The sequence below is a fragment of the Antechinus flavipes genome, chromosome 2 (assembly GCF_016432865.1).
Source record: "Antechinus flavipes isolate AdamAnt ecotype Samford, QLD, Australia chromosome 2, AdamAnt_v2, whole genome shotgun sequence".
NCBI classification, from domain to species: domain Eukaryota; kingdom Metazoa; phylum Chordata; class Mammalia; order Dasyuromorphia; family Dasyuridae; genus Antechinus; species Antechinus flavipes.
In genome coordinates, this window is record NC_067399.1 from 421,062,179 (window position 1) to 422,215,611 (window position 1,153,433).

Below are 1,153,433 nucleotides of genomic sequence, written 5' to 3' on the forward strand. Positions count from 1 at the left end.
GAATAGCACATACATTTCTGCTCTTTGGAATGAATTTTTTTTCATTTTCTAAATACCAATTGAAAATACATAAAGCCTTTCCAAAAACAGAAGGCTACAATTTTCCCACGGTTAGACTTCAGATTAATATTTATATCATTCCAGGTAGAAATGAAAGTATTAAAAGACTGCAGCATATGCAATTTATTTCCATAATTTTCTATAAGAAATTGTCTAGGTTGAAACTATTGAGGATACTAGTGATTATTTAAAGATGCACCAGGACTTCAAGCATGGCAAATTTGAAAGATAAAAATCAGTATTATACCCAATATTCAATAATTGTATCCTAGTCATATTTATAGCACAAACCAAAATTTGCAGTTTTTTTTTTTTTTTTTTTTGCAAACTGATGTATATCATCATTTTAAAAAAGCCAAAGAATTAATATGCAGATGAAGGACAGAAATAAAATTCTAACTACCAAAGGAAAAGACTGACAATTTTTTTAAGCTTTTGCTCAACACAGATCATTCCCATTTCAGTTTCTAACATCATTCAGCACTGGTTGTGATTTTTGTAGTTTTGTTTCACTGCTACATTTGTTTAATCCTATTATGAACAGAAAGGGAACAGCTGCTCTTTTTCTATTACATTATTCTCAATCAACTAAAGATTTAAAGATATTTAAAAATTAAAGATATTCAATTTATGATATATGTTCGCAAGTTATACATTTGTCCTTTGTAAACTCTCGAATGGATCAAGTGTTTGATATTAAATGTACAAGTACCTGAGTCCTCCAACACGCGTTCTATTACCAAAAAAAGATGGAAACTACAATATCCTAGAAACAGTTCTATCACTGAAGGATAAAGTTTGTATTTATAATGATGAAATTTTCCCCTTTGTATAAATATGGCATTTCAGAATAATGCTTGTGTGATTCAGTTTACATTGAAAATCTAGTTAATTGCTTCCCCCCCCCCCTAAACTTCAGCTATTTTCAATTCTACTAGTCAAAAACAAAGTTGTTAAGTGTGCCCTAAACATTCTTAAATAAATAAATAAAGCATTAACTAGTGATGTTACTGGAAACAAATTTTCCAAAATACTCACATAGCTGTTAAATTAACCAAATACAAATCAGCTTAAATAAGGCTGTTACTTTACAATTTCTCCACTTTGTAAAAACACTAAATAGCTTTTAAATTTGAGAATTGTAGTTATGATAGTTATGATCAGTTTGATAAGAATACAAATTCAGTACCTGTTATTAACACTGGCAAATTATATGTATTACACGAATTTGGAATTCATTGCATATTAGAGTATGTAAATTTAAATACAACATTTTCTCTTTAAGATTCTGATGATGCATTTTCACAAAAACATAGAATTAAGAGCTGAAAGAAATTTTAGAGACCATCTAGTCTAACCTCCTCCTCATTTTTCATGAGGAAAACCGAGGCCTGTTGAAGTGAAGTTAAGATAGTGATGGTTCTATTTACAAAATAGAATACAACTTCACCCAATGTAAACAATAAGATACTACAAATCAAGTTTACTTCAATGTTAAAATTTCTTTTTTTGCAACTTAATTTAGGTTAAATATTTTTAAGGAAAAACAGTAACTAAGTCTCTACCAAGTATATACTAGGTTCAATATAAACTACTATCACAGCAAACCATTTCCTTAAATGAAAAATAAACTACATAAAGTACACATCCCCTAAGTTCATTTTGATGATATGGGTTAAAAGAATAAAGCAACCTTAAAAAAAAACCAAGGCAACAACTTCTTCAGTATTGAAAAGATGTTTCAATCAAAGTAGACTTTACTGTGTAAATAGGAACATTTTCATTGACACTTTTGCTGGGTAGGCCATTTTATATAATGGTAGGAAAAAACATTTAGTAACACCAGAAAAGGCAAACCAGTTTCCTTCATGAACCAAATGGTGAGTAAAAGCACAAATATAACCAAACACTCAATTTTTTTCTGTTCACTATTCTTTATACATGGCTTTTAGTGGAGAAAGATTTTATTACCAATATACATTCACAAGTGCAATATCTAAAACGCATAAAGTGCTCAAAAAAAAAAAAAAAAATACAAAGTGTATGGTCAATTCTTTATAGCTATAACACACACACACACACACACCCTCAAAAAACAAGCTTTCTCCCAAGAAGAATTCAGTGGTTATAATGAGTATTTCAGAACTACTACTTAGTTTTACCTTTAAAACAAGAAAACAAAAAAGGACACAACAAGAAACAATTCTTTCAACCCAATAATACCATGGATAAAGGAAAAAAAATCATTGTCATTTTCTTGGTCCATTATATTGCTTTTGAGATGGAATAAGCATTCCAAAACTATTGGTACTCCCAACACAAGCTATTAAACTTGCATTAGTAAAGGCAAAAAGTTCATGAAATCTTTATAAATTCTTGATATTTGGCAAGTTAAGTTATGCTGTTCAAGGATTTTTAGATGTTCTACTAAGGGCAGTGAAGTTTTTATTGCCTAAGCTAAAAGTAAACAAGTCTCTAGTGCTCAAAAATCAATAGGGTCAGCAGGTCTATTGTCTATTAATACTTTGCCACAAGTAAATTGATTAGCGCTGAAAAGAAACCTTGCTCTTTTCTCCCCCCAACACCCCCCCAAGAAAAAAAGGCTAATCCTTCCCTCTCAAACCACCTTTTGAGTAACTCTGAGATTGCTATGCTCCTTCAATTTCAGAATATATCCCCATTTATTTTCTTAGGAATAAAAATTAAGTATAAGACAGTTATTTCAACAAGGTAGTAGAGACAACAAATAAATCAATTAAGGACTCTCAGTAGGCTATTTCTTGGATGCTGAAAGTTAGCGTCTGATAATACCAAAGTTGAAAGAATTTAAGGCACTGAAATTGCCAAATTGACCTAGTGAAAAAATTGTGATTTTGGAAATTGAGAAAGTGTGCCCTAACAAGTATTTTGCTATTTAAAAATTTATCCATAACAGAACACTGGATGCTAAGAGTGATATAGGATATTTACTGGGAACATCCAGAAGTACCACAGGATAAAAAAAGATGGAGGTGGGGTAGTGGGAGAATATTTACTGACAGGATTGCATATATTCTTTTCCCTCAAGTGGGGTTCTCTTTGGAAAATCCATATTCAGAAAACTTCCATGTTTAAGTTATTTCTCAAGCATGCAGCTTTGAGGCCTGCAGCGACTAATCTTGGGAATTTAAAGATTAAAATAAAATATAATCTTAACAGCTTTTATAGCTAATGAATTTTCCTCATGCTCCTGAAAAAAAAAAAAAAAAAAAAAAGGATAAATATTGAAAAAGCAGTGATAGTAACCAGACTTTATGGTCACTGCATCCTTCTTTGGTTTGGTGATTTCACCACTAAGACGACCAAAATTCAGGATGTACCAATTCCAAAACATATTAAGACAACCAACATCCATACAATTTTTAAATGAAATCAGTTGAAATTTGAGAAAAATCAACATGTCACATTTTCCATTTAGTGCTTTTGACTACAGTTTGAATTTAAGCCCAAATTAAAGTCTTCAAAATAATGAAATCACGAAGATATGGCTGAAATACGCAATAGCTACCAAGAAAAATGAAAAGCGCTATTATTATTTGAGATTTTAAAACATGTTCTGACCTGAAGTTTGTTCAGTTTAAAATTAATTGCATTCTTTTTAAATATCATTCCCATTATTCCCAATTTCCCTTAGAATTCCACGGTTCAGAAATGAATGCCTTTATAGAAGGAATATCTTATGATCAATAGGGTCTGGTAAATATTTGAGCATGATATCTAAAGGATACATGGAGAAAGGTCTATAATAGCACATTATAGCCTACTGAAAAACATAACAGAAAGTCTTCTCTACTGTGTCCATAGCTGAATGATGCTGTGCTTTTGGTTTTATACAAATACGTAACACTTTTCTTGTAATGAGCACCATCATGGTGCAGGTCAAGAGGTGGTTAATATTCTGAGCCTTCCAAATCCTACAAATCTCATGAACTTTGCACTAACTATTTTGATGTTATTTTGAAAATAAAAAACTTCACACAAATTTACCAAAAACAATGATTCCAAAACAGAGGGTAAACTCCAAGACCAACAAGTTTTACAAACATTAGAATTATATTTTTATTGCCAGAATGTACAAAAACACTGATCCTTTTGTGATTCTGCAATACTGCCTCTGAATCCCATGAAGCTTCAAAATAACTAATCTTTCAATTATCCCACCCCCACATAATGGGATACAAAGTTTTTTGCCTTGTTGGTTCAGACCTTATAATGAGTGGCTGAAGTCTGGGTTGAAAGGAATGTATTAGAGAAAATAACATCCAAATTGAGCGATGTACTTTGATCTCAAAACATTAGTTATTATTAAAGAAATCACCAATTAAGTTATCAAATGTTAGTTGTTTTATCTTTAAATGTATTAAGCATAATGATTCGACTCCATGAACAGTGCTCTACTGCACCAATTGAAAAATTAGTCAGAACTTACACTTGGAGTATCACAAATACCTATATTTTAATTACATTATGGTATTTGAAAATACTTTAAATTCTGCTGGGATCTCTCAACTATAGAAACTTTTAAGAAAATGCATTAGAAAAGCACTAATGGTTCTCAATGCCTGAAATTTTCTACGCAAGAAAATGGAATCTCAATGATGCCTTGGTTGTCATGGTGAATTTTCAATATAGGGAATGAAAAGTAAGCAAAAAATGGGCAAGATATCCTTATAACATACATTTAGAATAAACTAAGTGGGGACTTCAAGATTTTTATTTGAGCATACAGTATCATAATGCTAACTATTTAAAAATAAATGAAAATATTTGAGAAGCTCAGAGGTTGTATTGCATCAAAAGGATTTAATACTGGCTATATACAGAAGAGTAAGACCAAAATCCCAAAAGCATTTCAACTGGAAATGCTTCATGTTACCAAGATCTCACTTTAATATGGCAACATTCAGCAGCTTACCATTTTGACATTTAAAAATGAGTAGCAACATTGCTGTTTTCCCCCCTTGTCCTTTGGTTCCCATCAATTTAAATAATGCAATAATAATTCTTCGGATTTTCAGCTGGCATTATTGACCTTCCATGCTTTAGCTGAAATTTGGCAGCCCCAAGAGAGCACCAACTGCTCCAAAGTACCCCTGTAGAAAAAATTTTTTAAATAATCAATGTAAGTGATTACTTAATAATCCCATTTAATAACTGACATGTATATTATAACAGAGTAAATATATGAAGGAAAATACATGAATATATAATATAAAACATATGAAGGAAAACAAACAATTCCTAATACCTAATTCTGGTTAAACTAATGTTCTTTCCTAAGAGAAAAAAGCTATTTGGAAATTTAAGATAGATTAAAATTGGGAATTTCGATAACATACCTCATGCTCTAGAAACAATGCCTTCAACTGGCCTTTGGACCAATAATCCAATGCATATGCCAAAAGTTTCATTGACAGGGTATTGACACGTAGAAAGTTTCCAACAAAGACAACTCTATTTATTTTCTTTAAAAAAAAAAAAAAAAAAAAGATAAAAAAGCAAGTTATTTAGAAAAAGCATTATTAACATTTACCATAAACATTTCTATGACCTTACTCATAATATATGTATATTAAGAACAGAATCAAGTTACAGATGAAATTTGCAAATTTGCAATGTTTTGGTGATACAGTACTTTATGACTGACATTATTACTGACTTAAAATCCAGTGCTCTTTTCTATTGCATCCGTTAGAAACAGTTTTAAAGTTTGCTTTGCAAAAAAGTTTATAAATTGGATATCATAATGTTGATATTAGTGAAAATGCAATATAGGTCAAGAATTTGTCAGTATGTAAACTACATTCCATCACACCTAAAAGAACTAGTCACTAAAAATAATCAAAAATAACCTTCTATTTGCCATTTCAGTTTTTTCAAGTTCAGTAACAGTGGGGAGGAGGGATGGGGGAGGAGAAATACTTTGAATAGGTCTTACAATTACACCTATTCATTATTCTAAACAAAATGTCTTTAGACACTTTATGGGCTGATCACTCGAGACACTTGATCTACAAGTCTGAGAAACCATATAACTACATAATGTGGAGTAGGAGAAAGTAGGGAGAAAATTTTGAGCAAAAGGTTTTGCAAGATTTTTTTTTTAATGTTTTTAAATTTGTGTAAAAAATTGTGCTAGAATGTGGTGCTATTAAGGCAGTACAACAAAATTTAAGACATTTACACCAATTACATATCAATGCATTGGTATTGAAGGGAGGGAAGAAAGAAACAGTCAGAATTTACATTAAATATGTTTACTTCATAAAAAGACACCTTTATTTCAAATCCTGAGGCACAGAAAATGCAGAATCTTTTAACACATTTAAAATACAATTTAATTTGCCCAAATTATAAATTTACCCCGATTCTTTCTAGCAATAATTTGTATGTCCAAACCCCCCCGCAAATTTGTAACATTTGTGAATCTCAAGGCCAATGCTGCAAATGAACTACCCACCATTAAAAAAAAAAAAAATTCACTTTTTCTTTGAAGAGCAAATCTCAATGCCTTCATAGCCCTGTACAATGCTGCTTGATCCATATGCAACAAGGCAGCACTGTAAAGAAGCTGAAGACAGTAAGAAATCTTTTCCGTTGCTCAGCTAATTGTAATGCAAATAAAATGTCCCAAATTAATTGGGACAATAAAAAGAAAAATGAACATTATTTGAAAAAGATCATTCATTAGCTCAACTTCTTATTAAACTATTAAGATTTAAAGCTTTCTGAAAATGTTCTGCATTATGTTTCCTAGATATAAAGAAATGTAAATATTGCTTTAAGGTAATGTCTACCTAATTAAAACCCCCATGTTTGTCAAATTAAGCTACCATGATAAAAAGTAGGCAAAAGTTTAATCCTTAGGATTTAATGGAAATAATTTTTTTAATTCCTCAAATATTTAAAAGAATTTATCAGTCATTCAACATTTTTTATCTAATTGAGAACATGCTTACCTCATTACCAGCACACATCCTTGCTATAGAACCAATGTTATTGGTGATAGTAACTAAAGTAGCTCTTGCTAGATCTTCTTTACTCACAGATTCTCTCTTCTCCTTATAAATCATGTTCCCAAAGCTGCAAGAAGGGAAGGAATTTGAAAAAGGGATTGAAGAGAGCAAAGAAAAAATAAAGCAGTCTAACTTTGATTACTAACTTTGATAGCCAAGGTAACAGCACTTTTTCCTCAAAGATTTAAAAAATTATGTATGGTTGATCCATTTATACAAAATATTCAAATTAAAAATTATGAGGATATGTATACAATTAAAGTATTATTCATTTTTAGAAGGAATAGAAAGCTATTAAAATGCATAAATCAGAATTCCAGAACAATTTTCTGTTCTAAAAACCTTTGGGAAGGGAAATACTTAGATCCAGTTTGCAAAATTACTGCTGTGCAATGTTAGGCAATTTTTTAAATTAACCTTTCAAACCTAGTCTTAGCTCCAAAAATCCTATTCTTTACAATTGTAAGAATACATTTACAATTGTAATTGTACATTTAATTAATTTCAAAAAATTGAATAACCCCTGTGATTCAAGAATTTAACTTACCTAGATGCTACAGCCCATCCTGGCAAGCCAAACCTCTCATAATCTCCTCCGTAAATATCACGGACCAATTTATCAGCCTGAGTGCTATCGCCTTTGGAAGCCATTTCAAGAGCTTCTTCAAAACTTTCACAGCCAGTCAGTAAGCTGCATAAACCTAGAAATGTGCCACCTCCCAAGCTAAACAAAAGAGAAAAAAACCTTCATGAGTTTCCCCCCAGGGTCACAAAATCTCTTCTCAAAAGCTAAAATTTAAAAATTATTTCAGATATGTGTACCTCTACTAGGATAGGCATGGAAACATCAACAAAAGAATAGTGTACTAGACAGACCAATTAAGAAAAATGTGCTCCACTTAAAAGTGACCTCTCCTCCAGATAAGGTAGTTGCTCCCAAAACCTCCATTTTAAAGAGAACTGGGTTCTTCAAATCTTTTATCTTCCTCTCTTCTGTACTGTAGATGAAGTTTCTCAACTATGCTACCTTTCTTTTCCCTTACCCCACACTTTCAGCTTCCTTTTCTGCCTTTCCCCCCCTTTATAATGCAAGACCCTTAAGAGTAGGGATTATCTTTCTGCTTGCTTACAGGGATTAGTGCTGGCATGTAGCAAGTGCTTAATGCTTGCTGATAAATATGGAAATTTGCTGTTTAGAGGAATTGTACATTTGTTTAACCTATATTGGATTGCTTGCTGTCTAGGGGAGCAAGGAGGAAAAAGAGAAAATTTTGATATGCAAGGTTTTACAAAGGTGAATGTTGAAAACTATGTTTGCATGTTATTTGGGGTTTTTTTTCCTAATAAAAAGGACATTTTCTTGGAACATGGATGAAGAGAGAAATCCAAGTTCTATGTGACTCTTGAAATGTCTGTAAAAGTGAGTTTGCATAATAGCATAATACAAGTCCAGAAACCATCCACCTTGACATGGGTTAACAATGACTTAAAAGTTATTAGAAGTTCTGTCACCCAAGTTCTGCCTTCCTGGAAAATGCATCTAGAGGGAGAATGGAAGTAACAGCATCTTGCAGGAATATATATATATGTTTAAGGATCACTGAACTGAAATGAAAGACAAATCGTTAAGTTTTTTTCCTAATGCTACCTGCATAAATAAAGGAACGAAAGAAAGAATTTCCATGTACTAGGGAAAATGTTACTGTAGCTGCAATTTCTAAATAAAGCTAAATGCATCCTAATCAATTTTGTGCCAAACGACTGCCAATCCCACATCTTTTCTACTGTGAATGTTAATGTTCAGGGTTTGCTGCTTTGCTGACAAAAATTTCCCCAAGTTCCACTAACCTTTTTCATGACCTAGACAGTTCAAAGTTTACAGATGGCCTAAAGAACTTTGACACTAGCAACATTTTTCACTGTTCAGAGGGAGGAGGATATACAAAGACTGAGAGCCATTGTGTGTAAACTTTTTGTTTATGGGTTGTTGATGCCAACAAATTCCTCATTAGAAAACCTCCACACAAAGCCTGCCCAGGCTGCTGGACAGAAGCTGCTAGTCCTTGTACAACATCAAAGCTTTCTACAAGCAACAAAATGAAGCACCGAAGATGGACAATTCGAAACTCAATTCTAAGGAAGTTTAAAACAATGACTCCTAGTGAAAAACCATTCCAATATAATTATTGATTCACTCTTCTATTTTATTAACTTAACTGCTCTGTGTTTTCAATCTTGTTTTCTTACGAGAACGTGAGAGCTTTGATTGTGAGAGGAAGTTCAGAACCAAGGAGTTTCTTGTTCTTAAATCAGAAATTGTTTTAAATATAAATGGGGAGTTCTACAAATTTATTACAAATGCTTCTCTCCGTGGAGCAGATCATAAAGTAATCATCTATTTAATTTTTAAAGATATGTATGTGTGTGTATGAAAGAAAACATCCTACATAAAAAATTTTATGGCTTTCATTTTATATAGATCCAAATTCCTGGCAAGGCCAGCATCATCTATTTACAAAGTCATTTGCATTCTTACTGATCTATAAAGGACATGCAATACCACTGTAACTTTTCTCCAAAACAGACTAGAAACAAGCAGTGAATAATGGTAAAAGAAAATAAATACAATATATGTATATATGTCCAAACAGTTAACTTATACTTCAACACATTTAACATGTATTGGTCAACCTGCTATGTGGGGGAAGGAGTGGAAAAGTTGGAACAAAAGGTCTTGCAATTGTCAATGCTGAAAAATTACCCATGCATATATCTTGTAAATAAAAAGCTATTAAAAAAAAATAATGGCAAAAGGAAATCGGTTCCTTTAGAATAAATGCCTTGCATAATATTGATTTAACTGTGCATTCACGAGACTGAATGGTTATTACCTTGTTCCAGTAACTCGCTTATAGTTGTCTTTGGAATGGACAGCTAAAATACTAACTCCAGAACCAATGTTCACGACCAGAAGTGGATATGGGTCATCCAAGTTAAAAGGCATCTTTTGGCATCTTTCAGGTTCTGAGGCATTGCCAAAATAATAGCATTCTGCCTGTCCATTAAAACTGACAGAATCTATATATAGCAAGCCCTTTACAAGGCAGTCAAGTTCATCCAGTTTGTGCAGCTGGAGGTTTCCAATCTGTTTTTTTAAAACAAACAAACAAAATGTTATCAACCATTCAAGTAAGCTCAATACAACTGTTAAGACTTAATATGATTTTGATTCTCTGAAAGCATGTGCAACAATAGCCGTTTTCTACATTTGAAACAAAACTGCCACTATGCAGAACAAAGTTATGGTGGAAAAACTAATCTAAGAGCTGAATTGCATGTGACTTTAAACAAATCTAACTTTCCCTCTCCTCATTTGTAAAAATCAGATTTGGATCAGAAAACCCCTGAAGTTCTTTCTAGCACTAAATCTATTGCTATTATGTAGTCTTTCACCAAAATTTTGTTAGCTCTTATTAAATCTTGTTTCAGAATTTAAGTTATCTTTGTTTAGACATATGAATGTGAATCTTACATCACATCCAGTTGTTTTCATGATGTTCATTTAATTTCTACTTTTGGTACTTTATCTGCTTCTCATTTGGTAGGCTCTATTACAAGAGAAGTGCTTTATACAGTATAGCTTATAGGAAAGACATTATCTGAGAATTTTCCCTCAATCATTTAACACAAATAATGTATACAATTATATACACAAAATGCATATAATTACACATGGTAAACATTACCAAGAGCAAAAGTAGTTGGGGGGCAGACAGCAAAGTCCTCCTATAAAAAGTGGGATCTCAATTGAGTCAGTGAAGTCAGTAAAACAAGGAAATGGAAATGAGAGAGTACATGCCAGTAATAGAGGGTAGCCAGTGTCAAGGTAGAGTGACAGGTAAGGAACACTAAGCAGACCACCGTATCTGGTTTATAAATTGTATCGGAGTATAAATCCTAAGATGACAAAAAAGTGAGGAAAAGATCAAGATGATGACTTTAAACGTTAAGTAGAAAATTTTATATGAGCAGGGAGTTACTGCATGCAGTTTGAATCAGGGCGATAGAATGGTAGCACACACCTGTCTTTCAGTTAAAAAAAAAAAAAAATCAAAAGCCCCACATTACAGATAAAGTAGTTTGATATTAAAGCAAGAATTGGTTAGATTAATAATTTTTAACATTTACCTACCGTGCGAAAATCTTTTTCAAACTTGTAAGCACCACCTCCAGTAGCACATAGCACCGTGTGTAATGTTGAGAAGTTTTTATCTCTCCCCATTTGGATAAAAGTAGGCAGGTCATGGGTTGGAAATCTGATAAAGTGCAAGTTCCCTCTTCGGCCAAAGAGTGTCAAATCCTTCAGTTCAAGATGAACATCCCTAACTCCAGTCAACCCATAGGCTACATTAGAAGTCAGATATTTGCGGATACTTTTTAAACTTTCAACTTCTTCTTGCTCCTCCTCTGCTGTGATATCAATGGGTTCAAAATAAGCAAGTTTCACAAGAGTGCCTCCTATGTCCATGCCAAACCATGGGAAAGCTGTGAATAATGACAGAAATCAACATTGCTCTTTCAGAAACCAAGCATCATGTTAGCCAAAATTACTGCTTAAAAATAGTGATCTTATAGGTTTTTTCCTCCATTAAAAACATTTAGATAAAACAGAAGTACCACTCAATAAAACTAACAATTACAAGGGGAAACTACACAAGTTTTTTGGATAAACACTTTTAGCAGCGTAGCAAAGGGGGCAGATTAAATTCTATTTACCCGACAAAGCAAAAATGACATTTAAGAATTTTTCCAATCTGTTGAATAAATACGAAATTAGGACATTTTTTCCTGAGTGTTAAACAAAGAGGCCATTCTGACATTGCATAATAGATACTTCCATGGCTTCAAATTCTGGAAGGATGTAAGAAAATCCCTTTCTATAATGTTAGGCAAAAGGATAGCAAATTGAGGAACGTTTATTAATCTGAGAAAATTGATAAAATTTTTTTGATCTGAAATCTTTTAAATGCTGTGCCTTTGCAGTCATACAGAAATATATGCCAAGTTATAAATATCACTCTGCAGGCAACTTAGCTCTGAAGGTTCAGAGCTCATGCCTTTTTTCTTGCTTGAAACCTTAGGACTAGATTTATAAATACCAACACCACCCTAAAAAGTGAAAACCTCAATTAGCACCATATATATAGCTTTTCTATTTTCAAAAGCTATATAGTAGCATTTTAATATTTAAAAGAACCTTAGGAGTTATTTCTAGTTTGTATATGAAGAAACATTTTATTTTTGAAACCATGCAGGGAAACCCAAGATTAAATTCAAGTTTTTGACTAGTAGGTCATACCATTAAATTCAAGAATACACATGGATGACAGTGGCTAGAGAAATGATTAGCATATATTGGATTCTGTAAGGGAAAAAAAAAGTCCCAGATTTTCTACTGTCAGGCAAATAATATTCTATGAAATTTTTTCAGGTAAAGCTGATATGCTAGGAAAACCCTAGGTATAAATGGAGGGGAAATTGTATTTTGAGAAAGTCTTCAAAATTGAACAATCCCCCTGCTATAGGATTTAAGAGCATGACAACCAAGTTTGTAAAATCATTTAAATTTGTACTAGCTAGCTAAAAATAACAATATACTTAAATTAAACATATTATGAAGAGCACTATAAAAAGCATATTCAATGCATCTATTCACTTTTATTCAATTTAGAATACCACCCAAATTAAACAAACTAAATTTAGTCTGTTAGACTGTCATATACTGACCTTATATCAGAAAAGGAAATTGTTACTGCTAAAATATGAAGACTACAACTGAACCAAAGTGCAAGAGCAATTCTGAGAGGCCACAGGACATTAATATCTATGTCTTAGGACACACATAATTACAGAGCTAAAAGGGTGTGGACAGATCATTAAATCCAATCTCTTTTACAGATGAGGAAACAGAATCTGAGAAATGAAGTTATCTCCTTAAAGTCAAAGATCTCTTTAAGAGGCAAATCAAGCGCAATGCTTCAATTTTCTGACAGTCACTCCTGTTACAGCAGTCTGATTTTTAAAATTTTATTTCTTAAAAGGTTTACTTTTTAAAATATAAAGTCTTTACTATCTTACTCTTTAAATGTAAGTGACTGAAGTTAAATAAGAAAAATCAGGAAACAAAAATGTAACAAGGTCTGATCCTCTCTGATACACCTCACCATGTACCCTACCTCCCAGAAAAAAAGTTATTAGTGCTAATAACTTTCCTTAATTAACATCAACACTACATGACTAACAAATTCAAGCTAAAATTATGGAACTCATTTAACTTTGGGAGAAATAACAGGACAGGAAGACATGAATCCTAGAAAGAGACCTACTTCTGTAGAAGGGTCTGATTACAGACCACTAAGTTATCAAACTGAAATTTTCAATTCTTAAAATAGGGGCATTTTCTATATTCTACTTACCTTATAAGGAACAAATTCCAAATATTTGCAATAGGGAATATAGCCTAACTACCAAGTTACAATATTTCCATCCCCTAAAACTTAATAGTTCCCTAGAAAATACTAAAAGCACCCACAGGTAAAGTCAAATGATCTAATAAAATAAAACTATATTATAACCTGTAAATACAGGTTCTGAGAACAAAATATTCACAAGATGTAACAATCTAACAGTAAACATAAAAGTACTAAGTTAATAGGCACTTTGTTAAAAAGCAATCACACACTCCCTATTTAGTGTTTTAATCTTCTCTGGAATTTCTCTCGACAACCTCCAGTTACAATTCCTCACCTGGTTCTACTCCAGTGGCCATCAAGCCCTATTAATAGCAACCCCTCCTCCCATCTCCCAACAATCACAAGGACCTTTAAGGTACAGGTTTGTTCTATGTAGGCAAAAAGAAAAACCTGGATGCTCAATCATCTCTTTAATGATTAACACAAGATAGTGAATCACAAAGACAAGGCTGTTAACTTTCTAGAAAAGTTTTACATGTTAAATTTGCAAAAGGAAAAAAAAAAAAACCATCTAGCACCAAAGAGCTATCACTGCCACTAAATATTGAGAATTTATTTTTTAGGTTAAAAGAAAAAAACCAATGACAAAATTATGGTGAATTAAGTAACAATGTAACAGATTTATAACACTTTCCATAAAAAGTGCTTAAATAGAACGAGTTATCTTAGAAATGAGTTTTCTTCCTTATAAACCTTTCTTCTCTTCCAAATATGCAACCCTGAAGGTCTTCAAGCATAAGCTAGACTAATGTTTTAGAAGAAATTCATACTCGACAAGATGACCCTCAAATCTTTTCCAAGCTTCATTCTGTGATTTTTTAAATTTAATCTTGTTCAATTAAGAAGTTATGACAAAACATCTGCACATATATTTATTTTATGGGTCAGAACTAAAGTTAAGCTAGCTAAGAGTTCAATATATTCCAAAGAAAGATAACAAAACAAGAAAACAGGGGATATGGAATCAGGACACCAAACCCTGCTCTGATGTTTTAAGGTACTGAGTTTTCAGAACCATAAACTAGAACAATACTTGCACTAACTTATCGGGTTACTGTTTGGAAAACGAACTGAAAACTTCAAAATTCGCTTATGAGTGACAACACATTAGTTATATATTACAAGAGTTGGAATGTGTCCATTGTAATTAAAGTGAATGACCAGAGGGAAAAAAAAAATCCGTCGGTGAAAAAAACTGCTTTGGCTGGGACTTATGATTTCACTTGGTATATAGCAAACTTCCTGTGAAGAAACTTCCTAACAGTTGCCTGAAGCATTCAGAGGTTAAGTTACTCCAGGCTCACCCAACCAGTCAGGAGAACTTAAACCCAGGTCTTCTTGACCCTAAGGCCAGTTTAACAACCACAATCTTCTCAAAAAAAAAAAAAAATTCATTTTGGTTTAATGTATCTTCCAAGATAAGCTTTACTAATTTGAATTATAAAGGTCTACAAAAGCTGGCAATTTTAACATATGTATGCCAAGGCCCATTTAGGTCAGTGTTTGGGTCCCACTAGACTTAAAATAGTAATAGTAATCATTTAACCTAGAAGGTCTTGCCCTCCCAGGTTTTTATTTAGTTTAGTTTTATGGTTTGTTTGTTTTTTTTAACTAGGTGAAAGAGGATTCTTTGAGTAAATTGCTACCTATCTAACCTGAACCTGTATGTTTTCATTGGACTCAGATGGCTCTAGAGGAGAAAAGGGAAAAGGTCTTCACTTAAATCCAATTCACTAGCACCTCATGGTCCTCTTCTCAATGAAGGGACAAAGTACAAAAACCATGTATAATATGCATATATAAAATTTTATTAAATATTTTACATTTTACAGATAGAACTGAAGTTCAAAGAACTTAAGTAATTTACAATCAAACAAATGTTAAGTGTAGGTGGTCTCACCTACTCGGCTTCTTCCAATAATTACTCTTAAAGTTTCCAACCTGCCCCAAAGTATTCGTCTTCTACTTATGGGGATCATACCTTATATTGTATTGAAAATTATATCAAGTTTATCAAATTGTTTTATATTTTAAGTTACATTCAACTTTTTAAAAATTATCTATACCATCCCCAATTCAATAACATGATACCTGGAACCCAACTGGTAAAATTAAGGACAGGAATATAAACTAAGCAATCACAACAAAAAAACCACCAGACTACAACACAAATATGCAACAAGGGAATCATTTATTTTCCTTCTTTATAACGTAAAACTATGTGACCGAGTTGTAAAGTACAAGTTGTATTATGATCCATGTCATTGCACAAGTAAATAAGGATGATTCTTGGAAATCAAGTTATTAAATGAAAGAATGTCTCCGAAATCATTAACCCTTGCACATCAGTGTACGCCAGTGAAGTTCAAGACACGAATTATCACCGTGACAAAAGGAAATAGAAGGTCAAAACATACAGGTCTTATCACTATTTTTGCAAGGGGAAAAGGAAATGGCCAGTATCTTTTTTTTTTTTAATTTATAATGAACAGGAGACTCTGGGCACCTCTGCTTCCAGCCGTCATCTCTGGTATAAAGTTAAAAGGAATCTCAAGTTGAGACTTTTTTAAATTAATAAGTAAACGTCGATTGCCTCAATTTCCTCATCTGAAAGGTGGGAGAAGAGAAATACAGATACTACTACTTGCACATGGGTACGAAAGAATCTTTATAAACTGTATATATAGCATTACGAAAACGTGACCGTGACCTATTTTTGTTATTCGCTGAAGAGCGAAGCACCAAGCAAAACTGATTTTCCGGTGTCTCTCGTTCAGACGCTTTAAAGATGAACTTAGTTTTTGAAAGCTTTCATAATTGGGGAGTAGCAAGGGGGGCGCCAAAAGCCCAAACTTCCAACAGAGCCCACGAGAGCTCAGAAAGTGGGGCAAGGAGCCCTTCCTCCTTTCCACCCCCCAGCCCCGAAAAAGTCCCCTTTTTCCCCTCCCCTAACCCGCTGGGTCCCGGGGAGGCAGCAACCCGACCCCCAACTTACAGGGCTTTTTGGCATCCTTGATCTTCATGCTGCCCGCCGAGGGAGCTCCAGGCGGCGGTGGCGGTGGCGGCGGCGGCGACGGCGGGGCCTGCTCTGGGGGGCGACAGCGGCTCGGCCCGAGGGCTCCCCGGTCCCGAGGCGGCGGCACGGAAACGCTGGCCCGGTCTTCCCCACAGCGCGGCGGGGGGCGGGCTCGGAGTGGGGCGGGGCTGCCGGCCGCTTCGGGCGATGCCCGGCCGAGTGGGCGGGTGGCCTGAGAAGGGTAAAGAGGTCCGCCTCCGGACCCGGACCCCCTGCAGTTCCTGAGGTGCGGCCAAAGCAGTGGGGTCGGAGGGCGCGATGGGGGAGAGACGCCGGCGCTCGCCGCTCCGGGCCCCACCGCCGCCGCTCCAGACAAAAGGCCCCTCTCCCGGGAGCCGCCGCGCTCCGCCGCCGCCGCCGCCGCCGCGCTAAGCAGCGAGCCCGCCCAGACGGAAGGCCCACGTGACGCCCCCACTCTGTGCGCGCGAAGAAGGGCTGCTGGGGCTCGTAGTTCCCTCGGCAGCGAGGCGCCGCTCCAGGACTGCTAAGGTGGATCCGGACTACAGAGCCCGAAATGCTTCACGGATATAAGTTCCCAGGGGTCCTTTTTATCCCATCCTATCACCTCAGCTTCTTCCGTGGGGGCGGGGGCGGGGCGTGAGTCACGCCAGCCAGCTGGGGGCCAATGAGGGCGAAGAGAGGGCGGGGTTGTGAGTGTGTACAGTGTATGTATCTATGAGGGAGGGAGGGAAAGGTAAGTGGAGTGTGACTGCCCTCCCTTTTAAACAGGGAGGGGCCTTGCACACCCATCTGAGAGACTAGTACACTTGCTTTTTAAAAATTGTTTTGCTTGCTAGCCCTAGAAGGAAGCTGCAGGCATTCTCCTAAAAAGTGACAAATGGAAGGCTTTCTTGAATAGAATACAAACTTCTCATTTTACATATGGGGTTCAGAGCAGTTAACCAACTTGGCCAAAGTCACCCAGCCGGGCGATGGCAGAGACCGGGCTTGCAATGGAAGTTTCCCCACTAATTTTAGCACTTTCCACTGTATTTTAGTGATTTGGAGGGAATGTTTTAAGAGTAGGGTGCTGCCTTCTCCACTTCCTAAATCCTAAAACATTAACCATGCCCGGGTCTTCTGCTTCACTGTCACCGCCAAGCCCCTCTCTACCTCTCTTCCACATCTAATATCTTTGGGTTTTTACTTCAGTTACTATTTAGTGCAGGAAAATGCTCTAAAAACAAAAAAGGAAAAATTTTAAGTTCTAAAGAACCTATAATAGTACAAAGAATACATAGTTAGAATTTTAGAATAAAGATTTTGGTCTTTGTGCTGCCAGTTCGTCTTAATTTAGCAGATAAGGTGCAGGTTTTTTCCTTCTCAATAGTTTCTTCTTGGTATCAGTTTTTAGGTCTCTCAGCAATTTTGGAAATAAAAGGGAAATGGAAGGGAAAGACATGGGAAATCATGGGCTAATTTACCTTCTGTGACTTCTGCTTAGCAAGTTGGTTCTTCACCACCACGGACAGTTCAGGCAGTATAGCTCCATGAAGAGAGAAAGGTTCATACCCATATTTGCTAACTAACATACTTCAGTTTATAGGGCTTTTAAAAAATAAAGCATTTTAAGGGATTGTTCCAACAAGATTGTCTTTTTATGTTCTCCCTGGGACCTGGCTGAGAATTCTGCCCAAATATTCATGAACATTTTGGCTCCAATGTCGTAGATTGTAAGATTGAAAATATAGATTGTGTCATCAAAATCACTGTTTGGAACAGTTATTCCAGCTGCTTGTTGGTTCTAAGACTCTTTCACTCATTGCTGCTGTTTCTCTTAGTTACTTCAAACATGTTTTTGATAAGATTCCCTGAAAGTCCCCCATGAGTCAGTATTGGAGATGGAAAGAGCAGCCCAACATGCCAAGCACCTGTCTTGGTTTTTATAGCCAGTCAATCTCTCTAAATCTACCTTTGTTTTATAAGGTGACAGAGTACTTAAAAACTGGTCTTCTTGGTCATTTCTTGTACCTGTTTTTTTCTGTAGTAGTCCATACAGATTTTGGAGAATTGTGCTACTAGTTATGAGAAATTTTGATCTGGGGCACTTATATACAAAGCTAAGACACTAACTGAATCACTAGAGAATAGATGCTAATAGTTATTCATTCTATAAGTATTTATTGAATATATTTATTTTCTTTTTCTTTTTTTGCAAGGCAATCAAAATTAAGCAAATTAGGTCACATTTTAATTCTTGTCCTCTTGACTCTAGGGCTGATACTCTTATCTGCTGTACCCCCAGCTGTGCCTCATCTTTCATTTTCTTTTTCTTTCTTTCTTTCTCTCTTTCTTTCTTTCTTTTTTTTCCCTAAGGCAATTGGGGTTAAGTGACTTGCCCAGCGTCACACAGGTAGGAAGTATTAGGTGTCTGAGGCCAGATTTGACTCATCTTTCATTTTCAAAGACGACCAGTGTCATCACAGAATATGACTCAAAATTATTGAGACTCAAGAGAATTTGATTTAAGGGAGACAACAATTGCAAAAGTTATCAGCCTCCATTTCTCCACCAGAGTCATCAAACTCAAGTGGCAAGACAAAAATCAAGATGACTCAGTGGCCCAGGATGTAGTGGATGGCCAATGTCTGATCAAGCTCTAAGAACTTGCTTCACCTCCCTTCTGAAAGAAAATTGTTGAAATAATTGTAAATGTGATGAGGCAGATAGGGGATTAAGTTACTGGCTCAACTTTACATAGCTGGCTGTTGAAGAATCTCAACTCAGGAGTTGTCTTGAGTTTCAGCACTCTACTGCTCAGCTACCTCTTATTTGAAAAATTCATAAGTTTTATATTTATAGCAAAAACAGTAAGTATAACAACATCATTAACCTGATTGGTAGAAAGTCGCAGGATACAAAATAAACCCACATAAGTCATCAGTATTCTTATATATCACTAACAAAACCCAACAATTAGAGTTACAAAAAGAAATTCCATTTAAATTAAATACTACTGATTGTATAAAATATATAGGACTCTATCTGCCAAGGGAAAATCAGAAATTTTATAAACAAAACTACAAAACACTTTTCATACAAATTAAGTCTGATCTAACCAACTGGAAAAATATTAAATGCTCTTGGATTGGGCAAGCAAATATAATAAAGATGACAATACTACCTAAACTAATCTATTTATTTAGCGCTATACCAATCAGACTCCCAAAAAACTACTTTGATGACCTAGAAAAAATAACAACAAAGTTCATATGGAAAAACAAAAGGTCAAGAATTTCAAGGGAATTAATGGAAAAAAAATCAAATGAAGGTGGCCTAGCTATACCAGATCTAAAATTATATTATAAAGCAGCAGTTACTAAAATCATCTGGTATTGGCTAAGAAATAGACTAGTTGATCAATGGAATAGGTTAGGTTCAAAGGACAAAACAGCCAATAACTTTAATAATCTAGTGTTTGACAAACCCAAAGACCCCAGTTTTGAGGATAAGAATGCATTATTTGACAAAAATTGCTGGGAAAATTGGAAATTAGTATGGCAGAAACTAGGCATTGACTCACACTTAACACCGTACACCAAGATAAGGTCAAAATGGGTTCATGACCTAGGCATAAAGAATGAGATTATAAATAAATTGGAAGAGCATAGGATAGTTTACCTCTCAGACGTGTGTGAAGAAGGAGGAATTTATGACCAAAGAAGAACTAGAGATCACTATTGACCACAACATAGAAAATTTTGATTATATCAAATTGAAAAGTTTTTGTACAAACAAAAAAATGCAGACAAGATTAGAAGGGAAACAATAAACTGGGAAAACATTTTTACAGTCAAAGGTTCTGATAAAGGCGTCATTTCCAAAATATATAGAGAATTGACTCTATAAGAAATCAAACCATTCTCCAATTGAAATTTTCTATTTTTAGAAATTTTTGTTTTCTTTAAAGAGATTCCCTGTATTTTAAAATTGTCTTTTATCATTTTAATTTGGCAAGGTTCTCTTACCTTTTATTACTTCTACTTTGTGGTGGGCTCGACCCATTCAACAAAACAGCATAAGATCCCAAGATGGTTGGCCGAGAATGAAAAACCCAAAGGACCTGTTTAAATTGTTTCTTTTCTGAGTTAGGGAATTATAGATTAAGATTCTCTCTCTCTCTCACTTCTTAGCATCTATCTGTTTGACATCCTTATCTTGAGTTTGCCCTTTTTACAGCTTGCTAACAAAGGCAGTGACAATTCTCAGATGAAGAAATTGAAACTATTTCTAGCCATATGAAAAGATGCTCCAAATCATTATTAATCAGAGAAATGCAAATTAAGACAACTCTGAGATACCACTACCCACCTGTCAGATTGGCTAGAGTGACAGGGAAAGATAATGTGGAATGTTGGAGGGGATGTGGGAAAATAGGGACACTGATATATTGTTGGTGGAATTGTGAACACATCCAGCCATTCTGGAGAGCAATTTGGAACTATGCTCAAAAAGATCAAACTGTGCATACCCTTTGATCCAGCAGTGTCTCTACTGGCCTTATACCCCAAAGAGGTATTAAAGAAGGGAAAGGGACCTGTATGTGCAAAATGTTTGTGGCAGCCCTGTTTATAGTGGCTAGAAGCTAGAAAATGAAAGGATGCCCATCAATTGGAGAATGGTTGAGTAAATTGTGGTATATGAACCTTATGGAATATTATTGTTCTGTAAGAAATGACCAGCAGGATGAATACAGAGAGGACTGACGAGACTTACATGAACTGATGCTAAGTGAAATGAGCAGAACCAGGAGATCATTATATACCTCAACAATGATACTGTTTGAGGATGTATTCTGATGGAAGTGAATCTCTTCGATAAAGAGAGCTAATTCAGTTTCAATTGATCAAGGATGGACAGAAGCAGCTACACCCAAAGAAAGAACACTGGGAAATGAATATAAACTGCTTGCATTTTTGTTTTTCTTCCCAGGTTATTTATACCTTCTGATTCTCTCTGTGCAACCAGAAAACTGTTCGGTTCTACACACATATATTGTATCTAGGATATACTGTAACCTATTCAACATGTAAAGGACTGCTTGCCATCTGGGGGTGAAGGTGGAGGGAGGGAGGGGAAAAATCGGAACAGAAGTGAGTGCAAAGGATAATGCTGTAAAAAATTACCCTGGCATGGAAAAGTTATTTAAAAAAAAAAAACAAAAACAACAACAACAAAAAAAAACATGATTGGTAGACTTTTTTAGTGAAAAGGATCTCAAAATGTGGTGTCATTTATGTTATTGCTGCTTATAATTCTTTTTTCATCTACCCTTGAAGATTGATATTTTACCTTGATAACAGTTATAGGAGAAAACTCTTTTTCACATAAATTAAATGTGAATAGCAGTGAAAATTGTATCATTTTATGTGATACAGAGATATATATCACAAAAAATATGATAAATCATTCAAACTTTTATTAACCCACTGTCAAAATATAATATGATTTTCAAGTTCCAATGTTGTAGTATATTATCACAGTATTTATCCATGGCAAAGTGGGTTCCATATCAGCTCACAATTAAAAACATCTTTACCTTTAAAATAAAATGAGGAAGGGACAGCTAGATAGCGAAGTGGAAAGAGCACCAGCCCTAAAGTCAGGACAATCTGAGTTCAAATGTGGTCTCACCAGCAGGATGAATACAGAGAGACTTGGAGAGACTTACATGAACTGATGCTGAGTGAAATGAGCAGAGCCAGGAGATCATTATACACTTCAACAACGATACTGTATGAGGATGTATTCTGATGGAAGTGGATTTCTAAAGATGTAACTCAGTTTCAATTGATCAATGATGAACAGAAGCAGCTACACCCAAAGAAAGAACACTGGGAAATTAATGTAAACTGTTTGCATTTTTGTTTTTCTTCCCGGGTTATTTTTACCTTCTGAATCCAATTCCTCCTGTGCAACAAGAGAACTGTTCGGTTCTGCAAATATATATTGTACCTAGGATATACTGTGACATATTTAATATGTATAGAACTGCTTGCCATCTCGGGGAGGGGGTAGAGGGAGGGAGGGGAAAAGTCGCAACAGAAGTGAGTGCAAGGGATAATGTTGTAAAAAATTATCCAGGCATGGGTTCTGTCAATAAAAGTTATAATTATTAAAAAAAAAAAAAGGGGGGGGGGGGGGTCTCAGACACTTAACACTTCCTAGCTGTGTGACCCTGGGCAAGTCACTTAACTCCAATTGCCTCAGCAAAAAAAAAAAAAGGTGGGGGGGGGGGGCGGGAAGTGCTTCTTTAGACCTGTCAAGTAATTAGTAAGCAGACTTTTAATTTTTAAAATTTCATTTATAGTATCAACATTTTATAAATTGGGAACAAACACTTTTGTAAATTTATTACAACTTTATCCCTGTGATAAATGCAGCTAGTTAATTTTTTTTTTTATTACAGTGTAAATTTGAGAATCTTACAACAATTTATTAAGATTATCCAGGTTTTGTTGGGGTTTTTTTTAAATCCACCAAATATGCAAGCTTTAGGAGAAAATCTTTGTTATAAAATGAATGTATTAGAAAAAATTATTAATTTTCAAATCAAATTTTTGGAAAAAATCCAAACTTTTTTCATTTGAATTAGTCATTTTAACCCCTTTATCCTTCACTCCAAACTGTTCTCTCCCTTGTGATAAAGAAAAACAATAAAGCAAAAATATTAGAAAAGGGGCAGGATCTGAAAATGTATTAACATATTCTATTCTAGTAGTTGCTGACCTCTCCATGAGGGAGCAGGTAGGTTTCATTAACTTATTCAGGACTTTCAATTTTTTTTCTAATTCTCAGAGTTCTACTTCTTTTAGTTGGCATTTTCATTTATTTGCATTGTTTCACTTGTTTATATATATTGTTCTCTTAATTCTATTCATTTTTCTATATATCAGTTCATACAAATCTTATTTCTCAAAATTCCTCACATTTGTCATTTCTTACAGCACACTAACATTGTACTATATACCTATATCACAATTTTTAAATGAACACTCCCTTTGTTTTCAGATACTTAGTTTCAAAACTTGTATACCATACGACTTTCATTATATGCTTTGGAAAACATACTTCGGCTTCTTTTCATAGTAGAAAAACAAACTAGAAAGAAATTATGTCCAACTGATGATAGGGAACAAAGGTCTAGCCATAAATTTCAGAAAAGGTATCTCATTTCCCAATTTCTAAGCCTTGCTGCATTCTGAATAAACTGAAAAAAGACACAACATATACTTGTGTAACTAATCTAGATAATGCTATGTTGTACATAGCAATATTTTATATTCCATAAATACCTATGTAATGCTAAACCAGATTTCATGTAGAGAACTAGATATAAGAAACAAATACAGCAGCTGACCAATCTAGTAGCAGAAATTAATTTATTAGTAACTTATTCAACAAATATATTATGTCTATTATGTATAATAGGGATCATGTAATTTTTCCTGTAGGTAGCATTCCTGTACAGTTTTTCCTATATGTAATCAGATTAGGTTGATCTTTTTTTTGAAAAACTCTTTTAATATTGTGGTGCTTTATAGGACTGCTTGCCATCTAGGAGAGGGGGTGGAAGGAGGGAGGGGAAAAATCGAAACAGAAGCGAGTGCAAGGGATAATGTTGTAAAAAATTACCCTGGCATGGATTCTGTCAATATAAAGTTATTATTAAATAAAATAAAATTAAAAAAAATATTGTGGTGCTTGATGTAATTTGGATAATGTCTTCAATAAGCAATAGTATTTGGTTCTCCACCATCCATGGCAGGGGTTCTCAACCTGGGATCTGCGGGCATTTTTCAAGAGATGTAGTGACTTGGATGGAAAAAAAGAATAGTATATTTTTATTGTGTGGGATACCTTTCTATATAGTTATTGACTTTGTATGGATATCATTGGAGCACATAAACCACCCATTATCTATCCCTTGCTCTTATCCTGAGACCAGGTCATCTCTTAATTTGCTCAAACATTTCTGATGATTTATTTTATGCTACTTTTCCTGCACAAATTGATAATGTACTCTAGCCATATCACAATTAACATATACTTCTCCCTTGATCTTTCAGTGACCTTAAACTTTAATTCTTCAGAATCAGTGGTATTCTATCTCTTGTAGTCATGTAATATCGACATTGTAAAACTTTCTGAATTCAATTTAGTCCACTCAAATTCCTTCTATTTTATTCTGGAATTTGTTCATTATCAATCTACATCAACTAAGATATATGTAATTCTGGATCAGCCCTATAGGGATAATAATCAGGAAAACAGGTATTCTTCATATATTCATTTTTTCCTTTGTGGATAGTTAAGTATAACTCAATTTCTAAATTATAAATACCATTTAGAAGGCATTTCAATATCTAGGGTTTCATATAGTTAACATAATGTCAGCTAATAGATACCAAGCCCCTTGAAGTTAAGGACTATCATTTTTAAATTTGTATTCTCAAAGCAGAGTGTTATTTCCTGACACATAGTAAGTGTTTAGTTATTCATTTTTGAATTTTCAGTTAAGATAGCTTTATAAATGTGACAGCCCAGCTCTCACATAACCTACTCAGACAAAAAAAAAAAAAAATAGCCTGGATAACAATAAAAAGTCTTAACAAGAAATTATGGTAAGTACCTTTATTCAGCCCAGAATTTCACAAAAAAAGGTAGTAAAAAGCCCATGAGTAACAAAGGATACTGATCAGAAAAGGAAGTGCCAGAACAGACTTATAAGATAGATGTCTGTGATCCTGAACCAGAAATAGATCAGGGACATCTGAAGATTATAAGTACTGGTGTGCTAATAAATATTTGACAATCTGCTCTCTAGAGGAAAAAAAAAATGTATATATGACATGCTTAAGTTTAATCTATTTTATTAACATTTTATCCTAACTTTATTTTCTTTTATTCTCCATCACTTTTAAGTCTATACAAAAAAAATAAACCCCCCCAAAAAAACCCAATAAGCTGAACTATTAGCAAATAGCATTAACTAATTTCCAAGGTGTAAATGATTAAACTAATAATTGGACAAACAGCTCTTGCAAGAGCTGGTTTAAGCTGTCTCCAACACACTCTGATATGTTTCTAAAGGCAGGAAAGGTGAAATGCTCTATAGAGATTCTCAAGGATGATAAGAAACCCAAAGCACTTAGATCTTGGAAGCAGTGAATAGGAAACCAATCCAGGGCAATGTATAGGCTAGAAAATCTCATGGGCTTTAGAAGTCTGAACCATTCTGGGAACAGGTGTCATAGAGGAATCTAAAAATCTAGTACTCTAAACCCCAAAGATCCAGGGGACATGAAAGATGCTACTACTCTAAACTTAGATGTGCTGTGGGAATTGGGAGTTCAGCACACAAATCCTGGTGACCCTGCTGGAGATCAAGTAGGACTGAAGTTACTAAGAATATAGCTGAGGACTGGCACAAAGTCACCACCTAGGAATGAAAGTTGGCAATATGAACAAACAGAAGTCACCAATCATTGTAAAAAATTTCTATTGAACCAGAGATACCCTATAACTCCAAAACAACTGCAAACAGAGAGACTGAGAAAACAGAATAAACTACAAGGATACTGGGTAAAATGAAAAAAAAAAAAAAAAAAAGTCCAGAGAGAAGAATTGAAAGGCAAATGAATAGCTTAGAACAGAAAATAATAATGCTATTAAAAAGTATATTTATTCTTTTAGCTCAACTATCTTTCAAAGTATTTTAGCCTAAGAAAGTTAGCTTGTTTCGCAAGTAATATAGGAGAATCCTATATACTAGCCCACATATTGTCATAGTTTTATAAAAAAAGCAATTTCTTCTTAATGTACTGTTTTTTATGATTATTCTTGTAACCTTAACAACTATATATCACTTCACTCTTATTTCTTGAAAAAAAGATTGTGAATTATTGAATGTGTCTAAATTGCAGAAGAGACAACATTTTAAACTAATATTTCTAATCTGCATTTTGTCTTGACATAAATTTAGTTGAATCAGTGTAAAATTTATTACAATTCTATATTACATCAATTTAATTTTTAAAAAATCTACTACCCATAATGAAATTTTCTTTTGACATGGCATTGTTACCAATATCTTTTTTTTTTTTTCTTTTTGCTAAGGCAATTGGGTGATTTACAATTGGGTGAAGTCAAGTCCTCCTGACTTCAGGGCTAGTGCTCTATCTACTATACCAACTAGCTGCCCCACTATTAAATTTTCAAAACAAATCTTTGCTAACTTCAGTTTCAAGATTATGTCATACTGATCAACTGTGATGGATTTGGCTCTTTTCAACAATGAGGTGATTCAGGCCAATTCCAACAGACTTATAATGGAGAAGGCCATTAGAAAGGATTATGGGGACTGAATGTGGATCACATTATAATATTTTCATCTTTTTGTTGTTATTAGCTTGCTTTTTTGCTTTCTTTCTCACTTTTTTTTTGATCTGATTTTTTCTTGTGTAGCATGAGAAATATAGAAATATGTATAAAAGAATTGCATATGTTTAATATATATTGGATTACTTGTCTAGGGGAGGAGATGGGGGAAGGGAGAGAAAAATTTAGAACACAAGGTTTTGCAAGGGTGAATGTTGACAACTGCATATTTTTATTTTTTGAAAATAAAAAACTATTATTTAAAAAAATAAATCATATTGCACATAGTTCATCAAATGAGCATCTTTAACTATTACTGTTGCCTCATCCACTTGCAATGCAAAAATAGTAAGATTTTGGTTTCTTATTAATTGATCTCGCAAGATCTTCAGATTTAGGGGCAATTTTCCTCAACAAATCAATCAGCAAATATTTATTAAGTATCTATTATGAATCAGACCCTTTGCTAGGCATCTTTTCTGTATATATTATCTATTACCAATGAATTATCTGCAAGTGGAGCCATTAGAACATTTTTTTGCATATGATTCTCGGAGCATCTTTTGACTGTATAACTATGGTAGCAAGATATAGAAATGATATATAAATTAAGTAGTTCTCTTTATTTGAGGGGAATAAAGAAAGGTTTTGATTTAAGGCACTCTTTATGTACTTGGAACTGAATTTTGGTGTTTATTCACTCCTCCAGGACAACCTCTAAATCAGTCATTAATAATAACAAATATATTTAATACCTTTGATATTGATTAATCATCCAGGAGAATTTAATTTGGAAGATATGTGCCTAGTAAACTCTAAGATTAAGCAGGGGCACCACCAATTAGAATAAAACCTCTTCCAAAGTTGGATCCTTCAATTAAAATGGCTTGCCTTGACTTTAACCAGAGATGTAACAATACATATTAGCTAGAAAATCCATCTGGCTGGAAAGGAAAAATCTAAAGGCTCAGACAAATGGGAAGCAAAGGCTAAGGAGATGAGGCAATGAGTCACTCACTAGTTTACTAGCTTTGAGCCACCCATAAAAATAGCTTTGTGATAAATGGATTTGTTTTGTTTCCACATTATAAAAATCAAATTGGAGAAATGAAATGAAACAAATTAGAAAATTGAAACCCCCAGGGACATTTGAGTGTGGTCAGGGTGGTTGAGTCCAATTGGCTGACCCAAAAGAGTAAGAATGTAAACTTCTTATGGGCAGGGACTGGGTTTTGTAATTAGGGGTGGTGGTCTGAGATTTGAAAAGAATCTTGTTCTTTGCAAGTTCCACTGTTATTTTCCTCTTCTAGAATAGAAACTCCTTGGAGGCAGGAACTAGATTGAGTAGGAAACATCCTACTCTGTTAAGCATTTGATACTCAGGCTTTTTTAGCTCATTTTTAGAAACTGTGCTTTAGAAACCTCAGCCAATGGAAAAAGGAATCAGGAGGTTAGGGGAGCTTGCATTGGAGAATAAAAAAGGGAATGCCCTTTGTCTGGGTGTGTCTCTCTCAAAAATCATGCTTTGTGTGTTTGAGACTGTGCACCCTTTCTCATGAGAAAAAATTGTTTTCCTGCACTCCTACTCCGTCTTCTGATTGTTTTAGTGATTGCTACTGTCTCACATATAGTCATACTCCACATGGCGTCATCCAGTCTTTGAGATAGAGGGAATTAACAGCTATAGGATTTTCATTGTTTCATTGCCTCTACCTTTGAGCAGTCTGGCTAGTGCATCAGGAATAATTTTATGCTGTTTGTTAGGTCTCGGGAAGCAAATCTCTCACTGATAGCTCTGCCAGAAGCCTCTCAGAAATATAATTTCAGTTTTGCACTTAGCCAAAGAAAGCAGCTTCATGAATATTTAGACATAGAGGAGAATCCCAAAATATGTTCACTTTGGTTTTGAACTACATTTCAAGATCTCTCTCTTTTCCCCTTCCCTCCACTTTCCTCCTGTCCTTTACCTTCCCTTCTCCTCCCTTCTGTGTCCCTCTTTGTCACATCTGTCTGTGTCTCTCATCTCTCCCTTCATTTTCCTCCTTCCTCCTAAATTTTGATTAGGTTTTTCTTTATACTGTGCTTTCCAAAAAAAATCAAAACAAAAAAATCCAACCCTAATGGTAGAAGGCAGTGGCCAAAATCCGAATTCTGCCATAAGTAATCACTCATGGAAATAAGTAATCCTTTCCAAGATAATGGGGAATGAAGAATATTCCAAAATCCCAGGTGACTAATTGGGTCAATAGTGAGAATTGTTGTCATTTTGCACTTTTTCTCAGAACCATCCTGAAATCCATTACCTCCTCTTGCCCCCAGTCATCCCCAGAGGAGGCCTTGCCATTTCACCAGAGTCATGCAGAATACACTCCTCATTATGTTCATGTACAATTTGGTTTCTAATATCTGATGTTCACATGTTCTTGAGTAATTCAGGTGCACTATGTATGCTTTGTTTCAGAACACTATCAAATCAACAAGTATCAAATCAACAAGTATTTATTAAGTTCCTCCTATGTGCCAGGTGCTGTATCAGGCTCTGGAGATAAGAGTACAAGTATGGAATCATCCTTACTCACAAGAAACTTATATTTTAATGGGAGAGATATTAAGTACATATATAAACATACATAGAATCAATATAAAGAAAATAAAAACAAAAGGTAATTTGTGAAGGAGGAAATTAGCAGATTGGAGAAATGAGCAAGGATTTCACATAGCTGAAGATGTATTCTGAAGCAATAGCGGAGTTTTTAGAGGTAGAGGTGAGAAGGGAGTGCATTCCTGGTATGGGAAGAATGCCTAGTGCAAAGGCACAGAGGAAGGAGATTGTTGTGCTTGAAGTACAGAGAGAAAGATAGTTGACTATCATAGAATGCTGGAGGGGAAGTATTACCTAATGAGCCTGGGAAGATAGCTTGAAGTCAGGATGTGAAGGACTTTACAAACTAAGTCATTTACATTTCGTCTTAGAGGCAATAGGAAATCCCAAGGATAATTGAAAAGGAGAAGCATGTGATGAGATCTCCACCTAAGGAAACTTTATCAATAATACTTAGGACTGGAGGGTCAAAAATTTGACATTGGGAGACCTCAAGAGATGTTATAAAGGTAGAAATGGCAAGATTTGGCAGCTAGATCAGAAATAACGTGTAGTTCAACATTCGAAAGCTGGAAGTATGTTGTTACCTTTAACAAAAAATAGCTGTTTGGTAAAAGGCAGGTATGTGTGTGTGAAATGGCAAAAACTAATAATTTTTGACATGTTGAGATAGTCCCTGAGATATTCCGTTTGAAATGTCATGTAGGCAATTGGTAAACTAAGCCTGAAGAATGGGAGAGGTACTGGTATTGGAAACATAGCTCTGTGAGTTAATGAGCCAATTAGGTCACCAAGAGAAGGAAAAAAAGAGATCAGAGGACAAAACTTTGGAGCATACCAAAAGGGGACTGGGGGCTATGTGGTTCAGAAATGGTGAGGGGTCACCATTAAATTAAAAAAAGCTGGAGAGATCTCTAGAAGCAAACCAAAGTTTATTATACATTCTCGAGAGAGGGGCGTCCCACCCATCTAGCAGACAATGGAAGGGAGGAAGCACCATGGGGGGAGCGGAGGAGGGCAGGATCAACACTTTTAATCCCTAATGCAAATACCTCCTCCCACCACTGACCCTCATCCCCATTGGCTGAGGATCTTACATTCTAAACTCGAGAACTACCCAAGAAATTGAACTTGACCAATAAGTACATAGTTGCCCATATTTGATTGAAATGGGGAGGCACTGATATCATGGGAGGATAGCGGGAGGGAGGATAAGGACTTAGGTGTGCCCTTGACTAAATCGTCAAAGTCCTTCAGGCCTACTCAAATTCTGAAGTAGATGAAACCTTACTCGATTTTCACAACTGTCTTGAAAGATATTACCTCATCTTGTTCAGGACTATAGTGGAAAATATCCTCCTTCATTGGGAGTCTGGATCCCTCGCTTCATTCTCCTCGCTTTTCCAATGATTTGCTCTCAACTCATTTGAATTTTCCCATAAAATAATGAATTCAGATGTTGGAAGAGCCCTTTGAGGACATCTAGTCCATCCTACATCTTTAAAGAATCCTTTGGTATACAACATATTGTACAAGTAATCATCATCCTTAAAGATTTCAGATCATTATCTTTCACTTGAGGGACAAGGCTAGGTATTTGGAATTCTTTTCTTATATAGAGCTTAAATTTGCATTTGCTTCATCTCTCCTTTGCTTCTAATTTTCTTTGGTGCCAGGGAGAACAAAGTCCAGGAAGCTGGAATCAGGAAAACTCATTCCCTTGAGTTCCAGTCTGGCTTTAGACACATTCTAGTTGTGTGATCCTGGCTAAGTCCCCTAACCCTGTTTGACTCATCTGTAAAATAAGCTGGATAAGGGAAAAACATTCCAGTGTCTTTACAGAGAAAACCCTAAATGGAACCACAACGAGTTGGAATGATTAAAAAAAGACAGAATGACAAAGTTACCTGTCTTCAAATACTTGAAGGCAATCTCTCCTCTATCATCATTTCTTAAAGTTCTTAGATGACATGAACTCAAGAGCCTTCTCCACCCTGACTGACTTTTCTCCAGCTTTTTCACATCCTTCTGAATATGTAGAACTCTGGATATCATCAGCCAGATTAAATGGAGCTACCACTTTCCTAGCTCTGGACAGATGTCTCTTTTAATGTAGCCTAAGATTATATTTGTTTAGTTGACTTATTTTACTGTTGACTCATAGGGAGCTACAAGGTACCATGATAACTAAATGGCCCCTGCCATGATGCCTCACTTTAAAAGCCAGTAATCATTTTATCCAACAATTCTGGACTGGGGATGAATCCTGACTGATGAAAGTGTTAAAATTGTGTTTTGCCCCTCATCACCAACACTGCCCCCCTCCCCACTTATAGGTGTGTGGAAAGGTGAAGAACTTACAGATTAAGCACATAATCTGTTATCTAAAGTAGATCAGGCCTATAGGCCCCAGTCACATGATTTTAGATGAGACCTGGACTGCAATCCATTGTCCAAAGAAGGAATTAAGTGGCCAAAGCTGTATATCACCTTTTTCACTGCATTCCACTGACCAAATAGGAGGATAAAGGTTTATGTAACCAATCACAGCCTGTAAAGGGTGGGATTTTGGGGGTTCTTTGTCTGAAATGTATAAAAATTGTAAGCATCTTCAAGTGAATGACTCTCCTCTTGTGGGTATCTTTGCTGTCCTTTCAGGCCCACAGGCCAGGACGGTCCACTTCTCGAGATTCTAATAAATTCTTTCTGTACATCATTTGGAGTGACTCCTGAGTAGTCAGTTTGGTTAGGTGCAATTGCCCCAAACATAGGCTATATAATTTACAAGTACCAATATAAAAGGGTATTAACATTAAGGAAGACTGCAAAAGGAAACTTGGAAGTCATATACAGACCACCCCAAAAATCAAAGGAGAATAATTTACAAAATCTGTTAAACACTGACAGCAAATCACATCCTGAAGATACATGCTCAATCAAAGGAAGCCTTCCAGGTTTTTCTGTCAGGGCCTTAATATGTAAATCTTAGACTCCAGACAACGCAGCAGATTGTCCAATGGTGCTAAATAATTTTGAAATGATTAGAACATGTGAACTGTTAAATTCTATTGACAACTTTGAGATGATTTGGATATGTTAATGAACATATCCAACATATGCCAAGGGGGCAGAGAAGTTAAGTCTGTTTCTCAAAAAATCCTTTTAAATGAGACCTCACACTCCTGCCCCAGTTTCTTTTAGACTCAGTTCTTAGGCTCTGGTTTCATTCACCTGTAAAACTAAATGGTTTCTATACTCCCAATCCTATGGAAATATTCTGAAAGTGAAATGACATAATGTATATAAAGCACTTAAAAAAACCCAAGTTTTAATACAAGTCAGCTCAACAACAATAAATGTCCTTAATAACGTGACTGAAAACTTCCTCAGGGCATGTCCCATTTTATCTTTTTTTTAGCTTTTGGTATAAAGAAGTATCAATAGATATTGAACAACTGTTTGTTGATCACTTCATTAGCTTTGGGCTAGAATCCCCATCACTCTGTAGTCAAGATAATCCTCATTTACAAACCTTGATTGATATTGTACAGAATTTCTTTATCCTGTACACCATCACTCAGGGTTAATTTTGTGATTCACTATCACCCTATCAGTTGCATCAGGATGTTTTCAAAATAGAGTTAATTAGAAAGTTCAGATTTCTATACAATTTCTACTTTTATACTCTTGCCACAATACATACTTGTATACTCATGAAGAACAGTGACATAAAGTTGGCATTTGGCCAGTCTGTTAAGAACTTTCAACATTCTTTTCCTTTGAAAAGCTTATTAAGTATGTACTCAAGAGGGTGTATGATGCAATATTTATTGCACCCAGTAAATTCTTAAGTGTTCTGTGTCTTTTGAGATAATTACTTCAATGGTGCAGTATGACTGTAAGATAAGATTTGGAATAAAGTAGTTTCTGTGGTGATAAGTTTTTGTTATGTTGAAGGCCTACTCATCTTTTATGTTAGTACTACTACTACTATTATTAATAATAAAAGAAGTATTCATTTTTGGGGTGATAAAGAAGGATTTCTGCTAAAGGTTGGGCATATCCAGTCAGGTAACTCACCTCCCAGATAACTGAGCTTGACTTTGAACGAGATAAGGTGAGATCTTTCAAGACAGTTGTGAAAATCGAGTAAGGCTTTATCTATTTCAAAGTTTGAGTAGGCCTGAAGGACTTTAAGCATTAAGTCAAAGGCATACTTAAAGTGTCTCCTCCCAGCTATTCTCCTAAGGGCATACTTAAAGTCCCCTTCTTGTTATCCTACCTATTTCGACCAAATATGGGCAACTATGTACTTCTTGGTCAAGTTCAATTTCTTGGGTAGTTCCCGCGTTTAGAATGTAAGCTCCTCAGCCAATGGGGATGAGGGTCAGTGGTGGGAGGGGAAATTTGCGTTAGGAATTAAAAGCCCCTTATGGTGCTTCCTCCCTTTGATTGTCTGCTCAATGGGGAGGACACCCGATTCTCCCAAGAACGTATGATAAACTTTGCTTTGCTTCTAGAGATCTCTCCAGTTTTTTTCTTAATGGTTTCTGACCCACACAGTCTTGGGGCTCGTTCCGGGATTACACTACTTGTGGTGAGTAGGTGAACCCTTGGGGTGCTGGCGAGGTGGCGCCCTGCCCTGATTTAGGCAGCCCGCCAGCGTCCAGGGCTTCTCCTTACTCCCCAAGGAAAGTGGGCCCGAAGTGGAGAAACTCAGAGCAAAGCAAAGGGAGAAACTCCGCGGTAAAAATCCCGACCGGTCGGTGGAGGACAGGTATCAGTCAAGCAATTTGTTGCGCAACAACCCAGAGGTAATCCCCCTATGAGACTGGAGTCATAAACTCTGGAGGGGTCTCTGGACAGGAGCCTGTGAGGCCTGGAGTCTTAAACTCTGCGTCTCTGAACAGGATAGGCTTGGCTAAGGCCTTCTAGGGTGACTGGAGTCAATTGGCGACAATTGGCGTGTTTGGGTGTTTTGGAATTTCGATTCCGTCCAAATTCGATGGGTGTGGCCCAGTCCCAGCCACGGAGAGAAATGAGAAAAATGATCAGAAAATACCCTTTGGAGATAAGTTAAGTAATTGGAACGAACTGCCAAAATATATAAGGAAAAAGCAAAAGATGAGAAGGTATTGTTGTTTTGTCTGGGGTGACAAAGATATTGGTGAAGGCACTATTGAAGACTGGGATGCCAAAGACTGAATTTGTACCTGAAAGAGAAAGAAAGGATGCAATTCCATCAGCCCCTCTAAGGGCCGTTGGGGCGGGAGGAGAATTTAGGTTTATTTTGAATTCTCTCCCCTCACAAGAGGAGAGGGGACTAATTAGAGGGGCAGCTATGAAGGGAGTGGGACAGGAGAAACTTCAGCTGACCAGAAATACCATTAGCAGATCCCAATTGGGATCACAATCGCCCTATACATCAGGGAAGTATGTGGGATGGAGAGAGTGAAGACAGTGGCTTCTTTCCTTTCCCTCCCATGGGTCCTGACTGCAGCAGGGCCACGTGGGACCAAGGGAAAGAAACTGCTATTTGGTGAAATTCATTATTTTAAATATGATGGCGAAAGTAGTTTTATATTATTGGGAATTTAAAGCCATGTTTGGGATTTTAAGTTAAAATATAGGTTATTAAAACAAAATGCTGGTAGTTTACCTTAGGGGAGGTTGGGGTTGTATCTCCCTACTTAGATGGTGTGTGTTTTCTAGAGGCATTGGGTAATTTGTACTGAGTTATGCCTTAAAATTTGTCATCTCTATTGGGCAATTATAAGTTTTATGAAATTTGGTTCAGTTATTTGAGAACTTTGAAGTTTAAAAAAATTTTTTTTTCTTTGACTTAACGACAAAGAACAAGAAAGATTGATTTGCAAAAGCAATCAATAATTTAAATGGAGCATCTAATGGTTTGGGAGTGTTTAACATATGTCGGAGAAGGTTTAAGCAAATTAGTTTTGAAAGGATGTTATGCCACAGTTTTTTTTAACTGTCCGGACTCAGTTTCCCTGTCTCAGTTTCCTTAACTGTTCTGTCTCTGATCCAGTAAAACTAAGGATTATTCGCTCTCGGGTTATAAATTAGCAAGATAAAAGAGTAGATCTCCTGACTCTTTTAGGGATTTACAATATTCCTTTAGAATATTCCAAGATAACCCACGATATCTTTACTTCTTTGTCTCTGGAATTTTTAGGCTTCCCCTCCCTGATAAAAAACTTTCCCTCCCTTTCTCTTCTGTGTCTCCAAAAAGGTATTTAAGAAATTGGGGTTCCTCCATTCATGGCTGGAGAATGGCGTCTGGCAGCTGTATGCTGGACGCTGGATTCTTTGGGTCCTCCAGCCCTGGGACCAATATGGATTCCTTGGTCCCAGTATACTTATCTCTGTCTGACTGGATAATCTGAGACGAGAGTCCTGTCCAATCAATCTTACTCTCCCATTAATAAAATATTAAAAACTCTCTAATCTCTCTCCTGCCTCAGTTTCTCCGGCATTACAATTTGGAGGTCCCACCGAGATAATAGAAACTGAGAACTGAATTAGAGATTAGAGACCTCTCGGTCTCCACCTAGGCCTGAGGGGGGCTCAGGACCTGGGTCTGTTCCTTGAGAAAAGACCAGCACTCTGGCTAAGTGGTTCCTCAGCCTCAGTCTGGCCTACAGTGGACAACGAAATCGATTCGGCATTTGATTCGGCATTCGGGAGAGTAAGTCTGGGTACCTTTTGGGGTACCATCTGGTTTTGGTTCTGGTTCTGGTCTGTTCTGTTGCTAGCAACCTGTGGTCTCAGAATAAATACCGACGGGTTTAAAAATTCTGAGACGGGTATTTTCTGGGACGCTGGAAAATATCCTCTGGGTATACATGTTCGTTTAATGTTGTAACTGTATAGTCTGTGTGATATATGTTCTATGTTCTGTGTGGTTTGTCTGTTATGTTGTTGGTTGGAAAACGTTGCAACTGTGCATAGTTCCATGTTTGTTTCTGTGTGTGTTAAAAGTTAGTAAGCTTGTAAGAGATAAGGATTCAGCCTCTGTGTTGCAGGCTTAGAAAATATCAAGAAGTTTGAAAAATCTTTCTCTCTCTCTCTGTCTCTGGCTGACTGCAGCAGCCTGTGAGAAAAGGGGGAGAAAGGAAGAAATAAAAAGAAAGAAAAAATAGATTGAAAGGGATTTGAAAGTTTGGAAAGTTAATGTACAGCAGTATGCTAACATTTAAAGGAAAGGAGATTTTTTAAGTATGTAGTCGGGGGAAAGAGAAAGTTGGAAATGGGTGGATTTGGGAAGAAACCTGACTTTGGGAAACTGATGGGCTAAATCTTGAAAAGGATCCCCATGTAGGAAATTGAGTGGGGAACCCGAGGGAAGTTTTTTTCCTAGGGGTCAGGAGTGGGGGAAGGGTGGCCACGTGGAATCCTCTCCTCCCCTCTCCTCTCTAAGTATGTTCCTGCCGCTTTTTTTCTTATCTGATTGCGGCAGTGCAGCAAAGTGTGATTTTTAAGGACATGCTTACTTTTAGGTTAAATTGATTGAATATTTGTTTCTTGATACATAAATGTTTTTTTGGTTAAAAGAAAATGGTCGTAAATGTGATCCATACTTTGGTACGAATATTTCTAAGAGTTTAATTGCTATGTTAAAAAAACCTTCTTGAATTCTTTTATGTGGAATTGGGTGTTTTGTATAAGTTTAAATTGATTGTATTGGGTCATCCTGAGGTTATTTAAAGGGCCTCTGAACATAATAGTTGTTTTTCTTTGTCCTTTTGAAAATGTTTGTTATGGACAATAGGCAATTGGAGATATTTTTCTATGTATTGGGTATTTTAAAAGCAAAATGATTTGTATGTATATAATGTTCACTCATGTAACATCTACCTAGATATGATAATTGTTCTAAGTTGTGAACTTACTGAGACAAAATTGCTTTCTGTTATGACTTATAAGGATATGATAAATAATTGTTTAAGATTTATCCGAAATTTGATTAATGACATCTGTTATTGGAGTTTTTGGGCTTAGAGTTAATTAGTTAATGCTATTTGGGAGTTTTAAAGCTCCACCCTGTGACAGTTACTGGGACAATTGATTGATAAGCTGTTAAAACTCAATTGCTTATGTTATGTTATAGTTATGTTCTTGCATTTTTCCTTCTGTAACTGATCTCTCTCTGATCAGAGCAATGGTCAATAGAACTGTTACTGCAATTCAATTATGTCGTGCCTTGCTATTTTCAGTCTGGTCATATGTAGTCATTGTATCCTAAATGCTTGGGCAACTATTTCGCCTGGTCATCTGTCTGTTACTGGATATTTGTGTTTTGTTTCTAGGTTTCTACATGATAACTGGACAATTAACAGAGGTCTGTAAGACTGCAGCCATTTGCTTGGCCTCTAAAGCAAACTCATTTCTTCACATAGGAAACTGCTGGCCAATTATTTTGGCCTCCTCGTATTTTGCAACAGTCTGGTGAACTGAGTCTATCTGAGACTGATCTAATCTTTGTGTTAGATTTGTGTTTTTGTTCTAGATTTTGGTCAAATTACAGATATTGACTTGCTTCTGGAACCTGGATCAGCTTTGATCAGCTTTGATTGTCACCACGGCACACACCCACTCTGCAAGGAATGAGAGCCTCCTGTCACTTCACAGCCTGAAGCAGCAGTTTTAAAATGAGACCATGGACTTGACCCTGCATCGAGTGTACTTTGGACTGATATGAGGGAATTTGGGAATGGTTGATGACTGACTGTTAAACCTTACCTGGATCATCTATTACTGTGTGTTTAAGATTTGGGATGAGATTTGTTAAAACTGTGTAATTATTGCTGATATGTTTTTAGGCCTTTTTAGGAAATGCTACTGTATTAGTCTGTTATGTATAGGGATTTTGATTTGCTCTTGGGATTTATATGGGGAATGGTCATTTGATAATTCCTTTCTGTGAGAAAAAAAGGGGAGGTAGAGATATTACATTGGGGAAAATTGGTATATTTTTTTCAAAATACCTGAAAGAATGGGAACCCTTAGCTCCTATTCACTTTGCCTTAAGCACTTTTGCCCCACCCCCTATCTCACTAGTTCAGATTGAATTTGGATGCTTTAGTTTTAGAATCCCTTATTTTGTTTTTTTTTTTTAATTTAATTTTATTTAATAATAACTTTGTATTGACAGAATCCATGCCAGGATAATTTTTACACAGCATTATCCCTTGCAATCACTTATGTTTCGTTTTTTCCCCTCCCTCCCTCCTCCTCCCCCCCCCCCCCAAGATGGCAAGCAGTCCTATATATGTTAAATATGTTGCAGTATATCTTAGATACAATACATATTTGCAGAACCGAACAGTTCTCCCGCTGCACAGGGAGAATTGGATTCAGAAGGTAAAAATAACTCAGGAAGAAAATCAAAAATCGAATAGTTCACATTCATTTCCCAGTATTCCTTCTTTGGGTGTAGCTGTTTCTGTCCATCATTTATCCAATGAAACTCAGTTAAGTCTCTTTGTCAGAGAAATCCACTTCCATCAGAATACATCCTCATACAATATCGTTGTCGAAGTGTATAATGATCTCCTGGTTCTGCTCATCTCACTTAGCATCAGTTCATTGTAGGTCTCTCCAAGCCTTTCTGTATTCATCCTGCTGGTCATTCCTTACAGAGCTATAATATTCCATAACATTCATATACCACAATTTACCCAGCCATTCTCCAATTGATGGGCATCCATTCATTTTCCAGTTTCTAGCCACTACAAACAGGGCTGCTACAAACATTTTGGCACATACAGGTCCCTTTCCCTTTTTTAGTATCTCTTTGGGGTATAAGCCCAATAGAAACACTGCTGGATCAAAGGGTATGCACAGTTTGATAACTTTTTGGGCATAATTCCAGATTGCTCTCCAGAATGGCTGGATTCTTTCACAACTCCACCAACAATGCATCAGTGTCCCCGTTTTCCTGCATCCCCTCCAACATTCATCATTATTTTTTCCTGTCATCTTAGCCAATCTGACAGGTGTGTAGTGATATCTCAGAGTTGTCTTAATTTGCATTTCTCTGATCAATAGTGATTTGGAACACTCTTTCATGTGAGTGGTAATAGTTTCAATTTCTTCATCTGAAAATTGTCTGTTCATATCCTTTGACCATTTATCAATTGGAGAATGGCTTGATTTTTTATAAATTTGAGTCAGTTCTCTATATATTTTGGAAATGAGGCCTTTATCAGAACCTTTAATTGTAAAGATGTTTTCCCAGTTTGTTGCTTCCCTACTAATCTTGTTTGCATTCGTTCTGTTTGTACAAAGGCTTTTTAATTTGATATAATCAAAATTTTCTATTTTGTGATCGGTAATGGTCTCTAGTTCATCTTTGGTCACAAATTTCTTTCTCCTCCACAAGTCTGAGAGATAAACTATCCTATGTTCCTCTAATTTATTTATAATCTCGTTCTTTATGTCTAGGTCATGGACCCATTTTGATCTTATCTTGGTATGTGGTATTAAGTGTGGGTCCTTGCCTAATTTCTGCCATACTAATTTCCAGTTATCCCAGCAGTTTTTATCAAATAATGAAATCTTATCCCAAAATTTAGAATCTTTGGGTTTGTCAAACACTAGATTGCTATAGTTGACTATTCTGTCTTGTGAACCTAACCTTTTCCACTGATCAACTAATCTATTTCTAAGCCAATACCAAATGGTTTTGGTGACTGCTGCTTTATAATATAATTTTAGATCAGGTACAGCTAGGCCACCTTCATTTGATTTTTTTTTCATTAATTCCCTTGAGATTCTCGACTTTTTATTGTTCCATATGAATTTTGTTGTTATTTTTTCTAAATCATTAAAATATTTTCTTGGAAGTCTGATTGGTATAGCACTAAATAAATAGATTAGTTTAGGGAGTATTGTCATCTTTATTATATTCGCTCGGCCTATCCAAGAGCACTTAATATTTTTCCAATTATTTAAGTCTGACTTTATTTGTGTGAAAACTTTTTTGTAATTTTGCTCATATAATTCCTGACTTTCCTTTGGTAGGTAGATTCCCAAATATTTTATGCTATCAACAGTTATTTTGAATGGAATTTCTCTTTGTATCTCTTGCTCTTGGATTTTGTTGGTGGTGTATAAGAATGCTGAGGGTTTATGGGGATTTATTTTGTATCCTGCTACTTTGCTAAAATTATGAATTATTTCTAATAGCTTTTTAGTAGAATCTCTGAGAATCCCTTATTTTGTTAAAATTGCCCTGGCAGACTCAGTTTTTGGGATTATTTTTTTTAGAAAAGTTTTAGAAATCAGACACCTGTAGTGGCACTGGCAGTCTCTCTGATCTGTTTTTCCATTCCTGTAACCCCAGTTCATTAAGTATTTCAGCATTTCAAAGGACCTTGAAGTTCGGCTTGAGGCACCTAAAAAGTTTGGAGTTTGCCTGCCTTGATGGTCTAACTGTGCATAATCTGCTCAGAAATCTGTATTCTAATAGCAGCCCTGCCTATTTCTCTGGGTGGGGACGGGTGGAGTACTACAAGCCTCATCCTTCCCCCATGGAGAGGGCTGCCTCTCTGAATGGGCCTTGGACCCTGCTGCTTTGTAAGCAGAAACTGAGTTAAGTGCACAAATGACCACAGACCTAACTGTCCATCTCAAACTGGATTCTCTGGCTGAGATGGTGCTCCAGAACTGGAAAGGACCTGACATGCTTGCAACAAGGGAGCCTTTGTACAGCTGTTAACTCTGGGGTTATCAGGGAGAGACTTGCTCTTGCCATATGAGTCCTTACATTTTTTCTAGTTTTATTTTTGGCTCATTTGCTTTACATAAGGTGGGACAAAGACCTCCTGGGTATCTAGAGGAAGGTGCTAAGATTCAAAGGTTTGAATATTTAGGAGAGAAAGAGTGTGGAATGTTATGCCACAGTTCTCTTTAACTGTTTCCCTGTCTCAGTTTCCTTAACTGTTCTGTCTCTGACCCAGTAAAACTAAGGATTATTCGCTCTCGGGTTATAAATTAGCAAGATAAAAGAGTAGATCTCCTGACTCTTTTAGGGATTTACAATATTCCTTTAGAATATTCCAAGATAACCCACGATATCTTTACTTCTTTGTCTCTGGAATTTTTAGGTTTTATGGCTTCCCCTCCCTGATAAAAAAACTTTCCCTCCCTTTCTCTTCTTTGTCTCCAAAAAGGTATTTAAGAAGTTGGGGTTCTTTCATTCATTGCTGGAGAATGGCGTTGGCAGCTGTATGCTGGGCGCTGGATTCTTTGGGTCCTCCAGCCCTGGGACCAATATGGATTCTTGGTCCCAGTATACTTATCTCTGTCTGACTGGATAATCTGAGACGAGAGTCCTGTCCAGTCAATCTTACTCTCCCATTAATAAAATATTAAAAACTCTCTAATCTCTCTCCTGCCTCAGTTTCTCCGGCATTACAAGGAGAGAGATGGGACAGGAAGAGAGGATGTGAGAGAAAAAGAGAGGAAAATAGCTCTCCAGAAATGGGGGGGGGGGGGGGGAAGGCACAATTCCCTAGTGAATCTGTCATTTGCCATGGGAAAAGGAGATATATGCCATGAGGTTGGGGCCTGTCTTGAGCTGACAGATTGGATCCTGGGGAAATGGCACCCTAAAAAAGTTAACTGTGATAAGTTAGGGTTGGGAAGCATGGTGGAATGAGGGAAGGGTGGCCACATTGAGAGACACCTTGTCAGGTGATCTAATCCCCCTTCCCCATTAAGTATGGTGGCTGCAACACCTTGCTGGTGGGTTCGGATATCAATTGCTTCTACTGTTTAAAGGAACAGCCTACATTTATATGGTGTTAATAACTGAATGTTTTATTTTTATTTTTCAAGTCTGCTCTAAGAAGTTTGTTGGAACTGTAAGTTATCTGAAAGTGATTTATTTCTACTAAGATCCTATCTGTCTAAAGCAAATTATTTAATGCTTATTTACATGCATGATAGTCTCCTTGTTTAAGGAAGATGATAAAAAATCTAGAGCAGGATTTAAATCTGATCTGATAATTTAATAGGGTTATTTCCAAAAATTCTTTTTTTTTAGAATTAAGAGCGTATTAATGTTAAATCTGAAAGATCTAAAAGTTTCTTTTATGTGGAAACGGGATGGACAACATGCGATTTAGAATTTTTTTTCTTTGTATTTGAGTATTTTAAAGGCAAATGATCTATGTAACGTTAAATTTAGAACTATCTACTTAGATAAGAAAGATAGCTGTATAAGCTGTAAACCTTTATTGTGATTCTTGAGAACTAGATTCATCTGAAGCCCTTGATTAAGGATAATTGCTGTAGAAGATCAAAACTTGAGGACAGTTACCTGAAGTAAAACTGCCTTAAATAGATATTTTAATTTGCGGCCAGACTTTGGTTGCTGCTATTAATCTTTTAACCTTTTTACTTCCTGGGGCTAGAGTTTCTTTATCTAAAGGTTTACTTCGCCCAAGTACTTGGGGCCACTCCCACCTTGCCTTTTGAAAAAGCTGGGAATCTCTTTTGCCCTGATTAGGCTTAGGCCTAGAGCCTTTTACACTGTGTGTTGATGGAAGGCAGGGCTATCTCTGGAATCCCAATCCTAGGCCCTTGACTTGCTTATCAAAGATCTATATTGTTGTCAGATGCGTTTTTTCATCTTTTGCATGATCATGGTGGGGCTATATGGGAAGAGAACTTTTGACACTCTAGAAGTTGGGGACATAGAACCCCAATATACATGTTGAACAGGATAATTAAGCTTCAAGCAGTTGTATAAATTAACACCAGAAGGGGAAGTTTGTGTGAAACTAAATTTGTATATTTGTTGTATAAAGATGACAATGGAAATCTAGTAAAAAGTCATTAAAAACATTAAGAAACTTGCTCATGTTCAAGTACAGACTTGGACCTCACTGTTCAGTACTTCTTGGTGGTCCTGGTTTGGGAGAAGCTGGGGGAAGCAGCTCCTTTGGTTTGGCCTTAATAGCTCTCAGTAGTGTTATATTACTCCCTATCTGCATACCTTGTTTGATCTGATTGATAACCAGAATAGCCCAAAACTCATTACCTAGAATGATTAGGTTGAAAGAGAAAGCTGAAGAGTCTGTTAGATTGATGGTGTTAAAAGGTGGGAGCCAGTGGTCCAAGGAGACCGACAGGAACCAGAAGGGGATGAGGAATTCGATGGGGAATAAGAGGAGGGACTGAACGAGATAAGGTGAGATAAGGTGAAATCTTTCAAGACAGTTGTGAAAATCGAGTATTATTATTATTATTATCCATCTATTTCAAAGTTTGAGTAGGCCTGAAGGACTTTAAGTATTAAGTCAAGGACATACTTAAAGTGTCTCCTCCCTGCTATTCTCCTAAGGGCATACTTAAAGTTTTCTCCCCGTTATCCCCCAAAGGGCATACTCCCCTTCTTGTTATCCTCCCTATTTCAATTAAATATGGGCAACTATGTTGATCAAGTTCAATTTCTTGGGTAGTTCCCTCGTTTAAAATGTAAGATCTTCAGCCAATAAGGATGAGAGTCAGTGGTGGGAGGGAAATTTGCGTTAGGGATTAAAAGCATTGACCCTGCCCCCTACAGTGCCTCCTCCCTTCGATTGCCTGCTCTCGAGAAGGTATAATAAACTTTGCTTTGCTTCTAGAGATCTCTCCAGTCATTTTTAAATGGTTTCTGACCCACACAACTTCCACAGTAAAATTTAAGTGATCCTGGGTTTGGAACACAATGAGTTTCCTATCAGCCAACTTCTTCATATTCTTTTATAGACTTTGGGTCTAACTTGAAGTACATAAATAAAAGTCCTTCAATGGACTCTTCATGGTCTCTGACATTCCAGTATATCATAAGGCTAATAACCACTGTCCTTTCTACAGCTAAGACAACTACATTTTGGTCAATATTTGTAGTTATTAGAGATATGCTTCTCCCCAATGTTGTCAATTATTATTTAGAAATTTAAATCTCATAAATAAAAAATTTAATTCATTGAGGGTATTGCTACTGCTGCTATCTCAATCCTACAATTTTAAGAATTTCCTAGATGATATATTGTGGATTACTTTGAATGAGTTTTAAGACGAATCCCTCTGGCAAGATCTTATTGCTGAACTAAATTTTATATTCATGATGACCTGAAGACTAAAACCTAGCCAATGGGCCTACAATGTCCCAGAAATTAAATGGGTACCTTCTGAGTTTACAGCTTACAGTATTAGGAGGAATAGAATAAAAGGGGGCACAAATGATGATTCAAGTACATATCAGCAATATGCCAACTCTTTTGCCAGTGTATTTACCAGATAAGGAAAAGGGGGCTGGTATACATATGATTACATCAACCTGTACCAAGTAATGTGAGATCATTTGATGAGGTTGAGGGGAGTGTTTTATATTGACAGATTCTTGGTCCTGATTCTTTCCCCCTTGTGTGATTTTTGTGGCACATGAGAGTCTTATGAATGTCAGTCTATGATTGTGGCTCATAATATTGCAGAGATTCCCATCTCCAGCCCCAACATTAGAATATAATTCAGGATTCTATCTGTGGTAATTTAGTTGAGTTTAAAGAGTGTAGGTATGGAAATGATAGTCCAGAGATGTTCTTAGGTATGACCATTCCTGTGTGTGTTTGAGGGAAATTAGAGCTAGAAATCTTAGGAGCTGAGTAGGGTAAGATCAGGGTGGTCAAATGAGTACAAGTAAGGGTCTGGGTAGAGAATAAGAAGTAGTGAACTTATTAGAGAGGATAGAGAAACTGGAAGACATGGATGACAGTAACAAGAATCTACACAGTTGGCAGCAAACCTCAAGGAAAGTTGCTTGCTGATTAGTGGTGGCAGAGGAAGGGTCTGAAAGTAAGAGTTTCTCAACTCTTCCTCTTCATCTTGTGTGCCAGAGAGTATGAGAAACAGTTCACTTTGAAAGTTTGCTAAGAAATGTGTTTTTAGAAGAAATCAAGGTTTCTGAGAATACAAAAGAAATCTGAAACTAAGAGGCTTAGGCTTATGGAATGATAGCTTTATTGCTAAAAGAATTAGTGCCATCCCCTTATTTTATATTAAAGTACAGAATTTGGAAAGGCAGGTTGGGTGAACAAAAATTGCATTTAGAATATGATCTCCAGCTGCCAGGTAGTGCTCTAAAAAATCTAGCTTCCAGGTCCCCTTCAGTTCCTTTTTGCACATGCATAGGAGGGGCTGCCTGCCTAGACCTCTATGCAAACAGGAATAAATTGCCCTGGTTCTCTTCTGTTAGGATTCTTACAAGGTGCTCAGTAAGTGGAATTGAGGAGACAGTAGTTAAATCTAGTTTAGCATTAATTTAATCCTACAACAAATAATGGTTTCCTAGTGACATAATAATTGGTTTGTACTCAGTGTGGAACATATAAACTAGAAGCTTTCAGGGCCAGGAGGACAAGTCCACTAAAAGACAAGCCCACTAAAGGACAAGCCCACTAAAACAGAAGCCCACTAGAAAGTCTTGGAGGAGGAGACAGATTTATCCCATCTTCCACTTTTGTGCTGGCTGGAGACTGAAGTAGAAACCTTTGGACTCCGGGAGATTGAGAAGCCAGGATTCAGTTGAGGAGATTCACAAGCCAGAGACAGCAGATCGAAGGAAGACAGAGAAGTGGTGGCAGGCTGTCCTGTGGAGAAGACTGAAACCAAGATCCAGAAGGCCTCTAGAAAACTAGCCAACTCCCAAGTGAAGGAGATAAGATTTGGAAATAGAAAGTAAAGGATTTGGACCTTTAGTACCTGGTTGCATTCAGGGTGATTACTCTGAACTGAAACTAAAGCTGCCTCCAGAAGTCCCCTGAGAAACCTGCTCCCAGAAAATATTATTTTAGAGAAGCATATTATACTCTTCACCTTCTAACACCCTAAAGTCTTGGAAATCAGACCAATCTCGTTTAATCTAAGATAAAAAATTTGAAGATTATCAACAGTAATTCACAAATTACAAAAATGGCTCTGCCTCCAATCAATCAAGATACATAATCTACATTATAGATTATGTTAATTGAATAGACTAAAAAAAGTCATTAAAAATAGATGCACAAGCCATTCTCCAATTGATAAATGGTCAAAGGATATGAACAGACAATTTTCAGACGATGAAATTGAAACTATTTCCACTCATATGAAAGTGTTCCAAATCACTACTGATCAGAGAAATGCAAATTAAGACAACTCTGAGATACCACTACACACCAGATTGTCTAAGATGACAGGAAAAAATAATGATGAATGTTGGCAGGGATGCGGGGAAAACTGGGACACTGATACATTGTTGGTGGAGTTGTGAACTAATCCAACCCTTCTGGAGAGCAATCTGGAATTATGCCCCAAAAGTCATCAAACTGCATACCCTTTGATCCAGCAGTGTTTCTATTGGGCTTATATCCCAAAGAAATACTAAAGAAGGGAAAGGGACCTGTATGTGCCAAAATGTTTGTGACAGCCCTGTTTGTAGTGGCTAGAAACTGGAAAATGAATGGATGCCCATCAATTGGAGAATGGCTGGGTAAATTGTGGTATATGAATGTTATGGAATATTATTGTTCTGTAAGAAATGACCAGCAGGATGAATACAGAGAGGCTTGGAGAGACTTACATGAACTGATGCTGAGTGAAATGAGCAGAACCAGGAGATCATTATATACCTCAACAACAATACTGTATGAGGATGTATTCTGATGGAAGTGGATTTCTTCGACAAAGAGAAGATCTAACTCAGTTTCAACTGATCAAGGATGGACAGAAGCAGCTACACCCAAAGAAAGAACACTGGGAAATGAATATAAACTGTTTGCATTTTTGTTTTTCTTCCTGGGTTATTTCTATTTCTGAATCCGATTCTTCCTGTGCAACAAAAGAACTGTTCGGTTCTGCACACATATATTGTATCTAGGATATACTGTGACATTTAACTTGTATAGGGGGAGGTGAAAAGTTGAAACAGAAATGAGTGCAAGGGATAATGTTGTAAAAAATTACCCAGGCATGGGTTCTGTCAGTAAAAGTTATATTTTAAAAATAAATAAATAAATAAAGATAAAGTTTAAGAGAACCTAAAAAAAATAGATGCAGTTAGAATCAGAGGGAAACAATTTATTTGGAATTTTATTTTGGAATTTCTCTGATAAAAATCTGACATGCAAGATATAGAAGGCACTCATTCAAATACATAAGAACAAAAGTTGTGAGTTGTCAAATGATATGAACAGATATCTTCCAAAAGAAAAAAATGTAAATTATCAACAACCTTATGAAAAAATGCTCTAAATCACTACTAATGTTGTGCCAAAGTTCCCTTTTAATGTTGTGATCCAGTTTCTCCAATTGTCCCATTTAGTTATTCTGCCATTTAACATTTAACACTGACTAGGGGCTATCTGGAAGGAATAGCCCTGAGGGAAGTTGTCTCCTCCAGTCTTCCCTCCCATAATCCAAATGGAGCCTTTTTTTTTTAACCTTAAGCCACAAAACAGGCAATAACATACAAGCCATACAGAACACTGACCAAGCCCAATGGCGTCTTAAAATCCCCAGTCTTTGTAGACAGCCCCCTGAGCATGCAGAAGCGGAATTCTGAGGCTTCTACAGTTAAAAGGCTGTGATGGGAAGGGCGTGGCTCTAACACAGAATGACCAAATCAGGGAAAGTCCCGTTTTAAAATGTATGGGACAGCATGCTTCCTGAGGGCTGGAAGCTGTGGCTTTTAAGAGCCAGGTAAAGGTCTGGGAGGGGCGCGGCTCACTTATCCAGATTGCCAGCCAAGTAATATTTTAAAAGTTGGTGAAAACCTTTCCGGAGATTTGAGAAGATAAGACTGAGTCCCCAGTCTCCCCACTGTACGGTACCCCAAGAAAGGGACAGGATAGAAGCACTTAAATGGCAAGTTGCCAAGCCACATGGGAGAGGTCTGAAATAGGCCTCAAATTCTACACTCCCCACTCCATGGAAGAAGGGGGAGAAAAGGCCAGAGCAAGGGTGGGGGAGGAAGAGATGCCATCTTACCCAATGTGGTGCGTGCTGAATGGCGAGGGCTCCTCTGGCGGTTCCCCGCGAGGGTGGGGCAGCTCATCTAAGACCCCAAATCTTGCTGGGAGAGCAAGACCTGAAGGAGAGACTGCTTATCCCTGTCCAGGGAGGAGCAGCTGTAGGCAGACACATATCTCTAAACTCTCCCCAGTTCAGTGACCCTTCTCCTCGTGGGTAGAGCCTGACCATTAGAGACTCCATTGCATTTAACAGTGGGCTCAACTACGACTCCTCTTAAGTTTCTCCGGTTATCTCCCCAGGACAGATCAAAAAGAGCGCTGGCCTGGGACCCCCGAGAAGGGTGGGGTCCCCAAAACGGCCATGTGTCTCCTTGGTCTGGGGCGTGGGGGGGGGGGGGTTAAAGAGACACTTCTCGGAGTTCCTGCCTGAGAGCAGGGCTTTCTGGTGACAGAAAAAAGATTAGAAATGCATTGAGATACAAAGGAAGGGCCTTTGTCTCTGGAAAAGGATTTGGACAGCGGGAGTTTCCTCAAGCCAAGCATCTGCTGAAGGAAGGATTTTAGAGGCAGGGATTGTCTAGATTGTGGACAGGTAAAAACTTTTAGTTTTCCAAATCCTTGCAGCCTCCCTCGGATCTCTTAGAGACACAGAGCGGACAAAAGAAGGCCTTTTGTCAATCCGCAGCAAGTCCTAAAGAATTGTGCCAGAGCTTAGAACTCCAACTTCGACTGCAAGTCAACCACTTGACTGCAGTGTCCACTGCAAGATAAGGAAAGAGAAAAGGTCTTTTACCTCGTCCAGAGTTCCGGATTTCCTGGTCAAGAACCAAGCAAATGGTGTCTTAAAAAGGACACTCCGATAGTGACAACCGCGTCTGGTTAGTCACACACAAGGCTAAGCCAGTGGCGTCTTTAAAAGACACCCAGGATTATAGTCTGGAATGCCCAGAGTTGTGCCAACTGGCACACAGAACCAGATGTGTCTTAGGAGACGCTGTATGTAGTTCGACACTACTTCTCAGAACTTAGTCTGAGCACCAGCAAGTATATTCTAATATTCCGAAAATCCAGGTGCTAACACTTATTCTCTCCTGGCGGAATCAAAAGTATCCACTGTCAGGTGTGGCCCCAGCTGGTGAACTGCTCTCTTCCTGGAGCCTGTGGAGGAATCCAGAGGGCTAGTCTTTTCCAAGAAAGAGAAAACCCAGATCCCCAACTGTTTCCAGGCCCAAAGTGGAGAGTTGAAATGTTTCTAACTCCTAGTCCCGTTCTCAGTTCCTGATATCTCTCTGGGGAAGCTGCCGGAGAAACTGAGCAAGACAGAGGTTAGAGACCAATTCAATAGTTTATTAAACAGAGAGAAATACTGGGACCAAAAGGGTACCTGAGTCTGGGACAGCAAGCTTTTTTATAGGATAACAAGAACAATGACATAATGGGGGTGGTACCTAGGTGGGGATAAGGGGGAGGCCCCTAGGATGACACAAAGGAGGGAAGTTACTGATATTCTAATGACATCTAAAATGGATAAACCTTTATCCTGTCAAACATTAAGAAGGAATGTCTATAACCTAAAGATATACAATTTTCATCTCATCAACCATTTAAGAGGGAATGATTATAGCCTGGGGTTTTGGGGCAGAGCAACTGAGGTAGACCTTTATCTCATCAAATATAAAGAGGGAAAGGTTATAACCTGAGGCAGAATAATTAAATAGGACAATTGGAGAAACTGGGTCACCACATTAAAAGGAAACTTTGTCACAACACTAATAAGAAAAATGCAAATTAAAACTACAAAATTGTTCTTCAAGCTTACCAGATTGCAAAAAAGACAAAAAAAAAAAAAAATGACAATTTTTGGAGGAACTTTATGAAGGCAGGCACTTTGATTGTGGAGCTCTGCTGTTAGCCATTTTGGAACAGAACTTGAACTATATCCTGAAAGTGCACTAAATCTCTGACTTCTAATAGAACCACACTTCTAATAGAACAAAACTCAAGGGCTCATGAACAGAGGAAAAGGACTCAAATATACAAGAACTATTATAGTTTTTGTTATTGCAAAGAATAGTAATAAATAGGTAATCATCAATTGGAAAATGGCTTGAGCTAATTGAGGTGTATGAATTCTATGAATCTTTTTGCTCCAGAAGAAATGAAAAATATGATAGATTCAGAGAAATTTGAGAAACTCAATTCTTAGGCTCTGGTTTCTTTCATATGTAAATCTAAAGGGCATCTATTCTACCTATCTTACGGAGATATCATGAAAATCAAATGAAATTATGGTTATAAAACATTTGAAAAAAAGTTTTAAATAAATAACCATTATCCTTAACAACCAGATAGTAAATTCCTCATTTCTTTCAGTAAGTGACCAGAGGATTCTTTCTGTTTCTACTTTGCCCTCTGGTTTTAAAAGATGTGGATAGCTTTCATTTAAGATCTCTTGAAATAGGATGTCTAGACTTTTTTTTTAAGTCATGTCATTCAGATATTGAATGATTCTTAAATATTTTCTCTTCAATTCCAGGTTATTTGTTTTTACTATGAAATACTTTACATTTTCTTCTATCTTTTTATCTCTGGCCTTTAGCATCTAGCAGCTTCACATTGCCTTGCCTGGTCAGAAGTCTCAGTCATGTCTCGAGATGAAATTTTCCTTGTACAATCCATTTGTGGGCCATGGCTTTACTGCTACCCTCCTTCAGGTCGGTCTCTATGCCACCTAGGATCTCCTAACCCCACCATGCCTTGTGCTGTATCTCTTGACCCACCGTGTCTTGTAGTGTCCCCTTCTCCTTACAGCTAACTTTCTTTTTTTTTTTTTTTTTGCTTGCAAGTGGGGTAAGTGACTTGCCCAGGGTCATACAGCTAGGAAGTGTTAAGTATCTGAGGTCAGATTTGAACTCAGGTCCTCCTGACTTCAGGGCTGAGCTAACTCTTTTGGGGTGCTGAATCCCTTTCAGGATTTAGCCTGCCAGCTAAGGGATGCCCAACCTCATGGGGCTTTTCTTTCTCCTGGTAAATGGCGAGTTCCCCTGGGAACTTGCCCTTTCTATCAGTAATCATTAAAATCGCTTTCTATGCTCTCCCACTCCTGGTATCTACTGCATCCCTTCATTTTGTCTGTAACCTCTTCCCTAAGTAAAAGATCCTTTTGCCAGAGGGAACCGCCACTGAGAATTCTTCTCTTGACCCCGCCCCCACTTCTGGCAGCTGCCTCCTCTGGTCTCTATGTGGCCCACATTACAGTAAGAGGCACAAAAGCACCCAGCAGATGCTCCATGAGCAGAAGGGGGCTGGGCCCGAGCCACAATGAGCCGGCTCCAGAGCCACACCTGTTGCTGATTCCCAGCGGATCCCCTAACAATCCTTGGTTGTGTCTCAGGACCCCAGGCCGCAGCTCTCTGGTGGGGGAAAAGCTGGGAACGCCTTGGTCCTGTCGACCCTCTAGGCCCACAGGATTACGTGTAGGCAGGGAGGCAGCCAGGGCAGACCTTCCCAGGGGGGCAAGAGCTGGGTCCTCCCTTCACTCCCTCCAGCCCCGTTCAGGCCTAACCCTGGCGTTCTGGGTTAATGCTAGCTCTGTATAGCAGGTGCTTGATTGGGGGAGTCAGGGACCCTGAACACTGTGATCAGATCCAACATAAAGTGGCTTTCCCAAGTCGTACCCACCGAGTTTAGCTCCAGTCTTGTTCCCTAGAGGAGGATGCTCAGGAACATGCTTCATTCGTATGTGACACATAAAAATGGCGGTCGTTTTATTATTCTTTTGGCTTTTCATACTAGATCCCTTTCGATCCTTGTGAGGACGTGGTGATTTCATTTAACAGCTGAGGACCTGAGACCAGAGAGGGGAGGTAATTTGCTCATGACCACACTGGCCAGACTTAAACCAGCCTTTCTGACCAGGATGTAAACATATGTACTTTGTCTTTTGGAATACTATATTCCAAGGTCCCTGTGTCTAGATAGTAATGACTGCTAAATTGTATGTGATCTTAACTGTGGATCTTTAGTATTTAAATGATTTCTTTCCAGTTTGGAGTATTTTTTTCTTTAATCTGGGAGTTCTGGATTTTTGCTATTATATTCCTAGGAATTTTAAAATTTCTTTCAGCAAGTGACCAGAGGATTCTTTCTGTTTCTACTTTGCCCTCTGGTTTTAAAAGATGTGGATAGCTTTCATTTAAGATCTCTTGAAATAGGATGTCTAGACTTTTTTTTTAAGTCATGGCATTCAGATATTGAATGATTCTTAAATATTTTCTCTTCAATCTGTTTTCCAGGTTATTTGTTTTTACTATGAAATACTTTACATTTTCTTCTACTTTTAATTTTTGATTAAAGAAAAATCTTGTTATTGTACCTGATGGCTTGCTTCTATTTGGTCCATTCTAATTTTTAGGGAATTTGTACCCTGAGCAAAGTTTTGTACCTTCTTTTTCTTCTTCTTTTTTTTTTTTGGCCAACTTCTAATTCCTTTTCCAATTATTTATTCAATGATCCTCATTTATTTTCCAAAATTTTTCCCCCTCTAGTGCTGTCATTTCATCATTAAACATTTTTTAAAACCTCTCAACATCTTGCTTTATCTTTTCTAAGAGTTTTAATTGGGAATTTGTGCCTAGATTGCTTTACTTTGAGGTTTTGCTTGTATATGTTCTTTCCGGGATGTGTCATGAGTGTCCCTGTAGCCATAATAGCTTCTTTATGCTAGGTTTCTTTTTTCTTTGCTCATTCACTAATTTCTCTCCTGACTTCAGACTTGTCAGGGTTAGCATCTGTAGCCTTCCGGAAGGAAGTTTGGGTTCATCCTGTTGTAGAGCTTTTTTGGTGTACTGAGCCTTGAAGTATTTCACCATTTTAGGGACAATTCAAAGGAGGGACCTGCAAACTTTCAGTGCTTCCAAAGTAGTCAGATCCAAGACAAAATCTAATTTCTGCTCCCATCTCCACTCTCATTTTTTTCCCTTGAGGCAATCGGAGTTAAGTGTCAGAGGTCAGATTTGATCTCAGATCGTCCAGACATCAGGGCCAGTTCCCCATCCACGGCAGTACATAGCTGCCCTTCCATTCTCCTCATCTTAACTCTGTAAATTTCTCACTTGGATTTGGGTCTCAGGGATAAGTGTAGCTGGGCTCAGCTATTACAGCCAATTGGAAAACTCTGCTGGTTCAGAGTGACAGAACTGCAAGCTCTCATTTGATTGAGAGATTCCTGGTCTGGTTTCAAGCTGAACAAGAAGTTGATACTGAGATCCCCTTCTGCCACGTTCCTGCAGCTTTCTTCTGTATATCCTCTTCTCTCCACATGCAGCCTAGATTTAGGCCTCTGTTAGGTGGCTTGGTGGCAAAGTGGTTAAAGAAAGTCTGGGCTTGGAATCGGAAAGAACTGACTTAAAATCCATCCTTAGAAACCTCCTAGTTAGTTGTGTGGCTTTGCACAATTTACTTATTTATTTTTTGAGTGGGATTTTTGACTTTAATATGTGAATTTTTTTCTGAGTGTTTTTTTTTTCATTTTTACCTGCCTCATTTTCCCAAATACATGTAAAGATGGTTTTCAACATTCATTTTTGTAAGATTTTATGATCTAGATTTTTTCCTTTCCTCCCTTGCCTTTTCCTTCCCTAAGACAGCAAACAAACTGATATAGTTTATATGGGTACAATGCTGTTAAACATATTTACATATTTGTGATGTATAAGAAAAATTAGACCAAAAAGGAAAAAAAAAATCACAAGAAAGAAAAAAGCAAAAAAAAAAGGGTGAAAATATTGTTTTGATTCATATTCATTCTTCATAGTTGTCCCTCTGAAGATGGATGGCATTTTCTATCCTAAATTTATTGGAATTGTCTGGGATCACCTCATTGATGAGAAGTGCTAAGTCTATCATAGCTGATCATGATATATGAATTTGTAAAAATTAATATAAAAATTTATTTCTTATTGTGTCTCTTCTTATTTCCTTTTCTATCTCTTCCTGTACTGTATCTTGTCTTTTTTTTTTTTTTTTAAGCTTTTTATTTTCAAAATATATGCCTGGATAATTTTTCAACATTGACCCTTGCAAAACCTTGTGTTCCAAATTTTCCTCCTCTTTCCTCCATCTCCTCCCCTAAATGGCAAGTAATCCAATATATTACACAATTCATTTAATTTCTGCTTCAGGTTCCTCAACTATAAAGTGGGGACAATATTAGGGTTATGGAGAGAATCATATGAGATAATATTTCTAAAGTGCTTAGGACAATGCTGGGACCCAGGAGGTAATTTAATAAATGCTTGTTCCTTTTTTTCTTCCTTTCCCCAGTGTACTTTGGATCTGACTGAGAATTGGGGGCAACACAGCTGCAAGATGGCTCCCATTTTCTGCCACGATGTGGTTGTGTTCTTGGCCAGACTCTGTCCCCCAGAATCCTCAGACCTCTGTCTGTCTTCCTATGCTGACCTGGCCTGGAAAAAATAGTTCACTGTGATTTTTTTTCTTCGATATCCTGATCAGGATTTGGTACGGTGCACCTTCAGTTCTGTTTGGAGGAGTTTGGGGAAGTGGGAGCGGGCAATCTTGGCCCTGCCTCTGCTGCTGCTCCCTTTGTCGTAGGTAGACAAACAGCAGCTGGTGGAGCAGAAAATGCCTGGGATGGAAAACACATGGTCCCAGAAAAGGCCAAACTAGCGGCTGCATTCCTCCCCCCAGATGTGGTCTGGCGTAGACAACGGAGGAGCAGCAGAAGGGACAGGGGGGAACATGGGCCTGCAAGGCCAAGATGGATGGTCCCAGGCTTTGGGGAGAGATGCTACGGCTCTTAGATTATTCTTGATTCCCTTCCTGAATGTCTAAGGCTAGTTAGTCGCTGCTAACATTGAATTTATCTGTGGTATCTCTAGCTACAAGTCTGCTAAGGGTTAGAGTCATGGTTTGAATAGTTTTCATTCCAAATAATTACACAAGGAATTGGTGGGGAGCCTCTCATAGAGGGTTGAACCAGATGAACTCTAAGGTCTCTTCTTCCTCTAAATCCTATGATTCTACTTCATTTTGTTGAGTTGAATCACTCATAAGAAGCTTGGTTGGCTCAGGCCATCACCGAGTAGAGAAAACTAAGTTTTTCAGCCTGGGGTTCTTTGATATAGCGTTCCAAAATCTACAGAAAGAACTGGTTCTACCTAGAAGCTCTTATTATTTCGTCCTATCTCTGTTATGTCTAGAGAACAGCTCTAGGGGAGTTGGCAGAAAAATAACCAGGAAAGTAAGTGCGGGCTGGAATCCAGAGGAGTTTCAGGTTTTGGCCTTCCTCGTTGACATTTACATTAAGATACCAAGTTACCGTATATGTCCAAATATAGGCTATTCCCAAATAGGCATTACATCCTCCAAAGGAAGGGGTTTCCATCAAGAGGAAAATGTTTTCTAACTACATCTGAATGCGAGACACTATTTCATGGGTTGAGAAACATAAGATTTTAAAGGTGGATGTGTGTCCCCAGGGCACGCTCATGTTCTTCTTGCTTCTTTCAGTGGCCATGCTGAGGATGAGGACCACAGGGGATCCCTTGGGGTAGAGCAGTCTGCTGTGTCCCAGGCCCAGCTGCCAACTGTTGGAGTCATAACTGCTTCTTCCTCCTTTCTTGCTATCTAGATACAGCTAATTAGCACAAAGGGTAGAATGTGGGGCCTGAAGTTAGTAAGAACTGAGTTAAATGTGGCCTCAGAAGCTTACTTGTACAACCCCAGTCAAGTCACTTAATCTATGTCTACCACATAATAGTAGCAGCTCCTTCCAGACAGGGTTGTAAGGACTGTTGTAAGGTTGTAAGGGTTTGAAAGATTAACAATTTTATTTTATTTTTTTCTTTATTAAAACTTTCTATTTTAAAAAACATAGGCATGGATAATTCTTCAACATTAACCTTTGCAAAATCTTGCGTTCCAATTTTCTCCCTTTCCCCACCCCCTCTTCTAGATGGCAAGTAGTCCAATATATGTTAAACATGGTAGAAATAGATATGCAATTATCTTGCTGCACAAGAAAAATCAAATCAAATTGGAAAAAAATGAGAAAGAAAATAAAATGCAAACAAACCACAACAAAAAGAGTGAAAATACTATGCTGTGATTCACACCCAGTTCCCCCAGCCCTCTCTCTGGTATAGATGGATCTCTTCATCACAACATCCTTGGAACTGGTCAGAATCATCTGAAATATTTTTTGCAAAGCATTCATCACAGTGCCCAACACATCCTTGGCACTTGTTTCCTTTTTTCCTTCTTTTGCTGCCTTGGGCCCAGGACATTACATGTTAGATAGAGGTTCAGGCTGCATGTAGATTAGACTGGTCATTAAAAGGGAGGAAGGGGAAGGCTTCCTTGCTGCCTAAAGTATCAAAGGTCCAGCCTACGAGGGATTGATAGCAGAAATTCATCAGAGTTTTTATTGCCGTCCAGGATATAAGTGGTTGTGTGGGGGAAAAAAGTAGCATTTTATACCTGTTTTAACTTTAGAAGTTGTATTCTTTTATTTATTTATTTTTGCTGAGGCAATTGAGGTCAAGGGACTTGCCCAGGGTCACACAGCTAGGAAGTATTAAGTGTCTGAGGCTGCATTTGAACTCAGGTCCTCCTGACTTTAGGGCCGGTACTCTATCCACTGTTTTATCCAGCTGTTCCTTTTAATTTTTAAAAAACAAAATTGTTTTCATTTTATTTTATTGTCTACAAAATGTCTTATTTTAATTCCTAACTGGACTAACTTAGGTTAGAACTGTGTATATGTGTATGTATGTGAAAATATACATTTTTACATATATCGAATGCATATATATATATATATATATATATATATATATACACACGTCTTTAAAAATATGTTCATCTTTCTCTTTTCTGTTTTTTTTTTTTTTTTCATCTTCATTGTTTTCTCTCTACAGAATAACAGGCTACTCAGATTCTGTAGAGCTATATCTGGTAGAAAAATATAGCATTTAGTTGAGCAAATATGATGATTATTCTATAGAATTTGATTATAAATACAATCCCACCCTTTAGGAGTTGATAATCTAATTTTCTCCAATAGAATGACAAAAACAAATATTCTTTCATCTAAGAATTCCTCAGCTTTCAAGTTACAGCTTCAATCCTGCCTCCTCCATGAAGCCTCCCTTGATTATCTTTGATTCATCTCCTTCCATGGTATCTTGAGTGTACACTAAGCACCACCTAGCTGCCTCTAAGATTAAATATTGAACTAAATGCTACTTTTTTTTCTTTTTTTACTGCTTATTTATTGATTCCACATTTATATACTCTAAGAGGGCAAGGTCCAAGGTCTCCTACTTCTTTGTCTCCTCCATAATATTTTATACCTTTATCTGGCAACGACTGTCTCTTGCTTCTACAACTCTGATTTCAATTCATTTTTATGTTAGATCTCACCAAATAACATTTTCCAGGAAAGGGAGGAATAGTTGAGGTGAATTTTCAGGAGATTTTCAGGAATGAATTTGGGCTTTATCCCAGGTAGTAGAGTGAAAAGAAATCTGGACTTGATGTCGGGAGGACCCTCAGTTTGATTCCTGACAACCAATTCTGTGACTTGAGCAAGGTACATAACCTATAAAAGCTCTCATGGTGGATCAGGAGTGATCAGGGCTTTATCCCTTGATGTTGTCATCCATTGGTAGGGATATGAGTGGAGAGAGATCATTTTCTACCCTTAGCAATTCTTTGCCAAATCTTGGATTTATAATTTTGAAGCTACATGCTTTGGCTTGTAGTCTAGAATTAGGGAGATAAAACCTCAACAAAATACCAAATGTGAATTTCTTGGACAAATCATAAGCCTGGCCCTTTTGCCTTCTAGGATATTTGATAGCTAAAAACAACTCTTAAAGAGATATAAGAATATCCCATATTTCTGTGACCATCACACATCAACAATTCTCTGGGAAATAGCCCTCTATATGTCTTCCCAGCTATTCAACAAATCCCCTCACCCACCAAAAAACCTACTTACTGAATGTAAAAGGAGAATCCGTTTTTGTCCCTTAAAATAGATAGTCCTTTATAAACAAGCATGTTTGGTATACAGGGCATGTAATGTGCAAATATTTTCACCAGGGCACACCCACAAACCTAACAATTTATTGTGTCTGAAGTGACCTATTCTTTCACCAATAATGAAAGCTGAATGTAGTTCCACAAAACAGTCCTGCACCCATAACAAGCTAGTACTCTCAGTGAGGGGGTGACAAACCATAAAGGCACCAATTTGCTGCAGTGATATGACACTTAAAAGAATGGTGAGATTAATCCAATCAGATAGACTTTTAAGAAAAATTCCATTTACTCCTATACTCGCTAGTTTTTTTTTTTTTTTTTTAATAGTAATGGGTGCTAGATTTTGTCAAATGCTTTTTCTGCATCTATTGAGATAATTATATGCTTTCTGTTAGTTTGGCTATTGATATCATCATTTATGCTATTCGTTTTCCTAATACCGAACCAGTCATGCATTCATAGTATAAATTCTACTTGGACATGGTATATTATCCTGATGATAACTTGCTGTAATCTCTTTGTTAATATTTCAGATAGACTTTTCAGGCTTTATTCTTCTAGACCATGTGGAACCATTAACCATTCCTTCTTTTTGAATTTTTTTCTCCTCCCTGTGATTGGAACTCTTGGCCAATGACAAAAATTCTCTTAAACCAAATCACTCAGGTGAAGCCTGAAGTCCCCTCCTGGCTGATTGCTTCTGATTATTGCTATAGCTAGGAAGCAGTGGCTTTTTCAGTTTCCCTAATGTGTCTTCACCTCTCCTGAGCTTTTCTTCCTCAGTCAGTTTTCTGCCATTTTTTGTCCTTTTGTTTCCCCCTCTCACTCTAATAGTCCAGTCTTCCTTGACACTGGCTGGGCTGGGGTGAAGGTATTTGAGTTTAGGAGTACAGGACCTCCTGTGAATGTGAAAAATCACAAGTAACTCTAGGCCCCACTGCAAATCTTTATTTTTAAAATTCTGATCATATTTATTTAGCATAAAAAACCAATGAAATAATACATTGCACCCATAAAAAAGTTTCAGTTTCTTGGTGAGTGGTGATTATTTTTAACACCATGCAGAGTCTTCTCAGTAGACATAACTTGCTTCAATTGCTTCAAAGATTTTTTTTCTATGAAAAGATCACTGGGATCATCTGGGGAAAAATGAATGACAGATTCTAGACGGTAGAGAGACAAAGAGGAGGTTTCCCCAAAAGAGCCCATAGCCCTTTTGTGAACTCAAACATTTAATACATTATAATTCCTTATGTATGTATGCTTATGGTAGTAAATGATAAAATAGATTAATAATATAAATTTATAACTATTTTAAAAAGTTTTCTTTATACATGATTTTCTGAAATATACCACAAATCTTCCAAAAATTATCAATGGTCAACTCCCAAAAAGCTGAAAATGGAAATGTGAAACCTAGGAATGTTGTAGGATGACAGTGGTTGCAGTCTGATGATTTAAAGGAAAGCCTCTGCATTTGTAATGATTTGCCTTTTACCTAAAAAAAAAAAAAAAAACAAAAACCTTCAAGTTTCTCCTATAAAAGGCATTTTTTTTAGTAACATCTATCTTTTCATGTTGATATGATTTCTCATTTTCTTACTTTTACTCTTCAGTCATAAAACACATAAATACAGATTTTATTGAGCTACCTTTGATGTCTCTTGTTAAGTTTCCCAAAAGGCAGTTTATTAGGTAACCTTGAAAGTGCATTTCTCACACTCATATTTCTTTAGTTTTTAATAATTAAAAGATATTTCTTACCTCTTTATAATATTAAACTGTTTCTCCACAAGCAAAAAACATCGCTCCAAAAAAAACAAAGAGATTCAAATCCTTAAATTTATGCCAGAGTGATTTTCTCTCCAATACTATTCAAAACTCTACCTGAAAGCTGAGTTTATTATATTTGTAGGTTAGTAGTTTATATTAAAACAAAATCCTTTTCTCATTCATATTAGGTGCCAAATTGTTCATCCACAACAGAGTAAATATAACTCTCTTGATTTATATAAAAAGTACTTTTTATATTCTTTTTTTTTAATCATTAATTGCTCCTTAAGAAAAGGCCCTTAAAATGATAATGCATTATATATGATTGATTAAATTAATTTAAGATGAACATTGCTGGAGGTTCAAGTTGATATTTATAGACTCATTATCTTCTGTAAAACCACCATTTTGTGGAGGAACCTGTGTAAGGGAGGAGAGGGGGTGGGATAGGAAAGAGATTTGCCTAAATTCACATTGACAGGAAGTGGCAGGACTCAAATTCAGAATTTCAGGTTACAAGTATGGTGCCCTTCCTACTACATTAAGAAACTTTCTACTTTTATTCCAGAGTTTAAAAGTACTTATTTAGAATAGATTCTTTCATTTGGCTTGTTATAGTTAATAGAGATATCAGTTTGTTGGAAGAAATCTGGAAAAAACTTTCTATTAAGCAATCATTTAATAAACATTTATTAAGCACCTTTTATGTAGAGGAACTGTACTTTCATACACCATAATTTGTTTAAATATATATACATGTGTGTGTGTATATGTATCTGTGTCCTGTCTATGTGTATACATAAAGTAAGCAGAAATTTCATGGCAAAACAAAGAGGGAAAAAGTAGCATGGCTGGTGAGGATACATTATGGAGCCAACTTGGTTCCCAGGGCTAAGAAGTCACTGAAATGGAATTTACAGAGAAGGTCAGAGCCAAAAGGGAGCTCAGGGATCACCTTGTCTCACCTCTTTCTTTTTTTGCCTGGGGAAACAGGTTCAGACAGCTAGGAGCGACTGGTCAGAGATCAGCATTTGGTTGTGAGGTAATAGGAAATTGGAATATTTAAGTTCTTGAAAAGGAAAAAGGAGGAACACTATAAAATAAGTGTTTTAGGAAGTCGAAAACTTTCACTGAGGCAGGGAGGTCTAGTCCCATCTGCTAATATCATAGGAGTGTACTTCCTCTCACCCCAAGAGGGTAAGGGATGGGGCTAGTGGAGGTTGGGGGAAAAGGAAGAGAAAGAGGGATTTCTCTTCTCTTAACACAAACCCTTGGCTGGACTATCTGTTTCAGGGCTTACCAGCACTACTACTCACCTTTCTTTCTTAAAGAAAGTTTTTTATTTTCAAAACATATGTACATATGTTTCAACACTCATCCATTTTTTCCCTCTCTTCCCCCCTCTCCTCCCCTACACAGCAAGTAATCCAATATAGTATAACAAGTGCAATTCTTCTATACATAGTTCCACAATTATCATATTGCACAAGAAAAATCAGATCAAAAAGGAAAAAATGAGAAAGAAAACAAAATGCAATCTAACAACAAAAAGAGTGAAAATGCTATGTTGTGAACCACACTCCCACAATCCTTCCTGTGGGTGTAGATGGCTCTCTATCACAAGATCATTGGAACTGGGAAGAATCCAATCTCATTGTTGAAGAGATCCACGTCCATCAGAATTGATCATCATATAATCTTGTTGTTACTATGTATAATGATCTCCTGGTTCTGCTCATTTTACTTAGCATCAGTTCATGTGAGTCTCTCCCAAGCCTCTCTGAAATCATCCTGTTACTCATTTCTTATAAAACAATAATATTCCATAATATTCATATACCATAACTTATTCAGCCATTCTCCAACTGAGGGGCATCCACTCAGTTTCCAGTTTCTGGCCACTACAAACAGGGCTGCCACAAACATTTTTGCACATACAGGTCCCTTTCCCTTCTTTAGTATCTCTTTAGGATATAAGCCCAGTAGAAACACTACTGAATCAAAGGGTATGCACAGTTTGATAGTCCTTTAGGCATAGTTCCAAATCATTCTCCAGAATGGTTGGATCTGTTCACAATTCCACCAACAATGTATCAGTGTCCCAGTTTTCCCACATCCCCTCCAACATTCGTCATTGTCCTTTCTGTCATCTTAGCCAATCTGAGAGGTATGTAGTGGTGTCTCAGAGATGTCTTAATTTGCATTTCTCTGATCAATAGTGATTTAGAGCACCTTTTCATATGAATAGGAATGGTTTCAATTTCTTTATCTGAAATTTGTCTATTCATATTCTTTGACCATTTGTCAATTGGAAAAATGGCTTGAATTCTTATCAATTTCTCTAAATATTTTAGAAATGAGGCTTTTATCAGAATCCTTGAATATAATTTTTTTTCCTGGTTTATTACTTCCCTTGTAATCTTGTCTGCATTATTTTTTTAACTTAATATAATCAGAATTATCCATTTTGTATTCAATAATATTCTCCAGTTCCTCTTTGGCCACAAAAATCCTTCCTTCTCCATAGATCTGAGAGAGAAACTATTCTTCGTTTTTTAAATTTGCTTGTAGTATCACTTTTTATGTCTAAATCATGAATCCATTTCAAACTTACCTTGGTATATAGTGTTAGGTGTGAGTCAGTGCCTAGTTTATGCCATGCTAATTTCCAGTTTTCCCAGCAGTTTTTGTCAAATAGTGAGTTCTTATCCCAAAAGCTGGGTTTTGGGTTTGTCAAACACTAGATTACTATAGTCATTGACTATTTTGTCCTGTGAACTTAATCTATTCCACTGATTGACTACTCTGTTTCTTAGCCTACTGTCTAAAACCAAATGGTTTTGACGACTGCTGCTTTATAATATAATTTTAGGTCTGGTACAGCTAGGCCAACTTAATTTGTATTTGTTTTTTTCATTAATTCCCTTGAAATTCTTGACCTTTTGTTTTTCCATATGAACTTTGTTATTTTTTCTAGCTCTGTAAAATAAATTCTTGATTGATATGGCACTGAATAAGTAGGTTAATTTAGATAGTATTGCCATTTTTATTATATTTGCTCAGCCTACCCATGAGCACTTGATATTTTTCCAGTTGGTTAGATCTGATTTTTTTGTATGGAAAGTGTTTTGGCCATTCTCCAATTGATAAATGGTCAAAGGATCTGAACAGACAATTCTCAGATGAAGAAATTAAAACTATTTATAGACATATGAAAATATGCTCTAAATCATTATTAATCAAAGAAATTCAAATTAAGACAACTCTGAGATACCACTACACACCTGTCAGATTGGCTAAAATGACAGGGAAAGATAATGCGGAATGTTGGAGGGGATGTGGGAAAACAGGGACACTGATATATTGTTCGTGGAATTGTGAACACATCCAGCCATTCTGGAAAGCAATTTGGAACTATGCTCAAAAAGTTATCATGTGCATATCCTTTGATCCAGCAGTGTTTTTACTGGGCTTATACCCCAAAGAGATACTAAAGAAGGGAAAGGGACCTATGTACCAAAATGTTTGTGACAGCCCTGTTTGTAGTGGCTAGAAGCTGGAAAATGAATGGATGCCTATTAATTGGAGAATGGTTGAGTAAATTGTGGTATATGAACGTTATGGAATATTATTGTTCTGTAAGAAATGACCAGCAGGATGAATACAGAGAGGACTGGCGAGACTTACATAAACTGATGCTAAGTGAAATGAGCAGAACCAGGAGATCATTATATACCTCAACAATGATACTGTTTGATGATGTATTCTGATGGAAGTCGATCTCTTCGATAAAGAGAGCTAATTCAGTCTCAAATGATCAAGGAGGACAGAAGCAGCTACAGTCAAAGAAAGAACACTGGGAAATGAATATAAACTGCTTGCATTTTTGTTATTCTTCCCGGGTTATTTATACCTTCTGAATCCAATTCTCCTTGTGCAACAAGAGAACTGTTCGGTTCTGCACACATATATTATATCTAGGATATACTGTAATCTATTTAACATGTAAAGGACTGCTTGCTATCTGGGGGAGGGGATGGAGGGAAGGAGGGGAAAAATCAGAACAGAAGTGAGTGCAAGGGATAATGCTGTAAAAAATTACCCTGGCATGGGTTCTGTCAATAAAAAGTTATTAAAAAAAAATAAAATTCCCACCAGAGTTTATGATCTTAAAAAAAAAAAAAAAGAAAAAAAAGAAAGTGTTTTGTACTTGTGTTCATATAGTTCCTGATTTTGCCTTGGCAGGGAGACTCCCAAATATTTTATATTTTCTAGTTATTTTAAATGGAATTTTTCTTTATATCTCTTGCTGTTGGACTTTGTTGGTAATATATAAATATGCTGATGATTTATGTGGATTTATTTTGTATCCTGAAATTTTGCTAAATTTATAAATTGTTTCTAGTGGTTTTTTATTTGATTCTCTAGAATTCTCTAAGTACACCCCATCATATCATCTGCAAAGAGTGATAATTTGGTTTCCTCATTATGTACTCTAATTCCTTTAATCTCTTTTTCTTCTCTTATTGCCAAAGCTAACATTGCTAATACAATATTGAAGACTAATGGTAATAGTGGGCAATCTTGTTTCACTCCTGATCTTATTGAGAATGGTTCCAATTCATCACCATTATGTATGATGCTTGCTGATGGTTTTAAATTATTTTAAGGAAAACTCCATTTATTCTTATACTCTCTAGTGTTCTTAGTAGGAATGGCTGTAGGATTTTGTCAATTTTTTTTTCTAAATCTACTGATATAATCATATGATTTTTGTTAGTTTGGTTATTGATATAGTCAATTATGCTAAGAATTTTACTAATATTGAACCAGCCCTGTATTCCTGGTATAACTCCTATTTGATCATCGTGTATTATCCTGAGGATAACTTGCTGTAATATCTTTGATAATATTTTATTTAAGATTTTGCATTAATATTCATTAGGAAAATTGGTTTATAATTTTCTTCATTTGTTTTGACCCTACCTGGAATTCTTATAGAAAATTAGCTGGGCAGTAGTGGATAGGGGAATGGAAGCAATGGAACGAGATTAGAAAAAGGGAAAACTAGTTGGGATATTTGTATAAGTGAAATTCTTCTTCTCAGGCACCAATCACCTCTCTGTTTACCCAAAAAGATCCTAAAGTTTTGCTTTTGAAATTGAGGACTGCTTCTTTCATACTTCTATTTCAGGAATTCTCAGCTATATTTCAATTCTCTCTCTCTCTCAGAAGACTCCTTTCAGTCAAATACTTCAAAGTTTTCTATAGAAGGCTTACTCTGTCTTCCTCAATCCCTCAAGTAACTCTGCCATGGAGTGTGCCAATCTATTCCTCTTTCTCCAGTCACCATTCTTCCTAACCAAAATGACTGTCCAACCGCTTGTCCCTTTTGTGTTTTGTCTTCCTCTTAAGAATGTAAACTCCTTGAGGGATTACCTTTGCTTTCCCCCAGGACTTAGTGTAGTGGTTGGCACTAAAGGCAAGTTCTTTAAAGAAATTAATTTTTAATTAATTTTTTTAAAATTAGCAGCATTAAGTGAAATGAGCAGAACTAGGAGATCATCATATGCCTCAACAATGATACTGTTTGAGGATGTATTCTGATGGAAGTGGATCTCTTAGATAAAGAGAGCTAATTCAGTTTCAATAGATCAAAGATGGACAGAAGCAGCTACACCCAAAGAAAGAACACTGGGAAATGAATATAAACTGCTTGCATTTTTGTTTTTCTTCCCAGGTTATTTATACCTTCTGAGTTTTATTCTCCCCGTGCAACAAGAAAACTGTTCGGTTTTGCACACATATATTGTATCTAGGATATACTGTAACCTATTCAACATGTAAAGGACTGCTTGCCATCTGGGGGAGGAGGTGGAGGGAGGGAGGGGAAAAATCGGAACAGAAGTGAATGCAAGGGATAATGCTGTAAAAAATTACCCTGGTATGGGTTCTATCAATAAAAAGTTATTTAAAAAATTTAGCAGCATTTATTTTTTTTCTTTATTCCCTCCTCTTTCACTGGGGGAAAAAATAAAATCCCTGTAACAAATAGGCATAGTAAAACAAAACATGTTCAAAGACGTATGTCTTATTCTATTCTTATAATTCATTTCTTCTCTGCCAAGCGGTCCGTAGCACTCCAATTCTTTGGAATCATGATTGGTCATTATGTTGATTAGAATTCTTAAGTGTCATAATTATTCATTTTTACCATGTTGTTTTTGTATAAATTGTTCTTTTTCTCCTTACTTCACTCTGCATCAGTTCAAACAAATCTTCCCAAGTTTCATTGAAATTGTCCTCTTCATCATTTCTTATGACATAATAAGTATTCCATTACAGCTATTTTCCAATTGTTGGGCACTCCCTTATTTTCCAGGTCTTTGTCATCACAAAAATAACTGCTATAAAATTAGGCATGGACCCACACTTAACACCATATACCAAGATAATATCAAAATGGGTCCATGACCTAGGCATAAAGAACGAGATTATAAATAAATTAGAGGAACATAGGATAGTTTATCTCTCAGACTTGTGGAGGAGAAAGAAATTTGTGACCAAAAATGAACTAGAGACCATTACTGATCACAAAATAGAAAATTTTGATTACATCAAATTAAAAAGCCTTTGTACAAATAAAACTAATGCAAACAAGATTAGAAGGGAAGCAACAAACTGGGAAAACATCTTCACAGTTAAAGGTTCTGATAAAGGCCTCATTTCCAAAATATATAGAGAACTGACTCAAATTTATAAGAAATCAAGCCACTCTCCAATTGATAAATGGTCAAAGGATATGAACAGACAATTTTCAGACGATGAAATTGAAACTATTACCACTCATATGAAAGAGTGTTCCAAATCATTATTGATCAGAGAAAATGCAAATTAAGACAACTCTGAGATACCACTACACACCTGTCGGATTGGCTAAGATGACAGGAAAAAATAATAATGAATGTTGGAGGGGATATGGGAAAACTGGGACACTAATGCATTGTTGGTGGAGTTGTGAACGAATCCAATCATTCTGGAGAGCAATCTGGAATTATGCCCAAAAAGTTATCAAATTGTGCATACCCTTTGATCCAACAGTGTTTCTATTGGGCTTATATCCCAAAGAAATACTAAAGAAGGGAAAGGGACCTGTATGTGCCAAAATGTTTGTGGCAGCCCTGTTTGTAGTGGCTAGAAGCTGGAAAATGAATGGATGCCCATCAATTGGAGAATGGCTGGGTAAATTGTGGTATATGAATGTTATGGAATATTATTGTTCTGTAAGACATGACCAGCAGGATGAATACAGAGAGGACTGGCGAGACTTACATGAACTGATGCTAAGTGAAATGAGCAGAACCAGGAGATCATTATACACTTCGACAACGATATTGTATGAGGACATATTTTGATGGAAGTGGATTTCTTTGACAAAGAGACCTGAGTTTCAATTGATAAATGACGGACAGAAGCAGCTACACCCAAAGAAAGAACACTGGGAAACGAATGTGAACTATCTGCATTTTTGTTTTTCTTCCCGGGTTATTTATACCTTCTGAATCCAATTCTTCCTGTGCAACAAGAGAACTGTTCGGTTCTGCAAACATATATTGTATCTAGGATATACTGCAACATATCCAACATATATAGGACTGCTTGCCATCTAGAGGAGGGGGTGGAGGGAGGAAGGGGAAAAATCGGAACAGAAACGAGTGCAAAGGATAATGTTGTAAAAAAATTACCCTGGCATGGATTCTGTCAATATAATTATTATTAAATAAAAATTAAAAAAAAAAGAAAAGAAAACTAATTCTAAAGATAATACAATAAAAAAAAAAGAATGACTAAACAAAAAAAATAACTGCTATAAAATAGATTTGCACAGATAGGTTCTTTTCCTTTTCCTTTGATTTCTTGGGGTATAGGTCTAGTAGTGGTATCTCTGGGTTAATGGGTATAGACAGTTTAGTGATTTCCAAAGTGTTTTCCAGAATGGCTACACAATTCACATTTCCACCAATAGTTAGTTAATGTACCTTTTTTCTCAAAGTTCCTTAAAATATTTGTCATCATCATTTTTGGGATGTGTGTATGTATCTTATCAAATTTGTCTAATAAATCCATTTTAATTCACTAATTTTAAGTGATAAAGGCCTGGACTAGGACAACAGTGGATTCCTCTGGGATCCTTTGCTTAATAAAGCCTTTGTGCCAATGGGAACTTGAAGGTAATGCTTGCTATATATCATTGAATTCTCAATTTTGAGCCTATTTCAATTTAAAAAAATGAAACCCAATTTCCTTCCAAGTCGGAATCTCAGGCTAAAATATTGAACTTTACTTCAGTGTATTCCATAACCCAGAAAATTTAGGATCTGGATAACAGGACCTTGAGGCCCATGGGTGTTAGATATGCCTGGGAGTGTCATAATGGACAAAGAATGGTTTCCAGACTCTAACATACTTGGGTAAATGTACTTCAGGATTATGGGTTCCACTTCTGTGCCGTGGGTCACATGGGTTGCTATATCAGAGCACTGCCATGGCTGCTTCTGGGACTCCTCCTAGATATCCATCTTTTATTAATTCGAGGGATCTATGCTGGCCAAGCACTTACTTGTTTCCTCGTTACTTCTCCTTATCTTTGCCTTATTCTTGCCCCTCTTCAAAAAAAAAAAAAAGAAAGAAAGAAAGAAAGAAAAAAAAAAAAAAAGAAAGAAAGAAAGAAAGAAAGAAAAAGACTCTATTTGCTTTTCAGTGACTGGGTTTGGTAAAGCCTAATGACTGCCAGCTGGTATCCAGCTCCAATCGGGAAGGCTCTTCTGGAAGGACAGACTGATGCTTAGGATGGAACCAGAGCATGCAACTGCCCCTTCAGGTCTTGCAACATTTAGAGAGAAATGATGGCGCAAGCTTTGATGACCTTTGCCTGAGGTTTTATGAGTCTGACTCTTGCCCTGGCTCCCAGCTCTCATCTCTCCTGGCTGAGTCTCCAGGCTCGCCCTCCCCCAGGGATCTATCCTTTCTTCCTTCTACCACGTGGCCCCTGTAATTAAGCAGCAGAGCTACTCCCTGAAACTTGCCCCATATACCCCACCAGGGACTTAAGGAACTTCTTACATAAGACCTTTAGACTTAGGGCTTGGAGATATGAGCTAAAGGTAATGTGTATCATGTAGCCAACCATAGTTTAACATAGATCAAAGTTTTTTTTCCTTTTTTATTAAAGCTTTTTATTTACAAACATGCATGGGTAATTTTTCAACACTAACCCTTGCAAAACCTTCTGTTCCAAATTTTCCCCTCTTTCCTGTTATGGGCCAGAACTTGAAACGAGGTGCTAAGTCAGTGGAACAGAGACAACGGTTATTTGGCATGATGCTTAATAGTTCTCTAGTTCAGTACACGTACTTAGTACTTACTATAGTCCTACAAGATTCACACATTTGATAAGAGACCATATAAGCTTGGACAAACTCAACTAGAATAAGAACTAGGGAAGACAGAGAAGTGGTGGCAGGCTCTCCTCCTTCACTTCTCCACTGAAACCAAGATCTGGAAGGCCACCAGAAAAACTAGCCAAGCCCCAAGTAAAGGAGACAAGACTTTGAAGGAGACAATAAAGGATTTGGACTTTAACTCCTGGCTACTCATGTGGTGATTATACTGCACTGAAACGAAGGCTGCCTCCAGAGACCCCAAGGAAACCTCAACAGAGAACATTACATTTTAGAGAGAATATTACGCATTCCCCCCACCCCTTCCCCTACATGGGAGGTAGTCCAATACATGTTAAATATGTTAAAGTACATGTTAAATACAATATATATATATACACATATTTATAGTTATCTTGTTGCACAAGAAAAATCGGATCAAGAAGGAGAAAGAAAAACTGAGAAAGAAAACAAAATGCAAGCAAAAAAAAAAAAGAAACTGAGAAAGAGAGTGAAAATGCTATGTTGTGGTCCTCACTCAGTTCCGACAGTCGTCTCTCTGGGTGTAGATGTCCCCCTTTATCACAAGATCATTGGAACTGCCTTGAATCATCTCATTGTTGAGAAGAGCCATGTCCATCAGTTGATCATCGTATAATCTTCTTGTTGCTGGGTACAATGATTTCACAGTTCTGCTCATTTCACTCAGCATCAGTTCCTGTGAGTCTCTCTAGATCTTTCTAAAAATCATACTCCTGATCATTTCTTACAAAACAATAATATTCCATAACATCCATATACTATAACTTACTCAGCCATTCTCCAACTGATGGGCATTCACTATGTTTCCAGTTTCTTGCCACTACAAAAAGGGCTGCCACAATACTTTTGCACATGTGGGTCCCCTTTCCCTATAGGTCAAAGATTTAGAGCATATCATCTACATATCATCTAGTTCAGGAGTTTTCACCTTTTTCATGCCCTGGATGTCCCCTTTGGGGACAGATAGGTAGCTCAGTGGACAGAGTTTCAGATCTGGCAGTTTCCTGAATTCAAATCTGGCCTCAGACTAGCAGTGTTACCCTGGATGTGAGGCATTAAACCCTGTTTGCCTCATCTGTAAATCTTGCTTCCTCATCTGTAAAATGACCTGGAGAAGGAAATGACAAACCAATACAGTTTCTCTGAGTCAAACATGACTGAAAAATGGCTGAACAACAATCTTTTTGGCAATCTGGTGAAGCTGCTGGACCCCTTTTCATAAAAATGGCCTGTACAGAACTGAAGGAAATGATAAATTTCAGTTAGAGATTAGTGAAAATAGATGCAATGCTTTTTCCACATAAAATTTACAGACCCCCCCAGAACTCTAGGTTAAGGGCCTCTGATCTGATCCTCACTTTAGAGAAGGAAAAATGAAGGCCTAGAAATGTTAATGTTAAAGGCTACACAGGAAAGGGCATAAAGTCGGTAGCTTATCTCCCCAGGAACAAGTGGGGAATTCAGGCTGACATCATAGTAAATCAAACTCTTAAGGATTAAGCAATAGCAAGATTTCTGACCATTGACATTAATACATTGTTGATGGAGTTGTGAACTGATCCAACCATTCTGCAGAGCAATTTGAAACTATGCCCAAAGGGCTATAAAATTGTGTATACCCTTTGATCCAGCACTGTCTCTATTGGATCTGTATCCCAAAGAGATTTAAAAAAAAGAACTCATATGGGCAAAGATGTTTGCGGTAGCCTTTCTGTAGCACAGGAAACTGGGTGGTTGCCCATCAATTGGAGAATGGCTGGGTAATTTGTGGTATATGAATGTTATGGAATATTATTGTTCAGTAAGAAATGACCAGCAGGATGATTTCAGAAAGGCCTTGAGAGACTTATATGAACTGATGCTAAGTGAAATGAGCAGAATCAAGATAACAATGTACATGGTAACAGCAAGATTGTGTGATTATTAATTCTGATGGACATGGTTATTTCCAACAATGAGATGATTCAGGCCAATTCCAATAGACTTGTGATACAGAGAGCCATCTGCATCCAGAGAGAGGACCTTGCGGACTTGGATCACAACATAGTATTTTCACCTATTTTTGTTATTGTTTGCTTACTTTTTGTTTTCATTTTCATTTTTTTCTCTTTGATATGATTTTTGTTGTGCAGCATAATAAATGTGGAAATATGTTTAGAAGAATTGCACATTTTTAAAACATATATGTTCTTTTCCTTTTTATTTTATTTTATTTATTATTATTATAGCTTTTTATTTACAAGATATATGCATGAGTAATTTTTCAACATTGACAATTGCAAAACCTTTTGAAGAATTGCCCATGTTAAACTTGTATTGGATTATTTGCTTTTCAGGGGAAGGGAGAGAGGGAAAGAGAAAATTTTGGAACACAAGGTTTTGCAAGGGTAAATGTTGAAAGCTATCTTTGCATGTATTTTGAAAAATAAAAATCTATTATTATTATTTTTTTAATTTCTCACTTTTCTTTGGATTTCTGCACATTTCTTGCTGCTGGTAAATATAACACATATGTAAAGTACATCAAAGCTCAATATAAATGTGACATGAGGAACCCTGACTACTTAGTAATCTCATTTTAGGCAATTCAATTCAATCTAGTCCAATCACTATTTGGTAAGGCCAAATATTCAAACAGAAGCTGCTCTCAAGGAATTTAGTTCTGAGGGAGTGAGGAAGAAGGGAGGAAGATTGGTTAGCTGATTATTCTCTTCTGGATCAGGCTTAAATCATGACACAATGACCAAATAACTAAGAATATTGATTCTGGAATTGGAGGACTCAAGTTCAAATATTCTCTCCTGTTTGATTTCTTGGTCCTCAACTTCTTCATTTGCAAAATGAGGAACTCTCTGAAGGGTTCTTCATCTTTATATATCTATGGGTTCTCTCTTCTTTGAATTCCCACACCCAGAGCACAACTGAGCCCTTTGAAAATATGCAGGAATTATTTGTTGAAAACACTCAAGAATTATTTGTTGACTGAGTAAAAGTTGGCTTGGTACCATTTCAAGTATGAATGATAGCATAGAAAGGACAGTCAGGGGTAGTTCTTCATCTCTACTTGGGTCAGAAAAAGAAAAATAGGCTTCTTTTTCTACTCTGGAAGGAATTTAGGCTAAATATCATCTTTCTAACTATGTTATCTTCATTTTGGGAAACTCTGGTTGGGCAACTTGGTAGTGATATTTCACTCTCTGGCATCCTAATAGATCCACTAATCCAGAGGGCATCTTGCCATGAGGTGTGCCTCAGGACAAGTATTTCTTATTAGGAGTAAGGGGCCTTTCAGGAGATTTTTGGGTAAATCTGACAGAATTAGCAACCTGAGTCAGATGACCAAAAAAAAAAAATTTATTTCAGTATCAGGTTTGTGAGAATCTAGCTCAATTATCCAGCTGGAAGAAAGAGAATGGATAAATCTCCCATTTGACTATGTCCGAAGATGGCAGTTCCTTTAGGATATTTCCTTTAGATTCTTTTGGCATTCCAGGCTACTTTGAAAGCTCTCCAAGCGGTAGAATTTCTTCATAGTATCTGAAGGGAGTGGTCTGGAGTTGGGGAGATATATTTTGTACCATGCAAAGAACAATTGCTATCAGGAGGCTTAGAGAGAGCAGTTAGAAAGATGATGAAGATCAACAAAGAAACTTGCTTTGACAGAGAAAAAAAAGATTTCTTTCTAGGTACATACCTGCCTTTTAAATCCTTTACCTGAAGGTTCCCAGCAGTAGATAAAGGAACAATGGACCTAACTAGCTCTGGTGAGAATCAATTGTTAAATTTTCACTATGAGGATTTATACCTATAACAGTAAATGTTATAAATGACTTAATCTATCATCTTGTTGCTTGTCCAGACTTGAGAAAGTGATTAAGAAAATGTTAATAATGTAGATTAAACTTAAATGTGTATTGTTAATATACTCTCCCCACCACGACCTGCTGGTTGTTCAGCATTCATCAACATGCCTGCCATTGGGTCTCACCTTAGCTAATTTGGTGGAATTTCATGGATGCTTAAATAATTTTTAAAAATTATACTTAATAGAAAGTAATGCAAACATTTCCATATACAATGAATGAAAGTCATGATTCTCTAATATATCCAGGGTTTTTTTGATTGTTGTTTTTGTGAGGCAATCAGATTTAAGTGACTTGCCCAGGGTCACACTGCTAGTTGGTGTGAATTGTCTGAAGCAGGATTTGAACTCAGATTTTCCTGATTTTACTCTATCCACTGTGACCCTAGCTGCTCCAAGTTACTTTTATTTATTTTTATTTTTAATTAAATTAAACTAAATATATTATTTATTAAATATTAAATTATTAAACATTAGATTATTATTTTGTTTATTTATCTTTAAAATTATATGTTAAGGAGTTGCTTGGGAGGGCAGAGCCAAGATGACAGAGAAAATTCAGGATCTCATCTGAACTTTTCCAACATTCCCCTCCAAACAGCTTTAACATAATACAACAAATTGAATTCTGAGTAGCAGGGCCAAAAAAAAAAATGGATTGAAACAATTTTCCAGCCCAGGTCAGCTGTCTGTCACCCCAGGTGATCAGGCCCCGAGCACAGGGCAAACCAAGCTGTGGGAACACCAGGATTTGGATGTGGCTGCATCAGCTATAGTAGCACTTTGGGGGCTCTGAGCCACGGAAGTTAAAGGGGTCAAACAATGGGTCAGAAAGACTCTAGGGGACCCTTTGTTAGTGCTGGCTTCAGGACTAACTGTAGCCTCCACACATAGTTCCAGAACAAGAGGAGCTCTAGAGTTTGTTCTTGAAGGGGTACAGGAACCCTAATCCCAGTTCCAGGCCCAAAGAAGCCATGGCACTTGGGATGGTAGGGGAACAAGGCCCTTTTCTGGCTGGGGGCAAGAGCACAGGCTGGGAGATCAGTTACCACCTCTCTCCTTTGTCTCTTTTCAGAGCTGAGGCCCAGCAAGCAAGCTAAGCCCTTTGTGTTCAGCTTCTGGAACGGAGGGTCCATGGGCTTGGACCAGGCCCCCCAGACCCTCAGAGAAGCCCTGCTGAGAATGGACTACTCCTCCCTGTGCAACCTTGCCTCCCCAGCTCCGTTGTGTCTCACTACTGCTGCATCTGTCTTGTCACAAGGACAGCCACACTGAAGTGATGCTCCCGTCCCCGCTAGGGACCAGGCTCCAGCCCGTGCCCAGTCTGTCTCCCTGAGGGCAAGCTGTTTCTCTCACTTTGTTAAACTTGTTTGGTCCCTGACCCTCCTGTGTCCCCCCGCTCTCCTTCCTCCACAGGTCAGAAGTGGTTGGTCCTGTTGACACTATTTGGTGTCAGGAGTGGGATTGGACATGGAACCGGGTCACTGTATCCTCTGGGAATGGACTAGGAGCCACCAGAGATATATTTTTCCAGAGTCTGACCCCGCCTCATCTGGTGATTCCTCGGCCTTTGTCCCTACTCCTGTCCTCCAAACTCCCGTCTTGGTTGAGCTTGTGAGGAAAAACTCCCAAGTTCCTTCCAGTGATTTGGTCGGCCTTGGATCACTCCAGGAAGGATGCCCTTTCTTGAACTGCACATTTCTGCTAATTGGCCTTTTTGTGAGCCTCTGCTGATTTTATTTTTAATTGCATGTCTTTGTAAAATTGTAACTGCGCGCCTCCTGTCCCTCTGCCTGCCTCTGCTGTTTTTTAAACTGCACATCTCTGTAAAGTCGAAACTGCATGCCTCAGTACCTGTATGGATTGTAGCTGCATTTTGTTAAAACTATCTGTATTTTGTTTGTGTCTGTCTTGCCATTTTGTCCAAGTTTGTGTCTTTTAAAATATCTGCATCATGTTTGTATTATGAGCTAGATTCTGTTACTTTGAAAAATTTAAAATTCAGTCAACCAAACACACACACACACACACACACACACACACACACACACACACACACTTCTAAGAACTGTAGCCAAAGAGTTTAGAATTGGGAGAAATTAATGAACTTTCATATTTGAAGCAATTGTCCCAGTATCAAATTCTGTAGAACTGCTAAAAACATTTTAGCATATTTTGGAGGTTTAAAAATTAATCATTGTAAGATTGTAGAGTAGAACTCCTGGAATTTTAGATAATTCCAAGAACTCACTCCTTTCTGAAATATCTTAGTAAGGTAGATACCATTTTGTATAATTTACTTTAAGGAAAAAATAGATTAGATTTTACAAAACTTTTAAAATAAATGGCAAGATTAATAGCTTCATTGTTCTAGGGCAATGAAAGAAGACAATTAGTTCAGAAGTAATCCCAGAGTAAAAAAAAAAAATAGGTAAATGGTTTGCATCTTTCTTATTATTTGCATCTTTATTAACTCTTCCATTGCATTTCTGACCATGAAAAGAGAAGATTGTTTAAACTAAAGCTCCCTTATTACTCCCCCAGGTCAAAGACGTCCATCCCTCTTTTAATGCATTTCATCCCAGATCAGCTTCCCAAATACAAGTAATAAAAAAAAAAATGTTGGAAACATTTAGGGAAAACATGAATTATGTTCTGGATGCAGAAATTTATTAGCTGTGTGATCTTAGGCAAGTCATCTTATTTCTGTTTGCCTCCGTTTTTTGATCTGTAAAGAGAAAAATAATGGCACCCACCTCCCAGGGCTGTTGTTAGATCAAGATAATATAATGGTTGTAGAGGGCTTAACACGGTGACTGGCACATGCTAAGCACTACATTATTATCTCTTTAATTGAATGCAATTGTTTCATGCCTTTTAACTCCAAAATGGGTTTAAAATGCCAATGATAATAAATTCACTTATTTGTATATGGAATAGTTTGGAAATTCAATTGATGATATTTGAAGCTTTGTTTCATATTTTAAATATATGATATTGTTTATATTATTACATTTATTGTACCAGAATACTGTTAGACAAAACAAATTTTAATCTGGAGGCTGTAAACATGAATTGGGCTTTCAAAGGAATGTGATAAAAATACATATTTGAAAACTTAAGTATTTAATGAGGTTTTTTTTTTTTTTTTAATAAGACATAATATTTAGGGGCAGCTAGGTGGTGCAATGACGTCAGGAGGACCTGAATTCAAGTGTGACCTCAGACACTTAACTCTTCCTAGCTGTGTGACCTTGGGCAAGTCACTTAACCCCAATTGCCTCAGCCAAAAAAAAAAAAAAAAAAGACAATGTTTAATAGCAAATTTTCATTTGAAAATTCTTGGCCATTGTGAAAGTGTATTTGGTGGTTTAAAGATGTAGTTTCAACAGATTGATGATAAATTAACTATCAGGTGTTTGTTTGCTGTATGTCTGAAGCATCAGAGTAGTTTTAATTTATAAGTAAAGGATAAATGAAATGTTAATTGTTAGGGAAAAATCAGGAAAGATATTCAAGCCCTATGTTGTGATTAGTGAAATTTTTTAAATTTAAGACAAAAATTCATGGGAATATAATTTACTATCATTTGAGCTTCGATTACAGAGATAGTCGTCTGAATTTATGACAATAAAGCCAATAGTCAAAAAGGTCATATGCTACAGTCTGGGAACGGCTGAAGATCAGTATTTGTGATTGGGTAAAGTTTTGGGGATGCCTTGGCATAGTCTAGGGAGGATCTTCCTGACTCTGTTTCCCAATTTTGCTATTTCCTTTCTGAAAAGGAAATTTCCCTACTTAGTTAATTCTGAACCTTACTTTTGATACACTGTGATTACATGATTGGTTGTCAGATATGAAACATACCTGGAATCAAATAGAGCTAAGGATGTTGTCCCTCCTTCCCTGTTATATATCATTATAACTATGTCCCTCCTTCTCCTTTTATAGCAGATTACTATAATAAAAAAGTTTTATAAATACATTACTAAATCTATTAAATAATAGATTGATACTGGAACATCTCTGAGTTACTATAATAGGATGCAAAGAAGAACATCTTACAATTTTAGCTGTTATTTGTGGTCAAATTATAATAGAGGGATGTTATATCTTTCTAAGGGGAAAATAATTGTTCAAAATAATAAGACAAAGATGTAATGTGAAAGTCTTCTAAATAAATACAATAGAAAAATTTGAGAAAAACAACATGATTAGGTTGTTTTTTCTAAGAACTATATCCAGATGTATATGATTGGCTTCCAAATTTATCTGTCACGGAAATTCCAGCTTTGAGTATGTTTTAGTAAAAAGTTCTTAAAATTGGATTAAGATTTTGTAAACTGAAATTCTCTGAAGTTTCAAAATTGGAGAACCAAATTTGATTGATTGTCCTAAATTATATTAAGTTAGAATTATCTAAGAATCTCTAGATTTGGAACTAGAGAAGCAGATCCCTCTTTAGAGCTGTCCTGAAAATAAAGACTATTGTTCAAAAAAAGATATCTAGGGACCAGATAATTGAATGAGACATTTGGAACTTGAAATGTGATTTTTAAAATGAATATTGAAAATGAAAATGAAAATAACTAGAATACAAGGAGACGATGTTAGTTAACATTGGTGATAATTATTGTATTGCTTTGCATAATTTATGTTTAAGTTTTCTTGGTTATCTTGATGACATATAAATCTATCTTTTCAAAACTAGTCCAATATGATCTCTCTAATTAGTTGATCCATACCTGATTTAATATAATTATGCAATTACAGGGATTATGGGAATACTTTATTTTATTGTTTGAATCTAGCCCTGCATATCTGGGAAACTGGACTATCTCTATGTGTTGTTTAGACATCTTTAAGCAAAGTCCTTAAGCTGCCCAGAAACTCATACTCAAAGCTTGATGCAGAGTTTTCTCACCTGAATCTGATGGTCCATGATCTCGGGAAAGCCCCACCAGACCCAGACACGAAGCCCTGCTAAGAATGGACTTTTTGTCCCTAAACAACTTTGCCCCACTGCTGCTGCGATGGTGCTTCATGACTGATGTTACCCTACCCCATTTGGCTCTTTGTCCAACCACGAGTATGCAAGCCAAGGTTCAGCCCCACTGAAGTGGGGCTCCCCATGAGGAGCAGGGCCTCAGCACATGTATCCCTTGGCTCGAAAGCTGTTTCTCTCCTTTTGGATTCCTGACTCTCTGTGTCCAGGCTGCTCCATCTGGCTCTGGGCAGCCACAGCTTAGAGGCTGGTTTGGTCCAGGTGACAGTGACTTTGATAACAGGGGAGATCCGGACACAAACTCAGAAGGAGGCAATGAAATAAAAAAAACTCTGAGGAAAATTGACATTATGCTGTGTCATTTGATAATTAATATTACCCTGTAATCTATCCTTTCCCCCTATTTTGTCAAAAGCCTATCTCTTTGCTTAGTTAAAAAGCAGATCTCTCCCAAATCTGAACTAAGGCATGTTTGAAGAATATGATTACTTCTAGCCTTTTGGGCATAGGCTCATTAATCAGCTTAAAGTGGGCCCCCCTCCCCATTTTGGCTTTCCCTATAAACAGCGCAGTTTAGACTAGGTCCTTTCTAGGGAATGATTCCTTTGTCCTTGATGTTTCTTATCAAAATTAGGGGCGACTTGGTCTCTAAGAGAAAGGATTAGGGGAGGGGAGGGATACTTATTAACTATGATGAAATTTCAAAAAAATAAAATTAAGGGGTGAGAAAGAAAGGTGCACTGGGAGAAGGGGAAAGGGAGAGGAAGAATGAGGAGAATTATCTCATAAAAAAGGGTGACAGGAAGAGTTTTTACAGTGAAGAGAAAATGCGGGAGTAGAAGACAATGTTTCCACTAGTTAAAAAAGGTTTTAAAAAAAGTACTAAGACTAAGCAATCATGCTCTCAGACAAAGCAAAAGAAAAATAGACCAAAGTAAGAGATAAGGATAGAAATTATATCTTGATAAACTATATAGACAATGAAATAATATAAATAATAAGTTTATTTATATTCCAAATTTATATACTAAATGGCATAGTATCCAGATTATTAAAAGAAAAGTTAAATGATTTATAGGAGGAAATAGGTGGTAAAACTGTACTTCAAAATTTTCCTCTCTAGAACTAGATAAATCTAACCATAATAATTGAGCTCTTTTCAACAGTGAGATGATTGAGGCCAGTTTCAATGATCTTGTGATGAAGAGAGCCATGTACACCCAGAGAGAGGACTCTGGGAAGTGAGGATGGATCACAACTTAGCATCTTTACTCTTTTTGTTGTAGTTCGCATGCATTTAATTTTCTTTCTCATTTTTTTCCTTTTTGATTCGATTTTTCTTGTATAGCACAATAATTGTATAAATATGTATACATATATTAGATTTAACATATATGCATATATATTTTTAACATGTTTAACATATATTGGATGATTTTGCCATCTAGGGGAAGGGGTGGAGAAGGGGAGAAAATTTGAAATACAAGGTTTTGCAATGGTCAATGTTGAAAAATTATCCATGAATATGTTTTAGAAATAAAAAGCTTTTATAAAAACTTTAAAAAATCTTACCATATGTATAATCTCTATCAACTTTCTTGCCTTCTTAAAGAGGTAAGAAGAATGAGGAGAGAATTTGAAACTAAAATTTTTTTAAAGTAAATGCTAAAAATTTTTACATGTAATGAGAAATACTTAAGGAAATAATATATTGGGGGAAATAAAGTACATGCTAATGTTAACATAGTGGTACAAACTCCCCTTTTGTCTGATTCAGATAAAAGTAAGATTTATGTGATATCAGTTCTTCTTACCCATATTTTTATTCTCTTTTAACATACTTGAGTAATAAATATTGTTTTCCCCCTTTCTTCCTCATTTCTTCTTTACATTCCCTTTTTTTCTTCTTTTAATACCAACAATACAGAATGAAGCTATATCCAGATCTTGTGTTTATCTTTCTTAACTCTGTCTGTGATCATCTGAAGAGAATAGAATTCTGAAAGGATACTTGAATTTTCTCCCTTTATTAGAATTTAAATACTTTCAATTGCTCAAACATATCTACCTTTCTAAGTTTCTCTTGTCTTTTGTGTTAGTATTTAAAACACTACACAATTTTGGAATTTTCATAACGAATGCTTGAAAAATCTTTTATTCTATTAAAAATACATTTCTCCTCTACAGATTACACTCAATTTTGCAAAAACTGACAACTGACAAACAAAAAAATTATTCCTGGGGGCAGCAAGGTGGCACAGTGGATAGAATGCCAGGTCTAGAGCCAGAAAGACTTATCTTTCTAAGTTCAAATCTGGTCTACTTACTAGCTGTGTGAATGTGGGCAAGTCACTTAATTCTGCTTGCCTCAGTTTCCTCATCTGTAAAATGAGCTGGAAGAGGAAACAGTAAACTATTTCAGTATCTTTTCTAAGAAAATTCTAAGAATTAGACACTACTGAAGAACAACAAAATTATTTTTGATTATACACCTTTATCTTTTTGTGTTTTGGAGTATTATATTCCAAGATTTTCTCTCTATATAAATATGGTATAGTCTTGTGTTGTTCTATATTTTCTTGATCTCTTTATTTTTGTCTATTCTTTTTTCTTTAACTTGGAAGTTCTGTATTTTGGTGTTTTTATTTTTGAGTGTTTTCAATTTTGGTTGTCTTTTCTGTGATAAGTGGATTATTTCTATTTTCACTTTGCCCTCTGGTTCTAATAGTTCCCAGACAATTTTCTTTAATGATTTCTAGAAATATTATATAGTTTAAAAAAAAATTCTGTCATGGTTTTCAAAGAATCTGATGATTCTGAAATTTTCTCTCAACCTGTTTTTCAGATTAGTAGATTTTTTAATATATTCTTTTTTTTTTTTTTTAACTTTACTCTAACATTTCTTAACTCATAGTATAATTGAGTTCTATTTGCTCTATTCTGTTTTTTAGGGAGCTTACTACTAGGGAAAGGCTTTCTATTTAGCTATGTATTGTTCCATTTTTTTTCCCCCCTCTTAGGTTTAATTTTGTTTAAAGTTTTGTTTTTGTTTTTGTTTTTTCTTTGTTTTTTTGCTTTATTTCTTCCAACCACTTTGGGAATTCTTGTGGGCAAACTACTCTTTTCTTTAAAGTTCCACTTGTACTTGTTATGGAGTTATTCTTCTGGGACAATCTTTTTGACTCCCCTTAATCTATAATATTTATTTATTGTATTCAATGTTTTTTCTTTTTGCTCTTATCTCCAGCCTGTTTCTGCATTGAGACTTTTGTGCTAGGGCCAGACTGTCTCCTCCAGCACTATATTGCAAGGTGTGTCCTATTTGGTCCTGCCTATTTTGTAATCAAGACAGTGCTGCAGAGGGACCAGGACCTGCCCTCTGTTGCAGTCTCTGGCTTTTTTGCTTTCTTTCCTGGGGGCCTAACGTTTGTCCTGGTTTGGGCCCTACTCTTTGCGCAATTCCCACTTGGGAGTCGGTTCCAGCCACTGCTGTGGCCCGAGAGGCTCTAGTTAGATAATGGATATAGCCCCGGTCTCAGGGCACCTGGTTGATTTGTCTCCTTCTGAGGCTCCCGAGATTACAGAAACCTGGACTGCTCTGCCCTAATTTCCTGACTCGGGGCCTATGAAGACCGGCTCTGAGCTCTGATGCTGCTCCTAAAAGATCAAGGCTGAGATTTCCTGATAGCCCTATGAGACAGAGCTACCTACCGTGTTTCCCCGATAATAAGACCTATCCCAAAAATAAGCCCTCCCCTTACTGTGTAAGAGTCCTCTAAAATAAACCCTCCCCCGAAAATAAGCCCTATTGAGATTGCTACTGTAGTGAAGGTGATCCCCTGCGCTACACGCTACATTACAGTACCCTCTGTATGCACCGTCTCCTCCCCCTTCCTTCCCCTCCCCCCATGAAATGCATGCTGCGCTCCGAGCTGCATCCAATCAGAGCTGCAACAGTGAGCATGTCATCCTGTTCTTCTTCTTTTTTTTTTTTTTTTTTTTTAATAATAACTTTTTATTGACAGAACCCATGCCAGGGCAATTTTTTTACAGCATTATCCCTTGCACTCACTTCTGTTCTGATTTTTCCCCTCCCTCCCTCCACCCCCTCCCCCAGATGGCAAGCAGTCCTTTACATGTTAAATAGGTTACAGTATATCCTAGATACAATATATGTGTGCAGAACCAAACAGTTCTCTTGTGGCACAGGGAGAATTGGATTCAGAAGGTATAAATAACCCGGGAAGAAAAACAAAAATGCAAGCAGTTTATATTCATTTCCCAGTGTTCTTTCTTTAGGTGTAGCTGCTTCCATCCATCTTCAATCAATTAAAGCTCTCTTTATCGAAGAGAATCCACTTCCATCAGAATACATCCTCAAACAGTATCGTTGTTGTGGTATGTAATAATCTCCTGGTTCTGCTCATCTCACTTAGCATCAGTTCATCTAAGTCTCTCCAAGCCTCTCTGTATTCATCTTGCTGGTCATTCCTTTTTTTTTTTTTTTTTTTTAATTTTATTTTATTTAATAACAACTTTGTATTGACAGAATCCATGCCAGGGTAATCTTTTACAACATTATCCCTTGCACTCGCTTATGTTTCGTTTTTTCCCCTCACTCCTTCCACCCCCCCCCCCAAGATGGCAAGCAGTCCTATATATGTTAAATATGTTGCAGTATATCCTAGATATAATACATATTTGCAGAACCAAACAGTTCTCCTGTTGCACAGGGAGAATTGGATTCAGAAGGTAAAAATAACTCGGGAAGAAAATCAAAAATGCAAATAATTTCCCAGTGTTCCTTCTTTGGGTGTAGCTCTTTCTGTCCATCATAATATCCATTGAAACTCAGTTAAGTCTCTTTGCCATAGAAATCCACTTCCATCAGAATACATCCTCATACAATATCGTTGTCGAAGTGTGTAATGATCTCCTGGTTCTACTCATCTCACTTAGCATCAGTCCATGTAGGTCTCTCCAAGCCTCTCTGTATTCATCCTGTTGGTCATTTCTTACAGAACAATAATATTCCATAACATTCATATACCACAATTTACCCAGCCATTCTCCAATTGATGGGCATCCATTCATTTTCCAGTTTCTAGCCACCACAAACAGGGCTGCTACAAACATTTTGGCACATACAGGTCCCTTTCCCTTCTTTAGTATCTCTTTGGGATATAAGCCCAATAGAAACACTGCTGGATCAAAGCATCCTGTTCTTCCCCAGTGATTTGCTTGTTGGCGCCATTGAGAGCAGTGCCGCAGAGGAGAGCTGAGGCAGGACAACATAAAAACCCGATATGTAAGCGGGAGTGAGGGGGCATGATGGAGGATAAAAGGAGCATGATGGAGGATAAAAGAAGAACTCAGCTAGCACTCACCGCGCTAACAAAATGAAGAACTTCCTTGCAGAGAGAAGAATAGATCAAGTAATGATTCCTGCAGGAATGATCAGATCTCGTCTCCAGATCCTTGATATTGCAATAAACAAGCCATTCAAGGACCATTTGCGCATGGAAGTCAATGACTACATTGAAAATAGAATGGAGAGAAATCAGTGTGGAAACTTTGTGAAGCCCTGTCTGCAAGAAGTCGTGACTTGGGTGAAGAAGTCATGGGATAAAATGACTGACAGCTGTGTCGCCAAGGCACTACAAGCAGGTTACCTGGACAAGACATGTTCATTTAAAGAGAGCTATATTGCTGGACATGACAGATTGGGTCCACTTCTTCTGAAGGAAATAGAGGCGCAAGACATCCAGGACGGAATTCAGGGTATGGACACTTATGACGATGTTGTTGAAGAAGATGACATGATCATTATTGAATAAAGGTACTTTTTTTGTTCACATTTACCTGTTTATTAAAATTGCTGTCAATGTTCATTAAAATAAGCCCTCCCCTGAAAATAAGCCCTCTGGTATTTTTCTGTCCAAAAAAAATAATAAGACGGTGTCTTATTATTGGGGAAACACGGTATCTGTGTCACTCTGGGAGCCCATCTCGACAGACCTTTGTGGACACACATAATGTATGTGGGCAAGGCTGCCTCAGACTAGAGGCAGAGATATCCAGGGAGATAGATAGCTCTAATCCCGCCCCCCCCTCCATTCTTGAGGGATTACTTTGGGTTAGGGGAGTGGTTGAAGAGGGACAGATCGGGGTTAAAGGAACTCGGCTTTCTCACACATGCTCTAGTTCATATTGATGTCAAAGAGAGACACAGAGAGAGAGAGAGACAGAGACAGAGAGAGAGAAAGAGAAAGAGAGAGAGAGAGAGAGAGAGAAACAAAAGCATAGAGACAGAGTCAGAGACAGAGAATGCCCCAAATGTTAGCCAAGGGGAAATTCCCCAAAGTTTTCAGTGTGGCAAACTGGCTAAAAGGACGTTATTGAGGTTTCAGCTCCACTTCTTCCTGGAGTCTTTCTCTTTAGGGAACTGAAAGCGTCTGGAACTGCATGTTTTCTTTGTTCATGATGGAAGCTAGAACGGGTCCTCTCTTCTCCCAAACTCTCACCAATTTCACCTGTCATGAAAGGAATTGAGTCTCCACCAATGAGGAGAATCCCATGGCAGACACATTAGAAAAGAGAACTGCTTAGAGAGTAGATCAGTGGTTTTCAAACTTTTGTTTTCAGTATCTTTATCCTATTAAAAATTATTGAGGATCTCTCCAAAGCGTTTTTGTTTATCTGGAATATATTTATAGACATTTACCATATTGGAAATAAAAACTATTTTTGAATTTGTAGACCCTCTAAAAGGGTTTCAGAGATCCCCAGGATTCTCTAGACCCTACTTTGAGAACCACTGGAGTAGAGCTCTACTTGGGGGTTCAGTAGAATCTTAGTAGAAACAGTGGGTCAGAGGCCAGAGAGGTTTTGCTATTTAAAAGATCATTGGTAAACTATTTTTAGATTATAAAAGGGAAGCAATACTCATGAAAAATTTCCCTTTACACACGTTTCCTTACTCATCAGCCCTCATTAGACCTTCGCGTTCTCCGCAGCCCTATTTCCTTTGTTCCATTTATTCTTTCTTTGGGGGACCTGGAATGCTCGTAGACTCTCAAATTCCTTAGGGATCTGGGGCCAATAGGTAAAATCCACCCAGAGGAGCTAGAGAAAGTAAAGCAGGAGGGAATGGGGTTGTGTGGCAGATAGATGGGGTGGCGTGGGTGTTAGGATGGTGGTGGTGGGGAATGTGGGTAAGAAATCAGATGTTTAAAAATAAGCCAACACGCATCTGAGCAGCTCCAAAGAGTTGAGCTTGGTCTGGATTTCAATTATCTCAGGCCACTAAATTTTAAATACCGCAGCTTAAATTTCTGTATCAGTTTTTGTGGGAAATGTGCTTTATCCAACACTTGACTTGAAACAGATGCTCTTTGCCCTTGAAGAAAAGGTTTTTTTCCCTCCCAAATGAAGCCAGATTGAGAATGTAGGGTAATCATATTTTCACAAAACTATTTAGAACCAAGCACAATGATATGGGGAGAGAAGAATGTGAAGTAATAGGAGCTCAGTTTGCCCATTAAATTCCAAGTGTGTACACCTGGACATGGAAATTGGACTAAGCTGAAGAAGCTGGCATGATCAAGTTAGCCTGATAGGCATTTAGAAAACTGCAGATGGAGCCTTCATCGTCTTGGTCTTTCTCCAGTCAGTGAACTGCCGGCCAGCACATTGTTATTTGCCTTTATTTTTCCTTATTGCTTTAACCCTGATATTATGGGTCAGATCACTGTTGGCATTATTGAAGGGGTCAGAGTTTACAGAATGTAGCAAATTTGTTCTATTTCACTGGAAAGCCACTCCCTCCTAATGATAATAGCTAATATATAAATATTAGCTATATAAATAGCACCTAAAGGTTTACTAAGCACTTTATTAAATTTTCTTATTTGATTCTCACAGTTACCCTGAGAGTTAAGTGTTATTATTCTCCCTGTTTTACAAATGAGGAAACTGAGGCTGAGAGAGGTTAAATGACTAGCTCAGGAGCCAGTGTCTGAGCCTGGAGTTGAACTTGAATTTTCCAGTCATTGTTTGGAAGTCCATCTACTTCCTCACTTAGCATTCCTTGAATTTTAAAAGTCCCTTATCTATAGTCAAGCGTTAGCTTCCATTTCAATGGGGCTCCCTGTTTCTCTGGCAGGTTTTATTTTCTTTACCTATTGAAGGTTTTGAATACATACCCAACAGTAGATTTGCTACCCATCAACTGAGACTAGCCTAGCTAAGTCAGAGAGGCTCACAAATAGAAAGTGTTTAAGATCTAGAAGGACCTTTGGAAATCTAGTGAACAAGATTTTATTGATGTCTTTTTTTTTTTTTTTAAATATCAATAGTTTTCCCAAGTATCCCTTCCCTTCTCAGAAAATCATCCCATATAATAAGTAGTATTGATTTAAACAACAATTAAAAAAGAAAGAAAGAAAATAAAAAGAAGAGGAAAAAATTAACCCAGACTACCAATTCATCAAAATAACCATGTCATATCCAACATATAAAGGACTGCTTGCCATCTAGGGGAGGGGGTGGAGGGAGGGAGGGGAAAAAAAAAATCGGAACAGAAACGAGTGTCAATATAAAGTAATTATTAAATAAAAATTAAAAAAAAATAACCATGTCATTTTACAGAGAAGTAAATTAGGTGTTAGGTGACTTGCCTAAAGTAACACAGGTAGAACATGGTCAAGCTGGGAACCCAATCTCCTCAGAGAACATAAAACCTCTAAGCCTGGATCCATTGCTCTTTCTATTGTGTGTGTGACTGATGATTTTTCTTTTCAGCCGTAGCTATTCACAAAGGATCTTCACAAGGCCCTTGGAAGGCAGCTTTGGTGTTGGGAACAGGCACACAGATAAAGCCACCAGATGGCTGAGATAATCAGGGCCATACCTAGGGATTCATCTGTCACAAGTCAAAATGTGTCCCTCTCTCCTGCCATTCCTACCATTTTCGTTTAATTAAATAAGCATTGCAGAGCTCCATTGACTCCATATTGTTTCTAGGATAAAACTACGAACACCTTTGCTTTGTTTTGAAAACCTTTTATAATTTGTTTCTGATGCATCATTCCATTCTGATTGCCCAGCACTCTGTCACCTCCTTCATGGTTCTCGAGAGCTAAGCCAGGCTGTTGGATGCGCCATGTGCATGGTATTGCATCTACTACCCCAGGGTCTCTGCACAAGCCGACCTCCATTCCTGGAATGCTGCCTCTGGAACCCCTGTCTCCCTTCATGATCCGGGCAAATGCTATCTCTTACAAGAGACCTTCCCCAAACTGAGATTACTTTGTAAATACATTTGCATTTACTTATCTATGGACTAGCCTTTCTCCAGCAGAACTTAAACTACTTGAGAGCAGGGAATCTCTGGCATTTGCCACATGGTAGGTATTTAATTGATGTTTGTTAAACTGGATTGAATTTCGTTATGGAAGTTTAGAGATGTGAGATAGTACTGTGATGTCAATAGTCAGGAAAAAAAATGCATCTTGGGTTGGACCTTGAAGAATCCAGAAGATACAGGCAGACAGAAATAATGAGTGAGTGAAAGTGTACTAACTTGTACAAAGATAAGAGTAAAAGCTTGGGGAAATTTTTTCCTAATTAACGTCAATACAATTCTTTTCAAATATCAAAGAAAGCCTTCCAAAAATACCTATGCTTTATTAATTTGAAATCGTTTGATCAGAACTTCAATAAGTAAGATGTCAACAAGATTTCCTTGAAGAGAAGGGACTTTGTTAATTATTCCTCTGAGCATAAATATCAAATGAGGTATCCAACAGGGAGTCATCGGCATGCCAAAAATGTTTGCCTTAGTGTCCTGGAAGCTGTGCTGTGTCTGTCCAAATGGAAAAGGGCATCTTTGTAGATGGTGAGGTTATCCAGGTTCTTCCTTTTGCAGAGATCTTATACAAGTAATACTGAGCCCCCAAGACATTTCTGTGTCTCTTCAATGAGGTCCTTGACTAAACAAGAAAAATAAAGGGTATAGCACAACAAACGCTGCCCAGATTTTGACATGCAGTTAGGTGGGTAGTCCATTGAATAAATACATCAGTACAAGTCCTATAATTGCACCTGGAACGGAACCCATAGCTGAATAGGAGTAAGAGGAGGAGAGTGGATTGGATTTCTTTTGGGAAATTGTGTCCAATATTTCAGTGCTCCTGTGCTCTTCTCTGACAAATCCTTAGAACACAGAACAGAGAGGGAGAGGAAGCTGTTAAACTAAAAACCCCTGTGAACTATTAAAACAGAAGAAACCCCAGATCTAAAAGGGGGACCTGGAATGAACCAGAGTCCTATCAATTTTCAAAGATTATAAATGCATATATTGCCTGAGAAGAAGCTTGCAAGTTGGAATAGTGAAAGAAAGTTCACATCTGCTTGAAGGGGAGTGGGAAGAGATGAGATATTTAAACACATTTTAGGTTTATGGCTAAGTCAGGATTAAGGGAAAAAACATAATTGGGAAGTTGGGCAGAAGTGGGAGGAGGGTCGAAGGAGAAGATTTCTGTAAATTTAATAAATCAGAATGTTTGCTGCTCTTGAGGTAAGATGTCTGTTTCCCTTTAGATAAATCAGAACCCAAAATATTTGCTTTTTTCTCTGAACTGGCCAAGGCTGGTTTCAGCAGTTGCAGGTATCTCTGAGTTCAACTAATGTTTACTTCACAAAAGATCACTGGTATGTCAAGCAACTCTGGGCAAGAGAAGTCCTCTGGATTGGCTAGTCATGTTACTCCATTATCTGGTTCCCCTGTGAAAAAAGGAGGCTCCAGTGTGTTTAATGGATTAGTATAAAGATTACAGAGTCCCTGTTCACAAAGTAGAGAAGGAAAATGAGGGCCTATCTCTAGCTCCAGGAAATATTAGACCAAGCCCTATGGAACAAATGAACGAGCGTTTGCTGCTGGGATATAGAATTAACGTTCTCCTAGAACAATACTAGGCCTCCTCTGCTGCTGTAAAGGGGTAAAAGGAGGAAATCCTGTGGCTTCATTGGTTCTACTTCTAGTCCCAAGCTGGAACTGTACATGAGAAGCCCATAAAAGACGTGGTCAAAGATTCCCATAACCATAAAAGGAGGTGGGCAGTCATTCAACAAGAATAAAGTATGAACAGTTTTGTGCTGGTATCCATCAAATATTAAAAGATGAAGTTCTCTGTGCAGAATTTATGGAAGGGTGTAGACATGAAACACTCAGAACAATTATGGATAGAGTGTGATACAGAGCATTGGAAAGAGAACTCTATGAATGAGTTCACAGATTCACAGCAAGAGAGAAATACATTCCTTATTAAATTAATTTAATAGACCTTAAAATAGATAATATGTATTTGGGAAAATTGATGGGTCATTTAATGGAAAAAGGATTTAGACACCTACCTCATACTCTTCCCCATCAAACCTTATACCAAATAAGCCAATTTGATGGTAGTATTTGTTACTTGCTTTTGATGGGAGAGTGAATATGTGATTCACTTGACCTCCAGCTCTAGCCTAAAGTTTTAGAGTTGCCTGAGAACATTCAGACCATTGCCACAATCTTATTGCTAGTATTTGTCAGCATCAGGATTCAAATACAGGTCCTGACATTAAGACTAGCCCTCCATCTTTTATACTGTGAAGTCTTTCGTATATGATGAACTTATTTTTTTTTTTTTTTAATGGAAAGAAATGGAATAAAGAATTTGTCTTAACCGGGGAGGAAATTAATTTTATTTTAATTAAAAAAAATCTCACTTTTGTTTTAATTTTTCAATTCCAAATTGTATCTTTTTCCTTTCCCCCCCTTCACCCATTGAGAAAGTGAGAAAAAACTTCTTCCACATTTGTATAGTCATGGAAAATAAATTTCCCTTATTACCTGGTCAAGAAAGAAAAAGAGAAATGAAGAAAGAAAAAAAAATAAAAAAGCAAATGAGAATACAAAGAATCCCAATGGGAGTGAATTAAAAATTATTTATTTGTTGAAGTTATTCATTTAAGTGCTAAGACACTTGGTGGTAATGAGGTTCAATGTTAAGTTTTAAATAAATTATTTATGCAAAAAAAACCAAACCCAAACCTTAATGAATTTCAGGTGACTTAAAAGTAATTTAACACCAAAAAATAACTAACTGGCAAGTAATTGTTAGGGTAGTCATTTTACTTCCCTGGTTCTTAAGTTTCTCAGTCTACTAAATGAAGGGATAGACTATATGATTTCTAAAGTCTCTTCTAGCTCAACGTCTGACTGGAGAAAACTGGGCCCTACACGAATCTTTCCCCAGACACTAAATATTTTTCTTTTGTAATTGCTCTATACTCTTTTCTGTCACTTAGAAGGAGTGACTCTTTCACGTTCCTTAAGCACTATGCCTAAAGCCTCACAGCAACCAAAAAACAATGATTCTGAGCTGAGCTCATGAGGTAAGAGAAGGAATCAAATAAAAATGAGTGTTTAAGAGTGATAGGAACTTTGCTGTGATAGGAATGCTGGTAAAGGCATTTTAACCTTCTCCTAGTCCTTCTAGTGCCTTTTTGATGCTTTTCAGACCTTTGAGGAAATTTGCTTGACCCAGTTCTAGTTTTGGTGGCAGCAGCTGGAAGGGCAAAAAGAAAATGTTAACTCCCAGCCTCAAAAAGACTCAGCAGGAGGAGAGGACCACGCGGGAAGCTCGCGATATGCATCTTGCAGGGTGGAAGAAATGAATCTCATTCTGTTGGCCCAGCTCAGCTAAGCATGGGTGGTGACCCACAGTGAAAAAGAGTAAGATCTCAAGCATACATTATTTATATATTATTATATATATAATTATTTATTTTTATTTATATTATTTATTTATAAATATTATATTTATATATTATTACACGGTGGGCACTAGGGAATCTGTGGGGAAGAAGGCAGTTAGGCCGACAGCTAACGGCTGTTGACAAGCCCTGAGGCATGTTGGCCCAGGCAGTATCGCTCTAAAAGAGTGATCGGGTTTCCGGGAGGGAGAAACCACTTCAGTTGTGTCTGCCATATGGTGGAGCTTCAAGGGACGGAAGCCTTGCAGAGCAATAGTAGCCCAGTGCCATTGACTCAAAAACGGTAAAGACTAGAGCGTCGGCAGACCAGTGAACTTCCAAGCCTCGACAGGAACAGCTGTAGGGAGTTTCTGGACCATCGAGGCGCTGGGGGAGATGGAGCCACGGAGAGAAGTCGGCTGCTGGGATGGAACCATGGCGACTCTCAGGTAGAAGCCAACTTCTCGCAGCCATCGTCGACGCTTCAATCCTCCTGGGTCTCAGAAAGTCATTTTGGGGGAATGAGCTGAGGGAGGAGGCCCTGGATCCTTCTCTACTGACACAGCACTCGATCATTTGTGTGTGGAGCTAGGAATGATTCTATTGCTTGACTTTTCCCTGTTATTTACTTTTCTATTCTGTCTCATTTAAATGTCTCGTTACTTGTGTTTTCTGCGTTAGTAAAGCAGGCATTGGATGGGTTCCCAAATTACAGGGAATCACCCTACAATCACCTGTAGGAATTCCAGAATGAGTAGAACGCATGTCACTTAGGAATCAGAGAGGTCCGCCTGATTTCCACTACTCTGAAACACAGACTCGTGTATTTTAGAGCTGGAAGGGACCTACAAGGCCGCTGAGTCTAATTTCCCCCTCTTTTTCCCTATTTAAAGATTAGGCCATTGAGGCTGAACGATGCTAAGGGACTGCTCAGGGTAAAACAGAGAATAAGTGTCTGAGGCAGATTTAGCACTCAGGTGTCTAACCATGACACCGCGGTGCCTCTCTGAAGACAAGTGTCTCATGCCCAAAATGAAGGGGTAAACGCTTCTCCTTTTGTTTCAGTCTTGTTGCCCCCTTGTAGGATAGGGATTGGGGATCAAAAGTCAAGCAAAGAGTGCTGAAGACTATGACAGAGCAGAGATGTGTTTACAGTTTGATTTCATAATCTAGAGATGTTGCAAGCGAAACATGCCATTGTTAATTGGCATCAGGAGCTTCCTAGAGTTTGACTAGTGTGATTTGAATCTCAGTTAATAGTAGTTTCAGTGAGACTGCCATGTGCCCTTTCTCTCACACCATTTGTAGGAAGGATGCTACTTTATTTACATGGGGTTAAATGGGGCTTTATGAGTCACAGAACTTTGCTTCACATGTCAAATGAATGTTTCCAGGGCAAAGAATGAGAATAGAAATTGAGTCAGTAATTCTTAGCCATAAACATTTTTTCCCCACATTTTTGATCTTTACTTCATAGAACTGATGCTTCTGGAGTCAGAGGATCTAGATTCAAATCAAATATTATACTTTTTAAATGTGTAACCTTTTGGAAAGCCACTTAACCTCATTGGGTCTCAGTCTCTTCATCTGTAAAATTATGAATTAGATAAGGTATCTTCCAACTAAAGGTCCATCATCCTCTACCTCTGAGGTCCCTTTTGGCAGTGATATGCCCCTCCCAAAGAAGGAGGTTTTGAGAAGAAACTGGACACCTATAAGCCCTAATTCTGCCTCTAAAGGTACCTGAACATATACATCTGGGAAAATGGAAAACAAATGGCATTAGGCTCCTGTGGAGATATGGAAAATCAAGGGATCTAGGCAAGTAGCACCCCCTAGCAAAGAAACACAGTACCCCATCCCTGAGGAGGAGGCCTGGCACTCCATCAGGCCCGGAGAGGCCTTCCAACAAGATTCAGGAAGTTAGTGATGTGGGTACTTTATTTTTTTTTGCTTTTTTTTTTAATCCATCACTTTTTTTTTTTTTTAACACTACATCAAAGCAAACACTATTGTTTCTACACATTGCCTGAGTTATCCCAGAAAGATCTATTGATATCTTCCAATATAATCTGGTTCAGTTCAATTCAATTCAACTCAAATCAGCTCAATTCAATTCAATTTATCTTTATTAAGCACCTACAATGTGCTCAGCACTGTATCGGGTGCTATAAGAAGTAAAAGAAAAGTATAAGTTCCCTGTCCTTAAAGAACTTACAGTCTTTGTGGAGAGATAAAAAAACACCTATGAAACTGAAATAACAGAGCAAGGCAGTAAGTGATTACATGCCAACGTGAGTGATACAAATAATTAATACATGGACATTCAGAGAAGAGAAAGAGAAACATAGGTTTGAGTGGTCAAGGAAAGCACAGCATGATGGAAAGGGCCCTGGATTTGGATCCCAAGTTCAAATATTGGCTCAATTACTTACAACCTGTGTGATTTTGGGCCTAATCAGAAACCTCTCTGGGATCCCTTCTAGCCCTAAATCTATGATTCTAGTAGTACTCTCATGCTGTGGGATTAAAATTGGGCTTTGAAAGACTGTACAATTTGAATAGACATCTCAACAGCAGCAAAGACATAGAAGTAGAAAATGGATAGGTCAGTCTGGGGAACAATAGAGATTGGAATAGGTAAGGACAGGATGGGTCCATGTGTCAACTACTCTGAAGGTAGTTTGAGAAGTTTGGACTTTATCCTATAGGCAAAGAGAAACCATTATAATTTTTGAGTAAGGAGCATGGCTAGCAATGGCTCATCTCTGATTTTTATCCCACCTGAGTCACGAAAAGTAAAACCAACCTGAGTGGGACTCATTGCAAGCAAAGTCAATAAAAAGTGCAGGTAAAGAAAGCATGGTCCCCATGGCTCCTGCAAATAGGTCTCCCCCAGTCGTTCCTTGTGACAAGTCTTATGCGTTAGGGATGGAGCAAAGAGCCATGGCCTCAAGCAGTGGTTTTCAAAACACAAGTTCATACAGAGTAGTGGCACTTTGATATAAAATCATATTATTTTAGAGAACATAATTATATTCCCTAAAGCATGGTCTTTGGACCCCTGAAAGTCCCCGAGACTCTGTCAGGGGGTTTGTGAGCTCACAATTCTTTTCACAATAATATTAAGACATCATTTGTCTATTAAAATACTACTTCCTTTTCAAAATACATATCTGTGGAAGGCTGTATTTTCTTCATATGCTTTAATGAAAATAACATAACAGATTGAATGCAGAAAGCAGATATGAGAATTCAACTATCTTCTATTAAGCCAGACATTAAAGAAAATTTCAAAAATATGTAAAACAATGCCTCTTTTCATTAAATTGTTTTTGCTTTTGAATTGTTTTTATTTGTCATAAAAATGTTATATAAACATCATGGGCTTATTTTTAATGAATTAATATTTTCTAAAATGATCAGTTTTAATTTCTGATATGTTGATGTCAATAGAAATTACCCATATAAATAAAAACTCTTTTTGGTTCTTAATGATGTTTTTAAAATATCAAGAGATCCTAAGATGAAAAAGTTTGAAAACAATTGACCTATAGGATTAATCTGTAGGGCTCTTAATTAATGGTCTTTCCCAGCTTCTGGCATTTAGGTTCATTAGGATCAGGGTTCCTGCTTCAACAGAAGAAAACAAAACTCTGCAAGACTAATGTCTTCTTTATTCATAGAAATGGGTCATATCACTTCTATGTTCAAATCTCTCCAGTGGCTTCCTATTAAACTGAGTGAAATTTAGACTTTAATTGGCATCCCAGCTTTCTATCATCTTGAGGGTCACTCTACTTTTTTATTCTTTTCTCTTACTATACTCTATTCCCTCAATGTTCTATGTAAACTGGATAATTTGCCATCTTTTTTCCCATCCTCTCTTGTGTACCCCCTGTATTCGCTAACTTTTAGATTTTTTTCTCATGCTTCTCCCTAAACTGTAGAATGTTGTCTTTCCCCCAATTGCAATTTCCCCGTTAATACTTCCCCTATTTTTGTAGTCCAGCTCAAATACCTTTTCTAGCATCATAAGGTCTAGGCCTGGAATTACCTGTACAGATCAATTACAGTTGCCTTATTTTGCATATGAAAGAACTTGGGTCTCATGATGACTGCCAAAAGTTATACCTTCTAATGTGTCAGATCTGAGATTCAAATCCAATCCTCCAACTCAAAATTCTGCTCTTTTTTCACTATGCCAGACTATCTTTATGAAACCTCATGTTATAATTCCCTCCTATAGAACTCATGTAACCCTTTTTCATTTTTCAGGGACTTGACATGTTATATTATCTCTGTGTTTCTATAATCTCAATGACAAAAGCCATGTTTTTATTTAATCTTTTTATCTCTCCTAGTACTCAATGTGTGCTCTGCAAATAGAAGACATTTAATAAATGTTTATTGACTAGAGTTGAGTTAAATTAAATTAAAATAAGATCATCTGCCATGGTGTTGGGAAACGACCTTTAGAATTTAAGCTGGAGTCTTTGGAAGCTTAGACTTTTCCTGTGTGCCCTCTAGCCCTGGACATGGATGCTTTTCAAAAATCTCCCCTCCAATACAATGAAGGGGCCTAGCCACTGTCTGCTTGTACATCCTTGCTCACTTTGGACTAGTCCTAGAGCTAATGCCAGTGAGCACTGGGCATCTTTCAGCGTGGTCCAGTCTGCAGGACGTCAATGACAAATGAGAATATACAAGGCCTTCTGCCCATAAAGTTATCCCCAGGCTTGAATAATGAACTATCTTAATGAATCATCCACTCCAAGATACGAGGGGACTTTAAGATGTATTTAATTAGGCACAAGAAAATATTGCAGATACCCTCCCCCCATTCCTACTCCAGCCCCCCAACATTAGCATCAAGGTCTTTTAGAATCTGGCCATAACCTATCCTCCTTCCAGCTTTCTCTTCAACTCCCCATCACCTCCAATCTACTCCCACCACAAACTTCCTCCACATTAAGTATGTCCCTTTGTCCTCTTCTACTCGTTGTCTTTATAGTGGTTTCTCTATGGTGGGCAGATGAAGTCTCTCAGACCAAGAAGACTTTAGGCTCCTTGGCTATTTCATTTGCTTTGGGCAGGAGCTTTCTTTCCTAATAGCCAGCCACAATCCCCAATTCCCTAGTCTCGGAGCCAAGCAATCAATTTCCTCCTGATTCTTTTATATACCAGGGTTGCCAAAGGGGGAACAGCCTTAGCCCCAGAAAACAAACCAATTCAGAAGTTCCAGAATAGGGAAAGAATAAGATTAATAAGAAAACCACACTATAGAATGGTCCTAAGTTACAGTATTCATCAAAGCATGTGATAGCCCCTCTGTAACCCAACCATTTATTTAAAATGACATCAGAATATGACAGTCCATTAATAAAAAACAAAACACAAATTCATATGGGGCAGTGGCACCATTATATAATTGTTATAAGACACCTTTCCCCCCTTTCTTTGTATTAGAACTAGTTACTGAGACAGAGAAATAGCCTTTAAAGATGGTCTGCTTCAAGATCTGGGATCTGGGCCAATTGCTTAACCCCAGAGTTGCCTGATACCTTTTATTAACCTTCTCAGAGGGTCTGTCACATGGCTGATTTAGCCAAACTAGAAACATAGCTGAGTACCCCAGGGATAGCATTTTTCCTAGTCATTTCAGGTAGTTTCTTGGATCTATGATAGAAAAAATTTGACAGATGTGAGATAAAAGAAAAGAGCGTGTATGTAAGTAAAAAGGGGAATTTTATGTTCTTTCTAGTTGCTCTATCAATTGGCAAAGGAAAAAGCATCATGGATCTAGAAACTTGGGTTCCAGCTCCTGGGTTCTTTTGCTAATTAGCTGTGTTATTATGGACGGGTTACTCTCCCTCTGTGGCCCTCAGGTTCCTTAGTGACATTTCTCCAGTAAAATGAAGGCGTTGGAATAAAAGAGCTATAAAGTTCTATAATTCTATGGTATTTCTGTACCATACCAACCACACAGGCTGCCTACTCCCCAGTACGTGAAACAGAGGAGGCTGGCTCTAGCCGACTGGCAGAGCTCCTTGGGGAGACTTGAACAGAACGGATGATTAGCAAGTCCTCAGAAAGATGCTCTAAGGCCCCATGACCCACAATTTCTTCTATCTTTTTATCTCTAGTGGTTACTTAGTGCAGTGCCTGATATATAGCATTTAATAAATGTTTGTTGATTGACTTAATTAGTACAGATCTGTCCATTAGGCCTATGGCTTGAAATGGAATAATCTACATCTGGTGGGAAAGGAATATCAAGCTACCCTGCCTCTTGGATCTACTTGAATTTTGGGGTCTAGATATGAGGTGAGGAGGTGAAGGAAAGGCCTGAGACCAAATCAGAATACAAACAATAGAAAGGGCGAGATCAGGAAAAAACTCAGGAGAATATCTAGATAATGGATGAATATGGAGCATGGGCGAGATCAGGAAAAAACTCAGGAGAATATCTAGATAATGGATGAATATGGAGCATTGTTAGTATGGTTTCTCCTGGGATCTAGGTGGTTCTCAGGAAGGAAGGAAAGAAGGAAGGAAGGAAGCAAGCAAGGAAGGAAGGGAAAGATTTTTTATTTTCCCCCTTCTGTTTTCCTATACGGTTTCCACCCAGGACTTCAGTATTGCCTGGATCTCCTCTGACATGGTTCTGTTGCATAAGCATATAAAATTTCCCCTACTTCTTGGGTAGGCTATGACTTCTTTATTATCCTTTAAAAATTTTTTATTAGTCATTTTCTTAAAATTTTAAACAACTGTTAAAAAAACAACAACACAAAACAAAAACCTCAGTAAAAATAACTCACTATATGATACATATACTCAAATGGTGTGATACTTTATATAATAAAAGATGAAAATAGTCACTTTCCATAATAAAAATAAGTTCTATTTTTTGTTTATTTTACAATATACTTAATATTTCTCTTCTTCTTCCTCTTCACTCAAAGTAACAAAGTCCCATGCTTGACATCCCCATTGAGCCGGTGTCTGGCAATCTCTGCCTCCTCACAGTGGTGGAGATTTGGGGAAGATGGATTAGGAACATTTTTGACACCCACACTCCACATGTCTCTCCAGCTCCTCCACGAACGAGGAGCCGTCTGTACACTGGAAGACGTATTTCCGCCGCTTGCTGCGTGTGGGAACACAGCACTGGGAGCCACAGCTCCCGCGACATTCCATCAGGGGCACCTTAGAGGCTGTGGCACATGACGCATAGCCCTGCTGCCGCCGGATCACCTCTCGAACCACCTCCCCCTGGCATGGGTGCTCTGTAGGGACAAAGGAGGCGGGCACAAGCTTGGTCAGGCTGGCCAGACAGGTTTGAGAAAAATTTTGAAATGACACTGAAGCTCTGTACATTCTTTTCTGGAGACGGGTGGTATGCCTGGGAGTGGTAATTGCCATTGGTGGGAAGCAGGATGCACATCTTCTGCCTCACCTTTCGACCAAGTTGCCTGTTGCCAGACAACCAGGGCCTCCTATGCTTTTAAGCTCAATCTGACAATCAAAGTAAAATGGAGTCAGTAACCTAATCATGGCATTGAGGAGAGATTTGTGGACAGTATCTGAGGACATGAAACTCAAATTCCATTAAGTGTGTTTAAATATAGATTTTCTCCCTTTTTAAATATAGTGATTCCAATTTATTTATTTATTTTTTTAAAATAATAGCTTTTTATTTTCAAAATATATGCAAAGATAGTTTTCAGCATTCACTTTTGTAAAACCTTGTATTCCAAATTTTTCTCCCTTCCTTCCGGTGATCACCCCCTTCCCTAGATGGCAAGTAATCCAATATATGTTAAACATGTACAATTCTTCTATACGTATTTTCACATTTATCATACTACACAAGAAAAATCTAAGTCAAAAAGAAAAAAAATGTTTTCTCCTTTTTTCTAAATAATTTTCATGAAAATCTTATTTTCATTGACATCTTTTATATTATATCATTTTCATTTATAGCCCTCTTCACTCCCCTGGCTAGTGAGCCGATGAATAAAGAAGAAAGAGGTGGAAAAAATATCAGTTTGACAAAACTACTACATCAGTCTGGCACTGAATGCCACGTTCCACTCCTATAACCCCTCTCGGGGGAGAAGAGTTAAATTTTTTCTTAAAGCACAATTTTGTATTATCTATACAAATAATCTGTGATGTACTGGAGAATTCCTTAGATGTAAAGAATTCCCTCCAGCAATGCAGATTGCCTAGGAAACATAGAGGTTAAGTAGTCTGTCTGGCATCACATACTTCCTAAGTGTCAGAGGAAAGAGCTAAACCTGGGGTCTTTGGGACTCTAATCCTAGCAACCCTATTCCCTATATTATACTCCCTCTCTGCTAGGTATTAAGAATGGATGGTATATCGGGCTCTGGCTCTGCTCTCAGCAGAGGGAGCCTGGACTGAAGAAAAATGGGCCCTCTGGAAGCAATCAGAATTTCTGGGAGACAAAGCATATCTTGAAAAAAGAGAGGCCAGTTTTAGAAAGAGAGGATACCTTTAAGTTAGTTTTGATCATCAGGGGCACCAATCAAAAGAAGCAATTTACTGTTAAGGAGAACATGCTATTCTGATGCTTTGTCAAGGAGTGGGAATGACCCTGGGCCCTTGAAGATCTTATGAGGAAGCCCACACAGAAAGCCTCTAAATATGGCTTAACTTCAGAAAGACTTCACCGGGAGCCTCGATCACACATTAAACTGGCTACAATGACTTGAAAATAATATCTTCACACAGAGATGCATTCTGGTCTGTTTTGGTAGAAAGAACACACAAAGATGAAATGATAGAATCTTCCAGAAGGACAGAGAACCTGATCAACTGTCAGATTCTGACAGGATTGATGGCAGTTGGAACTGGATTAAGAGATGTTATTAGGTTGGTTTCTCAAGGTGGGCATCTCACAAACTAAGATTCATTCTTACTCAGCAAATTTTTTTCAATAGCTGTCTTATTCAGCTAGATTCTTGATTTTATTTATGATTTTTTGTTGTTGATTTTGTTATTTTTTTGTTTGTGAATTTATTTTTTGTTTGTTAATTTTAAGATCCCAAGAATTCACTTTTATGTATCTAAAGCATAAATCAGGAACTTGATAAATGTCTCTTGAAGGAATTATTAAGATAGTATATCTTTATGAGGCTACCTAATACCCAGATATTTCTAGTGCTTCCACGGGGAGTGAAATCTTAGATCCTGAAGTAAGCTTTTAAGTGGGATTTTAAACAGCTTACAAAGATCTCCAACTCTCGAATAAGTGCCAAGGAAAGGAAAACAAAATGGACACCCACTGACTGGGGAATGGACAAACCAATTTAAAGGTCCTAACTGTAATGGATTATTATTGTGTTGTGAGAATTGATAGAAGTAGGGGTCTGTATATATACATATATAAATATAATCTGATACCAAGTGAAATAAGCAGAACCAGGAAAGCAATATGTACGTGACTATAACAAAGTAAATGAAAAGAACGCCAATAATAAAACAACTGAAATGGAATGCTGTGAAACTATAATGGCCAAGTCTGGCCACAAAGCAATATGAAAAGACACCTCTTCCCATTTCTTTGTGGAAGGGAAGGCCCATGAGTGTGGAATACTGCATATAAGTCAAAGATTTTTGCTTGGATGCTTGGTTTGCTAAACTATTTTTCTTTCTCTTATTTTGTCCTTTATTACAAGAGAGGGGTGTGGTGGGGATAGATACAGTGGAAAATAAAGGTGATGTAAAAACAAGAGTCAAAACAATTCATTTTAAAAAAAGAGTTAAATGCAAAAGAGATCACCCTCATCTATCTAGGCAGTAGGTCAGGGCCTCTGGAATGATGCTCTCCCCATCCCCCTATTCCTTATTAAGGACTGTCTCTCAGATCCCAGGGACTCAAGGACAGCCCACCTCGTTCACAGTGCTCCCCGCTGAAGCTGGGCTCACACTCGCAGTAGGGTTGCCCCCTTTCGGAGATGCGGCACTGGCCATGGAAACACTTGAAGTCCCTGCAGGGGCTGACTGAGTCGTTTCTCTGGTCGCAAGAGGCTCCCACGTAGCCCTCGGCACACCTGCATGTGTATGTGGAGCCCGAAGCCACACACTTTCCATGGACACACCTGGGAAGGATGGGGTTTGGGAAGGAGAGAAGAGGTATGGGTTAGCACCAGTGGGCCCTTTGTAGGTCAAGTGAGTCAGGAGCACTTTCAAAGCTCACACTGTTCAACCCTCGAGCCCAGGCTTACAAGGACAAGCCTTAAACCAAAGGAAGCACAAGGAAGCTTTAAGAGTTCCTTAAACAGGAAACACTTTTGTGGCTATGGTGAAATTCTTAGGTATTAGAATTAGTTCCTATGTAATCGGGGTGCCTAACTGCTTCCCCCAACTTGTATGAGAGAATATCTTCTGTTCTTTAAAACAAAAAGGGTTAGTAAAACTTAATACTGAACAACAATACAGCTACTTAAACCTGCATTGCAACTACCTACATTTCAACAGTGTCATGTCAATGTACAAAAGTTCTCAACAATTAGTCAGGATTTTATTTTTTCTTCTCTGCTTTCTCCTATACATACTCTTACTGTGTCCTCTAGTCTTTTTTTCCCCCTGAGGCAATTAGGGTTAAGTGACTTTCCCAGGGTCACACAGCTAGAAAATGTCAAATTTGAGAGCAAATTTGAACTCAGGTCTTTCTGACTTCAGGGCTGATGCTCTATCCACTGCGCCACCTAGCTGTCCCTCTTCTAGTCTTCTAGTTCTGTCTTCATTTTGTATTATTTCATAAAGATTTTTTTCCCCAGATTTCTTTGTATTCCTCAAGTTTTTACATCTTAATGGCACAATATTAACTTATCTCCTGCTGTTGTCAGTCAAAAGCATTTATTAAGAGCTGCTATCTATGTGCCAGGCACTATACTACAAGAGAGTTTGGCTTTCTCCATATTTTTGTAGTTACATGTGAATCTGCTATGAAAATCTTGAATGGATCTCTCCTCCTTCCCTTTCTCTTTCTCTGTATATCTAGTTATTAGTAAAGTTGTAGCTTTTTTTCCTCAAAAAATTTCTAACAATCTATTTTCTCTTTTGAAAATTGTCTTCTCACCATGTGTACTGTTCCTCTTTAACAGTCAACTTTTTATCCACTATATTTACCATAAATATTTTTCTCAATCTGATATTTTTCTTTTAAATGAAATGACTTTTTTGATGCATACTCTAACAATTTTAATGATTAGGAAAAAAATAATCTCCCTTCTTGGAGATAAGAACATTTCTTTCATTTTTAAAAATAGTTTTCTTTTTATGCTTGTCCATCATTTAGCTGTAATTTATTCAGATTATAAAAATATAAGCTAGTAGTCTAAATCTGCTTTCTTATCAAATTACTACTATTTTTCCAGCACATCAAATAATAATTTTCTCTCAGATTTTATTTTTTAGTATTTTTACATTATTTTACTTCTTTTAGGTTTACCAGACACTATATATTATACATTTATACATATTTATATATGTATATACATGTATATTATACATTTATACATATTTAGTTATATATCTGTACTATCTATTCTATCCTACTGATCTACTGACTCTCTATTGTTTGTTCTAGATATTATATAGTTCTGATAACCTCTTTGTAATATGCATCATAATTTGGAAGTGTAAGGTACTAGTTCCCTGTATGCCCCCCAACTTGTATTCTTAATATTATAGAATCTTTGTTTCTGTCACATAATAGAAAATTGTGTTTGTTTCCCCATATTTAATAAGGAAATTCCTTGATATTTTAATTGATATTACATTAAATATGTACACTAGTTTTGGGTATTTTCATTCTATCTTAATCTTAGTCATCCATGAACACTGGATGCCTCAGCAATTATTTAAATCTTCTTTTACTTCAGTCATTATTTTTCAAGCTATTCTTTTGTAGCTCATGTATATTTTTAGGTAGGATAATTCTGAAATATTTTTCTTGTTTTTGTACAAAGGGTTCCTTTTTGTGAAGTTTTTTTCTTACTCTTTATTTATTTTAGATAATAATTATTATGATTTTCTGATAATCTTACATACCAGATTCTTGATAAACTCATTTATTAGCCACACTATTTTTTCTTTGTTGAAGCAGTCAAATTTTGTAGTTATACCATCATGATATTTGCAAATAATATCTTGATCTTTACAATTGACTTCTTCCTTTGACTTAATACCTCTAATATCTTTTTCTTGTTTTATTGAAATTATTAGAATTTCTAGTAGTATGTCAAATAAAAGCATTGGAAGCAGAAATCTTATTTTGTACTTATGCTAGTGGAAATACTCCTAATATTTGTACATTGCATATTATGTTGGTTCTTGGCTTAAAGTAAATATGTTTTATTGTGTCAAGGAAAAATTCTGATATTCCATTACTTCCTAGTTGTTTTTTTTTTTTTTTCATCATGAATGAATGTTGGCTTTTATAATTTTTCTAACATCTATTCATGTAATCATATTTTAAAAAAAGTTTTTGTTATTGTCTACATTTTTTATTGTTAATGATTCCCCTGCCCTTAAATTCTGAAGCAGCCTTGCATATCTGTTATACAATTTTCATGGTCATAAAAAATAACTTCTATATGTGTCTCTCTTATTTTTAAATAACACTAGAGAAGTTTTCTGCAGTTTTTTTTTTGCAAAGCCATTATTATTATTATTATTATTTTTGCAAAGCCATTTTAAAAGTCACAAAGGTATCTGGTCTAATGAGTTTTTAAACTTAGATCTGGAATTCTTCATTTTAACTATCTTGATTCACTAGCATTGGGCTCTGAATGACTTCTGGTTATTTCTTAATATTCAATTCATTTTAAAAGGGTGACATTTTGCCATCACTGAATGACTATGTGTGTATGTATAAACATATATACATATATATTCATATGTATCTATCTGAAATAATGTGCCATGGAAACTTTGAATAAATATTTGTCTTTTCCAGGTCTTCTTCAAAAGACTGCTTTGAAAGAGATAATATTCATTTAGACAGATAATTTTTAGTCCTTGCATTAAAGAATTAATCTTATTAGTCATAGTTTGTTTATAACTATCTGGGTACATTTTTCTGAATTCTAAGCTCAGTATCTTCCAATATAATCAGAGCATATTCATTCATTCATTTGTTCATTCTGTTTCTGTCTCTGTCTCTTCTCTGTCTCTCTCCACTATTCACCTTTCTTCTCTTGTCTGCCTAAGGACCCTGAAGAGAGGGGAAGGGATGAGGATCTTACATAGCAGGGAGAGAGGCAGAACTGTGAACTCAGGGGAGAGTGTGTGCCAGTTCCAGTGCACCTGGTCTCCAAGAGACTCACCTGTGGCCAAGGCAGGAATCTCCAGTTTCTTGGTCACACAGAGGCCCTGTCCAGCCTGGGTGGCACTCGCAGACCACGCTGCCCTTCTCCACAGAACGGCACATGCCATGCTTGCAGATGGTACATGACTTGCAGCCAGGGAAGACGCCTGGGGATTGTTGGGGCAGGGCCTTGAAATCCTGGAGCTCGTTATTGATGCGAACGTCATGGATGCAGCCATGGAAGCCCCCTAGGGTTCGGTCTGTGCCTTGGCGCAAGGCTGAGAGGCCTGTGCTGGTGGGTATTCCTGGAACAGAAATATAGCTCCTTTACACCTGGCTCCAGCTCCTTCAGCTCAAGTAATACAAATTGAATCTAGGATTTCATTGTTAAAGCAAAGTCCCGGATGAGGAAACTCCTCCTTCCTGATGAATATTCACATTTTCTCTGAAATTTATAGTTTTAGGAAGTCATCAAAAACAATTAAGTTCACCAGAGTTACACCATCAGTATATGTTTGAAACAGAACTAAAACTCAGATTTTCTTGGCTTTGGAACTTCCTCTTCATCTACTAATCCATGCTTCCTTTTTTACCCAGAATTATGCTGTGGTGAAAGGATCCCAATTAAACCACCAAACCCATTTTATCCCAAGCCATATTTATTTATATGGTTTATTCTTCATTACTTGGGAGCTAATTCTCAAATCTGAGTAATCTGGCTGCTTCTACATTTCCCTGTCACTGTATTGTATTCTATCTTCCAAAGTCTTTCTGCATTGACAGTAGTACCTCAGTAATTAATTGATCCTTAATTGATTCCAGAAGGCACTATCAATGGCAAAAATTGAGTAATAAATGAATATTTCCCATAAAGACATATCTCCAATCTGTAATCTAACCATTCCTACCCAATTCCCCAAAAGGGCAAGTGGGGCTTTCTAGCCATGGATAAACAAGGCAGCCCAGCCCAGCTAGGTTCCTCTCTTCTTGACGCAAGTCACTTTTTGGAAGGAACAGTGACCTTCGTGCTCTCTCCTCTACCCTATATCATCCAAGCTTCCTCAGGGGAGGGAGTGCTGGATGTGGAGGTGGAAGCTAAGTTTCAGCAGCCTCCACTGCCCAGGACTCTGGCCACAACCTAGGATTTGGGCCTGCAAGGAGTCTTGGGTCCTCTGCCATACTGCCACGTCTACTTGGGCTCCCATTCCTTCCAGTACCAATGTTGTGGCTGCAGCCACGTCATCCTGTATGAACTGTCCCACAACCTGCCAGCCAACCAGCCAGTCCTGATGTCAGGGGCTCCAACCTGCCAGTCTGGCACATAGCAGCTGTCCCTGGGGGAGGGGGGAGCTGCCCACGCCTGAGGGCAACTGCTGGGAAGTATTCCTGGCCAAACTCGCATCCCTACTGGTTAACCAAGACAACCATCAAGTTCCATGAGTGCCAAGTAAGCATGAAATGCTGCAGCATTTTTTCTGCCTGAAATTCTATGAATACAGAATTCAAAGAGTTTTGAAGCAGTTGAGTACTGAGTTACCACTGTACTATCTTAATTAATTCTTCCAAATGACCCCTGAGGTAGGTGAGAGAGGCATTAATTTTCATTGTACAGACAAGTAATCTCATCTTTGGAGATTTATCAAAGACTTTATATTGAGTGTTAGACCTGAGATTAAAATCCATGTCTCCTGACTTCAAAACCCGTTTGCCCGTTTGCTTTCTGCTATTCCATGAGGCCTTTGTAGCCAGAATATAAAGGGCTGGAGAAAGCAGAAACTGAATGTAGCAGTTCAATTATCAAGATTCTAGCTGAAAATCTCAATCTGACATTGCTTCTGAAATAGAAAGCTTACTAACTACCAGGGTGAAAACAAGGTGTCTTTTTCTTCTTTTTTAATTAAGCTTTTTATTTACAAACATATGCATGGGTAATTTTTCAACACTGACCTTTGCAAAACTTTCTATTCCAGATTTTTCCCTCGTTCTCCCCCACCCGTCCCCTAAATGGCAGGTAGTCCAATACATGTTAGATATGTTAAAATACATGTTAAATCCAATATATGTATACATATTTATACAGTTATCTTGCTGCATAAGAAAAATTGGATCTAGAAAGAAAAAAATCTAAGAAGGAAAACAAAATGAAAGTAAACATCAACAGAAAGAGTGAAAATTCTATGTTGTGCCCCACACTGTGTTTCCATGTTTCTCTCCCTGGGTGTAGATGGCTCTCTTCATCACAGAACAACTGGAACTGACCTGAATCATCTCATTGTTGCAAAGAGCCACGTCCATCAGAATTGATCATTGTAAATGTTGTTGCTATGATCTCCTAGTTCTGCTCATTTCACTTAGGATCAATTCATGTCAGTCTGTCCAGGCCTCTCTAAATCATCCTGCTGGTCATTTCTTATAAAACAATAATATTCCATAACCTTCATATGCCACAATTTACCCAACCATTCTCCAATTGATGGGCATCCATTCATTTTCCAGTTTCTAGCCACTACAAACAGGGCTGCCACAAACATTTTGCCACATATAGGTCCCTTTCCCTTCTTTAGTATCTCTTTGGGGTATAAGCCCAGGAGTAACACTGCTGGATCAAAGGGTATGCACAGTTTGATAACTTTTTGAGCATAGTTCCAAATTGCTCTCCAGAATGGCTGGGTGTGTTCACAATTCCACCAACAATGTATCAGTGTCCCTGTTTTTCCACATCCCCTCCAACATTCTGCATTATCTTTCCCTGTCATTCTAGCCAATCTGACAGTGTGTAGTGGTATCTCAGAGTTGTCTTAATTTGCATTTCTCTGATTAATAATGATTTGGAGCATCTTTTCATATGGCTAGAAATAGTTTCAATTTCTTCATCTGAGAATTGTCTGTTCATATCCTTTGACCATTTATCAATTGGAGAATGGTTTGATTTCTTATAGAGTCAATTCTCTATATATTTTGGAAATGACGCCTTTATCAGAACCTTTGACTGTAAAAATGTTTTCCCAGTTTATTGTTTCCCTTCTAATCTTGTCTGCATTTGTTTTGTTTGTACAAAAACTTTTCAATTTGATATAATCAAAAATTTCTATTTTGTGGTCAATAGTGATCTCTAGTTCTTCTTTGGTCATAAATTCCTCCCTCTTCCACAGGTCTGAGAGGTAAACTATCCTATGCTCTTCCAATTTATTTATAATCTCATTCTTTATGCCTAGGTCATGAACCCATTTTGACCTTATCTTGGTGTATGGTGTTAAGTGTGAGTCAATGCCTAGTTTCTGCCATAGTAATTTCCAATTTTCCCAATTTTTGTCAAATAATGTGTTCTTATCCCCAAAACTGGGGTCTTTGGGTTTGTCAAACACTAGATTATTAAAGTTATTGGCTGTTTTGTCCTTTGAACCTAACCTATTCCATTGATCAACTAGTCTATTTCTTAGCCAATACCAGATGGTTTTAGTAACTGCTGCTTTATAATATAATTTTAGATCAGGTACAGCTAGGCCACCTTCATTTGATTTTTTTTTTTCATTAATTCCCTTGAAATTCTTGACCTTTTGTTTTTCCATATGAACTTTGTTGTTATTTTTTCTAGTTCATCAAAGTAGTTTTTTGGGAGTCTGATTGGTATAGCGCTAAATAAATAGATTAGTTTAGGTAGTATTGTCATCTTTATTATATTTGCTTGCCCAATCCAAGAGCATTTAATATTTTTCCAGTTAGTTAGATCAGACTTAATTTGTGTGGAAAGTGTTTTGTAGTTTTGCTCATAAAGTTTCTGATTTTCCCTTGGCAGATAGAGTCCTATATATTTTATACAATCAGTAGTTACTTTAAATGGAATTTCTCTTTGTAACTCTAACTAACTGTAACTAACCCAAGTTTTGTTAATGATATATAAGAATGCTGGTAATTTATGTGGGTTTATTTTGTATCCTGCAACTTTGCTAAAGGTGTGGATTATTTCTAAAGAATATTCCTTTCCAAAGGGCAATGTTTGGAGTAAGTCTGAGGGACACCCTGGTGCATATCTTGAGGGAGCTTGGGGGTAATCTCTTAAGACTATAAACTTCCTAAGGGCAGAGACTATGTTTTGTTTAAACTTTATATTTATCCCAGAATGTTCCTATCCTTCTCCTTGGAAATAGCTTTCCAGCCCTAGAGGAACATTCATTGTGGGATCCTATTCAACTGATTAGTGCTTGCCTCTCCTAGACCACTATTTTAGGAAAAGTCTCAGTCATGCTCCATTCTGGTATCTTCTCCTTCTGGCTGGAGGCCTTGGTCCCTTTCTTTCCTCCCTGCTCCCTCTCCACAGAATGTTTTTGTTTTTTGTATTTGTATCCCCAGTGCTTAGGGCTTAACTATTCGATTAATCAGTCAATAGTAAGCATGTATTAAATGTCTATTTTGTGTCATTCAATGGGGATATGGGGACTTATGAATGTATTTGTAGCTATTACCTATACATACTCATATATGTGTATACATACACAGACACATACATAGTTTTATATATATATATACTTATACATATATAAATGTGTACATATATATAGCAGCTAGGGAGTATAGTAGATAGAGTACTTGGCCTAGAATCAGGAAAATTCATCTTCCTGAATTCAAATCTGACCTGGCACTTATTGACTAAATCCTAACAAGTCATTTAAACCTATTTTTCTAATTTTCATTATCTATAAAATGAGCTGGAGAAAGAAATGGCAAAGCACTCTATGTATATTCCATATATTTCCCATACATGCATTAAAAAAACAATCCCTACTTGCAAAGATTTTATATTAATACATATATTTTGTATTGTAATATATTAAAATTAAAAATGGTGCTTGCTCTTTTCCCGAAAGGGAAGAAAGAAACAGCAGGGGCCTGAACTATTGGATCCTCTGTCTAGTGGCTTGACTTCCTGGGAATGGTCCTGCTCTGATATGGACCAGGGACTAGACAGAGGGTGGCCACCTCTTGTGACTCCTTCTCATCTAAGAAGTTTTTACTAGATCCCCTCTTGGAATCAGAGCCAAAGTGTTTCTAGCAGCGCTCATGCATGCACAATGAAAAATGCATGTTTGTATTCATGACGGAAGCTGCACTGAAGTCACATGATGCAACATGGGAAATGCTGCCAGAATTGTGAGTTCCTTTTTGGTCACTATCCCTGCTGCCATTTTGGGGGGACTCTCACATTCAGTGTCGTGGCCCGGGTTTAAGAGACTTTGATTCAGGGGGCTGTTCTGGGAGGGAGGAAGGAGCTGGGGAGCCGAGGAAGTCAGAGTTTGAGGCTCTTACCTCCAATGTAGAGGGGAGTGTTGGTGCCAACTGTCGGCTGTTTGTGGAGTTTGCCCAAACTCTTGGGCGCGCCTTTGTCCACCACCAGGTTCAAGGTCTGGTTCAGCACCACAAGCTCCACGCTGTGAAACTGCCCATCATTCACAGTCTCCACACTGGGTTAGGGAAGGACCGGGAGAGAAGAGGATAAAAACAAGAGAGAGTTACAAGGAAGCAGCTAAGATGCCGTGGTGGCAAAACCAGGACACTGGGAGTCTGGGCCAGTGCGCTTTTCCTACGGTCCATCCCTTTCACACCTTAACTGATGAGTTCTTAAACTGATCCAATACATTAACCAACAAGTATTTATTAAGCACTTAGTGTATGTGTGCTGCTGGATAGGGGAAAAGTTTGGAGTTTGGTCTTTTTTTTGCATTTGTTTGAGGGAAATGACACTTACCTTTGCCTGTTCACCCATTTCTTTTGCCCAAGAAGGGCTAGGAAAAACCCAATTGTTTGCCTCACGTGGGTATGAATCCATTCCAAATTCAAGGTTTTTTTTCCTTGGCATCTGCCCAGGCAGAGAACTTGCTTGGGTCTTGTTCATCCTTTTGCAGGGGAGGATTCAAGTTGGAACAACCTCTAAAACTATGAGGGGGAGTTGGCTGGTGGCAGTCCAGCTAGAGAAGGGAGAACCATGCTTTAGGTGGAGGCGTGGGCGGCTACTCCAGGTCCAGTTTTTGATTTCTGACTCCAGAGTAACAAATTGGTCATCAGCTCAAACAATCCAGAGGGTGAACCTCTCTGCTGCCAATCTTTTAAAGGACTTCCCTCAAATGTGATAGTACCAGGTAAACAAATGGAAAGTAATTAGTAGTGCTCCAGGGACAAGAAGACAAAGGTTCACTTCTTTTTAGCAGATACTAATCTTTTACATTTGTTTTGTGTTCTCAGCTTTTTCAAAGCACATTTACATTTATTATCTCACTGGCTCCTCCCACACACCTCATAGGCAGGTCGACAGGTATTACAGGATTTCCACTTAGAGATAAGAAGTACTGAAGTACAGCCTAGGTAAATGACTTCCCTAAGTTTGTACAGTTTATAGAGATGAAGAAACAGATCTTCTCACTACTAGCTTGGTACTCTTTCTACAGTAAAATTCAGGTTCATTTGGACCCAAATTCTGACAAAACTTTCTTTTTTGCCTCCATTGTCTTCTCACTCTGTGATTTCTTCCGTAATTTGGTACCTTTTCACTCCAGAATACCCAGCTCCTGTCGGGGAAAAACCTTCACTAGCTCCTTTCTATGTATTCTCTTCTAAGCTCCTTAAAGGCAGGGCCCATCTTTCTTTTGCTTGGATTTATATTCTCATCATTCTCATGGTGCCTGGAAGCAAGTAAATGCTTAAAAATGTTTAATGCCTTGCCTTTCTCAAGGTACAAATCTAAATTTCTAAATTCCTGAAACTGGATGATTGGAGAATAGATTTGGGAACATATGCTAACTCATTATCCTGATCTTCCCTAAGAAAGGGATATGGTTAAAAACTTTTCCACACAGGAGGCCTTAATAAACACACAGTGAATTGAATCAAATTGAGTTTGGGATAGCTTAGGTGTAAAAGGTAGTGGATGCCTTAAGATGGTTGCTATGACCACAGACACTTGTGATCAGTGTTACCTAACTCAGACTAAGCCTTCTTTGGTAAGTCATTAGTAACTTTCTCTAAGAAAGTCCTTTGATAAAAGGTGACCCCCAAATCTTCAAATCTGCTATTTTTGTAAAGGCTTTATTTTAAGAAGAGTCTTAGTAACACAAAACAGGAGCAGGAAAATAAATGGAAGAGTGGCAAGATCCTGGAAAAATGTTGAAAGTATGGTAGAAAACAAGGATTATCATTAATTCCTAATTTTAAATATTTATGTGAACATTCACATATATCCATAAATATTTTCTCTCTTGCCTAATACATATACAAATACACAAGCCAATCACAGAGATGCACATACAATACATATACTGCACATAGTCATAAAAAAGACATCGTCAAAAAACAGACAGAGTGCCATCCGCTGCTTTGGGAGCTAGCGAGTCCTCATCACTGTAGATGTCTGATCAGAGGTTGGATAACCAGAGAATCAAGGATGTTTCCAAGGAGACTTTCCAAGTCTATAATCTTAAGATTCTCTGGGTAATAGACACTCGTAATCAGACACAAGGAGATATTTGCACATTAAAAACCAAACACTTCTCCAACTTTAGCTCCAAGATACATTTTACAATATCCTTCCCCCTTCTCTGCTGCTTTCCTGAGACCCACAGTGCTGTAGTTTTGGCAGATGCTTCTGCTTGGAGACGGTGGCTTGGCAGGAGTAGGAGGACAGAAACCACAGTTGTGGAGTGAGCTTGCGGATGCCCCTTCCCACTCCCCACCAAGAATCCCCGTGTGTGATCTGTTCTTCCCCTGTGGCTTCCTCTCAGCTCCCTCCCCTTCCCACCAGCCAGGTTCCCTCAGGGAGGCTAACGGAGCCTCCTGGATAGAGGATGCTGAATAGACAGCCTCCTGCTGTGGGAGATGCTTTCCCTTCTCCAGACTCAGATCCACACGCTGTGGTTAGTTAGCCCGAGATGAAATCACAGGCCTCTTGAGGCCCCCACCACTGTCTGACAAATAAATAATGCTTTCACACATCTGATACAACAACCCTGTGAGGAAGCAAGAGCGTCACTGGTATCCTCATTTACAAATGAGCACTCGCGTCTCATCCAGGTTAAACAACTTATCTAGGAACATAGAGGTTACAGATAGAAGGGACAGAATTCAAGAAGGGATAGAAGGGAACTGAATTCAAGTCTTTTGGCTTCTAGATCATAAATTCAAAGCTATTCAGGACCTTAGGCAGGTATCATCTAGTTGGATCCCCTCATTTCACAGATGCCTAAATAAAGCCACAAGGGCAGCATGGGATCGATGCAGGGTTCAAACCCCGAGCTTCCATCTGCACCTTACACAGGTTGCCTGGCATTGAGGATAGGTGTGAGGGGCAGGTAGACAGTCTTAACATGAAACCACTGAGCAGTGAGTCGGCCCACTTCTAACAACGTGATTTCATACTAGGAATCCTGAACACCATTTGAATTCATCCAGGTAATGTGTTGGGGGCGGTAGGAGATTTGTAGTGCCATATAAAAGCAAACCTATCCCCTCTGCAATGAGACCAGCCTAGCAGCAAGTATGAACCAGGTGCGCTTTGGTGAGGGACTGAGATCCTCATTACCTGGTCCTGTCAGGGGTGCTGTAGAGGTGATAGTGCTGTTATTGCTGCACTGGATAGGAGTTTGACTTTCAATACAATGCTGAGTTGTCATGATATAAAATTTTATGATTCTTTGATTCTGCAGTTCTGGATTATTATTCCATAAATGTGAGTGGCTGAGGATGGATGAGGGAGGTGGGCTGGGCTCCTTTTCTAGCTAGTTAACTCTGGCTCTGGGTACTTAACCTTCCTACCACTAGATGGTAATAGAGATTCACCAAGAAAGAGGTCTTGCTGTCTAAAAGCTAATTAAGAACCACTGCCAATAAACTCAGTGGGGAATTGGATGTTAGTGGAGAAAATAGTGCATCATCAGGACCATGACCAGCCCCATTCTGGACATGGACTTCCACACCTTGTTTCAGGTCTGGGAAAGGACATTTTCTGGGAAGCTCTAAGATAAAGCTAATCATCTCCCTAGCTTGGGAAGCACAAGGTAAGTAGGGCAGCCTTGGGAGGTATGTTTGCTGCTTCTGTATCCCAGGTGGTTAGAGAGCCCAACAGGTAAGAGGAGGCCACATGTAAGAACCCAGGCTATCCTACAAAGCAGGAGTCCTCAAACTACATCCCTCCTCCTCCCCCCCCCCCCCCCCAGATGCAGCACTGAGGACGTTTATCCCGCTCACCCAGGGCTATGAAGTTTTTTTATTTAAAGGCCCACAAAACAAAGTTTTTATTTTTACTATAGTCCAGCCTTCCAACACTCTGAGGGACAGTGAACTAGCCCCCTATTTAAAAAGTTTGAGGACCCCTGCTACAAAAGATCATTCATTGGGAGGAACCTCAGAGACCATTTAGTCTCATTTTACAGATGAGGAAATTCAGATCCAGAGAGATGAAGTAAACAGCCTAAGATCATACAGGCAGTAAGCCTCAAAGGTAGGATCTGACTCCATGGCCAGGACTTTTCCCACTTTTCCACAGTTCTCAGGAGGATTAGTAGTGAGCATTAAGTAGACTGTCTCATGGTCTCAAGTTCATTTCTCTTAAAGGTAATGGTGGTGGGGGAGTCCTGCTGCTCTCAACAGGTTCTAGGGAACCTGCCTAGTGAGAGCCAGGGATGGGGGTGGAGGTGGGGAGTAGTGGGGTGGGGGAACAGAATAGGGTAAGAGGGAATAACCCATAAATGAGCCTGGAAAATGTCCAGAGCAACTTTGGGTCATGTGGGGAAGACCCCTTGCTTTGTGATGATCTATTTGTCTGGTCAGTCCAGACTGGTAGTCTGGAGATGGCTTTCTGCAGGCAGAGATGATTCTGTATGGATCCTAGGAAGGACAGCTCATTGCTTAATGCCATCAAGCCATCCAGACTGTAGCATTTGATCTTAACTACAGTCTTCATTAATTTCTAGAGCTGGTTTAGTGCAAAGAGACAAAGACACATGATCTCTAAAGCTGTTTTCTCAGCTCCTAAAATGGCTGAGGTGCTATCTGGCCTGCTGTGGTTTGAGGTAAGCAGCATGCTGGTAGTCTGGTCATCCCTTCTCATCTGCTTTCTCCCTACAACTTTCTCCATGGTTGTGCTTTATGTGACAAGAGGTGATTAGGGGAATCCCCAGATCTGTTGGTCTGGGGCCACCTCTCTCTGAGCTGGCTGTGCACACTTTGGCCCTGTGAGGAGGAATACATGCCTTGGCCCCTTCAGAGGACATGTATGATCACAGGTCCTTCCTTCGTCCTCATGTGTCCTGGGGTCTGCGCCAAAGTGAACTGGCAACTGAGCTGGGAGCCATCTCCTTTTGGGACTATAAGAGTGAGAAGAGATGATTTCTGGTCTCTTTTAAGGCAGTTTCTTTACTGGCTACCCCAGTTCAGCAAGGATTCCTGATCACCCCCATTAATACTGCATTGAATGATATAAACCTTAAAACTAGAAAGAAATAATACTAACCAAACTTCCTTATTTTACAGACAAGGAAACCAAGAAAAATGATTTGTTTAAGGTTACTCAGCTAGTTAGGGAGAAGCAGAGTAAGTCAAGGCCATAAGCATTTATTAAACATTTGCTTTGTATCAGGTTTTGGCCCATACAAACAGAGCAGCCCTTGGAAATGGATCATATCTGGGGTATGCCCCTGATTTCTTTCTGCTTATTGCTTCCATTCACAGTTTCTACATTTCCATCCCCACCCCCCTTGCATGGACCACACACATTTCTCTGCTCCTTTCTTCTCCCTATAGTTCCTTATCAAGTGAGGGTAGGAGACCACTAACCCAGTCCTAGGACCCCCACTCTATCAGCGACTTCAGATCTGCTCCCCCAGCAGCAGGGTTAAAGCACTACCAATGGATTTGCAAAGGAGCTTGTGACTAATGGTGAATCCAGTGGGGCTGCCCTCCTCAGAAAGCCCACAGAGGGAAGGTTGAAGATTTGTAGTATCAATAATAAAACGGTTCATTTAAGTCCTTAGCTAGAAATAACAGGGACTATACCATCCCTAGGCAGAAGTTCCCACGTGGTCAAGACTTTGCCTCCTGCTATTCCTCTGTGAAATGAACCGAGAGGCTCCCAGAAGAGACACAGAAACACTCTGTGCTTCCTCACTCTGAAAGCTGAGCAGTTGAGAAAGCATTGATGGGATTGGGGAATTTAGAGGGTCCCGTGAGAGCATCTGGCTCAAACATCTCACTTTACTAATAAAGTGAGACCAAGAGGGGTGAACTGACTTGCCCCACAGTCATACAAGTTTGAAGGATCAAAATGAGTATGAACCCAAACCCTTGAACTTCAATCCTTTCCAGTCAGACAGAGAGACTGCTCATGGATCTTTCAGCTTGTTTGCAGGGGAAGGCTCTAGTTGGTACAACCTCTAAAACCTCTCAGGGGGAATGGATTTAAACGAATCTAGCTAGAGAAGGGGGAGGCCTGCCTTTGACAGAGGCATTGGTGGCCCCTTCTGTCAGCAGTTTCTGATTTCTAACCCCCCACATGCAGAAACTAGTCCTTAGCTCAAATAGTTGAAAGGATGAGCCTTTCTGGGCTTCTGCAAACTTCTGCAGGACTTGCCTTAAACATGACAGTGCTTGATTAGCTAATGGAAAATGGTCAACATTGTCCCAGGGCCATGAGAGGGAAGGTTCATTTTCCTCTAGCAAATATTAATCCTTTATATTTGTATTGTGGGTCTCAGATTTTTAAACCATATTCTTATCTATTTCTTTTCTTGAACCTCCTCCAGAACTTGTGAGGTAGGTAAACAAGTATTTTCATTTTACAAATGAGGGAATTGAGATATAGACTGAGTAAGCGACTTCCCAAACTTTATACAGTGAGATGAAGACACAAACACTGGTCTTCTATTAACCTGGAATGCTTTCTACATTTTAATTCAGGTTTACTTTAACCTCATTGGACTTTTTCTAGATTTTAACACTATGACTCACACTAGTACATGCATCTGCCATGCTGAACTGCTTCTTCCACTGGTCAGCTCTTTCCAGGGGCCTCTATTTTAGGTACTGGCTTAAGCCAGTCAGCTTTATTCAATTCCAGCTGTGATTCAGACTTTTAGGACTTAGCTACCATGTCCCATCATGGGAATCCCTCGCTCCCTTTTTAACTCCCTTTTATGTACTGTCTTCTGTGTTAGCATATAAGCTTCTTGAGGGCAGAGATTATTTTCCTCTTTGCTTGTATTTGTATCTCTAGCACTGAGCACAGTCCTTGGTTCATAGTAAGCATTTAAAAAAGGCTGGGTGCTTTATTGCCTGAATGAACCATTGCGCTAATTATGAGAAGTAACATGCTACTGATAATGAAGTCTTTCATTCTATTCTTGTGGAAGAGACAAACAGCTACAGGATAGACAATGGTATAGTTACATGGATTTGGAGTGATTGGATTCAGAGTTAGATGTTAACTTGAAAGGAGATATTCAGTGAAGCATCCCGGGGATCTGTGCTTGGCCCTGTTCGATTTAATGTCTTTTATTCAATGACTTGGAAAAAGGCACAATCTCCATCCTTACCAGATTTGCGTATGATACCAAAGTAGGAGGGATGGATAATACACTGGATAACATTTATTTCTTTTTCTCCAGTGCATGTTAGTTTCTGGTACACATTAAATGTCTAAGAATTACTTGGTGACTGACTGAAATTTAATGGAAATAAATAAAATTCCTTATATTGAGGTTAAAAAAATTTGCTCTACCATCACAAAGACAGGAAGGTCTGATCAGAGAGCATTAGTCTGAAAAAGATCTTGGGGTTTTAGAGGATTATAAGGTCAGAAGAATCAAGTGTAACAAGACAGCCAAAAAGAAGTTAAGATGAAAGGACTAGGTAACAATACACCTCCTTCTATCCTGTCTTGGTTGGACCACATATTGAATATTGTTCTACGTTCTTATGGGATCGTAGATTGAGAGCCAGAATGGGCCATAGACACCATTTAGTCAACCCCCCTCATTGTTACAGATGAGGAAACTGAAGCCCAAGGAAGTCAAATATCTTGCCCAGGATCATATTACCAGGATAATAAATATGAGGCTTTCTCAGAGTGGGAGAGACTGTCCTGAGGGCAGGGCCAAGGGAATGGACTACTTCATGCAGAGGGAGGACTTAAAGTCACCTAAATCACCTCTGAGGTCCTTTTCTAATTCTGAGACTCTGATTTTGTGACGTCAAACCAGCAGAGGCTTTCTCCAGCACTCACTGCCAAATATGCCAGGTAAGTGGGCCTGTAGTGCCACAGACTGTACTGGCAAACAGATTAGGGAAGGGAAGGGACTGCAAGTAGCTCTATCCCCAAACTTGTCCTGTGGGCACACGGCAGACTCCCAGGTGGGGAAGGTAGAGAGGGTGGAATTCGTGTCAGAGAAGGGGGAAGCTGGGAATAACACCTACATTATTACCCTGAGGAAGTCAAGGAAGGAATGAGCAGACACGAGCAGATGAGCAAACCAGGAGAAACCAGATTCACCTCTTAGAATCTTGTGATAAACCCTCCCCAAGCATTCTTGGAGGTAGGCTTATTTTGCATTGTGAGTATTTTATGTCCTTCTCTTTTACCAAAAACTGACTGGCTGAGAGGACCCATCTTGGGGGGTAGTTTGCTGGGCCACATGCCACTTGTTCCTTTTAGGCTGATGCTCTCATGGCTATATCCCTACTCATGTTTGACATGCCTTCCTTCTTCCCCTTCTCATATAGAGTTGTTCCCTTTAATGGGTTCATTATGGAGACCTGAGAAAAAACTGATCATGGAGCATTACGGAGCCAGGCCCAAGAGTGTATTTGTAAGATCACAGAATGGGAGGAGCCTTGAATTCTACTATTAAAAAGGCTGTAAGCACCTTGAGAACAGGGCCTCTTTTTGCCTTTCTTTGATACCCCCAGTGCTTAGCATAGTGCCTGGCCCACAGTAAGTGTCTAACAAATACTTGCTAATTTGAATCCAAGGCTCTCATTTTACATATAAGGATACTGAGGCTCCCTTCCTTGCCCAGGGTGACACAGCTAGTAAATGTCCAGAAGGCATGATTTGGGAATTCCTGGGAAACCTTTCCTGAGTCACAGGAGTCCTATGCTTGGAGGACTGAAGCCATGATGTAGGAGAAAGCCCAGCAATAAAAGGTAGTGAAAAGAGCTCTCAAATGGCAGATAGATTTTGAGAACAGTATGCTTACCCAGCTTTGATTCCAATCAAAAATATTTATTAAATGCCACCCAAATAGAGGCATTTTTCTCTTTCCTTTCCTTCTAAAATACTGCATCAATCCTAAAAAATCACCATAACCTTCCTGCTGCAAAAGCATATGGGCTCCATTTCTATCTCTTCCTTTAAGATTGGTATTATTACATGAGTCACAATTCTTGGGCTGAGATGAACTTATAGTGATTGTCCAAAGGCCAAGGGACCCCACAAATTTCCCTTTAGATCTCTTCACTCGCCCTTAACCCATCCCCCTCCCCGCAACATGCTGCTTTCCTTTCAAAGAGAAAGGAGAAGAGGGAATGTAGGCAGCAAGACTCTCCTTGAGCAAGATGCTCGTGTTTAAAATTCACTCCAGATAGAATTGAGCAGCCCTGGTCCCTTATTCCCTCTAATCTCTTCCCATCGAGTTTCATGCTAATCCCAGCCTGCTTTCTTCCTTAAACTAATAAAAGATTAGGGTGACATTTTGAAAAGGGCAGCTCATTAAGCAGCCTCTTCCCCATCTGAACAGATCACTCAGTGCAAAGGTAGCCAGCTGGCCATTAATCTTATGGTAATGAGGTGTCATCTCTCAAGGAGAGCTCATCTTCCTCCTTTCCCTCTTTTTCCTCCTCCATCTCCTCTCCCCTCTGCTTCCTGGGAAGGTCATAGGTAGAGTGAGGACAGCCATGTTCACAGCCTCTTCTTGGGCTGCTGTCTGGGGGCGGCACCCACCTGTACACTGTAGTGGGGGGAGAACTCAGGCTGTCATAGACCAGTCTCACATGTCCTTGGTATAGCTCCAGTGCCAAGGGGTCATTGTCCCCTTTGTAGAGGAGGATGCCGTTGTCCTTGTCCGTGGCCACCTGTAAGGAAGGAGAAAGCTTATTAACCCACGGAGGACTCTGGAGACAGCGATGTCCTGGTGCTTCCATCCCAATGGTCCCTCTCTCCTTTGATGTCCTCTGGCACTCATGGTCTACTCTAAGTGAGCTCCCAATATAAAGTCCCTGGGCTTGTTGATTAATTGCACAACCCCTTGGTTGATGGCAGGCAAGAGGTTTTAACATGGTGTTGACTTTTTCCTAGTATCTAGGATAGAACAGGTTACACATTAAGATGTTCAACAAGTTTGCTGATTATGATTATAATGATCCTGAATATAAAACTTTAAGAAGGCTTAGAATTTAGAGGTCACTGATTTCAAGCCCTTCATTTGTCAGATGAGGAGACGCAGGTGCAGAGAGCTTATTTCATCCAAGTAGTAACAGAATTTGAATCCAGACTTTCTGACTGCCAATATAGCATGCATTCCTTTTTCTTGTGCTCTGGTCAAGCCTCCTGGCTTTCAGTCAGATTTCCAGGAAGTGTAGGACAGTTCAAGCAGGCAGTAAGGAATGGGCCTGGGGAGAAACTGGTCCTATTTCCATTCATAAAGTGTGTAGTCCTTTGCCTAGTAATCTGTCCCTTGGGGCAAAACTTCTTAAACTGTGAGTCTTAACCTCATATAGGGTCCTATAACTGAATATAAAATCACAAAAAATCTGACAACAGTAAAAGATTTCTGAACGTGATGACTAAAAATTAATTCAGAATCAGACTTGTAATGAATCCGAAGTGTTTCTAGCAGTGCTTGCCCAAGTTGCATTGAAGTTGACGTCACTGCAGCCCTCAGTTCAGAACACATAACATGTACACTTTGCATTGTACATGCATAAATGCTGCCAGAAACAGCTTGGCTCTGATTTGGGATGGGGTCGCCTCTTGGATGAAAAGGGGTCATGAGTGGAAAAAGTTTAACAAAGTCCTGTGTTAGAATATTTGCTTGAGTCATTTTAGGTGGCTATAGGGGGAGCCTTACTCCATTCCAACAGAACTAAAATTTTTTTAATATAAGTGCCTACTAAGAACAAGTTCCGATTTTTGATGGTAGCGGAGATGCTAAGGCGAAAAAACATGGTACCTGCTATTACAAAATCCAAAGTCCAAGGGAGAGAGATGGGTATGGATGCAGACTATGATAGTCAAGGGCCAAATAGGCAAACGAAGTGAGCATTTCCACAAACTTCAGAGGAGAGAGAGTCAGGAAGGACATTTTATTCTGATTTAATTAGAGGATCCCTAACTTGAGAGGCACAGGATACAGTGGAAAGAGTATTGGATTGGTGAGTCAAGGGAACTGGAGTGAAATCAAATCAAGCCAACACAAATTTATTAAGTGCCTATTACACTGCACTAAGCTCTAGGGATATTAAAGACAAAAACAGTTCCTGCCCTCAAGGGGATTACAATCCAATGGGGGAGACAACATATAAACAATTATGTACAAGCAAGATTTACACAGGATAACTTGGAAGATAATCTCAGGGAGGCACTTAAGGGACTTTTCTAGGAGAGGTTCTTGCAGAAGATGGAAATTTAACTGAAACTTGAAAGAAGCCAGAAGATAAATCTGAGGAAGGAAAGCATTACAATCATGGTGGAGAACCAAGGAATATATAGTCAGAATATGATATGGGTGTGTGTGTGTGTGTGTGTGTGTGAAATAGCAAGTAGTGTGTGTCATTAGAACAAGGATGAAGAAGAGAGAAAAGCTGTAGGAAAACTAAAAAGGTGGGGAGGGGGCTGGATTGTGATGGGCTTTAAAAGAAAAAGAGGATATTTTGATCTTAGGAGTAATAGTGAGCCACTGAAATTTATTGAATGGGGGGACAGACCTAGTTAGACCTGTGCTTTAGGAAGATCACTTTGAGAGACCAACCAAGCAGGCAATTTCAGTTGTCCTAGAGTAAGGTGATAATGGTCTGTATCAGGTGGTGCAATGTCAGAGGAAAGATATGATATATAAGAGATGTTATATATGTAGAAGTGAAAAGACTTGGAAATGATGAAAATCACCAGTTTCGCCAGAAAATCACCAATGTGTCTAATAGGCACATCCCTATCCTTGTCTTTATCCCCACCTCCCTTCTCAATCCCATCTCCATCCCCTTCCCTATCCCTATCCCCATCACCATTCCTGATTCCTTATTCCAGTTCCCTGATTCTCTCAGAAAGGAACTGTTTGACCTAACCCCCTTCCCTAGTCTGGGAAAAAGCTGGTCTAGTCAGAGTTATTTTCAGATGGGATTTCTGGTCTGCAACTCAGACCCCAAATTCCTCCACCTCCATTGTAGCATGACCTATATTTAATTTGGATTTCATACCCATTGTTCTGCCTGTGAAAAACACATTGTATTCTTTGATGAGGTGGTTCATTCCAGCCACATTCCTTATAATCTTTTTCAAACATTCACCCCTGGGCCCTAAGTATTCTTGGCTGAGAAGAAGTGATTTGGCTGTAGAAAAAATATTTAATCAGCAGAGGAGGATCACCAGTTGTTTTTGGTGTTAAGAAGTATTTCACTTGAGAATCTTTCCTGGGCAACTCTGACAAGCTTGTCCCTGATGACTCTTTAAAAAACATTTCATTTTTGATTATTTAAGCATCAAAAAAGGAATATTTTCATAGACACAGCAGAATTCAAGAAGAGGGATGTGTATGAAACTATGAATCCCTAATGGTACGTTGAGGGAAAGGGAATAGTGAGAATTGGCAGAGCCGAGTCCCTGAGGATCTTAGCAATATTCTAACACACCAGCAGTAAGTCTGTGTTCTTGCCCTGCTGGGTCCTGGCTCTCTGATATTTTGTATTTAATTAGGTCATCAAGCTCCAGGGGCTCCTTACTACCTGAAGGATAAAATATCTGTGCCTCAGTTTCACTTAGCTCCAACCTTCCTTAACAGATTACTGGGTAGTTTTCTCAGCAAAATTGGCCCACTTGCCAATTTTGGAGGACATTCCTCCATCCCAGTTCCTCCCTCCCCCATCTCTGCATCTTTGCTCAGATACTCTCCCATTTGTGGAGTGAACTCCCTTCTCACCTCTATTTCTTAGAATCCTTAATTTCCTTCAAGGCTCATGGTGATGAGGTTCCCTCCTCCATAAGGCCTTTTTCTATGGTTAGTGGGCTCCCTCTTCTTGCATTGTTACTTTCACTGTATCTTGCACCAACTACATGGTGTTTCTTAATAGAATGCAAATCCCTTGAGGGTAGAGAGGGACATTTTTGTCCTTGTATCCTCAGGACCTGGCATGGAGCAGGCAGACATGCCCTGGACAGCACTTGTGAAAAGATCAAATTTCCCTTATAAAGTCAGCAGAGTCGATGAGGCCGGGCTGGGTGGAACCGGTCCCAAAGCATGTACCCACCTGCAGGGAGATGTTGGCTTGGGGCCGGATCTTGGCAGAGGCCAGCTCCACATAAGAATCCTTGCCCACAAAGTTGACGGTGATGAGCTTCTCACACCTCTGCCCCGCGAAGCCGGCCAGGCAGCGACAGGTGGGTTCCTGCTGCACCACGATGCACTGGGCCCCGTTCTGGCACTCGTACTGGTCACAGGGGCTGGTCTGCAGCAGCACCATGGGTGGGGGGTGCTCACAGAAGAGCCCACTGCAGGGGAAGAAGGAGCCCGAGTCAGAAAGCTCTCTGCAAGTCACCCCAGAACTCGGCTTTAAAGATGGCGCAGCCATAGACAGTGCCGCATTGTCTACAGAGAACTGACCTTGAAGGAAGATGGTTTCCACTCTGGAATGACACATTCTGGTTGTGTGACCTTAGGCAAGCTGCTTTATTGAAGGGCTAGGAAATTTTTAAGACTTAAGCTGCTGATCTGCAGTAAAATGTCTTTACTCCCTCAAACTCTGATGTGGAAAAGAAATAACTCTGAATTGGGACATGTGGCTTCTCCCTGCCTTTTTCCTTTTTTTCAGAGCCAATTGGGGTTAAATGATTGAGCCAGGATTACACAGTTAGTAAGTGTCTGAGGCTGAATTTGAGCTCAAGTTCTCCTGACTCCACAGCTGGTGCTTTATCCATTGCATCACCCAGTTATTGCTCCTTCTCTCTTTTTCAACTATATGAAATTGGGCAAATCACTTTACACAGTCTCCAGTGACTCTGCCGGCTTTGTTTTTCTTTAGTTCTAGGAGGAATGCTAATTTACATATAATTCACCTATCTCTGCCCACCACTCAGATGCTGCCATTCCTAGCCCTCTGTAACCTTCTCGGTTAAGTGCTGCCTGAGCTTCCCTTCTTTCCCCCAACTTCTGCTTCTCTCCAAAGTGAACTGCCTCTGCCCCTTGCTCCAAGGTCTGAGCCCATGTTTTCTTAATTATTACTCCTCCCATTTATTATTTCCTCCTGGACTCTGGAAAGAAAAGAGCCATGGAAAAATGGGCTCTTGTGCAGGGGACTGGGAGAATGGCTTCTGCCAATCAATCAGCAAACATTTTTTAAGCAGCTACTATGTTCCAGACACTGTTAGTTTCATTAGTCTCATTTCAACAAATGAGACAGTCCCTGCTCTCAGAAAGCACGTATTTTGTGAGAAACTTTTGTGTGTCATCCTGGCTTTGTTGTGATTAGACTCCAGGAGCGTGCCACCATATGACCCAAAAGAATCAGATAATGTGGGTGCTGAGCCTCGCTTTAACATTTCTTTGCTCTGTGCTTGGTCCAAGAATTTTTCCTAATTATAAAATACATGGAGAAATGGAGGGAGTGTGAGTCCTGTCAGTGGGAATCCCCCCCACCATGGCAGGTCACAGCCTTTCCCTGACTTAGCAGGTAAGGATAGCTGTCTGCGGCTCCTTCACAGGGAAGGGACCTGTTGAGGGGCCAGAGGCTGTAAGTAGCAGGTATGGGATCTGAGCTCCAAGCTCCACGTTCTTCCCAGGATTACTGTAGAACTCTCTGAAATAAAGAGTCAGGGCAATTTCTTAACGAGCACTTTTTCCCTGGGCCTTTCATCAGTCTCACTGTCCCTTCCAGACTGGGCTTGATCTTCTCCCTCCCCAGACTAGGCTCCCACACGTACCTGAAGCCCTGGGGGCAGATGCAGGTGTAGCCATTGACAGCGTCTACACACTGGGCCCCGTGACGGCATTTGTGGGCCACACAGTCATCGTCGTCGGTCTCACAGAGCTTCCCGCTAAAGCCGGGGGGACACTCGCACCTAGAAAACAGGCCAAGCCCTGATGGTCAGTGGTAGGGCTCAGTGCAATTCAGCAAGCTCTCCGTAACGAGCCTCTATGTGCCAGGCGCTGAACACACAAACAACCCAGCCTCTGCCTTCAAGGAGCTCAGGGGCTACCAGGGGAAACAAGCCATAAGTAGATGTAATTTCAGTGGGGAAGTGTACTGACACCTGGAGTATCAGAAAAAGCAAATGGGACTTGATGGAGCCTTGAAAGAAATGAAACTTCTAGGAGGCAGAGAAGGATGGGATGGACTTAGTCCAACAAAGGCAAAACAATGCGAGGGGGAGCCTCATGTATGCGGAAGAACACATGGGATGATTAGGCTGAGCAGAAAGTGATGAACAATCAGCCTACAAATGTAGGCTGAAGTAAATCAAGAGAACCTTTAAATAACAGAGAAATCTGAATATCATCCTAGAGACAACAGGCAGCTCCCAGAGCTGCTTCTTGAGAGCAAGGGTGTGACCTGGTAAGACTGATGTTGTGGCAATATCAGTTTTTTTGGGGTGGTAGTGGCGAGCCAGTCAGGGTTAAATGATCACATAATTAGAAAGTATCTAGGGTCTGAGGCTGGATTTGTACTGAGTTCTCCTGAAACCAGGGCTGGAGCTCCATTCACATAATCAGGTATGTATTGCTATTGTTTAGTTAGTCCAGTTTTATCTGCGCTTCGTGACCCCTTTGGGGTTTTCTTGGCTGTCCCAGGTAATATCAATTTGGCAACTATGTGGAAGATCTATTGGAGTAGAAAGAGAAAAGAAACATGGAGACAATTCAGGATGTTACAGCAGTAGTCCAGGTGAGAGACCTAAGCAAGGATAGTGACCATGTGAATGAAAAGAAAGGGAGAGATTGGAGAGGCGTTTATTATAAGGAGAAAAACAACTGAGTAGATATGGAGGGTGAGGAAAAGCCAAAAGTTGAGGGTGATTCAGAGTTTGCCTAACTAGACATTTGGAAAGCTCTGGGGCACTGAAGAGAGACAAATTAGGAAGAAGGATAAATTTGAATAAAAGAAAAAAAGAGTTCTGTTTTGGATATATTGAGACTGAGATGCTTCTGGGACATCTAATTTGAAATATCCAATAGGCCATTGGTGATAAGGGATTGGGGTTTAGGAGAGAGAAGAACTGAATATGTACATCTGGGAATCATCTGCATTTAGAAATGGTAATTGAACCTATGGGGGGTGATGAAATCACCAAGGTGAAAAAAGAGAGAAGGCCAAAGACAGAACTAAGGGAACTCCCAAAATTAGTAGGTAGTAGCAGTAGGGTCCACTGCTGTAAAGGTCAAGAAGCAGAGATTTAAGTAACTGCATTAATTTCATAAGTATTGTCTATTGTATTCCCAAGACACTGGAATAGTTTAGTTTAGCTAGAAAAGTTTACTTAAGGTACAATCTCACCCTCATGAAGCTTGTGGTCAAAAACACAAATACATATTATAAGATCCAACATTATATCACAGTGTCAGAGAGCTGTAAAATAAAGTGTTAAGTCAAGTCCTGAAAGAAAGACATCAAGGAAGTAGATGGTAATTGAAGTATGGATAGAAATTCTCTAAAGGAAAAAAGAGGAGACCCCTTCCTTATATAAGCTTTTATGCTTTGGCTTATCCCCCTCTCCTGAACTGGAATACTCAGCCCTTCTTTCATCTTTTTTCTGCCTGATAAAGTCTTCCTGAGTACAGCCATATGATGGGGGTGAACCCTGAAACTATGTCCCCTTTAATCTGAAAAGAAGGGTAGTTCAGGGTCTCAAGCTCTCCCTGGGAAAAGCAACCTTTCCCACACAAGGCCCTCCTCCCCAAGTTAAGTGGTCTCCTTCAGTTGGAGATAGTCTGATTGTCCTGTTGAGTGGTTCCAAACTCCAGGATAAGTAATTTCTTTTCAACTGGAAATCTAGGTCTGGAACATTAAAGCCCAAGCCTCAGATGGCTAATAAAAGACAACTCTGAATCCCAAATCTTTGTGGAAGTCCAAAACAGGAATTTGCTTTGCCAAGGAAACTCTCTTGTTGGCAAAGCTGCCTGCCAGGACTCTTGCCCATTGTGAAGATATTCTCTTCTCAGTGTTGATCTTTGTTATTTCCCTGACAGGGTCTTGCCACAAGAAGTCTGTCTTCCTAGCAAAGCTGGCTTCTCAGTGCCAACAATAAATCTTTGTTGCCACACAGACTTTTTGGGTTTGCGAATTCTTTCACTTTGGATCTGTGCCAATGAGAAGGGATTCCCCATTCCAATTCTCTACCACTAGCCTCATCATTCGCATCTCATCACATACATAGTTAGGTCCTCCATTCTCCATCCTCCATTTTTCAGAGCTTATCCTGACTCTTCTAAGTCTTTTGTGATTTCTTCCTTCTTTAAGCTCCTACAACACTTAGCATTTATAGTTTGATGCATTTAGTAGCTAGGAGTTGTAACTTTGTCAACATGGTTTTCCCTATGTACCATATTCCTGTTTTATCTTATCTGATTATCTTTGACTATCTGTCCCTGTGGTGATGGGTCTCTCTGAATTTAGCTAGCTGAGCTCAGACAACAGACATATTATTCATCACCAGATCCATATTAGAGTCTATACTTATCAATATCAATTAATATATAATGTTAATTATATATAATAGCAATTAATCAACAGGTATGTATTGTTATTGTTCAGTCATTCCAGTTATATCTGATTCTTCACAATCCCTTTGGGATTTTCTTGGAAAAGATTCTGGAAAAGTCTGGAAGATCTGAGTTCAAATCATACTTCAGACACTAGCTTTATCATCCTAGACAAGATATTTAATCTCTTCTTGCCTTAGTTTACTCATGTATAGAAATTAGGGAGTTGGACCTCTAATATCCCTTATAACTCTAAATCTATGATTCCATGTTTCTATGAATGATGGGAGGAAAATGTTATAAGAACAAGACTAATGGCCTGAGAAGATGCTTAAAGAGTGGGGGGATTGAAAGTCTCAGTGACAACTGAGGAGGAGTAAGATATAGGATAGAGGAAGCAGTGAGAGCTTATATCAGTTTTTGATTAGGGAGGAGGAACCCTTGTGGGTAATGGTGAGATGCCATTGTGTGGACAAGGTATGGAAAAAGGAGATCATTGGGATTGCAGGAGACTGACAAATCAGGAGGATAGGGATGCTCCAGGGAAACATTAACACAAATGTCCTTATGTAAGGTCATTTGTTGGGAAGCAGAGGAAGAAGGAAGACAGCCAGACCAACAAGCATACAGTAAGACTACTATGTAATATTGTTATGTTTTTAGTCTTGGGGATAAAAAGAGAAAAATGAAACAATCATTCTGCCTTTAAAGACTTTACATGATGTCAGGGGAGACAATATGGATCTATAAAACTATAAACAGAATCATTACAAAATAATGCAAGTGGTTAGAGAAAAGGGCACTAGACACTAGCAATTAGGGGGAGTCAGGGAAGGATTCATGAAGGAAATAAAGGAGTTGAAATGGCAGAGGTGAAGAGTAAGTGCACTTCTGGCAAGAGGTCCAGTGACCTGAGACAGGAAGTGGAATGACAAGCTGAGGAACAGTAAGCTGGGCAGTTTGACTGGACCACAGAGGTTAGGAGGGAGTCTGATGTAGAATAAGTCAAGAAAGGTAGATTAATTTGGACTCCATGTCGCACAATGTAGCAGGTGTTTATAGACTATGTTGTGGTTATTGCTGGTTATTTCATGCATTTTAAACCATTCCATGTGACTCTTTTTTTTTTCTCTGACAGGCCTTTAGGACTGTGAAAAGTCTTATTCTTTCCTTGTATTTTGCTATAATGCTAAGCATTCAGTCACCCAGTAAATGATTGATGACGGGTATCTCTGAGAAACTGGGACGGCTCCCCTTGGCTAGTGGATGCTCAGAGCAAGGAACAGCTCATTTTACTGCATGTATTGAAGCTGAAATATTGTCTATTGGGAGAAAGCAAAGGTGTCTCCATTGCTGCTCTTTTTCGCCCTCCTGCAGACACTTGGACCTATGGATTATTTCACCTGAGAACCGACTCTTGTCACAAAGGCTGCTCAGAATGGGGCAGGCAAGGCTACCTGAGGGGCTGCATCATGGCCTGTCCCTTGAGATTGAAGCTGGGCAACAGAAGAGGAAGGAAACCTAAAATCCAGCCTTGGGAACGTTTGTGTTCTTTAGTCAGAGTGGCAAAGGCTTTTGATGGCAACACCATTTCCTTCACTCCATGTCCTTCCTTGCACTCTGCTAGCAAGAGGATCCTTTGCAAGCTACTGTGTGCACACTCAGTCCTAGGGGGCTGTCTCGGCTATATTCCACAGGGGTCTGAGTGACCCCTATGGGGTCTCCTGTGACGTCCAGCAGTACTCCTGTCTTCCATTAGAGGGCGCTTGCTCCCTACAAAAGGACAGGGGCGCTCCCATTTGGTCTTTTTGATGGTCTCTGGAGGGAAGGGAGAAAAGGAGACAGAGGGATAGACAAGAGACGGAGAGAGAGAAACAAAGAGAGTCGAAGAGACGGGGCCAAAAGAAGACGGCGTGGGGGCATTTCCATGATTAACCCTGCGTGTAAAGGTTTAACTTGCCCATAAAACGTGCTCCCGGAGGAAGCGGCACCCTGGTCAGACTCGGTGCCGGAGAAGGGGGAGGGACGCCCCCCGAGCGCACTGAGACTGACGCCCACAGACACAAAGACGCGTGCAGGTCCCGGAATGCAGGCGCGGGCCCTCCTGGGGCTGACGGAGCCGGCCCGAGTCTGCAAATCCCCTTCTCCTCTCACCGGCTGCACTCTCAGAATAACGAGCCCTGGCCCGGGCCAGGGGAGGAGGAGACTAAGGAGGGACAGAAGGCCCCCAGAGATGGAGGGCTGGCGGTGCAGGACAAAGGAAGCTCTGGGCTGCCTCTACTTCATGCTGCTGTTCTTGCCTTTTAGGAGGAGTAGCACGAGTGGAAAAGAAGGGGTGCACGTAGCACTGATTCTGCAGAGAACTCCAGCACTCGAACAGAGGCTGATTAAAGTTGCAGTAAGGTTGGAAGAACCTTTGGGGGTGGCTGTGACCTCAGAAGAGTGGCAGGGTTCAGGATCAATGTCCTCACTCACAAAGCTCACATAAGGCAAAATGTTATAACAATCTTTCCTTTCAATGAAATTACATTCTCAATACAGAGATCGGAGTTATGGGGAGGAAGTTTTCATTCATTCATTCTCATAAAAACCAACTCTTACTTTTGTTTATTAATTCAGTAGTTTTCATACTTTCAATTTTGTTAATCTCCCCTTCTATTTTCAGAATTTCAAATTTGGTATTTAATTGGGGATTTTTAATTTGTTCTTTTTCTCGCTTTTTTAGTTGCAAGCCCAATTCATTGACATTCATTCTCATTTGACATGTTTTGAGCACCTACTATGTGCAAAGTTTTGTACTAAGTGCTATGGAGGACATAAAGATAAGTAGAAATAACTCCTGATCTCAAGGCAGTCTTCATCAATATTGCCCATGCCATCTTCCTGAGGTGCACTGGGATGGGCAGAAGTGCCATAGGGCAGTGGGACAGATGATCTTCTCCAGCACTTAAGAATTAAGAAGAAAGATTATAGCCAAGCTTTCCTGAAAATTGGGCCAGATACAGACATCCCTGCCCTCCCTGAGCCTTTGATGGAGGTTCTGGAAAGAATGGGTGATGGTTGTATCAAGATGCTGTATTTCTGTGGGTCTCATTGATGTGAAGGTCCCAGCTTGCCATCCCTTCTGCCCAGTAGGGCAGAGTCCCACCTCAGTGTTTAAGCTGTCTCCAATGTTCATTCTAATCCTGCCCTTTTATGAACTACTGTATTCAATACCAGTCGGGCTAGGTGGTGCAGTTGTTAAGACAGCTGGGTTTGGAGTCAGGAAACAATGTATCTCTTATCAAATCTAAATTCCCACACTTACTAGCTGTGTGACACTGAGTAAGTCACTTGAACTCTGTCTCAATTTCCTCAATTATAAAATGGGGATAATAAAAGCACTTGCCTGTATGACTGATGTGAGGATCAATAAAATATTTGTAAAGCACTTTGCACAGTGCTTGGTATACAGGAGATACTCTATAAATGCTATTCTCTTTCCCATTTCACCTCTAGATAGCATGATAGGGTGGAAAGGATCTTATACTTGGAATCAATAGGATTTGGATTTGAATCTTGTCTCTGATTTGAATATCTATGTGGCTATGGGAAAGTCATATAAATTTTTTTTTGTCTTAGAGGAAGGTTGTTGTAAAGCTCAAATGAGGTTCTGTATAAAATGTTACTAAATATAACTTATTATAACTATATTTTTATTCTATCTGTTTCCTTAACTCTAAAATAGAGATAATAATGTAGTTTTTAATCCATATTTTCCCCCCCCCTGAATTGTTTTATGTGAGAAGGGGGAGGGACGGCCCCCGAGCACACTGAGGCTGGAGCCCACAAACACAAAGATGCGTGCACGTCCTGGAATGCAATTTTCCAATTAGATTCTAACTTCTTTTAGGATAGCAACTGAGTCTTAGTTATCTCTATTTTTCCCACAGCAGCTAATATAGTGAATTATATCATTGACCAAATGATGCAGTACTGGCTGGGTACCACCTGTTCATTCTTTGGACAAGTATATGGGAGACGCTCTCCCTTCCAGAGTCTGCCTGTGACAAAGAATAAATTCTAATAAAGCAACACAGAGCTAGGGTCTGTTGAATCCAGTGTCTAGTGCTCATCACAACTGATGGATCCAGATGCCCTTGCCATGGGCTCCCTATGGGCTCCCTCTGAAGAAAGGACTCATCCAGGCTGCTTATATTGGTTTCTCAACTCCGCTTAAATACTCTTTCCAAAGCTGGCTTTCTGCCTCCCTTTGCTGGATAGAACCTCTGCAGGAAACAAGGAAAACGATGTCTTTGCAGGAACTATTTGTTAAATAAGAAAGTGAAACAGTGGCCAAGAGGCTCTGGGTGGTCCCCCCTCCCCCCCCATGCACTGGCAAGCCTGGATCACCTGAGGGTTTTAAGAGATGCCTAGAAATGGATCTGCCCCAAGAACAAACCATAGGGATGAAGAATAGAGGGAGGGACAAGGCCTTGGGAATGGGCTCTGAGAGATGCCAGCTGCTTCGTGGAAGCTTCTTCCACTTGGCTCAGCCCCTGGGCTCTTGGTGTTGGCACAAATGTCTCTCTCTGGCTTTGGCTGCTCTGCTACTGACCGTGGAGACAGGTCTGCCCCTAGAAAGGGCAGGGGAACCAAGCCCCTCCCAAGCACGTACAGGCACACTCACCCTGGCACCCTTGTGACAGGAGCAGCCGGAAAAGGAGAGGGATCAGAGCACAAAGGAAAAGTTCCCCAAATATCCCTTGGCCTTGTTAGTGAGCTCTCTGTCTTTGTGTCTCTGTATCTGTCTCCCTGTCTCTGTGTCTGTCTTCCGGTCTCCCTCTGTCTCACTCTCCCTATCTTTTTTTTTTTTCTCTCTCTTTGTGTCTCTCTCTCTGTGTCTCTGTCTCACTCTCTGTGTTTCTATGTCTGTCTGTCTGTCTCTCTGCCTCTCTGCTTGTCTCTCTCTCTCTCTCTCTCTCTCTGTCTCTGTCTCTCCCCCTTTCCACACCAACCCCTGGCTTCCGTAAAATAAGACAGCCCAGGAAGAGACAAGGAAAGCCAACGAATACTCCAGCATCTCCATGCCCACCGCATAACTCTGGACCGAACACAGAGCCGCTTTGGGCCTGGCGGCCCTTCTGTGTGTTTTTCTCTAGAAAGGAAGAGCACCGGCCCTTGCCTCCGCGCGCCTCGCCTCGGGCGGCTCCGGCCAGAAGCGGCGGACCCGGCCAGAAGCGGCGGACCCGCCCACAAGCCAGAGTAGGCGGCGCCGCAGATCCGCGGAGCGCGAGGGTCGCAGTACCAGTGACACACGGCGCGGCCTCTTGGACACGCGGGGCACACGCGGGCACACCGGCACTCCCACACGGCCACGCCGCGCGCGCACACGTACACACAGAGTCGCAGCTGCCCCGGCCCTCTCATGCTCGCCCCCGCAGGGGGCTCGCTGGCCCTGAGCTCCAGGCCGCGGAGCCCCGGGTTCTGGGCGCAGGTCCGGGAGCTCGAGGGTTACCTGAATCCTTTGTCCAGGGAGACACACTTGGCTTCGTGCTGGCACAGGCTTATCTCGGGGACGCAGTGGTCAATGACTTCATCACATAACTCTCCTGGAAGAGGGACACGGAGCACAAATGTCAGGATGCCTCAGGAAGAGGCGAGCCCTGGCTACCCTGGGCAAGGGGACTTCATGCAGAGAGACTGAGTCATTCCCCTAAGATACCACTAATCCGAAAAATGGCTCTCTCTCGGACTCTCAGCTTCACTGTATTCTGTGAGGTTTTCTTTTCTTTTTTCTTTTTTTTTTTTGCTGAGGCAATTGGGATTAAGTGATCTGCCCGGGGTCGCACAGCAGGGAAGTGTAAGTGTCTGAGGTTACATTTGAACTCAGCTCCTCCTGACTTCAGGGCTGGTGTTCTACCCACTGCGCCACCTAGCTGCCATCACTATATTTACCAGGGAAGAAAGATGCCCGTATCCTCCATGCATAGGGGCGAGTCTCATTTGGTCATAACACTGGTATTTACTTTTTGTCTTTTTTATTTTTCCTGAACCTGAGATTTAACTGGTAAAGTAGAACTCCAGGTGAGGAAATGCCTTTTACCAGTGCAGGTTGGCAACTGCTCTGCAACTTAGCAGAAAGCGGCCCTACCCCTGAGAGGTGAAACGATTTCCTCAGTCACAGAGCCGGACATGTCGGGGGCCGGACACGAACGCAGTCTTCCTGGCGCCGGGACCAAGTCTCTATCCGCTGAGCAACCCTGCCTCTTATTTGTCCCCATGGGAACTAAACCAGATCAGACTGGATAGCATTAGCCCCCACGGCACTTTGATAGGTGGCTCTGAGTCACAAAGGACCCACATAGGAGCAGCCTGGATCAAATTCTTGGGAAAATTTTCTTTCAAAGTAGAGTCCAACAATCCCTAGGGATGCCAGTCCCAAAGTGAGACAGCCCTGCCTTCCGGGAGGAGGAGATAACTCACACTGAGGCGGGGTAGCCAGGGAAGAGGGGGGGATCTAGGCTCGGGGTTCTTAACCCCCGACTGGGGGCGTCTGTAAACTTTAATTAGATATGTGTGTCTGTGTGCATGTAACTCCCTCTATATATCTCATTTTCAGTTGTGTTTGACTCTGTGATCCCATTTGGAGTTTTCTTGGCAGAGATGCTGGAATGGTTTGTTACTTCCTCCCCTAGCTCATTTTGTAGATGAGGAAACTGGGGGTTAACAGGGTTAAGTGCCTTGCACTCGATCACATGGCTAGTAAGTGGGGTCAGATTGAACTCAGTATATATACATATACATACATACATACACATACACATGCATGTGATATACATGTGTATATGTATATACATGTGTGTTTATGTATGTATGACTATTGCAATATAATTTATTTCCTTTGTATTTTATTTTATTACCATGCATTTTATTTTATGTATTTAAAAATGAGACAAAGGGGTATTAAACTGCGCATATCCTTTGATCCAGCCATGTCTCATTAGAGACATGGGTCTGTATCCCAAAGAGATCATAAAAAAGGGAAAAGGACCCGGAAGTACAAAAGATGTTTGTGACAGGCCTTTTTGTAGTGGCAAGGAACTGGAAACTGAGTGGATGCCCATCAGTTGGAGAATGGTTAAATAAGTTATGGTGTATGAATGTTATGGAATATTATTGTTCTGTAAGAAATGATGAGCAGTCTGATTTCAGAAAAGCTTGGAAAGACTGACATGGACTGATGCTGAAGGAAATGAGCAGAAGCAAGAAAGCATTGTACACAGCCACTTATGTGATAATCAGTTGTGATAGAGGTGGCTCTTTTCAACAGTGAGGTGATTCCAATAGGCTTGTGATGGAGAGAGCCGTCTGCATCCAGAGAGAGGACTGTGGGGACTAAGTGTAGATCACAACACAGTATTTTCACCTTTTTGTGGTGGTGTTGTTTTCTGGCTTGTTTTTTTTCTCTCTCATTTTTTTTTCCTTTTTGATCTGATTTTTCTTGTGCAGCATGATAAATGTGGAAATATATTTAGAAGAATTGCACATGTTCAACCTGTATTGAATTACTTGCTGTCTGGGAGGAAAGGGAGATAGGAAGAAAAATATGGAACACAAGGGTTTTTTTTTCAAAGGTGAATGTTGAAAACTATCTTTGCATGTATTTAAAAAAATAAAAAGCTATTACAAATAAAAAATATTCCAAGAAAATGTCCACAGGCCCCACTAGATTATAGAAGGGGTCCATGCCATATAAAAGGTAAAGAACACCTAGTTATAGGGATTATGAGTAAAACCACAGGATGGTAGGTTGTTGTGGTTTTTCTAGTAGTAATTGAAGTTGTTTTAGTCCTCTGAGTAAGAGAGTGAAAAAGAAAGGCAAGAGCATTATAGAGAGAGGAGCTCTCCATCCCTCCAAACCTTACCATGCCATGACGGCGCTACATACACACCTTGTTACATCCTGTATTACAACTAATGCTGCACCTATCTTACATCTCCACAGAAGTGGACTGCAAGCCCCTCCAGGTCAGGGTCTGTGCTTGGTTCATCTCTGCCTCTCCTAGTGCCTAGCACATGGGCTTGCACCTAATAAATGTTTGTTGACTTGAACTGAACTGGCAGAGGTCCACTGATGAGCTGTTAACTCCCAGGTTATACCTGTGGTGAATGGTGACACTTCATTTCTCAACCTAATGGCTTATTTAACTGTCCTCATTAGAAGCTGTTAATATATCAAATAGGTGTGTTTGGAGGGGGAAAAAGTAATTAGCTTTGGGAACAGAAGGCAAACACAGCATAAGTGATCGCTTTGCCAGGCGCGAGCACCATTGGGAAGGGCAACAGCCCACAGTGAACAGAGGAGTCATCAGTTAAATAAACAACTCACTGGTTGGGCAAAAACCCACTCCAGGCAGTGAGGAATCTGGGCTCCTGCTGCTGGGGATCGACACGAATGCAGGGGCTCCGAGGAGAGGGTGGATCCCGCCTTGGACCCCTGCATTTTCTGGCAGAGTGCTGGGTTGTTTAAGCGGGTGTCCCATTCTACCTCCCTTACCTGTATAGTTGGGTGGGCACACACACACATAATTGTTGATTCCATCCAAACAGGTGGAGTTGTTCTCGCAATCATTATCTTCACAATCATCTGGGTTGATCTCACATCGCTCCCCCTCGAAGCCCAGAGGACAGGAACAGCTTTGGTAGGGAGAGAGAAGGGGCTACAGTCAGAAGCAGAAGGGGGTCTCAAGAAGGAGAGAGACTGCGGGGGAAGAAGGGGTTAGAGAGGCTTCCCACTGTCCTTCAAGGTTCCCAGAAGGCAGAAGGTACAGTTTAGATAAGGAAACCCAGCAAATCACCTTCTTGGGGACTCTGTTCCCTAGAGTAGCACCTAGAGGCTGCTCAGGAGAATACTCGATTTGGGCTCAGGGACTAGGAAGAGTCATCTACATAAGCTTCTTGATAAGAGAGCAGTGTGCTTCAGTGGAAAGAGACCAAGGACCAGAATCTGCCATTTATTCTCTGTGGACAAATTTATTTCATGTTTCTAGACTTAGTTACCTAAGGTATTGGACTAGATGACTCTGAAGGTCTTCTAACTGGAAGACACTATGGGCAAGACTTCTCTCTTGCTTCCCCAAACTTATGGTCACCTTTTCTCTTCTCATAGATACCCAAGGACAGAGCTCCTAGAATTGCCCTTGGAAGCCTTCTCTAGTTCTTCATTTAGTGCTAAGTTCTTTCTTAAATCTAACTTAAATTCCCCCAGCTGCATTTTAATTCTCCTTCACCTTTTCTTCAGTTCAGTCCTTTGTAGAGTGAGAGAACTGCCTCCCGCCTCTTCAAAGGATTCCTCATGCTTCCAGACAATTTCCTTGTTGCCTTTCTAGACCTAAATTCTCCAACCCCTCCTTTAGCCATACTTCAGACCCGCCATGTTCACACTTCATCATTTATTATTCTTGATTACTTTTGAGCTCTCTCCAATGTCTGTAATGTCAAGGAGATGAGGAAGGAGGATGGCTATGGAGCCGGGAATCAAGGACTCATTGTTAACCATCATTAATCAGAGCAAAGTATTTTCTTTACTTGTCTCTATCTTATTAATAATCTTAAAATTGAAAAAAAATCCTAACAACCAGTGATCTGTCCTTTGCCTGACCCTGTTCTCATCTTTGGGATCACAGAAGTGAGATAAGGCAGAGAAGTTGGGCTTAGCAGCCCTGGGGACATGGGGAGCTATGGCTCAAGGCAATGGGGAGGAGGCCTCCCCTATTTATAAATAAGCAATGTAGTCAGCTTGTCACCATTGCCAAGACTAGATTCTATACATCTAAGATTTATACCCTGTCCATAAAAATGTGTTGTGAGATGAAATGTGGTATCCTGGCTCTCCCTGCTCAGGAGTGACTTGGGAATCAGTTTACAAAATTGGAAGAAATGAAAATTAGACAACTTGGACTGACTCCTGAAATGCATGGGATCATAAATTTAGGGTTGAAAGGAATGTCAGAAGTCATCTGGCCAATCCTCTCATCTTAAAAATGAGAAATTAGGACCTGATAAATGAAGTGAGAAGAAGCAGTGTAGTAGAATGGGGAGCAGAGAAAAAAGGCTGTCGTAGCAAAAGGGCTTTAATTCAGATTCACTTACTGCCTCTGTAACAATGAAAAAATCACTTGGATTCTGCAGGTTTTAGTTTCCTCATCTTTAAAATGAAGAGGCTGGACCCAATGACCTCTAGACATCCCTCCTAGTTCTAGCTCTAGCATCCTAAGTGACCTGTCCAAGATTATATGAAACCAGGTTTTGAACCATGGTCTTAGCATCTTTTTTACTGTACCATGTTGCCCTTCATCTTTGCTCAGTTGCTGACCCTTTATTGCCTCTGGACATACTGCAGTCTTGCCACCACAGTGGGGGATATTTAGTCTGAGCACATGTGGGCCTGTAATGCAAAAGTGCTCCTGCCTCTCCCTCTCCACATTCCCTCTTCCCACAAACCCCTTGCTTAGTCATGGGCCATGGGTCAGTCATGAGGCTTTAGGGGGGAAAAAAATCTTGTAGCTGGGCTAGAAAGTTTTGTCTTTCAGGAGGTCTTAGTCAAAGCTATTAACTTATTTTTATTTATTATTTATTATTTAAATTTTTATGATCACTTTGAAGGTGGAGGTTGGGTGGGAAATCAGTAGTAGAGAGGCTTGCAAAATAGAGTGTAGTAGCAAATTGCTGATTGAGCTGTGTATGTCTAGGTGGACAGTGTGAGTGCTTCCTTCCTTGATGGGACTCCTAGTGAGCCTTAGGAGGAGGTAGGGTCCTGCTAATGGCATCAGGTTTAGAGATTGCCCTCTCAAGGATTAGCTCATGTATAGAGAGTTGGAATGAAGTCCAGAAGTGTTAAACATGATGCCTGCAGGTTATATGCCTCCCCCAACACTTCTAATTGGCTTGAATCATATTAAAATGCAATAGGGAAGTATTTAACAAAAAATAAATGAAAATACAATAGGATAGAGATATTGTCAATCTGTAGTTTTTTAAGTCAATATGTAGTCTACAGGTTTCCTTATAGTTTAGTGATCCCTATTTCTATTTGAATTTGACATTATTGATCTAGTTCAACCCTGTTTTACAGATGAGAAAACTCAGGCTCAGATAGGTGAAAGAATGAGTAGCAGAACTGGGATTCAAAGTCAGCTCTCCTGATTCCAAATCCAGTACTTTAGGAACTGATTGGCTAAAAAAAATATAACCTATTGGAATCTCTAGATATTTCTAGGACAATCTAGGAAGCTAGAAGCTACTCTTGATCAGCCCCATTCCCTTTCCCCATTCCCTATATGCTCCTGACTTAAAGAAAAAGAGTAATTCTATACCTGGGGCCAAAGTATAATATCCTCCTCAACACTGAAGCAAGCATGTCACCATGATTTTAGAGCTTCCAGAAGCTCAGGCCTTTGTTGCTCATTGACACTCTGGGCTCCATCCCCAACCCCATCTCCAACTTCCACCTTAAAAAGGATAAGTATTGTTGGTTTAGCTACCCCAGGGTCTTCACTTATGACTTTTTGCCCCATAAGGGGGATGCTTTCTGACTCTGATAACAAAAATAAATGGTTTACTCTCAGGGGGAATCTGGGTCTTTCCCAGAAACACGGAATAAGAATGTACCTAACTGTAGTCTTGCTCTATCTGGGACTTTTCCTGAAGAAAAAAAAAAGCACATACCCATAAAACAATTCCAAAAGTTGTTTCTAAGTCAGAAAAATGAAGTTAAGTCCCCCAATTATTGGGAATGAAATCAAGACCCCCTGTACAATACCACCAGCTAAGTTTTTACCTAACAGGCTAGGTATAAGAGCCAAATATGGGAAATGGAGTCCCTCATAGTGTGAAGCAACCTTTTGCTCACCCGTGCATCCCTTGGGTGGGCACAGGGCCTAAGGATGAGGTTTCAGCCTTGGAGGTGCATTTCCTGCCTCTGGCCTGTCCATGTCACCACCTCCCCATGATTTCCATGCGGTTTCCTTTCGCCCCCATTCGCTCCCTATCTGTGAGCCCCAGCACCAGGGAGTGGGTGGCTTGGCATTTCTCAGACAGGAAAACTAACCTCAACTTAAGTTTCAGTTTACAAGAGTAAAGATTTGACAGGCTTGGCAGGCTAATGTATGTACAGGCTAGGCCCTCCAGGGAGAGGAACAGAAAGAAAAAAGATAATTTCTTTCACAGACCACACAGTAGATGGGCTAAGACGGCCCCTTCCCATAATGCCTCTGATAGTCACTTATTTTTCCCTTTTGGCTGCAAGGGTTTTAGAGAATTTGACATCAAACTGCCTCTATACCCCATCCTCTGCCTGCTGGCAAACGAGGCTGGAGCCTCTTGGGGGCAGTTTTGGGTTGAATTCCCACTTTTTTGATAGGTTCACATTATAGAACCCTTAGTCTGTGCCTCTTACTTGAGGCAACTGCCTTCTGAGACCTAGCTTCATAAAATGAAGCTTGAAATGCTCTCCTTGGCAGAAATGGGGCCTGCCGAAGAGGGTGCCCAAGGGTCTGGGAGGTGGGAGCCGAGCCCCTTTGTTGGGGAAATGTCCCTCCTCCCCCAAATTCAAATGATCTCATCTTTCTAAATCCTGAGATCTTAATGACTTAGCTCACTGTGTTACAGTGAGGAGTCCAAGCCCTTAGCAAAGGCCCAAAGGGAGATGCTTAATAAATATTTACTAATTGATTGATTATGAGGTCATGAGAAGAAAAGGGAAGATGCTCATGGATACGCACTTAGGCAGCCTTTGTTGGGGGAAAAAGATGAAGAGGGTTTGAGTGAGGTCCAGGGGGATTCAAGATAGGGGTGACCTCAATCATGCTCTGTCCCTCAGATTTATGACTGTCACAAGACAAGCTGGGAAGGACCTGGGAGTCTTTAGGCAGGCTCTATCATCTCCTTCTGTTGCTAGTTTGAGTCCCAGAATCACCTGGGATTAGAGTCACTTAAAGAAGTTCCTACTGAAGTCAAAGTCTCCCCTGGAGGATAAGGGAGAGCCCTTGGGAGCTGCTGTTACCTGAATCCATTCGGATTGGTCTCGCTGAGATGGCAGGTCCCTCCATGCTGGCAGGGGTTCTGGATGCACGTGTTGATGGGCATGTTGCAATCCCGGCCCTATGAGAAGAAGGGAGATACACCAGGTTAGTGACACCTCGGAGGATGAGACGGCCTCAGGAGCTCCCTGCTGCTGGTAGGGACAAAGTGCCTTTGTTTTTGTGTTTGGGGAGAGATGGGTGCTCAAGGGCATCCCCCAGAAGGTCTCAGGAAAACTCAATTCCTCTCCCTTGGGTTCTCTCCTTCTTCCTCCTTCATTCCACTCTTATGAGGATGGGAGGATTAGGCCTGGCATGTCTGGTGAGCTGTTTGGTTGTTGGTATGAAGGGCAGAGAGAGAGAGAGAGAGAGAGAGAGAGAGAGAGAGAGAGAGAGAGAGACAGACAGACAAACAGAGAGACAGAGATACAGAGAGAAAAAGAGAAAGAGAGATGGAGAGAGAGATAGAGAAACAGAGAGACAGATACAGAGAGAAAAAGAGAAAGAGAGAGATGGAGAGAGAGAAACAGAGAGATACAGACAGAGAGATGCAGAGACAGAGAGATACAGAGAGACAGAGAGAAAAAGAGAGAGAGATGGAGAAAGAGAAACAGAGAGATAGAGACAGAGAGAGAAAAAGAGAAAGAGAGAGATGGAGAGAGACAGAGAGAGAAAGAGAGGGGGAGAAGGAGAGAGGGAGGGACAGAAACAGACAGAGGGAAGGAGAGAGGGAGAGAAAGAGAGGAGATAGAGAGAGAGAGAGATGGAGAGAGAGAAAGACAGACAGACAGACATGAGGTGGGGGGAATATGAGAGAATACCTTCTGTGTAGTGTTCTAGAGCCCTTTTCTGAAGTCACATACCATGACCCTGTTGGGAGCCCTGGCTCCTCCTGCCAACCAAGCCAAGCTGGCAGATGGGCTAGGAATGCACCTGAGCCTTGGCAAGCGGCCCTGCCTGCTGCTTGGCTTCTCTGCCAAGCAGGCTGGCATCGTTATCTTGGGAAGTTACCTCCCAGAGGGCTGGGAGGGGTGGCGTCCAGGGTGGAGGAGGGGGTGGGAAGCTCCTGCTGCTTTTGTTTCGGAGCCACATGCTCTGTGGCCTGGCCACTTTGCCAGCCATGGGCACTAATGGGAGGCCACCCACTGCCATGCCACCTGTTCCCCATCTGGCTGGGAAAATCCCCTCTGCCTCTCCTGCTCTGCTGCCGCCCACAACAGGATGTGCTCCGGAGTGAAGGCCTCGTCAGTGCTGTCCCCAGTGTCTGAGCTGCGAGGCCAGAATTCTGGCAGCCCGTGGGGGGCGGTTCTCATCCATTTCCTTCTCCCTCACCTGGGATTGGGCCATGGGGCAGGCTCATCAGTAAACGGCCAGAAACGGCCCACAAGGACGTGACCAATTCCTTCTTTTTATAAAAAAGTCCCCGTGGACTTGGGCACAGTGGCAGGGCTGGGACCAGAGCGGAGGCACTGTCCAGTCCTGGGCCCAGTGGGGCCGTGGGGCCCTCCTCATCCGCATCCCACGCCTCGCTGTCCCTCCCTCCCCGGGAGAGCCTGGTCCGCCCCCTCCCTGGGAGAGCCTGGTCCACCTGGAGCGCGTCCCTGTGCATGTCCAGCCCACCCCTTCTGTTCCAGACCCCACGCCACCCGGAATCCGGGCCGACCTGCTCGGGCACCTTGGCCCAGCGGTGTGAACAACGGCCGGCTACAGAAAGCAGTCTGCTTGTGACGGACGTGCCCAAGCAGCAGAATCATAAGGGGGGGTCTCAGGCCAAAGGCAGGCCTGGCGGGCAGGGGAGCAGGGTGGGCAGGGCCGTCTTAGGCCCCTTTTTTGCTCCCCTTCATGGAAGGGGCCTAACATCTTTTTTATTCAGCAGTGAGGCATGAGGATTTTTAAATACAAATATCCCTAGATGGTAAAGTCCCGAGAGAAATCAAATGAGGGTGGAAGACAAAGAACCAGAGCTTGGTTTTCATAAAGGATTGGGGCTGGGGGAATGCTTAAGGTACCTGAGGGGACAGGAAATGGAAGTTAGGGCTGACACTTTGTCTGTGTGACAATTCTAGCCAGGGTTAGGATTGGATAGAAACTCCCAGTTCTTCTTCATTGGCCCCTTTCCAATTAAATGCCCGCCTTCCAGGTGCTACTCTTCCTTTGGGCTGTCCACAAAATCTCAAACGCAGATGCCTCTGTTAAGGAATAAGAAATGGTTTCCTAGCTGGAAAGAGCAGCCATTCCTCGAGTCATGTGTACAGAGGCACTTCTCCACCTGTCTAATTCTGTCTCCCAACCTTATGTTTCTAAACAAGCCGCCTGCCATTTCTGGAGTGCACTCCCTCTCTCATCTTCTTTTCAGATTCCTTGGCTCTCTTTGAGGCTCTACTCGGGTGCTCCTTGACCCCTCTATTTTCTAATCTGCAGTATTCTCATCCTCCTCAAAAGGGCAGCTACGAAGTGCAGTGAGTAGAGTCCTAAGGACCCAGAGTTAGGGAGATCTGAGTTCAAGTTCAGCTCAAATACTTCCTAGTTGTGTGACCCTGGGCAAGTCACTTAACCCTGCCTGCCTCAGTTTCCTTATCTGTAAAATGAGCCAGAGACAGAAAAGGCAACTCACTCCAGTATCTTTGTCAAGAAAATCCCAAATGGGGTCACAAAGATTCAGATATGACTGAATGACTAAATAACAGCTCCCTCAAAATATCCATTATTCTACGGACCGATCAGTGTCCATGTTGTGTTTCCACAGTAAAAAGCTAGTTACTTAAAGGAAGGGTTTGGCTGTGTTGGATACATTTCTATCCCCAGCACAATGCTTTGCACACAGTTATCATTCAATGGTCAATGCTGGATTAAATTGACTGAAGAAAGAGTTTTGAGCAACAGGATGTCTTCTTGACTATAATTTCAGTGCTCTCTCCTATATTACCTGAAAAAAATATACAATATGCAAGTGGAGAGGAAGCAGGGCTAGAATGCTGAATTTGGAGTTGGGAAGATCTGGATGCAAATCTTACCTTAGAGAGTTAGTACCTATATGACCCTGGACAAAACACAACTTGTCTTAACCAGTTTGCTCATCTATAAAATGAGGGGATTTGATGGGCTACCAGCTCTCAATCTAGGATCCAATGATCTTCTGGCTGACAGGGCCCACCATTTGCCAGCTTCCTCCTTATCCTTCAACCCTATCTCTCACTTTTGTCCAATATACAACCGCCATTGCAGTCATGGAAATCATGCTGACTTCTCCACTTAGCACGCTGTCTGGCACACAGTAGGTACTTAATTAAAGATTTGACTGAAACCTATAAATTGCTTATATTTTAATTTAATACACGAATGAGAAAGTGAATAGTATTTATTAAGATTGGTTCTAAATTCGTCCTAAGTCAGCTTATTTCTGCTCAGAGGAGTATGAAAGAAAGGTGTCTTAAAAATAAAGTGAAAATTGCTGATCTTAAAAGGGTTGGTGGGGCAGTTAGGTGGTACAGAGTGTCAGGACCTGGCACTCTTAGTGAGTTCAAATTCAGTCACAGACATTTACCATCTTGGTGACCTGAACAAGATACTTTTTTTTTTGACCTCAGTTTCCTCATCTGTAAAATGACCTGGAGAAGGAAATGGCAAACAACTTCAGTACCTTTGGGATCCTGAAAGGATGGATATGACTGGAAACACTGGACAACAACAAAAAGAAAACTCAGTGAGAAACGCCAGGATGAAGCTCTGAAGGACGATGGAAGGGGAAAAGCTTTGGGGAGGACGATGCTTCCATATGTGGGGCATTCCCACTCATCTAGTTGCTTCAATATATTCTTCAGGAATTAGCGACTCTGTGTCAAACACTGATTGGAGAATGTGCTTTGCATCTTTCTTGAATGTGATTCAGATCCAGGCAGCAGTGCCTGGCACTTGATGAGACTGTAATTGGGCATGACGGTGGCACTTTTCAGTGACTTCCTTGTCCTCGTTAATAAATCACTATTGTCAATTTTTAGAAAATTAGGTCAACTCCGTTCTTTCCAGCCTCATTTTTATTTAAATCCACAAGATTTATGATGTTCCCGGCCATATTCTCCTTTCCATTATCTCCAAGACTCAACTCTTTGAATGTGAATGTAGGACAGAGCTGGGGGCTTGGTCAGTATTTGAGCAGGTTGGGTTTCAGTGACCACTGAAAGTGCATTTTTTACACTTTTAGACTGGGAGGACTGAGCCATAGTATATCTCCATGAAACCAAATCTTTGAAAAAATCAGCCAAATACTGGATATCTGATTCACACAGCATCAAAATACAGATATTCAGAAATGCTCAGAAAATGGCTACAATTTTGCAACTTTTCATCTGGTAGCATAGTGTCTTCAGCTATTCACTCACAGCCACATATGTAGCTTGGTTCTTCCCCATCAAAGGATAAGAGAAAAATCATTACAAACTCTTGTTTGGTTTTGGGGATGTGAGCAGTAGGGATACAGATGATGCACAAATAGCCAAAATCTCTATTTAAGTGGCTAGTTTCTAGTGGGGCATTCTCCTACTCTCCACCAAAACTTTAAAGGACCTAAACTAGAATAACATAATATCACTGTTAAAAGGAACTTTAAAGATCATCTTGTCCAACTCTAGTTTTATAGGTGAGGAAAGTGAGACCCAGGCAAGAGAAGTTACTTGTACAAAGCCACCCAGGGAATCAGTGGCAAAGACAGCAATAACTTGGGTCTCCTGAGATTCTCAGTGAATTATTCTTTCCACTAGAATACAAACCATTTGCCTTTTCACCTCCATTTGAGGATGCCACAAGTACATAAAAGCCAAAAAGCTTTTCTGATCACTGTGTTTGAACATGCATGTATGCGTGCCCAGCCCTGCCAATGAATCCAAGCTTGGGCATCAACAGCTTTAGCAAAAGCCAAAGCCTCCCTCTGCATCCCTTTAAAGCTTTTGCAGACATTCACATGTCTACAAACAAGCTATAAATAAATGCCTTCCTCCCTCCAGTGCCCTTGAAGATCCACTCTCTGTTCTCATATTAGGTTTTATAGAAATCACATATTATAGCCAGTTGTATGAGGGCAACAGCTGACACACAGTCATCCTGGCCAATTTACAATCTTACAGTCAGTAACCCCCAGTCATATTTGGCACATACAACCTGGGACTGATGGGCAACGCCAGCCTGGGCTCTGGTCCTGGAGTTCAGCTGGGCAGGGCTGAGTACTGGCTTAGGAGTCAAATGACTAGACTGACTCTAAGGTCACTAACTAGCTGGGTAGCTTTAGACAAGTCATTTGCCATTTCTGAGCCTCTTCCTACATCTATAAAATAAAGGGGATATCAAGTCATGGAATCAGCACTAGGATTTAATTTTCAAACATCAGCTATATGGTCACAGACAAGCCTTTTTACCTCTGGGGGACTCAGTTTCTCTTTCTGTAAGATGCACATAGTGATACTTGCACTATCTACCTCACCAGGTTGAGAGAAAAAGGTTTTGTAAGCTTTAATGATGATATTAATCTCTTCCTATCTCTTTTCTCTCTCCTTTCTTCCCTCATTCCCTCCCTGCCCCTCTTTCTCTTATCATCTTTTCATCTTATCATCTCTTACCATCTTATATTGTTTGTCACCTGTCCATACTTGGGTCTACATATTCCTGATTAGATTACAGGTTTCTTAGGGTCAGGATATGTGTCTTACTTTTTTTTGGTAGGCCTCAGTGCTAAGCACAAGCACTCAGCAGATACTTGTGAATGACTGTTTTCATTCACCAGACTTTTAATTCTTACAAAATGATAGTACATTAGTTACAGAAGGTTCAGTGCTATTCATGGACTTACAGATGAAATAATGTATTCGAGAGGTTTTACAAATAATAAAATTTTATGTAAACATAAGTTATTTTTAAAAAATTATTACTCTCTCTTTTTTTAATAAAGTCTTTTCAATTCTTTTTTTTTTAAATAACTTTTTATTGACAGAACCCATTCCAGGATTACTCTCTTCTTAAAAGGTAGTATGGTTCTTTACTTTCAAGGAAGTAGGGGAAAAACATGACAATGGCTATATACTCTTATAATTGAAAGTCTTTTCAATTCTACTTCTCCTCAGTAGCTTTGTAATCACAGTCTCAGAGTTGAAGCATCCCTTAGGGCTTGTCTAGTCTAACCTGTACCTGAACAATAATTTCCCTTACAACAAAATGGCCAACTGGTCATCTGGTAATTGGAACTTGAACAGCTCCAGTGAGGGCAAGCCCATTCCCTCCCAAGACAATCCATTTAATTCTTGAAGGTTTAACTTTTTTTTTGGAAGTTAAGCTTAAATCTGTCTCTTTGTAGCTTTACCCCATTGCCCTGGTCTTATTCTCTCTCTTTTTTTGAAGCAGAGCAAGCTTTGTCCCTCTCTTCTAAGTACTGGCTGGCCCTTCTGTCTTCCTAAGCCTTCGCTAGGCTAAATAAACCTAACTACCTTCAACTGATCCTTAAAAGGCATATACTTGAGACCCTTTATTTCTTGGTCACCCACTTTTGAATATTCTTCAGCTATACTAGAATATGATGGAAAAAAACTCAACACAATATTTCATATGGAGGCTGATAGGGCTTAGTCGATGGTGGGACTATTACCTTTACCATTTTGGATACTATGCCTTTTTAAATGCAGAATAATATTACATTAGTTACAGAGGATTCAGTGCTATTCATGCACTTACAGATGAAACAATATATTTAAGGAGTTATATAAACATATAAACATGAAATGTCAATTTTATGCAAATCTAAGTTATTAATTGTTTTTTAAAATTATTATTCTTTCCTTAGAAGGTAGTGTAGTTCTTTACTTTCAAGGGAGTGGGGAAAAGACAGATGACAAGACAATTCCCACTCCAGAGCTCAAGTTCAATTTCTTTCTAGAAAAGGGCTTTTGTAGTACCCAGGACCTCTAACTCTTCTTTCATTCTCCCATTAATAGCCAAATATGGAAAGGAGCATGGGTCAAGACAGTGCAGTGTCCAAGAGCCCTGTGGACAGCTTGCTGGTACAATAATGGCTAGATGTGCTCAAGGGATATCAAATGTCCTGAATTTCAACCCAACCTAGATGTCCAGCCATGGCCTATAGGTGGCACTCTGATCCCATTGGCTAGGAACTGTTGGTATAACTGTCTCGAGTCCTGTCCTTAGAACTGCAGTTAGTCTCAAATCACTGGGACTGTTGAGGGCCCTAAGTTTACAGATAAGAAACACATCCACCACTTTTGGGGAACTGGCCCAGGAGGGTTCCCTGGCTCACGTTCCCAGTTCAGCGAGCTTCATTTGGGTGGTCAGGGCTTCCACACTGGGGTCCAGCTTTTGAGGGATTAAGGCTGAGGAAGAAGTGGAAGAGCCTGAAGATCACTGGGAGAAGTACAAAGCCAAGTAGGAAGTTTGGGCAGCTTTGTTGACACTCGTGGAATAAATAATGTATTTTTTTTCCCATTGTAAGGGAGTACTCAGAATCATGGCCAGATTGTTGGTCAGAATTTCACAGAATCATAAATGTTAGCACTGAGAAGGGTATTGATAATTGCCTAATTCATCTTTCTTATGTTAAAATAGAAGTTTTCAAACTTTTTGGTTTCAAGGTGCCCTTTATACTCTTCAAAAATCATTGAGAATTCCAAAGAGCTTTTTTATGTGGGTCATATCTATTCATATGATGATATTAGAAATTATTATTATTATAAAGTAGTTTTCACCTTGTGGATCTCATGAAAGGGCCTCCAGGATTCCCAAGGGCTACAGCCCACACTTTCAGAAACATTAGAGGCAGTTAAGTTGTACAGAGAATAGAGGAGTACTGGACCTAAAACCAGCAAGATGAGTTCAAATAGGGCTGATCTGATCTTCTGGGTTATGTACTCATATCCCTTCCTTTTATTCTGATTTGTGTCTAGGCTTTAGGCTTTCCAAAACTACATAGAGGTTCTCACTTATTCAATTTGGCCTCTTCTTTCTTCCAAAGAAATAGTTCTATATATCTGGGGAGGCAATTTGATATACTGAAAGGTCATTGGAGCTGGACACCTGAGTTCTAGGACCTTTTCGGTCAATGACTTATGTGACTTTGAAGAAGTCATTTAATTCTTTATGTTCTATTTTCCTCAATTTCTTTGGGAAAAAAAGATTTTATTGAAACTTTTTGTTTTTTATATTAGTTATATATATAGTTGTATTAGTTATATATATGCATATATATGGAACTATGGGAGGAATATACATATACATATGTATATTCCCTCCCATAGTCATTCAATAAATACTTATTAAACTCCTATTAAATACTAGGCACTATCTGGGTGCTGAGGGATAGAAATACAATGAATAAAGCAATCCCTCTTTGAAAACCCCTAGCTTTCCCTTCTAAAAAGGAAAAATAGCAAAGCAATATTCCATATACAATACCTTCATAAATTTCAAGACAGTGTTAATATTATTAGTGGAATTATATTACAGAAGAAACTAGGTGATATACTGAATAGAATTCTGGACTTGAAGTCAAGGGGATTCAAGTTCAAATCTTACCACAAAGTTTACTAGATGTGGAACCCTGGGAAAGTCAATTCATCTCTTTCTGCTTTTATTTCTTCATTTGTAAAATAGGAATTCTAATAGCGCCTACCTTCCAGGTTTAGATGATATTTTTAAAGAGCTACATAAATGCTAGCTACCACTACCATCATTATCACACTTTACTTCCTCAAAGAGTTGTTATGAAGATCAAGTCATTATCATCAAGACATCATCAATGATTTTTGAAGAGTATAAAGGAGACCTTGAAACCAAAAAGTTTGAGAACTTCTATTTTAACATAAGAAAGATGAATTAGACGATTATTAATACCCTTCTCAGTTCTAACATTTATGATTCTGTGAATCATATTGTGTACATATATTGTACAAAATCATATTGTGCAACATATTGTGTACCAGGAGCTAGGGAAGTATAAAGAGTTGTAAAATAATATTAATAATATTATTATTAATTAAATTAAATCAAATATTGATTAAATATAATTAAAAATTAATTTAAAAACCAATAGCTGCCATTTTTTTTGTAGCTTGTACCTTCAGAGTGAGACTTCACAACATCACTGATCAATGGTCCATACAGCCTGGTCTTGAAAATTTTTACTGACTTACCATCTTCTAATATTCTCATTTATCTCACTTTTGGATACAGCCCTAACTATTAGGGCCTCTTCCTTATATCAAGACTCAGTTTGCCTCTTTGCAACTTCTACCCATTGTTCCTACAGTAATTCTTTCCCCTCAGCTTAAGGAAAACTCTTCTTAATAGTAGCCCTTGTTCTTTTTTCTTTTATGGAGGGACATGTAGCACACAGGATAGAATACTGGACTTGGAGTCAGGAAGACCTATGATTCACTTCTTGATTTTAACTCCTACTCACTTGAGCACATCATAAACCTCTTCAAATCTTAGGTTCCTCATCAGTAAATTGCAATATGTATCTCAATTAATCAATAATAGATCAATAAACATTTAAAGCTCAGATGAGAAAAAATACTTTGCAAACCTTGAAATACTTTATAAATGTCAGTTATCACTTCCTTTTTCTTATTGACTGAATAATTTCTCTCATTGAACTGTATTTAGAGGGTGGGGGATAAAGACAAGGACATGAAATGTGAATGCCTTTGTTTTTTTTCCTTCTCCGTATTCCCGATTAAGGATTAGGTGGGTGAAGCTGGGTTGAGTAGAGGTGAAACCATTGCTTTGAAGTGATCTGTGGATTTGGATTATCCAGATTTAGCATGGAAACTTGCGAGTTGGATGAAAGTCATTCCATTGGAGATGGGAAGTAAGGAGAATATGGTGGGGGAGTGAGAAGTATGTTCTGAATAGGGAAGAGGTGGACAATGAGAATGGTCACTCCTGGTAGTACCTTATAGCCATAAGGACAGGAACAGCGGTACAGCTCTGTCTGATCTGCGCTACATGTTCCATTGTTCTTGCATGGACTAGAGAGGCAGGGGTTACACTTGGCTGCAATGCTGATGTCCACTGCACCTGCAAAGCCAAAGTCACAGAGTATTCAGTTTCCAAGGATTTCACACAATTATCTCCACTGGCAGTCTCTGCCCTGTTTTACTGCCCACATCTCTTTCAGACAACTTCCAGTCCCAGTTTCAGTCTGGTTTTATTTGGGAAGAACAGTCCTCCCCAGGAAAGTTTCCATTAATTTAACTGCTGCTTGATGATGAAACAATCACAGTGGGAAATCATTCAAAACACTTCTGCAGTCAAATCAATTACTATAATTAGTCTGATCTGATTTCTGTGCTAATCTGCAAACAATACACTGTAATTAGAAACACTCTGTGCATCTTTTCATATTGCAGGAAGTCCTGTGCCTGGACTCCATCTGCTCCCTCCATGCTGGCTCCTGATTTACCCCACCTTGGACCTCCCAGACTCTGCTCCTGTCACTCCCCCACTCTCATGCCATTAGTCTTCGCCAGACTGTGGTAGGCAAAGTGAGTTGATGGTGGTAGGCAGTCAAAGGGAGGGACTCCACAAGAACTGGGTTCACAGCCATGATAGCTTTGGTGGACTTCACCCGGCATGATCCAGGCGGAGAGGTACTATGTCTAAATGGTTCTCTTTGTTTTGTGCATAGGAAGTGACCTTAGAGACCAAGAGATCTTGTTCAATCCCTTCATTCTACAGATTCACAAATTTGGACTGAAATAAGTTTAAGTAACTTAGTGAATAGAATATAAGGTCTGGAGTTAGGAAGATTCATCTTTTCGAGTTCAAATCTGGCTTCAGACATTAGCTGTGTGATCCTAGGCAAGTCATTTAACCCTGTTTGTCTTAGTTCTCTTATCTGTAAAATAATCTGGTGAAGAAAATGGCAAACCACTCCAGTATCTCTTCTAAAAAAAGCACAAATGAGGTCAGGAACAGTCACACACAAGTGAAATGACTGAGCAACAACAAAAACTTGTTGATTCCAAATCTACCTCTTTATCCCATGACAGCAGGCACTGAGGGCTCTTTGGTCCTCAGGCTTGTAGTTTGTCACCCCACTGGCCTGCACAATAATCTTTCTTAAGGAAGGAAGTAACATATTATTGAAGAAGATATGATGATGATGTTTTATTGAAAAGAAGTACCATTTAATGTAAGACAACTTTAAAGCACTTTAGAGTTAAATAAATTATCTTAATTCATTTAACACCAATTCTTTGACGGCTATGTAGGTAGCATATGGAGAAATGGCCTTAAGTCAGAATGACTTTAGTTTGAATTCTGACTAAGATATTAGCTATGTGACCCCAGACAACTCAATCTCCTTTTACCTCAGTTTCTTCATTGGTAGGATGAAGATGATAATAATAGCACCTACCTTACAAAGTGGTTGTGAGGATCAAATGATTTGACATACGTAACCCATTTAGCAGACCTTAAAATGCCATATAAATGTTACTTATTTTTATTATTATTAATTAGGGGCAAGGCAGGAGAGGAGGCTACTAAGAAGGGCATAGAACCTGGGCTGGGATCAGGCCTAATGCTTGTCTGACATTCTCAAGTAAAGACGTGACTGGCAAACCTGATTCCAAGGTTGGGATCAATGGTTCTTTTCTGCCTCTCTATGACTCCTTAATTCCAGCTAGTTTCTGTGGTTCTGGGCCTCTCAGGCTCCAGGTGCAGATAGAGGAATGAAAAATGAGCTTTCTATAAAATAAAAATCAATATAACTTTTCCAAACTTCAGCAGGGTCAGGGTCACTGGGTGAGTCTCCTCTTTCCTTGGTCTGAATGGAGGCCTCCTGAATCCCAATGCACTGTTATTGACAACAAAGCATCTTCCCCTCTATTTCAGTTAAAACAAATTATATGGAAAAGGGCAATGTAAAATTCTCCTTGAAAAGATAAATAGAGAGTCTGGCTGTCATCTCAGTCACATTTGGGACACTGGGGACAGGCGTGCAAGGACATAGATAGATTCTTCCATTTGGAGGGGAAAAAGCTATCATTTTTGGGGGGAGGGAACCCCAACTCTAACATGTACTTATGCTTGCCTGCTGTTCTCTCCCCAACCCACTTTTTCTCTCCTTCCTTTTCTTAGTTCTCTCATTCTCTCTAGTTCATAAAGACTGGTAGGTCAGAAGAGGTACTGAAGAATTTGTAAAAATCTGAGGGGAGAAAAAGGTTAAGAAATATATCTGAATTCCTGAACAGCTAGAGAGGTGAGGAGGAAATCAGGAAAGCCTGGAATTATCTGGGATATGACAAAACATTTATGTGGTCATGATGACTCCCCAGAAATATACCCAGGCAACTCCTTTCCCTAAAAACCCAAGGAGCCATTTATTTATTCATTCATTTACTTATTCATTCATTCATTTATTTTGTTGAGGATTAACAGGAAGGGGAAGATTAAGGAAGAGAAGGATGAGGCTATATATTTATATGTATACATATATACATATACATATATATATACATATATATATATATATGTGTGAATTTCAATGTCTAGGAAGTTCCTTTGCAGCTTATGGAATGGAATAGAGAGGGTACTGGTTTATGAAGTCACAGATGGGTCAGATGCTTAATTTTGGGAGTAGACAAGGAAAGTTAAGCAGACTCCAGAGGAAAGATAGAAGACTTGGGGGTAAGAAGATGGCTGAAGGACAACATACAGATCCTAAGAGGGACAGGAACCAGGGCCCACTTCCTACCTTTACACTGGAAGCGATGGGTGGGTGTTGTCAGCAAGAGTCTGTCTGCCATGTGCTCAGGGCTGCTGCAGCGGGCAATTCCTGGTTCTTTATAGCCTGCCTTCACCCACTCTGAAAGCCAGCGTAGGTTGCAGTCACAGTGCAGGGGGTTGGTTCCCAGGGCCCTGAGGAAGCAACGGTACCAGATGTCATCCATCCATTTTCACCTGCTTGCTGTCTGTTACTCATACTAAAAATCCCACTTCTCACCTCTGCACTTTTGCACAGATGGTCCCCCTTTATCTGGAATGTCCTGCCTCTGCATCTCCACTTCACAGAATATCTCTTTACTCGAAACCTTCTATATGAGACCTTTCCTGATTCCCCCAGGAGTAGACTTCCACCTCCTTGGCACATGTCCCGTATTTTAGGAGCCATCTTAATGTTAGCTCCTCTTACCATCTAGTGATGTGCATTTAGCTGCTTGGGACTGGGGGCAATGATCAGTGGAGAAATAAGGCCTTTGCTGTCCTTGGACACTTTTGCCCTTAAATACTTCTTGCTCCCATCCCAGAACATTTGTTTCAAATTCCTTTTTCTCCTGGAAAAGAATCCTTCTCTACACCTGCAGAATGCCATTCCTCCCTTTACCATTCTGATCACATCTCACTGCTAGAAAGCCTTTCTAGACTTTAACTGATCAGAGATCAGTCTTTCTCCCATATTTTTTGGGTTTATGGGAAAGTCCATTCTGCAGAGAGGACTCATATAGAAAGGGTTGCAAGTTTCTAGGGAGTTCTAGAATCATACAAATAACAGGTTCCAAAAGGATAAGGCTTTTAGATCCCAAACTTTAAAAATTAGGGTGTCTGGTGCTGACTAATGGAGAGAATCTTGGGGTAGTAATCAGGAAATGCTCCTAGTTCTGCTACTGCTTGCTGTGGGATCTCATGCAAAATGGGTCTCAGTCTTTTTGTAAAACATATTTGCAAACACTCATCATAATCCCTGCCTCTGTAAGAGAGAGAGAAAGTGTGGAAAACTAAGATAAAGTGGGAAGTCTGTCCAGTTCTTAGGAAGAGAGAAATCAGCAGTGTTATACTTCCCTTATTCCTAGCTGCCATACTCATATATTTCCAAGGTTCACAAGTTTAGCCATGAAGCTAGGGATTTGAAAAATTTATTCTTTTCTTCTCTGAGAATTGCTTTACAATAAAAAAGGCCTAAATTTACTCAGAGTCATAGAATGTCAGAGCTGGAAAGATTCTAAGGGGTCTCTGGCTCTAGATGAGAGGAAATGAAGACATCCTTTTCAAAGGAAGGTTCAGACAGAGAATGAATTGCTTGTTCTCCTTTGGAGATCTCTGACCCAAAACTTTGGGTAAAGAAGGCTGAAGGACCAGCCTGTGGATGGTCCGAGTTTGAAGCCTGAAGTTCCTTGGGGAGCTGTCCTTATGGCGGTCACAAAGAACAAGACTAGACTAAGATAAGAGAATTCTAGGAGGGTCTCTCACAGAAAAAAGAAATGAGGGTCATTAATAACAGCTATTTTTCCCATGTACATTTCTCAAAAGGCCATAGAATTGGGACCTTTGGGGCACTGATAATAATCATATTTGCTCCATGAGACTGAAGGTTATAAAACAATGATGTGATGAGTATTTAACAAAGTACTTACTGATGTCTCTCAGCTCAGCAAAATTAAATATGTTAGTAAACCAACAGCCCAGAAATGGGCTCAATCGATTCATTCAGTAATATAAAGTAATAGTATATGTGTGTGTGTGTGTGTGTGTGTGTGTGTGTGTGTGTGTGTGTGTGAGAGAGAGAGAGAGAGAGAGAGAGAGAGAGAGACAGAGACAGAGACAGAGAGAGAGACAGAGAGAGATGTGGGGAAGTGATATGTGTATGTAGGGAAACAAAAACTAGGGGGAAGGGAGGAAAGAGGGACTAAGGGAGGAGAAAGGGGCTACTTACAGATGAGAAAGAGCGGTCAGGTCATTAAATGAGCCCTCAGGAACACTGGAAATGTCATTGCCATGAAGAGTTCTGGAGTAGGGATAAAGTGAAACATTAAAATTCAACAATTTTCTCTCATCTGGAACATCATCCATCCCATTTTCACCTGCTTGCTGTCTGTTTTCCATACCAAAAATTCTATTTCTTACCTCTATACTTTTGTACAGATGGTCCTCCCTTATCTGAAATGTCTTGCCTCTGCATCTCCACTTCATAGAATATCTTATTTTATTCAAAGCATAGTGCTACCTCCTATATGAGACCTTTTCTGATTGGCACTAATGCTCTGAACTTCTTACCATTACATTGACTAACTTGGGATATATTTTTTATTTATTTGACTTTTTTTTTCCCATGTCTTTCTCTCTCTTTTTTTTTTTAAAATTTAATTTTATTTAATAATAAGTTTGTATTGACAGAATCCATGCCAGGATAATTTTTACACACCATTATCCCTTGCAATCACTTATGTTTCGTTTTTTCCCCTCCCCCCCCAAGACGGCAAGCAGTCCTATATATGTTAAATATGTTGCAGTATATCCTAGATACAATACATATTTGCAGAACCGAACAGTTCTCCCACTGCACAGGGAGAATTGGATTCAGAAGGTAAAAATAACTCAGGAAGAAAATCAAAAATCAAATAGTTCACATTCATTTCCCAGTGTTCCTTCTTTGGGTGTAGCTGTTTCTGTCCATCATTTATCCAATGAAACTCAGTTAAGTCTCTGTCAGAGAAATCCACTTCCATCAGAATACATCCTCATACAATATCGTTGTCGAAGTGTATAATGATCTCCTGGTTCTGCTCATCTCACTTAGCATCAGTCCATGTAAGTCTCTCCAAGCCTCTCTGTATTCATCCTGCTGGTCATTCCTTACAGAGCAATAATATTCCATAACATTCATATACCACAATTTACCCAGCCATTCTCCAATTGATGGGCATCCATTCATTTTCTAGTTTCTAGCCACTATAAACAGGGCTGCTACAAACATTTTGGCACATACAGGTCCCTTTCCCTTTTTTAGTATCTCTTTGGGGTATAAGCCCAATAGAAACACTGCTGGATCAAAGGGTATGCACAGTTTGATAACTTTTTGGGCATAATTCCAGATTGCTCTCCAGAATGACTGGATTCGTTCACAACTCCACCAACAATGCATCAGTGTTCCCGTTTTTATTTATTTGACTTTTGAATTTCCTACTTTTTGTGGAGGCCTCATTGTTCTTCCAACCTCCCAGAATTGTAACTTTAGATTCATTAAACTCACATCACACATCTTATATAGGTTGCTAAATATTGCTGTTCCTACCTCCATAACATCTCGAATATCCCTTCTTTCTTATGTTACAACCCTAGTTCAGACCCTCTTCAGTTCCCACCTCAGTTATTGCAACAGCTTGCTACTCCCCTTCACACTGCGGCCACAGTGATTTTTCTTAAGGGGAGATCTGAGCATGTGGCTCTCCTATTCAATAAACTCCAGTGGATTCCTATTGCCTCCAGGAACAAATACATGTACAACATGTGCATTCCTCTGTTTAGCTTTTAAAGCCATTTATACATGTATAACATCAAATTACTTGTCTTCTCAATGAGAAGTTTGGGGAGGAAGGGAGACAATTTAGAACTCAAAATTTTAAAAACAAATGTTAAAAATGGTTTTGAAATGTAATTGGAAAAAAATAAAATATTAAATAGAAGGAAAAAAAAAGCCATTTATAACCTGGCCCCAACCTATCTTTCCAGCCTCAATGGACATTATTCCCTCTGCTGCACACTATGATCTGATCAAACTGGTTTCTCTTTGTTCCTCACATATGGTTTTAGTTCTTCTGTCTCTCTGGTGTGACACTGGCTCTTCCCCAGTCTCCTCTTTCACCTCCACCTCTTTTCCTCTAAGATTCTGCTCAAACATTGTCTTCTACACTAAGATTTTTTCTGTTTCCCCCAAGCATTCCTCTCAAATTTGCTGTATTTTAGTACTCTGCTTTACATTTATTCTGCATATACTTATAAATGTCCTTGTTGTCTCCTAGTGGAGGTTCTTAAAAGTAGGAGTTGTTTCATTATTTAAATTTGTATTCTCAGTACCTAACATAGACCTGGCACAGAGTAGGTACTTGATAGGTGCTAAATGCTTTGCATCATCTAATAGCTAGCATTTATATAGTGCATTAAGGTTTGTAAAATGCTTTAGCTATATTATTTAACTTGGTCTTTATAACAACCTTGTAAAATAGGTACTATCACTCCCATTTTACTGATGCAGAAACTTAGGCTGAAAGAACGCACAACCTGTGGAAGATTCATATAGCTAGGAAATGTCTGAGGTAGTACTTGGATTTAAATCATCCTAATTCCAAGGCCAGAACTTTACCTATCTGCCTTATTAATTGATATTACTTGTATCTTACCAGTATAAGATCTGTGAGATCAGGGATTGTTTTATTTTATTTTATTTTTTTGCTTTGTAGCTTCATCATTTAGTATGGTATCTTGTATTTTGTCAAATTGAATTTGCCAGTAGTAATATCCCTATCACTAAACAATTATTTGTATATCAATGTAGTGGAATATTACTACAATGTAGGAAAATGAGGAATCCAGAGAAGCCTTGTGAGACTTAAATGATTTGAAAGAAGTAATCAGAACAAGGAAAAGAAATATACAAATGAGCACAACATTACAAAGAGAAATAACAAAATCCCTAAACTGAGTGAGTGAAATGATGACCAAAGCTGGCCTCCTGGGAAGAGTTAAAGAAATGCATTTCCATTTTATTGTAAAATGGAAGACAATAGATATGGAGCATTATCTATATTGTTAACTCAGTCAATGTACGGGGTTAGTTTTGTTTATTTGTTTAGTTTCCTCTTTCTTTTCCCCTTTAAATCAAGAGATTCTGGGAATGCCTTTTTCTTCCTTTTTTATATCATTAGCACTACAATGTAGCTAAAGTGTGTGTGTTTACATAGATTTATATCTTCAAGATTTGCAAAGTGCTTTATAACAAGGCAGTTAGCTTTGGAAAGGAATGTTATATAAAACAAAATATATCAACCAAAATAAGATGAAATTAAAAAAATTCTATTTATCTTCCAGGATTCAGTTCAAATTCTCTACCAATTTCCCACCCCAAAATGATCTTTCCTTCCTTTGACCTTCATAATATGCTGTGTCTCTATTCTGCTCACATTCTATTTTGTTCATTTATTTACATGTCTATGCCATCCCTCCTAGATTATAAAATCCACAAGGGTTTATTACATTTTTGTATCTTCCCTGAGTACCTTAAACTTAGTAAATACTTAGTAAAGATTTGTTGAATTTCATCAGATTTCTGAAAGCTAGGCACCCTAAACTGGGCAGAAAGCTACCGTGCAGTAAAAACAGTGTGTATGCATGGCTCACCTCCATCTTCCCACCTCTATATGAAATTCTGATGTTTAAACTAGCAACTGTCACCTTCTCTGCCTCAGGAAACTCTCCAAGCCAAAATCTTATTAAATTTGTAGGACACACAAAACTAGGAGGGATGGTTCACACATCAGATTCCAGAATAAGGGTCCAAAAAGATCCTAAAAGGTTATGACATCAAAATACATCCAAAAAGATGAAATTTAATAGGGATAAATATAACTTGGATTTTATAGTCGGATTAAAAAAATCAAATTCACCAATACGAAAGGGGAAAGACATCTAGGAAAAAAAATATATATATATGGAGGTTTTAGTGGACTTCAAGCTCAATATGAGTTCATATTAACAGCTAAAAGGGGATACTGACTACAATGTTGGGATATATTAAGACAGACACAAGTAATAATGGAGATTGCAGGACCTCCTACCTGGAGATTCTCACAAGCTGAATGAGAGTCTACATGGTTTAGGTTTAAAGTTCTCCAATCTAGAGAGAAGATTAACTCTAAAGAGGACCTTTTATTTCTAAATATTCAGATTAAAGCTGCGCGATACTTTAAAAAAAAACACAATTGTTGACAATATGCAGTGGCTTATTTACTTTGCAGATCATCCATATGACATATGAAGACTTCTACATTTTACCCTGCAGCTGGTTCCCTGACAATGGATTTAGCCAAGAAAGATCTGGGACTGGTCAAGTAGATAAGTATCTATGCATGTCAAAACCACAGAATCTCAGAATTGGCAAGGACCTTAGAGGGCATCTATTTCAATCTATACCTGAGTCGATACTTCTTTTTCAGTGTTTCCAACAAATGATCATCCAGCTTCTATCTAAATACCTACAGTGATGGGGAACTCATTACCTTCCAAATTAGCCATTACTTTTCCCCCACAGCTCTCATATCTTTACACTGGGCAAAAGTTTATTACCCCTAAAAATTCTCAACCATTGCTCCTTCTTCTCTCTTTGATGGCTATCAGCACAAATCTTAATTCTTTTTCTATGTGGCAGCCCTTCAAGCATCTGAAGATAGCTGTCATGAGGCTCATAAGTCTTCACTTCCCCAGACTAGAAATCTCTAGGTCCTTCAACTGATCCTTGCAGAATGTGTTCTCCCGCCTTCTCAGAGGTCTGATTATTGCTTTCCTCTGTATGGGATTCAATTTATCAAAGCTGTTCCTGGAATGTGGCATACTGAACACAAAACTCCAGACAGCATATCTATGTCTGATGACTCAGATGCATGTCAGAGTTTTGAATGCATCTCTATTACTATATTACAAAAAGGAACTAGAAATTATTTTTGGATAATATAGTTACTTGTTTTTCTTCCTTACTTCTTTTTATTATTTATCAAAAGAGACATCTAAGAGTTGATTATGCATTCATATGTGATGTAACTACCTTATAGCCAGAGGCTAAAGTCTCAGCAGGAAGAACAATTAGCAAATTCTAAACTCAAATTAAATCAATTAAAAAAAATTCTCTTTTAATCAGTCCTATTGTAAAGGATGAATCATTTGTGGCCTAAGTAAGAATGCACAGACCTTGATTATGCAAGTGATGGGTGAACATAGGTCATATTAGTGAAGAGTAAGATGTTTGAAATTCACTTATGGAATTTCAAACATATTTTCATGTATTTATGAGTACTACCTACCACTTATAATAATGATTAAAATTCTTAACAGTGAACATTAATGATTTTTTTCCTCTTTAACTTATTTCAAACTTAATAACCATTAATAAGAACATTCAATTATAGAAATGAATAAAAAAAACCCCAACCAACTATGCACCACTTTAATAAAGCATGGATGTTTTTACTTAAAACAAACCATTAGCCTTGACAGTAGAACTATAAACATGACAATACCCAATGAACTTGAAATCTATTTTTCTTTAGGACAGATCTGAAATTGCATTTGGTCTTTACCTATGACATTAATGAATATGAAAATAGATGGGTTTGGAAAGGGTTCTAAAATCATTTCAAGACAATGGCTTTGCAGCTCTCCTCTTCACCAATGCAGTTTCCAGGGGACCCCTTAAGTAATAGAGTCAATAACTTTCCATCAAACTTCTTTCCATCACAGGCAATAATCTTTGAGTAAAGTTAGGGGCATGGAGAAGATGGCAGCGTGCACTCATCCACTCACTGTCCAGGAGGGCCTAGCTCCATCTTATATTGAAGAAGAAGGCCCTGATAAGGACACTTCCAAATGCTTTTATGGGAGTCCAAGTCATTCCTCAATTCATCTGATTATTTATGGATCATACAGGCTCTTTTGAGCCATTTACCCAGACTGGCTTAAAGGCTCCTCACTGTTTTGCAAATGAACTTCAGCCACACTGTTAATCATTTCCGAATGAGACCTGGGCCCCTGGAGGGGAACAGGCAGTATTAATTTAAAAACACTGAATGACCCGAAGGCGGCTTTGGTGCAGTGACTTCTCTTGGTTACACACCCATATATTAGCTCTGCTGCTGAGAACTCTATAAACTTTCTTGGGAGTAACAGACTGTAATTCATGGGCACAAAGCTGCCCAGAACTGCCTGGTCAGCAGATTCTCTCCTCTCCTAGCCACCTCCCTCTCTTCCTAGTCCTCTCGCTCCCCAAAGAAGAAACCCTGCATTTCAAAAACCCAGCACTAAGCAAAACTTCGCAAGTAGAAAGAAAGCAAGAGCCCCCTCAAGGAAGTACTCGCCTCCATTGATTCTCTTCCACCAGGTGTCCTCCTTGGCCCTAAAGAGTGGCTCTGAGCCTGGGAGGACTCCTTTTCTCTGCTTCTGGCTGACCATGCATTGCTGAGGGCAAGTTAGGGGGGGTTCGGGGTCCAGTTAGGGCTCATCTTTGAGAATGCGATAGAAGGCAACTCCAACCCTACCACAGTCAGTCAGACCACTGGATGGACTGTGGTGCCCATAGTGTGATGGCTTAGGAGTCTTGGAGACCATGTCCAATGCCTTCCTTTTAGAGATAAGGAAACAGAAAAAGGAATTCCCCGGGACCATCCAGCTCTATCCACGTACCACCCACGTACCATCTAAGGAGGCTATTTCTCAGGCACTCATGAGATCACCTCTGTGTAATATGGTCCAGAAATCCAGTGAGGAGCTAAAGAAGCCTGAGGATGCTATCCAACTTTAGATCTAGAACGTCTTTGGGTCAGAAGCTGGCAGAAGCAGATACTTTCAGGTCATCATGTAGTAAAACCTCTGAGTGTACCCTCTATCCCCCAAACATAACAGCAACAGAAAAATATTAGAACTCGGAGGGATCTTAAAGATCATTTGGCCCAATTTTCTGATGTTACACATAAAAAAAATTGGGGCCCTGAGAAGCAAAATAATTTGCCAAAGGCCAACTACTACATCAGCACTCATTGTTAAAGCTTCATACACTAAGAAACTGAAAAAAACAGCTAGCATAGCTACTGAGGCAGAGCCTAGCCCTTTCCCTTGACAAGAGGATTATAAAAGGATTCCAATATTCTTAAGAGAATGGCATAGTGGTAAAGAGCCAGCTTTTCTTCTTTTAAATAATAGCTTTTCCCCCTCCAAAAATAGGCAAAGATAATTTTCAACATTTGCTCTTGCAAAATCTTGTGTTCTAAATTTTTCTCCCTCCTTTTCCTCCACTCCCCTCCCCTAGACAACAAGTAATCCAATGTAGGTTAAACATGTACACTTTTTCCATGCATATTTCCACAATTATCAGGCTATACAAGAAAAAGGAGATCAAAAAGGAAAAAAGCATCAAAAAGAAAACAAAAAGCAAGCAAACAATAACAAAAAAGATGAAAATACAATGTTATGATCCACATTCAGTCCCCACAATCCTCTTTCTGGATGCAGATGAAGAACCAGCTTTTAATTCAGAAATAGTTGGGTTAAAATTCTACCTTTGACACATACTGGCTATGTGATTCTAAGCCAGTCACTTTATCTTTTCTCATTCTAGGTGATTATGACAGTTAGATTATGAGTTGCAGGAAAGGCATTGATAGGTGTTTTTCTATTTGAGAGTTTCCTATAATGGGACAGTTAGATGGTGATGTGGATAGAGCACTCGTCTAGGAGTCAGGAGGACCTGAGTCCATATGTGATTTCAAACATTTAACATTTCCTAATCAGGTTATCCTGAGCAAGTCACCTAATCCCAAATAATTCAAAAAAAAAGAAAAAAGAAAAAAAAGTTTCCTATACCAATGAAATCATAGGTTCAGTCCTTTCCATATTTCAAGAACAAGTATACTTAATTTTAAATTATAGCAATCTCCTAAGAACTGCACCACACTAAGAGTAAACTGATTAAAATTCTGACCATGATGTGCACTATGGTGTGGCGAAGAGAGAAGAGCAGTAAAAGTCTTGAGAATTGCAGATGGGTGAGTATGGGTTCAAATCCCATCTCCAATATTTCCTAGCTGTGGGAAAATCACTTCTCCCAAGCCTCAGTTTCCTCATCTGTAAATTGGGGATAATTATGCCTACAGTACAATCTCAATTTTGTGAGGATCAAATAGAGAAATTGTGTAAAGCTGTTTGCAAATCTTAAGATGCTTTATTAAAATCAGTTAGCTTTACCAATGAGTGCTAATGTAGTAGTTGGCCTTTGGCAAATTATTTTGCTTTTCCGGGCCTCAACTTTTTTTTTTTATCTATAACATCAGGGAATTGGGCCAAATGAGCTTTAATATCCCTCCAAGTTCTAATATTTTTCTGTTGCCAAAAAAGTCTTGGATTGATGGGGGGAAGATATATGAGTGTCCAATGAATACAAGATAGCCAAAGCTTGAGTAAGACAATTGCACAGGCAGGAGAGTACCCTGGATGGGATGGAAATAGAACATATGCCCCAGCCAAAGCCATTCTGACTTTGTGCATGCACACACAGACACAGACACAGACGTAGACACACACACACACACACACACACACACACACACACACAGTCCCATCCAAATCTGGTGGGGCTCAGCTGACAGCATCGAAGCTGCTTGAAGAACTGGCAAGGAGGAAGGATGCTCAGAAATAAGGAGAGTGAGGGAGAGAACTCTGGTTCAGCTCTGAGCAATGAAATGTACTTTTCTCCCTTTGTGTTAAGCTAGAAATGGGGAAATTGTTTTGCTGATGTTTTCTTTTCTGAAACTCTCCTGAGAACATGGATAATAAATAAGTGACAATAACAGATTGCACACTGTCAGTCCTGGGCACTTCTTCCCCTCTGGAGAATTGATTTTTAATAACAACGCAGATGACATGTGGCGGGAGTAGTAGCTGACACCAGAGTTTTGTGGGCAACAATAAATCATATCAATCTGGAGGTCCCTGAATGGGCACAGCTACTGGGGATCCATTTCACTAATGTCATCGTGCCTGGGCTTGAGTGGACAGCCAGTTAACAGGTTTGGAAGTGCCGGTAAGCTGTTCCCAACAACGTGAGTCTAAGAAGACATAGAAATGATAAAGGGCACAATAACTAATAATCATAATAATAGGAATTTGGGATGGGACAGTGGATAGAGTGCTTGCCTTGGAATTAGATCTGAGTTCAAATTTTGCCTTAGATCTTCTCTAGCCGTATGACCCTGGGTTAGCTGTAAAATGGGAATAATACTAGCACCTACCTCCCAAGTGCTAAATGCTGGCTATTATTATTGTTGTTGTTACTGTGTTAAGGATAATAGTTATGGTAGTAGATGATATTAGGAGCCGGAATGTTTACTGGTGACCCCCTGACTTTTTCCTTCTCCTAAGTTGTATTTTGAAATAAATTTCTCTCCTTTAGGCTAGCCTAGACCTGTTTAGAGGCACCTCTTTCTGAAAATAGTCAGTTTATACAGGGGGGTAAGGAATGAAAGAAGATTATTCCAGGGCTGGTAAACACACAGCCATATGGTACCAAATGTCAAACCTCCCCTACCTAGCAGGGTATACTCACAACACTCGAAGAGACCGTAGGCCATTAAATGCATGGACTGGAATGCACCGCAGCTGGTTGTAGCTCAGGATGCTAAGGAAGAAAAAGGCATGATAGTAACATTCTCTTGGTTCATTTGTCATGAACTATTTATAGGTAAGTCGTGGATTTTTGTGGATTAGTCATCACCAAGGTTGTATAACAGGTCAGTTTTCTCCTTCTCACTGAGTAAATCTGAATGCTTGCTTCTGCCTTCAACTGGTTTGCACTCAAACCTTGCAAAGCTAACTGAAATAAAAGTGGCTTGAACAAAGTGTAATCAGGCAGGGAAAATTCATTGCAAGTGAGAAAAAACCCATTCAATTAAATAGAAGGAATTACAAAACTGAATACAAATATTTACTGATTTTCTCTGATGCTGATTATGTGTCCGGGCTCATTTCCATTGAAATGGCAAAAAGGTCACTAATATTATTGAGATACCAGGAGAAAAGAGAGGAAGGGTCACAGATGTTGGGTGGATCCTCAACGATATGGACATACCCAAGGCTGGATAGCCACATAGTTGTATTTTAGTTCTAAATCTGGTTCTAAAATGGAGGGAATATCCACAGAGATCATGGATCACAGATCTGAGTACTAGTTTTCCTGGGTAGCATGTAAGCTCCTCAAGGGGAGAAATTTTCCTCTTCTTTTCTTTCCTCTTCTTCTCTTCTTCTTCCTCTCCTCTCCTCTTCCCTTCCTTTCTTTTTACTTCTTTTCTTTTCTCTTCTTTCCTTTTCTTTTCCTATTCCTAGCACCTAGCCCTCATCTGACCCAAAGAAAGTGCTTAAATCTTTGTTGAATTGAACTATATTAAATAAATACCTGAGCTTTATGGTCATTAGTCAACTCTTCATTGTGAGTGGGAGTTGGTAGCAAGAGGGGACAGAAGGGACAGATCTAAGACGTAAAAAAATTAAAAGAAGAGACATAGTTCGGTGACAAATGCGGATTGGTTTTGCTACTTACAGTGTGGAGAGCTGAGTCATGTTGCTGAAGGTATAATTGGTCAGGACACTGATGCTGTTATTGCTCAAGTCACTAGAGAAGAAATGCACAAAACAAGAGTCACAACTACCCCTGGATCTCTAGACCAGTCCTTTCCGATGGCCACATCTCACTGCATCCAAAGGTCTCTTCCATGTGTCCTTATTCTAGGCTGTTTCCTGTTTCCAAATGCCATTTATGCATATTATCTGAGCACTTTGCAATTTGCCCCAAATCCCAGTTCATCGGATTCCCTTTAGAAGAATGTAAGTTATGGGTTTGGAAGGGAGTTCCAATTCTTCTCCAGGGAATATTCAGAGGCAAGATGAAAGCCTGAACTAGGAGCCTGGCCTCCTTAAGGAACAGGTAGGTTAATACTTCACCTTTAGCTTGAAACACCCTACTCCCCTCAGGCATCCATGCCTTCCCTCCCACCTTGCTGTTTTGAATTACTTTGAATGTTTTTGTATTTGTTTTCATTATTTTATATATATGTATCTCCATATTTTTGAATATACATATATATTTGATAAGTATATAAAGCATGTATATGTATGCATATAATAAATGTATTTAAATATATATGCTCTCAAGGAGCATGCATTCTAATGGGGGAGACAATTATATACTTTTGTGGTTGGATGTTTCATTCATGCCCAGTTCTCAATGACCCCATGACTGGTGTACCATTTCTTTATCCAATTCACTTTACAGATGAGGAAACTGAGGCAAAGAGGGTCACACAAATAGGAATTGTCTGAGACCAAATTTGAACTCGGGACGATGAGTCTTTTTGACTCCAGTCCTGGCACTCTATATGTACATACATGTAGTTTATATGCATGTATAAATAATATGTACACAAACCTAAACACCGAAAACATACATATATGTACATGTATATAGACAGATGCATGTGCATAATAGACATATATATATATATCTATCTATATCTATAGATATACACATACACACACAAAATTGATATCTCCCCTGTTTGAATGTAAGTCCCTTGAAGGTAGGGATTATTTAATTCTTCATATTTATGTCTCCAGTGCTTAACACAGTTCCTGGCACAAAGTAGGGGCTCAATAAATGACTGATTGATTCTGGCTGAATGACTGATTCTTTCCCAGTCTCGCATACCCAGTCATTCACTTCTCCACGGGTATTTTCATGTGGATGGGAGTTGGGGTTTGGCTCTCATTTGCCATCTGCTAAGAACCTTGGCTAAGGAGGACCTCCCTTCTGCCTCAAGTTAACTGACCTGCACTGACCTGCCTATGTTTGTTGGGGCCACTGGAAGCTGAAGAGGTCCCCAGAATATTTAGTAGTGACTACTAGATCTCTGGTCTACAGACTCTTCCTTACCCCGCTATTCCACAACAAACCTACCCAGCTGTGTCTGGTCAGGACAGGGCTCCCCAGATCTTCATTCCAAGAGTTTTGCATATCCACAGAGAAACATTTCAGGACTGGTTACTTATTGAGAAACTAAGTTAAAGACAGATCTTCATGTACCTCTCCCAGCTAATTTTAGACGGTGTGCTTAGAATTAGGGAAGGTAGGAGGATCAGGAGTACACGTACTACCAATTGTTAGGGTATTTGAAACTTGCCAGGTCCTCCTGGTTCATAACTACCCCTCAATCCTTTATAATGAGACAGGGACAAAACTATGGCTGTCTCCACCACACCAAGCATGGGGTCCATTAGGCTAACCTCCCCGCACCAAGGGGAAAAATAAGCATCTCATTCCACCCAGCCCCGGGCTCCTTACATCAATGTCAGGTGTCTGAGGTTGGACAGCTCTTTGGGTACAGTTGTTAAATGGTTTCCTTCCAGGTACCTGGAAAAAAAGAAGACAGAATGAAGGGAAACAAATCACAGTCACACACACACACAAAATTTCAGGCAAGGACTCCTGAGAGATGAGGCTCTGTGCCCATGCATTATAGATGGAAATAAGGAAAGGAGGCAAGATTTATGGGAAGAAAGGGGAAAAAAGACTTCTACATTTTGAGCCCAAGGTTGTTTCTTTTCACAGGGGAACATAGAAATTCCATTTTTTTCAGGGCCCCTACTTTGAGCAGTGCTAACCTGGGCTGCCCAGGATTAGTTTACAAAGCTCGGCTGTGAAAGTTGGAAAAGAATTGCTATCCTTCCAACCATTTAGTATTCAAGGGCATACAGTACACAGTTGGAAGGGGAAAAATATTTTAAAATGTCCCTCTGTTAGATGAAATTACTATACATTCCAAATCTGGAACATAATGTGCAGTTATGGTTGCTGTAGAAAGACTTTGTAGCATGTAGGTCTACAGATCAGGGAGATCTGGATTCAAATCTTATCTCTGACACATACTAAGCATGTGTCACTTAATGTCTCAAGACCCAGGTTATCACTAAAAGTTACTGTCCAAGAGATGGAAGAACTTGATCTGTGCTAATGGAGAGAGTGCTTGCACATGTAGCTCCCCACAATGAGGAAACCACAACTCTTTGCAATCCTGCTTTATAAGATGTCCCCCTCTCTCCCTACCTTCTAAAATAGACTTCAAGAAGGCAATCATGAACAGATGTGGGCACAAACTTCCATTTCCCCAGGAGAAGAGCAGAATCGTCAGCTCAAAGCTTTAAAGCTGGAAAGAACCCGTGAAGTAATCTGTTTCATTCTTTTTTTTTTTTTTAATAGGTGAAGAAACAGAGATGCATAGAGTTACTTGCTTAAGATGACTTAGGTCAAATTCCTGGCAGAACCAAAATTTGGGCTTTATCTCCCAAGTCAGTGTTCTTGTCACCATATCAGGCTGGTGATCAAAGCAAGCAGCCATATTAGAGGGAAGAAAGACCAATTATGAAGACAGCTAAAAAAAACTGGGCTTCTTCAGTCTGGGAAGGGAAAGACCAAGAGAAGAAGGCATGAATAGAATCTATAAAGTCATAAATGACTTTATGATTAGTGATAATAGCCTTTTGAGATTTCTAAAGCATATTTATATATATCATTATATATAGACACACATACACACATACATACACACATAAATCTTATTTGATCTTCACAACAACCCTGTGAGATAGGTGCTAGTAGTATCCTATTTTAAGTAGTATCCCTATACATTGGAAGTACATTGCATCCTTGTGTCCTCTCCCTCTGACCGGATGACTCTTCTCCAAATCTTCATTTTAGAAGGCCAACCAGATCCATCAAGTTTCATTCCTCTCCAGGAAGAATACTATATGTCTTCTAAAATCTCCTTATATGTCACTTTTTTCTCCCCCTAACCAAATCCAAACTCCTTTCAATTTCCTTTTTTATGTGTTACTTTCCTCCCCGTCTCCATTAGAACTTAACCTCTTTGGGGAAGGGACTTGTTTTCTACTTTTATTTGTATTCCCAGTGCTCAACTATAGTAGGCTTTCTAGAACCCCCAAATTGGGGTGCCAAAATATATCATCTGGACTAGCTCTCTGGAGGCTCTCGGGACCAGCCTTGGTCTTCGTGAAGGAATGAAGAAGGCAGGAGACCCATGAGGATAATCAAAGATGGAGTTCTTATTTCAAGTCCTCTCAGCCCTTAAATACCTTGGTATGATTATATCATTACATCACACTGAGCATATGCCAACTGGAGAACCATTATGTCACCACAGCACACTGCACAAATGCTATCAGCACCCTGCTATTGATATGTAAATGCTTCTTTACTGTAAGTATCCCTTGCTTCAAATAGAACACAAGTGGTCATTACCTCCCTGACTTCTCAGGAAGGCCCAGAGCCCTTAGGGGAGATGGGGAGTCAAACCAGACACTGTCAACAGGTTCCCTCTGGACTGGAGGGTCTTTTACTTACCCAGAGTTCCCCCACTGTCTGCAGCCCTCTACACTCAACCTAGTGTTTTACAGATAATAGGTCTTAATAAATGCTAGTTGACTATTTTAGCTCCTATTTAAATGACGGTTATTCTATGTAGATATGGGTGCCTAAGTTTTTGGTGGCTTGGAGAATACAAAGCTGGAAGCTGTGGGAGTGACGCTGATTTGGGGAGTACAACTGGAGGACTTTGCTATTAAATTCTTCTAGCAAGGTAAAGTTTTATATGGAAAGTAGGATTTTAGGAGTTCTGCACATGATGGCTTGGAGGAGGGAAGGTACTTAGATGCAAGGTATTATGTGAAGGAAGGCTTGGAGGTGTCAGTAAGATAAATGAGCCAGAGAGAAGGTAAAGAGCAAGCTGAAGGTGCATTTCACCTAGGTAGACTAATTAGCCTCAAGGAGAGATACTACTAAAAAGTCTGGATTCAGACAGAAAGCGACTAAACATACCCTCAGTTTCAGCCACAAACACATGTCCTTTACTCCTTCCATTCTCTTCCTTAACTTCTCCTTTACTCAATTCAGGGCAGAAAACATTTATTAAGTACCTGATATTTATAAGGAATCATGTTGGGGACTTTAGCAAAATAAAGATGAAACCACCCACAGTTTTGAGATTACATTTTACGGTATTAGAACAGATACATTATAATTCAAGGAAAGGGATACACATACACACACACACAGAGAAAGACAGAATGAGAGATACACACACACACACACACACACACACAGAAACTAAGACAGAGACAGGCACATACACAGAAACAGATAGACAAATTGAGAGTCAGAGAGACAGAGAGAAAGCAAATACAATAATTCCAGCAGATCAACAAAGCCTTCATGTAGGAAGAGGTGGCCTCTGAGCTGAGCTTTGAAGGAAGCTAGAGATTCTAAGAAGCAGAGGTGGGCAGAGTATATGCCATATGTGGGCAATAGCTTGTACAAAGGTAGAGAGACAAGAGATTGGAAAATCTGGTGGGCCAGAGTGGTTGGAAAAGAATGAAGGAGAATAATAGAAGTACTACAAAATAAGTTTGGAAAACTAGATTGGAATCAGGTGTTGAAAGATTCTAAATGCAAGGCTGAGAAATTTAGCCTGGAGGCAGTAGGGAGCCATCAAAGATTTTTGAGCAGGAGAGCAACATGTTTAAACTTGTATTTTAGTCATATTATTTTGAAAGCTTAAAAAAGGAGACTGGAAAAAGAGAACAATTATGAGAAATGTTGTATAGGTGTATTCAACAGGATTTGGAAAATAGGTATGTGGTGAGAGAAGGAAGTATCAAGTTTGACTACAAAATTACTCTTCTATTCCTTTTTTCTTTCTCTTTTCATCATTCACAATCACTGCTTGGGAGGAATGTACATGTAATGTACGTGGTTAATTTACCACTATAGGATGTTGAGAAATTCACAGATATGCAATTTAAAACACATTAACTGGACTCTTCTGTCTTAGTGTCCCAGGGACTTAAGTATCAGTCTGTGCAGCATTTCACAGAGGTGATCTACTCTAGACATGGGATAAGGAATATAGTCTCAAACATGGGCAGAAGGCTGATTTATTTTCCTTAGTTGTATACTTTGTTGCAAGTGACAGTTCTATTTCTAAGTGATACTACGAAGAAAGCACTGGGTCTGAAGTCAGGAAAATGAGTTCAAATTTGATCTTAGATGCTTACTAGTTGGGCGATTCTGGGCAAGTCATTTAATAGGTCTGTGTGAGTGTCCTCACTTATACAATGGGAATAATAATAGCATCTACTTCTAGGATTGTTGTGAGGAACAAACATAATATTTGTAAAGTGCTTAGCGTGCACCTAATAAATATTTGTTTCCCTGCTTTCTGAAGGCAGGGAGGGATCACTGGGAATTAAAAGCAATGTTGAAAAAATGGGAGCAACAATCAACTGTTTACTTAATTTAAAAAACGGATTATAGGAATATCAAAAAGAGACCTGGCAGGTTTCTTTCCATCTTAGAAGTATCCAATCAGGGCAGGACACTAGAGGCTAGGGAAACTTCAGATTATGCTTAATCACAGCAACAGGCATGATCACAAATGGAAATCCCCTTAATGAGTTTATTGTTAAGTGCTGGTAACAGCTGATATTTGTATTGTGGTGGTTGTTCTTGAAGAGGACCACGACATCAAGGAGATGCAAGTGAATTGGATTTAAGTGGGAGAAGGGCTAGGCAAGGTCACCTGCCTCACTTTCCCCTCCAGAGCTACCTGGATCCAGTGGCCAGATAAAGATCAAGGTGACTGGAGACAGTGCTGAAAAAATGCTGGTAATCACTGATATTTATATAGTACAATGATGCATGCAAAGTGCTTTTAATTTACTATCTCATTTGATCATCACAAAAATCCGAGAAGCAGGTATTAAAGATAGTTTGATGATGATGATGATTAAATAGAGATCCGGCTTGGAAGCCAGTGGGACTGGAATAAAATCCTATGGCTATATATTTGTGAGAAATGTGCAAGGCTTTAACCTCTCTAAGATTTTGAGGTGTAGAAAAGATGCCAACTTACATCATTAAGATGCGTTTCTTCCCTTTGCAAGTTGTCTCAACCAGTAGATCCTCTACATAGAACTCAGCAAACTGAGGCTATGAGAAATAAAGTTAGTCTTCTATGGTCACACAGCTCCTAAATATCCATGGAAGGATATAAATCTAGGTCTTCCTGATCTCATTCTGCTCTCTGGACAAAGGCTGTTACACAGGAATTTTCTTTGTGTCTGGAGTTCGGTTGTTTGTCAATGCTAATGGTAGTTCCTTTGGCCACACAGTTTTGGGGTTTTAGAACACTTGAATTCATAGGATAAAAGAATAATGGATCTAAAGCTGGAAATAACTTTAAAGGTCACTTAGTCTAACCTCTTATTCTACAAATGAGGAAATTGAACTCTAGGTGATATAGGCACTAATTGTCAGATGTGGAATCTGGACCTAGGTCTTCTGATTGCAGAACTAGGGTTCTCTGTTTCTTTACTACAGTTACTCTGCTTTTATATCCTACCTTAAACATTATAATTGGCTACTTATATGGCCTAAAGGACAACAAAGTAAAGCCTCTCAAGATCTTGTCTGCATTATTGCTGTATGATTAGCATGAAATGGGGGAGATGCAAGAGCAACTTCACTAACTTCCTTTTATTTTTATCCCATTTCACAAAGAAATCTTGGAAATCATTCTATTCCGAAGGTCATATGATATTCCTCTCAATGCTTTGATGTTTGATCTTCTGGTGAGATGGCTGGCTCAATCTACACCTTCCTGAATAAAAAGAGCTTCTTTTGCCTGGAATAGCCTCCGCTCACTTTTCCCTATAACCTCCCTGCCCCCATTTCTACGTAGCCAAGCTCTACCCATCTGATGTCAGAAATCATAGCTCATAAACTGTTAGAGTTGGAAGAGACCTTGGAAATAGCTCACTTATCTAATTTAGCTAGCTAATAGCCAAATCAGGGCCCAAGCACAGGTCTCCATCTCCTAATCCAATACTCTTTCCATAATGTCAAATGTCATCATCATCAAGCTCAGTTTGAACTCACCCACAGTGATCTCATCTTTCTCTGAGTGCATAGAATCGAGAGGTGTTAGAATTGGAAAGAATCACAGGAATCATTTGGTCCAGTCTTCTCATTTTACAGAGAACAAGGCATAGAGAAATGGAATAATGACTTCCCAAGTTAGTTAATGTCAGTTAATGAAAGAAAGGGAATTACAATCCAAGGCTTCTCTCAGTGTAATAATCTTTCAGCTACAACACTTAATGTGGGTACTTTTCATTTAGCATATCAAGTTAGCATCTTTTGGTTAATACAATATCAGCTCCTCAAGGGTGTGGGTTGTTTTGTTTTTGTCTTTGTATCCCCAGAACCTAGCATAGTATCTGGTACATAGTGAAAGTTTTATCAATGCCTGTTGAATGAATGATGTATATCTATCTACAGTTGTCTGTCTGTCTTTCCATCTGTCTGTCTATCTACTTCTCTTAACTTCATGGCTAGATTATAAGTTTCTTGAGAGTAGAAGCCATGTCTTATTCCTCTTAGTGTCAATTTAGTTTTATATAGCACTTTCTTCTCAAGAGATGTCTTTTAATTGATTTTCCAGTCAGTCCATTTTTGAACACTGCTGCTCTATGTTCTGGACATCTGCAAAAGTGTCTGAGGTTCATCTGTATGTGATAGTAACTCAAGTAGGACTTGACATTGTCACATATGTTGTTAAATCATTTTTCAGTTGTAACTCTTTATGATCCCATTTGGGGTTTTCTTGGAGTTTGTCATTTCCTTCTCCAGATCATTTTACAGATGAGAAAATTGAGACAAATAGGGTTAAATGATTTGCCTAAAGTCACATAGCTAGGAAGTATCTGAGATGAGATTTTTAAGTCAGGAAAATGAATCTGATTTCAAGCTTCTAGGCCTGGCATTCTATCCACTGAGCCACCTTACTGCCCATCATCACATATAAAGCATCACTAAAATCCCAGAGAATAAGAATAAATACCAGAGGGATATTTTGCTTTTGGTCCCATAACATCTCAATGATCAAATCTCTGTTCATAACTGGTTATCTTCATGTATCAAGATGGTAGTATCCTGGAAACCTTTCTCCACATGTCCTTATTTTCAATTTATTGATGGTGCTTAGAGAAGTCATGGGCAAGGATGGATGTGACCTATACTATGAAAAGAAGAACCCCACCTCCATGAGATTATCCATCCATCAAAGCAGTGTCACTGATAGAATTCTTAACTGACAGAAAAGGGAATCCTCTGGGCTGGCTACTGCTCCACACTGTTTAACACCTCTTTTCTTTGCCTGCAATATTGATTTCCTTGTTCTCACTTTCAACTGTCTCATTCCTTACGCTGGGGATCACTGCTTGTAGAAAAACAAGAAGAAACAGAAAAACAAGGGTAGCCCTAGGGAATGTCATCCATGCATTAGATAGCTAACACAGACAATATTGCTCCCATTTTTTCAGATGGCAAAATGAGGTCTACGGAGACTGTACAATTCGATCTGTGTGCTTCTGGCTACTAGATATCTAGTGCCCTTGATTACATGGATCCTGGTCCCAGTTTAGATCATAAATGAAAAAACAAAGCTAAGACAAAAAGAAGCCTCTTTGGATCTCTTGAAAATGACCTAGGAAGAATAGCTTAAGAGAGGAGCAATAGAGAGATTTTACTTCTCAAATATAGACACTGGTATGTAGAAAGAAGAAAAACACAAGAGAATAGGGGATGCTAAAGCTAGCTTTTGCCAGGAATTGGCTTTTGGAATTCTATTAAGATGCCCTACACTCTGGCTCTGCTTGGTCTTCTGTCCTGCCAAAGCATTTCTAACAGATTAGATTTAAATCAGCCTTAATTTAAATGCTGTTTTAGCTCCAGCCAAAGCCCCGCATCTTGCCTTGCAGGAAAATTTGAAAAATCCCTCCAAGAAAGGATTTCTCCTCCATCTCCCATATCCCCCAGCCTTGAGAATGATTAGTAAGTCTCTCCAAACTGAATAGAAACTTTTAGTTCAGTGGCTTCTCTCCTTTATGTTACAGAAAGGACAGATCACCCTGCTGTGTGCTAATGCAGAGGGCATGGTCAGGGCTGCCTTCCATAAAAGGATCCCCATCTCCATCAGTCTCAGAGTCAGCAGAAGGACATTGGGAATGGTACCCACAACCTGTGAGGAGCCAGTCTGGAGTATTTCAGCTGAATTATTATTTCTCCCCCATCCCTAATAATTGCATTGTCATTTGAAGAGAGCAAGCAGTATGTGCGTTGGAAGGAAAACTTGGGGGAAGGAAAAGGGATATGAAGCTTCTCCAGGAGCTTTGCTTCTAACTGGACATTCTTTCCTCCCTTTGCACATTCGTTGACACCTACAAACGTTTCTTTTTGGCCCTGGATTCTCAGGAAACAAGAGCAGCAGCTTCACCTGCTGTATCCCGTGTCCCTGTTTGTGTCAAAGCAGTGGAATAAAGAGGGGTTTCTGAGACTGCTTTCCCCTATCCTCAACCTCCATCCCTTTGGGCCTGATCTTGTCTTGTTAGAGAAATGATTGTCAGATATTGTTTTCACAATAGACCAAAGATGCTTAAGATGGGATGGGGCTACTGAGGGGAAGAGATCCAGGTCCAAATGTCCATTTGGAAGACTGGCAGATGGGAACAAAAGCCCTAACAGTGAGCATGCTAGGACAAAGGAATGGTCGGGTGGGGAAAGCACGGCTAGGCAATAATTAATGTGAAAAGCTTTGGCGTGCTAGCTCCAATACAAGCCCAAAGTGTGACAGAACAGCCAAAAAAGCTAATTCAATCTTAGACTACCCTTATTGACAGAGCTGTTACTGACATTGGACAAATGGGACTTTGACCTTGTGTGCCAAGATGAGGAGGGGAAGAACATACTTCCTTTCAACAGGAGTCCTTTCGTGGCATATGCTACCTAAGCAGCACAACTCCTAAACCCATCTTTCCCTTCCCCTCCTCCCATACTAGGATCACATTTCCATGGAATTTTTCTTCTGGCACCCACCTTAGTCGCCTACAACCTTATAAAATTGAGGGCTGGCTGGACTTTCTGGGGGACAGGCTGCACCCATGGATGGACTGACTATGGCCCCCCCTCCCTCATTCCTTGATCTACTTTGTATGTGTTGTTTATATTTATTTGTGTACATGTTTTCTCAGTAGAATATAAACTCCTTGAGCACAGGAACCATTTTTATTTTTGTTTTGTACTTTGTATCCTCAATGGTTAGCATAGTATTTAGCACAGAGTTAACACTTAATGCAACTCTGTTGATGATATTTATATCTCTAGACATTTTATGTGTAGAATAAAGATCATAGAAGCTATTGTAGCTTCTCTGGCCTCTATCAAGATTCAATTCCAATGTTACCTTCTTCGGGCATTCCCTGATACCTCTTTGCTACTACTACTTTCCCTTCCCCTTGAGATTACCTTCAATTTGCACCCTATACACATATATTCATCCATCTATCTGTCTGTCGGTCTTTCCACTTATGTGTATAGCTATCTCTATATGTATTAATATCTGTATGTCTAGGTATATAACTAATATAATCTGTATAAGTACTAATAATATCTATCTGCCTCTCTGTATAGTTATCTATATATGTTTTGACATTTGTTTATGTGTATAGATATCTATATATGTATTGATATCTATTTATGTACATAACTAATATCTCTCTCTATATATTGATACCTATCTCTTGAATGTATGTAGACATTTGCATATTGTATCCTTTTTTAGAATGTAAGTTTCTGGAAGGCAGAGACTATGATTTTGCCTTTTTTTATATCCCCAGTGCTAGCATAATACTAATCACCCAGTAAGCACATAATAAATGTTTGTTGACTGACCAACTGGTTATTGATCTCCACTCAGTTCAGATTTAACCTAGAATATTGTCTGGTTTTGGATACTACCTTTCAGACAGAATATTGATAACATGGAGAAAGTCCAGAGGAAGATGACTAGGATGATGAGAAGATTGTAGAACAAATTATTTGAGTCTTGGAAGAAAACTCTAGAGTTGTTTTCTCTAGAGAGGAGAACACTAAGAAGGGCTGTGATCACTGTTTTCAAATATCTTGATGTTCTGATGAAGAGGAAAGATTAGGTTTGTTCTTCTTTGTCTTAGGGGCAAAATTAAGAACAGAGAGCTTGACTTTTTTTTCCTGACATAAAGAACAATTCCTAAATCAGAGCTGTTTTTGCCATGAATTAGGTGTAGGGTTTTCGTCACTGGAGGTCTTTCTTTGATTAGAGGCTGGATGGCCACTTGTCAAGAATCTGTTAAGATTCAAATTGACAATATCACTCTAAAGTCCCTTTTGATTCGGAGATTCTAAAACAGGGGTCCTCAAACTACGGCTGGCGGGCCAGATGCAGCAGCTGAGGACGTTTATCCCCCTCACCCAGGGCTATGAAATTTCTTTATTTAAAGGCCCACAAAACAAAGTTTTTGTTTTTACTATAGTCTGGCCCTCCAACAGTCTGAGGGACAGTGAAATGGCCCCCTATTTAAAAAGTTTAAGGACCCCTGTAAGACTTTGTGATTCTAGGTAGAAAAATATCAGTACACTCCCCAGTAGCTACCCACAATTTCTGCAGGGGATGCTCCAGGTAGCTAATCTCTACTCCTTCCTCTCTGTGGCTAGAATACTGGACTTGGACTCAAGAAGACATGAATTTGAATTCTGTCTCAGACAACTACAAGTTCTGTCATCATGAGCAAGTCACATAGCCTCAGTTTCCTTATCTATAAAATAAAGATAATAATAGCACCTACTTTGAAAGGGTTGTTGAGGATCAAATGGGGTATCATATGTGTAGTGTTTTGCAAATCTTAAAGAGCTATATAAGTGTAGCTATTATTATTACCATCCTGCAAGTCTCCAAAGATTCTTCCATGGGACAGCTATTAATAATTTGTCTTCTCTGGGAAATGTCTGATGAAAGAGTCATTCATTGTGTTTCTCTACTGATCCACAAGTGTGCCTTTGGTCTTCTAAATACATATGCAATGTCCAAAAACCAATGTGCTCATCCCAGATTTCAACATTAATAATCATTGTATTCTACTTGTACAGTCCTGGCTAATTAGCCTTCACAAAAGGAAAACTAATGATTCAAAACTTGTCATCCCCTTATGTCCATGCTCTCTTGAGTTCCTGGGTTTCATGGCTTGTAGAGATGAAGGATTTTTTTCTGTTTAACAAGTCAAGTCTTTCAGGGCAGTAATAGCTCAACCAAAGAGTAAGCAATAAACTGTGTCCCAGAACGATGAGAACTCAACCAAGGAGTCACATCTTGGGTTTGTTTTCTTCCTGTTTAAGTGTAGATAAAGGCCCTAGTGCATGTCCAGTTGTAGATTTTAAAAGTCCCAAATATAAAAACTCACTTAAGCTGGGATGTTCCAAATCCCATTAAAGAAGCTGGGAAAGTCCCCAGGGTGTCAAGTCACTAGGCAGAATATCTAGGTGAGTTGATTGGAGTAGGGCAAAGAGTATATATTCTTTCCATTGCCTTCTAAGGGAGCTAAGATGGCTGGAATTTCCATTCATCTTTATTCCCACGATATATAGCATATATTGTTTATCTCACTCACTTCATGTCTTATGTTATAGGTATCTTTTTATGTGCAAATAGTCTGGCTTCCCAACTAGCAATTTGGGGCCCTAGCACTTAAACCTTTCACAATCTGTCTCCTGTCTGCTTTTCCAATCTTTATATTTACTTCATGCATTCCATTTCATTCAAGCTGGTCTAGTAGCTTTTCCCTGAGTGGGACATGGGATCTCCAGCCTCTGTGACTTTGCACAGATGTCTCCTGTGCTTGAAATATACTTTCTCCTCATCTCTGCCTTGTAGAATCCCTGGCTTCCTTCAAAGTAGAAGTCAGGTACCACATCTGCTATATGAAGCCTTTCCTAATTCCCCCCATTTATTTTCTCTCCCTTTTTGAAATTGTTTTTATTTCTAGGTACTTACTTGTGTACATATTGTATTCTTTCCTGCCCCAGTAAAATGTAAGATTGCTGAGGAAAAGGATTTTTTTTTTTTTGGTACAAGGACATCCAGCCCCTTGCACATGGTAGGAGCTTAATAAATGTTTGGCGAATAGAATCAACATTCCATCGAATACTTCTGGGCATTTCTGACAATAACCTAGCACAATGCCACATAGTGTAAGTGTTCAATAAATACTTGTTGTTGCTTGATTGATTATCTAGAATCACTAATGCCTACCCTTGGCAGTCATTTCTAGTCATTACATACAAGGCAGGGATCTGTTCCCAGAAACTAAATGGATAAGTTACATGCCATTCTTCTATTCCCCTCAGCCCTTGCTAGGGACCTAAAGAAGTCACTACTGATTCATATCATCAATGGGGGAGAGAGAATTCTCATTCATTAGGCCCAAATGGAGTTCTCCCCAAAGCCATGGGCAGATGTATGAACTGGGATGAAGGGACCATAGACCAGGAGGCATCTGGATGTATATACTGCTTTCTCATGCTGGATAGTCTCAGCTCAATCAGTTTTCAAGTTAGATTGCTAAAAAAATGGGGGGAAATCCTAGACAAATCAGGAAGGCAGAATAGTACAATGGAAATGGCATTGTTGGGCAAAGGACTGAGGTTCAAATGTCTGTGAGTTTGAACAAGTTTCCTGGTCCTTCCAGGACCTGTTTCCTCATTTGTAAAAAGACACTGACTCTGGGGTCTGTTGAGATCTAGATCAATGATCTAAACCATTCCCTACTAAAACTTTCATTCATTCATTTAAAGGAAGCTGAGGAACCAAGAAGAGTAACATTAGGCCAAGAGCCATAGGACTTGAGTTCTAGTCCTGGCCCTAGAGCAACAAGGACAAGCTGTTTCCCTTCTGTGGATTTCAGTTTCTTCATCAGGAAAATGGAGGGTATTGGATTTGATAGTCTCTGTGATTATTCTCAGCTCTGGAATTTTTCTTATCCACTTACTTAATCTGGATCCAATCCAGCACCTTAGTGTAGAAGGAATAGTGACTTTGTTATTGCTGCCTTCAGGTTCAAATACTGGCTTTTCCACGCCAACCTTTGTACTCTTGAGTAAAGAGTCTCTCTACCTCAGTTTCCTCAAATGCAAAATGAAAAAATTGAGACTAAGTGACTTCTTAAGGCCCTTTTCAGCTCAACATTTATGTTCTTAATTTTTAAAACAAATCTTCCTTTGCTAAGAGGTTAAATGTGTCTTACTCTTTGTGACCTCGTTTGGGTCATAGCAAATTTACTAGAATGGCTTGCCCTTTCCTTCTCCAGCTCATTGTACAGATGAGGAAACTGAGGCAAACAAGGTTAAGTGACTTGCTTAGAGTCATACAACTAATAAGTATTTGAGTCTGTAACCTAAGTTATCACATTTGTTGTTCTGTTTGGAAAATTGCCTCCTCTCTGTCTATTCAAGGCCTATGTATCTCAGGTTCTCCTTCCATGAAATCTTTCTGATATGTTTTCTCTTACACATCTCTTAGACTTTTTTGCATTAACGAGAATTTTCCTCCTAGGATCATACAATAACATCATGTCAGAGTTGGAGGACCTTAGAGATCATGTAATCCAACTTCTTTATTTTCCAGATGAGACAATTCAGACTTAGAGAGTTGCAGTCATTTATAGCCACTTAAAGTCTCTCTGCTCTTTGAACTTGTACAGCACTTAATGGTCTTGTACCCCACTAGGTTAGATACTATAATGCTGTTTGTAAATTTTCCATTGCAGATTAGGACCAAAACCTCAAAAGTTTAGAGTTGTAAGGAACCTCGGAGAACACCTCGTCCAACCTCTTCATTTTTAATATGAGGAAACTGGAGCCTGGAGGGGCAAAATAATTTGTTCAAGGTTAGAAAGACTGTTAGTAACAGAGCTGGGAAAGCTAAATGACTTGCTTAGAGCCACGTAGATAATAACCATCAGAGCCAGGATTTGAACTACAGATTGAGCATTCATGTATATCAGTTTTATTTTTTTCATTCAGACTACAATCTTTTCAAGAGGAAGGGTTGATCTTTGTTGTTCATTTTTCAGTTGTGTCCTATTTTTCATGATGCCATTTGGGATTTTCTTGGTAAAGATACTGCCAGTTTGTCTTTTCCTTCTCCACCTCATTTTATATCTGAGGTCAACAGAGTTAGGTGAAACCTAGGGTCACACAGTATCTGAGGTTGAATTTGAACTCACAAAGGGGAGTATTCCTAATTCCAGATCTGGCACTTTAAAAAATGTCATCTTTATCCCCTTTATTGCCTATATGCCTGGCATACAGTACTCAAAAAAGTCTTGACTAAACTTGATTTCTATAGCAGAAATATATAAAGAAGAGACATATATAGTTAAGGAAAAGAGGGATACCAAATTGGCATTTAGTGAATACTGCTTCCAGATAAAATGGAACCTGTTTGGAATTTGAATATCCAACTGAGGGTAGTTAGATTCTGTGATGTTTCCTGTTCCTCCTTTGGCACCCTCCAGAAAAATGTTAAATAGATTTGTTTTTGAAATTAAAGTGAATTAAAATTAATTTTGTTTGGGTGTTTGGCAACAGTCTCTAAGATAACTGGAGAGAACTGGGAGTAAAAAACTAGAGAATCTGAGTCAGGAATCATTGGTCTGAAATCGTGTAGATGACCCTGATGTAGCTCGTTCAGACCTGTTTTCTCTTTCACAGGCATCTACTCCCCTTGCTAGTCTCCTTCCATTCTTCCTACCCTTCTTATCCTTCCTTACACACACATACACACAGACACACACACTTTACCACACCCATTCCCTGATGCCCCATCTTTACCACCCAACGGATGCTGGTAAAACATTCTCTCTGGATATGAATGAATGTCTCTTTCCTTGAAGAAACATGGAAATAATGACAAACCTAGGGAAGGCTCAAGAGTTTCAAAAAGAGGAAAAAGGCTCACCTCCCAGCTCATGCAGATTTACTTTACAATTAAATCCAATTATCTTTGTTATTTCAATCTTTGCTGAATGAGCTTGAGGGGAAAGAATCTATCCGTTTGTTTTTATGGCATTTTGTTCCTTTTGAAATGTGTCACCCTGTGGGACAATTAGCCTGGGAGATGTGTGCTTGGGTAAGACATTTTCCACAGCTCCTTTCCAAATGCTCATTGTGAACACTGTCCTAGCCTGTCCAAAGTATAGGGTGTACAGCTCCCTATTCATTCCTTCCTTCCTTCATTCATGCATGCAGCTGAGCGCCTCTGAGTGAATGGCACCAGCCCAAGCCCAGGGCTGCTAGGCAATTTGAAATTCCTTGGAAGGGTTGCCTTCCTTTCCAATAGGGTGGTAGCTGCTACACCAAGTCCTGGGAGGCTCCATGAGCCACAGAACAAACAGAGGGGCATGTGTTAAAGTAGGAGACAAGGCCCATTTCCATGGCCACAAGGAAGACCTTTGCCAGGGTGGATGAAGGTCAAATAAGCTCTCATTTGCTGACTTTGTACATTTCTTGGTATTTGTTGGACCACTTAGTAAATATTCTCAGATAAGAGAATTAGGTTGCTGAGTAGAAAACGAAAGCACTGTTTTTCAGAAATTTTTTTCAGTCATGTCCATCTCTTCATAACCCCATTTGGGGTTTTCTTGGCAAGGATACTGGTTTGTCATTTACTTTTCATTTTATAGATGAAGAAACCGAGATAGTCATTTGTCCAGGGTCACATAGCTGTTAATGGATTTGAACTCAGGAACAGGAATCTTCTTGACTTCAGGCTCAGAGCTCTGTCCACTGTACCATTTAGCCATCCTATAGCATAGAAATGACTTGTCTGGAGTGATACAGCTAATAGATGACAGAGTCAGAACTCAAGCTCAGCTCCTTTGATTTCAAATATGGCACACCTGTGTGGTGTTAGCAGCCCCATTACAAGGCAAGATCACTAGGAACAGAGGCTATATCCAGGGGGCAGCTTGTACAGTAGATAGTGTAATGGTCCTGGAATTAGAAAGACTGAGCTTTGAATCCTTTCTCAGATAGTTACTAGCTGTGTGACCCTAGTTAAATCATTTAGCTTCTCTCAACCTCAGTTTTCTCATCTGTAAATATGTATATATATTTATTATATATAATATAATAATATTACTTTATTTTCTATATAATAACACCTACCTTACTGGGCTATTATAGGAATCAAATAATATATGTGAAGAACTTTGAGAATCTTAAAAGTGCTATATATAAATGTGTGTATGTATGTATGAGTGTGTGTCTGTCTTAGCTATTTTTCTTATTATTACTCTTATGTCTTCCTCTATTAGATAGGAACCCTGGAATATAGATTATAAATCCCCAGGCCTGAAAGCTCACCAAGGGCAGAGACAATATCTCCTTTATATGACTGAGAACTTTTGAGCGCTATGTTTCTCCCCTCAGACTAAGGCACATGATACATCCATCCATTTGACTGGAAGTGTTTTGGAGTACATGCAGTACAATATCTTGCACAGAGTGGGTATGCATTTCTTGCTTTTTGAACTAAATTGGGTTGAGATGCCGCTGCTATCAGAAGGGATAGCAATTGAGTCATTTGGTGGATGAAAAAGAATAGAAACACCCTGGGATCCTCATATCCACCCTTGGTATTTCTAGATTTCAGGATTGGAAAGAGAGAACCCTCCTGCCTGGGACAGAAAGCACTATTAAACTGGGTGAGGTACACAGTATGGAATTCTTGGCAACTAGATGTCTGCTTCCACAACAGGGAATGCTTCAAAGAAGGCAAGCTGGAAAGGAGATGGGAGGAGACGTCAGAGGGGATACTCACAGCTCGGTCACATCCTTGGGGATGCCTTTGGGCAGGACCCGAAGCCCTTTGTTGCTGCAACGTACCACTGTCTCCATACAGGTACACTGCTCTGGACAGCGGGGGGCCACCTGGCAGCTGCTCTCATCATTACCTAGATTGAAGACCAAGAGGAGAAAATGTGAGGAGACCTAACAACTGGGGAGAAACTGAGGAGGCAGGAAGTGATCAGCTTCCAGAAATGAGACCCTCCCTCTCCCTCTTACCCCAAGGCAAATCTCTCTTCAGTAAATAAAAATGGGCCAAGGTGTGCTACCTCTGAACATAGCTAATCTTCAGGCTTCTGTGAATATAATATACACTGAGTGCAGGGGACAAAACAACCCCATCTTGTTCTAGCCTTCCGCTTCCTCTCTTTCCTATTTTATCCTTTAAAGTAAAAAATAAAACAAAACAAAACCCCCAAAAAACAAGAATTCTTCTCCCCCCAAACCCCTAAAATCCTGTAGGTCCAGATTTCTTCAAATGGACATTCCTCTACACTGAGAAGTCTAACCTATAAAGACCTTTTTCTATCAGCTGTTCATAGTCTTGGGACATTAACAGAACTTGTCAGATCACTGATATCTCATTAAGGATTTAAAAATGTTTAAGCATCTCAGAGCAATCCACTGTAAATGACTAGTAGGAGGTATTATTTTTTAAATATGAATGTGGATTTCAGTTCTATTTCAGATAAACTATTGTTCAGAACACAAGAAAAGAAAATCATGGGATCCTAGTCACAGAGATGTTGGCAGAGGTCAAAGGAAAGAACACTTGACCCCTCTGACATCAGAGTTCTCAAGATGAACTTGCATCCTCTGGTTATGATAAGATCCAAGATTTAGAAATAGAAGGGATCTTTTTCCAATCTCCTCACTTTCCAATGAATAAACTGAAGCTCAGAAGTGATTAAACTTAAGTCCCAGAAGAGCTGGGACTCAAACTTAGGCTCTCTGATTTCAAAATCCAATACTCTTTCCAATACTGTCTTCTGAGCTGGACTGATAGATGGCAGCCTTTTTCCTGTTTAAAAGTAAATAATAACTTTTTATACTGTACAATCCTTGGAGACTCTATTCAACCACTAGGAGCAGATGAGATCCATGTCAAGAACCTTAATGGTTTAAGCTAAAAACTTGGGGATCTGATTCTTCCCCTAATACCTTCCTGGTTCTGCCTATACTCATTGGGGATAATATTTTAGACTATATTGATAGAATGAAAACTAAGCAAATCAATAAGTAACCCATAGCAGGTTTTATCTCAAATACTGTATTCAATTCTGAACAAGACATTTTAAAATGGATTTTTATAAACTGAGGCATAGGGAATGAGACAATGTTGAGGGAGCCTCAAAATTTTTTCATATGAGGAGCAGCTGAAGAAATATTTAGCCTGGAAAAAGAAAAGATTTAAGAAGGACATAATAGTATTTGAAGTGTTATCATTTGAAGTATGTGAAGGCTGTCATAAGAGGAATGATTAGATTACAGCTCTAGAGGGCAGACTTGAGTTCAATATAAGGAAAGATTTTTAAAAAATCAATTAGGGGAATTCAAATATGGTACAGTATATCTCATGAAATAATAGTTCTCTGTTATTGAAAATATTCAAATATCAGCTGAAAGAGCATGTGTTAGGGTTGTTAGAGAGGGAACTCATAGGTTGACCTCTAAAATCATTTCCAGTTCTGATATTTGATGAATCTAGAATTTGAGGCTTCACTTTGCTCTTTCTTTCAGTTAGACATTCATTCATTAAAATCCTAATGAATTTAAGGTACTGTGCTGAATCTGAGTATACAAAGACAAAAATGAAACCCTTTTCAGGAATATTACATTGTACTGGGTTAGGAAGGATGGTAGAGAGAAAATATTTATCTAAAAAATTTATCTAAATATTTATCTAAATAAGGAAATAAAAGTTCACTTGAGGAGAGAAAGTACATTAGCACTTGAGGGATTTCGAGGAGAATTTTAAAGAGGGATGGCTCCTGAGCCAAACTTGAAAGAAGATGGCTCTGGAAGGCAGAAGAAAAGAGGGAGTGCATTCCAGGCTTGGGACATCGTGAATTAATGTAAAAAGGTAAGAAATTCCTCTGATAAGTTATAAGAATATCCAGTTCTAGGATTAGCTAATTTATCCAGTTTGCTTGGAACATAGGAGGAAAGAAATATGCACTAAAGCTGAAAGACAGGTTGGAGTCAGATTATAAAAGGTGTTAAGTTCCAGAATGAGCCAATAGGGAGATGATGAGATTTTGGAGAAGGGGAGTGACATGGGTTGCCTTAGAAAAATTATTTTAGCATTTATGTGGAAAATAGTTAAGAGAGGGGAGAGACTGGAATAGGGACAACCAATTAGGGGACCATGACAATAGTTCACATGAGAGGTGATGAAAGAGTATGGTCTCGCCTCCTTCTTTCACAACAGGACTTGGCAAATGATTGACTGTAGGAGATGCAGAATTAAGAAGGTGTTGGAGATTGTGAAGCTGGGTGAATAGTGGAGAGACACTCTTAATGGAAATAACATAAGGCACAGCCTGGGGGAAAGCAGAGGTCTAAGGAAAAAGGCTTAATGCCTTCTTTGAAGAAAGAAAAGAAAATGATTTTCTTCTAGGAAGGAAAAATTCCTAACCAATAATTTGGTTAGTTATTCTTGTAAGATACTGAATAGAAAGCTTAGACCTAAGGTCTCAAAATACATTAAGGTCTCCTCTCCTGCTCACTTTCTGTTCCTGAAAAGTAATACTACAGACATTCCTTCTTCCAGAAACATTTTCTTTGAATTCATACACTTGTTTAATCATGTATATATTCACATAAACTATGTGGATAAAGACTTATTTGCCATTTACAGAGAGGGAGGCTTAAGTAACTTTTCCGTAGGAAAATGTCTTTTGACAGGTGTTTTCTAGCTTGTAATGATCTTGAGTGCACTGCCTAGGGGTCCAACTAGTGCTTCTGTGCTTCCCCTCTTGGGGAGGGCTCTGGACCACTGGGAGTTCTCCATCACCCTCCTCTTTCCTCCCTTCCCATATTTCTTTGCTTTCTCACCATCACAGGTAAAGTCTTGGATGGCCACGTCCTGGATGGGGATCTCCTTGAGGAAGAATGGCTTCTGGCACCGAGGATTCCCACTGACAATTCTTCTCTTCCTCAACCACTTCCCTAGCCATGCCAGATGGCAGTTGCAATTGAAGGGGTTGGAAAGCAGATTTCTGGAAAGGAAAAGAAAGGAGAGGTCCACACCACATGCTTGACCCTCCATGGGGGAAACAAATGTAGCTGAATTTCAAATCAAGTGTCTTCATAGACCTCCTTTGGACTTTAGACCTAGATAATAATCCCTTGAAGCAGTTTGGGGATACCATTCATTTCCTGATATCTATGACATTTCCCAAGTGTTTCCTACTAATCACTCAACCCTCTGAGGCTCAAAAAGGAGAAAGTACTTCTGTTTTTTGAATTTCAGATTGAGCAATTCATAGAGTCTGGTCCAGGGGGTCTGATGAAAGGAAAGAGTAAAATGTATAATTCCCTTCCTTGCCTAAGCAATTAAATTCAGGGACCTACTAGGTGGTAGACACTTCTGAGAATATAAAGGGGAAAAACCCCCAAACAATCCCTGCCTTCAAGAGGTGGATATTCAGTAATGATTGAAAACTTTATTATCCAAACATGCTGGTTTCTGAATTCACCAATCTTTCTCTCTCTCTTAGAGCAACAAAGAAATGACCCAAGTTTTCCCTTACTCTTGTCAATGATAGGAAATGATGGACTGGAGAGTGAAGGAATAAGGAAAGAAGTCAATAAGGACCTCCTTTTATGAGCCTCATCTACCCACTGGATATAGGCAGTGGCAAATTCTTCGCTGAAAGCAAACAAAACATGAGATTGTGTCTGAGGCAGTAAGGTGTTAGAGAAAGCTATGGCTTTGACATCCAAAGGACTAGCTTCAAATTCTGACCCCAGAAATTGAGTAGCCATGCTCTTGGATAAATTGTTTAACCTTAGTAAACTTCATATATCTTATCTGTAAAATCAGAATGTTAATACATCTGGCAACCTACCTATGTGGGGTGTTTATGGGTAAGAATAATTTATTAAATCTAAAATGCTAAAGAAATGAGAGTTGTTATTAGTAAATGGTTAATAGTGAATTAGCAAATTAGTAAAAGAGTTGCCAATACTGAAATTACAGTCTCTGTACTTTGCCTCTTACATTATCTATATGGACTTGGGCAGCTAGGTGTCAGTAACTAGAAAGCTAAGATCTGAAGCCAGGAAGATGTTTAAATCCTGCCTCAAGATACTTATTAGCTGTATGACTCCAGCAAGTCATCTCACCTTTGGATGACTCAGTTTCTTCATTTGTAAAATGCAGATAATAATAGTTCCTATTTCCTAGGACTGCTGTGAGAATATAATAAGGTAGTACTTATAAAGCTCATTGCAAACATTAAAGTGATTTATAAATGGGCATTTACTGGGGAAGTCACCTAACCAAATGGGTCTCTTCATCTATAAAATGAAGTGGGGTAATGAGGGAGAAATACTCTAGGTGGTCTCTGAGGTCCCTTCTACTTCTTCATCTGTGACTCTATAATGCTCTGCTATGTGGTATAGTGGAGAGAGCTTCCAGGTGGTGAAACAGAGTGCCAGGTTTAGAGCCAGAAAGATTCATTTGTGATGAGTTCAACTCCAGCCTCAGACACTTACCAGCTCTGTGACCCTAGGCAAGTCACTTAATCTTGCTGATGTCAAATTCCTTATTTATAAATGGCCAATCACTCTAGTGTCTTTGACAAGAAAATTCCAAATGGGGTCACAGAGTGCTGGGTATACTGAAAATGTAATGACTGAACAAATAAGACTAGAGAGAGAGCACTAGCCTAAAAATGAGGAGACCTGGGATGCTAGTCCTAGCCCAGCTCCTGACTTCATTTCTGTCTGCCTTGATTTTCCAGTCTGTCAAGACAAGGAACAGGGGTTTCAATAAGATAGCCAAGTTTCTAGTCCCAACATTCTACAATTCTAAACAGGCATGTGAGAGGAAAAGATATTTCTGTACTTTGTGTACATATATATATATATATATTTAAAATAATTGCTTTTTTTTTCAAAATTATGCAAAGATAGATTTCAACATTTCACCTTGCAAAACCTTTGTGTCCACATCTTTCTCCATCCCTCCAAACCTCCTCCCTCTCCTAGGCAGCAAGTATTCCAATATAGGTTAAATACATAAATATATATTCTTTATAAATATTAAACAAACTGAAGCCCGATACGATCCCCATGGTGGTGTCAGTTAATTTGCTCTCTCTGTCCATCTGAATTTTATTTAAGTCAAAAAACAGTTAGGTGCTTATTCTATGGTGTTGGCTCAGGCCTCAGGCTGTCTGCCTCCCTGAAGTCCCCGTTATGTCAGGTGGATGCTTCTTTCTTCAAACATCTGCACAGAGTTGTTTATTCTCACTGAGAATCTTACTATTTTAGCCTCAACTCCTTTCTCTCTGATGTATGGTGCTCCAGTGTATTGGGAAGAAGTCCTGACTGGAAGTCAGGAAGCTTGTTCCCAATTTTATTACTAATCAACTGTGTGATTTCAGTAAACCACTTTCCTCTCTTGCTTTGGTTTTCTCATTTGTAAAATGAGGGTATTGCTTAGCTGATCTCCAGCTTTAATAATATTTGGTCCAATTCTGCAGTTCCCATCAGGGTAGGCCCTCTGTGACATTATTCCTCCTTCCCTCAGGCTCCAATAATGTTATCAAGTGTGTTGTTGAGACTCACTAACCCCAGGCCCATAATGATGGTGACTGGGAGATGAGAGAAGAATGCTAAGTTCATTTACGGTATTATCTCTGTGCCTCCTGAGGTGTGGGGTTGATTGGAAAGAGGACAAAAATAGTTGTGGGATGGTTCATTTGGGGGAGATTTTGATAGAAGTCACTATACTGAAAATGAATGCCACGTAGAAAGAAATGGAGCTCTTAGCTGATATCAGTAGGCTGCAACATATGACCAAAGATCCAAACTCATTTGAGTTTACTTGAAAGATTAAAAAAGCCACTGAAAAATATGATTGATCATCTTTATAAAACAGATTGAGAAACTGAGGCACAGAAAATCTAAATGTGTCCCAGGTCACATTGAAGGTGTGAAATCTTTTCCAGGAAACAGTTCCTAGACTGTCTAGTAGAGGCCACATGATGTTTAAATAGTTTAATGAAGACTGTTCCATTTATGTATCCACATCTTTGCAATTTGTTTCCATAAGTGGGAAAGTCTGATGTAAAAATCTCACTCTGGATTGTAGCCAAGCCTACCAACCCAGCTAAAAAAAAAAAATCCTCACAGAGAATTAAATGTTTGTTTCTTTATTATGAGAAAGGGAAGAAAGAAATTTGCTTGACCAAAAAATTCCTTCATAGACAAGGGACATGTTTTTGCCTGCTGACATTACAAATAAACACAAGCGCCATAGAGAGACCCCCTATCAGAATCATTGATGGGTTTTTTGAGCAGGTCTGGGGGTATGGCTTAATTACAGCCAACATTCAGAATCTTGGGGTTTTAGGACTGGAAAGGAGGTTACAGGTCATGTCATCTAATCATAAGATTATGGTATATAGAGCTGGGAGGGACATGGCTCAATGTACTCCAGAAGAGAAACCTATGAAGTAATGAAAGATAGTGGCTTGTGTGGTATATATGGTAAAAAAGAATATCAAAGTCTTGAGATCAAGTCTTGACTCCCAGAAATACTAGGGTGATTTTGGGCATTCTCTGAAGCTATTTGCTCATCTCTAAAAATGGAGATAATAGATTTAAAGGCAGAAGGCTCCATAAAGACTATCTAGTCATGTCCTCATTTTACAGATGAGAAAACTGAGACCCAGACAGGGATTATAGTCCTTTCTTTCCTGGCTTCCCAGGATTACTATGAGAAAAGCACTTTAGAAGAGGTGCTCAATACATGCTTCCTGATTTGCTGAAAGGCATTTTCTTCTCAATCCTATATGGATTATAAAGTAAGTCAAAGGAATTGGTACATTTTGACAGGGGGAAGCTGCACATGAATCCCTTTGCAATCTTGCCTTGCCTTTTCTTCTGTGTGCTTGGCACAGAGCAAATGCTTAATACGGACTTGATTTTTATTCTTTTTACTTACTAACTCAAGTTAAAATTGTCTTTCTCTTCTTACTCCCCAATACTTATGCATATACAGCACCGCACCTGCTCATGGCCTTGCTTCTTGGCGTCCACATTGTGTTTAGGTACCCCCACACCCCCACACAATTATACCACATGTGTGTGTATGTATACACAATGCATATACAACTACACCCTAGATATACAAAACCCTTGTTTTATACAAATTATACAAAATTCTTTCATCAGCTTAAAAAAAACCCTCAGTCTGTGAGTTTATTATCACCTCTTTTAGAGAAAGTAGGTTAGCATATTATTATACAAAACACAGATATACGTGTATATACTTATATATGTATATATACACACTTATATGTTATATATACACATATATGTGTACACACACATATAATTTCTCATATTTCCACATAGACTCAAGGGCAGGAACTGTGTTTTCCCAGCTAGACTATAGGCTCACACAAAATCACAGCATTTCAGGGACCTCAGAGGCTATAAATAGCTCAGTGAATACCAATCAATCAACACACATTTATGTAGTACCTACTTTGTACCATGTACTGTGCCAGTGCAGGAATCCACTCTAAAACACTCCTGACAAATGATCATTCAGTTTCCATTTGAAGACCTTCAGTGAAGGAAAACCTCTTACCCTGCCTAATGTAGTCCACTCCACTTTTGGCATCTGGTTATTGTCAGGAAGTTTTCTCATAAATCTCTCCCTCTCATAGTGTTCATCCACCTGTTCCTAATTCTGTTCTCTTTCATACTGATAGCCTTTTCTTGAGGACAGAGCCATGCATTTACTGTCACACTGAGAGCTCCCCAAGGGCAGGGATTATTTTCTTTATTAGACCAACATCCTTTCCCTTTAGGAAGAACATTGAATCTTATCCTTAGGATATGAGCTCCTGCTCTTTTGGGGATAGCAAAGAATTGGAAATTGAAGGAATGGTCATCAACAGGGTCAGGACTAAATGTGATAGAATGCTATTGTATGGTTGGAAAGATGAAGGGGGCTGTTTCAGAGAAAGTGGAGATTGGTGGGGACTAAGGCAAACTGAAATGAGCAGAACCAGGAGAAAAATTTATACAATAATGTTATATATTATTGTAAACAATTTCAATAAATGCAATATTTTAAAGAGACAGCTAGGTAGGTGAGTGGTTAAGGGTGTTGAAAGGAAGATCTGAGTTTAAAACTTGCCTCATTTATTAGTTGTGTCTGCATAAGTTATTTAACCACTCAGCCCCAGTTTTCTCACCTGTAAAATGGGGATAAAATAGCATCTATTTCTCAGAGCTGTTATGATGATCAAATCAGATAATAGAGGCATATTTTTTTGCAAACATTAAAGCATTTATATACAAAATAAAACATATAAACACTAATTATTATTAAACAGAAACAACCTTGACAAGAACTTAAGGATTCTGACCAACTCAATGACTAATCATGATTATTGAGCATTCATGATGAAATATGCTAACCTAGTTTCTGACAAAGAGGTGGTAATAAACACAGACAGAGATTTTTTAAAAGGCTGATGAAAGAATTTGTTTTTCCTGACTCCACATCTTTTTAACCAGTGGTTTTTTGTAGGGGTCTGAGGGAGCAAAAGTAAATTTTCATTGACTGAAAAAATAAAAATTTTAATGAAAATAAATGAAAATAAAAATCTAATAAGACTATGAGCTCTCTAAAAATGGGGCTATAACTTTCCTGTTATCATTTCATCATCCTCATAGTTATTGAGTATTGACTATTTACTCAATTAAAAAAACAATGAAAGATAATAAAAGTTAAATTAATAAAATTCAGGACTTTTATCTTGTCATGTAGTAGTCTCTCTATTGCACCAGGCTGCCAAGGTAATACAGAGATCTGTGGAGTGGGAAGTCAAAGAAGGCTTTATCTAAGTGTGGCCAAGAGGAGTTTTCCATCCCTCCCCAGGGCTGCCTTTACTAAGCAGAGCAGATAGTTAGGACATCAGAACTTACATGGTTGACAGGGAGACAAGTGTGGTGAAGGCTCCTGGGGTGATGGTGGTAATCCTGTTGTCATAGAGGGACAGTAGCCTCACTGAGCTCAGTCCAGCAAAGGTGTCATTGTTTACACAGCTGATTAGGTTGCTCCGAAGCATCCTGCAAGAAGAAACCTGGTGATGAGTGGTAGACTGGAGACTTGTTTCTTTCTCTACCATTGCAGGGCTCAAAGTCAGCATTAGCTCCTTAGGTCCCCTCTGATATTGCATAGACCTGGGTCCTAGAATGAGCTTTATTGAGCGTGTATGCATCTGTGTGTAAGTACATTTAAAGGGACTGCATTGCACACACAGGACTTAGATTTTAGGAAAGGCATTTTAAAACATTCCCACTCCTAAGCCACTGTAATGGAGGTCTGGCTCCATGCGCAGACTCTATCAAATTTTTTAACTGATGCAGGCTCCTCACATGGAGGACACTGATAGATTATTTCTGGGGAAATCATGATGAGGTATAAGGAAAGTGCTTTGGGGAGCCTAGGAAGCACGTGTAGACATTCCATCTTGGTTGGCTAAACCTGGTGAAGGAGAAGGTTTTAGGTGGATTCTGGGGACATTCAAAAAAGGTTTATTAACATTAACCACTTTCTCCTTATCTGGTGAGAGACTCCTTAGCTCACAGGATCTGATGGGACACTGGGATAATGTTGAGAGTTTTGAAAGGTTGACAGAAAAAGACACAGGAATCTAGGAGTGGGAATGAGTTTTGAAGGCACTACAGCATTGATGCCCCAAGAATTTAGGAATGGCCTTTGGGATCACTCCAGTAGTATCTGAGACAAGGCCCATCTGGCATAATGCCTCATAATTATAAAATTGGTGGCATCAACTGAGCTAAGTTACGAGCTTTTTATCCCAGAATCCAAGTTGGTATAGAAAACAGTCGGACTCTCTGAGGTACTTTGTATGGGAAATGTTTGTATGTTTTTTGTGACTATGCCTTTGATGGAAACATCTTTTTGTAAAAGCTAATTGTTGTGTTAAAAGGAACTGGGGTGCTGGTAACTGGCACCTAAAATGGGGGGACAAGTGGGGCAACTAATTGGTACAGTGGATAGAGCACCAGCCCTGAAGTCAGGAGGACCTGAGTTCAAATCTGGCCTTAGACACACAATACTGCTCAGTTGTGTGACCCTGGGCAAGTCGCTTAACCCCAATTGCCTCAGTAAAAAAAAAATGGGGGGGGGAGCATAATCAGTGGAAGTTGAGATGATGGCAGTAGAAGAGAGATATCTCAAGCCTTCAGGGTAACTCTAGACCCCTGAGGAGGAGGTAAAGGAGCACATATCACTAATTCCTCTGTAAGAGTTACAGATGATTTCACTTTTCTCTCATGATGGTACCGGATGATCAATCTGTAACCATTAACACTCCAACATTTTATCGATCCAGAATCAAATGCTTACTCCCTATCATCCTCTGCTCCCTCCTATTTTCTCCTGACTTCTCATTCTCTTGGTTCCCCCCCCTCCCATCGCTATTCCAACCTATTGGGTTTGGGGGCACTCACATTGTCTTGAGGCTGGTGAGCCCGCGGAACATTCGTCCATGTACCAGCTCCAGCTGGTTTCCTGTCAGCATCAGTTCCTGTACGTTGGCTGCCCCATCAAAGACACCTTCCCGCACCTCCTTGATCTTGTTGTTACTCAGATTTCTGAAGGAAGAGAAGGAAGCAAGAGAGAAGAGGGTGAGGGAAAAGCAGTGATGATCTTGATGGCGTGAGAAAACCATTGCCCTACTGCAACTAAGTGGGGATGTGACCAGTACTTTTTCTGGTACAGAGAACTTCCTCTATCTATGCAGAGGAAGCATCGTCTTTGAAAATTATTGTTTTAGGGATTTGCCTAGACCAATGACAGGTTAAGTGATGTGGCCAGGGTCACACAGCCAGGATGTGTCAGAAGTTAAATATACAAAATGAACACCCAGGTTTCTAGGTCAGCTCTTTATCCACCATACTTTGCTGCTTCTCCTACAGACAAATAAAATATCTGCAAATGACAAGGTGGGAGAGAGTAGAACTGGCTACTGAAAAGAATCCTCTGCAATGTGAACAACTGGCACTTCCGATCAAGCAGGTACGGATCAGACAAAGGTTAACATTTATGGTAGTGGCAGATGAATGTACATTTGTGTGTGAAAAATATAAAAGTATCAATGCATCTATAAGCCTTAGAGAGGGGAAGAAGTGATAAAGGACAAGAATACAGTGTCCAAATGAGTTAATGGGGTAGGTAGTTGCAAGAAAAAAAGTAAGGAAAAATGGAAGTGAGATGCTCTAGGATCTCAATGAATTATGAAAGGCGCAACTCCTGCATCTTGAAAAGGCAATGCCATTAAAAACAGGAGCCCACATAATGACCAGTCCTGATGGTTTCATAAATATACCTTTTTGGATATTTGGTATTTTCCCACCATTTTCAGCCCTTGCTCTCACATCTCTCCCCCAGGCCCAGCTTTCAGACCTGTGCTCTGAGATAATGTTTTACTCTTTTACTAGAAAAAAGCCACCTTGGAGCAAATATCATAAGAAGATTATGATGAACTGGCCTTGATTGCTCAATCAAAACATTAACCACTTGTTTGAGACTCTTCCCAGGCAAACATCAATGGTGCATGGCTCCATCCCACCCCCATGACAAAAGAGCCCAGATTGTCAAACATGAAAGGCTTCCAGGGCCTAACGAATGGAACAGAACCAAATGATATTTACACTATCCAAGGGAGGAATTTAGTCTGACCAAGCACATCCTATTCGCCAAACAAATAATCTGTCTGGAAAGCCTCCTACACAACCTCCACTGAACCATCCAGTCCATCCCGCCCTGGTGACGGGGATGGGCACACTAACCTACAGACAGGAATACACCGGCCACAGCTGTTGCAGACATATTCCTTGTTCCGTAATAGCCTTTTGTTGTTCCTTTCCCTCCCATCCCAAGAAACGATACAAACGATAATTAGAAAGGCACTTGCCTCACTGACAGAAATGTGTGTGTGTATGTTCCTCCTTAATCCCTTATAGTTTCTCCATAGTCCATGGAGAAAAAGTCAATAAGTTAAATTTTATTCTATTTAGGATCATTATTTTATTTCATTTGGGTGTAGGTTGCTTTCTCTTAAATCCTGGGAACCTGGACATAGGATAACCCAGGAATGATGATAATGCAATGAAAAGATTGCAAATTAACCCAGATTAGAAACAAAATTGGAAATAAAGGTTCCCTCTATAGGAATAATTCACCCATAAGCTAGAAGAGAAAGATTTTTGCTTTGAGAGCTGGGCTTCTTGATGGACTAAAGTGCCCACAACAGGCAACAAAGATGAACATAACTACTTATGAAATGACATTTCCAGACATCTGTTTCTTTAAATATACAAAATTAACGCCATATCACTGTAAGGTTTCACATTGGTTTTCTCAAGACTAAGGGTAGAAGATAGAAGAGCTTTAAGTTGTTCCAATGCAATTGATTATATTAGGGAATGGTCTAAGCAGAACTCACATTATTAATTTGCTAATGTGCATTTCTTTGACTTCTTCATAAGAAACATTGAGAGAACACAGTTTAACAGTATCACTTTTCAATATTTCACAAGCTAGAGCTTTCTAAACACTTTCATAAACCAACATCAAGTTAAGATAAAGTATCATATTCATTGTAGATTTTTTTTTTTGTTGCACTAGAAGCTGGGAGAAGAGAAAGACTGATCCATACCACACCCAATCACTGTAGACCAGAGTACAGAACTAGCAGCTACCAAAGATTGGGAACCACATTATTATTTATTGCTTACCATACTTCTGTATTTTTGAAAACAAAAGTATTTATGTATTTCTGGAACTTTTAACATGTATAAAACTGTGCTTCCATGTTTTTATTAAGTTTCTATCTCTTTTTGAACATGTCCTTAACAAAGTAACACATTTTGACACATTTTGAGTTCTGTGCTCCTAAACCCATTTCCACCATAAGCTCTGTGGTTTTTATTGAGCAATTTTTGCATAGCAAGGTACTTTCTGGGAATGTATATGTCTAGTTATAGCAGAACTTCCTGCATTTTAAAACTATTGCCTCACACCCAAGATTTAGCTGAAGCAGGGCAACTTGGAGAAATCAAATCTAAGGAAAAACTGTATACCCAAAGAACTTCTGTTTTCTGTTTTCAGGATCCATTTATATTCTTTCCACGAAATGTGATTGTTGTCGCCTCCATAAGCCAAGGGGAGTCTATCTGGCTACCTCTGTAGAGCTTCAGTCTGACAAGGCAAAGCTCTGTCTACTAAGGGTCTCTATTTTTCATGCTTGTTACATTTACTATAAACCCTGTTTGACATGAGGGAGGTGGTTGTAATTCAGGCGAAAGAACTGATTTCAGACTCAGACAGCGATGGAGGTAAGAGACAGGAAGAGAGTGGAGAACATCTCTTCTCCTAGAAACTAATATAATTGGTTGGTGAAAGGTTGCATTTTGGGTTTCCCATCTGGACAGACAAGCATATGTGGTGCAATCAAAAGAATACTGCTTCTGCAGTCAGAGGAACTGGGTTCAGATCCTGCCTCTCACATTTAATATCTGTGTGAGCTCGATAATTTACATCATTGGATTTCCTCAGGCTTCAGTTCCTTGGTTTGAATAAATGAAGGGGTTAGAACTCTAGATCTATGATCCCATGTCATGATTGAGAGATTTTATTGATGGTTTCCTTTAGCACTGAAACTAACTTGAAAGTCAGTGTAAGCATGCAGCACATGCCTGTGATCCTTGCTAGTGGAGAGGCTGAAGCTGGTGGATTGCTTGAGTTTAGGAGTTTTGAGCTACACTAATGCTAAAGCAGATGTGGTATCCCCATTAATTATGGCAAAAATATAGTGCATAGCACAGGTTGGAAACAGAATAGGTCAAAGCTTCCCTGTTAATAATTAGCACTAAGTTCAGCCTTGAATGACTACTGTACCTCAGACTGGGATAGAGAGACTCAGCTTTCAAAAAGATAAAAAATAATCAATGCAAAACAGGGATTCTTAAAAGTGTGTGTGTGTGTGTGTGTGTGTGTGTGTGTGTGTGTGTGTGTGTGATATAGATCCTTTTGCCAGTTTGATAAAGCTTATGGATTTCTCAAAATAATAAAACAAAATCCATAGTATGACAAAGGAGACCAATTATCTTAAAGTCGATAGTAGATATGAGTAAACAATTCCAAAAGAGTCAAATCATTCAGTAGGAAGTAGTGGGCTTATCCAGGATTATTTCTTCATTTGTATTTAATATGTGTGTGTGTGTGTGTATATATAAAATCCTTGAAAATTCCAGTTGGGAGTTTATTGTATTCAAATTTTCTTCATCTGCATTCAATATATAATAATAATCCTTGGATTTTCCAGTTGGGAGTTTATTGTATTCAAATTTTCTCTTAATTCACATCCAGGGAATTATGAAAATTTTTTTTAAAAAACAAGTTAATGGATCCCAGGTTAAGGACCCTTGGTATAAAACATAAAGCTTAATGAGCCTTCACTACATTGAGAAAATATACTGTAGAGAAATTTGATTTCAGATTTTATTTGGAGTTATAGCAACAACCCCTTATATTTGTTTTATATTTTTCAAAATTCTCTGCTCTGATATCATTTTATTATCACAATGAAGTTAGGGCAAGAATTTACATCCTCATTTGATGCAACATAATAATAATAATGACATCTACTATTTATATAGTACTTTAAAATTTGCAAAGTACTTTACAATATTATCTCACTTAATCAGCCCAACAACTCTGTCAGGTTAGTACTATTGAAGTGTGTCTAGTGGTAGAGAATTGATGTGAGAATCCCCTCTATTCTGACACACACAGGTCCAATGTAAAAGAATTCATGAATCCAAAAAATCTGAATGGAAAAAGGGATTTTTATTGGCTTTGAGAAGCCAGCTTTGCTAGGAAGACAGACTCCTCAATGGAAAGAGTCCTATTAGGGAAATGACAAAAGGTTATCACTAAGAAGAGAATGTCTTTGCAGCAGGCAAGAGTCCTGGCAGGCAACTGTGCCAAGAAGAGAAGTCCCTTGGCAGAGCATAATCCTACAGATTTGGAGTTTAAAATTGTCCTTTATAGCAGTCTGAGTCTAAGGCTTTCCATTGAATGAGATTCCTTCAATGCTGTTAATGCCCCCCAGGCCTAGATACTTATCTTGGAGTTTCAAGACACTCAATAGGCCCAGATCTCCAACTGAATAAAATCATTTTGAAGGCTTCCCCCCCCCCCCCCCCCAAGAGCCTGGAATTTCCTGAAGAGCTCCTGAAGAAGCTACCCCCAAAAGATCAATGGAGGATAATTTTGACCAAGATCTCCAATTGAATGAAGCCACTTAACTTGTCAGGGAAGATATGCTTTTCCAGATTTTTGGAGAGATTCTGAATCTCCCTTCTTTTACAGATCAAAAGGGAAACAGTTTCAGAGTTCCCTCATATTGCTTCCCCCCAACAGTCAAGGGTTCACCCCATCACTATTATCAACATCTCTATATTACACATGGGAAACTGAGGCAAACAGGGTTAAGTGATTTGCTCAAGAGGACAGAGCTAGTAAATGTCTGAGACAGGATCTGATTTTCGGTCATTCTAATTCCAAGTTCAGTGCTTTATCTAATATACCAATTAGCTTCCTACCCTTCCTGAGACTCAGTGTGTAAGTGACTTGTTCATTAAGATACAGCTTACTGGGGGAAAACAAAGGTCAGTCATGTTGGTCAATGAGCACTTCTTAAACACTTATAATGTGCTTAGCACTAAAAAATTGAAGAAAGACAAAAACATTATCCCTGTCCTCAAGAAGCTCACATTCTAAGCAAGCTGGAGAGTCCCTGGAGTCAGAATATAATATTGTGGGAAAACATGTGGATGAAATCCAAATTGACCAAACAATGCATCAGGAGGTGATTGCTCAGATTAGAAGAAAAGCAAAAACTGCTTTGCAAAAGGCTTCACTACAGGGTTCTTTTAAATAGCCAGCTCTCCCAGCAAATTGCAAATGTGAATCAATTTACAACAATGATTTGCACATTTTCTCAAAACCCAAATATTATATAAAGCAAGGTAGATATCTTAGAGTCCATTCTATCTTTCTTTGGCTCAGCAACCTTTCCACAGCAATGTAGAAATCCCTGCTTTCCAGCTCTATCTTCTTTCTTTCCCCTTCCCTCTACTACCCATAATACAACTTGTATATAATTATTTATATAGTGTCTCCCCCATCAGAATGTGAGCTCCTGGAGGTAAGAGACTATGACTGCTTTTTTTCTTTATCTCAGAACTGAGCACACTACCTGGCATAAGATAAGTACTTAACAAATGTTTGATGGTTGACTGACTGATCAGGTATTTTCTCCCCCCTACTTCCCCTCACCCCCTCAATCCTTACTGAGTAGAAGATACTGCAGGGAGAAGCAGAGAAATTGCTACTGGAGATGGAGTCTATTTCCTCCAGCCCTTCCAGATCCCCCTAAGGGGCAAATGAAGTTGCTTTGACTAAATCCAGAGTTTCCAACAATAACTTTCTTCCCCTCTTAGTAGACAAGCTAAAGCTCAAACCTGTCACTGCCTAAGAACTCTTTGTGAAGGAGGGAGTTCGGGTAGAACTTGGCCAATTAGGATGGCAGCAAAGGGTTTGGTGAGGAGGTTGTGATGGCAAATCCACAGGAGGCCAACACTTCTTAGTGAACAGCGGGGTGCAATCACCTCTGGCCGCCTGTTTCCAGACATCTGAAATACACCTGTGTGTTTACATTCTCATCTCCTGCCAAGAATGGAGCAAGGAAGACTTATTGCTTCACAGGAAACAAGAGCAAGACGGCTTCCCGCTGGGTTCTGAATAATCATATGGCCTTGGCAGAAACATTGCCATCCTTCATTCCATTCTCTTTCAACTGGGTTTGGGAGCTTAGGAGTAGCCTATCACACCCTTTGTAGTCCTCATTAAATGAAGAATACTATTTATGTCTAGAATAAACTTTTCTTCTCTGAAGTCAGGACCTAATATAATAAATATTTTTTCCTAGCTATGTGGGAAAAAAAGGAGAGGGAGCATGGTATAGTGGATAGAGAACTCATCTTGGAGCCAGGAAAACCTAGTTTTGACTCCCATCTGAGATCTAGGGTAGGTGTGTGTTCATGAGCAATTATCTTAATCTCTCAGTATTTCAGAAAACTCTTGAAGACTACAAATTAACAAAGAATTGTCTATCTTCATTTGTAGAGGAAATTCCCCATGCCAATGAAATCACAGATTAGTACCAATCAAAAGGATAATGAATCATCTTTACTCGAGAAATGATATCCCTCCCCTCCAAAAACAAACAAAAAAACTCTTTAGGTAAATATTTCTGGCCCAAATATATTTTCTTTCTCTGTTCCCTAAAGAACTAGAAAAATAGCAATTTCACTTCTCAACAAGAAGAAAACCCATACTCAATAATCACCCTCCTGAATTTTTTCCAGTATCAGTTAAAACTCTGCCTTAAATAAGAAACTTTTGGTCATCCTTCCCAAGAGTGCCTTCCCTCTGTCGATTATTTCCAACTTATTCCATCTATATCATATTTGTACATCCTTGTTTGAATGTTGCCTACTTCAAAATTAGACTGTGAATTCTTTGAGGGCAGGGTCTTTTAACTTTTATTGTAACCTTAATGCTTAGCACAATTTTTGGCACATTTGTTGTTGTTCAGTTGTGTTCAACTATTCATGATACTACAGACCATAGCACATCAATACTCTTCCATAGGGATTTCTTGACAAAGATACTGGACATTTGCCATTTCTTTTTCCAGTTCATTTTACAGAAAAAAAAAAAAAAAACTGAGGCAAATAGGGTTAAGTGACTTGCCCAGGATCACACAGCTCTTAAGTATCTGAAACTGGATGAGAACTCAGTTTTCCTTACTCCAGGTCTGGCACCTCATCCACTGCACCATGTGACTGCCCCATTTTCACAATCATACCTTAACTATTTGATGGTTATCTAGGCTCCTAGACTTTGCCTATTAACCTTGCAGGCCCACTAGCTCTGCATCACAGGTGCAATGTAGTGGCTATGGCTCTCTACTCACATCTTCCTTAGATTAGGCAGCTTCTTGAAGATCCCAGTAGCTTCAAGGACAGAGATTTCATTGTCATTTAGGCGTCTGGAATGAAGCAAAAGTGAAAAGGAAATTAGGCATTAGGATAAGTGACTTCCATTCCTTCACCCTGGAAGGACTATGATCTTTACTGAGATAATGTTATAGCACTCCACATGTCTTTAATTCCTTACACCCTGCAAGACTCACAACATCTGAAAGATATAATTGAATAGAAACTCAGCTGTACTATCCAATGTTCCTCATTTGATTATTTGGCATCTTAGTTCTAAAAGTAATGCAGAGGCACTGGAGGAAAAGAAAAGAAAATCACTATCTATCCACCTCCATCAAGAATCATTCTGGACTACAGAAAGATGTCCTTTTTTGTTTATCACACAATAAATCCATACATATAATTATCTCAGCATCTAAACTCACTATTAATTTTTAAAAATTTAATAACTTTTTATTGACAGAACCCATGCCAGGGTAATTTTTTACAACATTATCCCTTGCACTCACTTCTGTTCTGATTTCTCTCCTCCCTCCCTCCACCCCCTCCCCCAGATGGCAAGCAGTCCTTTACATGTTGAATAGGTTACAGTATATCCTAGATACAATATGTGTGTGCAGAACTAAACAGTTCTCTTGTTGCACAGGGAGAGTTGGATTCAGAAGATATAAATAACCCGGGAAGAAAAACAAAAATGCAAGCAGTTTATATTCATTTTCCAGTGTTCTTTCTTTGGGTGTAGCTGCTTCTGTCCATCTTTGATCAATTAAGGCTCTCTTTATCGAAGATATCCACTTCCATCAGAATACATCCTCAAACAGTATCATTGTTGAGGTATATAATGATCTCCTGGTTCTGCTCATTTCATTCAGCATCAGTTCATGTAAGTCTCGCCAGTCCTCTCTGTATTCATCCTGCTGGTCATTTCTTACAAAACAATAATATTCCATAACATTCATATACCACAATTTACTCAACCATTCTCCAATTGATGGGCATCCATTCATTTTCCAGCTTCTAGCCACTATAAACAGGGCTGCCACAAACATTTTGGCACATACAGGTCCCTTTCCCTTCTTTAGTATCTCTTTGGGGTATAAGCCCAGAAGTAAGCTGGATCAAAAGGTATGCACAGTTTGATAATTTTTTGAGCATCTCACTATTAATTTTAATTCAATTGGGCAAAGGTATTATGTAAGAACAGAGTTTTAGATGTTAGAGGAATAATAATAAAAATTGCATCTATATATCACTTTAATCTTTGGAAAGTGATTTATAAAGATTATCTCATTTGATCCTCACAATGACCCTGGGAAGTAAGTACTATTGTTATTCCCCTTTTACAGTTGAGGAAACTGAGACAGAGGTAAAATAACTTGCCTAGAGAGTCATGCAACTAGTCTGAATCTGGATTTGAATTCAGATCTTGCTGATTCTAGGTCTAGAGCTCTAATCACTGTATTACCAAGCTGCCTCAAGATGCATACTGATCTCCATGAAACTTACATTCTGGTAGAGATAAAAGCATGCTGATACATCAAGAACTGTAACACAAAAGAGAGGGGTGAGATGGAGCAGTGGTTAAGGGACTGGCTTTCAAATCAGAAGAATGAGTTAAAATCTTGCATCTCTCTCTCTCTCTCTCTCACTCACACACACACACACACACACACACACACACACACACACCCAAGACTACCTCTTCATCCCATAGGTAACTAAGACTATTAAATGATGGATGAGTAGAGCTACCTGCATGGGTGGAAGGAGTTTTCATACTTGAAGGGATGATCTCATAGGTCCAAAATAAACACAAATAAAAAATCAAAATACTTCATCGGATGTGTAAAAGAAAGTGCTAGAGGAGGATTAAAAGGAGAAAAGTGATACCTGCTGGAAGTTGGAGTCAGGGAAGACTTCATGGAAAAGGTGTCATTTGATATGAGCTTTAAAAAATGGGGAGGAATTTAACTGGGAAAGAGGTAAAAAGAGGCATAGGAAGCTCATAAAGAAAATAGAAACTTCCATTTTTTCAGTGCTTTATAGCCATCTTCTCATTTACTGGTGGGTGGCATAAAGTGAATAAAATTCAAAGTTTGAATTCAAGACACTTCCTGGCTATGTGACTCTGGGTACTTAACTTCTTATGTGTCTTAGTTTCCTCATTTATAAAATGGGGATGATAGCATCTATTTCCCAAGGTTGAGAGGATCAAATTAGCTAACATATATAAAGTTTCTTGGAAAGCTAGAAGAGTTTATATAAATGGAAGCCATTATTAATATAGTTACCATTTCACATATGAAGAGACTGAGAGCCAAATAAATGAGGTAACTTTTCTATTGTCAAGTGGCTAATAAGGGACTGCAGTTAGAATTGAAACCAAACTTTTTCTGACTCCAAACCCATTGCTTCTTTGACCATACCACATGGTATATTTTAAAAATATGTCAGGCCACCCACCATATCTCTGAGCTGCCTCCCTTTGCTAAAGAAATATATATATATATATGTATATATATGTATGTATATATATATATATATATGTATGTATATATGTATATATATGTATGTATATATATGTATGTATATATATATATATATATATATATATATATATATATATATGTGCCCAAGGAATGCTACTTGCAATGTACTTGCAGTCAGAAAAAAGAAAAAATTGTCAATGATGTTTTAGACACTGTAATTATGGTCTGCCCACTGATACCTTCATTAGCATAACTTAGCTAAGAAAACACCTTCCTATCTCTCTAGTCTTCTCACACTTTACTCTCCCTTTATACTCTACAATCCAATGATGCTGGACTTTCTGAAACAAGTCTACATCTTCAAACTCCAGGCATTTTTATTGATGATCACTTATCCCTAGAATGTTCTATCTCCTTACATCTGTCTCTTGGATTCCTTCAAGGCTCAGCTAAAAATCTCATTTTCTTCAAGAAGCCTTTATGGTTCTCCTTAATGCTAGTGACTTCCCTTTGACCTTCCCTCTCCTCTGTCTGTATCTGTCTTGTATGTACATAGTTGTTTGTATGCTTCTCCTCCATTAGAATGTAAGCTCCTTGAAGGCAGGGATTAGGTTTTTGTCTTTCTTTGTGTCATCAAAGCTCAGTACAGTGCCTGCCACAGAACAGATGCTTTATAAATGCTTGATGGCTATTGACTGATCCACCATTTTAGCAGCTTCATAGTTATGATCTTCTGGGAGACCAGAAGAATCTTTGCCTTTTCTAGGTACTGCTCCTCAGCCTCAGGACTGAGTCAGGTGTCCATCGATAGAACACACCTGATTCAACAGAACCCACTAGTCTGGGGGATGGATATTGGTACTGGTGATTACAGAGGGCCTGGAGAGTGTCAGAAGACTTACAGGTCAGTCACATATTCTGGGATGTGGTTTGGGATCCGGACCAGTTTCTGGTTGGAGCAATCCACGATGGTGCCTTCACAGCGACACTTCTCGGGACACACGAGATCCATGAAGCAATCCCCACTGAACTTGTTCCGATAGTCCTCAGAACCTGAGAAGGGAGGCAGAATAGGGGATCACATCAGCTTCACATATAGTTCAGACAGGTGACAGGAAAGTAGGGGTAGAGCCTGGTGCACTATCCTGTCCATAATTGCTCTTTCTTTCTTAGAGACATGATTCATAAATCTTTTTTTAACTGTCTTTTTCTGTATCCCCTGTGCTTACTACAGCGCCTGGTACATAGTAGATAACTAATAAATGTTGAATGATTGATTGATCCAGCATGGTATAGTACGATAAGCATTAGACTAGGAGGACCTGTTCTAAGTCTAACTTTGTCACTTCCTAGTTGTATTACCTTGAAGCAAGTAGTTTTCCTACTTGGGGCTTCCTTGTCTTTAAAATAAAGACTAGATAATCTCCAAATTCTCTTCTTATTCCAACATTCTGAAGAAAAATGATTGATACTTTTTTCTGGTACTCTCTACCTCCTCCCTGCTTCTCCCCACCCTACCATAATGCTTCCTCCATCCCTGCCCCCGGCATCCCCATTTTTCTTGGTATCAATTATTTTTGGATAAACGTTTAGGCTTACTTTTCATTTTCATATTTTCAATTATAATCTCAGGGACCAAAATTTAAAAAAATCAAGAAATTGGAGAATGATTTGTAGCTATTGCAATTAAATCTCACTAATTCAGATTAACTGGAGTGGAGGCAGGAGTTAGGTCAAATTAGAATTATAAATTATTTTGAAGAAATTAACTGTTATTCCTTTGAGATATATAGGAAGTAGAAATGAACTAATAATATACTACCTCTGAGAGGCTTTTGGGTAAATCACTATAATAAAGAGACAAGAATCATTAAAAATTTTATATCTGAAAGTTTCAAACTTTTATTACAGAAATTTTTTGTAATTTTCATGAATACTTTTGAACTATCAAAGGGATTTAAAAACAATTTGTTTTTATGTGTAGTTTAAAAGTTTCCTGTGTAATCTTTATGTCACTGATTTACCCTTTTCTTATTAACAAAACAAAAGCAAACTTTAGGCCAATCCAATAAATAATTACAAATGCAAACTTAATGGTGACTGAAGTGGATTTGGTCTCTTTTTAATGTTGATTAGGGTGACCAGGATAAACTTTCTCATTCCTAAGCTTTCTTTTACTCATATTTCCCCGATTCCTAGGTGGCAGGCATTTGCTTAAAACTAAGGTAGCTGTAGGGACCATTCCATCCCAGTCTATGTGATACAGGAAACCCATGGAAAAAAGCATGAATTTCCATATAGTCAAGGGCTTTCTGTCTTAGGCAAACTGACTATTCAGAGCTCTCTGAATTATATTCCTCCCTGAACTATACCGATTAGATGATTTTTCCCCAGACACTTTGGCTTGTGGAGTTCCAGACGGAACCTCATTTTGCAATTCTTTGCCAAGTAACTTGTTCTCTTTTGACGGGTCCATGAGTAGAAATGAAGCAGCATTCCATTTCATTTATGAAAGTGTTTATAATGGGATTTTTGAACCAAGATATCAGAGCTACTGATCAAAGGAAGACAGAGAGAGACAGACAAGGTACATAATTTGCTTTACAACAATTAGAGGATCTAAAAGAAGTGGCGGAGGGGACAATGATTAGAAGACAGTATTTGAGGATAGTAGCCTATTAAATGCATTTTCATTATATTAAAAGGGAGGCCAGTTTGCACTTAGCAAGAACCATCTTTATAATATGGCTAGATTACAATAGATATATCTCTACAACAAACATATTAATCTATTTCCATAAAGTGATCTTGCATTAGATCTACTGGACTTATATATTCTTTCTTTCTTCCTTTCTCTCTCTCTTTCCTTCCTTTCTCTTTTTTCTTTCTTTCTTTCTTCCCTTCCTTCCTTCCTTTCTCTCTTTCTTTCCTTCCTTCCTTGCTTTTTCCTTTTTTCTCTTTCCTTCCTTCTTTTTTCTCTTTCCTTCCTTCTTTTTTCTCTTTCCTTCCTTCTTTTCTTCTCTTTTTCTTTCTCTCCCTCCCTTCCTTCCTCCCTCCCCCTCTCTTTTTCTTTCTCTCTCTCCCTCCCTCCCTCCCTTCTATTTTCCCCTTGCTATTGTTGCATTTGTGATTGTCTGTAATAATGACTGGATTGGGATGTGGTCTTTATATACATGTGGGACAATTGTTAATAAAAACACATGCAATCTAAGACGTCCTAACCCAAGCCTGGCTTGAAATGCAGGCCCTGTCACTTCGTATTTCATTACTGAACTACCCAGAGCAACTTAAAATCATTTGTTAGACGTAATGATTATAGCTACTAAAAAGTATTTTTAACTTTTCCAGAGCTTTAAAAGTCAATGGCAATCTTGATGCAGATTTGTCACTGCCAGAAATATTTAGGAGGAGAGGGCTAACTCCAGGAAGGCAGAACTCCTCCTCTTCAGGGGCATTTGGAATGAAGAATTCTTGGAGGCTTTTGAGGAGGGTTATAAAACTGCACTTGAAATGGGTCTTAGGAGAGCTGATGTCATCTTGGCCCTGTGCCTCTCCTCCCTACTCCCCCCTTCCCTCCCAGCAGGCAGCTCTGAACAACATTTGTGTGATCGGGTTGGGAGGGAGGAACCTAAAACCTTTAATAAGGGGAGGCAGGGGAGAATCCACATTTTTCCATCAGTAACACAATTGCATTATTAATTCCTGCTCGGGCGATGTTCTCCAGGAGGGGCACACACACAGGGAATAGAACATTTGCATGATTTCCTTGCCAGCAGCAGTTTGGAATCCCTCTCCCTGCATACAGGGCTAGCATGTTAGGTGGGGCACCATCGAGACTGCTGCCTTAATGATGTGTGCTTTTTCTTCATCCTTGGGCAACAGTCGTAGAGAGGAAAGTCAGGGTCCCATTGGAGTTACTGAAAACCTCTAGCTGGGCCGATGGATCCTATAGAACAACTGGATCAACTTTGAACTGTGAACATTCATGCCACAGGCTGGTACAGATCATTCCAGAATTGCTCTAGGATTCTTTTCCCTTTCCCTTTTGTCCTTTCTGACCCTCCTCATGATGAGATGGCTGAAAGAAAAAGAGACAGAAACAGAGAGGGAGAAGGAGGGACACAGGACAAAAAGATAATGGGGAAGAATAAAAGTCTGCAGGGTTTTGTTGGCTAAAGAGGGTTATCTGGACAAGCACACAGTCAGAAATGATGAATAGCACACACAGAGGTTTGCCAGGCACTCAAACCCATCCATTAGTCTGCAAAGGCTGCGGGAATCAGACGCCAGTAACCTGATAACATTTACTATTTTACTAGAAGCCTGGTGATCACTTGGGCAGGTGGCCGTCCTATTAAGTTATTCCCATCAGAGAAACTAATGTATGCCCTAACCATCTGCCCAAAAGGCTGAGTTAAATGAAATTGGCCTTCTGGCCATGTAATGCTTTTTCAGGACCAAACTGGACAGAGCACTTTAAGGTCCAAATGATTGAAGGTGCCTGATTAAGGGCTAGTGGGGAGATTCTTTCCTCTATTGTAACACTTCATCTCAGTACAAAGAGAATGGCAGTAGAGAAGGGGAACAGTTTGTTTTCACTATTCCAAGAAGAAAGGAAAATTCTGGGGTTCACAGGTTTATTTTGAAGCTATTACTCACAAATGTATTGATGTGGCTTTTGGTGTAGGGGGAAATCCATTTAAATTGTCTACATTCCCTGCACAATTTCCATTCTGTAATGATAGACATAGTACCTTGAGAGAGGGCCATGATGCTGAGTGTTAAAACAAATAATCACCTATTTAATATTCTATTGCTCTCACGTTATTAGTCCATAGGACCAATTCTGCACTGAGGGTAAACCGAGGCTTACAAACCACTTAGAATCACATGATCATGCATATATGGGAATGCAAATTTGGGTCCCAGGTCCTGAATATTAGATTGGGAGGGAATAACAACATGAAGTTCAGAACTGGAACCAAAGTATCATATAGTAGTTTGGATTAGATAGCCTCTCACATTCTCTAATTCTGGTTTGAATTTCATTTCTGTTAATTATTTTCTTTGAGAGTATTGAAATTTACATTTCGATTCTTCTAATTATTAGCTATATGACCTTGAAAAGGCCATCCACCTCTCTGGGCCAGAGTTTCCATCTATGTAAATGAAGGGACTGAAGAGATAATTTCTAAGGCCTCTTCCAATTCAAAAGTCCATGGTTTTATGAAATTGAGCCCATTCCCCATAGCGGTAGCTATCACAGTTGATAATGTGTCAATCTATAGGATTGGGGAATGAGAAACAGAGATCCCTTCCCTGTATTGACAAAGCAGACATTTCTCTAGGGGGTTCCCAGTGAGATGCCTAACCTTGATGTAGGAAAACATCTTTAACAGGGTCAACCTAGACTTCTGGCCCTTTTGTTACTATGATCTGGCCAAGGATGGAAGGGTCGTCCAATGGCTTCCCTCACCTTTAGTGAGGGATTCTGCTTAGTAAGATGAACCTACCCCACTGCTAAATTTCTAGAATACTCTATAAAGTTCTACTATTATTTTTTACCCTAAAGGTTGAAGGAAGCCTGAAGTAGCATAGCATTCCCAACACAAAACCTTTAGAAAAGCTATATTGGGATATCTGGGTTGAGATTTTCCCATGAAGCCACGGAACGTGTGCATGGACTGGAAATGTTTAATGCTTGTCCTTTTTTACTCCCTTAGGGGAAAGGAAGGAGCTGAATCAGGATACTCTGAGTTGCTTCACTTCCTTCATCCCAGCATTCTGAGCATGTGCCTTGTTGAACTGGTTTAGAGATCTGGATTCAAGTCTAGCCTTTGGCACAGACTCGCGGTGTGATTTTGGACGCGCGACTCTGCCTTTCTGTTCCCCCTTTTCCTACCTACAAAATAATCCCCATCCTCCCCGCCTCCCCGCACAGAGTAAACAAGAGCCAGGTAATTCACAGGTGCACCACTTGGAGATGAATGTCCCTAAATAAGTGGTCCCGTGACTGCGGACCAAACTCGGCCCATACGTGTCCTCAGTTCATCCTTGGAGTCCCCTCCAGTGCCGGGCCCTGGCCGGTGGAGGGGTAGATGTGTGGATGGCTAGGAGGTTGAGAGGCAGAAGCCCAGGCCGTCCTGGCTGTGGCAAGGCCTGAGGCCCGTGGAGATGGCCTTCCCACGGTGCTCCGCGGCAGAGAAGAGAAGAGTCCGCCGGCGGCGAAGGAGCAGCAGCAGCGGCAGCAGGAGGAGGAGGAGGAGGAGGCGCTGGGCCATGCTGCAGAAAAGCACGGAGCTTTCCGCGGTGCTTGACAGAACCATGTTCTGTTTCTATCATTCCACCACATGGTTAGATCAAGCACAAAGGAAAGCCCCGTGGCTGTGGCCAGTGAGAGTCAAGGTTAGGCAGCAGCATCACAGAGAGAGCTCAGAGGAAGCAGCGTGGAGAGGAAGCAGGAGCCTGCCCGGTGCTGGCTGCACGTGGCTCGGTCACTGGGCCTGGGCAGAGGCCTGCAGGGCTTCCGAGGGCAACAGAGCGGCTTCCCCCTTTCCACCTGGCCAGGGGAGACACGGTGGCGGAGGCACAGAGGTGGTAGCGGGTTTTGGAGGCTTGTTAGACACACAAACTTGGAAGGTTTGGAGTTGACCTCTATCCCTCCCAGCGGGAACATTTCAAGCCACAAGAAGATATTTGCAAGATTGAATCAGCTGCTTCAGGCCTGGAGTTGAGTACCTCGCAGCCCCAGGGCTGGATCTCTGACGCAGCCCCCATCCCCGCCCCACAAAACTACTTAGGAATCCAGAGCAGCAGGACCTTGTCCTGAATGGTTTCCAAATTTCGTAGATAGTGAGACCCCACCTTCCCCTTGTGTGATAGCAGCAAATGCCTCCCTGTCAGCTCCTCTTCTCACATTAGACAATAGACATTTTCCAATAGAAGCACTTTGACAGTAAAAATCCAGTAAACAGAAACAAACAAATGACAGGCCATTCTGTTCCCTACTTTTCCTAACTGTGAAATTATTCCCAGGCTTCCTTCCCTCCCAGGAATACAGAGTAGGGCGAAGCCAGGCAATTCACATGAATGGCACTTGAAAAATGAAATGTGCTCTCTCAATAAGTGGTCCCATTACTATTGACAAAGATTAGCTAATGCATTTTATCATTTCACCCTTCAATTCCTCCCCAGGGCTTGCCAGATTATTCCTAGACAAACTATTGTCTCATCACTTCTGAGTTCAGAGGTCTCCCTGAAACAATTACCGGTATCTCATCATTGCTTCACAATATTTTCCTGTCTTCCTCTTGATCAATTGGAGGCACGGGGCTGGGAGAGAAGTGGTGTTACAAAATAGCATTAGGAGACAGACCAGGGTCTCCCAACGGGGAACAAGATGTTTAGCATAAATTAGACATAGAATTTGTTGGGATTCAAGAAACTCCACAGGCACATCTATCGCCCCAAACACCACAGAATTGTCCAGGGGCTTCTTAATTTCTAATATAGAACTAATGAAGAACTGATGTGGGCCACAGCCATTTAAAGAACGTAGACCTTTAAGATGATCTTGTCTACTGTCTTCATTTTACAGAGGAAGAAATTGAGGCTCAAACAGAGAAAGAAGCTTGCAGAAGGAGAAAAAGTGACACAAGGATAAAAGCATACAGACTTAGGATTTGAAGTCAGATTATTAGAATTTAGAAATTGGCACAGGATTATTTTTTTTTTTTAAATATGTATAGGTTGAACAAAGTTGTCTTTTAAAAAATTTAAGTGAATATGCTTTTTTAGATTTTTTTCATTTATTCTTACTTTTGATGCTTAAATCAGCATCAAAAATATAAAACACACATATGTGTATATATATATATATGTATTCACACACATATACACACATATACACAAACTCTGGTGTGTGTGTGTGTGTGCATGCGCGCACATTATTCCAGGGACTGGGAAGTCACTATCAAAACTGTTATCCTGAGGTGATAGAGCCATTAAGGCTTTACTTATTCTCTGCAAACATATTTCCACCATTTACGGTCTATCCCTATGGGGTTCCTCTTAGGAGACACTCTCTATTTGACTCTGTCATTAGATCTGAAATTTTTACAAACAAAATTGATTTTTTCTGTGGAGACAGGTTCTGACTAAAACTGCCTAATACTCCCTAAAAAGATTCTGGTTTGGAGATGGGGTCATCCAGTCTCCTGAGAAACAAAAGTTCTGGCAGATTGGAGCTATCATTGGAGAAGTCCCTCCAGTTTTCTGGAGCTTTCACAGAGGAGAAAATAAAAATCAGGTCTCTAACAAGTCCAGACAAATTACAGGGAAGCTCTGGAGATAAGCCCTCCTCATGCTTGACTTTATCTTGGCCTATAATTCTCACAGGGGCAAAGATCTGGAGTTGAATGGGACTTCGAATGCCATTTCCTTCAACCTCCTAATTTTGCAGATAAGGAAAGTGAGGGAGGTTGAGTGATTTGTCCAAGATCACACAGATGGTAAGCATCAGAGACAGCTCTGAAATTCCATTCGAATGGAAAAATACATATGACTCTAAATTCAGCATCTGAAGAAAAGAGAATAGCAAAACCAGGACCAGGAAAAAAAAACCCTTTCTCTTTTCATGATCAAGACTTATCACCTCATCTTACTTTTTTTTTTTTCTTCTCCATAAAGAAAAAAAGGAGTAATGAATTACAATGTTGGGAGTACTAAGCAAGGAATTTTAAGTCCTGGATTCTAACTCTTGCTTTGAATCTTGCTCTGTGGCTTAGGCAAGTCACACCCTTTCCTTGAGCCTCAGTTCTTTCTTTTGAAAAATTAGGGAGATGGGACTAGATGGTCTCTACTGTCTCTTCCTTTCCTGCTCTAACACATTGTGATTTCACTAGAATATCTCACCAATTGATTTATCCAACGAACTGTCTCGAAACTGGGCAGACCCAAGGTATCACCACATTTTTTCTCCCAAACCTACTATTATTTCATATACATGCTTATATCACAGAGGAAAAACAATAAACAGAAGACAGCTTTTAATGGAACGTATATTATTCTGGGAATAGCTTTTAGGTTCTCACCCAGCCAGATCGTGCTTTAATCTGATGCCCAGATTATACAAGCCACCAATATTCACCTCTAACCTGATATTGGCCCCATGCGCCGGATGCTGCTGATATTGAGAAGCAGAGATGAGACAGCCAGGAAACCAGATGTGGCCCAGCCGAAGAATGGCTTTCCAAGTTTCAGAAGCAGAACTCTAATTGAGTTTTAATTAAATCACCCATCTTTTCAATAGGGGAGCTTTTAGGGCAAAGTAAAACAAAGAGTTATTATCTGCCAAATGCAATATCTGTCACTTGCCCTTCTTTTTTCCCCTAGTGTCTCTTAGGAAGTAGGTAATTTCAGACTCAGAGTTTTCTATACTATAAGCACAGTGTTGTCCAGTATCTTCTCCTACTCTCTGATTCAGAAATGCCTTGTTTCAGGGGCAGAGAAGTCACTCAAGGACTCTCCTTTATCCCTTTGTTGTTAAGGTCTGCTTCTTTTTCTCTATTTTATTCTTTTTCTTCCCATGCACTACAATATCTACAATGTCTCAACTATAACTCCAGACGTCTTTTTCAATAAGGGGCATAAAGTCTTGTTCATTAAAAGCTTCATAAACATTAATCAACTGAGGAGTCAGGTTAGGTTGTTACATATAGGTCCCTAACCCTGCAGCACCTCAAATTCCTAGCTTGAGTTGGGGATTTCTCCTTTGGGAGGAATATTCAGCCTTCTGGTCTCTTGCAACTCAAACTGAGTTTTTTTTTTTTTTTTATTAATTAGGAGTTAGGTATGGACAGTCTGCTCCATTTCTCCTTCTCTTGCTCCCTTGGTCTCACTACTGCTTATCATCACCCCTACCAGAAAAGTTAGGCAGACAGAAAAAGGTAAAATTAAAATTTGATTGACCAACCTATTCTACTCCCCTTTTAGCAATTATAGTGTAACACTTAGTCTGAAGAAGGAACTGAAAAGGAGACAGGGATTATTTCTGAGACTTGACTTCTCCATTCTTCTCCCTACCTCTCCATCCCCTAGATAATTGGAAATTGGTGGCTCTGATTTTTTTACATAGGAAAGAATTACAGACTTTGAAAGTTGGAAGGGACCTCACTGGCTATTTAATTCAACACCTACCTATAAGGAATTTTCATTCTAACATAGTAGGCAAATGATTACTCAGCTTCTGCTTGTAGGCGTTCCTTGAAGATAATATCCTCTCTGAGTTTTAAATAGTCCTAGTCTTTTTAATTGATCCCCACATGATATGGATTCATGGTTTTCTGCCATACTATTTACCCTCTTCTCTGGATACATTCCAGCCTACCTGTTCAGCCATTCTTTTTCAGTCATGTCCAACTCTTTGTGACTTCCTTAAAGTCTAGTGTGTATTTTGTGTGTGTATTTGCAATGTAGTATACTGGTTTTTGGGAGGGACAAGAACAAAGACAAAAATTCTCTCTTAATTATTCTCTCTTAATCTTCAAAAATATGAGGTTATTTCCTATTGAGCATCCAGCCTGAAATCAGACTCAAATTCAACTCCAGCCTAGCTGTGTGACACTGGGAAAGTTACTTAGCCCCTGTTGTCTCAGCTTTCTTTATAAAATGAGCTGGAGAAGGAAATGACAAACCACTTCACTATGTCACTAAAACCCCACATGGAGTCACTAAGAGTGGGATATGACAGAATAACAATATCACTTCCTTTAGGGAATTCCAAAACTTGAAGATCTGATCTGATAATCAGTAAAAGAAGATATTTTTGCTTGTTCCTATTAGTCCTGTGTTCCAAGGTAGTAGTATTCCTGGGAACTAGATAAATTGGTCTCTCTCTTCTCCTATTGCAGAGAGGCTGCTACTTAATTGACTCCAGGTTCCCACTGAAGTCTATACTCTCCATCCCAGGCCAAACTAGTGTCAGTCCCATCAGAGATGGAGAGATTACAGCTGGCAGATGGCATCCTGTCTTTCTCCTCATCTTCTCCTCACATATTCCAATCTCAACCTCTGAATTAGAGTGTCCGAGAGCAATTTAGATTAGAACACTTAATTAGATCAGTCCAGACTTGACAGGAGGGAGGTGTGAGTAGGTAGAAGGACGCTGGTGTCAGCCATCACCTCTTCAGGCCCCAGAAAAGGATGGGCTTGTCTGAGGTAGCAGCCAGGGGCTTAGCAATGAAGGTTTTCCACCCTGGGATTTCCACAGGCTTAGGAAAGAGCTCAGGGGGTAGGAAGGGCTTGTGAGATTTGGCTCCAGAATGAGAGAGGGCATAATTAATGTGGCCAGAATTTCGATCGCAAATTCTCATGCTCTGGGAGCTAGAGCTGAAATCATGGTGTAAGCAATATAAATTCTCATACTATATTGAAGCCCTGGGGGGACATCCTCTAGTTTAAGAAAATCTTCATGTTTCCATTTGGGACACAGTACCAAAAAGTCCAACATAGACGACAAAACAATGCCCGTGAAACAAGAAAAAACTGTTCCCTGTTCGTCGGTTTCTGGTTATCAGGGAATTCTGTTCCTCTAGTGACTAGCTCATGAACACTCAAAGCTAATCTCAGGAGGAAATTCTTAGGAAGGAGGAGGGGAAAGAAGATGGGAGGGGGGAAGGACGTGAAGGAGAAGGGGAAGAGAGCTTTTTTTGATGACACAGATTGCTAGAGTTGTCCACATCCAATCTTAGCACCTCGTGTTATCAATCTCTCACCACTGGGAGCACAATCTATCATGGTGATTTTTCCAGTGGAAAAAAGACATAAATGATAGTAATTTTTATCCAAACGCTTGTCTAGCTATTTAGTCAATAAGAGCTATTTCTCTTCCAGCCATGATAGGCTGAGAGACTTCCCTGTGCACTGTTGTCCCTTCAGGGGGTGCTCCAAGACCAGCTGAGCTGGCTCCAAAGCAGAGTAGGACCAGTTAAAAAACTAGAGATCTAAGCCAAAGGCTTCTAAAGTAAGTCTCCTCCTCTTCCCATACACCTGAAAAATAATCTACCACCTATCTAGGTTTGGGGGGGGGCAGGGAATCTAGTAACTTGGGAAATGAGCAACTGCATAGAAGGCAAGGCCCCAGAGATTACCTAGTATAACTTGAAGCATGGCTTGGGATAGTAAACAATTTGATTTTAATTTCTGTTCTTTGGGAAGCACACCTTTCCTTTTAACACTAAATCACATGCATGTAAATGGTACCCTCTCCCTGGTTCCCAATCAGACTGAGATAACCTGCAGATTATGTTTTCCTTTTCTTTTATTTTCCCATCCATTTCCTCACCCCCTCCATCCCACCCCTCATCAGCCCAGCTGTGTGTGTGTGTGTGTGTGTGTGTGTGTGTGTGTGTGTGTTTTCTTTTAAATCCATAAGGTAATTGGTTTTCTAGAGGGCTAACCAAATTTCTCCAATTTAATTTGCAAAGATGCTCCGTGAGGATCCATTACAGCACACACTGTCCTGCAGATTGGATTAGCGGCCTCTCTGGGGCTGCTGATTTCTGAATTGAAAAGCGTGGCCCTGGCCAGTATAACCCGATTACCTGAGCAGCGGAACTTCTTGCTCTTGATTTGGCTGATGCGCTTGTTGGCGAGGCGCCTCGGGCTGCTGCAGCGGGCCCCGCTCGTCTCGATTGGGTTATCCTGGAGGTAGTCAGCCAGCCACTTCAAGTGGCAGTCGCACACAAATGGGTTTTGGGCTAAATGTCTGGGAGAGAGACATGGCGGTTAATTAGGAATGACCCACGATGCCATGCCCCATTGCTCTTCCCCCTCTTGGGGAAGTAATAGAATTCCAGTCCCCCGCCACTCCTGCCCCCTGCAAAAGATGGGGGGAACATAGGAAAGTGGGAACCAGCTTCAGACGTGTCTCATGGAGGGGACCTTACATAGAAATGGCACACATGGGAAGGGCAGGCAGGTGCTCATCTTCCAGTCTTCTCACCCATCCAAGAAGTCTCCCATATTTTCTTCAGCTTTATATGACTTTTATGTCAGAATGCATTTCTTGTCCTACCCCAAACCCATGGAATTCTCTGTATCTAAGCCTGAAGGCTTGCATCTAGTTGCTTCAAGAATGTGTATTACATAAAACAGCCTCAGAAATCTTCCATATTATTAATAATTAAATTAGTCAGCAAGCATTTATTAAGCATTTACTATATATTAGGTGCTGTGCTAAATACATTTGAATAGCTGCAACACCTGCAAAGTACTTTAAATACATCATTTCATGTTCCTCATAAAAAGCTCTCTAAGGCACCTACCCATTTTACAGATGAAGCCTAGAGAGGTTAAATCTTAGAAAATTAAAACTTTTCAGTAAGAAACAAATACAGATCTTTCTGATTCTAGGTCTAGCATTCACTGTGCAATACTTCCTCTCTAGGATTAAGAGCTGTGGCTGAAAACCAGGCTGAGACATGTGTGTTGGAAGTCTAGCCCAAGGGCTAAGGTTTTGAAACATAGATTCAAGAGTTGTTTGCAGCTCTTAATAGTACATTTAAAAACATTAAGACATTTCCTTAGTCCTTGGAATGGCTAACTAGGAGTTGTTGGAGACTAAAGGCAAGAGCCTGAAGACTGAATGTGGATCTGCTAAGAGAGCACATTAATCCAATGTCTCAGGTGGCTTTGGGATGCTCATGGCTGTAGGTTCTCATATGCTTGTAGCTCTTCCCAGAGACCCACATTGCCAGGGGCATGTACTCACAGTGTCTGGATGGACTGAAGAGGAGCAAAGAGACCTTTGCTGATGGTCTGCAGTTTATTGTCATACAGGGAGAGCAGGTGGAGGTTATGCAGATCTTGGAATGTATTTACCCGTAGACAATTGATCTTATTGGCATTGAGAAGCCTGGAAATAGAGAAGAGTTTATAAAGTAATCCTTGAAATTACCAGAAGGTAACTAAACTTCAGGATGGGCAGAAAAGCTCAATTACTCTATTATAAAAGCTTTGGTCTTCTGCTGCTATTGAGGAAAGAGCTATAACCATGAAGGAATTCATCAAACCTTCAAGTTAAACCCTTAACAAGAATGTATTGTCTGTTATGTGCTAGGTATTAGAAATACAAAGAAAAGAATGAAATTACATACACACACATACATATGATCACACATATACCAAATAACACAAAATTGTTATAGATGTATATAGCCTAATACACCAGTGATTATAATAATAATGGCCAATACTATCTACTCATCTACCTATTTGTCCATCTATTTTCCTTCCATCATCTATCTTCCTACCTAAATATGCATCCATCCAACCATATCTTTTCTTTTATCTCTCTCTCTTTCTTTCTTTCCATCTATCTATCCATCCATCCATCCATCTCGTCTGTCTTTCTTTCTTTCTTTCTTTCTTTCTTTCTTTCTTTCTTTCTTTCTTTCTTTCTTTCTTTCTTTCTTTCTTTCTTTCTTTCTTTCTTTCTTTCTTTCTTTCTTTCTTTCTTTCTTTCTTTCTATCTATCTATCTATCTATCTATCTACCTACCTACCTACCTATCTATCTATCTAGCTACCTATCTACCTATCTATCTATCTATCTATCATTCTGTCTGACAAAGGGCTTAATAAACATTAACTCATTTGATTCTCACAACAACCCTATGGAATAGATGCCAAAGATGTTAAGTATACATATGATGCTAGAAGCAGGATATTTGAAGGTGTCTTTTGACCCTATAGTCAATGTTCTTTCCATTTTTACCATGTTACTTCTCTGCACACTGACAGGGAACAGTTTTTAAAAGTGTGTTCCCTAAAGATTGGGAATTTACCTGGTACTTATTGTTTTACTTTGGATAATAGAGATGAGGAGGAGTTAAAAACAGAAGAAAAACATATTTCCTCTCGAGGGGGATGATTGTTTAAAGGAGGTTTAACTTGTCTGGCCCTGATGTGAATGGCTATTAACTGCCTGGTAAGTGGCCAGACAACCTACAGATTCATGACCAGAGGTTGTATCTAGAAACTCCTAAACTAAGATCTATCATTGATCAAAGGCGCATGGGAGACGTGGAGTTGACAGAGTTGACACACCTGCTTTCATGGGCCAATGGCTCTGAGCCATTCACTGAAATGGAATTTCAATCTCCATCTGACTTAGGATACAATCTCCTAGTTGGTCTCCCTAATTCCAATTTCTCTCCTCTCCAATTCATCATCTACAAAGCTGGCAAAATAGCGAACACACACAAGTCCTGCCTTGTTTACTGAACAACCTTCAGCGCCTTCCTATCCTCTCTAGGATAAAATATAAGCTTCCCAGCTGAGCATTTGAGGCCCTTTACAAACTGGCTCTGACTGACCTTTCCAGGCTTATTTTAGATGACTCCCCTTCACACATTCTACCTTAGAGCCAAGTTGGCTCACATGCTTTTGCCCAGACAGCTCATTTTCCACATGCATGTATTCTGAAAGCTATCCCCCATGCACTTCATCCTCACTTGCATATTTCTGAATATATATATTCCCTCAAGCCTCAGCAAAGATACTGACTGCCTTCTTCAGGAAGCCTTTCTGAACAGCTCATTTCCCTGTCTCATTGTTATTGAGTCCCTCCTCAAATCATCACGCACTTATTTGTATCTCATCCCTGCCTCCTTGAGGGCAGGGCCTGTTTTGTTTTTGTTTCTTTCTTCCTAGCACATCATAGAGATATAACATTTATTTAATGTAATTTGATGTCCAGGTGAGGAAACTCACTCACCATATGTTATAGATATATAAGGCTAGAATAGGGAGTGATATATAAATTTTCACCCATAACTTGGCTAATAAACAAAACCCCAAGGCACTCATGTAGTTTTACCCTGCAGTTAACAATTGTTTATGTGTGTAATAATACTTTTATAAATTTCAGAGTCCTCATGTGCATTATCTAATTTAATTCTCAATCACAACCATATGCAGGCATATGGGTCTGCTATCAACTTTTATAGATAAGGTAATTGACTTGGAGAGGTTAAATACTTTGCTCAAGGTTATACGGGAAATTAAGTGACAAAGTTAGAACTTGAACGCAGATCTTCTGACTCAGTTATGGCTCTGCAATGATATAGCATTAGCAGTTATTGGGTATTCTAAGTTACATTATTATGGCCATCCATTAGTAGACTGGAGACATTCCACATAAAATCTATGTTTGTCTCTGTCTTCCGAACATTTTTTCCCCCAAAGAGCATTCTATGCTAGTCACTACTGAACCCTCCCCTCTTCTTAAATTTCCTGCTACTTTCAAGGGTACCATTAATATCCCAAATATCAGGACTTAAAACCTTGATATCATCCTCAATTCAAACTCAAATCTTATTGTTTTTATCTTTGCCACCTGGCTCATAGATGTGCCCTTTTGTCCATTCACACAACCATCTTTTATCACCTCTTGCCTGGGCTATTGCAATAATCTCCTAATTGATATCCCTACCTCAAGTCTCTCCCTAGTCCAATTCATCTTTTGTTCAACTTCCAAAGTGATTTTTTCTAGAGCACAAGTCTGACTGTACTTAATAAATTTCAATTGATTACTGAACTCTCTACTATCTCAAATATAAAATTCTCTATTTTTCATTCGATGTCCTTCATAACTTATCCTTTACATGTCTTTCCAGTTTTCCTACATTTTATTCCCTTCTATTTGGATTGACCTTGTGGCTCCTCCCACATTATAATCCATCTCTTGACTGTTCATTTGCACTGGCTGTTCATGTCTAGAATGCTATCCCTCTTTACTTATGACTCCTAGCTTCCCTGATTTTTTTCAGAACTCAATTTAAATCTCACTTTCTATAGGACCTTTTCTACTCTTACCTTGAATTCTAGGCCTTTCCATTTAAGATTATCTTCCATTCTCTCTGTCTCTTCCTTTTTCCTTCCCTCCCTATATACATTCAGATATAAGATATATAAATACAGTTATTTGCATGTTGTCTTCTCAAATGTGATTTCTATGACTGAAGGATTATTATTTTTTTTTTTGCCTTTCTTTGTACTCTTGGAACTTAATACAATGGCTGGCACATACTAAGTATTTAATAAATGCTTGTTGAATGGCTGGCACATACTAAGTATTTAATAAATGCTTGTTGACTGACTATTTTATCCTATAAAGTCTGGTCAAACACACTAACCATTTGGACAAGAATGATGTTCTAATCCAAGGATAACCTTCTCAAGTAGAGAACCAATCAGAAGAACCTGGAGGATGGAAAGATTCAGGAATAACTTGGATTCACTGGTTGGAAACATTAAAAAAATTCTTAATAAAAAATACAGCACCTTCGGGGGGGGGGAATGTACTATATAAACAAATCATTTAAAGAACTAGCTAATCTAGCAATTTTGGAGAAATCACTCTGGGTTTTCTGAGTACATCTGGAATTATTTGGTCAAGAATTTTGGGTTCTGGGGAAAGCTAGTTCTTATTCAGGATTTAGGGTGGGAGAGATTGCGCTATTCTGTCTAGTCAGTGCTCTCTTCCCTACCACTCTCAGCTCTCCTAGGCTGCTTTCTTTTTATTTCAGACTCATGGATCAATAGTAAAACCCATAGGATGGGATGGTGACTGTGAAATGTCTCCTAGATGACAAGGCATCAGATTGAAAGCATGGAAAAATTACCCTTAAAATGTACAATGAAACATCTCTAGATTCCAAAAGGCATGAAGCAAAAAAAAAAAAAAAAAAGAATATTTTTTCCTTTTTCTTTCTTAGATTGCTTAGCTCTCCAAGGTAGCAAACAAAGGTGCAAGTAAGAAACAGGAAAGCTACTTAGTCTTAGGGTATACCAGTTTTAAAATCTAAGTAAAAGCCTAATACTTCCTCAGCTCCAATAAGGTCACAAAATCTGTGCCATCACCTTATCTCTTTTCTCTGAGGGAGCCTTTAGTTAAAAACCAATTCTTCTATTTAACAACCTATAAGCTTTCTGGGCTGGTTGTATGGAACTAGGATATTTTCAAAAATGTTTCTTAGCAAACTTAGAGCAATGAGGATTACTCAACAGGAAAATCAGCAGATTTCCAAATTGAGAGCATTAGATCTAAAGATGTTTTTACACAACGCCTCCTTTCTACTTCTTCACTGAGCTTTGCCATCTACTCTGCTCCAGCATTTTCTGATTCCTTACTAGGCTAAACCATGTGCCCCTATTCTTCACCCTAAAGACAAGCAGGTCTCTTTATCTACTCTGCAACCTAATCCTCTTACATATGTTATTTCCCTCTATTAGAATGTGAACTGCTTAAGAACTAGGAATTGTTTCTCCCTTTTTTTATTTGTAACCTCAGAATTGAACACATAATAAGCACTTAAATGCTTTTTATGCATTCATTCTGTGGAGTACTTTCAGCTCTAGTGGCTACTAGGGTACTTCTTCTTCTTCTTCTTTTTTTTTTTTAAAGGACTGGTCCTTGCTACTTTGAAGAGTCTCATTGAACAACCAGTGTATGAAGTCTCCATTCTCTATTCCTTTTCCTACAAAGATCACTCAATATTTCCCTCTGAGGAATGGTGACTTTTGCAAGCTTGGTGTCCATTTGGACAGGTACACCTGAAGCCTAGGCTAACCTTGATGCAGTGTGGAGAATGGGGAAACAACAAATAGTCAGTAGTGAACTACTGGGCTGGCAGTAAAGAACTAGTAAAGGCAGCATCATTCAGGAAAGCAGCCCATTTATTGCTAAGAATGCTGAGATCATGGGAAGAAGACAACCGCAAACTGGTACATCCAAAGCCTGAATATTATTCTGCAAAATAATGAGGGCTTCCTAATTGAATTATATGCAACAAGTCCTATAAAGAATAGGCAAGAATACTGCTCTGAATTCCGCAAACATAATAAGAAATAATTATCTTTGAGAGTACATAGATCTCCAGGAAGTCTCCTTATATTGTTCCCTTTAACCTCCACTCCCATTCCTAAACATGCTCCCTTTCTACCCCCAAATACAAACATAAAGACAGAAAAACAACCAAAAAACCCTCTATTTATTCAGAATGCAAAAGGAACCCTTTCAAACCGAGATAAAGTTAGAGGTTGCTTGGGCAATTTTTGGATTCAGAAATCATACCCTGTACAACTTATAAGCTGACAACAGTTATGGACAGGGAGGCTCAACCTCCAGGATCTATTATACTTGAAAAACTGAAGCTCTCTAGGTCTCCATGTGACAAAGATTCTATCCCAAGTTAACCTGATGCTGGACAGGATCATCAGTGGTACAGATCTATCCAGAGTACCAGGAGTAACTTAGTTATGCCAAAGGAAAGCTTAATGGTGTCACCTGTGGGTTAGATCTTAGAAGAGAGAAGAATCAGTGAGGAATATCAGGAGACAGCTGCTCTGCTAGTTCTCGTTGAACTTCCCAAAAGATGAAATGAATCCCTAAAACTGGCATCCCTAGTTGGCTCCATTGTCTGCTCTCAGTGGGATAATAGGCAAAATGATTTTAGGCTAAGAGTTGGGGAGGAGGGAAAGTAGCATTGCCAGGAATTTTTGAGAGATCATTTATTCTACCCCTTCCCAGTCCCACTTTGAGACAGTATTAATTTATGATCATTTGACAAAGTGTGTTCTATTCTTAAAGACATTCACAGAGAGAGAATCAGCTCAGTCTTTGGTTAAATTCCTGAAACTCAATCACAGGGGAACACATGAAAAGCCATGTTAGGTTTTTCTCAGAAAAGGAAAGGAACCATAAATAGGAGGAAGAATGGAGGCTGAGGGAAACAGATCCCTTGAGTTTCAGTATAATGGAAATGCTTATCATTTAGTCTCCTTTATTAGGAATATCTGACTGTCAAATAATACAGAAAAGAGGATAAATAATTTGTTACTCTATGCCCATTCAAACCAAGTTACTGATTACTATATGATCAAAAACATGAGCTACTCTCCTGTCAGAGGAAATTAAGGGAAGTGACATGTTAGGGAGTGGGAATAAAATTATGTCATCTTCTAAATTCATTTCCCAGACCCAAACCTATGATGCACTATGTCTCCCTCCTTTCTTTAGAGTACTTTTGACTTCCACATATGCTATTTGTCAAGAAGCATTAATACTTAAGGGCATGGACAAAAAAATAATTGTGAACGATCAAAGAATTAAGATCCAATTCTTACCATAACTTGTTGCTATTGAGGAAAGTGAGATGGGATGTGGAAGATGCTTAACAGGATGAAACCTGGGGCTCGAAAGAATTCATCCACAGAATAATATCTGGCACACTTCCAGTTCAGTTGAGGGTTGCCCTGAGATTTATAAGTTTCTGGCAGCCTTATTCTATCCATGTATACTTGCCATCATGGCTCCTAAAAGCCCCCACACATCTTGTATTCTCATTCTGTTCTACATCCAAATAAGATGGGGGCATTATTATCTCCAGCTCATGGTGTGGAAGATAAGGGCCAGGTTGAGGTGCGAAAGATTACTTATCTATCTCCCTGACTCCCTAAGCAGACCAATGAAGCAAAAGATAACCTAGACTATTCCTGGCCAAAAACGTGATCAGATCCAAGATCCACAGCTCCATCTGCACCTGCTGGTCCTGGCAACATGTCCTTGGCAGTGACCCAGCCTGAGGGGCAGTGGAGAAACTTAAATCCAGGTCCCCATGGCAGCCAATTCATCAGCGGTTACACTAGGCCACTGCTCAGGGTTTGGAAAACACAAACATCTGGAGCAAGACTTAACACATACAGGTTGTACTAAAATCATTTTGGCAACTGCAGCCATTCACATGTTGGATTAGTGGCTCTGAGCTATCATTCTGGACTATATGAATATTCTCCCCACCTGCCTGTCTATCGGTAGTAAGACGGCAGTATCGCTCCTATACACGTACAACATTTATCTGAAATGCAGTTAACACATTCCAGCCTCCTGAGTTCAAGGTCTAATCAGAAGCTGATGTCTGGAGAGTCTAGTCCCCTTTTAGAGTAATAACTTCGGTTCCAGGAAATGTTATTCTAATAACAGAAGGTCCAGGGCTCCTGACACAGGAGGGATTTCACTAAAACATCCCTTCCTAGAAGCCATACCTCCATTTATAACTACTATTATAAATATATATATTTATTAAATATATAATATAATATATATAAATATATGAAAAATATATTTATATGAATAGAAATAGTGTTTGTAAAACACTACCAAAAACATAGGTAATTTGCAGAAGAAAGCTGAGGCTGCAAGGATTCCAGCAAGGCCCTTCCCTGTACAGTAATAATTGAATAACCATTAGAATTGGGAATGTTGGAAATACTCAGAATTAAAGGAAACCTTTTCACTGGTCTTCTGTGGCAGCAGGTGCAGGGAGAAAGGACATCTAATTTATGTGCATGCTGAATAGCTCTATTGTCTGGGCTAGCAGCAGAGGCACAGTACAGGCACAGTGGGTATTCTAAAGGGCATGTGCCAATACTTGCTCCAGGCCCATATGGGGCGACTCAGAATCACCCTTGTCTTGGCTTAACACCAAGTCCTGGGTAAACTACCTTTCCTGATTGGCAATGACCTTGCCTATCGCGCATCTCTTAAAGCCACGCAGGACATCTCAGGCAGGGATCAGGGTTATGTTCCCTTGAGGGAGACCAGAGGAAGCAAGGAAGGATCATCACATTTTAACTCCATTTTAACTCCAGTCAGTATTATGGGACGATTATCAAAGAGTTATTCTAACAATCGAGGTAAGCAAATCAAGAATGTGATGCATACTTCAGTAGCAGATATGGATTTGCTGAACAGAAATGCTCTATCTTAGGTGATATCCAAATGGTAATAGTAATAATAATAATAACAGCTAGCATTTATATAGCACTTTTAGGTTTGCAAAGCCTCATAAGTGTTATTTTATTTGATTCTCAAAATAACCTTGAAAGCTAGATACTATTATTTTCCTTATTTAACAGGCTGTGAAACAGTCTGGGAGATATTAAATGACTCGCCCAGATTCACACAGTTAGGGAGAGTCTGAGGTGGGATTTGAATTCAGAAATTCTTGATTCTAGGTCCAACATGTTAACCACTGCTCCATCTGGCTATAGGGCAGGCTAAGGCTTAAAACACCCACAGCACCTACAATTGATGAAATAGAAGATGTGTTTAGACTGAGGCTGAAGGAGTGAGAGCCTTTCAGTCACTGCCTTCTGGATGGTTTATACACAAATCAATCACATGACAAACATTTATTAAGTCCCTAGTATATGACAAAGATGTTAAGTTACCCCTATTGTGAGAAGGATCCTTTCAGACATTCAGTTGGATATTCACAGAGCATACTATGTGTAGAGAGATAGAGATATAGATGCAGACCATATCTATCTCTCTATATGTCCATACCATAGGACAGGAAAAAGAATTACAGATTTGGAAATCATAAGACCTGGGTTCAAATCTTTGCTTTGTTGCTTCCTACCCATATGAGATGGGTCTAGTAATTCTATCTCTAGGAATTGCAATCCCAGTGGAGAACAAGGAACTTGGAATACATTACTTCTAATATTCTTTATAATTCTAGGTTTATAATCCTACCATCTATGATAGAAGAATTCTAAACAGATAAGCATAGAGAACACACAGATTTATTTACTCTTAGTTCCAGAGAGGCTGATGGCTGCCAGAGGCAGAATCATGGGCAGATTGGGATGTCCTGAGAGTTTCTAAGAACTTTGATGAAATGAGACCCACAAATGCATCAAAGCTGTCCTATACAGCAAGAAAATAGCCTCCTTCTTCATAAGGGTACCATAAGGAAGATGCTAAATACAGTGAAGGCTCTTGAAAATTCCTTGTGAAATCTTAGAAAAGCAGAGAATTTCCAAAGTCCTGCTAGAAAAGGTTCCATGACTTGGATATTGGAAGATAAAATGCCTTTGCCTAACTGTTTAAATAGTCACTGCTTCTCCCTCATTTCTCCCCCTAGCACATACTCAAGGTGGTTACTCTCTTTTTTGATAGTTAGATATTTTTCAAGGCATTCAGAGATGAGTAAACCATTAAATTATCAATTGCTGCATCTGTTGTGATTCCATTTATGTCTGTTCCTATAAGGGCTTTCCACAGAGATAATATATAAGAATAATGCCATTATCAGTAGGTGGGCAAGGTATTTTTCCATAAGGAAACATTAAAGAAAATGAATTTTTCAGGCACACAAGAAATCTAATCATCCTGCCCTGACCATTTTCTGATATGAGACATGTTTGGACCTAAGAGGCAGAGCTGGAAGCAAGAGAAAGAGAGTTATAAGCAAAGAAGAAAAAGTTTGATGGAAGGAAAAACTTCCAAACAATTATAAAGGTTTATTAATGGAATGAGATATCTCAGGGGTGGGGAAGTAGGATATCTCAGACTGAAATCTGCAAGCCAAGGCTGCATGATCACTTGTGTGGTTTGCAGTGAGGGTTCTTTTCAGATTTGAATTAGACTAAAAGGCTAGTGGGGTCTCTTCCAACTTGGAAATTCTATGAGTTAGTGTGAAGATAACCCTTTTAATATGCCCAGGGAAAAAGCCAGAGTCATAAAACCACAAAGACTCTGGGATAGCTTACTTACATACAGGAATGAGGGCCAAAAGCATTATATTCAGGAATGAAAAGAATGATTAACAAACACCCAACTCATTATTGATTTTGCAGGGTTTAAACCTTAAGGGAATTCTAGTTCTATGTCTCTTCAACTGTGCTTTGTAGATTGGGTTGCAATTGAGCTCAAAGAAGAATTGCCTATATTATCTATCAAACTTTCAGAAAGAAGACAAGAAGAAAGAAGTTACATTTTTACAAAATCTGCCTTGATTGGCACATTTCTTGGCCAACTCCAATATTCTTCAATAGTCTTGTCTGGTTTCCAAGAAAACCAAAGGACAGGTGGACTAAGGTTGCCTTAATTTATTCCATCCCCCAAGACAGTGCGCCATTAGCTTAAGGCCTCCTGGAATAACTGTAAAATACAATATGGCTAACATTACCTGAAAACTTCTACCTCAAATTAATGCCCTCCCCACTTGAATGAGTTTCCTACCTATGCCATGCAATCAATGAGAATTGAGCGAATCTATTTATTCCCCCCTGGAGCTGTTACAACAGTGCTAGCAGCTGCCTGTCAGTAGAGGAAATTACAGTCCCATTGACATGGTGACCGATTTTCCTGGTTTAATGATGAATTGAACTCTGAGAAGAGAGCTCTAGTCAGGCATCTGTTTCAAGGGCAGTTGTGACCTGATCTCACTCATAATTTCCTGAGTATACAGCCATTAATGCCATAGATTTCCTTACATGGCTTTGGATTTAGGCAAATAACAATATGTTAGTAATCAGTAATAATGATAGTTAGTGCAATCAGAATGAGATGAAATTCCTAGTCACATCTCTATCTTTCATACCATAAGGAAGGATTTATACTCTTAAAAATTATCAAAGACCCCAAAGAACTTTTGGTTATGTGGGTTATATCTGCTGATGTTTCCATGTTTGAAATGAGCATTGCTTAGTGTTATTACAAAAATAGTTTTGACCTTGTGAACCCCATGAATGGGTCTCAGGGACCCCTAAGAGTTTCCACACCTTTGAGAGTTTGAGAGTTGCTGTTGAAGAGGAAGGCAACCAGAATGCTGAGAAATCACTTATTTGAAGAAGATTGGAGAAGATGGTAATAAGAAGGCAAAGGGGAGCCATGAAACCTGTTTCAAATATATGATGGGCTGTTATTCAGAAGAGGGAAAAGGATGGAAGTTACAAAGAATCAGACTACTCAATATAAAAAAAGGTTAAAAAAAATACCAGGAGCTGTCCAACACTGAATCATACTGCCTTATGAAGAAATGAGTGTCCTTCACACTTGAAGGGTAACAGAGGGTAAACAGAGGCTAGATTATCATCTATCAAAGAAAACTGTGCAAAGGATTTTGAAACTTTATAAATGGTAGTAATAGATCAGGAGTCCTTAGCTTTTTTTGTGTGTCATGAATCCCTTTAGCAGTCTGATAAAGTCTATGAAGCTCTTCTCAGAATAATATTTTAAAATGCATTAAAAATTATATAAGATTACAAAAGCAATAATGACACAAATAAAGATGTAAACTTTTTTCCATCCAATTTCAAGTATTCTAAGAAATTAACCTACAGAATTTTTAAACAAATTGAATTTTTCAAGAATTATCAAAGTTCATGATTGAAAATTCTGAGAAAGGACTTTAAACTTTGTCCTGCATAAAGAAATACAATGGGGACTGTCATTCCATGAAGGACAGGAAATAATGGGCTTGGGAGCTGTCTTTCAGGAATGCTAGGATTTATCATACTTCTGAATGGTTCTTCTGAAGGTTCAGCCAAACAACAAATATAAACTATTCGGCTTTAAGTGGGTGAAATAAGATAATGTTAAAAAAAAAAGCACTGCATATTTTAAAATATTTTAGAAAAGCCAATAAGTGTTGCAATTGCATCATCATCATCATAACTATCATCATTATCATCATCATCCTCACCACCACCACCACCACCAATATGTTGACTTGATCTAAAATGACAAAATAAAACACCATCCAGATTAGCTACCCCCAGGTGACTCTTACCCTAAGAGAGTTCACTGCAGTTAGCATTGCCCCCCAGATCCCTAGGAGAGACTTCAGCATTGTTTTGTTCCAGCATAATGAGAAAAAAAAAAGAAACAATTCTACCACAGAACTGCCTATCAAAGTGGAGGAAATTTCCCAGACTACCAGGGTACTCCAATCAAGACTCTTCTTATCATTGTGTCTCCAGTCTAATAAGGAGAAATCCAATCTAAAGCTTACTGAATGCTAAATTGGATCTAATCAGGACCTGCTTCCAAACTGTTCAATAGCCGGTCAAAAACAGCAACAATTCCCTCCTCCCCCACTCAAACCAGTGACTATTGCTTGAGTGTCAGCAATTTCTTCTTATAGCAAAAAGAGAGAATTCAAGTTGTATTAGATCTTGGGCAGAATTTTAACTTGAGTTTGAGCTATTCAATTTTATCTGTTTCAAATGACAATATTAAGCATGATTTACCTAGTGATGAATGGAATGACCCTCAACTGTCTACCCATCTTACAGTTAAATGATCCATGATGATCTTCTAGTAATGCTCTTTTCTACATCATGGTAGTTCCCTTTCCCCTTTAATCTTCCCATTCCCCCCTCTCTCCCCCACATATTTAAAATCATCTGTTTTGACCAGAAGCCCTGAGATTGATTCTTTTTTTGACTAGATAAAAGGGGGTTATTTTTTGCTTTATTTCTTATTTAACCTTAATCACTGAATGGGTATTGCCTTAGAAAAACTGAAACCTGGGAAAAACCTTAGCTTAAAGAAGGCAAGATCTCCCTCTGCATTTAGAACCATCTCTAGTTGATCTGATCTATATCTGGCCAATGGGGCCAGATCATTATGGAGAAGAAATTGAGGCTGGTGACTTTGCACAGCCCTCCCTCCCTTAAATCCAATTCACTTGCAAGTCACAGCATCACCTTCCTGATATTATGGTCCTCTTTGAGAACAAAGGACAAACAACAACAATCTTTCCACACTCACATATGTATATTTAAAATCGACACCCTTGCCAATATACAGGGTTACCCAGTCCCCAAATCCACGGAATAATATGAGAAAGGATAATACTGTCACTCTTATAAGGGATTGATAGTCACGGTTAACTAGCCTTATGTTAGCACTTCTATCTTACAGCTAATTTTTTGCTACAAGCAAAACTCACCATCTGCCATTCACCCAACTTCACACAGAGTCCCTGCCTGTCATTCTAACAAACAGCTGTAATGGCTCCATGGGGCTGAGCCCAGAGCACAATGAGGGGGAGAGGAATGGAAAAGTAAAGATGAGTAGGACTTGAAATTTTTTTTCACTTCTTTTATTTCCTACACAGAAATAGATCTATTGCCCTGACAAATATGGCATCAAATTAGGCTATGAGGGAGCTTCAAGGGAGTCCAATTTCCAACATAAAATTTTCTTGGGGCTATTCCTGGAACTCTCTCTAGGTTTTCATAATCTACCCTCTGGGGCAGAAGATGGACACAGCAAGAAAAGTTGTGAAAAGTAGAGAGGAAAGTTTTATATCATCTTTACTATGGAGCTTTTCCCAGGAAGGTTTTAAATGACCAATCCCTTGAATCAAATTGTTTGATTCTCCTTTCTCTAATCTTTTTTTCTTGCCTTTTTGTTGTCCCTTTAAGTATAATTCTTAAAAAAAATCTTTTAGACTTTGGCTTAAATTTCTTTCCTGGAAATTTTATTATTTTTGTTGTCAGCAAAAATCCTTCAGTTAGCTTTCTTATCTATGATGTTACACCTATTGGTTGTTGAGTCTGGGCTGGCCCACCACTTTACCTCTAGGAGACTCAAGATTTTGTAAAGTAGTAAATAGAACAAACAAAATTACCTGCATTAAAGAATAAATCTTCCTGTTTATGGAGCCAATGTAGGTCTGTATCATAAGAGACTTCGATAATGTGATCCTAATTTGATTGATGATTGTGAGATAGTAATGTAATATCTGATACTTCATAATCTCCTATATAAGACCAAAGAAATCTCTTGGAGATGCTGTTAGGGAAAGTAATGATCACACATCTATCTGTATATATTAGCTATGTGTATTCATAGATAGGCATCCCTATTCTGAAGGAAACTGAATCCTGGGGCTGAGCCTGATCAGTCATCCTTAAATATGGCTTTGTATACGTGTTTATAATCATGTGGGCAGGCGTGCACACACACACACACGTGCATCATCCATTGCAACAAATAAAGCAAACATTTATTAAATGCCTACTGTATGTAGAATATTTTGCTAAGTTTAAATAACAGTCTTTTCCCCTGAGGGAGCTTATAGTGTAGAAGGGGATGAGCTACCAACTTGGGCAGCTATAATGCAGAGTATGATATGACAACCTTGTGGGGTACGTGGGGAGGGGATGGATGGACTGGGGAAGATTTCTTTGAAGAAGTGGCATTTGAATTGGGCTTTAAAGGATGGGTAGCAATGCAACAAGCAAAGTGAAGATTTTTAAACATTTCAGGCTTGAGTAAGAATCTGAGCAAAGTTATCCAGTGTGACTAGAAAGTTTTCTAGAATGGATAGAAAAGAATCATTTGAAATAGTGAAGTAGCATGACATGGTACAAAGAGATCTGGTCTGAGAATCAGAAAATCTGGATTCAAGTTTCACCTTGGATACATATGAGATGTGCAGCCCCAAATCACTCAACTTTGCCTATTCAATTTTACAAGACTACTGCAGAACAAATGCAGCTCATTAAAGCTGCAATTCCTGCCTCAGGCATTTACTAGTAATGTGAATTTGTGCAAGTCACCTACTTAATGTCTGCCTCAGTTTCCTTATATGTTAAAATGAAAAAAAAATAGTATTTGCCTCCCAGGGTTGTTGTAAAAATAAAATGAAATAATATGTGTAAAGCACTTTGCATACCCTAAGGCATGATGCAAATCATTGTTATTATTAACTTTTTCACTGAATTTCCTGTACCAGTAAAATCATGAGTCCAGCCTCCTCCCCCAAAAAGAAATGTCTAGAAAGTTATGGTACCATCAGGTTATGGAGACCCTCAAATGATAAGTAGAAAAAAAGTCTAAAGTTTATTTAATAAACAATAAGGAGCCGTTGAAGATTTTGAGAAGTAATATATAAGAATGTGTGTGCACGTGCATAACATATATATATACGTTTATATATATGTGGTGCCATATAGATGTTTCATAAGTTTAATCATCTAAAAATCAGGAGTCACTCTGAATAGATGATAAAAATCTTATAATATACCAAAATATCAGCCTTTCTTCCTATTTTTCCATGTTAACTAGCTGAAAACTCTGATTATGATTTTCAAATATCATTAGCTCCAATGACCAAGATAAATGCAAATATATAATACATGGTTGCAAATTCTATCCAATGAAACTCCTCATCAACACAGTGACTATTTTCTTCCTAACCATCTTTGACAGACCATTCCCTTCATGAATGGTTCTCCATCTCCCCAGTTCTGTTTCTAAACATATCCATCAAGATAGCAACAGCTCTCAAAAGTCTTAGTTTCCAATATGGCACATGGTGTGATTATTTTCTGATTCCAAAATCTCTTGTATTATTACCATTAAGATATTTCCCTTTTTAAGAGTAAGTATCTTTATTTTCTCCCTTCAATCTGTATTTCTGGGGCTAAGTGTGGGATTCATAAATTTATTGAGGAGAATAAGGGGTACTTTGGTTTTGAGGGTTTTTTGGACAGCTACCTAACCTTGTCCTTTCACCCCCGGTTGTCTGATACCTTCCCAAAAAAAGTACTAATGCCAGGGATGGAGGGATAGACAACTAAGCTCCTCTGTTCTTTCAGGCACAAATTTAGGTAAGAGAGCCAAGTATTCTATTCTGAAATTCAAGTCTGAGCCTGCCAACTATCTTGTACCTAAAATAATGACCAAGTGAGAAGGATAGAGGTCAAACTTACAGCAACTGCAGGGACACCAGTCCATCGAATAAGCCCTTGGCAATCTCGGTGATCTTGTTTCCATATAGAACTCTGAGGGAGTGAGGGAGAGAGGGAGAGAGTCATCAGTCACCATTGCCTTCATGGTCATCTTCCACCCACTCTCTGGGATTCCTGCTTAGACTGAACTTGTCATCCATGCCTGCCTTCTGAGGGCATTCTAATTCTTCACTGATCTGACTTTGCTCCAGCAGGACATATGGCTTTCACAGAGATGCTAAGATTCACAGCCAAGAGAACCTTGTGTCAAAATGAGTCTGTAACACAGAAGCTGTCCATTAGCCAAATATCCTTTCTTCTTTTTTTCTCTACTTTGAATATCATTTCTACCTTCCAACTCCCCAGTTAATCTGTAATCCTATCCAATAAATCCAATATACATTTATCAAGCTCCTACTATATGCCAGGAACTGTGCTAAGCACTGGGGATAAAATTAATAATGATAATGATAATAATAATAAAAGACCATCCCTGCCTTCAATGAGTTTTTAATCTAAAAGCAGGAGACAACACACAAAAGGAGGCAGAAAAGGGTGGGGTAGAACAGGACACTAAGGTGTACCCAGTACAGGGACATCTTGTTCCAAGGAGTTGAAACCAGGTATGGCAGCAGATGCAAAGCAGAATGATCTGTGGATCTAGTTTCTGCCCTTTTATAAAGAAAGGTATTGAGAAGAGTTTGACACTCTACTTTCTCACCTTCCAAATAGAGCGAAGAGACTAAGGGAGGTAGAATCAATCAATGCTTGAGTCTAGCAGCATGGTAAGTTTAGTGATGAGCTTATCTTGGGAGGAGCATCTTATTCCATGGAATTGAAACAAGGCAGGGCAGCAGACAAGGAGACTCAGGGAGATGCTTCAGGCTATTTATATATCGTGGGGTCACTGGCCCCCATCTTTGCACATTCCTGATCTTCCCCCAAAGGAAAAATAAGGACTTTTCAGTGGATATCCTTAAATTTCTCAGTGTGAGCCACACACACATAGACTCATCATGAATTGCCTAAACCTTAATTTTTCATGTCTAATATCTTTATTGAATATTGCTTACATTGTACACAACCTAAATAAAGCCACTTTTAAAGATCCTTTCATATCTTAGGAATTCCTGGACAAACCATTTGTTTATATCCAGATACCAGAATGGCTTCTGGGAGGAGGGGCCATATATGCTCTTCACTATGGGAAGTAGGGTAGTTTATTTTGGGTCATCTCCAGTCTACTCTTCCTGTGCCTAATCAATGTTCTCATATGTAAAATGAGGAGTTGAATTAGTTGACCTCTAACTTCTGTCTAGTTTTATATTTTATATTCTTATAAATTGCCTGTTCTACCCCGCTCCCCACCTCCTTCTCTCACACTTTCTCTCTGTCTCTCTGTGTGTCTCTCCTTCTCTCTCTGTCCTTTCTCTTCCTCCTCTCCTCTTCTGTCCCTTCTCTCTCTCTCTCTCTCTCTCTCTCTCTCTCTCTCTCTCTCTCTCTCTCCTCTCTCTCTCTCTCTAATTTTGAGGAAGTGAGGGAGAGAATCATGAGTCACCGATGCCTTCATGATCATCTTGCACTCACCTTCTGGGATTTCTGCTTATGACTTCAACTTTTTGGTATCAGCCGCTCAATTTCTATTAGGACTCATTGTCCATTCATTCTATACAGTTGCATTAAGTACATTCTTCATTCTTTTGATCTGCTTTTTCCCCTGTTGCATTATTAAAGATCTTCCATACTTTTTTATATTCCTCATACTTGTTAGCCTTAATTGCATTCTATAATTCCATTATGTGAATGTGCTATAATTTATTTAATCATTCCTTTATTGGGGAGTTGTCTATAAGTCTTTTTCATTTTTATTGTAATTACAAAAAGTACTGCTCTGAAATTTACTGATTAGATAGCTGTTTATTTTTTAAAACACCTCTGGGATTCCCAATAAATGGTATTATTGGATCAAAGTCCTTTCTTAAAGTTACATCCTTATGATAGAAGAGCACAACCATCTTTATATAGTAGTCTGCTTTCCCACACTTATGCTCATCTACACCTGAGAATTCCCCTTTGGCTACTGACCCTATGCCCAGGAAGATGCCTTCTGGAAACAGTGGACCCAGATATCCACAGAAGAAACTTGCCAAACCTAAGGGCAGGACAAATTTACTGGGGGAGGGATGGAGAAGATTATTCATGGCTCCTTTATGAGACAATTCTTTTTTTCTCTGAGTCCAATACCTTCCCCTTTCCTTATCGGGTCCAATCTGCTTTTAGGATAGTTTGCCAGCACAACAAAGGGAATAGAAATAAAAGAAATGATTTATAGGCTCAAAGGAATCAGAGCTTGACAGGACCCTAGAGACCATTTGGTTCAACCTTCTTATTTTACAGATGAGGAAACTGAGGCGCAGAGAAGTGAGGTGATGTACTTGCTGAGGGTCACACAGATAATAAGTGGTAGAATCAAGATCTGAAGCTGATCTCTGACTCCAAATGCAAACCTTCTTTCCATAGGTACCACATAGTTTCTCTTATACTCTCTACTTCTGCCTCCATCTCTATTCCCCACAGACTCCTCTTCAAAGAGAATCTGATCATAACATCCAATTCCCATAGAGATTGTGACTCTCATTAGTCCTCTTTGAGCAAGGGGGAAAAACTGGTAAATGGAAATGATAAAACAAAACAGCCCATTTCCTGATGCTACTAGAAGCAAGGAATAAGCATTTCCATGCTTTTTGCTCAGCCTGTGGGTGTGTTTCATTAATGTTTCAACAAATTAATGACTAAATAAAAGTCAGCATGATGGCTCAGGCACACATTTGTAATTCATATTAATGTTCTGCTGCTCACCGTGCCAAATGAACTAATGTCACTGTCTGCCCACTATTTCATGGCTGATGTCAAAGCTTCTAGGGTAGCAAGCGAGTACTGCTTGGGGAGGAGAGGAAAGGATGAAAGGGAGAAGAGAGGGCTATGCCATTAGTCTCTTTGCTCACAGCCTCCTCACTCCTGTTGACTTTGAGCAGAAGTAAACATGTTGATTAGAAGGAGGGCTAACCTGCTCTCCAAGCCTCACTGGGCAATACCCACAGCACCACGAGGCACAGTGAAAGCTTGATCCACTCTGTGTTGCCTAAATACTATGTTTCCTATTTTTGGACCAATCTAGGCCTTCTGGTCCAGAATCTGATGCTCAGGAAAATCTAGAACCAGGTGCCCCTCTAACCTCTAGGAGTGTCTTTTATATTTAAGAGTCTGTGAATCATAGGGCTATAGGCAGAGCTGAAAGTGACTTGACAAAGTGAGAAAGGGATGGGCTGTGATCAAGGGATTAATCTAGATTTCTAGCTTAATTTTATAGCTGTGGAAACTGAAGCCCAAAGACATCAAATGATTTAGCAAACATCACACCAGTTTTAAGTAACAAAGTCCAATGTTCTTATCACCACATTATATTGTTTGTAGCCCAAAGTGGTCTGAATAAGCCCTAGACCAATGAAAATGGAGTGGATATCTAAACACAATGTCTAAATATACCTAACACCTTATTGGTAGAGGAGCCAGATTATGAAATAGCTTTCCTTCTAATCTGGCATCCTGGTGGGGTACAGCAGGCAGGTCATGTCAGACTAACTGTCCCTAGACTGTTTCTGGATCCTGCCAGAGGAATGTGAAATAGAGAGAGCACAGAAGCAACTTGGCAGCTGGCAGACCTCTCTCCTTTTCCCTGTGATCCTTAATACAATAAGCAGATACTAATCTCGCACACAATCCTGTCTCTGATATCCCAGACAGATGTTTCATCTGATAAACCAAAACTAATTTACTCGAGAAGCAGCAGGCGGCAGCTGAATCAGAGGCCTCCCTGATCCTCTTCTCGGCTTATTCCCAACGGACTGGGGTCTTGGTGGAAAAACAAAATCTGTAATTTGTTAACTATCCACTCAAGTAATAACAAGGCAAAAGCTTTACACGGAGTGAGTGAAGGAACGGCATTCCTAATTCATGAGAGTTTGAATCTCATCACCTAAAATAGAGCATGGAGGCCACCAGAGATGAATAATGATGACAAAAAGACCTCTGAAACCTGTGGAAAACACTTTCAAGTACATTATCTCATTTGAGCTTTATAACCCAGTGGTGTTTCTACTATACTATATTGATGCCAGAAGCTCTTGGTGGACATGTCCTACCCATTGGGATGCATGATGATTCCAGAAATGGAGAATACACATGCAAGCATATACATACACACACAAACTCACACATGAGAAAATGATTAATAGTTTTTAAAAAGACTGCATTCCCCTTGCAGTTAGCTCCTGAGAGTACTTCAAATTAAGGGGCAATAATTGAACATCCTTTTATACAGTTATATGGGAGAAACCTCCACTTCCAAATTAATAGGAAAAAAAAGAGCAGGCTCAGTAGTGAACATGGAGTCCAGTCATCTCCATACATTTTCTACCACAGCAACAATTTTACAGATCACAGAATGGGAGGGGGAGAGAGTGGATGTTAGAAGAAGAGATATATTAGAATTAGAAGCAAATAGCTAGAAAATCTGCAGGGCATTTAATCAATAAAAAGAATGCATTTGGGTTGTACAAATATTCTGCAGAATCAATTCCATTCCCCCTTCTCCCCAAGAAATATTTGTTTCTTTACAAAGTTGCCATGAGTGCATAGGGGAACATAAAAGCCATGATAAACACCTTCTAAAAAATATGGAAACATCCCTTTCCCATTTCTCATTGCAACTGTATTCTCCACTTACAGCGAGGTGAGGGATTTTAAGCCCTGGAATGCATCTGGTGCAATGTCGGAGATCTGATTCTTGCTGATGTCTCTGAAAAACATTGATGAGGTAAAATAAGAATTTAGGTCATAAAAATCATAGAATCATTCATAAAATAGTAAAGTCATTCCTAAAAGCAAAGTATTCAAGACTAGCAGAACCCATAGAGCTCATTTAGTCCCCAATTTTCTTTTTGCAGATGGGAAAACTTAAGCATTCATGAAACAGCAGGACTCAGAATTCAGATTTTTGGATTCCCAATCCACAACTCTTTATTACTCATCCTATTGCCACGTTTATCACATAATGATTCTCTTGATGATACCTCTCCCCACTTTCTTTCTCACTGTCCACAAACCCTATGCATTATTCCCAAATCTCCCAGCTGCTTTCCCTCTCAGACTTGAATAATGCCTCGAGCAGCAAGATACCTGAGCCAACTGAAATATCTTATTAGGTGGAATCTCTGGGCCAAGAAAGGTGGGCAAATAAAATATGTTTTCAGCCATAAAGATGTGTGCACCTGGAAGGAGCAGCCATTCTGAAATGAGGTTTGGAACTATTGTAGCTTTTTAATTTTTTATTTTTTAAAAGCACTGTGAGTTGCAGAACCTCTCCAACATTAAAACAAAAACAAAAACAAAAAAACCCAAACAAATAGGAAAATTGAGTTCCTCACTTCCTGGGTGTCAAGAGCATAGGAGAAAGGATGTACCTTAGAAACTTACTAACACTTATCTATATGATTGGACCAGTTCTGTCAGAGAGTTTATTCTGCCTTACTGGATGAGCATGGACTTGGACCAAAATTGTGCATCATAAAAGTAAACTCTTCATGGTAGATGTTCCTTCTCCTGACACAAATTGGCAACTTATTAGTAACTTACAATTTTAGGGATTTGGTTCCATCGGTCAATGCTTGGAGATACAGCTTAAGCACTATTGTCCATGTGAAGCTTTTCTTGATCCTCTAATTGCTAGTAATTCCAAACTACTTTGTGTTTGCTTTGCATTTACATTTATTTTCTTTATACTTATTCTGTATAAACATGCACGTAGAGATCTACATATATATACATATACATGTATGTGTATAATATGTATATATATATATATATATATTTATATTTACATAAATTTCCCCCATTAGAATGTAAGCTATTTGAGAATTGGTATTTCTTTTTATACCCAGTGCTTGTATTTGTATCCTTAGCAGAGGGCTTGGCACATATCAATTTCCATAAATGCTCTGTGATTGATTCCAGCTTCAGGTTTTGCTAATGACCATTCACTAAAAGGGAGTTTTCATTTCTAGAAATTACTTGGATTGGGAACTAGAAATGGGACTTAGCTGCTAGGTAGGGACATGCAATATTTACAATGATGTTTTAACACCTCTTTTCTATAAAAGAAAGAAAATCAATTTTCTTTGCTTTGGTGTGAATTAGGAAAGAAGATAGGACCTCCAAGGGTCAAGGCAATGAGGAGAACAACTGTGAAGAAACAGCATCCTGAAAACACTCCTGAAAATGGTTTCTTCAAATGAGAATAATTAAGGCTCTTTGGTTCTCTTAAACAAGGACAGTTGGAGCCTGAGGATGGAGACCTATTGGGCATATTTTTCTTTCCTTTAAAAAAAACATGAAAAATATAGAACAATCAGTTTCCATCCCCCTCTTTGTGAGTCTTTAATTGGAAAGATACTGCACAGGTTCAAGCTTCTTAGCTACAGCTGTTCAGCTTATCCCTTTAGCCAGTGAGATCCCCACTAACAAATCCACAGATTGTATTTGCAAACTCACCAGCTTAAATTGAGATTTTCTTCAGCTCCCTCTTTTCACAGAAGGGTCTTAGGAAGTGAATGCACCAGGATTATCCTAACCCTTCCTTCCTGAAGCATAGTCTTTGGTATGGTGGACTAACAAGTCATTATGGACAAAAGTTCACTTTTGTTCATAGTGGTTGTGTTCCTATTGGAGTGCCAAGATGCAATGGATTCCCTTTTGCTTTTCTAATATCTTTAGTTAGGATGGGCTGAGTCTGCATGGTCGCCAGACTCCTGGGATACAAGTTTATTCTCCATAACTAGTATGGAAACTTGTGTCAGTCCTGTGATGGAAATTCACACAAAACATGAACATTCAGTAAGCTTCTCTGGATAGTTGGAAGTTTCAGTGGTATGAATACCTGTTTTGAAGTAGTGATGGGAAAAAAGACTTGGAAAAGCAAATTCCTGGGTTATCAAAATCAGAAAATTTTAGAGTTAGAAGGACCTTAGAAGTAATTTAATCTAACTCCCTAACTTCTATTCCATTCCTAATTTGATCAGCATTTATAGTGTCAACAATATGCTCGGTGTTATGTTGAGAGCTGATGGTACAAAGACAAGAACAAAATAATCCATGACCTCAAGATATTCTATTCTATTGAATGCACAGATAAGAATAATGCTAGATAAAAATCACTTGCTCACAAGAATTCCCTATCCATACAGTATATCCATATCCATCTGTCCATGTGGATAGACATATTACTGCCTTCTACTTTTCCTTTGGCTTGGACTTCTATTTTCTTTATTTTTCGTTGGAGAAGTTTTACCTGGAGCTAGATTTGCCACTGGGAGTGAGAAGATAAGATTCTATTTATTAAAAGGACTTTTCAAGGACAAGGAACATAGTGCATCCCAGTCATAGTTTAGGCATAGTTTAGTAGTTCTCAAAGTATGGTCTAGATAATCCTGGGGATCTCTGAAACCCTTTTAGAGGGTCTACAAATTCAAAAATTGCTTTTATTTCCAATATGGTAAATGTCTATAAATATAATCCAGATAAACAAAAACGCTTTGGAGAGATCCTCAATAATTTTAATAGGATAAAGATACTGAAAACAAAAGTTTGAGAACCACTGGTTTAGGTGAAGCTCATGTTTTTTCAGAATACACTGAGAAACACTCATTAGGTGAGTGCAACAATCCCCAACTAGGGTTTCCTCATGGTTTCAGTTTACTCTATCTATCCAGGTATTTGGGGGGAAATAAGGATGAGAGCAATCATATTCAGCATGAACTCACTTATGTCAGGAGTTAGGACAACCTGAGTTCAATTATAGCCTGAGATACTAGCTGTGTGTCCTTGAGGTTAGCCTTTGTTTGCTTCAGCTTCCTCAACAGCAAAATGGGATAATAATAGCATCTATCTTCCAGGGTTGTAGTGAGGCTCAAATGAGATATTTGTGAAGTGCTTAGCATAATGCCTGCTACGCAGAGGGTTATATAAATGTTAGCATTATCTAAAGGCAAAACTTAATGTCCTGTTTTGTTTTTTTTTAACTAATTTTACCAGTTGTGTTTAATTCTAGGAGAAATAAGAGACAGACACAATTTCTTTAGAAATCAGTCCTTCCTAGTCAGAAAAGATAAACAGATCTTCCTTGAGCATAAGGACAAAACATGATTCAGTTCACAGGCATTTCTGCCAGCTAATTCCCTGCCCCTAGGGGAGGGGAGGAGGAAACAAAAGGAGCAAAATGAATGAAAACACCATCTTGACTCTTCTCCTTGGGCAAAGAAAGGAGGGACTCTTTTGCAAGCTGAATTCCATGTAAAGGCATTGCCTGGTGGTGCTCATTAAGCCCTTCTACACACCAATACATGTTGGTGGACTATCCATCTTAGTCTCCCTCTTTGTTTGGAGCCCATAGGATTTTCTATTTTCTTTCTGAGTCCTGAAGTGGTCCATACATGACCTACATGGTCATCAGGCCCCTAGGATGAAAGATCATGCTCCATCACTATGTGTGACTTTACTATTTCAGGCAGTAACCCTAACCTCACTGTTTAATATGCCTGAGATGGTAAAGACAGGAGCAGTAGTATTAACTCCTACCATGTTAGCAACGATGAATGGACGGTAATGGTAAAATTATTAATAATAGCTGACACTTAGATCACACTTTCAGGTTGGCAAAGTTGTTTTACATAATCTCATGAGATCCCCATGAGATCCCACCCCATGACATAATTGTTACAGGAACCATTCTTCTAATTTGATGTTTGAACAAACTGAGGCTTAGAGAGTTTTAGGTGACTAGACAAGATAGTGATACTTAGACTGGTGGTAAAACTGAGTCATGGCAATCATAACAACAATAATAATGGACATTCCTGTAGCATTTTAAGACTTTAGAATTCTCTCTCTCTACATATACATATACACACACACGGGATTTTCTTGTCAAGACAGATGAGTAGTTTCTCTCTCTCTATATATATAGACACATATACACATACTATATATATGTATACACACATATTTATTAGGATTTTCTTGTCAAAGATACTAGAGTAGTTTCTCTGTCTCTGTCTCTTTCTCTTCTGCTTGTCTCTGTCTCTCTCTCCCTCCCCCCCTCTCTCTTTCCCTTCTTCTCTCCTTCCTTCTCTCTCTCTCTCTCTCTCTCTCTCTCTCTCTCTCTCTCTCCTCTCTCTCTCTCTCCTTCCCTCCCTCCCTCTCTCCCTCCCACCTTTCTCTCTCTCTCTCTCTCCCCCTCTTTCTCTCTTTCTCCCTCTCTCCCTGCCTCCTTCTCTTCCTCTCTCTCTGTCTCTTTCTCTCTGTCTCCATCTCTCTCTTCCTCCCTCCCTCTCTGCAAGTGTGTGTATGTGTATATATACATATATATATGTATATGTATGTATGTGTGTGTGTGATTGCCTCATCCTATGCAAGCCCTTTGTATAAACATTATATCACCTTGCTATATACCTGTAATGACCCCTTGGAGTCGGCACTTTAGACATTATCCTTCTTTTACAGATGAAGAAACTGAAGCTTAGAAATGTCGAGGCTTGCTTCTGGTCACGCAGCTCATAAATCTCAGAGGGAGGAATTCAAACCTAGGCTTCCCTTGACCAAGCCATGGCCACCATGCCATACTGTCTCTCTAGGGAAAGTGATGATGGTAATTGTGATGGAGGTAAAGGTGTCTGCAGAGTTCTTACTCTGGGGCTGCATAATGTAAACATCAGGATAATGCCCTTTCCTATTTTCCAAGACATACTTTTTTTGTTTTCCAAATAATCTAATCCTAATCAGATAGATTTTTATGTCTAGCCCAAGTCTCTCACACTCCTCCAGCACAAAATGTCCCCTAAGCTTCTTTTCTCACCAGGTCTTATCTGAGCCAACCGAGGACTATCCTTAGCCCTCCTCCCCAGGCAGATCCCTGCAACATGTCTCATTATCACGAAATATGCTATCTCCCAAGGCGGAGGATGGGAGTAAACATGGATCATCACTCATTTCACCATCTCCCTTCTTCACCCAACCCCCCAGAAGTCCAGATATAGCAACTTACATCCTTTTTAGCTTCTTGTACTGTGTGAAGGCTCCTGCAGGGATGGATTTAATGGAATTCTGTTCCAGGCGTCTGAAAAAAGAGCCCAAAGTCAGTTAGTCAATCAATCAATTAATCCACAAGCACATTATTGAGTATATTGAATACCCACTACAAGCATATGACTTAGGGGATACAGATGGAATCCTTGATCTCAAGGAGCTGATAATCTAGTCAAGCAAAGGGAATTAACATGTGTGAGAAGATTACAAAGCAAAATAAGAGTATGGAATTCAGGGCTAAGTTGTGTGGCACACCTTATAGTTATGTGGTTCTGTGAAGGGGCAGTAAACAGGGACTAGAGCAATGAGATGAGGGAAGGTTTCATCAGGAAACAGGTATGATAACAGGTAGACCTTGAAAGATGGGTAATATAAGAATAGTTGGTAGGGAAAGAGAGAGCATTCTAAGTGGGAAAATTTTCTCTTTCATACACACACTTGCATTCACACACAAATATACACAATCTTTTTTTTTTTTTTGCCATGAATCCATGATTTCCTTCTTATAGAAAACTTCCTACATTGATACATTTCCATATCATTCCACCATCTCTTATCAATTTACCATTTTACAAAATTGTCCAGGGCACTGACAATTTAAAAAACTTGCCCAGAGGCACATGACTAGTGTGTGTATATATAGATATATATGTAAATATATACACACAATATACATATATATATATACATACATGTGTGTATGTATCTGTGTACACACACACACACACAGATACATATACACATATGTCAAAGGTAGAATTTGAGCTCAGGTCTTCCTGTCTTAATTGCCAGATCTCCAGTCAGTATGCTAAACTGCCATTTAAAAAAAATAATGAAGTTATTTGAGATGAGTTTTTGTTTGAAAAATAAACTGAAAGAGAGCAATAAATTTCTTTAGGGAGCTGACTTTGTTTTTTATTCAGCAATAGATACCACCTTCAGTAAGGAAGTTTCCTTCAACAAGCTCCTTGAAAATCCCAACAATTAATTGACTCTTTAACACTGACTGAATGAAATTAATATTGCTGAATGAATGAATTGAATTGTCTAGGTCTACTTTGTTGATTCAACTGCCTTTCTAAGAGGCAGTACATTGCCAGGGAGAATATAATATCTGCCCTAATTTGTAGAGGAATGGTCTGGGAGCTCTGGCTCTTCCATGACCCTCTAGGTCCAGGACTGCTTTTAGGACTAGGCCTTCTCTCCTCCAGGAGGCACCAGGGTTTAATTCTAGCAAATAACAGCAATATTTATCTTTTATCAATACAGATTTCCAGAAAAACCCAAGACACCAAGAAAAGGAATATAAAGAATAGACTTAGGACATGACTTCTCAGCAATGAACCACCTTGCTATTCCATTAAAAAATAAACCATACACACAACCAAACGGATGACTATGACACAGGCAAAACCACTGATTGGTTGGCTGATTTTATACACTCCTTTGTCTTGGCACTTGTGGAGATACAACCTCAAAGTCTCCTAAGCTTTCGGCCTGATTTCCTGATTCCTTTTCCAATCTCCTGGGCTGATTTTCAGAATTAGATCACATTTTACCCAGGACTCCTAGAGCTTGCAGCCTTGGTCTCTGGTAGCTTTAGGAGTGGTGAATAGCTTAATATTAGAACAACTATCTAGATTGAAGGTCAAAATCAATTCCTTTTTTTGTCACTGCACCAGCTCAATCTAGGAAGTGCCAGAAACCCTGGAGACCCAAGAGCTGTCGCTTTTTCAGAAGAAGCTGAGAGGAAAATAAAAATTTCCCATTTTTCTCCATCCTATCATCTCTTAAAGGCCTTTGCATCACCAAAAGCATGTTCTGCGAGAAGGCAGCTAGGAGAGCTAGGGAGGGAGCCCGCTTCCATTAGGCTTGATGGATGACGCTCTGGCCCAGACTAAGCACTGAAGATCCCATCCTAATCAATCTCACGCCTTATGAAGGTGCAAATCTTTTCATCACCTCCTCATTTGGAGCTTGTGTTCCCTCAGCTCTCAGCATGGGGGTGGAGGAGGGAGGAAACCCAAAATGCTGAGGAGGGGAGCCGAGGAGGCTCGCACTTCCCAGTCTGCATATAACCATCTCCCATTCCTGGCAGTGATGAGACCATTTGTCTCCAAGAGTAATCCCCACGGCGGAGTGGGGGAGACAGTTGTATTAATTTGTGCCTTAGCTATCTCGTCTTCATTGGGGGAAGAAAGTATTTGTTACTTGGCCTGCTAATGGAGCAGTTTGCCAGCAATTTTCCCATTTCAAACAACATCTCAGTCGCTAATGCGTAATGGTTTGTCAGACCTACCCATAACACAGACAAATCACTCTTGAGGCAAAAGAAAGGAGGAGAAAAAAGGGGAAAAAAGGGCGGGCAAGCCGGAGGAACATTAGTACTGATAATTCTTGGCTGTCGGATGAATAGAGTCTACAAATGAGAATGCCACGCTCTATTAACAGTGCCTTTGTGCTTTACTTGAGAGGTGTCAGAAAGTGTCCTTTATTGTGTCTGCAGCTTCAGAATGACTGGATGCAGGAGGTGAAGGCGAAGCTGGGCTTGCCCAGAGGGAGCGCAGGGAGCTTGCCTTGGGGGTAACAGGTCCTACCCCAAGGACAGTTAACGGGCAACACCCACAGAAGGTGCCCAAAAGGGTGAGACTGCTTTGCAGAGGCAGCTCTCTGAGGGCTGTAGCGCTCCTTTCCAGGGGAAAACCAACAGTGATGTTCTTGTTTAGTCATTAATTGCATCCGATTCCTCAGGATCACCCAGGCTATGCTGTCCATGGGGTTATCTCGGCAAAGATAATAGAGTGGTTTGCCATTTTCTTCTCCAGTGGGTTAAGGTAAATAGAGTCAAGGGACGTCCCCGGGGTTACACAGCTAGTAAGTGTCTGAGGTCACATCTGAACTTGACTCCAGGCCCAGCCTCTATCCACTGGACCAACTCGCCACCTCCTATTCCAGCCAATGCCATTTGTCCCTAACTCCCTGAGAGCTCTCAGCTGCCAGCAAGCTTGGGATGCTGGGAGGATGCTGAAAAGACAAGTTTGCCATCTCTGAGTTATCTGCAAAGAGATGCAGGCAGCTCAGTGACTTCTCAGGAGCTACATGTGATGTAGGAGGAAAGGCGTGGTCTGGGCACTGTGTGCGAGTCCTATCTCTCTCTTTGTGATCTTCAACAATTGCTTCCTCTTTCTGCGGTTAGATCCGATAATCTGTTTTTTTAATTTCATGATTCTCCCTTTTGTTGGTAAGAGGTAATACGATGGCACTTGGAGTTTCTGTGCAGCCCCATGGCAGTAAACAATTCAAGTCTTTGAGACTCAGCACAAATACTATTTTCTCCATAAAGTTCTTCCACAATTGCCCCTGGTTTAAAGTATTTTCTCCAATCTCAAATATTTCTGGAACACTTTGACTATCACACTCTATCTTGATTTCAAACAATATATAATCTAGTGAGGGAGAATAAAAACTGTTCTTATGTGAATATATCTTATGAATATATGTCTCCAAGAGAATATAAGCTTCGTGAGGACAGATTACTATATAAATTTTTATGTCCAGCAATGCTTAGTGCATTATTTACAGGAGGTACTTAAATTATATATTGAACTGAATTGAATTGAGTTGGAGGGACATAAAACCTTTTGCTTGACTGTTAGAATCCTTACAAAGTGATGTCAGTTGCCTAATTTAGCATGGTACTTCGCAAATTCTCTAACTCACTAATGTATTTAAGTGCTCATTGGAGTTCACAAGTATGGGAAAGTTACAAATCTCTCATGTTCAATTCTTCACTATCTCATTTTGGGCTTTTTTAAAAAGTGGTTTGCCATTTCTTTCTCCAACTCATTTTGCAGATGAAAAAACTGAGGTAATTGCAGTAAAGTGACTTGCCCAGAGTCACAGCTATTATGTGTTTCAGGTCAAATTTGATCTCAGGAAGATGAATCTTTCTGACTTTAAGCCTGATACTCTATTCACTGTGCTACTTAGTTGTCCAACAAGAGCAACAGCAGCAAAAAAAATGTGGAGAACCAGACAGAATTAAACTTTTTGTGTTTATTTACTGAGCATTTATTAAATAGCCCTGTGCTGTTGCTGTGCCTTCTTAGATGTAGTCCCTGTCCTTAAGAAGTTTACATCTCAAGGGTAAGGGGCTCATATGATCAAAGAATCTGAGCTTAACAGGTATCATTTACTCCAATCCTATCATTTTACAGATGAGGAAATAGATGCCAAAAAAGATTAAATTACTTTCCAAGAGTTAAAGAGACAATCAGTGACAAAATGGGATTTGAACCTGGGCTAATTTAAGATCACATGGTTACAGGCAGACCTGGGATTATCCCCCAGATCTTTCCACTGGTATTCTTCTCCCCCTTAATCCTTAAGTATAAAACTGTATGAAAACAGATTGCTAACTGAGTGGAGAAGGAAGAAGGATTTCAAGGCTTGGTTCCCAAAACAAGCCCCCAAATCTGAGCCTGCTAATCCTGGGAAAGGAGGACTTCTGTCTGCAGCCAGTCCCATTTGTACAAACCAAAGCTAAGATTTGTTTTTGCTTGTCACACTCAGACCCACAGAAAGGAGACCGCAGACGCTCAGCCTCTTAGTTGTGCTTTGGTTTCCAGGCATGGTCGTGTCATTATGTCTGTTAATCCCAGGCTGACTGACATCACATCCTCCAGGTCTGGGTCCTTCTGGGTGGAAGTCACAGGCAGCAGGCTTGCTTTCGCTTCTGACCCTGGGCACTATGGTGGGTGGGGGCAGAATCTGAAGCGATATTTGATCATGGACTCTCTCCACCTGTGTCTTTTTCTTAGAAAAAATAACATCCTGTCAATGGAGAATCATCTGATTAAGGTGTTAGTCAATATACATTTATTAGGCACTTATTATGTGCTAGACATTCTGCTAAGCACTTTTGTGTAAGAGGGAGCATCTCCTGTGGGATTCTAACCTGCCCATACCACATACTCCAAGGGCTCCAGCCACCACAGGCTGGGAAATGAACCAAAAGAAACATCCAATGAATAAAAACAAGTGGGGGCAGGCAGGAGTATGAGGTTCTTTCTGAAAGGCAGATTTAATGTGAGCTGTCACTTTTAGGGCTATGTCTGAAGCAAACAGCTGTTTTAGGTCTTTTGTTAACTGGTGTTCACGACTTCCTTTTGCTGGCAAACATTCATCAGGCTGTGAGTTGATTTAATAAAATTAGCGGGAAAACAAACATACAAATCAAACAGGCGAGCATCTCCCCACCCCACTGGAGATGAGTTTTCAAAGGCGTTTGTCCTTCATATTGATCTACCCTAACTCCTCCTGCACTCCCTTAATGAACTTTGAAGATGTAAACACATGACGGAGCACAAGGCATATAGTTAAGTCAACATCATTCCCTCGGCCCCCAGCAAGGATGTGTCTGATGTTTTTCAAAAATTGTTTGTAAGCTTGCTTCCCTTGTTGGCCATCCAAATGAGGTTTGGAAATTCATTTCATCTCTGGCTGAGTTGGTCTTAATGAGCATTTGAGACACTCCTTTATAAGCCTTTCTCCACTTGCAACTCTCTTGTAGTTTTTAATTTGATTCAACATAATACAAGGCAATGCAATTTAGCAAACTTTTATTAAGTGCTTATTTTGTGCCAGGTACCATGTTCCCTAACCCAAGTGTTTCAACTAGGCCTACTAAGGCCTTCTTGGGGAAGCAAAATCTAGCCCATTCTAGCCCAATTCCAAAGCCAGCTGACATGTATAACTCTAAAAATCTGAAAGGTATCATGGGATAATAGGAAGACATGGGTTCAAATCTCACCTCAGACACTTACCAGCTCTGTGTAAATCACTTAATTTCTGGACCCAATTTCCTAATCTATAAAATGAGAAGACTGAAATTGATGACTTCTAACATCTGCTCTGTCTTTAAATCTATGATCATAGGATAAAGGCTATTTTCAAGGTTCCTCTCCATACCCACACCCCATTCCATTTGAGGGGCAATCTAGTTCTTGTCTCATGCCTTTCTTCTTCTAAGCTTATGAATTCCTGATTCTGTAATGATTCCTGGTTACATTAGTCACCCAAGTTTTGATGTTTATTCAACATCAAAAATGTGGAATGTATGTATTTTTTAACATAAACCAGGCTCTCAAATAGCCATCTGTAGTATACATGGCAATGTCTACAGAGAACAGAGGCCCAGAAACCAAACCAGATTTGTTCTTCATATATATATATATATAAGCTTAGGGGCTAAAACACAGGGTATGTTTTTATGTCCTAAAAAAACACACATAGTCTGGGATAGAAACTTAGACTAAATCATTCTAATTTTAGAAAATGGGTATGTTCTATAGATGTATAAATGTTAGGATAAGAGTGTAGGATGGATTATCTTAGTATAAAATCTTAGACTAACTCTACTTTTCCCTAGGCCTTTATGGTCACTCACTGTTGTGTTCTGTGTGTTGTGGGGGTAGGAAGAGTAGTTAATGAATTTTATATGAATATGAAATCTCTCTAAGTCAGGAGTCTTAGCTCAGAAATTTAGGGTCACTAATAAAATAATTAGCTTATTGAGTCTGTAGAGAGAAGGCCCTATCCTTTGGCCTGTCTTGGGTATTGGATCAAGATGGGGGCCATTTTGAATTCATCTCCAAACATTTTTCCCTTCAGTGAATTCATATATCTTACCTCCTTGGACCTGTATTCCACAGTTGACTCAAGATAACATTAAAATCCAGTATGTGTGTGTTTGTGGGGGAGTATAGTGTTAGCCCAAATGCTTCTAGGGTTGCCTTCACTACAAAAGAAGATCGTGACTTTCTTTTTTTTGCGCATATAATATGTGTCTGGGAAAAAGGAAAGGTCTAGAGGTGGATGGGTTTTTCTGACTCTGGGGACATAGTATATTTTAGGTCATTCTCTATAGTAAAGTTAAAATCAGCAGTCTATTTTTTTTTAGACATGGCTACAGGTAGAATATTGAGATTTGAAGAAGGACAGAAAAGTCCACCTGCATATAAAAAACATGCCCCATATTCAAGTGCTATGATAGGGGTTCTTAACCATTTTTGGCAGTCTAATAAGACGCGTGGACCCCTTCTCAGAATAATAATTTTAAATATATGAATATATACACACATATGTGCATATATTTTATATGGATTTATAAAGGAAACAATTGTATGAAATAAAATTAACAAATATTTTTTAAAAAGTATTTCACAGACCTAAGGCTAAGAATCCCTTTGCTAAAATGTCTGATATCTATCATAAGAGATTTATTTCTTTAGAACAAATACTGTTCTCATTCTTTTAAAAAGGAAAGGTTAAACAAGATTAAGTCTTTAAGACCTTTGCATGATTTAGTTTTCAGCTCTTTCCTCTTGATAGGAGGGGATAAAGTATCATAAGAATACTGCCATCACTTGAATCAACATGTGTTTAGCTACTTTTCGCCTGTAACCTTCCCATCTGATTTGAAGGTATTAATTACTCTTCCCACCATGGTAAAGGAATCTGGTTATCACTTAACTCCCTCTCTGCCTAGAGTTCTGCAAACATTACAAACAGGACCTTCATGACAAACTAAAGAAGAATTTCAGCCTGTGGTACCAGAATTCATCTTTTCTGGAATAGGACCCAGTTCAGAGAAATAACCGTGAGGGACATGGATGGGAGCTCATTTCCAAAGAAAATCTGCAGTGAGCCTCGCTGTGTGTTCCACGAAAAGAGGGATGGTTAAAGGAACTGGCTCCAGAGAGAACTGAAAATGCTTCAATTTGGATTAATCTTTGAATGAACTAAGAGGTGAATTCACTTGATATGTTTACTAGTACAGGTGCAGTATCAGAGCTGAATAAAGAGGATTTAAAAGTTCTGTAAAAGTGAAAAGGGAAGGGGCAGGAACCCATGGTATGATAGCAAACATTCCCAAGGGAAAAATCAGGGAGGTTTCTATTCAGCCACTAAGAAGGAATATACCAGGGGCTATGGCAGGTGGTGAGATATGAGGCAGATTTTCAAATTTTTCTCCTATATTTTGGTTAGATGGCAAAAACTTCCCTGATTCCATTTTGGGAACTGTGCTATTTCTTCCCCTTTGTTATCGCTGTCAAATCATTCTTTTCTGATCTTCTTCCTTTTCACCCGCTCTTTATTTGCTTTAGGGTCCCTTTTCACTTTTAGAGAACTCTTAAATCATCTTAATCTCAGATTCTAGCCCATACAAACTTTACATATTTTGATAACAACTCAATGAATAGTGACAAGCAATGTTACCCTTGGAATAAGCTTTTCTTTCTTTCTTTTTCTTTTCTTTTCTTTTTTTTACACTCCACTCCTCAGCCCCCAGTTTTCCCTCCTATGTCCTTTTCCTTTACCCTACCATTCCCCAGTCATGATAAACACTTTTCTCTTCTCTCTGTTCCTCCATTTCCTTGCCCCACCATATAACTAATAGGATGAGTAAGATGAAACAAAAGACATGAAGCTATAGGTATTTAACTCATGAGATGAATGGTCCCTAAATGATAAAGAGTTGACTTGATTCTATTTTAGCCTAGCTCAGCTAGGAAACAATGAGACTCTCTGTGCTCATGGGAAACTCTACCTCATCCAAAATGATACAAAGCCAAGAATCATCCACGCACCAAAGCAGCAGCATATGGAAAATGAGTTAATCACACACCTATATTCTGACTGAATGAATGAAAGGCTAAAGAACTGTTCCTCTAATCTTGGGAGTTGATAAATTTTTAAAGTAATAGGCAATTAATTAATGGATTCCCCTTCCTTATCTAAGAGGTTGGAGCTGATGGCACCCAAGCCCAGGGGAAGAGCATATATCTGTAGGACTTAAATTCAGCCTGCCTTGTTTGGACTGGCCTTGTTTGGTTGTTCTTCCACACCAACAACCAGTTGTATTAACCCCCTTAGGGGAAAAAACAAAACCCAGTGGATGCCCATTAGTTGGGGAATGGCTGAATAAGTTATGGTATATGAATATAATGGAATATTATTATTCTATAAGAAACAATGAGCAGGATGATTTCAGAAAGGCCTGGAGAGACTGAGCAGAACTAAGAGAATACTATACAAAGCAACAACAAGATTATATGATGATCAACTGTAAAACATGGCTCTTTTCAACAATGAGATGATTCAGACCAGTTCCAATAGACTTGTGATGGAGAGAGCCATCTGCATCCAGAAAGAGAACCCTGGGGACTGAATATGACTCACAATGGGGTATTTTCACCTTTTTGTTATTGGTTGCTTCTTTTTTTTCTTTCTCATTTTTTTTTCCTTTTTGATCTAATTTTTCTTGTGCAGTATGATAAATGTGGAAATATGGGGGAAGGGAGGGAGAAAAATTTGGAACACAAGGTTTTACAAGGATGAATGTTGAAAACTATCTTTGCATGTATATTTGAAAATAAAAAAGGTATTATTAAAAACTCTTTTTTTTTTTTTAAATCAAAGGCTAGGAGAGAAACAATGCCATTTTCAACTGCTTTTGACTAGAAAAAGAGTGAGACTCAAGCATTGTTGTTGTAGATATTGATGTATGGTTTCATCAGAATAAGGAACTCCTAGAATGAAAACTCCCTTCACTGACACAGGCAGGCACGTCAACTTCAGTTTATAGACTCAGAGAGTCACCTAGGCAAAAAGCCACTATATGTAAGACCCAGATTTTCTTCACTCCAAGAGAATAGCTGTCTCTTCTTTACGTCATACTATATACCTTTTGGACTAATTCATATAATCCTAGAATTAGACAAGAACTTAAGAGGCCACATAGTTCCTCTCCTACTTAAAGAATTCAAGCTTTCAAAATATCTCTGGAAGATGGATCTCTGCTTAAATTCTCCCAAGGCCTAAGAGCTCACTATCTCCTAAGGCAGTTCATTCAAATGCTAACTCCCTGAAAATTCAATGCCCAACTATTCTACAAGAGTCTGACCAGTGTAGAGTATTGTGGGGCTGTTACTTCTCATTTTCTGGATAACATAACAACTCAAATCAACTAGATATATTTTCAATTTTATCTCCCACAGATCATAGCCATACACATATAAACCTACTCTTCAGTAAAGGCCTAAGCCAATAACAACAGGGATCTGTATCAGGCAAGGTGGGTGGGCAGGTCAATCAAGAAAAGTCATGGCACAGATTTTCAGAGAAATGATTACTGGGTTGGGGGCCGATGGCTACAGCACGACTTTCCTCAGACTGGTTTCTTAAAACAGACTCTGTGGTTGCGGCACCAAGCCAAGGGAAGTAGCATGGTTGCCAAAGTGAAAGAATAAACAAATATCCTAGGGAGAGCTGAATGAAGTGGGATGGAGAGAAGAGGGATGATCTGTGGGCTTCTGAAAGGTAATAGCACTTGCTAGATAGATAGACAGACAGACAGTCAGATAGATAGATAGAAAGAAAGAATAGGAATTCTGTCCTGAATAACTAACTAATCCCCAGGAAAAAATTCCTAGTTCTGGGAGGGTAAATGCCACAAAGAACAGAAAGCTTAGAAAAGAAGTAAATAATTAGAAAGAAGAAGCAGGGAGTAGAGAAATGGGGTAACAAGGAAAAAAGTAATAGGTAAGGAGGAAAGAGTAAAAAAAGAGGAGGAAAAAAAGGGGAAAAAACAAGAAACATAAAGAGAGAGAGAGATAGAAAAGGGGAATGGAGAGAGAGGGAGAGGGATAAAAGAATGAATAGATTTAGAGGGGAACTGAGTACTAAAAAAATTCACTGGAGGAGATCCCTGAGAATTGGATGGTTGGATGTTGTCTTTTGTTCTTGAAAAGGACCCAAATGACAACACTATGTTAGAGTCAAGTTTAGTGTGTCCAACTGTGGCAGATCAGATTAATATGAACTTGAAATGCTCCACCACATTTTGGGTACAAATAGTCCGTGTGAACATTTGGGATGGAATCTCTAAATGTACACTTCTTACATTTCTGTTGAGCTACTTCAATTCTGCTTTGCTCATGGAGCACAGAATCTTCTTTGATATAGGAATGCCATGGTGGGAAATTATATTGAAAAATAGCAATTTAAAACACAACTTTCAAAGAAAACTGCAGGAAATATGGCAAAATGGCTTAATGTAGGTGGCCTGGGAGAGTTGGAATTAGAGGCAAAGATAATAGATAACTAGGAGCTTGGTTAAGAAGGAGAAAACTGGAGTACAGGAATGGATGGGACAGGAATTAGCTAGATCATGAGGATTTGTTAAAGGAAGTAGGTAAAATTGTGACTAATCTCTAAAAAGTACCAGATGAAAAGTTCCACCTTGACAAGCTTCACTCTATAAGAGGATAGAGGAGAGAAAGGACTGTCTTCTTTGGTAGTGGTAGTGGTGGGGTATTTATAAGAAAGTGCTCAGGAGAAAAGGGAAGAAATTTAAGCTACATCAGGAGAAGAGAAAGAAGGAAATAAGGACTAAGTCTGAAGCATAATGGGTGATCTTATGGGACTGAAGAAGCTGAGAAGGAGGAGAAAAGACAAATAAACAGGGAAGGGTCTACCAGTTCCTCTAATGAAAGATGGAGAGGGGAATAGATGAAATCCAGGGGCTGCAGGCTGAAGGATGTTCATCCAGAGTCCCTAAATGAATTGTTAAATCTGGCTTTGGACAGCCATCTGAAGACAAAGTTAGAAAAAGGGGAAATTATGATTAAAAAGGTAAAAAACAACTAACATAGATTTTTGTGATTGATAACTGACAACACATTCAGTCCAGAGTTTTACAGTGAACAACTTTCATGATATGGAGAGAATGCATCAGATTAAGTTACACAGGCATATATTTTTCCCCACAGGAAATTTGAAAACATGTATATATACATATAGACACATTTATGTCTGCATGAACTTAAATTCACATATAAAGGCATGTGAATATTTAAAAATTTCTTTGCCTAAAGTACAACAATGGCAGAGGCTAAAGTCTTACTTAAAAGGAATCAACAAGAGCTCAATCTTTTCCTCTGTCAGAGAATCAGTGCAGTGAATAGGCTATAAAACCCATTAATGAGAAATAACAAAGATGATGACAAAAACATTTTCCCATTGGGCCAATCTATCAGCTGTTAACAGCCCCAATGTCCTGATAGTCCATGGAGATGGCCCAGTGGAGATTTGGCTGAGGAAGACCATGAACATAGGAACTTACATTTCCACGATGCCCTCTGGCAAGTTGGCTGGGATTTCTGTCAAGCCTTTTCCTCTACAATCCACAATATTGTTGCTACAGGTACATGCAGATGGACATGATATCGAATTGACGCTACAGGATGGAGGCTCTGAGTGAGGGCCTGTGGAGTCAAAGAAGGAAAATAAAATCAACAAGAATCTGGATCCTCTGGTCCTTTCCCAAAGCTTCCCATTAAGGTGGCAATGGCCTGGATCACTTAGACCCCAAAGAAGAATTGGGAAGTGACTTATCTGGATAATAATTACCAATTTTCCGCTTCAGAGAGCCTACAGAGTCACAGCTGCTACAGATTCTATATTCAGCAAGTGGGAGACATTCTAGAGTTTGGCCCTGACCCCAGCTCCTTTCCATAGTGTTCCTTCTGCTTTGTTACCCCATTATCCTTCTGTTTCAGAGAAAAAGGGGCTTTGGGGTTAAACTAGAATAAAAAGTTGTCAGTGGAATCTAAAGTCCATATAATGAGACAGTGTTCATAGACTGCCAAACATCTGGAGGACCAGTGAAGAACTTAAAATGTCTTAATCAGTTAGTCTTTATGAAGCCAAACCACTGTATAATTAGAAATATTTGGATCATGGGCTGGATTTTCCAATTTTCATTTGGATCTTTAGTGTTGAATGGAGAAACAATTGAAGTTTAAGCGAATTTTTTCAAGGCATATTCTAAGCAGGAGATTGCCTGGGCAACTTTTTATGGCAGGATATCTCAGTCCTAAGTTGTCCAAACTCTAGTAGGAGGTAAGAAGAAAATAAAATTTTCCTCCCCACAATTTTCCCCTGATATGCTTTAGTCATAGTTGAAATCAACCTGGAGTACTCATTATTTCCTAAAAGTGGCCCACACTTTCTCACTGTTTCTCCTTTATATATCCCACTTTTTAACCCTAAAATGCCTTTTCTCACCAATTTCTAGTTTACGGACTGTTCAGTTGTTTCATGCCTGTCTCTGTGACTTCGTTAGGAAGTTTTTGGCAAAGACACTCAAGATGTTTGTCACTGTCTTCTCCAGCTCACTTTACAGATGAGGAAACTGAGGCAAACAGGATTAATCATCTTGCCAAGGGTCACACAGGTAAATGTCTCAGATTGGATTTGAATTCAGGTCTTCCTGACTTCAGGCCTGGTGCTATACCTTCTACCTATCCTTTAAATATCAGTTTAAATGATACCTCCTGGAAGTAATTTCTCACTCACTTACTTTTTTTACTTCTCCTCTTATACCTTTATCAAATCCTAATCTATATTGTATTTATCAATTATGCTGTCTCTCCTATTAGACTGAAGATTCTTGAGGGTTAGGGACTGAATATGACTTATTTCTTGTTTATTTATCTGGATACCAGCCCTGAATATATTTTGTGGTTGTTGCTGAGGGACAAACTGAATAAATAAATGAATGAAATATCAATGCCTTTTCTACCTGGAGGCTTTCTGACTCTATTAATAGAGTTATCCTTCCTGACATGAAAAGTATTTTGGAATTTCTTAGAATTTTGGTATCTTTTAATTCCAAGGGAAAAAGAACAATTACCAACAAAAACAAACAAACAAAAAAACCCAAAACCCCAAACAAAAAAATAAACACATTGAATGTTGTAACTATAAACACTGAAGCTATTTTTCTGTTTTGTATGTTTTGATGGATATCAATTTAAAATCAGAGCCAAGTGATAAACCCCCAAAAGCTTATTTATAAAGCCAAATCTGAGAAACACTGGAAGCCCCTGAACAAACTGAACATTCATAAAACAGATAAAAATTTTAATCCTTTTCTCCATTTGTATCATCAAATCCTTGTCCAAGAAGATCTTTCAAGAGTTTTCAAGAAACACTTTTTGTTCTCTTAATCAGTTTCTTAATGTGAGCTAAAAATCTTAAAAATGTAGTCAGTTTTCCAGTAATAAATTGCCTGTGAATTAGAGAATTTACGGCCTCCAAAGCAAATCAGACTCAAACCTGCTCTTACCCATAATTCCCTAGCAGAGCCTCACTACACCCCAGCCACATTCGTCCACAGATGGTTAGTTCAATATTTTTCCAATCTCTACCTAGCTGAAAGATGGCTCCCAGGTAACTCCCTAGACCTCATGTTGGCAGTTTCATACTCTAGAACCTATGGCTAGAACTTCTCAGGCCACAGATTAAACAGGAAATATGGTGGGGAAATTCTTCAAGAAAAGAAATACACACACACGCGCGCGCACACACACACACACACATACACACACACGCACACACATATTTTGGTTTGGATTCTATTCACTAGAAATCCTTAGAACTTAGAGTAAGTCAGAGCTGCAGTTAGTCTGGCGTAGGGAAATCAAACTATCCTCATTTGGACTCTTAAGAAGTAACTTTTTACTATACCTCTTGAAATCTCCTCATATTAGAATGTTTTCACTCTATAAGTCTTTGGACTGAAACTTAACGTAAAATGCTTAATATGACAGCAGAGCTCTGCCCCAGCAAATGCCAATAGCAATTAGCATATGTACTTGGGGGCAACATGTAATGACCACCACTCAATCACAGATCCCTATAGGCTTTATAACCCTTACACACACACACACACACACACACACACACACACACACACCCCATACACCTCTCCCACCATTATTAATCAACTTGTAAATTTGTTGAGGAATTTGTCATATTATATCTAATATTACTCACCATCAATAGAAAAAATATACAAAATATATTGGAAAGGTTCTGTTGGATTGAAGAAAGTATAAGGAAGCACAAGAAGCTAAAATTGAGGCATTCTTCTAAAGATGGAAGAAATATCAGAGATATTTCCAAAGGGGGACAGTTTACCAGTTTCTTCAAGAATCCTCTAGCTCTTCAGAATGATGGAAAGAGGATGAAATAGGCACTTAATATGGTTACCTTTCCTACCTCTTGGAAGCATCCTCTCCTTCCACATTTGGAATTTTAAAAAATTGTATTGGGAGGTAAATGGCTTCCATACTAACAGCACACGACAGAGAGTTTCATATTCTTGGGCACAAATGTCAGGATTTTGAAATGCAGATGGCTCTACCAACAGAAACTGCCAGTGACTGGTCTTCTACATCAAGAGGTGAATTCTCTTGACAAAAGCAAAGGAGAACTGCAGCAAAACCCATGCCTCCTGTTTGAGAAATGTCATGAATTCCATGGAGAATTGGTGTCTGTGCACTTGAATTTCCATCAGTTCAAACAGATTGAAACCGATGGTCATCTTTCTTTTGATCTGCCAATATTATTTGGATAGGATGTGTCAGAAAATGGAAGAAAGAAAGACAATGTGTGCTTAGGCAGATATTGGAGGCAGGAGGTGCTGAAATGGACTTTTAAAAAAAGTCCTAACTTTCCCCCTGCAGCTAATTCTCTGCAAAGTAAAATCAAATTGATACTGAATCCTCTCTGGAGGGTAGTTGTGTTTTTCCACAGAGTCCTAGTGACTTTGTATATTTGAAATATACATTCCATGTTTCAAGCGGCACTGTCCAAAATGAAGAAAAAAAACATTTTTAATCCACTGATTTTGCTAAAGACCTGCACCTTATGTTAAAAAAAAGGATTGAAAAAAAACAGCTTCCCCCAGAATCCTAAACTGCTTTTAATTTGGCACTCAGTGAAACTATTATCTCCTTTTTTCAAGAGAATACTTACGAGTTAAGCTGAAAATAAAAAATTCTTCCCATTTCCCCAGAAAAAATTCTGTCCCAGTAAGTACCATAGACACTGGACCTATTTCTTGACAAGGTTTTTATATTTTTATATTTTATATAAATTTATATATTTTATATTTTATATTTATAACTGTGGTTGTAAATGACATTGTGAAAAGGAACCTCAGAGGGTATTTATTTCAATCCAACCTCAAGTATTTGGGTTGAATATCACTGACAACATGCCAGGTAAGTGCTGTTTCTCCCTCTGCTTGAAGACTTCTAATCATGGAGAACTCTTGACTTCTCTAGTCCTCTCTTTCCATTTCCAAACAGCTGAATTTGTTAGGAAATTCTGTGTCTCTATTGATGCAAAACATGCTTCTCTATATCTTCTGCTCTTTGGTTCAAATTCTACCCTCTATGGCCAAGCAAGATTAGTTAAATCTCCCTCTCTCAAATGACAGCTCTTCAAATATTTAAAGAATGGTTATTATCTCCTTTCTTCCTCTTACTATTCTACAGTTCTTTTAACTGGTCTTCATGAGGTTTGAGTCCTACTATCATCTTTGTCTTTCTCCTTTTTCTGCTACCTAACTCGTCACCATCCATTCTAAAATATGATGTCCATTCCTGGCCTTGACACTCCTAGGTACAGTCTGGATTCAGCAGAGAAGTGCTATCATCTCCTTTATTCTGAAAACTACATAGTTATTCCTTCCACATCGTCAGGGTTAGGGGTACAGTACCTCCACAATCTGAAAAACCTGTACAAAATTTTTTGGCCCTCCCTTCATACCAGAGAAGAAGTCTGAATTTTTTCTTTTATAGGGTATTTATAGTACCCTATTGTAAAATTTGGGTTAAGAATTTGGTCACAAGCTCTGTGTCATTGCTGGCCTTCTTGTGCTGTCTACAGCTTCTGTAAAATTCTTCCCAAATTCTCATTTAATTTCTTTTGCCAACCCATGATATATTGAAACTGCGATGGGGAAAATAACAATGTGGAAAGGATAACTATACTTCTACTTTTATGACATTACGGTCCCAATAGCCTTTTTTGGCTTCCATATCACCCTGTTGACTCATACTAAGCTTATAGCCAGTTAAAACCCTCAGGTCTTTTTTCCCCTTTATATAATGTACCTTCTAGCCATGTCTCCCTTCTCTCAATATTTGTACAGTTGATTCTTTTGACCCAAGTATAGGTTTTTACATTTATCCTATTAGATTTCATCTCATTAGTTTTAGCTCCTTGCTACAGCCTGTTAAGATTTTTTTTTTTAGGTTGTAATTCTGCCATTCAGTGTATCAGATTATCCCTCCCTGTCTTGTAGGCGTGTTCTGTAATATGACAAGGTGCAAATATAACTTTGAGTTCTGCGTCATCTGCAAATTTCATCCATATACCAGCTCTATCTTCATCTAAATCACAGTAGATTTGAGAAGACCTTTTCCATTTGCTTTTTCCTCAGGGAAATTGACCTCCTTCGGGTCTGAGGAGCATATTTAAAATGGGTGATCAGCTCAATATTCAGAGTTATTCTGCAGCTCTCCCATGATGACCTGAGAACAGACCACTTGGCTCATTCAGATGAGGGTATGCTATTTCAGGGCAAAATAGGAGATATCTTCAGAAAAGGGGAGAATCTTGAAGCTTCCTTTCCATATAGTGCAAAAGAAAATCAGTAGACTCAGAATCTGGAATTCTGAGTTCGAAGTCCAGCTCTGCCACTTACTAGCTGTCTTACCTTTTAAGAGAGTCTCAGTTTCCTCAACTAGAAAATAGGGAAAAGATAAGTACTATCTAATTATGACATGTAAAGTACCTTGCAAACCTTCAAGCACTACTTAAACACGAGCTATTATTGTTATTCCTAATAAGGATGAAATAATATAATTATGAGAAGTGCTTTATAATCATAAAATGAGCATAATAGGCTTGAGGAAAGGAGTTCTACAGGTTGGTTCTAAATTGGGTTCAGATGCTGACAGGACAGGAGGTGGGGTATCTGGGGGCTAAAGGGAAACAGTTTGCAGAGTTCTGTGGAGCTTCCTCTGGGAGTCCCCCATTTATGTGGTGAAGCTAGGAGTTCTTTTACCCCCTTGATCTCTAACCTACCTCCCAAAATCTTGGACCTGCCTAGCCATAGCTCCCACTCCTGCCTGTGGGTGGCTGGAGGGAGAGAGGGAACTTCTGATAAGGACAAAGAAGTACTCTGTGGTTCTCTTCCAGGTGGTGACCCACCCCAGAGCTGTGCAGCCAGGGGAAGTAGGAAAAGATCTACCTTCTTCCCTGATATGTTGCAGAGCCGCAGGGCAGAGTAAGCATCAAAGGTTGGTAACAAAGTCTTTTATCCAGAGAGAAAAAAGAGATTCCCACATTCCTTTGGAGGAAAAAGGCATTACAGAAGGAATAAGCTGCCTGGTAAGCCCATTCCATCATCTCTGATTAATCCGCTGTATCCTTGTATGAACCATCTTTGCAAGACTCTTTCCCCCATCTCCTCCCCCCCCCCACTCAAAAGCTGCCCTCAATGACAGCTGCAACTAATAGGCATTGTTAGTATTAAAAGCACTTGTAGTCTTTCTAAAGACTTCCTTTTGTACATTTCTGTGTGTCTACGAGTATCTGTTCTTCAATTTTTAATGAGCACCCGAGGTATCTGGTTTTAGAAGCTCTTTCCATGCACTTCTACTCCACCATGTCTAGAACTCTCTAGCCATCCCCATCCTATTCTTACATGAATGGAATCAGGACATCTATAGAGTGTCTGTCATTCTGCCCCTAGCACCTCTGGATGCCTTTCCAGAGTTCTGAACTCACATTAAAATATACAAAAGTGGGGCAAAACATTCTCCTGGAAGCAGCTATGCCTTTCCTGGACTTCGGCTCACACTCTAATAGCCCTGGCACAATATCTGAGAACAGAGAATGGTTCAGGGAGAAGAGGCAGCTGGGGTTTTCAATGGGAGCTGCTTACTCCTGATAATCAGAGGGAATTGCTCCCAGGCCAAATGAGCATTTGAAATGGGGAAAGATGACAGGGGATGGTTTCCAGATCAAAACTTTCAATTTGGAAAGTCATCGCGGGCATCTCACTAGGTAGCGCCTCTGGGATGCTAACTCCATGACCCTGCTCTATTTTTCTCCACTTTGGCAATGAAGTACACCCAGCTGTGGGCTGGGAAACTATCCCTTGCTAGGCTTCCACCTCATTTTCCACCCTGTAAAATGGGAAAAATAATCCAAACTGATCCTAAAGAGCCTTGTGTGTGTATGTGTGTGCTCTCTGAGTCAAGTTAAGGAGCAATTTAAATCATCACATATGAGCAAAAAGGACCTTAGATCACAGATGATTAGGATATAGGAGACAGAATGTAAGGGTGGAGGGATCCTTAGGGAGTATCTTGTGACAATACAATTAGGTAGTACATGGGATGGAATTCTGGAACTGAAGTTGGTTAGGTCTGTGTTGGAATACTACCTCAGACACTAACTAGTTCTGTGAACCTGTCCAAGTCACTGAATTTCTGGTTGCCTCAGTTTCTTCATTTGTAAAATAGGGATAATAGCACCTACTTCAGAAGATTGTTGTGAGGATCAAATTTTATATATACTTTGAGTTTATAGATGGCAGAGTGGACAGCAAATACCCTAAACTGTTCTTTTCTGTGCTTTAGGACTTAAAATATCCTTGGCATCCCAAAGGACAGGAGGAGGAGATGGTAGCAAACGGTTGAGATGCTGGCTAGGACCTAAGCTCTGTGTGACTCAGGGCCATAGAATCATTGAATGTCAGAGCTTGGAAAGGCCCTTGGATTATCATCGAAAGGTCCCATCTTTTCACTTGGCAGATCAGGATGACTAAACCCTTTTGTTGCATTGTAACTCTCTTTATTTCCTTGTTTTCAAACCTCACACTGCAGTGTGCCCAGAGTGGAGAAATCTATAGGACCCATGCGTGTACAGAAATAAATTAATTCCTGTTTTCAAATTAAGCATCCCCATTGGCCTCTGGCCTTTCAAAAGCCGACAACGGATTGCAATGACAATGGCGCGGGAGCAATTATGGAAAGAATATAAATGAATATGATTTAAATGCCAGAGGCATTATAAGTTTGGAAATGGCTAAATAAACCTAATAATCTCTTTCTTGTGATGTCCAATTATAGCACATTAATTAAAATCTACCAAGGAGGCTGTGCCTAGTCAAGGTTCACCTTCTTAATTCTTTTTAGCCATAGCATCTGGTCTCAGAAAAAAAAAATTGAATAACACACACATACAAGGACATTGCCTATTTTATTTTTTAGCAATCAATTAATCAATCAACAGGTATTTACTGAATACCTAATATGGGCTAGATCCTGGGCTATGGGGACATAACAATTATATTATAAATCCCTTTTCACAAAGAATTTAGATTAAAGGAGACACGACAAATACATATAAAATGAGGAATTAAAAATGTAAGATAGTTTTTGATAAATGCCAAAAGTGATCATAGAGTCATGAGTTTAGAGTCAGAAGCAACCTTAGGTCATCTACCTTAACCTCCTAATTTTACAGATAAGTAAATTTCACCCTTATCATCCTAAGTCAAATCAAGTGATTTTTCTGGAAGCAATCAAATAAATCTGAGATTTGAACCCAGGTCATTGATTTTTAAAAAATTCAGTATTCTTTCCACTCCTTAACATTGATAATAAGTGTTTTAAGAGTCCAGAGAAGGGAAAGGGCATGGAACTTTCAAGTTATGAAGGACCTTAGAGATAATTTAGTTCAATCTTCTTATTTATATCTAAGGAATCAAAGATGATGAAAGCAGAAGTGACCCAAGCAGGAGTCTTTTAAAACTATGACAGCTGGAAAAAAGATGAGGACTTTCTTGGGATAAAGTACCCAGGAAACCTAACACATAGACTCCACTTACTCCCTTTTAGTTTCTACCAAAATCATTTAGGATAAGAGTAAAAAAAAGACTAACATTGGATTTAGAAATAAAGGCATTTTCTCCTTCCATGTACCTTTGGCAGGAAAAAACTCCTCTTCAATGGTAGGATTAGGGTATGGTTTTTCTAAAGGGCAGAGGAGATGGGCTCAATGACCTTCCAAGGATCTTTTCGTCCTGGGGTTTTAAATTTCATCTTTAATCAAGAACAATTAGCAAGGAATTTCCTTTAATATAATTTGAAGGAAGCCAAATTAGGGGAGGGAGATGGAGATGGGTGGGAAGAGAACATCTGGACAACTACAAAAGCTTCTTTTAAAAAGGAAGACAACCTTTTCACCATCTCCCAATCCCCTTCCCTGATGCAAAAAATAAGTGCCTTTAAATGGGAGGATGCACTTGACAGGAGGACTGGAATTAAAGTGAAGTGCCCTGTGAGCAAATTTCTAGGTTGACTAGAGATAAGAAACTCACATTCTGGGCTTCTGAGGAGAAGAGGTCAGTCACCAACCAGACTGCTGGATTGAATTCAAAGAGATAACAAGAACATAAAGAGGGGAGGGCCCTGGCAGACTGAGCAGGATAAAGCTTTCTCCCTATCTATTGAGGAATGTGTGAGGTGAATTTCTCATTACCATGAAAGGGTGGTTTATTCTGCTGAAGTGAGGAGGGTTCCAGGGACAGAACTACAGTCCTGGGATGGCTTAATTGACTCTCCCAGCTCCCAACCCGTTGGCCTATCAGATGCCCCTGACAGAACAGAATGAACTTTCCCAGAGAAGTTCTATTCTCTCTTTTCCAAAAGGAAATCTTCCCCAGTGAAATGTTAGTGGAGTTGTATTAACATGGAACATTTGTGGCTCTGCAGGCTTCAAAAAAAAAAAAAAAATCCAACAAACTTAAACTCTCAGTCTCTGATGGTCCATTACCATTAAGGCCGATAATGCTGTCTTTACCCAATCTACCATAGCTGCCAGTGACTTTGACCTCTACTCAGGGCTGTCACTGGATTTTTAACATAGTTCTACCTCATGGCCCAGGTCTCCTATTTTTGCTTGCATGCTCATTCTTCACCTTCTTATGCCAGTTCATTTCCATCACCCTTAAAAGGCACTGAGAGAATTGTAAATCTTTGGTCTGTACAGAAGCACTGAGTTGTCACATTACTAATTTAGAATACCTGGGATGGTTCTGCAGGTGATAAAGTGAGTATTGCTTAAATGTGGACTGCAGCTGAGAAAAGGTAGAATTAATATCCTTCTGGCATCTGGGGTCTAAGAACTTAATTCTCATGTGCTAAAGAGTCACCTGGCTTAGTTATCAAGAGGTTATGAAGAAGCTCATGAGCTGGTAAGGTTAATTACTATGAGCAAGGAAGGTAATTATAAAGCTTGTATCTAGACATCATCATCATGCCAAGGCATCTATCTGCAAAAGGAGAAAAGCTCATGTTGGAGACTTAAGAGAGCCTGCTCCTCATTCTGGTCTGGGGACTCTCATTGCAGTCTTTCCCTGTGACCTGGTGGCAATCATACAGTCTGCTCTGATGGCAAAGCTGTAAGACTGACAGCACGGTGTTCATCTGATTGTGCCGTATTAAATTTGGCACACTACCATAATGATGTGTTTTAACATTCTCTCTAATTAGTTTTTCTCACTAGCCCTTGTATGGTTTCTGCACTGTGTAATTATTTCTTTCACTGGCACTTATGTAGATATTGTACCCTTTACCTAATAATTACTGTAATTATAGTGACTATATCTGAATTTGATGCCTGTGTGATAAAAAGGTTTTATTATATGTGTTTGATGGGTAGTTATTTCTAAGTGGGTGTGGGAATTACCAGTGTCTACAGGAATTTATTTAGGTGGTGCTATGAGAAATGTTAAAATCTCTTTAGAGATCAGACATTTGATGAAGATGATTGTACTTAAAAAGCAATTAGAACAAAAAATTTTATTTTGTTTTTGTCTAAACCCGTGATTTCATTGGCAAGGGATTCTTGGTGTGGAAATTCTCTCCACTGATACAAATTAGCTCTGTCTCAAAAGTGTCTGGTATCTAGTAGATCAGTAAGTAATCTAGGAAATAGTAGAACCAATCTAATCATTTGATTAATTATCTATAACTGGTAGTCTTAAAAGAGTGGTCTGGACCTAGTCAGGCTCAGAAGCTAGACTGAACCCAGGATTTTTTGATTTTGAACTGACCCTTTCTCCACTATGCCCTACTGTTTTTCAGATCCTAAGAAAAGTAGAATTAATTCTAAGCAATGCAACAATCCACATATTTCTTCGTATATTATTCATGGATTTACACTGAGCTTACAAAGAACAGATAATATTCCTGCTCTTTTTTTAAAGGCATATTGTAAATCTCAGAGCACTACATAAATGCTGCTACGACTATCATAATGACTATCACTATGACTATCACTGTCATTACTACTCTCAGTGCTTGGTGCAAAAGCGCTGTTGACCATCATAACAGGGAAATTTCTGGTTCAGGTGACAATTAATCCCATTTATGGGAAAACTCCTTGGTTTTGCTTTTCCAACTCCTACATGGCTTATTCATGTGGCTAACTCTGTTATTCCCTTGGTCTTAGCACCAAGAAACTAGAGATTGTTACAGACAGCTGGACCAGAAAGTAGCTATCTCCATGGCTGGATTAAATGGAAAACATATGTCATCTCACTATTAAATGCTCTGGTTGAATGCCCTGTTTTCAAAAGGCACCTGGAGGACCTTTCCCATTGGGAATGGATGCTGTTTGTGTGTAAACAGCAGATGTCAGCAATGAGGTTAAAAAAACAAATCTTTTTTTTTTTTTTCAAAGCCCCCTACTTCCAGAAAGTCTTCTCCATTTGACCCAGAACCACCTACTATTTTCATACATTCAAGCAATTTTTATTAATGGGACTATATAGTGATTCATTGCTTATATATCTTCAATAATTTTTGCATTTGTTTATTTAATGTATTAATATAGAGCTGCTAGATTCATTTTGTCTACCCACTACAATGGAAGTTCCTAGAAGATATCTAATATCTATATCCAATAAACTCTATGAAATTTATTGTGCAGTGTTATATTCTCTGTCTCAGGGATGCATCATAAATTACTCTAATGCCCTAAGAGATCTGTGATCTCATTGAATTGAACATACTCTTTCCAGTGACTTGGGGCACTAAATCCCTGTTTAATGACTGACCATGTTAGGTGAATCCAGATTCTTATGTAAGTTTTCCACAGAGAACAATACTAAAATTAACAAATGGGACTTTAATTAACTAACATTAATAACGGGGCTTGATTGAAGGTGAGGGTGAGTTCCTCAGTTTTCATTACCAAAGAATGAGATTCTTTTTTGTTTCCCCCCAAATGTATAATCTTTACACAACATAATTCTCAAAATCTGTAATGGAACTGATGCAGCATTATTTTTAGACTAGACCAACAATACATTGCATAGGAAACCCCTGGTGGGGAAATTTCCTCCACCAATATCCATCTGCAACTATTGTGGAACTAATTTATAGTTCTAAAGAGCTGCTTGAAACACAAAGATTGTGACCTGTCTAGGGTCCTGCAGTCAGTATGTCAGAAACAGCAACTAAGTGGTACTGTGGATAGAGCTTTGGGCTTGGAGTCTTCCTGACTCAAATCTGGCCTCAGATACTTCCTTTCTGTGTGATCCTGGGCAAATTCCTTAACCTCTGTCTGCCTCAGTTCCCTCAATCATAAAATCAGTATAATAGCACCTATGTTGCAGGATTGTTTTTTTTTTTTAATTTTTTATTTAATAATTACTTTATATTGACACTCATTTCTGTTCCGATTTTTTTTCCCCTCCCTCCCTCCAACCCCTCCCCTAGATGGCAAGCAGACCTTTATATGTTGGATATGTTGCAGTATATCCTAGATACAATATATGTTGTTGCAGGATTGTTTTAAGGATTAAATAAGATAACATCTGTAAGAAGCACTTATAACAGTATCTGGCACATAAGTAAGTACTATATAGCTGAAGAAGGAAATGGCAAACAATCCCATATCTTATCTAAGAAAACCCCAAATGTTGTCACAAAAAGTTGGACATAACTGAACATAAAAGTATGAATGCTTATTCCCTTCTTTCCCCTTCTTCTTCCCTAATTTTGTAGAAGACTATAAGATTTCTACATAACGCTATTATAATTTTCTCTATATCTGTGTTTAATTCTAATGGGATGGCTAAGGGAGTTAGTGAAAAATCATGAGAAAGGAGGAAAGGGGAAGAGAGATGACAGTACCCTCACCTGTGCACACATATTCTTTCTTCTGAACATCAGCTACACTGAAGCCCCTCAGGTGCACAGGAGCCATGCAGAGGGTGAACTGGCCAATCGATCGTCTCTGCCGCAGCCAATCAGAAAGCCAGGCCAGGCTGCAGTCACAGTACAGGTGATTATAGTGGAGTCGCCTGCAGAGAAGGCAAGTGAGAAAAACATGTAGTTGCAATCAGGATAGAAGAAGAGGAAGAGGGTCCCTCAAATTGCCCTCTTGGCCAAGTCTCCAGAGCTAAGGTTTGGATTGAATAGGATGCATCTAACGGAAATGCACAGAACCCACTATCCTGAATCTAGGTGGTTAGAATCTCTGTGGCATTTTCTCCCATTTTACCATGTAGTTAATTTATGATATTGGAAAATCTGACAAGCAGGGAGAAAACATTTCTCTCTCTGCTGTTAAATCATTATGCCCTTAATGATTTAGAATAATAGAAATGGAAAAAAAGTTCTGGAGGACCAGATGCTGGGTTAGGACTTCCATTCTTCTCTCACTTTTATCTTTTAAAGCATCTGAATTTGGGACAGATTTCCTGGCATTCTTGGGATCACAACACAACTTTCTCCTTGCAGAACTGGACAGTATAAGGCAAGAAAGGGGGCAAAAAGAAATATTCTCTTTTTAAAGTATCCCTTCTCCATCCTTGCATTTTTAAAAGGTACAATCCAAATGAGATTTTACAGAGGTTTTAGTTAATTCAACTACTACATATTCTCATTCATATTCATTCATTTTCTTTCTCTCTCTCTCTCTCTCTCTCTCTCTCTCTCTCTCTCTCTCTCTCTCTCTCTCTCTCTCTCTCCTCAAGTTCAAAAGCATTGGAGTTTTGCCTTTACTTCTTGGCTGAAAACTTCTGTACAATCTAGAACCTATAAGTTTTCTTAATCACCCAGCTAATTACTGGGACTTGGGATCATTCTGCTTTCTCTGTAGGATGATAGGTGGGAGTGGGGTAGGGATAGAATGCCGATCTTCTCTGTGTGGGAGAAAGCGAAAAGGGTGATATATGTCAGGCTTAAAGCAAGACCACATTTAGCCAAGTGACTTATATCAGCACTAATTGGAGGCAAAGCACAAGGCATCTGTGGAAGTTTCTAAAATTTTCACCACAGGGCCTTTCTTTCACTGGAGTGAGAAGGAACTGAGAAGAAATCTCAGATTTCTAACGGGTCATTCCAAATGTCTCTGGGTCACTAAAAGCAGCATTCTAATGGTGGCAGGTGAGTTTCATTCATGTCAGCTAATCAAAAGCACAGGCTCTCGATCCAAGTTTCCAATGTCTAACCCTGGAAATGTTAATCAATTAAAGGTATCTCAAGACTTTTAATTAACCCACGAGCCAAGCCTGTTAAGCAAAGCTAAAGCTGCTGCCTGAAGGACTCCAGACAACCCTGTCTGAAACAGGGCGGGCTCAAGGGCTCTCCAACATACTTCACTGACATCAAGTTCAACAATATTGCTTAAGTGCAGTCAACTTCCACTAATGTGCCAGCAGAGACATACGTGCGCGCTGTAACGATGTATACACACAGAGCCCTTGTCACTTTCAATCCTAGAGAGAAGCCTCTCAATTCAAAGCTCACAGCTCCTGCAGGGACCACCTAGCCCCTCCCCCTCAGGGGCACATTTTTTATTCTACTGCTGCAGACCGGGCTGGGAAGACAGTTCTGGGACCACAACTCTGTCTGCGGGTTTTGGAGCCGGCTCTCAATGCCTGTGGTCCTTCATTCTGCTACAGTAACATACTTAGAATAATATATCATGTGCATTGTAATTATCTGTGTATATTTTATTCCTCCTTCTGCCTTATAAATTCCATGAGGGTGAGAACAGTTTCTTATCTTTGTATCTTCCCCCACCCAGCACCAAGTAAAGTGCTCTGAATTTAATAAATGCTTGTTATATTTTGTTTGAGAGCTCATTGTGTGAAGGAAAAGGATGGCTTTAATGATATATTCAGGTCCCTCTCACAAATCTATTTATCCAGTCCCAGTCTTTCTTCTGACCTTAGTCTTACCATCACCAACACCTAAAAGGCATTTTAAGCTGGACATCCCAGAAAAATCTCAAATTCATCATGTCCAAAACAAAGTTCATCTTTCCTCTCAAACTCACTCCTTTACTGATTTCTCTATTTTGGTCAGGGGCACTACCATCCTCCCAGTCTCCTAGGATCACACCCTAGTTATCATCCTCCTATCTCTCTCAAATTGTCCCGATTCACCCTTGAGAGTAAGGACTGTTTGTTTTTTTGGCTTTGTGTCCTTTGTGCCTAAAAATAGTGTCTGACATAGAGCAGAAGCTTAACAAATGCTTGTTAAAATGAGATAATACATGGCCGGCACATAGTAGGCACTTATCAATGCTTTCCCCTTTCTTTTCCCTCTCCTTTCTCCTTAATTGATTGATTGATTCTAAAATCACTATTCTTGATGGGATTGAGGAAAGAATGAGATGCCTTTCCTTAATTGAAAACCTTCACGTCAATATGAAATGAGGGGCATTCCTTTACCCCTTCACTTCCTATAGGGATTCTAGTTAGAAAAGCTATTTGAACAAGTTCAAATTTTTTTAGCTCAAAGACTATTGAGAATTGCTTTACTATCAACTAGCCTTTAAGCTACAGAGGATGGTCTCCTGGAACCATCAGCAATGATGGAAAACAAATAGAGTGAAATTTCACTCAAAAATAAGGCATCAGGAACAATGAGAAAGTACTGGGCAGGTTTCAGACCATTTCAGGGACTGAGACATTCCTTAGTGCTTGGGGTGCCCAAAGTCCTTTCCCCATCACAGTTCCTTTTGGATTTGTAAAGGATTCATCTCCTACAGCCATCACTTGTGATGGAGGGGCTGTAGGAGACTCACATTTAAAAAAATGAACACTGTCCATATAAGCATAAATAAAGCCATTTGAACAACAACAAAAAATGGAGAGGGGGGAATCGGTGCAGGCTAATTCTTGTCAGTTCTAATCAAAGGTAAGAGATCAATGCAATAACAAAAGAAGGTTTAACCAGATTCTTACTGAGCTGATTAATTTAGAGAATGGGGGTGGGGGAAGTGTGGAAGAGTTCTACAACTGTATTCATCCTTCTCCCTCCTCCCCCATCCTTTCCCTAGAAGAGACCTGTCCCACTGGGCATTTTCTTTTAATTGTTACATATTTATCACCACCAGTCTGTCCCTATGGGCCTTCTCCACATACCCTTTTTAAAGGCTTGCAAAGCCCTTTCTACTTTTTAAAAAATTTAATCCCCCCCCCCTTTTAAAACAAAAAACGATTGTCACTTTCCAATGAAGTGGAGACCTGTTTTGTAACAAATAATGCAGGCACACAAATCAAATCAACATAGTGGCCATATCTGAAAAAGTATGACTCATTCCATATCATCAAACGGTACCATCTTTATACTTTTAAAAGGAATCCTGAGAGAGGCCTCCACAAAATGACATTAAGAGCCAGCAATAAAGTTTCTGGCTAAAGAACTGGGGTGGTGGGTAGGGTTTATTTCTTCCTCTATGAACTTTACCTGTCAGAACTAATGGGGGAGTTTAGTTGACTGATTATTCCAAGCTGCCCTGAATGATCTAGTTTGGAGGTTGCAATAGGAAGCATCAGAAAAAAAAAATTCGTTTTAATATTAAAGTTAAATGATCATGAAACATGACCCTGGATATTGCCAGAAATGTTTCTAATAATCCTGAATTAAGGTTGAATATGTGTATGTATGTGTGGAATTATTTTGATGGCTTTAAATAATTTATGTGAAAAGTAATGAAAGGGGTGACGATAAGGGTAAATGGACTGGCTCCCAAGGATCTGGCAATGAGGAAAGAGTCAGACAGAAAAGAGCTGGGTCTTCTATTCACTGGCTCTGTTTATTGGATATGTGCTATGCTTTTGATAGTCCTTCTGCTACTGATGAAACAGATGGATGGTAAAAAGAAGTAAACCATTTTCACTGAGCCCCAGCCTCCTCTTCTCACATGGCTCTCTTCGTTGTTGTTTTTCTTTATTTATACACTGCATGGTAGAGGTGGCTGACTGGTGCATATTGCTGCATGACCATTAGCTGACTGCCACGGTGCACTCAATATTGATGAAACTACCTTTAGAGAACATAAGGTGAATGAATACAAATGCCAATTTATAAAGGTACCTTTTAGCCACAGACTCGAAATTAAATTTCCAGCAAATCCTTTTAGAGAGGGGTCAGTGTTCATTTTCTATAAAATGTGGTTCTCTGAATTCAATATAAAAGCTTCCCTTTATAAATCCCATTTATGACTTCCTTCCCTTCTCCTCCTCACCCCCCTCCTTCTATCCCATCCCTTCCCCCCTTAATTACAGAGAGAGGAGGGGGGGGAATTAGTCAGTGCATGCCTCCAGGGAGCGATATACAAAGCCATCTCTGAAATTAAACTAAAGAAAAAATGGCCACAGACAGGCAGCTTGAGGAATGGGTGAGATTGATTGATTGATCTGAAATCACCAGAGTAGTATTCTGGAATATCAGGAGAAATGACAGCAGCCACAAACACAAAGGTCTCCTCAAAACAATGTACCAAACAACTCCTGGCTGCTCCCCCCCCTCCCCAAGAAAACAGCCCTGGCTTCTATTAATGCTACTCCTTAAAGGACAACAAAGGAGAGGAAGTATAAATCACTGATTATCAGCCCACAGGAATCAGCCTGCCAATTTCTGCAGGTGAGAGTCATTTTTCTTCTATTCAATTCACTTGTCTGGGGAGATACACACTCCATCCCACAGCAGCTCACTGCTTCCTTCTCCAAGACACAGACTGCCTTCTTCATTCACTATTTTTAGGATTTGCTTTAGCCCCTGGAGTCATCCCAATGAGCTTCTCTTTAGACCTTCATCTCTTGCATCCTCCACACATTTAAAGGAGGAAGGAAAAGAGTATACACTGAGAAATTTATGTTTTATTTTGCCAATTACATTGTTACATGAGTGGCTATGGGAAGAGTTTGGGAAGCTAATCTGGGAACTGAGCCAATCTTTAAAATCAGTGATTTACAGAACGGAATCTCATCTGCTGCTCTTCTTAGGAGGCAGGGGGATGGATGACATGGCTTCATTGAGGTCCCCGGGAATTCTCAAATCTCTATGCACCCATATTCACCTTAGCTCAGGTTAATTCACTCAACAAATATTAAGTGCTTACTGTATGTCAGGGATACAAAGACAGGAATGAAACCATTTCTGTCCTCAATGGGCTTACATTCTGCTTTAATCAAGAATCTGGTTTCTTTGTGCTTTTGCTCAGATTTCTGGGTAAAAGATTCAATGTTTTACTGTATTTTGGCCTTATGTGCATTTAGCTAAAGCCTGTTGCCACATAGCTCAATTCTATTCACCACCAACATCCCAGAGAAGTTCTATTTCTGCAAACCAGTATGGTCAATCTTTTAAAAGAGTCTTAAAAACCAAATGTATTGGGGGAAATCCCCTATTTCATTGAGAGGTTCATTGCTTTCATATTTGACACAGACTTATGCCCTGAAGGCAAAATCTGGGTCTATTCAAAGAGTTTAAAGAATGAACAATAATAACAATAAAATTGTCCAGTGGTACCCTCAGGATGGGAGTGGCATGCAAAGGATATAAAGGGATGGGATAAACAGGGGTTGGGGAATAAGCAGGAACTAAATACTCACAGGGTACGGATCTTTGGCATATGGTTGAAGCTGGTGACCGGGATGCGGCTGATGTTGTTGTTGTTGAGGGTACTGTGGAGAAAGTAGAGGAAGAAAAAATATCATTAGGTGATCAATGGATCTGTGTTGGCAGGCAGAGGCTGTTTACATGAGTCAACGTCTGGACAGGGGAAGTTTGCAAGAGTACCCATAAATCAGCAGCCTGTGATTATAAATAGGGGTTTGGGGATTCACATTTAATGGAGAGACTCAAAACAGCACCTTTTGTTGACAGCCGAACTCGAAATAGTCTATCTCTAACACTGGCCAGTCCCATATGGGTTGCTGCTCAACAACCAAAAATGCAGAGGTATACACATCAGATCCTTCCCTTCCCCAGATTTCCTCTCAGCATCTTTGAATTCCATCTGAATGCTAGAGCACTCTTGGTCTCTTTCTCTCTAATTGTGTAATATCATTAATTGAACTCAAATGCCAACCTCTTCCATGCAGACTTCCCTGATCCTGCTGGTCATTTCTCCTAGGACCGCAAGGAATACAAGATAATCCAGAGATTATAAAACAAGAGCAAACTTTTAAAAAACTTAAAGATTGGATTTTTCTGTCTTGCCCAGGCTGAATATGCTATATCTGCTTACAGGTCCTACCCCACTGCTGATCTTTACAGATCTGATCTGACTGATTTTATCTTCTTTAGGCAGGCTGATGGCTCCCTGCTCTCATGGGAGTACTCAGCCTTAATCCACCTCAGTAGCAGCAATCACAGGTGTTTGCCACCACACTTATATTATAATCTATAATAATGTTATTTTTAAACTATGCTATAGAAATGAGTGTGCAGCTACTATGGAAGTAGTAAGGGGTTAAGTTACAATCCTACATAATGTTATAGGATGAATATACTAGAGATAATAGGATTATAAATTTAGTTGGAAAGGACCTTAGAGGCCAATGAGTCCATTTTTTTCACTATATAGATTAGGGAATTGATACTGAAGAAAGTTAGATGACTTAGTCACATAGGTTAACAGGTATCTGAGGCAGAATTGGAACTCCGGTTAGCTCAGTGGAGAAATATCCATTTTTATAAATCTTGGGTCTTGATGCATGAATCTCTTATGACAAACCCTCAGTTTCTAGCAGGTGAACTGGTAATTCCCACTCCCACTTCCTAAAAGGGGAGATCCCAGCCAGTTTTCTCTGAGGCAAGGCAGCTGATTAATATTTTCTTCTATAAACAAACTGGCTGTGAGTTGTCTAGGGCAGGCTGCCCTCATTTGTATTGTTCCTAATTACATCGATGACTCCTTGGCAGATTAGAAGCTGTAAAGTTCATCAAACATTCCACGGGAAATGGAAATTAATAAAAGAGACAAAAACAAAAAAGCCCTTTGAGGGGCAGGGTCAAGTGAGGGAGAATTGAGTTGTTTGGATATGGGAATGAGGAATCCATTTCTGCCCTACTCATCCATGGAGATGACAGCTCTTAAACTAATAAGTACCACTTCCTGCCCACTCCATCCCTCCCCCCCCTCCCAGTCCCATGTTTTTTTTTTTTAAGCTGTAAGATGTGGAGGGTTTTGAAAAATAAGAATGTGAATGTAGCTTTTGGACAGAATTTCCTATTAATTTCTTCTCAGCAGTTTTATTTATCTTGTGATCTTGGGGCAAGTGACAGCTTTTGAATATCAGTTTCCTAAACAGTAAAACAAACAAAAAAAAAAAAAGGCGGGGGCAGGGGTAGAGTTGGACTGGAAGATCTCTAAGATCTACCTTCCAACTTTAAAATTTTGTCATTCTATATTGTCCTTTATTAGTCCAGAGTTTACTAGGGACATCATTATCCTTTTCTACCCTGCCCCTTTCTACATTGGCATCTCTCTGACTGACCTCCCTCCTTTTTTCTAGTGATATGAAAGCGTTCTCTTCCTGAAAGTTTCCTTTCAGCAAAGGAAGGCTACTTTAGCCTTCTGCCTTAGAGTACTTGTTTTCTGATTCACCAGGCATATAACAAAGTCCATCATTCATACCTCTAGTTCCAGGGCTAACTATAACTACTGGCTTGAATTTGCTGGAGTCACTAGCTGAACCATGATTGAAACCTTTGAGGTAGAGTGCTTAGAGCATCCCTTTTCCTTAATGTTCAGACCTAAGGATAGTTTTGCTCAAGGACTAAAGGGACAGGGAAATGCTGGGAGATATGGTTTGAATGCCAGAAGACTGTCAAATTGCCTAGAATTCTACATTTGGAGGCTATCTATCCCTACTCAGATTGTTCTTTCCCCATGCCACTGAAATATAATCAGAGGCATTTCTGCAAATAACCTGTTCTATAATCTTCCACTAAGTTTAGGTCCCCTTTCCATGTTCATTCCAAAATAGTTTTCCAAACAAAATACTTTCTTGTTATTGCTGGATCCCTACCACCTGAGCCATCCTCAGACAGGAATCTGGTTAGCTATAAAGAATGAGAGAAGTGACAATTTTCTGTCACACACCTAGTCTCATGAATTGGTAGTTCCTGTATATATTGGGACAATCAGGAGAGCAAGACTGAAAAGTAACCCTAAAGCAGAACGTTAAGAACAAGGATCTTGTGTTAACTCCTAACTTGTCTTTTCAATTCTTCATCTGATTCACACACCTATCTTACTTCACTCATTCTTGTCACTTCTCAAGTCTTTTCAACAAATGGTTTATAAACACTGAGCCACAAAGCCAGAGTCTAATTTTGTAACCCCAGTATAGGGAAATTGATTGAAGGAGTTCCCTAATTTCACAGATTCTATAAACTTAGTTAAGGAAATTCCTAAATTCTGTGATTTTGAGGTCCCCAATCATTTTGCTCCTATAACCCCATCTCTTCCCACCATGGATAAAATGCACTCCTTCTCTATCTCAGTTTCAGAATCTTTCTCTTCCTTTAAGACACAGTTCAGGCACTATTTTCTACAATAAGTCCTTCCTGATCCCTATCTCCAGCTCCCATAAATACTAGGTCCTTTCTTTCCAAACTACCTTGTGTTTAATGACTTTGTTTTGGGTGCTCCAAAAGTCTTAGTGCTATTTTAAGTTTTAATAACTCCAGAAATATAAATGCTTTATAAAACAAACTTTATAAAACAAATAACTTGAGAGTATAATTATCTCAATTTCTTTTATGTGTAATTTTGTCAGTTAAAATTTTAATTTAAACTTTAACAGTATAGACCATCCTGTAATTATGCATTGTGTGTGTGATCGTTTCTAGATGACACTTTCTCAAACCAGTGGATTGGTAAAGGAGGTCTCTTGGCTTGCCTACCTCATTTACCTGATCTATCTTCTATTAGACTTTTCCCTGTGTGGTCACATCAAAACTATCATGTATGCATCAAAACCTTGTACTTATTGCAATCCCTTTGGTCACTAAGCAAGCAGTAGCTGATGAAATTTTTTTCAAAGTTTGAAAATCAACATCAATCTGTTAAAATTTAAAATAAATAATTTTAAAAAAGTTATATTTTCTAAATTTATAACATTTACATCTTTTTAAAACTTTTAAAAATAATATTTTATTTCTCTGCCCCAAATATATGTAAAGACATTTTTTAACATCCATTTTAAACAAGATTTTGAGTTCCAGTTTTTTTCTCCCTCTCTCCCCTTTTCTTTTTCTAAAATGGTAAGCAATTTAGTATAAGTTATATAGATAGTATTTATATTTCTTAAATTACTAAAACTTAAAACTGAACTAAGACTTTTAGGACACTACACACACACACACACACACACACACACACACACACATACTTAATTTATTCATTTTACGTTTGTATTATGTTTGTACTTGTCTCTCCCATTACAGTGTAATGATTATTTTATTCCTCTCCACTGTCATCCAGTATAGTTGTACCTGATACACAGCAGATACTTAATACATGCTTCTCTATTGACTGATTGATATGAATCCTGGCTTTGCCACACAGTACTTTCGTCTGCCTGGAAAGGTTGCTAAATCTCTTTGGGCTTCAGTTTCTTCATCTATAAAATTAAGAAGTTGGACTAGACTTCTAATATCCTTTCCAGCTCCAAATGCTATTGCCTTCCCCATCAATTTGGGAATTTCCCAAAGACAGATAACCATGTTTTTTATTTTCCTTTTTTTTTTTTTTTTTTTTTTTTAGTATAGAGCCCTTACAAAGTACATCCACACTCAATGACACTGGTAGTATCTCACACAGTGCCTTGACTAATAAATGTTTGCTGTGCTGAACCAAATTGACTGACTGCCAGATGCTCACTAGAATAGCTTCTTTACCTCATAAATGCAAAGACTTACAGTCCCTTTAAATAATAGAGACCTTCTCCTCCCACCCCCACCCCTCTCATCTCTAGTCTTCCCTCTTTACATTTGTAGTGACAGCATTTACCAAACAACCCAGGGAAATCTCCAGCAAATGGCTAGGTCCTAATTTGGCTGCATGTATGGTACAATTAAGTGCTGGGCTTCAACTGTAACTATAGCAGACAGCAACACTGCACAGATGACTTATTAATGTATTATTATACTGATATTTAAATGTGAGCTATAATGAGAGCTATAAAGCATTTACGATAATAGCAATTATTCCAGAACCAAAATGGCTAAACATTGTATTCAGACTTTGATGATTTGGCACCTGGGTCTCTCAACTCTCAACTCTGAACTCAGAACCAACAATATTTTTTTGTGGGGGTTTATGGGGTGGGGCCACAGTTAACCTCTCAAGTGCTGATCCCTCTAGCAGCTTGCTTTTTATTTACTATGCTACCATGAAAACATTCTTATTTGGAATTCCCATATCTTGGAGATTATATCATTTAGAGAGTGGTTGAAAGGATTGGGATGTTTAGTGGGAGGAAGAAAATATTAGGGGTGAGAGGCTAAATGTGCATGATAGCTATCTTCAATTATTTGAGTGGTTATCAAAAAAGAGGGATTTGACTGGGTATGCTTGGTCCCTACAGCGCATAAGAAATAAATGGAAGGGGCAAAAAAGATAGATCTAGGTTTGATGCAGACCTAGAATTTCATTGATATGAGAGCAATTCTCATAAAGAAATCCCCTTCATTAATGTAGATACAGTCTAATGAGTTGCTTAAGGAATTGAGAAGTTGAGTGACTTGCCGTTGGTCACAAAACTATCATGAGGTAAGATCTGAATTCAAGTCTTCTCTCTCACTCACTCACACTCTCTCTCTGTGTCTGTCTGTCTCTGTCTCTCTGTCTCTGTCTCTGTCTCTGTCTCTGTCTCTCTCTCTCTCTCTCTCTCTTTCTCTCTCTCTCTCTCTCTCTGTCTCTCTCTCTATCTCTGGATATTCAAACAGAAGTTTCAAAGTAGTTTACATCTATCAAGGCTGCTCTTGAATATATTGTGCTTGATAACTGTCCATTCAGCAAAAGCTTCTTTACAATGAGAATGACCTGAAAGTGGATTGGGGCAACTAGATGGTGACATAGTGCACAGAGTTTTGGATCTGGGGTCAAGAAGACTTATCTTCCTAAATTCAAAGATGGCTTCTGAGCTGTGCTAACTGGGTGATCCTGGGCAAGTCACTTAACCTCTCCTGTTTTATTTTCTTCCTCTGTAAAAATGAGCTGGAGAAGGAAATAGCAAACTATGCCAGTTTCTTTGCAAGAAAACCCCAAATGGGCTCGTGGAGACTTGGACTTGACTGAAACAACTGAATAATAACAAAAGTGGACAATCTTGGGGGGGGGAGGGATGTTGTTGACGGGTTTTTTGTTTCCATATGTTGTATTTAGGTATATTAACAGCCCTTTAGAAAATGCTGAAATCTCTTCCTCATCTTGGTTTCTGTGATTTTATCAATAGAGGACATATCATATCTCCTATTACTCTTACTGGTCCCTAAGGAAAGCCCCTTCCCGTCTAACCCAGATGAGTTATAACTTTCACACCACTTGATGCTCACAATTGGAAAGATTAAGGGGGAATGGCTCTATGTGCCTGTTTTTAGATTTTCTGCAGAAATTGCTGGTAAATGTTTAACAACTGGCTCTTGGGGTTGGATGGGTGGGGGAGATCTGTGGCATATTTTAAAGTGTAATCTGCATAGTTAACATGTTCTCCATTACTTTCTTAAGTTTAGATGATCAACAAAATAATAAATCGAGCTCTTATTTGTAGTAATTTCTGAGGTATAAATTTAACAATCAGCTCTCCTGGAAAGATAGGTATGGGATACTTATGAAGGGCTTCTGATGCTAGAAGGAAAAATTTAAATTTCTTTCCAGAGAGAATGATAAACTAGTGAAGATTCTGAGCAGAGGAATATCATGGTTAGACCTGTTTTTAAAGATTATTTTGGCAGAAGCTATAACATTGGTAATATCTTTATAGCTGTATTATATATCTGAGTCTCAATTTCCTCATCTGTAACATGCAAATAATATTTTGATGACCTATTTTATAAGATTATTTTGAGGAAGATTTTGTCAAACAAAGCATTGTGGAATCACGAATTGTTATTATTAATCATGGCTGTTATAAGGATTTATTGACATTCTGGCTGTAGTATTTATTATTTTGTATAATTATTAGCATTGATATGTTTTGTTTTTATATTATATCTGCCTCTGAATATATCCCTCTTTTACCAAGGAAGTCATTTCATATGACAGAGACTAAAAAAAAGAGGATAAAAATAACAATAATTAACAATGATAATAATAATGTCTGACATTTGTATAGCGCTTTAAGGTTTCAAAGTTGTTTACATTTGTTATCTCATTTGATCTTCACAATAATCTGGTAGGTGCAATTATTATCCCCATTTGATTGTTAGGAAAAATGAGACTAAGACAACTTGAGTGTCTAAACTAGTAAGTATCTGAGATAAGATTTGAATTTGCAGTTCCTGAACTCCAAAGCCAGCTTCTCACTGGACTACTCCAGAAATTCTTTCAGATAATACATGTAATATTCCACCCCAACAGTCCTTCATCTCTTAAACTAAATATGCATTTTCTCAACTCTTCCTCAAGATTGGTCATAATCTTGGTGTTTGCTTTTTGTTCCACTACTCTAAAAAGTATCCCAAAGCTATGAAAGAGTTAACACTTCTCCCTAGCACACAATTAACTAAAGGAGTGACTTGGGGCACTAGAAAATATTTGACTCATTAACAGTAATTGAGAACAATCAAAGATACTAAAGCAGAGAGGGAAAATTATTGGCCTGGTAATCACGACTCATTGGTTATAGTCTCAGTTTTTCCATTAATTAATATTGTGATTTGAGACATTTTACTTCAGTTCATCAGTTCAATTAAACAAGCATTAAACACCTACTGTGTGCTGAGAACTATGCTAATCAATGAAGAGACAGTTAATTTTCTTATTGCCTGCCCATTAGTCAAGGACAAATTAACTAGATGTTCTCTCTAGCTCTAAAATTCTCTAATTTCTTAATATATATGTATATACACATACATATATATTATATTTGTTATTGTTGAGTTGTTTCAATCACATCCAATTCTTCACGATCCCATTTGGAATTTTCTTGGCAAAGATACTGAAGGGGATTGCCATTTCTTTCTCCAGCTCATTTTGTAGATGAGGAAACTGAGATAAACAGGGATAAGAGACTTGGCAAAAGTCACATAGCTAGGAAGTGTCTGAAGCCATGTTTGAATTCAAGAAGATGAGTCTTCCTAACTTCAGAACTCATGCTTTAACTACTGCCCCACCTACCTGTCCTGTATGTATATATGTAAATAAATATGTATGAAGTTCCGCTCTTCTTTTGAAAATCTTAGCACAAATATCAGCTCAGAATCAAAGGAGCAGGGATGATTGTCCCCACTTCACAGAAGAAGCTACAGAATTCCAGAGAGATTAAGTAACTTTCCTAAGAATATACAACAAAACAAGTTATAGTGACAGGCACAAGATGCAAAGTTGACAAGTCTAAAGACTGTCTCCAGAGCACTACTTTGCAAGCCTGCCTATAAGCCGTGATTCATGACAGGCTAAGCCTATTGTTACATTCTAAGAAAACCTTGATTTTGATTTAAAATTAATTTTCTCCCTCTCCCTCTCCTTACTTTTTCATTTTCTTCCACCCCATTTTTTGTCTTCCTCTATCCTCTCTGTTCTTTTCTATCTTCCTCCCCCTTTCTTACTTTCTTTTCCTTCTCTTTCCCCTCCATTCTTTTCCTTCTTCCTCCTCTCTTTTCTCTCTTTCCCTCTCCTTTTTTGGCATCTCCTTATTCCCATTTCTCTTTCTTTGGACTTACTCAGTAGCTTTTTTATCTGAAATGGAAAAAAAAAGAAATCTGCCTATTTTAATTGCTAGTAATGGAGATATGACCATGGACCAGCTACAAGGAGCTCTAGTAAATACAGAGAGGGCTTTACCTGCCAGGTAAGGTGAGCACATGGGTCCATTATCGAGGTTGGGAGGGGAATGAGCCTGGGATCCAAATAGTCTACCATCTCTGTCTGCCTACTCTCCCTTTCCTAGAAACTGACTGAGCTGAATATATATCATATGGAACACTTGGTGTTTTTGGCTACTGGTAGAAGCCTTGAGGAGGAGACTTGGACCCTGCAAATAACAAGCCTCTGGCTCTCTCAGGATGTGAATGGCAGCCACACTTCCAGAGTCCCGACTTTCCTCCTTCCCCCATCTCAGCTTCTGAGATACTTCTTGCTGAATGCCAGGAGCTCATTTGCCTAGTTCTGTAGCTGCTCCCTGATCTTGCTCAGGATAGACATCTTTGATCTGGAGGATCTGGGCCTGGCTGGAGCAGCCTTGGCGCTGGCAGCCTTAACAAGGCTGACATTTCCCTCTGTCTCCTCTGATTAGGACACCGCTTTATCATTGTGTGCTTTCCTGGCTCTGGGTGTAATCTGTGTGTTGTGTGTCCATAACACCATGTAATTGGCTCTAATGCAACAATATTATCTATGTGCATGCAACGGATAATTGCAAAACTGGGCATCTGTAGCTGATGCCTGCCTGCCATTCTTCTGGGCTGCTCCCAGTTCAGCTGGGAATCAAGGGCCTTTCACAGACTCCTTAGGTTGGATGGGTCCCCTTGAAGGTTAGCCTATTTGTTACTGTGTGTAGAGGAAAAATGCCTTCTGTCAAAACTCGAACAGTCAGGGTCTCTTCTACACTCAAAATCTCAGGCAGCTCTCAGAACCCAAGGCAGCCAGTTTGTTTCCTTTGCCTATATGTATAGCCTGGAGATACGTTATTCTGCATACTATTGGAAAAAATTACTATATTCTGTCAATTAGTGGCCCTTCCTTTAAGTATATTAGCAAAAAACTTTAAACTAGACCAGTTTCAATTCTGAGGAGTGTACATGCTTCAGACAAGTGAGGTTACATCAACATTTAACACCTACTATGTACAAGGTGATATATTTGATGCTTTAGGAGTTTTTTGTTTTGTTTTTAGTTTTTGGAATAAGGCATTAGGAGTTCAGAAGAACAATGTGGTAAGGAGGGGAGAAGGAAGGAAAATTAGCTGTACCCTTTCTTCTTCCTTGGATTGATTGGCTCATCCCTGAACTATAGTAATAAAACCAGGGAAGCTTAATGCCTGAAATAAGGGAGATCTATTAGCTGTACTAATCCCTCTTGCCAAAATGCAAAGTTTAAAATAGACAGGGGAGGACAAAATACCAGGTTTCAATTAGAAGATGATGTTGTGTGAAAGGGCACTAGACTTAGGAGCTAGGAAGGCCTTGGGTTTGAAAAGATTCATAGACACTTATTAGCTGTGTAACAATTGGTAAGTCCCAACCTCTCTGAACCTCATTTTCTAACACGAGGGGATTTTAAACTTGACCTCAAATGTCCCTTCCAGGTCTAAATTTAAAATGCTATGAATACCAAGGTCCATTGGAACAGCAGGGTACAAAGACCCAAAGAAGACTGCTGACAAAATTGAGTAACACTTCTGGCTCTAGAATTTGGATAATGTACGGTTGTCTGTCTTCTCAGAATGCTAAAACTTCTGATTTGGAAAATGATCATAAAAAAGATTGCTGTCTTCTTAACCCAAGGTAAAGGTGACTTCTGTAGACTTCATTTGTGGACAGAAGTAACTTTTTTGGGTATATTCTCTTCCCTATTTCACAGATAGGATTCTCACAATTCATAATCTCTCTTAACTCCAATTCAGTTTTTCAGTGGCGATGTGATTTTCCCATAATCCATAACTATGTCACATATGGTGAAAAACACCAACTCAATAAACTCAAATAGCTAAAATCTATTATATAATATATAAATAGAAAACCTTCTGTTTGGCCTTTGAAGCCCTTTCCCAACTAACCTTTTTAACTTCTTTTTTTATATTTATTTTTCTCCAGTGCTATATTCCTTACACACAACATTTCATTTCAAGTTTTCATACCTTTCCAATGACTGTTTTTTCCTTCCTCATCCCCACTTCTGGATTTCCCTGGCTCTTGAGAAGCATGGGTCTTTCTTTATGTCTCTAGCACTTAGTACAGTGACAAATAATAGGTACTTAATAAATGCTGATGAACTTTTCTTTCTGGTTTCTGTTTTTTGTTCCCCCTTTTCCAATTTTTTAATCTGAGATTTTGTTGTTGTTCAGTTATTTTAGTTATGCCCAAGTCCTTGAGTGATTTGCCATTTCCTTTTCAAGTTCATTTAACAGATGAGGAAACTGAGGCAAATAGGGTAAAGGGTCTTGTTCAGAGTCACACAGCTACTAAGTATCTGAGGCCAGATTGGAATTCAGGAAGTCACACACACATGTGCGTATATTTATACATATATACCTTTATATATAGGCATATATTAAATATGTATAAATGTGTATTGTGTGTGTATATATATATGTGTTATATATATAAAATATGCAACACATGCTATAAAAATTGTCATTGTATTGTTTATCCTTTGTGCTTGAAGAAGAACATGACATCAAGGAAGTGATTAGCAATAGAAAGATATAAATTTAAAGATTTTCATTTCAGAGAAAATGTTCCTATTATTCCATTGCTGAGATTATTCCTGTTTATGTATAACATAGTCTGAGAAGAAGGACAATATGAGTTCTGTTGCATGTGTGTTTATGCATTATGTATGCAGTAATATTATACATGTGATACATAAATATTATATATATATATATACATACTTTATATTGTTTGTGTATTAAGGACTTTATAATTCTTATTTCATTTGATTTTTACAATAACCATAGGAGATAGGTGCTATTATTATCCCCATTTTATAGATGAGAAAACTGAGATAGACAAAAGTTAAGTGATTTACTCAGGATCATACAACTAGTAAATATCTTAGTCTGATTTTGAACTCCAATCTTCCTGAGCCTAGATCCAGCTCATTCTATCCCCAGCACCATTCACATGCTGTCTTCTTCTTTAAAATATGTGTTCCTTGAGGACAGGACCATTTACATCTTTCCTTGTACACCCAGCCCTTAGCACTTTGCCCAGTGCACAGTAAGGGCAGAGCGAATGCTTGTGAAGCCTTTTCCCTATCCTCTCTTGTGAGTTATTTAGCAGACATCACAACAAAAGCAGCTGATCGCCAGAAGCACGATGAAACAAGGTCTGCGGGCTTCTGACTGTGGGCCATTAGTCCCAGCACTACCATTCTCCCTGCCTAGAAATTGTCTTCATGCTACTGTGCTGAATCAGCTCCATTAGAATGCATATAGAATGTATATTCTTTGCTGAGGCTGCACTATTGATTGCATGCAAGAAGGACCAGCTTGAGTTGAGGAAAGAGGACTGCTACCCTTCCTTTGGGTGCAGGACACTAACCCGATTATTAGATCCTTTCTCCTCACTGCCAGCAACTTGCCTGCTTCTGAATATTCATGATAATCACAAAAACACTTTGCACTGATAATAGCTAGTCCTGCCCCACAAAAATAATAACCTCATATTTGTTTTCTATGTAATAATGTATATGTTCTATCTTCTCTTAGAGAATACAGTAGCCTCCCCCTGGGCAAGGAGATGCCATTTTTATCTTTGTATCCAATGCCTAGTGTATGATTGATACTTAATAAATGCTTGATTGGTTTGTGAGTACTAGGATTTTATCATTTATAAAACATTATGATATACACTATTTCTTTTGATCTTTACAATAATCCAGTGGGGAAAGCAGGGTAGGCATTAGTCTTTCCATTTCACAGATGGGGAGACTGATGTGAGATGCCTACTTCAATCTCATGTAGTCTGTAAGTAGCAGTTTAATTTATAAGCACTTTTTCCTTCTTTGAATTATGTGTGTGTATGTGTGTAAGTATGTAAGTATATGTATATATAAGTACAAATATATAAGTATATGTATATATAATATATATATTATAAGTACACATATAAGTATATGTGTATATATGTATACACATACAAGTACATATATAAGTACACACATAAATATATTTCTATACAAGTACATGTATGTATATATGTGTACATATATGTGTATGTGTGTGTATTATATATATATTTAAAAAGCATATGTGTACATGTAAGTATGTGGGGCAGCTAGATGATATAGTAGACAGAGTGCCAAGCTTGGAGTCAGAAAGTCTCACTTTCCTAAGTTCAAATCTGACCTCAGATTCTTACTACCCATATGACTCTGGGAAAGTGATTTAACCCTGTTTGCTCAGTTTCCTCATCTGTAAAATGAACTTTGCCAAGAAAAATCCAAAAATGGACACAAAGAGTCAGACATACTGAAAAATGAAATTTTTCATTTGTATGTATGTATGTATGTATAATCCATTTATGTATGTTATTACCAACTCCATCCCCAATAGAACATAAGCTCCTTGTAGGCAGGAAGAAGTTTACATTTTATTGTGGTAACTCAGTACCACTTAATAAATAATAATGCTCAATAATGCTTTTTTAAGTTGGATTGAATTAGAACTCACTATTTCCCCCCTGAATTGCTATGCTTTCCATACAATGTCAGTCCATTATCCTATAAAGCACTATATAAATAACATTATTATTATAGTTGTTTATTTCCTCCCTAAGCTGCCAGCAGCCTGCCCTTGTTGGAGACCCTCACAAACTCTAAGAAAGGAAGGGGAAGAACATATCTTTCAAGAAGACCTAATTGGCACGGATACTATTCTAGCGTGAATTCTCTTCTGTTTTTTGAATTCTCTTCTGTTTTTTAGCAGGCAGAAGGTGGATCACACCATTCTTCTGTGAACTGTCTGATCCACTCACCCCACAGTAGGCAATTCCTGTGGGCAAGAGTTATGCTCAGCCCAGCTCAGTGCAGATTCAACAAAACTCACCAGCATCACAACCACTTCCTCTCTACCTACATTATACATAGATGGGAATCATCTCAGCAGGGGACTAACAGGCATACTTTTTCTTAACCAGGCTCCCTGGGTTCTGCCTGTGGTCTGGATGGTCAAAAGCAGTCAGTGGGACTTTCTGAGCTGCAGTGGGAGGATCATGAAGACGCCTCTCATTCAGCCTCTTACTTTAGCCTATATCCTGGGTGCTGCAGTTTACTAAATTCTTTGATCTCTCTAAGGACCATTTAAATTAAAGCTCATAACCACTGTGTGGGCATATAATGAAAGCAACTGATGCTGCACTGATTAATCCATTACTCTCAACTGTTAGAAAACATAATGATCTCACAAGGGGCCTTATTCACTGACGTATAGCAGTCGGGTTCTAATTTGACACCTCAAATTAGCAGCCGAAGCAATAACAGCTGGGGTTTTTGTCTCAATATTTGTACCCAACTCGAAAGTGATTTGGCACTGGGTGAGCGTTATTTTTAAACACAGAGCTCTCACCGCCAAGTAACATTTTAAATGTTCTCCAGGTGTCATGTAAAACCTACAGAAATAAATAAAAACAATCAATTGCTAATTTAGGGCCTTTTTTTTTTAATGACAATGACTTCTTAATAGGAGGTCTTATCTGTGATTAATACATTTTGAAACTAGATTATGATGAATGAAAAGCTGCTTCTATTTAACCAATTGATTGCTTTGTTTAAAAAAAAAAACGTTTTTCTAAAGGAATTTTCAAATGTAAAAAATGAAGACTTAGAGAAAAACAAAATTTTGGATCTTTTCATCTTTTTGTTTCTTTTATTCTCAACATTATATTTATTCATGACTTTTGTTGCCTCCAAAAGGCCAAACTCATTTTCAGAGATCACTGTTATATAATGGACATAGTGCTAGATTTGGGCTAAAGAAGACCTACATTCAAATCCCATTTCAGACACCCACTAGCTTTGTAACCTTGGATAAACTACTTAATTTCCCTGAGTTTCAGTTTCTTCATCATCTATAAAATGGGGAGGAAGTTGGTTTCTAAGGTCCCCTTCAGCTCCAAATGTATGATCCTATCCTCTCATTTATCCAAAGAGGAGGTAGAACCCAATGACAAATTTATAATGGTATTTACTGAACATGCTGCAAGTTAGGGGAATCACTGAGAAACCAATTTCCCCCATTATATTCCTTCACTTATAAAAATAGAAGCTTGAGCATCAATGGGTCTTACTAAAATTGTTACTAAAATTACCAAATTATAACCACTGTGATAAACGGGATTACAAAGGAAGAAAAGTGTCCAGAATGGTGAAGGGATCTAAACTACCTCCAAGAGAATGGGAATGTTTAACCTGGAAAAGAATAGTTTTTAGTGGGGTAGAATGGATGCTATCTTCCTGTATTTGGAAAACTACATATACAAGAGAGATTATGCTTATTTTACTTGACTCCAGAAAGTAAACTACGATCAATAAGTGGAAGATATATAAAAAAAAGTTCTGATGATGAAGAGCTGTTCAAACATTGACTGGAAAACCTCATGAGATCCTCAATGCCAAAGTAGGCAATTGAGGAGATTTATGTTTCAAGATGGAATAGTTTAAGTAGGTGCTGAGGCTCCTGCTAGTCTAAAAGTCTGTGCCATTTAGAACTGCATGTAATCTTATGAGTGATCCAATCCAACTTTATTTTATAAATGAGGGAACTGAGGCACTGGGAAGTTGTATGTCTTTCCTTAAGTCACAGAGGAAGTAAATAGCAGAATTCTTCCTACACGGCATCATGGATAATGCTTTACAAAGGGCAGAGGGCCCATGTGAAGTGTTTAATATGAAAGCATAACCTCGATGGATATTCCTGGACAGCTGAATAGACTGAAAAAGAAATGGAAACTGAGTCACGATAGATTCTATGCACATCCCAAGTAATGGAGAATAGAGGGAGACCACCCAGCACAGCAGAATAAGCCCTGAAGTGTTACTTAGGAGGGAAGGCTCTGCTGACAGAACTAGCTGGAAAAGTTACTTCTCTCTGCACATCACTTTCTTCAATCATAAAAAGAGGGGCTCAACAAGATCCCTTTGCATTCTGAGATTCCATGGTTTTATTTAGAATTGTACCCCTTTAAAATTTCACACTCTGCTAAATGCTTCGGTAGTTTAAGAAATTTAGCAAATGAATGTTTTTTTTTTTTTAAACTAACTTTTAAAAATCCTTAAGAAAAACTTTCCAGGTATAATACAGTAGATAAATCTCTGTAAGAACAGATCTCTCTGCATGCTGGAATTTTCAGGTTCTGTTTAAATGTTTGTATGTAGTGAATATAGTTAAATGCCTTATTTTCTTCTTTCTACTACCTAGCACAATTAAATTATATCTCAGATACCCTCTATTCAGATGGATTATTTTTTAAAGGATTATTTTTAATGACACTTTCAATAGTCATTATTGGGGGTAAGGAATACTTGAGAGGCATACAAATAAATATTAAGTAAAACTCTCTAAAGCAAAGTAATCTCCATGTACTCTGTCTGGTATTCTTATTTTGCATAATATTTCTTTTGATCAAGTTTTTCTCTGGTACCTCACTGTGAAATGGAAATGTTACTAGGGTTTCAAAAGCTGTGTTAACAGAACACAGGTCCTGGTTGGTCCTTGGTCAATCTGGAAAGACTGCAAGTATGGGTCCAGTGAGAGAGTAGATAGATGTCTTATCAGAAGACCAGCTCAACTACCTTTGGAGGTTCATTGTTAAAAGGCTAGCCATTACATAATATTTTATTTCACACGCAGCACTCACAAAGAACAGCCCCTAAAATGCAGAGGGCTCTAGTGAATACCCATGCCGATGAAATCATGGATCTTATAAAATACTGGTCAATAGTAATTATTACTAACAACAACAATAGTAAAAGTGCCATGGTTCACTTATTCACACTTATATTATAAGCTCTTTAAAAAGATAGCACTTAAATTGTAAAATTCCTTAAATTTTTTTTTTATAACCCTGGCCATTTAATAGTTGCTTAGTGTTTGCTAAATGGAATCAAAGCTCTTTATTATTATTATTTTTTTTCTTTGTCTAGTCTTATAATTTCATTGGTAGACTAGAAACTTCTAGACTCAGAGAGTTGGCTATTGCACTGAGAATAAAGACATTCATAGAACATGGTAGTGACCCGCCCTACCAACATTCCAAGCAGACCTATGTTAAAAGGTGAAGTGATTTGCCTATAGTTATGTATCTATTAAGTTTTGTAAATAAGACTGGAATCCAGGCCTTTCTAACTCCAATGCTGGCTTTCCATTCATTAAGTCAAAATGTTTTTCATTTCATTTTTTCAGTGACTTGAATTAGGCAAGGCAGATAAAATTTCTCCATCCTCTCACCCACACCTCCTAATTCTAACACCTGCATTTTACAATAAGGGAACAGGTACTATGGAAGGAACTGATTTGCTTCTAATAACAGATTCAAATAATTTGCTTCACATAACAAATCTCTCACATAATATTTCTTGGACCCCATCTTATGGCCTTTTCACATTTTATTTAGCATCTTAGTGATTTGTCTTTGTCATATTTTCCATAGTTCAAAGGAGGCAATGATGTTTTATTTATCTTTTAAATTTATTTTTTCTTGGTACCCAGCTGGAGCCTTACATTTGCTTAGCAGAATGCTGGATAAAAGTCTATTGAAATGAACTAAGTTTACATGGAAGATAATGCTAGATCTAAAATTCAGGCATCCTCCATACTCCATACCAACCCCATTACAGCCACTGTCTTTGGAATTCATGTTTTTCTTGTATTTGGAATTAACTTTCTAGTTTAAAAAAAGTGTTAAATTTCTTTTTATAAAGCAGAGCACTAGATTTTTTTTTAACTTAAGCTCAATATTTATTTTTTCTTATTAAAAAAAACTTTAAAAATTTGAATAAATGTATCAAACCCATTATTTTGGGTGAAAGGAATTTTATTTTTAGATGACATTTGTGATTTTAACAATCAAAGGAGTTCCCATTGAGAAACTGCCAGTCATGCACATTGGGGCTTCTGAAACTTAATAGTCTTACAGAGTTGTTGGGAGGTGTGGAGAAGTTAAATGACTTACTTAAGGTCATGAAGCCTTTGTATAGAGACAAAGATTTGAAACCAGGTTCTTCCTGACACCAAAGCAAAATCATTAACTATGTTGTACCATCTCTAGTCTTAGGGACTATTTAAAAAAATACATTCCTACGCTTCATTGTGAAGGAAGGAATACCAGGGTTCAAAACTTGGCTTTCACACATACTTGGCATTACAAAAAAATTACTCCTTTTGGAGTCAAAAGACCAGAATCTGAGTTTTGCATCCCTCTGAAATCTTAGTTTCCTCACCTGTAACAGGATGAGTCAGAAAAGATGGTGTCTGAGATCCCTTCTGGCTCTAAATCCTGCACTATTTCTGTTTAATTTCAGGGGATAAAAGGTTTCATTTCATTAAAGATATATATATATATATATATGATATATATGTATATATATCATATATATTATATATATACATATACATATACATATATATATATTACATATTACAAACTGGCCATTTTTGATTTTTAAATTGGTACAATGGATAGAGTATTGAACTTAGAATCAGGAGGACCTGAATTCAAATGTAACCTCAGATACCTATTTGCACATAACTCTGATCAAGTCACTTAATTTTAGTGACTTTTCTCAACTATAAAATGGGAATAATAATAGCACCTATCTTTTAGGGTTGTTGTGAGACAAAATGAGATCATAAATATAAAATGCTTTGCATAGTATAAAAACACTACATAAATGCTAGCTATTTAAACTATTACTATTATTAAGTCCTTTAGAGCTTCTTCAAGAGAGGTATGAATACTGGCTCTGCTAGTATGATTGGGAAAGTATAATCTTAGCTTTAGAAACTGTCCTGCCTTTCCTTTCATTTTACAGATGAGGAAAAAGGGAGAAGAGAAGTTAAACAGAGATATTAAATGATTCATCTGAATTTATGAAAAAGAGAATATCAGAAGTAGGATTTTAACTAAAGCCCATGATCTTTCCACTATAGCATGATATTTCCCTTCAATTAAGTTAAAACTGAAAAAATCTTTTGGGGATTCAGTTGTCCTTGCAGTGAAATGATGGAGTCCTGATCCTTTTTTGTGTCATAAAATGCTGCAGTAATCTGGTAAAATCTATATAAATAAAATCATATAGAAAGTTACAAAGGGAAGCCATTATATTTAAATATGGTTATCAAAATGTTTTTTAAAACAAGTTCATGATACAGATTGAAGCACAACATTTTTATCTTTTTTGTATGCTTTGTTTTTTCATATTTTCTCCCTTTTTGATCTGTTTTTTTTTTTTTTTGGCACAACATGACAAATGTAGAAATACAGTTTAAAGAATTGCACATATTTAATCTATATCAGATTGCTTGCTGACTTAGAGAGGGAGAAAAATTTGCGACACAAAGTTTTATGGAGATGAATGTTGAGAACTATCTTTGCATGTGTCTGAAAAAATAAAATACAATTGAAAATTTATTTTTAAAAACTTACAAGAGTTTACTAAATATAAGCAAAAAGCCAAACCCAAACAAACAAAAAAACAAAACGCCACAAGTTCATGTATCCCAGGCTAAGAACTCTGGCTTTTTAAGATCATTTCCACCTTTGAATCCTAGGATCCCCAGAATTTTTCTGGGGGATCTTTCTTTCTCTGTGGTTGGACCTCCATTTGGTATTTATCACTTATATAGCTTAAATAGATTATGTCACCTATTTAAACTATACTAGTTTACACCATAACCTATGGTCTATTTAAACTATCACTAGCTTAAAAGGAAGCAGCTCAGATTCTTTAGCAAAAGGACCATCTCTCTGAACAAATTTCCTTATCTGCAAAATGTGGGAATTGGGCAAGATGATCTCAAAGGTTGCTTCTAACCTTAAAAATTTGTGAACTTTTGTGAATGTTTTGGTCTCTCAAACTAAAAAATTTTTAAAAAGTCATCATACTATCACAGGATTAGAGTTGGAAGGGACCTTCACAATTATTTTACAAATGAGGAAACTGAGACCCGAAGAGGTGAATTTGTCTTGCTCCCACAGGTAATTACAAAGTTTGGGCTTCAAACTCAAGTTTTGTGACTAAATCTAGAACTCTTTCCACAAAGCCATTTGCCCTTTTTTAACTGTGTCGATCTTATTGCTTTTTGGCAACAAATGGGCTTAGTTGGTAGTATTTAAATACACCTCATTCTACAGCTCTAAATAATGAAGGACTTATAAGTACTAAATAAATAAGTACCATAATTTTGCCACTTGTGACACCTAAAGAGGTTGTTAGCAATGGTGTGAACTGAAATCTCCCCACCACAAGATCCTAAGAGGATGAGAATTGGCTGCAAATTATTTATTTTGCCACATAGCAGTGGAAGAATTACCTGGTGTCCATATTTGAACAATAACAGAGTATCTTTTGTGGAAATGAGAAAAAGTCAGACCAGACAATGCAGTATTTGGAAGCATTCAAGTAATTAGTGAATTTTAACTTTTCAATCAGGTGCCTGACTTTCTGTTAATTTAGTCATTAAAGGAATAAAAGATTCTTCCTAGTTTGTAGTATGAAAAAGGGCTTAAGAAACTAGTAGAATTTGTCCTGGCTGTTTCCTTTTTGTAAAATATCTGACCTAAGTACTCAAAGCTTGAACATGAGCTCCTTTAAAGGAGCAGCTAGGTGGCACAGTGGATAGAGTACCCAACTGGGGTCTGGAAGATTCATCTTCCTCAGCTCAAATCTGGATTGTTTGCCTTAGTTTCCTCATCTATAAAATGATCTGGTGAAGGAAATGGTAAACTACCCTGACTGGAGTCTTGAAGAGTTGGACATGACTTAAAATGACTGAACAACTGCAACAAAGGGCAGACTTTTGTTGTGTGTGTATGTGTCTATATTCCCAGGGCTAAAGCCCAGTGTCTGGCACAGAGTTAGCACTCAATTAACAAGTGTCACTTGATTGGCCAAAGAAGTTTGGGATTATTTTGTGGGACTGCTTTTTATAATTACAATGTCTTTTTGTCCTGCATAGTGCCAGGCATATTTTTAAATTAAGAGAAAAACCAGGATGATTAAGAAGGAAAAAAAAATCACCCAAACAGGATAGTTGTTTCTCAAAAAAAAAAGCTGTTAGGAGCTTGTTTTAATGGATTTCAGATGGAGCTGGAGGTAATTTGATAAAGGTTTAATTTTATGAATCAAATGCTAAATAGTTTAAATCTATGCGTATGCCCATAGTTCAGAGTTGTAAGTAGGACAAAATGACCAGACTTTGTACTAAAATTTAGGGCACAATGATAGCATGTATATTCCTCCAGCAAGAAGAAACAACTGAACTTAGTACCCAATTAGCAAGAATACCTCATTAAAATAATGTACAATCAGAAAGCAATATTTTTTTCCTTAGATGGCTAAGTCCTTCTTGGCCATTATCTCGTCCTATATATACCCTGGGCAACAGCTTTATTTTTTCTATGCCCATGGGAACTTGTGTTCTGGTAGTGGAAGTCTTGTGAGATCTCTCCATCTCAATTTGTCTTTCAAAATTTATTTGAGGGGATCTCTCATGGTATCTGCCCCAGGCATCACCAATATTGGCAGTTAGATCTCACCATAAATCAGAATATCATAATGACTTCTCAAAATTTACTAATTAGTATTAACTTTACCTTAGAGAAACAGAGGGCAACTCCTTGTTAGATTGTAGTCTCTTTAAAGACAAAGATCTTAGCTTATTTAAACATTATATCTCCCTTGATGTCTAGCACAGTTTAATGGTTTTTTTTTCTCCCCTTTATCTCACTTTCCTCCCTCCCTATTCACATCTCCAAATCTTTTCCTCTGTCTTCTCTAAAGTGCAGCAATGACTCATTTCATTCCTTCATTCATCTGGGAGATAGGGAAATTTACCCTGTGGCTTCTAAATTAGTTATTCGAGGAAGAGATTTAAAAAAAAACACCTCACTGCTTACCAGGCAAGAAACAAAATAGAATAATATAGAATCATAGAATATTTCCATGTTGGAAGTATTCTTGGAAAAGAACATCTAGTTTTACTTCTTCACAAGGAAAACTAAAGCTCAGAGAAAGTATTTTGCTCAAATTCTCATTGCTTAGGAAACTATACCCCACTCCCTATTAATAATGATAATGATGATGGTGATGATAATGACATTTATACAGTGTCTACTCTCTACTAAGCTGTCAACCTTTCTGTCCATTCTATAACATTCTTATGAAGCTATATGGAACAGAAGCACCATAGCTTTTCTACCAAATGTGCTCTGGGAAACCAGGAACTTTCACAACAGCAAATGTTTCTGTCTATTTCTATAATTTCAGGGACCCATGGGCATTTGCAGAAAGACAGACCAGCTCTTGATGCTAAAAGCAAAGCCCTTTATTAGGATGTATTTCAGCTCACAATGAGGGGCCGCATTGGGACAAGGAATAGGGGTGGGGCAGGACAGCAGAAAAGCAAATAATAATTTGTTCAATCATTAGAGAAAAAAGGATACAACTTGGGTGTCACTGGCCAGAGGGAAATCATTGGACCTCTGGTATACTGAGCAATTTTTGTGCTTTGGTTCTACTACAGTAGAACAAGGGTTGAAGATGTTATGAAAGACTGCTTTGTGCACTTGGTATATTTAGGGGTAGCCCAGCATAGTTATTCCTTCCAGTTCACCTTCCATCCTGCACAGGTAAGAATTTCTCAGCAAAGTGGACAAGGAACAACACCAAAGGCTTTTTTTAGAAGGGGGAATGGAGTCTCTCTCGGGTGCATCTGATTGGTTTCCTGTTTCTGAGGTGACAAGCAGGGAGATGCCAGGGACTGACTAGATGGCTCCTGATACAGAAATTTCCAGCACAAAAGATCATAGCATGGAAAATCTCAGATTTGGAAGGGTCCAGAAAAGGGTGGGAGTACTTAAGCAGAAAGAAGGGCTGTCTAAAAGAGGTAGTTTATTCTAGGCACCCGAGCCACTCAGAGAATTTTCCTCCCAACAAAAGGATTTCCTGACTACCATAGTAACTGGCCAATTTGGAGCTCTCAAAGTGAAAATGGGGCAACAGCATGCTGCTTTCTGTGATTCTATAGTTTGATGTGAACATTGCTCTCTTGGGTAGAGGGACATAAAAATGAGATGGGGGCTGATGAAAGGGAAAAATAACCACTAGACATGTTCATAACAGTATTCATGAGAGCTTCTCCAGGCAATTGAGGAATAGGAGAATTCAGAGAATCCAACCATCTGTCCAGTGATATCTCTGCATATAGGATGAGAGGTGCCCAACTGTATCTCATCTACTTGTTAGAAACTTGGTTTCTGGAATGTTTTCATCTCTCTATCAATTTGGCAGTCACATGTCTATTTCCTAACCCCAAACTCCTTGCTGCCATTTGTGAATGTCTCTCTACTCCCTTTGTGAAAAGCACTGGAATACCTTCCAGGATACTGAGCTCATTTTTTTCCTAGTTGTTTTAGTTGAGGGAATTTTTATTTGGGGCCTGCAAGCTCTTAAAAATCGATAACTCTATTTCAGTGTAATTGGATTCCTTTGTGATTCTGTATATTTTGTTTTATGTATTTAAAACATATATTTTTCTAAGAAAGAATTTTTAGATTTCATAAGGTTACATATCATTGGACTCCAGGAACAAAAAATGACAAGAATTCTGTTTCAGAGCATAAAGAAGGTCAATGCAATGGAATGGAAAAAGAGCTGGCATTGAAACTAGGAAGATCTGAATTCCAGTACTACTTTTAACATACTGACAAGTATGCTCCTGAATAAATGATTTAACTTTTCAGAGCTTCAGACAATTCTCTAAAAACTTTAAGTTGCAGAAAAGATTCTGCTCTGAGTTGGTAGTTGGAATTTCTTCACTTTTTTGAAATTCTGTATTCCCAGTGAAATCACAGGCCTGGTCCCTATCCCTTTGGTTCATAAAGCTGCTATCAAAGTATGTTTAGACAGAATTTTGGTCAAGAAAATCATGCAGCCAAGATCTTTGAGTATAAGGAAACCAATTAAACAAGATCTTTAAATGGAATATTTTGGGGATACTCAAGAAAAAGAGGTCAATTATAGGAGAAGAAGGGATTTTGTTTTTTTAAAAAGTACAAATGAAGTCTTGGCACTAGCATAGACTCCACAGCCCACAGTTCTGACATCTGTTTGTATCCATAGGCCAGTACAATGAGAATTGGGCATTGAAAGTGAATGACAATCCTGAGGCACTTTAAGTTTTTCAGTCACCAAAAAAAGATTCAGTCATGCACCCTATTCTCAAAGGCAAGAATGCATCCTAATATAGTTAAAAAAGATTTTAGCAACAGAGAAAACAGGATTTCTATCTTACTCTCAGTTAACCAGAAATAATGTGTTCTCTTACCATTCTGGTTATATGAGATTGTTAAAAAATTGAGCAGCTATTCTAAAATAATCAGAGGGAAAGGATTTTGGGTTCTAAAGCTCTTTCTATTTTCTCTCTGTGGTAAAAGATAGCTTCTGAGTCTATATTAAGTCTTTTATTTCAAGTTCTTAAGAAGGAAAGTCTAGATGAACATGAAGGAGAAAATGTATGTGGGAAAATGCATTTGTGTTTGAGTATTCCAGCAGCAGAAGTTAAGAATGCACCTTGTGCCCTGCAAATTTAATCCTGATTGCCCGAACTGATCACAATTTTCAGCAAAATAGAGAAAGAAATCACATTCTGTGGCAGTTTTAGGCTTTCATTAAGCAATGACAGCCTGTATATTCAAAGTTATGTCATGACTAACACTCCGCCTCCAAAAACTGTTGAAGTAAATAGAATGTTTCCATTTAATAGAAACACTTTACCCAGGTATTCTGCAAATAGGTAAAAATGGGGTTGCTCTCTTTCAGAAAGAAGACACCGATTCTCAACATCCCCAATTTTGTTCATTTTAAGAAAATCACTACATAGCTAGAAAAATGCAAATCACAGAGCTTACCAACAAGACGATCCAGGAAAAGTGACCGAGCTTCAATAACAACTGCAGTAAATTATTTAAAAATAATTAGGAGACAACTACATTCTCAGTTTGTATCAGGGAACAGGAAGACTATGTTGTAAGGCTAAATAATGTTTTAGACATGGAATCACAGAATTCAGAGTTTGAAATCCCATCTCAGTACTGACTACTAGTATGATTTTGAACAATCTGGCTCAGTCTTTCCTTCCTTATCTGTAAAGTGGAAATAAAGCACTTACCTTGAAGGATGGTCATAAAGTTCAAATAAGACAATGTGGAAACCATAACTGGAATGTAAATGCCAATTATTATTATCATTCCATTTTTCTTATTTTCTATGGAGTTCAGAGAGAAGTGGTCCCATCACAAAATGCTGTCTTTGTATCTTTCATAGTTAATGCTTGGTAAACTACCATGCAAGTATATAAAAGAACTGACTTCTGTAATTGAGATGCAAATTCATCTGTTGCAGAATGACTGAAAGCATTTTTCAATATGGAGTATGAGAAATGTCTTTCTAGATAAACTTTTCAAAAATCTAGATAAGAATCAAAATCCTTTCAGATGTGCAAGATCATAGATAAGACATAAATGTAAAAATAGTAATTCTTTTCCCCATTAATATCTCTCTTCAAAATTCTGCTTCAACATTCTACCATTTTAAGGGAGTCAATTCAATTCAATTCAACTCAATTCAATAAATATTTATTTCCAGCTATGTCTGGCTTCAAACTTTGAATTTTTAATGGCCATCAAAGTTTTTTTAAGTTTGATGCTTTTAATATATAATTCTCTATACATAACAGATAATTCCCAATTATAAGAGAATGATGGACTGAAATTAACCTTTGTCTTTCTGTGACAGGTTCATTGTTACCAACTTAACCTCATTGTGGGTTATTAGAAATTTTCATGATTTTCTTTTGCGTTTGCTTTTTGGTGTCAAAGTAAGTGTGATATGGGAAACAAATGGCAGAGCATACCTTAGAAATCCCCAAATCAGAATTACAGAATCGGGAATGGGAACTCAAGCAGCATGAGAAGTATTGAGGTAGTACACTGGGTAGAATGCTAGGAATGGAGCCAGGAATATGTGAGTTCAAGTGCAGCCTCATATACTTTCATGCTGGGTAACTTTGGACAATTCACTTACCCTATGACTCACTTTACTCAACTAGAAAATGAGAATGATAATAATAATTCCTCCCAGGCATGTTGTGAGAATAAAGTGCAATAATATTTTAAAAATGCTTAGGACAGTACCCAGCACATAGTAGACATTTAATGGATGCTTGTTTTCTTCCTTCCATTTTATCTAATCTACCCTGAACTGTGACCAGTTTGTCAGTTTACCCTTTGTTTGAAAAGTTTCCTAGGAGGAGCAACAATTATGTCAAGAGGCAGCCTGTCCCATTTTTTGCATAGGTCTAACTATTCGGAAGTAATTTTTTACACCAAATCTAAATTTACCTGTTTGTATTGCTCCCAGTTCTTTGTAGGGTTAAGCAAAATAAGTCTATGTGATAGCCCTTCAAATACTTGCTAACAATTATCCTGTATTTCCTCTAAATCATTCTTCTTCAGGCAAATGACATAAGACACATAAGGGACAGAATGCTAGACCTGGAGACAGGAAGACTTGAGTCTGAATCACTTTGGTGGCCAAATTGCTTAACAAGTCTGTTTACCTCAGTTTTCTCCTCAGTAAAATGGAGTTAATACTCACAATGGATCAAATGAGATAATATGTAAAATGCTTTGCAAATCTTAAAGCACTATCATAATGTTATTTATTATTAATGCTAGATCTTAATACTCCAGATGTGATCTGATTAGGCAGAGGATGATGAGATCATTACCTCTATGGTCCTGCCTATCAATGCAGCCTAAGATTATCCTAGCTTTCTTAGGTGATATGGGTTTCATATGACACTTCTTATCTAATTAATTCTCCTATTTGGTCTTGTTGGGTGAGAATGACTATGAAATTTTGGATCATTTCTTTTCTCAATGTGGTACCTTTTCCAGTATAACTGGTTACTCTATGCTACCTTGAGTTACCATTGGAACATATATGGAATATGTATGAATATGTGTGGAGAAGGCTTCAGGTTACAATGATGTGGAGTTGTGTGTTGGAATCAGATACTGTTTCCATTCCTGTTTTTGATTCTTAATAGCTATGTGACAAGTCATTTAACTGTTTTCTGTCTCAGTTTTCTCATATGTTTAACTGGGGAGAATAATATCAGGAACACTTACCTCATGATCATGAGAATTCAACAAGATAATATAGCATGGGCTTTGTATTCTTTCAAGTCTCTTTATAAATTTTAGTTATTATTTTTTAAACTGGACCTGGGATTTCATTGTATAGGGAATACCCAATGAAGAAACTTATTCTATTAATGCAGATCAACTTATGTTTGATTAACAGTTTTAGATGATAACTCCAGCACTCTGAAGCCAAGTTCTTTAATAGCCAGTATGTGTCAGAGGCTCAATTTCTAGCTCTTCCAAATCTAAGGCTTATTCCTACCTACTATGCTATACTACCTATCATTCTTATTCTTGACTGGTATGTGGCAGAATGGATGAGGGGTCTAGCCAAGAAATCAAGAAGATCTCAGTTTAAATCTGACACACATTAGCTATGAGACCATCTACTTTAGCTCTCCTTGTCCTTGACAACTTTCTAAGTCTAAAAGCTATATACAAGTTACTAAAATTATTGATTTGAATTGACGGGAGAAAAAATTGCCTTATTAGGTGCCCCACAAACTGTGAAGCTGTAGACCTGGACATAAACTTTTTTTGGATAATAATCAAAATAAGGATGTTGTGAGAGAGATGGCAATAGGAGAGGACCATTGAAGTGAGTCTACTGTGATTTAAAAAAAAAATCAACGGTCTAATTCATACCTTACTTTTATCTCCCTGAGTTAAACTAAAGGTGAAATTGCCTTCAATATCAAAGAAGATTCAATGAATGACTCAATTCTTAAGAAGCATGGTCCATAAAAACAGGACCCTGCTGGTTTCCTAGTTTAGAGACCCCATTCAGTTTAAAATTTGGAGTAAGAGTGAGGATGAGATGTTTCCATACACTAGGCATGTTTTAAAGCTATGACTGTTGAATTGGAAAAATCATACCCCTTACATATGTGATGGCTCCTGAAAAAAATTAGTGAGACCAAAAAGCAAACAAAAAAAAATAAAATAGGTGCTATCCATGTGTTGTGGAAACCAGAATTTACCATCATTAAAAATATGCATACCTACAAAAAAGTCATATTAAAAGTGTCTCTTGTAATATTCCAATGTATGTTGTGCTTTGGGTGATTGCCTATCTTGCCTATCCCTAGTTCTGGCTACCTGGCAGAGTCACAGCCTCCAAGTCACCACCCCAGTTCTTCATATACCCTCAGGAATTCCAGAAGAATGTGGCTTGTAGAAATTTCTTTGACTAAGGAGCCTGGTGATAAAAAACACTTAAAGTATTTCAAGATGAAACAGTATTGAAAACAAGAACATGCTTTCTTGATCATAAACATTTAATTACCTTCCACTCCTCTTTAGTGTGAATTTGTTTTTTCTGGAAAAGTTTGCAAAGGATTTGGATTTCAATTCCGCCCTTCTTGTCCCACCTTTCAACTCATTTTCACTAAGTGTCTCCCCCCACCCCCAAATAGACCAGTGCTGGAAAAGTATCAGGAATACTTACAATAAGTGGGTGATACAGACTAAGAAGAGAGTCATGTACAATTTGGTATACATGAGAAATATCACCTGTTTTAATCTTTATGTGATTATTTGAGAGTAGTGATTGGCCAAGGTCAGATTAACCAGAGAAAGAAAAGATACATACATACATAAATTATATATCTATATCTATTTAAATTTTCTGTGCTGTATCCCTTTGGCAACCTGTCTTCATGTTGCTAGGCAGTAACTCCCAGGTGAGTAGCATGAATATTTTTTTCTTCATCCCTTTTCCCACCTCCCCAACCCTAAGATATTTTGTTTTCTAAATATTGGGTAAAGATCATTGATTTAGAATTGGAAATTAAGGACCAAGAAGATTAAGATACTCACCAATTGTGTTACAGTAAGATTAAAATACATATCTTCCTGACTTCAAGTTTAACTCCTTATATTCCACACTACATTCTTATTATCCCGTTAAGTCATGAAGGCACATGGTGGGCAAGCTATCAGAATTTCTCAACTCTACGTTGGTGTCCTAAAGTTTTCTTGTCCTGGCTGGCTAAAAACATAGAGAACCAGTGGAAATACACTACCTAAGAAATTGACAACAGGGAACCCAGAGAGAACATGTGAATGAATGAAAGAAAAAAAAAATCACCCTATTGATTAATGATTTACTATGTGTAAAAGGGACACTTTTACTTGGACTTCCTGGACTTAGTACAGGTATAACTATCTTAGTGAAACAAAACCTCAAAACATTCATGTCCATTGTAATAGAACAGATGGCTTAGAGTGCTGTGATTAATGTTACAGAAGCATCACCTACTTCATGTAAGGATCTCTTTACATAATTATCTAGTGCATTTCCATGTTTGTTTACTGATTATTAAGTATTTGATGTCTTATTAACTATGTCTTAGAAAGGGCAGAAAAATTAATGCTAAACTGTTAGGTTCTACCATAAATTGAAACTCAATCAGAATTATGGGTGTAAGTGGGAAAACAGGATTCAGTTACAAAAGAAACAAAAAACCCTCTGATTTACATTCAATTTTGCTCCTACATATCTCTGAGTGAGGTGTAATAAAGCAAATAATTTAGTGATTAGATTGAATGATTCTACATGATTGTGGTAGAATAGGACATGACTGAAAGAATCTTACTCATTGCAATTCACTGAGGAACAGGAATACGATTCCAAGGTAAATAGTAGCTTTGCTAAATAGAAACTGAAAGAGGGAATCTCTGAGTAGATTTGATTTCAGTGGCAATTATATGATGCAGTTCCGCTAAGGTTCTTCATGGAAAACTCCCCACCTCAGCCTCTTTTTAGGCAGAATGACTACTGGTCACAAATGTGGTTTAAGGTTTTCTTTTTTTTTTCAGATATGGACTAGAACATTTAGCTGATGAGGCCCTTTCAGTTCCCAAATTCTATGATTTCATCGACTCTTTTGACCTAGAGAAGAACCTGTGTTGATTAGAGAGTAAGTGTGTGATAGAAAAAAAGAACAATGGACTTGGGAGTAAGAAGACCTTAGTTGAAGTCCTGACTTTAATACTAGCTGAGAAATCATATGAAACTCTACTTGTCCATTCTGCTCCTCAGTTTCTTCATCTGTAAAATGGGGATAACAATACTTGCACCAGTGATCAAGGTTTCAGTCTTTATAAACTTCCAATACTATAGAAATGCAAGTTACAATTATTATTAAAAGTAACACTAGATAATGCGCTGATGACAAGGAGGTGACACTTTTAAAATGGCATCAGTTTCTGACAATTGCCATCCACCTCTACAAACTGGCTCTAAAAGCTGTCTTTCATCTAGCACTTATCTCTTTCCTAAGACAATGCAATTGGCCACATCAACCCCGCCTTGGTGGCAAAAACCCGAAACTTAAATGATTGTTTTCATGGAAAGTGAATACAGCTCTTCTATTTCTAAGGTAAATGGGATCACTGGGTTATTCCATTTGTTCTATTTCCACAGGTGCTTCCAATCTACAACTTCCCTCCCCCTCCCAAGTCAGTTAGAAGATAGTGTTCTTTGGGATCACCATAGGTCTCTGGCTTTCTGATTCTTGCTGACAGTTTTAGAATGTACAGGCAGAGTACAGACTCACAGAATTACAGAGCTGTGAGGGACTGCAGAGGTTAAGCGGGGCTAATTCCCACTCCAAGTGTGCTTCCTATTCATAATACCATCAATCCAGCTTCCGCTCTGAAGACTACCTGACAGGAAACTCTGCTCCTACCAAGATGTTCATTCTGTTTTGGGACATATCTAATTGTTAGGTTCTCCCTAAACCTGAGCCAAATTCTGCCTCTCATGGATCCTAGATCTTCTCTCTAAGGTCAAGCAAAGTCCTTTTTCATATGAATAACTGATTGGGTAAAATCACAGGCTTTGGTTTCTTTATGATGTGCACTGACACACATTGTTATTTGTGGACAGGGAGATGGTTTTGGAATTCCTTCCCTTGCCAAGTGTGCTTAAAGCCCACTTATTAGTTAATTTCCAACATTTTCCAGTGTGCAATTTAAGATCAGAAATGGTGTTTATCAAGTGAGATTAAAGTATGTAAAGTGCTTTGCGAACTTAAAGCACTAGATAAATATTGCTTGTTGCTATTAACAATTAGATGTTGATGTGGAAAAGAAAATGACAGAGTTTCTGAAGTTTGAGGGAAAGATGGGTTAGGTGGGAGAGTGGAGGGTAATTCTTTACAGGAGAGATCTCATGAAATAGTCAGTGCTAACCAATTTCAGAACTCTCATTGCTAAGATGGATTATTTCAGAGCTATGTACCTATGCTAGACATCTAAAACTCATGGAATCACTGATTATGATTAATTTTAAGTGCTTAACTATGCATGGCCAGAAGAGTAATTCTAAAACAATGCTACCATTCTGAGCTAGTTTGGAATTGGGATAATAAAATCAGATCCTGTTGAATTCTGGCAACCATGCCTTTACCATTGTAGGTATTTCTGCTTTAATTTAGGAGAAGCTGATATATTGGGTACCAACACTGTCTATTTCCTTCATACATATAAACAGAAAGAAGAGGGTTTGTCCCATGTCACCCAGGGGTCAGATGAACCATCCTTGACTAAGGACAGCTTCTGCTATATCTGATTGTGGAAAGTAACCAATATGCTAGGTGAAAAATTACATTTGCTTTATGGCAGCTGGTGACTTTTTCTTTCTTTTTTTCAGATTCCTTTACAAGGAATGTTTGTGTCTTTTATTTTCTTTCTTTAATGAGGGAACAAGAAGTTAGACTTATCTTTACCCTTTCCGCAAGTGTTATTCACTAGGGGACCTCCGAGTTGTGAAATGTAGGGACACCAGGGTCATAGGGGGTCTCTTGCTCATATGCTGCCCATCCTGGCAATTGAGTTTGGTTAAGAAGAGTGGATTTCTTGCTTTTCTTAGTGCTAGAAGGGACTTCTTGGGGATGAGAGATGTCAATCCCTTATTTCACTCATTACTACAGTCATTTAAGATTTGCAGAGCAAAATCCCACTCACCAGCCTTTAAGTCAGGTAGCAAAATTATTATTATCATTACTTTACATGTGAGGAAACTGAGGTTTATACATTGTGATTCGTCCATAGTCATATAACTAAAAAGTACTGGAATTTGGATTCATGTATCACTGAAGCTAGTGATCTTTTCATTCTGCTACTTTGCCTCTCTCATCAAATTTCAAAAGTCTCACAGCATCCGTATCTCCCTTTTATTTCCCATGATCCTTCTCTGAATCATCTCTTTCACTAATAATGTGGCTAGGCCTTTTTCAACTCATTTCTGTCTGCAGGGCAGGGTTCAGGTTGGGTGTGTGAACAGAGTGGGGATTTTCTTTTTCTCTTTCTTCCCTCAAGTACAAAGGTGACTTCTTCATGCATGCATTCATTCCTTCATCTGAGAGTCAGAGATACATATTCTTCAGTTTCTGAATCATTCATTTTAAGGAAAGGATAAAATAAATCTCTAATACACACCTCTCTTCTGGATGAAATGATACCATCAGAATAATTTAAAATCATAGGATACTTTAAAGGGAAAGAAACTTAGGGACCTTTTACCCCAACCTCCTCATTTCATAGATGGCGAAACTGAAAAAGACATGAAGTATCTTGTCCAAGGTCACATAGTTGACTAATGACAAGTACAGTGTTCTTTATCCATGCAGCATCCTTTTTTGTATTTTCAAATTATGAAAAGTATAGCTTTCCATGACCACCATCAAAATCTTACATTCACCCATTCACACCTCATAGCTGAAAGAACTGCCCGACTGTGGGACACAGAGGACTTTCCCCACTGGTTTGTAATCAGGCTGCCTTTTCATGCCACTTGGAAACTTTATGTGACTAGCTCCAGAACACTTTGATCAGCAATGTTTTTGTCTCCCCAGGCAAGTTGGGTGGAGATTGTGGGTGGTGATCACAGTGGGGACCCTCCTACAGCCTTTGTTTTCCTTGGTCCTTTAGGGTCAGTGTGTAAAGTTAGGATTTAAATTAGAGAGATCTCAGCAACAATGACTGGACTTTTTGTTTGTTTTTTTGTCTCCATGCCTTGCAACAAGATCTCTTTGGAGATTAGCACCTGCCCCCAGCCCAGAGGTCCCTTTCTGATTTGGGGTAATGCTAACTGGCCCTCTTCTCCGATCTCTCCCCTCCCAAACCTGTTACCCATCCTTTCTGTTCACATATATTCTAAAAAGCTTTAGCTGTTCACCGTGGAAGATTCTTGCCCAGCCTCAGTCCATCTGTTTCACCCAGCAACAAATATGGCATTTTCGGAGCTCCCTGGGAGCAGCGGCTCTATTGTGACTTAATTAGGAGGAACCCCAGTTTGTGGGAGGTGAGAAATCACACTTTGCTGCTTGCAACTCTTTGACCAAGACAACCCAGAGGGCTCTATCCCTTTCCAATTTTAATAGCATTGCAGCAAGGGACCCAGAAACGTACACACACACACACACATACTCACACACTCACCCACACACATAGGAAGAACAAATCACAAAATCAACTCACAGGATCTCCAAATCACGTAGGGCTCTGAAGGCTCCATCTTCAATGCAGCTGATCTGGTTGTTGTCCAGTTGCCTGCAGAAAATGAAGGGGAGAGCATGAAGGCTGAGTGGGGAAGAACTGGGGGCTGCCTTGAAGCACAGGGGGCCCGGCGTCCCTTGGTCACTGATGTGTCCCTCTACCCCTTTGCAGTCTGTGCTCGGCACCAGAGAGGAGGTTTGCTCACTGCCTGCCACGCTGCTCTGTCTCTCCACACTGACTGTCTGAAAGAACTGCACAGACAAGCAAACCAAAGGCTGTCAGGTCTCAGTAAATATTAATTGCGCATTTTTTTTTTTAAGGCAGAAGGGAGTAATTTCATTACATTAGGGCATCCAATCCATTACGAGCTCTTACTGTCATGTCACTGAAACAATTTCATTAAGCTAAAGGCCTGTAAATCATTGGAGGTCACTGCTCTGCCCTCTGCGACCTCCCAGAATGCCTCTTTTCTCTCGCTCTCTCCCTCTCTCTCTTTTCCTTTTTACTGGAAGTTGCAGTCCTCTGTCCTGACACAGTGCTAAATCTCAGGGCTTTATCTGCCCAAGAGCTGCAAGGGTGCATGGGGAATATACCAATTCCAAATTAGACTCAACTAATCTAATTTTATAGTCTTTTTATTATTCTAAGCACCAAATGTCTGTGGTGGTTCGATGCCTCTCTGCATTGTTACTGGTCCCATCTGGTAGGTCATTCTATTGAAACATTTCTGACTAAATACAGATTCCCACAAACTGCACCAACCATCATCAGCATTAAAGAAATCCATTGATAGAAGCACTGGGTAGGGGGGGAGGAGGCATTATAGTTACTGCCTTAAAGAAAGATGGACCACTTCATTTTAAATTGGGAAGGATTAAATGCACTTATTTAGTGCCTCCTTTCTTTCTCTTACCCCTCTCCCCAATCCCTGCTATCTAGTGAGTGTTTTACTTATGTCTTAGAAAAATATGTTTTTATTAGTTTCACATTTTTAGTACAAACTGAAAACACTAGAATTTTAACTGGACTCAGATATTTGGGAGACCTTTTGGCAAATAACATTTTAAAACATAATGCATGTAGAGTCTTTCTATTGTATATCGGCATATGCATCTAGACATTTATAGTATGTATGCCTGGGAATTAAAAATATATGTACATACATATACTCCATATAATCTCAGAAGGAAAAAAATTGTTAATTCACAATTTACAGATTTTTCTCTTTAGCTTTAGATTGTTGAATCCTTTTACAATATTCCTAGTAATTGACCATAAGTACCAGAAAATTTAAAGATAAACTTTAAAAAAATCAGGAAAAATGTCTCTCCACTCAGGGAAGCCCTATCACATGAATTATGATTTGTATGGTGTGTATGACATTTTTCAGAGACAATTTGATCTTCCTTAAAGAAAAGAGTAAGGATATATTAGATGATCTTCATGAAAGCTGCCCAAATTTCTTAGAAGAATGATGCTGTCATGGTGAAAATGTTGTTGAATATATAAAGTATACGTGTGTATATCTATGCATATGTATAAAACACACCCAACTATGTGTTGAGATATGGCATAAAAAGATTCTACTGTACTGTTGTGGGAAATTGTTTCATTTTAGTAAAAAAGTTCACAAATAAGTTTTAGGCATTTTAATTTTTTTTTAACAAAATAGGAACTTAACATCTCAGTTGTTAAAAATACCCTTTAAGTTTGTGAGCTCAATGAATAATGATGATTTTAAGCTGCTTCTGGGATTTTATCCCCCCAAGAGTGACATACTAGGCCATGTCTGTCCAATTTTCCTTGAAGTAGCTCTTCGTACAAGCAGGTAACACATTTTATGGCTATGGCTATAGTGTTGGGGTTCCCCATTCCCCATTAATGTCCCATATAAGCAATTTAGTATGATCTTCCAGATTTATCGACATTTGAAGGGCTAGTCCGATCAACAGCGGTCTGATCTCCTCGCTTCCCAACCACTGCACCCAGAAGCCCAGGGCAAGGCTACCACACCTTACTAAGAGGAAATATAATGCAATTGACTTGCAGCTCCAAGAAAGTGTTCATGGGACCTGCTGAATTAGACAAAATCTCACAGTCCTATCTAAGCAGCACGACATTTAAGTAATCAGATTGGATTCTAGGATGGTGGCCAGAGATCGGCAAGCTCTTGGTCTTCTATTTCTGCCGAAAGATCAAAGAGGTCTGTGTCGGTTGTGTATTATTGATCCGTCATATTTCCAGCACATTTTAGTTAACTTTCCAAGAATGTCAGGTAAAACACAGAGAACTTTAAATGGTAGGTGTTTAACATTATAAAGCCAGACCTCAGAGGGGAAGAAATAGAACAAAAGAAAAACAGCAATGGAGAAATAGGTGTAAAAGGAGAAAAAATATTTCTAGAGGAAAAAAAGAGAATTCCAGCCTACCTGATTCCTACTATATTCTCATATTTAACCTCCCATGATATTTGACATCCTTTATAGGGTGATAAGCCCACCCCCCTCAGAAACAGCATTTATTAGAAATAGAGTTTGGCCACCTTAAGGCAAATTGGAATGTTTAATATATCATGTCAATTATGTGATGTTTTAAAAATTTCACTTGACAGTCCCAGTTGACAGGTAGTTGTTTAACCATAAGTAAAGGGAACTAGGTTTGACATAAAAATATAATTGTCTAGGTCTGCTTTATGTAGTAGCTATTTAAAACATATATAAAAACCATCAGAATTTGAAATATGGATATTTGAATGGGTTTCATTTTTGTTTTTCATTTATGAGGATGTAGTCCTGTTTATTTTAACTAGCATGGTCATCTGTTCACTGTAACAATGCTTGCTATGCTAAGCTCAAGCAGCAGAGTTTTACAGTCACTGGTATATGTGCTAGTCAAAAAGCCACACTCAAAATCACACTATTTATTATGCCATTCTCTAGTTAGATCTATGAAAAGCCACAAACCCAAATGAAAATGGACATTTTCAGCCAATCATTGAGACCAAATCGTATGCATAATACCAAATATAAAGCCAGATGTTTCTATTTTCCGCAATATTTCAGAGTCAAAAAACATGTCCAGTAATTAGTTTAGTAGATGAGATGGCCTCAACAGAAAAAACAAAGTAAATAAATATTTGATTCAAAAATGTCACTAGAATAACTTTTAAATTTGTAGAAATTAGAGGCATAAAAATTGTTTCACATTATTATGAGTCACAGGCAGCAAAATAAACACAAAACTGACACTTCTCTGATTATGAAGGAACAGGTTACCTGGAAATAAACTCTTATAGTCTTGTCATTGGGATATGCAAACATATGAAACTTTGGGAGCCAGTATGATGGCATCTGTCCTTGAATATCTACTTCTATGGGATGACTTAACTTGAATCTGCTGATACATGTTTCAAGTTCCCACGTCAAAGATTCATTTCATGCCTTTGAAAGAACTTGTTCTAAGATATTCTTTTAAAGTAAACAAAAAGACCCATACCTCTCAGTTACAGACAGAATTCATTCCAAAGACTCCGTATCCCATTCTTGGGATTTCTACTTTACCAGCCACAAGAAGTCAGTTTTCCAATGCTAATGAAATATACTCCCAAATACCTATATGAAATGAAGACCTCTGGACATAGCGAAGCTCAAACATAGAAAATGTCAGACCTGGATTCAGACCTGACATTCAATACCTTGTCAAGGGACAGATCCAAAGCGTATCCTCTTTAGTCCTGGAGAGAAAGCCTCATGGGCTTTGGGAAGAAGGTTTGTAAGGGGAAATCTGATTGTTTATAGACTGAGGAACAGGAATGTTAGAGGTTAAACACGAACTATCCTTAGTTGAGGCTAAAAAAAAAAAACACACTGCCTATGTTTTTCTTCGGCATGCTAAAGAGCACTGGATTTCAACTTCACGCGTTTGCTCAGAACTCTTCTGCCAAGGTGAGTGGGGCAGTCCTGGAATTTGTCTGATTAAATTACCTGCTTTGATTTCCTTGGGAACTCCTGGGATAACAGATTCTGCAGTTAGAATTCACTAGTAAGAAGTGAAAAAGGTATCAGACGAACCCTGAGACAAGAATGGCTTTCTAACTGCTATGATGCTCTGGGAAAGCACCAAAGGCAAATGTCCGAAAGCTGATGGAAGAATGTAAAATTACTTTCTCAAAAAACAACAGATGGAATTTTTGTAAGAACTCTCATTTGTAAGTGTAATATGCCATCCTATTACTACTTTGGACATTTGAGCTAAATTTCCATTTTCAAGCGAAAAATGGACCACAAAATTTTTTAGTGGTTTAAAGTTTGGGTAAATATTTCAAAACCTGAGATAAAAAATTTTTTAGGAACTGAGAACAACAGTAGTTAGCAAGATTAAAGATCCAGGAGCTGATAGATTTAGCCTCACGAAGAAAATGTATTTTTATTCCTCTTCATTATAAGAAATATCATATCTATCCTTTTCTTCCTCTTTTCTCCATTAAGTTATTAGAAATTTATTTTTGAAAATGAAACATCTAAAACCTAACAAATCTGAATAAGAAATGAAAAATAAAGTCTGTTTACTATAGGAAATAAATGATTAAATTGTTCGCCTTTCAAAATAAAAGCCTATATGGCTATTGTTTTAGAATACATCCCCTCCTTAAGAGCTATCCTTTTTGTATATTATTAGAGTGTTTTGGGCCAAATTAGCAAGACACTCTGCTTAAAGACTGCGGGGCAGCTAAGACAGCATTTTAAAAATGTTTCCTAAGTCACCAAATAGATTATTTTCCAAATTCTTTGGAGCGGGTCACCAATTTCTCTAAGTTAACCTGTACTTAGAAATATACACACATTGATGAAAGTCTTTGTTTTCAAGGAAATAATCATTTTAAAGCAGAGTTTTCAAATTCTGATCATGTAATATCCAGAGGAGAATGGCTCAAATAAAAAAAATAAGATTTTAATTCACTTTAATTAATATGTACCCATAAATACATTTATCATATATACAGATCTTATTTTCTGGGTTATGTGTTGGAAGCATCATATTTTTTTTAAATCTCAACGTCCCAAACCATAAAAAGAATATTATAGAATTGTGATTCCAAAAACATTTAAAAACAAGTTTGGTAAATAAAATTTTATAAAGCAGCAAAAACATGAGTTCATCATCTTTTTGGTTTTCTTTTGTGTTGTTTCGACTGTCTTTTAAATAAAAAGCAAAGAAGCTGATACATTTTTTGAATGTTACTTCTTATAATACTCAAGACTTTTTTCTTTTAAGAGAAAGAATGGAATTATAAAAGACATTTGTCTAGAGAAGACAAGAGTCTTCAATTTGTAAAAATCCAAATAAAATTATTTTAGATAGCAAAATGAGACAATATAAATGTTCAAAGGAAATGTATACAGTTTGTATGACTATTTGTTATACTTTGTATGCAAAAATCTTTCCTACAAGCTGCTAATGAAATGCCACTAATTTCACATCTATAATAGCTACTATAACCATATATTGAAAGAAGAAAATAATCTCAAAAGATAAAACAGATGCATTTTCAAAATTTGCCTAAACTTCATTTAGGCAAATCCATATATAAATATTTATAGATACATTAAAATGGGTATCTGTAGCTACAGACCCATGTCTACACATTGCCAATAACTGTATATATCTGTATTTTAGTGATATAGATATAATTATTTATATTTGGGTTTTAAAAAATTTCTGTATTGACACATCTTCAAAAATTGGAGTAATATTTCTTTTTATAGATCTCTGCATTTTTGTATATTTGTATTTATAATACAAACACACACACATATATATATATACAAAGATACTTGAATAATTGTGGCTTTTATAATTCAACCAACTGAATCAATATTATAAAGAAGAAAGTCCTAGGTTAATTAAGGTCTATGATCTGTATGCCCCGTCTGGAGCCTAGTTAAAAATTTAAACATGAATCTATTTAACAAGCATCATTATGCATGCTTTGCCATTAGACGGGTTTAATACCTTTTATTTAATATATTTCATATTGCTGTTCAACATATGCAACTTCTCAGCAGAAGAATAGCTATATTTCCTCTAATAAATAGTCAGGCAGGAAAGCGCTACCATAGTACAAACACAGATGATAGATTAATAACAAGAAGGGCATCAAGGCTCAGAGAATAAAGGAACATTTTACACATCAGTGAGAAATATCAATAACTCCACTTGCATGTTTACTCTGTTAGGAATTTTGCGAATGAATTTTGCAACTGGGAAAAAAGAAGAAATTGCAGACCATTGGAGCAGTTACCACCTGAGATCTTTAAAAGAAAAAAAAAAGGAATAAAACAACATGAATTGAGGTAGGTGTGCAGTGAGACTGAGTCTAACTTGGGGATCCATCTTTTCTAGCTCCTACAGATGAAAACAAAACAAAACAAATCTTAACTATGTTCAAATCAAAGGAGAAGTCCTTATCTATATGATTTTTAAAAAAAATCTTAATATGCCATAGACCAAACCATAAAAATAAGGGCTGGGCTCAGTGTTTGGATTTCTTGTGGTGACCTGGTTCTTAGGAATTGACTCCTCAGGGTGAACCTTCAACACCAAAGCAAAATTGTCCGAGCTGATAATGAACTCATTTTTAGTCCACTTTTCTTAGTAGAGTGTACATCCTGGTAAAACTGCTTATTCATGAACCAGGATTCCAGGCATTAAAACTAGGCATCTTTAAATGAAAACCTACTATAGTATCTAATTTTTTTTTTTTTAAGATAGAGAGAAATCTTCTTATACAGTTGCATTTTGGAAATGTGTTAAGGCAGGCTAACACAAATCTGAAGGAAGCACAGTGTGTGTTTTTATTCTTATTTTGGGGATTAAAGAAAAAAAATTTGGAAAGTGTCCGTATTTGAGTCTTCTACTCTGCTGATGTAATGAATAGTCAGAGAACGAACAAATAAATGGCTGTCTCCATAGCAATTGAGGCAGGTTTTGTGGTTTCCCTAGTTACACTCTTGAGTGATAACCATCGGTTGTTCCTCAATGACATCGTCACATAAGGGTAGAGGGAATAAAAAACCGGGAAGATGAAATGTGCTTTTGTTAGTGGGTATGAAAAGTTATCTCTTGCATCACTTTTTTTTAAACCCAGTAGCATAAATAACAGCATGTTACATTTTTTTTTCAGGGTCTTTGGAATTTCCTCTCCTTTTAGCTTTATAAAGATAAACCAGCCCAGTCTGTGTTAATAAGCTTGACAATTATAATCTAAAACAAGACACATTTCCTCTCAGCAAGGCAAGGCAGAAAGAACTGTAAGCACCAATTTGTGGGTTATATAAGAATTGTCACCTTAAGTACATCTAGCCTCATGTTCTCTTTCTGACAAGTGGTACCAGTACATCTATTACAGAAGGTTAATGATTTTTAAAAATACCATTAACATTTCTACTACTAAATTGGAGTAAAAAAAAAATCCTGGTTTCCAATACTGGCTTTGCTATTTATTAAACTATGTGACCTTAAATGAGCCCTTTTATTTATCTAGGTTTTAGGTCTCATCTAAAAAATCTCTAAGGTCCTTTGCTAACCCAAATCATCATAGTAAATGATCCTATGAAGCCTGTGAGGTAGGAAATACAATTCTTATTATTCCATAGTTGGTCAATTTATATAGCAAACATGGAGTGGAATTTAAATTGTAAAAGGTTAAAGATGGCAAATCAAAGGATTTAGACTTTAAGAGGAGTCAGAGAATAAAATAATAATAATAATGAAGACAATTATAATAATTATTATAACTAAAATTTGTTTAGCATTTTAAAATTTACAAAATACCTTACATATGTTATCTCATTTGATCCTCACAATAAGAGATACATAATATAATTATCTCCATTGTATAATGAGGAAATTGAGATTAACAGAGATGGAGTGCCTTGCCTAGGGTGGCATATTAGTGTGAAGCAATATTTAAAGTCAAGTTTTCCTGGCTGGTTCAGCACTTATATCTATTATGATCCCAAGATGCTATAATTTTTGAGTTTCCCTTAAGACTCCATATGGATTTCTCAACTAAGAAATTACAGAATTATATAATATTAGAACTGGAAGGGACTTTGAAAGCAACTAGTTCAACCCTCTCATTTTATGGATGAGACAAGAAAAGTCTAGAGATCATACAGTAAGTCAGTAACAGAGCTAGGAGTAGAAAATGGATCTCTTTACTCAAATCCAGTGAACTTTTCACTGCACTAAAATGTCTCTTGAAGCTGTCTCTTCTTTTTAAATCTATGCAATCCTTTGAGAATGAAGCAGAGAAATTTAATTAAAAACTTGACAAACATATTCCAAACTAAAGGTTCATAAAATTAGAGTTAAAAGAAGATACTTTAGAAATTATCTATTCCAAACCCTCATTATTACAAATATGAGGCTCATGGAAGTCAAATGACTTATCCAATGTCACACAATTAGGATTCAAACTCAAATTTTATGGCTATAAGCTCAAAAGTTTTTTTTCCCTTGAACCACATCTCCAAAAATGAACATCAACTTTGTATACTCAAAGATATCAATTAAAAGATGGGTATTATGAGTAGAAATTATGGGAAATGTTGGAAAATATGATTGGAGATAAATGAAAGAGATGAAAGTATTATATATTACTCACAAGCTTCACTAATATAGATCATCCAAAAAAGGATATTGAATGTTCTACTCATGATGGACATCTAACAAAATCACAAACTTGATAAAATTGTTTATATTAACTTAAGAGAAACATTTGTTTAGTAATTAGGATATCATTTCAGAATTGATTGCCTGAGTGTAATCAGATCATCAATAAGTTAGAGCAAAGGTAAAAAATTAACACCAAATTAGAAGAAAGAACAAAGGTGAATCACTTTATATAATGACATGGTTTTAACCCTAACCAATAGTTTCACTAAACTGTTGATTCTGAAAAAAGGAATTGGCTCAAAGTAAAGTTGTGAACTTTGATGAACAGCATTTTAAAAAAGAAGTTTGACTAGTGAACAATGATCGTAACAAAAAAGTAAAAGAACCTAGAAAATGCCTTGCCAAGAAAACATAATCTTCCTGTGAAATATATAGAGAAAGGCCAATCACGTAGGGGAATTTAATGCATCCTACCTTTCATAGAATCACAGAATACTAAAGTTAGAAAAGGCCTTAGAGATCTCAGATCAAGTCAAAATTACTCATTATCCAAAGGGAAATAAGAAGACATATTCAAGGAGTAAATGAACAACAACACACCACCAAGGAAATATGAGTATTTAAAATAGCATCCTCAGGGGTATTGAAGCATAGAAGAGATGGTACAGTCATGTACTGAGAGTAGAGAGAGATGTTAAACAAGCACAGTGCCTGGAGCAATTAAGCACAAGTTTTGTCTAATCTAATCTATCTGTTAGGTGGTACAGTAGATAGTAGTGGAGACAGGAAGTCCTGAGTTCAAATCCAGCCTCACTTGTAAACTATGCTAGACAAGTTACTTACTCGCTATCTGACTCAGCACTATAAAATGGAGATAATTGTAGTGTCTACCTCCCAGGGTGGTTATGAGGCTTAAATGAGCCAATATCTGCATTTACTTAAAATATCTGATACAGAATATTTGCCTAATAATATTCATTTCCCAATATGAGTAAAGTAATATTTTTGTATTTGTCCTGAAATACCTATTTTAAATTACTTCTCATGTACTCTATATTCTAGCCAAATTCACTCACTAGCTATTTTCTCTGTATGAGATGATCCCTTTCCTATATCTTTGCACAGCCTGTATCTCCAAAGTGCATAAAGTTTCTTCTCCTTACTTCTACCTCTCCAAGTATTTAGTACCACTTGCCTATGCCCAGCAAAAAATAAGTAAACAAAATTCCTTCCACAGAAGAATGTGAACCGCTTCCAGTGCAGGATTAGCTTTCATTTTTGACCTTGTATTTCCAGCATCCAGCACAGCACAAACAATAAATGCTTAATACATATCTGCTTGTTCAATATTGGTTATTAACATTAAATGACACATCACTAGAACACTAAACCACCCAGGGTACTCAATAAACTGAATTGGTACTCTATAGAATATCAATAAAGAAATAAATAAAGATAAAGAAATTCACAGAAAGATAAGGTGTGAGCATTCACATCAATGAAAACATAGATCCTTCAGTATAGATAGCAAGCTATCCAAGAAGAATAGAGTACTAGATTTAGAGTCCATAAGATATGTGTTCAGATCTTGCATCAAACATTCATTAATTGTGCTTAATTTTCTGCTTCATATAGGAGTGATAAGCACCAACTTCAGAGCTACAAGGATCAAAAGACATTTAAAGTATTTTGTGAACCTTAAAGCACTATGTAAATGCTGTCATTATCATTAACATCAGTATCAGTGCAGAGTTTCAAGTATATGAGCCCCATTTAAAAAGTACATCTTCCCAAAATGAGAAGTCTATGATTTGTAATTTGTTCTCATTGGTCTAATAGTATATAAATCAGACTCATATACCTGTCACAGGTGAAGGCCAAATAAATCTCCCCAAGTGATATGGAAATCAAGTTAAAACTTTTACCTATTATTTGCAACATAGTACATGAATTTTTTTGTTTTGTTTTGTTTTTGCTGAGGCAATCGGGGTTAAGTGACTTGCCTAGGGTCACACAGCTAGGAAGTGTTAAGTGTCTGAGACCACATTTGAACTCAGGTCCTCCTGATCTTAGGGCTGGTACACTCTCCACTGCACCATCTAGCTGCCCCACATAAAATGTTTTAAATGATACTCTATTCAACAAAGAATGATCTTTCTTTTGTCATATCTCACACATTAGGTTTCATTTGCCTCCATGGGGCATTTTATATCCCCTCCTTCCTGTGTTAGCCACTGTCCCAGTTCAGGAGCCTATTCTCACTTGCCTAGATTGTTGCAGCATCCATGTCTAAAAAAGCCTTTCTGCCACTATTCTTCTACTAACTCCCCTCTCTGCTGTCTGTACCTTTCCCCTTAGTCTACATCATATTTCACATCCTGACCATACTTGTTTTCCTCATATAGAGGTCTGGTAGTACTACTTCTTTGCTCAAAATCCTCTAATGGTTCTCTATTTTCTAATAAATAAAGTTCAGACTCTTTTACCTGCCATTCAAGGCTATCCATAATCTGTTTGCATTCTACCTTTCCCAAAAACTCAACTAAAAAGTTAGTTGAAACATTTAATAATTTTAGCAAAATAGCAGGATATAAAATAAATCCACAAAATTATCAGCATTTATATATGTCACAAACAAAACTTTGCAAGAAGAAATAATTTAAAAATTTGCCTATTTAAAATAACTCTAGACAACATAAAATACCTGAGAGTATACCTGCCAAAACAAACTCCAGAACTTTATAAACAGAATAAAAAAAACCCCCACTTTTTTATACAAATAAAATCAGACTTAAATAAATGGAGACATATTAATTGCTCATGAATAAGCAGGGTCAATATGACAAAAATGACAGTTTTATCCTAATTATTTATAGATTCATTCATCCTAGTGTTAGATTATCAAAAAAAATCCTTTTTTTTTATTAAATGGGAAAAAGTAATAACAAAATTCATTTGGAAAAACAAAAGCCACCCTACCTTTTTTTCATTATTTCAGACTACTTCTCTCTACATACTTTACACTTTATGCATTGTACCTGCCCTATGTTTTCTTGCCTTTGTTCATGCTATTTCCTCTTTTCATGGAAGATAAGCATTTTAAACTATACTCTATGGTACAGATGGAATTCCTTAGAAAGTAGTGCATTTTCTTGGTAGGCTAATAGTATAATCAATGGTTTAAAGGTAGAGAATGAGCCTAGCATGCTAGTAATAGTGAGGAGCCTGGCTCAGTTAGAACAGAGGTGATATATAGGAGAATCAAGGGAAATGATATTGGATAGATAAATGGGGCCAAAATGTAGAAATCAATTAAAGGCATCAAGATTTGATATTATAGGTAAAAAGAAGTCTCCAGATGTTTTTAAGTAGGAAAAATATATGATAAAGTTGATGCATAAAGAAGTCAGGCATTAGTATATAGGACAGATTGAGGTAAAGAAATATTAGAGTCACATAGTCCACTTAGTGATGTTTTTGTAGTTATACATGCCTGAGGTAGGAGTAGAGAGAAAAGAATGTTTTTCCTATTAATATGTCTTTTCAAGCCTGGACTGCCTTTGATAAATCATAAAGCTCCTTTAATGACCTAGAATTTCTCTCAGAAACAAAAGCCTGCTTTTTTTTTTTTTTTTGGTGTGTGTTAAATATGAACTACTAGTTTTGTCATTTGAATTTAGGAAGATGAAAACCTCTGAAAAACTAAAAATTAGTAACATATAGAGAGACTGGAGAGATACATGGCAGGTGCAAGCAGGCTACAACATATAATATTAAGAATGTTCAAAGAAAAAGAGTAAACAATGTTCTCATGAAAATGTACAAATAGAAAAGATCAGCTGGTCATATGGAGAGAGCAAAAGTGACTAATCTGCATGACTCATTGGTAACTTTGGGATGAGAGCAGAAAGAAAGGCATTTAACAGATTGGCTAGATCCCCTTTGTGAATTTTTGGGAAGGACATGAACAAGAGGCACAAAAAATGGGCAGACATGGATGAATCTGATCTACATTGTTAGTAGAGGTGTGGGGTAGGAGGGTGGAGTTGGAGTAGGCTGCATGGGACATCCACATTGAGTTTATCACAAATTCATTTGAAGTTCTAAGTTATCTAGTCATTTCAGTTATGTTCAATTCTTCATGACTCCAAGTGGGGTTTTCTTAAGGATTTTAGAGTGGTTTACCATTTCCATCTTATTATTTTTTAAATAAACATTTTATTTCCCAGCTACATGTAAAACAATTTTTTTACAATTGTTTTTAAAACTGTGAGTTCCAAATTCTCTCCCTCTCTTTCCCCTTTCCTCCATTGAGGAGGCACATGTAAGGTTACACAGAACATTTCTATAAAAGTTATGTTGTAAAAAGAACACATAGATTCCCCTCCCCCCAAATCAAACCAAAAAAAAACAAAAAACAAAAAACAAAAACCTCAAGAAAAAATTTTTTAAAAGTATGCTTCAATCTGTATTCAGAATAATCATTTCTCTCTCTGGGTATGGATAACATTTTTCACTATCTTTCAGAGTAATCTTGAATCATTGTATTGCTGAGAATAGCAAAGCCATTCACATTCCATTTTATAAATGAGGAAACTGAGGCAAATAGTGTTAAGTGACTTGCTCAGGGTCACACAGCCACACAGATGAATTTTCCTGATTCCAAGCCCAACTTTCTTATCTATTGTGCCACCTAGTTGCCCCTGAGGTTTTGAATATGGCTTAATAAAGCACAGGAAATGCAAGGATATGCTTATCTTGGCAGGTCTGAATCTAGTTATAAGCTGAGAATTGGGGTAAGAGGCCAGCGGAAAAATATTTGTTTCTCTTGCCCCAACATCATTACTTGGGATTTCTGTGGGGTTGAGATAGGTAAGGTATGTGTGACTCTCCTGTAAAAGCTTTGGCTTAAGAGAAGGGGACAGGCTGAGTTGCAAACCTAAGGGTAAATTTGATTGTTGCCAAAAGATTGGATTAGAACTAAAAGTAACTCTGGATACAAATCTACTTGACTTGATGGGCAATTTGAAAGCAAACCAAGTTTTGCTCCATCCTTGGAGGAAAACTGATTTTTCTATCACTTTAAAGAGACAGATATTAAGTATAGGGGCACCTAATGAATCTTGGTTGGTGTTCTCTAGATGGAAGCAATCGTTCCCATGGGGTGTCATATGTCTATATCTCACTCTCCTTGTCTATGGAGAATTCATGTAACATGTAATTCTAGATTGTCTTTTGAAAATGCTAGACAGAAGTACCTCCTTTGGCTAATAACTAGCCTTACTTTGATTGAGAAAGGAATAGAGCTGTATGGGCAAGAGAAACACATGCATACAAAAAATTTAAGGATTGGTGGTCTTTAATTAAGCATCATTCAGAGCAAGTCAATTTAAAAAAAATCTTATTAACCTCATGTTATTGGGGCATCAATGAGTCTACAGTTAATTGCTGAAAAGAGGCAGTGTCTGCATTGATTGCTGTGTTATCTTACTGGGGGCTGAAGGTGCTCAAAAAAGTCTAGACTTCTATTTTTTGTTTGCCATTACTTCAATGAATATTTGACACCTTCAGATTATAGATACAGTTATCATTATTGTAACACACACACACACACACACACACACACACACATCCATACCTCTTACCCAAATAGATAGCCATACATTTCTGGGGACATTGAAGGACTTTATAGAGACTTCATTCTATTTTTTAATGGCATAAACTCATGAAAAGCTAGTTGAGAAAGATAAGTCAGAAAGGAACTAAACTTCTGAATAGGTGATGAAACACCAGATATATCTAGATGTGAAAAGAAATAATTAGCCATATGATGAGAAATAGGGATAAAGGTAATTTTTGGTCTGTCCACTTCTATTCCATTTCTTCTCCTATCTAAGACTAGTTTCTTTCTCCTAGCATGTTTTGGGGCTATCATCAGGATGTGCTTAGGGACTGTAAACTAATATCAATCTAATTATAATAGAACTGAGAAGGTAAAACTGCTTGGTGAGGGGGAGTTACAAAACATATTCTAAAGCCAATTATAAAATATTTTTAGATCATTGACTGTTTTAATTTTTCTATAGCATTAACTGAGATCATAGAATAGAGAGTTGAGTAATATTTGCATTTCAAAGAATGAATATGACACTCCTGCTCAGATTATTTCCTTTGACTTATATGAGGTTTTCCACCTCCTCTTTTTCAGAGGAGAAAAGAGACAGAGAGAGATGGAGAGAAAAAGAGAGGAGACAGAGGCAGATAGAGACACTCACAGAAAAAAGAGAGAGCAAGCATGAGAGTGAGTGTGAGGGAGCACAAGGGAGAGCAAGAGAAGGAACAAGAGAGCAAGTGAGAGAAGGACTAAGAGAGCAAGCAAGAGAGTGAGTGAGAATGAGAGCAACAGCACTGTGGAGCTCATATCCATTCTAGCCCTTCATTTTCTATAAACATATGTGACCCTCAGTCCACCTTCCCTCATGGGGAGTAGAACTCCTCTTCATCTTTTAGGGGCAGTGAGGCAGGGATGCCCCAATAAGAAATGCCTTCTCCAGGTCACCTTTTTGCTCATTACACAGAATCACAGAGCTTCAGAGCTGCAAAGGACTCCAGAAGCGATCATTTAGTGAAACCCATACTTGGCCAAAAATTCCTTCTACAACAACTAGTTGTCCAGCTTTTGCCTAAAGACTTCTAGTGAGAGTCTTGAAGAAGATTATTTGAGCAGAAATAAACCAGTTAAATAGATAGTCAGTAAACATTTGTTATGCCTCTATTATATGTCAGGCATAATGCGAAGCAATGGGGATGCAAAGAAAGGCAAAAAATAATCCTTGCGCTCCAGGAGTTCATTCTAATAGGGGATTTGATGAAAATTAATATAGGAAACAAATTAGGTACAAGATAAATTGAAGATCCTCAACAGATGAAAGGTGCTAGAATTGTGGAGTTGAGAAAGGTTGGGGAAGGAAGTAGAATTTTAGTTGAAACTTTGAAGGAAGGCAGGAGGCAGAGATGAGAAGGAAAAGCATTCCAGGAGTGTGGAACAGGCAAAGTAAATGCCTAGAGTACAGAGATGATGTTAGGTATAAGGAAGAGCAAAGAGGCTAGTGTCATATAGGAGAGTAAGAGAGTTATAAGGTGTGAAGAATCCTGGAAAGATGGTGGTAGTGGGGATCAAATGCTGTTGCTGATGCTGCTAATGATGATGATGATGATGATTACTCCAATGGCTTTTTTTGTGTGTGTGTATTTAGGATAAAATGTAAACTCTTCTGTTTGGTTTTAAAAGCTCTTCACAGCCTGACCTCCATCTATCTCTCTGGTGTCATTGGACATCAGTCTCTCTCACATAATTTGAGGTTCATCCCATCTGGTTTTGCTTTTGTTTCTCACTCATAATACTCCATTTCCTATCTTGATGCTTTTGTACTACCTATCCCTCATGCCTGGAATGCACTGTCACATATTTCCTCTCTTCCTTTAACATGCAGCTTAAGGATCAATTTCCACATGAAGCCTTTCCATGTCCCTCAACTGGTAATGCCCTTCTTCCCAAATTACTTTGTTTTGAACTACTTTGCATATATTTGTATTTATATATGCTTATTGCCTCCCCATTAAAATGTAGACACTATTCTTTGTACTTAAACAAATATTTTTTGATTGCTTATTGCTGTATACTCACTATGGTCTAGTGGGTAGAGAGTTGGCCTTTGTGTTAGACAAACATGATTGCAAGTCTGGCTTTTGACATAGATTGACTGTGTTACCTTAAATAAGTCCCTTGATCTCACAATGACCCCAGATCATTCTCTAAGGCTATCTATCAGTTATATAATCTGAATTGGTATATGGAATTCCCTTAAACACAAATTCTTCACTTAAAGTGAAATCATGAGTTTAGAACAAAAGAGAAATCACTCTATTGAATATTAGAGTTTGCAAAGTACTTTTCTCACAATTATCTTATAAGGTAAATAGTATAAACTTGATTATTTTGCAGATGAAGAAATGGATAATTATCTGTTAAGTTAGTTGATTAGTGGAGATGTTAAATTATTTCCTCAGGATCACAGATTTATAAAATATTATGGTCATGATTAGAACTCAGATCTTCTGATTCAAAATCTAACACTATTCTCACTATACTATGTGATTTTGGCAGATCAACCAGGTCAAGGAATGTAGGAAATGGAAATGCCTAATCTGGAAGGAAGCCTTTCTCTCCCAGATAAGTGTAGACTCTCAAATTGGCCCATGTCACTATAGCTCTGGTGAAAAGTAGGAATAGTTGGAGCACCTGGTAAGAGTAAGACAATGAAAATATTTGATGGACTCTGAGAATGAACAATGCATTGAGCCCAAAATTTAATAGAAGGAAGAGAGCAAACTGTGAAAGAAAATTTATAATGCTTTTTAAATAGCCAGAATTCTCCCTGAAACAAACCCCATTTTTAAACATCAAATGATATCACAATCTCCAAAGAATGAAGGTTGGTGGGTCCCTCATGGGGTATAGCTACCTGCTGGGCATGAGAAGGCTATGCACTGTTACTATTGAAAAACTTTTGTAGGAGAAATGTATATAAAAATAAGATTACATCACCACGTTATGCAGAGAGTCTTGTATGAACTTGAATAAATCATAGGAAAATAGAGTTAGAGATAGAAGAAACCTTAGAGATAAGCTAAGCTAGGCTTTAATTTACAAATGAAGAAACTGAAGCTTAGAAGGGATTCCTCAAGGGCAAGAATTAGCCAGGTCCTTTGATTCTAAATCTAGTGCTTTCCTCATTGAACCATATTTTACTTCTTTGGGTCTCATTTTCCTCAAAAGTAATGATGGAGTTGAACTAGATGACCTGCAAGTTTCCTTCAGGAACTAAATCAATGATTCAGTGAAATACAAGGGTTGGCTATCAAAAGGAATAAAGAGACTAAAAGACAGTGCTCTGAAACTGGGTCATAGAGGAAACAATGACTTAAGGATAGAGAAACTATAGCCCATTCAAATAATCATTTTCAGCTTGAACTGTGCCTGCTTCTCTTTAAAGATGAGCACTTAGGTAAAAACATGAAGACATTATTTCCAAACCCTTTTAAGATTCCAGGAAAAGAATTAAGGGCATTTCTCATAAACAGAGCTAAGGTTCAGAAACTCTAGAACATTTTATCTCATTTGGAAAAAACTGAGTTTTAGTTTTCATTACAGGAGACAAGATCATTGAATGTTCACACCCTTCACAGAGATTCTCATTTTATTGCAAGCAGTTTTCTGGAAGGGGAAATTCATTAATATATATGTATATATATCATACCTTATAAAATCACTGTTAGGTATATATGGTAAAGCTTTTTTTTCCTGGTCCTCCTTTATCAGTAAGTAAAATCCCAGGTGTGAAGGATAAGATTAAAACAAGGACTAATTTTTCCTACTAAAGTTTTCTGGGGAAACAATCATTCCAATGACCCAAGAAGGTGAGGTCACTAAATCTGAGTACTAGATTTGTAGTGACCAAGGACCCGGAATGCTGCAGCTTCCTAGGGAAGCAACCCCATTTATTTGCAAAATTCTATTTCTTCTGTGTTCCTGAGGCACATTCCCACTTGTTCTCTGGAAAAATCTGGTCATAGAAACAACACTAAAAAGTCATGAAGTTGTTGAAAATGGTCATTTGACACTTTGATCTTACTTTATAAAACTATGGATAAGAAGAAACCCGTAAAAATCTGTATGAAGTGATGCAGAGTAAATTAAACAGAACCAGAAGATCACTTTGTGCAATAACAATGTTGTAAAAACAATCAAATTTGAAAAAAAAAAGTAAGATATTTCATCAATATAATAACCAACTATGACTCCAGAGAACTTGTGATAACCGGATAAAGAGGTAATAGAGTGAAGGCACATTGGGACATACACACACAACACACAAATTTGAACAAAACTAATTTCAGCATTTTTTTGCTTGACTGTGCATATTTGTTATTAGAGTTTTATTTTTCTTCTTGGATGAGAGGGAATAAAAGAATTTTTTATTTGAAAAAATAAAATTAAAAACTAATAAAACTATTGATAGACTATAATATATGTGATTGGGAAATCATTTCTTCCCAACAAGATGCTGAAAGACAGCGTTTTCTCTCAGACATGGAGGGAAAGAACACAGTGTAAAGATCCAAGGAGAAGAGGAGCTGTCCAGGGTTACAGTCTGTGTTTCAGAAAGGAGATATAAGGGCAGATTCTTTAGTATTGCTTCTTTGGTATCTTCCAATAAAGGAGCATTTCTGGCATCCTCCTCTTGTTATGCCCTCTGGATTTATTCTGTCTTTGCTAGATTTGTCAATTTATTTAAAGCCTATTTCTTCACTTTCCTGGATCATTATAGAAACAAGGTTATCTTCTGACTGCATTCCTCCCCCCCCCCCCCCCTTCTTGATTTCTGGTGAAAGATTTTCAAGTCCACTCAAATCAGTTACCTTATTTGGCAGAACCTCTGGAATTCCACAGATTGATCAATGTGCTCTTACTGGTATACAGACACCTGATCAATATATCCAGGCAAATTTTGCTCTCCCAGATCTCTGCCCCTTTCTTAACAAGTGGCCAATAAAGTTTGATGACCTGAATCAATCAACCTGTGTCACCTACAGGATCTTAAATCTTCATTAAAATCTTAGTTTCTTCACAACTTTGCCATTTAGGAATTCAACTTTTATTCATCTTGATTCTCAAAACCTCACTTCAATGGTAAGAAGCACCTTAGTATGATGGAAAGGTTACAGGATTTCTAGTCAAAAGTCCTGGGTTCAAATCTCATTTTCGGCATTTATTACTTTTTTAACCCTGGGCAAATAATTTATACAGTTTTTGGCTCAGTAATCTCATTTTTCAGAGGACAGGATGATACTAGATGAGGTCTAAGATTATGACTCCCATATTCTTTGAAAACTATAGCAAATTATGTAGATAGCTCATTTATTAGTTATTGTATATTGTTGAACAAAAAGTAGCATAGACCATCAACCAAATTGGAAGCAATCAATCAACCAACAAGCACTTATTTTGTAAATACTCTGCACCAAGTATCTTGCTAGGAAACAAGGATACAAAGACAGAAGTAAAACAGTATCTGTCCTCAAAAAGCTTATACACTAATGGGGACAAGAAAACATACATGTACGGTTATATATAAAATGAATATAAAGTGATTTTGGTGGGCAGTGGGAATGGGGTGTGAATCAGGAAAAACCTAATGGAAAAGTAATACTTAAGCTGAGTCTTGAAGAAGACTAGTAAATCTGAAAGGTATTCAAGAGAGATTGCATTCCAAACACAGGGGACAGTTGGTTCAAAAGCCTGAAGATGGGAAATGGAGTGCTGGGTACAAGGAACACTGAAAAGGGCCAATTTAGCATTTAAAGCCCTTTACAACTTGGCTCATTTATTGTTCCAGCCTCATTAAATATCACTTCTCTTCATATTTCTAAAGTCTAGTCAAACTGGTCAACTAGTCAAACAGAGAAGTTTACAGATGATCCTTTAGGTAACAAGGGAACAATTGTTACTCATTGAGAAGAATAATGACTTGGTTAGTACTATACTTTGGTGACTTATGTGGAGGATGGATTAGGTCAGGGAGAAACTCGAGGCAGAGAGGTCAATAAAGAGGCATTCCTTTTCCCCAATCGACCAGAGGTTTTTAAATTTTTACTGGGTTATGGAGAAGCGGATTTTTTTTCACTCGAGATCTTCTCATACTAGTGTCTGGCTACAATAGGATATCTTCATTAACATAAAGGACAGATTAGGAAGCTTGAATGGGAGCACTCTTAGAGGAGTACTCACAAGATAGAAGAAACCTGGCTGTCCCATCAAAATAAATGAGGCTGGGGGTCTGCACAACAAAAGAATGCTGAACCATCAGAGGAGAGAAAGGATTTGGCCACCCCAAGTAACATTTCCTCTGGCCAAAGTTAATGGTCCCATTGGCCAAGCTTTTTATCCTATTTTCCCTGGGATCAGCACTGCAAATGGAACAGTACGGCCTGTTTTGGTTAGTCTGGGTCATACTAACCCCTCCCAGAAGACCCAGCACCAGAATAATCTCTGTACAAAAGGTTTGCATTAACTGTAATGAAGCAGATGACAAAATCAATAAAGCAGGAACCGTGCGGCTGTCATAAAATGATGTAAATCCAGAGTTCACGATGGTTATGAAGCTATTTAGAATTGTAATTAAAACCAGCACCATTTTTTTGGGGGATAAAAGCCCCTTTGACAACCACAAATGCAAGCTACAGGAAATTTTCAACAAATATATTCAAAATTAATGTATGGCACAAGGATGGCATAAATTAGCTGAGGATAATCTATAAGCTCAGGCTTCGGGATGTAAAAGCACCAAGTAAAGAGATTTCGATTTCACGTTTGGTTTTCCAGTGATGCGGTTTTCAATTTTAATCAAGTTAAAGCCTGACAGAGCACTTAGAGACTCTGAATGAATGGCACATTTCTGACAACTGCTTCTCAATGTAACTTAAATGCTGTCTCTGTATTTACCCAACTTAGGATCTAACTTACATTTCTGTTTCATGCATCACATCATAAAGTCTACAAGAAGTAAAAAGTGCTTTCTGTGTTTTTAAATAAGGGGAATGGCCAGTGGGCTCCTCAGATCTAACGAATTAGCCTTTTCCAGTTTATTTTCTTACAAGCCCAGATTCCAAAGAACAAGAGGATTCCATGTAGAAGAAATCATCCCCTTGCTATCTTCAAACACTTTATCCCCAGCAGCAGGAGGACTAATGTACAATTCTGAGGATTTTTTGGAACTGACTAAGCTTTATATGTGGGACCTTGATTCATAGACTCAGTAATTAAAGAGCAAAAGTTTCTATTTGACTCCTATGATGTCTTGAGGATTGTGCTGCGTGTGTGTGTGTGTGTGTGTGTGTGTGTGTGTGTGAGGGTAAAGAGCAGAGCATGAGATTTGTTCCCTAATATCGATGAACTTACAATCTAGCTGAGGAGAGGAAAATAAAACACATGAAGCAACAGAGAATGAATTAAGACTATATGATGCAGTAGAGATAACAATGGTTTTTAGAGTCAAAAATGTACTATGTATCTGTCAGGCAATCAATAAGCATTTATTAAGCATATACTATGTATCAGACACTTTGCTAAGTGCTGTCTTTGGACAAATCATTTACTCCTTCTAAACCTTAGTTATTTTGAGTGGGGGGATAATAGATCCAGAGCTATGGTTTCAACATTGTGAAAATTGCATCCTTCATTGATACAACTATATATGTGACAACTAGCCTGCAACTTCAGGCTTGTAGGATTGTCTCATAAACTTAAGAATGACTTGCCCATTTAAGTTTGTGTCAGAGGCAGAATTTGAATTTAAGTCTGTTTCACTCAAATACTGGTCTATTAACCATACCATGATCTGATTCACATATGTCAAAGAGGCAAAATAATTTTTCAACAATGAGATAATTTAAGGTAATTCCAATATTCTTGTGATGGAAAATGCCGTCCACATCCAGGAAGAGAACTATGGAGACTGAATATGGATCAAACTATACTATTTTCACTTTTTTGGTGTTGTTTGTTGGCTTGTTTTTTCCTTTCTCATTTTTTCCCCTTTTGATTTGATTTTTCTGTGCAGCATGATGGATGTAGAAATATGTTTAGAAGAACTGCACATGTTTAATTATATCAGATTGTTTGCTGTCTTGGGAAAGGGGAGAGGAGAAAAATTTGGGACACAAGGTTTTACAAAGGTGAATGTTGAAAAAAACATTAGTAAAATAAAAAAGAGGGATAGCCATACCTATACTACTTCCCTCACAGGTTTGTTTTGAAAGTTGGATTAGATAATGTACATAAAGTGCTTTGTTAAATAGAATGTATGGTACAAATGTATTGCGTTCAATTTGGGGTACTGCATTATGTAAAACTTTGACAAACTGGAGTACATCCAAAGAAGTACCAAGATGATGAGGGAACTGAAGCCCATATTGTTTGAGAACAGGTTGAAAAAAAGGATCTATTTGTTTAGTCTAGAGAAGAGAAGACCTAGTTGGGAGGTAGGGGGAGGTGTGAGGCCACAGCTTTGAAGGAGACGAAAGGCTGTCAGATGGAAGAGAAGAATCAGTCTCAGAATTGTGCTTGGTCCAAAGAGCAGTACTAGAAGCAATGACTGGAAATGAAGAGAGGCTGATTTTAGCCCCATGTAAGGAAAAACTTGCTAATGATGCGAAGAGTCCCGAAGTGGAATGGGCTGCAGTAATAAATTCTTCCTCACTGGAGGTTTTGAAATGACAGCTGGATGACCACTTATTGGGGACATTGCACAGTGGGGGTCCTATTCAGATAAAGTATAAAAGGTTTCCCTTCCAGTTCTGAGAGCTGTGATTCAGTGTAAAACTCTATGTGAGTACTTAAATGCAGGTATTCATATGGTCCACCAACTGGTTGTCTAGATTATGCTTGAAAATTCCAAGAAGGAGAAGCCCATCCTCTCTTGAGGTAGGTCATTCTACTTTTGGAGAGACAGACTTAGATGGTGTGTAAAGTCTTAGAATCTTTCTTCCTCTGCTCACTTAAAACACTAGGAATTTTTATAAAGTCATGGCAACAGAAATAGGCTTTTAAAAAATCTGTTTACACATGGTAAATGGAGTAGTATAAACTCTAAATGCTTGTTTATTCCTAATTTAGCTTTGAAATGCAGGGTCCTACACAAGAGGACCCCAAATTTTCTAAGTTTCCTGGTTCCATTAAATACTGAGGGCAGTACTTTGATATAGAGACACTGCTTGCCAGACAGGTTATTTATTCTAAAAGCATATCCAATATTGTGTCTTTGGATGCATAGACAAGGAAACTTATACATTTTAGTTAATTCAATTGAGTCAGCCATCTGATTACAGCAATGGAGCTTGGCACTAGGCCCTGATGGACCACAGACTCGAGTTCTATTAGATATAATATCTTCGAAGAGTAGAAGATTCAAACATTAGCATAGAACATTAGCACTTCTTCAGCTCAATCATATTTCCCAACAGAGGATTCAAAAACTTTTCTATAGGGAATCATAGACAGAATCTATTGCTTACTGGAAAGACCCAGAAAAAGTGGGGTGACTTCAGAACCAACCTAAATTTGGGCCATGGGAGCCTATTTAAATATATGGAACAAGTATACTAGCCTAGGTTGGGGAGTATGGGTGTTTTTAAATAGAGGTGATAATTAACTCACTCTCACATTAATAGCTGGTTAATGATAATAAGACAGAATGTAGAGGACAGACAGGGTTTCTGCCCTTTCCACCCCTCCTACTTTCAATTAGACAATTCTCTAAGATTGTCAGTTGCAGAAACAGTGTAGATCTGCAATGGTGAAGGAAGTCTTCTGACTGTGGGGTGATCCCACACCCATGAAATCACAGGTTCTGACCAAAAATGGCAAATACAGAAAACATTATTTAATGGTGTATGGACATAGCTAGATCCTTTATGGTGGATATACTGTAATATAAGGACAAGAACCATGGGTGGTGAAGAAAATACCGTCACTTGTGAGATCATGGATCTATGAGAGTAAGAGGGGTAGCAGGCTAGAAATCAGTGAGAGAGATATCTATATTTTAGGCTCAGAAGGAATTTTGCTTTGTACCACACTAACTCTTGGTGGGATCTTCCTTTTTTATTGTTATTATTTCAAGGGAAACAGTAGAAGAGGAGGTACCTTAGATCTTGTCTACACTAACCTCATCTAAAAAAACTAGAATTATTATTTTATTAGTGTATAGGGAGTTTCCACTGAGAGACTTACTTTCCCAGTGAAGACTGGCCATGCTCCTTAGTTTAATAAAGAAGAGGGAGAGGAGACATTTGTTCTTATGGAATTGGGACTAGGTAGATTCTCAACATGTCAGGTAGTAAGTGATAGAGATAGTCCCATTATATTTTGACTTTCTGGGAACAATAGAACATCCTGTTCCAAGTATAAGACAGAACATAGAAAATAAGTATTAGAAGGGGCTTCAGAGGCCCACACAATCCCAAGAAAATCATAAAGGAGGGAAAAGAACCTACATGTTCAAAAATATTTGTAGCAGCTCTTTTTGTGATAGCAAAGAATTGGAAAATGAGTAGACACCCATCAGTTGGGGATTGGCTGAACAAGTTGTGGTATATGAGGATAATGGAACATTATTATTCTATAAAAAATAATGAATAAGCTGATTTTAGAAAGACTGAAAGATTTACATGAACTGATACTGAGCAAAACAAGCAGAACTAAGAATACATTGTACACAATAACAAGAAAATGTGATAACCAACTATGAAAGATTTGGTTCTTTTCAATGGTTCAATGATCCAAAGCAATCCCAAAAGACTTTGGACAAAAAACACAATCTGCATCCAGAAAAAGAACTATGGAGACTGAATGTAGATCAATACATGTTATGTTTACTTCCTTTTTCTGTTTTTCTTCTCTCTCCCATGGTTTTTCCCTTTTGCTCTGATATTTGTCTCCTAGCATGAATCATAAAGCAATATGTATTTTTTTTAATTAAAGTTTTTTTATTTTTCAAAACATATGCATGGATAATTTTCAACATTAATCCTTGCAAAATCTTATGTTCCAATTTTTCTCCACTTTCTCCCCACCTCCTCCCCCAGATGGCAAGTAATCCAATATATATATTAAACATGGTAAAAAAATACATGTTAAATCCAATATATATATGCTTATCTAGTTATCTTGCTGTAAGAAAAATCAAATCAAAAAGAAAAAGTGACTTGTCAAAAGGTATGTTATTCAATGTGTTAGAGAAAAGATTTCAACCTAGCTCTTCCTAGGTTCCAGAGGGGAGGTACCTCTCAAGAACTAATATGCTCTGCCTTTCATTTTATATGTTAGGAAATGGAAATCCATAGAAATAAAGTATTTTGTTTTCAAGTTCACACAGTTTGGGACAGAGTTGAGATTAAGATCCAGGTTGCCTAAAACTTGCCTGCTGGTACAAATCACTCATTGCATTTGTACACTTTTCTGTCTTAATTGGCAATTGGAATAGTATGATGGTCAAGACAAAATTTTTCTTATGATGATTAAGTGCTTCTTGGTTATGGATAAAGAAGTAGAATATTTAAGAAGCTGGAATGAATGTGTACTGACCTCAGAATACCTTTTGTGTTTTCTTAAGTCCTCAATGAAAACTTATGATTTGCTTCTCTGCTTTCTAAAAGTCATGTGTAGGAAGAAAAAAATATGTTTACTTGAATTTTAAACCATCAAGGTTTTACTGTGTATTAGGAAAGTACTGTATTGCTCTGGCAGAGATTAACTAGGGTTTTTCCCCTTACACACAATATCTAGGCTTTCTTTTAAGCATTACTCAGGGGAATGGTGATTTAAAAAAAAAAGTTTGATTCTCAAAAGAGCAATGAGGAATGCAACCATCAGGAACAGAGATTTAGAACTAGAAGAAACTTAAGAGACCAACTAATTAATTTTACAGATGAAGAAACTGAGATCTAGAGCAGGTTTGTGGGTTGGTTAGAGTTGGTTAGATAGGAAGAGGCAGGATTTGAACCCAAGTCTTTAGGTTGAATTAAACACATTTTTAATTATACCCACACAAACAAATATACCCCATATATCAAAAAAGGAAGTAGAATTATTTATAGATCCCAAACTCAATGACAAGAAACCATTCATGATAGCATAGAGTTTCATTTTGTATCAAATGCAATTACTCCAAAGCATAGGCTTCTTAAACTCACTACAGGCAAGCTAGGGAGACACTCTGAACCTCTGTCCAGATTCCCTTGATTAAAAAAAAATTATATACTTACAAACTAAATATGCACAAGCAGACAAAAAAAAAAAGATTCAGACAGTGATCTAATTGACATTTCACTTGGGCAAGGGGAACTGGGGCCAGAATAACCATGATGAAATTCATTTTCCAGGGGTCAGAGGGTGGACCAGCAGTGATTTCTTGTTGAAAGATATCTCAGGGCTGGTCAAGACCACAGCCAGAGACACCTATGAAATGCAAATATTTCTTTTCATGCAAATGGAAATAGCAACTTGGTTCAATGTGGTTGGACATATGCAAATGGTAATGATAATAAATTAAAAAGGGTCAACATCAACAAATTCCAGGAATGGGGGGTGTGTGGCTGTCTTGGAGTCCTATGGAATCCTATATTGTGCACACTGGCAGTATATCCTTAGTTTAATAAAGAAGAGGGAGAGGAGACATTTCTTCTTATGGAGTTGGGACTAGGTAGATTCTCAATATGTCAGGTAGTAAGTGATAGAGATAGTCCCATTATATTTTGACTTTCTGGGAACAATAGAACATCCTGTTCCAAGTATCAGACAGAACATAGAAAATAAGTATTAGAAGGGGCTTCAGAGGCCTTCCTTGTGCAAAACAAACACAATAGAAATCCCCACTAAAATACCCAATAAATGCTATGGCTGAAGGCTCAGGGCAGTGAGTATGGGTAACCTGCCTCTCAAAGCAGCCCATTTTGTTTTTATAAAGACAAATAGATATGATACATATAGTTTTAGAATTTCCCTTGGTTTCCTACTAAAATGATGAGAATCAGATAAAAGGATGAATTCAGGAGGTTCAAAATGATGTGTCTAATATTCTTTTTTATGCTTCTTTTAAGATAGCCTTTCCCCACACCTCTGTTTTCCCACCCTTGTACTTGCATTGATCTCACTGTACATAAAACCATAACAATTGAAATAGGCTAGAAAAATCTGAATGGTTAACATCAGTTCTGTTTCTGTCTCTTCCACATGGCATATGAAAGAAATTAGCCACATACAGATGACAATGGATCAGTTAGCTGGAATCAGGTCCTCAAAATCAGCAGAAACTATACCCAAAAGTGATCCCCAAAGTGAAAAAGCAAACAAACAAACAAACAGGAGACTTAAAGAAATTCAAAAGAAACTAGAGCTCCACCCACCTCTGAATTGTTTCTCATTTGCAACATTCCCTAGGAAAATGAAAGAGATAGTTTGTTATTTTTGCTTTGCTCAGAGAATTCCTAACAGTGGCCTCCCACATTTCCTTTACTTCCAGCTAAGTCACAATACTTGGCATTCTCAGCTGCTGGCAAGTTGTGGGTTTGATAAATTAAACACAACTAAAAGGAAAAATTCTTTGAAAACAAACTGGGCCTTCTCAGCTGGGCATACCTCCCCCTTATATGTTTGACACATCCCCACTCCCCTGAATGGTCTACAAATGACTTTTCGATCTGGCATTTGTAGTGTTTCCTTGCTAATGACAATGATAATACCAATAATACAACAGCTTACATTTCTATAGCATTTTTAGGGTTTGCAAAACATATTCCTGACAACTCAGGAATACGAAGTAGAGATATTTCCCTCATTCTGTTAAAGTGAAGAAATTCCAGAGTTAATATTAAGAGAAATGGAGATAGTAACTTTATCCTTGTAACTTGCTCCTGATTTTCAAAGATCTATCTGGTAGAGGAAAGTTGTCATTAGATATAGTTTTTTTAAGTTCACAGAATTGCAGATTTAACATGAAAAGAGGCCATCTAGGTCATTTAGTTCAACCTCTTCCTTATAACAACGAAGAGACTGATGGCTATAGGGATGAAGTGACTAGTCCAGAATCATACAGGTAATAAGTGGACAGAGTTGGACTCAAACTCTGATCCTCTGACCCCATCCACCACCCTATTCTACCTCTCCTCATGGAAATCCAAGTCTATGTATGTATGCTGTTATTTAGTTATTTTTAGTCATGAATGACTCTTTGTGTCTCCATTTGGGGTTTTCTTGGCAATGATACTGGAGTATTTTGCCATTTCTTTCCCATATCACTTTTCAGATGAGGAAACTGAGATAAAAAGGGTTAAATTGACTTGCCCCAAGTCACATAGCTAGTAAGTATCTAATGCTTCACATTAGTTCTATGCAAATATATATATATATATAAATAAAATATATATACATACACATACATATTTATGTATGTATACATGTGTGTACATGTGTGTACAGAGACAGAATGAGAAAGAGAGAGCGACAAACAGACAGAATATATGTGTACATATATATATAGAGATATATATATAGATAGATAGATAGATAGATAGATAGATATAGATATAGATATAGATATAGACCAAGAGGTAGAAATAGAGGTAGAAGTGGAAGAGATGAAGAGTGATCAGACCTTGATTTCAATGGTATAGGGAATTTCAGGAGAAGAAAGTCCCTTGATAGTTCAGATTCTTTCTCATTCTGCAACCTAAATCGCCTTAGAGAGTTGACTTACCCATTATCATATAGCCAGTATGTGTAAGACACTTTAATCTAGGTCTTCCAAATTTTGTGGTTGGCTCTGGATCTATTAGGGCAGCTAAAAGTTGCAATGGATAGTGTGTCAGGTTTGAAGTCAGGAAGATTCGTCTTCCTGAGTTCAAATCTAGCTTCAGACACTTCATAGCTTTGTAATCCTGGACAAGTCTCTTCACCCTGTTTGCTTCAGTTTCCTCATCTGAAAATGAACTAGAAAAGGAAATGGCAAACTACTCTAGTATCTTTGACAAGAAAACCCCAAATGGGATCATGAAGAGTCGGACACAACTGAAAACTATGTCCTCTGTGCCACATGGTCATTCCTATATACAATATAACATGATAAATTCATTAAAGTATTACAAAATAAAGTATAAAGGGCAGACCTAAGTTTCAGTCTCAGCTCTGTTATTTGCTAGTCATACATAATTGGGCAAGTCATTTGCTCTCTTAGGGCCTCAACTTCCTCTTCTAAAAAAAAAGAAAGAATACACTAATTTTATTTCTAAGATCATTTAAATGTAGGATTATTTAAATTGTATGATTCTTCTCTGGCAGCATTATATGCACTCAAGAATTCATTATACATTAAGTACTTCATATATGCAAAATATATCTAGGGAAGATTAAAAAGATAAATAATGCTCTATGTGTCAACAACTTACATCCTAGTTGGAGTGACAAGATATGTTCACAGATAAACAGAACACAAATGAGATTATGAGAAACACATAAAGCCCAACTAAAACACTATGTGAGTGCATATATAAATAACTGTGTAAGCATGTGCAAGTACATGAGTGTGTATGTTTAAACTTGTGTGTATTAGAACATGGAGACTACATGGCATAACAGAAAAGTGCTGGTATCAGGCAGGGCACATGAGTGTTGAGGTCTTCTATGGGCTTCAGCTTCTCTAAGGATCTTTCTTCTAGTTCTTACCAGCTTTAGTATTCTAACACACTATATTTTAGTTCCAAAAGAAGATGATGGGTGCCACTACTGGGATGAAGGCATGAATTGAATAATAAAAAAGCCTTGAAATACTTCTTATGTCCCAAACACACAGTAAGAACTATGAAAAAATCTGGCATCCCCAAGCTGGAGAAAGGTGATACTTCTGCTGACTGCTCCAGAAAAATGGATTGAGAGCAGCAATACTGGACTGGAAAATAGTTTAAAGACCTTGGATTTTCCAGCTTTCAGGGTATCATGTAAACTTAACCTTTTACACTAGGTATTTATTTGCTTGGGTAGGTAGGATGCTCAGCGCATTCAGTCCCTGAGAAGTGATAATCGGCATTTAGATGTAATTTAGGTTCATGCACTTGTGCCTGGAGTAATAATAGGCAGAAGTTTAAAGAAAAATGTTAACAATAGCAAATAATAGCCATCGGTTTAAATGGACACATTCTAATATGTCAATTAAAAAAAAAAAACTGAATGATTCTGGCAGAGATGGAGTGCTCTGTGCTGACACCATAGGAGAGACACATATGGATTTGTCAACTCTGATACAACTCAGAAGCGAAATGTCACCCTCTGATACAAAGTGTAGCAGCATCCCACACAAAGCAACCCAATGCTCACAGGGTGGCTATTTCTGACCCTCTGCCAATCTTATCTCCTCTTCTTTTTCCAAATCAACCATTGTAACAAATTAGTAGTACCTTGGCTTTGTCAAAAGAGAGATAAGAAATGCCTTTTTTCCCCTACTCATTACTGATGAATGGGTAAGATTAGAGAGGGTAATGAAAAGAAGGATCCGGTTAACTGAAAACAAAGTCTAGCTTTAGAATGATCCACCGGTCTTTCCGAAAGAATCCCAGAATTTAGGAAAAACTCCATCATTTATTCTACCCATTCAAGAAGGTATTCTCCTGGGCCAATTAGATGGCAGAGTGGATAAAGCACCAGCTCTGGAGTCAAGAGGATTTGAATTCAAATTTGGCCTCAGACACTTAATACTTAAAGACTGAGTGACCCTGGGCAAGCCACTTAACTCCAATTGCCTCCCCTCCATCCCCTTGCAAAAAAGAGGTGTTCTTCTATTCTACAAGTCTTTAGTTTGACTATACCAATGTGACTGTTGTAATTACATCTCTCATTATTCCTGTCCTGATATTAAATATTTTTTAGTCTTCATTTTGTTAAGCTTCTCTGAGCTCATGTATAAAATGAGGTTAGGGTGTCCCCAAAAGACTTTAGTGCAGTTTCAAAACTTTACCAGCTTAAAAACTGCACTAAGACTTTTGGGACACTGTATTTTCTCTGCCTTCCTCATAGGATTCTTCAGAAGACAATCTTTATAAACCTTCCTGCTAGGTTATCTAGTTTTATAGACTCATAGAATATGTGGGTGGGAGAGATTTTTAAAGATCCTCCTTATTTTAGCGATTAAAAAATGGAGGCACTGAGAGATTAAAGTTTTTTGTCACCCAAGAGACATGGTGGCAAAGTTGAGATTGATGCCAAGTCATCTAACTCCCATTTTAGCACTTCTGTTAATAATAGTAACAGATAACATGTATATAGTGCTTACTATGTGCCAGGTATTGTACTAAGCACATTACAAATATTATCTCATTCGATCCTCACAAGAATTCTGGGAGTTGGATGCTATTATTATCCCCTTTTGACAGATAAGAAAACTGAGGCAAACAATTTAAGTAATTTGGTCAGGATCACAAAGGCAATAAGTGTCTGAGAAAGGAAATGAACTTAGGTGAACTCAGATTTTCCTGATTCTAGGCACCACCCCCTCATTCACTGTGCCATCTAGCTGCCCCATTTCTCTCCTCACACGGAATCAATTGAAAAGTCTTTCTGATTCTTTCTTCTGCAAGATTCTCTTATGCTCTTCCCATTCTCACCATTTTTACAACAGCCTCTAGTTCATGACCTCATCACTTCTCCTCTAGATTATTGCAAGTTTCCTAATTGTTTTCCTTATCTCCAGTGCTTGCTTCTCCGATTTATCCTTCACATTATTGTCAAATGGATATTTCTAAAGTAAGAGTCTGACTCCTGCCATTTCTCTGCTCAAAAAGATTCATGACTCGGTCTTGCCTTCAAAATAAAATGCAGACTTCTCTATCTGGCATTTCAAATACTTCACAATCCCACTTTCTCCAAGTTTATCACACAGTGTTCTCTTTTACACTCACTATGTTCCAGCTGCGCAGAGGAGAGAATGAATAAGGTAAAGTCCTGAAGTAGTGAAACCGATTAGGAATAATATTGAAGTGGTTAAAGGGAGAGAGGGGTGATGAGGACCTTATTGAGAAGGGCTATGGTGTGACCAGATATAGGGGGTGATATAAAAATATTGAGATCACTGGAATATCCCTGGTGGACTGTGTTGGTTCTTGGAGCCTATGTTGGTAGGTGGTTTAGGTGAATTGAAAACATACATTTCTTAAAATCATTAGGCACAGAAAACAGTCAGATCAATGGTACAGTTGCAGTAGGAAAGGCAGCTGTAAGGGACTATAGAGGTCTAGTCCAAAGCATTTCTAAATAAGGATCTCATCTAACACAATCTATCCATGTGATCATCCATCCTTCATTTACAGACTTCTAGTGGAGAGGAACTTATTACCTCTCAGTGTATTCATCTCATTCCATTTCTAGATAGTTCTAAATTTTAGGAAGTTTTTTTTCCTGCGCTCAAGCCTGTATTTGCCTCTCTGAAGGTTCACTCTCAGCTCTTGCAGCCACACAGAACTGTTTTAATTCATATTCGTCAAATATCATTTGAAATCACTGACACTTTTGGCCTAGAGAAGAGAAGATTCAGAGGGGACAAGATAGTTGACTTCAAGTATCTGAAGGGCTATCATATGTAAGGGAGATTAGATTTTTTTCTATTTGGCTCTAGATGAAAGAAATAGAAACAGTAGGGTAAAATTATGATGAGGTCACTTTAGGCCTGACACCAGGAAAAACACAAAACAAAAGGTTCACAAACAATTAGAGCTAAAGTCTAAAAGTGAAATGACTAGCTTGAGAAGTAAGTGGGGGACTCTTGGCCTTGGACATTTCTACATAGAAGCTGGATAGCCACTTGTTGGTTATGTTTGAGAGGGGATTCCCTTCCTGCATAAATTAGACTGAACTCTCTATTCCTTCCAGCTTTCAAATTCTATGATTCTGAAATACTCCACTGCTACCATGTTCTCCCTACATTTTCTCTTTTCAGACTAGAAATCTCCAGTTACTCCAATTGATTTTCCCTTGCCATGACTTCCAGCCTTTTGGTCTGAACTGATCTGGTCATCCTTTGAACACAAACAGCACTTACTTTCTGTATCCTCTCATATGGCATCTATCACCTCACACTGTATGTTATCTTTTCATGAGTATGTGTATCATCTCAACTAGATTGTAAAGTTCTTGAAAATAGGAGGGAAATAATTTGGAACTCAAAAATTTTAAAAACAAATATTAAAAATTGTTTTTACATGTAATGGGAAAATATTAAATAAAAATAGAGATGTATCTTGTAAACCAATAATATCTAGCACTGGGGCATGGAGGGGGAGAAAGAGAGGAGAGAGTAAGATCTCAAAATATTTGTATATTGAGTTACTAATAATGATGATTTTTACAAACAGCATTTATATGATATTAATATTTGTAAAAGCTCTTTACAAACCATCTCATTTGTCACAACAACCTTATGAGGTAGGTACTATTATTATCCCCATTTTACAGATGAGGAAACTATGACACATAGTAGTTAAATGACTAAGTTAAGAGACAGGAATCTTTTTCTAGTCTTCCCCCGAGATGACAGAATCACCAAATAAAAGTGGCAAAATTTTCCTCTTTGTCATTAGCACCACTTTTCCAGACCTAAAAAAGAACCCAACAGCTAGTAGTAAACTTTTTGCAATGACTTAATGAGATACAAAGTGGGCTCTACAAATGGGCAAAGCCCAGGAGCCGCTTTAGCAGGGAGAAGTAAGAAGTTCTGAAAGGCTATACTCACTTCTCTGCTGATGCTCCCATTAGCTATTCTTTGCTATTAAAACAAGCTATTAAAAGAAACTCAGCCCAAAGGTGGGTGTTTCAGAACAGGATCCTTTAAGAACTTTTTAAATCATGTAGAAGGGAAAGACTGACTTTTCCTTACAGATTGGAGAGTAGATGAGATCCTTTTGGGGATATTTCTTCTAAAACTTTTTTACTAGGTGAATTTAGTACTCAGCAGAGCTAAATGCCTTGGACAGATTTAAACATTTTCGGTTCACAAATAAAGATGATCTATGCAATAACTCTTCTAAGAAAATTAAATACTAGGATCCCAAAAAACAGCACAGCTTTCCTGAGCTGCATATTATTGCCTTGGTTTTTAAATTTTCTGCCAAGACAGCATCTTGTGCTGTTAGCTCCCAACTTTAGTGATATTCTCATAGTGCCACAGGATCCTTGGTCTCAAAAGCCCTTAGGAATAGTATTATAATCAATGTCCTCTGGCCCTTACACTGGACAGTCTACTTTAAAAGAGTAGGGTTTAAGCCACTGGTGATCAAACTCACGTAGAAATTGGGGAGGGCGGGACTATAAAGATCCTGATGGGCCACATATTGACTTAGTTTAAATGTAATATTATCTATGTTTTATTGAATTGTTATTTATTTCATTAAGTATTTCTCAATTACATTTTAATCTGATTTAGGTGGCACTCTGGAGTATTATGAACCACATGTGGGCTGCTATTTGACACTTCTGCTTTAAACTAGAGCATTAATCTGAATGTGTTGTGCTGATCTCTCCCAGCTCCCCAAAATAATCTAGCTTGAAGAAATCTAAATGTGGGTCTAAATTTGGTGTTATTTTGCTATTTTTAAAAAACTTTTAAAGAGATCTCATTTTAGATGTACAACACATTTTTGGTTGGATCTTATATTTGACCAGGATTTCTTACTTCTTAACTTGCTCTATACCTTGAACTTGTTTATTTATATGTGTATGAATATACATAGATGTATATTTAGATGTAAATATACACATGCAAGTACAGATAACTATACTTCAATATAATAACTGTACTTCAATATAATCCATTTCCTTTATAATTCTATGTATTTTATTTTACTTGTTTAAAAACATTATTCTGAGAAAGAGTCCATAGGTTTCACCAGATTGCCAGTCAATGAGATACACCCACCCAAAAAAGTTAAGAACCCCTGATTTAGACCACTATAGTAATCTATTCTTTTGTTCTTTTAATTCATCAAGCCTAATTCAATAATTCAATCAGTATTTATTGAGTACTTCCTAGGTGTGTAATACTGTATTATATAGAATAAGTAGAAGGCAATGTACCTGTCATGCAGTTTGGGAAGGCAGAAAGAATGCTGGACTTGGAATCAATGGAGAACAACCACCTCTGACACTCAGAAGTTATGTGGCACTGGGCTAATTATTTAATCTTTCCATGCCTCAGTTTCCTTCCCTAAGATAAGGCATAATATTATCTAAAGTACTTATCTCACAGGATTGTTAATGGATCAAGTGAGATAAGATACAATTTACTGTATTAATGGCACTAAAATTTTTGGGATGCTCTGTATCTATCGAAGGCCCAGTTATAACTAGTTTAGAGGCATTGAAGTTTTATTCCAGGATATCAATACATAAGGGTCATGCTTCTTCTTCAATGGCAGTTCAAAAACCAATTTCCTCACTTTTCATGGTACTCCACAGATCAGAATAACCCCGCTGCCTCATCTATGCCACACAGAATGATTCTACTCTGTTGCTCAGCCTCATCTCCCTTATTACTGTGGCATCTCTCTCACAGAGACTCACTTCCACCTGTACAATCCCCGTAGAGGCAGGATGGGTTGGTTTGAGTCTCTGGTCATCTCCTTTTAATCAGGCACTTAATTAAGTCAGATATTTAGTAAGTGCTTACTATGTTCTAGCCACTATTCTAAATTCTTAGGAATATAAAGTTCAAAAATGAAACAGCTCCTGATCTCAAAAGGCTTATTATCATGGAAGGCAACATAAATATATATAAGAATGGATAAAATAATGGTGAGGTAATTTAAAGAGGAACCATCAACATCTAAGAAGACAAGGAAAGGTCTCATGAGATCAATATACCTATAAGTGGATTGTCATCTATATCTGATTCAGCATCATCTCTCCCTCTCCTTACCCACTCCTCCCATCCCAATATGAAATTTTTCTCTTTCTTGCCATTTTACTCATCTTCTCAATCATTTATGCTACTATTGAAATTGATCCCCTTCCTTCCTACTAATGGAGTACAGCTTTTAGGAGACATATAGCACTAACCCTAAAGCCACCTTGTTTTGGGAGTTCTGTAGTTCTACAGACATTGCTGGCTGCCAGACAACAATCTGTTGGTCAGTAATAACAAAGTTTCTGAGACAATAATGAGGTGCATACCAGCCTAAACCATAAAATTCAATAGGTGCATACTAGACCATTCCTCAATTCTACATGTAACCTTTAAGCCATAAAATTAGCATATCAGTGACATGAAGCACCCACTCTTTTTCCTATAAATGTAGCTTCTTGCTCTTGGTTCTTTGTTAATCCTTTTGGAATTTAGCCTGCTGTTGTCAACATAATAAATCTTTGTTCCTTAACTTGGAGACAAACTAAGTTTGTGAATTCTTTCACCATACCTGTGACGCTGACCTGAGGATTCTAACATTTTTGGGATGTTTTTCACCCTCAACATCATCGCAGGCAAAATAATTCCTACTTAAATTTCACACAAAGCACGTTATAACCTTAAAAATGCTGCATAAATGTAACATTGGTTGGGGGAACTAGGGATGTTTTAACTTTAAAAAGAGAGAATTGGGGGAAACATAATCACCATTTCCAAATATTTGAAGCTTGTCATATAAAAGAGGGATTATATTTATCCTGCATGGCTTGAAATGGGAAAGCTAGGACCAATAAATGGAAACCATAGGGAAAAATATCTTGGCTCAAAAGTCCCTTCTAGCTTTAATAGTTCATGATTCTGTGAGTACAAAGAAGAACAATAGAGTGCCCCAAAGTCAGATGGGCTGCCTCAGGGGGTCATGAATTCTCCCCTCATCAGAGATCTTTGAGAAGAAACTTATTTGGGATGATGGCTTAGATGACCCCTAAGGTCCTCTTCAGCTCAGAATGGTACCATTTCTAAGATTTCAAGGATCTCTTAGGGAGGTAGCCTGTCAAACTTCCATTCCCATGCTGCTACTTGGAGATTGAGCTTCATATCCATCTTTAAGCATTTCTTCTGATCATTACATATCTTTTTAAAAATTTATTATTATACATAGTAGAGAGATGGCTGTTTAGGCTTGAGATTCCTTGAGAAGTATTATATTAATCTGACTTTACTCATATAAACAGTTTCCTCCATACCTTACAGCTAGACTCAGCTTCTTCAGGATTGGCTTGCAATCTCACAAGCCAGGATACTATTCTTAAGATGGAATATTTATGCAACTCTCAGTAATGTCCTTCCTTTGCTCCATCCCATTGCTAGGGTCTGGCAACAAGGATTAAATTCACCAGCATCACTGCAGAGATATACTAGGGAGAGAGAATGCTAAAGGTGAATGGAGCTGCTAACAGGGTGGTTGTCCAGGTTTATCTCCACGCACATGTCTCTGCGCACACACATACACACACACAGATTACATCATGCTCAGTGGGGCAGAGACAGCTCCCATTAATCTCAAGAAGCATAGGGGCCAGCATGGGCAGCAATGCAACACAGACTAACTAGAAAACACAAAGGCAGTCTGACCAGCTTTGTTTTCAAACAGTCAATTCCAAATTCTACTAGCTGGCAAAGACAGGGGTTATTGATTTTCCCTTCTGGAATGCTTGTCCTGCACACTCTGAGTAAATGGAAACTGAAAAACAGAGGAAAACATGACTGCTGGGAGAGCTAGGGCTAGATGGACGGTTTTGTTTTGCTTTTTAAAATTTTCTTTGTCAGTTTTTATATTTTTCTTATTAGTCTTTGGCTGGATTGAAGTTAGCCATCTTTCTTTGTCTATTTTCCCTGTCTGTATATTTCCTTCATATTTCCAACACTTAGCACAGTACCTGGAAAATAGGAGGTGCTTACTAAATGAAAACGACTATTTATCTCTTTCTCCCTAGAAGATTCCTCAGGGTACATGCTACAGTATTATGCTAGGCACTGGAGTTACTAAAACAAAAATCAAACAATTCCTAACCTTGAGAAGTTTACAATTTGGGGGGAAGGCATCATCTGCTTTGATATTCAAATATAAAGCATATGGCCCTTAATCCCTATATCATACTGTCATTAATGGTTATTATCATCATCATCCTCAATTTAACAAGCAAAATGTTATTACACATAGATTAGTATCTTAAAGTAAGATTAGTAGCTTAAATTATTTGATCTTTGTTTAACTTCAAGGAATGGCTACAAAATAAAGATCTCAATTCTAAAAAAGAAATACAAAGCAAATGCAAAAGAATTTCTGAAAGGAGGATACAAGGTAACAGGATTAGAATGAATTTCCTGAAGGAGGGATAAGATAAACTTTAAAGATTGAAAGGGATACTATGAATTGATTTTAAGGAGCTCCACAAATTGAGGATAGCTGAGATAAAACCAAGGTTGAATATATAGATTTCAGAATAGTCTGCACAGAGGTTCAACCAATAGGAGCTGATTATTTCACCAAAACATAGAGTGTGTGTGTATGTCTGTGTGTCTGTCTGTCTATTTCTGACTTTCTATTTAAATTCACCACATCTCCTTTCTCTAACCAGGCGGCCAAAGGGATAGTGCTGTCCACAAAACAGCTCTGTCCATTAGTAATTGCTGAGTGGCATTCCGTGTTAATTACTTTCTCTCCCTTCTCTTTTGAAGCAGGAAGCAATTAGGGGCTTCCTTCCTGTGTCTGGGAGGCAATGCTCAAAGTTTCATCAGCTCCTCCATCACACTAGCGATCCACTGCATATCAACATCTCTTACATCCTCTCTCTAAGCCCTGGAAAAATAGAGGGGTTTCCAATGATACTCCATACCTACACTAATTTATCCCAAATCAATATGCTTTCTCTTTTGCTATATCATTTACTTTCTTAAGAGGAAAGAGAAGGGAATAAGAATTTACATATTGCCTACTATATGTCAGGCACTGTCTTACATGCTTTGACAAATATTGTCTTAATTGAGTTTCACAGTAACACTGTGAGGTAGGTTTTATAGTTAAGGAAACTGAGGCAAACAGAAGTTAAACGACTTGGATGGGGTCATATAGGCTAGATTTTAAACTCAGGTCTTCCCGACTCTGAGCCCAGTGGTCTTTCCATTGTGCTACCAGATGCCTTTACCACTTCTTGAATTAATCTCTTTGCCAATTTGGGTTCATAGAAATGTCGGTGGAGAAGCTACTAACAATCTTAAATCTCCCAGCAAAGTGGAGTTTAAGGAGGAAAGTTTGGGCTGGAAATTCTAGGCTTTCTTTCCTATTAAAGTTTGGCTAATTTGTTAAATCAGATTGGGGTCTTAGTTTCTTCATCTGCAAAATAGGGGAAAGATAATGGATTCAAGGACAAACTAATAGGACCTTCCTACTTAAAAAAAATGTAACAAATGCAGATAGTCTTAACTAACCAGAGAGTTTAAGGATGACAGTGAAATGAATAATTTGTGGCAAAGGATAATTCATAAGACATACATTTGAATTTGGAATTTTACCATCTAGATTTTGTTTTGCTTAGCTATCTATATAATGAGAATATCAGTCTGGAGGATGTCTCAAGCTCCTACCTCTTATGATACTTTATGAAAGACATGCTTTATATGACTTTTGCCTCAAAAGTATTTTCTGGTCTTATATCTTCAATGTGACCTCTGTGTAGATGACTCCCCAATTTTTTTTCTTTGGCTCTGACATTTTTCCTAAATTCTAGTCCTGCATCTTCAACTGCCTACTGGTGATTTCCATTCATAATTATAAAATGATAATTTTGTTTGTATGTGGGGAGGGGGTGGGATAGGACATTGAGTCTCTAGTTTAGGAGATGAAGAAATGCTGACTTGCTTGCTTTCCCCCAAACCTCATATATTTCTATCCATATGTGTACAAATATGTATATACATAAATATACATGCACAATACATACTTATTTCTATCTATCCATCCATCTTTTTATCATGTTCATTATCTATGTATACATAGATGTATGTTTGTATGTATTTATCTCTTTGCATTATATTCATACAGAAACTTTCACTTTTCATCTTGTTTTCTTTTTTTACAAAGGATGCTCAACTTCTATCTTCTCTATGGTTCTTCCTTTGACAGCTTCAACTGAAACTAATGTTGTTATTACCCAAATTCCTATATTACTAAGTAGCTGCACCTCAAAAATGATACCTCACAAACTGCCTTATGCTATTATTTATCTTTTTATATGCATAGACTGCCCATTCCTATTAGGCAAAGGTCATATTATCTCATTCCCAAAGGATTCAACATATTACTTCAGCATGTACTAGGTGCCATTCAATAAGTATTTATTGACAGATTGATCAAAAGTGTAGCCCTCTTTTAATTTGATTAGGTGATTAGTAATGGATTTTTTCCTCCATCCCCAAGTGAATCAAGTGAGAGGATGCTTCTTGGTTCTTCTCTCTGAAGAAGAGAAAAAAATCTGGGACCAGGGAGTGGAACAGATGTAATATTACCTCTTGCAGTAAACTTGGTACTTGGATGTGATAAGTTTTTGACCCTTTCACTCCTGTCTCCTTGGAGTGACTGATGAAATACTACTGATATTACTTATGTTTAGTAAAACTGTAGATGATTGATGGATTGTTACCAGTTTGCTAAGTAAACTGAAAAGATTTAGAGCATCTCTTAGTAAAGGCTGTAGCACAAAATTTTTGCTCATTGATATGAAAGAAATTAAATAATATTAAGTCTAGCCTTGATTTTAAGGAGATCTAAGATCTTAGTGAAGTAACATCCACTCTTTGAGCTTCATTTTCTTTACTTATTACATGAGAGGTTGAATGAAATGAACTTTGAGATTCTTTTTAACACCAAAAGTCTATGACTTTTATAGAAATACTTTAGCTTATGGACTTATTTTGTTATTGTGGATACTCATATTCCCTGGAAACCCTGAAGAACAAAATGTTATGAAATCTCAAAATGTTAAAAAAGAAAAGTGTTATTTACAAACATGGGGGATTATTAGAAGCTAGGTGGCACAATATAGTGAGGACTTAGAGTCAAATCCCAAGTTCAAATCCTGCCCCAGACATTCCCTAGCTGTATGATGGTAAGTAAATCATTGGACTTCTCCTTGCCTCAGTTTCTTTATTTGTAAAATCAGGATAATAATAGCACCTCTATGATAAGGTGACTGAGAATTACATGTATTAAGAAATGTAAAGTGCTTTGTAAATCTTAAAGCACTATTTAGAATGCCATCTATTGTTATAAATTATTTAGCTTATAAATTTATGTTTTCCCCTATACTAGGCTTTCTTATAAAGAAAGCAGCAGTTATAACAAAGTTTTATCTTATCTCTGACCTACATCTCTCTGGCTGTAAACCTTTCTTTTGATATTTCTGCAGCTCAATCTTGGTTCTCTGCAAATAATAGTAAAAATAATGATATAATAGCTAATATTTTTATCTAGCACTTACTATGTGGCAGACATTATGCTAAGTACTTTACAATTATTATCACATTTGAGCTTCACAACAACTCTGAAAAGAAGGGGATATTACTGTCCCCATTTTGCAGATGAGGAAACTAAGGCAAATAGCAGTAAGTGCTTTTTCTAGGATTATATATCTGGTGTCTTCCTGATAGTCCATATGGGTGTGCTATTTCCAAGAAGCTTCAAACACCTCTACTTTCTACCTTGACACATCTCCTCCTCTCATTTCTTCATCTAAGCCTGTATGTAAAATACCGACTTTGCTCTAAACCTTTAGCAATATCTTTCTCAGCAATGTAGGGGCTGATAACACAAATCTGGAAGTCATCACTTTTATCCCTGGTGGATCTCTGTAAACTGAAAATCTCTACATTAATTATAGAGAAAGTGACAGTTGGGAGTCATAAAAAACTCATCCCTAGAAGTGGAGCGTTCTGCCCCTGAATTGTGGGGATGCCAACTGGCAGAAATGTTTGTATATGGAAACCAGACCATGTCTCAGCGCTCATCTCCAAACCTGACATATGTACTCTACACATATGGAAAACAGTTGCTTGGGCAGACAACGCAGAAGAACTCAGAAGGTGTCTGCAGTCAACTCGACGAGCTGAAACACTTGTGAAATCACCCTGAGAATCATGAAAGAAATGGTCGAGAGGTGATGATGAGACATCAGGCTGGAGGAGACTCCTTTGACAAAGGCGGTCGTGATTTTGCTGATACTGGGCCATTGCAATTGATTTGATCAAAGGGTGCTACCTCTCCTCTTGTAAAAGGGCAAGTAATACTTTCAAGGCCCTGGGACACATTTTCCAGGTAATAACTAGGGACCCCCCTCCAAAAAAGGAAATAAAATAACTGCCCTGGTACACCTGCAGTGGAATTTAAAATAAAGCCTTTGGAGAACATTTGACCCAAACCCCTGAAATGAATTTCATTAGGGTCTGAGTGTAAAAGACTCCTGATATGCACGATATCTCCCACATTATAAGACCACTGAGAAGGACTGTGTTATTTTTCACCTTTATATTCCCAGCACTTTGCACAGTGCCTGGCACACAGCAAGCATTTAATAAATGTCAAATAAATGCATGGAGACAGAAACAAGTACAACTCCTTCCCCCTCTCCTATCTCTTGCCCCCAGTACTCTGAGTTTTCAATGACCTGCTCATCCCCATAACAGAAAAGGACAAACGTCAGGAGAACAAATAATTTGAACATCACTTACAGGTTCTTCACATCAGTGATGCCTCGGAAAGCCTTCCTCGGGATTCCCTGAATCTGGTTCTCGCTCAGATCTCTAAACAAGGGAAGAAAAGCATCCTGTGAATCACCAAGCCCCCTGCTTTATCTGCATCACATTAAGATCACAAAACCCATGGCGTCTTTAGTCACAGTTAAAAGTGTTTTCCAGATTGTTTAGTCTCTGGCTCGGGACCCAACATCCACATTGTTCTGTAACTTACAGCATTTGTTGAAATGGTTACCAGGCAAAGAGCATAGCTTTGCCTTCCCTGGCCGCACAGTGTGGGTGGTCCCCCACCTCCAGGCCACAAGCTGCTGAACTATTTGTTATACTAGGCACCCAGTTCCATGTTTATTCCACCTCCCAGTGTGGGCCCCTTGCTGCCCTGACAGTTTTTAGCATTCCTCCTCCCCTCCTCCCATGTCTTTTACTAATCTCACCACTTTCCCTTTGTCACTTGGAACTAGAACACAGCAGCTGCCAAAGACAATTGACCTGCTAGATATTCTTAGTCTCTGGTGGCTGCTAGTGAAGGACCACCTCGATACAGGCAGCCCCATGACAGTAACCGTGCAGTAAAGAGGATAAAAGTGCAGTAGACATATCTGAGTGGGCAACTGTCAAGTAACAGAAGATGCTAAAAAATATCTAGAAGCTTTCCCCATACCCATTCTCTCTCCCCTCTCCCCATCCCCCACTCCTGACTTTCTCATTGACAAGAATGATGAATTCCAATAGTATTTCAGCAACCTGCCCCAAGTAGAAATTGTGGGTGGCAGCTGAGCTAGCGCTAAACATGGCTAACAGCATTCCCATTCAGGATAACAGGATGGCTAATCCAGCAGCTTGATTTCCACCAAGTGTAGAGTTCCCTAACATTATTACTCTCTATCTATGGTCAGGCCCATACGGTCTTAGTTGCCTTTTCTAAGAATAACATAACATTTTCTGAAAGAACTGAGCCTGTGGAAATATTTTAATTCAGTTTGATACATTCAGGAAGTACCTATCAAGTATCTACTATGTAGCTGGCACTATGTTAGGCATGGAGAAAGACAAATGTGAAATCATTCATTGCCCTCAAGGAGCTTACATTTTCTGGGACAGGAGAGTAGGTGGATACAATGTGTATGCAGCTGAGTAAATGCAAAGTATATTTTAAATGAACTGAAAAATAATCAGAGATATTGGTGGGAACAGAATAAAACAGGAAACATTTTTAGTCGATGGCACTGTCGTATATTGAATCCATATATGGATTCAAACTTGGAGCTAAAGACACCCTTGGAAATCTTGTGGTCCAGCCCTCTCATTTTAGAAAAGAAACCAAGGCCCACAGAGTGAGTTGATTTGCTTAAGTCCATATAGTTAATTAGTATCTGAAATGACATTCCAACCTCAAGTCTCTGATTCTAGGTTCAGTGCTCACTACACTCCCCTACTTCTCCTAAGAGCTACTTTAGATTTCAATGGAGAGTTAAAAGAATTCAATAATCATAGTAACATCTTAAATTTTCTAGTGATGTTGTGTTATCCCATTTTCATCCTTGAACAAGACATATGTTATTAGCCCAGCTAATGTGTTTTTCTATTTTTAAGAGGAAGTCTAAATGTGAGTTCTTTGGTGTGAGGAACTCTTGGTATGGAAAATCACTCCACTGATGCAAATGGAAATAAAGCCTCAAACTCACAGTTTCAAAGATTTGACAGAGGCACTAAGAGTTTAAGTGATTTACACATGTTTCTGTAATATATATATATATATAGAGAGAGGCAAGGCTTCTTGATCCTCAGAATAGCCTTATAGCTACAAGGCTATGTTGTTTTTGCCTCTTTTCCCAAAGAGGATCAGGGTGATTAAATGATGTGCTGAACCTAAGAAACTAGAGACCTAGTGACTAGACTCTAAGATTTCTCCTTATCACTCAGGATAGACTTATCAGATTTACATGTAAACTCCATAAAAAAGGTGACCTTACCAAACTTTTGTGCTATGTCCTAAACAAAATAGGTTTACTTCAATAAAAATAGGTTACTGAAGCATCTGGGTGAAAATCTACTCTATATTATGGGAAGATATAAACACAATTATCTCTGAACTCACAATTACAATTCAGTGATGTTTTAAAGATATCTTTTAAAAAAAGCAAAACTCTATCCACATATGTCTAGAAAGGAGTCCTGCCATTTAAATAACAGTGATTAACTTTCATTGAAAACTTGTTAGTTTTAACTAACTTTTAAAAACTCTTTTAAATCAATAGTAACCAAAAAAGTCATGGGAGAAATAGAGGAAAGGCAAAGTGAAATTCCTTCCCCCAAAAACACCCCCTTATTTCTCCTGTACCTAGAGAGATGCTAAGATGCTTTAGATGTCCAAATCTTTCTCAATGATGCTCACTGGAACCAATTTTTTGATATGCTCATTGTGCCAGATACAATTCATGCTGGGGATTCAGTTTCATTTTTTGGGTGGTAGTCATAGGTCACTGTGATTTCTGGGGTGCAGTGATAGGGGACTCACCATCTCAAATCCATTTTCTTTTTTTCTGCTAGTGTTTAAGTCAATTTGGACCTACAATGAATTCCACCCCAGCCTTCCCCAGACCAGCTTGATTCAATGAGAGGGCTCCAGCCTGGAGTTGGTCCCTGAACAAAAACCCATGATGACACCAGAGGTCAGAAAGTGTCACTGAGGGCACTCTACTGTTTTCCATCAGACCCAAGGAAAAAGGGGAACTAAGTTCTTGTCATCAAACTAATTCAATTTTTCCCAGTCATCCAGTCTACACCCAGGGCTCTCAGCGGGCACAATTGTTTTCATTCAGACACTCACAGACGGACTAGACTGTTGGGAGACAAGCCTCTTCTCAGCTGCAGTCAAACAGAGGCTGACTTCCCCAGCCAACCTGAAAAAGAATATACCCCACAGCCTCCAATATATGTTTTTACTGTCTTCTCCACTATGAAGAGGAACTCAAGGCACTCAAATGGCTAAAAGTAGATCATTAAACTGGTGGGAGGGTACAGAGCTATGAGGAGCATAGATGATATATCAGAATCAACACTTGGACTCCCAATCTGCAGCAGGCAATGAAAGGACAGCTGCAATCTGCTATTGTGGGGCCAGAAACACCATGGGGCAGATGTTATTTGGGCTAAATAGCTCTGGAAGAACAGCTAAACTGTAGAAATGGGGAAGAGTTGGGATGGCATTGCTCCGGGAAAGGAGAGTGACCTTTTTACAAAGGCTGAATTCATGATGCCAACACACATAGAATTCTGAGCCTCACTAAGAATTCAGAACCCAACAAAGTATACACTGGTTTTTTGCTATATATTTTCTTGTGGAAGATCACCTTTGGAATCAAGTCCCCCCAGCTGAGCAAGATGCCTGGTCCTATTCATAGCTAATGAGCCTAATTTACACTACTACAGCTCAGCATCACTTTCCCAAGTCCAGCCAAACAGGAAATTGTAGGAAATTCATCTGCTCCCTATGACAATCTGCTTGTAAATTTTATTAATTTTATTTTCCATTGAGCTATTTTTCTCTGAATAACAATACCGCTGCCATCAATCTGCAGGATTGTCTCTTGATTTCATAAATACCTTGACTGGTCTGACAAACTGACAGCTGAAAAGAGGTTACTGATGAAGTGGGGAAGAAAGTTCAGGGCTACAAGCTTCATTTTCTGTAACTGTCCCTTCATAATTATAGCAGGGTCTTTGTGAGGGCCACTAATAACATGTTTATCTCAGCTTGATTCCAAAACACAGAGCCATTGAGGAGCACCAACCTTGAGAAAGACTATTGCAACTACTTTTAACTGAAGCTTAAATAAAAATAACAATGTCTATCCATTTTGTCCAGGACACTATTTCTGGACACTTGCCTGCTAAGTTTTTAGTGGCTCACCCTTCATGGCAGGGGTGTTTCATGGAGACAAAAGCAGAAAAATTCTGGGAATGCCCCAGAAATAGCATATTTTTTTTCTCCCCAAAGAAGAAACATGTGAACTTACTACCTCTCTGGGTCACAATTTCCTTGCATGTAAAATGGAAGTGGTTGGGTCAGATGACCTCAAAGATTCATTTCAATTCTCAATATATGATTCTACAAGCCTATAGTAGTCTTTCTAAATGAATCATGAACAAGGGGCAATCACTGCAGGTGACTAAAAGGAGAGCTAGGAAATGGGCTTACTGCAATGGAAAATGGGGAAAGGGTTTAGTACATTTTAAAAATGATTAAAGTCTTAGAAGAATCGAGAACTGCATTAGCTAGAGAGCATTCTTTAGTTTCCGGAAAATGATTAACTGGCTGATTATTCTATCCAAAAATACAAGACCAGGGAGAACTTATTAAGGAGACAGTAAGTCAAATCGGAGTTGGCAAGAACCAATATATCCCCCATCTGCCCCCCCTCTTTTTAATTTACTAAAATGCTTTGGACACAGATTAACTTTCTTCACAAATTTATTATTGCTTCATCTGCCTTGAAACGGGAACTGTAGACACTTTGATAAATGGATTGAAAGGTTGTCTAGTTTCAGTATAGCTGCTGTAAAGTGCTTCCCGCAGCCCTCTCCATGATATCAGTCCTCAATTGTCCTCAGTGAATCAGTAAAAGACATTTCCCAACTTCTTCTGCCTGCCTGTCTCCCATCTCTTTCCTTGCACCATTTCTATGCCCTTTCTCCTCATTTCTCCCCTTAAATCCATACAATAATTTGAATATCTATCTTCTCTTTGTCTAGAAATAGAAGAGAACTTCTAGAATCACAGCACTGAAAACTGGCAGGACCCGTAGAAAGAATATGTTCTAATGGCTTCATTTTGCATATGGGGAAACTGTGCTTCCAGTAAACTAAATGGCTGTAAATAAAGTTCTCTTTGCATTATGCAATCACCCTTGCCCAGGTCATACTCACTGTGCCCAGAAATCCTATCCAAGTAAAATGACATCTTGTGTAGTAGGCAGAACAGGTGAAGTTCTGCAACTGCAAGGGACTGTGGATGTCATGTAAATCAAACCTTTCAATTTAAAATTGTAGAAAACAAGGTCCTAAGGCATTAAATGATTTGCCCAATGTCCTGCAGATAGTAAGAAACAAAACCAGGATCTGAAATCAGCTTTTATGACTCCAGTTTTAGCATTATTTCCACTACAGCCATTTGTCTCCTGGTTGAACTGTTACTATATGGATTCTCTTCCCTTTCTCCAGGGGTAGCCTTATACAGAATACTCTGAAGCTGGAGCCTCTCTAATGTTTATGTCACCTGTTCAAGAAACAGAATGTGGGGTTTTGTTTTGTTTTGTTGTAGTAAGTTCTCTAAATTTGGAAAACTGTGGAATTAAGTTGATAATTCTCCAATTTCTAAAGAATTCCCACAATCACACCAAAACTACAGATCTCTATAAACAGGAAGGCTCCTTCCAACTTTGAAAATCTCCCATTTCTGACAAGAAGAGTACAGATAGCAATGGATATATAGTGAGAAAACACCTTTTTCCTATTGTCCCCTGAGGTAGAGGGAAACTAGATTCTCTTAGTGGGAAGGGGGAGGTAGTAAGTAGAAGAAGGTAGTGTATTTGTTCTAAAGATTTTTTTCTAGTTAGCAAGGTTTACCTACAAAAGTTTCTTCAATAATTGGAATGTAAAGTTATTGAAAAAATTCTTTGCAGTTGTATTCCTAGGGCCTAGACAATATCTTACATTTATCAGTTGTTTAATAAATGCTTGTTGAATGAGTGTTATCCACAAGTATCAGGGAAGAGGGAAAAATGTTCATCTCTTTTATTCATGGATATTTTTACTTTTGCCTTGTCTGAGATCATGTTGGACACTTCTGCTTTTTTCCAAGTTATCCTAAGTCATAGTAGAATTTATTATACCCCGTCATTTTAACTTTGTATAAATTTTTATGTTTGCAGTGTATTTTAATAAAGAGCATATATTGTTTGAATCTGTTTTCTAATTAATTTTGTCATTCTCCCCCATTTCATAGGTCAGTTCATCCCACTGACTTTCATGGTTATGATTGTTATGGGTGTTTGTGTGTTGTACATATGTATGTGTGCATACATAAGTGTTTTTGTTTTCTGTAAGGATAAAGGAGAAGGGGAGAGAGATTTGGATTTTACAGTTCCTATACTGAAGAAAACATATACATTCTGCTTATTCTTTACATTAAATCAAAGGAAGAGATGTTGGGAGAAAAAAAATTCTCTTTGCTTATTTTCCACACAGAACCACAGAGCTACAGGATACCATTGTTAGACAAACTTTAGAGATAAGATTTCATTTTTACTTCTGGTTTCCTTGGGGAAATGAATGAGAACAGGACTGGAAGAGTCTAACAGAAGATTGGACTAGATATGTGTACAGACAGAAGAACTTTGGAGCAATAGGTTTGCTGACTGAGCAAAATAATCCTGAAAGCTACACCAGCCAGAATATAGGTATTAGAGATAGCAACGAAGGCATGAAGAGCTGAGCAAACAAGGGGAACTGAATCTAGTATTCAAGGAGGGATTGCTCCATTTTCTTCTTCTATCTTCACTGCATTCTCATACCCACTTCACTCCCACCAATGCACACCATCTTCCATGTCTGCAACACAATAGAGACAATGGAAAACTTGATAGGAGTAAATTCAGTTCATCATTATCCAAAAAAAAAGAACTTAAAATTTAAAATTAATGAGATTTTTATATGGAATGGCTTCAACAATTTGGAGGTGGCAATAATAGATTTACTTGTCTTCTAAATTCCTTTTAGCTTAGTCTAAAATTAATCTGAGTTTATACATATATAATAGTTCACTGGCATAATGGGTATCAGAACAAGTGATTTGGAGACTCAAAATTTCTCATTATAATAGTAATAATCGCTAGAATGTATATAATGCTTTTAGGCTTGCAAAGTGATTTACATATGTCAACTTGCTGAGTCCACACAAGTTTATGAAGCACTAGAGTTGCTATTATTATTCCCATTTTATAGATGGGAAGACTGAAGCTGAGAAAGAGTAATTGAGTTACCCCGAATCATGTAACTAATAAATGCAATTTGAAGCTGAATTTGAACTTAGGTCTTTTTGATTCTTAAGTCAGGAGTGGCAAGACTGAATATTTATTGATCATGTATCAGTTTAAGTATAGAATTCTTCTCTAAGACCTGTGGTGAGGAGAAGTCACCTACTATTTGTCTGTAAATGAAGGAATGCTCTCAAATTCCTGATCTAGGACAAAAGGCAAATATGGACTAGGTTGAGGAAATCCTTCCTCAGAGTATTTACATCCTGGACCTGAGCTAGAAAGCAGATAGAGACTGTGCTTTTAAAAGACACACAGGAGTAATGAAGGTTTCTGGGAACAATCCCCTCCAAACCAACATGTCATATTAGGCTTTTTTCAAAATTTACTGAAAAATAGAATAAATCAGAAGGTATAGGAGGAAGATAATAATATTCAAGCATTTCTTTTTGCTTTACTTGTGGAGGGGCTAGTCATTAAAGATCTAGGTGGTAATCAGTCTAATGTAGAGAAGGGAGAAGAATTAAAGAAATGTGAATTTCCTAGGTTCACTTATTAGATTATTAGATATTAGAAAGTAGGACCTGATATTAGAACTAGGAGTCCTAGATTCTTGGGCTTTGGATTCTATCTTCATGGCTTTACGGGATTTAGACTTGGGAAGAAAGGAAGATAGAAAGGAAGATAGGATAAAGAATGAGGAAGAGATGAAGGGAGAAAGGAAAAGAGGGAAGGAAAATAGAAGAAGAGAAGGTAATACTATATTATTCCCTAGGTGGATAGCTATATAAAGATCTCCCCCTTACCCCCCGCCCCCAGAATAAATCTGCTGCATATCACTATGTGTTTCAAGAAAAAAATAAAAAATTGCTCTGCTCACCTTTGTCTTAAACAGCACAAGGGACTTCCAGGAGAGAAATGGTTCCTCAGGAGGTTTACAATGTGAACTTCACTGAGAATTTATCCTAATAAGTAAATCTCTCCTACTGGCAATTTATCTTAATAAGCAAGATCACATCTTTGCCATTGGGTCACTGTCAAAGCTGAATGAGGCCAGAGCACATGTTTCAGTAACAAAGCCCCCATTTCTTCTGCTGCTTTTCTATTATGAGGCTTCCTTTGTCCAAGGGAAAATACAGCAGAGGTTCCAAAATGATTCCCAAATAAACTTATGAATCTTGGGGAGTCAAAAAATCAAAATATTGACCAGGAAGCAAGAAACAATTCTTTCCCAATTCACCAAAGCTAACTTTCTGAATATATTTTTGCTGAGGGAACAGCAGGAGTTTTTATCTCTAGCTGCTTCAGTGACATTAAAAAGTTATTAAATGAAAGAAAGATGTCAACAAAAGCAATGCGTTCTTTCTCTTTCTTTGCCCCCCCCCCCGCCCCCATTTTGCCTTCTCAGGAAAACTCATGAAAAAGATCCAAGCCATCCCAACCAGGGGTTTAATAAGTTGCTAAGCTGGGATTATTAATATTAAATGTCAGGAGACTAGTTAAAATATACCTGCATGATCAGTTTAAGTACATCACAATTCATATATAGTTACATATATGCACATACTAGTATATTTATATATTTATAATTACTCAAAATGGTACCTATAATATGGTGTTTTATTTTGTTTGGGTCCAGAACTGTGATCTTATAAATATGAGTGATTGGTGTGGGAAGGGAAGGGAAAAAAAGAAATTTGCATGATAAACTTACTGTTATCTATAAAAGTAATAGCAAATTATACATAATAGACTTGCAATTTCATGTGTAATCATACTTTTTATTATACCATGTTATGGAAGTACTTGCTTTATTCCATAAATTAAAAATAAAATAAATAAATATATAAAAAAAGAAAGAAAAAGTAAAGACCCAAAGCTGACCTATATTCTCTGGGGGCCATGGTAATTGCCCAGAGTTAGCTTATTAAACATCAGGATGTCATCAATATGAAATTAAATAAAAAAAAAACAACTTAAGATAACTAGTCTGGCTTTATGGCAAAAACTTGTAGTTGATAAGCAAGTATCACTTAAATGTCAGGATCAAACCCTGACTGTGGTAAGGTGTTATATTTGTTTTACTTAAATTCAACATCTATATATCAGTTGCTTGGGGATTCCTGACACTTAAGAAGGCAGACAACAATATAGATGTAAATAGAATGGATGCCGCTTTTACACCAGAGAAACTCAAATCCCTGGAGACCAGTTGTGAAAGATATAAAACAAATGTAGTTAGCAAAGTTGGGTATGTGTAGTTATAATTCCTCTCTTAGATTTGGGTAGAAAAGAAACAGACTACTGAATGAAGAATTGTTCTGGAATCCCTGCTTAGGGACAAAAGGTAATATGAATTGGGCTAAGCATTTAGTGGAAGTATTTATATCCTGGAAACTGAGTTGGGAAGAAGATAGAGATGTCCCTCTTAAAAGATTACAAAAATGGTGCAACTGATGAAAACTGATGATGAACTGTCCTCTCCAAAAAGAAATGTTTCAAAATTTGTTGTAGGAGAGAACAAACCACAGAGAATAAGATGGGGAGGACAAATTCAAGTATTTGGCTTCATTAGCTTTTTGTCTTATGCTTTCTCACAGTTTTACTGAGTAGGGAGGTGAGTGTAGGGGTGAATGAGGCCAGAAAAGGCAAGTTTCCTACGGTCACATTATATTGGTGGTAGAACTGATGTGGAGTCCAAGTGAAGTGAGCAGAACCAGGAGAATACTGTACACAGTAACAACATTGCATGATAATCAACGTTGACATATTTGGCTCCTCTCAACAATTAAATGATCCAGGACAATTCCAAAAGACTCATGATAGAAAATGCCATCCATGTCCAGGGAAAAACTATGGAGTCTGAATGCAGATTAAAACATACTATTTTCATTTTTTTTATTGTTTTGTTTTTTCTTTCTTATGGATTTTCCCTTTTGTTCTGATTCTTCTTTCAGAACAAAACTAATGTGTAAATGGGTTTAATATGATTGCATACATATAACCTATATCAGATTGTTTGCCATTCTGGGGAGAGGGAAGGGAGAAAGAAGATAAAAACTGGAAATCAAAATCTTATAAAAGCAAATGTTGAAAACTATCTTTACATGTAAATAGGAAAAAATAATACTATACTAAAATACAGGAGCCCCAGACCCTTTGGCTTCAAATCCCATGAGCCCAGACTTATTAGATTTAGAAGGAGTCTAGTCTGATCCCCTTGTTTTTTTAACAGATGAACAAACTGTGTCCTAGAGAGGAAGCACCTTGCTTAAGGTCACACTGATTCCAAATTTCAGCCTGGGGTCTGGGAGAATGAGTGCTATGAGTTATAACTGCATTCTAGGATGCCCTTTAAGACTACCCTGTATGATCTTTTGTCTCCAGTCAAAAGAAAGAATTTTTTGGTTTCACAGATGACCATTAGGTCTAAATATGAGTTCTAAATATTAAACTTGTTAGAGTTTTTGACAAGAGGAAGAAGAAGTATGAAGCTAATACAAGATACAGAATAGTCAGAACAAAAGTAATTCCAGTAATTTAACCAGATCGAGCTCTTTGTCTCCAATCATAGTCAGCTTTTCCAAATCTGCCACCAAACTGGAGCTGGCAGGATTAACCAAAAATGCTATTGCAAATACTATCTTCATTCATTTAATTATCATATGCAATTCAAACTAACAGCTCTTTGTGTTCATGAAATAGCATTATAATTGACTGATCATCTCTGACAAATGGTACCAGTGCAGATTTTTTCAGTCTGCTTACTAATCCCTAGGATTATCACAGTTTAGCACTCGGACTGTTATATTATAGGGGCTTTGGAATTCCTCATTAGTCTCATTACTCTAGTTTTGGCCCTGTTGACTATATGCTTAAGTAAGGTAAGACCTTTGTGGACTAACATATCCCTGGCCGGGTTTGTTCCCATTTCAGCTACAGGGTAGCCTAGCCTTGCACTCAGGCAGCAAACAAATGCTTATTAATCAGTTGACTCATCTAGTGAGCATGCTAGAGAGCTTTGTTCTAGTTGTGGTTTTTGTAACCTGGAACAGTTTCTAAAAATCTAAAAAAGTCTGGGTGAAACCATTCATCTGATCAGATCTTTCTTCATCATCTGGCCCAAAGGGCTGTGCCAGTTTAGTAGGCTAGTTATGTACAGCCACCGTGTTTTGGAGAACCGAATCTAGGTGCCTTGTTTTTTCCAAGGCTGGATGTTGCCTTTTAGTATCATGGGTTTATGAAAGGACTATTTGGCTCTCTGATCTATTCTCCTTTGTGTCTTACTCAATACCCACCCCACCCCCCACTCTTTCTTCCCCTTGCCCAGGCTGACATCAGATGCTTTCATCTCTAATTTGATTGTAGAGGCTGACACTGTCAATCTGAAAGCCACTAACATGCCTGATGGTGGCTGGGCAGAATAAGAGTAAGGGGGAGTCAAATTCATCTTTTGAAGTGGCTTTATGTAAATCAATTCTCTTGTGGAGACCCTGGAGCCAAGCATTTTCTGATTAATTGAAAGAAAGTCCTTGTTCTCTTGTCTTCTCTAGAGAAATGGCCCAAATTGTGTCTTCTCTTTTTCCATAAACCCATTCCCATGCCAAACAGCTCTGCAATTAAGAAATGGAATCTTCTCCTTTCTGTATGAAAGGGGGAGGGGGAGACAAGACATATGAATAGGGAAGGGAATGGACACTATGAAGAATAAGGATGACAGTCCTGTGTCCCAGAGCTCACCTAACCACCTCACAACTCAGTTTATGCTTATGGTCAGTCCCGTCATTGATAACTAACCTGGGTTTGCCTTTTACTTTCTTGTGAACAGGCAGATAAATTGATATAGGTTATATAACTGAAAAAATACTGGATAATTTACTTCTGCACTCAGGGGTGGGAAGTTAGGCCATGAAAAAAAGCCTTTCACACCAATATGTCCCTGAGAGATATTTGTTTATTTTGTAATGAGCAAATATTTTGAGATACCCTCTCCTTCCATGCTCCTTTCTCCACCTCCAGCACTTTTTTTGGGGGGGTGAGATGGGGTGAAGTGGTAGTAGAACTCAAGCATATGCCTTGGGATTTGTTTCATTTCTGTAGGTCTAGGGAAATCAGGAGGGATTATTTGAAGGCTTACCCTTTTTTTTTTCCTATGCCCGTGTTATTGCTTTTTCCCCAGAGCTTTACTTAGAAGCTCAAATAACAACATAGAAGAAGCTGCTCTTCTTGATTCAATAATAGAACCAGAATACTGGTGAATTTGACTTCAGGGACAAGATTAAAGGTAACGTGGTCGCATGGACAAGGTAAAATAGCAGGCCACAGTATAGAGAAGTTATCCTTGTTAACCTGTAGGGTATTGCAGTCACACTACCATCTCTTTTTTGCTACTGAAGTATACTTCTTAGATGACAAAACCTACTTCCATGAGCTTGTTCCTTAAAGGAGTACCTAGTCTAGATGGGCTACAAATGTCCAATTTCTTCCTTCTTTCTTCTCTGACCCATCTATTTTTCCCTGATTAAATACATTTATTACTGTGTGTCTCACTTCTAACACAAGCTGGCTGTATGACATCAGGCAAGTCACTAACCCTCTTCATTCTAAACAGAAAAGGTATGGGATCTCCATTGGGAAGGGGAGCTTCATCCTCTCGATGTTCCCTATATCAATGCAATCAAAGATCCAGTCTCTATTTCTATTCATGTAATTAAAAAAGTTTTGCTTCTGAGGACCACCCAACTTAGAGCCTTTGATTAAAATAAATTTATATAGCTAAAGTGACATAGTGAATTAAATAAACATCTGAGGAATATAGAATATATACAGAGACTTCAATTCTTCAATGGCCCTTATGTCATTAAAAAATATGTTCCATCAAAAAAAGTATAATGTCACCTATCCAAATCTGAACGACCTGTGCATCTCATAACTATATCCTTCAGTAAATTTATAAATAGGGTGAAAAGCCTTTAATGTTCTGGGATCCTTCTTCTGAATCTCTGGATAATGCATAGATATCAAAAATTATGGGTTATTTATAGGTTATCTATTAATGGTTATGTATAATTTATGATTTATTTATGATTATGTCCATATTCATAGACAATCTATATAATTCAAACAACATGGATTTAGTTTTAAGAGTATCTATTAATTAGAAAACAACATTTGGTCCAGTGAGATAATGGCTCCATAATTGTTCGTTATAATGGAGTCTTCTGCATTACTTATTAGAGCTGTCCAGGTGTTAGGAAATTTGGATGCAATGCTACAATCTGAGGTGATCCCCATTCCATGTTGTTACTTTTCAGAAGCCCATTAAAAAAGAGAAGTCTCTGTGCTGAAGGTGAAACACTATCCTAGGGCCTTCTGCCGATAAAATCAATGCAGCTTCAGAATGACTGAAAATTATCTTCCATCCAAGCAGTAAAGCTATTCAGCAGGAGCTCAGCATTCTTAGTTACAAGGCTGGCTTCTCAAAGCCCAACATCAGATGAAGCATATTAGCGCTTAAGCCATTAAGCTGCATTAATTCTAAAGAAAGGCATTTCTCCTCATGATCCTTCAATCTACTTATTTGTTCAGTTCAAAGTAATTATAGTTATTGGTAATAACTCACACTTGTGGATGCTCAGCTATTGATGAACAGAGAATCTATGCTATTTTATTGGTTATTTATGTAAAAATTGGCTTATCTTGATAGATTTCCACAAACTTTGAAGTTAACATGAATATTTATTCTAAGTTCCATTTCTGGCCAGTTAGAATGAAAGGCAGCAGATATGGGACATGAGCACAGATAATATCAGAGAAAAAATGAATTATTGGGGGGTGGGGGAAGCAAAGCCTCTATAATAATCCTCATGCCAAATACAACCAATTCTCCTAACTTCACTATTCAGTCATATAAAAGAAAGCACTTCAACATTGGGTCCCTGGATTTCATGGAGTTTGGAAGACAAGTTTGGAAGATTCTGAAATAAGTGCCTTATTTGGCCAGACTGAACCAACTGTCTCCCAGGAGACAATGTGCCCTCGCCACCTGTATTCTAGTAATCCCCTGTCTTTTATTTCACACCCAATGGTCTTGGTTCACCCAAAGTCACGGCTAGTACAACAGAAACACACTTCATTGTTTGGAGGCTGTGAGAAGGCAATAAGGGCCAGTGGAAAGAATACCTGACTGGGTTTTATACCTACCTCTGCCTCTGACCAGCAGTGTCATACTAAGGGTGCCATTTCTCTCTCCATTTCTCAAGGACATAGAATCAGTCACCAACATTTATTAAATACTTACTATTTATAAGGATACAAAGGTAAAATTAAAACAACCTCTTCTTCAAGGAGATTACATTCTTTTTTGAGAGGCGACACACACACATGCATATATGTAAACATACGTGTATATTGGTGCAATACACACAAACATTGTGCACATGTTCACAGGGCGCACCTGTAGATATGTGTATATATTATATGTAGTGCAATGTAACTTCAGATTCTGGAAACACTGGCTGCCAAGGGACTCAAGAAAGCTGATGCTTGAACTAAGCTTTGAAGGAATTTTTTTTTTTTTTTTTGGCTGAGGCTATTGGGGTTAAGTGACTTGCCCAGGGTCACACAGCTAGGAAGTGTTAAGTGTCTGAGGGCAAATTTGAACTCAGGACCTTCTGACTTCAGGGCTGGTGCTCTATCCACTGTACCACCTAGCTTTCCCCTTGAAGGAAAGATTTTAAGAGATAAAGGGCAGAGGGAAGTATATTTAGAGAATGTGCAAAGGTGCCCAGATAGAAGTGGAATGTCACATAAGGCATTTTTGATTAAATTGAAGAATTCATGATGGGGAAAAATGCATAATTAGGTTGGGAGATATAAGGGGAGGTTTTGAGGCAAAAGGAGCCACAGGGGCTTTCTAAACTGAGACATTATATGGTCATATTTGTGCTTTGGACATATAATATAATGGCAGATAAGTGGAAAATGCATTAAAGTGGGCAGAGGCTAAACAGAGAGAACAATTAGTAATAGGCTACTAAAATAGTTCTGGAGAGATATGAGAAGACCTAAAGTAGGGAAGTGGTCATTTCAATAGAGAAAGGGATTAAAGAAGAATCAGTGAAAGTTGGCAAATGATCGGACATGAGAAACAAAGAGTGATAATGATTCCGGAATTGTGAATGTGGGTCACTAGAAGGATGGAGATGCCTACAGCAGGAGGAGGGAGTGATAATGATATCTGTTTTAGAAATAATGAGCTTGAGATGTCTACAGGGCATTCCAGTCAAGTTGTCAAATAGGCAATAATCTGGGACTGATACTCAGAAGAAAGCCTAGATCTGGGAGTCATCTTTAAAGACATTTTAGTAACATTAATGGTAGCCATTTCAAGAGTGGGAGAGGCAAGGAAAGGGAAAAAAAGACATCTACATGATAACTTTGTTGTATATTTGAAAGAATAGGAAATTTTGCACAGCAGATTTGCGGTTTCAGGGACAACCATCTTTTTACTGTATTGTGGGGAAAAAAGGAGAAATGATATTAAATACATGGGAACTGATGAGCTCATCCAAAGATAGACATAGTAAATAGAGAAGAGAATCGAGCACAGGACAGAGATGCTTAGCCAGCTAAACTTAATTAGGGAATGGGATGAAAAGGAGAGTAAGAGGAAGTGATTCCCCAAAAAACAGAGAGGAGAGACAATCTAGGAAATGGAGGTCAACATTATTGAATCTTTCAGAGAGGCTAAGAAGGATGAGAATTAGGAAAAGATGATTGGATTTAGCATTTAAGAGACTGTTGGTAACTTTAGAAATAACAGTTTCATTTGAATGATAAAATTAGAAGTCAGATTGTAAGGATCTTCGAAGGGGATGAAAGGAGAGGAGGTACAGAGCATAGATTTAGAGATGAAACTAAGCCACAAGATTAATACTCCAATCCTTTCTTTTTACCAATGAGAAAATTTGAGGTCCAGAAAGATCAATAATTTGGTTAAGGTCACATAGATAGTAAATGTCAGAGCTGGGATTTGAACCCAGGTTTATAGTTCTTTCCCTTATGCCAAACTATCTCTGTATCTTTGATATCTACATAAACTAGACAATTTCTAAAATTCCATATAATATCCTAGAGGTCTTTTCCTTTTCCTTGACCATCCCCAGCTTTTATGCAATTAATTTCCTAGTCCTATCAGTTCTATCTCTGAAATCTTTCTACCAGTCAGTGCATCTCCTTTCACACACATTTCTCAATCCTACTCACTAGTTTTCTTTCTTATTTTCTTTCCCTTTACCACTCCATCCTTATCAAAAATGTCAAACTAGATTTCATAATGCACAAGTATTATCTTGGTACTTTCCTGCTTAATAATATTCAATGGTTTCCTTTGGTATATATTATGAAATGAAAAGAACTTGGTCAAAGCTTTCTCTAGGCTAAGCATTTCCACTTTCTTCAATTAGTCCTCATATGGCATGAACTCAAGGACCTTCACAATCCTGGTTACCATCTTCTGAATGTTCTCCAGTTATCACTGTCCTTTCTAAAAAGGGCATAACCAAATGTGAATATAATGTTCTAGATGTGGTATAATCAGGGCAAAGTAAAGAAGAATCATTGCTTTATTTCTATAAGCAAAGGCATTTCAGTGGATCCAAAGTCTGGATTATCTTTTTGGCTTGCACTTTTGAGATACAAACACAGTATTTGTAGTCCAGTAAAACTCCTAGATGTGTTTTAGAAAAACTATCAATCTGACTTTGCTTTCCTTTATCTTTTATTTCTCAAGTGGATCTTTTTGGACCTAAATGTAATGCTTTACATTTCCTATGTCTAAACTTCAATCTACTCAGGCATAATATTCTTGCCCCTAAAGATTAATTTGTTTATTTATTTTGGGGCTGCTGTGATCCAATATATTAATTATTCCTTGTAGCTTTCCATCATCTGCAAATTTGATAAGATTTTTAGCAAAATAATGGATAAAACATGGTAAACACAGGGCCAAACGTGGAAAACTATATTGGAGATGTACGTGGAATTATTAATGACTACTCATTGAATCCAGCCATTCAATCAGCCCTAAATCTTATCTATACAAAAATGCTATCGTCCAAGCCCACACCACCTTGTCTCTGCCACAAGAAAAACACAAAGATAAAAGAGTAACTTGATAAAGAAGATCAAATGTTTTCCAACACCTCTATAAATTTTTTTTCACAGAATTCCCTGATCTACCAATTTTAACAATTCTGTCAAAAAAGGTAATAAAGTTAATCTGGCATTAGGTGGATGAAGATTGTATGGGATCTCTTAGATCAACGGAAAATTATTTTTGAAAAAAACTAAGCCCTTATGAGATCTTCCAAAACTGAGGGATTCAGATGTTTCATAAGGAAATGAGAAAAGTTACAAAGAGTACCAGGCAAGCTATTTCTCCTCTCTGGGTCTTAATTTCTGCATCTATAAAATGAAGAGACTGCATTAGTAGATTTCTAAGGTTTTTTTCCATTCCCCAATCCAATTTTTGCTGATCTTCTTTTGGCAGTCTAGTTGAGCAGCATTCACTCTCAGAACAGTCTGAGGAGAAGAGCTATAAGAGTGGAAAGGGTCTTGAGATTTGGAGCTAGAGGTCTTGTGTTCAAATCTAGACTCTTATTTATTACTTGTGTGATTTTTGGGACTGTACTTTCCTCTTTTATAACATTAGGGTTATGTATGAAATGGCTGAAGATCTGATGATTTTTTGAATCATCTGCCTACTCATACCACATTTTAGCTACTGCAACAGAAGCAGCTTCTGGGAAAAAGAGTACCCTAATTCTAGCTGAGAATCCAGTTAGCTAATAGAGTGGTAAGCAGACAAGGCCAACAAAGTCATTCCTTCTAAACTCCCAACTGCAGCTGCACTCCCAGGTTTCCTTAGTCCCAGAAGCTAAAGAGAAGATTTGGCAGAAAGAGCCTTCTGAGGGTTTCAAACTTTTTACATTACGAGACACTTTTTTAAAAGCACCATAAAATTTCAAGGCACATACTTAATGTTCAAATGGCAGGATATATTGATTCCTTGCCCATCCCCTAGTATCTTAAGTTTACCCAGAAGACCATTTTATTTAATTAACTTAGTGCTTTATTAATATAAATATTCTACTATTGATCATAAGAGAAGCTGACGTGAGCTCAAGTTGGGCATACATCAGTGCCACTCAAAGCAGCGCCACTTAGAGGAGGGCTGGCACTAAATCAAGGGGAATGGCAGAAAGTAGTCCCTTGGGACAACATGGCTCAGCTGAATCTATAACATTTTTACGGAGCCCATTTTTCCCCCCATCTCCCCTCTTCTCTTAAAGCAGAAAGCGTATGGAAATGAGTTATGAAAATGGTCTTTGCTTGCACGTATCAATTAAGCATGTCAATACCTTAATTAAATTGCTCAACTTAATGAGATTTATACCAATGAATATGTTTTATAGTTATAATAGCTTTTTTGGCCACCATTCAAAATGTCAAATAAATTGTGAAAAGGGGATTAAAAACCCCCTGTAATTGACATTCTGAACTGAAGCCAGGTTCTTTCCCCTTCCTTTCTTTCTCCTTCATTCATGTGATTTTGGAGAACATATATAAAGTAATGAACCCTGTAATAGCTTTGCTTTTTAAATGTCTTTTTATTCTCCAATTCTAATCCTTCTTATCAACTTCTCTAAGCCTCACATCATTGAACTTAAGAACCTTTCCCTCCTCCTTTAGGACTCTATTCTTGAAAATCAGCTACGTCCCCATTCTTCACATGGTAAAACTGAAATATCTGTTTCACCTGCAAACTGTAGTGTGCCCCCTGAATCTTGAAACTTAAATGGGGAGCAATATGAGAAAGGTAAAGGACAGATAGGACCCCAAAGTTCCTGCCCTCACATGGCTCAAGGACAATCTTTAATGCCGCCTCTTTGTGTCCACGGAGTGATCCCCATCTTCCCAAATCTCCAAGGAAGACTCATTCTAGCACAAAAGTGCTAGTCAGGAGGCAGCAATTCTTTCCAAGATAGCCACACCCTCTGCAGCTGGCCTCAGGTGAAATGATCCCAGCAAAATCAAAGGAAAATCTTCATCATCACCAGGGGTTATAAAGGGCCCTGACTCCTTTACCTGACCTCGTTCTCTGTAATGAAAAAAATAAGTGATTGGTCCTTTCTCAGAACCTGGGACAGGAACTGAACAGAAGTTGAACACATTAATGGACCCACTCCTCTTATATGTGATGCAGCATCTCTAGATGCTCAAAGGAATTGCTTGCTTTTTAGTTCTGATGATCTTTGAAGATTTTTTACAATCACTATTCCATACTGAGGAAAAGGATTTAAGAGTAGCAACTGGGGATCTCTTATAAAGTCAGCAAGATCTAGGTGGAGTGCTGAAGTTGAGTGAACTATGTCAGACAAATCACATCCTGCCTCAGATACTTTCTAGCTTTGAGACCCTGGCCAAAGGTATAGGAACATAGATTTAGAGTTGAAGTGGGGGATCTCACAGGCCATCTCATCTATGCATTTATTTCCTCCCTCCCTCCCTCTCTTTCTTCTTCACTTTCTTTCTCTCCCCTGTCCCTCCCTTTTTCCCTGTCCCTCTTCCCTTCTCTCTCTGTCTCGGTCACTCTCGTCTCTCTGTCTGTCTGTCTGTCTGTCTCTGTCTCTCTCTCTCCCTTTTTCCCTCCCTCCCTCTCCCTGTCCTTCTTCCTGTCTGTCTCTCTATCTCTCTCCCTGTCCTCTCCTTTCTCTTTCTCCCTGTCTCTCTCTCTCTCTCTCTCTCTCTCTCTCTCTCTCCTCTCTCTCTCCTCTCTCTCTCTCCTCCTCTCTCTCTCTCCCCCTCTCTCCCTCTCCCCTCTCCCCCTCTCTCCCTCTCCCCTCTCCCCCTCTCTCCCTCTCCCCTCTCCCCTTTCCCCTTTCCCTTCTCCCCTCTCCCCTCTCCTTCTCTCCCTCTCCTTCTCTCCTTCCCTCCTTCCTTTTCCCTCCCTCCCTATCCCTCTTCCTTTCTCTCTCTCTCTCTCCTGTCCCTCTTCCTGTTTGTCTGTCTGTCTCTCTCCCTGTCCCTCTTCCTTTCTCTTTTTCCCTCTCCCCCCCTCTCTCTTTCTCCCTGTCCCTGTCCCTCTTCCTGTTTCTCTCCCTATCCCTCTTCCTTTCTCTTTCTCTCTCCCTGTCCCTCTTTCTGTCTCTCTCTCTCCCTGTCCCTCTTCCTGTCTCTCTCTCTCTCCCTGTCCCTCTTCTTGTCTGTCTCTGTGTCTCTGTCTCTCTCTCCTCCTCTCTCTTCTCTCTCTCTCTCTCTCTCTCTCTCTCTCTCTCTCTCTCTCTCTCCTCTCTCTCTCTCTCTCTCTCTCTTCTTTCTCTCTCTCCCTCTCCTCTCTCTTCTTTCCTCTCTTCCTTCTCCCCTCTCCCCTCTCTCCTGTCTCCTCTCTCCTTTCCCCTCTCCTCTCTCTCTTCTCCCCTCCCCCCGACTCTGTTATGGAAGGATACCAAATATCTCCCAAATCATAAAAGTCAGAAACTCATTTTAGTCTGACATTCACTAGCACTATCTAGTTTAGAGTAGAAAGAACTAAGAACTAGGATAGAGCTGCCTAAGACACTGAGACTTTGGGGTAACAAATGAAACACAGGTAGGGATAAAATAGTAGAAGTTTAATATTTAAATGGACTTCTCAAGGTACTCCATATCCTCAATCTGGCATGATCTATTTTAAAATCAAATTAATAATACAAATAAAAATTCTAGCTTTTATATATGACTTTTAAGAACAAGTGTAGTCTCATCTAGTTCTTTGAAATATATAAACAAATCTATGCAGTAGTTAAATTTATCCTGTGATAGAATTATTTAACTGTCTCTTCTCATCATGCTCTAAATATTTAATAGTAACAACCTCTCTGTGTCTCAGTTTACTTATCTGTAAAAAAATCTACTTTATGGGATGCTTTTGAGTAGTAAATAAGGTGATTTATGTAAAAACTGCAGTAATCTAAATTGTTTGACTCCTATTTGACTTTCCCCTCTTATGTCTGTCCCTACTCTAATCCACCTAAAGTGCATAAGTGAGCATTCACCTCTTATTCTCTCAACACTCTGACACACTCACATGCCCCGCCCCCTCTGTCTTATTACTGAGAGATGGTTTTGGCTGTTCCATCATTTTTCAGTCAGGTGGGATTCTTCATTTGGGGTTTTCTAGGCAGAGATGCTGGACTGGTTTGCCATTTCCTTTTCCAGCTCATTTTACAGATGAGGAAACTGAGGCAGACAGGGTGAAGTGACTTGCCTAGGGCCATACAGCCAGTTAGTGTCTGAGGCCACATTTGAATCCAGAAAGATGAATCTCCCTGACTTCAAGACTAGGCTCTAACCACTGCACCACCTAGTGGGGGATCAATGCAAAATCACATTGATGCTGGATGAACTGATGATGGTCCTAGCTATGGTAAGCCCATATCTCCCATTTCAATCCCCTAGCATCTTTACTTTAATTCATGCTCTTCCTTCCTCACCAAGCCAAACACACAAATGAACAAATCAAAAAACTCAACTTATTCTTGTCCCTCATCTCCAGCAGAAACCAAACCAAACCAACCATCCAAATAAACAAATAAAAAATCCTAAGAACTAAAGCTAGAAGGAACCGCAGAAATCAACTACTCTAGCGTTCTCATTTTTTAGATGAGCAAACAGGAACCCTGAAAGAATTAAGTTCTTTGCTTAAATTCAGAAGCTAATTAGAAACAAAGACAGAATCTAGATCTTAGTACAATAAAAAGAGGAGGGCTCTGGAATAAATGAACCTGAGTTCAAATCCCTTCTTGGTTCTCAGTTTCGCATTGGACAAGATGGTTTCTGAGGTCATTTCCAGATCTAGTTCTATGCTCTTAGGATAATCATTTGCTAATTTATAGCTCTTTCCATGACACATACCGCTTTGTCTAGATCATCAATGTTATACTCTCCAAAAGATGATCTATTCTCAGTTTATTAGACAGGAATTATCTGATTGGAATCTTATAGGAATATAGCCTTTCTGCCCTACCTGCCTTTTTCTTTCCAATCCACCCAGACAACTACAAAACAAGATGAAAAAATATATCCAAATTCCCTTCTGTAACCTAGCAATGATGTGTGTGTGATTCACTGAAATATAGATTTAGCATTAGAAGGCATCAAGAAAGCATTCAGCTCATCATCTTCATTTTATACATGAGGAAATCAAAGCTACTTGATTTAGCCAAGATCATACTGGTGACCCAAGATTCTTTGACTCAAAATCCCACATTCTTTCTCCTGAACCATGATGTGTGAGACAGAAGACTTGAAAGAATCATAGGCAGAGAGAATTTTTGTCACATAAGGGTAAGAGTCCGAGGCATTTTCTTCTTGACTCCAAGTCCAGTGCCCCAATCCAACACATTATCTACACAATTCTTTTCTTTTCTGCTCCAAAAATAGGAGGATATATCTTGTTCTATTGTGGTATGTAGTAAGAAGCAATAGATCTTTGTTAAAACTTCATTTTTGATCCTTGCTTTGTAGGAAAGAGAAGGGAAGAAGTTATCATAGGAAACTTTTTACCAGATATATTCTTAAAACTATTTTGTTTCAAAAAACAAAGAAAATTCATGTAGTTTACCAAAAAACATTACTTTTTCAAATATCTGTATTTGTGAATAAAGTAATAAATTTGAATTTTTTCATAGAACATATTCAAACACACAAACATTGTTAACACCTAAACAATAGCATCCTCTTCTATCTGTTATGGTAGATTTCCTTTGACAATCACATGAACCCTTTGTTTATAAAATGGGAGAGGAGGAACTAGATTGATGATAAATAAATTCCTAAGATCCCTTCTAACGCTAAAATGTTAAGATTCTAAAGGAACTATGGAAAGAAATTCAAACAAGTCCACTGTGCTCTTTGTCAGCAGTTCTACTAGAAGGCTGGGTACAGAAAGACACTGAAATGAATTGCTAAAATAAGGTCTAAGGATTATCTGTGTATTTCAATTAACCCTGTCTTCCTTTCCCAAGGGCAATCAACACTCTACTACACTCTGAATTTTGACTGAAGGCTGCTGAAGAAAGGGTGACTGTGGAGACCTTCTGAAAATACTATGCTTTAAAAATAGCAAAGATGCAACTTGTCTGGGTTTGATGCTGTATACTGTGCAGCCAGAAGTTAGCCTAGATGACCAGTTCTAGAGAAAGGGGAGAAACTTTGATTCCACAGTCTACTTTTTTGCTCCTGTCCTTTCAACCCAAAGTAAGGGATTGTTTAAATGCAAAGCAAACACACAGATGGCAGGAAAAAAGCTCAGGGAGTAAAAATTACCAAAGATTCTAGTGTATTAGCAATGTACTAGGTTCAATCATTCCCTTACCCCAACTCCTGCACTAAAGTCATTCATATCTCTACTGTGTTGGGTGGAACATACTTTGGAGAGAGACTGTCTGACCTCCCAGATCAATGCACATCAACAGTAGGACATGACAAGGTTTGTTTTTGGAAATGAAAGCTCTGTTTAGACTCATCCCTGGTCAATCTATCCCTGGAACTTTTTATTTAGCACTGCCACATTTTAGGAAAGATACAGAAAAATCTCATTGAGTTGAAAGAAAAGTGATCTGGACTATGAAGGAACTGTCATGATCAGTTCAAGAAACTACGATTAAGTAGCCTGGGGAAGAGAAGGCTTAAGGGAAATATGAGTTGCTCAATCAATAAATATTTATTAGGTGTCTGACACGGGTGAACTCTGTAAAAATTGTGTAAAATAATCACTGAAACTATGTCCCCTCTGATCTGTAAAGAAAGAGAGATTGGGGGGGGTCTCCCAGGCTCCAGAAAGTCTGGAAAGAAGGCACATTTTCCAGACAAAGATAAACAGTATCATTGAAGGGTAAATCACCCCCTATTGATCTTTCGGGGAGTCACATCCTCATTCAGGAAACTCTAAAACCTTCAAAGTGATTTTCATCCAATTGGGAGATCCTGGTCTGATAATCAGTTCAAACTGCCCCCAGATTTGCTCATAAAATAGTTTTTTGCTAATTCATTCTTTGCAAATTTCTTCATGAAGAAAGCTGCTCACTAAAAGAGAGGGAGCTTCTAGTGAAAAATAAAACTTTTTTTTTGCCACAAACTTGGGGGTTTGGGAATTCTTTCTTTTTTGAATCTGTGTCTCGGGGCAGAGGGGATCTCATTCCTACACATCATCATATCTACTAAGTACCAAGCACTAGGATTTGGAGTTGGGTCCTCTAGACCTAAGATTTTAAATTCAGAATAGTTGTAATTCATTTCTATTTGAATTTGACACCAATGCTGTTGACTCCAGATTCATTTCTTCTACTATATCATGCTGCCTCTCAGAATGGTTGCTAAAGAGACACACAAATCCCTGTAATGGTGTATTTGTTTAGTGAAGGTAAAACCAAAAAGAATGGTATAAAATCTCAGCTGGAACACTGGCATGGGGAATTGATCTTTGACTAACTTCCCTGTCCAGAAGATTGAGAACAAACAAGTCAAACACAAGGACCAAAAGTCCCCACCACTCCTGACTGTTGCCCAGAATAAGTCTGCAATTAAATATGCATCCCCAGAGTAAATGTAATGGGAAAATATTTAACAAAATGAATAAAAATGCAATAAAGTATAGAAAATATTTAACAAAATAAATAAAAATACAATAAAATGTAATATGTGGCTTTCTAAGTCAGTATGTAGCTTTTTAAAGGGGATCTTTATGTATTAGTGGTCTCCTTTCTATTTAGATTGGATACCACTGTTCTAGAATATAATTGCTGTTCCATAATTCAGTTGCATTTAACTCTTTGTGATTCCATGGATTTGTCTGTGGGATTTTCTTGGCAAAGATATGGAGTGATTTGCCATTTTTTTTTCTCCAATGTTTTCCTATTTTACAGAAAAGGAACTGAAATTTAATAGGGCTTAAGTAACTTAAAGCATTAAAGTCTTAATATCTCAAAAATCAAAGGTTATATCAAGACTTTTTTCTGATCAGATTAAAGGGAGCAATCTCACTGGACAAATAGTACATTAAATAGTTTAGCCCAAGGAACAGAGTGGACTTCAGAAATGGAGTCTGACTGAAAAATGGAGGAAATGCTTAGAAGGGGATTACTCTGCTCAACTCTACCTTTATCAGTCATAGCATCTAGCATAGAAATAAGAGATACTGAACATTCTGTCAGTTGCAGAGAATTTCAGGCACAATTTCAGGGGCAGAAACATAGTCTTCAGACAAATGAAGATACATTAATTCCCTCAAGAGAGAAAACAACTTGGAGGTATGGAATTCTTCTACTGTTGGGAGTAGTGAAAAGGGCTAAGTATGAATAAGAGCAGATAGTGGAAAGCTGGTAGAGCAATCTTTTTAAAAGAGATACTCTTGCTCAAGGAGAACTTTGTAAGACCTTTCTCTGTAAAGAGGAAAAATACTTCTGGATCTTTCAATACCCGAGTTAGTTATCTTTACCATTTATATAGCTCACATGTGTGTTTCACTATCATTGTTCTTTAAGTCTGAGCCCACTCTTCTATTGTGAATATTTGTCAGGTGAATGGGGAGGGGCATTGTAGCTGCTGTTTTTATAAGGGCATCAAAATAGATATTTTTGTTTAAGTGAAATTTGTTTCACTAGTTAATTGCTAATAGGAAGTACATAGGTGAGAACTTCTGAGCTATGGTATAAGGAATACAGATCCTCACAGGAGTATTCCTGAAATAACAGCCACCCTCTGGGGTAATCCATTACTGAGGGTTCAAATTAGGAGAGTAGCCTAGAGGTGGTATTGTAGCAATAATTAATCAGTATCCTTATTTTATATGTACCTCATTCCATACAAGGTCTATGGAAATCAAGAAAGATGGAGACTCACTCCTAAGGAAAATATCCAATTCTTTTTTTTTTTTTTTTTGCGCCGCATTTCATCATTTTTTTTTTAACTCAGTGTGCCATTACACTTAAAAAAATAAAAAAAAGGATTAAAACTGCCAGACCACATTAAAACTAATGACTGGTTTGGTACAACCCTTCATTTCCTTGGCTTTGCCCATTGTCTATAGCAATAAAGAAACATCACAGACAATTTATTGGGAGTTATTCTCAAATGAATTGCAATTGCTGAGAAGAGCACATTTCACATTAGATGATTCATACATAGGATAGATTATTGCCCTGAATAAGGGCTTAGAATAACTAAGCCTCAAAGCACAAGACAGAAGAAAAAGTACCCTGAGTTTCTAACGATTAAAGATTACACCAGAGGACTACCTTTTCTCGTGGTCCCCTTCAATTTACTGAGTCTACTCCTTGGGCATAGGGCATGAGATAGACATTCATCTTCCACCACCACCCCTTTGTAGCACAACTGTCCCCTAGACTATTTCTGAGATTTCCTTCCTTCCTTCCACATAAAAAATGTTTGAGTTTGAAATTCTGTCCCTCTCTTCAGCTCCTCCCCCACCCACTGAAAAGGCAAGCAATATGATGCTATCAATAATATATGTGAAGTCATGCAAAACATTTCCTTATTATCGTTTGTTTAAAAAAAAAACAAGAATAATAGTATGAAAAATTTGTTTCAGTTAGCACTCAGAGTTCATCAGTTCAAATTTTCTTCCTAAAGGTAATTTAATCACTTTTTTTTTTTAACTAGAAGTAGAAGACTTAATTAAATTATAGAATAAATTATATTGACTGTCACCTAGTATTCAGTGTTGGTTGGAATAGTAGAACTCAGATGTGGGGATATTCTCTGTCTTAGAGGATAAGCAATGAAATGGATGAGAAATAAATAAACAAGATAATTATTGGTAACACTAACTGATATTTACATAGCAATAGGCTACACATTTATTTGCTCCTTTTAGCATCACAACAGCCCAGTGAAACAGGTACAGCAGGTGTTTGGTGGCTTGCTCATCTTTACACACCTAATCAGTGTACATCACCTAAACCATTGCTTATAAAACAAGGGACAATCTGATGTAATGATTAGAGTGCTGATCTGGGAGAGAGGAAGACTTTGATTTAAACTACCTCTGGTACTGATTAGGTGTGTAAAGATGAGCAAGCCACCAAACACCTGCTGTACCTGTTTCACTGGGCTGTTGTGATGCTAAAAGGAGCAAATAAATGTGTAGCCTATTGCTATGTAAATATCAGTTAGTGTTACCAATAATTATCTTGTTTATTTATTTCTCATCCATTTCATTGCTTTATGACTGTAGAAACGTACTGATAAGCTTGCTAAATGTGTTGTCTTTTCTCACTCAAACACGCAGGAGTTTGCCGAATATGGTATTATTTATGACATCATAAGGAACTGGATAAGTACTGGGTACAAAACTCCCAAAGAGATTCCTCCTCTCTATACTGCCTTGTCAGTCTGAGAAGGTGACTGAGGACAAGAGTCTTCTAGCTTCCAGCTTCCAATGATGTAATCCTTGGGGCTGAATATTGAGGTCACAGAAGGATGAGTAGTGGAGGACAGGAGACTTTCAGAAGCAATCTGAATATATAGTATACTTCCTATCCTGCTGTCATATAAAGGGGTATGTAATTTTTTCTTTCTGGAACCCCAATTCCTCCAGCCTTACAACTAAATTTACTCGTTATATTTAAGTAAGAGAATTTGAGAGACAAAATACAAAGCCAGCCACAGAGTCAAAAAGACTTCAGATGAAATTTTGCTTTTGACATATATGACTATGTGATTACACATGAATTAAAATAGTCCCAATGTCTCATTCCCCAGGCAATTCTCAATATGCTAGATTACAGATCAGTTGACAATCAATTAGCTGATTGATCAAAAAGCATTAATTAACTTCATACTTGGAGTCAGGCATGGTATACAAACAAGAGTGAACCAGTTCCCACCCCAAGTATGCATATGACACACTTTTAAGTTTATCTAATTGTTAACATTTTCTCTATTACTTTCTTAAATTTAGACAATCAATAAGCAATAAATCAAGCCCCAATTATAACACTTGTTCCTTTCCAGAGCAAACTGCCGTCACTGAAAATTGATATAAACAAATTAGAGCTAGCAAGGGCATACCCTGATATTAATAAAAAAGAAAGAAAGAGGAACAAACGAAAGGGAAAAGGAAGAAAGAAAGAAAAAAGAGAAAGGAAGGGAGAAAGAAAGTAAACAAGGAAGGAAGGAAGAGGAAGAAAGAATCCCTCCTCATAAGAGGCTTACATTCTAGTATAGCAGATTACATATATGTGTGTGTGTGTATGTGAATGTTTATATATATGTGTGCTGAATAACTTCAAGATAAATACAAGATGGTTAGGGAGGGAGCATACCAAAAGTTAGTTTCCATATTGGGAATTCTCCATCCTAAAGATATCATAGTATTACTTTGTATCCTGGGCTCTGAGAGCTAGCTAAACTGTTTCTTCTCTTCCTCAAACAGGACACCCTGGCACTGGCTATGTCCAATGCCTGGAATTCCTTTCTTCCTTAGTTCTGCTTCCTCATTTAGGGCAAGCCCCAACTTCTACATGAAACCTTTCTTAATTCCCCTGATTGTGTTCCTGTCTTCCCAAACTACCCTGTATTTAATTTTTATTTCTTCACTTCATATTATTCCACATATAATTACAGGTCACCTATATATATTATAATGAATTTCCTTTATAGTAGAAATTGTTTCATTCTTTATATTTATAATTCTAGTGCCTGGTACATAGTAAGCACTTAAAAATACTTGCTGATGGATTTAGTGACACAGGTAATCCATGTAGAGAAAGTACTGATAAGTTCAGGTTGTGACTCAGGTAATAAATTTTATAAAATATATGGTAAAAGCTACCTCATATACATAGAAATGTACACAAACAATACATATACATATGTATCTACACATACACACACACATATACGTAAACAGATAAAGAGCAAGGTAAGTTTCCTGACGTTTTCTAGTACAGAGATACAATATTTAGAATATTGGGAGATAATCTTTTAAGATTGAACCACAAAGAATATTGCTAAGCTACCTAGTCATTTCAATGATTAGCAGATAAGAGAGAGAACAAAAGGAGATGCATGATCCCCCTCCTCAGCCTGCTAAGTTCCAGGATATTTCTCTGTCCCTTGGGGATTCCTTCCCTCCTGAATAAAACCAGATCCTTAGGCTTGAAGGCATCTTATTCCATTTAGGTCATGTTGTTACATCTGAGGGTACCCAAGCTCATACTTCAAGAGCTCAAGCCTCTCTAGCCATCTCTCAAAAGAAGCATCACCTTTCCTTTTTTAGGATTTTCTTTGAACCCATTAGCTTAATTTGTTTCAAATGCTTTGTGTTCTTTCTCTTGTTAAACACAGACAAATAGGAACGTGATTTCAAAGCTAAGAGAAACATTTAATCAAATGATTTTGTGCAGAACCAAACCATCTGGACTAAAAACAAGCTCCTTAAAATAATCTGTCCACCTTCCTGGATCTATCATATTAGATCATTTAGCTGTTTAGCCAATTCTATCTAGCCATTTGAGATGAAGATTGTTTACTTAAGTGATAATGAGAAGAAGGTTGAATGCAGTCTGCTCAAATCGTCATAGTAACAATTTCAAAACTAAAGTGTCCTAATGAGCAGAATTTCTACTACATTCCCATTCTCTCTTTCTCCCTCTCCCCTCCCCCTTTCCCTTATGATTAAATGTCAGATTAGAATGTGGACACTGCACTTGACTAGTTAACTTGTAAATGAGTAGCTATCAAATCACAGTGTTGCCAGTGACAAATCACCCAAATACAATTGTTCTGAAAACATGGTTTATACTTTGTCTGCTTTAGAAGCTTTTCTGAGGATGTTTGGCTTGGAAGAGGGAAGTTTGGATGGAGATCTAGAGGTGGGAATGCTAGCAGAAAGGCTGGCATGAAGAAGTGAGATTATCTAAATTTTACTTGACCAGGGAGAATGGAACTAAAACCAATGGGTATAAGTTACCCAGACGTAAATTTTGGGTAGATGTTAGAAGAAATTGCCAATCAAATGGAATAAGTTGCTTCTAATGTAGGTATTGTTTAAGGTCAGGAACTAATTTTCACCGATGTTGCTGAGAAGATTCCTGCTCAGGTATGAATTAGACTCAATGACCTAATGTTACTTCCTAAGATCCTCTGATTGCTTTACCCCTAGCCAAAAAAAGAGGAGGGGGTAAGAGGGGTGACTAGATGGTGCAGTGGATAGAGCATTGGACCTGGAGTCAGGAAAACCTGAGTTCAAATGTGATTTCAGACAGTTAACATTTCCTTAGCTGGGCAAATCACAACCCCAATTGCTTCTCAAAAATAAAATAAAATTAAATTACAAAAGTAAGAAAATACCAGCAGACATACTTTTCAATGAAACAGTCACCAAACAACTGACCTTGCCTTGGCATGTACAAAAAACAGTGCTTGATTTGAAGTCTGAAAACATGACTTTACATATGTTGTATGACAGGAGGTAAGCCCATTACCTGTAGGGGCCTTCGGTTCCACATCTCTAAAATGAAAGAGATGGGGCAGATAATCTTTTGAGGATCCTCCCATCTCTGAATTTTATGAACTGAGGAAGACAATGTCTCAACTGGCTAAGGCAAAAGAAAAAAGAAAAAGACTATATTTACAATTAAACAGCTGCCAATAAGATCCAAGATTCCTCTCCTCCATTGTTCCACTCTGTTCCTGCACCCCCCTTCCTCAAGAGAGATATTACATACTAATTAAATCCTGGATGATTATTTTTAAAAGTTTGTAAGGGAATCCTAATTAGGTAATAAATATAGGTACGTTACATCACAGTACATACATTTTGCATATTTTATGGGGACATTTGAGTTATAATGGCTATCCATCCTATTAAAGCTTACCACTTCCTTCACCAAGACCAACAGCGGGCACAAGTGCATATGTGGGAACAGCTGTGTATTGGTCACATACTTATTTTCTATGGCCTATCATTAGCTTTCATTGAGTATGTTTTTAATAATAACTCCCTGGTATTAAATTAACAATGGGTTTGCAAAATCAAAATTAAACACATGGCTTAGCCTATCAGAGATGCTTTGGGGATTTTTCCTCCAACAGTGAGCTTGCACATGAGACTTGTTAGCACTAATGAAAACATGCATGTGCATCGTGACAGCAAAGCAGGCTATTATTTAAGCATCACTGAGTCACCTTTACAAAGAATTCTGGCAGCTAATCTTCTGTTGGAAAGAAGAGGCTAGCAACAGTGGGGATGTAAGGAGTTGGGTGGCTTTAAATTGATCTGAGGCTGTTTGGTTTCTACAACCTGCGTGTCTCTAATTGGGAGGTCCTTAACACACTTTTTTTCTCCTTGACAGGCTATTCTCTTCATTGTCTCCTGAGCTCACACTATACACTTACTCCTGCCTCCTGGTCCCCCCCTTCTTGAATGCTTCTTCTATTGTTTTTCATATAGCAAGACAGCATACTGATGTGCAGACCTCATCTAACTGTGGGGCTTTCTGTCTGCTTCCCCCTTTTTCTCACCCACAAAAATTGTTTTTTTTCACCCACAATTTTTGACCTTAGTACTCCTTGTGTAAAGTCTTGCAAATCTACACACCTATGTAAGCTATGCTGTTGATTTACTGGAAACTATTCCCTGTTTCTGACAGCCTCAGAGTTGGAGGCCAGATACTTGATGATCATAGATTTATAGTTGGAAGGGACTGTAAAGGTCACTCAGATCCAGAGAGGTTAAATGACTACCCAATGTCACCTTGCCAGTAAGTCACAGAGCCAGGATTTGAACCAATATTATCTGACTCCAGATCCAGCATCCTTTCTATTGTATTAGTCCATAGCTGATGCCTCTGCTTTTTCTGATGCCTGAAGTAAGAAGTAAGACTGATTCTGTAGCCTATGCTGTGGGTCCTATAACTCTTGATGCAATTTTAAGCTATTAAAGCTTAAAATCTCACTAAGAATCAGTCACAGAGAGAAAAATGCTCAACACCAAAGTCCTTGGTTATGTATATGCTTCAATATTAGAAATGAATATAGTTTTGTCAGTGAAAATAACATTAAAGGAGATGCATCAGTGTCTACCTTGCTACAAATTAAAGACCCCTAGGCTTTCCATCTGACCTGTGGCTGAAACTACCTAATGTATTGTCTCCTCCTATTAGGAGGATAGCTTTTGGAGAGCAGGGGCTGTCTTCTTTTATGTGTAGAACCACAATGCTTTGCATGTAGTAAGTGCTTAATAAATGTTTTGTTTTCATCCATCCATCCATCCATCCATCCATCCATCCATCTATCCATCCATTCCTTCCATGGGCTGAATGCCATCCTATTTGAGACTTTGGTGACTGACCCCTGCAATGATTGAGATTTAATTGTATCTTTCTCCCCATAGTAACAAAGATTTCCTTTTATTCTCCTTCTCCACTCCCAATAAACAAAGTACTCTGAACCTGACAAATGTTTTCTACTATATAAGATGCAAAATGTCTTGTGAAGTATATGGGGCAAATCTCTAGATGAATAAAACCCAAGGCATCCTTTACAGTACATTCCTTGCCCTTTACAGTACATTCCTTGCCCTGATGCCCCATACTTCAGATTTTGCAGGCCTCAAGCTAGAACTTCGCTCGTGTGTGAGCAAAACATGCCACAATAAGGCAAAAATATAATTTCGTAAATTAGTGAGTTGACTGATCCTTTGCAAAGGTCTCTGTGAGAAAAATGTATCAAGCATTTAATAAATGCTTGTTAAATTAAATTGAATATTCACTTCTTATTCTTAGGCTTATACAAATACCATCCATTCTTCAAGATCCACTTCTTCTGAAGAACTTTTCTTAGCTAACCCAACTTCACTGAGCTCCCTCTCTCTTGACTTCCCATGGTACCTAATTAATACGTATAGAGTCTCTAGGAATGATTTAGTAGTAAATCCAATTTGATAAAAATAGACATTGGGGATTGGGACTAGATCTGTGATTACACTGGTCTAGGGAATTTTAAAAATTAAACTTTTATTTATTTATTTAAAACTAAATACAAAATTAAAAAAAGAGAGAAAGAGAAAGAAAATGGGAAAAAAAATCCCATTCCACCTTACCATCTTCCCCCCAGCATAGCATTAGAGAGAATTCAAAATATGTAAAAATGGGCTAGAGAATTCAAAGATGAGGAAATTACTTTTGCCAATGCAGGTTGGCATCTCCTCTGCAAGATAACAACCTTAAAGAGCCTGTGTTAGAAGTAGGACTTATCCCAGGCCTTCCCGTTGAGATTGGCTTTCTATCTATTAGGCTATATTGTCTTTTTTTTTTTTTTTTAGGCAATCAGTTAACTAACTTGCCCTGGGGCACAAAGCTAGCAAATGTCTGAGACTGGATTTGAACTCAGATACTAACTCCCCGGTTGGTGTTCTCTCTAGTGCACCAATTAGTTGCTGTTATACTGACTCATAATAAAAGTAAATAAAAACTGATAATTCCCCAAATTCCCCCTCCCTCTTTTTCCCTGATGGTGATGTTATCTGTTGAATAACTTATTTTTGCTTTTTGGAATGCTAGACTCAGAAAGAAACCGGGAAGGGCCAAGAACTGGGTTATTATCCTATTGGCAATCCATAGGAAAGTTATAAGAATCTGCACTGGGTTGGGGACAAATCTTCATTCATTTGCTAACAGGGCAGCAGCAGGATTAAGCATCTGGATGTATGTAGATCCATACTAAGCAAAATCAATAGTTACCTTCCTTTCCTATCCAAGTTTATATTCCACTATGCCTCCAAAGTGATGCAGCTGTTATTTAGACCTCGAGGGGAAATTCTCTGGTAAAAGGACAATGAAGGGAATTGGCTGAGACATCGGGTGACTTGGATTCTTGTGCTGGTTCTTCTACCAACTAGCTACATGACCTTTGTCAAGCAATTTAATCTCTTTGGGCCCAAGTTTTCTCAATTGCAAAACCTGGGGATAAGCTTTACCCTCTGGCTCTGCCAGGAATATATTAGATGCAGACATCTGCATTCTACTGGGACTACAAAGAGACAAAGTGAACTCCCACAAAGGATAATAAGAAAACACATTTTCTCTTATTTGAGAGCTAATATTTGTTGTTGATCTAACAATGTTGACTCTGTGGTTTTCTTAGCAAAAATACTGGAATGGTTTGCCATTTCCTTCTCTAATTAATTTTACAGATGGGGAAACTAAGCCAAACTAGGTTAAGGGACTTGCTTAGGGTCTACTAAGAGTCTGAGGCCAGATTTAAACTCATGAAGATGAGCCTTCTTCTTCCTCAATTCATAAATGGTCAAAGAGTATGAACAGGCAGTTTTTAGATGAAGAAATTAAAGCTTTCTAGAGTCATATAGAAAAGTGTTCTAAATTACTATTGATTAGAAACATGTAAATTAAAACCATTTTGAGTCTTATACCTATGGTTAATATGACAAAAAAAGAAATGATAAATGTTAACAAAGATGTAGGAAAATTAGAAAATTAATGCATCATTGGTGGAGTTGTGAACTGATCCAACCATTCTGGAGATTAAGTAACTATGCCCAAATAGTTATAAAAATTACATACCCTTAGATTCAGCAATACCACTAGTAGGTTTGTATCCTAAAGAGACCATAGAAAAGGGTAAAGGACCCACATGTACAAAAATATTTATAGTAGTTCTTATTTGTGGTGGCAAAGAATTGGAAATTCAGAGAAGATGTCCATCAACTGGGGAATGGCTAAACAAATTGTAGTATAAGAAAGTACAGGAATAATATTGTTCTGTAAGAAATGCTGAGCAGGCAGATTTTTTTAAAAACCTGAAAAGACTTACATGAACTGATGCTGAGTGAAGTAAGCAGAACCAGGAGAACATGTACATGGTAACAGCAACATTGTGTGATGATCAACTATGATAGATTCTCAGTGCAAGGGCAACTCCAGTCATCCTGATCTGAGTCCAGATAGCTCCATAAGAGAAAGTGAGACTGGTGATTTTGCATAGCTGTCCCTCACTTATATCCATGTTGAGTCACAGCATCCCCTTTCTGATGCCATGGTCCTTTTGAGAATGAAGGACAAACAACAATAACAGCTCTTCTCAGTGATGCAATGATGCAAGACAAATCCAAAAGACTTGTGATGTAAAATGCCAACCACATCCAGAGAAAGAACTATGGAGACTGAATGCAGATGGAAGCATACTATTTTCACTTTTTTTGTTGTTTTTTCTTTCTCGTGGTTTCCCCCCTTTGTTCCAAATCTTCTTTCACAACATGACTAATGTGGAGATATGTTTAACATGATTATAAATATATAACCTTTATCAGATTACTTTCTGTTTTGGGGAAGGGATAAAAGAGGGAAGGGAAAATTTTTGGAGGTCAAAATTTTACAAAGATGAATGTTAAAAACTATCTTTATATGTAATTGGAAAACAATAAAATTCTATCAAGTTAACAAAAAGATAGGCACTCTATTCACTGTGCCCCCTATATATTATGGCGAGGCAAAATGCCCAAGGAAAATGACTTGGTTTAGATGATGTCATTTCCTTCCCCAGCTGAGGCAACTAGGTAGTGCAGTGGATAGTGGGTGAGTCTGCTGCCAGGAAAACCAGAGTTCTAATCCAATTTTAGGTACTTAGTAACTATATGATCCTGGGCAACTCACTTAACTTCTGTCTGACTCAGTTTCTTTATCTGTTAAAATGGGGATGATAATAATACCTAACTTACAGTTTTGTGAAGATCAAATGAGATATCTGTAAAACACTCAGCATAGTGCCTGGCACATAATAGATACTTAATAATACTTGTTTCCTCCTTTCAAGCTGTAGCAGAACAAGACCATGGATCAATTCATCAACACACATTTTTAAGCATCTATTATGTGCCAGGTATTGTATTAGATACTGGGCAAAGGAAAAAAAGGGGAAAAAATGACTAGTCTCTCTCTTCAAGAAGTTTATTATGTATTGGGGGAAAACAATTTCACATATAATTAGATAAAAAAATAACTGTGAAATAATGTGTGTTTGTGTGTGTATGTGTGTATATAAAGGATTTTGAGAGAGGCTTCAGCATCCAGAGGACCAAAAAAAGACCTCATGTAGGAAGAGGTGTTTGAGCTGAATTTTGATAGAAACAAGTGATTCTAATAAGTCCAATCACATCAGCTTATAGAACAGCAGCTCTGGGCTAAGGGGCACCCCAGCTGAGTTGGCAACCACTGGGGTGGGGACCACTCCAGGGGCTGAGTGCGTCACTTACAATACTCCATGCTGGATGCATTCCGCACTGTCCTTCATTAGCGCTAATGGAATCTCAAGGTCAATGACCAGTCATAAACGTCAGTCCTAAATGAAGTGCATAGGAGGCTCCTTGCCCAGTGCTTTTTTTTTTTTAAGCAGACATTGTTGGGGAGCCAAGGTAGTGTCAAAAACGCAGTTAACCTTTAAAAATGAAAACATTATCAATCCAACTGATTTAGAGGCTAACCCTTTTCCACTTAGCTCATCGGATGGGATTGCCAGTTTCCTGTCAGTTTTCAGCCCCTGGGAGGTGTCGGGCAGTTTTCCCCTTCCCCTGTCCCAGTCTACTTTTCCCTCAGCTATTTTGTTAGGGAGATTCTCATGCAAAGAAATCATCTGGGCTCTGGATGGAATGCTGACACCACCAAAATGTTCCACTTCACCTGCAATGCCTTGGACTATTGATAGCTCTGTTTTCATGTGTCATTTTTCTCTCCTCTCCTCAAGAACAGCTGGGAATACCCCTGCAATCCTTGTCAGAAGATATGAATAATATGTTCAGTGTCATGAGTACAAAAGAGAAGGAGACAAATGGAGAATTGTGTTAATAGGAGTTTTCTTGGGACCCTAGTAAACCATGTAGCTGGTAAATCATCAGAAACTCATAATAGTGTACTAAAAGCTAGAACCCCAAAGAATCTAAAATTTCTACCTTTTGGGGATAATAATTAGATTAGAGTTAGTCTAGGGATGGAGTAACTTGGGTTTTTCTCGAGCCACGTTCTCAGGGTAATTTTTAGTATGGTTTTGGCTGCATGATGGATTCCTGGATTCCTTCTGCTCTGAGTTCTGAGCAAGAAGTTCTCTTCAAAGCTCTGAGAAGCCTTGTAATAAACTTGTGTCTCCAAATCATGGAGGTAGCAAGTGGATGTCTGACCAGAGAATCTTAGTGCTGTAGTTAAAAGGAAGATGAGCGGCACAATGGACAGATTCTGCCTCTGATGAGAAGAGTGTGTGTGTGTGGGTGGGTTTTGAGGGAGGATCCAGCATCGAGAAGACCAAGAAAAGCCTCATGTAGGAAGTAGTGTGATCTGAATTTTGATGGAAACAAATGATTCTAATAAGTGCAGTCACATCAACCTGTCCAGCGGCAGCTCTGGGCTAAGGGGCACTTCAGCTGAGTTGGTTACTAGGGATGGGGGCCACTCCAGAGGCTGCCTACATGACTTTGAAGAAGGCATTTAATCTCTCTAGCCCTTGGGTCTTCATCTGCAAAGTGAAGAAATTATACTCGATGGTCTCAAGTTTTTTCCAGTTCAAGTTCTATTATACGATATGTATCCTTTTGTGTTACAGTGGAAAGGAAGGAGGAAAATGGGAAACAAAACATCCTCTAGGGTAGTTTTTAGCCTGAATGGAGTCCATGGATAGATTTTAGGAGGTTTGTGTACTTAGAGGAGGTTTGGAATCAAGCCCCATGAATTCAAATCTGGCCTCAGACACTTACTGGCCATATTATCCTGGAAAAGTCACTGTGTTAACTTCAGTTTCCTCATCAATAAAATAAGCGGCTCCAGTGCCAAGAAAATCCCAAGTGTGGTCACAAAGAACTAGATGCAATTGAAATGACTCAGCAACAGTAACATATTTAGATGAAGGAGAAAATAAACACACATAATATATATTCATATAATATATTCTCATATATAGATGTGTGAAAATATTATATATATGGATATTTATATATTTTCATTCATTTCTAACTAAAATTTACCTTTCTTTCCATTATTTAAAAGGATATTTCCACTATTCTGAGAAGGTATCTGGATAGAAGATTTACCAGGCTACAAAAAGGATCCATGAAGGTTAAGAATCTCTGGTCTGAAGTAACATTCATGATTGCTTGCTTTCTTGGGGAGAGGAGAGGTAAGGGAAGGAGGGAGAAAAAATTTGGAACTCAAAATCTTATAAAAATGAATGTTGAAAACTATCTACATAGAATTGAAAAAATAAAATATTGAGAAAAATAAAATAAAGTTACATGCATATATGTTATTTTTAGCCTTCCAGAGAAGTAAAAATTTCTAATAACTTTGATCTGGAAAGGTTTTCTTGCCTTTTTGGTCCATGATAACACTTGTTTTCTTCCTTCTAACTATAGCAGAACAGGACCATGGATCAATTCATCAACAAACATTTATTAAATGTCAGGCATTGTGTTAGATACAGGTAATGCAAAGAAAAAAAAATAGTCCTCCTCTCAAGAAGTTTGTGATCAGGGAAGATAATAAAAATACACACCATTTTAAAAAATATATGGTAGCATATATATGGAAGCCCTAGTAGGCCATTTAGCTACGATTTCTTACCTATTATCATAACATCTCCCATTTTTAAACTGCTTTAGGTCTTGAAAAGTATTTCACATACATGATTTCATTTGGTACTTATGCAAATCTTATGAGGAAGATGTTATTATTAACTTTATTATTTTGCAGATTGGGAAATTGAGATTTAGAGAGATTAAATAAATTGCTCAGAATCATATAACTAGGAAGTGTTAGGGGAATTTGAATCCAGGCAACTTTAACTCCAAATACAGAACTCTATTTACTATACCATATTAATACTAACCTCTATATAGAGTACAAACTGATAGGTTTAGGACCAGAACTCAAATATACTTCCTTCTAGTCTAGTGATTTTCTGATTTTTCTACTGAAAAACATGAGTCTTCTTTGTGCACTTTAAGGTCTATCCAAACTAATCCAAATGATATTCCTCTTACAAGACATTCCATCTCTTGTCTCCATGGTATTGCACTGACTGTGCTCCATTTCCAGAATGCTCTCCCTCCTCAACTTAACCTCTTGCAATCCAATGTTTTCATCAAAGGTCAAATCAATACCACTTCTTACATTCTTTATTCCACCAAGTACATAGTGTTCTTTTTCTTATAATGGATTTATTTTGCATCTATTTTGTATTTACTTATCTCTGTATGTGACATGTCTCCACAGTAGAATGTAAATTCCTTGAGGACAGGGACTGTTTCTCTTTTGTTTGTTTTTGTGTCCTAAGTGCATACCACACTGTCTGACATATAATGTCATTTCAGAAATCTAAGCTGAAATGTGGTAATACAAGGCAATTCCAACACATTTGGGATGAAAAATGCTATCTACATCCAGAAAGAGAGAACTGGAGACTGAATGTGGATTGAAGCATAGCATTTTCACCTTTTTCTTTTTTTCTTTTTAAAGATATTCCATTTTGGTTTGATTTTTCTTGCACAAGATGACAAATGTGGGAATGTTTAAAAGATTTACACATGTTTAACCTATATCAGATTGCTTGCTGTCTTGAAGAGGTGGGAAATTAGGGAGGAAAAAATTTGGAACACAAAGTCTTATGAAATGAATGTTGAAAACTATACAAGTATTTGGAAAAATAAAAAAAAAACTATTGAAAATTTTAAAAAAGAAATCTAAGCTGAATTTGGATTGAATTTTCCACTATACCACTATGATGCTTCCCTTCTTTATGGAAACAGAGTTTTAATCTGCCCACACCCTGAATATTTGAATTCTCATCAGACTTTACACAAAAGCTGAGAGTCTTTCTTAAGGTCACTTGCAACTGGTCACATCTGAAACTCCAGAATTGCTCTTGTGTTATTTGAAGAAATAATCTTACACAGCCTAATAGTTGTAGGAGCTACCAGATTTCTAATACTTGCTTTGAGGAGCCCAAGAAAAAGTTGTATTGTGTTTAGCACAGTGCCTGGTAAATGGTAAGGGTTTAATAGATGCTTGTTGACTGTTGATTGACTGTGCATTTTTTCCCTTGAGACTCAAAGTGAGAACTTTATTAAACTAATAGAATATTCTTCCAGTAAAGATTTAGTCTCTCTTTATATGAATATATGAATAAATAGCTCAGTCACCCATAAGTTCCTTTTCCTTCAGATGAGCTAAAGAATATCAGAACGTGGATTATCATTTTGATTACAAATATAGTTCTATCTACAAAAATATCTATCAAAGACCAAAGTCACCTCAACAAATATGAGTTTCCATTTAGTCTCTAAGAGTTAAATCCTTTTTTAACATTCTGTTTGCCTCAAAGCAGCTATACGAGACAGATGTCAGGATGATATAATAAACAGCAATGCCAAAACTAATGAATTAAGGGAAAGGAGAACCACATGCAGAGATTTTCAGATGAAATCAGGTAATGACAGGAAAGAAAAATGAGACTGCATTAAAAATGGCTTGAGAGTCCAAGATTCAAGGTGTGGAGAGACTCAGAGGAGGAGAAATTTCAACTGTATACTGCATTCATCTTACATATATATGCATTGGAGCCTGATGTACTGACTTGTATAAAAAATAAAATGAAATTTAAAGGGTCCCCCGGGCTAGTCATACTTTGGTAAAAGAAGTTCGTATATCACTTGTCACTGATGGCTCCAGTTCAGCCATCAGAAACTACAGGAAGGTGAGGAGTCTTAGGAGACTTTTTATAAGAAGGTTTTTACTTCAATTAATTTAGGTTTTCATCTGCTTACAATTAATTGTGCTCAGGTGAAGAAATAAGTCCTTTTGGGCTAGTTCAAATGAGATAAAATTTGTAAAGTGCTTAGCAAACTGCCTAATATATAGTAAGTGCTTAATAAATACTTGTTTCCTTCCTTGAGTTTTTATGGAATTCTGTTCTATGGCAGGACCATAATCTTCCTAAATGCATTTCAGAGAATTTTTGAATTGAAAGTGACCTTGGGAGCTAGAAAGATCTTTAGAGATAATCAAGACAGATCTTCTTATTTTACAAATAAAAAACTTTATACCTGAGAAGTCACATCGACAATATAGAGCTAAGTGTTGAGTCCAAGTTTTCTGATCCCAAATTCATGACTCTTCCCAATATACCATTTTGCCAGTCATTGAATTCAGTCACTTGCCTTTGGGCAGGTGAAAAGTTAAACAATTCAGGACAAATTGTTATTGATTCTCTTTTCCAGAAAAGAAGATGTTATAAACCCAATGTCCCATTCCATCATTTGCCCAGGTCAAGAACTTGTTTCTGAACTACTCAAATGGAGGGATGCTTTAGTGGGAGAATGTTGTTGGATTAGAACTCTTATTAAGGTCTTATAAAGGTCTGAAATTTTATGATTTTACTCATTTTAATTCAGATCTAGATTATCTTATTTAATTTTCTGTAGACAGAAAGAACTGATCAGCATCTTTTTCATGAAATCTATTATATATGGGTAATAGATATCACATAAACCCAGGAGTGTCATGAGATTTATGTGAAATAGTAGATGTAAAACACAGTGCAAACCTTAAAGCACTGTATAAATGCCAGTTATTTATTTATTATTATTATTATTGTTATTGTTATTATTATATGTTATTATTATTATTGTAAAATCACTAGATACTTAGTCTGGTGATGATTTCATTCCCTAAATGCAACTCTTCTACTGCACTCTTGTCAAGCTCAAGTAATGCTAATAGAGCAAAACAAGGGTGTGCTGGTAAATATTTATCAACCAGACTCTCTGGCTGTTAAATGTATATACCCTTTTATGTTTAATCTTCATCATTAACATTTTCTAACTATATAATAAATCAAAGCCTTGATTTGTAGATGTTGTTCATTTCTGAAGTATAAATGCTTGATTTCAGATCTAACATCATCATACCATCATTACAATCCCTTCTTTTCCTCTCCCCCACTTTTTAACTCATCACCAGGAAACTCATGGAGAGTTATAATATGGAGCAAAAACCTTTTTTTCCATAGTCTTCTTTTATAGTGGGCTCAAAATCCCATTCTTGAGACTACCAGTTGCTTTCCTTGGTTTTGCTGAAAACAAATGTCCTTTGACTCTTCCCTCTTTTCAGCTTTCTTTTATGAATTGTCTTTCCCATTATATCATAAGCTTCAAGAGGACAGGGACTATTTTTATTTTTCTTATTTGTATGCCCATTGCTTAGCACAGGGCTTCTTAAACTTTTCCTTCTCATGGCCCTTTTTCACCAAGAAATTTTTACAGGATCCTGGGCATATGGATATATAAAATATGTATATAATTGAACATAAATTAATTGAACACAAAATAATATGATTAAAAATCATAATTTAATTACCTTCACATTAAATCATGTGATTCCATGTGAGGTTATGATCTATAATTTCAGAAGCTTTGGCCTAGGAAGAGTAGGCATATAATAAATGTTTATAATATTGTATTGCTTATTGTATTCTGAAAATTAACAATGGCATGAGTTGGTTGGAACAGGCTGTAATACATCATTAAGTCAACCTCTTCTACAGGCTAATCAATTCCAAATGCCTTAATTTGTCAAAACTTAGAGTTCCAGTTGATTTTTATAAGGACAACTTGCTGTGAACATCCAGACTGCAGTGTCCACTTCCTGAGATTTGGGAAACCTCAGTCACCTTTATATTATCTGGCATATTTCTTTAACATGTGACTTAATAAAGTCATTCATTTAACTTCAAAATGCCTGTCCAGGTATTTGGCCTGATCTTTGGGAAGGTTTCTGCCAACCCATGTGGGCAGAAATGCAGAGCAAAGTGTATGAAGGGCTGCATGGTGGGAGCTGGAGGAAGCAGTCACTGAGTTTTTAGCTGATGGTTCTGTTTTGAGTACTGCTCCTGGCTTTCTGAGGAAGCACAGTGAGGTTCATCACCACTATGTTGGCCATTTAGTGATGAATTTTTTGATCAAGGTAACTGTGAAACAAAGAAAAATATCACATTTTCCCTGCTGCTACTGTAAGAAGAATAGCAATATTAGAAAATGTGGCAAAGGAGGCAAAAATGATATTATTTTAAATTTTATCCAACATGAACTTAACTGTTAGTATGCTAAATGTGATTTCCTTGTCCAAAATGTGGCCATCCTATAAGATTTGAATCATGTCCATCTAGACATATTTCCATAAATGAAACCAAAAGGTGAAGAAATTTAAAACTAAATGAGAAGATTGTTCTCCTTAGTAGAGAGATTAAACATAGGAATTTGTAAAAGCTGGGTCTATCATATGTCCAAAGGGTAAAAAAAAAAAAACATTATTCCATGGAACAAGTGGTTGCCCTGCATTGAAGCCCTCATAAAAATCTTTTACAAGAAACCATCATGAAGATGGTTGTAGCTTATGTGTCAACCAACATATGTTACTCAGGATGAGGAGAGGATCTGAGGAGATACTAAAAAGAGCTAAATAAGATTCTCCAAATTAATTGAAAACCTACTTAATCCTCAGTGATGTTAATGACAATTTAAGAAAAGGAGAGAACAAAGAAACTATGTTTGAAAACATGGTTCAAGTGTAACAAAAGAAAAGCTCATAAACAGTAAAAAAAAAAAATCTGCCTTATGTTTTTATATCATGAATATTTTCTCCAAGAAGGGGAAAGGGAAAAGGAATGAACATTTATATAACTTCTACAATGTGCCAAACATTATGCTAAGTACTTTTAATAAATATTATTTCATTTGATCTTCACATCAACCCTATGAGGTAAGTGCTATTATTATCCCTATTTTATAATTTAGGAAACTTACATAGACTGAGATTAAGGGATTTGCCAGGATCACATAGGTAGTAAGGTAGTCAAAAATCACTGAAAATGCTGAGTGCCAAATCACAATGAAAAAAAATGAAACTGATTATATTATTATTCAATTTTAAAACAGATTTTAACAGATATGATATAGTGGAAAGAGATTGATTCTGGACACTTAGTACTTATAAGATTTTGGGCAAGTCACTTCATCTCTCTGTCCCTCGGGTTTACACATCTGTAAAAAGAAATTAAGCTGTATTGCCTTGGAAATCCTGTCCAGAAATAGTTTTATGGTTTAAATGCAAAGGAAACAATTAGCTATCAATGCTAGAGTAATTTGTAGTCCAGATGTTTTTGTTTTGGTAGACAACTGAATTATTGGAGCATATTTTAAAAAGCAAAAACAAATTAGAAGAATAAAAACAAAATGGCACATAATTGAGGCAATTCTATCTTATCTTATTTAAACAAGGTCTTGGTGCTAAAAAGTAAAAATTAGATAAAAGAACAGACATAGGTGTAGAATTGCAATATTTCATAAGGAAATTTAAACAATTTAAATCAAATGCCTCATCAAGGAGAATGAAAAGCATCTAGAAAGGATTTTAGTTAATCAGTCCCTAAATACTTGATGAATGTCTATTATGTTCCAAACATTATGCGAAGAGCTAGGAAAACTGAACATGTGATTTCCTTGCCAGGTATAGGGACATGATAGTCATGGACAACACCAATTTGATCTATACACTTATTTGCATCATCTTATAAGGAATATCGTGGAAAGTTCTGAACTATATTGTCTCATATTAGAAAAAAGTAAAACAAAACAAAAAAATGAAAGAAAAATGGGATTATGGAAAGCATAACAAAAAGTTGAATTAAAGAAACTCATTTAAGGACACCTAAAGGTGAAAGTGAAAGGAAGGAAAGAAACAAACAAATAAAAAAAGCAAGCTATTTAAAGATATCCAAAACAATTGCTGCCTCTTTCCCTCTTTTTATACTGAGCCTGGAGCCACTAATTTTGGCTGCTAATATCATCATTCCCAATATACAAGATATGGTACAAAATAAAATATCCCATGTATACACAAAAGGAGTTTGTGTTGGAAATAACAATTTTGAGAGTGTTGAAGAGTAGATTCTAAAGATATCTGAAAAATGGAACGAAAGTATCAAAAACCTTGAAAAAATTACATATTTTTATCAGAGAAAAGTGAATGAAAAAAATAGTGAACCTCTCATATGACTATTTTCCCATTTCTATGAAATCTTTATGAGAATTATTTTCACTTGCATCAAAATATAAAGGCATGAGAAGGGAACAGGCAAACTTCTTTCACAAGTGATATTATACAAGTTACTTTCTCATAGTCAACAACTAAAATATGTAGAAAATATGTATTATTTATTGTATTTATTATGTGTTGCTAAATATGCATTTGATTTGGTGGAAAAGATACCATCTTAAAGGAAAAAATCTGACAAGGTGTTCTTGAATAAATATGTAAAATTTATACAAGACTCCTTGAAAGATATGTAACCAGAGATAACTTTGATCACTCTCTGATTTTTTATTTCAAATGAGGCTTAAGACAGTGAGATGTATGTTCAGCAAAATTGTTTGCCACTGTCTTGGAGGACGTATTGTACATGGTTCAAATGGAAGATACATTCCCTATAAATGGGGGGGGGGACTTCTCAATGCTCTTGTTTGCAGAGGATATTGTGCTAATACATCAAGCACTGGAACTTGTTCCTAAAAGAGATCCATAACCACCAACAACAAGAAAAATCTGGCTTGTTTGCCATATAGGGAAAACGAACCCTAATGTTAGAACTTAATTACCTCAGAGAACCCCTGGCTTTTATAGATGAAACCCCAAATCTAAGAGAAGCTAAGTTATTCATCCAAGTTTGCAAAAGTATCTGTGCAAGTAGATAGAGTGCCAGGCCTGGAGTCGGGAAGACTTATTTTCATGAGTTGAAATCTGGCCTCAGACACCAGCTGTATGACTCTAGGCAAATCAATTAACCCTGCTGGCTTCAGTTCTTCATCTGTAAAATGAGCTGGAGAAGGAAAACGGCAAATCATTTCAGCATCTTTGCTAAGAAAACCCCAAATGGGGTCATGAAGAGCTGGACAGCACTAACGTGACTGAACAACAGTGTGTGTGCATAAATATACGTATTTTTGTGTCTTTCTATATACATATATGTATATACAATACACACACACACACACACATTTTGTAAGAGACCCTATGGACAAGAGACAAGAGACCTCGCTTGCTTTTGGGAAGTTTTGTGTGAAGTGCTTTGAGTGACCTTCTGTGCATCTCTCTGAAACAAAGACAAATCTTAATATCAATATTCTTCTGGTGAGGCTGTATCACTCTGAGTCATGGAATACTGTAGTCTCCAAAGAATTAAAGTTGCAGGTCACTCAAAGGACAATGGAGAAATGCATGGTTGGAAAGAGTCGGCTGTAAGTTATCACCAATGAAGAACTGCATGGGAGGAATAGCAGAACGGATACCATTAGAAAGACATATGACTACAAAAGGGAGGTGGGCCAGTCATGCAGGGAGAATGATGGACAGCCTGAGTATTTTCTTGGTGTTCAGGAATTAGCTGAAGATCTAGTGGAAGGCTCTAGTCAATTGGCTGGACCCCCAGTGGAGTATTTAAGAAAAAACATAGATATGGAATTCGAAGGCAAGGATGGGTTGTTATTGGTACTGTTTAAAGAAGTATCACCACCAAAGAAATCAGAGAACCATTCAAGTATCTATATTCACAATGGACCTAGTCTGGATCTTTCAGGTCTTTTATATTCTACAAATTAAGTATCAAGGGGAAAAAAGATGGAAATATGAATTTATCCTCCTTTTCTATGATGAGATAACTTGGCAGCAGATGAAGGGCCAGATTCTTGCCTGCCTTTAACTGCCAGTTCCACAAGACTAGAGATTGGTTTTCTCTTTATGAACATAGGAAGATGACCATCTTTTATTCCCTTTTGTTCTTCAAAGCAGGTCCTCATGACACCCACATACAATCAGATTGATTATCTCAAGTGTAGGAGCAGATACTGTACTAGACAGGCAATGAGAACCATATAAATAATTATAAAACAAATAATTAATCAATTATTCAGAAGAAAAGACCCGAAATAGGTGTTTTTCTAAACTTCTTTGAGCCATGGATTCCCCCTAGAATAATGTTTTAAAATTCATGAAATAAAATATATAGGATTACAACACTTAGATCTAAATAAAGATATAATTTATTTTCCATCCAATTTCATGATTCTCCCCTGAAGTTTATCCATGAACACTTACTTATTCCTAGGGTCTTGAGCTAAACAATTTTCTTATTGTTTTCTGTAATATATTTCTTGGGATCTCATTGGCAACTATGGGTTTAATTGTCAATTTGATTTTTAAAACTTGCTATTATTTCTTTTTACATCATCTTGATTTCCAAACATTTCCTTTCTCTTTTTCAAGAGAGATCTATCCTTTATAACAAAAAATAAAAAAAGAATGGAAAAATAGCAGCTCATCAAAACTACCCAAGAGGTCAACTGAGACCAACATGCAGTTTTCAATGCCCACAGTGTCCCAGCTATGTAAAGAAGTAAGGGAAGTACGTTCTCATATCTCTTCTGTGGGTTTAACTTAGGAGAGTGATGAGAAAGCATGCTATCCATCTCCTGAAGTAGAGGTGATGGACTCAAGATGCATAGTGAGACATAATGTTTTTCTCTGTGGTGAATACAAGAATTTGGTTTGCTTGATGATACATAATTATTAGAAGGTTTATTTATTATATATATTTTTCCTATGGTGGGTGTGGAAGGTGTAGGAATGAGTGAAAACAAGTGCTTCCATGAAATAAAAGCTCAAAAATAAAATCTTAGAAAATGATATTCACAATATTCCCTTCTACTAGTTTAGTAATGCAGTCAAAATTCTTTTCTTCCAATATTAATCTGTATTCTTATATTTTCTCAAGTACAGCAATATTACATTGCAACATAATGCAACATAAATTCTGTAGTTATTTCTCAACTAATAATTATCTCAATTGATAAAAATATTATTTGCTACTATAAAAGGTGCTGCCTAGATATTTTATTGTATATAAAATCTTTATTTTTTTTTTTTTACATTTGACATCGTTGGAATATATTCCTATGAATAGGATCTCTGATTTAAAAAATATGGACATTTTATTTACCTTTTTAGTATAATTTACAAATTGCTTTGCAAAATGCTTGGTCCATTTCATAACTCTAATCACAGAATATTACTATGTCTCTCTATTCACAATCCCTCCAAAAATGACTATTTCCATCCTTAGATATTAAACATTACCTTGAAGCAGATGAATGTCTCATACATATTCTCAGCCCCTTGCTCTCTCCTGAATTCTGCTCTTGCATTGTTTACTGTCTATTCAGTGGCTCCTACTGAGTATCCCATAGGTATCTCAAACTCAAAATGCCTAAAACAAAATTTGTTCTATTTCCTCCTCCTCTGAACACCCTCTCTTTCTTTCGTCACCCTTTCAACTACCTAGGTTTGTAAGTTGAGAAACCTTCACCCTTTCCTTTCCCTTACCCATCACATCCAGTCATCTGCCAAGGTTCATTAACTGTAGGTTATAATATATCTTTTTCAAGTTTAGGTCTTCATCATTTCTTACATGAGCAATTACAATAGCCTAATTGGTTTCCATGCCTCCAAATTCTCTCTTTTGTCCTTCTTCAAGCTACACTAATACCTAAAGCCTGTATCACTTCCCCACTTAAGAGGCTTCATTCTTTGTTGTCTCTAGTATAAAATACTAGAATTTAAATAGAATTTAAATTCAATTCAAATTCAAATAGAAATTAAATTTAATGTATAACCTGGCTTCTGTCTTTCTTATTATTATATTACTGTATATTACTTTCCTTTATGCTCTCTGTGTTCTAGTTGGAAATATCTTCTTTTTCTTCTCATAGATGATGCTCTGATAACTTCATATTTTTACAAATGATGTCTTTAACTAGAATGTACTCAATCCTCACCTCTGCTTCAGAGAATTATTAGTTGTCTACCAAACTTAGCTGATATGTCATCTCCTTTGGGAAACCTGGCCTGATTTTTTCATTTCTACCCTATTTGCTAGTGCCCTCTTCCTAGAAATTATTTTGTTTACATTTTTCTTTAATTATACATATATGTATTGTTACCCCTTAGTGGAATGTAAACTTGAGGACAGGAATAGTTTAATTTTTATTTTTAATTCCTGAGTGCCTAGCCTAACTCCTGACATATAGTAAGTGCATGTTGAATTATTGAATTAAAATTGAGTGGAGGACAAAGATATGAAATTCACAGATGAGAAAGCCTATATGGTTTATGATATGTTCTGGTGATGAGTACCCATTTCAATAAAACCACTGGTCTATTGATAAGGGCAACAATTGGAAATGCATGCAACAGTTCAGTATTGAAGACAGTCCCCTGGATTTTCCTATTCTTTTTGATCCTACAGATCACAAATCCATTGCTAGTAGGGATCTCATTTATTTTACAAATGAGGAAATCAAAGTCTATGCAGGTTAAATGATATACTCAAAGTCACATAGATAGGAAGAGGCAGGTTTGAGATTCAAACCTAGGTACTGTAATTTAAAGTTACATACTCTTTTCGTACTGGCTATCACCTCAACCTACTGCAGTCATTAACATATTTGAAAAGAAATAAAGTATAGATGCACAAGACTGACATGTTCATATGAACATGGAGACCATCCATGGCTATTTCGGAGACAAGTTTTTCTTCTTTCTTTCCACTATTTTTGAAAATATACACACTTGGGAAAAAAATTGGAAATCGGAAATGAAAAAAAAAAAGGATGCCCATTAATTAAGTAATGGCTGAAAAATTGTGATATAGGATTGTAATGGAAAATTATTGTGCCATAAGAAATGATGAGCAAGACAATTTCAGAAAAACCTGGAAAGATTTACGTGAATTGATGCAACATGAATTGAGCAGAACGAGAACTAATGTGTACAGAGTAACAGCAATTCTGCATGATAATCAACTGTGAATGACTTAGTTTTTCTCAGCAACACAAATGATCTAAGGCAATCTCAAAGACAAAAAATGCTATTTGTCTCCAGAGAAAGAATGAAGTCAGAATACAGACCAAAATATACTGTTTTTTCTCCTCTCTTCTTCTCTTCTCTCCTTTCTTCTCCCTTCCTTCCTTTCTTTCCTCTCTCCCTTCCTTCTCTCCCTCCTTGTAATGGATTTCTGCCCTTTCCCTCCCCTCCTCCCATCTCTCTCTCTCTCTCTCTCTCTCTCTCTCTCTCTCTCTCTCTCTCTCTCTCTCTCTCTCTCTCTCTCTCTCTCTCTTTCCTCTTCCTCTCTCTCCCCTTTCTCTCTCACTCACTTTCTCTTTTTCCCTCTTCCTTTCTCCCCCCTTTCTTTCCCTCTTTCCCTCTCTCTCCCCCTGTCTCTTCCACAAATGACTAACATTTAAAAATGTTTTATATCATTTTACATGTACAACCTATATCAGATTGCTTACTATCATCTCAGGAAAAGAGGAATAGAATTTGGAACACAAAGCTTAAAGAGTTTAAAAATTATTTTTACATCTTAATGGGAAAAACTAAAAAAAATTAAAATACACGGACTCTCACACTCTGTCTTTGCAAATACATTTCTTAACCCTCTCCCTAAAATGGTACATTCATAAGCAAGCTTTGTGAGATAGGCATCTAAAACCCTCTTCATCCCACCCCTCAGCACCTCCCTAAAAGAAATGAAAGAGATTTTATGTATTTAAAATATATGGAACAATAAGACCTTAAGTTCACATCTATGTCTTAGTAATGTTTTTATAAGCTTCTGTCAGAGATGTGCTTAATTAAAATAAAAGTGTGATATATACACTTATAGAAGGCTGTTATGGATGTTGAGAAGAGGAAGGAAGGAAGGAAGAAAGAAATACATTAACACCTCCTTAAGTGGATTGTTTCAGAAATGACAACTTACAACCAAGTCACGCTTTCAGCAAAACTGTGAAGTAGGTGAACTTGGTCTTTGATGCTCTCCTATCTTTAGATAATTGTGCATTCCTATTTTTCCCAGATAAGCCCCCCAATACTACATTCATTGTGTATCCTGTCTTTGCTCTCACCTAAATTCTGATTCTTTAAAACTTAATATTTTTAATATTCAAAGGGATGAAGTTTTTAATGGTGGAGTGGCATGCAGTGGAATTGCTATTTAGGGGCACAGTGAGACTTATCTTGATATTAGGGTATGCTGGAGGTATCAAGTTCCTTAGAAATCAGCAAATACTAAAAATCCTTAGAAATCAGCAAATACTAAAAATCCTTAGAAACCAGCAAATACTAAAAATCAAGGCTTGATTCATTGTTTGGTTTTGATTGTCTAGTGTGTTATGTATTTTCAAAGGGTGAGTTATTCAATATTTAACAGTGCACCCTAGCTTGGTTCTCTCTCAAATTACAGCATTTAACTGATCACTACATGACTCATTCATAAGGGAGTTGAACTCTGAATCTTGAAAGTGGGGGATGGAATGCTCATGGTAGATTTGGGGTAAGAGTAGGTAGTTAAAGGGTTATAGGATTTAGAATTGCAAGGAATCTTAGAGATCATCAAATTCAACTCCTTCACTTTTATAGATGAGGAAAATGAACCCCAGGAGAGTTGACTTGTACAACATCATTCAGGCTGTATGTAGTGGAAAGAGGATTAGAATTCATTTATTTTCACTCTTTTAAAATTATAATAATAGCTTTTTATTTTGCAAAGTATATGCAAAAAAGAATTGCACATGTTTAATCTATATTGGATTATTTGCTGTCTAAGGAAGGTGGCGGAGGAGGGGGGAGAGGGAGAAAAATTTGGAACACAAGATTTTGCAAGTGTGAATGTTGAAAACTATCTTTGCATGTATTTTGAAAATAAAAGATATTATTAAAATTAATAAAAAGCAGAAAAATAAAATCAAACAACAAAAACAAAATACATGCAAAGATAGTTTTCAACATTCACCCTTGCAAAACCTTGTATTTCAAATTTTTCTATCTCCCTTCCCATCTCCCCTAGATAGCAAATAATCCAATATAGGTTAAACACGTATGATTCTTCTAAACACGTTTCTACATTTATCATGCTGCACAAGAAAAATCAGATCAAAAGGGAAAAAAATGAGAAAAAAATTACTTTAACTTTTAATCCAATACTCTTTCTACAATGCTACTTAATTTGGAAATTTGTTTAGAAAAGTAATGAGAAATAATTTGTTTAGAGGAATAATGGGAAATAGGGTTAGAAAGGTGGGATTATGATAAATTGTGGGAGGCCCTGTATACCTAAAGAATATGGATTTTTTTTTCCTGTGGGTACAGCGGAGCCAAAGAAGATTTTTGAGGAGAACAGTAGCAAGCACAATGTAACATTTTATGTAGATTACTCCTTGCAGTGTGATGGATGAATTCGAGGGAAAAAGGTTGAAAACAAAGATATTCATTAGGAGGCAATTTCACTAATGAAGTCTGGTCATGAATCACAGAGCATTCATTGAGCCAGGGTCTTGCTCCCCTCTCCTGCTGTTTCCAATGCAGTAAACAATAAGGAACTCCCAGGGCTAATCCAAACTTACAGAGAGGTTCAGAACAATTTGTGCTCTAAGGCTTCTGGACTGAGCTACTGTGCTGGTTAAACCACATTTTTATCTTCTGGTATTACAAGTGCAATCTTCTACACTCTGCATTTCCCCAAAATAGGCCCCCTCTCTTTGCTGCCAAAAAAAAAATTCTCTAAATGTATGTTATGCTTAATATTTATTTGCTGAATTGAATTAAACTGAGTGCCTCAAACCTCTTTTTGCCTTGATGTAACCCCTTCGCTCTACTTCTGGGATTCTATGCCCTTCTATCTTTTGCTTCTCAGGAAAAAGATTTTCTATTAGTCATTTATGCCTGAGTTTGAATTTAAATCCATGTGGTACTTCTTCCAGAAATATCTGCATTTTAAAACCTATTTCTATGTGGGAAGCTAAAGACTTTGACTCTTATAGAAGGTATTTAAGGTTATCAGGGAGAAAATAGAGGAATTGTGTAAAGGAAGGGACACCTCCTAGGGTAATACAAATCAAACCATGTAGGTGACCCACTTATGCTGCCCTAAGGGTAAGGTCAGTTTGACTAAGGAAAAAGTGGAAAATGACAAACTATGCATTGGTCCTCCTTTGAAGATAAGAATTACAAAAAAGGATTTATTTCTCACATCCCAGTCCAGAACTCAGCCAGCTGACTAGTAGGACATAAGCCCTGAGGGAAACATCTATTTCCAGTTCATGACTTCCAAAAAGTTCTCATGCTAGAACATGGAATGTTACATCTGAGAAGTACTGAAGGACAAGGATACAAAATGTCAGAATGGGAAGACTTTAGGAAATGGAATATGGAATTCCAAAGCCAGATGGGAAATTAGAATGTAGAGCATCAGAGAATTTTAGAATTGGAAGAGGCCTTTGGACATCATGAACCAAGAAATACTGATTTGCACAATTAGATGCATAATATAACACCCGACCCCTCCCACAGGCCTACAATTAAGAGATGATTTAAAGAAGACATGTTTAATTTCAACTGCAGTTTGTAATTTTTTCCCTGTTCTTTTGGGACCTCAATTACACCAGTTTTCTTTTTCTGGGGAAAGGTTAATCTCATTGATTTGAAATGATAAAAAAAAAAACTGTATCAGGGTAAAATATCTATGGCCTCTCTGATAAGAATTTGGGGGTGTAGATCATTGAAGTGGAACCAATTTTTAACAAAGATTCAGAGTAAATTAGAACAATAGACTGTTAGAATTGGTTATTTTAAAAACCACTCAAATTCTTAATCTGGGCTCTCGAAACAGTTTTAAAAATATTTTGATAATTATGCTTCAATATAGTTTCCAATGTATTTTATTTTATGCATGTAAAACATTCTGAGAAGGGGGAAATATAGGTTCTATTAAGACTGCTAGAGATGTTCAGAACACAAAACAAGATAAGAACCTGTGATCTAATCCAATTATTGCCATTTTATAGATGAGGAAACTGGAGTTCATTGAAATTAAGTGATTTATCCAAAACCCCCAGATAATAAGAAAAAGAACTTGGTTTTAAACCTAGTTACCCTGACAACAAATCTCAAATTCTTTCCATTTCCTCCACATCTAGTCAAATGAACATCTGATATTATATGTATGCCTAGAACATCATAGAAGGATGGATGCCTATCTTATTTTTAAAGACCTCTCAGGAGGGAGTATATAATTTTCTTTGGCAGTCTGAATTTAAATAACCATTAGCGAATCTAATTAATATTTCAGATACTTTACTTAAAATAGCACTTTTACTGGTAAAAACACTTTCAAATCTGTTATTTCACTTTACCTTTCCAATAACCCCTTGTATTTGTTGGAGGTAGGGATAGGATAATATTTTCTCGATTAAGGAATAGGCTCAGAAAAATCACCTTGCTCAAGGTCACATGTAGAGTAAGGGACATTTAACTAATGAGAGAATTTTTGCTGGAACTCAGAGCTTCAGACACTTGGCACATGCTTTTGTCCTTTGAGAAAAAATCCAGGAAATAACCTAGACTACATGTTCATAGTTGGTAAGTGAGATTGTATCATGAGACTGAGAGAAATAAGAAAGAAATGATATTTTCCAGACTTTAAATTTTTTGCTATGTATTCTCCAGGGATCTATTTCTATCAATCAATTAAGCAACAGGCAAGGTAGCAGCCAGCAGTAGATAGAGCATTGAGCTTGGAATCAGGAGACTCATTTTCATGAGTTTAAATCCAACTTCAGACACTTACTGGCTGTGTGACTCTGGGTAAGTCACAACCTATCTGCCTTAATTTTTTTTCAACTGTAAAATGACAATAATAATAATATCCATCTCACAGGGTTACTGTGAGGTTCAAATGCAATGATATTTTAAAAAATGCTTGTAATCTGATTCAGCCCAAGAGTTTTGTTGCCTGAATGGGAATTTGACCTCTGGTTTAAATAATCTCTAAGGACCTCCTCCAGTACCTATGACTATACGTATGGGCAAAAAAATCTTAACTTCCTCATTGAAGCTTACAGTTAAGCTTTTCCATGGCTAAGGGCCTTTTCTCACCTTACCTGTAACCACAGTAACATTTATCAGAGAAGTGGTTGATCTAGTTGAAAAGCCTCTGATTAGGGATATATTTCTTACCTTACTCCTAAACACAGGTTACTTGTGTAAACCACCTGATATATTTTACAACCAAACCAAGATTGAGGGAGTTAGCCCCTTTTCCATTCACAAACAGGAACAATCCCTTTGCAAAAGTCAGAGCTTCTAAGATGAGTCTCATTTTTGCTCAGCTTCCAAAAATGGCTGAGTTTTAATTTTCAAATCTTTCTAGCCTAGAGATTCATCTCTACAAAGAAGATCCATTAAGCATGTGTTGTGACTGAGTTTTGTGACTGGTTTTAGGGTACTGGGCATCATGAGGGATGTACCTCCTGGACCATAACTTCTGGGTTTTTTAGTTCCATTCCAAGATGACATGTCCTATTTCAGGGGATAAACACTTCAAGTCTGCTAAATAGCATGCAAAGCCTAGTGGGATCTCACAGAGCCTTGCAAACTGGGATGCCTCCTCTTCCAAATCCCAGGTTCAACCCCCATGAGCAGCAGGAAAACAGCAGTGGTCTAATTGCCCTCAAAGTCCCTGTCAGGAGACACCCCTGGGGACCTTAATCTCCTTCTTGTTACTGGCAACACACAGTGGAATAAACACAGGCATAGATCAGCCTCTTCAGAGCCAAGAACAGCTGCTAGATAAGAAAAATTGCCCCTGGTGAAGAACGGGGCTAGGCTTATTCTTTCCTCATTCCCTTTCTAAGTGAGAAGGATTTAGGTGCTTCTCATTGGACAATTCACTTTTTTAGAAAAACCTATCTGAAAGTTGGGGAGATTTGAATCACCTGGTTCTCTAACAGTAACATGATGGATGTGAGTACAGAGCAGGTAACAGAAAGCAGATTTTACCTTTGACTCACAGTGTTCCAAGTGGGCACTATCTCATTAAGCAAGCTAATTAAAACATCGATTTGCATCCAATCAGTTTTATAGCGAATGAGTTATCATATGTAATCCTATGGGGAGAGCAGGGGTGACTAGGCTAGAATTCTAGACTAGAATGACTTAGAGCGTTTTCCTTTGCCACATCTGTTTTAGTAGCTTCCCAGACATAACCACTCAGCCTGCTGAGAGACCACAGACAGTCTTTAAACATGCTTCTTACAGGCTCTATCAACATGATCGCTACACATTCAAACATTCTATTAGTGTGAGGGTGGGCATGGTGAACAAAAACATTGCTTTAGCCATCCTTTTTATCTGACCCTGAATACTTCCTGAAATATTTCCATTTGGAAATAACAGCAGCTCTCATTTCTATAGTACACTTCAGTTTACTAATTACTTTAATAATTCCTATTTCTATAGTGCTATAAAATCTGCAGCCCTTGCAACTCTGTGACATAGGTGATTAGTATAATTATTCCCATTTTATAGATGAAGAGAAATGAGGCTCAGAATGGTGAAATGCATAAAGAAACTCCGCTGGGAAATACTGGACTATAATTTGAATTTAGGTATTAGATTTCTAAATCTGATTTCTTTCTATTACTTCAGGCAGTCCTTTAAAAAAAGAAAGCAGTTTCTCAATTTGCAATTTCAAATATTCACAATATGCCACTAGAATACAGTATGATGACATCATGTTTTTATTGAGACAAAAATCGTTGAAAAGTGATGAAAGAGAGTCAGAGAGTTGTTTTAGTATCATTTGGCAGAAAAGTTCAGATATCAAGGGGTGGTTTGAAGGGTGCAGATGTTACTTCTCCCACTTTAGCAAGATCTCTCAATGAATCTAGTTCCTCCAGGTCAGCCTAGCGCTTCTTATCCTATTTCTTTTCCTCTCTCTTGCCTGCGAGAGAAATACTGAAGGGTATGTGATTTTGTATGAACTGATGGGTAGAGAAGAAGAACAAGTAAAGAAGAGAGGCATCTTGTAGTAAAGTGCTAGATGCAGAGAGAGGAATACTGAAGTTCAAATCCCACCCTTGACATTTACTAGTTATGTGTCTATGGATATGTTACATACTCCTAAGCCCTGGTTTTCTCATCTGCAAAATGGGAAAATAATACTTTCAATATCCACCTTATAGATCTGTAAAATGAGATCATGTACAAATGAAGACTGGCTATTGTTATTTTATCTCCACACATATAATTTACACTCCCCCCATTTTTACCAACATTTATCTGGGAGAATAAATGGGTAATATAGGTTAACTGCCAAATGAAGAATGCAATTAAGTACTTTTGGACTCTACCTCTCCCTTTTCCCCATCAGGAGGAAGAGGTTGCTGTGGAATGAGATTATAGATAACTTAATAAAGATCTTTATAAGACTTGAGTTGGTCCCTGAAAGAGAGGCAGAAAAATAGGTGGAAAGAAGGAAAGTGGTGGGATCATAGAAGGTATGTTTAGAGAACAAGGGATATATTAGTTTGACTGGGTGGAGAACTTAGGGCAGATAAAGCTAGAAGAAGAGGTTGGGCTATGGGACAGAAGGCTTCAAATGCCAGACTACAGAATTTGGACCTAACCTTGTAGGCCCTGTGGAACCACAGAAAATTTCTGAGTGGAGGAATGCCATTATGAAATCTGTGGCTTAGCAAGAATCATCTCGGGGTAACGTGTAGGACAGAATGGCAGAGATAAATGGGGCTGAATTTGGTGAGGTCAGTATTTATTCATCAAATATTTATTGAGTGTCGACTACTATTTATATGGGACTATCCTAGGCACTGCTCAACTCCCTCACCCTGTTTGTCTTCCTCCTCTCACTGATTCATCTCTTTATTCTTTTTTTGGGGGGAGGGGCAAGATATTAAACAAAGATTCTAAATGACTTCAGAAAGAGAGAAAGAGCCCTGTTTCACATGGCTGGGCTTTCATACCAGAGCATCCCTGCCCCAGGAGGCAGGTAACATCCCTTTGGTGAAATAAGCTCATGTGAGTCGAGTTTTAGGAGCTGTTGCAAATAGCAGATTCTCCTCCATCAGGGAGGGAGTGTTTTGAGACTAATCGCTTCCAGGCATCCCACAGGGCCATTCATGTATCAGCCACTAAGGAGATCCCTTCCCCAAACAGGGAACACCCTTAGCAGATGGTGCCTGGGGTGGGAGCTCTGCCAATTACCCACTGGGGAAACTCTGCAAGAAGTAATTACCATGCAGCGTGCCTCTGCATGGGCAAAGAACTGGAGAGTGTAAAAGACGGAACCGTGATTGTGAACAATACACACGGTTAACCCAGGGTGTTCAGGATTACTTTTTTTTTCCCTCCCCTGCTTATTACTATTCTGCCTGAACAAACTGGGTAATTGTTCAACTCCCCAATAGATGATAACTTCATAGGAAGCTGGGCTGGAAGACAGAGGGAATTCAAGTCCTGGAGCCTCATGTAATTATTCTCAGCAGCAAGAAGACCTGGATTCAGATTCAGCACTGATGTTTACTCCCTCCGTGACCATGGGCAAAACACAAATTATCTCCTTTGTAAAATGAAACTGAACCAGACAGCTTCTGATGCCCTTTCTTCCTGGTCTAAGTATAACTCCACGATGCTATGAATTTCTATAGAGCTCACCCCCTATCACAGCAGAAAAAAAAGAGCTGAATTTGTATTCAAAGAGCTTGAGTTCACATCCCAGTTATAAGACTGGCTACCTATGTGAGCTGGAATAAAGTACTTAATCTCTGGGGGGCTTAAGTTCCTGACCTGTAAAATGAGGAATTTGGTCTGTTTGACCTCGAAGGTCCCTGTCCAGTTCTAAACTGATGATCCTATAAACAGTGGCCTCATGATCCATGAACCCATGGCATACTACATTACAACACGATTCTTTTTTTGTGTGTTATCTTACCCTTCTTGAACCCAAGTCTCTCTCTGAAACCAAGATCCATCTTTTTAACACAATATTCTGTTGGTATTTTCAATGGTTGCCTACAATGTCTCAAGATTTATAAATGAATTGCACATGGAGGGAATGGCTGACAAGAGCTGTGGTATACTGTGGGAGTGTGTAGGCCACAAACTATTAAAAAAAAGACTTTGAAAAATAGAAGTAAAAGATATCATCTATGAAAATGTGTGATAGAAAATATGGGGGAGTCACATATAAAGAGGAAGGGATGACAAGCAGATGGCCCAGATCCTTCACTAGTATGTTGAGGCAAGATAAAGGGAGAATGGCATCAGATGTGTTATAGTCTAGCCTTGATGAACTGATAAACTTAATGATAATAACAATTAGTTAACATTTATGTAGTCGTTTTAGGTTTTAAATTTATTTCATTTGACCCTCACAATAATCTATACCTGTACTATATATTTTGTGCATATTTATATACACACATTATCTCCCCTAGATAAAATGTTTTATTTTATAAAATAGAATTTTTTTTTTTTACAAAACAAACTAGAGACAGAAATATATATATATATTAGTATCTCATCACCTAGTACAGTACCTGACATCTTATAGGCACTTATCAAATGCATATTGATTGTTTAATGTGGCCCTTCTTCCTCCTTTCTTCCTGTGTCTGTCAATGAAACAGTACAATTATGTGTACAAATATATGCTTCTCTGGCCCAAACAGGCTGATGATTTTTAGCCAGAATAAAGCCTGTTTTTTAACTTCCATGTTGTTTTCATAAATAGGGAAGTATAGAGTTTCAATGTATCCTTGTGAGAAAGAACAAAAAGGAAAAGAAGTCTTGGGCACTAACACTCCAGACATTCTGTTCTGTACTCCCAAGGTACAGCCCTGGAAGACTAATCCCCTCACAGCCTCACCAGACCTGGGTGCTAAAGTAAGTAGTGTCTCTGAAACATTTTTGGGTTTATATCTGATTTTTGTTTAAAGAATTTTCTTTCCAAAAGATGGCAAACATTAGTGAAGCAAATCTGTTTATATTTATCTGTCAACTGAGGGGAAAAAACAAAACAAAACAGCTAAAAACAAATTTTAGACAATGAAAACAGCCAACTCTACTAAAGTGTCCTGTAGTTATACTCATTTTCCCCCTGTAAAATTGAGGATGCTGAATCTAGAGGACCACATGGATATTAAGTTAGCAAATGAGTCAAAATGATTCCAACAAAAGCAGCATGATCCCATTAGATACCCAGATCCCATTACATGTCAACAGGAAATCAACAGTATATTGGAGCAAAGACTCAAAAGTGGGGCTGGCCAAATTCACACCCACCTTCTGAATACCAAATGGAAAGTTTGAGGAGGTGGGGAGAGGAAACAAGGGGTCACTGCAAAGATCTTTTAAACTGTTGTGTCCTTCAGAAAGAGAAAATGTCCCCAGAAGGGGAAAATTAACTATCAAGCAAGACTGCAGCATGTTGAAGTAATAAATGGTAAGACTTTCCATGTGGTCTTCTAACAACACAATGCCAAATGTTCTGTTCTCTGCCTATATATTATCATATCCTAGTCTATAGCTATACCGCATACTGAACATACTAGTCTACTACAAGATATTGTATATAATATATCAGTAAGGATTTTCAAATGAAAATTCAGCCTAGGATGCTTAAAAGGTCAAGTGACAATTTCTGGGTGATTGCTTAATTAAAAAAATGCTAGAATTTTATTAATAAAAAGGTCTGGCCAAAGACCTCTCATGGTGGTGGGCTCATAGTTTATATGTACTTGGAAGAAGGGGTGTCCCTTAGGGTGGCACTTAATTCTGATTGGTTAGCCACTAATGAGAGAAAGTGAATATTACAATGAAAGATGGATTTATTCAAATGAGGGGCTGGGGGAATATATCTCTGATTATTATGTCATTTACTTCTAAATTGTCCAGCCTTGGATAATCTAATCAAAGAATTTATCTTCTTCATAACTGTGTAGAACACAATGGACTGACCACCCCTTTCCCTCTCAGATTAAATTCTTTGGAAGGTTGCACAAGGCCTGAACAAGATTGAAAAGAAAGTTAATGCAATCTCATTATCAGCAATGTCCTTTAGAGACAACTTCAAAATGAGGACTTTAGAAAAAGGAGGAATTCTATATCTCCCCCAATCATTGGTTATTAATAATCATTTCAAATCTAGAAGGTTTGATGCAGATCTTTTGATCTTAAAAGCATGGGGAAATTTTTCCTCAAATGTAGAATTGCAACTCCCCTGTAACTTTGAATTGCCTGGACAACGACATATTGACTTGTTCAAGGTCATCTGGCTAGTGTGATTCAGAACCTGCTTTGCCTGACTCCAGCAGTGACCCTGGAGCTTCTAAGTCCCACTCCCTGTCTTCATCTACAGATACTCTTGTGTATGATTATTTCAAATGGAAAACTCCTGCTTCCACAACAAGTAAAGAGGGGGAAGAACATTCCTGCTAAAACCCAGGCAGATAAACACCTATGTCCTCTACGCAAATTTTCCCAACAAATCTATATTGCAGACTAGCAAGGATCACTGTGCTTGAAGTCAGCCTTGAGCTTGGATTACAGAATAGTTGTATTGTGGTAGGGATGTCATAACTTCTCTGAACCTCACAGTTTGTCATTTGCAAAATGGGGATAAAAATGTTTGCACTGCTAACCCTGGAAATGAGATAATGTACATGGAGAAGTTTGCCACCATAGAGTACTTAGTAAATGCCAGCTATTATTATCAATTAATGTGAGCAATATTCCAGGTATGATTGGGAGTTTTAACAACAGCAAGGAAAGAGAATCTCTGACCCCAAAGAAATACCAAATTCTGGTGGTTAGCAGATAATGATCTTTCTTAGGTACTGATCTCAGCTAAGCGGCAGACCCCTGAGATTTTTCTTTTCTTTCCAATCCCATTCATTTCATTCTCTTTGTCTGTCTGTCTGTCTGTATCTCTCTCCTAACTTCCCTATCCTGTAAGAACCAATTTCATCCTATTTATGTCAGAGATGTTTTGTTGTTGTGCTCTCTAGTTCATTTTCTGACCCCAAAAGTTGAAAAAACAAAAAACAAAAACAAAAACACTGGGTTTGTCTAGAATGAAAGAGTTGATCTATCCATAACCATTGCAGATACCTTGTATAGAAAATGGGAAAATGTCACCTCTGGGAAGCTCAGGCACCCTTTCCATTTCATGTGGGGATCTTTGAAAATACAGAAGCAGGCAACATAGGAATCAGGCCAAAGCATGCAGAGAAGAGGCCAGTGGAAATATAAAGGAGGATGTAGGAAAGGCAGTCAATTACAGGATAACTTTTATAAAAGTAGGAGTAATAACAGCTGGTCAAATAAGCCGGTGATGTTGCTATTAAGACTCCAAAATCTCATTTTCAGTAACTATAATAATTAAGGATACTATTACTGAAATGTGATCCAAATTGGCCTTCATCCCAATATTTCAAGGTTTATTACACATTAATCAACATTTATAAAATTCCTACTGTGCATAATGCATTGTGCTAGAGATGCTAGGGGAGACAAGCAGTAACATAAGATAGTCATAGAATCACAAAAATTAATAATTTTGATGAATGCAATGAATATAGAGAAGCATGGAAAGACCTAAATGAACAGATGCAAAGTGAAATAAGTAAATAGAACTATGAAACTAATATATATATATATATATATAAAACTACAACAATGTAAATGGAAAGAGCATTTCCATTGTCACAAAACAATGAACGTTTCAAAATTACAAAGAAGAAGCTGGAGAAGACACTCCCTGCCACCATGCCTTTGCAAGAACTGGGGTATATGTGGATCTGGATCCAATGTGGAATACTGCAAATAATGTCAGATTATTTTAGTCTAATGATCAATTTTGCTGATTTTCTTCTCTTCCTTTTTAATTTCTTTAAAAAAATTTTTTGTTAATAAGGCATGATTCCTTGGAAAGAAATAGAAGGAAAGATTGACGGGAATATCTGAATTATGTAAAAACAAAATATATCAATAAAAAATCTATTTTGAAAAGAAGAAAGTTATACAATGCTTCAGAAGACTTACTACTCCACTAATACCCTAATAAGATTTTCCTCTATAAAACCAAACCAAATTCCAGTTTTCTCTTGAAGAACTCCAGCAATGGGGAGCATATCATCTTTTCTTACAGCCCATTCTTCTTTTGGAAAGCTCTGATGTTATGATACTTTCCCTTATTTCCAGTTGAAATGTGGGCCACTTTGCACGTCCTCTCTCTAGCTGTTAGTTTGGCCCTCGAGGGTCAACAGAAAAAACTATTCCATATGATAGAATGGCAAAGAGAGTGATAAAGTTCTCTCAGTCTTCTAAGACAAGATACACCCATGCAAGGAAAGATCACCACAAAACAAATAAGTACCAAATAAATGACCCAGACATTAAGTTGAAATTAGTTATGTTATTAAAATTTATACTATGCTCTTTTCTATTTTTCTCCTTCATTTTAAAAAGTTTAAATGCCACACAGGATAAAAGAAATTAAATGATGGTACAGTTTTGGATGTGATACCTTTTGGTATCTTGAAGGCCAAATGATTACAGTCCCTTCAAGAGTATGTTGACTTTTCAGAAAGATAGAGTTTGAAGTGATTTCCAGCTGCCCTGAATCAACAATTAGGAGGAAGAATCCTTGAATACCCTTAGCATTATTTATACCAGAGTAACAATAGTAATATCCAAGAAAGAAAAAATACAGTCTTCTGGGTATAATTAGTTATAAAGAATTTTTATCCAATCTGTTTTTTTTTAAAGAAACCAAATTAAGTCTTCATATTTCTTAACCATCTGTCCTTTTTGCATCCATCAAACATATTACTAAGTACAACAAGAAGAGAATGGCTATGATATGGAGATGTGAAATGTATACTAGATGGACCACATCAAACCATTCCTTGAATAAATCTATGAGTTATTAACTCTTGACCTTTCAAGTAGACTATTTTATTTATTAATAAGTCCAATAAATGGAAGATTTGCTTATGTCATGATGAGATCTGCAACCTGAACTATATAAATGATGTAAACAAACGTTATAAAACATATATAAATGATGTAAAAGATATTAAAAACCGCCTCCAAAACACCACAGTTTGAAATGGTTAAAAGAAGAATTCAAAGGAAGGAGAATTTGATGTTCTTTCAAGACTACTCTGGGGAAGACTATTCTGCAATCCATGTGGTATCACTCACAATGCAGACAGGATGGGATTCTAAATCAAGGGAATATTCGTGGAGCAAGTGAAATAGAATAGTCTCATATCAGCATGAACCAATCCACAGGAGATTGGGCAATTATAGGGGGATAGCATCATAGGATCATTGCTCTAGAGTTGGAATGGATCTTCGAGGTCATCAGTTCCAATTCCCTCATTTTATAGATGAGAACACTTGCATTCCAAAGAAGTTAAATAATGTGACTATGGTCACACAGGTAGAAAGTAGCAGACCTAGAATTTAAGGCCATGTCCTCTGACTCAAAATCGAGTATTTTCTTCTTTACACTCTACTGGCACCCATTCCAATTTGGTTAGTTCACTGGAATTATTGGAAATTGGTGAAAAGCCATTTTAGGCTTGGCTTGAATTTTTTTTTTTTGTTTATTTGTTTCTCATTATTGCTGTTTGGATAATTTCCGAATCAATAGGGGTTTGTCTAAAATCTTATTTGCTTCTACTATTTCTGTATGCTATTAAGTTTGGAATCACCTCATTGCTCCTTTTCCAGTCATTCATTTTTCAAGGATGACCTCTATTAAATTTGGGACTGGAGTAGGTGATTTTTATATGTATTTTTTTTGGGGGGGAAGGTGCCTTTCAGCTCTCTGAGACTCATGTGGGCACTTGAGTGTTATGAGAATTACAGAAGCCCCCTCATCAACATTGCATGCTAGACTCTGTAGTAATTAATATTGTATGAAGTGTATAGTGAATGTTATCAATTCAGGGGGCCCATGCTGGCTCCTAAGCGGATGAATCTGATGTTTAACTCTGATCTGCCACTCTCACTTATGATAGGAGCATCTAAATTTTATATTAAATTCTAACCCATGCTGAGGTCTTCCATTAAACCCACATTATTCATAGAGCTAGCAAGTCCTAAAGACACATTCTGTAAGTGGTGAAGACACCTAAAAGATCAAAGTGGGAGGGGAGGCCAGGGAAACAATGAGGTAGAAGAAGGGTCTGGAGAGTTAAGGGAGAAGATCTATTCAGCCACCGAGGTCTCCAAACAGAACCCAAGGATTATTTGGAAATTCTAGAGTACAAATCCATTTCTCAAAAGAGAAGAAAGATTGGGGTTACCCAAAGGAGCTTTCAATGATATTTCTTACATCCAAAAGTTCCATCAGATAGTGAAAAAGGGAGCACATCATAAGGGAAGTTTGATGGCCCAGTGGATGGAGCATCCTTGATCAAATTTGATCCTGAATTCTTATTGGCTGTGTGAACTTAAACCATTTGCCTCAGTTTCCTCATTTGTATCATGGGGATAATAATAGTTCTTATCTCCGAGGATCATTGTGAGTGTCAAAAGAGATCACATATTTATGCCTGACACAAAGTAGGTACTATATAAATGTTTACCAATCCTGAGTTCAAATTTGGTTTCTTCAACTGTAAAATGAGGATAATAATAATACCTACTCCCTCTAATTTTGATATAAGCAAAAGTTCTTTGCAAGTTTAAGTAAATATTAACTGATAATTATTATAATTATTGGAAGTACTTTGCTATGTAAAAAAGGATAGGGATCACACATGATTTCATTGATATAGGGAGTTTCAAATATAAAGAAAATCCCCTTACCAATGGAAGTCTCCACCCTCTCAACAACATATAATCTTAACAGTGAGAGGTTAAGGGATTCACCCAGTGAGTCCAAAAGGGGCACAGTCAATATGCCAGAAAGGGAAACTAAAATGCAGGTCTTCTGGACTTCAAAACCTCTTTCCCTTTCTGTCGCCTAGCACCACATAAATGCAATGTATTATAGAAATGTATATATATTCCCTATTCCCAATATAGGATGTAATGAATCCTGTGAGCTACAGATACATATAAATCAATATCTTTGCTTCAAATCTCCTCCTGACCAATGCTCACAAACACCTTTGCTATAGTGTTTCAAGTAGAACAAAGAATGGGTGCTGGAGGACAGTGCTCAAAATAGACAATAAACAAGAAAACTGCTGACAATTTCTTTAGTGCTATAAACTCCACTCTAACTAAACTCCTTGGTGAGTCCCTCTACAGAAAGTAATTCAATAAACAAAGTCATTTACTCACAGTTTTACCCCAATGTCCTCTGTGGCCCAGCACACTCTCACTGAAGGCTCACTTTGTTAAGTACAGTCCCCATCCTAGAACTAATCTTTTTATAATGAACTTAATCCAGTTAGCTCCCTAGAATGGCCACATGTCAAAGTAATTGGATAACAGCCTGAGATTTTGTAATTATTTCACTATTCAACACAGTCCTGCTTTGAGTCATACACTCCCCAATAACAACTCCTAAGATGAAGAGGTTTGCCACCCAAGGGGAGACATGCAGGTGAGTGCAAGCTTTGGAGTGGGATCAGGAAAGAAAGGGACTTCAAGTCCCAGACTTCTCTCAGGCTCCTGCCGAATAAGGAATATGTCTCTTCCAATGGGTCACTCTATCGAGTAAAGAAAACCAGGCTTCTAAGAGAGTCTACACTGCCAGGAAGAAGAATTAACCCAGTTGAGAAAATTGTTTTAAAAAGTCATTCAGCTGCAATAATTTGGCATGTAAAATGCACTCTGGTTTCCCTCTCATTTTTTCATTCCTCCTCTCCCTCCTAAGATTTCACACCCTCTTCCTCAGCCTTTCCTGTTAGGAGACTCAGAAAACAAACATATCCAGGTTCCTTTCCTTAACCCAAACACAAAGCCTCTGTCTACAGGGAAAACTAGATTCAATGAGGTGGTGTGGAAATAAAGGATTCCTATAATTAAAGAAACAAGGCAATTTTAACTTTTTCATAGAATCTAGATTTTGGAGATGGTCTACTAGAAACTACTTATTTTATGGATGAGAAAAAGAAGTTCTAGAAAGACATACTCATTTATCCAAGGTCAGAAGTCTAAGATGTTAACCTCTCTTGGGGGGCATCTCTAACTGCAAATTCAGGACTCTTTCCCCCTCTACCTCGCTTTGCTCCCATTCTCTTTTATTTTAGGTTCCTATGCTTATTGTTGGATTTATTGGAACTGGTTATCAGGTTTAGGATAACTTCCAAGCTTTGTTCAAATAATATTTTCTCCATAAAGCCCTCTGTCTCCCTTCCCCCACCCAGCTGGAAATCATCATTCTCTCTTCTGAATTAACAGAACATTTCTTGTTGCATTTTCATTATGTTATAGTTATTTTTGCCCATGTTACAGCTTTAATATACTGAGTTCAAGTTACTAGGTGAGTCCAACTAATCTATATTCCAGGATATTATGTGAATTGGTAAATAACAACAACAATAATAATAATTTTACAATAATTAATTAATAATAAACTTTTTGAAAGTTTATAAAGCTGTTTATAAATATCATCTCACTTTGTCTTCACAATATCTCTGGGAGATAGGGTTATCATTATCATCTCCATTTTACAAAGGCAGATAGCAGTTAAATAACTTGGCCAGGGTCACATAGCTTGTGTTTAATGCCAGATTTAAACTGAAGTTTTCCTGCCTTCAGGTGTAGTACTTTATTTACTGTGTCAGCTCAGTGATCTTTGTAAATTCATGGAGAATAAGAGAGGTACAACAACACTGGAGAAATGAAAATGTCTCAATTTGCATAAAAAGGTAAGAGTAAATTCTGCAAACTATTAAATATTTCAGACAGCATTCTAGAACATATTATTAAAGGAATTGTTAGTGATTAGCTAGAAAGGAAGTCATGATCATCCAGCCAATTGGTTTCAACAAGTACATATAAGGTTGGGCTAATATATTTTCATTTTTTGACTGGTAGGTTAAAAGAATGCTATAGAAATAGTTTGCTTGTACTTTATTTTATTTTGTTTATTGGTTTTTATGGTTTTTGTTGTTTTTATTTACTGTTTATGTTTTTTTTCCCAAATTTATTTTATCTGAAGAAACAGAATAAGAAAAAAAAGAAAAACAGTAAAACAATACAAAACAAAATGAAACAAAACAAAAGAGAAGACATGTGCTTAGCAGAATATCAGGGAGTATTCAAAATATATGACAACAAATAGCAATTTAAGAAAGTATAATTAGTAGAAGAAATTATATTCATGAGTATTTGTCTTTTCTTTTTATTTCCTTGCAAATTTTTCTTTTGTTCTCTGCTGTGTACCTTTTTTACTTTATTTTTTTTCCTCTTTCATTCCCTCCCCCACTATCCTCAAGCAAAGTATAGTTAAGAATAGATATATTTATGTATACACATGTTTGATATATACATACATAAACACACTCACACACACTCATCCCAGATACACACGTCTTTCTTATCTCTGCTGACTCTTTCCTTAAATTCTGCTCCATAACTTGGCTCCATAACTATTACTTAACCTCCCTCCATCCAGGGATTCCTCCCTTGTCTTCTTCCTTCACCCTTTGCTTTTCCATCTACTTATCTCTCTCTCCTTATTTCTTTATAGATTTTGAAGGGTGCTACATCGTTAATTATATATATATATATTTAGTGTTGTCTATTGAATAGATTCCCGATGTGAGTAGGTTTTCAGAACTACAGGCCCTTTTCCCCCCTCTAATGCATTTGTGTCTATTCCTCCTCTTCACCTCATTTGTATGACATGATTACTATTTTTACCTTTACTCTGCCAGTCTTTCTTTTGAGCTACCCTATTGTTGATGTAAATCTTAAACATAAAATATACATTTCTCATGTTTAAAAACATGTTTTAGGAAAGATGGTGGAATAGGTTCAAAGATGAAAATAACTCTTTGAAAAGTTTCTTTAGTGCTATAAACTCCACTGTATGTTTAAATAATGTCCATGTTTAAAGTTTGTCTATGTTGAGTTCCTTAAAATTTATCTCTGATATTGGCTCTTATATATTAAATTTTCTGTTAAGTTCAGGTTTGGTTAATAGAAAGTCCTGAAAATCTGCATGTTCATTAGATATCCATTTTTCTCATTCCAAATTATAGATAATTTTGCTGAATAAAATATTTTTGGCCACAGGCTTAGGTCTTTTGTTTGTAGATATGATTTTAGGACCTTGCTTGGTTGTAGATATGATTATAGCTGCTGATAAAATCTTGTACCATCCTAATTGCAGCACCAGTGTATTTGAATTGTTTTTTTCTTGTTTATTGCAAATTTTTTTCTTTGATCTGATCTGGGGGGGAGGAGGGTTCAAAAGTTGGTAAGAATATTCCTATGTCTTTTCCATAAAGAATCTCTCTGAAGTGGTAATGGGTGGATTTTTTCTATTTCTATTTTCCCCTCATGTTCTATCACTCCAGGACAATTTTCTAGGATTATTTTTTTTGCATTATTGTGTCAAAATTCTCTTTTTGATCACAACTTTCTGGGCAGTCCAATTATTCTTATATTTTCTCCTCTTGATCTGTTTTCCAGAGCTGCCATTTTTCTTATAAGAAAAATGTTTTGTTATTTCTTGGACTCTCATAGCTTCACTGATTTTCCCTTGCCAGGTACTAATTTTCAAAGAGTTATTTTCATCTTTGAGACTCTGAACCTCTTTTTCTAATTGGTTAACTTTTTTTTTTTAAATAATCTTCTGGTTTTTCTTGGATGGTTTTAATTTTTTCTTTAGTTTTTCCTCAATGTCTCTCATTTGATTTTTGAATTCTTTTTTGAGTTCTTCTATGAATTCTCTCTGGGCTGGGAGCCATTTTCTGTTATTCTTTGGGGGTAGAAGCTTTATTTTACTAAAGTGTTCTGTGAAGATGAACCCTGGTCTTTCCTGTTCCCATAATATGTTTCAATGGTGGGTATTTTTTCTTCTTTGTTGGTTAATTCTTTTTAATAAGAGATATTAAGGTAAGTACCTCTAATTGTGAAGTGGGGAGATGGTACCTCAAGCTTCCCTTCAGTTCTCCACTCTGACCAAGAACCCAAAATCAAGAGCTCCACCTCTTGCAAGTGTTCATAGCCAGCAGTGTCCCTGTCCCACTGCCTCTGCACTCACCAGGGTCTAGTTCCTTCTCATACAGGGCCACATCTCAGCTGCTCATCTGGGCCTGGCATTCCCAATCAGCCGAGGTTCACTCTGTCTTTCTGGACTCAAATCATCACTCTGACAAATAGTCTGGGAGGTGAAAGTCTCTGGTTCCTGCAGAGGCTCCAACCACACCCAGATAGCCTGAGGGATCTCCTCTAGATGTTTCTGCAGAGCTAGCCCAGAGGTGTTTGTACTTCATCATGTTAATGCCAGAACTGGATCTTTCTTCAGATCTTCTTGGGTTGTATCAGTAGGATCCAGGTTCTGACCCAAATCTTCAGAATTTTTCTCTAGTCTATGTTTTTCCTGAGGTGCAGATATGTTCTATTTGTGGGGGAAATTAGGAGAGCTTGAAATTTATCAACCTATTCCACCATTTTTCCTAAATCCTCCCATTTGTCCATATTTTAGCAAACTATTTGACAAAGCCATTCTATTTTGGGGGATGAGATGATGGGAAAGACAAAGGTATAGTTAATTGTATTTAGGCTTAGTTAAATAGTTGGATCCAAAGAGAGTGCTTAATTATTGGTTTGATATCAAAATGAAAGGAAGTTGATAATGGAATATATCAGAGACCTCACTTTAGGTAGTGCTCTGTTTAGTAATTTTTTTTTTAAATAAGGGAGCTTAAAGAACTTAAAGATGACACAAGTTAGGAAGGCTAGTTAACATAATGGGTAGCAGAGTCAGGATCCAGAAATTTTGATGTGTTAGGAAAGTGGCTGCCAAAATGCTAATGTGATTTTTTCATATAAGATGAAATTTGATAGGAATAAATGCAAAATTTTACATTTAGTTTTAACAAAATCAATTGCATAATTACTTATGCAATAAATCTAAGAGATGTAGCCAGCAACAACTGATCCAAGAAAGAACTTTGGAATTCCAGTAGAATGAAAGCTTAATATGAGTCAACAGAGTAATATGGCAGCCAAAAAGGCAAATGGGATCTAAAATATTATTTAGTGGCCCAGTGTCCAGGCTTAGGGAAATATTAAACCATATCTGGTTTATTGCTGTCAGGCCTGCATACTATGATTTAGGAAAGATATTGATGAATTGGGAAAACATCAATGAGGGCAATTAAAATGGTAGACAGTGATGTATCTCAAAAATTATGATATATGAGGATTTCATAAAAGAACTCAGGATGTTTATCTTGAAAAAAATTATGGTGATATGTAGCATGTATATAGCATTTTAAAACTTGCAAAGCATTTTACAAACAGCTCATTTTATCTTTACAATAATCCTGGGAGGCAAGTGTGCTGCTATTATCCTCATTTTACAGATGAAGAAATTGAGGTAAATAGTGGGTTATGTGACTCATTTAAGATTATAGATTTAGGTAAAAATTTGGAGAAGCATTTGAACTCAGATTTCCCTGAGGGCTCTATTCACTATACAACCATCTGCCTCTTAGACCTAATAGTTGTTTTCAAATATTGTCTTCAAATATAAAAGGACTTCATATGGAAGAGGGACTAGAGTGAGTTTTGGATTTTGTGTGTGTGTGTGTGTGTGTGTGTGTGTGTGTGTGTGTGTGCATATCCTGAGAATAGACATTACAGAAGAACAGATCAGGCTTAGTGTAAAAAACTTCTTTACATTTAGACCTATTCTAATAAGAATGGGTTGCCCCTGGAGAACATGGCTTTTCCTTCTCTAGAAGCCTCTAGACAAAGGTTGCTTTGTCTCGGTGTAGCTTGGATTTGAGGGTTTCTAGAACCTTTCCAGCAAACTCTCAGCAATAAATCAGATATAGTTTGATACTTCCCGAGGCCTGGACACTAGGCCACTGACTTAAAATTCAGATCTCATTTGCCTTTTTGGCTGCCATGTTACATTGCTGACTCACATTAAGCTTTCATTTTACTGGAATTCCAAAGATCTTTCTTGGATAAGTTGTTGCTAATTATACCTCTTCCATTTATTTATTTGTGCAGTTGATTTTTTTTAAACCTAAATGTAAAATTTGCCATATTCATCATCCTTCTAGACTTATCTCACTCCCCCTCAATTTTTGATCTCGAACTCCAGCCTAGCTTTCCACATTATTTTCCTTCATGTATTCAATGGGATTAGATTAATTCTATTCTTTGAACTCAATACGTGTTGTCCTATCTCTATATGTAATCTTGTTTTCATACCTGGAATGCATAACTTTGTCATCTCCAGCTTTCATTACATTTCAAGGCTCAACTTAGGTACTATTTTCTTCATGACACCTTCTCTAATATTATGTTTAACCCTTCTTTAAATGTTCCTTAGAGGTCTTTGTCTTAACTTTTTTTTTTTTTGAGAGGTAAAGGTAGAGTGGAGGTGTATATTCCCTTTCCTACTATATATTTATATATATGTGTACATACGTATACATACATACACACATATATGTATATGTGTGTGTCCAGGTTCATGTAAAATCCCCTTACTAGAATGTTTTGTTTCTGTGTCTACTGTCTAAAATAGTTCCTTACACATAAGAAGGATTTAAAAATTATTAAAGTGGATGATAGCTGCATTCTAGTATTGAAGGGCCCTCATGAGGCCTTGTTTTGCTTAACCCCGCACAGAATTGTAATTATTAGTATTTGTTGGAAGTTGCAGAGACTAGATGTAAGAAAAAACTTCTTAATTGCAAGTATCTCACAAAAATTGAATAGATTTCCTTGTTAGGTAGTGAGTTCCTCACCACTAGAATTTTCAAATAGAAGTTGGATATCCATTTGTCAGGAATATCATAGAAGAGACTTCTGTTCATGAGGAAGTTGAATTAAATGACTTGTAGCCCCTGTTAACTTAGAAATTCTATGATTTACCAGATTTATGACTTGGAAGTCAATGATAACTTTATAGCCAGGTTAATGAATTATATATTGAAAATGACTCAGCATGTGCATTCACCAAAGTGTTAATTTGTTCTAGAAAAGAATTTATTGATAGATATCAAAAATAAGATTTTAATATTTAGTATTACAAGCGAGTATGAATTGGAAAGATAAAAGTTTCTGGTCAGGAAAACTTTGCTTAGGATCATAAGATTTATAGTTTAAAAGAATTTTAGAGACTTAGTTCTATTATAGAACCTTTTTTTTTAAATTTCTACTTTTGGAGTAATACTTAAAATGAAAAAAGTTTTATAAACCTATAAAATAATTACATAGAGAATATAACATTACAGTGTACACAAAACACTTACTATGTTCTCCATATCTATTAAATGCTTGAGCCTCAAATAAAATAATGAGAGTTCCTGCATTTGAGGAACTTATATTTTGTTGGATATCTATAAAAGGATTTTAGATATGAAAATATAAAAGAAATATATTCAGAGAGCAAACAGATAGTGATTTGGAGGCAAAATTTAAACTAAACTTTGTAGGGAGCCAGGGATTATAAAATGTAGAAGTGAGAAGTGAGAGAACATTTCAGATACAGGGAATAGATTATGTAAAGGAATAAAGGCAGGAGATAGAATGACGGATATGGGCAAAAACAAGATACCAATTTGACTAGAATGGAGAAGAAGTAACATATAATCAGCTTGGAAAGGTGGCCTTAGCCAGACCATGAATGGCTTTAAATACTAAAGAGAGATTTGTTTTTTATCCAAGAGACAATGATTGGGGAGCCACTGAAGTGCAAGGTCATGGCATAGTTACAGCTGTGTTTTAGCAATATCAATTTGGAAACCAAAGCCCAGAGGTTGAATGAATGGCTTGCCAAAGTCAATATTGGTAGTAAAGAGAAGAATTTGGATTTTCAAGTGAGTTCTCTATCTCCAAATCCAGTGCCTCTGGCACCATGGCAGATCTCTATTGCTTCTGGTTTTCTCTGTTAGAGTTTGTTCTTCTGGCTTTATATCTAAAACTCTCTCTGGGGTTGATCATAGAGTTGGTCAAACGATGGTAAATCCTGGCTTGCATCACCTACTCATCCTCACATGGGAGGGATTTGTATAAGAAAACCCACTTAAAAACTGTGCAATGAGAAAGCTCTCTTTGTGGTAGAGAAGCCAATTCAAGAAGTAGAGTTAAGAAATAGTTAGAAGTATTTCTAATGAGTGTTTACATATGGAATCAGGACAAGCAAGCAACCTTCAGGAAATGGTCTACCCACAAGGCCCAAATGCTCCTATTCTGCATCCCTTTTCTCTCTAAGACCTGTTTGGTGATCTACTGCTTCTCATTTCTATTTTTAATTTCTAAGTCTTCTTTTAGTCATTCTGATTTGATGAACATTTAATTTACATTAAAAGGTCCCTAAGGATTTCAGGCAGACTATCTCTTTAAAGACAGGACTGTCTCCAGTTTTGGAGGTAGCATCTCTACTTTTCATGTGAAGAAAATATCCGAGATAGTAGCTTGTGTAGATATAACCAGAATTGTATTAAGAAAGGAGGTTTTGTTTCTTTTGTACACTGGAAGGCTAGCTAACTGACTTAACTTCCCCCAGGTTCCTGTTGTTTTCTTCTAAGATTTAGGGTCTAAGCATAAAAAATGCCACTTTGTCACCTTATTAAATCTAACCTTTTCAAAAACATGGTGAGATTTACTAGTAAAATCTTTCTCCATAATAGATGCCTTGGGTATTTTAGACTGGCAGGATGGTGTGATGAAAAGACCAGTGTATCTCCAGAATCCCAGGATCTCTCTATTGAAACCCAATTCTGATGCTTAATACCTTTTATGATTTTGGACAAATTCCTTCCCTTATGAGACTCAGTTTCCTCAACTGTGAAAAGAGCTTTGAACTAGATGATTTTTAAAGTCCCTTCCAACTCTTAATCTTATAATCCTTTTTAGCTTTTGTGGACAGACACCCACAAACCCTCCTAATGCCTTCAACCTCTGCTTTAAGACTCATTCGCATGGCACTGCACCTGTAGCCTCATATAAGAGAGAAAGATTGATGCCCGACTTCTGTGCTCTCTTCAGTTCTCCCAACATTCTGGTTCTTTGAGCCTGGAAATCAATCCCTGCTTTGGAACTAAGGAATCTCATGGGGACTGAATCATTCAATTGCTCAGTTATTGAAAGCCTCAGTGTAAGACAGAATTGTTGGGCTGTGTGAAATTTAGCCTGATGTCCCTCAACTGAGCAGTCAAAGAAGATGCATCAGCCCCATGGGACAGATTCTGGGGAGGGATTTTTAATAGCCAAATAAGTGCTAACTCAGGTTGGTTCATGTAGTACAACAGTGACATCCAGGGGAAAGCCTGGGTGATCACAGGTGCTTTTCTATTCTGCATTTCTTCTCCCATGGTAGAAGCGCTGTCTCTCTGGTCATCTTAGAACAGAGGACACTAAAGAGCTTTTACTTCAGATTAATCTTGGGACTCTGACTATCACTGTGAAATACCTTGAGACCCAAGGACTGTCTTTACTATTTAGCTGGATCTTGTCAGAACTTCCAGTGCTCAAATATACTCTCTTCTCAGGTTGAGTAACGGGTTGAAATGACAAGACCCCCTCCCCATGCCAGGTCAACTGTGAGTTAGCAAATCAATCATGAAACATGCAGGGTGACTGAAGCCTATATGTTCCATCCTTATGGTACTTGGTCTTTCCTGCTCATTCTTCAGACCTTGCGATCTCAAGATTTGGGGAAAGTAAGAAATAGCCATGCCTCCTGACATAAAAGACAGGTTTCCCTGGTTTATGGGTGAGTTTTCAGGGTAAATAGTTAAAGGATCAAGTTGCTTAGGAAACTGCTTGCTTTCTACTCAGTGATCTTTTCTTTTGTTTGATATGCATAATATCCAATGAGAGAGAGGCAAAAGTCACTCAAACATACACACACAGATACACATACGGATATGTTAGCATTTTATACCAAGAGTTCTTTGCCTGAGATTTCAGAGGATTCATGAACTTGAATGAGACAAAAATGACATCATAATTTTCACTAAGCTCTTGTTGAAATTTGGCATTTTCTTAAGTCATTTAAGCATTATTCTGAGAAGGAGACCATCAGCTTCACCAAAGAACTCCACGACACAAAAACATTTAATAACTCTGGGCTAACTTATTCCTTCTAGAACAGGAGTTCTTAACTTGGAATCTGCGAACTAAAAAAATAAAAACACAAAAAATTGATAACTATTTCAGTATAACTTGTTTCCTTTGTGATCCTATGCATTTTATGGACTTAGAAATATTCCAAGAAGGGGTCTGTTAGCTTTACCAAAGGTCAAAGGTTCCATGACACAAAAAAGTTAAGAACTCCTCATTTAGGCACAGCAGGAATATAAGATTTCCACATACACATTTCTACAGCAGTTGACACAAATGGTCCAACCAGTAAAATATGATTTCTCTGAAAGCCAGGGCCATTTTCTAGAGGGTCTCTGGTTCATCACCCACAGTTTCTAAATAAGAAGCTTAATGACTCCGAACTTCCTTTGTATCAGCAAAAGGCTAAGGGCAAATCTGGTAGAGTCTGAGAGTAGAATCAGGAAGTTTTAGCTACTAAAGTTCTCTCTTGTGAGGTCTTAATCTCTTGTAAAAGTTCAGCTGGGGAGAATACGCTGGTCTCTCTGCCTGTTACTAAGCTCCTTTCCTCTGGCCTGTTTTACTTCCCTTGCTCTGTAGATGGAAGGGAATTGGTTATTATACTCCTTGTACAGTCATCTGAGTGCTCAATATGTTGAAACAGAGGAAAATCCAAAGAGGGGTTATTTTGGGGGTGGAAAATTATATCCCCAAATTATTGCTTACTGGACAGCTGGGTTTTCTCTCAGAAGGTTAAGTGATTAGTTCTTTGTGACATCAAACTCAAATAACAGATAGCTGCTCTTCCTAAGCCCTTATGGCTAAATCCTTCTTTGCTCACCACATCTGGAGATGGGATAAAATGGACATCCAGAGGCAGGGCCAAAAAGAGAGAAAGAGAATGAGAATGAGAGAGAGAGAGAGAGAGAGAGAGAGAGAGAGAGAGAGAGAGAGAGAGAGAGAGAGAGAGAGAGAGAGAGAGAGAGAGAATGAATGAGAATGAATGAATATAAATATGGGCCAATCTGAAAAGTGTTTTTTTCCCCCCAGGGAAAGAGAAATTCAAACTCTTTCAGCAGAGTAGACAAGTTAAATAAAAGTAGCTGCATATACTACACAAGGATGTATTCTGGATGGAAATTAGGAGACTTGGGTTCAAGTCTCCACTCCATGAAAATCTAGCTGTGTGATCCATGTACAATACGGTTTACTTCCCTGACATCTCACTCATTTCATCTTTAAAATGAAGAGGTTGGTCTATATCAGGGTTCTTAAACTTTTCCCACTCACAGCCCCTTTTTGTCTGAGAAATTTTTATGTGACCCTGTGTATTTTGCTACCTCTCTCCCCCTCCACATTCTATTAAAGAAGCTTTGGTCTATATGATCTCTACTATCCCTTCTAGTCATCAAGTCTAGACAATAAGAATTTATGAAGTTCTTGCTATATATTAGGCACTATGTTGAGTGTTTGGAATGCAAATTAAGTAGAAAGAAAAACATTTCTTTCAAGAAGCTTATATTCTAATACAAAAAGAGCACACATTAAAAAAAAACAACAAAAAAAAAAAAAAGCCAAAAGGAGGAGGGGGGAAGAGAAGGTACTTCTGAGGGGGAGCATGGTATTGTAGAAAAAATTCTGACAGGCAAGAGTGGGGCCTGGAAAGGAAATAAGACATGGTTTAGGTATCTGCCTTAAAATTGAGCTTCTGGAGGAACCGGGCAATCAGAGGAAGAGGCCCAAGAATAGAAGGTACTTTTGAGTGTTAGAAGTCTAGGGATGTAGTCAACTTTCAGGACAAAGAAGCTTCCTTTCTTTCTTTTGAAATTCTCTGAATTGATTGCTGGCAAACCCCCTCAAAACAGCAAAATCTAAGTGCTGATTAGTTGTTGTTTAGCCATTTTAGTCATGATCCTATTTGGGGTTTTCCTGGCAGTAGTTTGCCATTTCCTTCTGCTCATTTTATAGATGAGATTGAAATTGAGGCAGAGTTAAATGACTCGCCCAGGAACACACAGCTGCTAGTAAGTGTGTTAGTTCAAATTTGGCCCCCTAACCATTCTGACACCCAGCTATTCTTCATTATCAGGCCAGATTTCTTGATTACACAAAAGAGAAAGTCTTTGTTTTTCTTCTCCCTCTCTCTCTCTAGCTACTTGGTAATTTCTTGGGTGTCTCTGAAAGTAAAAGCTTTTGAAGAAGGAATAGCAAACTTAATATTCAATGTCTTCTCAGGAGAAGCCAAGATGGGAAATGAATTTAAGTTGCATCAGATGACCAAAGGTTAACCAAGAAAGAATACTATCTGGGAGGAAGAGTTGTGAAACATATGTTATAGAGATAGTGAGTTATAAATTCCCATCTAGAGTTTATGATTTTTAATTGTAAAGAAATTGGAATAACTTAGATATGAAGATTCCCCAATCAGAAGATTCTCAAGGATATTCTAATTACAACAATAATAGTAATTATCAACTGTCATTTCTCCTAAATGGCATTTCCTCTCCCCTTATTTCTGAATCTTTGCATTGCCTAGAATATACTCCTTCTTCACTTTGAATCCCTAACTTTCCCTAAAACTCACCTAAAGTACTACATCCTACCTCTCTTTATCCATCATCTCACTCCTGGCTGCTAGTGCCTGCTGACTGCCATCACTTGGCTTGTAGGGCAATAGGAACATTAACTGGGGATAACTGAGTATTGGAAAGGGCTTCAAAGCAAGAATTCTTAACCTAGGGTCCACAAATGTGGTGGGGATTCAAGATCTCAGAGGTCCATCAACTTAAGTGGGAAAAAATATATCTTTATTTTCACTAACTTCAATTCAGTATTTCTTTCTATTACTTAAAAACATTATTCTGAGAAGGGATTTGCAGGCTGTACCAGACTGCCAGAGAAATTCATGACATACAAAAGGTTAAGAACTTCCTTTTTTAAGGATATCCAGTACAAATTCTTCATTCTAGAGATGAGAGAACTTTTCCCAAGTCACAAAGGTATTAAGAACTGGGATTACAACTGAATTTTCCAACTCCAGATCAAGTCTACTTTCTAATATACTGTTTTGCAATGGGGATTCAAGAAAATTCACATGAATACTACTCCGATTCTAAGCAAAGTGAGTAATTAGCCATATGAAGAGAGAGAAAACTAATCTTATCCTTTAGTTAAACTTATCAATTAGTCTACTGAGAAAACCTCCTCAGCAAAGAGGAAAGCCTGAGCTCTCCTTTGGAAGAACCAGTGCCCCACATTCATGGGTTTTACAGAGGAAGTGGGTCTCTTCACTGAAGGGAATCATATTTATTGAGAAGTAAGACACACAACTTTGGCCTACTTAGCTTCCCTGCATCCCCTAGAGATCACGAAATGAGGTACCATCAAAGAAAGAAAATGTGAGCTGCACAGAAAGGAAAATAAGCTCAGTCCATGTTCTCTGAAGTACTAGGCATCTGAGGGGCAGAAAAAGTCAACCTTAGGGAAATGTCATTTGAAAAATCTACTTGGTATTCTTGCAGCTGAAAAACCAGCTGCGCTACCATCATACCTCCCCATCCCTGACCAACAGCATTATCTCTCTTGGTTCTTATTTTCTTTTCCAAAACTTACCTGTTAGTGAATGGGAATTGCTCTCTCCATTGTTTATATATGGGTTTTTTTTGGAGGGTTTGAGAGAGAAGGGGGGGGGGGAGTAGGAAGTTCCCAACAGATTGGGAAATTTGTTTAATGAGAAATATTTCCAAAAATCCCCAAGAGGACTAAGATTATAAATGAAGCTATGAATCACAGAGGCTGCCTGTAATATTTTATAGCAATGTTGGAAAATTACCTCTAATAAACTTGGGAGAAGATGGATCACCTTTCTGAAAAACATAAAAGATGCTGAAGGCATAAATATATGCAAAGACCAGATTCTGATCCATCTTTGGTTAGGAAATGTCTCATTCTCTAACCCTTTTTTTCTCACTGCTCCCCTTCCACCTCCAATACTCCCCACTTTTTCTTTCTAGTTTGAGCTCTCCAGCTGTAACAGCTTTATTACTGGAGTACTGTGCTCGTTTACATTTCAAGCTGATTGTTGGCACCAAAGTCACATCTGGTATCACTTCTCCCAAGTTGATGCATTTCCCCCCATCCCCCTCTTCTGAATTAGTTGCTTCAGGGAAAGTTCCTTCACTTTCCTTCACATTTACATTAAACTAAAACTTCTCTAGAGAGAAGGAAAAGAGGAAGACCAGGGGCGAGGAAAGAGGGAGGAAGAGGAAAAAATCAGATAGAGAAGTCTGAAGAAGGAAGAGGAAGGAGTGGAAGGGAAGGAAAGAGAAAAGGACACAAGAGAGAGAGATGAGATGAGGAGGAGATAGGAAAGGATGAGGAGAGAGTGGCATGAAAAGTGGAGGAAGGAAAGAGGAAGCCACAAAAAAGAAACAGAAGGAGGCCCGTTATGCCAAGTCAAATTATGTTAAGCTCAAGTCAAAGGCAGACTTAGAGAGAATATTTTTCCCATCATGGACCAAACTCTAACAGAGTTTTAGTCAAAAAACCTAGAATCACACACCTTAAGACTGGGAAGGGATCCCAACGACTTGTCTAATTTATAACCATAAAGGAATTCCCAATATTGCATATCTGACACAGAATTATATAAGTTTAATTTAAAGACCTCCAATATGGAGAAACCCATCACCTCTTGAGACAGGTAGGTCATTCCACTTTTGGGGAGCTCTAATTGTTAAGAAGGTTTTCTTCAAATCAAGGCAAAATTGGCCTCTTTGTGGTTCCCAGTCTTATTCTTTCCCTTTATGAATCAAAGCCCTCTTTCACATGACAGCCCTTCAAATATTTGAAGACAGATATTATGTTCCCCTGGGAATCTTCTCTTCTCTAGGATAAACATGCTTAAAATCTCCAGGTGATTCTGGACTTAAGGTCTTTCACCATCACAGTTGTCTATCTCTGCACTAATGGATAGTTTCTTCACCATCACTACTTTGGACAAATCAGCACAGCTGTCAGACATAATATGTTTTAGTTATTACTCTGAATTCAAAACATTGAAATATTTCTCTTAACCAAAAAAAGGCATTCTCTGCTTCCTAACAGCTCCCAGATCAAATTCCTTAATCTTTGTTGTCCTTTGTGTGGGAAGACATCACTACTCACATTAGCCAGAATCTTATTCTTTGCATCATCCCTCTCCTTTCATTTCTTCACTCTCTCCCCTCCTTAACCAAGGGCATGGATTTGAAAGATTGCTGGTGCTAGGGCTGCAATCTTTGGCCATAGAACAGAGACAAGCTAACTGGTTCATATGGGAATTGAATTCATGACTTATCCTCAGCAGTCTTGCTCTAAGCAACAGAGGTAATCAGCCACAGATGGTAGCAACCATTTACTCAAGAGAACTCTTATTTCCTCAATCACAGAATCATAGATTTTAGAGCTGAAAGAGACCCTAGGGGTCACCAAGTCCAATACCCTCTCCTTTTACAAATGAACTAAATGAGCCCCAGAGAGGTTAAGCAACTTGTCAGAATTTACTCATGTAATAAGTGGCAGAATGGGATTTGAACTCAAGTCACCTGATTTCATATCTCCAATTTTTTGCACTATATATTACAGAAATAAGGCTTTCAGGCTTATGATGATTAAATATTTCATAAAAGGAAAAAAGAAGGGGAAAATAATTTATTTGGTTAGAATTAAGATGCCTTAAATATTTTAATCAAGAAAAAAGAATTCAATCATATATAGAGAACTAAGCTGTTTTGATCATAAATAGGCTTTTATGCCTTCTATCTGATTGCTTAGGATTGGAACTGATACGGCAAATTCTATGCTCTAGATCTTGTTACTTTGCGACAGAACAAATATGCAGATACAAAATATGTATGACTATGTAAGATTGTAGATATGTATATGTACAAACACTAAATATCACATGTTTAATTCATTGAGGACAGGGGCTGTCTTTTGTCTCTTTTTGTACTCCTAATACTTAGCACTGTGCCTGGCACATAGTAGGTGCTTAAAAAATTATTGATTATTAAAAACCAGTTGTGATCTATCTGATAAAGAGCTGATCTTGGAGTCAAGAAGACCTGGGTTCAAGTGTTACCATCATAACTCTGTAACCATGGGCAAGTCATTCACCTTCTTACTACTATAGTTAGCTCTAAGACTTCATAAGTTATATAGGAAAATCACTGATTTGAATTTTGGAAAGAACTTGCAATTCCAGGAGTTTCCCACAGATGAAATTACAGTTCTGAAGCAACACATTCTACCAACTCTTACCCCAAACGAACCTTTTTTTCTCCCTAAACTTATTATTAAGCAAACACAAATACTCCCAGATTATGCTCCTGAGCTCAATAACTTTTCCCCAACCCAAAGATATAAGAATTAAATATTTTCAGAATGGGTATACCTTGGAGATATTATGGGTTCAGTCCCAGACCATGCTATAAAGTGAATATCACAATAAAACAAATCACATGAATTTTTATATTTCCTAGTGCATATAAAAGTTATATTTATACTATACTACAGTCTATTAAGTGTGCAATAATATTATGTTTTTGAAAAATCAATGTACATACCTTAATTAAAAAATACTTTTCTGGTAAAAAAAAGTGCTTTTAAACATTTTTCTGAGCCTTCATGATTCATAATCTTTTTGCTGGAGGAATGTTTTGCCTCTGTGTTCATGGGGGTTGATTGACCAGGGTGTTGGCTGATGAATGTTGGGATAGCTATGGCAGTTTCTTAAAATAAGACAATAATGAAATTTGCCACATTGATTGACTCTTTTTTCTATGAAAGATTCATTTGTAGTATGCAATATTGTTTGATAGAATTTTACCCAGACTAGAACTTCTTTTCAAAGTTGAAGTCAATCCTCTCAAACCCTGATGCTGCTTTATCAACTAAGTTTATGTAATATTCTTCAATATTATTGCATCTCAGAGAATAGGGAGGCCCAAGGAGAGGGAGAGAGACAAAGAAAACAACCATGTAGGAACAATTAGAACACATAAAATATTTATCAATTAAGTTTGTAGTCTTATATGGGTGAGGTTCATGGTGCCCCAAATCAATCATAAGAGTAACATCACAGATCACTAAAACAGAAATAATTACATGAAAATGTTTGAAATTGTGGAAATTATCAAAATGTGATACAGAGGTATGATGGGAGCATATATTATTGGGGAAATGGTGCCAAAAGACTTGCTTGACATGGGATTGCCACAAACCTTCAATTTAAAAAAAAAGTGCATTATCTGTGAAGTGTCACATAGTTATCTCTTCCACATCACACAGGTTAGGAGTGCATCACCATCTGGAAGATCTATGTAAAATTTTTTGACCCTCCCTTCATACCAGAAAGGAAATTTGAATTATTATGGTATGAAAAGATAAATTATGTTGATCTTAAACAATATTCTACATATATTTTATACATTTCTGAGTTTCTAACTTTTTTCTTTTTTGTCTACTTGCCTTTGTATGTCATCTGCAAAACTCTCAAAAGATTCCCACTTAATTTCTTATGCCGACTTACAATATTTTGAAACCATGATGGGGAAAGTTGCAATGTGGCAAGGATAACATAAAGCAAAGCACAATAAAATTAGATATGCCTGTGTATAGAAGCATCTAATTAGTTAGACATTCATTTACCTCAGAAAATGTTTTTGTTCATGACAAGAATTTCTTACCACAGATCTCTGTCATCAGTCAGACCTGACCTAGGTAAGTCACATTAACTAGATTAGAATCATGTCTTCCCTAGAATACTCATAGCTGAGTACTACAATTTCCTATACTATCAAGGTAAAAAAACTACTAGGTACAAATGGGTACCCTTCTGGAAATGAGAAAATCTACTTCTTCTGGATTCCTGAAAATTCAAGGGTATTCAAATACAGGGAAGGAGAAATATCCTCCTTTCTCTAAACTGGGATGGCCACAAGAGTGGTTAAGAATGATGAATGACTCAATGAGTCTCTCCTTAAAGGAGAGACCAGAGATGAAGTTTTTAGGGCTGCAAGATAGGTGGCTTCCAAGGCATTAGATAATTTCTTAGTTTTTCCACTTCATGGGGAGAGATTTCCATAGAATGATACATTAATATATTTGGGAGGCCATAGCAGCCACTAACTGCTGCAGAGCTGAGTGGTTTGGTATGCCATGAGGTTGCAATAGGAAGGTCTATTTTCAACAGCCCTCTTCTTACCACTTAGTGGCACTCACCCTCTTCCTACCACTTAGTGGCACTCATGGTCTTCTCAAGGACAGGCTGGGCCTAGCTTTCCAGGTGTTTCCTATTTAATTTTGACATCCAGGTTTTAACAAGAGCAATTTATGAGTTTGACATTGTCAGTGGTGGTCTGTATGCTTTTTCAGAGTAATACAAATGCTGCCAGAACCCATTAGTGAATCAATTGGATAGTGTGGGTCTTTTTTCCCCCTTTCTATTTTTGCAGGTTACAAAGTGGTGCTAGTGAGACATAGGATAATTCATTGTAGCTGTTCTTTTCTCAGTCAAGAATTAAATGGCAGAGACCAAATGGTCTCCCCCTTCTCCCTACCAGGAGTCAGAAGCCTAATAGACACACCCATGTGTTTTTCTCTATTCAACAGCAGTCAGCTGAAACAGAAATGCTAGATTATAGTGAGGGACCAGACCACACTTCTCCAGAGTCATTTAAACTTTGGATGAGATGGGAGAAGAGAACATTCAAACTTGTTTTGAATTTTCAAAGGAAAAATGGATAAGCTTCTACCAAGTACAAAGGACAGAGGGATACTAACTGGACTAGTGATTTCCTTGGTATAGGAGACTCCCAGAGAAACAGGATCCTTCCACCAATGTCAATCAAAAACTTCTTTGCAATTTGCAGGTTTAGAGAGTCAACTGGAACACTGAGAGGTGAGGAGACTTGCCCAGAATTTCACAACCAGTATATGTCAGAGACAGCAATGAAATCTTGTCTTTTAGGCTTCCAGGTTAATTTTCTAAGTATTAAACCATACTGCTACTCTAACAAGTACGTAGTAGCTAAAACAAAGCATTTCTAGACTAGATCTGATGATTGGTTCAAATCTCATTCTATAATTGTTTTTCTGTCATTTTTCAGTGTTATTGATTCTCTGTGCCCCCATTTGAACTCTGGTTCATTTTCCAACTGAGGCAAACAGGATTAAATGACTTGCCCAGAATCACTCAGCTAGTAAGTGTCTGAGGTTGGATTTGAACTCGGGAAGAGTCTTCCTGACTCCAGTTCCTATATTCTATTCATTTTGCCATCTCTCTGCTCCATTTACTACCATATATTACCTACTGGACAAGTCACTTAACTTCACTGAGGCCCATTTAAATGAAAGAGTTGTACTAGATTAACTCTAGGGTGCCTTTCATCTCTGAATTGATGATAAACCTAAAAGGTGAATACTAGAAATTGACAGTGCCTAAAAAGCCTTGGAGGCAAAAGGTTTCATTAAGATGAATGAATTGCTTTCCACCTAGTTTCAGAATTTTTATTATTACTAAAATTTTTTTCACCTTCAAAAACTCAGAACTGAAAGAATAGCATCATGAAATAAAGATCTTTACCAAAAGCAACTTAATTCCCTAAAGACACACAGACCCATAAAAGCAGATGCCCTGGTTACATAATGACCCTACGAGATAATGTATGTATAAGCCCATGGCTTTTATTAGTATCCACAGAAGAAGTATAGAAGATCTCTAGCAAATTGGGTGACTCCCTGGAGAAGACTGGTGTGAAGACATAGCAAGAGTTGCAAAAAAGGCAGTTAAATAGCTGAGTGGATAGAATGCAGTCAAGAAGATCTGAGTTCAAATTCTGCCTCAGACACTATTTGTGTGAACCCAGGCTAATCATTTAATCTCTGCCTCAGTTTTCTTATCTGTAAGATGAAGATTATAAAAGCACCCATATCACAGATTTTTTTGTGAGGATCAAATGATGTATCATGTAAAGTGCTTTGCAAATCTAAAGTTTTATACATGTACTAGCTATTATTAATTATCACTATCATTATTATTATTATTGGGGCAGCTATATAATGAGAAATGGCAAACCATTTTAATATCTTTGCTGAGAAAATCCCTAATGGGTCATAAGTCAGACATGACTGAAAACATTGAAGAAAAGATATAAAAACCAAATTAAAAACACATAAACCAAAGTAAAAAAAATGACAATCTCAAGCAAACATTATTATTAGTTGACTAGTTCTGCCTTCTCTCTAGCATTCATTATCTTGTCCAGTTCTCTCTAATTATGATCCAATCCCTTCTTTGGGCCTCTTTTCTTCTTCTAATTGCAAAGCCCTTTTTGCCATCAATATTCCTTGCAAACCCTTAAAGAACCACATTCCACCTCTGCATTCATCCTCTTGCCTGATTTTGCTTCCATTTTCTATATATGTTCTTTTGATGACTTCCCTATGCATCTATATCAAACTCTTCTGATAACACAGAACACTGTCCACTATACTACCTAAACCTATACATTTTCTTCTTGATCCAAATTGTTTCTGTTTGTATCTTCATGATTTCATTCTTGAGAGTTTTTCATTCTTTCTGGCTTGATTTTCTCAATTCAATTTAAAACCTATCCTTTCTCTTAATATTTTGACATTTCATCTCCCCGAATGTAGGGCACAGAAGAGAATGCTTGTCCAGCTGCTCTTTCTCTATCATGGATTTTGAAGTAATTTCTCTTCCCCTCCACACCGATCCCCTCCCCTCCCCACAACATACACACACAAGTTATCCCATCACTGCTACTTTAGCCACATTCCTTGTTAACAACTTTACTTGTTGCTGAACTTTAGGTGGCAAAGGTCAGAAGCCATGCTTGTGAAGCTTTGTGAACTTTGCTACCAAGTCAGAAGGACTAATTCCAATTTGGACAGGGAGTTGTTTAATCTGCTTAACTTGAGCCAGATGTAATCTGACATTTGCATTAATATCAGCTTATTTCAAAATGTTTTCACACTGTAATTAACCTTTAGTGGCCTTGAGACTGCACTGGCTCGAGAATCAAGAAACCTGAGTTCTCCTTTCTAGCTTTGACTGCTGGACAAAGAGTGATCTTGTAGGAACAAGGACTAGGTCTCTGTTTGCAGCCCAGGGCACAAAGGAGAACTGGGTAAATGTACTCCTTTTGCTGTACCTTAGTTTCCTTTCCTCTAAAGTGAATTATAATTAATAGTAATAGTACTTTTAGGTTTACATAATGATTTATGGACAGCATGCCTTCTGAATTTTACAACTATCCTGGATGATGCATATTACCTTTTTATTATTTCCACTGAAGAAGGAAAATGAACCTTAGACTCTTAAGTCAAATGATTTACTAGTGGTCACATGGTTGTTGTGGTCGTTGAGTCACGTCTGACTTTTTGTGATCCCACTTGGGACTTTCTTGGCAAAGATATTGGAATGGTTTGCCACTTCCTTCTTCAGCACATTTTACAGATGAGGAAACTGAGGCAAACAGTTACTTGCCCAGGATCACACAGTTACTAAATGTTTCAGGCTAGATTTGAATTTAGGAAGATGAATCTTACTGACTCCAAACCCAGCACACTATCCACTACAATACCTAAAATATACTGACAGGTTTTAAGCACAGAATTCCATCCACTAAGCTACATATTCCACCTCTACCATTCCATTATATCATTTTTCTCCATGGTTCTCTAAATTGGAGACAGGTATATCCAATCAATTACAGAAAGGCACAGCTACATAGAAATGGGTAGATTTTTTCATATGAGCTCCAATACTTGCACAAACTTCGACTCCAAAAAGGAAGAATGTGTTATTTCTCCCAGTCTTTCATGCTTCCTAGCAAACAACTATTCTGACAGTGAATGACACAGCCATCATTGCTCCTTCATGTTAGCTTTTTCAAAATGCTTTCAGAGCTATTCTTTTATATGATCCTCCCAATTTTATCCTCTATGATAAAAGGTATTATTAACCCCATTTCAAAGATGTGAAAATTGGCAGAATGAAAGATTAAATGACAACCTCAAAGTCACAAAGGTAATTGGTAACATACTGAAAGTAAAAACAACCTTTTACACCTAAAATAAAGTAGTAAATTTAATGGGTTAAGTACACTTTATGTGGGTTCTAATTAAGTGCCAAGATTCTTGATATATTCTAGGTGGTAAATTAATAATAATAATAATAAATTTTAGGACTAGATTGTACTTTCTTTGGTTTAAGGAACTCTGGATGAGGAAATACCTTCTATCAATGCAAAAGGACACCTTCTTTGCAACTTTTATCCCAGATCATTGCTTGAGGTGAAGAAGTTAATAACAAATTTGTACAATAACTATTAAAATTGTGTTTTAAAGTGGGCAAAATTATTTTTCATACACAATGTTATTTGATCCTTACAACAACCTTATCATATAAGTGTGATTAATATAACTATGTATAGATGGGAAAATTGAAGATGAGAGAACTCAAATAATTTAGCCACAGGTCACACAGCTAAGAGATTGAGATTTCCCTGTTTCCAATCCTAATAACCATCCTCTCATTATAGCGCTTTTTTTCTTAGACATCACAACCTCTGGTATAACTATCACCTGTCTCTTTTGAACCTTTTAAAGCAACAACCTTAGAATATTCAATTGCTATTTTTTCCTCCTGAAGGTATTTTTTTCACCATGTCCAAGTTATCTATTCAATTGACAAATGGGGTATAGGCAAGGGAATTCTATATTCTATGCAAACAGCTGCATTTTGTGTTGTTTTCAGGTTACTGTCAAAATTCAATTTAAGTTTAAAAGAGAAAAAAAATTACCAAGCAATTTATATGCCTTCCCAAGCTTTCTGAACATTACCATTTACAAATGCTCACAGGAACACAGGAGATTGGGGGGAAAAGTCTTCTTAATAGGAGGCAAAGCCCAGCAAAGACATCTTGAATGTTATTTCTACAGAAAACACTCAACTCTTCCCACCTTCTGGACATCTTTGCACAGACAAAGTAAGTGCAAGATGGGAAGGATAAAAAGAGAGAAAGGGTTTCTCGGTCATCATGCCTAACCTCTTAAAGAAACAAAGAAAAGATATAAAAACCAAATTAAAAACACATAAACCAAAATAAAAAAAATGACAATTAATCTCAAGCAAACAGCCTGAATATAAGATAGAAGACAGCTGGCTCTGCTACCTTTATATTTAGATCCACCTTATTTCTCTTCAAAGACTTGTTTATTTCTCCTCATTCCAAATGGAATAAAAACAGGAATAAAAATAATATAAAAAATAATATAATAAAAGCATGGTCTAAAGTAGGGCTTCTTAAACTTTTTTCACTCATGAGCCTTTTTTGCCTGAGAAATTTTTATTCAATCCCGGGTATTTAGGTATATAAAACAGATATACAATCAAACATTTACTGATAATAAATCATAATTTCATGACCCTCACATTCAGTTACGTGGTCTTATAATGGGGTAGGGAATCACAGTTTCAGAAGCTTTGGTCTAATAAACAGAAAGCTGGCATCTGTTCCAGAATGACATAGACTATGGTATCACACACTGGCTTTGTGTGTGACCTAAGAAAGTATATTGATAACCTGCGACAAATTGCTCCCTGCATTGGTAGCATGAATTTCTTCACCTGGGCATCTGCCATAGTGATGAAATCACAGGTTCAGTTCCTAAATCTTTATTTTCTTTTTACATTATGAACTTCAAAAATAAGTAGACAGGGACATTTTAATATTAAATGAAAAAAGATAAAATTATGTGGAGTTTTAAGAGCATATTAAATTTAACAAGATAGTAATAAAATCACCCAGCTTGTGTCCCCTTCAAAACTTCCTTCTGCTTTCTTCTCTATAGTTTTTAAACTTCATTTTCATTGATGCTCTTTCCTTCTGTCATTTCTACCTCACCACTAAACTTCCTTGCTCCCAGGAGTTACCTTCTCTGCTACTGTAGATATCAGAATATTGTAGATATAGATGTAGAAATATTATTAGAATTACAGAACTTTTTTAGGTTAAAGAGACCTAGTGAAATGTATATCTGGATTGTACACATATAACTTATATAAGATTGTTTGCCATCTTGGGTATGGATAAGAGAAAGGAAGGAAGGAGAAATAAATCTGGAACTCAAAATCTTATAAACTATCTTTACATATAATTATAAAAAATAAAATACTATTAAGTGAAGAAACCAAAAAAGTATACCTAGACAAAAAATCCACTCTATTATACCTAACATATTCTCTATTTGGAGTTCAGATTTTCATAACCTGGCTTCCCCTACTTTAGTCTTCTTAAACCTTCCTCCTCACAGTATATTCTTTACATTATATAAGAATAGTTTTGGCTTCATTGCTATTCCTTGAACAAGACAGTCCATCTCCGTACTCTGAGCACTGTCACTGGCTTTCCTCCATGCCTGGGATGCTTTCCCCCTGGCTTCTTTCAAATCCACGCTAAAAATCCTACCTTCTACAGGAAGCCTTTATTGATTCCTGCTTAATGCTAATATTTTCCCTGTGTTGATTAGCTCCAATTTATCTGGTATATACATGGTTATCATATCTCCCCTCATTAGACTGTGATGTCTTTAAGAGCAGACACTATTTTTTGCCTTTCTTTGTATCCCTAGCACTCTGCACAGTGCCTTGCCCATCATTGACACTTAATAAATGTTTATTGGCTGACTGAAGTGGTCATCAAGTCTGTGCTGGAAGATCTTTTGTGAGTAGGTAACAACTCTCTCGAGTTCAGTTGAACAGTGTAATGATTAGGACTTTTTTCTTGACCATCAAGCCTAAATTTGCTTTTCTGAAAGTTCCAGCTATTGCTTCTAATTCATCCCTGTGGGGCCAAGCAGAACAAGCCTGAATTCTCTTCCATGTGGCAGTTCTCCAAATACCTAAGGACACTAATCAGGTCCCCATTAGATCTTTTCTTGCCTAAGTAAAAACATGCTGGGTTCTTTCCATTGAATCTGATATGGCATGGTCTCAATGCTCCACATTACTTTGATTAGCTTCTTGAAGTTCTCTACTTTAAGGATATCTCGAAGATAAAAAAAAAAAACTGACAGATCCAAATGAGTTGCTAGGATCACATAGGACCCAGGACAAGATTCAAATCCACATATTTCTTTACTTCAATTCCATAGCTCTATCCACTATACAATGCTGCCTTGATAAGTGTATTCTGACCAAGGTAGTCCCTAGTTTTGGACTCTACTATGGGGTTGTTCAGAAGGAGCTTGGAATCTTGAGCAGCTCAGTGAATTGAGTGCTGGGTTTTGAGTCAGCAAGACCCAAGTCTAAAGTTGGATTGGACGTTTCCTGCTGTGTGATCCTGGCCAAGTCACTTCTAATTTTTCCATGAATCATAGACCTTTGGTTTGCACATTCTACTCTTCATTTTTTTTTTTTTTTTTTGAAAATTGAAGTACATTTTCCCTTAGAATTTTAACTGCCTCTTTGCTTTGGGGAAATCCAATTATCTTATCAGTGCTATGCATAGAGGAAACCAGCCATTCCAATATCAAACTTCTGAAGTTGATTTTTTGAGCCAAGTATAAGACTATACACCTCTCTGTGTGTATATTAGATTTGGCCATATCTTTTGGCCTGTAGAGAGAATCATAGGTCCTAACACTGTTAATCAAAATGTTAACTATTCTTCTCTGTTTTCTATTAATTGCAAATTTGGTAAGCAAGACTTCTGTTTCTCTTCTCAGATCAAGAGGTTAAAATATTACCCTGTACAAGAGCAAGGAAAATCCTCCTTCACAATTAATGTTAAGTTCTTTGGGGCTAGACATCCAGCCAGCTCTGATTCCACATTAATTGGATTGTCATTGTCAAATTCACTTCTTCGGTCATGTCCCACTATCTTTTTCATGAAGACAGCCCAAGAAACTTTGTCAGACATTTGGCTAAAATCTGCACAAACAACATCAATAACAACTTGTTCTATCAGCATCATTAGTCTGTCAAAAAATGAGATGAAGTGAGTCCATCATGAAAATGTCCTCATGATCAAGTTGGGTTGAATTTGGAGTAATTTCCTCCTTTTCTGGATGTTCACTTATCATCTTTTTAAAGTCATTTAGAATTTTTCCATGAATCATAGGCCTTTGGTTTGCATATTACACTCTTCATTTTTTTTTTTTTTTTTGAAAATGGAAGTACATTTTCCTTTGGAATTTTAATTGCCTCTTTGCTTTGGGGAAATCTAATTATCTTATCAGTGCTATGCATAGAGGAAAGACTAAGAGAAATCAGGGGACCTGCTAGATGGTATGTCATGTCATCTACTCCATCCAATAAACTTAAGTAGTTCCTATTACTTTCAGGGTCAAATATAAAACCCTCTCTTTGAAATTCAAAATCCTTCACAACTTGGCTCTCCAGTTTTTCCAGTCTTCTTACATCTTGCTTTCCCCTTGTTCCCTGGATACTGAGCTCCAGTAACACTGGTCTCCTGGTCCTTTCTCACATAAGATCCTTCATCTCCTGACTTCTGGAATATTTAATGGTCACCCCCATTCTTGTAATGCTCTTCCTCCTCCTTCCTATCTCCTGGCTTTCCTAGTTTCCTTCAAATCCTAGCTAAAATTTCATTTTCTACAAGTAGCCTTTCCTAATTCTCCTTAATGCTAGTGCCTTCTCTTTGTTATTATTTACAATATTCATGATCACACACATATCTCTGTCTCTTTCTTTGTCTGCCTCTGTGTATATCTTTTGTAGTAGTCATTTTCATAATGTTTCCCCCATTCAACTGTGAGCTATTTCCTTGAGAACAGGGATTACTTTTGCCTTTCTTATAACCCAAGAGCTCATTATAGTTCCTGGACATAAAGTAAACCCCTAATAAATGCTTATTCACTTCCTGACTACTAATCTGGTTCTGCCACCAGCTAGCTGTGTAACTGGACAAATGGCCTCAGTTTCCACATTTGTGAAAGAAGATGATTGGACTAGGTAATCTTGAATTCTACAGTTTCATAATTAATGAATAATCAGAGACAGGTGGAGTTAGTAAAAGGATCTATGTGCCTTACAGGATATGTATAGTCACATACAAATGGGAAAACATACACACATGTATATTAAAACCACTCATGAGCTCCCAAAACTCTACCCAGCCTGTACCCCTACTGACTATAGAGCCTGTAGGCAGAATATCATTTGTTTAAATTGTGAGAGACAATTTGGCAATGGATTTAAACTGTCTAGTGCTGGTGGTCTACAATGAAGGAAGCATGAATTGTCTGGGCCAAGAATCTGTCCTAAACAATGTCTAGGGAAGGAGGCTGGGTCTCTGGGAACACAGTATGGTAGAGTGAGAAGCAAACTACATTTAGAATCAATCATTTAATCAGCAAGTATTTATTAAGCATCTATTATGTACTAGGCACTGTTCTAAGACATAGACATACAAGTACAAAAAAGAAAACAAACCTTATTCTGAGTGAGTATTCTGTTATATCAGTGCAGATATGTATATACACACAAGTGGAATAAAAGCAAAATGTGTATGAGGACCTTAAATACAAGGAAGTTAGTAAAAGAAGACAGCATTTGGGGCAGGATCAAAAAAACGTCACTGGGCTTGAATTTTATCTTAAAGAAAGGGAGGACTTCTCTGAGGCAGAGGTAAGAAGGAAATACATTCCAGACATGAGGGACCACCAGGAAAGAGACAGGTTAAGACAGCAGGGAATGTTCTATGTGAGGAGGTAAGAACGCTTTGGCTGGACCACAAGGTTCGAAAGGGGGCTAATGTATAATGAGGCTGGATATTATGGATTCATAGTTTATAAAAGCTCAAGTCTTTCAATTTATATATACAAATACTGAGACCTAGAGAGATTAATCCATTTTCCCCAAGGTTACACAGCTGGGTGGTACAGTGAATAGAGGGCCAGACCTGGAGTCAGGAAATCCTGAGTTATAATTTGGCCTCAAACACATACTGTGTGAGCCTGGGCAAGTCACTTACCCTTTTATATGCCTCATCTGTAAAATGAGCTGAAGAAAGGAATGGAAAACCAGTCCCATATCTCTGCCAAGAAAACCCCAAGTGGGGTTACAAAGAGTTGGACAGAACTGAAAATAACTTAACCACTTATGAAATATGCCCTGGGTATACAAAGACAAAAACAGAACAGCCCCTATCTCCAAGGAGCTTTTCTCCTACTGGATGAATTTTTAGGTGAGTTTTTGTCTTCTAGTGATTTAATCATAGATTATGAGGCAAATCACACAGATTTCTTATCTTTTCCCCCAAGCCCACCTATTTTTCTGAATGTCCCATTTTTGTGAAGTATGACTGACACCAGTTTCCCAACATTGGAGTCACTGTTGACTTGTCTTTCAATCTTTCTATACATATAGTTGCCTATCCAAGTCTTGGGTTTCTACCTTTGCAATATCTCTCTCAGCTGAAACCTCCTCTCTATTCTGGGGCTCACCCTAGTTGGGGCTCTTGATACTTCCTGTCTCTCATTACCTCTTGTCTGCATTACTAATGTAGGCTCCTAATTAACTTCCTTGCTTGAAGTTGTCATCTTCTCTAATTCAATCTCCATATAAAGGTCAAAGGGATTTTTCTAAAGTACAGGTCTGATCATCCTACTCTCCTTTTTAGTAAATTTTAGTGGCTAACTATTACTTTTAGGATCAAATGAATTCTTGCTTGGAATTTGAAGCCCTTTCCAACCCTCCTCATACACTCTGTTACCTAGTCCAAATGGCTTTCTTGCTATTTCTCACACAAGATGTCTCTTTTCTCCATGCATTTGAACAAGTTGTCCCTTATGTTGGGAATATACTCTCTTTATTTCTACTTCTTAGAATCTAATTTCCTTCAAAGGTCTGTTCAAGTGATACATCTAAAAATAAGGCCTTCAAGTGTTAGTGGCTTATCCTTCAAATTACCTTATATTTATGTATTTAATTATCATATAGTTATCTCTTCCCCCTAGTTGTTTAGTCATGTGCGATGCCTCATGACCTCATTTGGGGTTTTCTTGGTAAAGATATTTAAAGTGGTTTGCCATTTCCTCTTCCAGATTGTTTTACAAATGAAGAAACTGAGGCAAGTAGGGTTAAAGATACATGTTGTTTTGTCTTATACAAAGTAAGCTCCTTGAATGCAAAGATTATTTCAATTTTTCTTTGATCCCCAGGGACTTGTACATAGTAAAGGCTTATTGGCTACATATTGATCAATCAGTTTTAATCTTAAAAGAATCATTCTTCCTTCACTGATTGATCTTGTTTGAAGAAAATGAGGAAAAATACTTCAGAAAAGGGGGGAAAATGGCAAAAGAAGCTTGATCAGATCCCAACCCATCTCTCGGTTTTTCTGATACTCTCTCAGATTGTCTCTGTTTTTCTGCCCCTCATCTTTTTCTGTCTCTCAGTCTCTATTTCTATGTATCTTTCTCTGTCTTGGTCTCACTCTCTCTCTCTATGTCTCTATCTTTGTCTCACTGTCTCTGTGTCTATTTCTCCCTCTCTGTATCTCACTGTCTCTCTGTCTGTCTCTCTCAGTCTGTCCCTGCCTGTCTCTCTATGTGTCTGAAGAGGTCCATTATAAAGATAACAAACAAAAGGAAAGGATCCCACCTTTTGGAACTGCTTTGATTTTCAGTTGTTGCCTGACACTTTGTGACCCTCTAGACCACATGCCAATACTCTGCATGGAGTTTTCCTGGCATAAATAATGGAGTAGTTTGCCATTTCCTTTTCTAGATTAAGGCAAACAGGCTTAAGTGACTTGTTCAGGGTCACATAGCTAAAGTCTCAGGTCAGATTTGAATTCAGGTTTCCTGACTCCAGCCCCAGTGCTATCCATTGAACCACCTAGTTGCCTCCTTTGAAGATGGTGTCTTTCCTTCTCTTCTTCCTGCTTGTACTAGTGTCTTAGAGAGCCCTTTAATTATTTAGCTATTTGCAAAAAGAAGTAGGTGCGGTAGAAGGGCCACATATAACATCCTAGCAAACTGAACCACCAAGTTAAGTCTGGAGAGTTCCTTATCGTGACACAGAGAAAATAGAATTGGTTTAAATTAATGTAGGAGAGATTGTGGTAAAAAACAAGGAAGAACTTGATTTTTATGTAAACAAAACACAGGAATGGGTCGCTGAAAATTTTTATAGTCTCCTTCCCTGTAGATTTTAAATAAATTTGCTCAGGGTAACTCTCTTTGAAGATTGGTGCTCCTTAGTCCTCAGCCTCCCATCTGGGTCACAGGATTCAGAAAGAAGGCCCCAGGCTCATGATCTATAGGGGGTTCAGTCCAAGACTCATCCTTTGGTCTCATTTGAACAGAGAACTTCTGAGTCTCAATCTAGTGCTGTTTCTATTCACTTTTTTGGGAATTTTTGGGAAGGAAAACCTAGAAGTCCCCAACATGGAGTACTGAACTTCAAGCACTCCTTTGGAGGAAAAGAAAAAAGGAAGGAAAGAATCAGTTATTAAGCACTGACTGTGTTCCAGGCATCATGATATATGCCTTACAAAATGTTATCTCATTGAATCTTCCCAGAAAGTTGGGGAAATAATTACTATTATGATCTCCATTTTGTAAGTGGGGATACTGAGGCAAACAGAGAGTTAAGTGATTTGCTCATGATCACATAGTTACTAAATGCCTAAGAGTAAGGCCTTGACTACAGAATAGGGAACTATTCACAATGCACAAACTCTGAAACACCCATTGACCCCTTAAAGAAGATTAGTTTATCAGTATACCCAAAGGAGATCAGGGTCCTGAAAAAATGAGCTTTGTGACAAATAAGCTGTGTTCAGAGAAATTGGGTCTGGGCAGGTTTGGGCAATGCTGATAAGGGTAAGGCTGAGTAGATAGGTCACTAGGGCCCAAAGTACCCAGAGGTTAGCATAAAGATATTGGGCACTTGGCAAGCAATGAAAAGACAATGATCTGAAGGAGACACAACTGATCAACTTCACAGAACTCTTCCTTTTTCATCCAGCCGCATTCTGTATTCTACACTCCAGAAAAGTCTTTATTCCTTAGAAGTACTTCTGTGGCCTCTTTTTTTCTGACTGAATGGCTCCTCCTCCTTTTAAGAAGGAGGAATGGCTCCTCCACCTATCTCTTCATTCCTCTAGGTTCTAGACTTTCTAGGCTTTCTCTACCTCTCCATCGTTCTTCACAGGTACCTCCCCTTCCAACTTCCTTTCATGTGTTGTCTTCCCCAAGTAGGAGGAAGAGCAGGATCTGTATTTTTGCTTGTATTTGTATTCTCAGCACTTAGTACAGTACCTAGACGTATAATAAGCTCTTAGTGAATGCTTGTTAACTGACTAGCTGACCTTGTCTAGAGAAAGTTTTGGCAGTAACAGAATGAGGCTGTGTTTTCAGAATAGAAATTTGTTAATTGCCAGGTGAATGACTATCTTCCAATTTTCATACACATACTACATAAAAAATCCAAGGGAGACACAGATAAAGACACATAGACACAATGGATGCATTCAACAGAACAGGGCCTCTTAACTTTTTTCTGCTCGTGATCCCTTTTCACCTGAAAAACTTTTATGTAATCTTATATGTATGTAAAAAAGATATATAAATAAAAATTTACTTATAATCTTAAATTATTTTAAAACAATTCTTTGGTATACATATAATTTTTGCCATTTATTAAAGATGAAAGTAAACTTGCACACTAAAGTGCTTGTTTATTTTTACATAAATAATTAAATCTTGGTGGAATATTTGATATCTTTTATTGTTGCCAAGTTTTTTGCTATCCCCCACATTCAGTTAGAAGGCCTATAGTTTAAGAAATTTTGTAATAAAGAATCAATGAATGAGGCAAATATCTAAAAGCTTTGCAAGAAAATAACACTAATAATGATACCTATATTTCCACAACATTTTACAGTTTATAAATTAACTTTGTTACTATATATAAATAAATATATATAATGTAAATATAATGTTATATTCCTCATAACATTCATATAGCTTACTATAACCAGGTAGCCGCAGATCATGCTCCACCCTGACCATTATCCTGCCACAGTACTCTGCTGCTACTGTTAAAATTCTCCCTTTGGGGACCAAGCTGGCCTGACAGCTGAGAGTCCCTTATATCTGGCCAGTCTTAAACCTCTGGCCAGGCTTCAACTCAACAGTCTTTGTGGTATAGCTCACATCCCATTTCCACTTCTTGCTTTGAGGATAGCAATCAAATTGCTATTAATTTGGTTTTTGGAAATGGAGTGTCAATTAATTCCCCTTTGCTTGCTCTTTTTATGACTTCCTTGACCAAAGCATCCTTGCCTAATCACTACTTAGTCCCTTTATATCTGCCTCCCCTTGAGAATCTAAACCCTTTGAGGGTAGAGAATTTGCTTTTGTATCCCCAACATTTAGTATAATTATAAGCATTTAATAAAAGCTTTTTCATTCCTTTTCTAACATTGCTATGAAGTATTATGAAGTAAACATATCATTCTCATTTTGAGAATGGGAACTGAGGCCAGGAGAACTTAATAAATGTTCTCAAAGGAAACTAACTAGTAGCACCATCCTTAAATGCAGGAAAACTTAGATTCTAATCCTGCCTCTGGTACTTACTGGCAGCATCTAAACAAGTGACACTTCTTAACTTTTCAGTGTTCTAGGCCAGAAGCTTCAAACACTTGGTCTCCTCCCAAATACTGCCTGAACCAGATTAAAATGTAATTGGAAAATATTTAGCAAAATAAATAAAAATACAAGAGACATAGACAATGTTAGTCTTTGGATTTCCAAATCAACATATGGCCCCCAGAGAGTCTCTGAGCCCAGTACCCCTTGAGTTTGACTACACTGATCTAGCAACTCTCAAGACTGATTTGCAAGAAGGCACAGGTCTACACTGGTATAGGCAATTTGGGAAGTTCATCTCCTTCGTCCTCATTTGATGGAACTAGGATGCTTAAACAGAGGTCCAATACTACTTTCACAAATGATTTCATGGCTGACCATTTGAATGGAACCCGTGAGTAAGGAAATGAGGCTATCTACATTTGTTCCTACTCTAGTTCTCAATCTAATTTCTTATCTTTATACGTGGGTGCTCATTTAACTCCCTGGCCATCTGTGGGTTCTCAGTCCACATCTGACACAGACACGGGGGGTGGAGGGGGAAAGGAAGGAATTTTCAGATGATGAAAGAAGGCAAAAAGAGCTTTCTGGTCAAGCTTCAGCCAATGATCTTCTTTTCTTAGGAACAGGAGGGAAAAAGCATTACCTAGTCAGAGGCCTTTCCCCCTGGACAAATGATGATTTATGATAGGCTGTTTTGGTTCCCTCCTTTCTCTCACTTTATTTTGGGAGAACACATCCAGACTAAAAAGCAGCATATGTTTTTGCTTAGCCTAACACTTTCTATGCAAACTTTCTGCATCACATGTGCTAGTGAGAAGTGCCCATTCTCCCTGCCCCCGCCATTATGGAACCAAGTCTGGTCTTATTCTCTGGGTGGTCACAGGGAAGAAACCATAAGGAGACGATAGAAATCCATAGACCAGCGGTTCTCAAGCCTTTTCTCCCCAGACTCCTTTATACTCTTAAAAGTTATTGAGGACCCTCCAAAGAGCTTTTATAAAGGTTAGATCTGTTGACATTTACTGTATAAAATTTTAATTGGTTTAGTATTATTGTAAAAATATTTTTAACTTTGCACACTCCCTGAAAGGGTCTTGGAGATCCCTAAGGGTCCCCAGACTGTATTTTGAAAATGCTACCCTAGGCTAACTCAGACACCAGGTGACTGTAGGACCAGTGTTTTAAAAGAATACAGTATTTATATGAAATGAAATATGGATCAAGTGAGGAAATAAAGTTATTGAGCAAAGTCAAGCCCCTAAAAATACCCCTTATTCTCAATAATATTCAATAGTCTTCCTTTAAACACCAAACATTTTAATTTGGACAAGGAAAATATTATCTTAAATGAGAAACCTGTTTGAAGGAAAGACAATTTGTTCTTGTAAGATATGATAAAAGAATGTCTTATTTGGAACAGATCTCAGAGCTTATCTGGTCCAACTTCCATGTTTTGCAGATGAAGAAAATGAATCCTGGAGGACCCAAAGGATTTGCCCATAATCATATGTCTATTTAATGATGGGCCTTTAAACTTGATCTCTTCTGCTTTCTGGGACAGTCATCTTTCCACTATGTTGTGCTTCTTCATCCAGGATTCTTTAAAAAAGGCGAAGTTTTAAGGGGAAGAAGAAAAGATGAAATTCTAAAACACCAACCAGGCAATAAATATCAACAACTCTGATTTATGAGACCATAGGGAGATGTCACTTGTAACAATAGCAAATAACCCCAATTGCAGAACATCTGAGCACCAAAGACCAAATGGAAACATGGGAGTTGGGAGTTATGGACTGGGCGGGGGAAGATACACATTGACTTGATTTTTCTCCAAGTGGGCAAAGACCTCTTGGTGATAAATGGTGTGCACTTGTGCAGATCTTAATTTAATAGGGCATTTGGGAAAACGCTTTTTTAATACAATCAAGATTTCTGAAGCTGCCTGGTCATGGGAAAATATTAGAAACAATTTAGCTGGATTCAGTGATGGAATACTTTGAAAATTATAATTTGATCAGAGGCATCCAGCATAGATTTATGTGAGGGACGTTTCACTTAACGAGCCTGTTGGAAATAAGTTTTCAGGATATATTATTGCTGTGGGAGACAAAGGAGGAGCTGTTATTTACATGGTCTTATAGGAAGCCTTGCAGAAAGTCACACAGATTATTGGCCAAACCCAAGACTTATGGTGGAAGGCTGAGGGGGGAGGAACAGAGCCCATTAAATATATGGTTCCAAAAACAAACTCACTCATTTTTTAGCTGTACAAAAGGTTAGAAGCCAGGTGGTTCAGGTTAACTTGCCATTTATAAATAAAACACTATCTGAGAAGAGCAAAGGTAAGCTATATCAATACTTTCTTGGAATATAGGCCTTTTCAGCCACCTAGAAATATTTATTAATTTCAAGGTTTCTGGGCCAAACGTTGCATTATACATGAAGAAATGAAATCAGCCAGGATTGGGGTCAGTGAGCCAAAGCAGACAGACTGGGTTTATGATCACCATATCATCAGAAGGTTAGAAAAGCATTTCATAATTACTAGAAAGAAGGATCTGTTATTATTTCTTAACTATTCCTCACAGTTTATTTCAGGGCCTTATAAAGAGTAGATGCTTACTTAATATTTTAATGATCTAATGAAACTTTTTTTTTTTTTTTTAAAGATCTAGGTGGGGTTTGCTACCTAGTTTGAGCAGCATCTTCCCTCTTCCTTTTCCCCTACTATGAGTTTGGGATAGTTTTATTAAATGGTCTCGATAGTCACTGTCACATTAAATTCTAAATTACTCTGGCCTTACTATATCATTACTGCCTCAAAATATCTTTTCATCACAATCCTCTCCTCTCAGGGAGCTTATATTCTAGCAAATTGCAACCCTAGCAATTGGGTGACAAGTTCAATTGCTGAGAAGCATCCCCTCAATTGTTGTTGTTGGTTCTACCTTCTCCAAAAGGATCAATGATATGGGGATGATGAAGTCTTGACTTTCAGGTGAATTGGATTCAAGTGAGGCAAGGCTGTGCAAGGTCATCAGCATCACAGTATCCTTGTGTATAATTTAGTTCTTTTATTTTAATTTGAGTATAATATCATTATTCTAGAGCAGAACAATTTCTCCCTCCCCCCTTCCCTTCTTTCCCTTCCTTCCTTTCCTTCCCTTCCTTCCTTTCTTTCCTTTCCTTCCCTTCCTTCCCTTCCTTCCTTCCTTCCTTCCTGATACTGTATGCTTAGAACAGTGCCAGGAACACACTAGATTAAAGGAATAGGAACTAGATCTGTGATTTCATTTGTTTAGGGAACTCCCTGAATCAGGAAAGCAAAGAAAGCTGACACTTTCTTAGCAACTTGTCATCTTAGAGAATTGTCGAATTTCTCAGGGTCTATAGCCTTGAGAGGTTAAGTAACCTGCTCAGAGTCACACATCTAGGAGGTGTCAGAGTGGGGAATTAAAACAGGTCTCCCTAGATTGAAGGTGAAGTCTCTCTCCACTGTCACACTGCCTTTCAAAGAATGGATAGAGGAGAACAATCAGTCCTCAGAAAGAATTAAGATGAACCTAAAAAGCAAAAAAATTACTGCTTTGTGAAGAAAGAGGGAATAAAAGCATGATATACCATGACAGAAGAGAAAAATCTGTTTTGATTCCAGAATCAAAGAAAGAAACAGCTTGGGACACATTCTCTCTCTCTCCCTTTTTCCTAATGTGAGAATAAGATATACTATTATTAAAAGTTACTGATAATCACTTACTGTCGCATCAAATTCTAAATTACTTCATCCTCACTGCCCTGGCATACTTGGCTGTGATTTTCATAACAATTTGACAAATATTTTTTAAAATGTTTTTCTTCTTACAGGCAGAGTTTGTCTATTCAAATATAATTACCTTTGTGGTCAGGGGCCAAGATCTGACTTGCCGCAATGTTTGAAAACAACAGCACCACAAACTGATTCTATCAAGCTATCTTTAGTGGATTCCTTTTCACTATTTGATGGAAAGAATGGAAAAAGATACTTCACCAGTCCTTCCTAAGAATCATATCTTCCACCAGATCTACAGTAAGAAGTTGCCAGATGCTACATTCTGTGCTGTATTCTATCAACACAGATAGAATATTGAATGTGTCCAAAGTTTGGATACTGCCTCAAGCATTTATTAGTTATGGAATCTTGAGGAGGCTTTTAACTGCCTGCTACCACAGTTTCTTCATCTGTAAAGTGAGTAATAGAACCTTCCTCCCAAGGTTGTTGATGGAATGAAATAAATCATACAAATGCTTAAACACAAAGTTTTTTATAAATGCTGTCATTATTGTATAGTATTTTTTAATTATTAGAGTCTTTGGCTTTAGGTAAAAAGCTATACGTACACACTGGAATTCAGCATACCACTCCTCACTTTTCACCTCCTGAAGATGTGAATTTGAATCCCAATCTCATGTCCTGCCACGTTTAGTTGGAGAAAAGGATTTGGCCTCCAAAATCGCCCAATAGCAAGACCTCAATGCTGATTGTCCCAAAAAGGAAAATAAGCAGTAGCATATGCTTGTTCCCCTTATCTGAAGCAGGCTGAAGCTTAGAAGCTCGTAATGCGCAGAAGTGCCTGAAGATACGCTATATTGATTATGAGATACAATTGTGAATTTTATTACCTTCTGGGGGAGAAAAAGGAAACATAAAAAGCAAGAGCTCAGTGCCAGATGTAAGAACTGAATGCTATTGGTGTCTGATTAGCATTAGAGACATGTGCTTTGAATATGAAACACTTGTAAGTCTCCCCAGGTGAGCTCTAGATCTTATCTTTGCCATTTATGTCAGACTTTTATATACCTGCTCTTCTCAAATGGGACCCAGATGAAGTTCATACCGGTGCTGAGATGAATCTGAGGAGTTCATTCTATTGGCTTTAATCCCTAAGTGATTCTCACAATAGGAATACAAACATTCTGATGCTGCTCCTAGACAGAGGGGAGCATTGGAGGAAGGGGTGGGGGTGAGGGGCAGGTAAGATAGGAGGTCGTTTGTAACAGGAAAGTGCCTAGAAGAGAAAATAAGATGTTCCCTCCCCCTTACTTATACAAAATAATTGCTTTCCCAAGTACTTGCATAAACTCCTCTTTAGAACATCATAAGTTAGTTCTGACGGCAGCACCTGGCTCTCTCAATTCCTTTTATTAAACCTGACAGGGATACAATCTCATAGCCACTGGGAAAGGCGCTGCCATCTACCCTCAGACACTTAATGGCTATATACTCTTTAGCAATTCATGTAGCCTCTCTGAGCCTCAGTTTCCTCATCTGTATACTGAGGGAGGTTAGATTTGATGGCCTCTAAAATTCCTTTTAGCTCAGTATTGATGATCTGATGGCCCTCAGATTTCTAGACACAGGAATCTAAAGTGAGTTGGAGATCCTCCATCCATCCACAACTCCCCAATATTTTTCATTTATGGAGTCAGACTGTTAAACTGAATATTTCTCAGAGGCATTCTTCTATATGGAGAATAAAGAGGAAGCTATAATTAGAGCCTGGACCTTTCTTCAAACACAGAACAAGTCCAGCATCAAGTTGCTGCACTCTATTCTCCTACCTAAGGCCTTTCTACCCGCATCTATACCACAGGATCATAGATTTAGAGATGGAATGGATTTTAGAAGTTGTCCAGTTCAACCACCCTCATTTTTAGATAGAAAACTTTGGCCCAGTCACCTCAGTAGAAGCAGGCAGGAGTAGAATTTGAATCCAGGTCTTCTGACTTCAAATACCTCCCTCCTTCCTTCCCTCCTTCCTTCCCTCCTTCTTTCCTTCCTTCCCTCCGTCCCTCCTTCCTTCCTTCCCACATGTCTAAATTAAGGTTATCTGATAGGGTTATCCCAAATTTTAGACCTCTCATCGCTTTTGAATCCTGAATTCATGGAATTTTTTTTCAGAAGGGAAGGGGTTCATGCTTAATTGTGATCTTCTTTGCGGAAGTGGGGGAGGGGAAGAAAAAGGGAGAAAAGAATAAAGTAAAAAATTCACAATAGGAACAAAAGAAAACCTACAAGGAAGCAAAGAAAATATGGACAGTTTTGAACACAATGTGTTTCATATTTTGAATCCTTGTGTTCTGCTTGTGCATATGATAATGTTTTTTCCCTGTTTTTTTCCTATTTTGTATTCAAGTTTTAAATAAATAAAATTTAAAAATTAAATTAAAAAAGAAGAAATGGGGTTTGCTTTTCAGAAAAAGGCTTCATATATTTCTTCTACTTTACTCTTCCAATTTCACTACCACCATACTAATGCCTGAATTGACCATCTTCATAAACTCTTAGTCCCCTACCCTAACAAGGATTCACATTCCTTCCTTCTTCCTCCACCTGTTCCTTGGAACCAAGAGCAGGTTTTTAGAATTCCTCACCACCCTGTTCCCAGAACCTTCAGATAAAGAATTATTTATTCTTTGCCAGATTGGCATTTATCTTCCCACTCAATAAATAACTTTTCTCTGTGCACACAGTCTGTCTCCTCCTCTGTCTTGCCAGCTCTGTGGTGGGGAGAGGTTACCTTATCTTTCTTCTTATGCAACCTCCCTGCATTCACTTTGCTCCCTCCACTAACTCTCATCTTCCCAAACAAGGTATCTGCATTTGCAACTCTACCTCCCCCAGCTACCTTGGAATTTGGAGTAAGTCCTGGTTCCAGACCAAGTTTTTGCATCATTCTAGTGGCTGGGGAACAGGAGGACCACTCTCAGTACATGGAGAATAGGCAAGAGCAGTCCTATTTTTCTTCTCTGTCACTACTCTGATAGACACCATCCATCACTGTCAGACTTGTCAATGTCATCATCATTGTTAACAATGAAGGCATTTATTAAGAACTTACCTTTCTTCATTTTCTGCTTTACTGGATGCTTTACAAAGGATATGGATCCTTGCCCTTTAAGAGTGTATACTCTAAGACAATAGTATCTGATGAATTTTTTTCTTAATTTATGAAACACCTGCTGTGGATCTTCTGGGATATGACAAACTAGGAAGGGTGAGGTACTGATGAAAAGAAGGAAAGAGATAAGACTCAAAGTCAATCAGTCAGTAAATTTATTAACTGTCTTATATGTGCAAGTCAAGAAACAGTGTGAAACAGTGACTAGATAAGAACTAAGTCTAGTCATAGTTATTATGTAGCTAAGGTGAGACTTGAACTCAGATCTTTCTGACTCCGATTTCTGCACTCTACCCACTAGGCTATTCTGTCTCTTGAGGGGGAAAAAGGGACTCTTAAATGCAGAGCTGATACTAGCATGAAAAATTTGCTTTTCCATAGATCAAATGCAAGAAATACTGCTTATTTAGTGTAGACTCATTTCAAATGCAACCAGCATAGAGTAACAAAGGCATTTGCAGAAGAAAATGAAATAAAAGTTGCTGGGCCTTTGTGTTTTGACTTTCCCCCACCCTGAGCTGTTTCCTGTGTTTTCATTTTCAACAGACTCAGTGGAGGCAGTTAAATGAGCCCAACCTGAATAGGAGCAAGCAGTGTGTCAATTTTAGTCGGTGATGAATAAATTATACAGAGGTTTTCGGCTTTAATTTTCTCCTCAGTGGACATGCTGCATCTATAACTGCTCACCCTGGAGTGGTAAGCATTTATCTCAATGAAAACAGACAAAACTAACCCAAGCAGTTCACTGGTCCTAGGCTGCTTGGTTGTTGGCTGCCATGCTTTGCCAAATGCAAGCTTGGTTTTCTCAGAGTAATTGAGCTCAGCAGAGTGAGAACACCATCCCCCTTCCTCATTTTCTCTCCCCCCCAACCAAATAGGGACCATTATTTTAGGAAAAAACAATAACCACAACCACAGTACAGCAGCAGCAGCAACAGGAACCCAAGAGCAACAAGATGAGGGAGAACCCTGATACTCCGTACAAATGATCAACCCAAACACATCCACCTGAGTTGTTGACAGCTTAGGAGCTGACAGCTTGATAAATAGAAGACACCCTGAATTTCTAAGTGACAGGTGCAGTTTCTATTAACTTCAAAAATAATCTTACATGTATATTGGGGATGAAGGTGGGATTTCTATCCCAGCACTCAGGAAGAAAGGGGAAAGGGATTATTTTCTCAATTCATTTAAGAATCTTGGAAAACACTATTTTGGAAATTGCTTTATATTACAATTCTTTTTAAAATTCTTCTTCTTCTTTTTTAAGTTCCTCTGAACCACAGCTGAGTAAGAAAATCTAGGGGCAAAGTCACTGAAGTTAAGACTGGGATGCTTTTTGCCCACAAATTCTATCACTTAAAGCTGTCATTTGAAGTTCCAGCAATTTTTTTTGTTTTTATCAAATTCACCCCTTCACCCTCACCCACAGAAGTCAAACACAGGCTTCTTTCTCTGTTCAAAGTCATTCTCCTGGCAGGCATCATTTTTATTTCTCCAAGGAATCTGTTTTCTTTAAAAGGTATGAACGATAGTTAGCTCTCTGATGCTGTCTGGAGTTCAGGATCCTGTCTGAAACACTTCTTAAAATTCTCCAGCATAAAAGATATCTGGGGCTTAGGTGAATTTGTTCTGGGAATGTTCTGGGTGGCTTTTCTGGGTTGGCTGAGAACTAGGTACTACTATCAGATATGAAAAGACAGCTCTCCAAGAGACATCTGAAGAATTCTTCAATTATCATTTGAATCTAGTTCTTTCTAAAGAAAGAGACATGGACCCAGTGTTCCTTTAATTGAGGAATTTAGCTAAATGTGTGCTGCTGGTGGGTCATGGCATAATGGGTATCATCTCTGGTTCCTCTCAGACTAGATGGTTGCTGTGCTACTCTGTGATACTCTTTTGTAGTCCGTGACACTGTGATTTAAATCTCATGGGAATTTAAAGAAGAAGAACAAACAATATAATTTTGCAAATTTACAGATAATTTAATTAACAAATACAGATCATCTAATCACATCATTTTACAGATGAGAAAGATTGGATCCAACGGATCATATCTTGTCCAAAGTCATATAAATAAGAATGAATAAAGATTAAATCCAGATCCTACAACTATAAATCTAGCTAGGTGGTACAATAGTTTCAAATTTCAGTTTGAATCCCACATCAGTCATAGTAGCTACGTGACACTGATAACTAACTTAATCTCTGTCTACCTCAGTTTCCTCAACTGTAAAATAAGGATAATAACAGCTTCTACATCCCAGGGTTGCATGAGGGTAAAATGAAATGTTTATAAAAATACTTCATAAATTTTAAATGTGATCTAAATGCTAGCTTTTTTAGCTATCCCTACCTGATCCTGGTTGTTGGATGTTAATTTGCTGTACTGCCTATTCCAGACTGTTTTAACTTAGGAGGCTCAGATGTGAGGTGTTAATAGTGTATACACCAATTCTCACTTCCTCTTCTCTGTTTATCACAGAAAACTCCAGCTTCCAAGCAATCTAATGTTAACACATGATCAGAGATAACTCCTCAGTTAATATGAAGTTAATTTTTCCATCAAGGAATTCTCTCTTCCCTCTCAAATAGGGATTCTTAATCTGGAGTTCATAAATTTGTTTGTTTACTTTAAAAACTGATATCCTATCTCAATGTAATTGATTTCCCTTGTACTCTTATGTATTTTATTTAACACAACTAAAAGTGTTAGTATGAGAAGACTTTGCCAGATTGCCCATGGAGTTCATGACACAGAAAAGGTCACACAGATCTCTTGTTCTGGAAGGATAAAGTTTGGGACTGATGATACTGAATTATAAGAAGGGGAAACAATGCCAAATCTATCACGTTTTCTCTTCCCAAAGAGAAGGAGGCCAATCTCAGGGAAAGAAATAACTGGAAGGAACCCCCCCCCCCAAAAAAAAAAAAAACTTCTAGATTTTTATTTCAGTGTCCCCTGTGAAATAACGAAATAACTGAAAACAGCTCTTGGGAAAGTTGACCCAATACCCATACCCCATAACAGAGACTACATCCCTCAATGCCCATTGTTATAGGAAAGGACAAGCCAGCTTTGTGGGTTGGGTTGTTAATTTGCTTTGTTTTTAGTGGGATACACCCTCATCTACTAACATGCTCTCTTTCACACAGAGAAAATAGAGGGCTACAGACCCAACAATAGAGAACGTTTTTCATCTCTGTAGTTAGTCCATTTTCATGATAGACCCAGAAAACCACTGATTCATACTATTCTTCTTCTTTTATGACTCACAAGTTTTATTAATTCATTCAAAAATATTTACTAATCTCCTACTATGCCTATAGTTCTGTTCTAGAAGTATAGGGAATATTAACTTTGCAAATTTTAAATCGGTTTTATTTGCATAATTGCTAGCCTACTGTACAGTATTCAGTCACGGAATATAGGGAAGAGATCAAACTCATGACTATGATTTTTATCATTATAGTACTCAAGCTTTTTGAGAATCTCTAAGAAAGGAGGTATATAAAAGGAATTTGTCAAATAAAATATGAACACTAAGATGGGACTGTTTTGTAGAGAAATGCCATTGTATGTGTCATCTGATAATGTATGATCAGCTCTAGGCCTGTTCTAAGAAGGGGCTATTTCCCAGGGAAGGTGCCAGCCTGGCAGAATTCTGCCACTTCAGTCCTTGGGACAGAGATTCTGCCTTCTTCCTGCACCAGCACTTAAAGCCCGATTCACTCCATCAGCCCAGTCCTAACAGTCCTGTCTAAGGCTCTTTGACCTATAGCTTTTATGGACTAATCTGAAGAGGAGAGTTACAGTCAAAAAATATAGCTTCTCATGTACTAATAATGTCACTGCCTTCTAGATGGGGAAAAACTCACTTTTGTCCCTTTAAAGGAGTTTTTCTTGGGGTTTTTTATGCTGCTTTCCCAAGGCTGAAGAATATAGCAAGCATCTTGTTATTCTCTTGTCCTAGGGCACACATCTGGCTGCCTTCCTCTGGCCAGGAGATCCTATTTCATGGAAATGTCACAGGCAGGGGCAAGCAAACTCTGCCTGGGTGGGCTCCATGTGAAGCTTGGTGCACGAATCAATCAAAAACTCCATCAAGAACCAAGCCGTGGGCTAAATGCTGTTCGTATGCTCAATCAGATGGTGTCCAGTGCAACCAAGCCCTCTCCCACTCACACCTCAGCTTATCAACCCAACACAAACCCTGGATAAAACTGTCTTCTCCAATACTATCTTGGTTCCTGGTGATTTTCTAGGGCACTGGGGTGACACAGTAGATTAGAAAGAGTTTGTTATGCATAGCTCTGCTAGTCCCTGATGGAATGAATGTGGAAAATTTTTCTAGCTTTAGAGAATACAGCATTTAGGGGCTAGCCAATCATCTGAAATTCCTGTAATAAATGAAAAATAAACACACAGCCAAGGATATAATTCAGCTAACCTCTCTCCTGAACAAGTCTGATTCTAGATAGAAAGCAGATTTTCATATTTACTGTATGTGACAGCTGTAGGAATTAAATGAATCATCTGTCTATCTCCATTGCCTCGTTTCTCTTGCACTGTACGCATCTATCCCAAGGGCTGTCTATCTTCCCATTTCTGGGAAGACAGATACAGTGTAGTTTCAATTATTAATTCTGTGTTTGGATCACAGTAACACCAGTTCCAGTTCAGTGACCCGCAGTTCCCACTGATTTAAGTGATGAATTATCTACACTGCTATGTATTATTAACATTATTTTGTCTCTTACCCCTTCCCCATCAATGCATCAAAATAACAAAGTGCTGTTCTCTGGCTAAAAGGGCTGGTTTCCCTTCCCACACTCCCCACAAGGGCGAAACAGAAACACACCAGGGAGGTAATTACCCTGATGCTCAGGACAGGAGCTGGATTATTTATTTTAATAGCAAATTATCTGTGTGTGTGTGTGTGTGTGTGTGTGTGTGTGTGTGTGTGTGTGTCTGTGGTTTTTAGGTATTAGGGCAGGTGAGTAGTGACCAGAACCTGAGTGGAGGAGGGAATGGAGAATAGCCTACAGAGGAGAATTTAAGAAGAGGAATCAGGAAGTTGCCTGATGAGAATAAGCCAAGGTGGAGAGGGAACTGGAAACTGGAATTCAGTAGCATCAGGACTCCAAATGAAAATATCAGGATCCCAAGCTCTAGATTCTACTAACACACTGATACATTCTGAGACCTGGGGATTGTGATAGGGGCAACCACTGATTTTAGGCCATTTTCAGTTTCTATGACGATTCCTGAAATATTTAAAATACTGTCTTTTCTGCAGTGATAGGGAAGGCAATAGTAAGAGTGAGAGCTCCATGCAAAGAAAAGTCATAGAAAATGACTGGATTTTTTTTTTTTTTTTGAGTTTTGAGACTGGGGAGTGATAGCTTTCAATGAAATGACACAATCACAGAAGACAGAGGTGGCTGAGACTTGAGGTAGGGCAGTCCTTATTCATTCATTTCCAATCTTCATGTACCCCAGGGAAAGGAAGATAAACCAGAAGGAGCAGAGACACTCCTTCCCTCTAGCCATTTTCTCCTCTTTTAAAAATGACTGGAATAGAACCAAACTTCTTCAGTCCTAAACCTCTCATCATCAACATTCATGTCCAGGCAGCACCCAAGAACAGAGAGCAGATATAAAGACATCCGGCAGGCAAAGCCCATTCAAACCAAAGTAGAGGCACCTGGGGTCAGGAGCCCCACCTGTGAGCCAAGCCCAAAGAGTAAGACCCAGGCACCCCAAGACCTCCCAGCTTCTGCCCGAGGTAGAGGATTCTAACTCAGTAAAATTCCAATCACATACAACCAGGAAGAGGGGAACTGTTTTGTTCCTAACTATCCAAATGGCACAATTCCCTAAGACTCCTCAAGTTATTCTATGAATCACAGGGCCATATCTTCTTAGTATTGAGATGTAACTATTTCTAGCCCATCTGAAACTGTATTGTATAATATGACCTAATTGCCACCTTTTCTCTGATTCGGACATATAATCCTTTGTCCTTTGTTTTTGTTTTCAGTTTTTTTTCCTTTTATAAGGCTAGAGTGGACTAATCTAGAGCAAGGAAAAAGGGGGGGGGGGGAGAGGGCTTCTGACTCCACCCAGTAACCTAGCCATTAAGTAAAAGCAGAGAGGGCTCCAGGATCATCCCAGAAATGAGCCTTCCATCTCCAAATAAGGAGAGGAGAAGCAGAAACCGCCATGATTAGATTATATGGCAGAGGGTCAAAGATTAAAAATCCTCTGCCTTTCATTATTAGTATCAGGATGACAGATTCAGACCAGAGCACAAAAGGAAATACATTATTCTAAAACAGGATATGAAGCTCAGTCCCAGGAGATTAGTCTCTGTTAAATAAATTTACTATCTAATTTTTTAACTGTCTCCCTAAAGTGCTCTTGCAAGATTCTCTCCCTTCTCCCGTCTGAAGCCTACCCTAAATCGGGTGCTGTCTTTTGCTGTAGGTTCCATTAACACTCTCATTGAACATGGAGCCCATCTGACATGATGCAGGGGGAGAGTGGCTGGAGTGTAGGACCTGCAAGTGAAATTTACTCCATAATAAAAACAGGATGTGTGCAAGAGAGACAAGGACTGATTTCAGGGAGGACAGGGACGCCACATAAGGGAAAATATCTTGGCATTGACCTCATAGCTGCAAGTCCTATCAATTAGATGATTATTCTCCAAATCATTTTGGGCTCATCCTGAGGAAACTGGCCTCCCTCTTTCCTCATCTCTAAGCAGACACAGTCTACTCAGCTCCAAGAAGCCACATGCCAAAGAATCCCACGCACAGGGATTATTCCAAAGTCAGGTCAACCTTCAAAATCTTTGATTCTGAATGGATTGCTGCCTTCCTATCCAAATACCATGGGTCTCAAGTGAAAGTAAGAAAATAAGAAGTGTATTTAGATTCAGGACAGGACTACTAACTTTCTACACAATGAGAAAGGCAAAAAGGAAACAGGGCAAGATGAAGAAAAATCATCTTCTTAATGTATACTCTGTCTTTCTGATTCTGTTGATATGGTAAGGGAAAGAGAATAAGCATTTACTAAATACCTACTATGCATTAGTCATTGTTATTGTTGTAAAGTCATTTTTCAATTGTGTCCAACTCTTGGGGTTTTCTTGGCAAAGATATTGGAATGGTTTGTCATTTCTACTCATAATGATAAGTAGTATTAAGATATTTAAGATATAAGTATGTTAAGATATTTACAAATATCTCATTTCTTCTATACAATCTTGTGAAATAAGTGCTATTATTATCCTCATTTTACAGTTAAAGAAACTATGGCAAATGGAGGTTAATTGGCATCAAACAGCTATTTAAAGTCTCTGAGGTTAGATTTGAATTCAAGGCTTCCTGACTCCAGGAGCAGTGCTCTATCCACTATGTATGACCTAGATGATATGTAACATCAAAGAGCCAGAGGAATCAGATTTTTACTTATAATCTACACAATTAAAAAAAAGTAGGTAATATTTCTTTCTCTCTTTTAAATGCCCAGCTCATTTCAGATGGAAAACTGATGTAAGAATTATGAATTTTTGGAATGTTGGGATCTGAACCATCTCATTTCATTCAGCATGCAAGTAAAAACAAGAGGGAAGGCTAGAGTGTATTGGAAAGTAGACTGCTTTTGAAATCTGAGCATTTTGGGTCAAATCCTGGATTCTCCATTTGTGATCTCAGTAGTCATTTAACTTCTCTGGGATTCAGTTTCTTGATCTGTAAATTGAAGTAGTTGGACTTAAATTTTAAGGTCCCTTCCAGTTCTGAATCTCTGATTTCTAAATGCATGTGCATACACATGCACTCCATGGGAACTCTTTCCTCTGGGGGAAGGAAGAGTTTGGAACTCTGGAGAGTTTCAGTTAGTGTCCTTATAAATATGACCACAGCCTCTTGGAAAGCACTTGTTTTTGGGATATGAATCTAAACTCCCCAAAGGATGAAAGTAAATTCCTTAATCCCTAGAAATCTCAGTTCTACCAAAAAACATGAGTTAGTAGCATTCTTCTAAATTCTATGGGCTCTGTAAAAGTCCAAGGGAGGATGTAGTCATTATGAGCCTAATCTAGACTCTCATCAAAACCCCTCTTACATGTACACACAGACACACTTGCATACTTTTCTGGTGATGGCTGAGGGTGATGGCTTCATGAGAATGAAGAGTTTGCTCTCTCCCTAAGAACTATGGTTACTACCAAATTGGGGAGGGGGGAAGCAAATTATCTGCAATGATTTAAATCTTCCATACTTCAATACTTTATGATTTTTTTCCTTCAATCTCTAAAGAAAGACACACACAGACACAGACACAGACACACACACACACACTCCATTTCTAAAGCACTGGAGAAGGAGGTGAGGGTAATTATGGGTACAGGATAGGTGGGGAGGAAAGGACACCACTTGGAACTGATTATAGTATAAAATGGGTACACACAGGCTTAACCCAGCATTCTGAAGTTGAAGGACAGAGACTCTAAGAATGTCCCACATTTGGAGAGCATACATAGACACAGAATACTGCCTCCCCACTACTGGGGAACATCCTTCCTGGGGGGTCATGTAAGACACTAGCAAGCTTGGAAAAATCCAGGGAATGCTGCATGATTTCATGGGGAGTGTTCAGGGTTTGAAGTCAGGAGACGTGAATTTAAATCTTAGTTTTGCTGTTTGTTACTCATGAATCTCTGGGAAGCTCACTTTCACCTCTCTATGGGGTCTGATCTTCGTTATTTGTACATTGATGAGGTTGGGCTTAGCTGACTCCTAAGATTCCTGTCAGCTCTAAATCGGTGATTTTTGCTGTAGTTTAGTTGGATTGTTCCCTGGCCCTAACTATATATATGTTTTCCTTCCTCATCCTTATTATAGCTGAATTCCAATAGTCTTTTTAATGACACATTTGTGTGGCAAGGAGTAGACTGGGATTAAATTTTGATATGATCTTAACATCTTTGGGTAAAATAACTTTTCTCAGCTCTTTCTCCTAGTGTTATTGAGAGGGGGCAACAGATTGCTGAGAAATCTAACAGTTATTGTCCTAATAGGGCAAAGACAAGGTAAAGATTCTAGATCACAGGTTCAGATAATAGATTCTGGGCTAGAAGAGATCTTTGGAGATCTTATTCTAATCCTTTTCTCTTCCAGCTAAGGAAATTTAGGGTTTGTTTTTGTTTGTTTGTTTTTTAGAGAAATAAAGCAATTTACTGAAGGTCATAAAATAGTCAGCTTGGAATTCAGGCCCAGGCTCTGTAACTCTAAATCTGATCCTCCTTTTTGTTGTGCTTCCCTAGAGGCATGTTATACATGTTGATGGACATCTCAAATGGCTATTATAAAGGACACTGCCTAGGAGATGTCTTGATATATAATCTTTTTTGGTCAGTTCATATAAGCAGGGGTTGAATATTATTTATCAGTTTCACTATAATTGTAACCATAAGCCAGTTCTATTTATTAATGTGTACTGAGAACCATGTAGTGCATATGATATGCCAGGTACTGTGCTAAGTGCTCTACAAAGTCAAATTGTCAGACTATGCAGGTGGGGAGACTGTAGGTGGAGGATGAACAGAAGGTGTCTGGATAGAGCAAAGTTCTCTTGGGTTCTTTGGGTAAGTTTATCAATTCTACTGTAAGGCTTTGAAGGCCTCTTCTTCCTTATGCACAGTAATACCTAAGCATTGGTGGGCATTCAGTAAATAAACATTCACCTCTAAGATCCTTAGGTAGGGGAGCCAGCTGAGCTGAGTAGTACCACACTAATCAGCGGGCACAGATCCTCGCCTTGCCCCCTACCTTTAATTATGATGCATTAAGTTGAACATATTACCTTGTTGGGGCCTCTCCTGTTACTACAATACCCTTAAGTCTTATTTTTTCCCTTTCGATCAATAATTCTGTGCTTGAATTCCCAAGATAAATCATCTACTTTCACAGTATTCTGATACACTACTTGAATCAATATTAGGCAAATTATTCCTGTTGCTTCTGCCGATCATTCTGAAGTCAGGCTTTTCATCCGGTGATCCCAGAAGCATCTAGGAGATTGGGTGTTTAAGGGGACTTACATTCAACCTGAAGTTCAAGGACTGGCCAGAATTAAGTGATCAGCTCATCAAAACCAGAGAGACTGCTGGGGCTTTAAGCTCAGTAAAATAAGACATGACCACCCATCATAGTTCTCTAGGGAGCCAAATGAATAATAGCATGCATTTATAAAGTACTTAAAGTGGGGCCACTTATTATAGTCAAGCTGATTGTTTTGAGGCTAACCATGCCATAAGCTAGCAAGAGAGCCAGCTTTGGAGTGAGAAATATGTGGGCTCACGCTGACTGAAGGACATTGGACATGTCTCTCAGTCTTTGTTACCCCAGGAATTTCTCTAAGGCCATAAATTGCAGAGAAGGTACTCGTTTGTATTGGCAAAAGAAATTTCATTACTGGGAATTCCTTGTATTAATGAAATCAGATGTCAGATGAAAAAATCCAAACATGGCGCAAATCTCCCTTGAACATAGGGAAGGTATATTATTTGATATGACATTTCTTAAGCATCTGTTCTGTGCAAAGCACTCAAAGGAGAGCAAAAGTTTACATAAGAGACACAGTTTCTTTCCTCTTGCAAGGCAGTCTAGTGGGAGAATAACACACCAAGGTAAAGAACATCACACCAGGAAAGGCTCTGTCCTCCATCAGTCCTAATCTCTCACTTTACAAAGAAGAAAACTGAGATCTAAATTCCTCTATTTAAATATCATGTCTGTATTTCCATAGCGAGGGAATGGAAGAGAAAGGACTAGCACAGTTTGCTTGATTGTGCTAAGTGCTTTACTAACATATAGGTGATACAGCTCAAAGTCAAACCAATCCATACTTCTTCCACTAATTCACAGGGTAAGGGAAATGGGATGGAAAAGAAGGTTGAAATCCTTGAGTAAATTAAGCCTTTTGAATTATATACTAATTTTTCTTTTAAAATATATCATAGGTAAAAAAATTATAGGTTTTCTAATATATATATACATATATCTATATGTACATATAATGTGTTTTATATGTACGTATATCTGTGTGTATTAAGAGTTGACTATAATTAACTTTGGGATATGATATTGTTTTTGAGCCAAGAGATGTAATTTTATCGGTTGTGGCTCTGAGTGAGAAATGGAGGGAAAAGAAGAGAAAGACAACGAGTTGGATAATACAGAAAAGGATCAAGATAGGCCCTTGAATTATTGATTATATAAATAGTATATATAAAATATCCTCTAATAAATAAATAGTATCATATTAATAACAATAGTAATAATTTCTTCAGTCTATTGAGGCTAAGATCAAGTATAGTGATCTTTGTCAAAAAATGATCCATTTGGTATTTTCTTGTTTACTCTAGGTCTTTTTGCTAAATATATATTTCACTTGTTTTCTAAATGTTTATCTTTATGTCTTTTTAAAAGGTTCCTCCATGTTATCAACAATGTGTCTGATTCTTCGTCTTCTGCTGCCATTTAATATTAAGTAAGGATATTCTGATTCTTTGAGTTTTAATCCGTTCTCATTTGCTTTTATCAATTGCCATGATTGCAATTCTTGGGACATTCTAAACCTCTATTCTGCATTCTGATTTGGTGATCTGCTACCTCCCCTAGATTTATTCTTGGAAGAGCATTTTTACCAGACTGGTGTGATGATCCCTGCCTTACTTCTTCTTGTATCTAATGAATTCTTAGAATTACATTTAAAAAATGGTCTAACCAATAATTCATTATAATAATAACAACTGGCATTATAGGTCAAAATGTCTGCAATTACATTCATACTCATTCCTGCTTGGGGAAACTCCCTCTATCAATGCAATTTGCCACCTTCTGCATAACTTCTGATTCTCAAAAGTCATCTAGTGCACTGAGAGGTTATATGATTTGTCCAGGAAAACACAACCAGACTCTGTCAGTCAGTCAGTCAGTATGTTTGGGTATTTGTGCTGAGCCAACAGTGTAAATCTTTTTTTTTTTTTTTTTTTGCTAAGGCAATTGGGGTTAAGTGATTTGCCCACAGTCACATAGCTGGGAAGTGTTAAGTCTGAAACCACATTTGAACTCAGGTCCTCCTGACTTCAGGGCTGGTGCTCTATTCACTGTGCCACCTAGCTGCTCTCAGTGTAAATCTTCTTAATGAAATCTCTAGGTAAAACACACACACACACACACACACACACACAAATGCATGCACACATACATCATTTTTCATTTTGTTTCCCCTAAAACCTGTTCAGTTTTGTTTGAAAAAAGGATAATTGGATATTTTAAGCCACTCTATTAAGGCAACTAAATGATAGAAATAAATGGAAATTGTAATGATGTTAATGCTGGTTTTGTTTTTTTGTTTTTTCCATTACAGATGGAAGAAAGTGGACTGTGGTCCTAGATGAACTAATATCAACCTCCCATTCAGTGCCTCAGCTTGCATTAAAAAATATCTTTAAAAAGTGCTCTATTCTAGTAGGTGCTTTATAAATGAATTACCCTGAAAAAAGGCAAGTGAGTGAGTGTTCCATGAGCTCCACAAGCTAATGATATGCCATTAAATTTTTGTAGTCCTTTATCACTTAGAAAGCCCCTTCACATTGAGCATATCCCACTACATCATCATCATCATCATAAAGCAATATTACTTAATGGAGAGAGATAGTCTTAGAGCTAAGAAAACATGGATTCAAATTTCACAGTACCACAGGTAGCAGCTATGTGATACTGAGGAGATTTTCTAACCTTTCATTACTAATTCTCTAAGCATAGCGAGGCAGCAAGGTAGTGCTATGGATAGAATTGGGTTTTGCCTCAGTAAGACCTGTGTTCAAATTTGAATTTATATACTTACTAACTATATAAACATGGGAAAATTATTTAAACTGTTTACCTGAGTTTTCCCATAACAACACCTATCTCCCAAGGTTGTTGTGAGTATCAAATGAGATAATAAAGTGCTTTCCAAACCTTAGAGTGCTATATGAATGAATACATTTTGATGATGATGATGATGATGATGTTGAGTATAAATTGAAGAAAATGTGTTAACTCCTTATCTGGGAGTTCCTTCTTCCAATGAAGTCCCAGATCCCTAATCAATTTAAATTTAATCTGACTCTATCCCTATATCATTTATGTATTTGTAAAGCACTTAGCACAATGCCCAAGATTGTGTAACTGATCAATAGTTCAAGCAGGACTCGATGAAACCATATCTTTCAAATCTTAGTTTGCTGTTTTTCCAATTACAATGCAAACTGCAGAGTGACTATAATATTTCCCCCTGTGTATTCAGATGAAATATTTGCCACCCTATGAAGCACCATACAAGTCTTATCCCCTAGGAAAATGGGTGGGGGAAGAAAAAAACAAATCCAGATTATTTAAATCCAGGGCTTTTTTCCTTTCTAATGCCAGTTTCTTTCTTTCTTTCTTTTTTTTCTCCCACACAGATCAACAGCTGCTTCTCTGACTGAGGCTTTTTTGACTTAAGAGCTGGAATCCCTTGTTCTGGGATAAGAGGAATGATCTTTCTCTTTGGAAACTTTTCAAATCTAAATTTATGTCTTTATATATCTATTTGGCTGTATTTCATGAAAGTATTAGATTATTTACTTATTAAAAAGGTATTCTCAGTTCCCAAGGATATTCTGTTAAGGTGTACAATGTGGGGAGAAGAACAGCATTTTTTTTTCTTTCAGAAATGAACCAATCAGATTGTGATGCTTCTGGCTTAGGACCACACAAAGATAGAATCACTGGCTGCCAGAATGTTCAAAGGAAGCTAATGAATGAAGAAATGGAGGGAAGGATAGCATACAGATCAAAACACAAAAATTCTATTCCTCGATTTAAACTATACCATAAAACCTATACTATCTTTATAACAGAACTTCATATTTCTAAACTCTTATGCTTTCCTTCTCTCTCTGTTTCTCTCTCTCTCTTCCTTCCTCCCTCTCTTCCTTCCTTCCTTCCTTCTCTCTTTCACTCCTTCCTTCTTTCCTTCCTTTATAGATGTTGAGTTCCTAAAGTTAAATTGTCACCTGGCTCACTTCCTGTAAGTCCCTTCTCTCAGTTACCATTTCCCCTCAAGTGTTATTTCCTTTGAACATTATAAAGTTCCCTGTTGGAGACACCTTGTATAAATGAAGACCACTACTTTGAAAGACTTAAGAACTCTAATCAATACAGTGATCAAATATGATTCCAGAGAACCAATTTATAGAAAGGTGATGGACTCAAGTCAGAGAATGAGACATAATTTTTGGACATGGCCAATGTGGGAATTTGTTTTGTTTGACTAGAGATATTTGTTACAACCATTTTTCCTTTCCCAATGGAGAAGAAGATGTGGGAGGGAGGAAAATTAGATTTCTATTAATTGAAAAAAAAAAGTAAAAATAAATGCCAAAAAAAAGAGAAAGGAATGCTATTTCTCATCAAATGCTTCTTTTATTCTGCCTTCTCCTCCCATCTCAGCATCACAAAGTAATACTATTCTGACTCAAAGTGGAGTTTTTTTTTTTTTTTTTTTATAGATAACCTCAGCTGAAAAAATTTAAGGATCACACTTAAAATCAAGCTAGCTTCAGCTTTCATTAATCAGCTGCCTTGCTTTCTCCTCAAAAGAAATTCCCCAAATTCAGAAAATTGGCATATGAAACTGATCCTCAATTTAATGCTATTAAAAAAAAACCTGGAGAAATTCACCCCACCTAGAAGCTGCAGATGGCCAGTGTGGTTGGGTCAAGAATGAAATGAAGGACACCACCTGGAAGTCATAAAGGATGAATTGGAAATTGTCAGGTCATTGGGATCATTAACCCGCAGAACAAAGAGGTGACAGAAGTGGGTCCCTTCATGTGTACTTTGGAAACAACTATCTGGAAGGTCCAAATGGGCTGCCAGTGCTTTGAAGCTGTGTTCCCAAAGTTTGACTCTAAGGATTAGCAAAGCCAATATACTGCCAGTTACTCTTCCAACTGTAGCACAATGGGGAAAGGTCTGAAATGGGCCAAGCCTAAGTCAGGAATTTATGCTTATCAGTAGGGTACTACATCGAAGAAAAGATAGGAAAGGAAATGAAGACAGGAAAAAATAGGAAGCAAGGATAGTGCTTTTAAAAAAAAAAAAAACTATTTTTCTTTTTCATTTTCAGCAATAGGGCTTTATTTGTAATTTCACTAATTGAGGGAATTTCTGAAAGATGGAACTATCTTTTCAATGCTGGTTAGTAGCATCCCCACAATTTATGGGCCTGGAGTCAGGAAATACTGAATTCAAATCTCTCCTCAAACACTATCTGTGTGACCTTGGGCAATTTATTTAATCTGTTTCCCTCAGAGTTCCTCATTTATAAAATGAATTGAACAAGGAAATGAAAAGCCATTACAATGTTTTTGCCAAGAAAATCTCAAAAATGGGGTTTTATCTAGTCAGACACTATTAAAATGATTCAACAACAACAAAATCATTTAATGTATTTGCCTCAGTTTCCTCATCTATAGACTAGAGACAATAGTAGTACCCTTCTTCCTAGAGTCATTGTAAAGATCAAATAATATTTGTAAACCACTTAGTTCAGTGCCTCATACATAATAAATATTATATAAATGTTAGTTATTATTGAGTAATATTATAGTCTTAGGGAATTGATCTGGTCATTGACAAGTAGGAGACATTCAGTTATAATGTACAGAATTGAGACATGACTCAGTTCTTTCTACCCTTGGGGCCAGAATATCCACTTTCCTCTCCTTTATTACATAATCATACAATAGGAAATTCTCACTCAAGTCAAGCAGAAGCTTAGAAAATAGCAATAATACCTTACATTTATACACAATGTCTTTGATTTTCTTTTCATGTATACTTTCTTACTTTATCTTAAATTAAATAAAGTAGTTTTCCCTTTCTGTGGCAGATGAAAAAAAGAAGTCAGAGGCAAGTGAAATTAATTGAAGGTGACATAACCTTTTAGTTGCAGAGCATAGATAGGGTAACAAGATTGAGAATTAGAAGACATCTCAGAGATTATCCATTCGACCTTCCTTAGACAAGGAAAACAAGCTTAACTGAACTGCTTCCAACCAAAGTCTCTTGATTATTGACTTCTGTTTAGTGTACTAGATCTCATTTCCTAGGGGATCAGTTCCTTTTCATGTAGGGGGCCATCATCTTAAATCCTCCTCGGAGAGGGCATTTTCAACTGAACTCCTTAACCCATCATTCAAGACCTTCCACAATCTTGCACCAATTTTTTTCCTTCCAGATTTATTGCCCTGAGTCCTCTATATGACCTCTTTATTCCAGGTCAACTGGTTTATTGATTCTCTCCCAAACATACCTTACATTTTCCTGCCTGACCATTTTCATTCATGTCCTCCTGATTTCGAATGTCTTCTAATTCCTTTTCTGCCTAATTCCTACCTATCCTCCAAAGCTTAGTTCATATACCACTTCCACATGGAAACCTTACCTGACCAATTGATGGAACTTCTCTATTGCTTCTTTGAGTTCCTATAGTACTTACTATCAATCTCATCCAACCTTTAGTGATTCCCTATTTTATTAGATAATATATAAATTCCTTAGATTGGAATTTAAGGTCCTCCATAACATGAATTCAATCTGCCTCTCCAGACTTATTTCATAATTCCTTTTATACATGCTGTTATTGTTAGTCATCTTTCACTCTCTGTTTCCCTTTTGGGGGTTTTCTTGGCAAAGATGCTGGAGTGACTTGCCCTTTCCTTCTCCAACTCATTTTATAGATGAGGAAAATGAGGTAACAGCGTTAAGTCACTTATCCAGGACACACAGGTAAAAAGTACCTGAAGCCAGATTTGAATTCAGGTAGAAAAGTTTTTTTGATTCCAGGCCCAGCACTCTGTCCACTGTACCACCTATCTGCCTGTATACTTTCTGCCAGTAGAATGGAGGCAGTTGTATATCATGATCTCTAGTGCTTTCCTATTCAAAAATACTATAATTTAGTGCTTACCTAATAATTATTAGTTCAGAAAAAAGTACTATGTTGCTTATTCCACAATGACTATACGTGCTCTAATTCAACCAAATTGAAGCACTAAGTATTTTCCAGATTCAATCAGCTTTTTCCCTGTTTGCCAATATTCAGGCAAACTGTCCTTTATACCTCAACCTTACTCCTTTCTACTTGTTAACAACCTTCTCTTCCTTAAAAGTCAGCTTAGTTGACACATCTTTTAGATAAAGTCTTCCTGATCTACAAAGCTTAAAGTGTTTTCTGCCCCTTGAATTCTTCACAGCATTTTTTGTAGCTCCTATTTTGTCTCAATCACACTATTTTGTATGAGATCCACCTATATATCTATCCTTTCATTCTTAGTAGATTGCAAGCAGAAACCACATACGTTTTTCTTTAACCTAAAAAAAAAGCTTTTTCGCTTTTTAGACCTTTTGTTAACCACAGGCGCTAGCTTGATGCATAATAAATAGTAAATATTGCTATTTATCATTTACTATCTCCTTTTGTTAGATAACTTTTGCAGTGAATAAAACATATTTTCTCTCTAACTAGATTGAACACCTGAAGGCAAAGATCCTGCCTTATACTTTTGTCTCTGTAACCCCTGCAGAGCTGAATGCAGCATCTTTCTCATAGTAGGTGTTCAATAAACACATTCATGGAGTTAGAGATCTCGGCTCTGTGGAATTCCTTCTCGTGACCACAAGGTGGCAGCCGAACCATAGCTGTAAGAATAAGTGTCTCTTGCCTATAAACTGCCCATCCATAATTAAGGAGAATGTATTTATACGTGTAAGAAATATCTGACAATAACAATAAAATGCAACTACCCTTGTCAGGAAATGAAAGTTGATTACACTTCTGCAAACAATCCCTGCAGTGCTGGAATAACTGGGACAATGAGGATGATGAGCTCTTGCATCGGTTTGGGTCACTGATGTGCAGTCATTCTTTGAGTCTGTCAAAGCGTCAGTCTGGACTTCCCAATCATTTAATCTCACCACCTAAACACACAAGTGGCTAAGAGTCCTATATTTCTTTCAGGGTGAAGGGGTTCTGGTCCAGTAAGATAAAATGTGAAGGGCTCTGCTTTCCTGACACTAATCCTCTAGGCTTGGATGTGTATAAGAGCAAGGTAAGATTACATTGAAGGGAAAGATTAGGGGATGAAGAAGAATCTAGGCTTAAGTCTCCCCTAATATTTCTATCACCTAAATAACAAAGGATCAGGTAAGTACAAAAGCCTCAGTCCTGTGACCATGAATCAGCATAAAGCAGTTTATGTATGCCTGAATTAAGGACAAATATCCAAATGAGTGAAGAAATTGTGTTTTTTAAACAATTATTTGCAAAATAATACTTGTAAAATATTTGGAGGACAGGGTGGGTGAGGCAGGCTGATCAGTCAATCATGTTGTCAGAAACTAACGGTCATATTAACATCATATTAAAATCATTAAGCACTTATTATGTGATAGCCCGGTAGTTAGTTTGTTGTAATGAACAGAGAAAGAGCCTCATGCTATTAATTTTCTAAGGCTATAAATTATAGAGCAAGTGCAGATCTACATTGGTAAAGGCAGTTTCTTCAGTGGCAGATCTATACAAGAATTAAATCTAATCAGGAAGAAGGAAAATGAGGAACCTTCAGGAGTGTGTAGACGAGATCCAGATCCAGTTGTGCCCCACTTATACACCTAGCAGCATGACTTCAGGGAAATCACCTCACTACCCAGAGTCTAAGTCTCCTGGCCAGTAGAATGAGAATGGTTGTATAAGATGAGTTCCATGGTTCCTTCTTATTCAAAAATTTTATAATTCCATGCTTAGGTAATACTTTATATTCAACAGTTCAGAAAAAAGTAACAGATTGATAACTCTACAGTGATTTGTCTTGAGTAATTCCATTCTAATCTAATCTCATATGTTTCCAGGCATTTTTATTCTTAACAGTGGAAAATCTCAAGCCTTAGTGTGATGTATATTGGCCCCTGCCCCTCACTTTATTCTATGAGGCTACTTGTTTTTTTTTTCTGATGATGTGAGAAGCTGATGGGTGAATGCCATAGTCAGTAGAGTCTAGACATGATTTGCTTTATAGGCACTGACTTGGAACACCCAGAGATGTCTTCCTGCTACTTATGGGCAGCCTTGTGGGGTTATAATACACCCCGGTGAAGTTTCCACAAACTGTTCTGCTTGCCAGGCAGTGCAGGAGGGGAAGCAGACAGCCAAATAGTGAGGAGAGGACATGTGGAAGAAGCCTCAGCTTTCAAAGAGCAGGGGAAGCCATTGTTCCTATATTAGATCTGTTTTTATAATATCGCCCCTGCCTACTCTTGTCATTTCCATTTCATCATCACATCTGGCTCTTCACCTGTCATCCTACCTTTTCCCACACCACTACTTCACAGGCTTAAAAACTTTATCTTTATTAAATTTGGTGCGAGTCAAAATTTTAAAACAGATGTGACTCTCCTGCTGCCAAGTTTGAGTGGTATGATTATAGAGTGAAATTCAAAAAGATGGGATAACAAAGGAGTTTCCAAGAGATCCATCTCTCTGCGATGAAGAGTCACCTCATTTAGATTTCTCCCTAGAAGATCAACTGTTCATTGGCGAGTGAGCTACCCTTGGGGACAAGCCTCACACTATAGTACAGAAGTACAGGCAGAATGGTGAAAAATACTATATAAAACACTGCAACAAACATTTAATCAACAACTATTATACATTAGGCACTGTGCTGACTATAATAAAGATATACAATTTACATAAGAAACCACCTCAGTCTTCAAGAAGTTTTCAGTTAAAAAGAGGCCTAAAACACCAACTCATATAACTATTAAAACCATTACTAAATAAAGTCGAGGAACTCCTCCTCCCCCATTACCTCTAGGATAATGTTTACTCCTCTACTGGGTTTTTAAGTCCTTACAATTGAGCCCCCACCTACTACTCCAGTATCATTATATAACATTTTCCTCTTTCACTATTCCATGATCCAGTCAAACTGGCCTTTTGCTGAGTCTCACACAAAATACTACATCTCTCATCCCCAGGCCTTGTACTACCCCCATCACTCCCATGCCTGGAATTCATTTTCCTCCTCATCTTTGTCTCAAGACATAACTCAAGCACCATTTTTTTCTTTTTCATTATTTTTATTTTCCCCAGTTACAAGTAAAAATATTTTTTTGTTAAACATGTACATTCATTTTTTACATATTTCCATATTAATCATGTTTGGGAGAGAAAAATCAGAACAAAAGTGAAAAACCACGAGAAAAAAAGATGAAAATAGTATCATTGATCTGCATTCAATCTTCTTAGTCTCAAGAACCATTCAACACCCAGAGTCTTCCTGATGCCAGTTACTTTGTGCCTTCTGTTTCTAAATGCCTTCTATTTATTTTGTATTTATTCTATATATCCTTATATGTGCAAATATCTATCCCCCCACCCCAACAGGATGTAAATTCAGGAATGGTTTTACTTTTTTCTCTTGCTTTTGTTTTCCTAGTGTCTAGAACAGTACTTGACACATAATAGCTGTTTTGTAAATAGCTATTGATGATTAATTAAATATAATTGTAAAAAAAAAATGTAGACTGGATTAACCAGCATATAAAATGTGAGGAGGTAAGGCTTAACAATTGTTCACCCAGAACAATTAGGAGGTTCAGAAAAATCTTCATAGGAAAGGTAGAAGTTTAGTAAGGTTTAAAATTTAGTAGGAAATTTAAGTAGGAATTTATTAAGTAAACAGAGTGAATGAAGTCATCCTAGGCAATAGAGGTATGAAATAACATGAGGTGCAGTGGGAAAAGGAAGGAGGGAATGAAGGGAAAAAAGAGGGGAGGCAAAGAGAAAGGGGAAAGGGGAAAAGGGAAGGAGGAAAAGGAGAAGACAAGTATTTATTAAATACCTACTATGTATTAGGTACTGTGCCAAGTGCTTTATGAAGTATCATATCATTGGATCCTCACAACCATCCTGGGAAGTAGGTATTAGGATTGTCTCCTATTTTAAAGTTAAGAAAACGGACACAGACAGCAGTTAAATGACTTATTTGCTAAGGTCCCATAACTCATGTCTGAAGCTGAATGTGAAAGCTAATCTTCCTGATTCCATATCTAGCTGTCTACCCATTGTACCGCCAGCCTTCCTCTTTTAACATGATACTTAATTATCTCAACTATAAAATGAGAGATTAGTCTAGAAAATCTCTAGGAGATAATGGATAGAACAATCACCTGGAATGAGAACTACTTATCATCTTGAGTTCAAATCTGGGCTCAGACACTTATGATCTATGTAGCCCTAGACAAGTCACTTAACCCTGTTTGCCTCAGTTTTCTCATCTGCAAAATGAGCTGGAGAAAGAAATGGCATCTTTCCTAAGAAAAGTCTAAATAGGGTCACAAAGAGTCAGACATGACTGAAAAACAATTGGAAAAAAAAAAAGCTTCTGAGGTCCCTTTTAGTTCTTCTGGTCTACGATTGCGACTTAAAATTCTCTTGATAACATCATGTTTCAGTCGCAGGCGATCCAATTTTAATACCTGGATTAGTCATTAGTGTCACTTTTATACCATCTCCGATCAAGTGAGCCAAAGCATCATGAAATCTGATGACCTTGAGGGAACACAGGGGCAGCCCTATGTTCATTTTCTGTGTTCACTTCTTCTCTCCTATGTAAGCTTGGGCTGTGTCACAGGGTATTGCTGAGTAGGTAATTGGAGGCCACATTTGTCAGTTGCCAACTAAAAAGAGGGCAGGATTATTAGAAGGTGGGGCATGAGGTAATGGCAAGTTGCCAAGGAGTGCCCAAATATTCTCTTTCATTTCAGGGAATTAGTGGACAGGAATAACTGTTGGGCTTGTTTTCACCCTTTACAGTTGGCAAATTATTTTCTGACCCTTAAGAGAAGACGTGTTAAGAGGAGAATACAGCTCTTTGAGTTCTTGCCTCCCAACAAATAAGAACAGCATAGTCAAGAAGCCCACGTTGTTACCTCCTTCAGTACAAACTTTTAAAGTTTGTAGTTGTCATCTCTCTCTAACCCCATAGGGCCCAATACAGCCAATTCCCCCATGTCCCTTTCAATGCTAAGAGTTACCCAGGTTATCTGGAACTCTCATTTTTTATTTAAAAGAAAAGTAACCAAATATATGTATTTATATATCTGTTAATACTTTACTATCTATTTATCTATCTTTCATATCCATATAACAATTCAGTGTGTTAATAGTTAAGCCTGACTGGGGCAATATTTTCTAAATTTTCCTGAGAATGTGAGTTTTTTCTCTTTGGCTCAAAGTCACCATCTTTTCCTTCCCTTTCCCTCTCTACCCCAGCTTGGTCCCAGCCCAAGTTCAGGACTTTCCTTGAAATGGCAAGAAAAAGGGCTATAACAAATCCCAACATTTGACACAGGCTTTACAGTGGGAGAAGTATTTTCCCCATTCTCTTCTCTAGCCTTGGAGTTCATAGCAATTCCAAACCCTGTATAGATCAACTTAATTAATAGATAGGAAAGGTTCTGTGACAGATTCAACATATCATGACCCATCCAAACAGAAAGAAAGAAGTGCTTGTGGAGACCACACTGACTTATGATTTAGCTAAGATATCCCTTGGTTTGTCCAGTAATCAATTAAGACATATTTCTAAATGGGCTTCATGCTGTGCTGTAAATACAATCACACTGGACAGCCACTTAAGATGAGAAAATGATAACTTTCAAATGGCAAATCCCTTCTTCCTCTTCTTTCCTTCCCTCTCCCCACCTCTAGTTACCAAATACAGACCGGGAAACCACCAGTTTAATATCCTGGCAACACCAGCATTTTGGTCTCTGAGTATGGGGGTCGACACACTGTCTCCCTTGTTCTAGAAGGCACCAGTTTGCCCTTCACACGTGACTTATAATAGTAAACACACTCTATGCGGGCCAAACTAGGCTAGAGAGATGACCGTGGTTTCTAAGATTTCTTTTCCTTGGATGGGGGTGACAAGCTGTGGTGTTTACCATTGAACCTTTAAAGGAGATACACTCAAGAGAGTTGAGATTTGTTGTCTGAGTAGGTGGCATTTGGGGGCTGGGGAAACCACAATGTTAGGGCTGCTCTTTCTGTAGTCAAATGGAGGCATTCCTTAGGCACTCACTCTAAGCCTCAGGTCTGACACCAGAGATTTATTTTCCTTCTCAAACCTAAAATACACATTCCCTTTAAATCTCCAAAGAGACCGAAAGAAACCTGAGACATCAGCTGAGTGCAGAATGACTGGCTCCCCAGAGAGGTACAGGCTGGCTGAGGAGTGTCCTCTCAGCCATGTGGCTTTTTCCTCCTTCAGCCACAATACAGGGCTCCTCAAGCTTTTACTAAAAAGGGACATTTCAGGGCAAGAGAATAAAAATAACTAGGATCCCTCTTTTCTTTCAAATCACTTTTCACTGATATTATCTTATTTTGTCCTCAAAGCAGCCCTGACAAGTATGTCATGAATGAATGGATGAATGAAAGATTTATTCAGCACTTGCTATATACCAAGCACTGTGCTAAATCCTGGAATACAAATAATAATAATTTAAAAAACAGTCTCTGTCCTCATTCTCTTATGAGAGATAGCATATAAAAGGAAGAAGTGGCCAGAAATGGTGAGTAAAGTCATTCCTGTTTTTCAGCTAAGGCAATTAGAGCCCAGAGAAGTCACCCAGCAAACTAGCAGCAGTCGGCCCTAAAATCTCAGATCTCCCTATCTGTAGGACCATGGTTCTTTCATGATTAGCTTAAAGGCCAGTTTTTAAGAGAATCTTCTTTTTATCCAAAGATTTGCCTCTATTCCTTTTTCATTATTTTTCTACTTAACTAAAAAAGGAACAGGCCTTTTTTTTCTTCCAGTGGAAATCAGAAATCAGAGCATATTCAATGTGAGTATCAGTATAGAAAGAATACTTCCATTTGACTTGGAAACAAACAAACAAACCCAAAAAAACTAAGCCAATACAAACCTAGCTCTCAGAAGTGGATAGAAGTATAAGAAATGGAATGAAGATATCACCCATTTCTCTTGGAATCTCCATGTTCTGGGAAAAAAAGAAACCAAAGTTTTCTTGGACCTGTCTTCTCTGTCCCCACTCAGTTATCATTCTATTGATAATCAGAATCACTAAGCCTGCTCTGGGATTTGATGAAGTCAGATAGTAGCAGGAAGAACAGAATTCAGGAGCAAGAAGACCTGGATTCTGATCCTCCCTCTACCACAAACTCATTGGATGATAAAGGGGAAATCTTTTCTATTTGGGGGCCTTGAATGTCCAATATGGAAGTTGCAGTAAATAGACACTAAGGTATCTCCCTTCTTCTAGAGAAAATCAATACCACAGATATTCTAAAACTACAAGCCATTTCTCTTTTGCTTTGAGATGTATTGAATACTTTTGATTTTTTCCTACAATTTTTTTCCTTCCCAAATACAGTTTCTCTGGCAGGGTTGGCTCTGGCTGATATCAATAATATTTTGAACTCTTTTAGTACTAAATGATGAGGTGATGGAGGAAATGTTCCAGGAGTGCACTGGTGGAAAAAAACAAAATAAAAAAAAAGACTCCAACCCCCAAACAATGGGCAACAAGTCAATATTTCAAGTTTTTCATGAATAACCCATAGGTAAAAAACTGAAAGGAATAATAAAGTCATGAAAACCACTGTCTTTTACCATCCTATGATTAAGGCATATTGATAGAATCAATCTTCTATCAACTCAGACAATACCTATTTTAGACAACTGGGAAAATAATGCTTTGGATGACCTGATCTACTTGCTTGTGTCAATGGTACTATGCCCAGGCCCATTGGCATAAATCTGTGTTATCACTCAGGTCTCTATGAGTAAAGCGCTGTAGCAGTTGTGGTCATTTTCTCAAGAAGGGGACAGATAATTTCCAGTGACAGGAATAGAGAAAGAGAAAAGAATAAAATGCCAAAGTACAACCTACTTGAATAGGAGACTAATGGTAAAATTGCAGGTAATTTCCCTTAAACTATGATCCATTTGCACCTCTGAATAAGACCACAAATACAGATGTTAAGTCTGTACATTTGCACCATATACTCCTTTAACCCATCTTGCATCTTCCCTGGAGGCATATGATTTTACCTAGATCCCAAGTCAAAGCCAAAAACAAAAAAGGAGTTTTAACCTGAAATATCTTTTCCTAATTCACACTGGGGGCCTCGTGAAATGGTCCTATTCTGGGCTTTGGTATGGAATATGGAAAGGGATGGAGAAATAGATGAATTGGGGTTTCCTTTTAGTTTTAGCCAAAACCAATAACAATCTCCCCAAGGTATCAATTGCTTTTCTATCCAAGGAAAAATTATTTAAGAGTGATTGGTTTCTAATGACCTCACCCCTCTGTAGGAACATTTTAACAGCTTACTCCTTAACTCCCCACCTCCAGCTTTTCATCTTTTGGGATTGCTCTACTCCTGCCTTTAATTTAGTAGCTAGGAAGCTACTAATTCTGAAAATACTAAGTTTTGTTGGTGATAGAAACATTTCTCTCCCTCTATCTCCCAGAACTGGGGGTGTTCTTCTGGAGAAGAGATTAGGAAATCCATGATAGGTATCTTCAGGCATTTGAAAGGATTAGAATTGTTTTGCCTGGTGCTTAGACCAGCCAGAATGGATTGTTTGCCCTTCCTCACTCGGAGCACACTCTCTCTCTTTGTATAGAGTCTTTAATGTCTGGAAGGCTCTCTTCCCTTACTTTCACCTTCAAGTTTTCTACAATGCTTCAGTTTCTTTTCTTAATACCCTAATTATCTCTCTCTCTCTCTCTCTCTCTCTCTCTCTCTCTCTCTCTCTCTCTCTCTCTCTCTCTCTCTCTCTCTCTCTCTCTCCTTTCCCCTCCCTTCCCTCCCTTTCTCCCTCCTTCTTTTCCTCCCTCCCTCTCTCTCTCCCTCTGTCCCTCCTTCCCTCCCTCTCATTCTCTCCATCTTTCGCTTCTCTGCTTTCCTTTCTCTCCTCTCCTCTCCTCTCCTTTCTTCTCCTCTCCTTATACTCCTTTAACCCATCTTTGTTTCTTCCCTGGAGGCATGTGATTTTACCTAGATCCCAAGTCAAAGCAAAACAAAAAAAGAGTTTAAACCATAAATATCCTTTTCTAGGATCTCTCTATTGTTAGATTGTTATTGGTTTTGGCTAAAATTAAAAGGAAACCCAAATCTCCTCTCCTCTCCTTCCTTCGTCTCTTCCTCCTTCCTTTCTTCCTTCCCTCTCTTTCTAACAGGATGTCCCAAAATTCTTAGTGCAATTCTCTATTTTTCTGTATTTGTACATGTTAGAATGTAACTTTCTTGATGATTGGAACTGTTTTGCTGTGTTTTTTCTTCTTTGCAATGCTCAGCACCTAACATAGTTCACGACACATAGCAAGCACTTAATTAATGCTGATTAATTAAATGTAAAAAAAAAAAAAACATACCAGAAACATGTGTGCAAAAATGTAAGATATTAGGAATAAATTCCCCATCCCTTTTGGTTTTGAAACAGAGGCTGGATGATCATTTTGGGGGGATATTATAGGGGGTTCAGGTATAGATTCTGGGGTACCAGAACCTATTTTTAAAATCAGTCTAGGTGTCCTGATAACCATCTATTTATCTTGTGACTGCTGAGGAGCAGAGATGCTTTTTCATAACTCCCAGAATACTGGGAGAGGTCATTCTGGACTTGTTAATGACTTGGCATGGAGCCACTCATCACAAACCCTGGGAATTGGCAGTCAGGGACAATGGAAGGTAATGCTCCCTGACAGGTGAGGCATTCTGGCCCCAAATGCTTTTATGGCTTCTACAGGGTTGCAAAGCAAACAGGACTCATGCTCCACATGGTGGGCTGTAATTTCACCACCAGGACCCAGACCTGCTCATTTGTTCCAGGCAAACTTGAGTCAAGGAGGAAATAGCATATCCTTTTTCGAAAGGGAAGAAGTATCTGGCTCCAGGTCTAGCCAAGTTCAGGACCTGAGAGTGTGTGCCAGAGCAGGTGACCATTTGTTTGACCCGATTATTGTTTGATTGTTGCAATGCAGGGTTCTAGAAATCTCCAGAGAGTATCCAGCTCTCACTCTTGCCTCTAGGCAGGCTGGGAATTGAGCAAGGGAAATCGATGGTCTGTTTGAAAGAGCTCTGGGACAAAGATCACCCCTCCTCCTTACCCACTTCGGGTTGTTTTCCTTATCTCTAGCTTATATCCCTCCTGCTGTACTGCAGTCTCACTGCTTTTTGTCCTGTCCATAGTGGAAATAGAGAGCAGCTGGTCTCCATCCCCCAAATAACAACCCTTCCTACGCTTGGATTCTGCGTCTATTTTCTCTTCATTATTTTGTGACAAGAGCTGTTAAGTAAATGCTAAGCAGCACATGGGCCACAAAGGCAGGGTGATTATTCTTATGGATAATAAGGGCGAGACCTGAAAAAGCCCTCCAGATTTGCTCTGGATTAAACCTTGGGTGACAAATCCTTACCTCCTCCAAAAAATATATTTGAAGATAGCCCAGCCAGAGTTTAGGTCCTGAAAGCTCTTTGTAATGGCCCTCTTTCCTCTTTTGATTGTTTTAGTTGTGAAAAACAAGTCCCTAAAAACGTTTCAAAAGAAGCTTGCCCTAAATACAATTTCATGGACATTTAAACTGATAATAGAGACTGACTTGCTTTTCCAGTCTTTCTGTTTTTGCCAAAATTTGTATAATATCTTTAGCTCCAAGCAAACAGCAGACTGAGGGCTCGATAAAAGAAAACTGCTATTTCACAGTAAGCTAACAAGTTTCTTTTCAGAATAGGAGATTTTATCTTTAATAACAGTATTTCCTCAAACCTTGGTTGAGCCTGATCAAGGGAAAACAAAACAAAAAAAAAAAAAAGAGGAAGACAAAGAAAGAAAAAGGAGAAAGAAGAATAAAGAAGAACAAGAAGAAAGACAGTAAACATATAGAAAGTTTAAAATATCTATACCTCATATTGTCTGGAATAAGAATGTGAAGTATCTACTTAGAGGTATAATCCAAAATCAAATCTCTTAGCTTTCAGGACCTTTATGTGGAACTGTACAGTTCTCTCAGTCAGCTGGTTCATTAAATCATGGGTAAAAATCCTCAGAGAAACTGACACAAGTAGGAAGACTATGGACTCCTCAATGGAGAGTGGGCTGGCCTTGTAGTCAGAAGAACTTTGTTCAAATACTGATCAACAATTTCTAGTCATGTGCCCCAGGCAAGTGACTTTTTTCTGTTTGGACCTCAATTTTCTTAACTGTAAATAAGAAGGAATTGGATTAGTTGGCCTCTAAGGTCCCTTCCAACCTCAAATCTATGAGACCTGTGAAATACTTGTGAATTGTTTGGTAAATAAAGATGTTAGAATATACTGTTCTCTTTTACCTTACCCTCCCCCCTTTCCATTTCCTCTTAGAAGCTGCATTAATAACATTAATAAACAGTAGTGTATTAGGCACTAGAGATTCAAGGATGAAACATGGGACACCCATCTAAAATTTTTTTTGACTAGCTAGAACACAAGGTTTAATTCAATAAGATGACATCTATGGCAAATAAATGCAAAGTTTAATACTCAGGTTATAACAAAATCAGCTTCACAAATGCAAGGTGGAAGTGGTATAGCCAAGCTAAGAGTCTGTCTGAAAGTGATTTAAGGATCTTAGTAAACTAGCTCAACATGAGGGAAGTTAATATAAAAATTATGTATCTATCTATATATATAGCTTCATTAAAAGAAAACACACAAGATTAGGGAAATAACAATGCTATTTTACTCTGTCCTGAAAAAATAAAATATGGAAAACTCTCCAGTTCTGGCCATTGTATTTTAGTCCAGAGAATAGAATCAGTACTGGGAAGAGCACCACACAGACACTGGATAAACCCCCCCCCCCATCAATTTTGGAATGGAGAAGAGAAGATTTAGAAAAGCTATGATAGCAATACTGAAGCATTTAACAGACAATCAAATAGTAGTGGTATTGGAACCTCAAGCAATGGGTAGCGATATAGGGAGACATATTTTGGTTCCATGTAAATTTTCTTAAAATAAAAATGGAATGGGGTCCCTCAGGAAGTGCTTAGTTCTTCTGACTTTACTGAGAGAAGGGTCTTCCAAAAAACATCTTTAATGACTACTTGTCAAATATGTTGTGGAGCAGATAATTGTTCAGATGTAGGTTGTAATAATTGGCCCCTGAGGTCTCATTCAATTCTGAGATTCTGGGATTCTATAATCACTTGACATATAAATAATCTCAGTGTAGGATAGAGTGTATTAGTGACAACAAAGGCTTCTAGATAAAATACTCTAGAAAAAAGAGGCTGAGAATGCTTTTAATTAGGGGCTAATAATAGAAGGCTTGTGAAGAAGGTAGTACCTGGACAGGGCCTTGAAACATTTCATCAGGCAGTGCTATGGAGACAATATATTCTAGGTGTAGATAATGCAAGAAGGTTGAGGAAGGAATATTGAGATTAAGGAATAGCTGGAAATAGTCTAGTTTGACTAGAACCTAGAGTTCATGAAAAGGGAATGATGTCAAATAAAGTTGGAAAAGCCTTATTAGACTTGGTGTGTGAAGGACATTAAATACCAAGCTAAGAAGTTCATGAAATTTTTTTTTAATAAAATGACAGCCAGATCTGTAAATAAAGATGAATATTTTTAGCAATTTAGCAAATTTGAGAAAGATGGACTAGACTAGGATTTTTTTTTCTTTCATGGAACACTGCTAGTCTGGTGATGTCCATAGGATCTCTTCCCAAAACAGTGGTTTTTAAATGGATAAAATAAAAAAAAAATAGAGGGCTTTAAAAAAGCCAATTATATTAAAATACATTTCTTAAGAAGCCCAGAAGCTCATAGATACTAGGTTAAGAACCCCTGGATAAGAAAGATCAGAGATTGGGATATAAATTGGAATACATGGTAAAGAATTACAGGCAATGAATTAATTAATTTTAGGAGTTTGACAGCAAAAAGGGAGGAGAGAGAGAGAGAGAGAGATAGGATGATAGCTTAAGAGGATGACCAGGGTCAAGGGAACAATATTTTGTTTGCTTGCTTATGTGTGGATTTTGGGGGTATATTTTTAGGATAAGAAAGAATGTTGCATGTTTGTAAGGAGATACTGAAAATTAGAAAAAGGGAGAGGAAGAAGAATAATAGATGTGGCAATGGGAGGAGATAGGATCAAGGGCAAAAGTGGAAGGGTTAATCTAGGCAAGAAAGAAAGTCTCATCTGAGAATGGAGAAGAGGATGGGCAAAGATATAGAATAGCTTTGAAATGTGAAATATGGGAAATGAAAGAGGTCAGGGTAGATGGCCTTAATCTTTTCAGGACTGTAGGAGGCAAGATCAATCTGCTGAGAGACATCATTGCAGGCTCCAGTCCTGACAGTGCCCTTGAACAGGCATTTCTGTTTTGCCACAATCTATCAACTAGATTGGCTAAGTAATACTTTTGGATGAAGGCTCCTGAAAATCTCTCTCTCTAGTTCCTTCTGTTTGTCCAGTTTGTCATAGGCAAGTTCCCACTTCAAAGACATCAGTTGAGATTTGAGTTAAGTTTTGCTGTAATTATCATAAGTTAGTTTCATATATGTGGGAGGCTGACGATACCCAACCCTAGAAGAAATGAGATAAGGTAGAGACAGCTCTGGGTTGTCTTTCATAAAAGCATCTTCTTACCCAAAGTACTGGTCCTATTTCATTTAATTTGTACTGTATGAAAAAAATTAAATGTCCCTAAATTGACTTCACTTGTTAGAGATTTTAGAATAGAGGTTCTTAACCTAGAATGTGTGAACTTTAAAAAATATATTAAAAATATTTTGATAAGTATATGTCAGTATAATCACTTTCCTTTGCAATGCTCTGTAATTTAATTTATGCATTTAAAATATTATTCTGATGAATTGTTAGTCTTTACCACAATGCTAAAAGGGTCCAGGACATAATATTAAGAGTTCCTCTACAGAACGTTATTTAGGGCCTAAATTATGCTTTGTGTAAGAGGACCCTCACTGAAGAAATGCAGCCTTAACATTTTTTTTTAAATGGAGACCTATAATGTCTACATGAGGCACATAGAGTATACATATACTTTGTATCTTTGTGTGCATTTCCCATCCTTTCTTAAATGTTTACAATCAAACATTTCAACTTAGTATAAGGGAGTGGGAACCAGAAAGTGAAACAGACTAGAAACAGACTGATTTCATTTCTCTGTCAACATCTCTTGACAGGCCAAAGATAAACCTCATAAACTGTGAAAAATGGCTCGATGTGAAGAATTTTTGGTTTTGATAACCTAAGCTGGGCTGAAGACCAACAGCTTCATATCTGAGGAACCCAAGAGTTTATCTCATTGCTTCCCTAACAATTAAATCCAAACAGATCCCATTTTTTCAATTATTCTAATGCTGGCAAAAAATGGACTGACTTGGACTCCTGGCTATGAATATTTTTTTACCCTGGGTTGGTTGATGACAAAGGACAAGGGTGGCAACTAGTGACACAATGTATTCTACTTGATGTTCCCCCCCAGGGTTATAAATCATCAGCTTAGTTCTCCACCATCAGCAAACACTTCTTGAGCTCCTGCTAAGTGTAAAGCCCTATGAGGGATCCCAGAGAAATATAAGACATGGTAATTTTCTTTAAAAGCATCTATACTATACTTAGAGGGACAGAACTATCACACAGAACATTTTTAGAGAATATAAAACTACAGAAATTGAGGACTAAACAATGTGTTAGAGGTTGTAGATACAATAGGAATTCAGAGGAAGGTGTGTAGAGAGGAAGACTGGAATGACTGGGAAAGTCATCATAGAAGAGATGGAATTTGAGCTGTACCTGGGCATTATCTGAATAGAGTGTGGAAGGTGGTGGCAAAGTGCATGAATAAAATCATAGATGTAGGAATTATCAAAATATGTTCAGAGGATAGCAAGGAGTTTGTTCTGTTTGGAGTAAAGGATCAAGTCTGGGGAATAGTAGGAGTTGACACTACTTGGGGGGGGAAGGACTTTGAAAGCTTGCAATTAATATGATAAGGAATAGGAAGCCATTGAAAATTCAAGAGTCGAAAACTGACATGATGAAAATGATGTTTTAAGATTAGTCTTAGAGTTAGGCAGAAACTAAAGGCAGGTAGACGAGTTATCAAAATGATGGAGTAATCCAATCCAACAAGCAATTATTAAGCATCTACCAGGTGCGTGGTACTTTGCTAAGCACTAGGAATACAGACAGAACAGCGAAATGCCTGCTTCCTCAATGAGATAAGATTCTATTGGATTTGACAGTTATCTAGGTGAGCTGAGTCTTGAAGGGATGATGAGGACTATGTTTCTTTGTTGTTTATTTTTTCCTTTCCCTTAGAGTGTTTGAACTCTTAGGGGAATAGAGAAGGTACCTTTCAACTTTCACTTAAAGTAAGCAAAATCTCTGAGATTTGCTCTATCCATTAAAAAAAATACCATCAGGTCATCATTGTCCCCTGCTCAGGCTTAATGTTCAGAAACTTATAGGATTTTAGGGTTGGAAGAAAGCTTAAAAATATTTAATCCAACTTCCACATTTTATAGATGAGGGAAATGAGGACCAGGGAGGGGAAATGAGTTGTCAAATAAATGATGAAAGCAAGAATGAAAATGGCAATGATTGAGCCCTTAATACATGCAAAATCTTATGTTAAGCTCTGGGGAAGTGAACAGAGAAAAAAAAACTCATGCCCTTTGAGATCTTATACTCTAGGGGAGAAAACATTTCATAAAATAGTCAGCTATGGGGCACATGCAAAGTGCTGAAAGTTCTAAGGGTTCCACATGGAGTGGATAGCAAGCTCAGGCATACTTAAATTCTTCAAATCTCAGCTTAAGTGGAATATCTCTAAGAGATTTTTTATAGTCTCTCCTGGACTCCAAATACTGTTTCTCCAAATGCTGACCATGGGAAAAACCATCCCCTCATATCAATTTGGAGGGTCTACTGAGAGCATGATCACAAATATAGTAAAGGCAGTCCATAGAAAGTGACAACAGGGCGTGGGAGGCACAGGCCAGAAAGAAGTTAGATGCTTTGTGTCTGGCCTTTTCAGCCTGTTGCTGAGAGAATAGTTTGGTCTGGTCCGTGCCCTGTGATTGCTCTGCCAAATCAATCCAAGGAACTATAAAGATATAAGAGCTGAACAGCATTATCATGGGACTTTTTGTCCCCCTCCCTGTTCTTTTTTAAGGCTCCTTGCCAAATACAAGAGTAAATATGAAATGGCTTCATATTCCAAGAATGAACTAATGTTGGGGTTACAGCTGATAAGTGTGGAACTGCTAAACAGCCTCTGACATTGTGACTCCAGAGAACACGGCCTTCTTGCTAGAAGGGTTTTTATTGGTGCTTTTGCTGAGCCTGCTGTCTGGAAGAGATTTCTCACTCATAAAAAGTCCAGGCCCCTGCTAACTGATTCTTATGTTAGGAAAACATTGATAAATCATCAACATAATCCAGGAATTATTCCCTTTCTCTGCTGTTAGCAAAATGGCTATTTCCTTATCTGTTTTCTCCTTTCCTGTATAGGCTATATTCCTGAGCCATTATTTAAATGAAAACTTGGCTTGGATTCCATGATGTGTGTATGGGGGTGGGGAAGAGAGTAGTCCAAAAGTTCTCTAAAATGAGGGAAATCCTTGAATTTATCAGTGTGATTCAGTCCTGCCTAGTGAGAAAGGAATGGTTATCTATAGCTCTCCCCCAAGTTCAGTGATAACACAGTGGTAGAGTGGAAAGAATACTGAATTTGTGGTCAGAAATCTCTTAGAATCCCAGCCATTCCACTAGTTACCTCCATGACCCTGGGCAAAACACTTCACCTTTGAGTCTCCACTTCCTCATTTGTAAATAAAATCTTATCACCCTTAGAATTACTGTCAAATCTTCTGGTCATCAGAATATTAGTAACAGAAAGTAACATGATTAAAGAGCTTTCAAGACTGACACAAAGAGGTGCTCTTATTTTTCTAGGATGTCACATTTATTCTTCTTTACAATTATTATACATAATACCTAAATATCAAGTCAAGCTTTTTTTCATCCTCACTGAACTGGAGTTGGAATCAATGAGAACTAAAAGAAATGTCCTTCCTCAAAGAGATAGTACTGTAGAATATGAACAGGCTAATACATTATATATAGAAATTTTGAAAAAAAAAGTTAAACCTGGTTTAAAAAAATCAAAGTGAAGTCCAAGTCAATTCAGTGCCATTTCAATCATGTTTGGAAAGGTGACCCCTGGCTGCCAGGATGTATGTTTTCTATTGTTTCATTTTTAGAAATGGCTAGTGTCCAACTTCCCTAAAAAATTCTGTATTTATTTTGAATTTATTCTACAAATGCTTTATTTGCCCTGATTTGTCTTTCCCCTATAAAACATTTAAGTACTTAAGGTCAAGGATCATTTCATTTGTGACTTTGTATTTCTAGTGTATTTAGCATAGAGGCTGACACATGATGTTGTTTAGTCATGTTTGACTCTGGTTCCATTTGGGGTTTTCTTGGCAAACAGACTAGGATGATTTACCATTTCCTTCTCTGGCTCATTTTACTGATAGGAAACTGAGGCAAATAGAGTTAAATAACTTGCTCAGAGTCATGTAGCTAGTAAATGTCTGAGGGTGGCTTTGAACTCAGAAAGATGAGTCCTCAGGCCCAGCACTTTATCCACTGTGCCACCTAGCTGCCCATAGCACATAGTAGGTACTTAATAAATACTTGATTGATTGATTTCATAGTTTGGTGCTTTTTTGTTTTTGGTAACTCCAGTACTTGGCACACAGTAAGCACTTCATAAATACTCATTAGCTAACCCTGGACCCTGCACGGAATAGAGGATACATCATAATCATTGTTGCCATTCATAGTGCTCCATTCTAGAGATATCATGAAATCTGGGAGGGAAAACAGTGACAACAAATCATCAAGATATCATTTTCCTTGGTAAAATGGGCAAGATTGCCACCAGATTAGGCTAAGCTGTCACATTTTATTATTTTTTTTTTTTACTGATCCCATTAAATATGTCCCCAAGGGAGTGACAGTTCAGGTAGTACATTGGAAAAAACACCAATTCTTGAGTCAGAGGACCTAGGTTAATATCCAACTCTGACACACTCTGTGTCATTATGTGTGAGTCACTTACTCTCCTTGACCTTCAGTTTCCTTATCTTAAAAAAGAGGAATTTAGACTAAATCGACTAATAGACATTTACTAAGCTAGACCTAAAAAAACCCACAATGTTCCTTGCCCTCAAGGAGTTTATATTCTATTGGGAGCTGTTGTTCATCTCTTAATTGACATTCCTAATATCTAAGATTATTCGGCCTCTAACAGTGTCATTTTTAATTATAATATCATATACCAAGATACCAGGAGTCATCTTCTCATCTATTAATATTTCATCCTCATAACTACTTGGCAAGGTAGCAGCAGTCAGTCCATCAATAAAGATTTATTAAGTATTCATTTTGTACTAGGCATTAGCTAAACACTGGAGAATACAAAGAAAGGCAAAAAATCTCTTGCCTTCACAGAGATTACATTCTAATGGTAAAAAACTAGCTACCTACAAGATCTGTGGGAAGGTAAGTAGAAGGGATCAGCACTCCATTTTATAGATGGAACAACTGAAGTTCTGAGAAGTTATCATATATTCAGGTCAGCTCATAGTGCAGATGAGCTGATTTTTAGCCTGATGGTTTTTGCTGTCAGTCTCCCATCTTAATTTCTTCACCTTGGTCTTTGGATTAATAGGACAAACACCAAAAGCCTCCCAGACCTGCACATAAGTTGTGGTTTGGGACTAAGAATGTTTTATTTTGGAATCATTAGAATCTCTCACTGCAGACCAATTAAAATTTAAATAATTCTCATTCATTCTCTCTCTCTCTCTCTCTCTCTCTCTCTCTCTCTCTCTCTCTCTTTCCCTCCCTCCTTCTCTCTCTCCCTCCCTCCCTCCTTTTCTCTCTCCCTCCCTCTCCCCCTCTCTCGTTTTCCTTCTCTTCCCTCTCCCTCTTCCTTCCTTCCTCCTCTCTCTCCTCCCTCTACCTCTGTCTGTTTCTCTCTCTCTGTTTTTGTCATTCTCTGTTTTTCTCTGAACCTTTCTCTCTCTTTCTTTCTGTGTCTCTCTTTGTATCTGTCTCTGCCTCTCTGTCTCTATTACACACATGCACATACACACACGCACACACACACACATTCCCCCCCGCCCCCAACCACCCCCAAAACACACACACACACACACACAGCCAACAGAGAATTGATGACAGTCTGGTGTTCAGTACGGGGAAACAGAACCCTGACAAGGCTATACATTCTCAGCCCTCCAGCAGCTGTAATTTGAAAACCTGGAAAGAGAAAAAACAGTCAGCCCTTTAGCTCTCCTTGTTTTCTGTTTCCAATATGCAGAGCTAAGCTATGGCAGCGAAAAGACTACTGAATATGAGTCTAAAAAAAGAGCTGGGTTCAAATGCTACACCACCTATTTGACCTTGGGCAAATAATTTAGTATCTTTAATCCTCAATTTCCTTCCACCTGCAAAATATTTTATACTAGATCTCTCAAAATCATATGAACTTATTATCTTATCAAGAAAGAAGTGGGAAAGCAGCATTTCTGCCCAGGCTGCTCTAGTGCCCACAGAATAAGCATTTGTCTTCAGAGGTGTCCCCCTGGGATATTCTCAGTTGTCAATGGCACCCTGCAGAATGTAAGAAGGAGGTGAGTGACAGCTCCTCATCATGATAAGGGGTTTAGAAATATCACACACCATTTCCCACTGTCAAGCTGACTGTTTCCCCCACTGCCCTTCCTGTCCTTGTCCAGCCAGGTCTGACATTCCCAAAGGCTCTCTTGGAAGTAAATCTTCCTTGCTGATATTCCAAAGCAAAGGAATGTGGAAAGAATAACATCATTAAGCATCAGGGATAATCTGTGGAGAAAGGCTGGGGAGAATGATCTGAAATTAGGGTTCTAAATTTATTTTTAGAACTATTTCATTCCCTAAAATATAAAGTTAGAAAGACTAAGCATAGCATACATATGTTTTTCTTATATACATAAGAAGGATGTACATATGTCTTTGTATATACATTTATATATTTCTATAGTTGCAGACACATGTATTTCCATTACACATAAATGTTCCAGTTTTCCTTGAGAAACAGTGCAAGAGAACCAGAATGGTCCAGCATATAGAATATTGGTTCTGGAGTCAGAGTTCACATCTTCCCATCTATGTGACACTGGGAAATTCATTTATCTTCTTTTGGCCTTGATTTTCTTATTTATCAAATGAAACGATTGTGCTAGATGCCCTTTATGATCTTTTCTAGCTACAGGTCTTTGATCTTAGGAACAAGTTTCCTAAGACAAAAGCTCCTCTTATTAGATTTTTTTCCCTTTAAAATCTCATGCTTTCCTTCCTAAAATATAACAGAGTTGAGATTGTCTCTCCTTCATTGTTCTCTCCTCAAGACAGACTTATGTGCAAGTGTGCTCATATAAAGGCAAGCATGTTACTATTTAAGATTAATAAATCAATCCCGGATATTAACTATTTTTCTCCTGCCCCCTCTTTCCCTTACACTGATACCCAAAGATACCCCTTCTGGAGCAGGCCTTGTCTCTGGGAAATCTCTTGGACACGGTACTAGAATTGCTGATGTTCCCCAATTCTGTCAGCCCTCACTTTGGAGTTAATCTTGTTCATATTCCAATCCGAATACCCCTCCTACTTCCTGAAATATTTTATGGGAGTGATGACCTCCATCTAGTCAAGAACACTGGCCTGCCTCCCTCTTCAATGTCCTAATACTGAACATAAACCTTAATAAACATCTTCCAACATATGCAAAAGCCAGAATCTAATAGTCTCCTTGTAGTGTTTTACCATGAGTTGCTAAGGAAAACTATTTCCTGTGGAAACAACCAGATAAAGAAAGGTAGAGATTTTTTTTTAAATGTATATCAAACCTGGGGCAGAAAATGTTGGGAAAAAGTCATAGAATAACAGACTATTAGATCTAGAAGGGCTCTTGTAATCTAATACATTCAAGATTTATTCTGGCAACAATTAAACCATAAATTCCTTTCCTATCATGAAGACAGCACTTTAGTAATGTTATAGAAGGGCTCAGCATGGTAGAGTGGAAAAGAGAGAGGGATTTGGAACCAGAAGAACTGATTTCACATCCTGGATCAACATTTATTAGCTGTGTGATCTTGAGAGGATCACTATACTTCTCTGAGGCTTAATCCCTCATCTATATCATAAAAGGAACAATAAACAAAACAAACAGCTAACATTTACATAGCACTTATTGTGTGCTACATACTATACTATGCTAATGCTTTGCAATTATTAACTCATTTGATCCTTACAACAATCCTGGGAGGTAGGTGCTATTATAATCACCCTCATTTTACACCTGAAGAAAATGAACAAACTAGGCTAAGTGTCTCATCCAGAGTTGCAGTTCAGTTCTTTCTGACTCTAGGCCTGCTGCTTTATCCACTATTCTACCCACAGTGACTAGGACCAAGAGATCTCTAAGGTCCCTTTTAGCTAAAAAAAATCAGTAATCCTGTGGCGCAGTGGATAGTACCCCAGCCCTGAAATCAGGAGGACCTGAGTTCAAATATGACTTCACACAATACTTCCTAGCTGTGTGATCCTGGGCAAGTCATTAACCCCAATTGCCTCAGGAAAAAAATCAATATCCTATCACTTTCTATAGTGTTTTAGGGAAAAGGCAAATAGCACCATGTAACTCATTTGTCCTCTGCATTCTCTCCTGCTGGAGTACACAGATGGCTTAAACTGCTCAGTGTTTCCTCCCAAACGGCCCAACTCCTCCCTAAGAGGAACATTTTCAGAGCTGAGAATATGGGAGGAACTCTTCATCATGGAGAATAGGGAGAGAGGAAACTATGGCATCTTCTATCATTCTTGGAGTTTGTCAGGTGTTTAAGGAAAATTCAGAGTAACAGAGCTAGGGTTATTCTTTTTTGAAATGGTAACTGATTTTGCTATTTGAAAGTACTCCAGGAGATGAACAAAACACAGGAGTTTTCAAGTTCTGGAGTCTCCCACCCATGTCTCTACTCTCCTTGGCTTGCTTGGTAACTGGTGGGAAAGGCTTCAGAAGTCTTGGGTTTTGGACCCAAATCTGCTACTGTCTTACTTTATTTCTCTGGATAAACAGCAATGTTCATGGATCACGATTTTCTCATCTCTAAAATGGGGAGGATTTATCTGGGAATTTTCACACTATGAGAAGAATGCCACGAAGGTAAATTAGGCAACGAGTGTGGTAGAGATCTCATTTCTTTGAACTAGAGGCAATATAAGTGTATTTTTATATACATATATAGGTATATGTGTGCATCTGTGCATGTAAATACACACAAGTGTGTATGTATCTGTATATAAAGGTGGCTCAGTAGGTAGAGCACTGGGTTTGGAGTCAGGAAGATCAGAATTCAAATCCCTCCTTAGACACCACCTGATGACTCTGGATCTGTTTGCCTTAATCTACTGGAAAAGGAAATAGCTAACTACTCCATATCCTTGACAAGAAAACTTAATGGACAGTATGGTCCATGGAGCCAAGAAGAGTTAAATATGACTGAACAACAACAATATATAAAGACACTGATAGGAAAAAAGAAAGAAAGAAAGAAAGAAAAAGAAAGGAAGGAAGGAAGAAGAAAAGAAAAAAAAAGAAAGAGAAAAAGAAAAAAGAAAAAGAAAGGAAGAAAGGAAGAAGAAAAGAAAGAAAAAGAAAAAAGAAAAAGGAAGGAAGGAAGAAGAAAAGAAAGAAAAAGAAAGAGAAAAAAAGATAAAAAGAAAGGGAAGGAAGGAAGAAGAAAAGAAAGAAAAAAGAAAGAAAGATAAAAAGAAAGAGAAAGAAAGACAAATTTTGCTCTCAAAAAATATAATCTAACAGAGGAAAGGATAAGTCATATTTTGGTGAAAAGAACACTGGATTTGGAGGCAAAAAATTTAGCTTCAAATTATGACTACCATTATTTCTATGGTCATGGAAAATCTTTTTCCTTCTTTGGATTTTGGTATCCTAATGTGTAAAATTGGGAGGGAGGGAGAGATGATGTTAAGCATAAGCTCACCTTTTCATCTTGAATATGCTCTCCTCTCTGGATTTTTAAGACACTGCTTTTTCTTGTGTGTTAACTCCTCAATTTCCTTTGCTATATCATTATCTACAACATTCCCTTTAACTATGTATGCTTAAGTGTCAGTCCTGGGCCCTTTTCTCTTGTCCCCCTCTCTTTGCTCTCTTCTTTTTTCCACTCCATATGGCTTCAATTATCATCTTCCTGTTAATGATTCCCAGATCTAAATTTCTAGCCCTAGTCTCTCCAGCTTAACATCATCAACTAGCTATTGTACATTTTAAACTGGATATCCTGCAGCCATATGAAGATCAACATGTCCAAAATTGCATTCAATAGTTCCAGTCCCAATCCTAGTCCTCTTCTGAAATGTCCTATATCTGTGGTGGATCCCACTATCTTTCTAGCAGTTTTTATTTGCAAACTTACAATCCAAACCTGGATTTGCAATCTTGGAAATATCTTTTACCTTTGATTCCCCCTCTCCTCACATATTCAATCAGCTTTCAAATCTCAAAGTCTTTTTTGTTCAGTGATTTCAGTCATGTCCAACTCTTCATGAATCCATTAGTCCAGGCTCTCATAAATCACTTGGTTCACAGTAAATAGCCTCATAATTGGTTTCTGTGTCTCAAGTCTCTTCCTTACTTTATATAGCTCCCTGGTATTTTCCTAAAGCTTAAATCGGATCATATCATTTCCCTATTTGAAAGAATTCTGGTGGCTCCCTATTACTGCCAAGAAATATTTGGGGTTTTCTTGGCAAAGATACAAAAAAAAGCTTACTATTTCCTTTTCCAGCTCATTTTACAGAAAAGGAAACCAAAGCAAATAGGGTTAAGTGACTTGTCCAGGGTCACATCACTAGGAAGTATCTAAGACTAGGTTTGAATTCAGGAAAATGAGTCTTTCTAACTTCACATACAACATTCTATCCACAGCACTACTTTGCTGCTCCAGTCTCTATCTCTACCATATTTCTTGCATTTTTTCCTCTCCATTCACACAGTAACCACTTTAATCCAGCCTGTCATAATCTTTCACTTGGATCACAGTAAATAGCCTCATAATTGGTTTCTGGGTCTCAAATCTCTTCCCTATTTCATATAGCTCCCTGGCATTTTCCTAAAGCTCAAATCTGATCATGTTTTTCCCTACTTGAAAGAATTCCAGTGGCTCCCTATTACCGCTAGGAAGAAACATCAACTTGTTTGGCACATAAAGTCTTCCACAGCTTAACCACAGATCATCTTTCCAACTTTTTTTTTGCATATTCTTCTTCTTCATGCACACTGTAGTTCAAACAAACTGGGCTTCCTGTTCCTCATCCATGGCATTCCCTTTGCTGCCTCTGTGCATTTGTAAGAATTATCTACATATATGAAATAATTGCTCTCCCTTGTTATTTTTTGGGGCATCTCATGGAGTATGGATAGAATGTTAGTCCTGGACTCAAGAGAACCTAAGTTCAAATCTGGCCTCAGACACTTACTGGTTTTATGACTCCGAGCAAGTCACTGAATCCTGTCTGCCCCAGTTTCCTCATCTATAAAATGAACTAGAGAAAGAAATGGCAAACCATTCCAATATCTTGGTTAAACAAACCCCCAAATGCACTCATGAAGAGTTTGACATGACTGAACAACAAAAAATAGAACAATGTTAACTGACCCATCCTATAGAGATGTTATTCTTTGTGAAACAACAACTTTCTTTTAGAGTTCTTTTCTTCCTTTAAGGTTTAGCGCAAAACCACACTCTCTCTAAAGCCTTTCCTTATTTCCTTTGCTGTCAGGGATCTTTATCATAATTCCCTTTTGTATCTATTGTATATATTCTTTGTATATGCCAATATATGTACAAGTTGTCTTTCTAGACTACATTGTAAACTCCTTGAGGATAAGGAATACTTTCAGTAACGTCTTTATTTCCCTATGTGTATAGCATATAGTAGGTGTTTGTTGATATTGATTTTTGAGAATCTTTCCAGCTATATAGAATGAAATGATTGGAAGATAAATTTCAAGGTGAGATGATTAGGTTGAAGATACCTTATAATACAGAACAAATAGCAAAAGTGCCTTAAAAAGCATCTTGTAACATCAGCACAAGCAGGAGGTCCCTTTCCCACTATGCAAGAAAATAGCATCCTGCTTCCACCCACCTCCTGCAATCCTGGAGTCTAAACCATACTCATAAAGCAGTAACTTGCTAATAGACTTTCCAGATTTCATACAACAGTGTCTCAAGTTGACCATAAATTTGTTGAGTCAGCTAACAAGGTCTGCAAACCATTCAGAAAGATATAATCAGAGATGCCGCCAAATAAGATAGGGTAGCATCCATTTACAAACACCCTCCTTCTTTATCAAATAGATTTACATTCAATTCAACAAGCATTTTAAAATTACTTATTATTTAACAACAAGACTGCTAGGTGGCACAGTGGATTAAAAAAAAAAAAGACACCTTCCTGAGTTCAAATTTGATTTCATATACTTACTAGTATGTGACCCTGAGCAAGCCACTTAACCCTATTTATCTGAGTTTTTTCATCTGTAAAATGAGCTGGAGAAGGAAATGGCAATCCACTCTAGTACCTCTGCTAAGAAAATTCTAAATGCAGTTGACATGACTAAAATGACTAGACAATAACAATTATTAAAGAAGATCTTGGGCTAGGTGCTGGGAATAAAAAGGTAAAAAATTATAGCCCCTATCCTCAAGGAACTTACAACCTAATAAAGAAATAAAGATATAGTCAAGTATTATATAAAATCAAATATGATAAAAGCAAAGATAAAGAGTTGAGACATAGTGGGAGAAATCCTTCAGCTTAAACTCAGCCTAGAAGGCAGATAGCAGCACATATAGATATAGAAGAAAAGCATTTCAGGCATAAGGGCTGGGCTTTGTATATACATGGAAGTAGAAGAATGTAGGGATCAGAGAATAGTAATCCAATTTGAATATAAACAGAGTATGTGAATGAGAGTAGTAGAAAATAAAGCTTGCATGGAAGTTTAGAGCTAAATTGTAGAGGGCTACAAATGCCAGAACAAGAATTTGTGTTTTGCTTATGAGAAATAAGTAGTCACAAAAGGATTTTTGGGAGGAAAGTGACATGGATATTTAACCGGAGTTGGTGGGTTCTGTAATCACAGTCTTCTTATCACATATTTCTCCATTTCATGTCCCTAACATATTCAAGTCAATGAAGCACAAACCTGTTTCTTTTCACTTTGCTTTCAGAGTTAAAAATTCTCCACAAGACTTACAATTTGGCTTGCAATGAATTTCTAAGGGTGGCAAACCTCACTGAAAAGGATCACTGAAAATGAATTTTGAAAACTCTTGTGCTGATTTGACAACCCTAGTGCTGTGTGTCAGAATACTAAGCAGGTGACAAGAATAAGCACAACAACAATAATAATACATTTGTGTAGCATTTACAGTCCTCAAAGAACATTCCCATATGTACCCTCTTTCACTTGGTCTTCCCAACCCAGTAAAACAGACAGCAGTCATCATTCTCAGTTTATAGTTGAGAAAATTGAAACTGAGAGTGATAAATTAACTTACCCAAAGTCACCAAGGTAAGTGAATAGGTGACAGAGGATTAAAATAGAAAGATTCTAACTCAGTCCATTGTTCTTTCCATTATCCCCCACTATCTGCCTCCCTGCTTCAGCACTACAGAAATGATATTAGCAAGAATATTCAGCTCAAATATAATCTGACATTCAAGAGCTGATGAGTCATAGTCTTCAAATACCAACAAGAGGCTGATTCTTCATTGTCTTAAGTCAGCTTGGAGAAGAACTAGGAGGTATGAAATGCTCTGGCTTGACTAGGCAGCATAACTCCCCCAGCTTGTGGATTTTACAACGCATCTGGCTACTAATCCTTTTGTTTATCTTTTTTAGCAGCCCAGGAAACATCCACTTGCAGATAACAAGTGTGCTTGGTTCCTATGAGGATGATGATTTACAGAGTAACAAGCTGGGCAAAGCATCAGAGGAACCCTGCAGGGAAGGAGCTGCAGAACACGGAAAAGACAAGGCTGAGGAATGTGTTGTCCAGCAGACTGAGCCCAGCATTTGCCCTGGAGGGGTTCTCTTAACCATTGCTCAGGTCTTTACACATCTTAAAATTTTCACTTTTAGGAAGCCTGGGTCAAAAGGAGGTGGGGAAAACACACTAAACTTACAAAAGTTACCTGGTGATGCTGTCATCAAATGGGCTGCAGCTGGTTTTGCCATTAAAAGAGCTATTTGTTTATAGAGATTGAGAACACAGAGGCCTATAACCCAGGAGAGACTTCCACAGGCCATCCCCCTTGAAAAGAAACCCCAAAGCAGAAGGATGCTGTTGCTCCAAGTCTGCAGAGAAAGGGGTTTGGTTTCTCCTCACTTATAATTATGGAGGGAGGTGAAATTTATGTTGCTCTCCAGGAGAACTTTGTTTTACAATTTCAAAGCAAAAACAAAACAAAGAATAACATTATCTATTAGTAAGAACTCTCTTCTGACATGCATTCATTTTCTTCCTTGACTTTCACCAAGAAGGCTGTTGTAGATTCAAATCTCTGAAAACAGGCTCATGTAGAATGTAAGAGTGGGACAATTTCATACGCTTCTCTTGCAACCTCATTCACCTGACCCTGTGAAACCCCCACAGGAATATCTGCTCAATGCCAGAGTTTCTAAGGAGCCTGATCAACATCACAAAGTGTAAATACAAAGGTAGTGCTCGGTTCTAACTACCACCACATAAAGAAAAAATCAATCTCTTTGGACTTTCTCCACGTCATATTTCTCATTCCCTTCCTCTCTAATTCTCCCCCTTATTCATCTATTATCCAAACTATGACTGATTCCAGTTTTGGAAAATTACACAATGTAAGTGAACTTAAAAATGACAGGACCTGTCACTTCATCAATACAAGTAACTTGTAAAGAATTTTCAGCTACCAATGAAAATTGGTGTTGTGCAATTTAAATCCTTAGAGAATGTCAGGAAGGGATTAGGGATGTAGAACTCCTTAAGGACAGCCTTGGTTGGAGTTTGGTTAGTTTTGTTGTTTAGTCGTGTACCCCTTCCTCCCCCCCCCCCCCCCCCGCCCCATTTATTAATTCTTTGGAGGTAGCTCCAAGGAGAGGGGTGAAGGGTCTAGGGGAGGAATATAAAAACAAAAGAGACTCTAAAAAAATTTAAAAGATAGTTGCCTTTAAGCAGAAACAATTATTTAGGGTCCTACAGGCAGCATGTATCAGAGGCCTGACTTGAATCCAGATCTTCCTTATTCCCAGTCTGACTCTCCATCCAGTATGCCATACAGGTTCCTTTCTTTTCCTCAATTCCTGCATTTTATGGTTTAACTAAGTGTTGTGCTAACAGGCAAAGGAATGCTTGAGGTATCCCTGTATGCCCTCTATCTTGGAAACTCTCCCACCCTATGATGTCACAGCTGTGTTACACAAAGCCCATAATTCCCAGAAGATAGAGGCAGACTCTTTTAAACATCTCTCTCTCCCTTTTCCCTTTAGACAAGTCCTTCAATTCTGCCTTTGGGTATTCCATTCTCATTCTTTTGCAAGCTCCTCTAACAAAAGTTTCTTTTTCAAGTTCACCTAATATCAATTCAAAAACAGTTAATATCTGCAGAATGCAGCAATCTCTAAAGCCAAGGCAGGAATCCTTCTTCCTGTAGAATATGAAACTTAGTGAAACGGTATGAGAAAAGGAGAATCTCTTTGGTTTTGTAATTAAAACTGAAACCCGACCCCTTCATCCATGAGACCTAACTTCAGGGTTCAAATTTCAAAGCAGTACCTCCATACTTATTAAAAGTCTGTGACCTGTCCCAAAGATCAAATTACTTCACATTCAACCACTGCTTGACTTACTCCACTTAAACCCTTTCCTAGGTGAAAACTCAACCTGAATTCATCATCATGGGGTTTTTCAACCCCATTTGGGGTTTTCTTGGCAGAGTGGTTTGCCATTTCTTTTTCTAGCTATGAGGAAACCAAGCAAAACAAGGGTTAAGTGATTTGCCCAGGAAATGTCTAAGGTAACATTTTGAATTCAGGTTTTCTGAATCTAGGCCTGACATTCTATCCATTGCATTATCCAGCTGCCCCAACCTGAATTCAATCCATGTTAAATAAGTAACTGAGGCACATCCTTGTCCAAGAGTATTGGGTAGAAGTCAAGATGAAGGATTGAGAGTGCATAAAGCCCTCTAGATTGGCACATAAACTGCTGAGAGATCCATGACATACCAGCCTAGTACAAATGTGTCTGACTGACTGATGAGGGGTCCTTATAGGGACTTTGATAAGGCCTTCTGGATGACAGACTTTAAGAAAATTAAATGCACTTCTTTTGTAATCTGAAGACTTTATGATATCCTGACGTCTTTTGTATGATATGGAAGAGGATTGATGGGCAAGGATTTAGGGAACTTATTTCATCTATTATCACCTGTCATTATTTCTTCCATGTAATAGCCTAATAGCTATTCACAGTGGGACTTGGCCACCTCAAATGAATTGAAAGGACACAGTAGAGAGTAGAAAAAATCCCGAGTAAGGTAAAACTGGGGATTTAAACTAAATTGTGAGGGGTGTGTGTGTGTGTGTGTGTGTGTGTGTGTGTGTGTGTGTGAGAGAGAGAGAGAGAGAGAGAGAGAGAGAGAGAGAGAGACAGAGAGAGACAGAGACAGAGAGACAGAGACAGACAGATAGAGAGATGTGTATATAAACACACACAGATACACATAAATATTGCCAACACATATTGGCTGTGTGACTTGAAAAGCTACTGTTATCTAAGGCAACTTTCTAAGACTAGTGTTTTACAGCAGGTCCTGATCTGCTCTGCAGAGGGAGTTTCTATATCATGAGTTTCTATACCAAAGAAAAAGGTCTGGTCCAAATATATTTTCTTCCAAGTACTCAGTATATACTTGCTGATTGATTTTTCCTCTCTCTTTCAGTCTCTATCTCTCTTTGACTGTCTCTCTGTCTCTATCTCTCTTCCCTCCCGCCTCAACATATGCATGTCTATCCACACCAATATGTGCCTATAAATTTACATTTGTGTGTAAGGAGAGAGAGACAGAAAGAGAGAGAGAGAGAGAGATATAGAGAGACAGAGAGAGCAAATTCTGATGGTAGAAAGAATTCTAATAAAGAGTCTGAGGAATGGATTTAAATTGTGGCTGTATTATGTTGTGTAACCTTGAGCTTTGCCTTCCATTTCTCAAAAATATGAGGATGAACTAGATCCTAAGATCTCCTCAAACTCTAAGCCTAGGACTTTTTGAGAAAGATACAGAAATGAACAAAGAAAGAGACAGAAAGAAACGCAGGGTAAGAAGGGGTAAAGAGAGCAAAAAGTCTGGGTGTCATGTAACTAGCTTTAGACAGGTAAAGAAAGGAGAACTAGGCGGGTGTGTTCCTCTCTGATGAACCCTGACTTCCCTTCCCTTGACAATTAGAGAGCCATAGCCATCCCTCTACATTGGGGACAGGAGAGGGAAGCTAAGTGGAAAGGGAAGAGTGCCTGCAAAAGAGGGAGCATCCATCAGTACAGTCTAAAAGGGATTACAGAGTACCCTCAGTTGGAGGGAGGCAAAGAATTCTCTGAATGAAGATAAGACATTAGGATGACACACCTGCTAATCTCAGCACTGATGATTACTTCCCTACCTCATGAGCCTGATGACATACGTTTCTCTGTTTCCTTCTGTAATGAAGTGATGAAGGAGCAAGTAAAAAAAAAAATTAAACCCAAAATCCTTGTCAATGCTACCACTCTATCAGCAGGACATCTGTCCTCTTTAGCATTATAGATGTGGAATTAAGAAGGACCTCAGAGGAGGAAAGAAGAAAGAAAGAAAGAAAAATAGATAAGATGTTATAATGAAAAAGACAGATTATATATAGATGATAGATAGATGGTAAATATGACAGACTGATAGAAATAGGTGACAAAGGATGATAATGATGAAGATAGGTGACCTTAGAGACCATCTTATCATCCTGACTTGAGTTACTCTTGCTATATACTCTACTGCTTTCTCAGCCCCCATCTCCTACTGAGGATAGGGTTCTCAAACATGTTACCTGAGAATAGAACATACCTTCATGAGGAGGGGAGCCTCTTCTCACCAAACTGATTTCATTCAGATGGGGTAAACTATCCTTTTTGTCTTTTGTCATACCAGTGCCACATTTTTACCCTAATGACTGATATTAGCAATAATGTTGGACAAACCAGCCAAGATGGTATCCTGAGGTAGCAAGGTGGTGCAGTGGATAGAGTACCAGACCTGAAGTCAGGAGAATCTGAGTTCGAATCTGGTCTCAGACACTTGATACTTATTAGGTGTGTGACTCTGGGCAAATAATTTAACCTTACTGCTTGTCAAAACAAAACAAAAAACCAACAAAAAACAAAAGACAACAACCAAAAACAAAACAACCCCCCCTTACAAACAAAAATAAAACAAGGTGAGATCCCAAGGCTTTCTTGAATCCTGAAGCTTTCCTTGGCCTGGCATCCCTCTCTTGTCATCCTTCTTCCCTCTTCTCTACTCATGGAGACTTCTCCTGGAGAATCTGTCTTTTTCCTCTGGGGCTATATCTCCTGAGGTCCAAGATCTCTCCCCAGCTCCATCCCCCACTCCCCCAGAATTCCTAGTGACAAGTCTATGGATTATAGTCTCTAGTAACTGCCACTTCTATTTATTTAAATTGTCCTCACCAGTTGGAGCATCTGAAGGCCCTGGAATGGAAGAACCACACAAAATCAGCAAAGTGTGGTGGAAAGAATACTAGTTTAGGAATCAGGGCACATAGTCTTCAACTGACTCAGCTAATTATTATTTGTGCAATCTTGTACATATACTTATATAGACATATAAAGATAGAGAGATACAGATATAGAGAGATTTATAGTTATATAGATAGATATAGATAGATGATAGATATGTGTGAATGTATACATATATGTAATTTAATTTTTCTGAGTATTATCTTGTTAAATGAAGGGATGGGATTAAACCAATGGGTTCTTAATCTAAGATCCATGAACTGGATTGTTTTTAATCTTGATAACTATTTCAACATAATTAGTTTCATATGCAATTTCACATATTTTATTTTATACATTTAAAAAACACAAGGATCCATGACCAAAAAAAAAAAAAATTTAACAACCTCTGGTTCTTAATGGTACCTAAAGTCCCTTCTAGCCTTTAGTCCCATGACCTATGACTTAATAAAGTAAGAAGAACAAACTCAAGGTGATGGGATAGAGATACAAAAAATATAGAACTGCCTGGAGGCTCCCTCCCACCTAAGTAAGCTTTTCCAGAAAGTAAAACAGCCTTGGCAGAGAGGGGAGCATTTGTAATGCTTATGCCAGCCCCTGCTTGCAACAAGACTGGAGAGAACAGGCCAAATTGCATACCATCTGTAGCATTCATCTCAAAGTCAACAGAATGCTTCCCGAGAGCCTCTCAGCATGGCTAGAGGGTCAAAGCAGCTGTAGCAATGGATGACCTTAAAGGTGTGTATGTGTGAGGGGAAGAAGGGGTGCAGCAATAACATATTATACAGTGTCAAAGCTTGGAGGGCCCTTTGAGACCCTCAAGTCCAATTCCCTTATTTTAAGGATAAGGAAATAGAGAAGTAGAGAAATCAGCCAACTTGCCCCAAGGTCACACACAGTGTGCAGGTGGCACAGCTAGGATTAGGAATGCTCATCTTGCTCCCAGTGTGTAGAGAGAGGGCAAAAAATACAGGAGAGGAAACGAATGGGGATAATGGCCCAAATGGGAAAGGTAACAGGAACAGGAACAGGACACATTCCAGAGACGAGGATGAAAATGAATGGGACTTGGGGGTTAGGGAGGTAACATGGAAAAGTGGAAAGAGCAATAGCTCACTTTAAAACCTCCAAATCTGTCTATCCATCTATCTATTCATCCATCCCCTATTTATCCAACCATCCCTATTTATCCATCATCATCTATCTATCCAGTCATCATTCATCCTCTATCCATTAATTTACCTGTCTATTCATCCATCATCTATCTATCTGTTTGTCTATTGATAGATTAAAAATGGAGTTTTAAAGATTTGAAAATGACTAGCTTAGGGCCACAGTGACCATTAGTGCCTGAGCTAGGCCCTCAGGTCACCTGCTTCTAAATTCAGTCCTTTTTTTCTATAACGCTTTCCTTTCTAATATATCCCTTTCTCCTTTTTTAGACTCTCCCTCTTCATTCAAATAATAGCTGAAAACTCTTGTTCTATAAAACTTGTATCTATCTATCTAATCTATTATCTGTCTATTCCATCACCTATCCATCTGCTTATCATCTATACATACACACACATACATAAATATATATATACACATACATAATATATGTATCTATACATATACACACATATATACACACATATGCATATATCTTTATATGCATGCATTTGTTAAGTATCTATTATGTGCTAGGAACTGTGCTAAGTACTTTACAATTATTATGTCATAAATTATAACAATCCTGGTAGGTAGGTGTTATTTTAATCACTATTTTACAGATAAGGAAACTGAGGTAGGCAGAAGTCATGTGATTTGCCAGAGTGACAGGGCTGGTAAGTATCTGAGGCCAGATTTTTACTCAGGTCTTTTTGATCTCAGGTCTAGTATGTTATCCACTTTGCCTCCAGCTGCTTCTAAATAATTATTTATGTGACCTTAGGGAAGTAATTTTATTCCTCTGTTCTCAGTTTCCTGATCTGAAAAATTAGGAGTTTAGATTAGTTGGTCTTTGAAGACCTTTCTAGCTCCATAGAGCTGAAACTCTATGATTCTTGCTCTGGTTATTCTAATTCTGAGACATTTTCTATTAAAGCATGCTGCTAAGATAAATGATAAATGTTGAAAGGTAAAAAATCTTTAGGAATTGGGGGTCTTCTGTCTAGAAAAAGGGCAGTGTTATATTCACTATATTAATAATAAGATGCCTTATACAGTTTTTTTCCTCCCGATAATCCTCTGACATAGATAGTACAAATATCATTTTACAGATGAGAAAACTGAGTTTTAGAGAAATCACATAATTTGCCCAAAATCACATAGCTAACATTTGATCACAGGAGCTCTAAAACACAAGGCTTTTGTTTTGTTTGTTTTGTTCTGTTTTGTTTTTAAACATCAAATCTGCTATTCTGCCTGCTATATGTATCACACAGTTTTTTAGGTTTTCAGAAGGGTGGTCATAAGCAGTTGTTTTCCCTGACCATAAAGGAAGGGAAAAGGTAAACAGATTTTGAGCAGGAGTAATATCTGATGAATATACATAAGAAGTAACTTTTTGGACCATCAGTCTGACAGACTGCCAAATGAGTCTATGGACTCTTTTCTAATAGAAGAGATTAGACAGCTATTTGTTGTGATTAGTTTAGACATTTGTCTGCCTGGTAGATGAAGAAGGGATCCATATTTTTAAGTCTTTTTCGAGGACCACAGGATTCTGTGACCTTAAAGTTACTTGACTTTAAACCATTGAAAAGAGTTTGGGAAAAGGGCACATCAAATTCAAGAAAAGTTACATTTTTCAGAGGAAAAAATTAACTAATAGAAAATTTAATTGCAAACTGCATCATGACATGTTTGTCTGTCAGAGTAGTAACTTCTTCCTTTCTTAGCTAGGGCATTGGAGGGTTAGTGAAGCTAAGGAAGCAGGTGTATTGCTTGATTTAGCATATCTACATTAGAAAGCCATTTTTAAAACTAATAATTAATAGGAGCTAAAAAAAGCTTGCTAAACTTCATCACAGAGGGACAGGTGTTAGAGAGACATATGGGACATTTGATTCAGTGTGTATCAATAGAAAATGATAGAAATAAAAAATTGGGAGACCTGAGGTCCAGTGTCATCTTTACCAATAATTAGGAACAGGCAAGAGACAGGCTCACAGACCTAGAGACAGATATGATCTCAGAGGCTGCTTAGTCTAACTCTACCATTTTACAGAGAAGGAAACTGAGAGGCTAAATGCCTGTACAAGGTCACACAGTTACTAAGTGTCAAAGGTGGAGTCTATATTTGGGTGCTCTGACTTCAGCACCCGTGATCTTTCCATAGAACCTTTTCCTCTCCTTTTCCTCCTGTATAAAATGAGAAAGTTGAACCATACACTCTCTAAGGTGTCTTCTAGTTCTCACAAATTTATGATGCTTACTTGGAAGAAAATGTCTGTGCCCAAATCTCAGGCCTGGTCATGAGGCTCTCATTCCTTTACCAGGGAAGAAATCTTAAGAGTAATTTATTTCTCAATTCCCGGTTATCTCCCTGGGTGGCTGGAGTAGTCTGAAATACACTTACAGATTTGTTTTTCACCCTTCGTTGCTTTGCAATCTCCTTTCTGATGGAAAATGCAGCTTCCCCACCAATTTTGATGGTAAGCTGTTGGATTTTTCCTGGGGAAGGCAAAGCATTTGAGTGCAAATTTCTCATTCCTTCTGCTTTTACAGCATCTCTAGAACACATATAAGCAACATAGTGTAGATTTGACTGCCTTCCAGGCATTCTCAGAATAGCCCTGCTCAAGGTCACCCACAAATTTCACCCTGCATTGGGACCTCTGCTGCTGACCTTTCCTATGGACCCTCTGTTCTACCCTCCTTCTTGGTTGCCAGGCAACTACAGGAAACAGGAAGGCTTGGCTAAATGTTCTCCTTTTGCAATATGTTTCATAAGCCATCATTGGTTTGCATTATGGGCTCCCTACTTCAGGCAGAGAAGGGCAGCAATATCTGAGTTAGATACTCTAAGGCTGTGCTTATGCATTTTATGAGAATGAAAATCTTGCCTGACAAACCCATTCCTATTCACCCCTCAGACAAGAGGTTAGTATTTTTCATAAGAGAAACACAGACGAATGGAAATTTTTAATTGCTCACCTAACACAGGGTAATAATCTAAACTACACATTCCTTTAGCATTTTAAGGTTTACAAAATGCTTTTTCTCAAAATGGCTTTGTGTACTAGGGACTTTAAATAAAATTCTCTTTGCTTTACAGATGAATAAATGAATGAATGAAAAGGTTTTATTAAGTTATGTGTTAACCATATCCCCAAGGGGAAGAAGACCACACAGAAAATGGAGTTTTAGGGATTTGAAAGTGACTAGTTTAAGGCCACAGTGATCATTAGTGCCCGAGCTGGGCCCTCAGATCTCCTGCCACTAAATCCAGTCCTCTTTCTCTATAACATTTTCCTTTCTAGTAACTCTCTTTCTCTCTTTTTAGAGAATCTACTACCTCATTCAAACAATAGCTGAAAACTCTTGTTTTATAAAGCTTCACTAAATATATTTGTTCCCCCCTCACATTCTCTTTCTTCTACCCAATCACATACTTTCAATTACTCTGCAGAGAACTATATAATGCTAGAGATGCAAGGGATCTTCAAAAGTCAACAGGTCAACTCCCTCAATTTACAAATAAAGAAATCTAGACCCCCAAAAGGAGAAGGGAATCACCCAGGATCACAAGACAAGTTATTGGAAGAGCTAGATGAGAACTAAGATTTTGTGATTTTTGATCCCATGCTTTTCCTCTTACATTTTTTTCCATTCTCTCTAAATTTCCCTCAGCAGAGGTCATAAAAAGTACTGATATATAGTTATTGCTATTGTTATTCAGTAATTTTCACAGATGACTCCTCCTGACCCTATTTAGGGTTTTCTTGACAAAGATGGTAGAGTAGTCTACCATCTGTTCTCTAGTCATTTTACAGATGAAGAAACTTAGGTAAACAATTTTAAATGATTTGAGAAAAATCCCACAGTTAGGGAACATATGAGACCAAATTTGAACTCAGGTCCTCCTAACTCCAGAGCCAGGGCTCTATCCATATTGCCACCTAGTTGCCCTTCTATATAGACCAGATGGAAGGTTGTTGATCTTTGTCCTTTGTTCTTGATAGAGGACCATGATACCAGAAAGGTGATGCCATAACATGCAAGTGAGTTGAATTTAAGGGAGGGAGGACTGTGCAAGGTCATCTGCCTCACTTTCCCTCCAGAGCCATCTGGGTCCAATGGCCAGATATAAACCAGGATGATTGGAGGTGGCCCCAGATGCAATAGGAGACCTTGGTCTTTTTAATCTAAGGTCTCAGTTTGACTGAGGCAACATCCAATCAGTGATTATCAGTTTGACTGAGGCAACATCCAATCAGTGATTAAGACTAGGTAAGAAAGGAGGCAGAGAAAACTAGGAAAAGCTTGCTGTAGAAGAGATTTAAGCTGAGACTTGAATGAAGACAGCAAACGGAAGGAGGAAGAGCACAAAGAAATTAAGGGCAGCCAGTATGGAGGCATATTGTCTTGGACAGAAAGGAAGTAGGTGAGGTGAGGCTGGGTTGTGGTAGTTCAGTTTGTTTTGCTTAATATTCTTTCTTTATTATGAGGGAAGATTCTATTAGAGGTGGGATATTGGTAAGTTCCTGGAGTATAAATAAAATTAAGCTTTTAAAAAATTTAAAATTGGTAATTGGTTTTCTCCAAGATTCTTTTTATATCTTACAGAGATCATAATTTGATTGTTTTAACAACAAGATGCAGTGAGCACTAGGTCAGATAAGCTTAACATAAGGATAGAGCCATGTCTTAGTGAGCTCTTCCTTGTGATGAGAAGCTGTGGCAGAAAGATGAGCACATTAACTTCCTTTTCATAGATTCCCGTTCCTGTGAAAATACCTACTTCAGAAAGGGAATTCCTAACTCCTCAGGGTAAATGGAAAAGTCTCAGATATCCCAGTAGATGGCAGGTAGGGGCTGAGCATGAGTAAAGGAGTCACAATTTTATTTTTTGCTACATAGAACTGAACTGATCTGGAGCTGATGGAGCCACGCTGTCTTATCTCTGCTCTTGTTGCTTTCCTGGTTTCCAGAGCAACATGAGACTCGGAGAACATACGCATTGTCAGATTTGGACAGAGAGGCGAGAGGCAGTGTTTTTCAGTAGGAACAGAGTGTGACACAAACAGGGCTACGCTGCATCCCTCGCCCAAGCTGTTGCATGCACGCTCTGTATTCCTGAGAAGCAAACATAGAAAAACTCAGAATACCCATTCCCCAGCTTGCATTTAAAGAAGAATCACAGAATTTCATAATTGGAAGAGACTTCAACAGTTTTCCTGTTTAATCTTATCACTGAAAAGAATTTCAGTATCACCAGCTTATTGCTGAAAGGAACTTTATGGAACATCTAGTCCAACCCTCTAATTTTACAGATGAGCCTACTGAGGCACAGAGAAGCAAAATAACCTGTTCAAGCCAAATGAGGCAGAAGTGATAGAGCCAGAAATCATACTCTTAGATATTAAAGCCAGTTCTACTATGACATGATGCCTCCCAAGGAATCTCCATTGTTGTACAGCTGATAAGTAGTCAGATCTAGTCTTTGATTAAAGACATCTAAAGAGTGGTAAGAGTGTATATAGAATGGCCCCAGAGGAGGAAAATAAATACACACTGTTCTCAATATGTCCCAGTCAAGAATTTGAGAAACTTTCACCAAAATCATTCTTTTGGCAATAGAAAATAAGGGAAGGATAGAGATAATTTCTAAGTTCCTGGTTATCCCAACATCCCCACACTCCACCAGATCAAGAAACAATTTGTAAATTTCAATCATTTTTCATTAGAGAACTGACAATTTTTTTTTTTGGTCCCCAAGAGATGGTGCTACTAGAAAGAGCAGGTCTTGATGAGATCCTATTTCCTGTTTAGGGTAGCAAGAAAATTTTGGAAGGTAAAGAGGGAATTTTTCTTTTCATCACTATGCTGAAGTCAAAGGTAGGATGTTTAGAAGTTACAACCTAAGCCATGTTTCCATGACTTGAAAGAAAAACTGTTGGCTCTGTTGTTAGCATTAAAAAAATTTTTTAAGAAAAATGTTTTGAGAAGGGTTGTCTGTTAGAGATAACACATTCCATCCTCAGCTCTTTGCCAAAGCCCCAAAAAAGAACTATATTTCAAAGATGCACCATTTAAAAATCTAGATTTCTAGGTCACCAGTTCATCTGGATATGAAATACTTAATAAACCTTAGACAATGATCAATCAGTTTCTGTAGTTTTTTTCCTCCCATATCCATTTTTTTCTGGAATTTTATCTCACTTAGAAATCTAATTCCTGGATTTTGAGACTAAAACTTTAATAAAAGCAACCATTAAGCAACTTAATTAAAGTCACCAACTAGTGATTCTAGTACTTCTAAAGCCATAAATAAAAATCCCCCCAAGTGAACCCTAACTGGGCATTATGATGATAAATATTCATTTCCCAAGTAGATAGCAATTTATAGACATCATCTATTCCCCAGTTGTATTCTTTCATGAGTCCCCTTGCCTTATCCTATCCTCAGGTGACAGAGTGGAAAGAATACTGTCTCAAGAATATGAGAACAAGTGTTCAAATCCTAACCCCAATGCTTACTACCTGCGTGATGTCTGATAATTCCTTAGCTTCCTTGGACTTGAGTATCCTCATTTGTAAATCTTATATTAATACAAGTTCTAGAGAAGTCAGCAGTCTTGATGACAGCTGTGGTTAAGAGAGAGGAAGCAATGTTTACAAGAATCCATCTTTCCTATGTTAAGGAATTCTTTAGACTTTGAAGATTAAGAGAAGTGCCACAAGGCTTCATGGCTTAATGGATAGAGTTGACCTTAAAACCAGGAGGAACTGAATTCAAATCCCACTCTGACACATATTGTCTGTGTGAGGCAGGGAAAATAAATTAACCTTTATGTGTTGTAGATAACTGCTCAAGACTGTAACTTGGAGAGATGGTGCCAACTTCCATTGATAGTGGAAGCTGTCTCACTTAGCAGATCCCTATACCAATGAAATCACAAATTTGATCCCTATCTCTATTCTTATTGATGATTCAACATCAAACTTTCTTTTTCTTTTTTTTTAATTAAAGTTTTTTATTTACAAAACACATGCATGGGTAATTTTTCAACATTGACCCTTGTAAAACCTTTTGTTCCAAAATTTCCCTTCCTTCCCTCTATCCCCTCCCCAGCTGGCAGGTAGTTCAATACATGTTAAATATAACATCTAACTCTCAAACCAATCACTGTGATGATCACATGAAAACAATTCTCCCATTTAACTGGTAAAAAATGATAAATACATTTTCTGGGGGCTATGTTCTCAATTCTTCCCATATGAGGATTAGGTCTTGTCTTATTCATTGATCTAGTCACAGAGATTCTGGTCACATTCCATTCCTTGGCCACAATGGAACAGCAAAGATAACTCATTCTCCAGCTCCTGGAATTTCCAACTCTTCTTTTTGGTACAGACTCTGGCATTCACTGCTCTATGAATCTGTGCAGCTAGGCAGGCCATGCTTTCACAAATACAGAGGGCATTTGACAACCAATCACTAAATACAAACAGTGAGGTGGTTCAGTGACAGAAAAATGGACCTGGAATTCAGAAGACCTGAATTCAAATCTGACCTCAAACATTTACTAGCTATATGACTCTGGGAAAGATATTTAAGCTACGCCGGCCCCAGTTTCCTCAGATGTAAAATGGGAATATTAATAGCACTTACTTTATAGATTTGTTGTGAGAATAAAATGAGAGGATATTTGTAAATTATTCTGCCAATCTTAAAGAGCTATTTGCCAGTTATCATTATTGTGAAATAATAATTGTTATGAATAATTATATTATTATGTATTACATTTCAGTTGTTTTTCAGTGATGTCTAATTCTTTGTGACTCCTTTTGGAGTTTTTCTTGGCATAGATATCAAAGTGGTTTGCCATTTCCTTCTCCAGTTCATTTTACAGATGAGGAAATTGAGGCATACAGGATTAATGACTTGCCCGGAGTCACACAGCTGGTAAGTATCTGAGGCCAGATTTTAAATCAGGAACACAAATCTTCCTAACTTCAGGACTGGCACTCTGTTCACTGTACCACCTACATCCCTATTTATCACATAATGATTATTACATTATTACATATAATAATCCTTATATTAGTAATATTGCTGCTATTTTATCTTCCAAGGAAAGTGATCTTTTGGACTGAGTAAGGTAGAATAATTCTTTTAAATCAGGAAGTAGAAACACAAGTTAAATGAGGAGACAATCAGATAGCATCTGATTGCCCTCAACATGGTCAAATCAACAAGTCTGCATACACTCTATACTAGTGTACCAGCAAAAAGCAAACAAACAAACAAACAAAACTAGGTGGATTCTAGAGCTCTTCACCTCTTTAGACTTTGAAGATTAAGATAAGTGCCACAAACTGTAAACCAATGTGTCTGACTTCCATACTTGATAAAATTCTAGAACTTATTATTAAAGGGATGATTTATGAGCAATTAGAAAAAGTGATCACTAAAAGCCAGCACAGTATGGCTCCATCAAGCAAAGGTTGTGGCACAGTAATCTGATTTCCCTTTTCAACTAGGTAACTAGACTGATAAATCAAAAATGTTGTAGAAGTAGACTATTTAGATCTCTGGAAAGATGTATATATTATCTAAAATATATATTTGTATAAAATGTGCCATATCTTTGTGGTAAAACAGAGAGATGTGCTTCATGATAGCATGGTTAGAAAGAATGAAAAATAGTTAAATGACTAGAATCATTAATGTATCAATGTTTACCTAGAGGTCTTTAATGGAGTATCCTAGGGATCTTTCTTTATCACGCAGTTCCTCTACTTCTCCCTCTTTCCCTCATTTTACCAATGACTTGAATCAAGTGTGCTTGTCCAAATTGGATATGGATATCATTTTTTCATCATGAGTCCTTTGAGATCCAAATTGAACATGATACACTTAAAGGGATGGTTAGCAGATTTCAAAAGTCCTTGAGAGGCCATCTCTCCCTAAAGCCTGAATCCTACACCACTAATTTCCTTTTCAACATCTCAGATAGAACATTTCAAAGACATTTCAAATGTACATCCAAAATAGAACGCATCTATCCCTCCTAATTCTTCTTTCTATTACTGTCAAAGGGACTACATATCATCTCAATCACAGTCATCTATGCTTACAGCCTCAGTTCCATCCTTGACTTTTTTCACACACACATTCACTCCATCTTATCAATTTGTTAACTAACTTTGTCATTTTAATTTTCACATCTTGTGCTTACATTCTTCTCTCTAGTCCTACAACTACCACTCTTTGTAAAGGCCTTCAGTATCTCACCTCTACTATTGAAAAATACTTCTAACTGATTTCTCTGCCTCAAATGTTTTTTTTTTTTTCATTCTAATACATTTGCCAAAGTGATGTTTCTAAAGTGCTAATCCAGCCATATCACACCCTCTTCTAATTCCTCAATAAATTCCCATTGTTGTAACCCTGGATAACTCCAGCATCAAATAAAAAATCCTCTATTTGACATTCACAGTCCTTCACAACTAGGCCCATTGCAACCTTTATAATCTTTTTATATTTTACTCCCTCTAAGTATTATATAATCTAAATAATCTGGCCAATTTCCTATTCCTCATCAATGATACTTCATCTCCTAGTTTCATGAATTTATACTATTTTCAATGCCTAAAATGCTCAACTTGCTTAACTTCCCTGGCTTCCTTCAAGATTCGCTTCAAATCCTACATTTTTTTTTAGCATGACCTCCTCTGTCCCTCAAGACCTTCCTTCTAATATCACCTTTCATTTAAACCATATGTATCTTGCATTTACACACAATTATTTGAAAGTTGCCATCTCCATTAGAATGTTAACCCTTCAGGATGATTTTAAAAACTTGGGAAAACTTACATGAACTAATATTGAGTGAAGAGACAGAACCAGGAGAACATTGTATATAGTAACAGTAATATTGTATCATGATCAACTGTGAATGACATATCTATTTTCAGCAATACAATGAACCAAGACAATTCCAAAGGACTTGTGATGAAAAATTGTATCCATCTCTAAATAAAGAATGAATCGATAGAGTCTAAATGAAGATCAATGCATACTTTCTTACTTTATTTTTTATGTTTTTTTTTTGAGGGGACTGTATTTTCTTTTATAATATGACTAATATGAAAATGTTTTGCAAGATTGCACATGTATAACATCAGATTGCTTAGTATCTCAGGGAGAAGGTAGAGGAAGGATAGAGAGTCTGTAACACACACACACACACACACACAAACAAATATTAAAAATTGTTTTACATGTAATTTGGAAAAAAACAAACATTATTCAGAAGGAAAAGAATATGAGCTCTTTGAAAGGATTGTTTTTGTGTTTCTCAGAACTTAGCACAGTGCCTAACACATAGTAAACACTTTTTTGTTTGACTTTTTGTTTTGTTTTGACTAAGCAACAAGTTATAATAATGAGGAAAACTGAATAAGAAGACATGTTTAAATCCTACATTTGGGTTGAAAAAATCCATTTCATCCATGGGATGAAGGAAATATGGGTAGACAAGCATACTCAATGGTTAGAAAACATCTATTAAGTACCTACTATGTGCCAGATACTATACTAAGTGTTGAGAAATATGAACAAGAAAAAGAAATCTAGTCCCTACCCTCAAGGAGCTTGCAATCTAATAAGAGGAGACAATACAAAAGGGATCCTGAAAAACAGAAGGGGGAAAAGGAAGTATCATTCATTACTGTGAAAAAGATGTAGGGGTTTCACTAAAACCCATAAGCTTAATAGAAATTACCATTAGGAAACAACACTCAGAAAAGTTAATACTATCTTAAGTATGCATAGCAGATTAGGGAGCTATAGTCCAGAATGAGGGAGATAATAGTTCTAATATACACTTTCCACATCTGGAATACTGTGCATTTTGGTCTATTACATTTAAGAAAGATTTAGCAAAACAGCATGTTAAAAGAGAGAGGAAAAGGATAGTGTGATGACTGGACAATATACCACAAACATCAATGGAATCACATTGTGAAAAAGGGGGCCAAAAAGAGGGGCGGATCCCTCATGAAGGGTTTATACAAGGGTTGTGGAAGACAAGGAAGTGCTAGGATGGGGGATAGTGAGAAGCATATGCCAATTCTTTGTGAATGTTGGTGCCATGGGGCAACATTTCATTTGATTGCTATTTACAGTTCTTATAGTGATAATCTTGTCCAACCTATATTAGGGAAAAAAAATCCCACTAAAACATTCCTAAAAAGGGAACATCAAGTCTCTTCTTGAAGATCTTCAGTACCTTCCAGAAAAGCCTGTTTCAATTTTTGTAATCTCTAATTTGCTTGTAAATTTTTCCTTCCATCAACCTAAATTTGTCTCTGCAACCATCCTCCACTGCTCGGGGTTCTATCCTCTGAGGCTAAGAAGGATGAGTTCCATCCCTTTTCTATGTTATAACACTTCAATTACTTGAAAACAAACTGTAGTATGGTGTTGAATTTTGGATGTGAAATTTAAGAAAGGAACTCAATAATCTGGACAAATCTCTAGAGGATGGTGACAGTATTATGAAATGACATTAGTTCATGTTGTATGAGGATCAGCTGATAACATTAGATTCAGCCCTGGAGATAAAATTTAAGGAGGACATCAATTATTTGAAAGCAGTTAAGTGGTGCTATGGATAGAATGTTTGACCCAACATCAGGAAGACTCAACTTCTTGAGTTCAAATTTTGCCTCACGCTTAATAGTTGTGTCATCCTAGGCAAGTCACTTAACCCTGTTTGTCCCAGTTTCTCCTCTGTAAAATGAGCTGGAGAGCAAAAGGCAAACCACTTTGGAATTTTTGAAACGAAAACCCTAAATTGGACACAGAAAAACAAAACTAAAAAACGACAAAAACATTTTGAAGGGTTATATTTGAAAGAGGGTTTAGACTTGTTATGCTTGACCCTAGAGAACAGAATGATGAGTAGTGTGTGGGAGTTGCAGAGAGGCAAACTTGAGATTAAAGTAAGGAAAAGCTTTTTAATGATGCTATCTCAAAGTAGAATGAGATGCCTTGGAGGTAGATCATTTCATTGGAGGTATTAAAGCAAAGGCTGGGTCATCACTTGTGGGAAATAGAATGGAAGGAGATTCTTGGCTGGTTACAGGTTGAACTAGAGATCCCTTATGAATCAAGGATTCTGTGATTTCACAAGATATTTATAAGTATGCTTTATAATTTTTCACTTAAAAGATGTCAGGACCCTTACAAACAATCCTAAAAGTATAAATGAAAATCTGAAGTAGAAGAGTTGGCCTCTGTGGTGTGCACCAAATCCTGACTCCCTTATTATCTTCTACAAGAATACAATATTTAAACTTTCAAGTGATAATACAATTCTAAGTACTTTAATGAGTTCTGCTCCAAAGACATTTTGTTGGAAAGACAGGTCAAAGGAAAGAGGGATTCAGCTGTGGTGTTCTTTAGTTTCCATAAAGTAAGTCAGCAATTGTGATTAAATTATCATTTGTAAATAAATCTAATAAATATGCCAAGAATTTATTAACTATCCATAAAATTTATAGAAAACATAATCTTTATCCTCTATTCTTTTGAAATGGAGTTACGGAGAATATACATACCTATAACCTGCAAAAAAAAAGAGGGCATATTCCAATGTACCCAATCCATAAAGGCAAATGCCTTTGAGACAGTGTTGCAAAATGGGTAGGGGACTCGACATAGAGTAAGGAAGCCTTGGTTTTAAATCCTATCTTAAATACCAGCTAGCTATATGACCCTAGGTAAATCCTTCAGTCTTTAGTGGCTCTGGCTGCTCTGGGCAACCTCTCCTGCAACTCAATCTCTAAAACTCCCCTGTAACAGAGTGGGTTGAAATTAATGGCCTTTAAGATTTTTTTTAAAGCTCCAGTTCTATTGTTCTGTGATCTTAGAATCCATTATCCTAAGCCTAGGACTGAGCATTGAGCAGCCCCAGGCAAGTAAAGTTAGGTACAGTTTGGCTTTAATGACTTCCTTCCTTTTTGGATGGCTTTAGATGTACATATGTATATATGCACATACATGCATTACTTCTAAAGCAAAGAAGACATTTTTCAGCCTAGGCTATGGTACATAGACTTCAGATGGTAGAAGGATGCTTTATTCTTTAGCCCAAGCATTTGATCTCAAATTTCCCTCCTGAGTATTTAAATCAACAGGGAATTCATTTCTCAAGGCACACGTGCGTGCGTACATACACACACACACAGCAATTTTTACAGTCTAGGTTAAATTGATGATAACTGTCTATTCTTCCTCAACCTCATTCTTTATCTTTATCTACCCTTAGAAAAGGTTAGATAAAGTACCCCCCACTCCAATCAGGAGCTATTCTCATCCCAGTTCCCTTTCGTTCATTCCTCTTTTCACCATTAACCATATTTCATTTCATTTTTTTCTCTTTCATGTAATCAGCCTGGTACAATTTGCTTGTATAAACAGGAGGCCAAGGCTGGGGTGGGGGTGGGGGGGGCATTCCACTTGTGATGACGGCTCTGCCCTTTATGCATTATCCCTGCCTTGTTTCCTGAAACCTTTCACTAGAGCCAGACTTGGGGGAGAATTATATTAAACAGTTTGACTCCAAAACTAAACAGCCCCTGAAACATTAGTGGTTCAAAGATCTCCTGGTGCATTTATGAAAAGCCATTGATCTGGGTGGAGGTGTTATAAGACTTGAAATGCACGAACAGAGTGAACTCTTTGCCTGGAAGGAAGGAGAGTGGTTTTCATTAAAAGTCTGTTCTTTATCTCATCACATTACTGAATTGACTACATTGAGATGGGCTATTCTCCTTGTCTTGAAGTGACCCTAAGTGTGGTCAGAAACTGTGATAAGATAATGTTCATTTTTACAGTAGAAAATACTAAATGAAAGGACTGTTACCAAATATACATGACATGAGAATATGTTCTTTAGTGAAGAAATTGGTTTGTTATAACCCTATCCCCAAATTCCCAAGAAAACTAAAAAACACAACAGAAAGAAATCACATGAATCACCATGTATGGCTACTGAAGGCCTGAAGAGAGATCATATTCATAGTTGGAACTTGAAGAAATATTGAAATTTAGAGATAACTAGATGGTACAGTGGATGGAGAGCTGAGCTTGGAATCAGAAAGTCCTGAATTCAAATTCAGCCTCAGACACTTATTAGCTAGAAATCACTTAATTTCTCTGTGTCTTAATCCACTGGAGAAGGAAATTGCAAACTTCTTCAATATCTTTGCCAGGAAAACCCCATAGGCAGTATTGAGGGAAGTCTACAGCGTCACAAAGAGCTGGACACAACTGAACAGTAACAACAACAATGCTAGACAAATCACTCAACTTGTTTTCCTCAGTTCCTTCTCTAAAAAAAACAATAATCATAGCCTCCCAGAAATGTTGAGAGGATAAAGTGAGATAATGTATGTAAAGTGCTTAGTATGGTCCTCAGCATAAAATGAATGTTTAATAAGTAATTCTTTGCTTTCTCCCCTTTTTATGGACCCTTTTTCTGAAAAATAGTTTTAAATGCATGAAATAAAATACATGAAATCACAAAGGAAACAAATCAACATACTTTATCAAGAGGTTTTTTTTTTTTTTTAATTCCACAGACTACAGATTATGACTACTTGATCTTGAATAACAAACTCTCCTTCCACTTCACAAATGAAGAAACAATGTTGAGAGAAGTGAGGCTAAGGAACTTGACCAATCTTACAATAACTTCACCAATACTTCATAACCAGCTAGTTATTACTGGAGTCCTAGCAAAGCCTCCTGAATCCCAGCATAGTGTTTTTAAGAGAGTAAAAGAAGAAAAATAAAAATAGGATGATAGGATCAAAAATAGGATGAGTGGGCTAATGATCTGGAAACACCAAGTAAAAGGAACAAATAAGGGGATGATAGATACAGTGGTTATAGAGTATGAAAGGAGAAGAAATATTTAAATCATAAATGGAAGAAGAGAGATACAAAAAGTCCAATGAAGAAAATATGAAGGAACAACTATAATATGGGAAAACTTTGCTCATATTTGGTTTCCTCAATTCTCAAAATTTTTATTTTTCAAAATAGAAGGATATTTAAGTAGGGCAAAGTCAAAGAACATCACAGTTTTATGAAAAAAGCAATTCAAAAGTTCCAAATGGGGACTCTAATGTGTCCAAAAAGATGAATTCTAAATAAAAGTGATGGCAGAAAAATTCTTCACCTAAAGATTATCCTCTTAGAATACAGACACATTTCAGAGCATTTCAAAGGTTGATTATGTCAATGTTATGGGTGTGGAAACTGAGGCAAGAAATTAAGCTGCTTTAATGAGTGATTGTGTAAAGCCTTACATATCTAGGGCCCCATGGGCAATTCACTTTGTTTAATGCAAAAAAAAAAGTCGAATTAGATTAGTAATGCAGTCCCTCCTCTGTTATGAAAATAAAGTGAAGGATCTTGGAGAGAAGTGGAAAATGATACATTTCTCTGTTTCTCATTTGAGAAACAATCATTCTTCCTTTAGCACAGTATGTCTGTGTGTGAGGTTTCAGGGTGTGGAGAAAGATACCTAACTCCATTGGAATCTACTGTAATTTAGCTGTAATTAGTGTCTGTGCACTCTCCATCAATGTGGCTCCATTAATCTGGTTAATCCTAATCTTCTAATATAAAAAAAAAAAAGCCCCTGAGTGCTTTGGGTCCTTTTCAACACTTCCTACCCACCTTTTCATTTTGTACCACTACCTCATATTTGCAGCATTAAGACATCTTTACCTCAGTGCCAGGGAAGAACCAATCCCTTGGCCATTCTCTTAGTTCTGATTTTTACTGTTATTGTTGTTCAGTTGGGCTTTTGTTGGCAGAGATATTGCAGTGCTTTGCTATTTCCTTCTCCAGCTCATATTACAAATGAGGAAACTGAGACAAACAGGATTAAGGGACTTGCCCAGAATCATTCAGCTAGTTAAGTGTCTGAGATCAGATTTGAACTCAGGATGGGGAGTCTCCTTGACTCCAAGCCCCATATTCTACTTATTGAACCATCTACTTGTCCTGATTGATTAGTCTCCTGAATTAACCTTTTCCCATGTAACATCCTGTTTGAGGTGTAATCTGCTCTCTGACTCACAGACCCCATCTCTGCCATTATTTAAGAAGGGCCTAAAATCTTTGGTGTTATAATAAGGCTCCACAGACAAAGTGAGAGATGTTGAGTTCCCTTTATGTTCTTTCCTTCCTGATTAAACTTTTATGTCCTTTTAGTTCACATTAACTTATTACCTTAGTATAGCCTCTTTTTTTTTTTTCCTATATGGGGATAGGTATAACAAACTCAAGGCCTGGATTCGATTAAGAGAACTCCTAATGAGGAAACTCTTTACCAATATAGATTGACATCTTCTCTACATTTTATAGTATTAGAAATCTTATAAGAACAATAAGAGATAGATTGAACTGGGAGAGGGTCACTTATAAGACTTGAATACAGGTCTTTCTGCAGCTGAGATCAATTCTCACTCATCATACATCAGTCTGAAGCATTTTTGATCTAAATAAAATTAAGAAATTATCCAGACAGTAAGCTTCTTTGCTGAAAGCTCCCTGAGGGAAAAGACTATGTCATTTTTTTCACATTTTCCCACAATGCCTAGTTTAGTGACTGACACATCATAGCTTTTCAACAAACATTTGTTAACTGAAATTGAAGGTACTTCATGTATTTTTTCACTGTATAAAACTGATTTACACATAGACTGAGGGCATTCTTGATGAAACTATGAAAAGAGAACAAGCAAGTTTATGTAAATAATATCCTACAGTGGGCCACATTCTTACATTTGCACAACTGGCTGAAAAGTACATATAAACAAGAATCTACTTTATTTATTATAGGATGATTATTTTTTTTAAAAACGATTTTATGGAGTAGAAAGAAGTATGATCTTAAAGATTCTCCCCTAATAAGATGTCCCATGAATATAAAACCATACAAGATTTCTTGATCCACCTAATGGCAGAAATAACTTGAATGATCCTTCTTTATCAACAGCAAGTGAGTAACAAATGAAAGAGGCATTCCTTACAGAAAAATTAAGGCTTCCTTCATGATCCTCTTTTTGTGGATGACGTGTATATTTTTGTCCAGCTCTAGAATACAACAAAACCTCCCAAATGAGGCCCATAAACACTTAAAATAATCTGGCTAAACATATCATATAAGAGAAAACAAGTAGAAAAAGAATGCCACATTGATATACAGTTGTATGGACAGCCCATTGAGTTGATCCATCACAACTTATATTGTGGAAAGATAGCAGAAATGAACAATAAGCTAGGTACAGTATTTATCAGGTGGAAGAAAGTAGACTAGATGATGATGGAGAAACAATTTAGTATTTTTAAAGATCCTAACATATGCCCTGAATTCCAAGTTTTTAATACCAATATTCTACAGATGAAGCTAAACAGTTGTGTATCCTTTAACACCATATCTACATAGAATCATAATTGTCCTAAAGGAAAACAGAATAAGGTATAGTGGGTATAGGTAGGAGGCATGATATTACTAATAATTTGCAAGCGAGAAATGGAATAAGAGCTCTCATCCTGGAGATGTTTGATCAAGGAGTGGGGCTTGTTAAAGAAGTGAGGGTTAGGAGTAAAAGAGAGATAGCTCAAGCGCTGCATCGGTGCCCAAGTAATATTAAAAGAAAGAGAAAGGCCTAGAGAAAGGCTTCTAGTATAGTGGATGAACTCCCCATGGAAGAGTTACAAGTGAGCATTGCATAGGTTATGAAGGCATGTCTGGGTCGAAAAGGTTATTCATAACAATGAGATAATGGATTCTTTGAGGTACTAATGTATCCATTCACTAGACATTCTTTTAATGATCCTGAGTTATTTACTGATACCAAATCTCATTATTTTTTAATATCAGTAGTCTTTTATTGATGGCATGTGCTTGTGAGTCATGGAATACTCCAAAATGTGGAGAGTAAAAATCACCAGCGACCCAAAGAGTGATAGAGAGATGCACAGGAGGGTAAAGTAGGCTGCAGTATATTATACATTTCCCATAAAGACCTAAGAAATGGCATGAGGGATTTCATCCAGGAAATGTGTGATGGGCAAAAGAGGCCAGCTGGTAATGTATCAAGAATGAGGAATAACAGATGGATAGTCTGAGTGCTGCTCGAGTACCCATGAAACAGAAAAAAAAGACAGAGAAGAAGGCCTCCAGCATGGAGGGCAGGCCTTTTGTGGAGGATTTATGGAAGAACACAGATAAGCATTACATAGGATGAGACACTGTGGATGGGTTGCAATCTGCACAGATGGAGGGAGTACCCACAATGATGAGAATTATGGCTCCATGGGAGTAGATGTAGGACCCTAATGGTTACACCCCTCATAGCACTGGGAGAATGATGATTCCAGATTTAAGGTATCCTGAGGATCCCAGCTGCAAAAATGATAAGCTCACAACTTCTCATAGATATGTTTACCTTTTAATGGTCAAATAGTCTTAGGACAAAATTTAACTCAAAGCAAAAGCATTTATTGAGATAGAACATTTTTTTTTTAGGGGAAAAACTATTCTGTCTTTCCCCATCATAATCTAAGGGCACACTTTCCTAGAAATATACATATCATCAATGAACAGAGTGAGCAAGTAGAGAAACAATGCATAAATACAGAAATCATCTGTGTGTTTAGTGTGGCGCCAGGTTTTATAGGAAGACAGTATGGTTTACTAGATAGAGTCTAAATTCTAGCCCCAACTTTATCTTTAATTAATATTTATGCTATTTTGGACAAGGCCCTTCAGCCCTCTGAGCTTCAGGCTCTTGTTCATAGCATGATGTCTTTCCTACCCACTCCACTATATTGTTGTGAAGATAATAGAAAATATTAGAAAATACTTTGAAAAAGCAGTTTTACATTCCTAAAAAGGCAGGGCATAATAATACATTTTTAAAAAGAAAAATAATTAAGATACCCACTAATATAGTCAGATGCAAACAACAAAAATGGATAAATATTTACATCATAAGATGTAATCATGAGAACACATATGCAAAGCCAACTCACACCTTCACCATGACCAAATCCCCTGAAGTCCATTCATGTTGTCCCCTGGGCTTTTCCTCACCAAGTGATACATCTTACACATTGTGACTTGGGCACTGCTCTGCTGCTTTTTCCCTCTTCAGAGCACTTGTTCAACTGAGCTCACTCAGCTGGTTCTCTATGGGGCACACTGTTCTGTAAACAGGTTACAGACTCCATCACCTTTGGATTCTGACTAAGCTGAAAATTCTCTGCTGGGGCATTTAGTAGGCTATTTCAAAAATAACTAGAATGTTTAATCTAGCACCAGCAGAAAGCTTCCCTAGCTCTGCTCCTTAGGATCTCAGCTATAGAACTGCTATCTCCGGAGGGAAAGCATTTTAGCTTCAGTCACCAAATTCTCTCTCTCTGAACCCTTCCCAAAAGGATGGATGAAGTTCAGGTGCCCATCTCCTCTCAAGCTACTCTCAAGTATATTTTTCCTCAAAGTGGTTCTTCAGTATTCAATCGATGCTAATGGAGGGAAGGTAAGGGAGGGAAAACCCTTTTCTTTCTTTTTTTTTTTTTTCAGTGAATTCTGCAAGAAGTACAAGCAAATCTTCAAGAGCTGAACTTGTCTTCATACCTGGCTCTCTTCTCATGATTCAATCAGGGTTAGTTCCCCCATTTAAAAATTCTCAGCTTTCTGTTTAGATACAAGACAGGTGTATATTGTGGCTACCGATATCAATTACATTTTTGTGTAGTCACACAAAAACTAACACTCATGCATGATTGGGGAAGAATTATATGATACGTGGCAAATGTATCACTAGAAGTCAGATTCCCTTAATTTCACTAATCATGTTAAGGATCTCTCCTAATGAATATCACTCCTAAAAATAAGTATCATGTGAATATCCATTTATTCATTGTATTCAGTTGTTTGCAACTGACCATATTAGTGGGTATTTCAATTATTTTTCCTGTTAAAAATATATTTTTATGCAATGCTTTTTAGGAATGCAATACTGCTTTTTCAAAGTATTTTCTAATATTTCCTATTATCTTTATAACAGTATAGGGCAGTAAGTAGAAAGGCCATCATGCTATGAACAAGAGCCTGAAGCTCAGAGGATTGAAAGGCCTACTCCAAAATAGCACAATTACTAGTTAGAAATAAAGCTGGGGTTAGAACTCCAGTTCTATCTAGTAGACTATACTGTCTTCCTATAAAATCTGGCACCACACTCAACACACAGGTACTTTCTGTACACTTTTAGTGGTGTTAATAAAGTAGATATGACCCCAGTGGTGGGTTGAACCAGCTTAAAATGAGAAATGATTGTTAAATTTGCATCTAGGAAATAGACAGGGCTTGATTTAATCTTCTCCTGCTTGTAGCATTAAAAAAAGTGATGGGGAAAAATCTCAGTAATGCAGATTGACCTTAACAAAGTTTTCCTCTGTACATTCTCTCCCCCCCACCCCCATCAAGCTGGTTGTTAAACATTTACCATCATACTCATGCACTTCCCCCACTAGAAGAAATTATAGAAATAAACTATAGCTCAACTATGCAGCCTTTACATAGCTATCTAGTTCCCTTTGGTTTCATGTGGGTGTGGGGAGTAGAAATTGCAATCTGTTCTCCAGATGACAATCTGCCTCACACTGAGTGCCTCTCCCTCCCATCCTCTGTTGTATGAGCATTCTTTCATAGTTAGTACCACTGATTGGGGAAGAGTTATATGAGCAGAAACCAGCCCACCGAGTCACAAGTGCCCTTCAGAAGTTTACAATATAATGAAGGCCATGGGACAGACAATATGGAAAAGAATTACAGTACTTATATCCTAAATATATCAGCACACCCATAAAGTAATTCATTATGACTCACTCACTGAGAATATGAAATAATATTTTTCCTTGGTTTAATTCTGCAGAGAGGTTTCTAGGAAACAAAACTCCTTTGCTTCTAGATTTAGATCATTTTTATAATTCTTTGTCATTGTTTTTTGAATGTGAAAGCTTTGACAGTTACTTTCTAAATCTAATTTTAACCATTGTATACACTAATTAAAGGGACTTTACTAAGGTTTTTTTTTCCCACTACTTTTCACTTAAGGGTTGATGACATTTTTTATTCTCTGCAATCTACTTTTAATCATATTCATTTTATATGCCATTCATTTGAGTGGTGTGATCCTGTTTTCTATTTATTTATAAAATTCACTGACATAAATCTGCTACTTACTGGTTTCTTGTTTGCTCTCTCACAGGGAAGATGCTGAGGGAAGTTTGGAAGCTAGCAGAAGAAGCTATAGTCACTGATTTCTGTTAGTGTGGAGATGCGCAAAGCAAACTCACCATCATCTCCATAGTGGAATCCTACAGATCATAGGCAGCTATGTGATAGAGTGAAAAGAGTGCTAGACCTGGAGTCAGGAAGAACTGATTTCAAATATGGTCTCAGATATTAACTAGCTGTGTGAACAAGGGCAAGTCACTTAACCCTGCTTGCCTCAGTTTCCTCATCTGCAAAATGAGCTGGAGAAGGAAACGGCAAACCACTTCAGTATCTTTGCTTAAAAAAACCCAAAAGGGATTACAAAGATCAGACATGACAGAAAAACAACTGAACTGAAGAATACAGGACATGTGTCTTAGACATCAATAAACAACAGAGGAACCTGGTCTCTTGTTATAAAAATCTTTCCTTCCCTCTTCCTGTTAGAATCCTTGGTTTCCTTTGAGATTCAGTTCTATATGGAGCCTTTCACGATTCCCCCAACTGATGGTGCCCTCCTCTCCAAAACAACTGTTTATTTGTTTTGTGTGTATATATGATGTCAGCAATGTAGGTAGTGTAGTAGATTGAGCATTGGACCTGGAGTCAGGAAAACCTTAGTTCAATTTCTGTCTCAGACATCTCCTAGCTGGGTGACTCTGGGCAAGCCACAACTTTTGCCTGCCTCAGTTTTTTTTTATGTAGAAAATAGAGATAATAATAGCATTTACCTCTCAATGTTGTTGTGAGAGAAAAATGCAATAATATTTATGAAATGTTTTGCAAACTTTAAAGTAATGCATGTTAGCTATTATTATTACTACATAATTATGAGTATATACATAAAAATCCTTATATATAGATACATCTTGTTTCCCTTGATAAAATACATGGGATAATTATTTTGAGACTAGGAGGTCTCACTAGCACATAACAATGTTCATAGATGGGTTCTCCTTGTCCCCATCCTCCAAAGTTCATTCAATAAATGTGTCTATTTCCTAAAAATATCCTGCTTAAACATTAGCCACAGTATATGTATGTATTTATACACATATACATACACACATACTTATCCATACACATATACGTATACAGGTCCTTGCTTTTTCATTCATTAGAATCTAAGTTCCTCATCAGTAGAGATTGTTTCATTTATCGCATTTCTTTTTCCAGTGGCTAAAATAGTGCCTGGCAAATATGCCTATTTGTCAATTGACTGACAGTCCCTTTCCCAAGACCACAGTCTTGAGGAGTGATAATAAGAATCAAAGTGTTTCCATATCTGTTCCTTCTCTTAATAACATCTCTTCCTCTCTACCCCCTACCATGAGTTTTGATCAGAAATTGGTCAGCAGGAAATACAGATCTCACTTTTGTTTTCTAGTGTCCAGTTACATTCAGGGGATTCAGTCTGAATAAACAAAGTTCATTCAATGTACCTAATGGTTTTTTCCAACAGTCTACAACTTTTCACATAAAGACATCAAGAGAGTGAGGAGTCTTGGATACAAGTTACTTGGTTTCTGAGACAAAGGTGAAAAAAATAAATAAAAACCTCCTATTATGAAAAAAAAATGCTTCTTCACTGTTGACTAAGGAGTGTGAAATTGGATGTTTTTCAAGCAGAGGAAAATCTGCTTTTCTCTTTCCACCATAAAAAATATTTAAACATACTACATTTAATTTCCAAATAGAGCAATATTCTTTTTAACTGAAATGTTGAGCAAAGATTAACAAAAATATAAGTGGTTAGCTCAATCGTTAGCTTTTTCATTGTTAATGGTATTGTATCTTATTTTGGTGAATGTAGCCTGGAGATTTTGTTAAAACCTAAGTTTTATGTAAATGAGGATAGATATACACTGATGAACCAGACTCCAGACCTGAGATCTTAATTATATGGGAGTCTAGATGTCAAAAATGGATGTAGCTTATTGGCATTTAAAGATTTTACAAGGTATTAAGTTGGATGACCTTTTCTAGGAACGTGGAGAACAGGTCTCTGCTTGCTTAATGTTGTATTCACAAATAAGATGGGACCATGGTCACATATGACATAGAAGAGCTGTTCTTCTATGCGCCTGACAAGCCAACTTTCAAACTGACATAAACTGAATAAGAGAATGTTAAATCCTGGTTTTCTATAATTAATTTTTCAAGGACTCTTGGGAATTGGAATGATTCCCTATCTACTTCCCTCAATCCCAATATGTGGTGTGTGATTACAAAGCACTTTCTAAGTTGTTATCTCATTTTATCCTCCTGATAAAGATGTGAACTGGGTAGAATATACATTAGTTATTCCTATTCTAATTCTGGGAAAACTAAAAAAAATCAAATATTGTTTATTGAGCTGAAGGAGGTAGTATGTTTAACCACTAACAACCACTTGGAATCAGAACACAAATATCCTTATTTGTGGCCTACAGACCTTTCCAACAGCCTATTAGGTTGTCATAAATCTGGGGTAGAGATGGGGTAATGTTACAGATGGTATTTTTCAAAGGATAATCACTTGGAAGATGTAGCCAGAATTACATACAACCAAAAAGCTCTCAGTAGGTGTTAAGAGTTCTGGCCTTAAACAGAAAGGTAATATAGTCTTCTCTTTCCATTACTAATTAAACTGTCAGAATTGAGGATCAACACTGACGTGACACATGACATGACGTCTTGTGTAATTCAACATGTTTTATACTAACATCAAAGCCACGTCAAAAATAATGGAGCTGAATATTTAGTGTTTGCCTCTGTAGTTTGACACATAATTCTATCCCTCACCCTTCACATGCCGCTCAAGGGAGATGGGAAGGAACTGTCCTTGATGAGAAACACAGGGGGACAATGACATGAAGCTGGGCAGCCACTTCTTCCATGATGTCTTCCCTGCCCAAACCAAGTCACAGTGATTTCTGCCTCCTATGAAAACCCAGAGGCAAAGTTTGTCTCATCACTTTTTGACACTTGCTGTGTACGCCAATGTAACATATTTTGTAATGATTTTGTTCTGTGCCCCAAGTTTTTGGATTATTTCTCTCCTCAATGAGAGTGGAAGCTTTTTGAAGTTAAGGATTCTGGTATTACTCTTTTTATCTTTCATAGCATCCAACAGAGTGATATAAACACATTAGGAACTCAAGAAATGAAGGAATTTTGTATTTATTCACATATACACATATATATTATACATATATGTATATGTTTGTATAGAGTTATATATTGTAGATTGTTTAGACTTTAGAAAATCATGGAAAAAATGTTAATTGACCTTAAAAGTATGTTGTGCAAACATTTTGCTTCTCCCCAAACTACTGCTATCCATAACCTAGAAGCTGATAGTTAAAATTTTACTATCATACTCCTGCATTACACTTTCTGGGACTCAGCCTTTTCAAATGTAAAATGAGACTAGAAGAGCACTAAAGTCCCTTCCAAGATTAGGTCAGTGACTTAATGATCCCATGATGGGTTACAAGTTGTGAACATAAAAATAGGTTATACAAAGAGAACCTCAAAACCCAATAGAGGTAAAAGTATAATCCAAGAAGATTAGACCTGGGAAGAATCTTATACTTCATGTACCCCAACTTTCTGATTTTAGAGAAGAGAAAACTGGGCCTGAGAGAGGGTGGGTGATTTACCTGAGGTCACACAAGTCATAAGCAACAGAATTAAAGCTAGAACATAAAAAGTCCACGACTTTCAATTCAATTCAACTAGTACTGCTATGGGCTAGGAATACACAAACCAACACAAAACAGTCCTGCCCTCAAGAACTTTACATTCTCCTGGGGATATACAAATGGAAGTTAAGTTCTACACACATACACACACACACAGCAAATGTAATAATATATACAAATACAGTAGAAATAGATATATAATAATTTGGGGGTGGGTAGATAGAAACAACTGAGAGTTGTAAGGGCAAAAGAAGAGAAGGAAAGAAACAAGTATTTGTGAAGTGCCAGGCACTGTGTTAAGTGCTGCTTTACCAACATCTCATTTGATCATTATAACAAGCCTAGAGGGAAGTGCTTTTTCTACATTTGAGGCCCATTTTATAACTGAGGAAGCTGAGAGAGAGGTAAAGTAACTTTTCCAGGTTTACACAACTAGTAAATATAAAAAGCTGTATTTGAATTCAGGTCAACCTTGCTCCAGGCCCAGATTTCCATCCATTGCATCACCTGGTTGTCTTATAATCAGGAAAGGGGAAAGGTAATTCTCAAACTCTGAAGAAAATTAGAGATCTGAACTCAAATGTCATCAATGAACTTACCATGTAAGAATAAGAAGACAGGGCTTTCATGTTCTACAATTAAGTCATATTTGCAGTTTGTATTTTTAGCTTCTTCCCCTCCCTACCGTTTTGCATACTATTTAAAATTCACCATCTGGGAGCTATAGTCCTTATAAAAGTAGCTAGGTTGCATAGTGGATAGATTCCTCCTTTTTCTGAGTTCAAATCTGCCTCAGATCTTTACTACCTGGATATCACTGGACAAGTAACATCAGTTTCTTCATCTGTGAAATAAGCTAGGGAAGGAAATGACAAACCACTCTAGTATCTTTTGTCAAGAAAAACCCCAAATGGAGTTATGAAGAGTTGGACACAATTGAAAAGTGACTGAAGGACAACAAAAAGAGCTTTTAATAATGGATCCCTATAAAGGTCAGTGCGTTGTCCTAAATGGAAGGGAAATAATGGTATAAAAGAGTCTCTATGCAAGATGAAGTGATTACAAACTTGTCATTAGTTACCTAGATAGTGTCATTTTTAGGCTGCCACCAGCTGCTGTCAGCTGTGTCTATTTAAGGACATCTTGTTAGTCTATAGAATAATAGTTTCCTGGCTAAATCAAAGTATTAATTTAGAGTCTGGTATCCCTGAATGCTTAACTTTCTTGTCTTGGCTTAAAGATGCACTACCCAAAGGAAACTGGCCAAAGGTATTCTTTTATGGTCCAGATGAACTATGCCTTAGGTGGGAAAAATGACCATAAATATTTTTTCAGTTTTTGATGCAATGCACTTACCATATTGAATGAGACAATGGCTGTTAGGAACTCTGCTGATAGAAGTGAATTGGTTTAATAAAAAGATTTTTTTCTTTGAAAATAAGGAGAATTAAATTCCTTACTCTGCAACTCACTTGGTATCCAATCCCAGCCCTAACAGTGACATCCTTCTCTATTCCTCTTTGTGTGTGACAGAGTGGAAACAACACTGAGAATGTGGATTAAAATCCTATTTCTGATGATTACTACCTGTAACTTTCCTGGACTTCAGTTTCCTTATCTGTAAAATGAGAGGACTGGACTAAGAGATTCTGAGGATTCTTCCTATTGTAGGTCTAAGATCTCATGAATATATCCTTCATCTGGCAATACCAGTGTGAGGCATATTCCCCAGGGTAAAGTTAAAGAAAAAAAGGAAGGTCCCATTTGTATAAACATAGTTAAAGTAGTAGTTTTCATAGAATCTACCATAGAGCTGGAGGAAAGTGGTGTCAATGTGGACTATTAATGTAATGATATATGATTACACCCTAAAAATGATGATTATGAACAAGTCTGATAAATTTAAGAAGAACTGTTGATACAGAACCAAACCAGAATAACTTATAACATAGCCATAGTAATATAAAGGAACAGTATATTGAAAGACTTGATCTTTGTAGTGCTGCATTTATGCTGATCATTATAGTGAGCATTTATGATATCACAGGACAGATAATGATACAAATCTCCCATTTCTTTTCAGATAAGTGAAGGACTTCAGACAGAATGGGATATATACTTTTAGATATGTAATGAGGCAAATGTTTTTAGATGTGACAAAGGTTTTAATTTATATTAATTGTATTGTCTTATTTCAAAGGAGAGTTCTATGTAAGCTAGGAGAAATGGGAAAGTGGCACTGGGAAATGACAATAGTATTTTTGGGAAAAAACATTTTTTTATAAAGAAAAACAAAGCAAGGGAACATATCCTGTTCTAGGTATGCTTATTAGGAAATCACAGATTAGGGAAGAATATACAAAATGAGAGTAGACCTCTTACTCTCATTTTTTTTCTTTCTTCTTTTAATTTTATTTTTTGCAGATCTATGCAAAGAGTTTTCAACATTCACCTTTGCAAAATCTTGTGTTCCAAATTTTTCTGCTTCTCCTCTTCCTTTCCTCTCCTCAAGACAGTAAGTAATCTGATATAGATTAAACATGCAATTCTTCTAAACGTATTTCCATATTCATCATGTTGCACACACACAAAAAACTAAACACAAGAAAAGAAGAAAAACCAACCAAGCAAACAAACAACAACAACAATAAAAAACTCAAAATACTATGCTTTGATCCACATTAGTATCCACAGTTCTCTCTCTGGATGAGGATGGCACTTTCCATCACAAGTCTATTGGAATTGCCTTGAATCACTCATTGTTGAAAAAAGTCAAGTCAGTTGAACATCACATAATCTTGTTCCTGTGTACAATGTCCTTTTGCTAATCTTCATTTCCAAGAATTTAAAACTCTGCTCTAACCTGTCATGCAACCAAAGGAAGCAGTATCTTCTTTGAAAACCAACTCAGAATACTCAAATTTTAAGGAGGTAAGATGCGCCCCCCCACCCCCATTCTGTCCTAAAGAAGTCTAAAAATCAAACAAGTACCTAATTGACTCCAGGGTAATTGTACCATTGCCCTTTCAATGGTCCAATTGTACAATGGCACAATTCAGAGTGGGGTTGAATGAGAGAAATTTGGTATGGTGGGAAAAATGCTGTACTGAGAGATGGGAGATCTCAATTTTAATCGAAGTTCTGTTCACTTCTCTCTGAATCTCTGTTTCTTTCTGTAAAAACTAAGTTGGTGGAAGGACTCTGGGAAGATGAAAGAGAGCAGGTTGGTAAATTAGGGATGTTTCTTTCTCTCAGAGAATTGCCATGTATGCCATATCAGCTGATAGGGTGGGCCCGGGAGGTAAAAAGGGCTTGGCCTCTGAAGCAGGAGTTGTTTTGCAGATATTAAAGAAACTGCTAATAGGTTCTTTGAGATGGCAAGGGGTGTGTCCTCTAGATCTCCACATAGGACACAGCACTAACTTCAGGTGTCTCCCTTCTATAGATTCACCTACACAGTACTGAGTGGGCTGGGCATAGGGTAATCCCTGAAGAGAGTACATATAAATAGCTATCTTTGAGTCAAACTTGGAGAGAGATGCAGACACACAGAGGCACACTTACTCTTATTTCCTGCTAACTCCTTCTGAGATTACCAATAAAGAAAGGCTGTTTTCCACCTTAAGATCGGCTCATCTTCATGTATATCCAGGAATATCCCAAAGACTGGTATGTATGGTCCTGGCAGTCTGGAATAGTGTGCAAGAATGGTCCAGCACACAGGCTCTACCAATTTCCTCCACAAATAGAACAAATTTGTGCCTCAGGGTGAACATAGACTGGTGAAAAATAAAGAAGACCTGGGGCAGAACAGGAATCTGAAGATCTAAAGAAAGATATTGAGCTGGGGGTTAACCTGTCTGAAGTGCAAGCACCTCAGGGTTAGCTGGGCATGATTAGAGCCTCAGCCTGAATCACAGAGACTTTCACCTCCCTGACTGTGGAGTTGGGATTTGAGTCTGGGAAGAGGAAGTGAACCTTTTCTGACTGGGAATGCCAAACCTAGCTGTGCTGCTGAAACGCCAACTTGGATGAGAAGGAACCAGCACCAGGTGAATGCAGAAGCAGCAGGGCTAGGATACTACTGGCTGTGGGCACTTGTGGGATGGTGGAGCTTTTGGTTTGGGGTTCCTAGTCACAGTGGAGAGCTGAAGGGAAGCTTGAGGCACCATCTCCCAACCCCACCAATGGAGGTGCTTACACTAATGTGTCTTATTTAAAAAAAAAAAAACCTAACAAAGAAGAAAAAAACCCCACCATTGGAACATATTGTGGGAACAGGGAAGACTGGGATTCATCTTCAGAGGAGGACTCTTTGGTAAAAAAAACAAAACAAAACAAAACAAAACAAACCAGCGTCTATTCCAAAGAGTAATGTGAAATGATTTCCCATTCAGAGAGGATTTATAGAAGAAATAACAAGCAAATTTAAAAATTAAAACAGAGACTTTGAGGAAAAACTAAAATTAAAACTAAAAATCATCAAAGAGAAACAAGATTATGAAACGAATTAACCAACTAGAAAGGAAGGTAGAGTCTCAAAGATGAAAATAATTCCTCAAAAATTAGAATTGGGCAAGGGGTAGCCAATGAAATTGAGAGACCAAGGAATAAATAAAACACATTATAAAGAATATAAAAATATAGCAGAATGTGAAACATAAGAAAAACAACAGATCTGGAGAACAGATCAAGAAGAGAAAACATAAGAATAATTGGCCTGCCAGAAAGTTGTGATCAAAAAGAGAATCTTGACACAATAATGCAGGAAATAATTCAAGAAAACTGTCCTGATATGATAGAAAATGAAGGGAAAGTAAAAACAGAAAAAATTCACTGATCACCACCTTAAAGAGATCCTTTGTGGAAAAGACACAGAAATGTTATTGCCAAATTTTGAAACCCGCAGATCAAAGAGAAAATTTTGCAAGCAACAAGAGAAAAACAATTCAAACATGCTAGAGCTGCCATTAGAATTGTATAAAACTTATCAGCAGCTACAATAAAAGATCATAGGTCCTGGAATCATATTTAATGATCTTAGAGCCTCAAGTCAAAAATATCATATCCAGCAAAATTATTCATAATTTTGAATGAGAAAAAAAATGGACCTTTCATGGACTTGCAGATTTTCAGGATTTTCTATCAACCAAACCCAAATTTAACAGAAAAATTAATATATAAAAGCCAATACCAAAGATCAATTTTAAAGAACTCAACAAAGACAAACTGTTAAAAAAAAAAGTTTATCCATGTTTAAACATGGGAAATATATATTATATATTTAAAATTCACATCAACAAAAAGGAGTCCAAAAGAAAGACTGGCAGACTTAAGGTTAAAAATAGTAATCATGTTATATAAATGAGGTACAGAGGCAGAACAAACACAGAGGCATTAAAGAGAAGAGGTGGACTCATAGTTCTGAAAACTTACTCACATCCATAATGGGTTCAATAGGCAACATTTGCATATATACCATGAAGAATACAGTATCCTCCAAAACCTATAAAAAAATAAAGGGGGAGGGATGGGCAGATGGGGAAGCAAAGGATGAAGACAAGGGAAGAATCCTTGGGAGAGGGGAGCTTAAATAATAGCAAGGCAAGTTATGGAGCAGAATTAAATTAAAGAGTCAGAAGGGATAGGAAAGGTGTGTGTGTGGTGTATGTGCATATCTACATATATATGTATATATATATATATATACACATATGTATGTTATGTATATACATAAATATATCTTTTCTTAACTGCACCTTGCTTGAGGGCAGATAGTAGGGATGAAAGAAGGAAAAATAATAAAATAAATAAAGGGTGCAGCAGAAAACTAAAGAACAATTTACAAGGAAATTTCTTGATACACACACACACATATGTGTATACATACACACACACACACACATATATGTATGTGTATACACACACACACTTTCTTGATCTGGTGATTTGTTGCTATATATTTTGAATCCAATAACAACAAAAAAAGAAAACTAAGTTGGCTGCGGCAGCTAAGAGGTATAGTGAATAAAGCATTAGCCCTGGAGTCAAGAAAACTTGAATTCAAATTACAGACTTCGACACTTACTGGCTATATGACTCTGGGTAAATCACTCAAAAAGAAAAAAGAAAAGTAGGTTGGGGACAGCTAGGTGGCGCAGTGGATATAAGTCAGGAAGACCTAAGTTCAAATCTGATTTCAGACACTTAACACTTTCTAGCTGTGTGACCCTGGGAAAGTCATTTAACCCCAACTGTCTCAGAAAAAAAAAAAAGTTGTTTGGACTAGATGTCTTCAAAGGTTCCTTTAATACTAAGATAATCAATCAATCAATCAATGTCTATTAAACATCAGGCATTTTGGACCAAACTCTGGATGGGTGATACAAAGACAAAAGTGAAACTTTCTGCTTTATGGAATCTTACATTTCTATTGGGAAAAATTAAATGGACATAAATATAGGAAAGGAGCAGGCTCTGTGACTTCCTTGTTATAGAGAGCTCTCAGAAGATGAAGCTTCCTTTATCAATAAAAGTTATCATTTTCAGGAGTAAGACTAAATGAATGACTTGTCCACGGTTTCACAGCCAATACATGTCAGGGGCTGAACTTGAACCCAATTCATCTTGGTTCTGAGACTAGCTCTCAAGTCATAATGCCATGCAAACTTTCACACATAAGGGAATGTGAAATATACACAAAATAATTTCAAAGTAATTTTTGTGGGGAGGGAATTAGCAGCTAGGAATAGAAGTATACTCAGGAAAGACCTCAAATCAAAAGTATCACTAAGCTAATCTTTTAAGGAAACTGGGGGGGGGGGGCACTAAGAAATGGCACTGAGGAGTAAGAACATCTCATAAATAGAGATAATCAGTATAAAGATCCAGAGAAAGGGACTGTCTTTCTTCATATACCTCACTGTTGTGAGTAGGTAATATAATCCCATATTCCATCCATTCAAGCCTTTCTGTTTACTTTGAGAAACATGAACCATACATTACTCTCCGTTTTGTTCATAATGAAACTAGGTTCAGTGAAAAACTCCATAAAAGTCTATTATGATATTTTCACCACTTCTAGGAGGAATAACAGAATGGTTTGGTTTATTCTGGGGAATAGGAATTCTTTTGGCTTGTCATAATCAATCTTGTACCTGACAGTCATATGACTGAAGTCTGTCTCTTTTCTTAAATCTGATACTTAATTCACTTTGTTGTACTAGATCAGAAATCAACATAATATTTACATCGACAGAATCAGTTCTTCACATCTCCCCTTTAAAATGAAATTTGGACTCCTTGGTGTGACCATAGAGAATTTAAACTAAAACAACAACACATAATGTAATTCCTCCTGTGTATATTCTGTGTTTGGATCAATTTCTAGGATGCATTGCAATGAGACAAGTGCAATCATAACTTGTCGACTCTGTTTAGTAATCTCCCTGCTCCCTCTTGCTTGTTTACACAACTTTAATATTTCTGTATATTGGCTCAATAAAGCATTCCTCTTCTGGATGGCATTTCTTGTCTGCATTTATTCTACAGTAAAGAGGTTCAATTACTCAAGCAGCCCATCTCAGTGACTGTAAACTTGGTAAACAGTACATAAACAGCTTAAAAATTTCTTGGGAAATAAAACTGTAAATAAGAGGAAATAAGAGACTGCTGCTTAGATCATTTTAGCTTCTTTTACATATTTGAAGATTATGAATATAGGTATGCATCTCTTCTCCAAGATGAACCCTCATTCCCCTATGCCCTTGACAGCTTAATTTCCTGTCCTCTTTGGGAGACAGACAGATGAATATTTAGTGTAGAACATGATAGTGATTAAGCTTCCAAATGCATCTTCATCTGGATTCCAGCTGGTATGGCATCTCAATTACTCCTCCATCCCCTATGGGAGTGTCTTATTGATGTATTGAGTTTTGCATGATGGCACTGGATTAAAAATCTCCTAAGACCCTCCAAAACTTCTGACCTCAATCAATTATCCTTTAATGAAGGAAGGGAAAGGTGGTATATATGCATCATGGCCTGAAGGATGCTGCAAATAGCCATCTGACCACTGCTGATTAGCTAACCTCAAAGAGTGGAAATCTGTCCCATGGCCAGCACCTTTCCCCTTGCTTCTCTAAAAGTGATGATCAATGTACTAATGTGGGGTTAGGCGGCATTCATGCAGGTGTTGCTAAAAATTGTAAAGAAAAAAAAACAGCATGATAATTGGGTGTTTGTTCATTATTTTTCAAGTTGAGCAGTCCACTCACTCCTTGACCAGCTAAATGTTCTATAGCCTTTTTTAAACCTGCCATAGTACTAGTATGATGATAATATCACATAGGATAGATTAATATAGTAGAGACCAAGATGTCTTCTGATTTCAGTCCTGCCACTTACTAGTTGTGTCCTTAAACATATGAGTTTGTGTCTCTGAGCTTCAATTATTTCTTTTTTAAGAAAGAGATCAGAATGAGAAACACACTCAGAGAGAGGCAGAGAGAGATAGAGAGAGAAAGATATTCAGAGAGAGAGAGAGAGAGAGAGAGATTGAGATTCTAACTATTTAGATGCATTGTTGTGAAGGTCAAAGCAGATAACAAATGAAAACATTTTGTAAAATGTATTATGTAAATATAAGGAATAAATTATTAATGGAAATATTGGTATATTATCCACAACAGGCTGGAAAGGTTCTACAATTCTAGAAGGAGCTCTAAATATGGTTCCAGTGACAAGACTTCAATTTTAACCTGGTCCCCTCCTACCTTTCCACTTTTCCTAGATCTTATTCCTCTCTTTGTACTTTATGAGTCAGTGACAGTCCCTCTATGCTATTCTTTAAGTCAGATGCTATCTCTCATTTCCTTCACTTACAGTGGCTGTCTCCTATATATAGGATTCATTGTCTCAACTCTGTTTTCTGGTTTCCCTGGCTTCCTTCCAATCTCTGTTAAAATCCCACCTTCTGCAAGAAGCCTTTTCAGGTTCCCCTTAATGCTAGTTATCCCTAATTTATCCTGGATCTATCTTATACGTACATAGCTGTTTGCATATTGTCTCCACCATTATTAGTAAGCTCTTTGAGAGCAGAGATTGTTTTTGCCTTTTTTTGTATCTTTGGCACAGTGCATGACACATAGTAAGTATTTCATAAATGTTTGTTGACTTGGCTTAAATAATCATTAAGAACCTTCCCTGTATTATAGCACTGTTTTACGTGCTGACTATATGAAGGGAAAAAATCTTTGTCCTGAAAGGATTTAGGTTCTACCAGCAATTTATACCATATATACAAATAAGCAAATATAAAATACATAATTAAAAGGAGTATCAAGTAATTTCAAAAGGACATATCTTTTGCTTAAAGAACAGTCTATCTCAATGAAAAAGAGGCTTGTCATCAGGATGGCCATGGAGTGATGATGTTTTCAACAACTCTCTATGACTAAGGGGTAGAAGGATTAGGATTGGCACTAGTATGACAGATGTATCCACGCTAATGAAATCCAAGATTCTGAAAGTCCTAAAGAATCTACTGTTAGTCATGATCCTAGATCCTAATATTTAAAGATAGTGTTTGTATGTTTTGCAAAACCCATAATTTACAGATGAAGAAACTATAAAAGAGGTGACTTGCTTAAGGCAACATATCGGCAAAGCCAGGATTTGTACCTCTTTTGGCTGTAAATTATAAGGCCTTCTATACCACACCATGACCCCTGATAAACAACACATAAAAAAGGTATAAAACAAGAAACATTCCTTCATACCCTTTGGCAAACAAAGAAACCCAACTTCAACTTACATTGTGCTTCAACATTTGTTAGTTATATTCCTCAAAATATCTCTGTGAAGTGAGCAGTTTAAGTACTATTACCCCCATTTTATGTCGGAGAAAATGAGCTCTGAGAAGTTAAGGGATTCACCCATGGTCAAAATTGCGAAGTATTTCAGGTCTCCTGATTCCGAATTCCTCCTTACACTATACCATGACACCTTTCATTAGTTCTATGAAGCTAATTATCATTGAAAAATTACAGAATCAGCTTGTGTTTTCCAAATTCTTTTTAATTCTCTGATACGTTTTGTTCACCAGCCAGACATCTTTCAAGTTGAGGGCCAGACAAATCCATATAGCTTTCTTATTTTTCCTTTACACATTAGAGTTTCTGTAAAATCTCTATATAGATATAGGTTTTCTTGGCTTCATACCCACACATATGGTGCATGGTGGGTGTTAGCAAGCTGGCATACATTACAATGTGAAATTATGACGGAGAATGGGAGTAAAGGATATCATCTGAGAAGCACGTGATTACAAAAGAAGATGGTCTAGTCAAAGCATAAGAAGTAAACAATGGACATCTCTAGTGTTCCATTGATATCCTTCTCTATGTGAAAAGAAAGCAGAGTCATGGAATATTGTGTAGATTACCTGCAGCAAGCTTATGAGACGAGGTGATCAAGAGTTGGGAAGGATGGGTAGGTGTGAATGAATCACCATCTGTATCACTGGAAGGAATATCCAGATCAATGATATTATATATGCATTTGATTTTTAAGTGTGTATATACTCACATATATGTATGCATACATATATATATATGTTTATACAGATGAAATCTTTAAGTTTCGTTATTTTCCTGAGACCTTTCATCTTCTTATGCTTAATTCTCTATCAACTCAATATTCATTTGTGCTGTCTGTTCCAAACACATATGTATTATACATAAGATATTATCTATAATACTCCACATATATTATACATACACACACATTTTATACACACACACACACACACACACACACACTAGGTGGTACAATGGATAGAAGGGCAGGCTTGGAATCAGGAAAACTCACCTTTTTGATTTCAAACCACTCAAATATTTTTGCCAAGAAAATGCAAATGGGATCCCAGAGTCAGAATTAACTGAACAATAACATTATATAAATGTGCAAATGTATAATGTGTGTATATATATATATGTGTATACACAAACATACTCACATGAAATCACTCAATCACACAAGTTCTATAAGCTTCCATCTAACTTCATGATAAATATGGATAACAGACATTCCTTATCAATTTTGCATTTCCTTTAATGATCCTAAACTCCCTCTACCTTTCTAAATACAAGTATTCTATCAGTTCTGTAGTATATATAGATATGAACCATGGAGCCTTCTCGTCTTCAACAATTTAAAAATGAACATCACAGATAGGCAATAGAGGCACATTATGTGTGTAAATATGTTTTAATATGATAGCAAATAAGAAATTTCAAAGAAGAATGAGAATAAATGATGTTATCAGGAAATGCGTGAACCAAAAAACCATCGACTGGTCATCTTGTGGGAGTGAGGGATAACAAATGGGCAATCTAAGTGCTTCACTGATGAAAAAGGTGAAGAAGGCTTCCAGTACTTAGCACAGACACTCCATGATAAACTTATATAAAATCAGGGACAAGAATTACAAAGAATGAGTAGGAATGAAAGGATTGTGATCATATCATTGGAGGAAATGATTAAACTTATGAGATTACAAATCCATAGCATATTTGAATAGACGAGCCTATATATGCACATGTAAATATAAATTATATACACATAGATAATTTATAAATCACACAAATATTGCACAATTCAACTGAAATGAACTTCAGCTGTATTTACTGAATACCTACTATGTGTTGCAATAAAAAAGTGTGAGGCATATTTGCTACCATCTGGATGCATGCAATCTAGTCTCTACAAGGCATAAATATATAGTTAAAAAGAAATACAAGACAGTAGATGAATAAACTTCTAACTGAACAGTGCAGAGAGCAGTTTGGGAAAAGATAGATAGGTATAATATAGTTTACATCAGCGAAGTCCCATGGAAGTGGTAAGGCTTCTAGCTGGATCTTGAAGGATATGGGATATTTCATTTAATGCCTTCTTCTTTCCATTCATCTAAGCACAGAATCTCCTGAAGCAAGCCTAGAAATTAAAAGCCCCTTTAGAGATTCAAGTGACAACCTCCTCGTCATCGTCCTCATCAGAATAGCTAGCATTTTTAGGTTTGAAAAGTACTTTACAAATATTATTTCATTTGATTCTTCCAATAACCCTGGGAGGTAGGTAGGCATAATGTTATTATGCCCATTTTATATATAAGGAAACTGAGGTGGGCCGAGGTCAAGTGACTTGCTCAAAGTCACAAAGCTAGTAAGTAGATGAGGTGATATTTAAACTCTGTGCTTTAGGCACTGTATAGCTAACTGCCTGGTAGAATGTAAGCTACTCAAGGACAGGCTTCATCTCTGTATTCCTCAAAATCTAGCATGGTATCTTGTACATAGCAGGTGCATTATAAGTCCTTGATTTATTAAAAATGAAGTCATCTTAGCTTTAGGGTAGGAAAGAAGTTCCAGGACATTATCTAGAGGATAAAGGAAAAGTATTATGATGGGCTTTAAAGTCAGAGAACCCCATCCCAGGTTAAAATCTTCGTGGAAAGTTTATTCTATCACCATGACTTCTCAGAATGAGCCCCAAATATCAGAGCAGTGAAAAAGGGAAAGATATCTTAGTCACAGACTGATGTTAAGGGGGGGTAGTGGAAGATAACACAATGATACTATATCAGGTGGCCCGTCTTACAAGAGTACTTTGGAAAATTCCCAAACCCTACAGAACCACTCTGTCGGATCATTACCATCAAGAAAGCAGAAAGCCGCAAATACCGTTCTCATTATGGAGAAGCTTAAAACAATTCACCCCACACATTAAAAAATCCTCAGAAGCTAGAGGAGGTTGGAACAGTAGCCTGGAGCACCATAAAACTCATGAAAAATTAATTCAATCCTCAAAGCCAGCACCCGTAAGGACTACTCTACATAACAAAAAGTTCTCAGTTGCATTATTAAAAACATTGCTTTGGAGTGATCAATTAATTTCAAAGGCTCAACTCTCAGCATTAGAAGTTATCAAAGACAGATGTGCTAAGAAGATTCCTCTCTATCAAATCCAGTGCCCATCTGCTCTACCAGGGTTATAATTATGATCCTTATTACTGGCTTGAACACTTTTGTTTTTCTTTTAATCTAAATGATTTTGGGGGTGAGGTTCCCACTTAAAAGCCCAACAGAGAAGCCAGAGGAGCGCCAACATCTTTATCTAGGAGCCTAGGACTCCTACTCCTTAGCGTATTTGAACCTTGTGATGCTCAGCTTGTGGTTACAGTCCCAACATCTTTAACAGCAAATACGTATCTTAAAACAAATTAATTCCTTAAGCCATCATCAGACATGTTTCACTAAGTGGCAAAGTGTGCCCATTTTTAGTAATAGAGAGATAGACGGCTACAGCTTACAGATCATCTCTAGGGACATCAATATGTGCATGGCTCCCTTAATAAATGTGTTCATTTGAATACTAAATTTTATAAAGGCTGAAAATTCATTTTAAAAAGTGAACCTACCACAGGGCTCCTTAAGTAACCAGTTCTTCCAGTGCACATTGGAATAACATTCTTTGTACAAAAACTTAATATAACCAATATTTTAAGAAAATACCTCTTACATATAGCAAGCTCTATCTCCACAGTAAAACTTTGTTAATTTGGATTATGCAAAATATCAATCTGAATTAGCAGAAAGCTTGTCAAGTAGATACTATAACTTGATTAGGCAAACAACATACAGGTCATTTGAACTTCTTTCTAATGGACAGAGTGTCCCAAAAATCTTAGTGAAATTTTAAATTATTAATGTGATTAAATCACAAAACTGCACTAAGATTTGTACAGTGCCTTGTACAAATAAGAAAGATACGTAATTAGCAAGGTAAAAATTTTTATAAAGGAAGTGATTGCTGCTAACTTGCTTTAAATCAATTTTTTAAAAGTAGGTTAAACTTTTGCCCTCTATCCTACCTTCAGTATTATGTTTTTATAATTCTTTCTTTATGGTTAAGTACAAATGTATACTCCAACCTAACAAATTCAAATTATTGTGGATTCTAAATTAGTATATTGTGAATTAATGAGATTTTTTAATGCTTACAATCTACTGGTTTTTTTTTCCAAACCAGAAACTCTGGAATGTTCCATAGATGCTTCAGTATAATAATAGAAAGAATTAATGTATAAACACAATGTGTTATTTTAAATCTATACCTGCTCACTCAAGACCTTGGGTCAAGAAGGGCAGAGAAACTAAGAAAAGAGAGACACTCATTTCTGTTCAGTAACAGTGAGAGGAATCAGCAAAGAGGAACTGAGACAAGGATTAGGGATTGGGAGAATTTTGGGGTTTAGAAATTTGTGTGGAGAGAGCATGGTTCAAATGAGATTAACAATGCATCCACAGGAACAGCTAGGTGGATCAAAGAATAGAGTGCTTGGCATATAGTCAGAAAGACTCATCTTGAGTTCAAATCTTGCCTCAGAAGCTTTTAAGCTGTGTGATTGGGCGAGTCACTTAATGTTATTTGCCTTAATCCACTGGAGAAGGAAAAGTTACCTGTGCCAAGAAAAACTCAAATGGGGTCACTAAAGTCAGACATGATTGAAATACAACAACAATTCAATCCAATAAATATTTATTAAATATCTTCTGTATGCAGAGTGATAGTGCAAAGTGCTCTCCACAACTAGAAGTTTAGATATAACATCTTCACTGACAGCATCATTTAAGAAGGATATGATATGCACAAATAATCATAATATAATTATTTATATTTTATTTATATATTTATATAATTTTTTCATGACATCCCAAGGTCTCAGTGCAATTTTAAGCTTTTATAGTTTAAAGTTGAGACATCCTATTTGTGATAATCACGGTATAAGGGATAGAAAACTGGCCTTAGGAAACACAATCCTAAGTCTCAGGACTATATTGCTTAAGGGAGCCTAGAAAAACCTCTGAATGCTTCAGAAAATACAATAAGACTAGATATTACAGACCAAGAGCAGATCTGTATAGTAAAGGGAGAACCCTCACTGGGAGTTTCTCATAGTGATAAAATCATAGGAAAAGTCCAAAAAAAAGGTACATCACTTAATCCCTTTGGAAGCCTCACTTTTCTCATCTTTAAATGGAAAATTAACTTCTGATAGATGTTTGTTATTGTTATTCAGCTGGTCTGACTCCTCAGGACCCCATGAATAGCTCATAGGATTTTCTATATTTAAAGACACGAGTGTTTTGTCATGTCTTTCTATTGTAGATTAAGGCAGAGGTTAAATGAGCTGTCCAAGGTCACACAGCTATTATGTGTCTGAGGTCATATTTGAGTTCAGGTACTCCTGATTCCAGGAGGAGCACTCTATCCACTGAGCTATCCATCTAGCTACCTCTAAATTTCAATTAGTGATAATTATACCTTGGTTAAACTTCATTGGCTATGATACTACCATTGCACAAAGCTAATATTTCTTCTTATCTTATTCCAAATCAGGCTTTTACAACTTCTCCCTGTCATCTATCTCCACATTATGATGTCTCTACTTTAGCCATCATCTCTGTCTCCTTTCCACCATTATCTTGGATTCTACTCCTAAGACCCTGGGATCTGAGAGTTAAACTGTCACATTTTCTTATATCCACATGGTACAGATTCCTCATCTCTACCATGCTGGAAAAACAGTAAATGGCATATAGGAGAAGATCCTTCTGTGTTCCTGTCCTTTTGCTGAGAAGGATAAGGTCTTGAGTGTCAAGGAAACTACTATGCTATTTATTATTGTTCACAGCTAACCTGCCTCCCCAGGTTATCTATCCCAGAAAAGCAGCCTTTTGCATATTCTGTGATGCAAAGGAAGTTGCCAAGATGGACTGCATACAGTTGCTGTCACAACCAGTCTTTTAGATATTGGGGCACACTAAGATCACATTCAAAGGGTCAAAAACAACCACAGGTTAGCATATTGCTTGAAGTTCTGGCATTTATTGAGAAAGTGAAAGTGTTCATTATAGAGATACCAAGTATATCAAAGCAATTTACTTGGAAGATTGGAAAGGAATATTTTTTAGCTTGCCTTTTATAGTTTGCAAACTTTCCAAATAGCAACACTTCATGTTAAGTGGTGGGAAGAGCCCTAGATTCTGAAGCCCACAGACTTATGTTCAAAATTCAGCTTTACTACTCCCTACCTGTATGATCTTGGAAAAATCAGTTAATTTGTGTTTCTGTTTCCTGATTTGTAAAACAAGAAAGTTGGTCTGTGTAACTGCTCAAGTCCTGCCCAGCTCTCAAACCTTAAGATGTTAATAGAACCTTCACTTCTGAAGATATAATATACTAAACTTTAATTTGAGATGGGGACCTCAAGAAAAAAGCCAGTCTATGTACAATATAACAGGTCAATTTAATTCATTGGACATTTACCATGAGCCATGTATTATGTACAAAAATACTATGTTAGGCTTTGGAGAATAAAGAAAAAACTGAGACAAGCCCTGCTCTCAAGGAGTTTATATTTGATGGAAGATATGACATATATACAGATGAGAATAATGCCAGAGAGGTTGTAAGGGGACATAAGTGAGAACCAAAGTGCTCTAGGGAGTTTTAAGGACAGAAATCACATTCTGAAATAGGGAGATGATTGGGATCAGTGACACCTGAAGGAAGAGAAACTTTTGAGCAAGCAGAGATGAGGCGAGAGTTCGTTCCAAGTGTGGGAATGAATTTAAGTGCTTGTGATTCAGAATACAGTGTATATGAGTGGGAGGAATAGAAATATGGGCTAACAATCTTTTCTTTCTTTTTTTTAAAATAGTATTTTATTTTTCCAAATACATGCAAAGATAGTTTTCATCATTCACCTTTGCAAAACCTTGTGTTCCAAATTTTTTTTTCTATTTTCCTCCCCTCCTCCTCCCTCCATTAGAGAGCAAGTACAAGTTTCTAAACATATTTCCATATTTGGCATGCTGTGCAAGAAAAATAGAATCAAAAGGAAAAAAAAAACATGAGAAAGAAAAAACAAGCAAACAACAATCACAAACAGGTGAAAATACTATGCTTTGATTCACATTTACTTTCTATAGTTCTTTATTTGGATACAGATGATTCTTTCCATAATGTTCCTTTCTAAGAAAAATAAAGAGAGATATGCAGATTGAAGCTGATTTTGAAGAGTTTTATAGGTAAATCTGAGGTATTTGTATTTTACTACAGAAGCAATAGGGAGCCTGGGAAGCCTTCTGAGCAAAAGAAAAACATGGTCAGATATGTACACTAATTATTTTAAAGGCTTTGTGAAAGATGGATTGGAGAGAAGGCGGGGAGATTGGAAGAGCTTTTCAATAATTCAGGCAAGAGGTTATGAGTCTGAACTGGTGTTGTATTGGTAAAAGAATCACAGTATCACAGATGAAAAGTTGAAAGGGACCTAGGAGGTTACTAAATCTAAGTCCCTCCTTTTAAGGAGTAGGAAATTGCCCAAGAGAAGTTTAATGACTTGCCCATCACATAGCAAGTAAGTGTCTGATGCAGGATTCAAATGTAGGTCTCATGATTCCAAGGCCAGTGCTTCATTTACTGGGTAACTGAAATGCCTTTTAGATGAAAAGAAAAAAAGCAAATGGAGATAAATAGAAGAGGAAGAATTAACAAGATTTCCCACCTGTTTAAATATATAGAGAGGGAAGACAGAAGAATGACCCAGGTACTTATACTTAAAGTTTGGGCTGACTAGAATATTTTCATTAATCTAAACAGGCAATTTGGAAGGAGATGCAAGTTTATTGTAGATAAAGTGATATGTTCAGATTGGTACACTTTGAGGTACTATAGGACAATCTCGTGAAGACATACTGTTGGATTTTAAAGACTAATACAATCTATTAACTTGCCATTTTTCTAATGTATCATAGATACACACAAAAACACAAACACACAAAACACACACACCTAGGTACCACAGTAGATGGAGCACTGTATTTAGAATTAGGAAGACTCATCTTCCTGAGTTAAAATCTAGCCTCAGACATGTAATAGCTATGTGACCCTAAACAAGTCACTTCAGCCTGCTTGCTTCAGATTACTCATTTATAAAGAGAGAGACCTGATAATTCCAGGTATCATCAATCAGAGAATGAGGGTTTAAAGTCCACAGAAAGAGAAGATGGATAAGGAAGACAATTGAGAGAAATCCTTTTTGGAAGGTGTGCAAAAAATTAGAAATTTAAAAACTAAGAAATAAGACTAACTAAAGGAGAAGAAAGGAAGGAGGGAGAGCAAATGAGTAGAGGGGATCAAGGATGAGAAGAGAGCCAGTGGGAACAGAGGAACCTTAAAAAATTATTAAAGTAATAGAAGGGATATAACATCCTATCTTCAGCAGAAATGGGAATTTGACATTGAAAAATGTGAGACATATAGGATAAGAAGGGAAATAGCTGAATGGGGGAAATCTATCAAATTTGTGATAAGGGTTTGGTATCCAAGATTATATAGATATAGATATGGATATAAACAGATAGATATAAATATATAACTAATATAACTTATAGTCATTCTCCAATACATAGTAAAAAAAAGATGGAACAATTCTCAAAAGAACTGCCAAATATCCTCAACTTCATGAGAAAAAAAACTTTAAATCACTAATAATAAAAGACAAATCAAAACAACCATCAAGTTTTACTTCACACCCCACAAACTGGCAAAGATGACAAAAAATGGCAATATCTAAGGTTGGAGAGGTTGTGGAAGGATATGCACACTAATACATTATTGATAGATGTATGAAATGGTAAAACCATTTTAGAAAACAATTCAGAATTTCACAAATAAAGTGACTAATATATTAATATTCTTTGATCTACAGATTATGTTACCTCAAGGAAGTCATTGATAGAAAAAAGTTCCTATGTACTCCAAAATATTAATAGTACAATTTTTATGAGAGCTAAAAATTGTAAACAAAGTAGATATCCAATAACTTGGGAAGGGCTAAACAAATTGTGGTATATTAATATAATGGACTGTTACTGTGCTGTATTAAATGATGATAGAAACATAGAAAGATCTATGTAAACTGATGCAAAATGAAGTAAGCAAAGTCAAGGAAACAATATATACTGTAATTACAACAATTTAAAAAGAACAATGACACACATACATACAAAAGTAAATCTAACAAAAATATAAAGACAAGTAGATCTCAAATGAAGCGATATGAGAAGACGTTGCCAATCTACCCCTTTGTGGAGATAGGAGGTCCACAAATATTCACATTGTACATATTTTTGGACTTTTCCCAATATGCTACTTAGTTATATTGATTTTGTTTTTTTCTTTTTCCTCTCCACAAAAATAATATTTTATCATATGGTATGGTACTATAGGAAGGGTAAGAGGGGAAATAAATGGGATACTACAGTGATGTGGGAAACATAAAATATCATTAATAACTTATTTTTTTCTTTTCTTTTCTTTTTAATAGCTTTTTATTTACAATTTATATTCATGGGTAATTTTACAGCATTGACAATTGCCAAATCTTTTGTTCCAATTTTTCCCCTCCTTCCCCTAGATGGCAGGATGATCAATACATGTTATAAATTATTATATATACATACATATATATATGTATATGTATATTAAATACAAAATAAGTATACATGACCAAACCATTATTTTGCTGTACAAAAAGAATCAGACTCTGAGATATTGTACAATTAGCCTGTGAAGGAAATCCAAAATGCAGGCATGCAAAAATATAGGGATTGGGAATTCAATGTAATGGTTCTTAGTCATCTCCCAGAGTTCTTTCGCTGGGTGTAGCTGGTTCAGTTCATTACTGCTCCACTGGAACTGATTTGATTCATCTCAAGTAATAACTTATTTTTAAAAATTGTTATAACGGATTTATATTGTTACATTACAGAATACAAAAAATGCCCTATCCAGCAAACACAAAATAGCAAAAGAAAATATTCATTCTTAAAGAATATATAAAAATTAAATAAATTTACATGTATTATGTTCATATTTTTTGAAATAAAACTCATAAATTATACCTTTGCAGGATGCACCTTTTTACAAATTCTAACATTCTAATACAAAATATTTAAAATCAACTAGATACAAACACAACTACTTTGCTTTTCACTAGAATTTTAAATTTTTATAACTGAGGTAAGATTTTTTCATATGAAAATGAAGAGAAAATACAGAGAAATATTTTAATTACATTTAACCTATAATTAAAGGATAATTAAAAATTAGAATTATATATAATTATAAATTTTATTATGAAAATAAAAATGTAGATCAAATTGAAACTGTATTCATAGAACAGCAAGATTTTTAAAATAATCAATTCAGGAAAATTGTGATTTCACATTGTTAGAAGACACAATTGTTGGACTGTAAAACATAGATAGAAGTAAATATTTTTCTAGTCTGAAATGTTCAGAAATCCTGGCTCACCACATACATTCACAAATCATTATTCATATACATATATGTAATATATACATATGTGTATAAGACAAAAATGTATAAATAAATTTTAGAATCACATCAAAAGCTAATACTATTATGTTCTTCCTATATAATTAACACTACTCTGGTGGATTAGAATTTATATTGGCTGATAACTGACAGTATTTTGCCATTTGACAGAATAATGTCATTATTATTTTCCTTGAAATTTACCTACAGATTATAATTGTTGTCCAAAACAATAAAAAATGAGCCTAGCAAGAAATATAAAAGCATATTAAAGGTAATCAGATCCTAGTAATTTCCACTAGCTTCCTCTTCCCTTTTGTTAACCATACCCATCAGTGATGAACTGGTGAATTTCCAGAGAATTGGCCTACATCCCTCCTCACCCTCCCTCCTTGATCCCTTAGGAATATTATAAGTTAAATTCAATATTTACTAGTTTTCCTTCTGAAGCATCTATCTTCAAGTTCAAGGCAAATGGAATTTCTTTGACTTTGCTGGTAGTGCCTTTATTCCAGTTAAATATCCATTTGAATTGCTTGGTGACAATAGATGAAACATTTTACTCAACCCAAACTTATCAGGATACAGAATCCCATTAGATGTCATTACTCTCATGTGACCATTTCTTTTGCACTTTAGGTTCACTTAACAATATTCAGAACTAAAAGGGACCTTAAGAATTATAGTCTATGCTCATGTATTGGATTGCTTGCCTTCTCAACAAAGGAGAGGAGGAGAGGAGGGAGGAAGAGAGAGAATTTGGAACTCAAAGTTTTTTTTTTTTTTTTAAATAACTTTTTATTGATAGAACGCATGCCAGGGTAATTTTTTACAGCATTATCCCTTGCATTCACTTCTGTTCCGATTTTTCCCCTCCCTCCCTCCACCCCCTCCCCTAGATGGCAAGCAATCTTTTACATGTTGAATATGTTATAGTCCTAGATACAATATATGTGTGCAGAACCAAACAGTTTTCTTGTTGCACAGGAAGAATTGAATTCAGAAGGTATAAATAACCCGGGAAGAAAAACAAAAATGCAAGCAGTTTATATTCATTTCCCAGTGTTCTTTCTTTGGGTGTAGCTGCTTCTGTCCATCTTTGATCAATTAAAGCTCTCTTTATCGAAGAGATCCACTTCCATCAGAATACATCCTCAAACAGTATCGTTGTTGAGGTATATAATGATCTCCTGGTTCTGCTCGTTTCACTTAGCATCAGTTCATGTAAGTCTCACCAGTCCTCTCTGTATTCATCCTGCTGGTCATTCCTTACAAAACAATAATATTCCATAACATTCATATATCACAATTTACTCAACCATTCTCCAATTGATGGGCATTCTTTCATTTTCAGCTTCTAGCCACTACAAACAGGGCTGCCACAAACATTTTGGCACATACAGGTCCCTTTCCTTTCTGTAGTATCTCTCAGTAGAAAGACTGCTGGATCAAAGGTTATGCACAATTTGATAACTTTTTGAGCATAGTTCCAAATTGCTCTCCAGAATGGCTGGATGTGTTCAAAATTCCACCAACAATGTATCAGTGTCCCTGTTTTCCCACATCCCCTCCAACATTCCACATTATCTTTCCCTGTCATTCTAGCCAGTTTGACAGGTGTGTAGTGGTATCTCAGAGTTGTCTTAATTTGCATTTCTCTGATTAATAATGATTTGGAGCATATTTTCCTATGTCTATAAATAGTTTCAATTTCTTCATCTGAGAATTGTCTGTTCATATCTTTTGACCATTTATCAATTGGAGAATTGTTTGATTTCTTATAAATTAGAGTTAATTCTCTATATATTTTGGAAATGAGGCCTTTATCAGAACCTTTGATTGTAAAAATGTTTTCCCAGTTTATTGTTTCCCTTCTAAGCTTGTCTGCATTTGTTTTGTTTGTACAAAAACTTTTCAATTTGATATAATCAAAATCTTCTATTTTGTGGTCAATAGTGATCTCTAGTTCTTCTTTGGTCATAAATTCCTCCCACTTCCACAGGTCTGTGAGGTAAACTATCCTATGCTCTTCCAATTTATTTATAATCTCATTCTTTATGCCTAGGTTATGAACCCATTTTGATCTTATCTTGTACGGTATTAAGGGAACTCAAAGTTTTAAAAACAAATGTTAAACTTGTTTTTACATGTAACTGGGGGAAAATAAAACACTAAATAAATTTAATTTTTAAAAAAGAATAATAGTCAAATCCCCTCATTATGTAGCTGAAAAAATTAGAGCAGGAGGTTAAAGGAAAGGCATTATAGCCAGAGGATTGTACCCAAGGACACAGAGATGAAAAGCACAAAATACACTTAGGAGCAGGAAAGAGAGCCAATATAATATCCTGTAGATATACTGAACTTCAAGAAAGATGGTGGTGTCACAATGTAGGACAATAAACTAGCATGAAGTTGAAGAGCAAATTGGAGGGCAGTGAAGACTTTTAATGCAACATCTGCACAGCACATTGAAATCTTCAGATGACAGGAATTTAAAGAAAAGGAATCATCATAGCAGTATTTTGAAGAAATTAAACTTTTCTAAATTAATACAAGATGAGAAAAAAAAAGATATTTTAGAGGGGTTCTTCTTTCTTAAGCAAATAGATAGCTAGATAGATAAATAAATGAAAATAGAGGGTCTAACTCCCTCTTGACATATTTGAAACTTTTCCAGATGTATAATCTCTCTTCTTATTGCGCAGTAAAACAGAAACAAGAAATAGGCTTCTCTGTCACAAAAACACTAGGAAAAGCCAAAAAATCTTTCAGAATCTAACTTGCTTGTCTAGAAATAATCCCTTCCAAGCAGCAGAATCTTTTCTGAAGTATGCAACAGTGTCTCCCGTGATCACTTTTATCTCCTCAATGGCTTTTCTCTTCAAAGCCCTCTGTTTCCTTGTATTACAAGTGCTATTATGTAAAATTAAAAACAAGGATGACTCCATTTTAAAGATAAATTCTCCTGCCCTTGTTTCTCTTGCCGCTCACCAACCCTTTACCCAACACATATCAGTCTTTTACTGCCTCTAATTGACCTCTGAGGTTCAGCCTCCATTCAACAGCTGGGTACTTCTGCTGGATTGCCAAAGCTATCATTTGTTTTCTATATTCTGGGCTTTTGCTAATTCATGGGGGGAAAGAAGAACCTTTCCCAGACACAGGAAAGACACATCAAATCTAATACTATTTCCCTGGAAGCTTCATTTCTTTAGGGAAATCTGTTTGTAGATGCTCCTTTTCTTTTCTTTCCTTTTCTTTTTTCCTTGTCTTTTTTCCTTTCCTTTCCTTTCCTTCCTTTCTCCCTTTTTTCCTTCCTTCCTTCCTATCTCAATATCTACTTAATCTTTTTCTTTCATAATTCAGGCAGTGCATTTGCTTCTGTCACCACTTGGTTATCACAGCAAAATAGAAGTTGACAAGATTGTGCAAAGAGCAGCACCTATTACTTTTTGAATGGACAATTCCAAAATTTTCAAGGGAGCCTCATTCTGTTTTCTAAGCTCAGAAGTTCTCTTCTTTATTTGTCCAAATATCTATCTATTTATTTATCCAAGTAGGGATGAAACTGGTATAAGGAAACAACTTAGAACTTCAGAAGGACTTTGATTCAAATTCTGATTTTGATGTATTCTAAGACTACAGGCAAGATGGTAGATTTCACTGAATTTCCTTGACTTTAAAATGGGTATAATAATGCCTGTACTGCCTATCCTGTAGAGTTCTTGTGAAGATCAAATTTCTAACACACACACACAGAGACACATATATACACATACACAGAATGTCCCCAAAATCATAGTGTGGTTTTAAACTAAAGCTTAAAACTGTTAAAACTACACTATTTTTTTGGTGTGTGTATGTGTGTTATATAAATGTCAGTTATTGTTATTATGAGCTCAAACCAGTGTTATAACCACACAAAGGCACTTAGAAATACTTTGGTCTTTCCCCAGTTATTCACCTCTTTCACTTTTAAAAACTACTTTTGAGGTAGCAAAGGACTAATAAGCAACAGACTGGAGTAATAACCACTGTTGTAGCAATGAGATACAGTGAAATGAATGAGGATATGAAATCAGGGCAGCAAGCTAAGTTTGAATCCTAATTTTGACTTTTAATAGTTATGTTCCTAGTTGAAGGTTGAACAAGGTAATACTTTGCTTTCTTGTTTCAGCTCTTGAACTGTAAACAAGTGCCATCTTTGCATTTTTGTGCTTTTTGTTGGTGATTTTGCTGCTGAAAATATACTCTAAGTATGACGCTGGAAGTGCTCTATAGTGTTTTTAAGCTCAAGAAAGGTATAGCGTACCTTACAAAGAAAATAAGTGTGTTTAGATAAGCTTATTTCAGGCATGAGTTATAGTGCTGCTGGGCATGAGTTCAACATTAATCAATCAATAATGTGGTATGTCCAGAAAAGAGGAAACTTGCCATTCTGTACATGAGGCTGCTCTGGAAAAGCGCTAAAATAAATGTTGTAACCAGAGGCTTGCAGGAGTCTAACCCTACATTTTCCCTAAGAGCAGTGGTTCAGTATTTGCTAATTCAGTATTTGTAGTGACTTTATAAAATATAATTACCTTGAATGATGAGAAATGATTCTATGTAGTGATCATACTCATAGCCCTATATCTCTAGAAGACAGAAAGGTTACACTCATGACTTCTTTGACCCAAACTGAATGATTATTATTTCATACTGTTAAGCTCTGATTGTACTATTGTTCTTGCTGTACTTTCCATTTAAACTGTTTTATATGATACATTCAGAGATGTCAAACTCCTTAGTGTCCCAACCAGACTGATATGTAATTGGGAAATATTTAACAAAATAAGTAAAAACATAATACAGCATAGAAAATGTCAACTTGTGGGTTTTTTCTATGTGCTGACAGAGAGATCTGTTTCTATTTGTGTTTGACATCACTGATATATATTGCATTTTTGCATCTACTTACTTCACTTTGCATTTATTTGTATTTGTCTTCCCATGCTCTTGGTATTATCAAATTCATTATTTTTATGTTTTAGTCTTATTCCATTAAAATCATGTATCACGATTTATTTTTTATTTTCCCTATCAATGAACATCTTTGTTTCCTGTTCTTTACTACAACATAAAATGCTGTTAAAAATACTTCAGCATATATGAAACCTTTGTTTCTATCCGACTTCCTTGAGTATGTGATCAATAAGTCAAAAGTATATGCACATTTTAGCCAATTTTTTTTTTGCATAGTTCTGAATGGGTACAACTTGCCCTTTGTCCACCTAACTGAAGCTTAACCCAAAAATGCTCAACTGAGACTATCATTCTCAGAAATTTCCTTAAGTGGATTTCTATCTAAAAATAACTAAGTTGAGTGACACTCACTCCAGATATACACAAATAACTCTTAGTAAGGATAAGTCTCTCTGCTATTAAAGAATAAAACTGGGCTTAGGAAGTAAAAATTAAAAAACGACTAAACTTCACAGACATGAAACTCTCAAAAACAAGTTATCATGCTCTTTCTATTCTGTTGTCTACTTGATGTCTAAACATCTTTGCTGTCTGTTATGAATTTTATACTTGAATTTATAGGGTCAGGTTCCTACAGCCAATTTTGGGATAGACTAGTTCTCAATATATAAGCCATTAGACCTGCTTCCAGCCTGTCCTCCAAAGCCATAGTCCAAGGAAGCAATCTTTGTCAAGTAACAACCCCTGTGAAGATGCCCTGTGAAGGGCAATTCCTTTTTCAGGTATTATAACCCCAACCTCCTCAGCAGCCATAGCTATTTATGACCCAGAAAATAAAATTCCTTTCATGGCATGGCCAAATAGTTCAACATCAAAAACCAATGAAGGAATAGGTTTTTGTTGTTATTTAGTTATTTCAGTACTGCCCAACTCTTTGTGATTCCGTTTGCTTTTGGTTTTTGGCTAAGATAATGAAGTGGCTCACCATTTCCTTCAGATCATTTTATAGATGGGGAGATTAAGGAAAATTGGGTTAAGTGACTTGCTCAGAGACACAGTTAGTAAGTAAATCTGGATTTGAACATGGGTTTTCCTGACTTCATGTGCAGATCTCTATCTACTGTACTATCTAGCTTCCCTAAGATATTATCTATTTAATGGATATTATTATAGGAAATGACATTATAGAAAGCATAGCACCATCTACTTTGCTCTTGAACCTTGTGATTAAAGACTTGTAGTTGAATCTTCTTATAGGCATTATCTCTCCCATAATTGGGGAATCTTAAGAGCTTATATTGTTTTGCTTTTCTATTTGTAGGCTGAGCATATAATTCTCAACACATGTTTTTTTCATTCATTCTTTTATATGCTCATTCTATTACTAGAGAATACCAGGACACTGTCTGGTTTATACTAGGGTCAGAATATGTGGCCTGTTCAATGACAATCACTACCAAAAAAAGAAAGAGAGAAAATCATAGTAGTGAGTCAAGACTACTACTTATAGGATCTGGTTATATATAGAATGGGAAAATATGGAAGAAAGTAGAAAAAAATCCTATCCTTGTAAAGCTGATTGTCTAATAGTGGAGTCACAATTTCTTCTGCCAGAGAGCTTATACTTTACTTTGTTCAATCATTCATTTTAGTCAACACATTTATTATGCATCAACTATATACAATATAATATGCTACCTATAATAATTAACTTCATTTCTCTCTAAGGGATTACTATTTTTCCAGTCAACTAGATTAGCAATCTGTGAATCATTCTTGACTCTTCACTCTTACTTCTATAGCTTATCAGCGTTGCCAAGTTTTGTCATTCTATCTCTGGAAGATCTCGCCCATTGGCTTCTCTCCACTACATCACAACTGCCCCATTTCAACCCTCATTGACTCTCACCTGGATGACTGCAATAACTCCCTAACTTGTATCCCTGAATCTGATTTCCCCAATCTATCTTCTCCACAGCTGCCAAATTCATATTCCTAAGTAGAGGTCTAAATTTTGCATTCTTTTTTGGAACCATTTCTAACTTTATTCTCTCTGGCCATCAACTCCATTTCCTCTCTACAAAAATCTTGGACTCTATCTCTGGAATCACACATGATTCCAATTGTTTGTCTCATATCCATATGTCCCTCTCACTTCTACTATCTGATCATTTAAAACTATGATTTACTATCCTCCTTCTAATTCTCCGCAATATTTTTCTCCTATAATGTAAATTTCTCGAGAGCAAGGACTGTCTTGTTTGCTTGTATTTTTATCTCTAGCACTTAATCAATCTTTCCTCCCTCCCTCCTTCACTACTTCCCTCCCTTCTTTCCTTCCTTTCCCTTTCCTCTCCTTTCTTCCCTCCTCTCTCCTTCCTCTCTCCTTCCTTCCTTCCTTCCTTCATCTTTCTCTCTTTTTTCCTTCCTTCTCTTTCTTTCTTTTCTTTCCTTCCTTTCTATCTTTATTTGTATCCTTCCCTCTATCCATCCATATAGCTATTAATCTCTCATCTATCCTGTTTCTCCTAGAAGCTTCAGTAGCTCCCTATTTATTGCTATCCCTCCAAAACAGAAATTCCTGTTTTACATTTAAAGCACATTACAATATATATCCAACCCATCTTTCTAGGCTGGTTACATATTGTTTACCACTATACATTCAACATTCCAATTTGGCTTACTTGCTGTTTCTCACACACTGAATTTCACAGATTGTCTCTCCATGACCGAATGGCCTTTCTACTGAACTTTGCCTCTTGAAACTCCTAGTTCCCTTTAAGATTCAAGTCCTATCTCCCACAATCATCCTTTATTGATCTGTTGCTAGCATCACCCCTCCAAATCATTTACTGCCTGGCATATTGTGGATGCTTAAATGGTCGTTGACATGTCATATTACTAACGACAACCAACCAATAGATTGGTGAAAGCAGGAATTATGTTGTTATATTGCACTACCTAATACACAGTAAGTGCTTAATAAAGGCACTAAATGGGATAACAAGGAAGAAAAAAGGAACCAAATACATTGCCCAAGTATCCAAAACAATCCAAAATCTACCTAGGATTCTACTCTTCAAAGCAACAGGTCTCCAATATCTATTCACAAAGCTCCAGCCTCAACATGTGGCAAGAAGGGTGAGTGATAATTGGAGATTTATTGTGGTAATAAGAAGAATGTCACTTTTGCTGACATTTAAGTTAAAAATGGTAGGGAACAGCCAAAGTCATCTGTGTGGAAACCTAAATTGGAACTTGGACAAAAACAAAACAAAAAATTGAGGTCAGTGCTTTTAAGGATGGTACTGTTTTTATTTGTTGTTGTTGAGACTCAACAAAACAGCAGCAGGTTTGATCTTTATGAGGGCCACACTGGCCATGCTAGTTCAAGCTCAAATACTGTTTTCCTTCACAATGGATCTTTTGTCAACACAAACTATTTATCATGATCATTTTTCAGCTGCTTACTTTTTCTAACCTTCTGATATTCAATTGACAATACTCTATGGAAAAAATAAAAGGAGTGTCTACTCCATCAGAGGCACTCAAATGCAATTATGTGAATGTGTATATACATACACATATGTATATATGTATATATCTATACAACATACACACAAATGATGTGTGTGTGTATGTGTGGTCTGTTGCTAACTTAAAAGTGATATACAGTTATCCCTTCCATATCATGATTTTCCCACTGCAGTTTCAATATATCAAGGGACAGTTGGACAGAATAAACTTGTTCACATAAAATGAAGTGATTTAGATCTATATTGGTGCTGAAGTAGTCTCCTCTGTCTGGCTCCGCATGCAGAGCAAATAAAGTCAAACCCAAATTACTTTTATATACAGTCCATCTTTTCTGCCCTTTCAGCTCTAACTTTGAATGATGTAAAGATATTCTAGTAGATTCAAGATATAGAGTTACCTTTGCACACAGACATAATTCTTACCAACTACAGACAAGGCCTGGGTGGTTGGACTTTCTCAGGTATAGACATAATGGTTATATGAAATCCTTTCCCATTGCAAGTAATTTATAAATTATAATTTGTCAGATACTTGCAAAGTTGATTTTCCCCCAAATCATCATCACCATCACCACCACCACCACCACCACCACCACCACCACCATCCCACCACCATCATCATCATCATCATGTGAGGCTAACTCCTCCTACAACCATCACAGGTTTGCTCTCTCAGCTTCAAGAGTAAATGCTCAAGGAATAAAAAAATAATATTAACATGAACTTAAATCATGCATGCACCTTTTGGAAAGGAAACTGATTATTTCTCAAATCATGTAATTTAAATAGATATTTTCCATTTATCACAGGAAAGCAGTGTATTATAAGGAGAGAATCATTGGATTAGAGTCAAAGCATCTGGATGCAAATCTTGACTCTATTTTAATCTGTAAAATATGAGGACTGCTCAAATTATCTCCAAGTTCACTTCTAAGATCCTGCCACTCAGATACTCAAAAACTCCATGTTTCACAAGTATAGATAGAGTCTGGGGTGGACACTCCTTGAGTGTAGGGACTGTTTTTTGTTTTGTTGCTTTGGTTCTAGGCCTGATAAGATTAAGTACTTATTGAATGAATTAGAAAAATAAGAGTTTAAATTCTACCCACTGCAGGAGAGGTAATGGTGTATTGTAGAGTATAGGGTCTGGAGTCATAAAGATGCATCTTTATGAGTTCAAGTCCAGCCCCAGATACTAGCTGCGTGACTCCAGGCAAGTCACTTAACTGTTTGCCTCAGTTTCCTCATCTGTAAAATAAGCCAGAGAAGGAAATGGCAAACCAAGAAAATCCCATATGGAATCATGAACATTTGGACAAGACTGAGCAACAAACCAGACACTCACTAATTATGGGGAAGTGATTTAACCTGTTTGAGTCTCAGTTTAGTAGCACAACATAGCCACTTGAGGTGTGTATAGTCTCATGGCTAAGGTGATATATAGTTGTCCCTTCCATATTGTGATTTTCCCATCACAATTTCAATATATCACAAGTCAGCATGAGAAATTAAATGGGAATTTGGGCGGAGGGGGGGGAGCTTTGTGGAAGCTGCCAGAAGACATGCAAAGGCCAGAAGACAACAAGTTTAGAAACTCATAACTGAATAAAATATATGTGTTGTATAATTGTAAGCCAAATTTTTCACTAAGGTACTGGGAACATTCCATAAAGAAAAAAAAATTCAGACCTCTTTTGGTATGAAGGAAGGCCCAAAATATTTTATATGACCTAGGATACCATTCCCATAACCTCACAATGTGGAAGGGATAACAATATGTATATTTATATGTATGTATATCTGTTATTTTTGTTATTACTAAATAGAGTACTGTGTGTGGATTTTTTGTGTGGATCTTCTGAAGTATGGATTCAATTAACTTTTTTATCCTATTCTCATGCTATTCACTCTTATGTACTTTATAATCCTGCTAGAGTAGCTTATTATATTGCCCAAATACATCTCACATTTTTCCTCCTCTGAATGTTCCTCAATTGTTCCCCATGCATGAAAGTCCCTCTCACTAGTGTCTATCTAATCTCTACTCATCTCTAAAAGTCCACATTCAACTCTAGCTCCTACTTGAAGCCCTCTAGAATAAAGTCACTTTTCTTTCTTCCATCCTAATATTACTTTGTAGATCTGTATACTTAACATACTTTATTTTATGTTTTAATTATTCTCTCCTACAAAAATGGGAGCTCCTACCCCATTCAAAGTCCACTTCTTATTCATCTTTGTATGTCCTCCAATAGGGGCAAATCTAGACGTGCATGTGACCAACAATCCTCCTTCCATCTATGCTTCTACAGTGTGGTTTCCCATTGCATCCAGGGCCACATCCCATCCTCCTGATCTTTATTGCTATTGCACCCATATACCTCTGGAGGAGAAACTGAGGCAGAAGGCACAGCCTTCCTTCACTTAAATGTAACTTGCTTGCATGTCATGGCTTTATTTCCCTGATGTCCTGGTCCTCTTCAGCAATGAAGGACAAAAAACAATTTCTTCAAATGCTTGTAACCTATCAGAATGCCTAATATTTAATAGTAGGTACTTTAAACATTTCTTAAATTAAATTGAATAATGGAAAATCGACAGTATCAGGCAGACCACAGCATCACAGACTGAAAGCCAGGAGGTACCTTAGACATTAAAAGTTATGAATTGTAAATTTCTCATTTTAAAGAGAAGAAACCTGCAGCCCAGGGAAGCTAATTGATAATCCAAGGTTCAGTAAGTGGAAAAGCCAGGATTTGAACCCAGGTTCTCTGCTTCCAAATCCAACATTCTTCCACACACATTTGTATGTTTAGAAACCTAAATATCAGAATTTTATAGTCAAAAGAACACAGTATGAGACTTCTAACACCAAAAAGCAAGAATAATTAAAACATTCAGAGGATCTAGATCTAATATTGTTGACAAAAAAGTCCACAAAAGGGAAAAAAAAATCAGCTCTGAAGATCCTGAAAATTTAGTCTGTGTTGAACATTTTCTCTCCCTCCCCCCTCTATACGTCAAAAAAATAAAAAATGTCAATCAGTGCTGTGGGTGCTATATCTAAATCCATCTGTTTAAGTTTCTTACTGCCCAGGAGTGGCTCTGAGGAGGAAATGAATTCTCAGTAGGGGCTCCCTTAGCTGATTAGCTTTTACCTTTCGTAAGAAATGTCAGTCATGTTAATTGGAATCAATAGACAACTGTTAAGGGGGCAGGGGATAATTAAGCAAGTCATAAAGAGGAGAACCAGAGTACCCTTTAATTTTTTTTAATCTCCTAGTTTGCTAACATGTTAACACAATTGTGAGACTACCTGTGCCCTATTCTGATTTAAACTCATTGATCAAAGGGCAACAGAAAACTCTGGCAAATGCTTTCATGACTGCTGCTAGCATTGTCTACCCTGTGAGAAACAGAATCATGGGAAGTTTGGGAGCTTCCACAGATATCATCTTGTCTAAGTTTCTCATTAAAAACTGGGCAAAGTATCCTTTCTCATCTTCAAGCAAGCAATGAGGAAGGGACTTGTCCCATGTTACAAGGTCACAAAGTCAGTCTGTGGCCCAAATGTCCTAAGTATGTAAAGACATACTTAAATTTCATAGATCACTTGCAAGAAGGAATCATTGGGTTATCTGATACAGCCCTTTCATTTTACAGATAAGGAAACTGAGTCGACAATTTAAGTGGCTTGCCCAAGGTCACACAGATGGCAGAGTCAGGCCTTGAATCCTAGTCTTCTGACCTCAAACCCATTTTCAAGGAACCATAAAAATCTCTGGCTTCAGGGCCCTGGAGCCAGTTGTTCCACTGAATCAAGACATAATGCTCTTTATCTCCTCCTGCTTCCACTTAAAAAAAAAAAATCATTTTAAGGCTTCTCCCTCCTGATGGGGTCATTTGACCAAATCACTGGGCAATGGCAAGACCTAACCTTGGACACCTTTCAGAAAAGACAAACAGGTAGAGAAAAATTATAACAAAGGTGGAGGAGGGGAGGAGCAGCTCATAGAGAAAGCAGGTCACAATGAACAAAATTGCCCTCTCCACACCCCCCATCATCAACTCCAGCTCATCTAGAAGACTGACCCACCGAGGAGGCTTTGCACAGAAATGCTTGGTCATTTTTATATCTCCTTGAAAACTTGAAAGGGCTCTCTCTCTTTGTCTCTCTTTCCTCTCTGTTTGTCCCTGTCTCTTTCTCCTTCTCTCCTCTTCAATTCTTCTTTTCTTCTTCTTTTTCTTCTTTTCTTCTTCTTATCTTCTCCTCCTTCTCTCTTTCTCCTTCCCTTTCTCTTCTTCTTCTCTTTGTCTCTCTCTTCCTTCTCCTTCTTTTATCTGTGTGTATGTGTATTTCTGTCTCTCTCCCCACACTTTCCCAGTACTTGCTTAAAGACAGAGGAGGTTACTTTACCCACATGGCGACATGAAAAGAAACAAATGAAATTCTGTCCAAGGGCTTGTGATTTTTTTCTTCCTTTTTCTCAGTCAATGAATGCCAGATGTTCTCACAAATGTCTTCATATCTCTAGAACAGCCTATGAGAAGACTATTTATTATTGTGTAGAGGTCAAGAGGGGCACTGTCGATTTATAGGAAAGCCCTGGCCACTCTTTGTCTCTCATATACATATGAGTATATGTCTATGTACATAGATGGATCTTCTTTCTATTTAATTTACTACCCTAGGCCAATTAACTTGGCAAGATTACGATCAGGAGTGGCTTTCCCCTCAGGCCAAAAGAAAGCTTGTCAAGGCCAGCTAAGCAGTTCAAGATTTTCCAGTTGTGAAAAGGCATAACCAAGGGAGGGAGAGCAGAGGGGTCTCTTTAAAGCAGCACTTGTGGGGGTGGGGGTGAGGAGAGGTAATGGAGAATGGGAAAATGTCAGAATAGATCAGAAGGGGAAAAACTAGTGAGGGCCTCTGTCAACAGTCACCACATAAACATGGCGGCAAATCAAACCCCATTGGACTCATGCCTTGGAGGATCTTCATCTCAATAAAGCTTCACATTGTCTGTAGCTGAGGGAGATGGAATTAAATTCGAAATGAGAGGAAAAGCTTTATTTCCTCCGTGAACTTCATTCTAGAGGCACTGCTGAAAAACAGCATCATCACCTTTCCTTTAAAGACTCCAAAGTCAATCGACCTTTTCAGAGGGACATCTATTCTCTTTTCCACTTTATTTCAAAGCATAAATTGATGTTTTCCTTCCTGGGGGGAGCATGGAGAAAATTATTACCTCCAGATCAACACCAAAAAGAGCCTGAGTGAAATTTTCTATAATTTGGCTTAGACATAAAAGAATTATAAATACGGGCACCGGATGATCCATGCCGGATGAGCCAAGGCTCCTTGGGTACGAAAGCATACTGCTGTAGTCCACTTTTCCTGCACATGTTAACACTTTCATGAAACAAAGTCCTCAGCTAAAATTTACCTCCATGTACCCCAATCCAACAAGACCCTATTCATTTCAGCCTAGCTCCAGAGTGAATGAAGGGTCAGTAGATTAGACTAGGGAAACCAGATTTCCTTCCCTTTCCTGCAAAATAGAAAACTCAGGCCATGTCTGCTGCTGGAGCTTTTGTTTTAAGTAGTAAATTGAATTCAGTAATTTAATTTTCTTTCAGGTTTCTGGCCTGAATTTCAAGAAAGCTAATGCCACTACTGCTTTTTCCATGCTGTCAATTTCTTTCTCGCATTTCTCTTTATGTTGATCCTGCTTCTGACCCCCAAATTATTGAAATGCAGCATGGGACAGTGGAATGGGCACTGGCTCTGAGGTCAAAAGATCTGGGGTCAAATCCAACTGATGTCATCTTGCATCATTGTGGCCCTGAGCAAGGCACTAGATGTCTCTAAGCCTCAGTTTCTTTATTAGTAAAATGAGGAAGTAGAACTAGGCAGCAGAAACTGCTTAGAACTCTGGATCTCTGATCTGAAGAATTACAGAATATTAGAGCTCAAAATGTTGTTAGTGATCTTCTAGACCTAAAGTGTCAAAACATTCTGCTTGTGGGCTGTGTTGCATGAACAACACTCCCCAGTGTAGCCAGCAGATTGAATGATATTATCTACTATTTCTTTCTTTTTCTGGCCTTTTTTGGGGGGAAGAAGGAGAAACATGGCTAATGTGGAATTTGTTTTGCATGACTATATATATTTGTAGTGGATTTTATTTTTCTTTATTTCTCAGCAGATGGGAAAGGCAAAGGGAGGAGGGAGAGAATTTGCAACTGAAAAAATAAAAGGTAAAGAATAAAATTCAATAGAAAAAAATTAAAAATAGGATATAGATGTCAATATGTAATTTTCTGAGTCAATACACAGTTCACTGGGATTCTTATGTCTCCCAAACCTATTTGAGTCTGACATCATTGTTCTAGTTCAATTTTCTCAGGAAACTACCAGGTTCTTTTGCAAACATGAAGGTTGCTTCTGTACTGGCAAAGCAGAGTATCATCTGCAAAAGCTCCGAGGAATCCAGGCTTTTCCCTAAAGTCACAGAAGACTCTTTTCAAAAGGGACAGGGCATTCTTGTAAGAATACAATTTACCAAGCCAAGGTCAAAGCAGCAACCTCAGTTTTTCCTCCTATATGGAGGAGGAGGATTCCAGATGTCAGTGCTGTCATGAAATTCTGGCTTGGCACTGTTTATAAATTGCAGAGAAAGGTGTGGTATACTAAAATTATTCCTTGCTTATTACCCTAGCTTTCACTCCTGCACTTCATAAAAAAATCACAGTGTGCAGCTTTCCCAAGACAGCCTTCGAAGAGGCCAAAACATAATTGATTTGTCCTTACAACATGTGTTACAAAGTTGAGTGATTTCAACATTACATTGTCATCAATACAGAGGTTAGACTCACCAATTCTTCAGCATTCGCCGTGGATACTTGGCTACCCTCCAAACCTTCATAGCTGGCAATTTTGAAATTTTTTTTTTAAGATTAAATGAAGCTCTCAGTGACTTCAGCACTAACTACTGGCTTCCAAGACTCGTGCCGATTTGGCGCAGGAATCCTGCAGCTCTTGCAGCTGTTGATTTCATGGCTTCAATTTTATAATCACTTGAGGAGACAGGGGAACAGATCGGCAGAACTGATGGAGGTGCATGGCTGACTTCATGGGCCCTTGGAGGGGAAGGCTCCTACCCATCAGTACAGATTGAGTAAGTGTGAGTGAAGATCCAGAGGCCTGGGATCTCCCTTTTTCGTGCTCTGAAACACTCCTTCATCACCCAGGCACTGCCTTACAGCATGAGCCCCACCTGACTGAATCCTTACCCTGAGCCTGCGACATCCCACAGACATAGTCAATATGATGGCTCCTCATTCCGGTATTTTTAGATTTCTTTGTGTCCCCAGCACTCAGCACATATGTGCCTGCCATATAATAAATACTTAACAAATACTTGCTGACTGACTGGACTTTATCCTGAACTACTTGCGAAGATGGCAGCTTCCAGGTTCAGCCTTCCACATCCCTCCTTTCTCCTGTCCCCTCCCACCAAAAACCACTTTAACAGGAAGGACAGATTCAACACCTAATTCCTTGGACCAGAAATGTGCAGGGGGTGGAAGGAGAAATTGGTCTGAGATTTTAGAAAGCTAAAGTAGTGGCCTGATATCAAAAGACATGTCCAGCCTCCTTGAGGCAGGTTGAATGATTCTGGAGGATAAAACCAATTTTAAAAATGTTAATGGTCACCAATATTTCTACAGCACTCCAAGGTTTATGCAGTCTCTATACATAAGAACTTTGTGAAGTAGACAGTAGAAACCTTATCAACTCATTTTATAGATGACACTGAGGATCAGAGAGGTTAGAATGTATTTTCTCTATGATGATTGTTCTCAAATCTACCCATTCTGCCCTCATCTTTCTGCTGACCTACAATCTCTCATCTCCAACCACTGGAACTGAAAATCCAACAGACATCTTAATGTGTCCAAAATAGAACTATTCTCCTCCCCCCTAAAACCTTTCTTACTACTGTTGAGAATATCACTATCCTCCAGTCCCTCAGGCTCCCAATCTGGGTGTAATCTTTGCCAATCTCTCACCCCCCTCCCCACTTGGAACCAATCTGTTGCCAACGACTATCGAGTTCACCTTTATAATGTCTCTGGCATATATCTCCTTCTCTCCTCATTACCTCATGCCTGGATTTTTGAAACAGCCTGCTGGTGGGTCTGCCTGCCTCAAGTCTCACTCCACTCCAGTCCAACCCCCATGCAGTCACCAAAACGATTTTCCTAAAATGCAGTTCAGACCATGTCCACTTTCCCCAGATCCATTCCAGTGGGATCCTTTGGCCTTAGGACCAAATACAAAATCCTCTGATTGTTGCTCAAAGCCCATCACAACCTGCCTTTCCTTCATATCTTTTTAGTTCATAATAGGAACTGTTCAGTGCAGTGAAAATGGCTTCCTCGATGTTCCACAAACAGGACACTCCATTTCTCAGCTCTGGGTATTTTCTCTGGCTGATCCCCATGCCTGGACTCCCGGCCCTCCTCGATTTCCTGGATTTCTTCAAGTCTCAATGAAAATCCCATCTCCTTTGGAAAGCCTTCCCTAATCCCTCAATTCTAGTGCTTCTCTCAATTATTTTCTGTTTATCCTGTACATAGCTTGTCATTTTCTCCATTTTATTTTTGATTATGTAAGGGCAGAAATTGTTTTTTGCTGCTTTTTGCATAGACACATAGTAGGTGCTTAATAAATATTTATTGACTAAGTAACTTGATACCCTTCATTCAAAGGTCAGATTCTATCAGTGGAAAAGGAGAGCTTTTCTTTGGCAAAACTAATCAATTAAGCCTTGGTCCTGATTGTATAACTTATAATGGATGATTTTTTTGGGGGGAGAGGAGAAACCTTTCCCTGAAGTCCCCGGAATTATCTTCCATAGGCAATGGCTTACTTGATTCAAATTGGCAGAATGGCAATGGGAAAAGCTTCTCCAAAGTGATCCTATTTTTATTGGCTTCTTCTACATAGAGAGTAAGAGGGTATAATGATTTGCTTATTCCTCTGGGTAAAGTATAATGCTTCTCCATCACAAACCAGGAGGTAGCCTGGCATGTGAAGTCCATCATATCCTGCCTTTGTCTCAGGACACTTCCAAAAAAGTTCTTCATGACAATTCTACTCCTGACCTTACTACTTACTGTGTCATCATAGTCAAGTCATTAAACCACAGACAGTTCTTGCTTTGTCATCCTACTAAGGGAGAACAGGAGGAACATTCAAAAAAAGGCCAGACATGTTGGGGTTTGGCCAGAAACCAAAAGAAGAACATGAGATGGGAAGACACATTGGAGCCCAACACAGACAGACAAGACAGGTAACACACAGCGGCAGGAAAAGATAGGTGGTACCCAAGCACTGATGGAGGAAAGATAGACAGTTGGCTAGGCACTAGGGTAGATGGACAGAAGCAGGCAAAAGTCTCCTCTCTAGGTATCTGGAAGTCTCTGGCCAAGCCAAGACAAGCCTCTGATTTCTCTGATTTCCTCTGCTTTCACTTGGAGGTTTTGGGTTTTTCATTTGTTTTATTTTGCTGGAGGAAAGGGGACAGGAGGCCACCAAAATCTGAAGTGGAGAGAGAACACCATAGTTTAAAGTTAAAATAGGTAAAGTTTTTTTTTTGGAATGCAGATTTCTTTCAAAAATCTTTACATAAAAGTGAATGTCCATAATGCAAATTTTCATAAAGAGAGAATTATCTGTATAGTTACTCTTTTGTAGAATGGAGCTAACCATACCTGCCCTCCTTTTTCCATAGGGTAGGCTATTTAAGATCAAAGAGTACAGAGAAACACAATTTATTTAAAAATCACTTCTTCTATTTGTCTGGTGCTTTAAATTTTTTGCATACTTTTTTTTTTATAACAATACTGCTATAGGGTAGGTGTCACAGATATTATCAGACACATTTGATAGATCATGGGTTGATGGAATCACAGATTTGGAACTCCAATGGATCTCAAAGGGCAGCTAGTCCAGCCCCTCTCATTTACAGATGAGGAAACTGAAGCTCGGAGAATCTGGGTCACTCAATTAGTGAAAGTTGGAGCTACTATTTAATCCAGTTGTCTCCTGACTCTAAGTCCAGAACCATTTCTAACACAATACAATGACTATCAAGGATTTATACCTTCATTCCCTCCCCCAACCTATCACAGTGCTCTGTTCTCTGAAATTGAAGTTTTGAGGATAAAGGAGATATTTTTCATGAAAGTATTCTGCAAAGTATAAAGTACTATGCAAATTTAAGGAATTTATATTAAATATTATTCTGGTTATTATGCATCATTTGGTATCATTACTATTTCCCTCTGCACACAGAGTTCGGAATGGCTTCTGGGTGCTGCATGAAGGCTTAAGCCAGACCATGACATTTAAACTTCACGTGGGAGCAATTTATGACAAGCATATGTGGATAAAATGCAAATTATTCCAATTATTCCACAAGCTTGGGGGCGGGTTGGGGAGAAGAGATGCCTGCTTTTTTTTTTTTTTTTAAATAATGTTTATACTCTAACAAAACCATGAAAATAACTTCTAAAAATGATCTTTGTGCCTCTTCTGTTTGGGTGAGGGGGACAAACAAAGGGGAACAATGCGACCCTCTGCAAGGGTATTTAAACCAGGCCAGCATTCAAAGGCTGTTTCTGCATCAGAACCTTGGAGACTTTCTAGAATTAAGTTGGAAGCTGTTAGTGATTACCTTTCTCTGATGTTCCTGTTCATGATTCCTCTGTGGGATTCCCTAGCAAGTGGATAGTTCTGTTGTTGGGGATTCAATCTGCTCTGAAAGGGATTCCATTCATTCATTCAACATACATTTACTAAATACCTACTGAATTGTTTTAGATACTGGGGGAGATTGTGTATGTACACAAATACATTTAACATAAATCACAATGTATTATTATATATATATGTGTGTGTGTGTATGTGTGTATATAAATATATATATATACATAATGGAAGTGACACTACTAATATCCTCCGAATAAATTTACTCCTGGTATTCTAGGGTTGCTTTTTCTTCCTGCTCTTTTCCCTTGCTCCCACCCCAAAGTATAAAAGTTTCTTGTAATTTCTCCCATGCACTGTGACCTTTCCAAGATCATAGACAGTAGATGAGTAATAATATATTCAAATTTCTTAAAGTATTAGGGATGTAGTTTGTTCAGTTCTAGTGAGTAGAACTTATTGTTAAGTATGCTTTCACTGCCTCCTTGGGTTCCAGTTCACATTAACAACTTTTGTTCTGTTTTTTCCAATTTAAAGGTAATTACAATCTTTGACAAAAAATATAAAAAATTAAAAAAAATAAAATAAAAAATTGGTTAGCCCCATTCTACAAAAGAGTAACTATACAGATAATTCTTGCTTTATGGAAATTTGCATTATGGAAATTCACGTTTATGTAAAGATTTTTGAAAGAAATCTGTATTCAAAAAAAAAAAACTTTACCTATTTTAACTTTAAACTATGGTGTTCTTTCTCCACTTCAGATTTTGGTGACCTCCTGTCTCCTTTCCTCCAGTAAAATAAAACAAATGAAAATAAAGAAAATCCCAGTCTTTTCACCATCATCTATTCTTATCATCCCATTTAATAAAACTGAATGTATTTAAAAAAATAAAACCTTTCTCTTTTACACCCAAATACCCAAAACTTTTTATTGTTGTAGGAGGGTAGATACTGTTTAATTGAAATTGGCATTAGACCAAAGATGGGGTGTGAGACCACTAGCTGAGGATGCTATAATTTCCTAGAACATTGATTTGGGGAATTGGCTTAGTGGTAAAGATTGTGGGAAAGGGAGGAAGACAATCCATCATCCTACCTATTTAAGAATGGCTTTCATAGTCCACTATCAATATTCTACCTGAATGCCTTCAATAAGAAACTATATAGGTATGGAACTATATTATATTTGAACAAGCAATACATTGTGTTTGCCCTTTGGGAACTTGCTAAGTGAACATAAAAATACAACAATAGAACTTACACAGAAGAAAACATTAACAAGAAAACCACTAATACATGTTAGAATAGTCTTAATTGGGAAAGTTAGGATTTTTTCCTACTAAATAAACATTCTATTAAATAAACATTTCTACAAAATAAACATTTTTTTTTTAAAACTAAGGATCTGTTGTTGAGTCATTCCAGTTGTGTCCCCCTCTTCATGACCCCCTTTTGGAATTTTCTTGGCAAAGACATTGGGGTGGTTTGCCATTTCCTTTTCCAACTTATTTTACAGATGAGGAAACTGAGACAAACAAAGGTAAGTAATTACACAGGATCACCCAACTAGTAAGTATCTGAGATCAGATTTAAACTAAAATTCATCACTCTATTCACTAAGCTGCCCTATTCTGTGCAAAACACTGTACTAGATATTCTAAATATAAAGACAAAAATCAGAGTTCCTACATCAAAGGTTGCTATCCTTACATTTTACTCTGGGCACAGCAGAATGACCAGATCTTGGATCTAGATATCTCTAGAATCCTAGAATTAAGAAAGTGAAAGCTACTTTTGTGCTAATCAAACATGCTACTTATGAAAAAACTCTCACCCTGAACTTGATGTCATGCCTCCCTTCCTTCCTTTTCTCACTTTCTCCCTCCTCTACATACAGACGAAAAGCTCCTTAATTAGCTGGGAAGGGAAAAAAAAGCTTTTCTCCATAGCCTAAAAACTAATGTGTATAATTAGAGGATGATATCATCATTGTATACATGGATGTAGTTTGATTTTCTTCTCTGGCCAGAGCTGGGCACACATAAGTCACTAATGACTGTTTATCATTTTGTTTGAGTACATCCTGCATTTTTCCAATCTCACATCCATTTCTTTCTAACCTTTACAAAAGGTTCTGTATCTCAATGAACCTTGCTTGTTCTCCCAAGAGTAAGTTTCTTAAAATCAGTAAGCTGGATCACTGTGACTTAAGACTATTCTATAATCAGTCAGTCAACAAACATTTATTAAGTATCTGCTCTGCTCCAGGCACTATACTAAGCACTGGGGATAGAGAGAAAGGGGCAAACAAACCAATAAACTGACAGCAACAGAAATAGTTTGCTATAATCTAATGTAGAAAACAATATGTAAACAATTATGTACAAACAAGCTACACAGAAAAAATTGGAGATAATCAGAAAAGGAAAGGCACTAGAATTAAGAGGTATTGGGGATTGGTTTCTTAGAAAAAGTGTAATTTTAACTGGGACCTGAAGGAAAATAGGGAGGCCTCAAGAGACCAAAATGAGGAGGAAGAGAATTCCAGGAATGGGAGAGAGTCAGTGGAAATGCAGAATTGGGATATGAGGCATTTAATGTGAGGAGTAATGGCCAGTGTAACTGGGATCACAGGGTACAAGATAAGAAGTGGGAAGTTTGGTGTAAGAAGCTTAGAAATGCAAGAAGGGGCAAGGGCTTTGAACACCAATGGACGATTTACTATCCTGGAAATGACAGGGAGCCACTGGAATTTATCAAATGAGAAGGTGACATAGACCATGTTTTACAAAGATCAGTTTGACATCGAAGGGAAAGAGACATGAAGCAGGATTATTAACCAGCAGGTTATTGCAATAGTACATTTTGGGCCAGGTGAAGGCGAAGGGTTTACATTTTGGAATTATTGAACAGTCTTCAAGTCCAAAGTGGGAATCTCAGTTCACACACTGCTTCTGGGGGGAAAAGAAAGAAGAAAACAACACTTCTGAATCAAATTAATTATGGACCAATTTTGGTTCTTGGAAGACTGCTTCCATTTACTCCTTGTCAATTCTTCTTTTTAACACAATGTCTGAGCCTAAGGACATGCTTTACCAAGAAGATGAAGAATTAGAGTCTGCACAGACAGTCCAGGTTTGGAAGGAAAATCCTGACCTCTCTTTGAACATTTAAAGAAGGGGTTCTTAACCTTTTTTATGGACCTCTTCTCAGAATAAGATTTTTCAAGTCATAAAACACAGAGGAATCATAGGAAACCAATTATATTGAAACATTTATTTTTTTTAAAAGTCCAAAGACACCAAATTGAAAACCCTTGATTTATAGTTATTTCAAAAAAGCAGAAGAATGGAGTAAGATGATATAGAAGAAAAAGCATAGGATTTATAGCCCAAACACCTGGATTCAAATTAGATCAGGTGAATTAAAGCCATTTCTAATCATATGAAAAAATACTCTAAATCACTATTAATTAGAGAAGTGCAAATTAAGACAATTCTGAGGTACCACTTCGTACCTCTCAGATTGGCTAAAATGACAGGAAAAGATAATGATGAATGTTGGAGGAGATTTGGGAAAACTGGGGCATTAATGCTTTACTGGTGGAGTTGTGAAATGATCCAACCATTCTGGAGAGCAACTTGTATTTCTGCTCAAAGTGCTATTAAACTGCTTTATTCCAGCTGTGTCTTTATTTTGGCTGTATCACAAAAGAGATCATAGAAGAGGAAAAAGGATTCACATGTGCAAAAATGTTTGTAGCAGCCTTTTTTGTAATAGCAAGAAATTAGAAACTGAGTAGATGCTGAATAAGTTATGGTATATGAATATTATTGTTCTATAAGAAATGATGAGCAGATAGATTTCAGAACAGCCTGTGATGTTTTAATGTATGATGCTAAGTGAAGTGAGCAGAACCAAGAGAACATTACACACAGTAACAACAAGATTATATGACGATTATGTGGTGTGTGATAGACTTGACTCTTTTCAACAATGATGTGGTTCAAGGCAATTTCAATAGATTTGTGATGGACAGAGCCATCTGCATCCAGAGAGAGAACTATGGGGACTGAATATGGATAGTATTTTCACTTTTTTTCTTATTATCTGTTTGCTTGTTTTTTTTCTTTCTTGTGCTTTTCTCCCCTTTTTTTCTTGTGTAGCATGATGAATATGGAAATATAATTATAAGAACTGTACATGTTTAACCTATATCAGATTGCTTGCTATCTTGGGGAAGGGGAAGAAGAAAAGAGAGAGGGGTTTTACAAAGGTGAAGATTGAAAACTATCTTTGCATGCATTTGGGGAAACAAAATATTATTTAAAAACAAATAAAATTAGGTTCTGTCCTTTTATATATGTGTAAGATTAGAGATATCTCTTCATCTCTCCATATCTGAAAAATAAAGAAGTTTAACTGGATGAACCCCAGGATTCCTTTCCAACTTTAAATCATATGAACTACTATGATCCATAATACGGATGCAAGAAAGGTCTTAATAAATAAGGACATCATAGGGGGGAAAACCCCAAAAACTCAACTAATTTTACCTTCTGCACTAAAACTGTTAAGGTCCCCTTTCTACCATTCTACTCTATTATTCCCACCATCCCTCCCACTCTCCCCACAGAAGGAACAGTTCAAGTACTTTTTAATCCTAGTTATTAGATGGGAACATTATTTGGGCAAAGCTGCCAGCTCCTGATCCTCCTGAAGCAGGAATACATGGATCAGCATCATGGACATCATAATAACAGTCATATTTCAACAGTGGGTTAACATTCACAAAGATTTTTGTTCATCTCATCTTTTTGAGTCATCCAGTACAAGCAGGATTGTTTGCTTCTAACTCAATGATCCTGCCATCCTAATTTATATGGGGTTAGCTAAAGATTCCCTGAAGTGGAATGGCTGACTCAGTCCCTCAACTTAAAAATGCTGGGAACTGAGATTACATGGAGCTGAGGTGTCAATTCCCAAAACACTCTCTGTTGAACTACAGATTGTTCTATCCTAATTTTTACATAAGGGGACACTGAAGTCTAGAGAGTTTGTCTCATTTTTCTTTTCTTCAAAATGTCAGAGACACAAAATTGGGGGAGGAGCCACAAGACTGATAGAATGCTTATACCCTGACTTTTTTTCATCTTACCTCAAGAATTTTATACAGTAAAAGTAGAGCAAAACACACTAGTTTGTGAGACTGAGATGAATTTTTCATGGTAGGGTAGGAGTGGAGGTTGGGAAGGGGGAGTTTCCAATAATCAGAACCATAACTAGAGATTCCAAGACCTGAGGACTAGGTCATCAAGTCAATTGCTACTTCCTACCAGACCAGTGCCCAACCTGATAGGGTAGAGTTAATAGGAGGAACAAGGTGGCAAGAAGTACACCAAGTGGAGTGGGAGGAAAACAATTCTTACCCTCCGCTGTATTGACATGGAAAAGGTAGAATGTTTTTTCAGGAAATAATACATCAGGCACACAATCATGGGTTCCATTTTATTGGAGCCACAAAATATGAATTTAAAATACCTTCCATTGTAGTAAAAATACTAGTAATTCTGACTTATTCTTTCTGGTTTTGTCTTTTTGAAGTATGAAAATATTTACAACCTATTATACAGTTGAGATTTTATACACACACACACACATATATAAATAAATAGATATAGATAGGTAGATGGATATACATTTATATATATACATACATATAGATGTATGTAAAACGAATGGAAGGATGAATAAATCACATTGTTAAAAACATCTTTTTCAGGTTACTTTCCTTTCTAAGGGGACCCTATAATTACAAATAGGCTGGAGAAGTGTTATGTATAGAAGATTAGCCTACAATGAGTTTATAGTAAGGAACTTCCCTAAAAAGCATGCAGAAGAGCTTAGATGCCCCCAAAAACTAAAACAAAGAACTAAATTTATACAAGAATTACCAGAAAGAAAAAGGCATTTTTTAAAAGGAAGGCAGAAAGGAGCCAAAGCTAATCTTTAGTTGTTTAATAATTTGCCTAGGAGAAACAGCCAGCTATAGAGTATTAAGTGCTTGGATACAGATGGAGTTGTGAAGCAGAAGGTTCAAATATGGGTTCTGCTAGTGATTCATGATAGACTCTGAACCTTAGTTTAAAAAATAAGGGAGTTGGGTTAATTTATCTCAAAATCTTTTTACTTTATGTCCTGTCCTCCCACCCCACCCTGTAAACTGAAAATCTTGGCGCAATCTTTTTTCTTATAATCAATTTTTGTTGACAGAATATATGCATGGGTAATTTTTCAACATTGACTCTTACAAACACTTCTGCCCAACTTTTCCCTTCCTTCCCTCCATCCCCTTCCCTAGATGGCAGGCAATCTCATACATGTTAAACATGTTAAAGTATATCTTAAATATAGTACATGTATATATATTTATACAGTCCTTTTGTTGCACAAGAAAAATTGAATTTAGAAAAGTAAAAATAACCTGGGAAGAAAAACAAAAATTCAAGCAAACAACAACAAAAAGAATGTAAATGCTATGTTGTGATCCACACTCATATCCTGGTGTTCTTTCGCTGGGTGTAGCCAGTTCTGTTCATTACTGATCAATTGGAACTGTTTTGGTTCCTCTCATTGTTAAAAAATAGCCACTTCCATCAGAATTGACCCTCATATAGTATTGTTGTTGAAATGTATAATGATCTCCTGGTTCTGCTCATTTCACTGCATCAGTTCATGTAAGTCTCTCTAAGCCTCTCTATATTCCTCCTGCTGATCATTTCTTACAGAACAATAATATTCCACAACATTCATATACTACAATTTACTCAGCCCTTGCTTAATTGATGGGCATCCATTCAATTTCCAGTTTCTAGCCACTATGAAAAGGGCTTCTTGGCACAATCTTTAACTTTTCTTTCTCTTTCAGATCTAACTAGTAACCAAAATTTGTTGATTCTCTCTTCAATAGTAGCTTACATATTTATTTCTTCTTTTTTATTCCAACCTCATCATCTCAAATCCAGGCCCAAACCCCTTATTTCTGGATTATCGCAATCAAATTAAATTTAGTCTCTCTGCCTCTAAGTTAGCTCCCATAAATTCACTCAGTATGCCATTCCTGCTAGATGGCACAGTGAGTAGAACCCTGGCCCTGGAGTCAGAAGGACATGAGTTCAAAAGGAACAACATTCAAATTTGGTTTCAGACACTCACTAGGTGTGTCACCCTGAGCAAGTCACTTAATCTTGTTTGCCTCAGTTGCTTCACCTGTAAAATGAGCTGGAGGAGAAAATGGCAAACCACTCAAGTATCTTTGCCAAGAAAACCTTAAATGAGGTCATTTAGAGTCAGATGCAGATGACTTAACAAAAAACAAAACAACATGCTTTTAAAGTGCTAATCTTCCTAAACTACTGCTTTAATGAAACCTTCAGTGAAGTTCTGTTGCCTTCATAGAATTCACATTTTTTCTGTCAGGTTATCAACTTTCCATAACCCAATCCAACCTTCCTATCTAATCTTATCTCTTGCTATGATTTAATGCACAGGATTTAAGAGTTGGAAAAGTGCTAAAGACTCTCCTGGCTGTCCAGTTCATCCCATTCCTGAAAGCTCAAAAGATCTTTTCTTGGAACAAAGAAGATAATTTTACAGCTTTTTCCAAAAAAGTCCATAATCCTTCAAAGACTATCTTTTTTTTATGCCACTTTAGTCTTCTTTCTCTATGCTAAAAATCCCTAATTTCTCCCCTATCCTCACATGAAATCTGGTCAGTTTAGTCATGCTCTTCTAGACATTCTACAACTCAACAATGTCCTTCTTAAACTAGGGCTCTCTTAACTGATTTCAATACTACAGATTTGGTGTGACCAGAACAGAATGTAGAAGAACTCTCTCCTCCTTATTCTTAGAATAAAGAATATTTCTAATGTAGTCTGAGATCACATTAGTCTTTTTGATAATCTTATTAGTGATTTATATAGAACTTGCAGTCTACTAAGACTCCCAGATCTTTTCCAGATCAACTACAGTCTAACTATGTTGATCTAATCCTGAACTCCTTTTTGAATTTGAGCAAAATGCTCTAACAAGTTAGCTGATTATTAAGCATTTATTAAGTGACTGCTATAAGAGAGAGATACCATGGTTGTATGAATAGGGAATGGATCTGAAGTCAGGAAGGTCTGTGTTCGAGTCTCTTCTCTGTCAAACTCTAGCTATGTGAATCCAGGAGTCACATAACCTCTCAGTGCTCTAGTTATTTTCATTCAGTCGTATCTGACTCTGTGTGATCTCTTTTGGGGCTTTCTTCACAAAGATACTGGAGTATGCTATTTCTTTCTCTAGATCATTTTGCATATCAGAAAACTGAGGTCAACAGGATTAAGTGACTTGTCCAAAGTTGCACAGCCAGTAAGTGTGGGAAGCTAGATTTGAATTCAGGAAGAAGAGTCTTTCTAACTCCAGGACTGGCACTCTATTGTGCTACTTAGTTGCCTCTAAAGCCAATTTGGTACTCTATAATGAGCACTTCATTGTCCAAAATATTCATCAACCATTTCTTTTGTGTTCTTCTTTCTCCCCTAAGGAATTGAAATAAAGTTGTGAGTATGTAATTTATAGACTTTTGTCTTTTTTCTCTTGTTATTTTATGTAAAAGTTCCATAGTTTTATTTCACCAAGTAGAATATAAGCTCCCAGAAGGCATAAAACATTTTTTTTCCTTGTCATTTTCTCAGAGATATATGATAGAACATACAGTGTAATCTCAATTAAGACTTGTTGATTATTGATTGATTAATCTTAAGAGATGGTTAACATTTTCTCTGGCAATGCCTTCTGATTTTTTTTCTTTTTTTTATTTTATAATAACTTTATATTGACAGAACCCATGCCAGGGTAATTTTTTTTTACAACATTATCCCTTGCACTTGCTTCTGTTCCGATTTTTCCCCTCCCTCCCTCTACCCCCTCCCCTAGATGGCAAGCAGTCCTATATATGTTAGATATGTTGCAGTATATCCTAGATACAATATATGTTTGCAGAACCGAACAGTTCTCTTGTTGCACAGGGAGAATTGGATTCAGAAGGTAAAAATAACCCGGGAAGAAAAACAAAAATGCAAATAGTTCGCATTCGTTTCCCAGTGTTCTTTCTTTGGATGTAGCTGCTTCTGTCCATCATTTACCAACTGAAACTCAGTTAGGTCTCTTTGTCAAAGAAATCCACTTCCATCAGAATACATCCTCATACAATATTGTTGTCAAAGTGTATAATGATCTCCTGGTTCTGCTCATGTCACTTAGCATCAGTTCATGTAAGTCTCTCCAAGACTCTCTGTATTCATCCTGCTGGTCATTTCTTACAGAACAATAATATTCCATAACATTCATATACCACAATTTATCCAGCCATTCTCCAATTGATGGGTATCCTTTCAATTTCCAGTTTCTAGCCACTACAAACAGGGCTGCCACAAACATTTTAATGCCTTCTGATTTTATAAGGTATTTGATATCTAAAGCTAATTGGGGTAAAAGAAGATAAACTGATCTAATTTCCAGGAAAGAAATGTCAGAAGGAAATGACTTTGTTCATTACCATTCTCTGAGCCTGGTTCTCATAAATATCAGGAAACAAAGACCTTAGATATACTTTTTTTTCTTCAACAAATTCGTGATTGAACATCCATAAGCTTCATACATAATTTAGCCATATGTTTGTCTACCTCTTTCTCTGTCTCCAGCCTCACACTTTAAGTCAAGTAATTAATATTATATAAGTGTATACTTTAAAAGATAAGTCATTTAAAGAATTCTTTCATAACAGGAATTCCATTAGAGTTCTTTGCAAATGCCTTTTCCTGACTTAGAGTAACTTTAGGTTTGGGAAGACAAAGTTGGAAAAGTTTTCAAGTATGGGCACAGGAGGTGAATCTATTCTGTGATTCAAAAATCCTCCCAGCCAAATTTGGGATGCTTATTATTATTTTAATTCAATTCTTGTGAAATCAACAAGCATTTATGTATCTATTTTATGCACAGCACCAGGTTTTAACCCCAAGTAATAAAATTTTTGGTCCCTATTGAAGATTATCTAGTAAAGGAATGGTAGAATATTGATCTGCATCGGTAGAAAGAGTACTGAAACCAATAAAAAAGAGAATGATTTTATCATTTGTATTCATCTCTGTTAAGGCCTTTGATTTATGCTTTTGGCCAAGCTCATTTTTCTATTACCTATCATTTATCTTTAATATTCATTTGAAATAAACTCCTTTCAGTAAAACTTTACAATAAAATCCTAGTTTTTAAAGCTGAAAGGAACTTTAGAGATAATTTTAGAACAATGCCATAATTTTTTAGATTTTCCTTTCTTAACCACACCTGTTGCATTCAAGATTCAGCTTAAGTACTACTTTCTGAATGAAGTGCTTTTTTTGGCCCTTCTAGCTACCAGTGCTATCCCTTGTTTCCATTTTGAATGTATCAGGTTTAATATAAAATGATATTTATGCTTATGTTGTTTCTATCCTCATCTCTTAGAATGAAATTTCCTTGAGGGGAGAGCTTTTAGCACAGAAGAAATTGACTGAAACCTCAAGGTTGGCAGATTTGTTCAAGATCATACAGATAAGATGCAGCTAGGGGTCCCAGTGGATAGAACACCAGCCCTAAGTCAGGAGGACCCGAGTTCAAATATAATCTTAGACACTTACTAGCTATATGACCCTGGGCAAGTCCCTTCTCCAATCCCCCCTTCTCTTAAAAAAAAAAAAATCAACCAGCTACTAAATGGTAAACTGTATTGTACTTGCAGTGATTACTTCAGTCCATAGTGAGCAGTTTATCAGTCTTTCAGAGACAGAATTTTTACAATAAACACTACCTACAGTCATCATTTAAAATTGTCATAAATTGTTCACCACACATCTTTAGTTCTGTTTGTTTTTTCCTCTCCAACTAGTTTGTAAGCTTCTTTAGTGCAAAAGCCAGATCTTTGAATTTCCTACACTTAAGCACTCAATACACATCTGAAATAGTCATAAAATTTCTTCAGCCATTATCTCACACTATCTCCCTGTTTTATAGATAAGAGAATTGAGGTGGAGAGGGGGAATCATTTAGCCCACGTGAGTGACACAGTTAGTCTTAAAACCCAAGCCTCAATTCTCAGATCTTATTAATACATATCACTGGCTCACTCCATTTTCCTTACTATACTATACTTCTCTGCTAATATACTTTCTCTCCTATACTATATACTATAGTTTCTCTCCTACTCCTCCCTCTTCAACACCATTTAAAAATTAGCATTTTAATTATAAGGTTTTGATTCAAAGACTGGCGTCTTGACCACTGATCCACAGAGAGGATCTCGCTAGGGCTCACATCCTATTCAGTACTTAATTCATGGTTCCCTCAGTCATTTGATCTTCTTATGGAGAATTTAGCTGGGTACAGAACTGCTTTTATTTATTTGTTTATTTTGGAGACAATCAGATTTAAGGGTCTTGCCCAGAGTCACGCAGCTTTAGTCACATAGGGGCTGGATTTCAACTCTCTCTTCTCTATGACATACCCAAAGTGATATATTTCCACGGATCTTTCATTAGTCTTTGTCTGGATCAAGATTTTTACACTTGTTTGACTATTTATCTTTCCTAAGAAAACACTTTTTGAAGAAATTACAGATAAAGAATCTTTTTTTGTTGTTGTAAGGATTTTTTTTCTAAAGAAAAAACAAATCTGTCATCAGAGAATCACATCAATTGAATCCTGAAAGGCAGCCAGAGAAGTTCCAGTCCATTCTGTAACCATGAAGCAAATTTTTACTGTAAGCTCCCCCAGACAGATTTTAAAAGAACTTTCCTTAGTATATATTGTACTGTTTCACAATCCATTTAAAGACAATCTTTCTTTGTGTTTAACCATTCTACTTCCTGCTGTACCCCTTGATCATTCTGATTTGCTTGGTTCTCTCTAAAAATTAAGATTTTCCACATTATTATAGGCCCAGGGTTAGGGACTATGTTTCCTATGTTTTCCTTGTCAGTGGGAACACTGGCTCAGAAGTGACAGGAGAGACTGACCAATTTGTTAATCACCTTTACAAATATTTTTAAATTATTTAACAAACAAGACATTAAAAAAAAGATGTTTCTTACATTTTGCAGCTGAATCAACTTTACAAATAAGTTCCACTTTATACATGTCAGAATCAATTATGTGCCAAACTTAAATAAAGACAGAATGAATGTGCACATCTGGATTGCAAATACCTCCACAGGGAATTTTGTAATATTAAATGCCCATTGATCCAGAACTCCAGCTGTGTCCTGGGTGCCACTGTGTTGTCATAATTACAAAATAAACCTGTTTTGGGCAGTTTCATATTCTTGGAGGCCAAATGGTTCAGGATAAACATTTAACCTTCCTTCTTTGTATAATGCTAAAATTCAAGTCTGAAAGAAGCCTTGTGGGTTTCTTTCTAGTAGGAATAGACAAACTCCTCAAGCATTTTACCTCATTTATTCATTCAACAAACATTAATTAAATATTTATTAGCACAATATATTCTCATAGGCCCAGGGGCATATAAAGATTATTATGATATAGTGCCTTTCCCTTGGGGGCAAGTAGCTTAAAATTGATAATGTCAATAAAGGTTTATATAAAGAAAGTAATCCTGTCAATACAAGTTGAGAACAACACTAGCCAAGAGTAAATAGCTATTGAGCTGACTACTGCCCCTTTTTGCATTCCAGGTTTTATGTTCTTTAATCTTGACTTTCATACAAGGTGAGTGTGCAAAGTACAGCAGTCTCTCTAGCTTGCTTTATCAAGTACCTATTACAACCTCCAGCTTTCAATGAATGTCCAGGCATGACAAAGTAATGAGACTTTGGGGAGTCTAGTTAAAAAGAACCCAAATACCTTGACTTTTATGACCTTCCAGAAATCAAGAGGGTTATTCTAAATCTATCTTTCTTTCCTTCCTTCCTCCCTCCTCTCTCCCTCCTTTCCTTCCTTCCTTCCCTCTTCCCCCTATTTTTTTTTCTTTTTCTCCCTCCCTCCCTTTCTTTCTTTTTTAATCTGGACCTGTGATTTCACTGGCATAGGGAACTCCCAGTGAGGAAATGCTTCTATTGAGTAGACAGACAACAATTCTGCAGCTTATCACTCGACTGAAACTGTTTTCTATAAAGTTATCAATGACCTTTTAACTACTAAGTCTGATGATCTTAATTCCTTTTCCTTCTTGATTATTACCCAGCTTTTGACATAGTTGAACAACTTCTTTGCTCCTAAGCTTCCTTCTATCTTGGTTTGTGACATTATTCACTCTTGGTTCTCTCATTACTTGTCAGATAGCAACTTCTTGGGTTTCTTTGCTGGATCATTATCCATCATATTTTGTTTCTTAACTGGGGTTGTACCTCACAGTTCTGACCTGTACCTTCTTTTTCTTCTCTCCGTATACTCTCAATGACCTCATGATTTTAATTACTTTGTGCAAGTGATTCCAATAGCGATATATCCAAGCCCTCTGCTAAGCTCTATTACCACATCACTGACTATAGGGTATTTCACACTGCATGTCTCACAAGCATTTCAAAATCAATTATGTCCAAAATGGAACTCATGATCCCCAAAACTCACCCCTCTTTTAGACTTTCAAACTGCTACTGAGGGCACCAACATCCTTCTATTCACTCAGATTCACAATCTGGGAATAAATCTGCCTAGCTCTACCTGTTACTACCTCCAGCTACCCCTCTTCTTCATACCTTCCTGATCGCCTATTATTCCAATAGCCTCTTCCTGTTCTCCCTCTTTCCCCGTCTCTTACTTTTCTATAAATTTGCCAGAGGTATTCCTAAATCACAGATCTAACCATTTCATGTCTTTGCTAAATAAACTCCAATGGTTCCTTAATACTTTAAGAATCTAATATGAACACCTTTGTTTGGTACTTTAAAACCCTCATAACCTGGATCTACTCTAAAACTTTCCAGCAGTTATAGATCTTACTCCTCTCTGCTCTCATTGGTTGCTCCAAACTGTTCTATACTCTTGCTGATACATGAGACTCCATCACCCTTCTCTATATATTCACACAGGATGTCCTTCTTCCCTTTAACGCTCCCTCCTCATTTCTGTCTCTTTAAATTTCCAGTTTCAATGGCCAATTCAGCATCACTTTCTACAAAGGGGTTTTTCTTTTTGACCCCGCATAGACATTAGACCTTTCCTTCTGCAACACCATTGTGTTTATTCTGCAGCTAGCTAACGAGATATAGATAGGGATGTCTATCTACCTATCCATCTACATATAAATATATCTACATATCTATTTACACACACACACACACACACACACACACACACACACACAAACACGTATTCATGATGTCTCCTATAGAATGTCAGCTCCTTGAAGACACAGACTGTTTCACTGAAGTCTTTATCTTCAGCATGGTTGAAGCTTTAAAAGTGTTTGTTGATATAGTCTTTTAAAAATATTTTCAATTAAAAAACATCAAAGGTGTGTGTGGAAAAAAATATTTCTCTCTGCAAAATAGAATGGACAAAGAGGATATATGAAACCACAAATCTCTTTTATGTTCAGTTTGCTTTTTAAAAAGATATAATAAATCAATGTATTATTTTCAGAGCTGTCTTTCTTATCTGTATTTCCACTGAATTTCCTTCTGTTCTTTTCTTGTGTATTTTTAAGGATGCTTTAAATAACTATTTCATTTATTCTTTTTTTCTTTCCCCCCAACATTAATACTAGCTTCTCTCTCTACCCTTATCCACCCCAAATAAAAAAGGAAAAAAAACCCACTGTCTTTTGACAAATGAGCATAGTCAAGCAAAATTAGTTGGTTGGTATAGTCCTAGAGAGTTGTCTGGCATATTGAGTGACTTGTTCAGGATCATATATCCAGCAAATATGTGTCAGTGGCAGTTGTTGAATCCATGATGTTTTGGGTCTGACTAATCTCCATCTCTTATTCCATACTGCTTTTTCTAAAAAATCACAATTGCAAGTAAAACAACCTTTTAAAAATTTTGTTTATTCTATTATATTACTAATAGTGAAACAGATGAACTTTTATCAGTTTTAGTCAGAATTACTGGGTAAAAGTTATTTCTAAGATGCTGAAAACATTATCACCAAAAAGTCCTTATTTATGCATATTTTACTTGACTCTCTCCTATCAACTCATCAAATATGCTCATCCTCTTCAACTATCATATTCTCCATCTAGGATTAGTCTTTCCCAAAAGATATTTGAGTAATCTCAGAGGCCCCTTTTCTCATCATCATGCCCAGAATGGGCACATATGCTCTCAGGCCAAAATGGACTCTCTCCTGAGTGTAAAAAAGAGTGAGATTGTTGTGAAAGTTTTATGTGTGTGAAGTAGGCACTGTAAAATCAGGACCCTGTCAGTATTTAAATCTGTGAAGTACACTGGGAATTTAAATAGCAAGTCAGCCCCAAGGGCAGGCGGCCCGGGAAGCCTGCGAATGTTCATCCTTCCTACGCTAACAGCTTGCACATTTATACATTTCTATTACTGTATGAGGAACAGCAAGCAGAAGGAATAGAAGGTGTTAACAACCACTACAAAATATGTCTTTAAGGATACATTTCCTCCATTTCCTCCCAACATAAATTCTGACAACAAAAAGGCAATGTTTATCCAGGAAATCATGTATCTAGAAGGGCTACTCTTAAATTATGAAATGCTTTTAATGCTCTTCCTTAATCTATATAGGGAGTAGTTGGTTAATATGATATAATTAGCAGACTAAATTATTTTTTATAAGAGAAAGACTTAGAACACAAAACCAGTCCATTAAAAACAAATACCTTTCCATATTTTTTTGGGGGTAGTAGGAATTCAGATTAACTTCCTTTTGTCCTTAAACAGAAGCATTTTTACTAGTTTATCAAAAAGAGACTCCTTTATACTACAGGGAACATAGAATTTTAGATCTGGAGCTAGATGGAATCTTTGAGGTCTTAGAATCCATCTCTCATTTTCCAGGAGACAAAAATGAGGCCCCCATAGATTAGAGGGTATGTTCAAGATCATACAACCTGTAAGTGGTAGATCCAAAATTCAAACTCAGGTCCCATGACTTTTAAGTTCAAAGTTGAAAATTCATTTTCCATTATGTCAAGCTGTTTCTCTAACTAAGGAGGGTAGAATGGAAGAAACAGAAAGCAGTAGAAATAGAAAGTGGCTTTCTGTCATATTCCCACCCCTTTTGGTTATTGAAATGAAAACTATCCCTTTTGGGCTCAATCCAGCAGTTTTCAAAGCATGCTCTAGAGGCAATTGGGGTCCCCACAGGGAGTCCATGAGGTCAAGACTTTTATTATAATAATATTAAGATGTTTTAATTTTGAATGTGGTAAATATTGTTAGATATTATCCAGACAAATAAAAGCTCTTTGGGGCCCTAAACAATTTTTAAGAGCAAAAAGGGGTTCTTAGACCAGAAAATTTGAGAAACACTAATTTAGAGCAACGTGCACCTCCCCAATCACAAGTAAGAACTGTATCCTGAGTAAATAGGCAGACTCCATGACTCTTTTGGTGAGAAAAATGGGCAAAGATTTACAGAGTTGCCTTCAAATATTTGAAGGGCTCATGTATAAGAGGGATTAAGTTTAAATGTGGTCTCAGAGGAAAAAACTAGGAGGAATGAGTAGAAGTCACAAAAAGGCAAACATAGGTTTTATATTGAGGGGGGGTTCCCAAGAATTAGAGTTGGTTAACAATTTCCTAATAATAAGAGTTGTCCAAAAGTGGAATGGGCTGACTCAGGAAGTTGTGAGCTTCCTCTCATTGGAAGTATTCTAGAAGAGACTGAACTTCTGTAAGGACATATGATATGAGGGGTTCCTTTTTTAGATATGGATTGGATTAGATGTCTACTGAGGTCTCTTCAAAATCTGGAATCCTATGATTCTTTGATTTATATTTTTTGTAAAAACTACACATAAATGTATAAAGATCTGTAACATTTACTATCTCACCTTTTGTCTCTAGCACCAGTGCTTCTGAAGCTATTCCTTGATATAATCTGACGGATGTCACTCATTCCAACATATAGAATTTCAGACCTGGTAGGTATCTTAACATGGTGCTCTGGCAGTGAGAGAAAAAAATAGTTGGTTTTTTTTTTTTAGGGGAAATGGTCTCTCTAAGCAGAGAATCCTAGCTAGGTTCATGTCAGTTCAAATCCAAGTTTCCTATCCATGGGTAGTCCGTCTGAAGACTACTTTGAGATCAGACCATGTCCTTCTGTTCCCAAGAAGGATTTGATCTCTATGCTCCAGTAGTTGGCTTGGAAATACATTTGAAGTTCATAAACTACCAAGGAGATGGTCTTTATTTTTGGATTTCTATGTGAAATCAATGACCAACTTTATTCTCATTGAATTTATAGTCCAAAGACATGCGATCTTGGCAGACTCTTGAAGGGGCTCTGATGCCCCTATGTCCTGAGAGCTGTCCCATTCTCATGGTAAAGGCCAGGATGAAAAAAAAAACACCCATTCCCTAGAGGCTAGTTATCTTTTCACTGACCCTGTCTCCCACCAAAACAAATCAAGGGGAAATGGAAAATCCCAGTTTATAGAAAGCAATCTGGCTATTTCCATGTTGTATGTGCAGATCTGGAAGAGGACTGATGTCACATAAACCTTTCTTTATCTGAGGAGTCTTATAAAGGCAAAATGGTAATAATTTCCTAATAAGTGGATTTAGAACAGGAAATAGGACAAAAGCAGCAAAATATTCTTGAACTGCCTGAAATTTTGCCCTGGAAAAATCTTCAGATATACCACTAAGAGCAGGACTTCTGAAACCATAAGTTCAGTCAGAACCAGTCCTCAATTATGATCCAATTAATGTGTGTTTTTCATATTCCTCCTTTGCCATATTCTTCCCCTCTTCCTTCATAGAATCACAGGGTAGAGCCAGAGAGAATCTTGGAATTCATATACCTTATTGTATAGAAAAGAAGTCAAAGACCAATAGAAGGGGAGGGGCTTACTTTGACTCTTCCAACTCCAAATCTAATATTCTTTCTATTTTTAAGCTACTTCTGTGTTATTCAGTTGCTTTTTAGTTGTGTTTGGATATTTGGGACCCCATTTGGGGTTTTCTTGGAAAAATATTGGAAGATTGGAATATTGAAAGATATTGGAGTAGTTAACCATTTCCTTTCCCAGATCATTTTACAGATGAGGAAACTGAGGCACACAGGATTGGGGCACATAGTATTTGAGCTCACATTTAATTCAGGAACATGTGACTTTTTAATTCTATGCTTGGCATTCCATCCCTTGTGTCATCTAGCTGCCCCAGAAGAGACCTAGTTAACAGCATTAAAATTTGTACTTAATGGGTCACATAGGTCACTTTGTTCATACCAGAAGTCAACATCTAATGAATCAATCAACTATTGATGGGTTCCAAAGCTTACAGTTATATCTGATTCCAACTTCTAAACTCCAATGGCATCTTGATATCTATAGGTCAACCCTGAGGGAATGAATTCAGTCAGAATCTTGTTAGAAAGTTGTTGAGGTGGGGATTACCACATACAAGTTAATAGTGTGATAAAGGGAACAAAAAAGCTTCCATGATATTGGATTGCCACAGCAGATGCATAACCCCCATCTTATTGTACTCTGTCCTTGTAAGTCCACATTTGGAGTAATTTAGGAATTTAGGAAAGATATTGACAAGCTGGAAAGAACAAGAAAATCAGACGCTTGAACAGTCAGAATCTGCTGCCACCCAAACTCTTGATAAATAAGAAGCCAACCAAAGCAGTAAAGAACTTCAAGTTCGTACCATATGAAGATTTTGCTGAAAGAACTAGGGTTCTTTAACCTGGAGAAGGAAAAAAAAATCCTTGGTTGGGGAAGGGAGAATGACAGCTATTTTTAAGTATTTGAAAGAGTTGTTAGAAGGAAGAATGGAGAAGGGCAAGAGAAAACATCTATATAGTGTCTACTATGTGCTAGGGACTGTGCTAAGTCCTTCTTATAAATATTTTATTGGATCCTCACAGCCATTATGAGAGATAGGTGCTAACACTACACTCATTTTAAGGTTGAGGTAAACTGAAGAAAACAGAGGTTAAGTGATTTGCTACTATGTATTAGAGGGTGGGAACTAAAAACTCAGGTCTTCTTGATACCACTCTTACTTTACCAAAAACTGCCTCAAGCAGAGGGATTATATTATTCTGATAGATTCAGGGAAGGGAAAAAACAAGGAGCAATGAACACAAGCTGAAAAGAGGGAAATTTATGTTTAACATAATATTCTATTATAGCATAGTAAACAAAAAATGCCCTAACAATTCCAGTGACCCAAAAAGGAAAGGGAGAGAGGCAGTCAGTTCTCCCTCACTGGAAGGCTTCAAGCAGAGGATAAATGAATACTTGTGGATACAGCAAAAAAAAATTTTTTTTCCTTATGAGTTGGTCTATATGAACTCAAAGCTCAGAAGTTTCTTTTAACTCTTAGATCTGATATCTCTATAAAGACTTCATTAAATCTATAGTTATCTGAGCTAGCTCACTTAGTTCCTGCTGGAATTTCTGATGAGGGGGAAAGGACAGAACTGTGCAGTAACCTGACTTTACCATGGATAAGCTGCTTCTGTCATATATATAAAGGAAAAGAAGATGATGGGTTTTGGCTAGAAGTACTCACATTTAGGACATCAAACTGTGCTGGAGTACTTGAGGATAATTATTTAGTTATGATCATTATTAGCTGCTTTTAATCACAATAATGAACTAATACAGTAGTACTTATGCTGGGAAAAGTCAAAGAGAATCCATTAAAAATCTAATTAAAAGCCAGTCCTTAAGAAGAATCATGGCTTATTTATCTCTCTATTAGGTAATATAAACTAGTGAACTGTGCAGCTTGGAAGCTCTCCACCAGTAGAGCTGGTAAGCACTATTCCCCATATGGTTGTAAAAGTATAATAAATCCTGCATTCAGGGAACTTGGTCTGTGTTTTCAGAAGCTAGAAAAAATGAGGGGGACAAAAAAGAGAGAAGAGAAAAGTAGAGAAGAGAGAAAGGGGGAGGAAATAATGAAGAGAAGAGGAGAGCAGAAGAAAGGAGAGAAAAGGAGGAGAGGAAGAAAAAAGAAAGGTAGAGGGAGACAGGTTATCATGGAAAAAAGATACAGATGTAGCAAGACAAAATAGTCTTTTGCTGGGGTCTTGTGAAGGTCTTTATCTCTTCTCTACCAAACTGATCTTCATATTCCCTTTCCCCCTCATCTTCAGCTCAATCACATAAGCTATTAAATTCTATTATATTCACCTTAGCAATAATTCTTGAAACCCCTTTTCTCTAATCTCATTGTCACAAACTTAATTCGGCCCCTCATCTCATCTTTCCAGGGTTTCTGAAATAGCCTCCTACAATAACTAACTGATTTTCCTTGCTTTTGATCGCCCCTTCCCCAATCTATCCAGCATATTGCTTCCAGGTTAATATTCTTAGAGCAAGGGATTGATCACATCACTTTATTGCTTAAAAAAATCAACTGACAAGCATTTATTAATCACTCATTGTGTGCCAGGTCCTGGAGATATAAATATGGGAAATGAAATAATCCTTATTCACAAGTAATATATTTTAATAGGGAAGACAATAAGATCATATATAAGTAAAAATAGAAAGCACACATATACAGAAAGAGACAGAGAGGGAGATAGAGAGAGGAAAAAGGAGAAAAGAAAAAACATAAAGCAGCTTGGTAAGAAGGTAATTAGGAAGGAAGGTGATTAATAGTTGAGAAAATTAGGAAAAACTTGAAATAAAAGGGGGTGTTTGACCTTGTTTTAAAGGAAGAAATGACAGAAATGATGCGGGAACCATGAAACCAATGAAAACCATGAACCAATGAAAAGATGAACAGAGGGTGGGGTGGTGCAGGACAAAGTGGCCTGTGTAAGAAATAAAGAAAAGGGCAGTTTAATTGGAACAGAGACTATGGGAGGGAGAGTAATATACAATAAAGTTTAGAAAGACAAATTGAAGGAAGGTTTTGTTGGGATTTTAAACCCTTCAAAAGAGCACACAGAGCCCATTGCCTATGGAATCAAGTCTAAAGCACTTTAAGGACTCATTTACCTGGTGATCAAGGTTTTTCACAATTTGGTTCTAAGTCAGCTTTCAAACTTGTCCCTTTTCAGCAACACCGAATTACTACTTCCTAAATATGGTTCCTTCCCCACCCGGCTTCTGCTTATTCCCTTTCCCTGTAGATACTCTAGATTCTAAAAAGTTGTACAAGCTGAACCAAACAGGGATTGGAAGGCTTATTCTGGTTGTCCAAGGATCAGAAGGGCTTCCCATCAGGCTGGGCATAGAATGATGAATGTTACAACCAGAGCAACTAAAGACCATTGACTAAGTATCTCACCAAAAGGAGTATTCACATCAACAAATTTAGAGCCCTTTGATGAAGTCTTAGCAGCTGTAGTATAGTGTTAAAAGGGCAGCTAGAAAGATAGGGTACGAGGTCTGAAGTGAGGAAGATATCTTCCAGAGTTCAAATCTGGCCGCAGACTCTTCCTAACTGTGTGATCCTTGACAAATCATTTAACCCTGTTTGCTTTAGTTTCCTCATCTGTAAAAGGAGCTGGAGAAAGAAATGGCAAACAACTCCAGTACCTTTACCATGAAAATCCCAAATGGGGTCATAAAGAGTCAGACAAAACTGAAATGACTGAACAACAGCAAATACAATAGTAATAATGCTAGTTTAGGAAATAGGAGAGACTTGTATTTGAATGTGATTTCTGATACTTAATAGTTGTGAGCATCTTTTTCATTTGTAAAATGGGGATGATGATACTTATAATATCTGTCTCTCAATGTTATGAGAAAATCATAAAACACTCTACAAATGTGAGTTATTATTGCAGAAGACTCTCCTCTACCCTCCCATCTGAACTGTCCATGCTCAAGCATTCTGGTTAGTTGCCACCTATACTTCTCGATCCAGTTCATAGGTCATTCTGTCCCTGAAGCCTTCTTTGGTCCTCAGACAGGAAAAAAATTCTCATGAAATTTGGTACTTTCTCACTTTCACATCAGACTTTTTATTTTTCGTGGTTATCTGTATAAACATATACAAAGTGTCCCAAAAGTCAGTACAGTTTTAAGCTTTTAAAGCTCAGGTTTCTAGCTTAAAAAGCTATTATAGTTTAAAATCTATCCTAAAACTTTTGAAATAACCCTTTATCTCATCTTGCCTCTCAGACCACAAGCAATACAAAAACAGAAACTTTTAGCTTTCTCTATTCTTTGGTTTCACCTAGCTTTCCCCCATAACAGTGAAGCAACATAAGTATCTGTTGAAATAGAGATACTGCTAAACAGTCATCCATGTTTGCAATTTTGTAATCATTTTAAGCTTCTGACTTTCTCATATTTTCTCTTCACATACAATCAGTTTTCAAAATTTTTCTCTTGTAAGTGGCAAGATGGATAATGTTGGGGCTGGAGTCAGGAAGATCTGAATTTAAATCCTGTCTCAGATACTTAACTATGACCTTAGGCAAGTCACTTACCCTCTGACTCCTTTCCTCATCTGTAAAATGTACCTACCTTCCAAATTTGTGGTGGGGATCAAATGAGACAATAATTATAAAGTGCTTAGCACAGTAAGTGCTAGTATGTTAGTAACTACTACCTCTAACACTATTACCACCATTACTACTAGTACTAGTACTGCTAGTACTACTACAATCACCATTATTACTATGTGATGTTGGGCAAGTAACAATTTCTGCCTGCCTTAGTTTCCTCATCTGTAAAAGGGAAATAACAGTAACTACCTCCAAGAGTTGTTATGAAGATCAAATAATATTTATAAAAGGCTTTTGTACAATGCCAGGCATATATAGTAGGTACTATATAAACATTTACTCCCTTCCCTCTTTTCCTGTGTTTATCCAACATCTCTTGCTTCAGTTCCTTCTGTCTTCCCACATATAGTTACCATTTTAATCAAAGTCCTCATAATTGCTAGCTTATTAGAGTTAGCATTAATATATCCCTTCAAGGGTTAGAAGTTGCTTAACACATATTATTTCACAGCAATCCTGGAAAGCAGGTACTCTTATTACTCTCATTTTTACAGATGAGCCAACTGAGACATAGATTAAATAACTAGCCCAGGGTTGCATAGCTAATTGTACAATCATTAGAATTAGGCTCTCTGAATCCAATTCCTTTCAATTTCAAAGTATCCTCCACAAGCTGCCAAATAAACATTTTTTAAAGCACAAATCTGATAATTTCACTACCCTGCTCAAGAGGCTTCAATGGTGTCCTTTTGTCTCCAGGGGATGCTTAGCCCCTGAAAGTCTGTGAACACTTAAAAAAAATCTGTACTTCAATATAATTTCATTATATATTTAGTTTTATTATATATATTATATATTTAGTTTCATATATTATATATTTAGCTCTCCTTTTTTACTTTCACTTTCTGGCATATCTAAATTATCTTCAGGGCTCTGCATGTCGTTACCTTCTAAGGAAGACTTCATTCACTCTTTCCAGGTGTGACTGCTGTGTGGTTCCCTTGACTCCAAAATTTTTGAATTAGCTTGTACATATTTCTGTCTATATATGTAGTTCCTCTTACTAAACTGGAAGTCCTTTGTGTACAGAAAATTTCATTTTTGTCTCTGTCTCCTCAGGGCCTGATACAATATCCAAAAATGTGCTTAGTAGGACTTAATTGAATTGAATCTTAATCCCTTGTACTTCACAGAGCACTTTGGTTGGCAAGTCTCTCAATTATTTATCATGGGATGTGCACTAGAGGTTATTGTTGTTGTTGTTGTTGTTGTTGTTGTTGTTGTTATTATGGTTCTGTCTTCTCCTAATGGATTAATAAGCGCTGGGAAGACAGGGACTGTGTCTTATATAAACCTTTTCAATATCCTGGTAGTAATTCAATACTCTGTATACTGCCTATCATTCATTGATGTTTGTAATATAAATGAATAAGTGAATGAATGAAGAGATTAGGCAGAGTTATTTTTTCCCCACTGTAAAGAAAAAGGTGAAATTTCAAAATAGTGAAAGCTGACAAAAAACAATTTGTATTTCTAGTTTCAAGGCAATATGATGAGCTGAATTATCTTGCAAATACTTCAATTCATTTATAGTTGGATGATAACAATGACAGCTAGGGATAATATAGGGATAATAGATGTGCAAAGAACTTTACAAAAGTTTGTTATCTCATCTGCTCCTCATTGCAATTCTTTTATAAATGAGGAAACTGAGACTAAAGAGTTTTCAGTAGCCTTCCTAAAGTCAGATAAATTGAGAGTGTCTGAGACAATATTTAGAATCAGGCATTTATTATTCCAAGTCCTGCATTCTAACCAATATGTCACCCAGTTGTCTCTATGAACTTAGTCCATATTCAGGATAGTGAAGCTTTCACTCCTTGGGAGGAAATTTTCTTTCTTTTATTTTTTAAAGTTTCATTTTTTTTCTTTTTGAATAGTATTTTATTTTTCCAAATACATGCAAAGGTACTTTTCAACATTCACCTTTGCAAAACCTATGTTCCAAATTTTTCTCTTTCTCTCCTTTCTCCCCCCCTCTCCGAGATAGCAAGCAATCTAATATAAATTAAACATGTAAAATTCTTCTGAACATATTTCCATATTTGTCATTCTGCCCAAGAAAAATCAGATCAAAGGGGGAAAATGAGAATGAAAATAAAAACAAGCAAGCAAACAACAACAACAACAAAAATGGTGAATATACTATGTTTTGATCCACATTCAGTTTCCTGAGTTCCCTCTCTGGATGAAGATGGCTATGAATGGTTTTGAATGCCAAAGAGTAGACTTTATACTTGATCCTGATTGACAGAGAAACACCGTAGTGTATAGAATAGGGGAATGACACAGCCAGACTTGTACTTTAGGAAGATTAATTTCAAACTTGAGTGGAAAATGGACTAGAGTGGGGAAGAAAGTTGAGACAGGAAGACCCAATAGTTCAGGTATAAGGTGATGAGGGATATACCGAGGTGGTAGCAATATCAAAGGGGAGTAGGAAGTATATATAAGGAACATTAGGAAGGTAGAAATCACAGGCTTTGGCAATAGATTGGAATTAGGGAATGAGAGTGTGCGGAGTCAAGGATGACACCTAGGTTGTGAGCCTGGGTAATGGGGATCATGGTGGCTTCAACTATAATAAGGAAGGCAAGAAGGAATGCAGAACTTGGGGAATGGGAAGAGGAGATAAAAATCACTGGCTTTATCACAGGTACCATCTTGGTTTTACTTCTGGCACTGGCCATAAATTCTAAAAAAGAATAAGTTTTTTCAGTGGGACAAAAATCCTTCCATCTAAAGGTGGGGAGAAGGGGCAGAGAGGGGAAGGCAAACTTGAACTAATTGCTTTGCCTGTTGGGGTGACCTTTAGAAACAAGTTTGAACTTTTGTTAGCATGTTATCTGTATTTCAATCAGGAAGCATTTCAACCAGCTAATGTTTGCCAACCACAGGAACCAAATGTTCGGTTTTTCAGGCAGAGATTTTTGTGCTAATCTGACCTTCCAAGATATTTAAAGATTCAAAGGCCAGTATCCCCACCTGAGCTTTCAAATCCCATCTGAATGTCTTCAGCACCTCCTCTTCTGCTGCCCTTCATTCAAACAGCCCAACACCCATCCCCTCCAGTCTTAGAGAGGGTTAACATTACCCACAAAGGAGCATGGAGCAGTGGAGAGAACTCTGAATGAGGAATCAAGAGACATGGGTTCTAGTCTCTGCTATTCCTCTAAAGGCTGAGACACCTCAGGTCAATGATTTAATTATCTCTGGATTCCTGAGAGTTTTCCAGCTCTAATATTTTGTTGCTAAGAGAAATTCTCAAAATCATAGGTTACCAAGTACCTTATATATTTGTCACTAGTGTCCCAAAAGCTTTTTTAAACATTTAATTTGCTATATTCTTATATAGTCAGAAGAGAGAAAGAGATAGATTTGGGCCTTAAGGGGGCCCAGTCTGCAAATATAAAATCTAGGGAGAATCTTACTTCATTCATCTGCCTCCTCCCCTTCCACCAAGAAAAGATTCAGGAGTAACTTCTATGTATATCATTCCTTTAAGATTTCTTCACTACCTAAAGAAATAACCAGACTTCAATAGAACTATTATTTTGGACAAAGTAAGGGAGAAGAAAGAGCCTTCAAGGAAAAGCAAGTTCATAAAATACTGATTACTGCAGTAGGTATCTTGGTGTGATTAATAGCCATACTAGAAAGGTTCATTACAAGAAGATATTTTTTTTTCACTTTGTGATTTTTTTCCTTTGGCCTTGCCCTTTCTAATGAAGATGCATTCCTCTTATCAGTCCACATTTCTTTTCCTTACACAATCTGTCACAAAGCACTAGGTTTTTTTTTTTTTTTTTTTTTTTTTTTTTTTTAAGGGGGAGGAGTAGGAGAAGGAGTGAGGGGGTAGAGGGAGGGGGAAAAAGTGGAGTTTGTACTTTCACATAGAATTATCAGCTAGGAGGAAAATGAAAATTCAGGGAGAATGTGGAATTCAAAAGCTGTCTGCCCCTTCTTTTCTTTAGTAGAGGCCCTGGAGTTCTTAGGTTCCTAAAGGTACTAACTTTTACTTTCATTCAGCAAATATCAGCTTTTCTGCTCCAGGGGGTAAGAGCTAAGAATGGGGAAAGTTGGAAAGGATGGGTGAGAATTATTTGGTTATTCCAGTCTCTAAGGAGAATTGGGTGGGTGGTGACAGTGACTGGGGCATTGCTCTTAGGAATGTCAGAGGGGGTGCCAGAAAGCAGCAAAAGCTCCCTTTGATGTTTCCAGGATCCAAATTAGTTTGGGCTTCGAATAGGACAAAAAGCTGTGCTGCTTTATTAACAACCAAAGAGCTGTTCATTAAGGATTGGGAGAATCACTACTCCCATATCCAGGAAGCTTTTTAGGGGGAGAGGAAGGTAACCTCCTCTTCACAAACACTTGTTTCACATTAGTGTGACTTCCTCCCAGCTAGTGAGCTGGGCAGGCTTGCAGGTTCTGGAACCAGAAGTCTTGGCGTTAGGGTAAGGATGACTCACTGGTGTAAGTCAAACTGCAGAGTTAAGTTACTTCTTCATCTCATTTCTTTGCCAATGGAGAAATGTCATATAAAATGTTGGATTATGAGGGGGCCAGTGATTGTAAAAATTACTGTATGAGCTATTAGAGAAAGCTAAGGAGGAAACTCTTTCTAAGGCCAGGGGAGAGGGGTTAGGCTGTTTAGACGGGAGGATGGCAGCGGAACACGAGATTCTAAAGGAAAATCATACAAGGTTCTTCAGAGAAATCAGTCAGACAAATTGTAGAGGTTTTATATCTTGTCATTATCACCCAATGCATCCAGTGTTAGAGATATTTATAAATGCCATTCTATCAGTTCAGACCCTATTCTATTCTTCCTGAGCTCCTGAAGGAAGAGGGTTTTTTTTTTTTTTTGTTTTTTTTTTTTTTTTTTGCCTCTCCTTCCTCCAATTCCATTGCCTAATCCCCTTTTTTTCTCATCCTCTTCAGCACCTTTTCTCCAGTTCTTCCCAGGTCTTACATACTGCTCTGGGCATCTTCTAATGGAGTAAAAATTATCTCCTAAATTCATTCACATTCCAATGTTATGATTAGATATGAACTTCTTCCAAAAGCCTTTTTATTAAGTAACTAAAAACAAAACTAGCTTAGCCCTAATGAATGAATCTTTACTTGTATTATTTCAAGCAATATTTCAAGACTAGAAATATTATTTCAAGGCAAATAGAAGAGAAAGTTAAGCCTCAATAAAAAGGACTTCTCTGCACCCATTAAGTGATACTTCATAAGGAATCAATGAATTTGTCTCACATCTTACTAACAGCTTTCCTCATCAATAAAAAGAAGAGAGAATTCTGGCCTTCTACTTAGATTTCCCTTCCTCATGAAAATGAAAGCAATCTTAATGTCTTGATTTCTAATAACCAGAACATTCCAGCACTTTGTCTTAGAGTTTCGAAATCACTGAAGATGAGGTAGGAGGGAATAATCATATTTCAATTTTATTCATTGCAACACTTATTAGCACCAATTGTATACAAAGCTCTGGGAATACAAGATGATGATTTGCTTATTTTTGATGAGCTTGCATCCTATTTTAAATTTTTTTTTTTGCTGAGGCAATTGGGGTTAAGTGACTTGCCCAGGGTCACACAGCTAGGAAGTGTTAAGTGTCTGAGACCAGATTTGAACTCAGGTCCTCCCGACCTCAGAACTGGTGCTCCATGCACTGTGCTACCTAGCTGTCCTGACTTGAAATTTTTTTTAATCTTATTTTTATAGATGTTTTATTTTTATATCACCTTAGTTTCTAAATCACATGAATACATATATGTGTATATATACTTATAACTACATATATATCCACATACACATACATATCTACACAAATACACAATACTCTCGCATATAGACACTTGTATAAACCCATACAGTGTGTGTATCGCCCTATTCTCCTGGCCAAGAACCATTATTTGCAACAAAGATTAAAAAAGAAAGGGGGGGAATCTAGCAAAACTATTAAGACATTAACTGTGTCTCACTGCATATACCAAATTCCCGAGTTTCCCACCTCTGAAAAGAAAAGAGGCATTATTGCCTGCATTCTTTTTGATAGATCACATTTAGATTGTTTGATTTCTGTTTCCTCCAAGGTGATAATCTGATAGGGTCATAGTTAGAGCTGACCTCAAAGGCCACTTAGTCCAACCTCATCATGTAAAAGCAGCGGTAACCACAGGGAGGTTTAGTGATTTTTCCAAGTTCACAATGATACTAAATGTCAAAGGTGGGAATTGAACCTAGCTTTCTTTTCCACTGTTCCATACCATCTCCTTCAGTTATTTTCCTATCATTTTCCCCCTAGATAGCCAATACATAGATATATATACACATGTATATATACACATATCACATGTATATATACACAGATAGAATTACATTTACACATGTGCTTTGCATTTTATGTATATATACACATGTGTATGCATGCATACATATATATTATATATAATATATTCAGATTGAGGTATGAAATCGAAAAGGAGACTTCTGCAGGAGCAACACAGATAGGTTTGGGGATCTTCAAATAAGTCTTCCCTTGAGGGTCACAGCTGAAATGTGGGTAGGAAAGGCCTGCTGCTGACCTTCATCACCATCCTCTGTATGCATTCATTAAAACGGGATATTGTGCAGATTTAGCTGTTCTTCCATCTGGAGGAGTTTTATAATGAAGGAAGAACTAACCACAGCACAGCAACTGTCTGTTAGGATGGGAGAGTCTGATGCAAACATAATATATCATTGAGAGGCTTTTGTTATCGTGGGGTCAGATTTTGTAACCCATGAGTGATTGATCATCTTTTTTGTTGTTCTAATTTGGGATCAGGCAATTGTGGAGGCTGCTGGGCTTTAGTTTCTGCTTCCATTTTTTCTTTCATGATAAATGCTAAAGGGGCACTGGTGATGGTAGTGATGGTAATGGCAGAGGCTGGGGAACCTGTTGGTGTTGACATTATTATTTGATTTTTCTTGAGCTAATTATAATATACACATATTTAAGCATCAAGATTGCTTAATAGAAATGCTTTATTTAAGCTGGGGGAAGGAAGGGCCTGTAGCTCTTCAAGCTGGTCTTTTTTATATGGCTGCTGTTGCTGTTTTTAAATCTAAACTGGGGGTGGGAGTATGGGGTGTGATGTGGTAAATTCTAAATGCTCAATTAGTTGTAAAGCCTTAGGAATTTGGACCATTTCCACTTCATCAATAAATTTTAGCTTTTGGAACTAGAAGATTGGGAAATTCGCCATTCATTAATTCAAAGAAATGTTTTCAGTGCCTACAATTTCCTAAGCATTTAAAAGATACAGATAAAAAGAAAAATATATGTATATATATATGCATATACACATGTGTGTATGTGCATATATATGTGTTTTGTGGAAAGAGAGAGGGAGGGAGAGATGGGGAAAGACAAAGGAAGGAGAGGGAGAAAAAGAAGGAGAAAGAGGTAGAGAGGGAGAGAGAGGGAGGGGAGGAGAAAAAGGGAAGGAAAGGGAAAAGGAAAGGGAAGGAGAGGGAGAGAAAGAGAGAGAGGGAAGGTGGAGATAAGAATTATGCTACATCCTGGGAATATTTAGAAACAAATTAAATAATGTCTCCGAATCCTATGACTTTACATTTTGTTAAGGGAACATATAGTAAAAATCCATAAAACCATATGCAAAATAACTTCAGATAGAGGAGAAAATAACCTTAACATCTGGAAGGATCAGGAAAAGTATCCTATAGGAGATGCTCTTGAACTAAACTGTAATAAGAGGTAGTTTCAAGGTGAAGAGGTGAAGAAGAAGAGCACAACAGGCATGTGGAATAGTTTCAGGAAAGGCAGGAAGACCAGAATCATATATGAAGAACAGCAATTAGGCCAGATTCACTTGAACCTTTGTTCTAAGAGGGGCAGTTTATTTTTTGTGACTCTTAATGACTATATTTGGGGTTTTCTTGGCAGAGATATGAGAGTGGTTTGCCCTTTCTTTCTCCAACTCATTTTACAGATGAGGAAACCAAGGCAAATAAGGTTAAATAATGCCTAGAGTGATATAGCTTTTTTCTGACTCCAGGTCTCAACACTCTATCCACTGAGTCACCTAATTGCCCCTGAAATTAGTTTAGAAAGTTTGGGCTCTGATTGTGAAGAGCTTTAAGTGCCAAGAGGAGTTTGAATTCAAGTAATGAATCAACAAACATTTATTAAGTATCTACTACAGGTCAGGCGTTTTGCTAAGAGCTTGAACTTTATCCTTGAAGCAAAAGGATGGCCCTGAAGAGAGGATTCTTAAATGTTTTCCTAGGTCCAATTGTCTCTCTATGATTTCTATCTAATGATCTCAATTGAACTCAACAAATATTTATTACAGTGTGAGCTGTTTGAGAGCAGAAACACCCACATTTTCAATCTATATAGTTCCATCTCTCTCTCTTCTGTCCCTTTCTCTCCCCCCCCCATCCCTCCTTTCCTTTCTTCTTTGCCTTCCTTAATCAAGTTTCCTGTTGTGGAAAACACAGGATATCAGCCATATCACACACATTAACTAGGAGAATTATCAAAGAGTTGTCAAATCTTGGCATTCCAACTAGGAAAGCAATTATTTCAGGATCTCTTTTCTCTCTTCCTCTCCCCCTCTTTCTCTTTCTCTCTGTCTCTTTGTCTCTGTCATCCTCTCTCCTCTCTCCTTCCTGCCTCTGTGACCTGAAGAGCACTATACCTGTGGTTCATCAATCTTCCTAGAAGTATCTTTCTATTACCATCTCTGTCCCTCATGTCTCCATCCTTTTAAAGTCTCATTTTAGCCCTTGGGCCTTCCTTTCTAAGAGATCTAATCCATTGGAAGAAAGGCCTCTTTCTTGACACTATTACTGGCTTGCCTGGCTCTTTTGTGACATTCCTCTAAGTTTCCAAGTTTCCAAAATGAATTGTTCATAAAGATATTACAGGATCACAGCTAATTTGCTTAGTAGATTCAATACCAGTCCTGGAGTCAGAAAGTCCAAGTTCAAATCTGGTTGTAGACACTTACTAAGTGTGTGAACTTGGAGAAATCACTTAACCTCAACCTCAGTTTGCCTATTAAGCAGCTAGATGGCTCAATGGATAGTGTGCTGGGATTGGAGTCAGGTAAATCTGAATTCTAGTCTGGCTTTAGGTACTTACCAGTTGTGTCATAATAGGCAAGTTATTTAACTGAACTGATTCAGTTTCTTAAATTGTAAAATGAAAATAACGAACACCTACCTCCCAGGGCTCTGAATCACTTAGCACAATGCCTGGCACATAGTGGGCACTTAATAAATGCTTATTTCTTTCCTTCTCAGATGGAAGGAAAAGGTTTTTAAGATCATCTTCTACAGCTTTACACTTCTTATTTTTATAGATAAGATATTGGTAATGGAGGACAAAAAGAAAGAGAAGAATGAAGAAAACAGAAGGTACAAGTCATTTTCTCCATGTTTAATGGGACATCTGGGTCAACCCTTATTGGGAAATCATCTCCTTCTAACCATTACTAACTCATTTTATTTATTTATTATTGTCCCTTATAGGCAGATCAGTGGGGATAAGAATTAATATTTATTAATTACTAAAATGGTAGCATCTTTTTCATTATTTATATTCCTGAGTCTTTACCCTAGGCTATAAAATATTGTTTATTTAACAAACTGGAAAATCCTTATTTCTCATACATTTTGTGATCTTTTTCTATATCAAATCCCTTAATCTCTTTGTCTTAAATAAATATCATGGTTATTAGTTATGTAACTACATAGTTATTTAACTGAATATGAGCATATATGTAATTATTGCATAAACAATTATAAAAAATGACAACTGTTTACATGAAAAATTCTTTATATAACAAAGCTCATAGCTAACCTAAAATCTATATTGCAACTACTGATCTCAATTCTGGAAACACAGTCCCACCATTCTTTTCTTTCAGAATACAAATTTAAATCTCTCCTCTAGAATTCTTTTAAAGTTTCTTCATATATAAGAGTTGAACTCAGTTCTCTTCAGAAAGAAGTTCTTTTGGTTCTTTTTCTCTGTCCTCTTTTTAGTTATCATAGCTAACCGTCTATTCAGAAATATAGTTAAACTCAACACCTGTAGAAACTCTTCAGAATAACAGTTAAACTATCACTCTTAAGACTCCACTGACTCATAATGGTTTAGAAACAAGTATCTAGAGTCTTTGTGGGAAAGGTTATTTAAAGTTATCTTACACACACTAGTTTTTTTTTTTTTTTTTGAAGGAAAAAACCCCTAGGTTTTCTCTCTCTTGAACTTTGTCTACACACACACTTTAATTTTTTTTGGATGACTGTTAAATTTAATTTAGAAGAGAAGGAGGAAGAGAAGCAAATATTTGATTGAATTTTAACATAATTTAACAATAATCTAAAACATCTAAATACACACAGCCTTCAAGTCATAATCAAAGTTTTACCTTTCCTGTCGATTAAAGTCACAGGAAAAAACATTTTCTTTTCTAGAATTTGAATCTGGAGAGCCATCTTTCAGCTATACCAATGTGTGACCATTAAGCCCTCCACTTTGCAAATACATACTCTCACAGCAAGCTTCCATTTTGCCACATTGGTCTCTAAAACTGATAGCAATCATGTCAGAATACAATAGAAGAAAATCCGTTTCTGCCAAAATACCAACATGGTAGGTTTTTTTTTTTTTTTTATTTGAGACTGCTCTACTTCCACAGAGCAGGAAATGATCACTTCATATGGACATACTTATCTTTCCAGGTTTCCATTTTAAGGAGATTATGTCTCCATGGTAATCACTGCACATGCCCTTGTCTAACCAAATGGGTTTCAGAGATAATTCTATAAACACCAGATGGGAATAAATCATTCATTTCTGTTTGGGGGTCTGGAGCCCCTATTCTTTCTTAGCATCCTTCCCCCTTCCTAGAGTCCTTCTCCAGAAAATGGTGCTGTTTACAGAATTAGCTCTGAAACCCATTTGGTGGTTAGAGTTCTGGCTCTGGAGTCAGGAGGCCCCGAGTTCAAATCCAGTTTCATATACTTACTAGCTGTGTGACTCTGATCAAGTCACTTAACCCCAATTGTCTAGCCAAAGGAAAAAAAAAGGAGAAGAAGAAGAAGAAAAAAGAAAAGGTATGTTTCAACTTTAATATGCTGATTCTCCCTGTTATCACCTGCCATTTCTACTTTCCTTCTCCCTTCCCTAGCCATCTTCACTCCTCCCACCTATAAAACACTCCTCTTCACATCAATTCATACCTCTGGGGTTCAATTGTGAAAAGCTAACAAGAACTCTACCCTCTTTTATATTTTTTTTGCATAATATGAATTTCCCAGGGACTAACATAATGCCCAGAGTTAATCTACAGAAGCAAGTGGAAAGCATACTGGATTTAGACTCCCTCGTGAGACCTAACTTCAAATCCTACCTTTGGGACTTACTTCCTACTTGTGTCCCATGACCTTGGGCAGGTGTCACTTTTTTGTGACTCAATTTTCTCATTGGTGAAATAAAGGGTTTAGACTAAATAATCTCAAATCTCTTCCAGCTCTAGATCTAAGTATATCCTAGGATGTCTTTAAATGAAAACCAAGTCCCGCACCCTCCCCAAAAGGAAGAAATAATGGGAGGAAGGAAAGAAACACACATTTATTAAGCACTTACTATATGCAAGGTAATATGCTAAATGCTTTACAAATACAATCTCATCTGAACCTCATAACAACACCTGGAGATAGATATTCTTATTATCCCCAAGATCACTTTTCCTGAGGAGGTTAATTCTCTTCATTTTACAGATGAAGAAACTGAGGCAGTATAAATTAAATGACTTCCCCAGGATTCCAGAGCTAATAAGTATCTGAGGATCAGATAATAAATATCAGATCTGAATTTTGATCTATCTGACTCCATGCCCAATACTCTATCCAATGAGTCACCTAGCATAGTGTAGTGTAATGAAGACTAGATTTAGCTGGAGAAAGCTGGTTTTGAAGTTCAAGTTTGCAACTTACTACATCTATGACCAGGACCTGCACTTGTAAGTTATAGGCCATCTGTTGATCTTCATTAGGGGATTTCTCTATGTCAATAAAACCAGGAGCCCAGACTGAAAACAATGACCTCAAAAAACTACACAAAAATATCTATTGCTCCTGGCTTACCTCAGTCCCTCATGCTACAATATAAGCCCATTTCCTATTTATTCAGTCCTTTGCTGACTGTTTTCCAATCTTACTTCTGTGTCCTTGCTATCCCTTTAGTTCAGGAGTTTTAAGAGTAGATGGATCTTGGGAAGGGTCCGTGAACTTGCATGAGGGAAAATTACATCTTTATTTTCACCACCCACAAACTAAAATATCATTTCCTTCCATTACAGATAGAATCAACAAACACCTTCTTCTGAGAAGGGGTCCATCCACATGATCAAGCTTCCACAGGGACCCATTTTACAAAAAAATGATTAAGAACTTCTATTGAAGTCCCTCAATAGTCAAAAGACAAGAGGCAGACAATCATTGCCTAGAAGCCTGAGTAAAATACCCCCTAAATCCTTGTCCTTTCTATTGCTCCTGGAACAGGTGTTTTTAACCTGGGGTTCATGAACTTAGAAAAAATTAAACTATTTCAATACAATTTCTTTCCTCTTATAATCTTATATTTTGCTTTATGTATTTAGAATATTGTCCAGTGAAGTTCATTCCTATGTTTCACCAGACTTCCTAAAGGCTCAATAAAGATTAAGAACCTTTTCTCTAGAGGTTCAGTGTATCTATCCTTTTGGAAAACACAGTTTTATCATATTTCATGGATTAAAAAAAGGAAATCACTGTGGAAGAGCAGGCTGGCTGACCGCTAACCTGTTCTTTGGGATAGGAACTGAAATTCTGATGGTTTAGGGGCTTCCAAACCACCCACTGGTTTCCTCCTTCCCTCTCAGGCTGCTGACTTGTTAATGGCCCAAGGGGAGGGCTACAGGCTGTCAGAAAAGGCCAAAGACAGCCAGGGGTCAGCCAGGTGCCTGCCACTTACAAGAAAACAATTTTCCATGCTTGAACTTTGCCTCCTGCTCCTGGTTTTTCCCCCGAGGGGTGCGCTTCCTTTCTCTTTCATTAAAAAATGTGTTTGGGGGTGGGGTGTGAAGGAGCAGGAGAAGGAGAGAAGACTGGGATGGTTTTATGGTCTGCAAGCAGGGGGTTCTCCCTGAACTGAATCAAACTGATCCCCAGAAACCCCCAGGTTAATAATTCTTAATGAAGGAGTTCTATAAAACTGCTGTTCCTTCTGATTTCAGCAGGAAATTCCTGTTTGGTCCCTAAATGTATAGGTCCTTAAAATGGCCTTTATTTTTTTATAATCCCTTTCAAGACTTTCACTATTTAGCTCCTTCTTTTCCTCATCCCTTTCCAAGAAAGTGGGATGAGATATGATTGGGGAGCCAGATTCAGACAGTTTTACTGTTTAGTAATGAACCAGATTCTCATGGCCAACAGCACATACTGGGCTGCCCCTTAGAAGATAAAGGGCAAAATTCAGTCAATCAAGGTCCAAAGGCCTGGCCAAGACTCCAACTTCTGGCTTTCTCTATATTAGCCAATCATTCTCAAACTTTTCTAGCTTTCCCTATTTCTTCTATGGTGGTGTGTGATGGGTATTTTGAAGGAATAAGTGTATTTTCCCTCAGTTCAAGCCTGATCCTTTAGTACATCTAACTCTCTGCTTTTCCCACTCTACCAGGCAGAGGCTGACAGGAGTTTTTAGCATGGAATACCACCACAGGGACATGTGGGGATATAAGGAAAGAGTATATTTTCAGGCCAAAGAAAAATTGGTTGCCCTTCTGATAGTGAGGTCCAACCTACAAGCCAGAGGATTAGGGATAGGAATAGGCTGATGATGAAAGTATAGCGCAAGACCTAGGAATTCAGAGGATCAACGTACAGATCAGGGAGACAGTGAAATCAAATCAACAAACATTTATTAAGCATTTACTATGTGCCAGGTACTGTGCTAAGCACTGAATATATAAATACCAACAAAAAGAAGACAGCTTCTGCACTCAATATTCTTACATTCCAGTGGGAAAAGAAAATACAAAAAGAGGAACATGAAAAGGAAATTGGGACTTGGGGGCTATATGGAGAATGAAAAATAGCTGGTTCCATTCTCAAAATGGAAGCAATGGGAGAAAGAGGGTAGAAAGACAGTAACTGAAGCAAAAAAGGTTTTTTGGGGGGCAATTCTGGGAAAAAAACAGGGAAGAAAGATTGCCAGAAATCTCTTCTATGGAAGATGAGGCTATGGAAGTATAGATTAAGAATTAGATTTCTAAAGCAGATGCAGCAGGTAGAAGGCAAACTAATTTTTTTTAATTCAAGTTTTAATGATGTCTATTATTTTTACATCACTGTATTCCTATAATGATATATACCACCCCACCTCCATCCCAACTTCGATCCAGTGAATCTTGGAGGCAATTTCTATTGCCCATTTAGGACACAAAGCACATTTTTTTTTAAATTTTCTGGGCTGCTGTTCCCCTAGAGTTTGCCAAGACTAAAGAATTAGATAAAATTCCTCTTGAGATTAGTTTTAATCAGTTCATATAACAAGAGGGCCTCAGTTCACACTCTGTAGGGAGCCTTCTACATTCCTGATGAGCAGAGCTTTGAATATCTCTCTGGTGCCACAGTCTAGGATAGTGCCCGCTCCATCTTCCTCCCAGCCCACTTTGGAGGGGAAGTCACTTGTTACAGTTACATTGGCAAATGAATCAACCTTCCATGACTTTCACAGGAATGACCATAAAAGGCTGTTATTAAGTATGATGTCTCAAGGAGAGAGAACTCATTCTCTTCCCTTACTGATCCCCATGTTTCCCTTAAAACTATATCAGGAGGAGCAATCATAAAATCCAGTCAAGATATATCGTTCACCTAATCTGTCTAAAGAACTCTCCTGGTCATTGAGCAACAGACCAGATGAGAGAGAATGTGGTCAAGGTACAGAAATCTGAGTCAGGAAGCCTAGTTTCACATGCTGCCACAGTACTCTGTGACCCTGGACAAATTGTGTAGCCTCATTATAGCCTTAATTTCTTCATCTAAAAAATGAAGAGGTTGGGGTCAATTGCATCTAAGATTTTTTTTTCTACAAGCTTTAAATCTATATTCCTACATATTTATTTCCTCATAGATAGTCAACCAAATATAGTAAGAATGGCAAGTGCAATATTCCTATGATGCTGTTACCAAAGACAAAATTTGTATGGCTAAAGACCAGGTATCAGCTAAATCCAAGCTACCAAAGAACACTGGCAAATTGTATTCCTGTTTACAAGCATATTTCCAAAGACCATTACTCATTTATGTAAAGCTTTCTGCCTGAAGGTCCTTAATGAAATGAAAACATTTGTAAATTCCACAATTATGTCCTGATTAAAAATACTGCACTTTTTAATATTAGGAAACCACCCTCAGTGCAATACTTCAATTTATTAAAGGCAACTAGTATTAAGGCAGAATTCTTTTATTTAAATAAGCCAATACTTGCCTTTGGGAAAACAAGTATAAACAAAACTCTCTAATGCACCTATCATGTAATTTGTACATTACATTTATCTCTGCTGGCATCTGAACCTTCTATTAGACGTATGATCTACCAGCATGAGGGCTATGCTAAAACTTAAGTTTTCTACTCTACCCAGTCCTTAGTATGCTACGTTGTAGACAGAAAAACACAAGCTCAAAATCGTTGTTAGTATTTGCAGACATTAACTAGCATTTGTTTTTTGTCTAACACTCATTTCTGTTCATATATGCTACTATTCTATATCTAGTTTGTGGCTATAAAATGTTACATAGACTAGTTGGGGACCAAAGGTAAAGTGGGAATGGCTTAACAAATCAATTTAATAGTAGGAAAAACACATCTAAAGCTTCCACCAGAAAGATGAATGAATATTTATAAAGTCTTATAAAAGCAAGGAAATCATAATCCTGGTTGTTTTGCCATTCCAAGTAACCATACTACTATGCTGGAGTCTAAGCCATTTAAATCAGGATAGTATTTTTGTGTCCAATCATTTCAGTTGTATCCAACTCTTTCTGATCCCCTTTGGGGTTTTCTTGGCAAAGTTAATGGAGTGGTTTGTCCTTTCCTTTTCCAGCTCATTTTTACAGATGAGGAAAGGAGGTAAAAAAGATTAAGTGACTTGCTAGTTACCTAGTTAGCAAGTATCTGAAGCTGTATCTCTACAAGTATCTCTACTTGTATCTAGCAAGTATCTCTACTAATTATCTCAACTGTAAACTGGGGACAAGAGTAGTAACTATCTCCAAAGGTTGTTGAAAAGATCAAATGAGATCATAATTATGAGATAATAAATAGCACATAATAGGCACTTATTATTTATTATCTGTTTCCTTCCTTCTCGTCAAAAGGCTGCTGCTGTTTACTACATAGGACATTCTATCTCTAGCCTGTCTTCCATGTCAGGAATGTATTCTTTCCTCAACTATATCTCCTGAAATTCCAAATTTCCTTTTAAGATCAGTTCAGGTGCCGCATTCCTCATAAGGATCTACTGATTTCCCCTTATTATTATTCTTTCCCTCTTGCAATTACTTTGCATTATTTTATAGGTACTTTATTTATATTTCCTTACTTTTGTACTTATTGCTTCCTCCCAGAAGAATGTAAGTTCCTTGAGAACAGGCATTATTTCATGTTTTGTCCAAGAGCCCAATGGCTAGCATTTTATCTGAAATCATAGCTAACAATTAAATCTGTTGATTTAACAGATCAACAAGATTTCGTCTGTTAAATTGAATTGAATCAAGCCCCTCTCATTTTATAGAGAAAGAAATTGCAACCTGGAAGTCCAACAATGAAACATGTTTCAACTAGTGGGGTAGCCACCCCCAAACTATCAACATTATCATTTTCGAATTCAAAGAACAAGGATAGCTACCTCTATTCAAGAGTGTATGAATAAAATGATTACACATATCAATCCAGGTATACGTATACTAGTCAAAACATGTTGAGGAAAAAAAAGGAAAGAAGAGAAAGAAAAAGAAAAAAATGCTACCATCAAAAACAGGGGTAGAATATCTAGCCAAAGGCAATTGGTGTTGAATGCCACAAAATGTCTTAGTTAAACTTAACACAGCCCTGAACTGATGAGATTTCTAGTTGAGCTTTATCCATGGCAAACCAGCAAACAGGAAATTGTCCTTGTGATCTCCTGGTCTTCAAAGTGGTAGTCTCTTTAGTCTGGTTGTCAGTTCAAAGTTTAATTAGCCATCTCCATGCACTCAATCTGGACTCAGCAGGGAAGACAAAACACTGTCAGGTCTGATTCAAACATCACAGGCCCCTGGGAAACACAAAGCAATTCTTAGTTTCCCATTTCCCATTCCCATTTCCACTGAGGGAGCCTGCCCTGCTTCAGGAATTTCTCCTGTAAATACTCTCTATTTTTCTCTTTGGTCCAAACAACTTTGGAGAAAGACCTGGGGCTCTGTTGAGCCCAAACTCAATCTTTGGGAAGAGTTGTTTAAAGCACCCACAAAATGATAATCTCCCTAAGTAACTCAATTCTCCAGGTTCAACAACTTGCTATTCTATCCTAGGAGATTTTCTTCCCACTTCCAGGGACCCTCTGCTCTTTCTCAGAAAGAACCAATCAAATCATAATCCCACTTTGTTTTTTATCTTCTGCCAAAGTGGTTATGCTTGGATTCAAGAGCTACTGCTGCTAAGATGACTTGCAAACTTAGTCCTCCACCAGTTTAGAGACTATCAGAAAGATATGGACAGACTTCTTTATGGAGGCAAGCATTAGTTTTAAGCCTGTGAGCAACTTTATATTTCTTCAGTCAGTTGCTTTTATGATATCTGACTAGAGCATTGTAAATAAAATGCTAGCCATTTCTGTTAGTCAATCCCACTGAAACGTGTGTTTATTGTTGCTTCAAATAACACAACTTTAAAAGGTCTATCTATCCCTTTGTTCTCTAATCTTTCAGTGATAGCACACACAACTTTAAAGATTTCTAATTGTCCAGATCTACCCAAATCCCTAAAATCCAGGATACCTTCTTGGCTACCTTGTTTAAAGAGTGATCATGGAAATTAATGAAATGGAAGCAAAAACGAGGGTTGCTGCTCAACATCAGGGTTGCCTGTTGCTAATAGCAAAACCAAACATAATACTTCATGGCTTTCTTCAGTTCGGCAAGACCAGCCACAATCACAAAGTGACAGGCTGTGCAGTAAGACCTTGGCCCTAACTCCTGCCATTCAGTATCTGGTTTTCTGAAATAATTGGAATTCTTTTGAGGAGGTGATGTTATGGTCTCATTAATAGTCTTTGAGCTCATGGCTATTCTTCTTATAACGCAGGGAAATTAATTATTAAAGCCTGGCTATTTTACAATGTGTTCCAAGTCACAAGCACAAATGTCACGGCAAGATTGACAGAACGTCCTGTCATTTCTCATCAGGGCTCTGACAGATCATTTTAAATGGCAGGGGACAAACCTAGCTGACTCATCTATAGCACATCAGTCAGAGGCCCAGGAGTCAGATATATATTTTATCCTTCTGGAAGTATTTTTGGAGGGTTCCTATAACATTCTCCTTATATGCTCAGGCCACTTAACGTTTTTAAAAAATGAAACAAACAAAAACAGGGCTCCTCAGGAATTAGCATGTCCAACAAAGTGAGTTAAAGCTTTCTCCAAACTGTATTTTCTCTCATGGCCACAAGGTGTCCTTTGAAAACTCCAAGTTCAGTGGATCTACCATTCTGGAGAGCACTATGGAACTATGCCCAAAGGGCTATCAAACTGTACATACCTTTTGACCAGCAATGTCTCTACTAGGCTTGTATCTCTTTGGGATACAAAGAGGGAAAGGGACCCACATGTGGAAAAATGTTTGTGGCAGCCCTTTTTGTAGTGGTTAGAAACTGGAAACTGAGTGGATGCCCATCAGCTGGAAATGTCTGAATAAGTTATGGTATATGAATGTTATAGGATATTCTTGTTCTATAAGAAACAATCAACAGGATGATTTTAGGGAGGCCTGGAGAGACTTAGATGAACTGATGCTGAGTGAAGTGAGTAAAACCAAGAGAACATAGTACACAGCAACAACAAAATTATGTGACAATCAGTTCTAATGGATGTGGCTCTTTTCAACAATGAGGTGATTTAGGCCAGTTCTAATAGACGAGTGATAGAAAGAGCTTTCTGCGCTGGGAAAGAGGACTATGAGAATTGAATGTGGATCACAATATCATATTTTTACCTTTTTGTGGTTTGCTTTTTGTTTTCTTTTTCATTTTTTTTCTTTTTTGATCTGATTTTTCTTGTGCAGCATGATAATTGTAGAAATATATATAAAATAATTGCACATGTTTAACATATATGGGATGGCTTACTCTTTGGGGAAGGGATAGAGGAAAGGGAAGGAGATAGAATTTGGAACACAAGGTTTTGCAAGGATGAATGTTGAAAACTATCTTTGTGGGACAGCTGGTTGTTGTTGGGGCAGCTAGTTGGTATAGTGGATAGAGCACAAGCCCTCAAGTTAGGAGGACATGTTCAAATCTGGCCTCAGACACTTATCACTTCCTGGCCGTATGATCCTAGGCAAGTCACTTAAGCCCAATTGCCTCAGCAAAAAAACAAAAAAAACAAAAAACCCCTATCTTTGCATATATTTTGAAAATGAAAGGCTATTATTAAAAAAGCTCCCAATTCAGAACTATTTCCCCTCTTCCTCCAGACCAAGAATTTAGAGTATTAGAATCAGAATGTTTTATAGCTAAAAAAAACTTTAGACATCCTAAAATCCTAAATAAAGAACTAGAAAATGCATTACTGATCACCCAGTAGGAGAATCTTATTTTGCAATTAAGGAAAGTGAGTTCCAAAAGACTTAAATGCTTTGCTCAAGGATACTGCTAGAAATGGGGGGAAAAAACAACAAGATTTGAACTCAGACCCTCCTGGCTCTAAATCTTACTTAATTTCTACTGTACTATAAGGTGTCCCTAATCTAAACATGTCATGTAACAAAGGATTAGGTGCCCAAAGATGGCCAAAGGAACCAAAGAAATTAGAATCTAAAGAAGTGAAATGACTTACCCAATATTCCATAGTGAATTAATCTTGGAGGCACAATTAGAACTCAGGAACTCATTCCTAGATTGTTTATTTCTCCAGCATTATATTATTCATAAAACTTTCAAGAGGAAAAAAAATAGTTTGAACTTCAAAAGAGGATTGTTTTTACAAGGATTTTTTTTGAATTTTTTGTCAAGTAAACCTCTTTTGGCTAGTAGAAAGAGACTAGTAGAAATTATGCAGCGACATCCTAGAATCTTTCTTTCTTTCTTTTTCTCTTAAAGCAATAGCAACATATCTCTAATGTAATGTATTATTTCACCTTGGTAACCATATTCCCAATGATAACAATGTTATACCAGCCAAACAGAGAATGGCGAATTATGTATTTTTAAAAAAATCTATGTCTCCTGTCACAATGTCTACTGTAAAGAAATGTCTATAGTTATACTAAAACTTTTGGTATGTATTCTTTGAATACTAAGGTTCTCTGAGATAGTGTCATGTAAATTTTATGGCAGATTACTTCTCAAGAAGAAAAATCTCTATCTAAAAATAATGTGTGTGTGTGTGTGTGTGTGTGTGTACATGTATCTTTGAGGCTGAAATAGAGGAGATGTCATTGTTTATTAGGGGTCACTGCTCTCTTCTGGGTTCTCTCTCATCAATCTGATTATTTCTCAGCTTCTTTGCCATATCATAATTCATATCCTCTTCCCTTATTATGTACGTTTCCCAAGGTTCTGTCCATCTCTTTTCTTCATTCTAGATGGTCTTTCAATCATCCGCTCTAACCTTTAATAGATCAAATTAACATCTTTATGCTGATGACTCTCCCTTCTATTTACCCAGTTCTAAACTTTTTCTTGAACTCCAGTCCTATATTATCCATTGGGCATTTTCATCAGCATTCTAAATTCTTAATGTGCAAAACAGAACTTGCTATCTTCCCCTGAAGCCCTCCCCTTCTTCCAAACTTTGTTTCCCTCTAGGGCACTGCCATCCTTTCAGTTTTGCCAGCTGGGCCCCACCCTTGACTCTACCTTTTCCCTCTCACCATAGTCAACATTTGCCAAATTGATTTCCTACAGTATTTTTTTGTGTTAGTCCTCTCTACTCACACTGCCATTATCACAATTCAGATCTTTATCATCTCTCATCTGGACTATCAGTCAACAAGCAATTATTAATTACCTACTCTATATCAGTACTGAGCATAAAATACCAAAAAGGAAACAATTTTCAAGAATATTTATTTTGATGGGGCATATATGCATATATAGAAAAATATTAAGATAATTACTGCAAATAAATATAAGGCTATTAATACAGATAATTTGGGAGGAAGAATACTAGCAGTTGGAGTAATCAGAAAAGTTTCTTATAGAAGGTAGTGATTGAATCTTGAAGGGAGAGAAGGATTCTATGAGAGATCATTAAGGAGGGAGTATAGTTCAGGCTGCTGAAGATAAAATGGGGGAGGGTACAGTATCCAGCACAAAGACATAAAGACTGGAAATAGTGTTGGGTGTGAGAAACAAAGAGAATGCCAATTTGGCTGGAACATAGTACAGAGGAGGAAGAGTAATAAACAATAAGACGATTTAAATAACTATTTAATTTTCTTTCAATCTCTCCCCCTTTCTCAACTCTCCTTCACACAGATGCCAAATTAATATTATTTAAGCATAGGTTTATGTAGTTCCCTAAAATCTTCAGTGATTCCCAACTGCCTCTATGATAAATTTCAAACTTCTTGGCCAAATGTTTTTGAGTAACCTATTGATTGATTCCTCTAGTAGCCAATTAATAAAATGAGTGTGCTCTCTTTTCAAACTATTATATATATATTTATATTACTTGAAGGAAGGAAATGCTTTATTTTTGACTTTTATTTTAAAGGCTTTGTATATACAACAAGTATACAAACAGTACTAAGTATTGAGTGAATGGTCTCCACTACCCTAATGCATTACATATAATCCTTGAAGTACACTACTATCCTTCCTGGACCTGTATTACATCAACTTGAAAAATCCCTTCCAGAGAGACTGCAGATACTGTTGTATCTTTGAGAAGCAATGGAATGTTGGAGTGACAGTTTAATTTTAATTCTATAAGGAGTCTCTGAGGAACCTAGTGCTCAATTCCAATGTTGCACAGTCTGTTGATGGTGATGGATGAAGAGAGGTCAGAGACAAAGGACTAAGAGAACTTATTTCCTGATTTTAACTTTTATCTTGTGGTGAAATATGAAAAGAATTTTTTAGGAAAGACATACTGGTATCCTGAGAGAACTGAATGGTGAGACTGTGTTTCTAGAATTTAGAACCCAGCAATTGTAATAATTTTTTTCTGTGATCTTTCTCATAGCTGATACAGTATAAATAGTATAGAAAGTTACATTGATGTTCATCTAAGCCTAGGCAATTAGGAAGGGGGTCAATATACAAAGAGATGAGCAAAAGATTATGGTAAGAGAGATCGTTCCAATTTTAAAATAACATTTAATAGCCTGAAGTATGGACTCAGAGTTAATTGATTAAGGAGAAAAATGTTACAGTTTTAATAATTCATAAAAAAATTTAAAACATGCCTCTTGCTTACCTTATAATGTAAAAAAAGAATGAATGAGAAAAATGGGTCAGTTACAGAGAGAGGAGGGCTTACTCCTCTAAGTTACATTCAAGGGTAGTTGACCCTAAAACCCTTTTGCACCAATTTAACCCCTTTCCTATTCTGAGATCAAGATCTGTTCTCCCCATTGTTAACTATTCTAAACCTGAAGTTCACATTTTAAATCCTGAAATTGACCTTTTATCTTTCATATGAGGAATTCTCACAAATACTTACTGCAGTATTAAAAGGAATTAAAAGGAATAAAAATGTCATTCCAATGTTTTAATGAGAAAGTCAAAATGTGTGTATCTGATCACTATCTGATCTTCTCAGAGATGGAATTGAAATTATTAGAGCACAGGTCTGACAATGTCACTCCTCAGTTTTCTATTCCCTCAAGGATAAAATATAAATAACCGTGTTTGGAACTTAAAACACCTTATAACTCACTCCCAATATATATCTTTCCAGCTGATTCCACATTGTTTCTCCTTATGTACTGCATCTTCTGGCCAAAATGATCTATTTGTTGCTCCACATGCACAATATTCCATCTCCCTCTTCAATATTCCCTTTTCTTGATTGCTTATTTAAGTCTCTTCTCTATCTCTTGGAATCCTTAACTCCTTTTAAAGTTCAGCTTAAGATACAGCTTCTATAAAGGCCCTTTGATGTCCTCAGTTATTTGTCTTTCCCAACTCATCTATAAGAAGCTTGGTGGTACAGTGGGATAGCATGCTAAGTCTGAAGTCAGGAAGATCTGAGTTCAAATCCAGCACTAGGCTCTTACCAGCTGTGTGACCTTGATCTAGTCACTTAATCTTTTCAGTTTCCTTCTTTTTTCCTTTCAGTTTCTTTATCTATAAAAATGAGCCGGTAAGGAAATGGCAAAAACATTCTAGTATTTTTGCTAAGAAAACCACAGAGTTGGACATGGTTGAAGTAACTGGACAACAATAAACACTCCCCATCAACATAATTTTGTATATCTTTTGTGCTGATTTATTCCTATACAAGTAGGTAGAATGTAAACTTTTTGAGGGCAAGAAATGTTTTGTTGCAAATCTGAGCACATAGTCCAGGTGCTTCATAAATTTTTGATAATTTAATTCAACTTAATTGTCTTTTTGGAAACATATTTTCCTGACGAGTGAAATTAGAAATCAGGATTTGAAGTTTTCCTTCTAGATGGCAAGACGGTCTTTAATCCCTTAATCTTTAAATTTATCCATCAACTGTATGTGCAATGTGGCGTGTGTGTGTGTGTGTGTGTGTTGTGTGTGTGTGTGTGTAGGAGGAGGAGGAGGAGAAGGAAAAGGGACCTATCCTATGTTGCTTATATCCCGTCTAAGCAAACATCATTGTCATGTGCCAGAGCAAAGTTTCTCTGGAGTCACCTGCGTTAACAAACTGAAAGTCAAGCAAACCACTGCCTATCCAGCATTTCTCAGAGCAGTTAATTAACACGAGGATAAGCTACCTTGACAGTCACTGAAGCAAGAAGCATCACTGTGCAGTCGTCAAGAGGGACTGGATTAGTTTCCAGGGAAACAATAGGAAAATGGAAACTTGGGAACAAAAGGGCAGGTTTTGATAGGACCTGTGGCTTTCTCTTCTCCACTCTCCATTCTGACTTCTCCTTATCCTCACAATGCAGTGTGCATGTAGTAGAATCTTGCAATGTGTGCTGTGTCAGCCAGATAATTAGTTATTATCTTTGCTTGTACATATTTAGAAACCTCTTGCAGGTAGCACAAGCAGATGGACCTTATGTAATTCATGCTACCCAAGGTTGACAGCTTGGGAAAGTAGTACATTCCCACTGGAGACACCAATGATCGAGTGACACAGGAAACTGACCAATTATTTCAAGGAATAATCCTTGTAAGGAAGATGAACTGTGGCCAGGGGTGAGAGAAGGAGACACATGGTAGGTGGAAGCAACAATAGGAGGAAAGGAGACCATGGCCAAATGATGCATTGGAGCTGGAGAGTATACATTCTCACTCTGGTCTCTGTTGGTCAGCTCAAGCTTAGATGATTTAGAACAAGAAAGTTCCTTGGAGGACACAGATAGTCAGGAAAAGAAGTAGGTATTAAAGCTTGGTTTCAGATTCCAAAATGCAGTGGGTTGTTTTTTGTTTTTTCTTTTTCGCAGTAAACCATTCACAGTGCTTAGAGTTGCAAGGTACTTCCAAGGTTATCTAGTGCAACCCACTCATTATAAAGATAAGTAAACTGAGACTAAGAAGAGAATTTAAATCAAGGTAAATAAATAAGCAATTTATTAAGTGCCTACTCTATATTAGGCACTATGCTGAGTGTGCTAGGGATAAAATGAAAGGTAAAAAACTATTCTTGTTGTCAAGGAGCTCACAGTCTGAGAGTGGAGGGGAACCACATGCAAATAGCCATGTATAAGAAAGTTGTATAAAGGATCAATTGGAAATAATCTCAAAGGGAAGATGTTAGTGTTAAGGAGGACTGGGAAAGGCTTTTTACAGAAGATGAGATATTTAGGTGGGACTTGAAGAAAGCCAGAGAAGCCAGGAGGCAAAGATGAGACAAGGAGCACAATCAGAGAAAATACCCAGAGTCTAAAGAGGGAATGTCTCATGTGAGGAACTTCAAGTACAGAACTGTAGGTATATGGGGAAAGGGGAAGGGAAAGTTAGGAAGAAGAAGACTGAGAAGGTAGGAATAGGCAGGGAATGTATGTTATATTTGGTCCTGGTAGTCATATGAGTCTGCTGGAGTTTACTGAAAAGAGAGATTAGGTCAGATCTATACTTTAGGAAGAACATTTGAACAGCTGAGTTGGCAATGGGCTGGAGAGAGGTAAGGAGACTAATCAGCAGGCTGCGATAGTAATCCAGGCATGAAATGAGGAGGAACTATACCAGGATAATGACCTTTGGCAGAGGAGAGAAGGGGAGTACACAATAGCCTCTGTAAAAGTATGAATGTATTTACCATTCTAGGTATTAAGTGGCAAAATGGACAGACCACTGGGTCTGGAACCTGGAAGACTTGTATTCAAATCCAACCTCAGACATTTACAAGCTGTGTGATCAAAAGCAAGTTATTTAACTTCTGTTTGCCTCAGTTTCCTCAACTACAAAATGGGGATAAAGTAGCATTTACCTTCCATGATTGTTGTGAAGATCAAATGAGATAATATTTTTAAAGTACCCAACACAGTACTTGACATATAGTAAGCACTATGTAAAATGTTAGTTGTAATTGTTGTTTAGAATGGACAGGATTACTTGCCCAAAGTCATACAAGGAATAAGTCTCTAAGAGCTAAGATTGCAAAATACGTCTTATAACTTCAGCGCCAATGATCATTCCAAGAAAGTAATGAAGCGGGAAGTAGGGGTGAGGAACTTGGCCCATCAGCCTCATTCTGCCCTACAGAGAAGTAAAGAGATTAGCAGGAGAGTGGAATGAGCCCTTCGGGCAGTTGCTTTACCTGGGCACACAGGATCATAGAATTACATTTCTCTCTAGAGATGAGGTTTAATTGAAGGGTTCAATTACCTTTGAAAACTGATGTGTCCTCCACCCTTCCCCCCAAGACTCCCCCTTTTCCCCTGCCAAATAAATTCTGCCAGATGTCCATTTCCTGTGCATGTTGCTGGTTCTGATTGTATCCCTGAATCTGGAAATTTATTCCATTTATTCCCACTAGAATCATTTGCCCTGTTTATAGTATAAATACTGCTCATCCTGGGAAGCACACTCAAGCTCCCCTCCAACTCAGTGGATTTTCTAATGTTAAAAATATGAATGTGTACTAATCTCTTCCCCTACCCCCTTGCTTCCAAACCACATCTGACTGGCAATTTTACATGTTACAACAACTGTTTTCAAAATAGGCTTTATTTTTTAAAAAAAATTTGCCTGATGTTAGAAACCAAATCCAATTATCCAGTCACTTTTATGCAGAGCTGGGTTAGCAGAACAAGTTCACAATATTTCTAGTCGTTTGTTGCTAGAGCACAAATCTAAAAAAATGAAAAGGAAAGAAGCTGGGGAGGATACATCCCTTGGAGCCAGTCCCAGACAGTCCCTAGGGCTTAGTCCAGCCTAATTCTAATTGTTCATCTCCTTCCAACCTGATTTCTGTCACTTTTGTGGCAGCTCTCAGTGCCATATAGCTTAAGATTTTACTTCTCTACTTCCCTGATTCCTCATTCCTTCCCCTTGCACTCACTTAACTCTATATTTACAGACTCACCAAGATCATTCCCATTTAGTGCTGTCAAACCCCTCCAACAGGGCTGACAACTCTTCAGTTTCCTGGCTGCTCTGTCTTTCAGAGGCTATAACAAATCCATCTATCTGATGCAGGTCCATATGCTACATTGGTTGATTAATTTTTTGGAAAAGGAAGGCTAAGGGAAAATGTGGCAAAGTCCATCAAATCAGAGGGGATAGAGATAAGGTGACTTTGTATACTGGCAGCTCTTTACATCAGGAAACATTTGCTCTGATGAGGGTCACTTACCTGGGGTAAGGGGAGAGGAGATGGATAGGGAGGAAATGAATGAAATCAACTGGAATCTATTGTTTTGTTTTGTTTTTCAAGAGAGCATGAAATATAATACAGCCTCTAAATTAAGAACAGAGAATACAATAAGATGCTAAATGCAGCAAATAATTCAAAACTATCTGTTCCAGTTCTATATTATAGCTAGTTAAGGAGAATGACAAGGAAAGAGAAAGAAGTAGGGAAAGGCATAAAAGGGAAAATTACTGACCCAAGTTGACTCATAAGATTTAAAACTAGTACTGATACTACAGACCATTAAGTCCAAACTTCTTACTGGATTGATGAGAAAACTAAGGATAGGATCAGTGATTGGCCCATGGACACATAGATAATATGCAGCAAAATCTCAAAAAGAACGTTTTCTGAGACTAGATTCAATGCTGTTTCCATCCTAATCTGGGAAGAAGAAAAAAAAAACAAAACTAATTAATGTAAGCCTGAGAGATAAAGATAATGGCTATTCAACTTGTTTATTAATATTGTTCTTTTGTGAAAAAAACGCAACCTTTCAAATATAAAAATGGGTAAACATTCCAAAAGGCTTCAGATATTCTATCCAATCCCCATTCTTGAGGCAATTGGAAAGAGGGATTCAGGTAGGAATGGGGGAATAGGCCTATCTATACCAAGAGGTTTTGCTGTTGCCTATTGAATCAAAAAAGTCCTCTGAGGTTGACAATTAATTCCTTACAAAATAGACTCCAGAGTAAAAGATGTTCTATCCCAATTCTGAAATTGACTACTCATGTGATCTTGGATAAATCATTTAACCATTTAGCCTTGATTTCCGTTTCCTTTTCTGAACAATGATCAGGATAGACCAGATAATCTTTGAGATCCTTTCTAATTTTCAAGTACTCTAATGATCCCATGAAACTTAACTAATGATAGATCTATAATTTCATTTGAGTGGCAAGGATTTTACCAATGGAAGCTGTGAGTTTCAGAAAAATTGTAAACTTGAATCACTTGAAGAGGAAATACAGGGCAAGTACTCAGATATACATTCCATTTTCTTGTTTTCAATGTTTGAGGAGAGATGAAGTTCTTTGACGAATCTGGACAGATTCTAATGCTTACAGAGAAGTTTCCTTAAGGGGAGCATGAGTCACAGATTTTATTATTATAAGGAAGTCCTAAAGAATAAATCTGAAGTATCATATAAGGGACAAACAATGAATTTAGCAGCAGAAGACCTGGGCTAAAATCCTGTTTCTGACATTACCTGTGAGACTCTGGATGTATCACTTAATTTTTCATTATCTTCCATACCTCTAAAAGGAGGAGGTTGAACTAAGGTGATTTACATATCTAAATCTGTCATCCTTAAATCTGTTCCATCAAGGACCAGGAGTATTGACACTCAAGTTTCCATCTCAGCTCACCTGACCACACTTGTAATAAAGCAGTTGACTGCCTCTCTCCTTTATGTCCATGATCCTAAGTTCCTTATTTCATGTACTGGTCAAGATCTCTTTAAATAGCAAGTTGGTGGCCAAGATGAACCCTGAAGACTCTTACAGACAACTTGGGTATCCTCTAGCTAGTAAGAAGGTACTTAGTTCAGTCATTATCTGGATTATTATAATAGTCAGACTGGTGGGTCTATCTGCCTTAATTCTCTCCCCATTCCAATCCATTCTCCATTTAGCCACTAAAGGGATCTTCCTAAAGTACAGATCTCATCATATCCTTCCACCCTACTCAATAAAATACAGTAGCTCCCAATTGATTCCAGAATTAAGTACAAAACTCTGTTTGGCATTCAAAATCCTTCATAACCTCGTTTTTCAAGCTTTTAATATCTTATCCCATGGTAGACATGTACTATATGATCCAAGTGACACTGACATCCTGGTTGGTTTACAAAAAAAATAGTCCATATCTTAAGTCTGGACATTCTTTCTGGCTGTCTATCATATTGACCTCCTTGGCTTCAAGTCTCAATTAAAATCCCACCTTCTAGAGAAAGCCATGAGCGACCCCTCTTAACTCTTGTGCCTTCCTAATAATTTCCTATTTATTCCATATATAGCTGGCTTTGTATTTGTTTGTTTGACCATTCATTCCCCTTTTAGATTTTAAGCTTTTTAAGAGTCGAAACTTGCTTTTGTCTCTTTATATTCTCAGTGCTTAGCATAGTTTGTTATACAGAGGCTCTTAATGAATCTTTATTGACTTATTAGCTTACTAGTGGAGTTCAACTAGAGTTTTTAGATGGTGAGTTTAAATAAAATTATTCCTTTGTATATTACACCTATTCAAAGGAAATACTTTAAAAAAAGTTATCTCAAGACTTTCAGGTGTTCCTTATTCTAAAGCCCCTTAGAGGACTACAACCTTTTGCTTTATTTGCCTGTGTTCCTTTGGCCATCTATTACAATGCATGTTTCTAAGGAACTGTGAACAAGCCCAAGAAATAAAAGTCACGGAGGGCAATGTTCATTCCTGGAAAAGAGCAGCTTGGGATAATTGGTGAGTTTAGCCACTACAGACAGTTCTGGGGCTAGGGGAATTATTGGGGGTGGGGTGTGAAGCTCAATTCCTCACCTGGCAGAGCACTGCCAGTCTGACAGAATGTCATTTGCTGCTTCCAATCTAACCCTGAACGATGACTAAAAATCAACACCTCATCTTGCCCAGCATCAAGTCTTAAACCCAGGTCTCCAGGGCACAACCTAAGGAATCAAGTGTATTTTCCACTCTGTTTCATGCCAAACGAAAAGCTGAGACCCGCCAAGACTTTTTGTCTTCAAAGAGGCAAAGTCAAGACAGCCTCAAATGTCCTGTGTATAGCTGCCCATCTCCCCCTAGGCCACTCAGAACTTCCTCCTTAGGAGCTTCTTAATTTGACAAATACTTTCTCCCTGGTTGTGGAAAACATGTCAAAAAAGATGACCAAAGAGTGAGAGAATGCTTCATGCTCAGGGCAAACTGCCCATGCCTTCCTGATAATTATCTTTAGGACTGATGTGGTTTTATTTCTTTTGGAAAGCTCGCTACTTCTCACACATGGTGTGTATGACTCGGACTTGATTATTCAATCACAAATAACACCAGTAAGAACTTTCTTTCCCTCAGCTGACTGACTTTCCTTCAACACCCAAAGAACCTCATATTATTATAGTTATTCTCACCTCCCCAACTAATAGCTGAGCTCAGCATTCTCCACCCTATTAGGCAGACTATGAATTCATTTCATAGAAGATATAAAATATATATATGTGTGTGTGTGTGTGTGTGTGTGTGTGTATTCTCCAAAGTCCTGGCTATAGGGGTAGATTGTGTTAATTTTGAATTAGAATCTAACTTAGGAAATTTGGGGAACCAAAAACTAATACAGATTGTGATAACATTACTTAGGCAAGTGGCTTTGGTTTATCAATGAAATCACAGTTCTTTATATAGCTTCAGTTACTAATGAACTATTATAACCAGTTGCAAAACGGCAGTCTCACAATATCTTCATTTGAATTAGATATGAAAAATCCTACCAAATTACAGAGCAAGAGGATTATTGGGCAGTTTTGGCATTCATACTGAAAAACATGTAATACAACCTATTATTTTGCTGAGTGGGCACCCTTGCAATATGAAGACTTTTTGATGAAGATATCAGTTTTCTACATTACTGGACATGGTCATCACAATGAGACAATTGTTCCATCACAAAGGGCAGGATTCACATGTTCCAAACCAAGTCATGCTTTTCACTCCCAAAGGAACATTTCTTGTGAAGCCAAAGGAATTCTGCTGATTATATCTCCAGCATAGTCACATTCCAGGATAGGAGTTGTACACCTGCACTTTGGCTGGATGGACTAGAAAGCCAGAGAACAAAGGTCAGAGGTCAGAACTTTGACATCCAACTCCTCCCATCAACATGAAAGCTTAGGGCCTCTTACTAGTGTCTTGGCGGAGATTCATAAATTCATTATCTGTTTTACCTTTTTCAAGCATTTGCTTCAAAAACCAAAGCCAGCAACTCCTCTCACTAGTCTTTTTTTTTTTTTTTTTTAATATTCACCTTCTTCCTTTCTGTTATATTCTTTTTCCCTGAAGGATCAAAACACTCTTCGAAAAAGTTTTATTCTGAACAGGATGTGTTTTTGTACACAATAGGTGATTTATAGGTATAAAGGTACCCAAACACAGGATCTAAGGTTCACCCTCCCTAAGACAGCTTAAAAGGACTAAAGAGATCCAAAAGGGTTTTTTATTTGTCTTCTTGCCACTGGCACCTGCATGTCAATGATAGAAACTCATTGGATTTAAGCCACAGAACAGAAACAGACTGACCATTATAACAAAAGCTGGTTCTCTACTGGAGAGTGATTGTCAGAGATATGACTGACCTTTAGCTGATATTACCAGAGGAGATAAACGCATGGCTCAGCTTCATCTCCATTTATCTAATCAACCTGTCAAGTGCTCCTTCGGCACGTCTAATGTTTGGGATTCAGCAGTGAAATAAAGCAGAGTGTGCTGGCCCATGTAAACAGGCTATTTAATACTCCAGGCACATCCAGACAGAATTCCTGCTTCATTCCAAAGCTGGGATGGTCAAGGGATGAATAACAACTCCGTGGCTCTTTCTGGGACCCTTGCCATGCATCATGCACTGATAGACTTGCAACCAGCCCTCAGTGACTAGAGCTTGGATCCCAAATGCTGACATGGGAAGGGAGAAATCAAGTCCTTTCCACAGTGGTGGAGCACACATTTCATGATTCTTTCCTGTCCTGTGCTGCTATATCGGATTCCCACAGGATGTGGTCCCAACTCTCCCTCTCCCAATTCCCAGAGGGGATGGATTGGACTGTCCTCTGCACCATAGCAACCTGCCATACCTCCCTGTTCCTGTTCAACGTAACTGATCTCAGACATAATTCCTGTTTATATCTCTGCATAGGATGCCCACTAACTGTAGCTCTGTGAAAGAGGTGCTGCGGCAGAGTACCCAAGAAAGAGACATTTTCTGAGTTCTTGATCTTACTCATCCAGGCTCCCCATGTGGAATAAAGATTTGGGAACTGAAAATACAATATGCAAACAGTTGCAAACCAAGTGCAAAATGGCTATCAAGAGTTAAGGGAATCTGAAATTAGTGGAACCTTCAGAGTCAGGAAAACTTAATCAATGGAACGAGGCTTCCTAAATTAGAGATAGGTTTGGCAGTGGAGAAGTAGGGATAGATCGGTCCCCTACCAGGGACATTATCCTTTCTGTTCCCCTTAAAACTTTAAAGTCAAATAAGGCAGTAAGCCCCTCACCAGAGACATCTATTTAGAGCTGTGTGCCAAACTAGAGCGGCTGCCCTAACGAAATGAGTCCATTTACCACTGGTGGTAGACCCCTGAATGTAACATAAACTTCTCCCTGATGACACATAACTAAATTGGGAGCTGAGTCTGAAACCAGCCTCCTTGGCAACATGCTGCTACATTTTCAGATTGGTTTATGCAGGCCCATCAGAGCCAGCGCTGGACCCTTTTATGTATTCTGCAATTATACAGAAACAAAACAAAACACCACATTGTGTTCCTATGGTTGAACTATTAGGCTACCTTAGTAAAGGTCCTGCTTTTAGAAATCCAAATAAATAATTCACCAACAGTAACAGCCCTGTAAGCAAGAATACATGGGGCCAGGGCAAAGTGACCATGTAACACAAAGAGTTTTTCTGGAACTTGTATTCAGATAGGATAATGGCTTCTGCTGAGAAGCAAAGTGTGGTAGAAAGAGTGACAGAGTTGGAGTCGGAGAATAGGAGTCCCAGTTTTGCCACGCTACCTCTGTGATTATTGGACATAACAAGTTCTAGGTTCTAACATTCAGCAAGTCCCTAATTCACTGTGCCTATCTGACTCACAGTTTCCTCTGTTACAGAATGATGGAGTTGGATTAGTCGATCTCTCACTTAGCATGCTAGAAAACCGCTGTTTTTAGAGCACCTATAAACTTCAATTTAGATGTTGTATTCTTAACAGACTGGGAAGTGACTATACTGGGGATCTCTAAGAATGGAGGGAAAATCCAAGATAGTGAAGTTCATTTGAGCATTTGGGTAAATATGCAAACCACATAGAATCAATGAAATAATCATAATCATAATCAACTTCCATGAAATATATTAAAGCGAAGAAAGGTCTCAGAAGATTAGCTAATCCAATCCCCTGTTTCTACTGACAGAAAGCTGTACATAACCATGCTCAGGAAAGAATCAGTCAGTTTTTTCTTGAAATTAGAAGTTCTATGTTTCTGCATAAAATAAATCATGTGAAATAATAATGTTCAATTCCATAACTGGTTTCCACAAAATGAAAACCCAAAAGGATAGAAACTGAGTTATACAAGGATAGTAATAATAAAAATTTTACGTTTCCCCTTTCAAACAATTGACAATCTTTACTACCCCCTATTGCAACATTTCCCTGAGGGTTCCTATCTTAGTTCTGGCTAGTTTAAGCTGGGAACAGACACCAATTTGGTTCCAAGAACTGAATTACATCTTCCATTTATGTTGTGGTTAATCTCTGACATTTTCTGTCATCACCAATGGGGCTATGATGCAGAGAAGTTTGGATGCCCAGAGAACAACACTGACTCATTCCCTGCTCTCATCAATGAATGGGCAATTTGACATTGGGGAATCCCACTAAACACTAAACCTAGCTTATATGGTCTGCCAGAGGCAAAAAGCTTGCCTTCATGGGTTTTGTTTGGTTGGTTTTTTGTTGTTGCTGCTGTTTTTCAATAAATAACAAGAAGTAGAAGCCAGAGTGAAAGTTATCAATCAGGTCTCATCTTGGCTGAGTAGGTTTTCTCTTTATTTGTTTAGAAAAGTAAGAGGAAAGTATTCTACCTCCCTCTGCCTTGGTCCTCTATTCCCCTGAAGTTGTTGCGTGAAGTTTAATAGACTTCAGAAGTAAAGAAATACTGCTGGGAACCTTCCCAGAAGAAATAGTGAACATCATTGTTTGAAGAATAATCCTTTTTAACTTTCCCTTCTTTCTCCTGTATGCATCCCACCCCACAACAGCCCTGAAACATCCCAGGGATAAGTATTACTTGTGTGATATTCTCTACTAAATAGACATGATCTAGCCAAGTATTAAGCAGGAGAAAATTAACTTAAGTATCTCTAGCCTCCCTATTCTCTGATTTTTCCCTAGGGAACTTTTCAGGAAAGACACTGAAATATATTCACACTGGGTTTTAAGTGAATATCAACAACTTACTCAAATAATAAAGCATTATATTTGCAATCAGAGAACCTGCATTCAAATCTCAAGTCTGTTACTTTCTCTACCTGTGTGACTCTGAATAAAGCCATTTAACATCCCATGAGCTCATTTCCTCTTCTGTGAAATAAAATGGTCAGATTCACTGATCTCTGAGGTCCCTCCCTTCCATATCTGAATCTGATGCTATCACCATGGTACCATAAAAGATGAACAAATGACATATTTGATGACTATAAAGAGACAAAAAACTATGTCAAATGATGGAACACAAAAATCACAAGAATAAAAAAAACTAACAACACTTTTATTAAATAGAACTAGATTTTTTTAAGTGACAGAGGCAAATGGGTCTTTTATAAATTACAATTTTATTCAGAAGAGGATATAGAATAAACATATCATTGCATCTTTTGTTTAAAATGACATCATAAATTTTCCTTATTTTCCAAAATTCCAAAAATTTCCAAAATTAAATTCCTTAATTTCCAATATTCCATCTAACCCTGGTTTCCAGATCAAATTTCCTCATGCATAAGTCTCATCATCCATCTTCTGTGCTCAAAAACTTCAATGACTCTCTACTGCCTATTGAATATAATTTGAAAAATATTCCTAGACCCTTCATGATTTGGCTCCAACCAATATTTCCAGTTCTGTCTCTTGCCTTTCATATGCCCCATTCTCCAGCCAGAAAGGACCACTTGCTATTTCTCCTACAACTTTGCATCCTCTTTTGCTTTTGTTCATTCTTCCTGGGAAGTCTGTTCCCTTTGCTGCAGCTCTTTAATTCTCACCTGTCCTTCAAAACTTATTTAAATTATACCTCCTCCAAAAAACTTTGTTTGATCTCTTTCTAGTTTGAAATATCTTTTCTTTCCTCTAAAGTGCCACCACACTTACTACTCCTTTTAGGTTATACTATATTTTACATCCTTCTTATTTGTGCATGTCTTTTCTCCACTACTAAACTTTCAGCTCCTTGAGGGCAAAGGCTATGTTTATACTTACTGATGTAAGGTAAACTTTGGAAGAGGGGTGCTTTAGTAACAAGACTCTTAGGATGATACACTAGGCAGTTAGGTGGCAACATGATTTGAGTGTTAGGCCTGCAATTAGGAGGCCCTGAGTTCAAATATGGTCTTGGAGTCTTCCCAGCTGTATAACCTTGGACAAACCACTTAATCTATGCCTATTTCAGTTTCTTCAAATATAAAAAGGAAATATTAGTAGCACTTACCCTCCAGTGTTGTTGTGAGAATCAAATGAGATATTTATAAAGCAATTAGCATGGAAGTGATCATAGTAGCACATAGTAGGTGATTTATACATGTTTCCTTCCTTCCTTCCTCCCTTCCTTCTTTCCTTCTTCCTTCAACTAGGTAAGGGAATGGTACAGGACCAGATGACTGAAAGTCCATTTCAAGAACAAAGTGTGTGATTCCCTTCTAATCTTCTCCCCCCTCCAAGAATGTTGGTTTCCTAGAGCAGAGTCTCAGTGACTCTATCCCAGTTATAGTTCTGTGAATACCCAGCATCCCAATCTGTTCTTTCTTGGCAATTTGCCTATGCAGCTTCTCTGGGCAGTTATTTCTATACTCTGGGAAAGATTCTAAAGGACCATCCCCTCCTACCAAACACCTAAGAGGTGTGTGGAGACGTGGGGGCTGATTTGTCCACCCCCTTAGGCTAAGATCAAATAACCTTCTGTCTACCGTTACCAACTGGACTTGGTAGGAACATTCTGGGAGTATCACCCACACATTCCCTTTTCCTTCCTGCTTTCCCTTTTGGGGAGGGGATCAGGGAGAAATAATTCTTGTAGCCCTAGGGCAGGCCCCTACAGGCCTGAAGGGTGCCACCCCATCTTGTGTTTGCTCTCTGCCTATGTTTCTCACGGCTGGGAATTGCAATGGGACCACAGAATGAACTAGTTATTGTTGGCTCTGTCTTCCATCCCTGCCACAGAATGGGACTTGTACTTGGCTGGTCTTTGTTCAAGTTTCCTAAAGCCTAGTCTGTGAACTCTGGAGAGACAGTGTTACTGAAGCTGGCTACAACTTGTCAAGTATCCTGTTACTCCAGAATCCAGTTCCAAAAACAATACCAGCCCTGATATATTATTCCTGATTAAATTGGCCCACAACATGCATTTCACTTAATTCACCTATTTTTCTTCTTGCCTTTCAAACTCTCTGTACTATATATGCCCTTTCAGACACATTTGGAAATGACTCATTTGATCCTAAGGTCCCCTACCGAGACACTCACTAACATGACTACACCAACAGTGAGACAGCAAGAGGCAAAAGTGAAGAATCACCTGCCCTTTGTACACTTTCCCATTTTAACTTCAGTTGGGAGAAATACGGGACTACCAAACTTAATAAAAACTGAGTCTGTCTTTGAATGTCAGGGAAGAGGAAGGGGAAGCGTGATTTCTACCTCAATTACATTTTTCAATTTCCTCTTGTATATTTTCCTTGACATCTTTACATATGGCAATTCTGCTGAGGCTTTCACCCATCAAAATGGGAAGTCTTTCTAAACTATTGAGCAAACTTCACACAGGAAACCTATGGAATCAAGGACCCATTGAAGAAAATGTCAATAGGCTTCAATCCAACAAATGGTTCCATTATTGCAGTTTTTCTTCCTTATCAGTGAAAATACTGATTCTGGAAAGAGGGGTCAGAACTGGATACATTGATTCATTGTCAAAAAGTCTAGGTTACAAAGAGAAAAGTATTCCCTAGTACTACAGGTAACCTGTGTTTGTATCTTTGCACAGGCTCACTTCTAGATCTGGAATGCTCTTTATCCTTACTTTTAGTTTTTAGACTCCTTACTGCTATTCAAATCTTCATTCTACTGCTATCTCTTACAGTTAGTTTTTCATGATCTTCATGGTTATTAGCATTCTTTCCTTTGGCCCAAAATTACTTCATGTGTGTGTTTGTACATACATATATAGTCATATACACATATAAATATATATCCATATATATGTGTATACACTATATTTGACAGTACATATGTATATTTGTGCATATATTTATGCCTTTATAATATATACTTCTATTTGGACACTTTTTAAAATATAAACTTGTATATGTGTACATGTATTTGTGCATATGTATAAATACAACATGTATATCTACATATATTTATATACATATAATATATACTTGTATTTGAACTTGTATATATATGTTTGATATATATATATTTGTATTTACTCATCTATGGGTGTATATTATATCTCCTCCTCTTCACCCCCACCCCCAGTAGAATATAAGATCCTTGAGAACAGAATTATTTTTTCATTTTTGTGTTTGTATTGCCAGGACCCGATGCAGTGCCCAAATCATAGTGGGCACACTTTATAAATGTTGGTTAAATTGGATTACATTGGACAAATCAAGAAAATGGCCATGGTGTAGTAGAAAAATCCAGTACTTTGAACATCAGATGGCCAGGGTTCCTGGTTCATTTGTTTACTACTTGTTCAGCCCAGCTCAAGTCATATAACCTGGCTGGATCTCATTTTTTTCTTCTCTACAAGGAGGATTAGTCTAAATCAGAGGTTCTTATCCTGGATTTTGTGAACTTGTTTTTTAAAAAAATTATATAAATTAATGAACATAATTATAAAACACTTTTCATACAAAGAAAAATTGATCTAAACAATTGGAAAAATATTAATTGCTCAAGGGTAAGCTGAGCCAATGTAATAAAAAGAGCAATTCTATTTAAATTAATTTACTTATTTACTGCCACATCAAACTACTAAAGAATTATTTATAGAGCTAGAAAAAAATTGTGACAAAATTAATCTGAAATAACAAAATCAAAAATATCAAAGAAATCAGAAAAAAAAAACAATGAATAAAGATGACCTAACAATACTAATACTCAGAGCAGTAATCATCAAATTACCCAATAGTAATCATCAAAACAATCTTTTTTTTAATAACTCTTTATTGATAGAACTCATGCCAGGGTAATTTTTTACAACATTATCCCTTGTATTCACTTCTGTTCCGATTTTTCCCCTCCCTCCCTCCACCCCCTCCCCCAGATGGCAAGCAGTCCTTTACATGTTGAATAGGTTACAGTATATCCTGGATACAATATACGTGTGCAGAACCGAACAGTTCTCTTGTTGCACAGGGAGAATTGAATTCAGAAGGTATAAATAATCCGGGAAGAAAAACAAAAATGCAAGCTGTTTACATTCATCTCCCAGTGTTCTTTCCTTGGGTGTAGCTGTTTCTGCCCATGCTTGATCAATTGAAACTGAATTAGCTCTCTTTATCGAAGAGATCCACTTCCATCAGAATACATCCTCAAACAGTATCATTGTTGAGGTATATAATGATCTCCTGGTTCTGCTCATTTCACTTAGCATCAGTTCATGTAAGTCTCGCCAGTCCTCTCTGTATTCATCCTGCTGGTCGTTCTTTACAGAACAATAATATTCCATAATGCAAAACAATCTTTTAACTAAGTGGTGGTTCAGTAGAATAGATTAAGTATGTCACACATACACATATACACATGCGTGCACGCACACAAATGATTGCAGTAATCTAGTGTTTGATAACCCCCCCCCCCCAAAAAAAAACTGACTATTATGCAAGAACTGATGGGAAAACTGGAAAACAGTATGGCAGAAACTAGGCATTGAGCAAGATCTCACATCACATACCAAGATAAGGTCAAAATGAAAACATGATTTAGACATAAAGAATGATATCATAAACAAATGAGGGAAGCATGAAAAAATATTTTGATAACTGAGTTTAAATGTAATTGGGTCATTTGTAATTCTATGGATTTTATTTTATGTATGTAAAAATATTATTCTGAGAAGAGATCCATAAGCTTCACCAGATTATTAAAGAGGCCCAAGACACAGAAAATTAAGAACTCTGACCTAGATGATTTCTAAGACTTTTTCCAGCTCTGGAACTATTTTTAAGGGAATTGGGGAGACAATTTATCAAGAGTAAGGAAATCTAGATTTTAGTCCTATAAAACTAAGTAAGTCTGTAGGCCTCAGTTTCCTTGTCTATTTGAGGGATAGATCCTCTTTAAAGTCCTTACCAATTCTTGCATTCTAGGATTTTGTGATGTATGATTTTCCCTGTTTCTAATAATCATTTTAATTCTGATTAGGATTCTCAAATAATACTCCTCCTTGCTTATTAAACAATTTCCCTCTGCAATGAGGAGTAAAATTTTTTCACAAACATGAACAATGTTCGAATGCCAAAATGAAGAAATCATTTTTCAGAAAAGCCTCAAGAATAATCAGATGCAATTGTTTTAAAGATGCTGGCAGAGACTCAGTAAAGGAGTTTTAACACCAGATGATCTTGTTTTCCATTGTTTCCAGTGATTGGCAGTCTTTGTGAGTGGCAATTTTCTGGCACATTCAAAATTTCTATTTTCCTTTTCTTCTCTCAGAAGCAGAGATTTCAGAGATAATTTCTCACCTGCATTATGCATGTTTTTCTAGAGACTTTCCCCCATTCCTGGGACATATAATGTTGACAAACTTAACCCATATTTGTAATTTTTCTCTGATGAAAACATTAAAAGTTTTAAAATAGTCCCCCCTTCTCTCTCTCTCTCTCTCTCTCTCTCTCTCTCTCTCTCTCTCTCTCTCTCTCTCTCTCTCCACACACACACACACACACACACACACACACACACACACACACACACACTCAGTTACTTTGAGATGCCAAGGGGGTATTGAAGCACACCCAGGATTCCCTACCACTTGCCATTGCACTAAAAATACAAAAGCAGAAGGGATATTCTATACTGGATGAATTCATGAGAATCCAAAATTATCTTGACAGGTTAGAACATTGCAATGAATCTAAGAAGAGGTAATTTAATAAGGATAAATGTAAAGTCTTTCATGGATTCAAAAAAAATCAATTTCACATGAAAGATGGAAGCAATCAGACAACAGTTCACTGGAAAAAAGATCCAGGGACTTGAGTAAATGATAAGTTCAATATTAGCTAATAGTGCTACCAACAACCAAACAAACAAACTAGTGCAACTTAAATTGAATTAAGATATGGAATAATGTCCAAGACTAGGAAGTCAATTATTATATAGCACTCTGCAATATCATGTTCAATTCTGGGACTCACATTTTGGGAAGGGCACTGGAGAGTCTCTGAATGAAGGCAAGGACTCTGAGATGATACCATATGAAGATTAGCTGAGAAATGTTTAGCTTAGAGAAAAAAATTACTTTCTGTGAGGGGCATGAAAAATATCTTGTGGTATCTTAAAAGCTATCAAGAAGAGGGATGGGTCATGTTTCTGAGAAGTTGAAATGAAACAAACTTAGGCTTGATTTAAGAAAAAAAAATCCTAACAAAACAATATGAAAGGGAGATAGGCTGCTTTGGAAGGGAGTAGTTTCTTTCCCACTAAATGTCTTCCAATATAACCTGAATGATTTTTTAGGTTTGTTGTAAATGGTGTGGTTATTCAGGTATGAATTAGAAAAGATGACCTCTGAGGTTCTTCTTTCCTCTGACATCCTGTTATTCTGGCTGAAACAGTAGCAGAAGTATACTATTTACACATTCAGGTTGTCCTTTTCTACCATCTGCTAAAGTTGGACCTTGCAAATTCCCGAATTCTTGTATTTGCACACAGAACTGTGACTATGTTCTAAAGTTACTCATACAATTGAGATGGGAATCCAGGAAGGTCAGGAAAGAACTGCTATATCCTGATTGAACAGACTCACCAACTTACATAAACATACATGCTCACACTTCGACATGGTTACATAGGCTTGTACACCTCTATTTAGATACTGGCACACAATATTATTCTGGAATCTAGTTAAGATTAAAAGACTCTGATTCTTCCCAGAAATGGAATGCAGTAGAGTCTGTCTGAATTTTTTGAAGGTAAACTTAAAAGTTACCTGACTTCTGTAAAGCAAATGCTTTCCCCTCCATTTCTATCCAGTTCCAAGAGGGAGAAATACTTTCAGTTGCTAAGTATACCAAATATTACCAAGTCTCCAAGGAAAAACAAATTGCAAACCTCTTTTTAACTATTCTTAGAGCCATGCTCTTTGCTATGTCTCTTTCAAGTCAGTTTAGAGACACCTTACTATGCAAATTAATAACCCATTTTTCCTTCCTGTTTTTGGCTACCCACGTGTCTGAGGCGCATCCCCTCAAGTTTAAGAATAAAAGACTATGTCTAACTGTATGGCTCTATTTTATACACAAACACACATATTCCCTCACTCTAATTCACAACACTTCCTTATTTCACACAAACACACATATTCCCTCACTCTAATTCACAACACTTCCTTATTCCAGAAAAAGAAAAAAAATCACAGCAAAAGGGGAAGGCAGATAATGAAGAAGTGGTCCTCCTCTGTTTTCAGACACAGAGAAATGATTACTGATTTTATTAATGTCATAAGGGCTGGGGCCTACAGACTCCTCTAGTCCTAATAACTATGAAATTATTCTTTTGGTCTAAGAGGATGTGGGTTTGAACATTTTCTAAAATTTAAAAAAAATTTAAGCCATGTGCCTTGAACACAGTGAAAAGACTGTTTGAATCCCACCAAAGTGATAACCAGTCCTTTAAGGTAGCTGCCTAAGAGAGAGGGAGCTTGGGCAAATTTGCCTTGAATGCTGAATGGATAATTTCATCCCTGTGTGAATCATAGCCCAAAGGAAAGACGCAAATGTCTCCTCAATTAGAATCAGCCCTTCAACTCACCTCTGACACTTATTTTTTCTGTCTGTTCTTCCCAAAAGTAAAAGAGGAAATTTTGATGAAGCAGACAAGTTTCCTTTTGTCCTTTTTTACATTCTTTTCTGGCCTTCTTCCTCCATTTTGCATCTTGAATGCCCCTAGAAACTACCTTTCTTGATTTATCATGAGGAGGACTCTTTATTTGTCACAATCTCCCCAAAATACTTGTTATATAATAATGAAAGATTAAGTTATTGATCAAAGACTATGCAGTGAAGCATAGAAGTTAGAGAACTAGCTTTAGAATCGGAAAGACTTTAGCTCACATTCTACTACTGATATACACTGTCTATGTGGCTAAGTGACTGGACAAATAACTTTACCTCTTATTGCCCTAGACCACACTCTAAGGCCATTAAGTTGCAGAAAAGATGCTGACCTGAACTGGTAAAAGGCATTCCCTCACCTGAGAGTCCCTGACATAAGTGAAATCATAAGTCTGGACAGAACAAATAGCATAAATCATAATTTATAGATGTAGAATTGAAAGGGACGTTGGAAGTGATCTATTCCAATTTAAAATTTAGGAAAATGAGACCCAATAACAAATCTTATTGGAGGGGATAGGAAAGGTACCTGCCTCAGGTAATATAGATAACAAGTGGCCCATATTCAACTGTTCTTTTTAGTCTACCATGCCACCTTCCCTGTAAGGGATATATTTATATATTTAATGGGGAAGAGTCAAAAATCAAAAAACCCATCAGCACCCTACAAATGAATCTCTAATGATAGATTATGAGGTCCTATGGCAAAATAGGAGTAACATTGAGGTGGACTATAATGTGCAAGTGACAAAACAGAAGCAACTGCTTTGCAGGTACAATATTATTTTTTTTTTCCTCCTAGAGGAGTCAAGCTTTTTTGGTCTTTTCTCTTCCTCTCCAAGGCTTTGAGCAAGGTCTCTTCTATGCTTTCTGGGACCATGCTTTGGTAGAAATCACTTCTGCTTATCTCTATTGTCTGTGTTGCTCTGTCTGCATTCAAGTTGCAATCAATAAATTTCATCCAGGAACAGATTTACAACAGACAGTAGGATAGTCAGGGTACTATTCTTCCTGGTTACAAAGTAATTGAGACTCAGAGGAGGGTGTTGTGTTGCTGGCAACAGAGTCCACAGTATTTGGGGGTCTCTTCCAGAACAAATCTTATTGGAGGGGATAGGAAAGATAAAGCCAAAGGGGGAGGGGTGGCAGTAAAATCAACTAGCAACTCCCAAGAAGGATTTGGATAAATTTCCAAATGAGGGAGCCAAAATAGATTATTAAGGACAACTGGTATTGTTTTAGGATTATCTATAGCCTTTGAAAAATTTAGCATGATATTGTGGTTAAAAAAAAATTAATACTGGTCTTGGATTCAGAAATTTTATGTTCTGGTCTTGACTCAACTACTAAACTATTGGGCAGGTCAGATCACTTCTCTGAGTCTGTTTCCCTATCTGTAAAATGATGGGGTTGGGATAGATGATTTCTAAAGTATCTCCCTTCCAATTCTAACATTATGTGGTCTATTATTAAGAACAACTATCCGTCTTCAATATTCTTTTTAGGAACCAGAATGGATAGATAGATAGACTTAATTATACATTTATATTTAAATTTTAAAAAATTATAATAATTATTCTACTCTACTATCCCATTCAAAACTTGGGCCCTATCTCTAGATCCTCCAGCTCTGATAGGTGAGTTTTCACTTTAGCTTTCTAAGGTCTCAGACTCTACAATATTTTTTGGCTTTCTTTTTACCATTCCCAGGGCAAATACCCTCTTCCTACCCTCACTTTCTTCCCCTTCTCCCCTTTCTAGAACAGCTGGATGTGTTGTTTCCCCCATTAGGATGTAAGCTCTTTTTTTGTCAAGGAATATCTTGTTTTAGCATTCCCTAAATTTGATGCAATGTTTGGCACATTGTAAGTATTTAATAAATTCTCATTTTTCCATATTTTCTCTCTTTTTCTATTCTTTTTTTTCTTATCTCTGTCTCTTTGTCTCAGTATATCTATGACTATTTATCTCTGTTTCTGTCTATCTCTCTTACATACACACTCTCTCTCCCTATACCCCTCCCTCCTTTTCCCTTTCCCTCTTCTTTTCTCTTCTCTTTTCTCTCTCTTTTTCTTTCTCTCCTCTCTTCTTCTCTCTCTCTCTCCCCCTTTCTTCCCCTTCTCCCTCTCCCTCCCTTTCTCTCTCCCTTCCCCCCTCACATTAATTTCCAAATATATCTCTTCCTTTCCTCATCCATTGAACCATTTCTTGTAATAAAGAATAAAAGAAGAGAAGTCCAATAAAACTAAATAACCTCTTAATCAAGTCTAAAAGCATATGTAATGTTTGATATCAATAATCCCTCATCTCTTCAATTAAGGGAGAGGAATGAATTTTCTCATATATTCTCCTAGGTCAAGCTTATTCAGTTATGTATTTCTGATGTCATGTTATAACTCTTGAAGGTCAGAAGGGAAAGAATTTAAGCAGACTGTGTTATCAAAATAGAAATCTCCATTGCTCAAAATAGTGTTGGCTCATAAAATCTGAGCAACCAGGTACCCATTCATTCCTCAAGTGCCTACTATGTGCAAGGCATTATATTAAGTGCTAGGATTAAATAGACAAAATCAAAAAAAAATTGTTGTCCTCTAATGATTTACATTTAACTAGAGGATAAAACATTTAAACAGATAAATAAGTATAATGAGATAACTCCCTGGGATTTGCTTGATTATGGTACTTCCTTTGGGGTTTATTCTGTGCTCTGAACTCTTCTAGTGGATCCTTTGCTAAAGGATATATATGATCAGCTGCTCCTAAATGTGTCCCTGTGACTGGAAGCTGTATCAAAAATGAATGTGACAAGACCTGAACTAGCCCCAGTAAACTACGTAAGGCAATAAGACAAAACGTTTTTCCCTCCTTGAAGACAAATCTCTAACCACTGATATCCTTTAGAAGAAACATCCAGATCAAGTGATCCATTGGGAAAGCCCAAGCACAGCCCCATTGGAAATGCTCCCCTCTGATTAACTGACTGTTCCCTCAATTCCCCATTACAAAAATTAAAACATAATTTAAGGAGTGCCAAAGTGTAAACACCTAGCTATATCCAAAAGACTTCTCATAGAAGGTAATATTTGAGTTGGGCATTGAAGGATGCTAAAGATTTTTAGAGGTAAAAGTGAGGGAGGAAGGCATCTCACTTGCTTCTACTTGACAGGCTTGTTAAAGGAGGCAGAAAAATGGAGGAAGGGGACAGAATGCCAATCTCTGGGAACAGGACACAGATAAGTTTGACCAGAACAAAAGCTGTATAAAGAAAGATAGTAATATGAAGTAAGAAGAGAAAAAGGTGATATTTGTTCACACCTATACAGGGGTCTCTAAGTACCTGATAGAGTCACTAACAAAGTACCTTAAACCAATAGTTCCCACTTTTCAATTAGAAAAATTCTGTTCAACACCAATGGTTTTGAGATTTGTCACAAGAAAGTAGCTATGTTATTATTAATACCCTTCCAGTGAGAAAATACATAAGAATGATAGTGGTGTGAATATGGCAAAGGTTTCTTTACCTTTTTATGAAACAGAGCCTTTGGTAGTCAATGAAGCTTATAAACCCCTTCTCAGAATATTTTAAATGCATGAAATACAAGGAATTACATAGTAAGTTATTATATTGAAATAGTTAACAATTTTTTTAAAATTCACAGACCCAATATTAAAAATCCCTGACATATAGATTTAGGGATCTCTTGCAATACATCCATTTTTCTTGCTCCTATCTTCAGAGGTCCCTGATCTCTAAATTGGCAACGCCTGTTTAGACTATAAGTTTCTGGGAGCCAGAAATTATGTTTGCATGCTGCATTCCATAAAGTTCTCAGGAAAGGCTTTCTTCATGATGACAAGGACAATGACCAATTCACAAAGTTGAAAGTCACTAGGGTTGGAAAGAACCAATTTTCCAGAGGGGCTAGAGTCATTAATACAACTAGGACAAGTACTGAACTAACTTCCCTCTTCTCCCCAGCAGCCCCCAGTCAAACACTGCCTCTGTTTAGTGCACATTTGTATTACACATGTATTTAGGCCCATAGTACCCCTGTAGCTTTACACAGCCCAGTATTCTCAAGGAGCCCTAATTAGTGAGTCATTTTGATAAAATTGGGCAAATAAATGGGGCTATTTTCAATGTAAATCTGTATAAATATTCCACCTGAATGAGACCCAGTGTAGATTCAAGGAGTCAAATGAAGTGTGTGGCTTCATGATGTTGGAAGCTAGAGAGGAGAGGAATCTGTCATCTGTCCAGTAGAGTGGGCATCTACCCCCTCCCGGCCCCATTCTGCAGGTTCCTATGCTAAAAGCTAATCCCTTCATGAAATTTAAATACACTTCTCCATCCAGATCTACGTGTTTGAAATTATGGCATGAACACAGCACTTAAGCCAGAGCATAAGGTCTGTTGATCAAGGGAACATATGAAAGACACTTCAGGTCTGGTATTGAAATATCTGTCCCAGACACAAGTGATAAAGATGAACTCCAGTCTCCAACTCAAAACCAGGTACACAGGAAAGGGAACAAAACCAAATCAATGTGTACAGTGTTGTTTTTTTGTTGTGCCCCCTCTGAGAGGCTTCTGCTCACAGCAGTTTGGTAGCCTGCCTAAACCACCTGGGGAGGGGTCTAAAAACTTATGGTAGGCTCAAGGCTGCCAGACAGCCAGGCGAGGCTCTGATGAAACCGGTGACATGACAACTGGCAGCTCCTGGCTGCTGGCACTCTTTAAAAGAGAACAATGTGGCAATTTTCCAGCCAAATTCTTCCAATTAGACATTAGTGAAACTTTATCCTCTTCAGGATAGAGCTGGTGAAAAAGAGTGATAGAAAGATGAGAAGGTTAGGATGAGAGGGGTCTCCTTTAGGCAAAAAAGCCTTGGGATCCCAGATTTAGAAGCGCTTTAGAGAACATCTGGTCCAATCTCCTCATTTTACAGGTAGCCTCTTCTGACACACAGAGAGGCTAGGGCTCACAATAAGTGGCAGTGCTAAGATTGTTAATATGACATTTGCATTTCTAAGCTTAAAAAAGAGATAAAAGATACAGTGTTTTATGGAAGCACTGCTGTTTTCCAGTTCTAGGTGATGAACAGGAGTTCAGTAGCCATGAGCTCTGGATATTTTTAGCATGGAAAGAGGGAGGAAAAAGAAGGAAAAGGAGGAGGAGGAAGTGAAAGACAGCAAAAATCTTGTTAATTTTTTTCAATAAACATTTATTAACCATATGCTGCATGTGATTACAATATTGGGAGAAATAAAAAGTTTAAATATGATAGAATTCCTGCCCTCATGGAGTTTACAATAAAGCAAGATACACACTCAAATCTATCAAATTCAACAAGCAATTTTTAAGCACTTGCTAGGATCCCACTACTAGGCACTAAGAAAAACAAAATTTAAAATAGCCCCCTGCTCTCAAGAAACTTACATTCTATTGAGTAAATAGAAATACAGTAGAAACAGAGTATAATTCAAAATAATACACGAAAGGCGGAAACAAAGCGCTTTGTGAGGTTAAAAGAATAAAAAAGTTATTTCTATTTTGGGGGGGGCATGGATAGAGACACAATTGATAGAAGAGATGGATATGAGACTTCAGAGGGACAGTGACATCTAAATTAGAAGTTAAAGAATGGGTAAGAAATTCCATAAATGAAGAAAAGTAGAGAAGGCATCAGAGGAGTGGAAATAGCAAAGTACAAGGCCTGTGTTTCAGGTATAACATGCAGCTGAATTTGTCTAGAGCCAAAATTTTTCCAACCTTTCTCAGTCCTGAGAATGGGGCAGAAGAGAAAAGAGATTGATAATGCATTTTTTCCTCTGCTGCTTCTCACACTCATTTCTGAACTTTTTAGGATAAACAAATCTAAAGATTTTTCCTTCGTCCTTTACTCTTCAAGTTGTAATCATAAAGTCACAATGAGTAACGGAGGCTTCCTACAACATTAGGATTCAGTAATATTCATTAGGAGCCAAGACAGATGCTTCATACCTAGACCAGGATAAAGCCTTAGCCTTATGCCTCATCAAGGTGATCATTCCTAATGAAGTGACTGTCAAGGAGTATCATTTCAAATATACAAGATCCATTTTTGAAGAATATCATACTTATCCTCTCATTCATCTCACAATGCTGTTCATTTTATTCTAGTCAATAAATTTTTACTAGCTGTTTTCTACATGAGACTGTGGTCTTGGCCCTGAGATACAGAGATAATTAAGACACAGAGCTTGCCATCCAGGGCTTCCATCCAACAGAGGAGCTTACAAACTAGAAGTATGTCCTGAGGAAAGGCTCATTGAATGTACATACCAGGGAGTATGCTGATTCTCCCAGGCTAAACAACATATATCCAAGACAGAATAATAAAATCATAGATTTAGATGTGGAAGGGACCTGGGAGCCCACTGATTTCGATTTCATCATTTTATAATTGAGGAAAGTGAATCACAGAGAAAATTTGTGAAAAATGATGAATTATCCAGGGTCTTGGGTTGGCTTGGGGGAGGATGAAAGAGAGCCACTGAAATGCCAACTCTTTTGTCTTTAGGGACAGTCTCTAAGGAGAACATACCTGGAAAAGTCTGAGTGTTTGTATTGTCCTCAAGCATCAATAAAAATCCAGAAAATGCTACTTTCCAACAGCCAGAATACATGACTTCACAATGGGGCTATAGTCTATAAAAATGAAGGCTCTGTGCCCAGGCTGAGGGGGTGCATAGGGAGTGAGGCTAGATGTCAGTGAGTAGCAATCACATGAAATTACTTCCTCAACCCACATCACTGGGCCATTCCCATGTGGGGTTTCCCTTAGCTTCTCCCACCAAACCTCATTCCTCCCTAAACTCTTATCCCTTTTTTGCCTACAATTTGGAAAGCGATGCATGCATTTCTGAGTCTCAGCTAAAGCCTGGCAAAAAAAAGCAGACACGATAAAGAACTAGTAAAGAAAAAAAAAAAAAAGGAATTGGAACTGGCTGGCCTAAGCCAAAGATGTTGCTAGTCCTAAATCCATTTTAAGATTCATACCAAGAAAGGAGCACTTCCAGGGACGGTGGGAGGTGATAAGAAACTGGAGTGGAGTGGTTTTGTCCAAGTGCCAACACAAGCTTCTCAAGTGTCTCTTGTTTCCTAGGGATGGCTGAAACCCACCCAAACTATTCTAAGCCACCCAGACTCAAAATCAAATAAACGTGGGCCTCCTCTCCTACATGGCAATGCTCACATGTGAAGTTCTTGGCCCAAACTGACCCACAAATACTATACACATCCCTAGCCAAAATTATACTTGGAAATAAGAGTTCTCTCCCTTACCTGCCAAATCCCCCTATGGGGAGAGAGTCTCTAGTCTGACACTATAACAAAGTGGTGGGTGTGTGAGTGAATGAAAGAACTTATGTGTATGTGGAAAAACATAATTATCTCAGGGATACAGCTTGAGACTGCAGAGAACTTAAGCCATCCTTTAGCCTGGATGGACAATTATAGCACATTTTGAATTGCTTCTCCCCTCTAAGAAAAAGAACAATATTCACAAGACCAAGGTGAACATTTGACTCTTGTAGGTATGTTCCCCACCCCCAACCAGCAGACTTACTGTAAATCTCATATTGTAGGAGGACAGCCGTTTGTGTTACATTATTGCTGCTACTTACTATCTCTGGCCCTCATTTTCCTTCCCTGTCAAATGAGGAAGAAGGTAGGGAGAGAAGGATTGGATGACTTCCCTGATAAACTGGGGATTGTCCAGGAGTAGGCAATCAGCATAGTAATGAGATTTGGGATCAAGTTATATGCGAATCAGTTGAAGGAACTAGGCAATATTTAGCCAGGGGGAAGAAGACTTAAGGGGAATCATGATAGCATTCTTCAAGTATTTTAAGGCCTGTCATATAGGAAATGGATGAGATAGAATCACAGAATCATAAATTTGGAGTTGGAAAGAAGCTTGGAAGTCATTGAGTCAATTCTTTCATTTTATTTATGAAGAAATTGAGGTTGAAAAAGGTTAAATGACTTGCAAGATACAGTAGGTATTTAATAAATGCATGTTGATCAATTGATTGATGAATTTCATTGCTCCTTGGACTCAATCCCATTTTATTCCAAAAGTCTCTCTATTAACTGTTCTCTCTGAGTACAGAGAGAACTTATATGAAAAAGATGACCTAATTTTCCTGAACCCTAAATCTATATACATGGCCTCAAAAAAGGATATTCCTTTACAAAACTGCCTTAAATGAATAATTTCTTTTCTCGAAATCAAGCCTACAATCTCTATAACTAGAGGAGTTCTGATTCCAGATTGGATCTCTGACTTCCCTGTCAACACTGCCCTTCCAAGCTATCTTTTCTCTAAAGATAGTTTTAACCAGTTAATTAATGAACCAGCAAATATTTATTAAGCATCTACTGTATGCTAAGTGCTTTACAAATATTATCTCATTTGTTCCTCAAAACAACCTTGGGGAGTAGATGCTATCATTATTCCCATTTTACAAATGAGGAAACTGAGACAGATAGTGTTGTTACTTGGCCAGGATCACAGAGTCTGTGTCTGAGGCCAAGTTTGAACTCAGGACTCCCTGACTCCAAAACTCTATTCACTAGAGCCACCTAACTGCCATTCTATAAGAGACAAGAAATTGATTTACTTAGCTATTTTTAAATGACTTACAATTGGTGTCATTCCAGTTCAGGCTGCCAATGTTTAGAAAAATGATTAACACAGTAGGAAGGACTGAGGAGAACAAAACAATAACTAATCAATCCAAAGGGGTGTATATTTACTTCTTAAGATCTCAAGATGTAATCTTTTCTCCCTGATGTTTTAAGTTTGCCTTGACAGGTGGGCAGCAGCTAAGTCAATGCCCAGATAAAACTGATTTCATACAAATAATCAGGAAATAACAACATAGGAGCAAAAGAAAAGGGGAAACCTGGTTTGGGCTGCAAAGCTAATTACAGCAAGCTGTTTCCACTGGCCTTCTGTCGCTCCTCCAAAATTATACAACTTCTCCTTTTTCCAAGAGTGTACACTCACCTGAGTTGCTAATTAAGTGTTTTTCTTGTTCAACATACTTGGAAGATTTTCTTACCAATGAATTTTTCTGGAAATAGATCAAAACTTTAGAGAATGTATAAAACCTTACCAACTATAACCCCAAGAAATCCTTTAACTTTCAAAAATCCTCCATGTTACACTCACTTTGTTTAAAATGTCAACTCAGTTTAAGCGGATGAAGGGGAAGTGTGATTCTCTTTGGCAATAGTTCTCTTGAAGGGGAGGGAAAAAAAGAAAGAAAGTAAAGTTCTCTAGCTGTGTTCATTAGAATTCTAATTCAATTTTGGATTGTGTTCATAAAATATCTATCACACACATGGTCAAACTAAAAAGGCTATACCCATAAAAGAACATAAAAAATGTTTTACCTATCTAGGCACAGTCAACCTTGAGGATGAAGGAAAGTCCTTGGTTTGAAAGAGATGGACAATTATTGTCCAACAGTAGATAAAGGAAAAAGACTCTAATTGTGCTAATAGATGTATTGTCAGACTAATAGATGTGTTCTCCCTCTGAGGCAGAAAAGCAAGAGTGGAGTTAGTTAGTCTGGCCCTTAAGCTCTTCTCTCTTCCCACAATAATATCAATAGCACTGAAGTTCTTATCTTTAGTCATTTGTATGACTAGGTGACCTAAGGAAAGATGGGAGGATAGAGAAACAGAAAAAGGATAAGATTCACTTTGTAAACCCTAAAAGTCTCAAAAAAATTAGGTGCTGATGAAAATGGGAGGCACATTGAGCACACATGAATGGAAAAAGGAAGGAGAGTAACTATGACTTTCATATAAGCTATAGATTCTCTATGAACTAACTTTGGAATAAAAAACACATGTGACATATTTGAGTGATTCAAGAATGTAGAATTCCTACACTGAAGGATGGGATTTCAGAATTAGAGTGCCTAAACAATAGAAATCTTAAATACTCTAAAGACATTCTGCCTTTGTGAGCCATTAAAAAAAGCCTGTAACATTGTCAGGAAAGACTCCAGTAATTACTCCATAGGAAAGGAGCCCAAGAGATGGTGTGAGTGAGGAAGTAGGAATAATACCTATTAGGAAAAGGCAGAAAAGTAAGAGATAGGTGAAATACCTGAGATCAGCTACAATGATATAGAGAACTTTTAACACTGCTGGGAGTAAAAGGTATTACAGGAAATTATGACTAAAAGAAAGCTGGTGATACAAAAAAAAAAAAAATAATGCAGCTCTGTGGGTTGATGTAGAAAAGTAAACTCCAGCCTCTCCCCTTCCCTTACTGAGTACACACCCAGGGCAATATTATATGTCATGAAGACTGTACAAATTTGGCCCATGGAAGATGACTGATTTCTTAACTCTTGATGGGGCTTTTCTATGTAAATAAAAGTGCTCACTCTGGGAATTCTTATGTAGTTGAATGAATATAAAGCTCTGTATGACTGGAGAAGTGCCAGATCCTGAAGTTTTCAGGTCTTAAATGAGAGGATGCTTAAAGCCAGAAAAAAGTGAAATCCTCCAGTTATACCTGGGTCCTTTGTATTAGGAATGAATGTCTGACACAAGAATTACTATGGCTGAAAGTGCTTTTGGTATATCAATAACCAAATCTCCTTGGATGGCACCCAAGATAGACTTGCTTTGTTCTGAATTTTATCTGTGAAGGGCAGTATTAGAATAAAATTGCAATGTTGTGGGTGAGGTTCTTCTGACATACATGACCTCACCCCCAACAATCCAAAAGACATATACCCCCTTATTTATGAGTTGACAATCTTATAACTGACAAGGAACCAGAGGGATGACAAGTGGACATATGCAGTGGATACCACAAACTAGACAGTTATGCACTGGAGGCATAATTAGGGCACTAGTGACATGATCTCACATCTATTTGTTAATGCGAAAGAGATGTTTCCTCAAATCAGAGTGTACTATTGTAGTGGGTACATACAATGGAGGGCCATTTACAATTAAAAGCATCTCAGTTTGACACAATCTTTTTTTTATTGTGATTTTCCAAAATTTTTAATGATGTCTTTTACATCAGCAATATTTCCCAATATATGTCTCTTTCCATTACTTCTGTTGGAAAGTCATCTCCTTTTACAAAGAATGAAAAGGAGGGAGAAAAACTAGTTAAGCAAAACTAATCAATATATTAACCCAATCTGGTAGCACAAAGCAATATTGCACATCCATAGTGCCCCATCTTTGCAAAATAAAAAGGGAGAGAGTTGCATTCTCATGTCTCTTTTGGGAGAGCCAAGCTTGGTCATTGTAATTTCACAATATTCAGTTTTAATTATTTTATTGATTTCTCTTCCCCCAATTAACCTGTTGTAGTCATAGTAATATATACTGAAGTATATATAGTAATATAGTATATATTACTTATATTAATTTGTATCAGTTCATATAAGTATTCTCAAGCTTCTCTGTCTTCCTTATGTTTAAAAATTCTTGTATCAAAGTAACATTTGTTTATCAAGTCTCAGTCTGGAGATATCTGCTTTGTTTTAGTTATTGGAGTTTGAGGGTTTTTTTGTGATCATTTGCTTTGTATACCTCCTTATTTCGGAGTACCCATAATTAGTTATGATGTTATGAGAGTAATCTCTTCATTAGCAACATTAAAAACAAAATCTACTACCAGCATAAGCCTGAGGCTAAGGCATCTAATCTTCCAAGACAAAGAATTAATCAACACTCTCTGATTCAATTGAAGATTTTTTTCTCTCTTTTGAATAAATGTCTTCTTTTAAGATGCCCTAAACTAGTAATTGTGCTCCAAGAATTACAGAATTTTTGGGTTAAAAGAACTTTAATGATCATTTCTTGATTCATCCAAACTCCTTATTTTTATATATGAGGAAATAGAGGCCTAGGGAATTTAAGTGAACTTGTACGAGCTCACACCCAGTTAGTGGCAGACATGGAAGTAAAAAGACCTAGCCTTCTGACTCCTAGTTAAAGCTCTTTCCAATAAAGAAGCCTGCCATACAATCCTTCCATTCTACTGAATTTCTCTGGAGAAACTCAGAGAATCTCAGAGCCACTGAATCGGTGTCTGGAGTGCTCAAACTGCCTAAAAAATGACAGGCCCTTCCTTTCCCTAGAAACAAGGGCAGTGACCTTCCCATGTCTTTCCCCTGTTTTTAGAATGGAAATCTGGTTATGTCAGGCCTGAAGTGCCTTGCAAACAACATTACTTCTCAACTCCATCTTATCCTAGTGCCTGTGGTCACTTGTTTCCAGATACGAAGACTCTCTGAAATAGAACGCAAAGTGAAGGCTGTCACAGGATAATTGGGAGCACAATCAGATGTTATTACATGCTTAGACTACACAAGATTAGGTCTCAGACCACAATCTCCCAAGCTGAATTGCGAGTGCCTATTTGGTTGTTCATGAAGCTGTCATTATTCCAACCTCTGAAATTAAAACAAGGCTGCCTCAGTCTCTGAGTCCAGAATACTATTTTTGGAAACCTCCAAACTTCCCAATCCACTAGTATGCTTTCACAAGGGCTTTTAAATCCTGAATTTTCATGCCCAGGATTCCCTTCTTGGTTAACTCATATCTCTGACTTGGGGAAGAAACCCTGTCTGGTTTTATTCAATTTTATTCACATTCAATGAGTATAATAGAGCATGGTATGATAGGACACAGGAACACCTTCCTTGCCTTCATAGGACTTCTGGTCTTATGTAAAGTAGCTGTACAAAATAGTTAAAGAGTAGTCAGTAACATATATTTAAAAATAAAACAGGAAAAAAGATTCCAAATCCTCTTGGGAAGGAAAGGGAATCAGTATTTATATGGTACCTACTATGTTTTAAGAACTTTTAAAACAAATTGATCCTCACAATAACCTATATGTAGATGCTATAATTTTCCTCATTTTACAGTTAAGGAAGCTGATCCAAAAAGAAGTTAAATGATCACTTAATTAATGGTCAATTGTTCAGGATCATAGAGATGATATCTGAGATTTATCTAATGTTTTTCTGACTGAACATTAACATTTATCCATTGTGATTCTCTTCTCATGTGATTTCTTAATACCTGATGCTCTCAGGGTCCATCCTGATATGCCAAGGCTTCTCTGGATATGGAAATTGAGCTCTCAAACACAGTTTAACATATTTCATTTACTATCATAGACTATGGTTCGTGCTCTCAAAACCAGCAGCTTGCAGATAAATGCTTAACAACTAGCTCTCCAAAAATTTAGGACATACTTTTAAGTTTAATCTGCATTATTTTATTTTCTCCATCACTTTCTTTTTTTGTAGTTTTTTTGATAGTTTTTTTTGTGTAGTTTACTAATTTCTTCAAAATAAATGCTCAGTCTGAAAATTTAACAACTGACTTTCATAAACCAGTAAGAGCTGGCTCCATCTTAAAGCCTTTATAGTGGAGGTTCCATTATGATAGGAAAGATCCTGATATACTTTGAGGACTTCTCACTTTTCTTTAACTCATCTGTCCCTACCTAGATAAAGCCATAGATCTGACACTCACCAGACATGTCTTATCAGCTCCCCTTACAAACATACAAGGTATAAACATAGGGCATGTTTTGTTTATTTCCCCCACTTACAGACACAGAAGGGACTTTCACCTGAGCCTACCAGAATTTACAGAATTCATAAAATATTGCATTCCTTCTCATAGGCCAATCTCCAAGGATATGGCCAATCTCCAAGGATCCAAAGATCCAAAGGCCTTATGGTAACTCTCTTGCATGAGATTCCATTAAGGGACAATAATAGAATGTGCTCTTTCTTAATAGCCACCACTATGGCTGCATTTGTAGTTCCTCTATCACTCTGCTCTCCCCTAGGTGCTCCAAGTTTCTCCTGCTGTTATCACCAGTTTTGCTTCAGTCCTCCAGTTCCTGGATACACTCCTTCTCAAAAATGAATTACTACTCCTCCAGAATTAAATAGCCAGGGCCAATATGCCTTCCAGAGTATTTGGACTCTTTTAGCTTTTTCAGGTAACAGGGTCAACTCAGGACAATTTCCCATATATTGCAATTCCACTCCCATCACCTTTTTTTAAAGCTTAGGAGGGAAAGAAGAAATAATATAAACAAAACATCCATATTGTGAGTACGATGCTAAGCCTTCTTAACAACAAATGCATTATTTTCATATCAATCCATCTGTTGGAGGCATTAGATTTGGGCAACATCTCTTTAATTCAGTGATCAAACTTCATTCTCTTTCCTTTCATTTGAAGACATTAAACCAGCTTCCTAGGAGGTATTCACATGCCAGTTTTAGCTTCCAACCTGGCTGCAGAAGTTACTAATTAATCGATGCCCCACAGTTATAGCTCCTTGGTGACTTCATTTTGGAAAGCATCACTTCTCAGTTCCATTGCATGAAAGGCCATTTGCCCTGTAACACTCAGAGGGGGAGCACCTCATCAGTCCTCAGTACAGGCATATGAATTTACTATGAGAAGAGTGTTGGCAGTACTGGTCACTTTCCAACTTTCTGACTGGCTCTCCCAGTCGGACTCATGGGGATATTTTATAACAAAGCTGCTCTGGAGTAACTTGTTCCAGAGGATTAGGCCACAGAATTATCCAGAGCTACATCCAACCAAACAAGCCAATTTTCTGATCTTATAACTCATACACTAAGGGCCTTAATGGATAATCTATTGGCCATGGTCTGCAGTCAGCTGGGAAGGAATGCTGTTCATATCCAGATTGTCTCCTCTGCTGCTGCAGAAGGTACATTACATACCTAAATATTCAGATGGACCTGTGAGCTCATCCATTCAAATATTTTCTCCATTGATACAGATTGGAACCTATTAAACTTCACATGTGGAATGATGTATAATAGATATCAAATGACTTCTATTGTGGCATTTATATTCATAATCAAAAAAAATGATAAACAATTCATAAGTCTAGATAAGTAGTAGAGTTCAGATACCTATTCACTAAAAATCAATGCTTAAATCAACTCTAAACATTCTCTTTAGAAAACATTATGAGCAAAGCTACTTCATTCTACTAATTAGAAAAAATCAGTAAAAAAATCATGCAAATTATCTATCTCTTCTCTCCTCACTTCCTACTTTTCCTCTAAATTACATGTAGATCTTAAAAAACCATAAAGTCCACCATCTTTGGCCTTAATTTGGTGATAGATAGCTCTGTAGTGCTCTATTGTCAACCAAGTATATGTCAGTCTCTTCTCCTGGCCCTCTAATAACATTGTGATATTCTACCTTTGCAGCCTTCTCATATGACCACTCTCCATGTACTTGCAGTTAAACTGTGGCTCATGACTTAGAGAGGGGTCTTCAAACTTCTTAAATAGGGGGCCAATTCACTGTCCCTCAGACTGTAGGAGGGCCGGACTATGGTAAAAACAAAAACTTTGTTTTGTGAGCCTTTAAATAAAGAAACTTCATAGCCCTGGGTGAGGGGGGATAAATGTCCTCAGCTGCTGCATCTGTTGCACGGGCTGTAGTTTGAGGACCCTGGGATCTTGTTTTTTTTGCTAAGGCAATTAGAGTTAAGTGACTTGGCCAGGATCACACATCCAGGAAGTGTTAATTATCTGAGCCAGATTTGAACTCAGGTCCTCCTGTCTTCAGGGCTAGTGCTCTATGCACTACCAACTAGCTGCCCTCATATGGAATCCTGTAACTGAATGTGGATGTGATGAAATTATGATTTATTATCAGTAAATGTTTGATTTGTATATCTATTTTATATATTCATATAACTGGGGTTCTATAAAAATTGCTTACATTGAGATGATTCAAATTGTTTAGTAATGAAGAGGGTCAGCTACACCCAGAGAAACTGTGGGAAATGAGTGTGGACCACAACATGGCATTTCCACTCTTTCTGTTATTGTTTGCTTGCATTTTTGTTTTCCTTCTTGGGTTTTTTCCTTTCTTTCTATATCTTATTTTTCTTGTGCAGCAAGATAACTGTATAAATATGTATACATATATTGGATTTAACATATACTTTAACATATTTAAAATGTATGGGACTACCTGCCATTTAGGGGAGGGAGTGGGGGGAAGGAGGGGAAAAATTGGAACAGAAGTATGTTTGCAAGAGTCAATGTTGAGAAAGGACTATAGAGCCTGAATGTAGATCACAACATGGTATTTCATTTTGTTGTTGTTGTTGTTTGCTTGCTTTTTGTCTTTTTCATTTTTCCCTTTTTTATCTGATTTTTCTTAGTGAGTATGATAAATATGGAAATATATTTAGAAGAATTGCACATGTTTAACCTATATTGGATTACTTGCTATCTAGGAAGGGGAGTTGGGGAAAGGGAGAGAAAAATGTGAAACACAAGGTTTTTCAAAAGTAAATGTTGAAAATTTTTTGCACATATTTTGAAAAATGAAAAACTATTATTAAAATGAAGTGTGAATTTTGGCGAACACTAAGAGAAGGGTGAACTGTATCCTGGGTTACTTCTCTACTTTACTCCCCTCCCCTAAAAATCAGTTGGTACTTTTCATCTGACTTTTAGTTGAAAACTTCTAGATATGTCGTCTCTCTCTGTCTCTACTTCCCATTAGAGTATGAGCTTCTTAAGAAAAGAGATTGTCTTATTTTTCTTTGTAGCTAAGCACCCAAGTAAGTGTTTAATTAAGACTTATTCATTCCTTCCATCACTCACTCCTAGACAGACTTCCTAAAAAAATTTAAACTGAGTTTCTAATACAAGCATAGAGGTAGCTTAAGGCTACGAAAGGAATGAGGAAAGCAGGTGGAAATTCATGTATAGAAATTCAAATAGATATTGGAATAGAAAGGCATAAATTAGAAAGGTACACTAGCATTTAAGAGTGCAGCCTGATAAAAGCAGGGGAAAATTCAATGAAATTCAATAAAAATTTAGTAGTAATAATAACAATAAATAACTACATAATGTTTAAGATCTGAAAAGCACTTTATACATATTATTTCATTTGAACTTCACAACTGAGTGAGATAAGTGTTTATATTATCATATCCATTTTACAGAAGAAATGGAGGCTCTGGGATTTGCCCAGAGATACCTATTTCTTCCAAAACTTCAAATCCACCTCTTTATCCACTATACCATGTGCTGGGGCCAGAGAGACAAAAATAAAAACAAAAGCAATTCTTGACCTCAAAGAGTTTATATTGAAAAGTAAAGGTCTGACCAATTGAATCCCTTAATCATTCCATGATATTCTAGAGGCTTCCTTTTGCCAATCTGATAAACTATAATCACTGTTTTGCATTTCAAGTACTTTCCCATCAGGATCCAGACCACCCTTCTGAGCTAGTTATCCATTATTCCTTTTCATTCAGGGCATATTCAGGCTAACATTTATTTACTGGACAAGGTCTCCCACTGGGAGGGCCATCTCCAGGTGCCTGGATCTATTTCTTGCTACTATCCCCAGATGGCTCTGAAGGAGAAAGTGAGGCAGGTGACCTTGCACAGCCCTAAATCCAATTCACTTGCCTGTCATGGTATCACAAAGAACAGTTCCTCATATAGAATATCTAGTTATCTACCATAGCACTCTCCTTCCTCAGCTCCATCTGTGAGAACTCCTTGAAAGCTCAGCTCAAGTGATATCTCTTCTAAGAAGCCTTTCCTGGTCACTATAATTATACATACAAATTATTTTTTACTTATTTCCCATATATTCTGTATTTTTTGGGAGGGAGACAATGGGCTAAGTGACTTGTTTAGGATCATAGCTAGTGATCCCAAGCTAGTAAGTGGCTGAGACTTTAGCACTTAGTACTCCTGATTCCAGGGACAGTGTTCTATCTATTGTACCACCTAGCTACCCGCATACTTAGTATTTTTGTTTTTAAATCTGTGTATATGCTATTTCCTTTGACAATAGAAACCCCATGAGAGCGTAGACTTTCATTTTAAATTTGGTGGCCCAAGGTCTTAGCGTAGTGTTTGGCACAATATAGACTTAATAAATGCATGTTGCATTAAATTGAATTGCATTCCTTTGTCGAGGGAGGGAAAACAGCATTTAAACAAATACATAAATAAGATATAATCTGAGCAAAAAGGGATAGTAAATTGAGGGAGATGATGTCACTAACTGCACAAAACAGTTCTCCATAGAAATAGCAGTAACTCAACAGAAAAACTCAAGACACTACTGAAATATGAAACTCATTAATCCTCTGACCCTCATAAAAAGAAAATAGTAAATTTACAGTATAAGAAAAAGAAAACATCTTTGATTTGGAGTCAAGCCATTGCTGGTGACATCACTAAAGACAGAGGTCCCGCCAAGCCGACCTACCATAGTCACCTACCATGGTGACATCATAGTCCACAATAAATGATACCCTCCACAAACGATGAATCTTTCTCTCCAAGTGTCCTCCTGACAAGGAGAGGTCATTGTCCACTCCAGGGATGTGCCAGAGAGGAGCAAGCTTTTCAGTGCCTGAATGTGCCCCATCATTCCAATGTTTTGCTCGCCTTAACTCGTGGGGACAATTTCTGAAGTCAGACAGTAACATTCTCTCTAAATGACACTTAGGAGGCTGGGTGGATATCGGTCCCCAGTGCTAGAATACCGGCAAGTCAAAACGCAGGCTTTTCTAACTGTCTCCCAGGCCTCGTTTCTCAAATAAAACAAATGATTGGAATTGCCAAGCATAAAAACTCAGAGTTGAAATGTATCAAAGGTCATCTATCCCTACTCTGTTAATGCCCTTCTCTCATTTTTTTTTAAAACCTTGTATTTCCTTCATTCCAACTTCTTTATGTTCATGTGCTTTCCTTGAATAAAATGCAAGAGCTATGATGAATTTTTTTTACTCTGTGTCATCAGTACCTAGCAAAATGCTTGGAACACAGTTGGTGCTTGTTGCCTTATTTGATTGAATACACACACACACACACACACACAAAACCAGGATAATTTTTTATTTTCAAATGAGATTATGGATGCAAAGAAATTTGAAAAGTTATATAAATGCTATTGTTGCTATTATCTTACCATCACCAGGCTTCTAAATGGTCATTATTCCCTGAACCTTCTACTGGACTCCTCCTGAGCTCAAGTACTATTTATAGAACAATATAGTGTATGATAGTAAATGTTTAACCACTGGACTCTTTGGGGAAAAAATGTATGTACACACTTTTAAGTTTAATCTGCATTAGAAATATTTTCTTTAATCTAATTGTTTTTGTTGAGTCATTTCAGATGTGCCCAACTCTTCATGTCCTATTTGGGGTTTTGTTAGCAGAAATACTGTAGTGATTTGTCATTTCCTTCTCCAGCTCATTTTCCAGAGACGAGAACTGAGGCAAACAGAGTTAAGTGATTTGTCCAGGGTCACATAGCTACTAAGTATGTAGGGCCTCAGATCCTCCAGACTTCAGGGCCAGCACTCTCTCCACTGTGCTACTACGTGCCTGGGCAGCTAGGGCAGTACTGAACTCAGGAAGATATCTTCTAGGCCCTGCATCAAGGCCCTGCATCTATCCATTTCACCAACTAGCTGCCCCTCCTAAATCTAGACAATCAATAAAACAATAAACTACGTGCTTATTTAGAGCAATTGTCCATTTCTGAGGTATAAAGCCTCACACTGAAAATTTGAACTTATAGGTTAGGGCTGGCTTTAGCCATCCCTGAATATAGCTAGATTCCAATTAGTGAGAATAATGATCCCCCTAAAGGGGTTGTGTTATTTGAAATTGCACTTCATATTTTCACTGAGCTGAAGTCAATTACCATATTTCATATAATTATAACTTTGAGTAGTATGAACATACAACTACCTCAGGGGGTTCTTTGTTTTTGCTGATTAGAACCTAGTTGGACTGAAATAAGATGATCAATGGTTATCTAGCCTCCATCTGAAGAAATGCACTCAAGGGAAACTCAGTAACTTTCAAGACAATTAATTCTATGTATTAGGGGTAATCAGGATGTTATAATACAGATAATCCAAATTAAAGGTCTTCTATAACCTCACATACAGGTCATTTAGACAAAGATAGACAGATATATATATATATATATATATATATATATATATATATATATATATATGTGTATATATATATATACATATATATCTAGATATAGATATAGATATAGATATATCCTTTGAATAATTGCTTTATTTGTCTTTGCTTTGGCAATGGTGATGAATTCAGAACATGGGTATTCCAATTCTAAATATCAAACTATTTTCACTGTTCCTGATTAAACTGCTGTCTCTGTTGCAGTAGTAGTTTTTGTAATTAATAGTAAAGCTTGTAGGAGGTAGATGCAGAAAATTAGGCACCGATATATCAATTAACAAGAATTTATTAGATGCCTTAACAAAACAGCCCATTCCTTTCCCTTGGAGAATTCCTTCCCTGTTCCTAGCTCTGGCATCCACTGCTGTAACCTATCTAGGCTGTCTGACTACTCACATGACTTGGGAATCATGAGATACCTTCTATCGAATAAGAATCTCCAATTCTATATATGATAAGATGGAATATCACTAAGCTTTATCATGTGGCCACTTTCTACAACCTTTAGAACCCCTGTCTATTGTCATCTGACTTAGTGATGTAACTTCAGGATGCCAGGGTCTTGCCATCTACCCCTCTGCAGCACCTGTAGCATGTCCAGACTTTTCAATTTACCCTAAAATTGAACTTTCTTTTATGTGCTATTTTCCTAAGTAGAGTACAAGTTCATTAAGATCAAGGACTGTTTAATTGTTTCTGATTATCTTCTTTGCCTAGTGCTTGCCCCAATGTACGTGCCTAATAAACTCATTTTCATTCATTTCTCCAAGGAGTTTACATTCCACACCAGAGCCATAAATGGGGACGTGTAACTGGTGCTTTGTCCCAGAGCATCAAAATTTAGAAGGCATAAAAATGTGAAATAATGACTTGAAATACTATACAATTTAAAATTGGCCACATTTGCATTTTGGGTATTTCATTCCTTCAGTAACATGGAAACAACTGAGTTTAGCACCTAGTTATCAAGAATAATTAATCAAAATGGGAAGCTGCCAGATGGCATATTTTCCCTCCTTTTCTTACCACTATATTCCCTGTTCAGCCCAGAGGTAGTTTACTCTGCTGGTCCCAGTGGTTTTGTGGAATTCTAGGACCTTTTCACAGAAGAATTAGTATCCAAATGTGTGCCTTCTTAGAATGGTAGAGGGAGCTCTTCCAGGTTCTCAGAAGCTCGTGTCTGATACTTCCTCAATTTGTATTATTTCCATATCATGAATAACAAATATGATTTGAAGGCATGTCTCATATTGCTTGCCTCAAGCATCAAAATTGCTAGTTATGTCGCTGCCAAATGCACTTCATAAAACTTTTTTAATAGGGTGGCAGATGACTGTCCCAATCCACTCATTCCAATAGAACAGAAATATGACAGTGGAGTTATAGGGCTTAGCACAGTGACTGGCACATAGTAAAGTTGGATGAAGCTGTTGAGGGAGGGAAGAACTGAGATCATTTTGGTTCACTGGATTGCAGAATCATAGAAATTCAAGGGAACACATCAAGAAAACTGTTAGCAAGGTATCCTGTGGCCTCAGGATTAAATTGTACCAAATTAATTAATGTACCAAATCTAGAAAGTAAACATGGTCAATTAGAGATCTTAAGGCAAATTTGATCTAATGAGTAACACTGAGATTTGCTAGTTTGGATGCTTGAATGGAATTTAGAACTAAAAGTGGACAAATTATTGAAAGGGAACATAATAGGTAAAGTAGATCAGAGGTGAGCTTGTAATAACATTAAACAAGTTGACCCATAAATCTGAGTGCAGTTTTAAGCCATTAAACTTTAAAACAGTACTAAGACTTTTGGGACACTGTATATTTAAATATAAGTGAAATTCAAGATAAAAAGAGAAATAATTATAATTTCTTTCTGGGAAAGCATACCTTATTCAAATTAAATAGAGTGATTTTAAAAAAAAAGTTTGGAATAAGCATTATATATAAAATTACATGACTGATAAAAGTTTGCAAACAAGATGAAATCTTGTAGAGAGACTATAGAATCTATACAAATAAAAAAAAAGAAATGACAGTATTATAGGTGCAAACCAAAGACCAAAATTTTTTATCATATATTTTATTTTTTCCCAATTACATGTTAAATCAATTTTAACTTTTTAAAAATATATTTTGAGTTCCAAATTTTATCCCTCTCTCTTTCTCCTCCCCTTTCTCTAAGATGGTAAGCAATCAGATATGTTATAAATGTTCAATCATGAAAAACATTTCCATATTAGTCATAATTTTTAAAAAATTAAAATGCAAATAGAGACACTTTAGGGGATACAATGGATACAGTGTTAGACCTGTAATAAAAAAAAAAACCTGAATTCAAACATGCTAGGTGAACCTGAGCAAGTCTTTGTCTGTCTCAGTATATTGATCCAGAAAATGAGGAAAATAATAATAAGCATCTATCTCTTAGAGTTATTGGGAGAATAAAAAGGGATAATCTTGTAAAGTACTTGACAAACTTTAAAGTGCTATAAAAATTCTAGCTATTATTATTAGCTATCATTAGAAAGAGATTATAGAGCACTGAAGAAAAAAGATATATAGGGAAGAAGTTTATGGTGTTCATTCTGGAGAAGAAAAGACAGAATAGCTTTCTCCAGGTATTTTAAGGGTTAGCTTGTAGATGCATTTTCTGTTTAGTCCTCAAACACTAATCTAGAAATAATGGCCAGAAAGTGTAGGGACTCAGATTTAGGCTAAGTGCAAGGTAAAACTTTCTAACAATTTCAGACATGGGAGAAGTCTTCAAGCAAAAGTCTGGAGGGACCACTTGTTGGGGATGTTATCAAGGAATATCTCATTCAGGCATGGGTATAAGCTAGCCAGTCTCTGACATCCTTCAGAGTTTTTTCATACCAGGAGTCTCTAAAGAAGAAAAACTGAACTTCAGATTCCATTCCCCTGAGTTCCAATATTGAGGGCTTACCATGAATCCTGAGGCATCAATTTCCATTATCTATGTTATAAGGAAACTTCTCATAGCATGTTGAAATCTATCTCTCTGCAATATGGCTTCTGGTTCTGTCGTTATGCCTATACAGAGCAACTGTATGAATGAATGAATGAATGAATGAATGTAGTGGGATACAGTGCAAATTTTGAGTCTAAAAGAATTGAGCTCCTTTTTGTGGTGGCAAGGAACTGGAAATTGAGTGGTTGTCCATCAACTGGGAAATGGTTAAGTTAGTTATGATACATGAATGTAATGGAAAAATAATTGTTCTATAAAAAATGATAAGGAGGCTGTTTTCAGAAAAGCCTGGAAAGACTTACATGAACTGATGTTGAGTGAAGTGCGCAGAACCAGGAGAACATTGTACATAGTAATAGCCAGATTGTGTGATGATCAACTATGGCAGACTTAGCTTTTCTCAGCAATACAGTGATGCCAGACAATTCTAATAGTCTTGGGATGGAAAATGTTATCTACATCCAAACAGTGAACTATGGAGACTGAATGCAGATCAGAGCTTACTATTTCACCCTTTTTTGCCTTTTTCCCCCCTTTCTCATGGTTTCCTCCTTTTGTTATGATTTTTCTTTCACAACATGATTAAAATTGAAATATGTTTAAAATGATTATTGTAACCTATATCAGATTGCTTGCTCTTTTAGGAAGGGGGGAGGTAATAGAGAGAGAGAAAAAAAATTGAAACTCAAAATCTTATAAAAATGAATGTTGGAAACTATCTTTAATTGGGAAAATAAAATATTATTAAGGAAAAAAAGAACTAAACTCAAATGATAGAAAGAATGAAAACAGCAAATGAATATAGAAGATAGAATGTTGAATTTTTTTAGCAAGATCTGAGTTCCAATTCTGTCTCTGATACCAGATACACGATTCTAAGCAAGTCACTAACTTTCTCTCAGATAGTTTTCTCATCTATTAAATAGGGTTAACAATAGCTTCTGTCTCAAAGGACTAGATAATCATGTAAGGAGCTTCGCAAACCTCAAAGATCTATGGGAATGTCTGTTGTTGTTATGATGATTTTTCCTAAAATGGCCCATTCCACTTTTGGAAAAGGACTATCATTTGATCTTCTTGGAGCACTACAATTCAACATTCTTTCTCTGAAACATTGCTTCCCATCTTAGCAAGCAGGTGGCTCTTTAAAAAGACTCTTGAGTAACAGCATGATATATTGGATAGCAAACTTGACTTAAAATCAAGAAAACTAAGTTGGATTCCTGCCCTGAGGCGCTTCCTAACTATGTCTCTGGTCAAATCACTTCCATTTTCTGCTTTCTCAGTTTCTTCTTCTGAAAAATAAGGGAATTGAACTTGACCTCTAAGATCCCTTTCAGCTCTAAATCTATAACTCTGAATCTATAATCTTAAGGCATTCATTTTTTTTTTTTCTGTATTTGATATCTAGTTTCCCAGGTGACTCTCCCAGCCAGCTATAAAACAACTACATTGTTTTCTCATTTCTGGAATCATGGCCCCAGAGCTCAGTGTAACTTGGATACTTCATTTGATTCTGTTTTATTTGACATTCAGTAGGTGACACACCAAGGGAATGGTTTGACATAAGTTCCAAGCCCAAGTCAACTGGCTGGTAATGGCAGATACCTCCTGCAAACACACATTGATAGCCTCATTCTCTCTTAGGCGATGTACTTCCTTATATAAGTGGTTTTTCTTCTGAGAAGGCAATTTAATTATTAACATATTCACCCACCTTCAGGCAAAAAAAAAATCCCCTATGTTGTGATACTCTAAAACTTATTTCGCTCTCTTAATGTACTTAGGGAGCCATCTCTTCTCTGCTTCTGTCCTTCTCCCTTTGTCCCAGTTAGAATCTAAACAGTCCCAGTCCCCCAACTCCTTAAGGTCTAACTGCTTTATAAAAAGTGGAACATCCAATCCCTCTAGTAATAGATGAACAAATACTATGACAAACTGAAGATGAAGCTTTTCTGAAATAGGCAGTTCTCAGTCAAATCATCAAACCATAAGGTAATAGAAATAGATTTGAAATAGATTTGAAAAGGTACTGAGAGTCCATGGAGGCCAACAATAGAGATATAGGGAGAGAAAAAGAGAAATAATGAGACAAGAGACAGAATCAGAAAGAGGAAAGAGAAATCTCACTGTCAAAGATAGATAGGAGAGAGAGAGAGAGAGAGAGAGAGAGAGAGAGAGAGAGAGAGAGAGAGAGAGAGAGATCTTCCTAAGTGATAGAGGGAGAGGGAGAGGAAAAAAGAGAGTAATCTCACTAAGATAGAGAGAGAAATTTCCTAAGTCATAGAGGCAGACAGAAAGGACAGAGACAAAGAGACAGAGAGAGAAATCTCAATAAATCATAGAGCCACAGAGACAGAGAGACACACCTAGAGAGAAGACCAAAGATAGAGCCATAATGATTTTAACATAAAAAGATGATGGCAAGACAAGGAAGAGAAATCCTATCAGCATAGTCCTTCTAGCTTAAGAGGGTATATACGAAGACACACAAGTTAATCAAAATCAAATAAATCAACAAATATTTATTGAGTAGCTATCAATTCATTCTCTCTCTTAACCAAGGACAGGAGATAAAGGGGAACAGGACTCAATGAGAGGAGCCCAAAGGGCAACATCAAGGCTTCAAGGACTTGCTTGGGCCAATTCCTGAAAAAATAGAACCTGGCAGAGAAATCCAGGGGGAGCTCAGAGGACAGGCTGGTGACTCTTTAGGGTGCCATGACAGTGGCCCCCAGAAGATGTAGACTCCTGGAGGAAAAGAGCATCCTTGAAAAGATCTCACTTGTAATGAAAAGCATTCTCAGTTATTTCCCATTGCCTTTCATCAACATAAGACCAGGTGGCATTCTGCGCTGTGTTTGCTGATGCAGCTGAATGGCCTTCCTCCTCTTTCATTAGTTTCACTCTGAAATAGCTCACTTTACTATGAGAGTGCTACCTTCCTCATTCCTGACTCCTGCTCCCCCGCCAACTCAAATTAAGCCCAGGTTGGGAGACATCGTCACTTTCTCAGCATGGGAGGACTGAAACGTCACCCACTGCGGGATAATGTTTCAAAGAGCCCTCTCCAGATCGCCAACACATGTGGACAGCCGCTCTACCGAAGGCAATTATAAAATTATCTCAAGTGACAGCATCAAAGAGATCCCTCCACAGAGACACACACTATCCCTTTTGTGACTAAAGAAAGGCCATTACTTAGAGTCATCAAAAGTGGGAACTGACACTTAGTAGGGAAGGAAAAATGGAGCACTCAGTAAAAGGGAAATAGGGGACCCACATCTGACTTTGGTCATAAGACACCACTGACCTCGGGGGTGGCTGTGGGGAGGTCAAGCACATGCCACGTACTTGAGGATGAGCTGTAATTCCCTCACAAGCCACATGTTCACCTAAACCTGTAATTTAACACATCCTGTGGTCACAGGCTCACAGAGGCCATAGCTCCCCCTTCCACCTACCTGACACAGAAAAAAAAATAAGCACATCATCATTAACATGAATTACTATTTTCTTTTCTTAAGCTGAGGATCTAGGTTCTTGCAGCTGGTAATAACCATGGAAAAATGATAGTAAATTGAAAGGATAGCAAATTTTTGGTGATGATTTTATTCTTTTCATGAGAGGTCTTTCCCACCTACCTGACATGGAATTATAGAACTTCAGAGTTGGAAAGAACCTCAAAGGCCTACTCTTTTAAGGCAGCATCTAAAACTCCCTCTGAAGTACAACATTTTATATGGTTCATTCTTTATTTTGAGACAGCTTGGAGAAAGTACATGGTCAAGAAGACTTTAATTCAAATCTCTTAAAGCTTATTAGTGGTGTGGACATTTGCAAATAACTTAACCCCTCTGGTCTTTGATTATTCATCTGTAAAACAAAGGGGTTGGATCAGCTGACCTCTAAGGTTCATTTGAACCTTAAAGCTATGATTCTGTGATTTATTAGAAGGAATTAATCAGGAAAAATCAACCAAATATGTATTGCGTATCTGCTGTATGTCTAGCTGTTTTGTTAATACATGATCTTTGTCCTTTTAATTAGATTTAATTAGATTAATTAGACCTTTTAATCTATCGGAGGATGTAAGCCTATCATACATAAAATATTTAGAGGAAAAAAACAATACATCATAAAGTGTTCATTGAACTTCATATCCAAAGATACTCACTAACATCCTTGTCTACAAATAGAGTGTGAGGTAAACAAACATAAGAGAATTTTTGTTTTCCAACCCAGTGGGAATCTACTTATTTTGACCTGTATCAATTTCAAGCACTGGTGGCTTTCCAGGTACCTGAAAACAGCTGGCAACCTAGGACTCCAAATGTTCTCCTTCCTAACTGGCTTTTCTTAATGGAGTGAGGCAGCCACTAAGTCAAGCTTCCTGATAACAGAGCTCCTGGGAGTATCAGTACTCCCTTGGCAGAGGAAGTGACAGCTCAGATCTGTCAGTACTTGTGACTAATGACAAAAGTAGGACACCTGTAGATTGACAACTATATTAACACTGGAGAAAAAGGAGCTAATATCCCCCAAAGGGACAATACAATGACCAGAGAGAAAGAGCCCTAGAAACTGAAATATTTTAATTCTTAGTTTCTGATCATTTAATCACACAGCAGTTCCATGAGCAACTGCCAAATGAAGATTTTTCTAATTCTTTCCCTTGCCCCCATTGATTGTTAATGCTCTCTTCTTCTTGAAATTATTTTGTATTTTTATATATTTTATAACTATGTATGTGTGTGTCCAATAGAATGTAAGCTCTTTCAAGGTAGATTCTATTTCTATTTTCCTCCCTTTCTAGCCTTGAGTCCAGTGCCTTGCTAGTAATGCTTAATAAATGTTAAATTGAATTAACTCTTCTATGTGTAGAGAATTCTATGCTAGTCACATAGGAGGCACTTCATAGTGCTTATTGATTGATTATTAGATTGTGAAAGGCTCAGAGAAATAAGATAACTTATTGTGTTCAAATTAACAAAACATATACCATTAAGAAGACATCATTAATTTGATCCTCTGTCCTCTTATCCTGATAATCATTCATCTTTTGCCAAACCTCAGCCCTGGATTATTCTCACTATCTCCTCTGCTCTACTCATGGGATGCTAAATAAAACTAGAAAAAAATGACATAATGCATTACATACATTCTAAATTCATATTATCTAGATCCTCACTGGATCCTCACTGCAGCAAGGCAGTATTTTCCCCCAAATGATTCTCTCTTATTGCTCTCAGAAGCTATTTTAAGCCTTCTCTTCCTACCTCTTGCACACCTTCTTCTTCCTCTCATATGGAAGAGTTGAAGATCTCTGATTATGTTGGAAGGAATGAAGACCATCTGAAATGACAACCATCTGCTCTTCTTTCTTGCCTTGCATAGCAGTGACCTTTTCATTTGAACATTTCCTAATGCCCCAATTAGACTGTCTACTAATGAGGGAAAGCATGGATTGTGTTTTATACTTAAGACTGTGCATTGTAGTGATTCTATGTATAGGATTTAAGAATTTAATGAATGGTTATTGGTAATGGAGTAAAGAAATGATCACAATCATACTAAATTAGTCAAGAATTCCATTCTATTTCATTAGACAAGCATTTACTATATGTGCCTACTCTGTGCAGAGAACCAAGTGAGTTCATTGGTAAATCAAAGAGCTGACAATTTAATAAGTTTTCAACAAGATTTTAGCACTGAGCAAAATTTTGAAGTACATGCAAAACTGAAGGAGAAGATGATTCTAGATAGATATTCCAATGGATAGAAAGAAGGTGTGGGTGACAGTAAATTCCTAAGTAAAATCATTTACAGATTCTATGATGTATGAAAGCACCAAAGAACATAAAGACACAAATCAGAAAATCACAATAAATATCTCTTGAGATCAACATAACTACCAACATTTCTCAGATAGGGTGTACAAAACACCTGAAAACCTCTTTTTAATCTGTTCATTATATGTAGAGTTATTTCTGGCAAAATCAAAGGTGAAAATCCAGAAAGCATGACAGAAAAGTGAGGATGACCTTTTCTACCCCAAGGATACTGTTACCCACTAAAGAACATCACTGTCTTCTCCTTCTACCACCTTCAATCCTCCTGGCCCTTTTACACGTTTAACCAGATTTTAAATCTATATATTTACTGTGCTTGCTATTTTTGTACAGAAATATCCTTATCTTGGTTCAAAAAAATTAAAAAATTCTTATCACTGCCTGGATGGTTTTAATCTTCAAAGTCATTCCTGGCTATTAATTAGTTCGTTTCTGATCCCCTGTCTTCTTCCGTCTTTTAAAATGTTTCCTCCTTCACAGAAAGAAACACAAGGCAGTAAGGAATCCTTTCCACTCTGTTTCCTTTCTTCTATATGGAGAGACACATTGTTGTTGTTGTTGATGATAATGCCAAGCTTGGTAGCTTGGCAGTGGTTCTCTGAGACTCCTAAACAATATTTCATCTACCCACCCTTTCTCTCCCGCTCCCCTTCCCCTTCCCTCTTCCCCTCTCTGTGTGTCTCTTTCTCTTTCTTTTACTCTCTGTCATTCTGTCTCTTTCTGTCTCTTACATTCTCTCTCTTACTCTCTCCCTCCCTCTGCCTGCCTTTCTCCTTCCCCTTCCCTTCCCTTCTCCCTCTCTTTCCCTTCCACCTCCCCTCTTCGTTTTTCTCCCTCCCTCCCTCTCTTCTCCTTCCCCCCCTCTTTGCTTCTCCTCCTTTCCCTCTCTATCCCTCTTCCTCTTCCCTCCCTCTCAGTGTCTCTGTCTGTCTCCCTCCTCTCTTCTCTCTTTCTTTCTCTCTTTGTTTCTCTTTCTCTCTCTCTCTGTCTCTCTCTCTTTCTTCTCTTCTCTCCTTCTTCTCTGTCCCTCCCTCCCTCTCATCAATCATCCTTCTTAGAGACAACACCTGCTAGGAGGGAGGACTCTGTGCTTCTACAGCTGAAGTTTCTGAACATCATCAGACTTTTTCCAAACCCTCCCATCAATTCAGGAAGATTGCATAAACATTGAGAAATACCTCATCCGGACCTCCTGACTCCCTTGACTTCTCACTCTAACCTCCTAAGAGCCACAGGTGCTCACAAAGTCGACAATTTCCCCAGATAACCATCGACTGAGGCTCTCTCCCCTCTCTCATTTTTAGGGCATGACCCCACCTCCTCTTGTTGCTCCCCACTCCCCCAACCTTTGGAGGCTCTGAGTTGGCAATACCCTGGCACTGATGTAGGCCTGCACATGGATTAGGACACGGTCACTACCAGGCACTGTAGAGTCATCACCACAGCAGTTGCCATGGAGAAGGGGAAAGGCCATCTCAGAAATGACTGAAGAACATTTCAACCAAAGACAGCCCAAGGTCAATAGGAAACATTTTCTTTCTAGATAGGGAGGTGGAGGGGAGAAAAGCATTTTATGGTAAGGAGTATACAAGGGGAAGAGAAATGAAAAGCAGGGAGGATGACATCTGTGTCAATTGTTTATTTTGGTGATTGTCTGCGACTTGCAAGCACATCTCAAAGAAAGCTGTCATGGAAACACAGTTTTATTGTGAATGACAAGTTGGCATAAAGACAATGCAGGTGAATAAGAGCTAGAGGAGACAAAACTACCTGACAGGCAGACAGAGGGAGAAAGGAAAATCCACATGCACCCATTTTCCTGTAATTAAATGTCAGATGTACACAATGCAGTAAAATAATTAGCGTGGCATAATTACTGTTCAGATGGAGTCCTGCATATATGCCAAGCAAATTGCACCAGTAGAGCACAAGCTGTTAAAACAAATTGAGTTACTTAATTTTTACATGTAGCAGCCTGTTTTATCATTTCCTAAGATGCAAATGTTTCATTAATAATGCAGTCAGTCTCTCCTAAAAATGCACAACTCCAAGCCAAGAGAAAGACAGAATTCCTTTGCTAGTCCTTCAGTGACCCAGGCCTCCTATTGGCTGACTTCCCTACATCCCAAGTGAGGCCGAGATCAAGCACTGCTCTCCTAGGAGCCACTCACTCCTTCTGACCTGGAAGAGGATCTCAAGTTACCAGGCACAGGGATCAATCATGGCCAAGTTCAGCTTCCTGAGAAAGCTCTGTGGAGTCCCTGTAATCAGCCAAACACTCATCAGGAACAGGCTGAGGCCAAATTTTGGAGCAGTTGAAGTTATTCTTCAGAAAACTCTTCCTAATTTCCTATTTTGTGCCTTTCCTTTGGTCTGGCCCTTCCTTCCCTCCCATCAGGGCACAGAGAATGCCCTCACAGTGGTCCTATCACATCCAGATCTTCAGGTCTACTCTCCCCTGCAGTGCTCACATCCTTAACTCTTCCATCCATCCTATGTCTCCTCCCCTTTAAGAAACAGCTAAGTAGCAGCTAACTAATATAATCAACTAGGCCCAGTAACAGACCATGAAAGCTAATTATGTTGTTGTTCATTTTTCAGTTGCATCTGACTCTTTGTAACCCATTTGGAGTTTTCTTGGCAAAGATACTAGACTGTTTTGCCATTTCCTTTTCTAGCTCATTTTACAGATGAGGAAACTGAGGCAAACCAGGTTAAGTGACTTGCCCAGAGCCATAGAGCTAAGTGAGCATCTGAGGCCAGATCTGAACTCAGGAAGATGAGTTTTCCTGATTTCAATTCAGTATTTGCACCATCTATTTTCAAATGACACATTATCTTTCAAAAGGGACCTCAGCAGGTAAGCACTATTATCCAAAGGAGGACTGTAATGGTGGGGATATCCAGCATGTAGAGTAAAAGAGTGAATTCATGGGAATCCTGAACTCTTGAGTGTTGTCATGAACCCTTCCTGTTCCAAAAAGAGCAAGAAAAATCCACAGGAATCTATTAAGAAAGTATTAGAAGGCAGTATCTTATTGTAGTTATATATAAAGCAATAATTTGTCACGAGTGGGTGAGGTTAATACCTCCAGAATATGCTACTTTTTTTAAAAAAATAAAACTGCTTATATATAATCAAGGAAACTGGAATCAGAAGGAAGAACGAGTGGAAAGAATTGGGAATATAGTTGACTCTTAATTGTCTTGAATGGAGAAAGCAATAGGCAAATGGAAGGAAGTATGATATAATAATAGAGAGAGCACTAGACACAGAGCATCACTCCAAACTAGATATTTTCCTGAGTAAGAGATGTAACCTCCTCAGCAGTCTCTGATTTACAAAATGAAAAAAATTAAATTAAATAGCAACGAAAGTAGCCTAGCAACATAATGGAATCCCTTTTAAAAGAAGTTAACTCCCCATCACTTTAAGTGTTCAAGTAGAGTTAAATAGCTGTATCTTTTTCTTCTTTCACGTCCTCCTCTTCCATATCTTTCTCTTTATCCTTACTATCATACTTTCATTTATAGAGAATTTTACAGCTTGCAAAGTACTTTCTTAGACTTTAGACTTTCTTTGCCTTATAAAGTATACAGGACAAATATGAGAATTAAAGAACATCATAAGTAGAAGGAACCTTAGTGATCATTTAGTTTAATCCCTTATTTACAGAGGAAGCAACTGAGCTCAAAGAGAGAAAGTTATTTACTCAAGATCAAAACCAAATTAAAACCAGAAAGCACCAGAGGAAATACCTGACTCTAAGATTTCTGACTTAAAGTCCCAGTACCCTTCACTTTGGTTTTCTCCACTTCCACCTTCACATCAGCTATTTTGCTACTTTAAGTCAGAATCTACTGGATTATTTTATTTTAAGTAGCCCCGGCCACACTGCTCACTTCATTTTCTGATTTGTTCTACCTCCATGGTAGCTTCTTGACCTCTAGAGTGGGTATTCTCCTTCCTTTCATCTCCCCTTCTCTCCCCAATAGTTTCCCTATTTTTGGTCTTTCCCTATCATGATATAAGCCTCTTGAAAGAAGAGATTGTCTTTATTTTCCTGTTTTTCCATCCCTGGCACTTAGCATAGCATGTTACCCGACACCACTTAACAGATATTTATTATCTTATCTCTCTGTCTTTCTATCTATCTAGTATATATCTACTACATACTGTCTCAGTGGTTTTTTTTTTTTTTAAGGACATAATGGGGAAAATCCACCAGTTTTTTTTTAATTAAGCTTTTTATTTACATAACATATGCATGGGTAATTTTTCAACATTGACCCTTGCAAAACCTTATGTTCCAAATTTTCCTCTCCTTCCCCCCACCCCATCTTCTAGATGGCAGGTAGTCCAATAGATGTTAAATATGTTAAATATATATTAAATCCAATATATGTATACATATGTATACATATTTATTACAGTTAACTTACTGCACAAGAAAAATTGGATCATGAAGGAAAAAAATGAAAAAGAAAACAAAATGCAAGCAAACAACAACAGAAAGAGTGAAAATGCTATGTTGTGGTCCACACTCAATTCCCACAGTTCTCTCGCTGGGTATAGATGTCTTGCTTCATCACAAGATTATTGGAACTGATCTAAATCACCTCATTGTTGGAAAGAGCCACATCCATCAGAATTGATCATTGTATAATCTTGTTGCCGTGTTCAATGATCTCCTGGTTCTGCTCATTTCACTTAGCATCAGTTCATATAAGTCTCCCCAGGTTTCTCTAAAATCATCCTGCTAATTGTTTCTTATAGAACAATAATATTCTACAACATTCATATACCATCTTATTCAGCCATTCTTCAACTGATGGGCATCCACTCAGTTTCATACTGTCTCATTGTATTAGGAACACTATTGAAGAGATTTTTTTATTGGATTAATTTAGATAATCTCTAAGCTTTCTAGCTCCCCAAAACTTTCAATCTATGATAAATCATCTTCCAAAGTCTTTTTTTCAATATAAAAAATTCTCATTTCCTGATTATGTATACTCTTATCTCAGCTTCCTAGTCTTATAGATGAGTACATATGAGAAATGGTGGATACAAATTAGGGGCATTAAGGAATCAAACAAAGCCAGTTCAATCTTCACTAACTAGAGCTCCTTCCCACGAGCTCTTAGCTAGAGTTTAATGACTTTAAAGGGGCTGAGGATTGAGAGAAGATACTCTAGTCTGACCACTGACCCTATTTTTACTTCCACTATAGCTATATTACAATTTGATTTGTCAAGTTCTCAAGAGATGACTCTATTCTGTATATTAAAATTCTTAAAAACACAAAAATTTATTTCATCTTATCTATTGCTTTCCAACTTACAGATACTCCATTGCCAAAAGTTGCTCTTTCCCTGTCTTGTAAAGATTATATATTTGTTTACATAGATTTAAACAATGACATTTAGCTTTTAAACTTATTATTTTGAATGCAAGCACTCCCTCTCTCTCTTTTCCCCTTTCTCCGTCTCTCTCTTTTCCCCCCACCCCCCTCATATGCTCAGGATGTAAACTGTAAGTTTTTGGAACTCTAAGGTAGAGAAAGGGTATTTATTTCTGGTAAGGTCCTTACAGGAGCCTCAGGGGACTGGTAATTCATTCTCCTCACCTTCTCGGATCACTCCATCCCTTGGTCCTAGGTAGGTTCACCACAGCAGTCAGGCCACCCTCTTTGTTCAATTCTTGGCCATGATGCCATTACACTTGAGGCTTGGAAAAGGGTGTTCCTGGCAAGATTCATGCTCTCCTAAAAACAGCCCAGAGAAGTGGTGGGTCTGGCTGCTCTGATCATGGGAAATGCCACAAAGGCTGCTGATTCTGGCCATTGTCCCTCTCCTCCTCTATCCTGATTTATTCCTCTTCTTTATCCAGGGCATATTCTTCCAGAGAGAAGATGATACAAATATTAACTCGCAGAACAGAGCTGGAAGGGATATTTGAGATATTCCAGTGCAGGGGTTATTCATCTGAGGTCTATAGATCTTCCTCATAGAGAGATTTCAGGGGCTTTATGTATTTAAGAGTGGAAGAAAGCTACATTTTTACTTTCACTAGCATTTGCTACAAATGGAGACAAGTATCCCAATTTTGAGGAGTCTTTGTGTTTCACCAGTCTAGTCTAAGAATCCCTGCTCTAGTTCAATATCCTCAATTTATGTTGAAGAAATAGAATGAAAGAGATGAAATGATTTGCCCAGAGGCACACCATGTTAACGAAAGAATCCAGAATGTTGTCCTTAGCTCAACAATTACCATGGTTATGCCCCCAATCTCCTGTCTCTCATGAATAAAGACACTCAGAGTCATTTACTGTAAGTCTATCATTATGCTATGGGGGACACAGATATCTAAGACTAGTGCCTGCCATCTGTAGCTGGGAAACTTATAAACAATGAGCAGCCATATATTTTGCATTGACATAAAAATATTAAATTGGGAGGCATCTACAATTAAAGTACATGATATTGTAGTAATAGGAAAAAAAAAAACATGGAACCTTGTAGGGAAATATCAAGGTATGCAATAACCACATGTAAAAGCTAAATGAGAGATGTATGCCAGATTCTGGCTCCCTGCTAAGCACTGTCCTGGGCAATTATTGATATTTTAATGATAGGTCACACACTCCAAGTACAGCAGATATACTGTATAGTAGATATAGAGATAAAATGGGTATTTCCTGGGCTGTATATTTATCAACCCTTAGTGGTAAAAAGTTGTTTTGTTTTGTTTTGTTTTTTGTCTCTGGGGATTATCTTCCTTGAGAGTCAATCATGAGACTGACTAGCTTCTCTAGAGCAGGAAACAGCATGAATATGCTGGATATGGGGAATGGAGAAGCTAGAATAAACTAGACAAAGCTAGAATAAACATTGCCTCATAAACAATTCTACAAATGCCATATCTCTATTCCAGAGATCTCAACAAATGTGAAATTATTATTGTTGTTGATGATAATATTAAATATCTAGCATTTATATAAAGTTTCAAGGTTTGCAAAACACTTTTCAAATATTATTTCATTTATTCTTATAATAGGGTCTGGAGGGGGAGAGTAGGTTCTATTATTGTAGATGAGGAAATTGGAAACATTATTTAACTTCTATTTGCTTCAAAGTCACACAGCTAGGATATGTCTAAGACAGGATTTGAATTAAAATTTTCTTACACTCCAAGTCTAATATTCTAATATGAGGACTAGGACTTACTCAGGACATAATTCTCTTTGGAGAAGTGAGAATTACAGTGACAGCTTAAATGAAGATTCACAGTTAAAAGATTACTCAGTTAGAGATAATAGAATTCTTAAAAATACAGGAAAACCTGTTTTGTCTCCTCCCTTTGCTCTCCCCACTGGAGAAACTGTTAAAAAAAAAAAAAAAACCCAAAGAAACAAATCTTGAATCTTCACTTTAAAAAGAGTATTGAATTTATTCTCTCTCATAGCATCATTAAGCTGAAAGATATCTCAAAAGGCATTAGGTCCAATCCTCTTATTTTTTTTAACAAGAAAAAATTGACACATAAGAGGGTTAAATGACTTGTCCACTATTTTAAAAGCTACTGTGAGCTCCTCGGGCAGGATCTACCTTTTTCTTTACTTTGTTTCCCAGGAGCTTAACACAATGTTTGGTACATAGCAGGTGCTTAAAAATGCTTAGTGACTCAGTGACTTATTAATAAATATCAGAATTAGGGTTCCATGATTTCCAATATGATGATCACTGCCCTTTCCTTTCTAACATTCACTCAGCCCTATAACTTTCCTAGTAATACAACATCCAATGTCTCCCACATACTCCACCCAATTATCAGGCTCCTTATCACTCTGCCTTTGGCAAATATGGGAAGTGCTAAACTAGAATTAGGAAAGAGAATCAAGAACTGGTAGAAGAGAGAGATAAGTTCATAATATGACTAGCAGAACATGAGAACAAGTCTGGAAATACATAGGTGATCCCAAAGTCAGAAACTAGACTAATCCAATACACTTACAGAAACTTCAAATTAGAAGGCACCTCAAAGGTCAATTGAATCCAGCTTTCTGCAAGATGGATTGCCCATAGGAAATACCCCATCGAAGTCTGTTAATGGTGACATAAATATAATTTGTGTATATAAACAATTTTCAAAAGTATGTAAATAATTGTGTTGGGATGAACAAAAAAATGCAAATTCATTTAAAAGGGTTATTGAAATCACTGATTTTTCATTATTATAAATTTTCTCAATCAACAGATACAAATCATAGCTAACACAAATACTGTTTTGTTGGCAAAGCACCTTAAATTCATTATCATTCCACCTTCCAACAACCATGTGAAGTACATAGTACAGGTATCAATACCTACTTTATAGATAAGAAAAATGAGATTGAGAGGGGCAATGTCAGAGACAGGCAGCATGGTACAATGGCCCCAAAGTTAGGTTTACAGTGCTGATTTTAGGCATCTTTCCAAAGGGAGACACACCATGCACAATAGGAAGGAATCTATCTCCGAGATCCTCTGGAAACTTGGAGAATTTTAAATACCATTTTCATTCCATTTTTGAGTTCTAATCGCAGAACCGCCCACTTTGTAGTAAGCCTTCAAGAATGTTGCAGAAGGGAAACCCCAAACAGCTGCTCTAGACAATGTAGGCCAAAGTTTACTCAAAAATTACTGAAGGGATTACAGGCCAGAGCAAGGGAATACTTAGGGAGACCATTCACTCTGCCTAAAGATATACAAGTTTCTGCACACTAACTCTGTACCTACTGGACCCACTATATTTACTAGCTAAAGCTTATTGAATATCCATTTTCCAAAATATTGTGTGATCCCCAATTTATAGATGACCTATTTTATTAAGATATATGTTCAAATTTAGTTTTCATTACCCCACTAAACATACATGCATTCTATAAGAAGGCAGAACATGATCTAACTAAGCAAAGCAGAAGACAATAGTGATGATAGAGAATCTACTCAAAATAGCTACTGATGGTTTGTACTTAAAGGAAAATAGGCTTAATTAAAAAGACATATGTGAAGGTAAATAAAACATTCTTGAAAGACCTTCTGGGCAGCTCTGGGCAATGACTAAAGAAATGAATGCTTTTGAAGATAGGGCAGGTGAAAAGAGATAGGGGGAAATTTGGCCAGTGTAAAAACAAAAAGGTATCAATAAAATTGCTTCTTTGCTCTGTTTTTGATTCAAGAATTTGAGCTTTCTTTTCCTTGATAAAAATGTTTTAACAGCACTACTTTTTCATTTAACAGCCATGTTTTTTGGCTCACAAATGAAATGGGGAGGAAGGGGATGAATAGAGAAATGGAAAAGGAGAGATTAAAAAACAACAAGGGGTAAAATTTTCTTTAAGAAAATAGGTAAGAGTTAGAGGGGAAATCATTTTCAGTCATGTATGTCCTTCACGCTGTCTTTTACTCTCTCTTTCTTGAGACAGACAACAGCCTTACATCCAAAATGTTTGTTTCCATTTCTTTTGGGGTCCTTACAAAACACATCTATCCTGGTGAGAAACAGATTGTGAGGAGACCTGAATTGAGCCATGCACAGTGAAAGATTAAGTAAAGTAGGGAGTAAGGCAACTACCTGATCCCCCAACAGCAAAGAATGAAGCAATAGAAAAAACACACACGTACAGCCAGGCAATTAGGCTACTCAACTATAAGCTTCTTTGAGGGCAGGAATTACCTTAACTTTGTATCTCCTCACTGCCTAGAGCAGTGTTTTCCACATAGTGGGTCCTTAATAAGCATTTCTTTTATTGTATCAGAGCTTTCAAAATTGCCTCAAGATGGGTCAGGGGAAGGTAGCAGGCACTGGGCATCTGCTATAGTCAGGTATTTCTTTTTTAATTTTTCTTTTTTTATTATAACTTTTTATTTACAAGATATATGCATAGGTAATTTTTCAGCATTGACAGTTGCAAATCCTTTTGTTCCAATTTTTTTTCTCTTTCCTCCCATCCCTTTCCCCAGATGGCAGGTTGACCAATACATGTTAAATATATTAAAGTATAAGTTAAATACAAAATAAGTATACATGTCCAAACAGTTATTTTGCTGTACAAAAAGACCTGGATTCTGAAATAGCGTACAATTAGCCTTTGAAGGAAATAAAAAATGCAGGCAGACAAAAATAGAGGGAATGGGAATTCTATGTAGTGGTTCATAGTCATCTCCCAGAGTTCTTTCGCTGGGTGTAGATGGTTCAGTTCATTACTGCTCTATTGGAACTGATTTGGTTCATCTCATTGCTGAGGATGGCCAGGTCCATCAGAATTGATCATCATATAGTATTGTTGTTGAAATATATAATGATCTCTTGGTCCTGCTCATTTCACTCAGCATCAGTTCATGTAAGTCTCTCCAGGTCATCCTGTTGGTCATTTCTTACAGAACAATAATATTCGATAATATTCATATACCACAATTTATTCAGCCATTCTCCAATTGATGGGCATCTATTCAGTTTCTAGTTCCTGGCCACTACAAAGAGATCTGCCACAAACATTCTTGCACATATAGGTTCCTTTCCCTTCTTAAATATCTCTTTGGAATATAAGCCCAGTAGAAACACTGCTGGGTCAAAGGATATGCACAGTTTGATAGCTTTTTGATCATAGTTCCAAATTGTTCTCCAGAATGGCTGGATGTATTCACAATACCACCAACAATGTATCAGTGTCCCAGTTTTCCCACATCCCCTCCAACATTCCGCATTATCTTTTTCTATCATTCTAGCCAATTTAGTCAGGTGTTTCTAACTTAAATGCTTTAAAAGACTCATACTTACTTATAACTTTTCATTATTGAAAGCTGTGATGTCAACCTCAAAAAGAAATGGGAGCTACTAAATTGTACATAAAGATCCCTGCCAGCCATATATTGACACAGAAAACCACTTATCAACATTATTTATATTCTATTGTATTTTATTTATTTTGTATATATATTTCCAACTACACTTTAATTCAGCTCAGATTTATCCTTGCAGGCAGCAATGGCCAGTATTTAACACCTTTATTATAGGGTTAAAAAGGAAAGTGACAGATGGAACATTTTCCCCAAGAAGTAGCTCTCCCTCTTAAATTTGTCCTGTCATTAAAAATGAACCACATGGGGCAATCAACAAACATTGTTTAGCTCCTACTATGTGTCAGACCCTGTGCTAAGAACCAGATACAGAAGCCCATTAAGCAAAGGGAAAGGCAGGTTCACTAGAGTTGGAGCTGTAACTAGAATTGACCACTAAAGTTTTTTTCCTCAGGATAACAATATTAGGGGAACACATTTTTCCTTGAGAAGAAGTGTGTATGTGTGTGTGTGTGGTCTGAATTTTTCCTCCTTTGGTGATCCAGAGTCTATTGTCCCAATAGAATCCCAACCTCCTAGCACTCTGTGGTGCCCAGCTGGCCTGCTTTGCCATAAAAGCTGCCACCCTGTGAAAAAATTAGGTAGGTACATCTTTCCCCAGAGGGAAAATTCCAACCCTATAGCCCTCATAAACAAAACAAAGGAAAACCCTGTACAACTACACCACCAGATCTTTTGAACATGATCCACTTGAAAGAATGCTCCTTCCTTTCTGATGAATAAGCAAGCAGAATCCCATCTCCTAATCCCCCTATTCCATGATAACTGATTCATGGGAGACAACTTCTTACCATAGTCATATGGACTTTTAAAAAATGTTTCAGGATTTCTCTTCTCTCCTTTTAAATTTTTTCCTACTTGTAAAGGTTGTTCCCAGTACCCAGAGAGATCTACAAGACATTTTTTTTTTATTAAGCAAAGTCATGAATGTACATAATTCCGGAAAGAACTTCCCATCCATTTGACATTCACTATGAATACAAACTAGAATTTAGCCTGTTAACTTTATTTACAGCCTGGACGGAGCCCTCTCTTTTAATAAAACTGAATCCGTTAAGGCTTATAAACAAACACAATGTTTTATGAACTAAAACTGCATCGTGCTAGTCACTCAAGGGCAGGAATTGGGCTCTGGACAGCTTAAACAGCCATAAATAATGATAAGGTTCTTGCCAAGCATAGACCTGGGCAGAGTAATTGCTGACTTCATAATCAGTTTCTCTTTTTCTCTTGCAAGCTCACAAATAAGACTTCTTCGTGCCAGCTTCATAGTCCACCTGATTCATCCCAGAGTCAAGGAGAAACAGCAAACTGATTTTTTAGATTCCAGGCCAAGGAGAAACAAGGCCTTTCTTTCCTTTATTAAGCTCTAGTTCTTGAAAATGTATAGAATTCTGGAGTAAATTGCCATTAATATACTTTTCTTGCTCTCTTCCTCATCTATCTAAGGGAAATTTAATTAAGCAAATATCAAGGGGAAAAAAGAAGTTATAAAAGGACAAAAAGACTGTAGCCAATGCCAGTGCTCCTCCTAAGCTGATTTGAAGAGGGGGAATGTCACTGCTGCATGAAGGTTTCACCCCTATTTTAACATTGGCCAATGGTGCTGCTTCTTTATGACTCACCATTCAACATTGGGCAAATCATTTCTCTTTTGGTGACTTCTGAGTTTTCCTTTATATAATGAGAGAACTAGACTTGATCTCCTATGGCTTTCCAGCTCAGAAATATTAAAATTTCTGTGACTCTTTTCTCTCTGTTCCCAATCATCCCTGTCTCCTATAAATCTGTATAGATCTAGCTGAAGCTCATGTGCCCCAATTTTCTAATATACTTCCCATGTTTGTCATGACCTTATCATCCCTTTCCTCCTGAGAATCTGTATAGATCCAACTGCTAGTTCCTGTGCCTCAGTTTTCTTATCTATGATAAAATACCTATAATCATTGTCATGAAATTAAAATGAGATGAAGTTACATATATGAAAATGCTGAGAAAAGTATGAATCAATCGATTAATTTTAAAAAGCATTTCTTAAATGTTGTATTAACCTTGTGTGTACAAAAAAGCAAGTATAGTCCCTGATTTTAAGGAGTTTATGTTTTGATGAAGAAGACATAAATAGCATATAAGAAATATAAAGAACAAATGGGAGGTAACCTTAAAGAGGAAGGCATTAGTAGCCAGAGAAACAGAGCCTCTTGTGGAAGATAGGAATTGAAGAAAATTTTGAGGGAAGTCAAGGATTCTAAGAAGCAGAAGAGAAAGGGTAGAAGGCACATGGAGTATATATAGAAATATGGAGGTGAAAGTGAGACAGGATAAGAAGGCATGAAAGGATTGTGATCTGCACAAATGGAGGGAATATCCACACAAGTAAGTTCACAGATCCAAGTACAGATTATTGTTTCTAAAACTATGAGTCAAGTCTTGAATTTCCATTGGACTTTAAATTAAAAAGGCTGTTCACTTTTATGAAAATTATGATTTTCTTTTCATGACAACTCTGTGAAGTAGCTGGAGAAAGGAATGAATATTCCTAATTTGTGAATGGAAAACTGGGATCCTGAGACCTTTCTACATTGGACCACTGAAATTGAAAATAACTTTCCAACCTGGAGTCCTAGTGAAAGTGCCAGTCTTTTCATAAAGCCAAGTAAATAGCAAAAGCCAAAAACATCACTGAGAACTAACTCTCTAGATCTTCCCCTAACCCCTTTCTTCTAGAACAAGAGCAGGGCCTAAGAACTCAGGGCCATCTCTTCCACAAATTATGAATTAGCTTCCCCAAAAGCAAGTCTGAGAGCTGCCAGATTTTGTGTTCTGATAGGACTGAAGGAATAAACCAGTCATATTAACAACACCATGTCCTGATTAGAGAACAGGAAGGTTAAAAGAAAAAATGTCACCTCTCTGGGAAGATGTGTTTCTTCCATCCTTCTCTGTCAGGTCCATGCTGGCTCACTTTAATCTGCAGGCCAGCAAACTTTACATGCAATATGATTATGTTTAACCATGGGCTTTTTTGTTTCTGGTTTATAATTATCATTGTCCCACTCTGAGTTACAGAATTAATTGCCCCTTAATGAATTACAGTGGCAATTAAGTGCAGTGAACCTAACAAATGAGAAAGGGTAAACACATTTGTAAAAAGCAGTTGTTAGAAGGTGCACTTTCAAGGCTCTGTCATTATAACTATAATTATTTTCTTTGGATGCATGACACTCCTTAGACATGATCAGAACTGCTCCAGAAACCTGTTGTTTCTTAGAAATGATTAGACTCCAATTTGGTGACCGAAAGAAGCAACTTCCTATCTCACCAGAGAGGAAAATGAATTTCTTTCTTCATCCTAGCAAAGACCCACTGGGAAAGTGCAGTTTCCACTGTGACTTCTCTATATACCAAATTCTCAACTTTCAATTAATCACTTGGCATTTATTAAACACCTATTGTATGTGAGATCTTAAATGAAATGGAAAAAGTTTAGTGGCGTAACAGAAAGATTGTACAGTCTGATGACTGAATAAGCTATAGTGTATGCTTGTGACCAAATGATTAACTCGATGATCTTAGAAAAACATGGATAGGTTTGCACAAAATAATGAAGAGTGAAACGAGCAGAACCAAGAGAACATTGTATATGGTAACAACGGTATTTTTTTTTAAAAAGACTTTGAGCAAATAAATCAATCTATTATAAATACCCATATTAATTATAAGACACATAAAGAAAGGCACTCTCTGCATCCAGAGAAAGAACTGATAAATAAAAGTATACATAGAAAATATACCTGTTTGTGTCTAATGGTGATTACCTTTAGGATAAAGATGGGGGGAGGGAAGAAAAAAAGAGGAAAAATGTATATGCTTATTTTGTTATAAATTTAAAAGGAATAGTAAATTATACATAGGTTTGCAGTTTCATATGTAATCATCTTTTTTATTATGCTATGTTATGGAAATTTTTGTTTTATTCCATAAGCTAAAATTAGAATAAATTAAAAAAAAAAGAAAAGAATTATCCTAGCACAGCAAGGCACTAGTGTGTGACCTTGAGTAAGATATGTCACCTCTCAGGCCTTCTGTTTTTTCTTCTGTAACATGTGAGGAATCAGTCTAAGTGATCTTTAAAGTCTTTTCCAGGTCTAATAGTCTATGATTCTATGACAGATTCTATGCAGAGTCTAAACATTCATGTTTTAACGAAAGTCCACATTTAAAATAAAACACACCCAAACAACCAGCCTTGTTAACTCCCTTATTAAAATATGAGCTCCTTGAGGCAAAAGCTAGGTTTGCTTATTTTTTATTTATTTATTTTTTTGTATCCTCAGTACTTAGCATATTTCAGTCATTGTTCAATCTTGTCTGACTCTTCATGACCCCATTTGGGATTTTATTGGCAAAGAAGTTGGAGTGGTTTGTTATTTCCTTCTCCAACTCATTTTACAGATGAGGAAACTGAGGCAAAAGGGGGTTAAGTAACTTGTCCAGAGATACACAGCTAGGAAGTGTCTGAGGCAAGTTTTGAACTCATGAAGATAAGTCTTCCTAATCCTAGTCCTCAGATTCTGGGCCACCTAGCTGCCCATTTTACACAACACAATTGAGATTTATATTGTTATTGCTAATATATTCACACTTAGGCTTGAAAGGCTCATCTTTGGCTAAGACCTATTACTGGGCAGCAGTCTTCTCTCTATATTATTCCTTACTAGAGGTGATGCAGCCTAACATTGGAAGAGTTCTGCAGAACTCATGACTTCCTGAACCATTTAATTTTACATTTGAATAGTAATAATTCCTAGAAAGTTTCTCCTTATTTTGAGATAATTTCCACTTTCCAGCAATTTCTATCAATTAGTCTTTTGTTCTTCCCCCAGTGCCAAGCAAAACAAGTCTTTCACATGATGTCCATTCTTCTTCAGACTATATTCTCCCTGTCTCCTTCAATGGATTCTAAAAAAAGTAGGTTCTCCAGGGACCATCTTGATTGCCATTCCCTGGTTTCCATTTGGTTTATGTCTTTTCTTTAAAAATGATATCTATGAGAAAAAAATCTGCAATACAAAGTTTTTCAAAGGTAAATGTTGAAAACTATCTTTGCATATATTTTGAAAAAAGCTATTATTTAAAAATAAATAGAAATAAAAATTATGTCTAGAGCAGAGAACAAGGGGCACAGTGAATAGAGTACAAGCCCTGGAGTCAGGAGGATCTGAGTTCAAATCTGGTTTCCTATACTTACTAGTTATATGAGCCTGGATAAATCACAACCCAATTGCTTCAAAAAACCAAAACAAAACAAACAAAAAAATCAGAGTACAATTTGTTAGGTATGGCTCAACTATGATAAGTGATATGGATTTGCCCTTATTTCTGGAAATGATTCTTCTGAAATAGTCTAAGACATGGGGTGCTTTCTGGTCTTGACACATAAAACAAAACCTGAGGCCTTTTTCATACAAACTGTTGCCATTCCATACATACACTGTTGATTTTCCTAATTCAGCTGTAGAACATGATATTCATTCTAAATAAATTTCGTAGTCTCATTCTTAAATTTCCCTTCAGATATTTCAAACTGGGTATCTAGGAGGAATATCCTCCTAGTCAAAGTCATTAGGATATGTCCATACTACTTTTTCTTTGATCTCACTACTCTTTCAAACTTGACTATTTTCATTAAGGGTATAATGATCTTTCAATCACCCAGGTTTCCATCACCCTCAACTCCTCCTTCTTCCTCTCAACCCACATAATTAAATGGTTCCCAGGTCTCATTGTCTTATTGATTTTTATCTCTACAACATCTCTCACATCTGTGTCTTTCTCTCACAGAATCACCATCTTCATTGAACCTTTTATTACCTCTTGCCTAGACTGATATTAACGGTCTCTTAATTGGTCTTCTTGCTTCAAGTTTCTCCCTTCTTTAATTTATCTTTTATATAGCTGCCAAAATGATATTCTTAAGACACAAGTCTGACTGTCATTCCCATACTCAATAAATGGTTTTGTATTGCTTCTAGGGCCAAATACAAATTAATCCATTTGTCATTTAAAGCCCTCTACAACCTGCCCCAGGGCATCAAAAAAGCGCAATGGATAACAGTTGAAGAAGACTCATCTTTCCTGAGTTCAAATCCAGCCTCAACCACACAGTAGCTGTGTGACTCTAGACAAATCACTTGATTCTGTTTGTCCTACTTCCTCATTTGTAAATGAACTAGAGAAGGAAAGGACAAACTCTTCAGTATCATTGCCAACAAAATCCCAAATAGAGACAGTTAGGGAGTGGTTGAGGTTGGATTTGCATGTATGTATGTTACAAAGGATTTGTATTTTATCAATCACCTTGTATTAAATCAAAATTTAATATTGAAATATAAGAAATAGTTATCACACTATTACAGGACAAGTTTACGGATTTCCAGCTAAAAATTCCTAATCTAGAGCCACAGATCCAAGAAAAGATGCTTTAGACTAAGGCACCCAGCAAACAGAAGACTCCATTGCTATTAACCATCAATCAAAAGTATTGAGCTACAAGTCAAATAGCCAATTTCCTAGCTGAAGTTTGACAACAAGTCACATCTCTTTTTTCATGAAAGTTCCAGGCTTAATCTTCTTCCACTAGTCAGCTAAGAGCATGTCACTATTCACATCCATGTTACAATCCCAGATTTGATCAGGCTTATTCCTAAGTAATCAGGAAACCTCAAAGGACCTTGAAAATGAATATTAGACATGACAGCAACCCAGAAACTTGTGGGGTACAGGAGTTTATCATTTTAAATGTGTGAAATGCTCCAACAACTTCGCAGCAGTCCTTTTCAAGGCCTTAGAGAAAACAAAATCAGATGATTACCAAAAAAAGAACAGGAAGAAAAAAAGAAAGAAAGAAAAAAAAATGGTCCACAGCCCTGGAGCAGAACAGAACTACAGGAAAGCTCCCAGGCAGAAACTGACACAATCTAATTAATAATTTGAAATAAAAAACACTTAGTGCTCCCAGCATATCCCTGTTTGTTTGTCTTTACAAAATAGCACTCTTAATAAGTCTGAAATTGGACCCTCTAGAAGCTAATTAAGCAGAACGTCTTGACTTTAGATGTCAGCAATGGCCAAATGAGAACCTATATTTTCTTCACAAATAGATCTTGTTATTATTATCTATATTTTATAAAAGTTCATAATCAGTGAACCAATTTTTTTCTTCTGGCCTCAGTTTCCTTTTCTGCAAAATGGGGGTAGGGATTAGAAGGTCAGCCTAGAGAAATTGAGAGAGCAGAAAATGAAATAACTCTATATAAAACTATATGATGATCAATCTTGGTGGACGTAGCTCTCTTCAACAATGAGATGATTCAAACCAGTTCCAATTGTTCAGTAATGAAGAGAGCCATCTGCACCCAGAGAGAGGACTATGGGAACTGAGTGTGGAACACAACAAAGCATTTTCACTCTGTTATTGTTTGCTTGCATTTTTGTTTTCCTTCTCAGATTATATTCTTTCTAGATCGGTTTTTTCTCGTGCAGCAAGATAACTGCATAAATATGTATACATATATTGGATTTAACATATTTTTTAAACATATTTAACATATACTGGACTACCTGCATTCTAGGAGAGGGGCTGGGGGGAAGAAGGGGAAAATTTGGAACAGAAGGTTTTGCAAAGGTCAATGTTGCAAGGTTACCCATGCATATGTTTTATAAATAAAAAGCTATAATAAAATAAATTTTAGAAAAAAGAGATAACCTGGGTTAAAATCCTACTTTTGTGACTTTTATTGCTTTGTGACCTTGGACAAATCATTTAATCACTCCAGGGTTGTATTTCCTCATTTGTAAGATGAGAAGGAAGGGGAAAGTTGACTATTTGGACTCTGAAGGACTTTTCAGTTTCAAACAGTAGATCTCTATGGTTCTCTCCATGCTAAGATTTTATGTGATTCCTGTATTATGTTAAGACATCAAATTTTGAATTCATGTTAGTTGTCTATATAAACAGCAATTTCTTAAAACACCAGATAGTAACTGAAGAAAATAAATTAATATAACTTAAATAAGGATGAAGGTATAGCTGACAACTGAAACTGTATTATTCTTTAAGCCAAAGGCATTCATTAAGAGTATAGTTAAAAATATATTGGACTACTTGACATCTAGGGGAGGGCATGGGGGAAGAGGGGAAATTGGAACACATAGTTTTGCAAAAGCTAATGTTGAAGAATTGTCCACATATATGTTTTGAAAAACAAAAAGCTTTAGTAAAAAAGGGGAAAAAAGAGTATAGTTAAGAAGAATTTTTTCCCATTGTTTCTTTAAAAAAAAAGTATTTCCCTCCCAATTACATGTAAAAGTAATTTTTAAAATTTTTGTGTTTTTATTTTAAAGCTTTGAGCTCCTAATTCTATCTGTATCTCTTTTCCCTTTCTCTTTTTTGAGACAGTAAACAATCTGATAAAGGATATACATGTGCACTCATGTAAAACAATGACTTTTCTATATGAAAGAATATATATATGAAAGAAAATATAGAGTAGAAAACATCATTTGCATCTAAGAAAGTGATAAATTGGAAGGACACTGTGATCATAGTCATGATAACGAAGAAGAAAATGGAGCATTTTTTTAATGCAGTAAGAGAGTCATTTTGTACTCAATGATTCCTTTTGGAAATATAGTTTAAAGATTTTCCTTTACAGGCTATACTCTAGCTTGTAACCGTAAAATGGAATTTATTATTTGGTTCAATTTTGGGAGCCATGTGGTATTCTTTCTTTATTTAATGCCATTGAAATCCCTCCTCTTGCCCTGAACCATTTCTTATTAGAATCCATATGTTAGGGTCCTGTGATACTAGAGCTCATTGGTGCTCCCTCTAGTGGCTAACAGTGCCATTGAGGGTTTTTTGGGATGTTCAGTAGTTTCAATTGTGTCCAACTTTGTTTTTTGGCAGAAATGCCAGAGTGGTTTGTCATTTCTTTCTCTAGCTCATTTTACAGATGAGGAAATTAAGGCAAACAAGATTAAATAATTTTCCCAGGGTCAAATAGCTAATAAGCCTCTGAGGCTAGATTTGAACTCAGGAAGATGAGCCTTCCTGGAATCAGGCCTGGCACTGTATCTGCTACATCACCTAACTGAGGTTACACAAATTAAATGACTTGCTTATGCATATATGTTATCTCTCAGAACTTTTTAAATTTCTTTTTTATTTATTATTTTTCCCCAGTTACATTCAAAACAATTTTTTTTTACATTTATTTTTAAGATTTTTGAGTTCTAGGTTCTTTCCCTAATGCCTTATCCCTACCCACAATTAAGAAACCACAAATGAAGTTATGCAAAACATTTCCATAAAAATCAAGTTGTGAAAGAAAACATAGATCTCTCATTCTAATGAAAATAAAAAACCCCAAGAAAAATTAAGTTGGGGGGGCGGGGGATGGAGAGAGAATATGTTTCAATCTGTATTCAGACACCAGGCACAATCAGTTCCTTTTCTAGGTATGATAGGATTTTTTTTTCCTTTTTTTTCCCCTAAAGTCCTTTAGAGTAGGTGTGGATGATTATACTACTGAGAACAGTAAAGTTATTTATAGCTGGTTATCCCTCTCTTAGGACTTTTGCCTAAATAGTAGGACCAAGAAAGGGAATAATGCAAAACAATGAAAAATCTATTTTGCAATAATGATCTATGCTAATGGTCACGAGATGTGGATGGATCATCACATTTCCTCAGTAATACAAATTTCATTGGTTTTCTTTATAGGTCAGGAATAATCAAGGTGTAGCTTTTCTGGTTTCCATTAGAAGTCTGACCTATAATCCCATACGATTCAACTGGAGATTAGAATCAAGTGAAATACCATGTTGGGGTCGAATTTGATGAAGAGAATTTCTGATGTTATCTTTATTCCTGATTCAATATTGTTTAGAAAATGTTAGTTTTTTTTTTCAAGCAAGATCATTAAGGATTCTTTTTTTTTTTTTTAACTTGTTTAGAGAAAAAAGTCAGAGCGTGTTTATCAATAGTGATGTGCTAATCAGCTCTTAGATTATCAGGGCTGGAAGTGGGACTTAAAGATTGTTTTATCAGAGCCCTCATGTTACAAGTAAGGACAATGGGGCTCCAGGAAGTAAAGAGATTTGCTTTCAATCACATTACTATTAAGTGGCAAATCCAGGAGTTGAAACCAAGTCTCCGAACTCTGAATTTATTGTTCTATACCAGGTCTACCAAATTCAAATAGAAAGTGATCTGTTCTGGCTGAATATTGACTTAGGAAATCACAATTTAACATTATCCTCTATTATATGGGGCAGCAGCAATGGATAGAGCCAGGCCTGGAACTAGAAAAACCTGGGTTCAAATGTGGTCTCAGACACTTACTAGCAATATGACCTGGGCAAGTCACTTAACCCTGTTTGCCTCAGTTTCTTCATCTGTAAAATGTGCCAGAGAAGGAAATGGCAACCATTATAGTATTTTTGCCAAGAAAACCCCAAATGGGGTCAAGAAGAATCAAAGACAAATGAAATGACTGAACAATAAAATATTCTATTATAATTTTATTTACTTTTTTAATCTAATTCTGGCTGGACTCTAGAGCTTTGTGAGGCACTATATGCCCAGGATACCTTGAATTTGAGTCCTTCGCTCTACATCATGATAGCACCCTCATCTGTTTGGGGTCTAGAAACTAGTGTGGTTTATTCTGGTTTGGGTTTGTGCTTGTCTGGATTCAATCACCAATTTATATTTCTTAAATTCTGGATTGAGAATAGAACCATAATAATATTAATATAAACATAAATTCTTATTCTCTAGGGCTCTAAGGCTTACAGAGCCCCCCCCCCCCATACACACACAAAATGCTCCCTAGAATACTTCTGTGATGTAGGTGGAGTATTTTCCCAGAAAGAAGTCCTAATCTAGTTTAGGCAAGACAGAGGCAACAAATATTCAATTACAGAATAACAGAGACCAAGTTAAGTCCTCAGTTATATCTATAGGCAAGTTCTGAGGGGACAGCCAAGTATTCCCTGTTTCAAAACAAAGATAATAAGGTCGCCACAGACTTCTTTGCTTCCTTCAAAACTCAGCTCAAGTGGCATTTTTGGACATGAGAAGTCTTTCCTGCTTCCCCCAGCTGCTAGGTCCTCTCTCCAAACTACTTTGTATTTATCATATATATGTGCATGTATCTATCTATGTATGAAATTACAAAGGAAACCAATTATCATATTAAAATACAGGAAACAGTTATCAAAATATTATAAGTTGAAGTCAGAAGACTCCATGTATATAAGCACATATATATACACACAACTAAATAACTTGGAGGGAGGCCAATGCAGCTGAAGAAAGCAGAAGTCTCTCAGTTATATATGAGAATATTACATGTAAGTGTGTGTGTCTACCCACATCATATGTACATATGTGCATACTTTAATTTACTTACATATATCCACATTATTTGAAGGCAGCAACTATTATTTTGTTCTATTATGTTCCTAGTAATAATACAACCTTAGAAAATATTTTTTGTTTGACCTATTGCCTGCATTCTTATTTCAAGTTATGATGAAGATGAGATGATATGGGGCCTTTAGAAAAAACTCTGTTACCTTTATCAACCAACCCCAGAACCCTTTGCTAAAAGAAGCCTAGATTGGGAGTCCCAAGAACTGAGTTTGAGTCCTTTGTCAGTATTTGGCTGTGTGACATTGAGCGGGCCTCTAAACCTGTTTTGGATGTCATGTCCTCAGCTGGAAAATAAGGATTCTAATTTTTTTAATATAAGATAACAAAGATGAGAGTTCTTTGAAAAAGAACTGCAAGTTAGACAAATTAAATAATTATTCTTTCACACATAGTGATCTCTAATTATTAGAAAATTCCCAAGTACAAGAAGTTTTTTTGGGAGGGGGCTTTTTTTTTTTGATAAAGTAGATTGAAGGGGATATTCCTTTACACACTTGTGTTTGAGAGCCTGGAATTTTAACACACATGGAACTATGGGATTTTTCAGCCATTAACTGTCTAGTAATCATCTCTAGAAATAACCATTCAACAATGGGTAAAATTCTCAGTGACATAAACAATGCAACTCTTAATCCAGGTAGAAAATTAGGAATCAGGACACAGGTGAAATGGCTTAATAAAAGAAGGTGAGTCAGGTGCTATGGTTTAAACAAAAAAAAAAAATTAGTGCTTTCCTATTTACAAATAGCTTATTTTCCACCTCTGACATATCTATCACCCTCCCCAGCAGGCCACCATTTCATTAAATGCACAATTTGCAGCCCATCACTGGCAGAAAACGCGCTCTACTCCCACTCTGACCTGTTTCTCCTTGCACTGGGATAAGGCCTCCTGCTCTTACTCCTAATGTTTCCCTCAGTACAACCCAATACTTTGTCAAGAATTGGACTTTAATAGCCTCATTACACGGAAGGCACATTACTCTAAAGAACCAACTTGGTTTAAAAACTAATCTGCAATAATAGTAGAGGCATAAGGAAAATCAATGCTGAGACAGATTTCCTATCAGGGATTCCATACATTCCTTCAACTATAGTGTCAAGGGCCTTGGATCACTTAATAAATACTGCCTGATGATGGCCCCATTTGCCATGCTTTATGTGATGTCAATGGTTTCTTTCCTTGGCAGTTTATTGGTCAGGTGCCAGAAATTTCAGCTACTGAATTTGTAGGTTCTTTAAGGAACCAGAGTCTGGGTTCTCATGTCTCATCCTTCTCTCTCTACTGTGAGACCTGGAGCTTGGTGACTTTTGCAACTAGAGCCAGGCTGAGACACAGTTGGAGACCAAAAAGGTATATGTGCTGGGTTGTGTGGGTATGTTTATGGAAAGGTGTAGGGAAGGGAGAACAGAGGCCTCCCAGAGTACTTGGAAACGAAGTAGCCTTGCAATGTAAGGGCTTAATAAACCAGTGTTCATGGTTAGTGGGGTTCATAATGGTAGTGGTAAGAAAACAGAAAATGACGGACAAGGGGTAAACCAAAGATAATTTATAAGTCTAGCCATTCCTTTTGCATAGTAACTCCACATGACTTGGTAACGGCAACACAAGGACAGAAGCAAGTGTGTCCTGGCCAAATGAAGTATTATTTTGTTTAATTTTGACATGTTCACAGACTGAAGGTCTCTAAAACTATGGAACAATCCTTTTTTTTTTCTTCCCATTAAAACCATTACAAAAATACTCTCAAACTCTGACTCTCCTGTCAAATTCCCTGTACTGATTTCAAACTGTTTCACATTTCCTGTGGTATGAATCTGGATAACAGATCACTTTCTGATGCTTGCCGAGATAGGAATTCAAGCAGCCGGATATTGACAGGTTGTCTCAAATTAAGTTATTTTAGATCCAGAAGGATGCTGTTAGTTCGACTCTAGTGAGAGTTGCCAGTATTTTGCAGATTGGCAAATGCAACCCTAACCCTAATCCACTCTCTTTTCTACATTTTACCCCTTCCCATTCCTACCCTCTCTAAGCAATTGCCTGAAACCTGATAACTTTACAATCCAACTTGTACTTTTCACAAAATGATGAATACTGCTTAGAAATGGCACTGAGTAGAAACCTCTTTTTATTAATAATCCTTTTCATTTGTAGACTACTTTAAATCTGCAAACTGCTTTCATATATAATCTTTAGGTTGGGTTTGAAGATAGCACTATGAGGCAGGCAAGGCTGGGATGGGTGGATTGCTCCTCTTTTATAGAAGATGATACTGAAACCATGGGATGAAATTGAGAATTTTTCAGGATCACAGTGAGAATGGGAGAGATCCATGGCATGATTTCAGGACTTCTGATTCTTAAGTTCAATATTTTCTCCATTAAGCCATTCTTTTCTGCCTTTTCCTTTCTTAATAAATATGATACCTTGCAAATTATATAAATTCTCAAATTTCTTGAGTAAGGTGCTACATGGTCATTCAAGTCTGCCAGAGATATTAACTGAAATATTTCCAAGCTTGGGAATAAAAGATTTATTTTAAAATTCAATGGACTAGATATTTCAAGAAGTGCCACATGTCCAATAGACATCTGGAGATGTGGAAGCTGTTGATGAAGAATATACCAAAACTACAAGAAATTTTACGTTGAGCATGACCCTCAGGGCACTATTTTAACTCCTAGTAACTCGATAACTGTGATCCTTGAGGTTTTTTTCAAACCAACTTGCAGGACTGACTTTGCTTATACAAAGTCATCTCCTCTATTTTGATTTTTTTAAATAGAAAACTACATGGAATACTCCATCTCCAAAATTAATAAAAGTAGAGTAACAAAAGCTAGAGAGTTCTGGTCTATGTGCTCCTAAAGTACACTTGTAAATTATCCACAAAACACATACCTAGTTGCAGTTTTTTAATATCTTGGTTTCTTAGGTTGGTGTTTGCTCTGGTTTGGTATGGTCTGTGAGTGTGATCAAAGGCTTAACTTGTGAAGCAAAGTCATATATTTGCCAGGACAAAAGGACAATACATTCAAGTCTTCACTACCAACAGCATTACTTTTCAGACAAAGTTGAACTGTTCCAAACACTGTCAACACCGCACTGTCTGCAACTGATACAGGTCAGATCTCAATCTTATCCCCCAAGTCACATTTAAAGAGGCTTTTGTCTAAGCTTAATTTATTAATAACTCCAGTGCATTGTAAAGACTTCTAAATGCACTGGTCTTTTGTTATGACCAAAATTTAATCACCCAAACAAATTTATCATAATGTTTCTACACAGAGGAAACATGGAGTGCTTGTTGGACAGCCAAGAAACTTTGTTCTAAATCTAGCTCCACTGTTAGGATCCTAGAAGGAAAATTTGTTTCTTTGTCTTTGAAATGGATACAAGAATCTGTAATCTTGTGTATATATATTAGAGGGATATCTGTGCTTTTATCTCTTATGAGAATATCCAAGGTAATCCACATTAATATCACCATCTTTTAAATTAGGGTGCCATAGAGACCTAGTTCTGCTCAAGGTATCATTATCATTCTCTAACTCTTTTAGGATCAGAAAAAGATAGGAACTGCCTTTGGTGGGGGTCAAAGCACTGGCTGCCATTCCAACTATATGCTAGAAGGTCCATAATGTCATCTTCTCTTTAGATCCTGTGAATTTCCTGACTTATCCAGATCTTCTTTTTTGCTTGCAACTGAAGCAAAAACACAATCACTTCCCAGTTGTCCCAGTCCCCTGCTGTCACATATACATTCCAGGACAAGTAGAGGCAGCTGTGACAGCGAAGGGATGACCTACAAAAATATTAGGTTTTTCAAGACAAATGCTTTAGAGGAAAGCACGACACGTGCATAGAGCCAATCATCTGCCTGCCAAGTGTCTATCTGTAACTTAAGAACCAGCAAGCATTCTCTCTCTCTAAGGAGTCCTAATTGATCCCCCTCCCCAACACTAATGGCTAATTTGACAACTGACCTGATCAGTCTTGTCAACAGTCTTTTCCTGTTCTGACTGCCTAATACAGTGGACTGGCAGATGGGAACAACATCATTTATCTATGATGGCAAGGCCAGTCTGTTTCTTTGCTATCCACCTCCATCTCTGACTACTCCTCTAGTCCTTCCTTCCCCCCTCCTCCAAAATTTGTGACCCCAAGGTTCTGTCCTTGTTTTTCTCTCTCTCCCTTTCCCCTCTCTTCCATTTTTCTCTCCCTTCTTCTCTCTGTCTCTCTCTCTTTCTCTGTGTGTGTGTGTGTCTGTCTCTCTGTCTCTCTCTCTTTCTTTGTGTGTGTGTCTCTCTTTGTCTCTCTGTCTCTCTGTCTGTCTCTATCTCTCTCTGTGTGTCTCTCTGTCTCTGTATCTCTATGTCTGTCTCTGTCTTTGTCTCTCTCTGTGTCTCTCTGTCTTATCTCTCTCTGTCTCTCTGTCTGTCTCTACCTCTCTCTCTGTGTCTCTCTGTCTCTGCATCTCTGTCTCTGTCTCTCTGTGTTTCTGTCTCTGCCTCACAACTCCCTTGACAATCTAATCCTCTCCCATAACTTTAATATACTATAGAGGATATATGTGTGAGCATAAGAAAAAGAAAGGATTTAGATAAGAGGGATTTAGGTTCAAATATAAATTGTTATTTACTGGCCGTGTAACTAACTGGGAAAGTGCTTATCACAGTGTGTGGAACATAGTAGGTGCTTCATAAATACCAGGCGACTGACTTAGCCACCTTCCTGAGTCTCAGTTTCCTCATCTGTAAAATGAGGGAATCAGATTAGATTGTTTCTTAAAGCCCTGCCAGCTCTAAAACTGAGGGAGCTCATGATTAGGAGGAAGACAAGAGTAGAGAAATGTTGAAATAACTCATGACGTGACTCATTCTGACCCCTAGGGGGCAGGCTAGTGAAATAAATCTGTGGGCTGGTAGCTTTCTCACAGTAACTTTCAAGGCTGTTTTAACCAGAGCTTGCTGCACAGGGCTAAGCAGAACTGTCAGAAAAGGCATACTTTTTTTTTTTTTTTTTTTTTTTTTTTTTTGTGCATCACTCATAGTAGTTGCCACTGCTTTCATGCCCTACTACTATTTACCTTCTTTCCTTTTGGTGTCAAACTTGGCAACTAGAGGCTTTTAACCATCTCAGCGCGCAGATAGGAAAGAACTCATGCAATCTTCAGAAATCTTCACAAGGCACAACACTCCAGGGAGACAAACTTCCACGAGCTTGGTGTTTCTTCTCTGTTTCCCGGAACCAGAAGGGGATTTTCGATCCCCTCCCAATCTTCACTTTCTCTTCCAAACCTCCTCCTCCTCAACAAGCAAAGCCGAGCCTCATGTCCAGAAGTACTAATCAAAATAGCCTCCCTCGCTTTTAACAATGAAATATGGCAACAATTTGGCATCTCAGCAGCGGTCCGGCCTCCTGACCTCTGGCAGGGTCCCAGGGGATTTGCACTCTGCTGCTAATCAGAGCACTGGCCATGTCCACTTCCCATGACATAGCTGAAATTCTCCCACTCCTCGCCTGCCCAGCTTCAGTTACCAGGCCATGCTGAAATTATTTGCTCTATCCCTAGGCTGTCAATCAATGCACCTTTCCCTGAGACACTCCTCTGCAGCATGCTAGACTCATAAGTCCCTCCATGGGGGATCTGAAAAACCTTTCTACACTTTTATTACTGACCCACAACCGGCCTGAAACACTCCTCCAGCCGACAGCCTCTTCCAAACATCTCCCTCTTAAGCAATGATAAACCCTGGTGCCAGAGAAGTTTAGAGAGGAGCCGCTACTCCTGACTGACCATATTGATATCAGAAAGGAAGCCAAGCGTTTGATTTTTCAAGCTGGGGTCATAAAACAATCTTCTTTTTCTTCTTCTTTTTTTTTGGGGGGGGGGAGGTCTGAAGGTTAATCATCCTTCAAGATAAAAAGCCAGACTCTGCAACTTCTGTAGCGCTCACCCTCAGATCACATTAGGAAGCAGAAGGGTCTTTGCACAAAACATACAGAAAATACACACTATCAGAAGGCAGCCAAGTGGGGCAATGGAGAGAATGTTGGCTCTGAAGTCAGGAAGACTCAAATCTGGCTTCAGACATTGTCTCTGGCCAAATCACTTAACTCCGTTTGCCTCAGTTTCCGCATCTCTGACAAGAAAATCCCCAATGGGACTGCAGAAAGCACAGAGGAAAGCACAATTGGAAAAACAACTGAACAACAACAAAACCACACTAACAGCAATCAGGAAGTTAGGAACTGAATACTTAATGATGTGCCAAGATCTGTGCCAGTAGATATGGAGAATATGAGGAGAATAAGTCAGACCTTCTCCTGCTTACTCAAAGGCTGACTAAAAGATTCATAGAATGATAGAGCAAGAAGAACTCTTGGTCTTCATGGGATCACAAGAGCAGAAAATTTAGTACTAGAAAGATTCTAAGATCCTAGACTGAAGAAGAAAGAGGCTTCTTCATTTTACAGTTGCTTAAACTGAGGTAGCCCAGAGAGGTGAACAGATAAGTATATATAGAAAGAAGATTTAGAGTAATTAAAGACAGAATGGAAACAGATTGAGAGCAAGAAGTATCTCATCACTGATTTAGATTCTCCAATGCCTAATTACAGTGGGGGAACAGAACAAGAGTTTAAAAAATATTTGTTGATTGATTTGAACCCTAGTCCTCTTTTTACAAAATGAGGGCTCTTTCCACTGCCTGAATAGGAAGGAGTAAAACCCCAACACTTCACTCATCCATAATATGTACGGTGTAGAAGTGGAGGTGAACTCCTTGAGGACAGAGAGCTTGGTAAAAAAAAATCCTACTGAGGAAGAGGAATGAGAGGGAAGGGAAGATGGGAAGGGATATAAAATCCTCTTCTAACTAATACTTGTTTAGTTTACTAGCACTGCCCACAGCTCCTCTATGACTGAGGTTGAACATTCAAGTGCCTCAAAATTCATCACCCTGAAGAATACCTGGTGACGAGTTTCTCCCAGTTTAGTAAGATTGGCCATCAGGTAAGAGATGCTCAGTTTGTGTATCACTGTGTCTTGACACCAAGGCTTTCTTGCTTTGAGGGGTCTGCTAGAGTTTATGCTAGAATAACAAAACCTTCAAGAATTCAGGGACATCTCCATGCCAAAATGTGGCCTGGTGAGCATGGTTTTTATTAAGGAAATAACTGCCCAAGAGAATAGGAGCATGGTAGGAAAATAGTACTTGGTTATTTACCAAATGGGTGCTGTCAACTAATCAATCAATAAATATTCATGAAGTAGTTAGCCTTTGTCATCTATAATACTAAGTGTAGCTAACAAGAAAAAAAAGCCAGTTCCTCCCCTCAAGGAGCTTATATTCTAAAGAAGGGGACAACATTTACATAAATAGGTATATCTGATTCATATATATACATATATCTATATTTATATAAATATAAATACATATATCTATATGTATATAGATATAAGATCATATATATTTATTATAGATATATGTATATTTTACATACATACAGATACTACGCAGATTTTATATACAAATATGTGTGTGTGTATATATATATATACGTATATATACATATATATACATATACATATATATATATATGTATATATATATGTAGGCAGCCATGTGGCACAATGGATAGAGCACTCATACTGGAGTCAGGAAAACCTGAGTACAAATCCAATCTCAGACATTTAGTAGTTACGTGACTCTGATCAAATCACTTAACCCTGTTTCCTCATATATAAAGGGAGCTGGAGGAGGAAATGGCAAACCACTTTGGTATCTTTGCCAAGAAAACCCCAAATGGAGTCAAGAAGATTTAGACATGACAGCAAAAACTTAACAACAATAACAAGAAGATATAATTACAATCGATCTGAAGTAGATTTAAAGAAGACACTTATCTATTGGGAAGACTGGGAAAGCCCTCTTGTAGAAAGTGTCATTTGAGCTGAGTCTTGAAGGGACTCAAGAATTCTAACAAACAAAAAGGAATGCTCAGCACTTTGCTCAGAGGAAGGAGAGATCATTTGTAGCTAAAATATAGATGGAAGTCCTTTCTGGAGAGGTAGAACTGAATTTGAGGTTTGCATTAAGTTTTGACAGATAGGTAGGATACATATAGTCAGAGAGAAGAGAGAGCACAGAAGAGAGGAAAAGGCTTGAGCACTAAGACAGGAAAGCATAAAAAGGCATGTTTGGGTGATAATGAGTAGACCAGATCAATCTTATGGACATGGCTTATACCTTGAGCAAACAGACATGGATACAAAAGATGCTCTTGTCCTGGGAAACTGAAATCACACTCAGGAGCCCAGACCAAACCTAGTCCCAAACACAGACATTCCTTGCCAGAGTCTCTATTAACTGGGGAGAGGGTGGGGTAGAGAATGTGGAAGTGGGAAGTAGGGGGGGTGAGGAGAGGAGAATGTCAAGAGTTCTGATTACAAACTTTGCCTTCTCTGTTCTTGGGCAAAGGGATCTGAAATCTCAAATTCTGACTTCAATTTACATCCTATTTTCTTATCCTCTATTTCAAAGGTTTGAATTCATCGAAGAATTTTATAAATCATATAGTCAAAGCTCTCTATTTTAAAGGTGAAACTGAAGTCCAATGAGTTTGAATAATTTGTTCATGATCAAATAGTGGGGCAGGATTCACACTCAGATATTTTGGCTCCAAATACAGTGGTTTTTCTGCAATTCCTTATTATTAGACCACTCCCTCAGCACAGCAACAGAGACAGAAAGAGCTTATAGAGTAACAAGTATATCAACAATTTTTGGAGCACTAAGAATAAGGTCTTTGGAACTCTTATTTTCCTTTGCCAAAGAAACTTGCTAAAGGGAAAAAAGAGTGGGATATGACTAATAGAATTATACATTGTATATTTTTAATTTTACTGCTACCTTTTTATATTACTTCTATATTTGAATATATCTAGCAAGACATACTTCTGGATAACTGGTGGATGGCCCCTGGAATTCTAAGTGCCATATTCTAAATTTGGCAGGATTATAGCATATATGAGAGTAATGTGGAATAAACACGGATATATTCAGAAATAGAAATAATGTAAAAAGGTAACAATAAAATTAAAAATATATAACATATGATTCCATTGGTCATATCCCACTCCTTTTTTCCCCTTTAGCAAGTTTCTTTGGCTTATCTGATATATTCTATCCTACTCATATCTCTTGTAGCAAAAAAAAAATGATTTGCCAAGACTAATCAAAATATCAATTGAGTCTGATGTATATTCAATGTTCTACACCCACAGTCTCCCACACTTTCAATGAAAGAAAAGTGGTACATTTTGTCAGCTCTTATTTAGAGACAAGCTTGGTCATTATTATACAGTGAACTGTGTGTGCTTCCAGTAATACAATTATTACTGGGATGCTCCCAATACTTCTGGTCATGAGCTAGTATCTTATCTTCTATAGATATTTTTTTAAGTGGTCAGAAATATGTTTTCCTGACTTCTAATCTATTCTCCACAAAGCTGCCAAGGTGAGATAACTAACACAAAGGAATGACCACAACCCTCCCCAAACCAAAACTCCAATGACTCCTTATTACCTTACCACCCCAATTCAGTTCATTATCACTCCTATATAGAATATGAAGGTAGCATCCTAAATTGGCCTCCTTGCATCCAGAGTCTCCTTCCTCTCAAATCCCTTCTCCACAAAGCTAAAATAACATTCTTAAAGCCCAGATATAAAAATTCACTAAAAACAAACAAAAACCAAAAGAATATAACCAATTCCCACCCCCCCAACCCTACAATGCTCCAGGGCTTCCTATTGTCTTTAGGATAAAGTATAAAGTATAAACTGCATTTGAAATTGAAAGCCTATCACAATCTGGATTCAGTCTACCTTATTTATTCCATATTGCTCTCATATATTCTATAGTCCTGACAAATTAAAATACTTGCCACTAGTTGTACCTAGAGTTTCAGGGCCCATCCACCAGTCATCCAGAACTATATCTTGCTACTATATTCAGATAACTCTGGAGGACAAAGTGAGACTGATGACTTTGCACAGCTCTGCCTCAAATCCAATTCACTTGGAAGACCTGTCAATTCCTAATGTTACTGGACCTCTTTGAGAACTATAGACAAACAAAAATCTATGGGTTCCACCTCCCATCTCTGTACCTCTAATGCAAGAGCTGTGTCCTATGTATAAAATGCACCCTTTCCTTAACTCCACTTTTTAAGAATCCTTAGCTTTTTTCAAGGCCCAGCTCAAGTACCACTTCCTATATGAGGACTACATCGACTTTCTCTCTTCACCAGGTCTTTGAACATGAGCAAAAGCAGGGCCCTTGGCCCTGGCTGAGAGCAATTCTCTGTAAGAAGGAGATACAGAGTCAGGCCCTTCTCTCAATCCAGCTGCCACAATATCTAACTTTAATCCTCCCCCTCTGATTTATGTTGGGGGAAGGATGTTTTTTTAAAACATCAAGATGTTTTCCCTTCTCTTTTTTAAAAGCTAGGGGAAAGTAAACCAAGGAATATAAAAGCGACCACATATTTCAAAGTCTAGCCTATTGTTTTGGAATTTTTCTTATAGGCACTACCAACTATATGTCCCAGCCTCACACAAACACCAGTAAACATGTCTATAACTAAACTGGAAGGAAAATGGGATCTTAAATGCTTCTGGTTTATTTGACTCCTGAGAAATGTTTCCTTCCACACTTCCTATTGTGGGGGGTGGATGGTTTCCCTATGTTCCATGCCCCTTTTCCTTCAGAAAAATAAAAGACATAAATTCTGTTGGACTCATTCCTTTTAGTAAAATTACCCTTGTGGATTCAGAATGCAACGACCACCCTCAGAGGATGTGAGAAGGCAGTCGGGTTTTTTGCCACATATGAAAGCAGCACTGCAATCTGAAAATGTATACCATCCCCAGCAGCAGACATGGAAGAGCCTTGTTGCTGAGGGTGAATCCTTCTATGGTTCCACTTAAGAAATTAACTCTGTATTCTATTGATTTGTAATCTCTGTGACTCTGGACCTTCCCACCCACAATGCCCCCCTCAGACGACCCTTACCCAACCAAATCCTCAAGATTCTGGCTCCACTGGGTAAGGGAGGCTGTTATTTTAACAATCAAAGTGCCCCTCCAGCTGGAGTCAGGGCTCCATTGTTCACTGAACCCGCAGCCCCTTTTATCTACTGGAATCCAACAATTAGGATTAACAGATTGGCGTCTGTCTCATCAGGGCTGCTTTCCACTTCATTTCCACTCACTAAAGCCCACACCAAGAGGATCCTCCCCACAGCCTTCCCACAGTTCTCCTCTGGGAACCTAAACTTTTACCTTTATCTCTTCTACCTGAGATAGCACCAATGACGGGCAGACATTCTGCTCTCTAAGCACAAGGTGCCAAAATTCTTACTTTTTCTCCCCTAGTGTTCCATTCCCACCCACAGGAGTGCATAAATCCTATCATGTATATTCTTTCCTCCTCTGACTTTTTTGCCTTTTTTCCCCCCTTCCCAGTGAAAGGTGCCTATTTTCTGCAATTGAACCCAAGAAAGCAGATTTTTACTGATCTTCATTTCTGCCTTCTCTCCCTTAAAAATATTAAAATTTGGAGACAAATTATCTGGAATATCAGGGAAGTGGTTCCCATTCAGAAGAAAAATTAACTCAACAAATTTATCATTTAATCGAATAAACAGAGATTTATTTATTGTTGTTTTGCAGGGTTTTTTTTTTTTAACTCCTAAGGAGTAAACTTTCCCAACCTTTCTCTGGGTTTAATGGTTTTCTACTCTCATTTTTTCCCCTATTCAAACTCACATTTCACCCAAATGACTGGCTTGCTGCTATGCTAGAGAATTGTTTACACAGGCATTACTTTATCTGCTAAAACTGCCATATAGCAAAGTGTATTACTGTTTTAAGCATTTCAGCTCTGAGATTTCACATGGCTGTCAATATAGAACTTGGTATTAAAATAAATATCAATATTATTATTATTTTTATTACCACCACCACCACTACTAATACTACCACTGCTGCTGCTGCAGTGATGATAATAATCTTCATTAGTGGCCCTGTCATTTTTTACTTTTGTGATCTTCGCCATCTCATTTGGGCTTCTTCTTTGGGTCTCATTCCTAACAAATATAAAATAAAGTATTGGATTTTATGTTCCCTTAGGTCTTTTTCAGCTCTACATTCTATCAATCAATCAATCATCATTTATTAAATACCTACTATGGTTGGCATTGTACTGTGCTCTGGGAATAAAGAAGGCAAAATAGGAAGTCATCTTTGTTCTCAAGAAGCTTATGTTCAATTGGGAGAGTCATTATGTGCAAATAGAGGTATTTTCAGAACATATACAAAATAAATGCAAAGTAATTGGGGGGGGGAAATTCAAAAAGTTCTCACATAGAACATGTTTTTTGAGCTGAGATTTTAAAGAAGCCAGGGAGTCTAAAAGGCAGGTGAAAGAGTATATTAGAGGTATTGTGTCAGTTGGTACAAAGGTATGGAGATGGGAGATAGATTGTCCTTCCTAAGGAATGACAAGAAGGCCAGTTTGGCTAGAACATAGAGTGCATGTATAGTTGGGATGAAAGATTATGAAAGGAGACCTTTGGAAAATCACTAGGGGTTTTTCTCTAAGTTTCAGTTCTCTTATCTATAAAATGAAAGATTAAGACAAAATGATTTCTAAGGTTCTTTTCATCTCTAATGCCTATTAATTAATTAATAAATAATTAATAATGACTGTAGCAACAATGGATCCTATTCACTTAGGGTTATGGGAACTCTTTTTCTTCTTGATAAAACTGAAGACCTATAAGAGTTGTATCTGAGTCAGATGCTGGCATGATTTGGAAAATATATTGGCCCTCTATTCTTCTTCTCCTGGTCCTTATCCTAACCCATGCCACATTAAATCTTTTACACAAAGGGCTGGGGTATTTTCCCTGAAAATCAAAGAGCAGAGAAGAGTGACCTTGGCCCAGACTTACTAATAAGGAAGCACTTGAGTTGAAAATAAGGTGTGTAGAAGATGGGTGGGCTATTAAAAAAAAAGCCATGGCCTGGGAGTATAGTATGTAGGGCATGGAAGAGAGTGGGGGAGCTTGGAGAGGAGAGCTAGTTTCTCTTGGAACTCCACCTGAGAATTTCCTAACCTCTCTGAGCTCAAATTCTGAACTCTAATGTTCTGTTGAGGTTTTTGGCAACTATGAGTGTGCATTAACCAGGGAATTTCCTGTGGGAGTTCCTTTTAATCTTTTTAAACATTTTTCCTATACGGTAGGTCAACAGAACTCAAATCCCTCACATCCTACGGAGCAATTCATTGCAGTGGTCAGCACCTTCCTACAACCTAATGGTAATTAAAACATTTCCCAGAAAACATGACTATGACTTTCAAGAAACTGCTATCCATGAAATTTTTTGAAAAAGATATTCCAAATCCTCTTCAAACTATAGAATATGTCACTATTCTTTTTAATGCCTGTATTTAGCTGAGATCTACAGAGTCTCTAGGCATTTGGACTTCTCATCAAGTTTGTTTGGTTTTAAAAGTGCTCTTTCCCCTCAATCTCTCCTCTGAAATAGAGTAACAAGTGATGCAAATGCACTGGGAATAAAAACTTGGATGGAAATATCAGGAAACACTCTAGTAGTAGCTGCCTTGCCAGCAACTTTTAGGATACAAAAACGAAAGTGATCCCTAAGAAAAAAAAAAGATAACAGCACACTCCTGATATCCTGGGGTCTTTAAAGGACATAGAATCAGAAAATAGCAGAGGCTGAAGGAATGTCACAGATGATCGAGTTTCCATATTTACCTCCTTAGGCTTCAGGCTTCTCAACTGCAAAATAATTTACCTAAGATCACAAGCTAGGTAGTAGCAGGATCTAGATTTGAATCTGGTCCCCTGATTGTTATAGTGCAGCACATTTTCTATTAGATCACACATTCTCCTCCAGACTGACCTCCCTTCCAAAATAAGACCCTGGGATGATGACCCAAGCTTCTTTTAGATAGGAATCAACTTTCTAAAAATCTTCTCTATACCTTTATAGGTAAATATACCTATACACCTGTGATCTGTTGACAGAAGGAAGTCAGACTTTTGGATACACAGGAATTTGCTAATCCTGAAAAGTTCAAATTAATTTCTTTTTTTGGCTTTGGTTGAAGCAGTTTGAATGAGTGGGTGCCATTGGGTTGGCTGTCATAAACTATATGCATCCTGAAAGAAACACAGCGTATCTACAGAGCGAGCATATATACATACATACACACACACACACACACACACACACACACATATATATATACACACACACACACACACACACACACACACACACATCCATCTACGAAGATATGCTGGAGCTCAACAGTGACTAAGAAAGATACTCAGATACCATCTACTTCAATTCACTCATTTTACAATGATGAAACTAGAAGGGAGACAGATCAAGTCACCCATTGAAAAAAATAGCAAAGCCATTATTTGAACCTAGTTTCTTAGGCTCCAAATTCAGAGAGGTCTTTCCACCTCTGTGTAAAAGCATGTTTCTATGCACTTCTCTACAGTGGAGTTAGAAACCCTAGTTCTGAGTCATAAAAGATTAGCCATGTGGTTTTAGATCCAACATGCAACCTCTTTATGGGCTTGATCCTCTATAAAATGAAAGATTTCTTCTAGTTCTAAAAGTCAATGATTTGATGACATGTGTGCACACATACACACATATATTTTTTCCATTATGTCATATGATATATAGAAAAATCAAGAATAATAGGATGGAATTGGGTTTTAAAGACTTATAATTCTGGGAAATAATCCTCTTAATTAAGCTCAATCTTTTCATGTGGGAAGAGAAAACTTCTGATAGTCACTAGGTATTAGGGGGTGCATTGGATATAGCAATGGGCTTAGAATCAGGAAGAGTCATCTTCCTGAATTCAAATCTGATCTCTGATGCTAGTTTTGTGACTCAGGAAAAGTTACTTTACCCTATTTGCCTCAGTTTCTTCATTTTTAAAATGAGATAGAGAAGGAAATGACCAACCACTTCAGCATTTTTGCCAAGAAAATTCCAAAAGGGGCCACGAAGAGTCAACACAACTGAACCAGCTATACAGCAGAGAAGTACCTGGATCTTGGGTCTTAAAGATGGAATAGTAGAGGCATTAATATTTTAGAAAATTAAAGAGGGGAACCCTACAATAAATTTCCTTACCACTACAGATTCTCTATCAGACAATTGCAGATTGTTATAGACTGCAATTATCCCACACTGTTATCAACTACTAGTTCACAAAGTAGCTATGACCAAAAAGAGAAGGAAGCCATAAACTTGAGGCCAAAGTTACTCTGCCACAATCACAGGGCCACAACCAAGGAAATTCGGAGATGAAATAAAATCACAATTTCAATTAAAAACAGACTTGCTCTTCTAGCCAAACCTACTATTACCAATGTTCCATAAGGCAGAGGAGCCTTAAAGCTATCAGTTATAATAGAGTACACTTAGGGAGCATGAACCAAGCAGCAAAGATGGGGGGCAGGAGTGGAGAGGAAGGCGCTATAGTCCTGTGATGTGGTATATACAATTCCAGAATGCCTTTCCTCTGAAAGAATAGCCACCCATAATGCCTCAGAAATGCATTAAGGGCTTCCTGGTTTAAAAAAAAAAAAAGATCTAGATTGTACCCACTCTATTCTCCCATCCTCAGGGAAAATGTTGATTGGGCTGAATTGCATGGTTCAAATCATCCTACAAATACAATGATATATTCTGCAAAGGCAAGGATGGTTTAGCAATTAATTCTATTTTGATGATGCAGTTTCTATATTTACCTCCCTAGGCCTCAGACTTCTCAACTATACAGTTATTTTCCCAACATCACAACCTAGATAGCGGCAGATTAAACTTGAATTCTGGTCTCCTGGTTTCTATAGTCTAGCACACTTCCAATTAGATCAGACTGATCAACTCTTAGATTAGATCAACTCTTTCAGACTAATCTCAAGCCTGGAATGATGACCCAAGTTTCATCTGCTCTTCAAAAACTGCATGTATTTAAAGTTGTTTTAAAGTGTTTTAAAATTGGTAAAAAAAAAAAACAAAACAAAAAAAAAACAATACTTTACAATAGACCTGTGATATAGGTATTAATGATATCAGAGATGATTAGTTGGTGCTAGATCGAAAATCCAGAAGAACTAAATTCAAATCCAAACTGAGACACTTACTAGCTATATGATTCTGGTTAAGTATCTTAACTTCTCAGAGCCTCAGTTTTCTCATCTATAAAATGAGGATAATAATAATAATAGGGATTTTGTGAGGCTAAAATATTACAAAAATATTTGTAAAGTGCTTGCAAATTTGAAAGTGCCATATAACTACTAGCTAATAACACTATTTTATTATTGCCTTTTCAAAAATGAGGAAACTGAGGCTGAGATTAAGTTATTTGTCCATGGTCATTTGACTAGTAATGCTAGAAATCATATTCAACTCTAATTTCTCTTGACTTCAACTCTAGGACTCTTTCTATTATGATATATCTTGCACATGATAGGTACTCAGTAAGTCTTTGTTGGACTGAATTGATCTAATGGAGTAAGGAGCAAGTTGGGCTGTGATCTACTACTGTCTCATATTTAAATTTCCTCTCTAGGGGCAGAGGAATGCATCTAGAAAGGATATCATAGACTTAGAACTGGGACCTTCTTGTCCAATTTTCTCATTTTAAAGATAAACTGATTCTGAAGAGGTTAAGTGAATTGCCTAGAGTCACATAGGCAGCAGTGGTAGAACCAGAATCAGAGCCTTGCTCTTCTGCCTTTCAAAAAAGAGATCTTATTGGGACAATGACTACCTCTTATGTATTGTAAACAACACTCCCCCCCATTAGATTTATGTATAATTGTTGTTGTGTGTTTTGCTTGCCTTTTTCCTTGTTGGGAGCCACAAAAAGAAACTTAGAATCCATATAACACTTTCTTGTTCAGAGAATCCTCAAAATTTTTACTTTTTAGCTGGTGTTTGGATAATGAGTCTAACTTCCTATAAAAGGTTCATAGAACCTGCCCAGGACACTGAGGAATGAGAAATCTTAATAAGAAAAGGTTTTCTCCCTAGCCCCCATCTCTACCACCTCATCCCCATGTTGGCTTGGAATTTAGCCCACCACATGAATATTTATTGTCTTGGGGGAACTGAACTTTTGCAGATATTAACCATAGAATCCAGGTGTGGGGCAGTCACTCAACCCCTAGGGCAGGGGAAAAAAGTTGGGGGGCGGGCAGGAAAATTACTCAGAGGAATTTGAGGCACAGCAATGTACCCTGAACCTTCTGGAGATGCACATAATGAATCTTTAATAAATGCTTGTTGAATTGAATTGAAACGCAAGATTATTTTTTGTTCTAAGACAGTAAGAGGAATCACACAGGAGTACTTCCCAAATGGTTAAGAAGTTATTTAAAAAGGGGATGACTGGAAAATAGTAATAATAATAATAATTTACATATTTACAGAATTTTAATGTTTATGGAACCTTTTATTCACACATATACATTCCCAATATCATTATCCCCATTTTTTATTTTTACAGAATTTTAAGTTTTGTGGAGTCTTTTCTACACACATACATGCACATCCACACACATTTCCATAGATGTGTAGTTCCAATATTATTATTCCCACTTTGCACATGTAGAAACTTAAGGCCTTGGCACATTAATTGACTAGTTCAGGTCACATGATGCTCCAGTTAGTGATTTCAATTAAACCGAGGTCTTCTGTGTCTCCCTGAATCTGGTGTTCTTTCTACTACCATGATATTTGTGCTACCATCTTCCTTGTAGTCAGAAAAATCTTCCTAGAAGATTCAAAAGGATCCACATCACTTCTTAACCATTCAGATAGAACAGGTCAGATAGAAGGTAAAAGGGCTGTACTACTATTTCTGGACAAGTATCTACCAGAGCTTGGATAAATAAAGATGGGAAGTGAGCATAAGCAAACTCAAGACTTCACATACTGGGTGGAAATCATGGCGCAATCCTATCATATGGTGGCAATAAAGACAGTATTGATATGCTGTAATGGGCGGAGGCTTGAGCTGATGCACTGAGGTCCCAAGCACATGAGGCTAAATAGTAATTGGATCATACTCTATTAATATATAAGCTTGGAGAAAGAATGGCCCCGCCCACTCTTTGTGCAACTCCTGATGTGTTGTATAGGGAATGACGATTTTGGTGGGTGGAGGCAGGGGAGTGAAAAAGGAAGGGGAAGGAGAAACTGCTTGCTTTTGCCATTGCGATGGCCCCTTTCAGCTCAGATCTCTCTCTGCTAGCTGGCTTCCTATCACAGCTGCCCATATTGCTATCGCAATCTTTCTTGCCCATATTGCTATCGCAATCCTTATTCATCTCTTCACTTCAATAAAGACTGAAGATTTTTTCCTTAACCTGAATTCCTGACTCCGGCTGATTTTAAATACACAGTCATTACAATATGCTCTCTCTCTCTCATATAATCTATTACAGCATTTCAATGCCCAACAGTGGGACTCAAATTATTCTAACTTCTCACTGCATCTTACCACAACTGTTATCACTTCCATTTTGCCTACCATGAGCCCTCCAAGGGGATTATTTTTCCCCATAAGGTATTTAAAAACCCAAATCTATCCACAACTTTTCTGATCTATCCAGCCACATCTGGATATTAATGTACATAAGAATTCACTGAAGATAGGGAGGTGTCCTGTAAAGGGTAAAAAGTTCTGGGTTCCAGTCTCAGTTCTATCATTGCCTGTGGGAAAATCATTCCAATTATCTGAGTCTAATTTTCCTCTTTCATAAAATTAAAAGTAGTAAAATAAATCATATTTAATTTTTCTTCTAGCTTTAGCACTTTTAGTACATAGTACATAGTTTATTCAGTCTCTGTGACCCCATAGGGGATTTTCTTGGCAAAGATATTGGAGTGATATGCCTTTTCCTTCTCAAGTATATTAAAGTAAATAAGTTAATCGACTTGACCAGGGTCACATATATAGTGAGTATCTGATGCCAAATTTCAACTCAGGTCTTTCTGACTCCAGGCTGAAAGCTCTATCCGCCAAGTTACCTAGCTATTTCATGGCGCATATTAAGTCATTAATAAATGCTTGTTGCCATCTAGCATTACTACTTGCAGTATAATATAAAACTTCCTTTTGTTATTTGTCCTCAAATTTATTTCTCCTGGACTTTAAGGAATGCATCCTATTTTCATGAATTTGATGAGCAAAACTTACTAATTTCTGTATGTATCTCTTCTGATTCTTTGCACTTCTTTAACTTTAGTGATGTTATGGATATTATCACTTTAAATGTGGTAGAAAAGATTAAAAAAACTCATACAAAACTGGAAGATACCTTAGGGGTCTCTAAGATTAACTCCCTTATTTAACAGATAAAGAAACAGAGGCACACAATGTTCAAATAACTTGTCCAAAGTTTGGTGGATCAGTTCTTCAGCCTAAATCTGCTGACTCCAAGTTCAGTAGATCACACTACCAATTGTCCTTCCCCACCATGCATACCATCCACCAATGCATATTCCTTTTCATTTTCATATTTCAAAGATTCCCCCCTTGTGTGTGTGTGTTTATATATATATATAAATAACAGAGTAAGAGGGACTCCCTCTTGATCTTTTAAGCTCTTTTTCTCTAGGCTGTTTCTCACTCTTAATCATCTTTATAGCTAGAAATATTTCCCCATTTTCACCATAATCAAAAAAAGGTTCCTGGAGAAACTATTCCAAAAGACCTTAATACTTTTGCCTTTCTACTGGAATTGTGCATACCTGGCAAAGTCTAGTTCTACCATTTCCTATGACTGAAAAAGTCTCTTTTGTTTGAATCTCCCTAGTTAATTCTATTGTGAAAATCTAGCCAGACTCACAATAAACACATAGCTCAACATTCTTGGAATAATTTCTTTTTAAAAATTGCATTGCTGCCCTTTTATATAATGTATTCCTTTCTGCATATTCCCTCCCACTCCTGAAAATTAAATCCTCCTTTGGAACAAAGAAAAACATTTAAGCAAAATCAGCAAATATAGTAACTAGATCTGACCTTGTGGTCACCCTGACTGATAAAAGGAGGGAGAAAAGTTTTATTATCTCTTCTCTGGAACCAAAATTGGTTATTACAAGTACTCAACATTTGCTTTCTTTTAGTGTTTTTTCATTAATTCTATTGTATTCACTTTATATATTGTGATTCTGCCTTATTTCACTCTTGTATCAGTTCATACAAATTTTCCCATGGTTTTCTGAATTCTTCACGTCTTATGGGATAACAATAATAACCTATTATATTTATATACCAATTTGTGTAACCAATCAATGTGAATTCTTTTTCTTTTTTTTTTCTAACAAAGAATGATGCTACAAATATTGAGAAACAGACACATACATAGGTATTCTTTATTTGTTTTTCTTTCTAATTCATTTTGGTAAATAACCATTAGTGAGACTGCAAATATGAATACTTTAATCATTTTTATTGAATAATTACAATCTGTTTTCCCCAAAGAATGGATTCATTCACAGCCCTATCAAGAGTATGCTAAATGTGCTTGCCTTCCCATATTCTCTTCAACAGAGACCTGTTACCTAAGGATATTTTTCAATGATGTTTTGGGCTCAGATACCGAAGTCAACATAAAGGTGTAAAAAAAATCAGTTAGCAAAGACATTAATTGATTATTTATTCAACTTTCTATCAAATGTCAACTTTATTGTTCTAACTCGTTTCCCTTTTCAGGTCTCTGAAAGAAGCCTCACAAGTCCAGGAGATCTTCTTTTTCTCTATCCAGCTTGCCAAACTATGACATTGACATGATTTAAACAGTTCTTGAAATATATTCACTGTCCATCTTTTCACCCAAACCCTAACTGATATTTGTCCAAGAATGTGGCATAATTTCTTCCCAGACTCTTCTTCTGGAATGAGTAAATAGCTTCATGTTATCATGACCCTAGTCCCTTTAGAACCTCTCTACAAAGCCTTGCCTAGGAAGGAACTGATTATCTCTCATCACTCTACCTAGCTTGAAATTCCTATGTCTAGTCTTTCTACTCTTTACCCTAAATAATCAGTTGTCATTGTTGCTTTCTGGTTATTTGCTCTTAAATTACACTTTCCCTTGATTTGTATATCATGCAAACATTTTACTCTCCATGTCTTGGTTTGATGTTTTAAATCCTATTTATACTATCCTATAGGTGTGTTTATGTTGTTATCCTTGTTTTAGACCAAAGCTTCTTAAACTGTGGGTTATGACCTAATATGGGTTTATAACTTAATGAATGTCTCAAAAATTTGGCAACATAAAAAGTATCAAGTATTCTATCAAGATTTAATTTTTTATATAAAAATAAGCACCTCCATCTCATTTTGTTTCATCTTTAATAAATAGCAAAATTATATGTATACCAAAAATTATTTTAAAATAAATTTCTTTATGATTTATTATCAGTAAATGTTTTATTTGTATGCCTATTTTATATATGTAAATATCTGGGGTCCTGTAGAAATTTCTTGGGTGAAAACAGGTTATGGATACAAAAAGTTGAAGTTCTGTTTTAGACTGTCTATTCCTGTAAGGCAGAGGGGTTAGGTTTGTTTCATTTGCTCCACGTAGAAGCAAGCACAACTTGCCCAGCACAATTAAGTTTTTAATGGAGACTTCTTGGTACTCATAGTGATGGTCCTGCTGACAAGGCCCTTAGCCTTGTTTTCAGAATCTGTGGGGGGAACTCTCCTGGCTGCTGATCAGCTAGGGGTCACCTCACCTCCTGGGTTTGACCACAGCCAATCACTACTTCAGCAGATGTGTGTAACTACTTTTATAGGCCAATGGAAACAATGCTTCCTTTCCTTCCATTCAGCCAAGTTCAATCCTAACACCACAGAGAAACAAAGGCCTTCAACGAGCAGTCCCATGACTTAAAAAAATGCTCCCAGGAGCCAGGGTCTGGATCTGATGAGATTGCTGAGCCAACACACACTCACCCACAACAACCAGCTCTGGCAAGGTTTGTGGCCTCCGCTTGTTCTCCCATAAGGACACCATATGGGTTTCTCCAGCTTTAGCTAATGGCACCAGCAACAAAGGGCATGAAATAAGGCTTTTATCACCCAAGCCTCCTTTTCTTCAGTTCTCCTCCCGTAGCATGACAAACATTTGTTATGTTTCCGAAAATGATAAAGCTCACTTGGTGCAGCTCCATGACTGGAGCCCACAACCAGTGCTGATTGAGGAAAACAAGAGCCGTCTCTTTTCCTCTCAAAGTTCCTCTGGGCTGGCTGCTCACACTTTCCCTTTCAGCAGCTTTCCTGGGGAGAAGAGGCCCAGTTGAGTACTACCCAGCTGACTTTTGCTCATTTCAGACGTTATTTTTTCTCTTTTTTACCCTGGAAAAATGTCCAATCTCAATAGAACAAAATAAGCATTTGGAGACTCAAAGGGCCCTAAGGAAACAGCTTAAGGGAGTTAGATCATTCATTCCCCACATCTTAGGGAAGAGGTGGCAGGAAACATGAATAAATGAATGAATAAAAAGTATTTCTTAAGAATTTACTAAATGACCAAAACTGTGTTGCTTGCCACAAAAATGAAGGCAATTTCTGCCCTCAAGGAGTTTATATTCTAGCTGGAGTTCTTAATCTTATTTTTTTTTTTGAAGTGAGGATCCCCAATAACCCCTTTCCCCTCAGGCCGTCTGGTAAACCTATAGATCTTTTTTTCAGAATAATATTTTTAGATATATAAATAAAATGTATAGGATTACAAAGAAGATCAATTATATTGAAATAATTATCAAAGTTTTAAATAACAATGGCCAGCATTTAAAGTTTGCCAGGCAGAGACTGTTATTATTATCTCTGTTTTGTAGATGAAGAGATTGAGGCAGATTGAAGTTAAGTGACTTATCCAAGTTAAGTGTCTGAGACCAAATTTGAATTTATGTCTTTTTGACAAGCCATCTTTGGGGATAGGGAAGAGACAATCAAACAAAAGACATTCAGGGATAATAGATTAAAACAAACCCATAATAGGAGGCGGTATGCACAGAGTAGTGATGGCTAGGGTGACACAAATTAGTTTGATGACAGAAAATCAAGTCATGATGCAAGCTCAAAATAATCTGAAAAGCAGGTCCCTTGAAACCCGTTTTCTAAGCACAGCACCAACTCTAACTCTGTACAGATATAGACTAAAAGAACCTTTTGCATAGTCAAAATCTTTAACCGGCATTTAGGAAGCTGGAGATTCAGATTTATGGGGATGACAATTTGTTTCACATAATTCTGTCAGTAATTACACCAACTTCTACCGGCAGCTATTAGGTAAATGATTTGGCCTAGTCCCCTGAGTAATATTTTTCCCCCACTGAAATAAATGGAGGGTGCACTTCTCTCCCATAAGTTAAGCATATTACTTGCCTCATCACACAAGGCAAATGTGGTAAGCTCAGAGCTATTAGTCTATCACTGCAGTGATCAGACGGCCAGGAGCCAGAAGTAATTTACAACTAGGGAAGTAAACAGAGCCCCAATAAATAAGAGCCACAGACTGTGCTTGTGGACTGCAAGGATTAAGTAATGAGAGCATCTAGGAAGAAATTTAGTGCTTAGAGAGTCTGGACCAGAGCAGCTTCCCAAAGAGGAATCAAATGATATCGCTGGAAAGGCATATTACCGAAAGGGCTCATGCCGAGTGAGGTAATCATGGCCCTTCCTCATTTGGGGTTCCATACTGATGTCTGGCTAATTAGGCTGAGCTAACTGGCCAAAATAAATGGGTAATATGTTCAGCTCACCAGAGGAATAACTGGATTACAAAGGAGAGACTATTTTCTTTGGGGCAGGAAAAGCAAACAGTCACTATTCACCCTGGAGAAATAGCAAAGGCTACATAGAGCTAACCACAAAGGTCTTCTTGCATTTGGAAAATCACTTTAGTAGAAGTTCTTTAGCACTACGCCAAACCCCCACCCTCACCCCCACAATCATCTTGGTCTGTCACCTTTATCCTGTGATACAAATCTATCTGTCCTTGCTTGTTTTTTCCCTTTTTATGAATGACACCATCATACATCTGATTAGTTACATTTAAAACCTGAGGAGGAGAGTCATTGACTCTTTCCATTCTTCTTACCTTCTTATCCCAATCCAACCAAAGACACATCAAATATTGTCTATTCTTGCTTTACAATATCTCTCAAATTCTTCCATTGCTTTCCATTCCTATACCCCAAAGTTCTCTTTTTATTAGTTGTCTATAATGTGAATGAGTGCAACCACCTCATAGAAGATCTTTCCTTCACATTCAATCCTTTCAATCCACACAGATTACATCTGTCTATTCCCCTATGGCTCCACAAACAATTCAATTAAGCTTTGAAACCCCTTTAAATATCATAGGACCTTCTCTTCAAAGTGTCAAAGCACTTTGAAAAATACTAGAACCTTCCTCACTTTCTCCAACATCTATCTTGAAGTCACTGGAACACTGTAGTAGTCCTCCCATCATCCTTTACTCTTACCACAAGACCACCTAAGTTTTTGTTTTTGTTTTTTTTAGAAAATCAAAGTTAAGCAATTAATAAGTGTCTACAGTCAAATTTGAACTCAGGTTCTACTTCTAGAATTGATGCTCTATCCATTGTGTCATCTACATACCCATGATCTCTTTTAAGCCTACATTTTCTTCATGACTTTCTTTATATCTTTTCTTCTCTGGAATTCTTTATTGGGTATATATTGGAGACTAACTCTTAGCTATTGTGGATCTTTTCACTGCCCACTGTGACAATAATTACTGGAACTATGAATATTAAGCATTTAGACACAGTCAAAAGTGGATGTACATAAACAGCAATTATTATATGTGGAAAATAAAAATGAAAGATAACTTATTGAGGCTTTTATCATAGAGATTTTTCTACATTATATCTTCTCTATTAGATTACAAATTTCTCAAGAGTCAGGATAATGCTTTAGTCATCTTAGACAATATCATAGTATTTAGAAAACATATACACACATATGTGGGTATAATCTTATGGTTTATAAAATGTTCTCCTTGCAATATTATTGTGAAGCAGGTAGTACAAAAATCAAGATCTTCATTTTATTTATGAGGAAACTAAATCTCTAAAGCCAGGTCAAAGGTCAAAACTAGTAATGCTCTATAACATGTCAGGATAGACTCGTTATTAAGGAATTGGAAATGTTCAGATAGGAATTTATGGTTAAAATACTAATGCCAAGATGGTCTTCAGAACTATCTGCCCACAAAGCTTATGACATACAATTTTTGTTTTAATTACTGATTGGAGGGGAAAAAAGAGGCTACATCTGTTCTCACCAATGTTAATATTTTACCCCTTCCCCACAATGCTTTCTTGTCATTGATATTACTTTGATTAAATTCAAGAAATGGCTGTTAGTTACCTACCCCGTGTGAACACTATGTAGGCACTGAGAATACAAAGACAAAAATAATTCTAGCCTCCAGAAAGCTCACTTTCTACTGAAGGGAAGAAGAGATGTGATACAAACACGAAGAAGTAAATACAAACTCTATAGACCAAGTATTCAGCATCTCAAATGGATCTGTGATCTCATTAATGGGACTATTCTCAAGGATACAAATTGAACCCTGCCCATTCAATGCAACACTTGTCCATCTCTACCCTAACAAGTCTGAGATTGTTTGAGATTTATTTTGCTATATACAAAGTAATTTTGACAAGAAGAGAGCTTTCCTATATACAATGAGTCTTGGGGGAGGTGGGAAGGATGAGCAGAGGGGGAGGAGGATATCATGAAAGGCCACATGTGAGAGCTGGCTCCTGGGCTGTATTTTGAAAGAAGCATGGGATTGTCAATAGTGGAAGTGAGGAGATTGTGCTTTTCAACCCTTGAGGTTCAGAGGCTGTTGATGGAATGTCTGTTTAAGTGAACAGTTACTAAAATCTTTTTCATTGGACTATTTTCTATGCCAGAATCTAAAGCTGAAAATGTTCATTCAGGTTACCTAGTACAGCCTTATAATTTTGAGGGTAAGGAAACAACTCCAAAAAGATAAAGAGATTTGACTGGGGTCACATAGGTAATTAGTATTTAAATAGGGACCCAAGATAAGTTTTTTTAATTCCAAATTTAGGGCTCTTTCCCAATTCCAAATTGCTGCTCTGTAACTCCACTTGCTAGTGACAAAAGCTGGATTTTGGCAGAGCATAGGGAGGCACATGTGTGTTCAGAAATTCTTCCATCTGTCTAGGAGGGAACAACAACAAAAAAAGGCAAAAGCAAAGCTTTGATTCATTTTTTCCTCCATCTTTAAAAAATTTTTTTTAAAGGAAATATGTTGCTGTTTTTAAAAAGAACGAAAAAAATGGCCCATTCGGGGCTATGATTTTTGGTGTTGCTTGTTTTGAGTCAGAGCCAAATGCCAGTTTATGGTTTCCCCCAATTCTGTGAAGGGAGAGGCCTAGAAAGAGCAACAGCAGGGACAGATGGGTACAAACAAATCCACTCAGTTGGTCTTGCAGAATTATCTGATGACCAGAACGCTCTCCTGTTTTGACTATCATTGGTTCTTTCAGCTGTCGACCATAGGTGTGAGGAGGTCAAGTGGTCAAGTTCATCCTGGTTCCAATATACAAGATGACACTTCCTAACACCAACCAACATCTCAGAAATGTCTGTTGATGCTAACAGTGAAGGCCAAATAATGGTATCTATAGGTCAAAGAAACCTATTTCTACTTCTGGAGGCACAACTAAAATGTTTTTAAATAGGTTAGCAGGATGACTTTTATAAAAACAGCTCAGTGCTCTTTTTATAAACAACAATAATATCAAAAATAAGATGTGTTGCTATTATTATTTCATTATTATTATTATTGGTAACAATACTAACAGTGATGTGGAATCCTGATCTGGAAGTCCAAATTCCGATGTTCAAAATCTTGCTCAGCCACCAATTAGCAGAACAATCTTGGGCAAAACTTTGAACCTCAATTTCTACTTCGATAAAATTAAAAGATATAGATGAAAGTCCCTTTGTAGTTCTTATAATCCAATGATCTCTAGTATCCATTCTAATGCTAAAATTCTAATCCAATCTCATAAAAATTATTTGTCATAGATCATAGCTTTAGAGTTGGAAGAGACCTTGAAGAGGTCTGCTGAAATTCTTGTTTTACAGATAAAGAAATAAGCACAGAAAAGGTTAAGTGTCAGGATTACACAGACAATAAGCATCAGAAGTAGAATTTGAAACCAGACCTTCCTGGACTTTCACTCCAGTTCCAGATCCATTGTACCTTGTTGCTTTGGCTCAAATAACAAGTTATTAAAAACCTACCATCATATCCCTATCTTCTAAGGCATTAGCTGTCAAAAATTTGATTAACATGTAGAATACCACTAAAAAGAGCATTTCTCTTTCCCCTAAGTCTCAGCCATAGCCTTACCTGAATGACTTTCCTATAAACTAAATACTGCATTTTACAGATAGTGGAATTATGACTGTAACACGGATGGCTAATTTGGCTAAAGGTTCCAGCTTTACATGAACTAAGATCACAGCTATATTTGGTTATTGATATTAAAATTTGGTTCATATTCAATCACTACAGGAATGTATGGCCTTGTTTCTTGCTTGAACTGATTTACTGAGTATATTTTTTGGGTAGCCAAGGAGTTTGGTTTGGTTTACAAAACCAACTATTAGAATTTGGTTTAACCTTAAATCAATATATTCTATCTATTCATTCTTTAGTAATTTGTTCTATTAGGGACTATTAACTTTTTACATGAATGTATCCCTTCTCAGATTAACATTTAAATGAATAAAATAAAGGACATGGCATTACAAAGGAAATCAATTTATACTGAAAAGAATTATCAAAACCTTTTTCAAAAAAATTCACTGACACTAGGTTACAAACCCTCATTCTAGATTATTGTTCAAAGTTTGGTTCTGTTCATATTGCTCTTCTTAGTCAAAGGGGCTTTGGATAAGGTAAACTTTCTACTACATTGATTAGATGATCCCACTGAAATGTCTATTTGAAGTTATAGGACAACTGGAAGAGCTAAAGCAGGAACAAATATAACTTGTCTTTTAAAAAAAAAAACATACATTTTAATATCATTTTCATTATTCATAAGTCTTTGAAAGAAGCAACAAAAATAAGATCCAGTCCCCTGTTATAGACTCTTCAGTAAATAAAGGGACCCTGACAGTCTGTTTATTGCCTCTTGGTGTGAGAATGATTGTTGGAGTATGACATCCTGGCACTACAACAGTGCCTTTGATGTTGATGTAACCACATAACCCAACAATCTGATTGCCAGAGAACTTGACCATGGGTAGGAAAATGCCCTGGAAAAGTTGTTTTAGGATCTCTGGTCTAGGACGTTACTAGTTTCTGTTTTGGTTTTTGGCAGGTAACCTATTTGGAAGAAAAATAAAGAGATAGAGTAAGGGACATAAATTCTTGGGAAGCAGGGATCCAGGCAACTGTATCTAGTATATAAGGACTATTCATCTTGTTTAAATCCATTTAAAGCTCTGAACTGAAATGTGATCCTAAAACCACAAAGCAGTTTATTTGCCTAATCTCAATACCTCAGAGAGGTGACTTGAGATAGTGAAAAAAAAGATCACTGTAATTAAAGCTAGAAGATCATAGATTCTGTGATTCATAGAACCATAGATTTGAAACTAGAAAGGAATTCAGAACCCCTAGTTCAAATTCCTCCTTTTTTAGATGAGGAACCATCCCTCAGGAAATAGGTAGTAAAGCTTTTTTTTTTTTAAGCTAGAGTCCTTTAACTTCTTACCTCTCAATCATATAACTATTTTTTTTTTGAGATCAAGCCCCAAATCTACCAAGTCAGCTTAACTTGCCAGAGAATCTTCATCTCCTCATCTATTAAATGAGGATAATAAATGTAGGATCATTATGAAAAAAAAGTCTTGTAATCTGTAAAGTACAAGGTGAGGGTAAGCTCTTATGTGTGATTAATCAGATAGGGGCAATTAGGTGGCGCAGCAAATAAAGTGCTAGGTCTGGAGCCAAGAAGACTCATCTTCAGTCCAAATCCAGAGTCAGATACTTTCTAGAAGTGTGACCTGAGCAAGTCACTTAACCTTGTTTGTCTCAATTTCCTCATATATACAATGAGTTGGAGAAGGAAATGGTTTGCCATTCTAGTATCTAATAGTTGCCAAGAAATCCTAAATGGGGCCATGACTGAAAGGAATGAACACCAATAATGATCAATTAATTAATCACACATTTAACTATTATTTGCTACTTACAGCAAGAAACTGCAATGAGTACTGCACTAATATACAAAAAGTACAAGACTTAGTCCCTACTTTCAAGGAGCTTACAATCTAAGTGATGAAAGTATATACATATATACACACACATATATTTGAAATACATATGTATACATATATTATATATTTTAAAATTTCAATAGTATTTTATTTTTCAAATATACACATACATACATATAACTTCTGATATAGGTTAAATATGTGCAATATATACATATATTACATATATACACACACAAATATATATATGTATATATATAGATATATATATGTATATATCTATATATATATATCTAACAGCACAAAGGTACATATGCTGAGAACTAAATTTGTAACATAAAGAGTATAAATGCTAGGGTGAATGGTTAGAAAAGCCTTGGTAGAGACTTGAAGAATCCTTCCTTCTGCCTTCTAGCATCCCTTTAGCTTAAGTTCTATCTTCCATAGGATTTTTTCCCTTATTCTTCTGGATTCTAGTGCCTTCCTCCATATAAATCATCTTTTGTCTGTTTTTGTCTATTTTCATACATTCCTTTGTGTGTGTATAAGTGTGTGTGTATGAGAGAGGGAGGGAAGGAAGGAGGGAGAAGAAAAGGGGGAGGGGGAGGAGGAGGGAGAAGGAGAGAGAGAGAGGGAGAAGGAGAGGGAAAAGAAGAGGGAGAAGGAGGAGAGGGAAAGGGAGAGGGGGCATGCAAATAAACGGTAATTCCAAAAAGAAGTAAACTTCTTGAGGATAGGAAGTATTTCACCTTTTTTCCTTTATATCCCAAGTACTTGGCTAAATGCTTATTGCTTGATTAAATAGACTATAGACAATCAGAGGGGGGAAGGCATTCTAGAAATGGGAAGCAGTATGGACACAAGAAGGGAAGGGAAATTTGCATGAAGTGTTCACATTGTGACCAGTGAGTGTGAGAACAGGAGCCAGAGCTGTTTGTAGAAATAGGTTAAAACTCGATTGTGGAGGGCCTTCTCTGGAGGCCTAGACAAGCTTGAGATTTCTACACTAGTGATTCCCAATGACTTTCTGTGAAATTAAAAAGAAAAATAAAACGGGAACATTCTCACTAGGTTCGTCAGTAGCTCTGTCTTCCCCCTTTTTATGCCACTGCTTTTCTGGTCTCATTAGGGCTAATGACCTACCATTCTTCACTCTGATTTAAATAAAGGAAGTGCTGTACACAGGGGAGGAGGTTCTGCAGAGAGAGAGCCATTAGTGAGGGGAGCCATAACCATTATTTCCAAAGATAATTCTGCTCAATATGTTTGACCCATGGGAGCAGACAGTCTACAATGCCCTGGTTTGATAAATGGAATGAATGTCACCCAGAAGTCTCCTGGCTGTGAGCCTGACCTATGAACATCTCTTCTAGAGGGGAAAAAAATCTATCCCTAGAGACCAGCAAGCGTTGACTGTAATAATTTACTATCTTGCATACAGACCTGCTGCTGCCATGTTTGCCCACTAAAATGACAATTATGAGACATAGAATCAAAGTCCTCCTCACACCCCATCTTGACCCCTGTTATTCTGCTACACCATTGCTCAATAATTCTGGCTAATTTAACAGTCAATACCTCACAATAAAGTCAAATTATATCTTAGCTTCAAGTCAGCAGCCTGGGAGAGATCTTCATCTACTAGGGAAGAAGGAGAGAGGGAGGGTGGGGTGGGATGGGAATGAGAATATTAGCAGAATTTATGAACTGGCATTTATTTCTATCCAGCATTACTATTCTCATTAGATAAAGGTCAGGTCACTCAGAGCTTCAGGATCTACTGCTTACAATTTGATGAACACCCAAATTAAAGAAAATTAAGAGAGATCATTCAGCTTCTGGTAACTCCTAAAGTCCACTTCTTTCCTTCTATCAACTGAGAGAAAAGCAAAAGAAAAGAAGAGAGAGAAAGGGGGGGGCAGGGAGAAGGAGGGAGGGAAAGAGGAGAAAGGGAAAAGAGGAGGAAGTCTTAGTAAAGGACAGAAACCTCCACAAAGCCCTGTGTAAATTTCAATCAGAAACTGAGTGGGTAACTAAAAAGACAAGTACAGGACCACAGAGCCATAAATGAGACAGATAAATCATCAACTCAATAGTGCAAGACTCTACTTAATGGTGGAGAGACTTTTGCTATTTAACTCACTGTGGGAGTTAAAATGGAGATCATGTTTCTCTACCAATTGGACTTCATCACCACAAGGCAGGTGAGGAGACTCAGAGAAGGAATAGGAGAAAAAAGAAACAATGTGAATTCAACATTTAAATGTTATTTTAAAATATGAGTCAAAAACTTGAAGCCAAGTCACTGAATTCAGGCAAAAAGCGTGAAATTTGCTTAAATGTCTCCATTTTGGTTTAGTTTGGACCACAAAATGTTATCATAGTTTTGCCCTAGTTAATATTGTGTCAACACTTTCATTACAAGCCCTGATTTCCAGGTGTTTATAACTGAGCTGTAAATCTTGCAGCTGAAATTTAGCCTTCAAGACTTTGGATGGAGAGATCATTGGGAAGCCAAAATAAAGTTGGAAATTGTGTGAATTGGGGTTATACTAGAACTAGTGCAACAACTTAGAATGCATTTATTTCCTTGGAAGGATACCAAATGTTGCTAGATGTTAAGAAGTGGTTGGTTTGGTGGAAAGAGGGCTCAACTGGTAATGAGAAGACCTGAATTCTAGACTTGGTTTCTACAACTAGATTTGTGACTAAGAATATAGGATTTTTGTGACTATCAAAAGAGGCTATATTCATGAAACATCTTCAAAAACTAAGGCACTAAATACAGGTTAGGGTTAATAACAAGAGCAATTAAAAGTTCCTGTTGGATCTAGTTCAACAACAAACATTTTAAGGTTAGTCGTTATAAGTACTTGTGCAATATGACTGGTGGAGGATTTAAATCTGTTTCTATGTCCCACCTTGTTGCAAAAAAAAAATGAAAGCAGATCTTATTTTTTTAATACATGACATTTCCTGGATATTTTCAATTCCTGATACAACAGAGAGAGATGTGGACTTTATGGTGGGAAAGCCAAATTGTCTGTTCTCATTTCCAGCGATTGAAATGTTTACCTTTGAATGAGTTCTTAAAGAGTTTTGACCCTTTATTTGGGAACTCTTGGGGATAATAACAAAACTCTGCATAGGTTGCCCCTTGACTTTGCTCTCCACAGAATGCTGAGAGTAGCACATGGTATTCTACCGAACAGGACTCAAAGTTGGATGCTTCCAGCTCTACAGGTGGGCCTGAGCCAAGGAAGTCTGAGAGAGATCCAAGTGGCCACAATCCCATGTTCCTACCCTCTAGGTCCAGACTCTCTTTTTCTTTTTTTTCTTGTGTGTTTTCCATACAGCATTTTAGTAGTCCACAAGTTTTGGGCACACACTATAGATTCTTTATTTATCATGAATGATGATCAACAATCTTCTAGTGTATACTTCAGGGGATCCCTAGTGCCAGTTTCTTTTCTCTGGGCAAAGGATGAGGATAGCATCAACAACAAAAGAATTAATGAAAAAGCCTCAGAAGATACTCTTAATAATAACAATAACAACAGTTAGATGGCACCTACTTTGTGCCAGGGACTGTGCTAAATATTTTATAAATATTCTTTAGAATTTTACACAGCTCTGGGAGGAAGGTGCTATTATTCTATTTTATAGATGAGAAAACTGAGTCAAACTGCATGCCATGAATCACACAGTTAGTATCTGAGGCTAGATTTGAGCTCAAATATTCCTGACTCCAGTCCTCATGCTTTATCCACTGAGCCACCTAGCTGCCTAAATAAATTTGCATTGATATCTTTTACTTTTATGTCACCTACATTCCCCACCTCTTCCCTTGTTCCCCCAGAGAGTCATTCCTTATAAGAAAGGATAAAGAGTTATGGGTAGGGAAATAGTCCATCAAAACTAATCCCTGTATCAAAAAATGTCTAACATTATACTTAGTGTTTCACATCTATAGTACCCTTTCCCTGCCTTTAAAGAATCAGGGCTGGGGGTAGTACAGAGGATAGAGCAATCAGTCTGGTGTCAAGATTCATCTTCATGAATTCAAAATCGGGCTCAGATACTTCCTAGCTGTGTGACTTGGGCAAATCATTTAATATTACTTGCCTCAGTTTCCTCATCTGTAAAATGATTTGGAGAAGGAAAATAGCAAAGTTCTCCACTATCTTTGATAAGAAACCTCTAAATGAGATCATGAAGACTTGGACACAACAACAAATATCTCTTCTTTGGGACCAAGCTGTCATTATAATTTTGAAACATTCAGGTTCAATTGTTTTCTTTTTCTTTTTTCATTTACGTTGTGTTTATCATTTTCCTGATTCTACTTCCTTCTCTTTGCATCAATTCATACAGGCAGAAGATGTTTTTTTCATTATACTCTAGACTTCTGCCAGCTGCTTTCTCTTGGTCCAATTTTCATTCTTTTTTAAAAAAATAATATATTTTTAATTGCTGACAACCACCAACACTTCAATATATGAAGAATGAAAAAAGAGAACTGTATATGAAATTGTAAAATTTTGTTATGTTCAGTTTGTTTTAAAGATCCTTGATCCATTTTTTAAAGCCCCTGGTCACTTAGAATAACACAAGGGTGCAAAAGAGTTCATCTGCGGGACACAGAACTACAATCCAACTTCCTAACTGCTCTAATCCAGAGTATTCTCATAAACAAAACTTTTTAATATGTATCCTCTCGGATCACACAACAAGCTGGTTAGCTGTGGGGTTTGGCCACTGCTGTCCTATCAACCAAAAGCTGAGCTGACTTCCTTTAAACAAAGTTTTTCTTTTCTCTGCAGTTCCCCTATAACACATTGTCATTATGAGCAAGAGGTCAGTGACAAGATCATGTGAATGATTAACACCGTACGTCACTCTGTACTGTACCCCTACTAAGAAAACAAGCTAAAAGCCTCACCTTGCAAACCAAAGAAAATATTAAATCCATGAAATCATTCAAGTTGCCCTTCCAAAGGATAGGGAGGCTCAAAATGTTTTATGCAGCAACCTACAAGAAACTCATTTTGTGGGATGTTTCACATTCCAGCCCATGGTTTATTCCCCCATATATCCCCTGCCACTAATATCAACCAGATGTGGCAGTGAAGTCTGTGCAGAACTGTAAAAATTACAAGCATATTCTGTAATTCCAAAGCATTGTAAAGTCACAGCTAGCTTTTTTTTTTCTCCCACAAGCTGGTAGAAAGTTCCTCAGAACAGGGACTACCTGTTCATTTTGGAAAACGCTTCTGCTGGTCCAACTGGCAAAAAGAGTTTCCACCATGGAATCCAAATCTGCTTCCCATAAATGGGTAAGGGAAGTCAGAGAGATTCATTTGTAAACATCCTGGTTGGGTCCATGAATTTTCCCTTTAAAAAAAAAGAAGAAAGAAAATGTTTCCACCTTTAATACTCCAGATCTTAATACTGGATATGAGACAGGGATAAATATAAAATCCTGAGCCTTTATGTCTTAAAGATCCAAGAGAAGATTGACTGAAAAATGGATCTACTCACAAAGCTCCACTTGGGAAATTAAAATAACAACAAAAACAAAACCTACCTTGCCCAAAGTAGAGTGCATTCAGCTGATTTCACAGTCATTTTGAGAAAGGTTGCAGAGAGAAAAGAGCACCAGTTCTGAAGTGGAGGGCCATGGGCTCAGATAAGATCCTAATACTGACTATCTGTGTGAACTTAAGCAAAAAAACTTAACATTCTTAATTAACTTAACCTCAATGAAGGGAGGACCTCAGTTTCCTCATGTGGAAGACTGAACTAGTTGAACTCTGGGGTTCCTTCTAGCTCCAGCTCTGTGAGCTTATGGTACAGTAGCTGAAAGGACTGTGGATTATTTTGTCCAACCTGTTTAATGGAAAAGGAAACTTATGCCCAAAGAAAGGAAGAAATTCACTGGGCAAAACAAAACCTAGCACAATGACTAGCCCACAATTGATATATAATTAATATCTGTTGAATTGAATCATATTGATATGTACATGAAAGCCTTGGGCTTTTTAAATCAACTTAACAAGAAATCAGTATATAAAGAAAAAAAAACAGCTTAATACAAATGTTTGTTGGGTTAAAGTCCTAATGAAGAAAGGGCTTATAAGGACTTAAATTAGAAAGAGGTCTTATTTAGTTTAACCCCCTTGTTTTTACTTATGGAGAAAATGAGGATTTGGGCAGCTAGGCACCATAGTGGACAGAGAGCTGGACCTAGAGTCAAGAAGATTCATCTTCCTGAGTTCAAATCCGTCCTCAGATACTTCTTGTGTGATCCTGAGCAAGTGACTTCACCATGTTTGCCTCAGTTATATCATTTGTAAAAATGGTCTGGGGAAGGAGATTGCAAGCCACTCCAGTATCCTGGTCAAGAAAACCCCAAATGGGGGTCACAAAGGGTCAGATATGACTGAAAAATGATGGAATAACAACAAAAATGAGAAAGTGACTAACCCAAAGTCACACACAAGTAAGTAGAAAGAGCTGGGAATGCAATCTTTAGCATTCTCCACACCTTCCTTCCCTAATACTTTGTTTTGGTTATGTTGCATGTGCCAGGGTGTGAGGTGCCATGGTGATAGTACAAGTGAATCTGAAGGATAAATACCAAGATAGATACTATGCCCAGCGTAACCCATTATCTATCCACACAAAGATTAAAGTTAAATCAGCCTTCAAGTACATGATGAAACTTGTAGCTTGTGAAACACAACATAAAAGCAGACAGAAGAAGTGCCCGACAAAAAAGTTTGCTACATCAACATGGGGGAAGGGGAAAGAAACGTTAGGTACCCTAGAAACAAGGAGAAATAATTTGGTGTATTTAAAAAAAAACACTGGGGCAGCTAGGGTTGCAATGGATGGGTCTAGAAGACCTGGTCTCAGATATTTACTAGCTGGGGGACTTGAGGCAAGTCACTTCACTCTATTTGCCTCAGTTTCCTCATCTGTTAAGTAAGCTAGAGAAAGAAATGGCAAACTTTAGTATCTGCCAAGAAAACTCCAAATGTGATTATGAAAAGTCAGATATGACTGGAAATGACTGAACAACAGCAACAAACAAAAAACTCAATTTTGGTAAAGACTACCCAACATCTACAAGGCAATGAATATGTTCTATAATAGTTCCTAGTGTGCCAGTTGTTGACTGGGCACAATTGGACAACAGCAGGACAGAGTGAAACTCTTAGGAAAAAGTGAAACCCCTCACTGCTTTCCAGAATGCCTAGACCACAACAGCAGATACCTCTATCTCTTCCATAAAGTCTAAATACTTCAGGAGGCTAATTCCATACCACCATCATTCCACATCAGATAGAAGTATCATGAAAACTTCTAACATACAATTGTTTTCCCTGCTGAGTTTTCACCTTTGTCTAACAGCACTGTAAATAAGCCCCATGGAAACATTTATTGCGTGTCCGTCTATCTTCAAGTTTAGTTCAGAAATTTAAAGAAAAAACTAAGATGGCCACAAAGGGACACACTAGGGGTGTGTGTGTGTGTGTGTGTGTGTGTGTGTGTGTGTGTGTGTGTGTGATTAGAATACGGGAGGGTCATTCCAGCTTTCCAGTTTAGAACTAAGCCAAATCATACACTAATATGAAGCTTCTCTAGAATCTAAGGGTAATGGCCTTTAATTTTTTTCACTGGGAAATGTGGTTTGCAAAGATAAAGATTACAGTAACCCCAAGGCTAAACCTGGTAGTTACTCTGAACACTGTTTTCAGCTGCCAACATTCTACCTTCTTAATTCTTCAACATCCACTGACCTGAAGCAAAGGTGATTTTTTTTTACACTATTGACATTTTTAAGGCTGTCAAAGACCATAGGAAGGACTTAAGTAACTGAACTCTCACATTCTGACATTAACATATACGATTATTCATCTACAATTGCTAAACAATTACTAAACATTTAATGGACTCTTTGGAATCAACTCTAGGACAGCTGTATTATTAGGACACTGAATGCCTATATAGCTTATTTACTAAGAAGTTAGAAAATTAAAACACATACACAGCCCAATCCTTAGAGCCATTTTCTCTCCAATGTTCTCTAATCACTGAATTTTAGAGGATTATTAATCACTATTTCCATCTTAACCGACATTGTCTAAGATATCTTCAGAGATAGTAACCCATTAATCTATAAATAACCAAAAGCCTTATCCATACAGTATGCTCTCTTTTTTATTAGAAGAACAAGACTACATGCAAAAAAGGGTAAAATTTTAACATTTTAGAGCTGGAAAGAATTTAATAAATAGGAACCTGTACATATTCAAAAAACTATGAAAAACTTGTCTTTCTGTGGCTTCTAGTTTTGAAGTCCAAAATGAGATCCTGGTTGTAGAGGGAAGTGACACAAATGTCAGAAAGAGAATATCTTGAAGAAACTTATCCCAAACTTTCCAGACAGCCTCTACCTCTATACATAACATACTTCTGTGACTCTTGGTTCTGACTTGTGAACCTCACCTTATCTGACTTTGCCCCAGATCCACAATGCCACTTTAAGGCCTGATACTGCCTTGTTTGCTGGTATCTATATCCCAGATTGTAGCATGTTACCTAGCACATGGAAAATACTCCAAAAAAGTTTTCTCATTCATTCATCTGTTCATTCAATCATTTATGCCTTAATATTTCAATAATTCATTAAAAATTCAATTCAGAGTCATCTCATTTAATCCTATTATTTTACCAATGATTCTTGAGAAGTGAAATGACTTGTGAGATTACACATGCTTAATGGCAAACTCTTGATCCTGACTCATTCCAGAGATCTTTTCCCAATGAATTCAAGATGATAGGGCTAATTAGCTGAAAAGGCACTGTGCAGTGAACTGGCCAGCCCCTTCTCTCTCTTAAAAAAAAAATTAAACTTTTTTGGACTAACAGACTATAGTTATCAAGGGAGTGCTTGATAAGGTGTCTGAGTTAAAGCTCCAGGACAATGAGCAGGTCACTTACGTGCCACTGGCTGCTCTTTAACTATTTTCTATAGAGTAGAATTCACCACAAAGTGGATAGTCATTTGATTTCTGCACCAGTGATCTTTCTCCTACCCCATGAAGCCTAGGTAGCAGGTGCTTCCTTTTTCCTGATTTCAAGTGCTTTTGGGAAATAGGTCCTTTACCAGCTGTTGAAATGAGCATATAACAGCCAACAATGTCCAGCATACACCCTGCACAGGTGTGAGCCAATTAGGCACCATGTACTTGATAACCACCAATGTGTGCCTTACACAAGAGCCAGCATGAGCAATTTTGGATCCTGGGATAAGTATCGTGAATCATGCCTGGGCCAAGCAGTAGGAAAGGCACCTTTATATCATCTTTACAATTTGTAATGTGAAAATAAAACAAGTGGTAATTAAGAAAAATTCAGTTTAGTAAGAGGAGTTGCTATTGAGACTTTAATATTACAGAAAGAATGCATGTGTTAATTTTGTTTGTATCCTCAAAATTTTGATGCCCAGGTACCCTGCCCTAATTATGGTTTTATTCAGCACTGTTTTCATTCCTCTCCAGGATGTATTTCTGACTTTCCACAGGGCTTTGTCTACTATGACATAGAAAAATTTCTTCATTCTGGAAATTCCTTCTACTAACATACTATTTCTCATGTTGGAAGTACTGTTTTGTGGTGTCAAGAACTAGATTTTGTGGTGGCAAAGAATTGAAATTTGGGGATGCCCATCAATTAGGGAATGGCTGAACAAGCTATGGTATATGGTTATGATAGTGTACCATTGTGTTATAAGAACTGACAAGCAGGATGATCTCAGAAAATCCTGGGAAAACTTATACTGGCTGATGCAAAGAGGAGTTGAAACAGAACATTGTACATAGTAACAGCAATATTATAAGGATGTTCAATTGTGAAAAATTTAGCTAACTTTGATCAAGACAGTGTTCCAAGACAATTCCAAAGGACTCATGATGAAAAATGCTGTCTACCTCCAGAAAAAGAATTGTTGAACTGAGTGAAGATTTTTTATTTAGACTTTTTAATTTTCTATATATTTTCCTGGGATTTGGGGAGTATGTTTTATTTGCAGTATGGCTAATATGGAAATGTTTTGCATGACTTCACATGTATAATTGATAACATATTGCGTGCCTTTTTAAGGGATATGGGAGAGGTTGAAGGGAGAGAATTTAGAACTCAAAATTTTAAGAAATGAATGTTAAAAAAAATTTTCTGTATAATTAGGAAAGTTTTTGATGAAATAGGTAAATATATGATATATATTTACCTATTTCATCAAAAATTTTATATTATATTATATTATATTTTTATTTATATTATATTTTAAAGGAAGTACTTTCTTCTCCTATCTACCATATGGTTCCTCCTAGAACCTCCATTTTAAGAAGGTCCAGACCAACCTTCTCTTCATACCTCTCCAAGGTACACTTCTGATTCTCTATAGGACTTTGTCTACCATGATCCAGCAATGGGCAACTTCACCTTCACCTCTACCCTACATCCATTTTTTTCATCTCCTTTTCAGCTTTTTATGTGTTGTTTTCCTCCATTAGATGGTAAGCACTTTGGAGGCAGGGACTGTCTTTCTGCTTGAAACTATTCGAAGTGCTTAGGACAGTACCTGGCTAACAGTAAGCACTTATTAAATGCTTATTGACTCCACTGTGTCTGCAGTCCGCAGACTTCACATTATGCAGAATATAGAAGACAACTCCTATCCTGGAGATAATCTAGAAGGTATAATGGACAAATGCTGGACTTAAATGGAAGACTTAGGTCCAAACTTCACCTTTAACATAAATTAGCTCTCTGATCCTGGATAGATGACTTTCATTTGTAAAATGAAGGATTTAGGTTAGTTAGCTAGCTCCAAGATCCCTTCTAGCTCCAACACTATGCTTCATTGAAACACACACACACACACACACACACACACACACACACTTACTTTCTAAAGTCCCTTTTACAACTTAACAACAACAACAATAATCTAAGAGCTATACAATTAATCACAATCAAGTCCTAAATTTCACATGCAGTTTAAGAAAAGGAGTTCAGGTGAAGTCAACAATATATTCAGACATTATTTACTAAGTAACTTCTGTGAGGGTTACTGTGGTAGACCTGTGGTAAGGGAAGATACAAAGTTTAGATAAGACACTGTCTTTCTTTTTTTCTGGTGGTTCCAGTCTAGTGGGAAGATAAGACAGAGATAAAAGTAATCCACAATCTTACATTAAAAGTATCAGAAAGTTGCAAAACAATGAGGAGTTTGAATGGGGAAGATCCTTACTGACAGGGGGAGGGTTCATGATAGACAAAGCAACTGAGTTGTGGCTTTACTGACATGGGGATGGAAGTGGGGAGGATGACATTAGAGAACAGGAGGGTAAAAGTATGAAACAAATGAGCACAAGGCATGGTGGGTGGGGAAGAATAAAGGACAGTCCAGAGTAGTTGAGTGTAGATGTCAGAGAGGAAGAGTGGGGTGTAGCTGGGAAAGCTGAGAAAGTTCAGAAAAAGGAGACATTAATGAAGGCTAGAGTTATTAGCTAAGATTTCACTGAGAATGAAGGCTTTGAGAAATCCAAGAGGAACTCACTTTCCTTTTTCTAATTAGTTTTTTTTTTCAATTAACAAGGATTTATTTTCTCTGCCTCCTACTATCTACCACTTTAAAAAAATATCTTGTAATATGTATAATCAAGAAAAAATTGCCGATATCCAAAAATATATGAATTGTCATTTTACAGTAAATCATGTCCAAGAATTACTACCTTAGACAAGGTTCCATTGTACCTAAATATGCCAGTCAATGTATCAGAGATTGTCTATGCTCACCCTATGCGCACAGTTCAACAGCCAATCTTCAGGTATGGACATAATTTAATTTTTTTGAGAGAGGAGTGAGAGCCTGAGGGATTCACTGTGATACTCTGTGATTTGCTTAATTATCTCAATTATGGTGACTTCACTGAAATTCAGACCTGTGTCCACTGAAGGCTATACTCTTTCTGAAGACTGAAGCAAGAGGATGTGCATAGATAGTCAGGTTTGGTCAGACACATAGTCAGATACATCATCTGTACTCACCATAAACCCATAGCATATGTCTAGTGGCAGTTTGCCCCAGGACTAACTGAAATCTTAGTTCCTTTCAAACTAAACAGGAAATCAGGGAATGATTTGGGGAAGACTAGGGGGCTGTTCTTTATGACCCGATGACAGAATCTCAAACAATCTTTCTGCTTGCTCCCATACTAGGAAAGCTTCACAGAATGACCAAGAAGACCAACTAAGAGTCCACTTTTGCTCCTGGATAAGAGGATCATTTGAATAAGAATTAGCAATTTTACACATGCATTTGAGGATTTCTTAAAATGTGAAGATCTGACCACAGATTACCATCATACAAATCAGAACTGGTGCTAAGGGAATGAGTCCTGTATTTGGATTAGAAGAAATTGGATTCAAATGCAACTTCTATCACTTAACCATCTATGAGACAATAGGCAATTCATTAAATCTCTTTTGGTCTCCATTTCCTCATCTGCAAAAGGAGGGTTGGGTTAAATGACCCCAAGAGGGCTTCTAGCTCTAAATCTGTAATCCTATAAACTACTCATTCAACCTGGGCAGCAAAAACCAGACATATTCCGTTTACTGAAAAGCCAATACTAAAATCACAAAATAAATAGCATATAATCTGCTCTAATTATATAAAAGCAGGATAAACAAGTGCCATGTGATCTTGAGCCGAGAAACCAGCTCTTGTGTGGAAATAATTTAAGAAAATGGATATACCGGAGAGATGAGGTGGAGACCAGGGTCAACTTACTCTGTTTTCCTGGCCTGCTCTTAACTCAGCTTTTCCAGCTGAGTTAGAAACACAAGTAGGGTGGACTCACATGTGTGTTCAAACAGCAAGTGTGTGTGTGTGTGTGTGTGTGTGTATGTGTATTCACTCACCCAGCTGTGTGGGCAGTTCCTGGATAGAAGACCACAAGGATGTGCCATATCCAGTAGAAAGGGTTGACAGACATGATAGAGCACCTTGGTGTAGAGACCACCACAGGAGAGGTGGCTGACAAGATACAGGTGTCTCTTACTTGTGAAGAAGGTTTTTGTCCAAATCAAGGGCCTAAACAGTCCTTTTATGTTAGTGCACTGACAGCAAAACTGTGTCTGTATGTATGCATGTATATGCAATAATGCATATGTGTATTTTTCGTAACACTGATTTGACTCCTAAATGAATATAAGATGTCATGTATTTTAGGTTTCCCAAGTAAGATGAATTTATGTCCATTTCTTCATGTATGATTTTATTGCACAAGTAAATATTGAATACAACTGGAAATATACATGGATATCACAACTTTTCAATCTCCCCATGATAACTGCACAATTTGACTAGCAAGGTTTCTAAACAGATCAATTGTTGTACCCCTCAGAAAAACTGCAGAGTAAAATTTATCTGTATGCAGCTCCCGCTGAAAAGTCTCCAAAATTGTTAGGTCATACTCTATCCAGTATCTCTCCTTGTGATCAATGAAAGAAGTCACTAGAAGAATCCATACCAGAATCACAGAATCCACTGGACATCAATAAGCACTTGACGGAGCACCCATCATGATAAGTGCTCAGTTCCACTTCCTCAAAATCATATTTCATTTCCAATTCCAACCAGTCTCCTGTACAAAATAATTCATATTGAATGAATGTGCCCAAATATCGCTGTAAATGATCATTTCTAGTGCGGAAAAATGACTAGCTGGTTCACCCATTCTTGCAGAAACATCCTCTAAATAGAGTATTCTGCAGCTAGGAGTTCTAGAAAACACAGTCTATGCCCCATTTATTCTGCAAATAGCAGGCACTGTTCTCACCAGAATGACTGTATGTGAATCTAGGCTCTAGTTAAAATGTTGTGTTCAAAGCAAGAGCTCTCCAAAACCAGCACTTTTTTGTTAACAAATGGAAAGCAAATCCCATAAACATGAGACATTTCTCTGCAAGCATCTGGGCCCTTCTGGAAAGTCCCTTCCCCTTCACTACCCTCCCTTCCCCCAGTCCCTTAACTCCCCCATTAGCAAGGAGCATCCCACCATCACAAACAAATTATCACCACTGGCCTCTTAAAGCTCTTACATCCTGAGGGAAGCAAACAGAAGAAAAGAAGGATGGCTTCTTTATTTTTTTCTCTAGTTCTATTTCCTTCAACTGGCAACACCTCACTGAACATTGGTCTGGCTTTTCTATTCAACAGATCCACCGCCAAGTATCACATGGCACAAGAGACTACCAACACAATGGCAAATGCATTATCCACACCAGCCATAGTAAATAAAAGCACAGCCTGTATATTAGGAATCAAACTCTACTTACAATCTGGTTAACTTCAGGGTATTCTGGAAAAGCAATTCTGGGAGGACTTGTAGTTTATTCTTGTTCAACCGCCTAAAGATAAAAAATAAATAGAAAATACAAAGAACCATTAAGGAAAAGTCCATGTAAAGGGAATCTTGTATACCATAGATTCCACATCAGTAAATAATAACAATAAAAAATAACAAGTAATTATTGAATATCTCCTATGTGCCCAGTCCTAAGCAAGACATTATAAGAGTGACAAAAACATCATATACAAAGAATTTGCAACCCAGTAGGAGAAATAAGATACAAATATAAAAAGATAAATGTCAACATAAGGAAGTATAGTTATTATTGTCATTTTTCAGACATTTCAATTGTGTGTAATTCTTCATAACTCCATTTGGAGTTTTCTTGGCCAAGATACTGGAATGTTTCGCCATTTTCTTCTCCAGTTCATTTTATAGATGAGGAAACTGAGGCAAATGGGGTTGTGACTTGTTCAGAGTCACCCAGTTAATAAGTGCCTTAAGATAGATATGAAATATATTATTAGTGTCAAATGAAGGAAATATCATGGTGTAGTAGAAAGACCACTGGATTTACAATTTACAAACTTTGTATATACAAGGTATTAAAAATTTGTTATCCACATGAAAAGAGAAAAGTCACTTAGCATCTCTGGGCATTGTTTTCTAATTTATAAAGTGATAATGTTGTCTCAGATATTCACTAAGAATTCTTCTAGTTCTAGATCCTATAATTTCTTAAATAGAACCAACAATTGACACTACATTGATTCAAAAGATGGAACTATCTCTGTGGGCTGGAGTAATCCAAGAAGTTTTCATACACTGGGACTGAGCCTTAAAGGTTGATGAAAGGCAGTTTAGGTAATATTTAGAAGACCTCCTTAGTTAAAGTAGAATGTTCTTGTTTATTTATTTAGAAAATGGAGGTAATAATAACACACTATCAACCTCATAAAGGCATAGTAAAATGTGAATTCTTCTGCTAATGATGATGCTAAAGTATTTGGATGTAAGGTTGGAAAGATACTTTAAGTTCTGATTTTGAAGAATCTTAAATGTTTAGCAAGAATAAAATTGATGTCATCCTGTGGACCATGGAGAAGTTTACCATGATTGTTCATCATGATGAAAGTGATACTTAAGAAGATTAAATTGGTGGCTTCCCATACCCAAGGATTCCCATTATATATGTAGATTACATTCCATGAATAACTATGACCCCAGTTCTTGCCACAACTAGATTTTAACCTAGAGTTAATGAGATGTTGGGCTGCACTAAGAGAGATTTGGTTTCTAAAAAATAAGGAAGTGATAGTTGCCCTGACTGGACCACATCTAGAAAAGGATGATCAGTTCTGGATGCCAATAGTTTAAAAGCAACACTGATGAACAGGAAAGTTCCTGAATAAAGATAAAGATAATGAAGGATCTTGGACCCATGTTACATGGGGACTGATGGAAAGATGTTAAGCATATTTAGTTTGGAAAAGAGAACTTAGCATAACATGATAGCTGTCTTCAACTCTTATGGAGGCAGGGTTAGACTGGTTCTGTTTGGTCCCAAATGGCACAACCAGAAGCAATGGGGGGAAGTTGCCAAGAAATCATTTTGGTCTTAATGTTGAGGAAAAGTTTCCTAACAATTAAGGACAGGCTTCCACAAAAGGTCGGAAGGATTCCCCTCCCTTGAGGTCCTCAAGAAGAGACTTGAAGATAATTGTTGGGTATATTAAATTGGGGATACCTTTGTTGTTGGAAATTTTAGATTGGGATTTCTTTCATATGTGGACTAAAGTAAAGGACTGATGAAGTCTCTTCCAACTCTAAATATCTATGATTTTATAAATACAGAGTTTAAAATAGAGGTGTCAAAAATTCTGTTTGTAGTACTACTGAATGTACTATATTAAAGTATAATTGGGAAATAGTTGCCAAAATAAAAATACAATAAAACATTAATTTTTATGTAAGTCATCATACAGCTTGTAGATATCCTCATGTACAGAATATCCATCTCCTTCCCTTTATATTTGAATTGGACATTAGTAATTTAAAAAACAAAAGCAGCTTTTCATAAAATATTTCTCCCAAACTCACTAATGTCAATAACATTCCCAAAACAATATCCTCTGTCTCCAGTCATGGCAGTTGCTTATTTGACTGAAATTCTGAAATTCATTTCAATTAATTGCTTCCCTTTCTTCCCCCTCATACTTATATTAGTCTGGGGAAGTTCTAGTGTGGAAACTCCCTCCTTTAATTTGAAGTGACAAAAGATGGCTCCAGAAATACCAAAAGTTTCTTTATCTTATTCATAGCCATAGTGCATATATTAGAGTCAAGATCTGAATTTGGGTCTTTATGATTCTAAGAATAGCCCTCTAGGTGCCATTCCATGCAATTTCTTAGTCAATTAATCAATTAAATAGGTATTAATGAAAGGCATACAAAACCCTGTTCTGGATATTATGGGGGATATGGAAAAGTAACACAGGCACTGTACACACACACACACACACACACACACACACACACACCTATATCTTTCAGAGTTGCCTAGGAGCTAAAGCCTGTATATGCCACAGGTAGGATTGAAATCCACTTCTTGAATGTAAGAATAGCTCTCTATTCACCATGGAACACTGTCCATTCCCATGATAAATGTTATTGTATAATGTATCCAATGAGTAGCCCTTATAATAAATGATATTAATATTCACATCAATTTTTAAAATCTTATATTAATTCATGTCATAACAGGGTTATCTGATTCCTCTGAAAGACAATGTAAGCCTTTTCTTATGAATTCAACTGGTCTCAGACAAAAACTTAATGCTGGTGGCCACTTAATTATTTACAAGATTGTTAGTTTTACCTCTGGGATATCTTCATATCAGTCTTGTGAATGATGAAAGAAGAGGCAAACTATAGGTTAGAGACTAGCTAGAGCTTTCTCTGCCAAGAAATGTTTATAGACACAGCCAGGTCATGTGGCTCCCATCTTGGGTCTGCAATACTTTCAAGAATCTCTTCCAGAAGGTGTCTGGTTTTTATCTCTGGCTCCCCGCCTCTCCTCTCTCTGTGTCTCTCTGTTTCATCCCCTCCAACCCCCAACTATCAGCACGTTGGCTGAGAAGAGCATTGAATATTCCAAGCACCATGGGAGTGCTGCCAGCCTCCCCCTTGCGTGCATCCTGTAGCCTCAAGTGAAAAAGTAGGGAAGTTGTGTGTTTGATGCTTGCTTTGAAAGCTCAAGAAGCATGTAGAAAGGAAGGAAAACATAATCAGCATAGGACAATGGCATCATATTCATTCAGTTCATTTCCCTTGGGAACTGGCTACAAGTAGACCCAATTCAGAGGATTGTTTTGTTACCTGTCTCAAGTGAGGAGTTAAAAAATTCATGACTTTGAGGGAAAAACTGGGTGTTTCTTTCATCCCTTAAACACTTTTAAGGATTATTCTACTTCATTAGACTTTGCTTCTGGAAACTAATCAATCAAACATGTTTTGAGCATTCTTTACACATAAAGCAGTTTGAATAGATACTGTTGAGGAAATGCTTGAATTTCTTTCTGAGAAAGAAGTACTTAACTATCCATCAAAGTACTTAACTATCCATCTAATTAAGAGGTCCTTTTTTAAAAATTAAGTTTTTCAACTGTCAAGCATTTACCTCCTCACATTTCTCTCACTATGAAAAAAAAAGAAAAAAAAACCTTTACAAAAAATAAGCATAGTCTGGCAAAAACTAATTCCTACAATGGCCATGTTTAGAAATGGATATCTTATTCTACACAATAGGTAGCTTGCTTCATCATTAGTCCTTTAGTATTAGTTGACCACTATATTGATCAAAATTCTTGAAAAAGAATTATTTTTTTAAAAAAATTTACAATGATGATGTTACATTATAAATTATTCTCTTGCTTCTGCTCAATTCACTCAGTATCAGTTCATTAAAGTTTTTCCAGGTTTCTCTGAAACCTATTTCAAAATTTCTTGGATTATTTTTCATTACATTCCTATAACATGATTTGTTCACCATTCTCTAATTGATTACCATACCCTTAATTTCCAGTTATTTTCCACTAGAAGAAGAGTTGCTATAAATATTTTTATACATACTAAGGAATCTTTTCCTTTTGCTTTGATCTCTTTCAGAAATATGACTAATAATGGGGTTGCTAACTCAAGAATATGAACAATTTAGTAATTTTTGAGGAATAATTCTTAATTGCTTTCTAGAATGGATGTATCCATTCATAGCTGCAACAATAGTATAATAATGTGTCTGTTCTCCCACATCCCTTTGAAGACTGGTAATTTTCCTATTTCATCAATTTTGCTGGATCCAGATGGATCTGAGATGGAACTTCAAGAATTGCTTTAATTTGCATTTCTCTGATTTTTAGTTATTTGGAGCATGTTATTTACATATTGTTGAGAATTTGGATTCCAATCTTAGAAAAATGCCTGTTCTTTAAATGTTTGATAACTGGTGAAGGACTTATTTTTATAAATTTAAATCAGTTTTTTATATAACATTAGGTCTGGGGTTCTTAATTTGGGATGCACAGACCCCCAAGGGACCAATGGGTAAATTTCAAGGGATCTATGAACATGAAAAGGAAAAAAAAATTTATCTCAATTTTCACTTTCTTCTGGTTTCCTTTATAATCTTATGTGTTTTACTCAATGGATTTATAAGTATCATTATGTAAACAGCTCCAAAGATTTTATCAGATTGCCAAGGAGAGGCTCATGATACACATAAAAGGTTAATGGCCATAGATTAAAGGAGAAAAACAGGGCACATATATAGAAAAAGATAAGCCATCCTATAAAATAGACTTTGTGAAGTCCTAAAGAAGAAATAAACACAATTAGTACTATTCTAGTTCATATCGGTATTATTACCTACCTAGAAAATGACTCTCTTTTTCCTATTTCACACTTGAGAAATATTAGTTACTATAGAATTTTAGGGCCGGAATGGGTATTGGAGAATATTTCATTAATTTCAACATTTAATATAAATGAGACACAGATCTAAGCCTCAAAATGGCTCTTGTAAACCAAAAGGAAACTGGAAGACAAGATTTGTGAAGGACATTGAAAAGATTTTGGAATTTTAAAGAAGGATGAAGATTGAGATTTGAGGATGGTTTTTTTTTTTTTGGAGAATTCAAAGAAAAGGAATAAAAGGAATCAAGCTGAAATAAAAACATGGTGTTATGGAAAGAGTGATGAAATGAAATTAGAAAACCTGCTTTCATATCATGGCTTTATTTACATGGGCAAGTCATTTGATCTGAATAACCATGGACAAATCATTTAACCTTTAGTCAGTTTTTCACTGGTAAAATGAGGGGCTTGGGCAAGATGGCCTCTAAAGTTCTTTCAATTCTAACTCTATGATGATATATAAAGATTCAAGCTAAAGAAAAAAAAGAGAGGTTGTAAAGATTTGAGTTCAAATCCATCTTCAGACATTGACTAACAAAGTGACCTGAATGCAAATCACAACCTCTGTCTGCCTCAGTTTCCTCATCTATAAAATGAGCATAAAAATAATGGTACCTGCCAACAGAGTTGTTGTGGGAATAAATGAAGTGATATTTGTAAAGAACTATAGACCTTAAAGCATTATATCAATACTCATCTTCTTCTTGTGGTTAGAAGAAATAGAAAGCATCAAGAAGTTGGTGTAAATGGACCTAAAGAGAAGAATCTAAGAGGGAAAAAGAGAAGGAGGACACAGATGGACAGTAATAAAAGGGTAAAATTAGGGAAGTATGGCAAGAAAGTGTAGGAGACACAAGTTTATAAAATAAATAAAAGAATGCTGAATTTGCTAGTTAAATTGCTAAGGTGATGAGGAGATGGTCAAGACCACCTACTTTCTTATTCCTAGGTAACTATGAAGAGAAAGAGGGAAGGAAAAATCTACTGGAAAGAATGACAAAGGGCTGAGGTTCTTGTTTTTTGACAGTATAGAAAGTCAGGAGATTTTTATAATTGAACATAATATATTCAAGTATACAATATTTTTAATTCTGCAGTGCCCATACAGTTCTCTTCTATGCACAAAGTGCAGGACTGTTTCTTAAAAGGGAATATAAACTGACTCCACTTCTCCGATCTTCCAGTTATCATGGACAATGAAGTATTCCACAGGAGGGGCTTTAATGTTAAAATGAAATAGAAAATTTATCTGATGAAACAGAAGGGAATCTTGACTTATGTCAGGAGGTGAAAGAGTAACAGAACCTGACAGAGAAGAAAGGGAAGAATGACTCCTGAACACTTGGAGCTAAATAATAAATGTATAGCTGAGGGAGAAATAGAGATTTGTTTTCTGAAGAGTGATAGTAGCTCCATGTGCTATAAAGTGAGAAGTCATCCTGTAAGAGTAAAAGAAAGATATGATTGGTTGTGGTTTGTTAAATCTTTATAAGGGAAGGAGATAGTAAGATATCTATTTACTGATTTGAAATGAACAATACAGTGGTCTGATCTTTTCTAAAGGCATGAATCTAGGACATGACCTAAAACTTCCCAAGACTTGTCAAAGCAGATGATTTTTATCCTTTTTGGTAATTCACATGGCCACCACACCATAAGAAGGAATATAAAAAGTGCTGCTAAGGATTATGAAATCTAGGAAAAGGAACTAAAGATTTTAAGAGCACAGGTGGTATTTTCACCACTGCAATTGATCAAGGGAATTCTGAAAAAAAAAAGTCACATGTAAAGTATGTGAATAGCTGCTTAGGCTGGTATTTGAGAGCAGAATTTCTTTCTCTGCCCCACAATCTATAATATATCTATAATATAATCTATATATATAATATAATATATTATAATAATATAATATAATAATATATAATATATATAATATAATCTGGGAACATGGCTGAATAAGTTGTATATAATTGTAATGGAATACTATTGCAGTATAAGAGAAAAATCTGGAAAGACATGAAGTGATAGTGAATAGAACTAAGAGAATGTTATACACATTAATAATAATATTGTGCGATGATCATCTATGATAGACTTAGATCTTCTAAGCAATACAGTAATCCATGACAATTCCAATATATTTGTAATGGAAAATGACATCCACATCCAGAGAAAGAATATAGATATAGCATATTATTTTTGTTTGTTTTTTTCTTTCTTGTGTTTATGCTTAAAATGATTAAATGCATAAGCCTTACTGGATTGCTTGCTATCTTAGGGAAAGAGAAGGAAAAGGAGAAAAGGAAAAATTTGGAATTAGAAATCTTACAAAAATAAATGTTGAAAATTATCTTAACATATAATTAGAAAAAAATATAATACTATTAAGTTATTAAAAAGATTTTGGCAAGCAGAAAGGTATGACAAAATTAGAGAATAGCAATTTTGTCTTGGTTTTCAAAAAATGGAAAAGAATAGACTCTGCAAGTCATGGTCTGGTAAGCATTTCTTTAAATTTTGGCAAACTTTAAGGTTGTCTTGTTAAATGGATGGTTAGTGAATATCTAGAAAAGGAATAAATCATTACAAAAAATTGGCATGTTTTCAACAAAATGAGTCCATGCCAGACTACCCAATTTTATTTTATTGATAGGGTTAATAAACTATTAGATTATGGCAATGTTATAGCTTAATTTTATTTTTGAAGTATTGGAATGTAACTATCATTTTTGTGCCAAAGTTATTTCCTAATATATTCCCCATTGCCACAGCACCACTGAACCTTTGCTTCTAGCAAAGAAAAACAACTCTAGAAAAGTAACCAACAAAATAACCATTTTTGACAGCACGTCACATTCTGTACCCATAATACTTTCATTTCTCTCTTGAAAGGATGGAAATGAGTTTCATCATTAATTCCCCAGGAACAAGAGAATTCATTGCAATTGATCATAGTTTAGCAGCCTTCTGATGTTTTAGTTTATAATGCTGTATTCATTGTATGGATGTTTCTGCTAAGTTATTTTCTTTGCTGTGCATCATTTAATATATGTCTTTCCAATCCTTTTCTGAACTTACATTTGTCATCTTTTGAGACATATTATTCCCTTATATCCATCTAGAAATATTTGTTTATCCTTTTCAAATATATGGGCTGCCACTTTGTTTCTAGTTGATATTTATGTGTGTTTGCATGCCATGATGTGCCAAGTTTTCCTGCAGTCCCCTTAACATTGACTAATTGGGATTTTTATCATCTTTCCCCTTTTTCTGAGTTTGAGGTGAAACACCAGTGTTGTTTTAATCTATATTTCTCTTAATAGCTTTTCTCCAAGTTTACAAATAATATGCATTTCTTCTTTCAAAGATGATTCATATTATTAAATAGCAAGTGTGCCAATTGCCTAAATATCTTGGCCATCAAATAGTATCAGAGATATCTGAGGCAAAAATTGTTCCTTCTTTCTCTTCATTCCCAGTTTCTTTTTTGATTTTGCTGCATTGATTTTGTTTGGGCAAAAGTTCTAGAATTTTACATAATCAAAAAAATTGTCTCTTTTTTTCTCATCTCTGCTTCACTTAGTTACAGTCTGAAAGGAACCTCCTTCATATTCTCTTCTATTTTTTATGATGTAATATTTTACTTCCAAAAAAACTGACAAATTTGTTTACTAGCAAACTGCTTTTCAGCTTTCCCACTTATTCTTGTTAATAGCTTTTCTTCCAGTAGTTTGCACTCCTGGATTCATCCAACATTGGGCATCTGTGTCAATTTCTTGGCTATATTTATATATATTGCAATGATCTACTCTTTTTTTTTTTTAAAGTGTCTCAGTTCTTTATTGCCTCTATCTCTGTGTGCCCTGACCCCAGACAAGCCCTGAGGCTCTGGAGCAACCAGCTCATATCCCATTTCTCTACCCCAGCTCCCCACAACAAAGGTGCTAGTTCCTCCCCTCCCCAATGATCTACTCTTTTAAAAGGAAAAGCAAATAATTGTGATAAATATTGCCTTTTGAAACTGGGATCTGCAAATGCTAGGCCTCTTTCATTAACTAAAAAAAATCCCAGAGATACTACATTTTTCATTCCTCCAAATGAAATTTATTCTAGTGCTAGTTCTTTAAAGTAACTACTTAATACCTTGATTGGACAAGAACTTTTTTTAGTGTATTGGCATGACATAACCATGAACAATAATTATCCTTTAATTATTTAAACTTTTTTATTTTTCCATACCTATAAATTAACAAAGCATTTGACAAAATTTGGACACTAATCTTGTGAGAAAAAATGGAGAAAACAGGTTAGACAATACTCTTCAATGGTGTTAGAAATTACTGAAAAGACTTTAAAAATATATTATTCATTAATGATTTTGTTTAAATTTGGAAGCCAGGAATTTGTATTTGGCCCAGTGTTATTTGTCCCATTTATCAGTAACATAGATAAAAAGATAGTATACTTAGTAAATATGTGGACAACATTAATCTTGGAATAATAGCTAGTATCCAGAAGACAGGATTAAATTGTTTTTTTGTTAGGCTATAAAACCTGGAAAATAAAGAAAGATAAAACTTAATTGTGATAAATAGAAAGTCTTAGCTTTATATTGAAATAATCAACCTCACAAGTATAGGATAGAAATAGCCTAAGAGCTCCTCTGAAAATGATCTAGGAAATTTTAGAGGACTGCAATTTAAGTAAATCAAAAGTAAGTTATGGTAGCCAAGAAAGAAAAAAAAATATATATATATATATATAGGATACCTTCAAAGAGGCAAGAGTGTTTAGCATTGAGGAAGTCATAGTCCTGTCATATCCTGCACTGGAAGCCCACATCTGAATATTGTGGTCAGGAACTAGGTTTTAGGAAGGACATTAATAATCTGGAGAGCATTCAGAAGAAGTTGACTAGTAGGATAAAGGCCCCAAGATCATGCCATATGAGGGTCTTTTAAATGAACTAGAAATGTTTAGCCTGGAGGACAAAAGGTTGAAGGGGGATATGAGAGTGATTTTTAAGTGTCAAAACAACTATCACATGGAAGACAGAGATTTGTTTTTGGACACAGAGGGAAGAAGTGGGAATGGTGGGTTAGAAGTTACAAAGAAGATGATTTTGGATTGATATAAGAGGGGAAATAGCAATTAGAGCTACACAAAATGAATGAACCACTGTACTGAGTTCAAAAGCTTTATTTTCAGAGATTGGAAAAGTAAGCGAGCTCTCCTGTATAGCCCCCCAATATTTAGTAGTATATGCTTTCTAAATGAAAGGCTTATATGTCTACCAACATAGAAAATATAAGATACCATATGCATATATGTATCATAGCTATATTTATTGAAGAATATAAATTACAATAACTATGTGTCAGATAAGAATTAAGAACAGATAATCAATTCAATTTTTTCTTAGGTATTTCTGGAGAGAAGAAAGTATCTTTTTCCAAATAGTATTTCATGATAACCACCTATGTCATACAAATGCTTCAGATCAGTTCATGAGATAGAGAAGTATAGAATGGCTTCCAAACTTTCTTCTTACATATCAAAAAAGTCCCATCTCTGGTATAAACTACAGTAATTTAATAGTTTGTTAACTTCTCTGTCTTACTTCATAGTTTAGTTAGTGAACAAACAAGGTCATTAGATCATAGATCTAGAGCTGGAAAGTTAATGCAATCCTTCATTTTATAAATGAAGAAACTGGGGGAGAGTTTAATGACTAAGTCAGGGTCATATATGTAGTATCAGGAGCAGGATCTGAGTCTAGGTCCAACACCAGAGCCTGTGTTTTTCCCATTGCCTCAAATACTCAATGTCTGTCATAAATCTATGATTCTGGTTTTAAGAGTCTGCTTCTCTCCTGATTAATCTGGCCAGGTAACAAAATTGTAGCTAGTACTATCTGTTACTTTCATCCCCACATCTATATTTTGGGATTTCTGAGAAATACAATTGGTCAAGAAGGTAAATAGAGGTGGAGAAAAGGACGGTGGGAGGAGAAGGAGGAATAATTTGCTAAATGTATGGCCAAACTTTCAAATATATTACTCATCACATTGACATGCAGACTTTCTCTCATAACAAATTTTTATTCTATGGGACAGTTTTAAACAGTACATTCCCAGAAAAAATTAATGGGGGTGGGATTTAGCTTATCCCACATCCTGAAATTTGCAAGAGTAATAAAAAGCATTAAAGATCACAGATAACTTTAAAGAAAAAACATTCATATATCTTTGTTGCTGTATCCTAAGGACCACAGAATTTTTTCATCTGACTTGCATCTAAAACCTTCCATTTGTGTGGATTTCACTATTAGAATGTCAGATCATTGAGAGTAAGAACTGTGTTGGTTTTTCTATTTGTTTCTACAGGACTTGGGGACAGTACTCTGCACACAATAAACATTTAACAAATGCTTTGATTATTCATTTATTACATTATATTTGTCCATAGTCTGAAGGAATAACAATTTTTAACTCAAACCTCTAAATTTGAGCTGTGGATTCAGGAAATAAGTTATGGCTATCATTTACTTAGGGCTCTTATTGAATACTTTATATACCACAATGTCTAGTACTAATGAGACAAACTAGCAGACACAAAGATGGGGTATGACAAATGTTTCCATTATAACTATCTTGAGAGATAGTGAGTTGTTCCTCTGTGGATAGCTTTTCAAGTGGAGGGTGCATGACCGGCAGAACAGCAGCCCTCCTCATAAAGAAAATTCTTTAGTGATAATCATGAAGGTCCTTGAAAGCTGGTATAAGACCTGGGTCTGAGTGAACTCTTAACAACCACATGGTGACAGTGGCTACAATTATAACTAAGGCCATGTATGACTATCATTCAGATAGCAATTTTGCTTGCAAACTCTGATCTGCTGCAGGGCTCCTAAAGTGATAGGAAGAAAAAAGTTTCATGTGTTAAAAGCACTACACTAGTATTGGAGTTAAAAATAAAAGCACTTGCTTTAGAGATGCTAGAAGGTAACAAATCATTTTAGATTTTATTTTGGTATTTGTGTCAGGATCAAAAAAAAAAAAAAAAAACAACCCAACAACCAAATTTAGCCAACTATGCATTGCATGCTCCTTAACAGACCATGATTGGGATTCCAGGGTGGGTTGGCTGGGCCTTGTTCCTAAAAGCCCCATGGCCTTTCCCGCCTCTGCTTGGCCAATGTCACTCATATCAGAAAGAGCTCAATACCACATCTCATTTCCATCTAATTCCAGGATTTATTCATGTTTACTCTTCCATGTGGAACTGAAAGGTCTTCCTCGGGGAACAGATGAAGGCTGTGATCTTAATGCAACTGAGTCCTCATATGGCCACCAGATGAATAATTTTAGAAGAGGAAAAAAAAAAGCAAATGAAATGAAATATCTTCCTTTTCTTGATAGAGGAACAAGTATGCATATGGGGAAGAAGGCAGGTGGTTACTGTAATGGGGCACACTATCACTCACATTTTGTTGCATAGTCACCACATATCTTGGGGGAAGGGAGCTGGAACATTGGCACAATGCAAGGAGTGACTTTGGGTTTACTAAGGTCTGGACTAAGATGTTATTTTTAAATTCAAGAAAATTTCAGAGAAGGCTAGAGCCACTTACACATTGTATCTTTAAGATCTCTTAGAATGCAATTTCTGTTAAAGAAAAGGTCTTAGAGCAGTCTAGTTCTCCCCATAATCATTCTAATGATTCTAAAATCATTCTAATTCTAATAATGCACCAAAAAGGAAGAATGATAAAGAAAACAAAAGAGACTGAAGCAATAAGCTCCTCTTCTAAGTCTAGAACTGCATAAGCAAACTGCCAAAAGCTGAGAGGAATTATGAGTAAAGATAAGGTAGGAAAAGAAAAAGCCAGTGCCCTGAGCTAGGTCTGAAAGTCTGTCCCAGTCTGTCAAAACAGTAAAATTCAGAATTCCCCCAACTAAGTGCACAAAGAGAGAGATCTGGGAAACTTGTATTTGTCTGGGGTCTTCCAAGACTCTAGACATCATTATGCTAGCAACCTGAACTAGAATTACAGCAAGGGAAAGTACCACAGCAGCACTCAGGAAGTCTTTTGCAATGGCAAAACAATCTGTGAAACATCCCCTAGGTGACTGGGACCCAAGTCATAGCAGAACTTAGGCACTAACACAGTATTCAAGTAACCCCAGCACTTGGGGCAAGATGATGTCCAGTACAATCTACCACATACTTCTGGAGCCTGAGACATGCTATGAGATAAGTCCAAATCCCAAATCCTAACTGTTTTTTCCCCCTGAAGAGAGGAAAAGGAAAGAGGAAGGAAGAGAGGGAGGGAGGGAGGGAAGAAGGAAGGAAGGAAGGAAGGAAGGAAGGAGGGAAGGAAGTAGTCAAAACCAGTCTTGGACTAATAGAAGATAAACTCATTGGCATGGAAATCCAGTAGAAAGTGGGCTCTAGTCAATCACCCAATAGAGAATTAGAGAATCCAGCATCTAGACTATAGAGGGAACAAAAGCAGACCAAAAAAAAAAAACACACATCTCTATCAAAGGCTGTCGAAGGAGAAGGTCTTAACACAAATATCCAATTCAGATACTAAAGCAAGATAAATTATGAGAAGAAAATATCTACCATGGGGATTATACTAGAAATGTCCCCAATAATTTCAGGAGTAAAACAAGGATGCCCATTCTCCCCACCACTATTTAATATAGTTTTAAAAATGCTGGCAATAGTAATAACACAAATAAAAGAAATTAAAGGTCTAAAAATAGGCAAAGAGGAAATAACATTTTCCATATTTGCTGATGACATGATGGTTTACTTAGAAAATCCATGAGAATCAGCAAAAACATTAATTTAAATAATTAATAGCATTAGTAAAGTTTTGGTCTAGAAAATAAGACCACAAAATTTAGTAGTAGTTCTATAAAATCATGAAATGAAAATGAAATGAAATAATAGAAAGGAAATCCCATTCAAAATTACTACAGAATTCATAAAGACTTTGGGGCAAATCCACTAAAGAGCACATAATATTTGTTAAAAAAAATTCAATTAAAAAGTTCTTGTTAAAGAATATAGAACAACTTAAACATATGGAATAATATTCCTTGTTCACAGCTAGACCACATTAACATAATATAAATAATAGTATTACCAAAGCCAATTTACTGTTTAAATTTTATATCATTAAAAATATCAAGTAAACACTTTGTAGAACTTAAATCTTAAAAATTCATTTGGAGAAACAAAACATTAAGAATGTCAAGGGAAATAATAAAAAAAGTATGAAAGGGAAAGATTACTTTTAGATTTCAAATCATATTATAAAGTAGTAGTCACCATAATCATTTGGTAGTAGTTAGAAAATAGATAAGTAGATCAATGGAACAAATTTGATAATTGGAAACCAGAAATAATTATAAACATAGAAAATAAAATCAAAACTACAACTTACTCAGGAAAAAACTCCCTATTTGATTTTTTTTTAATTCTGGGAAAACTGAAAATCAGTCTGGCAGAAATAAGGTTTATATGAACACCTCTCACTAAATTCTACAATAAATTCAAAACAGAGATGTGACTTGAATATTAAAGATTAAAACATTTTAAAATTAGAAAATAAACAGATCATCTACCTTTTACAACTATGTGAAATAAAGATATTCTTAATCAAACAATGGGGAGAGATAATTATAAAAGATAAAATAGGTGTTTTTTGCTTATATGAAAGAAAGAGAAAAAAAGAATAAATGCATGCATACATGAATGAATGAATTTACTAGTCAATTCCTAAAGGAAATCCCAAATTGAACATATATCAAAGCCAAATACTAACTGAGCATACAAATCAAAGAAAATATATTGGATTCAGTTCCAGAACCAATTCAAGTACTCATGAACCAGCCATAAAATCCTACAAGACTTGACTGCAAATACATGAAAAAAAGAAAATCTTAGGATACAACACTTCAAAAAGACAAAGTAAAAATGCTTACAACTAGAAATAACTTACCCTACACAGCTATGTATAATTCTATAAGGTAAAAATAATAGACCTTTAATAGAAAAGAAGACTTTGACACATTCCTGTGAGCAAAGAGGAGCTAGGTAGAAACTTTTATATATAAACACAGAGAACAAAAGAAACCTAGAAATCTAAATATATTTAAGCAATTAGAAAGGTATAAACTATGGTATCAATTATATAATCATAATTTATTTATAATATTCTTCTCTCTGTATAATATTCTTTTCTTAATCATAATGGATATTGTAATGTTTTTACTTTAAATTCTTAATATATTATTTTAATCATAATTTATCCACTTCTAATTGCTCACATGTATTTAGCTTTCTAAGTTTCTCTTGTTTTCTGTGTTTATATTACAATGTAATTATAACTGAAATTATCATTGGGTTATGATATGATATGATTAGGGGTAAAAATGAGAAAAATATTCCTTCAGAATCCTTCAGAATCATATGATCTTTTAGGGTCACAGGAGTAAAATAAGCACAGGTCTTAAGGGTGATTATACTCAATATCACAGCTTTTAAAAGAGGAAATAAAAGTGAAAGTAAAAGAAATACCCTAATGTAGAAATTAATAGAAAGATATATGTTTAATTCAGAAAAGCAGAAATATCAATATATCCTTTAGTTACAATAATGAAATAAAATAATTATAAATTTCATTGGAAGAAAGTATCCAAACTTAAAGGGGATTTAAGTTAATTCTAAAGAAATAGTGGGCCAAAGAAAAAATAATACAATCATCAAATGACTTCATCAAACAAAATGAAAAAGATAAAATACCAAAACTTTGAGATAAAGTGAAATAGAAAGATTTATATCTCTAAACAATTTCATCAACAAAACCTTAAGAGAAGACATCAATGAAGTGGATATACAATAAAAACTTTTAAAATCACAATTTTTTTTTAAATTAGAAACACAAGCAGAAATTATAAAAAATCAAGAAAGACATAAAAATGGGAAAAAAAACTTTTACACTAATAAATAAAAGTAGGCACTTTTAAAAAACGTAAAATGAAGCATCAGTTAATGTGATTTTTTAAAAGAGAAAAACCTAATTATGAGTATCAAAAATTAAAAATATATACATGAAATTTAACAAAATTAGAAATTATTTTGCCCAATTACATCTCAATAAAATGAAAAATAAATAAAATGGATGAAAATTTTCAATAAATATATATATCAATATTAAAAAACTTAAGAATTTAAATAACCTAGTCTCAGAAAAAGAAAATTTCATGAGACATTAAAAGAACAGCCAAATTCACATAACATAAAGAAGTTATTCTTGTAAACTGCTTCTATGAGGCAAACATGGCCCCGATACCTAAAAAATGGAAAGATAAGTTATGGAAAGAATACTATACAGCAATATAATTAATATTGGTGTTAAAATACAAATAAATAAATAAATGTTTTCAAATAACAAAAACAACATACTAAAATTTTTATAGAGTAAAAAGTTTGGATTTATCCCAACAATTCATGGTTGGTCCAATATTAGGAAAATTCTAAAACACAACAGACTAAATAAATAATAAAAATCATATAATTATACCAATAGGTTTAGAAAATTTTATATTAAAGAAAAAAAGACAACACTAAAAAGCTTAAGTCTGATTCAACTTTTTCTTATATAGTAAAATAAAAAAAAAATATCTAAATCCAAGGCCTAGTATAATTTATAATGGAGAAATAGTAGAGGTCTTTCTGATAATATCAGAGTTAAAGTAAGAACATTCATTACTATACTAGTATTTGATATAGTTCTAGAAATATTAGTTATACCAATAATATAAAAAAAGAAATTGAGGGAACAAGTATAGGAAAATATGAAACAAAGTCACCATTTTTACATTATCTACATGCTGATTTACATCAAGAACTTACAAAATTCAATTAAAATAATATAATTAGACATTTCAGTAAAGCAACAGCATATAAAATAAATACTTCAAGCTATCAGTCTTTTTAAAATGCTATCAACACGGTTTTCTTTAAGTTTCCAACACTGCTATTCAACTAGAATAGAGGTGGGGGGATGTCCATTAAAAAGCCCTAAAGAATATGTAAAATACCTGGAGTCCTCTTGTGAAGACACTGATAGAAATTACATAAATAAATTAGAGAGTACTTCTTATAAAAGTAAAGGAAGATTTTAAAAAATGGAGAGAAATTCATTGCTTATGTTTAGATTATGCTAATATGATAAAATTACTATTCCTAAAATAATTTATAGAATCAGTTACAAATCAAGCTGCCAAAAGATTCCATTACAGAATTATAATAAAATTTTTCTGAAGAATAAAAGGTCAACAATCTCAAGAGAAATAATGAAGTAAGAAGAAGGGAACTAACAATATCAGATTTCAATGTATAAGAGAGCAGTAATCTTCAAAATTATTTGATACCAAATGAAAATAGAAAAGGTGATCAATACAAAATATTTGGTCCAGATGACATGTAGCTTAATGTTTGAAAACCAAAGAATACAACTATTGGAATTAGGATCTATGTGACCTTAGAAAGTAGTCTGGAAGAAATTGGATTTAGACCAACTTCTTATAACACATGCCATAATAAGCTCCAAAAAGATAAATAAGGGGCAGAGGGGACATTTTTCACAACTATGCATGGAGGGAGAGTTCTTGACCAAACAAAGGATCGTGAGGATCAAAGAAGATATGATTATATGATTATATAAAATTTAAAATGGTTATACAAAGATAATCAATGCAGCTAGAAGTTGAAAGAAAACATATAGGGAAAGCTTTTAAAGCAATTTTTCTATCATCCCCAGGATAATACATCATGATCAAGTAGGATTTATACCAGGAATGCAGGGCTGGTTCAATATTAGGAAAACTATCAATATAATTGGCCATATTAATAATCAAATTAACAAAAACCATATGATCATCTCAATAGATGCAGAAAAAGCATTTGATAAGATCCAACATCCATTCCTATTTAAAACTCTTGAGAGTATAGGAATAAATGGACTTTTCCTTAAAATAATCAGTAGCATCTATTTAAAACCAGCAGTAAGCATCATATGTAATGGGGACAAACTGCAACCATTCCCAATAAGATCAGGAGTAAAACAAGGTTGCCCACTATCACCGTTACTATTTAATATTGTATTAGAAATGCTAGCTTTGGCAATAAGAGTTGAGAAAGAGATTAAAGGAATAAGAATAGGCAATGAGGAAACCAAATTATCACTCTTTGCTGATGATATGATGGTATACTTAGAGAACCCCAGAGACTCTACCAAAAAGTTATTAGAAACAATCCACACCTTCAGCAAAATTGCAGGATATAAAATAAACCCACATAAGTCATCAGCATTCTTGTATATCACTAACAAAACCCAACAGTTAGAGTTACAAAAAGAAATTCCATTTAAAGTAACTACTGATTGTATAAAATATTTAGGAATCTATCTGCCAAGGGAAAATCAGAAACTTTATGAGCAAAACTACAAAACACTTTCCACACAAATTAAGTCTGATCTAACCAATTGGAAAAATATTAAATGCTCTTGGATTGGGCGAGCAAATATAATAAAGATGTCAATACTACCTAAATTAATCTATTTGTTTAGTGCTATACCAATCAGACTCCCAAAAAACTACTTTGATGAACTAGAAAAAATAACAACAAAGTTCATATGGAAAAACAAAAGGTCAACAATTTCAAGGGAATTAATGAAAAAAAAAAATCAAATGAAAGTGGCCTAGCTCTACCAGAGCTAAAATTATATTATAAAGCAGCAGTTACTAAAACCATCTGGTATTGGCTAAGAAATACACTAGTTGATCAATGGAATAGATTAGGTTCAAAGGACAAAACAGCCAATAACTTTAATAATATAGACAAACCCAAAGATACCAGTTTCTGGGATAAGAATGCATTATTTGACAAAAATTGCTGGGAAAATTGGAAATCAGTATGGCAGAAACTAGGCATTGACCCACACTTAACACTGTACACCAAGATAAGGTCAAAATGGGTTCATGACCTAGGCATAAAGAATGAGATTATAAATAAATTGGAAGAGCATAGGATAGTTTACCTCGCAGACCTGTGGAAGAGGGAGGAATTTATGACCAAAGAAGAACTAGAGATCACTATTGACCACAACATAGAAAATTTTGATTATATCAAATTGAAAAGTTTTTGTACAAACAAAACAAATGCAGACAAGATTAGAAGGGAAACAATAAACTGGGAAAACATTTTTACAATCAAAGGTTCTGATAAAGGCCTCATTTCTAAAATATATAGAGAGTTGACTCTAATCTATAAGAAATCAAACCATTCTCCAATTGATAAATGGTCAAAGGATATGAACAGACAATTCTCAGATGAAGAAATTGAAACTATTTATAGACATATGAAAATATGCTCCAAATCATTATTAATCAGAGAAATACAAATTAAGACAACTCTGAGATACCACTACACACCTGTCAGATTGGCTAGAATGACAGGGAAAGATAATGTGGAATGTTGGAGGAGATGTGGGAAAACAGGGACACTGATACATTGTTGGTGGAATTGTGAACACATCCAGCCATTCTGGAGAGCAATTTGGAACTATGCTCAAAAAGTTATCAAACTGTGCATACTCTTTGATCCAGCAGTGTTTCTACTGGGCTTATACCCCAAAGAGATACCAAAGAAAGGAAAGGGACCTGTTTGTGCCAAAATGTTTGTGGCAGCCCTGTTTGTAGTGGCTAGAAGCTGGAAAATGAAAGGATGCCCATCAATTGGAGAATGGTTGAGTAAATTGTGGTATATGAATGTTATGGAATATTATTGTTCTGTAAGGAATGACCAGCAGGATGAATACAGAGAGGACTGGCAAGACTTACATGAACTGATGCCAAGTGAAACGAGCAGAACCAGGAGATCATTATATACCTCAATAACGATACTGTTTGAGGATGTATTCTGATGGAAGTGGATCTCTTCGATAAAGAGAGCTTTAATTGATCAAAGATGGACAGAAGCAGCTACAGCCAAAGAAAGAACACTGGGAAATGAAAATAAACTGCTTGCATTTTTGTTTTTCTTCCCGGGTTATTTATTCCTTCTGAATTCAATTCTCCCTGTGCAACAAGAAAATTGTTCGGTTCTGCACACATATATTGTATCTAGGATATACTGTAACCTATTCAACATGTAAAGGACTGCTTGCTATCTGGGGGAGGGGGTGGAGGGAGGGAGGGGAAAAATCGGAACAGAAGTGAATGCAAGGGATAATGCTGTAAAAAATTACCCTGGCATGGGTTCTATCAATAAAAAGTTATTTAAAAAAACAATACTATATGATAATAAATAAATAAATAAACAAAGCAATTTTTCTGATAGATTTTATATTCAATATACCATGTTATTTCCTGATATAAATATATGAAAACGAGAACCATATCTCAAAAGATAAATGGGCAAAGGATAAGAACAATTCTCAAAGGGGAAAGAAATCAAAGCTATTAAAACCATATTTTTAAATGCTTCAAATAATTAATAAACAGAGAAATGCTAATTAAAACAACTCTGAGGACCCACCTCAAAAATGTCCAAAAAAAAAAAAAAAAAGAAGAAGACAGTTGTTGAAGAAGCTATAGGAGGATTGGCACACTAATATAGTGTTGATGGAGTTAAGAATTGGTCCAATCATTCTGGGAAAGAATTTGGAACTAGACCCATACAAAATTCTTTATTTGTGCATATCTTTAGATCTAGCAATACCACTACTACCCCCAAAGAGACCACAGCCAGAAAGAAAGGACCACTGTGTATGAAAGTATTTCTAGCAATGGTTTTCGTTGCAGCAAAAAACTGGAGATACAATAAATGCACATCATTGAGAAATGGCCAAGCACATTATTGCGTATGAATGTCATAGAACTAAAAAGAATAATAAGATGGCATAGGTTTAAAGAAAGCTGGAAAGACTCCTACAAACTAATGCAGAATTAAGTGAGCAGAAGTGAGATAACTGTTTATATGATGACCACATTACTGTAAAATTAAAACAACATTGAAAGCCTCAAGAATGCTGATCTGTAAAATTACTAATAACATCTCTAGAAGACTGGTGATGAAGTGTACTTCCCATATACTCATAGAGAAGTAATGAATTGGAGGTAAAGAATGAGATGTACCTTTTCACACAGGGCTAATGAGAGATTTTGTTGTTGAATAAATTCGTTATAAGGTACATTTTTTAATTTGATGAGAGAGATGGTGATTTGCCAATTAAAAGATTATTGGTAACTTTGGAGAGAATAGTTTCAACTGAATGAGTTGGGAGACCAACTACAGAGAATAGGGTAAAAGAAAAGGAAGTAGAGGCATTGATTAATTTTAGATGGTCTTTTCAAAGAGTTTAGCCATGAGAGGGAGGAGATGTAAAAAATAATAGGAGAAGGGGGGGGGGTGGCGGGATTTTGGGAAGGGAGACAAGGCTTGTGATCCTGTCTGTAGACAGTAGTGAAACAACTAGGAGAAGGGGAGAAATTGAAAATAAGTGAGGGGGAATCAAAGAAGGGAGAATCTACTAGAGAAGATGTGATGGAATGGGATTTTTTGTACAGTAAAGGGATTTGGCTTGGCAAATACAAGGTCCACTTCTTGATGTGAGAAAGGATGAAGGAATCAGTAACAGAAAACAAACTAGTCATCTGAAATAGAGAGGTAAAAAGAGGAAGCTCTATGCAAATAGCTCTAATTTTTTTCAGGGAAACGTGAAGCAGGGTTTTCAGCTGAGAGGTTAGGGGAAGTGGAAGCTATGGAACATTTGAGAAGAGAAGAAGTTGGGAAAAGCCATTGTGGTGAATAGCATAGTGAATTGATCAGAGAGGTATAAAAGGATTGCCTTATCACAACTAGGGCTCATGTTGTGCCACAATTTTCATTTAGCATATATACATTTTAAAAAAACCACAAAAACAAGTCAGATGCAATAGTTTACAATCATTTCTGATCTTTGTACAAGGAAATGTTCATATCCATTGATGATTTTCTGTTCTCAATTTTTTTAAATAAAAGAATTCTTTTAGAATATCAAAGTACAAAAGGATCCCAGAGATTCATCAGATCCAGTGTCTTTGGCTTTTAACTTAATCATTAGTACAGAATACCAGAAATGTATCAACTACATGAACTTTCCACTCATCCTCAATAACCTTTCCAAATACCTAGGAACTTTATTTAATCTTAAGTTTCAGGATCTGCTGTCAGTCATTGGTCAAGAAGAACCCTTGTCAATGATTCAATTCATGTCAATTTAATAGTTTAAAAAGATCCTTATAAAAACCATCTAGTATGTACAAGGCTTTTAGATAGGTATTAGAAGTACAAATACAAAAATATTTATTGAATTGACCTACTAGCTCATGGTCATGGCCACATTCGTTTTTATCCAGTCTCTTAGGATTCCAGAGGTAAGGAGAACAAAGTCAAAAATGATACCCTTTGCTCAACTCCATCAAAGGGACATCCTTCCCCTCAAATTGTTTATATTCTACCATGAAAGAAATGAAAGAAAATAGTTTATTTAGTACCTACTATGTGCTAAGCAGTTGGGATACAGATGCAAAAGTGAGACAATCCCTGTGCTTAAGGAGTTTCCATTCTCATGGAGGAACTATCATACATACAGGGAAAGTAGCTAGGTAAGGAAATTATTCTCTCCAGAGTCACAAAGTTGGTGAATGGAACAAAAGGGTAGCATCCATTGACATTTCTTTTCCAGAGACATGTTAGTATGGGTTTTATTGCCATTGGGGGGAAAAAAACTGGAAGGAAAGGATGCAGTCTAATTGGAAGGTATAATATGTAAAAAATATGCCTACAAAGGAAAGGGGGAGTCAGGCTCTGGAGGGCTTTAAATGCCTATCTGAAGATTTTTATATCTAATTCTTTAATAGGAGTGTAACATGGACAGTCTGTGTACTGGGAATAGCAATTTGACAGTTGTTTGGAAGGTGGATTAGGAAAGAGGAGAGACTGGAATTAGGGAGAACATTTAGGAAGCTATTGTAATGGTGTAGACAAGAGGATTGATTCCAAAAGGGAGTGATATTATGCAGGGGCTTCGCTTCCAGGCCAGATTCAACCAGATGACTAAAAGAAGTATCAGGGAACTGCAGACAGAATAATAGTTTTTGTCAGGATTCAAATCCTATCTCCAACACCTGTAACCTATGTGGTTATAGACAAATTATTGAATGTTCATTATATTCTTAATGTCCTTAATTATATGTTATTAACAAATAATTTCCATCGTGTCTGAGGCTCAATTTCCTATTCTGTAAAAATGAGGATAATAATCATTGAACTGCTTATTTTCTAGGGTTGTTTTAGGATCACATGATCATAGATTTAGAAGTGGGAGAGACATGATAATAAAGCATTTACCAAGTGCCAGGCACTGTGCTAAGAGAGTTTTCAATTTCATTTGATCCTCACAAGAACTCATGGAAAAAAGTGCAATTATTATCCCCATTTTACAGATGAGGAAACTGAGGCAAATCAGGGTCAAGTGACTTGCTGACAATCACTCAGATACTAGGAAGTGTTTGAGGCTAAATCTGAACTCAAATCTTCCTCTCTATCTATTGTACTATCTACCACCTATGACATTAGGTCATTTAATCCGATCCTTTCATTTTAGAGTTAAGAAACAATCTGTTCAAGCTAAAATAATGTTCAAAGACATTAAATGACTTCCTTAAGGTCACATGGATAATAAATGGCAAGAATCCAGATTCTATAAATTCAAATCCAGCTTACTCTCCAGCACACAGATAATACACATCAAGAAAGTGCTTTGGAAACCCTAAGGTGCTATTTAAACAGAAATTAGTATTTTATGTTCTCTGACTTTTCCATCTTTCCACTCTAAGATCCTGAGGTTCTGGCCGGCCTTCTCACATCAATCCATTCCTTCCTTTTGCTCCTCACCCACAAGAAGACAAAAGAAGGAAAAAAAACTCCTTAGCTTGGCATTTCTCTTTCCATATATTTTATATACTTTTCAGTTTCTTCTGCATCTTCTTATTGGGCCACCCTGAGTGGCTTTATTTGCTGAGAACTTTACTCATGAGTACGATGTGAATTTCTATTTCCATCCATGGAAATCCTTCTCTTTTATTGGTGTTCAGCTATGCCCTCTGTTATCTCCCCTTCCCCCAGCTGCTTATGCTTTTCTGACTGACTCCTCACAAGCATTTATCACTGGCTAATTTTCAGTGAAGTTGATTATCAGGAAGCAGCATGAGATAGGAAATGTCCTGAATCATTAAATCTTGGTTCAAATCCTCATCCTGTCAGTTTTGCTCCCTTATCTCTCTTCCTGGCTTTACCCATTTCTAAAACAGTGGCAATGTAAGTAAAGTGTCATATAAATGCCTACAACTATTAATATTTGTGATTATTCTATCAGACTGTGAATCCTTGAAAGCAGGGATTTTTTTTTCTGAATCCTTTATCTTCTTCCTGCCCCAATCCTAGCACCTAGCACAGGATCTTACACATAGCAGGTAATTAATTTTTGTAGACTTGAATTTGCTGCCTTGTACCAAAAATATACTTCCTAATTCCTAGGGATTGTGTGATGATGACCCACTCATTATTTATGGGTGTCAGTTTCCTTGTCTTTAAGATGGACAAACATACTATATGTTTTTTTAAAGAACTTTTTAAACCGTACTTGTGCTATATAAATGTGATCTGTAATTATTATTGTTATTGTTCTTATGGTGATGATGATGAATAGAACCCTGGAAATTTTTCCCCCCACAAAAGTTCCAAAGACAATTCAAGGGTAAGAAATTCTTGTGAACACATCCAGCTATTCTGGAGAGCAATTTGGAACTATGCTCAAAAAGTTATCAAACTGTGCATACCCTTTGATCCAGCAGTGTTTCTACTGGGCTTATACCCCAAAGAGATACTAAAGAAGGGAAAGGGACCTGTATGTGCCAAAATGTTTGTGGCAGCCCTGTTTGTAGTGGCTAGAAGCTGGAAAATGAAAGGATGTCCATCAATTGGAGAATGGTTGAGTAAATTGTGGTATATGAATGTTATGGAATATTATTGTTCTGTAAGGAATGACCAGCAGGATGAATACAGAGAGGACTGGCGAGACTTACATGAACTGATGCTGAGTGAAAAGAGCAGAACCAGGAGATCATTATATACCTCAATAACAATACTGTTTGAGGATGTATTCTGATGGAAGTGGATCTCTTCGATAAAGAGAGCTTTAATTGATCAAAGATGGACAGAAGCAGCTACAGCCAAAGAAAGAACACTGGGAAATGAATATAAACTACTTGCATTTTTGTTTTTCTTCCCGGGTTATTTATACCTTCTGAATCCAATTCTCCCTGTGCAACAAGAGAACTATTCGGTTCTGCACACGTATATTGTATCTAGGATATACTGTAACCTATTTAACACATATAGGACTGCTTGCCATCTGGGGAAGGGGGGGGAGGGAGGGAGGGGAAAAATCGGAACAGAAGTGAATGCAAGGGATAATGCTGTAAAAATTACCCTGGCATGGGTTCTATCAATAAAAAGTTATTTAAAAATAAATAAAAAAGGTAAGAAATTCTGCTGTTAGACTATAAACAGGGTTAAATACTGTCCTGCTGGTCTTAATGCTGAGGCAAGGTATTGCATCTCATTCTTAGTAGCCTTTCTTCTTGGGGCAAATACCCAGTCTTCCATTATACAGTTCTTAGCATGAAACCAGGCACACAGTAAATAATTATTAATTCTTAGAATTGTATGATTATATATTTCCAACTGAGAATTACTTTAGAAGTAATTTTGTTCAAATTCTCCCCCCCCACCCTCAATTTCCATTCCAAATCATGAGGAAACTGAGACCCACAGTGATGAAGTAACTTACCAAGTAATTAGTAGAGCTAGGTTTGGAATCCAGCTCCCTCTGTTAAAAAAAAATCTAACTTCTGAAGAGTTCTGGCAGCTTGAATCTATAAGTCTACTACAGAAATCCTTAGCTGGCAGCCACCAGAGCCATAGTCACCCTCCTTTCCCCAACATATAAGAGAACAATGTCAATCAGTCAATAAGCATTTATTCATTGTCTACTATGTCCCAGGCACTGAGATAAATAGTGGAAATACAAAGAAAGGAAAAAAGTCCCTGCACATGAGAAGTATGAGAGAGATAACAAGCAAACTATATACAAACAAACCATATATAAAAAGGAGGGGAAATTATCAAAGAGAAGGCACTAACTAAAGAGTAACTGGGAAAGGCTTTCCTGTATAAAATGGGATTTTAGTTGGAATTTAAGGGAAGCCAAGAGATAGAGATGTAGAAGGGGAGCTTTCCAGGCATGAAAGTCAACCCAGATGTCTCTAAAATGTCCAGAGCTGAGAGATGGAGTGTCTCATTTATAGAGTAGTAAGCAATCTAGTGTCACTGGGTCAAAAAGTATAAGGTAGGGTATTTAAAAAAAAGAAAAGGTGAGAATGGAGGGATGAAATCTGCTTGAAAAGGGCTTTGAATGACAAAGGATTTTGCATTTGATCCTGAAGACATAGGAAGCCACGGAAGTATACTGAATAGGATAGTGACATGATTGGACCTGTGCTTTACAAAAATCACTTTGGCAACTAAATGAGGCTGGACTGGCATCAGGAGAAACTTGGAAGTAAGTAGACCAACCAGCAGGCTATTGTAGTAGTCCAGGGATGATGTGATGAAGGCCTGCACCAGGGTGATGGCAATGTCAGAGGAGAGAAGGTAACATATTTAATGACAGGACAATACCCTTCCAGTGCCTTCTGAAGAGTGCCAGGAAAGGTTGGAATGTGTTTCAAGACAGTCTCAGAGACCAAATTGTGATTAGATTGTGCTGGAATGGAGATCGGCTCCCTCGGGATCTAAGAGAATTATAAATGATCTAATGGTCTGGCTGACTCCTTGGGCCTTTTCAAGCCCATGTGGAATGTCACAACAGTATGACTATATGGCAAGAAAGCAAAAGAAGACCATCTGTAAATTACTCCTAAAGGTCACTCTGATTAATTGGTTTAATAATGAAATCAATTTGATCTTCTTCCCTGAGAAGCTCTTCTGGCCAAATCTGTTTTATACTTTGTTGATGTTTTCAAGCACAAACAATCTGTTCAAGCCAGAGTAAAAAATGCCAAAACATAACTCAGTTGTTGGCTGGGAATGGAGGTAAGAAGAGGGAAAGGGTCCATTGTATAGAGAAGAAGTAAGGGGTGGGAGACAATTACACAAGAATTTTCCCTAAAACCAGAGATGTCAAGTTGGAAAAAACCTCAGATTATCTATTCCAGCCTTCTCATCTTAAAGATAAAGAAACATGAAGTGTAGAAGGATCTCATAATTCTTACTTGACCAGGCAGAGGCACAGGGGCAACAAAATCCAGCCTCTATACCCACTGCCTTGAATTGGAAGTCAGAAGTGTACCCACTAACACATTGCTTCTGAATGGCAGGTAGATATATATATGAGTCAGGCAGAAATAGCTAGCAGCTCCATCACTATTCACTGTGGCCATTTTGGCCCCTTCATTAGGAGTTTTTCATCAGCCTCTTTGCCCAAGGGGACAATCTTTTATAGAAATTATTCTTAGAAACACTGCACAAAGTTCTGACATCATAGCATTAGTACATGTATGTATGTACACACCCATGCACACATATACCCCCATCAAAACTGTTTTGCAATCTCTGAACTACAGATGATGTACAACTTATCAGGGTCAGAAGACTTTCACAGAGTAGACCAGACACATTCCCAGAAGTCCACGCCACTGGCCAGAACGCCAATAGGCTCAGCCTACTCAGCCTACTATAGTTCCCTCTTTGCATCGCCCTTCCTCTACTTCAAGATGAAGCCAAATGGGGCAGATTTTTTCCCTAAGGTCCTAGAGGATAAATCTAAATATGGAAGAGAATAGTCCTGAAATTTCCTTGAAAATCTGTAGAAAACACAGGATGATAAAAATAGAAGGCACCCACTGACAAATACTTGAAAAATCTTAGTTTCTTTTGCTAAGTTATCATTCATTACCCATTTCTTTACTGACAGTACACTCCAAGAATTTGTCTTGAGCCTTCCCTTTTCTACACTCTTTCTTGGTGATCTCAACAATTCTTATAGATTTAATGATCATCTCAATGTAGATGACTCCTAAATCGATACATCTAACCCAGTCTTTCTCCTGAGTTAGTCATATTTTTCAGTTGGATATCCTGTAAGCATCTTAAACAGAAAATGTCCCAAACAATTCAATATAGCATCATAGATTTTTTTTAGCAAAGAAACTCATTTATTCAAGTATATAGCAAAACAAAACAAAAATCAAAGAAAGAACACATGTGAAAATCAGTGTCAGAAAATACAGATGGGAGGAGCTCTCCCACTGAGAGCAAGATAACTCAGCTCAACTAAGTCCCAGATCTCACCCAAAAGGAAACTACCTGAAGTCACAGATTTTTCTCACATACTGTACAGTATCTACCTATAGTTTTAAAAGATCTAACCCTTCCACCTTCCAACCAAGTTATGTTAACAATCAACTTTTCATACAATACCAAGAATAAAACAGCTTTTTCATTCAAAAAAAAAGTCACAGATTTTTGAACTATAGAGTTCTTAAAAATCAAGATATTACCCCATGATGTCATTGGCCCTCCGGGAAAATGAAGGGCAAACAACAATAACATTTCTCTTTATATGGCCTTTTATCTTTGATGACATAGCAATCACTCTGGTGTAGACCCTCATCACATCACTATTGAAACAGCCTGTCACAAGTTTCTTCTCATTCCAGTCCATCTTCTACCCAACTCTAAAAATGATCTTCTTAAAGTATATTTCTCCAAATTAAACTTCAGTGGGTCCCTTTTATATGAAGGATAAAATCCTATGGATGACCTTCAAGGTTCTTTATAACTTGGCTCTCTACCAACTTTCTAGTTTCATATCTTACTTTCCATCCTCCTCCCAATTCTGCTTCAGTAACAGTGTCTTCCTTATTGTTTCTCACACAAGATTCCATCTCCAGATTCTATACATTTTCCTTTGCTATCTTCAGCGCTTAGAGCTCTCTCCTTTTCTCTGCTTCCTGGTCTCCCTTCTTCCATTTTCTTTTTCAGTAAGACTTTCTCAGTACTTCTCAATATTAGCACCTTCCCTTTGAGTTTCTCTCCCTCTCCTCTCATCTTCTTTGTTAATAGTTTTTTGAATGCTGTCTTCCTTATTATACTCTAAATTCCTTGAAAAAAGGACCTATTTTTAAAATCTTTTTGCGTTTAGTACACATAGTAGGTGTTTAATTTGTAGGTTAGTTGGTGATAGTTAACCTTTGTTCTTGAAGAGAATCAAAATGACATCACTATGTTAAGAGTTATTACAGGGTTTCTATCTGTAGCTAATCAGTCCAATATGAGCTTGAAATGCTCTACAACAGGTCAGACACAAATAATCATGCAAACACTTAGAGTGGAGTCTCTAAATTTGTACACCTCATGTTCCTTTCAAACTACTTCAATTTTGCTTTGTTCATAGAGCATAGCACCTTCTCTGACGAAGACATACCATCCTGGGTAATATTGTGCTAGTGTTTCCCATGTTATACAATCAATTGCAAAGTTTTAAAGAGAGACCTTAAAAGTATCTTTGTTTTGTTTTTTCAGACCATTATGTGAACACTTGCCCTATGTAAGTTCTCGATAAAATAGTCTTTTTAGCAAGAGTACATTTGTCATTCAAACGACTTGGCCAGCCCATCCAAGTTGTGTTCTCTGCAGTAAAGTCTGAATGGTTGGCAGTTTAGTTTGAGAAAGTTCCTCAATGTCTGGTATCTTATCTTGCCAGGTGATCTTCAGAATCTTTTTGAGACAATTCAAATGGAAACAATTCAGTTTCCTGGCATGGCAAAGGTATACTGTCCAGCTTTCACAAGTATACAGCAATGAAGTTAGCACAACAGCTCTAGAGACCATACTTTCCTTGGAAGTCTCCCCAAACACTGGACTACCTCTGGCAATGTGTGTGTTAATCTCATTATTAATGTGTAAATCACTAGAAAATATAGTGCTAATGTAAATGAACTTATCCAGAGTATTCAAAACTTCTCCATTTACTAGAACTGATGGTTCCACCTATGAATAGTTTCACATATACATGGTGTGATGCTGATTGATCAAGTACCAGTGTTTTCTTGGTGTTAATTGTTAGGCCAAAATAAGTACAAGCAGCAGAGAATCAATCCATATTTTGTTTCATCTTGCCTTCAGAGGTTACACTGAGTGCAAAATCATTTGCAAATAAAAAAATCATATACCAAATGCCCCTTCCACTTTACTCTTGGCTTGTAGTTTTTTCAAGTTGAAGAATTTACTATCAGTGTAGTGGCTGACCTTGAAACAGTGTTTTTCCTCATCGAATGCATTTGACAATATGGTAGAGAACACTATGCTAAAATGCATGGGAACAAGTACAGTCTTGTTCACTCCTTTGGTGACTGGGAAAATGCAAAAGCAATGTCCATTATTCAGTCTTTTATTTTTTGTACTTGTATTCCCAAGGCACAGTTCTAGCACATAGTGGGCATTTAATAATAATAATAGCATTTATATAATATTTCCAAGTTTTCTAAGGATGTTATACATATCTGGAGATACAAGTACAAAAAATGAAAGTCATTCCTTTTAAACACCTTCACTCCACTCAAAATGTGTGTACAGAGTAAAAGCTTACCAAATAATTTATTGAGTTGAATTAATTGTTACAGGTTTTTTCTTCACTCAAAGTCAATCGATTACTTTTAGGATTGAAAACAATAATGAATCTTAAGTAGGATGGCAAATGTATACCCATGCACATACTATTAGCTTCCCCCTTTGGGAGCCTTGAGGATTTTTAGCCCCTTCATCTGTAGCCACAAACCCTCACCCACCTTCCTTCCTTAGAGTAATTGACAGATGCAAATTGGAAGAGAAATTTATGAGTTGATGTCACAGAGGGCAGGTGCAACTCAGCAGAAATTCTCTGGCCCAGTATTGTTTTTAAAAGATCCTGCTTGAACTAAAGGGCCCTTGCTTTAGCTCTGGGAAAGTTCAAAGTAAAAAGAAGGCCTGACAGCAAAGTGTTTCAAGCCCAAGAATGACAGATCTTCCTTTTAATTTCTTTAAAAGCCCAAATTTCAACAAGGTATATTAATAATGCTGCCGTTCTGTGCATCCCCTCTCTGGACATCAATATTGATATGTAATTCATATAAATATATATATGTATAAATATATATGTATATATATAAACATGTATGTATATACATATATATAATATACACACACATATGTATGTATCTTTATACATAAAAGTCCTTTAAGCTTTTCCAGACTAGAACCAAGGAATGTAGGGTAACTATCTGTGACTAATTTTCATCTATAACTAATTAGAATTTTACTGCTTCCATTACATTTCCTTCCTGGTCCACTTGCCAGTGTTATTTTGTTGTTGAGTATGAGCTCCCCGCAAGTGAGTGTTTTCCATAGTAAAGGACAAATACCTGTATAATATTAAAAGCCAAAGGTTTGAGTAGATGGGGGTGGGGAGGTGAAAGGGGAAGGGAACTAGTTTGAAGATTGTACTCCTGCTTTGATCAAACTGAATCTTCCAAGGTTAATTCCTTTTTCAAATGTTTCTCAAGCGCTTCAAGGATTTTCAGCCCTCTGGCTATCCCATTTGAACTGAGATCTGTAAAAGAGCTTAAGAAATAATGCTCACCTCAGTCCCTACAAACTCAGGCAAGCAGTTCCTCCAGAACCACGGCTTCAAGAGGTCGATTCCAAACCTGTTGGCGTTTCAAACTAAATCCCAGATGTTCACTTAGTGAGAAATAAATGAATGGCCCAAGCTGTGGACTGAACCAGTGATCTTCACAAATAACTTCCAGGTGTTGTAGCATCTGGATCTCTCTTTCTCTCTCCCTCCCTCCCTCTCTCCTCTTCCTCCCTCTCTCCTCTTCCTCCCCCTCCTCCTTTCCTCTCCTCCCTCCTTCTCCCTCTCTCCCTTCCTCCCCCCCTTTCCCTCTCTTCCCCTTCTATCCTCCCTCTTTCTCTCCCTCCCTCTCTCTCCTTCCCTCTCTCACCCCCTCTCTTTCCTTTTCCTCTCTCTCTCCCCCCTCTCTCCCTCCCTCCCTCTCTTTCCCTCTCCTCTCTCTCTCCCTTTCCCTCTCTCCTCCTCTCTTTCTCCTCTCTCCTTCCCCTCCCCCCTCTTCTTCTGCCCCCTCCTCACATACACACACATACACACTCATGTTCTAGTTTTCCCCATTCTGAAAAGTTTTACACAGCCTTCAGATAGGAATACTAATTTAAGGTGAATAACCTTGTTTCAAACACAAACTAAATTAGAGATTGCCAAGCTTCCACCACTTTACCCTCAGTGGACAAAATCGTGATGCATCTGGGGCTTAGATGGAACTTTTATGCCTGACAGTTCAATCAAAAAAGGTGAGGATTTCTGCTGATGTGGTCTTTCTAATATTGTGCAGACAACCTTAGTTACCCCTTCATTTCCTTTCAATCCAACAGTATCTACTGAACCCACTTTTTTCTTCCTCCTCCTCTTCCCCTATTATGTACCCAGAACTATGCTAGGGATTTTCAAGGAAAAGAACACAGACTTTGTTTTGAGTGGCTTTCTGTGTAGTTGGGGACCTTGGGTGACTAAATTGTGGTTACCCTCATAATCAACCACTTAGATTACAACAGTTTCCTCCACCCTCAAATTACCCTGCCCTGAAATATGCTTTTCATAATGCTACAAAAATGATCTTTCTGTTCATGTTACTCTTCTGTTAACAAACAAACAAACAAATAAAACTTTACTAACTTCCAAGTAAATTTCCAATTCCTTTGCCTGATATTGAAGACCATCTACAATTTGGTGATACTATAAATTTTCAATCTTATTTCATATTGTTTCCCTCTAAACATTCTAATCTTCAGCCAAAACAGTATTATTTATTCCTTGAGGGTGTATGGCAGGCCCTCCTGCCTTCGTGCCTCTGCTTGTACTGTTTTCTATGTGTATAATGCATTCTAAATCCCAACTCCCAAATTACCTCCTCTATTAAGCCCTCCTTGATCCATCCCTGTCCTCCTCCCATATAGCACTACTTTGTTTTGCTTATCATGAGATGTTTGTGATTGTGTCATCTCCTAATAGAATATTAACTCCATAAGGGCAGAAACTATATATATATATGTATATATATATATATATCATACATTATTTATCTCCTCCAAGGTACTGTATAAATGTACCTAGCAGTAAGTATTTAATAAATGTTTGCAGACTGAGTGAATAAATGAATGAATCAACTTTTGGGAGAAGGTAATAGGTTTTGTGGCTGGTAACTAATATGTTGAAAAGGATTATATGAAGAAAAGTATAGCAAAATTATATCAAATGGATTAGAGGGGTCAAAGCATGCCATTACAGTAGAAGACAGTACAGATCTAGCTATGAGGTGATAAGAGTCTAGACTATAAGGATGTCATTGGAAATAGAAAAGTGATGAATATAAGGCACATTACAAAGGATGAATAAAGAATAAAAATAAAATCTCAAATGTGGAATGTATCCTTGAGGTTATCTTGTCTAACCAGAAAAATGAACTCATTATAACATACTCTCAATATATGGTCACCTGGCTTTTTCCTAGATACCTTTCATGAAAGGGAACTCAATATGCCACAATGGAAACAATTTCATTTTAAAACAGCTCTAAGTGGTTTCCTTGTATTGAACCAACATTTACTTCACTCTAAAGCACACTCTTTGGTCCAAATTCTGACTGCTGGAACCAGACAAAGTAAGCTTAATCTCTCTTCCAGACAACATCCTTTCAATTGTTTAAATACTACTACCATGTCTTCCCCAAGGGTTTTCATTACCAGGCCAAAGATCCCCAGTTTTAAAACCATTCTTCATAATAATAGCTGACATTTATGTAGTGCTTTAAGATTTGCAAAGCATTTTACATGCATTATCTCATTTGACATGGTTTCAAGACCCCTCAGCATTCTGGTAAATCCCCCTGCTTCTTGAAATTTGGTGCTCAGAAGTAAGCTGACAATATAGTTGACAGATATGCTACATCCAATCTGAATGGGAAAAAAAGTCAAAGATAACTTCAAAGATTTTACTCTGAGAAATTGTTAATCTAATATTTGAACTACTGGTGGAGTGGTGAAAGGAAAAAGGAGATGATTACTTTTGTTTTGGACAAATTGAACTTGAAGAAATGTAAGGACATCGGAATGGACATGTCTTGTTAGCAGATAGGAGTATGAAACTATAGAGAAAATGGGAAGTCAGAATATTTGAGAATTATTCACATCATGAGAATAGCTGATATGATAAAAGCCAATTGACTCTCTGAGGAAGTGAGTATATATGGAGAAAGATGAAAGGATCTTGGGGGAATGACTGTTGTACAAGGAAAGCAGAAGGACAGATGATGTCTTTTGAAAAAAGATCCAAAGGGGAGTAATCATAAAGGTAGGAAGAAAATATAAATTTCAATGTCATGGACATGAAGTGAGGAAAGGTTTTCAATAAAATGGGAATAATAAATACAATTGTCCCTCAAAATGACACTGGATCTTGAATCTTTGGTAGGCCACTGATATTCAGTGAAGACAGGGGAAGGCATTCAGAGGAGAAGAAAATAGCATGAGCAAAGGCATGAATGTTCAAAGCATGGAGATGGGGAGGAGTGGGATAGTATCAAGATCAACTACACAGATCTTAGCATTCCCATAAAGAAACAGTGGGAACCTAGTTTGGAGCAACAGAATATAAAAACATCACTCAGTAAATAATGAGAAGAGATAAATCATTTTTCTCAGGTGGGATGATACAGGTGGGATGCAAGAAACAAATTAGGATAAAGGCCTGAACTAGGATGGTGGCAACAATATTGGGAAGAAAGTGACCATTTGTAGAAACATGGCTAGAAGAATGGATGGCATGATGATAGGGAGACGGTATGGCACAGAGGAAAGCATTAGCTCTGGACTGAAAGGATCTGGATTCAAATCCCACTGCTGATATTTACTACTTGTGTGATGTAAGGCAGGTAATTTCCTGGGTTTTAGATTTTTTATCTATAAAATGATGGGTTTGGATTAAATAGCTTCTGTGGTTCCTTCCAGCCTGAGAGCTAGATTACATACTAGGTGGCAAAAGAAAGGGAAAAGACAAAGATGGCACCACTAATCCAATTTATATAGAAACTTAATTAACTTATGGCAACTTGGTCATCACTTGATGTATATTATCTCATTTGAACCTTACAACATTCCCAAGAGGAAGCTACTAAAAACATTAATTAAACAATAAGTATATATTAAGCTATTAAGCACTTACAATGCCCCAGATTCTCGCCAAAAAACATTGAGATACAATGACAAAAGAGAAACAGACTAACTGATTAGAAGACAAGCCCCAATATATTTGTGTCCAGAAAGGTTTAGTGACTTAGTCATGGTCTGCCTGCCTTTCAAAGACTGTCAGAGGTGAGATAGCTTCATCTATTCATTCAGTGAATATTGCGTTTACTATGTGCTGGGTACTACTCTGTTAGCTGTTAAGAATGCCAAAGCAAAAATATAAATAGCCCTTGTCCTCAAGGCATTTCCATCCTAAAACAGGAAACAAGATGAGTAAAGTCAAAAAGTAGACAAAGTAGCATCGGATCATTTATGAGAAGGTACTCAACTGAAGATATCAAGAAAGGTCACAGGAAGTGATGCCTGAAGGAAAACAGATTCTGAGAGGCAGAGGTGAGAAGGGAGGCATTACAGGCATGAGGAAAGCTGTGGGGTACAGCAACAGGATGTGGAATATTGTATACAGTTAAGCCAGACTGGCTAGAACACATGGAGGGGAATCATGGGCAATAATCCTGGAACAGCAAGCCAGAAAGGTATTTATACCTGAAAAGTCTGTGTTTTATCTCAAGGGCAATAAAGTCACTGGAGCTTCATGAGCAGGAAAATTACATGGCCAGATAAGGTATTTATTTGAATCTACTTCCTACTGATTCTTATAGATTCTACCACACCAATGCGTTTTTAAGCTAGGGAATTAGAAAGGGATGCTAATTTTTCCCCTTTTAGGGATAAAGGTGGGCAGGAGAGGAAAGGACAGATAAGGTCAGTTTTGAAAGTCAGAAAAAATAAATGAGAGAAGACAATATAAATGTAGATTAGGAAAACACATTTTAAAGATCTTCTTATTCACTATAGTGAGTAGGCTTTAATGTAACTCTTAAACTAAAGCAATTCAAATCAAAAAACAAGTTGTTCTTTCCCGAGAAATACCCATTGATTTTAGGTGAACACTCCATGAGTACTGAATCTATCTATGCTGGAAAATATAAACTCCATGGGAACTGTTGGTCAATTCAGTGATAAGGCACTATGTTCACCAAGGAGGGAAAACAAACAAAAATCTTTGAAAAAAATAAAATGAATATAGTTTGGTTGCTCATCTTTTAAACAAAACTATAGAATAAACCTACACTTTGAGGTTTAATCTAAGAATTCTAACACAAAAATAAAACAATTATAAATAGGCTCCTTTTCTTTTTTCTTTCCTCATCTCTAACATGTTTTGAAATAATATATTGATATCACCCAAAGACTAGTTTATAGTCTATTATGTACAGAGTTCTCTGTTTAAATATTTTTAAAGGCACAAAAAGTGAAGCTAGCCAAGAGAAGAGCAGTCTTGCTCACCTTCCTAAAGAGAATCCAAGGATAACCAAAAAATCTTCACTAATTATTGGAAAGATCCCTATCTAATTAGAAATGGAGAAGGCAGAGTTATGAGGTGAAACCCAAATTGCAGAGACCTATTTGTGTAAATAAGTGAGTTCCTGGGTGGTTATCTGCAGTATGGTGCTATAAAGAAGAGAACACAAGCCCTTAACAAAAGCAGATCATTTGTCAGAAATTTGAAGCCAGTGGTTTTAGTATAAATGAGTCTTTCCCCTTTTGCCCAAGATTGATGCCAGACTCAAAGCACCCTGGACACAGGAGCCAAGAGCAACTTAAAGCCTATTTGACTTTGAGTTAGAAAAAGAAACATATTAAAATCATAGGATCCATGGCATGTGTTAATTGTTCATTAATTATCCATAAGGATTATACCTAAATTGAAAGATAAGGGGATGTGGAGAATCTAAGATTTGTGTACCTGGGAGTCCAGCTACTGACACACCTGGAACGCATCCAGGGAGACCTCAGGTTCAATCCACAGCTTGGCCACTTATTTATTTCTCACTAAAATAACATCTGGCTTTCATTTTTTGGTGACAACTAGTTTGGATAAAACCTTGAGTGAGGTTTTTTATTTAGACCTTCCACTCCCCCTATTCCTCCTCAGTGAGGGCCCTGGGGAATCAAACTTTGTTCAAACTCTTTTGTGAGCCAAGGGTGTAAATACCGACCAGTGGGTTAGGCAGCAAGTTGGGGCGTAAACAAGAAGCTATTTGTTTCTTCTTATTATAAGATAGTAATTCTCTCAAGAATTCACACACTCGGCACTTTTAAGCCATACAGAATTCCCAACAAGAAAATACTGCATGAGTTATGTACAAGCCACAATATTCTATACAGCTACATAGCTAAAGAATTTGGTGATTTAGGGAGAGTTGGCTAGAGGAATTTGTGACCTCAGTGGCATAGTAAAGAAATCATACTCTGGGAAGAGAGTGATGAGCAAGGAATATTGAAAATAAGAAGCATGAGCATTCCTCTAAAATTTTACATATCATACACACACACACTATTAAGGCTGCTATAACTCAGACCCTTAAATGTGGAGATTTCCTTGTCAAAGAGCTCATAGATTATTCTATTCTCCCCTTACCACATTCCTGAGAAGTCAAATTTTATTTGATGATTACTATCCCCATTTTAAAAATAAGAAATCTTTGGTAAAAATACATTCAAATTCCCTGCCACCATTCCACAGTATGTAGAGAAGAAAATTCACTTCAGAAGGATCTTTTGATTAAGTGATGCTAGAAGTGAGACCAAGGTGTTTCACATCTGGACCCAAATATAGGCGTCCAGAAAAGTGGAAAGGGAAATTTGCTGGATCATGTATGGAGATGCAGTCAATAGAAACTTCTCTTTCTAGCAAGCATGACTAATGTCAGGCTCAAGATGCCTTCACTTTTCCCTACATTTGTACTCCTTGAAAAGTATAAGGTCTAAATTTATAAGAGTAGGGCAATTTTTAAAGGATGTGCATGTATTAGAAGTAGTCCTCTCCTCTCTAACAGTCCACAGAGATAAGCTCAAATCTGGTTTAGTTTTTCTTTGCATACATTCCATATTGGCAGCACTCATCCTTACCCTACTCTCTCTCCCAGCATAAGTGGAAAGAGACATCAGGTACCAGGTGATTTCATAACAATAAAAAGATAATCTGAGAAAAGTAAGAGCTGACAGACAATCTCCTAATACCATGATATCTTTACCCAGAACAGAAAGTAATCCAAATATATAGCTAGCTATTCTCCAGATACAAAGGCAGCAATAATTGCTCATGTTTATATAGATCAACTTACAATTTACAAAATGCTTCTCTTATTGAATATGGATCAAAGCATATTTTCACCTTTTTATTGTTGCTGTTTTTTACTTTTTTTTCTTGTGTTTTTTTCTTTTGATCTGATTTTTTTTGTGCAGCATGATGTACATGGAAATATGTTTAGAAGAATTGCACATGTTTAACCTATATTGGATTGCATACTGTCTTGGGGAGAAGAGAAAGGGAGGAGAGGGAGAAAAATTTGGAACACAAGATTTTGCAAAGTTGAATATTGAAAACTATCTTTGTATATATTTGGAAAAACAAAATACTATTTTACAAAACCACTTCTCTTACAGCCACATTGTATAATTGTTTGTGCAAGTATTTTTATCCCTACTTTTTAAAAAGAAGAAACAGAATCAGATGTTAATTGATTTGCTCATAACTATATGACTTGTAAGCAGGAGAGTTGGGACTTGAACCCAGGTTTTCAACTTCATGTTCAGGAAGTTTTTGGCCCCTGGCCAAGACAAACAGTTGTACTGACAGAATAACTTCAGAGATAAAATCAGTAAACCCACTAGAGACCCATTATAACATAACTCACCATAGCCCAGAATTAGATAGAAGGTGGGTCAATGTTGGCTCCTATCCAACAGGGTATATTACTGGAAGTACCAGAAAAACTACATTATGATACTGTTTCACCTAAAATGTGGTCCTGTGGCAAAAACTTCTAAAACAGTGACAGAACAAGGTTCTAATGTATTTAGTTTTAAGGCTTAATCAGCTTTGTGTTAAGGGAGGAGGTAGTGGGAATGTAATATTCAAATAAAGTAAAGTCATGACAAAATCTAACCATATTTGAAGGAAACAATTGCATTTGGAAAGATTCTTTAATGAGGGGAAAGGAGAAAGGAAAAAAGAAGGAAGGTTGCATAGCTAATGGCCAAAATTTTTTTCACATAAGGGGTTCAGTTTCAAATAAGGCTTGAAAGAGGAAATGGAATCACTGGGTGAAGGAGATAGAATAAATTTGTCTGAAAAGAAATTGAGAACAGACTCAGTAGTAAGAGGAAATTAAGGAGGGAAAGTGAATCAGGACAACCAGAGAAACAAAATATTCTAAATTCGTATGTACTTATTCCTAGGTGATATTAAATAAATGTTTATTGAATTAATTGCATCCCCAGTGGATATGACAAAATATGCCTATATTTGGGCCAATTTGTAGAAAGAAACTATGAAAAGTATAACTTATCCATTTAATGAGGAATGAGAAAACAAAAGAGTTTGGGGATAGAGAGAAGTGGAAACAGGCCAGGACATGCATATATGACAGGCAACAGCACAAGGACAAGGAACTCAGTCTTACCATGTTTACATACATGTGTGTTATTATCTATATACTTGAATGAATCCACTTTCAGATAGGTCCACTTAATTTCAAAGTTGATGGAACTAGACTAAGTATAAAGAAATGTTTGATTTAGAACTTTAAAAAAAGTAAAGTTAATTAAGAATATACTTTTATTGAATAAGTTTAAAAGTGATTAAATTATTTATTTAATTTCTTCTGTGAAAACTTGTTTATTAATCCCATTGATTTTGAACTCACCTTTTATTTACACAATAAAAGTTCATTTTTGTAAATGTTTTCAACTCAAAAAGTTAGAACTTTAATTAGTTTCATTATTTTTAATCTCTAAATCAAAAATTTCCTGGCACTTGGATATGTCTTACCTGCCAATTTTCAAATGCTCCGTTCTCTACATGCAAGTCATAACATGTACATTTATCAATAGAGATAGTGACACAAACATAAACAAAAAAGATATGAATTGCTTATTAATTCAATGAGTATTTATAGATTATCAGACATATTAATATATGGCCACAAATTTGGGACATCAGCACTTACTATAGATAAGGGGACAAGCAGCATGATGTAATAGATACAGAGCTGACCTTTAAGTTAGGAAAGCTTGGATTTAAGTCCAGCCTCTAACACAAATGGTTTGATGACTCTGGGTAAGATCCTTAACTTCTCAATGATTCAAACAGTTCTTTAAAACTCTATGTTACAAAGAAAGGGCTAAAGTGTATTAAGAGAATTACTAGAATTTTTTACACTGATGAAATCACAGATCTGGTGAAAAACCCAAAAATGTATATACATGCATGCATGTATGTATGTGTGTGTGTGTGTGTGTGTGTACACATACACACACGTATAAACTATATGTATTTATATATGTATGTGTACCTATGGATATATGCATCCAAATGTGTATATATACACTTTACATTTGTGTAGTAAGAGTTTGATAAGTTACTGGTATCCTTGAATTTGTAGTATTCTCTTGGCCCTGAGAAGGATTATCACAACTTGTGAGCACAGAAAACAGAATTAAATTATGCTCCAAAGTTCTTAAAGAAATACACCCAGTTTATGATATTTGTCAAAAAGGGGAACCTTCAGACCTGAGCCAAAAAAAAAAGTGTTGGCCCAGTTTCATCAGAGAAATGGATAAACAAAAGTGGGGCTTAGCTATAGCAAAGAAGAGAAAGATCTAGGAAGACCATTGACTCCTACAAAGGATTTGGCTTAAGGTTACTAAATATGCTTATTTCATCAAGGACTCAGGGAAGTTCCAGGAAAAGGTCCAGTTTTCTCCCACACTCCCTGCCCTCCCCGTCCCCCCTCTCCCCCTGCACCCCAGTGCCTGCCTAGTAGAATTTTAATATATTCTACTAAGTTTTGAGGTTTTTTTCTTCCCCCAACATGACTGAGAACTTGCATTTTTACTACTATTATAAAGAGGCCATTGGTTGGTTAGGTAGAGATAAACATAATTTGAAATCAAGGCAGAGAGCCAAACCTCTGTCTCAATGTTAGAAAATTTCCTAACTGGGGGCTCCAAGTTATAGTGCTTGTACTCATTCATATTAAATGAACTTGTGTTCATTTAATATGAATTCCATAAAGTATCAGAAGAGAAAACCATGTGAACCTGAGGGGCCAATATATTGTCTGTAGGTTGAGAAAAAATGAGCTAATTGTTGGATCAGGATATGACTGATTAAATATGAAGGCACAAAGGAAGTAAAGAGGTGAAAATTGCGAGCCAGGCAATAGCATACTCTATGGCAGTACCCAAAATCACCAATGTGACAGATGTCTAAAGAGAAAGGGAAAACAATGAAGAAAAAAGAGAAAGACAACCATGTTCTGAACTCTGATAAGTAAGGTGGTACAGTGACCAGGATACTGGACTTGGAATCAGAATTACTCAGGTTGAGTCTTCACTTCATCGATTACAATCACTACATCAAATTGCAATTACAAAAGACTGAAAATTGGATATTCAATTAATTTAATTCAATTTCAATTCAATAAATATTTATTACTATGTGCCAGGTACTGTGCTGAGCACTAGAGAGACAAGAAGGGACATGAGACAATTCTTGTCTCCAAGAATCTTACAATCAATTGGAAGAAACAACATGCAAACAAATATATGTGTATATATAGCAAGCTATATACAGTATGAATAAGAAATAATTAAAAGAAGAAAAACACTGGAGTTAGTTAAGGAAGATTCCTGTAGAAGATGGGATTTTACTAAGGTCTTAAAGGAAGCCAGGGAGATCAGTAATTGAGGTGGAGGAGAGAGATCATTCCAGGCATGGAGGATAGCCAGAGAAAATACTCTGAGGTGAGAAATGGTTCATGAAATAGCCAAAAGGCCAGTGTCATTTGATCCAAGAAAATATGTCTGGGAATTAAGGTATAAGAAGATTAGAAAGGCAAGAAAGGCTTGAAGGGTTATGAAGGGCTTTGGATACTAAATAAAGTATTTTATATTTGAGCCACTGGAGTTTATTAAATGGAGGTAGGAGAGATGACATGATCAGCCCTGCATTTTAGGAAAATCAATTCAGTGTTTAATGGAGAATGGACTAAAGTGAAGAAAGGCTTGAGGCAGGCAGAAGGCTATCACAATAATCCAGGTAAGAGGTGATGAAGGCCGAGACTAAAGTGGTGACAGTGTCAGAGGAGAGAAGGGAGCATGGTCAAGAGATTTTACAAAGTTAAAATCATCAGTCACTGGCAATATCTTGGCTATTGGGATAGGAGGAGGTGACGAGAGATATTGAGGAATTCAAGATGACTCCTGGGCTTTGAGTTTGAGTGACTGATTTGTTCTCAACAGCAAGAGGAAAGATAAGAGTTAGGGGGACTGACATATTGTCTTTTGGACATCCAGTTCAAGATGTCTGAAAAACAGAGATATGAGATTGAAGGTCAGGAAAGATATTAGAGCAGGAAAAGTACTTTTTAACAATTATCAATAAAGATAGTAATTAAATCCATGGGAGCTAATGAGATCACCAAATGATGGAGAGAGAAGAACCATGAGACACACCTTCCTAGGCCTCCATTTAGTGCCCTCTACTATAAATGAAAGGGCTAAAGTAGGTTATTTTCAAAGTTCTTAGCTTCTCTTACCTTCTATTGTCTGATAGTTGCTGTCCTCGACAGGCTATGGCTATCGCCATATGTTGCAATCACAGAACTGTCACATAACTTCTTATAAGAGTTATTTTTAAAACCTTAAAATTTATGTTGTATTATGGTCTTACCGATTCTTTGACCTAGTATGATGGTTTTCCTTGAAAATCAATCTCTAAAATTTTTCACAAGTTTTATCAAGTGATGATATCATCTAAGAAGTCAAGTTGGAATATGCTGCAGCTACAATTAGAATTGTGTAGAACTCATTAGCAGTCACAATAAAAGACCGCAGGTACTGAAATATATACCAACAATCAAAAGAATTAGGCCTGTGACCAAAAATATCACATCCAGTAAAATTATCCATAATATTGAATGAAAAAAAATAGGCATTCAATGAACTTGCATATTTTCAGGAGTTTCTTTCTAACAAACCTGAACTCAATAGAAAATTTAACATATAACAGCCAATATCCAAAAAGAATTTCAAGGAACTTAACATGAATAAATTATTTATGCTTTTTACATGGAAAGTATGCCATGTTTAAGACTGACATTAAAATTTGGTAGCTCACAAGAAAAAATATATACAAATGAGATGCAGAGGAAAAATAGACCCAGAGGCATTAGAACAGGGAGGAGGGCTCTTAGTTCTGAAAACCTACTCATATTGAATAACCCATTTGAAAATGGGTTAAAAAGCAACATTCCATATATACCATGAAAGTTATAGCATTCCAAAATCTATAAAGAAATAAGGGAGGAGAGATGAGTGGGAGAGGGGAGCAAAGAGAGGGAGAGAAAGACAAGGGAGGGAGCTATGGATTGGGAGATGTTAAGTATTAGCAAATTAAGGAGCAGAATTAAAGTAGAACATTTTTACAATCAAAGGTTCTGATAAAGACCTCATTTCCAAAATATATAGAGAATTGACTCTAATTTATAAGAAATCAAACCATTCTCCAATTGATAAATGGTCAAAGGATATGAACAGACAATTCTCAGATGAAGAAATTGAAACTATTTATAGACATATGAAAATATGCTCCAAATCATTATTAATCAGAGAAATACAAATTAAGACAACTCTGAGATACCACTACACACCTGTCAGATTGGCTAGAGTGACAGGGAAAGATAATGTGGAATGTTGGAGGGGATGTGGGAAAACAGGGACACTGATACATTGTTGGTGGAATTGTGAACACATCCAGCCATTCTGGAGAGCAATTTGGAACTATGCTCAAAAAGTTATCAAACTGTACATACCCTTTGATCCAGCAGTGTTTCTACTGGGCTTATACCCCAAAGAGATACTAAAGAAGGGAAAGGGACCTGTATGTGTCAAAATGTTTGTGGCAGCCCTATTTGCAGTGGCTAAAAGCTGGAAAATGAAAGGATGTCCATCAATTGGAGAATGGTTGAGTAAATTGTGGTATATGAACGTTATGGAATATTATTGTTCTGTAAGGAATGACCAGCACGATGAATACAGGGAGGACTGGCGAGACTTACATGAACTGATGCTAAGTGAAATGAGCAGAACCAGGAGATCATTATATACCTCAACAATGATACTGTTTGAGGATGTATTCTGATGGAAGTGAATCTCTTCAATAAAGAGAGCTAATTCAGTTTCAATTGATCAAAGATGGGCAGAAGCAGCTACACCCAAAGAAAGAACACTGGGAGATGAATATAAACTGATTGCATTTTTGTTTTTCTTCCCGGATTATTTATACCTTCTGAATTCAAATCTCCCTGTGCAACAAGAAAACTGTTCGGTTCTGTACACGTATATTGTATCCAGGATATACTGTAACCTATTCAACATGTAAAGGATTGCTTGCCATCTGGGGGAGGGGGTGGAGGGAGGGAGGGGAAAAATCGGAACAGAAGTGAATGCAAGGGATAATGTTGTAAAAAATTACCCTGGCATGAGTTCTATCAATAAAAAGTTATTAAAAAAAACAGAATTAAAGTAGAAAAGTTAACAAAGATAGTAAAGAAGAGATACACAAATACTATAGCTAGGAGCAGGAGTGAATATAGATATATCTATATGTATATGGGTCTACAGATGGATGTGAATGTTGATGTGTATATCTGTATGTGACTGTGTATGTGCACATGTTTATGTATATATCTATTATATGTATTTGTGCTTAACTATAGTCTGCTTGGGGGAGGTGGGGGAGATGAAAGGGGGAAAAGGAATAAAGTAAAAAAAAAAACTGCACAGCAGGGAACAAAATAATAACCTACAAGGAAGCAAAGATGGACCCTCATGAACAAAATTCCTTCTACTATTATATATCCTTTCTTGAACTAGAAATTTATTGCTATATATTTTGAATCCTCTCTGATGTTCTACTGGGCACATGAAAAGGTTTTGTTTTGTTTTATTTTCCTTTTCTGTCTTTCTTTTTTCATCCTGTTTTTTTTAATAAGCTAAAAAAAAAAAGAAATCAAATAGTGTAATGGGCTGAGGTTCGAATTGATGCACTGAGGTCCCAAGCACGTGAGGCTAAATATTAATTGGACCATACACTATTAATATATATGCTTGGAGAAAATATGGCCCCCACCCACTTTGTGCAAGTCCTGATGTGTTATATAGGAAATGACGTTTTTGGTGGGTGGAGGCAAGGGAGTGGAAAGGGAAGGGGAAGGAGAGACTGCTGTCTGGCGTCTTGACACAGCTGCTCGTATTGCCATTGCGACGGCCCTTCAGCTCAGATCTCCCTCTGCTAACTGGCTTCCTGTTGCAGCTACCCTTATTGCTATTGCAATCTTTCTTGCCCATATTGCTATCACAATCCTTTTTCACCTCTTCACTTCAATAAAGATTGAAGATTTTTCCCTTAAGCTGAATTCCTGACTACAGCTGATTTTAAATATGCGGTTATCACAAAATAGGATTGAGAAGGAGAGCTTTTGGAATTAAGGAGAATAAAGACAGACCTGGAGACCAAGGAGGAGGAGAAAGAATGGTCATGGCCTGTAGGGATTTTGTGCCTGAACTGCATCTGCTCTAAGGCTTTGAAGTCAGTGAATTCACATACTAGTAACAGCAGCTAGCATCTCCTCCTTTAATCTCCCCATTCCACCCCCCTCACCATTTCAGTAAAGATACTCCTGGGAAAAAATAGCAGAAAGTTAAAGTGCCCAGGTATTGGATGGCAAGCAGTGAATTTCTGTGGAGTCACTTCTTAATGGTAGTCAAGGTTCTGATGATTCTTTATAGTTCCAATGGAAATGCTCAATATACCCTTTGTGGAGCAACAAGGTTCCCAAATACTTCCTAAGCTATATCCTCTTCTTGTTGCATTTGGGAGATCAAAAGATAGGAGGCAGGAAAACTGCCTGAGTTTTTCTCAAGTTGTCTTGAAGATATAAGGAGTTAGAATTGAGATGGTAGAATGAACATTAGCAGTTTTGCCTTAGTTTCTTCACGTCCTCTCCTATAATGGCTGATAAAGAATAGCAGATCAAGTTCTCATAAAGAAAACCAAGAAAAATCAGAGGGAGTCATTTTTTTTCCAACCTAGAGCATCTTAAGAAGAAAGACAGAGAGGTCTGTGGACAAGAGAGTAGTATCTGCCTAGGAATGAAGTGCAACAACAGTAGTAGTAGCACAACAGATAAAAGTAAAAGTGTTTGGCAGCAGCAAAAGCAACAGGGAGCAGCCATCATTCAAGGATAGTGAATAACTGTGCAGAACAAGATGCCAGAGGACCCCTGAACTACCACTGGGAGCAAGAAGAAGTGCCATCTGGCAGTTCTGTCACTTATTACCCATCCTGCATCATGATTCCAGGGTGGGTAAGAACAGTCATAGTCACAAAAGAGCAGAGGTCCTCAAATGTAAAGAATAAGGAACAAATTCCAGAAATATAGCTGTGTGGCTCTGAGCCCAAGAGCAGAAGAAGAGACTCAGTTTTAACCTTTAGCTTGGCACATAATCCTTCATTGGAATAAATCAGGCCAAAAGAAAAAAAAACAAGGGGAACCAGAAATTCAGTTCCTCTGAACCTACAGGAGTTCCCAATGGGCCAACTGTGACTGAATCCAGCAGCAGTCAATAGAAACTCAATTACACACAAGCCAAAAGACCCAGACAAGGTCAGAAATTTTAAGCCCTAAAGGGCAGTAAAGAGACTTCTTCCAAGATTGCAACAGTTTGGAAACACAGAAAACTTACAGGGCCCCAGATCAAACTGTGAAAGTAGCAGATGGGCATAAAAGACAAATACTTAGGCCAAACATCCCACTTCTTCCAAAGGTAAGCAAAATTCAATACAATGTAGTCAATAAGTAGGCTGGAAATATAAGCAAACAAACAAAAAAAGAACTTGACCAAACAAAGCTACTATGGTGAAAGGGAAGCTCAAGACACAAGCATGAAAGAAGACAATGTTTTGAATACATCTAGAAGCAAAACCTCAAAGAAAAAAAATGCAAACTGGATGAAAGACCAGGAAGAATTTCTAGAAGAGTTAAAGAAAGACATTTTAAAAAAATCAAAATGTGATTTTTTTAGATCAAATAAAAGGAGTAGAGGACAAACTGGAAAAAGAAATGAGAGCTGTGCAAGAAAATTATGAAAAGAGAATTAGCAGTATAGTAAAAGACATTCAAAAATATTGAAGAAAATAACTCCTTACAAAGTAGAATTGGCTAAGTGGAAGGTAATGGACTTAGTGGACTCCATGACAAATTAAGAAATAATAAAACAAAGTCAAAAGACTGAAAAAATAAAAGAAAATGTAAAATATCTCAAAGAAAAAACAACTGACCTAGAAAATAGTTTGAGGGGAGATAAGTATCATTGTACTACCTGAAAACCATGGACAAAGAAAGCCTAAACATACTTCAATAAATTGGTTTTCTGGAGAAAAAAACAGGGTTAAGTGACTTGCTCAGGATGACATAGTTAAGAGTATGAGGGTGGATTTTATCTCAAATATTCCTGATTCTACGGCTAGTGCTCTATGTACTCACTACTTAGCCACCCCATATTTCAATAAATTATAAAGGAAAACTACACAGATATCCTAGAAACAGAGGGAAAGCAGAAATTAAAAGCCCAAAGTGAAAATTCTCAGGAATATTATAGCCCAAACCCAGAATTCTCAGATCAAGGAGAAAACAGTCAGAAAGGAAAATTTCAAATATCATGAAATTACAATCCTAATTGTAGATTTAGCAGCAACCATTATAAAGGAGTTGAAGAATTAGAATATTATATTCTCAAAGGCAAAAGAATTAGGATTACAACCAAGAACAACCCAGTAAAACTGAGTATAATCCTACAGAAGGAACCATTATTAATGAAGAGACCAGAGTTGAATAAAAGCTTTGGTATTTAAACATAAGACTCAAGAGAAGCATTAAAAGGTAAGCATGAATGAGAAAGTTTTGAGAAATTATAAAGAATTAAACAAGTTAAACTGTTTCTCTCTCTATGTGGGAATGTGATACATGTTCCCCTCAAAATTTTATTATCACTATTAGAGGGAATCTACTTAGACTTGAAGACCTAAGTGTGATTTTATTATGTTGGGATGGTCTCAAAAAAAAATAATGGGAGGGTGAGAAAGAGGAATGCACTAGGTGAGGTAGAAAGGGATTAAAAGAATTGGGGAAAATATCTCACATAAAAACAATATACAAGGAAGAGTTTTATAAAATGGAAGGGAGAATGGGGAAGTGGGTAATACTTGAACCTCACTTCCATAATAACTGGTTCAAGGGGGGAAGAATATAAATACACACAATTAGGTACAGAAATTCATTTTGCCTAACAGGGAAGTAGGAGAGAAGTAGGATATGGTATTAGATGGGAGGGTATATTAAGGAAGAGAGAGGTAAACAAAAGAGAATAAATGAAAGAGAATAGATTGGAGGTAAATACACAGCAATGACAAGTATGAATGTGATTGGGTTGAACTGACCTATAAAACAGAAGAGTTAGCAAAATGTATCAGAAACTACAATCTAACAATATATTGTTAACAAAATACACTTAAAACAGAAAGATACCCCACAGAGTTAAAATGAGGGAGTAGAGCAAAATCTATTATCTTCAGCTGAAGTACTGAAGATATAAGAAAAGCAAATGAGATTAAGACTTGCAACTTGAAATTTAGGAGGAGGATTTTAGAGAAAGAACAAGAATGTCTATTGTTTATGTTTCATTCCAATTATTTAGTGGTATTTCTATCTTGCTACCATGTTGTAAATGTGTAATATTTAGGAAGAATATGGAAGCTTATAAGAAATAAGAATTGAAGATCCCAGATTGCTTCTAAAACTTGTAACATTTAGAGATATTACAGCAATATTTAAGTCAGTATGAAAGGCAAAGTGAAAAAGGAAATAAAAAGCCAATGTTTGAGTTAGGAAAATCTAGGTTCAAGTCTTCTGAAATTTATTGGCTAGATGATCCTGCATAATTATTTAATCTTTCAACACCTACAGGAAACTCTCTTGAGATTGTAAACTGCATAAGAGTTACAGATCAGCATTAAGGAAAAGGGCTTAGTGGTGATGGTAATGATAATAACAATATAGGAGGACTTCTTATTCATCATCTTTCGCCTATTAAGTGTAAGACCATTTGAGCAGCTAAGTGGAAAAAGTGGATAGAGTGCCAAGCCTGAAGTTAGAAAGACTCATCTCTTCAGAGTTCAAATCTGGCCTCATCGACACTTATTTAGCTGTGTGACCCTGAGCAAGTCACAAATTTATTTTTCTCAGTGCTTTATGTATAAATATCAAAATATTTCATTTTTTTAGTCAAGAAAACACCAAATTGGGTTACAAAGAGTCAGACATGACTGAATAATAACATAGGAGCATTATCCTACTCTTTTTCCAGGCTCTCCCTTGAACATGGTTGGTGTTTATTGAGAATTTGTTAATCTGAGTTTAAATTAATTATAAAGAATTTGTGAAAAATTGTTATATTATCATCCACCAAAAAAACTTACCAATTTTGACAAAAATAAAGTATTTAAAATGTTATTATAATTTTACGTGAAATAAAAAGGTTTTCAAAAATCTTATCTCTATTTTCCTTGCCTAATGATTTTTAAAAAGCTATTTGCTAATTGATATTGCTTGGTCCCTTCAAAGCATTTAAAATTTTGTTCTTTTTGATGCAAATCTACCAGAAATAGACAAGACATCTAAGTTATATAAAAACTATCTTCTTCTTGGATTTTATATACTATACAGAAGACCTACTATTAAAATGTTCTTTGATAGGATGTTTTATCATCATCTTTATAAAATGTAGAATTACCAGTTTTATACTCTTTGACAGATCTGTCCCCAGAGGATAAAGACAGGTGATAGGAACATGTGTTTACTGTCTTTGGATACTGGCCTTCATTTCTTGCTCCCTTCCCTTCTTCTGGATTTATTCCATACTAGTAGCTTCCTTTTTAGGAGAAGTGGTAAGTGTTCCTATGGTTGGCTGGGAAAAAGCACCCTCTGCCAAGCCAAGCCAAGCCAAGTCAAGCCCAAATTCTAGCAGGATAGAGGCCAGGGAACAACACATTTAAAAGCTGACAGAAAAGAAACACCCAGTGTTACCTACTAATTAGCAATGAAAAAGAACTGAAAATAACCAAGAGAAAAAAGGTTCTTTCTATCCTCTAAGATGCCAAAATAAAAATGAAAATGAGGTTCATTTAAAAAATAATATACTTTTATTAAGTTAGAAGTAGTTAAATAAATTAAATAAAATTTACTTTTCTCTCCAAACTCTATAAAAGATAGTTTATTTATTCAACTAATTTATAGCACTTAGCTTATAGCTTATAGACTTTAACCACTGACTGTCCTAAGCAAGAGTGAAGAAGTCAGATACATTGGATTTTGGTATCAAAGAATACCTTGCTGGATTGCTTCACACTCTTTCAACACCCCCTTAGTTTGTGGCACCCAGTGTGCCTTTGAGGATAGCTAGGCTGCAGCTGCGGGGGAAGTAAGGTTCAGATTAAAGTGATTCACTTGAGATTGTTAGTGGTTTAATAATAAATTACCCTCTTTGGGTATATTTCTACCATCAAAACAAAAACAAAAGCTGAAACTTCAGGAAGTCAGCATGTTCTCACTTTTTCTTTGTATCTCTAACACAGCATTGGGTCTGGAACAATAAATGTATATTGACAGATTGACTGATTGAAAGGAAAAATATCTAATGGCAAAATTTCAGGCTCTGTAGAAGGTTGAAGAGACAAATAATTTTTTTTTAATTTACTACCTGGTTTCCTTCAGATCACAGGCCAATCTACTTATGCAAAAGTAAATTGTCTACTGATATCCACTTTGTAAATGTCCTAGATTTGTAAATGTCCTAGAATGTTCAGTCTGATAGTAACCTCAAAGATCATCTCCTCCCCATTTTACAGATGAGAAAAATGAAGAGTAGAGCACTGAACTTGACCCCATGATCAAAGAACCAACCAGCAGTCTGAATGACTGTTATACCAATTACACAATTATTTCTGTTAGACTGTGAGCACTTTGAGAGCAGAGACTGGTGTTTTTTGGTTTAGTTTTGCCTGTCTCTGCAGCCCTAGTACTTAGCAAGATACCTTCATACTTAGTAAATGCTCAGTGCCTTGACTTGATTTACTCCTTGATTTTGGGGAAAATAATTTCACATCTACTGGTCTCCACTTTCTCACATTTAAAATATCTCATTTTATAGATAAGAAAACTGAGGGCCATGGATGTTAAACAACTTGCTCAATGTTATACTGGTAGGAATTGACAGAAACTGAATTTGAATCCAGATCCTATACTTCCAAATGCAGTCCTGTTTCTGCTACACAGACAGGCTACTTATTTCCTTCTGTATCTGAAGTACTTTTGCGCTATTTCTTTCTCTCTCAAATTAATCTCTTTAGAGTTCAAAGACCAAGTGTGAACAAAGGTAGCAGGGTTCAAAGTCAAAGTTCACACACACAAAGTTCTTTCTCTCCAAATCCAAATTAAAAAAAAAAAACCCTCAAGTCTAAATCAGAGCGAATAGCACCGGGAGAATGACGCTTCCCTGCTGACTCGCTGTTTTGTTTACGCACTACTTCTTCCCATTCAGCAGCCTGTCATTATGTGAGCTCTAATAAACTGGACAGAGTTGTGGATACAATATATCACTGTTTAATGCTGCCAGGATTGGAACATAAAGACCACTTAACTCAGAACAAAATCAGGGAGCCCACAAATTAGCCGCTGAAGAGACGCCAAGACAGCGTTAGCCTATTCACGGCACTCAACAGCGTTACACATCTGAAGGACTTTAATGCTCCTCCGAGGGGTGCGCTGCTGGCTAGTTATTCATTGTGTCCTTTCCAGGGGATGAGTTGTCACCAGCCTGGCTCCAAAAAGGCTGTGGAGCTTCAGATCAGGGAGCGCCCAGGCCTCGAGGCAGCTTTATCACTCTCATCATTTCTTCTGACCCTTAGATATCATTGCTCCTGGTGCCCTGTCTGGCTTTTTGTATCTCTCTTTAGGTCTCTGTGCAATAGGAAGGATATTTGGAGGGATTTGAAAATGTCAGTAAAATATTCCCCACTATTCCTCATTTTGTCTGATCATAGATACTTCAAGCAGTTTGTTACAGCACAAAGAACTCTAGACCTATGGCCAGGAGACATAACATCATGGATTTAAAGCTATAGGGAAGAGGAAGGAAAGGAGCATTTCTATAATGCCTACAATGTACCCATACTATGCACTACTTACATTTACTGTGTAAGCACGCTTTTGATCTTCAAAACAATACAGTGAGACAAGTGCTATTATTATCCTCATTTTACAGATGAGAAAACCAAGGCCCAGAGGGGTTAAGGGACTTGTCTGAGATCACACAGCTGTAAGTGTTGTAGTTTAAATTTGAACTCCAAGAACAATACTCTTTTCACTGTATTATATTGTCTTGAGTTTGAACCTGAGTGACATCACCACATAAATGAAAATGTCTCATAACCTCAATTTCCTTATCTATGCAACTCATTTAGTAATGATATGGGTGTATTCACGTGTTCCATAGGGTTGTAGTGAGAAAAGCACTTTAAGAACCGGAAGGTATAATATTAGGAACAATTAAGTCCTAAATGTTAGTGCTGCCCAGAGAACTGGAAATCCACAAGGTACAGACTATATATAAGTGACTTCATCACTATTCTGTTATACAGAGATATAAATCAAGATGTTTGCACTAATGATCAGGGTAGATTAAATGCTCAGAGTTTCAGAGCATGGGAAAGTGAGCAATCAACCAATCAACAAGAATTTATTAAGTGTCTATTAAGTAAGGAAATCTCACTATATTAAAATTGCAACCCCACCACTTTAGCACCACTTACTCATCATTTAATCTGTGAGTACCTCAGTTTCCTAACCTGTAAAATGGAAATGACCTGACCTGATTTGTCTTTCCACCTCCCATTGATTGTAAGAAAAGTACTTTATAAATCTTAAAGCATGCACACACAGAAATGTGAGCCTTTTTGAACAGTAAAAAATAAAATTATTTTGCCTTCTAATCCTGCCCTTAAGCTTTACCAAGGAGAGTAGGCATTAACAGAGCCCATATTAGACTATAAGCTATTTGAAGGTAAGAGACTATATCTTCTGCTTCTCTTCCTCCAGCAATATCTTGTTCATCATAGATTCCCAATAAATACATGTTGATTTCAATGAATGATTCAATGATTTCTTATCTATCTTTTAAAGTCCAACTCACATGTCATCTATTCTCATCCTTTCCTGACACCCTGTCAAAAGTTACTCTGTTGACAGAAATAACCTTTTTTTAGACTCCACAGACATTATTGGAAAATAAAATATTAGTAGAACAGAGAAGCCTTGATTTTAAAATGGTACACACACACACACACACAAACACACACACACACAACATGAGTTCATAATACTAGAAAAATTATGAGCAAAGAAATTATGGAGCAAGTTTGGGATGGGGGAAATGAGAAGTTTGACTTAACTTTAACCCAGATAGATTTATCTGGGACTCAGGTATGGGCCCTTTAGACAAAGAATAGACAAAGCAAGCTTTAGAACTTTGGCAAAGCCTTTTTTGGTCTATTTGAGATAAGATCAAGTGTTCCCTCAGCCCTGTTGTATCTTATAGAGTTTCTTTTTTTTTTCTTAGAGATCATTTGATTGTATTAATTCCATGTGTTTTATAACTGCCACTATTTTACCATGCATCCTGCTTCAGAAGTAATTCTGAATCCTTATACTTATGATTGCCACTTTGAACGCATAATTCCTGTTTCCTCTTCACTACCAGATTTATTCCTTTTGGAAGTTGTCTACTATTGCTCAACACTTTTAACCTCCTTGCTTATAGCTTTTATCTATTTTTATCTTTTTTCAAGCTTTTTTGGGATACCTTATAAGGATCACTTTTATTTGAAGGTATTTGAATATGTCTTTATTAAGTGTATTATTTATTTGAATGTTTAGGCTTTGAGTAACTCATTATATCAAATGTAGAGTTGCAACTTGGAAAAGCACATTGTTTCTATTTCTCTAATACATTTATCATGAATTAATGTCTTATCAAAATCAAGTAATATTTACTCCTCCTACAATATTGTAGGAAGAGCCACAAGGACAAAAGACCATGTTTTATCCAAAATTTCTATGTCTCCAAAGATCCCTGAATACAGCAAGAGTTTGATAAATGTTTATTGAATGAATAAATGCCACAGGAGGCTGAGAGTTCAGGAATTCCAGGATCTAAACAAGGCATTTCTCTATCTGTACAATCAGGATGAAAGAAACATAAATTTAGTCAAATGGAGACAGCTAGGTGCCTCAGTGGATAGACCACCAGCCCTGAAGTCAGAAGGACCCGAGTTCAAATCTGGTTTCAGGCACTTAACACTGCCTACTTGTGTGACCCTGGACAAGTCACTTAACTCCAATTGCTTCAGCCAAAAAAAAAAAAATTAGTCAAATAGGAGAGATTTGAGAGTTAATATAAGACTCCTCGTTGGATAAGTGGAAAAGGGCCTGCTACTAATTCAAATGCTCTTAGTAATGTTAAGAGTCACCATGACATTGAATAGAACAGTGGTCTCAAAACCATGGGAACCTGAGGTCAAGTTTCATCTCTGATACAAAGTGGGGGTGTGACCTTGGACAAGGTATTTAACTTAAAGCAACTTTCTGAAAATTAAGTTGCATACCAGGTGCAGATATGCTTCAGAAGAAGGAGTTTCCTCACCAGAAATTCCCTACCCAGATGAAAACACATGTCCTTATCCAGATAAAAATGCATGCCTATCCCTCTCCAACCTTCCCCCTTGCCACAATAGATTTACCAGAATAAAAGTCCTGGGGAAAATCTTATCCCTGAAATTTCAGATTAATTAGGACTAAAAGTTTTTGATGAAAGCAATAGGATTTTTGTTGTTCAGTTATGTTCAATTATTCATGACCCCATTTGGAATTTTCTTGGCAAAGATCCTAGAGGGGCTTACCATTTTCTTTTCTGGCTCTTTTTACAGAGGAGGAAACCGAGGCAAACAGGGTTAAATTATCACACAAAAAATATCTGAGGCCAGATTTGAATTTCTATAACCTGACTCCAAGCCTGGTGCTCTATTTACTATGTCACCTAGCTGCCCCAAATTAGGTGATTTAGAAAGATACAAAGTACCATGTAACCCAAGAGCCATCTCACCCAGAAAAAAGCATCAAGACTAAATTTAGTCTTGAAAAGTGAGGCAACTTAGGTGATATAGTGGATTAGACATAGCATGAGACTGAGTCAAAAAGGTATGAGTTTGAATCATACCTGATATTATATACTCATGGGCATATTATTTAATGTGGCTTTAAAGACTTTTCCAATCCTAAATCTATGTCCCCCTCTGGGGGCATAGTAATAACTTACTAGCAACTGCTACGATCAACTATCCTACTCCCAAGTCTGAAGCTTGTTCTTTTCCCAAATGGATGTGACATGGGACTGCATTCAGCAATATAACTAAAAATCTGATTGAGGAAGCCTGCTTCAATATTTGCTTTCCAGTTCAGTAACTTACTAAAGCTGGGTCCTACATGGAAAATTCCATACTCCAGTTCAAAGGGGGCATTGTGACCCAACACATTGAGCTACAGTAGGCAACCACTGCTCTCCATTGTCAATTCAGCCTGGATTTCTCGTGTGCTGTTCCCATAGCCAAAACACATGTTAAAACAGACAAGAGTTCCCAGGGAAGCTTTTGCCTGTTTTGATTGTATCTCAGGTGTCATGAGTGAGGATGAGTGATGTCTCCCTAACTGATCTGGTACACAAGCAGAAACCCCCAGGAACCACCCCATTGACTTTCTCTAGAATGTCAGACAAGGGTCCTTGCTTGACCTCCAGGTATAGGAGGAGGGCTGTAATTGAATCTGCAGTCCAGCAGAGTTTGAGGATATTTCCTTTAGCGTGCTAGTTCTAACACCTAATCTAGCCAAAGAGGCTGAGCTAGAGAGTGAATAATTGATGTGCTCTTCCTTCCAAAAATTATCAAGAAAGATGTCTTGCCAAGACAAACAGAAGTGACTCTGATATGTCTTCAGGAATAAGTAAACTGGCTTCTAACAGGAGATAGGTAGTTAGTGTAAGTTTCAAATATATATTCAGCCCATGCCTTGTTTGGCACTATCAAACCTCCTTGGATTTGTTTGCTATTAGTGGGAGAAAGTAAAATAAAATAAATTTACAAAGACAGAGTTTGAAAAATAGAACAGCAATCATAAACATAGTTTCACTTTTATTCCCACTTATATTTTGAAAAAAAAATCTTGAAAAATTTTGAAATCCCAAATTGTTCAAAATGAATCCTTGTCAAATAAACCAACCAAGAAAAAACAAAATGCTGAATGAAAGCTCTTTCTTTCCAAGAGCTGACTCAGAAAACTCAGAAAACTCTGTGGAAGTTTATTCATAACTTCATCTTAAGAACAATCTCCAGGAATGACTAGGAGAAAAGAAAGATAAGGGAAAAAAGTTCTGTCTAGAAAAGAAATATCCTCATCTTTCTCTGAAAGGACATACTTTCATAGACTTCTCATAAGTCATGCAAAACAATGAATCTCAAATCCACATAGCTACACCTTGTTCTTAACCAAAACGGTACTTCCCAGCTTATACAACATTCACCAAATCTGGCTTCAGTGTGTATGGACCATTTAAAAAAATCAAATCCACATTCAAAGTTCAAAGACTGGTCACTCCTGAAAATATTCAAATGAATGTACCCTGAATTTTGAAAAAAATTCCCAAAGAAAAAAGCTAGAAATGTTTGAAGTAATGGAAATAGCATAGGAAAAACAATACTAAGAGTAATTATTAATATTTATATAACACTTCAAGGTTAGAAAAAAAACTGTATATTTGCTATCTCATTTGTTCCTCACAAGAGCCCTGCAAGTCAAGTCATTGTTATCACTATTCTATAGATGAGGAAAACTAAACCTGAGGGATTAAGTAATTTGTCCCAGAGTCATACAATTAGTAAGTGTCTAAGGCAGGATTAGATTTTATGGGTTCCTAACTTCAAGTTTGCCACTGTCCAATCTGTATTATGGGGGGCAATCTTTTTCTCCTTAAGATAAGAAAAGGGAGGGAGGGAAGGAGGGGTAGAGAGAGGGAAGGAGAGAGAGGAAGAAAGAGAGAGAAAGAGAAGGGGGAAAGAGGGAGGGAAAGAGAAGAAAGCAGGGAGAATAATCATAATCTTTAAAATTAATTTTCCTGATTTTGCTGTAGTTTAGGACATTATTGAACATTCTGTCCTTTTGGATGTTCTCTTCTCTGGGTTTTCATGATTTTACTTTCTCTTGGCTCCCCTCTTACAAGTCTGAATACCCCCTTCCTAGTCTCCTTTGCTGATTCATTTCATATCTTCTAAATGACAATGTTCTAGATCTTTATATTCAGCCCTAATCTCTCTCTTGAGTTCTAGTCATACATCAGCAACTGCCTATTGGGATTTCTAAATAAACATCCTGTAAATACCTTAATCTCAACATTCCTCAAACATGATTTGTTATCTTTTCCTCAAAAACCTACCCACTTCTTAACTTCCCTCTTTCTGTCAGGGCATCACCTTCTTTACAGGATCCTTGTTTAAAAACCTGGAAATCTTGACTTTACTAGGCAATCGGTTGCCAAGTCTTATTGGATCCATATATCTCTCTCATGCATGCCCTTCTTTCTATCCACCTGTCAAACTGATCCCCCTAAATCATAAGTCTGATCATGTCACTCTTACTCCATTCAATCAATCCCCTATTACCTCCAGAATCAAACAGAAAACTCTGTTTGATTTTAAAGGCCTTCATAATTTTCCCTCTCCTGCTTTTCTAGTCTTCTTACATCTTATTGTCTTCCACATATTCTATGACCCAGTGACTCTATCCTCTTTGCTGTTCCTTGCATAAAATAATTTCATATCACTGGCTGTCCTCCATGCCCATATTTCCTTCACATTTCTATCTCCTATTTTCCTTCAAGCTATAGCTAAAATATCTTCTTTTACAAAAAAAAGTCTTTCCTTATCCTCCTTATTGACAGTGATTTCTCTCTGAGATGATCTCCATTGTATCTTGTATATAACTTGGGGGGACAATCATTAGCATGTTGTCTTCCCCATTAGATTATGACATCCTTGAGGGCAGGAAGTGTTATTTGCCTATCCCTTTAATCCTCTGAGTTTAACACTGTGCTTGATACATAGTAGGCACTTGACTTGCTTAAATGGCCCCCACATGACTTTTTGTCTCCACAACATCTCTCCTGTCTGCATCTTTTTTTCTTTACTTATGTAGCCACTATGCTAGTCCCAGCCCTAATTACTTTTCATCTGAAAAACTAAAATAGTCTTTCCCCTCTCCAATCCCTCTACACAGCTGCCAAAGTTATTTTCCCCAAAGCACAGGGCCAATCACATCACCCCACTACTAAACAAATTCCACTGGTTCCCTATTACCTCTAGTTAATATAAACTCAAATGCAAATTTCTCTGTCAGGCACTTAAATCCCATCACACCCTGGCTTCTTTCCATTTTTTCCAGTTTCTTCTACATTGTTCCTTTCTATACTATACTGTCCCGGCATACTGATCTACTAAGTATTCCTCACATATGATTCTCCATCTCCAAAATATATCCTTTATAATAAATGTTATCTCCTGTTCCTCTCCTATCCTCAAATTTGAAAAATTCTCCTTCATATTTGCTTTTTTTTTTAATCCCTCAGTTTCCTTCAAGACTAAGTTCAAGTAAGGTAGGACCCTTTTCTTGGTCTTTCCCCTCCCCTGGCAATACCTGCCACCTATTTTGCATGTATATAATTTGATACCATGACTTCTTTCTTATTAGAAAGTATGATCCTTGAGGTCAAGGACTGGTTTTCTTTTCACTTTTTAACATCGCACTTAGCCCAGCACCTAGAATATAGTAGAAGCTTTAAAAAAATGATTAAATGGTCACTTGACTTGATTGGACTATTGCAATCCTCTGTAATCCTCAAGTGACTATTTTTCTAAACTGTATTCCAGAAACAGCCCTATCAAACTGATACCTGTAAAGCACAAGTATCAGGACCCTCCTCAAGAAGCTCCAGTGACTCACAATTACTCCTAAAATTACATACAAACATGTGTTTAACATTGAAAGCTCTTTATAACCTTGATATAACCTACATTTCTAGCCTTATTCGCTCACATTCTCATACTAGTCTATTGTTGTTCAGTCATTTTACTCATATTTCTTTGTGATCCCATTTAGGGTTTTCTTGGCAAAGATACTGGAATGGATTGCCACGTCCTTCTCCAGCTCATTTTATAGATAAGGAAAAATAGGGTTAAGTGACTTGCCCAGGATCACACTTCTAATAAGTGTTTGAGGTCAGATTTGAACTCACAAAGATGAATCTACTTGACTCCAGACTTGGCACTCTATCCATTATGCCACCTAGCTGCCCCCAAAAAGCATTAGTATAGGAAATTTTATTGCAAGCCAAGGACTGATAATTCTTTTTCTTGTCAGAGAAATTAACACAAATGTATTTTTAGTCAACAATCTGAAAAAGATGACCACTAGTATACTGTAGACATAATGAACTGTGCCATGTACATAATTCAATAAGGCAATGTAATGAGCAATTAGAGATATGTAATATAATTTCAGAAGAGGGTAAACTCCTTGCAAGCAGCAACTGCTTTCAATTTTGTCTTTGTATCCCCAGCACCTGATTTACAATATATACTTAATAAACCCATGTTGAATTTAATTAGTAAGACATTCTCAGGAGAAGGACATTAAATAAGGAAGAAAGAAATCATGTGTTTGTGATAAACCAGAAGACCCCAGTAGAGAAATTGTCTGTGTAGTAAAAAACCAGAGACCAGAGAGATACTTTTTTCCTTCTTTTCCTTATTTCTCCTCCTCCTACCCCCTACCCCCAGAAAAATATATCTCCAAGGAGATGAACTCTTTAGAACAAGCACAGAAGCTAAGGCCTAGAGTCAGGAAAATAAGATCTTAGACTTATGTGAAAAGTAGATTGACTTAAGTGACAAGCAGCCAAGGTATATCAGCAAAAGCAATGAATCTGAAGCTAAAAGTCTTTGGTTCAAATCTTAGCTTTGCTATTTATTACCTGGGCAACCTTGGAAGCATTCTTCATATCTCTGGCTCACAAATGCATCTTTGACGAATGAAAGAGTTTGTCCAAATGATCCTGACTACTATAATTCTATGCCTTAGCTTTGTGCTTGTCCCATAATAACCCTCCTCTTTTTGTTCCCTTCAAAATTATCTTTTATTTTCCCTACATGTATAAGGTATTCACTTACAATGTGTAATCAATTAAATCTTCCCTTTCTGGAGGTCCTTGAAAATGGGCTGGAGATCTTCAGGTAGTGTTCCCAGTACAAACAATGAGTAAAGGCTAGGAGTGCCCCCTTTTATGTGCTATCTCGCTCCATTAGAATATGGGCCGCCCCTGGAGCCCAAGGATTGTCTTTTTGCTTGTATTAATTTTCCCAGTGCTTAGCATAGTACCTGGTACTATGTGTTTGTGATAAACCAGAAGACCCCAGTAGAGAAATTGTCTGAGCAGTAAAAAACCAGAGACCAGAGAGATACTTTTTTCCTTCTTTTCCTTACTTATTTAATATTTAATTTATTTAATTATTTATTATTTAATAAATGTTTATTATATCTATATATCTTCTATTATAGATCTGGAATGATCAGATTAGAGGAAAGATCCATCATCACGGCAGACACTTAACAAATGAATACTCAAATACCCATTTCTGGGAATTAAAACTAGAGATAAAGAAAAAAGAATTCCATTAGAGGCTTACCATGGGAGGATGACTTTAAAGCAGGCAAAGTCAGAGTGTAGCCCCTATTTTTCACCAGGCTTCACTTTGGATTCCACCATCATACTCCTAGAAAACTCATCTTAAAAGATCATATCAGCCCTGGAATTCATATCTCAGGAGTATCCTTCACCCCCTATGGCCCTCTTTGATGGATAGCTTCTCCCAGAAATAGAGGGCATCCAGACAACATTCCATTTCTCACTAGGTTGCAATCTCTATTCCATTATGCCTCTTGCTGGGTACCTTTCTTCCCCTACATCCTTTCTGATTTACCTTCTATAAGGAGCCCACCTCATTTTTCAACTTTTTTTTTGCTTAAAATTATTATTTTTTAAAATAGTATTTTACTTTTCCAAATACATGCAAAAAATAGTTTTCAACATTCACTTTTGCAAAATCTTTTGTTCCAAATTTTCCCTTCTTTCTTCTCCCCAAGACAACAAGCAATCTGGTATAGGTTAAACATGTTCAATTCTTCTAAACATTTCCTCATATTTATCATGCTGCATAAGAAAAAGCTTTTAACTTCTTTTTATATGTCTTGTTCCAGTTAGAATATAAGTTCCTAGAGGGAGCTGTCCTTTTTTTCTGCTTATATTTGCCCTCCTTGCACTTAGCACAATGTTTGATACATAATAAGACCTTTAATCATGATTCTTGATTGAGTGTAACAGAACCTTTCAGAGATGCCATGTGAAAAACAGGTTTAAAGAATTGAGGATGACTGCCATCCACTGAAGCCTATTCCACTCCAGTGAGTAATTCTGGGAAGCTGCTGGCCTCATGTCACCCATATATAAAATTAGGATTTGAGTAGCTAAGTATCCTAGCAGCCTTGCCAATCCAATTCTGTCTCATCTGGAAGCCTGAGAATATAAGTCCATGACCCACCCCCAGAATACAAAGGACTCAGAGCTGTAATGGACCTTTAATATCATCCATCCAATCAAACCCCCACATTTTGTAATGGCTGAGGCCCAGAGATGTTAAGTGATATGCAGATCACCCACGAAACAGAGTCATGTTTCAAGCTTAGACACTCCAAGTCCAAATCCACATCTCCTTTTATACCAAAGAAGCTTTGGGGAGACTAACTGAGCAAAATTAAAAGAAAGGAGGTAGTAGAACAATCAGAGGGAAAGAAAATTCTAAGGAAGATGAAGGACAATCTAATTCCAAATCTATACACATGGAAAACCAAAGTTTAACTGCGAAGATCTTTTGGAAAGCTGAAATATTTTCCTTTTGTTTACAATTTTAACTCCCAATATGTTTCCCTCTCAGGGGAAAAAAATGAACTGAGACATAAAGGAGTCTGTATGCTTATTTCCGAGATCGCTGTGAAAGGGAGAAGCTAGAAATTCATCTGTTTCCACCAGCAGAGATGAGTAAGAGAAACATGAAAGGGAAACCAAGGTACTGGGAAAATAAGAAATGCAGAACCCAAAGTGGATTTTATTAAGTACCTACAACGTGCCAGGTTCTGTGCTAAACTCTGGGGAACAAAAATGATAAAACAAGGCAGATACACACACACACACACACACACACACACACACACACACACACACACTATTCTCAAGGACCTCACAGTCTATGATGAACAATACAGGAGGAATTGGGGATGATCAATAGAAGAATTGCCTAGAGAACTAGGGAAAGGCTTTTTATAGAATGTGAGATTTGAGAAAGTAAGGAGCCAAAGATGGGAAGAGAGAGAATTCCAGGGACAGGATGACCAGTGAAAGTGCAGTCAGATGGTGGAGTTTTTTGTTAATTAGAAGAACAAAGAAGCTGGTATTACTGGGTTGTAATTAGTAGAGGAGGAAAAGGAATAAGAAGACCAAAAAGATAGGAAAGAATCTGGTTATAAAGGTTAAAAGCCAAATAAAAGATTTTATGTTTAGTCTTGGAGATAATCAGGAGCCACTAGTATTATTGAATAGGTGGGTGACATAGTCAGACCAGTGCTTTAAAAGAGCAATTTTACATTTAAGTATAGAATAGACTAGAAAGATGAGGCAGGAAAACTAGAAAGCTATTACAATAGAATAAGTATGAGACAATAATTACTTGCACCAGGACAGTAGTAACATGGAGTAGAAAACATATATCACAAGAGATGTTACAAAGGGATAATCACCAGGATTTGAGAACACATTGGGAGAATGAAAAGCTGAGAATGTTACATACGTTGTAAGATTGGTTGTCTGGAAAGACAGTGATGTCTTTATCTGTAAGAGGAAAATTAGTTGGATGGAAAGATTTAGGATTAAATTTACTGATATTAGTTTTGAAAACCCTGAAAATTAGCTTATGACAATGAAGCACTGGAAAAATGCTGAGGATCCCTCCTCTGAAATGATGTCACAGCCATTCATGGATATAATTGCCAGACTGCCAGAATTTTAAAGTATGCTGGTATAATGAAAATAATATAGGATTTAGAAGTAGGTAACTGAGTTCAAATTCAGTCTCTGCTTCCTGTATGACTTCAGGAAATTTTCTTCAGTTCTAGTTTCCTTATCTCTAAAATAAGAGGAAAGGACTAGATAAACTGTAAAACATTCCTTCTGAATTCTCCATTTTTTTTTTTGTTAAATGGTCTAAATTGAGTATATTCTATCTGATTTCTAGTAACCTTGTTTTAAAGGTCTCATTAGTAACCAAGCAGCAAAAATTTATTGTTTGCTATATACTAGAAACTCTTCTAGACTCTGGGGAAACATGAAAAAGAATGAAACAAGCTCTACTCTCAAGGAGCTTATCTTTTCTTGAGGGAATAAATCACCTCTGTGCATATGGATTGCATAGAGAAAACAATACAAATAATAGGTTGGATATGTACAACGCGTATCTGGACTATTTAGTCCCTGATGTCCTCTAAAAAACAAAATATTACCCTAAAGAAACTGCTTTAGGGATAAGAAGGAGGTAAATGCAGGGAGGAGGGACTCACAACAACTGGGGTGGTAGTGGAAAAAACCTGGCACACTCTTCTTTGCTTTGGTATTATAAAGCACTTAGTGATCTTTCCAGTTAGAACCTTAATTATGGAAAATCTCATTTGTATTACATGATTTATTTAAAGCCCTCTCCTTCCAAGGGTATAAAATCCAGGTTTTGAAGCACCTCTCAAAACAATTTATTCTTCTCCACTGACTAACTACTTTGGCCCACAATCTTGAATTTAGAGTACATTATGCCAAAGCAAAACACTTTAATAACTTAATCAAACATTTAAAATCCAGCTCATAGTCATGTAACATACAGAAGCAGCTCTCTAGCCAAAGGTCAATTACCGATTCCCTTCTAAATCTCCAAATCTCAGCAAAGACACACACACACACACACACACACACACACACACACACACACACACACGAACAGAGAGACAGGATACACAAACACATATGCACGTTGGGAACTGAAAGTTGGCCCACCCATTTTCAGCCTCAGAGCAAACATTTCCCCCCTAAACTCAAGTGAATTTGTTTTTTCAGCTTTCTTTTCCCTCCCATGCAAACCAAAAATTTGATTTAGGGGCCACTGAAGACACCAAATGAAGGTAACATTCTGGTCTTCAAAGTTATCAGGTAAAGGAATCTAGCTCGTATGTCTTAGCAGAAGGCCTACATATCCTTCTTCAATTGTATACAACATTAGTTTATATTTCTATAGTACTTTAGGGTTTAACAATCACCTTCCTTCAAACAGCCCTGTGGTTAATAACTCAAGTTATTATTCCCATTATTCCTTATTATAAAGAAACTGAAAGTAAATGAATTGTCCATTGTCACATAACTAATATGTGTTCTAGCCAAGACTCTGGCTTAGATATTCTGACCCAGACGATGATGGCATCATCTAGTCTTCAAATCTCATTTTACAGTTGAAGAAACTTGGCTCTTAAAGTTGTACAAATTAAATAACAGTCCGAATTCAAACCCAGACCTTTTGATATCAAATGTAAGAATCTTTCCATTACATTGCATTTATGCCATCTATTATCTAGTTATGTGACATAATCTTGTCTTTTGGCATACTTTAAACTTTAAAGTACTTTCAAATACATATCATTCATAAAACTCCAGAAAAGAAGGTAAGGCCTCCAACCTAATTTTACAAATGACAACACTGAGGGCAAGAGGCTAACTGAAACGACAACAATTTTGTGATAGAGATAGAAATATAACTAGTCCATTATTTTTTTCCATTTCATTTTGGTACACTTACTTTTTACCAGACAAATACTGTTTTAAGTGGATATACTTTTTTCCATTTCTTCAACTATTTCCTTTTCACTCACATTTCCAATAGGCTCAGTCAGATTATTCTTGTTTGCTCTTAACTAAAACAATGAATCCAAGGAGCAGCAAAATCATATATGAGACCATTAACCAAAGACTATTTCTCCTCTCTCCTTCTTCATTACCTATCCCCATCAGCAGAATGATGGTTAACCCTTTCCATATGAGAAAGGTGACTATTTGCAATGAGCAGAGAGAAATTCCAGGACAGATTCTCAGTCACAACCTTTAACCTCACTTTTCCACAGTTCTGTACTATCATAAAGTTGTTTTTTTGAGAGACAGCTCTCAAAGTTGCAGTGGGTAGACTGCTAGACTTAGTGTCAAAAAGACATAAATGTGAATTTTGCTACAGACATTTACTAGCTGATTCCAACACAGGCAAGTTATGTAAGCTCTTTCAGACTCTTTTTTCATCTGTAAAAGGGGGATTAATAAGAGTACCCACCTCATTGGATTATTGTGAGAACCAATAAGTTACATATGTAAAGCACTTCATAAATCCTAAAGTATTAAGATTACTAGTGGGGACAGGTAATGTGCAAAGAACTTAAGAATCATGAAACCATGGGGCAGCTCCTCGTTTTGTCACATTCTAGGTTTTGGTCAGATAGTTGAATCTTTCCATTCCTCAATTTCTTCAACTATAAAATGAGAATACCATGTGTACTATCTATCTGACAGTTACTAAACAGAAGGTATCTTATATCTAAATATGGTTTGTTTTTATTAATTTCACCTTAAATATAAAATATATTAAAAATCATAAGCCCTAGCAATACAAAGCTCTAATCATGAACAAAGTTTGGTATTGGGCAAAGAGCAGTGAAGTTGATCAGTGGAACAGATTATGTAGGTATACAAGTAACTGAGCACAGTAACCTAGTGTTTGATAAATCTAAAGATTTCAGCAACAGGGGCAACTCACTACTTGACAAAAACTGTTGGGGAACTTGGAAAGAAACTAGGATAATATCTCTTACTGTACACCAAGATAAGCTCAAAATGGGTGTGTGATTTAGGCCTGATGAGTGATACCATAAGCAAATTAGGGGAATATGGAAGAAATTACTTCTCAGCTCTTTAAATAGGATAAAAGTTCATGACGAAACAAAAAAAAAATAGAGTAAAGTTCAAAGGAAGGAAAATAGATAAGTTTAATTATGAAACATTTAAAATTTGTTGCACAGTTGCCTCAATGAAAGTAAAATTAGAAGAAATACAGGAAACTGGAAAACATCTTTGCTGCAAGTTTCTCTGAAAAGGACTCATTTCTAAAATATACACAGAATTGAGTCAAATTTACAAAAATAAGAGCCATTCCCAATTGAAATGGTCAAAGGATATTACTAGGCAGTTTTTAGAAGACAAAATCAAAGCTACTGATAGCCATATGAAAAAAAAATGCTCTAAATTAGGACCTTTTAAACTTTTTGCACTCTCAACCCCTTTTCACCTCAAGAAATTTTTATACAACTCCAGGTATATAGGTATATTAATTGGGTATATAAACTAAACTTTTACTGATAATAAATCATAATTCTGCAATCCCACATTCAATTATGTGACCTCATATGAGAATGCAACCCACAGTTTAAGAAACTTTGCTCTAAATCACTAATAATTATAAAAATTAAAATTAAACAATTCAGAAGTATTGCCTCATACCCATCTAAGATGATAAAAAAAAAAAGGAAAATGCTATATGCTGGAGGATATGTAGGAAAATAGATACAATAATGCACTGTTGGTGGAGCTATAAACTAGACTTCTCTGGAAAGCCAATTGGAACTATGTGTAAAAAGCTAAACTGTGCATAGTTTTTGATACAGCAATTTCACAATAATTCTACTTGATATGCCAAGTAGAGAGTAGAGTAGAGACAAGAGAAGAAAAAAAAGACCAATATGTAAAAATATTTATAGCAGCTCTTTTTTTTGTGATGGAAAAGGATTTAAAACTGAGGGGATGTCCATCAATTGGAGAATGATTAAATATATTACAGCATATAAATGTGAAGGAATGCTATTATGATTTAAGAAATATTGCCTGGGATAGTTTCAGAAAAACCTGGAAAGAAATAACTGAATTGATACAAAATGAAATGAGCATTGCCAGGAGAACAATCTGTACAGTAACTAATCTGTAATCAAAAGATTTAGCAACTCTAATTAAAACAATGACCAACCACAATTTCAAAGGATTCAGGATGAACCATGCTATCTACCTCCAGTTAGAGAACTGATGAACTCAGAATGCATATTGAAATATATTTTTCTTTCTTTCTTTTTTTTTTTTTGCTTTTTTGGAACATTAATGTAGAAATTTATTTTACATGACTATACATATTAATAATGGGTTTTGTTTATTCTTGCCTTCTCAATGGGTGAAGGAAGAGGAAAGAAAGAAAAAATATAGAACTTAAAATATAACAAAATTGAATTTAGAACTGGAAAAAATTCCTTAGGAAAAGTAAATGAAATATTACCCCCCAAACCCTATTCATAATATACTGTCAAATTATGTAGAATAATAAGTAAAGAGTTATTTGTAGTTCCTTGCCTTTTGACTTTGAAAAAAATCACAGGCTCTTTTCCTCTTGTTTTATTCTCAAGAGAAAAGGGTGTCTTTTCTATAATTATCATTTAAAAACTTGAAGTTGATTAAATCTTCTCTAACTACTTCTTTTGGTTTATAGCAAATAAGTCAACAAACATTTATTAAGTACCTACTGTGTACCAGGCACTGTGCTAAGCATTAGGGACAAAAGGAAAGATCATTTCTTATCAAGGAGCTCACAGTTTAATAGAGGAGACAACATAGGAACAGTAATACACAAATAAGATATACATGATGTAAACTGATGATAATCTCAGAGAAAAGGCACTAGTTAATAAAATCAATTAAGAAAGGCTTCTTGAAGCTTCTTGGGATGTTAGTTAAGATTTAAAGGAATCCAAAGTAGCCAAGAGGATGGAAACGAGAAGGGGTGGGGGAATCCAGGTATAGGGGACAACTCTAATGTAAACATTAATCTGGAATTGGTGATCTTGATTCTGGTTAGAATCTTTGTAAGACTTGCAAAAGTCTTTACTTTTGACTATCTTTAAATGCTTTTCCCGCTGATCAAAAAGAACTTGTACTTGGTATTATGACTGTACATATTTAAAAGTAAAAAAGCAACATTTTCCAGGTATAAACAGTGGAGGGCTTTTAAAATTTATTTTTGAGAGTTTTTTTTTAAAAAAGAATAACAACATAAAGTAACTGAAAATCTGTCAACAATGGTGTTTCAGGCACTGACAGCTGACGCCCACATAAGACTCTGGGGTGTTTTTCATAAAGTTAAAGTAATTTGAGGAAAGACACAAGAGGCTATAAAGTTCACATAGAAAATCTCATGTTTGATAAAAAGTTAATAATATGGCAATGTTTTGATATTGATGCAATGAAGGAGAGAAACAATGCATTCATTCAACAGATTGGTTGTGTACCCTCTGAATGAGCTTTTGTAATACCTAACACAATACCTGTTATTTTGAATAGAAGAAACAAGCAACAGTTCCAGAATAATAATTTTTTTAAAACCTATTACATTAAAAAAGTTATCTGATAATCATATACATATATCTCACAATATTAATTTTATTTCACAGCATTAATCATCTATGTATATGTACATACACATACATATATGTAAAATTCATATACTGCTTTAAAATTTAAAAATGTAAATACTGAACATATGAAGTGTCCCAAAAGCCTTAGTATCATTTTAAGCTATTAGAACATAGCTATTAATGGCTATTAAAATAGCTTAAAACTGCACCAAGACTTTTAGGACACCCTTATTATCTTATTTTATCTGTTATTTCTTCTAACAGCAAGTAAGCATTCATCTCAGCCATCACATCCTGTATTGCAATTCTGTAATGATGACTGACATTCACTCATTGCATGAAGCCTTTCATAAACTGCTCAGGGCTATACCTTACCCAGTTCCTTCCTACCTTATTATCCTAAGGGAAACAACTTAGAATTGATACAACCCCTTTGGAAAAGAATAGCTAAAGATTGTATTACTCACTGTATTCTTCCTCTCTTCCTCTTCTTCTCTTTTTTTTAACATGGAAAATGAGACTAGTTTGTCATCATTCCTATATTATTTTAATCATCAGAAACAATAAAATTATTTGTATTAGACCATATTCATCTCTGATATGCAATATAAGGAAGTAAAAATCCACCACTGGTTCACTTGGGATAGTCTAGAAGAATGTAGAGATAAAGACAAGATGAGCAAGGCCCTCTTTAGCAACTAAATTTAATGCAAGTGGGCAGCCACATTAACACTAGTTAATATTTTTTGTGTCATAGGCTCCTTGGTTAGTTAGTATAGACTCCTCAGAATAATGTTTTGAAATATATAAAATAAAATCCAAAGAAAAATAATTACATTGAAACAGTTATCTCTCACAGGCTAACTGAAAGCTATCCATAAACTCGAGGGTTAGAACCTCTGTTCTAGATCTCTTGACACTATGTAAAAATGATAAAAGGCATGGATGTTCATTGGTAATGAACCAATTATCCAGGTAATCCTGGATCTTGTTATACATATGACTGCCTCACTTCCTTTTTTTTTTTTTTTTTGATGATATACCATTTCAATGATCTCCTTTACACAATTTCTCCTGTAAAACTTCTTGTTGGTAATATATATATCCTTTGGCTAACAAACATAATACTGATAAAGACCATGATATCCCATAGCTTATAGCCAAATAGTACCACCAGAAGATTATTCAGAAGATGAGTCTGTATTTCAAAGAAAATTATGGATCATTAAAAGCACTGCACAATTTCTTTAAAGAAATATAACACATTCTCCTCCCTCTCTTTAGTTTTAGATATAGCTCACTTTCTATTTTTAGCACACATCTAAGATGTGTATACTGATTAACCAGCTCAATGGGTTAACTGAAAGGTGAGGGGTTAAGATCTATATTAGGTTCAGTGTGGCCTGAATCAGATTCAAATGAAAATGGGAAATATTCAGCAAAAAAAATAAAAATACATTAAAACATAGATAACATTATTTTTTTTAGTTTTAATAATGTTACATTTTCAAACTAAATCTATTTGTAACCCACAGGGATTCTTCTAAACAGATTAATAGATTCCCATTTCTATTTGAGTTTGATGTCACTGATGCAGTAACCTCTCTAGGCTTACTGTTTATTGAGAATATATAGTAAAAAAGCATGTGTTTTGGTAGAGCAAAATGTTATCCTAAAAGTCTTCATCAAATAAGGTGTTTTTTATGCCAGTGTCAAAATAATATACAAGTCTCAGAAAAATGCAATGAGTTGCATCAAGTTCCCTATGATTTTTAATATTAAGCAAGAAACACAAAATGGAGCTGAATATTCACCAAGGATATTTATCATCATTATTGGAGGTCTTCAAACAACAACTGGATGATCAAATGTCAGCAGTGTTGTAATGGGGATCCTTTTTTGGGGGAGGGTGTCTAGGTCAGACTAGATGTCTGCTTAAGTTCTTTCCTTGGAAATCATATAATTATATGATGTTTAGCATATAATCTAAATGGAAGAGAGATTCCTTAAAGATGGTAAGCTTTCCAGATACTCTTGCTTGAGGATGATGTGCCAATCACACCAAATCTTAGAATAATGCAGGACTTTCTAAATTAGATACATAATCACTTGAAAGCATTTGTTCTAAATATTCATCCAGGAAAACTCAAATGGACAATGCTGCATCTTTGTCTGGATAATGATGAGCAACATTAATTACAATCTACTTTCTAAAATTTATAAAATCAGTATTGGGGAGGTTCTACATGCACATGGAGAATATCCATAAGGAAAACATGATTGGAGAAGCAAGTTTTTGCAAGTGTATTTTGACAGCGGACTTCAACACAATTGAAGAGCAAAGTGTATTAATACAAAGACATCTACTGTGGTTATGACTTCAGAAAAAGCATTTATTTAATCTAATTGAGCAAACCTATACCCTTAAAGGTTGGCCTCCAAAATGAATATATATGTATACATGAAATTAATAATGTATCTTGATCAAAGAAATAAAAGTATCTCTGTTTTATGACCCTCATTTCATATCAAGTAGCATTTAAAACAGAACGAAAAATACACAGCAAGGATTTTGTCATTGCCTAAAATGTCTTGGGTGGCTTCTAAATGATTCCCTAGAGATTGAGAAGTCTTCTATACATTCCTGTTTTCATGCAATATTGTGTGGATTGCCTCAAGTCCCAACATGGCCTTGATTGATAATAACCATAATCATTCAAGAGAACAGCCTAAAACAAATTGATAAAGAATGCATATAGTCAAACTATGGCATCCTGCTAGATAGCTAGTCAACTGAGTTAGTGTATCTGTAAATTTATCTAGGAGAAGTACTACAAATACATAATGAAGTGAAACTAGAATTGAATAGCAAAATGAGCATTTGGGATTGTATTTTGGGAAACTGCCTGGTGTTTTTAATGACCCAATCTGCTCCCCAACATATTCTTTTTTAGCACCAGTGTTTTCCTGAAGTGATGGTGTAGAGTTGTGAATCTTAGAACACCATAATTTCTGAAGAATTCTAATTGTGGAAGTCTATAAGGGCAATAGAAAGATACAAGAAGGCAAAAATAGATTGTAGCACACAAGAAGTAATATAAGGGATATCATTCAGGAAATGTATGGTTTGTAACAAGAGGATTTCTTTGGAGGAAAGGGGAAGAAAGAGGAGTTCAGTGGTTTGTGAAGTGTATGGAGGAAAAAATGATGTTTTTTAAATGCAAACAAGAAAAAACTGATAGAAGATACTCAAACTAGCAGAGCTATTTTGTTACTACATTGTTCAATTTAGTATCTAATTGAGTTGTAAAAGAGAACTATGTAAAAGAAACTAAGTTTCTTAACGGATACTGTCTTGTTCTTTTTTATATATTAAAATGTTTCTTTTTGTTGATGATTAAGTTCACATTAAAGTTTTTTAAAAGATGGTAATGTAATCACATGTATATAACAAAGCATAATAGATCCATGATCTGAATGTTGCACTAGTATCCATGGAATAGTAACAAAACAAAAACAAATAAAAAACCCTGGAGAAGGGCTTCCAGTAAACTGGGCAGATCCTGCTGTGGGATATCTATAGTTCAACAAAAAGAATCACATGAAATGAGAAGACATGGGCAGGTAGTAAGCTTCATTGATGGAGATGATAGCCATATTGATGATACTATAGATCTACTGAAATGAACAGAATTAAAATATCAAATAGAAGTTATATGTATGTATGTGTATGTGTATAAGTTTCATGCCTGCCCAGCTACAATGCCTACGAACTGATCTCTGTCAGGTTACTGTCATAGACTATCATTTCTATAAAGTTCCTCAGCTCATTAGCCTAAGTTCTTATGAAATTCTCCAGTCCTCAGCCCTGTATATTATATGACCATATTAGCCCAAGAGAGAGAAATAAACATGCCCTAACACATTTTGTCTTTGTACCCTGAAAGTAAAGTATATGAACGCTTATTTGCAAAGTTTTATTTAAACAAATTCTATAACATTTGCAACCAATGTCAAATTAATAATTTATGATTCTATTTACACTTCTACTCCCAAGGCTATTTAGAGTAAGAGATTATAACTTGATTGTGGCCCTTTGAAAATAACAATTTGTTTTTAGTGATTCACATGAATTACCTAGGCTCAGCAAACATGTTCATGCACTCCTAAATCAAAACAGAAGATTTCACTTAAATATTTTGCCTTGAAAACAAAATCTAAAAAGAAGCACGAGTCATCAATTTTCAAATAGTTTATCTCTTTGTTGAATATTTATTCAATCTTTAGCTATTACTCTGTCAAGAAATAAGTAAATAAATTATATTCTTTCCAATCAAGTCATTGTACTATGTACTATGTACTATGATTTAAGTGGCAAGAATTTCTATGAAGACTTTTAATAGGATAATTAGAGTAGGAACCATTTTTATGAAAAAAAATTGTGAGATTACTTTTATCTAGTGTGAAGGTCTTAGATCATTTATGAGAGTCCCCAAAACGTAATATGAACATCATTATTCCTCATGCAAGGTCCTGTAGTGTCTTATAGAATAACCCCAGAGGAAGATTAAATACAAGCCTATACTATTCATAGAATATAAGGCACCACAAACTAGTGATCTTTCCAGTTTGACTGAATCACCTCTTCAAAAGTTTAATTTGACCAAAGAAATAAATTACAGCAAGATATGTCACTATTGAAGCCATCTCTTCAGACTGCACTTGTACTACCTTAAAATATCATGTCTTCCATGAAGTTGAAGGAAGTAGTAAAAATAAATATGTACCAATATCAGTAAAAACTCATCTGGGTATTCACCACCCAGAAAACCAAAAGATAATATCCATATATAGTAAATATACATGTTACTCATGAAAAACTGAAAATGCCCACCTAGCTGCTGGGATAACTCAACCAAAGTTACCAGGCATATAGTTAAAATTATTTAACAAGTAAGTATATGGCATATTTCTGGGGCTCCAATTCAGTAACTGACAAAGGCAAAGCTGGTGACCTATTTTTAAACCACAGGCAAAGCTATTCTCTTGTGGAAACATGTGAGCTTGCTGACACTGGTGACTGTGTCTGATGCTAGCAGATGAATGTACACCAACTACATCTGCTCTTCATCATTCCCTTTATACAAAAAGGGGATACAAGGGTCCCTGAAAAATAGTGACCATCTCTTAGCAAGAAGGTAATAAATTAAGGGCATAAATCATGCAAAAATGAGATATACGTGGTCAATTCAGGGATTTATTTTGTGTGATTATGCAAATTTGTTATAGAGGTTTTGTTTAACTTTTTCTGGTCCAGTTCTGGGGGAAAGGAAGAAAATATAATTTTTTGCTAATTGAAAGAAAGTTAAATTTTTAAAAAAGGAAGGAAGGGAGGGGAGAATGGGTGAGAAAGAAAAAGAAGGAAAAAGGTAAGGAAAGACAAAAGAAAGAGAGGACGAAAGAGAGGAAGAAGGTAAGGAAAGAAGAAAGAGGGAGAAAAAGAGGAAGGAGGAAGGAAGAAGAAAGAAAAGGGAGAAAAGGAGGAAGGAAGAAGGGAGGGAAGGAACAAAGGAAGGAGGAAAGGATGGAGGGAGGAAGGAAGAAAGAAAGGGAGGGAAGAAGGAAGAAGGGAAGGAAGGAAGGAAGGAAGGAAGGAAGGAAGGAAGGAAGGAAGGAAGGAAGGAAGGAAGGAAGGAAGGAAAATGAAAAAAAAAGAATGCTAAAGTGCAGAAATGGAGTTTTTGTTCCCAAAATTAGGAGTGACAGTGAGTATCTGATAGTGATTCTTGTTTCCATGAAAGGAAGTTCTAAAAGCTTCTCTTTCACCCAAAAGGAGATGATCTAATATGAGGCAAATATTCAATAGCTTTATTATTGAATCAGGTTGAAAGCTCCAAAAAATGCAATCAGAATTATAGCTTCAGAACCATTAGAAGGGACATTAGAGGCTAACTAAGTCAACTTCTTCATTCTACAGAGAAGAAAACTGAGGCCCAATAAGTTGAAATGATTTGTCTATGGTTACACACTTAGTAAGTAGCAAGTAAGCTGGGACACAAACCAGGATTTTCTTAGTTCATTTCCAAGGCTCTCTTTCAATCTTGCATGCCTCCCTCACTCATATGCAAGAGGCCATTTTTAGGAAGGGAGACACACACACACACACACTCACACTCACACTCACACTCACACACTCTCTCTCTCTCTCTCTCTCTCTCTCTCTCTCTCTCTCTCTCTCTCTCTCTTTCTCTCTTTCTCCCCCCCTTACTCTTACTCTTTCTTTATCTCTGTCTCCAACTTTGTCTCTGTCTCTCTCTTTGTGCCTCTTGTCTCTCTCTCTTGCCTTGTCTCTGTTTCTGTCTCTTTGCCCCTGTGTGTGTCTCTGATTTTTTCTGTTTCTCTCTGTGTCTCTGTCTCTGTTTTTCTGTCTCTGTGTATGTGTGTGTGTGTCTAAGAAAAAAAAATTAACAATTAAATTTGATTGCAACAGCAGTATCTCTTTAAAATACACCCAGGAGCTCTAAATATAAGAGTAAATATTTCTCTTAAAAGTCAGTATTTCATATCTGTAAAATATCAATAAGACTGAGCCAGAATCTACTTTTCAGAAAAGGATGACCAGGTACTTACAAGCGTTCCAATTGCTTCAGATCTTGGAAGGCCCCTCTTTCTATCACACTGACCTGGTTTTCTTCAAGATGCCTAGAATCACAGAAATAACAACAGTCAGGATAGGGTTGGTTTCTGCCTATTACTTGCTCCACACCCATGTTAGTGGAAAGGTCAGTGGCCATGCCCAAAGGTCCCAGGTATATTCTTTCTTGTTCAATATTGAAAAAGTTTTGGGTTGGTTTTATTTTTGGGGGGATAGGGGGAAGGGAAGTTAATCACTTCCCTACCAGCTCAGCACCACGGTAACCGGGGGTTTAACCGCCCGCACACTTCTACCTGACAGATTGGTTTCCATGCATCTATTTTAAGAATGTTCCCAGCAAATGTCCCCCCAAGCACTGCAGGGTGTTGCAAAGAAAAGAAAGAGGGAAAGCTGCTCCTTTTAAAAGCCACAAAAATAATCAGCATCTCTCTACCTGGCGCTCCTTTCCTCTAAGGAGTTTAAAACACTTCACATAAACTATGCTCACTCTAGACCCTTAGGAACATTCTTATTGAGGTAAAGTATTTACTGAATACTGACCACAGCTAAAGGAGTCATCCAGATTCCAGACTCCTCTGTCTTATAATGGACACAATTCCATTGTGAAGTGATAAAAGAGCAAGCAAGTCGTTAATTATTAAATGGACAATCTGACCCTTGAAGAGAAAAGTTAGATCTTTTCAACTCCAGTTTTGTGTTCTATCTATAGCCCAGCTTCTTAAATTGTGGTTCTAATACCATGTGGGATCTTGTAACCGAATGAAGAGATTGTGAAATATGATTTATTATCAATAAATTCTTGACTTGTATACTTATTTTACATACCTATATACCCAGGGTAAGGTAAAAATTTCTCAGGCAAAAAGGGGTTGCGGTGGATAGTTTAAGAAACTCTGACCTATAGTACTCTGAAATGACCAAAACAGACAAACCAATTCTCCCCCCAAATAACTTAAGGGAAATCTAAACTCTCTTGTTGTATGAGTTTGATTTTGTTAGGGTCATTTTAATCTTCCTGAGGGATTAAACCCTTCTATTATTTCAACTTCAATGTACAAGAAAACATTTGTTTTACTAACTTAATAAAAAAAAAAAAAAGAAATATGGTGGCAGCTTAAAATGGATTAAATGACCACAGGGAAGGGAACTATGAATGAGACTGCTGCATATTCTTCTGCATGTGACTGTTCCAGGGCCAGGTCAAAATGCTTGGCTTTCATGGGGTCTATACAGGATTTAGCAGAGAGCCTTTAGCTTCTGGTGAGCTGCACCCTAAGGATTCTTTTCTTTTCTTTTTCCTTCCTTCCTTTGTTCCTTCCTTCATCCTTCCCTCTCTCCTTTCTTACTCTTTTCTTTCCTTCGTTCCTTTCTTCCTTGCTTCCTTCCTTCCTGTCTCTTTTTTTTTTCCCCAGAAAGGAGAAGCTGAGACAGGCTGTGAATTTCTCTAGTGAAGGCAATGGAAAAAAGATCTGCTGGAGGAGATATGAGGAAAACTAGGAAAGCCGAGTTATCATTCTTCCAAGAAGTCAAAGACAAATAAGAGTGGGCCACAACATATATAGCACTGGATATGAAAGGAAGGGAGGAATTAATGCAAAAAAAAAAAAAAAGACAAACACATACTGAATGTAATCATAGAATTTTATAGCTAGAGCAGACTAGTTAATAAAAACCCTTTATTTGAAAAAAAGAATAATCTGAGGCCCAGAGAGAGAAAGTCATTTTTCTAAGGTCACACAGCTTATTCATAGCAAAGTCAGGTGTCCTGTCACCAGTGTCTTTTCTCTTTCTCCCCCACTCTCCCCTGCGAGGAATAATGCACACAGATACGTGCGTGCATGTGCACGCACACACACATACATACACACACACACACACACACACACACACACACACACACAAGCATCCATGTCAGAAAAGGAAACATTAAGTGAAATTTCTTTGTTGCCAAAAAAAATCTCATAGATGTAGAAGTCAGAAGACCTTATAATACTTGATTTAGTGCTTTTACTCACAACAACATAGTGAGGTAGGCAGTACAAGTATTTTGATCCCCATGTAATAAATGAGGAAAGAGAATTTTTTGAGAGATTACATGACTTGTCCACCAATCACACTGCTGATACATGCAGGAGTTGAGTCTCAGATAAAAATTAACACTGTAAATTCAGAAATCTTTTGGAATGTTAAAGGATTCAAATTAAATCATCCTGTTATGGAAAGCACAATTTTATTGAACTTGTAAGTTTGTTAGTTTGTGATTCCCCACCCCTAAATCAATAAAATAAGTCATAATATTTGGTGGTGGTATTTTCTAACTTTTCCACAAGGCCCAGATTGACAACAGCTGAGCACTCATGTCACATTCAAGCTAATTTTCTGGAGAGTCCTCTCCCAAACCTCCCATGGAGCACTCCCCCTGCCCAACTTATTTTTGTGCCAACCACTAGAATACCCTTGACTCTTTTTCACAAGAAGGAGAAAACTGCAACATTATGTAATTGAAGAGAAATGAACCAGATGTGTGACCTTGGAGAAATCACCAAACTCAGAAATATGAGCATCAGTTCCTGTACCTATAAAGTGACAGAACTGAATTAGATGATGCCTCAATTCCCTTCACTTTTAAAATTCTGTCATACACAATTCAAGGTCACTTCTAACTCTAACACTGCATTCTAAGGTCCCATTCTGCTCTACCATTCTACATTTTATGTAATAAGTCCCTTCTAGTTCTTAACATGTTCTGATCTCATAACATCACATCCAGAAGTCTTTGCTAAAATATCCATGTTATTTTCCAGGTTCTACTTGGAAGGTCATCATCCTGAATCTATCTTAGTAGCAAATACATTTGGAGGCAAAAGGTTTAGGAAAGCATACAAGGAACCAGAAGGCACTGGACACTAGGACAATTAGTTTGTCATGCCCCGAGTCTGCTCCAAATTAGGACAACACAGACTTTGCTCATTTTCTGCTTTTTTAGCATTGTTGTTTTTTAGTTTTAACACTGAATTAGACTCGGAAATTGTCCACATGTGATGATGGCCAGGGAAGATTTTAACTCTTTTATTGACCCCATTTGGGATAAAGCTGGTTCCCACATTTTCAACATAGCAGAATCCTTGCGACATATTATTCAGAAAGGGAGGCTAATTGATACCACCAGAAGAATTTTTCTCCTGCTCCCTTCCCTTCCTCCAACCTCTCAAGAAAATGAACCCTTATTGGGCAATCTATAAGTCTTCTCCATGAATGGATTTCATTTTGCAGAAAATTATAATGGGGATGAGGTTGAAGTTCCCCAAACCATTTCATCTGATCTTGCCCCTTCACCTGCACAACATTAACAGTCCTATGTGGCAAATGGGGTGGTAAGTTAAAATTATTCAAGAGTATTGATTTTTTTTGGCTTCACTGCAAACTGTAAATAAGAAGCAGATATGGGGAATGTGATGGGGTGTGATGAAAGCTTTTCAAAGAGAGTAGTTGTCTAGGTTACTCAAGCTAGAAAGAATACATTGAGTTAAAATATGGCTGAAATGTCTGAGTATTTTACTAGTGTTTGTTAGAAAGTATTTCAGTCACCTTATGTAGCAGTCTTTCAGTGTAAAAGGGGGCCATTTGAATTAAATTGTCTTAGAGTAGATAAAGCAGATAATAAAACACAGCATATTCACACAGTCTATGAACAGGCAGGGACATTTTTGGCACGGCTTATCAAACAGAAAGAATGTCCCAATTAACTCAGGAGATAAAGTGCTGAAAAAGGAATGCTGTAGACCATCCAGAGGATATTAATACAATCTTTTGCGATTATTTTAAACTTTCTATTTGCTAAAAACAGATATGAGAATTGGAATTTTTATTAGGTTTTCAAATGCAGTAGGAAAAAAACAAAGCTCTGTGCTTTGTGTGTATGCATAGATACACACACGCGCACATACACACATACATGCATGCACGAGCATGCACACATACATGTGTACATGCACGCACGTGTGCGCGCACACGCGCACGCGCACACACACACACACACACGAGCATTCATGCCAGAAAAGGAAACATTAAGTGAAATTTCTTTGTTGCCAAAAAAATTCTGATAGGTATAGAAGTCAGAAGACCTTCCTGTGTTCCCCTCATCCCATTTTTTTATATTAAAAAATATCTATCCCACTGAAAGAAAATTCAGTTCATTAGCTGGCCAAATACCTGGGATGAGAAAATTGTTATTCTTATTTCTTTTCATTAATTCATTTAAAATAATGCTGTCACAATTCACTCTAGTTCCAAAATTTAGTTCAAATTTCCATCCTGATCAATTGGTAATGCAAACTATTTTACAGTTTATTTACAATAGAAAAAAAAGAGTTTAGATGTCATAAGATTCTTCAAAAATCTTATCTCATATGATTCTAGAATTAGGAATGGCTTTTTTAAAAAAAACACCTTGTTAGCTTGAAGTTTGTAGAATCCTAAAATGTTAGAGCTCACCTCAAATGGAATAAGCGTTTGAGAAGGAGACATTGAAAATCCTGGAAGGCTTAAGGAATTCCACAAGAGTATATATGACTATCTGTTGAGATGCTGGAAGACAGAATTCATGTTCTGAGGAGTGTCTCAGTGATCTCTGGGTTTTCTTTCAACTCTACAATTCTATCATTCTAGAAGAATCATGAGAAACCATCTATACCAACGGACAAGGACACTACACAGAAAGTCATAATGCTAAAGCCAGTTACGACAGGCAGTTATATGGTTGCTGTGAATAGTTTGTTTGTACATAGCTATTAGATTGTGAGTTTCTCATGCTGCTCATGTGGAATTTCCAAATGGAAACTGCTTATAACAGGCCATAGTGGATAAAGGGTTGTTTTTAGAGGTAAAAAAAATCTGGGCTCACTACACACCTCTCAGCTTGGTTAAGATGACAGGAAACAATAATGATGAATGTTGAAGGGAATGTGGGAAAATTGGGACACTAATACATTGTTGGTGGAGTTGTGAATGGATCTGACCATTCTGGAAGGCAATTTGGAACTATGCTCAAAGAGTAATCAAACTGTGCATATTCTATGTTTCAGCAGTGTTTCTATTGAGCTTGTATCCCAAAGAAATCTTAAAGTAGGGAAAGGGACCCACATATGCAAAAATGTTTGTGGTAGTCCTTTTTGTAATGGCAAGAAACTAGTAACTGAATGGATACCCATCAGTTGGAGAATGGCTGAATATATGAATGTTATGGAATATTATTGTTCTGTAAGAAACAATCAGAAGATGATTTCAGAGAAGCCTAGAGAGACTTACATGAACTGGTGCTAAGCGAAATGAGCAGAACCTGGAGATCATTGTACATGACAACAACAAGATTATACGATGATCTATTCTGATGGACATGACTCTTTCTAACAATGAGATGATTCAGACCAGTTCCAATGATCTTGTGATGAAGTGAGCCATCTACACCCAGAGAGAGGACTGTGGGAACTGAGTGTGGTTCACAACATAGCATTTTCACTCTTTTTGTTGTTGTTTGTTTGCATTTTATTTTCTTTCTAGTTTTTTTCTAGTTTGTTTTGATTTTTCTTGTGTGGCACAATAATTATATAAACATGTATGCATATATTAGATTTAACATATATTTCTACCATGTTTAACAAATATCGAACTACTTGCCATCTAGAGGAGGGCATGGGGGAAAGGGAGGAAAATTAGAACACAAGGTTTTACAAGGGTTAAAGCTGAAGAATTATCCATACATATGTTTTGAAAAATAAAAAGCTTTAATAAAGAAAAAAAATTTGGGTTCAAGTTCTTTGATTGTATATTTGTGGGAAAGGCACTTAACCTTACTGCTTTAAACTAGAGTCATTTTTTTTTTCAATTGTGTTTGACTTCTCATGAGCCCATTTGGGGAAAAGATAATAGAGTGATTTGCCATTTCCTTCTCTAGCTCATTTTATGAGGAAACTGAGGCAAACCAGTTTAAGTGACTTGCCCAGGGTCATACAGTTAGTAAGTGGATTTGAAATCTGGGAAATAGTCTTCATGACTCCGGTCCTGGCACTCTATCCACTGTCTCACCTAGCTGCTCTAAGTTAAACTTAGAGATGGAGGCTGGATTCCTGCACTCTGTCAATGGGGAAGTTTCTACAATTAGAGTTCCCTACTTTGATGACATTGGGGGAAGGGTTTAAGCATTTATTAAGTGCTTACTTTATGCCAAGCACTGTCCTAAGAACTTTACAAATATTATCTCCTTTGATCCTCTCTAAAACTCTGGAAGGTAGGTGCTATTGTGATTCCCAATTTACAACTGAAAAAACTGAGGCAGACAGAAAAAATTTAGAATCGTCCTGGGTCATACAGCTCATAAGTGTCTTCCTGACTCAGCCTTAGCATACTATCCACTATACCCTTTTACCTGCCTCTAAAATATCCATATTCATTCCTTCCATGGGAGAAAGGAGGGGAGGAAACAAACATTTATGAAGCAACTGCTATACCTTAGGCACCGGGAAACATATTTTACAAATATTAGATCATTTGATTACAGAAGTCTTTTGCTTCTATCACCTCTGTGCTTAGCAATATTTGAGAGGCTTAATTTTTACATTTCTGGGACTTTAGGAAAATAGCTTAGGAAGTCTCCAAGAACCATTCCTGAAACTCTCTAGGGCTTGGACTTTTCAATCAGCATCTGCTGGTTTTTAGAGAGGGGAAAAATCTTTCACTTCTCAGCAACCAACCATAGTTGTTAACTGCTTTTTTTTTTTTAAGCAAGAACTATGGGTATTCACTGGGTGCTTTGTGGAAGCCCTGAGGGAAAAGAAAGGTAACAGTTATTGTAACCCATTCTCTTTTTAATGCAGAGACTGGGCAAGAAATAATAGTACATGTAGGAGGGAAGCTGTTTGGCTAGGCAGCCTGAAGTTATTGCTAACAGCATGACAGCAGGAGATGGTGATCTGCTTGCTCATACAACCTCCTCTTTTCTTTAAAACTAGGATACTCTTTCCCCTCTGGTTTGACTGAATTCTGTACCACTGGCCCATAGGAGATGGTATATTTAATCCAGGCCACCAAGCGAGGATAAGGAACAACATCCCACAATGCTGTTATAAATCTGTGTCTCTTTCAGCTCATATGATATATATCCTGTGTGGTGAGTTTGAGACTTGGGTGGTAGGGAATCATGTGTGCTCATTGTCCCCATAAGATGGTCAGCCATGTTACTTACAAAACTCGGAGATTCTTGAGCCCTGCAAAGTCTGTCTTGGTGATTCTGGTGATATTATTTCTGTCCAGGTCACTACAATTTAAAAAAAAAAAAAAAGGTAAGATTTTTTTTCAAGCCATACTAGTAGTTTACATTACTATAGCACTGTAGAATATAACAAGTACTTCTCTCAAACATGTTGTAAGGTTATGCAGGTGTGAGATTTCTAATTATTTATTTTTTAGACTGGACCCATCATATCACTGGCACAGTCACAAAGAATTCCCCTCTATTAACACAAATTATTTTCTGCTATTTATAATTTTAGTTTTCTGTGGCAAAGGTTAAGTGATTTAGAGTCCCACTTTTTATGTCCAAAACTGGACTTGAACTCAGGCCTTCCTGACTCTGAATATGACTTTCTATCCACAATTCCAGGTTGCCTCTTGGCCCAAGTATTACTATCCCCATTTTACAGATAAGAAAACTGTAGCTGTACAGGATTAAATGATTTACAATTCTCCCTTCCACATCACAATTTTCTCTATTGCAATTTCAGTTATCACAGGTCAGCGTAAAAAATTAAATGGTAATTGTTGGAGAGTTTTGCAGAAACCACAGACAACATGTGAAGACAGCAGATGATATGGAAAAAGTTCTAAAGAAGAAGTCTGACAAATAAAACTAATGCAAACAAGATTAGAAGGAAAGCAACAAACTGGGAAAACATTTTCACAGTTAAAGGTTCTGATAAAGGCCTCATTTCCAAAATATATAGAGAACTGACTCAAATTTATAAGAAATCAAGCCATTCTCCAATTGATAAATGGTCAAAGGATATGAACAGACAATTTTCAGAGGATGAAATTGAAACTATTACCACTCATATGAAAGAGTGTTCCAAATCATTATTGATCAGAGAAATGCAAATTAAGACAACTCTGAGATACCACTACACACCTGTCAGATTGGCTAAGATGACAGGAAAAAATAATGATGAATGTTGGAGGGGATGCGGGAAAACTGGGACACTATTGCATTGTTGGTGGAGTTGTGAACGAATCCAACCATTCTGGAGAGCAATCTGGAATTATGCTCAAAAAATTATCAAATTGTGCATACCCTTTGATCCAGCAGTGTTTCTATTGGGCTTATATCCCAAAGAAATACTAAAGAAGGGAAAGGGACCTGTATGTGCCCAAATGTTTGTAGCAGCCCTGTTTGTAGTGGCTAGAAACTGGAAAATGAATGGATGTCCATCAATTGGAGAATGGCTGGGTAAATTGTGGTATATGAATGTTATGGAATATTATTGCTCTGTAAGAAATGACCAGCAGGATGAATACAGAGAGGACTGGCGAGACTTACATGAACTGATGCTAAGTGAAATGAGCAGAACCAGGAGATCATTATACACTTCGACAACGATATTGTATGAGGACATATTTTGATGGAAGTGGATTTCTTTGACAAAGAGACCTGAGTTTCAATTGATAAATGACGGACAAAAGCAGCTACACCCAAAGAAAGAACACTGGGAAACGAATGTGAAATATCTGCATTTTTGTTTTTCTTCCCGGGTAATTTATACCTTCTGAATCCAATTCTCCCTATGCAACAAGAGAACTGTTCGATTCTGCAAACATATATTGTATCTAGGATATACTGCAACATATCCAACATATAAAGGACTGCTTGCCATCTAGGGGTGGGGGTGGAGGGAGGGAGGGAAAAAAAAATCGGAACAGAAACGAGTGTCAATATAATTATTAAATAAAAATTAAAAAAAAAGAAAGAAAAGAAGAAGTCTGAATATTTTTCTTCTTTTATGAGGTGTTTATAGTATCTTATTATAAAATATTAAGCTTTTGGTCATAGGGTAACTTATGCAATATTATACAAACATACAAAGATGCATATATGTATATATATGTATATAATACATTTCTGAGATGTTTAAAGTTTCTAAATTTTTTCCGTGACATCCACTGGACTTTGTGTCTTCTGACTTGTTCTAATCCACTTTCCATGATATGATACTATTTCTCACTACAAAAAGATTTTCAATCTAGGTGAGCATAAGAGCTTTGATTCTGCAAGCATTCCAAATAAACACTATGTATCAGGCTACAAATATTTATTAAGCATTTACGATGTGTCAGGTACTGTATTAAGAACTGACAGTACAAAGAAATACAAAAACAATCCCTATCCTAAAGAAACTCATATTCTAAGGAGAGGGAAAACATGAAAACCACATACATGCAAGATATATACAATACTAATATAAGTTACTGTATAAGGGTACAAGGAGGCAGAAAAGATTTTCTCCTGAAGGTGAAATTTGAAGTGAGTTTTAAAAGGATTCAAGTAAGCTAGGAAGTATAAGTGAAAAGAGAGAGCATTCCAGAACTGGGAAGCAATCAGTGAAAAGATGGATTTGGAAGATGATGTACTAAAAGTAAGGAACAGTCAGTGGGCCCATTTACTGAATTGTAGAGTACCTAAAGGACAGTCAGGCAGCAACATGGTTAAAGCACTGGCCCTCGAGTCAGGAGGACTTGAGTTCAAATCTGACCTCAGACATATGCTAGCTGAGTGACTCTGGACAAGTCACTTAACTCTGCTTCAGTTTCCTCATCTGTAAAATGAGCTAGAGAATGAGATGGCAAATAACTACAGTATTCTTGCAAAGAAAACCCAAAACGAGGTTACAAAAAGTTAGACATGAGTGAAACAACTAAATTATAATATCATAAATATAATATATAATAATAAATATAAACATAACAACAAATATAATAACAACAGAGTACCTGAAAGGGAGTAAAATATAAGACAGAATCAGATTGGAAAGGATTTAAATTCCAAACTGAATGTTTTTATATTTGATTTAGAAAGTAATAAGAAGACTCTGGAATTTATTGAATAAGGGGAGGGGTGATGACATGATCAGATCTGTGCTTTAGGAAGATCATTTTTACAGAGGATAGGTGGAAGACCTATCAAAAGGCTATTCCAACATAATAACTCAGGAAATCAATGATGAGGGCTTATGGAAGAGCAACTGATGACTGTGTGAGCAAAAAGAAGAGGATAGATATGAGAGACCTTGTGAAGGTAGAAACAATAAGATGTGACAACAGACTGAATATGTGGGATATAGATGAGTGAGGAGTCAAGAATGAAATCAAGATTGGACTCCTGAGAGACTGCAAAGGTGTTCGTGCCCTCATCCTATTTATCAAGAAACAACTGTCAAAGTCTAAAGGTAATTGATCCCAGGCATCCCTAAGTCTCTGGCTCATTATGGTGTGAAATCTTATTTAAAGAATAACCTATGTAACTACCGATAGCTTTGATTTCTTCTTCCAAAAACTGCCTAGTTTATATCCTTTGGCAAATTATCAATTAAGAAATGGCTCATATGTTTTATAAATATGGCTCACTTTCCTATATAGTTGAGAAATAGGATCTTCATTAGAGATACTTACTGTTAAAAAAAAAAATTCCCTCAGTTTTCTGCTCTTCTATTTTGGCTGCACTGATTTTGTTTGTGCAAAATTTTTCAAATTTAATTTAACCAAAATTATCCATTTAACTTACTTGATCTTTTCTATATTCTTTGCCTTCCTAATGGATTGGGGGGAGGTCAGAAGGAAGAAGAGAATTTGGAGCTCAAAATGAAATATGAATGTTTAAAAACAGTTATTCACTCCTCTGCTAGACTCACATCCATCTTCTAAACTAACTCTATTAGCTTCAGTTGTTCAACATTAATTCCTTCCCAGACTTATCTTTTCTTCAAATAAAAAAAAATAAACTTCAACCAAAAAAAAATCTACACACAAAATTGTTTCTTATGTGTTCTGAACTAGATATCCGGAGATCCAGGTCCTAGTCTTACAGTAGTCAGAAACAAAGGGTATGACTTGGTATAGAATAATTCACTTCTCTGACTTTAGTTTCTTCATCTTCAAAATGAAGGCCTTGGATTTGATAGCCTCCAAGATCTCTTCTGAGTGTCAGCCATTCACCCTATACTCCTATGATTGATATATAACCAAATCGCTAGGCTTTAATCAGCTCTGCTCTGCTTAGCTTCAATTTCATGGAATAACACATCCGCATGTCAGGTATCCTTTGGTGTCCCTTCCCTCTTTTGCATTTAGTTTCCCCACATTAGACTGTAAGTTCCTTGAGGGCAGAGACTTTTTTTCTTGTCTGTATCCCCAGTGCTTAGCACAGTACCTAGCACATAGTAGGTACTCAATGAATGTTTATCGAATAGAATTTATTGAATAGAACTGAAGAGTGTGTGGCCTCTAAAGTGTCTCCCAGATCTAATCCATGATTCTAAAATCCTATTACTGAAGGGATATTCCTAGGGTTACATCCTAAGCATAGTCAAATGCCCCCATCCTAGTATATTCTAGGTCCCTAAGAAGCTGATCTAAGCAAGAGAGAAAGGAATTCCCAATAGGTGGGGGAGGACAACACCGGAGCCACAAAAGAAGAGAATTAATCCTATCCAATTCCCCTTCATAGTCGTTGAGTTGCTTTTCTATCATCCCACTCTAGCTGAGAGGCTGCCAGGAAAGAGAGGTGTATATTTTTATGGCTGATAAATATAGTGACAGACAGAAAGAGCTTTCCCTCTTCCTCTCTCTCACAGCATTTCTATGACACCAATCACCATGGCACCTAGGCATTCAAGACACAGGATTAGACACTGCATATTGGAATGTTGAACGTGCTCATTTTCCCCCACTGAATGCCTCACTGCGGGTAGGGAAGCTTGTTCTGTGACCCCTGCCTGACGTATCTTGAACATGGAATCTTAGGATCCGGAAGGCTCTTAGGAAACTTAATTTAACCCCTTCATTTTACCTGGTAAGATGAAAAGAATGGTCAACTTGGGGTCAGAGGAAGTTCAGAACACACCTTTAGATACATCATTAAATTATAAACTCAGAGAAGTCACTTATTGTTAATGAGCCTTAGCTAGCTCATCTGTAAAAGAGGGCTAAAACTGTTTTAGTATTTATATCACAGTTATTTTAAGAATCAAATGAGGAGGCAGATAGGTGGTGCAGTGGTTAGATCGATGATCTTGGCGTCAGGAGGACCTCAGTTCAAATCCAAACTCACACATTTACTAACTGTGAAACCCTGGACAAATCATTTAACTCCAATTCCCTCCAAAAGCAAAATAATAATAACAAATGAGGTAATAGATGTCAAGCATTTTAAAAAAAATAAATGTGAGTTTTTCTTGGTACATGAAGCCCAGAGAACCAAACAGTATAGCAGATCCTAAGGGAGATTTCAGATCTCCCAGACATTCAAGAGGCAGCTCTGGCTCCGTTTCATTAGGAACAGTCTCAATAAGATACAGTGACCATTTCTATGAATTTATACAGATATCAGCCTTTTAAGTTCCAAAAAACAAAAAAATGCAGTATGCCAGGAAAAATGCCTTCCAAATCTTCTTGTACAGCATTGTAGTTTGCTCTCACATGGGAAAAATATGTGTAGCTATGGTAGAAGAGAGGTGGAGGCTGCTAAGAAGATTCTTTGGTCTTCATGTGCTGTCTAGAGGGTGTGGTGTTGGTTCCTCCCTGCTGTCTGGTGGCCTTTTAAATTCAATTTACTGAACATTTATTGAGCCTTTACAGTACGTCCCACATGATTAATACAATTCTAAAATGTACAATGTAAAAAGATCCCATTTCTTTAAACCAGACTGATAATCCAGTTAGAGAGACAAGACATGTTCAGTAATGATGCAGGATTGTAGATTATTGTATCTGACACTACCACCTGTGTGACCTTGGCCAAATTAACTTACTCATTCTGGCCTTAGATGCCTCATCTGCAAAATGAGAGGGTTGGAGGATAACTATCCTTTCCCTATCACTAATTCCCCCATCATGGTATCAATATATCATAGCTTGGCATAAGAAATTAAGTGGGGATTTTGGAGGTGTTTCACAGAAGCTTCAGATGAAACAAAGTTTAGGAACTCAGAAATACCATAAAATATTTATATAGTATTGTATACTATCAATCTAAATTTTATAAGGTACTGAAAACACCCCATAAAAGAAAAAAGAAAACAACACAATTCTTCTCTGATATGAAAGTAGGGCCAAAACATCTTATGTGAGACTTTTCAGATTGCAGAGATGCTTTGTCCCCAATTCCCAGGAGGTGGATGGATGTATACCTTCTCTTTTTCAGCTCTCTCTGTCTATGATCCTAGGAAATAAATGGCAAAAATGATAAGTACTACCAAGTTCAGAAAGAGAGAGGTCAGTGTGGGATGCATCCATTTCACCATTTATTTTCCTCAGATCATAGACAGAGAAAGCTGAAAAAGAAGAGGTATACAGTTATCCCTTTCACCTCACGGGACTTGGAGACATGGCATCCCTGCAATCTGGAAAGTCCACATAAGATGTTTTGGCTCTACCTTCATATCAGAGAAGAAGTGTGTCTTTTTCTTTTTTCTTTTATTGCGTGTTTTCAGTACTTTATTGTAAAATTTAGGTTGATAGTATATAATACTATACAAATATTTTATGCATTTCTGAGTTTTAAACTTTGTTTCATCTGAAGCTTCTGTGAAACACCTTCAAAATTCTTACTTAATTTCTTATGCCAACCTATCATATATTGATACCATGATGGGGGAAGTAGTGATGGGGAAGGGATATCTGTCCTCCAATCCTCTCATTTTACATATGAGGTATCTAAGACCAGGAAGAGTAAGTTAATTTGGCCAAGGTCACACAGGTGGTAGTGTCAGATACAATAATCTACAATCCTACATCATTACTGGACATGTCTTGTCTCTCTAACTGGATTGTCAGTTCCTGGTTTAAAGAAATGGGATCTTTTTACATTGTACGTTTTAGAGTGGTATTAATCATGTGGGACATACTGTAGAGGCTCAATAAATGTTCAGTAAATTGAATTTAAAAGGCCACCAGACGGCAGGGAGGAACCAACACCACACTCTTTAGACAGCACATGAAGACCAAAGGATTCCTTTAGCAGCCTTCACCTCTCTCCCACCATAGCTACTAATATTTCTCCCATGCAAGAGCAAACTACAGTGCTGTGCAAGAAGATTTGGAAAGTAGTCTCTGCATTTGGTTCTAGTTGGTGTGAGAAACAGTGTGTCTCACTTAGCCAAGCACTAGCTCTAGACCATGAGCAGGTCTGTATGGTATGGATGGCATTCAGTCTCTGAATACATGGAAGAAACAAAAAAGAAACTTCACAACCCTGTCTGCCTCCCTTCTTTTCAAGCCACCCAAAAGAACATACACGCCTTGCCTTCTCCCATTCTTTAATTTGCCTGAAACAATGGAAGTCCCTAGTCCCATTTACACAGAACTCAGTGGTATTTCCTCTCTGGGACCCACCCACTGTCTTCAAGACCAGGAGTTTCATCACTGTGACTGTGATTGTGGGAATTAAGATATAAACATGCCAACTTATATGAAGTTGGTCTTTTATGGCGAGATGGGATTTCAGAGACTCACTGTCTACATCCTAAAAGTTATTTTTAAAAAATTTTCTCTCAAAAGGCCCACAGCTAAATCCTACATCAATCTATCTGCCGTCAAAGTTACTCTAACTACTTCCAGACTGCCCATAGCTACTTTGTTTGTCACAATCCAGGCTGGTATTGGGGGACTACAGGAAGGTGCTTCAAGGCTCCTATGTTCTACCAGTGTCTTGACCCACAACAATATATGAGATGAGGATATCCCAGTTCTTTCAAAAGTAGAAGTTATAGAACATTGCTGGAGAAAGCAGACCAATAGTTTCCTACTTTTGTATCTTAAATGGCTAAAACAGAATAATAATAGTTCATATTTGTATAGAATTTCCCAACTTATAAAGCCATTTCTTCAAGTAAGCCTTATGAGGTGAATAGGTTTTATTTGCTTTTTGTAATATTTAAATATAATAAAATATTGTAAATATTTAAATATTGCAAGGGATTTAAATACTTTAAAATATTTTAAAATTTGTAATTTAAATATCATCTTTTTTTTTTTTTACAAAATAAAAAAGTGGTAGGTTTCAATTCACTTCTCTGAAAAATCATGAAGTAGCAGATCCAAGATTTGAACAGAGTTCCCATAATTACAGTTTGAGAGTAGGAATGGGGCACTGAGTTCTTTTAGTTCAATTCCTTCATTTTACATTATGAGAAAGTTAAAGTCAAAAGAAATTATACTCACTTCACTTAGCATCAGTTCTTGTAAATCTTTCCAGGCCTCTTTAAAATCATCCTGCTGATTGTTTCTTATAAAAAATAATATCCCATTATATTCATATACCATAACTTATTCAGCCATTCCCCAACTGATGGGCATTCTCTCAGTTTCCAGTTCCTTGCCACTACAAAAAAGGCTGACACAAACATTTTTGCACAAATGGGTCCTTTTCCCTTTTTTTTTTATGATCTCTTTGGGATTCAGACCTAGTAGAGACACTGCTAGATCATAGGGTGTGCACAGTTTGATAGCCCTTGGGGGATAGTTCCAAATTGCTCTCCAGAATGGTTGGATCAGTTCACAATTTCACCAACAATGCATTATGGGAATACAAATTAAAAAAAACAAAACAAATATATAGTCCCTGCTCTCAAGGAGCTTACTTTCTAATGTAAGAGAAAATGTGCAAATTTTAAAAAGGGATGTAGAGTATAAGTGGAATGCAACTCTCAAGGGAAGGCATTAGCAAGAAGAATGCCTAGGAAAGTTCTGCTGCAGAAAGATGTGGATTTGAGCTAAATCTCGAGAAAAGTCAGGCTAACCCAGAGACAGAGCTAAGGAAAAAGGAAGAACTTTCTAGGCATTGGGAATAGTCAGTGAAAAAAGAACAGTTATATGGAGAAGCAAGCTGAACAGAATAATTAAATTGTAGAGTACTCAGACAGTAAGAGAAGACTGAAAAATAGGAAGATGCCAAGTTGTGAAAAGCTTTAAATGCCAGGCAGAGTATGTTTTAGTTGATCCTGGAGGTAAAAGGGAGCCATTGGGGTTTACTGGATTGGGGAGAAAATTATCAAACCTGAGCTTTAAGATCACTTTAGCAACTGAGTGGAAGGGGAGATTGACTAGATTGAAGAGGAGAAAGACTAGAGGCAGGAAATTCAGCCATACAGCCATAGTAGTCTAGGAGAGAAGTAATTAGGACTTAAGCAAAGGTGGAATATAAAGAAAGGAACCAATATGGGAGATTTTATAAATATTGCAATACTTAACAACATGACAATTATGTCATGACTATATGGAGTGAGTCCAAGAAGTGGAGGATGACATTAAGATGGTAAGCCTGGGTTAGTGGGATTCCCACAACAGTAATGGGAAATATTAATGCATCACTGATGGAGTTGGAACCCTTCTAGAGAGTCATCTGGAACTATATTTAAAGGGCTGTATAATTGAGCAAACTCTTTGACCCAGCAATACCACTGCTAGGTCTGTACCACAAAGAGATTTAAAAAAAGGAAAAGTACTTATATGTACAAAAATATTTATAGCAGCTCTTTTTTCAGTGGCAAAAAATTGGAAATTGAGAAGATACCCATCAACTGGGAAATGGCTAAACAAATAATGCCATTTGATTGTAATGGAATAACATTGTACTATAAAAATGATGAGCGAGATGCTTTCAGAAAAACCTAGAAACAATGCAGAAATGAAGTGAGCAGAACCAGAAGAACATTGTACACAATAATTGCACTATTGTACAATGATCGACTATGAATGATTTACCTACCCTGATCAATACCATGATCCAGCACAATTCTGAAGGACTTATGATAAAAAATACTTTCTACCTACAGAGAAAGAACTGATGAAGCCTGAATGCAGATCAAAGCATATTATTTTTTTACTTTGTGTTTGTGTTTCTTTTAGTCAGTGTTTTCTTTCACAATATGACAATATGGAAATATGTTTTACATAAATGCACGTGTATTACATATCAAATTGTCTGCCTTCTCAATGATGGGAGAGGAGAGAGGGAAGGAGAAAGAATTTTGAACTCAAAATTTAAAAAAATGAATGTTTAAAAATGTTTTACATATAATAGGAAAATGAAAATTTTTATTTAAAAAATAGTAATAGGGAAATTAGGAAAGAGAAATGACTTTTTGTGAAGGAGGGAAGATAATGAGTTCAGTTTTAGAAATGTTGACTTTAAGACAACTATGGGACATGAAATTCAAGATGTCTAAAAGCTGGTTAGGGATGTGAGCCTGGGGCTTAGGAGGAAGATTAAGGCTAGATATGTAGATCTGGGAAGTCATCCACAGATAGATGACAATTGAACCCATGGGAGCTGAAAAGAGGATCCAGGACAGAGCCTTGTGGAATTACCCAAATTAGAGGGTTTTACCTGAATAAAGATTCAGCAGAGGAGATTGAAGAGAGGTAGGATAGGCAAGAGGAAAAGCAGGAGAAAACTATCACAGAAACCTCGTTAGAAGAGAGTAACCAGAAGAAGAGGGTAATCAGTAGTGTCAAAGTTGCAGAGCATTCAATCAGAATGAGAATTTAAAAAAAGAACCTTTAGATTAAATGAATTAAAAGATACTCTAGAGAAAGTAGTTTAAGTTAAATGATAAAGAAAGCAGATTGTAGAAGGTTTAAGAGTGAGTAGGAAGGATATTTAGGCATTTAGTGTAGATACCTTTCTCAAGGAATTTATCCCAAAAGAGAGAAGTTACAGCTATAGAGGATGGTAGGATCTAATAAGGGGAGTGTTTTTATTCTTAAAGTCAGAGAAAAGATGAGCTTGTTTATAGTCTACAGGGAAGGTGACAGATAATAGGAAGAGATTAAAGATTAGAGAGAAAAATGGTGATTATAGGAAATATAAAAGGTATTTTTTTCAAAAGACTGGCAGAGGTGGAATGAAGACTACATAGAAAGGGCTTTATCTTTTTTTTTTTAATTAAATAGTATTTTATTTTTTCCAGTTGCACATAAAGACAATTTTCAACATTCATTTTAAATAAAATTTTAATTTCCAAAACTATATACTTTCTTCCCTTCTACTCCTCTTCCCCAAGATTGCAAGCAATCTGATATAGGTTACATATATGCAATTATGTAAAACATATTTCCATGTTAGTCATGCTGTGAAAGAAGAAATAGGACACAAGGAGAAAAAACATGAAAAAAGAGAAAAGAATAAGCTCTGATCTGCATTCAGATTCCATCAGTTCTTTCTCTGCATATGGATAGCATTCTCCATCATGAGTCTTTTGGAATTGTCTTAGATCATTGTATTGTTGAGAAGAGCTACGTATATCATAGTTGAACATCAATGATGCCATTACTGTGTACAATGTTTTCCTGATTCTGTTCACTTCACTCATTATCAGTTCATGTAATCTTTCCAGGTTTTTCTGAAATCCATCTGACCATTTCTTATACCAGAATAATATTCCATTACATTCATATACCACAACATTTTTGGACATTCAAGAGGTTTGACTTTGTAAAGAGAAGGGCTATCTCTTCATCTAAGATGGGGTGAAGATCATAGTGAGACAAGACATCTGAGTGGTATAAGATGAGAAGATGGAAGAGGAGGGTGCTCCCATCAAACGGTCTCAAAATTTTTTTTTCAGTGAAGTATGAGGTAAGGTCTTCTGCTGAGAGAATATGTGGTAAGGAGAGTCATGGGATATTTAAAGAGGGATGAAAAATCTCCTTTCCAGAGTTCTTTCCATGGTGTCTCTTAACAATTCACAATTCTACATCACTGAGGCTTACAAAATACTTTTCACAATTCTATATTACTAAGGTTTCCAAAGTACTTTTCTCAAAACAAGTCTATGGAGAACACAGTGTAATATAACAACAACAAAAAACCAAAATAAAACAACTCTGGGTTTCACTGGTTCTCCTTGTAAGCCAAGGGTACAATTCCTGTTCCTAGTTCCCCAAGGCCATCAGTAGCGGCTCAACCCAGCAGGAGCACTCATTTCATAGAGAAACTCAAGGGGCCAAGTACTTTATAGGTCTGTTGCCTGACTGAGCCTGGCTTCTCCCTTCATGTTCACCAAACCCTCCATAAACAGAAATCACCATGGTAACCTCCAGCATTATTTTTTTCACATCCAAATTAGGGCATCTTAAATAAATTCTGCAGCGTCTCAGCTAGGTTTTTTAACATCTGTTTGGCACTCTTGTTGGGGTAGAAGTGGTACATTGCATGGAATTCCAGGGTGGATTTTTTTGGTTCCATTTTTAATAGGGTTTTCCAACTTGAGCAACTGACATTTCCTACCTATCAAGAGCCCATCCATCCTGAATCCTTCAGATGGAGAGAGTGGAGAAGATTGAATCCTCGAAAGAAGAGATTTCTCTCCAGAATGTTCCTCTGAGTTACATTTGTCATTCAAATGAGTCTTGTGACTCAAGGAGTCTTATGCTTTCTTCATCAAAGAGGTAACATTGAATCCCTCCCCTCACCCAACACACACACACACACACACACACACACACACACACACACACACAATTCTGACCCAAGGAGAGAAATGACCAACTTTTAGTTATAGGCAGACATCCTCAGAGAAACATAACAATGATGCACATTCTGTGACCTCAAAGCACCCTAACATTTTTCATTGTGTAGTACCTTTGTCAATTTTTAAAGGGTCAAAGAAGGATGGGATACAGTTCATACTTATTTACATTCCATGTCCATGGTTGGTAGGGAGGCAACAAGAAGGGAGATAAAAAATAGGGAGATTTTGAAGTTTAGAGAGTGAGAGTAGGGATGATATATAGCTTGGGGACCTTCTAAAGAGAACAAGAGAAGATGGGATCAAGGATTCATGGAGAGGGGTCTGTCTTTGTAAAAAGAAGCTATGCAACAACCAACAGAGCTATGCAAAACATTTGACAAAGTACTGAAAAGTAAGATTTCTAGAAAGATACCAACAAGAATCTCATAGGATGAAATGTGACAATCTGCATCGGAGAAGAGAGTAACCAATGGAAGAAGTGGCAGATCAAAGGAACATCCAAGCAATGAAAATCAGGAAACTAAAGAACAAAGGAGAAAAACAATGGATGGAAGATTGTATAATCTTTGAGGGAAATGGTTTCATGTGTATTCCTAGTACCTAGCACAATGCCTTAAGGTAGAATAGAAGCTAAATAAATGCTTGTTCACTGACTAAAGGAATTGGGTGACCAGAGGGAGTTTTAGATCAGATGCTACATATGTCCAGTACTTGAAATCAACAAGCATTTTCCAACCAGCACATTCTGGCAAGATGGTTAAGAAGTGTTTTTCTTAGCCTTATTCTAGATGATATGCCAACTGTAAAAGAAATGCAAAGCATGGTTACTGAAAGGAGAATATTAATCTAGATAGGGATACAAGACTAAAAGAAGTAAAGGGAGAGTGAAAGAAACTTGACTTTGTAAATGCTGAATGTGTTAGTACTAATACTATTAGTGCTAATTAGTAATACTATTTAGCATTACTAAAATACTATTAGATATTAAGCCTTTTGAGGAGACTATGGCTTTTTTCCTGCCTATTCTTCTCCATAGTAGTACAATTCTCTGTGTACAATGAGCAACAGAAATATTTCTAGAGGTAACATGAAATAGAGAAAACTCTCAAAGGCTTTCTACTTGCTGGCTCAGCAAATCGTTCCTAAACCAATTATCAGTCCATCCATAAATGCCTTGTAAATGATTTCCCAATTTCCTGCATCTCTTCTTTCAAAACATTCTGCTTAGTTCTATTAGAATAACTTACATCAAACACAGCTTTTCATCATATCGCTCCTCTTGCTTTAAAATCTTCACTGGCTCCCCACTGCCACCAAGATAAAGTTCTGAGATTGGCACTTAATATACATCACAACCTATTCTCCCTGCTCCTCCACAACTTATCTGACTTTATCTCCCAATACTCTCCTGTGCAAACACTGCTCTCCCACTGAGAGCACTTTTCACAGCCCTCCAAACACACAGAACTCATTCCTGGGACCTTATCTTTGTTGATTCAATTCTACAAACACTATCTAAGCACCTACTCTGTGCAATGCACTTTCCCTAATCTGGAGTATTAATCTCCCTTACCCTCTATTCCTAGGATTATAAACTTTAAAGGCCCCCTACACCCTGAAGCTTTCACTACTCACTCATTGCCCAAAGTGAAGCATCCCTTCTGCAGCACTTATCTTCAATGCAATGTATTTTGCACCTAATCATATATAGTATTTCTGTGTATGGTTACCTTTTTATATATCTTATTTCTCTGACAAGACAAATTCTTGGAGGTCATGTCTTATATTTTCCTTGTGGTAGTGAATAGAGACATAGAGCATGGATTTGAAGATATGGGTTCAAATCTCATCTCTGACCCAAAATGGCTGGGTGGTCTTGGGAAAGTCATTTAACTTCTCAGAGACTCAGGCAACTTTCTAAGATTCATCTTTCCAGAGCAAGTGCTCATTTGGTAGAAGGAATAAAATCATAGATCTGGCCAAAAAACAGAGCCCCATAATATGTACAGGACCAGGTCAAATAGAAAGCATTAAAATCACATTTTAGAATTAGGCTGAAGAACTGTGTTTGATTAGTTGGCCACTAAGATTCCTCCAAAGTCTAATATTTCATGACTGTCTGTTGTGGGATATCAAAGGTCTTTTACATTTATGAATATCTAGGTAAAGAAAAATAATAACTTATATTTCAATAATAGTTTAAAATTTATAAACTATGTCTCCCCTTTCTTCCTGTCCCAACAACCTTGTCAAATAGATAATGCATTATTCCCATTTTATGAATGAGCACTCAGAAGGTTCAAGTCCAGTGACTTACACAGGACCACATAGCTGCTAGGTGATTGTGCTCCCTTATATACTTTAGCATTAGTATCCTTTAAGGGGAGGGAATCTAAGTGTCCAGGCCCCTGCCATCTATTTTTAATTCCCTTTTTTTCTCTTACCTGCACCAGAATTCTAAGGTGATCTATCCACACACCCACCCATAGAGCAAAGAAAGCGATTTTCATTAAGTGTGATCACATTACCATGCCACCAAGGTCACTGACAACAATTAAATCACCCACAAAGGCTCTGTGCCTCTGACTCCTTGGATCAACGGTGGGCATTATTCAATTATTCACCAATCCGTGCCCTTGGGTTTCATCAGTTACATAACCATATAAGAGCTTAGACACACATGCACACATTTAGGAAGAAATAAATGACAGCCTGACCAGACTCGCTTCAGAATGAAGCAGTTATTGGGTAACTTGGTCTCCCCAAGGCAAACTACAACCTGGCCTTGCTCTTGCACGTATAATATTACACCTGCAAAGGCCTGGAGCACACCTCGTCAGACAAAGACATTGCTGGAAGAACAGAGGGAGGGAGGGAGCGGGGAGCATGCAGTCAAGGGAGTTTAGGGCCTAGAGGGATCAGGGGCTTGTAGTCCAGTCTCCTCATTTATAAATAAGAAGACTGAGGTCCAGAGAAGTTAAATGATCTTCTGGGGATCACACAGCTAGTAAAGAGTCCAGTAAGTGTTAGAACACAGGTCTTCTGAATCCAAATCCAAGGCCCATTCCTTAATAATACAATGCTGGCACCTGGCAAGTTGGCCCTGAAAGCACCAGAAAAGAACAAGAATAATAACAATGCACTCTTTTCCTCCCTCCCCTCCTCTTCTCTTTCCTCTTTCCTTTTCCTCATGGCTTCCTCCATTCTTTTCTCCCCTTCCTCCTTCCCTCTTGCCCTCTTTTCTTCCTCTTCCTCCTTGTCTTTCTCTCTTCCTTCTCTTCCACTTCCCTCTCCCTTCTTTTTTTCCTTCCTTTCCTCTCTCCTTCCTCTTTCCTAGTCCTCCTCCATTCTTCTCTTTCTCTCTCCATCTCCTCCTCCTGCCCTCTCCCCTCTTCTCTCTCCCTTTCTTCTCCTCCTCCATTCTTCTTTCTCTCTCCCTCCTCTCCCCCTTTCCTCTTTTCCTCTCCACTTCATACCCTCTCCCCTTCTCCTCTTCTCCTCCTGCCCCCTTCCCTTTCTCTTTCTCCTCCTCTCCACTTTTCCTTTCCTCTCCCTTTTCCCTCCTCTCTCTCTGTCTCCTTTTCTCTTCTTTTGGTCTCCTGCTCTTCTCCCCTCTCCCACTTCTCCCTTCATGGTCTCAGTTCCCTAATTTTTCATGCCCCAAGGAAAAGCAGGAGATTGGAGGGTTTTGGTGAATGGCGCTCAATGCTTTTTCATCTCCTCAACAGCAACTCCCAGATGTGAACAGGACACCAGGGCTGACAAAGCTTCAGACAACCTTCTAAACTATCTTTCTGCTTCTAGCCAATGTAACCTTACTGCCCAGGCAATTTTGTTTTTAATTTTTTAAAAGATATGTCGCAAAACAAATTCTTCAACTTCCCCTGATAACCTTCAAACCTTACTCCCTCTCACCTTTCTCATGCAAATTATTCCTTGCCTCTAATCCAAACCCTTTCCCAATTTAACCCAAATTTCTCTTTTTTTGACCTTAACAGAGATGGAGAATACCAATAAGCTTAGGGTTACAGAGGCTGTGTGGCATTATGGGGGTGGAATCAAAAAGGTTTGGGTTCAAGTCCAGGTTCACATTAATTAATTAACCCTGCGTCCCTCGGTCAAACTTATTTCTGCTTCTCCTCTGAAAAATGGGGAAAATACAATGTGCACTTTCTTATAATCTGGTGGGGGGAGGGATAGGAAGAAGTATAAGGCCAAAATGTGAGGCAAAGTACCTGGAGCCAGACTACATAAAGCTAGAATAACAGGCTAAAGGATTTGACTTCACTTAGTAATAATAATAATAATAATAATTCATAATAGCTAACAGTTGCATAGCACTCCAAAGTTTGCAGAACACTTTATAGTTTACAGAGCACTTGGCTTACATTAATCTCATTTGATCCCCACAACAATACTGTGAAGCAGATACTATCATTATCACACCCATTTTGCAAAAGAGGAAACTAGCAGAGAGGTGTTAAGTGACTTGCTTAGGGTTGCAAACTTAGAAAGTCTGAGGAAGGATATGAACTAATACTTCTCAACTCCAAGTCACTTCCTGGCTCCATCAACTGGGCCATTGTAGATAACTGGGAGTCATTGAAAGCTGCCATGTTTGTTTTTGGAAACTCTATAAGGAACAATCATGTAACTAACTCTCTTGCTACCAATGGTTATGAAGGAGTGCCACTGATGTTTTTGGGAAAATTAAGACATGCTAATGCTATTAATAACTTTCCTCCTAACAATAACCCTTTATAACTGACCACTCTCCCAGCCTTCTCTTCTCTTTATTTAATAATCCTAATTCCTCTAGATCTCAACAATGGTCCTATTTTCTAATCCTTTCATGGCACTGATATCAATTAATTGTGTGGTACTTTATGAAAAAGTTGCTTCTTCTTTTTACATACATACATTATATGGCATGACAGAAACTGTATAAAAATTACATTTGGATAAACACTGAATAAGTTTTCCAATGTAAGATTATGCTTGGGAGCTGAAACCAAAGTATTCTGAGATTTGCTAATATGGGTTAAAACTAAAACTAAATGCATACTATTTGCAAGACAATATGTTAGGTAGGCATGTCAATAGACAAAAAATTAGAAGTCTCTACCCTCAAAACTTTAGACTTAACTGGGAAGATACATGTCCTTGGATAATTAGATTGTGAATTGTTCAGTCATTTTTCAGCCGTGTCTGACTCTTCATGACCCCATTTAGGGTTTTCTTGACAAAGATACTGGGGTAGTTTGCCATTTCCTCCTCTACATCATTTTATAGTTGGGGAAACTGAGGCAAAAAGGATTAAGTGACTGGCCTGGGGTCAGTTAGTTAAGTGTCTGAGGTCATATTTGAACATAGGAAGATGAGTTTTCCTGACTCCAGGTCTGGTGTTCTATGCGCTATGGCACCATCTAGTTGCCCTTCCTTGACCTATCTTATGTCTCTTTTTGTATCTTCAGTGCTTACCACATATCTGGAGCTTAATAAATGTTTATTGGTTGGCTGATTGAAGGAAATAAAAAATATTTTGATGAAGGCACAAGCATGAACAATGACAAAGAAAATTCTTATGAGAGATGGCACATGAACTAAACTTTAAAAGAAATTAATACTTTTTAGAAATTAAGGTAATGAGAAAGATCATTTCAGGCAACAGATGGCTCATGCAGAGATGTGGATTCACGAACTGACATGCAAAGTTTGGGGAACAGTGGTCCAGTTATACTGGAATATAGATCATATGAAGGGTAATTGATAATGTGAAACGAATCTGAAAAAATCGATTGGGTACAGATTATAAAGAACCTTAAGTGCCAAGCTAAGAAATTCATTTTTTTATACTAGAAGCAATAGAGGGACACTGAAGATTCTTTAGGGATAGAGATGGGGAGTGACATTGTCAGATCTGTGTTTTAAGATATTTTGGCAGCCATGTGAAAGATTGGTTGGAGAAAGGAGGGGATCCAGTATAATAGTACTTGTCAAATAATACTGAGGTCCTGCATTAGAGACTTGGAGAAGTGAGTAGAAAAGAGACATATTATGAGATGTTATGAAACAAATGAAACCCTACACACCCCAGGATGAAATCATAGACTGACTCTTGGAAAAAAGAGGTTAAAAAGTGGAAGCCCATCAGTTACATCTCCAATCATGCAAGATATACAGTTCTGGCCCTCACATTGCATTTTCACAAATTGGGGGTAACTACATAGCTCTTGCTTGTCTCCACTAAAATCACAAAATGCATATGGCAAGAACAAAGAGATACCAAACAAATTAAGGCAATGGAACAGGACCCTAGAAGCTGTCCTCCAAACCACTTTGAGTGAATCCAAAGTTTGTCAAACCTGTGGTGGTCAAATGGTAATCTCTGCATGGTGCACTATGCAGAATCAGGACAACAATGCAACACCCAAACTATTAACTTTTAATATAGGTGTAGAAACTACTTCAAGAAAACAGGAAGGATTGGCCAGTGGAATGCAATGATTACAGCTGGAATATAAACATGGATTGCAATGGAATGGACTGCATACTTTTATATAAACACTAATAAAGTGAGTTCAGGCTAAGCTGTTACTTTAAAGGAAATTCTTACCCATAAACATGTCCTGCCATGCCCTAATAACTCTTTAATTTGATGCACATTTGGGAAGGATGCTACAGAGTAATCACAGAATAATGTAAAGGTCGATTGCAAAGGAGGGAAATGTGATGCAATGGGAGCCAGCTCTGTCCCAAAAGAGAGGCTCTCTGGATTGGCTTCATCATACATTTCACACATGGAGGGAATTTATTTAGTGACATGGGGAAATCAGAGACAGGTCTTAGAAGACTCAGCAAGAAAAAATCCTGAGCACCGTCTGACTGAGCGCTGGTAGAGACTCATGACTAATGGATTCCTGGCCCTCGCCCCTGTTCCCCACACAGCAGAAAGCAAAGATGGCTTCCAATTGGGTTCTTGTTTTTTATAGCAAGAGAAAGCTAAGGACAGGAGCCAGCTTGTATATAGACTGTCCTCTACCTGAGTGCAGTGGGACTACAATTCCATCCTGACTGGCTGCTCTCAGAAGGCAGGTCCATATTTAACTACTTTGTATGATTTGCCTAATCCTAGGCATTGCACTCAAGTGGTGTTCGGTGAACAACTGATCACTTAATTTGTTTGAATTAATAATTGGATCCTGGAGCCCAATTCTGGATGTTCAAAAGCAGTCCATTGTCTTCTTCCTTTTTGGGGAATCCTTTCTGGGTTGCTGAGAATTACCAACAAATAAACATGTATTTACTACCTATATCAACTGCATTTCAAATGTACCATGCTCATTCAAGCTTCTGTGCCTTTCTCCTCCCCCAAACTCTTTCTTTTATGGGTCAGCACAAATCGGAACCCCTAAAGAAAGTATCCTGGAAGAAGAGAAACTGAAACTGAATCCTAAGGGACAAATAAGATTAGATAATTGGGATTATTTCTCTGCCCAGGACTGGGCTCAACAATCCATCTTAGTCAAACAACAAATGTCTCATACTATGTCACTAATCTGATGTTTTAGAGGGAGCCTATAAGCAGAAAGGAAAAGGGGTACATCTGATTTCCCAGCTTCTAGGCCTTTGCAGTCTGTGACACAGACATGACATAAGGAAAACAGGCCTCACATCATCATTGAAACCATATCTTGCTTAATATGACAACTATAAAAACAAACTACCACAGTTATTCTTTTGAAAATACCATTGGGTTTTTTGGGTAAAGAAGAAACAAGTCCCTTTTGAGTTTGGGGTTGTGGAGGGCTCATTTATCTTGAGAAAACATAATCTGCTTCATATTAAAAACCACATTCTATAGGATTACAGAACCTCAGAGTTGGGAGAGACTTCAGACTGGATTATCCATTCCACCCTGTACTTCTACAGGAATACCCTTGACAATAGACCCAAGAAATGGTCATAAAACCTGGCTTGAAGTTTTCTGCCCCACTAATGTAAAAGAAATCTCTTCCCTTGACATGAAATAAGTTTTTTATCATTATCTTAAGAAGATCCACAATTATCCATGGAAAGCGCAAACCTTTGTCCCTCTCCTTTAGCTAAAGCTCTGAAGTTTATATTTCTTGCCATAAGAATTGGGTCTTTCCCCCACCTACTTTTGATAAATATGCCCATCCTTACCCATCGAAGGACTAATAGAAAATATAATTGTAAAGCACAGAATGATGTTAACTAACGGTTTTGAGTGTGACCTTAGGCATTTTCCTACCCCTCAAAGAGCATCTAATTCCTCATTTTTTGAGGAGGCAACTAAGGCTTCTTCCAACTTTAATCTATGCCCCTAGCTTCCAAATATTCAAGTTCTACTCACTATAGCCATTCATCCACTTTTCCACTAGTGACTAATCACAATAGTGCAAATCCATTTGTGGCTTCAGTGGCTCAGACTCCAGGGCTAAAAACTCCTAACCCTTCATTAGCACTTCAAGCTCCACCATAAGTGGACCTTCACTAGCATGAGTGAGCTGGCAGGGCTGGGTCTGTTCAGTAATACCATCAGTCATCATCTTCACCTCTGAATGGGACCCTGTCCTCGTGGTAACAGGTGGTCACCATGCGTGGATAGTGCCAGGGCCACCCCAGAGGAAGTGCCACCTAAAGCTGGTAAAGCTAAGGAAGGCACCTCCCTGCCCACATGGCGGTAAGCATAGTAAGAACCAGGAAAAAGAAGTCCTCCTTTTTAAACTATTCCTGACATTCTGCAACCTCCCATTCCTTTTCATTTTGAGCTATTTCTAGTAAAGGTACACTGAATCTCAGACTCTTGCATCAGACAGTGGTGTTTTTTAAATCACTTCCGAACTAGCCTGGCCCATCCATTCATTTGCATCCATCCTTTAATCTTCCCTGGTGGAAGTATATAAGCTTTACTCAGCATTGTTGCTTTCCTTAGTTCAGGCATTCTGAGCTACAATTTTATCAGCTCCCAGTGTGAGAATTCCCCCCACTTATGCATGATGGCAGCTCACCCGTCACCTATAGTCTTATGAAGTTGTCTGGGGGCACTGAGAAGTTAAGTAGTTTGCTCAGGGTCAGAGAGCCAATATGTTAGAGGCAGGAATCGAATCTGGATCTTCTTGACCAAAGCCAAGCCTCCTACTGACTGTCAGGACTAAGGCTGCAGCCTTAACCTCAGGACAAAGCAGTTCTGTCTATGTTCCCCAGGAGGAGAACACTGTTTCATTGTGGGGACCAGAAGCCTCTGTGGGCTGCTGCTTAGGATGGGAAAAGCAGTTTGGGAAAGTCATTCAAGAGCAGAACACCAGTTGGTGGTCTGAGAAAGAGCGGATGTGAGCCCCTACAACACTCAATAGAAGGATTAAGAGGAGGATAACCTGTATCTGTCCCTTGCTTTTCGCATGGTCTATGTCATACATCTCATCTCCCTAAGATGGTACCCAAGTGTTCTGATTCTTACTGCACCTTACTCCCAGTCCCTGGGGCTCTCAGCAGGGAGATCCAGGGAGAAAGCTATTTTTAAGCCCAAATTAAAGACTCCTCTTGTCTGAATGGTTACAATTTCAGTCTGTGGTTTGTTTATCCTGATGTTGCTAAGGGCCATGGAGGTGGTACATAGGGCTCTCTCTAAGTGGGTAAATCATATCTGTAGGAAGGATGCATGAGACTTTGCAGAAATGGTTCACTGCAATGCGTTCCACGGAAAACACTGGTACACTGAGAGGGGGATGGGAAGAAGACAAGACAAGGAAGAGTCCTAGAAATCTACTGAACGAAGCTAAAAATATCACTGTGTTGGAGGCAAGAGGCTTCCATGAGCAGAACTGTTTACTGCTCCACACCTCAGAGAATTATATTCTTCAGATTCACCCTAGGAGTCCTCATCCTGGGGCCAATATAGATGGGCTTAGCTCCTACTCAGTCCTCAGGAGAAGGAAGTTTACAAATTTTGATCTGCAGAGATAGAAAAGTCTATCAGTGAGTACAGATGGGGAAGCCAAGACTATGGCTATAGTTTATAGTATAGTGGCTATAGGTTATAGTATAGTGTAGCCACTAGTCTTTTTCTTGTTAAAAACAAAAGTAGAAAGGGAATGAAATGAATATCTGATGGGGTAAAGGCTTCCAGAAAACATGGACAGGCAATGAAAAATATAGAAAAATACCTGATAATGGAAATGGATGACAATATGGTCTTAAATCAACTGGATGCTTCCATACAAATGACCAACCCTAAACATCTTCTCCAAATAGTGCCACAGGTAGATGGGATATTCATTCAATAAATATTTATTAAATACTAACAATGTTCCAGCATTATACGAGGTGCTGGGAATTCAAAGATAAAAATGAAGCAATCTCCACTATCATGCAATTTATATTCTTTTGGAATATAAGCAGAGAGAATAACATTCTGGCTGTTCTTCATCATTTAAAAGGTATACCTGACTATAGCAACCTTTTTTCTTTCTTCCCTTTCTTCTCTTTGCATATGTTTTGGAGCTCTTGGATGAAGGGAAACAATGTGGTCTGAGTTTAGAGAGAAAAATAAAATGATTTTTAGCATTTCCCCTCCCCAATTCATTTTAGTGCCTGTATACCATAAACCATGTTTATTTCAGACTAAACAAGGGATTCTACACAGGATTCTGGAATGGGAAGATTTCTTGCGAATCATATTCTGATCTAGATAAAAGTTCCATGAGGGAAAGAACTATATGTTCTATTTCTTAAATATCCTATAATTGCACCTGAAACAGAGCCTTGACATTTACAGGTGCTAAGTAAATGTTGGTTATTCAGGTAGACATTAATGCAACTCATTCATTCATTTATTGAATAAACATCTATTTCGGCCTTACATGCAAGAACACAAATATAGAACAGAGGTAAACGTCCTTCAGTTGTTTTAGCACATTCAACTTTTTGTGACCCTTATTGGGATTTTTTTTGCCAAATATACTGGAGTGGTCCCCAATTTTCTTCTCTGGCTTATTTTACAGATGAGGAAACTGAGGCAAACAGGACTAACTGATTTGCCCAAACTCACACACAAGTAAGTGCCTGAAGTTGGATCTGAACTCAGGCCTTCCTGACTCCAGTCTGGTGTTCTATCCCCTGCCCAATCCACTGCTCTCTATTGTACCTCAGGTTCCAGTTCCACCTAAAGTAAGTCTTGGAAGTAAAATGTGCTTAACTTGTACTCTGTGTCACTGCCCCACCTAACTAGCTATTTCCCTCACTACATCATAACCTCTTTGAAGGTAGGGACTTTTTTTTTTAATGTCCCATTGCCTTAGGCAGAAATATTACTCAATAAAGAGTTCTTGGTGTGATTTTTAAAAATTTGCTTTGTTACAGGCTTTCAATCTGAGGGCACCCAGAGCTAGACAAATTCACCCAGGAGTCAATCAGGGAGGTTCACAACTCTGCAGGCTTGCTTAACTAGGCAAGTTACCATCCCCAGTGACACAGGCCTCTGTAATAGAGATGACCATAGGTGAGCCAACCCCTGGATCTGAGAAATTAAGAGCAGCTGGTGTTTCTAAATACCCTCATCCCCTCTGGGAGTCCAACTGAGCCCACATCACTAAGTGTAGCTCGTTTCCCCTTTTTTTTCTTCTTGTCATGGTTAATTACTCCGGGATTTTGCTGATTCAAGCAACCTGCTGAGGTAGGGACCCAGCTCCGACCTTTCCCATTTCTCTAAGCTAGCTTGTGGGTTTCAAGTAGCCTGAATGTATTTGTACCCAGAAACCCAAGAATAAACTCTGCACCATTATACAGATTGCTAAGCCCCATACCTCTGCCTCTCCCAAGCTGAGAACAAAAGAGCTTTGCAAATGGTATTCTTACACCTCCCCCCTTCTTATCCCTCTCCTCCCAACTCCACCGCCCCCTCCCAGGCTCTGGCCCAGCTCCGACAAGCACCCACCTCAGCCAGGGAATGTGGCAGCCCTCAGCCAGAAGAGACCAGATGAGGAAAGGCCATGGGCAACCTTCCCAAACACTCAACTGAAACTTCTGATTTGCCAAGTTTTCCTCTCTTTTTTTCATCCAAACTTCCAGTCATTGTGTTCCCAGAAGCATGAGAAGTTACAAAGAGGTGGGGTTTCACCAAGGACTCCTGAGAAACAGGTGCACTCAGTGCTCCCCAAACTGCCCTCTCCACTCCGCTGATGCTGGTCCAAAATGCTGGAGGCAAACAACTTGAAGACGCCAATACACCCACATAGCAGGGGAATCCAAAGGGAGCTTGCCAGGATAATGGTCTTAACTAAAATCAAGCCCAAGATATTAGGATTAAAGTTTCAAGCTTGTAGTTCACCAAGTCACTGAAACCTAGCATGGCTTCTAGCGAAGTCATCTCCTACAAGGGGGAACCTGGTGTGGATGTGACAGCCTTAGTAGGACAACTAAAGGAATCAATCAACAAACACCCTGTGCTAGACACACTAGACAGCTAGATTGCTGGGGGAAATACAGGGATACATAAGGCTCAGTTCCTGGTTTAAGGAATACACCCTCAGAAAGATAACTGATGAGAAAGGATAATGAGATAATGGAAGACAGTTGGCAGTGAAGATCTGAGATTGAAAACTGGGTCTATTTTTTTCTTAGATCCGTGATCTAGCAAAAGCAACTTCTGATATCTTAAATTTCCTCATCTGTAAAATAGAATAGCAATAATAATATTAGCGCCAGCAATCTCATCAGTTTATTATGAGGATCAAACCCTGCACTTACTTAATAGATTAATTGGAACATGGATATTTTTCCTGTATCAGACAGGATGAAATGAAATGGAAATGGGCTGGATGACTCTGAACTGAAGGTTTCACTGACATAGAGATTCCCCCTACCAAAGCAGATAAGCACCTGCTTTGGGATTTGTAGTCATATAAGATGCTTCAGATACTGAAAAGTTTAGCCAGCTGTAATACTTGAATACAAGTCTTCCAGACTTCAACTCAGCTCTCTTCCCACAATGCCCCAAGAGAAATATAAGATGGGTTTTGCTCTTCAAGAGCTTACTTAAATCTAATATAATGTGTGAAGGTATGCCCTCATAGTTCTTTACAATGATCTTTGAACTCTAATTGTTAATAATGACTCCTTAGTGAACTTTTAATATTCATCACACCTGATAAAAGCGGACTTTAACTGAATGGAAAGTTCTTGTTACTTCAAACCCTTAAGTAATTTTAATAATTAAATTTTTACTTCACTTGGAAATATAGGGCCGAGACCAGAATGTGGTATTAGGTAAAAAAAAAAAAAGGGGGGGGGGCTAGACTACAAAAAGTGTGACTTCTGGAAGATACTGGTTAAATGACTAAGTTACTCTGAGTATTATAAACACTCAAATTAAATACAAAGGTCCTATGAAGGAAGATGCTAGCCGTCTCCAGAGGAAGAATTTATAAAAATCAGACCCCATTTAAACTTCTGTAACCTAGTTATTGCTTCTGAAATTAATGTTTTTATACACAGCAGCATACATCAGCTTCCCTCTAAAATTCTGCTCTTTCTATTCCTTCATTTATATAAATTAATAGTTTAGCATATGTATTCTTACATACTGTCTTTTAGAATACAAGGCCCAGTTAATACTGTTTCCTTTTACCTACCCCTCATCACAGGATACTGCTCTCTATAAATAGGTCAAGACTTTTTACCCTAAAACTGGAAATAAGAATACTCTGGAACCATGTATAAGAGACAGGTTTGTTATAAAATGAAAATTGTAAATATAGACAGACTGGTTTTATTTGGCTTCCATTTTTTAGAAGAGTTGGAATTGAAAGTTGCTTTTCCTAAGGGAATATTTGTTTCCTTACCAGTGCCTGCTCAAAGATGAGTTGGGAGGAAGGGTTGACATTTTGAGTTCTGCTTTGCATATTGTTTTTGCCAGTATCTGCTTGATATTTTGATTTAAAATTTTTTTCATTAAAAAAGAGCTTAAATCTTATTTGGAAGTAAAAATCCACAAAAGAGTTTTAACGGTATACATTTACTACTATACCTCTACTGTCTCTCATTTGGCAGCTGGCAAGCCTTAAATAGATGCTTGTGGATTGACTGATCAAAAGATATATTTTATTTCAGTACTTTAAAACATTCAAAGCATTATGCAAATATCAGTTGCTATTATTATCTTTAATATGAGAATGCATATGATAAACAATTTAGTAGTCATATAGACAGTATTAGAGAAATTCAAAGAAAAGAGATAAATCACTTCAGGATCAGAAGGTTTCATGAGGAGGTAAAATGGAGCTGTGCCTCAGAAGGTGGAGGTTTTAAATGGGTCTGAGATCCTTAATCTTTATTGCAATCTAGAGAAATATATGGTTCCATTTTGAAATAATGATTTTAAAAGCATAAAATGAAGTATATAGAATTAATAAAGAAATCAATTACAAAGGCATACAATTAACAAAATATTAGATCAAAAACATTCATGGACGTCAGAATAAAATCCCCTGCCTTTGAATGGAGATGAAAAGTGTGAGCAAAGTCCCAGAGATGGCAAAAACAGATTGACTGGAAAGTGAGTTAATGTTAAGGATTATGGAGGATAAGGTTGAAAATGTGAGATGGAAGATCTTAAAGGATAGATCAAGAAAATTTGATTTGTGCAGTGAGGGATGATTCATTAGGCAGGTAGCCCAAGTCTAGTAAATAAGCAAGTAAACAAAAAATAAATAAATAAGCATAATAGGAAAGAAGGTCCATCAGGACTATATGGCCAAAAGAAACCACAGAGATGATTCAATCCAAAATCTTCGTATTCCAGATGTGGGACATGAAGCCCAGAGTAGTTAAATGGTTTATCTAAGATCACACAGGAAGTGTTTCTAATCTAGCAATCTAACTCAGGTCTCCAAATTCCAAATCTGGTGTTCTTTCCATTAGTACAGCTTAATCTCCCTATACCACAATAATACTTAAAAATATTCTGCCCATCATTTAGGGAATGATTGAATAAATTGTGGCTCATAATTGTGGTGGAACATTATTATTCTATAAGAAATAATGAGTGGGATACTCAGAACAATCTGAAAAGTCCTCCATGAGCTCATGCAAAATGAAATGAACTATATACAAAGTAATAGCAATGTTAGGGGATGATCACCTGTGAATGACTTTGCTATTCTCATCCATACAATGACCCAAGACTACTCTGAAGAATTTATGATGAGAAATGCTATCCATACCCAGAGGAAATCAGATTGAAGCATACTTGTTTAAAACTTTGTTTTTCTTAAAGTTTTTTGGGGTGGAGATATGTGTTTTCTTTAGCAACAAAACATTTATGGAAATGTTTTGCATAACTTCACAAGTGCCCTCTCAATGGGGATGGGGCTGAGGAGGAGGGAAGGGAGAGAATCTGGAACTTAAAGTTTTAAAAACCAATGTAAAAAATTGGTTTACATGTAATTGGGGAAAAAAAAGATTATTTTTTTATTTTTTCCAAATGTGAATTCAGATCCATCAAACTTTTCCCTCTCTTCCTTTCTCTTCTCTTTCCCAGGATGTGGGTTGTGGTCTCTATTTCTCCCAGTAAATTATCTGTGATCCTGTTAATGAATAAGAAACACACTTTCAAAGAAACACTGTATGTCTCTCTGGGACTCCAGATGTTGGCCAAAACATCATTTGGTTTTATGACACCATCTAGGTTTGCTGGCACTGACATAAAATTTGGAGTGTTCATGTGCCATTATCTGACAAGGGAACTGACCAATTCTGGCAGAAACTTCTGTATCTGGAATATAAATAGGCAATAAGGCTGAAAAGTTAGATTTGGAGGAGCTAGTAACATCTCAATTAGCAAATGAATTCTGTATTCCAATAATTTTGGTTGGGAAAGTAGGGGAACAGACATGATTTTATTGGAATAAGGAACAATCTGTGTGGAAATTTCCTTCATCAATATAGAGCCGTAACCAGGGTATAATTTGAAATTAAGTGACTTGCCAAAGTTCATATAAGTCCCCAAAAGTTCATACATGCAAAAGGATGCAAAATGTATTTTTAATAAAAGGGAAGGGGCTTGTGTTGCACTCACATGCTGAAAACAAGAGCAGAGACTTCTTAGCGTCCATCAGCTACTAATTACACACCTTATTCCTTTATTTCAATCAATAATTAGAGATACTCAGTAGCACATCTCCAAGAGTCTCCAGATTGGGCTGAGATGCCACAGGTGTGGGAAATGCTGCCCTAGTCAATTATGGGGCTTGGCACACCTACTTTTTTCCCCTAACTCTCTACCACTCAATTCCTTGTCTGTGGCACAAACTCCCAAATTCTCCACCCCATCCCCATCCTTCCTGAATCAGGTGTTTTGTTCCTCAGGGACCCTACTCACAGCAGCTACATAGATGGCTGTTGGGAAAATTCCACTCTCATTCCCCTAAAATCTCCTCCTGACTGTGATAGGGCTCTGTATTTGGAAGCAGTGACCAGAAAGTAAGAAGCCTCTCACTATTTCATTTTGGATCATTTAGAGTGAGTCATACAATATCAGTAGACAAGGATAGATGGCAAGTTATATTGAAAATTTCATTACATTATTTGTCTGCTCCAACCCAAACACACCCTTCTTTCAAACTTCCTATAAATATCTCAAGAATCCACTATCCTTCTGGTTATCTAGATTTTCACAACCTAAGTATCATCATCAGTGACTCTCCCCTCATCTACCCCCCAATTAGGGACTCATCTCTTAATCTGTCCCTCCTTCTATTTCCCCAGTTTGGACCTTGTGTATCACATACCTTCCCTACTCCAGTATTCTACACAGATAACAAAGGGATTTTCCTAAAGCAAAAGTCACTCCCCTATCCAAAAAACCCAGGGACTTCTTTTGACTCTGATCAATGATCACTTCACATTGATCTCATTCTCTTTTTTTTATTTTAATGAAAAATTATGAAAGAGTACTCTGATGAATACAATGAAGAATGCACAAAAACTCCAAAAGACTCATGACAAAAATACTACCCATCTCTAAAAAGAGAACTGATGAATTCTGAGTGCAGATTGAAGCATATTTTTCACTTTATTTTCCTTGGCTTTTTTTTTTAACAACATGGCTAATATGGAAATATGTTTCATCTGATTTTACACATTGAATCATATTGCTTGCCTTCTTAAGAGGTGGGGGAAGATCTGGAGGGAGAGAGAGAATTTGAAACTGAAAAATTTTTAAATGAATGTTTTAAAAGATTAAAAATTGAAAAAAATTGAAAAAGTACTAGAAAGTAACAGTGAATTCAATTAAGATATTTCATAAAAATATCTCAAATGAAACAGAAGGACCAAGGAATCCTTAGCAGGATGGCAGCAGCAATTTTGTGGAAAAAATCCAAAAGCTAACACCACATCAGTGTTCACTGAAGCAGCTAGGTGGACTGGTTGACAGAGACCTGTACACAGAAAAATTTAAGTTCAACTCCAACTTCAGACACTTAGAAGCTGGACAATTCATAACCTCTCTAGTCTTAGTTTCCTCATCTCTAAAATGAGGATAACACATTACCATTCCCTCTCCTAAGGTTTCAGTGAGAATAAAATGAGATATTAATAAAGTACTCTGTAAATCATCAATTACCATTAAAATGCTATTATTATGATGTCCTCCTCTGCCTCTTCCCCACAAGGACTATCAAATAATCTAAATTCACTGTGATGATGCAGAAGAAAAGGGAAATATCTGACGGCATTGCTCAAAACATAACACACATAATCTAAATACACTTAGAAACAAATAGGCAAGTTTTTAAAAATGCACAGATGGAGGTGAACCTGGAAAAAAGTTTCTCTACCAAATCTCAATGCCTACTCCAAAAATTCTGCAGAAACAGCAGAGAGCTGTTCCTCAAGGACCCTAGAGAGAAACCAGCAGGTATGAGTTGGCAAGCTGGTCAGGGAGATATTTCATGCTGGCAGCATCATAATTCTTATGCATATAGAAGGAAACAGTACTCGGCTTGGCCTGACAGGAAGCTTTGTATGAGACAAGAACCTACTAAAAATACTGACGCTTTCTCCAACCCCTTAACCCCTTTTTTAACAGGCCCAATAACTTTCTTGTAATGGAAAAGTTTATTTTCACATAGAGATTCACAAACCTACCTACCATGGATAAAGAACAGCCTTGATTTTGTTGGTATAGGGACTGCCTAGATAAAGAAACTTCTGTACGTACAGGTCAGCCCCTTCTCTGCACATTAAAATGTGCTTGACGGACCAGTAAGATAAAAAGTTGAACTTATACTGAGGTTCTCCATTAAACTGTAAGCTCTCTGCAGACCAAAACTATCTTTGGCCTTTTTTATTTCCCCAATACTTAACCTGAGACTTAGGAAGTTCTTAATAAATGTTTAATGAATAATTAAGTTCTTCCTGGCTCTGAAGCCAGCTTCCTATCTCCTACATCAACCTTTAGGTCCATAAGCCCATAACAAGCCAAAAGGAGGAAAGAAAACCTGGGCTACTGTATAGACTCCTGGACTTATGCTCAAAAGGCCTAGTTTTTAATGCTTTGATGGATCTGTGATCTCATCAATGTGAATCTGCTATCCAAGGGTACAGATGGCAATCTACCCATGCTATTAACTCTCATCCTGTGTAAGTCTTAAACATATCCTCCCATAAATCCTTCTCAAGGAGCCAACCCAACATGTAGGGGGGAAGCGATGAGGAATGCTTCGTTTTAAAACTTAAAAAACAAAAAAACAAAACACAACCACAACAACACACTTTTGGATATTTTTTTTCAAATTTTCTCTGGAATGAAGTTTGTTTGTTGTTCAAGTTACATATACATTGCTAAATCCTGGCTTCTGTGTCCTTCCAGAAAAAGTCTTGAGTCAGTGAAACAATTCAAGTTAGAGAACTGGAAATCTAATCTTTTTACCCTTTGCCATCTATTCCATGGAGTTTGACTTCAAGAAAACTTAATAGAAAATTATTTCAAGGAGCTCTTGATATTATGCAGATACTAATGGAAAACAAGGCCTCTACATTACATGACTAGCCTATCTTCTCTTTTTAGTCATGCATTTCTCTTTAAAATGCTTCTCCTACACAATTCTTTTGTTGGCAATATGCTGAAGGAAAGAGCCTTATGGTAGGTATAATAACAGTAAAAATAATGAAACCTCACATTCCTATAGTCTTAACACAGTTTTTAAAGTGTTTTCTTAAACATAAATTTGCTTGATACTCCACAGCAATCCTGCAAGGTAGACTGGGTGAGCATTATTTTCTTCATTCTATAAGGGGAGAAACAGGAGGACAAAGAAAGAATAGCAATTTGTTTGTGGTTCCACAGCTAGTAATCAATGGATCCAGGAATCAAATACTTCCATCTTCCCAGTCTGATGACCTTTTCTTTATACCCTGTTCCCTAGATGAGCTTCAGTAAATCTCTTCACCTATTTAAGCTCAATTTTCATCATTATAAAGTAGATGGAGTTAATCCAAAAAATCTGTAAAGTTTCAAAGGCCTGTAAAGACTCCAACGTTCTCTGATTCAAAAATTAGACAATTGTCCATCAACTGGGGAAAAGCTGAAAAAATATCTTCCACAAATATGATAGAATACCATGTAATAAATGATGAGGGGATGATTTCAGAGAAATCTATGTAGACTGGTATGCAGTGATACAGAGGGAAATAAGCAAAACTAGGAGAACAATGTATACAATAAAAATGATTTTGTGAATCAAAGACCTTTAAAAGATTGTTCCACATGATAGCCAATATTATGAAACATGCTACACAGCTCTTGAGAAAGAGGTGATGAATTCAATGCAGATTGAAATCCAATTCAAAGAGAAATGACCAATGTGGGAATTTATTTTGCTTAATTATACCTGTCTGCAATAGAGTTTTTTCTTTCTCAATAGTTAGTAGAGTGGGAATAGGATAATGAAGTCAGATTTTTGTTGATTAAAAAAACAAAGTTTAACTTAAATTTTGTTTTAAAAAATGACTAGCAAAAAAAAACAAAATAGAATTAAAGACTAAACAAAAAACAATTACAGACTATAAATTGTCATAAAGAATTGGTTCTTGTATAGGCATGTGAACACACATACACATACACACACACACACACACACACACACACTCTAAGCAGGGTCCTCCAGTCATGTGATCAAAAGTATGTGTCTGGAACTCCAATTATTATTAATATTATTATTTTCTATTTTTTCCAGAAGCCTCAGTACATTTCCTAATTAATCACTCCCACTTAATTTCCTAAAGCAATCACATCCTCCCAGTAGGCAAGCAGCCCTCCACCTCCCATACAGGCAAAAGCACCAGCTGGCTCCACAGCTATGTAGGAGTGGGTGTGCTGCTCAAATCCAAGGTCCTTGGATACCAGCCCAAACAGTGGTACAGACACCGAAAACTGGAAGGCAGCTTGAGAAGCTTTGCTTAAGAGGATGCATTTCCAGCTACTTTTTGAGGTAACATTCCACTCTGGCTCCCTGGCAATGTGAGGGTTTCCTGGTAAGCACAAGAAAGATAGGATGCTAAAAGGAGCCACCAGGATCGTAGTTTTCTTTTGCCAGAGATTCTTAACCTCTTTTGTGTCATGGATATTTTTGATGATTTGGTAAAATCAATGGATTCTTCCTCAGAAAAAAATGTTTTAAAATACTTCAAAATTGAAAATTCTACAGAAAACCAAAGTTTGGCAAATCTCTATCTATCTATCTATCATATATCATTCTAGCTATTTTTTCCCCTTTCAAGTTCAGACTGCCAGAAATCTCTCTGTGAACCACAAGTTAAGAACTCTTGCCTTATGGCAACACCTGTCTGGTGGGATCTGTAGTGAGATATGGGATACCTTGATTCTAATCTAAACTCTGCCACCAAATTATTGTGGGAAACTGAATAAATGTTGTAACTTCCATGCTCCAGTGTTCTTCCCTCTAACATACACACACACACACACACACACACACACACACACACACACACACACACACACACAGTACAGAGTCTATATCTATGTAAAAGGTTCTTTAAAATCAGGCATTATAAGCAAGTTGTGGTACTTGATTGTGATGGAATACTTCTGTATTATGAGAAATAATAAATTCAAAAATTTTAGAAAAACATGGAAATACTTGCATAAAATAATGAGTGAAATGAGCAGAACCAAAAGGATACTATATATAGTTATAGCAATATTATTTTAAGAACAACTTTGAACAAATAAGTTATTTTTTCTATTGTAGATAACCAAATTAACTATAAAAAACATATAAAGAAAGATGCTATTTGCACCTAAATTAAGAATTGATAAGTAGAAGTATATATGTATGTATGTATGTATACACACACACATATATATATATATGCGCACATATATAACATAACATATAATTTGTATCTAATGGTAGCCATCTGTAGGATGGGGAAGGAGGGAAAAGAAAAAAATTAACATGATAATTTTGTTATACAGTTAAAAAGACTAGCAAATTGTGCATAATAGATTTGTAGTTTCATGTACAATTATCATTTTTGTTGTTCCATAGTATGAAAATTCTTATTTTATTTCATAAATTAAAAAAATAAAGTCAGGCACTATATGAGCACAAGTTTTAGTAAGATTCACAGTTCAATTAATTGAAACTCTACTAATCAAGAGTAGAGCAAAAGGAAGCTTATCTTTGTACCTTCCAGAAGGAGTTTGCTAAGCAAATATACAGTGTAAACATGATTTCCAGGAGAATATTTAAAAGTCCTCATGAGTACAAGCTGCTTTAAAAATGTTCAACAATATTAGGGGCATTATATTCACTTAGAACCTTTTCAGCAATCTGTCCTCGGAGACTGGAAAATCTAACTTCCTTACTTTACAAAAAAGGAAACTGAGTTTCAAAGAGGGGAGATGTTTTTCTTTCCACTCTGTGCTACTGGCCTACTTGACATACTTATTATATATCATTTTTGGTTAGTCATTAAAGTATTTTCTCCAAAGAATGCTGCTTCATCATTTGGCTAGTTCTAATAAATAAATGATAGGTAAAATATTATAATTATATTTCTATAAATATATATATATCCTATGGTTAAGTGGCTGGCCATTACTTTATTTGCAATAAATAGGTCCCACTATTCTGTGTTGGCTTTGTTATATCAGTGTTACATCTGTCCAAATAAAAGAAAACTAGTCAGGTAGGACTGTGGAAAAAAGACACCTCTGATAACTTAAACAATAAAAAAATACTTACCTTTCACCTTAGATTCTTAGTGCCATTTACTATATCTTTGGATGATGGCTCCACAATGTTTTAAGATAGGAATGAGGGTGTTGCTTTAACAGATGGAATGCACCCCATGCAAAACTGGGATTCAGGTAAAGAGCCAACGGCCATATCAGTTGGGAAAGTAGCCTAAGTGGGAACTTTGCAAGAGAATGCAGGTCTCTTTCCAACTGGAAAATTCTAGGGTTTTGCCACAGTTCTTATTCTCCTCTCCTAAACTGACTACTAGTGCTTGGAATAATAGGTAAAATAAGGAAGAAGAAATAGGAATCCGGGAGTTGTTAAACTTCCTGTCACTGAATTCAAAGAAATAGCTCAGAACACTAAAATAACAGTAATAGTAATAATGTAACCCATTTTGATAGCTTTGGAGATTTACAAAGCACTTTTCTCACAGCATAACAGTAACACTATGATATTGTTAGTATAAAAATTACCATTCCCATTTTATAGATATGGTCATTGAGACTCAGAAAAGAAACAGAAAGTCTTTAGTTACATGGCTATTAAACAGGAAGAATACTTGACTTTTATTTTTTTTTTTTAATTCTCAACAGCATTTTATTTTTCCAATTACATGTAATTGGAACATTCTTTTTTGTAAGATTTTAAATTTCAAATTTTTTCTCCTTCCCTCCCTTCTCTTCCCCTTCTCCAAGACAGCAAGCAATCTGATATTGGTTATACATGTACAATCATTTTAACCATATTAGTCAGGTTGTAAAAAAAAAAAAAATCAAAACAAAAGGGAAAAACCACAAAAAAGAAAAAAAAAGTGAAAATAGTATGCTTCAATCCACATTCAGTCTCCATAGTTCTCTCTCTGTTTCCAGGTAGCATTTTCCATCTCAAGTCCATTGGAAATGTCTTGGATTGTGTTGCTGAGAAGAGCTAAATCTATCATAGTTGATCATCATAAAATCTTGGTGTTACTAGACATTAGATTTTTAAATCAGATAATCTAGACTCAAATCAGAGTTTTGTCATCTGTTACCTGTGTGGCCTTGATTAAGACACTTCTTCTCTCTGGGGTCCATGATCTTTAGTGCATCTTCCCAGTCTAAATCCTATGACCTAAAGTTTGATGACACAGGTCTCTACTTCTTAAATACTATTTCACACTATTTCAAGATATTAAATGTAGCACTGTACTTTCAACTTGCTAATCTCCTACAATTTTGACATAGTCTACTTCTCTCCATACCCTATCACCTGTGATAGCATTGTACTTTACTAGAACTCTGCCTTATGGATGGCTTCTGCTGAGCAAAAGCTAATTCCTCTGAGAACTTTTAGTAGTAAGGAACTGCATAAGAACCCAGTCCAAAGTCCAGATTTTGTAGCTAAGATGAACTAATCACTGAATATCATGAATGAATATCACTAATGAACTGATTACTCCTTAAATGTTAATTATGCCAGGTGTTCAAAGCCTAGACTCAATAGGTGTCAAGCAAAGCCCGATAGTTTTTTTAAATATTTCATTTTCCCTCAATTATATGTAAAACAATTTTAACATTCTTTAAGAAAAAAAAAAGTGTTGGGTTTCATACCCTTCCTCCCTACCCTTTCTTTCCATGCTACAGGAAGAAATCTGATAGGTCCAATCATGTAAAATATTTCCATATTAGTCATTTTGTATAAGGAAAATGGAAGAGACAGACAGAAAGAGACAGAGAGACAGAGTTGATCATCACACAATACTGCTGTTACTGTTTACAATGGTTTCCTAATTCTGTTCACTTCATTTTGTGTAAGTTCATGTCTTTCCAAATTATTCTGAAATCATCCTACTTATCATTTATATCATTTCTTATAATTATATTCTATTATAGTCATACACCACAACTTACTCAGCCATTCTCCAGTAGATGGGCATTTCCTCAATTTCAATTCTTAGTCACCACAAAAAGAGCTGCTATAACTATTTTTGTAGAAATAGGTTCTTTCCCTTTTTGTTTTATGTCTCTTTGTACTACAGATCTACCAGTGATATTGCTGGATCAAAGGGTATGCAGTTTTATAGGCCTTTGGGCACAGTTCCTAATTGCTTTCCAAAATTGCCAGAATGGTTGGATCAATTCACAGTTCCACCAACAGTACATTAATGTCCCAGTTTTCTCACATCCCCTCCAACATTTGTCATTTTCCTTTTTTTGTCATATTAGCCAATCTGATAGATGTGAGGTGGTACCTCAGAGTTGTTTTAATTTGCATTTTTCCAATCAATAGTGATTTAGAACATCTTTCCATATGACTACAGATAATTTTGATTTCTTCTAAAAACTACCTCTTTATATATTTTGATCATTTATCAATTGGAGATTGACCTTTATTTCTATAAATTTGACTCAGTACTCTGTATATTTGAAAATTGATATCTTTATCAGAAATACTTGCTGTAAATTCCCCCTCACCCCCATTTTCTGCTTTCCTTCTAATTTTGGATGCATTGGTTTTGTTTGTATAAAATCTTTTAAATTCAATACAATTAAAATTATCCCTTTTACATTTCTTAATGTTCCCTATATCTTGCTTGGTCTTAAAATTTTCCCTTATTGTATGTTTGCCAAGTAAACTATTCCATTCTCTCCTAATTTGCTTATGGTGTCACCTATTATACATAAATGATGTATCTATTCTGATCTTATCTTGGTATAAAATGTGAGATGCTGGTCTATACTTCGTTCTACCCATACTGTATTCCCAGCAGTTTTTGTAAAATAATGAGTTTTTATCCCCAAATGTTGGATCTTTGGGTTTATTAAAAACTATTATTGTGATCATTTACTAAAATACCTAAGCTATTTCACTAGTTGACTCTACTTCTTAAGCAATACCAGATTGCTTTGATAATTACTGCTTGAAATTACAGTTCGAAATCTGGTACTTCTAGGCCACCTTCCTTCACAGTTTTGTCACGGATTCCCTTAATGTTCTTGAAGTTTTGTTCTTTCAGATGAATTTTTAAATGTTATTTTAAAAATGAAAATATTTAAATTAAAATTTTTAAGTGAAATAAATTTAACAGAGGATATTTATATAGGCATAATTTGGCCTAGAATCATTCAGCACAGATACTCCCAGGGACTTTTCTCTTGGCTATAGGAAGTTTCCTTGGATAGGTCTGAGTTGGCTAATGTTCCGAAGTTCTTAGTCCTGCACAATAGAAAATCATCTAATCCCAGAACCACAGTATTCAGAGAGACCTTATAGAGAAAATCATTCAACGTCAATCTCATTTTACAAATGAGAAAACTAAGGCCTACAGAACTACTGTGACCAGTTCAAGGACATACAGTTAAAGGAACAATTTTGATCTATTGCTCTCTTTTTACTGCAGTAAATTCACTAGAGAAAGGGTTTTTATAATCTTTTTGTGAATCTTGGAACCCTGTCTTTTGGCAGTCTGTTGAATCCTATGGATGCTTCAGAATGATTTTTTAAATTCATGAAAATAAGTTACACCAAATTACAAAGGAAACTAAATATATTGAAAGAATTCTTAAAATATTTTTTAATTAAAAAAAAGTTCATGGATCTCAGGTTAAAAATACTGTCCCTAGAACCACACATTCCTACCTGGATAAAGCTCTTCCACACTTGGCCACACAAAGTTGTGTTTAACAAAATATACTTTTCAGCACCATACAGCTCATGAATTGGTGTTTTGCAGTAAGGTCCTTTGATCATTAACAACACAAAGAAATCATAATGAAGTCTTCGAAGTCCATGCTATCAGTTTTAAAAAGGCAAAGAGACTCCTTCCAAAATATGGCTATAATCAGAATGTAACTGGCTCCACTAAAGAGAGAGGGAGCCCATAAGAGATTTTGGCTTTGCAAAATTTTTAGAAATGCACAGGAGAGGGTACAGTGGAGAATAAGGGGGAAACATGGGGAATTCTCCAGAATGTATTAAAATATACATCTAAACACAGCAGATCAGTTTCCATCTTGTGGTATGAAGTAATTAGGAAAAAAAACAACTCAAAATAGTTAAAAACTCCCATGAGACAACAGGCCCTCCATTTTGAATTCCTACTCTGGTCTCAGTTCCCAAGGTTCCTTGATTAATTTTTACTTCTTGGATTTTGCCTCGCAAGATCTCACTCAATTTTTTTCCTGATGGTAGGAATTGCCTTTTGCTCTTCGGTATTCCTGTCTTTTAAGAAATTCAGTACCTCAAAATCATGCATCTATTTTTCTATCTGATATCTAATCTTTCTTCCTTGACATCAAATCCTTAACCAGTCATCCATATGGCAAGAACCAACTATCCCTGCCTCTAAACCCACCCAGTCACACACCAAACCTACACTTCAGACCATCAGTCCAATAACTTGAGCTCACCTCTGACCTACTTATAAACTTCTGCATCACTATTGGGTTCCTGTGTCTGACTGATTTCTCCTTTAAATCAAAGATAGACTGGACATAAATCACATTAGGAAAAATTGAAGTCAAATATATAGAATTGCTATTAATCTGCTCAGAAAGTCACTTCCCCACTCATTTCTCTGCAAATTAAGAGTACTTGGATGAGATAATCTCTAGTCTCCCTCACACCTTGAGAATCTATAACCACTGTTAAATTTTCTGGAAGTGAAGGTGACTAAAATATAAAATTAATTTATATTGAGAAACGTTAGCACGAGCAAGGAACATTCATTTCATCTACTGGGATAGTTAAAGGTAGCAGAAGAATGAATAAGAGAACCTTTTATAGGCTTTAGAGCTGAAATTGCCTTTAAAGTCCCACCCTTTTTACCCCTCTCCCATAAAAAGGCCTTTTGTATTTATTTTGTATATGCATATCACCTGATATCTCTGCTGTCTCCCCCCAGTAGAATATAAGCTTCTTAAGGGTAGTCTGACTTCTCCAATGCCAGCCACATAATAAGTTCCAAAGCCAGAATCTAAATCTATTTTTTTTTCTTACTCCATTCCAATACCATTAATAGGATGTCACAGTGCAAAGTCTGCGAATCTATTAGAAGGGAAGGAGGAGGAGGCAAGGGGATGGAAGAGAACCAGGTCCTGGAGTGTAACCTCTATACTTGTAAACTGGCAAGAGATGGAAAGGGAGGTGCCAGCTTGGAGCTGGAAGAGTTATAGTGCACATGTTGCACATGTTTCAGTCAACCCTTGGCTCTTGTTATCCACAATGTACCCTTTCCAAAGGAACCAGGTGAATGTTGTTTCAGAACCATTACTAATGAGTCTCCACAGATCAGGCAAAGCAATCAGAGAAGGGGCATTGCTAGCCAAGGAAAGGTTCTCAACCATCCCCTCCCAGGACTAACCCTGCCCTCACTCTCCTGCCTCCCCAAACCATCTCTCAAAGGATTCCCATTCTCCTCAATGTGTGACTGGGCAGATCCTGCAGAAGGGAACAAAAAAGAGGTCTCTCTGCTATAGACAAAACACGAGAACTGATGTGAAAGGCAAGAATTAAGGCTCAGAGCATCCAGTGGGGTAGAGATGGTTCCCCCATAATTCAGCTCTTCTTTCCTTACTTATGAACCCTAAACTGCTGCATGAGCAAAGTGACAATGTTTGTGAAATACTTCTCAAATAAGGTCAGTGTTCTGTGCCTGGTTGAGGAGTCTAATAAAATTCAGAGCTCAAGCTGTTTGCCAGCTAGCCGCTGAGGCACATTTGAAAGCTTTCTTTGATACAATTGTTTTCAGATTAATATCTTCCCCATGAGTTTTTTCTTTAATTCCACTTGTACTTCTTTTATTATGTGCAAGTTTTTCTCTATATTTGTACCATTAAAAGGGGATGAGTGAAACTCACTTTTCATTAATTATTCCTAGGGGCTTAGGGTACTTTTCTTCATTGTTCCAATGTTTCCCAATAGTATCATAAATCTCATTTCTGAATTAAGCATGGTGGCCCTTCCCTTCTCAGTCACTTCAGCTGGAGAAGGAAAAACAGATTATTACTTTTGTTTTAGCTGGATAATGTTAGCACAAGGACCATTCACTTTTGATGGAAACTTGATTTTCCCCATGCACACAAACCAAATACCATCATCTCCTTCAGGGAGCAACAACTACCAGGGTCCAATTATTGAGATACTAGGTAAGAAAATCATGGGCCTGTAGAATAATCCAATGTAGATTATGGATGCTGCCCTTAAGAACTGAATAGTCTGTATGTCCAAAAGGCAGCCTGGCATTCTGAAATGCATGAAGCCCAAAAGATATTACTGCAAAGAGGGTTCTTACTAGAGCCCTGAATTTTTTTTATCTGATCCTAATCTCTATAGAATTTGCAATATTTATTAGCAGATACAGAAAGTAACCCCAAACAAAAGGAACTACTGACTCCTTCCATAGAGAATATTAAGCCAAAGGTCTGGAAATGGGGAGGCATACACAAGTATTACAAAGACCAAAGCAAGACTAAGATGACCAATAGTTACAGGACATGGACAAGTCAGTTTTGTCAACCTTGCCAGAATGAATGGAAGAAAATAATCATTTATTAAGTACCAACTCTGTGCCAGACACTATATTAAATACTTTATAAAGATCATCTTATTGGATTGCTACAGCAGTCTTGAGGCAGGTATTATTATTATTATTATCCCCATTTTATGGATGATGAAACTAAACAAGATAAAGGGCAAAGGAGTTGCTCAGGATCATGTAACTAGTACAAATCTGTCTAGTGTTCTTTCTACTATGTCATTTAGCTGCCTCAATGTGAGGCATTAGTAGTTGTAGAAGACAGTTAAATGTAGTGTAACACCAATCAAATTGGCATAAGAGGAGCCCAAATAAAATCTGAAGGAATCCAATTGATGGCAGTGTTCCATATGAATATAGAACTGGTGGTGAGGAGAAAAGTAAAGCAGGACAGACTGACATCCCTGAAATTTCTGTAATTCACTCCCATACCTATCAGTCTTTGTACAAAAACAAAATCCCACTATTTTACTTTGCATGAATGAAGTTTTTAGGCAATGACATCTTCAAGGACTAACTATACTACTTGATTTGCCTTAGATCAGGAGTGGGGAAATGTCTGGCCCATGGACCAAATGAGCCCCATGTAATAATTTGCTAAGGTAAGGATAGAAGATGACGAGCTGAAAGCTAGGTATAACAACCTCTCACTGCTTGACTTACATAAGTTGATAATTTTGTATTGCCTGTGAATTCTGTTATCAATAACCAAAAGGCCTTGGGAGAAAAAAAAAATAATTCTCCATCTGCCTTAGATAAATCCCAGCAGTCAAAGATATCATGTGTAAAGTGTCATATGCTTACAAAATGTTTCTGATAATAATGTTCACAAACAGTGGATATATCTGGGCCAATATCATGTTTGGGAGACTTTCTAAGAGTACTGTTACTTTGGAGCTGTCAGTCAGGGCTAAGAAGAATCTATCTGGAATTCAAGCCTTAAGCCATTGTAAATCTGGAGATTAAGGAACTTCAAGATCTCTATGGTCCCTTCCTAATATCATCCTACAATCTTTTGATTTCACATCCAAAGAGATCACTGCACTATAGCTTCTACAAGTAGCTAAAGAAAGGTAACAACAGAAGATATCAAGACTGAAACTCACTACAAAACTAAGAATGAAGAAAGGATAAGGCACAAAAACTGGTCACAAAGGAAGCAGTAAGGTTAAGCCACAAGTCTGAAACCAGGAATTTAGAGGGTACATGGCAAACAGACAGGAATTAGGAGGTAACAAATCCTGAAGACCAATCAAAACAAGTAAAAGAAGTCCAGAAAGACAGTTACCTAGGAAAAAGCATCAAAGCCAAAGAGGTAAAAATGGAAGTAAGAAGTGAAAGAAGGAAGACATAGAAATGCAGTCTGGTCTGAAGACAGGATGCCCTAAGCCACGTTCTGCTACAGGCAAGAAATTTAATGTTAAAGCACAAAGCAAATTCAGGGTGCAGAATTCTTGTCTGTCAAATACTGAAGGCCTGAAAACCTACAGATAAGCATTTGGTAAGAAAGTAAAGAGAGATGGCAAAGAGAAGGGGAAAATCTGTTCACAAAACCAAATAGTCCTTTTGAGAACCATAGAATATTCAATTAAAGTTTAAATCAGTCAGTCACTGTACAAAATGAAATAAATACAAAGAAAGACAAAACCAGGGATGTAACATGCAAAAAAACTATATGTTGTCCTGAGTTCAAATTCAGTATAAGACATTTCCTAGCTGTGTAACCCTGGGCTCAGCTTCTGTCTGCCTCAGTATCCTCATCTGTAAAATGGGGATTATAATAACAATTTACCTTCCAAGTTGTTTCGGGGATAAAATGAAGTAATAATCATAAAGCATTTAACACAGTTCCTGGAACTTAGTAAGCACTATAGAAATTCTAGCTATTACTATTATTTTTATTAGTATTATTATGATATACATCTGATAAATTAGAGATAATTTCAAAGGGAAGGCACTAATGTTCAAGGAAGTCAGGAAAGGGTAAGATTTTTAGCTAAGTCTTGAGAAAAGCTAGAGAAGCTAGAAGGTAAAGGTGAGGAAGTAAAGAATCCCAAGTATGAGGGACAGCCAATGAAAAATGTCTGAAGTTTGGAGATAAGATGTTATGGAATAAAGAGGAAATCAGTAATTCTCAAGCAAAGTCTCATCATTTCAAGATACTCATTTTTCAAGACTTTGAGCACAAGAATGGAGTCACAAAGAAAATTTTAAAACTTAAGAAGTTTCAAGAAACTGAATATTGAATGTTCAAATATTCAAGCTGAAAGGGGTGTTAGAGAATAGTACAAAGCTCTCATTTTAAAGATCAAGAACTTGAAGTCCAGAAAAGTAAAGTTGTTTTCAGATGGAAGGGCAGTGGACCAGAGCAAAGCAACTGGATCAAAGCCAAGCAGATAAGCAAAAGGTCTTTAAAGTGGTCAGGACAAAAGAAAATATGACAAGAGTTAAGAATGAATAGCTGACATTTAATAGAAGAGCTAATTCAACAAGCTTAATCTCTAAACTTCTACTTTAGAATCTTGCCTATAATCAATGGGTGCTCCCCCAGTGGGAAGTTCCCAACATTTCTAGAGTCAGTGGTTTAAAAGGACTAGTCTCCAAGCAAAATTACAAAGAAACCCCTCCCCCTCACAATATACTTTTTAAAAGGGAGTAGAACTCAATACTTCTGTTAAATTTTGATTCCATGAGATTATAAGTAGAAAAGGAATGTTTTTACTACACTTTAACATGAAAAACAAATAAATACATGGATGATGAGAATACAGAGGTCCACAAGAGATGGAGAAAGCACAAAGCAGCAGCCCTATAGGTTCCATGCCAGTGTTGCCCAAGGAAAACATTCCATGTGCTGTTTGTCTTACAAAAGATACCCCAGATGCTGAAGAAAACCATTGGCTTGATGAGGCAGACACCAACTCAGTTCTGATAGCAGTGAAAGTGGATTCCATATGCAGAAAAATTTTCCAGAGGAAAAGTAAAGGAAAAAAAATAGCCTAGCAACATGGAATGTAGCATCCTAATAGGGAAGGAATGAGGGTAAGGATTCTGAGACGATTCAACAGAGAAATTATATTCTAACAGAAACTCACTATGCGTCTAAACTACAGAGTCTGTTCAGTACCTCAGAAAAGAGGTTTTAGGCAACAGAACCCAAGTAAGAGAAGCTTAAAATGTTTCAGGCCAGTAAGACCTCAGCAGAATCATCCACCCCAACATATGATAATATATTTATGCAATGCAAACCTCAGACCACATAAAAACTCTGCAGTAAGCAGAGGACTAACATTCCAAATTGCTTCTCAATTTGGACATACTGTGGAATTGGGGTCTACAATACTCTCTATGGGATACCAGGCCCTATTAGGAAAGCTGGAAATAGATGAATGAAAGGACCACAAAAGCAGCAGAATCCAAACCCAAAATATAATCACCCTCAGCATTCATCACGTTCAGATCCCTCACCACTCCTCCAAAGTAATTTATTCCCAGAGAGCCACTATGCCCAGGAATGTAATACTCACACTCCTGCAGGTAGAGAAGAAACGTTAAGTGTTTAGGAGGTTGGGCAGCAATAGTTTCAGCAACTAATGCGAACTAAAGAGCTCAATCTCTTGTTAAAAAAAATACTAAAACTTAGTTCATATGATTTGGAACTATCCTGACCAAAGTCAATTAAACCTTAGCTTCTTAAACTGTGGGTTGCAACCCCATATGGGGTCTCATAATTGAATGTGGGGTCATGAAATTATGATTTAAAATCATTAGTAAATGTTTGATTTTTATACCTATTTTACATAGCTTACACTTGGAATCATGTAAAAATTTCTCCAGCAAAATAGGATCGTAGATGGAAAAAAATTTCAGAAGCCATGCTCTAGATAAATCCCCTCATATTATAGAAAAGGAAACTAAGGTACAAAGAGATGAAGGACATATAATTCAAATGAAATAAGATCCCTACAGTTTGGCTAGAGGTCACCTACTTTGATTGGCTACCTACATTTTGGAGCTAGTCAGTCTCTTTCTATCATCTTTCTGGCTGTGCTCTTCTCAGGCAACAGCTATCTATCTGTTCCACCCAGAGTGGACACCATGAACTCTGAATTGGTAACAAACAGTTCCTCGGTTTATGTCTCTTTTATCCCAGTTTTTGAGAGCTATTTGTTTGAGAGATTTTTGAGAATTTAGCCCAGGAGCTATTTGTTTCTTTTCCATGTTGTTCCTCCTCTTTAATTTCTGGTGCCAAAGATTGTGATCCTTTGGCTACCTTGGAGTCAGGATTGCAAGCAGGGTGGTACAACCAGCCAGTCAGCCTGGCATGGGAATGGAGCCAGGGTGCCTGAGACTCAATTGAAGGAGGGCTTTGGGCTTGGAACTTGGACTGTGCTCTGTGGGAACTGAGCTAAACTATGAATCAAATCTCCTTCTCCTCCCTAGGGATTGAGAAGTGGGGATCATTCCTCCCCAGTGTCGGGAAGAATAACTTTGTATGTTTGTGATTATATACTTTGAAGTAAATTTCTTTTATAAATGCTCCACAAAGCTGCCTTTGTTTTCAAGTTTTGTCTCTTCATTAGATTGTGAACTCCATGAAGGAAAGGGATGCAGTACAGTGTCTGGAACATTATAGCTACTTAATAAATGCATACTTGACTGACTGAAATAGTAAGTATAAGGCAATGAGAATAAGAAGACAGAGCTTAAAAAGAAAAAAAAAGACAACCCTTAGTAATATTTAATAAATGCCTGTTGACAGACTTATAAAACCAGCCCTGCCCTCTAGGAGCCTAAAAACATAGATAGAATTCACATCAGATCTTCTGCCTGCAGATCGTCTTCACACAAACTCCTTCCTCCTAACTGATCTAATCCCATTTAAATTTAAGGGTAGGGTATAATGGGTAATGGATTGCCTTAGGAAATAGACCAGTGTGCCACAGCAGGCTAGCCCTCTCTTACTAGCTCTCTTAGAGTCTAGAGTGTCCTAGAAAATTCCCTTCTCCTGAAGGAGGAGGATTAACCCCCAGAAGACAATGCATGCCTTCCCAAATCTGAAAGGGTTAAAACCATCTTACATAATGAGGGTGGAGTACACTAGTAAATACAGCTGTTTCAAGTAAAAAGCAATAACAGAGGCAGACAGGGGAAGTCAGTAAAAGGAGGTATTTAAAGAAAGATAGAAGGAATGAATTCTTTTTTTTTTAAACAAGGCCAAAAATTCCCCCATGAAAATCCACATTGAAAATAAATAAATAAATAAATGAAATAAAGAATTTATTTAAATGAACCACAGGCAGCATGCCCCTGGAAAAGATATAAACCACGTTAACAGTAATCTTCACTTTAAATAGAGATGGAGTCAATCAGTGCAAGTTTACTGGGAGCAGTGGGTGAGTGGGGGGAAGGGGGTATAACATAATCCAGTCGGGCAAGACTGTCTAAACTGGACAGGGAGAAGAGTGAAGCAAAGGGCATGGCATGTCACCTCCTGAAAAGGCAGCCTGAGATCATCTAAGCCAGTCCCCTCATTTTACAGATGAGGAAACTGAAGTCCAAAGAAGCAAGACTAAAGTTAAAAGTCACATTATTAGGTAGAAGAGAGAATGAAACTCAGTTCTCTCCTATCATTCTGTCCTCTGCACCATATTGCAGCCTCCTCAAACACAAGCCACAAACCAAACTCTAGGGAAAACCACGGTTCCCTTCTGCTCCTCGTCTATTGAAAAATTTTATCATTTCACTAATTTCTTTAATCTTCAGTGGCTGCAAATGCTGGGATGCTAGCACCCATTGTCCAGCTGCTCATGGAGCAGTGTGGTCGACCTTGGAACCACTGTGGTCAAGTAAGGGAAAGTCTATGACACACTGTTGGTTTTTATTGGACACAACCGCCGGGGAAGCTTGACGTCATCTGGAGTGATGGAGAAAATTAAGTTACCACATTCTCACGTTTCAGCCTTTTGCCATTTTCCCTTACAAACAGGAAATGTTTATTTAAATACAGCAGTCTCCAGCATGTGCTAGGGCCAAGCTAAAACCCAAAGATGTCCATTCCTGCCCTCACTTCTGTCCTTTGTTGTGGGGGCCACCACCTCTCTGCTAGTGAAAAATGGACCTCTCCTGTCTCTTGGCAGGAATGGGAGGAGAGAACCTCTTAGGGTTGATTTTCATCTGTCTTTTTCTCCTTCTTCTTCTTCTTTTTTTTTTTTTCCAGGCTGAGACTGTGGTTGGAGAAGAATCACATCTGTGGACTTCTTTTGTACTTTAAAGGGTAAATGCAACATCTGTTTACTCTGGGCTACATGGTAAATGTTTTCATTTCAGCCACCATTCACTTCCTCCCTTCTCAGTCCCTATCTTTGCTGCACAGATAATAAATTACACCAAAATCTCCGCTGTGTTTATTTAGCTTTCTTGTGGGTGTCACCTCCTTAGTTGGAGAAAAAAATGTAAGTAGTTTATAAGAGACAGTAAGGGGTTCTTTTCTCCTATGAAGTGCTGACATAATGATAAAGAAGCTGGAACATAGACCCCAGCTTGGATACTCATTTAATTATTGGCAATTTAACAGAGTTCCTTGAATCCCTGTAAAGAAGAATTCAAATGATTCTCTGAGTAATCCCCATTTCTAGTTTCATCACAATTATATTTTGAATAAAAGTGCATTTCAATTTAAACATATATAAATACTCAAAGCAGCACTTTTTATTGTAGCAAAGAACTGAAAACTGACAGTGTCCATCACCTGGAAGGTGATAGAATACATTTTGGTATGTGGACATAGGGAAATTTTATCCCAATCTAAGAGAGTTTGAAAAAAATTTTTCAGAAAAAAAACTGGGATAATTTGTATTAACTGAGGCAGAGCAAATGAGTAGTACCAGGAAGTTAATTTATTACAACAACAATATTTAAAAAAAAAAAAAAAACTTTTGAAAAAAAAAGAGCTCTAATTGATGCAATGGCCAATTACAATTCCAGAAAGCCAAAAATGAAGCAACCTTCTTAATAGAGAATTAAGAAACTGGTGGTACAAAATAAGATTTTTTTAGACTTTACCAACATGAATTTTATTTTATTCTTTGCTTGACTATGCTTTTTGGTTATAGGGTTTTACATTTCTCAAGGAGGATTACAGAGGAAGAAATACTGATACAAAAAAAAAGCACCAATATTTATACATCTTACAAATGTCTCATTTTATTTTCAAAACATTCCTTTGAAGTAGGTACTATTATTACTCCCATTTTACAGATGAGAATATTAAGGCCAAGAAGTTAAGCCCAAGGACATACAGTTAGCTAGCTTCTAAGGCCAATTTTAGCTCAGGTCTTTTATCCACTGCCCCACCTAGTTGCCTGAATTATTGTCATTGAAATATTTAAATGTACAGACTCAAAGAAAGAAAGTTGAAAAGGAAACAGACAAGTCAGCCATCTTTGGACCTAATAAGCTAACTGTAGCTGTACATGACAGAGATTTACAATTCCATATACCGATCCAGTTTTCCTGTCTTTTGTATCTGACACACAATTGATGGTATTTGTCAGGTTCAAAAGACAAAAAATTAAAAAAATATATTTAAAAAGTGCCTTTTGCAGAGGAGACAGTTGATTCCTGTGAGGGGCAGGACCTAAGGGAGAAGGAGGGAGGAGAGCAAATTGGAGGGTTTCTTCTTCCTTATGAAAAGGTATTTTTCATCCTTTCAACTTCAGAAAAAAAAAAAAAAAAGGTTGCAAGGCATCTGATTTCAAAGCTAACATAACTGTTGCCCATGAAAGAAGAACCATGGGAAGTTTAAAAGTCTCTTCGAAAGAAATGTAAAATTTCTACTCTCATGCCAATACTTTGTATTCTTTAAGTTAAATTGTTAGCTTTCTTTCTTATATACAATTGAAAACAAACAAACAAAAATTCTTCCTCGAAGAAATCCTGATTATGGCCAGACATAGCCTGGAAATGCCCAAGATTCTAGGAGAGCTTATGCAATAGAAATTTCACAACAGAGCTTTCTTTGAGTCTCAGATCAGGTAAGAAACCTTCCCACCCCAATAGGCCAGTTTTCACTGTTTTTCCTTAAATTGTTGGGTTTTGTAGGTTTTTTAATGTGTGTGTGTGTATGTTTTGTATTCTCCCATAGATGCAAATTCCTACAGTGCCATGCCAAGTTTAGCTTGTACATCCACATTGTCAATCTAATACAGTGCTTTATATATAATAGTGGTTTAATAAATGTTTATGTAATTTCATTGAGAAGATGAAAGAGGGGAAGAAATGGAAATTCCTATGGCACAGGGAAATAGTGATAGACTGGCTACTTCTACATTAATTATGGTCCTGACTGAGCCAGCTGATACAAACCTCTATACCTTAGTCAGAGAGGCAATAATGCCTAGAACCAAGGGGAAGCAACATATGAGATGTTACTGATAGCTCATACAGTGTCCACAAGATACTCCAAACATCTAACATCCTTCATCTCTTATAGGAGAAAAAATTTCTTCTGTGGAGGAAAGGCTTTGACATATTTATCATCTCCATTTCACCGAGGAAGAAATAGATTCAAAAAAGGTGGCCAGGGACAGCTAAGTGGCACAGTGAATAGAGCACCAGCCCAGAAATCAGGAGGAGCTGAATTCAAATCTGAACTCTTCCTGGTGGCGTGACCCTGGGCAAGCCACTTAATCCCAATTGCCTCAGGAAAAAAAAAAAAGTGGCCAAACATCATGTAAATATGGAGAGCTAATCAGAGGATTTCCCTGCTCAACCTAGTAAACTAATAGGGTATGTATAACCTTTGTCTGGACAAGGGCATAAGTGTTTATATAGCACTTATGTGCCCAGCATCATATTAAGCACTTTGCAAATATTACTTCATCTAATTTTCAAAACATCCTTGTGAGGTAAGGCCTCATTTTGCAGGTAAGGAAACTGAGACCAACAGAGATTAAGTGATATGCCCAGAATCATATAGCCAGTATGTGTATGAGGTAGAATTTGAACTCGTCTCCTGGAGTCCTATCCACACCACCCAGCTGCATCAGACAACTGTAGGACTTTGTACTCTCATCATATCACATCACACATTATAGTACTTGCACATAGTAAGTGTCTGACAAATGCTTGTTCATTGATTGTTTTAGGAGTAACTCTTTTGTGCTCTTCTCTAATAGAAAGTTTTCAACTAAAACCCCCTTTCCCTCTTTTCTAGAGAAGAGTTAAAAGAAGACCTCAGTCCTTGGGTAAAGGAGGGTTTACCCCTGCTTTAGTTACCCACCTGCTTTTAGTTACTCCTACCTGCTTTTGGGAAAGAATATATGAGAACAGTTTTCACCTAGGAGTCCTAGTGGTGTTCAGGGATCCCAAGTTCTTGGTCCCAAACTTGGAAAGGCAGAGACAGGCATGACCAACTTAGTTCAAGAAAAGGCAGCCATGGAGAGAGAAACCATGTGGTATGTGTATTGGAAGTTCCTGAACCCCATCTTCTGGAAGAGATCCAACAGTTCTTTAACCCTTAGCTTGCTGGATGTATATGTGGAAAGGGTAGGCAGTGAGGAAATAAGGATTTCTAGGCCACAAGATCCAAGAATACAGATCTGTTTTCCTAGGCAGAGTCAAACTTTTGGAAAGAAGAGAATTCAGCACAAATATCAGATCTATAAGATTAGCAGAGGATTATAAAGTATAATAGTGAGGTGGGAAAAACTTAGCCTTTTCCTGTTGCTATTAATCTGAGTTATTAGACTTTAAATTCAGTGTTCTTTTTACTGAATCATGTGCGGAAAGAGAGGAAGGAATCTTGCTGCAACATGGTACTCATAGCTTGGAACAGTTCTGCAAATGCAGCAGGAAAAGGAACCATTCTTGTTGATTTCCCAGCTCACTAACACAATGGACTTTGGGAGATGACACTTCATAATTGCAGATTTTTAGTTACCCAAAGTAAGTGGACTTTTTTTTTGACATGAGCAGAAAAACAGAAGTAGAATCAATGCAGTAACCATGAAGTAGCAATCTCCATCTCATCTAGAACTCTGTCCAGAGAGTCTGTTTACAGATCTTTGCCTACACTGACACTTATTACATTAACATAAGATCTTAACTGTGGTCCAGCAAAAAGGGAAGAGGAAACATGATTTATAAAACAAGCCACCCAGCCATATCTAAAAAACAAATATTCATCAGAGAGGCATTTCTGCATAGTGGAAAAAAGGAACATGCTGGGGAAGCAAGAAACCTGGGTTCTAGTCCAAGATCTGCCATAAACTAGTCATATGACTTGGAATGAACTAAATGATAACATCAGACTAAATCATAATAATGATGATAAAGGCAGCTGGGCTCTACAGTGGATAAAGCACTAGTCCTGAAATTATGAAGACCCAAGTTCAAATCCAGCTTCCAACACTTACTAACTATGTGGTCCTGGGCAAGTCACTTAAACTACATCTGCCTTAGTTTACTCAACTATAAAATAGAGATAATAGTAGGCGTTATTAATGTCACTATCATTATTATCTTAGAAAATGACACATAGTATTTCAACATCCACATTATTTTATTTGATTCTCATTAGAATGATTTCCCCAAGCAGATTGTATGCTCCTTGAGGTCAGGGACTCTATTTTGTCTTTTCTTTGTATCCCAAGCTCTTGACATGGTGTCTGGCACAGAGTACATGTTCAATAAATGTTTAATGACATACTGATTGATTCTCACAGCAAACTCTGAGGTAAGCACAATGATCTAAGGCCTGAGTTTGGTTTCTAACTCAGCCACTTAGGAACCATGCAACCTTTAGAACGTCATTTAATCTCTTGGGTAGTCACTTTTAACTTTTCTAGCTTTCCTCTTCATTTATAAAAAGCTCCTTTTTTCATTTTAATATCAGTACCTAGTACATTGTTTTGCACACAGAAGTCACAATACATGTTTCTGGAAATGAACTTCATATCATTCTATGATGCACCCTGCCAGACTTAGCACTTGACCAAGAATATTGAGGCCTACAGAAAAAACTCTAAAAATTATAGCAAATCATCACTGAGGGCCATTTTGAGTAATGCTCAAGGCAGGAAGACAAGCCAAGATGAGCAAATATGAACCAACAGAAGACCCAGAAAGATATTAAGAACACTGGCCTATTCTACTCCCAGCTCTGACATGAACCAACTCTGTGATCTTAGAAAAGTCACTTTTCTGAATCAATCTCCTACCTGAATGCACTATTCAGCCTCAGTGTGATCATGAGAAAAACACTTTGTAAATTGTAAAGCTCTGGAAAGGAAGCCGTTAGATTATTATAATTGTTTTATTCTCTTCCTAACTCTGAGCTTTACAGTCAGACACGCTTGGGACCAAACAAACTATCCTGAGATACACTTGAGAAGGACTCACAGAGCGGCAGAGAAAAAAGAGAAAGGTAGCCCCTATCATTCATGAGTGATGCCCTCACTCACTTCTGGGCTTGGTTCCCTGGGCTATTTCCCCTTCTTCCTACCATCTCCTTCCCTTCTTTCTTCTATAATCGTGGACCACAGCAATGCTGTCTCAGAGGTCCCAGAGAGGTCCAAGTTTTGAATTTTATTCCAGGATAAAAATGATAAACCTTTCCAAAATGTTGACATCTGAAAAGTAAATATTTGGTTGCACAATTGGGGTTAAAACGAGGGTCAATCCATCAAACTCTCAGAGTGATTCCCCACTGCCAAAGACAGAAGATAGGAAGCTGAGTGCGGTTTGTAAGATTATACCGCTTGCTCTCATTTAAGGGGCCCGTCAGCATTTCCATTCTGGATCCCACTTTTTTTTTTTTTAAGAGGCATTTGTAACCGAGCCATTAAAAAACAAAAGAACCTGGACTCCAACTTGGCATCTCAAAGGATCTGAGCTGTGGAAGGAGGTTTCTAACGAAATCCCTTTTAAATTCATTGTGTTTCTGTGAAGTTGGGCAAGCTTTCTTACCTACGCACACATTCAACTTAACTTGACACGATAGCCTCATGAAGGCTAGCCTCTAGGCTCTAACTAAACTCAAAGTCTTTGGTACTGACTCCTGACACTGACACCCACCCAGCGGGATGTCTGTCTCTCTGACCCTCAGGGAGCTCTTACCCCCACTCAAGCTCTGTTCCATTCGGGGTGCGCTCCATTCTTAGCCTGTTAGAGCAGCCCCCCTCGGTTTTAGTCCCCACCAGCAATACTCAGAATGGCAGAGCTCAGCTTGCTGTCCCCACCGGGCAGGGAACTCCTACCCACCTGGCTGCAGACCTGAAAATCAGCCTGACGAGTGTTGGGAAAGAGAAACTGGAAAAGAAGGTTGCCTTCAGTTCTCCCATAGAAAAAGAAAAGAGTCCTCCATCCAGACCTCCTCCCAGCGGGTGCGCGGAGGTTGGTCCCTGCAGGACAGCCCAGGTGGGTGGCCCGGGTCTTGTCAAGGAAAAGAAGAGGAATGGGGTGGTAGTGATAGTGCGGCGAGGGGTTACTTACAGGCGTTCAGCGTTGCGAGGGATCCCTCTGGGCACCGCCCGGAGGCCCAGCCCGTGGCAGTCCACGCTAGCGGCCGAACAGGTACACTTGGTGGGGCAGGCTGAGGCTGGGGTCCAGCTCAAGGCGCTTGCCAGTGAAAGCACCAGCGCCAGCGCCCGCCAGAGGCGCGCGGAGCCGGCTTCTGTCCGACTGGGGGCCATGCTGCCCGGGGGCCCAGGCTGGCCGCGCTTGTGTCCGCAGCGCAGCACTCGGGGCCCGGAGGAGACCGTCCCGCCGGCCGGAATGCAGCCGAGCGCAGCCGCTGGAGTGGTGGCTGCAGCGGGGAAGGCTGCGGCGAAGCAGAGAGCCGGCAGCTGGGCGCAGCGCAACGCAGCGCAGCCGGGGGCGGCCTCAGGCGGGGGAGGGAGAAAGGGAGGGAGTCTAGGCGCTAGAGAACCGGCGCTTCTGCCTGAGGGGGCGGGGCAGGGGGCCCTCGGAGGCTCGGAGGAGGGGTGCCGGGGAACGGGGACAGTCCTGAACTCAGGCGCACGGGACGCCGGTGGAGAGGGGCGCACGGGGTAGCGGGGGCTCCATCCACGGGGCTCGGGCTGCCCCGCTCCGCATCGCCCAACCTGCCCAGGTGGGAAGGCGAATAACTAGCTGGGATCCTGGCGCTGAAGCCGGGGCTGGGGGGTGAGGGATTGGCTAGGGCAGGCTGTGCAGAGCGCGGCGGGTGGTGCTGGCGGCGGCGTCTGCAGGAGTAGCGGGGGCACGGGGTGGGCGAGCGAGCTGGACGGTTCTCCTTCTCTCCATTCACTGAGCAGGGCAGACACAGGAGACGTGGGGCCCACCCCTCCCGCCCCCCCAAAAACGCCAGCTCCTCCTCCTATTGGCTGCGCCACTTGTGATGTCAAGTAACTTGGGAACTTTGCAGAAGCTACCGCGAGTAAGGACGCGAGGGAGGGAGCTGGTGGGAAGGGGCGAGTGGGGCTCGAAGTTGGGACGGTGGACGTCCAGGTGTACCGGACCGTCCCTAAAGGCAATGCCGAGCACTGCTCAAAAATACACAAATCACTGCCTGCATTTCTCTACACACATCAGGGCTCACGCTAGGAAAAACGGTGAAGTTGGCATTTGTTTTCTGAACCTTTCACTTACCGAGGCTGGGCTATCTACCTTTCCTTGATTCTTGTTCTGGCTCAGTGCTTTGGTGTAAGTGTCTCGTTTGACTGTCCAAACCTGCTATTGAGAAAGACTGATAAACTCATTCACGGTGACATATAAATAATTGATCATGTTTAATCTGTCACCCCACTGGGGAATTTGCATTTTACATTTCAATGGATCTGTGAATTAATCTTTCATAGTATTCACTCCTTCCAAAGGTCCAGATCACAGGTCATAACAAACAATTCACACCTGCCTATACTATGAAAGATTACCTATTCTCCGAATAAATTCACCACCTGGTGTCCACAGAAAATTCTAGAGGTCTTTTGTAATTACTGTCATGTGAAACAGTGTCAGAGACATTCTTGTGAATAGAGAGACTAGGCAGAAGCCCACATAGGGTGATTTTAGGTGTGGCTTCCCTGAAAGACTCCTTCCAGTACAGCTGAAATGCATTTAAAAAAAAAAAAAATCTGCTTATAAACATTTGCATTTTAGCTAGGGTTGAAAATTTGAAGCCAGTAGAAATAATCCTCTCTAGTAAGTCATCACCAAAATTTCACTTTAACTCCAAAAGGTGTTCCAGACATAAAGTTATTACATACATCCTAGCACTCATATAGATTCATGCACCTTCACATGCTTTCATAAGTTGGACCCATAGATATAATTCCCAAACTGATACTGTGCTTTACAAACTAGACTCATATCCTTTATAAACCAGAAACACACAAATCAGAAACAGGTTGTTGGTCTTCAGTTTCTTCTTCTGAAAATGAGATGGGTTGAGCTATGTGAGAACATCCCTAAGATTCTTTCCACTTTTCACATTGTAAGGTCCTATGACCCAGTGAGACCTTCACTCTTCAGAGTCAATCATACCTAGGACTCTACCTTTGTTCCTGTTGTCAATTCTTGACACATTTCTCAGCAATGTCCCTCCCACCTCCACCCTTTAGGGCACCAAAGTACTGAACGAGGACAAGACACAGGAGTGAAATGAGTGGGAAACTGCTTAATTCCCCAGTCTAACTCTCAAGTGCTCTGGGTTTTAGATTTTCTAGATTCAATCAATTCCATTTAATTCAACAAACATCTATTAAGAGCCCACTATGGGCAGAACATTTTGCTTAATGGCAAAGAAGTTAATAAGAGATATGACCTTGTCCTTGCTCTTAGGTTTACAGTAGGGGATGTTAGTTGCAGGGAAATGAATTCAATACTTCACTAAAATAAATTGAATTTTTTTTTTTTAGGAGAAAGGAGAAATAGAAGAGAGAAAGGAAGGAAATTCTAGACTTATTTGAGTCTGATGGGATCCTGGTACACATATACACACACAGAAGACTCATATACAGGCTCTGCATGAGGACTCTTTCTGTCTGTCTCTCTGCTTCACACTAGCAAAGCCGTCCAGAAGCTTCTGCATCCCACCCCCATTTTGTTTCTAGGACTTTCCCTGAGGACACTGTGAAATTGTAGTGGAAGTGGCATATGGATTATTGTATAAAGATACACACACACACACATGCATACATACACACTCCTCCTCACCTGCCTGCCTATGTATGCAATTGACTGCTTTTGCTTTCCAAGAAGACATACTTCCACCTACTCTTGCTCTGGTTTCCCTGTGACTTGGTTCTCTTTCTGCACTGGCATCGCCCTCTGGTGGTTAGATAAATCCACTGTTTCCATCCTCGGGGTGACTTCAGCATTTAAGAACTCCAAGCATCTTCCCTCTCTCCCTCCAAAATTCTCCTCCAAACCTTGAACCAATTTAGTACCAAGACTCAGGCAGATGAGAGAATTGGGCAAAGGCCCAAGGGCACAAAAGAGTCTGAGACTGTCTGGAGAAGAAAGTATTAGGGTTTTCTTTGTTTTCCCAAATGTACTCTAAAGCTTTCTCCCCTTCTTCTGCAGTCCCAGTTGGGCTGGATTTTAGACAGTCTCTCTGATGCATTCATACCACAGCAGGAGGGCTGTGTTTTTCACAAAGACTTCTGGGGGATATTTCATTTGTTAGACAGAACCTTCAAATGACTTTGTAAAAGTTAAAATCTATTTTTCATGGACTTGATTTCCTTTGCAGGAAGAAGCCATGAAAGTTAGGGAATACATTGCCAGGGCAGAGGAAAGCAGAAGATATATGAGTTATTAGGAAGAGCACTAGGCAACATTCCCCCTTAATATGTAGTTGCAGTTCTTACAGAATCTGGCAGCCCCTACCTAGAGGAGGCTAGCCATATTCCAAGGAGATCATATCACTGGGCAGAATGTCTAAAGATCAATTATTAAAATCCTCAGTGTGATTTTACAGATGCCAAGAAGATGCACCTGTCACCAAAACATTTTTCCTCCCTGTGTCGGATATTTGAAATTCCTTTGAGAAGCTTTATTCCTTAGAAATTCATAGATATATGTGTAGGAGAAAGACCCAAAAGATCAGCTGATCCAGCTTCTTGATTTAAAATAAGTAAGTTATTATTGTACCCTACCTCTTTGGACAGATGAGAAAGACCACTTGATTTGTACCCATTAGTATAGTTCTCCATTAAGATGCAAATCCCTTGGGAGAGGTAATCATATGAATTAGTATGTGGGAATGAATTCCAGATTCTTAAAGGAGTTTTTTGATCTGGGAAAAGGGAACTTAAAGAACAAAAGGTAAGAAATCATGGGTTACGACAGTGAGATTGGGACATGACAAATATCTTAAATGAAATCCATCCTGGGGTTCAGGTCAGTATAGCTCTTATTTCTGGAAAAGGTCAAACCACGCTAGTGAGTTCTCAGATTCTTCCTGGGAGTAAATGATGAGTCAAAGAAGCTGGGAAAATCTTTAAGCCAACTCAGTGCATCTTACAACTTGATTGTATCGAGGCTAATAACCCCAATAGGAGAAGCTCAGCCTCTTCCTTGAAGTTTTGGAGCCACAGAATTCTTGGGCAGAGTTGATGAAGTTCCTTGTCATCCGAGGAGAAGCAAAAGTGAAAGGCATAATGGGGAGAGGAGTGATCATAACTGTGCCTTGCCCTTTCTTCACTGCAAGTTGCAGACTTTTCTTATGTTTTAGCAGTGCAGGAGTCATCACCAGGGAAATGGTTTCCCAAATGTGAAGAGTATTAATCACCTAATTAACCAGGAACACCTGCTCATAAAATAAATCCTAAGGGGATTGGGAAGGGAAAGAGGAGCTACTAGTAGCATCTAAAATTGTTACTGCCCTAGGTAGGCACTGAGAGTCTGAACCAACTCTCCCACCACCTGTCACGTTTATGGATTGTTTGGAAAACACCAGCTTGGTTAACAAGAAGAGATTAGCACACTCTCTGAGCTAGCTCTTTAGTGCCTTCTAAGCCTTCTCATGCTCCTTAGACTAAACAGGAAGGGTCAAGTCAGGTCTTACCCAGACGAAATAGGAAAAGGAACATACTGAGGAAGAAGGACTAGTCACCTTGGGTTCAAGTTCAAATCTGTCACATACTGGCAGTTTGACAAATCATTTCACCTCTGCCAATCTGAATTTTGTCATATGAGGATGCAAGGATTTGAAAACACAAGCTCTTCAAAAGTTTATAATTCTCAGGATTCCTGACAAAGATTACGATGCAGACTGAGACATATTTTTAGACACGGCCAATGTGGGAATTTGTTTTGCTGGACTATTTTGATGTTCTGTGTGAGTTTTCTTTTTTTTCCTCAATGGGAAGTAAGGGAGAAAAAAAATTAATTTTAATAATTTAAAAAATAAAATTTAATTTTAAAAATGTCTGTGATTCCATATGTTTGCTTCATGCAACATAAAACTAGACACAACAGAAATGTCTGCATGTTTAAATCCCAAATACTGTTCTCATTGGCTTCCTGGATCCCAAAATTCATTTAATGATTGGAATTTTGAGATCAGGCTTAATATAAAAATGACCATCACCATCCCCTCTTAGCCACAATGTAGAAAGAACATTGGTGTTGGAATCTGAAGAGACCTTCACTTTGCCATATTCTGGCACTCTGTGACAATGAACAAGTCACTTAAGCTCTCTAGCTTCATCTGTCAAATGGGCATAATACTATCAGCAGTGCCTATCTCAGAGTGGTGGAAAGGAATAAATGAAATCAATCAATCAATCAACAAACATTTATTAAGTTTTAACAAGGTATCAAATGTCATTCTAGGTTCAATTACAAAAAGTATGACAGTCCTTGTTTTCAAGGAAGTTACTTTCTACTGGGGGAGGGGGGAGAGAGAGTGCAAAGTTTTCAGAGGAAATCAAACATGGGTCATATTCAGATTTAGTATGCAGTAATAGAAGGCACCTCACAACTGGGGGAACTCAGGATAAGCTCCTTGAAAGAGGTAGCATTTGGATTGAGCCTTGAAAAGAATTTGGGATTCCAAGAAAGAGAAGTGGGGGATGGGGACAAGGGAGAACTGCATTCCAGGAATGAGAGACAACCAGTGCAAAGGAAGAGGTGGAATGTCATGACGAGGGAACAGTGAGTATTCCAGTTTGGCCAGAGTATACAGTGTGTAAGGGGGAGGTATATGTAATCAGTCTGGAAAGGGAGGCAGGAGCCAGATTTTGAAGGGTTTTAAATAACAAACAGTTTTGTATTTTTTCCCCTAAAGGCAATGGGGAATCAATGTGTATAAAGTACTTTATAAATCTTGGGGGCTATATAAATGCCAGTTGTTATTATTGACTTACATCCACACTGAAGTATACATGACTGACATCTGTGGCTATGGAGGGGGGTTGAGAGCTGGAAGGATTTGATTTTTTGGGATAAGGGAATACAAGGGTGAAGATAGCCTCCAAAAAAGCAGAAAGGGCATTTGCCTCTTTCTTAAGGTTGCCTTGGGCAACACAAGGTAACATGTATAATTAGCATTTTCAAAGCAGTAGAGGAAGGTTTGAGATTTTGCATACTATCCATGGATCTGGCCATCCTTCATAGCCATATTTTCCATCCTGGGAAGTAGTCTGTCTAGGCTTGGGGAAGTTGTTCAGTCCTGTGTTCATTAAAGACATTTTGTGAACTAGTTTATTTTGCTGATTTAATGCTAGTAAACATAATAGGAAGGGGTGAAATCTTCATTCAATTAAATTCAATTAAACCATTATTAAGTTACTACATTGTTCTGAAGGGGAAGGTATGAAGATGAAATAAACCAGGCTTCACAATTTTAGATTTACAATCTAATATTGTATAATGGGTTACCTAATTGATACAATGGAAAGAGTGCCAGACCTGGAGTTAGGAAGACCATAGTTCAAATCTGACCTCAAATACTTAAATACTTAATACTTAGCTGGGTGACCCTGAGTAAGTCATTTGAGACTTTTTGCCTTGGTTTCCTCATCTATAATGGCAAATTGCTTTAGTATCTTTGCTAAGAAAACTTAAAAAAGACGTTACAAAGAGTTGGACATGACTGAAACAATTGAATAACAATGACTGTATAATAGTGATCTATATGTTGGATCCCACACAGAGTGGGTATAGAAAATAAATATTTTCTTTCTTTTTAAATTTTATTTTTTAGGTTATAGATGTAAATTCATTTTTTACATATTTCCATGTGAGTTATGTTAGGAAAGAAAAATCAGAGCAAAAGGGAAAAATCACAAAAAAGGAAAAACAAAAACAGAAAAAAAAGGTGAAATATGCTTAAATCCCATTCAGTCTCTCTCTGGATGCAGATGGCATTTTCTATCCAAAGTTTATTGGAATTGCATCGGATCATTGAGTTTCTGAGAAGGGCTAAATCTATTATAGTTGATCATCACATAATTTTGTCCCTGTGTATGGAGTTTTCTGGTTCTGCTCATTTCAGTCAGCATCAGTTCATATAAATTTTTCCAGGCTTTTCTGAAAACATCCCCCTTATAATTTCTTACAGAACAATAATATTCCATTACTTTAATGTACTGTAACTTATTCAGCCATTCCTCACTTGATGGGCATTACTCATATTCAAATTCTTTACCACCATAAAAAGAGCTGCTACAAACATTTTTGCACATTTTCCCCACTTTTATGATCTCTTTGGGATACAGACTCAGTAGTAGTACTGCTGAATTAAAGAGTATGCACATTTTTATTGACCTTTGGGCAATAAATTGATATTCCTACAGTACAGATTAGACCAAGTTACTTCATGTCTCAAGAAGCTTCAGGGATCAGGAGTGGTTGAAACAGTTTACATCTTTATGGAATGCATTAGTTCCAGTGTACCTGCATCCCCTTCAACAGAAAATAGTATTTTCTATATCATTAAAATTAACCTGAAAAAAATGCATCTTGTATCATAAATATAACATCAAAGTCCAGAGGCCACATGATAGAATAAGAGTTCTAGGCTTGGAGTCAAGAAGTCTTAAGATTTGAATTTTGCTTCCAACATTTGCTGTGTGATCTTGGACAAGTCCTTTATCTTCTCTAAATCTCAGTTACCTTATCTGAAAACCATTTCCAGTAACCTTCAATCTCTCTTCCAGGTCTTTGTGATCTCATTGTCTTATGGAAATGGAGATAAATGTTGCTCTTTATCCCTATTTGACAGGTTGTAATGAAGCTCAAATGAGATAACATAAAAAAAATGATTTGCAAGTATGTATGACTGTCAACTATTATTATTATCTGCATCAAACTAATATTCTATTATGCAAAAACAATTAGATTATATATTAATTAGGATCCACTTTATAATTATCTGTCCAGGATAATTATTTTTCTGAATCCATTAAATTGTATATAAATAATAATAGTCTTGAATTTCATAACTACATTTAAATTTCATAAGACTACTCAAGAGCAATGGCAAAATAAGCCCTTATTAAGCACCTATTGAGTTTTGGGGGTACAAAAACAAAATAAAAAAGTCTCTTCCTTTAAAAAGCTTATCTTATAGAGAGAATATTATAGCTATGCTGATTGAACAATATATACTATTAGGAAACTAAGTTTAAAGTAATTGGAGGAAGAATACCAAGAATAGAGGAATGAGAAAGGTGTGCAAGGAAATCTGAGGTAGCTCTTGAACTGAGGTTTAAAAAATGTTATAAGACCAGCTAGATGGTACAGTGGGTAGAGCATCAGCCCTGAAGTCAGGAGGACCTGAGTTCAAATTTGTCCTCAGACACTTAACACTTCCTCGATGTGTGACCCTGGATAAGTCACTTACCTTCAATTGCCTCAGGGGGGAAAAAAAGCTATAATTTCAGAAGGAAGAGGTGAAGAAGGAAAGCTCTCAGTTAAAAGCATGAGGGCAGGAAATGAGATATTATATATGAGTAATAGTAAGACTGATTTGATTGAAACAGGAAATACATGGTGACAGAAGAATAATGTTAAATCAGCCTAAAAAGATATGTTGGGGACCAATTGTAAAGCCCTTTAGAAATCCAGCGGAGGAGTTTGCATTTTATCCTGAGGCAATAGGGAACCACTAAAGCTTCTTGAGCAATGAAGTAACTTGATCCAATCTGTGTAGTAGGAATAGCAACAGCAACTTAGCAGTTATGTGAAGGACGGGTTGGAGGAGGGAAAAATAAAGGCTAGGATGCCCATTGAGCTATCGTTCCAATAATTGAGGTTAGAGCAGATATAGCCTTGAACAAGAGTGTTGTCCATATGAGGAAACAGAAGAATATGTAGGATGTGAATTGAGCCAGAGCAGAGGAATGTTTCATAAAAATTGGTAGCTAATTGGATATGGAGGTGGGGAAAGTGTAGAAAGAGATGCAGAAAATGTGAGATTGCACCCTGGAATGACCAGATGGGTGGTAATACTCAGGACAAAAATAAGGAAGTTGAAAAGAAAGGGTGGAACAGAAAGGTAATAAATTCTGTTTTAGACATGGTGTTTAAAATGCCGATGGGACATCCAAATGAAGTTGTCTAGCACATAGTTTAGTGATAAGGAAATGAGCCTCAGGAGATATATGAGAGTTGGATATATAGATTTTGAAAGTTATTTGCCTACAGATAATAGTTGGACCAATGGAAATTGAAGAGACTACCAAGAAAGAAAGTATAAAGGGAAGAGGATCCAGAACAAAAAACCAGGGTAGACCTATCCTTAAGTGTGGAACTTAGATGATAACTCAACAAAAGAAATTGAGAAGCAGAAATGTAGTTAGGAGGATAATTAGAAGATAACAGACTCACAAAAACAGGTTAAATATCCAGGATATTCAGATAGGCATAATGCTTAACAGTGCCAAAGCTTTGATTGTACTTGTATAACTTAGATTGCTTGCTGTCTTGGGGTGGAAGGAGATAAGGGAGGGAAAAAAAATTAGAACTTAAAATCTTATCAAAAAAATGAAGTTGAAAATAGTGTCAAAACTTTAGACACCATAAGAAAGATAAGAACTAAGTAAAGGCCATTGAATTAAGCAATTCAGAGTTCACTGATAGCTTTGTTGAGGGTATTTTCAGTGAGGAAACCTGTTTGCAGGGAGTTGAAATATAGATGGGAGGTGAGGCCATGAAATAAGTCAAAGAGTATAGAATTTTTTTTCAGGAGTTGTTTGTGAAAAAGGAGATGGCAGGGTTGAATAAATGTTTTAAGGGTGAAGGTGTTTTAGGGATGTTTGCAGGCAACATAGGTCAGTGGATAAAGAGAGATTGAAGATTAGAAAGAGACAGCGAGTGATTGAGTGGCAAGCTTCCCAAGGAGATAGGAGGGGGATGGAATCAAGGGCACAAGTAAAAGGACTGACCTTGGCAAAAAGAAAGTCCTCCCCCTCTTCCCTAAGACTGGAATAAAAGCAGAGTGAAAGGAGAAGGATGTTGAATGTATGTGAGTTATGAACTGTGAAGAAAGATCTCAATATGAATAGCCTCTATTTTTTCCATAAAGAATTATCAAGGGCTAGATCTTATTGAAACTAGCAAATGCTTATCATTCCAAACAGAAAGAACAATTAGAACCTTGCTTCATGATTGACTGACTTGCTAATTGTTCTTCTCTTCTGTGTATTTGGCAGGTAAATATATACCTGGTCTAGGCCTATGATTTCATCAGTGTTAGGAGATATCCTTTGGGGAAACTCCCTTCACTTAATTTGCAATGCAGATCAGCCACTCCCAAGAAATTTTTAGAGGGTTGCTTGGGTGCACAGAGGTTAAGTGACTGCATGGGATTCTAGATCTAACTTAACTGGAAAGCTTTCCAATCAAATCTCATTCTAGATGACAAAACTGAGACTCAGAGACTTATTATGTGTTTGCTAAAATCCCCAAAGCTGTAAGAAGCAGAGATGTGCTGGAATGTGAAGACTTCTGATTATTGACCCATGGTCAGCTAACATACATATCTATATCTATATCTACATAGATATAGATATAGATATAGATATAGATATAGATATAGATAGATAGATAGATATATCAGACATAGGACTTGAACTCAGTCTTATCTGATCTCGTAGCCATCCTTTCTACCCTGGATTAGTATTGCTACTCTCTGTATGTATATAATTTATCTATAAACAAGTTATCACAAAAATCTTGGTGTGGTTTTAAGCTTGTAACAGCAAAATCATCCTGGTTGTTCATGATGCAATCTTAAATATTTTTTCCTAGCTGCTAAAAAAACTTTATATCTTAATTAATGCTAATAATAATAATAAACATTTATATAGCAGCAACTATGTGTCAGGCACTATATGATTATTATCTCATTTGATCTTCACAACAACTTTGGGAGAGAGGTGCTATTACTATCATCATCATTTTACAAATGAGGAAACTGAGGCAGACAGAGGTTAGATTACTTGCTCAGGGTCATCTATTAGTTAGTGGCTAAGGCTTCATTTGAACTTAAGTTTTTCTAACTCCTAGCTCTGGGCTCTATCCATTGTACCACCTAATTGAAAACTAGAAAGAATTAGACAGAATTGAAATTTTCCAGTCTCCTGAAAATGAAATAGTATATAAGGCTTCCTCAGGCTAATTAAAAAGTATTTCTCCACAGAGGAAGAAGACCAAAATATTATATTAGAATCTCCCTCTGATGGCCTTATGCTCAAGATTCAAATGCCTATAGTTTAGATATGTTATATGAGATGAAAGAAAACAAGCATTTTATTTAGCATTCACTATACTAAGCATGAAGGCACTATGCTAAGTCTTTTGCATTATTATTTCATTTGATCCTCACAACCTCAAGGGTAAGTGCTATTATTCTATTTTATAATTGAAGAAATTGAGGCAGTCACAGATTGATTTGCCCACACAGATATCCAAGTCTGCATTTGAACTGGAGTCTTTCCTGTCTCCCAGTCCAGGGCTTAGGCACTGCACCCCACCTACCTTCTATATGTCTATAACATTATTACTATAATAAATAGGACATTTAATAAGAGACCAAATCAGAGCCAATATTCTTTCAGACCACAGACAAACATGTCAGACTTCAGACACTGGCGAGTACATTTATTTTTTCCTAATTTATTTGCTGCCCTCAAAGTGGCATGTTGACTGTGTTAATGGAAGAATCACTGAAATGTGTGTGTTTCTCACTGCCTTGGAACCGAGGGGCTTGTCAGTTTACTCTGTATCTATGTCGTTTTAGCTGGAAGCATTTTACCGCTGGTAAATCAAACATGATTTGCATTTTCATCATTTCGGTTTTCTTTAGGAGCCGCACAATATGCCTCAAAGCAAAGCAAGACAAGGCTTCACCTCCCGTTCAGGTTGCAGCGCGTTGTTCTCTGTTTTGATCTTACTACCACCCAGCAACAGCTTCCTGGGGCTCCCCAATCTTCTCAGACTTCAGACCTATCTCTCCCTCCCTTCCTCATTACGATGCCCTGTAAGACCTTTCCTAGGAAGTGTTAAATAATGGAAAATACAGAGGATTTAAAGGTTGAGCATCTAGATCTAAATTCCGATGCTGCTAATTAGCCAGCGTCTTTATGACTTTAGACAAATCACTTAACCTGTTTCCTTTCTATACCCCCCTAACCTCCCTCCCTCCCTACCTCCCAAACTATGAGATGATCTCTGTGGTCAGTTCCATCTGTATGATCCTAAAACATATGGCAGGATTTCCTCTGGGATTAACAGGGCTTGCTGTATTGATAAAAGCTAGTGGACATATCCTAGATACATCCTTCCCAATGCTTATCCTGAGTCTCCCGGCGAAACTCAGAGTAGCAAACTAATTAGGGCGCCACCTCGTGACCAAACTCGACATGACAAACTTTGATTTCTTTAGTCAAGTTCACAGCTGTTGTGCTTTCCCGTTAGGAATTTCCTAAGCCATGAGGGCAGACTTTGAATATTCAGTTCCGTAGTTAACAACTTTAAGTGGAAGAGTGGGAAGGAGTCCTTATAACTATTTCACAAGGATTTTCTGGGAACAAGCATTTTGTAAACCTTAAAGCAATGTAGAAATGGGGGCTGCTGTCCTTTAAAGCCGGGTTAATTATTTGCTTGATTATGATTACACTATCTGAGAAAGAAATTTACTAGAGCAGTCACCCCGGGGAAAAGTAAAATTTTAATAAAAATATGGTCTCATCTCCCCTGATGTATTTTTCAAATAAAAAGATATATAAAAACATTTTTTTTTAAGCCCAAGAATAAGACTTCATTTATTTTCATCCTTATTCATTTTCATTTTCATTTGGTCCAGTGTTTCCAGATTGTTAACAATATTTTTGCATTTTGATGGTCTTCTGGTATATGTTAGTTTTCCCTCTCAGGTTTTCATCATTTGTAAATTTTAAGAAAACAGTTTTCACAAATGGTAGCCTCTCTTAGACCAGCATCATCATTTTCAAAAACTTCTATGGAAGAAATCTAATTTGTAGGCTGATTTTTGACAAGAATCAGTATGGAATGTTGGGTGTCAATGATGTATATCTCAACTGTATACCAACCAGAAGTATCCATTTACTGAAAGAAAGAAAATGTTATAGGATTTTCAGAGCTGGAAAGCACACGGGGGCAGCAAGATGGCATAGTGGATGGAGAATTATGCTTGAAGTCAGGAAAATCCGAGTTCAATTCTGATCTCAGACACAGACTACTGTGCAATCCTGGGAGGGTCACTTAACCTTGTTTGCCTCAGTTTCCTCATCTGTAAAATGAGCTGGAGAAGGAATGGCAGATCACGTCAGTATCTCTGCCAAGAAAACTCTAAACGGGGTTACAGAGAATCATATCTGATTCAACAATACCTTGACTAATATTGGTATTATTATCAAATAGCCCCACCTCCTCTGATGTAATTTTCAGATAAACTGATATATTTATGAAGTTGGGTTTTTTGGTAGCCTGAGAACAAGATTTTATTTAGATTCATCCCTATTCATTTTCATTTTGATTCAGTCTAATGTCTCTAGTTTATTAACAATTTTTTTTTTTTTTTGGTATCTTGATGGTCATCTGGTGTTTTAATTTCCCCTCTTGGGTTTTTATCATATGCGAATTTGATAAACTTGCCAATCTATGTCTTTATCCAAGTCTTTCATTAAAAATGTCAAGTAGCCCAGGGTCACATTTACAAACCTTCCCTTTCCATGATCCTGGTCCCTATCCATCCTTTCTACAAGGTGAAAGTGATTTTTCTATCCTAGAAATTCATATACCATTTTGCCTTGACCTCTCTTTTGAGCTGAAAGCATTCTCCCTCCTAATCCCAAAACATTCTCTCCCCTATCATAGTAATTTGATTATGTTTTTCTTGCCAATTAATTTGTTAGCCTTGAGAGAAAGATCTATATCTGTATCCCCAGGGCCTTGCACATCTATCAGAGGTACTTAATAAATTATCAATTTGTTGAGTTATCTCTGATTAGCACATAAAATGTTTTGTCCCCTGTTAAAGGTGGTTCAAACACATTGTACTGATTAACAATAGAGCTGAGATTATGAAGACAGAGCAATCAAGTGAGAGCAAGAATTCAGATAAAGAGGAAGGGTAAGGCAGCTAGATGGCATAGTGGATAGAGTGCCAGACCGGGAGTTAAAACGTGCATACCAGTCATATTGTCAGCTCTTCAACTCTTTCAATCACCCTAAGAGGGTGATGGTGTTAAGAATCTATCAACTCTCCAATCCTGGTCTCTGGGAGTTTTACAGAGAGAAAAGATGAGGCTAAAGAATCTTGCTAGTCTTCTTGAGTACCAACATTTCTACAAAAATTGGAGGAGCTGGCAGGAAATGGCCTGTGCCCTACAACAAGAAATTCTGATAGCATCTAGACCATGGAACTAGACCTATAACTGGATATATGACAGTGCTATTCAAAGTGCTAATTGGAAGAAAAGTTCCTGATAATCTGCTCCTGAGGTTTCTATCCCTTCAGTCAATAGCCAGGAACTTGACTTGTGTATGGACAATATGACCATGTCCACCTTCTTTGCTGTGTTTTAAAAGGAGCATATTTATCCCTTTTCTATAATCTTTCACAAACAGACCCCGTTCACATGTTTTTCTGACTTGAAAAAGTAGTGGGGAGATAATGCTTGGGTATTCACCTAAAACCTGCACAAACTGCCCCTGTTCTTTTGACATTAGAGCCTCATAACTCATTTTTCAGACTATCCCCTTGTCTTTGGAATTTTTTATCAAGCTTCTCACTCTTCACAAATCATGCTTAGTTCTATCTTCTTTTTCTCCCTCATTTTATTTCCCTCTTCTTTCTGACCAATTAAAGCTCCTCTCAGGTATCCTATTTATTTATTTATTTGTTTGGTGATGGAAATAAGATGGGATACTAGAGATTTTTCCTTCTAGGGGAGCACATTTCAAATGAATGTAAAAGAGGGAAGGAATCGAGTGTTTATAGCACTTATTTTGTGCCAAGTGATTAAAAAAACAACAAGAAAATGTTTTCCCATTTGATCTTTACAACAATCCTAGGAGGTAGGGGCTATTATTATCACCATTTTTTTTTTTTTTTTACAATTATGGAAACTGAAGCTAAAATAAGTGATTTGCCAGTTAGTAAGTGTATTGGGCTGGATTTGAATTTAAATCCTCCTGACTCCAAGTCCAGTATTTTGCCTTACCAGTCTCACTAGAAACCCTTAAGAGATTTGGGGGTAGGGATGGTGTCACTAAATTAGCTATAGAGGACATCTAGGGAAGGGAATAAAAATATACATTGGGACCCCAACTGTCTCTCTTTTGGTCAGCACATAGGGAAGACAAAGATGATCTATGTCAAAGTCATTTTTCAGGATCCCTGGAGTTTTACCTGGATCTAGCTTTCCCTCTAAAAACAACCCAATATGTCCAACAGCATCAAGGTTTTAGTTAGCTTATTTATCTACCAGCTAATGGTACTAGCACTTCTCCTTCTCCTCAAATACTCTATCCATGCTATCACAATAGAAGCATAATTATCTGTATTATAATATATTTCACCTGGTTCCTCCACCTTCAAAAGACTTTTCTAATCACAGTGCTAAGACAGTACTTATTGATTCTCCCATGTTTCATATGCTTCCATGGACAAATGCATGTTTTTAAAGTGTATATCTTCTCTCTCCAACTATATCATAATCTCTTTTAGGCAGAGGCTTTATCATCTAGTTCCTAGCATTGTATCTCACATATTACAGTAGATACGCAATGTAATGATAATGATGGAATTACCTCTTGATAAGAACAAGACCCTGAATAAAGGAGCCAGAGAACAGAGGCTCAGTTTTCCTTTATGTACCCCTACAATCTGCATCTGTGAAAGGCCTCGGTTATCTTTGGAAAAGAAATAAGGGAGAGATCATTCACAAGATGATAATGTTCTTTCGAGATAGAGAGACTCACAAATTCTTCAGAAAAGCTACATGAGGAGCTGGCCATGATCAGGAAGGAAAGACAGCTGAATAATTTAAAACTGAATGTCTCGATATCTTCCACTGCAGACCCTTTACTGAATCAGAGTGAAGTCATCAGTGGTGGCTTTTTTCTTTCTCAACAACTGTCATTAAATGTAGAGATGAAAGGTCAGGAAAATTCTGAAATATCAAAAATTGGATTAGGAGAATATCCAAAAGCAGGTAGCCACAGAGGGGGAACATAGACATCAGGGAAATAGTATAAGGTCCCTTGGAAAGAGATGGAAGGAGAGTAAAGACATTGCACTATATTAGGGCAGGGATGGAAGGAATAAATTAAGAGAACATCAAGGTCAAACTTTGTTTCATAATTTTGTTCCTGGCAGATTCTTATGATTCAAGTTTTCCCTCTGATATGAACATTCTGTACCTAAGGGACATTTTAAAAGCTTTATTCTCTCTCACACATGACCTCCTGAAGAACTTGCACCATTTTTTTCTGGCCCAAGTCTGATCCACTGCCTGGCAAGAGCTTTCATGCGTGCAGAGCTTTCTCACAGACGGATGTCATTTTCCAGAGTGGGGTGTGGATAATGGTATTTTTTTTTCCTTGTGCCATGATAACATCCCCACAATGAAAGGGGGAAAAACCGGGAACTGATGCTATACAAGGTCATGCTTCATTATAGTCTGAGTTTTGTGAGGGCCAAGCCTGAAGGGTTTGGCTTCTGAGGAACCCTCTACAGGTCTATGGATTGGGCCATGAAGCAAGTAGGCTCTGGCTGTCAGAGGCAGGACCATAGAGCATTTCAGACACTCCCAAATGGTAAGGATGAAAAGATATGCACAGAAATGTCCAAACATTCTCAGAATTCTGGAGAATTGTCAGCAAAGTGAAGGCTAAAGCCCACGTACTCCACCCTGGTTCCTTTAGGCTCTTAGGATATTTTGGTGAAGTATCTATTAGGAATATTTTCCTAAATCATTTGTTTTAAATTATAGGCCTTAAACTCCTTATTGTGGCACATCCACGATAAATATAAAGCAGTCATTTTTAACACAAACAGCTGTTGTACTGCCTTTACCAGGAAGGTTTGCCAACAGACTCACGTTATGCTTTTTTTCCTTCATCAGATGTGTTTCTGATTTTTTTTTTCCTGCTTCACTGCATACCACCCACAGGAAAAATACATTTTTTTTCCTTCAAGGATTTGTTTGGACATAGAATTCCTAAAAATATCCAAAGAGAGGTGCTGCTTGAAGTAAGAGAATTAATGTGAGATAGGATCATCTGGGTCATCTAAAAGCAGATGACTCGAATCTTCATCACATTCTCCCCCTTTTAGCCACAATGCTCCCTGGAGTATCAACTTATTTTCTGTTTTTTATCAATAAGAAAGACTTTGGTTGGATTTTTATTTGATGTTCTCTGTGCATGCCTGAGAAGATAGGACTCGCTGGAAAAAACCAATGCTGGGAAAGATTGAAAGCAAAAAGAAAAGGGGATGGCAGAGATGAAATGGATAGATAGTATTATGGAGGCAATGAAAATGAAGTTGGACAGACTTTGAAAGACAGTGGTAGATAGAAAGGTCTGGCACATTGTGATCTGTGGGGTCACAAGAGTCAGATATGACTGAATGAATGTGGGTAAAAAGTGTATGACTAATGGATAGGACTCTCAAATTCTTCCAAGAGAATGTCAGGGTTTGATTCTCCTCAGAACAAAAAGATATCTCTCTCAAGTGGTTAAAGAATGATAGAATGTCAAAGCTAGAAGGGAACTAGAGGATCACCTATTTCAACTCTTTAGTTTTTGCCTTTTTTTTTTTTTTTTTATTAAGGAGGCTAGCGGATATTTATTTATTTTTGATAGTATTTTATTTTTCCAAATACATGTAAAGATAGTTTTCAATATTCATTTTTGTAAGACTTTATGTTCTCCTTTTTTTCCTCTTTCTTCTCCCCAAGACAGCAAGCAATCTGATGTAGGTTAAATATGTGTAATCCTTTAAAACATATTTTTATATTTGTCATTCAACCCTTTACTTTTACAGAGGGTGGAGAGAGTCTAGACAAGTGAAGTGACTTACACAAAATTACACATTTTAGTGTCAGAATCAGAACTAGGCCCTTGTTCTTCTGACTTATGTTCCTGGTTTACACTACCTCAAGCTTCCTCTCTAATTCATTCAGATGGAAAAGATCTGCTGATATGTCTTCAACTGCAGATGTGTCCTCAGTCAAATCACCAAGGAGTACAAGTTATAAGAAATATATTTCCAGAAGAAGAATCCTCTTCCCAGTGCTGGTAGTACAAATGACCAGTCTTACTAGAAGCTCTTAATACACAAATCACCAAGTATTTGTTTAATGTCTATTAGGCATGAAGGATACAAAGATGTATTTGTTAAAATGGACTGACCAGAATTGAACTAAATATACAAGATTTGAGTGATCAAAGCAGAACACAGAAAAACCAATTACTTTCTTTATTCTGAACACTATATCTCTTCTAGTTTCTATTCATCCTTCATTCTCGAAGAAGGTCATTGACCTCAGAAGGGTGCTGTCTTAACTTGCAAATGAATTGGATTTAAGTGAACAGGGCTATGCAAAACCATCAGCCTCAAGCTTTCCTCCAGAATCATCAGAGTTCAGTGGTAAGACATGGGTCAGAAGGAACAACTGGTGATGGCTCCAAATGCAGTGGGAAACCTTAGCTTTTTAAGCTAAGGTCTTTCCTAGGTTTCAGTTTGTCTGAATGTCTCTACTAAGGCATCTCAGTCAGTGTAGCACCACCTCTGGGACCACTCCTCCAAATGCATTTCCACTTGTGTTTTGGAGTCTTCAGGGGAGGTTGCTATTTACCCTCTCAGGATTCCAGAGGTAATGCTAGGTTTTAGGTTTCTTATATTGTCACTCATGAGTTCCAACCAGTATGCTTCCTGCTAAATAAATAGTAGACTTCAATTAGATTTCAGAAAGATATGTACTGAGGTAGCAGAGTAAGAACAGTTAGTATAAAACATTTTGCTTAACCTTTTCCACAAATACATACAGCCTCAATGGAAAGAGTGGGTTTAAACTTAAAATATAATGGCAACAAGGTAGGAATGTATGTCACAAAGAAGTAATTCAGCTTCTGGTTCCTGGAAATCCTTTCTTTAGTAATAGATGCCATTCTTCTCAGGTGCAAGAGATCATGTTCCTTAAAGGTACTCCCTCCTTTTTATAATTATCTTTCCAAATCCATGCTAATGTTTGCCCGCAGTGTGTCTCTTTTTGTTCTTGACCAGATACATTATTTGTTACTGGTTTAGTATTAGTATTTCCAATAACATGATCAGTGGGGAGTGGGGGAGAGGATACAACACTCCCATGGCTTAACATCATCCACCCTTCTTTTTTAGTTATAGATTCAAGGGTTTGCCTCCTCGAGGAATGCTCAGTTCTGAAACTTGAGTCATCAGGTGCCCTAATGAATTACTCAACAAACTGTAATAATTGATATGTAGGCCCAAAGATCTATTTGATTCTTTCAGCTAGGCACAAGATGTTTTTAGCATGGTGTCATCTGCTTTCACCCAGTGGCCAAAATACAAAATCCTGTGCAATAGATCAATGGTTTATTCACAGGAAGAAAAATTCTTCAACATCTTCTTTAAACTTGTTGATTCAGATGATTTTTGTGTGGGCCTTCTGTGATTACATCAATTGAGGCAGAAATATGGAACTTTCTCCCTTTTTTCCCCTTAGGTTTTAATTTTGTGATATCTCAGAATTGGGATAAGCTTCCAATCCACTAAAACCCCTAGATCTTTTTTCATTTAAACTGTTGTCTGACCACATTTACCCCATCCTGTATTGATGAAGTTTGTTTTTTGGAATCTGAAGGTAGAATTTTAAAATTATTCCTACTAAACCTTATAATATTTATTTCATCCTGTAATTCTATCTTGTTGAGATCTTTTTGGATCTAGCTTTTGTTATCCAGTGCATTAGTTCCCCCCATCACAAGTTTTGCATTTTCTATAAATTTAATATCCACACCATCTAGGCTTCATCCAAGTCATTTATAAAAATGTTGAACAACACAGGACCAAGGACATATTCTATGGAGTACTGCATTAGAGACCCTCTCTCAAACTGATGTCTTCTTTGGGTTCAGTTATTCCAACAGTTCCAAACCTGATTGTATATATTCTAATCTAGCCCACATCTCTCCATTTTATCATAAGTATAGCATTTGAAACTTTGTCAAATACATCACTGAATTTAAGTATATTGTTTGACAGAAATCTCTTTATTTACTCGTCTATTTACTTTGTCAAAAAAAAAAAGTAGATAAGGTTAGTCTAACATGAACTGGTCTTGATTAAGTTATACCAGGCTTTCAAGATCATTATTTCTTTTTTAAGTGCTCAACAACCAATTCCTTAATGTGCTATAAAACTTTAAGAATAGTATAAGCTCATTGTTCCATTTTTTTTGCATTTATGAAGACTGAGACATTTGTCTTTTTCCAGATCTTTGACATTGATTTGCTTCAACTTAGTCTTTCAGAGATTAATGGCAATGCTCAGCAATCATATGTATTACCTGTTTCCTCCTAATTAGAAGAATAAAATTAAGGATTCTATAGAAACTATATATTCTGACCCCTTAATTTATGCTTGTGATCTCAGAATTTGGTTTTTAATAGCTTTCCTACTTCTTGTACTGATTTTCCTCTTTAAAATATTTAACTTGGGATATTTCAAACTTTGAAATCTGATCTCTCAAAATCTAAGGTATATAAGAGAATGTATCCGACTTTCCTCTCCTTTTTCATTAGTCCTAGAGTAGCAACTTTCTTTTTACCCACCAATTCTTCCAGTTGAACAGAATCAGACTTCTTTCACCTCCTGAAGGACAAGAAAATAGATTTAATGCAAATCAGGTACATTTTATTCTGTTCTTTTGGCAGAGAGAACAAGAGCATCTACCTAGGTAGTTGAATTCTATCATTAAAATATCATGCTTCTATGACAGATTTGAGATCAGTTTCCCAAACTTCCTATCTAATTCTTCCTTATATTTAAGTAGTATATAGTATATCCCCATGATAACACTATTTTCATTTCTATCTCCTTGGATTTTCATTCATGTTCTTCACCATGTTTCTCTCCATTAGTTCTGGATTTTCCAACCGTGATTATATATTCTTAATGTACAACATATTATACTCTTGTTTTGTCTGCTATCTTCCTCTCAAATAAGGAATACACAGAGACACATTCTGGACCTGAATCTAGTCTACCAAATCTCAGTGATATCTGTTGTGACATTCACTTCTTTCTACCATACATTGTGCATCTGTGCAAGAACATAAGAGACTTGGCAAGGCTTTAGTCCTGATTCTCTTCTTGAACTTTGTTTCTTCTGAATTTTCATCCTATCTTTTACTATTTATTCCCTGGTATAAACCAACCAGTAGAGATTACTGCAGATGCTGTGATCCCCTCCTAGCTGGCCATAGATATCAGTGCTGTGTTCCTAGGTATTTTACCACTTGATAGAGTATTTAAGGCATCTGATATGACTTAATGTGATCTTGTGAACAAAATATTGTAATCCTGTATAAAGACATTCGGGTTCTATAGGACACTAAAACAGGGCTTAGACGAGTGGCTTAATTGGGCTACTGTATTTGCACATTCCACTAGGTGGTGCTAGAAACTTGCAATTCTAGTTCACTCCCAACTGTGCATGTATGGAAAGTCCCTACCAGTTCCAGCACACCCCCAGGCTTTTCCTCCTACAGTAGTATTTTTTGTTTGGTAGGATTTTTTTTTTTTTTTTAAATTTCTAGGTTGCAATTCTCTATGGGTATGGATAGTGGAGTAATATCTCATAATTGCCTGTTGGCTCTTGCACTGACCCACTTAGATCCCAATCTTCTTAATTCCCTCATTAGCATATCCCCTATAAACCTAATCAAGATATAAATTCTAAAATGAAGTTTCCATAATTAAAGTATACCAGTAAGCTCTGAAGTGGTTGAGTATGCTTACTTGTGGAGAAGTTAAATTTTCAGCTTTATTCTCATAGGTAGGAAATAGACAAGTGTACCTAAAAGCCTTTATAGAAAAGTATTTTCAGGCATTACTGATTTCAGAGTCATAGGGAGAGAAGAAACAATTGCATCATATTTTACTTAATCCCATCTCACCATTTTCATAGAAACTTCATAGACTTTCTAGCTGTCCATTGGGTGACTCTGCAATTTAATTTATATAATCAGCTATTCTATACTTCTGCCAGTGGTCTCAAGAAAATCCTTCCCAGGTTGGTCATATAGCCAGATGTCTTTTCCATCCTGTCTCCCAGATTTGCTGAGCCAGGTGTGAGTCAGCCACATGGTGCTAGCCTAGTTTGGGTTCTCCCTGGGCTGCCCATATAGTTAAATTGCTTATGGTTTCTCTTAAGGTAGCAGTCATGATCCCTAGAGTGACAGTAAGGAGGGAGAATCAAATATCAACACAGCAAATGCCAGAGTCTTGTACAAAGAAAAAAAAACTTCCATGGGAGTCACAGAACCTAGTTTCAGTCTGATTCTGCTACTTATTGCCTTGTGACCTTGGAGAATTTACTTCATTTCTCTAAGATTCAGTTGCCTCATGTGGAAAATGAAATCTTCCACCTTTAGGTCTGTGACTCTGAGAGCAAAAACTACAATGCATTGAGCCTGTCCTTTTAAGAGTCTCTATCAAACAAACAAGAATAATTCTGACAGCTGTCCTTTATGATATGGTGACCCCTCTTCCAGCCTGGACTATTCAACTTGTCTTTTTTTTTTTTTTTTTTTTTTTTTTGCCAGCTAGAGATCCAGAAAAAAATTAGGGAAATCACTGCATATCCTAAGCAATGGCTGTATGGGGTCCTCAAACTTTTTAAATAGGGGACCAGTTCACTGTCCCTCAGACTATTGGAGAGCCAGACTATAGTAAAAACAAAAACTTTGTTTTGTGGACCTTTAAATAAAGAAACTTCATAGCCATGAGTGAGGGGGATAATCGTCCTCAGCTGCTGCATCTAGCCCGCGGGCCTTAGTTTGGGCCTAGAATATCTCATTGATAGGATCAGAAAAAGTAAATATAGTTAGGAACAAAACAGTTTTAAAGTTTAGGTTTAAAAGTTTAGAGTTTAAGAGGGTACTTTCTGTAGTCCTTTCATCAACTATTTGACCAATGAGCAGTGACTATAAACCCATTTCTATTGTAAGTGTGGTAGTTGATACAAAGGAAGTAAGCTATGCTCCCAGAATTCCAAGAACTTATAAATAGTCGGTAGAGTGGTAGACAGGGGTCTGACCTGGGGCAGGAAGACTTGACTTCAAATCCTACCCCTGAAACTAGGTATGTGATTCTGGATATCTTGTCTTTGGTTCAGCTTTCTTGCCCATAAAATGATGATAAGAATACTCTCTTTCTCTGGTTGCTTTGACAGATCCTTCCAAAAAGGAAAACTTTCAAGGTCAAATAGGATGAAAATTTCCTTAGGAATGATCTCACTTTAGTTCAGAGAGTCTCTCTGGTAAAAAAAAAAAAATGACTATTAAATGATAAGTGGTTTTGTCCACAGTAATTTATAAAAATATTCCATTGAGATGTAGAAAGTTGAGAGCAATCTGATAGAAGGGAGAAGACATAAGCATGGTACAATGGAAAGATAGAATCTGAAAACATGAGTTCAAATTCTACTTTGGATACTACCTGTATGAGTTAAAACACGACTTCCTGAATGTAGTTTCCTCATCTGTCAAATTAGGAAATGGGAGTAGATGATCTCTAAGGTGTCTTTCAACAATTCATCTGTGATCCTGTCATCAAATGTCATTTGACAGATGAAGAAACTGAGGTTCAGAGAAATCAAATAATTAGCACAAGTTTACACAGCAATATAATTGAGATTCGAACTTAGACCCTCTAATTCCCAATCTAGTGTTCTCTACTAGATTAGTGGTCTCCTGGCCAACCTTCAATCAGTTTCAATAGTATATTGAGAATATATGATCAGAAAAATGCAGACAACTTTGAGGTACCACTATACACCTCTCAGATAGCCTAAGATGACAGGAAAAGATAATGATGAATGTTGGAGAGGATGTGGGAAAACTGGAACACTAATATATTGTTGGTGGAGTTGTGAACTGATTCAGTCATTCTGGAGAGCAATTTGGAACTATGCCCAAAGGGGCTTACCAAACTGTGAATACCCTTTGATCCATCAGTGTCTCTATTGGGCTTGTATCCCAGAGAGATCATAAAGGAAGGAAAAGGACCCACATGTGCAAAAGTGTGGCAGCCCTTTTTATAGTGGCAAGGAACTGAAAACTGAGTAGATGCCCATCAACTGGAGAATGGCTGAATAAGTTATGGTATATGAATACTTTGGAATATTATTGTTCTATAAGAAATGATCAGGAGTATGATTTTAGAAAGGCCTGAAGAGATACATAAATTGATGCTAAGTGAAGTGAGCAGAACCAGGAGATCATTGTACATGGCAACAGCAAGATTATCCAATGATAAATTCTGATGGACGTGGTTCTTTTCAACACTGAGATGATTCAGGCCAGTTCCAATGTTCTTGTGATGAAGACAGCCATCTACACCCAGAGAGAGGTCTGTGGGGACTGAGTGTGGATCACAACATAGGATTTTCACTTTTTTGTTGCTTTGCTTGCATTTTGTTTTCTTTTTCATTTTTTCCCCTTTTTGATCTGATTTTTTTTGGAGCAGCATAATTGTGGAAATATGTCTAGAAAAATTGTACATGTTTAACATATATTGAATTACTTGACATCTCAGGGAGAGGATAGAGGGAAGGAAGGGAGAAAAAATTTGGAACACAAAGTTTTGCAAGGGTGAATGTTGAAAATTATCTATACATGTTTTGATAATAAAAAAACTTTAATAAAATAAATATGAAAATTCATAAGCCCAAGAAAATAAATAAATAATTTTAAAAAGAAATGAAAATATAGTAGTCATTCCTCTATGCCATCATGAGACAATGTTAGAAATTGAAATGTCATTCATTCTTGTTACCTAATGTGAGGAGGGTGGAGGAAGAAATAAAGGGAGAACACACATCATAATATCAACCAGATTGCCCAGCAAGCTTTCAATAAAGCTTTAATATGTTTAGCCTAAAGTATCATTTCAGAATTACTATTTACTTTCTGCATTTTTGGGGAGTGACATTATTGGCCCAACCAGAGAAAACTGTAACACAAAAGGGATGTTAAAAGAACTCAGCAAGTTTTCAGCCTAGCTGAGTAAAGGATATGTTGCTGCTGAAAGGGGAGGGAGGAGAAAAGACCATTTCTCCTCTCTCTATGGAGCAGCCAGCCCATCAGCTTTGAAATTCCTGCCCAAGTTCCCAGACACTCCCTCTGACTCAACCCAGCTTCTTGAGAAAAATGAAAACATCCCCTCAGTAGGCTAGATGTGGGCAGCAATGACAAGCTTCAAGGCCAGGCTCTCTACCACTTCCCCTTTTGACCCTCTTCCTGGAGATGAAGAAAAGATTTCAAAGGATATGGGAGGCAATGGTCAGCACTATGCAAGAATTAGAGACAGGGTGCTTGTTACTGTGAAAGGTTAGATGTTAGAGAAACATTTTATTGAAGGAAATGCAAATAAAGGACACTAGATATCAAAAGTCTGATTTTTCCTTTCCTCCCTGTGCTTTCCATTCATCTTCACTCCTTTTCCCTTCACTCCAAAAAAAAATTCAGCCTAAACAAAATATCCTTTAATTCTGGGTCTTATTTGTAAGCAAGATGAATGTTGCCAAAACAATTTCCTAATTAAAAAATCAAATCAAAAGCACCAACTTATTCCTGGTACATGGGGATAACACGGTTGAAAAACTATCCAGAGAATGATTTTGAGTTCTCTGCAACTGGCTTTTGTTTTTATAGTTTCTGTGAAGTTGCTCCCAGCTTTGATGAGGTCACAGGTAGGACAAATCACTTTGTTTCCCAGAATAATAAAAATTCCAGGACTGAACTAGGAGACTGCACCTCTCCTCTTTTTCTCTATGGGCTAAGTCTATTTTTGTAGAATCATAAATCTAAGATTAGACAGGACCTCAGAGGTTATTCTCATCCAACTACCTCATTTTAGAGGCAGGGAAACTGAGGTTCAGGGAACTTAAGTTTTGCCTAGACTCATACAGGAAGCCAATGATTTCTTATTTCACTGGATTTTTTTTTTTGTATTTGGCCAATTGCATTTTTTAAGGAGTTGTTTTCTTCAGTCAATTTTTTCTTTCCTTTTCCAAGCTGTTGACTCTCTTTTGTATAGTTCTCATTTGTTTTCTCATTTTTTTTCTTCCACCTCTCTTATTTTTAAAGTCTTTTCTGAGCACTTTCAAGAAGTCTCTTTGGGCATGAGACTAATTCATATCATTCTTTGAGATTAACTCTGTGGACATTTTGTCCCCATCTTAGTTGGTATTTTAGTCTTCTCAGTCACCATAGCAGCTTTCTATGGTCAACATTCTTTTCTGTTTCTAGCTCATTTTCTTTCCTTTTCTTTTGGTATTTCCTCTTTTTAAAACTTTTATGGTTGAGCTCTGTCCTGGGGTAAAGATGGTGCTGATACTTCTTGTGCAGCTCTGAGTGTTGGCTTTGAGCACAAGGGCCCCATTTATTTGTAGGGGGTAGTTTTGCCACAAACCAGGAAAAAGCCTAGTTTCCCAGAGTTTGCCTTCTAATTTGGGACTGGAGACTGCCCCACTGATATGCTTCTCTATTGAGTCAGGACTGAGGGTCTCAATTCTGACTAGTTGTGATTAAGACCCTCTCACTGGCTTTTCCAGAGTCTGTCTAAACTGGGCTGAATACCCTTTTCACCCCAGTAAGACTGACCTTTCTTGAAGTTTTCCAGTCTATTTTGAGCTGGAGAGGGATTTCATTCCATCAGACTCTGATCAGAGGCTTGGAGGGAAACTGGGAGAGCTTGAGCAGCTTCCTGATTTTACTCCGCCATCTTGACTCCACTCCCAGAAGTCTGTCTTCTTTTTTTAAAACTATTTTGCTTTCTTTCTTTGCTTCTTCCACCTATCCTTTTTTCTTTCCCTTCCTCCTTCTTATTCTCTCCCCTTTCTCCTTTTTTCTTTTCTATCATACCCTCTCTTCCTCTCTTTTCTTGATTATTCAAGAGCTAGTCTAGAGATGCTTGCCCTACATTCTTTAAAATTACAAGGACTTGGTCATTAAAATTCCAGAATAAAATGATACAATTCAACTATCTTTTTTCCTATGTGTGTGACTTGGGTGAATTATTGAATATCCTAGGGTTAAGTTTTCTAATTTTTAAAATGAGGGCCTGTAAAGTCTCCTCCAGGATCTATGATTTATTTAGGATCTATAATCCTAAAAGGTGACTCAGTCAAGACTCTTTTTGCTCCAAATGGGTCATGGTCCCTAAGAGCTAATTTGTAAATTCAATGGACAAAATTTAACCTAAAACGTATGCATGCTTTCCAAGATTTCTGGGAATATAATTGTTTTTGCAATCATTAATCTGGTTACTTGTATCATATTTGAAAGTTTCTCATCATGTAATTTGGATTTCCCAGGCTCAGACTACCATCCTGAATATGACGAATGGCATGGTACACTAGATATCAGGCATCAGGAAGACCTAGCCAAGTGCTGTCAATTATCTGTGCAATCTGGGGTAAATTGAATAATCTCTGTGTCTCAGGTAATTGCCCAGACTATAAATTACAGAGAATTGTAGATGGGGCATCTGGAGGTAGTTCCAGAGCACATTTCCTTCCACTAATGAAATCATCAATCCAGACTTTAAAAAAATAGTATATTGACAACTAGGGCTCTTCATCTCATTTCAGAGTTACTTAGCTTTTGGAGTGATTCAAAAGAATAACACAATATGATGTTCAAGTACTCAGCATGGTCCCATGCACAGAGGAAGCACTTAATAAAAGCTTGCTGATTGATTCCTCTCTTGCTATTGGCATTCCATTGTCCTCTCTTCCTGACTCTTCATTCCTCAGGCTTCCTGACTCCTTCTTCCTTAATTTTCTTGTTTGTGTACTTGAGCCCAACTACCAATTGTACCTTTCTGTCTGATTTCCCTCTGCCCTTCCCATAATTTCCACATCCTCATTCCAAATTTTCTGTTTGTTTGACTTTTGGATACTGAATTTATTTGTTCCTAGTCTTTCCAAGTTGTTCTGGAAACATTCATGTTGATTTTTCCAGTTTCCTGGTTCCCAGCTACTTTGTATCCACTATATACATAATTTTTGATTCAAAGAACTGAATTTCTAATGGTAAATTCTCAGGAGTTAGTTTTTGATAGTGTGCTTTCCAGACACCATTCAAAACATTCCATGTAAGGTGTTTATCTACCCTGTTCACCCTCAGTGCTATTCCTGGTTTTCAGGAGAGTAGTCTGAACCTGGAAAATTATAGGAAAATTCCTATACCTAGGAACCATAGATTAAAGAAATCCTCCAATACTCATTTACAAGAGATCGAGGAATGTCTCCAGAATAGGGTTTGGAAAAAAAACACATAAAAACAGATGTTCCAGTGAGGAAACAGAAATCCTAGCTGGATTAAGTTAAAAAAAAATAATAGAATCTGAATTTAGGGAAGAGAGCATTAAAAACAATAAATAACCAGAAATGGCAAATTTAAAACTCAATTGTATCAAACTGTAACAGCTTAGTCCCTTGTAAAAAAGAAATATTCCAGATGGCAAAGTGGAAAGATGAATTATAGAGAAGGAAGTGTCTAATATCCTGAAGAGAGTCCATCCAAGACTTTGAAGCAAACCAAACAGAGAGCCATCCCAAAAAGATCCAGCTTACAGCAAAGGAAAATTTAAGGAGCCCAGATTTCCCCATGTAAAAAGCAATTCCTATTGAGTTTCTCTGTTCTCCTCAGTGATGTTAGAGACCTCCTGTAGTCTCCAAGACTTCAGATAATCATGTCACTGGCAAAAGTCTCAGCACCAGCAATGAAAGCAGCTGAGTCCCAAGTTGGATGGCTTCCTCAAAGCATGTAGGCAGAAAGCCAGGTCCACAGCACTTGCTTAATACATACTGGTTTGGAGACAGTTGCCATTGATAGTCTGAAAAGGGCTCTAGAAGCCAACTAGTTCAATCTCTTCATTTTATAAATAAGGAAATTGAGGCTCAGGGTGGCTAACCATTTAGGGTTTTGCTTAAGGTCACACAGGTGGTAGGAAGTAGAGGAATAATTTGAAACACAGGTCCTCTGATTCCAAATCCATTTCTCTTGTCACTATATCATGCTGGCTTTTGCTAAGTTTTCTGTTATCCAGTATTGTAGAGTTGAAATAATCTTACAGGTTTATGCTCCAGGGATGACCCTATGTGACCTCCCTATTCCTCTACTTCTTAGCTGCAAAATAGATACTTTATATCACCCACCTGCTCTCTCTAAGGCTGTGCAAAAAGTGCTTCATAAACTTCAAAGAACTAATAAAACCTTAGTTGTTATTATGAAGATGGTGCTCTCAATGGAGATTACATGCTATCTGTTTTACCTTGGACAGCAAGGTGATACAATGGTTAGAATGTTGGTCCTGGAGTCTAGAGGACCTGATTTCAAATCTGACTTCAGACACTTACTGGCTGTATGAGCCCCTGAAACTTACTTCACCTTGTTTGACTCAGTTTCCTCATCTGTAAAATGAGTTGGAGAAGGAAATGCAAACCACTCCAGTAGCTTTGCCAAGACAATCCCAAATGGCAACCCAGAGAGTTGAACATGACCAATCTAGTAAATATTGTTCATTCACACACATACATACCATATTGAATTTCATCTCCACCAGGGGGCAATCAAAGCAGATTGAATTAAAGCAGTGGAATCAAAGCAGATAAATCTAATCCATTTCAACTCAACTCTGATACTTAATTGAATATGGAAAGGAAGTTGACATTTTTATGGCTTGTCTGTGGACTTCAAGAGTCTCTGCTTTGACCTACCCCAGCTTAGTGGGATACATTGGAAACATTGGTAGATTTTGAGTAGTCATGATATTGGCTTAAATCTCAGTTCTTCTGTTTGCTAGTTATATGGTTTTGGAAAAGTCATTGCCTCTAGATCTCAGTTTACTTATCCATAAAATGGGAATAATATCATCCTTCCTTTCCTTTCCTTTCTCGCTCATTGCCAGAACTATTAGGAGGCTTAATGGAATATATGTATATTGAAGTGCTTTGTAAACTCTAAAGCACTGTACAAGTTATTATCATTATATTCTAGAACTTGTTACATTGGAGACTTGCAACAGTGCAAGAGAAGCATTAGATCCATTCAGAATTGCTGGGACCTTAGAGATTATCAAGCACCCAGCTCCTTATTTTTTATATTTGATAAAACTGAGATCTAGAAAGGTTAAGTTGTGTGCTCAATACCACACAGCTAGTGATGGAGGCAGAATTCAAAGATAATGATTCCAATGTAATGCTCCATGAACTGCATCATATTATTTTGAGACCTGTACAACAGGATTAAAATAAGTGACATAGTTATAAAATGGGTTATATGATATTTCCAACATTAAACCCTTTAGAGCAAAGTTAAAAATGAGACCATCTGGATCACATGCATCCGTATCCATTATAGTGCGTTTAGAACATGACATAAGCCAACCCCCAATGTTCATCACCAGCTTCTCTTTGGGTACCATATGAAACATGGCAGTCAATTTCAAGAACTCATACATGCCGGATCTATTAGGCATTGCATGTTCCACTGTCTGAATCATTTCCTTTCTCTGCCAATGGTGACTGAGGAAGAGCAACTTGCCACTAATTAAACTGGAGATGACTCACCATGAATTAAGGACTTCAAAACCTCGGCAGCAATAACATGGGCAAAAAGCCTGTTAGCCTAATTGGTATAGTCTTGTGGCAGTGAGAAAACTGGGGAGAGATTGGCAGGGGATTTGGAGGGGAATATTTGCTAAGAAAACCATGAATAAGGTTAGTATCAGAAAGGTCCAATGTAAGCCATTCAAGATCTCAGCATTCTGGTCTCTATAGCAAAAGTTAATGTCCTTTGTCCTTATTACAAAGAACCAAACTTAAGAAAATCCACAGATCTGTTAAAGGCTTCCTCTTTCAAAACCCAGATGTCTAAGTTAATATAAGAAACCACACAAATAGTAGTGACAGCATGACAGATGATAGAAAAAAAAAATCGCTGAATTTGGAGCTTGAAGACCTGCACTTGAATTCTAGCTCTGCTTTTAACACATTATGTAACACTGGGCAATCAGTCATCATATTGATCTATCCATCCATTCATTCATCCATCCATCTATCTATCTGTCTGTCTGTGTCATCATCATCATCATCATCATCCATCATCAATCTTCATCATCTATTATGTATCAATCTATCATCTATCATAATTTATCTATCATCTATGAGTAATCTATCTACACCATTATCATCATCTATCATCCATCCATCTACCCATTCATTCACTCATCTATCCATCTATCTTCTTCACCCATCCATCTATTTGTCTATCTGTCTGTCTGTCTACCATCAAAGTGATTAAATAAAGATAGCTTGAGAGAAAGTCTACTAATTGTTGAGAGAAATAAATTAAGGCTTCATGTAGATGATAGTGTCAGAACTACATCATAAAAGAAGAAAGAGACTCTATGAAGTTGGGATTAGGAGGATATGCATTCCAGACAAAGGAAAATGACCAGTGCAAAGGAATGGAGATTAGAGATGGAGTGTAGTGAATGATGAACAGAGAAAAGGGACATTTGACTAGATTGCAAAGTCAGGGAAGGAGAAAAAAAATCCAATGAAAATGAGATGACAAGATTGGGCCAGGTTTTGCAGGATTTTAAAAGATAAATTCAGAACTGTAGAGGAAACTAGGTGGACCAGGAGTCAGAAATTCCTGGGTTCAGATAGATACTATCTATGGGACCCTGAGGAAGTCATTGATCCCTGTCTACTTCCTTATCTATAAAATGGGGGTAATAATAGCACCTATCTCTCAGAGTTATTGCAATAATCAAATGACATAATATTCTTTAATTGCCTAGTAAACCTTAAAGTGTAATCTAAATATTTATTGCATTATTATTATTATTCTAGAAGCAATAGGAAACTACCAGAGTTGGTTGAATAGGAAAATCATCTATTTAGCTCTTAAGAAAAGTCACTTTATTTCTTTGGTTCTCTTTTTCTTCCTCTGCAAAAAGAAAAGGTTAGACTTTTCTAGTTTTGGTCCCTTTGACTTTCCCCCCCATCCTTTATACATAGTAAGCTTTGTATATTCCCCCTCTGATTTGCATCTTTTTTGTCCACTCTCCTCCCACTCCCTGACACTTACCTATGTATCTTGAACAATCCACAAATATTGAGGTAAAAAATAAATTGCCCAAAAGCAAGGTTTGAGGCTATGCATCTTTATACAATAAAAACAAAATTCCATACTCAGAGAGATGAAAAAATTATTTTCAAGTTGCATAATCTTAAATTTGGAATAGCCTTTAGAAGTCATCTGCTCAACATCCAATATCCATAAATTGATAGTCATTCACTCATTCCTTAAATGCTTCCAATAATAGAAAACTCTAGAAGCAACCTGATCTATTCTTGGACAGTTATAATTGTTAAAAAGTACTTTTAAAATGATAATGATGATGATGATGATGATGATGATGATATGAATTGTTCTTTAAATTAGGCCACAGATCTGTCACTAAAGGCAAAACCACTTACTTGGTGGTATTTTTCCTAAGTTCAAGATATCAAAGAGAAAATAAGATAGCCTCTGTTTTCAAACTTAGAAAGTGACATAAAGGTCTTAATGATATTAATAAGCATACTAGTGAGGATATGAAAACTATTGGTAATGAGCTGATCAGGCCAGATTTTTACATTCAAAGACTTCAGGGAAGGTGAGACAATTATCCATATTTTCAAACTCCAATTGGGAGGCTTCTCTCCCTGGATTACCTGCATTTAGCTAATACTTTAATGCCTTACTTTTCTTCTCTAATTTAATGCTTGTAACCATTTTGTGAGGTAGGTTAGGAAGATGAAGTGTGGTATATGGTAGAGATATCAAACCCATGGTTACTGGATGCATGGTGCCAGATTAAAATGTAATTAGAAAATATTTCATAAAATAAATAAAAATATCAATAAAATATAGATAGCATTACATTTCAAAAACTGTCACTATGTAGTTGGCAAGGACTCCTATGTACAGTTTAGTGACCCCTTTTTCTATTTGAGTAGAATACCACTGATCTTGTGGAAAGCACGCTAAATTTGATTTTAGAAGTCCTGGGCATGAAATCCCTCACTATCTATGCTATCTTTGACAAATGACTTATTTCTGCATAAGTGTTTTCATATGCAATATAAAGGTACTAGGACTCTTTCAACTTGAAATCTTATTGTAACTCTCATGAGACAGCTATTTCCTCCTGAAATGAAAGATATAGCTACACTTTTTCTTTCTGTGGACATTTCTTTCATTACTAAGGACACCAGGAACATTAGTGGTTGGCAGTCCTCTGAGGCTAGCCAAGTTCTTAGGCTTAAAACATAACACAATTTTGTTTACAAATTAGTGGATAGAAAAAGCCTCAGAAATTCAAAAGAGCTTCCTTGGAAATCTACCCTTCCACTACGTGGTGCAGTGGTTAGGTCACTAGGCTTTTAGTCAGGAAGTCTAGAGTTCAAATTGACTTCAGATACTTACTAGTTGTGTAAGATTGGGAAAGTCACCTAAACTCTATCTGCCTCAATTTCCTCAACAGTAAAATGAAGATAGCTACTCCCCAGGATTGTTATAAGGATGAAATGGGATAATACAGTGCCTGACACATAGTGGGTGTTTCATAAATGTTTCCTTCCTTATTTGTTTTTTGTTGTTAAGTTCTTTCAATCATATTCTACTCTTCATCATCCCATTTGGGGTTTTCTTGGTAAAGATACTGGAATGGTTTGCCATTTCCTTCTTCAGTTCATTTCATAGATAAGGAAATTGAGGCAAATAGTGTTAAATGACTTGCTCAGAAACACACAACAAGGAAGTTTCTGAGGCCACATTTGAATTCAAGTCCTCCTTCCTGCAGGGTCCATAATTTATCCACTGCACCACCTACCTGCCCTTCCTTAGCTGTATGTAGGCCAGGACAATTCTGATGATTTGCAGAACTGAATGTGGCTCCAGCAAAGATGGAATTCACATTTGTTCTTTCTCAGCATTCCCTGATGTTTTCCTCTTATCACTTCACTCAGCTCCAAATTGGCAGCTTGCTGTCCTTTATTGTACTAGCAGTTGAGAGGCCCTTTTTGTGATGCCAGTGCTTAGCAAAATGCTTGCTACATAGTGGGCACTTAAATATACTTTGAATTGAATTGAATTGAATATAGCACTTTTAAAAAATCATCAAAAGTGATTTCCCAATATTATTTCATTTGATCACCAACAATAGGAAGTAGATGCTATGGTTATCACTATTTTACAGATGACAAAGCTGAATTAGCAAAGGTTAAATAATTTGCCCAAAGCCACACAGCTAATAATTGCCTGAGGTAGGATTTGAAATCAGGTTCTTCTGGCTCCAGATATAGCAATCTACTGTACACTATTTAACTGTCCCATACCCCTTTCTGGTTCATTCTTTTTCTTCGATTCTATAGTTCTTCCACTCTGCAGCAGATTTAGTATTCCTCAGTTTACAAAAGAGATACACTTTTTTATTGTTAGCCCATTGGAAGATCCCTTTTGACTTTAAAGCAGAGACTACTCTGAAGTATCTGCTCCCATGTGAATGTATGTATTCATCAAAGTCATGTCTCTGAATCACCACACTTGTCCTTTCAACCCTTTCAACCCTTTCTGTTAGAGTCTGAGATCATGGCACAATAGCAATAGCTCTGAGTTGGAAACAGAGAATGGAGATTCAAATCTTGACTCTGCTACTTACTTATTACCTAGATAACTTCACACAATCTTTTAACTTTTTTGCCACTGTTTCTTTCTTTTCTTTCTTTCTTTTTTTCTTTTCTTTTCTTTTCTTTTCTTTTTTTTCTGGGGTTAAGTGACTTGCCCAGGGTCACACAGCTAGGAAGTGTTAAGCGTCTGAGGTCAGATTTGAACAAAGGTCCTCCTGAGTTCAGAGATGGTGCTCTATCCACTGCGCCACCTAGCTGTCCCACTGTTTCTTTATAAAATGAGATTGGATTGGTTTATTTCCTGAGTCCCTTCTATACTCCCACTGTCTCAGTGTCACATTAAAAAAAAAAGGCCTTTCAGGAAGCTAAGGCAACATTCTTCTTAGTTTTCCACTTTGGGTTACTTTAAGATGATTAACTATAGTTATTTCCTTCTTCCCCCACAACTTAGATAGTATTCGTGTTGTGAAAATCAGCACCTCCTGTTAAGTCTTGATATCAAAAGTCAATTCTTTAAAATATATATATATATATATATATATATATATATATATATATAATATATATATATATATATATATATATATAAAATTTATTTATTTTGAACTTAAATACAAAAAGATAAAAAATTCACATTTCTACATATACAGCACGACATAAAATGGAGATTCAATAGAACAATGAATTTCCATTTCATGATGTTTATGTTTTTGTTGTTGTTGTTGTTGTTAAAGACTATGTAATGAATGCCTCACACCATTTTCAAAGCTATACTGCTTTTTTGTGCTTCCAAGTTTTCTTTTGTTCTCTGCTGTACATTTACATTTTTTATCCCCCCTTCCCTGCCCTACTCTACAAAAGGTTACTTTATATACATGTATACGTCTATCTATCTATAGATCTATCATCTATAAGTAATCTATCTGCACCATTATCATCATCAATCATCTATCCATCCATCAATCCCTTCATTCACCCATCTATCTTCCTCATCCATCCATCTATCCATCTGTCTATCTGTCTGTCTGTCTGTGTACCAACAAAGTAATTAAATAAAGATAACTTGAGAGAAAGGACACTAATTGTTGAAGGAAATAAATTAAGGCTTCATGTAGATGATAGTGTCAGAACTACATCATAAAGGAAGAAAGAGACTCTATGAAGTTGGGATTAGGATGATATGCATTCCAGACAAAGGAAAATGACCAGTGCAAAAGTATGCAGATTAGAGATGGAGTGGAGTGAATGATGAATAGAGTCAGGGAAGGGGAGAAAAGTCCAATGAAAATGGAATGCAGGCTGGGGCCCAGTTTTGTAAGACTTTAAAAGATAAATTCAGAATGATAGAGGAAGCTAGGTAGACCTGGAATCAGAAATTCCTGGGTTCAGATAGACACTTACTATCTATAGGACCCCGAGGAAGTCATTGATCCCTATCTGCTTCAGTTTCCTTATCTATAAAATGGGGGTAATAACAGCACCAATCTCTCAGAGTTATTGTAATAATCAAATGAGAAAATATCCTTTAATTGCTTTATAAACCATACTATACATGCTTCCATTTATTAGTTCTTTCTCTGGAAATTAACAGCATCTTCCTTCACAGGTCATTTTTATTGATGTGAGTGTTTATAATACTCAAAATGATTCGGTTGTCCAAAGTTATTCTTAGAAGTTACTGTGTATAATATTCTCTTGCTTCTGTTCATTTGATTCTTCATTATTTTATGCAAGTCTTCCCATGTTTTTCTAAAATCAATCAGTTCATCATTTTTTATAGCACAGTAGTGCTATCACAGTAATAGCTATTCCCCAATTGATGGGCATTCTCTCCACTTCCAGTTCTTTATGACCACAAAGAGAGATGCTATAAACATTCTACAACATATATGTTCTTTTCTTTTTCGTAATCAAACCTAATAGTGCTATTATTGGAACAAAATGTATACCAAATTTTATAACTCTGCAGACCTTCTATATGTATTTCTGTCTCCTATCATGTGGGACAATTAGACCATATTATTCAAATTATTCCAAAACTTCTTTTAGAAAGCTAATGGAAAGGGTTAGGCTTAGGAGGAAGCTTTCTCAAGGCATTATTAAACATGTTTTACAGATGAGTAAATTGAGATTATTAGATTAGGAACTAAATCCAGGCCTAGCAAAATACCTTAGAACACTATGGCACTTAATAAATATTTATTTAATTTAATAAATAATATTAATATGATATTTTGTAATTATAAAATACTTTATGTATGATATCTTATTTAGTCCTTGTCTTCAGTCCTATGAACTTAGCAGAAAAAGGATGACTACTCCCAATTTATAAATGAAAAAAGTTTAGAGAAATTGTATGATTTATCCATAGTCATATAGTTAACAAATGGAAAAATCTCTTGGAAAGTTGAATCCAGGATTTCCTAGCTCTTTCTCTGGTGCTCTTCCCAAGACACTGGGCTGCCTTCCCAAATACAGGTAAATCTCACCATAGACTTGTCTAGAGATCAAACAGCATGCTTTTTCTGTCCTCATTAACAGCTTGTTGAATAACATAGACTATGGCCCCTTTCTCATTTGAGTTAGTCCCTCTGTTTCATTTTTTTTTCCACAGCATCCTTTGGATCCTTTTAAGAGAGAGAATCACTTGGGATATAGAGATGTTTTAGGAGGGACAATGATGAAGACCAAGCCTCTATTCAGGAAATCAGAAATCAGGTTTTTGTGAAGCTCAGTGAAATCAAGAGAAAGAGAACAAAATATGCTGCTTTTCCTCAACTTACTTTTGAGAGTAAACTGGAACATGCCCGTCACATGGCAATAGCTCCCTTAAGGGAACCAGTCTTGATGAGATCTGGGAATTCATCACTTCCCACCTGCCCTCACATTACCTCTCAGTATTCCAAGAACCCCCCACATCACAACAACCTGTCACATCATGCTTGAGTTATTACTTTTGGGGGCTTTGTTTCATCCAACTTCCCCACCCTTCTCTCATTCACTTTCATTATATTTGTTTTTTCAAATGAGTATTTGGCAAGGAAAGGTAATAGGGACCTTCAGGGTAACAGAGGTACTAAATCTTCAACCTGTCAAATATGTAATGGACTGTTTAAACACCTGTCAGCCTAGGAGATGCATTGAGCTCATGAGCCATCTGCCCATCTCCTCGCTGGAGCCAATCCTGCTTTGCATTTGAGCCGGTGATAAAACTAACCCCAGCCCCTTGCTTCCATCACATGTCCTCACTCCTCACACGTGTCCTACTCCATGTTTTTTCAACTCCTATTCACTCTGCATAGAAGGTGCTCCCTCCTCACCTCCTCCTCCTAGTTTCTGTGGCTCCTTAAAGTCTCACCTAAAATCCCATCTTGTATAAAAATCTCTTCCAGTCCCGCTCTTCTCCTTCTAACCCCCATTCTCCACTGCTGATGCCTTTTCTCTGAGGATATCTGCCACCTGTAGTCTGTATATATCTTGTATGTTTGTTGACATTTGTGTATTAGAATATGAATACCATGAAAACTAAGGATGCTTTTTGGGGACCTTTTTTGGTATCTCCATTACTTAGCAGAGTGTCTGATACATAATAAGGGCTTAATAAATGCTTGTTGTTGACTATTTCCCCCCTTTTCAAATTGGAAATTTTTCCCAATTATGAGATCACTAAGTTAGAAGACAACATTTCCTCCAGTTCCCCACTAACTTTCCAAAAAACAAAACAAATCTACCTGAAAGAGAAATTATGTATCAGAAGCAAAGTGATTATCCCTGTTTCCACTGGATAAGAAAGCAAGAAGCTCAACAAGGTAATAGTTTTTTGAATTAAAAGTGGTGAATTCTAATCTCTAAATATTTATTCTCTAGTTGTTTTATGTGTGGTTAATCTTATCCCCCTAACAGGAAGCTAAGACCCTAAAGAGCAGGGATCACATCATAGACTTTGCTGTATCCACTAATTCCTTTTCCCCTCCTGCCCAGTAAAATGCTAAGAATGTAGTAGACCTACTCAACCCACTGCTCCCCACTGCTTTTAGCCTTTGTGTTCTAGCAGGGTGCACAAAGAAAAACACAGGCTTGTGCTTTGGAGACTATTGAGGAATTTACCTGATGCTTCAGCCTTTACTGATGCACCCCTGCCTTTTCCCCAGTATTATCTCAAAATAAACAGCTGGTCTTAGCTCTTCCTAGACACATGCAAAGGAAGGGGAGGTGTAGAAGGGAAGTCCTGTGCCTCCCTTCTGTCTGGGGAGGCCCTTAGCTGAGGATACCCCCAGGCTGCAGAGGAACACACACTGTGCCTTTTCCTAAGCCAAGTAATTTAGTCCAGAGGGAGAACTGGGAGCCAGCATGGGGAACTGTATTAGGATGGGAGAAAATGGGACTGGAATTCAGCTGAAGACAGGCTTGTTTTCAGAAAAGCTACAAAGGGCAGAGATGAGACCAATGGAAAGTAAATTCCCCAGCTGTCTGGAGGCTGAGGCAGCTTTGAGACAGAATCCTAGGGGTAAATCCATAAATAAAAGAGTGATGAGTCAGAAAGTGAGTATCAAGAGAACATAAGGAAGAAGAGACTAAACCCCCCTCCTAAGTTACCCATGAGCTAAAGCTTGGGGACCCAGTGTACCAGCACAAGTATTATAAGGTGCTCTTTCTTTTTCCTCTGGGTCCACATTTTAAGCCCATCTCTGATTCCTTATTAGAAGCAGGAATAGAGGGAGAAGGAAGGTAGAACCTGCAGGGAGGAAACTACTTCAGAAAATGAAAATAATGGGACAATCCTCCTGTCCAAGTACCAACCAATGGAAAAACAAGAATCCCAGAATATCTGGTAGGAAACATAGAACCCACTCAGCTAATAATCTTGGAACAGATTCTATTGTTCTCTGGATAGAGAGAACATTGAGAATTGAGATATTATCTCAAAAGCTGCTTTCCCCCTCTTAATTAAAATTGTCCACAATTTCTTCTGCTAGTCACTGTCCACACAAATATGATCCAGATTATCTCCAGAATTGTCCAATACTCTGGCACTACTTAGCAACTGGAGTAAAATTGAGCTCTGGCTACATCTACTGAAGATTATTTCCTATAACAATGAGGTATGATCAGAGAATGTTAGGGAAAGACAGATTTGAGAGGTCTTTGCAGCATATAGAATATTATCCTGCCTAGTGGGAGAGAGCTCCAAAGCCACTGAAAAATCTTGACCCAATGGATACAGCTGTCCTACTTCCTCCATTACATGTTCTCTTAATATTCCAACCAATGATTTCTCCTATTCTAGATGATTTGCAAGTTTTGATTTTTTTTTGTTTGTACCCTGCATTTGGGCACTTAATTCTCCTTACTTTAACCCTTGTAGATTTACTGACTGTTTTCTTCTTTCTGTCTCCCAAAGTCCTATTCAATAATGAAACATTGTTGTTTCAGAGATTCTGGATTCCATATCAACAGAATGTGAACTCTACCAAATTGGGAAAACTTCAAGTATGGGTTGGTGGTGGGCTGTGTGTAGTACTTATCCAAGGAACAGTTTAAATATAGAGAGATTCATTATGAAAGTTGGTCATAGGTGATTTTTTCTCTTAGCAAAAGAATATTTTCTCTCACAAAGGCTAAGGAGTTTCCAGACGAGCTGTAATTTGCATCAGAAGAGGGAAAACTAACCACAGTAAAATCACACATCCTTAAGGTATTAAAATATTTCTTCTCTAATTGTTTTATGTGGAATTAATCTTCTCTCTCCAACAGGAACATAAGTGCCTAAAGGAGTGGGACCATGCCATAGACTTTGCTGTATCCACCGATCCCTTTTTCCCTCTTGCCCAGTACAATAAGAACAGAGTAGATACTCTCAGTAAAAATTTGTTGACTTGACTTGAATGGGTGTTCTGTGTGTGTGTGTGTGTGTGTGTGTGTGTGTGTGTGCGCATTGCTGTGGCTTTTGTGGCTTTGGAAAGGACTGTTCTAGCTATTTGTGTCCAGGGTGAATTAGAGGAAGGCCAGCTTCACAGGAAAGCTTATAATTAGAGCCTAGCTCACAACTGTACCACTCCAGAATTGGCTAAGTGAATGGGAGGAGAAGAAGGAGGCATCTTTCAGGGGCGGCTGGGCAAAATAGGGGTAGAGTCACTGGGCGTGGCTGGCATACGAGCTGCCAGGCACCAGACAGTTTAGGTTAGCTCTGATTTACACACTCCCGTGCCTTCTGGGCTTCTGCATTCCACTCTCTAACGGCACATCAGTCGAGTAAATATCCAGCTTATTAATTGGTTACAGATTCTGAACTGCCCAAATGGTGTGGTGTTTATTTCTTGGCAGTCCAATGTGTACTTTGAGACCAAATTTTTACTTCAGAGGGAAAAGAAATCACTGATTGTTGTTGTGTAGCTTTCTCCTTGCTTTCCCCTCATCCAGGCTGCATTGGATTCCCAATTTTCATTTGTCTGCTCAAAAATAAGAGCAGATTTCTCTCATGCTTGAATATAAAGACAATCATCAAGGAGATGTAGGCTGATATCTAACTCAAGATTGTATTATTTTATACTTATAGTCCTAAGGTGAGTCCTGAGAGGAGTAAGACCAGCCTTCATAAAAATTGTATTAGAAGGCTGCCTGTTTAGAGAAAAATTATAAAAGGCATCACCTACCCAAAAGTATGTCTATCAATAGCTTGCAATATTGCCAGAAATGTTCACAGTATATTATTTGGGTTAAAACATTGAATGTCCCAGCTAAAAGGCAAGTGTCAGAGAAGCAGACAAGTGGCAGAGAGGCAGAGCCAAGATAATTAAGTAAGTCAGGGACCTGCAGAGCTCTCCCGCAAATATCTCAAAATTTCTTTAAATAATGACTCTCAGAAAATTTTAAAACATCAGAACGCACAAAAAGAGTGAAATATTTTCCAGTTGAAGACAACTTGGAAGGTCTCCAGGAAAGATCTGTACAATTAGAGTGGGAGTCCAGCATGCAGTGCTTACAGAGGCCATATGAGCATCGTAGCCCCAGTGCTGCCAGCAAAGCAGGAATGAGTCTAGAGGCCTTTAAATCAGCTGCAGTACTGGTGTTTTCTAGACCTCTCATGCCAGAGACAACAAAGATGACTTGGAAGGTCAGCAGGAAAGATCTTGGATGAGATGGCCTTGGAAAACCAGAAAACCAGGAAAGGGCGGCAGTTGTGGCATTGCTTTCAGAGCCCTCAGCCCACAGAAGTTCTGTTTACTAGCAGGAAAGACTCTGTTGCTTTAGTATACTAGAAATCACAGCCACAGTGGAGCAGGAACATTCCTCAAGTTCCAGGAAGAAAAGAATGTTTGTGGACAGGTGCCTGGAAGGATCTGAAAACAACTTGGGACAGTGCATTCTCCACACTGGAAACAGAGCCCTACTTTAACAAAGAGTTAAAGCCAAGTAATAAACTGGGAAAGTGAGCAGACAACAGAAAACAATTCTGACTATAGAAAGTTACTATGGTGACAAGGAAATTCAAAACACATACTCAGAAGAAAATAAAAAAGTCAAATATACTACATCTAAAGCTTCCAAGAAAAATATAAATTGAACTCCAACCATGGAAGAGCTCAAAAGGATTTTAAAAATCAAGTAGGAGAAATAGAGAAAAAATTGGGAAGAGAATTGAGAGTGGTGCAAATACAAGAAGCTAATGAGGAGATGAATGGCTTAAAAAGCAAAATTGGCAAGATGGGAAAGAGGTTACAAAAACTCAGTGAGGAAAATAATTCCTTGAAAATAGATCTGAGCAAGTGAAGCTAATGACTTTATGAGAAATCAAGAAACAATAAAACAAAACCAAAAGAATAAAAAAATAAAAAACAATATGAAATATTTTACTGGAAAAACATCTGATCTGGAAAGAAGATCTAGAAGAAATAATTTAAAAATTATTGGTCTACCTGAAAACCATGATAAAAAAAAAAAGAATCTAGACATTATCTTTCAAGAAATTATCAAGGAAAACTGTCCTAAAATTCTAGAACCATAGGGTAAAATAAAAATGGAAAGACTTACGTCTTGAAAAAAATCCCAAGATGAAAACTCCCATGAATACTATAGTCAAATTTTAGAGCTCCCAGGTCAAGGGGAAAATATTGTAAGCATCCAGAAAAAAAAATACTTTAAGTATCATGGAGCCATAGTCAGGATAACACAAGATTTAGTAGATTCTACATAGGACAAGAGGGCTTGGAATATGATATTAGAGAGCAATAGAGATGGGATTATAACCAAGAATCATCTACACAGTCCACTTCAGGAGAGAAGGTGGACATTCATCTGAAATAGAGAATTTTTCGAGCATTTGTGGTGAAAGACGAGAGATGACTAAAAATTTGGTTTTCAAATACAGGACGAAGGAGAAGTATAAGGAGATAATCAGGAAAGAGATATGACAAGAGATAGCACAAAGGTTTATCTGTTATGACAAGAGATAGCACAAAGGTTTATCTGTTTACATTTTTATATGGGAGGATGATACTTGTAACTCATTAGAACGTTCTCATTATTATGGCAGTTAAAAGGAGTATATATAGACAGAGGGCACAGGTGTAAGTTGAATATGAAGAGATAATATCTAAAGAAATAAAATTAAGGGATGAGAGAGGAATGTGCTGGGAGAATGGGAAAGGAAGAGTTGGAATGCTGTAAATCATCTCCTATAAAAGAGACAAGGAAAAGCTTTTACAGTGGCAGGGAAGAGGGAAAGGAAAAGGGGAGTGAATGAACTTTACTTTCATCAGAATTGTCTCAAAGGGGAAATAATATAAACACTTAATAGGGGTATAGAAATATATCTTGCCTTGTAGGAAAGTAGGAGAAGGAAATAGAGAAAGTGGAGGTAACAAAAGAGAGGGCATATTGAGAGAGGTAGTGCTCAGAAGCAATACACTTTTGAAGAGGGACAGGGTAAAAAAGAGAGGATAGAATAAAGATGGTGCGGAAATAGTTAGCACTAGTTATTGGGGAGGAAAATTGAAGTCAATTTCTCTGATAAAAATAAATAGGGAACTGAATTAAATTTATAAAAACAAAAATTTGTAAGAATCATTCCCCAATTGATAAGTGATAAAAGATATGAATTATGTCCAAAGGGCTATAAAGTCATATGTATCCTTTGACTTAACAATACCACTACTAAGTATGAATGCCAAAAGAGATTTTTTAAAAAGGAAAAGGATCTATATGTACAAAAATATTTATAGCAGCTCTCTTCTCAGGGCAAAGAATTAGAAATTGAAGGGATGCTCATCAATTAGGGAATGTGTGAATAAATTGTGGCATGTTATTATGGTAGAATATTATTGTTCTATTGGAAATGATGGGTAGGATGCTCTCAGAAAAACCATAAAGTTCTCCATGAACTCAACCAAAGTGAAATGTACTCTGCACAATTGGGCTTTAATCAGTTGTGAATGACTTTGCTATATTCAGCAATACAATGATTCACAACTACTCTAAAGGATTTATGATGAAAAATGCTATAAATGTCCAGAGAAAGTACTGTGTTTCAATGCAGATTGAAGAATACTCATTTAAAAATTATTTTTCTTGAGTTTCTTTTTGGGTGGAGATCTAGGTATTCTTTCACAACATGACTTTTATGGAACTGTTTTGCCTAATTTCATATGTGCCTTCTTAAAGTGAGTGGGGGTAGGGAGGAAGGGAGAAAATTTGGAACTCAAAGTTTTAAAAACAAATATAAAAATGTTTTATATGTTAACCAGGAAAATAAAAATAATATTAAATATATAAAAAGGTAAGAGCCATCAGAATGGGGATAACACTTTAAGTCATAATCAACTATTAACTTTTACTTCTTGTCACTTAATGAATGAACTCTAAAGGAATATCATAGGTAAATTTTGATTGAAAAAGAGAAAAGGAAAGGGAAATACAGAAAGAATACTAAAATTCTATGCCTGTGAAGGCATAGAATGAGCCTTGGGATTACCCAAGAAATAAAAGCCAATCGTAGCAATCTGAGAATTTGAAACTCATCTATTGAATCTTGAATATAGAAGCTCATCTTTGAGACCAACCAAACAAACCCTCATTCCCTTAGCCCTTATGAGTAACTTTGGCTGAAAAAAATCATTTATGACCAACTCACAATAAATTTCTCTAAAGGACATTGTATACAGCTCAACCAGATTATATGATCATCAATTCTGATAGATGTGACTCTTTTCAACAATGAGGTGATTCAGGCCAATTCCAATAGATTTGTGATGGAGAGAGCCATCTGTAATCAGAAAGAGGATTGTGGGGACTGGATGTGGATCACAACATTGCCTTTTAACCTTTTTTGTTGTTGTTTGTTTTTGTTTTCTTTCTCATTTCCCCCGCCCCACCTTTTATCTTATTTTTCTTCTGCAGCATAATAGTGGAAATACATAAAGAAGAATTGCACATGTTTGATATAGGAAAAAAAAAAACCTCTCTAAGTACCCTACAAGATAATATTTGTAAAGCATTTAGCACCATTCCTAGAATATAATAGGTACTTAATGCATTTTTCCCTCCTTCCCTATCAATATGATCTTTTGGAGTATTTATCTCAGAAGCAACAGAAACAGGTAGAATATTAGAGACAGTGGGAGTGAACTTCACACTCTAACACAAGTGGTTATAGCTTACTCAAGCTACGTTAAATTTTATTTTTTGTTTTGATGTGGTAATGCTCATTTAATCTATATGCAAGTGAGTACTGCTTTTAGGATTACAGATTCTTGAGAAAAAAAATTAGGATTCTGTGGTAATAAAAATTCAAGCTATTTGATAATTTGTGATTTGGGAGAAATAATTTTTACCATTCACATAGAGACCTGGGAAAGACAATTCTGGTGGTACTCAAAATTATTAACCTCTATTAGTAATTAAGTTATTTTATTCTGAACATCCTGGAGCTGTTCACACATGCACAATTGCTCAGAATGGTCAATTAAGCCTAGGGTGTCACCTAGTGGCCAGCACAGATATTATACTCTAAGCAGCTATCCTAGCTACCATCTTCTCCCTTATTGTAAGTATATAAAGCTACTGCTGTTGTATGTTGGCACATGCACTTTACCTCCTCGTTTCATACTTTATATACACTGAAACTAAACACTGATCCTAGGGCCAGTTACTACAGGAAACTGAGTAGAACCCATATCATCTTTACATAAGCCAATGATAAATCGCTTACTGCTGGAGTAGAATGGATGCCACAGAAAGACATTTTAAACAAACATTTACTAAACATCTACAGGGACAGAAGAGTTCCCCTCTGTCCTCTCCAACTCCATTTAGCTCCTCATACAAGGCATGATATCTATCTCCACCAATTAAGAGAGAATCCTATGCCCATGGGCTAGGAGAGTGAATTTACAAATCATAATCTTGATAGCTAATATATATATATATATATATATATATATATATATATAATATATATATATATATATATATATACACACACACACACACACACACAAATGAATGCATTCTGATTACATGGTTCTTAAAATCTAACAATGGGAAAGGATAAATATATTAATTTAACTCTGATATAAAGAAATATGAGATAACTGCAGAAAGGAGAGAAATCATTTTACAGAGGGGGTGGGGAGAAAGAAAGTTTCCTAGGGGAAGATGGAAGCTAAGTTGAGTCTTCAAAGAAGTGAAGGACTTCATTGAATGGAGTCTATTTCAGGCTCTGTGGCATAGTGGATAGAATATTGAATCTTGAGTCAGTAAGATGTGGTTTCAAATATAATCTTAGACACTTAACAGCTATTTGACTTTGGTTAAATTACCTTACATATAAAATGAGAATAATAGTATCAACCTGTCATAATTATCATGAATATAAAATAAGATAGCACTTATAAGACTCTTAGGGGACAGCTTAGTAGTATAGGAAATGGAGCACAGGACTTGGAATTAGGAAGACTCATCTTTCTGAGTTCAAATATGACCTTCAACACTTATTGGCTGTGTGACCTTGGACAAGTCACTTAAGACTGTTTGCCAGAGTTTACTCATCTGTTAACTAAGCTGGAGAAGTAAATAGCAAATCATTTGAATATATTAGCCAAGAAAACCCCAAATGGGATCATAAAGAATTGGACATGACTGAATAACAATAATAAAACCTTAAAGATAGATAGATAAGATAGAAAAGATATATATATATATATATATATATATATATGTATGTATGTATTTGTGTGTATGTGTATATGTTAGCTATTATGATTATGATTTGTAAATCCAAGTTTAAAGCCCATTGGCATGAGATCCTCTCCTAATTGGTGGAGATGAATGCCCTGCCCTTTGTAAGAAGCCAGGTGGAGTTGGAAAGAGGGGAGAGAACACTCTTCAGGTTTTCTTGGGTTCTCCTTTGAGTTGGTTGCATTTGCTTCGCCTGCTTCTGGCTTTTAGCTTCAAGAGAGAAGATGAAAGATGCCAATCTCATTAAAGATGCTGAAGACGCTAGGAAGACATGAGAAAGGCTAACAGTCTTGATCATGTCCCTATCCCCAGCTTGCTCTACTAGACTTTTAGTAAGATTTTCCTTGAGTGAAATCTAGGACTCTTTCTTGGTTGAGCTACATTATATTGATCCCAATGGGAGAGCTTCTTCACTCTGTGTTATCTGGAGTAGTTTTTTCTATGTATATAATCTTTGACTTCTATTTTGCCACTGATTTGGATAAATGGATTTCCTGGCTAATTATTACATGAGTATTTATTATGGAACTGGCATTTGGTGGGAAAGGTGTCAAGCCTTAGATGGGGATCTTGCTTCCTCTCTAATAATAAAACAGTAATGAGAAATTAAATTGAACTGATTTCATTGTCTAGACTAACAGACAAAAATAATTCTGTCCAGTATCTCCTTCCTTTGAGGAGAATAGAATGACTTCTGATTCTAACCTCCTGCTTCCTCTCCTGGGAAGAATTAAAGTCTCCCTTGAAGAAGGGTGGAGGAAGAAAAAGTTTGAGATGTTCATTGTGCCTCCTTTTGAGCCACACAACAACATCCCTATGCCACTTCATCGCAAATTATTATTGCTCTTGTTGCTGTTATTATTATAATTATACATAGAAATGTCTAATAAAATAAGAGAATTATGAGAAATGAGACAGAGAGTAATCCAGTGTGACTGGAATAAATGAAATAAGGCTGGACAAGCAGGTTAAAATCAAATTGTGGAGGATCTTGAATACGGAAACAGTAGTTGGTTTTATTCTATAAGCAATTCAGCCACTTAAAGTTTTTGATTAGGGAACTTGTATGGATATAGAAGTATATTAAAAATCTCACTTAAGTAGTGTAGTGATTGCATTAGGAAGAGATTAAAAAGGACATAAGAATGCTTGCTGTAAGGCTGCTGCCATAACCTTGGTGAAATGAAACAAAACAGTGAACTAGGTTGATGGCAAAGAAATGGAGAGTCAGGGCTAAAGTTACCAAACTCTTCCTCATTTTCATCCTCAAGATGTGGAAATCCTTGTGCAAGCTAGGTTATCACATGTATCATGTAAAGGTAAATTAGATCTCGCAGGTGGCCTGAATAAATATCTCTGGAACCTGACCCATTGTTCTTCAAGGAAAACTGATTTCAGTGTGAAGGATATGAAAGAGCTGATATTGACTACTTGCTCTTTCCCTCACGTATTTCCAGAGGAGTTTTCAAGTTGGATTTATATTTATTTGGCCTTCTCAAATATGGAAGCCAAGCCATTCTAGCAGTATAATAGATTCAAAACGAAAGCTGCTTCCCTGGTCACTCTTAAAGGGGAAGGATAGCCTACACTCACCAGCTTTGTGGTTTCCCATTAAATATTAGTTACACAAGACATCACAAATAATGAATGATAAGTCAATCTGGTTATTCAAGCAAGCAGCAAACAGAAGTCAAAGAAATCATTCAGATTAGAATATATGGGAAAATATACCAGAGTGGATGAGCATTTTAGATGGGAGTTAGGTAGGATCTCATTTTAAACCAAGAGAGAGGGTCCAAACAAAGAATTTTCTTTTTCAAGTTTCAAGGATTCAAGCTGCAAATGAAGGCTATGTTGAGAAGCTGTCTTCTTCTACAAGTCTTTTACTTCCAAAGTCTTTTTCTCTCCAATCCTTGGAATGTTGTTCTGGAACCATATATTTCTTTCTTATTTATGTTCTGGTACCAACTCTGTCCCTTAAGCAGGTCCACAGTGTTGTCTCAATATCCTGTCCACCAATTAAGAATCATATACCTTTCTGTAGTAGATTGTAGAACATCCCAGACTTGGTTAGACGCCTGATCATATTTCAATATAAGAAGTAAGAAATCTTTGTAACTCAGACTGGCTGGCCTTTTTGTTGTCATTACCAAGTCCAGTAGAAAAGAAATGGAAGGGATAGAGCTCTTTTGATGCTTCTTTTATTTTAGTCTCTCCACTGAAATGCAGTGTTCCTTATCCCCTTATATAATCTTTCTTTGTACCTCTAGTAAACTTCCCAGAACCTCACTCAACTCTTCTAAGAATCTCACTACTGCTCAGACCTTTAGGGATTATAGAGTTATAAGCCTTGGGAACCATTTTCAGCTTGATAAGAAATAACTAGGGAGTGGGGAATGAGAACTGGCAATCTCAATGTCCTCGTTACTTAGGGACTAAATGCTATTCAGACAAATAGAATGAATATTTGTCATGTCTTTGATACCATTATTTGTTTGATTCCATGACATAATAGCCCTTGGAAATCCAGACCAATGTTTCTGGAGTTGATTGTTCCCCAAGCAAAAGTTAAGAAAAGAAAACAAAGACCAACTTTCAGCCCTTAGTTGGGATGTGTGGGGAGAGAAAAGCCACATGACGAGCTCATGACCTTGCTTTGGGAGACAACATTAAAACCAAATCAAGTCATGGGGAACTAAGAATATAAAACCTCTGTTCATTACACACAAGCATCTAAGAGCACAGAAAAACCATTTTTGCTCAGTTGTGGGATTGGCCAGGATGTCTCTTTCCACTAACCAGGGGAGACTTCCTGGAAGAAGTTGGTTTTCAGATTTTCTAAAAAAAACATTATGCCCTACCACAAAAAGTTCTCTAGACTAGCCAAATCATGGGTGCCAATTATTCACTGCCACTAGCCAAAACCCACTATGCTCATTCAATAATAATAATTATGACAATAAACCAAGGCAGGTGGTTAGAATCAGAAAGATTTGGTTTCAAGTCCCATCTTTGACATGTACTGACTATATGAATCTGGGCAAGTAACTGAGCCTTTCTGAAGCTACTCTGAGATGACAAGAAACAAAATAATTGTTGATCTGTATTGTTAGAGGGAATTTCCCAATTGGGAACTTCTTATATGGATGGAATTACTATTTCAGGGAAAACAAAATTACACAACAGGTTTTTTTTCCCCTAAAGATAGATTTCTATAAGGTCTTTACTCTGAAGACATGACAACATTTTTGTGTAATTCATTTCATCTCCCATTTTACAGAGGAGGAAAACAATGGCAAGGAAAAGTCAAGATTAGGACCTAGGATTTTTCTGTTTAGTTCCATTGATTTCTTCTCTCTCAAAGCTTCCTCTCAAAACATAGCTTTCTGCCTTTTATAGAATCATTAAGCCATAGAATGCCAAAATTGGAAAGAAATCTTAGGTAATATATTCCTATTGATAAGTAAAATGAAAAACAGAGAAGAAAAAAGATTCATTCAAAGTCACGCAGCCTGTAAGTGACAGAGCAAAGACTTAATTTCCCCCCCCCCCCCCGACTCCATGTGCTGCTCATTACATCTACCACAAAATCCTGGAGAGGGAAGAGATCTTAAAAATTGTCTAGTTTAAATTGTATGGAACTCTTGAATCACCAAAAGAAATGTTTAGGACACTATCTCAAATCTTCCTTTGGAGAAGATGGAGAGATGCAGTAGAGAGGGGAATGCTGGAGCCAGCTCTAACCAGCTTTGCAGAACCCATTATGAAATATCCAGTGTGTGAGTATTTACACATAAGAAATCAGCCATAAATCATGGATTAAATTATTGTTTTGTTGATTGTCTAGACTCCAAAAAATATTACAATGTAGATTAAATAACTATATGCAAAAATATTTTTTTCCCTTTAGGAAAGCTGGTTGTTTAACATTTACCAGCACATTTCTGTATTGCCCTCTAAATATTATTTAAGTTCAGCAAGACTATCACAGAAAACTCAAAGAATGCAGTTACCATCAGATCAGTAAATCTGATGATGATGATACATGGAATTTATATAATGTTTTATAGTCTGCAAAGTACTTTACATCTATTATCTCATTTGAGTCTAATGATACCCCTGAATATAGACTAATCAATATTATAATTAGCAGGACTCAACTGATTTAGTGGAAGGACTAATTTTTTAGTGGTTGAAGGCTTAATGTCACATGGCAGAAGATCTCCAATGGACTTCTGGGGATGAGGTGGGGGGTGGAGGATGTCTGTGCTTGATCCTATGCTATATTATCAATTATTCGGGATAAAGACAAAAATTATTTCTTCATTAAAAGTACAGATGTCAGCAAACTGGAAGTAATAGATAACATGTTGGATGATATAGTCAGGGTCCAAAAGATCTTGACAAGCTTAATTTTATAAGATGAAACTCAATAGAATAAATATAGCCTTACACTGTGTTCAAAAGATCATCTTCACAAAGCAGATCGAGGGATATACAGAAGTTGTTCTGAAAAAGGTCTGGGGACTTAGTGCCCTGCAAGCTCAATATGAGTCAGCAGTATTGATATAGAAACCAAAAAACCTAATGTCACTTTAGGCAATATTAAGAGAGACATAGCTTTCAGGATTTGGGGGTAATTATTCCAATATACTCTTTCATTATCAGTTCTTAATTGGAATATTGTGTTCAGCTCTGGATGAAACAGTTTGGTAAACTAGAGTATATCCGCTGTTGTTATTGTTGCTCCATCATTTTTCAGTAATGCCCAGCTCCTTGTTGTGACCCCATTTGCAGTTTTCTTGGTAAAGATATGGAGTGGTTTTCCATTTCCTTCTCCAAGACAATGTCAAGAGGACAAACAAGATGGTGGAGGGTCTTGAAACCATCCTCTGAGTTTAAGTTAGAGAAACTGGAAATGTTTATTCTTTTGAAGAGAGAAGGCTGAAGGGGAATTGGTGATTATTTTCAAGTACCTGAAGGGTTTTCATATGAAAGAAGAATAAGCTATTTTCTATCTGGCCCCAGGGATAGAGCCAAGAACATAAAAGTTGCAAAGAGGTAATAGACTTGTTGTAAGGTGAAACTGTGTAACAATTAGAGCTGTCTGGAAGTATAATCTGTTGCCTTGAGAAGCAGCAATTCCCTTTCTTTGGAGGCCTGAAAGCAGAGGCTGGTGTGTCATAGTGGGGATTCTTTCCCGCATGGATTGAAACAGATGGCTCATATTCTGGAAATCTAGACTTCTCAAGACCTGTCATACTCTATCTTGTATCATTTCCATTTCTATACTGTCTTATTCATCTCTACTCCAGTACATTTATCCCATTAGGCAGCAAGCAAATAAGGACAGGGAAATAGCATTTGGAGACAGAGACTTGAGTTAAGATCCTGTTATTTTTTTCTATCTCACTTTGGACAAATCATTTAGGTTTCTCATCTGGATAAAATAATGACTTTAAACTCCCTTGTGACTTTAAATCAAGAATCCTCTGCCTGGGAGGGAGCTATAGAAAAGATAACTAGTTTTTTTTTTTTTTTTTTTTTTTTTTAATTCTCAAAAAGGACCAATGACATAAGGAAGTGATGTCTTGACTTGCAAGTGACTTGGATTCAGAGAGGCAGATCCATGCAAGTCATCAGCCTCTGTGGCAAAACATGGGTCAGTATGATTGGCTATGGCCAATGCAGGCCAATGTCCCTAAACTAATGACTGTGTGTTAGGGAAGACCATAAGAGCTGGAGTTGAAAGATGTAGGTTTGCATAGCATTAGAAAGAGAGATTGGAAAGGAACCACATTCTAACTTGTGAAATGCTTTTATTTTACAAGTGTGCCACAAGAAGCTGAAGTTACTTCCCCAAGAACATTCAAGGGGTAAGCATCATGGACTTAGATAATTCACTTGATCTCAATGAACCTTAGCTTATTCAAACAGACCAACACTTAGTTGGACTGTATTCTCTACACTCCCTTCTATTTCTAGACCCTATGACCATGTCAGCTTTCTAGTTTTTATCTCTAATACAGCACCTTGTCCATAATTGGTACATCATAGAAGTTTGTTGAATTGAATTGAATTGAATGGCAGAATGACTACCACCATCTTTTACCACCTAAGCTGTTTGATGTTTAAGGGAAGTAGATGGATGGTGGATAAAATCTAGCCTTGGACTTAGGAAGACTTGAGTTCAAATTTAGTTTCAGATACTTCTTATCTGTGTGATTATGTGAAAGTAACAACTTCTTTCTACCTCAGTTTCCTCATTGATAAAATGGGGATAATGAAAAAAAAATACCTACATCCCCAGCGTTATTATTAGAACAAAATGGAATAATTTTTAATACACTTTGTAAACCTTAAAATGCAATATAAATGCTAGCTGTTATTATCATGTTCAGGGTTTTATCCTAACAGGTAATTTAAACATTAGGAACAACAGAATTGATTTAATTGAATTACATGCTTTTAATCCATTGGTTTTATCTAATGAGGTTGATCTCTGAAGATACTTTAATCTGGATGCTACATAAACCAAAAGTTACTGACATTTATCCGCATAGACCAAAACAGGGTCAGTTCAATTCTGAGAGGTGTGCCCTCCCCTTCTCTTACCCTTCTTTGGCTTTCCTCCAAACTTCTTGCCTTTTGCTATTTTCCTTTTCAAATTACAAGAACTTTCAAAATATTTCTTGTGCCATCCTGAAGGAAAACATAGAAAATGATTTCTCTAAAGTTACCTATTTGCTTTAAAGGAAACTGTGTGTATCTGGTTGGTATTTGCTGATATTAATGTGATGGAGATTGGAAAGGACGATTCTCCCCAAGGAGAAAAGAGGAGTTAAACTTCCAACTTGACCCACAACTGAAAACCCACCTGGGGACTTTCTCACAGTATAATTTCTGGTCTGCACCTTTCTACCTATTCTCTGATGCTTTTGCAACCTTCCTGAGACAAATCCCCTCCCCATCTCACAGGGTCATTTTTCCAGCTACCTAGTCTCAAGATATTCTCTGATTCAACCTTCCCTAAAACTATAGCTTATCAGCTCTGTAATAGTAAAAATGAAATTACTAAGGAAAAAAGTTTGAATTTTTGAGCATATCAATTTATTAAGTAATGCATATCAATTGCCTAACAAATAGAGACCAGTACCTTCTTTGATTTTGGTACTGGACCCCAAATACAGAGTGATACAGACTTCTACACATTAAAAACAGTTCATCAAATAATGCCAATTACTGTAAAGGAAACAATACACTATTAGATAATTTGAATTCTAATTAAATGAAAAATTAGGGATTTTCCCAAATTGGGAATGCGAGAGCAAACAATTCCTTGAATTCAGAAAATGAAGTTTCCTACTACCCACAAGTGTCTGTAAACAGTTGAAAGAATACGGAATCAACAATTGAGTGGTTGTGGGGCTAGTTTTCAGATAAAATATATGGATTTCTTGAGATATAATTGTGAGAAAACTCCTTGTATCAATCTTTGAGTCTAAGTTTCTGGTTAGCTTAACACAAAGTCCTTAGTTAAAAGTCTCTAAGCAGCAGGTAAAGGTGATGCAGTTTCTCAGCCAAGCAGGGTTAGGTTTGACCAATGCAATAAGGTTTTCTCCCAATTCCCACAATTGAATAAACTTTTCTCATAAAACAGAATTTGGCTAGGCTTATAATTGAGTAGAAAAGGAACTGAACTAACTCCAGAATTGAGTCACAAGATGGAGTCAGTATGGTTCATTCAATTCCCACAAGCAACCATTTACTGTCCTAATCCCCTCAATTCCCTCAATTTCCTGAGCCTTTACTATTAGGGAACACTCCACGAAGTTCCAACATTTTTGTCCCTGAAAACTAGATTTTAACCAGGTAGTGAAGATTTGCCAAATAATTACCAAACAGCTCTAGGGATTCCCTGATTTTAAAAACTCAATCTCTTCTCTTCTCCCCTGAAGTAGAGTTTGTGGGAAAAGTTGAAAAGCAAATTAAATCTATAAGGCAAGGTCATAGTATATTTGTTTCTATGAACTGTCTAATTGAATTGTTGGTCTTTTCTTATGCAGATATATTTGGTCTGAAGTTCAGGGGGCTTAGAGGACTCCTTCCACTTTTATAAACCAGTCACTATTTTAAGTCAAGAAAGCCTTGTACTGAGGAGAACATTCATTGTCTATTCATTCACAAAGACTCTAGTTCAAGCATGATAGTATGTTTAATCACTTTATTTTTGAGTCTCTTTTGCCTAATCTGTAAAATGAGAGTAATAACATGGAGAGAGCCTGGCACAGATGAAAGAACATTGAACTTGAAGTTCTAAACTTTCAGATTAAATCCTTGCTTTGCACTTAATTGGGTGAGAAGGGGAATAAAGGTAGGTCACCTTATCTTTCAAAATTTTTCAGCTCTTTAATGTTCTCCCCTATGAAATGAAGGATTGAATTGGATGATCTCAGAGGAACCATTAAGCTCTGATAATATAAATTCTGGGTTATTTGTACCCACTGGATTGTTGTGAGGAATACCAGAATTGAGAATTTTTGCCATTGGAAGTAATCTCAGCAGCTATCTAGACCAAACTATACCTGAAAAACAATCCCCCTACCCCAATAAAAATAATGACAGGTGGTACTTGAACCTCTACTTGCAGACCTCCAATAAAGGTGAACTCCCTCCATTCTGTGGAAAACCATTCAATAGATGAATACAGGGGTATGTTGGAGGCAGTTGAATGGGTTTTGATTGTTAAATTTTCAGTGTTAATATTTGCATTTCAGAAACTGACAAATGCTTACAAATCAGTTTGATGGATTGTTTTGTTGATTTTCTAGATTTAAGAAAATGATGAAGAAAATGTTAATAATGCATGTTAAACTTAAATATCCTTTGGGTGTACTATTACTTTCTTTTTCTCTTTTTCTGTTATTAAATATTTACCAGCAAATTGAAGTACAGATAGATGTAATAGGAAATTCCATACTCATCAACCTAAATGTGCCTTTTCCAAACATCTGTCTATTATTCATACTTCTATACATTGGAGAAAGTCTAATCCATCTTTCAAAGAATAGCCCTTCAAATACATGAAGAACATTGATCATCTTCTTCTTCAGTTCTTTCAGGCTAGTCTCATGAACTTAAAGTCTTTATCCATTCCAGGTATTTTCTGGATTTTGTTGTTCAGTTGTTTTCAATTATGTCCGACTCTTCATTACCCCATTTGGGCTTTTCTTGACAAAGATACAAATGGTTTGCTTCTTCTTTCTCTAGCTCATTTTATAGATGAAGAAACTGAGATAAATAAGGCTAAGTGATTTGCCCAGGGTCACATAGCCCATAAGTGTCTGAGGCCTTTTTGAACTCATAAATATGAGTCTTCCTAATTTTCTAGGACTCTATCTATTGCACCTAGATGCCTCTTGTCCAGATACTCTCTAACTAATAAATGTTCTTTTTGAACTGTCTAATTGAATTGTGATCCTTAGGCCTGAATACAGTGTCACATGTACTCTTTTTTTTTTTCAGCATCTATGCCGACTTCTTGGACTGTCAATACTCTTAAGTGCTGGCCTCAGACCCATCACATTTGCATGATTATAAAAAATGGAAAAAAATACTGTATTGTGTCCATGAGAACCCTGGTTCTCTCTTTCCTTGGAGTTCTACATGTACACTTAACAGAACACACTACAGCGAGACTATCTCCTAGTTACTCCTGAAAGTTATCTTACACAAGCACATATAGGGCGTATCCTCAGAATTTATCCTTAAAAATATAGAGACATTAGGTAAAGTAGGACAGCTTCCATTATAGAAACAACATTCTCTAGATTCAATATTTCTGTAACCAAATTTTTGTTGAAGGAACAACTGATGACCCCTCTTATTCACAACCAGATCAAACTCCTGGTTAACTTTAGTCCTTTATGGTAACTGCTATCCTTTTGTTATTCAGGCTAGTACTTGATGAACTCATTCTGTGTGTAATGTCTTGAACTAGCCACCAGCTATAGAATCATCACGAATGTAATTTCTCTATAGGAGAGAACATGAATTTCAACTACCTGTATGGAGGCAGGGTGGTAAAAGGTCTATATTACTCTGAATTACTTAGACTACTTCTGGAGAACTGTTCACTTCTGTTTACCATGTTTTCAGAGGGATGCTGATAGGATGAAGATAAAAGTGAAGAAGAGTCATAAGAAAAAAATAAAAGGGCCAAACTATTTTATTGTGGATCTAAAGGGTAAAAGTAGGGCCAATGAGTAGAAGTTCTTGGGAGTCTGGCTCATATAAGAGAAAGAGAGTTATTTATTTATTTGTTTTTGTTATGTTTGAGGGAAACAAAATGGCACAATGGATAGAGAGACAGAACTGTAATCAAGAAGACTCATTTTCCTGAGTTCAAATCTGGCCTCAGACACTTAATAACTATGTGACTGTGGGCAAGTCACTTAACTCTGTCTATTTCCTCTGGAGAAGAAATTGGCAAACCACTTCAATATCTTTGCCAAGAAAATCCTAAATTGGATCATGAAGATATGTACAACTGAACAGCAAGAACAAGGAAGAGGTTTTTAATGAACATAGCTATCTAATGATATATTGAGTTGCCTAGGAGATGGTGGGAGTCTTTGTAACTGGTAGAATTTTAACAATGAATATATTGCAAAAAGTTGGGTTTGCTATGGTGGGGATTTCTGTTCTGTTTTGGAGGTTGTTATAGATGACTTCTGATGTCTTTCCCATTCTAAGATACCCTGCTTCCACAAAATATCACTGCTACTATAGCCACTTCCCTTACTCCATTCTCAGGCCTAACAACTAAACTGGAACAGGGAAATCAATGACACAGAACCAGTCATTCCTTGATGACAAAATGAGCTAGGGGAAACCTTGATAACCAGTTATTTTTCTTTTAGCAGGAAAACAAAAGCTCTCTTATACTCCTGAGATACCTGGAGATAAGTAGCTGAATTTCCAGCTAATATAATTTCTAGCCAAGTGTTGACAAAGTTTCTGGCCTAGCTTATCCAGCGTATCAACCTTTGTAGTCAATTTTAGCTTTAGTCACATGGGGTTAGCTAATATTTTATCACAGATATATTTAAAGAGAAATTCAAAGGAAGTCTATAAATTTTTGTTTGTATCACATTTTGGGTAAGTATAAAATAGTAGAAATCTGAGGGACCTTAGAAATCATCTAGTCCAATTCTCTTAATTAAATTTTATTTTTTTTAATTAACCAAAATCTGCTTTCTCTCTCTTCTACCTTGTTGACCCAATTGAAATGAAAGAAAAACAAAGATTTTGTAACAAATGTGTATAGTCAAGCAAAATAATTCTTACATTGGTCATATCCAAAATTACATATTCTTGAATACTTTTGTAACCTCCTGGATGCATACCTTTCTCATCTTGCAGGGTTAATCTCCCAATGACAATTATGGCAGGTTTAAGGTGTTCTGTGGGTTCACCTTCCCTAAAACAAAGCACTCACAGGAGATGGAGAATGTGCTACATCATGAGATCTCTGGGATTATGGTTGATGATTATGTTGATGAGAGTTAAGTCTTTCAAAACTGTTTGTTTTTAATATATTATTATTGTATTAAAGGTTATTCTGCCTCTGATGATTTCATTTTTCATTAGTTCAAACATGTTATTCATATGCATTTTTATAGATTTCTTTGAAAGCATCCCCTGGATCATTTAAAAATATTTTTGCCAATAGTATTTTATTTTTCAAATACATGTATAGGCAGTCTTCAACATCCATTTTTGTAAGAAATTGTATCCCAGATTTTTCTCCTTCCATCTCTTATCTCCCCCCCAAAACAGCAAGCAATATGATAGAGACTAAATATGTATAATTCTTTTAAACATATTTTCATATTTGTCATGTTGTAAGGAAAATCAGACCAAAGGGGAATAACACAAGAAAGAGACAAACAAATAAAATTTGAAAATACTGAGGTTTTTTAATTTTTTTTAATGAGGCAACTGGGGTTGTGTTAAGGAAATATTAAGTGTCTGAGATCAGATTTGAACCCAGGTCCTCCTGACTTCAGGGCTGGTGTTTTATCCATTACACCACTAGCTGCCCTGAAAACATTAAGTTTTTATTCACAGTCAGTGTCCGTAGTTCTCTCTCTTGATGTAGATCACATTTTCCATTCAAGTCTATTGGAATTGCCTTCAATTATCACATGGTTGAGAAGAGCCAAGTCCATCACAATGTTCTCTTGGTTCTGCTCACTTTATTCAGAACCAGTTCACGTAAGTCTTTCTAGGTTTTTCTGAAATCAGCCTGCTCATCACTTCTTATAGAAAAATAATATTCCATTACGTTCATATATCATTCCTTATTCAGCCATTCCCCAACTCATGGGCATCCACTCAATTTTCAGTTCCTTGCCACTACAAAAAGAGCTGCTACAAATATTTTTGCATATGTGGGTCCTTTTTTATTATGCCTTTGGGTTATAGACTCAGCTGTGAGACTGCTAGATCAAAGAGTATAGACAGTTTTACAGCTCTTTGGGTATTGTTCCAAATTGTTCTTCAGAATGCTTAAATTGTTTCACAACTCCACTAAGAATGCATTAGTGTCCCAGTTTTTCCACCTCCCCTCCAACATTTATCATCATCTTAGCCATTCTGAGACCTGTGAAGTGGTACCTCAGAGTTGTTTTAATTTGCATTTCTCTAATCAATAGTGATTCAGAGCATTTTTTCATACCTTTCATCATTCCTTATAACACAATGGCTATTCTCCAATATGTATCATCTAATCAATAGGTACCAATTGGTATCAATAAATTCGCAATTTTTTGCCATCACTAAAAGAATTAATTTAAATATTTTTTACAAGTAGATCCTTTTCCTTTTTCTTTGATCTCTTTGCAATTCTCATTTTGCACATAATTGTGCAAATGATTCAGAGACATGAAGTCATTCCTCTTCTTCTCCCCTCAAAAAAAAAAAAAAAAAGCATACAACTAGGTTCAATGAATTTTATTTCTTCTCTTCAGAAGTTTGTTACCTTTAAAAGCCTGAGATATGAAAGTCCAGAAGAAGGTTTGAAAGATAAGGGGAAATGGCATGGAATGAGGATGGGAACAGGAAAAAACACAAATAGATATGCAAACAAGGGAAGGAAAGCCTAATAGAAATTCCTAGAATGATAAACAGGAGGTTTTATAGTCTTTGGAACATTTCCCAATTTGGAAAAAAAAAAAAAAAACTTTTACAAATCAGGAAAGTGTTTTCATTATTAATTTATGTTCCTAATCCCAGGTTTACAGTCATAAAAATTTAACTGAAACCTGGGAAATCTTCCTTCCTTTACATAATTTGAAGTACTCAAATAGGAGGGAAATTCCTTGCTGTTTCCCTCCTACTTGTGATATGTCTGTGTGTCTTATTCTTATATTTTCACTTATACTGATTACATTATTTGAGCTTGGGAGGTAGTATAACCCTATCCTTTATAAGATAACTATAATAGGAGACAAATTGTGGTAAGTACAATGAGAGAAAGGTATGAGCAAAGCATTCTAGAGTTTCAGAAAGGGGGTAAAAAACATCTGGTTTGGAAATGGGAAAAGTTTATAAGAATCAAGGAAAGCCTTGATTCTTCTTCCAAGGAGGAGTGACTCCACAGCAACCTGAGACCTGTGAACTATATATATATATACACATATACATGTATGTATGCATGTACATATATACATATTGATAATTCCATTTCAATATAATTAATTTCCTTTGTAATCCTAAATATTTTATTTTATGCCTTTAAAAATAGTATTCTGAAAAGGGAATTCATAGGCTTGACCAGACTGCCAAAAGTGTGCATGGCATAAAAATAATCTTTTAAAATTTGATTTACATATTTAATATTTCTTCCAGTTACATTCAAAACAATTTTTTTTACATTTGTTTTTAAAATTTTTGAGTTCTTGTTTCTCTCCTTTATCCCCACTCACAATTAAGAAATCACATGTAAAGTTATGCAAAATATTTCTGTGGGGAGTTCAAATGTTGGGTTCTTGTTCCTCTTTAAAATATTATAAAAGTTCTCTCTGGGTACCTTCCCTGGAATCAGGATTTTGTCGGTCCCTGTTCGGGCACCAAAATGTGGTGAGCTTTTTCTTCTCAAAACTCAGCCAGGTGATAAAAGTTCAGATCTTTTATTATCTCCAATATAGCCCGGTTAGCTTAGAGGTCTATCTCTCTGCTTGGTTTCAAGAGCTCCCTCTGAATGTCGCCAAATCCAAAGGTCTGGTCCTTCAGCCTCTGCCTCTGCTTTCTTCTGCCTCCTGCCAGCACAGAGATGGAATGAATCTCTTGTTTCCTTCACTTGGGGCTCGGCTAGCTTTCTGGTGCGTCTTTCAGACCAGCTTGGTCTCAGTGGGGGGCGTGCAGGAGCCCAGCCACCTACCACAGTGGTGTGAGATGAAGATGAATCTGGTTGTCCACTGAACTCTAGACTTGTAGCTTCTTCACGCTGAAGAACTTCCTCTTCTGCCACCAGCCAGTCAAGTGGAAAATATTCTGCCTTGCCTCGGAGAGAGGGCTTCTGGCGTAATTCCGCTGAAATCCGTCAAAGTGCTCTCTGTCTGCACCAGAGTTGCTCCTCTCCAGTCCAGCTGAACTCTCCTCTGCGACCAGCCAGCCAAGTGGAAAATATATTCTGGAACAGCTCTCTCTCTTCATTGACCTTATATGTGAATCTTCTGAGAGAATGGGATTATGGGTTTTCTCCCATAGTGCTCTCTGGCCCAAAGAGCTTTAAGGGAGGTGTGAACGCAAAGGTGTAAACACAAGCATTGTACCAATTAGTTCTACTTAGTACCTTGTTTCAGGTTCTGGCCAAAATCTTCTTGTAAGATTAGATCAACTCTAATTAGTTAGCAGTTTGTAAGGATTCCAACATATTTCCATAAAACTGAGGTATCAAAAGAAAACATAGATATCCCAGCCTAATGAAAATAAAAACTCTTGGGAAAAATTAAATTAAAAAAAGAGAGATGGAGAAAGAGAGAATGTTTCAAAAGAGAGAATGCTTCAATCTGTATTCAGATATAATCAGTTTCATCTCTGGGTATAAATAGGATATTTCATCATAAGTCCTTCAGAGAAGTATGGCACAAAAATATTAAAGACCATTGCTTTAAATGAAACTTCTAAAATATAGTTCATGTTTTAAGGCTACCCTACTTATCCCCACTTACTGCTAGAGTCAGTCTAGCTGCTATTTCCTCCTCTAGATTCTAGAAGACCCCACCTTACACAATATTTCTAGCTCAGTGACTATTTGGGAGGAGAGTGAACTAGAAAGCCCTACTGTTAGTCTAATGTGCTATATATGTATTTTTATCCATTAATCTATAAATACCAGGGACAGTTCCTCCTTTGATTGGCATGTCTGCCATTTTTAAAGCCTTATAAACTTCAGTCAGACTCTGAATGAAAGCCCACAAAAGAAATTGTTCCAGATCTATGTTGTTGGGATCCCCACAAACAGGAAACTATAGTTGCCAGAAGTAAACTTTGAAGGTTCCATAGCCACAAAATTGGTCAATTGAACAAGAACTTAATGAATTTAATGATTCAGCCCATACGGATTAAATTTCTTTTTCAAACTTACAGATGGGCTTGAAGAACAAGAAAAAAAAACCATATGAAGATAACTATCTCCAGAGGTTTGATCAAACCCTGAGGCTCTGGAAAAAAAAAATAGATTGAAGATTTTTAGTTTGTTTAAAAAAAAAGCTGGATGTCCCCCAACCCATCTCTTCACCCTCTACTCCTCACTCCTTATGCTGTCAAGTATTATTCCCAACCCTAAGTACTACAGTTCACCAATCGGAGTTAGATTCAGCAGCTCCCATCTGCTACATAATGTTAACTGAGGAGCATGCAAACTCATCACAAATAGAAGAGAGAGAATAGTCCTGATATACAACATTTTTTCCTTTTCTCCAATGAAAATTGGCAGAAACAGTATCTTTCTTAGAAATAATATTCCCCCCTCTCCCTTCAAATACAAACATTTGAACTAAGTGGATGAAGACCAGCACCACTTCGACATTTAACAGTAAATCTGTTGGTAAGTTTGAGTCACTGACTGTTTCCTCTAGATTCAAGCACAGATATAATTTATAAACATGAAGAGGATCCACTAATGTATCCCATGCCATGTGCGGTTGATCAAATCCTTGTGAGAATATGTATTGGATCACAGGTCACAGAATTTTAGGGCTAGCCATCATCATAAGATGAAGAGATCATCTAACCCTTTTATTTCATAGATGAGGAAAGCAAGGTTTACGTTCAGTGATGTGTTCATGCTGTTATTTGGTGGCAGAAATCAAACTTGAGTTCCTATATCTGAAGCTAGAAGTCATTTCATATAAACTTCTCATTTTATATATGAGGTCATCGAAGCCCAGGGAGTCTAAGATACTTACCCAAAGACACTTAGGTAGTTAAATGTGAGAAATGTGATTTGAATACAGGTTTCCTGATACCCAGTTGAGTGAGAATGTCATGTTTCTAAGACACTGAAATATTTCTTGCCAAGAACAGTTGTACCAGGGTGATTCCTTCCTTTGTTTCTCTTTAATGTAAATGTAATATAAACCCCTCTGATTCTTTTCCTCCAAAGATTGAGTAAAGGCTCCTGACACATGACTCAATAGATATCCTCCAGAAGAGCCAGCTAGATACAGTCAGGAAAATCAATTAAAGTCTCCAGGATCTGCCCACTTTCATTGACATACAGGCAATTTTAGAACATATCAAATTGAAGATTAACTATCTCTATAAATGAGTTTCGTACTTCTGGACAAATTCAATAAAGACATGAAGTATAGGGAAGGATCAGCAAAAGTTTGCTTCTAAAACTGATTTTGGTTTTGATTGTATTTGATTCTGAAATCCCAAAATTAGAGATGTCCAAGCAGATAAGCTCAGAGCTGGAAAAGACAGGGAAGATTTAGAGAAAAGATAGGATCAACTGTTACTGAACCCTTAGAGAGCTACAATACAGCAAATGTAACAGTCATTTTGTACATTTCTAGAAGGAAATATGGCATAACAAACACTAGATTTGGAAATAAAAGACTAATTTTTGCTCTTGTAAGAGCAAGTCATTCTCCACCTCTATGCCTGTACCTCAGTTTTTCCATTGAGTCAGTGATCCTTTTGAACCAGAGTATATGACCCTACAAGAATATTAGCAGATTACTTGTGCTGTGCACTGGTCACAACTCACTTTGGGGGTTACATGATCTTTAAAAATTAATATTATTATTGTTTTTTTATGATATTTACTCTGGTTCTTTTTTTGAAATTACTCATTAATAATATGATGCAATGAATTTATGTGATCTTCTCCATTGCCGTCTGTGATATTCATTTAAAACTTTTTGGAGACTTTCCTGTCTTACAGACATACAAGAACAATGGGAGAATATTGTCAAGTCTTTGTTTCTAGGAGAAACTTAGGGGCATTAAAAGACATTTTTCAATTTACTTGAGATGATCAAATTAGTTCTCTTCTTGTTTAATTCTGGGACCAAAATATCCACAATGCATACATTATTGTTGTTTGTCCTTCATTTTCAAAGAGGACCAATGACTTTACCAGTGATGTCTTGTCTTGCCCATGAACTAGATTTAAGTGAGGCAGGGTTTCACAAATTCATCAGCTTCACTTTATTTTCCAGAATCTTCAAAGTCCAGTGGCAACACAAAAATCAAGACCACCAACAATAACCTGAAATGTAATGAATGACTTTGGAGTCTTTGATATCTAATCAAGCTCTAAGCACTCCATAAAACCTATTTCAGCCACCTTCATGGTCAGTGGAACAAATTGTTATCATCTGCCTGTTCCTTTATTAAATCCAATGATTTGTTTTACTCAATTCACAACAATCACAATGAGAGCTCATATTTTCTTCAAGTATTTTGGGTAAACTCACTGATAGATTTGATCAATCATTTGATGATTTGTTAATTATCCTCAACTTCATGATGCTCTCCATCAATACAGTGAACATCCTTAGGAAACATATAGCTCTTTGTTTTATGCTTCATCTGATATTTATGATTGACAACATGCTCCAGCTGCCTTTTCCCTCTTTCCTTCTCTTTCTGGTGAGCTTCCATTTTAAGAAAACTTATATAACAAACACTACACATTATGATCAGAGCTGTCCGTTTTTTTTTTTGTTTTGTTTTGTTTTGTTTTGTTTTTTTTGCTTTCTTGTAGATTTTCTTTTGTTCTCTGCTATGCACTTTTTTATTTTATTCTTTTTTCTCCTTCTTTTCCTCCCCCCAAAACACATATATACATACACATACATGTATATGTATATTCATGTACACAATATGCCCACAGATAAATATATGTATACATCTATACATATCTATCTACACACATGTTCATAGATATCTATAATCATACACATATACATTCATTATGCATCTATATAATATATATATCATACTATGTCCTCTATTTTTTTGAAAGTGAATAACATCTTCCTTTTCCTAGTCCAAGTCTTTTCAAATCTTTCTACCTTCATCAATTCATCATTTCCTACACCACAATATTCCAACCTTATACTATCTAGTTATTTTAATTAATCTAAAACAATATTGATTAAATAGCTGTCATAGTGTTGTTTCCCTATTTTTCTTTTTTGATTAAATCTATTTTAGCTTTAACTTTGTCTGAGATCATGATTCCTACCCCTAATTTTTTTTTACATAATAAATTCTATTCTTTATCCTTATTTTATGTTTATTTGTATCTTTTTCCTATTTCTCCTGATAGCTTTACTCCAACCCATTACCTTGTTCTTCTATTACTTAATCTTCCCCTCCCTCAACAATCTTTCCTTTATCCCCTTTCCTCATCCTTTCCCTTGCCCTCTTATTTTTATCTGAATTTAGAGGATTTTTTTTATCACATTTCATATATTTATGTTGTTCTCTCTTTATCCCATTTCTATTAATCTATACACCTTATCCCATTTTCATTAAGGCATACACTTTCTATAGCACTCTCTCCTTATTCTATTTCCTCAAACTCTTATTTCTTTATAAATTAAGAAGACTTTTATTCCCTTCTAAGTGAATATGTTGCTTTCTCTTTAACCCTGATCTGATGGGTGTAGTATTGCTTCTAAAAATTCCTCTTTTATCCTTTCCCCCTCTCCAAAAGATCTTGTCCTCTTATTTCTTTCTGAATCTAGAAAACTTTTATATCCTTCTAGGTATATATGCATTATTCCCTCTTTAACAATTTCCAAAGAGAGGAAAGTTTCAGATCTACCAGTTCTCCTCCCAAATCCGATTCTTCTGTTTCATTTCTTTTTTCTCACACCTTATTTGCATAATTATTTCTAACCTTTTCCTTCATGTTTTTCTTTTTAAAATCATATCATACTTAGCTTTATTCCCATCTATTTTTCAAACTACCCAATTACTAATGACAATCTTAGACATACAGTTTACATTTCCACATATAAAAAAATAAAGTTTCCCTTTTTAAAGTTCTTTGTAATTAGTCTTTGATGTTCATCTTATATTTCTTTTGGATCTTATATGTCAAATTTTCTATTAAATTCAGGGGTTTTTTTGTAACAAAATCCTGAAAATCTGGCAATTCATTAAATGTACATTTTTTTTTGGACTCAGGATTATGCTTAACTCTGCTGGTTATTATATTTTTAGCTGCAACTCCAGTTCTTTTGCTCTTCAATATATAGTATTATTCCAAGACATGTGATCTATTAATGTAGCCACCTTTAGCTCTTGTGTACCTTCACTGTATTTGAAATTATTTTCTTGTTGCTTATAATATTTTTCTCCCTGATCTGGGGGTTTCATAATTTGACTATGATATATTCCTGTAGATTTTCTCAAAGGATCTCTTTCAGGTAGTGATCAGTGGATTTTTAAAAAATTTCTACTTTTTCCTCTTGTTCTAACACTTCAGGGCAATTTTCTTTAATTATTTCTTGCACAATTATATCAAGATTCTTTTTTTTTTTAAATCATAACTTTCAGGTAGTCCTATTAGTTTTTTTGTTCTCTCTTCTTGATCTGTTCTCCAGATAAGTTGTTGTTCTTCTAAGATGTTCTACATTCTCTTCTAATTTTCATTCTTTATATTTTGTTTTATAATTTTCTTGGTCTTGTATGGCTTCACTGACTTCCCTTTGCCCAGTTCTAATTTTCAAGAAGTTGGTGCTTTTTAAAGATTCTTTATTTCCTTTTCTAGTTGGTTGTCAAGCATTCTTTAAACAAGTTTTGCTTTCTTTCTGCTTTATGAAGAAATATAGCTCATATTTAGCATCATGTTTCTTTTTAAGATTTTGTGAATGTTTATATTCTAAACTGATATTCTCTTTAGCTTAAACTTAAGCCTCTATTTACTTGGCAAGTAAGTTAAGGATTTTCTAATATATATTTTTAAAAAGGGACTTTTGGTTTCCCTGTTATAGCAATTCATTTATATTGATTGGTTAAGCTTCTGAGTATAGTTATTATATATATTATATAGTATAATATTAGCAATATTATTTTTGTTGTTTATTACCTATTTTCCATTGTCAATTACTTGTTTAAATTAGCACTGTTCTTTCAATTTTATGCCATGTCTTTTCCACATTTTTATTCCTTCTAGCTTTATGCTAATTCTTATCTTTGCTCTATCATGTCAGTGGTTTATACAGGGACAGTTGATTTAAGGACAATCTACATCAATAGAATTCATTCAAATATAATCAGTTCCATTTGGGGATGTTATTCAAGGCTTGCTATGGTGAATTACTAACAATTATTTTCTTGAAAAGCCATAATGAGTTATTAAGGGAAATTAATATCAGATATTATGGATCATATAGGCAGGGGTATTCTGAGGCTCAAATGGAATATGGATGTAAATCACTTTGCAAACCTTAAAGTAATACATAAATTCCAATTATTATTATTATTGTTAGCCTACAGTCACCAGGTCTTCAATATGGCAGCACCACTTTCCCTGACCTGCAATCCTGCGGAGCTCAAGTAATGTTTACAGAGCAATACAAGGGTGTGCTGGTAAATATTTAGCAATTGGACTTTCCTGGGGGAAATAATTGTATACACAGACACTTTTAAAGCTTAATCTTTATTATTAACACTTTCTTAAGTAGAAACAATAAATAAAACAGTAAAACAAGGTCTTATTTGTAGTGATATCCAATATCTGAGGTGTAAATGCTCATGCTAAAAATTTAATAATTGATTCTCAAGTCAGTTAGAGCTAGCTTCAGCATAATCTTGTCCATAAATGAGAGCTCTTCAAGTATCTTGACAGACTAGATGCGTGCAGTGTTGTATTGTTGATAGAGCAGTAGATTTTTTATTTTTTTATGACACTGAGAATCACACAGTTAATGAATATTAAGTGTCTGAGGTTGGTTTGAATTCAAGTCCTCCTGACTCCAGGACAGGTACACTATCCATTGTTCCATCTAGCTGACCTTTGGGAACTAGAAAATATTGAATTCAAATCTCACTAAGTAAATCACTTACTAGTGGTGTTACTCTGGCCAAGTCATTTAGTCACTCTCCATTTCTTCACCTCTTAAAAGGGAATATTAATAATACGTACTTCACAGGATCATTGTGAGGTTCAGATTACACAATATGTGTAATTTTGTAAACATAAAAGATATATAGATATAGTTAGCTGAATATAAATATATCTCTATGTGGTGTTATTAATCTAACAAGACCTAATTTAATATAGCTAAATATAAAGTCCTACATCTAGGTTAAAAAAAAATTCAGTTTCATAAGGATGAGAAAAGGATCTTTAAGATGAACATTGTTCAATAGTTTCACATGAGAGAGAGAAAGAGAGAGGGGGGAAAGGAGAAGAGGGAGAGAGAGAGAGAGAGAGAGGGTAGAGGGTAGAGGGAGAGGGAGGGAAGGAGGTAGGGAAAAAAGGAGGGAGGGAAGGAAGGAAGGAGAGAGGGAGGGAGGGAGAGACAGAGAAAGACAGAGAGAGATAGAGACAGAGAAAGAAAGAGAAGCAGAAAGACAGAGAGACACAGACAGAGAGACAGAGTATTTTCCTCCCATTTTGTTGTTCAGTTCTTTTCAGTCATATGTAACTCTTCATGATATCATTTGGGATTTTTGTGGCAGAAATACTGGAATGGTTTGCCATTTCTTTCTCTAGCTCATTTTATAGATAAGGAACCAATATAGGATCACACAGCTAGTAAGAATCTGAGAGACAGTCTGACTTAGAAGGATGAGTCCTGACTACAGTTCTGGCACTCTATTCACTATACCACCATCCCCCAAAGGAACAATATCCACAGAAATACTATTTCTGACTTCGGAGGGACAAAGAACAGAAGGAAGGAAAAGAAAGCCTTGAGCTTAAAAAAAGATGGAGAAGATTTTATCAATAGTATTTGAAGGTTTTCTAAGGGTGAAGAGATTCCCACAATGGGGTGTGACTGGCTTCAGTGCTTTCTCTGAGAGCTAGGACATATGCTGTTTCCTGGACAGCCTGGACCAAGAGAGCTTTGACAATATCCATTTTGGAAATGAGACCCGCTTTTGTGGAAATGATCTCCATATGGTGGAGCATAGGAGCTTTCCCCCCAAAATGTTACCCTTCCCTGGCAGGAGAGCTTAAGAACCAAGGTGTCTTCACTTAGGTGCTGTCTAGAGAATACCTGAACATGTAATGTAAAGGCCTCAACCTGGAGGTAATGACGTCTGCGCTCTCTCCCTTCCCCTTCCCTCCCCCCCCCCCCATCAGATTTTCATGGAAGGGGTGATAATGATGCTTTCTACCTGGTGGAACAACTCAGAGTAGGGTTTTGATTCCGAAAGGAAATAAGCAAGTTTTTTTCTTTTTATTTTGGTGGACAGTGGGACAGAAGGAGGATGTGTGTTATGATCCAAGGTGTCCCTCAGGATATTTTCAGGGTAACTAATCTTCAGTTCTAATTTCCCCAGGGCTCACTACACTTTTAGTCTAGACAAGATTACTGGGGTGGGATATTAGGGTCATACAAACAATTGAAAAGAAGTGTGTTTCTGTGTTTAGTTTTAGGCTAGGGGCCTGGAAAGCAGGTGTTAAGGAGAAGCTGTTAAGAAACATTTGTGAAATACCCACTTATTGGCCAGACCCTCTCTGGGGGATCCTCATTCTCCTCTACTGCTCTCTTCATTTGCTCTCTCCGCTTCCCTCCTCCTTCTGCTCCACCTTGGCATGGGGAAATGCAACTTATACTCAGCTATGCATAGTGCAGCATTATTCTTAGTACCTGGCAGACAGTAGGCACTTAACCAATGTTTGTTGACTGACAATGTCACCTTCATCCCCTCCTCCTCAGTCTTGCACAATTAAGAGCTAAACTCCACATCCCCTAGGAAGCAAGGCCTAGAAGGAAGAAGCTTTAATATCTTTACTATCTTTGAATACTTAAGCCAAGGTCATATTTGATCTCCTTATCATTCTATTAGATCTATATGCCTGCAATTAATACAAACAGATATCCAGCCATGTGTTTGGTATTGTCTGTCCCATGTGCTTTCAAGTTCACTGCTGTTCTAAAGAAGGATTCTAGGTAGGATGGGGAAGATGTAGAACTCATTATTCTAGGCCTGTTTTGCCCCTTTATGTTCCACATCCTTCTAGGCTTTATTCTGGCTATGGGGTTTGACCTCCTACCTTTTCATTGGGACACGATTTCACCTTAGAACCAATTTCTGAATGACATTATGGGGGGAAAAAACTCCTGAGCTCCACCACATAGAGGTCACTTCCGTAGAAGCTGGTCTCATTTCCAGAGAAGTGGATATTGTCAAAGCTCTCTTGGTCCAGGCTGTCCTGGAAACTGCATATGTCCTAGCTCTCAGAGAAATCACTGAAGCCAGTCACACCCCCTTGTGGGAATCTCTTCACCCTCAGAAAGCCTTCAAATACTATCGATAAAACCTTCTCCAACTTTTTGTTTAAGGCCTTCTTTTCCTTCTGTTCTTTGTCCCTTGGAAGTCAGAAATATTTTTTTTCATTTTTTATGGAAAAAATTTTTGTATGGAAGAAAGAGATGGCTTGTGCTTATATTAAAATAAAAAGGATCGCTGATGAGGTATGAGGGACAGATGGTAGGTACAGGTGGTAGACGTGAAACTGGATTGTAGAGAGTTATATCATATAATAAGTTCTATTACACAATTACAATCTCACTCTTCCATTCTCAAAGAAATAAATACTCTAGAGTAAAGACTTGGAAGGAGTGTGGTATTTTGGTACAAATTAACCAATAACAAACTTTCCAAAAATTAGAATGAACCCAAAAGAAATTTATGAATCTGTTAGACAATAATGTTGTGGTATCTAATTTTGTTATGATACCTAATATTAAAATTATGTTAAAAAAGTAGAGAATGTGAGAAATCTCATGTCGAAAACAACAAATCTGGAAAAGAGTCATTTTAAGAATCATTATAGTACCTGAAAGCTATGATCAAAAAAAAAAATCTGTCTACCATATTTTTTTAAATTATAAATTAAAACTACCCAGTTGTATGAGAGTTAGGGGGCAAAGTAAAAATAAAAAGAATCTATCAATCACTTCCTGAAAGAAACTCTAAAGAACCTTTATGACAGTCATAACTAAAATCCTGAACTTTGGATCAAAGTAAAACATATGGTAAGCAGATTAAAAAAATAATAACTAACATTTATATAGCATTTAACACACACCAGGCACTGTGCTAAGTACTTTAAAATTATTATTTCATTTGATCCTATTATTATCCCCCATTTTTACAGATGAGAACACTAAGGCACAAAGAGGTAAAGTGACTTGCCTCAAGTCATATAGCTAGTAAATATTTGAGGCTAAATTCGAACTCGTTTTCTTGACTCCAGGTTAGCACCCTCTACTATGTCACCTAGCTGCCCCAGTTTCAAAGCCATTAACATACTAGAGAGTTTACAACACAATTTTCCCAAAGCTTATAACTAAGAACAGCTTACCCAGCAAAAAATCTTATAGGAAAAAAACAAATGGATCTTTAATAATATAGAATGCTTCCAAGCATTCCTGAAAAAATGGTCATTGTTGAGTAAAACCTTTGAAATACTCATAGAGGAGTCAAGAGAAACATAAAAGGAAATATATTTAAGCAGTTGCTATGTAATTATGATAAAGTATTCACATTCTCCCTCATTAGAGGGAGAAAAAACAAATATTCCCTCAAGATCAAAATTTTAACAGTATCAGAGACCCTTATATAAGACAGAGGACTGAGAGTGGATTTGCTTTATTTTGATGAACTTAAAAGAAGAAAAAAAAAGGTGTAGGGGGAAGGAAGACACATGGGAAGAAAAGAATAGGAGAGAAAATCGATTTACCATCTTGTGTATTTTGGTTGATTATAGAAATAAGGATGAAAATGTTGAAGGGGGAGTGGGTTTCACCTGGATCTTTCACTTGAACCAGTCAATGGAACATAGAACACACAAACAAAAATACATTCAAATCAACAGACAAATGAATGAGGGAACATGGAGAAGAGTGAGGGTATTAATTTAGAGAATAGATTCAATGAGGGATTAATAAGAGGCAAAGCAAATTTGAAACTCAAATGGTGAATCATGAAATTTATTTAAAAAGAAAGAAAAGAAGCATAAGAATCTATGATTGAAATTTGAGAGAGAAAACGAGAGGAGAGGAGAAAGGATGAAAGGGAAGGGGAGAAAAAGGGAATGAGAGGAGCAGATGAAGCATTGAGCATAGAGCATAGAGCATAGAGCTGAACAAATTTATTATTATTATTTCTTTTTTGTAGTGGGCATAGAAAGTAGAGAGGAGAAGACAAGAAAAGATGGGGAAAAGGATAGGAAATAGAGAAATCATATTGATAATTATAGCTATAAATGTGAATGGCATAAACTCATCAAATGAAAGAGGACAGCAAAATCAAAATGAAAGGGAACATAGTTCAACAATATGTTGATGAGATAATTGTAAAGTACTCAGCACAGCTTCTGACTTGAATTGTTGTTTTATTGATTATCTACACTTGAGAAAATGTTAATAATTCAGATTTAACATAAAATATATGTCAAGTATATGTATACATGTTTGTATGTGTGTATTCATATATACATGTATGCATATTATACATGTGCATGTTATTATTGCTCAGTTGTATCAGTGGAATCTGACTCTTGTGACCCCATTTGGGATATTCTTGGCAAAGACACTGGAGTAGTTTGCTATTTCCTTCTCTAGCTCATTTTATAGATTAAAAAAAAAGCTAAGGCAAAGACGGTAAAATGACTTACCAGAGTCACACAGCTAACAAGTGTCTGAAGCTAAATTTGGACCCAGAAAGATGAACCCTCTTAATTCCAGACCTGACACTCTATCCACTGTATCTTAGTTGTTCACATGTACACACACACACATTTACACATGTGCACATACACACATTTACCTACATACAGTTCCCCCCACCCCCGCCCCCAGAGTCATTTGTTAAATATTTACCAACACATACCTATAATATATTAATATTAACTAATAATAATTAATATCAATGCTTAACATATATATGTACCAAGTGGCATAGTGTTGAAATACTTAAAAGAAAAGTTAATTGAATTATAGGGAGAAATAGATAGTAAAATGACAAGATGGGTGCCAAACAACATATTCTTTTTAGTTAGATAAATATAATTTTAAAATAAAAAAGAAGTAAAAAGTGTAAACATAATTTTGGAAAATTAGGAAATTTTGAAAAATAATTTGATATGATAGATCTCTTGCACTACACAGAAGTGTGTGTGTGTTCGTATATATGTATTTCCTTTTTTTTTTCTTTATTACATGACACCTCTACGAAAGTTTGCTGTGTATCAGGATACAAAATCATCACAAACAAATGCAGAAGAGAAATATTAAACATAGTTTTTATTGAATTCAGTGTTATAAAATTATCAATATTAAAGCAATATTGAGGAAAGGATAAATATTAATTGGAGAAAAATAATGTAATCCTAAAGAACTGGCAGGCCAGAAACAAATCACAGAAACAATAATTTCAACAAAGAAAATGACAAGATAACACACCAAAAAATATCAAATTTAGTTAAAGCTGTCTGTAAGGGAAAATTTATAGTTCTAAACCTCCATAAATAATAAAAGGAAAGAACAGATCAGTGAATTGGGTAGGATTTTAAAAAAAATTGGAAAAACAATAAATATTTAAAATCCCAATTAAACACAAAAATAGAAAACTTGAAAGCCAAAGAAATTAATGGTACTACAATGAATGAATGAAAAATAATCCAGGACTATGCACAGATTAATAATTAAAGCTGGAAATTGGTATAAAAATATAATAAAATAGATAATTAGCTAATTTGATTTAAAAAATATTTCTCTCATTTTCATTTTAAATAGTATAAATAAATTTTGGGGCTTCCTGAAAAAATTGAAGATCATTTTTGTGTAAAAAATAACACTAATTCATTAAAGACTGGTTTATACCTGGAATGCATAGAGATGGCAAGCACTGGGCATAAGTTTATAGATTTGTGAGTACGCCAGGGATGATCAGGGATAGGGAAGTGAAATTGGATGGAGGTTATATACTTTTCAGAATATCTCCCTCCTCCCTTGTTTTGCAAACATGTTGTTGACTCAGAGGTGAACAGTAATGGAGTAGAGTAATGGACATCTTTTTTTTTCCCATCCTGGGAGGATTCCTATTAGTAACTTGTCTCCTGGAACAGGAACAAATGAGAAGCTTAGCAAAGGGTTTTCCATTCTGGGGAGCTCTGGAATGGGGAGAACATGGTGTCCTGGATTCTGGATGGATCATAAAGGGAGATCTGGTGGACGGGGTTGTTCCAACCACAGTGGAAAATGTTGTCCTTTCTGTTGGACCTCACTACCATGTGCTTGGTAAGTGATTCAGGCTGCTTCATGATAACTACAGGTTTGTGAATGACTTCTTAGTCATGAAGACACTGTTGGAATCTTCTGATTAGAGCAGTTACATAACCCCTGGAAAACCATTGCATGTGTGATTGTAGAGTTATGGAGATTCTACCATTAGACTGAGATGCTTTGAAATGGGGGTAGGGAGGTATGGGGGATGAATCTTGGGAGAAATTATAAAGCCCCAGTGGATTGTGGTTTAGAATAAACACTCTCAGCTTTGACACAAGAGAAGTGACAGATGTGGTTAGCGTCTGTCTAAGGTCTCTGTCAGCTCCAAACTCAGCTTCCCGGAATTCAGGCAAGCAGTGACTGTTTATTACATCCAGGGCACACTTTCAAATCTTGCACTTTCCCCCTATTCACACGCAATGGTGAGATGCTTGAACACATAATACCCAAAACATAAGACACACATGATTCCAATCTTGTCTTTCTGCAACCCATCTTCTCTACCACTCCTATTTCTTTATTGGAGAAAGGGGGAGAGCTACCAGGGATAGAACATATTTGATTAGTCTTGCCAAATATGTAAATCCAACTCAACCCCTGCTGGTCAATATTAACATTCACAGGTTTTCAGAAATCTGCTTTCCCCAAATTTGTTGAGGCAGTGAATATGATATAGTGGGTAAGGCACTGGACCTGAAATAAGGGATACTTGAATTTGACTCCTATTTGAGACACATAATATGATTTTACAAGTCCCTTTCCAGCCTCTAGGGTTCAGTTTCCATATCTGTAAAATGAGATGATTTGGTTTATTGAGATCTTAATCTCAAATTCTATGATTCTACTTTCCTTACTATCTATAAGATAGTTTTCCCCTTTGCCTGAATTAGAGGCAATTCTATATGGAGGCAGGGGAATGGATGATATGACCTTTAGGCAACAACTGACAAGCATTTATTAAGAAATTGATATATACTAGGTACTGTACTGAGAGCTAAGCATCCAAAGAAAGGTAAACCAAGTCCTATCCTCCAGGAATGCACAGTCTAATGGAAGAGAAAACATGCAAAAAATTAGGTACAAATAAGATGTATTCAGGATAAATTAGAGATAATATTAGAGGGAAAGTATTTGTGGTGAAGAGGACAAGAAGGTAAGATATAAGATATAACTTGATGGAAGTCAGGGAAGCCAGGTGATAGAAACAAGAGGGAGGGTATCCTAGGCAAGAGAGACAGGCTAAATTTGCAGGGAGTTGGAAGAAGCAACATCTTGTTTTGGTAAAAGCAAGGAGGTCACTGCCAATGGATTATGAAGCAGGAGGAAGGGAGAAAAATATAAGATTAGAAAGCAACAAAGCAATCAGTTTTGGAGAGTTTCAGAAGCCAAAAACACTTTGGTGGTTTTTTGTTTGTTTTGTCTTTTTTGCACTTGATCCTGGATGTAATGGAGAGTCTTTGGGTTTATTCACTAGGAGTTAAACAGATCTGCTCTTTAGGAAGACCAACCTGACAACCAAGTGGAAGATGGCCTGAAGAGAGGAGACATTTGAAGCAGAAGTCTTTTTCAGTCATGGATCCCCGAGGTGATAAGGGCCTGCCCTAGGGTAGTAGCAACATCTGAGAAAATAATGGGGCATACAAGAGATATTTCATTGATCCATGATTCAGTAGTCCAATGTACACCAACCCAATGTGGAGGCTAGAGGAATACAGAAGAGTGAAATTCTGAAATCAAGAAAATACAACTACAGCTTCTCCACTATAAAGGGGTCTAAATTCATTGTACAGTGAACCATATCTGCTCCAGAGCCTGGCCAAAGGTGACAGAAGTAAGACTATCCAAAGCACAGATGCAGAGATACTTGCCAGAAACTTGCATCAAGTTGCCCCTTGGTGGTCTCTGGAATGAGCATCTGTCTCATTTGCTGAACCGGCTTCCCAATTGTAGCCCAGAGGGTGAAGCTGGAATAGGAAACTCGCTGCAGGAGGAGCAACTTGATGAAAATGACTTCTGGCTGCATGTATGAATTCCCACATCTGAGATGCTGAGAGCAGAATCTTGGGAAGGGAAGGATGTGGAGCCTCAGATGCAAGCAGAGCAGAGGGACTGGCAGGTTACTTGCTGACAGGCCAGGTGTCTTCACTCCTTCCTGTCAAATGCTATTCTCTAACAAATGCTGCTGAAGGTAGGGGGAGAGCAAAAAAGTTACTGGGTTGGATGGCAAGGCTCAGGCATTCAAGTTTCCCAACCAAGAAGGGTGATGAGATAAATCTCAAATCCCTCAGCACTAGTCATACCAGCTGAGATGGGAGGTATGGCACAGGGCCTCCCAGAGCCATAGAAAAGGCCTCTGCCAGTGACTAATCCAGCTTCACAGACTTGGAGCAAGCTTACTGAGGATTCTCTCTTTTCAATCTATCACATCCAAGTGTGAGTGTGTGAGCATGTGTCTGAGTGTATGTGTGTGTGTGTGTGTGTGTGTGTGTGTGTGTGTGTTTGGTATCCATCTACAGGGGCCTGTGAAAGCATGTTTGGGCATTAGAAATATGCTATAAAGATAAAAAGGACTCAGGAGTGTATGAACTAAATTGGTTTTAGAATGGTTCTTGCAAGAAAATGGTTATCCACTCAGGGGCAGTTTCTGGTCAGAGCCATAGTTTATCAGTTCAGCAGCTCAATATCATGTTTTGTACAATTAATTCCGCCAGCTAACATAAGCTTTCTCTAAATCTTTGTCCCTATATGGGATTATAATTCTATAGATGCTCACATTGGGTATGTGTGTTTATGTTATTTTGTGGTGGGAAGTCATGGAGGAATATAGTTATTTTCCCATAAATCTCAGGATAGCCAGGATCCTGATTGCCATTATAATGAATTCTTTGTTGTTATTATTGTTTGATTATTCAGCTATGTCCAATTCTTTGAGACCTTCATGAGCCATAGTACATCAGGCCCTTCTATCCTCCACTATATCTCAAAGTCTATCTAAGTTCATGTTTATTGTTTCCATCTAATAAATTCAAAGCCAGGAAATCCCCAAATTAAATGTGGCTTGGAGAGATCCATTCTTTAAGTCCTTAGCATTTCAGCAAGAATGAGTCTTGTCTGTTGTATAGCAGAAAGAGCTTTGGTCTCAGAATCAGAAAAATTTAGTATCTTATGCTGACTTTCTGCTCCTTGATAGTTGTGTGGCCATAGGAAAATCGCTTTACCTCTCTGAATCTCAGTTTTCACATCTATAAGTTGGGGGTGTTCTTATTTTATGTGGCAAATCATCAGGATTGCTATGAGGAAAGTATTTGAAACTCTAAAATCTATAAAAATGGGTTTGGAAAGGCATCCTGCTGTAGGGAAGAGAGAGATCCTGTCTCAAAGTCAGGAACACCTGCCTTAAAGTTCTTCCTGTAACAAAAAAAGTGGTGAGCCTGAATCAAATCTTTTAATTCCTCAGAGTCCCAGGCAATGTTTGAACCCTTTGAATAACAAAGCACCTGGCACATGTTGTTGTTTAATTGTTCAGTGGTGTCTGATTTTTTGTGATGCCAAGGGATTTTCTTAGCAAAGACTATAAGGGGTTTGCCATTTCCTTCTCCAGAAGTTTTTGTTTGTCCTTCATTCTCGAAGAGGACCAGGACATCAGGGAGGTGATGCCATTGATAGGCAAGTGAATTGGATTTAAGTGAGGGAGAATTGTCCAAAGTCATCTGCCCTCACTTTCCCCTCCAGAGCCATGTGGGTTTCAGAAATGGATCAGGATGACTGGAGATGGCCCTGGGTAAAATGGGAGACTTTGGCCTTTTTAACTAAGGTCTTCAACAGGTTTCAGTTTGATTAAAGCTGAACCTATAAGGCAAGGAGAGATCAAATTCCTTGTCCAGGGTCATGAGGATGAGGCCACATTAGAACTCAAGTTTTCCTGACTCCAGGACCAGTACTCTATCCTCTCAGCTACTCAGCTGTCTCCACAAGGTATTTAATAAATGTGTATTCCTGAATTGTAGAAAGTACATATCTGCATAGATAGAGGAAATTCCTCTTTGGATGTTCTCCACCCTGATGAAATTACAAGTCAGAGTTAAAAAAAAAAAAAGAAAAGAAAAGAAAAGAAAAGAAAGGAAAGAGCTTATTGTTATTCAGATAGATAAGACATGATTTGATCCCCAAAAGTTTTCCTCTCACCCAGTGGACAAGATTGCATCATCTAAGACTTTCTGGGAAGTTTTTTCCTTGGTCTATTCTGTACTCATGTTCTTTTCCCTCTCCCACCATGCAACACATATACTTAAGACTATTGTTAACTTTTCTTTCAGACTACTTTTCTACAAACTATATGATAATAATTCCTTCTGGTCTTTCCTCATGAGCTGAGTCTTCTTAGTTGGCAAAATTGTCATTAACCTTCCTTAGGAGAGCTAAGGTTAGAACTAGGCATTGTAAAGCTTGCAAGGAAATGTAGCACAATCATTGATCAGCAGTCACTGTTAATGAGGTGGGAGGAATTGAGCCACCCCAATCAAGAACACACACACACCAAATAAATATAAACAAGCAAAAAAAAAAAAAAGTCCCAATTTATTCTCATTATCACTGTTTTTTCTAATCTTTCCTGTCTACTTGTTGGATTACTGAGGCCAATTACCACTCTGTGATCTGCAGTCTCACTGTAATTTAAAAGCTGGGTCAAAGAAACTGGTTACCAAACTCCTGAGAATGTATTTACTATTTTTGGGCAAACCATTAAGGTCAGGGTTTGTCAATTCACTTAAAATTATACTTACATCAGCCCTCTTCCTCTTCCCTCTTTTCTTGGCCATCAGCACTGGGATTTGTTTGATAAAATAAATCATTTCCTGGGAAGTCTGGTGTGCGTGGAATTTGTGTAAATACTATATTGTTTTTCCATTGACTTTAATTGATTTCAGGATGCTTCATTCATGTTGGAAATAACTGCTTAATAATAGTTAATCCTTAAATTTCTCTTGGTCCTCACTCCCAGACAGGAGATAACTATCTGAAAATAAATGTTCCATTCTATTTAAAAGACATTTAGTAAGTACTTACTTTGTGTCATGTCCTGGCTCTAAAAATTGGATTCAACTGTTGAAGACTGTTGGGGTGGGGGGAGGGAACACCTCCCAATAAAACAATTTTTAAAATAAAAATCCAAACTAAAAAAAGTTTTATAAATTCTAATTTTCATTAGTGAGTTTGCTTCAAATTCATACATCCCATAAAATCTTTGCATTTGTGCTAAATTGATTCTCTTTACAGTGAGGCAGACTATTCCAAGGTATAGGGGACAGTCAGAAAAATACCTGAAGATTAATATAGGTCTGTCTTGTATAAGGAAATAAGGATCCAAACAACTGTAGGACAACAATCCAGATCACTGGATTGCAGGATATATAGTGGGAGAAAGGTGTAAGAAGGCTGTAAAGGTCAGAAGGGACAAGGTTGTGAAGAGATTTGAATGAACATGTTTTGTCTCTTGTACTAGACTATGCCTTGTTCATTTCTGAACCAGGATATCCATCACAAGGTCTTGCATGTAATGGACATTTAAAATGTATTTGTTGCTCAAACAATCTATGGAGCACACCTATAGAAATGCTAAAATCAAATTCCAAAGTAAAAGATCTGGAGTTTTTCTGATCCCAATTGGGTGTCCATGACCTCCATTATTCAGAACATTCTTCCTCAGTCCCCCTGTTAATCCAGTGCAGACATTTGGCAAAGTTAAACCTAGTTATCTACCCTCAGCTGGTAGCAAGGACAATGTTCTCTGTAAGGCAACCAAGGCCCAAACCATGCAAACCACTTAAGCAGAACTCTTAAAGGGGTTCCTCAATCTAGTATGAGGGATCAACATCTGTAACTGTCCTGCCCCACACTGGCTCCTTAGTCATGAAAGTGTGATGTCTTCCCAATGGCTCCTAGGTTGTGGAATGCATTTAAATTCCTGGTTCAAAACCCCCATCCATTCTTCTCAAATTTGACAATTGTTTAAGCATTATTGCTTGAATAGTTGCAGATGTTCAGACCATCTCTTGTTGGGAGGAGTGTTTCTTTAGAAGAGGAAGGAGGGGTGTATGGAGAGATTGGCTTTTTCTCCATTTTTCCCCCTTTCTTTTCCAAACACATATTTTATCTTTATGTTTGTGTCATGATCTGCCAAGAGATGCATCTGGTTCCCAAATCAAGAATCTCACACTCCTCCTCCCACTCCTCTGCCTTGCTTTGTGCTTGCTGCCCCAAAGCAGCATCACAGAACTTGGAGGATGAGCATCTAGAAGGGGAAGGCCAGCTCATTTCCAATAGACTTATATGGCTCACAGAAACAGAGTTGGCTGAAATTGGGATATCTTCTCCCACCTACATCCTCCCCTTCCAAACTTAACGTGACTTGTTTTCTGATTAATATTTTTGACAGCTATAACAAATGCCACTTTAATTAAATTTCCACCCCCTACCCTTTATCCAATTAGTAGGTTCACTGGCTTCGAGACAACCTTCAGCATTTGAATTTTCAGTGAATGCTCAGCTGCTTCCAGCTATGCCAAAAAAAAAAATCTGTTACATATTAAGTTATAATAAGATATAGGCAATTATAGTAGCAGCAGGACAAATAGATTTGTATGGTTCATTACGTTGGATTTCTGGAGCATACGTACTGTAAACAAATGCTTTCTGGCAGACAGTGTTTTAGAGGAAAAGGAGGAAGATGAGAAGGAAGCTTTTATCAGTTGCTTGTAGGCCTCAGTTGATATAAAAGTCTTGGATTTATGAAAATTCTGCTGATTTGTATTCAGTTGCTCTTGTTATTTGGATAAGAGAAAATTACAATATGGGAAATAAAAGTAGGGGGGTAAGCAGTAGGCTGAAGTGTCACAGGGACTATTTTCAGCTTGGTGTACTGAAAAACTTCCTAATTAATTAATCCCCAAGTAGAATGAGTTGCTTCAGGAGGTGGTGAGTTTTACCACTAACAAAGTCTTCAAGGAGAAGTTGAACAAAACTTAATTCTGTTTGCCTCATTTATAAAAGGATCTGGCAAAGTAAATGGCTTCAGTATCTCTGTCAAGAAAAACCCAAATGGGAGCAAAAGAGTTAGATATAACTGAAGGACTAACAACAACACATCTACATGTAGATATAGAAATAGTGCTTTGTATGTGTGTGTGTGTCTGTCTTTCTCTCTCTCTCTCTCTCTTTCTCTCTCTCTCTCTCTCTCTCTCTCTCTCTCACACACACACACACACACACACACACACACACACACACACACTTTCTCTCATTCAACTAATGCCAATTTTTTGGATGTCTTTTATATACTCAAACTCAATATTCTCGCCCCCCCCAAAAAAAGATCTTTTTTATTTCTATTATTTCTTTTCCAAAAATTCTTATTTCTTGAATGTGAACTATTTGCATTTTTGATTTTCTTCCCGGGTTATTTTTACCTTCTGAATCCAATTCTCCCTGTGCAGCGGGAGAACTGCTCGGTTCTGCAAATATGTATTGTATCTAGGATATACTGCAACATATTTAACATATATAGGATTGCTTGCCATCTTGGGGGGGGGTGGAGGGAGGGAGGGGAAAAAACGAAACATAAGCAATTGCAAGGGATAATGTTGTATAAAAATTATCCTGGCATGGATTCTGTCAATACAAAGTTATTATTAAATAAAATAAAATTAAAAAAAATTCTTATTTCTTTTGAGGGAATCACAATATCCTTTTTCAAGTTACCTGGGTTCATAGCCTTCATGTCATCCTTAATTTTTCCCTCTTCTTATCCATCCATTCAATCAGGTGTCAAGTGTTGTCACATCTCTTATATTTCTCCTCTTTAGCCATGCTGGCACCACCTTAATTTAGAACTTCTTTATCTCTCACCTGAATTATGGTAATAGACTTCTAATTCATCTTAATCTTTCCCCTCTCCAATTCATACTCCACACACCTGCCAAAATATTCTCCCTAAGGCACAGATATGACTGTCACTCCTCTGCTCAAACACTTTTATTGGCTCCTCAGTGTCTGTGTAATAGGATACAAACTCCTTAGATTGGCATTTAAAGTCCTCCACAATTTGGTACCCACCTACCTTTTCCATGCCTAGTTTTTCATCGCACATCTTCGTACTTTCTATTTCCCAAACTCCAATGCATCTTCTACCTCTCCATTCTCACATACACCACACCTCCATGCCAGAAATATATTCCCTCCTCCTCTTCCCTTTTGAAAATCTCTGTCCTCTTTCAAAGAAATTTTGACTTATGTTCACTTCTTATATGAAGCCCTCCCTGGTTTTTCCAAGTATTAATGGTCTCTTCCTTCTCCATTTCCTTTGTCCTATCCTTATTCATATATACTTTGGTTCCACCTATGAAATGTGAACTCCTTGATGGTAAGGACTTTTTTTTTTTTTTTTACTTTATAATCTCACTAATCTAATCATGGTAGGTTGCACACAAATACACATATAATAAAAGCTTTAAAAAATTTATTCTTATCTTTTTTGTTTCTACCACCCAAATTCCCATTATCCTTCTTCTTTCTCCTCCTCTTCCTCATTCTCTTCCTCCTCCCCATTTGACAGTTTTTTTGGGGGGGGAGGAGACAATCAGGGTTAAGCGGCTTGCTCAGGATCACACAATTAGTAAGTATCTGAGATTGGATTTGAACTAAGGTCCTCCAGATTCCAGGGCCAGTGTTCTATTCAACAAATGTATTTAAAGAAAAAAAAATCATCAAAACCAATCAAGGCATTGAAAAAAGTATGAAATTATATGTATTATTCCACATGTGCAGATATTCTATCTCTGCGAAAACATAATGACCATGCTTGTTCCTTTCAATTTTATAGCATTCACTTTTGATTGTTTTGTGGTAGTTATTCTTCCCATTTTTATTGGTATAGTCAGTGAATATATTTTCTTGGCTTTACTTCATTTTGCATTTGGACATGTAAGTATTTTTATGCTGGTTTGTAGTCATTATTTCTTAAAGCACAGTAATGTCCCATTACACTTATATAGCATAATTAGTTTAGCCATTCCATATATGACGACTATCTACTTTATTTCTACTTCTTTACTACTACAAAAAGTGTTGCCAGAAATATTTGGTTTATATGGGGATTTCCTTCTTATCAATGACCTCCTATGGGATATAGAAATCTAGTAGTAGAAACTCTGCACATGGATATTTTAGTCACTATATTTGGAAAATTCCAAATTGCTTTCCAAAATAATTATATGATTCACAGTTCCACCCACAATTTACTTATTTATTTAATTATTAAATTTTAAATGCTATATATCTTTTATTTACGTTGAAGCTTTTTATTTTCAAAACATATGCAAGGATAATTTTTCACCATTGACTCTTGCAAAATCTTATGTTCTAATCCCCCCCCTCCTTTTCTCCACCCCTTCTCCTAGATGGAAAATAATCTAATATATGTTAAACATGATAAAAAAGTATATGTAAATCCAATATAGGCATATGTATTTATACACTTATCTTGCTGCACAAGAAGAATCAGATCAAAAAGGAAAAAAAAAGAGAAAGAAAATAAAATTCAAGCAAACAACAACAAAAGAAGTGAAAATGCTATGTTGTGATTCATACTCAGTTCCCATAGTCTTCTCTTTAGGTGTAAATAGTTCTCATGATCACAAGATTATTGGAATCGGCCTGAATCATCTCATTGTTGAGAAGAGCCATGTCCACCAGAATTGATCATCATATAATCTTGTTGTCGTGTACAATGATCTCCTGGTTCTGCTCATTTCACTTAGCATCAGTTCATATAAGTCTCTCCAGGCCTCTCTAAAATTAGCCTGCTAATTGTTTCTTAAAGAACAATAATATTCCATAATATTCATATACCAAAACTTATTCAACCATTCTCCAACTGATGGGCATCCACTCAGTTTCTAGTTTCTTGCCACAAAGAGACTACCACATACATTTTTGCACCTGTGGGTCTCTTTCCTCCCTTTAAGATCTCTTTGGGGTATAAGCCTAGTAGAAACACTGCTGGGTCAAAGGGTATGCATACTTTGATAACCTTTTGAGCATACTTCCAAATTGTTCCCCAAAATAGTTGGATCCATTCACAATTCCACCAATAATTTATTAGTGTCCCAGTTTTCCCACATCCCCTACAACATTCATCATTATATTTTCCTGTCATCTTAGCCAATCTGAGAGGTGTGGAGTGGTACTTCAGAGTTGTCTTAATTTGCATTTCTCTGATCAATAGTGATTTAGAACACTTTTTCATATGACTAGAAATGGTTTCAATTTCTTCATCTGAAAATTGTTCATATCCTTTGACCATTTATCAATTGGAGAATGGCTTAAATTCTTATAAATTTGAGTCAGTTCTCTATACATTTTAGAAATGAGATCTTTATCAGAACCCTTAAATGTAAACATATTTTTATAATTTATTGCTTTCCTTCTAATCTTGTCTGCATTAGTTTTGTTTGTACAAAAACATTTTAACTTAATATAATAAAAATTATCTATTTTCCGCTATTTATTAGTTAGCCCATCTTCTCACAACCCACCAATCCCACTAACATTTGTACCACTTAGCATTTTTGCCAATTTTCTAGGTACAAAGTAAAGCTTAGTATTCTATTAATTTTCATTTCTTTAATTATTGATTTTATTGATTTGGAAAATTCATTTAGTCATTGATAGTCTGTTATTTTTCTTTTGATATCTTTTAACCATTTTTCCATTGGGCAGTAGTTTTTGGTCATCTCTATATATATATATATATATATATATATTACTATGTATCTATGTATCTATACTAATAAACATTTGTATATATAGATGTTAGTTGTGGGTATTTCATTGATATCAAACTTTTTTTAGAAAAAAATTATTGCAAAGATTTTTTTTCTCCATTTAAAATAAGATGCTCTTTAATAATAAGGTCATATATCCATTTTGGATTTATTATGGAATGTACTGTAAGATTTGGGGCTAACCTAATTTCTACCAGACTGCTTTTTCAGTTTGCCTAGCAGCTTAAAAAAAATCAAATAGGGAGTTCTTTCCAAATAATTTACATTTTCTAGTCTATCAAATACTGGCTTATTGAGTCCAGTTGTTTCTGATTCTCCCTTGCTTAGTCTGTTTCATTGTTCTACTTCTCTATTTTTTAACCACGACCAAATGATTTTGAAGTCTGCTACTTTATAATATAGTTTGAGGTCTGAAAGTGATATTTACTCATAACCCTAGGTTTTTTTTCATTATTTGCCTTCATATTCTAGATTTTTTCTATCCAAATAAATTTATTTTTATCATTTGATAGATTAAACATTAAAAGCATAAATTAACTTTGTCAGTATTGTCATTTTTATTGACAATATTTTTATTATGTTGGCATGGTTTTACCATGAGTGGTGAATATTCTTCCAACTATTTAAATTGTTCTTTATTTTTTAAAGAAGCATTTTATAATTGAATCTATATAAATGTGTGTGTGCTTTGGTGTATTAAGCCCCATATATTTCATGGGTTTTGTAGTTATTTTTGGATGGTATTCTATTATTATTTCTTGGGGTTTTTAATTGTTATAGAAAACTGCTATGTCTTGTGGATTTATTTTGTTTCCTGAAAATTTATCTGTCTTATTTAGTATCTTTGCTGACTTCCTAGAAATTTCTGAGGAAATCATGTTATTATCTAATAGGGATGGTTTTATCTCTTCTTTACTTACCTTCACATCTATAGTTTCATTCTTACTGTTATTCCTAACATTTTCAGAACTATAGAAATAACAGTAGGAAGCATGGGCATCCTTGATTTACTTGTACATTTACTGAGAAAAGTTCTAGTATATCCCTAAGGTATATGATGCTTTTTTCTTTTTTTCTTTTTTTTGTTTTGATTGAAGATAGAAATTTTTTATGATATTAATTCCACTTTGACTATACTTCCTAGGGTTTTTAGCATAAATGAGAATTTGCCAAAATCTTTTTTTAACCTATTGGTTAATCATGTATTTTGAATGTTTTTTTTTTAATTTAATTACATTGATTATTTTCTGGTATTTCTGGTATAAATCCAACTTGGTTGTAATGGATGATTTCTTGGATCACATATGTAGGTATATAAAATAGGTATACAAATCAAATATTTAATGATAACAAATCATCAGATTTATTCTAAAACAATTCTTTGGCATACATATAATTTTATCATTCAGTAAAGATAAAAGTGAATTTGTATACCAATGAGATGAATAAGCTTGTTTAATTTTACATAAAGAATTAAATCTTTTTTTTTTTTCTTTTTGGTTAGGCAACTAGGGTTAAGTGATTCTAGGGTCACACAACTAGTATACATCAAATACCTGATGCTGGATTTGAACTTCTGACTCCAGGGCCAGTATTCTCTCCATTTCTCCGTCTAACTGCCCCAAGAATTAAATCTTGGAAAATTTGATACCACAGGACATAGAACATTCAGAAATCTTTTACTGTGAACAAATTTTTAACAACTTTCACATTCAATTTGTGACGCCGTATAGGGTCATGAGCCACAGTTTAAGAAACTTCACTTTATTATATGTTTTTTTCCCAGACATTGTTGATTATATCATCGATCAGAGTTCTTACATCTTTCAAAAAAAATTTTTTTACAATCTTGTTTCCTTGTAAAAGTTGTTCTCTAGGGTCTGTTCCTTTCATCCTGTATCAGGGTAAAATTTCTTGCACTTGGGGATATGGAGTAAGAAAAGAAGAAGAGAATAAATATTTATATAGTGCCAAGTAGGTGACAGGCATTGTGCTAAGCACTTTACAGATATCTTATATGATCTCTATAACAACCCTGGGAGGTAGGTGCTATTATTCTCCATTTTAAGAACCAACTGAAAGAAATAGCAGTTTAGTGAGTGACTTGCTCCAGATCACATGGCTAATAAATGTTTAAGGCCAGATTCAAATCTGAATCTTCTCATCTCCAGGCCTAATGCTCTATTTCCTGAGCAATTTAGCACTCTTTCCAGCAGATTATTATTCCATTACATTCATTTGTAATTTGTGTAATCATTCCCCAAGAGACATATACTCTTTTAGGTTCTGTTTCCTTGCTTTTCTCTTTTGACTTTTAGCATCTAATATGGTGTTTGGCAGATTGCTAATGCTTAATAAATGTTTGTTGACTGATTAATTGATGAGAAGCAGTCATATCACAGGTGAAAGAACTAAATAGACTAAAGGCACAATTTTGGAATTATCATATTGACTTTCCCTTGTGATCCTTCTCCAAGTCATCAAAAAAAAAAATGGAGAAAATGTTTATGCTTTCTGATCAACAATACTCATAATTTCTACTAATTTTTCTTTCTACAACTGTGTATGACAATACAATAACTGAGAGATGTAGAGAATTCATTGACAAATCAAACTGAGATACAACTAAAGAAATGATCTCTTGAGATGTTACAAATTGAGATGACTGAATAGGTCTTGATAAGAGGAGAATAGAGGAGAAAACATGGTGGACACTAGGGCTCTGGGACAAGAATGAACAAGGGATAAACATATAGAAAAAAAAAGGCATGAAATAGAAACTTCCCATTTTAGGCAAGTCACACAGCTAATATCCCCTGTATCATAGAGTCTTAGAGTTACAGGAGGCATTATATGTCATTTGATAAAGCACCTGCCTGAAGCATAAATTTCTTCTACAACAATCCTCTGGAAGTGGTCATCCATCCTCTACTGGAAGGCCTTCAGTGACAAGTAAAGCACCTTGGCTATATTTCTCTCCAATTGTTAGAGCTCATCTCCACACTGAGCTGAAATTTGCCTCTATAACTTCTGCCCACTGATCTCTATGTGCCTCATAGAATAAATGGAAGTTCTATTATACCTCACAGTACTTGAAGGAGCTGGAAGAGAACTGGATTTGGATTCAGAAGGTCTAGATTCAAATCTTAGTGCTGACCTTGGAGAAAATATATAAGCACATAATAATTATCTATTCGTATAAAAAAGCCAGGATCTCAATTTCCTCATCTGTAAACACAACAAACATAAGCAAAAGGAGTGGACAGCTACTAAATCCCATGATTCTAAGAGTATATGAAGGGGAGGCAATAACTAAGGTAAATTTCCTTTTTTAAAAGACATTTTACTTGTGACTATGTAACATTAATAAGGTAGCTAGATGGCACAGTGGCTGGAGTGCTGGGCTTGGAATCAGAAGATCTGAGTTCAAATCTAGTCTCAGATACTTAGGAGCTGTGTGAACCTAGGCAAGTCACTTAAGCTCTGCCTACTTCAATTTCCTCATCTGTAAAATGAGTGAGAGAAAGAAATCGCAAACTAATTTAATATCTATGGCAAGAAAATCCCAAATGGGGTCTCAAGGAGTTGTACATAGCAGAAATGACTAAGCAATAGCAATACATCATTATAGCTATTTATAAAATATAATATTCAAGATTCTGTGACATAAAATTGGCATAATTTTTGTTTGTGTCTATGAAATAAGGTCTTTGAAAATAGGATTAAATTCTCCTTCATTTCTGAATTCCTCCCCCAGATGTTTTCCCACACAATACATTATCTTCTCAAAATTCATGTGAGTTGATTAAAGGCAGAAATAATTTATTTCCATTTATAAATGGGAAGTGGTAGAAGACCAGTCTTGGAATTTGTTCCTGACAGTAGGTCTGTGACCATTAACCCATTGATGCCCTAGTTAATTCTCTGAAATTATAAATAATGCAGGAAGTGCTTATTTATATTGCTGAGGGTGTTCCCACAATGGGCATTTTCTGCACAGATGAAATCACAAGTCCTAATCAACCAAGTAAATAATATAATTATTAGGGTCTCAGTGAAGAAAAGTTGGGCTAAGAAAGGCTTTTCCCACCTTTCTGGAAATGGGTGGAGAAAATTCTTAGAGCAGGACTTCTTAAATTTTTTCCATTCGTGACCCCTTTTTGCCTGAGAAATTTTGTTTTGTGACCCTGGCTAGGTATATAAAACAAGTATACAAATCAAACATTTACTAATAGCAAATCATAATTTCATGACCCCCCCATTTAATTACAAGACCCCATATGGGGTTGCATTCCACAGTTTAAGAAGCTTTGTTTTAAATCACACTTGAATCTTCCCAAAAGGGTAGATTTGGGGCTTTACCTCATCTCTTGTCATATTGTCATTTTTCTCAAATAGAGATTCCCTGGCCTGATGAGATCAAAAGATTAGCTTATAGCTTTTGATTTCTTTAGCTTAGGGCAATGGTCCTTAGATTCCTGTGATGTGACTCTTTTCCCTTTCTATTTGAGGGAACTAAAAAATAGAAATTATCCATAAACAATTTTGATAACTCATCAAGTTCCAGAATAGAATGAATCTTGGACACTAGCCTAAAGGTGAGAATCTCTGGCATGTTAAATTTTATATATTCAAATAGTCATAGAATTTTCCCTATTTGTTTTCTCTGGATACCACCAATATATAGATAATACAAGATACGATTTTTATGACTGGTCATAGATTTTTTTGGGGAAAGAAAGCCAAATTTGGATAAAGAAATAATTTAAAGAATTTCAAAGAAACAAATCACATAAGAACAGCTGACAATGGATGGTCATGAGGGGCATTGTTGGCTATAAGACCCCTTATATCAGAGATTCTTACTTTTTGTGTGTCCTGGACTCTTTGGCAGCCTGAGGAAGCCTATGGATCCCCTTTCAGAATACATAAGTACATGAAAATTTTAAATACATAAAATTATTAAGTACATAAAATTACATAAGCTTACAGAGGAAACCAATAATATTGAAATATAGTTATTAAAATATAAATATATAAAATATAGACCCCTGGATCTACAGGTAAGCATCTTCAGATTTTAAGACAGAACCAGTTCAGTCCCATCTCTTGCAGAAATATTTCCTAATGATTGCAGGTTCAGCCACTGGGCCAAGCCTGCTATGATCAGAATTCAGTCTCTATCTTTTTTATCACCATTTATGCTCTACCTTCCCCTGGGGAGGAATAGTGGCAAGGGAGATGATTTCTCAACTGTCCTGGAGGCTGCTGCTTAGCTGTCCTCTTTATCTTCTCTTCCTATGCTCTTGCAAACTAATTAAAAAACTTCTAGGCTGGATGAAACTGTCTCATCCATTCCAAAGCTCCAGACAAATCCTACCTCGTTCCGGGTTTAGAAGAAAACTCTGTCCCTGAGTCAGTGAATTACAAATCCCAAGATCCTTGGATAGTTCTTGTATACCTCTTCTTCCATCCTGCAGAAGAAAGAACCCCTTCAGAGCTGAAATGATGATTAGGTTTAGTGAGATCTCAGGGGTACCAGGAAAACTTCTGGTTACATAAATAAGTAAATAAACATGGAAACCAAGGCTCAGATTTGACTGATATGTTCAAACTCACTCAGAGATTTATTGACAGAACCAGGGCTAGATCCTAGATTCTCCCCACCAGACTAGACTTCTAAGTAGAGAAGATTAAGTACAGAATTAGATGCTAGTTTGACCCAGTCTCTTATTTGCATAATGAAAGTCATTCTGTCAAATTCCCCTTGAGAGGGGAATAAGATCAAAGCTGGCTGTGTGGTTTGGGAAATGGGAGTGGGGGTAGAGGGAGAGAGTGAAATAAAATATGAATGCAATGAGATGAATAAGAATTCCCAACCACAGAACTGTTCACAAGTGAAAGAAAGACAGGAAAATGACAGTTACTAGGGTATACTTCGACAGGCTCACCCTGTGGGTTCAGTTCTCCCTTCCAGATGGTCCCAATAGCTGGAGAGAAAGAAGAAAAAAAAAAGCTGAGCAGTTTTACAATAATGCAGCACCCCCAAAGGAGCCCTGTTACCCTCCTTTCCCTACTGACGTGATCTAAAGGAAGAGATCATTTCTGTTCCTAATTGTTTAGAAAATTACTCATAATTCAGTTACACTTCAAGGAGGGAAAGAGAGAAGAAAGTAATCAGAAATGTCAAATGTGACAGGTAGTTGATTTTGGCTATGAAGTGAGAATAGCATTTTAAACACAGGACATGACTATATTATCTGTCAGAAAGAGGATGGAGGACAGTTGCATGAAATATTGATTTTGCTGTACAAGGAGTCTTCTCTCACTGCTAACCTCTCCAATTTGGTCACTGAGTATGTGGGCTGTGTCCCCAGGGAATGATGTCTCATCAGGAGTCAGCTCACAGTTAAAAGGAAGCTTGATTCCATCTACTCCACCCCTAGAAACTGTGAGTGGACCAAGGACATCTTAAAGAATAAATTAGGAAAACACTAACTGAACCTGGACTCCTTAATATTTAACTCAAAAACCTTTTCAACTTGCTCATTTCAATACCCACTAGAGATAACTTTTCATTTGTGTTTCCTTAATGTCTAAAATAGGGAATAGAGGGAAAAAGGTCACTTTAAAAAGTCTTTAGTTTCTAAAATAAAGTACTTCTGGGCAAAAAGCAGAGTATTACCATGTCAACATCAGATTGACATCAGCCTTAGAAATTACTTTTACTGCAAAAAACAGTTGGCATTCCTGCCAAACAGATGGAAGCTAATTGTAGTCAGAGGTATTATAGGTTTGCTTGCAGTAGTGGCTTCAAATCTCAACTCTATTATTTACTATCTATATTCTTTATTTTTAAAGTGATAAGCCAACTGTAATAATGCTCCAAAGAAGTTAGATGTTGAAATAAAAGTCTCACGTATAACAAAACATTCAAATAAAACTTTTCATAGAAGCAACAAACTGGAAATAAAGTAGGTACCTACAATTTGTAGAATACTTAGGGGAATTTTCGTACATAAATATAATGGAATAGTATGACACCATAAAGATAAATTCCAAGAAATAAAAGCTTATATTAATTGATGCAATGTAATATAGACAGTCAAGAAATCAGTAACCTTATGACAACGCAAAAAGAGATCAATAATTTATTTTTAAATAAAAAGGTTGAACTAAATCATTTACAATATGCCTTCCTGCTTTAAAACTTATAATCTCATAAAGATGATGAAAACGGAGGAGATACAAAATTTAAAAAAAAAAGAAGAAAAGAAAAAAAAAAGTCATTGTATTGACCAGAATAACTAAGTCATTCACAGTTGATTATTGTACAATACTGTTGTTCCTGTGTACAATGATCTCCTAATTTTGTTCACTTCACTTTACATCAGTTTATACAAATCTTAATCAGGTTTTTCTGAAATCATCCTATTTATCATTTCTTGAAGTACAATCATATTCCATCACAATCATATACCATAATTTGATTATCTATTCCCCAGTTGATGAGTGTCCCTTTATTTCCAAACTTTTGCCACTACTAAAAGAGCTCCTTTATATATTTCGGTACATATAAGTACTTTCTACATTCTTTGATTTCTTTGAGATACAACCCTAGTAAGTGTATTACTGATTTAAAGCATATACATAGTATTATAACCTTTTAAACACAGTTGCAAATTGCTGTCTAGAATAGTTGAATCAATTCACACTAATAGTAATTAGTGTCCCAATTTTCTCATATCCCAGCTAACATTTTTTATTTTCCTTTTTTGATCATATTAGCCAATCTAAGAATGCCTCAGAATTGTTTTAATTTGCATTTCTCTAATCAATAGGGAGTTAGAGCATTTTTTTCAGATAAACATAAATAACTTTAATTTCTTTTTCTAAAAACTTCCTATTCATTCTTTGACCATCTGTCAATTGGGAAATAATTTGGATTCTTATAAATCTGACTCATTTCTCTATATATTTGAAAACTGAGACCTTTGTCAAAGAAATCTGCTGTGAATTTTCCCCCCTCAGTTTTCTCCTTTCCTTCTAATCTTGGCTGCGTTGATTCTGTTTGTGCAAAAATTATCTTAATTTAATGAACTGAAAATTTTTCATTTCATACCTTGTAATATCTCTTATCTCATTTGATCACAAATTCTTCCTTCTATATAGATCTGACAGGTAAAAAATTTTCATTGTCTCCTAATTTGCTTATGGTATTCCTTTTTATGTCTAAATACCCATTTTTGACCTTATCTTGGTAAATAGTTTGAGATGTTGGTCTATAATCTGGTGTCTGCTAAATTGCTTTCTGGTTTTCCTAGCAATTTTTGTCAAATTGTGAGTTTTTGTCTCCAAAGTTGGATTTTGGGGTTTAGCAAACATTTGATTACTATGGTCATATATTACAATGTATCGCCTCAGTGGATAGAGTGCTGGGCCTGGTATTAGGACAGCTTAAGTTTAAATCTGTTCTCAAACACTTATTAGCTGTGTAATCCTGGACAAGCTGTTTAACCTTTGTTTTTCTTAACCCATTGGAGAAGGAAGTGACAAAGTACTCCAATATCTTTGTCAAGAAAATCCTATGGACAATATTGGTATCATCCATGGGTTATGAAGAAATGGATGTGACTGAATAACTACAACAACATTGTGTACCTAATCTGATCTATTACTTTATTTCTCAGCCAGTACCAGATTGTGTTTATCAGTACTTCATAATATATTTTGAGACCTGAAACTGCTGGGCTGCCTTATTTCACTCCCTCCTCCATTTGTTCCTTTCATATTTTTGACCATTTGTTCTTCCAGATGAATTTTTAATTTTTTTCTAGGTATATGAAATAATATTTTTAGTAGTTTGATTGGTATGTCACTGAATAAGTAAAATAACTTGGGTAGAATTGTTTTTTATTTTTATTATATTGGCTCAGCCTACCCACGAGCAATTAATATTTCTTCAGTTGTTTAAATCTGATGTTATTTGTGAAAAGTGTTTCATAATTGTGTCCACATAATTCCTGTCTTGGCAGGTAGACTCCCAAGTATTTCATATTGTCTTCAGTTATTTTCTGTTTTCTATTCTATTTTCATTCAATTTCTCTCAGATATCTATTATATCTAACTTTTCTAAAATTTGATTCATCTCCTTAACTCCTTTCTTGTTTATTTTATGGTTAGATTTAGCTATTTGTGAGAAGGGAAGTTGGAGTCTCCCATTAGTATAGTTTTACTGAATATAATTTGACTATTTCTTCCTGTAACTCATTTAATTTTTATTTTAGTAATTTGGATACTATGCCATTTGATGCATATATGTGTAGTGTTGATATTATTTTGGTGGAGAAAGAAATATTATAGGAAGATGTTTTTCCTGTTCCCTGAGAGCATAGCTTAGAGAGCAGCCTCTGTGTGAGACTTGGATTCAGTGGCTCTTTTCCAAGAGAGCAGAGAGATGCATAAGGTCACAGATTTAGAGCTTAAGAAGACATTGGAAGCTATCTAGCCTCTTCATTTTATAGAGGAAGAGACAGAAGTTCTGAGAACTTTCATGAAGCTCAAAGAAGTATTGTAAAATAGGCTCTTGACTTCTAATCCAGCATTCCATATTCCAGTAATTCATTATGCCAACCTGCCTCCTCTTTGCCTAGTCTCACAAAATAAAGACCACATGGCAGTGATAGCAATGACAGCTCAGCAAACTTTAGGAAGAGTTATAAAAGGTTTGAAATCAGAGGAAGCAGCTTGAATGACCACTATGCTAGTCTCTGCTTGTGCAATTTTGGGCAAACCAATTTATCTTTGAGACTATTTCTTCATCTATATAATGTGGAGGCTCAACTAATAATAACTAACATTTATATAGCAGGATAATAATAATAGCTAGTATTTATGTGTGTTTTAAAGTTTGCAAAGAGTTTCATAGAGTGTCACATTTTATCCTCACGACAATCCTGGGGAGTAGTTTCTATTACTTTCTCTATTTTACAGAGAAAGGAACTGAGGTAGACAGAGAGGTTAAGTTGTGCAGGGTCACACAGGTAACAGAGATCTGAAACCAGATTTCAATTTCAGGATTAGTACTCTCATCCACTATGCCACTTAATTGCCTTGAAGATTGTTGAGAGTAAAACATTTCATCTATCTTTTATGGGTGATAGACTCAGTGTGTCTCAGAGATGACACATGTATACATACTCTCATGTGATATACATATGTGTACATGCACACAAGTATGTGTATAGATATTTTGTATATTTTGTGCATATATGTGTGTACATTTACACATATACAACCATGTATTTCTATATGCATATGATTGTGTGTGCACACAGTGGTAACAACAAGATTATATGAAGATCAATTCTGATGGACATGGCTCTTTTCAACAATCAGATGATTGAGGCCAGTTGCAATGGCCTTGTGATGAAGAGAGCCATCTACACCCAGAGAGAGAATTGTGGGGACTGAGTGTGGATCACAACATAGTGTTTACACTCTTTTTGTTATTATTTACTTGCATCTTGTTTTTTTCCTCATATTTTTCCTTTTTGATCTAATTTTTCTTGTGCAGCATGATAATTGTATACATAGATTGGATTTAACATATATTTTTTATTATGTTTAACATATATTGGATTACTTGCCATCTAGGGAAGGGGATGAAGGGAAGAAGGGAAAATTTGGAATGCAAGGTTTTGCAAGGGTCAGTGTTGAAAAATTATCCATGCATATGTTTTGAAAATTAAAATAAAAAAAGAAGAAGAAAGATATTTGTGTAGGTATATGTATGTGAAGGGCATTGTGAATGAAGGAATTTGTTTTGATTAACTACTATACATATCTGTAACAGGTTTTGTTTGCCTTTTTCAATGGGTGAGAAAGGGGAGGTAGGAGAAAGAAAATTAGGAATTGAAAATAATTTTTTTTTCAAAAATGAAAAAATACCCAATTGATAAATGATCAAAGGATATGAACAGGAAATTTTCAGATGAAGGAATGAAATCCACTTATAGTCACCTAAAAATGCTCTAAATTATTATTGATTAGAGAAATAGAAATTAAAACAACTCTGAGTTACCATCTCATACCTCTCAGGTTGGCTAAGATGACAGTAAAAGATAACAATAAATGTTTGAGGGAATTTCGCAAAATGGGGACACTAATTCATTGTTGGTGGAATTGGTGTTCTATCCATTCTGGAGAGCAATTTGGAATTATGCTTAAAGGACTATTTAATTGTGCATATCCTTTGATCTAGCAGTGCCAATACTAAATCTGTATCCCAAAGAAATCATAAAAGATGAAAAAGAATCCATCCGCATGTGCAAAAATGTTTGTAGCATTTCTTTTTGTATTGCCAAACTATTAGAAATTGAGGAAATACTCAACAATTGGAAATGGCTGAATAAGTTATGGTATCTGAATAAATTGTTCTTTAAGAAATAATGAACAGGCTGATTTCAGAAAAGTCTGGAAAGACTTACATGAATGATGCTGAATGAAGTAAGCAGAACAACGAGAACACTGTACACAGGTATCAGCAAGATTATGTGATGGTTCACTCTGATGGACTTAGCTTTTCTCAGCAATACAGTGATACAAGACAATTCCAATAGACTTTGGATGAAAAATGCTATATACATCCAGGGAAAGAATCATGGAGACTGAATGCAGATCAAAGTATACTACTTTTACCTTTTGTTGTTGTTGATGTTGTTCTCTTATGGTTTTCCTCTTTTGTTCTGATTTTTCTTTCCCAACATGACTAATATGGAAATAAGTTAAAAATTGATTGTACATGAATAATCTGTATTAGTTTGTTTATAGTCTTGGGGAAAGAAAAAAAATTGCAACTGAAAACCTTACAAAAAGGAATGCTGAAAGTCACCTTTCAATGGTGAATGAATAAAATAAAATGAATTAAATAAATAAATAAATAATAATCATAATATTCATAATAAATGAAATGTGAATAAGATATGAATAAAATAAAAATATGAAATAAAATAAATAATAAAATAAAAATATGAAAATTTTAAATAAAATATAAATAAAATAAATGATAAATAAATAATAAATGATAAAATTAAAAATAAATAAAGAAGATAGATGAGATCTTTTCCATCTCTGAGAATATGATCTTATATATGTGTACCACACCTACATAACACATGATACTAACCCTACTCTTTAGGTGCAGATTCATAATAAAATATATAGCAGAACACCCCCTCCCCCTCACCGTAGAACTATTTCTCAACTATCCCCCAGAGATGGACCACTGCATTTGCCAAAGACAAAGATTCAGGGGCACCACTTCTGCTATGAAGGAATTATGGCCTGGGGAACCACTATGCTAGAACAACCAGGGCTGGCTTCTCAATGGTACTATCACCTGTTTTGGTTCACATCACCAAGCATCATAGGTTTTTTTTTTTTTTTTTTTTTTTTTTTTTTTTTTTTTTTTAAAGCAGGTCAGCATGGAGAAGGGCCACATGTAGAAATGTTTCAGAGGAGGAAAACAATAATAGCTCCTATTTCTATATGCTTTAAAGATCTAAAAAGTGTTTTCATATATATTTACAATGAATAGTACATATATTGATAGCCCCTCCTTTTGTTTTTTTACAGATAAAGAAAATGAAACTTGACTGTTCCCAGCCTCAGTTTCCTTCTTGTAAAATTAGGGAAATGGACTACTCTATTTGATCCCTCAAAGGTCCTTTCCAGTTCTAAATGTTATAATCTATGAATTTTCTGTGAACTTAATTGACCCATCCCTTCTTAATATGTCTAATTTTGATTTCCTTTGATCTTGTAGCGTATAAAATTTTAGTCACACTTTCCACTTGGGTTACCAGCATCTTTCCCAGGGGTAAACTTACTGAAAGCCTAAGGCCATCTCTTTGCCAGTATCTGATGCCTCCTATAAACAGACAGCTGCTCATTGCCAAGCCAGGGTGGGTCCATGGCCATTTAATCTTTGACTGGGTAATAATTTCCATGGAGATTGGGCATCAGTCCAGCCACAGGGGACAGTCCTTGAGCCAGTACTAAGAACACAGAGCAGAGAGGGAAGCATTCCCTTTAGGCTTTTGCTTAGATGCTTTAAGAATGTGTGATTTTATCCTTGTAGGTATTTCCTTCATAGGCACAGATGGAAAAGGCCTTTCTGACTTAATAGATGATCTTCAAGAGCTCCTGAGGCTGAACAATTCATCACTCAGAGATCATCCTGGGGATGGGCCCCTCCAGGCTGATAGTCATTTGCCAAAAACGCTATCTGTCATCAGATCTACACTTGGAGCCTTTACAACTTGATAGGATATATCAAGACAGACTCTGCTGCCATAACTATGGAGAATGTAGGAGCCACTCACTCCCTGACAGGATCAGGTGTGGAAGTAGAACACCAGTGGAAATTCTGGAGGGTTAATTTGGGTAATTTAATCCTCAAATTTCTAAAGCAAGCTCAAAGAGAATTGTGTATTGGCAAGACACTAGTACCTGGCTGGGATTGCTGATCAGAAAGTACAAAGAGATTTCTTATAAGTCAATAAATCGATGAATAACCATTTATTAAGCACCTAACGTGACAGTTAGTGTTGAGTAGAAGATAGAAAGCAGACCTCAGACTGAGGAAGATTGAGGTTTAAAATCCAGATTAGACATATTTTGGTTATAGGATCTTGGGGACATCATTTAGCTACCTTGTCCTAGAAAGTTCTCTAGAAAGTCAGTTACACAGAAGTTTCTAAGATGTATCAGGAGAGGAAGTTTTTCCCTAAACCAGTGAAATCACAGAATTGGCAAAAATCGAATTTTCTTGGGCAAATGGAAGAACAGAACCAAAACATGAGAGGCCCCATAAAATCTTGGACAGAGCTCAGTATTGTCTATAGATTAGTTGTATAGTTCCATGAACATCAAATTAATTGAACAAAAAATTCATTGCTTCACTGAATTCAATTCTCCAATTATTTATCATATCTGCTGTATGCAAAGCCTATATACAGGATGCTGAGGTGGAGGCAAATATAAATATTGCACAGTCCCTGACATTAGGGATTGAATGAATGAATATTTATTAAATCCTTATTATGTGTCAGTCACAGTGCTAAGGGTTAGGGATATAAATACAAGCAAGCAAAACAGTCCTGCCTTCAAGGAACTTACATCCTAATAGAGAAAGACAGCACATATAGTGGAGTAATGGCCAAGGATGATTGTTTGAGACAGAGTGATTACAGGAACAGTGATGCAATCACAGGACAATTGATTGAAAATTAGAGGAACATAGAATAGTTTATCTCTCAGACTTGTGGAGGAGAAAGAAATTTGTGACCAAAGATGAACTAGAGACCATTACTGATCACAAAATAGAAAATTTCGATTACATCAAATTAAAAAGCCTTTGTACAAATAAAACTAATGCAAACAAGATTAGAAGGGAAGCAACAAACTGGGAAAACATTTTCACAATTAAAGGTTCTGATAAAGGCCTCATTTCCAAAATATATAGAGAACTGACTCAAATTTATAAGAAATCAAGCCATTCTCCAATTGATAAATGGTCAAAGGATATGAACAGACAATTTTCAGAGGATGAGATTGAAACTATTACCACTCATATGAAAGAGTATTCCAAATCATTATTGATCAGAGAAATGCAAATTAAGACAACTCTGAGATACCACTACACACCTGTCAGATTGGCTAAGATGACAGGAAAAAATAATGATGAATGTTGGAGGGGATGCGGGAAAACTGGGACACTAATGCATTGTTGGTGGAGTTGTGAACGAATCCAACCATTCTGGAGAGCAATCTGGAATTATGCCCAAAAAATTATCAAATTGTGCATACCCTTTGATCCAGCAGTGTTTCTATTGGGCTTATATCCCAAAGAAATACTAAAGAAGGGAAAGGGACCTGTATGTGCCAAAATGTTTGTAGCAGCCCTGTTTGTAGTGGCTAGAAACTGGAAAATGAATGGATGCCCATCAATTGGAGAATGGCTGGGTAAATTGTGGTATATGAATGTTATGGAATATTATTGTTCTGTAAGAAATGACCAGCAGGATGAATACAGAGAGGACTGGCGAGACTTACATGAACTGATGCTAAGTGAAATGAGCAGAACCAGGAGATCATTATACACTTCGACAACGATATTGTATGAGGACATATTTTGATGGAAGTGGATTTCTTTGACAAAGAGACCTGAGTTTCAATTGATAAATGACGGACAAAAGCAGCTACACCCAAAGAAAGAACACTGGGAAACGAATGTGAACTATCTGCATTTTTGTTTTTCTTCCCGGGTTATTTATACTTTCTGAATCCAATTCTCCCTATGCAACAAGAGAACTGTTCGGTTCTGCAAACATATATTGTATCTAGGATATACTGCAACATATCCAACATATAAAGGACTGCTTGCCATCTAGGGGAGGGGGTGGAGGGAGGGAGGGAAAAAAAAATCGGAACAGAAACGAGTGTCAATATAAAGTAATTATTAAATAAAAATTTAAAAAAAAGGAAAAAAAAAGGACAATTGATTGAGACATTCTTTTTAAGAGTGATAGTTTTTATTTGATTATTGTTCTTAGAGCTATAACAGGAAATTAAGGGGTCAGGAGTGGAGAATGGAGCATGGAAGATTGAATAGGGTCTAGAACTAGCTTGCTGTGTTTGTATTAGTTTCTGATATAATGAAAGCTCACCAATTAAAAGCTCAAGGTACAGAATCTGGATCCCATGATATTTTCCCTTCTTCTCCTTCAAGGAAGATTATAAATTATTCCCAGCATAGCCATTTTCCCATCTTTGTCCCACCCCCCATCTCCATCACCTCTTGGTAACAGAAAGTATCCCCTAGTGGAGTCTGTTCTTTGAGTGACCAGTGAGTGAGTAGTGGTTGATAAGAGCCCTGCCCCATATCCCTTTCCAGTTTCAGTGGCACAGAGTAAGTTATACAAGATGAGCATGTATGAATGGGTTACAATCTGAACCATGGAGCTTATTATATCATCTTTTTTTTTTTTCTAGTTTGCCCCTCTTTTTTTTCTCAATAGTATTTTATTTTTCCAAATACATGTAAAGATAGTTTTCAACATTCATTTTTGTAAAACTTTGTGTTCCAAATGTTTTTCCCTTCATCCCTTCCCTTCCTCCTGCCCCCCGAAGACAGCAAAATCTATTTAGTGGAAAAACCCGGACAAGAACTTAAAATGACCTGATTCTTCACACAGTGGTTTTAGCACTGCAGTAAATAGAGGGACTCATCTCAACTTAACAAACTTTTGTTTAGTACTCATTGTATGTAAAGTATGGTGGTAGGTAATTAAGTTTGGATAAAAATGAATTGAGTCTCATCCTCACATACTTTGCATTCTACTGAAAGAATGTATTATGTGAACAGATAAGTAAATAAGGCAATTCAAAGAAAGGGGAAGCACTAACAACTGTCGGGGTGGGTGGTAATGGCAAGAGAAAGAGAATGTCAGGAAAAGTTTCATGGAGGAGGAAGTAAATGAGTTCAACCTTGGGGAAAGTTAAGATAAGTATTCTAGGAAGTGGAGGTTAAGAGGGTATGAATTCAAGGTATAGAAGATAGTTTATAAATATGCATGAAGGCAAGATGATGGAATGGCAAGTTTCTGAACAGCTAGTAGTGCAATTGAAGTTGGACAACGGAATGTATAAGAAGAGTGATATGAAATAAATCTGGTCAAGTACATTAGGATCAAACTGGGGAGGACTTTCAATGCCTATCTGAGGAGTCTGTAATATAATCTCAAGGCAATGGGGATCCATTGAATTCTTTTGAGCAGGGGACTGACAAAATCAGACTTGTATTTTAGGAAGATTATTTTATCAATTGTATGGCAAATGTGTTAGAGAGAGGAAAGATTAAAGACTTGGCTGTCCCAAGTCTAGATGAAAGTTGGTGAGGGAATGAACCAAAGGTATCCAGGTAAATGTTTAACAATAGTCTCTCCAAAAGAAAAGATAAGCACAATTAATTTTTAAAATTAATCTAAACTATTAAAACTTTTTCTGTAACTTTCTTAGGTCAAGACAATCAACAAAAACAATCAAGCCCCGATTTGTAAAGGTTTCTGATTTCCAAGATATAAATGCTCACATTGAAAATTAACAACCAATTCGTTAGAGAGGAGAATAAAGCTGGCTCCAGTCCACTCTTGGAATTAACGAAGATAGTGGTTATGTGCTTGGAAAAAAGGAAACATTTGTAAGAGATATCAGGGAAGTAGGATTAATAGGGTTTAGCAATTGATTGCATAAAGGGGCTGAGGAAGAAGGAAGAATCATGGATTACTTGGAATCCATGATAACTTTAAGATCATGAATCATGGAGATTATGGAGATCAAAGGGACTTTAGAAATCATTTAGTCAAACCCTTTTACTTTATAATTGCATAAGATTAGGGCTAGAAGGGTTGCCTTGCCCCAAATCACTCAGTGGTATATGCACTAGAACTGGCATTATAATTCTTGGTCCTCTGACTTTGAATCCAGTAGTGTTCAAAATCTATGTGATGGTCTCAACAGGAATGGGGAAGTTTGGAGCAGGCATAGTGGGGAAGATAATGAACTTCATTTTGCAAACCTTGTATTTGAGATGTCTATGTGACATCCAAATGAAGATTCCTAGCAGGTGGTTGGATATGTGCAATCTATCTCCTGGAGCTCAGGAAGTAGATTAGAGTTAGATATGTAGATTTAGGAGTTTTCCACAGATAGGCAACAATGGAAGTAGATGAAATTATAAAGAAACTGTGAGAGAAAGAAAAGAGGTCCTAGGACAGAACTTTGGGGGACACTCCTGATTAATAGGTAAGAGATGGGTGATGATCCAGCAAAGGAAACTGAGAAAGTGTGGTCCAACAGTTAGGAAAACCAGGAGGGATGGGTATAACAAAAGCCAGAGTGGGAGAAAATATTCAGAAAATGACCTACAGTGACAAAAGCTGCAGAGAGAAAGACAAAGCTTAAGAAAAGGCCAGATTGAGCTGTTAAAGATGTCTGGTAATTTTGGAAAGAGCAGTTTCAGTCAAAGCCACACATCTTTTTTTGTTCTAGTAGGGCAAAAGCTAGAAATAAGACCAAGGTAAAAGGGAATCCCCCTTTTCAGAAAGATTTCAGGCCAGTTGTACTGTATGCCTGTTCAATCTTTTTCAGCTGTCTCTAACTTTTTGTGACCCTGTTTGGGGGGTTTTCTTGGCATAAATATTGGACTAGATTGCTTTTTCCTTCTCCAGCTCATTTTACAAATGGAGAAACTGAGGCAGACAGGATTAAGTGACTTGTTCAAGCTCATATAATCAGCAAATATCTGAGACTAAATTTGAACTCTGGTCTTTATGATTCCAGGTCCTGTACTCAATCTATATCCTGTGTCATTTAGCTGCCCCAATGATATTAATATAGTTTTAAAAACAGAAGACTATATGATCTCTGCCTTGGGTGACCTTCCTTGAGGCTGGAAAGAAATCTCTCCTGGGCTTACTACTCAGAAAGCTGGTCTGAATTTTAGGCAGACAGAATTACTTTAATGTGCCTGCACACCACCCAGAAGAGGGAGGAGCAGTCTTTGCTGGAGAGAAATAAACCAGCACCAATTGGAAAAGGTCACTTCTAACTTCAGAAGAGATGATGAATGAAAATTTCCTGCAGCTTTTTGGAGCTTTGGATTATATTTCTTATAGCAGCAGGTCCTGACTTTTCTTCTGAGCTTCCAGTCCTTGCCATTCATATTAACTGAGCATCTTGTCTCAAAGACAAGATGTTTTTAGAATTACTCACATGGGAACCCCATCTATTCATATGTCACCATAAGATGAAAAGATCAGGTAAGGTCCCTCATGCATTTTGCCCTTTTGCAAACTTTTCTGAATATAAATATTTATAAGTTTATTTTTTTTTTTTATTTTTAGTCACTATGAAAAGCAATCTCATGTAGCTTCATGGAATTGCAGATTTGAAAAACGTAGCTCTCAGTACCACTTTCCCAAAAGACTTCACTAGTTACTCAGTGCTGGAGGTTTCTTCTTTGTTGTCTCCAGGGCCCTTATCCCAGATGTAAACTTCAAAGAAAGAATATTGAATGCTCCACATGTCAATAACCTTATGAAATATCCAGAGAATTTCAAAAGTCTCCTAAAAGAGAAAAGGAGGTGATAAAAGGTTTTATAGTCATCACATCCAAATGTGGCTAATGACATCATGGAAATGACTAAACAGATATGGAGGGCTATCCTTACTAGTTGGTGAAACAGGTGGTCAGTCAATCACCAATACTTATTATATGCTGAGCATTTTGAATACTGTACAGGGACACTAGGGAAGCCTCCCACCTCAATATAATACCTCTCTCTCTGTCTCTCTCCCTCTATCTCTGTTGCTCTGTCTCTCTGTGTGTGTCTCTCCCTCTGTCTCTGTCTCTCTCTGTCTCTCTGTCTCTTTCTCTCTCTGCGTGTGTCTCGCTGTCTCTCAGTATCTTTCTGTGTCTCTGTATGAATCTGTCTCTGACTCTCTGTGTCTGTCTCTGTCTCTGTGTGTATGTCTTTCTGTCTCTGTGTCTGTAAATCTCTCTCTCTCTTTCTCTCTCTGTCTTTGTCTTATCTCTATTTCTCTGTCTCTCTCTGTTTTTGTTTCTGTCTCTCTGTCTGTCTGTCTCTCTCTGTGTCTTTCTGCCTTTCTCTTTGTCTTTGTCTCTTTGTTTCTTACTCTGTCTCTGTTTTTTTCTGGTTTAAACAAGCAGAGGCTTCCAACTCTTAATAACATACAAACACCCCTAGGAGAGCTAAATATTGATTCTTGTAAATAATTTACCCTTTAGTATGAATGAGTTCACAAAATAATGTTTTATGTTTCTATAGGGTTTCAAGGTTTACGAAACCTGTTCTTCACAGCAATTCTGTGAGGCAGGTATCATCTCTATTTTATAGGTGAAGAAAATGATACTGAGAAAAGTGATGTTCCCAGGGTTATATAGTTAATATATGAGAGAACAAGAATTTGAACTCATATCATCTAGCTGTACAAATACTTCGCTACTTCTAATTATCTCTCAGTTCCTTTCTAAAAAATACATTTTATTAGAAGGAATTATAGCTCTTGATAAAGAATATTGGAAGCTCCTAGCAAGGGAGAAGTAGAATATCTATTGGGAAAGAAACTTAAAAGGAGAGATTGAAATGCTGATTAAAACAACAACAACAACAACTTTGTTTACTTCATGATTTAGCATTACAAGGCATGCTGAAGCCCTGGACTTGAAGTCAGATCTGAGTAGACCCTTGATGAAACATATCCTTACCCATTCCATGTCTTAGTTTCTCCATTTGTAATTTAGGGATAATGATGTTTTCTTTACTAAGTTCACAAGCTTATTGAAATGATCAAATTGTTGAGGATTGTGAAAATGTTTTGTAAAATGCTAAATAAATATGTTATTTTCTAATTTTTATTTGATATGGACATGGATTTATGGTATTAAGGCATTACCCTGCTTAGTAATGGATTTCTATCTGAAAAACCATGTTAGCTAAATTGGGAGAATATGATTAACAGGTCATCTGAGGAGGTATAAATTATTTGGATACAATAACCTTCAAAGACTATTTTGTAGTCTTTGTAATCTGAAATGGCAGGGGAGGATGCCCATGTTGATGAAGGCATAGAACCTGGGAATGCTGAAATATAAACATGACACTTCCATTGAATTTTTACTCTGGTGGTTTCTCCTTGAGTGTCAGCCCCAGAATCACAGAATCTCAAAGCAGGAGTAACTTGGGAGGTAAAATGATTCAAACAAACCCCATCTTAGTTAGTCATTGTCTGCTTGAAGATTGGTGAAAGGGAACGTATTACCTTTTGAAGGGACCCACTTCTTCCTGCTAAGGAAGAAAGCTAAATAGGCAATAGAGGGCTGGAGGTACCCAGCTCAAAATCATTGTAGAAAAAGTCCAGGAAAGTCTGAAGTGCAATTTGAGAAGAATAAATACCCTTAGGGCTGAGTCTCCTCCTTAAAATTAAAGTCCTGGGAGAAATCAGCTAATCAAAATGAGAGGCTTCAGGAGAAGGGAGAATAGTTCTAGTGGGAAGCCCAAGAGTAAAGTGAGTTTCCAGGCTGAAGAGGTTTCTGGGACACTGTCAAAAAAACCTGAGAGAATTAGGAGTATTACCTATTGGTTAATGCATAAGATCATAAAATCTTAGTCACAGTAATTTGTGAAATCATCTATATGGTGGAAGGTGATGCTGGGTACTAGAAGAGAGAATCCCTGCAGAGATGAAATTGAGCATTGAAGTGTTGACAAAGCACAGAAGTGACTCATAGATGAGTTATAAATATATACAGAATATCTTAATAACAACTTGAGACTGTATTAAAACTTTTGGGACATGAGATGAATTGTGTGTGTGTGTGTGTGTGTGTGTGTGTGTGTGTATGTGTGAAAGAGAGACAGAGAGAGAGAGACAGAGAGAGAAAGAGACAGAGAAACAGATGGTAAGACAGAGACAGAGAGAAACAGAAAGACAGAGACAGAGACAGACAGAGACAGGCATGTAGAGACAGAGACACAGAAAGAGACAGATAGACAAAGACACACACACACACACACAGACAGAGACAGAGAGACAGAGAGAAAGACAGAGAGAGACAGAGAGACAGAGAGAGAAACAGAGACACAGAGACAAAGAGAGAAAGAAAGAGGATGGGTATGTTTTCCTTCCCTTTTGTTCCCTGTTGTTCAATCATTTTCAGCCATGTCCAATTTATAAATACCTTTGGGGATTTCTTGGAAGAGATATTGAAGTGATTTGCCATTTTCTTCTTCAGCTCATTCTACAGATAAGGAAACTGAGACAAATGGGGCTAAATAACCTGCCGAGGGTCACACAGTAAATGTTTGATCCCATTTTTGAACTCATAAAGATGAGTCTTCCTGAATCTAGAAAGCTCTCTAATCTGGTGTCACTTAGCTACCCCTGTGATTTCATTAGTATAAAGAGTTCCCAGTGAGACACTTCCTCTAGAAAAGGAGTTGAATATTTCAATGAAACCTATAATCTTAGAGCATTGCCTGTGGCCCTGAGAGGTTAAGTGATTTATCTGTGGCCATTAAGTCAGAGGCAGGACCCGAACATAAGTGTCTTCAAATCTGAGGTTAGCTCTCTATCCATTGTGCCATGTAGTTTGCCTATGAGATAAATAGTATCTTGGATTTTGTTCTGATTTTATCTGACATAACACAGATTGGGGCATTTGACATGCTACTAGATTGAGGACTGGGAGGGAGCAGTTTGAAATTTTTAGTGACTTGATAAATAGAGAGGTTATCAAATCTGAGGATGAGGTCATGATGGGAGGAACAGCCACCATGTTGGTTGACAGTACCAGAACACACAAAGATCTCAGAAGCATAAAACATTGGGCCAAATAGATGATGGAATTTGATAGGTGTGTCAACTTTTATTCTTGAATTTACTGTCATCTTCACAAACACCAGGTGGTGGGGGTATGACTAGATAACAATTCATCTAATAAAATCTGGCCAGCTTTCAGGAAGAGAAAATTCAGTAAAGAATGTATTACGGCAGCCAAAAACAAAACAAAACAAAACAAAAAAAACCTAATGAAATATCAGACTGCGTTAAGTGAAAATGATGACCAGACTGAGGGAAGTCATGGCCCCAGTGTACTCTGTCCTGGTCAGGCCACATCTAGAATATTGTGTTAAGGTAGAAGTACCAGATTTTGAGAACAATATACATAAGCTAGACGGTGACAAGAGAAAGGGGGCCATTATGGCGAAAGGTCTTGAAATCATATCATCTAAGGATCTTTTCAAGCAATTAAGAATCTCTAGTATAGAGATAAGAAGACCTGGGAGAAGAATGATATTGATCTGTGAGTGTAGCAATATTCCTTAAGCCAATATTCATTAAGTACCTACTTTGTGCCAGGCACTGTGCAAAGTGCTAGGAGTCACTAGCCTTGCTCCCAAAGTGATCACAATCCGGTAAGGGATACAAAATGCAAACAACTATGCATAATCAAAAAATATATAGAATAACTTGTAAATAATCAACAGAAGGGAGGCACTAGAATTAAAGGGGACTTCTATGTGCTGTGGGCTTTTCATTGGAACTTGAAGGAAGCCAGGAAAACCAAGAAGTTAGATGAGGAGTGAAAACATTCTAGACATGACAGATGGCCATTGAAAATGTCTAGCACCCAGCAATGCCATTACTATCTGTGTCTCAAGGAAATCATAAAGGAGGGAAAAGGACCACAAGTGCAAAAATGTTTGTAGCAGCTCTTTTTGTGGTAGCAAAGAATTGAAAATGAGTAGAGAGCCCATCGGTTGAGGAATGGCTGAACAAGCTTGGGGTATATGAAGATAATGGGATATTATTGTTCTATAAAAAATGATGGACAAGCTGATTTTAGAAAGGCCTGGAACTGATGCTGAGCAAAACAAGCAGAATCAGGAATACTATTGTACACAGTAACAACAAGAATGTGCAATATCAACTATGAAAGATTTGGTTCTTCTCAGTGATTCAGTGATCCAACTCAGTCCTAATAGACTTTGATATAAAATGCCATCTACATCCAGAAAAAGAACTATGGAGACTGAATGTAAATCAACACATGCTATGGTCACTTCTTCTTCTTTTTTTTTTTTTTCCTAATCTCCTCATGGTTTTTCCCTTTTGCTCTATTTTTTCCTCTCCCAACATGATTCATAAAGCAATACATATTAAAAATAAATAAATTTTTAAAAGATAATGTCCAGAGTCCTAAGACAGAGTTGGAAGGACAGCAAGAAGGCCAGTGTCTTTGGATCAATGGGTATGTAGTAGGGAGTAAGATGTAAGAAGACTGGAAAGGTGGAGATGGGGGTGAGAGGAGAGGAGGTTTGAAGAGCTTGAATGCCAAACAGAGAGTTTTATATTTGATGAAGAAGTAATAAAGAATTAGGGGATTTTGTTGAGTGGGAGGAATGGGGGGACAAGGTCAGACTTGTGCTTTAGGAAGATCACTTTGACAGTTGGTGGCTGTGTCAAAGCAGAAAAGACAAAGCTTCTTAAACTGTGGGTTGTGACCCATTATGGGATCAGATTACTAAATGTGGGGATGGTGAAAAATTTGGAAACACTAAAAAGTAGCAAATATTATGCCAAGATTTAATTCTTTATGTAAAAATAAAAAGCACATCCATTTAATTAGTATGCAAATTTAATTTAATCTTTAATAAATAGTAAAATATGTATACCAAAATTGTATTAAAATAAATTTCTTTATGATTTATTATCTCAAGATATTTGATTTGTATATTTATTCTATGTACCTATATATACTCAGGGTCACATAAAAATTTCTTGGGGGAGGGAAGGAGGGAGAGAGAAATTATGCTTCAATCTGAAAAGGAAAACTTTCTAACAATTAATGCTATTTAAAAAAAAACAACATAGAAAAATTTTGGGATAGAATTCTTTTGCTGCAATTCTTCAAAGGCTAGGGAACCTTTATCAGGGATCTTGGAAAAGGGATTCTTATTCAGGTTCCAGGGAGACTAGATATCTTTGAGGTCCCTTCCAGCCTGAACTCTGATTCTGTCAATAGGCAGACAGGATGCAGTGCACAGACCAGATGATTTTCAAGATTCTAACATCCTAAGATTCTATGAAAAGTTCAAAGTTTGGAAAGATTATAAATAACTTTCTTTTTCCATGCCTGTCCCAATCAGCTGCAGACTTAAGAAAAGCTGGGATTCCAAAGACAGGGGCTGTGATTTAAGAAAAATATATATTTAAACTTTGAGGCTTTTCTATACACCTGGAGGAAGTCTATTTTCTTGTCCTGCTTTGTTCTCCATCTGAAATTGGAAATACACAGAATGTGTCCAATGAGTGCCTCTGCTTGTGCTAGATACTGGGTACTGGGTGCAATAAAGTATAAGATGCAGCTTTGGTTTGCTGTCAGGGAACTGATGTTCTCACTGAAGAAAAAATAGCAGAACAATGCAGTTGTTCCCCAGCCTCACTGGCTTCTTGGAGAGTAAGCAGCAGGAGATAATTATCAAAAAGAGTTTCTGTTTATATTCAGATGTCTCTAGGAATAAGGAAGGAAAAACATGATATAAACGAGACTTTCTAAATAACATAAGGTGTGCACTTGGAGTTAGTTGCCCTCCCCTCATTTCTCACCATTTTACTGAAACAGGAAGGGAATAGTTTGTCTCTAGGGTGGCCTAAGATCATAACGTGACTCCAAATTCCAGTCTCTGGAGTCCACGACGTGGGCCCAGATTCCACCTCTGAGGTGAATCTATATCAAATTGCTTGCATGATCAATGAGGATTTGTAGGGAAGGAGGGAAAGAGGAAGAGAATCCTGAACTTAAAGTTTTTAAAAATGAATATTAAAAATGATTTTTATGTATAACTGGGGGGGGGGAAATCATTTAACTTCATTAGATCTCAACTTCCTCCTCTTTAAATGGCATTGGGTTAGATCATCTCTGAAGATAGCTCTAAATCTGTAGTCCTAGGACTTGTGACAAGAATGGAGGATTAGCCATTTTTTCTTGTGCAACAAGAGAACTGTATAAATACCTACATATATATTGTATTTAAGATATACTTTAACATGTTTAATGTATTAAATTGCCTGCCATCTAGGGGAGGGGGTTGAGGGAAGGAAGGGAAAAGTTGGATCAGAAGTGTTTGCAAGGATCAGGGTTGAAAAATTACCTATGTATATGTTTTGTCAATAAAAAACTATAATAATAATTTTATTTTAAGTAGCCTGGATATACTAAGGTCAAATGCTTTATCAGTTTGCATCAGGAGTGGGACTTAATAAAGAACTTTCTTACTTCCACCAAAAAAAAGAAAAAAGAATGGAGGATTAGGATAGACAGGTCATCATTTTGAGAAACACATTCCAGCTTCAGAGCTGAGTGGTCATGGATTTAGAGCAGAGAGGGAAGTTTCTCAATGATCATGTAGTGCAACCTTGTTATTGTACAGGTGAAGAAAGTGAAACAAGCTATCCAAAGTCTCACAGATAGCAAGCATCAGAAGCAAGATTGAACCTAGCTACCATAACTCTAGAGCTAGGGATCTTTCCCCTACTCTCTGAGTCCTCTTTCATTTCTAAGAAAATTTTATTAATATTATTATTGTGATAGATTCATTTTGTTTTAAAGGCTGATACTCTCACTTTTGTTCAGTCTATTCCATTACCTAGAATGCCTTTCCCTTTCCTGTCTACATATCCATAAGATGAAGGGATTAGATGAGCCCTTAATGTCCTTTAGGACTTTACATCATTCATATGATGGCTTATGGGCTTATCAGTTAATTCACTTTTCGTCTTCTCTATAAAGCCCTCACATCTATTCTAGCCTTATAATATCACTACCTCCTAACTTCTTCTTTCTTTGCTGAATTTTTATCATCTTTTATCATGTTTTTTATTTTTTTACTTTATTTTTTTTCATAAAGCTTTCTATTTTCAAAACATATGAATGGATAATTTGACAACATTGACCCTTGCATAGTCTTGTGTTTCAGATTTTTCTCCTCCTTCCTCCCACCTCCTCCCCAAGATAGCAAACAATCCAATATATGTTAAACATGACTAACTCCAAATTTTTTAATTTTTTGTTTTTTCAGTCGTGTCTCCCCTTCATGCCTCCAGTTTTTAGGTTTTCTTGGCAAAGATACTAGAGTGGTTTGTTAATTCCTTCTCTTGTTCATTTTATAGATGAGGAAACTGAGACAAACAGGATTAAGTGACTTGTTCAGGATCACTCAGAATTAGTACTTGTAAGAAGCCATATTTAAATTCAGGTGTTACTGATACCAGGGCTGGCATTCTATCCACTGTTCCATCTAGGTGACCCAATTCCTTAGCACATATTATCAATAACATTCACCTGTCATTTAGCATGTTACTAACTATGCAGATCATTTACTCCTCTGGATCTGATTCATCACTTAATTTGCTTTCATCCTTTAGTTTTCTCCTTGACTCCACATTCACATAACTGCCAAATAGCTGTTCCTTTTTTAATTAACCCCATTTTATTAAGTTTTAAAATTTTTCTTGTTACACATAAAACAATTTTTTAATATTCGTTTTTAAAACTTTGACTTCCAGATTGTCTCCCTCCTTTCTTCCCCCCCACCCCAATAACTCCTCAATGAGAATGCAAGCAATTTGATATAGATTATACATGAGTAGTCATACAAAACATTTCCACAAAAGTCATGTTGGGAAAGAAAACCCTCAAAAAAATAAAGTTTTAAAAAAGTATGCTTCATTCAGCATTCAGACACCATCAGTTCTTTCTCTGATTATGAATAGCAGTTTCCATCACAAATCCTTCAGAATTGTCTTGGATAATCAGATCAATAATCCAAGTCTGATCATGTCAATCTTGGGTTCAAAAAGCTCCAGTGGCTTTGTATTAACACCCAGCTTTTCACATACTTTCTGTTCTAGCTATATTGAGCTACTTTGCTGTTCTTTGTTCATGACTTTCCATACCCTTCTCTGAGCCTTTTAACAGTTTGTCCCAAGTGCCTAGAATGCCCTTGCTCTTCACATCTGCCTTTTAGGACCCCTTACTTACTACAAGGTTCATCTCAGTTATTTTTTCTTTCTTGAGCCCTTTGTTAATTCCTCCAGTTGTAAAGCACTCTTTCCCTTTCAAAGATATTTTGTGTAACTTTGAAATATTTTGGTTTTAGTTCTTTTGTGTTCATGTTATTTCCCTTATTTTTGTTTTTGCATCCCTTTCCATTAGCACAATGGCTGGCACAAAGTACTTAATGAAAAATTATTTAGTTGAACTGATGATAAGAAGATATTGAAGATGATATCTAAGGTCTGTTCTAATTCTGACATTTGAGTCCATGAGATTATCTTTTTAATTTGTTATATTCTAATTAATATATAGCAGAATGCTAGGTATGGTAAGACCTCAATAAATGATTATTACTTGATCAATCAGTTCTCCCATCAGAGAAGCTATCCCACTTCGAGGAGCAAAAATCTGGCTTTTCTTTCAAATGAATTCCTCCTATGTGTGGGTTTTCCCATCATCCCCAAAGCTTATAAGTTCTGTGGTTTTATAGGTCTAATAGATGTAGTCAGCTCATTCTCACAACTGAACAGAAACCAAATCCAAAGTGTCCTTGCAGAAATGCTGAATTAAACTAGTTTTCTACTTAACAAATGAGTAAAAACAAGGAAAAAAAACAAAAAGAAGTCTTACTTCTGAATTCCCTTTACTAGTCCCAATCCAATCATCTTCCCCATTATCCCACTCTCCTTTCCCAATTATCCATTCAAGCTGGATGACTTCTCAGGGTGCCACCAGGCTTAGACATATGGGACTTATAACTGTAAACAGATCTTCTCTCCCTTGCCAAAGCATTATTACATCTCTGGAAGATTTACTGACTCAAAGAGCCCAGCCTAATTCTGGCTTCACTGTAGTTCTCTCTGGCCACAGGCCACATGGGCTGTATGTGGGGCAGACTTGAGAATGAAACTTCCCCTGTTGTGAGGAGTGCCTATGAATAAAAAAAAGGAAAACAAGCAAATAGCAGAAATAGCATTGTCAGCATAGCTAATGAGTCTTCCTATTCTTAGAGAAGCATATTAGAGAGGGCAACATGAATAATGAAACAGGTATTTATGTCCCCCACCCTCACCCCAATACCTACCAATGGAAACACCAAATACCCTTCCTCTTCAATGGGCCAGAATCCTGCTTGAGTCTAAGGCCATATGTTAGCTTTGAGTAATGAGAAAGAAGTAGAAAATATTGCAGCTGTAAATGTTTCCTGACTTTTTCTTTTTTTAATCTGGTGAAACTGGCCCAGATACAAAGGGGAAAAAGGCAGAGAAAAAAAAAGATAAATAAATTTCTACTAGAAAGACTTCAAATATATTTCAGTTAAATTTATATATACAATTTGAAACATTCTGATTGGATGGAAAGATCATTGAGATTCTTAAAATAAACATAAAGGTGACTGATGGTTTGGCTTGTCTAGTAGATGGCAAGTTCTTTGGGACTAGGTCTTATTAGTTTTTTCCTTATCTCTAGAATATATCATATTGGATTGATGGGTGCTTAATAATTAAGGAATGAATTAATGAATGACTAAATTCAGTCCAGGGGCTGAAGGAAGAAGCCTTAGAGGTTAGAGCTCTCAGACTATCTAATCTAAATTGCTATTCACAATTAATTATGCTTTTAGGCCTGTTTTTTCTTTATTTCATTTGTATGTTTTTGCATTGTCTCTACCCTTTTTAAAATCAGAAATTTGTTCCTGACATTAGTTTTACTTATGTTACTATTTCCTTAAATTCTTTTCTCCCTCCCATTTTTTTTTACATTTCCTATTTTAAGTTCTTTTAATTTTCTTAAATTGTTAAATTACAACTTTCTTCCACTTTTCCCTTCCCCACTTCCCTCTTTTCCCCTTCTTTCCTTCCTTCTTTCCTCCTCCCTCCCTCCATCCCTTTCTCCCTCTCTCCTTCCTTCCTTCCTTCCTTCCTTCCTTCCTTCCTTCCTTCCTTCCTTCCTTCTTCCTTCCTTCCTTCCTTCCTTCCTTCCTTCCTTCCTTCCTTCCTTCCTTCCTTCCTTCCTTCCTTCCTTCCTTCCTTCCTTCCTTCCTTCCTTCCTTCCTTCCTTCCTTCCTTTTTCTCTTTCCCTGACCAGTTAGGTAAATAGTTCAAAGTTTTTCTTTTCCACCTTTTCCCATCTTGTTATTGTTTGTACCTTCTTATGCAAAAATGTTTTCTAAGAAGTTTTTCTTTGTTTTGTTCTCACAGTCTTCTCTTCTTTCCAAGATTATTCTGTATTTTGTTTTTAGATTACCCAATTTACACCATCAAGATGAAATTTTATCTAGGCTGGGGGATTCCTAGTTGTAAACTATTGTCATCCTTATTGATTTGTGCTTTAGTGAAGAAGCTTGGAAAAGAAATCTAATTAATTTGACTTTGGGAAGACATTTTTAAATCTTCTGAAATTTAACTGCTCTCTTAACACATTTATCAGGTTGAAGAAAAAGCAAGGCAAGGCAAGGCAAGGCAAGGCAAAAGGCAAGGCAGAAGAAAAGAAAAGAGGGCTCAGGACAGAGCTTTAAAATACTCCCATAATTAGTGAATGTAATTCACTATGACAAATTATCAAAGAATACTGACAAGTAGAATTTGGACAGGTAGAATGAGAACCAGAAAAAAGCAGTTCTTGCAAACTCATGAAAAGATTATCTAGAAAGTGTGTTTGACAGTATCAGATAGGTCAATCAGGGTAAGGATGATAAGAGGTCATTAGATTTGGAGATCAGTGATGATTTTAGAAAATATTTCCACCTGAGGTTAGGAGCCAAATTTTCAGGAATCAAGAAGAGGGTGAGAAAAGAAGGAACTGAGATACTGATTGAGGACAGATTTTCAAGAAGTTTGAGAAAGGGAGGCAGGATATAGGATGGTATAGGTTGATAGAAAGTAGTGATGGCTTTTTGAGGTTAGGGAACATGTAGGTCTATTTTTAGTCACCAGGGAAGGAAGCAGTAGCCAGGAATATATAGAAAATTAGAGGTGGGGAGGAGAGTAAGCAGTTGGAGATTTAGGTCTTCTTCATTGGAGACTAGAGGAAATGATGGAGGATGATGTCAATAAAAAGAGAGCTTTCTTAACAGATAACCTTAATTTTTTTCACTGAAATTTGAAGCAAGCTTCAGCTGAAAGAATGGGAGGAAGGGTGTAGTTGACAGCTAGAGAAGAGACAGAAAGTTTTAGATTAATAGGCTAATCAGATCCTGTACATGGCTCCTTTAGTTTGAGGGGGTAGATGAAATCCTTTGAGCCCAGCAGTAGCTCCAATTCAATTCAATCTTGGGAGATCCCAGTCTTTTATAAGAATGGGGTTACCTTTTTTTTTTTCCCATTCTTGGCTTATTAAATCCCTACCCTGGTGTCCTAGATAAAATTTGCTGAAGGCTTATGTTTTGACTTGTGTCTAGTCTCCCTAAAGCAGGGGAAACAAAGGTTTCCAATATATAATGGACAGGCAGAAGAGGATCAAGGAACCACTCATGGTTTCTGTGTCCTATCAAAACAATCTTATCTTATCTTAGTCCTTTCAGAACTAAGTAAGCCCTCACAAAATGAAATGCAGTCATCTCCAGTGGGCCCAAGCACCGAATCACTGAATCGCTCCAAGTTTTCAAGCGAGCTCTGGACCACTGCTCTCTAGGATGGCCCCTATTGGCCAATTCAGCCTCTGCTTTAAAAAAAGAAAAGGACATGTTAAGTTTTTTCTGACTGTCTTGTTCTACTGTGGTCTTTCTCTTTTCTGAATTCTAGTGATACATTGTTTATATACCTCATCAGGCATGCATTATGTATTGCTTTGAATTTTCTATCTTTAAATTAAGAGCTACTCCATTAGATTGTGGCTCCTTGAGAGCAGGAACTACCTATTGTTTTTCTCTGAATCCCCATCACTTTGCACAATGCCTGATATGTATCAAGTAGGTGTTTAATACATGTTTTTTGACTGATGGATTTCAAGCATCTAAACCAGTGGTTCTCAAACTTCTGTCTCAGTATCTTCATGTTGTTAAAAAAAAAAAAACTATCAAGGATCTGTTCAAAGAATTTTTGTTCACATGGGTTATATTTATAGCCTATTTACTATTTTAGAAATCAAAAATAATTTTGAATTTGTAGACCCTCTGAAAGGGTTTCAGAGACCCCAACAATTCTTTGGACTACACTTTGAGGACCACTGATCTAAACCCTTTCTCCCCAAGCAAGGAGCCTTACTGGCCATGTGACCCTGGGCAAGTTACTTCATGATTATCTGCCTCAATTTTCACACCTGTGAAATGGAGATAATAATATCTGTCTCCCAGAGTTGTAAAGAGATAATATTTGCAAAACACTTAGCACAGCATTTGATAGTTAGCAGCTGCTTGTCTCCTCCCTACCCCCTACTTTCCTACTAATAAATTCTTTGAGGGTAGAAACCAAATCAATCACTTTGCATCCCCAGAATTTGGCAGGGTTGCCTAAGATATGGTAGATACTTAATATTCTCAGACTTAGAAATTATAATTAGCTGAAAGTTTGACACACCAGTTTAATAATCTTATTGGGATTCCAAAAGGTCAGATTTGCACCCCCCCAAAAAAAAATGGAAGTGATATAGTGCAGGTTAGAATCAAGTTGTGAAAGCCCATTTGACACCCAAAGGAAATATGATTTATTGTTTTTGTTTTGTTTTGTTTTATTTTGTTTTGTTCATTAGATCTGATAGGGGCAGCAAGGTGATACCATAGTGCCCGGAGTGCCAGGTCTGGACTCAGGAGGACTCATCTTCCAGAGTTCAAATTTGCACTCAGACACTAACCCTGAGCAAGCCACTTAACCCTGTTTGCCTCAGTTTCTTAATCTGTAAAAATCAATTAGAGAAGGAAATGGCAAACCATTCCAGTATCTCTACCAAAAAAATCCCAAATGAGGTCAGAAAAAGTCAGACAGGACTATCAGACCTTATCCTCATAGGTCCTGAAAGGCTTTCTTTAATCCTTGTTATAGGAACTAGATTTCCTCACTATGTAGTTTTTTATATATATTTGGCATTCAATGTATGTTTAACCATAAGCTAGTCAATTAATCTCTTTAAATGTAACAATTACATAGCATTTTAAGATTTACAAAGCGCTTTACAGATATTATCTCTTTTGAACTTCAATACAATGCTAGGGGATAGGTGCTATTATTATTCCCATTTTACAGATGACTAAACTGAGGTAGACTGAGGGTTTTTTTTTTTTTTTAATGATTAGTTCCCAGGGTCACACAGTATCTGAAAGTGTACTTGAATTTTGCCTTCCTAACTGAAAGTCTGGCTCTCTATCCTCTGTACTACCTAATGGCATCTATAAAATAGCAATAATAAGCTTTACACTACCTTCTTAACATATGATGAGGAAATCTTTTTGTATACTGCAAGAAACAGATACTTACATGTTACTAAGGAAGAATTGGGACAGAGTACTTTTCATCTTTGTTGACTTAGCCTCTAGCACAATGCTTTGCACATAGTAGGCACTAACATTTTGTTAGAATGAATTGTTTAGTCCGTTGCCCAACCACAAATATAAACTTAATACAATTTCTACAAAGTCTTGCACCAGCTGTTCTCTTCTTCAATGTCAGAACTCTCAAGTAGAATACAGGGAAAATTAGTAGATGGCTGCCCTTTTATCTTGTTTTAGTCAGAGTATATCCAGGCTTTGTCTGGATAAGTTCCTCCAACCCTCTTAAATATCATTCCTTTGCAGCTGACTGAGGAACTTGATAATTGGCTTTCCAGGAGAGAAATTAGAAGGAACATTTATATATCACTCTTATTCCTGCTAAGGCAAGGCAACAAGCATTTATTAAGTACTTTTTATGATGTAGTGGATAGAGTGCTTTTCCTGGAGCCAAGACTTGAATTTAAATTTGGCCCTAGAAACTTACCAGCCCTGTGACCATGGGCAAGGCACTTAATCCTGTTTGCCTCGGTTTCCTTATTTGTAAAATGAGCTGAAGAAGGAAATGTCAAACCATTCCAATATCCTTGCCAAGAAAACACCAATAGGGTCTTGAAGAATTGGACACAACTGAAAAACACTCAGCAACAACAAACTCTATCTACCAGGTGGTGTATTAAGCACTGGAGATGCAAATGTAAGCAAAACAAGCAAATTTTTAAAAAAGACAGTACCTGCCTTCAATAATTTTATGTTTTAATGCAGTATATAAAAAGGAACTGAAAAGTTTGGAGTGAGGGAGAGTAAAGAGGGAGAAGATGAAAGTAACCTTGCTATTTCATGATAAAGTTTGGAAAGTTTAGAAGCAGCCCAGAAGGGAATGAAGGTTGGCTGGTCTAGTTGACTCCCTTTCCAAAAAAAAAAAAAAGATTTACAAAGCTTTTTGTATACATTTTTTCATTTTTAAACTTCCCCAAAACTCTTTTCATCTGGGGTTGAAAAAACTGAGAAAAGTAAAGGAATTTGCTAGGAATCACCTGTCTAGGATGTCTGAGGTAGGATTTCAATTCATTTTCCTGTCTTTAAGTCCAATTCTCTCTATCATGCCATTCTAAGTGTTGGAGGAAAATTCTGGACCTCACAAAACCATCGTGACACCTCCACAATGTTAGGTAACTGAGAAGAGCAGCAGGAAATCATCCCTTCTTGTCCTTTTCTTCTCTTCATCTTTTCATTGAAGGGTCTAGGTTAATTGGACAACCCCTACAGGTGCTCACTCCAGAAGACCAGGAGAGAGAAGCTTTGGAGCTGGCTAGGCCTATGAATGACAGCATTGACAGATATCTCCATTAGAATTCTTTGATCTCTTTGAAACAAACTGTAAGCAGGACCTGGGATTACCTGGAGTTTTGGGCTTGAGGTTTCTTTCTTTCTTTCTTTTTTTTTTTTCTGTTTGTTTTGCTTACCTCAAAAGAAACACCGTGAACAAAAACTCATTATTTCCAGAAAATCCCCTCATGTAACCATGTTATCTTTTAAAAGTTTATTAAGCCAGGGTTTAAGAAACTCTTGTAACCATTAAGTTGTAATCCAGAGGGATTTGTGTTTGCTCATGCCTTTTCAAGCATTCCTTCTATAGTGTTTAGTTTACTTTGTGTAATGTCTCCTCTGATACCTCTGCCAAACCTTTGAGTCTAGGAGTCATTGGAATTGGCTATGTTTGTAAGGATGGAATGCTTTCAGAGTCAAAGAAACACTTGGGATACTTGAGGCATTTATAGTTTAGCTAACAAAACAGTGAAATGAGAAGATGCATGATCTGGGTCCTGTTTTAAATCTTAGAGACTCTGAGTTGGAACATACCTTAGTGGTCATTTAATCCAATACACATCTCATCCACATCTTATCCCCAACATTTCCAGCAAGCATCATCCAAACTCTACTTACACACCTCCTTCTAAGAAGAGGGAATGCTTCCTCTCATAAAGCATCCCAATAATTCCCCTGCCCCATATATTTTCTTTTCCAAGCTCTTCTTTTCTTATTCCCAGTTTCTTAAACTGATCATTTGACAGAATGGATTCTAATCACTTCACCACCTTGGTTACCTACTTATGGATATATTTTAGTTATGGAACACAGAGCTGAACACAATATTGTATTATCTTCTTTGCTATGGATATGGAAATAAATGCTATTTATTTCAGAAAGAGATCTCAGCTCTTTTGCCTTCTATATCATCTGTTTATGTGGAAGGGTCCATTAAAATTCTAGTTCTTTTTATATATTCACATGATTTCTAGCCATTCCTCTACCCCCACTCTCTTTCCCTGTTTTTGTACCATTGATTTTTAAAATCCATGGATAGGATTTTATGTTTAAACTTATCATATATAATCATTAGTTTGGGCTCATTGTTTTGGCCTGATGCAGTATTTTTTGATTCAAAGCATGTAATCCAACACACAAACTATCCCTCTCAATTTGTAACCTAAAGATTTGACAAACACATCATATTTCTTCTCACTCAAATCTCTGATAAAAAATGTTAAACAGAACCATGCCATGTGGGTACTCTACTACAGTGCTTTATGGAAGTTGACATAGATACATAAATCACCCATCTGGTTATTCAATCACTTCTAAATACTTCTAATTGCATTATTATCCATCCTACATCTCTGCTAGGTTTTTGAGCTAGCTATTTTAAAAAACAAAATCTTATTTAAATCCAGTTTAGCTTTATCTACAGTTGTTATGTACCCTAAGAAAGTTATTAATATAAAGAACAACATGTATTTGCACCATTTTTATAGCAGCAATTTTTAAAGAATTGGAAACAAAGTAGATAACCATTGTTTGGGAAAATGCTAAACAAATTGTGGTACATAACTGCAATAGAATATTACTATGCTGTAAAAAATTGAATTTGATGAATACAGAGAAGCATGGAAAGATTTAAATGAACTGATACAAAGCAAAGTAGACAGAGCCAAGAAAGCAATACTTACTGTATGTACAATGACAGTAATGGAAATGGAAAGAACAGAGACCACAAAACAAACATGAAGGTTATAAAATTCCAAAGAATAAACATCTCTTCAAAAAAGACATATAAGAAACCCCTTCCTAACTCCTTTGCAGAATTGGGAAGTACACAGGTATGGAATTCTGCATATATCTTCAGACATTTTTTTAATATATGGATTGCTTTTGCTAATTGTTTTTTCTCTTCTTTTTTCTTTAAAAATCCATCTTGATTCACATATTTCCCTTTCCCTAGTAAAGGGAATGGCTTTGGAGATAACATGACCAGATATTCTTACTTTCCTAGACAACTAAATTCTCCTCAGTATGTATTAAGTAGGCAGGTATCGCTGGAAATATACTTTCCTACTTAGGGGCATATAGCCACACATATACTATAGAATACAAGTCAAAATGAATTGGGTAGTGCTTTATGATTTACCATATAGCTTTTCTATGTGGTTCAGCTACAGATAACTCCAGGATATTCTGGGTTCTGATGGATTTCATGAATGAATATGCTGAAGTAAGCCTGAAAAGGAGACAGTGAAAAAACTGGGCAATCAAACAGGAAATTATAAAAATCATATAGAGATTAAATGGGGTCAAGAAAAATCAGATGAACATGGGGCCAAGAAAAATCAATCTGCAATGAGTAAGGTACTTATTCAGAGCTAAAAGGGACCATATAGATAATGTAAGTTAATTTTTTTTTTTTTATTTTATAGGGGAAGAGACAACTTTGAAAAGAGAAGATGCTAAAACAAGTCCATCCAGTTAGTAAGTGGTACAGCCAGAATTAAAATCCAGATCTGCTAACTCATAACCACTAGGACCTCAACAATTATCTAGTACAACTTATGCCGCACCCCCATTCCCTCTCATAAAATATCTAACAAGTATAGGGTATAATAGGTGTGCTTTAGAGGGGATACTTTTTTTCTGTGCCTCAAATATGAGACATAATTGATAAGATGAGAAAGCAATGGGATAAAAAAGTTAGAGTTGGAAGGAATCTCCCATGCCAACTAATCTAAGTTCTTCATTTTACAGGTAAGAAAACCTGAGGTCTGCATAAATTATAAATTCAAGGCCTTTGCCTCCAGATCCAGAGCTCCATTCACTAGATTACACTGCTTCTTTTGGGCTCTATGCAATTTCCATCCATTGCTCCAAGAAAACATGACAGTACTTCAGCTTCGAATCCACACCATGATTCCTGAAATAGGAATTTGAATATTTCTTTCAAATATCTACCCCCAACCTAACATATACAATAAGGGGAGACTAATAATAGACTCCCAGAGGTAAGAATTAAGGGAGGAAGGCTGGGTCCATTGGGGATTATGATCTAATTCTAAAAAACTCAGCAAAATTATAAGCTGGACAGATCTCAGGAAACATTTCAGTGCAACTCAGTTGTTGGATGGCTTATGATTCTGAGTCTTAATTATTATTCTGTTTTGTACTTGAAGCCTCAGAGCTTTGCCATTAAAGTGCTTTCAAATGTTTGGGAAGTCAGTTGTGTTTAAGTTTATCATCTTGCTGTTTGGTTGACAGAAACTATTTGTAAACCAAAAGCATTGCCAGTGACCAACATTTATTTGCAGTTATATCACAAATGTTTCTGAAACTCGTGTTTATCTATAATTTGACACAGCAAGAGGACTTTTGCTCTTGGCCTCAGCTGCTGCCAAAGCAAATGGTTATGTGTTAAAGTTGCTTTCATCAGACCTTCAGGGTACTAATGGTTGACTCTCACATCTCCCTCACATCAGCTTTACCCAGACCGATGGATGTTAAGAGAGCAATTGAATGCACATGTGACAACTTGGAGAGACTGAGAAAGAGAAAAGGAAGAGGGAGGGGAGGGGGAAAAATAGGAAAGAAAAGAAACGAACTTCACTTTGAGTAATGTTTTAAATAAAAAGATGTTCCCAGAGAGACTAACTCAGAAATCCTCAAGGGCAATTTGGCAGAGGACCTACTTACTCTCTCAACTCTCTCCACACTGATTACAGTGATTGCTCTTTCCTCTGTTGCTAATCCTGGTGATGTGTCCGCACTCGGCAACATCTGTTTCATTTTGCTTGTCTCGCCCGCCATTTCGGTTATATTCTGAGAAATACTGTCTTGGCTCCTATGTGGAAAAAAGGTTCACAATTGGAAAGATAAAGCTTTTTTTTTTTTTTAAATCTGTCTTGAAAATCATATAAAATCAAATAAAATTGCATTTTAGTGCTGGAGGGGATTTTAGAGTTTATTTAGTCCAACCTCCTTATTTAACAAATGAGGCAACTGAGGCACAGAGAAGTGATTATATCCAGGCATGCCGAACAGATGGATTTAAGACCCAGGGCAGTTTTTTTTTTCTTATGGTTCCATACTGCACTCATTTTTTCTTTTATTTTTCTTTCTTTCTTTCTTTCTTTCTTTTTTTTTTCTGAGACAATTGGGGTTAAAAGTGACTTGCTCATGATCGCACAACTAGGGCATGTTAAGTGTCTGAGGCCAAATTTGAACTCAGGTCTTTCTGACTTCAGGGCTGGTGTTCTATCCACTGCCCCACCTAGCTGCCCTTGCCATACTGCACTCTTAATTTGAAAAAGGCCACCCTATTTTCCATTACATTTTCCTATTAGATAATGCTAGAGATGGGGAGGGTGAAGACTGGGGACAGGTTTTGTAAAATGTATCTAAACAGTCAAGGAAGAGGGTTAAGTCAGAAATCTGTTGTTCTTACAAGACAAGACAATACTGAAGATACTATCTCTCAGTTTCAAGTTTTCTACCCCTTCTCATCCAGTGCTTTGTTTTTGATTTTTCAGATACATCCCTATCTTTTTTCATCAGTGGTGAGTCAAGTTTTGCAAGAGAAGAAAATTCCTATGTCTATCTTCTACTCAAAAGTTATGGAAGGTCAATTTGTCACACTCTTTGATTGAGTTCTGATTTTTTTCTTTTCCACATTCATATACAACAGCCACCTGCCAACTAACAGCTATTCTCAGTTGTATCTACATGTTCTCCAATGCACTTCATCCCTGACAAACTCCTAAGTAAGAGTATGATGCATTTTTCCTGACCACTGCTTCAGACAAGTACCATTCAGGTGTATTGAAGAAGCCTGGAGAGAAGTTTCCACAGAAACAAGTAAGCAATAGTTTATTCTCCCCAGGTCGCATTAACCAAGTTACAAAAGCAAGTAAGATTTCAAGCCATAGATTTCTTTCTGTCTCTTGACTTCTGAAGATTTTCTTTGATATTGATTCCTTTACCCACTTGAATCCATCTCCACATAAACACATATTTCGATCTATTCTCCATTTACCACCAAAGTGATTTTCCTAAAACATGGTTCTCATCATATTACTTTATCACTCATTATCCTCAGTGGTTCCCTGTTGTCTTCAGGGACAAAATTCTGTGTTTACCATTCAAAGTTCTTCATAACCTAGTTTCCTTCTACCTTTCTAGTCTTCTTAGACCTTACTCCCCAAGACATATTCTTTCATGCAGTGACGCTGGACTCTTGGCTACTCCATAAATAAGACATTATATTTCTGTGCTGTAGGCATCTAGGCATTGTTTCAGATGCCCCTATGTCTCTCCCTCCTTAGCTCTACCTACTGACCTTCCTAGTTTCCTTCAAGTCCAATCTAAAATGCCATCAGATGGCTAAATGGTATATTTGTAGAATGCTAGACCCAGGCAGGAAGCTTCTTCTTCCTAAGTTCAAATCTGGTTATTTATTCTTCTTAGCTATGTGACCCTGTGTAAGTCACTTAACTCTGTTTTGCTTCAGTTATTAATCCATGAAATAAACAGGAGAAGGAAATTACAAATTACTCCAATATCCTTATCAAAAAAATCCCAAATGAAGTCACAAAAGGGACTGAAAAAACAATACAACAACAAAATCTCATCTTTTACTATAAACCTTCTACAATCCCTTTTAATTTTAGTATCTTTCATTTGCTAATTATTTCCTATATATCCTATATATATGCCTTGCTTTGTATCAGTTTGTTGGCATGTTTGCTCTCCTAAAGGAGCTCACAATTTAATAAGGGGGAAAACAATAACAATAATATTTCTCTGTTTAAATTTGGCCTCAGATATTTATTTCAAACATGCCTCATCTTAGTACACTTTGGTTTATTACACTTAGCAGATAACTTTTTTTTTAAACAAATTGAATGTTTGTAGCAACTCTGTGTTGAGCAAGTCTATTGGTGCCATTTTCCCAACAACATACATTCATGTCATAGATCTATGTCACATTTTGGTAATTGTTGCAATATTTTAAATTTTTCATTATTATGATCTATGATTAGTTATTTTTGCTATTACTATTGTAATTATTTTGGGGACAAAACTTAATCAACAAACACTGCATGTATGCTGACTGCTCCGTCAATTGGCAATTGCTACCTCTCTCTTCCTATCTTCAGTCCTCCCTATTTCTTGAGACATAATAATATGAAATTAATAATCCTACAATTGTCTCTAAGTGTTGAAATAAAGGAAAGAAGCAGTCAAGGACAAACTTTATTATCTTAAGATATTGTCACAGCCATCCAAACGTTCACCAACCACCACTCTGATCTATCAGTAGTCTTCAACATTGAAGCAAGATTCTTCACCAGCAAAAAGATTATCACTCACTAATGGCCTAGGTGATGATTAGCATTTTTAACAATAAAGTATTTTTAATTAATGTATCTATCATTTTTAGATATAATACTATTGTATACTTAACAGACTATAGCCTAGCATAGCTATAACTTTTATGTGAAGTAGAAAATTAAAAAAAATTCATGTGACTAGATTTATTGCAATAATCTGGCAGCAAATCCACGGTATATTAGAGGTATGCTGTAGTTGTATGATCCTGAAAAAGTCATTGAATCACTGTGGGCTTTAGTTTCCACAACAAAAATGAGAATAATAAAAGCATTTATTTTGCAGGGTTTTTGTAAGGGTCAAATGAGATAATACTTATAAAATACATAGCAGAGTGACTGAAGTATAGTAAGTACTTAATAAATGTTTGTTGCTCTCTTTCCCTCTGGTGATTTTCTATGGCTATGAGTTTCTAAAGGATTTAATTTTCAAGTTAGGCAAAGGATGATGGAAAGTTATATAGCAGAGATGAACAGGTTGCAACACATTTCATGCTGAATTGATCAGAAGTAGCATAAAAGATATCACAAGAGAAGTGTGAGACTACAAAAAAAAGATGATTTGGTCATGGAGCAAGACCAAAGAATAACTAATGTTCAGCCTGTGTACTTCACTGGTGTCTATATAACATAAAGAAAACTAGACGAACTCTAGCAAAATACTAAATCTCAAAATGAGCTGAGGGATGATGCTAAAAACAACAAAGATGGGTGTGTCTTTTTTTTTTTTTTTAAAGCTATAATGTAGTGGGGAGTATCATCAAGGAAGGAATGAGGATTTTTTCAGTTTGGATTATTATTGTTCATTTTAAAGAGGACCAATGATATCCCAGGATGATGTCTTGACTTGCATGTAAATTGAATTTAAGAGGGGCATAGTTGCACAAAGTCATCAGCCTCCCTGTCTCTTCCAAAGTCATTGAAATCTAGGGGCAAGATAAAAGTCAAGATAACTAGTGATGGTCCAGGATGCAGTGGATGATCTTGGCAACTTTGATGTCTCACCAAGCTCTAAGCAATCCACAGTTCCTGCTTCAGTTGCTCTTGTGGTCATTGAAACAAATTGTTCTAATCCACCCATTCTTCCAAGGGAAGTCTTCACATGTTTCAGGTAGGCATCCCCTTAACTCACTGATGGGTTTTAGGTCTTTTGGCTACCTTCTGTGCCATCTGCTAAGGCAATTTATTGGGCTGTGGCTGCACCACATGTTACAATTTCTTGGAACCACAGGTGAGAGTTGGGCAAGAGATGGACATCAAATGTGGATGAGAAGCCCTGAAAAGGGATTGGCAAGCTTTCACACCAGAGGTTCTAGCCCTTCCTAAACATAGGTACACATGTATGCAGATGTATTTTAAATTTTACTATTTACAGATTATAAATCACAAATGCTTATTGAACACTTACTATATGCCACTTGCTTTTTACCATAACCTGTGACATAGGTATTAAAGATTTTATAATGCCCATTTGTCAGAGGAGGAAATCGAGGCTTAGGAAGGCCAAGTTTTATAGGGTGATAGATTTAGAAGTGGAAGGAGCCATAAAAATTACCTAATCCATCTTCATCATTTTAATTCATTAGAAAGGGCAAGTAAATCACCTAGAGTTACTTTGCTCGCAAGTGTCTTAAGCAGAATTTGAACCCAGATTTATTTTCTAGATTTATTTTTCAAAATTATAAGGACATCCTTCCTCTCTTTCCTTTGAAAAGTCAGACAGTATTTAAAATCCTGCTTCCTAATTTCATTCTCCTTAAGAGAGCACTCTAATAATACTTCAGTTTTCGATTTTTGAGGGTCTTCAAAAGTTGAGTGGGTTGATGTGCCCCCTGATGGCCAGGCAGATGCCATCATGCCAAAAATAATGCATTGAAGACAGCTAAGTAAAATCAATGCTGGGGGAGAGTTCCACATGGGGCATTAGGTATACAAAAACCAAGTTGATGGAAGCAATTAGGAACAGCAGTAATTGCTTGTCAGCTAACATTGCCATTCATGTACAATGTGGCTGATGTATTTCGACACAAATGCTATCCGGACCCTCTGTTTCAGCCTTTCATGTTTGGAACTGTCTTCTGGTTTCTATTACAATGAAGCTCAAAACGCCGACCCTGTTAAAATGTCAAGGTAGGTGGGAGGAGAAGGTCTCCAAATAAGTCTTCCAAGGTTGCTGTGATGTTTGGGTTTTCCTTTTGGATGGGGGTTCCTGGAGACACTTGAGCTTAATTTTTCTCCCTCTTGGGCGATGAAAACCCTAAAGCCCTTTAGTAGTATCATCGAAGATGCTAAAGTTGAACCCTGTGCAATCAATAGTGAGGTCTGCTAAGGTCATACTCCTGCTTGCCTGTCTGAGACTCCCTCCCTCTCTTCCTTCCATTACCCTGTTATCCCTGCTCTCCTGTGAGTTCAGAGCCCCAGAAGGGATCTTTGCAAGTGGAAACAGTTTTGACAGGTCTTTTAGTCAGTTGGGTTTGACCTGGGTATTTTCCAAGCCACAGAAGAAAGTATGATATACTCAGAGTCAGTGCAAAGAAAGAGCTCACATTTATATAGACTTTAAGTTTTGGAAAGCACATTACATATATTATCTCCTCACAACAACCAAATGATATATGTATTATTTTCAGAAAAGCAGAATTTGTGCTCTTATTCTAGTCATATGGATTTAGAATTTTAAAGGACTTTAGAGATTATCTATACTTGTATATCTCATTATATAAGTTTTAGATTGCCCCCTTAATTTGAGAACGATTTAGAGATAATCTAATTCAACCCTATTGTTTTTCAAATGAGGAGACTGAGTTAACACAAAGGTTAAGGAGACTGTCCAAAGTGTTCAGAGGAAGGAACTGACAGAGTGAGGATTTGAAACCATGTTCTGTGGTTTCATATGCAATAGACTCATTAAAGCCACAGTGACATAACTTCTCTAAGCCTCATTTTCTTTAGCTGTAAAATAGTAATGAAAAATAATGACAACTCCTTTGGAACAGAATGTTTTGCATGGTGAATGTGAAATATGTTTAGAAAAATTACACGTTTCACCTATATTGGATTGCTTGCTGTCTAGGAGGAGGAGAGGAGAGAGGGAGAAAGATATGGAACACAAGTTTTTACAAGTTTTGAATGTTAAACTCTATCTTTGCATGTATTTTGAAAAATAAAAATCTATTATTTTAAAAAAGAGAAATAAAAAGCAAAATGACACATTATTGACAATTAAAAAAGAGTACTTCATTTCTTTCAAGACACAGACCAAATATCACCATCTAAAAGAAGATTTCCTTGATCCCTTCATCTATTAGCAAACAATTTTTTTTTAAATTAAAGCTATGTATTTTCAAAATATTTACATGGTTAATTTTTCAACATTCACCCTTACAAAACCTAGAGTTCTATTTTTCCCCCTCCCTTCCTCCCATTTCCTTCCCTAGTCAGCAAATGGTCCAATACATGTTAAACATGTGTAATTCTTTTATACATATTTCCACAAATATCCTTCTGCACAAGAAAAAGCAGATCAAAAAGGAAAAAATGAAAAAGACAACAAAATAGCAAATCATTTCTTAATAACATTGTATTTCTTCTGTTTATATTTTTTCTGTATATTTATGCCTACTTTGGAGATGACATCAGTGAATCTCAAAGAGATTAAGTGAATTGCTCATGGTCACATTATTGTTGCTGTTGTTTGTCTTTCATTTTCAAAGAAGACCAATGACATAGGTGATGTCTTGACTTGCACGTAGTTCCCAAATATCAGGGACAGAATTTAAATTTAGGTCTTCCTGATTTTAGGTCCAGAACTCTTTCTTCAACACTATCTTGAATAGTTGCAGATGCGGGAACAGGTATTGTTAATGATCAAATGATTTGCGAATGATTTGTTTTATCAATCACTTGTGATTATTGACACATTTTTGAAGGATATCATCATTTTTTTTCTTATGAATTGTTATTAAGACAGGTCTTCCACATACTATACTTGTTATTACTTTTTTTTAAAAATCTAAGTGCTGGCTTTTATGTTAGTTTATATTAAACTTTTTGCTATCAATTTAAAAAATGTCCAGGAAATATTTCTGTTGGAATTTTGGGTCTCTTATTTTATTTGGATATCTCATTGTATACTCTTTAGATTGCCCCATTAGTTTGGAAATAGGCTGCCTCAAAAGGAAATTGGTTCTTTCCCTTTGCAGACCTTCAAGCAGAGTTTAGACAACAACTTGGTTGGTATATTGTAGTGTAGAAGCCTTTTCTATATGAATTAAGTGTATTTTGACTGAGATCCCCTCCAACTCTTAAATTGTATAATATGTACAAACTGACCATTCTTTTTTAAAATTAATATTATAGAGCATTTATTAACTACTATATTCTTCACAATGTCCTAATTGCTACTTTGCTCTCCAAGAGGACATGACATACAAGTGAATTGGATTTGAGTGAAGAAGGGCTGGGCAAAGTCAACCAGTCTTACTTTCTTTTCCAGAGCCATCTGGGTCCAGTGGCAAGTTATAGATCAGGATGACTGGAGATGACCTTGGATGCAGTGAGAGACTTTGGCCTGTTTTGTTTTAAACTTCATTTTTATATGTCAATAGAATTTTGTTTTCCTAATTACATGTAAAAATATGTTTTTTAAACATTTATTTTTGTAAGATTTTGAGTTTCAAATTTTTTCTCCCTCCTTCCTGTATGTTTCCTCTCCTCAGGACAGTAAGCAATCTGATATAGGTTATACATGTACAATCATTTTAAATATTTTCCATATTAGTAATATTGTGGAAGAAAAATCAGAACAAAAGCAAAAAACCACAAGAAGAAAAAGCAAACAAAAGAAGGTGGAAATAATACACTTCAATCTGCATTCAATCTCTATAGTTCTCTCTCTGGATTCAGATGGCATTTTCCATCCCATGTATAATGGAATTATCTTGAATCACTGAATTGCTGAGAAGAGCTAAGTCCATCATGGTTGATCATCACACAGTCTTGCTGTTACAGTGTACAATGTTCTTGCTCTGCTCACTTCATTCAGCATCAGGTCATGTAAGTCTTCCCAGGCTTTTCTGAAATCAGCTTGTCTATAATTTCTTATAGAACAATAATTTTCCATTACTTTAATATACCACAACTTATTCAGCCATTCCTCAATTGGTGGGCATCTATTAATTTTCTAATTCTTTGCCACCACAAAAAGAGCTGCTACAAACATTTTTGTACATATTCCCCTCTTTTATGATCTCTTTGGGATACACACCCAGTAGTGATACTGCTGGATCCAAGAGTATGCACAGTTTTATTGTCCTTTGGACAATAAATTAATATTTCTACAGCACAAATAGACCCCAAATAGTTTCTAATCTTAAGGAGATATAGTTCAATGAAGGAAGGTAATATGTTCTGGAAAATGTGGGCCAGAGGTGTGTTTTGGTCATGGAAATCTTAAGGATGATAATAGGAGTGATTGAACAATAGTTTGACACATGATTGCATTAATATGATGCAGTTATGAGAACAAAAAGCAGAAGGGTAAGGAACTGGAGGATAGCCCCAGGATGAATATGTTAAGGAAATAGAAGTGTGATAGTATAATTCCTACTAGAAACAATAGAGGATCACCAGGTTCCAAAGTGTAAGTGAAGCATCCAGTCAGAAGTTGAAATTAGAATGTAGCAGCATCAGGTAAAAGAAAGCAAGTCTTCCTGATTCCAAGCTCAGCCTCCATCCATTGAGCTATATACTTTCTTTCTTAGTTTCTCTGTCATCCTTGAAGACTCAAGTGTTTTCTCCATGAGATTACCTTCCATGTGCCTTCTTGGTGGGGTTTATGAGATGTTCAAGGAAGGATAAGCAACTCTAGCATGAGAGCTTGGTGTCTACCTTTTCTCCAACCTTCACCTATGGCTCCAAGAAGCTACAATATGCTCAGTAGCCCTACCCTGATTAAACCTTCTCAGGTGATGGGCTAAAGTAGGTTGAGGCTAACTGACAGCTTGTTAATGAGTTAGGGAGATGTCTTGAAGACTTCCTGTAATGGAGTAGGCAGATGAAAGTAATATCTTCTGGTGGCTACAAAGGTGGCTGAAGCAGCATTGTGGAGTGCTTTTAGAACTTGGTTAGACATCAAAGATACCAAGATCAACCACTACATCCCAGATCATTGACACAGTCTTACTTTTCTCTTGTCACTGAACTTAGATGACTCTGGAAAAGAGAGACTGATAATTTGTGCAACTCTGCATTACTTAAATCCAGTTTACTTTTAAGTCAAGACATCACCACAATATCATAGGTCCTATTCAAAAATAGAGAGACAGAGAGGATTCTAGGAAGATGGAAGAGCAGGTTGGTAAATTTCAAGCTCTCCTGATTTCCCTGACATACAGAACAAATTTGTACCTCAGGGTGAACATAGATTGGTGAAAAATCAAGAAGATTTAGGGCAGAACAGAGGTCCTCCTAATACAATCTGAGAAGACCTGAAGAAAAACTTGGGCTAAAAAAAAACCTGGGGATTAATTCATATTAAACACTTCAGTCTAGTAGTTCATAAAAATATCCATTGGGGACCCCTTAGGCTAGCTGGGCTTGGTTGGAATCTCAGCATGAACCACAGAAACTTTCAACTTCTGGATTGTTTGTGGAGTTGGGATTTGAGTCTAGGAAGACTGAGGAAGCCTTGGATAATTAGGAATGCCAGACTTGGCTGTTCTGCAGCGATGTGGCCCTAAGCAAGAAGGAACCAGCACACCCAGTAAGTGCAGAGGCAGTGGAGCAGGGAGGCTTTTGGCTTCAGACGCTTGCTGAATGTCAGAGGAGAGATCTGAAGTGAAGTTAGAGGCACTGCCCCCACCCCACAATTAGAGGTGCTTATACTAATACCTCTTATTTTTTAAAAAAATGAACAGGCAAAAAAGAAAGAAACCCAACCATAGACATTTACTATGGAAACAGGGAAGACCAGGATTCATCTTCAGAGGAGGATGCTGAATTGAAAAAGCTTCTATCCCCAAAGAATAACATGAAATGGCTCCCTGTCCAGAAAATATTTATAGAACTCAAAAAAGGAATTTAAAAGTCAAATGAGAGACATTGAGGAAAAACTTAAAAAAAAATCTGAGAAAAACAAAAAGATTATGAAAAAAAAAGGTAACCAACTAGAAAAGGAGATACAGAATCTCAGAGGAAAAAAACTCTTTGAAAATTATAATTGGGCAAGGGAAGCTATGAGAGACCAAGAAATAACAAGACAGATGATAAAAAATAGAAAAATAGAACAGAATGTAAAACATCTTAAAAGAAAAATGACAGATCTGGAGAACAGAGCAAGAAGAGAAAATATGAGAATAATTGAACTACCTGAAAGTTATGACCAAAAAATGGACCTTGATATGATAATGCAAGAAATAATGCAATAAAATTGTCTTGGAGTTATAGAATATGAGGGGAAAGTAGAAATAGAAAAAAATCTACCCATCATCACCTCAATGGCATCCTTTATGAGAAATACATAGAAAGAAACATTACTGCCAAATTTCAAAACACCCAGATCAAAGAGAAAAATTTGCAAGAAACAAGAAAAAAGTAATTTAAATATATTGGAACTACAATTAGAATTGTATAGGATTTATCAGCAGCCATAATAAAAGACTGCAGGTCTTGGAATCATACCTATAGACAATCAAAAGAACTAAGTCTATGGTCAAAAATGCCATATCCAGCAAAATTGCCTATAATTTTGAATGAGAAAAAAAATGGACATTCAATGAACTTGCAGATTTTTAGGACTTTCTATTAACCATATCTGAATTTAATAAAAAAAACTTAACATATCAGAGCCAATATCAAAGATCAACATGGACAATTTGTTTATGCTTTTTTTTTTTTTACATGGGAAATGTATAGCATATGCTTAAGATTGACATCAACAATAGGGCAGTTCAAAAGAAAGTTTGGGGTAGTGTAAAGGGCTGAAATTCTTAAAAGGTGTGCTTAAATCAGACAGCCTAGCACTTAAGGCTAATTACTTATTGGACAATAACTCTATTAGCATGTTTGGAATTTCTCTTCTCACAGTTAATGCTAGCTCAATGCTTGGGGTTAAGAGAATTGTAGGTAAGAATTAGGGGGTGGAGTGAGAGAGGCGAGAGAACTTCCCTTGGCTGCAGGAGGAGGAGAAAAGCGCAGAGATTTATGGAGATTCTGGACTCTAGTATCAAGGAAGGATCCTTGGCAAAACTGCTGGAAGTTTTTTCCATCTCCTTCACTTCTCCCCCTAAAGACTAAGGACTTTACTTATCCTGACTGGCTGATTCTGAGACCTCCAGGGAGCTAGCCCGGACTTTACAGGGTAAAGTTAAGGTAAAAATAGTAATTATGTTATACAAATGAAGTTCCCTCTGCAAGAAAAGACACAGAGGGGGCAGCTAGTTTGGTGTAGTAGATAGAGCACCAGCCCTGAAGTCAGGGGGACCTCAGTTCAAATCTGGCCTCAGACACTTAACACTTCCTGGCTGTGTGACCCTGGGCAAGTCACTTAATCCCAATTGCCTCAGCAAAAAAAAAAAAAAAAAAGATAGACACAGAGACATTAGAAAGGAGAGGAGGGCTCATAATTCTGAAAACCTACTTATATCAGGACTGGGTTAAATCAAAAACACTACATATATATTATGAAGGGTATAGCACTGTCCAAAATCTATGGGACAAAATAAGGGAGAAATGGATAGGTGGATGGGGAAGCAAAGTGAGTAGGAAGAAGATAAGAGAGGGATCTATGAGGGAAGGCTAAGTAATAGCAAGGCAAGTAAGGAGCAGAATTAAAGCAAAGGGTCAGCAGGGATAGGATAGATATGTGTCTGTATCTATCTATCTATCTATATCTACATATGTATCCTTTCTTAATTATGAACTGCTTTGGAGTGGTGGGGGGAATGAAAGGGAGGAAAAGATTAAAGTAAAAAAGGTGAACAGCAGAAAACAAAAGAACAATTTACAAGAAAGTAAAGATGGACACTTATGAATATAATTTCTTCTAGTTTTATATATATATATATATATATATACACACACACACACACACACACACACACACACACACATACTTTCTTCAACTGATGTTTGTTGTTATATATTTCAAATCTTCCCTGATGTTCTGCTGGGCATGTGACAATGTTCTTTTTTGTTTTGTTTCATTTTGTTTTGTATTCTTTTTCTGTTTTTCTTATTCTGTTTTTTTAAATAAAATAAATTTTTTAAAAAGAAAAAAGGGAATTACTAAGAAGGAAAAAATGAACAGGCAACACTCTCTTTCTATAGATAGTAATTTACATATAGCCATTAGAATATGAGCTTCTTGAGGTCAAAGGCTGTTTTTAAAAAAAACTTTTTATATATGCCCAACTTTTAGCATGATACCTATTACATAGAGACTATTTGAAAATGTATATTGATTGACATAAGGGTAATTTCTTACATTGTGTAGTGATTTACAGTATGTAACATATTTTTTATATATCATTTTATTTTTCCTGAAAACCTGGAAGGAAGTTATCATCAATTAATCAACAAATATTTATTAAGCTCTTACTACATGGTAAGTACTATTTAAGTGTTATGGATATTAAGATAAAAGATAAAATAATCACTGCTTTAAAGGAACCTACACTGTATAAGAGTCATCAGTCTGTGTGCGATGAACAAATATGACAGACTTAGTTCTTCTTAGAAATATAGTGATTTAAGATAATTACAAAATATTTGAGATGGAAAATGCTATCTACATCCAGAGAAGGAACTGTGGAGACTGAACGAGGATTAAAGCATAGCATTTTCACCTTTATTTTGTTTTGTTTTTCTTTTTTGTCTGTATCATCATGCCTGGTTCTGTACACATTTTTCAAACACCATCTTTCAAGGCTCATCTGCAATTCCACTTTAGTCAAGAAATCTTCTCTGATAACTCTATACCTATTTTATGGAGTAATAATAAATCACTCCATTAATGAATGTCTACAGCATCCATTTTGATACTTGCATTCAATTTAACTGTGATAGTAGGAGGCATAAAGGATAGAAAACTGAATTTGGAATCGACTTACATTCAAATTTTACCTCTAATACAAGTTTTATGACTCAGAGCAAGTCATATACTCTCTTTTAACCTCAGCTTTTGCACCTGTAAAAGGGGACAATATCAACCATCATTTTACAGGGTTGCTGTGAGGCCTGAACCTCACCTATAATTAATTTGGCTAACTTTGAAGTGTTATATCAGCCAACAATTAATTTGCACTCATTATGTCTTTCAATGTGCTAGTTTTCTGTTAAGTACTAGAAATACAAATACACACATACACACACACACAAAAAGATTAAAAAAAGAGACAATGACAGAACTTTTCCTCAAAGAGCTTTACAATTTTAATGGAATTAGAATTATTTTTCTGGGCAAATTTTAGCTGCAGGTTATGGTGGTAATGATTCCCATAGATTTAAAGATTTACAGTCTTTTATCTCATTTGATTCTCATAAATAATAAGTGCTAGAGCCTCCATCCCACTCTGTACTGTAGTGGAAACAGCCTGAACTGGCAGCAGGGGAGAATTGGGTGTGAGTCTCTATTATGCCAATAATTTCCTGTAAGATCTTGGGAAAGTCATTTTTATTCTCTCCCATCATGGGATGGATAGATCGGAAGGGAGAGTCTCTCCTCCTTCTTAGGGCTGGTTGAGGCCTTTGCTTTTAGGCCTCAGGGAGTTGCAGACTTAGGGAAGCTCAGCAGCTTTCAGTGCTGAGCTTGTGAGAGGCTTTCCTGTCAGAGCAGAGGCTGTTTTTCCAATTATCGGTGTTTATTCAGCTCTCCAACCCTGGCTAGATCTGGGTGAGAAGGCCCCAGGGAGTTTGTGGGCCTCACCATCAACTCAGTACTAGTTTAGACTCAGAATATTTAAGAACAATTAAAGACTCACTGGAAGGGTAGCGGATTTGCCCAGGTGAACTTTACAAGTTTTATGGGCAGGATTTTTGTCAGGAGGTTTTCAGGCAGGAGGAGGGTAAGGAATGTGTATAAAGACTCTCTGCTGTAGGTCTTCACTTTTCTGAAGGGGAAAAACAACAGAGAAGCTGATAGAGCTCTGGGTCACATTCACTCCCCACTCTCACCCCAACACAGCTAATAAAACTTCAACCATCAGTTCTGAAGCTTCAAATCAACTTCAATTAGCTATAAATTTGCAGCCGCTTTCCCTGTCCCTGAACACTACAGAGGTTAAGCCCCTATTGGACGTTCTTGTGGTCAAATCATACCTTTGTCCTTCATTCCTTCCCCTCTCCTTCCTCCCAGCTCAAGTAAGTTCAGATGTAAGGGTAGGAGAAAGAGATCATTCTAATAGTTACTGAACCAAATCCTCAAGCCTGGTCCTTGCTTCCCGGGGGCCACTTACACCAAAGCTAGCGGAACTGTCAGCCCAAAGTTCATTACTACTGGGCACTGAGTGAAAAATCTGAAGGAAATAGAGAAGGGGAAAAGGCAGACAACTTCAGTTGATGAGATTTCCTTTCAGGATTTCTCAGTCTTGTTGAGATTTGCAAAATCTCCACTTGAAGATATATTTTCTTTACCCATAAGGGAAGGAATGATTTTGATTGTATGGAATTCTACCACCTATTACTGAAAAACTTTATATGGTGGCCTTGAAGGGGGCAGGACAGGTCACTAGGACCATATGGATGGCCCTGGAATTAACAGAAGCACATTTGGAAGAAAGAGAGAAATAAGAGAGAAGAACAATGGACTGAGAGTCAGGAGTCCCAAGTTCTAGAACTGACTGATTAGATGAGGCCTGACTCTCTGGGTCTCAGTTTCCTTTTTTCTATCATAAAATACAATAGGATTTGTAGTTTGGAGATAGATTAGATAACAGAGTGCTGAAATTAGAGTCAGGAGACCTGAGTTTGAATTGGAGCTCCTATACTTAATGGCTGAGTAGTTGTGAGCCAATCTACCCTGATCATCAGGACCTCAGTTTCCTTATTTTTAAAATGAGAATGATAAATTCTAGCACCACTTTTCTCAGATGTTTGTGGTGAGGAAAATGCTTTGGAAACCATGAAGGGCTATAAATGTGGGTTACTCTTTTAATTCAACCCTTTCATTTTACAGATGAGGAAAATAGGGCCCTGAATAATTCAGGGGGATCAGACTATCTCTCTAAAGTCTTCTCTTGTGTTTACATTTTATTTTATAATTTTTTTTAGCTTTTTTGAAAGACATATCCACAAATGATTTGGATACCTCAGTAGACTCTCATTAGACAGAGAACACCCAGTGCTGTTACCCTGGGTAATTTGATGGTTGGATTCTAAAGAAAGTATTGACTTTTTGTCATTCTCAGAAGGAGGTCAGACCACTCTAGGCGAATTCAAGATGGAATTAGAGACATAGTTTCTGATATCAACTTGGTTACGCTATGGAATAATGGCAAGTTGAGAGTAATCTTAGTCCTTCACTATGACCAATCTATGGTTATGCTAATTATCAAATTAATTAATTATTAATCATTATGATATTTTACCATAGCACATATTTGTTTTCTTTTGCTATTTGATTATTGTATTTCCATATGTCTGCTTTCCTTTGTAATTGTATGTATTTTATTTTAAAGTTTTAAAAACATTATTTTGAAAAGAAATTCATGGGCTTCATCAGACTTCCAAAGAAATCCATAACACAAAATTAGGTTAAAAAATCCCTGACCTAGGGGAGCTGGAGGTTAAGTAGATGCCCATCAATTGGGGAATAGCTGACTAGATTATGGTATATGAATATACTAGAATATTATTGTTCTTTGGGAAATAGAACAGAGCGATTTCAGAGAGTTCTGGAAGGACCTACATGAGCTGATGTTGAAAGAAGTAGCAAACCAAGAGAACATTGCAACAAGATTATGTGATGATCAACTATGATGGACTTGTCTCTTTTCAGCAATGTGGTGATTTAAGGCTATTCCAATAGACGTGGGATAGAAAATGCCATCAAGAAAAGAAAAAAAAAAACTATGAAGACTGAATATACATCAGAGAATAGTATTTTCACCTTTTTGTCATTATTTGTTTGCTTTTTTTTTTCTTTTTCTGTTTACTTCCCTTTTGGTCTGATTTTCTTGTACAATATGGAAATATTTTTAAAAGAATCACACATATTTAACTTATATCAGATTGCTTCTCTCTTGAGGAGGGAAATGGGGAAAGGACAGAGAAAAATTTGGATCACAAAGTTTTACAAGGATAAATGTTGAAGACTCTTATATGTATTTGGAAAAAATATTTTTAAATATTTAAAAATAAATATCTATGGAAAAATATTCATGGCTTAGATGTTTCTTCTCAATTCATAATAAGGAACTCAACATCCAGGGAATTGAGATGCTTTGTCCAAGATCACACCTCTAGTACCCTGTACAGAGGTTTCTCCCAGGGACTCATGTTTCAACACCTAAACTAATTTCAACACTTAAACATGAGCTATGAATCTGTAAGGCAATTAAATTTCCCACTGGAGTCAGGAAGGTTTCACCTTTGTCTCCTTGCTAGTCTAGTGGTACACCAGTCTAGTAAGAAAATTTGGGATGCAGAACGTTATAGAAGAGACTTTCTAAATTAAAAGATCCAGTTCCACACTGCAGAACCATACTGAGTCACTTTGCCTTGGCCAGCAAAAATATAGCTATTGGAAAAACAATACTTAAACTCCCTTTTTAATTTCAATGAATATAGAATGGTGTCTTGGGTCAGATTTAAAGATTTCATTGTTGTCATTATGTTAGTACATCAACTCCCAATATTCTTTTTTAGACTTTTTTATTGTGGCTTTCTTTTCTGCATGACTCCATGGTTCATGCTTGGGAATTTAGCTTTAGGCTATAACTCACATCTATTTTTTTTTAATTTAAAATTGTTACTGATTAGATTCTTTTAACCACAGTCTGATTTTTTTCAGGCCTTTTGGACTAGGTCAAGAAACCAATAGGGGGCCATTAGATGGGAACAAGCTTTGTAAGAAAATCATACCATTTCTTCTTTGAGAAGTAGGGAGAAGAATAGATAACTAAAGAGAAGTAGCTTTCTGAACTCTTTGCCCACTGACATATTTTCCTGGAACTGAGTTCTATGTGAAGGTATCATACACTGAGTAGATTTACCTAGTTGCTGCCCATTTTAATTTGTGTAACACCATGGAACATACAAGCAAGAAATACAGCACCTTGCCACAACCGTATCTTCCATAGTCCTGAGGCAAAGCACTAGGAAAGCATAAAAATAATGGGGGGAGGGGGAAAGACTACAAAATTTAAATAATGATGCCATACTTCTGAACTAAAAATCAAGAATGTTTTGGTCCTACCTGGTTCTGCTTAATACTAGTAAATTGTGTGCCCTTAAGACATGTTAGGTAGTCAATAAATACTAATTTGTCTGCTATATATTAGGCACTATGCTAAATACTGAGATTACAAAAAAAGGCAAAGGACAATTGCTGCCCTCAGAGGCCACAGTGTCATTTATATTGGCTTACCCTTTTATAAAATGAAGTGTTTGAAGTAGATGTTCTCTTGGTTTCCTTATAATTCTAAAGTTCTATCATTTCCCTATGCAAAAGAATTAGAAGGGCATCAGAGAATTCTTTTTTAAAGTTCCCATGGCTGACGTTTGAATTGTTTTTGAAATCATAAGAATTGAGTTCAAGTTCTAGATTCATTATTTACTATTTATGTAATCCTGCACAATTTTCTTCACGTCTCTTAATTTTGGTTTCTTCTTCTGTAAAATGAAGAGGGAGCGATAATTAGATTAATTGATCCACAAAGATCCCTTACAGATCGCAGTGCTATTATCCCATGTGTTCTCTATGTTTTATTTCTATACAGGTGTCCCATTTGCTTGCAATGACTCTGAAAACAATCTCACTCCTTTTTAGAACTAATATAGAGGCATATAAGTAACCAAGTAAGCTATACCAAACCATAGAGAGAATCAAGGACTACTTTGGAAATGGAATCTCAATGCTCTACTAATCAACATACATGTGGAACTCTAACCCCTACTCCACAAAGGGAGTCTTAAAGGAAAAAAGGACAGGTGAAAATTTGGTGCTTGTTTTACCCTAAAATGAAGCTCCTTTCATGGTATCTAGTGCTGAATCACAATGCATTCCACTAAGTAATTTTTGATCATTCGTAACCCCATACTTGCTTCTTATATAATACCCCTGTACTTTTCTTCAGTGAGATTGGAAACTACAGGCTGACTTTGGCAGGAAAAAACTTCCTTAGTGGCATGGGCCCCAAAGGGATATTAGATTTGCTTCCTACATCACTGTGGGCAGGGGTGGGGCCCAAAACAGTTTGGGTTTGTATTATATAAAGCAATAAACCCATATGTTTTTAAATTTAAATTAATTTGAATTCTCTTCCATGAATGTTCCTTATTGCAAACTGGCCCTGACACCTTCACAAATCGTTCCTTTGGGTCTCACATTATTCTCTAAGAGAGTTGCAAATCTCCTGCTTGAATGGAAAATTTCAAGCTATAGACAAAGAGGCAGGCCAGTGAGTTTAAGTTTAGTTTTTATCAGTTGTTTATTTAACCTTATGGTTGAATGGTACACATTGTGTTTGGGTTTTTTTTAAGCTGAAAAGAGTACATCATAATTCCCTATAGTGACATGGAAGGAACAGCACAGACTGACCAGAGAATGTCACAACTGAGTAGGATGCAATATAAGGGTCAGAGAAATGTAGGGATTTGCTCAAATTACACAACTAATCAGAAGGATAGCTAGGATTAGAGAACTTAGATTATCTGAGTCCTTATAGAAGGTTACCCTTGTGATTTCCTTCTGGTCTCCTTTAATATTTGTTAAGATACCAAGTTTTAATTTCAGGTTTGTTCCAGGCTGGGTATGACTCAGGCCAGTCCCCTGATGGCTTAGGTTTGTTATTGAAACAAAATGAGACACTTGTAGGTCATTGGACAATTAACAAAAAGATTTACTTAGCCAATACAGGAAAAGATAACCAACAAGGATAGGCATTGAAGATACCTTGAGTTTATTCAGCTGAGCAAAGCTCCCTTGCCTGAAGTATTCATTCTTATCCAGCACTAAGTCCCTGTGGACACCTGGAAAAACAAAATATCCTAGATTACACAGGGTTAAGAGTTAGAATATTGCTTCTACCATGAGATTGCTTATGCAATTGCAGTTTATTGTACTGTATGGTATAAGATGCTGATCTAAACCTAATTTCTGCCAAATGACTTTCCCAGCAATACTTGCAAAATAGAGAATCTTCTTTCCAGTAGTTTGTGTTAATATGTTTATGGAATATTACATTACTCTGTACTATTATTTCTGTGTTTTGCTTATAGATACCAATAGCTTACTCTGTTTACTTTTAAAATTTTATTGATTTCTTTATGCTTTAACATAGCAGCTATCTACCCATATAACCCTCTCCTGATACTACACCATGCCTGTGTTATAAAGAAAAACAAAACCTAATAAAATGGGAAAATAAAATTATATTATACCTTTGTGTCTATCTCATTTGGCATCTGGAGTACTTTTCCCTTACAAGATTTTCTCTACAAAGAAGAAAAGAAATATTTTATCATCTGTCATATGGAATCAGCATTGGTCATTGCATTTTTCTGAGTTTAGTGACCTTTCTGTGTTGTCTCATTCATGCTATTGTAATTGTGATGTGATTCTTAGTTCTGCTTTCAGCAATTTGCATTAGCTCATATAATTCTTCCTATGGCTCTCTTTATTTCCTCATATAATTCAATGCTTTTTTCTTTTTTATTATACTTCCTGCAATTTTTAGAACTTTAAATCTTCCAACTGTCTTAGGCATTGTTCTGTTTTATAGATCAATGATATGTTTGGAGGATATTAAATTTAGTATGATCAGCTTCCTGTTGTCCATCTTAATTGGGATGTTATAGATAATCCAAAACTTTGAGTAAACCAGAAACCATTAAATATGATTTTGGGATATATTATTATGGGACAACTTTTTTCTAAATTATGCTTTATTCAACTTTTGATTAAAAAAGAAGCTTGCCTTCTTTACTATATACTCTTATGGGAAAGTGGATATCCTTATGGTATAGGTTAGGTAAAGAAAGCCTAAAATGCTAAATTCATTGTTAACAATCCATAGAACTGAGTTAATTTAACAAAAGTCAATTAACCACTTCCTTTTAAGGCCAGATAGGCAGATGAGACACAAAAATAAAAGTTAAATAACTTACTTAAGATAACATAGTAAAAAAACAAAACAAAACAAAACAAAACAAAAAAAAACCCTGTCCAAGGAAAATTTTATTGAGAGAAAAAGAAAAAACAATAGTCCATATCCAATAAATAATTGACAGTTTACCTAAAGTCCCAAATCTTTTTAATGAGGATTTCCTAGTGTTGCAATCTTCAGCACAACAAATCTGGCTATACTAATATTCATAGTTCAAACATATATTACTTTAATATTTGTTTACAAGGTACTTTTCTCACCATTAGGATCTTCTAAAAGAGGCAATTTTCCAAAATGAGTAGAGTAGAGCGCTGGCCCTATAGTCAGGGTGACATGGATAAAAACCTGCATCTAACATTTAGTATCTGTGTCATACATGTGACATACATGGTGTTACCATGGACAAATCTGACTATGAGAATCACAGTCATAAATCTAATAATAGTCATGTCTAATCTTAGAATCATAAAATGGGGATAGTAATACCTATAGTAGTCACTTCTTTGACTTGTGGCAGTGTTATAGCTCAAATAACATAATACAGATAAAATATTATGTAAGTTTTAGCTTATTGTTCAAAGTCAGGGCAAAGTATTTACTCTTTTTCCCTCTTCAGGAGTCACCTATTGAATAGCAATTCTCATTTATATCTGTTTTCCACATAGAAAGCAGCTCTTTGCTACTTACATACCATAATACATCCTCAAATAACTTTTTCAAAATTATCCATAGGATAACAGCATTTTATATATATATATTTTCTTCTTAAGAATTTGCCTTAGCTTTTTTCTGGTGGCAAAGAATTGGAAATTGAGGGGAATTCCCAATCAATCAGATAATGGCTAAACAAATTAATATGCAGTTGTGATGGAATACTACTGTACTATAAAAAATGATGGGCAGGATGCTCTGAGAAAAACCTGGAAAGACTTACACGAACTGATGCAAAATGAAATGAGGAGAGCCAGGAAAACTTTGTGCACAGTATCAGAAATATTGTAATATGATCAGCTGTGAATTATTTAACTATTCTCAGCAACACAATTGATCCGACAACTCTTTAAGACTTAGGATGAAAAATTCTATCCATCCCCAGAAATAAAACTAATGGTATCTAAATATAAATTAAAACATACTTTCATAACTATTTTTCTTGAGCTTTTTGTCTGTTTTCTTTCACAGTATGGTTAATATGGAAATGTGTTTTGCATGATTACACATGTATAACCTAATCAAATTGTTTACTTTCTCAGGAGGTGGGTGGAGAGGGAGGAAAATAGAGGATTTGAAACTAAACATCTTTAAAACGAATTTTAAAATTTGTTTCTACATGTAATTGGTGGGAAATGAAATACTAAATAAAAAAAAAGTTTCTTTTTACTTTGCAATGAGAAATCAGGAGGATACCAAAATTTGATGTGGTCAGCTTTCTATTGCTCATCTTAGTTGGGGGATGGAGAGAGATATGTTATAGATAATCTGAAACTTTGGCTAACCCAGAAACCATTTATATATAATTCTGGAATTTATTATTATATAACATTGTTTCTTAGTTATATTTTATTCAACCTTTGATTGAAAAGAAGCTTGTCTTCTTTACCACACACTATGATGGGGGAAAGGAAAGGTTTCTTAAGTCATAAGGATGACCAAGGCTTTAGCATAGCTAAGGGTTCCATCTAACCCTGCCATAAAAAATAAGGTATATTTTTAAAAGGACTGTTCTTTGACTTTCTAGGCTCTTCCAGATAGCTTTAATTGTTTCTTATTTCCTTCACCTGAGGAACTAAAGCCCAATATGATATGAAACAAAGAGTATCTAATAAACAAAAGATCCTATCACTGGGTTTTGTCTCATCTAGGATTAATATAAAATTAGGTTGGTTGCTCAAGAAGAAGAGAGGAACTCTGTGAGATAAGGCCTTAGAGTTATGAAAACCTGGGTTCAAATACTGACCTTGACAGATACACTTAAGCTGCCAATGTAAAGGCAAATTTTCAGGATTGTAAATTGCAGAAATAGTTCCTGTTCTCTGATAGATTTTCTTTGCTGGGAAGTTTTATCTTTACTTTACCCCTTTCAAAAAACAAAAACAAAAATAACACCCTCCCCACAATCATTTGAGAAATAAACAGGTTTTTTTTTTCCTTTTCCTTGAACTTTCCAAACATTCTTTTCAGCAGCTGATAAGTCATTTCCCCTGAATAGAAATTGTCTCATCACCTCAAACAAATGCCATATTACGGCTTTGGCTTCTGAGAGACAGCTTGACTTAAAGTGATGCCCAATCCTATTGCCAAGGGTTTTTTCCCAGGAAAATCAGTCAGTTACTGTGCAGGAAGAGTCTGGAGATTTAGGGATTAGTGATTATGAAGAGGGAGATTATGGAATAGCCATTCAGGGAAAGCTTTAAAAAAGGGGGAGGGGGAGAAAGATATTAAAGGGTGAAGAGAGATGGATACAAAAAAGGGAAGGAAGGAAGGAAGGAAGGAAGGAAGGAAGGAAGGAAGGAAGGAAGGAAGGAAGGAAGGAAGGAAGGAAGGAAGGAAGGGAGGAAGGAAGGAAGGAAGAAGAGAATGAGAGAAGAAAGAAAAGAAGCTTTCTGCAGAATAGATGGTTTCTGCAAAGATCTATTTTGGCAAAGACCAAAACAATATCTGAACAGAGAAGGGAATAAATCATATAAGTTATTTGGCTAAGGTTTTTATGATTGATAAAGGCAATCCTTACAAGTAGAATATTTATATTTTGACAAGATATTCAAAATTTTAATGCTAAAGGGAAGAATTTCACATTAGTTTCAGTCTGTTTAGGTTCACAGTTTAGTAAGTAAAGGTTCAGAAACTTTTACTTATACTAGGATAGCCTAACTTGGGCTTTACCCACTCAGGAATTCTTCCAACTGTGGCTGGGGAAAAGTAAGATTTTTTTTTCTGAAAAACAGATGATCAAGGAACTCGACTCCCCCCATCTGACTATGTTAATTGCTGCTATTTTCTGGAGCTCATTAAATAAACTGAAGTCTGGACAGGGGAGTTAGGGAGGCGAGTAAAGCTGTGCTATGAATGTCCCTCATCATATAACATAGGGACTGTCTGTTCTGCTTAAATGGAGGATCAATTCTGCTTCCCACACTTTTTAGGGTTGAATGTTTCCTTGAGACTCTAGCTCCAGCTCCAAAGATTCAACAGAAGCATTCTATAGTTCTGGGATCTAAATGAAAAGAACAGTCAAGAAGAAACATTTCCACTTGCCTGCCCCTGCAATAAATGAGACATATTGTTAGGAAATGAATTCTTCATCACGGGGTACAAGGTGGGATTCACTCTGTCTAATAGGCAATGAGACATGATGCACAGAGATGAAACATTAAGTTGAGCCTGCTTCTCCTGGATCTCTGGGGCACTTGAAAAGGAGTAGGGTAGTATATGAGAAAGAGCATTGAAGATAGAGTCAAAAGACTTGTGCTTAAATCTAGATTCTTTTTTTAAATTTTAATTTATTATTTTAAGTTTCTTTTTATTGAAGATTTTTATTTTCAGAACATATGCAAGGATAATTTTTCAACACTGACCCTTGAAAAACCTAGTGTTCCAATTTCCCTCCCCCCTCTCCTAAATGGCAAGTAATTAAATATATGTTAAACATGGTAAAAAAATATATGTTCAATATATGCATATATTTATACAATTATCTTGCTGCACAAGAAAAATCAGATCAAAAAGAAAAAAAAATAAGAGAAAATAAAATCCAAGCAAACCACAACAAAAAGAATGAAAATGCTATGTTGTGATATGCCCTCGGTTCCTACAGTCCTCTCTCTGAGTATAGATGGATCTTTTCATCACAAGATCCTTGGAATTGACCTGAATCATCCCATTGTTGAAAAAAGCCATGTCCATAAGAGTTGATCATCCTATAATCTTCTTGTTGCCATATACAATGATTTCTTGGTTCTGCTCATTTCACTTAGCATCAGTTCATGTAAGTCTCTCCAGGCCTCTCTCAAATCATCCTCCTGATCGTTTTTATAGAACAATAGTATTCCATAACATTCATATACCACAACTTATTCAGCCATTCTCCAATTGATGGGCATCCACTCAGTTTCCAGTTTCTTGCCACTACAAAAAGGGCTGCCACAAACATTTTTGCACATGTGGGTTCCTTAACCTCCTTTAAGATTTCTTTGAAATGCAAGGCCAGTAGAAACACTGCTGGATCAAAGGGTATGCACAGTTTGATAGCCCTTTGGGCATAGTTCCAAATTGCTTTCCAGAATGGCTATGTCAGTTTACAACTCCACCAACAATGTATCAGTGTCCCAGTTTTCCCACATCCCCTCCAACATTCATCATTTACTTTTCCTGTCATCTTAGCCAATCTGAGAGGTATGTAGTGGTACCTCAAAGTTGTTTTAATTTGCATATCTCTGATCAATAGTGTAAATCTAGATCCTTTTATTTGTTACCTGTCTGACTCAGGTCAAGTCAATTCTGAGCTTGCTAATTTCTTGTTGTAACTGGAAAAAATCGGTGTACATAATTTTTAAGATCTCATCTAACTCTAAATCCTACCATGACTGAAATCTTTGATCAATATGGAAGGAAGGAAACAAGAATTTGTTAAACACCTAATATGCACCAGGAAATAAGGAAATACAAATATTACTTCATTTTATCTTCACAACTCTAGAAGGTGGGTTTTATAGTTATTTACTTTTATAATTGAGGAAACTGAGGTAAATAGTGGTCAAGTGACTTGCTCAAGATTACAAAGGTAATGTTTTGAACTGAAGCCCTGCTGGCTCCAGGTCCTGGGCTACATTCACTGTGTCAGTTAACTGCTTCATGAGACAATTAAAGAGAATTATTCTCAATGATCAAAATTGTGACCTCCTAGTCAGTTTTCTCCGTCCCTCTTCCACCAGCATTATGTCCTAGAAGAGAGAGGGAGTTCTGGGGGAAGATGAAATGGGAACCTGGCAAAAGCTTGAGGAAGACTTCTTATCCTATCCCATCAAATATCTTTTTTTTTCTGTACATAAAAGGAGATCCTGAGCCAAGGCAACAGAAAGATTCTCATCAGCTAATAATCCAATTAGAGGGTTTCAAAGTGAGCAGCAAGTGCTGCCTGATTTACTTTTGAAAATTTTAATTTTTAGTAATTCTATATGTCTTCCATGTGACCTCACAGGAAAATATTGAGGGCCCCAGACTATAAAGCACAGAGGAGATATAGTCCTCCTATCTTCTCATCACCTGTTCTAAGAGTGTAGAGGTTTGATGTGTACTGAGGAGCCCCAATTTATCCCAATTTCTCCTGGGATTTGGTATTTCTGAAGCTGTGGAACTCCTCTTCATTGATTATTACCTGAGAGCTTGGAACATGACCTTGCATACCTACCCCTGTTGGAATCCTTACTAACTGCTAACTAATTAGAGTTGATCTAATCTTACAAGAAGATGTTTTGGGCAGAACCTGAAACAAGGTACTAAGTAGAACTACCCATAATCCCTCTCTCTGGAAGGAGCATAAATAGGCCAATGGGCCAGTTGGAGAGCTCGAGAGAGGAAGACACTACAAGTCGAGATTTCACCGGAATGACATGAAGACTGGAGCTGGCTGGAGGCTGAAGAAAGCAGAGGCAGAGGCTGAAGGACCAGACCTTTGGATTTAAAGACATTTGGAGAGAGCTCTTGGAACCAAGCAGAGAGATAGGCCTCTAAGCTAACCGGGCTATATTGGAGATAATAAAAGATCTGAACTTTTATCACCTGGCTGCGTTTTGAGAAGAAAAAGCTCACCACATTTTGGCGCCCTGAACGTGGGGCAAACAGACCCCTCAGTGGATTCCAGTGGAAAAGCCTCTGATCCTGATCCAGTGGAAAAGACTCATCAACCCAGAAATTAGGGTGAGTGCAACAAAGAAATTTTGTTAGAAGAGTTAAAGTAGAATTTCAGCTAAGATGGGACAGATATTTAGAAAACAGCCTGTTTCTGTTCAAGGAAAATGTTTAGAGAGCATTGTCAAAATTATGGAAAGCCAAGGTTTAATTATAAGTTTACAGCAAATCACTGAACTTTTACAAACTGTAAAGGATATATGTCCTTGTTTCTCTCTTGATAAGGAATTAGATCTAAATGAATGGAAATTGGTTGGAGAGAATCTTTGTCAATTCTATGATAAAAATGGGCCTAACTCAATAATTAATACATATAATGTAATACAATTGGCTATAAGAAGTTATTTAAGTGATAGAATGATGAAAAGGAAAGTACAGGAGGAAGTGCCAACTTTACTAGGTGAAAAGGAGGACAAATCAGATGAGAATGGAGTTAATTACAATTCTGAGTATGATACTTCACAGAAGGAGGAATTAGGTGATTCCACATCTCATGACCCTCCCCCCGCAATTAACCCTTCATGGGTAGAACAAGGGGGAGGGAGAGAGACAGAAACACAGTCAGCTTCTCCTGTAAAGCAGAATTTGACAAGATTAGAAAAAGCATTAATTAAAGCAAAAAATGAAGGAGAAGATATATCTGATTTTATAAATGCATATCCTGTGATTGAAGAGCTCAACTCCTCAGGTCAAAAAGAAAGAAAATACACTCCTTTTACTTTGGAAAAAATTAAAGATTTGAAAAAGGGTTGCACTCTTTATGGGGCTACATCATCTTATGTGAAGATGTTACTAGATAATTTGTCTTATGAAATCCTAACCCCGAATGACTGGAAATCCATAGCGAAAACTTGTCTAGAACCGGGACAAAATTTATTGTGGCTTTCGGAGTTTCATGAATTATGTAGGATTCAAGCCCAACGCAATAGGCAAACAGGAGCTGTTGTACAAATCACTTTTGACCAACTAACTGGAGAAGGTCAGTATGCAGAGAATTCAGAACAGATTTATTATCCCATAACAGTGTATGAGCAAATTTCTAAGGCTGCAATAAAAGCTTGGAATTCTCTCCCTGGACAGAAAGATGGAAATAATGCTTTCACAAAAATAGAGCAAGGTCCCAATGAACCTTTTGCAGATTTTGTGGGACGTTTACAAACAGCTGTAATAAGAACCATTGGAGATAATGCAGCAACAGAAATAATGACTAAACATTTGGCTAAGGAAAATGCCAATGAGATTTGCAAGAGAATTATATGGGGACTAGACAAAAATGCTCCTTTAGAAGAAATCATTAGACGCTGTGCCACAGTGGGCACAAATGCTTATTATGCCCAGACTATGATGAACATGGAAAGACAAGGTCCTTCTTGGCAGAGGAATTCTAGAGAAACTCGTTGATGTTTTCATTGCGGAAAAGTTGGACATTTGAGAGCTCATTGTAGATATGGAGATAGAGTGAGAAGACAGGGTGAGAGAAAACCTAAAACCCCATGTCCAAAATGTAACCGAGGCTTTCACTGGGCCTCTAAATGTATATTGACCCAGAGGAATGAGAGGCAGGGCCCAGCTCTAAAGTATCAATCAAAGGACAGGTGGGGCGTGATAGCAGCTGAAGTTACACCCAGAGAGACTTTAGAAATTCAGAACTCTGATGTCATCAACCAACAGAAAAGCAATCAGGATTACAGTTGGGAAGAATACAGGCCTTTTAAGACAACAAGACAATATCCAATGCAAACAGCTCCAATGTAATTACCAGATGATGAGGAGAAATCCCAAAAGTGGTAAATAGAAGAGAATTAGATAGGTTAACTGCTTGGGGAAGAGGATCTGCTTATATTTCCACAGGTGGAAAAGGAATCAGATGGCTAACAATGAGACTGTCAAAAGAACTTTAAAATCTACATTATATGGAGAAAGAATCAGATGGCTGACTAAAAAGACTTTTAAAAGCTTCAGGAATCATTGGATTTCCTAACACAAGATGAAACTGTTTTACTTCTTGAAAAACCAGCAAGAATCATTGGGTTCCCTGAGATGAAAAATTGTTGATGAGACTTTTGCAGTACTTCAGGGCTTACAGGAACTATTGGATTCCTGGCACATGAACTAATGGACAATGGAATCCTATTGGACTGTTTCTAGGACTTATGGACATGTGTAAATTTTTAGGTTGATTCATGTTGTTACATTACTACTAGCCTGTGTTATATTGCTATGTACTTATGTAAATTATGTATAATGCCTCCCATATTGATGGATTTATGTATACCATGTATATCTGTTACAAAGTTCTGGCCCATATTGATGGATTTATGTGTACCCCCTCAGAAACCCCCTATGTTTTAAAACAAAAGAAAGGGGGAGATGTTGGAATCCTTACTAACTGCTAAGTAATTAGAGTTGATCTAATCTTACAAGAAGATGTTTTGGGCAGAACCTGAAACAAGGTACTAAGTAGAACTACCCATAATCCCTCTCTCTGGAAGGAGCATAAATAGGCCAATGGGCCAGTTGGAGAGCTCGAGAGAGGAAGACACTACAAGTCGAGATTTCACCGGAATGACATGAAGACTGGAGCTGGCTGGAGGCTGAAGAAAGCAGAGGCAGAGGCTGAAGGACCAGACCTTTGGATTTAAAGACATTTGGAGAGAGCTCTTGGAACCAAGCAGAGAGATAGGCCTCTAAGCTAACCGGGCTATATTGGAGATAATAAAAGATCTGAACTTTTATCACCTGGCTGCTTTTTGAGAAGAAAAAGATCACAACATACCCCTATAGTTTTGCTCCCTGAGAACCAAGCATCTTTCTGGATATATCTGGTAGGGACTAGCCAGCTTTAGCAAAATTGTGAAATTAAATGTTCCTTAAATTTCAATGTGGTGCTATACATACAGTGCTTATCTTGGAGTCAAGAAAGACCTCTGGCATTACTGTAATTTCCCTTCTAGCTCCAAATGTATGATTTTAGGATTTCCAATCTGCTGAAGGGCTCATTTCCCCAATTCAGGATGCCTTACCTCTTTTCAGGTTCCCAAAATTCTCCTTACTAGTGAAACTTTTTTTAGGAAAAGGAACAGAGACAAGTTATTTACACCCCAGGATGGATGTCACTCAAAGAATTACAATTCTCTGAGAGTTCAAGGTTGATAGAAGCAGTTGTATTTGGTCAGGATGGGAAACCAGATGAACTCTCAGTCTGCTTCTTAACTTGAATTTAGGTGAAGTATCACCTTCAGCTTACAGAGTTTCTTTGGGAATAAAATTCCATAATGGAAATGAACTATTTTCTGAGATAGCATGGCATAGTAAGTAGAGGGCAAACCTTAAAATGAAAGAGACCTGAACTCAAAACCTGCCTCTGTTACCTACATGCTAGCTGATCCTGAGCACTTAATAGAATTGATAGTAATAAAAATGATGATAACTACAACAACAACCATCTCAGGGCCCTAGATAATTTTCTAAAATTATAAGTTACACAGCAAGGTCAGTTAGGCCAGTTCCTTTCTTATTTGTTTTGTGATTTTATTTATCTAAATCTGAGAGTGCAAGATTGAGATCTCCCACTATTATAGTTTTGCTGTCTATTTCTTCTCGCAACTCTCTTAACTTCTCCTTTAGGAAGTTAGATGCTATACCACTTGGTACATATATGTTTAATACTGATATTGCTTCATTGTCTATAGTACCCTTAAGCAAGATATAGTTTCCTTCCTTATCTCTTTTAATTAGATCAATTTTTGCTTTTGCTTGATCTGAGATAAGGATGGCTACCCCTGCTTTTTTGACTTCACCTGAAGCATAATAGATTCTGCTCCAGCCTTTTACCTTTACTCTGTATGTATCTCCCTGTTTTAAATGTGTTTCCTGTAAACAACATATTGTAGGATTCTGACTTTTGATCCAGTCTACTATCCATCTCCTCTTTATGGGAGAGTTCATCCCATTCACATTTATGGTTAAAATTACTAATTCTGTATTTCCTGCCATCCTAATATCCCCAAATTATACTTTTCTTTTTCTTGCCCTCCTTCCCTTCTTCCCTAGTCTTAAACTTATTGGTCCCACTTGCGTTATGCAGCTCTTCCTCTTTAGTATTCCTCCCTCCTCCCTTTGAATCCCTTCCCCTTTCTTGTACCCTTCCCTTATTACTCTTTTTCCTTTTCCCTTTTCCTCTCCCACTTTTTAATGAAGTGAAAGAAGAATCTCTGTAAAATAAATATGTCAATTATTTCCTCTTTGAGCCAACTTTGATGAAAGTAGGATTCACACAATGTTCCTCCCCTTCTCTAAGTTCCCTCAGATATGATAGGTTTCCTTTGCCTCATCATCGCATATAGTTTCCCTCTTTTTATCTCCCTTTTTCCCTTTTTCTGACACTATTCCCTTTCCATTTCTACTTCCTTTTTTATATTATATTGGCAAAATCAAATTATACATATGGTTTTTATGTATATCCACAACAGAAATACAGTTCTCAAGAATTCCTTTTACCTTTTTCTACTTCTCTTGAATCCTGTTATTGGAGATCAAATTTTTTGTTTAAGTCTGGTTTTTTCCTTAGAAACAAATGGAATTCCTCTGTTTCATTAAATGTCCATCTTCTTCCATGGAAAAAAATATTCAGCTTAGCTGGGTAGTTTATTCTTGGCTTCATTCCAAGCTCTTTTGCCTTTTGGAATATCTGATTCCAGGAGTTAGGTCAGTTCCAGTGATCATGTAGAGGAGAGAGCTATCTGCACCCAGAGAAAGAACTGTGGGGACCAAGTGTGGATCACAACATTGTATTTTTGCTTTTTTGTTATTGTCTGCTTGCATTTTGTTTTCTTTTTGATTTGATTTTTCTTGTGCAGCATGATAATTGTGGAAATATGTATAGAAGAATTTTACATGTTAAAATATACTGGATTACTTGCCATCTAGTAGAGAGGGTAGAGGAAGAGAAGGGAAAAAAAATTTTGGAATACAAGGTTTTGCAAGTGTGAATGGTGAAAAGTATACATATATTTTGAAAATAAAAAGTTTTTTTTTTAAAAAAACAACAACTGTAAGTTATAGACCAAGTTGCTGATCTGTAGTGGTAAAAAGGAATTTCTGCACTGATAAAACAGATTCCTCTCTCTCAAAAAAAGGCCTATTATTTGAATTGTACTTTTTATAATTGTGGAATAACAGATGCTATATCTCATTAAAGGAACTTTTGGCCTCTATATCACTTGGAAAGAACAACTTTTAGCTATCTTTGAATAATAAATATACCTTCCACCACACACACATCTTCAGTCTATGGAAAGGACTTGGACGATTACAAATATTCTCCTTGCAGATGGCTGCTAAGGCCTTGATCTGAGATATGCATCAATATAAACCACCTGGAGAAGATTTCATTTTTGGAGCCTTTGCCTTGCCTACCCTCCTTCCAACCCCCAAAGGGCAATGTTGTCAGGCAGAGTAGTTTTGGAAGCAACTGCCACTCAGAAACATAAGCTATTTCAGAGCTGGGTTTGGGGTGCTAACGATTCATGACTTTGCCCTCCAGCCAAATTAAAGACCATAAAAAATGCCCAGTTTGAAACAATGAGCTTTCCCACTGAGTTTAATTTAGATTCCATTCTATAGAAAAGTAAAAATTTTAAAAATACAATCTTTATTGATCTCTTTTATTTTTATAACACCTTCATTTCCAAATAAATTCCTTTCCACTTCCCCACCCAAGAGTTCATTTTTTGTTGTAAATTACTTAAAAAAACAGAAATAAGGTAGTTCACTAAAAACCAACGTATAAAACAACTGTGACAGTCTATATAATATTATGATTTCCCATTTCTTTAAAGATGAGACATATATTTTCTCTCCTTTGGGGCTAAGCTTGATAATTTTAATTATACAAAATTCACATTCCTTTTGTTAATTCTTCTGCTTATACTATTGTGGGTGTATTTGTGTGGATATGTTTTTATGTATGGGTGTACATATGTTTACATACACACACACACACATACACACACACACACACACACACACACACACACACACACCATTCACCCACCTCCACATGCTATCTTGTAGGATTTTTTTTTGTTCTACTTAGTTCACTCTGAATCAGTTCATTTAAATATCTTCACTCTTCTCTGAATTCTTTCTAGCCTTTGTTTCTTACATACAGAAATATCGTATCACATTAATGTTCCCAATTTCTTTAGCCATTCTTCAATCAAAGAGCATCTACTTTGCTTCTAGTTTGTTGCTATCACTCAACATGCTGCTAAGAACCTTTTAGTAGGGGGACTTCCGGTTAAGATGGCGGAGAGGAGGCACACAGCTGTGTAAGCTCCACGCTTTCTCTCACTATCCATTTCATTACAAGCCTCTGAATTAATGCTTGACTGAAAAAAAAACCCACAAATAGTTACCAAGAGAAGCCATCCTTGAGATTCGCCAAGAAAGGTCTGTCTTTACTGGAGGGCTGGGACGGTTTTAGATTGGGCGCAGGCTGAGGGCAGCGGCAGTGAGAGCACGGGAGCAGACTGGAGAGGGGGTGGGGAGTGATCACAGCAATCTCTGCGGGGAGAGCTTCGCTACAGGTTTGGATACTTTGCTCCGGCAGCAAGTCAACAGCCCAGCAGAGAAGCTAAAAACACTGGGGCTGAAGAACACAACCCCAAACAGCTGGAGTCTCTCGGGACCTGGCCGCCCCCCCCTTCCCCCCCCCCCCCCCCACAGTGACTCAGCACGCTTTGGGATCTCAGAGCGCAGGCGCAGCACAGTCCTGCTAGTGCCTCACTGCTGCCCCCTGCAGTCTGTAGAGGAAGCTCGGTAACACACCCAGCCCCCCCCCCAAAGAAAGACTCCAGTTTTTTCTGTTTTTCTTTGCTAGTTTGTCTTTGATTATTAGACAGAATGAGCAAGAAACTGAAGAGGACTTTAACCCTTGACAGCTTCTATACAGATAGAGAGCAGACTCTAAATCCTGAGACTAAAAGCAGACAGTCTCCAGGTGAATCCCCAAAGGAGGAGATCATCTGTTTCTCAGCACAGATGAGCCTCATAGAAGTAATTAAAAAGGCTCTCACAAGGGAGCTAGAAGAAAAATGGGGAAAGCAGAGTGAGGCTTGGCAAAAGGAGAGGGAAGCTTGGGAAAAGGAGAGGGAGGCTTGGCAAAAGAGCCTGGAGAAAGTTAAAGAGAGAGTGGATAAAGAAGTAAAATCCTTGAAAAATAGGATTGGTGAACTGGAAAACAAAATTGGCGAAATGGAAAAAAATTCCACAGAACAAAAGAACTCAATGGGACAATTAGAAAAAGATTTTTAAAAAGTGAGTGAAGAAAATACTTCACTGAAAATCAGACTTGAACAAGTGGAATTGAATGACTCGAGGAGACAAGAACAATCAGTCAAGCAAATCCAAAAAAATCAAACAATGGAAAAGAATGTGAAATACCTTCTGGGGAAGACAACAGACCTGGAAAACAGATCCAGGAGAGACAATCTGAGAATCATTGGACTTCCAGAAAAACATGATGAAAAAAAGAGCCTGGACACTATTTTCCAGGAAATTATCAAAGAGAACTGCCCAGAAGTCATAGGAACAGAAGAAAAAATAAACATTGAAAGGATTCATCGATCACCCACTGAAAGGGATCCTAAAATCAAAACACCAAGGAATATAGTGGCCAAATGCCAGAACCCTCAGATGAAGGAAAAAATATTGCAAGCGGCCAGAAAAACCCAATTCAAGTATCAAGGAGCCACAATAAGGATCACCCAGGATCTGGCAGCATCCACATTAAAAGATCGAAGGGCCTGGAATATGATATTCCGAAAGGCTAAGGAACTTGGTATGCAACCAAAAATAACTTACCCAGCCAGAATGAGCATCTTTTTCCAGGGAAGAAGATGGACATTCAACGAAGTAAGCGAATTTCATCTATTTCTGATGAAAAAGCCAGAACTTAACAAAAAGTTTGATCTACAAATATAGAACTCAAGAGAAATCTAAAAAGGTAAAGATTAATCCTGGGAACTACATTTTGACTATATAGATGTATAAAGAATACATGTATACCTTGTTCTAGAAATTGATGTGGAAAGGACATTGTACCAGAAAAAGGGTAAAGTGGGGGTAGTACATCTCATGAAGAGGCATAGGAAACCTATTATATCTGAGAGAAAGAATGGAGGGGGATGAATATAGTGGGTATCTTACTGCCTTCAGAATTGGCTTTAAGTGAAAAATCTTAAGACATATTCAATCTATGGTGAAACTTCTCCCACCTCATTGAAAAGTGAGAAGGGAAAAGTGAAAAGGGAAGGAATAAGCTAAGAGGAAGGGAATACGGAAACTGGGAGGGAAAGGGGTAAGATAGGAGGAGGAACTCTAAGGCGGGGGGAGGGATACTAAAAAGGGAAGGCTGTGAGAAGCAAGTGGTGCTCACAAGCTTAATACTGGAAAAGGGGGGAAAGGGGAAAGAAGGGAGAAAAGCATAAACGGGGTTAACAAGATGGCAAGTAATACAGAATTGGTCATTCTAACCATAAATGTGAACGGGGTAAACTCCCCCATAAAGAGGAAGCGGTTAGCAGAATCGATTAAAAGCCAGAATCCTACAATATGTTGTTTACAGGAAACACACCTGAAGCGGGGAGATACATGCAGGTTAAAGGTAAAAGGTTGGAGCAAAATCTACTATGCTTCAGGTGAAGTCAAAAAAGCAGGGGTAGCCATCCTGATCTCAGATCAAGCTAAAGCAAAAATTGATCTAATTAAAAGAGATAAGGAAGGGCACTATATCTTGCTAAAGGGTAGCATGGATAATGAAGCACTATCTATATTAAACATATGCACCAAGTGGTGTAGCATCTAAATTCTTAAAAGAGAAATTAAGAGAACTGCAAGAAGAAATAGACAGTAAAACTATAATAGTGGATGAATACAGAGAGGACTGGTGAGACTTACATGAACTGATGCTAAGTGAAATGAGCAGAACCAGGAGATCATTATACACTTCGACAACGATATTGTATGAGGACATATTTTGATGGAAGTGGATTTCTTTGAGAAAGAGACCTAATTGAGTTTCAAATGATAAATGACGGACAAAAGCAGCTACACCCAAAGAAAGAACCCTGGGAAAAGAATGTGAACTATCTGCATTTTTGTTTTTCTTCCCGGGTTATTTATACCTTCTGAATCCAATTCTCCCTAGGCAACAAGAGAACTGTTCAGTTCTGCAAACATATATTGTATCTAGGATATACTGCAACATATCCAACATATAAAGGACTGCTTGCCATCTAGGGGAGGGGGCGGAGGGAGGGAGGGAGGGAAAAAAAAATCAGAACAGAAACGAGTGTCAATATAAAGTAATTATTAAATAAAAATTAAATTAAAAAAAAACTATAATAGTGGGAGATCTTAACCTTGCACTCTCAGAATTAGATAAATCAAACCACAAAATAAATAAGAAAGAAGTCAAAGAGGTAAATAGAATACTAGAAAAGTTAGATATGATAGATCTCTGGAGAAAATGTAATGGAGACAGAAAGGAATACACTTTCTTTTCAGCAGTTCATGGAACCTATACAAAAATTGACCATATATTAGGACATAAAAACCTCAAACTCAAATGCAGTAAGGCAGAAATAGTAAATGCATCCTTTTCAGACCACGATGCAATGAAAATTACATTCAACAAAAAACCAGGGGGAAGTAGACCAAAAAATAATTGGAAACTAAATAATCTCATACTAAAGAATGATTGGGTGAAACAGCAAATCATAGACATAATTAATAACTTCACCCAAGAAAACGATAATAATGAGACATCATACCAAAATGTATGGGATGCAGCCAAAGCGGTAATAAGGGGAAATTTCATATCTCTAGAGGCCTATTTGTATAAAATAGAGAAAGAGAAGGTCAATGAATTGGGTTTGCAACTAAAAATGCTAGAAAAGGAACAAATTAAAAACCCCCAGTCAAACACTAAACTTGAAATTCTAAAAATAAAAGGAGAGATCAATAAAATTGAAAGTAAAAAAACTATTGAATTGATCAATAAAACTAAGAGTTGGTTCTATGAAAAAACCAACAAAATAGACAAACCCTTAGCAAATCTGATTAAAAAAAGGAAAAAGGAAAATCAAATTGTTAGTCTTAAAAATGAAAAGGGAGAACTCGCCAGTAATGAAGAGGAAATTAGAGCAATAATTAGGAGTTACTTTCCCCAACTTTATGCCAATAAATTCAACAACTTAAATGAAATAGAAAAATACCTCCAAAAATATAGCTTGCCCAAACTAACAGAGGAAGAAGTAAATATCCTAAACAGTCCCATCTCAGAAAAAGAAATAGAACAAACTATCAGTCAACTCCCTAAGAAAAAATCCCCAGGACCAGATGGATTTACATGTGAATTCTACCAAACATTTAAAGAACAATTAACTCCAATGCTAAATAAACTATTTGAAAAAATAGGGATTGAAGGAGTCCTACCAAACTCCTTTTATGACACAGACATGGTACTGATACCTAAACCAGGTAGGCTGAAAACAGAGAAAGAAAATTATAGACCAATCTCCCTAATGAATATTGATGCTAAAATCTTAAATAAAATATTAGCAAAAAATTACAGAAAATCATCCCCAGGATAATACACTATGACCAAGTAGGATTTATACCAGGAATGCAGGGCTGGTTCAATATTAGGAAAACTATTAGCATAATTGACTATATCAATAACCAAACAAACAAAAACCATATGATCATCTCAATAGATGCAGAAAAAGCATTTGATAAAATCCAACATCCATTCCTAATAAAAACACTTGAGAGCATAGGAATAAATGGACTTTTCCTTAAAATAGTCAGGAGCACATATTTAAAACCATCAGTAAGCATCATATGCAATGGGGAAAAACTGGAACCTTTCCCAGTAAGATCTGGAGTGATCAAGCAAGGTTGCCCTCTATCACCATTATTATTTAATATCGTATTAGAAACACTAGCCTTGGCAATAAGAGTCGAGAAAGATATTAAAGGAATTAGAGTAGGCAATGAAGAAACCAAACTATCACTCTTTGCAGATGATATGATGGTATACCTAGAGAACCCCAGAGATTCTACTAAAAAGCTATTAGAAATAATTCATAATTTTAGCAAAGTAGCTGGCTACAAAATAAATCCCCATAAATCCTCAGCATTTTTATACATCTCCAACAAAACCCAACAGCAAGAGATACAAAGAGAAATTCCATTCAGAATAACTGTTGATACCATAAAATATTTGGGAATCTATCTACCAAAAGAAAGTCAGGAATTATATGAGCAAAATTATAAAAAAGTCTCCACACAAATAAAGTCAGACTTAAATAATTGGAAAAATATTAAGTGCTCTTGGATCGGCCGAGCGAACATAATAAAGATGACAATACTCCCTAAATTAATCTATTTATTTAGTGCTATACCAATCAGACTTCCAAGAAAATATTTTAATGATCTAAAAAAAATAACAACAAAATTCATATGGAACAATAAAAAGTCGAGAATCTCAAGGGAATTAATGAAAAAAAAATCAAATGAAGGTGGCCTAGCTGTACCTGATCTAAAATTATATTATAAAGCAGCAGTCACCAAAACCATTTGATATTGGCTAAGAAATAGATTAGTGGATCAGTGGAAAAGGTTAGGTTCACAAGACAGAATAGTCAACTATAGCAATCTAGTGTTTGACAAACCCAAAGCCCCTAACTTCTGGGAAAAGAATTCATTATTTGATAAAAAACTGCTGGGATAATTGGAAATTAGTATGGCAGAAATTAGGCATGGACCCACACTTAACACCATATACCAAGATAAGATCAAAATGGGTCCATGACCTAGGCATAAAAAATGAGATTATAAATAAATTAGAGGAACATAGAATAGTTTATCTCTCAGACTTGTGGAGGAGAAAGAAATTTGTGACCAAAGATGAACTAGAGACCATTACTGATCACAAAATTGAAAATTTTGATTACATCAAATTAAAAAGCCTTTGTACAAACAAAACTAATGCAAACAAGATTAGAAGGGAAGCAACAAACTGGGAAAACATTTTCACAGTTAAAGGTTCTGATAAAGGCCTCATTTCTAAAATATATAGAGAACTGACTCAAATTTATAAGAAATCAAGCCATTCTCCAATTGATAAATGGTCAAAGGATATGAACAGACAATTTTCAGAGGATGAAATTGAAACTATTACTACTCATATGAAAGAGTGTTCCAAATCATTATTGATCAGAGAAATGCAAATTAAGACAACTCTGAGATACCACTACACACCTGTCAGATTGGCTAAGATGACAGAAAAAATAATGATGAATGTTGGAGGGGATGCGGGAAAACTGGACACTAATGCATTGTTGGTGGAGTTGTGAACGAATCCAACCATTCTGGAGAGCAATCTGGAATTATGCCCAAAAAATTATCAAAATGTGCATATCCTTTGATCCAGCAGTGTTTCTATTGGGCTTATATCCCAAAGAAATACTAAAGAAGGGAAAGGGACCTGTATGTGCCAAAATGTTTGTAGCAGCCCTGTTTGTAGTGGCTAGAAACTGGAAAATGAATGGATGCCCATCAATTGGAGAATGGCTGGGTAAATTGTGGTATATGAATGTTATGGAATATTATTGTTCTGTAAGAAATGACCAGCAGGATGAATACAGAGAGGCTTGGAGAGACCTTCATGAACTGATGCTAAGTGAAATGAGCAGAACCAGGAGATCATTATACACTTCGACAACGATATTGTATGAGGACATATTTTGATGGAAGTGGATTTCTTTGACAAAGAGACCTGAGTTTCAATTGATAAATGACGGACAAAAGCAGCTACACCCAAAGAAAGAACACTGGGAAACGAATGTGAACTATCTGCATTTTTGTTTTTCTTCCCGGGTTATTTATACCTTCGGAATCCAATTCTCCCTATGCAACAAGAGAACTGTTCGGTTGTGCAAACATATATTGTATCTAGGATATACTGCAACATATCCAACATATAAAGGACTGCTTGCCATCTAGGGGAGGGGGTGGAGGGAGGGAGGGGGAAAATCTGAAAAGAAACGAGTGCAAGGGATAATGTTGTCAATATAAAGTAATCATTAAATAAAAATTAAAAATAAATAAATAAATAACCAGGGGGGGGGGGGGGGAAGAACCTTTTAGTATGTTGAGGACTTGGTGTTATTTTTCACAGATGATCTACATTCACATCTTGGATACTTGGATCTATTTTAATGTTTTCCCTACTGTAGTTACCTAATAATCCCATATACACTCCACTTACAGGCATGATACCTTCAGCTCCGTTCACCCTCTCACCACAATATCCTTCCCATAGCTGAACATTAGTTCTGATCATCATTTATATGTGAACACTTTAAAGATGCATCAAGTACTCATTCCAGGAGTACAGATTATAGCCCTTTCACACTTTTTATGATTCTCTTCTCCATAAACCACCATAGACATTATAGCTGGCTTGCCATTATAATTCCCCCACAATCCCCAGCCATTTTATTAATATCATTTGTTTTTTATTTCACCAAAATTCCTTCTAGAAGTCTTTCCCCTTCCCTTCCCAGAGAACCTTACTACATTTTAAAATATTTTAAAGAAAAAGAAGAAAAAGAATTAGCAGTTATGATTAATATATTGAAAATTCTGAAAATATGTACAACATAGCCATAGATTCTCATGTATGCAAAGGAGTGAGAGAGAACCATTTCATTCCTTTTCTTTGGAGCTATGCTTGTTCTTTATAATTGTGCAATATTCCTTTAGGTTAAAAATATTTTGTGAGTATAAATGAAACACTTGTTGATTACTATATATATACACTTATGTATTAATGTGGTACAGTGTAAAGAGCAACAACTTTGGAGACAGATGATAGATTTATAAATAATATAGAAATATAAAGCCATCCTGGACATGTAATACAGATGGATAATGAACTAGGCTTAAAATTGAAAAAAAAAACTAAATTGCATTTTGGAAAGTTTGTAGCATTTAAAAAATAAAAAACAAAAACCCATATTTTAACAGATGCCATATGACTCAAAAAAAAAAATCACAAAATACATGATATCTGAAAATGTTACTAAAAGGACAATGAAGCTACAAAGAGACAGCATGCAAGCATAGTATATTTATGTTCTTGTGTGTAAGAAGTCCCCATCCTGGAGAATATATGATCGATAAGGAGGTGAATTCCTCACACAGGAAAAATGAGTGAATAGATAGTATATATTTCTTTACCCAAAGAAATAGTCTTTTAGGATTAAGGTATTGATATTTCCCAGTCTAAAGGCAGCTGGTGGCTTGATAGGTTGAGCACTGGACCTGGAGTTAGGAAGACTAGAATTCTTTTTTTTTTTTAAAATAACTTTTTATTGACAGAACCCTTGCCAGGGTAATTTTTTACAACATTATCCCTTGCACTCTCTTCTGTTCCGATTTTTCCCTTCCCTCCCTCCACCCCCTCCCCAAGATGGCAAGCAGTCCTTTACATGTTAAATAGGTTATAGTATATGCTAGATACAATATATGTGTGCAGAACCGAACAGTTCTCTTGTGGCACAGGGAGAATTGGATTCAGAAGGTATAAATAACCCGGGAAGAAAAACAAAAATGCAAGCAGTTTATATTCAGTTCCCAGTGTCCTTTCTTTGGGTGTAGCTGCTTCTGTCCATCTTTGATCAACTGAAACTGAGTTAGATCTCTTTGTCGAAGAAATCCACTTCCATCAGAATACATCCTCATACAGTATCGTTGTTGAGGTATATAATGATCTCCTGGTTCTGCTCATTTCACGTAGCATCAGTTCATGTACGACTTGCCAGTCCTCTCTGTATTCATCCTGCTGGTCTCTTACAGAACAATAATATTCCATAACATTCATATACCACAATTTACTCAACCATTCTCCAATTGATGGAAGACTAGAATTCTAATCCACACTCAGACATTTCCTAGCTGTGTGACTGAACAAATCAATTTTGATTGCTTGACAAGATGGATCTACTGAGTGCACTAGAGAAGAGAATAACAAACCACTATAATATCTTTGACAAGAAAACCCCAAATAGGTTCAAGAAGGGTAGGATAATGAAATGACTGAAATTTCATTCCCTCTTAACATGCTGCTTTAATGAATAAAGATTTTCAGAATCACTCAGAAAATCTAAATACCGAAGTCAAGTTAAAATTTCTTTAAAAAAAATTAATAGCATTTTATTTTTCCATATACATGCAAAGATAGTTTTCAACTTTCACCTTTGGAAATTTTCTTAGGTAGTCTGAAATCATTGAACTTGATCTTCCTTTCTCTGTCCCACTTTCCCTCACCCCATCTTTTTTTTTTTTTTTGAAATTAGCATTGTACAAACTGGAAAATAATACTAGGAAATATCGAATTTGTAGAACCACCTGGAGTTAAAAGTACAGATAATCATTAAGATTGTCTTTGGATAAGTCATTTCAACTTTTTGTGCTTTTAGTTTTTTCTTTTGTAAAATATATATATATATATGGAGGATTGACCAGATGAACCTTAAGGTGCCTTTCAGATCCATAGTCCCATGGCTTTCATAAATCCATGTTCTTGGAGCATTTTCTATGTACATCTGTTAGCTTTTGAGGCTAGGGCAAAACTTTGACTATGAATCCTGGCCAAACAATCTACTGGGCTTAGTGCTCAAAAATAAACGATTATGAAATAGAATAAACAAAAGGTTTTTAAAACCTATTTCCATATTAATCATTTTATAAAAAAAAAAGAAGCTTCCAAAAATTACAGTTTGCAAAAGGAAAAAAAAAATACAGTGAAGTAGTATGGTTTGATCAGCATTCAGACTCCGTCAGTTCTTTCACTGAATGTGAATGGTGCTTTCCATCATGAGTCTTTTGGAATTGTCTTAGATCATTGTACTGCTGAAAAGAATTAAGTCAATCATAGTTGATCATTATACAATTTTGCCATTACTGTGTAAATCTTCTTCTGGTTCTGTTCACTTAATTTTGGATCACTTCATGTAAATCTTTCCAGTTTTTTCTGAAATCTGTTTGCTTGTCATTTCTTATATCACAACTTGTTCAGTCATTCCCCAATTAATGGGCATCCCCTTAATTTCCACTTATTTGCTACCACAAAGAGTTGCTACAAATATTTGTATATGTAGATCCTTTCCCCTTTTTTATGATCTCTTTGAGATATAGATATTGTAGTGGTATTACTGGATCAAAGGATACACACAGAATAAATAAAATATTTTAATGAAGCAGCTATTTGCAATAAAAACTATATGCTGGTTATAGTGTCTAAGGCTTAAAAAAAAAAAAAACAACCAAAGTTATTTCCTTCTAGGAGTTTACAATGTATACAAATCTATAAAGATGGATAGATAGAAAAGTGATCAGGACAGCAGAATTAAAGTATTGGGAGGAAAAACTCAGTTAACATTATAATCTATAATAGCATCTGAGGCCTCTTTGTTTTCTTGTCTATGCATAATTTACATAATATGTTTTACTGGCTTATGGGAGTGAATTGAAAACCAGTTAAAGTACTTTTCTAAATCCTACAGTGGAAAAGGTTATCCCTTAGGGACCTTTCATCAAGCAGGATTAAAAATACATCGAAGATAGGTTGAAATTTAGGTAATTTCAACTGAGTATGTAGTCAGTCCATGTCAATCAGGCAAGAACATGTATTAAGTGCTTTTTTTGTGTGCCAGACGAGGCCGCTAGGTGCCACAATAGATAGATAGATTTTCAGACCTGGATTCAGGAATATTCATCTTCCTGAGTTCAAATCCTACCTTGGACATTGTGTTATCCTGGACAAATCCCTTAATTCTGACTCATTTTACTCATCTGTAAAATGAATTGGCAAAGTAAATGTAAACTATTTCAGTGTCTTTGACAAGAAAGCTTCAGTTGAGGTCACAAAGAGTTGGACATGACTGAAAATTACTGAACAATAATAAAATATGCCAGATCCTGAGCATTGCCTCTAGTGATTAAATCAACTAAATCAATTTTGATTGTATTAAGATCTTGACAGGGAAAAAAAAATCTAGACAAAATACTGTAAAAAGAATATATTATCATTTTATAAGAAAAGTTTAAAAAAAAAGACTATTTTTAGATGAACCTGCTTCATTTATCTTTCTGGATGCAGATGGCTTTCTCCATCACACACTATTGGAATTGGCCTGAATCATCTCATTGTTGAAAAGAACCATGTCCATCAAAATTGATCATTATGTAATCTTGTTGTTGCTATATACAATGTTCTCTTGATTCCACTCACTTCACTTAACATCAGTTTATGTCTCTTCAGGCCTTTCTGAAACCATCCTGCTGATCATTTCTTACAGAACATTAATATTCCATAACATTCATATATCATAACTTGTTCAGCCAATGCCCAAGTGATAGGCATTCACTTAGTTTCCAATTCCTTGCCATTATAAAAAGGGCTGCCTCAAACATTTTTGCATATGTATGTCTTTTCTCTTTTTACGGTCTGTTTGGGATATAGACTCAATACACTGCTGGATCAAAGAATATGCACAGGTTGGTAGCTCTTTGGCCATAATTCCGAATTGCTCTCTAGAATGGTTGCATCAGTTTACAACTCTACCAACAATATATTAATGTCCCAGTTTTCCCACATTCACTCCAACATTTATCATTATCTTTTCCTTAGACTATTATTTTAGGAGTTTGACAGTGAAAGAGGATTATAGGTTAAGGGGATTTGTGGGTCATGTGAAGGTTTATAACATTGCAGATTTTGAGCTTGAAGAAACTTAAAAAATTGATCTCATCAGATTCAGATAATCTGAGCAGTTTGTCCAACATTATACAACTAAGAAAGATTATATAACCAGGTGCCCTGATTCAAAACATACTTTTTCCAATATACCAAATAAATTCTTTTTTTTAAAGTGAAAAATTGAAAGTGTTTTTAGTTATTGAGAAAAGAGCTAATAGATAAATAGAAATTAAATATTAAAGTATAAGTGTGGGGGGTTGTAGTGTGGCTGTGTGGGGATATGATAGAGAGACAGAGAAATGGAGGCAGAAAGATAGAAAGAGAATGATGGACAAGCTCTTGGAGGAGAAGAGGTGTTAGTATTGGCAAAGATGAGAATCACTTCTTCCTCAGAGACTGAAGTAAAGGAGAGAACAAGTGACTACATAGAGGGATTTTGATGTGCATGAAGTAGGAAAAATGACAGAGTTTAGAACAGATTGTCTCCATTTTCTCATTAAAGTAAGAGGCAAAGTTATCTGCTCTGGGAGAGGGAAGGAAGATGGAGTCTAGGGCTTGAGAGAGATTAGAATAACTGGATGTGGAGAGCATTATGTTAATTAAAAAACAAATAAAAAGATTTTCTTGCAGTAAAAAGGACCCAAATGAGATCAGATAGCATCAATTTCCACTTGGAGGGGAGATACAGTTTTGTTACATTCTTCAACAAAGTTTAGCAGTTTAGGAGTAGAATCAGTGAATGACAGGAGTAATCCAAGGTTGAGAATTGTCAAGGATTCAGCAGGGATAAGAAGGTAAAGTATTAAAGATTGGAAGACAGTGCATAATTGAACTGGTCAACTGAAAAACCAAACCATGAAGGGAGAAAAATTCTATGAGTCATGGACATGAAAGTCCATGTCACAGGAGGCCATGGTCACAGGTCATAGTAGTAGTTATAAATTTAGGAAGATAAGATGGAGAAAAGAGAAACAATTCCATTGATTCTATGGTGTTAAAGTCAGTAATACCATTAAAATGTAAATGAAATATAATAAATTATTTAAAATGCATTCAAATATTTAATTGACTCAGTAACTTCATAACTTTCACAGTTCATAGCAGATCATAACTTTCACATGTCTGCCATACCAAGTGACCATTATCCATTTCTATTCATAGATTCGCTACTGAGGATGTCTACTGGATGTCTTCCTTGATTTCTTCCTAGTTATGATACAAAACAGGTTCAAATGGCCCTAAATGATAGCTGAAGTGTGACATTTATATTAGGCAGAGTAAAAATAGGTTACTGACTCTACTACCCACTAAAGTGGAGAGCATAGGCAATAGCAAATCTGTGAAGCTTGTATGTATTAACTTCTAATCCTCAAAAAGGTATTAGAAGCATATAAGTAGCATTTTAGTAATGATTGATCCCATTGTTTACAACTACCTAATCAAGAATATGATGGCAGCTCAGTGGCACATAGAGCACTGGACTTGGAATAAAAAAGACTCATCTTCCAGAGTTTGAAACTGGCCTCAGCATCTAATACCAAGTGTGGGACTCTGAACAAGTCACTTAACCCTGTTTGCTTCAGTTCTTCATCTGTAAAATGATCTGGAGAAGTAAATGGTATACCATTCCACTAACTTTGCCAAGAAAATTCCACATGGGGTCAGAAAGAGTTGGACTTGACTGAAATGATTAAACAACAACAATCAAGAATATGGTATAATGTGAGAAAAATATTATATTTCTCCTTGTATGGCTTTCATGCTATAATTTAATCTAATCAGGGTTCAGACCTTCATAATGGCTAACATCTTATCTTTTTTTTTTTCACTTTGGAAGCAAGCAAGATCAGGTGATTTGCTCAAAGTCTTTCATCCTATGAGTTCCTAAGGCCATATTTGAACTCAGATCCTTTTGATTTTAGGACCAGTGCCCTATGCACTGCACTACCAAGCTGCCCCAGCTAACATTTTAGATAGCATTCGGAGTTTGGCAAAATCCTTTAAAATATTTTCTAATTTTATCTGCACAACAACTGCCCTGTGATGTAGGCGCTATTATTGTTCCCATTTTCTAGATGAGAAAAGATACAGACAGTTTAAATGACATGCTAGGGTCACACAGCTAACAAATATTGTAGGCCATGTTTGAATTCAGGTCTCCTTGACTTCATTGCTCTAAACATTGAGATGCCTTGTCATCTAATAAGCAAATTATGTAGAGTTGATCTAGCAGTAATTAGAAATCCAGAACCATAACTATTCCCCCACTTGAAATATTTCAGCTATAATATAAACTGATGTCAGAGCAGAAGTTTCAGTGAGGTCAGCAAATAGAATTTCTAATAGATGGTTACAAATCTATTGCCTGTGCTTTGGAGTGACAGAAGATGAAGAATGAGAGAACGATTGAAAGAAACCTACCACCTAACAATTGCTTTAGCATACTGAGAGAAAGAGAACAAGCATTATGGTGTTTTATCTCAATGTCGGAAGGTCCAATTGCTTGTCTTATTGCTTAATCTTGGTGACAATGGGAAACAAAGCTTTATGATTCATGGAGAGACATACTGTATCAAGTAAGAAGACTGAGATGTCTATTAGTCTTCAGAATAGCACCAGAAAGTGGTTGGGGCCCTATGTCCTGATGCCACTCAGGGATGCTGAAATAATGAGCCACATATGGCACTTTTGCTTCCTAACAGTATGACTTATATTCAAAGAAAAATAATTAAAGGGAAGATACTTGAAAAAATGAGTTGATTGGTGTGATTGACTATTAAATTGCCCCACTCCCATTGTGTGTGGAGATGTTTAAGTATTTTTTTAATTAATCAAATTATTTTCCAAGCCTTTTCTTTCTGTCTTTGTCTCTCTGTTTCATTTTTTTTTTCTGTCTCTCTTGGTATCTCCCTGTCTCTTTCCTTTTTTTTTCTCCCCTTTCTTCTTTCTCCCTATTTCTAGCAGTCCAGGAAACTGAATAAAGGGGAATTATACTGTTCTCACCTGAAATGTGGGATTCACCTTGCCAACAGAGTTTGAAGATATTTAGAATTTTGTATCTAATAACTGGTGGATACATCTTTATTTTGACTTTATTCTACTATTATAATTTGTTTCATTTACTATGTCCTTGAATTTGAACAACAAACAAGACACTGGATCTGGAAGGAATAAAAAGGACCTGCTAATTGAGTCTGAATTCACGAGTGACAAATCACAATGAACAGATCCTTCTAGTTGTTATAGAGCCTGGGATATAAGAGTGAGTGGTCATATTTTGAGTGCCCATTGGCAAATAGGGGAAAGTAGATCCCCATAAAAAGTCTTTCTAGATGACCTTGTTATAGGAGAATTTTAGTTATACCTTCTAGGATTATACAGGGGAATAAAGATGATATAATAATATGGTTACAAAAAAATTGACTTGATATATCCTATAATGCTATATTGAGTAATGCACACAGTTGTATATTCTTCACAATAATATGCCCTGCCAATGGCATCCATAACTCCTTCCAATTTTGTTGTTGTTTATAGCTATCCATTGTTCATTGTATGTTTACTTCCAACCAAAACAGACCAACTATGCAATCTAATCTAGTGGCTTGTTTAAAAAAATCCTTAATAAAAGATAGATAATAGGATTTTGAGTTAAAAGAGATCACGTGGACCAACTAGCCTCACTCCATCATTTTACAGACTGAGAAACTGAGGTCTAGAGAGATAGCCAAGTTGTTTAAAGTCACACAGATCACAAGGATCAAGGCCAGGATTCAACCACACATATTCTGGCTCCACATCCAGAGAATTCTTTCCATTCTCTTGTTATGGTTTTGGAAAGTCAGACAGAAAAATGACTGACTCAGTGACCTATGTGTTCTGTGGTCACATTACAAATAGAGGCTTTGAATTCTTTTTATTTCTTTTGTCAGAGATGAGAAGCCTGATCCTCTAACCTGAATAAGTAGAATGATGCTCTCCACTTCATCCTCTTCATGTCATACCAAATCTCACAGTTCAAAAAGCTAGGCAGCCCTGGCCAGTAGGATCAGTTTGTTACCTCTCCAACTGTTTCATTCTTGGACAGAGGGAGAGAGGAAAGGCATTTGTGTTTTCCTTTTGAATCAACCTTAACAAGCATTTAAAAAAAATACACTCAGTAAAATTATATTTAGAAATGTTTTAGTTCTGGCTTCCCAGTAGGGGTAATTGCCTCAATTTCCTGTAAATCATTGTCAAGTGTCTAGACAGGAGAAATGGAAATAAAGATAAGACATTCTGATTTTCAACAGGACAACTATCAAGCTAGCCCTAATTCAGCTGTGTTTTCTCACTAGGGAACAAGTGATAGAGTCTGATAACTAAATACCTTACACTTTACTTTGACTTCTGATAAAAAAAAAAGGGGGGGGAGGGGAGGAGGAAGCAATGATGAGAATTCATGATAACCTTCCTTTCTCCCCTATTCCCTTAACCCTGCAACGAGTGACTTTGCCTTAGTCTTATTTTTGAGCTAACTCACTCTCTTAAGACTTTCAGATCTAGAAAAATCTGACAAACATTCATATCCAAGAGGATTCTGGGTATTTGAGTCTGCATAAAAAGTGGACAGTAGTTTAGCACTCGTGGTTCTTTTCTGCTTCATTCTGAGTTGGTTCATAAGACTGGCAATTTCAAATATGAGGCAAGAGCATAAAGCCAGAGAATGCAAAAATCCTAGACACTAGATGTAGGATCTGCTGATTTATCTTTATGTTGATTATCTTAATAATCTGTTGATTTATCTTAATGATTGTAGGTTAATTGCCTTCTCTGGACCATTTGTTTCTCAACTTGTAAAATTAGAAGGTTGAACCAGACAAACTTAAAGGTCTTTGCAATTCTACAACCTTTGAAAATATGCAAGAAATTAATTCATCACTTCATGAAAACTGTGTTACGGGTCAGAAAACATTCTACATTTAAATCTAGAACTAAATCCTAGTTCTTGCTAACTATGCAGCAGCTAACTGGTGCAGTGGATAAAAGTGCAGGGCTTGGAATCAGGAATTTTCATCTTCCTGAATTCAAATTTAGTCTCAGACACTGATTAGTTATTTAATCCCATATAATTTAACTGTTTGCCTCAGTTTCCTCATCTGTAAAATGATCTGGAGAAGGGAATGGCAAACCATTTCTGTATCTTTGACCAAAAAAAAAAAATCTCAAAATAGGGTCACAGAGAATTGGATATGACTGAACAAAAATATATGATACATATGACCTTATTATCTATATGACCCCCAGGCAAGTTGTTCAGCATTTCTAAATCTCAATTTTCTCATCTGTAAAATGGAAACAAAATACTGCATTTCAGAACCTAGTGTTTTATATAAACCTTAAGACAGTATGTAAATAGGAGTTATTAATAATAACTAGCATTTGTATAGTACTTTAAAGTTTGGCAAATTGCATTACATATTTTAATTAATATGACCTTCAAAACAACATCGTGCTATTATTATCTCCGTTTTTACAGAAAAAGGAAATTGAGGCTCATAGAGTTTAGTGACTTACCTGTCCTTTCAATGCTAATAAGTGTCCGAGAAAGTATTCAAATTTAGGTCTTTCACATTTCAAGTACAATATGGGAAATTCCTATAGGAATGAGAGTCATCATAACAATAACTTCATGGTCAGTGCTTGCACGTACGCTTGCACACACACGATCCTTAGCAAGATTCTATGACCAAGTAAAGCTATCAGATAGTTATTTTAGAACATTGACTGTAATTAGTCTAGTGTTAGTTTTCAAGCAAATGAGTGATGGCAAATCTATTGTTAGGTTGCTGTACTTGCTTTATTTTCTGACAACTTCAGAAGAGGGCATGCTCTAAGACTCTCAAATCACCGCTGCAGCTTCTCTCCCCCTCTGGAAAAAAGTGAAAAATGTGCTCATTGTCTATTGTTTTGTAAAGAGGTCCACACTTAGAAATCTGCCAGACTGGGGATTATTTAAGAATGATCTAAGGATCTGTTAGTTTAGGTCTCTGGTAGTCGATCTAGGACACGAGGAGATTAAAATCTTTTTTTATCTTGTCAGGTTTCACAGTTAATAAATTTCAAGGATGAACCTAGTCCTCTATGGAATCAATGAGTAAGTATTTATCTTAATAATATCTACTATATTCTGAGCATTATGCAAGGCGTTGAAGAGAAAAAGATCCATAAGAAATAATGCCTTCCTTCAAGGAGCATTCAGGGGAAAAAGACATGTACACATATGGTATATGCAAAATAATCACCACAACATACTACTTCTGGAGGACTTTATAGTGTGGTAGAAAAATCAAACTCCATCTGCCCCAATTAAGCATTGTGGTGGGGTAGATATAGAGAATACACAACAGCATCATGAGATTCAGAAATAGACGGGATCTTAGACTTCATATACTATATGCCCTCTGTTTTATAGAGGGCCAGAGATGTGAAGTGAGTTGTCCATGGTTATACAATTAGCAAGTAGAAGAGCTGGGATTTGAACCCAGGATTCTACCTCCAAAAAAGGTTCTTTTCCCATTATACTCTACTGTGTTTTTTTTACCTATTTTTAAGGAATTAGACAGTAGACTGCTTGGCAGTAGAGTTTGATAGGAAGAGGAATGAGAGAGAAAAACATGAAGTAGACTTAAAATGCAATATATTTTTAAATTGTTGATGTCTTTTTTTACATTACCTTTATTTATGAAGCCATCTTTTCCCCTACTCATTAATCATCCCTTCAAACAAAGAACAAAAAGGAAAAAGAAAAAAGTTAAAGAAAGCTAGCCAATACACCATTTATGTTTAATTGTATGTGCAAGATTCTACCCATAATCCCCTACCTCTGAAAAGAAGAGAGGAATTCTTCTTTTCACCACTTTTCTCTGGGACCAAATCAAGTTATTATAGAAACACAACATTTTATTCCTTGTTGTTCTTATTTACTCTCATATTTTTGTAGTCATTGTGTGTATTGTTTTCCTTGTTACATTTATTTCATTCTACCTTAGTTTGTCTAATTCTTTCCAGGCTTCTTTGAATTGTTCATATTTATCACTTCTTATAGTGCGTTAATATTTCATAACATCCATATATTACAGTCCGCTTGGTCATTTTGCAATTGATGGACACCTACTTTGTTCTTCACCATAACATGCATGCACACACACACACACACACACACACACACACAGAGAGGCTACTATGATTATTTTAATGTATATAGGGGAAATAGAACAATTAGAGAATAATTACTTACTAAAGTGAGTGGTCATAAAATCACAGGACTTATGACCACTCACTTTGGTAAGTAATTATTCTCTAATTTCAACTCATTTAACACATAGAGAAACTGAGGCTCAAAGAGGTTAAATTATTTGTCTAAGATCACAAAGGTTGTAAGTGGCATTACTTACATTTAAACCCAGGATTTAATTTCCAAATCCATTCCCTTTCTGTTGTACTGTGATAATTCCCTGTATCAAGGTTCTGATTCTATGTAGATTTAAGGAGAAATCTATAAGTTTTATGGTAGAACTCTGCAATTTGGCTCAGTATAAATTCATAATATCCAACTTCAGTTGGACCCATTTTGATGCTTAGCAATCCTTTTATTCTTTTTTCTCCCCAAATCCTTAATAGAAAATTTTCTAAATCTCATAAAAATTTTCTAAACCTTCTCCACTGTCCTTAGGAATTGAGTTGAATCTTGGCACCTAATCCATCCATTCCATCTGTCTCTCAGACTTTGATCCCCCTTTTCTCATACACCTCAATTTCTTCCTCTGCACCAGCTCTTTCCTATTTGCTTATAAATATGCTCAGATCTCCCCAATCAGTAAAAAAAGAAACTTTCACTAAGGTTCTGTTATGAACTCTATCTATTATTCTGTTTCCTTTCATGTCAAACTTCTCAAATACTGAAGACAGAAATAAGGATCATAGAACTTATAACTGGAAGGACTTTAGAGATAATTTATTTCAACTCCTTCATTGATGAGGTCACAGCCCAGAGATAAAGTCCAACTTGTTCAACTAAGGTCACTTTAGAAGTAACAGAGGCATGATATAGCCCAATGTTCTTCCCCACTATGCTGTTTGTTACTGGATTTTTTGCTTGGTCATATTATGACTCACAATGATAGAATATTAAAACTGGAAGGGACATTAGAAATTATTCATGCTAGCCTCCTGTTTTTACAGATGAGGTCATCAAAGCCCTGAGAAATCCAAAGAGTTGCCTATAGCCAGTTCAGAGCTGAAATTTGAACAGTTTTTCTGATTTCACATCCACTACTCTTTCCTCTAGATCTATGGGTTCCAGACAACTCATCTAGCACAACTCCAGGGAAGCCATTTAAACTCTAAAGTCAGTGGGAGAGCAGGAAGACCTATCACATTCCTTTTTCCTCTTACACAGCCAATCTTGGACTTGTCTATAATGCAAATACATCATCCTTTAAATCCCTGACTATGCTCCCTTCCCCTCTTTGATTTCACAGGACTATACATATCTGGGACTTTCAGGTGGTTATAACCTATCCTGACCTAAGCTACAACAATGACATAATGTAGACAAAGTTCCCTGCAGTCTCTCAGCCTACTTACATGTCCTCATATTTCTCAATCCCATAGTCAACTTCTATCACCTTATGGTTATGGCAAGTACAACAACAACAAAAAAAAGCATTCACTCTTGGGTTGAATGAACCTACCAGCTCACTCTTTTCTTATTTAGAAGAAAGAAATTCAAATCCCAACACAAGCAATTCTGGAGGAGTTATGGTTACATTATCCCCTCTCTAAAGGTATCCTTGTTCCAAACTTTCCTATCTCTGTCAATGATACTGCTCTTTGTCTATCACCCCAGTTTGCAATATTGGCATTACCCTTCATTCCTCACTTTGTCTCATCCCATATATTTAATCAGTTAGCAAATTTTATTGTTTCTAATCCCATATCTAGGGATCTCCTCTCTATTCAGTCACAATCCATGTTCATGTCCTCATCATTTTTCATCTTGATTATTGCAATAGCCTCTTGCAAAATCTGTCTCCTTATTTGAAGTCTCTTCCTGTTCTATTCCATCCCCACACAACCAAAGTGATTTTCCTAAATCCCAAGTGAGAGGGTATATTTCCCCTGTTTGATAAACAAAAGATACAGAACTTCAGTGTTTCTGAGATACACATTGTAGGGGCAGCTAGGTGGTGTAGTGTATAGAGCACCAGCCCTGAACTCAGGAGGACCTGAGTTCAAATCTGGTCGCAGACACTTAATACTTAACAGTTCCTAGCTGTGTGACCCTGGGCAAGTCACTTAACCCCAATTTCCTCAAAAAAAAAAAAAAAAAAAAAAGGGAGATGCACATTGTACAGGTGGGCTTAGAGAAGAATTCCCATGTGGCAATACTACCAGCACATAACCTGGTTCTCTTGCTTCTTATTTAAAATATTTTTTGCTCATTTGGTTTTTAAGACTAAGTTTCCTTACCTTGTCTAGTCTTCTAGCAGTTCCCTTCACTGCCCAGTCCCAATACTAGTCAGCATAGGAAATTTGACTTAACCCTATTTCTTCTGTCTTATTCCAGTTCACTCATTCTTAGACAACCAATGGCCCTCACTTCTGGGGGTTCAACATATTGATGCTGGACATATTATAGATATCCCATAGACTTAGTATGCTACAACTCAGAACTCCCTAGATGGATCAAGGGACCCATCACCGTAAACCTTCCCAGTAACAGGGATTATGAGTATTTGCCACTATGTTTGGCCTAAATAATTATTTTTGCTAACTTGGTCACAAGCTCCATGGTTTCCATGCTGTTGAATGACTGTAAATGTTATTTTCCTCTAAATTTCAGAACCATGAAGCAAATCTTTATCACCTTGATCTAATTAACCACTTTGATCATAATACTTTATAACTCATTGGCAATTAAATATGTCCTGTCATATGATCCTTCTTAGCTTATATCATTCTGCTCTCAATTATTTTTTCATATTTTTCAGTCCTGTGTGTCCAACTTAATATCAGGATCTATGTCATATATTTTTCCTGTCCCCAGTGGCTAGTATAAGATATTGAACCTTACAAGCAATCACTAAATACAAGTAGGTTGATTTTCGGTGGTGACTGATAGTATTGGCCAGGAATTTCATGTATTGATAATTTAGAGTACTCGATGGACTACTACTAAGTCACAAAAATAGCTTTGATTTGTGTTGAGTAGACAACACAAGGCCCTTCCTCCCTCTTCCCTCCCCCCCCCCCCCCATAACTTGATCTTTATGCAGGCACCAATTCTACATGAGCTCATCCTCCTGTGCCCTTGTTGTTGCTGCTGTTGCATCCTCTCCTGACCAGATTACATCTCTCATCTAATGTCAACCTTTCCCCTTCTTGTTTCTTTGGGAACTTGAGCTCCATGCCATGAATCTCCCTCTCCACTTGCAGTCTCTTTTTCTCTCTTCTACTTATCTCAAACAATTGAAATGCTCCTTAGTAACCTGACTAGCAACAGGCAAATGGCCAGAGTTGGGGCTTGTTTCAGATAAGCTTCTGACAGTCTGGGTCAGGTGATCTCAGAAATCTGTAGCATGGGATCCAGAGCCTTCATCAGGGCAGTTAGAAGCAAGATTGTTGGCAAAATAGCCTCTGGCATATGAGCAGTTCCAAGAAAACTAAGTCTTTAGAGACATCACAAAGAGACGGGAGGCTGAAGCTGATTCTTCCTTTTGAAAACAAGCAGAGATTGAGGGATCACTTGTCAGAGAGGTTGTTGAAGGGATATTGCAGCAGAGATTCTTGCATCATACAGGGGACTCCAACTCTGAGATTTTGGGACTCTGAAAATTGATTTGGGTCAGGCGGTAACAGCATGCTTCTCTAATCTAGTTTGGTCATCCCTGTTTTCCTCAGTCATTTGCTGCCTTCCACTCTGGTGGCATTCTTCCTTTCCTCAAGCTTTTCTCTCTGGGAACAGTCAGATTGTTATTCCTTTCCTTCATTATCTTGGTTCCCTGCCAGCTCAAAACAAACAAATGTGGTTTTTTTTTTCTCTTGCATTTTACCATAGCTCTTCCTTTTGCAATTTTACTCTATCATATTTTCTATGTAATAATGTATATTGTACGTTTTCTGTGTTTATTTCTTAACCTTTGACTTTATATCCCATAAGGGCAAGGAACCATCTCTTTATTTTCCCCTCAAGTCAATTGGGATTAAATGACTTGCCATTTAATTCACACAGGTAGTAAGTGTCAAATGTCTGAGGCTAGATTTGACTTCAGATTTTCCTGACTGCAAGGCTGATGCTCTATCCAATGTGCTACCTAGCTGCCTCAACCATGTCTTATCTAAACTTTGTCTCTCCAAAACTCTAAAAAGTATAATAGAAAGTACTGGCATAGTGCCTTAAAGTTTGCAAAGAAATTGTGTTATGTGAGTGTTAAACACACATAAGGTAGGATCTTTGAGTCTTTTACCCATTTTAATGATGAGGAAACAGATTCAGAGGTCAAGATACTTAGCCATGGTCCCGTAATAAATATAAGGGTCAAAATTTCAGCCCAGCATTCTAGCTGTTACCTCACATAATACTTTGGATACAACAGAAACCTAATAATAGTCATGCTAATAAATAATAATAGTTATAATAAATAACATTTGTGTAGCCCTGCAAGGTTTATGAGATACTTTACAAAGACTATCTCATCTGATCCTCACAAAAACCATGGGTTTTAAGTACTATTATTATCCCCATTTTAAAGATGAAGAAATTGAGGTTGAGAAAAGCTAGTAGGGTGACACAACTAGTAGTGTATGTGGAGAGATTTGAATCCATTTCTTTCTGACTTTAGGTTACAATCTGCTGCAATACCTAGTTGCTTGTAGGAAATAAATATTTGTTGATCAAAAGTGCAGTTCAAATTACTGGAATAGACAAAACATCACACCTCCAAAATGACCAAAAAAAAGGAAAAGAAACTATATATACAAAAGTATTTATAACAGTTATCATTGTTTTTACCAAGAATCAGAAACTTAAGGGGGTGCCCAACAATTGGGGAATGCTGAACCAATTGTGGTATATGAAAGAAATAATTTCAGAGAAACATGGGAAGACTTGTATGCTGCAGAGTGAAGTAAGAATACTAGGAGAACAATTAAACAATAGCAACATCATTGTAAAGACATGATTTTGAAAAACATGAAAGCTTTGATCCTTGCCATGATCAAGTTTGATACTCCTACTCCTGATAGAAGAATAATGGACACAAAATGGAGAATGAGACATATGTTTCCAAATATTGCCAATGTGGAAATTTGTTTTCCATGACTATGTTTATTAGTTAGGAATGGAAGAAAGAGAAAATAAATACTTATTAATAAAAGAAAATTTAATTAAAAGAAAAGAAATTGAACCTCTAGAGTTATATTACTTCTATATTGTTGCATGATTAGAAGAGCTATTCTCTATGTTAGTGGAATACAAATCTCCATCAGAGCCAAAAGTAGAAAAAGGGTTATAAGTGTAACAGAGAAATACAGTTTTCCATTAATGCACACAACACATTTGACATAATATGGTGGGCGGGGGTAGGGTGGAGTTTACCATGATGAGTTTACAAATTGGACATATGTGGCCCAGATAGGGAGCCTGTATATGGTCAAAGACAGATCTCTTAATCCCCATTCACTACTCCTGTCCCCCAAAGCTTTCTTTAATCATTCAAATTTAACATCACAGCCCTGCCCCCAGGGTTCCTTATATAGATCAAGAAGATGGAGATGTCCTTGGTGCTTCCAGGCTGAGGTTTATCATCAACAGGAACATCTCCAAAGGAGTCTAATGAATTGGGAATGGGTTATGCCATGTACCGCCTAAGGGCATTTTAACAAGGATCATTGAAATAAGATGCTGCAGATGGAAAAAGATGGTCTCAGCTATCACATTATGCTATCAATAACTGACAACATGTGCGTGGGTGAACATGCAAGTGTTTTCCTGGGGAAAGATTGCTAATCTGCCTGTAATTTTCAGGCTATTTCTAACAGAAGTCCTATAGTGGGGGAAAAAAATCTGGTCTGATAAGGTTGCTTTCACACTAAATGGTATCTTAGGTCCTTTATTTTCTAAAATTGAGTGTGTACAGGAGCATCTGTAACATGTCAGGGGTGGAATAGAGCTATCTAAGGTACCTTTTAACTCTTAAGAAGCTATGAGTCTATGAGTTTGGGGCAGCTAGGTGGTGTCATAGTGCATGCAGTATTGGGCCTGGAATCAGTAAAACTCCATGTGATCCTGGACAAGTCACTTAATCCTATTTGCCTCTTCAGTAAAAATGAACTGGAGAGGGATATGGTAAATAACTCCAGTTATTTTGTCTAGGAAACCACAAATAGGGTCACAAAGAGTTCCATATGACTGAAAAACAATAGTTTGTTAGTTGGAAATCTGACTTTTCATCCTAGATCTGCAAATGGTCTAACTTAACATGTTATGTTATCCTTCCCACTCTGCTACTGCATCAGTAATAACAAACAAAAAAAAACTTGGGATTGGGATAGGGGGAGGTTAAACTAGATAGAATTGCTGAGGAACCCTCCCTCTCTCTGTCATTCTAGGATTCTCTCCTATCTTAAAAATGATTCAGGGAGCACAAATACCTCTGGATTTAGCTACTTAGGTAAAACAGAAAAGAAAGCCAAAGTAGTTAGAAAGAGTCCTGAACCACAAAAGGGAATATCTCAGGGGAAATTCAAACACAGGATCAGAAACTAGTTTCACTGAGCTGGGACAACACAGTTGTATGGATTATACTCAACAGCATTAAAAAAAAAAAAAAAAAGCCTTCCAGATTTCACAATATAAGATTCTGGGATTCCCATTTCCTGTTGTCTAACAACATGGCAATAAAGGTTTTAATGGTGATGCTTACTTCTTATATGGTATTGTGATGAAATTGAAATCTTTCATTTTCAGATCGCCCATTTCAATAGCAAATTTTCTTATTTGGGAAAGGAGGGGGAGAGGACAAGTGCAGTGGATAGAGTGCTGGTCCTGAAATCAGAAAGGTCTCAGTTCAAATTTAGTCTCAGACACTTACTACTTATGTGATCCTGTTGTCTGCCTCACTGTTTCCTCAAATGAAAAATGCCGGTGATAATTGGGGCACCTATCTCCCATGATTGTTGTAAGGGACAAAGGAGATAATAATTGTAAAGCACTTAGCCCAGTATTTGACACATAGTAAGTCCTATAAAAATGTTAGTTATTATTATTATCCCTAATTCCCTATAAAGTGTAGCCCAAGTTCTTACAAGAGTCTTTTCCTTGTTCTGACAAGTTGCTCTCCAGCTCCTAGATTACTTTGTACTGCTTCCCCTTGTAGACTATAAGCCTCTTGAGAGAAGAAATTCTTTGGGGGATTTGATCTTTGCTTTCCTTAAATGGAATTCAGGACTAGGTGAGTCTTTGATGTTTAAATGTTTATTGAATTGAATTGGAATAACTAACCAAATCCAACTCTCCAGCATCATACCAAATGTTTTTATTTTGTTTTGAGAGTTGGGTCAATGCAATCCAAAGAAAGTTTCATTTGCAAAACTTTCACTGAAATTTCTTTCTACTTATTGACAAAAGAAGAGTTGAAAAAAGAGAAAAGAAATAGTTTTCCACACTGATATATTTTATTCCTCCTTGTATAATGGAAGGTCACCAATACAAGGCTATCCCTTTGAGACAACCAAGAAAACAGGGCGGATGGTCCTAAAGCTTACATTTGGGACAAATAGATTAAACTAGAGAACCATCTTAGTTCAACAAATCCAGCTTCCCCAAATCCTTCTATCTCTTGTCCCTTTTCTTCAGTTGTGAACATGATTGCTATCTTCTACAAAGGTCAAAATTGAGATGGGTTCACAAAGGGCTCTCCTTTCATGGGTGATAGCTTCTGACTAACAGCCTAAAAAAGTTAAGGGTAGTGGTAGGCCATAGTAAAATTCCTTTCCATTTGCTATCTGGTAGTGTCAATGACTTAAGCTTGTTGTTGCTATCTTTGAGTTTCCAGGACTCCATACACACAACTCCAAGGCTTTTTCCTGTAGCTGGGCCCCCAAGTGAAGAAGCAGAGCGTGTTAACACCAAATCATGGCTAGAACTGAGAATGCCTTTGATGATTCACAGATGTCCAAAGAGTTTGAACACTAAAGTTGTCTGTCTAGACAGCTACTCAAAACCATTCTAATGTCTCTTAAGAACTCTTCTAACCATCTTTTTTTCCAGGTCTGGAAATCTTGAGAGATTGAATTCTTAGCTGACCACATTTTATCACTCCCATGGTTGTCCAACAGTAATTGCTAAGCACCTTCCTTTGTGTATCTATGGTACCTTACAGACTATCTCAAACAATCCTCTTCTTTTCCTCCCGTTATAACAAAATGAAATAATTAAGTAAAGTTAATAACAATAAGTGTATATAATACTGGGCCAAGAGTCAGGAAGACTCATTTTCCTAAGTTCAAATATGGTCTCAGACACTTCTTAGCTGTGTGATCATGGGCAAGTCATTTATTTCCATTTGCCTCAGTTTCCTCATCTATAAAACAAACTGGAAAAGGAAATAGCAAACCACTCCAATATCTCTGCCAGAAAAGTTCCAAATAGAGCCACAAAGAATCAGACACAACTGAAAACAATTGACAGAAATAATATAATGACCTCATCTGAAAGTGCATGCAACATTCCACATCTGTAAGTATTATTCCTTATTTTATGATTAAAGGATGCCCACTTTATTTCAAGTTTTATTTTCTTATTTTTATTAACCACAAAAGTCCTAAGATATATATGTGTGTGCTTTATATTTATATTTTTATATATGGGACCTTTTTTTCTGCCCTTTACTTCCCTGAGGTCTATGTTTGGTGGTATAATGGCTGGGTCAAAGGGTATATGCAGTTCAGTGACTTATTTTGTACCACACTAAGTTGTTTTCTATAACAATTGAACCAATTTACACCACTATCAATAGAATATTAGTTCCATCATCTCTTTCTTAAAAGTCTTACACTTGAGGAAAATTCTCATCCAGTTTGTAAAAATAATGTTCAATTTAATGTTTACATGTCTTTTTAAGCTTGCCTCTTTCGTATAGTCCATATTTAGAAGAGTTTTATAGAACAGCTAAAAAAATCATTCCATTTTCCAATCTGTTAGGTACTTTGTTCCTACTTCTTTGTATTCATTTATTAATAGATATTAATAAATCATATTTAACATTTGTTATATTTATTTATAGTGTTAGAATTCATTCTATAGTGATACTTTATAGCATCATTTAATTAATATTACTGTTATCTGAAATGTGTATAGTTCTTGCTGGTTAGTCCTTTTCCAGTCATGTACAACTAACTCTTCATGACTTCATTTGAGGTTTTCTTGACAGAAATACTTAAGTGGTTTTTCATTTTCTTCTCTAGCTTTTTTTTTTACAGATGAGGAAACTGAGGCAAATGGAGTTAAGTGACTTGTCCAGGGTCCCATAATTACTAAGTGTTTGAGGCCAGATTTGAACTCAAGAAGATGAATCTTCATGTCCAGAGTTGTACCTACTTGTGCCACCTAGCTGCTCCATCTTGTACACAGTAGATATTAATGAAATGTTCAACTAACTTAGAATTCCCACTTGACTTTTTAGAAAGCACCTAGAAAAAGGATATTTCTAATTTTTTTTTCAGAATTCCTCAAATCCAGTATCTACTCTCTTATTCCATAAGATAAAACCAGGAGCAACTTTTAAAACAAGAAAATAATACAGAGGCAAGGAAGCTTTAGGGTAAGGGACTTCCTCCTCTTGGATGAATGGTCCAGCCTTTCTTCCCTTTCCCTCATGAAAGAGTGAAATTAGGATGGCAACAGTAGCGTTGTGGAGATAAAGTCCTAGCATGTGAACTCATCTCCTGTTTTGTAGGTCTCACATTCCTACATATCTCCATTTGTGTATTACTGGCACTAATTCAATGAAGGCATTCCTGTTCTTGAAGCTGAAAGGAGTGATAGGAAGAACAACAATAGAATACCTTTCTCAAAGCCATCTGAGCACACACTGGGATGTGAGATCCCTGTGCATTGTAAGGGGGTTCATGTCACTGTTTTCACCTTCCTACTTTTTTATTTTGTGAATATTAGTTGTATAAAATGTCATCTAGATCACTGAATTATTCTCATTGGGTCAAGAGACCTATTACAAAATATAATTTGGGAAGTAGAAACCCATTCTACTTCCCTTGGTAAAAATGGATAATACTTTTGGCCCCAAGAGTGGAAGTTTACTGTCAGTAAGTGTGAATGCCATTTGCCAGTCAACTAACACCAGGACTACTCCTGCCTTCCCTACTTCCTCCTCTGTCTTACCACCCTCTGGTATAACAGCTTACAATTCTGATGAGAAGCATACTGTAGCTCATAGATCATCCAACATCATAGGAGTCACTGACAGGGAAAGATCCATGCAGCAGTGAGGTAATTAAAAAAGAGCTGGGCTCCCCAGATGATCTCTCTATAGACACGTGTGGTTCAGATGAATGTTGGATGCCCCTGTAACAAACATCCCCATCAGGTATTTAAAACATTAACGCTAATGTAAAATATTCCCAGGGTGGCTTGCAGCAGGATTTTATGGGATGCAGGAAAACTGTTTATGATTGTTAGGTGGTTGGGAATGCTTTTAGGTAAAGCAGGAGCCAGCAGTCTCTCAGGATGTTCAATTCTGTTCATACAGCAGAGTAATTTTTTTTAATATACCAGATGTGAGAAAGCTATTTTGGATACATAAGTGAGAGACAGAAAATGTTTCATATGGAGGAGATACTCTCTGTAGGTTGACAAATTCCTTTCTGATGAACTCCATTTGTGGTACAGGTTATATGGCCAGTGTCCTGCCTCCTTTATCTTTATTGAAATCCTATCTAACTTTTGGGATGTAATTCAAAATTTCCTTCCTCAAGGAAGCCTCCCTTGATTATTCCAGTCTCTTCTTCCTTTGTATTCTTATAGAGTTAATGATGAATATTGTTCTTCTGACACTTAAATCTTAACTAATGTTGTTAGTTATCCTTTTATGTATATAATATTTATATAATTTATAATATTTTACAATGTTCTTTCCTCACTACAATCCCACAAGATTAAAAATGGATTAAGGATTCTAGATACTGCATCTTTAGATAGAATGAAGGTTCCTCGAGGGCAGGGAAAAATGCTTTGCATAAATATTTGTTGACTGATTGGAACCTAAAAAAACAGGGAATAGTAATTAGACTCAGCAGACCATATTCTGACAGCTGAAAACATCACATTTCACATGAATCATAAGATAAATCACTGAGAATAATAAAATTGGGACTGCTTTCATTGGTATACCAAACTCCCAGATGATGATGGAACTCCTGCTACCAATGCATCTTCTCTGGCCTTAGTTTCCTAGAACACTAACAGAATATGTGACTTGCTGGAGTTACTTGGCCAGTATGTGTCAGAGGAAAATCTTATAAAACTTGTAAAAAAAATTGTAAAACTCTTGTCTTCCCAGTTTCTGAACCAGTTCTTTCTTCATAATACAGTACTGCCTTTCTGTTTACTCATAGGATCATAGAATTATAGATTTGAGAAAGGACCTTTAGGATCATCTAGCCTAGATGTGGGAATCAAATTAAAATATAATTGGGAAATGTTGAACAAAATATGTAGAAATACAATACAATACAGATGATATTAATTTGTGATTTTCTATTCTGAGTTTGACACCATTGATTTAGTCAAAATCCTCAATAACTTGACACTGAGGATAAAATTCTGACTCAGGACTCTAGGGACCTTGGTTCAAAATGGCAGTCAGCCATCTCAAATGACCAAATGCAATTCACTTACCCTGGACCTTAGGTTCCTCTTATGTAAAATGAAAGAGTTGACTTAATGGTCTCTAAGGTCCCTTTTAGCTCTAAAGCTATAATCCCAGAATCCATTCAGTGAAAGTAACTAAAAATGGATCTTACCTCCATTAAATTCTACTAATTCTTTCTCTTTGTCTCTCCCTGTCTTTCTGTTTCTTTGTCTGCCTCTCTCTGTGTCTCTCTCTGTCTCTCTGACTCTGTCGCCATTTCTCTCTATCTTCTACCCTGTTTTCCTATCTCTCTATCTTTTTTGTCTCTGTCTTTGTCTCTTTCTCTCTTCTTTCTCTATTGCTCTTTCTCTCTCTCTCTCTCCCTCGCTCTGCTTTAACCCATATGAATGTTTCTTCTTCAATCCCTCTTAGAATTTTTGGTTAGTTTCTATGCTGCTGAAAGAAAAATAGAAAATTTTTAAAAACCCCAAAACTTTTCCTTGTCTTTATTTCAGGATCATTATTACAATTTTAGTGTGAATGAATTCTTTTTTCATGAATTGTAGATGTTTCCAGATAAGATTGGCTGCTTCAGGTAGTTTTAAAGAGTGGTATTATCTACCCCCTAAGGATAAATCAATGAGGAATGGCATTTGACTGTAACTCCTTATGGTACAGGATCTAAAAAGTCTAAAAAAAACCTTTCATTTTCCTCCCTCAGAAACTAACAAGCTTAAGATTTTGGGGGGTCTTGGCAGTTAGGTGGCACAGAGAGTTGTGTGCTGAGCTTAAAATTGCAAAAAACTAAGTCCAAATCCAGCCTCAGACACTCACCATTTTGTAATCTTAAGCAAGTCACTTCTGCCTCAGTTACTCTAGCTATAAAATGGAGATAATGAAGCATCTATCTCCCACACTTGTGAGGATCAAATGAGATAATATCTATAAGGAGCTTACTATAATATTTCACATACAATAGATACTTAATAAAAGCTTACTCTTTTAGTTAGGGAGCCTCTGCATCAGTCTTTTGGGGAGTAAAGGAGAGTGGAAGAAAAAAGAGGGAGAGACAACAAAAGAATATAGTCTTCTGATGACCACCCATCTGCTCAGCTTTGTGATCTGTTTCACAACTGACTCTTGAGTCAAGCATGTTGAGTCTCAACAATTATTAGCTCAGCTTCTTAACATTTGTTACCTATTATAAGCGATTAAGAAAAAGGAAAGTTTGACTTCAGACTATTCACCCTAGGCTCTTTTCCCATAAAAGAGAATCAGAAGAAGTTTGAGGTGTCATGAGATTTGTGAAATCATAGAATCTCAAATTTGGAAAGGATCCCAGAGGTAATTTAGTCCAACAAATAACTGATCAGGAAACCATTACAACATCCCCCAACAAGTGGCCAATCAGTCTCTGCTTACAGACCTACAGTGATGGAAAACTCACTTCCTTCTGAAGGAGCTCATTATGCTTTTGGATAGTTCTAATTTGTAGAAATTTTTCACAAAATTAAAATCTTAGAGTTAGAAGATGTTTAGAAGTCACTTAGTTACACCTGAAGGTAGACAAGACTCCAAGTGAATGCACATAGAAATCTATAGATATAGTTGCAGATATACATATATACATATAAACAAAATTATATATAACATAGTATATGAAACATGTATAAAATATAGATAAGTATATATATATGTGTGTGTGTGTGTGTATATACATATATATATACACACACACACATACATATACACATTGTATCGTATATTATTGAGGGATAATCCACTGGCTACTGAGGTAGCCTGTTCCATTTGAATTATTTGAATTTTTCTTTCTTGGAGCCAACATCTCTCTTTCTGAAATTTTTGTCCACTATTCCTATTTATATATCCTCTAGTTCCAAACAGAACAAATCTAAGCCTTTCAAAAACTATGGGACATGCAGACTTTTCCTCTTCAGATTCAACTTCCTCGGTCATTTTAAGCTGCTCCTCACATAGGATATATTCATCCTTTCTGTCCTTCCTTGATTGTTGTGGGTATCAATGTCCTACCAAAAATGTAGTGCCCCAAATAAAATTTAACAATCTAGATTTGATTTGAGCAGGGCACAGTAGAATAATAGCAGTATTATTGTCTCTGAAGGGACACTATGTTTCTCAATGAAATCTGAGATTGTTTGGTTTGATTTGGTGTGGTTGACATTTCACACCATTGATTCATATTGTGTTTTCAGTCCTTTTGATCCCTCAGATTTTTTTTCTTTGCTTTTTTATTTCCTTCAGGTGATTTTTATACAAACTTCTAACTAGCCATGCCTCTCCCATCTTATATTTATGAATTTGATTTTTAGAATCCAGGTGTAAGACTTTACATGAATTCCTGTTAAATTTCATCTTTTTATAGTCTGTCCAATATTCTATCCTGTCAAGATATTTTTATTTTCTCACTCTGTCTTCCCATGTTTCAGATATCTTTTCTAGCTTTATGTCATTTACAAATTTGAAAAGTATGTCATCTATGTATTTAGTTAAGTCTTTGATAAAAAACACAGGGTCAAGAAGGGTGAATCCTTGAAATATATCATTAAAGACTTTCATTCAAGTTGACATTGAGATATCAAAGACTGTTTCAAGTAGTCCACCAGTTTCTCATCTACCTATCTATATATCATTTATTTTATTATTTCTCCAGACTGTTGAAAAAAAAATATTATGAGACTTTGTCAGTTGATCTTCCTTAATTAAAAAAAAAACAGTTCAGTAAATTACATTCCTTGCATTTTCCTAATATACCAATTTGGTAACTCCACTGAAGAAAAGAACATTAGAATGTTTCGACATAACTTGGTCTTGTGGAAGCTTTCCTGGCTTTTTGGGATCATTCCCTCCTCCCCTTTTTTGACAATCACTAACTATCCCATTAAGAACACATTCTATGGTTGAACAAATTGTAGTATGTAATTACAATGGAATACTCTTGTACAATAAGAAATGATAAACAGAATGCTCTCAGAAAAACCTGTAAAGACTTACATGTGTTGATGCAAAATGAAATGTACCTGTGTACAATGTAATCACAATATTGTAAGATGATCAGCTGTGAACAACTTAGCTATTCTCAGTAATATAATGATCAACTCAGAAGGACTTATGATGAAAGATGCTATCCATCCCCAGAAAAAGTACTGATGATGTCTAAATATAGATAGAAGCATACCTTTTTAACTCCTCTCATCTCCTGCTGAAATTGGTGAGATTTTCTTATGTATGGTGAAATTGTCTTAAAAGCAGGCCAAGAAATTATTACCTGCTTAGCTTTTGGCAGAGAAACCCTTTGACAGATGTCTAGATAATTGAAGTTCCCCTCCTATAGTATGCGTTTGTGCCAAGTTTGTGATTTATTTACTGAATTCCTCATCTATTTCCTCTTTCTGTCATGGTGGCCTATAGTATGCATTCAATGACAATATTGCTGTTCTTTCTGTTTTCATTTAATTTTACTCAACTGGTTTCTACTATGTAGCCTTCTTCTACATCTAAATTTTTTTTCACATCATTAAATCATCTTAACATTCAACTTTATCCTTTCCTGCCCACTCATCCTCTTTGACTATTTTATTCCTTTTGAGTAAGATTTACCTTTCTAGAGCTGTATCACCGTCATATAGCACATCAAATCTCACCAATGCCTATGAAATCAATTTTGCTTCTTTGCATTAGATCCCTAGTACATTTGTTTTTGTTTTTTTAACCTAGGCATTATGCCTATGTATAAAGACTTCTGAGTTTTATTGCTGGCTCATTTCTTAGATATTGAATCTTGTGGATTTCTAAATAATTCAATTGTTATTCTTCTTATGTTTATATCTCCTCTCTATAGTATCTAGTTTGATGACTGAACATAAGGAGTTTTTCCCCCTTTCTCCTCCTTCTTCAATTTAAAATGCTTTAGATCAGATTTGTAAGCTTCCAGCCCTTCTTAGGTTCAGTCAATTTATGACCCTAATTGAATGCATTTTATCCCCTGCCAAAAGCCTATCATTTCTTTAAGTTGTGGTCCAGAAGAATGTTTTAAAAACTGTTGGTAAATTTATATATTATAAGAAGGATTCATTACATTCAGAGTCTTTAGTTTGGCACAGAATTTGAGAAGTTCATGATACATAGTTTTTCAGTGCAAAGATTATATATAAAAAGAGCAATAAAGAACTATAATCTTAGAAATGCAAAATGTTAGAACTGGAAGAATTTACTTATCATCTAATCTCTCTTGTTTTACAGATGAACAAACTGAGGCCCACAGAAGTATAGTGATATATTAAATGTCACTTGGCTATTTAGGGGTAGAGCTGGGACCAGAAAGACTCTTGAGAAATTGCCTTGGTTTTAACTAGGTTGGTACCTGCTCCTCCCTCAGTTTTCATACAATATAAAAAGAAATAGTTTATCTTCATTTGTTGTTTCTGTTGCTTTTCCTCCATGAGGAAAAAAAAAATGCTTCAGGAACCATCCTTTCTATAGCTTCCCAGGACATTATTTTCATCTTTGAAAATGGAACAGAGGTATGACAAGTTTACCTGATAAACCTCTCCATCCTTTCACATAGAGTACACATTACCTCCCACAGATGTCATGGTTTTGATCTTTACTTGTCAATAACTTCCTTCCTGATAACACAGCTCACAGAATCTGTAAACAGCTGGCAGGGTTCCAAGATCTGGAGAGGATATGGAAAAGTATCTTAGAGAACAACATAGCAATCCTATGCAAACTCAAGCCCCCAGCTCCTTCCCAAATACAATCAGAGACCTAGCAGATATCTCAGCCTAACTAAAGAAGAATGAGACAGAGAGATTAGGAAAATAGAAAATTTAAAGTTGGAAGAAGTCAGGGGTCCTCAAACTTTTTAAATAGAGGACCAGTTCACTGTCCCTCAGACTGTTGGAGGGCCGGACTATAGTAAAAACAAAAACTTTGTTTTGTGGGCCTTTAAATGAAGAAACTTCATAGCCCTGGGTGAAGGGGATAAACGTCCTCAGCTGCCACATCTGGCCCGCGGGCCATAGTTTGAGGACTTCTGTGAGAAGTTATAGAATCCAATACACTAATTTCACAGAGAAGCAAATACAAGGCAGTTGAGAAGTGTGCCCCCAGGTTCTAACAATAAAAGATCTATTGCTCAAACCCAGATCTTGATTCTTTTTTTATTTTTAATTTTTTGTTAAAGCTTTTTTTTTTATTTTCAAAACATATACATAGATAATTTTCAACATTCACACTTGCAAAACCTTGAGTTCCAATTTTTTTCCCTTCCTTTTTCCCACCCACTCCCCTAAATAGCAAGTAAATCCAATATATGTTAAACATGTGCAACTCTTCTATATGTAGTTTCACAATTATGCTGCGTGAGAAAAATCAGCTCAAAAAGGAAAAAATGAAAAAGAAAACAAAAAGCAAGCAAACAACAACAAAAAAAGGTGTAAAATACTATGTTGCGATCCATACTCAGTCCCCACAGTCCTCTCTCTGGGTGCAGATGGTTCTTGCCATTACAAGATTATTGAAACTAGTCTGAATCACTTCACTGTTGAGAAGAGCCACATCCATCAGAATTGATCATCATATAATCTTGCTGTTGCTGTGTACAATATTCTTCTGGTTTTACTCACTTCACTTCCCATTAATTCATGTGTCTCCAGGCCATTCTGAAATCATTCTGCTGATCATTTCTTATAGAGCAATAACATTCCCTAACATTCATATAGAATAACTTAATCAGTATCCATTTTCCAACTGATGAGCATCCACTCAGTTTCCAGTTTCTTTCCACTACAAAAAGTTCTGCTATAAACATTTTTGCACATGTGGGTCCTTTTCCCTTTTTAATGATCTCTTTGGAATACAGGCCAGTAGAGACATGGCTGAGTGAAAGGTTCTGCACAATCTGATAGCCCTTTGGGCATAGTTCAATATTGCTCCTCAGAATGGTTGGATCAATTCGTGAGTATTATTATTACCATTTTACAGTTGAGGAAACTGAGGAAGGTGGAGCTCATACTCAGAGTCATAATAAAGTGTTGAAGGCTGAATTTGAACTTAGTTTTTCCTGACTTCAGGTCTAGAACTCTGCTTATTGGGCCACCTAGCTGTCTCCAGATGGGAAACCTCGCCCAGCTAACTACTCTAAGCTCTTCATTCCCTCTGCTACAAGAGAATGGAAAATCATTATATTAATCAGTTGAGTATTAATCACTATTTAAAGACTAGGTGCTTGAACTAGGTACAGGGAATAAAGACAAAACAAAATAATCTCTATTTTCTGGAAATTTATATTCTATTAGGGAAGACAACTTGTACATACACAAATATGTTGTCATTGTTTTTCAGTCATTCATGTCTGACTCTTCGTGACCCCATGGAACATGGCATGCCAATATTGTCCATGTGGTTTTCTTATCAAAGATAAAGAAGTCGTTTCCTTTTTCAGTGGATTAAGATAAACAAATTGTGTTCTACCCAGGGTCTCACTGTAAGTTTATGAGATCTGATCTGAATTCAGGTTTTCCAGACTCCAGGCTAATTCCTGAGCCATCTAGCTGCCTCTTACATATAAATATACACAGAATAAATCCAAGGTTGAAGAGAGAGAGAGAGAGAGAGAGAGAGAGAGAGAGAGAGAGAGAGAGAGAGAGAGAGAGAGAGAGAGAGAGAGAGAGAGAGCATTAATTAAGGAGTCAAGAATAATTTGGGTAGGGGGTGATGTTTAAACTGAGTCTTAAAGAAAGTGAAGGATATTCTACTAATCTTTGGCAAATCCTTTGACTGTTTGGACTTACTTTACTTATTTGTAAATTGAGGAGGTTAGATGAGCTAAGCCTGAAGTAACATGATATGTGCATGACACAGTAGGGAGTAGAACAAAGTAAGTTTTTTAATAAATGCCTTTTCATTGGCTAAAATTTAGATCTTCTGACTTTCATCCCAGAAGATTCTGTACTTAGTGATTTGTGCACCTGGTGCAAGAATTACAAAAAAAACACCTTCAGAATAACTTTTTAAAGACAGATTCAATGAAAGGTAGGAGAAGAGAAACAGTGATCCTAGGAAATGTTCCTTGTAAGCAAAGATGAGGGATTCTGAAAGATCATTGCTAGAGAGACAGAAGGGGAATATTAACAAGCCAACTATTTGATACATTTCTATTTTAGCTAATTATTGATAACTAGGTATTAAGCTCATTTTTTTACACTATTTAAGAATTGTGAGTTCTATTAGCTTTCTCTAAATGTCAGTGTCCTGGAATAAAGCCCTGATTGCCTTATTCAAGTTATGGCTCTTTAAGTGTCCTATAATCTACACCAAGTTGGCCAGTTACACATGTGGTAGTAGTTAATCCTGTTTTCCCAATTCATAGGATGAAACAATCACTTCTACCCCATTCTTCTCTCTGTACTACCTCCTTCTCCCCCTCCCTTTTTTTTGCAGAATCAGAACAACTCACCAACATTCCTAAAAGGCTGAATAATTAATGAAAAAACATTTATTGGCAAAGTATATTACAGCTTTGATTGGAAACATGATTTGTCCAAAGAGAAATGAGATAGGCGGCATTCAGGAAATATCACTAGAATTGTCCAAAAAAGTGACACAGCCTCCTTTCCATCACTAAGCCAGGTAACTCACATGAGAGAAATTAGGGATGTCCATATGTCACAGGCTTCTTTTCTATCATTTGTCATGCCACCTCAGAAAAGAAATCCATCACTCAACAAGCATTTATTAATTCCCTAGTCTATGCCAGGTACTTTTTTATATGCTGGAGATAGAAAACCAAAAGGAAACAATTCCTCCCTTTGAGGAATAGATACCAACATTTGTAGCAAAGAAATACATTTTATGGGTAGGAGTGTGGATGGGAAGCACTGACCACTTGGGAGATCAGTCCCATGTGAGAACTGGTGCTTAAGCTTAGTTTGGAAGGAATTTTCAGGAATTAAACTATCAATTCCTTGATTTGAGAGGACAGAGAGGCTACTGAAACATGGCCCCTGAAGTCTGGTTTGTAAAGAGACAAAGAACTACTTTTGGATCATTAGAGCAAAGTTTTCTTTTCCTCAGTTTTTCAGGTAAAAAGATGCTCTCTCATCCACTCTTTGTTTACTGATTTTGTTGATTTTGTTCTTTGTCCATTGAGTTGAAGTTTGATGGTTCCCACCTTTTATCCTTACACAGCATTTCCCCATGGAAACAATGGCACACTTCACTTACTGTATTTTTTGGGCTTTTGTGTTAAGGGAAAAAATTTCTCTGTAGACCAGTTTGTATTTTAAATGAGATGGATGAAAGCCAGAATTCTGCAATAGAAACCATGTTTGTAAACAGACATTTCCATTAAAATGTTTTACTCCAGTTTGGTTCCCTAAACCAGACTCCTTGTCAATTAACAAGAGATTTAACAAATGATGATCAGACAAATGAACTATTTTCTTCAAAAGGAGATGAAACTAGCATGCTTTCTATTTCCCCCTTATTCTTACCCTGTATCTTTAATTTGGAATCACTTGGAAAACTGCTGCTCAGAATGCCATTTTGTAGCAAGGTCATCTGGAAAGTCCAAAGTCTTGCACACATCAGGTCTTGAGTATAAAAGAGTAACATTGTACTATCTTTATACTCTTTGTTTTTATTCATCTCTATAGTGCTGAACTTTGACGTGTATTGGTTCTGAAACTGGTGAAACTCAGTGATTAGGTCTAGAAACATTGGTTTTAGTCCCAGCTTGACCACTGATTTATCTGTGTAATCTTGAGTGAATCAGTTTCCCTCTCTATGCTTCAGCTTCCTTATCCATAAAAGGAAGGAGTAGTAATATCATTTCTGATTCTAACCTAAGTATGGAATTTGGAGTCAGAAAACCTGGATTACTGGCAACTCACTATCCATGTGACCTTAGATATATCACATTCTTTTAAGATTCTAATCTCACCACTACACACCTGTCAGACTGGCTAGAATGACAGGGAAAGATTATGCGGAATGTTGGAGGGGATGTGGGAAAACAGGGACATTAATACATTGTTGGTGGAATTGTGAACACATCCAGCCATTCTGGAGAGTGATTTGGAACTATGCCCAAAGGACTATCAAACTGTGCATACTCTTTGATCCAGCAGTGTTACTCCTGGGCTTATATCCCAAAGAGGTCTTAAAAAAGGGAAAGGGATCTGTATGTGCACAAATGTTTGTGGCAGCCTCTTTGTAGTGGCCAGAAACTGGAAACTGAGTAGATGCCCATCAAATGGAGAATGGCTAAATAAATCGTGGTATGTGAATATTATGAAATATTGTTTGGTAAGAAATGACCAACAGGATGATTTCAGAAAGGCCTGGGGGGACTTACACAAACCTATGCTGAGTGAAATGAGCAGGACCAGGAGATCATTATGTACTTCAACAACAATACCATATGATGATCAATTCCGATGGATCTGGCCATCTTCAGCAATGAGATGAACCAAATCAGTTCCAATGGAGCAATAATGAACTGAACTAGCTACACCCAGCAAAAGAACTCTGGGAGATGACTAAGAACCATTACATAGAATTCCCAATCCCTATATTTTTGCCTGCCTGCATTTTTTTTTTAAATTTCCTTCACAAGCTAATTGTATAATATTTCAGAGTCTGATTCTTTTTAAACAGCAAAACAATGGTTTGGACATGTATACTTATTTTGTATTTAATTTATATTTTAATATATTTAACATGTATTAGTCATCCTGCCCTCTAGGGGAGGGGGTGGGGGGAAAGAAGGGAAAAATTGGAACAAAAGGTTTGGCAGTTGTCAATGCTGTAAAATTACTCATGCATATAACTCGTGAATAAAAAGCTATAAAAAAAAAAGATTCTAATCTCTTCCTTTGTAAAATATAAGGGAAAGTAGAGAAGAGAAGAGGAAGGTGGATTAGATATAAGGTCTTATATAGATATAAGGTCTTATAGATATAAGGTCTTCTAATTCTAAATATGTGGTCCCTATTTAACACTACCAGACTCTAAGCCCAGTGGCACCTCCTATGATACTCATACCTGAACTTTGCTTCTTGGTCCTCTATTATTCCAGTAGAAAGTCCTTTCTGGATAGGGATTATTTTGCCTTTTTGTCTATTTTTCCAACCTTTATCAGTGTCTACCCCTCCCCCCCTTTTAAAATTCAATTTAATTTCAAATTCAGTTCAACTATCCATCCACACAGCTAAGATTGGTTTCAACTCCATGAAAACAAGATACTCCTCCCAAGTTAATCACTTCTAATGTAATCATTCTGCCATTCATTCCACTTTATTTGCTCATTATCTTCCCACCTTAATCCATCTTTTGTCCCCTTTGATTGGAGGGCTGGCAGGTGGAAAATTAAATTTTGCTCATAAAGCTTTCCTTAGTAGAAAGCAAGATTTGGACTTTCTACCTCATTCTCCATTTTCCATTTGTATCTGTCCTGGTTCTAACTCCATAATACAAGATACACTCTGGTCTCCCTGTTTTCTTTCCCCATACTTTCCAGCTTGCTTTTGTGTGTGTGTGTGGACTCCCCACGTTGGATTGCAAACTTCTTGAGGCCAAAGACTGTTTTTTTTTTTAATCTTTTTTGTTTTTAATTATTTGTATGCCAAGAATTTAGCACAGTTGCAGGTACATTGTAGTCATTTAATAAATGTTTATTCAATTGAATTGACCTAGGCATCTTTTCTTTCTTTCGTTAATTCTCTCTCATTCTCTCTCTCTCTCTCTCTCTCTCTCTCTCTCTCTCTCTCTCTCTCTCTCTCTCTCTCTCTTTTTCTCCCTTCCTCCCTTCGCTCCCTCCTTTCCTCCCTCCTTCCCTTCCTTCCTTCCTTCCTTCCCTCCCTTGCTTCCTCTCCTCCCTCTTTCTCTCTTTCCCTTCCTTCCAAACAACAACAAAGTGAAAATAAAATGTTGTGATCTTGTTTCTACTCATTTATTTAGCATCAGGTTCATGTAAGTCTCTCCAGGCTTTTCCAAAATCATCCTCCTGATCGTTTCTTATAGAATAATAATATTCCATAACATTCATGTACCATAACTTATTCAGTCATTCTCCAATGATGTTTCCAGTTCCTTGCCACTACAAAAAGGGCTGCTGCAAACATTTTTTTTTCTCTTTTTTTATGATCTCTTTGGGATACAGACCCAGTAGAGACACTGCTGGATCAAAGGGTATGCACAGTCTGATAGCTCTTTGGGCATAGTTCCATATTGCTCTCCAGAGTGGTTGGATCAGTTCACAAGTCCACTAAAAATGTATTAGTGTCCCAATTTTCCCACATCTCCCCCAACATTCATCATTCTCTTTTTCTGTCATTTTAGCCAATCTGGGTGGTGTGTAGTCCTATCTAAGAGTTGTTTTAATGTGCATTTCTTTGATCAATAGTAATTTAGTGCATTTTTCATATGGTTTTAATTTCTTCATCTTAAAATTGTTTATATCCTTTGATCATTTATTGACTGGAGAATGGCTTTCAACAAGCATTTATTAAATATTTACTATGTACTAGCTACAATATTTTTGAGTTAGGAATCCAAAAACAAAAATTAAGCAGTCCCTGAATTCATAGAACTTATCCTTGTGCCTTTATCCATCTATTTATCTATCTTCTCTCTCTCTTTATCCTATTTGTTTATCTTTTTGTCTATCCCATCCATCTATCTATTTACCTGCCTATCAGTTTTTCTATCTATCCATTCAGCTATCTTTCTAACTAGACCTATGATTTCATCAGAATAAGGAGCTGTTCATTGATGAGGAACTTCCTTTGCCAATACCATATGCCTTCTTTTACCTAATTTTTAGTCTTAGAGAATTGCGGATTCCAAGAGATTAAATGATTTGTCCCGTATCACACAGTCAGTGTGTAACTGTAATAGGACGTAAATATGTCTTATAGATTCTGAAGTCAACTCTCTCTTCTCTAATCATGCTGCTTCTATGTTACAGATTACACCTCTCCAATAGAATGCACTCTCCTTTAGGGAATGAGCTATTTTTTTCATTTTGTCTTTGTGTTTCTATCACATAATCCAATGTTTTACATATAGAAGGCATTTAATAAATGCTTGCTTGCTGAATTGGATTGACTTCACTTTTTTTAGCCTGGCTGAGTCTTTGTGGATGAAGTAACCAGAGCTATTTGAGTCGGCTGCTCAGAGTATCTTAAAAATAGGTTGGAGAAAAGTTCCTTCCATCAGATTTACTTCCCTGTAATTTATCATAATTTATCATAGGGGGTAGTCAAACATGTCTAGCTAGTCAGACATGGCAAGATGATTGTGGTGATTTAATCCTATTATCTCAATATGGACAAGGTCTTTAGTCAGAAATCATTCCTAGACTGTTCCTATATGATATAAAACCAGTCTATTGGGCCACTATTTTGATTGATCTATCTGGTCCCAAGTGATCAATTTGCTTTATTTTTGTTTTCAAATTTTTAATTGGCTAGATCTCTCCAGATTTCATAAAGATAGCTTTGTAGTCTAGATGAAGCAGACTGAAAAGGCCTAAGATTTACCTGTCCTGCTTTATTTTTCTCCTCTCTCCTTTCCTCTTTCCCCACTTCCTTCCCTCCCCCCAGGTTTTCACTAGCTCTTCCAATCTTGCTGTTCAGGAAAGCCTAGGCCTTTCTTAGCAATTTTCTCTGTTAGATCTTACCTCTTTCATCCACTAAGGCCTTTTCCATTATGTTTTAAAAATAAAGTTTCCTCTGGCTCACCTTCTGATTAATCCCTAACACTCATTCCTTTTGAAAAGTGAAGAATTCTCTAACCACCTTCTAATGCCTGCTGCTTTCCTTGCTGGTCTTCATGATATCACTCATTTCAGAACGTAAACACAAAATAAATATTGCTGTAGACTTAAGTCCAGGAACTCCAATGAGAGCTACAGCCTGGAGTAGTTGGCTCCATTTCTTGCTGTGAGTCACATCCAGCAGGTTTCCATTAAGGTGTATATGAATTGTATTACTCCTAGCCCATCTGTGTCCATAGTGTAATGCTGTCAGGCAGCCAAGTTCTTCTAGCCATCTCATGGACCAATATTCAAAACATATCAGTGTCTCATTAGATCTTTCACTTGTATATAGCTTTAAATTCTACTCAACATACTATGGTTACATAGATATATTGTTTTAGGGTAAAATAAAACCCATTTTAAATGAGTTTATTACTTCCATTGTATTAGGACCCCTCAAGCTGTCACATTCATCTGGAATGAGTTCCCTTCGACAGAGGAAATAAACTCACAGATTCATGCATGGGACATGCTTTGATATAGTTCAAAGTAATCGAGGGGCCATGTTTTCAAAGGGGAACAATTGTCTGTCACACCTCCCCCACTTCCCTCAAGAAACAGGACTAAATTTTTCTCAAACTAAGTCACTGGAAAGAGAAAACCTGTTCAAATGAACTTGAGGCCTAAGTGGTATGGAATGAAATAAGCAGACACATGGGGAAGGTACAGCAAACTCAATTTAAAAAAAAAATTTTTTTGTTTGTTTAAAAAAAAACAGAATAGAAAAAAGATATACAGAAAAGGAAAATAAAACAAAACAAAACAGAACATTGTCATGTGCCCAGCAAAACCTCAGGGAGGATTCAAAATATAGAACAATTGTAATGACCGCGTATTTAAAATCAGCCGGAGTCAGGAATTCAGGTTAAGGGGAAAATCTCCAATATTTATTGAAGTGAAGAGGTGAATAAAGATTGCAATAGCAAATATAGGCAAGAAAGATTGCGATAGCAAATATAGGCAGTTGCAACAGGAAGCCAGCTAAGAGAGAGAGCAATGCGAGCTGAGGCAACTGTGGCAATGGCAATCCCAAAAACCTCTCCTCCCCTTCCTTTTCCACTCCTCTGCCTCCACCCACCAAAATCGTCATTTCCTATATAACACATCAGGACTTGCACAAAGAGTGGGTGGGGGCCATTCTTTCTCCAAGCTTATCTATTAATAGAGTATGGTCCAATTACTATTTAGCCTCATGTGCTTGGGACCTCAGTGCATCAACTCAAGCCTCAGCCCATTACAAACAATAAATGTAAATTCTCTTTAAAGAAAATTTATTGATGCTTTTTAAAGATATCATTATTGTTGTCCAACATGACCCTCCTCCAGTGAATCTAACCCTTCTTTTATAAAGCTTTTTATTTTCAAAACATATGCATAGCTAGTTTTCAACATTTACCCTTGCAAAACCCTGTGTTCCAAATTTTTTCTCCCTTCCTTTCCTCCACCCCTTCTCCTAGAAAGCAAGTAATCCAATATATGTTAAACCTGTGCAATTCTTCTATCACACTGCATAAGAAAAATCAGATCACAAAGGGAAAAATGAGAAAGAAAACAAAAAGCAAGCAAAAACAACAACAAAAAGGTGAAAATACTATGTAGTTATCCACACTCAGTCCCCAAAGTCCTCTTTCTGGGTGCAGATGGCTTTCTTGATCACAAGACCATTGGAACTGGCCTGAATCACCTCGCTATTGAAAAAGTCACATCCATCTGAATTAATCATCATATAATCTTGTTCCTATGTACAAGTTCTCTTAGTTCTATTCACTTCACTTAGTATCAATTCATGGAATCCAACCTTTTTTTCAAGGAAAAATCATTTAGAAAAACTAGCTGATGAGAAGACTGTGAGAATATATGACATTCAGTGAGAGAAAGTAGGTTCAATTCAATTCAGTTCAATTGACCAGGACTTTATTAAATTGCATCTACTATACAAGATGCAGAGAATAGGTAGACAAAAGTAAAATAGTCTTTAAATTTAGGAGCATAGATGCTACTGGAAGAGAGAATTTGCATTATACATCATAATGCAGAGTGATGTGAAGTAAAGCACCCAGAACTGCAGTTTCCAAGACAGGCTTTCTATAAGAGATAGATGACACTTAACTGGACCTTGAAGGAAACTAGGGATTCTAAAAGGTGAAAGTTAGGTCCTCTGATCATAAGACTGTAGGATCCAAAGTCTAAAGATAGAGATCAACTCTCATTTTACAAACAAGGAATCAGAGGCCCAGGGAACATCTTGCCCAATTTTACACAAGTAAAAAACACGGTATTGGGATTTAAATTCAAGTCTTCTGAATTCAGCATTACTGTTCTTCCTTGTATACTACAAGGGGACAGACAATATAAGGATTAATGCATGAGAATGAAACAGTAAGTAGACTAGTTTGAGTGCAAGAAAGTGAGTATTATGAAATTGGCCCAGAAAGGTATATTGGCGTTGGAACGGGAGTGATGCCAAAGGAAAAAAATTGTTTGCCTCCTATCATAAAAGCAATAGGGAGTCACTAAAACTTTTGAACAGATGGGATGGCAAAAAAGTACATTTGACAACTGAGTAAAAGATGGATTAGAAAGGAGAAAGGCTAGAAGCAGAGGGACCAATTAGGACGTCATTGCTTTAAGTGATGAGAATTGATGAGGGCTTGAACAAAGGTTGTAGCATATCTTATACATAGAATGGAGAAAGAAGAGAAAAAGATGACTGAGATTTCAAGCTTGGATAATTGGGAGGATGTTCAACAAATGTGCAAAAATGATAATACTAGCCAAATGACTGGGTAAGGAAGGGGAGAAGGGGAATGAAGAGCTAAGTAAGACTCTGAAGTTGGAAATTTAGAAGAGTGTAAGAATGGTGGTATTCTTGACAAAAGAGAGAAAATGAGGAAGATTGAGTGCCTTTAGAGGAAAAATTTGAATATGTCAATTTAGAGATACTCATGGGCTTCCAAGTGGAGATATATAGCAACTACTAAATGGAGATGATCTCTAGAGCTCAAGGGAGAAATAAAGACTCAAAATGTAAATGTGTGTTTTATCATCTGTTTTTTCATGACCAAGATTAATTATTAGAATTAATCAGAGCTTGGCTGACTTTTAGAGTTGGTTTCATTTATGCCATTGTAAATATTGCTCAGAAAGCTCCAGTGGCTCCCTATTACCTCTATAATCAAGTACAAACCTCTGTACTTGGTATTTAAAGATTTTTAATTAACCTTTCATCCTTTTTATATATCACTCCCCTACATTAACTCTATAATCTAGCCAAACTGGCTATTCTTCATGAAATATTTTTTTATCTCTTATCTTTTTATATTTTATTAATTGGGGGGGGGCAGGAAAATTATTTGCTGACTCCCTCTAAGGTTCTTTCTATTCCTCAAACCCACTTTTCCCAAAGTCTTTTGAGAATAAACCTAATTAAGTAGTTTGGTCATTAGTGCCTCTTTTGGTAGCACATCATTAACTTCAAGGATGGTTGGGCTGGAAAGGAGAGGAAAGGAATTGTTGAATTCAGTGGACCCTGTGATTGCTCCTGGGGAGCAATGGGTTCATTGCTGTGACAGTCAGGTTTCTTATCTTGTCTTTCTCCCATTTTTTCTCAGTCCTGATAGAAAGTTCTCAGTGATGAAAGGTGAAGGAGTACGGTCAATGGAAACTGGAATCATTGGATGTGCTTTTTAGGAGAAATTAAGAAACAGCCTCAAGGCTAAATAAAAGATATATATATATATATATATATAATTAATCCCAAGGAAAGTAACCAGATAGTCTTGATTATTGCAGGTAATGGATTCAAAAGGGAGGAACATTTTATGAGCAGTTTCATCTTCTGTCATGAAGCTCCTTAAGACAGAATGAGAGGAAGAGCCAAATATAATTGTGAGATTTCAAGTCTGGATGATTGGGAGAATGTTTAACAAATATATTCAAAAGAAAAAAACAAAGAACTAGAAGGCAGAGCAGCTTTGGGGAGAAGAGTTTGGACATTTTTGAATTTGAGACAATCAGGGTATATTTAGGTGGCTTTTTCCAGCACACAGAACTGGAACTCATTGGATAAAGTAGAACTAAAGATGGAGATTTGGGAGACATCTGTGTAGAGGAGGGATTGAAGACATGTGAGTTGATGAGATCATTCAGACTGACAGAGTGCAGGTAGAGAACAGGATCAAGTACAGTGATATGAGGTAAAACAGAGAAGCCTCTTCCTGATTCTCAATCACCAAAAATCATTAATCATGATCTAGGGCTTAGTTTGTACTTCATTTATCACATTCTGTTTATTTATTAATTTACATTATTAATTACACTTAGACACTATAAGCTTTATGAGATTAGGGACTGTATTGGAATCATCTTCATATTTCCCACTAGGAAGCACAGTGCAGGGCATATAGTAGGCACTTAATGAAGGCTTGATTTGAATTAAGTTGAAACTGATTATTCCATTCTCTTCCTGAAAAGTGAATGAGCTTGATTCCAGACAAAATTATATATATATATACACACACACACACACATATATATATATATATATATATTTTTTTTTTTTTGGAAAGAACTGTTAGTGACTATAAAGAAAAAGAAGCAGGGATCGTAAATGAACAACATAGTTTCGTCAATAACAGCTTATGTCAGACTAATTTCATTTCCTTTTTGGAGAAAATCACTTGACTTATAGTTCAAGGGGATTCTGCAAATTTAGATTACCTAGATTTTAGTCAAATTGTATACAACTTCTCTTATGCTACTCTGGTGGGCAAAATGGAGAATTGTAGACAATATGCTAGATTTGGAATTGGTTAACTCAGAGTAATAATGACTTTATATTAACTTGGATAATGATGACGATAGCTAGACATTTTTATTTATTAAAGAATTCCAGGATCTGTTCTTGGCCCTGTGTCAAAAATTGGAACAGACTTCCTCTTCACTGGAGGTATTAGAGCAAAGACTGGCTGAGGTCTTTCATCATAGGGATACTTTTGCAGATATAAGTTGAACTGATTCACACCTGAACAAGAATTTCTATTTCAACATACCTGATATGTTGTACTCTAGTTTTTGCTAGAAGACTCAAAGCCCTTCTGAGGCAATCCATTCCGCTTTTGGTTAGCTACAATTGTTAGCAAATTTTTCCTTACATTAGAATCCTTCTTTCCTTCTCCTCTGTTCCTTCCTCCTTCCCTCTTTCCCTTCCTCCTTTCTTTCCTCCCTCCCTCCATTCTTTTCTTCCTTCACTTACTCCTTCCTCACTTCCTTTCATTTCTCCCTTTCTCCTTTCTTCCTTCCTTCCCTTCTTTCCTTTCGTCCATCCTTCTTAGATTTCTGTTATGTGAAAATTTGATGAACATTTATCTAAGTATGATTTAAAAATGTTACATGGTATAGGACCAAGTATAGATCACTGGGATATTTAATTAGAGACTTCTTCCAGCATATAATAGTGCAAAGAGTGTTGAGTTTGGAGTTAGAAATTGTATTGTCATTCAGTCATTTCAGTCATGTCCAACTCTTCTTGACCCCATTTGAGGTTTTCTTGCCGAAGTAGTTTGCCATTTCCTTCTCTTGCTCGTTTTACAGAAGAACTGAGGCAAACTGAGTTAAGTGACATGCCTAAGGTAACATAGTTAATGTCTGTTTGAGGCCAGATTCAAATTTAGAAAGATGAGTCCTCCTGACTTCAGGCCCAGCATTCTATCCACTGTACCACCTAGTTAGAAGACCTAGATTCAAATTCTACCTCTGATATTCACTAGTTGTGTGAGCTTGAATAAGTTACATTCTCAGTCAGCTTCAGCACCATCTATAAAATAAGAGAGTGAGAAAAGATAATAACTCTAATATCCCTTTCAAGTATAGACATATGATATAAATCCTATGGCATTCGCCATTAGGAATTACTCCTTAAATCTGACCATTCAGCCAGTTTTGATTTCATCTAATTGTATTGCCATCTGGATCTACATTTCTCCCTCTTGTTCACAGGAATAGTATAATATCTCATCAAATACTTTGGTAAAATCTAAGCAAGCTGCAATCTATAGCATTACACAGTGAATTTAGTAAGCCTGTCAAAAAAGAAAACAGAGCTCTTACACCAGGAACTGTTATTGATAAACCCATGTTGGATCCTTGTGATCATCAATTTCTTTTTTACATCTTTGTTATCCAACTCAATAATAAATTATACTAGAATTTTGCCAGCAATTAAAGTGAAACTCACTGGCCTATTATTTACAGATATTATTTTCTTTGCTTTTTTTGGAAATTGGAATAATGTTTACCTTTTCCAGTCCTTTAGTATCTCTTTCATTCTCCACATTTGTTCATGTTTAGCTGTGGCTTAGCAATCTTATTTATAAGTTCTTTCTGATTTGAGGATATAATTGATTTGAGTGATTGAATTCATTAAAGTAGCTAAGTATTCTCTTCCTATAACCTTCCTTATATGGGGAATCAACCATAAGTATGTGTTTACCAATCAGCACCTTTTGTCTCAATTAGCTACCCCTTAGTCATGGGAAGGGCATTGTCTCAGACAAACTGAGACCTTGGAAAGGCCTTGATTTAGAAAGGCCAAGGACACCTTCCTCACAATTTTTCTCTTCTCTAATAAATTAATCAATCACCAAGTATCTATGAGGCAGTTACTATCTGCCTGGCACTGGAATAGGTACTGGGGATAAGGTGAAACAGACCTTCCCCTCAATGTATTTACATTTTAACAAAGGATACTTGTACATGTATATATGTACTTGTATATGTGTATAAACAAAACACATATAATGGCTTGTGAAGTATTTATCCTCATTCCAGTGCCCCAGCCTCAACCCACACCAGATATGTGGATATCCCAATATATGCGCCTGTTTACTCATTTCAACCTGCTTTCATACAGCAGGTTCAGGTTCCCAGAAAAGCAACCACCATTACATGGTTTCTCAGGGATTCTTATTGTTGGAAAATATCCTCCCCTTACCACCTCAGACTCTACTGATGTTTCCATTTGCAAAAATTATTCACTCAATATGACCATTTTTGATCTTAAATATAACCATTTACTTAATAATGTAAATGAAATAATAAAATTACTTTTTATTGTTCAGTTATTTCAATTTATCTGATTCTTTGTGACCCCATTTGGGATATTCTTGCTAAAGATACGGAAATGGGTTATCATTTTCTTCTCCAGCTCATTTTACAGATGAGGAAACTGAAACAAATGGGGTTAAATGATTTGCTCAAGCTCCTATGGCTAGTAAGTATTAAATCCAGATTTGAATTCGTTTCCTGATTCCAGGTCAGGTGCTGTATCGAATGTGTCCTCTAACTGTCCCAATCATACCTCAGATTTTCAGATGTTAAAGATGCAGAAACAGCAAATATATCCCAATCTACACATAAATGTAGAACACACCCTTCCACTAATACACTCAGTATAAGTAGGGGAGAATGGGAACCACCCACAAACCTTCCCAGGAAGTATATGAATGAGGAAAACCTATGGTCTTGGAATAATTCACAATTCTGGAAAATTCAATGTCCTCTGTCTCAGGAACTATATCATAAAAACCCCATGATGAATGTAGCTTTTGTGTCAAGCAGATGCTTCTACTTTTAAGTGGAATTTATACACATTGTTTGACTAGCACCTCACTGGACATACCATCTCAGTCAGTCTAGTCTGTTGTATTACTTTTCTGATTTTTTTGTTTTCTCGAGTTCCTCTGATCAACTGGAAATATTCCTTAATAATAATAACTGTAGTATCCACCTCTTCCAGCTTCAAGCTTTCTGGTGCAATCCTGAAATCTGTTTTTTTACTTCTCCCTCCTCTTATATTTCTAGCTTCAGAATCTGGATCTTCTCTGGAAGATCCTACTTTTGTTTAGGATTTATAGCCAATTTGTATTTTCTGACTATATGGGATGTTCAGAGAGGAGGAGCACCACTGATGTGAAGAGTTGCCAAGCTCTTTTCAGAACTTTTCTTATCTCTTCCCATGGTATCTGCTTTCACCCAGCTCTCACCTGTGACTCTAAGAAGCTGTAACAGTGTCAACAACCCCAGTAAACCATCTCATCACATAAGTAAAACAAAGTTGAGGTAACTGATATCCATCCCAAGCAGGTGAAGACTTTTTAGAATGGGCAAATGGGAACAATTTGTTCCAATGGCCACAAAGGCAGCTGAAGCAGGTGCTGTGAAGCACTTAAGGGTTTGGTTAGACATTAAGGATGCCAAGGTCATGGACTGCAAACTGAGCCATTGTCAATTGTCTTGACTTTTTCCTTGCCACTGAAAAAGAGAATTAGGTGATAACTTTGTGAAATTCTGCTTCACTTAAATTCAATTCACATGCAAGTCAAGACATTGCCTTGTCTTTGTATCTTTTGCATATTTGACAAGCATGCCTTTTATGCTTTTATTTAAATTATTGATAAAAATGTTGAATAGCACAGCAGTAGTTAGATAGACATGTAGATAGAGCACTGGGATTGGAATAAGGAAAATTCAAATACATACTCTTTTGTCCAGTCCCCACATTTTAGAGATGAGGAAACTGAGGTTCAGAGAGATTTAAAAATTTGTCCAATGTCACAGAGAGACCATGTCAGAGATTGCAAATGACTCAATCCCTCTGAAGCCAGTGCCAGTGCCTTTTCCATGCTATAAAATTGCCCTCTTATTGAAAGCAACTAGATGTGGCTCTACTGTCTCTCTACTTATCCAAGGTTTCTACTTTCTGCTAACAATTTTGTTTTTTCTCAAAGATCATTTCCCCTTACTTCCACCTTCTGAGCTCTCTCCTCTAGCACTCCCTTATCTATTCTACTATCAGAGCAGCTTTACTTACACGGCCTAAGAGTGACATCCAGTGGTTCATTACTTAATCACTGATATCAATGTGTAAAACGTCACTTTTCAAAGCTCTGAACTCATTAAGAGAAACATAGAAAATTCAGATCTGTAGATAATCTCCAAATTATGTTATGTGGTATGAGAATGCATTGTATATATTTTAGGATTTTCCTTTCTAATTATATTTTTCATAAGTTAATTTTTTCGTAATTTTCATAAGTGAATTTTTAAAATTCAGATTGCAAATTGATGAACTTTGCAATCACAGCAACTTTCAAAAATGATCTGAGAAATCTCAGAAACTGCAAACACAAAAATCACTGAAATATTCAAATTACTTTACATTTCTTTTGTATTCTTTGGCTGGAATTAGCATTCTAATATTAACACATAGACCTACAAGATAATTAGTATGTGAATATACAAAGATCTTGTGATTTCAATGGCAGAGGGAAATCTTAGTGTGGGAGCTCCTTCCATTAATGCAGTTGGAGACTAGTCTATGCAAGGGGAATTAAGGCTTAAGGAGGGAGTTGCCAGGGGCACAAAACCATTTGCCCACAGTCACATAAAATTGGCAGAAAGAAACTATTATGGTTACAAATTCACCATAGATAGGCTTCAAAGTGCATAATTTAAATCCAGAACATTGAGAATCAAACTGAAACTCTGAATAATTTAATGCTTTACCTAAAATCACATGTTGAATTAATGCCAGAAACTGTGCTATGACTTGTGTGTCTTAATCCACTTGTTTCTCATGGAAGCTAATTGCATAATGATCCTTTCTTACCTCACCCCATTTCCCATCTGAACTTTTAATTTGTTTGGATTCTGGATGAATGAGATTTGCTATATCAATCAAAGTATGGCTTAAAAAAATGAAACTGGTAAGATTCATTGTACTTTAAAAAATATCTTGTATATGTTTTGTTTTAAGTTTACAACACTTCTGCCTAACTCAGTGTTGTAGTTGGGAATACTAATTTGATCTCTACTGATGTGTGTGTGTACCTAGGTATGTACCTAGTTAGGTATATTATGTGTGTGTACACATGCCTGTATATGCATGTTTAGGCACACATATATGTGCACATACTTATGTATATGTGTATATATGTATGTATGTATATATACATATACATTTAAACTTATTTTTGGATAGCTGGCTATAGTTTGCATTATCTTCATTCCACAAGGTCACACTGAATACTTGCTATATGCAAGGACTTGTGCTAGTTGATTTAAAAGGGTTTTTATGTGTATGTGTGCACAAAAATATACACATATTACATATGAATTCAATCCTATATATATTAGTACACTAGTTGGTATATTATGTGTGTGTATAAAAATATATATATTTTCTATTTATATATTCTTCTTAAGCAATAACAAAAGACGTTGCATATAGTTGATACTTAATATGCCATGTAGAAAATCACACAGAGATGGAGAAAACAAAATTAAATAACCAGCTATCCAAAGATAAGTCTAACTGGACTGCGCAAATTTCTCATCTGTTTTTTTTTTTTCTTTCTTGGACTCATGGGTTAAATAATGAGATGCCTCTTTCCTAGATATTAGTTGCCCAGTAGAGGAATCCAAAAAAAGAAAAGATCTAAACTTTAGGTTCGAGAGGATCTTATATGAACAAAAACTTTGTTGATTTAGCCTATGATATTTTCCAAAAGCACCTTTTCTATGTGTCAGGTTTTCAAATGGGAAACAGATTGTGTGAGCTCTCCCTCATCCCGTTCTTGTTAATTGTCACATGGCAAGCCTAGAGTATTGCATTTTGTTTGGTTAACCTTGGGCATACTCCTAAGAAAAAGGGGCCACAAAAAGGAGGGAATCTGGGAAAGACTCCAAAAGTCAAAGTTCATTACTGGCCATTCAGAAGGAGGGTGGAGTTGATGACAGTCGAAGAAATTATTTTTCAGAGGCATTATCAAACCCATTAACTCCATTCTCACTGATTGATCCCATTTGGCTAGGCTCTGTTTTACTGCAAAACTTGCCAATGAACCCCATCTTTGGAAAGGAAGAAAGTCAATGCAATTATTCCTGGTCTGTCCCAATGACCTCCCTCCCTAGTTCCCTTCATTTCAGTCTGATGGAGAGAAAGAGACTCTAAGAAAAGTCTGATAAGAATCTGTGGGCAGGTCAAAGTCATCTTTCAGGAATTGACTTTTACACGGTTTTGCATTAATTGCTGTCTTTGTACAGGCTGTGGAAGGTCATTACTGACTCAGACAAAAGGGGAGCTAAGATGCAAGGGAAAAAATATTTTTGAAAGGCTTGCGATAGGGGAGGACTGGAACTATGCTTTTAAACACCTGTTTCAAATTGTTTCAACCAATTTACCTAAGGTGGAAAGAACAAAGTCAATTTGTAATTAAATATTTATTGCATTCTCCCTGAGATCCTGGACCTTTGATAAGCCATAACAGAAAGAACATCTCTGGGTAAAGGAAACAGTCAGAATGATCTTCAAATCCAACTCCAACATTTATGGAAAAGATTGGAAAGTTGGAGTTGATCCTGAGCAGAAATTTCCCTTCTTGTTTCAATGAAAGCTCTTCATATTGTTCCAGTGAAAAGGTCAGGGACACAAGAGTAATAGCAGAAGTACTCTGGCATAGTGAGATCAAATCTGAATCCTGATTCAGGTTGCCTGATTTCTCTGGATCTCAATTTTTTCATCTGCAAAATGGAGTTCAATTAGGTGACCTCTAATTTTGCTTTCAAGTCCAAATTTATGATCCTGAGTAAAAATTCCAGTTAGCAATGTGGGGAGGTGAAAGGGTCCAAACACAAGCTTGTATATCATAGTTCCACTGAGGGCAGGTTCTAAGGCTAAGTCAGTCACCCATATCATTCCTCAAATGTATTTCCAGCATAGAGCCTTCAAATACAGGCTTCATCAGTTCAAGGTGAAAGAAAGCAAAAGTGTATAGTTCCTCCTCTGACCTCAATTAGATTATTTCGACCAGTCTGCCTCATCCAAGGCTAATGAAGCTTGGGGTGGAGTGGGGAGGGGGAGACAGAGACAGAGAGACAAAGAGACAGACAGAGAGAGACAGAGATTCAAGAAATGGACAGAGAGACAGACACACACATAGAGACAGAGACAGAGAGACAGAGACAGACACACATAGAGAGAAAGACAGAGCTAGAGAGAAATTCAGAGAAATAAAGAGAGAAAGGCAGAGACAGAGACACACATACAGAGACAGAGACAGAAAGAAAGACAGAGATAGAAAGGAGACAGAGACAAAGAGATACAGAGAGAGAGGGAGGAAAGAAGGGAGAAAGAAAAGGAGACAGGGACAAAGAGAGAGACTGAGACAGAGACCAAGACAGAGACAGAGAGAAGTCTATAAAAGCCTTAGATAATGAGGTCCCAAATGGTTACCTTTCTGACTGCTATATGCCAGGAAGTTGAATTCTGTCTAGAAAAGAATGGGATAGAGTGGAATACTGTGTGGGAACTGGAATACTTCGTTTGCCTTCTGAAGAAGCCAACGCAAAGTAAATTAGAACTATATCCTACAAGTTTGCAGTATTTCCACATTCTAAGTCCCCATAGAGAGGCTAAATAAGAGACTTCAGTCCATCATGAGAGGTTTAACATTACATTGAAAACATCCCCAAGGTCACTGTGGCTGCTTCTCAGCAGCTGGAATTGCTACTTGGAAGCAGGTGTCTTATATTCTATGGTGCTAATCTCCAACCTCACCCCTCAAGGGGAAAAAAAGATACTCATTAGCTTTGAAATCACTTATTTGCTAGCAGCTGGAGTTCGGGCCCCAGGTGATGTAGGATGTTTCCTGATGGACCAGTTAACCCAAATGGCCCACCCACTTCTAGACTTAAGTCCCTAGCGTAGGGGGAGGAGGAGAAAAGGAGATGAGCCCAGGTGTTAACCTGAAGCAATTTCTTTTCTGGCAAAGGGAAATGGGTCATTTGCAAAACCTGCAGAGAAAGTGCTGGCTTTCTCACAGACAATCCCTCAGGCTCACATAGGCAGCTTAAGAATTTCCAGAGGTTTGGCAAATTATCCATTTCATTTGGTCTGTGTAGTAACAACTATAAGCTTTATTTCATTTGGTACAATCTTTTTAAGCAAAGTACCATGTTAAATGCAAGAGAAAATGCATATTTCAAAGATAATTTCCCTGACGCTTAGTCTAGTAGAAGACATATAGCAGGTGCACTTAAAAAGTAATCAATACTTCAATAGATCTGTGGTCTATTTTAAAATGAGGTGACAAGGTGCATAAAGTTCTGAATTTGTAGTCAGGAAGAACCAACTTCAAATTCAACCTCAGACACTTATTGTGTGTGCCTGGACAAAGTTCACTACACCCTTAACTTGCCTGCCTCGGTTTCCTCATCTGTATAATGGAAAGAGTGCAAATACTGCCTACCTCTCAGGTTGTTGTGAGGATAAAATGAAAGATTGTTTGCAAAGTGCTTCATAAACCTTCAAAAATCATGTAAATGCTAACTATTATTGTCATTATCTTTATCTCATTGTTGAGAAGGTCCTTCACTGGACAAATGCCAACTCGTTACTGTTAGAGTCTGTCCATCTTCTCCTCTAGGAACCTTCACAAAAGATATACCCAACATGTTGAAGGTCATTCTTTTAAGTTTTTTTTTTTAACATTCCACAGGTACCAGTGTGACACTCAAGCTGTCCATCTGTTATTCTTTCCTATTACTACTTGACTGCCCATCCCGTATTTCTAATTATACATGATCTGAATGATATCCCTCACACTAGTTATTGAAAGTCCCTTTTCATTAGAAATTCAAGAATGACTATTTCTCCCCATCATGCATCACCCCAAATGTGACCCAGCCTCTTTTCCTTCTATTCAGCCTGTCTCATTGTCCATCTTCACTCTCTCTGGATATACTATATATAATATATTATTAATATTATATTAATGTACTAAACCATTCCATTACATGTCATAGTCTAGACAAAAGGCATCTTGGTTCTTTTTATACGGATTGTTAGGCAGAGTTCTTTTGAGTAATCCTGGATCTCGCTGAAGAGGGAGGCCCTGATATTTTCTGAAGCCTGATGACATTAACAACAATATCATCAGCAAACAGGAACATGTGGAGTATGTTGTCATCTACAGGAAATTCCTCTTGCACTTAAACTTTATGCAGGACAGAATACACAAGAATCAAGAGGTCCTGGGAAAGATTTCCTGCACCAAGCTCTGCCTTCTAAATGAAACTTTTCCTTATCTCCACCCTACCCCAATTAAAATGTAAGTATTATCCCCTCTGAAACTACATTAAATTTTAAGCACTTTGTGGTTAAATTTATTCTCTTAAGATTTATTATGAATATATTTATATATGAGCTTGATTCTTCCCTTAGGATGTGAGTTCCCTTGTGAGTGTTTCATTCTTTGAATTTTTATTCCAAGGACCTAGCATTGTGCTTGGTATATAGTATGTGCTTAATAAATCCTTGCTGATTCATTAATTGGGTTGAACTTTAGGGGCTAGGTATTTATTTGCAGGATGAAGAGGAAAAGGCATAACATATTGTGGTACATGTTTAACCTATTGGATTACTTGCTGTCTTGGGGAGGGAGGGAGAAAAATTTGGAATACAAAGTTTTGCAAGGGTGAATGTTGAAAACTATTTTTGTATGTATTTTGAAAAATAAAAATCTATTAATGTAAAAAAATAACATTGTTATAGAAAAACTGCAAACCCGGGCTTTGTTGCTTAGGAGATAAACAATGTTGAGTAAGTTGCTTTGCCCCAGTAGGTCTGTTTCCTCCTCTCTAAAATGAGGGGGTTGGATTAAGTGACATTTAAAATACATTCCTACTTTCAATCTTATGATCCTATAGATTTCTGGGTTTAGGGAACAGACTCTAAAATTTGGAAAGGATTTCAAAGGACATATAGTTCAATCCATACCAGAACAAATATTTGCTCTACAACTCTGCAACAGGTGATTATCAAACCTTTGCTTGAAGACCTCAAATGGAGGGAGAAGGGAAGAGGACTCATATGGAGCCTATTTCATCTGAGATTCTAGTTGTGGAAAAACTCTGGTTCTTGAGAACTTTTTTCCATATATCAAAGCTGAATCTGTTTCCTTTCAACTTCTGCCAATTGTTCTTAGTTACATTCTGGCATGTAAAACAGACAAACAACAACCCCTCAAAAAATAAATATACAAACAAACAAAAAACCAACCTGAGTCTTTTTCTACATGGCCACCCTCCAAATTCTTAAAGACAGAGGCAATGTCCTTTGTAGATCTTGTTTTCTCCAGGTTTGCCTAGTCACTTGCTTTAACTGATCATGTGGCATTATCTGGAATCCTTTTGTCTTTATGATCAATCACCTCTGGATGCTATCCAAATTATCAATAGCCTTTCTAAAATGCAGTACCAGCACTGAAGACAAGATTCCAGATATATCCTGACCAGTGTAGGGGGTGGTGAAATGCTGAGTTTTCTAGTTCTTGAACACGTCTCTTTTTAGTATGACTAAGATCATACTAAATCATACTTTAGTAAGACCTTTTTAATCAGATTGTCAATTCAGAGTAAATAACCATTGTGGCTACTGACAGGAATCTGGCAGGATTTGGGAAAGTGATCTGTGACTGCAGTTAATGGTGAATCAAAGTTATTTTCCTAGGATTAGAATTTTAATAAATATGCTTAAAACCACTGGGCAGACTTCTCAAGACATTCTATTTATTCCTATTCTTTTGTCATTAGGTTGCAGTTATGTAAGCTAGCCACTGGGTGGAACCATACAAATTAACATGTCTATAGGGATCCTGTTTAAGGAGTTTTCAACAGTCAAATCCAACCCTGTCCAAGGTGTCATGTGTCGAATATGTGCTGGACTTTGACGCTAGAAAGACATAAATAGTTCCTGCATTTGTAGAGCTTACATCTTACTGGAAGAAACCATCATTTTATAAGTATTTAGAAAATATATACAAAATAATTGAAAATATTGGAGAGATCATTGATAATTTGTAGGAGGAAACTTGAGTTGAAACTTGGAAGAGTACTAAGGATTCTAAGAAGTGAAGATGAAAGAAGAGAGAATTCCAGTAATGTTGTTTGAAAGTCTAATAGACAGAACATTGGACTTGAAATCAAGATGAGGTTGATTTGGCTCCAGTGTTTACTAGTTGTATGATGTTGGCTAAGTCACTTATTTCTCAGCTCTAGTTTCCTCAATTATAAAAAGGCAAATAGTAATAGCAATTCAGAAGTCTCATGCTGGGAAGAAATTTGGTCTGAAAAGAGATACATTAGTAAATCTTTCAATTGTGGGCTAGTCATGGACATTTGGTACCTTATTGTTTTTAGTCAATAAAGAATCCCTTAAAGCATTAAAGACTTAATCATAAAAAAAAGATTTTAGGGGCAGCTAGATGGTGCAGTGGATAGAGTGCCGGCCCTAAAGTCAGGAGGACCTGAGTTCAAATCCAGACTCAGATACTTAACACTTTTTAGCTGTGTGACCCTGGGCAACTCACTTAACCACAACTGCCTTAGCAAAAAAAAAAAAAAGTCTTTAATAATGTGAGAAGCAAATTAGATGATCTCTAAGGTCACTATAAACTCTAACAATATGTAAATCTTTCACAATTGAAAATCTATAAATAAGGGGAACTGAGGCAAAAAGCTAAGAACATGATCAATTTATTAGTAATACTATTTGCCAAAAAAAAGGGGGAGGGAGGTTAAAGTTCTATGGTTATTAGGGAACTTGAACTGAATTTTACAGAGCATTATTATAGACAAATGAAGAATACCAGAATGGGGAACATAAATAATGGGAAATTTGGAAGGCATTTAAACCAACCTTTTATTTTAATATGAAGTTAATGATTTATACAAGCTTGCATGGCTAATAAATCTACTACTCTTCCAGGGAACAGTTTGAATACTGGGGAGAATAATTATAACTAACTTTATATAATACATTAAAGTTTATAAAGTACTTTCTTCAATAATGATATAAGGTACTTAGGTAAGTATTACCATCTCTGTTTTGCTGATGCACAAACAGACATGGAGATGTTAAGTGATTTGTCCATGGTTAAACAGATAATAAGTGCCAGAAGCAAAACATGACCCAGAATTATTTGACTCTAAATCCAATACTTTTACCACTGGCCCACACTGCCTCTCAGCATTATGATAGAACCCAGTAAGTTATTGTTTATTAGGCTTGCTTTCTTTTTAAATTAAATTTTATTTTATTTTCAAAAAGCAACTTCCTCTCTCTCCTCTACCTGCCTCTAATTGAGAAAACAATAAAAACAAAACTTCTATTATAAACATATATAGTTAATCAAAACAAGATTTCACATTGACCATATTTTTTTTAAAAAGTATATTTCAGTCTTTACTGAGTCCCTCACCTCTTAGTCTAAAAGGAAGCAGTATTTTTCATTCTGAGTTTAAAAGAATCATGTTGTTCAGAGTTTCAAATTTTCTTTTCTTTTTAAAAAAATATTTTGTCTTAATCAGCCAAAATTCACCTTCTCACATTTTCACTAGTCCCTAACCCCTCCTCCCACTGTAGGAAAACAAGAAAAAAATTTTTCAAGTTGTAGTCAGTCAAAACAAATTTCCATAATGGTCTTGTCCAAAAAATATATTTTTTATATTCTTCATTCTGAGTCCTTCAACTTTCTATCAAGAATTTCTATCATTAATTCTCTGTGATACTAGTTAGTGATTATACTGATGAGAGTTTAGCACAATAGTATTTCAGCACATTTAAATACCCTAATTTATTTATACATTCCCCAATTTATGGTTTCCTTTCAGATTCTCATTCTTTGCCACCTCAGAAAGAGCTGTACTATAAATAATACTGTTCATTCTTAAAGTTTGTTTTGCTTAGGACTAATTCTTCCCTTAATCTACTTTTCCTTTAAATTCACCTACCCTCATTTTAATTTCTTTCGTATTTCCAATGAAATATATTTTTATATCGAAGTGTATTCTTCCTTTTTTTGTCCAGTTCAAATGAAAGTGAGATTCAAGTGTCAAATGTTTCCCTCTTCTGTCCCATTTATATAAAGATCTACTTGTACACTCTGATTTTGCGAGTCATTTTTCCTGTCCTTCCTTTCCCTCTCTCCTCTGGCATATTTTTATTCTCCAGTCTTTCTACTTTTTTCTTAAAATCAAAATAAAACAGAACCACTCCCAGTCTTTGTCTAACTGGAGTCCCTCTATGAACAACCCTGGTGATGATAAGGATCAGAGGGGAGACATATATCATCACTCTCTATTTAAATTCCAGCAATTTATTCTTATTTAATTTTTTTATCATTGTTCATTCTTGTAGAGCTTTTTATATTTCTCTTTACTCCCATGTTTACACTTCAAAATTTCTCTGTATCTTTGTTCTTTAAATGGAAATGCTTAAAAATTCTTTATTTCATTAAAAGTCCATCCCCCTTGTATCATTGTACCTGGTTTAAAAACAAAACCAAATATTTTTATTTAAAATGTTGAGTTCCAAATTTTATTCCTCTCTCCATTTTTTCTTTATCCTTTCCCTTTCCCTGAGATGATAAGCAATCAAATATAAGTTATACATGTGGAATTATATAAAATGTTTCCATATTAGTCATTTTGTAAAAGATGACTTGAATAAAAGCGAAAAAGAAAAGAAAAGAAAAGAAAAGAAGAAAGTGAAAAATTGCATGCTTCAGTTTGTATTCAAACAATATTAGTTCTTTCTTGGGAATCAGGCTTATATATTTCATCATTAGTCCTTTCAGATTGTCTTTGAACATTGTATTACTGAGAATAGTTAAGTCATTCATAGTTCTTCATTGGACAATATTGCTGTTACTCTATAGAAATTTTTTCTATAGAAATTTTCACTTCGTTTTACATCAGTTCACAGAAGTCTTTCCAAGTTTTTCTGAAATCATCCTGTCATTTTTTATAGTTCATTAATACTTCATTACAATCATATATCTTGTTTAGTCATTACCCAATTGATGGGTATCCTTTTGATTTCCAATTCTTAGCCATTACAAAAAGAGCTACTATAAATCTTTTTGTACACATAGGTTCTTTTCCATTTGGGGGGATGTCTTTGGGATACAAACCTAGCTGTATTATTTCTGGACCAAAGACTAAGGACGGTTTTATAATACTTTGGGCATGATTCCAAATTATTCTCCAGAATGGTTGTATCATTTCACAACTCCATTCTTCCCACATCTCCTCCAACATCTCATATTTTCCATTTTTGTTATATTAGGCATTCTGATAGATTGTATCTGAGGTGGTACCTCAGAGTTGTTTTAATTTGCATTTTTCTAATTAATAGGGATTTAGAGCATTCTTTCATGGAACTATAGATAGCTTTGACTTCTTTGTCTGAAAACTGCCTGTTCATATCTTTTTCCCATTTATCAACTGGAGAATTATTTGTATTTTTATAAATTTTAAATAGTTCTCTATATATTTGAGAGATGAGGCCTTTATCAGAGATACTTATTACAAAAATTTCCCCAGTTTTCTTCTTCCTTTATAATTTTGGATGAATTGGTTTTGTTTGTGCAAAATCTTTTAGATATAATATAATCAAAATTACCTATTTTATATTTTTGTAATGTATTCTATGTCTTATTCGATCTAAAGTTTTCCCTTATGCACAAATCTGACAGTTAAACTACTCCATGCTCTCTTAATTTGCTTATGGTATCATCTTTTATGTATATGTAAATCATGTGCCCATTTTGACCTTATCTTGGTATATGATATGAAATGTTGATTTATATCTAGTTCCTACCAAACCAATTTACAATTTTCCCTGCAGTTTTTGTCAAATAATGAGTTTTTATTCCAAAAGCTTGGATCTTTGAGTTTAATCACATACTAGATTACTATGGTTATTTACTATAATGTAATTTGTATATAATCTATTCCCTTGATCCACAACTTTATTTCTTAGCCAGTAGCAGATTGTTTTGATAATTAATGCTTTATAATACAGTTTGGTATGGCTAGACCACTTTCTTTTGCATTTTTCTTCATTGATTCCCATGATATCCCTGAGCTTTTGTTCTTCCAGATGAATTTTATTATTATTTTTCTAGTTCTATAAAATACTTTTTTGATAAGCATTTACTTAGTTTTGCTTAGTAAGTTATTCTTGGCCTTAAACCCATATCCTCTGACTTTTGGAATATTGTATTTCAAATTCTCTTTATAGTAGTAACTATTAAGTCATATGTGATTCTGATGATGGCTCCTCAGTACTTTAATTCTTTCTTTCTGGTTCCTTGCAGTATTTTTTCTTTTGCTAAGAGGGTTTTGGTTATAATGTTCTTGGGAGTTTTCAGCTTGGATTTTCTTTCAGGAAGTGCTGTTTCCACTTAACCTTTCAGTTCTAAAAAAGGTGTGAAATTTTCTTTTAAAATTTATCAAAATGTGATGTCTAGGGTCTTTAAAATTTTTTAGTTATGGCATTTAGATAGTCTAAATAATCTTTACTTTATTCTTGATCTGTTTTCCAGGTTAGTTGCTTTTTGGTAGGAGATGCCTTGTATTTTCTTGTAATTTTTTTTACTTTGTTTTAATATATCTTGTTGCCTCCTACAGTTATTTTTTTCAATTTGGTTCATCCTAATTTTGGGAAAGTATATTGATCAGGCAAGGTTTTGTATCTCTTCTGCTAAGCTGGTTCTTTCCTTTCCAGTTCTTTATTCCATAGTTCTCATATCTTTCCCAAATTGTTCCTCAAGTGCTCTCATTCCATTTATAAAACACTTTAAACTCTTTTAAAAAAAAGATTCTTGCTTTATCTCTTCCAAGAATTCAAGTTGAATTTGTGCCCAAGCTATGTTTTTCTCTGAGACATTGCTTGTAGACGCTTTAGAGTCATTCTCTTCTTGTTTGTTGTGTCTTGAGTATCCCTGCCATCATAATATGTTGGGTTTCCTTTTTTCTTTGCCCATTTTTCCCACTCTACTTCTTGATTACCGATTTAACATTAGAAGATGGAATATGAAGCATCTCAGGAGAGAAGGCCTGGGCTTTTCCTACTGCTTTCCCCCTAGAGTATTGACTGTTTTGTTATTTAAAAATCTCAAAGGGGCAGCTAAGTGGCACAGTGGATAGAGCACGAGCCCTGAAATAAGGATGACCTGAGTTCAAATTTGATCTCAGACACTTAACACTTGCTAGCTGTGTGACTCTGGGCAAGTCTTCAGCAAAAAAAGAAAAAATAATCTCAGAGACAGAATGGGAATCTTTAGGCTTTTGGTGCTCCTCATGTGGTCTGACCCAAGATGAAATTTGATTGTTTGCAATCTGTATCATCTGGGTTTTGGAGGAAAATTAAGAGGTGAATTTAAGTTTCAATCATAAAATGGAAAAATATCTCACATCTTTACATTGGAATTTGCCTAACATGCTCCTTAATTATTTTTTGAGAAAGGCAGGACAACCTAATTAAAGCAGGACGGGCATATTATAGGACAGACAGGAAATAATAAGCATTATTACCATCTTGGCCACTATTTCCTCTCGGATCCTGATGGAGAGACAGTCCAAGTCTGAATCCAGGAGTCTATAGCAATGTCTTTAATATAATTCCTCTAGCTATCTTCCTGGGAAACAATACTTGTGGAGATATAGCCTGGCAATAGCTTCTGTGGGTATTATAGCTATATCCACTGAAGACCTTGATACTGTCAAATGAGTCAACATTAAAACAGAAATGATTTTAGTATTGAAAATGACATTAAAGGAGAGGCACCTTCTGCTTTGCCGTTATACCCTAAGGACCACAGGATCTTTCCATTTGACTTATAACTAAAACTTTCAATGTGAGTCATCTCCCCTATTAGCGCCTTAAGATTGGGTTTTATGTTATTTTTCTATTTGTATCCCCATCATTTAGCACAGTGCTTTGCACATAGTAAGAACTTAATATAATACTTCATTCATTCATTCACTTTTTAATCTAAGAAAAAACAATTTTAAAATGGTTTCCCAGGAAATAACTTAGTTGAATGGGAAGGGGGTGTGATAAGAGAGGAAACTTTTTTATTGTTATATTTTTGCGAGTGTCAGAACTATTGAAATTGTTTAGTAAGAGTCCAATTGTACCAATTAGGCATGTGATAGATATTTGTTCCCTATCATATTTCCAGTAAAGGCTGGATCACCATTTGTCTAGTATGTTGTAGAAAGAATTTATATTCAATAGGGGTCAGATTAGATAGTATTTGAAGTCCCTTCCAAGTCCAAGATTCTGGGCTTCTGTGAAAATGCTGGAACATTAGTATATAGATTCTTTTCAAGTGGATTTATTGCAGCCCAAGTGACCCTTAAAAAAAAAGTGATGCACAGGGTGGTTTTAAATGATATCAGGTTTCTAAAAACCAAAGCCACAACAAATAATACCTTCACTTGGCCATAAGGGACTACTGTCTTTGAATGGGTCTTTTCTTAATTAGAACTTTCAACACCTCATGTGACAAAGCTCTTTGCAGTTAGTGATTTACAGTAAAATTTATACATATAAAGTCCAGTGAAAAAATGACCCATACTTTATTTTCTCTTCTCTCCAGCGGCAGTAAGATATATCTCAATGATCTGACAGTTAGTTGAACAGACACCCACTTCCATTCCTGGTTGTTTATGCCATTGTCTGCACCAGAATAATTACTCTTCTGCTGTTCTAGCAGGGAAGTATTTACACAGCAGCAAACAATGACAAATAAAATACACAGTCTCCATCAGCTCACAAGACACTTGGTTCATTGTCAACAACTTTATGACAAATATAAGTTACTCAAAAATAGCCAGGCTGGCACCATGACAATCTGTTACTGATTTAATGCTGAGAAATCATCTGTTAATACTAATCAACTTGAACACATCCTCCAAACCATAGTTTTGACAGAAGGATTCTTTCATTAAAGATTATTAAGGCCCAAAGCAATCTTCTCCTTTAACTTGTATAGAAACATTTCACTGACTTGGATACTAACTTATTAGATGTTTACATCTCTGAAAGCCCATACTTAGAAATGTTGATCTTTTTAATCATAGATTCATAGATTATCAAATCTAGGAGGCACATTAAAAGTCATCTAGCCTAACTCCTCATTTTAAAGATGAGGAAACTTAAAGCTAGAGAATGTGACTTACTCAATATCATATGGATAATAAGTGAATCCAGTTCCCCTAATTTTTATCTTTCATCCTCTTCATCATCATCATCATCATCTTCCTCTTCTTTTTCTTCTTTTCTTCCTCCTCCTCCTCCTTCAGCTTCTTTTCCATCATATCACAAATGTCTTCTTAAAAACAACAAAGACCAATATAAAAAAAAAACCACACTTGCTTAAAAACTATTTCTATATATATTATTTTGATCCAGAATTGGGATTATGAGTGCAAATCAGCAATTCATTTTGAACTAAGAGCCTTGGCAAATTGCCTGGAGCACTGAGAGATTAAACTACTTCCACATGATCATTGAAGTATGTATTTTAGCTCAAATCTTCCCGATTCCAAGGCTAGCCCACTCATACTGCAAGATGTTCCTCCCATCTCATATATTTCCTGAGGCATGGCTTGTTGGAATAGGAAAGATGAATTCTAGACTTGGGGTAAAAAGAGAATATGATTTGAATATGACCTCTGATACTTACCAGTTGTGTGACTGAAGGCAATTCACTCAACTTTGAGAGTTTCCTCATTTATAACATGAGGCTATATGACAGTTAAGTAGCATAGTGGGTAAGAACATTGGACTTGAAGTCTAGAAGAACTGAGTTCAAATCCTATTTTGGATAATTATTATTTATATAAACCTAAGTTACTTAAACTTTTTAACCCTCAGTTTCTTCATCAGTAAAATGGGAATAATCTAATAATATCTACCTCTCAGGGTTGTTAAGTTCAAATCCTACTTTGGATACTTATTACTTATGTGACCCTAAGTCACTTAAACATTTTTAACTTCAGTTTCTTCATCAGTAAAATAAATATAATAATAGTACCTATCTCCCAAGGTTGTTGTGAAGATTCATCGGAATAACATAAATGAAGCACTTTGCAGAAATTAAATTACTATATAATGAAAGTTATTATTGTTGGTATTAGATCAGATGATCACCTTGAAATCAAGAAGACAGGGATTCAATACCTACCACTACCACATATTATCTGTGTGATTCTGGGTAAGTCACTACAGCTCTGTCTTGGGACATCCCTATACCTCAGGTCTAGGATGAAAACTGACAGAGTATTCATTAGAAGTTAAGAACAGAGGGAGTTTCCACGAGGGAAGTTCTGGAAGTTTTAGAGTGATTGGGAGAGTATTATAGTCAGCAGTGTGATATGGAAGGTCGCCCCCCACACACACATCTAAAAACAAAACAAAACAAAAATAACATATTCTAATCTACATGAAGAGGTAGAGCTTCCAGAAACAGGAAAGTGAGAGGATCACTGCATTCTGTCCTCTTTAGGCTTCATATGGAGTGACAATTATATTCAGTTCTGTATTAAGTTCAGAAGACCCAAGATAAGCTGGAGAGAATTCAAAACAAGGTACCTGAGATGATTATAGGTTTTAAGTCCAGATCATATAAAGATCAGCTGAAGGATGTGGGCAAGTGGAAACAAGAAGATTCTGGGGGGCCATAATGGCTATCTCCAAGTATTTATTTGAAGGGCTTTCAGAAAGAGAGACTAGATTTGTATGGTCCAGCAATGTGGAAGTAGAAACAATGGAAGTTACAAAGAGGCAAATTCAGGGTTGGGGAAAAAAGATAAAATATATAATACAATATCAATAATCTCTCTTCAGAGTAAATGCAATTTGGGCAATAACGATAGCTCCAGCTATGTGTATAACTGGAGTTTACTCTCTGTATTGACCTACTGGGTCTGGGGAAAATAATGAAACTTACCAGTGTTTTAAACATTTTCTCTGTCTCTGTCTGTCTTTCTATCTCTCTCTCTTACACTCACATACTCACCTATGAGCATATACATATATATACCTATTTCTATCTTTCATATATATATACATATTTCTATCTTTCATATATACATGAAATATAAACATATACATGTGAAACTTAAATGATATTATGTATATATATACTAAAGATGTATAAATATATACATACACACATATATACATCTCTAGTATATATATGTATATATATAATATATACATACACACATATATACATCTCTAGTATATATATATATATATATGTATATATATATATACATAATATCATTTGAGTTTCATAATAGTCCTATAAGGTGGGTACCTGTGGATATCATTATCCTCATTTTAAAGCAAGAAGATTGTGCCTCAGAGTTAAGCAATGTGCTCCTGCAGATATTAAGAATCATAGCTAGGATTCAAACACATCTTCCTGAATCCAAATCTATCATTCTTTGTATTACTCATGTTGTTTTCAGGATCAATAAGCCTTTATTAAGTGTTTACTAGTTGCCAGGAATTATGCTAAGCCCTAGAGATACAAAGATACTTTTTGCCCTCAAATTGTTTACATTTTAAGAGGGGAGATATTATTATATAAATAGGAAAGTAGCAACTGAAGTGAAGGTAGGGAAAGACAGGGAAAGACATGAAGCTGGTAATTGATCTGAGTTTTGAAGGAAACCATGGATTGTGAGAGGTGGGGATAAGAAGAGGAAACATTCTAGGAATGGGGGACAAAGGCACAAAAATGAAAGTGTTGTGTGTAACATTTCAGTTTGGCTAGAGCCTAGAATGAGGGGGAGTAATATATAAGAAAACTACCCCTTTTCAGCTTTTTATGAATTGCCTTCCTCCATTGGATTTTGTGCTCCTTGAATATAGGAATTGTCCTTTATCTTTATTTATATCCCCAGCACTCAGCACAGTATCTGACATTTAGCAGGCCCTTAATTAATGCTTATTGACTAACTGACTGACTGACTGTTATAAAACATGCAGTTCAAAATGTCCAATAGGCATGTGGTAATTCAGAAAACTGGAATTGTTGAAGCTCAGAAGAGAAACTAGGGAGGGATATAAAGATGATCACTAAAGTCATTGGAACTGCTGACATTGCCAAGTTTATAAAGAAAACACAATCCAGGAAAGAGCTTTGGAAGACACCTATAGAGAGGAAGAAGAAAGGAAGAAGGAAAAAAAGTAAGAAAGGAAGGAAAAAAGGAAAGAAGGAAGGAAGGAAGACAGGAAGGAGGGAAAAGGAAGGGAAAGAGGAAGGAAGGGAGGGAGGGAGAGAGGGAAGAAGGAGGGAAAGAAAGCAGGAAAAGGAAGACAAGGAAAGGAAGAAAAGGAGGGAAGGAAGGAACGTCTCTGTTTTTTAACTAGCAAATCTGAGGGTACAACTTATATTTTAGAAGCCAAATTTCCCTTTTAGGACATGATTCTATGCAACAATGATTGTGTGACAATGAGTTTTTAAAAGCTAGGCCTGCCAGGTTTTAAAATCCAAATCCAATTTTGGTGATTACACAGATGGGTCTTAAGCTTGGTTAAGCTGCCTTGTATCCTCACGTGTGATAAGGGGCTGCTGGAATTTCCAGATTTGGAGAAGAATTTACAGTTATAATTCACAGCATAAATTAGGTTTCAAATGTCAACCATCTACAGCAAAACCCAGAAATATTCCCATAATCTTGGTCATTAAAGCTGGATTTTCACTTGGCAGAGGACAAGGTGGGGATTCTTGCCACATTAAGATAACAATCGCTTCTCTGTAGACTTCCATTCCCTCTGGGATTTTGAGATCAGGTTGCTTAGAGACCCTGTGGAATTTGCAGAAAAAGCAAACTCTAATCTTGACATCTGTAATTAATGTTTTATCATCTGACGCCAGAAAGTTACAGTTTGCTGGCAGCTCTGCTCTGCAGTTGAACAATGCTGTTTACACCTCCCTTCCTCTTCTTTCTATTCTCCTTCTTTATAACCCTCCCCTCCTCTTCTATTGATGGATCAGGAGGCTTCTTCCTAGGCTAGAAATCCTTTTCGGGACCTTGAAGTCCAGATGTGATGAAATCTGCTTGTACTGGCTCCTGAAAGCCAGTTGTTAAATATTAAGTGTGAGCATTTACATTTTAAATATCAACAAACACTATAGATTTGGTTGATTTATTGCTTTGTTGACTGTTTAAATTTAAGAAAATGATGGAGAAAATGGTAATAAGGTACATTAAATTTAACAGCTCTCCTAAGTATAAGTTTTTTGAGAGCTGGTGGTTAAATATTTACCCTTGCCTTTAAGGGCTCCTCTTGCATGAGAAAACTGAAAGAAACTTTTTAAGTGATCTGCTAATGCTTCTCTTTCCCTTAAAAAATCTCCTGTGTAGTCTAATGTGAAATGGGAGGATGTATACCTAATCTAGACAAGGCAGGCAAAAATATCTTGAGAACTTGTCCTCATTTGTTCAGGATAATTCTGATTACAGGAAAAAGAATACTTTTTTTTTCTTATAGATTTTAGAAGTTGAAAAAAAGCAACAGGCTTATTTTTTACAGGTGAAGGAAAAAATGATGGAACTAATGTTCCTATACTGAATCCTATACAGAATCCTATACTGGGGAGTAAGGAAGCCTGGGTTGGAATTTCAGCTCTGATATTTTCTGGCTATGTGACCTCAGGCCAGTCAATTTTCATCTCTGAGCCACATTTCTTTGTCTATCTATAAATAGTTCTCAAAGGGATCTTTGGTCTTATCTATTTCAATGTTCTCCTACCTTAAAAAGGCCAAGGTCTTCCAGTGCATCCACATCCACCTCCAATTGTCCCGATCTATATCTTTGTCACTGGACCCAGATGACTGTGGAGGAGAAAGTGAGATTGATGACCTTGCACAGCCCTCCCTCACATAAATCCACTTCACTTGTCACCTCTCTGATGCCATGGTCTTCTTTGAGAACAAACAACAACAATCCCTTCACTTCACACCCCTGCTTGCCTATCCATCTTGGGGGGCTCTGATTCAGGTCTTCTCAATGCATGGGCTGCAGATCATCCTTGTTCTAATTCTGACTCTCCATAGATTTCAGCAGAATATTGTGCTTCATTCTCATGTCACGACCAGTTCATCTTTCTCAGTCATCAATTTTCTTGATGACCTCTTTAATCTTTTTCTCCTTTGAAGTTTCTTATTGGTATAATAGAAAGAGTGCTGTTGATTTTATAGTCAGATGGCCTGGATTCAAATTCTCGTTCTGACCATAGGCAAGATAAAGCCTCTCTGGGACTTAGTTTCCCTATCTGTAAAAAGGGAGAGTTGAACTAGATGCTCTATGAAGTATGTTTTAGCATTAAATCTTTAATACTGTGTTTTATATTGTAGTCTTATTCACATCCACCATTCACCACTTTGTTGTCTTCTATGTAATACTTATTTTCAATTCTTTGGAAATTGTTATGCTACATGTTTCATTGTCATATAAAAACAGTGGTAGCAACCAACCATATATCATACATTAAAATGGGCCTTCCTTTCTTGGAGAAGTCAAATGTCATTATATTAATTTTGCAATTTCCTGAAGGCAATCCAGGCTGTTTTTCTCTTCCTGTCTAATTCTGGGCCCAATTTGTTATCCATCTGTATTGCCTGTCCTAGAAAAATATATACCCTTGCAGGTTATCCATCTAAATACATGTCATAATCTGGGCAATGGACATTTTTCATTTTTTCTTTTGCTTGTTTTTCCTGTGTGGGTGATCAAGTCAAATTATTTTAAGTTCTTTACCAGGAGGCTCTGTGCTATTTTAGTGTTTTATATGACCAGAAAGATGTCACTCTCCAAAGAGGTGCCTCTGGAGGACTTTGCCATCTATGAGGAATGACTTTTCTGTGCTGAGTGCTGAATCTCCCCTCGCTCATTGACAAGTCTTTCTCTCTCAAAAGTTGTTATCCTATTCTATTATTTTTCTGTTTAATGTTCTCTGGACTATTTCATGTATGATATAATTACTTTTGTAATTGAATAAATATATTGAGTAAATAAATCTCATCTTTAACAGGCTCACTGAAAACATCTTACATATTGAATAATAACAGAAATCAAATTATCCTGCATTTTTGATATTCACATGAATTCAACCAAAAAAAATTGACAGAGAAGCATCAAATGATTGTTATAAATATATGTATGAACACATTTATACATACATATATACAAATACAAATATCCATATACACATAAAATAAGCATTTTTATAATGACAACCTAGGACTAAGTCATTATCTCCAGAAATTATAGGTCTTAAGGAGTCCAGACTCATTAATCAATGTAGATTATACAAAGAGATTTAATTCCATTCTTAGATCTTAGACAATTTATGGGCTCCATCCTGAAGCAAATCATTTTAGGTTACATTCGATAAATTCAGTGGTATTTATATTTTGTCAGCTTTTATATTATAGGACAAAGTGATATCTATTTTTCAAAAAGTATTGCAATAGATTTTTTACCTGTTTGTAATGTATTCTAAGAATATCAATATTCCTCTTTTTATGAGGCAGCATTAATTATTAATTATGAATATTTATTATCCTATTAAAGGAAAGGAGAGGATTAATTGTCACCCTTATAGATAGTCTGTAATCATTTAAGCCCATCCTTCCTGGTCTGTATTTTAGTGCTTCTAGAAAAGAATAGGTATTTCATCATGACTTTTTCTGCTTTAAATAATTCTGCTTTGAAACATCATTCTAAAATTGCATTCCTCCATAGAAGTTCATTTTGAAAATTAAACAAATATCTAGCCCCATTAATAATGAGTATTTCAAAAATTCAAAGGATGCTTTTGTGGCCCCCTGAAGATCATTGCCAAATGTATATAGTACAAGTGCCACCAGGAATTATTAGCCTTCAACAAAATGTCACTCCTGAACTTCCCTTCGATGGCTCTTGAGTGTGCATGTGTGTGTGCATGTGTATATGTGCATGCGTGTATCTCTATATGTATTTCTGTAATCACATTGGGGGAAAGGTGTGTGATGAAAAGTATTGGACAAACTTTCCTCCTAGACATCCTTCCCCAAAAGGAGCAAAAGAATGGAAAACATCCAGGGAAGGCACTTCCCAGCATTTTCTATTTACACCCTCTGCGGCTCCATTTTCATTTTATAGTCACCACTCCCAGCAACTCCCACTCATGGTTATTGGCAAGAAAATATACTTTCTAGACAGTTACATGTTGAAGCTCTAAAGGGTAATCCAAATAAACAAGCTGGCATCTCCTGTCACCTTGAATTTCATCTACCTAGGGGTTCATTTTACACACACACACACACACACACACACACACACACACACTCAACTAAAAAAAAATAAATAGAAATTGTTACATATCAAATTTTTCTTGCTCATGAAAAGATAGCTAGTCATGTAACTTTGGGTAAATCACTTTGCTTATGTGAGCCTATATTTCTTTCCCTGAAAAATGCTTAGGTTAAAAAAAAATTATTTCCAAGGGTCCTTCCATCTCTACACAATGTGATTATGTATTATTATATTATAAGAAATGATAAATATGAAAAATTTAAAAGTGCATGAGAAAACATACAATGACAGAGTGAATTAGAAAGAAATAGGAAAACAATATAGAAAAACAAATTATTACAATAATGTAGCAATATTACAATAAGGCAATACCAGCAAAACAAAATTAATTATCATGGAATTATAATGAAGGTTGACCCTAAAGAAGAAATTTTAAAAACGTACCTCCTTCTTTTCATTGCAGAGGTCAGAAACTATGGATGTGTAATATAGTGTATATTGTCCAACTTAGTTGATATTTTGAACTTGTTTTGTTAAACTATTTTTTCTCTTCCCTTTCCTCTTTTTTCTCCTCCTCCTCCTCCTCCTCCTCCTCCTTCTTCTTCTTCTTTTCTTCAGAAAGAATGAATCCCTGGGTAGAAAGAGGAAAGAAATATATTCAGAAATGGAGGTGATAAAAGAAATAGAATAAATATAAATAAAAATTGAAGATAATAAATAAAACTGACATTAATTCTCAGTCTAGTTACATTTTAGTAATAGTAATGGTGACTGATTTTTATTATTTTTTATTATTATAGCTTTTTATTTACAAAACCATATGCATGTATAATTTTTCAACATTGATCCTTACAAAACCTTCTGTTCCAACTTTTCCCCTCCTCCCCCCCCCCGCCTCCCCCTAGATGGCAAGTAGTCCAATCCATGTTAAATATGTTAAAGTATATGTTAAATACAATATATGTATACATATTTATACAGTTGTCTTGTTACACAAGAAAAATTGGATTTAGAAAGAAGGTAAAAATAACCTGAGAAGGAAAACAAAAATGCAAGCAGACAATAACAGAAAGAGTGAAAATGCTATGTTATAGTCCACACTCATTTCCCATAGTTCTTTCACTGAATGTAGCTGGTTCTCTTCATTACTGAACAGTTGGAACTGATTTGGTTCAATCTCATTGTTGAAGAGAGCCAAGTCCATTAGAATTGATCATCATATAGTATTCTTGTTGAAGTGTATAATGATCTGGTTCTGCTCATTTCATTTAGCATCAGTTCATGTAAGTCTCTCCAGGACTCTCTGAAATCATTCTGCTGATTATTTATTATAGAACAATAATATTCCATAATATTCATGTACCACAATATACCCAATCATTCTCTAATTGATGGGCATACAAACAGGGCTGCCACAAACATTTTTGGCACATACAGGTCCCTTTCCCTTCTTTAAGATCTCTTTGGGATATAAGCTTAGTCGAAACACTGCTGGATCAAAGGGTATGCACAGTTTGGTAACTTTTTGAGCAAAGTTCCAAATTGCTCTCCAGAATGGTTGGATTCGTTCCCAATTCCACCAACAATGTATCAGTGTTCCAGTTTCCCCACATCCTCTCCAACATTTGTCATTATCTTTTCCTGTCATCTTAGCCTATTTGAGAGGTGTGTAATGGTATTTCAAAGTTGTCTTAATTTGCATTTCTCTGATCAATAATGATTTAGAGCACCTTTTCAATAATTTCAATTTCTTCATCCAAAAATTGTTTGTTCATATGCTTTCACCATTTATCATTTGGACAATGGCTTGATTTCTTAGAATCAATTCTCTATATATTTTGAAAATGAGGCCTTTATTAGAACCTTTAACTGTAAAAATGTTTTCACAGTTTATTGCTTTCCTTCTAATCTTGTCTGCATTAGTTTTGCACAAAAACTTTTAAACTTGATATAATCAAAATTTTCTATTTTGTGATCAATAATGATCTCTAGTTCTTCTTTGATCTCAAATTCCTTCCTCCTCCACAGGTCTGAGAGGTAAACTATTCTATAGTCTTCTAATTTATTTATAATCTCATTCTTTATGTCATAAACCCATTTTGACCTTATTTTGTTGTGTGGTATTAAGTGTAGGTCACTGCCTAGTTTCTGCCATACTAATTTGCAGTTTTTGTCACCTGAATTCTTATCTCAAAAACTGGGGTCTTTGGGTTTGTCAGACACTAGATTGCTATAGTTATTGACTATTTTGTGGAGAATTATATTTAAAAGACTTACAAAGCACTTTTCTCATAACAACAATGAATACTGCAAATAATACTTCCTCTAGATAGAAGAATAAATGGAAACTCAGAAAGCTTGTGATTTATCCATGAGATAGCAAACTGCAGATTTGGGATTCAAAACACAATTCTTGACTTTAAATTTAGTTATTTTTACCTGAGATAGGAAAAGATCTGAACTAGTCCTTACATAGTCCTTTAAAAAAATCATAAAATGTTCTAGGACCATAATAATATCCTTCATATATTCATATAATTGCATTCCAAAGAGGTCAAGAAGGCAACTAGATATAACAAAAGAGTGCAGTATTTGGTCACTGAATCTAATCACTTAATCTCTCTGTGCCCTAGTTTACCTGTGTATAAAATGTAGATTATAATATCTATCCTAAAAAGCTCAAAAAAATTGTGAGAACTCAATGAGATAATAAAATGTGAACACATTTCAGAACCATAATGCTCTATGAAAATATGAGCTGATATGGCAGATAAGTGAAGAAATGTGATGTAGTAAACAAAAGAGCTACTAAACTGAAAAGGTGATTTGGGATAAGTTATTTCTACTCTAGTTTCCTTTTTTATAAAAACAGGAGGTTGAACTAGAAGATCGTTGAAGTTCCTTCCAGATTTAAAATTCTGTGATATTCTGTGATATTCTTAACTTACTTACAATATGACTCTAATCTAGATGCATTTCTTTATATCAGAGGAAAGAGAACAACTAAACAGATATTTTGCTACTTTGATCAAAATAAATATTTTTTTCTGATTCTCAGAAAAGTAGAAAGACTGAAGTTTGAAAATTTTATTGATATTTGTTCTAATTGGTTTGTGAGTCTTATTAATCTAAGTTTCCAGTAGCAAAGCTGAGCCTGACACTTTCCTAAATGTATCTCCATTTTTTCATTTGCAGATTTATGAACCCAATTAATTGCATCTACCTAATTTTCTGTTCTCAGCTTGAAACTTCTAATTAGGGACACTTTCCCAGACTGTTGGAGACACTGTCTCTCCTTAGGAATACATTTAAAAGTGATGGGAGGGAATGGAAAAATATTGGTAAGAGGCTCACTTAATAGGTTGAATAAGTCAGTTTGGAAATGAGGCAAGAACCTTGGATTTGGGAAAGTAAACCTGTATTCTAACTCCAGATTTTTCTCTAATTTGCAATGTAACATTGACCAAATCACTTTACCTCTCTAGATCTTACTTTTCTCAACTTTAAAATAAAGAAGCTAGACTACATAATCCTTAAAGTCACTATGAATTTTATCATTTGTGATATTTGAAGCTATCCAGAAACAAAACAGAAGATGAGAATCTTGTATGTTGTTTTGTATCTGAAAAATGAAGCAGCAATTAATCATTGAAAGGGTCTCAGATGATCTTTTGAAAATTAACACAGAACATGATAGAAACATTATAGGAATATACCATCATATTCTTTGTTATTTAGTTATTTAGCCCAAAAAGGATAGAAAGAACATATGAAAGCAGTTATACATTTTAATGGGAATATTAAAAATTCCTTGGGTATGTGTGCATTGTATGTTATGAACAATTTAGGCTTATTAATTAATTAGTTATTATTAGAATTTATTTGTAATTTTTAGTCACATTTAATAAGAAGCATGATTGTAGCACATTGTAGCATAGTGAAAAGAGTACTGGACTTGGAGTCCTAGTCCATTTAGGTTCAAATCTTGTCTAAGACAGTATCAGAATGACCATCTGCAAGCTCTTATAAGTCTTATAAGGTTTCCTCATTAATATAAAAAGCAGTTAATAATCCTTACACTAACTAACTCAAAGAGTTTTGTGTGTTATTAACCTTAAGGCAATATAGATGTGAGTTAAAGCAAGTAGTCAGGTCACAAACTTTAAGTACTTACTATGTGTCAGGGACTATTGTTAAGTGTTTGAGATACAAAGAAAGACAAAAATATATAAAGACCCTGACTTTGAGAATCTCCCAGTTTAATGGAGGAGACAACTTAAAAATAACAATGTACAAGCAAATTATTTACAGGATAAATTGGAAATAGTCACAGAGCAAAGGCACTAGCAAACCTATATATAATTGTATAACTTAATTATCTTCTCTGGCTTCTATCAAATTGCAGCTGAAATCTTGTCTTACCTATTCCCTCTTACTTCTAGTGCCTTTCCTCTACTGATTATTTCCAATTTATTCTATTTTTTCTATTCATTTTATTCTCCTTATTTGTGAAAAAATTATTTGCATGTTGTCTTATTAATTTGATTATGAGCTTCTCAGGAGCAGAGATTTCTTTCTTTGTATCACTAGTTAGCTCAGTGCCTGGTATATAGTAGGTTCTTAATACATGTTTGTTAAATGACTGACTTGATGTTATACCCAAAGATCTATTTAAGCACTATTGATGCTACTTTTTAAATTTACTATTATCTCACTTGTACCTGGCACTTTATTGAGCCTTAAAGATGAAGTTATACAATGACAGTCACTGACCTAATGGAAAAGCAAAATTTGTAGTGAAAAGTTCATCATACTTGAGTTCAAATCATAATTCACCATACTTACTATATCTATGACCCTTACCACACACATATTATGCTCTCTGATCTTTAGTTTACTTATCTATAAAAAAAAGATAATAACACTTTCACTTGCACTATCAATTTCACAGAATTGTCATAAGGATAAAATGAAATAATTGAAGCAAAAGTACTTGACAAACTGTAAAGCTGCTTATAAATGGAAGCTATTATTTTCAGCTCAATGTCAGTAGACAAGATTGTGACAGAAACAGATCCACATGTACACTGGACAGCAGAGCTCCTGGTATATGTGATAAGATAACCCAAGTTTCAAAAGGCAAATATTTACAATCTGTATCAAGTTATTAAACATCTCTGTTGGAGCTTTAGGCAATCCATAAACCTTGTCTGGAAAAAGATTCTAGCACAATGGACAGCACCAGTTATTTAGCATAATGCAGCTGCTGAAGCTGAGCTGGAGAGTTGTTCCCTCTTCTCAGTCAGGTCAGACTCTTACTGATCCCATTTGAGGTTTTCTTGGCAAAGATACTAAAGTGATTTTCCATTTCACTATTTCCTTCTATAGCTTTTTTTTTTTTTTTTAAACAGATAAGGGACTGAGGCAAACATGGTTAAATGACTTTCCCAGGATCACCCAGCTAGTAGATGTCAAAGGCCAGTTTGGAATTTACGAAATGAATCTTCCTGATTCCAAGACCAATGCTCTATTCACTGCACCTAGTTGCAGGTTTCCAAACTTATGGAGTATTTTAGGAATAGTTTGGAAGTAGGGCAGAAGTAAAACAAAAGTAGAACAATTCACAAGCCACAGATCTAGAAAGCATTACCTAAGAATAAGGATTTTTAATCTTGTTTGTATCACGTACCTCTTTATCAGTTTGGTGAAGCTATGGACCCCTCCCCCAAAACGGTTTTAAAGTAAAACACATAAGATTACAAAAGAACCAATTATTGAATTACCAATTATTGAAATACAGTAATTTTTCTTTTGTAACTTCATGAACCTCAGGTTAAGAATACCTGTCTTCAAATAAGACCATAAATTTTCTATATTCAGGTCTGATTGACTCTTCCTTCCTTCCTTCCCTCCCTCCCTCCTTTTCTCCCTCTTTCCCTTCCTTCCTTCCTTCCTTTCCTTTCCTTTTTCTCTTTCTTTCTTTCTTTCTTTCTTTCTTTTTCTTTCTCTCTCTCTTCTTCTTCCTCTCTTTTTCTCTCTCTCTTTCTTTCTTTCTTTCTTTTCTTTCTTCCTTCTTTCTTTCTTTCTTTCTTTCTTTCTTTCTTTCTTTCTTTCTTTCTCTCTCTCTCTTCTTTTTCTCTCTTTTTCTCTCTCTCTTCTTTTTCTTCCTTTTTGCTTTTTCTTCCTTCCTTCCTTCCTTTCCTTTTTCTCTTTCTTTCTTTCTTTCTTTCTTTCTTTCTTTCTTTCTTTCTTTCTTTCTTTTCTTTCTTTCTTTCTTTCTTCCTTCTTTCTTTTTTCTTTCTCTCTCTCTTCTTCTTGCTCTCTTTTTCTCTCTCTCTTCTTTTTCCTATCTCTCTCTCTTTATTCCTCTCTTTCTTTCTTTTTCTTTCTTCCTTCTTTCCTTCCTTTCCTTTCCTTCCTCTTTCCTTTCCCTACCTTCCCTCCTTTCCTTTCTTTTTTCTTTCCTTGCCTGTATCTGCCTACATGACATATATATTTACATAAACCATACATTCATTTATGTGCATAAACAATGTGTGTATACACATACATATGCTTTATGCATGTTTGTCAATCACCATACAGGTTATATATAGTAATATACATACATATGCATATATATGTGTGTGTACATATATGTGTACATACATAGAAATACTTAATTTTCAAAAGCATTTTCACCCATTTTGTCCCATTTGATCTTTACATTCACCTGAATTTAAATCATGAGCTTGGACAGATAACTTTAGTCCTTCTTCATTTTTCAGTTTCCTCATTTGTAAAATGAGAGAGGTTGGAATAAATTATCTCATAGCTCTCTTTTAGCTATAACTGTATGATCTATCCCCCTAAGACAAGAATACAACTCCCATTTATAGGAATGACTGATTAGGTGACTGATACTCAAGGAATTGAATGGCTTAGCCAGTGTCACACAGTTAACAAGTAGCAGACTTGAATTGGGGTCTTAATCCTTCTAAATCCAGGTCTCATTCCATTCTACCACATCATTGCTGATCAAGCCAGGTATTTGTTAGGAAACTGTCATACACAAATCCTGCTTTCCATCTAAAACTTAAAGTCATTAGACCTTTTAGAAACAGAAATGAACAGTCAGCATAAGGATGAAAGTAGATTCTACTGGCTTATGGGTCTGAATACCAAGCTCTTGAAATTTTTGCTTTGCTTGGAATCTGAATTATAATCATTAACTTAAAGCCAGTAGTAGCATATCTGATCTGTATAGGGGAGTTTTTTTCACATTGTCCCAAGCACACTGACATTTTCCTTCAGGGCTAGACATCATATGCAGTCCACAAGATGTTGTTAGCCCATTAGACCAGATGTCTCAGGTAGAGACCCAGAAGATTTAAAAAACATAACAAAACAAAAACTTTTTATGTAGCAGACTGCTGGTTGCCATCACAAAACCCTCTTCTGTTCTCCCCAGTTCACAGGAGCTCTCACTCCTGTGATAAGAGCCAGCCTTGAAGTACTTCCCTTTTTGCTTATGAATTATGCTATCAGCATCTTTCACTTCCCTTCATTCTACACACACACACACACACACACACACACAGAGGCTCCACTGCCAGAACTGTCTTTGCAAATATACATGTTGTGGACTGAAGTTAAAAGTCTGGAGTTTGAATCTTGGCGCTATCATTTCACGTTCCAAATAATACTGGGAAATAATAAATAGTAGGTAGCCTACACAGCACTTCAATTTCCACAAAGCCCTATATCTATATTATTCCCTTTGATCTTCACAGCATCTCTGTGAAATAAGCATTATCACCTCCATTTTTCAGATGAAAAAATGGAGGCTGAGAAAACTTAAGCAATTTGCCCAAGATACACAGCAGGTCATCTTAGAGGCTACGTTTCTTCTGCTTCTAAGATATTCCAATGCAACCTTCCGGCCAAGATGGTGGAGAGGAGGCACATTGCTGTGTAATCTCCGCGTTTTTCTCTCACTGTCCATTTCATTTCATGCCTCTGAATTAATGCTCGACTGAAAAAAAAAACATACAATTAGTTACCAAGAGAAACCATTCTTGAGACTCGTCAAGAAAGGTCTGTTTTTGTGTGAGGGCAGGGACAGTAATTAGATCGAAAGCAGACTGCGGGCAGCAGCGGCAGCGAGAGCACGGAAGGTGGCTCAAATCCAAGCAGAGCGGAGAGGGGGTGGGGCGTGATCACGGCAGTCTCTGCGGGGAGAGCTTTGCTACAGGATTAGATACTTTGCTCCGGCAGCAAGTCAGCAGCCCAGCAGAGAAGCTAAAAACACCGGGGGTGAAGAATACAAGCCCAAACAGCTGGAGTCTCTCGGGACCTGGCCACCCCTCCCCCACAGTGTCTCAACACGCTCTCGGATCTCAGAGCACAGGTGCAGCACAGTAGGACCAGTGCCTCACTGCGGTCCTCCTTCCCCCCCCCCCCCCAAAGAAAGCAGCCTCCATTCAAGGGTTTTTTCCTTCTGTTTCTTGGCTAGTTTGTCTTTGATTATTAGACAGAATGAGCAAGAAACTGAAAAAGACTTTAACCCTTGACAGCTTCTATACAGATAAAGAGCAGACTCCAAATCCTGAGGAGACTAAAAACAGACAGTCCCCAGGTGAATCCCCAAAGGAGGAGATCATATGTTCCTCAGCACAGATGAATCTCATGGAGGAAATTAAAAAGGCTCTCACAAGGGAGCTAGAAGAAAAATGGGAAAAGCAGAGTGAGGCTTGGCAAAAGGAGAAGGAGGCTTGGGAAAAGGAGAGGGAGGCTTGGCAAAAGAGCCTGGAGAAGTCAGTTAAAGAGAGAGTGGATAAAGAAACCAAATCCTTGAAAAATAGGATTGGTGAACTGGAAAACAAAATTGGCGAAATGGAAAAAAATTCCACAGAACAAAAGAACTCAATTGGACAATTAGAAAAAGATCTTTAAAAAGTGAATGAAGAAAATACTTCACTGAAAATCAGGGTCAAACAAATGGAATTGAATGACTCGAGGAGACAAGAACAATCAGTCAAGCAAATCCAAAAAAATCAAACAATGGAAAAGAATGTGAAATACCTTCTGGGGAAGACAATAGACCTGGAAAACAGATCCAGGAGAGACAACCTGAGAATCATCGGACTCCCAGAAAAGTATGATATTCCAATGCATCATGCTTTCTTCTCAATTATTACAAAAATTACAAGAAAAGCAAAAGCACCTCCTTCTTTGATCAATTGAGAATATTAATATATTCCTTCTACTCTGGATTCTTTTTTTTAATTTTATAATAACTTTTTATTGACAGAATCCATGCCAGGGTAATTTTTTTTTTTTACAACATTATCCCATGCACTCGCTTCTGTTCCGATTTTTCCCCTCCCTCCCTCCACCCCCTCCCTTAGATGGCAAGCAGTCCTATATATATTAGATATGTTGCAGTATATCCTAGATACAATATATGTTTGCACAACCGAACAGTTCTTTTGTTGCACAGGGAGAATTGGATTCAGAAGGTAAAAATAACCCGGGGGGAAAAAACAAAAATGCAAATAGTTCACATTCATTTCCCAGTGTTCTTTCTTTGGATGTAGCTGCTTCTGTCCATCATTTATCAATTGAAACTGAGTTAGGTCTCTTTGTCAAAGAAATCCACTTCCATCAGAATACATCCTCATACAATATCATTGTTGAAGTGTATAATGATCTCCTTGTTCTGCTTATTTCACTTAGCATCAGTTCATGTAAGTCTCACCAGTCCTCTTTGTATTCATCCTGCTGGTCATTTCTTACAGAACAGTAATATTCCATAACATTCATATACCACAATTTACCCAGCCATTCTCCAATTGATGGGCATCCATCCAATTTCTAGCTTCTAGCCACTACAAACAGGGCTACCACAAACATTTTGGCACATGCAGGTCCCTTTCCCTTCTTTAGTATTTCTTTGGGATATAAGCCCAGAAGTAACACTGCTGGATCAAAGGGTATGCACAATTTGATAACTTTTTGGGTATAATTCCAGATTGCTCTCCAGAATGGTTGGATTAGTTCACAACTCTACTCTGGATTCTTTGATAGGATCAGAGTTAGGTCTTTTTTCTTTTGGGGAAGCAATTGGGGTTAACTGACTTGACCAGGGTCACACATATAGGAACTATTAAGTGTCTGAGGCCACATTTGAACTCAGGTCCTTTCAATTCCAGGGCCAGTGCCCTATTCTACTGTGCCATCTAGCTGCCCCATGAAGTTAGATCTAAAAAGAACTTTAGAGATCATCCAATACAATAGTGTCATTTTATAGAAGAGGAAATGGAGCCCCAGAGAAGACAAGAGATTCATTTAAAATGACATTCAGGATGCTAAGCCAAGAAGTCTGATTAATCAAGATTCTCAGAGAGATCCAAAATCTCTGGAGACGATCCATCTTATATCTCCCTTTCCTGGGCTAGATAAGAACATTGTGTTTTCTCTCTATAAAAATTCTTATGGTCATTGGCGGATTTTTGTTTCTTGGGCATGTATTTGGTTTATATAATATACTTCGGTTCCTTATAGGAGTAAGTTAAGTGTTTAATGAAGTGACCTGCCATCAGTTCACAACTAAGAATTGTTAGGTTCCTGAGGCCAGATTTGAATTCAGGTCCTCGTAACTTCAGGATTGATGCTCTATCCACTGCACCACCTAGCTGCCCCTGCACCTCCTTGTCTTCAAAACAGTACAGAAAATCAGTCAGATTGTAGTCAAATAGAGTCAACACAAAAAGTAGACAAAGTAGGAATACAGCAAGGATTCAGCATAGAGAAAAACACAATAAGAGTTTTATTGATATACTTTTTATTAAATCACATAATTTTATTGCCATAAATTTTAGTTCTTCATGACATTCATTTCAACAAATATTTACTAAATGCATAATTTTTGGAAGGCACTGTGCTTGGTATTAGGAATACAAAGGAAAAAAAATCAGTATTTCCTTTATTCAAGGAGTTAAATTTATTTTTGAAGGACATAAGATATGCACAGATAAATAAATACAAGGTAATTTGAGGAGGAAGAGAACACTCATAATTAGAGAAATCAGGAAAAGATTTTTAAAAGGGAGAATAGCTGAGTAGAATCTTAAAGAATGACATAGTTTGTAAAAGACACAGATGAGAAAGAAGTACATTACTGGTATGCATCATTGACTGTATATAAGTAGAAAGGACTTTTATACAAGTATAAATGGACTACTTAATATAGCAACCAGTTATTAGCCTAGTCTAGTTCCATTGTAGGGTATAGAAAAGGAATAATATGGAAGATGGCTGTTCCCCAATTGATAAATGGTCAAAGAATATGAACAGACAGTTTTCAGATGAAGAGATTAAAATTAACTATAGACATAGGGGGAAAAGTGCTCCAAATCACTATTGATCAGAGAAATGTAAATTAAAACAATTCTGAGGTACCATCGCACGCATAAATCTGAAGTATTAGTTTGACTAATGTGATCCAAAAGGAAATTTTTAAATGTTGGAGATGATGTGGGAAAATTGGAACACATGCATTATTGGTGAAGTTGTGGACTGATCCAATCATTCTGGAAAGAAATTTGGAACTATGCCCAAAGGTCTATCAAAATGTGTGTACTCTTTGCTTCAGCAATACCATTCCATGTCTTTGTCCCCAAAAGATCATAAGAAAAGGAAAAAGATCATAAAAAAGGAATATACAAAATATTTGTAGCAGCTCTTACTGTGGTGGAAAGGCTTTGGAAACTGAGAAGATGCCCATCAGTTGGGGAATGGCTGAACAAATTATGGCACATGAATGTAATAGAATATTATTGTGCTATAAGAAGTGATTGGCAGGCATATTTCAGAGAAACCTGGAAAGACACACACATACACACAGGGCCTCAGAGAAACTGAAAACTGAAAGGCACCACTTAAGTCATCTTGAGATTTTTTTTTCAGATACAAGTAGAGTAGATGGTTTTAGCAGTGCTTTCTAGACTTTTAATGTTAATTGCAAAGGCTACTACACTAAAAACAAAGGAGATAAGCCTTAATTATAAAAGGAACATTTTGGTCTGGCACTTCATTTTAGAACGGTCCATTTTTCTAGAAACAGCTATAGTTTATACTATCACTGTATTTCTCTGCTGTTCTTGAGCCAAACTCTTCTGTTATTTCTTTTTGCTGATTCAGAATTTATAAGAACAAAATGATACAGATTTAGAGTTAGAAGGTACCTTTAGACATAATATAGTCCAACACTTCTACTTTATATCTGAGGAAAATGAAGCTCAGGGAGGTGAAGGGATTTAAACAGTCATATAGGTTAGAAATTAGTGACTTATAGGAGGGTTGGTTGAAAAGAAAATTATGTCTTTAGTCACAAAATGAAATTATATCTCTAGTCACCAAAAATAATTCTCCACTCAGTGTGTCTACTCCCTGGCTAAAGTAGTCCTGACAGATTTAGGAAAAGAAGAATATCTGAATTATGATCCTTTTCTACTTGGATTTTATAATATATATGTTACAAAGAAAAGCTTTCATTCCTTCAGAGAGCATGGAGTTTATTTCTGTCCCCTTTCCCAATCTTTCTATTTCATGTGGTATGGAGGAAGAGATTCTTAATCTTTTTTGTATCATGGAAACTTTTGTCTGTATAGTGAAACCTACCAATTCCTTAGGGAAAAATATTTCTAAATGTGTAAAGTAAAATGAATAGATTTACAAAGGAAACAAATCATACTGAAATAAAGTTATAATTTTTTTTGTTTGTTTTCAGATCCCAATTTGAGATCTCCTGCATTAAAAGAAGGAAAGGTTAACTGACTTTATCTGAGCTAGACAATGGCCTAATCTTGGAGGTACATCTTACCTATGGTAGTTTTAATTTCATTTGTTTTTAATCTGCACTTGTGATTTCATTAATGTGGGGAAACTTCTCAGGTGGATCCAGAGGATACAGATTACACCTCTATATTTACATTCTTAGAGAGATGCTTAGTGATACTGGGAAGTTAAGAAACTTTGGAAGCAAAAGATCAAGATCTGAAATTAAAGTATGCATAAGGCTTGGCTTAAGTTTAGAAGGCTTCCACATTTGTCAGTAACCTCTTTATAATTAAAACAAAATAGCCTACATGCAAACTCTAGCATGCCTTATAAGCTATCAAGGATAATAAGATTTTATATATCTAACAAGATGGAATTTAATTTATTCCCATAAAACTGCTATTGCTTGAACTTTGTATGTTCCAATAGCTTGGAAGTCCCTGTAGCTGTTATAGGACTGACTATTATGATTTAAAATCACAAAAGTAACTTTGACTTATTTTCTTCTTCTGTTTGATTAAGCACTCTGATCTAAAGTTATAACTTAATGAAAAACCTTACAGTTTGAGAGAATTTCTCAAACTTTCTAGGGCTTCCCATGAGAATTTCCACCAGACTTTATAAGACCTAAACTCTTTGTGTTAAATGGACCCTGGTTTGTTAGAGAAGTAGCTCTGCTCAGATCAATACTTTCCAATCAACTGTTTAAGTACTATTTTCTAATTTTGTTATGATAAAATAGTATTTCTTTTATAAATATTAATAATAGCCTTTTATTTTCAACATACATGCAGTTTTCATCATTCTCTCTTGCAAAACCTTATGTTCCAAATTTTTATCCCTCCCTTCCCCCGTCTTCTCCCTTAAACAGCAAGTAATGCAATATATGTTAAACATGTGCAATTCTTCTATACATATTTCCACATTTAGTAGATAACTTTTTTTAGCTTTTTATTTTCAAAATATATGCATAGTTTTAAACATTTGCTCTTGGAAAAAAACTTGTTAAAACTGTTTCACAAAAAAAGTGATTGACATTTACATGGCATTTCTTTGCTCACAAAATCTCTTTTCAAAATAAGGTGAGGTAGGCAGTGCAACTATAATCATTCCTATTTTACACATGAGGAAACTGAGGTTCAGAGAAATTAAATAGCTGGCGTACAGTCTCATAATTAATAATTGGTGGATCCATGACTTTAATGCACATATTCTGAAGACAAGTTCAATCCTTCCCCCCTTCCACGTCACCTTAAGAACTATGCAGAGCAACATGTGGTGATGTTAAAAGTGCTGCAAGTCTCCATTAGAGGAGGTTAAGTGAGTTATATTACCTCATTTAAATTACTTGAAACAGTGGAGACACAGGGAAAATAGAAGTAGGATCAAGCTCTTGAACCCCACTGCTCAGTCAATTATAATAGCACATAAAGCAGTCAAACATTTAATAAAAACATGGTCTGCATCTTGACCCTATGTACTGCTCTGTGCATTCCATGTCTCAGGTTTCTCAAAAAATGAGGGATTATTTATAAAGAAAGGTACATAGAAAGAACACTGCATCGGGAAGCAAGAGACCAGAATTCTGGTTTCAGACTTGATTAAATGGATTATTTATGAAGAAGTATTTTTTCTCTTGTACCAAAATAAATGGTCCCATTGGTAACCTGCATTACTCTGTCTCTATGGTCAAAATTTAGGGACTAGCTCAACTTGCCTTTGATTTTCCAAAGCCCAGATGAAGAAAGACCCAACTTCTGATCTCTCTCAGATTTCAGAATTTCCAGGGTGAGTAAAATTCCATAGTAGAGCATACAGCAAAGTGTTTTAGCCAGATGCTCTGTAAGGACTACAGTTGAAAAAATATGGGCTATTGGAGTTGTAATTTTAATTAAATATTGTTCACTTTGGAATGCAACCTAAGACACAGTAGTCTCAGCATACACTCCCATGTAAACATGGTCACCAGATATTTTTTTTTTTTACTACATGTGGGAAATTGTCCAATCTCTCTTCTAATTCTTCAAATCTCTTTAAATTTTGTACATATTTGAGTCATAGGAAAAGATCTATGCAGACCACTTGTAGGAATAGATAAGGCTTGAGGGAATTTTAATTTTAAATAAATATTTAAAAGACCTTATTAGAAGAAAATGATGTGTATACAATAAAATTTCAATCTTAAAAAACTTTTGGCAGATAAGATTTACTAAATGTTTACATACAGCATGATGTCTGATCATCACAGTGACCCTATGCAGTAGGTGCTCTTATTATTCAAAATAAATTCTTTATGCTTTTTGTCCCAGCAAACTAATTTCTGGCCATACATGTCAAAGACACCAAAAGCAGAAACAGCAAAAAGGCACTATTCATGACAACAACAAAAACTGCAAAGTGAGTATCTATCAGGTAAATCAGAGATTTTAAAAAAATAAACTGGAATATTACTGTAACAGAATATTAGTACACCAGAGAAGATGATGAATATGAAAGAGGGTATTTCAGAGAGAACATTTATATGAACTGATGCAGAATAAAGGAAACAGAACCTAAAAAGATAGGCATATAAGTATAGAAATTTATCTCTATGTATATGTATATGTATGTGGTGATTATTACAACACAAATGAAAACAATTTAAATCAGTCAAACTGAGTAATAGAGGCCATTAGGTGGCACAATGAATATAAATACTGGGCTTGAGAACAAGAAGATTTGAATATTAATCCAACTTCAGAAATTTATTAGCTGCATGACCTTGGATAAAACACTTTATTTCTATTTGCCCTACTTTTTCCAATTGTAAAATAAGTCTAAGAATAGCACCCACCTATAGTTTCTTGTGAAAATCAAATTAGATAACAATTTTTAAGTTCTTAGTAGAGTGATTGGCATAAAGTCGACCCTATATTTTTTTTCCTCAACTCCTCCAATGGCCCAGAAAAAATGATGATTAAACATATGTTGGCAGAGACCTAGGATACTATAGATATGAAATATGGTATATGTTGTGAGATGAGCAACATTATACTTGTTGCTTTTACTTAAATGTTTTTTTTTCCTTTGTTACAAGAGACAGTTCCAGATACATATATTAGAATATGACTGTCAAATAAAATCAAAGGATAATGAAGCTTAAAAAAACCCACAAACACAATGCTGGACTACATATTCTCTGCTGACTAGGAACTAGACTACATAAATTTAGAGAATCACATCATTGGGATTGCTCTAGAGTAATGAATTTGGGAGCCATAGTTACTCTCAAAAGCCATCTCCCAAAGTGGAGACAGGTTGCTATATAAATAAATCATCAGAAGATCGGAATCACAAGATTTTTTGAAGTACTGACAATAACTTCCTCAGTTTTTTTCAAAAGAAATGGAAATAGCCATTTCTGAACTACAGTGATCAATGATAAGATCTAGCCGCCAAATTTGACATGATAAACACAGACATAAGATTGCTTCTATCCTGATAGATTGAAGTATGTGGAATGTATTAGTAAATCTCATCTGTATAAACAGCTTACCTTGAAAATTCAGAGAAGCTGCCTTGCCTATGTAAAAAGGCCCTGGATTTATAATCAGAAAATCAGGGCAACTAGGTTGCACAATGGCTAGCTCATTGGCCTTAAAGTTAGGAGGTCCCAAGTTCAAATCTAGTCTTAGACAATTAACACGTGCTAGCTGTGTGACCCTGGGCAAGTCACTTAACCCCAACAGCTTCATACACACACACACACACACACACACACACACACACACACACACACACACACACAGAATTAGAAGGCCAGAGTTTTAGATCTAGGTTTATCATTTACTTGTGCATTTACTTGTGATATGGCCTTCAGCAAATAAGGGATTAAAGAATTTAGAGATGCAAGGAATGATGAAGTCTGCTGCCTTTGCCCCATCTCAATTTTGAAATTTTTGCATTGTTTTTCAATTAGCAAAAATCTATTTCCTCTATCTTGTACCTTTCTCACTCACTGAAAAGAAAAAGAAAAATTTTATAACAGGCGAAATCAAGCAAAACAAAATATCAATTTGTCCACATCCCAAAACAAATATGTCTCCTTCTGTACCCTGAGCTTGTCACTTCTCTTTCTGGAGATAGAAGGCATACTTTGTCACAAATCCTCTGGAAATCTAGTTGATCATTGTGTTGCTAAAAATTCTCAAAGTCTATTAAAGTTGTTATAATATCATTGTTATTATATAATTTTTTTCTGGATATGCTTATTTTATTTGCTTTTTATTAATTAATAGAAGTCTTCCCAGATTATTCGGAAACAGCCTTTTGTTGTTTCTTATGGCATAGTGATATTCTATTACATTAGCATACTAGAATTTTTTCAGCCATTCTCCACTGGGCCCCATTGCATTAAAATAAAAAGATGAATAAAAGAAGAAAATGAGACCCAGAGAGGCCAAATTATTGGTTAAAAATCATGTTGTTATTTGTCCTTCATACTCAAAAAGAACCAAATCAATGATGTTGTAGTCACGCTACAATGTGTTCAACTGTAGCTTACTAGTCCAATATGAGTTCAGAAAGCTCAACCACAGATCAGCACAAATGATCTGTTCAAACATTTGGGATGGAGATGTCTCTAAATTTGGGCATCTCATGTTTCCTTTGTGCTACTGTAATTCTGGTTTGCTCATAGAACACAGTACCTTATTTAATGTAGGCACACTATATTGGGCATTCTTGCATTATCATCTTTCATGTCTCATAATTAACACCAAAATTCTTCAGAGAGACCTGAGGACTTTAGTGCTATCTCTGACTCCATACGAACACTTGCCTTGTGTGAAATTTCCATAAAGTAATCTCTGACATTTGGGCTACATCGTTAGCCCTTTGGAATTGTGTTCTGAGCAATAGAGTTTGAATGCTTTGGCAGTTCAGCTTGACAGAGGACCTTGGTGTCTTTTTAAAAAAAAATTTTATTTAATAATTACTTTATATTGACAGAATCCATGCCAGGGTAATTTTTTTTTACAACATTATCCCTTGCACTCGTTTCTGTTCCAATTTTTTTTTCCCCTTCCTCCTTCCACCCCCTCCCCTAGATGGCAAGCAGTCCTTTATATGTTGGATATGTTGCAGTATATCCTAGATACTATATATGTTTGCAGAACCGAACAGTTCTTTTGTTGCACAGGGAGAATTGGATTCAGAAGGTATAAATAACCCGGGAAGAAAAACAAAAATGCAGATAGTTCACATTCGTTTCCCAGTGTTCTTTCTTTGGGTGTAGCTGCTTCTGTCCGTCATTTATCAATTGAAACTCAGTTAGGTCTCTTTGTCAAAGAAATCCACTTCCATCAAAATATGTCCTCATACAATATCGTTGTCGAAGTATATAATGATCTCCTGGTTCTGCTCATTTCACTTAGCATCAGTTCATGTAAGTCTCTCCAAGCCTCTCTGTATTCATCCTGCTGGTCATTTCTTACAGAGCAATAATATTCCATAACATTCATATACCACAATTTACCCAGCCATTCTCCAATTGATGGGCATCCATTCATTTTCCAGTTTCTAGCCACTACAAATAGGGCTGCTACAAACATTTTGCCAAGTGATTTTTTAAATCTTCCTAAGACAATTCAAATGGAAGCAATTCAATTTTCTGTTATGATACTGGTAAACTGTCCAGTTTTCACAAACTTACTATAATGAGGTCAATACAATGGTTCTATAGACCTTCAATTTGGTATGCAGCCTAAAATTTGTTTCCTGCACTTTCTTTCAGTCTCACAAATTCTGAGCTAATTCAGGTGCTAACTTTATCATATTTGGGAACAGCCTGGAAAGTTTATTGCTAAGGCAAATGAAGTTAGTTACAGCAGTCCCAATTTCTGCATTTGCTGTAATCAATGCTTCCATATATGGTTAAGGGCCATATGATATGACTCGTGGAGAACATCTGTTTTCTTGGTATTGATTTTCAGACAAAAATTGTCACAAATGTCAGAGAATCAACCTACATTCTGTTGTACTCAGCCTCAGAAACTGTATTGTGGTCATAATCATTTGTAAATAAAAAGTCAGGCACCAACTTTCCCTCTACTTTAGTCTTGGCTTGTAGTCTTTTCAAGTTTACCATCATTTAAGTAGCTGACCTTGATGCTGTTTTCATGCTCATAGAAGGTTTCTAACAACATAGAGGAAAACATCATATTAAAAAGCATGGGAGGAAATACACAATCCTCTTTCATTCCATTGGTGATTGGGAAAACCTTTATCTAAAACTTGTGTAAACATGACATCATGTCACTGATGAACTTCTCTGAGCAACCAAATGTTCCCATGATCTTCCACAAATCCTCATGACTGACAGTATTTACGACTTTGCTTTGGTCAATGAATGTTGTATACACAAGAAACTGGATGAGAATTCAGGTCTTTCTGATTCTCGTCCAGCCCTTTTTCAGTATATGCTGGTTACCATTAGTTTCATCATCTATAAAATGGGGATTGGAATCTTTGCACTACCTACCTCACAGGGTCCTTCTGAGGATTAAATGAGATAATGGGTGTAGAATACTCTGTAACTATCAAGAACCATATAAATGTCAGCTATCATTATTAATGAAAGCCCAGGAAGAAAAGGCCTACATTTACAACTCCCTGCATCCCCCAGCACCAAGAATTCAAAGCCTTGACCTGTCTTTTGTCTAAAACCACCTGATATAAAGCTGACCCAGCTGGCTCATAAGTGTACTCCTTGAACTGGGCCAACATCCAGCCCCTTTCTCTCACCCTTTGGCTTGTCTGCTTTCTGCCAGGGTACATTTCCCATCTGAGTGTCTAATGCTTAATGAAAAAAAACTGTGTTAGCAGGTTAAAAAGTTAATGTGCTTCACCTGTTCCACATCCTTCCATTAATGCACTTTGGGCCAACAAAGGGGGTATTTGACATATTACCTGCTTGCCTATCCCCTCCAAAGAGGAAATTATCAGGAATGCTCAGAAGCTGTTCATCAAAATGTCAACCCCCGACAAGTTTGGTAAAATCATTACAACACCTGCATTTTGCAAATGATCGTGAAGTTGCTTAGCTTTTTTTTTTTTAAACTTTGTATAGCATCAATCTGATGTGGGCCCAAAATGCCTGACTTTGTGCCTCTCCCACCCAGCATCTTTATTTACAGCTCAGGGCGTTGATGGGAAGAGCAGGAGGGAATTCATGGTGAGCAGACCTCAGAGGCTCAGACTGAAAGGCATCCAAACCTTTGAGAAACCTCCTGAGAATGAGACTCTTTCAGGCCTTCCAGGACTTCCTGAGTTTGTATTAGTTCAGACCACACTAAATTAGGAGAGCAATTCCACCTGGAAACTAACTCATTTCTAGCCAAGGGCAGCAAGCATTGGAAAATGAATTAAACTCAGAGAAAGCAAGGGAAGAAGCAAAGCAAAGCAAAGCAAACAACAAAAGCCCTAATCCAAGATATAAGAATCACTTAAAAACCAGTGAAGGGACTGGGAATGGACAACAAACACACTATGAGAGGGGATAGCTGGAATTTTCCCTATAGGAATAGCTGCTTTTTAAAGGCTCATATATCCCATTCTTTCCAATTGTCCTTCCTTTTCTTTTTCTTTACTTTACAGAAAAATACCCTTCAAGTAAAAGGAAAGCCACAACTTGAACTCAATTCCTGTAAGCTCTAAAATTTCAAGTACTTTCCCCTTCCTAGAACTGCTAAATGCACTTTTATCACCTTTGTGGTTGGAATAGGGAAACCACTAAGAGACAGGCTATAAACCTTGGTGGTGAAGGGTTGTAAGTTGCCTCCAAACTCATGGTCACATCAATCTGTTAACTTTTCCAAATGGTAACCAGAGCATTTCTGGCTTACTTACAAAGGATTCCATCTCTCACCCCTATTCCCTTAAGGTAAAAGTACATATAATGTTGAGAGGACCTCATTACCTCACTTTATAAATGAAAGTACTGAAATGAAGCTATTATTTTGTCCAAAGGCCAGAACTACTAGTGGCAGGACTTCCAAATCCTAGACTTGTGCTTTTCCTTCCACCCAGGACAATACAGTTCAGTGAAATACAGTATAGTTCAGAAATAGCAAATTATCTATCTATCTATCTTTCTGTCTCTCTGTCTTTATTTGAGGGGAAAATGTCTTTCATTAACTTTACTTCTTAGTAATAAAAATAGGTAAGTAAAAATAGCAGACAAAAAGCTTGTATCTGACAATATACACAATGCTATTCACAAAGCTTCCTGCCTCTATGTTTAAAAAAGAAACAAGTATTTCATCACCTGATTTCTAGGGAATAACACTGGTCAACATTACAATTAACCTGAATTTGGCTGCCTTTTAATGTCACACTCATTTATGTTATTATAGTCACTGTATTCTTGCTTTGCACCAATTCACACAAGTTTTCTCATGCTTTTCTGAATTCTTTATATTCTTCATTAAAAAAATACAATGACCTGATCTAAAATTATATTATAAAGCAGCAGTCACCAAAACCATTTGGTATTGGCTAAGAAATAGATTAGTTGATCAGTGGAAAAGGTTAGGTTCACAAGACAGAATAGTCAACTATAGCAATCTACTGTTTGACAAACCCAAAGATTCTAACTTTTGGGATAAGATTTCATTATTTGATAAAAACTGCTGGGATAACTGGAAATTAGTATGGCAGAAATTAGGCAAGGACCCACACTTAACACCATATACCAAGATAAGATCAAAATGGGTCCATGACCTAGGCATAAAGAACGAGATTATAAATAAATTAGAGGAACATAGGATAGTTTATCTCTCAGACTTGTGGAGGAGAAAGAAATTTGTAACCAAAGATGAACTAGAGACCATTACTGATCACAAAATTGAAAATTTTGATTATATCAAATTAAAAAACCTTTGTACAAACAGAACGAATGCAAACAAGATTAGTAGGGAAGCAACAAACTGGGAAAACATCTTTACAATTAAAGGTTCTGATAAAGGCCTCATTTCCAAAATATATAGAGAACTGACTCAAATTTATAAAAAATCAAGCCATTCTCCAATTGATAAATGGTCAAAGGATATGAACAGACAATTTTCAGATGATGAAATTGAAACTATTACCACTCACATGAAAGAGTGTTCCAAATCATTATTGATCAGAGAAATGCAAATTAAGACAACTCTGAGATATCACTACACACCTGTCAGATTGGCTAAGATGACAGGAAAAAATAATGATGAATGTTGGAGGGGATGCGGGAAAACGGGGACACTGATGCATTGTTGGTGGAGTTGTGAACGAATCCAACCATTCTGGAGAGCAATCTGGAATTATGCCCAAAAAGTTATCAAACTGTGCATACCCTTTGATCCAGCAGTGTTTCTATTGGGCTTATATCCCAAAGAAATACTAAAGAAGGGAAAGGGACCTGTATGTGCCAAAATGTTTGTAGCAGCCCTATTTGTAGTGGCTAGAAACTGGAAAATGAATGGATGCCCATCAATTGGAGAATGGCTGGGTAAATTGTGGTATATGAATGTTATGGAATATTATTGCTCTGTAAGGAATGACCAGCAGGATGAATACAGAGAGGCTTGGAGAGACCTACATGGACTGATGCTAAGTGAGATGAGCAGAACCAGGAGATCATTATACACTTCGACAACGATATTGTATGAGGATGTATTCTGATGGAAGTGGATTTCTATGACAAAGAGACCTGAGTTTCAATGGATAAATGATGGACAGAGACAGCTACACCCAGAGAAGGAACACTGGGAAATGAATGTGAACTATTTGCATTTTTGATTTTCTTCCCGAGTTATTTTTACCTTCTGAATCCAATTCTCCCTGTGCAACAGGAGAACTGTTCGGTTCTGCAAATATGTATTATATCTAGGATATACTGCAACATACTTAACATATATAGGACTGCTTGCCATCTTGGGGGGGGTGGAGGGAGGGAGGGGAAAAAACAAAACATAAGCGAGTGCAAGGGATAATGTTGTAAAAAATTACCCTGGCATGGATTCTGTCAATACAAAGTTATTATTAAATAAAATAAAATTTAAATTAAAAAAAATACAATGATGTTAATATACCACAATTATGCAGTCATTTTAATTGGTGATTACCCACTTTGTTTCTGTTTTTTGTCATTATAAAAAGTACTGCTAGGATTCTGTTAATTTAAATATTTTCTTATTGATAATCTTTTTATATGCTAATTTTATATGCTAATTAGGAATAGCAAATATTCATAAATATATACCATATCAAAGTGGCAACTACTGAAAGGTACACAAAGTTTCCATGAGAAGATCCATGCTGTAATCTAGGAATACTATGGCACATCATGTCACGTGATAAATCCAGAAGAGGAACATTGTTAGTAGAAGCAAGAGGAGGAGAAAAATTATTAATGAATGGAGATGAGGAGTCAGGGAAGCCTTTTGTGTAGTCTAGACTACTCAGTTGGTAGGAATTAGAGAGGTGAAAATGAGGAAGGAGGACATTTATAAAGTCTTCTCTTGGGTTTTTAAAGTTTTTTGTAACCTGTCCCTTTATGTAATGTTGTTTAGTTGTCATAATTGTATTTGTCTCTTCAGAATCCCATTTGGGATCTTGAATAATCTGCCCTGTCCTCCTCTACTTTTTTTATAGATGAGGAAATGAAGTCGAGCAGGGTTAAGTGACTTACCCAGGATCACCCAGCTAGCATGTGTCTGAGGCCAAATTTGAACTCACCAAGGAACCTTCCTGACTTCAGGCTCAGCACTCTATCACTATGTCATTTAGCTGCCTATTAGCCCCTTCTTGCTTTCCCAGTTTTCTTAATCTCTATTTTTCATGAATCTACTTCTTTGTGGGCCCTTGTGTAAGACATTCAATCTTCCTACTATGAACAATTTCATCAGGCAGAAACTTTTGCCCCATTTTCTCTCACCAATGCTTAGGTTAGTGCCTGGCACATAGCAAGCACTTAATAAATGTCTGTTGGCTGACTAGCTATCATCCATGCTTCTTTTCCTCCTCCTCACCACCACCTCCTGGCTTCCTTACAATATTAACTAAAGTTCCACCTTCTGCCAGAAAACTTTCCTAGTCCTTTTTGAATGTCTTCATTTTGAGATTATTTCCAATTTATTTCTTGTTTGTACATAATTATTTGCCCTTTGTCTCTCCCATTAGATAGTGAGCTCTTTGAGAGCAGGAATTCTCTCTCTCTCTCTCTCTCTCTCTCTCTCTCTCTCTCTCTCTCTCTCTCTCTCTCTTCTTTCTCTCTCTCTCTCTTTTTCTTTCTTTCTCTCTCTCTCTCTCTCTCTCTCTCTCTCTCTCTCTCTCTCTCTCTCTCTCTCTCTCTCTCTCTCTCTCTCTCTTTCTCCCCCCAGATATTTATCTCCTTCCCTCCCTCCTCACTTTTATTCTCTCCCTCCCTCCCTCCTTCTTTCCCCACCCCATGTGTGTGTTTTCTTTTCTGTGTCCAAATGCTTGCCAAAATGTTTGGCATATAGAAGGAACTTCATAGTCAGAATTTATTAACCTGCGCTTGATTTCAAGCACAAAAATCTGCCTTAGCAAAGGCACAAAGGTCTGAGATTATGAAGGCCAAGTTCCCAGGGCAAAAAATTATTCAGTTTGGCTTAATCTTAGGGTAAGAAGAAGGGATCAGGATGAACTATAGTCAGAAAGTAAAATTTTATAACATTGTGGAGAGCTTTGAAAGTCAGGAGGAGAAACATAAATTTTATTTAAAAGGCAATGGAGAGACTCTGAAGATTTTTGAGTAGAGAGGTGCCATTACTAGATATGTGTACCTAAGAAAGTTTATTCCCCATAATTGATAAGAGAGGGACATGAAAAGGGGAATAGCTGTTTGGAAGTGAGGGAAGAAGAGATCTGAAAGGAACATACATATGTCTCTTCCCCTACTTTCATATAATTAACTTGACAGGCTGTGAGAACAAAGTGAAGTTGTGAGTTTCTCCTACCTACTGAGGAACCTACTGTTTGTGCTATTTAGGCTGTTTTCCTAATTATTAAAGGACAAAAGTAGCCTAGGAGTAATTATTTCAAAGAAATTAGCTATGACTTCCCAATCAGAGTCATAGAGTTAAAAGAGTAGAGACTTGAAAGACTGAGGTTGAGACAGGGACAACAACAACTTCAAAGCCACAAAGATAGGAAGTAACAGAACTCAGGTCCTCCCGCTTCAAATCTAGCCTTCTTTTCCCTATATCACACTACTTCTGTTTGTCCTGGAAGGATTCTGAGAAGTCATCTTGTGCAATGTAAAGTCACTTTACAGATGAAGAAACTGTGGGTTGGGGTCGGGGAGGGATCACTAAAGATCATACAACTTGTCAGTGGTAGAGTCTCAACTCCTCCCAGAACAGTGTCTATTTCATGATACTTTGGATGATTTTTAAAAGAATTATGCTTAAACTTATGAAGAAAGACATTATCTGCATCCAGAGAAAGAACTGATAAGTGGAAATATGCATACAAAAAGTTTACATATTTATAGCTATTTCTGTCTAATGCTAGACATATCTATGATTGGGGGTAAGGAAAAAAAAAGAATTTGCATAATAATTTTATTATATACTTAAAAGGAATAACAAGTTGTACATAATAGATTTGCAGTTTAATGTGCAATCATCTTTTTATCATACTATGTTAGGGACATGCTTGTCTTATTACATAAATTAAATTTTTTTAATAGTTATGCTTTTGTAGTAATTTTACCACTTTATTTATTTTGGAGATTTGGTGAATTTTAAACACTAAGTTCTGGTCTTTATTTCTTAGTTATTTCACTGGTCTTTGTGCTCTCAGGTTTTTTTTTTTTGAATGATTCTAAAATCTTCAATTTTTACTTTCTCTTCAATAATAAGAAACAATGTTGATTTGCTTTAACCTCATTCAGAAGTCATATGCTGTTCAGTCATGGAGTCCCTATAGCTGTACAGACTGTCAAAGGTCATTGATAGAAGAAGAGATAAGTAATATTGAGAATAGAATGGTTGTGCCAGGCTCCATTTCCAAGAGAGGGGAAAGGTCTGGACCACATTGCATTAAGAAGGGAAAAAAATCAGAAAGAACACTTGATATTCTCCTGGCCATTCTTAAAAGAGCCAAAAACACACTGATTCTGAGAACTACTAATCTTCCAATAGCTAAAAGGTTATTCACCCTGAGGGATTACTCAGCCTTGAGATGGCAGAGAAAGTGCAGAGCATGACTTCAGAAAAGAAAGTCAATAGATCCAGACTTCCAAAGAAACATGCTTTGTGGGAGGATGTGGGATTTATATCAGCTGGTTTTGTAATCCACAATCCAGAGTCAGGATAGCTGTCAAAGAAGACAGCTGAGCAGGTCCAGAGCAGGTTTGGGACCATGTGGTACATCATACAGAAAGCTGTGTACAGTTTATCCTGAGGCCTTAGACCCCATGGGAACTATGATAGTTATGGGTAAATGGTATTCCTTTAGTAATGGAACCTCCAGAACCTTTAGGAAATCTAAACAGTTTTCTCTTGCCCCATGCTTACTTTCCCAGTAATGTTATCTGGAAAGTAGTTTTTTTTAATGTAAAAAATTTCTATATTAGTCATTTTGTGTAAGAAGACTCAAATAAAAGAAAATAATGAAAGAAAGAAAGTAAAAAATAGCTTGCTTCTGTTGGTATTCAGACAAAACTGGTTCTTATTCTGGAGGCAAATAGTATGCTTCATCATTAGTCCTTGGGGAATCTTTTAGATTATTGAATGTTGTCATTCACAGTTCTTCATTGAACAATATTGCTATTGTTCTTTCTAATAACATTCTACTGGTTCTGTTAATTTCATTATGCATCAGTTCATGTAAGTCTTTCCATGTTTTTCTGAAATCATCCTGCCTGTCATTTCTTATAGCACAGTAATATTTTATTGCCATCATATACCACAGCTTAATTATTCTCCAATTGATGGGCATTGCTTTGATTTTCAATTCTTAACCACCACAAAGAAATGCTATAAATGTTTTGTACAAATAGGTCCTTTCCCCCTTTTTGGCTGTCTTTGTGTTATAGACCTAGCAGTGATATTTCTGGATCAAAGTATGCACAGTTTTTAGCCCTTTGGACAGAGTTCCAATAACTGGAACAGTTTACAACTTCTACCAACAGTACTTCAGTGACCCAGTTTTCCCACATCCCCTCCAATAACCAATATTTTTCCTTTTTTGTCATCTTAGTCAATCTGATATGTATGAGGTAGTACTCCAGAGTTGTTTTAATTTGCATTTATCTAATAATTGTGACTTAGAATCTTTTTTCATGTAATTTACCTCTTTCTTATGCCCCATCCTTTCCCTTTTCACAAGTTTTACTTCTGAACACTGTCTTCCCCAGTATACACTCCTTATCATCAGTTCTCCTCCCTTCTATATTTCTGTTCCTTTTTATATCCTCATACAATAAGACAGATATCTATATTCAATTGAGTGTCTATGATTCTTTGAGTCAATTTTGATGATGTTTAAGCTTTGCTCACATCCCAATGTCCCTTCCTTCTCTTCCGTTATAATAACCTCTTTCATGCCTCTTTTATGTGGGATAATTTACCCCATTCCACCTCCCTTACACTCCTTCTTCAAGTGTAATTTTTTTCTTGTTCCTTTTTTTTTGGTATCATCCCATCAAAATCACCTTACATCCACACCTTGTCTGCATATATTCTTTTTCATTGCTCTTACAATAATAAAATTGTTAAGAGTTATAAACAGCACCTTGCCAAATAGAAATACAAACAGTTTAACCTTATTGAATTGCTTATGCTTTTTTAATATTGTTTCTTTTTTATCATTTTATGTTTCCCTTGGGTCTTGTATTTGGAGGTCCATTTTTTTTTTAATTCAGCTCTGGCTTTTCATTATAAATACTTAAAAAATTCTCTATTTTATTAAATATTCTTTTTTCCCCTGAAAGAGATTATATTTAATTATTTTGGGTAGATAATTCTTGGTTATAATCCCAACTCCTTTGACTTTTGGTATATTATATTTCAAGCCCTCCAGTTCTATAATGTGGAAACTGCCAAATCCTGTGGTGTCCTGACTGTCACTTCATGATACTCATATTTTGGCTGCTTGCAAGATTTTCTCCTTGATCTGTGAGCGCCGGAATTTCACTATGATTTATTTGGGGATCTCTTTCAGGTAGTGAATGGTGAATTCTTTCAATTTCTATTTTTCCCTGTGATTCTATTATATTACAACAATCTTCTTTGATAATTTCTTATCTTATAAGATGTCCAGGATTTTTTTTTTCATCATAGCTTTCTGGTAGCCCAATAATTCTTACATTATCTCTCCTGGATCTATTTTCTAGGTCAGTTTTTTTTTGAGTGGGAAATTTTGCATTTTCTTCTCTTTTTTTTCTACTTTAAAAATAACTTGATATCTCATAAAGGCATTAGTTTTCACTTGTTCAATTTTAATTTTTGAGGAATTATTTTCTTCAGTGAGCTTTTGGACATTTCCTTTTTTATGTCACCAATTTTATTTTTTAGGGAGTTATTTTCTTTAGTAAATTGTTGCATATCTTTTATTCATGCTATTGACTCCTTTTAATGATTCTCTTAAATTTCTCTCATTTCTTTATTCCAATGTTTCTTCTACTTCTAATTTGCCTTTTAAAAACCCTTTTAAGTTTTTTAGGAATTCTTTTTTGGTCCTGAAACTAAATGATATATATATTTTTTGAGGCTTCAATATAACACCATTGTCCTCTACAAAGTTTATGTCTCAATCTTCCCTTCTGGCATGCCCTGGAAGTTGGGACCTCCCTGGTAGCTTTCCCTGGGTATGCGGTTTAGCTGCTGGCCTATTCCAATAGTGCAAACCCAATGCCAGGTAGCTATAGAACCAGGGCCTCTCTCTGTTAGCAGGTCCTAGAGGAGTAAATTTTTTTGCTGGTTGGCCTCAGGGTTGGGGCCCTGCTTCTTGGTTGCTATGCAAACAGGGTCACTCACTGGTAGATCCAGGAGCAGTTTTTGCTGTTGGCCAGTTCCAGGATAGGTCTTCACTACTGGTTCACAATGGGGTAAAGTCCTCCTTGGTGGCTTGTTTTAGGGTTCAGTTGCTGGAGCGCAGCCTTGCTGCTCTGCATGGACTGCTCACTTGCTTAGGATACTGGCTTGAAGAAAGACAAGACCTCACAGATGGATTGCTCCAAGCTTGGAGCCTTTGTTGCTGTTCTTCTCACTCCCCTACTGTAAAGTGTGAGCTAGCTCCCTGGAGGGCCTCAGGATCAGCCAGAATCAGGATAAATCAAAGTCCTTGGTCTTTAGGGGGAGAAATGAAGAAGGCAGGCAAGCTGCCATGTGGCTTGCCAAAGATGTATCCTGGATTCTGGAGTCTGGGTTCTCCAGCCTCTCTCCTCCTCATCCTGCCACCAAGTGCCTCTCACTTCTTTCCTTCTGCTCTCCAATCCTTGACTACGATTATCTTACTACCAAATATTCGGCAAACCCCAATGGTGAGGAGATGCATCATCCAAATATATGCTAATAGAGCATTGTTTTATATTGAATAGGTAGCCTTAAGTGCTCTTTTCCTGATTCAGAGTTTCAGCCCTCTACACCCTACAACCTTTCCTGTCTTGCTGGTAAGCTGCTTCCCTATACCTATATCAATTCTGAAGTGGTTTTATATTGTTTAGAGGGATATTTGGGAAGGCTTCAGAGTGTTCCTTTCTCACTCTGTTATCTTGGCACTGAAAGTCCTGCAAATAGATTTGAAATAATAATAAAAAAATGATAACTATATTTACATTGTACTTTAGAATTATAAAATATTTTATATCATCATTTTATTTTCATAATAATCCTGCAAAGAATGTAACAAAATTATTATTATCATTCCCATTTTACAGAAGAGAGAACTGAGACACAAAGAATGACTTTCCCAAGATGCCAGAATATCTAAGTAGTTAAGCTATTTTTTAAAAACTTTTAATATGGGAAAAAATATTAGTGAATATATGTTATTAGTGTATTCAGTACTGATTTCCTGAACTATTTGAATAAAGTTATCTCTAAATCTTAATAAATTACATTTACATAGTGCTTTACATTTTACAAATTTTCTCATAACAATCCTGTGAAACAATACAGTGTAAGTGTTAATAGTCACTTTTTACAGATAAAGAAGAAAAAGGCTTAGAGAGAATAAGTATCCATGATCATGTATCTATTTAAGTGTTAAAACCAAAACTCAAATCCAGGACTCCTGACACAGGGCCAGTCCTCTTTCCATTATACTACGTGGCCTCTAGTTATTCAAGGAAGGAATTGTCCATGTTCTAGTAGCAAAATGACTTTTTTCCCCCTTTTTGGCTCACAGAGTTCTTCCTCCTTATTGTATGTAATAATAAGTAATCATCTTTAACACTGAAAGATAATAGTATTGCTAGAACCCTTTCCAATGAAACTGTTTTAAGACTTATTGATCTGATTATTGTAATTATTCATGATAAGAACTTGAAGAAAAGTAATGTGATAGAGTGGAGAAATGATTGACTTTGGATTCAATAAGACCTTGATTCAAGTCCTCCCTGTACTAGTTGTGTTTCTATGGATAAGTCATTTCATCTCTCACTTGACTAACTTATCCTCTCAATCCCCCAGTGGCCAACAAACTCTAAATTAAAGAGGAGTAATAAGTCTATTGCTGCTGGGAGTTCTCTGAACTTTTGAAATTTCAGGTCCAAATGTAAAAGGTCAGGAGGGAACTAAAGACTTCTTAAATTTTTCACTTTTTTTTATTATTGTGTTTTGAGGAATTAAAACAACAACAATAATAAGCCAGCTTGTGTAAGAAAAGCATAGAATCACAGAATGTTATAGGGAATAGGGGCCTAAATGAGCATCTTGTTCAGCTGCACAGTTCTAAGGCAAAGAAAGGGAAAATATCTTGCCTAAGGTTACATACAAACCAGGCTAGTAAAGCCAGAAAACTAGAGCTTGGTTAGTATATAGCCCAAGGGTATAGGCCACTACATATATCCAAAGAGAAAGTCAATAGGAACTCTTTGAACTACTTAGGTTAAAATGACTATTATTTTGTTTTTACCCCTTTTTTTTCTTAGTGTGAATTTGTAGTCCCTCATTCTAGATAACTATTGATTCAATGTTAGAAAATTCCTTTTCTGTCATGTTAAAATTTATATTATCAATCTCTAAAACATATTTCTGACAACAAAACCCCATAGAACTTGTTAGGGTTATGAGACAAGCTGTAATTCCAATCACACTGAATGTAAATCAGTATAAAAGCAAACTGAAATGACTGTGAACTGTGAAGTTGGTAATTTTTACTTTCTCCCACTCCTCTACTCATTTTATTTGACATTTAAACTTTCACAAAAGTGCTAATCCCTTTGTTTTTCATTATGCTCAGAAAAGCAGTAGTGTCTGTCTATATTTGGCTTCAAAATTCATTTTCATAAGGTCAAAATGAAGAAAGTATAACCAGATAGAGATTCACTGAAAAAACATTGGTGTCTTTTTTGGACTCAAAGCTCATTGTCAGTTCATAATGCAATATGACCAGCAAAAAAGCTGTTATGATATTGAGCCGCACATAGAAAGACATAACATCTAAGAATGGGCTAGTGATAGTTCCAGAGCTCAGATTACATCTGGACTACTGTGTTTGGGTCTGGGAATCATATTTTAGGAAGGACATTAATAAGCTGTCAGTGAAAGATTGTGAAAAGCCTCAATTCCATGCCGTATTTAGAACACTTGAAGGAACTAGAAATGTTTAGTTTGTAGATGAGAAAACTTAAATGGAGTTTGGAAAGGGGAAGTAAAGGAACATGATAGCTCTCTTTAAATATCTAAAGGACTGCTATGTGGAAGAAGGATTAGATATATTCTGCTTGGCCCCAGAGTACAAAATTGGAAACAGTGAATTTAAGTGGGAGAGAAGCAATTTTAGTCTTAATGGCAGGGGGAAAAAAATGCCCTAACATTCATTAGATCTAGCCAAAAAATGATTACGTTGCCTTGAAAAATTGTGGGTTTTTTTCCAGTGATATCTCGAAGTTAGCTCTAACTGGCTAGATTTTCAGTGTGAGCATTTATGTTGTGGAAATCAACAAATGCTATGAATCATAATTTGATTTATTATTTTTTATTGTCTAGACGTAGGAGAGTGATAGAAAAAATGTTAATAGTATAGATTAAATTAAACTATGTCATATGCACATTTTCATTTGGCAGGGGGAGATATTAAAAATTTACCATCACACCAATGGTTCATCTTCATTGGAAGTCTTCAAGGAAAAACTTATAGCAAATACTTTGTGAGGTATATTGTAGAGAGGATTCTTGTTCAGGATCTGTCAGGATTGGACAGAAAGGTCATTAGGGTTCTTTCTGACTCTCAAAAATTATCATCCTGTTATTCTGAGTCTGCTGTCTAACTATAGGTCCAGGACTTACAATTTTACCTAATCATCTGTAGAACAGCTACATCTGCTGGATGATGTTAGTTTGAATCTTTATTTTCATTTCATGTGTATCTTGCTATAAGCAAATGCAATTTGTGAAACTCTCCATTGATATAAAAGATAGATGAACATTTATTTTACTAGAAAGTTTTTTGCTTCATGAACATAGTGATATTAAGGAAACTAAGTTTTCCCCATCTTTACTGGTGTAGAAAGTACCCACACTGATAAAACATAGATTTTTGAAATAAAAATGGAATAAAACATTTTCATTAATGCAATACCCTTTATATTTCATTTCCTTAATATCAAATATGTTCAGATATGGTCTTGGAGAATTATTGTGGCCAAAAAAATCCATCCCCTTATGGTCAATCTGGTAATGAGTTTCTCCAAATTTCACTAAAATATTCCCCACACCAAAGAAATATAGTCAAAGATATGCTAGAGTCAGCTATAACTAACTTAAAAGAGATAATTGTTAAATTTTCAGTATCAGAATTTACATATCAGAAATCAGCAAACATTACAAAATAAGGTTTGATTTATTGTTTTGTTGATTGTTTAGACTTTAGAAAGTGATGGAGAAAATATTAATAAAACAGATTAAACTTAAGTTCTTTATACCTCTTTTTCAGAGAGACATTTGTTAATCATTTACCAATATACCCTTGAATATAATTCATCATGACACTCAAACCTGAAACTTGGTAATTAATAGTTGATATTATGATGGATAAATAGATAGACAGACAAATAAATAATACTAAATTGATGGTATCAAAAATAAGGAAAGTGTTAGATTATGTTTCAAGAGAAACAGTTCAAATCCTATCTCTGACACTTACCATCTGTATGATTCTGGGCAAATAAGCCACTTAATCTCTCTGATAATAATAGCCATCTCCCAAGGCTGTGAGAAAACAAGATGAATTTTGTTGTTGTTCATCCTTTGCTCTCAAAGAGACCAACGATATCATAAGGGTGATGTCTTGACTTGTTCAAGGTAGGATTTGAACCTAGTTTCTCCTGTTGTTCATCACCACTTTTGCTATTGTATAGCACCTTGGCCTAAGTTCTATTAACATAGAAGGGAAGGGTCCCTTCCATATCAGACTGAGTCAAGGAAGGGGAATTTTACTGGAGGTTTATTTTGTATACAGTCTCCAAAATGCCGACAATGAAAATTCTACAGTCATTCATGATTAATGACACCAATTTTTTTTGGTCAACTTAGTAATTTTTTTCTTCATCAAATATCATATCATTCAGGAAATAGAGCTATGCCTAGGGCTAAACCAATGTTCCTGCTGTCTGAAAGTACAGACTTGTTTGCCTTCTCGTCTTTTCTTCTTTTTCTTTATTTTCTTTCCCATTGTGCTTATTACCTGTTGTCAAATAGTACAAAATTTATCAATATTTTCCCTGTGATTAGGAACAATTGTGATGGCAGAAAGAGAAAGCAGATAAGTTGTAACTAGTATTTGAATTATATTCATCTGTGAACACCAATAAGCAAGCTCCCCCTCTTCCAATCAGGGACTGTATGATTTATTAAAAACAAAACAAAATAAAAAAAAAAAAAACAAATAATAAAAACCAAAAAACCTCCAAAACATTGTCTTTTAGCTGAAATATCGGAAAAGACTGTCACCTAGTGGCAAAATGTATTCTATCTTGGACTGAACAGTTTTGCCCAGCTGCTTTGTTAGAGAGGTTGCCTTCAGTTTTTCTGTCTCCTCTGTAGCATTACAAAGTTGTCTTTCTTATATTCAGATCATTGAATTAAGTAGTTAAGTCTCAACTAAAAGTTTGCTCCCAGAAGCGTAAGTAGGAAAAAAAAAGTTAGCAGGGAAGGGATGTTGTCCTGTAAGGGGAAGGTGATTCTATAAGAACATATTTTTTTGTTGCTAGAGTTTTAAAAAAAAAATAAAGAAATTGAAGCATTTGTTCATAGACATAGTCTTGATATATGCAAACAAAATACATATCAAGATGGGATTATGGTGAGTATTATATAGTGAATGGGCCATGGATTTAAAAAATAAAAAGACTTACATTTGAATCTATCAAGAAATAGCTATGTGATCTTGCACAAGCCATTTCTAATCCCTGAGCTTCAATTTCCTTCCCAATAAAATGATGTAGTTAAATAAGATGATTCTTAAATTAAAGTCATTAACATATAATTAATTAGGATTTGTGAATGCTAATTAACGTGCATTTATTTTCCCTCTCACTTCTACATGCACATTAAAAAAAAAGAAGGAAAAGAAAAATCTCTTTAAAGATTCAAACAAAACAAATTTTCACATTGGCCATGTCCAAAACTGTGGCTCTTCACACACACACACACACATACACACACGTATATTCTTTCTATATATCATCTGCATATCAGGATGTCTGGTACATTTTTCCTCATCAGTTCTCTAGACTCATGATTGGTCATTGCTCTGATTAGAGTAATCACATGTCTTTCAGTACTGTTCTAGGTCTAAATCTATGATGATTTTCTTGCTTTCCTATAAACCCAAACCCCTGTCTGTGTTTCCCACTGAGGAAAAACCTACTCAGGCCAACTAAATCTATAAGCCTCCATATGCATGAAGGACTAAGCACAGCAACAATAGATTAAAATCATTCACTGGCTAAGGAGACTAGTAAGCACTTGCTGAATTGTCACTACTTGGAGTACATCTCTCTAACCTGAAGAAAATAAGTGAGGTGAGAGTGCAATTAATCACAGAATGTTTGTGTGGTGATAAATGGCAGAGTGTAGAGCCCCCTGAATCCAGAGTGAGGAAAGCCTGAATTTAAATCCCATCCTTGGCCTTCACACTGCTGCATGACCAGTGGCAAATCACTTAGCTTTTCTACACTTTAGTTTTCCCATCTGTAAAATGGGGTATTGCCTAAAGTATTTACCTGCATGAGAGCTCAAATCAGATATAGAGTGCTTTCCACAGATGCCATCTTTGGAGCTGTAAGGAGAACTCAGAGAACACTTAGTGAGATGATTAGGTGTTCTTGAAGTTTATTGATCCTTGGCCCTTGAAAGTCAATTTAACAAATATTTGGAAAGTATTCGTTATTTGCAAGGCATTGTGATGAGACCTGGAAGTAAGAAGAAAAACAATCTCTGATTTCAAAGAGTTCATAGTGTGGTAGAGAATTCAACTAAATTCATTTCACTAAACATTGATTTAGTATCTACCATATACCAGATGCTGTGCTAGGCATTGGTGATAAAAAGACAAAATATTAAAATAATTCCTGTCCTTGAGAAGCTGACACTCACTGGGGGGAAAAAGGGATACATCATGTACATAGATAAATACAATACATCTATATCTATATCTATATCTCTATATCTATTTATCTATATATATATATACATATACACATACACACATACATGTTAAACTTGAGATGTCTATAGAACATTCATGTGGAGATATCTAACAAGGAATTGGTTACATAGGACTGGAGTTTAGGAGGGAAATGGAAGCTACATATTTAGATTTTGGGGTCATCTGAATATAGATTGTAATTGAAATCTGAGAGCTGATATTACCAAGAAAGAAAGGATATGGAAGGAAGAGAAGATGAACCTAGACAGAATCCTAGGGAAATTCCAACAAAAACGAAGGTAGGACATAGATGATGATTCAACAAAGGACTCTAAGAAAGATGAGTTAAAGAGGTTGGGGAAGAACCAAGAGATTGATTTCATGCACATCCTAGGAGGGAGGACTTCTCCAAGAGGAAATAGTTATTGGTTAAATGCTATAGCAAATTCAAGACAGAGGACAGCTGAGAAGTTATTGGACTTGACAATTAAGAGAACACTGTGAGGTTGGTGAGAGTAGTTTCTTTCAAATGGGAAGAATGCTAATGTGGAAAAAGACACTAATCTGTGAGAAGAAGAAAGATGGGCTCATAGCTTGAGTGGAGAGCAGGCTCAATTGAAAGTTTGTAGGCTGAAGAAAAGCAGATGATGCATAGATTTAAGATTGGAGAGAGGGGAAATGATAAAGGCCAAATTCCTAAATGATACTAAAGGGGAGGCAGACAAGAGCCCTAGAAGTAGGTCTTATAAGGAAGAGAACCATTTCTTCAAAGCTGCTTTGGGAGTATAATCAAAATGGGCAACATGTAAGTAAGTAGCACTAGGCTGTAGAAAGCACTGTCCTTTGCCTTATCTGCTGAAGAACCTATATCACTTGATGAGGGGTTCTGTCTTTTTTTATTTTTTCTTCAATCCATACCAATAGCCTTGTTCTGATAGAAAAATTTTGAGTCTTGTTGGAACAAGGGAAAAGTACTAGAGAGTCCATAGGTAGATTTCATAGGGTTTATAATCTCAATGAGATAATGAAATTACATCTTTATTTCCTTTAACTTTTAATTCCATTTATAATCATGTGTACCCTATTGTAAGCATTAAAAATCACTATTCTGAGAAGGGGTCCGTTGATTTTTCTCGACAAGCCAAAGATCCATCACACAAAACAGTGTAAGAATCCCTGCTCTGGAGGTTTAATGGAGGAAAATTCCATCCTTGAGCTTTGAGTAGAGCTTTTGTTCCCTATATGATATATTTTACTGCACATATAAGCCTCTCTAGCTGTACTGAAAGAAGACAGTGTAGAGTTAGATTTTGGCTTCATTTCTTAACAATTTGAGATATTCTGAAATCAGAGGTCATAAAGCAGACCTCTTTTTCAGGGATGTTGGAGGAAATAATCTAAAGAGCAAATTAGATGACCTGAGAGAATCCTTTTTTAAAATCATTATTTTATTTTTAATTTATGGAATAAAGCAAGAATTTCTATAACAGTATAATAAAAAAGATGATTGTACATGAAACTGCAAATTTATTATATGCAACTTATTATTACCTTTAAATATATAATAAAGTCATCAGAATACTTTACACTTGGAGATTTTTTACTTTAGTAATTTTTTCTCTCATGCCACTTAATAATTTTCTGCCTAGTGTATGATTCCTCTTTGCCTAGGTTCCCTTTGTACTTTTAGATGGGCCTCACATCACCCTGGCATTTCATGTAAAGGAAACTCATTCTCAGATTGCTCTTAAAGGCTTTTAATGATGGGTATTTGTATAGAAACTACTGGAAAGGAATCTTACAGAAAATAGTTATCTACTCCCATCATTTAGAAAGTATGATTTAACAGAAAGACCACTGAATATGAAGCCAGAAAAGCCTCTGTTTAATTCTATTACTTATAGGCTCTGTAACCCTAGACTTAACCTATGTGAGCTTAATTTTTCATCTATAAAATGGGCTTAATAATATTTAAAATATTATAATATTTATTTTGAGAACCATATAAGACAATATGTGTAAAAATGCTAATTCAGTGTTTTGTTTTTTGTTTTCTAATTTTTGTTTTTACTATTATTTTCAGTTCTGTACATATTCCTTCCCTGTTCAGTATATCATGCTTTGTAACAAAAAAAAGCAATTCAGACAAACTGACAAACTGGTGTGTTTATCAATAAAGTATGATAAAATATTCAGTGTTTTACCTTATAACCCCTATATCTCTAATGAAGATCGGCATTTTATCATCTCTTTTTAGGAAACAAGCTTGGTCATTATAATTATACTGCTTTTATTTTTCTCTAGTGACTTCCAAATATCACCTTGGTGAACCTATAAATAACCATTTAAGGAAAAAGTCATTTGGAGTCAGAAGACATGAATTAAATCCTGGTTTTCCTATCTATTAGTTGTGTGATCTTGTATAAATCATTTTACTTGTTATTGTTGTTTTATTTTTTCCCACTTACATTGCTTGTGCCTTCAAGTATATTGTTTTCCTGATTCTCACTACTTTACTCCGCAAATGTTAACAAAAATTTTCCCATGCTTCTCTGAATTCTTTATAGTTACCATTTTTTATGGTTAGTGATGTTGAGGTATGAGAAATGAGGATTGAGAGATCCGCTGACAGCAATGGGGTCCCCTAGCCAGTGTTGCAGGCTTTGTGAAAGAATTCGCAATCCCAAATGGCAAGATTTGTGGCAAAAAATGGGTTTATTACACTAAGAAGATAACTCCTCAGCAGGCAAAATCCTGTTAGGATTTTTTGTGTTTGGGCACACAGCCTTTGATTATATTGGTTTTTTTCTGGCACAAAGCTAGGGATGAATTTGAGGGCAATAAAGGGTGGTGATAAGTTCCAGGCCAAGATCTCCAATTGAATTGTAAATGGAGATCTTTAAGGGAATTTTCCCTATGAACAGGAGGGTGGGATCCTTTGGACCCCTCCCAAAGGCTTTGAGACCCAGGATCACAAAGCTCAAAGGGGACACAGTTTACATCATCCCCCCCCCGCCAAACACTGACCCCAAATTCATTTGGGGCAAAGGGAAAAAGGTCTCATCTGTAACTGCTTCAAGCTGACAAAGGCCCTGAGAATTGAGAAAGCTGAGAATTGTCCCTATGTTCAATGAAGGTGCAGACTAGGAGGGGAAGTGCAAGATCTGAAGATGGCAGCAGCAACCCCAGGGGATGCTGAGTGTTCAAGTCAGTTGTCCCATGATCTTCAGCCTGAATGAGTAGCTGGAAGTTCATAGCTTGGAACCTGGAGAAAACAAATCTCAGGAGCAGGTTAAAAGTAAGGTGGCATCCAAGGTGAAGATGGTGACATTTGGGAATGGGGCCTTTGCAAATAAAGCATCAGGCCACATCTGTGGGCTATACTGAGGATGCTAATGGCTCACCCAACAATCCTGAATGCCCCTAGTGCCCACAGAGCTCCTTAGCTGCAAAGCTAAGAAGTTAACTACTGGTAGGGGCTACAGAATGACATCAAGAAAGTCAGAGAGAAAGTGCTCGGAGCAAAGTTTTCATCCTTGGAGTGAGAAAGAGTTAGGAAAAAAAGTGAGATTAGGAGAAAGAAAGACACAGACAATTTCATCCTTCTTTCTCCAGAGTGATCACAGGAATATTCTGAAATATTTGAAGGAGAGGTAACAGAATCTACAAGAATGTCGGGGGTTAAGAACAGCCTTCCATATAGGAGTTCAAAGGGGCCTGAAACAAACTTGAAACCTTTGCAAGGGGGCATATGTGTAAAGTCTATTTGCTAATCTTCCCCTGGGTATGTGCCCCTTCTCTGAACAGGCTTTATTCAGGGGAGGGGGAGGTTTAATAGATCCTTCAGGATTTACTTGAGCTCAGAACTGGGCAGGCCTGGCAGACCTATCTGATCGTTTCTCCCAACTTGTGACCAGTAAAAATGCGTTTCACAAGGGATTGAAGAGCATTTTCCCCCCAAGTGTGTAGCCTGATGAAGATCAAAAATAAGTTTCCACTGATTTGTCTCTGGGATTAAAAATTGGTTTGAAGGTGATGGAAATCGGCAAGAAGGAGAAAGGGTTTGTTCCTGTGGGTTATAAGAAGGGGTGTTAAAATCAGGGAGCTGGAGGAATTAAAGGTGCCATAGTCAGGGGTTAATGGGCAGCAGCTTTGGCAGCTAAATCTGCAATCCTATTCCCTTTGGCTTGAAGTGAATCTCCCTTCTGGTGTCCTTTACAAAATATGACTGAAACCTCTCTGGGTTTGTGGACAGCTTGTAGTAGCTGTAGAATTTCTCCTGCATATTTAATAGGAGAATTCTTTGTTGTCAACAATCTCCTTTCTTTCCATATAGCCCCATGAGCATGCAAAACATGAAAAGCATATTTGGAGTCAGTATAGATGTTCACTTTCATTCCCTTCCCTAGTTCCAAAGCTCTGGCTAGGGCAATGAGTTCAGCTTTCTGGGCAGAAGTCCCAAGGGGCAATGGCTTAGCTTCAAGGGTGCTTTTGAGAGTAAGCCTCCACAAGTAAGCCACTAATGCCCTTTGGCTTCTAAAATGCTCTGGTGCCCTAGGGTAAATTTTGAGGCTTCTTCAATTAAAAGGGCTGTATGTAGCAGCCATTGCTGTAAGGCACAAGAAACTGGGAAACTAAGTCTAGTTTCTTTGAGAAATAGGTAACCAGGCTGAGATTGGGTCCCAGGGTTAAGACCCCCCAGAGTCTGGCCCTCTGTTCATCTATGTACAGAGTGAAAGGCTTTTCTAAATTAGATAGAGCCAGGGCAGGGGCAGAAGTCAGTTTGACTTTTGGGCCAAAATTAATGATTTTTATGCCTGCATCTAGGAAAACTTCTTGGGTGGGACTGCAGATCAAAATAAGACTGCAGTTAAGCAGCTCAAAATCTCTTAAATCTTTAGCCAGTGCTAAAAGTTTGTGCTCAATCCTGACTAAGGCTGGAGTGGCTCACGCAGGGATTCCTTGGGCAGATAGAGGAATTTATTTTCTTCCAGATTTCAGAGGAAATATGGAAGGACTTTGAAAGCAGCACAAAAAGACCACCTGAAGGCCTGAGAAGAGAAAATTGGATCCCAATTTCACCATTAAATCACGTCCTTATAAGGGAGCAAGATAGGAGGGAATAATAAGAAACGCATGTTTAAATAACAGGTCACCAAACTGGAAAGGCAGAGGGAAAGTCTCCAAACAATTTTTAAGTTTCCCTTCAGTGGGGCCAGTGAGACCAGAGTGCCAGAGAAAGAGGGTAGGAGAAGTCCTCTTAGCAAAAAGAAATTCAATGGTTTTACTGGCCACATCCAGGTGTTGGGTTTTCATGGTGGATAGAGGGGGAGCTTGACCAAACCCCAAACCTTGCTAGAGGGCAGGACATTGAGGTGAGGTGGGGAGCTTGTCCCACAGTTTCTCCTCCAGTGCTCCTCCTGGTTGCACTCAGGGCAAGGACTAGGGAGTTTCCTTGGCAGACAGTTTCAGGCCCAATGGCCCTATCCATGACACCTGAGGCATGAACCCCTATATTTCCCGGGAAATGTCAGCAGCCAAAATTTGGGCCTGTTCTTTGTTTCTTGCCCTGACTCTGTGGTCTTCCTCCTCTGCTGCAGTTTAGTCCCTATTATTAAAGACTCCAAAAGCTGTTTCTAACAGCTGAGTTGGAGAAGTTTGAGGGCCCAAAGCTGGTTTCTGCAGCTTCCTCCATATATGTGAGGTAGATCGTTTAATATTAACATCTCTTCAGGAGAGATCAAATTGGAGAAATCAAATCTTAAATCCCTCAATAAACTGGGTGGGGTCCTGAGAATAATGGACAGGTATTTTCCTTAGATTGGGAGAGATTTGACATTGAAAGAAGCACTTCTGCTCTCTGTGTCTCTCCCTGAGAGTCTGCTGCTTCTCTCAGGGGGCAGAGGTTAGAAAGTGTGGCTGAATTGGGATCCTGAGGAGGAGAAAAAGGGGTCTCACTCCTTGTATCAGAGGGATTGAGGAGTGGGGTTTGGGTAGTCTCAGAATCTGGTTCAGAGGTGATGGGGATAGAGTTAAAGAAATATTGTCAGACATAAAGTCCTGTCTTTGGTAAGGAGGAGGTTCTGGAAAGGATTCAGAGGGATCCTGATAAAGACTGCATAGGGGTGAAGAGGAGGGATCCTGTGTCCCTAGAGGAGCAGGAAGGAGGGGGTTATTTAAAAGTTTAGTATTTAATTTTTATTTTCCTCCAGCAAATTTAAGCAGCATCCTGCAGTGCTGTTTTAATTTCAGCTTTTTTGTTTTGAAATCTTTTAAATTGAATTTGTCTCTGTTTAAGAAATAGCCTAAGGGAGAATCCTTAGGAATAAAGACAGAGGAATAAAGATTGTCCCTTTTTTTGCCACAATCCAGATTTCCTGGATTCTATATTACCCAGTCCTCCCACGCATCCCTGGGAAGGGAGAGAGATGACAGAAGTTCCCCGATTAAAGGGGCTCTTGTCAAAAATGCAGGAATTCCCAATCTAGGCATCCCCAGCCAAAAACTTCTTCTACAGCATAGAAGCTCCCAATAAACTAAACCTTCCCAGGTGTTTGGGCATCCCATGTATAGAACAAATAGCAGCAAGAGAAGGCTTGTCTTGGCCAGAATTTTAGGGATCCTCGTAAAGGGCCACTAAATGTTGAGATGTGAGAAATGAGGATTGAGAAATTCCTTGACATCAGTGTTGGCATAAAAAAAAGGGTGGGAGAACAAGACCCAAAACCCTATGTCCAAAATGAAACAAAGACTTCCATTGGGCATCAGAATGTAGATTGACTCAGGGAAACAGGAAGCGGGGCTCAGCTCCAAAAAACACTTGAGGCGTGATGGTAGCCAATATTACACCCAGAGAGTTTTTAGAAGTTCAGTACTCCAATATGATCAAGCAGTCGAGAAGCAACCTGATGGGAGAAAAGGGATTACAACTGGGGAGAATAGAGTTGTATGCAGCTGGGACTTCTGAGATATCCCCTGGAGAGGTGAAATCTGTCCCTGTCTGGCCAATAGATCCTTTTCCTCCAGGCACAGTAGGCTTCATCATTTCACTTTCTGAGAGTGCTTACAAAAGAGTGTCCATTCATGCACTGATTTGGGGAACTGAGAAATATGTAGCTAATATCCCAGTTACTAATACAGGTAGACAATGTGTGGCTTATCACCCAGGAGAAGTAGTAGCATCAGGTTTACTGATACATACTCCTAATAGGCAATTTGGTGATGTTTATCCAGATTTTGACTCTCAGCAACAGAATCTAGGAATATTCTGAACTGCAGCTGTTACAGCTGACTGTCCAATGCTCACTATCGATGTAAATGGCATACCATTGAAAGGATTGGTAGACATGGGTGCAGATCATATAGTCATTAGAGGTGCCAATTGGCCCAGTCACTGGCCAAAGATTAAGGCAGACATCTATATGTCTGGTGTAGGAGGATCAATAGCAGCTGAAGTTAGTGCTACCCCTTTGAGATGAATATTTGAAAGTGAAACAGGAGTTTTCATTCCTTTTATAATAAATAAAATCCATCAAAATATGAGGAAGAGACAACAGTGAGGATTATAATTTAGTAATTTGGCTTTTTAGGCAGGGCTGCTGTTTAAAGCCTGCCTGCACTCTCACCTGTTCCCATTCAATGGAAAACTGATACACCAGTGTGGTTAGAACAGTGGCCCTTAGTGAGGGAAAAAATTCAGGCCTAATTTATTAGATATAGTATAGCAGCAACTTGACTAAGGACACTTACAACCTTCTCTAAGTCCTTGGAATTCCCCTGTATTTGTTGTTAAAAAGAAAAAAAGAAATCTGGAAAATGGAGGATGTTGACTGATTTGAGAAAAGTAAATGAACAGATGGAAACTATGGGAACTCTTCAGTCTGGACTTCCATCTCCTACTCAGTTGCCTAGAGAATGGCCTCTTTGAGTTATAGACAGTAAGGATTGTTTCTATTCTATCCCTCTAGATAAGGAGGATATGAAAATATTTGCTTTTTCAGTACCCAATGTTAATTTAGCTGAGCCTTATAAAAGATTCAAATGGACATTTTGCCACAGAGAATGAAAAATAGCCCTACTATGTGACAAATGTATGTTGCTGCTACTCTTCTACAGTAAGAAAAGCATTTCCAAAAGTTATGTTAATACATTACATGGATGATATCTTGGGGTGTGTACCTGAGGAGCAAATGACCATAGAAACACTAAGGAACTACAAATTGCATTTAGCTCCAGAAAAATTCAAAGGCATGTCCTTTTCAATATTTAGGTACTTACAGTACAAAAGCTTTCTTTAAGGACAGAGAAGTTGAACACCTTAAATGACTTTCAGAAATTTATAGGAGATATCCAATGGATGTGTCCAGTATTAGGTTTAACTACCTATCAATTACAACCTATTTATGACATTTTAAAGGGAGAGACTGCTTACAAAAGAAGCTCAGAGACTTTGAGACAAGTTGAACTGGTTTTCTACAATGTGGTTGAGTCACTCAAAAATCCTTGGAAATATCAGTTTTTGTTACAAAAGAAGTTACCTTTTATACCAATGCACAAATTAATGTATGATGTGAAACTATCCCAGAGTGGCAAATTTTATTGGCCACAGTTCCAAATTTTATACACAAATCTCCATTAAAGATAACCTGCCTATTACATAATTGGCAATGGATTTTTGAAGAAAAGGTTTCTAAGGTTCCTCTTAAAGGACCAACTATTTTTACAGATGTATCCGAACATAATATTTGTGCTGTATATGTTTGTGACTTAAGTATAAAGAGAGTAGTCAGAACTCCTTTTCAGTCTATTCAGCAGAATGAATTGTATGCAATCATGCTAGCTCTTACTTATCCAGAAGATGTAAATATAATATTTGATTCAGCCTATTCAGTAGGTATGGTACAAAGAATTGCCACAGCCCAAATAAAATTTGTAGCTTCTAATATATATCAGCTCTTGAACTTCAAGAGCAAGTGAGAAAGCAACCAGGTAAGATTTAAATCTTGAATGTCCACTCACATAGTGGACTTCTAGGTCCTATTTTTTATGGAAATTCAAAGGCAGATTGCTTTCTAACCATGTTAGCCAATACTCCTTTACTTCAGTCAGCCCAAGAATCTCATTCTAAATATCATCAGGCTGCTTGAGCTTTATGTTTGCAATTTGGGATAATAAAAGAGGAAGCAAGGAGCATAGTAAAAGGCTGTATACCTTGCCTTCCTTTCCACACCTCTACTCTCCTTTCAGGGAAGAACTCTCATGGCTTGAGACCAAATGAAATTTGGAAAATGGATGTGACCCATTATAAATCTTTGGTCATTTTTTATCCAAGTTATAGCAGACACCTTTTTAGGATTTACTTTTGCAATACCAGCAGCAAAAGAGACAGCCCAAGTAGTCACTGAATTGTTTATACAAGATTTTGAAATTATGAATGTGTGGCAGGCAATAAAAACAGATAATGTACCTGCATATATTTCTAAACATTTTGCACACTTTTGTGAATAGTATCTGATTTTACACATCATTGGCATATCTTTTAATCCTCAAGGACAGGCAATAGTAGAGAGGAGAAACAGAGACATCAAGACCCTCTTCCAAAAACAAAATAAAGGTGAAGCCACTGTTAACCTTAGAGAACTTTTAAATTTAACTCTTTATACTATTAATTTTTTGATTTTTGATAAAGATGCACTGGCTCCGGCAGACAGGTTTTATAACCCACCGGAAGGGCAGTGTCCGGTGCGAGCAGCTCCACTATCTTTAGAGAATTGTCAGGTGATGTGGAGAGACGCAGAAAGTGGTGAATGGAAGGGACCAGATAGGCTAACTGCTTGAGGGAGAGGGTTTGCTTGTATCTTTACAGATGGAGAAAGAATCAGATGGGTGCCAATGAGCTGTATTCACTTTGTCCATCAGAGAGACAGAAAAAAAGAAGACCTTTGAAACGAAGGAAAGGACCCAAGAAACATCAGATGGTTCCATGTCTGACTACATGTGCTGCTGAAAAAGCATGGCTGTTAACACAATGTGTATAGCAATTGACTCATGAATATCAAAAATTGTCAATGAGACTGTTGCAGGACTTCAAAATCTGCAGGAATCATTGGATTCCTTGACATGTGAAGTAATGGACAATAGATTGGTTTTAGACTATCTTTTGGCTGTTGAAGGAGGTGATTGTGTGATTGTTATTTATATACCCTCCTTCTACAACTTATGGACATGTATAATTCCTCATGATGATTCATGTTGTTTGTTACATCACTGAGAGCCTGTGTTATATTACTATAATATGTAATATCTCCCATGCTGATGGATTTATGTATACCTCTTTCAAGTACAACTCTTCAGCCCAAGGAAATCTGCTAACAATAGCTGGTTTGACTCCCCATTTCCCTTTGCTGCTCACTTTCCTTCCTGAGAAGTCAGGGCGATGTAGATGACTGCAAATATTGGGGAACTCTGAGAAAAGTATACTTGAAGCAAAGATACTTACAACAGGATGTTTACTCATTGCGATTGATGAGATAATGGTTCTCTAGTTCACATGTACTTAGTACTTAGTATGGTGATGTAAGGGTTCTACAGTTGGTACATGCTTAGTGTGCTGTAGTGATGAGAAATAAGCAGATTCCAGAGAGACTCGAGTGAGAGTGTACTCAAGCTCGATCTCAGTCTCCAGACTCCAGAGAGATCCTCCAGAAAGCTAGCCTGAACACTATAACATTTCCCTTTTCTCTTTGCTTTTTCCTCTCCTACTTTATCTCCCACTTCCCTTCATACTCTCCTCTAGATGGAAAGTAACCCAGTATATGTTAAACATGTTTTTAAAAAAGTTAAATCCAATATATATATATATATATATATATATATATATATACATATTTAAACAATTATCATGCTATACAAGAAAAATTAGATCAAAAGGGGAAAAAAATGAGAAGGAAAACAAAGTGCAAGCAAACAACAAAAAGAGTGAAAATACTCTGTTGTAGTCCACATTCAGTTCTTATTGGTAAGAGGAATTTCTATGTTCAACTGTATGTGTGTGTGTGTGTATGTATGTGTGTGCGTGTGCGTGCGTGCGGGTATATGCATGTTCTTCCCTTCCCCTACTTCAGATGAGAGGGAGGTTCAAGCATTGTTAGTGCTGTTCTCATTCCTTTTTCTTCTCCATTGTAAAAATTCTTCTTTGCACAAGTCTTCTATGTGAGATAATTTCTCCGATTATTCCTCTTCTTTCATCCATTCCTAGTACATCCTTCTTTCTCACTATACCATTTTTTTTTGAGACCATCCTAAAATATTAAACTCACATCTTTTAGACTCCTAACTGTTCTATGTGGGAATAATTGAATGAAGACATTCTCATGGGAATATAGCCTTAAAGTATATGTTATTTGTGATGTGAGACTTTTTTTTTTTATAATAGATCTATAGTTTTAAAAATTGCAGGTGTTTGTTCCCTTCTGTTTCCCTCCACCTCTTTATTAGCATTTAAGTACCTCTTTTAAAGTCAATTTATTCTTTGGTTTCTGGATTAGATTTCTGTGATTAGAATGTAACCCTGAAGTTCCCCCAAAATGGGAGAAAAGGCCAGGCTGGGAGGAAGGTGGTGGGGCTGGAGGCTTCTGCATTCAGGCTATTTAATCTTGTATTTTGCAGTTTTTACTTTACACTCCTTTTACTGACAAACATCTTGTCAGATGGAAGATGCCCTTTTTCAAGAGATCTTAATAATACCCTTTTTGCTTTGCCTACTCTGAGAGTCTCTGTTTTTTTTTTTTTGTGATAACTACTGTCCCACACATATCTCAATGATGATAATAGTTTTTACATAGAATATTTTCTATGTTAAATCCCTTGTGATTTCCTACTTATGTTTATATTTTTATGCTTTTGAGTATTGTGTTTGAATGTAAAATTTTTTTTATTAAGATCTTGTTTTTTCATCTGGAATGCTTGAAAGTACTCTCTTTCATTAAATTTCCATTTCCTCCCTGAAGGATTATACTTAGCTTTTCTAGGAAGGTTATTTTAAATTATAATTCTAGTTCTTGTGCTTCTGGAATATCATATTCCAAGCCCTTTCTCTCTCTCTCTCCTCTCCTGCCCCGCCCCCAACTTTTCTATAATGGTAATGGTAAATGGCAATCCTGCCTGGCTTCATAGTATTTGAATTATTTTTTTCTGGCCATTTGAAATATTTTCCCCTTGATCTGGGAGCTCTGGATTTTGAATATAATATTCCTGGTAGTTTTCATTTGGGATTTTGTTTAGGAAGTAACTGGTAGATTCTTTGTCATCTACTTTGTCATCCAGTCCTGAGACACCTGGGTAATTTTCCTTTATAATTTCTTGAAATATGATGCCTGTACTTTTTTTATTTTTAATGTAGCTTTCAGGTATTCTTACAAATATTAAATTATTTTTTCTTGATCTGTTTTTCAGGTCAATTGTTCTTATGAGAAATTTCATATATAAATAACTTCTTTGATTAATTTTTTTCAATTAATAAAAATGTACTTTTTACCTTTTCCATTCCCTGTCTCCCCCCAAAAGAGAAGAAAAACACTTGTAATAAATATGCATAGTCAAACAAAACAAATAATTGCATTGGACATGCCCTAAAATATATAATATGGCTTTTTTGCTTGATTTGTGCTACTACTCTGTTCCTATTTCCAAAAGGAAATTTTACTAGAAATTTGCTAGTCATATTATGTATAGAGATTTGAATGCAAATATTTGAGTCAGTGCTCTCTACAATTTCAGAGATATAGAAATTGAACTGCAGGGCTTTGAACTCCAAAGCTAGCACCCTTTCCACTGTAACACACTGTATTATTCTCTCTGCAAACTCTTCCTCTGTGTTTTTATCTCCTCTGGTAGCTTGCAGTAACATCTTTACTAAATGACTCCCAAAACTCTTAATACCTGACCTTTCTTAAGTTCCAAATCTATAAGTAGACCTCAATTTCCTCAGTTGTAAAATTAAAGGGTTGGACTAAATGACTGCTAAAATTTCTAGCTAACTGCTCATCATCTATACCTATATATCCTATCAGCCCCACAAACAGGAACAGAAATACATAAGGCCAAAAAACTGTAAGGTATTTGCATGATGAGCTCAGTTGTCAAAATGGGTCAGATGAATGTGAGATGGTCAGTCTAGCTAAGGGGTCCTCAAACTTTTTAAATAGGGGTCCAGTTCACTGTCCCTCAGACTGTTGGAGGGCTGGATTATACTAAAAACAAAAACTTTGTTTTGTGGGCCTTTAAATAAAGAAACTTTATAGCCCTGGGTGAGGGGGATAATCATCCTCAGCTGCCACATCTGGCCCACGAGCTGTAGTTTGAGGACCCCTGGACTTTTGAGCAATCTTTTTGTTTTTTTGTGATTACTCTTTCTATCTCACCCAGACTGGAAGAGAAGCAGACACTCACAGGCTAACTCCCACTGCTGATCAGTAGAGAAGCTTAGACTTGCTCCATTGAAAAGGCCAGTGTACCATTCTCCTTTCAGTCCCCCAACTCCTACCTCTTGATTCATACCTGATTAGCATTAGTCCAATGGCAGCTCAGAATTCCCAAACTCAATCAACTATCCACTAACCTCTGCATCCCAATAGTCAAATTACAGATGGGAACTGACACATCTAATCTAATTCTGCTCAGATTCTTAAATACGCTTACTTATTAAATATTCCTCAGGCTTCAGCTCTCCTATTCAAGAGGATCCTCTGAAGCTAGTTCAATGGTCCTTAAAGTGTAGTCCAAAGAATTGTTGGGGTCTCTGAAACTCTTTCAGAGGGTCTACAAATTCAAAATCATTTTTTATTTCTAATAAATAGCTATAAATATATCCCATGTGAATAAAAACTTTTTGAACAGATCCTCGATATTTTTTAACAACATGAAGATACTGAGAAACAAAAGTTCGAGAACCACTGTAGCTCAAACTTTCCTTGTGTCCACGGCTATTGAAAATTCCTATCTCATGATATTGTCTAAATGTACTATATGAGAGAATCAATGAATCTTTTATTCTTACCATCTAGGACAAAAAGCCTGCTTTGATCAAAAATATCACAATAACTACAGTCGCCCCCCTACTTCATCCAAGTAGTAGAAACAAAAATGATGATGAGAATAGCAATAAAATGATAATGCTGATCCATAGCAATTTAAGAATATTTTAATAGATGCTTCCATAGGAAATACTCATAATCTCCACTTATTGCAGAACAAAAAAAACTTGGAAAACATATGAGACCAAGCAAAAGAAAAAAAAAAACAAACATGGGAATATGATATTGAGATGATGTCTTGTATGCTAGTATATGCTAGTGAAATTCTTTCAATGGACTTTAAATAAACTTATGGAAGATGAGCTAACAATTCAAAACTTGTATTCAATTAATTATTTCATCCATAGATAACAATCTATAGAATATTAAACATAGAAGAATAGGATATATCCCTCAGGACTATTTTAATCCAAACACTATTGAAAAAATAGAGAATTAGATGATCATAAAACATTTATATTTCAAGGTTTCTACTCTGGCTTTCATTTCCATCTCACTTTCACCAAAAATTCAGATTCTGCTCTCTGAAACACTTTTGGGTCTGATAGGTGAGCTTTCTTTATCTTGCCAGGATCTTGCCACCAGCTCCAAAACATGCAGGAATGTGCCTAACATCTCTTTATGTGCTCCTCATTCCTCCCCTTTATGTATTCTTTCCATCCACCCAATCATCCATCCATCCATCCATCAATAAACTTTATTTGTTGAACACCTACTATGTGCTACATATTTTGGTAACAACTAGGGGTACAAAGAAATATAAAAGACAGTTTCTGGCCTTAAGGAACTTAACAGTCCAGAGAGGGGTGAAAACATGCAAAGAACTATATATAAATATATAAATAAACTATATAGAGGGTAAATTAGAAATAATCAGCAAAGGGAAAGTACTAGGACTCAGAGGGATTAGGAAAAGTTTCCTATATAGAAGGTGGAATTTTAACTGGAGCTTAAAGGAAGCCAGGGCAACCAGAAGGCAGATAATCTTGGATATCCCCAAATATTGGCCAGAAATATCCTAAATAAGGGTGATTAATTAACTAAAAAAATTAATAATACTGTGTCATAAAATATCAGCACTGAGAAAGAACTTAGGATCACCTAATTCAGTGCCCTGATTTTATAGAACAGAAAACAAGAGTTCAAATTGAGAAAGTCACTTATATAGATAGAAAAGAATTTAGAAATGGAGTCTATTTAAGAGTTCACTTAATCTAAGCTCATTTTAAAACTATGCCTTTCCTTTTTTTAGAGGTTATAGTGTATCTAGCGCTGAGCTTAGAATCCGGAGACCGGAGGTATTTACAAATACCACCTTGGTTATTTATTAGTAACTAATGGGCCAGTTACTCAGTAATATTAATAAAAGTACCTACTATGTACCAGGCACTAGACAAATCACTTAACCCCGCAGGGCTCTGATTTTACAATCTGTATTATGGGGACATTTATTACTTACACTTGGAAAAAATGCTACGTAAATGTTATTATTGCAGATGAGAAAATAAAGTCCAGAAATAGCCCAGGTATTCAGTCAAAAAGTTTAGTTTAGATTTAGGCAAAAAGCTGGCATTCAGGCAGGTCTTTGAGTTCCCAAACCATGGTTCATCTCAGTACAACAAACAGGTTGAAGACTCATGGGAGTCAATAGCTGTCAGGGCTGAAACTCAGGTCTCCTGATTACCAGTGCAGTACTGGCTCATTCCTGAATAGAGAGCTGGTGAACTGAACTAACAAAATTTGACTCTCCTCTAATCCCCAATAACTGTACCAAGACCAGAGGCTGTTTTTGATGAGGAAAGGCTTATTCCACAGTGGGAAGTGGCATGGCTTACGTGGACAGAAAGAAGCTTCCAGATTGGGCAGCAGCTCAGCCTGAGACACGCGAAATGATTCGTGGGTCCTGGAGCCAGGCAGACCTGAGTTCAAATTCGACTTCAAGTACATACTGGCTATGACCCTAGGCAAGTCACTTGACCTCTGTTTGCCTGTTTTCCTCAAATGTAAAATGGGCATAATATCACCTAACTCTCAGGGATTTGGGAGGAACAAATGAAATTATAAAACACTCAGTATAGTGCCTAGTATGCAGTAAGTGCTATCTAAATGTTATTTCTTTATTATAACAGGTCTGTGTGACGCTGGTTTAGCTTTGGCGCCCTTTTGGAGAAGCAGAGTGGTAATCGGATTATAGCGAGAAGTGAGCATAAGAAGACTTGAATTCGTATCTAACTTCCGACTACCGCTGTGTGATTCCAGGCAAGAAGCTGAACCTCTCAGGGCTTGAGTTTCCTTCTTCGTGAAAGAAGGTAATGGAGTCCATTGTCTCTTGAGTCTGTTCCAGCTCTAAGATCTAGAGCTATGACCGAAGCTTCAGTGAGTTCTCAGTGACCACCGGAAACCGATTCCTCATGGAAAAAACTACTACCAGTACAACCCACAATGTTAGATAAAAAAAGATGGCGAGAGAACACTACAGCCCGGCCCTCAGTGAGGCACTGGGGGGACTGCAAC

General features: G+C 37.1%; 2 protein-coding genes and 3 long non-coding RNA genes across 9 annotated transcripts in view; 3 read left to right on the forward strand and 2 right to left on the reverse strand.

Moving 5' to 3' along the window:
• PANK3 (pantothenate kinase 3) overlaps positions 1-17,108 on the reverse strand; it is a 17,802-nt gene extending 694 nt beyond the window's left edge. Inside the window, exons 1-7 of the mRNA XM_051978876.1 lie at positions 16,644-17,108; positions 11,308-11,660; positions 10,007-10,260; positions 7,663-7,839; positions 7,059-7,182; positions 5,439-5,564; positions 1-5,192 (exon numbers count right to left, since the gene is read on the reverse strand). The exon at positions 1-5,192 is cut by the window's left edge and continues 694 nt beyond it. Coding sequence (XP_051834836.1) covers positions 5,142-5,192; positions 5,439-5,564; positions 7,059-7,182; positions 7,663-7,839; positions 10,007-10,260; positions 11,308-11,660; positions 16,644-16,671 — 1,113 coding nt within the window. The 5' untranslated portion in view covers positions 16,672-17,108 and the 3' untranslated portion in view covers positions 1-5,141. The remainder of the gene's footprint in view (positions 5,193-5,438; positions 5,565-7,058; positions 7,183-7,662; positions 7,840-10,006; positions 10,261-11,307; positions 11,661-16,643) is intronic.
• Positions 17,109-93,829: 76,721 nt separating this feature from the next.
• SLIT3 (slit guidance ligand 3) lies at positions 93,830-871,992 on the reverse strand. Of its 3 annotated transcripts, none has more exons than XM_051978877.1 (36): positions 871,178-871,990; positions 817,324-817,395; positions 810,059-810,130; positions 733,855-733,926; positions 352,242-352,313; positions 309,202-309,273; positions 276,003-276,074; positions 270,289-270,452; positions 257,331-257,472; positions 245,103-245,174; positions 239,733-239,804; positions 234,929-235,000; positions 219,118-219,261; positions 217,949-218,112; positions 206,249-206,399; positions 202,833-202,907; positions 195,235-195,378; positions 193,681-193,824; positions 187,558-187,721; positions 184,475-184,607; positions 167,995-168,063; positions 166,198-166,269; positions 165,208-165,279; positions 155,782-155,853; positions 153,826-153,989; positions 151,018-151,142; positions 141,056-141,153; positions 136,550-136,689; positions 133,508-133,601; positions 125,235-125,372; positions 123,566-123,806; positions 120,048-120,178; positions 110,375-110,529; positions 105,090-105,375; positions 101,647-101,855; positions 93,830-99,014 (listed from the first exon to the last, which is right to left on the reverse strand). In XM_051978877.1, the coding sequence occupies exons 1-36, from the start codon at positions 871,375-871,377 to the stop codon at positions 98,779-98,781; spliced, it is 4,575 nt and encodes a 1,524-aa protein (XP_051834837.1). In that variant the 5' UTR covers positions 871,378-871,990; the 3' UTR covers positions 93,830-98,778. The 3 variants fall into 3 exon arrangements, with proteins under 3 accessions (XP_051834837.1, XP_051834838.1, XP_051834839.1); XM_051978879.1 differs by having other exon boundaries at positions 98,922-99,243; positions 871,178-871,992; XM_051978878.1 differs by lacking the exon at positions 234,929-235,000.
• Positions 297,974-357,423, forward strand: LOC127550182 (uncharacterized). Of its 3 annotated transcripts, none has more exons than XR_007950787.1 (3): positions 297,974-298,137; positions 315,456-315,572; positions 357,021-357,423. It is a non-coding gene; the product is annotated as an uncharacterized LOC127550182 (long non-coding RNA). The 3 variants fall into 3 exon arrangements; XR_007950788.1 differs by lacking the exon at positions 357,021-357,423 and adding an exon at positions 342,498-342,820; XR_007950789.1 differs by lacking the exon at positions 297,974-298,137 and adding an exon at positions 312,742-313,163.
• Positions 377,058-472,291, forward strand: LOC127550180 (uncharacterized). The gene is made up of 2 exons (XR_007950785.1): positions 377,058-377,655; positions 469,746-472,291. It is a non-coding gene; the product is annotated as an uncharacterized LOC127550180 (long non-coding RNA).
• Positions 527,378-530,379, forward strand: LOC127550181 (uncharacterized). Its single transcript, XR_007950786.1, has 2 exons — positions 527,378-528,357; positions 529,966-530,379. It is a non-coding gene; the product is annotated as an uncharacterized LOC127550181 (long non-coding RNA).
• Positions 871,993-1,153,433: the final 281,441 nt, after the last annotated feature.

Excerpts from the sequence above, each read along its gene's own strand:
- SLIT3 (XM_051978877.1), bottom strand. The coding sequence starts at position 871,377 with ATGGCCCCCAGTCGGACAGAAGCCGGCTCCGCGCGCCTCTGGCGGGCG. Across the intron at positions 245,175-257,330 it reads CCAGAGGGCATCGTGGAAAT|ACGCCTGGAACAGAATTCCA; the intron begins GTAAGTTCCTAT and ends CTCTTTTTTCAG. Across the intron at positions 166,270-167,994 it reads CTCAGACACCTGACATTGAT|TGACTTGAGCAATAACAGCA; the intron begins GTAAGGAGCCCG and ends TTTCTTCTCTAG.